This window comes from Cydia amplana, chromosome 2 (genome assembly GCF_948474715.1).
Source record: "Cydia amplana chromosome 2, ilCydAmpl1.1, whole genome shotgun sequence".
Classification (NCBI taxonomy): domain Eukaryota; kingdom Metazoa; phylum Arthropoda; class Insecta; order Lepidoptera; family Tortricidae; genus Cydia; species Cydia amplana.
In genome coordinates this window covers 12,018,482-13,027,481 of record NC_086070.1, presented here as the reverse complement: position 1 = coordinate 13,027,481, position 1,009,000 = coordinate 12,018,482, and the positions used below count along the sequence as shown (strand labels likewise).

Here is a 1,009,000-nt window from a genome sequence, read left to right as displayed (position 1 = left end):
CGGAAAAAGATATATTATTAAAATACAAGAAAACTATTTTCAGGGTTTTTGAAAATTCATCCCGTAAGGTGGTGAAAAAGGGGCTGAAAGTTTGTATGGATATCAAACATTTTTTCGAACGCGGGACTTGAATCTTTGTATTTGGGGATATTATTAAAAGACAGGAAAAGTAATTTCAGCGTTTTGTAAAATTCATCCCCTAACAGGGTTAAAAAGGAGTTGAAAGTTTGAATCCATAACAAATGCTTTGAAACTTCTTAGAAAGGCATAATAGCCGATTACAAAATAAAGTAATTGCAACGTTTTTGGAAATTCAACCCCTAAGGGAGTTAAAAAGGGGATGAAATTTCGTCTTGGGGTGCAAATTTTATATTAGGTAGGAACTTGAAAATTTGCAAAAAGATATTAAATTTAAACACAAGAAAACTAATTTCAGCGTTTTTGAAAATTCATCCCCTAAGGTGATGATAAAGGGGTTGAAAGTTTGTATGGATATCAAACATTTTTTCGAGCGCGGGACTTGAATCTTTGTATATGGAGATATTATTATAAGACAGGAAAAGTAATTTCAGCGTTTGTAAAATTCATCCCCTAACAGGGTTAAAAAGGGGTTGAAAGTTTGAATCCATTACAAATGCTTTGAAACTTCTTAGAAAGGCATAATAGCCGATCACAAAATAAAGTAATTGCGACGTTTTTTGGAAATTCAACCCCTAAGGGGGTTAAAAAGGGGATGAAAGTTCGTCTTGGGGTGCAAATTTAATTTTAAGCTAGGAACTTGAAACTTTGCAAATAGATATTAAATTTAAATACAAGAAAACTATATTCAGCGTTTTTGAAAATTCATCCCCTAACGTGGTGAAAAAAGGGTTGAAAGTTTGTATGGATATCAAACATTTTTTCGAGCCCGGGACTTGAATCTTTGTATTTGGGGATATTATTAGAAGACAATACAAGTCATTTCAGCGTTTTGTAAAATTCATCCCCTAACAGGTTTAAAAAGGGGTTGAAAGTTTGTACGGGGTTCAAATTTTATTTTAAGCTAAGAACTTGAAAATTCATAAAAAGGTATTATTTTAAAACCGAAAAAAAAATTCAGCGTTTTTGAAAATTTATACCTCAAGGTGGTGGTTTGTATGGAGTTCTAACATTTTTGTGAGAACGGGGCTTGAATCTTTGTACAGAGGCATATTATTAGAATACAAGAAAAGTAATTTCAGCGTTTTTAAAACTTCATCCCCTAAAATGGTTAAAAAGGGGTTGAAAGTTTATATAGGGTTCAAATTTTATTTACTTCAAACTTCGTAAATAGGTAGTTAGGTAGTAGGTTTTATTAAATAGAGGACATGAAAATCTTCTAAGGGGGTTGAGAGGGATTATGTCGAGAACAGTTTTATTTAGTTAGGGGCTAGAAACTTCGTAGGTTGTGAAAGACAAGTCTCATGTGTTATATAATATTAATAATTAACAAATGATTAACCGTCCTAATGCAATATTTTGCTGCATAATGTTCTAAGCTAATGTAGAATATATAACCACCAATATACAAATCCACGCGTACGAAGTCGCGGGCAACAGCTAGTTATGAAATAACACTACTCGCTGCCATGTTGTGAAGAACGTTGCCCTTACTGTAAAACGGATGGCGACAATAGTCACCAGCAAAAGAGCGGGCTTTAGTTATTTGATGTACAAGGGGGCAAAGTTGTTGTTTAACCGCCCGTGCTGATATTGACAAGCGAGCAAGCGAAATAATCCATATTTCAACCACGCGCGTAGCAAGTGGTTTGAAAAGTGGAATCTTGAGCGTTGCGAGGATTTCAAGGCACGAATTTTGCCACTGTGCAATTTTGCGGTTGATTGTACATTATGAAAAATAGTGCGAACAAAAACTGAATTTACTACATATTTAACGAAAAAAAAAACTATATATGTCACGTATTTACCGCCTCGGTGTAAAGGTAGACCGAAGAAAAATGCCGAGTTGATTTAGCCACACTTTATATGGAATTGTAGGGGAAAATATTTGACAGGACCGAATAAAAAAAAAGGGGAGGCCTTTGCCTAGCAGCGCAGCACTAAAACATGCTAAAAATACCTCTTGCAACACAAATATTGAGTTTCAGTATTTGTGATACATTCATAAAAGTAAATACTGGAGTAGGTATCTAGTCATGCGTCTTGAAAGCAAAATTTATTTATGTTATTTGAACAACACGTTCCGTTTATTTGATTTCATGATTTAGAGGAAGCTTTGTGATGTTCAAACAACGTAATCGGATAAACGGCTAGTATTCTACGCAAGTTTATCACAGAATTTGTGCCAGTTTGTGTGGAAAAACTCAAACTTCACTATATAAACTTTTTCACCTGCCCGCTGTTGTTAAGCTTTAGTTTTGCCTTATTTTTCAGACATATATATACATGTATATGGTAGGGGAAAGTTAGAAGTTCCCAGGGTAAGGTGTTCCGACGGTAATAACTTTGTTACATAGAAATATTTGAAATGTGTAGGTAAATTCATGTCAGGTAACGCGCAGCTTTGAAAGAATTGGCAACGATTTTTGAGTGGTTATCTTAATGAGCTGTCAAAATTTTTCATTTATAAATATTGATGTGTTTAAACTTAAACTAATTGGTCTACGAGTACGAGTAAGTATGTGTCTATTATGAACCCATTCAACTTTCCTGAACTGTAATGAGACTAATAAAAAATCTTATTGTTTAAGTGTTTTTTTTTTTAATTTGGGTTTTGCATTTTTCTGTGCCTCAGTACATAAACTTAATTTGAAGCAAAAAAATCCTTTCTGAAAGGCACATTTGTACCAAAAACTATTTTTTGCCGAATTTTCACATTCTACCGATGCGAAACCACAAACGTAAGTCCAAACGCAGTAAAGCGTATAAAGAAGGAGCAAATCAAGTAAACATTTTTGAAAAATGTGGTAAGAAACATTGAAATTTGCTACATGGCGCCAGAAAAAGTTGATCAATTTTACTTCAAAAGATTGAAAGCATATTTAAATTAATGATATAGGTGAGCATATTTAAATTAATAATTCATATGAATTGCATTATGTTGCTTTTTACAAATACTTGTCAAAATAAAGTAGTAAAATATTTTTGAGACGTCTAGACTGGACAACTACCTAGGTAGGTATACATCGACAAAACTTTGTCCATAAATTTTGTATACGCAGATGGAAAATGCGATACAACGATCAATTTATAAGCTCTTGGAAAGATTATAAAGGTGGATAGGAAACTTTACGGTAGGGTGTATGGGCTTAAAAGTACCTATGTACAATACAGTATACTTCTGTACTGTATTGTACTATAATTTATAAGTATAATTAAGTGTCTCTCTATCTATGCCCTTTTTACTAAAATAATGACATTTCATGATTTTTAAATTACCTACTCTACATTTGCGACTATCACTTAAAGAACAATTAAAAACATGCTAATGTGGTTACATTCATGCTTACTTCTTTCATTTCATCCTTTGAACACTTTCTGATCGAATCATCAGATATAAAAATGACAGTATGTACAATTATCAAATTTTCAAAAAAAATAGTAATTGACTTATGAATCGTAACATACTTATAAATTATCTTAAGCTAATTATCAGAGCAATTTATTGATGTTATTATTCCATAATAATATTGGATTATTATACAAATCAAATTTAACACAAATTTAAGAATTTCACAAAAGGAGCGTCAAACATGACATAATTAGTTATGGAAAAGTGGTCCACATTTATTTATGAGCTCTAACATTACTGACCGACGATAAAGAAAAACCAAGTAAAAACAAAGGTGCTCATTATCTTCCAGTCAAATTTGAATTTTTTATGTAAAAAGTTCATTAATTAAAACGATATGCGACGAAACGAGAAACGCTGTGTAAAATGCCGAGAAGCGAAGCGTGTCCGGAAAACGTCAGCACGAGAGATTTATTCCCGTGTTGTTTGTTGTTGTTTAGATAAAAAAACAATTCCATTTTTTTCTGTGTATGGAGTCGAGATCGACACATAGCGACATATTAAGCGAAGCGGCAGGAAGTTTGGCGGTAAAGCGAACGACTTTCAATCCGGAGGTCGCGGCTTCAAATTCAATTTACTGTTAGTACCCATAATAACGACTCTTCAATATTATCTACCATCTAATTCATAATTCATAATTCATAATTCATAATTCATAATTCATAATTCATAATTCATAATTCATAATTCATAATTCATAATTCATAATTCATAATTCATAATTCATAATTCATAATTCATAATTCATAATTCATAATTCATAATTCATAATTCATAATTCATAATTCATAATTCATAATTCATAATTCATAATTCATAATTCATAATTCATAATTCATAATTCATAATTCATAATTCATAATTCATAATTCATAATTCATAATTCATAATTCATAATTCATAATTCTTAATTCATAATTCATAATTCATAATTTATTGCATAATAATCATGTGGTACGAGTACAGGACAGATATTACATCAGGGTAAGTTCACACATGAACCCTGTTAGGGCACAGCAAATGTTTCTTAAAACTAAACTATAACTAGGAGGTGCAGTGCAGGCACATGTGTAGTAGGGTGGAGCGTCGTTGTATGGGAAAAAATAAAAAATTGATTATCAATGTGGAACCGGTACAAAAAGTTGCAGTTTGTCATGTAGATTATAGTGATTATATCAAGTTTCAAAATAAACACTACTTTTAGCCCTCTACCCAGCCGCTAAAGAAATTAATAAAGGTAAATTTTCATCAATTATTTAAATATACTATTTCACCAATATGTGTACATTTTATTGAAATTATATAATACTTAATAAGCATTTAATAAGTTATTACCAAAATTTTTGTGCCTTTTTCAATATTTATGAAATAATAAAATTTCAAACTTTCATATTAAACAGCAATTTCATGCAAAACAAGGAAAATGCTACAGTGTAAAAAAATTATATGACTTATTTTTTTTAGACGTTCTTGTGCCAAAGTAACGGTGTTATTGATTACGAAAAGTATCATTTTACTGCAAAAAATGGGTTACTTATATGTTTAAATGAGCGTCAAATATTGCCCTTCGGCGTCGCTTACGCCCTTTTTGGGTCATGTTCACACGTATGTTAGGCATATATTTACTTTTACTAGTAGTATTTTTATTATCTTATCACGTTCAAAATAGTTTTCACGGTTCTGTAATAAGTTGTAAACTGCAATTTGTGCACAATATCCGGGTTAAAGGGCCTTTTCCATAAAACCTCTATTTACGTGGTTTTACCATGTCATAAAAGTATACGTTATAAACAAAAATAAGTATAGGAATCGAGTATATCTGTAACAAAAAGATGTTATTTAATGAATAAAACTTGTTATAAAAAAATAAGTATAAATTAAATTTATTAAAAATATACAAATATTGCTATATATAATCGAATAGTAGAGGGCTAAAAGTATATAACAATATTTTTTTAATTATTTTTCCCTTAAACAATAAAAAATTAGACAACCTTTTTAGAGGGGTTCCATTGCTATATTCAAGAATTTTGGATTTCGCTCCACCCTAATGTGTAGGTACATAATTTAAAATAAACGCATTTTGATACTTATGTTCAAGGCATAAGATAAAAGCTAATATTTATTATTTTATACTTATGTTATTACATTAATTACTTATCTGGGTATGATTTTTGATAGGTACTATTGATTTATTATTATTAATTTGTTTCTAAATACACTTCCATAGTATCATTAATAAATTAGCATTAAGAATATTTAATTCAATTCATCATTCTTTAATAAATTAGCAATTAAGAATATTTATTCAATTTATCATTCATTAACAAATTAGCATTAAATATATTCAATTCATCGATTTATTATTCATTCATTATATAATATTATAGGTAGGTATATTTAATTTAAATTATCATTATAAGTTATTATTATGTAATTGTTTATTTAATTTAATTTATTATTATTTTATTTTATTTAGGCAATGATTCATCATTCAGGTACTCGTCTATGGAATAATAGCATTTTTTTAGCAATAAATTTTTAGCAATAAATTCAGATACATAGGTAAAAAATAGACTTTAGGTAAATAGAGTTAGACCAAGACAAGTCTGCAACGATTTTGATAGCACATGGCGTGCAAGTGTTATTTTAAACGTCAAACTTCTATGAAATTATGACGTATAATAACACTTGCACTGCATATGCTATCAAAATAATTGCAGACTTTTCTTGGTCTAACTCTAAATATTTTGAGGACAATCTGTTAAAATATGTTTTATGAAAACTTTTTAACACAGCTTTTTGATTTGATATTGTAATTACATATTACTTTATGTCCTCAAAATAAACAGGCCTGATCCATCCAAAATGGCAAAAGTTCTGATTTTATTTTTTTATTGGGCTTTATGTTTTACAATATTCAATTACTTTGCTCAAAAGTGAATCCTTGTTTGTATTCTTTTGTATTGTTTTTTAATGTAAATAGTCAGTTTCGGAACTATCTATTTGTATAAAACATACTATATTACATGCATCAGATTATTTACCTTAAAAATTGGAGGGACATAATCTTAAACAAACTGACTAGCGCTGAACTGTCTGTTTCCGACTCAAATGCTTGTAGAACTTGATACTGCAAACACTATCCTTGGTCTCCCCGTCTATGACAGCACTGCATATTTTTATTCCGTTGAATTTGATGTTTAACTTGCAATTAGAGAATTGCCGCAACACTGTTTATTTCTTGGTTATGTTTATGATCAATAGTGCAAGTTTTATAATTTGAAATAAGAAGCGCTGGTTGCCTAGCGGTAAGAGCGTGCGCTAAAAACTGTTGCCCACGCCAATTAAATTAATTAATTCATTTCTATTATACAATGTATTGTACTTATTTTAAGTATTTGATTGCCTGTAACGACATACCATGTAATGCACATATTACTTTATGGTGAATAAATGAAAATGAAATGAAAAAATTACTGGGATTAGTTGTCAAGCGGGCTCCCATGAGCCGTGGCAAAATGCCGGGATAACGCGAGGAAGATGATGATGAGTGCAAGTTTTATAATTTATAAACCAAAAACCCAGAACGTTAGCTTGTAAATATAATTTCAATGTTTATTTACACTTTCATAAAAGAAATTTGTCGGAACACTGCATCTGCTAATGATAACCTCTATAATAGAGACAATTTTGAACCTGGATATTTGGTTCGACTTGCTTAAATCGAAAACCTGTTTAATTGATACAGCTTTGCCGGTCCCTTGAAATTATCCAGGTTTCACTGTACTACTCTTATTAAAATAATATATCTTTTCCACACCGGTATACCTACATACATAACTCCTTTTACCTTGGTTCATTATTGACACTTATTAAAATATATCAGCGTCTTCTGTCTATCTATTTCCATTATTACCTGTAGTCGAATCTGTCATAATAAAGTTTCATTTCCCGTTCAGGCGGTTCATTAATGTGAGTAATATCGGTTTATCAAGGTATATTTTAATTTACAGAAAACTTCATAATGGCTTTGCCGCCGTATATACCAGCACATATATTTTGAGTAAATAATTTCTGACTTCTGACCGATTTTATGCCCTTGTGGTTAATTTATACGTTGCACCGTGTTGTTCGAATGTTCTCGACGCCAGTTGTATCATAATTATCTTGAGTTAAAACCACTTAATTTTGTATAATTAGTTTATTGGAGTTTGTCACTAATCAATGCAAATACAGATGAGAGCATTTCGATTCACACATACTACGTTACCCTGCATACCACAGCTGTATAATTTTAGTATACAATAGCTAGCAATATAGCCGAGGGACGTGGCGAGCAAAATTTTAGACAGAATTTGTATGTTTATATCTATAAACAAAGTTTAAATAAATAAACAAATATTTATAGTTGGTTTATACGATTAATAACTCTGTATAATACTTTTTACATAAATATTGCTTAAGTATAATTAATTAAATTATATTTATTATACATGAAAAACTATTTAAGTTGCCTAAAAGACACAACAAAGTCATTCGACTTAACAAATAAGATTCCTTTTACCGAAAAAGTATTTGATAGCATACTATCAATATTATAGTATATATTAGTAGTATATATTTATATTATAGTATATTTTATTTACCGAGCGTTAGCAAAGGTCTCCGTTTCAGCTTGGGCAAATATATGTTTTCGTATGTCCGGATGTTCTCCTTTGCATGTCGTTACGTACCTATTGAACCAATTTTAGTGAAATTTTGTGAGCAGGTTTGGAAGGTAGAATTTTCTATTTTCGTTTAAAAAAAAAATGTTCGAAACGGCGAAAATTGGCATAAAGGACTTAATTGCCTTAGGGTCTATGGCACTTAATACTATTGGGCTATGGAACTTGATAATTACTCAACGAAGTACGTATTTTTAATTTCTACACTTTTTAAGTTTATCACGAGACTAGTAGAATAGTGAATTAAAAAAGGCATGCAGCTGATATTTGAGACCTTATTTTAAAACAACTCGGTCAACTAGTCTGAGTTAAAAGTTAAAACTGGTGGTTACTGCTAAATTGCTTGGCCCGGGCTAAGAGGATTTGCTTTTATAATCAAAACCGTACACAATTTAAAGTACACATGTAACTTTGAACTCTGTCGCAGTTTCATAAGGTTCCATGTATCTGTGTAGAAAAGCTATCTTCAAGTAAACACGACGAGTTTGTGTAAGTAAGCACGTGTATGCAGAGCACGGTGTGGGGTGTTAATTTTAAAAGTTTAAAACAATGTCGCCCCAAGGAAACATTGCGGCAAAAAAGCGACCGAGATATGTAAAACTGTTATTAAAGTTCTGTAGTTCCTAAGATAAATTACCCTGAGGTTTAAGCTTGAAAATATTATAATTAGGCTTGTATGGAAATATGAATAAATACCGATTTATAAAAAATAAAGTCTTTTTAAATACATTTTGATAACGATGCTATATGGATGAGGTCAAAATTCAATTTAATCTGTAAGGAGACGTTAAGGGCTCTTCCACGATCCAATATAACATTTACAGTGACGTCTTACACAGTGACATGAAAAAAAAATCTATATATATACATAACATTTATAAATACAAAAGCCAGCACCTAGTTAAAGATAACATTTTAATAATATCGAAAATAAAGTAAATAAAAAAATTAAGTATTATTTATGATATAGGAGCCAAACGAATAGTCGAATCGTCTGATGGTAAGAAATTACCGTCGCCCATGGACACCCAAAACCAGAGGGGCTGTAAGTACAGTACCGGCCTTCAAGATGGGAGTACTTAATAGTAATTTCTAAAGGAATTTTACGAATTTCTAAATAAATTTCCTGCCTCGCGCTATGTGATGAACAAGTGCCAAATATTACCGTTAGTATAAATTGATATAACATCTTATTTTTAAGATTTAGATACACCATTGCATATTTACGCTTATAATATATACCTACGTCATTGTTCCATGATAGCAACCGATACGTTAATATTGTTAATTTACCCGTGTCTGCCCGAAACAATGAAGTCATGAAAAAAATTGTTTAAAACGTAATAAAATTTACGAGGACCCATTTGCAAGTATAAATGATGGGTTACTCTTTGAATAAATGGGTTACTCGTTGACGGTAGGTCATTATTTTTAATTGGAAGCACGTCTGTTTTACTGTATCATACAGGATAGGATTTTTTGGAGGTTTCTACTTACCTGCTATGCCTGGAAAATCTTTAAATAATTATCAAATTACAACTATGAAGACAACTTTAAACTAATTGAGATTATTTGCCATTGTTTCATCTCTGATACCGTGTAGATTTCTTACTGGACTTTCTATGTCTGATCCAGACATAATTATACATTTTATAAGGCGTGTATGCCTTTTTCAGCTTAAATGGCAGTGTACAATTTACTTATAACGATGCTGGACTATGTAATATAATAATGTCTGTGTTAATCTCAAACGCAACACATTTATACAAAAAGAATTGGGGCAACATTATGACTCTTCTTACTCGTATTATTATTATCCCCATGGCAACGTACCTACACAGCATGACAGCACCCTTGTTCAAGAAGATAAAATTTATTTTTATATTATTTAATAACTAAGCCGGATTGAATTATTTAATGCACAATGACTCGACATCTATAGCTACTCTCGTAAAAAAACTTTATCTTAAGACGAAGTTTTAATGATAAAAGTTCAATATGTATAAATTCCTGGTTGCTTAATATATGGGCAGAACTTTCGGAATCAAAGTCTGAAACAAAGATATTATTGAAAAACTTCATAGTAATTTTGCTAAATTGAAATCAGATTGCATACCTACATATTTAATATATTTTGTTTCAATCAGAATGTCTAGTAGGTACAATCAGTAGAACATGATTTTGTATTCAAATACATAAATTCAAAACAGTTAAAAGTGTCTTCATTAAATACATTCTGTTATTTGTATTTGTATTGTATAGGTACTAAAATATATAAAAGTATATAAACAAGTCGCCATGTTATTATTTTCCCTTTTAATATTGTTTTTTTTTTTTTATTTATTTATTGTAAACTAGGGTAATAGGGTGTAAACTGGGTGAATCAACATTTTCTTATCCTTCGTTGCCAATTTGCAATAGTAAATTATACTTGGTACTATTGTCTCCTGGCTGACTGAGAATAACAACACAAAAATAACCTAAAAATGTAAAAATTCTGCGTTTTGCTTGTCATTAGTAAATCAAAACAAAAACGAGTTGTTTTATCACTGTTTTAATATTCATCTAACTCCTGTAATCGACCCGTTTTCAATGAAGGTACGTTGTTCGACATTTTTCAATGATTCCTTAAACTTGACGTAAACTTTAAAACACCCCAGCGCGTATAACTAAATAAGAACTAAGAACGAGAGGATATTGCTATGTTACCAATACTCTTAACCGATGAAATACAACGTTGAGATAAATACGAATGCATCACACTTACTAATTAGGTAAATAAGTATTATAACAGATATGTCTTCGAATTCATTCTAACTTGTCTTGTACATAATATAACTTCAGACCTCTAAATGATCAGGCAGCTTCGTTTGATGCACTACCAAGTCTCAGTAATTGCTCTAAGTATTATCTAAGGTACAAAATACACGAGAGGCTGAGCCGCTGGACTTCGCGTTTGAACGTGATAGAAGTTTTGCAGGACGGTCTAAATATGAGGCAGAAGTTTTAATCTTTGTTATGATATGACAATATGACCCTGATAATCTTACGCCGATTGGAGCGCGTAAGATGCAATGAGTCATGTCATTAGGCATCTCTCTCGTATTGATTGGAGCTCGTGAGATGCCGTATCATAACAAAATCAAAACTTTAACAAATTGTTCAATCAAAATCGGATTCTAGCTAAATCGCGCGATATTTTCTAGCGTTTTGTATAGTAGTGCATACCGCACGTATTTTCATATATTAGGTTTACCATGGTCACTAGGGTGGAGCGTCGTTGTATGGGAAAAAATAAAAAATTGATTATCAATGTGGAACCGGTACAAAAAGTTGCAGTTTGTCATGTAGATTATAGTGATTATATCAAGTTTCAAAATAAACACTACTTTTAGCCCTCTACCCAGCCGCTAAAGAAATTAATAAAGGTAAATTTTCATCAATTATTTAAATATACTATTTCACCAATATGTGTACATTTTATTGAAATTATATAATACTTAATAAGCATTTAATAAGTTATTACCAAAATTTTTGTGCCTTTTTCAATATTTATGAAATAATAAAATTTCAAACTTTCATATTAAACAGCAATTTCATGCAAAACAAGGAAAATGCTACAGTGTAAAAAATTTATATGAGTTATTTTTTTTAGACGTTCTTGTGCCAAAGTAACGGTGTTATTGATTACGAAAAGTATCATTTTACTGCAAAAAATGGGTTACTTATATGTTTAAATGAGCGTCAAATATTGCCCTTCGGCGTCGCTTACGCCCTTTTTGGGTCATGTTCACACGTATGTTAGGCATATATTTACTTTTACTAGTAGTATTTTTATTATCTTATCACGTTCAAAATAGTTTTCACGGTTCTGTAATAAGTTGTAAACTGCAATTTGTGCACAATATCCGGGTTAAAGGGCCTTTTCCATAAAACCTCTATTTACGTGGTTTTACCATGTCATAAAAGTATACGTTATAAACAAAAATAAGTATAGGAATCGAGTATATCTGTAACAAAAAGATGTTATTTAATGAATAAAACTTGTTATAAAAAAATAAGTATAAATTAAATTTATTAAAAATATACAAATATTGCTATATATAATCGAATAGTAGAGGGCTAAAAGTATATACCAATATTTTTTTAATTATTTTTCCCTTAAACAATAAAAAATTAGACATCCTTTTAGAGGGGTTCCATTGCTATATTCAAGAATTTTGGATTTCGCTCCACCCTAATGGTCACCCGTATTATTGCGAGAACGTCAAGATAAAACAAACGTTACACCGCGGCTTTACCGCGTTTAAATATAATTGTATTACTGCTTAATCTTTGCTAGTAATTCTTTTTTTCGTACGACAGAAATAAAGCGTGATACGAAAATTTTAAAACGCTCGATTTTGGAACGTATCGCTCCGTGTGATGTACCCCTAACGGGCAATCTAACTCTCGTCCAATACTGAGTACAAACTTACAAGGCGTAGTTTCAGAGCTCTGCGGACCAAGTAAAGACATCAGAGGGGTTAGATTGCTATAGCCGTAGCCACCAAGTACCCTTGAGATTCTACTGTTACCACACCCTGAGATTTTATACAAACTTCCACTTCAACTTCTCGCGCAACGTATTAGCATCGCAATACAGCAGGGAAATGCTGCCAGCATCCTCGGCACCATGCTAAAGTGGCCACATTTTCTAGATGTATTTTAGTTATATTTAGTCGTTTGTAGTTCTATTTTATAGTTTATATATTTCTGTTTCCTACTGTGAATAATTTAAATATATTTTTTTTAAATATATTCATCAATAAATGTAACTGTAGGTAAACAATTTCCTCTAACTTAAAAGCAAACAGCATTTTAGCAGAGAAGTTGTTTCAACAAACCGCAAGAAAGATATATCATAATTCTGCGCAAAAATAAGACAAGTCCCTCTATAAATCGTTGTTAAGCGTTGATAAGTGAGCTTTAGGCCCCCCGCCTCATGACAATGGATACCATAACTTACAACTTACCGTCTTGACAAATTTCAACCATTCAGGCCACTTAACGTGGCTTGAGGTTTTTATTGAGGCAGTTTTGTTAAAGTCAGTGGTGCTTAGAGCTCTGAAGCTCGGAGGTCTCTGTAAAAAAACGTGTAAGTACTATAAGTTATATAAATACTTATACCGGTTTTAAACGAAATGTTCTGAGTAGGGCTCGATATACCTACTAAAGTAGAGTAACTTATTACTAAGGTAGGTATGTAAAAATAGTATTGAGATCCTATTCAAATGTTTATTTTATAGACAGGTCGTGGCAAAGTAAATGTCAATCAGACCAGAACTGTGGAAGATATTTTGATACTCAAATAGAGAGAGGGACAGAGAGAGAGAGAGAAACCACATTATCAAAAATAATAAGTTAGCAAAAGTAGTAAATTTTCAGACAGTAGGTATGTTTGCAAAATTATGTTTGCACTCTCGCTTAATGGCGCAAACTTTTAATGGGATGCCTAACATTGCTAACTCGTGACATCACTCTTAAAGACTAACTAAGACGTAACTGCGCCAGCCTCGTGTCAGCATCTTATTTTAACGAGCGAGTAGTTAGCAAAAAATGTCTAATTTGCTCCTGATTTATGTACTAATACGTATATTTCCTTATAAGGTAATGATTTCGCATAGCAACAATAAAAGTTGGAAATAAAAACTATGTAACTTGACTTTTCAATGAAATAAGAAATTAACTACATTTCATTTAATAAGAATTTCCATAATCTGACTTTTTGTGAGAATGTAAATTCTGCGCATTGCAGACTGATATGCATTTTAAAATGGTGTTTGTCAAACATTTTTAATAATCAGATGTCAGCAATACAATAAGTAAACTAAGGTACACAGTAAGAAATATTATGGTTAAAAAGATTTTTTTTATATATTTACTGTAACGTATTGTATATCCTGCCCATCTACCTTGACCCCATGTTTCGCGCCATTGGTCATTAACTGGGTTTTCAACCTGTTAATTTCGAGTCCGACTTCAAGACTTGCCGTGCTAAGATCTTGTAGCATTTTCTGTAGATGGAAACCGTTACATTTTTCTGTGTTTGTCCAAGGAAATCGATCGACGCATCGAAAACGCCTGGAGGAGCTTCTGGTCCATGAAGGCGTTAATGAAGGGCAACCTTCCACTAGCACTAAAACGCAAACTCGTCGACATGTGTATTCTGCCTATCCTAACCTATCGCGCCCAAACTTGGTCATTAACAGAAGCCCAAAAGTCCCGACTCAAGATTTGCCAGCGAGCAATGGAGCGCAGTATACTCGGAGTCCGTAGAACCGATCGGATAAGGAACACAGAGCTGCGCTCCAAAACTGGTATCGCAGATGTGGGTGTGAAGGCCGCCAAGCTCAAGTGGGATTGGGCGGGACATATCTGTCGGATGCACCCGGACAGATGGGCCAAAATAGCGACCGACTGGGCACCACAGATCACCCGAGGCAGAGGCAGACCAAAAATGAGATGGCGAAACGACCTGGACTCATTCTGTGGCGACTGGCGGGAACATGCACAAAGCCGTGACGAGTGGCGAAAGACAGGGGAGGCCTTTGCCCAGCAGTGGACACAATATAGGCTATTTAAAAAAAAATTTTTTACTGTAAACAGACACAAACAAATATTTTATATTTAGTAGTCACTCAGTAATCAATCACTAATCCCACTAGATTCTCAAGTTCAGGTATTACTTCTATAAAACCAAGTTGACAGTAGGTACAATATAGAAAGTATAATACACTATGCCTGCAAATAAAAGTTAGATGAATATTTTAGATGCTGCGATCGATTGTTTCCAGTAACTTGTGACCCTCGAGGCATATTGCCGAGAATTACGTGATTCTTGAGTAATATGCTGCCCGGATTTTTTACTTTTGCGACAGCAATGCAGTCGGCAGTAACGTCGCGCTGCAATACTGCTGCAGTAATGCTGGTGATGTCTGAATCCGAACGGTATAGGTAAGGTATTAGCTCACGGAGATGTTACCTACATGAATGGAAATGAAATACCTACAGATGGATTTTCCTTACAACTTATACATTACACAAGTATTACACGAAAGCTAATTAATAGGAAACTTTACCCCAAAGTTATGGGAAACGGCTAATAAATATATTAAAGAAGATTTCAGCGGTCTCCTGTATAAGTATTTCACGATACTATCTTTAATTCTAGTATTTTCATGTACATACTTTTATCGATAACTGTGTAGATCGTTCATGCAAAGCACTTATTTTTCCAGGAAACCGTAAGGTACCTTTTCTAATAATAAACCCATTTTAATTCCTCGGCTCATTCTTGGACTTTGCATAATAGACAAAGTTCTGTCAAACTCAGAGAAGTAAGTTAAATACGGCTTAATAACGGTGACGGGGCATAAAATTATACGTCCAGAATGGCTTGATTCGCTTTTTTATTTAAAGACTAAGCTGGAGATAACAGAGAAAATTTAGACTAGTTTTAGATTGATTGCTGTTCCCTATCTGTTTCGACAGGCGTAATCTGATCTAAGTAAAAACTTGTTTTAAATTAATTTATTAATGGGAATTTATTTTTACCCTTCCTACTATAATTTTAAGGTATTCATTACCTATTTCACCTTAAGGTGTCTGAAGACAACGAGGTAGGTAAGTCAAGAAAACGTGCCGCATATTGGACTATTTGCGAAAAGCTTGCTAAATAAAATATTTGCTAACATTCGCCAGATCTAGGAGCACCTTTGTTCTTATTAGATATAGATATTATTCTAATTATGCCTTACGAGAGACTTCAGGCATACAGACAGAATAAGGCCCCATATTTCATGACATTATTAAAAAACTCAACATTTTCAGGATTCGCGCTAATTAAGAAAATTAAAGTGATTAAATTGCTCACGATGACCTCTGGCGTGTTTGAGGCGGAGTATTCCAATTTCACGGGTCAATTGGTTTGCCACATCTTAAGACACAGGTATTAATTACGTTGGCACTATTATTACACTAGTGGCAACTCTCTCCGCCCAAAACCAATCTATAGGAGTGAAGTGCGTCACGATGTTCTTTAATTTCTAAGAAACTTTATAATATCAAGTTTTAGGTAACCAGCATTGCTGTGGTACCTATTGTGTAGCTTAATGGCAAATTGTATTGGTATGGCTTCTTTTTGAAATATTTAGAATTCGCATTACTCCAAATAATAAAATAAATTTGTTTTGTAATACAAAAATATTTAGTGTTAAAAGAATCGCCATATAAGTTAATCATTTGTAAATAGGAGAACTAGACATACCGCGGTGATTCGGGCCCCAAATATTTCACTCCCTTTATTTTATATTAATAGAACGTTATAAAAACTTTATTACGACCCAAAAATGCATTATTTGACCCGTTTTTAGGGTTCCGTACCTCAAAAGGAAAAACCGGAACCCTAATATGATCACTCGTGCGTCTGTCTGTCTGTCCGACCATTGCCCCCCTTTATCTCCGAAACTACAGGGTCAAAATTAAAAAAATACACGATATAGCTTAATTACCTATAGATGACAGGAAAACCTATTAGAAATGTGCAGTCAAGCGTGAGTCTGACTTAATTTACCCTTGTAACCCTTGGAACGCGAGTACAACTCGCACTTGGCCGGTTTTTTCAATTACCTACAGATTATTGATGTAATAATTATCCATTGTTGTGAATAAAAAATATAAAGTAATATTTTTTTATAAAAATTATGAGTATTATGACTAACGATCGACATTATATATATTTCCGATTACATGGCGTCTATATTTCGAAATTTGTAAAATAGTTTGTCTATTTATTACATAGAAGCCATGAATCTAGTATTAAACTGGATTGGGCATGAGTGGTGGGGATAACTGACAGAACGGGATAGTCTTATATATCTTTCAGTAGGAGTAGCAGCGAAAGCGCTATTATTGTTTGTCCTTGTCACAGTCTCACATTTTTTTTTATTCCCTACCATAAATTAGTATGGATTATGGTGGGCAACAAATAAATTCGACCAATCATAGCGTCGCATTGCGTATGTTTTGTCCCTCACGGAGGCATGCGTAGCGTAGACCACTTCTATAGGATGCTACCTTCTATGATAGAAGCCAATTCACAAACTGTCATTAAGTTAGTTTAGATACCGCTACTAAAATGACACTCGTAAAATTGAGTAATATTACTTTATTCCCGTATCTGTCATCATCCCTTCAGAAATTCAAAAGAGTGAATTGAAAAGGGCCTCCCTCTGATAATTCACGCACAGGATGCGAGGAGACGTTGATGGATGGAGAACAGCAAAATATTAAGTGTTCTTATTATTTGTACTTTGCTGCAGATGAGTAAGCGTAAAACAGTTGTTTTTATGATATCATGTGCCTACATACAGTACGATTAGAATCAGTTTGAATTTCGGCTATTCTCAGTTAGACTGCATGCGCTTCAAAAAATTACTAAAAAAAATACATTTGCGCGATTGTTTTATGCGATAAATGCAGCGTTAAACGCCATGTGCTTGCCGCACACCCATTTAATTTACATTAGATAATCTAAATTAGAGATGCCACGAATATTCGGCAACTATTCGGTATTCGGCCTATTCGGCCACTTTGCCTAATATTCGGTATTCGGCCGAATGTTGCCAACTATTCGGCCGAATACCGAATATCTGTTGCACCTACTTAAAAAGAAAAACGCACAATAAAAATAACCAAAAACTATGTAGGTAAGTAAATTTAGACTGTGTTCTTGGAAAGTTGTTAAATACGAAGACCCTATTTTGAGCATTTGTTGATTAAAAGCATTTTATTTATATCATGAGTCTGTTCTGTTTGACTCTATTCATTAATGATGTTCAACAAAAATATATCTTAGCTAACGTCATCTAACGTTGAGCTTTGTTAGCGATCAGTTTTCATAATAATTGTGACTCAAAATGTTCACTTGTCATGCCGAATATTCGGTCGCCGAATATTCGGTATTCGGCCGAGAGTGGGGCCGAATATTCGGTATTCGGCCAAACCCACTATTCGGGGCATCTCTAATCTAAATACACAAAATCTTTTTACGCGGTAAACGCAGCGGTAAGCGCATTGTCATTGTTCCTACATTGCGTAGACGCAAGCGTTCATGCTCGCGCCCTTAACAAATGATAAGTAACCGCATTGAGGAACTACGGTGCTCAAAAATTTCCCGTAGGTAAAAGGTTAAAATAGTCCCTTCGGCCGTGTACGTAACCGACCTTTCGTAACTGGTAACGAAGGAAGAAAAAATGATCTTTGTACGATACTGGTTTCGAATAAAGATCATTTTTTTCTCGTACGTAATCAGTCACCATCTTTCGAAGGTGGTTCGTAACCAGTTACATAGTAAGAATTAATTTTCTTAATACGATCCTTCGCCTAGACTAAGTAAGGACTAGATTACATAACGACTATGTGAGCAAAACCAACTTAATTTCATCAGGTCTTGGTTGTAAAATGTCTAATTTTGTAAACCGTCTTAATCGATATATTCCTGAGTTGAAGATTAGACTTAACTAGCTCTTTTGTATGTATAACACCATTTAATATGTCTGTGGGGCATTGCTTAGAAATTTTACGTTTTAATTAGGTACATATTATAACACATGTAATTTTTTTCATTTCCTTACCTTTAGTTTAAAGTTATACTTGTAGACTACTATTTTGATGCTGATTGTACCATTAATTATTCCATCGCCGATTTTCAATATAAATATATACCTAAAAGAAGAAACTGACTGACTGACTGACATATGAACGCACAGCCCAAACCGCTAGTTCTAGAGATTCCAAATTTGGCACGTAGGTTCCTTATAAGGTCTAGGGGTGCACTAAGAAAGGATGTTTCAAAATTCACCCCCTAAGGGGGTAAAATGGAGGTTCAAAGTTTGTTTGGGGAAAACCTCATTTTTTAGTAGTCTTAGTACGCCGGCGAAGCCGCGGGAAAAAGCTAGTTAATTACAAAGAAAGGCTTAATAGATCTATATTATCATTTAATTATAATTTGGTGCACCTAGTACACTAGCAACTATATAATGAATTAAAATAATTGCTTGGCGCATAATGTAATGATCCGTTTAAGGGCATAATTTAGTATCGTATTCCCAATTTAGGATCAACTCGTCACACCAAAATTTTGTTCTAACCGGTCATACTGCAGAAAGCAATAATATTTGTTTCAACCCGTCACAAGTAAATTTAGTTCTATTAAGTCACATACTAATTTTGTAGCTATTGGTCACACTGAAAATCTGTTCCTATTCGTCATCCCGTCAATAAGTTCTAACTGGTCACAAGGAGGATACAGAATATAGAGTCTTCTTTTGAAACTCATTCATGGATATAACAGTTAGTCTAGTCTATAACAGTAAGGAGTTTGAAGAGGTTTCATATCAGTATGTTACCTACGCTCAATGATGATTAAAACATTTTGACTCAGTTACGTATGAGGAATAGATAGTCTTTTTTCGTAATTTCAAATAGAAAATTTCTTCTCTCGTAACTATGGTTACGTACGAAGAAAAAATAATCTTTATTCGAAACCAGTATCGTACAAAGATCATTTTTTCTTCCTTCGTTACCAGTTACGAAAGGTCGGTTACGTACACGGCCGAAGGGAAAATAGTGTAGTTATTTTCAAGGGCTAAAACAATTTGGTTAGTATAGGTATTTTTAAGAATAGCCTAGTGTTAGGTTTTTAGTCTTCAAGCAATATACCTATTTTTTTAATAGATATCACGATACGATATTATATACAAAGGTATGTTATACAATATCGTAACACGCCTTTGTTACCATGGAAATAACGCAGCCGACGCGCACGAATGAGGGTAGAAATTTGATACCCACCCGCTATCTTCAGTTACCCGTGAACAAGATGCATGTAACTGCGTCGAAATATCGGGAACTCGAAAACAACTAGAAAAGGTAATCACGGTTCATATCCTGGTCGATATAAATCTAGTGAAACTAACCGTGAATCATTCAGAACTGTTCTGTCTTAATTTGAATCAGATGAGGCAACAATTATCTTACATCGAATATTTATGTTTAGACTAGAGATGCCCCGAATAGTGGTTTTGGCCGAATACCGAATACCATATATTCGGCGACCGAATATTCGGCATGACAAGCGAACATTTTCAGTCACAATTATTATGAAAACTGATCGCTAACAAAGCTCAACGTTAGATGACGTTACCTAAGATATATTTTTGTTGAACAGCATTAATGAATAGAGTCAAACAAAACAGACTCATGATAAAAATAAAATGTTTTTTAATCAACAAATGCTCAAAAAAGGGTCTTCGTATTTAACAACTTTCCAAGAACACAGTCTAAATAATATACCTAAGTACATAGTTTTTGGTTATTTTTATTGTGCAATTTTTCTTTTTAAGTAGGTGCAACAGATATTCGATATTCGGCCGAATAGTAGGCAACATTCGGCCGAATACCGAATATTCGGTAAAGTGGCCGACGACGTTTATAGACGGTTCTTGAATGAGGTAAGTTTTGCTTTCGCAGTTGAAGCTGAACCCAATATTATTGTTAAAATTTTATAAAATCCTCAAGCGTGCCCATCGTTATAACAATTTTTTTATTCGGTTTTACAAAATACATTAAGTCTTTTATTAAATTGCATGATTTTTATTTTGTAGGTGCCTATCCAAATTTTCCACAACCCCAAGTGGTTCCAGTAAGAGTATAATAAAATATGGTTTAAGTAGTCAACCTCGAGCTGAGTTAATCTATATTAAACGAGAGACTGATATCATCTTCAAAAATTCATGCTTTAATCTCGTCTTTCACAATAAGACTTCAGCAAAATTTAACGCAGCTTTAGAAATAAATATTAGATTATAATTTAATGATACAAATGCGAGAGTAGGTACTTTGACTATATACATGTAGCTACTGTTGAAGACGTTTTCTTGGATACATTATTGGATATTTAATAAGTTCAAGTTTTAGGACACAGAAATGTTTTTTGCACGTGAAATATAACTCAATCAAATATTTATCATGGTACTTCCAATTACATTAAGTTACTATAAAGTCTGCGAGTCAGATACACCTTTACATTACCTTTTTTTTCCTTTACATTTAGTTACACTGTATATTTATTTTTGAGTATTTAGTCTCTGGATAGTGAATTGACTAGTGACTTTACGACAAAATAGAATGACGTCTGTTAAAATCTCCGTTAAATTAAGCAGAGTTTTACTACAAAGCGTCACCTTAATTGCAGAGGGTTAAAACCAGTCATCTATTTATTTTACTAGCAAAAAGCAGAGCTTTGTAAGGGCTCGCGGAGTTACCTAAACGTACCGGACCGCGAATTTGATCCAATCCAAGGCTTGTTTCATGTTCGATCGAGTGGGTACCTACGTAATAAGTCCGTTAAGAATGCAGCTATAAGTGAGAACAAGAAAGAAATATACTAACCGGACCCCGGTTGCTGTCCGGTACGCCTGTCTGTTACAGCTTTTGCTTTGGCCATTAAAAATGTGTCCAGACGAAAAAATCATCCACACGTAATTATACAATTTCATAAGCGCTTATTACATCCTACACGGTTGCCCAGTACTTACTTTTTGCAAGGAAGCCAACTTGCTTTCCTACATAATGTTGGGTCAGCGAGCCAATGTCCTTGAATTTATTTTTCCGTCTACACCACACAATTGACCGAAAAGTCTGGACACCTACTGGCGGTAATCACGCTGCTCCGCACATAAACACACAAACACAGTTCCACTAGGTACAGCCAGGGTTCAGCATCAGCTCTATCTTGGGTACTGCTCTTCTAAGTGTTCATTAAGACGTGTCAGATGACCAAAACGAGCGTGTGCCTATGTTGCACCGAACCTGGGTTCCACGTTCCACTAGGTACAGCGAGGGTTCAGCATCAGCTCTATCTTGGGTACTGCTATCCCAAGTACTCATCATAACGAGTCGGATGTCCAAAACAGCGTGTGTCTATGTTGCATCAAACCTGAGTTCCACTAGGTACAGCGTACAGCCAAGGTTCAGCATTCGCTCTATCTTCTGTACTGCTCTTCCAAGTGCTCATCAAGACGTGTCGATTGACTAAACAGCGTGTGCCTGTGTTGCACCAAACCTGAGTTTCACTAGGTACAGCCAAGGTTCAGCATCAGCTCTATCTTGGGTACTACTTTCCTAGGAGTACTCATCAAAACGAGTTGCATGACCAAAACAGCGTGTGCCTATATGTTGTATAAAACCCGAGCTCCACTAGGTACTGTCAGGGTTCAGCATAAGCTATCTTGGGTACTGGACGGTATACCCAGTGATCACATGACGAGTCGGATATCCAAAACAGCGTGTGCCTATATATGTTGCACCAAACCCGAGCTCCACTAGGTACTGTCAGGTTTCAGCATCAGCTCTATCTTGGGTACTACTCTCCTAAGTGCTCATCAAGATGAGTCGGATGACTAAAACATAATGTGCCTTGCACCAAACACCTTGCACCTTGTGTTGTTGCACCAAACCTGAGTTCCACTAGGAACTGCCAGGGTTCTGGGTCATTTTGTTGAACTGCACGCCGACGTTGCAATTGGCGTGCAGTCGGCGTGCAGTTTCCATACAAGTTGCAGTCGTGTATCAGCCCTAAGTCACTGAACTATAACTATGTTCAGTGACTTAGGGCCGATACACGACTTAACTAACGACTTAACGACTAACTTTGTATTAATACGCTTATCTTTATTTATAATTTTAGCAGTTCCAAGCAATAGTAACACTAAAGACGCCATTCATTAATTACGTAAGACAATTTTTGCCAGTTTTTGAGCCCCTCCCTCCCTCCCCTATGTAAGAAATAATAAGAATAGGCTGACCCCCTCACCCTCCGTCCCCCCTATATTAATCTAAATGAAAAAGCGGCCAAGTGCGAGTCGGACTCGCCCATGAAGGGTTCCGTATTTAGGCGATTTATGACGTATAAAAAAAAAACTACTTACTAGATCTCGTTCAAACCAATTTTCGGTGGAAGTTTACATGGTAATGTACATCATATATTTTTTTTAGTTTTATCATTGTCTTATTTTAGAAGTTACGGGGGGGGGGGGGGGGACACACATTTTACCACTTTGGAAGTGCCTCTCGCGCAAACTATTCAGTTTAGAAAAAAATGATATTAGAAACCTCAATATCATTTTTGAAGACCTATCCATAGATACCCCACACGTATGGGTTTGATGAAAAAAAAAATTTTGAGTTTCAGTTCAAAGTATGGGGAACCCCAAAAATTTATTGTTTTTTTTCTATTTTTGTGTGAAAATCTTAATGCGGTTCACAGAATACATCTACTTACCAAGTTTCAACAGTATAGTTCTTATAGTTTCGGAGAAAAGTGGCTGTGACATACGGACGGACAGACAGACGGACAGACAGACGGACAGACAGACAGACATGACGAATCTATAAGGGTTCCGTTTTTTGCCATTTGGCTACGGAACCCTAAAAAGGAGTACACGTTGGGTTTGTTTTAGTGTTTATTTTTCAAAAATATATTTTTATGAATGTTTATTTGTACCTGTACCTAGGTACCTACTTGCGCTCATTTACGCTAACTCTGCAGTCTCTGCACCGTGTTTGATAGCATAGAGTGTGGAAGTATTATTATTATTTTAAACGTTATAACTTCATAGAAATTACAAAACATCGCATCTTTGTGATCTTACGTAAGAACTATAAAAACCCCCTCCCGCCCCCTTGTAAGAAAAAATAAGATATTGTTCGATCCCCCTCCACCCCAAAATCGTCTTACGTAATAAATGAATGGCGTCAAAACGGTTTCTCGAACTGAAAATACCCGATTTAAGTTTGCTAACACAACATGACTGATCAGTTCATCAGCGTCACAAAACATACGAGTAAATTGACCTCCGCAGTGAATATACAGCAAGATTGATTGTTCTAGTAGGTATTCACAGAAACTTAATTGCTAAATTGGGAATCAAACCAAGCGAAGCGATTTTAACCCACTTTTGTATTTCGTATAGGTAAAAAAAAGGTATCGTTGTCTGAGTACCCACAACACAAGCCTTAAGCCAGCCACAAGCTTACTGTGGGGCTTAGTCAATTTGTATACGAATGTTTAATATTTATTTATTTATTTACTACTAACGCCATCTGTTAGAGAAATAAATAATTAACATTAGCACCAATGTTAATTCATTATTTTGCCAACAGATGGCGCTAGTTGTAATACAAAGTGTTATTACTTTATTTTATTTTTTTAGGCTTATAAAATGATATTTTTATGTTTGATAACACATCTAGACATGAATTTAAATTATTATGTTAAATCTCAAACCTAACAGTGCAGTAGTTTTTCCGTAAAGTGTACCACAAGAATGCATAGTTTGTCGAATAGTGATAGGGCTCGCTTCGCTCGCCCTAATGATTATCTTTAAGCCATTATTTACTGCTTAAATGAGAACACGTGCAACATAGTTCATAAATTCAAATTTGGTAAACTAATTACTTCTAGACATGCGGACTAAACAAGTATTTCTCACGTATGTACTTGCAGTGCGGAATTTTAGTTAGTCTTTCTGTTACTTACTTATTAAGGGACACTTTGACTAACTTTTGTTGTAAGTTAGTTTTAGTTGACGAAACTTATGTTAGTGTCAACGACGCTGAGAGCCTCGAGGGATGTTCCCGCAGATTTAATTATTGTTTTAGCGAAATGTATGGAACTTTTATATGTATTTAACAAGCTATCATATTGCAAATTGCTTCCCAAAGTGATGACTTTTTTTAATACATTATCTTTATGTCAACACCCAGTTTTAAAACAATAATATAAAATGATTTCTGTATAAAAACCAGGTGCTGACGTATTACAAAATTAATTTTGGCTAACATTCAGCTTTCACGGCGCATGTTCTAAATATTTTTAAGCGACTCATTCGTTTTATATTGTTTTTTTTGTAATGTAAGTACCTTTCTCGTATGCGGATCAATAATTCTCCGGAACTTTAGGAGACATGCGTTAAGCCGAAGACAACACATAGAGTCCTTTTCATGTACTACATTATTATAATTGGTGTACACTAACAACAATAACATACCTACTTAATTTACATGTCTTTTCGCATTAAATCAACAAACAAACTTTCATTAACTAAACACCGCGACCTGAAAAGACAACGCCATTAAAAGGATTTCCTTTTTTTTCTTGACAACAATGACTTTGAAGAGGAAACCTACACGGCTCAGTTCAAAGAGAACTCGTTTAATTCACTTGAGATAATGTACCTACCTAATGCAAGATGGAAAAAGCGATGTCTTGGCATTCCAAGTAGAAAGTAGCTAATTAAATCAATACGAAAACGAATAGTGTAATACTTCATGAAAATGTGTTTTTTTTAATTAATGAAAAAAATACTGGCAACTAGTGGCCCATAAATAAATACCACGTAGTAAATAGGATGGATATACGCTATCCCGTATCACTGACAGTAAGTATAGCAAGACACCTTTTTTCCCAGACTACTTATGATCACTAGGAGAGTACATTTCATTCGATAGCGTCACGTGACTTACGCGTTTGCGTTAATTGTCATTTTGTATGGGATTTTCAGTTTCCAAATCGTCCCGCTTGACACGCTGTTCAAAATCCCATACAAAAATAGACATAACGCGAACGCTCGTCACTCTATCGAATGAAATTACACTATTGCTAGGGGTTCAGTCGTTTTGTAACCAAGGTACCTAATATACTCGAATTGACATTCATGTGACACGTTTGCTAGTGTAACAAATATTGCTTACAAAATAAAATGCCATATTGTGCTGTATTAAGCTCAAGAAATAACAGCTGGCGGTCTAGCATGAGTTGCGTTCTCGCGCGCGACTCCATACATACATACATACTGTACAAAAAATATTTCATTTGGGAGGTATTCCCTTTATACCTATTATAGGCTGATAATGGATGTTTAAGCTTGCACAGTCTTAACTATGAATGTATAAGTTTGGTGACACCGATTTTCATCGAAAATGCAGTTATTGTTAGAATGCGTAAAAATCGAAAACAAACAAAAAATCACTCAATTAACCGTCGCGATCTGTCGACATCGTTTCTCTCTATTAAACTATCCCGAGAAGTTCATCGGAACCCAACCTCCAACTTTGCAGACTTCATTCTTTTATTCGATTAAGAAAGTAAATCTCTAACCAACTTCGTGAGATAAAGTCATGTCAGTAGCTGACAGTGCAAATTGCCAAGTTCAACGTATAAAAGGCTAAGATGAAAGATAAAAGGTTGCGGCTACCTAAGATACCTACATTAATTGCTGCTTCAGTCTTGAAGATGCATCACAGATGTCTTTGCAGCTATTTCATCGTTTATTATTCGTTTTATAATAATGTCAAAAAACAAGATATTAATTTGTCATAGTTTAAACTCATTAAAGTGACCAATTCAGGGACTGATACCGGTTATTAGCCTCAAACTATAATATGAAAATTAACATTTTCTAAGTATGTATAAATAATCCACTACACATACATTATGATTTCAAAATTTCTAGGGTTCCAGTATGAATACTGAACCCTGTTTGCTATGAATTTAAATAAGTACTTTGTCTATGTTTAAAATTAGTTTGTTCATTGGAGCAGCTGGTCTTTATGTAATGTCGACTTATCTCGACAAAGTGGTCATTTATCTGAAAGCTGTCGAGTGTAAATAGTCTGCGTAAGTAGTACATAAAACAGGCGGGTCAGGTGGGGTAAATATAAGACACGGGTAAAATAAGACATAGTTTTTAAGACTCAACAACTTATTCTATTTTATTCCTGTTCCAATTAAAAATAAGCTTTGTGTGTAGACTTCTTTTTAAATGGGACAGGAATGAATAGAGTTTTGAGTGTTAAAAACTTTGTCTTTTTGAAGTGAAAACTTCTTTAGCGGCGCTGGGCACTTTTTGAGGTGGGGAAAAAATGATAAACTCGAGACAGCGTAAGGCGATCACGTAAGGACCGTAAGGGGCGTAAGGTTTAGATGGCCACTCATAATCGGGGACCAGTGCTCGGGCCCGGCGCCTCGCGCGCCGCGGTAAGGTGCCGCGCTTCAATAGGATAGGTTTGGTTAGGTTAGGTTAATTTAGATAGCATTTAAATCAATAAAGAAAAACTCAATGTTATTTGACATTTATGTTGCGGACTCCTTTTCAAGACTCTTTACCTATGTTCAAATAATTTGACGTTGTCATGGCAATATGTAAATAAACATGTCAATGAAAAAGTGTGATCTTATTTGAGAATTATAATAATATATAATAAATAAATATAATACCTCCACTAAACGTATGTATCGTGTTACCGGGCGTCGGTAACATAGTGAGGTGAGTTTTCACTTCTATCGGCACTCCGGGAGTGCAACCGTTGTTGCTTGTTTTACTCGTGTCTATATTTACCCCATCTGATCCGAAATGATTTTACCAAACTAAAAACTAATTTCAAATAGGCTTTCGAGAAATATTAAAGTACCTATTTGCAAATAAGCTCCCTGGATGGTAAAAAAGCGTAAGGTTTTGAATACAATTTTTTCCTTTTGTATCATTTTTGACAATACATGAAACTGTGCTGCGCTGCAAAAAGTTTTAACACCTGTACAATGTTTTCGTAGAAAATATTTAAGCTCTTAAAATAAAAAATTATGAAAGTAATAAAACAAACATGTGTACATCGATTTTGCTGTTAGAATTTACAGCGGATCGCCTATTTTCAGTCTCTAATGGATAGTTCCCAAATATAGCGCCCTGGAGATTCTGACAGAAACGCCTGAATCTTGTCTGTAATGTCTTAAAGAATGGACACCTAGTAGAATAACGTCAGTGCAATTTTCACGTTGAGAAGCCGAATGTGTTTGGCCTAGATATCAAATCTCATGCTAATACTTTGCAAATCCCTGTGAGTTTTTCTAACAATTTGCTTTGTTTTATGTAAACGCGTATTCTAAGGCTCTTTTAACGAATGCCGTACGACTCAGAATCAGAACTCGTAATTACTAAAAGAGACGGACCTAGGTGGTGTGAGATCCGCCGCCGCTTTTGGGATACTGCAAATTTAGTTTAAATTTCTTCATCTATCATATAAAAATGGTGTTCCCGACATTTGGGAGATATGTACGGAGCCAAAGCCAACACGTAGACGTTGCACCGCGCGAATGCTGCCCTTGGCCTGTCATGGAACGCATGCAGAGACAGCACTCGCCAGGGTGTAAGGACTATTGAGAGTAGATGGAATATAAAATGAATCAGGTTATTGTGTCAAAGTGGTGGATTCAATGGAATGGTGGAGTGGTGGCTATGGGAATAAAACCGGACTGCTGCCTAATAAATCGGTATGATTTTTTTATTCTGGCAGACGGTGACATCTGGGATAGCAACAAAACCGGTATGAGGGCGGAGGTGTCACTGGACTATTTCCACATCTACCCTCGAGAACGCAGCTCTCGTTACTCCACTCAAGCAAGCAATTCGGTACATAGGGTCGCTACTCACAAACAGCTCGCCGCAAGCTGCCACTCTATGCATAACAACATATAGGCAAACATATATACACATACATATTTCGTAGTACGTTTAAGTAACGTGTACTTAAATAATAATAAACCTGTAATCTAAAGATAATGTACTTACATCGAACAGATTGTTAGGCGTGTAGGTTCGCTGAACGTGCCTAATGGGCGCCATTGAAAATCCCCTAAGCATCGGTCTCGCACAGCCGTGAATAACGAGCCAAAATGCCAATACCGACGCTCGGGATTTTTACAGAAAATAGGAATTGTTGTAGCAAGATAAGATGTTGCCAGATAAGTTTGTTTTTAATATTCTACCCAATACCTTTAATCTGCTATGCTAATATGTTCAGTATAAAACATGCCAAGATACCTACTAATGATTGTTGCAAGTAATGAGGCCCTCAATTTCCCTCGGTTTTTATGTTGCATAAATATTATTATTCGCAAGGAGTGCGGTGAATAAGACCAAACAGCCCTATTTCAACTTATGACAAGTGGCTATATTTAGCCTCAACGCGTATATAGTGAGGGGACCTGTTTAACATTTTAGGGTCTTCAGTAGTTCCAATTATCAAATTTTTAGCTGTCTTTTTGAGAATTTGAGATAAGTACGAAAAAAAAGAACTCGATGAACTTTTGAAGCAATTTAATGAGTTTTGAAGCTTATGAAGAAATCGTAAATTTGCCGAGTTTTTTACAGTTATATATTATGCAGAACTTCTATGCGTAAATTATAGGTTAATGTTATTTATTAACAAACACAGCAACTGTATAATAACACGTCAATGACACTTCAGAGCTACTTCAGAAAGACACAAGATAACAAAAAAACAAAGACAGGTTAGATAATGATAAAGAAAAACTGATGTGAAACAGACAAGTTTTTGTATATTAAGAAGAAACGAAGTCAATCAGGTTATAAGTAAGTAATAACTATTTGGTAGGTACGTTCTCCGCAAAATCTTGACGATCCTGTATTTTATGTACATATAAGAAAGTCTGATGCTGCCGGCGGGCTTAATTTAATCGACTCTGTACGAGACGTGCGTGTAATGGAACGCGACCATTATTTTGTACTAACGTTAAATAGCTGAAAACAAAAGTCGCAACGTTAAAAAAATACGGAAAACCTATTCCTATAACAAGACGAAATAATAAATATTTCGGATTTACCGTTTTGGCAAGCAACAAAAAAGTTATAAATAAGCAGTTTTAGTATAGACTCATAAGTTAAAGTAATAGGTAATATTGACAGTAAAACTGCAGTTGAAAATTGTCCCCGCTATTTCAGGGCACAAATGTTGTCTGGAAAAACGGAATTTGGTTCATTTGCAATCAAAACATTTTAAAACGTTGTTACAAGATCAGTTTTGAAATCTCAGAGCACTGTCGAGTCGTGTTAGTTTTACGCCATTTACGGCTTTGTGTTATCCGCTATATGTTGCCCGCTGGGAAATCATAAAGTTGCCGTCGTTTCCGACTAACCTACTGAGATATAAAATCAACAGAACTGTGCGACAACATTTACTGAATCCTCAAATTTAATTTTTATTTATTGAAGTATTTTTTGCACAAAAGACCTAAACGTTAAAAAGGCAAACTAAGTGCCAAAAGGTTACTCTACCAGTAAACGTTAAAGCAACGCAGACTGTGTCCGGCAATGAGGTTTCTTGTTATTTTATTCGTATAAAGTTAAACAACGATTCTATTTACATTTTTACACCTCCCGTTTATAAAAATGCTCTTCTATGCGATTTTAGCTTACGTGTCATTTGAAATCGGTTTTTGCTCCATTTCCTTCTTTATTCCATCTTTCCTGTTTCACGTTTCCCTTCCCCAATTATTTTACTGATATGACTTGAAATAGGGAGTAGGTACTTGGTGTAATATCTCGGAAATATCCAAACTAACCATTCTTCAGATCGTAACAAATAAACCGTTTCAGAAAAAGGATTACCGGAATAGGAGCAGTTCATTACATTTGTTTTCCTAGAAGATTCAAAATTGAACTTTATTATTTACATTGGACCGGTGCATTAAATTTATTTCTTTCAAGAATTTTCATAGTTTTCTATGAGAATCAACAGTTCTAAAAAACTGATCCATTGACACTGGAATTCATTAATTTATAAATTAGGTAGGTATGCACTTTTGCTGCTAGCTGCCTACCGGGGTAATGGTATAATTATACTCCAGTGGGTCATGAAAAACGCTCGCAGTCTTTCATATAATTACCTCCTCCATTTCCTCAGTCTCTAGTTTTTCATGTACGAAACGAAAAAGTATCTATGTAAATATCTATTCTGGATAAAATACATTGACCAACTTTTCCATTAGGGATAGTTATCATACAGTAAAAAAAAAGTTATTTTTCCCTTAAAAAGTACATGATTATCTATAATATACATATTTTATACATGTAGCAGTTTACTCTTAATGGGTAAGTGTCAAGGGACGCCATGATAACCACGTTTATTACATTCCGCTCACACTGAAATATCGTTATCTGACTAATAAACATTGGGCCCGATTCGGATTTTGTAATAGATATCTATTAGACATCGCCAAGATACGATAACGATATGTTTAAGATCTAATCTGTCAAATTTGACATTTCCGCGATTCTGGAGATACTTTTGAACGATTTCCAAAAGATATTACTTAGAGATCTAATTCACATCTAATAGATATCTAACACGATCTATCGTAAAAGTGACATTGGTTGCCCGAATTGCGCTGCAAAAGAGAACTAGTTGAAATCTAAACTATAACGTATCTAGAATGGATCTAGTACGTGTCGTCTCTTGTGAATATCTTGAAGTTCGAATACGGCAGATTGTAACTGATACAATATATTAAACCAGCAATAATTGCAATCATATTCCCACGGGTAAATACATATTTTCATATACAATTGGCAAGTATTTGGCAAAAAAAATGGTTACAGTGGTAAAGCCCCGTCCTCTCTAAATAAAAAAGTGCGAGTCGGACTCGCGCACGGAGGGTTCCGCACCATCTTAGAGCAAAAAAATCGTGTTTGTTGTATGGGAGCCCCCCTTAAATATTTATTTTATTTTATTTTTAGTATTTGTTGTTATAGCGGCAACAGAGATACATCATTTGTGAAAATTTCAACTCTCTAGCTATCGCGGTTCATGAGATACAGCCTGGTGACAGACGGACGGACGGACGGACGGACGGACAGGGAAGTCTTAGTAATAGGGTCCCGTTTTTTACCCTTTGGGTACGGAACCCTAAAAAACAATGCTAGAGACCGGATATTAACTGGTGTCTTCAGCATTTCCGGCTAACAATCACTAGGCCACCGGGTCTCCACTGTTACACTAATGTATACACATGTACCTACAGAAAAAAAAAAATTGAAAACTAAGTGTTAAGACGTATACGTATATATGTTATAGAAAAAAAAATTGAGTTGCACGCAAGTATGAAAATTGTATTGCTTGTATATCTAACAAAATAATAATACCATCTATTTAGGAACGATTTGAAAAGTGTTGTGTAAATTTTAGGTTGGGTATGAAGCTTATATGCATTACGGAAATACTTTAAAGTTTGTACACTTACTTAATTTAAAAACTGTTAAAAAGAGACTTACATTTTGTTTCAGATAACAAAACACTGGCGGTAGTATAATAAAACCCTCCCAAAATTACCCACGCTTCATAAAAATATCCGTTTAATTTTGCAACCGGCACCGTCCTGCCTAGTAATGAATGCAGGCAAGTGATGTCCTCAGACGGTCCAGTTTAACGGTGAACTCCTAGGCCTAGGTGACAGGGTGACAATCGCTTGCGCTTCGCCATCGAATCGCTTTGTGTCTCTCTATCACTCTTCCATATTAGTGTGACAGTGACAGTTGCAGTTCGTTGGCTACGTAGCGTTAGCGATTGGCATGTTGTCTACGGGGCCTGTGCCCGTCACGCTTAGTTGAAGACCACATTTATATATTGCACATTACAAGCGACGCTCGCTTGCGGATAGTGCGCAATGAGAATTACAGAAAGCCACCGCGTTCTCCGTTATCCATTTTACTAGGTACAGTTAGGATAACCACATTTGCATATTGTGAACAGACGGGGAGTTAAAATTGTTAATTTAATTGTTAATAATAATTGTATGTTTTATATTATTCTGAAGAGGATAGTAGATGACACCCTCCCCGTACAAAAGTAGTCCGCATTTTCCTTCCTGGATATTGACTATATGGAAAATATTTGTACACAATTTATTGTAATATTGACCATAGCTATGCTTCTTCATTTGACTTTTCGATTTTTTGATTATTGTAAGTTCAGCCAAAAATATATTCCTTAAAAAATATTAAAAGCTCCTGACTCATATAATAATTAAAAAAATCTTAAAAATCGTTAGATTTTTTTTCCATTTTATTCCAAAGCTATGGTTAATATACAAAGCGCGTAAAAAGACTTGATATAATGCTAATATCCAGAGAGGAAAATTACATAATATATAATTTCGAAAATATGTAATCAGATAAAAAAGTAATTATTTACTGTCTTCAAAACTGACATTATTAGAATACCGATCTAGTAGGAATAGTCTTTGAGCAATTCACTTAAAACATATTTTACTTACGCTTAGGAATGTACCCTTGGAATTAACGGATTTCAAAAGAAACACGGTGTGTAAATGTAAAGTTTGTACATCACCTATCTCTCTTACTTTAATTTGAAAGCTGTTTAAATGAACTCCCGTTTTTTACAGGTAACAAAACACTGATGGTAGTACAATACAACCCTCAGTTCTTCACAAAACAGCTCGCTCTTCATAAAAATATCCGTTTAATATTGTAATGTAACTGGCACCGAGGACGGTGCCAGTTAATGAATGCAGGCAAGCGATGTCCTCAGATTGTCCCGTTTAACGTTGAACTTAAGGACTGTGCCCGTTAAGCTTAGTTGAAGGTCATACTCATGTGATGCGTCTCAGACAATTATGCTTGCGCTTGCGACTATTAGTGCGCGATGGGAATTGCAGATCTGAACGGAAGAAGCCACTGCGTCCTCCGCCGAGCTATTTTGCTACAGGGCTACCGAATTTGAATATTACGAACAGATGGGGGGTAAAATTGTGAATTCAATATTTATCAAAAATGTATTTTTTTTTTAATTTACATGTAGTGCATAAAAACTCTGCGGTTTTTATTAAAATAGGTAACAATTTATTAAAATTATAATTTTGGGCATTCAGATGGCAACTGCAGCTGTATAATTGTTGCAGCATTACTGCTGCGGCGTGGACGAGGATGCTGTAACTGTCAATTTCCTTGATAAAATGAGTGACATTCGTTGCCACATTACTTTAATCTCGGGATTAAAACATTCAATTCGTTATTCAATTTACAGTGACAGCCCCCGCGTCAACACAGTAAAATCAGTGACGAATTGAAAGTTCTCATAGCAATATAGAAATGCGGCAACGACGGCTACGCAATTTGATTATAGAACTGACAGTGACGTCGTACATTACCGTAAAATTTACCTGAAATTCAAACCTCGATAACATTTTATTTTTACATATGAAAACTGAATGATGTATATAATAAGTGTTCCGGACGTTTGTATTTTAGTTTTTATTTTATTTTGGGTAACTACCACATGGAACTCCATTTCATAACTTTGACGATAAAGAGGAAAACCCACCTCACCCCGTAGTGCCTCGTATTTGGGGTGAGAGGGGTTTTCATACAAAGGTGATTTTGGAAGATTGTTGGATCGATTTTTTTTTATTATGCGTATCTCCATTTTAAATTGGAATACATTATTTTTGTAGCAGTAGCCTTAAAATCCTTTCTCACCCCCCTCTCAAACCTTCTCTCCCCATTCATAACCCACCTCTCCCCGCGAAACCTACTCACCCCGTTTTACGGTACTTGTTTCAAATCTTCACTCATTTTGTCTAAATATTAACATTCAGTGACTTCGCCAGCGTCAACGCTGCTGCAGTCGCCATCCAAATAAAACATTCAAAAATCGCCAATTCAATAAACTAGGTACCCCTTGAAGTGGCAGGAACCGGCTCCCGGACAATTTAAGTCATTTTAGTTTGAAATTTGATTAAGAAATTAAAATAAAATCAAAATTCGAACAGCTCAAAAATGACGTATGCTAACGTAAATAACTATTTATTAATTCAAAAATTACTAAAATTCTATCCGCACTTTGTCTATACATATATATTCCGATTACAGTAAGGAGCACTGAACTTCACCTTAGTAAAAATGGGAAACGGAAACTCATTAACCTGACCGCAATTATTCGCGGAAGGGTTAAAAGGTTCTTTCAAAGATTTAAGTCCTGGCATAAATCTACCCGACTTTCTTTTTTGGTGTGGCTAAATAACGTCGCGAATAATTACTTTTCTACTAATTACTGTAACTGGTAAGTACAGAAGGAGAAACAATTAATAATTGCTCTAACGACAGTCATTTGAATCTAGAGTTAGACCAAGAAAAGTCTGCAGCGATTTTGATAGCCCACGCAGTGCAAGTGTTATTTACACGTCATAAATTCATAGAAGTTTGACGTTTAAAATAACACTTGCACTGCGTGGGCTATCAAAATCGCTGCAGACTTTTCTCGGTTGGACTCTTAAGAAGTAAAGTTCTATTTTTAAATTTAGTATAGTGTTACAGTGAAGTGTAAAGCGAACTGTACTTAGGTACAGTTACAGAGACTTAATAGTATTTTTTCTACTCCCGTACTTTTATTTGTCATTTAAAGGGTCGTGCACACATCTTTAAAACCCTATCTTAAAGTTGTCAAGACAAGTCTTTAGTCTATTCCCTGAAAAAGCATTTGTGCATACACGCAGTATCTTTTTGGCTCGTTTACGATACTTCGTGTAATGGCCACTTAAAAAATACATTTTTGCCAACCTTATAGTCGTAACACACTGTCGCACAGCAACGCGACCTTGGTTCGTCGCACCCATAAGTGAGAGCGAGAAAGAAATATATCTTTCTCGCTCTTGCTTATGGGTGTGAATGTCATATCTGACAAATAAGTGAACCATACTTAGACATGTTTTTTTTAATTTCATTCATTCTTTTCCCACTCGTACCCTCCATTCTTTGCTACTTCTTGAATATTGTGAATATGAATACTATTGTGCCTGTCGAATGAAAACTTAACTTTTGTGTTAAAAAACAGTGTGTCTTTCAAGAGTTTCAAGTTAAAATGGATGTAGACAAAAACTTAGTGTCTACGCCTGAAGAAATATCAGTAATAGCACAAGAATCACTAAAAACAGGTAGATACCGTAGGTAGAAGTCCACTAGATGTCATGAAAAATATTTGTTAAATTTACAATTTTATTTCAAAGTAAGTGTTTGGTCGTAGAAAAAGTATTGTATGCAACGTTGTTTAACTGAGTCAAAAAATACTCGTGGCGTCTTTATTAACAATTTTCGGCTTCGCCTCAATCAAATTGTTAATCACGCCACTCGCCTTTTTTGACCCCTCATAAACAACGGTTGCATAAAATACTATAAAAGCTCGAGGTGTACTTAAACAACTTTGACCGCGTATTGCACATACAACTTTTCACCTCTACAAATATAGGAAAATTGTAAAAAATATTATAAGAAAGAAATTAAATTCTTCTTTGTCACAACAACTTCAGTTGAATGAGATAATTTTAATATTTTATTACGATTTGACGTTTTCATGTTATTAATGAAGTGAAAAACTAGTGCGAGCGAAGACTTTCTAGGTAATTATAATTATACTTTCTAGGTACCTACCTATATTGAAATTATAAGTACCTACTTTCTAGGTAATTTTCAAAACCAGCTGCTGAGCTAAATATAACGGCAAACTTAGTTCTGCTGCCTATGCAGTGAGGCGAATCAGACAGCTGACAAACGTAGAGACGGCCAGGCTGGTATACTTTAGCTACTTCCACAGTGTTATGTCGTATGGAATCCTGTTGTGGGGAAAAGCGGCAGACATTCAGACAATATTTGTGCTGCAAAAACGAGCTGTAACGAGCTGTTCTATCTATGGACTGGGCGCTCGAGCATCCCTGAGAGAGAAATTCAAAGAAGTGAACATTCTTACCCTTGCATCTCAATACATACTTGGGAATATTATGTATGTTCGGAAAAACGTCCACGAATTCAAGCTTAACAGTGATATCCATAACTATAACACTAGAAACAAACATAAACTTTCTGTGCCCGCCCACCGCCTCCGTAAGGCCGCCTACGTCTTTCGTCGGGAACTGTACACGTTTTTATAACAAAGTTCCCACTGATATAGCGAATTTACCACTTAACAAATTTAAGTCACACATTAAGCGCTCCTTGTTGAGTAAGGCGTACTACACTGTAAATGATTTTATAGATGATAGAGATGCCTTTAAGCCGGCAGCTTGATTTCGATAGTATAATAATTGTTTATATTGCTTAATTTAATTTTAGTTTTTGACACTCGGAGACCTTATACATCTCTAAGTTTTAATTTTATTTTTAATTTGTTTGTACATATTTATATTTTTAATGATTCTGACACTTGAGAGACCTATACATCTCTTAGTCAATATAGGGCATTTTGCTTAGTAATTATGTGAAGATATACCGTTTTTCATGTAACATACAAGAACAAAATGTTGTGTCTCACAGCTATACGTTATTACAATTTAAATATTAATATGGCCCGGCAGCTTGAATATGTCATGCTCGCTTAAAAGTCTTTGCTTACGGTGGCGTTGTTGATCGGGTCGCCACTTTCCCGAATGAAGGTTGAGAGAGGCGATGGCTGAGATACGCGTCATACTCGTGAACGGGTGCTGTTTGTGGAGACTGGTCTATTTAAGCTAACACGAGCTATTATATTTAGTAACTTTATTTTTGTGTATAATTATACTACAATGTAATTACATGGACACACCTCATTCGGTTCTCGTATGCTATTTTATTTTTACTATCATTTTCTTTAATTTAATGAATGTTTTAATTAGGTATACAGGATTTTGACTCTTGGAGACCCTATACATCTCTAAGGATAATTTGATTAACTACTATATATTGTAATCTTTTAGTTATGACTAGACTAATCTTATACTTAGAGACATTTACATCTCTAAATAATTTTAGATTATAGTTTTTGTATCTTTGTGTTTTTTTTTCAATACTATTGTTATTGCGTTTTTTGTAATTCGACATTTAGAGGCTCTATACATCTCTATGTTAGTTTGATTTGATATTTACGGCTTAGTTGTATTTTATAATTATTGATGTGTTTTTTTTGCTGTATGTAAATTCCATATTGACGTGTAAAAGTGCCCTTGTGGCCTATTTGCTGAATAAATGTTGATATTTGATATTTGATATTAAAATTCAAAACCTTGTTTCCCATAATTATTATCTTTCTTTTTGTTGAATGTTTCCTTAAATATGGCCGTTAAATTTTACGGTACATTAACCTCGTAAACATTGAATTTTTTAGCAGTTTTTCTTGAGACATTTGTTTATTTTTACCTTTTATAAAATAAATGTTAAGTAATTTTTATTAGTTATTCATATAGTTTAGCTATAAGTACCTACTATTAGTTGTAAATTTTGTAATTGACATAGACTCTGTATAAATGCAGATTAAAAACAGGTAGTAAACTTACCAGAGAAATATATTTAAGAACATCGAATTTGGTTTCAACTAGGCAAATTATGAGTAATATGGCACCATTTCCTGAATTCGGTAGAAGACGACCAGCGGCCAGTGCATATCCAAACGAAATGAGTTCGTGTAATCTGTACAAATATTTCCAAGAGGAGAATAGAGATCAACTAAAGTAGCTTTTTTTCCAGATGTTCGAAATTTGAATGTCATGACCAAATCAATTTTGATATAATAATGAAGCAATAACAACATTTTCACAGATAAGAACTTTGTTCTATCATTACAGTTTACAGTTAATCTTACTTCAATACGTATTTGTGGATTTTGAAAGCATCATAGAGAGTTTATGCTATGTTTTTTCATCATCATTATCATCAGTTCAAAGTTTTTTTACATATGCTCGGTCTCGGTCGATAAGGTTAGGCGCTTAGCATACGATCCGATTCGCACGTCGTCGCTCCGATGTGCGAGCGGGATGTCGCTATAATACTCGCATAGCGTTGTCTCGCTCATTGGTACATCGAAGCGACGTGCGAATCTAATCCAGTGTGCTAAGCGCCTTAAGTCAATTCTTGATTTTAGTCACGTGACTAGTAGGGTGACTAGTAGGGTGACTATGAATGTTAATAAATAGGGATATTTTTTTAAATTGCTAATTAATTAAGGAGTTAAGTAATTAACTAATTGCGATTCAAAATAGGCAGCTCAGCCTGTAATCAATAATCAGCCTGTATATTAATTCAACAGAAAACATACTTCATTCATAGGTAACATAATTAGAATTAAATGTAACCTAAAATTAAACCTACCTACAAAGTAAAACTTATTTTTTTTTGTATTAAGGTTGGCTGTCCTATACTTAATGTGTTTCACGGGTTTTATTTCAAATAAACTCACTCACTCACTCACTTTACTTCACTGACTCACTCACTTTATTAAAATAATTGTAACAGTATGTACCAAAAGGTCACATGCCCGCTTTAACGGACCACTTTTATATGTATAATTAAACGGAAACAAAAAGGTTAGGTCACCGTGGGAATATCGCCAAACGCGACCGCTTTACTAAACCGCATTTAGAGCGACATGAGATTCGCTGACCGAACCAAAAGGAAATGGCGCCCAACGCTCAAAGCGACCACTGACACGAGAACTCTTATAAACATTGGCGCCTACTTACTAGGATTTTCGGGTGACAATGTCGAGCCGAGCGTTTGCAGGGCTCAATATAAATTGGTAGAATTACCAACGGCACTGCAGACTATTAATTTTGTTGCAGTTTTTGGGCTAACTTCGTTTTTTACCTACCTTTAAACGTGCAAGATGAATTTGCATTTTTAAAACGTAGGTTCTATTAAAAAACTTTACAAAAATTAGTGTATCTGTTGGTTTAGTAATTTTAGACTCCGAGATATTTAAATGTTATATAGACATTTTTTGTATCATCCACGAGTGTCGCATACAAGCGCACGTCCCGCCAAAACCTATAGATACTTGCAACTCCAGCACGTTGACTACCCATTTATAGATTTAGAAAGATTATCTGTGTGGTGTGGGAAAATTGCATGGTCTGTTACCGCTAATAAATAATACATCGTCGAGAGTTCTGGCAACCCAATTTATCATCAGGAACAAAATACTATAAATAAATAAATATTATAGGAACATTCTTACACAAATTGACTAAGTCTCACGTTAAGCTCAAGAAGGCTTGTGTTGTGGGTATCAGACAACGATATATGTAATATACAAATACACAAATACATAGCAGGGTCACTACCCACAAGGCCAGATCGGTCGTCAAATATAAATGCATAATAATATAATAAAATTATTAACTCGTAGGCAAACTAGCTAAATAGTCAATTATGTTTGTTCCGAATCTTTTGCGCAGTGAATAATCGATTGGTTGATTGAATGGTGTAAATAGATGTTCTTGTTATCAATAGTATTATTTTGGATATATTTAGTTACTAGACATTGCCACCAGCATGGATCCCGATTATACTTTGAATAAACTTGAAAGGAATCTAAAATTGTCAGTCGATATTACTGAATCGCGATTAGAAAGGGATTGAGATAGCTGTCAATCCATATTGATTTTGACGTAAGTGTATGGAAATCTGTTATTTCTAATCCCTTTCTGATCGCGGCATGATAATACCTAATGCTGGAAAATTTAAAGTTACCGCCAACCAAGAAGTCGACCTTCAGAAAGTGAAAAAAAAAAAAACAAATTTAGTATCGGTTTCTCAGTTCAAAGATGACTGTCTGAGTCGAGAATCTAATAAAGTCAAAGACAAACAAGGCCCTGAATAAATGATGGGAACATTTCAATGAGAACTTTTCGTCTCCGAACACAAGAAATTTGAATTTTCCATTTATATCGTGCGTTCTTACGAATTTTATTTGTTTGAAAAACAAAGTAAAGTTTAAGTAAACTGAGTAATTATTTTAACATGTATTTGATTGTTTTTGATTTGTTTTCAGTAAGTACGAGTAATTAACACTGGCTTCTTGGTATCACAATTAAATTAGATTTTAAAATTTACTATCAGTATTCCTCAAGCTCGTTCAATTAGATTAATTAAAAATGTACTCCATTAACGAATTGACTTTTGAACCTTTCATTAGGTAACTGATTATTTAATTATCAACTAGTCACGTAACAATTGAATCGCATCCCTTTCATTTGAACCTGATAATAAAATTAGAAAAGAATATTGCAACAAGTTTTTACACAGTCGAATTTTATTTCTTCGCAGGGCCAAATTGATTTTTGTTCGCCGCGAATATGCAGATGACAGCAGCTTAAGGGCAACATATCGGAATATGAAGGTAGATTATAAATATGTACTATAATTTCAGACGAAAAGTATGACAATAGTTATTATGCGACCAGAAGGAGTCCCTAATTTTGAATTGGTCAATTAACTGATAATTAATTGGGCTTAGAGACAACAGACACCATTCAGCCACGACAGAGTCATATTCCGGTTTAAAATTCAAATATGTACATTATATATATTTTGAATTTGGATTACTTCGACCATCCTGAATTAATGTCATTTTCGTCGTGAGTGAAGCTGAGTGCTCTACAACTTAACTATGAAATTTATGAAGTTTGAGTTCAGCGATTACTTACAGATTTATAAAAGTGTCCACAGAAGTGGTCTCATTTTCATCGATCTTGAGTATATGTAGTTGTAGTAGGTAATAATATAGATGATAATGTTAAATAGCTTCGAAGCGTATCTTCTGCATTACTTAATGTAAAAAATAGCTAGAAAGTATAAATATGTGAACCCTTCATATTCCACGACTCTTCTCTTTCTGCACAAACTCTACCAAGCATTTGGCAACAGTATGTATCGAAGTTATTTATTACTTAAGTACCTAGGCACTAGCATGAGGCTTTTCCTGAAAGTGGTTAGAATAAGTTTGTGTCTTGAACTGCTCCTAGTAACCGTACGAAAGCACTTATGTACATACTTTGGGTACTTACAGCAAAGTTTATTTACACCATCAAGCTTCAATTTACCAAGTAACATAACATGGGTTCTTCAGACTTCCTAACGTTGAAGTAGAATTTAAACTTTTCCTATTTTGAAGTTTAAGTTTTAAAGACCCCACTTGAATACTTCAACAACCGCGAAACTATTATTAAGTGATCAATGAACATTTAAGTTTTTATCTATTGCCTTCGTATTAACAAGATAATAAATTCAACACGTTATAATGTAACTCTTGGTTGATCACCCAATTATGATCACGCGTATCTACCTATGTAATGGGAATGAGCAGTGACGTCACTAAAAAACTGTACAAAGATTAAGTGGAATATTAGAATTAGGAATAGATACGAACCTGTATTGGTACCTCAATAAAGCTTTGTTGATATTTAGTCGAGACATCTAATAGAAAAAGAAAAACGATAATACAAGGAATAAAACGGAATACGATACTGAAGAGTTTGACGAACTAGGATGAGTATGTAAACAAACTCACCTTAGCAGATTTCTTAAGTCGAGATTTTAGATAAAGTAAAAAAGATTGGCACAGTTTCATTATTATAAATGAGCATGCTGGTATACTACATAACAGTTATCGAAGTGAATGCTCAAATGATAAATCACTTGTCAATAAGCATGACGTCGTACTCGTATATCAAACAGATACTGAAGACGGATGCTTGAGCACGCCTGTGAGCGGGGCAGTGTGACGTGACGTATTTCTAGTAGTGTAAGGCCTGAGTGGATGCTAGAAGCGGAGCGTTCGGCGGGGCGTGCAGCGTGGCGTCGGGCTCACAAGTGATTTCAGCAGCGTGCACTAAGGCCGCTACTATACGCTTGCATTTGTTTATCATGCACGCCGCACGCCCCGCCCCGCTGCACGCCCAACTCGAGCGTCCACTCAAGCCTTACACTAAAATGTTTGACCCTATTTATGTTTGCAAAAAGCTTTTGACTATAACATATGGGTATTACGATAGTCGCCTTGAAGAATTTAAAATTAGTTAAGTTTGCTAACATTTACGAAAATATTATTTTATATTTCGCGGAGATTCAAGTTCGTAGAAAGATGATAATGATGATATTATTAAATTTGTGTTACTTTGTTTTATTCTTTGATTGGATCGTGTTGTTAGGTAGGTACTTGTACAGCCGGCTTAGTTTGGCTTCTAAGTACACTATAATAATCATGTTATTGCAGAAAACAGATTATTTAAAAATTAGTTGGCCAATAATAAATTCACATCCATAATTTAAATGGTTAAGGTTTAAACATGTCATAGTTATGGTTCGCATTCTATTGGATCGTATTATAGCATTCTATATAGATTGCCTTTTAACTTAACTTATGTCTTGTAGGTTATGATAAAATAATTTGTTAACCTAATATGTCTCTCACTTCTGACGAACACTAAAATGAAGGACTTTTTGTAATATTCAACGAACATAAATTGTTTCAGAGAAATAAACTATCCAATCTATCAGTGTAACACATTTTATAGCTTTTCTCTGAGTGTATTGAGCTTTAAACAAAGTCTTTATAGCTCCGGCTAAGCCAGCTTTTCAGTAAAACTCCAAAAGGCAGCGCTGGGGTATTGTTTAAATCCGCTTCTTCATTGGTTAAAGGTAAAAATGCTAGATTCAATAAAATACAATAATACAGTAGGTACATAATATTATCCAAGACAAGGCTAACGTTTCATTTATAGAACACTAGCTTCAGCCCGCGACTTTGTCTGCGTTGAATGATGATGATTGATTATAAACTACCCTAAATATGTATATCCATTTTCGGGGCTTTAACTATACCAAACTATGTCCAAACTTTCGCATTTATAATATTACTATGGATAATTACAAAGGAAAAAACATTTTTGCCCAAACTGGAATGGCATTTGAACTTGGGTCAAAATCCAAGGAGGTAACTTAGTTGCTTATGTATAGGTACATTTTGCACATTTTCGTAGGTACCTATTTTAAAGTTCCAAAGTGATTCCAATTCATCAATAAATAGCACCAACAGCATTAATCAAATCGGTGTTGATGGCGTTATTCAACGCAGCGAGTGTCGTCTGTCTGAGTGTCTGCGCTGCGACATATCAACGCTGGGCAGCACGATGAAACATCACCACGGCAATTTGCTGGCTGTGACAGTATAGAACCTCGTACTATTTGGAACACAATTTCGTGCACATTAATTTTGTAGTAGGTAGGTACTTACTTATAGAGTATGTGCGGAAAGAGAAGACTCGTGGAATGTATGGGGCCCGATACATTTCACGACTCTTCTGTATCCAAACAGACTCTAGTATTTTTCAAACACGGAAGATACGGTGACATGTGTCATCTCCATATTACCTTAAAAAGCCAAATCTCATCTGACTGAGATGACATCAACTGAGATGTCATCTGTCAGCGTTGCCTTTCTGTTTGTAAAAATTACTATAAACAAATTAAAATTATGATATGTAAATATGGAACCGGACAGGTCATAGGAATGTTTTAGATATAATGTAGCTGCAGATAAAGCTTATACCGTAGTGGGTATAACAGAGCTTCCTTTCTTCGAACATTATTTTCTCCTTGAGAAAATCATCCAAAAAATTGTAACAAACTTGTTGTTTTGCATAAAAATATAACAGGTTCTAAACGAAAAGCTTGAAAATGGTCACAGTTTTGTCTTGACAATTTGATCATATAGTTATGGAGAAAAATGTGGTTTAATTTTCTCTAAGAACAAATTAAATTTCTATGTAAATATTTTAATCTGTGTTATAATATTTGAGTATTTGGACAATCATTTCGGTTTCCTTTAGTTCGAATGTGCGTTAAGTAAACAAAACTAATATTTATACAGGGTGCCCAGTAATTAATGGATAACCTTTTAACCACCGACAGAGCACCTTAGGTTGGTCCAGAAAATGCACTTATAGGTCTAGTAAAAGTTTCATGGTTTTCGAGATAATCGAACTTTTCTGTCTTTTTTAATGGCTAGCTCCATACTTCACTTTAATCACAATCTAGGCCATATCTTTGTCTGTAAAGATGTAATTAGCGTGTGTGATACCATTTTAGAATCAGTATTAGATAAACTATTTTTAAGAAAGTTGGCCATTCTGTTTTCCTTACATTTTTTTTCACCACAAACGATCAAACTTATTGAAATTTTTTAAGAAAAAATTGATTGGAAGAAGGTACTCTCGAATGCTGAAAAGAAATTTTGTAAAAAGGTGCAGAGCCTGTATTCGTGTACAGGACATGCAATTTGAACATTTGTTATAATAGGTATTAAGACGTAACTATTTTATGAGACTTTGTTGTTTTATTTAGCAGATAGATCATCGCCTCTTTCTTTCAGATGTACATAAACTTATTTAATGCCGGATTAATTTATTTTGATGCCCTAAGCCTATATAAGCCCAATCAACATCATCATCTGGAGGTAATTTTAAACTTAATTAAACGCGATTAAGTCCATATTTCGTAAATAATAATGTGTAGCAATGTAAAAGTTGATCAGTGTTTTTAAAGGCAATGTTTAACGCTGAGCTTTTCATAAGGCTGAAGGCGCGGACGAATGAGGCCAAAGGTCGAGCTGCAAGAAAGCAGAGCTTGGAATTGACCAATGGCGATATGTGGACGAGGCCGAAGGCCGCGAGCTCCGCATACCGGCTTGGCCACGACATTGAGCGACTTGCGACGGCGGCAGCGATAACCATAGGTTGGAGCGAGACACAGCGATCGGACCTTTCGTTCCCACCTATGGTTGTCGCTTTATGGTGGCCACACAAAAAAATCCAATCAATTTTTTCTTAAAAAAATTCAATAAGTTTGATCGTTTGTGGTGAAAAAAAAAATGTAAGGAGAACAGAATGGCTAACTTTCTTAAAAATAGTTAATCTAATACTGATTCTAAAATGATATCACACACGCTGATTACATCTTTACAGACAAAGATATGGCCTAGATTGTGATTAAAGTGAAGTATGGAGCTAGCCATTAAAAAAGACAGAAAAGTTCGATTATCTCGAAAACCACGAAACTTTTACTAGACCTATAAGTGCATTTTCTGGACCAGCCTAAGGTGCCCTGTCGGTGGTTAGAAGGTTATCCACTAATTACTGGGCACCCTGTATATAAATAAATCATTTATTTTATCATTCGACGCTCAGAGAAATGCCCGGGCCTAATGTAATCTTATCCTTTTTCCTATTTGGACTTTGTAATACGCATAATATAGCGTTAAGTATATCACATATCGTCATATCCACATATAGCGTTAAGTACCGTAGTTTTAGCTGGTACCAAATTGTGGGTGTAGTGCTCCCATAACTCCAACCATTCCATTAATCTTTTCATTGTCAGGTAGAGGAAATTCAAATTAGACATTTATGACCCATTTGTGGATATGACTTAGCTGAAAAGACTTAATTTACTCTTTGTTGAGTTGGGATCGTCACACGATGAAGGATTGCTTTAAGTTCTTAGCAGTTTAGCAATTTAACGACAATTCGGTTTGTAATCCGATTTGGGCCCTTACGCGACATTATTATAAATGCCGCAGAGTTTAGCGAGAGACGGATAAGTGTGTCTTTGTACAATATCTATTCTCAGTATCTGTAGGTACCTATTAGGTATGTTAATGTGTTTCATAGTAGGTAATGTAGTACTCAAATGCGCAGAGATGAAGAAGAAGTATTCACTTGAAACAAATTGTAACACCTGTTCGATGCTTCCAGACCCTCGTTCACATGGGTGCATTGTAACGAGCCAATACGTTTATCCTCGTGCAATGTTTCAAGTAACTTGAGTCAACAAGCAGTCATTGAATATCGCAAATTGCATCGTTACTGCATTGGTGGCACAGCACACAGTTTATTAAGAAAATATTGAATAGGAAAAAAAATGAAAATATATTATTATATTCCAGAGCTAAACACAAGCCTTATTTTTTTTTACGTGCCGGAATGATTAATTAGAATTCTATACTTTCTGCGCGGATCCACGTTCCGCGAGGTTAAGGCTAGAGAAAGAAATAGAGTGGCTTGTTTTCGCGCCCCTTTACCATAGTCACATAAGGCAAATTCCGTGCGTTTGCACAACACAGCAGTGACACAGTCATCAATCAGTTTTTTGAATCACAGAGGACGAAACTCTTCAAAAAAAAAAAGTATAGGTAGGAACTTTACGCCTCGAAGCAAACAGGCATTTTGTCTGTCACGGCTACTGTCGCGCGTTGTCCTTCATTATTCAATTTCTTTGTTTTGAATACCTCAAAAAACAATTAATTTACTAATATAGTATTTATTGTTATAAATTTGCCAAATCCTATATCGACGGTGGAAATTTTAAATGTAGTTAGGGACATGCGACAACTTGTCCCTTACGACATTTGTAATTTCCACCGTCGATATCATTATATTTAAACCATGCACTGTATCCGTTTTCCACAGAACATGATCGGTATATGTTTTGTTACTTTAGATACCCAACATGCGATAATAAAGCCCCCGATAAATAACTACCGTCACTTTACTTCTGAGTACTTTGAACAGAGCGCACGTTTCGTTTTTGCCTCAATATCTCACCCTCACTTCCATCGCCCGCGTTGAAAATTCTACGTCTTAAATTAGGTGAGAGGAAATTTTGGAACTGGTGCACACAGTGGTTGGTTAATATAAGAAACCGCAGCTGTTAAACTATGCTGAATAATAAATTATATTATTTTTTAATGAAAAATTGTGGTGCATACATGTATTTATAACGAATATACCAAGCGCCTACATATACCTGTTTTTTAGGGTTCCGTACCCAAAGGGTAAAAACGGGACCCTATTACTAAGACTCCGCTGTCCGTCCGTCCGTCCGTCCGTCCGTCCGTCTGTCCGTCCGTCCGTCTGTCCGTCCGTCCGTCTGTCCGTCTGTCACCAGGCTGTATCTCACGAACCGTGATAGCTAGACAGTTGAAATTTTCACAGATGTATTTCTGTTGCCGCTATAACAACTAATACTAAAAACAGAATAAAATAAAGATTTAAGTAGGGCTCCCATACAACAAACGTGATTTTTGACCGAAGTTAAGCAACGTCGGGCGGGGTCAGTACTTGGATGGGTGACCGTTTTTTTGCTTGTTTTGCTCTATTTTTTGTAGATGGTGCGGAACCCTCCGTGCGCGAGTCCGACTCGCACTTGGCCGGTTTTGGCTTACGGCACCAAAAGTGTAATCAATTTTAAAGTAAAAGCTTATCACTAAGGTCGACAATACGCCAGTGGCATCATCGGATTTGCAGGTGTCCATAATATATTATTATCATGTGTTGGTCGTCGTCGACCATAGAATGTAGGATCCTGTAGAAGTGGTATAAGCGTGCCTCCGTGAGGGCCAAAACATACGCAATGCGACACTATGATTGGTCGAATTTATTTGTTGCCCACCTTAATCCATACTAATTTATGGTGGGGAATAAAAAAAATGTGAGACTGTGACAAGGACTAACAATAATAGCGCTTTCGCTGCTACTCCTACTGAAAGATACATAAGACTATCCCGTTCGGTCATTTCCCCCCATGCCTGGTCCAGTTAAAATACTAGGTTCATGTCGTCGACGAAGCCGAAAAACCTAATCTAAATATTTTAAACCTTATTTTTACACCCTAATTGGGTCTACAACATTTAAAGAATATAAAAAAAATATATTTCAACGGCTGCGATATGCGATGTCTGTCAGTTTTTAATAACAGAATTGTTATATGTAGTGTAGTAGTACCTATATATCGTGATGATCATAAAAATACCTTCGTTAAGCTTGCAATAATATTATTGCAAGCTTAACAAACCACCAATCTAAAGAGAAGTGGCGATAAAATCAATTTGACGTGATAAATGTTTTTTATTCCTGACTCAGCGGAAATGCGTTCTTGAATTAACGCACAGCGCATAAAAACAAAGCCTATAGTTAGGTAGATACACATTCTACAAAATTCTGATGTCATTAAGACCGAGCTTTGCTCAGAAAACATATTAAAACGCAAAAATGTGCGTTTTCCCAGAGATAAGAATTAGCTATATCGATTATTCGCCCCCGAAAACCTCCATATAGCATTCATAGAAACCGTTAGAGCCGTTTCCAAGATCTGCGAAATATATATATACCTAAATAAATACAAGAATTTCTCGTTTAAAGTTACCTATAAGATTTAACACGGTCAAAATAAGGTGAATTTTAATGCGTGCTTTTATTAACTGTTTCTGATGACGTGTACATCATTAGGAGAAGATCTTTCTGAAATGCAAAAGGCTCATTCTCCGAAAGCCCTTTTTGTATGGTGATTTTGGGTCCTGAGAGGTAAGTACAGGCATCATGTTTCATGACTAAGGGCTACGAATTTGCGGATTTATTAGATTTCAGTGTGAACAAATAGCATATAATTTTAACATTATACAAAAATAATTCAAAAAAGGTGTAATAGAACTAGCTGTGAAAGTGGTAAGCTGCGTAACTTCTTTGTACTAAATCATTGCACTGATCCTCGCTGCCCCATATATCAGCAGCAATAAAGATAGTAATAGAAATAAGATAAATGGTATCTTTTTCCCGTGGTTGTATTACCTAGATGGTTTGTTTTGCTTCTATCTTATTGAATTATTGTTTTTAAAATTAAAATAAGTTGCAGTTGCTTAACAATACAAAGTCATTTATTTGTATCAGAGTTGGTACCTATCTAGTTTAAGATTTAGTAACCAAACGGGCAAAAGAAGAAAACACTTACCTAAATCGTTTCGTCACATATCCTATGGTCCATCCGCATAACACAAACGTTTCCTAGTTAATATATAAATGTATACACATTAATAAAGTTTTGTATATACCATGACTCTTCTTTTTTATGTAAGTCATACCTGTATCCCTGTACTTAAGGGCTCCTTCCTAATGTGCATTAAGTAAAGTGCATATATCAATGGCATATATGCATTAGGAAGGTTTTAGGTTACTATAAGTTCCAAACAACACGATCATTAATAAAATTTTAGGTCTCGCTTTTAAAGCCGCTCTCCCTCTTGAGTTTCTCCTGTCCCGCTCGGTAAAAAACTGTCTGAAAATAATGTTACATGATGGCAATGAATTGATGATTTTTGTACTTAATAAGAATTATTTTTAATCAACAATAGTCTATACAAAATTTAATCAGTATTCAATTACGCTCAATCGACCGACTAGACGTAATTTATGCAAAAAATCCACCGGTATCCGAAAAAAACTCATTGGAATAATTTATTCTATTCGCATGAGATATTAATGAGTCCAAAAAGTTTATTAATGGGTATTCCGAAGGTACGGTTATTGCTGTCCTGGAGCCGTGGATTGAATTTCTAATAAAGGCTAAAATGATTCCTTTTTTCTGTCTGAAATAGCTTTAATATCTTTAATGAAAATTTAAAATACTTGATTATATAATTAAAATCTAAAATAATATTCTAGAAATACAACTAGGGAAGAAATCAAAACATATTTTTACCTTAGCAGCTCGAAAACCCATTTTCGTTGCTTGAAAACAAAATTCTGACATGTGAAACTACTGTACGGATATGATGGTCGTTCTTGTCTACGTGACAGCGTGATAAAACGGTGTCCGTCACTTTCTTTCCCACGGTGTTAAACAGTGACAGTTATTTTATCATGTGGATAAAGATGGATAAAGCTATCCATAATAGGCTGGCTGCATGAGGTAAAATGACATTTACATTCAAATGTCATTTTAACGTGATGCGGATTCCATTCTACATGTCTCTTTTACGTTGTTAATAAGAAGAACGAGACAGAAAAACTTTAAAAAGTCATTTGACCATATACTCATGGTTCATATTAGATCCCCGAGAAAAGTCAGGACGCATCATTCAGAAACTCTTACGAGTATGAATTACTAGCTGTTGCCCGCGACTTCGTAAGCGTGGATTTGTATATTTGTGGTTACATATTCTACATTAGCTTAGAACATTATGCAGCAAAAGATAGCAGTAGGGACTGTTAATCATTAGTTGATTATTATACACAACCTGGCTACGAAGTTTCAAGCCCCTAACTGAATAAAATTGTTCTCGATATAATCTCTGTCAACCTCCAGCATATTTTCAAGTCCACTATTTAGTAAAACCTACTACCTAACTACCTACTCGTATTTACGAAGTTTGAAGTTCCTAGCTTTAAATAAAATTTGATCTCTCTACCGACTTTCAACCCCTTCTTAAACCTTTTAGGGGATGAATTTTTAAAAAAGCTGAAATTACTTTTCATGTATTCTAATAATATGCTTCTATACAACGATTTGAATCGTGCCGCACTCAAATAAATGTTTGACCTCCATACAAATTTTCAACCTCTTTTTTACCAGCTTGAGCGATGAATTTTCAAAAATGCCGAAATTACTTTTCTTGTATTCTAATAATATGCCTTTATACAAAGTTTCATGTCCCGCACACTAAAAAATGTTTGATCTCCATACAAACTTTCAACCCCTATTTAACCCTTTTAAGGGATGCATTTTTAAAAACGCTAAAATCACTTTTTTTTGTTTTCTTATAATATGCCTTATACAAAGATTCAAGTCCCACACTCAAAAAATATTTGATGTGCATACAAACTTTCAACCCCTTTTTCACCACCTTGAGAGATGAATTTTCAAAAACGCTGAAATTACATTTCTTGTATTCTTATAATATGCCTTTATACAAAGATTCAAGTCCCGCACTCAAAAAAATGTTTGATCTCCATACAAACTTTCAACCCCTATTTAACCCTTTTCAGGGATGAATTTTAAAAACGCTGAAATCACTTTTCGTGTATTCTTATAATATGCCCTTATACAAAGATTCGAGTCCCGTACTCAAAAAAACATTTGATGTGCATACAAACTTTCAACCCCTTTTTCACTACCTTGGGGGATGAATTTTCAAGAACGCTGAAAAAACTTTTCCTGTATTCTAATAATATGCCTTTATACAAAGATTCAAGTCCCGCACTCAAAAAAATGTTTGATCTCCATACAAACTTTCAACCCCTATTTAACCCTTTTCAGGGATACATTTTAAAAACGCTGAAATCACTTTTCTTGTATTCTTATAATATGCCCTTATACAAAGATTCGATTCCCGCACTCAAAAAAATATTTGATGTGCATACAAACTTTCAACCCCTTTTTCACCACCTTGGGGGATGAATTTTCAAAAACGCTGAAATCAATTTTCTTCTCTTTTATTATAATACCTTTTTACGAAGTTTCAAGTTCCTAGCTTACAATAAAATTTGAACCCCAAGACAAACTTTCATCCCCTTTTTAACCCCCTTAGTGGTTGAATTTTTAATAATGTTCAACTAATGTTATGTTTTATTTTATGTTACGCGTTTATAAGAAGTTTCGAAGAATTTGTAATGGATTCCATTTTTCTACCCCGTTTTAACCCTGTTAGGGGATGAATTTGGGGAAAAACGCTGTAATTACTTTTCTTGCATTTTAATAATATGCCCATATACAAAGTTTCAAATCCCACACTCGAAAAAAATTTCGATCTCCATACAAACTTTCTACCCCTTTTTCACCACCTTAGGGAATGAATTTACAAAAACGCTGAAATTTATTTCTTGTATTTTAATAATATATCTTTTAACGAAGTTTCAATTTCCTAGCTCAAAATAAAACTTGAACCCCATACAAACTTTGGACCCCTATTTCACCCCTTTAGGGGATGAATTTTGAAAAATCCTTTCTTAGTGGACCCCTAGACCTTATAAGGAACCTACTTGCCAAATTTGGACTTTCTAGTCCCAGCGGTTTGGGCTGTGCGTTGATTTAAGTCAGTCAGTCAGTCAGTCAGGTCTTTCACGTTTATATATATAGATTTCTTAATTGTTATTGTCCTCAATCAAGTGTCTTTATTGTTTTTGTGGCAAAAACGAAGTAGTAGAGCGAGAAGATAATATATTATTATATACATCGCACATAACTCATAATTATAAATAGGTACTTAACGACAAACCATCGATCATTTTCTCGCGCAATTTATAAACGTATGTACATATATGGAGATCCTGTGTAAATAAAGAGGTACAAAATTATACACATTGATCACCTGCTTGAACCATCGTTCGCAACGTGGGCGAGCATTAATTTAAGGGAAATCGCTCGCCTACGTAAAAAATACCTACTCGATTTTCGTTTCTTGCTGATTGCCTCCGGTCGGTCACCCTAATTTATCATAAATGTAATTTCAGTCACTGGACATAACAAAGTGATTAATAGCCCTCCGAAAAGTCTCGGTTATGAAAAACAAAGTTGCTAGGTAAATGCGCTTACAGGTGCAATATATTATATAATTGCATTGCAGGATATTTGTGCGAAAGATCTCCAATACGGAACGGCCAAAGTGTTCAAATATATCTGACATTCACTCTAACGTCTTGAAAATACTGACGTGTTCAGATATTATCTGTCCTTCTATGAAAGCAACATGGAATCAGAAAGAGAGGACATATTCCGTGCCGTTTTTGCATGGGTGTTTTGTTCAGAAACTTTAACTTCCCTCTCTAGTATTGACAGATACCGTATCCAACAGAGTCCGGAAAATAATAAAAAGACGTGTTGGAAACTTTTTCTATAAAACGAAGAAAAACTTGGACTACTTCGGACATTGCCCCTACTACGAAATTGTTATCATGAATTTCATATGCATGCGGTTGGATATTTATTGCCTAGTACCTCCTTTTTTGTTATTTTTCAAAGTTAGTGTTTTTCCCGGCTGTCGAAAAAAGGAGTTTAATGGTTTTCGAATACGCAGGAGTAGTCAAACAATCATGCATTACAAACATTTACTATCGATTTTTAGAATTTTAAATAAGCCTTGTGAACTAACAGGCCTTCATAAGTATTTTCATGGGTCCCTACTAGGGCTTCCAAATACCGGACTTCTCACAATACCGGTATTAATACCGAAACCGTCTTCATCAATACCGGGATCCCGGGATCCAGGTATTGGATATGAATCGCTTAAAAATATATAGTTTTATTAAAAAGGGGAATTAGAAAGGCTTGCTGGAATACCAGATATATCCTAAAAGCTATTACAACAATAAACAATCAATGCCGCCATCTGCAATAATTTTATTTCACACTCCAGGTTGGCAATAATTTTATCCAATTTGTTGACTTCACCTCACTAGTCACATTGTAGTCCAAATTAACCAACCAGACAACATTTTTTCAAATTTCCGTCAAAATTGGTTTGCCATTATTACAGTTATCCTTGCTCTTTCGTTTTAATTTTTGATAAGATTATGAGAACTAATTATGTTAATGTCACTATCATCATATTCATCACTCACATAACTTCAGGATTCATCCACCACCAACCACCAAATATTTATCTGACGCATAGGCAACGATTTTGTTTCAATAATAAAATGAGGGCTAGAGACCAGTTAGAGTTAGACCAGTCTGCAACGATTTTGATAGCATACACAGTACGCAGTGCAAGTGTTATTTGTACGTCATAATTTCATAGAAGTTTGACGTTTAAAATAACACTTGCACTGCCTGTGCTATCAAAATCGTTGCAGACTTTTCTTGGTCTAACCCTAGATGCGTCTGACGTTTAGCAATCTTTTTGATACAGCCGAATATAATGGATTTAAAGGGTTTATACTGCGCATTTCCCTCGTTTTTTAAAATACCGGGATCCCGGTATTGCCTTTAAAAATACCGGTATTGAAAAATGCGTTTAAAAAGACGGGATCCCGGTATTTCGGGATCCCGGGATCCCGGTATTGGAAGCCCTAGTCCCTACCCATGAAAATACTTACCTATGAGTGCAGGGCTCTAAATTATTAATGTATTCAGCCTTATTTTTAAGACAGAATAAATACTGGTGATAAAGCTAAGCCACCGGTTTCCAAGTAGTTTTTTTTTTTGTGTATAAAATGCATTTTTTTACAAAATTTACGTGCGAACAAAGCTAGCTTATCGAGGGGTTCATTTTTTTAATTGGCGTGTGCTATATTGCCCGTATTATAGCAAAAACTTTGAAGTGTTTGCAATATAATTTTTGTGTAAGCAAAAAACTGGCAGAGGTACCTACTTAGGTACTAATAACTACTAGAAGTAGTAATAGTACCAAGTGAAATGATAATATAACTACAATACTAAATACAATAATGACATACGCACAAAATTAAACAGATCCCTTTAAGAGATATCTTCCAGTTATATTTACTCCTATTTTGAGATATTTAGGGAGTCAGATTTTTTTAATTTTAAATTACTTACAGTACAACTTTGCAACATACCTACTATAATTTTACTTAACAAATTGTTAATATTGGATCTCGACAGAGTAATCAGTCGGTCGTTAATTAATGATCTTAACAAGCCCTTTAATACTATTAATGTACTGCTAAGCCACAAAACTGATTTTCACTAAAGACTTAGCAGTTTGAAGGGTGTGGGATAATCCCTATGCGACTATGGATTACAGTTCGGATACTTGGTTGGATTGAGAACTATTATAGTTATCTATGAGCTTACCGTTAGAGTAAATTTGAACTAAGTACTTAACTAAGTACATTTCCTGTTTAATAAGATATCTAGGATAGATACGTAATAATACGTAAGTTACTAAACGAGTTCAAGCATCAGCTGTCTTAGTCGAGATACTTTTAAGGATACTACTCACGCTTGACCGGGCCGAGCCCGGGCCTAGGCGTCCGACATGTCATTTTCTATGACGGCTCCAGCCCGGGCCCGGCCTGGTCTTGCGTGAGTCATCCTTAGAAAACGCTATATAATATGTATTTTGCCGTGAATTTATAAAAAGACTGCCGAGTACGCACAATAGAAGGTTTCATGTTATATACTACACAAAAAACGAATCATAAAAGCGTTCACTCATAAATAGATTAACCTATTATGGTTAAAATGTTGGATCAAGGTTAAGCAGGTAGGCATTATAATTATAACGTTTAGCCGAAAGCCGATAATTCCTTATTAATTTGGTCGACGACGTGAAATGTCGGAATATTGAAAAATAGATAGGTGAGGGTGGGGAGGGTCGATCCCTAGGGGACACTTGGTAAACTTCATTTTTAATCAAACCAAACGAGATACATTTTTTTGCACTGGTAACACTCATTCATTCGTTCCTAACTTCACGTTCTGTCATGGCACTGTATCAGAAAAGTCAGTGGTTCAAAAATGGCGGACGGTGAAAGATTTTCTACGTACTATATTCAATTTTCGGTAAGCTTTAACTGGATTTATTTTATAATATGAGATGGAAATGATGTTAGTAAGTGTGCTTATTTTATTTGTTGTTTATTGAAGTGATGATTAACTTGGATTACATTGATATACGCGAACACACGTTTCGAGTACGGCACGTTTTATAATCTTACTATGTATGGGGAGACTTTGTCTTTTTCTTCAGGGGAGATATGATTCCGGGATCATGTCACCCCCAAAGCGATTAAGTATACATTGTAATAAATTTACTTACAAAATGATTCATAGAGCTATCATAAATATTTTCTTTTCTTTAGTAAATCATGCCGCAAAAGTACGACCAGAGAAACACTGATTTAAACTTTCAAGGTTTTTGACTCATTATTGTTTATTAAAACGGGATTTAATGGCGTATAATTCAGTTTTTAATTATATAACCGACTCCGAACTCCGAAAACGGAATTATCCCCGTGGCCTTTGAAAAGACTAACTAAAGTAGACATCAACATTTTACGAACTAGCCACATGGTCTTGTTTATCAAGTTAAACGTTTTACACACAGGGGATGTTACTCGGTCGACAAACAACACTTATAACGATATTTGGTTTTCAACCGGCGATATTTGTTTTTATGGATGAAATGCTATTTCAATGGCTTTCCGACCTTATGTACTATAGAACCGACGGTCCATAGAAAGGATTTTAGGATTATGCAGCTCAACCACCGTCCTCGAAACGTGAGCAGTAAATTTCTAAACTTATTTATTATAGTAAACAATAACGACCAGAGATGGGTAAAAAATTTAAAATTGCTGTAGGTATCTGACGCTAAAAATACCTTCATAATAACTTTAAAAAATTTAGCTTGTTACAAGAAATTTTATGTTAATAACTTAGATTTTTGTTTTTTTTTTAACTTTTTTTTTGGTTCAAAAATTGATTCCCTATTTTATGTTGTTTTATGGATAATACGATTACATTGTTTTTTAAAAGTACAAGATTATGGATTAATATGTGTTTGATATGTTCATATATTAATTTTCTGTAGATAAAGTGAAAAAATTAATGTAGATACTACCCTCGAAATATGACATTGCCGCTTAAAATCTTTTTACCAAGTGTCCCCAAATCTGGAAGACTTGATCCCTTCGGCTTAGACATCTGATTACCGGAAATACAACTTCAAAGCATGGAAGATGCAATATATATATGTTTGCTGTGTATTTTACAAATTATAGATGCATTGCTAATAGCGATCCGAGTTATATAATCAATGAGAATCTGGTATGGGGAGACATGGTAAAAATCTGTTTACCATGTGTCCCAAGAACCAGGGTCACTTGATCCCCCTAGGATCAAGGCTCCCGACCAGGGGTAAACAAGTCTCCCTTACATAGGGGACACATGGTAAAAGTCAACAGTATGGGTTTTCATTAAATAATGGTCTAATTTATTGCACAAATCTGTTCTAATTCAAACTATTAATGAAGAGATAAATTCTGAATCGTATGGTCTATAAAGTTTTTCAATACTACAAATAGTTAAGAAAATGTATGCAAAAAACAAAAGGGGTGATCAACCCTCCCCAGTTTCCCCTACATATTACTAATTATGGGCAAAATTTTTTTGTATCCCTACGATTTTAAAGACAGCAAATGATTTCCCGTTTAATTAAATCGAAGCAAGCCTATAGAAAACACGCCTCACTCCATTGCCTCCGTTTTCCATTGACGGAGACTATGATTGATGTAAAAGTTATTTTCGTAGTCATCATTCGAGTTCTAAGTATACATTTTAAAAGGCGGTATCGTAATTTAGCGGTCTTCACATCACTACAATAACCTCTGCGACAGCACTATGACGTCTGTCATCTAGAGATCGGTTTTTGCGCGTGATCGGCGTCGCGTATTACCTAAGTCCAAAACTCTGATTATTATTGTGATTCCCTAATAAATATTGTTTAAAATGGTGCTCTGGTGTTTTTACCCTTACAGCTTCAGAAGTGCGATAGTGGATTCCCGCCTACTACGATATAATTTGTCGAAATTGACATTACGAAATTTACCGCGCGTAGTCCTTCCTTGTTTCATTGTTCTGATCGTTAATCTGATTGTAATGAGTAAATGCACCAACACCACTCATCAGTTAGGGACTTAAATATACAAAGTCCAAGATTGGTGTCAAAATCATACCTACAAGAATAGCCTACAAAACTAACCTGTGCCGGCTATTGGCTGGCGTATCGTACCTTTGCCGTGTGTTTTGTGTGTTTTGTGTTTGATTTCAGATACCTATTTCAGTTTATCTACATCAATGATCATGACTGTCAAAAATAAAACATATTGACAGTGTAATAAAGCTGCTGGCATGTATGTATTACAATATTCACAGCAGAAGATCACAAGACATAAGCTGACAGATACCATTAGGTACAATTGAATTTTGATATTGGTATGAATGAAATAAATCCTTGGGATTATAGAGTAACTCAGGTAAGAAGTCTGTCGATCCAACACCTAACAGTGCTCCGGGGCCATAGTGGTAAATATTCACTGCCTCACTTATATGTTGTGTTATTTTTGTAATTCATGTGCTTTCAGATACATAACATAATGTGATTAAGTACACATGTGTGTCTACATGACATATTAACAAAATGCTATGAACATTTTCTAAAGTTTGTGTCGTGGTGAAATTTACATTCAAGTAAAAAGCATATTATAAAACAAGTTTGGTAATGTAAATTTAGCCTTGATTGATGCTATATGTATGGTGGTATTATGCTTTCATGATTAACAATGAGTGCTATTTAATACTTTATCCTTTCAGTCAAATTAAAATAGATTACAAGTTTTCAAAAACACTGGAATATTGGTTACAACAACAATAAGGAGAAATTACTTGTTTCATATGTGTGTGTGTATGATATTACACATGCTTATTGCAACTGACATAATGCTTTGTTGGTGTGTTTTAGGTTTGTGTAATTTTCAGAAATTTGACAGCAATGATTCTTGAACTGAACGACCATACCGTTGAACGCACTAGAGTGACTATCGGGTCAGGCCTCTATAATGAACCCAAATGGACATGGGTAATATTTGTTAATTGGTTATGGATGCCAGGTATATTATGTCCTAGTGCTCATAATTCATATATGGAGAAAATATGTTGATAAGTGGCTATACTCCGATGTCATGGAAAATGAGGTATTTATTTAGAAATAAAATGTTTGTTCATGTTGTACATGTATACTAACGGTCAGTATGTGTTACATTGACTGTGTGTGGTTAGTAAAATGCGCTTTGTGAATAAGCGAAAGGTGACATTTATTTCAAGCTGGTTAGTAGTGTCTGTGACAAATGTAGTCACTCCATGTTTCCGGAGCCTCCTCGGACTGAATATTTTAAAAGACAGTTCATATCACATTTAACCTCCTGCATCTTTGCAATTAACATTAAGCTGCAGACATACTGATAAATAAGGCAGTAAATCATTTGAGATGTTGAGAAAATTTCTGTCTGTATATATTATTGATTGGTTCTATGTATGAAAAATCTTATGAATGTTTATACAAATTAATTGCATACAGCTTATAGTATGTTGTGGTTGTTGTTTTGTTCATTGGGATGTTGGTTTAAGTTTGCATTGCAAATATTTTTCACAAAATGTCATGTTATAAAATGAACCAAAGACATATATTTAAACAGATTTACCAAACTAATGAAAGTTTTATTGGCATGACATTGTCAAGTGTTTGAGTTATTGACAATGATAATCATTTGTGTTCTAACAGTATGTTTCAGATGCATTTCATTATAACAAAACTTTATTACTGATGAAGTTTGATGAATTTCCAAGGTTAAAATCTTGTCAAAGAGATGGACATATTGAACAAGATATTTACTGAGCTGAGTATGACACTGGTAAAGCAGGTTGTTGCTAATGGTAAGCGAGGTAAATACTTTCAGGAGTCAATATGGATATTGACGGTCTACATGATACATGTCTTTTACATACAAGTGCGACTGGACTCTAAACGTTCCAGTCCGATAAGTGTTTTATGGGTGAATATTAAACGAAGGTAAATAGCTTGGTTAAAGCTTTCCAAATAACTATTTTAACCCATTCACTGCTAATGAACATTGACCGAAGAATATCATGTCATGAGCTACTGTTTGAAGTTATTGACGGTTTTCGTCTGAACTTGTAGTGTGTTATGGTACCGTTTGCATTAATAAACAGTACACTTTTATTACTTCTGGGTTTCATAAATCAGAAGTTATAAATAATAATATGTTTCACAAATTTTGTGGGTTCACTAAGTATGTATTTCATTGTTTTGAAAAATGCATAAATTGTGGTTTATTATGTTATGAACTCATTTATCTTACAATGTGTGCTTGCATGGCATTTAACAAAATTATTTAGTTTTGTGCAGGTATAAGTTAACCTGGATGATGATGTGTTGAGTTATATACACATAAAATGCACATGCACAGCTGGAGAAAATCAACCATGTGTGTCTTGGGATTGGAAGCTTTATGGTTTAAGCATATGTGCCATGATTTGACTGATTGGTCATTATCAATATACACTTCATGATGGTTGAAAAATACAATTTGTGAAACCTCGATAACATGAACTTCTGTTCAGGCTATAGTGTAGTTCAATGTTGGCATAGTAAGAGTGTTGCCTTTATTTAGGGGCACGGAAGAGGCAAGCCAAGTTGCACATGATCATTTACAATTGGTTGCATAGTAGCAACTGCTTATTATTTTATATTTCCCATGTTAAGGGCAAATGCTGTTATTTCAGGTACCGTTTTCAGATTAAGAACTGACTACGAGTATATTCTCAGATTAGGAACTGAGATATAATTTTATGAGACACTCGGATTGAGAACTGAGTGATTATTTTATTTATATTACTTACTCTCGAGTTCGGAATCGAGTTGTGATTTTGTTTTATCCCAGATTTAGAACTGGGTTACTGTTGTCATACTTATGTGTTTTGTTAACAGGTTTGGCGACTAAATTAAACACATTGTGCTTGATTAATTTTATTAGACACTCGGATTGAGAACTGAGTGTTATTTTATTTATATTACTTACTCTCGAGTTTGGAATCGAGTTGTGATTTTGTTTCATCCCAGATTTAGAACTGGGTTACTGTTGTCATACTTATGTGTTTTGTTAACGGGTTTGCCGACTAAAATAAACACATTGTGCTTGATTAATTTTATTAGACACTCGGATTGAGAACTGAGTGATTATTTTATTTATATTTATATTACTTTCTCTCTTCAATGTCTGCTATAGAGCTTTAATTATTATGTGCTCTTTAAGAAGGGCTGTTACTTTAGTCTTGGCAAGGGATGCTATCCTTAATAGGCTACTTCCTGGCGCCGGTAATCGCAACAGAGGCTTTAAGGAGCGGCCTGTTGCTTGTCACTATCCTTGAGAGGGTGGTTGTTGCTGATATTTGCAGTGTAGGCCTTAAGAGGCGGACCATTGCATGTGATATAAGACTATCCTTAAGAGGATGGTTGTTTACTGGTATTTGCAGTGTAGGCTTTAAGAGGCGGACCATTGCATGTCATATAAGACTATCTTTAAGAGGATGGTTGTTACTGGTGTTTGCAGTGTAGGCCTTAAGAGGCGGACCATTGCATGTGATATAAGACTATCCTTCAGAGGACGGTTGTTACTGGTATTTGCAGTGTAGGCCTTAAGAGGTGGACCATTGCATGTGATATAAGACTATCCTTAAGAGGATGGTTGTTACTGGTATTTGCTGCAATGCAGGCCTTAAAAGGCGGACCGTTGCATGTGAGCTTAGATTATCCTTAATAGGCTCATTTTGTTACTGGTATATCTGCAGTGCAGGCCTTAAGAGGCGGACCATTGCATGTGATACAAGACTATCTTTAACAGGCTAGTTTGTTCCTGGTATCTGCAGTGCAGGCTTTAAGAGGCGGACCATTGCATGTGATATGATATTATCCTTAAGAGGACCATTATTTCTACTACCGATGAATGTTTTATCTATATCGTATCGTACTATTTGTTGTTGACCTTGAGAGGTTGGCTTGAGACCTTGTTTACAAAAGGATATTTTAATGACCTTAAGACATGATCTCAAGGTTACCTTGAAAGGGTTGCTTGCACTTATACCTTCTAGGGATCGCTGGCGAAGTACCGGATCCAGTAGAGTTGGAGGGAGTGCCTGTTCGAAATACCCAGTTGGAGCGAGTGCGTGCACCGGGCTCCGTGACAACCTTATCGTGAAGGGCCGACTTCTACGGTCGTTGCGCCTACAAGGGCAGTGGTGTCCTAGCCTAGGCAGCTCCGCACATGCATGAGACGTGTCCCATGTTAGCCTCTCACGAGTTGTACGCATTTTTGTGCGTGCATGCGAGGGAGTCTTACATCCTACAACGGAGAAGCCAATTGTGAGTTTGTTCCAAGTCTTTGCTTTTAAAACGACACAAATAGTCATTGTTACGTTAAGCGGTCAGTATGAACGCACCGCTCAATGGAAGGTTTGGGCTAGCTGCATGGGTATACATGCTAGAAATTTATCAAAATCTAATAAATCCTTCAAAGTTATATGACGTTATTCACAAGAAAATAATTTATGTTAGATGGTGTTACAAAAAAGGGGGTGGTTTATCTACCTGCCGCTAGATGTCACGCTCATCGCAATATTTTATTATTTTGCATAATTAATTAATTGGTGTTTATATCCTCTTGGTGTCATATGCACGTGAATTAAGCCTTTTGTGTATTTCAAGCAAGTGCTGAGCAGACTTGCATATCCTAACACCTCTCATACCACGGATTATTTGGTACCTAGCCTGGTCATGCTTTCTTACATTTGGTTCAGTCGGCTTAAGCCCTTACTCCAATTCGACTGAAATAGAACTAAATATCTTGGTGTAAGTTGACAATAACGAAATAGACCGTTTCAACGGAACTCGAGTCGAATTACTCAAAAGGACCAAGGCTTGTATATCGGCTGAGCGTAAAAGGTGCTTGTTCAATTCGCAGAATATTGAACTGGTGGAGGCTACATCCACCTGGTGAAGACCCAGCTTGCTGCGACTGCGTTGGCTGTGGCAGACTTCAGTGGCTGCACTGATGACAGTGACCTGCGGGGCGCTGGTCGGGTCAGGCGATGGCCGAGCTAAAAGGCGGTATCGTAATTTAGCGGTCTTCACATCACTACAATAACCTCTGCGACAGCACTATGACGTCTGTCATCTAGAGATCGGTTTTTGCGCGTGATCGGCGTCGCGTATTACCTAAGTCCAAAACTCTGATTATTATTGTGATTCCCTAATAAATATTGTTTAAAATGGTGCTCTGGTGTTTTTACCCTTACAATTTCTTGGCATAGGCCTTTCTTAGAGTACGCCACTTGTCTTGATTCTAACTTAGAAGTTCTAAGCCAATCATCTCATTCAAACACGATCACAATCTTCATACACTTTTGCAAACTGAACATAAACCTTAGTAGCGTCTAACAGTTCGATCCAAGTTACTGAAAGTGGTTCTAAAACGCGTGGATGTGACAGTTTCGTTTCCCGCAGAGCGCTGAAAGTGGAAAAACATTAGTTTGCTGAGAATAACAGGCGTCAAGAATATTTTACAATTGCGGTTTATACAATAGGTTGCAGATAACCGGTCAGCCAATATGACCAACATTAAGTGAGAAATTGGGTGCCCGGTTTATTTGTTCTAAAATAAATTGTTTATCACGTCTAACTTATCAGTAGTCTTAGTAGTAGTTTTCGTAGTTTCCGTAGTAGACTTAACAGACTTGACAGTAGTTTCCGTATTCATAAATGTTTTTATGGCATTTGTCCTTGATGAAAATTCAAAACGCCCGTTCGTACAGGCAACCACCGAGTGTAGGCAATAAGTGTATGTTTTTACTCATTCTAAAACAAAACAGAAAATATATTCAACTCCATGCGCGTTAGATCAAACAGAATAAATATTTTCTAAATGTACCAAAACGACTTCACTCTATCAAAGAAAGAAAACGGTAAAGGTTGCATTAGATTACCATAAACCTTTGTTGTTCACAAAGGTTTGTGCACAAAGTAACCGATATCGTTAGAAAATACTTTTGTGGTTTCAAATCACAGCTAAGTATAATAATTATAGGGACTTTAATACAAAATAATTCAAAATAGGCCTGGGGCATATCGTTTAACAATTTATAACTTGTAATTTTAGCGGAACTATGTATATCTTTATAAAAATAGGAATTAGAATGAGAGCTTTAATATTTATTTTATGAGTTAAAAGTTGTCATTGTACACAAACAAGGTAAATATGAGGAACGAACTTTTATACTTTTTGCTTCCTATGCTTTAGGACGAGTGATTAAAATCTTGCGGGTCCCTTTACTCTATGCAATAAGTCATTATCATACTTGTATTAAAGTGAAATAAGAAATTAATTCCTAACCCGCATTGGGCTAACGTGGGAACAGTCAACTCTCCTGTACCTACAATAAAATTAGGCCTTTATCCAACATCTGAATGTCCAAGGTTCAAAAATTAATGGCGGCAATCAGTGGCAATCTGAAAATGTATAAAAGAAACATACTTATAGAAAATATGAACAACAAGTTTTAAGAATTAAAAAAGCAGCCTTTTGTGATGGAACATTAAAAACAACGTTACGTGATATAAATGACGCATATAATGGCTTCTTGCCACGCATTTCCAAATTATAGCAATATAGATAATTAACAAACTTTGGATACTTGGCTTTTGTCAGCCAAATTACATTAAAGCCTAATTTAATGAAATTATCCCAAATGGAATGTTAAAATAATGCATAAAATTATTTTCTTCTTTTGGTTTGTCATTCTTGGTGTTGTAAATGTATGCGTAGGTAGGTAGTTTTGTTCCACACAAACCACACAATATTATTCGTATGACGTATAGGTATATACCGTAAAAATAATAAAATACCGATCTACAATAATAAAACTATCACCCTAGAAACTAAATGGGGTCGATTCCGAAGAAACCTTTCCGCGCTGGTGAAAATAAAAATTTTTGTTTTTCAGATAGACCGGTAATATAACTTAGCCATGTGCGTTTTTCGTCAGTCCGTCCGCGCCTTAGCTCCTGGCCGTTAGTGCTAGAAAGTTGCAATTCCTATACATCAGTCGACTAACTAAGAGGTAAAATTAAAACTTGAAAATAAATAGGGTATCGCCTCTACGCGTAAATTAGAGATGAATTTATTTTATCGATTTATTCCTTTGGTATGTGTCGTTGGAGTTATAGTTATGACACACATTTAAGTTATTTTATAACTACTTTCTTGATAGCGTTTCTAATAAATGAAACTTGGAAGACAGACAAGCATGACATATAGTAGTTTATGCAACAGTGATATAATAAGGGTTCTTAAAATTCAAGGGTCGAAGTTACAAAACGAGACGTAGTCGAGTTTTGTAAAAAAAGACCCGAGAATTTTAAGAACCAATTATGAGCTGTTGCATACATTACTTTTTCTATGACAGCTGCAGCAACAAAAAAAAAAAAAAAAAAAAAAAAAAAAAAAAAAAAAAAAAAAAAAAAAAGAGATTATTAAAAAAAAAAAGAGATTATTAAAAAAAAAGAGTTGTTATTTAAAAAAAATTGAGTTATTATTTAAAAAAAAAAGAGTTATTATTTAAAAAAAAAGAGTTCTTATTTAAAAAAAAAAAAGAGTTATTATTGTAAATGAAAACATACCTCTTTCAATCAATATGATCGGAACTTGTATCTTTAAAAAAAATAAAGCAGTTGTATTATACTCATAAGATGACTGCTAGCAGTCATCTTATGAGCCTATAGACAAAGCATTCAAATGACATTGCTTTAGATATCACTGTCAGTCATTTAATTGACACATTTAAGTGCTGGAGTAGAAAAAGGTAATTTACAATCGTGTCTTGTCATTGTTACAATTATTACATTATTAATTTAGGTTTTATTATATTAGGACTTATTTGTCTGAAACTATGTTTTTTTCACCTGTTTCGTTTCTAAACGCACACATTGTCGTGGTGTAGAAAGTATTTTTAATAATCGTAATTGTTTCATTTTCCCCGTTTACCCTCAGTAAGTGTTTTCTCGCCATTACAATAATAGCTAAGTGCTGTCACTAACAGGGATCGAGTCAAATGGACCGTTGCAAATTTCTTATGTAAATCCTTTCACAATCTTAAGCGAAGGATTTTATTTTTGCTATATCGTCTTCAAGGGTCTCGCTGAGAAAATGGCACGTATAACTCTTGACTTACGAGTATGCTTTCTTATATATATGTACTTATATAAGAACACGCAATTTTTGAAAGCTTTTAGCAGAATATTCGTATATTTTATTGGAATGTCCCGGTTTACGTGCGATTTATAAGGTAGCATTTGTTATTGCTATTGTTCAACATGGACGATTAATTAGTATACCTAAATTATTTCTTTAAGTTAAGCTGAATCGTTCAGTAAAGTCAGTAGAAGCTGCATGTTAAATACTCAGTAGAAGCTTACGACTTAAGTATGCAGTTTTAAATATTGTTTTTACTTCAGTACTTCTGTGTGTCAATTAAATTACAAAAAATGATATTTAAATCAACTTCATTAATTACACGAACCTTAATATTTGATAGATCTATTAAATTAAACATACTTACCTATTGTTATCTTTGTGCGATATATACAGTGTGTAAGTCAAATACGGGCAATAAATTAAACCAGATATAGAATTTACCCGTCTTATCGTTAATTAAGATGTTTTTTTAGATGATAATGACATTACGAGATACGAGCTTTTCATAGTAACTGCCAACAAGCGTTGACAGTTACTTTAAAAAGCTCGTATCCCGTAACGTGTGTGGTGTATTACATTGCGGGCCGAATTATTTTGTATGGTTATAATTTTCAATGCATTTCTAAGTAAAATCTATCTCAATATACTTTTTAGGTCCTATGCTAACCACCGTTTAAATATTCGCCCGTATTGGATTTACACTCTGTATAAAGAAATGCTTATGCAGCAAATACCGCCATCTTTTGAACGGTTAATGTACTAGCTAAAGCTGTATTTACCCACTGAATAACCTTCTATTTCCGACTTATAACGTTATTTCATGATTTTCTACAAGATGGCGCTTTTCACAATAGCCGTTTGTAGCGTTTGAATAACATAGGTTGCAGACATTTTGTGCTGTCTTCCACAGATGACGCTGATTTTTCGTAATAATATTTTAATTAGTTCTCGCAAAGAGCAAATACATATAAAAATAACGCACCTAACTATCTTGCTTTGTAACTTCAAGTGTTAAAAATATTATATCTAGAATTAAATTATTATGTTTACAATACAACAAATTAATAAAGGCAAATGATAAGTTTGCTACAAGGAAAAAGTGACTCACGGGTACGTTATTTTATTTTACCCTATATTCGTACGTCAGTTTTAAATTAGAAACAATGTGGTTAGGTATTAAGTCCGGTTGTGCTATTATTTATTTTATGGCTATAGTGTGTTTTTTAAATTTTACAAAATGTGAAGGTAAGTAAGGGTATAACCTAATCTTAGTTAAAAACTTAATTAAGTATTATTTTTGCATGTTTATTAATCGTTTTTGTGGCGTTACAATTCATAAATTAAACATTTGACAAAACAAGAACGATCATTTCTTAAATAAGTAGATTATACATAAAACAGTTATGTTTATACTTAAGTAGTTCTTTCTAGAAGTTATGATGAGTATCATAAATTTGTTCATAAATCTAGTGAATTCTAGTGCTCATTTGAACACAAAATTAATACAGAAAGTCGAGAAAGACGAGACGCGAGCATTGAAAAACATAGAAAATTAAAACATAACACTTTGAGAAACATAGAAAGTTGCTACTTACAGATTAAGAACCATTCAAAAAAGGTTAATGAGTAATGACCTACTAGATAAAAAGAAATCCAAAAATCCATTAAGTATATTGAGGAAGCTCTTATCTTTTTTTCAGTTGCTTCAACTTTAAGAAAAGAGGAGGTACGTAAAAAAACATTTTTTTATGTTCCTGTAAGTATATTATTACACAATATTTCCGATAAATTTAAAATAAATTTGGTTTCCTTGCGATATTTCTCTTCACACATAAGGGATTGATGAATATTACATGGTAAGTATTTCGTACATTCGAGCTAAGAAACTTATTGGTACTGAGCGTACTGCTAGTTTGAAACTTTGAACCCGCAACCTTCGGTTTGAAAGTCGCACGTCTTTCCGCTATATTATTTATTGTTAGTAGTAAAATATAACTTTGTTCTTAGGTGGTAGCAGGTGGACAATGCGAAGCAAAAATAAGTATGTACTTATCTTTAATTTTAAATAACATGACAAGAAAAATAAAATTTTATACAATTTTGTAATTTTTACAGGGCAATGCACATTAAAATCGGTAAGTTTATTCTATATGATTTTACTAATAAATCATGATGAAATTATTAATCTAAAATAAGTGATGTAGCCCTTCACGATTTTCTATATGTATAATAAACCTTATCTTATCTCTAGACTAGATGAACACGAGGCACAAAGTCTTTGAAATATCTTTATACGAGGCTTCGATATCGTACATTTAATGATGATCCCTATGACAATTTCTTCAAAGCTCTTTTGCTTGGACATTATAAAAAAAGTTGAACAAATATGTTTTCACCTTATTTTATTACTAAAATGTTACACTTCTAATGAAATAATCGTTTATTTACAAACAAGATATATGCAGTGGTATTACTAAAAGAAAATACACACTACACACACTTACACTTCTAATTAATATAGTGTGCAAAACTTCAAAAAAAACACACATGTGACAGCTATTCCATGGCTATTTCATATAAAAATTAACTGTCATTGAGATCATCTTTCGACGCGACAGGTGTCAAATCAACTGCTTTGTTACAGGTTCCAAACTCAAGCAAAAGCAATACAGTCTTGGAGGATATAATCAAACGGAGACGCCATGTCTGTAATTTTCTGTACAAAACAGTCTGCCGATTTTTGCGGGGGAGGGGAACGTCAAATGTATGCGTAACGTAAAAATAGCCATGTCAGATAAACGTCAGTCCATACATTGTGTATGACCGTTGGCCGCCTATTTTTGACAGAGGGGAAAGCCTGTCAATGGCTACTCCGTTTAGTTGTATCCTCCAAGAATACAGTACACGAAGTTATTGTAAGTTTGCGTATGTTTTCAAACTTTATACTGTCATAGCTTGCACCTACCTTTATACAACACCTTAATTAATACCAGGAAGCAAGTAAGGATACTTGCTCCTTACTATCAGTATACTTGACCGTTTTTACAGTAAACACATCTACTATTCTGAACATTAAAAGATGCTTTAATCATCGAATTTAAACTGTTGTGATACATACTAACATTGAATAATTTTTACTACTACTATTTTTTGTACTGTTAACAAAACTGAAATGTTACAGGGCAAGCCAGGACAAAAGGGGGAAAAGGGGAATAATGGCGTAGAAGGCAAAACTATGAGTATATTTTATACAGCAATTTGGTATACATGATAGTTAATATATTATACATACTACATACATACTATCTATACATGTGACGACCCCCTCACCCGCTGGTATTCCCATTGCAATCAGTCCAAGCAGGGCAGCTTATGGCGAGCTGTTGGGAAGTAAGACCCCACGTACCCGAACTCCAGTGCTTGGGGAGTTCTGTCACCCGACAGGTGGGATGGTGGAACAGGCCCGACGACTTTTTTTGTCATTTACCATAAAATGTTTCTAGTCTTACTAGCGACCCGCCGTGGCTTCGCACGACAGACAGGTGGGACTCGGATATCCTCCGCCGATATACCGACCTTCATGTCCTGCGACCTAGAAAATAAGTATTTTTATGTTTTTATGTAATAGGTAGTTTTACTAATGTAGTTTTATAAGTGTCTAGTAACTAACAATCTATGGATCTGCGGAATCTGAAAATAAATAATTTTTAAGTATTTTATTTTTTATTAAAAAAACGGCATCAAAATCCATTGCGTGGTTTTAAAGAGCTAAGCATACATAGGGACAGACAGCGGAAAGCGACTTTGTTTTATACTAATGTAGTGATGGATATACATTATGTATATCATACCTATTATAAACGTTTTGACTTGATGAAAGTTAATGTGTATAGGTAAGTATACTGTTTACGAAAACCTCACTGTCTTCTGTTTGTGTTGTATATGTCTAGCTAAAAATTTTACTTGACAAACTGATGTATTTTTCTTTACATCAAAATTTGTAAGTGCCATAAAATATTCTTAAATCAAAGAATAAACGATTTTATATTGACACTGTCATACTGTTACATACCCCACTTTACAAGTGCAAGGGGTGAGAATTGGACAACTTTTACTATGGCGCTATTAGAGCTAACCCCGAAATCGCGAAAAAATAATCTGCAGTTCCATAGAGAACATGCACATTCAAGAGACAGTCGATTTTTTTGCGTATTCGTGGTTGGTCCCATAGTAAAAGTTGTCCAGTATGAGCCACATATTCACCCCTCAGAGTATAGTCGGACATAACAAAATCACTCTATATTTATATCAACAATCAAGCATCAAAGGACTTTTTTTTTAATAATCTCCATTTACCAGGGTCCACCAGGAATATACGGGGACAAAGGAGAAATTGGATTGCCGGTAAGTGTATGTTTACTGCCTACTTTCTTCAAAAACATATCATTTAGGTAATTTTTTTTACAAACGCTTTATAAAAATATATAATTATAATATATAATTTTATTACTAGCAACCCGCCCCGTACAGGTTATACAAAACCTTAACAGATTGTACATGTACACTTAATCGAAAATCACTCTATTGATAGGTGAAAACCGCATAAAAATCCGTTCAGTACTTTTTGAGTTTATCGCCTTACCGCGAATATACAATCAAACAGACGCGGCGGGGGACTTTGTTTTATAAGGTGTAGTTATGTATATCCGTGTGTGTATTGATTAATCATTTAATTATAGCTGGTCAACCAAATCTTGTCAGTAAAAAAAGGCGCGAAATTCAAATTTTCTATGGGACGATATCCCTTCGCGCCTACATTTTTCAAATTTGCCGCCTTTTTCTGCTGTCAAGATCTGGTTGACCAAGTATATATTCGGGGTTTCTTTTATAATTATTTTTTTATTATATTGCAATTAATTTAAAATAAAACCCAAAGTTTAGGTACTGGGGCCCGTTTCTCAAAAGCGTGTACCTAACTCGTAATACAATTGGAAGTCAAAAAGTGACATCCGCTTGTATTACAAGTTTTTTTGAGAAATTACATATACATATAGAAGTCAGTGTCACTCTTTTTTGTATTCATAATAAAAACTATTTTTCTAATTGTTATAACAGGGCCTTCAAGGAAAACAAGGAAAACCGGGAAACGAGGGTGTCAAAGGAGACATGGTATGATGTATGATTTCAATTGTTAAGTATTTTGTGAAAATATATACCTATGTAATTTGTTACATATTTAAATCTTACGGTATCCAGTTGCACAAAAAGTTGCCATAATAGAGTATTTGACTGTATTTAAAATCAATTATTTTACACCATGCATGAAATAAAGCACCAGAAGATTAATAGAGAAACATAGGCAGCAGTCATTTTTAAACACAATATCTATTTTAAAACCCGTATAAAACTATAAAGAGTAGCAAAGTTGATTGTGACGTCACGTGCCAGTGTTTCATATAAATTCCATAGTAGAAAAATCGTTTTGACAGTTCGAAAAAAGAAACTGATTTGACTAGTAGTCAAATACCCTATTATTATACTTAGGTACTTTATTTTCACAACAGGGTCAAAAAGGAGAAAGAGGAGAAGAGGGAAAAAAAGGTGACAAAGGCAATGATGTGAGTTTCTAATTTTCTTTTATCGTAAACTTCTTCATAAAAGCAATTTAATATAATACAAAACAATGCTAGTTTGTCAGCTAAGCACATGTACACTGATAGAAGAAAAATACTATTAATTTTTTTTATTTTATTGTAGATATAATGATAATACCTACTGGTTTTTTTTAACTAAAGAGCTTTAATTTTAAAAACGCAAATTTGAACACAATACGTAAGCTTTTCTATAAAACGTCTCAAAGGAGTTAATGACTCGTTGAAAATTATATTGAACCAAGTGCTGATACCTATTTAGAAAACCTCCCACAGCTTATCGGGGAACACCAGTGCAATGTTTCGCTCGAAACGACGAAGATTATTTTGAATACATTAATTAGTACTTTCTGTTTCGTTTAATTCTCACAGGGTTTACCAGGATTAAAAGGGGAGATGGGTGATCCAGGTTTACTGGTAAGTTTTACCTGTATTTTTTGTATATTATTTAATTCTAAGCCTATTGCATAGTTATATTTTTATGGTGTCTGAAAGATATTTAGGAATAATTTATTCATAATATTCGGATATATATTTAAAAACAACCTCCAAACAGATAAACTCTATGTTTTATTATTATAATAACACAAATTATAGTTGTAATATATTATGCTGATACAATTAGATTTGTTCCATAGTCATCACAATTTTATAAACATTTGAATAGGTGTTTCGCAGAAATGGAAATGAGTTTTGAAATATGCTGAGAATGTGGTAGGTGCAAAGATTCAATTCTCCATCTATTCATTTTTACAGGGCCCTCCGGGCATAAAAGGAGACAAGGGAGAAAAAGGGTCTGAAGTAAGAAATTATAATTATTGATGCAAATAAATCTACAAGTAAATTGTTTGAATCAAATGTTTTATTAATTTAAACATTTTTTATAACATTTCACTTTATCCGATAAGATTACAAAAAAAGTTTGATACAAACATTCATAATTGTCAGGGCCACAATGGACACCCCGGGGAACCAGGAGAAAAAGGATCTTTGGGCAAAGATGTAAGTTTACTAAAATATCAGTTAAATCGAAAATGTTTTAAACAAGATTACTATCGTAATAATTTATCCATTTTACTTTATATTTATATGTGGCGTGGCGTTCCATACGTAATGAGCCTTTTCTGATGGAATACCGCATATCCCAAAAATACGTTGACAAGTTTATTAGCAATTAGCAATAATTTAACAGGGCCTACCAGGAATAAAAGGAGAACCGGGTGTACAAGGACATAGAGGTGAAAATGTAAGTTTTTAAATTAAACTACCTTTGAGTATTGGATAAGGAATAACAAATATAATATCTGGGTGACCGAGCTTCGCTCGGAAAACATATAAAAACTCGAAAATGCGCCTTTTCCCAGAGATAAGACCTAGCTAGATCGATTTTTCGCCCCCGAAAGCCCCCGTATAGCAAATTTCATCGAAATCGTTAGAGCCGTTTCCGAGATCCCCGAAATATATATATATATATATATAAATAAATAAATAAATAAATAAATAAATAAACAAAAATTGCTCGTTTAAAGGTATAAGATTATTCGATTTGGCTTGTTTTTATTGGCACATTTATTATAAATTATGTATTTTAAATGTTGTAGGAGTGCCAATGTTAAACTAATTATATTCCACATTGTTAGTTTCTAGTATATTTAGAAGATTCCATCGCGTCATCATCATCATCTTCCTGGCATTGTCTCGCCTTTTTGCCACAACTTATGTGATTCTGAGGTAGTAAATATATTAATTCTGATTTATTTATTGATTCTGAGGTCCTCTTTGGCAAGAATTGGCGTAGGAACTAGTTTTTACAAAAGCAATTACCATCTGAATGGAAGCCCCCTGGGGTAACTTAGTGAAATACTCGTGCTAAAGCTGCAGATGTGTTACGCGTGTTTGCTATCAATTGCGTAACCTTACTCGTACCTAATTAATTTTATTCGAAATTATATATTAGTGCAAGCGATATGCACTCCGAGAGACATAATAATTTATGCATTTATTCATAAACGGCTGCTAACTTAATCAGTTGATGATCGTCGTTTGGCCCTATCTGTCTTTATCCCATAGAGTGGGATAAACGACGATCATCAGCTGATTAACTTAGCAGACGTTTATGAATAACGCCGTTAATAATTATTATTATTTGTATTTTACAGGGTACACAGGGAATAAAAGGCGAGAGAGGAGAGAAGGGTCTACAAGTGAGTTCTCGATAACGTTTTCAATTTACCTGCCATTTAAATTTATAACAACAATGAGTATAAATAATAATTTTAAAACTCGTTACATTTATTGATTAAATAATAATTTATAGTTTGACAAGTTATAATTTAAAGACTAACTACACAATTTTAGCTATAAAAGTCTCGTGAGACTCCATGGGTCGAAAATCGATGATCTCCTGTGACTATAAAATTATCTACCTAGTCATTTGTATAACTTAACATAAGAACACCTTGTAACACCATGGTTGCAATAAAGAATTATGAATTATATAAGTTGCTGAAAATAACTACGTATTGGTACACTTATAATCAATCAATCGTTTATTCTTTTTGAATTTTATTTTATGTAAATTCATGTTTGCAATTCTATTACAGGGTGTATCAGGAACTAAAGGGGACCGAGGTGACAGGGGCTCAGATGTAAGTTTCAAATATTAGGTGAATGAGGATGAACTATACTAAAGTCGGGCCCTGCCAACGATTAGGCTCTTTAACACATTGAGTGCCGGGAACCCGCTCGGCGGGTTCTCCGTTCGTAGTCGCTTTACTCTACAAAGCGGGAAAACGCTGGGCGCTGGGGCTGGGCGTACCGCTACGTTCCCAGTGAATATGTTGTTAACCTTATGTTTCGGCAGTAGTGCCTTTTTACATAATACAGATGCCAATTACTTACTGAATGTTGAAAACCCAGTAATTGTGTAGGTAACATTATATAGCTTACCTACATACTTTTTCTAAGTTTCTCAAACTTGTTCAATCTAATGTGCCTAGTTGTGATCCGTAAATTTACAAACATTTTTCAGGATTGAAAAGGCCTAGAATTACATTCTAAACAACATAAATAATGTACAGTCACGAAATTGGAAGGTATGTCACTTTTCGATTCCACGTAAAATTAAATTGGGCATCTAGTTTATTATAGAATAAGTTAATTATGTACAGTTGCATTCAGGTTCAAAAGTAACAAATCTTCAAATTCCGTGACTGTAATTTGCTCTTAAGTACCTATGTATGATCTAGATAGATAGCTAGCTAATGATATAGATAGCTCTGCAAGCTACTAAAAATTACGGCTCACAATTGAACATGAAAATACAAGGGCGGGTTTAAATTCAGCAAGCTGTACCCGCGCCTTTTTCATTACTTACACAATTTGTTGCACAATGTTTAGATAAATACTTACCTACTTACTTCATATAAGTATTCAATTTCATATACCTAAGATGGACTAATTACCTACCTAACCCTTATATTATACCTAATAAGTCTAATAACTGATGTAAAAAGTAATGAAATAAATGCATTTGTATTTGTATTTGTAAAATACCTTAGCAGGAGCAACAGTAACATTTAATAATTTTATTGTCATATTATAATTATACCTACATACTTCAAATAGATTCCTAACAAGATATGAGTGTGTGTGTTTATATTTCCCGTGTATTCATATTATAATGATTTTTAGGGTAGTCCTGGCAAGTGCAAACCTTGTACGTGCCCTTCTGGCCCACCTGGCCCACCCGGCCCACCGGGCCCACCAGGCCCACCAGGTCTCTCCGGCAAAGAAGGACCACAAGGACCACAAGGCCCACCTGGTCCACCTAGATCATCCCCGGGTAAAGTTTTAACAGAAAATAATATTGGAGTACTTCTAATCACAACTCTATTTATATTAATGATTTAATTTATATTAAGTAACAAAAAAGTTGTTCCACTTTTGAGGCAACCCTGACTATGGAAATTAACTATCAATTTAATATAGCTTTACTTTAATAAAACAACTATTTAGATCCCTGTAAGCCTTACCACTTTTGCTATGCACCACTAAATGCAACGTAAATTAACTGGAGCCATGTAGCCATTTTCAGAAGCGCTGGTGGCCTAGCGGTAAGAGCGTGCGACTTGCAATCCGGAAGTCGCGGGTTGAAACCCCGGCTCGTACCAATGAGTTTTTCGGAACTTATGTACGAAATATAATTTGATATTTACCAGTCGCTTTTCGGTGAAGGAAAACATATACAGGCCTAGTTTACCCTCTGGGTTGGAAGGTCAGATGGCAGTCGCTTTCGTAAAAACTAGTGCCCACGCCAATTACTGGGATTAGTTGCCAAGCGGACCCCAGGCTCCCATGAGCCGTGGCAAAATGCCGGGACAACGCGAGGAAGATGATGATGATGTAGCAATTTTCAATGTTAAATGTTTCTTGTCTAATTTTTCACATCTTTTTTGCTGATTTTCTAAACGGTTAACCTATTTTTGGACTTAGTTTAAGTGGTTTTACATCGTTAAATAAGAAATGTTGTTTTTTTATTTTATTTATTTTTGGTTTAGTTAACGACGTTCATCAAAGTAAGTTGTTCTTGGGAACAACTAGCCCCTCCAGAAATGAAAGGGAACTTCTTGTCCTAAATTAGGTTTATATACGCAGCCTGACAGTACGGACATGCATGAAAACTTAGTTAATTTTCCATAGAAATACATAAGAACTGCTCGACTTTTAGAAATATATATAAGAATTCGTCGTTCATCGTAATAGAAATAACCTACCATTCTATTTTGTCACGTGTTTATGTATTTTTTTCAGGCATTGAAGGGGATGAAGACGAAAAAGGTGATGAAGACGATACATAAAATCATTACAGCTATTTTTATTACATTTAATATTATGTTAATTAAAGGTATTATGAACGATTGGGTCTAACATCATGCATGCATGGTGATACATTAATTATACAAAATCAATCCTTCAATTTTATTTAAAAATAAGTATTTAGTTCGCTAATATCAAATAGCGCATTTTGTTAACAGAGCAAAATAAATCTTATTCTACAGGGCGAATGTCATTTTCACCTTATTGGAATTTTTCCCATTGACACCATGTGACGCCTTGCAACATGATATTGCGTACCGTGTAGGTTAGTACCAATTTGCGATTGTAGTGAACGATTTGGCAAACGGTTACACCTCGATATGTGAGACTTGGCAACAACAGAGTCCCACTTATTGCAGCCTAATTGAAACGTTCTCATTAAATGTCACTTTGTTTCTTTTGAGATTAGTACCATATCACGCAAGTTTGTAATAAGCTAGATAAAATGTACCACAGACGAAGAAGAATGATTATTTGGGGTTATTCAATTTAAGCTCAAAGGGGTAATTATCACGTAATTATCACTGTATTGTTTTTTTTACGGGCTTTTACTCATCTTGAATTGTTCCTTTAACCTTTTCGCCATCTATGACTTGATATAAAGTCAGTAAATTTTGTGCCCCACTCGCCACGACTCTATAACTGATCTCACGTGACAATAGAGACATATGGGGCTTTAAAAAGTTGTAATAAAACAACGCAATTGCATTGAGTTTGGGTTCGTTAGAATTATCTTATGGTCAGCGTAAGCCCGTGTTATTATTTATTTAGGTATTTACAGATTTCGAACTTAAATCATTCAATCTATATCCATTTATATTTAGTAACGACGCTTACATACTATTTATGGATCATTTTTTATACAAAATTTATATAGATATATGTATCTATTTATGTATTGTCCAAATATTTATAAATAAACATGTCCCGGTTTTATAAATAAATTACAGTGTCAACTACACATTCTGTTGTATTCTGCTTCGGTTTTGTTTTTATGTTCTGTGTTGTTTTGTGTTTGTTTTAAGTGTCAATGGGTACACTGAAAATCAGCGTCGTAACACAACTCATGTGCTACGACACATGCTGAGTGTTATCCTTTTCTGGAACCCCTCGCAACATTGTTACTTACCTACTAATTTACCTAGATTTAAGCCTATTTTAGTGTTGTTGTGTATGTGTGTTTCGAATAAATTATCATTCATTCATTCATTCATTCAAAATTATAACATACAAGTTTTAAATGCAGATCATGAACGCACACCAAGAAAAAAGTTCAGACGAATTCAATTGGCAAAGTAAAATCGATATAAAGCTATTGGCTATCCATTTGAACACGCTCTGAAGGGCTGGAGCTGTCAGATAAGACTTGGTGTAACAATAGCTGTTTGGATTCCTCTGTGATTGAGTCAAATATTTATGACTATTGAGTGAGCAGATTGAAAAGCGAGCTGAGGTTAGTCATTTCAGTATAGTGAGTCTAACTATATTTTCCTGCTCAGGTTACTATCAATATATTTATTATTATACTCTTTGGTTACTATTTAATAGTAGACAATGACAACGTCAAAGACCAAACGCTTATTGTACCATAAGGAATAAATTTAGGTTCTCAAAAAGTACAAAACTTATAACTGACTAAAATAAATACTTATTGCTCATAGGTAACATTGTTTTCATTTAATCAAAACTGTAAGTTGTTTAAAACAAAACTGCCAGTTTGTCACGTATGGTACTATGAAGTTTTGAAAGTTGTTTTACGGTTTATAAGGTAAAAAGTTAACGCCGTTTGTTCTGGGAATACATTGTTAAATATTTATTTTGACATGCTACTGACCCGTCACAGTAGCTACACGAGGAAAAATTTAATTAAAGAGCGTTGCAGACTGGCTTTAATAATTTGTTACGTTCATTTTGGGGGTAAAATGTACCTACGTAAGTACTTTAAAGTGAAATATCTGGGATACCTACCGAGCTTTGCTCGGAAAACATATAAAAACTCAAAAACCAGCGTTTTCCCAGAGATAAGACCTAGCTAAATCGATTTTTCGCCCCCGAAAACCCCCATATACCAAATTTCATCGAAATCGTTAGAGCCGTTTCCGAGATCGCCGAAATATATATATAAATAAATAAATAAATAAACAAGAATTGCTCGTTTAAAGGTATTAGATAGATTGAAATACGTGTATTTGTAAATTATAGATGTACATAAATATATATATATATATACCAACTAATTTTGCTGACATAACTTAAAACAAGTATTTAATGATTGGTTCCTTCTCAAAGGCTATTATAGCCTACCTAAAACAAGGTTACTTCGAACAATAAAAAAAAATCATTTGCTGCGTGTTTACTTAACTCCTATTCGTAGGAGTGATTTTCTTTTAAATTGTATTTACTTAAGATTTATGTTGTAAACTTTGACAACTAGATATTCCTATTACTTCGTGTTGGTTGTTTAAATTCATAACTGGAACGTAATATTTACCTAACCGAATTATCTTACATCTTAAATGATGTTTCTTACCACAGATAAGCTGGGAACAGATTGTCATTTTGTCTTTGACTATTTTATATTCAATATATTTATTTCAGACTGCATAGGTCCATAAAATTGTTAGTATTAGAAGTACTTACATTTAGGAGTTAGTGCCTACATGCTAAACATACATTAAAATTACTAATTAACATGTAATTAAATGTAATAAAAATAAAAATAATAAATATATCAAAATTAAAATTAAAATCAAAATTAAACAATTAAATTCCTATTTATTTATTTAACATTAAAGATGAGAGGTCTGTCGCCTGTATGCAGATAGTTCCAACGCCTCACAACAGGGTGTGACGTTTAGCGTCGCATTTAGAGTTGGAAAGAGGTAGGAAGGAAATGAAAGTTTAATTTAGAAAAGTTAATTAATATTAGGTATTTAAAATTACAGTAAGTTAGCTAGGGCCGTGAGTCCTTATAACTGAGCCGGCAAGAATGAAATAATGAAACAAGTCTTTAATAGGAGGCACTTTCCTGGGACTCTACTTCGCAGGCGGGCAGTTGTAGATGGCTCCGCTGAACAAAGCAGGCATCGCAGTCGCAGGTCCAGAGTATTCTAAGATGGCTCCGCACTGTGGTCCAGGATCCTCAGCTCGGAATGGAAACCTTCCAGATTGTGGAGCATGCGCATGGCGCAACCCGGGATAGTGCAGGCTAGTGGGTTTTCAGAGTGAACCCCAGACTTGATCCCTAGCAATATTGGTCTTATTAGAGTATGCACACAACGGTGACTGCGTCATCCGGCCCGCAAGGAAAGAAATATCAGGAAAGTTAACCTTTTAGCATTTCTTTAGTGTTCACGGATGAAGCAGTCAGAAAAGAACAGATTAGTAACAGCATAAAAGAATACAACGTAAAATTATTCCCATAAGAAACTTAGATTAAAGATTCACAACACTTACCCGATCCGGGGAAATGTACACAGCATAATAAAAACTAATGGCAGTTTGCGATCTATATTAAATCAAGGTTAGTATTATTTTACATTAAATATCGAAGATTATTAGCGAAAATATGTGAGCAATCAATGAATCTACACCATATTTTTCATGTGACAGATTCATAAGATTCCTGAAGGAAATTTTAAAATGTAATGTTTTTTTGCAACCGGCCAGCACAAAGCGCCGAGCGCAAACGAGGTTTTATAGTAAACCGTTACATACCCCCCTTTTTAGGTTAGGATTTTTGCTAAGAAAATCCGCTGCTAAGTCTATTTTACTTAATAGAAATACAAGTTATCAATCAGGCTTCACACACAAAATACCTCTTCATACATACAACACGCAGACAAACAAGCAATAAACACTATAGAAAAGTGTTTTTGCGTCCATACAGGCTGAGTATTTTACTTAAACTAGAATAAAATACTCTCATATAACTATTAATAGATGTTGATTAGTCTAACTCTAAACCTCAGTATTCAAGTTGTTCCGCATACTATTCTTTTTTATAAAACTTTGTAGAAGTCTTATATCCTAATATAATAGGCAAACAGCTCATTAACCGGTAGGGGATAATGGCAAATTAATTTTTCGAACTTTTTAGAAGTTCATTAACCGGTAGGGGTTAATAAAAAATTAATTTGTACCTAATAAGTAATTAGAAAATTCAAAGAATATTATAGCGGTTTAGTTAGTAAGTACGAGTTTCATGAGGGTAGTTTTACAGAATTAGATTTATAGACGTAGATAGACGTAGAGATAGCAACAAGGGAAGAAATGAATTTTAATACTTTAAGGATGACAACATAGTCTGAGACTTTGAAAGACTATCCTTGACACCATCTAGATCAATCGCAGGTTCTAAGTGATATTCTAAAATATCCTCAGGTGGTATGTTTAATTTTACAATCTGGCTTCGAAGATTTTGTACTAAGCCAGCTGAACCACCCCTTAGAATAACCTCATATTCTAATTCGGCTTTTTGCAGAGATAGAAACTTAATAGGATAAGCCATGGTCACACGAATTAGGTGAGTGTTGTGATTACACAGGTTTTACACAGGTTACAGGATTACATAGGTAGAAAAAACGGTTTAAGTTTCATAGTACGTGGTTTGCAAATTTGTTAGGATGTAGAAGCTACTTTATAGTAACAAAAAAACAAAATTGAACAGATAAAGATAACCACGTACCAAGGAACAGCTCAAAATAAACTTAAACTTTAAATACCACACTTTTCAATAACAGCTCCACTCAGGAGGCTATTGGTATTTATCCCTCTTTCGATAATCATGCCCAATACAGAGTTACGTGTTTAAAGTGAGACTTATACGTTAACGATATAACTTAACTAACCTAATACAACTGTCATTTTATTTTAGATATTTTTATTTATTCTAAATAACTTGTTTTTACAGTTTATTTATAACAGTGAGTACGGTGACACTTGTCACATCTATACATTTATAACCTAAGACTAAAAAAGGGGTTACATGTTTTACTCACATAAGAGGTGTCAGTCTAGTATCATGTGTGGTATGTTTGAAATATATAATTATGTTACGCTTTAAAAACACTTGGGGTCATACCGCGAGGTGATGCGAGTCACGGTCTCTATGATATCATAGTATTATTTACCCAGACTGCAAACTTGCCTTCACTTGTCTCCAAAAAACGTGCCAAGCTAGAAAAGCTAGAAGGAAAACCAGTACGGTTACCATCAGTTTGTCACTGACATAAACGTCGTCGAGAACGTAATTTACTTTCTATACATCCCGTTTGCACGAATATGCGAGTGCGAGCGAGATGTATAGAAAGTAAATTACGTTCTCGACGGCGTTTATGTCAGTGACAAACTGATGGTAACCGTACTGCGCCTCTTTCTACTAGAGAATGTTCAACATCTAACCGTACTGAAAATTCATTTATGAACATAAGTGAACAAAAAACACACTTCCTGAACTATACGAGTACATACGCTGTAAAACAAGTAGGTACACTATCATCCTCTGGATGTTCGCGCCATTCCGTTCACGTACGAAATTCTGTTTGGCAGAAGCGAACTGGTAATGCTTCCTTCCTCCTTGTGTTCCGGTAAACTTACCTACCCAGGCGTGAGATCTTATGACTTGACTTTTTCTTCTTATCACAGCTAAGTAAGGTGCAGTTATTTGATGGGGCTAATTTTTTTTACCGTTAAATAATAATTTATATTAAGTTATTTATCGAACAATTTATTACAGTGCTTTCTATCAGTACAAAGCTTCGCCGAAATGCAGTTCTTTGGTAAACACAAACAGCATTGATCGCATGGGTTGTAATTTATAATAAATATTAATAAAGCTGCTATTTATAGTAATTTACTAACTGAAATACTGCTATGGAATGTTAATAATAGCCAGTCATGCTCAATATGTTTCCTGATAGATGCCCACTCATTATCCTCATGACGCAAATAGCTAAATAATATAAATCGAAGCGTTGATTTTTTTAGCCTGTTTCTGTTAAACAAAAGATATACGCGATGAAACCGGCGTGCGCTCATCTGTTTTCATTAACTGTGCCGGAGAATAATCGCATATTAAGCTTTTGTTTACAGGAGTCATTATTCAATTAAATTTTACATCACCATTGTCCCAGTTAACTGGATATCATCAGGAGGGTTAGTTCTAAATCTACTATGTTAGGGCTACTCATAAAATATGAATAATGGAAATGTTTTGTTCAGTGTTTGAAGCGTCTACTGAAATAAAGTAAGTATTGCTTAAAAAGTTTTACAAGGGGTACGTTTGAAAAATAAACTATTTGTTTTGTCTATATGTATTTTTAAACAATTAATAAAATTGTTAATAAGCTCAAAACAGAACTAATTATTTAGGTAGGTACCTACGAATTACGAGTGAAAGAATTTAGTACCTACCTGTGTAGTCAAGATGCACAGCAACATCCTGTTTATTTTTAATTACTTCGTATGTAATTTGTATTAAAATTAAATCGTGTATATAAAAAGTCGTTGGCTGGTATTATCATATCAAAACCAACCAAAAGCATAGTTTAGGCGCCGTCGGTAGCACAAAGCATTACAAATTATTATAATTCATCGTTATAATAGGTCGTCCCTTTTCTCTGAAAGAAAAATTGCAACAATCTCTCACAGACCGCGTTAGCGAACCTTTATTATTATAATTCATATTCCCAGCTAATAAAATGTATTAAGCGGCCTTTTAGTCATATTTGACAGCAATTGTAACCGGTGTATGATATATCTTAGATTTATAGCTAAAATTAATTATGATAAGTCATTACTTAGCCAATAACCAGTTCCACTAAAATTACTAAATTATATTAGGTATTATACTTCATTGTAGCTTGATTAAGACGATAATGTAGGTACTTAAGCTTCAAATAGGGTACTAATGTTTGTGTGGCTAGATGACATGCACAACATACCTACTGATCTTTAGTTGTGGCCGTGGTTGTCTTTGTGAGTCGCTTGCATAGCACTAGCAATACGCCATCGGCGTCAAATCAACCAGGCGGCCTACCCAAGGTGACGATCGCTATTACTTCGCCATCGAATCGCTTTGTGTCACTCTATCACTCTTCATAGTGACAGTGACAGTTGCGTTTCGTTCGCTACGGAGCGTTAGCAATTGGCATGTTGGCTACGGGGCCATCTACGTACTTCGAAGTTTGATGTTTTCGTATCTCCGTTTACTTTTGGATTATTGGAGTGACAGAGGCTGGGGATACGATACGACAGCAACAAAGTTCGTGGCAACGTCCCAGAAACAAATGTGGCAATTGGCAAACCACATCGGAAACTATATAATGATATAACACAGTCTGTAACCGTACCGTATAGATCACTTCTCAACGTTGCAACCCTTTCGACAGTAGTGACTAGGAAAAAGAAATGACTTTATATTTTTTTCGAAAAACAGGAAGTTCTGGCAAAAACACAGAAAGTGTTTTGCACTCCTCTGAAGAAATAAAGACTACATTCATAGATGTAAGCAAAATCTACAAAAACACAAACTTCATAGTGCAAATCAGAATATCTGATCTAATCAGCCATGTTAGAACTGCGTTGGTCTGTAAATTATGGGCACAGAGAAGGTAACGATTTATGGCTACAATATTCTGTAACCTTACTTGGGGAGTACTCTAATACTGTGGAATTACAATCTGGATGTAGGAAAATACTGCCTTGCTAGCTTAGTTTCGTTGACATTTTTTTTTAAATACGCGACCATCTATAAAGGTAATGCCTGTTATGTATGAGGTGATTTATAATCCTGGTATATTCAAACTATTTAATTATTATTTTGCTATTGGAATACAAATATGTATTAAGAGAAATTATAAAATATAAACTAAAAAATATAGTTCTAATGTGATATTATAATCAAATGAAATAATGAAATATAAATGATGAGAAAATTTTATTCATTTGTATTTTTCGGTAGAAAGGTTAAGTTATATACTAATGCAGAGTGCTGTGCAATGAGTTTATGATTCCAATTTTCACCTTGATACAATTACCCACATACTTACTACTAATTACTGTTTTTTTTGTAAAATACTTATTCATTTTTGTAATCCTTGCACACGTGTCCGTAATCATTACAACCGTCTTAGATGCTAATGCTGCCGCTAAGGAACGATGCTTGTGTTCCGGTATAGGAAACAAAATTGCCGATGAAACACATATAATGGCGTTGAAAGAATTTCATCCTGGAGCATTGTGATGCGTACATAATTTTAAATACATAGTACAAGTGGTAGTAGTAGTATTTTTTTGGCAGGGCATGGACTAGTGATCCAGTATCTAGGGTTTGAGCCCCGCCTGAGACAGTGAATTTTTCCACTTTCAATTTATTTCTAAGCTTTAAAGCATCGTTTGTAGACATTTTTGCTTAATACAAAATTAGTTCAAATGAATATACATAATTTTTGTCATATTTTTAAAGTTAAAGTACCTGTAAATGTAACAAATTGAAAATTATCATAAAATTAAGTACTTACAGCTAACCATAGTCATTAGACTGCCATCACGACAACATGTCGCTACCTGTCCGGCGTGATATATCGCAACCCTCGCCTAATTGCTTGTCTTTTTGAACAGTATGTTTCCGAAATACAGATCATTCCACTTTAGTAGTACCTATTTATGTAATTCCCTAACCACATCCTCTAACGAGACAATTTTTTTACTCGTCGGCAACTGAGATGGGTCTTTAAATAGTAAGATTCTAATTGATTTGATATCATTAATATAAATGTTAAGGTATACATGTTAATCTATTTGCTGTTTTGGGTTATTTTTTAACTAAAATACCTGGGCCATTCTATTTAAAGTTATAACCTACACTTATTTTTATTTTAATGATGAAGATTTTTGTTACCATTCTATAACTAATTTTCATAGACTTTGTATAATGGTAACGGAATTTTTGGACACTTATTCTCCTAATAGGACCGAAAATCTCGTGATTCTGAGTAGAAATAATGTTTCAAATGTACAGATTTCGCACTACTCGCTACTATCAGATGACATTAAAAATGAACATCAAAAATAGAAAGTACCTACTCAGTTTTTTCCCACCATTTTCGATATATCGATTTCGATTTTCAAAACTCTGGTACGATACGATACCCCGTAAGCTCAGCATCTTTTGACATCAATGCCTTTCGTCTACTTATCTTTATAACTTTCCGAAATATAGCCGAATCTCACTCTTTGAGGTAACTATTAGTTTGATAATGATAATCATTGAATGATAAGGGCAACCTGCCCAGCCCACGGTTTTCAACTGATTCCAAAATGTATTTTTCCAAACAAATGCCTCAGAAGCTTTTTGATTTTTTTGATATCGGCTTTTGTATTCAGAATAATTTACTTTCTGTCCGAAAAATCGTTTTCCATTTTCCAAAAAAAGTTTTCAAAAATTGTGTACCCTACATTGCCCCGCAAGCTTCTGCAGCTTTTAATATCACTGCCTTTAGTATGTCTTTATAACTTTTTGAAATATAACCGAATTACACTCCCCCACAAAAACGACCTGATAAACATTTTCAATCTGAAAACCCAAATCTGAAACAAGTTTAGTGTCCAACTTTAAATAAAATGCCCATCTAAATGTTACTAGGAAACAAATAAAATTTTATGCAAATATTCTTTCAGTTAAGAAGTATATGCGCTCCTACATATAAATATAGAGCCATTTTACTATTGGTCCCGCCATTATGATCAGCATCCAAATTTACCTCAGCAGATCCTTAAGCCCTATAGTCTTCAGTTACATCTGTATGTTTCGCGTTGTCTATGCCGACGCCCCCTGTTTAAGGGTCTGTACATATGGAATTGAATCGGACCGCGCAGCCGTTAGCGAAGCTTAATGACACAAATGGCTTGTTGACGTATGACCACATTATTACATGCCTTTCATACTTAACCGCCTGGGGCGTTTATCACTTCGTGATATATTTGGCGCTGGATTCGGTTTGCCAGAATAATGACTCGGTAATTAATTATATTCCGACTAGCTGTTGCCCGCGACTTCGTACGCGTGGATTTGTATGTTGGTGGTTATTTTATTCTACATTAGCTTAGGACATTCATGTATTCTAATAATATGCCTTTATACAAAGATTCAAGTCCCGCACTCAAAAAAAAAATGTTTGACCTTCACATAAACTTTCAACCCCTTTTTCACCACCTTGGGGGATGAATTCACAAAAACTCTGAAATCAGTTTTCTTCTCTTTTAATATAATACCTTTTAACAAAGTTTTAAGTTCCTAGAATTAAATAAAATTTGAACCCCTTTTTAACCCTTTTAGGGGATGAATTATTAAAAACGCTGAAATCACTTTTCTTGTTTTCAAATAATTTGCCTTTATACAAAGATTCAAGTCCCGCACTCACAAATATATTTTATCTCCATACAAAAATTTCAACCACTTTTTCACCATCTTGGGGGATGGATTTTTAAAAACGCAGAAATTAGTTTTCTTCTCTTTTAATGAAATAACTTTTTACGAAGTTAGAAATTCCTAACTTAAAAGACAATTTGAACCCTATACAAACTTTCAACCCCTTTTCAACCCTTTAAAGGGATGAATTGTTAAAACGCTGAAATATCATTTTTTGTATTCTAATAATATGCCCTTATACAAAGATTCAAATCCCGCACTCGCAAAAATATTTTATCTCCATACAAACTTTCAACCCCTTTTTCACCATCTTGGGGGATGAATTGATAAAAACGCTGAAATCAGTTTTCTGGTCTTTTAATTTAATACCTTTTTGCAAAGTTTTAAGTTCCTAGCTTAAAATAAAATTTGCACGCCAAGACAAACTTTCATCCCATTTTTAACCCCCTTAGGAGTTGAATTTTCAAAAACGTCTCAATTACTTTTTTTTGTAATCGGCTATTATGCCGTTCTAAGAAGTTTCAAAGCATTTGTAATGGATTCAAACTTTCAACCCCTTTTTAACCCTGTTAGGGGATACATTTTTGAAAACGCTGAAATTATTTTTCTTGTATTCTAATAATATGCCCTTATACAAATATTCAAGTCCCACAGTCATAAAAATATTTGGTCTTAATACAAACTTTCAACCCCTTTTTCACCACCTTGGGGGATGAATTTTCACAAACGCTGAATTTACTTTTCTTATATTCGAATAATATGCCTTTATGCAAAGATTCAAGTCCCGCACTCAAAAAAATGTTTGATCTCCATACAAACTTTCAACCCCTATTTGACCCTTTTAAGGGATGAATTTTTAAAAACGCTGAAATTACTTTTCTTGTATTCTTATAATATGCCCTTATACAAAGATTCAAGTCCCGCACTCAAAAAAATATTTGATGTTCATACAAACTTTCAACCCCTTTTTCACCACCTTGGGGGATGAATTTTCAAAAACGCTGAAATTAGTTATCTTCCATTTTAATATAATAACTTTTTACAAAGTTTCAAGTTCCTAGCTTGAAATAAAATATGCACCCCAAGACGAATTTTCATCCCCTTTTTAACCCCCTTAGAAGTTGAATTTCCAAAAATGTCGCAATAAGTTTTTTTTTGAAATCGGCTATTATGCCTTTCTTAGAAATTTCAAAGCATTTGTAATGGATTCAAACTTTCAACCCCTTTTTAACCCTGTTAGGGGATGAAAATTTAAAAACGCTGAAATTACTTTTCCTGTATTCTAATAATATTTCCATACACAAAGTTTCAAGTCTCGCACTCAAAAAAATGTTTGATATCCATACAAACTTTCAACCCCTTTTTCACCACCTTAGGGGATGAATTTTCAAAAACGCTGAAATTAGTTTTCGTGTATTTTTTTGTGTGTTTTTTTACGAAGTTTCAATTTCCTAGCTCAAAATAAAACTTGAACCCCATACAAATCGCTTCTTAGCTCTTATACATTTTATAAATGCAACCAACCTAGTGTCCAAATTTCAACTTTCTAGCGTTTGTAGTTTCGGCTCTGCGTTGATGAGTCAGTCAGTCAGTCAGTCAGTCAGTCAATCAGTCAGGACACGTGCATTTATATATATAGAAGATTATGAACCAGGTAAAATATAATACCTAATAATATAGACCAAAAATATTTATTATAGTTTTAATGCATCGACTGCTTTCAAAATGTGATATAAATAGGTTTCTTCTGGTTTTTCTTTGTTCTTGTTATAAATGTGTTTAATAGACGAGTAAACAGTTCACTAGACTAGATAAGTATATGAAATAAATTACAGGATATTCACGGTTTGAAAATGTATTTCTTAACCATAATATGAATATAAATAGGTAGGTACATATTACTCGGCATCCGTTCTGTTTATATAAAACACGAGTGACAAACATAATTGTTCATGATGCAAGCGTGAACTTCAATAAATAACCGCGTACTATCAATAATGATGTTTTACAACCGTGAGCGCAATAAATAAAAAGTTCAATTTATTTTCCATGGTGTTTCCATGTCACCTACACCAGGCGCTAAGCATGGTGGACAGGCTAACTATTGAGAATTACTCGTAGGTATTGATACCTACCACTAGATACCTAAACATTTGTTTCAATCTCAGTACTACATTTTGATCAAGGTACGATAAAATTACTCGATGGACCCTTGTTTATAAGAGCGGAAAAATGACCCAAAACTTTTTCGATATTTCGTTCTGCAAGTTGTTGAGATTGACAAATATCGTGCCAACTATCTAGATACGCTTGTCCCAAGTTGTACATTTGCATTTTCTGTGAGATTGGTTACCCTCATGGGAATAAAGAACCTTACAGTTTTCTTAGAGGCCCTCTTCTTCTTTAGTTTTATCTTACATACCTACTGGTAAATGAAATATTGAAGTCGGTTGAAAGGTTGGTCCTTCTAAAACAGATTTTATTTGAATTAGAGACTGCAGTAGAAGAATACAGCTACAGTTTAGTGATACATTTAGTGTAAATATGTAGGTATGAGTAAAAATTATGAAAAAATACAAATACTTATCTATAACTATATTGATATTGTGGGAACAATATTAGCTATTAGCTGGCCCACGCTAGCTGTTACATAACGTTGTGTCCCAGTTACACGCTGTTATATAACAAGCAATGGGGGACCACCATACGAAATGAATTTATTAATTATATTATTATTTTCGGTACAACTATGATAGTATATAATAAGTAGTTTGTATGCAGCATTTTCGCATTGTGACAGGTTGAGATGAATGAACTGCTAGCGTAGGGGTTTTTTTATTCACTTTTTTTGTAAGACACCTACAAGATCCTAAAAACGTAACAACAATGGAACTTATGCGCCCTGACAGAAGACTGACAGTATCTGATTGATTAAAATAGCGTGCGTACATACTGAAAGCAAAAGGAAATGGATAGGACAGATGTTTTATTGTTTTAAATTCTAACCTGCATTTTGGCTATAATTTATGGGACTGTTGTAGAACTTAATTTATTTTTTATATTATGCTAATGTTGACACGAGTACAGTATGTATATCAGTCGTGCTTTTTAGAGCATGTGATTAAAATATAATATAACATTTACCTTTAACACCAACGTTTCGACACTGGTTTTCGGACGGTTTAATGAAAAGCATACAGTCATAATCATAAATTTTTATTATTATGACTGTATGCTTTTCATATTAATACCATTTGGTATTCTCTTCTTTTTTCGAGTGGCTTACTTATTCATTATATTACCATTACTCTAATTGTTTATGTTCATATTATAATGGATTCATTTTGTACATCCAATATATTATCTCCGGCGTTGGTAATATATCCTAACCAAACCACACGCATAGTAACTTGATGTTAACCCGTCGATGCCCAAATTGCAAGCTTGCGGTGTTGCGGCGGAACGTCCCGCCAATATTATACCTCGGTAAACTAATCTGCGGTAGAGACAGGTACTTTAATATGATAACAGTTTTAATTATCAAACTGGTTTGCCTCAAATATTGCTTCTGTTGGCACTTATATAGTAAATTTCAACGGTCGAAATAGCTTGTACACGAAAAATTGTCACTTCACACCAAAAGGTAGGTACAGTACCTAATCTATACTAACTTGGAATACCTATATAAGAGTCACTAGAGTCAGGGTCAGTACCTACTGTAAAAATATATTACGCCTGTAAGGGCGAAGCGTAAAAATTAGCTTTAGTTTCCCTTAACTTTGCGTTGTCTACAGGAAAGACGCAAAAGCATACTATAAAAATAAATGTGTACCTACCCATAAATGTAAGTAAATAATGTATCTTTACATGTTAAACCTACTAATAAATATAATTACAATTGTTTCCTTGTATCGTGTATATTTTTTGAACTATAGTATGTGCTCGTTTTTGTCGTTACCTCACTGAAAAAAAAAGCAATATTCTAATAACTGTGTACCCACCCACCCGACTGCAGTAACACGACAATTTCCATTCATGGTGCAAGCAAGCAGTAAAAATATAAGTAAATGCAAAGGTATTACTATAATCTTTGTTCACGTACGTACGTATTACGGCGTAAGATTATACATTATTCCGTAAGTACCCTACACAAGGGAATACAGAAGTTGAGTGCGACAGGACCGGCAGTGGGTCGTGCTATGAATAATTTAGATGACCAAGCAATGTTCACTAATATTTCGTGAGCATACGCTATACTCCGGATAATATGGGTTAACTAACATTGAACCATGTTTATGTGGAAATCATATCTGCCCCACCACCCATACGTATCAACTGAATGTTACATTCGAAATCTCATACAATTGTTTACCGTGAGTACAATTCAAACTTACATTTTGACATCAATCAATCAATCAATCAATCAATCAATCAATCAATATTTTTATTTGTTAAACATAGGTACATAGGTGTTACAATTAATTACTTAGTATCACTATGTCTTACCAGCATTAGGTATACAAATTTAATTGCTTGGGAAGTTTAACAATGAACTGCATGCATAAATCTTACCTTATTCTAAACATTAAATAATTATTGCATTAAATTAAATTAAATTATATTATTGTCTCTTTTATATTCGTCAATGGAGTAATACGCTTTGTTTGATAAAAATGCAAACAGACGTCTCTTAAAGAGTATTATGTTGTCTTCATTTAAAATGCTATTTGGTAAAATATTAAAAATCCTTGATGCCATTCCAAAAACACTTTTTGATAATAATGCCGTGTTGAATGAGATGGTATTGCTAATCTTCCCTTGTTGACGTACACTATTAAAGCTTTGGAACAGATTTTTATTTTGCTTAACATAACATGCAATTTCATATATATATAGGCAAGGAAGAGTCAGTACACGTAGTCCAATGAAATGTTCTTTACAAGAGTCAGTTGGCGGAATACCACATACGGCGCGAATACATTTTTTCTGACTTTTGAAAATCATCTCCCGATCAGTACAATTGCCCCAAAACATAATTCCGTAACGTAATGTTGAGGTTACATAGGCATGATATGATGTGAGAACCGCTGATTGGTTTACCAACTTGTGCAAGTTATACAAAGCAAAAGAATATTTATTAAGTTTATTACATATTATTTCTGCTTGGTTCTCCCATGTCAACTTATTATCTAATCTTAATCCTAAAAAAATTGTCGCATTTGTTTCTTCTATTATATGGTCATTATAAACTACAGTCAAATTATCTATTTTGGTAGTCCGTTGTTTAAAGTTCATTATTCTAGTTTTGTCAAGGTTTATTTTTAAATTATTTTCATCAAGCCATGCAATTACAGTATGTAATGTCCTATTTATGTCTGATTCATAAGTGCTTATATCTATATTTGCGTTTTTTGCCGAGAAAATTATCGTACTATCGTCCGCAAAGAGGACCATAGGGAATTCGGTCGCTCTAGGTAGGTCGTTAATATATATTAAAAATAGCAGAGGCCCCAGGATGCTTCCTTGTGGTACCCCATACTTTATTTCTCTGATGTCTGACGAATATGTAACTTCAGTTTTAGACTTGACGCATAATTGACTGACTTGCGTTATTTGTTTACGACTGTCTAGATATGATTTTATTAGGTCATGCACATTTCCGCGTACTCCATATTGATATAGTTTGCCTAGTAAGATATTGTGATCAACAAAGTCAAAAGCCTTTGACATGTCCATGTAGAGAGCACTGACGGGAATCCTTTTATCTACATTTAACATAACTGGTTTTAGCATGTCATAAATAGCCATGTTTATTGATCGATTCTTCCGGAAACCTTTTTGTTCATTTGCAAGCAGGTTTTTTGTTTCAAAATATTGATAGAGCCTGTTATGTATTACCTTTTCAATAATTTTTGAGAAATTGGAGAGCAATGCTATTGGACGGTAGTTTTTAGGGTTTTCTTTGTCTCCTTTCTTATAAATTGGTTTCACGATAGCTATTTTTAAGATATCTGGAAAAACACCGGTCTCTATGCAAAGATTTACAATATAACTGAGTGGCTTAATGATAACACTACAGGATTTTTTTATGATTCTCGTTGATATGTCATCATATCCCGTACTGTTTGTATTTTTTAAAGAGTTTATAATCACAAGTATTTCATTTAAATTCGTCGGTCTTACAAAAACAGAATTAGGCGTGTTTTTGATTAGATTGCGATGTCGATTTTTATCATTATTATTATTGGTTTGACTACACTTAATGTCAGTATGGATACTTTCAATAAAATAGTTGTTAAATGTTTGCGCAATATCTAAAGGCTTTGTTACTGTTACATCTCCAACTTTTATCTGTCGAATACCTTCTTTTGGATGGGTTGATTTGGGTCCATTAATAATGTTCCATGTCGCTTTTGATTTGTTCGATGAGTTCTTTATATAATAATCATTTTGTGATTTTTGTGTTAGCTTGATAATTTTTTTAAGACGTTGCGTATAGTGTTTTAACTGAATTTTGTTGCTTACATTAGGTTGTAATCTGTATTGCCACAGCATTTCTCGTTTTCTCTTACAGCATCGTTTTATGCTTTTTGTAATCCACCTCGGTTTAATATGTGATGTTATTTTTAATTTGATGATAGGAAAACATAAGTTGTAAAAGAGTTGGAAATCCTCAAAGAAACGGTTGAATGCTTTATTCGGATCTTTAGATTGGTATACCTCCGTAAAACTTAATTTTTGTAAACATTCCGTAAATTTGGATATGTTTTCACTGCTAAACTGTCTTTTTTTGATAATATCAAAATGATAGGTATCTAAATGTTGTCTGCCGCGCAATAAAGTACACGTTTAGTTATAGGTCTTCCTAAGTCACATTAGAGCCTTATCACACTGGCGATTTGCGAGCGAATTGAAAGCGAGACGATAGCGCAGTGAGTTCGCTGCGAGCGCGCAACGAGTTCGTCGCGAGCATGTAAGGATCTCGCTGCGAGCACGTATAACGATTTCTCTGCGTTTCTCTGCGTTGAGATTCTTTGAAAATTCGTTGCGCGCTCGCGTAAAAATACTGCGCGCGGCTGAGGGCCTACCGCAAAACACGTTCGACGTGTTGCCTCTCTGTCGTACTTGTAAATTCGTACGTAAGTGTGGTAGAGGCAACACCTCGAACGTGGTTCGCGGTAGGCCCTCTGATCTAGATTGAATCGGAATAGTCGTTTCAGACATTTTATTCTACTCTGGTCACTCTTTTTATGCGCACCGGTTTTTAATATTTGTTCTTAATATCTTTCCTAGAAACTACGAAGCACGAAGCTAACTCCAGTAGAAAGGAAATTTAACACAAATATGAGGACGAAGTTATGATAACGACCGACGAAGCTGTTAATACCTACAGGAAGTCAATTCTCGAATTTACATCGGTCATATTGGTAGGTATATAAGATTAAAATCATAATGAATGAAACGAAAAAAAATGTGTGCAAGTGCGATGCAGTCACTACGACTAGGAGTCCAATTTGAACTTACATTTTGATATCAAAATTATGTCATTTTAATTTTGTATCTACCTACTTATTAAGCTTGGAAAAAAGCGGCCAAGTGCGAGTCGGACTCGCCCATGAAGGGTTCCGTATTCAGGGGATTTATGACGTATTAAAAAAAAAACGACTTACTAGATCTCGTTCAAACCAATTTTCGGTGGAAGTTTGCATGGTAATGTACATCATATATTATTTTTAGTTTTATCATTCTCTTATTTTAGAAGTTACAGGGGGGGGGGGACACATTTTACCACTTTGGAAGTATCTCTCGCGCAAACTATTCAGTTTAGAAAAAAATGATATTAGAAACCTCAATATCATTTTTGAAGACCTATCCATAGATACTCCACACAAATGGGTTTGATGAAAAAAAAATTTTTGAGCATCAGTTCACAGTATGGGGAATCCCCAAAATTTTTTTTTTCTATTTTTGTGTGAAAATCTTAATGCGGTTCACAGAATACATCTACTTACCAAGTTTCAACAGTATAGATCTTATAGTTTCGGAAAAAAGTAGCTGTGACATACGGACGGACAGACAGACGGACAGACGGACGGACAGACAGACAGACAGACAGACATGACGAATCTACTTATAAGGGTTCCGTTTTTTGCCATTTGGCTACGGAACCCTAAAAATGATGATGTCATTTTGTTGTCATTCGCGCATGCCATTCGCACGTACGTGTTCGTACATGAATTGGCGTCAGCGAGATACGCGGGCAAATGGTAACAAAAAGAAATAATTTGAACATCAAAATGTATGTTCGAATTGGCGTCTAGAAGGAGACAAGCAGAATGATGCGGGCCCAAACTGCGTCCAATATTGCGATCCTACGAGCTCAATCCGATGTTGTTTTATTGGCCTATACTCATTACCGGGAATAAACATTATAGGGATTATGTTTAATCCCGTCTAACTATATTTATAGCCCAAACATGAACAACAAATAGGTATATTTAGTACATTTCAATTTGACACGCCGAATTGCAAACATCATCGTTATGTACGTACGTTATTTTACATAAAGGAAGTGGGTCTCCGTTTGTGCTCATATTTTCAGTTAATACACAGTAAAATTGGTTATAATACATATTATTTAATTAGTATATATATGTACATACTTATAATAAATCGAGATTCAAGATAGAGATAATTGAGTTGTGGTTAGTCTTGTTTTTGATTTCAAATATTTCAGATAATCCCTACTTAATATAGGTAATGTGGCCATGTGACGAGTCATATAAAACGTATGTGATAAAAAATACATTTATATGTAAAATATTATAACTAAGGAGACTTAAAAATTCCTGAGATGGCGAATAGCTCGAAGACTAGCAAAGACAAAGGAGTTTGCCGGAAATTAAACTTTACATGTGAACGGTTAGCGCTCGATAAGTTTTATTTAAATTCCTCTCCCGTCCTCTGCAGGAGACTTTGATAAAGGATTTTACTGAGAACTTATATGCTATTAGAATTCCCCCTTTAATAATATAGTAGGTATTCACCGATGTATGGTTTTCCTTATTAAATTTTTCTCAATACGTATCCTACTGAAATAATAAAAATTAAGGTAGCTGCCGCGTTTATCGAGACAAATACGTATTGTTTTTTTTTATATTAGCAACATATAGGTACCTACATATGCAGTTGTAGGTATATAGATACAATAAATATTTACAATATTTACAAAGGTATTACATCAATTTTAGACGAATTCTAATGTCACCTGTGGCATAGTCCCCAGGACACTGGCCGCATTTCCCCGCTGTATAGTTAAACTCAGCCTTTGGGCAAAATATGACCCTGCTCGTAGGTCGCCAGACACTCCAACAAGTTTTCGAGAAATATCCTTTACAATAAGGCAATCACAGATACGAGTATGTGTCGATTACACGCCAATTTAGCTGCTTAACTTGTAGAACCGCTGCTGTGGTAAACATGTAATACAAAAACTATGTCAAACCAGGAAATAGGCAAAGTTTACCGGACGTCGATTAATAAATGTGCCCGTTTTGATTTATCGTCGGGTTCCCTTTTGGCCCTATCCCAAGCAAAGCTGTAAAAGAAAAAAATATTTGTCTTCCGTGGTTGCTCTTTTGTTTTCTTAGCCCTTTGTTGTCATATCCAACGTGTCCTACCAAGGGTCACATTAGTGTTAAAAGGGTGGCAATGTGTTCTTGTTTGCAAACCAACTGTCAGCAGGAATGTTTACGAAAAATATTACGCGGCGAGGACAGTATGCAGATATTCTAAGTTAACTATGTAATGGCTCCTCTACACGATGGACCAGCGCTGGGCCAATGAGTTGGCCATGCGATGGTTGGAACGCAACTACACGATGGCGACATTCAGTTGTGATCGGACCGGTTTCCAAGATGGACGTGGAAGCATTAGCCGTTGCAGCAATTTATCTATACGCCACGTACCAATATTTTCTTCAAGTAATTAAAAAAAAGCGGCCAAGTGCGAGTCGGACTCGCCCATGAAGGGTTCCGTATTTAGGCGATTTATGACGTATAAAAAAAAACTACTTACTAGATCTCGTTCAAACCAATTTTCGGTGGAAGTTTACATGGTAATGTACATCATATATTTTTTTTAGTTTTATCATTCTCTTATTTTAGAAGTTACAGGGGGGGGGGACACACATTTTACCACTTTGGAAGTGTCTCTCGCGCAAACTATTCAGTTTAGAAAAAAATGATATTAGAAACCTCAATATCATTTTTGAAGACCTATCCCTAGATACCCCACACGTATGGGTTTGATGAAAAAAAAATTTTTGAGTTTCAGTTCGAAGTATGGGGAACCCCAAAAATTTATTGGTTTTTTTTCTATTTTTGTGTGAAAATCTTAATGCGGTTTACAGAATACATCTACTTACCAAGTTTCAACAGTATAGTTCTTATAGTTTCGGAGAAAAGTGGCTGTGACATACGGACGGACAGACAGACGGACAGACGGACAGACGGACAGACGGACAGACAGACAGACAGACAGACATGACGAATCTATAAGGGTTCCGTTTTTTGCCATTTGGCTACGGAACCCTAAAAATGGCGTAGAAGCTGCAGGAGTTTTTTGATGATACATACTTTCCGAAAAAAAAATAATGTTAGATTTTTTTTAAAGAATTAAAGTAATTAAATATATTTTTTAATTTCATGTTACCATAGGTACAATTTGCTTAAATTATTTTAGATCATATTATAATTTTGTTACTAGCTTACCAACATAGCTGTGCAAATTGTGCAGTGTAGGTACTTACTATAGTTACTATGTGTAGTTAGATATGTATCTAATATTCATTTATTTAACTATTAGTATGTATTGTTATATTTATTTATTTAAATTGTAAATGTACTGTCTGCGTAAATTTCCTATTCCTTCCATAATGAGGCCACGTACTCGTCATTTTTAATAAAAAAAAAACCGTAAATTGATACTGAGCGCAAACGTCCACACTCGACCGCGTTCGAGCGCGCACTGTGGATTGGGCCACGTGTAGATGCGTACCGCCATCGCTGGCCCACTACCTTTGATGTGTGCCGAAAAACCGACACCGCGGCCATCCCATCGCCATTCGCTGCGCCATAAGCCAACCGACACCACTACCCTCTCTACACGTTGGCCCATCATATTGGACCACTAGATTGGGCCAACGTGTAGAGGAACCATAAAACATTGTGATACCTGGACTCCGTCATTACGTTTAAACTTTGCTGAGTAACTCATAAATAATAATTTTAATGTATCAATTTTTTTGTAATGTCCTTGTGTAATTCTTTATTTCATGTTTTTTAATTTGCAAAGTGAACCGCGCTCCCTTAGCACTCGCATAACTGAAATTTAATTTGATGATGTCGTAACGCGCTTTAATCACACTTACGCTAAGGCTACGTATTCACGGTGTAAGTCATTAGGTACTTAAAGAAAGTAAACATGGAAAATAATATTTTTTAATTGTTATTACAAGAACCTAGGTATTTTACACAAATAGTGCGGATATTGCTCCGCACCTCAGTAGCCTCAGAAGCTAGCAAAATATTGATAGTTTAAGACGAGCGAAAATGGATTAAACGTTTCTAAGCTTATTGTTTAGACTATTTGTCGATATTAAGTACCTAGTTTCTGCTCGCGATTTCGTCTGAGTGGGGGGTGGGTGGGGGGGGGGGTGGGGGTGATGATGATGATTGATATAAATAAACTACCCTATGTCCTTTTTTGGGTCTCAAACTATCCCAAAACAAATATCATATAATTTGGTAGGTACAGCGATTTAAGCGTGAAGAGGTGACAGATAGACAGACAGTGATACTATGGAATTTATAATATTATTATATTAATTAGGGATTATCTCAAATATTTAAGATCATAAACAAGATTAACCACAACTCGATTACCTCTATCTTGAATTGAATTCAATGACCTATGACTCGTACCCATCTTAGTCATTTAGCGTCAGTTTTTTTTTAATATTTATATTGCCTCATCATAACATCACTGACATTGATTATTGTTGTGTCGTTCCGTTAAACATATTTGGACCCAACGAAAGTTAAAAAATAAATGTTTTTACGCAGATCCAATTACAGAACTCGTGGCGATAAGTAGAGGTCGATAGGTATGAACTAAACCTGAATACGTCGTATGAAAACGCGCCTGTAAATGGTTTTCTTTTTATAACAAATTGCATTCTTTAGATGAAATGCAAAGAGATACAACTTTAGGCTCAAAGTAGTTAAACAAACTTTACCTTTAACCTTGAGGCACTTGTTTAAATACTAATTATATACCTAAGTGTCGTTTATTTAGTATCTCTTCAGGCCTTCAGGTTCTTCAGTAGGTATACAACTCCCCCTAATTCAAGGATCGTAAGAATATCAATCAATCTCTTGTTGATACGAAATTTACCAACGTTCCATTTTTGTCGGTCCCCTGGGTGTAGACGAGCCTCGTATTATTTTGTCGTCACACGCTAAGGTTTACATTATTTATACTCAACTGTTTAAACGAGAATGATGAAAAACGAAAACGCAATTCGCGGCGTTAAGATTTAGTTTTATTTTTAGCAGTTTTAGTGGGATAACGTCGTGGATTCACTCCACCAATTTTTTTACAACGTCGCCGTAAATTCTAAAAAATCAAATAGATAGGTACAGTCGCATGTTTTAATTTATGACCCATTTCTGTACCTTGTCACAGTGACAATAGCATGAGGTCTCTAGCGACTTTCACTGTGACAAGGTACTACAAAAGTGGATCATAAATAATTAAAACATGCGACTGTACCGAAAGTGGCTCCTGTAATGTTTCTTATGTCCATGGGCGACGATGACAGCTTCTTATCAGGCGGCTCGTCTGCTCTTTTGCTGACTATCACATAAAACAACGACACATTAAACAAAAATTAGCCTAACTATTTATACATAATTTATAATAATAAATAGTACACAAATTCTATAATTATGTACAAGAAATAAATTGAACAATAAAAAAAGAGTAATTAAATTTAAAAATAAATAAACGTACACTGATACATTTCAATAACGTAATTCTAGAATTTAGCTTTTTGTCAGTTAATTTTTTTACCAACTACGAAAAAACTACGTTTAATGAAATTTTATATAGTAATAGAATAATATACCTAAGTGCAACATTAAGACGAGTTTTTATTCTCTTTTTATATTGTGTATGATTTTGAAATATGATCAAAAGTGATCATAAATGGTTATTTATGTAAGGGAGAAGGTGGACAAAAGTAAGGACGGATCAGTGAACACAATGTATGAGATTCTTTCAAAGAAAACCGATATCTTTTTCATACATTGTGTCGTGTGTGTGATGTAAATCCCTTTCCCTGATTTTCTGTTTTATTAGGAATTAAAAATGATGTGACCCGACATTACCTACTTATGAATAGGTTGATTATAGTAAAATACCAATTACGAAACTGTTTGTAATTGTATCCAAAATTAATTTGCGTAATATAAAAAAGTAGTCGTACGAGGGAGTTAAAAGGCTGGCCCAGAAAAGAGAAGAGTGGCGATTACTCCACCGACAAGAGCATAGCTCTTAAATATTGATGATGATGAAAAAAGTAGGTTGAAACTGATATTAATTCAACTGGAAAATAGGAATTGGTCGCGGCCTTTCGAAACGGCCCAGTGATTCAGTGCCATGAGATATACAGGAGTCGAATTGAGAATACCGTCTCTCTCTTGCCAATGAAGCCTAAACATGAAAGCTCTATTTATGTCTCATAAGACGTTAACTTCAAAAGATTAGGGATTGGTATGCCAGCGTTCACCTTTGTTAAATGAAGCAAATAAAATACTGACTGAGGGATTTTCCGTTGTTTCTTGTATTAGGTAAATATACTACGGCTTCCCACGAAGCTTGTTATTGCGATTTCTCAGAGGAAAAAATTGTCTCGGTTTTTTACGTAATTCCTTATCAAAGTTTGAATATTAGGTATACTTTAATTTCGGTTTCTCAACAAATAATTTAAAATACGCAATATCCCATCAAAACAACACTTTCATCAATAGGAAATAATTTCGCAGTGATTTTTTAATGAGCAATGTACAATTGAATATTAACCAAATCCTATAATGTTTTATGAATTTTTTAATGACTTATCAGTTAAAATTCGTGGGCCTCTCAGTGGGCGCCTCAGCTTTTTACAACGGATTACTAAGGGTGTACGGGGTCCTTTCGGTTACCTAATCCTACGAATTAACGTTAGCACTAGATTTTACGAAAGCAACTGCCATCTGGCATTTAAACCCACAGGGAAACTCTAGATTTTTTTACTATAATTATTAATTATGGTTTCCTTATAGTGTTTTCCATCATTAATAGGTGTCTGAAAAATTCATTGGTACAAGTCGGGGTTAACACCCGAACTAGAGTAGAAACCTCCGTCTTGAACGTTGTATGCCTTGCCGTTAAGGCCCATTTACACGATACAAGATTCTTGAACAAGAATTGGCAATAATTGTATGCAAGTTTTGCCGTTCAATCATTGAATTCAAGAATTGAATCAAAGTGTTTACACATGAGCAATAACCAAAATCTTGAATGCAATTATTGTATACAATTCTTGATAGGCAATATTCTTGACCGTATTTCGTTTACACCAAAGACATTTATTGAACGGCAATAATTGCATGCAAGTCTTTACAGGTCTAAACTTCAAGTTGAATCAAGTATGATGTATTGAAGCCATATTGAAGCAAGAATTGAAGCGATTTGCATTGGCAGATTTTCATTCAATATTGAACGTTCTTTGTGGGTGGTAAAACTGATAAAATGGGCAAAAATAATTTTAAATTAAGTAGTTCGGAGATACTTAATAAACTTCATAGAAATTTATAGAAGTCATCAATGTTTGTGGGACACAGAGGATAAAAATTATAAAAACCGTGAGGCTCGCGAGGCTGCCCTTGCAGCTTTTTCTTTTGAGAATTTGGGGTAGAAGATTTTGGTCCCAAAGAAATAACGAAGAAACTTAAGGGCATAAGAACGCAATACCTATCAAGCTGAAAAGAAGAAAGTGAAGGATTCAATGGGAACTGGATCTAGCAGTGCTTTTAATATTTTATTAGTTTTATTTATTACCAGGACATACTCAATTATTTTATTATCAATGGCTGGGACTGTATGTGTATATTGTAAAGTTAATTTATTGTGCGTTCTATTTTAGTTTAATTTAAGTTAATGTAGTTAGTAATTAAGTTAGTTTAAGGTAGTTGTATGTAGTACAAATTTAATGTATTATAAGGACCCATTTGCATGCTGTCAAAAACAGCTAAAAAGGCTTGGAAATGTAACTTTATACCAACTGTATGTAAAACCCTTTTTATGTGCAAATAAATGATTATGATTATGATTATGATTATGATGTTTATAAGCAAAAACTTGTGTGGTACAATTTGATGGACGCATTTTTAACGCTTCTTTTGTTACGTTTTTCTAACTCTTTCCCGTAACACAGTTGCTACTATAGCAGCGACAAGGAACACACCTTCGCGTACGGAATTCATGCCGAAAATAAAATATGGATTGGCACTTCTTGTATTCAATTATCTTCACTAGACTTCGTTTACACGTATGCCAGTATTGTATTCAAGTTGCTACTTGAATACAAGAATGTCACGTATGTTTAGATAGTGCAAGTTTTTTGTTGCCTCAATTTTATTGTATTGAATGTTCAAGAATCTTGTATCGTGTAAATGGGCCTTTTTAGACTACCTACCAAAGCTGACCGACAGATCTAAAATTGCAAAGTTGTTGAGAAGCTAAATGATATCCTCTTCCATAAAAATATTATTTGTACACCTTTTGCAAAGAGCAAATTGTTTTTTATATAATTGAATTAAGATTCATAAAATGTTGTCACATAATGACGATATTTTACACTTACCTAGTAGCTCAATCCAAATACAAACATAGTGCTCTGCAAACAGATTGGAACATGAGTATCGATTCGACACGGCAGGTGCTCCATCTGGATCGAGTATTGTGCACATATCGAACACCAATCGATCTGAATAGAGTAGCGAATCTTGACCGAAATAGGACACCGAGTGTGTAGACATAATGTCTTGCACTTCAATGGTTGAAAGCAAATACCTACACAACAAAATTGATTCGGGCATCTATGATTACTAATGTATGTATGTATCATTGATTAGGTACATTCAATATCAGAGGGTATATATTCTGAAGACTAAACATCATTCTCATACTGAAATTTTAGGCAAATTCTCTGCCTCGTAAGCGGAGTATTTGAGCGTTTTCCAAAAAAAGTGTATGAAATATTCTTGTATGATTTTTTTTTTGTATGAACGTGACGCACTGGAAAAAAAAATTTTTCATACAAAATTTTGGGACACATTTTTTCATGTACGAGGTGTGAATTTACAAATGATTCTGAGTAAAATGAGCCCAAGAAGTCAATATTTTGAAGACATGAATGAAATGTACACTTTTTATGGAAAACGCTCATTTTTGGTTTATTTTCCATTCAACTGTCTTATACAGGCTAACATAATTAAACGAGGTTTTTTCGTTTTCTTTTGTATTATTAAAAAAGAATTCAAATGAAGCACGAAATTACAATCAGCGCAAGAGCCCTTGAAGATGATTTCACCGACCGTTAGCTCTTTGTTTAATCAGGCAAGTAAACAATATGAACCTTTTTCTCGTTGGGAACAACAAATATTTACTTACCGTTTCTAATGTCCGGTGCTCCCACAGAAATAGATACGACATTTTAGCATAGCCATTGCTAAGATTTACATTGTAGCATATTTTGCAATACCTACATTACATACATCCTTAGAACAAAACTCAAGACCTCATAGTCATCAGCAATTATTCAGTTTTGGCGTACGAGGAATCTAAAACTTTTCTTTCCTATTCTTGACAAAATCACCGAAAGTAATTTAACTAATTACTGGAGTATTTACTTAGGTATCTCCTAAATATACGGGCTAAATATAAACGATGCTCCACAAACTTTCTTCACCTAATTATCATCAATTTTTTTCGAAAAGCGATGTTTCTGTATGAACCGTACTTGAGTAGGACTCGAATTTACCTCGGTCTTTTAATCTTTTCACAAGATTCCATGCTACAACCACTAAAAAGAGCACTTAGATCCGGTCCCACGTGCGGTGAGCCTAACTCCTGTGCACTTTACAACCCAGTAATAATGACTATATTAGCACTAATTGGTATTGTAAGGGTGCAGTAAAAGTTAAAGCGAACATTAAACTAAGTACCTAGTTCATTTAACTTACCTACCACTGATTACATAATACCAACAATACTGATGTAAAGATAAACACATTTTTTTTGTTTCATTCAATTTTTGTTTCATATTCCCTGTATATTTTTGCTCTAAGCAGTTGCGTAATCCTTATTTAAGAAATATCTACCTATATGCGTATAACCACCGTATTTCAGCAGTACGGGGTCCACTGGACTCTTTAACGACTTAAGTGTTAGAAACTAAGGCGAGCCTGTCCTAGTGTTAAAATTAGGCAAAACTAGTGCCTTATCAATAAGGCACTAGTTTTGCCTAATTTTAACACTAGGACAGGCTCGCCTTATAGCACAAGTAAACGACCAAAAACCAAAACTGTTTATTTGTGTACATCTTTGATGAGAAAGTTTTATTAGTAAGTAGGCATATCGGTGCATAGGGACTAGGGACATCTGCAAGGTAAATTTTGTAACTTAGTCATAGGCGTCATAGCTACTATTCGTTTTCGTAAGGTACTATTCACTGCATTATTAATAAAAATAGTTCATATTGATTAAAATATTTCTATCAACTTTTCCGCTTTCAGTAGCACTCCGCCTTCAATGTGTAAAGGTACTAGCTAGCGTTCCTAATGACGATGCTAAGTGAATATGCTTGTACGTACTTAAGTACTGTGAAACCATTAGACTGGTGCTACAGCTTACCGCGCGGTAACTTTCGAAGTTTAAGCGGTTCTTCCTGTGTAAATGTAAGATGACTGTAGTAAGTCTCAGTATATTTTAAGAACTCTGCAATAGTTATACCTATGTACCTAATATACCTATGTTCTAAGTATAACTACCTAATACTTATTTTATACAGTAGGTAATTAACTTATACATACGATCTAGAAAGAAATAAAATTATCGCCATACCTGCTTACTATAAACGGTTGGCTTTATTAAGGATGTATCAGGCTAGAACGGTCCGGGTCCGGACCGAGGCGTCCGATACTTCAGTTTTTTATAGAAAGCATCCCGTGATCACCGATCACCTGTCATAGAGTGTGTGTCGGAAGACTCGGAAGTGACGAGTCATCCCTTATTCGATTATATTTAATTTTACCGTCTATAGGTAGAGTGAGGATAACGGTCATCATGAGTTATTTTTCCATGCTAGCTGGTAAATTGCACTTTTTAGGGTTCCGTAGCCAAATGGCAAAAAACGGAACCCTTATGGATTCGTCATGTCTGTCTGTCTCTCTGTCTGTCTGTCTGTCTGTCTGTCTGTCTGTCTGTCTGTCTGTCTGTCTGTCTGTCTGTCTGTCTGTCTGTCTGTCTGTCTGTCTATCCGTCTGTCCGTCCGTATGTCACAGCCACTTTTTTCCGAAACTATAAGAACTATACTGTTGAAACTTAGTAAGTAGATGTATTCGGTGAACCGCATTAAGATTTTCACACAAAAATAGAAAAAAAAAACCGGCCAAGTGCGAGTCGGACTCGCGCACGGAGGGTTCCGCACCATCAACAAAAAATAGAGCAAAACAAGCAAAAAAACAAACAAAAAAATGGTCACCCATCCAAGTACTGACCCCGCCCGACGTTGCTTAACTTCGGTCAAAAATCACGTTTGTTGTATGGGAGCCCCACTTAAATCTTTATTTTATTCTGTTTTTAGTATTTGTTGTTATAGCGGCAACAGAAATACATCATCTGTGAAAATTTCAACTGTCTAGCTGTCACGGTTCGTGAGATACAGCCTGGTGACAGACGGACGGACAGCGGAGTCTTAGTAATAGGGTCCCGTTTTTACCCTTTGGGTACGGAACCCTAAAAACAATAAATTTTGGGGGTTCCCCATCTTTGAAATGAAACTCAAAAAAATTTTTTTCATCAAACCCATACGTGTGGGGATCTATGGATAGGTCTTCAAAAATGATATTGAGGTTTCTAATATCATTTTTTTCTAAACTGAATACTTTGCGCGAGAGACACTTCCAAAATGGTAAAATGTGTGTCCCCTCCCCCTGTAACTTCTAAAATAAGAGAATTTTAAAAAACTAAAAAAAATATATGATGTACATTACCATGCAAACTTCCACCGAAAATTGGTTTGAACGAGATCGACGAGAACGAGACGAGATTGGTTTGAGAGAGAATAGGTACGTCATAAATCCCCTAAATACGGAACCCTTCGTGGGCGAGTCCGACTCGCACTTGGCCGCTTTTTTCATGCTGATTTTGAATGATACATAAGTACTTAAAAGCGTTCAGTTGTATTATTGAACTGTATTCACGGGCAGGTTTCCACAGCTTGACGACTGGCGCTTCTTTGCGTGAAGGATTAGGGTTTTATTCTGTAATTTTTAATTTTTATTTTTTCTCGCTAAGGCCACGGTTATGTTTTTTAATTGTGCATCACTACTAAATTCCGTGTAAGACTAATTTTAACTTAAGAAAATTTGAAATAATTACCAAAAAAATTACTAATAAAGATAAGTCCTTTTTAATATTCGGCGAAAACGAATATTCGTAAAAACACTGATATTTGGTCATTGTATTTCTAATAGAAATAAATAAAAATCTCAACTGCATACTGTGTAGTCAATGTAATCATAATATACATAATTACATATAACGCTGAAAATTGATACGGTTCATAACATTTACAAACCACATTTCGTAGAACTGAAAATTTTAATAAGTGTTATTTAGTTTTAGTTTATAAATAATAAGCCTGAGGCATTTTCTATTGTTAAAAAATTAATCCTCCGCTAATCACAATTTATTAGAGTATAAAAATAAACAAAGGAAAGAAAATTGCTTTAGCAACGGTTGTGATAAAAAAAGCTCATAAAACAATGAAATCTGTTAAATAAATTTAATTTGGGCGTTAACAGATAATATAGGATATTTCTTTAATTAGAGGCATGATATGCAAAATATAAACGTAGGTATCCCTAAATTTAAATTTTACACGAACATAGTACATTAATTAATTACTTTTAATTATGGTAAGTTAATAATAAATAAATACTGGACAATCTTACACAAATCGACTTAGTGCCATCGTAAGCTCAAATAAGCTTGTACATATTTAGAAAACATCCATAAATTCAAGGACAAATATTTGTGATAAACACACAAATACTCGTAAATGCCATGATTCGATCCCGATAAGTACCTATAATTATGTTTTAGGGACAGCCAGAAATAAGATGTCAATACTGTATTGACTGTACGAGTTATACAATTATGTACTGTAACAGTACATAATTGTATAACTCGTTTGTAACACCTCTGAAGTTGCAGGCGTCCATAGGTTACAGGGACAGCCCTGACCGCTTTTAATTATGTGGACGCTTGTTTTTCATGATCGATCGAATCGGTGTTAAAAGAAATACATATAAAGTTTTTTCAACCCTGTACGCGGTAGTGATTTTCCAAGCGTCTACTGCAATTTTGTCGTGCTTGATATCTCTGTATGGAATCAACTTGGAAACGACGGAAAATGTTGCAAACCGAAAGGTGTCACTACGCTACGAAATGAGCTGTATTAATATAACCAATTTTGCCTGACCTCAGCTGTTATAATTTGGGCAAGCATAGGCATTTAATTTGTCACGAGCAGCGGGTAAATCAGCGTTATGGTGCCTTATGGCTGTTGTAATCAACAGCTAGTGTTTGTACTCATTATGCTGGCAACGTGTTACGCGTTTAGAGATTAGTTGGTATTTAGCAGCATGGTGTCTGACGATATTCGGTGTTAACATCAAAATGTAAGTTACAATTGGCCGCCGGTTTTAATATATTAAATGTGTCTGAAACCCCCAAAGACTCAGTAGTCTCCACAGACATTCATAGTTAAGGTAAACCTACGCCTACCTTGCATAATTAAATACGAGCACTGCAAGTTAAATATAAACTTAAAATAATTATCAATCAAAAACGCGCTGTGTGTTTTTCAGATAGAAAACCAGTAGGAGGTAACAAAACAATATTCTGCCTAATGGTGATAAATTGTTATCTATGAACTTGGCTAGACACGCTACCGCGTGTCTAGATAGTTATTGAATTTCTAAGAAATGTTACTGTTGCTCACATAATATTGTTCTAATTCTTCAATCGAAATTTCCATTATAAGTATATTTAATAGCTTCCTAAAACCATTGGAAGGGTAAATGTTCGTACGTATGTTTAATTAAAACCATCCTTGTTAGGTTTCCCACAGAAACGTTCCATGAAATACGTTCACGAAAGACAATTGCGGTTCTCAATTTCAAACATGACATAAATCGGTATCAAAGTTTCAGACGGAAGAGCATTTTCCTGTTTGGTCGAGAGTTTGTGGTCACCAAATAGTTGAGGCCTCCTCTTAACTTAATTAACCACTTAAATGTCAGCTGTCACCCGCATGATAAAAAGGATGACGTATGTCTGTTTTGTTTTTACTTGACGAATACTTAGCCGCCAAGTTGTGAGATTGATTCTACCTATGGAGCTAATGTTGCTAATTACGGCCATATAGGTAATGTATAAGTTACAGCATAAAGCCTTTTTTTCATAATTACCGCGTAAAAAAAAGTCATCCCTTACCTATGCACGCTTACGAGTTAAGTAATTCACTTATTACTTGTTCGTTAAACTTGTTGGTAATTCTCAGGAGAGAATCGTACCTTGTCTTAAAACAGAATGACATTTTAATCATCAACAATACTCTGCGTATTGATTTTTATAGGTAATACTGAACAACTTTTATTATGGGACCAATGCTGAATTCGCGAAAAAAAAACCTACATCTACTTAAAAACACAAGGAGGCAGAAGAGATTATACTTACATTGGATCAATGACTGTACTCACGAAGACTTTCTACTTTAAGCAATGAAAGTTGTTTCAATATGAGAGGCATTTTTCTGTCAAAAAGGCAAATACATCAATGTTAAAACACCTCCGAATTACCTCAACCTGACGTTGATTATTTGGATTATCCAATTAACAATAAATAAAAAATAAGAAAACTTGGTAAAGACGCTGGACAAAACATAATAAATATTTAGGTAGGTACGGTGAGACATAATTGTAATGCTAAAAGTGATAGTTATCAAACTACATAATATTTGATATCACAATCATTTATAAGATTTACTATATCATTCATGACCAAATTTTATCATGTAGCATAGAGAAATATAATAAGACAAGAGTGCTCACTCCATACATAAGTTAAACTATTAATTTCAGTGTCTACATCTAGCATCGAGTAGCGGAACTATCAGTACTGCTACTTGACAATAGATGTAGCACCGACCGGAAAGTCTTATCTCAACAGCGTAAGACTTTCCGGTCGGTGCTACATCTATTGTCAAGTAGCAGTACTGATAGTTCCGCTACTCGATGCTAGATGCTAATAGTCTTTTTGGTACTAAAACTGATGTATAGAGTGAGCAATCTATGTATTTTTTTCTCTATGCCTGTAGGTACAATCTTAAATAGCTTTTGGATCGGTAGGGACCATTTTTAGAAAATGTACTCAGTCCCATGTAAACAATTGATTATAGGTAGATATATAAAAAAATATAATAAAAAGGTGACCGCAATCATTTCGCGAGAGTCGTAGTAAATAACTACATACAAGTTTACAAAATCTTGTGAAATAAGTACTAGTGCCCACTGAACGTTTCAAAAATTGCATATAAATCAGACCCTGTTTTGGCGGGCCCTACGGCGATTCATAATTTTGCGGGGTCCTGTATCCGAGCCGAAAAGTACTTTCAATTTATGCCACTTTCAGGTGTGTTCGCGGATATTTTACAAAAATCTGCTAAACGGCCTCCCGACTTTTGGGGAAATTTAAACTTTTTGTTTTTTACGTAGGTAATACATACTTCAGGGTACTTATTTAAAATAATTGAACTATGTCTACAGTTTCTTCCTGTGTTCAGTTCAGTATATTACCTTACATTACCTACTAAGTACAAAGCTTACTAGTAATAGTCATTAACCATTTTGATGGATCTCAGGGGTTGAATTTTGCAAATTCTTCTTATTATTACTTACAATACTTACTACACCTTGAGTGTTTCCACAGTGTTTAAATAATGCTAGATCAACACAGGCAGAAAGCGTTTTTAGATGTTAGCGGTAAACCCTTAGTCAAGTCACAATTGTTTGTAGAAAACGACAAACTAAACTTGGATATTGTATGGAAATTATTACGCAAATTTTCGTTGTATCTGTCATCCTACATTTATTCGTTTGTCGATATACGATTGTCATTTTATCTATCTACTAGCGACCCGCCCCGGCTTCGCACGGGTTAACAAATTGTACATAAACCTTCCTCTTTATTCACTCTATCTATTAAAAAACACAGCATCAAAATCCGTTGCGTAATTTTAAAGATCTGAGCACACATACAGACAGACAGGGAAGCGACTTTGTTTTATACCTACTATGTAGTGATCTATCTGTGGCCCCTGATCAACATATCAAAAATGAATGACCAAATTTTTCTTTGCAAAAGTTAATGAAGACGGTTATCTTTTAAATCTTCGTTTACTGAGTAGTAATTTAGATTCAACACCCAGAAAAAATCTTTCCGGAATAATAAACAATACTGCCCCAGTGATTCTCCGTTTCGATAAAAACCATTATTTTCAACTATAAAATGAACTAATTTAAAGTAAATACTTACCTACCTACATACTAAGCCAATTTAATAAAAAGGGTTATATTTAATTGATTTTAATGTACCTACAAAGATTACAATTAGGTAAATTCGCAAGTTTCCGGGCATTTGCCCTAAAGATATTTTTTACAGTATACTCGTATTTCATGAATTATCATAGTTATGATTTAAGTTATCATTCACTATCTCTTACGTTTATATTGCAGTGTAAACTTTATGAAAAGACACGAATAGTTCATAGGTAGGTATACATAGCAATAAATTGCAATACACTTACGGAACTCTAAAAGCCTTTGCACGCAAACTTCTATCCGAAATGGTCTACAGGATTTAAAGGTTTTGCCGTCAATTTTCGGATTCGTCCTACGAAATAAATGACCGTAGAAACGTTCCAAGGAAATGTCGACTTGGGTATAATTTCCTCACTCTGTCACATTTACAGATCTGAGTAATATATTATTATAAGACTGTTATTAAACCTTTCTGTATGGAATAATAATCACATTTAGAAGTCTTTGTCATAAATCCATCTTCACTAGAGACAAACTAAAATTCCAATACTACCCAAGCCCTGTCAGTATAATTGAAGCTTACATTAAGATGGTGACCGCAACAGCATTAGGTACTGTTGCAGCGTTCAAGTTGGCATATCAATTTACTCGACAAATTGCGTTTTTGTCGTTGCTGCATTGCTGTCGGGATTAGAACTTTAAATACGTCACTAGTTTTATGAAGAAGATTCGTGACATCGCCCACGTCAACGCTGCAACTACGGCGCCACTGTTTCCAGCCAGTTTTGGGGTCCCAACAACATACTAAAAGTTGGTGATGAGTACCGCATCTGAACGCAAACTTAACAATAGTATAGATAGAGCCCATGCGTTTGACTATCTATACAACACCTTTATGTGGATAGGTACGTTACATGATTTCATCTTCATTCATGATAGAAAGGGTTCAAATTTTATTTTTATTTCTGCGCCTTCGTAACAACGGCAAGAGCAGAACACGTGTCTTCACATGTGATCCCTTCGGATCTATATCAAACACTGGCAAAATCTGTACGATGCAGCGCGGCACTTTGAACGGTGCCGTGACATGACGCCGTGTCACGATGACGTAGCACGGCGCGGCGGCATCAGCACCTTGCATTTCCACGGCGCGGCGGCACCATAAGTCTTTACGATGCCGTGTTTATCCACGGTGCAGCATCGTGAATCCTTGCAGCATCGCGGCGTCTCACGGTGACGGCGCCGCACCGTGAACATGTGGCCGAGCCCCGCCGCATGCATGTCGCGCTCTACTTACTACGTATGAAGCCGTAAAAATGGGACAACAATTTTATTTCCACGTTATTATTATGCATTGTTACTTAATCTCAAATATGGGGTGCCGGTTCGGGAGACGCCTGATCCGAATACCGCATTTAAAGTACAATTAAAGTAACCTTCAGAATTACTTACCAACATAAATTGTTCAACCTTGCTTAAAGGTTATATTGGTAGTGCGAGAAAATCTATCTTCATTTAATTCAAAATGCCGGTTCCTCAAGCAAATACTCGGATTTTCCTCGAGACTCTCTTTTAAAACGTGAAGTTTGAATTTCGATATTGATCTCTATGTCGTCGTGACTCGAGTGCTAATAGAATTGTGAGGTGCTATTTTACAACACTTCTCCGACTCACAATGTTCTCACTGCCTATTCTGCTGTCGATTGTGATATTAATGTACCTACTAAATTGTTGTAAATAACGTAACTAAAAAATTATGTTACATTTAATTGTGATAATATGGATCTCGATTGACTTTATACATACGACATACACACAAAAATATGTCATGTATAGACTTCCTTTCAAATTTTAGAACTCTCATCTCCATACTTGCTCTTTGGTGTTTTTTAAACATACTACAGTTAAAAAGATAATGATAATGATGATGGATGTCGGCAATCGATGCCTACTCGTACTCGTACTTGGAACTTTATCTGTCAACCTATTCTCCCGCCTGAGTTTTAATGTTTTAATGTTTTAATGCAATTTAATGTTTTAGTGCAAGCAACTTTACCGTCTATAGGTACCCTATATTAATCAGCCAAAAATTTTGATCCATACCACTGACCTAAGTCAAGGACATTGCTAAATAACTGTAAAGGAGACAAATATTGTGTGTTCAACACAAATTACATAATATGCTCAAAGGTATATTGCAATCTAACCGAAATAATACCTACTGTATTTAATTAGAGTTATCTAAAAACATTCTTTTTATTTTCATAATACGAGTAGAAACTTTGTTAAAAACTCAAATAAATTACTTCGGCCGGGGATTCCGTACCATCAGACAGTTGTTTGCAATTTTTTTTTTCGGCAGTCCTACCACAGCTGGAAAAGTTTTTATCGTGCAGTTTTTTGATATTTTATCAGTAAATATATTGTGTGGATATGTGACATGTGTGTCAATATAATAATTTGGTGTCATCAAGCTGTATTGATGTAGGATGTGGAAAGTGGATCTAATAGCTACTTACTCAGTTGCTGGATTTATTCTAGTAGCTGAATTTAAGCTCTTATGACTAGTCATGTTGACTCCGATAATTGGCAGGAATAGAGGGGATGCAGGTGTGAAGTTAGTACTAGTGCGCTATAAAAACGTGTATAAAAATTAGCACTACACGTTGCTGACATTCAAAGACCATTATCTATATATATTGACTTACTATACATTGCTGACATTCAAAACCCATCTATATTGACATAATCTAGTTTGCTTTGCATTGCAACTGACGTGAATACTTAGTAAGCCAGACTACAGAGAACTTTACGCTCGCCGTCTCCGATAATCCTCCGTTTGCGTGACGGTTTACACATAATCTTCAATATTAATAGTACTTACTTGCTCGGAAAAGTAATGGCAATATCATGAATGGTTTACCTACTTAATTAAGTATCGTATGTACATTAAATTTATTTGAAATTACCTTCTGCCGTTTCGAACGCGACGTTGCACTCATGGTCCCGGAGAAAGATTTCAATGTCTATTAGAAAAATATAGTAGGTACTTCCAGCAGTGCCAAAACATCAGGTACTCACCAAAATGATTATATATGGTACCTATTCATAACCAAATTTAAACGTATCTTGAAATCGACGGTATGGTTTGACATATAGTTAAAATCCTCTTATTTAAAAGAACTAATGTAGAATTCAAAATTTAAGTAGGTACCTAACGAATATTTTTGTATTCATTATCCGCCTTTTTACGGTATATTGTATTATTGTACAAGTGTAGGCGTAGTAATTCCAGATCATACTTTATTAGCGATTTTAATAAAACTCTGAAACAACAACAAAATATTTACTTAATTTGTCTTCACACAGAAATGTTCAACATTTTAGAAGATAGCTGTAGAATTCTCGGATGATGTCAAACGCGAATGTCAGGAATATCAGCTTTGATGTATGAGGCGACCCTGGAACAATGGGTAAGGTTATATGATCTATATACAACAAATTACCAAGCAGATATCTCCTTGGTCCTTGGTCTTAGCATTGTAAGGGAAATAACGATATAATACTGATTTAAGTACCTCCATTATCGGAATCCGGCATTGTTATACTATGCATAAACGAATCTTTTAGAAATATGTAATCGGCTTTAAATCCAGTGCCATCAAGCCTATCATTTGACCTAAAGGTGACCCTCAAGAAGTTTCGCTCAGATTTGAATTGAAGTTCCTTCAGCTGCCCGCAGTGCCTATGGCCTTCAGTATCCACTATTTTGTTCGAAATTTGTACATAGTCGCTCGCTGACACTGCCTCGCATCTGAAAATATCACATGTGTTTTAACTAGTTTTTGTGGATACAAATAAAATTTTACTGGCCTATATACGGTTCGTTAGGTGCGACTAATGCTTGAAAATTGTTTGTCATATTTCTAAATCAGTTAACTTAATAAAACAAAATTATTACCCATTGTTTTAACAAAGATTTGAAAGATTATTTTCAACCTGCATTGATATCGTAACCGCAGCCCTAAATATATAAAAAAATACTGTAAAATGACATAAATAAAATCACAACAGGGAAGTATAATATACGTTCACTATATAACTTAAACCAACATGTAAGAATATTAAAGAAAAATATTATAAATAAACTTATACTAACTAATCCCCACGTCATGGAACCGGCAACTTTTCTCCGCTCTATCGCAACACTAAATAGTAATATAAAAAATACAAACGAAAAAACTCAAATTAATGAATTATTTAATTAAATTAACATTACTTTAACCTTAAATTTACAACATAACTAAAAGCACATTACAAAATGATTACAACAAAACGTTTAAGATAAACTTAAAATATTGTAAGTATGGCAAATAATTTGTTAGTTTGTTAGGTAAAGGGTGAATATTAGGTAATTTGAGAACTTATACGTTTCATGTTATTTCACGGAGCCTAAGGATCATGAATATGTAACGGCAATATAAATTCACTAAATCGGCCGCCAACATTCCTAAATCGTGTCAACGGCATTCCGGGCGAGAAACATGGTACAACAACAGAGTAACAAAGTACTGTTGTTTCCTAACATAAGGAGGTACAATTTTGAATTGAATTTCCTCAATTAAGCAGAAAAAAGCGTGCTTCAATATACCGTTCGGAAATATCCTAACTATTGAATCCTATATTTCGACGGAACTCGTGGCCACAATTTCTAGTTACATTTCTACGAAAAAAAATCGTTTTAGCATATTCCGTTTATATTCAATACAAAGCGTCACTACCCTATTGTGTGTGACTAGACGTTCGACACGAGGGACGTGCGGAATAAAATCCCACCGCTCGACGTTTGTCAGGCACACACCGCGCTAATATATATTTGGGACAAGGTACGTGGCCAGGGCATGGAATTCCGACTCAATACAAATGTTTGAACATATAGTTATTTGTGTGTAACACAGACTTTACAAATAGTAAGACTTAACGTTTCTTGGTAGAGAAAATTGGTAGAAAAAAATTGAATTGAAAAATTATAATTACGGTGCGTTGAGGTAAGATGGAACGGGTTTTGATAAGATGTGCAGTGTTGCGTTGGAATCATCGCAAAATGAAATACAAAGCTTGTGTTGAAAAATTGAATATTAGGTTATAAATAAGGTATATAAGACATGTTTTTTGCTTTCTATTTCATCGATAACACTACGGTAATATGGTATAAATGAGTAAATAAAGTTATAAATATAGAATATAGACAGATAAACATTTTCAACAAAAATGACTCGGAGAAGTTAATGCATGTTATTGATGATCGGCAATAAATAGGTTTTAGAATATTTAAAACTAAACATTGAATCTCATGTAAACCAAGCGATTAGATTTTTTTTGCCAACGCTTAAAATACTAGGTAGCTACAGTTGATTCGGAATTATGGAGGACTTTACCCCTGTTTTAATCTTAACCCAAATAGACCTTTAAAAAAAATAGGGGTAACATTGCTCATGAACCTTACGAGAATCGGGTTATTTAATTTCTTACATCAGTTTGATTAAAGGTTCTTTATTCCAATTATGTTCTGTGAAAGAGTTAAACCATCTTAATCATGCACATACTCGTATGTAGGTTATGTGATCGGTTTTTGAATTAATACTTTGGACTTCTTGTTCACGCTGTAAGCTTTAAAACAATCTCCAATTAAAACGAAAATAAAATCAAGCCATAATAAAAACAAAGGTTACTTACGGCACAACTCCTTCCACGTCAAAGTACGTAAAATGTAAATGTATTTTTTCGTTTTCATTTCCGTAGAAAAAGTAATTGCATTCTGTATCCCGTGGATAAAGACCAGGATAGTTAGGTGACGTCACGGCTCCTCGGCTCCACTCGCTACTATTAAATACGAAGGCACATGGAAATTCCAAAAGTTGCGTTCCCGTCGCAATTCCATAATCTAAAAAAGTTACAAGTCCACATTAACTACGTACCTATATTCGCATATGAATTAAACGAACGCTTGAAAAGTAGAGGGATTTACCTATTATATTTATGAAAACAATTAAATATACATACGTTATGAATACGCAAGTAATAACATAAAGTTTAATATTCGTCAAATGTGTTAATGTAATTGTATGTACTTATAAAAAAGAATTGACTAAATATGAAAATGTCAGACAAGAAATGGCTTAATCGTTCAGCAGATAATGACAAATGAACATAGATGCTTTGTTTATATTACATCTATGTTTTGAACCCAATATAAAATGAAATAATATTACTGAACACTAGCAATGTATATTTAAGTTTGCTGATCGCTACTAATTTCATGATCTTTCGGCGCAAAATTAAAATAACAATCTCATCACAATCAAAGTTCACAATACTAACCTTCTACAAAATAGTACGATATCTTAAAACCCCTACTATGTCTCGACGAGTAAATCCCACGAAACTCAATAGACATTTTCGGTCCATTCGACATTATTGGCTTTGGTACATCGTTTCCACAAAAGGAAGCCATCTTTTCAAGTCGACCGTCTACATACAAAAACACGTCCAGAGAATCCATGCTCTCACAGCTGTAACAGAATGATTCAATGAATAGTATTTACAAGGATTTTAGGCGGTGGTTTACGTTTCGAAGATTTGAAACAGCTTATCTTAAAGAATGGGGTCTGTGTGAAAACGCTCGCTCGGTCTGCTTCTGAACTGAGTTTGAACAGGACAAGATTTCCTTCAGTCTGTACAATATTAAATCTTTATTTCAGCTATTAGTGTATTTGTTCTGGCGTAAGCTTTGGGGGACACGGGGACTAACGATTATCAACGGTTTATTAAATTTGACATACGATTATAAAACAACGCCATTAGTAATTAACACGACGAGCAAGATGATAAGCATACCCCGCAACGGAGCTAGCAAAACCGTAGCATATGACAGTTTTGTGTCAGGGTTGGCGATTATGATGAAACATTTTGCTTTAACTTTATTGTATGTAAGATTAATAAAATTGATCGAGAACCTTGTTGACCCTCTTCCGATATAACCCGGTTCAATTTACTGTCAAATAATATAAATTAACAGGTCAATGTCAATATTAGATGCGTCTCAATGTATCTGTTATTTTGTTTATAAAATCACGTTTTTTTTTCGCATTTATTTCAAATATTAACATGGAATTTTTATTGCTTGATAATATTGGTGTGTTTGAAAACAAAGAAAATATATTTTTTGTACTTTAGTTTATGCGTAGTAGTGATAACCCTGACGTACAACTGCTACAGATTTGCTAGCTCGGTTGCGAGGTATGATGATAAGTGTAATATATAGGTATAAGGCATACCACATTCCTATTACTACTTATGACTATTATACTGAAAGTACATTACATATCTTGCTGTATCAATGTTTAATTAAGTAGTAGCCGTAAACATGAGTACTAAACCTCACAAATGTAGAGTCTGGGTAATTATCTACGTGAACTAACAAATTATTCATTACAATAGCGTAACGTTGTAGAATCTAAACTAAGCTCTATCACGACAAAGGTAAGAAACTTTTCTTACTGTCTGAATGTGAAGATAGTAGATAGATACTAAGTATGAGAAAATATTTTTGAGCCCAGAGAGGTCACCCCACCCTCTTTCGGTCTAAACTTATCCAATATGTACTAACAATATTTATTACTATGTAGAAGATTTTATTAAGTTTTAATTTTATTTTGGTGCCGTGGAATTACAACATATTTTTAATTTGTCAGCTTTTAAATACTTTTATTATTTGTTTGTATACAAAATACGTTTTTTTAAGTCAGCTTATAATTTGTACTTATGTTGTACAAACAGCTATAGTTAAACAGTTTTTTCCTGTTGGCATATTTATAAGGTAAACAAAATAGAATGGTGAAAAAATAATCGATATTTTATTAAAACTGCAAAAACTAAAATCAAAATAGAATATAATCCAATTTTCAACTTTAAACAATGGCACGTTATCGATACGAAACGTCTATTTAGTATGTTTTTTAATATAAACCGCACGATATTTGATCTCGAGTGACATGAGAATAGGGACTTCATCCTTTTGTCCAGGAATTTAAAAAAACTATGGATGCGTGACATGCGTGATAAAAGTTTACATTCACCGCCATTTGACGTACAGTTTATCTTTTAATTAGTTTTAAATATGTTTTTAGATAAAGTCGTGTACGTAACCGTACATAATTAGGCATTAACCTTTTGGACGCCAATGACCAATATATACGTACCGCAGGTCCAACGCCAAAGACGTATTAATCGGTCATAGACCACAGAGCAACATAAACCTAGGTGCATATGCATAAAGTTCAATTACAGTTTTGACACTTCGGTGACGTGGCGTCTGAGAGACAGCTTTTGTGTTTGACACGGCCTCGAAAAGGTTAAAACACTCGTGTGATCCTATTAAGACACTCACTAACGTTCGTTTCTTAAACCCACACTCCTATTTTAATGCCTCTCTTTATGTAACAGTCACATAAACTACTATTTTTTCAATTCAGCCGTAATTAAATAGGGTAAACATCGTTAAAATACTCGTATATTATTAATAGTTTGTCAAATTCCTTCATTGATTCATATTAAATACCATGAACATGTTGTTCTCTCTCTTATATTGCGACCGGTTCAGCGATAAATTTTCCTGCCGTGGGATTTAGTGTCGGATGCATTTTATATGAGATCAGAGGACATGGAGATGTTCCGTGACTGGAAATCAACTCGAGTGTAGGTATTCTTAAATTTAGAAGCAACGAAAATGGTTTGATTGTTTTCTTCCTGTATGGGCGAATGAACTTTTAGGTGACAAGTTGAAATTCATAAGTAATCATACATAAGTACATAAGTAATCAATACATAAGTAATCCGACATATATTTTTTAACTTACCTATAGTCTTATGATTTAAGCATCAAATCACAGTGCAATAGGAATCATCAGCATACTCGTACAAATATAATGATTAGATATTACTAAAACTTACTCCACCATGCTGGCAGTTATCCTCTGAAGGCTAAAATCTTCGAAAACTAGTCGGATCCGTTCTCTTCCCCTGGCCTGGAAGTCGTAATGGCACTTTGTCTTCTGGGGATACGGCGCCGGATGGAGAGGTGACATAAGTTTGCCACTCTTGCTTTTATCACTACTGAATACTTGGTCACAAGATGAAGCTAAAAAAAGTAGTATACCTATTTTATTAACTGAAGAAAAGTACCTAATGATAATTTTACGTTTACTACATATATTTTCTGCTAATTATCATGAAAAATTAACGATTTTACAGTGAGGTGTCAATGTTATGATATAAATTATAATTTACTTATATGTTAGATATGTAATACTAAATGAATTACAAGCATATTCAGCTTTTGCGACTGCAAAACGACTAAACTTATTAGGAAAACATTGTACACTATAATGTTTCCTAAAATTGATAATTCATTATATCAAGAACTTAATATTTCGGTATATTTTAATTAGAATTAATGATACTCTTGTCCGAAAGTAATCGACTCACTTGCGGCACTCACTGCCGGGCCCAGTCCGGATATTGCTTCGCTTGTACTCGTACTGGACTTTTTATTGACGTCGCCATCTGTGAAATAAATGCGAAGTTATAAATTACTTGCGATTACTTCTTAGCACACAATGCGTTGTACTCTGTAAACACGTTGTATTTGAGCTGTTGACAACTTAACAATTTGTCTTACAGTTAACGTATATTGAAATTGACTTTGGTCGACAGCTTAAAGGGGCCCACTGATTAACAGTCCGCAGGACGGTATCGGCCTGTCAGTTGTTCGGAACTGTCAAAATTTTGTTCTAACTGACAGGCCGATACCGTCCCAGCGGACTGTTAATCAGTGGGCCCCTTTAAACATAATGACATATTTCGTCCAAGATTTAAATAATTAAAACCTATCATTCGGTTAATTATCTCACTGAACCTGTATTAGTGTCGTCCATTTCAAATTGGTAGCTCGCTTTGAAGCCTTGACCAGAGGCGTCCGAATTAGCTGTAAACTGGACCAGTAGATCGGGCCCAGTTGACAAAATTTCATACCCTAAAAAAATTAAATTATTATAAATATATACGTATATAATATAATTGTGCAACGTTTCAGTATTATTTGTAAAAGTTTTACTGTAAGTTATTTGTGCCATCCACTAAGACGCGCCCTGCTCTTTTTCCTAATCGCTTATAGTTCAAGTACTTATGCAAAATTTTGTCTATAGGTACACATTATTAGTTATAGACAAAACTGTTAATATGTTGCACACTAGAACTATAAACGAGAATTGATATTAGAAGGAAGAGTTGGGCGCGTCTTCGTGGCACAAAATGTTCATCACATTTTTTAAAGAACAATCCTGTCTTACCTACTATCTCATTGCAAAGCATAGCGAGAACCGGTGCTGTTGTCGACCGCCCGTCGAAAACTTTTATAATATCAGCTCGATTGAGACAGCTGCAACAGAAACATAAAATAAATAACTTGGAAAATACATTGTTACAAGCCAAGCATTTTTCACGATGATACCTTTCATCTCCTTTTTGAAGAAGCGATTCTTCGAAAACTAACTTGATTCTCTCATGTTGTCTGAAACAAAACAAGTAGCTTATAAAAGCATTATTTTTATTAATATCAATTGAAAAATATTGTACATTCATAGTTAAAAACCTTAATTTATTGAGAGTCAGTTACTTGCCGTTTAAGTTACCTACATTACGTATGTTGGGTTAAACGTAACACAATGGAATCAAATAAAGAAGGATGAATTAAGACTGAATTATAGCCATAACTATGTCTACGTACATTTTTTTTTTCAATTCACCCACAAAGCTTTATTATTAATGCAAGTTCGTTTTGTCGGTATTCTTAAAATAAATCTCATGAAATTTGTGTCAAAGCGTACCATAATTGCCAAAGTCATCAAAATTAAGTAATAAGTAGGTAGACTAATTCGACGTCGAATTTTAGTTAAAAAAAGCTAGTCATATTCCTTAAATTTTTATAGAGTTTAAGGCAAGTTTGATAATATTGTTTTATATGAAGTTAAGCACATCAATTACCTATAGATATGTCGGCGGCCGATCGTAAGATTAGGCATATCGTGAAATTCCTAGGCATATCGTGAAACGTGAAAATCTTTGACCCGTTCCCTGAGTCGGGCAGTTTGCCCTTCGGGCATCTAAAGCAACCTAACGAACCTATCCAACCTATATATTGGTTTAATGTCACTATCGTCAAAACATTACACAGGAACATTACGATCTGCCTGATCTTACGATCGGCCGCCGACAGATACATTTCGTACAAACCTGGCGTGAAAATGATAAGTACACCGGATGTTGCTGGGATAGCTCGAGGGATATCTTGGGCTATACATCCGACCATACATGGGCCGGTTGGCTTGCGAATTAAACACGTAGTCACACCGTGTGTTGGGAATATGTACGCCATCTGTCTCGAAATTACCTGAAGGCAAAAAGTTTAATAGTTCAAGCCTTTTGTTAGAATCAGTTTCGGCATAATTTACATATTCAACATGTGTTTTTGATGTTCACTGTCCCGAAAGTTCCGGGACAGTTTGTATAATGTGTGCGTTCGTAATGAGTACTAGAGTGTTAATGCCTGCAGTTAATCTTGATTGTTAAATATACAAACTTTCACTGTGCGCAATTGAAACGTATACTTTAACCTAAAACATACTGGATAGCTTAAAGTACATATACATTTTAATATTGCGTGTAGTTGATATTTTTACGACCTCCTAGCCTAGTCGGTAGTGACCCCGTCTACGAAGCAGGAGGTCCCGGGTTCGAATCCTGGTAAGGACATTTATTTGTGTATATAACACAAATATTTATATCATTCAATAAAAGGTTCTGGTCACGTTTAACCTAGTAACACCACTGTGGGACTAGGTTAAACCGTGTAAAATTCTCCAAAAAAATTATCACTATGTTTTTGTCGTTTTGCCAACTTGATTTATTTTTCTTATTTAAAACACCTTGGTGATAGATAACTTCATTAAATTTAACCTTGCGAACAGATTTACGAACTTTAAAGTTATTTATTGTTTTTCTCAAGTGCATGAATAATCAGTATGTGTATGTATAAATAAATATTGCTTGTAAAATAGTATAAGATAAAGTACAGGAACCATTTAGGGTTTATATACTTACGCCTATCTATAAATCTATAGGTGCCAACGAAACCAGTGGCATTATTAGCTTTGCTTCCCGTATGAAACTCCAGCACCAGGAGAGGTCCGTGGGAGTAGAGCGCCGGCGGGGCGTCGGCCCGGCTGCCGCAGAGCGCGCGCCACGCCGAGTACTCGTTCACTCCAGGAGGCCCCGGGCCGTGAATGCCCCCTTCTGAGTACACCTTCAGGTAGTCGCCTTGTATGCAGCTGAGGGCAAGACGTCATGTACTTTGTAAATTTAAAATATTGATATCATTTAATGAAATTTACATCTACATTTTTTTAAATCAGCACAGCAATACCCAGCATTATATCTATTTTACTTGAGGTTTAAAACACATTTACATTTATTTAACATTTTACTTTTTTGTTAAACATATAGAATTTGCGTCATTCATTATGATATTTATCACTCATTGTCTCAGTGTCAGCCTATATCTGTATACTTTTAGACTAAATGTACTTAATTATTAAAGCTTTTTATGTTGAATAGAGAGTTCCTATCCTAATTATTTTCAAAATGTGAAAAGTTGTTTAATATAATATTTCATTTCAAATAATATACCTAGAAATTAATATTATACGAGCGTGAGATATGAATTTGTTTCCATATCAGTTGATGTTTTTGCTCATGCGTTAGTTTCGGTGGAACGGCTAAAGTTTTAATCAACGCGCCCCACATCGGCTATGGAGATATACGAACGTACAAAAAACAAGTTATTAAAACGTTTAATTTGAGTTTTTAATTTTTGCAATTGTTACATTTGAAAGTATATTGAATAAACCATTTCGGCATACAATTATGTATGTATGCCGAAATTGTTCTAGTAATTTATACCACAATTTTAGCACCGCTTGAGACTAAAAGGTTTATATCATAATAACCCTTATGAGTCTTAGTTTTTCCTATCAGAAAATAAGTTTACTGCAGGATAAACAAAGTACAAAATTTAGAGTATATACACACATAATTATATCTGTTAGACTATATATTGTACTATGCTACAGCACTATCTCTAATGTACTTACAACAGTAGACTACGTCAAAACAGCAAAACGGTCTACACTGCGAAAGTTGCCAACAATACGAAGTAAAGTCCAATATGGCGAACGCATTGCGGCTGAACAAGTTGATGTTAATTAGAAACAACATACGTGACCGTACCAAACGCGTAGAGGTAAGGACTGAGTTACAGCGGGAACGATATCATAAACATTTTCCTTTATACCTGTATAGGCTCTATATTCCATAATTAGGAATATGTTGTCCGTTTAAAACATTTTGTGATACCAATCAAATATGGCAAATTAGGAATAACTTTTAGTTAGAAAGTAACTATTACAACTTTTACTCGGGCAACTGAAAACGAAGGCTGATGCTTAGACAGAAGGGGAAAGTGTTTATTATTTTTATTAATCTTGAAGGAAGCCCATTAGTGGGACATTGGTAAGATTACCGAAATTGTATCCTAATTACGAAAGCACTCATGGTTATCCATTTGCCAACGTTTTAGGTCTAAAAATGACCACTAACTTATTAATTAAAAAAACATATTTGAGGTCGCGTGTTCAAGCGATGTATCGGGTAGGGCTTGAATTTTGAATAAGCTTGTATGGACGCAGTGTCAATGGGGCAAACAAGATGATTGCGGCTCACCGTTGTTGTCATTTCAATTCTAGTGCACAAAGAAGTGTCCAAAAATAATGATGTTATGGATTCGTACTACTTCGTATACTTGTAGGTACTTGACAGTAAAAACTTAATGGTAATAAATATATCTTTAAGATCTCTAGACCATTCTGAATTCTGAAGTAATTGAACAAAACGTATAAAGCACTGGCGTCTTCGTTTGAATTAAATACTTTAATATTACATCTTGACACATAGCTGCATAGTCAAAGGCTTTGTTAAAGAACGCTGTCATTAGCCCCGTAAAGGTCGTGTTCCATGTTCAAAGAGAATTAATCTCATATCACAGCGCGTCACAAATGACTTTCTTTTTGACGACACATCTAATTAAGAATTCAATTAGATCGCTTGGTAGGGCTTGTAATATTGTCATAGTGCTTGTATCCCAGAACAAAAATGATCTTTGTTACGACACTATAAGCGACCAAGCGGACATTTTGACCTTTTTGTGTGCAGAATGAGATATCCTGCTGTGGACGTTGTTACGCTTGAATCACGGTCGCTAAATGACCGCAGTATACCTACGTATACATGACAAAAATAATTTTAGTCTCTATTTATGAAAGTTTATTACACTGTCTTTTCTTATTTAATTTATTCTTTATTTCTTATATAAAAGTGCCCTTTCCCAAAACAGGCACAAGATAAACAATATATTTCACAGGGACGTAATTATTTCTAGGGCTACGGAGGTACCTACATTTTACGCTACATCATTTTAGTGGTAGTTAGCACAGGTATGATATTAATATATATGTCGCAGACCGTCTGTTATGGCGGCCGCGTTTGATGGAATGTCAAGGATTGAAATAGTCTATGCTTGAGTGTGTTTGACTGCGATACAATGACTTTTATTTGAATTACTGGTTCCTGGCTGATTCTGATGACAGCCCGCAAAAAAGTGGGCATTGTGAGCGGAACCGCCAATCAGATTTGAATTGGATAATTTGGCAGTCAACCTCACTGCACTACTCAGAAATTATTTTTATGATTGCTATCGTTTTAGCAATAATGATGCGAATGTATCCCCGAGTTGTTTGATTGATATAATGGACTAGGTACAGACATTTGCTTTCGATTGACTGAAGGCATACCTACAACAGGGTGATTATCTTAATTTGATTTTGATTATTGAGCAACGATCGCTGATAATGATTGGACTGGTACTTGCCAATTGGCTTGGATCTTGCCGATGGAAACATTTTGAACACTGGGTGTGACTGTCAGACTTAGACTTTCTTTGATGCAGTAGAGGTTATAGAAGGACCGTCTTTATTTGTAATATAGAATGAATCGACATCAAGGAAGTAATACGTTTATTAAGATTGTAGTACCTAAGTTTGATTTGATTGAATTTAAATAAAATGTCTATTAGTGATAACTGTGCAGTGCACGATTCGAATCAATGGTTATTTTATTTTAGGATAACTTAAAGCTTCGAGTGAGGCGATATACTACTTGCTGCAGACCAGACTCAAACTGTTTCAATATTGTGTATTAGAAAGAACAAGCAAACTGTACATGGGTATAAACGAAGCTCTCGTGTCGATAGCAGGCAACTAATGGTAGTGGATAAACCTACCGAAGTATTGATTAGCACTATTAATATGAGGCTTCTTACTACATCAGCAAAAGAAGCAGTTTTAGTGTACCTATAGAACTATACTAAATATAAGGACTCCAGCAATACAAAAGAAAAAATATAGTAAATCCACAAATCTCATCCAAGTAAACCAATTGATTTACAAACGCTCTGTGATTTTACACTAAAAAAATTCTCTTTACACGTTAAACCTCGTTACTAACCTATGAAAAACGTATCACGAAGGAAAAATCGTTTGTAGCCACGTTGTTTGAGTAATACAAGTCGGTATAACGTTTTTACGACTACAATATTGCATTTGGCTGGCTATATTGCTTTTTTAAAAGCTACGTCATACCTAATTCAGGCTCTGTAGCCTAGCTTCAATATTCGATTTTATAAAAAAGGCCAAATAGGTACTAGTCTAACTCGTGTTGGGAGGGTTCCGAGTTACCTAATAGTATATACCTAGGTAGTTCATAATTTTATAAACTATAAAGCACTAAATAAATACTGCTCAAATTCATTTTGTCAAATACTTTCAAGTTATCATAAATAGTCGCTTTTTTTTTAAGTACTAACACCTAAATAAATTGTGAAATAGCTAGCTAGGTACATAGCATTGGTGGCTGAGGCACAACTTACCTCCAGAGTCCACGCTTGATTACGTTTCGTTTCATACGAACTAATTCCAAACTTTTTACAACTCTCATTTGGCTCGGCAAGAACATAAACTTTGGTAGTGATAAAGAGACTCGTTACACCGTACAAGTCATTATTCTGTTATGAGAAGAATTTTCGTTGAAGAGGCCCCGGGGTGAAGTGCGAGTAATCGCGCGAGATGGTGATGGTCGGCTTATATGAGTATGCGTGTGTAGGACACACGGACACTAAGGCACACACGAGAAAAAGGGAGTTATATTTAACCAATAGGGGAAGGCAGGGAGGGGGGAATAATGGGGTGAAACCATATACAACCATTGACTCGAGTAATTATTTACCAAAACTTTAAAACTGTAATAAGTATTTAAAACTATAATAAGTGTTTTAGGTGAGTATGATTGTAATCACGATTATTATAGATGGTCAACCAAATCTTGTCAGTAAAAAAAGGCGCGAAATTCAAATTTTCTATGGGACGATATCACTTCGCGCCTACATTTTTCAAATTTGCCGCCTTTTTCTACTGTCAAGATCTGGTTGACCAAGTATATATTTTATAATAACAGTTTTTTTTTGGTATGATACTTAAATAAAAAAAAATATTGACATCGACTTAAAAAGCAAGTCTCTTTGCCATCGCATTATTTAACGCCTAATTATGTTACCTAAACTTATTTGAGTGGTGAATTTAAAGTTGGCTTGTTAAACTTTGCAGCAGTGTACAACTTAATGTTATTCCATAGTTCCATTATAGCTTTATAGATACGAGTATTATACGACGCAAGGCAATGTCGTCGGTACAAATTAAGTAAAGTTATCCTGCTAGAAGATTCTGACAAATCGTTTTCACATTACTTAACCAGAGTTGAAATTTGCCTGCCGATAAATATATTGAACATAAATATTATACTTTTACTTACCAGGTACCTAATGTTAGTTTAACTGACTTTTAGTCGAAAATTTTTAAAGTTACTGTAGTTGAAATGAAAATAAATTTATTCAGGGGACAATTTATTACGTGCTGTCGTATTTTTTTTCTTACGCAGATAGAGTTTCTATTTTGTACTGTACCTACCCTATGTGTTAGTATAGAGATTGTAGGTATACCAACCTAATTTTAGCTGTAATATGTAGACTAAGTACCTATACTTACCTATTATATACATACATATTTGTTTTGTGATTCTAGTTCAAATCACAAAACAAAATAAGAAAATAGTTGACATATTTTGTTACAATTAATTTCAGACAGGCCTTCCAGGCCTTCAGACATTCCATAAGGTCCTTCATGTATACAAATGACGAAGCGAACAATACAAAATTAAAACGAGGGAAAATAATTTCGCTCTACAGTAATGAAACGCGACGCATACAACTCGCAATCTGATGAAGCATTCAATACCTTTGTTACCTACGTCTGCGAATGGAATAGGTACCTTTTAGGTAGTAAGTACTGTTATGCAAGTTTTGGGAAAACCCAACATAGAAATACCCATATACATGTTTATTTATTATTTTCACTGTTACCACACCTATTGTACAAATGGTAACAAGTAACAATTGTATTGGACATTGGAAACATAACCGAGCAGAATAAAAGGATCAAGAAACCTTCAAACATATTTTTAAGCCAATCCCAAACACAGGTTTCGCGTGCACCGCAGAGAAAGAGCAATAAAAATAGTGAAATCCTGTGAACACAAAGCGGCGGCTCTTGTCCGACAATAATTTGTCGAAACGGGCTGTACGACGCATCGGAGACCTATTCGGTACTGCGGCCCGCCGATTGCGTTTAGGTAAATGTGAATTCCAGTAGCAATTTAGTCGTTATGGTCTTTGCAATAATGGAACGTGTCTGTATTGATAGCAGATTTGCATAGACACATACATGTGTACCTATATATGTATGCCTTTACACTGTATTTACTACGGTAAGATTTTCTAAATCCAAACTTCAGGTTTCCTACATTTTTACCGCTAATCGACGTTGAATTTCAAAGTGGCTAAGTGATGGCTTAGATTTTTTTATTTAAATTTTGTGATACGGTCAGAATAAAGCTGCATGTTACGCCTTTGTTAGGTATCCGTGGCTGTAGCGCCGGTTTTGTTTTGTTCCGTGGCAATTCAAAAACAATCCAGTAAAGATATTATTATATTAAAATAACGTAAGCATTTCATATTATGCGCAGTGATGCTACTGTAAAACAAAGCGAAACCAGTGCAGTGCAGTGAAGCGATAAACTAAATTTGACTGAGTGCTCGGATTTTCTTGTGGCTCTTGTTTCTTGAGTTAAACTTCGGTAAATAAATTAAATCGCTTCTTTGTGTCTTAATCAATCAAACACGTATTATATTTTATAAGGTTCTTGTGTTTTAATATAATTTATTTAGCGTTTGCTTGTGTAGGTTTATGTATGTGTATGTTTATGACGCAAGAGGAAAAAATATTACAGATATGTATTGTGACGAAAACGTACGAACATTTTGTTATTTCAGTCAGTCTCGGTACAAAAAGTACTGAGGTCGACTGAAGTAGCATGACAACTACATTTCCGAGAAAATAGGATGAAAAATAATTATGCGCTACATCTGTACCGTAAAATGGGGTGAGTAGGGGCAAAACTGACATTCAAACCTCGATAACATTTTATTTTTACATATGCAAACTGAATGGTATATATAATAAGTGTTCCGGACGTTTGTATTTTAGTTTTTATTTTATTTTGGGTAGTTCCATTTCATAACTTTGACGATTAACAGGAAATCCCACCTCACCCCGTAATCCCTCGTAATTGGGGTGAGATGGAATTTCATACAAAGGTGATTTTGGAAGATTGTTGGATCGATTTTTTTTATTATGAGTGTTACTATAACTCCATTTTAAATTGGAATACACACACAATAATTTTTGTAGCAGTAGCCTTAAAATTCCATCTCACCCCCCTTTCATACCTTCTCTCCCCATTCATAACCCAACTCTCCCCGCGAACCCTACTCACCCCATTTAACGGTACCATAAGTTTACATGGATACCTACCATTTTACCTTTCCCGTCTTTTGTATGCCGGGCCAGTGGTCATTTGTAAAACCCCTGTAGAACCCCCATAGTAAAATTGACAACTCTATAAATTGGCCCAAATGATAGAGAGTAGAAATAATGAAGGCTCAGATAGAGCTAAAATGGCGCCTGACAGTGATTTGTCACCCAGCTACTACGTTTGAACCGTTAGGTACTATTTTCTATTTATTACAACTGACTTGACTTGACTTGACTCCTAAAATATCTAACTTGGACTATTAATTCTGAGAAGATTTGCAAGCGAGGAGACCTTAATTTAAAAAATAATTATTTAGAGACTAGACCACCAGGAGCGCTCGATATACACACGTAAAGTCACATAATATTATTGTATTAACAAGATACATAAGATAGTAATCCAAAAATGGTTATAATATACAGGTGCGTGTGATTTTGTAAAACTAAAATGGATTACTATTATACGAGTATAATGGACGATTTTTATCATTTACAGCTAAAGAAAACACGTAACAACACGTAATTACGTATCTTTCTAACAAGTGGCAAATGAAGAAATTCTCACAAAAATGTAGAATAAAAACTCTAACATAAGGCTAAGGGTAAGGCTTGCTAAAATTTCCTGCTGTTCCACGCATTCATGATATCTGTAACATAATAGGTACTTACTTAATGGAAAGCATATTTTACACCCTTAGGGCTCATTTAGACGGCGCGCGAACTCGCATGCGAGTTTCATTACATTGCGTTATTTGATCGGTCGGCTGAATTGAACTCACCTCAATGGTCGCGCGTAAATAGTCTAAATGAGCCCTTATTCAGCCGCAAGCTGCCGAGTCGATTTGCAACATTAACGGCAACCCTTGTAAGTTGTGACGTCGGATACAGTTTGTTAGTTCCGTGCGATTAGTCGCGACTATGTCACCGCAACGCGCCGCGTGATCTATAACCGGAGATACGGCCTTTGAGGTGGACAAAGAGTTACTAATATTTGGATAGGAGGGATTCAACACAATGTTTTTGTACAAGATGGCGTCGGCAGCAGGAGTCAAACATTAAAAGGGTGTGCTTTGCGATAGCTTTATCTTAATTGGTGTGTAAAATAAATTGATAAAAAAAATATTATATTTAATACCAATAATTCAAGGGCTACTGTTATCAACATCACGTAATTTTTTTGATATCTAAAATTACGAAGGTACTTAGGAAATATTTAGCAGTAATTTACCTAGTATTTTTATTAATATTTTTAAGGTAATAAGTATGTAACATTTTTTTCTGGTAAAATCCGAATTCCTAACTTAAATTGGGTGACAGTATTATAATTATAATGATATTGCCATTCCGAGAAAACAGTGAATTTTATGAAAGTTCCACAATTTTCTTTACACCATTTGTATTGACATGTTTCATTTCGAAATATATATAAAAGGTAAGGATTGTATTGCTCCCAATGCACTTTAGCGCCACTAACGTCGTACATTTTGTATGAGAACGTAAAATCGCACCTGGCTGGAAATATCAAGGGATTGAACGGGTTGGATGTTGTTTGATTGGCTATGCATTTTATATCACAAAAATACAGAATAATTTTAGTATAAAAATACCTTTACAAATAATAATAGAATTGCATGCATGTAAACGGTATTTGTAGAAGGTATAGGTACTAAACATTCAATCAAGTCGCATGAGAGTTAATAAATTATATAAATCAAAACCCGAAAATAGTAAATTTTTCCAACTAAATTGCCAATCAGAATTCCCACTTTTACTTCTAAAATTTGAAACAGTAAATAGTATCACATCCATTATTGCATTACCGGTAACTACCTCTGTAAACTCGTTACGGTAATATTTATGGGCCTCACCGCACCACAATTGCGGTAGGGCGACGGAGACAAACGAGGAACAACAAAAGATAGTTTGTAAGTTCCTTCATACGATAGATAGATAGTTTGTAAGTTTGCCACGACTTGCTTCGTCTAATTTAAATATTTGAAAGTTATTAATATTCAATTAGTCTATGGCTTATGGCCGGAAATTGCTGAAGTAGTTACTAAGTTGCAGTACTGCGAAGAATGAATTCAATCAGTGGTTTTAATAAGGAGATGCGCTACCTGTTTAGCTAATTTATTCTGTGCCATGTTTTTTTAGATTACTTTTTGCAAAAAAATTACAAGGAGTTAATTGTAAATTATTGAATAATTATATTTATACTGTAAAGAATTTATGAGATAAGTACCTACCCGCAGAAGCTCGGTTTTTATTCATTTCAGAAAATTTAATTTATGTCCTAGTAATTTAGGTGCAAACTAACACGTATTTAATTCAATTTTAACAATTTAAATGTAAAAATGTATTGACTAAATGTGAACAGCATGAATTACCGATTCTGGTAGGTAATGAATTAAGAAACAATTTGTTTCTGATGGATTTAAAGGAAATTCCGAACGCAAAGGCTTGCTAAATACATGCCGATCTAACTAGAAGAAGGTTTCAGACATTCCGCCTCTAATTGGTACAGACTTGGCCGTAAATAACGTAGGTAGGTAATCAAAGAACCTTCCTTTGATGTACATGCTCCTTCGATCGTTTCTTGACAAAGATTAGTAAAATGGAGCTATAGTAATACGCATAATAAAAAAAAAATCGATCCAACAATCTTCCAAAATCACCTTTGTATGAAAACCCCTCTCACCCCAAATACGAGGCACTACGGGGTGAGGTGGGTTTTCCTCTTTCTCGGCAAAGTTATGAAATGGAACTACCCAAAATAAAATAAAAACTAAAGCCCTTGCTACACGGTCGCCGACAAGCCTTCTAACCGTCTGACCTTGGTCTGTCCTTGGTCAGTTTTGGTCAAATTTTGTTGGAAACAACTGTCTACACGGTCCGTCCAGACCAAGGCCACGCGGTCTGAGGGGCTTGTCGGCGACCGTGTAGCAAGGGCTTAAAATACAAACGTCCGGGACACTTATTAATTATTATATACACCATTCAGTTTTCATATGTAAAAATAAAATGTTATCGAGGTTTGAATTTCAGTTTTGACCCTACTCACCCCATTTTACGGTAATCCATAAATTAATAGAAATAAACAAATAGATTAAGATTTCTCATGATCGCCCATCAAAGTGTACTTAACCTTAGCAATCGATCACCCACCAACCGTACCAACACACATGGCGCAAAATAAACGACACTTTAACTCTTGTTCAAGTTCCGACATATTGTCGAGATATTGTATGGCTACTTATAAACAATACTTGTAGCAAAATGTACGGTTAAGGTATGAAAGTTGGACTTGAACGAACTTTTAGCGGAGGCGGAAATTGTTCCTAGATTTTCAATAAGCGTTTAGCTTTATACCTGAAACCTCCGAATCAAATTTGTGTTTCTCGACGCTCAAGAGCGAGTAGGCCCCAGAAAGACCTAGAGTATAGTGTTTTTTAATACACTAGCTGAGGTACCCGGCTTCGCTCAGAGAGTTGACATGTGATTGTGTGATAGTTGAAAAAAAAAAAATCAAATCGCCCCCAATATTTCAGCATATTCCACAACATTTGAGAGTGTTCTGGAATATTCCATAATGATCTGGGATATTCTCGAACATTCGACAACATTCCAGACTGTTCTGAAATGTTGTGGAATGCGCTCGAATACTCTCGAATATTCTGGACTGTTCTAGAAATGTCTAGCCTCCGAGGAGTGGTGCTACTAAATATTTTACGAAAATCGTTTTTTCCTTGTTGCGATTTCTGCCATTCGCTAATTTTACCACTTTTTAATTTCTCAATAGCTTCTAATTCCTTTCCCGATAGCATCTCTAACCAATTCGCATATTTTTCTATATTATATTAATTTTTCAATAGATTATTTCCCTAACAGGATTTCTAACCATTCGCATAATTTCCCGCGATATTTCATTTGTTTACAATCACTAAAGAGTGTCATTTGACAGAGCCTAGTTAGGTACGACGACGAGCGAAGCGAGGAGAAGTGTGTTAGGTGAACTGCGACCAAAACAGCGCCAGAACCAACATACCTATTCTATAGAACCATATTGATTTAACAAACTATTCGAATGGTTTGAAAACGTATCAGCAAAATAAGCTATTGAAATATAATTATAATAGGAAAATATGCGAATTGGTTAAAAATGCTTCCGGGAAAGGAAGCTAGTGAGAAAGAATAAAATGGCAAATTTTGCGAATGGAAATATTGCTTCCAGTAAAATTCGATTTTAGGGAAATAATCGCTACTCTCCCTCCGAGAGCCGAGACATCACACTACAAAAATTTGTATCTGCAAATTTTTGTATGTATTTCACGATATATTCTGAACTTTCGTCTATTAAGTTAAGGTTCAAAATTCAAAAACAAAACGACTGCTTCTGGGTCTGGGTCTGGGCGAAACTTTCAGCCCTTATATCTTCAAGTGTGCACCCTTCAAGTAAAAACGGGATACTTCTTCATGGACGGGAGATACGAAGGGCTACCACACCATATAACTTCCTCGATCGTATCGGGACTCATTTATGAGTTTTAGCGGCACGCACATTGTACACTTTCTTTTATAATATATATTGATTGAGAGTACATTACGAGTAAGTAGGTTTTTTATAGAAAATAAAAATAATATTGCTACTTATGAACTGAAATAAATACCATATACCAAAGAAAATGTGACCAAATCCACCGACGGCCGAGGCGAGAATCGACATCGAAAAATTTGTAGGTACTTATTTTAATTGTAGCACAAGTAGCAAAAGTTTATTGTAAGATGTAATGTATTGCGAAATTTGTTGTTTATAGCGTGACAATCAACATTAATTACACTGATGACAGCGTACCTACATTGAAGGTAATATTTATATTTGTATAAAAAATAGGAAATCTTCATATTCGTCTTCATATTTTTTAACTTTTTGGACGCCAATGACCGATATATCCGCACCGTAGATTCAACGGCAAAGACCGATTAATCGGTCACATATCACAGAGCAACATAGACCTACGTGCATATGCATAAAGTTCAATTTCAGTTTTGACACTTCGGTGACGTGGCGTCAGCGTGACAGCTCGTCGAAAAGGTTAAAGTCACTGAACCAATGTTGGTCAGTTTGAGAAGTACAGCCCACCGTTTAATTTTTTGCTCGTGTTACAGGCCACACTCGGTATACCTACTAGACTTAGTTATACTATAGTGAGAAAAGCGATTTCTGCCCGTCTAAATCTACATAATATGAAAAGCGAACTTTCCAAACAGGAGAATGGAGCAAAGATATTCTCCTAGAATTATACATTTATTGATTCAAGACTTCTTACGAATAACGGAGGAGTAAACGCACATCAAATTAATTAAGCTTAGTTCCGCGAATTGGTAATTGCTTTGGTCTCTAGGGTTACAAATCTTGGCTCGTTCTCTGATTGAAACAATAAATATTAGAAACGAAGATGATTGCGATATCACTTTGTCCAACAAAAGCCGACAGAAATATTACATCATCAATTTATACGGATATAGGTATATAAAAGCTTTTTGTAAAAAATGTACTTGTTTTATTTCATATTCACGATCAGTTTGGAAAGTTACTGATTTTTTTAAAAGCTACCTAATCTTCATCAGACCATCATCCAATGAATGTAAGGATTTTAGACTTACAAAAGAAAATTGTCTTACTTGTTGTGACTTCAAACATAATTGTTTATTTCAACCGATCCTGTGAAATGGAACAACATTTTGTATTGTTTAATTTTATGACCACTCGAATGGTTTTCAAAGCCTATTGTCATGTCACTCTTCAAAATAACCGGGAAAAATAGGGTTAATACATTTTCATTGACATTTTCCTCTCCATTGTTAACCGAAATGCTGGTAAGTTCTTTGGCTTCCTTTGTATTGACGAGGGCTTTTATATTGATTAAAACAAACTTATCGTGGAAATGTTAACACATTTGTAAATAAATGCTTGATTGAGTGTTCCAGGTTTTGGCAGGGTATACTAATTAACTACATGTAAATTGGTATATTGTCATACGAAAAGCCGTTAGCGACGCCCTTGAGTCGATGCATTTTTTTGTCTTTTCCTTATGCAGCGTTCTTATGAAATTGGTACACTATCTAAATCTGGATAAACGAAATTGAATTAAAGTTTTTTTTTTAGTTCATTTCTGAAAAATCTTTTGTCTGAGAAGCTCCAATACAGGACTTAATACGCTTGCTAATATTTTTTGACCGCAGCGTAGCGAAGGTCTACGTTTTGACTCGGGCATTTTGCTTTTGTATGTCCGGATGTTCTCCTCTACAGGTCGCAATTCTTAACCGATTTTCGTGAATTTTTGTGACCGAATTCTATGACTAAATAAAAAAATTTTGTCGATCCGGTTTTTGGAAATTTTTCAAAATGGCGGAGTCGTGATAGCTCCCGCCTAAACAAATAGTCGTATCGGTATCATAAGAGTTTTTTTCTTTTTGAGATATGCTTATAGATTAAATGGCCAAAAATTCAGAAAATTTGTATCGCTAGTTTTGGCGGTATTTAGATATTTAGTTTTTACTTGAGAATGAGTAGCTAAATTTCGTCAGCTTTAGTAAGAACTATAATGGCGTATTTTGCAAACGTTCGCTTTCTTTGTTTGCATCGGGAGGTCCCTGGTTCAATCCCCAGTAATTGTATATACTGCTACATAACTTTTTGTATTTTTTTTAATACTTAAATTTCGTATAGTTGTTTTTTATTTTATTTTGATATTTTGAAAAAATGAAAAATTTCGTATTTTTTATTTATCAAGCGCGGGTTAAGCGTATTCGTTTAATTTTTGTTTGTAGCTTTATGTAGTTTTTAATTTTTTGTTTATATTACATGTACTATACCTATATTTTAATAAATATTTTTGCCATACATTTATTCAGTTTTAAGCTCTGCTCGCGAGGTCTACAGCTCACAGAGCCACTAGTTTAAATATATCCCACATATATAACTATAAATGTACCTATCCATTTAATAGCGTAAAACGAATCTGTTTGAAAAACGCCATGTCAAGGGTTCCACAATACTTGTTTATTGCCATTGAAATAGCTGTCTTTAGCCGTTCACATCGACGGTTTTACTGCTTGCGTTGTGACAGAAATGTAAATTGATCCTTGGAATGGTTATATTTACGCTAAAGGAAAATATAAAAATTTAATCCTCTATTGCTGAGTGAAAGGAATTTTAATACCTATACTAGGGATTTAAAAATCTTTGTGATTATTATAGAACATTTATTTTGTCTAAAAGTCACGATTCATTCAGCCTCATCTGCCCAGATTAGACGTAGCTTTTTCCACACATTTTTATGTATTTAAATTTGTCTACGACGTGTATTTTTGATACGATAGCATATTCTAAGGGTAGTTACCATAGGCCCCAATGAACACATTTTCATAGGTTTTATTAAAACAACGTACAACTTTTATTTTTCTTTATCATAAGTTTTTGGCGTTTGTGGCGTAGAGCACTTTAACGAAATGTAAGGGGCACACTGAGCGGATGTTGCCCGCCAGGATGTAAGGACTATTGACAGTTGATCGAGTCTAAAATTACCTAGGCCATGGGATACATTGCGGAACCCTGCCTAATAAAATAGTAGGTAAGTACGCCAATTTATTGATATATTATTAATTACCTACTGCGCATCTCGTATACGTACCAAAAACTCGTATAAGGGCTCATTTAGACGGTGCGAGAACTCGCATGCGAGTTTCATTACATTGCGTCATTTGATCGGTCGGCTGAATTGACGTAACCTCAATGGTCCGCAATGTAACTACGAGTTCGCGCGCCGTCTAAATGAGCCCTTACGTTAAATACTCACTCGAGATGTTCCTTGTAGATGTCAAAGTCTGTAAAGACGAGCTCGACGATCTCGTGCGGCGCGGCGAGGAAGGTGTAGAGCACGCAGTCGAGGTGCGGCGGGTAGGCGCGCGGGTAGTCCGGGCTGCTGAACGTGCCGCGCTCCTTGCCGAGCGTCGACGTGAAGCGGATGCAAGTGCAGCCTGGCGAGAAATAGTAGATTGTACAACAAGAGCATAAAGTGACCCATTTTTATCCGAGGCAATTTTTTGGTCTGAGCGAAGCGAAGACCAATATAGTAGACGAGGGTAAAAATGGACATTTTATGCCCTTGTTGTACACTCTGCTTTTCACTTCGATTATTATATTTTTCACGGCAATTTACACCACGAAATTGTCGTAAAGCGAAAGAACATAATACATAAACAATTCCCGCCAACTAACTTTTTAATTTTTTTTTTAATTTGATGTGATCAGAGTTTCAGACGCTTGGTTTTCTGCCAAGTCAAACATTTCGGAGCATTTTTGAACGATAATCGACTCCTATTTTATGTGATTTACTAAATTTAATGACAGAAAATACGGATTTCTAATAAATTGTAGCAAAAATAAAATAATATAACAAGTTTTGTCATCTACACAATTTTATTGCTCAGTAAAATTGTGCAATATGTTTAACTGTTTGGCTGTTGAGACCGATTACCTTAGTCTTAGAAGAAAATTTTACTTTTATGGTCTAGAGCATAAAATGCGATTTTATGTCGTCTACGCGCGACATAAAGGTGCACTTTTTGAGCATGAGAAGTGAAAAGACAATTGACATAAATTCACCTTTAAGAGGCATATAAAACGTTATTTTATTAGTATAAATCACTAGGTACTTGTAGTCTGATATCGTCAGGTGACAAGCAAAAGTCACTAATTACTAAAAAATATTTAAACAAAAATCAACCTTCTTTTCGTACTAATATGGTTCACTATGACTATGAACTTATGGTGGTACTTAGTGAGTTTTGCTTGTCACCTGACGATATTAATTTATCAATATTTTAATCATGTACCTTTTCTTTTATACTATAGTTTTTATGTATGGTCTATTACATTTTTAATTGACTAGAAACGTGTATTATTACATTTTTAAATCATACAATTTTTCACACACAGGTAGCAAGAACATTATTAAAACAAGCACCAACGTTTGCACTCCGGGAGTGCCGATAAAAGTGAAAACTCACCTCACTATGTTACCGACGCCCGGTAACACGATACATACGTTTAGCGGAGGTATTCTATTTATTTATTATTTATATATTATTATCATTCTCAAATAAGATCACACTTTTTCATTGACATGTTTATTTACATATTGCCATGACAACGTCAAATTATTTGAACATAGGTAAAGAGTCTTGAAAAGGAGTCCGCAACATAAATGTCAAATAACATTTAGTTTTTCTTTATTGATTTAAATGCCATCTAAATTATGAGTGGCCATCTAAACCTTACGCCCCTTACGGTTACGTGATCGCCTTACGCCCCTTACGGTCACGTGATCGCCTTACACTGTCTCGAGTTTATCATTTTTTCCCCACCTCAAAAAGTTCCCAGCGCCGCTAAAGAAGTTTTCACTTCAAAAATAGAATTGGTTACCCATATATCGTCAGGTGACAACCAAAAGTCACTAATATTACACAAAAGAAATATTAAGCATAAATCAACGATGTCTTAAATATTACCAGTACTACAGTTTACTATTATGGCTCTGAACTTGTGGTAGTAATTAGTGAATTTTGGTTGTCACCTAACGATATATATTATACTTAATAATAATAATAAAAGCCCCAAAATACTCACAGTAGCTATCTAAGTAAGAATTATAACGTTATATTACGGTGTTACTATCTACTATTTTAATGCACATAAATGATTGAATCGGGCCGATCACCTACATTAATAATTACATAGGTATATTAATGTTTCATAAAAACTATTTAGACTAATAAAACTCAAGTACATAATACACACAAAATCTTGTCTGATTTTAGTAAGAGTAGGGATATTAAATTGCTCGTTGTTTATGGAGTTAGGAAAACATATTACTGATCACGGCTCAAATGTCACCCTGTATATATTGCAGTGTGAGTGTGATTTCCAAGAGCACCAAAAGTTCGTGCCATAAATATGACAGCAAAGCTGTAAGCGAATGAAAATTAAATTACCTTCATATTGGAGCTGACATTAGAAAGAAGGATAATATAATTGTAATAACATACAAAGTATATCTACGTAATATGACATCTGAGGAAAATAAGCGTAGGTATGTACTTATAAAAGAGAACAGCAATATAATACATATCATTTAGGTACGTATACTGAAAACAATCGCACCATTGAAAGACGCCTCTCGGGTGCGAGCCAAGGGAGCAATCGCTTGCGCTACGACAGCGAAAGCTTTGTCTCCAAGCTCTATCACTCTTCCATATAAGTGTGACAGTGACAGTTGCGTTTCGTTCACTACGGAGCGTAAACGATTGGCAGGTTGGCTACGCTCCCTGTACATTATTCTTGCAAAAAGTAATAAGTGTAGGTAGATGAAAGAAAGTACCTAAACGAATATTCATTCGAATACGTTGATAACGAAGTATATTAATTGTATACTAACGAAATAACGAAACTGGTATCAAATACATATTGCGTATGATTTTTCCTACATTTTAAGCTATAATAGTACAGTCAGCTGCATAGGTAGTAAAGTTGACTCCCTACAACCAAATCAAATTAACTAACAAAAACCAGCTAAGAGCATGTCGGGCCATGCTCAGTATGGCTCAGTGTAGGGTTCCGTAGTTACCCGTCCGCCAGAATAGACTGCCTTGAACGGGTTCTTTAGTAAGCATCATGTACAGTCAGCTACAGAGAGAAGTGGCCCTTGCATAGAAGTTGGTGTGCGAACCAGCCAAGTAAATTCCTAAACTTTAATGACATCCCAAGATTTCTATTTTTGTTTTATTATGTATATAGTAAAAACGATCAGTACCTAAAACTTAACGGGCTTAGCAAAAGCTTTGGACGAGTTTACCCATAAATAACGCCCATTAGGTTTTCCATAACTCTATATTATAAAACGTGTTATGACGATAAGGAAAATAACGCACGAGTATTACGCGGGCAAGCTGGCCAAGTTCCAGTGCGGTATGTGGACAGTGGTTCCGTTTATCAATTTTGTTTATACAGGGCGTCCCACGGCGATGCCACATGGAGGGAAAGTACCTTAAATATCATAGATAGCATATTTTGCTGAAAGAAGACTTCATTTTATTTTTAAAACTTAGTAAAGTTCCATTCATACTTTTTTAATTTTTTTTGAAAAAAAAATGTATGGAAAAAAATTTATCGCGTCATTGGAGGAAAAGTACCTTAATTATTGTAAATGAACATCTTACTGAAAGAAGACATTATTTCGATTTAAAAAAACAAGTTGAATTGCATTTTAAATAATTTCATGGTTAAACCGGGAATCGAACCCGCTACACGAGAAAAAAAATACCTTGTAGCTTTGTCATACCGATCGAAAGGCTTCAATGTGAGAATTATTTTTTTGCCAAATTATTTTTTTTTCTCGTGTAGCGGGTTCGATTCCCGGTTTAACCATGAAATTATTTAAAATGCAATTCAACTTGTTTTTTTAAATCGAAATAATGTATTCTTTCAGTAAGATGTTCATTTACAATAATTAAGGTACTTTTCCTCCAATGACGCGATAAATTTTTTTCCATACATTTTTTTTTTTTTCAAAAAAAATTAAAAAAGTATGAATGCAATTTAACTAAGTTTTAAAAATAAAATGAAGTCTTCTTTCAGCAAAATATGCTATCTATGATATTTAAGGTACTTTCCCTCCATGTGGCATCGCCGTGGGACGCCCTGTATTATTAATGTGGAAATATGAATTTATTTTTAGGCCATTATCAATAAAAACTTTTTAACATTATTAATTCTGTAAAATATGTACCTATAATAGATATTTTATTTCTGTAAAACAGTTCTTAGCAAGTTTTCTTGACTAGCTAGCTCGTGAAGGGGACATCTTTCGCACCTATATAAAAATATATATTAATAATAATAATAATAACCGCCATGTGGGATGTTGATTCGACGATCATTGTCCCGATAGTTGTTTCAGCGAACGGTCTAATAGCGAAGAGTCTCGACCAACATCTTGAGAGACTCTCGCTAGGTGGTTGGATCAAGGGCCAGATGCAGAAAGCGGTGATCTTGGACACGGCGCGGATAGTCCGCCGGTTCCTCTCTCTGCAGCCCTGACCACCGGCAGCTTGGGCCTTGCCCCGCTGCTGGCGGCACCCTAGGTTAGGTTTTTTTATAATATGTTTATATGTATTTTTTATTGTTTTGTAAATGTTTTTTATTTTACTTTTATATTCATATTGTAAAAAAACCTAAACTAAGAAGATAAATAAATAAAGAAGATAATAATAAATAATAATGTGAGCCTATATGCGTCCCACTGCTGGGCACAGGCCTCCTCTCATGCGCGAGAGGGCTTGGGCTATAGTCCCTACGCTAGCCCAATGCGGATTGGGGACTTCACATACACCTTTGAATTTCTTCGCAGATGTATGCAGTGTGCAAAAATATATATTCAGCAACAAAAACACTATAACGTCAATTTCTAAGGAAATATTACTAATTTCATGGTGATCTCCGAAAGGTGGCAGATATTGCGTTCATGCCGAAAATGAGTTTGTGCCAATGAATATTTAAGACTAAATCTCGTATATGAACTTTGTTTTTTACCTCATGTAATCTCGCTCAGTGTGAAAATGAGAAATCCAAGATGTTTTAGCAAAATTGAAAATAAATGTATGCAACGTTACGGGTTGTGTTCCGGGGAAATAGAGTTTAAATAACCTTTGCGCCATTTTCGCGAATATATGAAATGAAACGGATCACGTGATTTTCCCTCAGTTTAAATAAATACGTGCATTGGAATATATCCCTGAATAAACGTTATTATTTATTTAACGAAACGATCCCGTATCTGATAGTTTTATCAAAAAAACCTTTGTATTTTTTTACCACTTTAATAAAGAATGATATTAATACCTATACTCGCATAACCCAATTAATTAGCAATTTTGGTTAGACATACACTTTTTTCTTGGAAAATGCCTAAAAGATTTTTAAATGTGAAGGTTTGCGGGTGTATAATCTATTTTAACCGACTTCAATCGACTTTGAAGAACGCGGAGGTTCTGTATTCGGTAGGCTGTTTTTTTAAAATACATGTATGTGTACCTTCGATTATTCCGAACCCGGGTCCAATTTGAAATATTAAGTCCCATGCCTGCGTGCTATATACAGTCCTAAGATTTGTAAAATTGTTCTTTCAAGACACAACAATGAACATGAATATAATACTATGGGCCCGATTCGGATTTTGTAATAGACATCTATTAGATATATATCTTTTAGACATCGCCAAGATACGATAACGATATGTTTAAGATCTAACCTGTCAAATTTGACATTTCCGCGATTCTGGAGATACTCTTGAACGATTTCCATAAGATATTACTTAGAGCTCTAACTCACATCTAATAGATATCTAACACGATCTATCGTAAAAGTGACATTGGTTGCCCGAATTGCCCTGCAAAAGAGAACTAGTTGAAATCTAAACTATAACGTATCTAGAATGGATCTAGTACGTGTCGTCTCTTGTGAATATCTTGAAGTTCGAATACGGCAGTGTAGGTATATAATAACACACGGTCGAACCGAACCCACACCTTGGCGCGGGCCATGCCATGTTAGTTTGTTCGATCGCTTCGGTAGTATGGAAGGCAATCCACCGTAGGTACTATTAATATTATATAGCTGTATCCTTATCGAATCGTACCAAAATCATGGTAAGCTCAAAATATGGCTTAGCATGTACTTCAAATATATCAGTTGGTAACGCATATCGTAGGGTCAGTTGTCGAACATTGAAACAATCGTACACACTGAAACTTTGCGATATCTCGGAAACTAGGTGTTATCAGCTAGTGCCGTCTGTCAAGCAAGGGCAGGCTCAAGGACCCCCAGCACCTCCCCAATACGCGAGCGCGCCTCGGAGAAGGAGCACGTTGCTACGAGCGTTATTGTGAATTCGTGTGACAAAAGTAATATTTTTCATTTATGTTTCGCAATTTTTTACCAAGATATAGAGTCTAGTTTGGCGTTATTTAATTTTTTATTGTGTTCTATGTGTATTAAAGTTACTTTGGAGCTAAATATTTTTAAATTTCTTTCACTCTTTGGTGCAGTTTTTTTTTATTGTTTAAAAAAAACACCCCCTAGTCTCACAATGAAACATATTTATGTAGTAAACAATGAAACATGATGTTCACTGAACACCAGTATTAGTACACAATGAAACAAACTCATTATTTTTTTGATTAATTATGACTATGTGCGAAATCTGTGAAACTAAAATACCATGAAAATTGATAATAATTTGTCTATCATATGACAAAATATAAGATACTTAACTTTAGAAATGGCTGAGATAGGATAGTTTATATGTTGAATGTTTCATTGATGGCAAGGTTAAGGTCACATGTCTAACATTGAAACAGTCGTTTATAATCACTATGTTGCAAGAAAGTGTATGATATCAAGCATGGAGATGCTTAAAACCCTCCCGCGTCCACCTAGTTGTCAATCATGCTCCGTGGACATAAAAGGCGCCTTTCTCGCAGCATGCCGTAAGTGCCGACCAGATTTTCGATTCACAATGAAACTTAGGTGTGCGTACAATGAAACAAGTCTTTCGCTTTTAGATATTTCAGCAATCTTATAACGATACCATATTTTGGAAACCTTTTAAATAACAAATTTCAGCCTACCACTAGTTTTTCCTTTCCTTTCTCATTAATTGATTGAAAGGATGTATGTATTAATGTAACTTATTTATTACAAAGTTTCAATGTTTATTAAGGATGTTTCATGGTAGACTATATATATTACATCTGTTTCACTGTAAAAATTAGAGTGTTTCATTGAAAACATGCACAAGTACACAATGAAACAAAACCCATTTTTCAAAAAAAGCTTTATAATACAGAAACTGTTAAAAATAAGTAGAAACCAAGAACGCCATATGATAGCCAAATAAATTGTTTATCTTCATACGAAATATCACACTCATAACTTTAAAAACACCAGAGATAGGAAGGCTTAAACTTTTAGTGTTTCATTGATCAACAACTAACCCTACACAAATAAAGGAAAATTATTCTAATTAATTCTTTTTGAGCCGGTTATCTTTTTTCGTAAAAAGTTTTTATTTTTGGAACAAACCAACAATTAGTCGAACTGTACGAACTTAATACTTTTATCATTTTATATCATGTACTACACATGAGTAAAATTCCTATTTTTGTCAATCGCACTATTTAATATTGAGCAAACCATTTTTGTAACGTGATTTGTATCGAATAATATATAATCCATAATTATCTTTTATAATAACATTAGCATGTAGCATACACAAATATTGGCATTAATAACCCAGCATGCTAGAAGATGGAATTAAAAAGCTAGTTATCACAATACACATACCTAGTGTACCTACCTACTGAGATAAGTGGCCAGGTGGAAACTGAATAACATACCTACTCTACCAATAATTAGGGAATTGCTCGAAAATTTTGCAGGCAAAGCACTGAAAGTGCCTAAACATTACTCCTTAGTCGCTTCCATCCATTTAAGTAAGGTTAATTAAGACCTCAACATCTTCCATTAACAAGAAGGACTATATAACCCAATTAATCAACAGGCGAAATCTAATAAGGCACCACATTTCTCCTTTCCGATATCCTGTCTTTGCCAATTTGTTAAAACTGCCAGAGAAAATCAGGGCAAATTCAATTATATGCCGCCCGTGTCCTAACTAGTGAGCCAGAAGCTTTTAAATTATTTATCGGTATTTATCTTTCTTCGGTTCGATGTTTCTAATAAATGGGAATCGGTTTGGGGTGACACGGGTGACTGATGGGTGCTCTGCATGGGCAAATGCATTGGTATCGAGTTTGAACGCGGGTGACGGATTGGTGATTAATGTAATGTAATCAAAATGACACAGATGCCGATTTCGGGCTCTATTGATGACGAGTGTTAATACGATTTTATTTATCATACAAGACAGAAACGTAAGTGTAGCATTTTACTTACACAGAAACTATTAAAAACACAAGCAAATGACACAAACAATATATTATTGGTGTATTGGAAGTAATGGTTTTGTTTTTGGGTTTACACTTGGTTTCTCCAATTTGTGTAAACGAGATATTGTGTTGTAAACAGACACAATTTAAAAAAGAATGGATTTACAACGTTCAAATTCCGCTCCTATTAATTGCACAACACAAATTGCTCTCCTACTTTAGCTTGCGTCTTACTCATTTTGCTCACCTGCACTCACCTGTAATTCTACCAAAGAACGCAACAAAATAACATGAAAACCTATTTTACAAAAATATCATCATCATCAACAAGTTAATAAAAAGTAAGTAGTAGGTAACATACTTTTACGTGCACTGAATGGAGTAAGTGTTAATAAAATAAGGGAATTTCACACCCACCGGGATTTATAGCGAGTCCTTCATCCACCGTGTGCAGAGATAAGTGGATGAGCAGAACGATCGCAGTTGATGTCTGAAAAGAAAAACATTTTTTTTAATTTAAAATTCGCTTTTAGATAGCCGTAGCCAAAATAGCAAAAACGGAACTCTTATAGTTTCATATATTAACTCACATTTACAGACGGGTCTCTTTATTTTATTACCTTTATTTACAGACGTTTCGTCACAGGTCTATAAATGTGAGTTAATACATAATATGTGTTCAACACGCGAAAGTTTTAAATCTTATAGTTTCGCCATGAACGTCTGTCCGTCTGGCTGGCTATCCGTAACAATGTCACAGCCATTTTACTCCTCCTCCACCTCCTTTAGAAATATAATACTTATGTAACTTCCAATATGAAATAAAATATGTAGTAAGTACATATTAAACTTGTACCACTGGAAATCTACACACACATTACGGGATGTGCGGAGCTACTACTGCGCTCCGTGAAATCTGATTGGAGACATAACCTTGGTAACTTTTATAGTCAAATAAAACCGAAATCATAATGCTGTTTGTGTCATTTGCTGTTTTACGACAGACACGTAGCAATTCTATTAGATAGATACTCAAGTACCAGTGTACTTGAGTACATCAGTGAGTTACTTATACTCAGTAGTATAAGTAACTCACTGATGTTATGGTCCGTAATAATATTATTGGGGTATGTTCTAGGCATTCAGATACATAATATACCTACTTCAGATGTTTAATAGGTACTTGTTGATTAGTAAGATATCATTATTACTTACAATAACCCAATCCTCCCCTACAGTTAGAAAATGTTCACATTGTTCATGGTCACCGTCTCAATAGCCTTCATCCATAAACCTTTCTCATCTTATTTTATTTTTATAGAAAGAAACCTTAGCCATTTCCGCATAAATAAATAAACACCAAGTGGACCTATTCCAACAAGATTGAACACCGTATTAATGTTCAAAATGGATGTAACCGGGTAGGTACTTAGTTTTCACTAAACGATACCCATAAGACAAAAACAGCTTTGCTTTGGGGTATGGTCACGGTCAACCTAACACGCGCATCCTCATTTCGCTCGTCATCGCACCTATCTTTCGTCTTTGGCAGATTACCATGAAAACTAGTTGTAACTAGTAAAACGCGTTTTCCCCAGTCAAAACTTCGGGTTTTTCCTAGCCAAGGCACTTTGCGAAAACTAGTTTTGACTGAAATTTCACAGTTAAAACTAGTTTTGACCGAAGCCGTCCAAGGCGTTTCGGAAAACTAGTTTTAACAAGTGAAAACGCGTTTTCACTGAGGCGATACGGAAATCAAGTTTTAACAAACATAGTTGTGCATATACACGCTGTTAAATGGCGAAGGCAGCGTAATACCGGGTTAGATTACATAGTTTGTTTAGTAGCTAGTATTTATACATTACATCCTTAAATTAAAGGCCAATTTGAATTGAGCACGCAAACTTTCGGAGCTTTACTCGCCCACAAGACGTAAGCTTCGTGAGTCGAAGTAACTATTAAGCCATTGCTCTGATTTTCTTCGAACAAAGGCACACGAAGTTTGAACCCTCGATTTAATACATTAAATAGGTACCTAACTCACAGGAAAATGTGCATCAAATAATACTGACCTGACTGACCAACTAAAATCTAATTTTGAATCTCGAAGAAAAAAAAATGTCAGCGATGAAGAGATACTTTTGCAGCATTCGAGATATTGACATGTTCTTTTTTTTAATCGACTTCTTTGACTTCTACTTCAGCTAATTTCCAGAATGTAGGTACAAGGTACGAAGGTTTTCAGAAAGCTGGAAATGTTTTGGGAAATGTCTTAAAATTTTTGGAAATAATTCTAATTTGGAAACAGAAAATGTCGTATTTAGAAAGAGTCAGCATATTAGTAACTTTTACTGTAACAAATAATGCAATGCATACTATGAGTTTGAACTTGTGTAAGTACCTCCACAAGTTTTTTCTTGACTACTTTCTTGATGCTATCTAATATTTTCACGAAATCTGTTCTGAGAAGCTGATGTAAGTAAATAAAGCCCGAATAGCCAGTACTTAAAGCCAAAATGCTGTACAGATAAGTGGAGGGAATAAATAAAGGGAATGGTATCATTTACTAAATATACGTGCAATTAAACCTTTCACGCTTCGTTTCGTCTGATATAAAAGGAGTATTGGGTAAGTTTAGCTATAGCACTCACAGTTTACTGTAAAAAAATAGTAATTACAGCAACTAAATCATGAAATGAAAAAACTATTTTATTTGTAGAGTTTAATGTTCTTTCTGATATAATTTATTCGCTTTATTTACAGCAAAAAATCGTAGGGTACACCGGGGTTGATTGAATCATTTGGGAATGTACACCATCGACCATCGTCCATATTTTTACAAATAGCCCGAAATATAGGTGCATGTATCTAAATATGTACATGTGAGATACGTAGTATAAAAACAAAGATCACACTTACATTTTCACGAAATAGTCCACTTTTGCTAAGCTAATACGTATATCGAAATAATAAGTTAGAACTGCTGTTTAATTACACAACTACCCTCCATGTATATTTCTTGACCATAACTGTCAGAACATTAGTAACGTAAATAAAGTATCTTATAATAATAAGCCATGATATTAAATTCGTATTAATTTGCGATTAATTATTCTATAATAAATTAAATTAAAATGTAGCAAATACATTTGTTAAATTGAATTATTATGATAACCGGATGTGCAGGAAACATCTTACTTGTTATTCCTACCAAGAAGTGGTGGAAGGGGTGAAGTCTGATCGAATATAAGCGGGTGTCTGACAGTTGTGGCTCACTTCTCAGTTGGAGAGCTAACGACGACAAACGAAGCTAAGTGTCCATTTTATTTTATTATGTTTTTATGACTTGTATGTTTTCTTTGTGTTATAGTCTGATGGTATGTACGTTACAACCTTTAATGTCATCACACTGCGCCGCGGGCACGTCGCGGGCCCGCCACGAGCTCGCTTGGTCAACCTCATGCCCCCTCTCGCTGTGTGTGTGCATAAGCTTTATGAAGTTAAAGATAACTACTGTTACTTACCGTAAATAGGACTTGGCGGCATCAATTTTCTTCTTGTTTGCTTTTTTGTATAAATTAGCATTGACAAAAAGTGTTAGACCGAAACATATAAAACTACATTAGCAAACCAGCTAATAACAAAGCACCAATACCTATGTCAGTTCTAAATTGACTTAGGAATATAGCCTGAGATAAATTGTGGTTACAGACTGTTTGTTCATTAAATTATTGTTTGTTGACCCTAGCTTGTTTGTGAAAACCGCTTCGTCTAATATTCGATGAGCGTTTTAGTGATTCCCAGAATTCTAAATAGCTTTTGAAATTTCGTTTCTCTCAATACGAGAGGTAGCTTTTAATGGAAGCTAACGCACATTTAGCTCAGCAAGTTTTACTTATTATGCTCCTAAATGGCAATTTCTGATATTTTTTGGGTGGTATATGTAAGTAGATTTTGAGAAGGACTGTTCTCGGAGGAATTTCGATCGTCGGTTTCTTCTAATAGGTACTTCTAAAAATGTAATAGTCAATGACTAGAGTAAAATTCACAACGCAGAATTCGTCCAAAGTACTTACCTACATACACAAAGAGCATCCGTAACCAACTTCGTCTAAAATTCCACGAAAGTATAATTCAGCCACAGGCATCGTCAAAAATGTACAAATATAATCCGTAACTAGCTACCAAAATGCAGCAACGAAACCCCGATACATGCACTAGTAGAAAACGAGCCAAATACACTAGCGGCATTACCCCGTTGCACATTAAAATTGTAACAATATTTTCTGGACTATAATTATTCAATAGTTTCTTTACAATGTGGTCGACTGCCTGTTTCTTCTCCCACAGTGTAGTAATAGGTCAATGTTACCTGTGTTGTGACGTCTGTCTTTATATACTAGAAAAAACCGGCCAAGTGCGAGTCGGACTCGCGCACGGAGGGTTCCGCACCATCAACAAAAAATAGAGCAAAACAAGCAAAAAAAAACGGCAAAAAAACGGTCACCCATCCAAGTACTGACCCCGCCCGACGTTGCTTAACTTCGGTCAAAAATCACGTTTGTTGTATGGGAGCCCCACTTAAATCTTTATTTTATTCTGTTTTTAGTATTTGTTGTTATAGCGGCAACAGAAATACATCATCATCTGTGAAAATTTCAACTGTCTAGCTATCACGGTTCGTGAGATACAGCCTGGTGACAGACGGACGGACGGACGGACAGCGGAGTCTTAGTAATAGGGTCCCGTTTTTACCCTTTGGGTACGGAACCCTAAAAAAGATTCCCTAGCCACCATCAGACAACCTGCCATGTACTTGAGACGTGCCCGCCAGTGCGTAGGTGGCGTTGCATAAGGCAGACTTCGATTCCACTCACGATAACATTCAGCAAAACTTCGGTACCTACTATTTCGCACGCGATCAAAGCAGATAATCTTGACTTCCTTGACCTGGCAGAGGTTAACAGGAAAGAGACTTTAAAAAACCTGTTCGTTTTAGGTGTCTCTGTATATAAATTTAAACTAATATTTACCAAGTTAAAAAACATCCTGCGCGATAAATTTGTCAGTTTGACACTGAACATGTCGACATTAACGACAAAATGAAATTGCATACTAAGATATAAATATAAGCATAAGTAATTCAGCAACAATCAAGTAGAAAATGTACCTTATTCTCTTTTAAGCAAATATAAAATTTAAATGCTCCTTATATAAGCCAGTCTACAAAGGCTCCTCGACATAAAGTTCAAAGTATTGCAAAGTTTTTCAACAAATCTTATATTCAAAGGCTGGAAACATCACGTAAATATGTTAATATATATAATTAAATTGTGAAGTGAGATAACCCCGTGAATTAGGCAAAGACACGTTGACAGCTTTAGGGGGAACACATGAAATGAATTATGCCTACCCACAGCTTCGGGATTAGCGGTGTATGTTATGATGTTATGACGCGGAATTTCAAATTTTGAAAATCGCTATTAATAACGTTGTAATATTGGTGTTGTGGGTTATCTACGGAAACATTCATTTCTTACCTTGTGATAACACTAACAATATATAATTATAATTAACAAGCTTTTATTAGGTCGACCTGTATGTAACTAACTATGTAATGGAATCTAAGGTAACTAATTTAACCATCTTCCAAGGATCGTAGCGTCATGAAAATTGGCAGTTGTATGTAGTTCTGATGACAATACAATAATATGGTACTGTCGAACTGATCTGATGATGGAGACAGGAGGTGGCCATAGGAACTCTCGACCTGTATGTAACTAACATGTAATGGAATCTAAGGTAACTAATTTAACCATCTTCCAAGGATCGTAGCGTCATGAAAATTGGCCGCTGTATGTAGTTCTGATGACAATACAATAATATGGTACTGTCGAACTGATCTGATGATGGAGACAGGAGGTGGCCATAGGAACTCTGTGATGAAACAACGCAACCTAATTATGTTAGGGGTTTTTAGAATTGTCTCGATGAGTATTAGTTGCCTGTCGTAAGAAAAGTACAGTTAGCGATAAAAGCTTGTGCCAAAAATTACATTTTTGCCAGAAACTTATTCTTGTTTAAAGTAAGTTTATTTGAGTATTTTAATCGTAGCTATACTTAAGATTTAAGAGCAACGGTCGCGCAAAACCTCTTTTCCATAAAAACTTACTCTGTATTTTCCTCTCTGAATATTTACATAGAGGTTAATTATAGAACATATTTTTACACAATTTCCAGAGAGGAAAATGGGGACTACGTTGGTATGGAGAAGCGGTATATATCCACTATCCACTTAACACCTCGGGGTAGAATTTTACTATAAATTCTACTTAACAATTGCTCCTGCTACTAATGTTGTTACCAGTAGAACTAAATAAAACTATTTTATACTGTTTCATAATGATGTTAAGGTACCGGTTTAAATTATACTACGACAGGTGTTATGGAACTGGGACATATTGAGCCTGGTTTAAGCTAGGTGTCCACAAACCGCGGAGAAGTGAAATTCTCCTGTCTACCCTTAATCCTTATCATGAGAACTTCACTCCATAGGTTCTAATATTTTAGCCAACCAACGTAAAGAAATGAAATAATATTTCATTGCTGCATAAGCATAAGCATATCTTAAAAGTTATTTACCTAGTAAATAGCTTTTAAGATTCTAGGTATTCCTAATTTTATAATTATACTTCCTATAGGTATGTTTTTTTTAACTTCTTTCTCATTTGTGTTGAATTTTTGTTTATTGTTGAAAAATTACATGACATTACAAAACGGACATATCGGACCAAAATTATTTTTCTAGCTTAATGCATACAAAATCTATAGCAATGTGCGAGGTGTTAGAAATTCATCAGCCTTTCTTTCTCTAATCAAAAGTTAGCGATTTCTTTAGTAATTATTACAAAGGCAAGCCTAAATAACAGATCTAACGAAGTCTGCCACTGGAATTCATTTGTCAACCAATTTGTATTTTACGGGTGTCTGTTCTATACAATATATGGATATCAGTGAAATGAAGTCGGTCCCATTCTATTGTCATGGAGTACAAAAGTCTGAAGCTTTCTAATAATTCAAAATGATTTAAATATTCATTAATTTGATATGTGCGATTTGACTATAGTTACATATATTATGTATGTACTATAAAAAATAGTATTGTAGAAATAATGACATTTTTCAAACCTAATCCTCCCAAAACTGTATAGTGTAAGGTACATTAAATGTTATATGGGAGACCACCTCCACACAATGGCTCATGCCCATATATGACATACAAATAAAAACAAAAATGTATCTTCAGTAGTACCTACCCGAAAATTAACGATGCTGGTGGCCTAGATCCTAGATAGGTGGATACGATCGCTATTGCCTCGCTATCGAATCGCTTTGTGTCTCTCTATCACTCTTCCATATTAGTGTGACAGTGACAGTTGGCGTTTCGTTCGCTACGAGCGTTAGCGATTGGCATGTTCGCTACGGGGCCTGGTACCTAGTTTTTGGATGGGACGTCTCCAAAATCTTGAAACGTAGTTTCAGAGAGTATCAAAAGAATAAAATTATCATCACTTTATTTGTAAAGAAAACATTTTTTGTGGCTCTGCGGGGTTGCGGTTTTTATTAGGCCTCTAAAATAAGTATGTACCTAAGTCTTAAATTTATCACGATCATTTATTATCATTTTAAGAACTCCACGGTCATCTTCTACCGTATATTCAGATTAAAGTCGCGAAAAGCATAATAAGTAAGCCATTATTCTCACCTCCTAAATCGCCTCGAGAAGATTAATTCACGAAGTGCCGCCTTGAACAATTTTGAGAGGCGCAGGTGTATAAAATACGGTCGAAATCGTGAAGCTAACATGTTGTAAAAGGGGTTTATTACCTACTTTTATAATTTTTCTATTAATATTATTCTTCTCTCTCTTTTATTTTTGCTACCGTAGAACTCTGATATTTCATGACGAATTTAGAAAACTCTTTTTATTTTAAGCATCCCTTGTAACTCCATTACTGTCAAAATCCAGTTGTGATGGTGGGATTCATGAGCATTTTATAACACTTTTTTTTTACTTTCTTACAATGAACAAAGTAGTATTGCATCCTACCATTACAAATTGAAAATCGAGTCAAGTAAGGGTCAATCAGTAGGTAGGTACATTTGCACCATTTTTTGTAAGTTTAACTTGCAACTTAAATTTATCCTTGGGTACTTGCTATCGATTGTACCCCAGAAACTTTCAAATTGTGAAAATAAATGTGGCGCAAAACGGCCCATACAAAAAGATGGCGCCCTGTGACGTCACATCATATACGACTGTGCCAATATGTAGCCAAAATGATAAAGTAAAATATTTTTTCTTTATTGACGCCTTAAAAATGAGCTTAAGAATATTGTTACCATAGGTACACTTTTTTTCTCGTTATAACATAAGGGATGTAATATTATTAGTGTTTGATACAGGTATATTAGGAAAAAAAATGTTAAAATTGTACGTTATAAATTCGAATAGGTATTTGTGCAAAAATGTTACGAAAAATTGCGGATCTCTGCAATTTTTTGCGGATATATTTTGGGTTTTTGTTTTTAACGTGTTTCAAACATTTTAGTTAAAAAATTATGCACGTAACCTATTTGCGTATGGGTAGGTACCCGACGGAGCTAGATTGAAGGTCTAATCATACGTAGGGTACCTAGGTAGGCACAGCTAACTAATATGATTCCAATAGGATTCAAATATCAGTTTGATGCCAGGTGCACGTTCGAATTGGCCTGATAGTTAAATACCGACAGGAAGCCATCTCAATGTTTCCCTTCCTGCATACGCGCTTACAGCAGCCTACCGTAAGGGTATTGTGAGATAAGCCATTCGCAACCTTATTTGCTTGCATGTATCTAGTTAGTGTAAGCGTACTAATGTCTAGTACGAGTATCCGTTGTTTAATGGAATTATCTGATCAACGGTAACAATAAACCAACTGAACCTAAAGTAAGAACTCCAATGAGACTCGAACATGTTAATACTATTTAATAAACGCTCGAGATGCATCGAACCGTTTTAGAGAATCTCACACTAGGAGCACCGACGGCACTGATCCAGCGCGCGACGTGTCTAAATAGTCGAAGTTCCTCAAAAACGGATCGAAACATGTCTAGCTTTTATTCGACTAAATAATACTTTCGTAACCCGTCTTCAATAATAATTTTAGTGTATCGGTTACGTCAATATCAATAGCTACTCGTGCATAGAAACGGACATTTGTCAAAGACGATGTTATATTGTAAAATTGAATTGATCATGTTAAATAAATGTTTGATTATGGATATGTGCATCGATTGCGGCGAATAAAACAACTCACCAAATCGCACACCAATTATGTCAATATGTAAAATATGTTTTTTTTGTAAAGCAATTATAATAGTATTAAGTAGATACTTTTGACAAGTATGTACCTAATCACATCACATCGACTGCTTCTCCATAAAAACTTAGTTCCTATTTTCCTTCAGAAAAAATATTTTTATACAATTTGATCTAAGTACCTATATTATATTAACCATGCAAAATTTTATAAGCTCCTTAAGGATGACTCACGTTAGATCGGTCCGTGTCCGGGCCGGAGCTTCGGGTGCTTACTTTTCTATGACAATGACAGGTGATCACGTGATGATTTTCATAGAAAACTAAGCTCCGGAAGCTCCGGCCCGGACACGGCCCGATCTAACGTGAGTCATCCTTTACTCATATAGTCAGTAAAATTTGAAAAATTGTGTAAAAATATTATATCAATATCCAGGGAATCAAATGGGTACCTACCAAATTTGTACGACTACAAGTACATACAAGAGTCCAATTTTGTGACCTACAGTGTTTTGTTATCAATTCCTATTAATAAATCAACAATTATTTAAGACGATAGCCGGCCACCCCTTCTCCATACAAACGTAGTCCCCAGTTTCCTCCATCGATATTGATATTATGCAAAAAAAAATTGTACAATTTATTGCCATGGCGTCCTTTCATTTAACTTATTCGATTTTTTGAAATCCAAAAAGCAATTCCACAAAAGCTCCTTACTCTAAAAATAGTAAGAATGGAAAAATCTAAATAAATCAAACGTTCATCAAACAGCGTAAAAATATTTTCTGTGATATTAATATTAACTGAGGTGTGTAGGTGAAGGGGTTACGTAACGTAGTGTTCTTAATTTTCATCATAATAACCTATATCATCAACTTGGCTATAACTGAGTCAAAGGAAAGATGAGTTAGATAAGTCAACTTCAACGGCAACCCGGCCAGTGAATTAATAACTACACTCGGGGCTTCAACTCTTGATATCTTTAGTATCTTTGCTAAGGTTTCTCATATTACTATTTCCCGCACGTACAAATGCGAGTAAAATATTACGTTTTCTTAAAAAATGTGCAAGTAAAGCATAAAGAAGTCTTCAGCCGCATTAGAGTAAGAGGATTAGAGTGGCAGCGCGGGGTGCCCGAATGACTTGATTTGGGCTCTTGTGGGCTTTCTTTGTCCCCTTATGATACTATCAAAACGTTATATTACAGCGTACGTAAAGTATGTCAAGGGTTAAATACGAGCTACTGTGTGTAAATAGTATAATCTGTATTTAGAAAAATAATATAGCTAAGCTTTGAATTATACTTTGAACTGATATGTATATGCGCTTTTTTTTTCATTAACTAAGGAATATTTTGCAAAAACTCCTTAGTCTTTCTCTCCCCATGTTTTATAAGGATACTTCTATCTCTATTTAGATATGGTATCAATGCAAACCATTCTTGGTACAAGATAAATCCCAATCAATGTCAGATAGGCGAACATCCAGGCACCTATACTAAATAAAGTAATAATTAAAATAAAGTAAAAACTTATCAATTATTCTTTTTCTCATTTCACTTTGCAGGCATGCATTCAACATAGATAGATCTAAGTTTATTTAACCAGTTTGAGCTAGTTGCCAATTTACCACTTTTACAAAAAAGCACAAAAAATATTGTAAAATTTAGTCAAACTCCATTAATAGTACCATCCATCATTCAAAAAGGTAAAACAGTCCATTAACAGCTATATTAGGGAAATTATAGCTTTGCCGTACCCATTTCCATTACATACCGTTATCGTTTAGGTCGAGTTTTCGAGGTAATTGTCTACCCTAACAGGTTAACAAAGGGTCACTTCGTTTGCTTCCCTTGAAAGTTAGCGAATTGCTATTCAATTTTCTTGTTTAATTTTATAATCTACACTGATTATTATTTGAGAAACATCCTACTTTAAAATTATTATCATTTTGAATTCCTCAACACTCAACTACCTTGGAGGACAATGACATAAGAGGACCATAAACAACAGAGAACCATGGTTTTCTAGCGGACCATGAACAGAGGACCATGGTTTTCTAGCGGACCATGAATGAAGCGGTTTGAAGTGGATGCCTATGTTGGTCCTCTTTAGCATCTTAAATAGCTTTATTATATTTAAAAAATACATTAACATATTTTTATAGAATGCTATACGTTTTGAAATCATTATAGCCGCATATTTTCATCGTCAATTCCGATTCCATCAATTGCGTTAGGTACACTAACCGCTTAAATTTAATATCGCACATACCTATAAGGTATTTTCCAGCATCTGCTTCGCATAATAGTACCTTAGGTAAATGAAAGAAAGCGAGGTGATATTGTTTATTTATCCAGTCCATGTTGTCCGTTAGATGTTGCCGACCTGAGATGGACGGGCGAATAAATTGGAATTTTTTTAGGGTTAACTAGCCACTTTGATCGGCCAAATTACCATTACAAAGTGAAAAGATGATATTATATTTTTTAATTTTGTAGGTAGTCTTTTTACGTATACCTTGAAAGTTTATATGAAAGGGCTAAGATTTAGTAGGTATTGGTAACTGTACTTGTTTTTGCTTGTATATTCCTAGTTTATGGAGAAATTAACCCGCCATCATGCGTGGTCCGACGCATTTGTATAGTTATACTATTATCAGAGCAATCGAGATTGTAATAAAATTAAGCATGAGTTATTTTGTATTGTATTAAGCAAGTGTGATGAATTGACAAAAGTAGGAACCCAAAACGTGTTTTTTTCTTTCTAGTGTAGCTATTGGATTGAAAACTTACGTTAATCTTACCACAGCAAGAATTTGCATAACAAGGGACCTGGATTTACCATAGGTTTCCCCATCATTTAACTCCAACGAATACCCATTTGTTAGTTTCCAACCCCTATTGTTACCGTTTCTCTACGATAAAGTGGTTGAAAGTTTCCTAGAAAGTTAACGGAGAACCAAAGTTTAATGTGTACTTGATTCTAAAGAGATTTGTTGCCGTCCGCCCGCCCTTCAGATTAGAAGTAAAGCAAATTCCGTTTCATAAAAAGAAACATATCTACTTATATAATAAATAGTACTTGCTTTGGCTTCAGATTGTAAATATACTAGCTTTTTCCCGCGACTTCGTCTGCGTGGAATTAGTACCAGCAGTGCCCATGCTAAGCCTCCTTCTATCTGTCAGCCTATCAACGGGTTTTGTTACCATAAAAAAGCCTACCTACCAACCTACTTACCTACTAGGCCTATCTTTAAAAACTAAGAGCTAAAAACAAGGTTTTGCTTCAAGGCCATTTCTCCCGAAATGGTTAGGAACGTTGGTTAGGTAATTATTCAAATCGTAGTTTATACTTACCTTCATATTTCGGTTAAAATTCATTTCCGGAAACTCGGATCTGTGAACAATAATTACTCCGTTAAAAAAATGTAGCATGACAGTATAACGAAGTGATGCTAGTTATATTATAACTTCTATATAATAATACTGAGAAGTAGGAAATATAAAAGTATAGAACATAACTTATACTTATAAACAGTTTGAATCGTACAATAAACAAACTTTTGCGTCGGTGTCAAAAAATATACAATAGGTATTGATATATTTACGATGCACAAACTTGCAGCCACTTAGGAATTTCGTGATAAATAATTTTTTACTCTTCAGTGAGTGTTAATATTTTAGTATCTATAAAAAATATCTTACCTGAATAATAACATAGAATTCATTTTGGTTTTCAAAAATTCTTGCAGAGGCATAAGTATACCTCTGTAATAACTTTTGAAAACCAAAATGAAATTAAAACAAACAAACAAAATGTAGGTAATCTATACATTATTATTTGACGTGAATAAATCCATAAGTTGGTTTCTTGTATTTGGAGTACCTACTGTTCAAAATATAGTATATCATACGAGGGGTATTCAAAATATTCTCGGTATGAGAATGAAAACAAACAAGTACGAAAAGTTTGATATTTTTATTTTTCAATATACTCCCCCCCTATGTTCATACACTTAAAAGATCGATCAATTATTTTTTTTAATCCCTCGTAAAAATATTTTTTATCTTTCGTGTAAAAATGCTCCTCCACTGCCGCCTTCAATGCTTCATCGTCAGAAAATTTATTTCCACGCAGATCCTTTTTAAGATTGGGGAGCAAAAAGAAGTCGCTGGGGGCTAAGTCCGGACTATACGGTGGGTGAGTAACAGTTTTAAACCCACGTTCAACAATAGCTGCCTTGGCAATATGAGCAGTATGGACGGGGGCGTTGTCATGCAGAAGCAGAATACCTTTGGTTAACTTTCCTCGCCTCTTTTCTTTAATGACATCCTTTAATTGACGTAGAATGTTAGCGTAGTACTGTCCTGTGATATTTACACCTTTTTCTTTATAATCGATTAGTAATACTCCTTCACAATCCCAAAATATCGTGGCCATGACCTTGCCAGCTGAAGGGATGACCTTCAACTTCTTGGGATGAGCTGAACCCTTAATGTGCCACTGCATGGACTCTTGTTTACTCTCTGGGTCATAATGATGAACCCAGGTTTCATCTCCAGTAACTATTCTTTGCAGCACCTCATCAGGATTTTCACCGCACAGGTCAATAAAATCGGAACAACAAGCTACACGCATGTCTTTTTGAAGCCGAGTCAGCATTCGCGGAACCCATCTTGCACTTACTTTTGACATATTAAGATGGTCATGTATAATATCATGTACGGTACCAATAGAGAGATTGGTTACTTGTGCTATAGATTTTACCTTCACTCGACCATCTTCCAATATAAGTTTTTCCACTTTATCAATATTTTCTTGTGAAGTAGCTACTACAGGCCGGCCAGGTCTAGGGTCATCTTCAATACTCTCCCTTCCGCGTTTAAACTCGCTTGACCACTTTTGAATGGTAGATAAAGAAGGAGCAGACTCACGGTAAACACAATCCATTTCCTCTTTTATGGTTTTTTGATTTTTACCCTGTTTTGTCAAGAATTTTATCACGCATCGATGTTCTAATTTAGTTAACATTGTCAATTCGCACAGGATGTTCATGTTTGTTCAGCAATTGCAGAAAAACAAAAGACTATCTCGGTTCGAATTATACTTTTTTTTAATGTCAATGAATAAACCTTAGCGGCCAGTAACGAAAGAAATTTTAGAAGAGGTCGTAAGATATCAATACCGAGAATATTTTGAACGCCCCTCGTATATTAGGTATATCCTTTCAAGTGGCATATGTCATTGAGTTGTTGGAATTTCGATTTTATTTCAATTAATCGAATTTCAGATCTAAATGACTTAAATTGTCCGGAAGCCGGTTCCTGCCACTTGAAGAGATATACAACTGAAGTACTTTTAATTGTGATATTAATTTAAAGTACGCAAGTTTATTTATTATGTACCTATTTAGTAGAGTTACTTATTTCGAATTATTTTGCTCATTATAAGTACCTCACCTACGTGTAATTAGACAAAAACTGCCCCCTAGATTGGGAACATACCCAGACACTACTGATTCGTATGTGCCTTTCTTGTGTTCTGTGTGAGTACTTGTAGTGCAAATATGTGGGTTCGAAGCCCACATTAGCTAGATAGAGTTGATCATCTTTAGTTTTTTCATTGTGCTTGACATCTGTATTTACAATTTATGGGTTGTTAGTCCAATTTATTAAGTTTTACGAAGCAAACTCATTTTGTTTACGATACGTTCTTGGTTCACAGTTGGTTTAAGGCATTAATCAAAATGTTAGGTACTAATCCTCACCTACAAAAGGGTTAAAAAATAGAATCGATTGTATGAGCAATAAGTATGATCGCATGAGTTAAATTACCTATGTATTGTTATTGGCATATATTAAATTATATTCGTTGTTACATATTAATTCTAAAAATCATCTGTACCAGATAAGGTAGCTAAATGTTAAAAAGATTGAATTATAAATATAGGTAAAACATAAGTTTTTATTTGGCTAGATTTTACTAGTAGGTACTTATAGAACAGCTAAAGTTGAAAACAGCTCCATGACAAATTGCCGGGCTCAAACAACTCGCATAGTTACATACAAACTGAACCGTTTATTCTTACTTTGTACTTGCGATGTGGCGTATAATGTGTATTTTCGACGAATGCTTTTGGAAATACAGAAACCTGCACTTATTCAAATTTAGTTCATGGTAGCAAAAAATAAACAAAAACAGTACATAGTCATACGACCAAAATATAACGACGCAGCAACCGTATGCTGTATGTATTACACAATCCACTTTCAACCACTTCATATATCAATCGCTTCATTTATATCTCAAGAGATTACAAACGATTAAATACAAACATCTATATAAAATACTCAAAATGTAGGTACAATAAAGTGTATAGGTAATAACAAACTAAATACTCGTATTTGCTCGATACGAGAAATGGTCTAACAAAGTATTTATCCCAAAATGGTCAAAGAAAGTACTTCAAGAAAATGTAGCGACTAAAACGGCTAAAATTCTCCTCTCACTCTAAATGGGCTCCCATGCGACTACGTTTACGCCCGACGAGTTACAGCAGCAGCACAAGATTTACGTACTAACTAAAGTTACGGCATAAGACTTACTAAGCTCTGAGCACTAAACCACTAAACTACTTTTGATAAAGGTTAAGCTTTTATATCCCCTTAAGAAGAACAGTAGGGTTTTTACATAGTTGTACCTAGTTGCGAATTGCAGTAGCTAAGTTGTTGGTGTAGGTAGTTACCTACCGTGTTTTAAAGCATTAAATGAACGAACTTCAGCAAACTACAAAGTCAGTTTGTGACTTATGTTTTTTTTTATTTTCCTTTATGGTAGAGAGTAAAAAAAGTAAATGTTGTTGGCGCATCATTTACAAGGATCGAATTGTGTGTAAAAAAGGTTTCGGATTATTTGCGATAGCTATATATATATATACGCAGGGTAAGCTGGTTGAAAATAAGATAACTCAATTTTTCAGTGCTCATGCGTAAATAAATAAAATATGTACTTCCTTCTACGAAATGTCATAATGACTCCTTTACGTTTTAAGCTATTCGCCTGTGGAACGCGCTGCAGTTACATTGTAGGTGTACAAAAACTCTTCGGAGCTATGAAAACCTAAGTAGCTTTTGCAAACACTAGTTTTGACTAAAATCCTAGTTAAAACTAGTTTTCACCGAAGCCTTGCGGTCTAATTTTAACTAGGGAAATCACATTTTTACTTAAACCGGGTTTTTACGGTAAGATCATTATTTATATAAGTACATGCTTAGAACGATAGATAAGATGAATAAACCAGGAACAATATGCTCTCATCGGAATATGAACTGGACTAGGCAAGGAGGCCATTAATGTCGCTCGTCGTCAGTAATATTTGATGTTAGTACATGTACTCATGCTATCAAAATAAAAAAATATGTACACATAAAAACCGGGAATGACATTTATCTGATAATTTCGAACAACCCACAGAATTAGTAAGATAAGATAAGATAAGATAAGATAAGATTTCTTTATTGTCAAAGCTGGTACATAGGTCTTATTAATATCACAAAAGTCCATCAGCTTGCCCATTTCGGGCGTACAATTATAAACTAACCTAGTGCATGCAAAAAACAATAACAATAACATACCATCATAACGATTCATTGTCTATGTACATAAAATATTCATTTAAATTATAGAAACAGCGTAGTAGTATCATGCGATTGCAAATAATTTAGTAGATTTTAACTTTACTACTTAATGCTTTTGCTACCTGCCGCTTCAGTATGAGACCGAGACTGTGCAATGTAGGCTCTGACCCGCTTGCACACCGAAGCAGCATGCAGATCCGCATTCAACGTGAAGACCGCCTTAATACTAAAATTTCAAGATTTCAAATTACTTCCAAAAGTAATAATTAAAGCTAGCTGAGTAAATATCAATCAACGTAATAATCCACCAGTTACAAATCAATGTTTTATTTCAAAACCTTCTAAAATTGAACATTTAAATATACAAGGTGTCCCAAGAAGTAGTGATATACTGAAGCTGGGAGGTAGAGGACCTAGAGGGCTATCTGAATCACCCCCATGTATGTTCCGCGATTTTTCGTATTTTCGGAGTTTTTAATTTTTCACCTATCGCCGAGTACGATGAGATTTTTATTTATGGTGACGTGAATTATTGCGGTACATGCTTGATTTTTTTTGTGTGCTAAGCTGATAGATAGGCCAATTCAGTATGGTAACATTTACTATCGTTAGATCTTTGAATGGAATTAAAAAAAAATTGAATGCCAAGAAAGATAAAATTACCCAGTATGTTTTATTTTTTTAAGCGCCCTTGAAGTTGTGAACATACTGGGTAATTTTATCTTTCTTGGCATTAAATTTTTTTTTTCAGATCATAACTCCGAAAAGGCTGCTATTTAACTGATCACCAGATTTAGTAAAATTTAATACTAAAAAAATGTATTTTACCACCCTAAAATAATAAATGATCACCAAAATTATAACTCAATTTTAATGTGAAATGATTACTAATTTTATTACATTTTACTATCCTATTAAAGGAAATGACACCAAACTAATCATTATTAACCCAAAAATAGTAAATGATTACCAAATTTCAAACCCCATTTTAATGTGAAATGATAACCAAATTTTTACATCTTGCTATCCTATTAAAGAAAATGACACCAAAATAATCATTGTAAACCCAAAAATATTAAATGACCACCAAAATTAGAACCCCATTTTAATGTAAAATTATAACCAAATTTTTAAATCTTGCTATCCTATTAAAGCAAATGACTCCAAAATAATCATTGTAAACCCAAAAATAGTAAATGACCACCAAAATTGTAACCACATTTTAATTAAAAATGTTTTTCTAGTAGCATTTCGTTTCTGTAAGGGTCGCAGTTCAAACCTTTTTTTTTTTTTTTTTTTTTTTTTACCCAGGGGGAATCCGTTATGGATCCCACCGGCCCGGGAGAAGCAAGGTGGGTATGTCCGACTCCCACGGACTAAACCCCCTGGGGTGTTCCGCCGCGCGCTTTGTTGACGGGGTTTCGGGAACGCTACTGTAGACCTCCGATACCCCGCCGGCGTTGCCCTTGCGGGCTCGTCTTTTGGGGCTGCTTTAGCAGCCTGCTCCGCTGAAGGCACCTCGGAACACTTGAGGGCCTTCCAGCTTGGAACCTCTTCAGGCGAGTGATGGAACTCCCGGCCCATCACCCGCAGGTTCCGGTTAAGGCGGCATCATTCGGGCTGCGTAGGCCCTTCGCCGCCGTCCTGGCCTTCTACGGCGCTGAGGGAGTGAGTTCGCATCGTCCTCGCGCATTCTCTCTGCAGCCTCCTTTTGTGTCAGGACGGTGACGCTAAAGGTGGCCACTGCCGCCCATACCTCTTCACTGCTGAGCATGCGGCGTATTAGCGCCGGCAGTGAGAGGTCTCCTCCCACAGCTGCGGACAGGGCAGCGCGAGGCTCCGCCCACGCAGGGCACTCTTCGCGCGTGTGTTGGGCCGTATCCACGGCTCCTCCGTTGCAGTGGTGACACGCCGTCGTCGGCTCTCTTCCCAACCTCTCACACAGGTACCAGCCGAAACAGCCGTGCCCCGTAAGGAGCTGCGTGAGATGGAAGGAGGGTGCGCCATGCTTGCGTTCGACCCATTCTTTTAGCACAGGCCGTACAGCGGCCACTAGGTCCCGGCTAGCTCCCGGGATTTCTAGACGCTCTGACCACTGCTGGTAGAGGACGTCTCGGGCCTCTTCATGCCACTGGCGGACCTCACGAGGAGCGGGCCAGTTCTCCTCCCTCCTTGCTGCTAGCAGCCGCCAATATACCGCGGACTGGACTTTAGCTTCAAGGTCCCATGGCGGGCTCCCTGCTAGCAGGCCGGCTGCTGCGTGCGAGTTGTCGCGGTACGCTCGAGCCACCCTGAGAGCTATGGCTCGCTGTGGACGGCGCAATAGGGCCGCACTCCGAGTACTCATGGTATTCGCCCATATTGGTGCCCCGTAGAGCGCCATTGAACGTACCACACTCAAATATAGCCTCCTGCAGGCTCCCCCTGGTCCGCCTAGATTGGGGAGGATCCGCCCAAGCGCTCCGGCTGCAGCCAGCAATTTTGGAGCCAGGCGCTTGAAGTGCTCCTCAAACTTCCACCTACCGTCGAGAACAAGTCCCAGGTATTTCATCGTCGACCCGGCGGCGATGGAAGTTCCACCCACAGTTATTTGTGTCCCCTCCGGTGGTTTATTTCGAGGCCCGTGGAAAACCAGAACCTCGGATTTATGCAGAGCCACTCCTAGGCCTATAGCCCGGATCCTGTGGACCACAAGTGACACTCCTGCTGTGGCCAAGTAAGCGGCCTCCCTGTGGGTTCTGCCACGGGCCGAAACGAGAGTGTCATCAGCGTAACACGTGACACTGATCCCCCGCAGAGTTTCCCCGCGTAGGACCCAGTCGTACCCAATGCTCCACAGAAGCGGCCCCAGCACTGAGCCCTGTGGAACACCGCACGACATCTCCCGTCTCCCCCAGCCGTCCTTGGTTGGAAATATCACACCGCGGCCTGCAAAATAATCCGCCACGATTTTTTGCAAGTACTCTGGCACGTTGTGGTATTTTAGTGCCGCCTTAATTGTTTCCCAGGGCAGGGTGTTGAAGGCGTTGGAGATGTCTAGTGATACAGACATCACAACCCCACCCTGAGAGACCTCCTCCATGGCTAAGTCCCTGACTCGGGCAATTGCGTCCAACGTCGAGCGCAGTGGGCGGAAGCCATATTGGCAGTCACTCAGACCCGGCTGCAAGCTCCTGACGAGACGACTTGCGATTATACGCTCAAAGATCTTACTCGTCTCGTCGAGCAACACTATTGGGCGGTAGGCCGATGGCTGATCTGGTGGGCGCCCATCCTTCCGGAGGAGCACCAACTTGCCTGTTTTCCACCTATCGGGGAACCGCCCTTGAATCAGGCAAGAGGTGAAAAGGCCTCTGACTCCTTCTTCCAACTCACTGAGTGCTACCACCAAAGCACGTCCAGGTATGCCGTCTGGCCCGGGAGCTGTCTTTTTCGACCGGAGTTTTCGGACGGCAACATTGAGCTCGACTTCCGTTACTGGCGGGACCTCTCTCACTACTTCCGGCCTTATGTTGGATGCCATAGCTGGCGGCACAAACTCGTCCCTCTCTGGAAACAGAGTACCGACAACTCGCTCTAGGAGGTCCGGCTGGAGACTGCTGGTCAGCGGGGGCGCCCAAGGTCGGAGCTTTTTCCTAACAGTTCGATACGGCCTGCCCCAAGGATCCCTATCAAGAGTCTCGAGCCATTCCTCCCAAGCCACCTCTTTGGCTTTTGCAATGGCCTTCTGCAGAGTTGACCGTGCTTCCCTGTAGGCATTGTACAGGACCTCTTCCTCAGCCTGGTCTCGTATCCGCCTTCTCCTATATCTAGTGTACTGGCGACGCGCAGCCACGCAAGCGTTCCGCAGTTGGCGGAGTTCCGGTCGCCACCAGTACACTTGGCGTTTAGGCGAGAAGGACTTAGCCCTTGGCATTGCCGCATCACACACACGGGTTAGAGCGGCGCTGAGAAGTTCTGCTTCCTGATTGACATGTACCACCTGCGCTGGATCATTAGTAGCCCTCCAGGACTCGGTTATGGCCGCCTCCCTTGCGATCTGTCTGTCAAGCTTTGACACCATCCACCTTGGACTGTCCCCTTCAGCGGGTCGGTTTTGTCTTGGAGTGGCGGGTAGAGTTGTGACATCAAACCGGATATATCGATGGTCCGATAGCGTCTCTGAGCCAATCTCCACCCTCCAGTTTTGTACACGGCGGGCCAAGGCGTTGGACGCAAAGGTAACGTCCACAATGGACTCCCCTTGGGGCCTCACGCATGTACTCTCCGACCCGGTGTTGAGGACAGTCAACCCCAGAGAGATCGCCCACTCTTCCAACACCTCACCCCGGACGTCTGTCGCTGGGGATCCCCATGCCGTTGACTTTGCATTGAAATCCCCAGCGACCAGCACCGGGATAGGGGATATCTGCCCTACCAGGGCTCCAACGTCTGTAAGCATCTGCTCAAACTCGGAAAGGACACGTCTGGGTGAGAAATAAATCCCGATGATGCCTAAGCCACCTATGACAGCCAGCACAAATCCCCTTCCACTCACAGTCTTTTCGATGGCCGGAGTACCGGCTATAGCGGGGGCAATTATGGCCACCGTTTTGTCTTGGTCCGACACCCAATCGTTCCGACTCGGGATAAAGTAGGGTTCCGAAACTACAGCCACCTTGATTTTCCACTCAGCCATGGTCTGGAGTAATAGGTCCTGAGCCGGAAGGCAGTGGTTAATATTCGCCTGGATACACTTGAAGGCCATATTATTGAGCTGTGTCCATAGTTTCCTCCGCAGTGTTTTGCTGGGAAGGTGGACGTGTATCTTGGCTCACTCCTACCTTCTTCCCGGCGTCTTTATTTGGGCGGGCCTTATTATTCTGGCACCCTTTGCCACCAATCGGATGATCAGCTGATTTCCCAGCTGCCTTGCAGACAGCACAACTCGGTTGGGCATTGCACTCGCGCGATTTGTGTCCTGGTTCCCCACAGCGATAACAGAGGTTGCTCCGGTCGACCCCCTTGTTGCACTTGGCACCAACGTGACCCGTCTCCAGACAGCGGTAACACCTAAGGGGTTTAGTGTCCAAGAGTATTACGCGCGCCGAAATCCAACCTACTTTTAACCTACCCGCATCCACAGCTTTTGTGGCAGCAGCCACAGGGCAACTTAGCCAGAGCGACCCAGAGCCATTCTGGCCACGCACAATCACGCCGGACTTGACGGCCTGAACAGCGCAGTTCCCGAGCTCAGCCACGGCCGCTACGACTTCTTCAGCGATCGCTGAATCATCCAGTCCCATGACGCGGATGTCAGCACATTTCACGGGTCGATGGATGTGGACCACATTAGGGTCGAGAACCTCCCGCAGTTTCGCAGCTAGAGCATCCGCCGCGGTTTCCGCTTCTTTCGTGTCAGGAGGAAGCTCCAGCATTCGGGCTCCAGTAGCTGCTGTTCGGAAGCGAACAGCGGAAATCCCGAGATCCTCCAGGTTTATGCGTTTCTTGGCTTCAGCCAAAATCGTCTCATATTTAGCTCCAGCTTCCACAGCTTCCGGCTTCAATGTGAGGGTGACCGCAGCAGTGCGAGGAGGCCGGAGTTTTCTTTTACGTGCTGACTTTGGCGCGCGCGTTTTGGTAGTTGTCGCAGCTGTGGGTCTCTTGACCGTCTTTTTGGCCTTTCTGCCCAACGTGTCTTTCCAGCTTTCAGACAGAGGAGCCGCAGCAGGTGTTGGTGTTTCCTGTGGTACTTCTCTAGTTGTGGCCGCTTCCTTGGCAGCCAAAGTAGTTTTCTTGCGCCTTGGTTTTGGTTTGGCGCCCTGTTTGCCGCCTGAAGAGACAGAGGAAGCAACCGCCGCCGTTCCCGCTATAGAATCAGGCTGGGCGCCTGCTGTGAGTGCAGTGCACGCGTCTTGTCCATTTGGTCCGGAGAGGAGAGACGTAGCCCGCTCTGCACGCTGGTCATGGGCCAAGGGTGGCCGCATAGTTTGGGCTGGCAGCAGCCTGCCCTCCAGCTCCAAGGCTCCCAGCCTCGCATCCAGCATCAGTCCCATCTGGGCCGTCATGGTTCGCATCATATCTTCCATGCTAGGAGCTCTTGCAGCACCCTTGCGGGAGGTACTGGCTGGCTGTGTATTTTCTTTTGGCTGAGACGGAACTGGGGACGCTCGCCTGAACTGGTCCCGAAAGTCTGCTCTCAGCTGGGTCATATCTGATTTAAGCTCATTCAACTGAGCTCGCAGGGCGTCGTTTTGCGCCTGCAGTCGCCTTGTTTCTTCCGTAGAAGTGCGCTCTAAAAGGCAATCGACTGTCTCTTTTATAGACACGGCGGCGTCCTTCAGTGCCCTCACGAAGGTGCCTTTTAGATGGCCGGAGTTTTTGGCAACATGTTGTATTGCATCCAGGCTCTTCTGCACGCGCTGTGAGAGCGCAGCCGCACAGAGGTTATCCTGCGCACCGGGCAGGACGGAGTCAGAACTTAAGCCGCCTGCCTGGCTTCGAGTAGAAGATGGCAGCTGTATGCTAGACACCTTCTCTTCTGCCCTTAACCTCATTTCCTCCCGTTTGGCGCGGTGTACGTCTTCCTTGGCCGTGGCAGGGCCAACGTAATGTCCGGTGGAAGGAGGCCGACCGCGACCTCGCTTTGATACGGACTGAGGCCTCTTCTTGGTGCCCTCTCCATCAGAGTCTGACCCTGAGCTGAGACCACGTTTCCGCCAGAACCGTCTCTCGTTGCCACTGAATGAGTGACAGCTCATTGCTGAGTCTGACTCAACCCGATCGTCTCTTAGCCTGTCATCAGAAGCTGACCCTGAGCGCACAGTTATCATGCTCCCAGTATCAAGTTCGTCGACATTCGCCTCTTTTTCGCACACATTTTCGCCTGTGTCTTTTTTCTTTGTCCTCGCAGAACCCGATCCCGTGCACCTGCTCTTTGGAGCTGGAGAGTCACAGCGGGTTAGAAGCACTCGGACGTCTGGGAGTGATCTCCGGCTCCTCAGTCGGCTCCGTGATTCTGCACTCGTTGAGGGCTCCGACATCTCACCCTCCGAGGGGGGCCTCGTTTTTGACGTCCCCTCCGTGGCCTCTGCGGATGTTTCTGGGGCCGATCCACAGACGAGACGACCCTTCGAATCACGCTGTGGCGAACCGCCACCCCTCAGTCTCAATGTGCCTAAATTATCATTTGAGCACTCCTCCGTGTTCACGCAACGGTCATTGGTGTTGGAGTGCGTCATCGGGTCGCAGTCCTTCACCTTCCATTCGACATAATCCTGATTCCATATTGCATCAGAGTCCGTTTTCATTGTGCCAAGGTTGTGTTCACGAAGACCGGCGCTCTGCCGGCCTACGAGGCGATTGTTGCCCACCCCTGCATACGGAGGGCAGCCGCCCACCGAAGTGAGCGGACGGGCTTCCTCCTTTCGGAGACCCGCCAGGGGACTTTTTTCACAATTCACCTTCATATTTCCTAATGCGATGACTCCACATCGTCGTCTCTTTTTTCGGGGGTGAGCTCCCCCGCACGCTTGGCACTGGACTCCCTCCAGCCATGCATCCCATCGGCACGTTCCGCTCACCTTGGGATTGGGGATTTATTATAGTGGTTGTCTCCACGCAGCGCTACTCTCAGTGAGCAACGTCCCCGGCCCGCTCAGTGCGGATTACGGGTTGCCCGACGGGAGGCCGAAACCCACCCAGCAGCCACATGACCGTGACCGCCAGACCCGCCGCGCCGCAAGCCTTGAAGGCTCGCCATCCCACACCGCCAAGGCGGCCGCTGGCCCAAAACCGGGCCCTGGCAACAAACGATGCAAACGCATCGCCTCCATGACGGCTGCATCCCCTGACACCTCAGATTAGCTGAGGCATGTCGGGAGCAGCCAACCACAACAAACACGGCAATAAAGCCATCGCAGGAGAAGACTCGACTGCCATACCCACACTGTGACTGGTAGTTAGCAGAGGGAGAATAGCGAACGCGCAACTGAGCGACTATCCTCCCCCTCCCAGGGTGCACCACGAGGAGGTCTACCAATCCCACACCCCTCTACCAATCCCACACCCCCGCAGTTCAAACCTAACCTAACCCACTTTTCTAGTAGCTTTTCTTTTCTGCAAGGGTCGCAGTTCAAACCTAACCTAACCAACTTTTCTAGTAGCATTTCGTTTCTGTATGGGTCGCAGTTCAAACCTAACCTAACCCACTTTTCTAGTAGCATTTCTTTTCTGTAAGGGTCGCAGTTCAAACCTAACCTAACCCACTTTTCTAGTAGCGTTTCTTTTCTGTAAGGGTCGCAGTTCAAACCTAACCTAACCCACTTTTCTGGTAGCATTTCGTTGCCGTAAGGGTCGCAGTTCAAACCTAACCTAACCCACTTTTCTAGTAGCATTTCTTTTCTGTAAGACCAAGACAGCCAGACAGACAGACAGGGGCTAGTAATTTTGGCATCATTTTACTTTATTTGGTAATATGTATACATTTTTTGGTAATCATAGTGGTTTAATTAGGTGAAAATATCGCATTAATTTGGTCTTCAAGATTTGGTGATCATTAATGATTTTTGGTGATCGTTCAATATATTTGGTACTTGAATACAATTTGAAGTGCAGTCGTAATTAAAACGGCGGTGGTACTTTTGTAATTTTAGGCCTTATTTTTTTGGTGTTCAGTAATTTTTTTTGGTAAGCATGATTTTTTATTTAGGGTACCAAAGTATTTTTTGGTGGTCATTATATTTGTAGCCCTCCGAAAATACGAAAAATCGCGGAACATACATGGGGGTGATTCAGATAGCGCTCTAGGTCCTCTACCTCCCAGCTTCAGTATATCACTACTTCTTGGGACACCTTGTATAAAAAAAATTAAGTAATAAGCCCGTGAGATAAAATCGCTTCCAAAATTCTAAAGTGGAATATTAAATTCGTAGGAAGCAATATCGGAAATTCATTAATAATGTTGCAGGCTGCGTCTAATTCCATGACTCGTCTATATTCTGAGAGAAGGAAATCCGCTGTGATATGAAAATAATTTGAATACGATATGAAATATGCTTATAATGCTTTCGGTATTAACGGGTTGGGAGTTTAACGACCGGTTCTATATTGCTGGAGCGGCAATCAAACTTTAAAAATCTGATTTAGATTTGATACCAATTCAACATGTACTTATAAATTATAAGCAATAGACATAAACCTAATCAGTAAATTAAATTATCAAGTAAAGAGCCAATTCTAGTTTTTTTAATTTTCAGTGTCAATTAATTAAGTTACAAATAAGTATACCTATTAAAATATTTAAGGTCAATATCGGTTGTGGCATATAGGTATGTAAGTATGGCTGGCCTTCATATTGGGGTCTGTATTATCTTCACATTTGCTAATCGCTACTTGCGTTTAAGAACAAACCGCGGTTTTCGGAAAACAAGATCCGTTCTAGAGAAGAGAACGATACGATATGTACTAGATACCAACTAGTTAACTTACAGCTAATGAGAAACTTACAGCTAACCTAAATGTAATCAGTTCCTGGATGAGAGACCATAACCTCGATATAAATTATAAGAAAACCAAAATAATTCCATTCTACCCATACCAGAAAACGCCACTAGATATAGATTACACCTACGAAAATACTCGGTTAGAAGTCGTGCAAAGCGCTACACTATTGGGTTTAGATATCGACAGTCACATGGATTGGAAATCCCATGTAGAGAAAATTAGGAAAAAAATATCTCAATTCTTCTATGCGCTTCGGACGGTTAAAGTAACGACAAATTTGGAAACAGCCCTAACAACATATTACGCGTATGCATATGCTTGGCTAAATTATGGAATTATTCTGTGGGGTAATAGTACCAACGCTCCATTACTTTTTACCCTCCAGAAAAAGCTTGTTCGTATCTTAATAAATAAAACACTTGACGAAATCGAAAGCCACAAACCTTATTTTTCCGAACTTGAACTGCTGACCCTCACATCTATATATATATTAGACATGTGTAAGTTCGTTCGAAAGAATAGGGAATTATATATAAAACGAGAGGACCTACCTTCTACACGATCGATACGAAACAAGAATAGACTAATCCCACCACCTTGTAAACTTAAACTACTGTCATCGGGTCCTTTAGTAATGTCTATTAAAATATATAATAAACTCCCGGACTCTATAAAAGAAGAAGAAAATTATAATATATATATAAATAAAATTAAACAGTTGCTATTAGCTATGTTATATTATACTCTAAGCGAATTTTTTAATGACAGATTATAATTAAATAATATCTATAATTACAAATACATGTATTTTTTGTTAAGACTTGACTTTTGTATTTTTGACATAAATTTAATCCTTATTTTTACATTTGCTTATAGTTATTGTTTATATTAAGATAATTAATCACAAATTCTCCTCTCCTTGGAATTGTAAATAGTATATTGCAGTGCCCAACAGGGTTCACAAAGACCTAGCTTATAAGTTTACCACCTGTACAATTACTTTGTGAAATTGCAATAAAATATTGAGTATTGAGTAGTTTAGATTTCAACTAGATATCTTTTGCAGTACAATTCGGGCAACCAATGTCACTTTTACGTTAAATTATTGTTTTAAAATCGTTTCAAAATCGTTTTGAGATCTAAAAATACATAACGAGACGTTTTAAATATTGTGAAAATCGTTCAAGAGTATCTGCAGAATCGCGGAAATGTCAAATTTGACAGGCTAGATCTTAAAAATATCGTTGTCGTATCTTGGAGAAGTCTAATAGATATCTAGTTCAAAATCCGAATCGGGCCCAAATATATATGAACTCGCAATTAACAATAATTAATCAATAAACAGGCCCCAATGTGAACGCCAGACACACTTATCCGTATGTACCTTACTAACTGTTTATTCAAATTATACATAGTGTCGGAAATCCAAATTAATTTTAATATGACTATGCAAACTACGCAATACCTGAGGTAACTGAAGTCCTACAAGTATGCTTAGGCCTCTTAATCGGATCGGCCTCAGGCATTGTTTACCTCCTAAACTCTCGATTAATGTGTTATCTCAATGGGTAAGGCATAATCAAATCTATTTCATTGAATTATGCATAGGTATTTCTACTTTGCCGACGCTGGTTATACAGGTTGAATTATTTAAAAAAATATGATTATGCAGTTTTTCGTATCTCGAAAACTGGTTTTATTTCGTTATTTGATATCTAGGTGCAAAGCTATAAGGGGGTGATAGCTAAGTCATAAATGTCTTAGATGAAATTGAGATTCCTTTTTTGGTCGATATCTAATAATTTTTAGAAAAAACATAGAAGTTACAGAATGTGAAAATTACAGTACCTATGAATAGTTTTGTAATGGATTTGTCTTATTTTGCATTAATTGAGATGTGTGGTATTGTAAAGTTTTAACACCGCTCCTGTATATTCCTTACCTATAGAAAAAACGGATGGCATGTGTCTAACGTGAAACGTTTTAATTAAACAACACTTTTCAATATTTCTTTGTTAGGTATTTGTGCAGCTTGAGCTGTTGTCGACCAAAGTAAATAGAACAATAAAGATCAAAGTACTAAAAAGTTTATGTCAGATTCAATTAAACTTCTGTGGTATTTTTGTGTGATGTGGGTATTACCTACTTGCTCTTAGTGCCGCAAACTTTCTTGCTGAAAAAACAATTTATTCTCTATATCAATATTTCAATTCCTATTATTAATGGGCAATAAATTTCCAAGCCAATTTAAATTTAACTTTAAAAAAAATTGAGAAAATAGGGGCTAAAGCTGGATAAAAAATCATCATGGTTGAAATGTTAAATAGGTACCGCGATGTACAAATTCGTCTGGTTTTCTTAAACATGAGCTAATACAAAAATGAGCAACCCCTAATGACTAGTCAAGTTTTTAGCTTATAAATTCTCTAATACGGGGATTTTTGTTATTTAAAGTGATTTTCTATAAGTATTGGATCTTCACATTACATGTTGTACACCGTGATAGAATATAGCTACCTGATATTAGTAAGTCAATTAGAATGATATATAGCTAATGATAGCTGAATAGCTCTTGGAACTTTGGTTTAATTTTTTTAGGAATAATTTAATATTAGAATTGTTTTTTCTGAATTTAATAATAATAAATGCCTGCTGTGACCGGTTCATGAGTGTCTATTGTTGCACCTGTAAACGGGTTCCAGCAGGCGTTCTACATGACATCAAAGCTCTCCAAGGGGCCTCTACGTGTTGGATCTATATCCCCACGCAAGCCTATCAAAAGACCGGGATTTATAGGCCCGTGATCCCAAAAAAGGAGATACAAATAATAATAATAATATTCTTTATTTCAGACCAGGTCCATAATTATACATTTAAATTATTAAAATATATTTTATATTTAATTTATTAAAATATATTTTTAAAAGCTATAGTTTCTGCCTAAAATGAATGTGGTTCTGCCGCCTTGTATATAAACATGGTCTTTATATTATTTATAAAGAATAGATAGTCAAAAATATTATTATAGGTATGTGAAACCAAAAAGTCACGTAAATATTTATAATAATAAACCAAATTTAATATGATATCCTAACACTATCAATAAGAAATCACATTTTCACTCGTGCGTTCCATTTCCATTTTTTATTCATTTAATATTCCAATCCTGACACTATTAGATGAGGATAATGTTATTATCTCTTATCAAATTTTAAATAATGTTTTGTTCATATAAAATCTAATTAATTAAAAAAAGTTCACTTACCCACAATATTAAAAACCCATTTGTTTGTTGCAATGCCATTAAAAGTGCCACTTTTAAGCATTCACAAAAAGTCAGCGTAGTTTGTGCCGACTAAAAGAAAAAAATCTAGTCCACTGGGCTCAATCAGGCGGGCTGGCGTCGCGGTTTATAAATTCAATTGTCTAGTGCATTATTACGTCTCTCAGCGCGCCTACGGCGTACCTAGGCAGCGTAGCGTAGGCTGGTCGACGTCCGTCCGCGAAGGCTCACGCGGTAGACTGCCCGTCACTTCAGCCTCACGCCTAGGGGTTGGTTTGTATGGAATGAAGAGAAGGTATTCGTTTTGCATTTTTTCGGATCAAGTGAAACGTTAAGGGACTATGAATGATGGTGATTGATTTATTTTTTAGACGACATTTTTTACGGCCAGGTGATCTAAGCTACATGTATATGTCTTATTTTATTATATTTACAAACGATTAGTTAATAAGATATTTTATGAGCAAACAAGAAATGAATTTTGATACGAAATCCAAATACTATTTGTAGTTAATAAAAAACATTATCGTCAACGAATAGTGACAGTGATTGGAATATTATAAGTAGGTATATCAAAACCAAAAGATAACTTAACCTATATAACCCCTTAGAAATAAGTTTTTATTCTTACTTGAGTATGTTCTTCCTGAACAGACACAAATTCTGGATGCGACAAGCAAATGAAAACATATCGTACCGTTGGGGAATGGTTCGTATACCAAACTTTATTAATTGATTTGCTTTCGGTCCGCTGAGAGCTGCATACCGAATATTTTAGTTTACTATACTGGTAATGCGATAGAGAAATGTCGCCTTTGTAGATATCACCAACTTCGTGAAATTATTACATCGGTTTAAAATGTTCATATTCATACAGAAAATACATAATTATAATTCAATTCAATTCAATATCTTTAATGTCAAAAACACATGTCAAAATATACAATACAAATTAAAAATAAAATTAAAATTAAAAAAATACATGATTTACACTAAATTAAAAAGTAATATATACAAAATGTCAAAATGTAATCATATTATTTTGAATATTTTAGGGTTTATTCAATGTTGGAATAGGGATAGTGACAAAAAATATATAAAATACTATTAGCAAAATTACCATCCATATTTCAGTGTATCTTTCTGTTGATTATGATAGTATTTGAAGGTATCTTACCTATTTTCGATTATTTATAGTAAGATATCTTGTCGATTAATAGGTCAATGAAATAATTTGTAAGAATTTAAAATAAAACTCTAAAAGGTTTTAAAGTACTTTACAAGCATCTTCCTCGCGTTGTCCCGACATTTTGCCACGGCTCATGCGAGCCTGGGGTCCGCTTGGCAACTAATCCCAGTAATTGGCGTAGGCACTAGTTTTTACGAAAGCGACTGCCATCTGACCTTCCAACCCAGAGGGTAAACTAGGCCCGTATTGGGATTAGTCCGGTTTCCTCACGATGTTTTCCTTCACCGAAAAGCGACTGGTAAATATCAAATGATATTTCGTACATAAGTTCCGAAAAACTTATTGGTACGAGCCGGGGTTCGAACCCGCGACCTCCGGATTGCAAGTCGCACGCTCTTACCGCTAGGCCACCAGCGCTTTCAAGTACTTTACAAGCGTTATATCAAAATCAACAAATAAAGTACCTGCGCCAAAAATGGCCCCGTTTTTAAGCTAGTTATAAGTGTGCATGGGTTCAAATTTGGCCTCCATGTTCGCTAGTACCACAGACAAAACTGCAAGATCATATTAAACATAAGATAAATAAAAAATAAAATAAACGATGGGGCTTCTTTGGCGCAAGTAGCCTTAGCATAAGTTTCCTAAAGTTCTACTTTCAGAAGGAAAAACATTTTATTTTCATTTTTCTTAGATCTTTATTTATGACTAAAACACTTAGTAGTGAAAAACACTTAGTAGTGACAACATAATTACTAATATACGAATATAGTTCCGTTTCTCCAAAATTCCACTTCGTAAATTAGGGCAGTGTACGTACAACGCCATATATTTCTGCAAAGATTCACATAAATTGGAGAACATCGCGCGTTGCATGTCAACGAGCTGACACAACATGGGACAATATGTAGTTATACATTGCATGATCGGCTAAAGAAGGCATAACATAACTTCCACATCATGCCATAATTTCCACACATAAACAATTGGTATTTAAATGGTGGACGTTAAGATTAGGAAGCAGCTCTAGGAACTTGAATCACATCCATGTATTCTCAGATCACATCCCAAAACATCTCCTAGTTCAAATTCTTATTCCCAATATTGTCCCCTGTCTCCATCTTTCCAGTTTTTTTAAATTATTGAACAATTTCGTAAAGGCGACATCTCAACAGACATAGGATAGGTATTGTCGCGTTCTAGAAGCGTTCTAACCTACTAGGTGTCCCGTTAGGTATGGGAAATTATAAATGAGTAGGCAGAAGAACGGTACAAAATATTTATTACCACAACTAGCTCAGATGGTAAAGCGGGTAAAATGTCGTGGTTCGCGCTAATACTTATTAGGATCGGATTCCGCTAATCATTTGCAGCCGAAGTACTCCCCTGACGGTGCCGAGGTGGTAGGCGCCGTTTTTCTGATCGGCGCTGAGTTCAGCGCAGCTCGGAACTGCGTGGCGCTGAGTCGGGGAAAGGGCCAGAAGCACGCCAGTAGCAAAACGGCAAGCGGGCGGCAAGCAGGAAGCCAACAAAAGTCACTCTGGACTTTGGACCCTGGAACGCGCCATCAGACTATGCGTTAGAAACGGTCCATAAGCCTTTGTGAACACCAACGGCAAGCGGGAAAGTACTGTAGTAGTTGTGTTGCCGTGGAAGTTCACAATTCAGATACGGAGATTACAAAAAGGCGAAGTAATTTAACGAAAGAAAGGAATTTAAATGCAATTATATTTTTAATACAAAATGGAGGGTGGATTGACAAAAGGCCATGATGACTACGAACAAAACTACATTCTTCAATTTGAGATATTGATAAATCTTTAGTTAAATGGCAATTACTATGAAATGGTTGTGATTTGAGTTAAAATTACAAAGCAATAAAATGGCACTACAATATTCTAGGCAACTAGCATATAAAATGTATCCACTTACCCAATTCGGGGTACACTTAAAAACATAATTAAACACCACAGTGATTTTATAATGGTTGAGGAACACGTAGGGACGAAGTTAAATTCGATTACGTTTCGATATTTGATCCGTAGCAGAGATCGATAATTAAGCGACGTGCGTTCCACTCAACTTCAATGGTAAAAATGAACGAGACGCCGGCCGTGCGCGATGACATAGCGCACCGTTCAGTACATTCATTCATGCACTCGCGAATGTGAACATTATTGTAAGTGAATGTTATAACTATGGCGCGACATATTTAAATTAATCAGCGTGATGATGATTTTATAATCCTAAATACACAGTTTTAATACAGTATTATTGTATATTTTAGTGTGTAATATAGTTTAGAATTGTAAATATATTTTTAATTAGGTAAGTAGTAGTTTTTAAGGTCTATTTTTATGAAACATGTAACGTATTACGTTACATATACCCCCCTCTCCAACGAAAGGGTTTTATTCTAAAATAAAACCCGATTGGATTGCCATTAGCATTACACTTTCATTCGATCATCTGTCATAATTTCCTTTCAGACTTCATCTCAAACATAAAAACAAATGCAACTTTTAAAGTTGACAACGCGTCCTTTCATACAAAAAGGCATTTGTGATATATTGCACACATGACTTATACTAATAACAAGGTCTTAACTGCAGGGCTTGCGTTTACCTAAGGTTGTTGGCCAGCTTGATATCTTTGATATGCCAGACCCCTAGGTTTTTTCCATTCATGTCCTCTAAGACATACACAAGAGGAGACCTCTTTTCGATTATACGACACTTAATAAATTTGGGCGCTAATTTCTTGCTAAAGTATTTGTCTTTATCGCTTAAAATGTACGTGCGTTTTAAGACTATGTCTCCAACATTAAAATCAGCAGGTTTCCGTCGTAAATTATACTGAGCAGTGTTTTTTACATGTGCCTGCCACAGAGAAGCTTGCACATCATCAAACACAGAAGCCAGACAACCACGGTTTTCTACATAAATATCGCGAGGTAAGAATAATATCTCGTCACCCAGATCATTGTCTGTATAGTGAGACCCACACAAGACAAGTTCACGTCCATACACAATAAATGACGGTGTATAACCACGAATCGATTCGTTCGCAGAGTTATTTATGGCGAACTTTATTTTGGGAATAAAAGTGTCCCACGTCCGGTGGTCGTTTTGGACAAACGTAGACAAACACGTGACTATTGTTTTATTGTAACGTTCCACGAGATTAATTTGCGGAGTGTATCTTGGTGTAAAGTACACATTTGGAACGTTATAACGTTTAAAAAGTGCATCTGTTGCCGAGCTAGTAAACTGGCTACCATTATCGAGGAAAATAGTTTGGGGAACGCCATGGACCAAAAATATGTTTTCCTCCATAAGTTTAACTACTGCGTCGCTAGTCGCACGACGTAGTGGAAATATCTCGCAATATTTAGAGAAACAGCAAGTAATGACAAGAATGTAGCTGTTTTGTTTGCGTGTTATGGGTAGTGGACCAATAAAATCTACTGAAATCATTTGAAACGGACGTGAACACTGTTTTGGACGTCCCATTTCTCCTAAGGTCGTGTGATTTTGAGATTTGTACGACAAACAAACAGAACACGAGCCCACGAACTTAACGACATCTTGGTGCATGCCGGGCCAGAAATAATTTAAAGCTAACCGCCGATAAGTTTTAAAGATGCCAAGATGTCCAGCTGTTGGTTCTGAATGGTTTTCGTCTATTATTTGTTCGCGAAATTCGCTTGGCACTACCTCTTTCCAATCAAATTCAGAAGTAAGTTGATCAAATTTAGATTTACATAGCCGAAACAATGAATTATTTTTAATTTGAAAATTAGGGTAATTACTTGGAGAATTAAGGCAACCGTTGTAAATTCGTTTATACCAGTCATCACTTGTGTTGGTTATGGAATTGGTTAAGGAAATAGCATTGACTGGGACAGCGCGAGAAAGAGCGTCAGGTATAACGTTATCGACTCCGCGGCGATGCTTCATTTCAAAATTGAACGCAGATAACCGTACTCCCCAACGTGCTAATCTACCAGTGGGATTTTCTAAAGATAAGAACCATTTTAACGCAGAATGGTCAGTGTACACTATAAAAGTCTTACCATTTTCGAGATAACAGCGCCAGTACTCTAGTGCTGTCAAGACACTAAGAGCTTCGCGTTCCGTGATGCTGTAATTTCTCTCAGCTTGGGATAAAGATCGACTCATATACGCTATGGGGTGTTCTTTACCATTTAAAGTCTGGGTTAACATGGCGCCAACTCCATAATTACTAGCGTCACAGTGAACCTCGAATGGCAACGAGTAGTCCGGACAGGATAGAACTGGTGCGGAAACCAAGGATTCCTTTAAAGCGTTAAAAGCCGCATCAGCTTCCTGAGTCCATTCAAATTTTGGAGCCTTTTTGCCATTCGAAGTTAGCCTGTTCAAGGGACCTGCTACAGTACTAAAATTGGGCACGAAACGACGGTACCACGTGGCAGTTCCTAGGAAACGTTGAAGTTCTTTTTTGTTAGTAGGAGTGGGAAAGTTAACTATCGCCTCAATTTTTCCGGGATCAGTGCGTAAGCCACGACTATCGACCACGTACCCGAGGTATTTCAACTCACTCCTAAAGAACTTGCATTTCTCAAAATTCACCGTGAGATTTGCTTGTTTTAACTTTTCCAAAACTCGCAACAGACGTGACACGTGTTCTTCGAATGATGAACTAACGATAATGATGTCGTCGAGATAAGCAAACGTCTTAAACTCCGTGTGGCCAAACAAATGATCTACCAGCCGTTGCTGTGTCGCAGGCGCATTGGTCAAACCAAAAGCAGTTGTTTTAAAACGTAAGGTGCCTCTACCAGGTATATAAAATGCTGTTTTGTCACGATCTTCAGGCGCGATAGGGATTTGCCAGAAAGCCTTGGATAAATCTATGCTACTTAGGTACTTAGCATCACGTAGACTATCCAAAATTTCCGACACGTACGGCAAATAATAAGCGTCGCGCTTGGTGACCGCGTTTAGCTTACGGCTATCGAGACAGAACCGTGGCTGTCCGTTCTTTTTATTAACAATGAGAACAGGGGACGACCAAGCGCTCTCACAAGGCTCGATGACGTCTAGGGTCAACATTTCGTCAACTTGTTCGATCAAGATGCGCTGCTTCTCTGGTGACATTCTATAATAACGCTGTTTAATAGGCTGGGCGTCGCCGGTATCAATATAATGGGTGATTGCATTTGTACGACCCAAACCTTTCTCCTCAGTGGATATTGACCGAAATTGACTGATAACAGTATCCGCTATTACTTTCTGTGGCTGCGTCAAATTGTCGTAAGAGAGAATAAAGGTCTCTTCAGGATTTGTTTTAATTTCAGAAATGGGGCAGTCTGACAATTTGATACTTCCAACGTATTTTGGGCAAAGTCCGAACGCACGCCAAAAATCTACGCCGAGTAAGATGGGAGATGTAATCTCTGGGACAACATAAGCCTTAATTATGTGGTATTGCCCTTCAAATGTAATGGGTAAATTCATGTACCCAATACTATTCATAACTTGACCGCCAGCCGCTTTCATACTGGAGTTGTCCTGATTCTGGTGGAAGGTGCAGTCGTCGATTAAAGACTTATGGGAATTATTTCCTAATACTGTTACTTCAGCACCACAATCTAACATAGCGCAGGCGTCAATATCATTAATCTTAATATTAACATACGGCCTATTATCATGATCAGGTTTAGTTTGCAGAATTGTGGAAATTTTGTATGAAGAGGTAAAGATCTTTATAAAGTTAAGCCAGGTATCCCAATCTTCCTTATTGAAATTTCCACAACTCTGCTTAACTAGTTTTTTTGATTGTGCTTGCCTTTAGAACAAACTGGGCAATCAGGTGTTTTCACATCTTTCATTCCACACTTGAAACAAATAATGTCACGACTAGCTTGACATTGACGAATGTGATGCGTATTGTTACGACATCTTGGGCAGTATGGTTGATTTTTATTTGTTTGAACACTATTTATATAATTTTGTTGTTGTGGTTTTGATGAATTTTGATTACTATTTTGTTGTTTGTAGCTATAATTTTTGTTGTAATTGTTTGTGTTTGTAAAGTTTTGCCTATTAAAATTACTGTTATATTTATTGTTGTTTTTATTAGAATCTGTAGAGTAGGCAAATTCAGGCGCAACTGTATTCGCTGTGACCTTAGGCGGTTCTTGAAATTGTGAAAGTCGAGCTTGAACGCTTTCATAATTGCGGCACAAGGTACGTAAGGTTTCTATGTCCGAAATAGAAGCCACTGATGCCAGAGTGCTTGCATAGCAGGGCCTTATATTGTGAAGAAGGATTCTTAACTTCTCTGCCTCTGAAGGAGGATTGGACAAACGCGAGAACATACCATCCATGATAGAGAGATAAATGGTGATGCTCTCGCGTTCTCCCTGAGTACGAGCACGAATCTCCGCGTCCAGTCTGTAGTCATAATCCGACTGATCAAAGTCCTTCCTCAATAGGGCTGCTAATTCGGACCAAGAATCCACCTTGTCTCTAACAGACCGATACCAGTGCAAGGCATTGTCTTGGAAAATTTCAGTAGAGTAATTTAAAATCTTACTAGTAGGAATATTACGGGCTTTTATAAATTCATCAACACGCTGAATGAAAGAGCGCACGCAAGTTGTGCCGTTAAATTTTAATTTCGCAAGATCAGCTGAGGTACGGTCGCATGTCACCGAGATCACGTTCTGCAACTCGGGGACCGCAGGTCCAGATTCAAAAGAGCTGGTGGAACCCGCGCTGGAAGTGCTTGCAAAAGGTTTATTTGCCTGAAGGGTCTTAAACTTTTTCGTAAGAAGGTCAAATTCTTTAACGACTTCGTCGTACTCTTTTTTAATGTCATCGCTACGTGTTATCCTCGCAATACGATTATATAAATGGTTCAGCATGTTTTGGGTTCTCATCAACACAGGAGTAGTGGTATCTGCACTGTCTAAATTTGACTGAATTTTAGTGAGAACTTCCAAGCAGCCGTGAAGGTCTTGTGTAGCTTCGAGTGGAGACTCTAAAATATGCTCTGAAGGAAAATCCTTTGAAAGTTTTACAATTTGTTTGCGAAGTTCCTCAACGGATGAGGCGGGAGAGGCGCCTCTAATACGCACTTCATACTCCAGCTCTGACTTTTGAAGAGATAAGAACCTCACGGACAGCATGATGAACCAAATAAATATTTTGGGTAAGTGGTACAAAGCAAAAGCAACTACTAAAACTATAATCAACTCTAGTTCTCCGCTCTGTTACAATTAAAATGATAATGATGAACGTTTGGTTTTTTTTTTAATTGAAATTAGTAAAAATAAAAAATAAAACTATTAGCAGAAAAAAAAGCAATGCTACTAATGTGTACTAGTTAATACGCCAGTAAAATGATACAATGATTTCTAAAACAATTTCATAAACAATTCAAAAGTGAAAATAAAATTCATAAACTTGGATTTTACACAGAATAAAAAAGAATCCAGAATATTTTATTAAAATTCTAAAACTTCGTACACCTCAGCAGCAGAAAAAAAACCCAAGAAGAAAAAGAAGGCAAAATAAAATAAAAAACGTTTCACAAAAAATAACCACAAACACACACTAACTACAAGGCACAAAGAAAAACGGAATCCGATAAGGTATAAACCACGTGTAAGGGCGCCAGTGTCGCGTTCTAGAAGCGTTCTAACCTACTAGGTGTCCCGTTAGGTATGGGAAATTATAAATGAGTAGGCAGAAGAACGGTACAAAATATTTATTACCACAACTAGCTCAGATGGTAAAGCGGGTAAAATGTCGTGGTTCGCGCTAATACTTATTAGGATCGGATTCCGCTAATCATTTGCAGCCGAAGTACTCCCCTGACGGTGCCGAGGTGGTAGGCGCCGTTTTTCTGATCGGCGCTGAGTTCAGCGCAGCTCGGAACTGCGTGGCGCTGAGTCGGGGAAAGGGCCAGAAGCACGCCAGTAGCAAAACGGCAAGCGGGCGGCAAGCAGGAAGCCAACAAAAGTCACTCTGGACTTTGGACCCTGGAACGCGCCATCAGACTATGCGTTAGAAACGGTCCATAAGCCTTTGTGAACACCAACGGCAAGCGGGAAAGTACTGTAGTAGTTGTGTTGCCGTGGAAGTTCACAATTCAGATACGGAGATTACAAAAAGGCGAAGTAATTTAACGAAAGAAAGGAATTTAAATGCAATTATATTTTTAATACAAAATGGAGGGTGGATTGACAAAAGGCCATGATGACTACGAACAAAACTACATTCTTCAATTTGAGATATTGATAAATCTTTAGTTAAATGGCAATTACTATGAAATGGTTGTGATTTGAGTTAAAATTACAAAGCAATAAAATGGCACTACAATATTCTAGGCAACTAGCATATAAAATGTATCCACTTACCCAATTCGGGGTACACTTAAAAACATAATTAAACACCACAGTGATTTTATAATGGTTGAGGAACACGTAGGGACGAAGTTAAATTCGATTACGTTTCGATATTTGATCCGTAGCAGAGATCGATAATTAAGCGACGTGCGTTCCACTCAACTTCAATGGTAAAAATGAACGAGACGCCGGCCGTGCGCGATGACATAGCGCACCGTTCAGTACATTCATTCATGCACTCGCGAATGTGAACATTATTGTAAGTGAATGTTATAACTATGGCGCGACATATTTAAATTAATCAGCGTGATGATGATTTTATAATCCTAAATACACAGTTTTAATACAGTATTATTGTATATTTTAGTGTGTAATATAGTTTAGAATTGTAAATATATTTTTAATTAGGTAAGTAGTAGTTTTTAAGGTCTATTTTTATGAAACATGTAACGTATTACGTTACATATACCCCCCTCTCCAACGAAAGGGTTTTATTCTAAAATAAAACCCGATTGGATTGCCATTAGCATTACACTTTCATTCGATCATCTGTCATAATTTCCTTTCAGACTTCATCTCAAACATAAAAACAAATGCAACTTTTAAAGTTGACAACGCGTCCTTTCATACAAAAAGGCATTTGTGATATATTGCACACATGACTTATACTAATAACAAGGTCTTAACTGCAGGGCTTGCGTTTACCTAAGGTTGTTGGCCAGCTTGATATCTTTGATATGCCAGACCCCTAGGTTTTTTCCATTCATGTCCTCTAAGACATACACAAGAGGAGACCTCTTTTCGATTATACGACACTTAATAAATTTGGGCGCTAATTTCTTGCTAAAGTATTTGTCTTTATCGCTTAAAATGTACGTGCGTTTTAAGACTATGTCTCCAACATTAAAATCAGCAGGTTTCCGTCGTAAATTATACTGAGCAGTGTTTTTTACATGTGCCTGCCACAGAGAAGCTTGCACATCATCAAACACAGAAGCCAGACAACCACGGTTTTCTACATAAATATCGCGAGGTAAGAATAATATCTCGTCACCCAGATCATTGTCTGTATAGTGAGACCCACACAAGACAAGTTCACGTCCATACACAATAAATGACGGTGTATAACCACGAATCGATTCGTTCGCAGAGTTATTTATGGCGAACTTTATTTTGGGAATAAAAGTGTCCCACGTCCGGTGGTCGTTTTGGACAAACGTAGACAAACACGTGACTATTGTTTTATTGTAACGTTCCACGAGATTAATTTGCGGAGTGTATCTTGGTGTAAAGTACACATTTGGAACGTTATAACGTTTAAAAAGTGCATCTGTTGCCGAGCTAGTAAACTGGCTACCATTATCGAGGAAAATAGTTTGGGGAACGCCATGGACCAAAAATATGTTTTCCTCCATAAGTTTAACTACTGCGTCGCTAGTCGCACGACGTAGTGGAAATATCTCGCAATATTTAGAGAAACAGCAAGTAATGACAAGAATGTAGCTGTTTTGTTTGCGTGTTATGGGTAGTGGACCAATAAAATCTACTGAAATCATTTGAAACGGACGTGAACACTGTTTTGGACGTCCCATTTCTCCTAAGGTCGTGTGATTTTGAGATTTGTACGACAAACAAACAGAACACGAGCCCACGAACTTAACGACATCTTGGTGCATGCCGGGCCAGAAATAATTTAAAGCTAACCGCCGATAAGTTTTAAAGATGCCAAGATGTCCAGCTGTTGGTTCTGAATGGTTTTCGTCTATTATTTGTTCGCGAAATTCGCTTGGCACTACCTCTTTCCAATCAAATTCAGAAGTAAGTTGATCAAATTTAGATTTACATAGCCGAAACAATGAATTATTTTTAATTTGAAAATTAGGGTAATTACTTGGAGAATTAAGGCAACCGTTGTAAATTCGTTTATACCAGTCATCACTTGTGTTGGTTATGGAATTGGTTAAGGAAATAGCATTGACTGGGACAGCGCGAGAAAGAGCGTCAGGTATAACGTTATCGACTCCGCGGCGATGCTTCATTTCAAAATTGAACGCAGATAACCGTACTCCCCAACGTGCTAATCTACCAGTGGGATTTTCTAAAGATAAGAACCATTTTAACGCAGAATGGTCAGTGTACACTATAAAAGTCTTACCATTTTCGAGATAACAGCGCCAGTACTCTAGTGCTGTCAAGACACTAAGAGCTTCGCGTTCCGTGATGCTGTAATTTCTCTCAGCTTGGGATAAAGATCGACTCATATACGCTATGGGGTGTTCTTTACCATTTAAAGTCTGGGTTAACATGGCGCCAACTCCATAATTACTAGCGTCACAGTGAACCTCGAATGGCAACGAGTAGTCCGGACAGGATAGAACTGGTGCGGAAACCAAGGATTCCTTTAAAGCGTTAAAAGCCGCATCAGCTTCCTGAGTCCATTCAAATTTTGGAGCCTTTTTGCCATTCGAAGTTAGCCTGTTCAAGGGACCTGCTACAGTACTAAAATTGGGCACGAAACGACGGTACCACGTGGCAGTTCCTAGGAAACGTTGAAGTTCTTTTTTGTTAGTAGGAGTGGGAAAGTTAACTATCGCCTCAATTTTTCCGGGATCAGTGCGTAAGCCACGACTATCGACCACGTACCCGAGGTATTTCAACTCACTCCTAAAGAACTTGCATTTCTCAAAATTCACCGTGAGATTTGCTTGTTTTAACTTTTCCAAAACTCGCAACAGACGTGACACGTGTTCTTCGAATGATGAACTAACGATAATGATGTCGTCGAGATAAGCAAACGTCTTAAACTCCGTGTGGCCAAACAAATGATCTACCAGCCGTTGCTGTGTCGCAGGCGCATTGGTCAAACCAAAAGCAGTTGTTTTAAAACGTAAGGTGCCTCTACCAGGTATATAAAATGCTGTTTTGTCACGATCTTCAGGCGCGATAGGGATTTGCCAGAAAGCCTTGGATAAATCTATGCTACTTAGGTACTTAGCATCACGTAGACTATCCAAAATTTCCGACACGTACGGCAAATAATAAGCGTCGCGCTTGGTGACCGCGTTTAGCTTACGGCTATCGAGACAGAACCGTGGCTGTCCGTTCTTTTTATTAACAATGAGAACAGGGGACGACCAAGCGCTCTCACAAGGCTCGATGACGTCTAGGGTCAACATTTCGTCAACTTGTTCGATCAAGATGCGCTGCTTCTCTGGTGACATTCTATAATAACGCTGTTTAATAGGCTGGGCGTCGCCGGTATCAATATAATGGGTGATTGCATTTGTACGACCCAAACCTTTCTCCTCAGTGGATATTGACCGAAATTGACTGATAACAGTATCCGCTATTACTTTCTGTGGCTGCGTCAAATTGTCGTAAGAGAGAATAAAGGTCTCTTCAGGATTTGTTTTAATTTCAGAAATGGGGCAGTCTGACAATTTGATACTTCCAACGTATTTTGGGCAAAGTCCGAACGCACGCCAAAAATCTACGCCGAGTAAGATGGGAGATGTAATCTCTGGGACAACATAAGCCTTAATTATGTGGTATTGCCCTTCAAATGTAATGGGTAAATTCATGTACCCAATACTATTCATAACTTGACCGCCAGCCGCTTTCATACTGGAGTTGTCCTGATTCTGGTGGAAGGTGCAGTCGTCGATTAAAGACTTATGGGAATTATTTCCTAATACTGTTACTTCAGCACCACAATCTAACATAGCGCAGGCGTCAATATCATTAATCTTAATATTAACATACGGCCTATTATCATGATCAGGTTTAGTTTGCAGAATTGTGGAAATTTTGTATGAAGAGGTAAAGATCTTTATAAAGTTAAGCCAGGTATCCCAATCTTCCTTATTGAAATTTCCACAACTCTGCTTAACTAGTTTTTTTGATTGTGCTTGCCTTTAGAACAAACTGGGCAATCAGGTGTTTTCACATCTTTCATTCCACACTTGAAACAAATAATGTCACGACTAGCTTGACATTGACGAATGTGATGCGTATTGTTACGACATCTTGGGCAGTATGGTTGATTTTTATTTGTTTGAACACTATTTATATAATTTTGTTGTTGTGGTTTTGATGAATTTTGATTACTATTTTGTTGTTTGTAGCTATAATTTTTGTTGTAATTGTTTGTGTTTGTAAAGTTTTGCCTATTAAAATTACTGTTATATTTATTGTTGTTTTTATTAGAATCTGTAGAGTAGGCAAATTCAGGCGCAACTGTATTCGCTGTGACCTTAGGCGGTTCTTGAAATTGTGAAAGTCGAGCTTGAACGCTTTCATAATTGCGGCACAAGGTACGTAAGGTTTCTATGTCCGAAATAGAAGCCACTGATGCCAGAGTGCTTGCATAGCAGGGCCTTATATTGTGAAGAAGGATTCTTAACTTCTCTGCCTCTGAAGGAGGATTGGACAAACGCGAGAACATACCATCCATGATAGAGAGATAAATGGTGATGCTCTCGCGTTCTCCCTGAGTACGAGCACGAATCTCCGCGTCCAGTCTGTAGTCATAATCCGACTGATCAAAGTCCTTCCTCAATAGGGCTGCTAATTCGGACCAAGAATCCACCTTGTCTCTAACAGACCGATACCAGTGCAAGGCATTGTCTTGGAAAATTTCAGTAGAGTAATTTAAAATCTTACTAGTAGGAATATTACGGGCTTTTATAAATTCATCAACACGCTGAATGAAAGAGCGCACGCAAGTTGTGCCGTTAAATTTTAATTTCGCAAGATCAGCTGAGGTACGGTCGCATGTCACCGAGATCACGTTCTGCAACTCGGGGACCGCAGGTCCAGATTCAAAAGAGCTGGTGGAACCCGCGCTGGAAGTGCTTGCAAAAGGTTTATTTGCCTGAAGGGTCTTAAACTTTTTCGTAAGAAGGTCAAATTCTTTAACGACTTCGTCGTACTCTTTTTTAATGTCATCGCTACGTGTTATCCTCGCAATACGATTATATAAATGGTTCAGCATGTTTTGGGTTCTCATCAACACAGGAGTAGTGGTATCTGCACTGTCTAAATTTGACTGAATTTTAGTGAGAACTTCCAAGCAGCCGTGAAGGTCTTGTGTAGCTTCGAGTGGAGACTCTAAAATATGCTCTGAAGGAAAATCCTTTGAAAGTTTTACAATTTGTTTGCGAAGTTCCTCAACGGATGAGGCGGGAGAGGCGCCTCTAATACGCACTTCATACTCCAGCTCTGACTTTTGAAGAGATAAGAACCTCACGGACAGCATGATGAACCAAATAAATATTTTGGGTAAGTGGTACAAAGCAAAAGCAACTACTAAAACTATAATCAACTCTAGTTCTCCGCTCTGTTACAATTAAAATGATAATGATGAACGTTTGGTTTTTTTTTTAATTGAAATTAGTAAAAATAAAAAATAAAACTATTAGCAGAAAAAAAAGCAATGCTACTAATGTGTACTAGTTAATACGCCAGTAAAATGATACAATGATTTCTAAAACAATTTCATAAACAATTCAAAAGTGAAAATAAAATTCATAAACTTGGATTTTACACAGAATAAAAAAGAATCCAGAATATTTTATTAAAATTCTAAAACTTCGTACACCTCAGCAGCAGAAAAAAAACCCAAGAAGAAAAAGAAGGCAAAATAAAATAAAAAACGTTTCACAAAAAATAACCACAAACACACACTAACTACAAGGCACAAAGAAAAACGGAATCCGATAAGGTATAAACCACGTGTAAGGGCGCCAGTGTCGCGTTCTAGAAGCGTTCTAACCTACTAGGTGTCCCGTTAGGTATGGGAAATTATAAATGAGTAGGCAGAAGAACGGTACAAAATATTTATTACCACAACTAGCTCAGATGGTAAAGCGGGTAAAATGTCGTGGTTCGCGCTAATACTTATTAGGATCGGATTCCGCTAATCATTTGCAGCCGAAGTACTCCCCTGACGGTGCCGAGGTGGTAGGCGCCGTTTTTCTGATCGGCGCTGAGTTCAGCGCAGCTCGGAACTGCGTGGCGCTGAGTCGGGGAAAGGGCCAGAAGCACGCCAGTAGCAAAACGGCAAGCGGGCGGCAAGCAGGAAGCCAACAAAAGTCACTCTGGACTTTGGACCCTGGAACGCGCCATCAGACTATGCGTTAGAAACGGTCCATAAGCCTTTGTGAACACCAACGGCAAGCGGGAAAGTACTGTAGTAGTTGTGTTGCCGTGGAAGTTCACAATTCAGATACGGAGATTACAAAAAGGCGAAGTAATTTAACGAAAGAAAGGAATTTAAATGCAATTATATTTTTAATACAAAATGGAGGGTGGATTGACAAAAGGCCATGATGACTACGAACAAAACTACATTCTTCAATTTGAGATATTGATAAATCTTTAGTTAAATGGCAATTACTATGAAATGGTTGTGATTTGAGTTAAAATTACAAAGCAATAAAATGGCACTACAATATTCTAGGCAACTAGCATATAAAATGTATCCACTTACCCAATTCGGGGTACACTTAAAAACATAATTAAACACCACAGTGATTTTATAATGGTTGAGGAACACGTAGGGACGAAGTTAAATTCGATTACGTTTCGATATTTGATCCGTAGCAGAGATCGATAATTAAGCGACGTGCGTTCCACTCAACTTCAATGGTAAAAATGAACGAGACGCCGGCCGTGCGCGATGACATAGCGCACCGTTCAGTACATTCATTCATGCACTCGCGAATGTGAACATTATTGTAAGTGAATGTTATAACTATGGCGCGACATATTTAAATTAATCAGCGTGATGATGATTTTATAATCCTAAATACACAGTTTTAATACAGTATTATTGTATATTTTAGTGTGTAATATAGTTTAGAATTGTAAATATATTTTTAATTAGGTAAGTAGTAGTTTTTAAGGTCTATTTTTATGAAACATGTAACGTATTACGTTACAGTATATGTTAATATTTAGGATGGGTAGCTCACTCTTCTTGTGCTCTTAGACTTAAGTAGTGCCTTAAATACTGTACTGTACTGATTTTAGTATCCTTCTGCGTACCTTTTCGCTTTTACTTAATACGTTTTCGAAACAAATATTATTGGAAGTGTGAGTAATCTTTTGCATGTGATACTTCTTCACCTCCCCGCAAAATTCGGCATACATTTTTGTACGCAAATAATAAGGCTATTTTAGTTGTTATATGTATGTTCTAAGTAGAGAACATATTACCGTAATTGCTTCAAAGATAGGACATTTTCTCCTGAGAATCCCGGTTCATAAGTGCAGACCCACGGTGCACTTAGTCCATGACAAGCTTATTGAGTGCTTGCTTTTGTTGGCAAATACATAAGTATCTTAGCAGAAAGTGCCACAAAGTCGGTACCTAGTTTTATTTTCTCAAACAATTCTCTCAGAACTGACATATTACTGTATAGGCACTCATATAAATGTAATATGCTGGTATTTAGATCAATGGACAGAAAAATAAAATCGATAGTCTAGTCACTTTGATGTTTATTTTATTCATTGTTCGCGATGTAACATCTCGCTAACAACTGAAACTGAAAAAGGGGTTACTCGTAAATTGCCGACCCCGGACTTCCTAATAGGTAATAATGGATACAGCAGGACAGGTCACTTGAATCAGATCATCATCAATCAACTAACTAAACATGACTTCTAATTACCGGTATCATATGACGATACGCGAATAGTCTGTCTACGAAGTTCTATTAGTGAACATAACGCTATAGGTACAAACCTAATACGTCCTATTGTCTAATATTATCTAAAAATATTAAAAAATATAACTTGTCATTATTTTAATTCATGTTTAAAAAAAATATTATTATCAATATATTGTCATCTGAGTTAACATTTAATGAATACTAGGTATTCTAATAATAGGTATTCGTTTCTCCATTGATAATGAAAATGGTGATCGCTTTTAGTTGCACTATCTTCTCTTAAACATGTTAATAACGAAATAGTTTATTTATTTGAATAAAACCATACCCAAAAGTGTGTCATAAATCTGATTGTACCGCAGATACTGAATAATAAATGACAGTCGTAAATCTCGTATGAAAACCCTATAAATCTAAACGGGTAGTTCTGTACAGGTTCACCACAAACGGACGGAGTGGCAGAAAATTTAACCATACCCTGCCATCGGTACGAGCAGGTAATGTAGGTACGTTTTTCATTACCTCAATATATTATTCATTGAGGGATAGTGGAATGATGAAAGGATTCCAAATAGATTTAGGTATGTAGATAAGAATCTTATTGGATGGATATATTTTGCGCCTGATAATTCTGTTTCATGTGGTAATTTATAATACATTGTGCAATAAGGGATACCTATGGCCATCATTGTAAATTAGAGTAAAATAAAAGCTCCATAGAGCCTTTATCTCAGAAGGTCCTAGAGGTATCGAGTTGAAATTAAAATCATTAATTATGTAGGTATTCAGGTCTACAGTTTCTAGAAGCTGTGACAGAATCTAACTTCTAAATTAACGTAAAATATAGGTACTTACGTCCGTTTTATCGACACACTCAAAGGAATCAAAATGTATAATTATAAGGTACTTTCTGTTGAATTAGAAATATGAAATTTGCCATCAATGTATTAAACAAAATTAATACATTGGTGATTCTTTAATTAATTTTACGGTTTAGACTCACTTGTTTTAAGTCAGTCGCGCAACATGTTTCATGTGTGTGCATGCATGTCGCGCGAGTGCCTTAAAACAAGTGAGTCTAAACCGTAAAATTATTCAATGTTAGTATGTCTCACAACAGTTTAAATTCGATTGATGATTCTCTTTGCCAAAATATATACTGTGTCGTTAGTCATTTAGATGTGGATGTAAATTGTTTTAGCAACAATAAGCTATGTTTGTTACATTTTAAATGAGAGACTTAACATTATTTTGTAACAAAACAAAGGCATTCAAAATGTAATTATCCGAAGTTACTCGCTATATTTAATTAGTTACTAAGCTAATTGTGTTTCGGCAGAAAATAAGTGAACCGTATATATAAAACGACGATATTTATTCTCAAACCATAATCCGAATAAATCTAAATAGGCACCTACCTAAAGGCTTTAGGCTAAAGCAAGAAAAGCGCGTTACTAAGAAAATAACTCAGAAAGACCATTGCCACAAAAATCTGAATCCACTCAAATTACTACATTTTCAGAAGCGTAACTTCAAACTGATTCATTGTAAAAGTTTAATTTGAACGAATGTAATGAAAAGAGATGTTTCAGAATGCTCATTGGTGTCTCTTTCGAATTATCAATTAGTCTAAGTGAAAATTGAAAAGTACCTACTTACATTTTCAATTATATTTTCCTGGACTAGGGATCATCCATTAATTACGTCACACGAATTTCTAGGTTTTTTTACCCCCCCCCCCCCCTCTCCTTGTCACACTTGGTCACATTTTGCAAACCCCTCCCCCCCTGGTGTGACGTCACATTTTAGGCAATTTTGTTTTCAACGAAATCGACAATATTAACTCGGCATTATTTTTTTAATAAAAAAATATTTTTGATATATAAATATTAGTAATTTTATAACACAACGAAAGTTACATCCAAAATCTCATTATTTAACTGTACAGCGAATAAAAAAATATAAATTAATTTTCGGTTACAGATGAAGTTAAGAGCCAACAGGAGTGGTCATTTCTCCATACAAACGTACTCGACTGTTTCCTCCGTGGGTTTTGAAGCTAGAGCAATGATTTTTTCAACACAGATTAATATTGTCAATATCTGTGTCAGACCGTTTTGATTTTTTTGATATTTTTGTTTTTTAAGGCGCTAGAGCCCTTCAAAAATGGCCAAATTGGCCTAATTGACTATGCCGCAATGAGAGGCGCGCTATTTAAAACTTATATCAATTAGCCAAAAAAGCAAAACGGTCCGACACAGATAATGTCATAATCATTTAGATTTCCAAATTTGGTTACGATTGGTTAAGTTTTGGAGCAGGAAACAGTCGAGTACGGAACCTCGATTTTTGAGATTTTTACGCAGGATTTTTCACCTTGTCCTTATCGCACTAGTTTTAGGAGCCGCTTCTGTTAGCGAGACGGGTATATTTACCTAAAATATTTAAATCTCAGCTCCTGTTGGCTCTTAAGTGACATCACAATTTTGTGACTCCCCCTCCCCCATGTCACAACATGTCACATTTTCTTGACCCCTCCCTCCCCCTAAACGTGTGACGTAATTAATGGATGACCCCCAGTTTGCAAAAGTGATGTTGCCTACTTACTTCTTATCAAAATTAGCTTAGCATTTCGTTGTTTTTTGCGTTACTGACGTTAATGAGATTATCGGACGCTTTTAATGTGGATCGTTCTTCTGATTTCCTAATAGGATGGAAATGAAAAAGTTTAGAGTTACCTCTCTCGGAAATTTAAGAGATAAAGTTACATTATCTTAATAAAATCGAAGTTTTTAATCCATATCTCATTGTGTTTATTTGGTTTGAATTGTACACCAATATGATAATGCTTTTGCCAGTAGGTACTGTCAAAGTTACTAAGTGGTTTATTTGCGCCCTAAATAAGATAATCGCCATACTAAGAAATGAATGACGATAGACTGCTAAACTTGGTAATTGTATGAAAACTTTGTGAAGGAAATTTGTCGCGTATTATTCCAACTTTCACACCATTTGGACTAGCAAGGTACAATCGTCATGCGACAGCGGATCAACTTTCGTAAATAAATACTATAGACATAGTTTATTAACAAACATTAATACATTTTCTAAGCGGATGATATCCCAGACGAAAGCTAGTGTACAGTCAGAAGTGTAGAGCATCAAATAGATACTGGCAGCTAAAATGGGAAAAAAATTGCAACCATATTGCGTTACCGCTTTTTAAAAAATCTAACATAAATCCCTTAAATAAAATAAATGAAATTGATACATCGGGTATACACAAACTTCAAACAGATTTTCCTTACCATGAGTATTAATATTACTCAAGTCATAAATATTACATCGACATACATCCTATCTCATTTTAATTTTGCCTTATTTGTGAAACAAAATAAGGTTTAATAGGTTTTTGTACACGGAAAAGCTCTTTGGGGGGGCACTATGATAATATTTAAACTACATATTTATTTAAGATAATTATACTGGCTTAAGGAAAGCGCTGGTGGCCTAGCGGTAACAGCGTGCGACTTGCAATCCGGAGGTCGCAGGTTCGAACCCTGGCTCGTACCAATGAGTTTTTCGGAACTTATGTACGAAATATCATTTGATATTTACCAGTCGCTTTTCGGTGAAGGAAAACATCGTGAGGAAACCGGACTAATCCCAATACGGGCCTAGTTTACCCTCTTGGTTGGAAGGTCAGATGGCAGTCGCTTTCGTAAAAACTAGTGCCCACGCCAATTACTGGGATTAGTTGCCAAGCGGACCCCAGGCTCCCATGAGCCGTGGCAAAATGCCGGGACAACGCGAGGAAGATGATGATGATACTGGCTTAAGGATCGGCAACAACGTTGCTCAAAAGACAACCCATTAAGTAAAAGTCTACCCATTAAGTTATTGTTCTTGAGATACTATGTACTTGTATTGTATTTGTAGAACTACTTGTATTGTATTTGTAGAACTACATGTATTTAGTTGCATCAGACTTGTCCTTTGCACCACATGTGTGTCTTCGCTCGGGCGTTAGATGCATGCAACGCTTCCGCTTCCCTCCCCCGAGGAAATCGAACAAACTTTGCCATGTGCATGAAAATAATCTTTTATACAGCATACTTTGCCGCAACTTCTATTGTTAAGTGCTATTCCTGCGCTCCAACTTTCGGAGCATATAACAAATAGTGCCGTGAAATTTCCGTTGTAAATGCATTATTAAACATGCATTTTTACCAAGAAACACATTCCGTTTCTTGGTAAAAAAAAACTAGCATGTTACTCGTTTTAGAATTTTCATATTGTTGTGGTTTTGATCATGTTAAGTAATGACCTTGACGATCTCTCACGCTGATTGGTGCGCGCGAAATGCACTGAGGGTCGTATCAATATCATCGCATCAATATCGTCGCATCTGGGTCGCTTTATTGGCGAGTTGTGTCAATAGTCAATCAAGTAGATCAATAGTATCATTTCAACTCCCATTCATATCATACACTATTTCCAATGAGTTAATATGTACAGTCACCTCACCATATACATGCATATTTTACACAACGAATGCCGCAAAAATATCTGACAGAATCTTATTTGTAGAGCAACAAGAGCGTGTCACATATTTTTGCGGCCTTCGAAGAGTAACATATAACTAGATAGATATGGATTTAAATCAGATTTATACTTATAAAGACACCTAATGCGACCCATGTCTTAAAACTTACTTGATGTACCTAAGTAAATTTGTATCACCTTAATAAGTCAGAATAATTTTCAGTAAATACTGATAATACATTTTCTACAAAGTTTAAAGTCTTTTCCTTAAAATATGATAAGTCAATAGTTATACAATTCACCATATAATATTTAGTGGTTAAAAAAAAAACAAATTTTAATACACTACAAAATAATGTTTCCGATACAAACATAATAACAGTTTGTAAGTATGTTACAATTTTACATCTTTCAATGTCGGCTCTCTTCACAAACTTGAAATTATTAACCATCAGGGGTTGATTTTTTTTAAAGTTTCTTATAGCTCGTATAAAGCAAATAAAGAATATTTATTAATTTTATTTATTGTTTATATTTACATTACATAAGATTGAACATTGTTTTAGCTTCAATAGGTGTGGCTATGCGTTGTGTCATACAATATTAATAAAAGTAAAAAAAGAATTTAAACCAGTTGATTGTTTGTAAGTAAGATATTGTTTTTCCTAATGGGTTGCCATTGATTATTTAGGTTATGCTTTGGCCCGGCAGCCATTGAGTTCGCTTGCTAATTGGCAAGTTTGTTCGAGCCAGAATTTGAATTAATCGAACGAACTTCATTTACAATAAGTCCTTAGCAATTACACAACGCTATTCATTAAGAGCTAACTAATATTACGGGGAGTGGTTTAGTGTAAACACGAACTAAGTACGGAATCTAAACACAAAAGCGGCGTACTTGTTATGAAACCAAATATTCTATAGTTGACTCGATAATATTATGAGCTATAACAATAATGATTGTATTTAAAACAATAAATAAATTATTTATGTACTTACCTATACCCAGGCGGGATTTTTCATTTTCTTAAGATTTTTTTTTTAGTCAAATTTATGCAAAACTCTTTTCCCCTTGCAGAGCAGATAAATTATTTGCAAACACGGACTTTTTAGGACATTCATTCTCTACCTAAATTTATACCCAATCTGAAGGGGAGAATTCGCACTTAGCTGATTTTATTAAAAAAGTTTAACCGTCCTTTGCACACGGTCACCATGATCCGGGATCATGAGGAGTTCAAAGGAGTTTTTATTTTGTCAATGTTACCTTACATTTACATCGAATACGAACTGCGCTTGAAGGATTACCAGGATAACTGGGGCACTGAATATATACGTCGCCTAATGACTTCATTAACCCAAGCATTCGGTCATTAAATTGGCATACTGAAAGACGTTATTTCGTTCCGCTTTTTTTTCACATTTACATCATCTTAGTAGACCGGGTTTATTACGTAATACATACCTAGTTCTTGTGGTGTGTTTGCTTACATTCCTTCTAATCTTCTTGACTGTTTCATGGATTTTAAAAATTGAGATGTATATAATGTATATATCGACTTGTTTTGAGTGATTATGAGAAAGTAGGTATATTAACTACAAATTGACCTCTGTTGGTGTGATAATATAGAAAAAATACACGTACAATAGGTATGTTGTTTTATAAAGAGCCACCTAATACCTTCAGGACTTTTAAATATGATGATGTTTCTTTAGCCACTTAACAGTCATATTGATTTTTCTTGATAATAATTTGTCCCGAGATGATTATCTAGTCGGCCTTTATATTTAACCAAGATAGTAAGTACTATCTTAGTAAAAATGTCCTCAAATATTTTCTTTTGATATGTACATTGTACACAGTCCATCTTGCATCCTTTGTATTCATTGCAACTATTGTGATACTACAATGGCGTAATATGGAGCAATAAATCGTAACGACATATTTATTTGAGTGATCGCTATCAATTTGTCGTGGTGACGTCACAGACCTCTGCGTTCATTATGTTTATGGCTTTCCATTTCCGTTGCTTACAAGACAAACAAGGGGTACTCGGCTAGTGATGCAGCGTAAAATCTTATGTGCTTATCGATAATGAAATGTAAAAATGATGCAATTTAATGAGAGTTCTGAAGGCGTAATTAAGGATAACGAGACACAAAAAATGAATGAGTGAAGAACTGTAAGTTTGTTAAGTGGGTAAAAAAGTTTCGAGCTAAGTTTATTAATGACATCAGCGCTATGAAAACTTAAATGAAATGGAAATAAATATAAACAAATACGGAACTTGTCATATATTCATGTAGTTTTCCTTGCACTTAATAAACGATTAGAAAGAGTGCCTTTTGAATTCGAATTTGAAAGAGCGAATGGCAGATGGTGCTTCGTCTCGTCAAAAAGGTTTAGCAGGATAAATCGGCTTAGATCTCGAAGAGCTGAAAGGCATGGATGTAGATTTGCGTGAGCTGGCGGATGGGTGAGAATTCATGGTTTGCATGAACCCAGGGATCAAAAACGACATTTGAGCTTTAAAAATTCGTTCTTGAATTTATATTACTTACATAAATAAATAGGCACTGTACTTAAGCTAATTTAAGGAACCCTTAAACTTATGTTAATTACGACAATAGTTTCCATTTGTAAAGTATCACAGTAAAGTCTTTGAGCTTTCTCTACTCTTGTAGCCAAAGGAAAGATTACTTTAATATTGATTCCGTGAAGGAACTTTAGAAGCAAATAAAATCTATTATTCGTCCCTAAAATTTGCATGAAGTCATGTGTCATAGGTATCCCTTAATGTGTTTAAATATAATGATATATCTTAGAAATGGAAAGTATACATATAACATTAACGACTTCATATTGGAAAATAATTATCGATAATTGGTCAGTCCTCCCTTAGACCCATTATCTGTCCATACAAACACTCGATCACGAGTAGACAATAAAAGTTGCATTTCGGCCTATAAAACCCATTGCGAGGCCTGTACGAAACTTTATGGCAGCCCTTGGGCTAGGAATGGGTTTATATCGCGTTTGATTAAGATCTGTTCATTATTTGAGCTCTTTTATCTGTGTGTTGGAAGTGTTGGTTTGTGTCACTGTTTCTTGTGTCTTTTGTAAAATTACTTTACTGGTTCTATAATATTCAAATATTATTATATATTTCCAAATCATATCTGTAAGTATAACCGTTTATATATAAAGGAAGTGTCTTATTTTCACGTTACTGAATAATTCGGTATTTAGGTACTAATCAAAGTTGTTATAGTAAATGTTGAAATATAGCATATAAATAGTATATTTAAACGAGTATAGTTAGATTTAACTGCCAATCCACCTCTAAAGTCCTAGACATTTTTTGGGAAATCGGAAATAACATTCGGATTTCTTTAAGAATTTTTTGAAGTGAAAACTTCTTTAGCGATGCTGAGCACTTTTTGAAGTGGGGAAAAAATGATAAACTCGAGACAGCGTAAGACGATCACATGACCGTAAGATTTATCTGGCCACTCATTTAGATGACATTTAAATCAATAAAGAAAAACTCAATGACATTACATGAAAAAGGTTCTAATCTTGTACGGGCTGAAATACGAGGATCTCACAGTTACATTCTAACTTTATGTGACTCAAATATAATTCAATAAAGCTACATTTTGATGAAATCGCTAATAAAAGTGAACTCTAGTACTGGTGAATAAAACTCAAAATATCATGACCAAAATATATTTAGATGCGAGGTCTGCAAGGTAACTTTACAATTTCTATTCGAATTTTAAACAACGCTACAAATTTGAATTTAGAATTTTAAACAAGCTCACTGACCAGCAATTTCGGAACTAAAGTTTTTCAATAGAAAGGAGGATGGGTCAATTATACATAGTGCTGCAGACATTTTGGACTAGTCATTGAGTTTTCACTTCTGTCGGCACTCCCGGAGTGCAACCTGTTGTTTTTTTTATTTGAAATAGGTAAGCATATCACGACAATCTCACGTTGTAAGTGCAGATGCAATCTAGGTAAGGTAATAAGTAGCCTGCAGGTTTATTCTTGCATGAGCAGTCTAGTCTACATTGTCAAATATAAAATGTACTTTACTCGCTGAACAATAAATGAATCAGACATCAGATTTTGGACAACGCTGGGAGCAATCACTAGCATATGGGCAAAACATCGATAACTGAGTTCCTTCCCTACCTGGTTTTTAATTTTGCCCCCTAAAATACGATGTCTGCTGAAAATTATTAATGACAAGTATTTGAATTAAATTGTTTAAAATTGGTGTCGCTAAATAGTGGTCATGTTAGTGCAAAATACATGACTAAGAGCTTCGAACTTGTGTTTGAAATCCGAGAATGTTTGTAGGTTTGTCTTTAGAAATACGTACACCTCTGACTCTGGGAAGTTCTTGGTGCCGTGTTAAGTCTTAAGCCAAGTTTGGTACCTAAACGTAAAAGTACAGTCAACACATTCGTTCAGTGAAATTAAAGGTAGTCAATGTTAGGTCAATGTCATGTATAGGTAGCACACTATAATAAATTATTTTATATGCAATATAGTTTGTAGCAGATTGAATTTTATTTATAGCACACCTCAAAAAAGAAACAGTCGAAAAATATTTATTTCTATGCGTACCTATTTGAAATTAAATAAAGAGGTAGGTTTCAAAACAATATTTGCAATTTAACATTAGACTATTACGACTACAATTTGTACAACATTTAACGTGCGGATGTAAATCTTTATCTAGATAAAACTGCAGTAGCACACTATTCCTTTTATTCAAAACTTCACCCGGTCCGCCAGAGCAGCGATCACCCTGTAACTGGTAAGCCGCTTATCCTGTTGTAGAGATAGCATTTTAATATGTTCCTATTTTTATTATTATTTATCTGCCTCATAATCTTGATAAGTTAACTTAACTCCGTCATTTGTACAATATTTTTGTATTTTGTGCAATAAAGTTTAAATGAATAAAAAACTTTTGTTTGCTTGAAAATCTAATTTTCTTTTTTGTAAATCGTTCGTGTATGTAGGTCGTTGCGCACTAAACTTTTTTTATTGATTGACATGAGCAATGACCATCCTCTGCTCGCTATAACTCAGTGTAAATCAATCCGTTTTGCGATCAATCAGTTATGTTTGCGAGTTACGCCTAGCGCATAGTTGAAACAAAGTAATTAACAGCTGTCCAACATAACTAAAAGTTGTCTGGAAGAGATCACTCTTTAGCGATAAGATCGCCTGTTTTCTACAATAGTTAATCTATATGCTTAATTTGTATGTCATGTTTCTTTTCATATTGGCGAGCAATAAAAATATTTTTTAACGCAAAAAATCTACTTTTCTTCAATTCTGTTCGAGTTTTATAATGAACGATTTAAACCTTTTAATTGAATTTGAATCTGTGTTTGATCAATTTGCTTTATACATTGTTTAAAAAACTAGTGGTAATATTAATTGAGCAGGAGAGCACAAAATTCATTACATTACCTAGCCACATTTTTAAACTGTACCGTGCCCGGCACTTTCATTTGGCGAGCAGTACTTAATTCCGAACTCGGTTTTCCTGTTGACCCTACACTGTAAGTTTCCAACAAATGTCAAACTACATTTTAGTAGTTTCAGTTCTGAACGAGGCGGGTAAATAATTACACTCCACTGTACTCCCCTAATAGAGGCACATTTCCTCTCGGGATTTATTTCATGCTAGCTTATGCCCGCTACTTAATTTTGTCTTGACTGACAATTTAACCCTTTTTAACGTTTTTAAAATAAGTTCGACACCTAGTAATTACAATACTAAGAAACTACTTTCGATTTTCACTTAAAAAATTTACATAGCCCAGTATATTTGTTTCTGAGCTATGGATGTTTTTTAAGTATTTAAGTAATATTTTTTATATATAACTACATATACAAGATGTCCGATAATTAATGGACAACCTTCTAATCACCGACAAGGCACCTCAGGCTGGTCTAGAAATAGTTACTTGTACAAGAAGAGATCAAAGTTTGGTATATTTCTCATTTATTTATTTATGAATGTATATACATGTACGTATGCATAGCAAGTACACATATTGTTTGTTAGAGAGATAAAAATATATTTTAACCTAGTACAAATACTAAACAAAAACAAATTAAATTGTCTAAGCAAGAGGCAGACGTATACCATTTGCTACAAGTACCTATTAGGTAATTTCGGAATTTCATATCAATAAAAAACTATTATTAAAATTTAAATAGTTACGGCTCTTTTAGGTATGATAATTAGTTGTTGTTAATAAACTATTATACCATTAATCACTTCGGCTGGAAAAACGTAGTAATTGATAGCGCGCGGACATTAATAATTGGATGGTGGAAAATCGAGTTTATTGAAAATAATTAAAATGTGTTTTATCACCTATTTACAAATTCGAAGCTAAACTGTAATTATGTGTTATAATTTAACTTTCTCTATATAATAAACAAAACTTTTAATATATATCTACATCTATAAAGATACTATTTAATTATAGTTCGTTTTTTTTTAACATTAGGAAGAACTTGAAAGAAGGTAAGCGATTTTGACATGTCTTTTAATTGAAAAACACTTTTTTAAAACCAATAACTATTACTTATGAAAGCAGAAGACTATAAAAGATCGTATTAGATTCATAATTGTTACATATTTACCGTAACTTATTTTTAAAATGGGTTTTTCAATTAAAAGACACATCAAGATTGTTTACCTTATTTCTAATGCTAAAAAAACGAACTATAGCGGCTGAAAGCAAAAAAAAAAACTAAATATCGAGGTGTCGGCCCCCAATACCACTTTGTGGTACTTGGTGTCGAGTCGAGACACTGGGGCCGTGGGGTCCAAGCGCTCATGTTCTTTTCAAAGAACTATGTAAAAAGCTCGTCGATACAACTGGTGACCAGAAAGCTGGCAGCTTTCTCTCGCGCAAGTATTGCCATTCAGCGAGGGAATGCTGCGAGCATCTTTGGCACAATGCCGCGGGGGCCTTTTTTAGATGTTTTTTTAATTCAGATTAGTTTAGTTTTTAATTTTATTAAAAGTACAACTTAGTTTATTTTTAACTTTAATTTTTAATTTTAGATTTTAATTTTATCTGTTGCATGAATAAATTATTCCCCCATTAAAAAAAATATTGTGTTGTGCTCTCAATTTACAATAGGATTCAATAAGCAAATTTTATATTAGACTAAATTGACATGTGTCTATTTCTAAATACGTAGGTAAAAAACTTATTTAATATTAATAACGATTAATATCGCATTGTAACCCCTCATCCGTTGCGCACACATGGCCAGTATTTTCATATTACCCGCGAGATGTTATACGCACGGACGTGGTTAGGTAACAAATTGCCTGATAGATGAAACAAATGCATGCAAATTACTTTAAAATACAATTTGATCATTAAATGTAATTAGATGATTTCAGTCGTGTTGCATAATTTCGGTCGTTAGTTTTAGCCCCTTGGTTTAATTGGATATTTCGCTTTCGCATTCTAACAAATTACTGGTTCTTACAGTATGAGAGATTTAATTTTTTAATATAAGTATCCCTACATAATTAAACGACTGGCTATTTTTAATTATTATTATTTTCTATTTCCCCTGACTTGTAAGCCATAAGTTCCAATGGAAATTATACAAAATAATGCATTATTACGAACGAACGAAACGAACGGAACGAATTTTTACTTTTTTTTTGCAGGGCCTTAAATGAAAATATTGGAGCAAGCTGAGATGTAATCCAGAGAAGCATTGCGCATAGTTTTTTTTATAATTTTATTTTTTAATCGTTCTGATAAAAACTATTTTTTTTTCTTTTCTTATAAACTATGCATGCATACATACACTTATTAAAAAAACAAAGCATGTAAAAACAATTAAAAAAATCTATGTTTTAGGTGCATATATTGATGAGAAAGTAAGGTGGTCATAATTTGCAGTTTGAAGTATTTGAAGGCATCATTGAGGATATATGATATCAGTACTTAAGTGTCTCCCATATTTTAGACCTTGTGCTAATACTTTTAAGGTGTAATACCCAATGTCTCAAAAATACTTAAGTGTAGATAATCGAATTTACTTACCGTCACGCCAATGTTTTAAAAGATCTTACTTTGTCTTTTCCTTGTTTCATAATATTGTAACATAGCTATTCCAAGTAAGAAAATAACGTTCTTCTTAATACAAAGATTTCTTTATAAATAAGAATTTAATCTTAGCAAACAAAATGAATTTTCGTTTCTCTAATATAGCGAAAGGTTCAAAATTAAAGTTCCGTCCCAAAATTGGACAGTCGTTGACACAAGTCCTTAATAAAACTGTCAATGTTCCCGAAGTGTAGACACCCACTTCCTTCCCCGCAATTATGTTGACTCAGATCAATTTATTGAGGTCGAGGGGCTTTATATATTTGATGTCCTTTAAAATTGTCTTAACCCATTCAACCCCATTACCCCTCTCGCACAAATGAATGAAAATTTAAGAAACCTTTGTTTTCAATGGAGCGAGCTATGGAGCGCAGCATATTAGATGTGACATCGTATCTGGAACACCACGCTGCGCTCCAGAACAAAAGTAGTCGACGTAGCTCGGAAAGCGGCCAAGCTAAAGTGGGACTGGGCTGGTCATGTCTGCCAAATGCCGAGTGAGCTGTGGGCCAAGATCGCTACAGAGTGGCAGCCCAGCTCAAAACGAGGAGTTGGCAAACCACGTCGGCGATGGCGAGACGAGCTAGACTCCTTTTTAAAGGAATGCTCAGAGACTGCACAGGATCGGGAAGACTGGAAAAAGTGGGGGGAGGCCTTTGCCCAGCAGTGGCATATTCTCCTGGAAATTCAAATTTATAAATATTGAATATAATACAGTTATTAAATTTTACCCGAAATATAGCCCATTCGGAAGTTTTGTTCTCAAAACTTTCATGCACAATATGTAGGTACATGTCTTAAAAGAAAACCTGACACAAATATACATTTATATTCCATTTTTTAAAGAGGAGTAAAGTGATTTCAGCTTTTTTGAAAATTCATTAAAAAGGATTAAAAAGTACAGTATTATAAAACAAGAAAAGATATTTCAGAGTTTTTAAAGATTCATCCCTGAATGCATCCCTTAATTTATATAATTATTTGTGAAAATTTAATCTTAACTTTAAACTTAATTTCAAGGCATTGTACTGGAGAACAATAAAAATATTTCAGCGTTTTTGTAAGTTCTTCTTCTATCTATGCGGTTGATAAGGTTTGTATCGACAGCATTTTTTTTATTGAGGAACTTAAAAATTCGCAGAAAGACATACTGACAGACATATACTACCTACCTACTACTACCTTTAACTGCTACCTTTTTCTGCACAATGTTCAATGTGCATGCAGAATTTAAAAAAACATGCAAAATTAGTATGCGGAATATACAACAATCAAAATAAATATCCACGCGTACGAAGTCGAGGGCAACAGGATAGTATGTAAATATATGAAATGTCTTTGATATTGCCTAAAGGAAAACTTCTTTGTTAAGTTCACCTGTCTCATAAAAGGTTAGACTTCTAAAAAGTTCCAATAGTTGAAGGTAATACTTATTTACTTAGTTAAGTGAGAAGTCTAGACTGTTCTAAGTTCTTCCAGATTCGTCGACCACACAGTTTTGTAAAAAGCGTAGACTTCAAAGAACCTTCGGTTTTACTTGAAAAGATAAGTTGCTACGGACGTTACCAATTATGTAATTTAAATAGGTACTAATAAATGCATAACAAAGGATGTATGAGTACCGAGTGGTTTATGTGCTTGTTGTTATTATAAACTATTATTTTGTAAATTTTTCAGTAACCTGACTAAACATTCCTGCTACTAGGTACATATTCATATTAAATTATAGTCAATGTGCCTGTCCTAAAGGTGCGCAATATAACCGATATATATTAAATGAATTGCCAGTCCTGTCCTATATTTCAAAGGTCCAAAATTATCTGCTAAAAAAGTATTCATTCACATTTCCGACCTTTGACCGTCATTTGTTACCCGCAAACTGTTATAAAGACGCCGTCCTTTACCGAGGTCACTTAATTGATTCTTTCTTCAGGACTAATATTTCAATCACTAAACGAGCGCTGGTAATATGGCTCCTCTAAACGATGGCCCATCATATTGGCCCACTAAGAAGCGCCAGCGTGTAGAGAGGGTAGTGGTGTCGGATGGCTTATGGCGCAGCGGGATGGCGATGGGATGGCCGCGGCGTCGGTTTTTCGTCCGCACTTCAAACGTAGTGGGCCAGCGATGGCGCGTACGCATCTACACGTGGCCCGAATGGAATCATAGTGCGTGCTCTCAACCATCGCATGGCCATCGCGCTGGGCCATCGTGTAGAGGAGCCATAACCATCGGATGGCCATCTCGCTGGTCCAGCGCTGAGCCATCGCGTAGACGTAGAGGAGCCATCAGGCAAACTGTTGTAAGTATGACCTATTATAATACTTCTTGTGAGTTCGCTATCATTAATTTTATTTTTAGGTTTAGCTTCAGTTTTAATTTTATAATATAGTTTGTTCATATTTGGTTAGTATTATAATATGTATAATTTTTCATATAGTTTAATAAGGCTGAAATAAAAGTATACTCTCCAGATCCCTAAAACTTTTATTGCGAAACATACTGTGGCTGTGTGCTTGTGTTTTTATTTCATATGTCAATGTCATTTATCTACTGGTTTAAATCCAATAACTTATTTAACTACTCCAAGAATATTACATTTCCTTTTTTCAATACAGTTTAAAGTTTTAAAAGCAATAATATGATTTTACAACTAGCAGTAAAAGTTATCTCGAGCTCCACTCAAAATAACTTTCTAGGCAGGTCGTTATAACACTTTGTATTTTCAAAACTGAGTAATATTGTGAAAGTTTTTCTATTTTAACCCTATTCAAGTCCGGCTCAATGACATTCTTGGTTCGAAAATAATGCATTTATTTTAAACCTACCCACTATTTATATGATTGAAATACTCAAAAATCAATAACTATTGGATAATCTTACACAAATCGACCTAGTCCCACAGTATGCTTACTTGCTCAGTATTCAGTAAGTAAGGCTTATGAGTAGTAGTAGGTTAGTACCTACTACTAGCCATAGTTACTACGATATTTATATAAATCCAGAAGGTGGACAGTGGAACTCTTAGGATTTATTTTTATTTACCTAATCGTATGACAACTACAATTAAAGAATTGAACTCATCGAGTTTCGGCTACTTACAAGGAAGGGTACCCAACTGGCCGGCTCCGATTTGATTAATTTGTATATATATTATAGAGTAGTCTAAAGTAACGGACACCTATTTTTTTTAGCTGCCTACTCAACTTCCTGGGAGAAATTGGCCTCCAAAGTACTGAAAAGTGACAAAACGCTCTAACTTCTATAAAGAGTTTTGTTCAAGAAAATTGCTAGTTAATTACTGGTTTGAATATATTATGTTGGATAACATGAAAAAATAATGGACAACGTGTTTTTCTATTTCGGCTCAAATTCATATTTTATAAAAAATACACTTCAAAGTTTCATACTAAACTTGTCACCGTGTATTAGAACAAATTAAATATTTTCTTAGTATACAGTGTGTAAATCCAATACGGGCGAAAATTTAAACGGTGGTTAGCACAGGACCTAAGAAGTATATTGAGATAGATTTTACTTAGAAATACAATGAATTTTTTAACCATACAAAATAATTCGGCCCGCAATGTAATACACTACACATGTTACGGGATACGAGCTTTTTAAAGTAACTGTGAACGCTTGTTGACAGTTACAATAAAAAGCTCGTATCTCGTAATGTCATGTCATCTTATGTTTCTTAATGTTTGCAGTACATTGCTGCTCGGTACATCGGAAAAAAATAAATACGGGGTCATAATTAAGTGTAACTTAAAAAAACTTCTTAATTAATGATATCTGGTTTAATTTATTGCCCGTATTGGACTTACACACTGTATGACATTTATTCAACGTTGCCGCGCGCCTGCAGCTCCGCGTTCACCACGATACCGCGCGCCTAACAGGATATTCAAATATTTCAAATTTATACTTTTAGGATCTCTGATGTTTTAAAATATGCTAGGACTTAATGTCCAAACCGGTTAACAACCATGACAACATTCTTAACTACCGGGAAGTTTTTAGTTTTCATAATAAAAAAACGAATAAAATAACCAACGTGAAGTTCGAGTATAAGGATGAGAAGTATGAAACTTTGAAGTGTGTTATTTTTGTAAAATAGAAGTTTGAGCCAAAATAACAAAATACGTGTCCATTTTTTTTCATGTTCTCCAACATATATTCAAACCAGTAATTAACTAGCAATTTTCTTGAACAAAACTCTCTACAGGAGTACGCGTTTTGTCACTTTTCAGTACTTTGGAGGCCAATTTCTCCCAGAAAGTTGAGTATGGGCAGCTAAAAAAAAATACGTGTCCCTTATTTTAGACTACTCTATAACATATATAAAAATTAATTAAGTAAATCGGAGCCGGCCAGTTGGTTACCCTTCCTTGTTAGATTTATTTTGACGACTCTAATACGTTGGGGTGTAAAATACAGCCTAAATATGTAAAACCGTAATTTTAAAAGCTGAAGAGACATTGGTTTTCTATTGTTATCACTTGTGTTAATTTTATCGCTGAGGCCTTGTAAAATTCGTCACTGTCGTAGGAGGGTGCTATCAAAAGTTGTTCCTTTATAATCAGTAAGGCTGTTGTGAAACTTCTTAGGCAAGTTGATAATCGATAAATTGATGAGAATTTTATTGTACTAAAATGAAATTTTAAGTTCGGGTCACGTCAGAGAGATCTTCTTGGCATAGATAGAGATAGATTCGATTACTGCTGTCTTGTATGTAATGCTGTAAGCTTCTTTTATTTCGTTGTCAGTAGTTATGCCTACCTAATTTTGAATCCCGTTTCACCGTAACAAATTTAGATTCCCGTTTTCCGCACTTGCAAATATACACGAGCCGCAATCTCGACGTAGACAAATGCAACGCGCCTGACGCGATGACAACGGCAGTCTCTGTTTACACTGACAAAATATTGCCTACCACAGACGTATTTTATCATATTCACATTATTTACCGTAGACCGTAGGTATGTAATTAATCTAGTGCAGCGGTTCTCAATCTTATTTTTTGACGGAACCCTTTTGGAAAGCGAAATACTTGATGGAACCCTACAATAAAACAATAGTTTTTAGAAGTGTATTTTTTTATTAAATAAGCATAATTCTAAATTCTTGCGGAACCCCTGCAGGGGTGTCGCGGAACCCTAGGGTTCCGCGGAACACACTTTGAGTACGGCTGATCTAGTGGACAAATATAAACTTAAATAAGTTAAATAGTTAATATGTCTTGCTTTTATTGCTATATGTAGTATATAACTATATTTTAAAAAACTCCGTAAATCTTACAAATTGATTTACTTATTTAAATAAAATTAAAAAGTAGGTACTGGTTATTAGTCGATAAACGTGGCAAGAGTGTCTTGTTAGTGGAGCATAAGCAGAGAAAATCTGTATTTTTCTTGTCCTGGTAATAAAATCCATTGGGGTAAAATAAAATACCCATCCTTTATATTGCTTAATAAATAAGGGATTTTGGAAACGTACCTATGATTGTTTAATATTATTTATCCAAATGAATCTCTTCAAACACGTTATAGGTATCAAATATTATTATTGTTCATTAATTGCCTATTAAGAGAATTATCGTCAAAACATAACCCACGTAACACAAATTTATATTTAGATGATGATTCCTCGTAAGCCTGACTCGTGTAAATTAAGTCATAAGCAGACCTAACAACGAAGCCACACCCAAAAACTAGCTTCAACGCTTCCAATCCGAATAATACCTCTGTACAACAAGCGCCGAAGCTTGTGATCTTTTAAGTCTATAACCTGTAGAAATTAGGAAGCATATTATAAATTACACGCAAACTGTGCGGCCTGTTGTACATACAAGCATTGTTCCCTTATTTCACCTTTGTCTATGTAAATGAGCTTGAGCACACTAGAGTCGCTCGCTCAGTTCGTTCAACAATGGGCCTAGTGAAGATTTAAATGTTAACAAACTTGTCGTGCTTCGGCCATATTCTAGAGAGGCAATTAATTTGGTACTGTACGGAAATGTTATTACACTCGCCTAGTTGTAGAAGGTAATACTTTAAAAACTCGAGCATTTCAAGAATCTCCATATATACAAATTAATAAATCCAACAAATAAAAGGGGTAAGTACAATAAAATAAAAATTTATATATATTTTGGAAAATTAAGCTGTATCTAATCTAATACCTTTAAACGAGCAATTCTTGCTTATTTATATGTTTATTTATATATATATATATATGTCGGCGACGGATGGTCCCGATGGCGGTGGGCGCGTGGGGGTAGTACCTAGATGTATTACTTCACAGCCAAAATAGTAGGTATGCTACCAACGCATGAAATAAACATTCAGACTCGTTACCCATACTAGTGCCTACTATATTTTAGTACTAAATAATCAAAACGACCAATCACTATTCCAAAATTATTTGAATCAAAATAAAAAGATCACATGAAACCGTTCAAATCTTTATTTTACAAAAGTAAGCTTCTAATGGCACATAAGAAATCAAAATAACACTTGGAATAAAACACTTAGCTAAACGGTTAAACAACGTGAGAATCTATAAGTTTTCAGAATAATCCTTCAGGTGTAAGCCTTCAGGAACGTAGCGAATTAGGCACGAGCTTGGCTAACGTCCGATCTCTAGCGCGGTCCGATCAAGAAGAAGGAAGCCAGTTCCAGCGGCGGAGCCAACCGCTCCCGCCTCCAATTCAAGTTGGTAAACCTGCCTGACCAGTCTACCAACATAACGACAAAAATGCCTGCTCGTGCCTACGTTCACTCAAGATACGCCTCTTGACGTTCCAAAGCCTTCTACCTGTCATTTTCGTTCAACAATACACCAATAGATGGCGGATTATACTCTCTGCGCAACTTTATTATTTAGTTACAAGCAAATAATACGTAGCCACACATTGCTAATCGATTTTATACAGGCGTCTAACTATGAACTGTAATGCTGCAATACGTCTTTCTGGTGTCTCGCTCCGACATATATATATATATATATATATATATATATATATATATATACGAAACGGCTCTAACGATTTCGATGAAATTTGATATATGGGGGTTTTCGGGATCTAGCTAGGTCTTATCTCTGGGAAAACGCGCATTTTTGAGTTTTTATGTTGTCTCCCAGATATTAACGTTTTATTACAACAATAAATAATTGAGTAAAATAGTTGAAAACCCTTGATAGTTCAGACTTTTTGCACGCCGTGCGTTGTCGTCGCTTGCATAACGGTCGCCTGGTTATCCTACACTATTATATTTATCAGTGATGATTGCCTGTTGCCAAAATTTTGGACGCAAACGTAGAATAGGTCTCTCGCACAAACTTCCCTCTGTATTCACGAAGCAATTAAAATACCTCGTCGTTACAACAGTGACTTTATGAAATTCTGCAAATATTCAAAGGGCCAATGCATGATAGAAGAATTGTAAAAATTTTGTGTTTCAAAAATATATGGTATTCTTTGTACGGTATTTACGTGCAAATAGTTTTTAATAATCCCATCAAAAACATTACATGTAAAAAGGTGCCAGTCTCGCACCGCTTTTACTACAAAAAAGTTTTGAGATATAATGTGAAACCAAGTCGGTTATTTTAATCAGTGCCAGGGGGTGTTAAAACCGTATCAATAAGATATCTTTAATTTGTAATACGTATAATGACTTGGCCATCGCACGGCTGCATAATGACATAAGGATCATCGACACCTATTAAAAATAATTCTAATTGAACATAACGCTAGCGCTAATTGCAGTTTGAGCATTACACATATTAACGAGTACGGTACGAGTAAAGCATTATGTGCGATTGCCTTAATAAATTATAAATTAAATTTCGACTTTGAAGAAGGCTTTGGGATATTTATTTAAATCAAAGCTCGGAAACCGTTTTATTTTTCAAACCATTTTGGTTCATTCACCCGGGAACGAAAAGGATTTCGTTTCCATTTGCGATTACCGGTTAAAGATCTGTTCTTTTGAGATAACGGTTTCTGCCAAATACGTCCTGATACCGGTTAAATTGAGATAATCGAAGCAAGATATTACCAGTTATTGCTCTCTTTCACGTTTTTTAAACAAAAATCCGGTTAGGAGATAGAAGATTTTATTTTAGTTCGCGTTCCATCAATTAACAGGTTTTTAATGAAATAATATAACGGTTTTAGAACTATATTAACAGGTATTTCAATATCGGTTCCGAGCCCTGATTTAAACACCAAAACAGAACGTTACTCGACGTTAAATGTAGGCTGGAGTAACACACAAATGACCACGAAGTAGAAATACGTTTCCACACAAGACTATAATTTATTTCTGAGATATCTTTATTGATCACAACTTACTCATTTAAATCTGACAACTTGTTATAAAAAAAAAAAAAAAAAGTTTTTTTTCGGAAGTTACTACTTAACTGTTGCAGTTTTCCTGATTTAAGTCATATTTCTGGAAAAAAAAAGAACAATAAGTTAGAAGTTCGGCGACCTTATTATAAAAAAAAACGCTCTTGAACCCAAAGATGACCTTGCACATTTGTAAAAGTTAGCTATAAAAGGCCCAAAAGTATTGATCAGCTCAAGAGTTTGGTTTAATAAGGTTTTTCATCATCACTGTACAGGAAATTCCATAGCAGAGATTTATTAAAAGTGAACACATTTGCCATATAACTATCATTGGCCGGGCCAATTTGGCCCATGATTACCTTTATCTTGAGTTTAGAAAATATTAATATACAATAAATGGAGTATAATATTGTTTTCGGTTACTGCGTTAATCACTCAATGAAATAGTAATATGGAAACCGATTATACCCCTCGCGTATAATGAAAACCCGATTTCCCTAGTCAAAACTAGTTTTAACCGAAATTAATTTAGAATAATTTTATTATTGACAATTCGTTTTCACCAAGGCACCATGCGAAAATGAGTTTTGAATGAAAAATCCTAGTTTAAACTAGTTTTCCGAAACGCTTTGGTGAAAACTAGTTTTGACTTATTCAGTCAAAATTAGTTTTCACTAAGGTGTTACGGAAAACTAGTATTGAATAGGGAAAACGAGTTTTCACTTAAAACTTTTTTTTTATATCGAAGACAAATGTGACTCTGTTTCAATTAAAAGGTACCACATTGTCGGTTGTCGATAAGGTTAATTTCAAATTGAAGCTTTTTGGAAATTGCGTCTAATTGACAACCGACTGACTACAAGTTACACTTTTGGTTGAACGGCACAAATAGTAAATTGAACTGGGATATAAAAATGCATAAGCAATAAATAGCATGAAGAACCCGCTTTGAGTCTCGAAACGTCGGAGGTAAATCTTAAAACTTAGATACGCGATTAAGTCCCGTTGTATAATTTAATAATGTGTAAAAATCGTGAAAGTTTAAATCAGTGTAATGTGTCACTTTCAAAATAATGATTTAAGAATTTTAAGGATACAATCTTACAGCATTGTTCGAGAGGGACGCACTGTCTGTCCTTCCTCCTGACCAGTCCCTCGCGACACTTGCAGCCGGGCAGGCAGATGGTGATGCAGGCGCGGGTGGCGTCGTGGAACTCACAAGTGGGCTCGCAGTGGGCGCTGCAAGCGTCGTGAACTTCATCCGCAGAGCACCCGTCGGCTACTATAATAGGACGGCATAGGTATTTAACACTCTGTTACGAGTTTATAAACATTCCTCGCTGAATAAACTTTCTTATCTTTACCTAATTACAGCTTTCTAGTAGGTAGGTACTAGAGCCACGTTTTCACTATAAACAGAGTTGGTAAACAAAGTTATTAAACAATATTTATATACCTGGTTTATAATCAGAAATAATTATATAGTGCATACGTGGCTTAAGGGTCACAAAACTAAAGATGGAAAAACAAACAACTACAGCGGTTCATTTTGCTATCGGAATCCTAAAAAAGCCCACAAATTGTTAGTCAAAACCGCTACTTGAGGGCTGCAATTATCGTTCTTTGGTTTGACATGCAACCAATATTAGTAAGTAGTTACCTACTCTGTGATCTGTAGACCTCACGAACCAAAAATTTGCAAAAACGAAATCGAGAAAAGATATACATAATATATATCCAAATAAGCGGCCTGTAGATTAAAATAATGATGCCGGACATACAAAAGGAAAGTGTTACAAATGATGATGGTATTGTGTTATCTTATACATGATGTACTTACCCGCTTCAAAGGCCATGGAAATTATTGTTACGAAGACGAACAATGAAATTATCTTGGCAGACACCATGATTGTATCACGTATAATTCCGAATGCTGGAGATTTCCTTAAGCGCAATATATAGACTCTCTGTGTTCATTCGTCTATTTCAACAAGGTAGCTATATTATGCACATTCATACCTGCAACAAGGTTGTTCTTTAATATTTAAACACTCATAGAACATGTTTAAGTTATCAACATACCTGTATAAACACAAGTCATATATTAACATATATACGGCGTGCCGTCCACTATTATGGGACATTAAATGCAGGGCTAAATTTTAATTGCTAAACCGAGCTACTTATACTATGGATTCAACACCGTAACCGTGAAAGAAATGTTGCCTTTTCCATAGAAAATCATCTTGATTTCGCGATTTCAGGAATGATCCCATAACAAAAGTAGCGCAGTTTAGCGAATAGAATCGAACTCTGTATAAGTATTTAAATCCCCATGCTGGGAGACACTCTGTATATGTATACCTAAATCAATATTTTCTAAATACATAATTATTTGGATACATCTTTATGTAGGTTTTTTTCCATCATCAGTGGATCGATTACATCATCTCTCTACTAATATTATGTGTAATTTGTGGCTCTAGTTATTTACTTATTGCAGATTAAATATTTCAAAAATGTTTACATCCTTCGCCTACCATTTTTAGGGTTCCGTAGCCAAATGGCAAAAAACGGAACCCTTATGGATTCGTCATGTCTGTCTGTCCGTCCGTATGTCACAGCCACTTTTTTCCGAAACTATAAGAACTAATACTGTTGAAACTTTGTAAGTAGATGTATTCTGTGAACCGCATTAAGATTTTCACATAAAAATTGAAAAAAAAAACAATATATTTTGGGGGTTCCCCATACTTAGAACTGAATCTCAAAAAAAATTTTCTCATCAAACCCATACGTGTGGGATAGGTCTTCAAAAATGATATTGAGGTTTCTAATATCATTTTTTCTAAACTGAATAGTTTGCGCGAGAGATACCTCCAAAGTGGTAAAATGTGTGTCCCCCTCCCCCTGTAACTTCTAAAATAAGAGAATGATAAAACTAAAAAAAATATATGATGTACATTACCATACAAACTTCCACCGAAAATTAGTTTTCCACCGAATAAATACGGAAACCTTCATGAGCGAGTCCGACTCACACTTGGCCGCTTTTTTCCTACTCCTATCCGGGGATTGATAGATAGCAAGCAACGTAAGCGTCAGGATAGCGGATGGATCTCAGTCAATTTCAACGAAATATTTATGAACATACTTATTGTACCGTGTACATATTACCTTTAATTGAAACCAGCGTTCCTCTCACTAAAACGACCCGCTATTCTGACGTCATGATGGCGGGAGGACCTATTAAATCTGCCATTATATCGCACTAGAAGTAAGTTACCTTGTTGTACCCTCTGTATTGTATTTATTTATTTGCTGATTATGGGTGTACAATAACATATTTTAGTTCAACCCACAGACCAACGTTCAACCATACCCTGCTAAGCGTAGCATGCAAAATTTGAAGTATAGTCGCACTAAATATAACAAACTTTCTCTGTAGGTAAACCTTTAAGTAATGATAGCTACTGGGGTGGACTGTATTATGGAGATGATGGAAACTCGTAGATTGATATGATTATGTATTTAAATAAATAAAACCAAACACAAAGGATGATATTAGTAACACGGTGACAGGCAGACTCACATCGACAAGGATTCGAATTAGAAAATAAAAATTAAATAGGTATAAATGAGGTCGCACGCCAGCCAGTCGCCAACAAGTAATAAAAATCAGTATATCTATCCCTAAAACGAGCTACGTTCAAAATAAGGTCCTCCGCATCTAATATATAATGTGTTTCCGCCTTAATACCTAAAACAAAATTACCTACCTTAGGTACCTACCATGTTTGTGATACGCGAAAAAGAATTACAAAAAAAAACTTATGCATAAAATATTTTAGTCTCATTTTAAATATTTCTCGCGCCTTTCCTTTAATAATTTGCTGCAACAGCGCATTTTAAAACATGGCTTGCACGTAGCACAAATAAAACTAATGGGTAGGTACGGTAAGCTAAGAACAAAGGAAATGTCTCTGTTAAAATGATTATAATACTCAGCTTATTATTTAATCCTAGCCGAATATATTACACCCAGCGGTTGGAGATGCATTTTTCCTCTTTGCGTTAATTAAGTATTATTTAAGTTTATTGCCGTTCCGTAACTATAACGTAAATTTTGTTATCCCTCCGGACCCGTAGGATGGACTCTATTATTATTACTAACAAGCCGTATTTTGATATTATGAAATTTATGAAAGATTCGACAGACAGATGCTTAATTTGAATGTGAGGAAATTTAATGTACCTACCAACGTATTCTTACTAAAACACAGATTATTATTTCTATATTCATTATAATTAGGTTACACATAATACTCTCAATCTTGAGAAAAAAAATTTACAACCTTTCCCGGCTTATATCAGCCAGCAGTTCTTTTGACATATACCATTAGTGTTATCACGATGAACAAAAGTCCGAATACCGAGTAACTAAGCACAGAAAAGAGGGGTGGTTTTTCTTAAGTGTTTAAGAGAATAAGGCATTTTTTGTGGACGTGGCAAGGTAGTTAGTCAAAATTCTATACAGTGACTTTTGAAATGGTAATTAAAATAGGTACTGGATTTTGGCTCAGCTAATGACTACTATTTAATTATTGTACAGTATATCAATAGTAGCGGAAGAAACAACGCGCCAAAAAAAATTCTGGAAAAAAATCCTAAAAAGACATCTCAACCAGTTCGCTATCAAAAGTATCTGTTACCGTCTAATTGTTCAACATATAGAGATATATCTAACGCCTATACATCATACCGAATCTAATGACGTAATCACACGTATTTTTAGGAGCCGAATCTTTATTTTTTAGCATTTTGAACTTGTCGCGAAGACTATATGTAGGTATGTTGGAAATTTTATATTGCTAAGATTTTTCATGGTTTCAGCTAATATATTAACTCATCTTTTTGCTTAGAGGATCAGCCAAATTGACTTTGTACGGTAACGAAAATAGATTTCTGTTAATAGAGTCGGTAATATTGATTGTACTGTGACGTGAAGTAGCATAGAAATCAAATTCCCTAACTGTACCTTATTAGTGTCTATCCAGTAGGTATAGGTGTATCACTGCCATGAATGCTGCGCCACGGTACAATTCGTTGCCGGGTGAACACGTTAAAGGGAATATCATTCCGCTTATGGAGTACTGGCGTATACCTTGTAATTCGGAGTTCAGCCAGCTGATAAAGATTTCGTCTGTAACTAAGGACCTATTTATTAGTCAATCCGTAAAATGAAGCATTTGTAGATAGGCACAGCGATTTGTATCTGATATTAATTATTGTGAGTCTATCTCACACACCAAGAAAGTTTTTACAAAGAACAATAAAACTTTGATCTACAGTCGAACGTTCTCACGGTACTAAATTTTTATGTTCGAATATGTTTTCTTGACTTACAATGAAATTATTGTATAGACAGTTGATGCAAAATAATTTAAGACTAGTACCTAATAAATTATTGCTATTTTTTTATATTTTATATAAAAATATATGTAAATAACTATAAATAGACCTTATTAATCATGTTGACAATGTAAATTGGTTTTACGAATAAAAATTATTATGATAATAATTATATTATTTTCTTTTTTTAAGTTACCATAATTATAATTTAGGTATTATTATGTTTTGTGGTACTATTTTGTAATATAATACACGCCTCGTTATTCACTTAAAGGATAAGCACCTGAAAATTAATTTCAAAATCAAAGAATAAAGTATTATCAACCCATCTTTCCGTGAAAGCCTTAAAACGTAAATTAACGTTCAAACATCTCTTTAATAAGATGTCTTAAAAAAGTTTTTAGCAAAAATTTCATTTTTGGTACACGCTTTTATCGCTGACTGTACTTTTCTTACGACAGACAACTAATACTCATCGAGACAATTCTAAAAACCCCTAACACAATTAGGTTGCGTTGTTTCATCACAGAGTTAATTCCTATGGCCACCTCCTGTCTCCATCAACAGATCAGCTCGATAGTCCATAATATTGCATTGTCACCCGACTTACATGTGTATGCAAAATTTCAGCTCAATCGGAAACCGGGAAGTGGATCAAATTTAACTTGCAAGATTCCATTACAAGTTAGTTACATACAGGTCGAGTTCCTATGGCCACCTCCTGTCTCCATCATCAGATCAGCTCGATGGTACCATAATATTGCATTGTCACCCGACTTACATGTTTATGCAAAATTTCAGCTCAATCGGAAACCGGGAAGTGGATCAAATTTAACTTGCAAGATTCCATTACAAGTTAGTTACATACAGGTCGACCTAATAAAAGCGTGTTAAAAACCTCAGCGTTTTTTAATTACTTACTTTTATTTGTATTCCAATGAGTCGACGCCGGTTTACGGGTCCAGAACTTTAATTTACAATGCTTACCTTGTCGCGTTCTAGAAGCGTTCTAACCTACTAGGTGTCCCGTTAGGTATGGGAAATCATAAATGAGTAGGCAGAAGAACGGTACAAAATATTTATTACCACAACTAGCTCAGATGGTAAAGCGGGTAAAATGTCGTGGTTCGCGCTAATACTTATTAGGATCGGATTCCGCTAATCATTTGCAGCCGAAGTACTCCCCAGACGGTGCCGAGGTGGTAGGCGCCGTTTTTCTGATCGGCGCTGAGTTCAGCGCAGCTCGGAACTGCGTGGCGCTGAGTCGGGGAAAGGGCCAGAAGCACGCCAGTAGCAAAACAAGCGGGCGGCAAGCAGGAAGCCAACAAAAGTCACTCTGGACTTTGGACCCTGGAACGCGCCATCAGACTATGCGTTAGAAACGGTCCATAAGCCTTTGTGAACACCAACGGCAAGCGGGAAAGTACTGTAGTAGTTGTGTTGCCGTGGAAGTTCACAATTCAGATACGGAGATTACAAAAAGGCGAAGTAATTTAACGAAAGAAAGGAATTTCAATGCAATTATATTTTTAATACAAAATGGAGGGTGGATTGACAAAAGGCCATGATGACTACGAACAAAACTACATTCTTCAATATGAGATATTGATAAATCTTTAGTTAAATGGCAATTACTATGAAATGGTTGTGATTTCGATATGCAAGTTAAAATTACAAAGCAATAAAATAGCACTACAATATTCTAAGCAACTAGCATATAAAATGTATCCACTTACCCAATTCGGGGTACACTTAAAGACATAATTAAACACCACAGTGATTTTATAATGGTTGAGCAACACGTAGGGACGAAGTTAAATTCGATTACGTTTCGATATTTGATCCGTAGCAGAGATCGATAATTAAGCGACGTGCGTTCCACTCAACTTCAATGGTAAAATGAACGAGACGCCGGCCGTGCGCGATGACATAGCGCACCGTTCAGTACATTCATTCATGCACTCGCGAATGTGAACATTATTGTAAGTGAATGTTATAACTATGGCGCGACATATTTAAATTAATCAGCGTGATGATGATTTTATAATCCTAAATACACAGTTTTAATACAGTATTATTGTATATTTTAGTGTGTAATATAGTTTAGAAATGTAAATATATTTTTAATTAGGTAAGTAGTAGTTTTTAAGGTCTATTTTTATGAAACATGTAACGTATTACGTTACATATACCCCCCTCTCCAACGAAAGGGTTTTATTCTAAAATAAAACCCGATTGGATTGCCATTAGCATTACACTTTCATTCGATCATCTGTCATAATTTCCTTTCAGACTTCATCTCAAACATAAAAACAAATGCAACTTTTAAAGTTGACAACGCGTCCTTTCATACAAAAAGGCATTTGTGATATATTGCACACATGACTTATACTAATAACAAGGTCTTAACTGCAGGGCTTGCGTTTACCTAAGGTTGTTGGCCAGCTTGATATCTTTGATATGCCAGACCCCTAGGTTTTTTCCATTCATGTCCTCTAAGACATACACAAGAGGAGACCTCTTTTCGATTATACGACACTTAATAAATTTAGGCGCTAATTTCTTGCTAAAGTATTTGTCTTTATCGCTTAAAATGTACGTGCGTTTTAAGACTATGTCTCCAACATTAAAATCAGCAGGTTTCCGTCGTAAATTATACTGAGCAGTGTTTTTTACATGTGCCTGCCACAGAGAAGCTTGCACATCATCAAACACAGAAGCCAGACAACCACGGTTTTCTACATAAACATCGCGAGGTAAGAATAATATCTCGTCACCCAGATCATTGTCTGTATAGTGAGACCCACACAAGACAAGTTCACGTCCATACACAATAAAAGACGGTGTATAACCACGAATCGATTCGTTCGCAGAGTTATTTATGGCGAACTTTATTTTGGGAATAAAAGTGTCCCACGTCCGGTGGTCGTTTTGGACAAACGTAGACAAACACGTGACTATTGTTTTATTGTAACGTTCCACGAGATTAATTTGCGGAGTGTATCTTGGTGTAAAGTACACATTTGGAACGTTATAACGTTTAAAAAGTGCATCTGTTGCCGAGCTAGTAAACTGGCTACCATTATCGAGGAAAATAGTTTGGGGAACGCCATGGACCAAAAATATGTTTTCCTCCATAAGTTTAACTACTGCGTCGCTAGTCGCACGACGTAGTGGAAATATCTCGCAATATTTAGAGAAACAGCAAGTAATGACAAGAATGTAGCTGTTTTGTTTGCGTGTTATGGGTAGTGGACCAATAAAATCTACTGAAATCATTTGAAACGGACGTGAACACTGTTTTGGACGTCCCATTTCTCCTAAGGTCGTATGATTTTGAGATTTGTACAACAAACAAACAGAACACGAGCCCACGAACTTAACGACATCTTGGTGCATGCCGGGCCAGAAATAATTTAAAGCTAACCGCCGATAAGTTTTAAAGATGCCAAGATGTCCAGCTGTTGGTTCTGAATGGTGTTCGTCTATTATTTGTTCGCGAAATTCGCTTGGCACTACCTCTTTCCAATCAAATTCAGAAGTAAGTTGATCAAATTTAGATTTACATAGCCGAAACAATGAATTATTTTTAATTTGAAAATTAGGGTAATTACTTGGAGAATTAAGGCAACCGTTGTAAATTCGTTTATACCAGTCATCACTTGTGTTGGTTATGGAATTGGTTAAAGAAATAGCATTGACTGGGACAGCGCGAGAAAGAGCGTCAGGTATAACGTTATCGACTCCGCGGCGATGCTTCATTTCAAAATTGAACGCAGATAACCGTACTCCCCAACGTGCTAATCTACCAGTGGGATTTTCTAAAGATAAGAACCATTTTAACGCAGAATGGTCAGTGTACACTATAAAAGTCTTACCATTTTCGAGATAACAGCGCCAGTACTCTAGTGCTGTCAAGACACTAAGAGCTTCGCGTTCCGTGATGCTGTAATTTCTCTCAGCTTGGGATAAAGATCGACTCATATACGCTATGGGGTGTTCTTTACCATTTAAAGTCTGGGTTAACATGGCGCCAACTCCATAATTACTAGCGTCACAGTGAACCTCGAATGGCAACGAGTAGTCCGGACAGGATAGAACTGGTGCGGAAACCAAGGATTCCTTTAAAGCGTTAAAAGCCGCATCAGCTTCCTGAGTCCATTCAAATTTTGGAGCCTTTTTGCCATTCGAAGTTAGCCTGTTCAAGGGACCTGCTACAGTACTAAAATTGGGCACGAAACGACGGTACCACGTGGCAGTTCCTAGGAAACGTTGAAGTTCTTTTTTGTTAGTAGGAGTGGGAAAGTTAACTATCGCCTCAATTTTTCCGGGATCAGTGCGTAAGCCACGACTATCGACCACGTACCCGAGGTATTTCAACTCACTCCTAAAGAACTTGCATTTCTCAAAATTCACCGTGAGATTTGCTTGTTTTAACTTTTCCAAAACTCGCAACAGACGTGACACGTGTTCTTCGAATGATGAACTAACGATAATGATGTCGTCGAGATAAGCAAACGTCTTAAACTCCGTGTGGCCAAACAAATTATCTACCAACCGTTGCTGTGTCGCAGGCGCATTGGTCAAACCAAAAGCAGTTGTTTTAAAACGTAAGGTGCCTCTACCAGGTATATAAAATGCTGTTTTGTCACGATCTTCAGGCGCGATAGGGATTTGCCAGAAAGCCTTGGATAAATCTATGCTACTTAGGTACTTAGCATCACGGAGACTATCCAAATTTTCCGACACGTACGGCAAATAATAAGCGTCGCACTTGGTGACCGCGTTTAGCTTACGGCTATCGAGACAGAACCGTGGCTGTCCGTTCTTTTTATTAACAATGAGAACAGGGGACGACCAAGCGCTCTCACAAGGCTCGATGACGTCTAGGGTCAACATTTCGTCAACTTGTTCGATCAAGATGCGCTGCTTCTCTGGTGACATTCTATAATAACGCTGTTTAATAGGCTGGGCGTCGCCGGTATCAATATAATGGGTGATTGCATTTGTACGACCCAAACCTTTCTCCTCAGTGGATATTGACCGAAATTGACTGATAACAGTATCCGCTATTACTTTCTGTGGCTGCGTCAAATTGTCGTAAGAGAGAATAAAAGTCTCTTCAGGATTCGTTTTAATTTCAGAAATGGGGCAGTCTGTCAATTTGATACTTCCAACGTATTTTGGGCAAAGTCCGAACGCACGCCAAAAATCTACGCCGAGTAAGATGGGAGATGTAATCTCTGGGACAACATAAGCCTTAATTATGTGGTATTGCCCTTCAAATGTAATGGGTAAATTCATGTACCCAATACTATTCATAATTTGACCGCCAGCCGCATTCATACTGGAGTTGTCCTGATTCTGGTGGAAGGTGCAGTCGTCGATTAAAGACTTATGGGAATTATTTCCTAATACTGTGACTTCAGCACCACAATCTAACATAGCGCAGGCGTCAATATCATTAATCTTAATATTAACATACGGCCTATTATCATGATCAGGTTTAGTTTGCAGAATTGTGGAAATTTTGTATGAAGAGGTAAAGATCTTTATAAAGTTAAGCCAGGTATCCCAATCTTCCTTATTGAAATTTCCACAACTCTGCTTAACTAGTTTTTTTGATTCTGCTTGCCTTTAGAACAAACTGGGCAATCAGGTGTTTTCACATCTTTCATTCCACACTTGAAACAAATAATGTCACGACTAGCTTGACATTGACGAATGTGATGCGTATTGTTACGACATCTTGGGCAGTATGGTTGATTTTTATTTGTTTGAACACTATTTATATAATTTTGTTGTTGTGGTTTTGATGAATTTTGATTACTATTTTGTTGTTTGTAGCTATAATTTTTGTTGTAATTGTTTGTGTTTGTAAAGTTTTGCCTATTAAAATTACTGTTATATTTATTGTTGTTTTTATTAGAATCTGTAGAGTAGGCAAATTCAGGCGCAACTGTATTCGCTGTGACCTTAGGCGGTTCTTGAAATTGTGAAAGTCGAGCTTGAACGCTTTCATAATTGCGGCACAAGGTACGTAAGGTTTCTATGTCCGAAATAGAAGCCACTGATGCCAGAGTGCTTGCATAGCAGGGCCTTATATTGTGAAGAAGGATTCTTAACTTCTCTGCCTCTGAAGGAGGATTGGACAAACGCGAGAACATACCATCCATGATAGAGAGATAAATGGTGATGCTCTCGCGTTCTCCCTGAGTACGAGCACGAATCTCCGCGTCCAGTCTGTAGTCATAATCCGACTGATCAAAGTCCTTCCTCAATAGGGCTGCTAATTCGGACCAAGAATCCACCTTGTCTCTAACAGACCGATACCAGTGCAAGGCATTGTCTTGGAAAATTTCAGTAGAGTAATTTAAAATCTTACTAGTAGGAATATTACGGGCTTTTATAAATTCATCAACACGCTGAATGAAAGAGCGCACGCAAGTTGTGCCGTTAAATTTTAATTTCGCAAGATCAGCTGAGGTACGGTCGCATGTCACCGAGATCACGTTCTGCAACTCGGGGACCGCAGGTCCAGATTCAAAAGAGCTGGTGGAACCCGCGCTGGAAGTGCTTGCAAAAGGTTTATTTGCCTGAAGGGTCTTAAACTTTGTGATGGGGTCACGTTCGCCGGGGCGGGCGTGGCCTCATACAACTCCCCAGTTCCAGACAGGAACCAGGGTTTCCTAGTTAGCTCAGAGGAGAGAGGGGTACAGGGTAGCTAATAGAAACACAAATGCAAAATGCAAATCGACGGGCTTTTATGCCGGTTTATTGAATCTAAACTATTTAGGGCTTAAGTCTAGGTATCCTAGGCTAAGACGGCGCGGGGTGACTCCGTTAGTCACTACGGTGCGCGATCCCTACGCTACACGCGATTTGGGATACTCGGGATCCCCAAAGGGTAAGGGGGATGAAGACGGATAGGTATACAGGACGATCCTGGATCTAGGGTGCCTACGCGGAAACCCCAGGCCGGCACAACCGAGACGCAGGACCGGGATAGGCGGGAAGCGGATCGGGAATAATGTCACGACTAGCTTGACATTGACGAATGTGATGCGTATTGTTACGACATCTTGGGCAGTATGGTTGATTTTTATTTGTTTGAACACTATTTATATAATTTTGTTGTTGTGGTTTTGATGAATTTTGATTACTATTTTGTTGTTTGTAGCTATAATTTTTGTTGTAATTGTTTGTGTTTGTAAAGTTTTGCCTATTAAAATTACTGTTATATTTATTGTTGTTTTTATTAGAATCTGTAGAGTAGGCAAATTCAGGCGCAACTGTATTCGCTGTGACCTTAGGCGGTTCTTGAAATTGTGAAAGTCGAGCTTGAACGCTTTCATAATTGCGGCACAAGGTATGTAAGGTTTCTATGTCCGAAATAGAAGCCACTGATGCCAGAGTGCTTGCATAGCAGGGCCTTATATTGTGAAGAAGGATTCTTAACTTCTCTGCCTCTGAAGGAGGATTGGACAAACGCGAGAACATACCATCCATGATAGAGAGATAAATGGTGATGCTCTCGCGTTCTCCCTGAGTACGAGCACGAATCTCCGCGTCCAGTCTGTAGTCATAATCCGACTGATCAAAGTCCTTCCTCAATAGGGCTGCTAATTCGGACCAAGAATCCACCTTGTCTCTAACAGACCGATACCAGTGCAAGGCATTGTCTTGGAAAATTTCAGTAGAGTAATTTAAAATCTTACTAGTAGGAATATTACGGGCTTTTATAAATTCATCAACACGCTGAATGAAAGAGCGCACGCAAGTTGTGCCGTTAAATTTTAATTTCGCAAGATCAGCTGAGGTACGGTCGCATGTCACCGAGATCACGTTCTGCAACTCGGGGACCGCAGGTCCAGATTCAAAAGAGCTGGTGGAACCCGCGCTGGAAGTGCTTGCAAAAGGTTTATTTGCCTGAAGGGTCTTAAACTTTGTGATGGGGTCACGTTCGCCGGGGCGGGCGTGGCCTCATACAACTCCCCAGTTCCAGACAGGAACCAGGGTTTCCTAGTTAGCTCAGAGGAGAGAGGGGTACAGGGTAGCTAATAGAAACACAAATGCAAAATGCAAATCGACGGGCTTTTATGCCGGTTTATTGAATCTAAACTATTTAGGGCTTAAGTCTAGGTATTCTAGGCTAAGACGGCGCGGGGTGACTCCGTTAGTCACTACGGTGCGCGATCCCTACGCTACACGCGATTTGGGATACTCGGGATCCCCAAAGGGTAAGGGGGATGAAGACGGATAGGTATACAGGACGATCCTGGATCTAGGGTGCCTACGCGGAAACCCCAGGCCGGCACAACCGAGACGCAGGACCGGGATAGGCGGGAAGCGGATCGGGTGCCTACGCGGAAACCCCAGGCCGGCACAACCGAGACGCAGGAACGGGATAGGGGGGAAGCAAAGGAACGGGTGCCTACGCGGTAACCCCAGGCCGGCACAACCGTGGGAGAGCCGTGCTCACAGCAGAAGGCGGCGAGGACGACTGCCGACGGTACGGACGCGCGCTCGCGCTTTTATAGTGGCTCGCGGGGTGCGGCGCGCGGAGTGGCGGGGGGCCGATCGTCGTGGGTGGTCTGCGCGGCGGTGAAGCGCGATGGCTCGGTGCGTCGCGTGGCGGTGAAGCGGGATGTTGTGTGCGTGCTGTTACAGCGCCATCACAGTCCCGTCACCCGTCTGGAGATTTTTACCTGTTGGGGAAAAATCACCGTCTTAGTACATGATGCCTTTTAATGTCCCCTTCCTTTATCCCCCTTTTTTTTACTTTTTTTTTTCTTTTTTTTTATGTAGATATCTATGTTGCATGTATGTATATATTTTTTCTCTTAATGCTATGTTTTCTCTTTTCCCTTATGGTTGCTTTTGGTGCTAAAATTAGTAAAATTACATTTAAGGTCCCCAGGTTTCATTTCTGTAGGTAGGTAATGTAGACACCGGTTGGTTTCTTTATTTTTATTTTTCCTCATTTTTGTATTTTGTCGTTGAGCCTTATGTCGCCTTATTAAGGTTGGTTTTTGTTCGGTCGTGTTGTATTTAGTTTTATTGTGTTTTTTCCTTGCGTTTCTTTTTTTTATGTCAGTTTCATAATGGTATGGTTTGATATCTTTTAAATGGGCGGTTATGACCTTTGTTCTTCTCGTGTTATCCCGTAGTAGGTATATCACTGGTGATTTTTGTTGAAGCACTACGTATGGTCCTAGGTATTTCGGTGCTAGTTTTGCGGAATAGTTGCGGTCTGTGTTTGATAGGGTGAAATTTCTTTTTAGTACAAGGTCGTTTACTTGGGGGGTCCACTGGCGTTTGTTTCCGTCGTAATACCCTTTTTGTTTTCCCGATGCTTGTTCTTGATTCTTACGTACGATATTGTATATTTCCTGTAGTTTGGCGAATCCTTGTACTTGTGGTGTCGGAAAATCGTTCTGGTCGTCGGAAAATCGTTTGTTATGCGGTAGTTCTGTGTTGTGTCGGGGTGGTTGTTTGTTTGCTTCCACATGTCCTTTCTTGAATAATTTTACTAGCGATGCTGTTATCTCCGAGTAGCTTGGTACGAATTTGCGGTACCCGGATGTCATCCCTATGAAGGTTTTTACTTCTTTGACGGTTTTCGGTGTGTTTTGGTTCGTGATTGCTCTGATTTTTTCTTGGTTCATCTTGATGCCTTGTCTTAGTTTCTCTAGCGTGTCGTCTATCTGTGGTAATGGGTATGCGTCCTTTTCTGATATCTGGTTCATCTTACGAAAATCTACACAGAAACGGTACTGACCTAACGCTTTTTTCACTAGGGCGACGGGTGAACTATATGGGCTGTGTGATCTTTCGATTACTCCCTGTTGTAGCATCTCGTTTACTTTCTTGTTAATAATTTCCTGTTGTTTCGGGTTTCTCGGATAGTATCTTTGTTTTACAGGTTCTGTGTGTTTTAGTTTTATTTAATGTTGTACCCAGGTGTTCCCTTTTGGGCTTTTTTCGCAGAGCTCGAACTGTTGTTGTAGCATTTCTTGCAATTGTACCTGTTCCGCTTCTGTGAGTGGGTGGTCTGGTGGCTGCTGCGCGGAGTCTACGTTTGTGGACGTCTGGCGTTGCTTTTCTGGCTGTGTTTCGTGTATCTCCTCTTGGTTCTCTGTGGCTTTTCTGTCTTCGCCTCCTCCGGTCTCTTTGTGTTCTTTCTGTGTACTCTTGCCATCGTGTTCTTCGGGTTCTTGGTCTCCTCCTGGCCATTTTATGGACATTCCGACTCGCTTCAGGATGTCCATGCCTATTATGATGTCCGTTGCTGTTGGTAGCACTCTCAGCCAATGTTGTATCGTTACTTCATTGATCTTGAGGTCAACAAGTAGGTTATTGTGGGCTTGGGTGCGGGTTCCATTCGCTAGAATTATTTCTCTTGTTTTTACCTTTTCTTGGTACGCGATGTGTCTGCACTCGTTGTACACCTGTTGGTTAATGTAGGAGTTGGTAGAGCCTGTGTCTATGACGCCTCGGTATGGTTTTCCCATTATCTGTATATCTACATACAGGCGATTGTCATTCGGTTGTGGGCTGTTTGTTGCTCCCAGTTTTTCGTGACCTTTCCAGGTTGTTTTCCTGCAGCAGGCCCTGCTGAGCACTCCCAGCTTTCCACACTGGCTGCAAAATATCTGGCGTCTGCCTCTGCATTCGTCTGCATTGTGGCCTGGCTTCCCACAGGACCAGCAACTGGTTTTGGAATCATATCTCGGATGCACTGTTTGGCTCGTACTGTCTCGCTGTTCGGGTTTCGGTCTCTGGTCGCTGTGTCGTCTGTTGGTCCTACCTTCGGTCGTGTGTTCTGGTTTTTCCTCATCTCTCCACTTTCCATATTCGGTGGTTTGCCGCCACGTTTCTGGTGATGACATGGTGTCGTCCGTAGATGTTGTTATATTTTCATACTCCTTTCCTAACTTTAATAGTTCCGGTAGGGTCTTGTAGTCTTGTTTTTTGATGTATAGTTTGTAGTTACGTAGCATATTCTCATGGATGCGGTGTAATTTTTCTGATTCGTCAAGGTTCCCGTACCTGCGTACTAGCGTCTGTATGTCTGTGACATAGTCGGTGAATTTTTCTCGGACCCTCTGTTTTCTTGCTATGATCCTGGCCATTAAGTCTTCCTCGTAGTTGGTTGGGTAGTAATACTGTTTAAATACCTTTAGGAATTGATCCCAATTGTTCCAGGTTTCCGAGTTGTTCCTGTACCATAATAGTGCTCTGCCTTGCAGGATGCGTGGTAAGGCGGGCAGTATGTCTCCCTTCTCGACGTTACTGGCGTTAATGAGTTCCTCCAGTCTCTCTATGAATTCAACGGCATCGTCTGTGGTCCTAAATGACAGGTTCCACTCTTTTAGTAACTTAGTTATTACCTTGGCTTTGTCTTCTGCCATGTTTTCTTCTTTCAGAATGTCTGCTAGGCCTTTTCGGATTTCCTCCACGGTTAGACCCTCGGTCGGGATGTCTCGCTTCGTAGCTTCTTGTATTAGTTGGGGCTTCTTTAGACGGTATATCCAACTTGTAGGCATTTGCTGTATCTACCGGTATGGTTTACAGGTACCTGATGTCGTTACCTGTAGTCTGGTGCCTTCTGGGCTTCTGGTGCCTGCATATACAGGCCGGTTGTAATGTTCGGACGGGTAGCTGTACGGGCGGGTGGGGTGCAATGTCTCCCCTGAAATAAACTTGTTAAAGGCACGTTTAAGGGCCCTACGGTACAAAAATTTATTTATTTATTTATTCCTGTCCCTCTCGAGCACCGGTTCCTTCCAGGATACCGTTTAGACTCCTACGTGAGTTATTTCGTTGGGCGCCAGATGTGATGGGGTCACGTTCGCCGGGGCGGGCGTGGCCTCATACAACTCCCCAGTTCCAGACAGGAACCAGGGTTTCCTAGTTAGCTCAGAGGAGAGAGGGGTACAGGGTAGCTAATAGAAACACAAATGCAAAATGCAAATCGACGGGCTTTTATGCCGGTTTATTGAATCTAAACTATTTAGGGCTTAAGTCTAGGTATCCTAGGCTAAGACGGCGCGGGGTGACTCCGTTAGTCACTACGGTGCGCGATCCCTACGCTACACGCGATTTGGGATACTCGGGATCCCCAAAGGGTAAGGGGGATGAAGACGGATAGGTATACAGGACGATCCTGGATCTAGGGTGCCTACGCGGAAACCCCAGGCCGGCACAACCGAGACGCAGGACCGGGATAGGCGGGAAGCGGATCGGGTGCCTACGCGGAAACCCCAGGCCGGCACAACCGAGACGCAGGAACGGGATAGGGGGGAAGCAAAGGAACGGGTGCCTACGCGGTAACCCCAGGCCGGCACAACCGTGGGAGAGCCGTGCTCACAGCAGAAGGCGGCGAGGACGACTGCCGACGGTACGGACGCGCGCTCGCGCTTTTATAGTGGCTCGCGGGGTGCGGCGCGCGGAGTGGCGGGGGGCCGATCGTCGTGGGTGGTCTGCGCGGCGGTGAAGCGCGATGGCTCGGTGCGTCGCGTGGCGGTGAAGCGGGATGTTGTGTGCGTGCTGTTACAGCGCCATCACAACTTTTTCGTAAGAAGGTCAAATTCTTTAACGACTTCGTCGTACTCTTTTTTAATGTCATCACTACGTGTTATCCTCGCAATACGATTATATAAATGGTTCAGCATGTTTTGGGTTCTCATCAACACAGGAGTAGTGGTATCTGCACTGTCTAAATTTGACTGAATTTTAGTGAGAACTTCCAAGCAGCCGTGAAGGTCTTGTGTAGCTTCGAGTGGAGACTCTAAAATATGCTCTGAAGGAAAATCCTTTGAAAGTTTTACAATTTGTTTGCGAAGTTCCTCAACGGATGAGGCGGGAGAGGCGCCTCTAATACGCACTTCATACTCCAGCTCTGACTTTTGAAGAGATAAGAACCTCACGGACAGCATGATGAACCAAATAAATATTTTGGGTAAGTGGTACAAAGCAAAAGCAACTACTAAAACTATAATCAACTCTAGTTCTCCGCTCTGTTACAATTAAAATGATGATGATGAACGTTTGGTTTTTTTTAATTGAAATTAGTAAAAATAAAAAATAAAACTATTAGCAGAAAAAAAAGCAACGCTACTAATGTGTACTAGTTAATACGCCAGTAAAATGATACAATGATTTCTAAAACAATTTCATAAACAATTCAAAAGTGAAAATAAAATTCATAAACTTGGATTTTACACAGAATAAAAAATAATCCAGAATATTTTATTAAAATTCTAAAACTTCGTACACCTCAGCAGCAGAAAAAACCCAAGAAGAAAAAGAAGGCAAAATAAAAAAAAACGTTTCACAAAAAATAACCACAAACATACACTAACTACAAGGCACAAAGAAAAACGGAATCCGATAAGGTATAAACCACGTGTAAGGGCGCCAGTGTCGCGTTCTAGAAGCGTTCTAACCTACTAGGTGTCCCGTTAGGTATGGGAAATTATAAATGAGTAGGCAGAAGAACGGTACAAAATATGTATTACCACAACTAGCTCAGATGGTAAAGCGGGTAAAATGTCGTGGTTCGCGCTAATACTTATTAGGATCGGATTCCGCTAATCATTTGCAGCCGAAGTACTCCCCAGACGGTGCCGAGGTGGTAGGCGCCGTTTTTCTGATCGGCGCTGAGTTCAGCGCAGCTCGGAACTGCGTGGCGCTGAGTCGGGGAAAGGGCCAGAAGCACGCCAGTAGCAAAACGGCAAGCGGGCGGCAAGCAGGAAGCCAACAAAAGTCACTCTGGACTTTGGACCCTGGAACGCGCCATCAGACTATGCGTTAGAAACGGTCCATAAGCCTTTGTGAACACCAACGGCAAGCGGGAAAGTACTGTAGTAGTTGTGTTGCCGTGGAAGTTCACAATTCAGATACGGAGATTACAAAAAGGCGAAGTAATTTAACGAAAGAAAGGAATTTCAATGCAATTATATTTTTAATACAAAATGGAGGGTGGATTGACAAAAGGCCATGATGACTACGAACAAAACTACATTCTTCAATATGAGATATTGATAAATCTTTAGTTAAATGGCAATTACTATGAAATGGTTGTGATTTCGATATGCAAGTTAAAATTACAAAGCAATAAAATAGCACTACAATATTCTAAGCAACTAGCATATAAAATGTATCCACTTACCCAATTCGGGGTACACTTAAAGACATAATTAAACACCACAGTGATTTTATAATGGTTGAGGAACACGTAGGGACGAAGTTAAATTCGATTACGTTTCGATATTTGATCCGTAGCAGAGATCGATAATTAAGCGACGTGCGTTCCACTCAACTTCAATGGTAAAATGAACGAGACGCCGGCCGTGCGCGATGACATAGCGCACCGTTCAGTACATTCATTCATGCACTCGCGAATGTGAACATTATTGTAAGTGAATGTTATAACTATGGCGCGACATATTTAAATTAATCAGCGTGATGATGATTTTATAATCCTAAATACACAGTTTTAATACAGTATTATTGTATATTTTAGTGTGTAATATAGTTTAGAATTGTAAATATATTTTTAATTAGGTAAGTAGTAGTTTTTAAGGTCTATTTTTATGAAACATGTAACGTATTACGTTACAACCTAACACATCTTTACCGTCGAACCAGATAAGATAAGACCTATAACCATGGTAAGTAGTTATACATATCGAAGTTCAGTTATACTGGCATGAGCTTTTAAATACATAATTATTATATTTAACGTTTCTATAATAAATATGCCTCCTAGTTGTGAAATTACAAGCGTGGCCACTGCGGAGATAGATAACGCACGTATAACTTAAAATTGTAGATATATTATACATATATCGGTACATAGCAGGGATGTTGCGGATGCAGATTTTTTAACATCCGCGGATGCGGATGCGGATGCGGATATTTAAAGGCTCACATCCGCGGATGCGGATGCGGATGCGGATGTCAAGATTAGGTACTTAGAAAATGTCAAATATTACATTTTTAGTATTTTTATATTTAAAAAAAAACGAAACGTTTAGTATTTGAGAAAGAATATAGGTGCGTTATATTTAATAAACAGTAACTTGGCCGACTTTTCTGGATCTAGACGATTTCGTTATAGTTAATGACGAAATCACCTAGCACTTACGCCACCGCTAAGACGTTCCTGTACCCACTTGTTCGACATTCGCATCCGCATAAGCTCCGCATCGATTTTATGCGGATGCGGATGCGGATGCGGATGTTGAAAATAATGCGGAAGTTCCGCGGTTGCGGATGCGGATGCGGATGTTCGCAACATCCCTGGTACATAGCGAACCATGGGCTCCAAATCAGTTGATGATACTACCGGGATACTTACCAACATCAAAAGTATTCTTAGAGAGAGAGAGAGAGAGAGAGATAGATAGATGCACAAATCTCAAAATCACTATGACTAAATTAGTAAAGAAATCTTTTTGAGCTGTTTAATGTTCATTTACTGACTAAAATTTAATTAAACTTTCACGATCTTTACACATTAATAAATTGTACACCGGGACTTAATCGCGTATCTAAGTTTTAAGATTTACCTCCGAGGTTTCGAGGACGGCGTTGTCCCCGTGGTTAGAAGATGCAGATGTCAACTTAAGCCAGTCTTCTCCGAGACCACGGGGACAACGCCGTCCTCGAAACGTCGGAGGTAAATCTTAATACTTAGATACGCGATTAAGTCCCGGTGTACAATTTAATAATATGTATCTAGTAGATTTTCATATGTAGGTATCTAATGCAATTAAAACTCTTTTAGTAATTGTAAGTTTTGTAAGTGTCGATATTAACATAACAACAAGTAAATAGGTAATAAAAACGCTTTCCTGATCACTTTACATAAGAAACTAATTTTTCGCAAGCAATCGTCAAAAGAAAAAGTATCACGGGCAAAGTTTCGAAAACTGACGGGAGAGCGTCCCAGGCGACGGCTACTTCGGAAGAAAGTTTTTAATAAATTTTCCAGAGACACTTGACGCTATTTTACCTTTGAAATATTATATAATGTAAATCAAAGTTATAAACGTGCAAAGCAATCATAAGGAACAACTTTGAAGCAATGAGCACAAGACCTGTCTGAATGATTCATTCGAAATATAAAAAGCGGCCAAGTGCGAGTCGGACTCGCCCATGAAGGGTTCCGTATTTAGGGGACTTATGACGTATTAAAAAAACTACTTACTAGATCTTGTTCAAACCAATTTTCGGTGGAAGTTTGCATGGTAATGTACATCATATATTTTTTTAGTTTTATCATTCTCTTATCTTAGAAGTTACAGGGGGGGGGGGACACATTTTACCACTTTGGAAGTGTCTCTAGCGCAAACTATTCAGTTTAGAAAAAAATGATATTAGAAACCTCAATATCATTTTTGAAGACCTATCCATAGTTACTCCACACGTATGGATTTGATGAAAAAATTTTTTTTGAAATTCAGTTCTAAGTATGGGGAACCCCCAAAAAAATTTTTTTTTCTATTTTTGTGTGAAAATCTTAATGCGGTTCACAGCATACATGTACTTAACAAGTTTCAACAATATAGTTCTTATAGTTTCGGAAAAAAGTGGCTGTGACATACGGACGGACGGACGGACATACGGACAGACGGACAGACAGACAGACAGACATGACGAATCTATAAGGGTTCCGTTTTTTGCCATTTGGCTACGGAACCCTAAAAATGCGTAAGTGTCGTGGAACACTCAGTTAGAACCAAGTTAAGAACGGGTAGTGACGGAAAACTCTTACAATTTTTCGCCTGGCCCCCATCCGCCAAGTCCGTACCGTGCGATAAGGAATTTCGTTCCAAAAACTGTCATAGAATTTTTTGTGATATTATGTTATTAGAGAATCAAGCATGTGATGATAAAATGAGTAGGTTCAGTACAATATAGTGGTTTCAGTATATACTACGTATATATGTCTAATATAATATTTCTTATTTCTTTCTTAGTCCAATAGGTAGGTATAGCAGTACCCTCTGGACCCTCTGGTGCACAGCTGAGCTGCTTTAATAACCGCAACTAAATCGGTCAAATCTGGTCAAATGTGAATATTAAATTTTACAACAAACAAACTCTCACTGTAAATATTTTAAGTACCTATAGTGTTTGTTAAATGGGTAATTATACAACACCTATCGCAAACACCGGCTCGGCAATGCCCTCGCAAACACATGAACTTCACTTCCTCACAGTAATCGTATATAGCCTTCCGCCATAGTACCATAGACAGTGACAGTTCTTTTTCACGGCTTTGCCGCCAACACAAGGACACACGAGACGGCGTATGTATGCTATTTAAGCCACTTGCATAACCGCATACACTACATCCCTCCCTTGAAGTAAATTAGATAAATAACAACAAGAAATAAAATAAACAAATCGTGGCACATTAAATCACAGCTTAACATTCGCTCATTATCACTATCATTGTGTTCTCTCTCAAGTATCAGTTCCTTCTTCCTCAACCTTCCTCTGAACAGCTTCCCACTGTCCTTCTACTCTTTTCAAGTGAACCACATTCCTTCTCAGTATTTTCCATGTTACATCATTCTCCACCGATGCACCACCTCTATTAGATAGAACTCTGTACAGTATGAGGTGTTGAGTTGTAGTTTAAGCTGAGCTTATTTCCTTTATCCATATTCTTAACATATACTGTATCTCTTCCAGCTAGACTCATACTCTATCCCCTTTCCTTTTTGTATATTTGCTCACGCACATCCAGGTCAACATGAGTGCTTTCAAGTTTATCAATCGATGGAATTCATCAGACTTTCTTTAAGGTCCTTTTTTTTCCATCCAAAATGACTAATTTTGAGGAATATCATTAATTCAAATGAGGACAATATGACACTGTATTGTAAACAATAATATAACACTCTTTACACAAAACAATCAAAACTCTTCGCTCGCACATATTAGTTGTAGTCTACTAAAAAACAACCAAAAGAATCTTCAAAGATATCTTGAGAAAGTAAGTGTTCTCAACTAACAGGGATATTTCCTGTATTTAAAATAAATTATTTCACACCGTACACAAAACAAAGCACCAGAAAATATTAGAAAAACCCTACACCGCAGTTATTTTCAGACACGATTTCTATTTAATAAATCCGAAAGAACTTTAAAGATTAGGTAACTGGACCGTGACGTCATTGTTCTGTTTTTATAGATTCCATAGTGGCTTCATTTTGACAGGTCAAAAAAGAAACTAATTTGACTAAACAGTCAACTACCTATTGTTCAATAACCAATGGTATTCTCCGATATGTCTGTGAGACTGGTTGTACATTTTTATCAATGGAGATTTCTGCCAGCTCAAGGATGTAATCTTGGGAAATGGTTGTGACGTCTTCATATGAGGTTTGGTTGGGTGGGATGTTTGGTTGATTGATCTAGCTTCTAAACAATTCTTCTTCTTCTTAACCAGCAGACTTGATTGTTTCCAGGATCCGTTCATTTATGCATTTTTGTCAATATTAAAAAATGTAACCTGAAATATCAAATTAGTTAGTGACCCATCAGACTGTTCTCAATTTAATGAAGGTTGTCAACCAGTTCCAATTTAATGGAGGCATTCATTTGAACTACCAGACATTTCCCAATTTAATGGAGGCTGTCAACCAATTCCAATTTAATGGAGGCATTCATTTGAACTACCAGACATTTCCCAATTTAATGGAGGCTGTCAACCAATTCCAATTTAATGGAGGCATTCATTTGAACTACCAGACATTTCCCAATTTAATGGAGGCTGTCAACCAATTCCAATTTAATGGAGGCATTCATTTGAACTACCAGACATTTCCCAATTTAATGGAGGCTGTCAACCAATTCCAATTTAATGGAGGCATTCATTTGAACTACCAGACATTTCCCAATTTAATGGAGGCTGTCAACCAATTCCAATTTAATGGAGGCATTCATTTGAACTACCAGACATTTCCCAATTTAATGGAGGCTGTCAACCAACTCCAATTTAATGGAGGCATTCATTTGAACTACCAGACATTTCCCAATTTAATGGAGGCTGTCAACCAATTCCAATTGAATGGATGCATTCATTTGAACTACCAGACATTTCCCAATTTAATGGAGGCTGTCAACCAATTCCAATTGAATGGATGCATTCATTTGAACTACCAGACATTTCCCAATTTAATGGAGGCTGTCAACCAACTCCAATTTAATGGAGGCATTCATTTGAACTACTAGACATTTCCTAATTTAATGGAGGTTATGTTAACCAATTCCAATTTAATGGAGATATTCATTTGAACTACTAGACATTTCCTAATTTAATGAAGGTTATGTTAACCAATTCCAATTTAATGGAGATATTAATTTGAACTACTAGACATTTTCCAATTTAATGGGGGCATTCATTTGAACTACTAGACATTTCCCAATTTAATGGAGGCTGTCAACCAATTCCAATTTAATGGAGGCATTCATTTGAACTACTAGACATTTCCTAATTTACTGGAGGTTATGTTAACCAATTCCAATTTAATGGAGATATTCATTTGAACTACTAGACATTTCCTAATTTAATGAAGGTTATGTTAACCAATTCCAATTTAATGGAGATATTAATTTGAACTACTAGACATTTTCCAATTTAATGGAGGCATTCATTTGAACTACTAGACATTTCCTAATTTAATGGAGGTTATGTTAACCAATTCCAATTTAATGGAGATATTCATTTGAACTACTAGACATTTCCTAATTTAATGAAGGTTATGTTAACCAATTCCAATTTAATGGAGATATTAATTTGAACTACTAGACATTTTCCAATTTAATGGAGGCATTCATTTGAACTACTAGACATTTCCTAATTTAATGGAGGTTATGTTAACCAATTCCAATTTAATGGAGATATTCATTTGAACTACTAGACATTTTCCAATTTAATGAAGGATTTATTTGAACTACTAGACATTTCCTAATTTAATGAAGGTTATGTTAACCAATTCCAATTTAATGGAGGTATTAATTTGAACTACCACCAAATTTCCAATTTGATAGAGGTAACGAGTAACACATTTTAATTAATAAGTTTTTTTTTTCAAAAGTCCAAGTTGAGGTACAGTATTATGCTATAGGAAACAGCTTCCAGTACAACATCAACAGAGCTCCCAATAATATTTCGCATCCCACAATGGATCTCTTGCAGGCAGTATTTTGAAAAACTTGGTATCCTAACGGTGTCTAGTTTGTATGTGCTTGTGTTACTCACGGATCTCGTTAAGCATTTAGCTCAAGATTTGAAACTGATGAGGAACAGGAGTTGCGTAAAGTGTCGCGCACCAAAAATATAAAAGTTAATTTCCGTTCATCATCAAAATAGAGGAACACAGTGTCAGAGACACCAGGCTGTTAAATTGTTTAACAAACTACCTGTAGAACTTAAAACAGTCTCAAAAATTATATTATCTTTAAACACAAATTAAAACAGTTTTTATTGAGAGGGTGTTTTTATACTATAGATGAAGTGTTCGATTTTGCTTAGTCCTAAGTGTTGATTTACTTGATTTGTTTAGTTTTAAGTGTGTGTGTAAATTTTAGATTGATATTTGTTAGTCTAGTTGTATATTTGATCCTTTCTTTTTATATTTTGTTCTTCTCTCCATGTATTTTCAAATACAATCCTGTATTGTTCATTAATAAATACTATGACTAATAAAATAATAATTTTTTGTACAAATTTACATGGCCAACAGTACCCCTTTTCCAACAGGCAAACAAGACTTGTCGAGACAACTCAAACAAATCCAACCACAACCAGGCTACGATGTCATAACAGAGTTTCCATTCCACTTCCTGTCCACATCATCAGACCTGCCAGACGGCACCACAACACTGCATTGCCACCCAACATACACATGCATGGGACGCTTCAGCTCATTTGAACAATGAAAAGAGGGTCCAACCTAGCTGGCAAAACTTGACCCCTACAAACATACATATGTGTATCTACATTGCAAGTTAAATAAAAGCTTGTAAAATTAGATTCACTAAAATAAATATGTATACTTGGTCAAACCAATCTGTCAGCCAGCAAGAACCAGGAAAACCACACTCACCGCCTCCCCCGGGCTCCAGCACCAGTACAAGACAAAGACATCATGACTCTCCCCGTCCACATCCGAAAGAAGACAGCTCTTTGACAAACTATATACCTACTTATTATTTGAGACACACTCCTTCAAACCTAAATAGAATAGGTAAGGTTATTTGGACTTTGATTTTTTATTGCACCGTCAGTTAGGTTGAAATCAATTAAAAAAAATATATACAGTACATGTTTCTTATGGTGTGATTGTTTAGAGACTCACTGTAGTCACTGTGTAAATATAATTTATCAAATAATAGACATGTATGACACTCACAGAAAGTATTGTTTCTTACACCCATATGATTTGACCCACATGCAGTTAATGAAATAATTGGCCCTAATAAGACCAGTGTTTCTTATAACATAATACCATTAAAATAAATATTTTTATAACAACCCGGTAGCCATTTTGTTCCTATCTATAGGTACAAGCAGTACTTATCATTATGAGTGAATATGTAGCTACCACTTTTATTACTTAATAGCAGGAGAAAAGTAAAAATCACAAATTAAATGCAATGTTTACATTTAAATCTAATAAGATTGTAGAAATCCCAGCATGAAACATTATCTGTTACTATAGGCCCAGGTTCGTCACTTTGTTTATATACGAGCCGGGTAAACAAACCTAGTTAGCATTGAAAAACCAAATTACATCATAATGTATGGAATTTAATGGTAGAAATAATCAAATATATTGTGAAAATAGTGTTTTGTACACGATTTATACGAAGCTTCGAAGAATAACGAAAAGATTCTGATTTTGGAATGAAATTATAATTATAACCTTAATTTCCTACCGAGGCCGGTCTTCCCCTTCCTTGAGATTTTAGTATTAAAGCTTACCTTTTTCTCGTCGCCACTTATAGTGTTTGTTAAATGGGTAATTATACAACACCTATCGCAAACACCGGCTCGGCAATGCCCTCGCAAACACATGAACTTCACTTCCTCACAGTAATCGTATATAGCCTTCCGCCATAGTACCATAGACAGTGACAGTTCTTTTTCACGGCTTTGCCGCCAACACAAGGACACACGAGACGGCGTATGTATGCTATTTAAGCCACTTGCATAACCGCATACACTACAGTACCTATTTATTAACCGAATTTCAAAGGTACGATCTTCTCAATTCATCCAAATCTTTGTGTATGTATAGGTACACATTCCCCTATTTATTTCTCAATGACGACTTATTTTATTTGTTTTTGGTTTACATCTCAGTTGGTTCAATTGACAAGTCGAGGCTTTTATTATGGAATCCTATAGATATACCTACGAGTATCCATACTAATTTTATAAATGCGAAAGTGTCTGTCTGTCTGTCTGTTACCTCTTCACGCTTAAACCGCTGAACCGATTTAGTTGAAATTTGGTATGGAGATAGTTTGAGCCCCGGGGAAAGAAATAATACCTTGTCTAGGAAGAAATACTCTGCATTATTGCAACTGCGGCGGAAAGATTGTGTTAAATGCTTTACAAACCACGGAACAAAAACGAGCACTAGCTCGCTGTATCTCCAATTATCTGATATATGCAGCCATATATTTACCTAATCTTACATCAAATCAAACCGCAATGCTCTCCGCTTATTTAGCCTCGCCAGTTAATCAAAGCGCTTCACTACACTTTTTATAATAAGCCCTATTTCATTAAGAATAAAGTTCATAATTCATTGTTCGCGCACTGTTGTATTTTTTCCTTGGGAATTATTAATGGCGATTTTCGTAAACAAATACCTTGATAGAGGATATTCCTGTAAAGTAGATTGTTTACTGTTTACGCAGTCATATTATATTCTTACATTATTGAGAATATTATATTTTGCCAGTACGTAGGTATATACCTCAAGAGGAGGGAGAGGAAAAGAAAGAAAAAATAATAATATTTAATAAAAGCAATAGAAATAAAAGGTGAGCTTTTTTCGCTTCATGCTTTTTTGTTACGTATTAGAAGATTTTTTTTTATTATAGCTGATGATTATAGACGTATTATTCGCCTCTGCCTCTCTTGGCGCAAGTATTTATGTCTTCGGCTGATAGTTTAAAAAGCCAGATCAACCAAACGGCGTCGAGTGGTGGGTGCACAAATAGCCATGGCTAGTCATGTAAAAAGATATTATCAATTCTATTTTTGATGAATAGGTACCTAATAAGCTGCAATCAAGAAACACTTATAGTAAAAAACATAAGGGTAAATTATTCCAAATAAACTGAATGATGTTGTTTTGACAAATATATGTAATTATCAAAGTAATATTATAATATGTGACGTTCCACGGCAAAAGGTACCTTATGGCACTTGGCGCTTACGTCGCATAGCGCCGCAATAATAATAGCGCGCGGCGGCGGAGCAGCGTTAATAATAGCGTAAGCGCCAACGGCCATAAGGTACCTTTACCCGTGGGACGTCACATATATACCTACTTATTCCTTGTATAACATACTTAATTTGTGATGATACAAAATGTTGATATTAAAGGATAATATTGTAGAAGTAATGATTTTATTACTTTTTGTTAGTATCAGATATCTTTGTTCTTATCAAAAACTGCGTTTATAAATTTTACTTATGGTGTTTGATAATATTTTGAAATTGTTTCAATCGGAATACGCCTTCTGCTTGTCATAACATAAGGTACGCCTACGCAACGCTCTCTTCAGAAGTATTAGACCTGGAAGTTTGCCGGCATAAACAAATCATTCGTTTCGCTTTCTTGTGGGCCAATAAACTACCGAGTGGACACATAGTGCGCCGTCACGGCAGACTTCGAAGGAGATGGCGGCACGCTCTTGACGTCTTTCGGGAAGATTGGCCTAATATTGCCATAGAATGAGACGCGTGGAAGAACGAGAGGGAGGCCTTTGCCCAGCAGTGGGACACAACAGGCTAACAAATAATAAATTTAAAAATACATCAAATCTCTCCAAATGGCCTCTACGTGTTGGATCTATATCCCCACGCAAGCCTTATAAATGACCGGGCTCGAAAGACCCGAGAATTTTAAAACGGAGATACAAATAATAATTAAATTCTAACTGTCGCACTTAACAAGAACAAGAATATAATTGCATACTATATGAAAATGCAACTATGCAGCCAGATTTTACAATAAAGCGTCCTCAAAATGCCTTTACAGGCATTTCATGAAATACGTCATTCCATTAGCCCAGTCGAGTCCTCGGCAGTTACACGATGAGGCAATTACGCGTATAAATTTGACCCGCAGTCGAGCTCATTTCACTGAGTTCAGAAGTACCTCATAATTATCATACGTTCCTACATAATATACCTATTCATATTGCAACGATTCAATGCGCCCTAAAAAAGAAATAAAAAATGACGAATGAATCATGGCTCGACGCCATAAAACTTGTGAGGAAAAATTACGTGTTATATTTGGAAACAATCAGTTAACTATCGCAATACGTGTATTTTCTAGCCAGAAACCAACGGAATCAAAGAAATTATGCTCAGGACTAGGTCATACGCTTCGCTCCCGAGTATAGGTATTCAAATAAGGCGCGTCAAAAAGCCTCTCCGATACAAAGTTATGTACGCTCTCATTTTAAAACGACTACCGTAAAATGGGGTGAGTACGGGCAAAACTGACATTCAAACCTCGATAACATTTTATTTTTACATATGCAAACTACTAAACTACTGTTCCGAACGCTTGTATTTTTTTAGTTTTTATTTTATTTTGGGTACCTAGTTCCATTTCATAACTTTGACGATAAACAGGAAATCCCACCTCACCCCGTAATTGGGGTGAGATGGCATTTCATACAAAGGTGATTTTGGAAGATTGTTGGAGCGATTTTTTTTATTATGAGTATTACTATAGCTCCATTTTAAATTGGAATACATTATTTTTGTAACAGTAGCCTTCAAATTCCATCTCACCCCGTTTCATCCCTTCTCTCCCCATTCATAACCCAACTTTCCCCGCGAACCCTACATTTTAAATAATACGTATGAATAAATAATACATACGTATTATTTATTCGTTACATTTCTTCAGGCAGAAACGTCACTTCTCTGGTTAAAACGTTTTTCTGGTTGCAGAAATGTCACTCTCGGCACACTAGAACACTGACAATCCAACCTCTAGACTGAGCTTAGGCCAATTCTTTCATGAAAGCGATGCTGCCAAAAATACGGGGGTGCGGGGGGACGAGGTGAGCGAATCCCGTGCTGTGATTGGTCCGTTCAAAGACACAGACCAATCACGGCACGGGATTGACTCGAAGATGGAGTAACGCTACCATATGTGTGGCAGAGGGGGTAGCGCGACTATGCTATGTCTAGAGGTTGGATTGTCTGTGCACTAGAACAAATCCAGATCAAATTCATAACCTGTGATTACAACCAGAATACGCTTCCGGATTTATGTAAAGAGCAAAATGAACCAACGTATTCAATCACCACGCATCGATCGATATAACTCGTTGAGGACAAATTTTAAACACCATGTATTCATTTATCGATGAAGGGAACACCCAAATATTCCGAAATATTTATGTCTGCGCGTATAGACATACGTTGGGGCTGATGGCCAGGATTTGCGCTGATGTGGATGGCAGGTTGATGAAATGACGAAGGCAGCAGGTTCTTCGAATTAACTACATTTAATTCGGGATTTTACATTGTTTTTTACGTAAATTAAATATATAAAAATGAGCAACAAAAAAAGATAGGTATGGGCTACGTGGTAGCTAGTTCCGACTTTCATAACCTCGATTTTCATAATCCCGATTTTTTATATGTCCGAAATATCGAAATTACGACTTTGAAAACCACGAAAGAAGAAAATCACGACTGTGTTATTTTCGAATATTTAAAATCCGATTTTCATATGGACGAAAGCTTAAAGTTCCGATTTAGAAAAAATCCGAAAATATTTTTTCCGAATTTGTCTATTCCGAAAAATCATTGACCGATCGGAAATAAAGTAATTCGGTATTGAGAAATTCGATCTTTTGTAAACTCGGAATAATGAAATTCGTGATTTTCAAAATAAGACTTAAACGCACTTTTTTAAGTCTAACTAACCAAAATCCGAATCGGAGCACCCCACTATCCACGTGGTCTTGTCTGTCCTACCCCTAGAGTGTATGTAAAAAGCCGGAGGCGCGGAGGGGAAGCAGCTCTCGCCCGCCGTAGCAAAGCGCAGAGCACAATGTGAGCCGAAGCGGCGGAGGCGAGCATTAGTGCCTGCGCTTTGCTACGCAAGGGCGAAGAGGCTGCTATGCCCGTAGCGCCGGAGCAGATGCTCCGTAGATGCCCGTAGCGCCCAACAAAAAAACTGTTGCCAGAAAAGTGGCTTAGGTTAGGTTAGAACTGCAACCCCACGAAAACAAACTGTTGCCAGAAAAGTGGGTTAGGTTAGATTAGAACTGCGACCTCACGAAAACAAACTGTTGCCAGAAAAGTGGGTTAGGTTAGGTTAAAACTGCGTCCCCCAAGAAAACGAACTGTTGTCTGAAAAGTGGGTTAGGTTAGAACTGCAACCCCCAAGAAAACGAACTGTTGCCAGAAAAGTGGGCTAGGTTAGGGTAGAACTGCAACCCCACGAAAACAAACTGTTGCCTGAAAGTTGGGTTAGGTTTGGTTAGAACTGCGACCCCCAAGAAAACGAACTATTGCCAGAAAAGTGGGTTAGGTTAGGTTAGAACTGCGACCTCACGAAAACAACCTGTTGCCAGAAAAGTGGGTTAGGTTAGGTTAAAACTGCGTCCCCCAAGAAAACGAACTGTTGTCTGAAAAGTGGGTTAGGTTAGGTTAGAACTGCAACCCCCAAGAAAACGAACTGTTGCCAGAAAAGTGGGTTAGGTTAGGTTAGAACTGCGACCCCACGAAAACAAACTGTTGCCTGAAAGGTGGGTTAGGTTAGGTTAGAACTGCGACCCCCAAGAAAACGAACTGTTGCCAGAAAAGTCGGTTAGGTTAGGTTAGAACTGCGACCTCACAAAACCAAACTGTTGCCAGAAAAGTGGGTTAGGTTAGGTTAAAACTGCGTCCCCCAAGAAAACGAACTGTTGTCTGAAAAGTGGGTTAGGTTAGGTTAGAACTGCAACCCCCAAGAAAATGAACTGTTGCCAGTAAAGTGGGTTAGGTTAGGTTAGAACTGCGACCCCACAAAAACAAACTGTTTCGGCCTTCGGCGACCAGCAAGCCGAAGCTGCGGAGGCGAGCATTTATTGTGCCTGCGCTTTGATACGCAAGGGCGAAGGGGCTGCTTTGCCCGTAGCGCCGGAGCAAATGCGGAGCACGAATCGATAAATTCGGAATTTTAAAAATGGGGATATTTAATATAGGAGTTACGTGGAATCGGAATTCAAATTTTCGGAATAATGGCATTTCGGAATTCGTGATTTCAAAAATCGTAAATGTTAAATTCGGTGTTTATCACTATCGGATTTTTTATATTCGGAATTATGTGGTTCGGAATTTTAAAAAATCGTCTTTTTTGCTATTCGGAAATATACACTTTCGTGATTTTCATCGTTCGTAATTACGACAGTCGGAATTTTGATGGGTCGAGCATTTAAAAAACGGAATAATAAAATTCGATATTCTAAAATTCGGCATAAAATATTTCGGAATTATGTAGTGTACCCATCGATGAATGAAGGTTTAAGGTAACACTCCATTTCCAACCGCAGCGCAGCTGCACTACTGTTCATTTTACTATGGAAATTGACAGTACCTAACAGCGACGCGTTCAGTACCAGTAGTGCAGCTGCGGTCAGAAATGGAATATATGTTACCCTTAGAATGATATTCCTGCTAATCTAATGTTTCTAGTTAAATTTACCGCAATTTAGCTCCGACAAATTTACCATTATTACCAAGCTGAGCATCGTTAAGTAAACGCAGTCGATTAACGTCTATTATTAAAGTTACGGATATATGAAGCGAAGTGAAACTTTGAAACTATAGTAACGATTGCTATTAGCAAGACCGCTCTAGATGAAGTCCGTCATTCAGCATAACTTTTGTAGAGTTGGTTCTGTCAGTTTACACTAGGTGATAGATACTCGTAAAAACGTTTTAGGTACTTATATTAATCCGATTAAATGGTAAAAGGTTGTAAAGATATACACACTTACACTTCAAAACAGTTCAAAACTGTAAACACTTCAATCACCTTAAATTTTACCTTGTAGCGAAACAAGGTTTTGAAGCATTTGGAATGTTTCATAATAAAATTATGACAAATTAAACTGGCACGACGATGCCAACATTTTTGCTAAGTTACTTGCGATTAAATAATTAGCTATTTATTTTATACAATAAAGATTAGGTTTTTTCACAATTTGTTGCACAATGTTTAGATAAATACTTACCTACTTACTTCATATACCTAAGATGGACTAATTACCTACCTAACCCTTATATTATACCTAAGAACTGATGTAAAAAGTAATGAAATAAATGCATTTGTATTTGTATTTTTTTGTATTTTTGTATGTAATAGAAATATATATCTATATATTATTGTACAGAAATACAGTTATTCTGTTTCTGCAGTTGCTTTTTAAAAAACTTCCATTTATTTAAAAAACGTGTAGTGTGGATTATAGATCTACTCTGTCGAGTCGTCTCTTGTCGCGAGAGATTATTAAAACTTTTCATTCCGTAATAAAGTTTCATATTGGAAGGGCTGCTGAGTCGATTTTTTGCGGGATTTTCACTGCATTAGCTTATGCATCCGGGGCCCTATTCTTGAATGTGCATGTAAGAAACGTAAGTTGTTAGCGCCAGCTCATTCTTCAAGCACTGATCCATGGTGCAAGTACAAACAACTGAGGGCCTACCGCGAACCACGTTCGACGTGTTGGCTCTCTGTCGCACTTGTAAATTCGTACGTAAGTGTGACAGGGAGGCAACACGTCGAACGCGGTTGGCGGTAGGCCCTCTGGTATTGGATTAGTAAGTCCATGTTAAGAAAGTCCAATACTAAAGTAGATTTTACCAAGTTGGTATTAAAAGATTGGAGTTTTGTTTTAAAGCAGCCTTTCGCTAGAAGGAAGCTTGACTTTACAAAGTCAAAGCCAGACAATCTCGTACCTAGTTCTTTTTTTATTTTACCGTTTGTTCCGTAGAAGGAAACACAAAACTCCGAATAAAAATAGCACACCGTGTGTTTTAGATGGTACCTACTTTCTAACTTTATAAAGCCATGAGGATGAGGAAAGAAAATCGATTTGTAGATTTCATACAAGATTAGATAGGGCTTGTAAAAATATTTAAGGTAATTTGGGGTAAGATGGAACGAATTTTTGATGAGATGAGCGAGCAGTGTACACCACTGGAACCACGGAACCACTGTAAGTACACGAAAATACTAAATTACCCTCCCGTCTAAGGAAAGAGCAATAATAGATTTTCCTAATCTATCAGATACATTCCGGTAACGTAAAAGCAATGAGTAAAAAAACCATCTTAAATTGCTTTTTCAACAAAAGATATAACATTTGTATCTTTTTTCTGATAGAAGTACAGGAGGTGGTTAGATATACCCCTGTTTTTAACTAACCCTACCTTTTCAGGTTTAACCTCGGCATAAGCAACTTATAAATATTTGCCATTTAAGTATTTTTATTTTGTAATTGATATTTAAAGTGTTAGTAAGTAAATACGAGCGGTATTTCTCCATTTAGCGTCCCAACATGAGTTAACTGTAAACACTACAAAGCCTAAATTAACCGCGGAGCGCGGAGTGTTTGTGATGTTCTCCACCCGCACCTGTACGAGTGTGTTAATAATTTTTACAGTACATATGCCCCTACTTTTCCGCACTAGTGCGTAAAATAGCACTTTTCGTGCGTATGTCGAAACTTTAAAGTGCCATATGTACTGTAAAACGTTGTTCGATACACGTGCGAATAGGTAATTCGCACTCCCTTCGGTCGTGTTTTAATTTATCGCCACTCGTTTCGAATTTGCTCTTTTTCGCACTTGTATCGAAAATAACTATTAACCGTTTTTGAAAGTAAGTGTGTGTATTAGAGGGATTACACCAAAATTGTTTCCTGAAATTCCAATTTCTAACCTTTACCTATAGGTACTTTTTCACTGATTTCTCTTATCATACAAAAGTATAAATAAAATAATAAAATAATATTTAATAATTTAATAATAAAATAATATTAGGTAATTTCGTGTAAACAAATTCTGCGCCTCACGTACCTTATAAAAATACAATGCTTTTGCTTATTTTTAACTTTCTAAACTGAGATAGCGGCATACAAAATACACCTTTGTTATTTAAAATGTAAATGTATATGTCGGTTTGATTAATTTGGTTTACAGTTTTAAAGTAAAATGGCTGCCACGGACGGACAGACGGGCATGGCGAAACTATAAGGGTTTCGTTTTTGACATTTTGGCTACGAAACCCTATAAACTGCAAAATAGATCCCATCAAAAACATTACATGTAAAAAGGTGCAAGTCTCGCAACGCTTTTACTACAAAAAAGTGTGAAACCAAGTCGGTTATTTTAATCAGTGCCAGGGGGTGTTAAAACCGTATCAATAAGATATCTTTAATTTGTAATACCTATAATGACTTGGCCATCGCACGGCTGCATAATGACAAAAGGATCATCGTCACCTATTAAAAATAATTCTAATTGAACATAACGCTAGCGCTAATAAAATTGCAGTTTGAGCATTACACATATTTACGAGTACGGTACGAGTAAAGCATTATGTGAGATTGCCAAGTCATTATATGTATTACAAATTAAAGATATCTTATTGATACGGTTTTAACACCCTCTGGCACTGATTAAAATAACCGACTTGGTTTCACATTACATCTCAAAACTTTTTTGTAGTAAAAGCGTTGCGAGACTTGCACCTTTTTACATGTAATGTTTTTGATGGGATGTTCTTGTTCGGAATAATAAGTTCTTGTACGGTATTTAATTATATGTACCTTAAATTATACAATTTATGTGGATGTTTATCTACATTACAATGTACATGGGGCTTGGGACCTGATACCAAAAATAAATAAATAAATTATCGAAGAATTTAGGTGCCTTAACCATCTTTAGTGTTGACGGCAGGTAGTGTTTTTTTACCTTTTTTTAACTTTTCTGTAATTCAGCCCGATGTAATCCTCACGAGGGTCCGTGGTACAAAGAGATATTAAATTTAAAAATGCACACCGCGAGATTGCCGCCACGCCGAATAGCTGAACCGCACAGAAATGTAGAAGCAATTATGTTATAACATGAAACGCAATTTTATCACGCAAATATTTATATAAGTTTAATGGTAATCGTGAAAGTTACGGATGTAATTTATTTTGAGTTTGTTTTTATAAGTTTCAAAGAAGTGAGTAACTATATTAAAACGGGCTACTCACGTGGTTCAAGTCGAAATTGCTCGCTCCTTAGTTATTATTAACAAAAAAAGTAGGTAGTAGAGAATACGAACAAAAATAGCAAATAAATAATTTTCATATTTTTAGTTATTGTGCAAAATTGTTAAAAAAATTTAGGTTCGTTTTAGATCTATGTTAGTAATTTTTTTTAAATGATACGCATCAATGAAGTTGAAGGCCTCAAAATTGGTTATAAGTACAATTTTTGGCAACCGTATTAGTGATCTAAAAAAGCATTATTTTCAAACTCTGCTCACTCCGCTCTCAGAACCTACGGCACCTGAAGCAGAAACGACGCAAGCGATGCCTTCCACAATGCTTAAACATAAAGAAAATGTGTAAAAATACCACTGTTTTGAGCGAGACGCGAACTCTTCCACGACAGTGAGCCATAGCAATTTGCCAGCATTCATTGCCATAGTACCTATGGATGTTGAAATATGTCAAAAATCTATTCATTACGCTGCGTCCAAAAATAAAATAAGAATAAGATATCTGAATAATTAAATATTTACGAATAACTTTCAGATTATTATAAATTCAATATAATTACTGTAAGCTATGATTTATTTACTGACCCCATACCCGCAACTATTTTGAAGTGCCAAAATAAAATAAAGAAGCTTCACTCTGATAATCTGCCAGAGGTGAGACGAATACTGAGACAAATAAAGGAAATTGGACGAGAAGCTGTCGCCGACTCGGGGTTTATCGTCCGCTTAGAACACCTTTTTCGACGGATTTTCTACAAAGTCAATTGACAATTTGGATGATCGACTGAAATCTTATAATCTCAAATAGCGCCTGTTGAGAAATAATGGTTCGCCGGTGAGGCAGAAATCGCAATACTTTATTTCCCCAGGCTTGACGCTTTTTTGGAAATTTTAACACGGCTATGCCCATTAACGCGTATTTAGCACCCTTCCTTGGTCTATTTGAAATGAAATACCTTAGGTGATATTGGTTTACATTAAGGATTTTAAGGATCTTTAAAATAAGCAATACCTGAACCATTTAGTATTACATGTAGGTATGTGTGTAGTATATGACAACCTGACGACAAAATAGAAACAACACATTGAAATCTGATCTCGCGAGTACGACCCTAATTCTACCCCCGAAAATTTAAGGTGCAATTTGGGTCATAATTGTCATAAAAATAAAAACACCTCGGGAGAAAACGGTTAACAGTTTTTTTTATTTAATAAAAAAAATGACCTAATTCAATATACTTAATAACTAAAAGCACTATAGCATGATACGATAATTGGCCTTTAATTTAAATTCGATTATTTGTAATGACTTATTTCATGACTTCACGTAGATACTTCGACGTTATAACACTTGTAACAAAGAGCTTTTTGCTGTTCTAGACAGATTACATTAGTTACCCATGAGTGGATATTTCCATTTGATGTTCGATGTTGGATTAAATCTCACGCCAGGGATTAAGCTAATATCATTAACCACATTATGGTATGTAATGTTATTAACGTTGATGTAATTAAGTAGGCATGATTATCTACTGTACTGATTGTAGCTTAAAATAACAATCACAAATAATAAATTTAAATGTCGTGGTACCTATTAATATTCCTAAGATATTTGACCTAATATTGGGAAACACATTCTCTAACAAAACCGTTAAACATATCGGCAAGATACGGTACCATAACGTCAACAATAAATAGCATGACTTTCACAGAGATCACTCAAAGGTCCTCGAAACTCCTAAATTTCAAAAACTTTAATGGTGGTCAGTATATTGGAAGTATAATTTCATGGTAAGGCCTAAGCCAAAAGTCAGTCGTTCGCTAAAAATCGACAGGGTAGTTTTGAGGCTAAAGTGGAATTAACGACACAAACAAAACCGTAACTTTACAAACATACGTAATTACATATATTTCTAAAACCATAACCTTTCCCACAGACAAAAAGCTTATATATAGTTACCGATTTCATTGTATTATATTAGTTTCGGGTAATGTGTTTATTTTAATCTAATACGATGAAATCCTAACAACAACAACAAACGCACAAAAAGACAAAGCTTCAAATTAAATTCCAAAAGTTCACGCAAACAATTTTTTTATAGATACTCATTATGTCGTCATTGTCAGGTGATTCACTTTGAGGATACTTTAGGAGGAAAATCAGAGTAAATGTGACGTCCCACGGATAAAGGTACCTTATGGCCGTTGGCGCTTACGCTATTATTAACGCCGCTCCGCCGCCGCGCGCTATTATTATTGCGGCGCTATGCGACGTAAGCGCCAACTGCCATAAGGTACCTTTTGCCGTGGAACGTCACAAATAAATGAATCAAAGTCAGTGAATCGAGGAAAAGTAAAGTGGAGAATTACCTACATGGAATTTTTAAATAGATTCACTAACCTGTTTAAAGTGGTTTTAGTTTAGTTTTGTTTGCGAGACATACAGGTTGTATTTGTTAATTAAGTATTTAGGTACTTTTTATAATGGATAAAATATTTGTTACTGCGTGTGTTTTAAGTGTTTTTTGGTTTAATGCAAGCGGGAGTCTAGGTGGGTACCAGAGGTACATATTTATATGCTAAATAGCCGAAGAGTATTAACCCATATAGTAAATCAGTGACCGCAGTTCTGTAAAATATAAATTAAGCAGTTTAAAATGCAGTCAAATATTGGGGTGACCAAGCTTTGTAGAGAAAAGTTATTAATTTTACCATTATCGATATTTCGCCCCAGTGAACACCTTACTGTTAATTTAATTGATTTTCTAGCAGCCTTTAATAATATTTTATAATTTTTTTAAATAGTAGTGTCATGTATTTTGTGAGTTCATTATTAATGTCTTGTCAATTTATCATATTTATAAATTGAAATAGACATCATACACTAAAGAAAAAGTGACCAAGTCCACCGGTGGTATGATATCTATTTCAATTTATAATGTATATACCTATAGTAGTGCGACTACTTAAAAACCATAAAGCAAAATATGTATTTCATAAATAATTTGATTATTATTTCATGAAATAACCAACTAGGGATAGTTGGTTATCATGTTTAATCAAGAAAATTCTGTGAATCGTAAATAAATTATGTAAGTACCTTCCGCTTCAAATTTCAATTTACCTGATACACAGTGGAACAATAAAACTTTCAGTCATAAAACGGTCAGCATGCAAAGAAGACGAGATGTTCGTGGAATGTGCGCATTGCGGCCCCGGCAGCTGTGAAGAGCTCGGCCGGCCCAAACCGTGCACGGGCAGTACCGGCTTATGCAGGCCGGAATGCGTGTGCATGGACGGCCACGTGAGAGACGCGAACGGCGTATGCATATTGAAGAGCCAGTGCCGTAAGTTTTTACCTCAACTTTCTTGTGTTTCTACTAAGACGCTAATAGCCAATGACTTAGAAATTGTCAGAAAGTGTTTATGAAATTCTGCCCAACCATGCATAACCTCTAAAGCCATGGTGGAGCAAGAGAAAATACCAGTTGAGTAAAATTTGAATCAGTTTTTGGATTTTCGTTTGATTTATTTATTAGTTTTAAAATTGAACGCTTCAAAACAAAATGCTATTCTAATCAATTAAATTGAATTAAGTACTGTGGAATGCTATTAGTGTACGTATTTCTTTAGAATACTCTAGATAGTTAATTAATAAACATAATAATATATATGACACCGTTAAATTTGTGAACTCGTTAGTTTACAACTAACGTAGGTTAACCCGTAGGTTAGATTATACTCTCCCTACCGTCAGTTTATAATTTAACTAGCGAGATTATAAACTGACGAGTATTTACAATTTTACGGTGACATATATATACCCAAACCCTTAATTCGACAACGTCAAAAATACTGTAGGTACATCATTTTTGACCCTCTTTTGCATTTTTGTCCTACCCAGCATCGGTAGGTACGCCGTACTACTAAGTATTGACCGCCGAGGAGTTTGTATTTGTGTTGATTTAAGGGTTAAGTTAATTTAAGTTCTAATTACTAATTTAGCACGTAACAGTTTTACGAGCTATAGAATATGCTTACACGTAATTTATAAAGAAATAGATGGGACCATAATCCTTTTTAAATATTCTATTACGGTAGCTTCATTTTACTTTAAAAGAAAAGCTGTCGATGTTATTATTTACTATTATAAGGCTTATACTAATTACAGCTGATTGCGGAGGGGACAGAAACGCGACATCTGGTTGTGGCGACCACTGCGGCAGGTCCTGTTCTGACTACACCGACGTCAACAAAACTTGCTTCAGCAGCTGCCAGTACAACCGATGTGACTGCAAAGAAGGCTTTGTGTTTCATGACACGTTGGGCGTATGCGTGTTGCCTGAAGATTGTTAGATATTAACGTTAGTTTTATTCGATTACTGTGACTTACTATTATTATGATAATCATAATGTTTAAGATAATTAAAAGATTCCAACTCAAAGTATTTGAATACTATCTATCTTAAATAATACAATATCTGGGAGACCGAGCTTTGCTCGGAAAACATATAAAAACTCGAAAATGCGCGTTTTCCCAGAGATAAAACTTAGCTAGATCGAATTTTCGCCCCCAAAAACCTCCATATAGCAAATTTCATCGAAATCGTTAGAGGCGTTCCCGAGATCCCCGAAATATATAGACATATAAATAAATAAATAAATATATAAATAAATAAATATGCAAGAATTGCTCGTTTAAAGGTATTAGATAGATACAACAATCATTTTCAACCTACTGAAACACTATCATCAGGTCAATTTCACGATTAGAGTGCCGTGCAAAAAACTGTAAAATAGCTCTTAAGTAACAGAGAGCTGCACTTTCCCATTTTTACTAAATGATCACTGCATTTTCGAGCTCTTGTTCGAACTTTCCGTGTTTGTATTGCAACCTTATCTGCGTTTAAAAGCGTTGCTATCGCTTTGTCCGGAAAGTTGCTTGATTAAAGTGTTTCTGGTAATGTTTTTCAATTGCTCAAATGTACTTTGTCATATGCGAGTAGGTACATGCAAAACAAAGACGGCATTCAAATCGATACCTACTCTATTGACGTCTCTATTGTTTTTAAAGCATATGAGCTTGAAGACCATATCTGATGAGTGATGAGAGAGGTAGCTCAACAGGCGTATGATGAATTATTATGTAATGAACATCAAATTTTAACACCGTGCGACTGAAAGAGACAGCCACTGTTATTTAGACGCTAAATGCGATCATCATTGAATCTGAGGAGTTACCGCCGTATATTCACAAAAGTAAAAAAGATAAAAAATGCGATGTATATTTATTACAAAAATGGAACAGTTGCACCAACCGCCTGATATCGTCATCGACATCATTAATAAAAATAATCTTGTGGACAGGTTTGCCAGTCCTCGATGAGACTACAACTTCTGCCTTCACAATAAATTTTATACCTTTAAACGAGCAATTCTTGTATATTTGTACTAGCTGTTGCCCGCGACTTCGTACGCGTGGATTTGTATATTGGTGGTTATTCTACATTAGCTTAGAACATTATGCAGCAAAATATTGCAGTAGGACGGTTAATCATTTGTTAATTATTAATATTATACAACGCATGAGACTTGTCTTTCACAACCTACGAAGTTTCTAGCCCCTAACTAAATAAAATTGTTCTCGACATAATCCCTCTCAACCTCTTTAGAAGATTTTCATGTCCTCTATTCAATAAAACCTACTACCTAACTACCTATTTACGAAGTTTGAAGTAAATAAAATTTGAACTTTTTAACCATTTTAGGGGATGAATTTTTAAAAACGCTGAAATGGCTTTTCTTGTATTCTAATAATATGCCTCTGTACAAAGATTCAAGCCCCGTTCTCACAAAAATGTTTGAACTCCATACAAACCACCACCTTGAGATATAAATTTTCAAAAACGCTGAAATTATTTTTTTTCCGTTTTAAAATAATACCTTTTTATGAATTTTCAAGTTCCTAGCTTAAAATAAAATTTGAACTCCGTACAAACTTTCAACCCCTTTTTAAACCTGTTAGGGGATGAATTTTACAAAACGCTGAAATTACTTGTATTGTCTTCTAATAATATCCCCAAATACAAAGATTCAAGTCCCGCGCTCGAAAAAATGTTTGATATCCATACAAACTTTCAACCCTTTTTTCACCACCTTAGGGGATGAATTTTTAAAAACGCTGAAATTAGTTTTCTTGTATTTAAATTTAATATCTATTTGCAAAGTTTCAAGTTCCTAGCTTAAAATGAAATTTGCACCCCAAGACGAACTTTCATCCCCTTTTTAACCCCCTTAGGGGTTGAATTTCCAAAAAATGTCGCAATTACTTTATTTTGTGATCGGCTATTATGCCTTTCTAAGAAGTTTCAAAGCATTTGTAATGGATTCAAACTTTCAACCCCTTTTTAACCCTGTTAGGGGATGAATTTTACAAAACGCTGAAATAAATTTTCCTGTCTTTTAATAATATCCCCAAATACAAAGATTCAAGTCCCGCGCTCGAAAAAATGTTTGATATCCATACAAACTTTCAACCCCTTTTTCACCACCTTACGGGATGAATTTTCATAAACGCTGAAATTAGTTTTCTTGTATTTTAATAATATAATTTTTTCCGAAGTTTCAAGTACCTAGCATAAAATAAAATTTGAACCACATACAAACTTTCAACCCCTTTTTAACCCTGTTAGGGGATGAATTTTAAAAAACGCTGAAATTACTTTTCCTGTCTTTTAATAATATCCCCAAATACAAAGATACAAGTCCCGCGCTCGAAAAAATGTTTGATGTCCATACAAACTTTCAACCCTTTTTTCACCACCTTAGGGGATGAAATTTCAAAAACGCTGAAATTAGTTTTCTTGTATTTAAATTTAATATCTATTTGTAAAGTTTCAAGTTCCTAGCTTAAAATGAAATTTGCACCCCAAAACGAACTTTCATCCCCTTTTTAACCCCCTTAGGGGTTGAATTTCCAAAAACGTCGCAATTACTTTATTTTGTAATCGGCTACTATGCCTTTCTAAGAAGTTTCAAGGCATTTGTAATGGATTCATACTTTCAACCCCTTTTTAACCCTGTTAGGGTATGAATTTTCAAAAACGCTGAAATTACTTTTCCTGTCTTATAATAATATCCCCATATACAAAGTTTCAAGTCCCACACTCACAAAAATATTTGATCTCCATACAAACTTTCAACCCCTTTTTCACCACCTTGGGGGATGAATTTTCAAAAACGCTGAAATTAGTTTTCTTGTGTTTAAATTTAATATCTTTTTGCAAATTTACAAGTTCCTACCTAATATAAAATTTGCACTCAAGATGAACTTTCATCCCCTTTTTAACTCCCTTAGGGGTTGAATTTCCAAAAACGTTGCAATTACTTTATTTTGAAATCGGCTATTATGCCTTTCTAAGAAGTTTCAAAGCATTTGTTATGGATTCAAACTTTCAACTCCTTTTTAACCCTGTTAGGCCCACTTGCACCATCCCACTAACCCGGGGTTAACCGGTTGAACCTGGTGTTACCATGGTTACCAGTACAATTTGACACTGGGTTAACGGTTTAACCGCTTAACCCCGGGTTAGTGGGATGGTGCAAGTGAGCCTTAGGGGATGAATTTTACAAAACGCTGAAATTACTTTTCCTGTGTTTAAATAATATCCCCAAATACAAAGATTCAAGTCCCGCGTTCGAAAAAATGTTTGATATCCATACAAACTTTCAACCCCTTTTTCACCACCTTACGGGATGAATTTTCAAAAACGCTGAAATTAGTTTTCTTGTATTTTAATAATATATCTTTTTCCGAAGTTTCAAGTACCTAGCTTAAAATAAAATTTGAACCACATACAAACTTTCAACCCCTTTTTAACCCTGTTAGGGGATGAATTTTAAAAAACGCTGAAATTACTTTTCCTGTCTTTTAATAATATCCCCAAATACAAAGATTCAAGTCCCGCGCTCGAAAAAATGTTTGATGTCCATACAAACTTTCAACCCTTTTTTCACCACCTTAGGGGATGAAATTTCAAAAACGCTGAAATTAGTTTTCTTGTATTTAAATTTAATATCTATTTGTAAAGTTTCAAGTTCCTAGCTTAAAATGAAATTTGAACCCAAAAACGAACTTTCATCCCCTTTTTAACCCCCTTAGGGGTTGAATTTCCAAAAACGTCGCAATTACTTTATTTTGTAATCGGCTACTATGCCTTTCTAAGAAGTTTCAAGGCATTTGTAATGGATTCAAACTTTCAACCCCTTTTTAACCCTGTTAGGGGATGAATTTTCAAAAACGCTGAAATTACTTTTCCTGTCTTATAATAATATCCCTATATACAAAGTTTCAAGTCCCACACTCACAAAAATATTTGATCTCCATACAAACTTTCAACCCCTTTTTCACCACCTTGGGGGATGAATTTTCAAAAACGCTGAAATTAGTTTTCTTGTTTTTTAATATAATACATTTTTACAAAGTTTCAAATTCCTAGCTTAAAATAAAACTTGTACCCCATACAACCTTTCATCCCCTTTTTAACCCCCTTAGGGGTTGAATTTTTCAAAATCGCTTCTTATCTCTTGTACACTTTATAAATGCAACCTAGTGTGCGAATTTCAACTTTCTAGCTTTTGTAGTTTCGGCTCTGCGTTGATGAATCAGTCAGTCAGTCAGTCAGTCAGGACACTTGCATTTATATATATAGATATATGTATTTATATATTCCGGGGATCTCAGAAACGACTCTAACGATTTCGATGACATTTTTTTTTTTATTCGTTTCGGGGGTTTTCGGTTTTCGACAAATCGATTTATAAGAATATACAGCCACCAGGATGCTGCTTAAAACATCTGACACAGATGAAAAGGTCTATTATTATTATTATTATTATCTCTGGGAAAGCGCGCATTTTTGAGTTTTTTTATGTTTTCCGAGCGAACCTCGGTCTCCCAGATATTGTCATATATGTAACACGTGTACATTTATTTTTTTCATTATTTACCTACTGAATGCCACTGCCAATCAAAATTTTAAAGATCTCGTCTTGATATGCATTTTATAAGTAATACCGTTGTAACAAATCATAGGATTGAGACTGTACGCTCAAAAATTCATTAAGATCACTTATTAACAGAAATGTTAACCATCATACTTTATAAAGTATTATTAGCTTTATACTATTAAATTATACCCTATTAACACTGAATCTTGAAAGGCAGACAAGGTAAACCTGACAATGAACTGACATAACATATTAGAACGTCGAACCATATACAAACCGCTAGGATAATTCGGTTACTTACTGTAACTCTAACTTCTAAACTATATAAACTTTATCTTAACGAACAATCAGAGAAAGGAAGAGACATGTATAAGAAAAGTTACTATGAACACGCAAACCATTAGCCCAGAACAAGTAAAGAACAGTAGCAAAAACAATACGAGAGTCGGGAGTATTTTTGCCAAGATGAAGTTTAGTTCAAAGAATGACTAAAATGAAGGAACGAGGAAAATGTAAAATCTTAATATAATACTCGTAGGTTTGGAAGGAGGGTAAAACTGATTGAAGATGGCATTTTTGACAACAATCTTTTATTACCTCATACGAAATTGCAAAGCTGGTTAGTACTGTACCTCGTTTTATGTAGTAAAATTCAACAATCACTTGCAAAGAAACTACTTTTCCCATAATAAAATCGATTAGTGTCCAGTGAGTGTCCACGGGATTAAAATAAAAGAAGAAATATGTTCTGCAGATTGCACGTTATTGTTATAACATAGTATCGTATTAAGTAGTGTTTAATATAATTCCAAGGGACTTTGTGAAAACTAGTTTTGACTGATAAATCCCAGTTAAAACTAGTTTACACCGAAGCTTTACGGAAAACTAGTTTTAACTAGGGCAACGCGTTTCTCCTACAATCGATTTTACGGTAACATATACTCAACTTACACTCGTGTAGGATTTTTCTTTGTCTAACCTACTGATTGTTTATTCATTCAACGCAAAACCGCAAACACGAATAGCCAACGTCAATTAGAGGGAGAATAATAGCATTTTCCTTTACCAATTATCTTGTTGGGAAGTACGGTTCGATCGACAGTCAATAGCGAGAGAGGAACTAATAAGACAAATTAATCGGTTGTTTCGATGCTGACGGAGCTCAATCGTACAGATTTGTGAACCTAGAACCATCATATCGAAGTACCTATATATAAGCAAATACGTTCGTTACAAATGGATGTTCGTAATACGACAAATTAAACGCAAGTCAGTACGTTCCAAAAGGAAGCTTCGTTATTACACTTATAACTAAACTCGACAATGTGTACTTTTTCAATAAAATGTAATAATAATATTTTCTGGTATTCAAAGACCAACTAGAATTATGGGAAAATGTTAGTTGGAGATGTGCATCTACAGGTGATTTTAGGAGAGCTGGCATGAATGGATTAAACGTAAGTAACGTGACTTCCGTTGTGTCATGACGAAATGCTGTATCTATGTATTAACCCCATGTTTGTGAGAAATCGACTAATAAGTTTCAAATCGTTTTTAGCAGACTTCAAAATTTCAAAAGAAGGGAGTTCTCAATTCGGTTGTATGTATTTTTTTCTCAACTGTTACATTATGTTTATTAGTTAATATAACTTTTGTTTAATAGCCGGTTTAAACTCTCGCGCGAGCCACGAGACGAGCCGCGAGCCGCGCCACGATACGCGAGTCCACCGTTTACACTCGCGTTCGGCTTGTCATTCGGTTATAAACCTTATGCCGTGCCGTTAGTGTTTAAATTATATTAGCTCGACGAGCTTGCGAGCCACGAGACGAGCCGCGAGCCCACCGCTTACACTCTCGTCTCGTGGCGCGGCTCGCGGCTCGTCTCGTGGCTCGCGCGAGAGTTTAAACCGGCTATAAAACAAATTCGTTTCTCGGGCATGTTTTTATAAAACTCAACCTCGTTTCGTTTTATAACTTCGGCCCTTGAATTTTAAGAACCCTTATTATATACCTGTTGCACAAACTACTATAGTATGTCAGTGTATTTTATAGTAGTAAAGCAACAAAAACTCGTGAATCTTCGGAGAGGCGTTCCAGTGTCAGGATTGATTTATGTTTAGTTCTACAAAAAGCGCCCGCTCGATATGCCTGACTGATGTAGCTTCACTATACCTATAGTTAGGGAAAACATTTCACTTACAATTTTATTTTCTATCACATACCTATTATTTAGCACATAGATTAGCATCTGATTTACCCAATTCTCTTGACTTAAACACTTTTATTAAAAGCGTACCGTACTGTAAGGGTAAAAACACCAGAGCACCATTTTAAACAATATTTATTAGGGAATCACAATAATAATCAGAGTTTTGGACTTAGGTAATACGCGACGCCGATCACGCGAAAAACCGATCTCTAGATGACAGACGTCATAGTGTTGCTCTATCCCCGGTTCTCGTAGTGATGTCAAGACCGCTGTTTGACGATGCCGCCTTTTAGCTCGGCCATCGCCTGACCCGACCAGCGCCCCGCAGGTCACTGTCATCAGTGCAGCCACTGAAGTCTGCCACAGCCAACGCAGTCGCAGCAAGCTGGGTCTTCACCAGGTGGATGTAGCCTCCACCAGTTCAATATTAATTGGCTTCTCCGTTGTAGGATGTAAGACTCCCTCGCATGCACACACAAAAATGCGTACAACTCGTGAGAGGCTAACATGGCACACGTCTCATGCATGTGCGGAGCTGCCTAGGCTAGGACACCACTGCCCTTGTAGGCGCAACTACCGTAGAAGTCGGCCCTTCACGATAAGGTTGTCACGGAGCCCAGTGCACGCACTCGCTCCAACTGGGTATTTCGAACAGGCACTCCCTCCAACTCTACTGGATCCGGTACTTCGCCAGCGATCCCTGGAAGGTATAAGTGCAAGCAACCCTTTCAAGGTAACCTTGAGATCATCAGTCTTCAGGTCATTAAAATATCCTTTTGTAAACAAGGTCTCAAGCCAACCTCTCAAGGTCAACAACAAATAGTACGATACGATATAGATAAAACATTCATCGGTAGTAGAAATAATGGTCCTCTTAAGGATAATATCATATCACATGCAATGGTCCGCCTCTTAAAGCCTGCACTGCAGATACCAGGAACAAACTAGCCTGTTAAAGATAGTCTTGTATCACATGCAATGGTCCGCCTCTTAAGGCCTGCACTGCAGCAAATACCAGTAACAACCATCCTCTTAAGGAAAGTCTTATATCACATGCAATGGTCCGCCTCTTAAGGCCTACACTGCAAACACCAGTAACAACCATCCTCTTAAAGATAGTCTTATATGACATGCAATGGTCCGCCTCTTAAAGCCTACACTGCAAATACCAGTAAACAACCATCCTCTTAAGGATAGTCTTATATCACATGCAATGGTCCGCCGCTTAAGGCCTGAACTGCAGATATACCAGTAACAAAATTAGCCTATTAAGGATAATCTAAGCTCACATGCAACGGTCCGCCTTTTAAGGCCTGCATTGCAGCAAATACCAGTAACAACCATCCTCTTAAAGATAGTCTTATATGACATGCAATGGTCCGCCTCTTAAAGCCTACACTGCAATACCAGTAAACAACCATCCTCTTAAGGAATGCAATGGTCCGCCTCTTAAAGCCTACACTGCAAATACCAGTAAACAACCATCCTCTTAAGGATAGTCTTATATCACATGCAATGGTCCGCTTCTTAAAGCCTACACTGCAAATACCAGTAAACAACCATCCTCTTAAGGATAGTCTTATATCACATGCAATGGTCCGCCTCTTAAAGCCTACACTGCAAATACCAGTAACAACCATCCTCCCAAGGATAGTCTATATCACATGCAATGGTCCGCCTCTTAAGGCCTACACTGCAAACACCAGTCACAACCATCCTCTTAAAGATAGTCTTATATGACATGCAATGGTCCGCCTCTTAAAGCCTACACTGCAAATACCAGTAAAAAACCATCCTCTTAAGGAAAGTCTTATATCACATGCAATGGTCCGCCGCTTAAGGCCTGCACTGCAGATATACCAGTAAACAACCATCCTCTTAAGGATAGTCTTATATCACATGCAATGGTCCGCCTCTTAAGGCCTACACTGCAAATACCTGTAACAACCATCCTCTGAAGGATAGTCTTATATCACATGCAATGGTCCGCTTCTTAAAGCCTACACTGCAATTACAATTAACAACCATCCTCTTAAGGATAGCCTTATATCACATGCAATGGTCCACCTCTTAAGGCCTACACTGCAAATACAAGTAACAACCATCCTCTTAAGGATAGTCTTATATCACATGCAATGGTCCGCCTCTTAAGGCCTACACTGCAAATGCCAGTAACAACCATCCTCTTAAGGATAGTCTTATATCACATGCAATGGTCCGCCTCTTAAGGCCTACACTGCAAATACAAGTAACAACCATCCTCTTAAGGATAGTCTTATATCACATGCAATGGTCCGCCTCTTAAGGCCTACACTGCAAATATCAGCAACAACCATCATCTGAAGGATAGTCTTATATCACATGCAATGGTCCACCTCTTAAGGCCTACACTGCAAATACCAGTAACAACCATCCTCTGAAGGATAGTCTTATATCACATGCAATGGTCCGCCTCTTAAGGCCTACACTGCAAATATCAGCAACAACCACCCTCTCAAGGATAGTGACAAGCAACAGGCCGCTCCTTAAAGCCTCTGTTGCGATTACCGGCGCCAGGAAGTAGCCTATTAAGGATAGCATCCCTTGCCAAGACTCAATCCGAGTGTCTAATAAAATTAATCAAGCACAATGTGTTTATTTTAGTCGGCAAACCCGTTAACAAAACACATAAGTATGACAACAGTAACCCAGTTCTAAATCTGGGATAAAACAAAATCACAACTCGATTCCAAACTCGAGAGTAAGTAATATAAATAAAATAACACTCAGTTCTCAATTCGAGTGTCTAATAAAATTAATCAAGCACAATGTGTTTATTTTAGTCGGCAAACCTGTTAACAAAACACATAAGTATGACAACAGTAACCCAGTTCTAAATCTGGGAAAAAACAAAATCACAACTCGATTCCAAACTCGAGAGTAAGTAATATAAATAAAATAATCACTCAGTTCTCAATCCGAGTGTCTCATAAAATTATATCTCAGTTCCTAATCTGAGAGTATACTCGTAGTCAGTTCTTAATCTGAAAACGGTACATGGGAAATATAAAATAATAAACAGTTGCTACTATGCAACCAATTGTAAATGATCATGTGCAACTTGGCTTGCCTCTTCCGTGCCCCTAAATAAAGGCAACACTCTTACTATACCAACATTGAACTACAGTAGAGCCTGAACAGAAGTTCATGTTATCGAGGTTCCTCTCTTACCCAGGTTCGCCTTATCGAGGTTTCACAAATTGTATTTTTCAACCATCATCACTTCGTATATTGATAATGACCAATCAGTCAAATCATGGCACATATGCTTAAACCATAAAGCTTCCAATCCCAAGACACACATGGTTGATTTTCTCCAGCTGTGCATGTGCATTTTATGTGTAGATAACTCAACACATTATCATCCAGGTTAACTTATACCTGCACAAAACTAAATAATTTTGTTAAATGCCATGCAAGCACACATTGTAAGGTAAATGAGTTCATAACATAATAAACCACAATTTATGCATTTTTCAAAACAATGAAATACATACTTAGTGAACCCACAAAATTTGTGAAACATATTATTATTTATAACTTCTGATTTATGAAACCCAGAAGTAATAAAAGTGTACTGTTTATTAATGCAAACGGTACCATAACACACTACAAGTTCAGACGAAAACCGTCAATAACTTCAAACAGTAGCTCATGACATGATATTCTTCGGTCAATGTTCATTAGCAGTGAATGGGTTAAAATAGTTATTTCGAAAGCTTTAACCAAGCTATTTACCTTCGTTTAATATTCACCCATAAAACACTTATCGGACTGGAACGTTTAGAGTCCAGTCGCACTTGTATGTAAAAGACATGTATCATGTAGACCGTCAATATCCATATTGACTCCTGAAAGTATTTACCTCGCTTACCATTAGCAACAACCTGCTTTACCAGTGTCATACTCAGCTCAGTAAATATCTTGTTCAATATGTCCATCTCTTTGACAAGATTTTAACCTTGGAAATTCATCAAACTTCATCAGTAATAAAGTTTTGTTATAAGGAAATGCATCTGAAACATACTGTTAGAACACAAATGATTATCATTGTCAATAACTCAAACACTTGACAATGTCATTCCAATAACTTTCATTAGTTTGGTAAGTCTGTTTAAATATATGTCTTTGGTTCATTTTATAACATGACATTTTGTGATAAATATTTGCAATGCAAACTTAAACCAACATCCCAATGAACAAAACAACAACCACAACATACTATAAGCTGTATGCAATTAATTTGTATAAACATTCATAAGATTTTTCATACATAGAACCAATCAATAATATGTACAGACAGAAATTTTCTCAACATCTCAAATGATTTACTGCCTTATTTATCAGTATGTCTGCAGCTTAATGTTAATTGCAAAGATGCAGGAGGTTATATGTGATATGAACTGTCTTTTAAAATATTCAGTCCGAGGAGGCTCCGGAAACATGGAGTGACTACATTTGTCACAGACACTACTAACCAGCTTGAAATAAATGTCACCTTTCGCTTATTCACAAAGCGCATTTTACTAACCACACACAGTCAATGTAACACATACTGACCGTTAGTATACATGTACAACATGAACAAACATTTTATTTCTAAATAAATACCTCATTTTCCATGACATCGGAAATTAGCCACTTATCAACATATTTTCTCCATATATGAATTATGAGCACTAGGACATAATATACCTGGCATCCATAACCAATTAACTTTGAAATATTACCCATGTCCATTCGGGTTCATTATAGAGGCCTGACCCGATAGTCACTCTAGTGCGTTCAACGACGGTATGGTCGTTCAATTCAAGAATCATTGCTGTCAAATTTCTGGAAATTACACAAACCAAAAACATACCAACAAAGCATTATTTCAGTTGCAATAAGCATGTGTAATATCACACACACACACATGTGAAACAACAAGTAATTTCTCCTTATCGTTGTTGTAACCAATATTCCAGTGTTTTTGAAAACTTGTAATCTATTTTATTTTGACTGAAAGGATAAAGTATTAAATAGCACTCATTGTTAATCATGAAAGCATAATACCACCATACATATAGCATCAATCAAGGCTAAATTTACATTACCAAACTTGTTTTATATGCTTTTTACTTGAATGTAAATTTTACCACGACACAAACTTTAGAAAATGTTCATAGCATTTTGTTAATATGTCATGTAGACATACTTAATCACATTATGTTATGTATCTGAAAACACATGGATTACAAAAATAACACAACATATAAGTGAGGCAGTGAATATTTACCACTATGGCCCCGGAGCACTGTTAGGTGTTGGATCGACAGACTTCTTACCTGAGTTAACTTTTACCTGAGTTACTCTGTAATCCCAAGGATTTATTTCATTCATACCAATATCAAAATTCAATAGTACCTAATGGTATCTGTCAGCTTGTCTTGTGATCTTCTGCTGTGATTATTGTAATATACATACATGCCAGCAGCCTTATTACACTGTCAATATGTATTATTTTTGACAGTCGTGATCATTGATGTACATAAACTGAAATAGGTATCTGAAAGCAAACACAAAACACACAAAACACACGGCAAGGCTCGATACGCTAGCAGCCAATAGCCGGCATAGGTTAGTTTTTAGGTTATTCTTGTAGGTATGATTTTGACACCAATCTTGGACTTTGTATATTTAAGTCCCTAACTGATGAGTGGTGTTGGTGCATTTACTCATTACAATCAGATTAACGATCAGAACAATGAAACAAGGAAGGACTACGCGCGGTAAATTTCGTAATGTCAATTTCGACAAATTATATCGTAGTAGGCGGGAATCCACTATCGCAGTTCTGAAGCTGTAAGGGTAAAAACACCAGAGCACCATTTTAAACAATATTTATTAGGGAATCACAATAATAATCAGAGTTTTGGACTTAGGTAATACGCGACGCCGATCACGCGCAAAAACCGATCTCTAGATGACAGACGTCATAGTGTTGCTCTATCCCCGGTTCTCGTAGTGATGTCAAGACCGCTGTTTGACGATGCCGCCTTTTAGTACGTTTCTGAACAAAATGTATCTGGTTAATTCGCTTTTACTGAACTGTGACGCGGTGGACAAAGTTATGTTAAAGGGCAAAGTTTTATACTTTTACGGTACTCCGTTAAAAGTAATACAAAAACTATTAATATATTTTTTCCAGTTTCATTCCCATACTTCCGAAGTAAAATTCATCTATTATTATTAGGAATAACTTACATTTTTCCTAAACTTTACTCTTGCAGCTGCACGTGAGAGCTGTCAAGATGAAGAGGGTTCCATGTGTGGAGCTATCTTTACACTTTGAACAAATTACCAAGTTCGGCATATTCTACTAACTGAGATAGCAAGGAAATTCTTACTTTATAACCCGGTAATAAAGTCTTATGGATTGCTTATTCCTGTGTATAATTTTCAAGCCCTAATGCTATAGCTATTCACAGGGATATCATTATAAATGGGACCGATTATGATCCGTTTGATAAGGGTTAACAAATTGACACAAATTTATCAAGCACTATATCATTAGCTGCGTGATCATAATAATGTTTATCATAAAACGTTTTAGATTATAAGGAATAGAAAATATAACAAACGAAAAAGTTATTATCAGACAGCGTAGCGTGCGTATTTTAAAATTGTTGAGCGTTGATACAAAAGTATTCAAGACCTTACAAAAATCTGAAAAGTTAACGCCAATGTCAGTGCGTTTATTTGGTAGGTAAGTTTCTTGTGTAGTAGAATTACAATTGATATGAAGTATCTGCTTAATAAACATAATATCGTAACCGGGTTCTATAAACCATAAAATATCGACGTTATGGTCGGGGGTTTATTAAAGTTTGTAAAATAAATACGGTCTTAAGACGCCTTTATTCCATTTTGTAGACTGAAGGGAAAGTTAAATAATACCAAGATTACTTTTAAATTTGATTCAAAGCGACAACAAGGGATGTTACGATATCAATTTCGAGCTTTACGCCTAAGTTTCCGTTGTTTTGATTCAAATTTGTTAATTTGAGGATGTTCATCTGCGAAACCAGCGTGATCGATATTATTTGGATAGCGAAAAAAAAGTAAAATTAATACTAAAATAAAAATAATTATAAATTAATACTATTAATTAAACTAGTAGTAATTTTGAGGCTAATCATAAATAAACAAATAAATAAATTTTGGATGCTACACTCAAATCTTGACATAGAACAGAGAAAGTTATAAAATTAATATGTACTTAGGTACTCTAGATAGCTAGAGTAACACAGAGTAGAGTAGATAGTAGAGTAGTAGTGTAGAGTAGTAGAGAAACATAGGTTTCTTTCTCTCTAAGGCAATGTCTTAGGCATCGTAGCTGTCAAACAGATTAACCAATGTTGACGATTAGCTTTTTTCGTTTTCAAAATTACTTGAACGAAAACCTTAACTATGTATGTTAGGTGAAAACGAGTTTAGCATACGTAGACACAAGGATAGTCAGGTTTTGTTTAAAGCTTGTTTATTTGAAGTAAGAATCTTCTATCTTCTTTCTTTTTTAGTATAACTATACTAAATATTCCGATCATAAATCTAACCAAGGTTAAAAACAGCATTAATTACAGTAATAAAACATTCAAAGGTATTGTTGTCTAGTACATAAGTAATTCACATGTTCAAATTGAAGCGTAAGAACCTTGCAACCACGCACCATGAGTAAACAAACACGTCATAGTGTTATTGTTAAGGCCACTTGTTTTTTATTTATTTAGTCTGTGAATAGATTTATATTAAATAACAAGTAATATGCAATACAACACAAATACTCGTTATTGCACACCTCAATAAAGGAAAACAATACAAAACGAAAACAGAAACACAAGCAGTGGTAAATAACAGGCATATGTAATATATGTAAAAGCCTATATTATGTATAGGTACCTACGTTACACTGGTGGGGACAGGCCTCCTTCATGCACAAGAGGAATTGGATAGTCCCCACACTGATGCCCCAAAGCGGGTTGGGGACTTAACATACACCTCTTTTCAATTTCTTCACGGCAGTATGCAGGTTTAAACAGAATGTTTTCCTTCAGCGAACTGCGACTGGTACGTAAATATCAAATGATATTTCGTACGTAAATATGTTTGGAGAAACCCATTGGTAGTTACAACCCAGAGTTAGCCCTCCTAGATTTAAGACTACAAGTTTTAAATTTGCAGTAAGTAGGTATTTCGCATTTTATGCTTTCAACTATAACTTATTTGTAATAATAAAAGAGAAACTTTTCTCGTTAATATATTTACAATTTATCGTTTATTCTCAGCCATTTACTACATCACAAACATTATCTAACAAGAACAAAATTAAATATTTAACTTTAGTAAGGGTCTAATTGAAATTCGTTCCTTAAAGAGGTATCTACGAAATGTTTAAGACCCTAATAAACGAACCTTTTAATTAATGAATACCTATTATTGCTTTCAAAGTAATCGCCACCGCTTTTCTCCCAGACAAAGAAATTCTGATTATATTAAGTTCAAATATCCGGTTAAATAATTCCAGATTTTTATGATTTTTTTGTGAAAAATAAATTGGCGTAGACACGTTTTTACCCGACTGACGAAGATGGAGTAGGTTTTTTGTGAAATTATAGGTACCGTAAAATGGGGTGAGTAGGTTTCGCGGGGAGAGGTGGGTTATGAATGGGGAGAGAAGGTTTGAGAGGGGGGTGAGAAGGGATTTTAAGGCTACTGCTACAAAAATAATGTATTCCAATTTAAAATGGAGCTATAGTAATACGCATAATAAAAAAAATCGATCCAACATTCTTCCAAAATCACCTTTGTATGAAAACCCCTCTCACCCCAAATACGAGGCACTACGGGGTGAGGTGGGTTTTCCTCTTTATCGTCAAAGTTATGAAATGGAACTACCCAAAATAAGATAAAAACTAAAATACAAACGTCCGGAACACTTATTATATACACCATTCAGTTTGCATATGTAAAAATAAAATGTTATCGAGGTTTGAATGTCAGTTTTGCGCCTACTCACCCCATTTTACGGTATGTATAGATGTATGTTTTTTTCTGATTCTTTGGAGCGCCCTACTATACTGCTTACAGCTTTTGATGGATTTCGCCGTGTAAGGTGCCATAAGATTCTTTTCAGTTGTGTAAGATTCTTACCACTTAAATTATCAAAAGATCAAAATGTTAATTTTTTTTACTCCAGCTCCAGTCCCGTTCCGTTCTTAATCATCACGTTCACGACAGGACTGCCAACACATGACATCCCAACGCAGAGTGTAAGTTATCTAGGCGTGACTTAACTCATTCAGTACGATCATAACGCTAAAATATGTCGCGTCTAGCTGATGATTAGGGTTTCCCGGTACGTAGTGAAAATTAAATACCTACACCTTAGAGGCGAAGCATAGTTGTGGCAAAATTATCATTCGTTCTCTGTTTACTTATTATACAGCTAGCTGTAAAATAGCATGGCCAAATTAATGGAATTCATTCATAACTTTTGCAGCTAGGTGACCTAGGTGTACCTACTTATCCTGTGCAACAAAGTGTAGATTACTTGCTGACTAAATGTTTGCCGAGGCCCGAACGGACGACTTCTATGCAATCATGCGCAAAAAAGTTGTATCCATGTTGAGTCGGGTAAGACATAGCCACAACAGCATTCTGAAAATGTTTGCTGGCAGATTCCACTGTCCAATTGAAAAATACAAACGATTTAGATCATGTGTGTCAGTTTCCTCTTTCGTCATCGCTTATTTTTTCCGTATAGGTCAGAATTTTTAAACTGGTGACGAAACAACACTTCTCGTGATTACTCGTTCGTCAGATTCCGCTTTCGCCAGGATTTAGAACACGTCCGTCGGATTCCTCTTTCGTCAGATCTCTTATTTTTTCCGTATAGGTTAGAATTTTTAAACTGGTAACGAAACAACACTTCTCGTGGTTCGTCAGATTCCGCTTTCGATCAAACTTTTTAGCGAGAAATAAGGATAGGGCCACAAAAAACGCTTTCAAGGAAATCAAAATGAATGGGATACTTCCTGTAGACCTAGAACTATGAAATTTGGCAAATCATACCTTCTTATATTACACAACACAAACAGGAAAAAATCTGAAAACTTAAACGTTGGGATATAATAGAAATGTAGTATACGCGATATTGTCCGTTGAACGTTGTTTTAATTCATGAAAATTTAAAATTTAAAAAAAAAAATTTTTTGTACGGAACCCTAGGTTTTTTTCTCTGCGCAAACCACATGTATAACCAAACCAAATTCTGTTTTATTGGTCATGGTTATCTCTATTATTACTAATCGGCTTAGGATCTTTATTTTATTCTCCCAAGTCCCAAAGCGGGAACTGATGAATTATGACGAAAGCAGAATCTGACGAAAAGGTCTTTAGAGATTTTCCACATCGGTCATTCCTGACGAAACTAAACTGAAATTATTAATCTTTATTTTTGCCGTCCCAAAGAGAGCTGATGAATCATGACGAAAGCGGAATCTGGCGAAAAGGTCATCAGAGGTTTTCCACATCGGTCATTCCTGACGAAATTAAACTGAAATTAGAAAAAAAAACTGCTTCTGGCGAAAGAGGAAACTGACGGACATGATCTAAATCATAAATACTGGGTCACATCAGTTTGGCAATATGTCAAGTGAAAGCTTTCTTGTTTTTAATTTATTATTTTTAATATAATTTAAAGTTTTTGAAATTTAAAAATGTTAATGTTGTTTATGTATTTTAAATTTTTTATGTAATTTTAATTAAAAATTTAAAGTGAATTAAATTGAATTAATTTATAATTTTAATACAGTGTGTAAATCCAATACGGGCGAATATTTAAACGGTGGTTAGCATAGGACCTAAAAAGTATATTGAGATAGATTTTACTTAGAAATGCATTGAAAATTATAACCATACAAAATAATTCGGCCCGCAATGTAATACACCACACACGTTACGGGATACGAGCTTTTTAAAGTAACTGTCAACGCTTGTTGGCAGTTACTATGAAAAGCTCGTATCTCGTAATGTTATTATCATCTTGTTTCTTAATGTTTACAGTACATTGCTGCTCGGTACATGTGGAAAAAATTAATCACGGGGTCATAATTAAGTGTAACTTAAAAAAACATCTTAATTAATGATAAGACGGGTAAATTCTATATCTGGTTTAATTTATTGCCCGTATTTGACTTACACACTGTATAGTTGGATTGAATTCAAAATTGTCTTATATTTTTTAATGTAATGTAATTAAATTGAATTTAATTGACTTTTAATGAAGTGAGTAAAACCGTTGTCGTCTAAACAGTTAAAATATGTCTCACGAAAGTTTAATATCAAATAAAGTCCCAAATTCAAGATTTTCTAAGAACCCGACCCTTGGGATCCGTTTCAAATAATTAACGAACGACCGGTAATAAAACACGCTGCTTTCAATCAGACCTTTGTTTCTTGAAGGTTCACACTCTAATTAAATTAGAAAATATTTAATTGTTCCTTAGAAATTATATTATTTGATTGGCCTGGAACCTTTGAAATAGCGATTTCTGAATATTATTTTCACTTCCCGGGGCTAGGTTGATCTGTGTAAGATTATCCCCAAGTATTTACTTATTAATTAAATTTGATGTTTCATTAGCTTCCTTTTAATAGTAGTTTATGTGACTGCTACATAATGACAGGCATTAAAATAAAATACATAAATCGAAATTAAAATTATAAAGGAAAAATAAATAAAAGCACATATTTACACACTCGAGCTGTTCTAAAACATACATTGTACTCATTATGTATTTATACTTTTTCTCAGTTTGATATCAAACTCTACTTTCAATATTTTTTTATTAAATCTAATCTATCTAATACCTTTAAACGAGCAATTCTTGTTTATTTATATATATATATATTTCGGGGATCTCGGAAACAGCTCTAACGATTTCGATGAAATTTGGTATATAGGGGTTTTCGGGGGCGAAAAATCGATCTAGCTAGGTCTTATCTCTGGGAAAACGCTAATTTTTGAGTTTTTGTATGTTTTCCGAGCAAAGCTCGGTCTCCCAGATATTATATTACAAGTAGGTAATTAAAAATATATTACAATGTCATGTAAATTAAGTTCTGTATATCTCCAAAAAAAATTCGCGTTGTAAGAATTACTTACACACCAATTCTAACCTACACACACCAATCTGAATCACACACCTGACATCAATCTGAATTACACTTTAACTGATGTCATTCGGTTATCATGCATTTCGCTGGTAAGTATTGGCGTGGGCGAGACGCACGATAACTATAAATAACGTCATTCAAATATCATTCTGATGTCAGTGTTCGTTCGAATTGGCCTGATAATCATGAAAAAAAAAAAAACAAAATTATACATTAGTTGGTTTCAGTTCAGAGATTTATATTTTTGTCTTAATATATAAGTAAGCTTCATAACTCATTCTACTTAGTATAAATTATTTAAAAATGTATAATAATTATATTAAAAAAAATATAGGTAATATTTCTCAAAAACGGAAACCGTTTTCAAGTTGTAACTTCGCAGACAGGTAAAAAAATATGATATATAATTCACCCATATAGAGAAATTTGCATGTGCATTTTATACTGACTCCACTACGAGTCAAAGTAGGCAGTCTCGTTTACAAGCGTTACTTGAATAAACAATACACTGAAAGAAAAACAAGTGGCACTTTATTTTATTTTTCTTTGTTATGATTTGTTATCATTTGTTTAGGTGGTTATCTTTATGTGGTATTTATTCATGAAAAACAGCAAGGTTATAAATTGTTCGACATTACACGCAGTGTCAGTTATCGTGCTTAAGCGATGATGGCCGTGTTCATTATACTGCTAGTGGTGGGGGTTGGAGTGTCAGCAACGACTCCTAAGAAGCCAAAAGGTAGGAATTACAAGCGATTTTAAGATTAAGTATCCTTCAAACTTCAATTATAGGTTTAATATTTTACGTGCGCACGGTGGTACTTAATGTAAGTGTAAGGCCTGAGTGGACGCTCGAGTTGGGCGTGCAGCGGGGCGGGGCGTGCAGCGTGGCGTCGAGCTCCCAAGGGATTTGAGCAGCGTGCACTAAGGCCGCTACTATACGTTTGCATTTGTTTGACATGCACGGCGCACGCCCCGCCCCGCTGCACGCCCAACATGAGCGTCCACTCAGGCCTTACACTTACTCTTGACTTCATAAGTACTAACCGTTGACTATGACCTATACCCATATAAAGTTGAATGTATAGTATGAATCGGGGACCCAATACCGGTATGTTTTTCATACAAATAAACCGGTATTCAATTTGGGTATTGCGGTTGTTTATGTATATTTATGTACTTAATTGTGATCAATCATTATGCTTACCTAAATACTATTCTATAATATCAAACAAATATTGTGAAAGTAATAAGATAATTAAATTTTTAGTTATAACGGTAACGGTCCCTGGTATGAATGAATAATATAGTATAAGTACTTTTGTCAATTTTATTTCAGAACGACCCCCGATCGACCCGATCGTGCCCATAGAGTGCGGCCCCAACTCACACTTCGAGCGATGTTCTAAGATATGCCCTCCACAAGATTGTTCTGCCCTTATAGACCCACACTGGTTGTGCGAGAATTCAGGTTACAAATCCGAATGTAGATGCAACGACGGTTTTTATCGTCAGAACGGAATATGCATTTCTCGGGACGAGTGCAGTAAGATTTCACCATTTTATATTTACGAGAATTTTATTAAGGGCCACCCCACATCTAGCGTCTTTCGAGCGTTGGCGTCTACAACTCTATGGCCGCTGCTCGACGCAACGTCGACGCAACTGCGCAGCGACGTCATTTTCCATAGCGCTGACCAGATGCCGACGCTCGAAAGACGCTAGATGTGGGGTGGCCCTAATATGATACTACTAATGATACTACTATTTCACATTTTTCGTTATTATGCAGCGTAAAAGTGCATATTAGCGGCACCAAAATTGACTATCCATACTTCAAAAGTCAATGCTGCCACCATTGTTTGAAAGAGCCCATTCATCATTGGTAGCTTTTTAAATGCTTCAATGTTACCAAAAATGTTGTTGTTGTAAAATTGTAGCTTATTGCTTTTTGAAATTGCTATTGGTAAAATTGTTTTTGCTTTACGAATAAACAATATGACACATTAGTTAAGATAAAGTAAAAAGTTGATAATAACTAAGATTCTAAATAGCTTATTAATTTGTAATGGATATATATAATTTTGACAGCAGACAGATCACAACCATTAGAAATTGATAACAAGACTTTAAGTCTTCCGGGACGTTACTCTATTCTTAAGAATACCGCGGTATTTACGTAGACAATTCTGTAAGCACCATATTATATGTTACCATAAAATTTGTAGCGTTTACTTCCATTTACAGTCGCACAATGTGGTCCTCTGGAGCGCTACGTCTCCGACAGCGCCGAATGTCAGAGGACATGCGCCAACTATAAGGTCACTGCACCACGCAGCCTGTGCAAGCCCTTCTCGGGGTGCGTCTGTGAAGAAGGGCGGGTGAGGCTGAACGATAACGCCACTGGTCCCTGTGTGCTTCCAAAAGATTGCCGTAAGTAAACAGTCCTAAAAACAATCTTAGTAGCGCGGATTTGCAGTAAAAAATAGTTTTAGGAATATTACGCAAAACTCTGCGTAGGGGTCGCCACTAGCATAAACAGTAAACAAACTTCCTTGATGCTTTAATGTCTTATTTACTCGTAACAAATAATCTGTGAAAACTTGTTAAAAAAAACTGTTTCCCTAAACAAAACTAAAGGCGTAATTTTCAATTTTATTATGATATTTATGATTTACCATTTCTTTTAACAAAACATATTGGTATGGTATGGTATATTATAGGTAGGGTCAGATGGGGTAAATATAAAACACGGGTAAAAATATATTATTAATATTTCTTGTTTTATCACAAAGACAGAAACGCAAATACAGCAGACTTATATTACAATATTTAATCTCTATTTTTATGATTAAACAGCGCCTCGGCCATGTCCGCTCCATGAACACTGGCAAGATTGTCCCGGTGTATGCGCCAACGAAACGTGTATTTCGAAAAGTCCGACTTACAAATGCCTGTTGCCAGCTATTCCACTACCCTGCAAAGGGCGATGCATGTGCGACAAGGGATATCTAAGGAACCATTTAGGAGATTGTGTACTTGAGAATCATTGCCGTAAGTCTGTTTACTTTTCAACACCTCGTTTCTTTACAGAAAATGCACGTTATAAAAAAAATGTTTGGTTAATCGCGTCCTAGTTCACTGTATATATTACGCAACGATATGTTTCCCCTCTGGTCGTAAAGAAATATTAGTGTACGAAACAAGGACGTCGTCTAGTGTTGCGTTTAAGTTTATAACTTTAATGACATCATTTCACACGCTCTCGTAAAACAGAAAACGGATCCTCTTATTAATCGTAAGCAATTTATTAAGGTTAAATGTCTGCGTCAGACGCGGTCTGTACCTCAAATCACGCTTCAACTAAACTATGATTTGGGCGTAGTGAAAGGACGTAAAGTTTGTTTTTGTAACATAAATAATTTATACAAGTAATTTTCTACAGCAATTAAGGAATGTCCAAAAAATGAAGTGTGGCGCTGCGCCTCTATGTGCCCGCGGGATTCCTGCAAGCGGCTCGAGGCCGGCTTCCAATGTCCGCCGGGTATCGTATCAGTATGCATACCCGCCTGCGCCTGCAAAGATGGATATCTGAGAAACGACAAAGGAATTTGCATACCAAGGGAATTATGTCGTAAGTTTCTGTTTTTAGGGTCCAGTATTACAAAAGAGATCCTTAATAGTTTCGCCACGTCAGTTCGCGTATCTGCCAGTCCCTCGACCGTTTAGCTCTAGCAGGTAGCAGTATCGTTAACGTTAACGGTTAAAAAGCAAGAAGCGTTAAAAAGACGTAGAAAAGGTCGAAGTAAAACTAAATATGGTTCGAATACGAAATTGACCACAACTTAAAATTACGCACCAGGACTTTTTTTGTAATTTTAAACTTTTAATATACGTAATATTATATTCTAAATTTTATTTTGTAATTAAGAAACCCAGTAATTACTAGTTTTCTATTACTTCTCGCCTCGATTGTGAAGTTTTTACAATATATTTTTCTGTTTACAGCGGCATCTCTTCGTTGCGGTATAAACGAAGTAGCAGTGGAGTGCCAAGCGTATCCACCGCAAACGTGCGAGTCTGTGTACACACTGTACAAGCTTATAGACAACCCGCCCTGCAACCCAGGCTGCGACTGCAGGCCTGGCTACTTGAGAAACAAGCGTAACATTTGCGTACCGAGCGATTTTTGTCCAACAGGTTGTGTTATTTTTTTATTATGGATATAAATTTATTTGATCAAGGGACTGAAGCATTCTTCACTACATAGTATAAAACAAAGTCGCTTCCCGCTGTCTGTCTGTCTGTATGCTTAGATCTTTAAAACTACGCAACGGATTTTGATGCGGTTTTTTTTAAATAGGAAGATTCAAGAGGAAGGTTTATGTATAATTAGATAACCCGTGCGAAGCCGGGGCGGATCGCTAGTTGATTATAATGTTAATTTTGATTTATCTACACAAACACATACATTATCGGCAAAAGGGCTAGGTGTGAATAACTATGTATTAAAGAATTTTTCATTTTGTGTGTATATATGCGTCATTTCATTCGCCCCAAAATAACATTGGATATTGGATTCATCCTTGGATAAATCGGATATTACTTAACTTTAAACTTAGTCTTGCAATACAATTTTATATTCAGGCAATTTTATTGTTACTTACTACAGTTTTTTCTGTTCTGAAAGCGATAGTATTCCTTTATGTCACTAATTTTTTTAATATTTTTAGTGCCTTACTGCAAATGTGGGCCCAACCAAGAGTACAAGGAATGCGGTTCCATTTGCGAACCAAGTTGTTCTGATCTCGATAACCCATCGCAAGTCTGTCCTGCCGTATGCGTCAAAGGTTGCTTCTGCAAAGAAGGATTCGTTAAAGATGAACATGGAAATTGTGTTTATCCAAGTCAATGTCGTAAGTTATTTTCATCTCACTTAGCAACAGAAAGGTAATGTCAAAAAACGTTACCTACCATTATTACTTGCAACTTATGGACAGATTAACTAGCGAATATTATCTGTATCGAATTAGATGCATACGCGGGAGATTACGGGAGTCATCAGCATCGTCGATATATGTCATTGAGTTGCCTGATTCCGTTGGTTAATAATTCTATGATGAAATAGGCCATTTTGCATGAAAGTTGTTTTCAAGCAAAGCACTTGAAAAAAGGATATAAACCCTAAGAAGCCCAAAACGCAAATATTTCTTTAATTTCCACAACACAAGCCTTTATTGAGCTTACTGTGGGACTCAGTCAATCTGTGTAAGAATGTCCTATAATTTACCCTACCCCAAATATTGTTAATATTGAAAGTAGATATCAACAAAATAAGACAAATTGATATCGGAGTACATACAATATTACTGGAATCAAGTAAGTAATATCGGGCCTTAATCAATTTTATGTTAAATTTGTAGCTCTACCAATCTGTAACAAACCAAACGAAGTGGCAAAGGATTGCGGATCATATTGCGAGATGAGGACTTGTGAAGACTACAATAGAACTGACATCGCTTGCCCCGCCGTGTGCGTGCGCGGATGCTTCTGTCGCGAAGGCTACGTCAGGAACGCGTACGGTGTTTGTATACACCCGAAAAAATGTCGTAAGCTATTTTAAAATTTGTATGATCTCGAATAAATCTTTGAACTATATTTTTTGCATCAGCTCAGCATCAGAGTCCACGGACCCGAGACAGTTACGGACATAGACCTAGGTAGTCGCAAGCAAAAATGGGATGGCTACCATCGCTTGAAATTTCTTTAGCTAGTATTTAGCTGCAAGATTACAGAATAACTTATTTAAAATACTGTCATCAACTATGTAAATTCATAAACATACGTAAGTAATGAAATTTTCCATTTTGCTTATTTATTTAAGTAATACTGCAGTTTCAATAACAAAAGATAATAGTATAATAATTATCATTAATTATTTCACTGTAGCGTCTAAGCCAGTGTGCCTTCAAGAGCACGAAGAATACCAGTCTTGTGGATCCAGCTGCCCAGACAATTGTGCCAACTATAAGAACCCTGACCGCATTTGCACAATGCAATGCGTAGCTGGGTGCAACTGCAAGAAAGGCTACGTCAGAAACCTCAAGAATGGCACTTGCATAAAGCCAGAACAATGTCGTAAGTTAGTCATTAACATGTTGACAATTAATAATATAATAGGTTGCAGTCTGTTTCAATATTTGTCAGTCGTCGTTGTATGTGTGTTTTTATTTGTAGAAATATTGTTGTTCGGTTGATTCCATTCGGTTTTTTCCGTCTCTTTTTAAGACACAGACATTAATACTCCGAAACTTTATCTTTATGAATGATGATAAAAAAAATTATCAATCTTAAATGTTACCTGCTTTAAAAAAAGTATTGTATTTCTACTACTACAAATCTTACATTGCTTTTTAACACCATATAGAATTATATTTATTAGAATCTTAAAATACGTCACGAACTTAATCTTAGAATTATCTATACTTTTTTTTCTATCTTGTTCGAACCATTTGCTATGTAGTGTAATGTTATCTTAAATACTTTTCTCACTGCACCCACGTTAAAAATGTTTTGTTTTGTTTGACTGGTAGAGAAAACCTTAAAGCATTAAGTCCACCTTTTACTTATTTTTATAGTGCAATAAAGAAAAAACAAAACAAAACTAAAAACTGTCGAACGATTTATTTGCGTTGTTGCAGCTATTAAAGAATGCACGGGCGAAAACGAAGAGCTACACTACTGCGCCTCCTACTGCCCCGTTACATGCGCAAACCGCTACACACAAGGCGACTGGGTTTGCATCACACTCTGCCGTGTGGCCTGTGACTGCATCCCTGGCACACTAAGGAACGACACTGGATCTTGCGTTCCTGTTGATCAATGCAGTAAGTAGATTTACTTTGTGCATACGTATAGCTGGAGTTACTGCGCCTCCTTCTGCCCTATTACATGTGGAAACCGCTACACACGAGGCAACGGGACCTGCACCACACATTACCGCGCGGCCTATGAATGGCATACTTAGAAACGACGCTTAAGATTGTACGAGTAGAACAGCTACTACCTACTACCTAATCTATTAACTTAACCTTTGTGAATAATTACCTACTCCTCATAAAAATTAAAAAGTTACGTAGAGTTTCCTATCTTCACCTGGGTTTTGACACTTTTCCTAAAAAATCTCTCAAATTTGAAAGCATTTTAATCCGTTAAGGCGAAAAAACGTTTTTTAGTGTTCCTAACTATCAGTATTCACAATTGAAACTTTGAATTTCATTGGTTAAGTTGGTAAAAAATGGCCTCAAAGGCAATAGGCGATGTTTGGGTATTTTTCCCAATCTTCGCCTACGGCATGCTTTACCGCTAATAATACACTTTTCTGTGACTAACACATGTTAAGTCGTATCTATTTGGAATGTGCTACTATACTATGAACCTTAATTACACCAGACTAGCCATATTTTAAAAAAACGGTGTAGTAGGCGAAGTTTGGTAACAGTCTGAAGTTGGTTTCATACATTTTCTATAACGAAGCTAGGGCTGCCAAAAATTAACCAACATGCCAAATAAAGGGGAGTAATGGTTTATAAGTAAAAAAATTATAATTTTTAACAAAAATATTTAATATTTAAACCTGGCTCGCTGAGCAACTTCTGTTGCTGACTGTACAAAAATATTTAAATTTGGAAACAAGTAATGCCATCCACCACCAATAGGGTATTTGACTACTAGTCAAATCAGTTTCTTTTTTCGAACTGTCAAAACGATTTTGCTACTATGGGGTTTATTATGTAACATTAGCATGTGACGTCACAATCAAGTTACCTATTGTTTATAGTTTTATACCGGTTTTAAAATATAAATTGTGTCTAAAAAATAACTGCTGTCTACGTTTCTCTATTAACCTTATGATCAAGGACCGGAAAACCCCTCTTTACGCTTAATCCTATCCATTCGGTAACCCAATCAATTCGGTTACCTTATCATTCGGTAACCCTATCATACTGTTACCTGATTGTAACGGTAAGCTTATTGAAACGGTAACCTTAACCGTTAACCGAGTTAATCTCAAAACCCCATCGCGTTAGGGTTTTTGTTAGGGGTTTTTAACCGGTTTTTATTCAGTTATGGTAACCTTTATTATCGATTGCTTATTGGTTTGCTACATTCGTATTTAGTGATGTGCCGTCAGTCAAATACTAAGAAAAATTGTTAATAATAAATTAACTATTTTATAATAGTTTATTTTGTTATTTTTGTCAATTTTCTTAATTTTGCTTATTTTAATGTTTTTGTTTATTTTACTTATTTTGTTTATTTTTTTATTTTGTTTATTTTACTTATTTCATTTATTTTATTTGTTATTAATTTTGTTAATTTTATTAATTTTATTGATTGTATTTATTGTATTTATTGTATTTATTGTATTTATTGTATTTATTGTATTAATTTTATTTACTTTATTTACTTTATTTGTTTTATGTATTTTATGTATTTTATGTATTTTATGTATTTTATTTATTTTATTTATTTTATTTATTTTATTTATTTTATTTATTTTATTTATTTTATTTATTTTATTTATTTTATTTATTTTATTTATTTTATTTATTTTATTTATTTTATTTGTTTTATTTGTTTTATTTGTTTTATTTGTTTTATTTGTTTTATTTGTTTTATTTGTTTTATTTGTTTTATTTGTTTTATTTGTTTTATTTGTTTTATTTGTTTTATTTGTTTTATTTGTTTTATTTGTTTTATTTGTTTGATTTGTTTGATTTGTTTTATTTGTTTGATTTGTTTTATTTGTTTTATTTGTTTTATTTGTTTTATTTGTTTTATTTGTTTTATTTGTTTTATTTGTTTTATTTGTTTTATTTGTTTTATTTGTTTTATTTGTTTTATTTGTTTTATTTGTTTTATTTGTTTTATTTGTTTTATTTGTTTTATTTGTTTTATTTGTTTTATTTGTTTTATTTGTTTTATTTGTTTTATTTGTTTTATTTGTTTTATTTGTTTTATTTGTTTTATTTGTTTTATTTGTTTTATTTGTTTTATTTGTTTTATTTGTTTTATTTGTTTTATTTGTTTTATTTGTTTTATTTGTTTTATTTGTTTTATTTGTTTTATTTGTTTTATTTGTTTTATTTGTTTTATTTGTTTTATTTGTTTTATTTGTTTTATTTGTTCTATTTGTTCTATTTGTTCTATTTGTTCTATTTGTTCTATTTGTTCTATTTGTTCTATTTGTTCTATTTGTTTTATTTGTTTTATTTGTTTTATTTGTTCTATTTGTTCTATTTGTTTTATTTGTTTTATTTGTTTTATTTGTTTTATTTGTTTTATTTGTTTTATTAGTTTTATTTGTTTTATTAGTTTTATTTGTTTTATTTGTTTTATTTGTTTTATTTGTTTTATTAATTTTATTTATTTTATTTATTAAACATAACCTAACCATTGTTAATTAGTTTTTGTCATAAGCATTTATTTATTTAATTTTATTGTTAAACATTTTTTTTACTCTATTAAACATTTAGAAGACCTGACGTATTTTCCTTTAGGTATATAGTTAAATGTTCCCAAGTTTTAATTCAGGCGTTGTGGGTTTCTGGCTTATATTTATATAGCTTGCACTTTTATACTACATACATTACTACTTAATTCCTTTTACTCTTTCGGGTTTAAAAAAATCCCGTGAATTGGAGAAGAAAGTTTTGTTGGAATGTAAAAAGCATACTAAGTCTCAAGTCTCAGAGTTGGACTAAAAATAACTTAAATAAGAAGAAGAATAAGAACATACATTTTATTCTTATTCCAATCGATTTGAATAAGAATAATTACACTCGTTACACTCGTTATTTTAGAATAAAATAAAAGTTTATAAATCATGTCACTTTTATTTTATTAAATGAAAAATAAAAAACGGAATATTTATTCCAGGTGTAGGATTATTCTAAATAACGTTTTATTCAATTAGAATGTTAACTTTTGTAGTACAATGTATATAGATAGTAAAATGAATGTTCGGTATTAAAACCTTCTCCGTTTAGTTATATTGATTTTATACATTTAAAACATTGACATATTAAAAGAGTGTGACTTTTCTATTTAGATTTGCACCAAAAACATGTATTCTTTATTAATAAATAAGAAACAACGATGATACGTGTTTAAATATACAATACATAATTACATAATACATAATCCACTTCAATGGATTTCACCCCTCTTTTCAATGGTCGGATTGATTTGAATTTTTTTTTAGCGTAAAAGATTTTATTGTGATAGATAGGTACATTTTTTGAAGTCTTCGAAACGGTGATGATAATTTTATAATGAAGCTACATATAAAGTAAACTGCGAAATTATAATTATGATGGTTCAATGTATATTTCTTTGCGTATTAAGTATGTATTTTGTTTATTATTCCTATCAGCCTTGAGGTCATACGTATGCTATCTCTTTCACACCTACGGAAAGTGAATGAGATAGTAAATTACTGCAGGTAAGAAAAGAGTCCTACGCTTATCACTAGATTTGCAGAAAGTTGCAGGCGTGTTTCCACTTGAGACCGTCATTTATTACTCATTGGCAATAACAATAGGATTAAGTCGTGGCGTGGTGAATTCTTTGTCAGCATTTGCTAAACACGTGCGGCAAGCGTTGTGTCAAACGATATTAATATCTGTTAATTTCCGTCTAAATAATAAATGCAAATTTTAAATATCAGAAGAACTTTTAAAAACACCATAAGTCTTGGTAGTAACTCGGACACTGAAACCACATACTAAACATAATTCGAAAACAGAAAATAAACATGAGTATTTTCCCCATTTGTTCCTGCCCAACGTGACCGCCGCGATACATGAGGCGGGGACATATGGGAATGATTTAAATGAAGCGCCTATTCCCATCTGTGCCCGGCGGGGAGAAATAGGAATACACCATATCGAGCCATTCCTTATCCTACCTTTAAAAACATCTTTCTTAGGGTTCCGTACCCAAAGGGTATAAACGGGACCCTATTACTAAGACTCCGCTGTCCATCTGTCTGTCACCAGGCTGTATCTCATGAACCATGATAGCTAGGTAGTTGAAATTTTTACAAATAATGAATTTCTATTGTTGCTATTACAACAAATACTAAAAACAGCATATAATAAATATCTAAGTGGGGCTCCCATACAACAAACGTTATTTTTTTGCTGGTTTTTGCGTAATGGTGCGGAACCCTTCCTGCGCTAGTCAGACTCGCACATGGCCGGTTTTTTTTATTCATAGCAGCTGAATTGTACCTGATGATTTAGATCACATTAAAAGAAATACGGGTATCGTCCAATACCAAGACTATGCGGCAGTAAATTAAATTTGTAAGATTTTATTGCATAAAATCAGGTATAAATTAGACAAGAAACATAGTAGTTTCTTGTCTAATTTACTTCTATCTATACGTAACGCCTATACGGCACCCAGACTGCATGTTTAATCCAGGAATATTATTTAGAATATAAAATCATGATCTTGGGGCACGGCAGTGCCCCCGCCAAGTCGAGCGCGAAGCAAACACTGCCGTACCATCCTTTACTGGAACCATTTCGCCGCATTTTCAGGCCCCTATTTGAGAACCTCTGGATAAGACCAGAACGGAGAAATTTTCGTCATCCAGTAAGCTATAATCACATACTTAAAATCCAATTTCAAGTCTGTAGGTCATTTAGTTCCGAAGTTAAGCGAAAGCAAAGTTTCGCATTTATGACACTCATTCACTCATGATCATCAGAATAGAACTAGTACTTCACATAAACTCAGAGAGCTGAAATTTGGTACAGAGTTAGGGTTTAATGGCCACATAAAGGGTACACCTAAAAATATTGCAATATCACTCACGTTTTAAAGATCTAAGAACTGCATAAGTAAGTTTGTAATCCCATATAAATATATGATATTACAAATTTACTGTTGCAGTTCATAAATGAAGATATATTTAGTTATGATATGTGTATACATAGTATGGGTATGAGTACCCGAAAAGAAGGACTGCCTACAAAAAGAGATGAGATCCCATCAAAAACATTACATGTAAAAAGGTGCAAGTCTCGCAACGCTTTTACTACAAAAAATTTTGAGATGTAATGTGAAACCAAGTCGGTTATTTTAATCAGTGCCAGGGGGTATTAAAACCGTATCAATAAGATATCTTTAATTTGTAATACATATAATGACTTGGCAATCGCACATAATGCTTTACTCGTACCGTACTCGTAAATATGTGTAATGCTCAAACTGCAATTAGCGCTAGCGTTATGTTCAATTAGAATTATTTTTAATAGGTGACGATGATCCTTTTGCCATTATGCAGCCGTGCGATGGCCAAGTCATTATACGTATTACAAATTAAAGATATCTTATTGATACGGTTTTAACACCCCCTGGCACTGATTAAAATAACCGACTTGGTTTCACATTACATCTCAAAACTTTTGTGTAGTAAAAGCGTTGCGAGACTTGCACCTTTTTACATGTAATGTTTTTGATGGGATTACATTTATTTGATTAAGAATTATTCTTATTCAATTTTTTCACATACTAATTATTTCCGATCAAATTTATTTAAATAATTTTGACGGGAATAAAGTCAACATGATTTTATTCTTAGGAATTCTTATTTAAATAATGATTTTATTCTTGAATGACCAACACTGCTTACTAAGTATGTATGTATCTATTTAATTTAATCAAAACTATTTCACCTACCAATGTTACAGATACCCAATAAATATAATGAATTCTGGTATTAATGAACGATTTGAAGTATTAAAATAAGTTTATTTATCACTGCTATAGATATATATTTTCTGATCGCTGCATTAAGCGGTACAAGGTAAATTACGGCTTTTAGCTCATACAAACTCACCGCATATGAAAACATTTTAAACTAAAGTCTATTTTTTATTCGGTAGACTAAAATGACATTTCACAGTATGAATGAACATCATGTGTCATTTCATTTCATACTATGAAATGTCATTTTAGTCTACCGGATAAAGAATAGACTTTAATTGCTTATTATAAAATAAGCTCGTAATAACTAGTACATATGTCATTTGTTAACAATGGTAAAATATCTACCACAATCCACTAGCGCATGTATCTTTATCACAAAGTGATTTTTTTAATCACTCTATCTCTATTCTCTGGAATCTAAAGATAAATTATACCTAACTATGTACCAGTAAAATTACTAGTTAGGTAAAAAATTTTCTTTAAATCAGTCTTTAATCTGTAGGTACATACCAAGTGTGAACCCGAAAATAAAAATAATAATCTAAGTAGCATAAAATATAACTATGTAAATAATAGCAGATATTACTAGGATAGGATGCTGTTTACTTGCAACCCCTTTTCTAAACATTTCTAAACTAGAATTGCTCCGAAACACAACAATAGGAACAAACAGGTATAAAGATAAACAAAGGAATAACCACGCTGCGGCTGTCGCTCCAAAATAATACTGTAATCGCTCACTTATGTTTTCAACTTTAGCTTAAGGACTCAAAGTGCAATATTGTTTGAATTGACAATAAGCGAAGTTACCGGCAAAAAAACTTGTTTGTGCTGGAGGCTTCATAGACCGCCCATGCCAACCACGGTTATTCAATAATGAGTTGAATTTAAGTCTGCGTAAAGATTACAATCGTTTGAACTGGTTCAAAACCTTATTATGAGGTAACAGAATCGACTGGGTTTTTATTTCGGTTACCGGTAACAGGGGTTAACTCGATCTGATACGGTTACCGAATCAAAGTGTTACCTTATCAGACGGTTACCGTTATGGTAGGGGTTTTTATAACCACTTCTAAAATAACCCTATGAAAAACCCCGGTTAAGGTAACCGGTTCCGGTCCCTGCATGATGCTTTATTTCATGCATGGTGTAAAATAATTTATTTGAAATACTTACAGTCAAATACCCTATTAATGTGGTAAAACAAATTTGACAACCCTAGGGGTAGGCGAAATTTGGCAACAAGATGGACGCAAAGTACCTTCACCAATGTTTTATCCAATTGTGACTTCTAAACGTAAGCTAGCCATTAAATAATAGTTTCATATGAAAAAGAAATAGTTATAGTATATAATCATGTAAAGAGTTTAACATTACCTGGTCTGTATCACTGTTAAAAACCGAAGTTCAAACACTGGCTTAAAAAAACGTGTGGTCGGCGTCGCGAAAAAACCTCACTGAACGTAAACTGTGTGAAGTTAGCCGCAGATTGTTCGAAGAATGTTGACACCCGCAAAAAATACTTTGTATTTAGTAGTTTTATGTAAGGCTTACATTAGAAACATTTTGTTAATGGCAACTTTTGTCAAAGTAGGCGAAAATAGGGAGCCCAGGCAAAGATACGAAACTCTACGGTACATAAATATAGTATAAAATATATATAACCAATTAAGTGCTGGCGTTTTTCATCTTCTTTAATTTATTGTTATTGTTACCTACATGTATTATGGAGTATTTTCAAAGATTGTTTTTACTTAACATATTTTTTCTCTTTTCCAGCACCGCCAATTTGCAGGGAAAACGAAAAATATATGCAATGCGGCACCGCATGTCCTATAACATGTGACAATTATAAAAATCCTCCTAAAGTCTGCACTGATCAGTGTATCGAGGATTGTTTCTGCAAAGAAGGTTACGTCAGAAACCGGTTCGGGCGTTGCGTAAAACCGGAAGATTGTGGTATGTGCAATACCAAAAATTGTATACCTATTCTTAAATCGATGGTTATTTTTGACTTTATTATAAGCCTCTAATAACAATGTCATTATTACACATTGTTCCCATGTTTACCCATATGTATATTCCGCTTAGTTCCATTCCTAGAGTACTCGGCAAGAGAACAACACTTCATTCTCTTTTAACTATTAATTGAACATATAAATGGTTGATAATTTTTTGTTTTAGTTTACTCTCTGTTCAGTGACTCTGTTTTAAATTACTTTGTCAGAATTATAATAAATAAGCATCATTATAAAAAGCCATCTAGAAAATAATTTTGAATTAAAAAAAAATCTTCCAGAACCCACTTGTCCAGCCGGTGAAAAGTGGAACGAATGCTCAGCCCATTGTCAAGATACTTGTGAAAACTACAACTCCTCAAACAGGCTCTGTACTTACCAGTGTCAATCTGGATGCGTGTGTGAGACAGGCACCGTCAGAAGAAAGGACGGCAAATGTGTGCAACCTACCGAATGTAGTAAGTGTATCTTTTACAAAAAAGGCCCGCCATCACTGTATGTACAATTGTACATGCAACTTCAAAGAAACCTAACATTTTCAAATTGCCAAATTTGTATAACTCTGAATCTAAAATTGAACAAGCAAAGGCATCATAACTATACTTGGATTGCTAAAATTATAACCTTTTTCGTAATTGGATAAAAGTCGACTTTTGGTAAGTATATATAGGTATAGTGGTTTGTGCGACATGATACGCCAATCTACTTTTCAACATTTTGTTAAAACCTGTATTATTATTTATTTTCTGACTGAGAATTTCGTGTACAACAGCCGAAAAGATCATCTGCCCCATAGATGAAGTGTACGATCCGTGTTCCGCTCATTGCGAGCCCACCTGCGAGAACCACGGACCGGATCGCGCCTGTACCGCCATCTGCAAACCTGGGTGCAAGTGCCGTGAAGGACTCGTCAGACGGAAGGATGGCAAATGCGTGAAGTTGAAAGAGTGCCGTAAGTACTAATATCGTGAATTATTATCCGTTTTTTTGAAACTTCATCTAACTCTACAAGGTAAACAGAATCTGGACTTACCAGAGTCAATCTGGATGCGTGTGTGAGACAGGACCCGTCTGAAGAAAGGACGGAAAATGTGTAAGTGTACTTATTTTACAAAAAAGGCCCGCCAGCAGTAAACATGCAACTTTAAAGGTAACATTTTCAATTTATCAAATTTGTATCTGAATCTAAAAAAAAATGAGAAGAAAAAAATGCATCATAACTATACTTGGATTGCTAAAATCATAACCGTTACCGCATTGTAGTGTATTTATATTTTGCATTGTAATAGTGGTTTTGTAAAAGTGGAAGTGGAATCTTTGTAAGTAGGTATATACAGTACTACAGTGGTTTGTGCGACATGATAAACAAATCTACTTTTCAACTTTTTGTTAAAACCTGTATTATTAATTATTTTCTGACTGAGAATTTCGTGTACAACAGCCGAAAAGATCATCTGCCCCATAGACGAAGTGTACGATCCGTGTTCCGCTCATTGCGAGCCCACCTGCGAGAACCACGGACCGGATCGCGCCTGTACCGCCATCTGCAAACCTGGGTGCAAGTGTCGTGAAGGACTCGTCAGACGGAAGGATGGCAAATGCGTGAAGTTGAAAGAGTGCCGTAAGTACTATTATCGTGGATTATTATCCGTTTTTTTTAAACTTCATCTAACTCTACAAGGTAAACAGAATCTGGACTTACCAGAGTCAATCTGGATGCGCGTGTGAGACAGGACCCGTCTGAAGAAAGGACGGCAAATGTGTAAGTGTACTTATTTTACAAAAAAGGCCCGCCAGCAGTAAACATGCAACTTTAAAGGTAACATTTTCAATTTATCAAATTTGTATAACTCTGAATCTAAAAAAAATCACAAGCAAAAATACATCATAACTATACTTGGATTGCTAAAATCATAACCGTTACCGCATTGTAGTGTATTTATGTGTTGCATTTTGCATTGTAATAGTGGTTTTGTAAAAGTGGAAGTGGAATCTTTGTAAGTCTATACAGTACTATAGTGGTTTGTGCGACATTATAAACTAATCCACTTTTCAACTTTTTGTTAAAATCTGTATTATTATTTATTTTCTAACTGATAATTTCGTCTGCAACAACAGAAAAGATCATCTGCCCCATAGACGAAGTGTACGATCCGTGTTCCGCTCATTGCGAGCCCACCTGCGAGAATCACGGACCGGATCGCGCCTGTACCGCCATCTGTAAACCTGGGTGCAAGTGCCGTGAAGGACTCGTCAGACGGAAGGATGGCAAATGCGTGAAGTTGAAAGAGTGCCGTAAGTACTATTATCGTGGATTATTATCCGTTTTTTTTTAACTTTATCTAACTCTACAAGGTAAACAGAATCTGAACTTACCAAAGTCAATCTGAATGCGTGTGTGAGACAGGACCCGTCTGAAGAAAGGACGGCAAATGTATAAGTGCACTTATTTTACAAAAAAGGCCCGCCACCAGTAAACATGCAACTTTAAAGGTAACATTTTCAATTCATCTTTGTATAACTTTTGAATCTAAAAAACATTACAAGCAAAAAATGCATCATAATTCATAACTATACTTGGATTGCTAAAATCATAACCGTTATACCGCATTGTAGTGTATTTATGTTTTGCATTGTAATAGTGGTTTTGTAAAAGTGGAAGTGGAATCTTTGTAAGTATATACAGTACTATAGTGGTTTGTGCGACATGATAAACCAATCTACTTTTCAATTTTTTGTTAAAACCTGTATTATTATTTATTTTAATTTCGTCTACAACAGCAGAAAAGATCATTTGCCCCATAGACGAAGTGTACGATCCGTGTTCCGCTCATTGCGAGCCCACCTGCGAGAACCACGGACCGGATCGCGCCTGCACCGCCATCTGCAAACCTGGGTGCAAGTGCCGTGAAGGACTCGTCAGACGGAAGGATGGCAAATGTGTGAAGTTGAAAGAGTGCCGTAAGTCCTGTTATTGTAGATTATTTATTATTTTCCTTTTTTGAAACCTTACGTAATTATACGTACCCCACTAATCAAAAACCTATCAAAAGGTATCACTTCTCCACGGAACACTTGTAGTCGAGAGTGGAAGCCCTAAACGACGGCGTTGCATGAACAAGAGATTTCCTTTGGCAGGATTGGTCCTTAGGACCCAAGGATGGATTTAAGAAGTGGAGCCACCGAGATTTTTGATGTAAATTTTTAGGGGGGGCTCTCAACTTTATCTAAGTACATCATTTTAGTTACGAGGCCAAGTTTGGTATAGTTTTCGTATAAATCGGGGATGCCGAATTCATTTATGATATCTTAATGACACCATTCCGAAGTAAAACACATTTGGTATAGAAATAGTTTAAGTCCCGGGGAAGAACATAGGATAGTTTTTATTCCAAAATAAAATTCCTTAAAAATGAGAGGTAAGGTGTAGGATTGTATGGAGAATCAATAAACGCTGAACCGATTTGGATGAAATCTATGTCTACATCTTTGATTTAGTTGAAAATGATACTAAACTAGACTTAAAACCTAAACTTATTAACCTCAGACGTCGCAGACTCTTAAAAACCCCACAACATTACTGATGTGCCGTCGGAAAAAATCCAAAATCGCAAAATTTACACGGGGAAAATTTTCGGAAAGTTTTCATATTTCAGTGTGGGAATAGAAATTTTCCACTTCCAAAATGAAAGTTTCCATTGTTTCCTGTGAAATTTCAACTGTTTTGACACTTTTCACAACTTGCACATCAGTAGGTAACTCCAACGTTTGATTTTACGACAGAGCCCACGTGCCCTTCATCTGAACACTATGACGAGTGCAACGCGCACTGCGAAGAGACTTGCGAATTGCACGGATCCCATATAACTTGCTTGCCCTATTGCAATGCTGGTTGCATGTGCAATAAGGGACTGGTGCGGAGGAAGGATGGTCAATGTGTGAATTTAGAAGATTGTTGTGAGTGTCACACTTAATGACATTTGAATCCGAGGCCATAAGTTGTTTTTGTCATTTCGTATGAGTTACAGACTGGTAAATGGCACTAAGTAATGTTTCTGAAATGGGCCTCAGTATGGAAAAAAAACGTATGATCTGCCGGGCTTAATAAATAGCTACCTAATTCCCAAAATCTTAAAATATCACATTGATTGGAACGGCAATCGCCCACGTCATGAAACCGAGCCAGTTCAGTCTCAAAATAATTGATATACTTGTACCTACATGTTTTGTACAGCTGCTCCACTCTGTCCTAAGAACGAAGTATACGATCCATGCATAACGCCGAAGTGTCCGCCGGGAAAAATGTGCGCCCAGGTGTGCAGGCCCGGCTGCAGGTGCAAGGACGGTTTCGTCAGAGATAAAGACGGAAAATGCGTCATTGAGTATTTATAAATAAATATTATGAGACAATCTAATATAAATCGACCTAATCTCATTCACAATGAAGCTTATGTTGTGGGTACTAGACAACAACACAACTGAGGCGACTCAGCTATTGACGTAAGGTTACCTACGATCGAGCTGTAAGATGAGCTAAAGAAAAACACATAAGTAGATACTTAAATAAACGAAATAGGAACCTATTTCCATGAACATAGATAAATATACCAACTCGAAACACATCAGTATTAATATACACATGTTTTGTGCAGATGATCTCTGTCCTGTGAACGAAGTGTACGATCCATGCATTACGCCGAAGTGCCCACCGGGAAAATCGTGCATCCAAGTTTGTAGGCCCGGCTGCAGGTGCAAGAACGGGCTAGTGAGAGATAAGAAAGGAAAATGTGTCAGTAAGTTATAATCGACATGCCATATACATAATAAACAAATGGTCTCGGAAAAGGGATTACAATTTATAAAGAAACAAAACCCTCTAGCTCTAGCTTTTGCTGAACTCAACCAGGATAAGGATAGGGTACATAAACTAGAGATTTAGTTGTGCTAGATATAGATTAGACAAGTTAATTTAGAGATTAGTTAAAAACTTAATTAACTAACGATTAAAATAACAATATTACATATCTGTACCGTAAAATGGGGTGAGTAGGGTCAAAACTGAAATTCAAACCTCGATAACATTTTATTTTTACATATGAAAACTGAATGGTGTATGTAATAAGTGTTCCGGACGTTTGTATTTTAGTTTTTATTTTATTTTGGGTAGTTCCATTTCATAACTTAACGATAAAGAGGAAAACCCACCTCACCCCGTAGTGCCTCGTATTTGGGGTGAGAGGGGTTTTCATACAAAGGTGATTTTGGAAGATTGTTGGATCGATTTTTTTTTATTATGCGTATTACTATAGCTCCATTTTAAATTGGAATACATTATTTTTGCAGTAGCCTTAAAATCCCTTCTCACCCCCCTCTCAAACCTTCTCTCCCCATTCATAACCCACCTCTCCCCGCGAAACCTACTTACCCCGTTTTACGGTACTTAATTTTATTTATTTTTAGTGGTTGCTTAAACTGAAAATAACTCAGAGGAAATAACTAAAATTCTCAAATTACCGGGATCTTTCTCTTTTACTCCAATGAAGGCGTAATAGAGTGAAAGAGAAAAATGCCAATAATTAGTGAACTAATTTTTCGCGGTTATAGCTCAGATCACACACTAGTTAATTTTAAAATAAGCTAATAATTAATTATTTTACAGTTCCCAAGTGCCCAGTTAACGAGCAATGGGTGACTTGTGTAATGAGTCTCTGCATAGCACTGAGGTGCGATCAGCTCGGCTTTCCTATCGCCTGTCCGGACATTATTGGACCGTGCGACGACGGCGGATGCGTTTGTGCCAAAAACTACGTAAGGGACAGTAACAACGTCTGCATTCCAAAGAAAAATTGCCGTAAGTATTGTTTAATATGTTTAGTTTACTTTTAAAATGTTATTGTGCATTCCGTAAGTTTGTCTATCTAATTTGAAATTTTCCCGTCATCTACTTGAAGGTTAGCTAGAAGAGAGGCGAACTTATCCCTATAAGAGATAGGGATGTTCGCTTTGGTACTTATATTTCTGTACATTTTATGTAATCCTGTGTACTTACCTAATATGTTTTCATACGTCAAATTAGTTACAGAGATAAATAAAAGTCAAGTAAGTCCCAATAAGGCTTAGTTCTGGGGAAACTTAAAAAAATAATTAAAAACATGGGAATAGATTGACAATTTAACTGACCTTGGGATGCATACGGGAAAACACTAAGGGCCACTTGCACCATTCCACTAACCCGAGGTTAAGCGGTTAAACTGTTAACTCAGTGTCAAATTGTACTGGTAACCATGATAACTCCAGGGTAAACTTTGCTAACCCAGGGTTAGTGGAATGGTGCAAGTGGAACTAAGATATTCTAAGTATTTAGGATTTTCAGTGGTATTTAACTAATGCCATAAATAGTCAGACATTCCCCAAACTAATATGATATTTATGACTTTGCAGCAAGTTGCAATAATGACTTCAACGCTACATCTGGATGTGGTAATCACTGTGGAAGACAATGTACAGACTACAAGAACCCTCCTAAATGTAACCTTCCAGTGCCTTGTGAATACAATGGATGTGACTGCAAAAAAGGATTTGTATGGGACATAGTTACAGGTCGATGTCTTGATCCAGTCGATTGTCGTGAGTTATCATGATCCATCATAATGTGCGATAGCTATTATTTAAATAATAAAGACACAGCCCCGATCCGTTGGGTCTTCGTTAAAGCAATATGTAGTTACCGAATATTACTTTCGTTTTATAAAAGGCAAACTTTGTTAATAAATATCATTTTTATTTCAGCAGTTCCTTGTAAAGGGGACTTATACGCGGAAAAAGTGAAGTGTCCAAATCCGTGTCCACCCACATGCGCAAGGCCGACCACTGCCATTTGTCCCAGAGCCTGTCTCAAAGAAGGTTGTCAATGCAGATCTGGATTCGTGCTGAATCCGGATGGAAAATGTGTAAGGCCCGAAAACTGTCCAGGTAGCATATCGCTTTTTTTCAATTCGTTAATATTTAGTCTGTTTATAATTATTAAACTTACTGTCAACCAAATAGAACCAGAAGCGACCTTATACGTTTATTAAAGTGGTGATGATAAAAATGAAATCGTATGGATTTTTTGTGCCAATTTGACATGTTTCCTTGCAAGTATTGCTTGTAAGTTAGCCCGGGATTTGTTTGGTTAACAGTACAATGGACATATAAATGACGCATATCCTTATTTTAGATAAACTTGGATGCAACGGAGATCCTAATGCCCAAATAAGTAGTTGTGTCTCACTATGTGAACCCACCTGTGGAGAGAATCCTATATTTTGTCCTGCATTGTGCCGCCTGGGTTGCAAATGCAAAAGTGGATTTATACTTTCTAAGCCCGGTGGTATATGCATAAAACCTGAAAAATGTGGTAAGGTTCAAAATACTATGTTAATTTTATATTTCATTTATACGCCAAGAAAGTGGCTCCCCGATTGAGATATTGAAGTCAATTAATCGTCCATAACGAGATTTTAACCCGCGCCCTAACGGCTGGCTGGAGATGTTGCTTTCCCATCTGACCTGCTTAAGTCTTTTTTTCCATTGCTTTTATTTTTTAACGGATTACGACGAAGTCGAAAGGAAGGAATCTATTAAGTATGTGTGCTTCAAACGTCACGATTAAAAACTGAGTTTAAAATATGAATGGGATTTGTATTTTCAGTGTACCTATAGTCTGCATTTTTATTCAAAGTCTAGAAGGGCGGAAGTTTTCAATAAAAAGCCCTAGCCGGATTAGTGAGGTGATTAGTTTTAATGCATGCTTGTTAAGCTTGAAGTACTCACTTAAATTATGTAGTAAAACTTCTTACACATCATTTACATATAATGTATAAAATGTACCAATTTTTTTTCTTAATTTATTTTACACCTACATAAAAATGTGTCTTAAAATATATCTATTATATTGTTGACTGTGTACCTAGATAATATTAAGACGCAATAAATTTTTACTCATCTTTTGTTTTCCTAGTCAACGCCACTACCACTACTACGGAGGCGCCGTGTAAGACAAGCAGCACAAGATCAAAGCGCGACACTGGCACAACAACCAAACACGCGCATGCGACAAGGTCGACGGGTGGACAACAAAACACGAATTCTTCGTCAAGTGAGAACTATAGCCTTCACATTATTGGCCAAATTATTCAACATCAACAAGGTGTAAAATTTGCTAAACGCGCTCTTCGACACTGTTGAATTCGGTTTTATGAAAACAGCTTCGAGCAACACCGGCCTCCGAGAAAACAGCTCTGAAAACAGATCCGATATACATTTATATCTGACTCACCATCTGACCCATGGAAAAACAAATTTAAGTACTTAATGTCTTTACTAACTTGCAGATCCATTAATATTATGCCCTAATGATGAAATCTGGATTGACTGCAAATCCGGTTATTGCAAGCCACAATACTGCCGGGATATAGGCAGACTTATAACTTGCCCGCAAGTTGCCGACCCCTGTCCGGGAGGCTGTATTTGTAGGAAAGGCCTACTCAGGAGAGATGGAGATGGAGTTTGCATTCCAGAAAATGAATGCCGTTAGTAAAATAACATTCAAGTACATAATTCATTTACATTCATTTCTTATCATGATACTCTTACATTCATTTTTCTTTTCTAATAAAAATTAAACTAAGTATAACATTATCAAGCGGACAAAAATGGTTATTCCCAATATAATATGATTAAATTAATTAATTAAAGTTAATTACAAAAAACACACCTTAAAAAAAAAATTAATTCTACACTTAACCTAAAATAACCCCCCCTGCATCGTACCTGGCTCAAAGGTCCCCATAATGCCTGCAGCATTCCCCCGCTGAACTGCTATGGAGACCTGTTGGACCAAGTACGACCCAGAACGAGGATCACAACATTGACCTACCCAAGCAGGAATTGAACATATACCTACCTAAATCAATATAATGAATACCACTGACACCTAATGAATATTAATCCCGACTATTACACGATTGTATGTATAATGGTAGTTGTAACCATGTTGGGAATGACTCTACAACAATATTTTTATTGAAGTGAAAACTTGTTTAGCGGCGCTGTGCACTTTTTGAGGTGGGGAAAAAATGTTAAACTCGAAACAGCGTAAAGCGGTCACGTGACCGTAAGATTTAGATGGCCATTCATTTAGATGGCATTTAAATCAATAAAGAAAAACTCAATGACATTGACACATCAAAAACTGTTACATGTCATTGAGTTTTTCCTTATTGATTTAAATGCCATCTAGTGAGTTTCGCTCTAACTGGTATTAATATAACTCGAGTACTAACAGTGATGTGCTTAGGGGTTTTAAGTAATTAACGCTAACGCTAGATGGCGTTAACCTCAATTATACATAGTGCAATTTGCACTAGTCATTGAGTTTTCACTTCTGCTGGCACTCCCTGAGTGCAACCCGTTGTTTTTTTTTTTCTGACAATAATTTTCGTATTTTCTTATTTATTCCATTACCTTTAGAGTCTGTGCGGAAAGAGAAGAGTCGTGGATTGTATTGGGCCCCATACATTCCACGACTCTTCTCTTTCCGCACAGACTCTATACATAATATTTGTTTTTTTTTCAGCCATCAATAAACCGTGTTCTGACCCAAACGCAATTAGGAAAAAATGTGCTTCGCATGAGTCTTGCAGAGCAACATGCTCTGTGCCAAACTCTAAAATCTGCCCTAAAATATGCATTATAAACGGATGTGAATGTAAGAAAGAATACGTTTTATCAGGGCCAAAGGGAAAATGCATCAAAATACAGGATTGTCCAAGTAAGTATCTGTTGTATAAACATTAACACAAACAATAAACATTGACAATACTTTGCATTCAACCGGGTCACTCACGTTTATAAAGTCGATGATTGCTCGACATGTTTCGCTCTATAACGAGGAGCATTTTCATAGAGCGTTTTATCGAACAATAATCGACTTAATAAACGTGAGTGACCCGATTTAATATAAAAGTGTCTCACGGAATTTTTGTTATTTAAAAAATCTAGGTAGGTACTCACTTTTGTACGATAATGATTTCCTGTCATTTATACAGTCACATTTCGCAATTTTGTTTGTTTCTTTTCTGGAAACCTATTAGGTAGGTAACAGTTTATGATATACTGCCATAGTAGAAATCCTAATTAATTCGAAAACGTTTTATATACGATAAAAGCAGGCTCCTAAGATTTGACATAAGCATGTTGATTTAATGTAATATAAAAATACATAAAGATAACATTTCATGCATATGACGTATAATCAGATATTTCAAAGGGGTGTTATTGAAAGAAATATAATAGTAATACTGAACTCGTCAAGGTATATAACAAATGTACTATATTAATTAATCATTTAATTACATTGCAGAAGGTAACGTCAGCTGTAATGGAGACCCCAATGCGGAGATAATGGCGTTCCCCCCGCCATGTCCGTCAACATGCAAGATGCCAAACGGGATCCCGGGATGTTTGATGTTAGGGCAGGACGTAGGATGCGTATGCAAACCTGGATACATAAAAGACGACAACGATAAATGCATTCTTCCAGATAACTGCAAAGGCAAGATGATAAAAAAAGTATTTACTTTCTCATTGACCTCATTGAACTTCCTAACGTTTCATATGCTTTGTCCCGTGTCAGACAGAAGCTGAAAGAATTTATCATTTTTTGACAGCTGCATAAGAAAGGGTTAATCAACGTGGAATGTTAACGTTACATTTTTAGAGTTCCGTTCCACAAAAGGAAAAAAACGGAACCCTTATATAGGATCACTTTGTTGTCCGTCCGTCTGCATGTCTGTCAAGATCCTTTACCTTGGGAACGCATAGAGGTATCGAGTTGAAATTAAAACCATATATGTACTGGGGTGTAGACCCCACCTCCAAAAGGCTGTAGTCTTTTGGAGCTGTTAAAAAATTAAACTTCTTAAGTTACCTAACGTAAAAAAAAACATACGGCCGTTTTTGCCGCATAAAACGTATATTTTGACACTCGCAACGGAATCAAAATTAATAGGGTACTTCCCGTTGACCTAGAACGATGAAATTTGGCAAGTAATATCGTCTTACACTACAAGTACAGGAAAACTTCTATAAAAAATAAAATAAAAATAAGTTAAATTTATAAGGTAAGCTTCGTTTAATGTTTTTCAGGAGCCAATAACATGTACTGACCGATGATACATTATTGAGGCTACAAAATAATCCGAAGCTGTTGTTCCGCGTCTCCTGCGTTTCGTTTCAGTCTTCGCATTTTGCTGTTTTTAAAATTATGGATATACTTGTAGAAACTGAGAAAGTAAAGGGATTTTATATTTTTTTAGGTGGTAATCCTTGCGGTGAAAATGCAACTTTCGCTTGGTGTAAAGTAAATTGCCCAAACAACTACTGCCCAGTGGACGATAGAAGGGTCATAATCGCTTGTGATCCACCTTACCCGTGCCCTAGTGGCTGTGTTTGTAAATTGAACCACAGGAGGAAGAGCCAGAAGGATGACAGATGTATTTTAAGTTCAGACTGCCGTAAGTTTGGTATTTCTACACTGTACACGATAGGTGATTGATTGACTCGAAGAAATGTAGGTAACTTATTACTAGCCCTTAAGCATCCATTTTGCAACTTACAAATTCTTACAGCTCCTGTAAATTGTACTCGTCCTAACGAAAAATGGAGTAAATGTCCATCAGCCTGCCTCAGTGAAAACTGCGAAGATGTGAACAACCAACCTACCACGTGTAACACGTTAGTTCTGAATTGCGATCCGAGGTGCATTTGCAAAAAAGGATGCTTTAGAAACGCATCGGACATTTGTGTTCCAGCAAAAGATTGCCGTAAGATATTTTATTGCGAATTGTCTATGAATGTTGATACAAGCTAACTCTGCACAGACTTTGCAATGAATAAGTTGGAGAGTGTCTCCATAAACGTCTAATTTCTATGAAAATATAACGTTTCACGGTGTTACGTTAAAATCGGTGCACAGCACAGTTAGCTTTGGTCCGACTATAGCATTTTTGTCTTATTGTTATTCGTGTACAAGGTAAACACCGACTTATAATATTTTGCAGCGAATAACCAACCGTGCGACGACCCCAATGCAGAGAGGTTAAAATGCGCACCGGCACCCGTATGCCGATCTACGTGCGCAAGACCTAACGTGTCTCCATGCATACTGAGCTGTGCAGTTAACGAATGTGTCTGCAAGAAAGGCTTTGTTCTATCAAAGAAGGGTGGAACATGTATACCTGTGGATCAGTGTCCAAGTAAGTGACAAAGCGTTTCATGTTCTTATATAATACTGGTCGTCGTACTTATTTTACAACTCGGCCACAAAACCCACAAAACGCGAGTACAGAATGTGCAAGCTGGACTCTGACTCTGACCGCCATAGGTACATTTCTTTTGGAAATGTAGATTATAATATCAGTGTATTGTATTTTTATAATGTTATTTTTTAGAAGATGTACCTTGCAATGGAGACAGCAACGCCGTGATAATAGCAAATCCGCCACCATGCCCGTCGACCTGCGACTCTCCAAACGCCAGTTATTTGTGCAGGAGGGCCGCGCCGCCTTTTGCTTGCCAATGCAAAGATGGCTTAATTAAAGCCACTTACGATGGAAAATGCATCAAGCCCGAAGAATGTCCAGGTATTTAATTTCATGTACAGACCTGTTTTACATGAACTTTATGTCCCTTTATGTTTTCAAAATAAACATCATTTGATCAAGTGTTTATAGAAACGCTTTTGAATAGTCATTAATTACACTCTGCGACTAATAAATTATTATGTTTTAGGTGGAAATCCTTGCGGACCAAATGCAACATTTGTGCCCTGCAATGTTCGTTGCTCTAATGGGTATTGTCCAGTCGACGATAAGCCAGTGATTACTCCTTGCAAACAACCTTACCCCTGTCCAAGCGGCTGTGCTTGCAAAATTAACTATAAAAGAAAAAGCATCAATGATGATAGATGTATACTGGCTTCGACCTGCCGTAAGTATAATAGTTATTTTCCTCAGCTTCTGTACAACTAAGGTATACCTACATATAAGATATATTTAACTCGTACTTTATTAAAAGCAATTGCAGATATTGTAGTTTCCCGTAATTCTGATAACCCTTGGATGACATTTCTAGGTACTAATGTGACGTTTTTTTTAGCTCGCGTAAACTGTACTCGCCCTAATGAACTATGGAATCCCTGTCCCCAATGTCTCGCAGAAAGTTGTGCAGACGTGAACAATCAACCTACCACATGCAATACGTTGATCTTGAACTGCCAGCCGCAGTGCGTCTGTAAAAAGGGATATTTCAGGAATAGCACTATAAGCATCGGTTTTACCAAAGATACATGCATTCCGGCAAAAGATTGTCGTGAGTATTTATTTTAAGACCTCTATAATTATGAAAATAAAAATATTTGAATATTGAAAATAAAGATTATCCAAATAATAATATTGTACTTAGAGAAGAATTTTTTATAATTGACCCAGGAAATCGCCGCGATTTTGTATCCATCGCATAAACTCAATATATATAATTATTGAGTTGTATTTGCATAATATCTGTGAATTCAGATAATATTGAAAATATATCATAATCCATATGATAATGTTACATTACGGAGCAGGAATCCTGTACTGAAAATTATATTGAAGAGTGAAGATCCCTCGAGATATAATATATATTTTTTACGTAACTCTTACTCTCTCCTCTATATATAATTGTTTAATGTTACACTTAATAAGTCGTTAATCTGTACATTTTTCCGCATAATTAAGCTGGTTGCACTACTTTGGTCAATTTGGTCCATATTTTACAATAAATATTTTTAAATACTTACGCGGAATGTTTTTTTCCAAGTGTCATAACGTTTATAACTCAATTACGATGAATAACCGAAACATAATTCCAGCCCAAAACAAGCCATGTGAAGATCCCAATGCGGAGAGGGTGCAATGCGCACCGGACCCATCCTGCCGCTCAACCTGCGCCACGCCCAATCCATCGCCTTGCAGAGAGATTTGCGCGATTAATCAATGTGTCTGCAAAAAAGGCTACGTTTTGTCGAAGAAGGGTGGAAAGTGCATACCTGTAGATAAGTGTCCAAGTAGGTGCCAATATTAAGTATAATATTAAAGTTCGAAATTGCAAGTTATTATTCAAGTAAAATTTGTATTTGATCTTTTTAAATGCTGTGTTATAGGTAGATATAGCCACACACGTATTGAAAATGCAGGCATGGAATAGTTTTTCAGTGCATTTCAGGACTATTATGTTATCTTTAGTATGGGAAAACTAAACTAAGTTAATGACAACTTATATTTCGCATCAATGTGACATAGGTAAATGAAATATACTTGTACATAGCACTTGCTCTCACTTATAAAAACACATCCCATCACTTTCTTATTTGCTGAATTTCTGTTTCTAATTTAGAAGATGTACCCTGCAACGGAGACTGCAACGCCGTTATAAAGGCCAACCCGATCCCTTGCCCGTCGACCTGCAGCGCTCCCAACGCTAGCCCTTGGTGCAAGAGGTACGCCCCGCCGGTGGGCTGCGAGTGCAAGCCGGGCTACCTCCTCAATGATAAAGACAAGTGTATTACGCCTGATCAATGTCCAGGTAATTATTATTTTGTCTTTAAGCCGCCCGACCCAGAAGCAGATGCTTTGTTTTTTTTTTATTTGGAACTGTAACCCTATTCCATAAAAGTTCAAAATAGATTGTAATAAATACATAAAATTGTACGCGGTGTCTCAGGCGGCTAACTAATTATAAACTTGGTTGTATTCTTATGGCTTTCTAAAAATATACAGAACACCTTGAAATTGGTAGCTCTTATTTCCACTAATTACTTTATTTTTCCTAAGAATCGAAACTATTAAGAAGAAGTATCGAAAACATAACAAAACACTAACTTTCGTATTTCAGTGTACCAAAAACATATGTTAAATTAATATATATTTTACTACTAATTAGTAGTATCAATCATCACCATTGCATTTGCCATCGAAGCAATATAAATACCAATACACTATATGTAGTTTCCTTAAGTTTTAGAATTAGTAGAAACAATTATTTTATTCCTTAATATTTATTTATTACATATATATAAGACAATTATATTGTTACATTCAGGTGGCAACCCTTGTGGAAAAAACGCAAGTTTTGTACCGTGTTCCTTCGACTGCCCGAGCAATACATGCCCAGTAGGCGACAGTAAAGGAGTCGTTGCCTGCAGCCCGCCGCACCCGTGCGCCAGTGGCTGCTCTTGCAAAAAGGGTTATAAGAGAAAGAGCAGTTCTGATTACACGTGTATTTTGGCTTCGGACTGTCGTAAGTAGTAGTGTGTCGTGTTTTATACTAACATTTAAAGAGAATATATATCTCTGAAACCAACAATAAAACATTGAAGGTTAATGTGGCGTCCCATATGCCGCATAGTCGGTATAGTGTTTTGCATAAATCTTGTACATGACAATGGTTTCTGGTCACAAGTTCTGTATTTGTCTTCGTGGCCGTCACTTTCTAACCTACTTGTTGTAAATGGGAGAGTAACGAATGATACATGATATGAGTGATGAGTGTCGCATGATAGACGATAACAAAACAACCATCATATTCAATTCATACAAAAGTAGAAAATATAATTTTAAATATAATATAAACTTCATAGACTTATAGAGATTGTTCACAGCAGCAGAAAAAATGCCTAATTGCTTGGTTTTTTGTTGTACAAAGAGATCGGGGACATCAAAATTTACAAAAAGAAGGTGTTACATTTCATTTGTAATATTATTTTTACATATCATACGTTTAATTACATTTAAACACAATTGCTGGATTTATCGATTTTGCTCGCCCAGTACAAATTGCGGATCGGTCGAGCGACAAATTCGACTTCTCATCTCTCAGCCAGCCTATTATGGATAGCTTTATCCATCTTTATCCACGTGATAAAATAACTGTCACTGTTTAACACCGTGGGAAAGAAAGTGACGGACACCGTTTTATCACGCTGTCACGTAGACAAGAACGACCATCATATCCGTACAGGAAACAATAAAATTCTTTGACGAAAACGTGTTAGTGTGCGTGTTGTGACACTTGTGACTCGTCCGTACACAAAAACAAATCGAGGTGTGCAAAATTTGTCTCTGTAGGGTGTCATTTTCTATGTATTTGTGTCGTGAGTCGTGTCCTCGTGAGTATAAAAAAGACAATTTTATAGTGATAAATCGTTAACTTAAAACTCAAACTCATTACAGAATTTGGCACTGCACACGTAGAAACTAATTTTATGAAATAATAATAACTTGCGACGATAACTTTACATCCGAATCAATAATGATAACGTTTATATTGAAAGCTGATTTGGGAGCGCTGCTGGTGGCCTACTCATTTGATATATACTAGTCGCTTTTCGATGTAGGAAAACATCGTGAGGAAACCGGACTAATCCTAATAAGGCCTAGTGTACCCTCTGGGTTGGAAGGTCAGATGGCAATCGCTTACGTAAAAACTAGTGCCTACGTCAATTCTTGGGATTAGTTGTCAAGCGGACCCTAGGCGTCCTATGAGACTTGGCAAAATGCCGGGATAACGCGAGGAATATGATTGAAAGCTGATTTCATTTCTCGAGGCCGACCAAGAGATACGTCAACAGGTTTATTTTAGCTATTGTAATCCGTTTGTTTCATTCTATTTTTCGACGAGGTAAATTGTAGCTGTCACGTGGTACCATAAATCTGTTCGGACTGCAAAAACTGCCAGGTTAAGGTGAGGCCGACCAAGACATACGTCAACAGGTTTATTTTAGCTATTGTAATCCGTTTGTTTCATTCTATCTTTCGATGAGGTAAATTGTAGCTCTCACGTGGTACCACAAAATTGGTCGGACACAGGAACCTGCCAACACAGGATTTAACCGACCACTTTTTTTTACTGTCCTCAAAGGCAGCTGTCGTACCATACAAGTTTCATTCTATTTTTCGATGAGGTTTTTTTTGATGAATTTTTGTCCAACTTTTTTGCCATTTGTACAAAATCTGCCAGGTTAAGCCTAGGCCGACCAAGTGCGTTGGAAGCTAGTACATGTCAGGTACCTCCACAGGGTAGGTATATTCTATTTTTTTATCAGGTTTGTTTCATGCAGCTGGCCACCGGACTATTAAACTTTATACATACAATAGGATAAGGTATAACTTTATGTAGCTTCAGATACCATAGTTAAAAAAATACTGCGAAATTAAGTTTTTCCTACAATGCTTGTTTTGGCTCTATTCCGTTGGTTTTATAAACTCGAGCTATTATTATAAACGTATTACAGGACTAGATAAACTTCATGTTATTTTATGTACAAAGTTTCATTAAAATCCAACACGTAGTTTTAAAAGGAGAACGAAACTCCGTTCGTATGGGATGGTGAAACTCTTAAGTAGAATTAATATTTTACAATTATGCCCTTTTTTCAGCTCAAAACTTAGTATGCCCGCCGAACGAAGTGGTGTCCGAATGTTACAACAGCTGCCTCATGACCTGCAAGACCAGGCTCCGGAGCGACGGTAGAGTGTGCCACACGGCCTGCATCGAGACCGGCTGCGTATGCAAGGAAGGCTACCTGAGGCACGACAATGGCACTTGTGTTCCCATCAGCCAGTGCTGTAAGAATGTTGTTTATTTTCACTTGTTAAGGCCTGCCTTGTTTGCTTGGGCACGAAAATTTGCCTAAGAAATAAGATTTTGGCAAAAATTAAATTTTTGGTACACGCTTTTATCGCTGGCTGTACTTTTCTTTCCGCAAGCAACTAATACTCATCGAGATAATACTAAAAACCCCAACACAACTACATAGATTGCGTTGTTTTATCACAAAGTTACTATGGCCACCTGTTGTCTCCATCATCAGATCAGCTCCATGTCATTATAATATTGCATTGTTATTTGTCGTCCGATTTACATATGTATACAAATGCTGTCAAAGTGGGTAAAATTTAGCTTCCAAGATTTGAACCACACTAAAGGTGGGATCAGACGGTTCATTTCTTGTTCATTTTCTAGTTTCATTATTCATCTTTCAAAATGAAAAAACTCAAAATGAAACAAAAGTGAAAAATGAATTCATTAGTGAAACAATCCAACAGTGTTGGATATTTTCATTCGGCATCTTCCACTCGCGCTTCGAATGAAAAAAAATGAACAGGGTGAACACAGAGTTAACGTTTATTCGGATTTTGCATATTTTCTCGAATCCTGTGGGTATATATATGTACACAAAGATGACGTAAAAGCAATTAAATGGTGTTCAAGTGGAACGAACAAAATACTCTATTATTTATGGAGTATTTTAAAAATTACCAATGCCTCTGGAACCACAACATTGATGATTAAGTAAGTAGGTATAAAGACAGAACAATCCGGACAAATTCTATATAATCTCTAATTAGTGATTTAAACTTAAAGATTAGTGAAGAAGATGTTAAACTTAAAATAAAGACGATACGGACCCGATTTGTACTACAGAATTTATCAAAATACGACTATTACAATAATATCTTCTGGCGATCCATGGTCGCACCCACCACCGTCGGCGCTTTCTTTGCTTCTTGCTTGTTAAAATCTTTATTAAAAGATCACACATTCAACTTATACCAAGACGCACAACTTCATTCGACGCCATAGTCAAGGAAAATAAAAAAATAATAATATTTCCAGCAGCCGTGTGAACGTGAAATGAAACGAAAGTGAAACATTCACTCAAGTGAACATTCATTCGAGTGAACCGTCTGATCCCACCTTTAGTTAAAAATCATTCAAATGTATTCACGTCTCGGCTTACATATAGTTAAGTTAGGCTCTCTTTTTGACAACACTTTTTACACCATATTTCTTAACTTTCGAGTAGGTGTACAGTAGTATCTTAGGTAGTATAAATGAATTAAAATTATTTGTAAAGCAAAAACGAATTTGTGAGTCATATTTTGATAAAACTATAATTTATGATTATATTTTCAACAGCGCCACCTCGCTGCAATGACAATGAAACCTACTCGAAGTGCGGCACCGCGTGTCCCCCGACGTGTCAGAACAGAGGCGACAACTGCACTGTCTGCACTAAACAGTGCGTCGAGGATTGCTTCTGCAACAAGGGCCTCGTGCGCTCCGATGACGGCTGCTGCATCAAGCCTAAACACTGCCGTAAGTAAAGAAGTCACTGTTAGGCGTGAAAGTGTAGAGCTTATTGTCATTTTAACAGATTATTGTCCTACAGTTCTAGAAATAATAAAATAAAAGTTTCAAATCCCGGCGTCACTTAGAACTGCAACTTCTTCCATTATTCTTGATAAACAAACATGTTATTCTTACGCTTATTCGTTATTAATACGCAACACAAGGCGCCGAAATAGTGCTGGAATTACCTAAACATGCAGTCACCTCCGGCCATTATTGTCATTGACAGCATGTTAAAATATATAGGATGTTTGGTAGCTAGATGCAAAACTTGAAGGGGGTGATACTGATAACTGAGGTATTTTTGATCATTTTTAGGGTTCCGTAGCCAAATGGCAAAAAACGGAACCCTTATAGATTCGTCATGTCTGTCTGTCTGTCTGTCTGTCTGTCTGTCCGTCTGTCCGTCTGTCCGTCTGTCTGTCCGTCCGTATGTCACAGCCACTTTTCTCCGAAACTATAAGAACTATACTGTTGAAACTTGGTAAGTAGATGTATTCTGTGAACCGCATTAAGATTTTCACACAAAAATAGAAAAAAAACAATAAATTTTTGGGGTTCCCCATACTTCGAACTGAAACTCAAAATTTTTTTTTTCATCAAACCCATACGTGTGGGGTATCTATGGATAGGTCTTCAAAAATGATATTGAGGTTTCTAATATCATTTTTTTCTAAACTGAATAGTTTGCGCGAGAGACACTTCCAAAGTGGTAAAATGTGTGTCCCCCCCCCCTGTAACTTCTAAAATAAGAGAATGATAAAACTAAAAAAAATATATGATGTACATTACCATGTAATCTTCCACCGAAAATTGGTTTGAACGAGATCTAGTAAGTAGTTTTTTTTTATACGTCTTAAATCGCCTAAATACGGAACCCTTCATGGGCGAGTCCGACTCGCACTTGGCCGCTTTTTTAGCCATAATATCTCAGCCAAGATTTTGTATTTTTTTGTCATAACTTATTTCTTGACACAGGACTATTCGAACTTAAGTATTAACTATTGCAAATGACTATATTTGTTTAAAGATATACTTAATGTTTTGTTTGGTCCAATTGGAAAGTTTTTAATGGTAAAAAATACCAAATTTCGTTTAAGACAACTTATATAAATGGTATTTATTCAAAGTTTGTGATTATGATTTTTTATAACTTATTCCCTTTATTTTCTGATTGCAGCACCTCGCATCTGCAGTGGTCTTAACGAAGCACTCGACCCATGCCCCCCCACGTGTCCTCCTACGGATGGCTGCGAGAATATGGTGTCGAAGTTTGACTGCACCAACGCTATCAAGTGCTGCAAGCCTCAGTGTCGTTGCAAGTCTGGCTACCTAAGAAAGAATAAAGTCTGCGTCCCTACTGAACAATGTTATTAACTAATGTCAACTAATAAACGATTGATCACACTGTTACTTGACTCATCGTAAACATATTGCCCTGTCTTCGTCGTTGCTTTTTGTGATTGTGTTTCACCGACGGTGCATCAACGATTCCAAACAAGCGGTGTGGTAGATCCTTTATTTGGCAATTTTCCCTTTTTTTTGCACTCAATGTTTCTTGTACCATCATCAATACAATTAACTAACCTTGCTAAAGCTCGTTGAACCAGTAAATTCTAACGATGGTCAGTTTAATGTATTTTTGTTAGTAAACAGAGTGAATACATTATTTTCGACAATTTCCGGATATTTATGGCCGTAGCGTTTTTTTAAGTGTATTAATTTTATGATGTTAGAAACATTTTTAAGGACACAATAACAATGTAAAACCTAATTATTTGTTAAAGTACAATCATAATCATAATCATAATCATTTAATCGCAATCCATGGTATTACAGGTGTTAACTTAGATTAGGTACAGCATGGACCCTACAAGGGCGTGGCAACATAATAATATGACTGCAATGCAATAAATTTGTTATTATTTGAATAAAATTGAAAATTAATAAATTATTTAAACATAACAATTGTGTGTAATTATTTTAATTTTAGTTAACTTTCTTATTAATTTCCCTTATATACGTAGATTATAGAAGGATGAGTTTATAATTCTAATAAAAACCGGTTAAATCGAATAAATCTGTTTGATATTTTTACCTATACTGTCTAAACATAAGGACGAAGGATGGTTACTACCGCTACCAAAAGAAAGTTATTACAGGGACAATAATTATGAGATTGATTTCGTAGTTATTACGCCTTGGACACGAATGATAAGGAATAACTATCTTGAAACCAACATAAACAAAAACATTACACGTTTGAATATTAAACGTGACAAAAAAGAACATTATTCTTATTTATAGACCACGAAATATATATATTTGACACACTCATCGCAGTAAATAAAATCACAGGTAATTATTACAAATATTTATATTTCATACAAGATCACAAACTAGTGGAAGCTTCGAGCAACACCGGCTTCTGACACGTCGGAAGGGAGGGGCCCAAGCGATATCTTACCGTGTAAATCTTTCTGCCATTTTTTGCGGGGGGAAAGGTGCACACAGTCGCACTTCTCACACACCTACATACAAAATCCAATCAGTAATGACGACACAAATACATAGAAAATGACACACGTCAAAGACAAATCTTGCAAACCTCGATCTCTTTTTGTGTACGAACGAGTCACAAGTGTCACAACACGCACACTAACACATTTTCGTCGAAGAATTTTATTGTTTTCTGAGAGATGAGAAGTCGGATTTGTCGCTCGACCGATCCGCAATTTGTACTGGGCGAGCAAAATCGATAAATCCAACAGATTACATGAGACTAAAATATAATAATTGTTTCTAAATTTAATTAAGCGTATGATATGTAAAAAAAAATATTACATGTGAAATGTAACACCTTCTTTTTGTAAATTTGATGTCCCCGACCTCTTTTTACAACAAAAAACCGAGCAATTAGGCATTTTTTCTGCTGCTGTGTTCACTCGCGCGGCTGGACTCGGTCTAGTTAAAAATCTGAGCGCAACTAGTTTTATTACCCGCGTTAGATCAGTTGATCTTGTACCTCGGCAGAGGGGAAATAGTGTGAATGCCGCATCCCTTCCCGTGTTGATCGAAGATCAAAAATGATTTTCGTTTATATGTGTGCGCGGCACGTCTGTACACGCGTCATTGTGTTTCTGACGGAATCCTGACATGTTCTCAGTAGAGTGACTTACGCACACATTCATGTCGCGGCCTGTCGCGGGCGAGGTAATCCGAATCGGGGCGGGGCGGTGCGTGTCCGTTCTGTATGATAATACTATTACTTATTCTGTGGTAAAATGTAGCAATATCATCGATTATCATAGATTTGACATCATTTGTAATGTCACATAAAGCTGTTGAAAACACACAATTCAGTTTTATTAAATTCTTTCTGTGTGACACTGATCCCAAAGTAAACAAGTAGTAAATTAAGTCGCGATGTAAATTGTTAACAAATTATATTACATTTAAATCAGTAAACCTATAACAAGGTTTCAAATCATGGCTAACTTTTTTTAATAAAAGCTTTGTATTACATTTTATTAGTCAAAACCTTTGTGACATAACTTATGACCTGACTAAGTAGGTAGAATTAAAAATAAGTATTCATACAAAAAATTGCTTGAATATATATTACCATTTATTGATCAATAAAATTATAAGTACATGATGACTAACGAAAAGAGCCAAATAATTAATTCCGGGTAAATTTAAATTAGATTAAAAAAATTGCCTGTTTTTAAGTAATTTGTAACTTATTGCGAAACAGCTTTCAGTAAAAAAAATGTATACTAAAATATTTTGTGGCTATCTAGCATTGAAATATCCCTCACAACCTCTACTCATGCGATGCCAAATAATATTGGCATCGCATGAGTAGAGCCGGAACAGCTAACACCTTTCATACCGGCCTTCGTATAAGTTCCCTGTTTTCTGCAGAGTTATATGTCGTGCTAGCTTTTTAAACATAACAATTTTTCAAATAATTTTAATAAACCTGAAATGCATTGCTATTTTCCCGCAGCAGCAACAGAAAAACATATTTTTTATAATCGCATAAATTTCAGTTGGCAAATATTAGCTATCACTTTAAGTGTTTCGCGCGTCGTGTTAACAATACACCGGAATATTAATTACACAATGAAATAACACATGATTTTGCAAGCTACAGCAATACAATTAATCACAGCGAAAATTACATTTTGTTGGGTTATTTGCAATAATAAAATGCTGGATGGACTTGATCGTTTTAAATAGGTACCTAGGACAGATTTTTTAAAACGCGAGTCATCTATGATATAATTTACTACTTAAAGGGTGCCCAATTGATACTAAATAGCGGCGCGTCCATAAAAGCCGATTCCCACCGGCTTGCCTGTTTTTGGACGTTTGTGCAGAGTTGTAAGGGATATCCCATCAAAAACATTACATGTAAAAAGGTGCAAATCTCGCAACGCTTTTACTACAAAAAAGTTTCGATATGTAATGTGAAACCAAGTCGGTTATTTTAATCAGTGCCAGGGGGTGTTAAAACCGTATCAATAAGATATCTTTAATTTGTAATACGTATAATGACTTGGCCATCGCACGGCTGCATAATGACAAAAGGATCATCGTCACCTATTAAAAATAATTCTAATTGAACATAACGCTAGCGCTAATTGCAGTTTGAGCATTACACATATTTACGAGTACGGTACGAGTAAAGCATTATGTGCGATCTTATTGATACGGTTTTAACACCCCCTGGCACTGATTAAAATAACCGACTTGGTTTCACATTACATCTCAAAACTTTTTTGTAGTAAAAGCGTTGCGAGACTTGCACCTTTTTACATGTAATGTTTTTAGGTTTACCCTTTATGTGGCCATTAAACCCTAACTCTGTACCAAATTTCAGCTCTCTGAGTTTATGGGAAGTACTAATTCTATTCTGATGATCATGAGTGAATGAACGAGTGTCATAAATGCGAAACTTTGCTTTCGCTTAACTTCGGAACTAAATGACCTACAGACTTGAAATTTTGGATTTTAAGTATGTGATTATAGCTTACTGGATGACGAAAATTTCTGCGTTCTGGTCTTATCCAGAGGTTCTCAAATAGGGGCCTGAAAATGCGGCGAAATGGTTCCAGTAAAGGATGATACGGCAGTGTTTGCTTCGCGCTCGACTTGCACAAACGTCCAAAGCAGAGTTGTAAAGGAAATATGTAAGCCAAATTAGCCCCGGCTTTCCTATGGATATGTTTGACGCGCCGCCACTGCTAAATAGTACCTAAATTCTAAAAGCAAATGTATGCTCGTACTACAAAAACATCGATTTCACCTTATGTCTATAATATTTCAAGATTTCCCTCTATTTCTCCAGGATCTCATTATCAAATCCGAATCTGATGACACCGGACGGTAGGAAAGGTAATTAGGTAGGTAACCTATCAAACAAAAAACTATTCTCTTTCTAAATTCAAGAGTTTGGGGATATGTATATACAACAAAGATTAAGACGAACTCAGAACCTCCTTTTTTTAAAGTCAGTTAAAAGTCATATAGGTAGGTAAATGTTATATATGCGTCGCTACCTACGCGTTTAGGTACCTACCTACTTAAAAAGTGGCACAATATGTAAAGTAATGACAAAAACACACTTCTTAAGTAAACAGCAACGAGTGTTGTTGTTCACTTAAAACAATAAAATCACATGTACGATATGTTGTATATAAAAGGAAACACTGAAAGCAATCTACACTGATGAAGTACTTGTGGGATAGAGCGAACGTCAGGACCATGCTCTGGGGAATAGTATTGTTGGCAGGAGCTCTGGCAGTAGCTCAGGTGCAGTCAGAAGATACTGTTGCTGAAATACAACGCCGTAAGTTTCATTTATACTGCTTCAACAAGAACCTTATAAACGTATGATTACAGGTCATTTCACTTACAACAGAGATTAGATTAGGTCCTCCCCTTCTGGCTTAACGCGGAAGAGGGATATCATATAGTATTATGTAAGAACCCAATTGATTTTATCCTCGTAATCGTAATGTTATAAATTGTTAAATCGTAATTAGGTAATATTTAACTTTTTCTCCCACTTTAAACTTAAATCACAATAAAAAGGTTTTTGCTCCATACATTTAAGAAAAGGTGCTTTGTTCCTCTACGTAACATAATGAGGCATGATGATGATGCAAAAGTTAGGATTAACTAACTTCGTGTTTTGGAATTTGTTTATAATTGCAGAAGTTGGCACAAAAGACTTAAGCGCCATTAGGTTCTATGGCGCTTAAGACCATTGTGAGTTTGCTGTGATTATGATTTTTAAGCTTATCGTGAGGTCTACGGCTCACAGTTCATGACACTCTTAGCAGTAAATATTACGATATTCATTAAGTACTTCTAAAAAAACTAAGTAGATACCTACTGATTTAATATTGCCGAGCGGACAAAAATTGACCTATACTCCAGTAATTATACGGTCCGGAAGTATGGCAAATTGGAAATAATGTATAATATTTCGCTGATGTTATTGGTTTAACGGATATGTCATGAAATAATACTTAAAGGGCTACTTTGCATCTGGAGGGACTCGCGAATTTTGTGAATAGTTTTTTTTCTGTTAGTTGCTAGTTTAGGTTAAGACATTAGTAATTTTTAGATATGTATTGTATTATATTGTAGATTGTAAGATTTGTATTGACATATAATTAATTAAACTGATTATATCTTAATACGTAATGCATAATAATATAATTCTGATAAAGTTACAGTATCGCCAGTCATTTATTTTTAGTGCTTTCATTTATAGTCTATTCTAATAATTATTAATAACACTGATTTAAACTTTCACGATTTTTACATATTATTAAATTGTACAACGGGACTTAAACGCTTATATAAGTTTTAACTTCTCCGAGACCACGGGGACAACGCGGTCCTCGAAACGTCGGAGGTAAATCTTAAAACTTATATACGCGATTAAGTCCCGTTGTACAATTTAAAAATTTCATATATTCATAAAGCGCTGGTGGCCTAGCGGTAAGAGCGTGCGACTTGCAATCCGGAAGTCGCGGGTTCGAACCCCGGCTCGTACCAATGAGTTTTTCGGAACTTATGTACGAAATATCATTTGATATTTACCAGTCGCTTTTCGGTGAAGGAAAACATCGTGAGGAAACCGGACTAATCCCAATACGGGCCTAGTTTACCCTCTGGGTTGGAAGGTCAGATGGTAGTCGCTTTCGTAAAAACTAGAGCCCACGCCAATTACTGGGATTAGTTGCCAAGCGGACCCCAGGCTCCCATGACTCATGAGCCGTGGCAAAATGCCGGGAAAACGCGAGGAAGAAGGAAGAAGGAAGGTACAATTTAATAATTATGAATAAGTCGTTAATTTTTAATTTTTTCCGCATAATTAAGCTGATTGCACTCCAGTGGTCTACTTATATTGTACCTACATTGTACAATTACTTTTTAATACGAGTAATGAGTTTTTCTAAGTGCCATAACCTTTTACGACTTAATTACAATCTATAACCAGACCATAATTACAGCTCAAAACAAGCCATGTGAAGACCCCAATGCGGAGAGGGTGCAATGCGCACCAGACCCATCCTGCCGATCAACCTGCGCCACGCCCAATCCATCGCCTTGCATAGAGATTTGCGCGATTAATCAATGTGTCTGCAAAAAAGGCTACGTTTTGTCGAAGAAAGGTGGAAAGTGCATACCTGTAAATCAGTGTCCAAGTAGGTGCCAATATTAAGTATAATAAAGTTCGTAATTGTAAGTTTTTATTCAAGTAAAATTTGTATATTTTATCTTCTTAAATGATGTGTTATAGGTAGATATATAGCCACACACGTATTGAAAACGCAGGCATAGAATAGTTTTGCAGTGCATTTCAGGACTATTATGTTATCTTTAGTATACGAAAAACTAAACTAAGTTAATGACAACTTAATTCGCATCGTGTCATAGATAAATGAAATAAACTTGTACATAGCACTTGCTCTCAATTATACAGACACGTCCCTTCACTTTCTTATTTGCTGAACTTTTGTTTGTAATTTAGAAGATGTACCCTGCAACGGAGACTGCAACGCCGTTATAAAGGCCAACCCGATCCCTTGCCCGTCGACCTGCAGCGCTCCCAACGCTAGCCCTTGGTGCAAGAGGTACGCCCCGCCGGTGGGCTGCGAGTGCAAGCCGGGCTATCTCCTCAATGATAAAGACAAGTGTATTACACCTGATCAATGTCCAGGTAATTATTATTTTGGCTTTAAGAGCGCTGTTACCTTTCGGCGATGAGCGAGTTTAGGTATTATACGCGCTGCGGCAGGGCCCGCGAGCTCAGTACGCCGATCCCTTCTACCACATTATCCCTCTCGGTCGCACTACAATGATGGATTAAACATTCTTGATCCTTCGTGAAACATATTGAAATCAACCCTAACAACACTAACTGTACTTGAATATCAAAGTCCTAAAAATGTTATTTAATGCAACTAAACCTCACACACACACACACACACACACACACACACATTATTAATATAGGTAATTTAACATAACTCGTAACAAAGCATAGCCTATTATTTTCCTAATGTTAAAACAAAACTTTCGTACTATATACTAAAATAATTATTACCCCTATATAAAGTACTCTCAGATTATTACATTACATTGAATTGTTAACTGTTGTTACTTTAGTTTAATTATATGTTTTAATGTATTACTTTCTGTACCTACATAATTAACGAGTATTCTATTGGTTTGTATACCCTTAACTTGCTGCTGGAAGAGCGGGGTCTCCTGTCACAAGTATTGATATACTTACTAGGAGGTCCCAACCCTTTCTAAATTTGTTACACAATAATCACTGTGACCAATAAACGATTTTTTCATTTTCATTTTCATTTTCAAACCACTTCGTGTTTGGGCTCGTTTGGTTCCTTTCAACAAAATCTTTGACACAAGATAGTACTCAGGGTCTGATGATGGAGCTGGAAGGTGGTCACCAGTACCAGTCAACCATATATCTAAACCACTTCGTGTTTGAGCTCGTTTAATTCGTCTCAACATGATCTTTGACACAAGATAGGACTCAGGGTCTGATGATGGAGCTGGAAGATGGTCACAGATACCAGTCAACCATGCAACGAAACCATTTCGTGTTTGGGCTCGTTTGATTCGTCTCAACAAGATCTTTGACACAAGATAGGACTCAGGATCTGATGATGGAGCTGGAAGGTGGTCACAGGTACCAGTCAACCATGCAACTAAACCATTTCGTGTTTGGGCTCGTTTGATTCCTCAAGAAGATCTTTGACACAAGATAGGACTCAGGGTCTGATGATGGTGCTGGAAGGTGGTCACCGGTACCAGTCAACCATGCAACTAAACCACTTCGTGTTTGAGCTCGTTTGATTCATTTCAACAAGATCTTTGACACAAGATAGGGCTGAGGGTCCGATGATGGAGCTGGAAGGTGGTCACCGGTAACAGTCAACCATGCAACTAAACCACTTCGTGTTTGAGCTCGTTTGATTCGTCTCAACAAGATCTTTGACACAAGATAGGACTCAGGGTCTGATGATGGAGCTGGAAGGTGGTCACAGGTACCAGTCAACCATGCAACTAAACAACTTCGTGTTTGGGCTCGTTTGATTCGTCTGATTCGCCGTTGTAAACGTGCGGAGCTGACCGACACACGTCCTACCTCTACAAGCTCTGCCGCGGCACTGAGCTCACGACCGCGCGTCATCGGTAATATTAGAGTCGTTTTCAAAAAATTGCCAAAAAATTATAGTAGAATTTCATAAACACTAATGGATACCAGCAGTATAAGCAAATGATGCAGATTGCTTAATATGAAAATTACTTCGATATTAAGTAGATTTTCGTAGGAATTGACACTTGTTTCGGAGAGAAAATTGAGTTTGTTTTTCTTTGATTTTCTCTTTCTCAAAGGTATAATGTAGGAAAAATGTCAAACGATATTCCTAAAGTACAGGGTATTAGTAATACAAAATAGTCAGGTTTAGCAGAGTAAACTTCTCAACATTTACAAATAAGAGCTCACATTTCAGTGCTTCACGGGGTTTTTCGGAAACAACCATCAGAAAAAAAAACATTACTAATTTAATAAGTCCTTTTTCTAATTTTTACAACGATATTCCTAAAGATAAGAAGACGCTTTTACTGGAACAAGTACTCATTGTTTCTAATAATGAGCGTAAAGTCCTAAATTTCATCGAGTAATATCATCAATTTTGCACTATTTCAACATTTCTTTTAAAAGCGCTCTTGCCCGACCCAGAAGCAGATGCTTTGTTTTTTTTTAATTTGGAACTCTAACCCTATTCCATAAAAGTTCAAAATAGATTGTAATAAGTTATTTTATTTCCTTAATATTTATTTATTACATTATATATAAGACATAATTATATTGTTACATTCAGGTGGCAACCCTTGTGGGAAAAACGCAAGTTTTGTACCGTGTTCCGTCAACTGCCCCAGCAACATCTGCCCAGTAGGCGACAACAAAGGAATCATTGCCTGCAGCCCGCCGCACCCGTGTTCCAGCGGCTGCTCTTGCAAAAAGGGTTATAAGAGAAAGAGCAGTTCTGATTACACGTGTATTTTGGCTTCGGACTGTCGTAAGTAGTAGAGTGTTGTGTTTTATACTAACATTTAAAGAGATTATATATCTCTGAAATCAACAATAAAACATTGAAGGTTAATTGTGGCGTCCCATATGCCGCATAGTATTTTGCATAAAACTTGTATGGTTTCTGGTCACAAGTTTTGTATTTGTCTTCGTGGCCGTCACTTTCTAACAAGTAGGTATGTAAATGGGAGAGGAACGAATGATGCATGATATGAGTGATGAGTGTCGCATGACAGACGATAACAAAACAACCAACATATTCATACTGAAGTAGAATAAGAATTTTAAATATCAATGTAAACTTCATAGATTTAAAGAGATTTTGCTCTACCACGTGGATTCCACCATATACGCCCACCAAGGCCGGTGACACTTGCAATTTTATTAACTTGGGATTTCCGTTTAGAAAATATCCCAGAAGGTTTAGTTATGCTTGAATACTATTCGTACATGTATGTACGTCCCATGAGACGTGGCAAAATGCCGGGATAACGCGAGGAATATGATTGAAAGCTAATTCCGTTCAACAATATTTTATAGACGTAATTTGTTCAGGGTGGTTGGTTGACTGGTAGATAATGTCTCAAGGCGTTAAGTGCGCCATTTGTACTCTTCTTTGTAATTTGGTGCAATAAGTTTAAATACCTAAATAAATAAATAAATAATTCATAAAAATTATAAATGAATCATACCTACACATAACTTTGAACCGAACAAAGTGAGGTCGTGTTATTATAAACATCATATTATCATAGAAATTTGACATTGATAATGACTTGCTACACTTAGTCCTTGAAATTGCCATGCAGAGTTAGCTATACTAAACTATACTAGAAAAACAGTATTCTAAATCAAACCAAAGAACCTTTTAATTGATCATCACATAAATCCACGAATCAGGTTAGTAAATCTGGCACCGTAATTTATCGAGCGAATAAGTCGCATCGAACACAGAAGAAAGCCATTTGAAATGAAATTTATTCCGACCCACATTTTTCTAGCCTCATAAGCACTTTATGACAATAGGTGACTGTGGTCCTAAACACACAGCTTTTGCCACTTATCGTAGCCTCCAAGCCCTGACATTTCTGCCAGGGGATTGTTGACACAGAAATATTTTCCCTGGGCATATTTACTTTTGCATTTTTCTGGGATAACATGTTTACTCTTAGGCCTGAAATTCTGTAAGTAGGTTCAGCAAATAAGCAGACGTAGAGGTTGAGGTAATTACAGACGTACATTACAGACGGGTATAATGACCGACTTATAGGTCATTGTTACAAATGACTGACGTTGAATAAGCTCAACATACATTGTATTAGTAATTACTCTTTTATAGTTTGTGACAGGACTGTCTCATTTCAAACATAGACATGGAGAATTATACTATCTTTATCTTACACTAGTTCTAGCACCCAAAAGGATGAGTATATTTACAAATTAAAGACAAATATTAACACCTTATGCTAATTGGTTTAACACCTGGATTTTTTCTCATTTGTTTAGTTCCACCGATAAAATGCAAAAAAAACGAGGTATACAACCCGTGTAGTATAATATGTCCCCCTCAAACGTGTGACTCCATCCGCTCCAGTTACAACTGTGAGGGCGCCCCGAAATGTAAGCCCGGCTGTGACTGCATCTCCGAGTACTTGAGGAACGGGACGTCCAACGACCCCTGTATACCTAGCGACCTGTGCCCGACCCGTAAGAATCCGATTTCCGTATACTACTTACTCATCTAGATCTTGACACGATGAACGCTGGAACGCAATGTTTTTGTCACTTTAATATCTAGTGAAGTAACCTGCGAGTATTCTAATACCTTTAAACGAGCAATGCTTGTTTATTTATTTATTTATATATATTTCGGGGATCTCGAAAACGGCTCTAACGATTTCGATGAAATTTGCTATACGGGGGTTTTTGGGGGCGAAAAATCGATCTAGCTAGGTCTTATCTCTGGGAAAACGCGCATTTTCGAGTTTTTATATGTTTTCCGAGCGAAGCTCGGTCACCCAGATATTATGATTTAAAAACCTTCACCAGCTCACTTTATTGTAGAGTACCTACATTATAATATTATTAATTTGGGTACCTACCAAGTCATTTGATATATTCCTTCCAGCCCAACCAGTATGCGGGATCAACGAACATTATGAAACAAACAGAATCAAGTGCGAGCTGACTTGCAAGAACTACCACTTGGAACCAATAATGGGTCCTTGTCAGCCAACCAGCGCCTGCTTTTGCGATGATGGCTATGTCAGAAACTCTAATGGATTGTGCATTCTAAAGAAGAAATGCCGTATGTATCGATTACCTAATGAAAAAATCCGAATTTGACAGTTGAGTTCACAGTGGTCAATAGTATAAAAATAGAATCGATGTGCCCATGATAATTTTCATGTTGCCACAACATTAAGGTATCCTCGCTTGTAGTTCTCCCACCACGCATTTTGCGCATGGTCGACTATGACGCGATAAATCACTTGTCTGTAAGTCTGCTTTTAAAAGTCCCCAGCAACATCGGTTCTCCATACAAACGTGGTTACGCTATCATTTTGAAACGACTAGCTAAATTGCTCTGAAACTTTGTACTTACAATAGGATAGGTATATCTAGTCCCGTATGACTTTATGTAACTTCATATCCCGTAGTAAAAAAAAATCTGCGAATTTAAGTTTTTCATACAATGCTTGTTTATGCTCTATTCCGTTTGTTTTATAAACTTGAGCTATTATTATAAACGTATTACAGGACTAGATAAACCTCATGTTATTTTATGTACAAAGTTTCATTACAATCCAACACGTAGTTTTAAAAGGACAACGAAACTCCGTTCGTATGGGATGGTGAAACTCTTAAGTATAATTAATTTTACAATTATGCCCTTTTTTCAGCTCAAAACTTAGTATGCCCGCCGAACGAAGTGGTGTCCGAATGTTACAACAGCTGCCTCATGACCTGCAAGACCAGGCTCCGGAGCGACGGTAGAATGTGCCACTTGGCCTGCATCGAGACCGGCTGCGTATGCAAGGAAGGCTACCTGAGGCACGACAATGGCACTTGTGTTCCCATCAGCCAGTGCTGTAAGAATGTTGTTTATTTTCACTTGTTAACGCCTGCCTTGTTTGTTTGGGCACGAAAATTTGCCTAAGAAATAAGATTTTGGCAAAAATTCAATTTTTGGTACATGCTTTTATCGCTGGCTGTACTTTTCTTTCCGCAAGCAACTATATAATACTCATCGAGATAATAGTAAAAACCCCAACACAACTACATACATTGCGTTGTTTTATCACAAAGTTCCTATGGCCACCACAAGAGGTGGCACACGCATCCATCATCAGATCAGCTCCAGGGCATTATAATATTGCATTGTCATTTGTCGTCCGATTTACATATGTATACAAATGCGGTCAAAGTGGGTAAAATTTAGCTTTCAAGATTTGAACCACACTAACTAAGGGCACGTTAAATAAAAGCTTTTACAAAAACCCATTTAAAATCATCAAAATGTATTCACGTCTTGGCTTACATATAGTTAAGTTAGGCTCTCTTTTTGACTACACTTTTTACACCATATTTCTTAACTTTCGAGTAGGTGTACAGTAGTATCTTAGGTAGTATAAATGAATTAAAATTATTTGTAAAGCATAAACCAATTTGTGAGTCATATTTTGATAAAACTATAATTTATGATTATAATTTCAACAGCGCCACCTCGCTGCAATGACAATGAAACCTACTCGAAATGCGGCACCGCGTGTCCCCCGACGTGTCAGAACAGAGGCGACAACTGCACTGTCTGCACTAAACAGTGCGTCGAGGATTGCTTCTGCAACAAGGGCCTCGTGCGCTCTGATGATGGCGGCTGCATCAAGCCTAAACACTGCCGTGAGTAAAGAAGTCACTGTTAGGCGTGAAAGTATAGAGCTTATTGTCATTTTAACAGATTATTGTCCTACAGTTGTAGAAATAATAAAATAAAAGTTTCTAATCGCAGCGTCACTTAGAACTGCAACTTCTTCCATTATTCTTGATAAACAAACATGTTATTCTTACGCTTATTAGTTATTAATACGCAACACAAGGCGCCTAAGTAGTGCTGGAATTACCCACATATGCAGTCACCTCCGGCCATTATTGTCATTGACAGCATGTTAAAATATACAGGATGTTTGGTAGCTAGGTGCAAAACTTGAAGGGGGTGATACTGATAACTGAGGTATTTTTGAACATTTTTAGCCATCTCAGCCAAGATTTTGCATTTTTTTGTCATAACTTATTTCTTGGCACGGGACTACTCCAACTGAAGACATTGTTAACTATTGCAAATGCCTATATTTGTTTAAAGATATACTTAATGTTTTGTTTGGTCCAAATTTCCAATACACATTCTTATACAAAATAAAAGATTTTGTGTACAATCTAATACTTATTGGAGTGTTACCCAATTCTCGGTATTTTTCTAGAAAATCTTAAGTTTTTAATGATAAAAAATACCAAATTTCGTAGGACAACTTGTGTATGGTATTTATTCAAATTCTGTGATTATGATTTTTTATAACTTATTCCCTTTATTTTCTGATTGCAGCACCTCGCATCTGCAGTGGTCTTAACGAAGCACTCGACCCATGCCCCCCCACGTGTCCTCCTACGGATGGCTGCGAGAATATGTGGTCGAAGTTTAACTGCACCAACGCTATCAAGTGCTGCAAGCCTCAGTGTCGTTGCAAGTCTGGCTACCTAAGAAAGAATAAAGTCTGCGTCCCTACTGAACAATGTTTGAACTAATTAAGGATCGATCACACTGTTACTTGACCCATCGTAAACATATTGCTCCGTCTTTGTTGTTGCTTTTTGTGATTGTTTTTCATCGACGGTGCATCAACGATTCCAAACAAGCGGTGTGGTGGATCCTTTATTTTTTTTGCACTTTCCCTTTTTTTGCACTCTATGTTTCTTGTACCATCATCAATACAATTAACTAATCTTTCTAAACCTTGTTGAACCAGAAAATTCTAACGATGGTCAGTTTAATCTGTTGTTGTTAGTAAACAGAGTGAATTCATTATTTTTGATAATTTTCGGATATTTTTGGCTGTAGCGTTTTTTTAGTAGCTATATTAATTTTAAAATATTAGAAACATTTTTTAAGGACACAATAACAATATAAAACCTAATTATTTGTTAAAGTACAACGACTGCAATGCAATAAATTAGTTATTATATGAATAAAATTTAAAATCAATAAATTATTTAAACATAACAATTGTGTGTAATTATTTAATTTTTAGTTAACTTTCTTATTAATTTCCCTTATATACATACATAGATTATAGAAGGATGAGTTTATCCACACGTAAAAAATGCCTGGACGCTTCGGGCCTTCGGCCCTACATGGAGCTCGGCCTTCGGCTTTCGCATTAGATATCCACACCAACATTTCACGTAAACTATTGCGGCTGTGTCCCTGACAAAGCCTCTCTCAATTATTTTCTATCAAAAAAATTCGCGCTCGCTACGCTCGCGTTTTTTCACTTTTAAAGTTAAGCCTACTTTGATAAAGGTGGCATTCTGGGCACCCTACCGAGCGACTACTACTACGACTTAAGAACTGACATCCTGGACGCTTCGGGCCTTCGGCCCTACGCGGAGCTCGGCCTTCGGCCTTCGCATTTAGACACTTATACCATTGTTCTGTGTTTAAGCACTGACAGCCTGGACGCTTCGGGCCTTCGGCCTTACATGGAGCTCGGCCTTCGGCTTTCGCATTAGATATCCACACCAAAATTTCACGTAAACCATTGCGGCTGATCTGACTCATTTTTCTATCAAAAAAATTTCGCGCTCGCTGCGCTCGCGTTTTTAATACAATTTTAAGGGTTAAACCTACTTTGATAAAGATGGCATTCTGGGCACCCTACCAAGCGACTACGACTTAGGCCAAATTTTTTAATTATAAGTTTTTAATTTAAGTGTTATTTATTAAATAATATTAGACCTAAATTCGAAAGTTTGTTAGGAAGTATGGATTTCTATGTGTATATTTCTTAACTTTTCATGCCTAGACTGATTTGACTGGAGGACAAAATTGGATGATATTTGCCATGGACATGATTTGGATAGGACGTAAAAATACAAAAGTAGTACTGTATTGTCCGTTATACACCTACTACTCTATGTCGTTTAAATCACGTCTAATATTGGAATAAGGGCGAAAAAAACTATTGGTTTTGGAGTGTAGTTTTGTTTAGTGGTAGGTACTTATACCTAATTGTAAAATATTTTATCTGGACTTCAGTCCGCTAATCGTATCCATCCGTCAACTTTACTTCAATTTCCGCCTCCAGAGGAGAGAAAGAGAAATTAGGGATGAATTAGCTTACTGACACAGACCGAATTCCACGCGGGCGAAGCCGCGGGCACAGCTATTGTCACATAAAGCTGTTGAAAACACACAATTCAGTTTTATTTAATTCTTTCCTGTGTGACACTGATCCCAAGTAAACAAGTAGTAAATTAAGTCGCGATCTAAATTGTTAACAAATTGTATTACATTTCAATAAGTAAACCTATAACAAGGTTTCAATTTTTTTTAAATAAAAACTTTGTATTACATTTTATTAGTCAAAACCTTTGTGACATAACTTATGACCTGACTCATCATTGGCCACAGCATCTGTTGTAGATGTTTGTTGCGGCGCTTGTGGGTTTACGGGGTTACGCAACGCCGTCGATGGCTATAGAGTCCTATAGCCGCGCGGCATTTCTTGCCACATCGATCGCACACAAAACGCGAGTCCGCTGGAGGTGGTAGAGCACGACGAAGACTTTTCTGCTTCAGGCTTTCAAGCCAGTCGTCGTCATGTTTTGAAGTTCCGACTTTAATGTCGTGACGCCATTCGGGTCTCATCTCGGCGCGTTTCTCCCAACCGTCGGCTCGAATACCAAAACTGTTCATGTCCCGCTTACAGGAGTCCTTAAATCGTAGAGTTGGACGCCCAACTGGTCTCCTTATGCCCGCTATCTGACCCAGCAGTACCTTTCGTGGTAGTCTCTCAGGGTCCATGCGATATACGTGTCCGAGCCAGCGGAGCCTTCTCTGCTTTAACATAGCAGTTAAGCTGCAGCAATGCGTTCTTGAAAGTACCACCTCGTTACTAATCCTATCCTGCCAAGTGACTCCAAGTATAGTCCTCAGGCAGCGCATGTGGAAAGCGTTGAGCTTGCGTTCTTGTTTCGCGTATGTAGTCCATGTTTCCGATGCATACAGTAATACGCTTAGGACGCAGGACTGGTATACAAGGACTTTGGTGTATGTAGTGAGCATACGGTTTCTCCATACACGCGCAAAAAGCTTCCCGAAAACTGTTGATGCTCTGCCTATCCGAGTATCTATCTCCTTGTCGCTAGATAGTGACTGAGTGGTGGTAGAGCCAAGATAACAGAAGTGGTCCACGACATCGAGTACAGCACCGTCGAGCTTGATTTCTGGAGATTGGTTTACGCCTTGCACTATGATGACAGTCTTCTTGGTGTTCACACTCATAGAGAACAGCCGACAGGCGCGACCAAATCGCGTCACCAACTCCTGGAGTTCTTTTTCAGAGTTTACAACTAGTGCAGCATCATCCGCATACAGAAGTTCTCTAGCAATTATGTCTAGACGCTTATTTTTTGACTTGAGAAGACTAATATTGTACAGTTTTCCGTCTTTTCTAGTATGCAGATGTACTCCGACGTCACAATCCTCAAACGCAGTCAGAAGAAGCGCCGAAAAGAAGATATTAAAGAGGGTAGGTGCCAGCACACAGCCTTGCCTGACTCCACGGTTTACGCAAAAAGGCGCCGACTTTTCGCCATCAAATAAAACTGAGGCGTTCATGCCATCATGGAAGGACTTGATGAGTGACAAAAGTTTAGGAGGACATCCAATACCGCGCAGTACTTCGTATAGACCTTCCCTACTCACGGTATCAAATGCCTTGTTCAGATCAATAAAGGCCATATACAGCGGTACATGGTGTTCGCGAGATTTTTCTTGTAGTTGCCGAAGAGTAAAAATCATGTCATTAGTTGAACGACCAGCTCTGAACCCACATTGCGACTCGGGGCATATCTGAGAGGCCAAAGCGTCCAGTCTTCGTAAAACTACTTTTGCAAATGCCTTTCCTGCAATACTTAACAAGGAAATGCCCCTGTAGTTACCACAGTCACCTCTATCTCCTTTGCCTTTATATAGGGTAATGACGTCGGCGTCTCTCATATCTTGAGGAATAGTCCCCTCATCCCAGCAGCGCAGTAAAACAGCGTACAGGGGAGACGAAACGCACCCGATTTTCACCAGTTCAGCAGGTAGGCCATCAAGACCTGTACTTTTACCCAGTTTCAGACTCTGGAGAGCTTTAAGGAATTCTTCACCTGTGGGGGGGTCGTCAAGCTCAGTCACCGCGGAACGAGAGCTCAAATTAGGCAGTGCGGCTGGGTGTATAGCCACTTCTTGAGAAAGCAGGATTGAATAGTGTTGCGCCCACCTATCAAGTTCCTTGGCTTTGTCCGTAATCGGATTTCCATCGAGGTCCTTGATCGCGGCACGTTTACGCTTTGTCGGACCGATGGCGGACTTTATTCCCCGATACATGCCCCTAATGTCACCCACATCTCGACATTGCTGAATAGACCGGCAGAGTTTAACCCAGTACTCATTAGCACACCTGCGAGTGGTGCGTTGAACTTCTATTTTGGCTGCCTTGTACGCAGCTTGTCTTGCAGGATCTCTGTGGTTGTTCAATAAATTTATGTGAGCTGTACGCTTTCTCTCAACTAACGGTAATAGAATGTGTTCATACTCAACAAACCAGTCACTAGCAGCCCTCCCTTTCTTGCCGAACACCTTTTCAGATGCCTGTCTTAATTCCTTTTTTATCAATTGCCACATCTCTTCAGCACTAGCAGATGATTCCAGTATTTCCTTGCTAAGTTTATGTTCGATTAGTTTTCCTAGGTCTTTGCATAAGTTCTTGTCCAGCATAGCGGCGGTGTTAAGTGCAACTTTACAAGGCGCTTTTATAGCAGAGTGTATCTTCTTCGGAATTAGGCGGGATTTAGCTATAATCAAGGAATGATCCGTGTTGCAGTTAGCACTATGATACGTACGGGAGTTAAGGATATCCCGCAGGTCCCTCATATCCCGCAGGTCCCTCACCTGATCTGACCTGACTAGGTAGGTAGAATTACAAATAAGTATTCATACAAAAAATTGCTTGAATATTATCATATAACCATTTACTTATCAATAAAATTATAAGTATATGATGACTAACGAAAAGAGCAGAATAATGAATCCCGGGTAAATTTAAATTAGATTAAAAAAAACAACGGGTAAAACGGGTTGCACTCCGGGAGTGCCGACAGAAGTAAAAACTCAATGACTAGTCCAAAATGTCTGCAGCACTATGTATAATTGACCCATCTTCCTTTCTATTGAAAAACTTTAGTTCCGAAATTGCTGGCCAGTGAGCTTATTTAAAATTCGAAATTCAAATTTGTAGCCCTCACATCTAAATATATTTGGTCATGATATTTTGAGTTTTATTCACCAGTACTACTAGAGTTCACTTTTATTAGCGATTTCATCAAGATGTAGCTTTATTGAATTATATTTGAGTGATATAAAGTTAGAATGTAACTGTGAGATCCTCGTATTTCAGCACGTACAAGATTAGAACCTTTTTCATGTAATGTCATAATGACAATGACATTGTCATTGACTTTTTCTTTATTGATTTAAATGCCATCTAAACCTTACGGTCGGTGGTGATCGCCTTACGGTCACGTGATCGCCTTACGCTGTCTCGAGTTTATCATTTTTTCCCCACCTCAAAAAGTGCCCAGCGCCGCTAAAGAAGTTTTCACTTCAAAAATGTATACTAAAATATTTTTCGTGGCTGTCCAGCATTGAAATATCCCTCACAACGGTATAAAATAATATTGGCATCCCATGAGTACAGCCGGAGCAGCTAACAACTTTCCTACCGGCCTTCCTATAAGTTCCCTGTTTTCTGCAGAGTTATATGACGTGCTAGCTTTTTTATAACATAACAACATTTCAAATAATTTTAATAAACCTGAAATGCATTGCTATTTTCGCACAGCAGCAGCAGAACAACATATTTTTTTGTACTCGCATAAATGTCAGTGGGCAAATATTGGCTATCACTTTAAGTGTTTCGTGCGTCGTGTTAACAATACACCGGAATATTAATTATGCAATGAATAACACATGATTTTGCAAGCTACAGCAATACAATTAATCACAGCGAAAATTACATTTTGTTGGGTTATTTGCATAAAAAAAATGCTGGATGGGCTTGATCGTTTTAAATAGGTACCTAGGACAGATTTTCTAAAAGTCATCTATGATTTAATTTACTACTTAAAGGGTGCCCAATTGATACACTAAATAGTAAATTCTCAAAGCAAAAACGGCACCAGTCATGGGACATTTAAGAGGAAATTTGGAGTATTTGTGATATTTCCCTGATACATGTAAAAGTTATACCGCTTAGCTTGTTTAAAGATGAATATCCAATCCTTCTTTCATGTTTCAGGCGTATTGTATCAAAGATACTGCAATTAGTTTCCACATAATTAATAAATTAAAACTATGCTTTTTTTCTCCAGTCATGGACACCAAAGCTCCAGTAATAGAATAGAATAGAATAGAATAGAAATAATTTTATTCGTGAGCACAAACACAAAATAGAAACAGATATAACAGAGATATAACAAGAGATGACAAGAGATATAACAGAGAATAAAAGGATAAAGTGCCACGAAATGGTCTCATCTCAGCATGTTGCTGGCGACTTCCAGCGCTGATCTTCCGATGAGACCATCCGGTGAAACAATCACGACAGGTAACATGAATACAAAACAAAATTAATATATAACATACAAAAGACAAAGATAGCAAAAAGATAAAAATACATTACAATAAATTACTATGTACAATGTTGGGTCGAACCCGTCTTGGCCGTACATTACGCCTGACAGCTAGCGCCATGCGGCAACTATGCAGACTAAACTAAAAACTAAATGAAGAAGACAGGTCGATTTCATGAGCAACATTAATATTTTATCGATCTCACAGATTTAACTACGTACAAACAGACAACTGATGGCAATTTCTAAAGTAATGTGCCATGGCAATGCAAAGGGAACGTAATCTAAGTGGTAAGTACAAGCAGAAACTACAGGCAGCTTGTATCGTGTAAGCAGGTTTCCTGGCTAAGTTGGTGGCTAAGCATGTACTGTTTAAGCTTCGTTTTAAAACTATAAATACTTTGCAGGTTCCTCATTGGCGGCGGCACGTTATTCCAACATTTTGAGGCCGTATAGCTATAGCTGCCCCGGAAAGCTGCCGAAGCGTGGCGTGTCGTCAACAATTGAATTCCACATTTACGGCGGTCGCGGAGCCTAATACAAGATAACTTGTTAAAAAGATATGCAGGGGTTTTATACTTCAGTAATGGAACCCCGGTAATGGACGTAGATCCAGTAATGGGCCCCCTATAATGGACATATCCTATTAGTATAAGATATTGGAATAGGGAATAAGTTTTTGGCGAAAAACTAGTTATTAGTCATTTTTGGTATAAGCTTTTATGTAAGAATGTATTTTTCTTTCCACAGCCAACTAATACTCATCGAGACAATTCTAACAAACCCAAACACAATTAGTTTGCGTTTATCACAGAGTTCCCATGGCCACCTCCTGTCTCCATCATGAGATCAAGTCCATGTTATCATAATATTGAATTGTCATCCCATTTGCATACGTATCCAAAATTTCAACTCAATCGGAAATCCGAAAGTGGCTCAAATTAACTTCCAAGATTTGAACCACACGAACTAACATACAAACTAACAGGGCAATTCAAATATTTTTTTTTGTAAAAACGATATTAATTTATCCGAATTCCGAGGAGACCTCCTGACATAGTTCGTAACTACATTATACTTCTGTATTGTTTAAACATGAAATTACGCCATGGCAAGCATCATTATGTAAATTGTCCCATCATAGGAGGTATGCAGTTTTACAGCTCCTATAATGGGATTGGGCAAAATACCACTATTTTTTATACATCTCTAGAGACACAACATAGTGTGTTGTATACCTTATCTCAGGGTAAATGCAATGAACAAAACACATTCTAGTTTACACCAAGTAATAATTAATTACAATTTAATATATGAACTCAACTCTCTTAGCGAAGTTGTTAAGAATTCTTACTGGTTATGTTTTTCAGTGACATAGCAACTTTTGGGTTGACGCTAATTTCTTAAAAAGTAACCGAAATTAATAAAAAGTCAAACTTAAACAGCTCTATGACTCCTATTTATGGTAAAATATTTCCAGTGTTCATAAACTACTTTTAGATACTTATTTTAGAGGATTTGTGGTTTTATGTCCCATTACCGGTTCCACGTCCATTATAGGGGTGTCTACTACGCTCGTACTACTAAAACATCGATTTCACCTTATGTCTATAATATTTCAAGATTTCCCTCTATTTCTCCAGGATCTCATTATCAAATCCGAATCTGATGACACCGCACGGTAGGACAGGTAATTAGGTAGGTAACCTATCAAACAAAAAACTATTCTCTTTCTAAATTCAAGAGTTTGGGGATATGTATACAACAAAGACTAAGACGAACTCGGAACCTCCTCTTTTTTAACCCTTAATCAAATAACGGGAAATTATTTCCCACTTAATTCTAATTTACGAAATATTTTTTTATCTTTTTAATGGCAGCAGTCAGCGATACCAACCATACAGATTAAAAATCTCAGTAACATTTTGAATTTGAAAAATGACAACACTTTTCTAATGGCCGCCATTTGTGACCATACGTCAAAGTCAATGTCAGTTGTCGTGATTTTTTTTGCAATATCAACAGTTTTTTTAGTGTTTTGAGGTTAAGTGCGAAAAAAAAATCTTGTGTTTTGCTTGAAAATTTGATTTGATTTTCATTTTCATTTAGCCAAGATTTTAAGGTTAAGTAAGTGGGAAATTATTTCCCATTGTTTGTTCCGATTTACAAAAAAATGGTAGGTTTTATCAAGTGGCGTAAATGATGAAGACGACACCAAATTATAGTTTAAACAGTGTATATTGATCCTGAGCGATTAAATTACAAAAATGGTAAATCTAGAATATCGCGAGTACTGTTAGCGGTGTGCGCGCGCGCTCTGGCCGAGAGCCCTGGAGGAATGCGGGCCGGCGCGCCGATGAGACGGCAGCCAGCGGCGGCGGCGCGGGGCGCGGGCGCGGGAGGCGGGGACCCGGTCTGCGAGTCCTCTAGTGGGGCGCGCTAACAAGCTGGCCCCCTTGGACCATCCTGGTCCAATGTCAGTAGGAGCGGGCAGAGCCTGTTGTAGGCCCTCCTCAGCGTCCCTGTGGTGGTGGTGACGTCAGCGACGCGGCTGACTCCGTCGTCGCCCGAGTAGACTGCGGCGACTCGCCCGAGCAGCCATCTGCTGGGGGGCAAGCGGTCGTCTTTGACGAGAACCATCTCGCCGAGCTTCAGCTGGCCTCCATTCCTGCGCCATTTGTTTCGGACCTGCAGTTCTGAAATGAATTCCTTATAATAACGATTCCAAAAATGCGCTTTTAGCGCATCTATTCTCTGATATCTCGCGAGGGTATGTATCGGCGAGTCTTGCACCAAGGGAGCAGGTATCATAGTGAGCGTTCGTCCTATCAAAAAATGCGCAGGGGTAAGAGGGGTAAGATCGGATGGATCCGATGAAATTGGGGTTAAAGGCCTAGAATTAAGTAAAGCTTCAACTTGAACCAAAAATGTTACCATCTCTTCGTAATCTAAGTGAGCCATGGAGGTAACTCGTTTTAAATGATATTTTACTCGCTTAACTGCGCCCTCTGCCAAACCATTAAAATGTGGGCTATAAGCAGGACAAAATTTGAATTCTATTTCCTTTGTAGCTGAATATGACGTTATTTCGTCCGAGTTATTTTTAAGAAACTTGGCTAATTCGTTACAAGCCCCTACGAAACAAGTACCATTATCTGACAAAATGGTGGCTGGTTTGCCTCTGCGGGCTATGAATCTATTTAACGCGGCAATAAAGCCCATGGCTGTCAAATCAGTGACGAGCTCCAAGTGTACCGCCCTCACTGCCAAACAAACAAAAACAACTATGTATGCTTTCTTAGTTTGACAACCACGACCCTTTCTGCTCGCTATCAGGATTGGCCCAGCGTAGTCACAGGATGTGTTAGCAAATACGTATTCGGACTGTACCCTTTGCAGTGGCAGGTTGCCCATAATTGGTTGATGAGTTTTACCCGAATATCTTAAACATGTAATGCAGCTTTGTGACGTTTGCCTGCAAAGGTTACGGCCGTTAATTATCCAATACCTGTGGCGTAATGTTGCTAGCATCAGCTGTGGTCCAGTGTGCATTAACATTCGATGGTAGTGATGTACTAATATTTTAGTGATGTGATGTGATGCATGTAATAAAATAGGGTGTTTTGTGTTATAATCGTAGTATGAATTTGCAAGTCTGCCACCTACTCGCAAAATTCCAAAGGTATCTACAAATGGATTAAATTTCAACAGGGTATCCTTGTGAGAAAGTGGGCGTTTGTTTAGCAAACGCAAGAGTTGCTCATTGAATTTGTCTGTCTGCACTTGTTTACACAACATTTGTAATGACAAATTAAGCTCTGACACTTTTAATGGACCTGTATTCTTGTTAGTTCTATTTTTACAGTTATGAACGAATCTATTCATGTATGCTATAATTCGTTGTAATTTACAAAAGTTTGAATATTTAGAGGTGAAATTATCCTCGCATTGTTCAGTTGAAACGTGACATTGTATTTTGACTTCAGGCAAATTCTCTAAAGGCAAATTTTGAGGTTGAGTAGGCCATTGTATTTCACCTTTATGGAGGAAAGGCGGTCCTTCCCACCACAAAGGTGAATCTTTGAGATTTAATGCGCTCTGACCTCTACTACCTATGTCGGCAGGGTTCAAGGTTGTGGGTACATAATGCCAATCTGTGGGGTCAGAGTTGTTAGTGATTTCTGTGATCCTATTGTGGACAAATTGTTTTAATTGTTGTTTGCATGTTTTTATCCAGCAAAGAACTATAGTTGAATCAGACCAAAAATGCTGTGAATCAATAGTCAAGCGCAGTGAATTTTTGACCTTTTTTAGGGTTCCGTAGCCAAATGGCAAAAAACGGAACCCTTATAGATTCGTCATGTCTGTCTGTCTGTCCGTCTGTCCGTCTGTCCGTCTGTCCGTCTGTCCGTCTGTCTGTCCGTCCGTATGTCACAGCCACTTTTCTCCGAAACTATAAGAACTATACTGTTGAAACTTGGTAAGTAGATGTATTCTGTGAACCGCATTAAGATTTTCACACGAAAATAGAAAAAAAACAATAAATTTTTGGGGTTCCCCATACTTCGAACTAAAACTCAAAAATTTTTTTTTCATCGAACCCATACGTGTGGGGTATCTATGGATAGGTCTTCAAAAATGATATTGAGGTTTCTAATATCATTTTTTTCTAAACTGAATAGTTTGCGCGAGAGACACTTCCAAATTGGTAAAATGTGTGTCCCCCCCCCTGTAACTTCTAAAATAAGAGAATGATAAAACTAAAAAAAATATATGATGTACATTACCATGTAAACTTCCACCGAAAATTGGTTTGAACGAGATCTAGTAAGTAGTTTTTTTTTATACGTCATAAATCGCCTAAATACGGAACCCTTCATGGGCGAGTCCGACTCGCACTTGGCCGCTTTTGCTAAGTGGGTCGATAAAAGGGCCCCTAATAATTCTAATCGAGGGGTACTTAATTTTTGTTTCAGTGGGGCAATTTTGCTTTTAGCTATTGCTAAGTGAACATTAACCTGTCCTGCATTGGAAATTGAGCGTAGATATATGCATGATGCATAAGCTTTATTACTGGCATCGCTGAAAGCATGTAGCTCGACCTTGACGTGAAAGTCACATAGTATTCTGCGCGGTATACGAATTTGAACTATGTCTGGTATTTGTTTAGCAAAATTGTTCCACTGTGCCTCAATGTCGTCAGGTAATTGACCTTCCCAAGAAATGTTTTTAGCCCACAGTGACTGTAAAATTAATTTAGCTGGCAGCAAACACGGGTTTATAAGTCCTAAGGGATCAAAAATAGTGGCAATGGCGGATAGAATGCTGCGTTTGTTAGTGGGTTTGGGTTTTAAATTTTCAGTTACAGAGAACAGCAGCTCATCAGATTTACATGACCAAAGTAAACCTAAGGTTTTCGAATGATCTTCTCTGTCCAATTTGAATAGTTCATCGCTACTGTTGTCTGCAACCAAGTTGTTTAGTAATGATAGTGTGTTTGAACGCCATTTTCTTAAGTGAAAATGGGCGCTTTCTAGCGTTTTGATGACGCCTCTACATGTTTCTAGCAAAGTGGTTTCGTCATCGTTTCCTGATATGTAATCATCTACGTAGAAATCGTGTAAGATTGTTTCACTTACATTTTTGTCTGCGCATTCTTGGCCCAACTGTACAAGACATCTGGTGGCAAGATATGGGGCACTGGACGTCCCATAAGTGACAGTGTTTAATTTATATTGTTTGATTGGTTGTGAGGTGTCTGAGCGCCACAGAATTTGCTGCAGACTTCTTTGACTTTCAGTGACATAGATTTGTCTGTACATTTTTTGGACATCTGAAGTTACTACGAATTTGTGCTGTCGGAATCGAATTAATATGCTTAGCAAATCATCTTGTACAGTCGGCCCAACGTATTGTATGTCGTTAAATGATTTCCCTGAGCTAGAAACTGCAGAGCCGTCAAAAACTGTACGTAAGCGAGAAGTTAGACTAGACTCCCGCAAAATTGCATGATGTGGCAAGAAATATGAAATTTCGTTTGTATGTATGTCAGTGTTTTCTGACATGTGACCTAGTCTTAGGTATTCGTCAATGAATTCTATGTATTTTTGTTTGAATTCTGGATTTCGCTTGAATTTACGCTCTAGTGCTTGAAATCGAAGTAATGCTTGTGTTTTAGAATCGCCCAAAGTTTCAGGAGATTCTTTTAATGGTATTGTGACAACAAACTTACCATCTGGGTGGCGAGTTGTTGTTTGTGTAAACATGCGTTCGCATTCACTCTCACCTTTAGTGTGGATTTGTTGAGTGGATGGAACTGATTCTAGTTCAAAGAACTTGTCTAGTTTTGCATCAAGCTCAATGTTGTTTATTAGATTGCAATGGACTGTATAGGGTTGCCTTTGTTTAGAATTGGGTGAATATATAGCACCTGCAACAAGCCATCCGAGTGTTGTTTCAACTAAGATGGGTTTTTTCTTGCCCAGGGATATGTGATTGAATGTAAGACACTCCCAAAATTGTTCTGCATTCAGCAACATCTGCACCTCGGATGGCTCGTGAAAGTTCGGGTCCGCTAGGTGGATGTGAGGGGGAATAGTGAACGAGTCACAATCTAGTTTGTTGAATGGAATCATGTCAGTGATCTCTTGGACAACAAGGCAATTGATTTCAGCGGTGTAATCTTGTATACGTGAAGTTATAGTTACATCACAATGTTCGGTGATGTGTGACCGTTTCTTTTCCAACCCTGTGACGGATATGCTTGTAAAATAGGTAGGTAATTTTAGTTTTGCTTGAAGATCTTTAGTAATGAAACTAGATATACTTCCGTTGTCCAAGAGAACTCTAACTTGGTGTGGTTGGCCATCACAGTCATTGACGTTGACGACAGCTGTAGCTAATGGTACACGATGGCCACCAAAGGTGGAGCACAAAGTGGCACTGCTTGGTTGTGGTGTCTGTGTATGCTCCTTTAGAGTTGTTGATGCTACACAATCATTAGAAGGTTTGGATGTGGAAGGTTTAGGGTCTAACTTTGCTTGATTGTTCATGTGTAACATGGTATTGTGTCTTTGTGTGCAAAGCCGGCATGAGCTCAACCTGCAACGTTGCTCGTCATGTCCTGATCGCAAACAGTTTGTACAAAGGTTTAATTGATTCACCTTATTAATGCGGGATTCAACTGGCATTGTTTTAAATTTAATACATTGATAAATTGAGTGATTATTTTTGCAAACAGGACACTTATATTTATACTGAGTTTGATTTTGAGCATGATTTACAAGAAATGATTTAGGACGATTGTGAGTGATGTCACTGTGTCTACGTGGTTTATTTAGTGTTTGTGCTTCCTCCATGGTTTCCAGCAAATCTGCGCGGTTTCTTAAGAAAGTGGTAAAGTCTGTTAATGTTGGTAGATTTTTAATGTCATTGCGCTCGGTCTCCCAATCACGCAACGTGGCTGAATCGAGTTTGCTGGTTACCATGTGGATTATGAGGAGGTCCCAGTGCTCCGTGGGTAAATTAAGAGTCTTCAAAGCCCTGAGATTTTTATTGACTGAATCTACAGTGTTACGTAAGGCCTTTGAAGATTCCTGAAGCACGGGGTTTATGTTGAATAATGCATTTAAGTGATTGTTTACCAATATTCTATCATTGGTATAGCGTTCACAAAGCAGATCCCACGCAACTTTATAGTTATCAGATGAGAATTCTAGTGATTTAATTACGAGTGAAGCACCGTCTTTTAATGGACTTCGCAAATAATGAAATTTGTGGATAATTGGAATCGATTGATTATCGTGTATGAGAGATTTGTAGGTATCGTGGTATTCTAACCAGTCCTGATAGCGCCCAGAAAAGGTAGGTAAATGAATCGTAGGTAATTTAATGTTTGGCCCACCTGTGAGTGCAGTAACGACATTGGAACCCGTTACCAGATTGTCCTCCGGCGCCGCAGAGGCAGCACCAGCCGCGGCGTGCTTGCTGAGCAGCTCCTGTGCGGCAGCCAAGGCGCCGAAGTAGCTTGTCTCGAAATTTTCCCGTTCTGTGTGCTCGTCACCTGGAATTTCCGTTAAATTTTCAATGTCAGTTTGAACTGAATCAAAATCATTGTACATATCTTGGATTTTGTTGAATCTAGTATTTAGCTCATGATTTTGCAAATTATTTAGCGTCTGGCAAGACAAAAGAGGCTCTAAATATGATTTAAATATGGTAAGCTTTGATTTGAAAGAAGCACGTGTTTTTTTGAGATTTTTTAAATCCATGATGGCAGTGTGTGAAGTAACAAAAAATGCAAATTTTTAGAAAGAAAAAAAATAGCCTTGTAATAGAAAGTGAAATTTTAGTTTATAGGAATGGCGATAGAATTCAAATTTCCAGCTGCAATTAGAAAATGTAATTAGCACGTGTTTAAATAATAAAAGAATTGAAATAACCAAGCTTGTGAAACGATACGTAAATTTTAAAAATGCAACTAGCGTGCGTGCGAGATGGATGGCGTGGCAGAGGCAAGCAAGCGCGAGCGATGACGGAAGCAGATGTACACGTGCACGTGCACGCTGTAGCTCCGACCCCGGCACGGCTCGGTTACGTGTAGGTACGAATACGAACACGTGCAGATTTCTGAAATATTCCAAGTAAATATTAAAAAATTGCAATGATGGCACACAGTTGGAACAAATGGTTGAAATACAGTTAATTAGGCCTTGAAATGTGGTTACTGATTTTAGGCTAATTTTACGAAAATGTAATAAAAAAAATATCCAAAATATGAACGGGAATGTTAACCTTGATAGGAAAGCTTGTAAATAAAAAAAGAATATTTAAAAAATATTGCGATTTGACTAAGATGTAAACGGATTTAGAATTGGTGACGTGAAACAGGAATGTGATTTTAGTATCTAGAAATGGGAATTTAATTGAAAATTAAAGAAATACCAAGTAAAGGTGGTCAAACTATATCTGCGCAATAAGAAATAAAATTGAAACGACTCACGAATAAATACTGCAAACCCTTTTCCTGGTATGTGGAACCGTTCTGGTTTGTGGAACCCTTTTCTGGTTTATTGTTTCTTTGTTCTCGGGCAGGACGATGACTTCACAAATTTCGCTTTGTTGTAGTAGTTGTAGTTTAGTGTGGCTTGCGGTGATTCACTCCGATGTTATAATATGTAAGATGGCGATCGTAATTCTCGGCCGGGCGCGCTATCTTCTTGCTTGCTTTTGACCTCGTCGAAACGGCGTCTTTATGGTTGCTTTACGTCGAATCCGGCTCGAAACTTGTTGACGAAGGTTCGTAAATGATGAAGACGACACCAAATTATAGTTTAAACAGTGTATATTGATCCTGAGCGATTAAATTACAAAAATGGTAAATCTAGAATATCGCGAGTACTGTTAGCGGTGTGCGCGCGCGCTCTGGCCGAGAGCCCTGGAGGAATGCGGGCCGGCGCGCCGATGAGACGGCAGCCAGCGGCGGCGGCGCGGGGCGCGGGCGCGGGAGGCGGGGACCCGGTCTGCGAGTCCTCTAGTGGGGCGCGCTAACATTAGCCAGTGTTTGTTCTCCACCTAAATATATGCCCGTTTGTCTGCTACACAAAAAAAATCTGTTCCTTTTTTTGTATTATTTTTTCTTTTATTTATTTCTTTCATTTTTCTTTTATTTATTTCTTTGATTTCATTTTTATTTATTTCTTTGATTTTCTTGTTATTTGTTTCGTTTATTTTATTTTTATTTATTTCTAGTAAAGAGAAATGGAATTATAATCATTCATTTGTATTCCCAACTTCTTGTAATAACATAATAAATATATAATAACAATCTTTCATTTTAGGCCTGCATGTTAATTTTTTTTTACTTCTACTAAAAATCATACTTGAATTCCAAGCAAAGCCGGGGGGGAGCTACTAACTAGTAAAAAGTTCGTAACCGTATCGGACAATGGGAAACTATTTCCCACTCCATTCAAAGTTTTGCTATTCCATAACGGATAACGGGAAATTATTTCCCACAGAAAACCCCCCTTTCCCCCCACTTATTTTTTTTAAATATATTTTTTCGTAATCTAAGCACCTAAATTACCTAAAAACCATTCTTAGTTTTCAAAAATCTCATTAAAAGTGTTCCGTTTGATTAAGGGTTAAAGTCAGTTAAAAGTCATATAGGTAAAATGTTATTTATGCGTCGCTAGCTACGCGTTTAGGTACCTACCTATACTTAAATAAAAAGTGGCACAATGTGTTTTTGTAACGACAAAAACACACGTTTTAGGGTTCCGTACCCAAAGGGTAAAAACGGGACCCTATTACTAAGACTCCGCTGTCCGTCCGTCCGTCCGTCCGTCCGTCCGTCCGTCCGTCCGTCTGTCACCAGGCTGTATCTCACGAACCGTGATAGCTAGGCAGTTGAAATTTTCACAGATGATGTATTTCTGTTGCCGCTATAACAACAAATACTAAAAACAGAATAAAATAAAGATTTAAGTGGGGCTCCCATACAACAAACGTGATTTTTGACCGAAGTTAAGCAACGTCGGGCGGGGTCAGTACTTGGATGGGTGACCGTTTTTTTGCTTGTTTTTTTTTGCTTGTTTTGCCCTATTTTTGTTGATGGTGCGGAACCCTCCGTGCGCGAGTCCGACTCGCACTTGGCCGGTTTTTAAGTAAACAGCAACGAGTGTTGTTGTTCACTTATTAACAATAAAATCACATATACTTTCGTACATGTGATTTTATTGTTTTAAAGTAAGTATATAAAAGGAAACACTGAAAGCAATCTACACTGATGAAGTACTTGTGGGATAGAGCGAACGTCAGGACCATGCTTTGGGGAATAGTATTGTTGGCAGGAGCTCTGGCAGTAGCTCAGGTGCAGTCAGAAGATGCTGTTGCTGAAATACAACGCCGTAAGTTTCATTTATACTGCTTCAACAAGAACCTTATAAACGTATGATTACAGGTCATTTCACATACAACAGAGATTAGGTCCTCCCCTTCTGGCTTAACGCGGAAGAGGGATATATGAATAGTATTATGTAAGAACCCAATTGATTTTATCCTCGTAATCGTAATGTTATAAATTGTTAAATCGTAATTAGGTAAATACTATAATATTTAATTCTTTCTCCCACTTTAAACTTACATCACAATAAAGGTCTTTGCTCCATTCATTTAAGAAAAGGTGTTTTAATTTGTTCCTCTAAGTAACATAATGAGGCATGATGATGATCCAAAAGTTAGGATTAACTAACTTCGCGTTTTGGAATTTGTTTATAATTGCAGAAATTGGCACAAAAGACTTAAGCGCCATTAGGGTCTAGGACACTTAAGACCATTGTGAGTTTGCTGTAATTATGATTTTTAAGCTTATCTCGAGGTCTACGGCTCACAGTTCATGACACTCTTAGCAGTAAATATTACGATATTCATTTAGTACCTACTTCTAAAAAAAAACTAAGTAGGTACTGATTTAATATTGCCGAGCGGACAAAAATGTTTATTCCCAATATTAACCTATTATACTCCAGTCCGGAAGTATGGCAAATTGGAAATAATGTATAATATTTCGCTGATGTTATTGGTTTAACGGATATGTCATGAAATAATACTTAATACGTAATGCATAATAATATATGATAAAGTTACAGTATCGCCAGTCATTTATTTTTAGTGCTTTCATTTATAGTCTATTCTAATAATTATTAATAAGTAAGTCGTTAATTTTTAATGTTGTCCGCATAATTAAGCTAATTGCACTCCAGTGGTCTACTTATATTGTACCTACATTGTACAATTACTTTTTAATACGAGTAATGAGTTTTTCTAAGTGCCATAATTATTTTCCTGGTCAATTACAATCTATACCTAACCGGACCATAATTACAGCCCAAAACAAGCCATGTAAAGACCCCAATGCGGAGAGGGTGCAATGCGCACCAGACCCATCCTGCCGCTCAACCTGCGCCACGCCCAATCCATCGCCTTGCAGAAAGATTTGCGCGATTAATCAATGTGCCTGCAAAAAAGGCTACGTTTTGTCGAAGAAGGGTGGAAAGTGCATACCTGTAGATCAGTGTCCAAGTAGGTGTCAATATTAAATATATAATGGCCGTAGTCGTATGTTCCTATATGTATATATTAAGTTTAAAGTTGCAAGTTTTTTAATGTAAGTAGGTATTAAAAACATTAACATTCAAGTAAAATTTGTATCTTATCTTCTTAAATGTTGTTTTAATGGTAGATATAGAATAGTCTTTCAATGCATTTCACGATTATTAAGTTATCTTTGCTATGGGATTAACTAACCTCTAAGTACATAACACCTTATATTTAGCATCAATGAAATATAAATATAATAATACTTGTACACCATAGCACTTGCTCTCTCTAATACTAACACGTCCCTTCACTTTCTCATTTGCTGAACTTTTGTTTTTAATTTAGAAGATGTACCCTGCAACGGCGACTGCAACGCCGTTATAAAGGCCAACCCGATCCCTTGCCCGTCGACCTGCAGCGCTCCCAACGCTAGCCCTTTGTGCAAGAGGTACGCCCCGCCGGTGGGCTGCGAGTGCAAGCCAGGCTATCTCCTCAATGATAAAGACAAGTGTATTACACCTGATCAATGTCCAGGTGATTATTATTTTGATTTAAGCCGAAGCATCTAAATTGTGGTTTTATTCTTTTGGTTTTCAACAAGTCTGAAAAACACAGAACAGAATTATTAATGTAATAGTTTCTAATCTGTGTATTAGTTTCTAATTTGTTTTATATCGTGTTTCATATATATTTTTAGATTATTTTATGCATACTACATTGTGGTCGGTAGGTAGCATATTCCGTTTCTTTTCATAACTATAATTATGTTTTTTTTATTGAAACACCATATACCTAATTATATCTGTCATCAAGGTATCAAGTCTTATCAATACTTAAATTAACGGTTGTAAAATGGGTAACTAAACAAATTAATTTTGAGTATTGTCCTTCGTATTTACGGCTAAGTAGACTGTTGTGTTCTATACGAACTTTAATAAAGAATGTCACTGAAACCGTCAATAAAACATTGAAGGTTAATTAGGCGTCCCATATGCCGCATTGTATTTTGTAAAATAAGTAGTTCCGTTCCGTTCCTCAAGTACTCGGGGATGCAGTCGCACCCGGGCACGCACTTCGTCGCGCCACGGCAATCGTAGTCCGTGTAGAGGGAGGCACATGTTTGAGGAGGACAAATGAAACTACACGGGTTGTAAACTTCGTTTTCTTTGCATTTTATCGGTGGAGCTAAACAAATAAGAAAATGTTCCATGTGTTAAACCAAGCATAAGGTGTAATACAAATGTGATGATTCTTAACTAAATGAGGATAAATTAGTTTTTATTACGAGTATATAAACAGGTAATAAAACGTCGCTTGATGATTTATAGTATCGTGTAGGTGTAAGTTTTAATACCCTGTGTTCAATCTTTGTGTGACTAGGTGCTATTGTAGTATTGTGTAATAGTTTTTTACGATACAAGTACGGAAAGTAGGAAATTCTCAAAGAGTGGCGATAAATGAAAACACGCCCGAAGTAAGTGTTTTAAATCGAAACGAGTGTATCGTACAACGTTTTACAGTACATGGCCCTTTAAACTTTCGACATATGCACGGAAAGTGTTCTTTCCCGCACTCAATGTTTTATTGACGGTTTCAGTGACATTCTTTATTAAAGTTCGTATAAAACACAACAGTCTACTTACGACAATCCAAAGCCAAAATACACGTGTAATCAGAACTGCTCTTTCTCTTATAACCCTTTTTGCATATGCAGCCGCTGGGGCACGGGTACGGCGGGCTGCAGGCAACGACTCCTTTACTGTCGCGTACTGGGCAGGTATTGCTCGGGCAGTCGAAGGAGCACGGACCAAAATGTGCGTTTTTCCCACAAGGGTTGCCACCTGAATGTAAAAATATATGCCATATACGAGTAATTACGTAATAACTTTATAAATTCGTTCTTACTTAGCCGTAAATACGAAGGACAATACTTAAAATTAATTTGTTTAGTTACCCATTTTACAACCGTTAATTTAAGTATTGATAAGACTTGATACCTTGATGACAGATATAATTAGGTATATGGTGATTCAATAAAAAAAAACATAATTATAGTTATGAAAAGAAAGGGAATATGCTACCTACCGACCACAATGTACTATGCATAAAACAATCTAAAAATATATATAAAACACGATATAAAACAAATTAGAAACTAATACACAGATTAGAAACTATTTCATTAATAATTCTGTTCTGTGTTTTTCAGACTTGTTGAAAACCAAAAGAATAAAACCACAATTTAGATGCTTCGGCTTAAATCAAAATAATAATCACCTGGACATTGATCAGGTGTAATACACTTGTCTTTATCATTGAGGAGATAGCCTGGCTTGCATTCGCAGCCCACCGGCGGGGCGTACCTCTTGCACAAAGGGCTAGCGTTGGGAGCGCTGCAGGTCGACGGGCAAGGGATCGGGTTGGCCTTTATAACGGCGTTGCAGTCGCCGTTGCAGGGTACATCTTCTAAATTAAAAACAAAAGTTCAGCAAATGAGAAAGTGAAGGGACGTGTTAGTATTAGCGAGAGCAAGTGCTATGGTGTACAAGTATTATTATATTTATATTTCATTGATGCTAAATATAAGGTGTTATTTACTTAGAGGTTAGTTAATCCCATAGCAAAGATAACTTAATAATCGTGAAATGCATTGAAAGACAATTCTATATCTACCATTAAAACAACATTTAAGAAGATAAGATACAAATTTTACTTGAATGTTAATGTTTTTAATACCTAGTTACATTAAAAAACTTGCAACTTTAAACTTAATATATACATATAGGAACATAAGACTAACGCCATTATATATTTAATATTGACACCTGTTTGGACACTGATCTACAGGTATGCACTTTCCATCCTTCTTCGACAAAACGTAGCCTTTTTTGCAGGCACATTGATTAATCGCGCAAATCTCTATGCAAGGCGATTGATTGGGCGTGGCGCAGGTTGAGCGGCAGGATGGGTCTGGTGCGCATTGCACCCTCTCCGCTTTGGGGTCTTCACATGGCTTGTTTTGGCCTGTAATTATGGTCCGGTTATAGATTGTAATTGACCAGGAAAATAATTATGGCACTTAGAAAAACTCATTACTCGTATTAAAAAGTAATTGTACAATGTAGGTACAATATAAGTAGACCACTGGAGTGCAATCAGCTTAATTATGCGGACAACATTAAAAATTAACGACTTATTAATAATTATTAGAATAGACTATAAATGAAAGCACTGAAAATAAATGACTGGCGATACTGTAACTTTATCATATATTATTTACGTATTAAGTATTACATATTTCATGACATATCCGTTAAACCAACAACATCAGCGAAATATTATACATTATTTCCAATTTGCCATACTTCCGGACTGGAGTATAGGTCAATATTGGGAATAAACATTTTTGTCTGCTCAGCAATATTAAATCAGTACCTACTTAGTTTTTTTTAGAAGTAGGTACTAAATGAATATCGTAATATTTACTGCTAAGAGTGTCATGAAATGTGAGCCGTAGACCTCGAGATAAGCTTAAAAATCATAATCACAGCAAACTCACAATTTAAAGGGCCAAATGTACTGTAAAACGTTGTACGATACACTCGTGTCGATTTAAAACACTTACTTCGGGCGTGTTTTCATTTATCGCCACTCTTTGAGAATTTCCTACTTTCGGCACTTGTATCGTAAATAACTATTACACAATACTACTAGCACCTAGTCACACAAAGATTGAACACAGGGTATTAAAACTTACACCTACACGATACTATAAATCATCAAGCGACGTTTTATTACCTGTTATATATACTCGTAATAAAAACTAATTTATCCTCATTTAGTTAAGAATCATCACATTTGTATTACACCTTATGCATGGAACATTTTCTTATTTGTTTAGCTCCACCGATAAAATGCAAAGAAAACGAAGTTTACAACCCGTGTAGTTTCATTTGTCCTCCTCAAACATGTGCCTCCCTCTACACGGACTACGATTGCCGTGGCGCGACGAAGTGCGTGCCCGGGTGCGACTGCATCCCCGAGTACTTGAGGAACGGAACGGAAAACGATCCCTGTATACCTAGCCACCTGTGCCCGACCTGTAAGAATCCTGATTTTCGTATTCTAGAGTCAGACCGAGAAAAGTCTGCTGCGATTTTGATAGCCCACGCAGTGCAAGTGTCATTTTAAACGTCAAACTTCTATGAATTTAAGACGTGTAAATAACACTTGCACTGCGTGGGCTATCAAAATCGCTGCAGACTTTTCTTGGTCTAACCTACTCATCTTGATCTCGAGAATCGATTAATACTAAGCTAAGTTACAATATAAAACTGAAATTAAGAATGTTATGTAAACCTTTTTTGAGTGACATTTAGCAATATTTTTTTACTTTGATATCTAGTGACGTAAACTACAAGTACCTACTTAATAATGATTTGAAAACCTTCACCAGCTCACTTTATTGTAGATACATAATAATATTATTAATTTAGATACCTACCAAGTCATTTGATTAATTCTTTCCAGCGCCACCAGTTACACCAGAATGCGGTATCAATGAACATTATGAAACAAACAGAATCAAGTGCGAGCTGACTTGCAAGAACTACCACTTGGAACCAATAATGGGTCCTTGTCAGCCAACCAGCGCCTGCTTTTGCGATGATGGCTATGTCAGAAACTCTAATGGATTGTGCATTCTAAAGAAGGAATGCCGTAAGTATCGATTACCTAATGAAAAAATCTGAATTTGGCACAACATTAAGGTATCCTCGCTTGTAGTTCTCCCACCACGCATTTTGCCCATGGTCGACTATCTATGACGCGATAAATCACTTGTCTGTAAGTCTGCTTTTTAAAATTCACCAGCAACCTAGGTTCTCCATACAAACGTGGTTACGCTATCATTTTAAAACGACTTGCTAGATTGCTCTTAAACTTTGTACATACAATAGGATAAGGATAGGATTTTTTTTCATATTATGAATTTATTTGGATTATCTTGCTATTATTTAAATGTATTTCTGACGATCACAATATAGATTCTTATAAATTGACATTAATGTAATTTGTACTGTAATCATATGTTGTGAAATAAATAAATCTAATCTAATCTAAGGTAAGTCCTGTATAACCTTATGTAGCTTCAGATCCCATAGTTAAAAAAATACTGCGAATTTAAGTTTTTCATACAATGCTTGTTTTTGCTCTATTCCGTTTGTTTTATTAACTTCATAACTTGAGCTTATTAGTAGAGACCTCGAGGCGAACAATGCCACTCGAAGGGCTAGGTTACCTATTATATTTTTTGGACAGCCTGTAATTGTCTTACAGGTACCCAGTCAAAGTCGCGGGCCATGTATATGACCGGACAGTAGTTAACTATTTATTTTCATTTTATCAGCCCCGGCAGAGTGCGATAAGGGAGAGGTGTACAGCGAGTGCGGTTCGTCATGTCCTCCGTCGTGCGAGAACAAAGGGAACACGTGTCTGGTATGCACGGCGCAGTGCGTGCCCGGCTGCTTCTGCGCAAAGGGGACCATCAGAGCACCGAACAACACTTGCGTCAAACCGGAAAATTGCCGTAAATATCTACAGGGGGTTCTACAGAAAAGTTCAAATTGACGCATTTTGGCTACGCGTGAAGTAAGGTCAGATAGGGCAAGACAAACACTGGGGCACGAGTAACACTTGTAGGGAACTCTACTTGACTGGGCCACTTGCACCATTCACTAACCCGGGGTTAACTGGTTAAACCTGGAGTTACCATGGTTACCAATACAATTTGACACTGGGTTAACGGTTTAACCGCTTAACCCCGGGTTAGTGGGATGGTGCAAGTGGGCCTAAGTAACTTAAAAAATACTATGCGAATAACAATGAGAAGCATGTACTTATAGTCTTAAAAAATAATGGCCGGCAGCCAGCATGAAGACAGAATTAGATTTTTTTCAATAACAGGTAGTAGGTATGAGAACAGAGATGAATAAGGAATGTACCTAATCATGCAACTTAAACATCAATCTATAAATAAAGAGACACAGGTGACTTTTACATGTAGGACTACCCTGAATCACCATAAAATTACATTTACAACGCGGGCCGCTGCACTACGCACCTAATAATGATAACTATTGACGCACTTTCAGTCGAGCATTTATACCAAATACTAAAAATGACAATTCATTTGATTAAATTACTTACATACCAATCTCTGGTTTTGTACTAAAATGATAATTTGTTTGGCAACATAGTTAACATTTACAGAACACAACTTTACGAGAGACCACTTGAGAACAGACAGACTGATTTATGTAATTATTCATGTTTAGCTAAACCCCAGTGCGGCCGCAACGAAGAGTTCGTCAAGTGCCCGCGGACGTGCCCAAGAACCGATGAGTGCAAAAATCTCTGGTCCAAAGAACCTTGTACGCCAATAGACTGCTGCCATCCTCAGTGTCGCTGCAAGTCTGGCTTCTACAGGAAGAACGGTGTTTGCGTTAGCGCTAGGGAGTGTAGTAGGTAAGTCTGAGTCTCGTGTTTTTCGAGTGTAGTCAGTACATTACATGTTACAGCCCAGTTTAGAGAACATGACGGCCCAGTCCTACCAGAATCAAATAGAAGCCGCGAGAGTATGCCAACAATAAATATGTCAAGAACAAGAAATATGTTAACCACCAGGTTGAGATGCTTTATATTAGTTTATATGACCACTTTAACCAACTGTGTTTTGCGGACTGTGCAATGGCATTACTTTAACCTTTTCTACGCCATGTCAAACACAAAAGCAGTCACGCTGACACCACGTCACCGAAGTGTCAAAACTGAAATTGAACTTTATGCATATGCACGTAGGTCTATGTTGCTCTGTGGTCTGTGACCGATTAATCGGTCTTTGGCGTTGAACCTACGGTGCGGATATATGGGTCATTGGCGTCCAATGATACCTAACAGAACACAATTTCCTTGTATAGTTTTACCGTGGTTAAATTATCTATTACATATATATTTTTTTCTACTCCCGTACCTTTATTTGTCATTTAAAAGGTCGTACACACACCTTTAAACCCCTATGTTATAGTTGTCAAGACAAGTCTTTAGTCTATTCCCCAAAAAAGTATTTGTGCATACACGCAGTATCTTTTTGGTACTTTTACGATACTTCGTGTAATCACCACTTATTAATATTGTATGAAATACATTGTTGCCAACCTAATTTTAATTGTCATCTCTGACAGATGAGTACTAAGTGCATTGCTGCCAATTTACAAAATATTAGGTTCTATAGTAGAAACAATAAAATTGCTTCAGAAGGCAGAAACGCGCATGTGACACCCGTAATATAGCAAGATCCATAGACTACGAACACCGCTTAGCGTTGCTTGTTAGTCTCCATAGGCTACTGTGGCCAAAATCGAGAAAAAAACTATCCAAAATTGTAATTTAACTAAGAGCAAGTACCAGGGCCTCATGAGTTACAAGAAGGTGTCGCTGACCAACCGGCCGTGGGGCGCGGGGCGCGGTGGCCGAGTCGCGTATCTTAGCTGTATACTTTTGGTTTGTTTACCTATAGTGAGGGTGTTAAGTGAAATGACCTTTTTTTGCTTGATTAAAGCATGAAACTTGGCACAGTTGTTCGTTATATCAAAATAAGCCGATTAAGATCGGTAGCCCGAGGGAGCCCCCGCTTAAGCCCGAGAAGGGGGGGGGTCAAGTAGCGCCCCGCCCGGCTTCATTCTAAAAATTCTAACAGGCCCCGTTTAGCTAATAGGTCATATTTGGTATCAATTTCGGATAAATAAATAACGTAGAATTCATTTCTGGTATAAAAATTGCAATTTGTTGAAAAAAATAATAAAAAAACACAATAAATCTAATTTTTCAAGTGTAATTTTTGTTTTTTATTTATTGTCAAAATTAAACTGCTTGGTTTTTCTACATACAAAAAATATGACAATAAAGCCTATTTAATGCAGATTTTAAAAACATAACTTTTACTAACCTTTATTAAAAGGAAATTGCATAAAAAAAACTTATATCGTCTCGCGCCGGTGAATATCTTTTTACCGACATCGGCATCGATATAGACAACATCCGAAGTGCACACTTTGGAGACCGATTAAATGTATTGTTTATTGTTGTAGATTCTATTATAAAGATAGAAAAGCGTACAATTTTTCTTAATGTGTCGTTCAGTGAAAAAGGGACCTTAAAAAAATTATCACAGCCAGCCTCGTGTTTGTATAGAAGCATACTCGTATTTAGTTAGTGCCAACCACTCCATGGACTCCATGGTCCCTGTTCTCAATTAATAAGAAGCAAACTGTAAGTATTCTTTAATATACTTGCTTATTACATTATACCACACTTTAATTTTGCGTCTTGTGTATTAATACAGTTCCTTCCCCCGACACATGAATGGGTACATTTCGTCATTCACGTATATATGTCAGTTTCAACCATATTCTGGCCACAGCAGGGTTGTCAGAACAGTTTGGAAACAGTCGTCTGCTCCTTGCTTTCATTCCCAAGAAGATGGACTGAGCAAGTTTAAAGAGGAACTAAAGTCTGACCCCAAACATATAATCCTATCCTGATAAGGCTGCTTCTATTTCAGTAGTCGATTCATGTAAATAATTATTTCGGGCATTTTTTCATTATTTAGCAACGGCTTTATCTGTAAGTATCACTTTACTTTGCTTTACAAGGTTATTTCACCTATCATCATATAAAGGTATAATAAAGTTTTGGCGAATGCTATTTATTTACTGCTATTGCTCCATCCTGTAGGAGCTTGAATCCTTGTATCGGCCAGGCTAAAAAGGGTCCATGCTTAGATCTCACTTTTATACACCTTATATTAAATGGGGAACCCGGGTTCAAATTCTAGAAGGCATTTATTTGTCTGTTTATCGTGAATACTTGTTCCTGAATTACCTATGGATGTTTTGAGTGTATGTATCAAATATATATGATATATATCATGTAGTACCCACATCACAAGTCTTATTGAGCTTACAGTATTACAAGGTCGATCGAGAGAATGCTTGGAACACGACTCCTGGTTTTTCAGGGCCCGATAGAAATAAATTAGAGTTTAATTTACCATGACGGTAAGCTTCACTTATAACCACTGATCTTTTACTGAAACTCATTTCTTTACCACTAGGTAAATCATTTTGAGACACTGTGTTGACAAAACTTCGAAGAGTTAAAAGTCCTTATTTATGCCATCGCGAAATTGTGTAGAGAAACATGTCACAAGTAATGTTCCTCGTGAGATTCCGAATACTCCAAGAACCATGAAAAGTCCGATTCATTTAATATGATGGCCCTAGTTGCAGATGCTGTAAAACAGTCATTGCAAGGTATTGATACGCACAGTAGACACGAACGTAGTCATAGCAGCTAGACTAGATTCATGCGTACGAATATTTCCCCAACTACAGGAATTGTGGGCTCACGTTGACACAGTGGAAAACATAATTATATCACATGACACACCATTGCATCCAGGTCAGGGAATTATATTTTAAGCTAATAAAATTATCTATTCTATAAGCTAAGTAAACTATCTTTTATTTACCCTAAAAGAGCGGAAGTCTTACCCCTGTTTCGAGCATTCAGTGGAAAGGGGAGAAAAAGTGAATTCGAAGCATGGAATCTGTTCAGAGTTCCACCAAACCACTACAAGGATTCAAGCTCTTACAAGATGGAGCAATAGCAGTGGCTAAAAGCATTCCCCTAAAATACTAAAATGTTATTATATGATCGGTAATAAGTGCAATATTGAAGAAGGCAAGTTATACCGGGATATTGAAATGAAGAGTTGTATAATGTTATACCTGTTCTATGAGATTAAGTCACTGCTAAATTATTTTATTATTAAATTCCATAATGTATACCTACTTCTAACAAAAGGGAGCCATATAAATGCCCTATTACGCGCAGTGTACCAAGGGGTTGATGTTTAGGTTCAGACGTTAGTTCGTCGTCAAACTTGCTCAGTCCGTCAGACTTCTTGGGAATGGAAGCAAGAAGCAGACGACGGGTTCCACACTGGTCTGACACCTGCTTTGGTCAGAATATGGTTGAAACTGACCAGAAGTAAATGCAAACCGGAATAAAAAACGCGATGCAACTACATGAATGATGAAATGTACGCATTTATGTGTCTGGGGAAGGAACTCTATTACGACACAAGACGCAAAATTAAAGTGTGGTAGGGTAATTCGCCAGTAACTGGCCACCCAAAACCAAAAATTCATTTTAGGCTAGCCAGTGGCCAGTTATTGAAAGCTGGCCAGTTTTTGGAACCTTATACTAAAATGAATTCTGTTTATAGGTGAATAGAATTCATTTTTAGTTTAGAGCGGCTAGTTATTAAAGCGGCCAGTTACTGGCAAATTATTCTATAATGTAATAAGTAAGTAGATTAAATAATACTTACAGTTTACTTCTTATTCATTGAGAACAGGGACCATGGAGTCCATGGAGTGGTTGAAATTAACTATGCTTCTATACAAAAAGGGAGGCTCTATGATAAATTTTTCCAAGGTCCCTTTTTTCACTGAACGACACATTTTTTTTCTAATAAAATATTATGTACGGCTTTCTATCTTTAATATATGATCAACAATAATAAACAACACATTTAGTCGGTCTCCAGAGTGTGTACTTCGGATGTTGTCTATATCGATGCCTATGTCGGTAACAAGATATTCACCGGCGCGGGACGATATATGTTTTTTTAATGCAATTTCTTTTTCATAAAGGTAAGTAAAAGTTATGTTTTTAAAATCTACATTAAATAGTCTTTATCGTCATATTTTTTGTATGTAGAAAAACCAAGCAGTTTAATTTTGACAATAAATAAAAAACAAAAATTACACTTGAAAAATTAGATTTTTTGTGTTTTTTTATTATTTTTTTCAACAAATTGCAATTTTTTATACCAGAAATGAATTCTACGTTATTGATTTATCCGAAATTGATACCAAATATGACCTATTAGCTAAACGGGGCCTGTTAGAATTTTTAGAATGAAGCCGGGCGGGGCGCTACTTGACCCCCCCCCCCCCTCTCGGGCTTAAGCGGTGGGTCCCGCGGGCTACCGATCTTAATCGGCTTATTTTGATATAAGGAACAACTGTGCCAAGTTTCATGCTTTAATCAAGCAAAAAAAGGTTCGACCTTTTTTTGTTACTTAAAACCTTAACTACTACATATATGTCCTATATGATTCCACTTTTGTTGAATGAAAAATATTTGTTAAATTTACAATTTTTTTTCAAAGTGCTTGGTCGTAGAAAAAATATTGTATGCAACGTTGTTTAACCGAGTCAAAAAATACTCGTGGCGTCTTTATTAACAATTTTCGGCTTCGCCTCAAATTGTTACTCACGCCACTCGCCTTTTTTGACCCCTCTTAAACAACGGTTGCATAAAATACTATAATTTCTCTATGAGGTAAATTAAAAACCTACTGGCTGGTAATTTACTTAAATAATAAATGGTCTACTTTTAGTTCAACGACATGCAACGACGAGACGCCTGATGAAGTATGAGCTGAAGCGTCATCAAGTTCTACTCGTATGAAAATATGACAGCGGCCAACACATTACTCGGTTTGAAATAAATTTTAATCATGTTCTCATTATATGTATAATCGATTTTCTTAAATACTACATTGAATAATGTTCAGTTCGTTGTACCGAACCAACCATATTAATCACATTGTTTTATTATTTCTCCTTTCAATAATTTTGTTTTCTAGAACTGGATATCAGAATTTCCACAGCCATATTTTTTTTGTGTTCTAGTATATGTATAAGTCCATTTTAGTAGATTTCGCACCAGAAGTAGCTAAGATAAGCTATTCGCGGCGTGTACCTACATAATTGTTAAACTAAAGAAATGTTGGGAAAGTACCTAAATAAAAAAAAATACTGAAAATAAAATTAATTTATTTAAAGAATTATATTAACAATCTATTCCTCAATAGTAATATCATACAATCTTTTGATTTCCATGATAACTTAAACTTTAATACATTTACAAATTTATACAAAGGATTTAGGTAACATTTTACAATCCTAGCCAATATTATAATAAATAGGTGTTAAAATCGTAATTAATTGTCGTAAACTTTTTGGCACAAAGCACATTTTAGAGCCATTTTCTTTTTAAGTAAATACATTTCCTGAGTTAATAAACTGAACCTCGTAGCGTACACATAAAGCCTTGCTGTGTAAACAACACACAATTTTCAAGGAATTCCGCTTCAGGTTTATTTATTACAATGCAATAAAAATTACACTTTTCTTATAAAATTGAGACGTTGAATAATTTTACGGTTTAGACTCACTTGTTTCAAGTCACTCGCGCGACATGTTTCGGAGAGCCTTTCCTTAGCAGAGCATGTTCCGAAACATGTTGCGCGAGTGACTTAAAACAAGTGAGTCTAAACCGTAAAATTATTCAAAGTTAGTATGTCTCACAACAGTTTAAATTCGAAAATTGAGACGTGGACTGATCTTAAACCAATAGCAATAAGGCCAATGTAAATGCAATAGTCTGTTTAGGTAATTCAGGTTCATTTTAATATACCACGACGTGTGTAAAAAACTGAGCATTATTCCATTAATAATACTAAAAGTTAATTTTTCTGAATAAAATTAAATCTATGTTTATAAGTAACTGGCACAAAATTCATAAAAAAATAATTCATAAAAGGCAGTAAGTTCACAAAAAAAAAACAATAGATAATAAAAATTTCAAGAAAAAATATGACCATTGTTATTATTCAATTTAGAGATGGACGGACAGTTATTATATCACTAGATGGCAAACGCCAACATATCGAGGCATCCAAGACAAATATTATAACTGATGGTGCCTGTCTCTCCTTCAGGTACCCTTACAAATATTATACACATTATGAAAATAATGCCTCTATTTACAATTATAAAATACCTATTATGCACAAATTATTCTCCAATACAAAAGACTAGCCTTTGCTAAGTAAGTACACTTATGACGTATAAACATATCTAATAATTCGTTATTCACATTAATTTCTAGCTTGAAGCATATTCAGTCGTATTCTGTATCTCACCTCGCACAATAATAATTAATATTCGTTGAACACAAAATATAATTCTACGTATAATTGTTTGTTCTATGTATTATGGACGGACGGTCACCTCGTCTCTCTTAAAGTTTGAGATTCACTATAAAAGTCACTTGAAAGTCCATTGACGAAGAAAACATGAAATCCAAGGTAAAGAATTCATATTCTATAGCTCGGTAGTTGTTTCCACTGGCGAATCGTAAGCGTAGCCAGTGATATTTCTCTTTCCAAACGTCACGTTGTCATTATCAGTCGCTCTGCGAACAAAAACACATTAATTTTAACCCACAAAGTTGGAAATGAAACTACGAATATTATTACTTAGTAACTTAGTAGAAGGCATTACTAAAATGCAATGTCAGCAAAGTTGATACCTAATAGCAGCAAGCAGAAACCAGCCCAAGTAAATTCAAAATTTGAACGAGTGTTAAGGGGCCCACTGATTAACAGTCCGCCGGACGATATCGGCCTGTCAGTTAGAACAAAAAGTTGACAGTTCAGAACAACTGACAGGCCGATATCATCAGGCAGACTGGTAATCAGTGGGCCCCTTTAGAAACAAAAGACATTTATCATTTTTATTTTGACTGATCAAATTGAACCAGCCGACTGAGTGGTGTTTTCCTAATGTCGCATAGGTATGTAAGGATATAAATAGTGATGGGTAGGACATCAATTTAGAATGAGTTTGTATGAGTACCTCATTTTCTAAAATGAGGTGTTACAATGTCTTACTTCAAATGAGGTGAGGTACTAGCATATTTTCAGCGTCAACTATTCCATTAATTCCAACAGCGACAATTTTTTTAAGATGTATGAAAGCTTGCAGCGCTTACGCTTGTTGTCTTTCGTGTTTAATTGTTAACGTATTTTCGGTGGTGACGCGAAGCTATATTGAAGTACGTCGCGTGTCGGTCTCACTCCCTCTTTGGGTATTTCTAATTCATTGTTTCATTTTGAAAGGATTTTTGAGGTGATTTGTGAGTTTTGACGATCGCGAGACTCGCGAGTGAATTTGAACGGATAAGAGTTTTTTTGAAATTTGAAGTGTGTGAATGATTTGTGTGGCAAGAGGTGTTTGTGATGCGCGCGAGTAAATGAGTAAAATGAATAGAGGAGTGAAGTAAGACATTTTTGCGGTACGAAGTACTGCGACAAATTAACAAAATGAGTGGTACAAATGAGGTGCCTCACGAGTGAGCGACTCAACACTAGATATAAAGCCCACCTCTGCAATCCGGGTATATCATCATAGGCCATAATAGGCGAGCTCTTCTTGTGGTTATTGCCCCCATTGATCTTCCTCCCCAGCGTGGTGGCTAGCAGCCCGCCGCCCACGTTGTTGTTGACCCTCGGCAGCGTGCCCAGCGCGTTGTTGAGCGCGTGGTTGTTGGGCGCGCGCCTGTTGAGCGTTTGCGTGTTGTGTTGGGGGCGCGCGAACGTGTTGTTGGACATCGTGTCGAACTGGTGGTGGTTGTTGAGCGTGCCGTTCTCGTTGACGCTGGACGCTCGCGCCGTGGTCGCTGTCTCTGATAGCGTTGGGCTGCGTTCACCTAAGTAATGTATAATTGAGTGATTTATGAATGTCATTATTTTTTTACAACAAATTTTACAAAAGTTGCACCAAATTGGTTAATCCAGGGGATTAGAAGTGCAAATAATTAAACCTGCAAATACATTTTGTTCATGTTTATATTATCTTCTCGATGATTTTTAGCGAAATGTGCTTAAGGTTGAAAATTACCATAGTTAATTAAATTGTATAATACGACCGACTAATTCATTTAATGTCTTACCGTTGTCTTTGGAAAGATATTGCACGTTGTGTATATTAAATGCATGGTTGTTAGGACTGAAGTCGAGCTGTAAATCCGCGTCATCCACCGCCATGTTCAAAACCTAGAACATAATAATTTCTTTAAGGGGATTGTCGGAAGTAATAGTTTAATGGATGAAACATAATTATAAATAGGTACAAAAACACGGGTAACCGGGAGCATACCTGCGTCTCATAGCGGGGCGCAGGGTCGTCTTCGCTAGACGCGTAGCCCGAAGCAGGTCGCGGCGGCGGCATGGACATACTGAGCGTGCCGTACTGCTGCATCGTTTGCTCTTTGTGTTTCTTATACCTGAGCATAGAGAAATATAGTAAGACAAGAGTGCTCACTCCATACATCAGTTCAGACTATTAATTTCAGTGTCTACATCTAGCATCGAGTAGCGGAACTATCAGTACTGCTACTTGACAATAGATGTAGCAGTACTGATAGTTCCGCTACTCAATGCTAGATGCTAATAGTCGTTTTGGTACTAAAACTGATGTATAGAGTGAGCATTCTATGTATTTTTTTCTCTATGATCTGAGGAAATATAATAATAATAAAAATGACTTGGAAAATCAGACGTATCTAACCCTACACTGTTCATGTAAGAACACACATAAAATATTAACGTCGATAATTCATAGATTGATAAGATGTTTAAAGTCTAAAAGAAAATCGTGCTTCGAATTTGACAAATGTAGAAGACGGCATTCTACGCGTCCGTACATTATGCGGTAGCGTTGGTTGCCTGTTGGTAGTGACGTTTGACAATCCAGTGACCTCATAAAATATGGCATGGCGGAGTACAGGACCAACTACAGCTGTCAAACTAGGGGCATGTATTTTTTTAGACTCTGTTGTATGAAGAGGGTGTATATGCAATCGACACTGGGTTGACACTTTTAATTTGAATATAGAAGCTCAAGTTTGAACGATGTTTAAATCAAACTTGAGAATGTCAAATTACTCTACTTCCATAAGCCGTCATGAAATGTTGTGTTTGTAAATTAAATAATAAATAATGTATTGACAAACTAAAGTGCCTTCAAGTATTTCTAATAAACCTCCAAAGACCTCCCGTAACCTTTCACAGACTCTACCTATATCTTCTACTATCTACAATTCTGGTAATAGTTTAACTTTCAAACATCACCCGTTATGCGAAGCGTTTGAATAATCACATTTTACAGGCGTTTGTCTCGAATTAGGGCCAGTTGCACCATCCGCACTTGACAGACTGATCAACCTCAGCCAGCGCTCCACGGCGGTTTACCATGGAACTAAACTGTTCATATCGTTAAAGAGTTCGCTAAATTTTTATGTATGGAAAGTTTCATAGTAAAGCGCCGGGACGCGCCGGCTGACGTTGATCAGTCTGTCAAATGTGGTTGGTGCAACTGGCCCTTAATCTCCGTTGTACGGAGCTTGGCGCTCACCTGTTCCACGAGGCGCAGATGTAGACGGTGGCGGCGGTGGCGGCGACGAGCACCAGCGCGGCGAGCGCGAGCAGCGCGGCGGGCAGCGCGGAGGCCAGCGGCGCCGCGGCCAGCTGCGGCCGGCGCGGCGGCGGCGGCGCCTGCAGCGGCGCGCGCACCAGCGCCGCCGCCCCCGCCAGCCGGGAGGACACCGCCGACCCCAGGCCGCCGTCTATCGCTCTGGGGATTTTTTTTTTTTTTTATTGAGAAACAAACAGTCTTATAATAAACATAAGAGCAACTTAGCTAATAGCTACAAATTGATTTATTTATAGACCTATAGTCATAGAGAAATATAGGAAGACAAGAGTGCTCACTCCATACATCAGTTCAGACTATTAATTTCAGTGTCTACATCTAGCATCGAGTAGCGGAACTATCAGTACTGCTACTTGACAATAGATGTAGCATCGACCGGAAAGTCTTATCTCAATAGCATAAGACTTTCCGGTCGGTGCTATATCTATTGTCAAGTAGCAGTACTGATAGTTCCGCTACTCGATGCTAGATGCTAATAGTTTTTTTGATACTAAAACTGATGTATGGAGTGAGCACTCTATGTATTTTTTTCTCTATGCTCTGGGGAAATGTTTCAACGTTATTTAGATTCTTCACAATACTTTCCCTCCTCCTCGTTTAAGGCGGACCGGCTTAAACCTGGCCGCTGACGCGGTCGTTAGGAATCTAAAGAGATGTCGTTAAGAGGCAACAGGAGTGGTCATTTCTCCATACAAACGTACTCGACTGTTTCCTCCGTGGGTTTTGAAGCTAGAGCAATGATTTTTTCAACACAGATTAATATTGTCAATATCTGTGTCGGACCGCTTTGCTTTTTTATATATTTTTGTTTTTTAAGGCGCTAGAGCCCTTCAAAAATGGCCAAAATGGCCTAATTGACTATGCCGCAATGAGAGGCGTGGTATTCCTGATATCAATTAGCCAAAAAAGCAAAACGGTCCGACACAGATATGTAATTTCATAATCATTTAGATTTCCAAATTTGGTTACAATTGGTTAAGTTTTGGAGAAGGAAACAGTCGAGTACGAAACCTCGAGTTATGAGATTTTTACGCAGGATTTTTCGCCTCGCACTAGTTTTAGGAGTCGCTTTCGTTAGCGAGACGTGTATATTTACCTAAAATATTTAAATCTCAGCTCCTATTTCGTCTTAATGAGACCGTCATAAAGGAAATGATACACATTACATTTAGTTGTAGTTATTTTAAGGTAACGATCTGTCTTAGTTTGAATAAATTAAATAGTTAATAGGTACCTATACGAATAAAAGTTGTATATTTAGTTAAACTTGATGAAAGAAATTCGACCTTAAGATCCAATCTTCTATCAAAATATGATTCGAAACGACCCAGATACAAAATGATGCGGAAATAAGACATTGTTAAACAAAAGGCGCTGAATTATGTTAACCGTATGAACAGACACGATTTATTCGATAAACGTGTAAAACGACATTGCTTGTACTAGGGCTGCTATTAGCTAGTTGTGTAAGTAGCATTTTATGTATTTTTAGAGGGTGAAATAAATACTACGTTTTACTAAAAATATGTAATCCACATTCTTCCAGTTAGTTTTCTGGGTCGCAATCAATCAATGACCCTTTTTGTTTTTTTAACGTAAAGTTATATTTGTCGTAAAACTTTCAATTCACTTGTCTTTACTCGCGCAAGTAAGGCTCTACGGCTCATATTTTGTCTGTACTAGGGTCAAGTACATGCATTCTGCTCATCATTGCTGGTCATCGTCCTTTAGCCAAAGGGGTGTCAAGCAGTGAATTTACTCAACTGGACATACACTTTTATCTCACCTTTGTTTTTCATTTGACGCACTAAAACTTTAGAGTAAATTGTGGAAAATGTACTAAAAATTGGAGGAGTCTTAGGAATAAAGATACACTTACTTTGTAACAGGTTTGGATTCCCTCGCTAATATTTTGCCGGTGGTAGGGTCCAGCAGGTACAGCCATATGTCTGTGCCCCGGTCATCACTCTCCAGCGTGCCGTTCTCGCCGATGTAGTGCCTGGCGGTGAGTTTCTCGAGTCCCGCGATGAGTCCACTGCGCTTCTCGACGGCGTCGAGCACGCTTCGAGAACGTCGTCGCAGCGCCTCGGAATCCAGTGACGACACTTCCATCACTATCTGGTTCTCTTTTTGGAGGAGGTTGATCTGAAAATGACAACGTCTTAAAAAGTGTCGTTACCATCAAAAAATAGCATTACTCTCTCTATTTAGTAGCATTACTTTCTTTAGGTATATACAGACATAGTATACAGACACTATAGACTGAAATGACATGACTTTTTTTAAACGAGTGTCTGGCACGGGTTGCAAGGGTTTTTTAGGGTGATGGCACGGGTTGCGCGGGTACTTTGGCTAAATATCTGGTTACACCTGTTTTCTCATGGTAAACCCCATTGAAACACATTTTTATTGCATTCGTAATAGTTACTTACTACAACAGAAGCCCTGGCAATGTTATAGTCCTGTGAAGATTTAGGGTTGTCTCTCGCGGTGACACTAAATTTGAACGGCAATACTTCTTGTGGCACGTTCTCGAAGGTCTTGATGTTGCTGATGGCCCCCGTGTCCGAGTCGAGACTGAAGTACTCCTCGGCCGTCTTAGTCCACGAGTTTTTTTGGTATTCTAGCTTCCCGAATGCCCCACTGTCAGAGTCTTTGGCCTAGAAAGTCAAAATGTAGTAGGTACATGAGCAGTGTTCCATTCCTATTTTAATATTATTTCTCCTTTTATTCCAAAAAGGAGAAATAATATTAAAATAGGAATGGAACAAAGGACTTAATTACTGCCGTTCTAACTGATAGCGTTTGACCAGCTTCATCTTTAGGTCTCTACTTAGTGTAAGGCCTGAGTGGACGCTCATGTTGGGCGTGCAGCGGGGTGGGGCGTGCGGCGTGCATGTCAAACAAATGCAAATGTATAGGAGCAGCCTTAGTAAACGCTGCTCAAATTACTTGTGAGCCCGACGCCACGCTGCACGCCCCACCGAACGCTCCGCTTCGAGCGTCCACTCAGGCCTTACACTTCGCCGCACGAGTTGATAAAGCTAAAAAAATACCTAAGTAACATAGAACAAAAATGGCAGCTAACTTACCTTAACTTGTACGACGGCGGTATCCAAAGGCATATCCTTAGTAACTATAGCGTAGTATTTCCCCTTAGCAGCCGGTATAGTGGACTGGTCGGTGCCGACAAACACGGGCGAGTTGTCGTTTACATCAGTCACGTGCACCTTCACATTAGCTTTGCTGCTTTCGGGGTTGATGAGACCCTGTATCGACTCTAGCTGGATCTCGAGCGAGTATTCGGCGAGCGTTTCGTAGTCGAGCGAGCTGGTGTTCAAGTAGATGGCACAGTCGCGCTCTTCGGTCAGCTTTACGTAAAACACATCTGGCAAAAAGTGTGATACTGTGATACAACTTAAAAATATATTAACAAGAAATAATTCGAAACGAAAACTAATCTATATGTAAAGTAGTATAATTTCTGCTTTAAGTTATGAATTCTTAACATTAATTGTTTGATTGTACCTACGCATTTGAGCAAAACAAATAAGATGGTTAAAAACTGATCACTGGAAGCAATCAAATAACAATAAGTTTTTGGCAAAAGTTTCATTTTTGGTACAAGCTTTTATCGCTGACTGTACTTTTCTTACGACAGACAACTAATACTTATCGAGACAATTCTAAAAACCCCTAACACAATTAGGTTGCGTTGTTTCATCACAGAGTTCCTATGGCCACCTCCTGTCTCCATCATCAGATCAGCTCGATGGTACCATAATATTGCATTGTCGACTTACATGTGTATGCAAAGTTTCAGCTCAATCAAAAACCGGGAAGTGGATCAAATTTAACTTGCAAGATTCCATTACATAGTTACATACAGGTCGACCTAATAAAAGCTTGTTCAAAATAATAGATTTATTATCTAATAGTAAAACTAGTAAGTACTAAACTATTTAAAATAAATGTGTTACAGAAAGACTGAGACATATACCTTTTTGTGACGTTCCAGTCAGTTTACATTTGAGCGGAGTGTCAGGAGAGTGCTCTCTCTTGTTCAGCAGAGGCAAGGTCCTAACTAGTGTGCCATTGGGAGAGTTCTCCGCAACGTGCTCTGTATACAACGTGTCAGCAAACCCGAGACCAACCTGCGACAAATTGTGTCATCAGTTACCTTTAAATCCCGCGGCCGCGATGGCACACACGCGATTTTATACAAAAATTATAAAAATAAATCCATGAGACTACATGTGTTTAAATAACAAAAGAACCAAGGTGAAACGCTACCCCCTCTGCCACTTATACGGTAGTTTTACTCCATCTTCGAGTCAATCCCGTGCCGTGATTGGTCCGTGTCTTTGTACGGACCAATCACGGCACGGGATTCGCTCACCTCGTCCCCCCGCACCCCCGTATTTTTGGCAGCATCGGTTTCATGAAATAATTGCTCTAAACTCCGTCTAGAGAATTCCTAGTATAGACGGGCATAGGCCCGTGTATGTCACCTACTATTAAATGGGTGTGCGTCTAATAACAAAACAAATAATAACGGGTATGTAATTCTAATTTCACTTACGTCTGGAGGTACCGTAGCGGAATGGCTCACGTAAACTGTCAGGCTGGTGACGGAAGACAACATCGGTTCGCCTTGATCATACACTTGGACATCAACCTAGAAAAAGAAACATTTCTCATATTCTTTTATCGCCGAATTATTCTTTCAACAATCGTCTATCTTTCAGAAGGATCGATTAGGAATCGGTCCTAATTTAGCTTGCAAGATTTGATCCGCTCGAACACATAGTAAGCATGCAAGTTAAAGCTTGTAAGAATACTCACTGTGTATTCACTATCGGTTTCCTTTCTGAGATCGTCGCGAACCCTTACGGCGCCCGTGTCGGGTTCCACGTGGAAATACTTCGATGCCTTGCCTCTGCCCACGAGCTTATATCGTACTCTGTCAAGAAATTAATTATGTACATTAATTTCATTTCAATTTTGTATGTAGCGCTAGGAAGGTAGTTTTTATAGTAGTAGAAAAACGTAGTATAATAAGATATCACCAGACTTTCTTCGACAATATCTTAGATATTGTAGTAAAAAGACGAAATAAGCAATTTACAAAAAAAGGAAATTGATTCGATCGGGTGTTTGTTCAAGTTAAGAAATATTTTTATTCTAATCATACAACGCTTCTGGATTAATCTAATAAAAAAAGAGAATGGACGTATTTGAACTTTTGTAAACGTAGTAGGAAAACTTTGTCATGCCTGTTATTTGGAGCAGTCGCGTCTTCATCTATAGCTGTGACCGTTTCTACCAGAGTGCCGATGGTGGACGAGTCCTCTATTGTTACCGGGCGGACCACAGATGTGAAGATTGGCGAATTGTCGTTTTTATCCTGAAATAAATATAAAGGTCAGATATTATTACATGATGTATTCTGTAAGAAAATAGAGTAGGTAATTTAATGTGTGACCCTTTTTTTGGTATAAACTAAACTGCATCAATCTAACCTATATTGCCCAGAGCATGCGGATTGTGTTTGAGGCTTCGCTCTTAAGTATGTTTGAGGGAAATCAATTGTTTATCAAATTTTCAAATTTCAAATATTAGCTTAAAGCTAAGTAAAGTCTCAACATGAACCCTGAGAGGGTATAGCAACATTAAATATGCATTATAAACAATATATGAACTACCTAAAATCTTGATAATAATTTCTCACAATAATTATATACAACTGAATAATCTATTTCTCACTTAAGAATTCTTGAATGCTATAGTAAGATTTGTTGATTAAATATTGTTTTAGTTGTGTTTTAAATCTATGAATGTTAGTTTCTACCTGTTTGACTTAGGAACTTCATTGTATATACTAACTGACATGGCAAATGGACCAGAGTGTATCATTTTCATGTTTGAGTTAGGCCAGGCTAATCTGGTATTGGGTCGTAAATTTGACGGACGAGAGTACTGCGGGAAAAGGGAAATATTCTTTTTAACAAATCTATTCGATAAATCAAGTACTTGCCCCAAGCCGTATGCTGTCATTCTTCTCTGCCCCTTTGATTTGACTGTACCTGTGCCGACGATGAGCTAAAGGCGCGCGGCCGCCGCGCAGCCTAGCGGGCGGAGCGTGCTGACCACTCCGTTCTTGCGATTAGGGTTATCTATGTGTGAGACGGTAGACATGAAGTGGTCGTGAACCACAGACAATCCAACCTCTAGACATAGCATAGTCGCGCTACCCCCTCTGTCACACATACGGTAGCGTTACTCCATCTTCGAGTCAATCCCGTGCCGTGATTGGTCCGTGTCTTTGAACGGACCAATCACGGCACGGGATTCGCTCACCTCGTCCCCCCGCACCCCCGTATTTTTGGCAGCATCGGTTTCATGAAAGAATTGGCCTAAGCTCAGTCTAGAGGTTGGATCGTCAGTGTCGTGAACCAACCTCGACGTGGACCTCGACGGTGGCCGTGGCCCCCGGTTGCAGGCTGTCGTTCTCCTCAGTGCCGACGAGCAGCTCGTGCCGCGCGGCCGCCGCGCAGTCCAGCGGGCGGAGCGTGCTGACCACTCCGTTCTTGCGATTAGGGCTATCTATGTGTGAGATGGTAGACATGAAGTGGTCGTGAACCAACCTCGACGTGGACCTCGACGGTGGCCGTGGCCCCCGGCTGCAGGCTGTCGTTCTCCTCAGTGCCGACGAGCAGCTCGTGCCGCGCAGCCTAGCGGGCGGAGCGTGCTGACCACTCCGTTCTTGCGATTAGGGTTATCTATGTGTGAGACGGTAGACATGAAGTGGTCGTGAACCAACCTCGACGTGGACCTCGACGGTGGCCGTGGCCCCCGGCTGCAGGCTGTCGTTCTCCTCAGTGCCGACGAGCAGCTCGTGCCGCGCGGCCGCCTCGCGGTCCAATGGCCGTAATGTACGGACGACCCCGCTCTTGCGGTCGATGGAGAACAACTCGGTGTCGCCGCGCATTATCGTGTAAGTGATCTCGGGCGTCGTGTCGGGGTCCTCCGCCTGTAATGTTGATTATATCACTACAAAGTATAAAACAAAGTCGCTTCCCTGTCTGTCTGTCTGTATGTATGCTTAGATCTTTAAAACTACGCAACGGATTTTGATGCGGTTTTTTTAATAGATGGAGTGATTTAAGAGCAAGGTTTATGTATAATTTGTTAACCCGTGCGAAGCCGGGGCGGGTAGCCAGTTGTTAAATAAATGGCATCGTGCGAGTCGGACTTGCGTTCCGAGTATCCGTATCATCACACATGTTTTAAACGTTATATTTGTTTTTTTTCCTCTTACTTACTACGTATTTACCACGTTTGTGTTTTTAGAGTATTTTTATTTATTTAGAGCTTTCAATATTTTTCATTTAGAGACAAAATTGGTGTAAGCGGGCTTTATAATCTCCAGAACGATTGCAATTTTCAAGGTATTTTCCTACAAAATACACACCCTGAAAATGTGAATATGGTAACTGCAACCCTTTATACTTTATAGCATCGAATAATGAATAGAAAAATAAATTAAAAGAAAAGGAGCTTCTTAAGTTCTTGATGTACCTGTAGTGAAAAGGTGGATGTACAAGATGACAAATAGATTGAAAGCAATCGGAACCGACCTGCACTTTGACGACGGCGTATTTGGGCGCGTTCTCGGGCACTTGCACCTTGTAGAGCGGCTGCGGGAACACGGGCACCTCGTCGGGCGCGTCCAGCACGGCCACCGTCACCGACGCCGTGCCCAGCCGCCGGTCCAGCGCGCCGTCCGTCGCCGTCACCACGAACGAGTACTCCTGCCATAGAGAAATACAGGGTGGCGCATTTAGATCGGTCAGTATGGGAAAATCGACATACGACGAAGGGACATACGACGATCTCTTCTTAGGAACCATGTCATCGATTTTAGTAACAAGAAAAACTGCATTCATACATTTAAATTTTTTTTATGTAAAATGTATTGAAAAAAATTGTGGCCATTTCGAAAACATACTAAAATAAATTAAAGGATATGAAAACAATGCATTTTATTCATTTCAGACATCATGTTTCATAGTAACATTTACTGCTTAAGACCTACACAATCGATATCTAAACAGAAATAATTTTAGATTTTTTTTTTCAAACCGTCCGGGTTCGATTCCCGAGCTGAGTACACATTTTTTTTAATTTATAGATGCAGTTTTTCTTGTTACTAAAATCGATGACATGGTTCCTAAGAAGAGATCGTCGTATGTCTTATAGTTTCAGATTTTCCCATACTGACCGATCTGAATGCGCCACCCTGTATAGTAAGACAAGAGTGCTCATTCCATACACCAGTTCAGACTATTAATTTCAGTATCTACATCTAGCATCGAGTAGCGGAACTATCAGTACTGCTACTTGACAATAGATGCAGCATAGACCGGAAAGTCTTATCTCAACAGCATAAGACTTTCCGGTCGGTGCTACATCTATTGTCAAGTAGCAGTAGTGATAGTTCCGCTACTCGATGCTAGATACTAATAGTCTTTTTGGTACTAAAACTGATGTATGGAATGAGCACTCTATGTGTTTTTTTCTCTATGCTCCTGCCGAACACAATAGGCTAGATCAGGGGTCGGCAAACCGTGGCTCGCGAGCCGCATTTGGAGGTACAATTGCGGCTCTTTAAATAACCCATAAAGTTAAATTGATTTTGAGACTTCGCGGTATTGGATTATACTACATAGATTTTGTTATAAAATTCAACATGACTGTGTCATCATCCCAAATGTACTTTTGTAGGGGGAAAGTGGCATGATGGAGGTTTTGAAAAAACCACTTGCATTATTTCTGTAGTTACATAGCAGATTTTGTACGAGTTAAATGTTTGTAGATGACGGGAAATTCTCACTAAAACCAATTAAATGTTGTACAAAACTACCAAAATAATGCAGGTATGGTGGAAAAAATCACCTGATTAATGCACGCTCAAAGTGCGCGTGCGATGCATTCGCGATTTGGACGGACCTTTACATTTCTGACACCTTGATTCACTTTCTACTGCGTTGTTGCCTCGTCTATACACGTACATAGAATACTGATACCAAAGATTCATTGACCGTATAGTATAAGATGAGAAAAGTGTAAGCAAAATATATGGCACCGTACAGCGCAATCTTCTTCAAGTGTCAAACTTGGGGCACAATGTTTTCTTAGATTTTACACTCATCACTACATAGTATACAACAAAGTCGCTCCCCGCTGTCTGTCTGTCTGTATGCTTAGATTTTTAAAACTACGCAACGGATTTTGATGCGGTTTTTTTTAAATAGATAGAGTGATTCAAGAGGAAGGTTTATGTATAATATGGGTGGGTCGCCAGTAAATAAATAAATGAAATTTGCTTTAATAATGTACATATGTCGCTTTCCTTTTGGTCCCAGATTTGAGCCTGTGGGGAGAGGACAGGTTAAGTAAGTACTTATGTGAAACTACCTTAGTTTTTTCATAGTCCAGTTCTGTCTTGGTGCTGATCATCCCCGTGCCGTTGTCGATATTGAAGGGCAAGTGCGGCGGCAGGTTGTAGCTGACCATGGCATTGACGCCCTCGTCCCTGTCCGTCGCGTGAACGTAGCCCACGAATTCGCCTGCTAAACCTGTAATACGGATAAACAGGGTAACTTTAATGTTGAATCAAAATCAACCTTTCAAACATGGATCTGAAATTTAAACCTAGTTGAAGGTATTGGGTGCGCCATTTTATATTAAGTTACCTTTTTTAAATTTTGATTTCTTTCTCCTATTAGGATTGAAAGAGCTGGCGATTCTGGGTAGAAATTCCTAGTCTATGGGGTAGAAATATGAAAAAAAAAAAACAATGGAGTGTACTGTTTTATTCATTTGATTTTACTCAGACCGCAAAGTAAGACACGGAATGTTTTTTCTTAGTTGTTTATACGTTTTTATAAACATTGCACATAATACTTAGTTTTTTATACGACAAGGCATGCAAAAACTGATTGTTTCTACTCGTCGACTGTAATTCTTGAATTAAGATTTCGTATACCAAACTGCAATTGGGTATTTTTAATGTATGGGCTTCCAACTCAACTCCAATATTCATTTCGACTACGGTGCCTAAAATCGAGAAAAAAACTGTCTAAAAATTGAATTTAGCGCGGAGCAAGTGCCAATTTCAACTTACCTTCTTTGACCTGGAAATTATAGGAGTCCTCGTCAAACTCTGGATTGTTGTCATTGATATCGGTCACCTTGATGTTGACCGTGGCTGTACTGGACAACTTGCCAGGGTCTTCTGCTTTGATCATCTGAAATGGAGCAAATTCTAAATGTTATACTATTTTCGCTTTACGCCATCGCAACCAGAAGTATGTTGCGAAGTTATGTACTTAATACAATTGTTATTGTTAGCTTTTTTGGTGACAATGATGACATAACTATAAATCATAGGCAACAGAAGTTTTTCTAAGTTCTAAGCATTAGACAGCGTATTGGAAAAAGGAGTAAACGTCAATAACATAACTATTTAATCGGTCGTGCAACTGCCCGACTGCCGAAGGGGTAGCGCCGATCAACTATTTATTTTTACTTGTTTAACGCTGACTAGTCACACACATTTTACTAGGAGAAAAAAACTCTTGCAAAGAAAATAACGACTCATCACTACTCGCCTATCATTAATCGTCCATGTTAGAACAGCTGTCTTACGGAGGGGGATCTGGATTCTGGGTGCGTAGCCAACATGCCAATCATTTACGCTCCGTAGCGAACGAAACGCACTGTCACTGACGCACTAATATGGAAGAGTGATATGATAGAGACACAAAGCGTTTTAGTGTCGTAGCGCAAGCGATTGTCACCTTGGCTAGGCACCCTGATATAATTCACATACCAGTTGATACCGCGTGAGAACTTCTCTGTCCAGCCTCCTGATGACGGTGATGATGCCAGTCGTGGAGCCGATTGCGAATTGTCTCAAGTCATTCCCTGACATTATGGAGTATGCCACCGGCTCGTTTTCTGGATCCTTGGCCTGAAAATATAAATTATCTGTTTAACACATACTCAGTACTTATAATTATAAAACTTCAATATGTGTACAAAAAGATGACCGGTCTGGCCTGGTTGGTAGTGACCCTGCCTGTGAAGCCGCGGTCTCTGCTGGCTGAACCCACTGTATCTTAAGGGACGGAAACAGTTGGGTAGATTACTTACAGTGACGGTGAGCACGGTGGAGTTGATGGCGGCGCCCTCGGAGACGGGCGCCTGGTAGTCCCGCGCCGAGAACACGGGAGGCCGCGTGTTGGGTCCGGGCGCCACGGACAGCTCCACGATGCCCTGCGAGCTCAGGCCGAGCGCGTCGGTGGCTCGCACTGTGACGCTGTATTGCTCGCCCGCTTGTAGGTGCCCGGTGCTTGCTGAAAAATATAATTAAGAGATTCTATATTTCTGTCATCCGTCAAGGAGCGAATTCAAAATGTTTTAATCTGTTATGTATTTGATTTTGATATGAGAAGATCGCGTTTGGGGCGCGGGTAATGATATGGGAGTCGTGGCATAAGAAAACACACCCATATTAGGATTTGTATATGCAGAAATGGGCTCGGCTATACAAACAAATAAAACTAGTATATAGTAACTTACAGATGATTCCGGTTTCGGGATCAATAGTGAATTTGTTGCCCCCGTTATTCGAAATGTGATAGATGGCGTAGGTGATACGCGCATTTTCACCTTCGTCTATATCTGTCGCTTCAACCTGAAAACACAAGAAATATAATAAGTATATTTTAATTTTTAACAAGCAGAAACGTCTGCGATCGATAACCGTACCTGCCTGGCTGGTAGCCGTTTAAGAAGTATAAATCTATCTCTTACGGTAGATGTCGCTCGGGTCCCCTTGACCCATATGGTGGTAAGATTTGCTGGCTACGGATGAGGTATTGGTGGCTCAGATGGCAGAGCGCTGGAGTATCGATCCAGAGGCCGTGAGTTCAAGTCTCACCCAAGACAGTAATATTACCACTTTTAAAAATAAGTATATTTTAGGTACTATTATTTCGATTAGTTACCTACATTAAAAGAAAGGAAACGTTAATTCATCTTTCAAAATCGACAAAACCAAGAAATCTAGTTTCTGGCTGACCGGTTTTAATCGAAAATTAGTCCTACCTTGCGCTATTCTGTTCTGATTTTTTATGATATTTAATTAGTAGTTTTTTTTTGGTTATTTAATTATTAATTAAAATGAACCTTATAGACAGCAGTAGGCTCCAGGCTGGCGGGGACAATGATGGGCTGCGTTTTAGGTATAACTGGGGCGTTGTCGTTCTGGTCGAGCAGCTGCACGGCCAGCGAAAGGGGGGCCGACGCCGCGCCGCCGTTTGCTTCTCGAGCTACAACCTGAAAATTATAAATATAGCTGGTCAACCAAATCTTGTCAGTAAAAAAAGGCGCGAAATTCAAATTTCCTATGGGACGATATCCCTTCGCGCCTACATTTTTCAAATTTGCCGCCTTTTTCTACTGTCAAGATCTGGTTAACCAAGTATATTTAATAAATCAATTACACTTTTCTAAATAACAGGGGCCCGGCCCGAGCTTCCGGAGCTGCGTTTTCTATGGAAAGGACCACGTGATCACCGATCAGCCGTCTTAGAAAATGACATTCGGATGCCTCGGCCCGCGCAAGGCCCGGTCTAGCGTGAGTCATCCTTTATTTGTAGGAATTAAAAAAACAAAGGAGGCGAATATCCAAAGATACAGTAGTGTGCAATATTAACAGCGGTCGAGAAGTCAACTGTTTTGTTATTTTTCTACATTACTTGACATGACTCTCAAAATTGACTGTAAAAAACACCTAATATTGGAAATCAAATAATAATAATTCTTATTAAACTGGAAAACACTAATATGTAAGTACAATGTACAATAATATTAATGTAGCAATAATTTTAATTTAGTACAATTCAGGCTTTACATCTAAATCCATCAACAAAAAACTTTTTTTAAGACGATATTTCTCGCATGTATTCTAATTGTCCATCATCGGAATTTGTTGTTGATTTTTAACCGGCTACATGTGAAGTTAGGTTCGACCAAAATGATAATATTAATTAACTACCTACATACATTTGACATAATTACGCATGACGATCGAGTTTGTTATCATAACCATCGCACAAATAACTCTCCCCGTTTGTTTACAAATACTACTCGTCTGTCTCGTATTCAGAGCAGGTTAGTTGTAACTTGCAACACTTACTTGGAATCTGAATTTGCCAGGATTAGGGGGATCTCTGTCTAATCTGTCGTCGTTAACTACAAGGTAGCCATCCTTAGCGACGTCGAAGAAGTTGGTCGTTAATTCGAACGTATACTTTGGCACTGGATCTCCGGGGCCCTGTAAAAGACAGAAACATTTTTATAAACATTTTTCGGCGCATCGTTGTCTTTTGCTAGACAAAGTCCGGTCTTTTGTAAAGCAGTTCAATCAAGTTTTCACCCCGTCCGCCTCATTCGGCATTGACAGGTCATCCAATATCCAGTTATAATTTGAGATTTAAATAACACAATTTTAACAAAAACTATCAACTGCCAAGAGCTACTGGCGTGAATCGAATAGATTGATTTAGCTTAAATAATATAAAGGATCACTCACCAGGTCTGGATCAGTGACTGTCAGTCGTATGGGCTCGCCGCGCGCGTCCAGCACCTTGGTCCCGCGTGGCGAGTTCTCCTCGACGCGGCCCTCGTCCGCGGACGCGTGCACTGCAGGTGGACTCGCGTCTACGGGTCGAACTGTGATAGTCAGCTTGGCTGTGGTGTAGCGACGCGCCTCGGAAACTTCTGCGGCCTGCAATTTTACATTCAAGTGCTTAGTTACTTGTTTTAGTGGACAGCAGTTACTCCTACATGGAAATTACTCTGACTAGCCAATGTACCATCACGCTCCGCGATTGTTACGCCATTTAGGGTTCTAGCTAAATTTGACATTCCATAGCGTAAGTATGGAACAACCAATTTAGCTAGGACCCTAAATGGCGTACCATTCCCGTGTAATGACTGTACTCGGGTCACCGTTATTATGCGCTTATAGCTAAGCCGTTGATCCTGGATTTTGTCTAGGACTATTTTGTATTTCGAGTGGTTTGAGAACTTCTGGTCTAATTCTAAAAAGATCTAATTTCCAGCATGCGCATGCGATTTTAGTTACAATGCGGACCATTGAGGTTACAACAATTCAGCCGACCGATTAAACAACGCAATGTAATGCAACTCGCTTGCGAGTTCTCGCACCGTCTAAATGAGCCTCTTAAACGCTTGTATTAACGCGTGACGCGACTGACACGAGCTTGGGGTGAGTGGAGCGCGCGGTCGCGAATCGCATTGCATTTGGGAGCAAGGCCGAATCGAGGCGTAAGCGCGGTGCGATCAAATTACGCTTCTAGAGTCCATTGACAAAGTCGTCCGTCAAGTTTTAGGTGAGCGTTTTCCAAAAAAAATGTACATTTCATTCATGTCTTCAAAATATTGACTTCTTGGGCTCATTTTACTCAGAATCATTTGTACATTCACGCCTCATACGAGGGGCGTTCAAAATATTCTCGGTATTGATAACTTACGACCTCTTCTAAAATTTCTTTCGTTACTGGCCGCTAAGGTTTATTCATTGACATTAAAAAAAAAGTATAATTCGAACCGAGATGGTCTTTTGTTTTTCTGCAATTGCTGAACAAACATGAACATCATGTGCGAATTGACAATGTTAACTAAATTAGAACATCGATGCGTGATAAAATTCTTGACAAAACAGGGTAAAAATCAAAAAACCATAAAAGAGGAAATGGATTGTGTTTACCGTGAGTCTGCTCCTTCTTTATCTACCATTCAAAAGTGGTCAAGCGAGTTTAAACGCGGAAGGGAGAGTATTGAAGATGACCCTAGACCTGGCCGGCCTGTAGTAGCTACTTCACAAGAAAATATTGATAAAGTGGAAAAACTTATATTGGAAGATGGTCGAGTGAAGGTAAAATCTATAGCACAAGTAACCAATCTCTCTATTGGTACCGTACATGATATTATACATCACCATCTTAATATGTCAAAAGTAAGTGCAAGATGGGTTCCGCGAATGCTGACTCGGCTTCAAAAAGACATGCGTGTAGCTTGTTGTTCCGATTTTATTGACCTGTGCGGTGAAAATCCTGATGAGGTGCTGCAAAGAATAGTTACTGGAGATGAAACCTGGGTTCATCATTATGACCCAGAGAGTAAACAAGAGTCCATGCAGTGGCACATTAAGGGTTCAGCTCATCCCAAGAAGTTCAAGGTCATCCCTTCAGCTGGCAAGGTCATGGCCACGATATTTTGGGATTGTGAAGGAGTATTACTAATCGATTATAAAGAAAAAGGTGTAAATATCACAGGACAGTACTACGCTAACATTCTACGTCAATTAAAGGATGTAATTAAAGAAAAGAGGCGAGGAAAGTTAACCAAAGGTATTCTGCTTCTGCATGACAACGCCCCCGTCCATACTGCTCATATTGCCAAGGCAGCTATTGTTGAATGTGGGTTTAAAACTGTTACTCACCCACCGTATAGTCCGGACTTAGCCCTCAGCGACTTCTTTTTGCTCCCCAATCTTAAAAAGGATCTGCGTGGAAATAAATTTTCTGACGATGAAGCATTGAAGGCGGCAGTGGAGGAGCATTTTTACACGAAAGATAAAAAATATTTTTACGAGGGATTAAAAAAAATAATTGATCGATCTTTTAAGTGTATGAACATAGGGGGGGAGTATATTGAAAAATAAAAATATCAAACTTTTCGTACTTGTTTGTTTTCATTCTCATACCGAGAATATTTTGAACACCCCTCGTACATAAAAAAATGTGTCCCAAAATGTTGTATGAAAAAATATTTTTCCAGTGCGTCACGTTCATACAAATAAAAAAATTATTCATACAAAAATGTCACGAGCTGGAAAGGAAATCTTGGGACACATTTTTTCATGTATGAGGCGTGAATGTACAAATGATTCTGAGTAAAATGAGCCCAAGAAGTCCATATTTTGAAGACATGAATGAAATGTACATTTTTTTTGGAAAACGCTCAGGTACGTGTGATGACCCGGCCATACATTTTCAATGTCATTACCGAGTAGTTGCCAACATCGCGCTGTCGGAATCTATCCGAACGCCGCAGTCGCAGTTTGTGGCTAATTTTTAACCCGAAAATCGAAACTCACGGTTATAACCAGCTGAAACTTTTTAGCGACGCTAGTATCGACCGGTTTCAGCTGCCTCACGGCACCGGTGTGTTGGTCGATGGTGAAGTACTCCGGCCAGGAGTCGGGCTCGCCGGCGCTGATGCTGTACCGGATCCGGGCGTCCAGGGTGTCCATGTCGACCGCTTGGATTTTCTCTGGTTCAAGTGTTAGTATGCCCGCTAAAACGCCGCTGTTAACCTGCAGGATTTATAAGAAAACAAGTTAGTTACTAATGATAAGATAGATAAGATAAAAGATTTTTATTCGTGACGTTCACAAAACATGTACGAACATGTACAGACAACAACAGCAAGAACAGAAGAGAACAATAAGTGTGCATCACGAAATGGACCCAACTCAGCATAATGCTAGCTATAAAGCCAGCGCTGGTCTTCCGTAGGGCCCATTCGGTGATGCCACGACAGATAACACAAAAAGATACATATCAAAACATTTTCAAAAGATACACAGAAGAAGCAATTAAGAAAACAGAGAATACAAACATTTATACATGAAAACGAATTAAGAATACAAACAAAACAAAAAGAAAAGAAAAACATAAACAGACAAAAATTTATAATAGACGTAAAATTATGAACGCGACCATACCATGCGTCAACGCTTGCCTGATAGAGGAGAGTAAAAATGTATATATCTATAATACCTGGTGTAATTAAATGTAATAATAAATTTTTTGAATCGGGCTGGTAGCAAATATTCATCCGTTATATGAATCCGTAACTTGACTCCACTCCGAAGCGATTAAAAAAAATTGGTAATTTAAGTTGTTTCTCTGATAATATAAAATAAAAGATTGTGAGAATATAGGTATATTAACAAGCGTCACTGGAGTCCTACATATTTTTAAGATACCATGAAAGTTGTAGGACAGTCATTTGTCGGTTGGGCTTCTTTCTACGCCTGATGGTGTAAGTGAGATTGCTAGATAGTCTAGGCCACAGAATAAATAATAGTACTAAGTACAGAAGACTCACTCTCTAACAAAACGCGTCTGTTACGATCAGCACAGATATGGCCGCTAGGTGGCGACAGCACCTCGCGCGGCTTATGGCTTTCCCCAAAATTGGGACCGAACGGATGTACTTTTAGCTACCTGTAGCAAAGCGACGAAATCGCGAAGTGAGACACGCCTGTCTAGACGGTACTTACGTAGCTGGAATACTCCGGGTTAATACACGCCCCGGCGTGCAGGGAACAACCTTTATAGATAAAGGATGGATCCTGGTCGTCATCATCCAGCACGTTCACAGTCAGCGTGCCCGTACTTGACATCCGTTTCTTATTGTCGCGCGCACGATCCTGAAAAGCAAACGTTATAATGTGGTCGTGCATTTAGAGCTATTCAATCTTTTCGATTAAAAAAACTTGCAGACGGATTCGATTGATTATCAGTTTTCATCAGTTCCGTTCTTACTTATAGTTTAAAATGCTACGATTAAGTAGATGAATGTGATTTAGTTGCTTTGTTCAACTTCTCGTCTTATCATCAGGCTTACAATGTCATATTACTGGCTTATTAAGCTATGTAGCAAATTTTAATACTGAAACCTTAGAATGTTTAAACTCCAAACACACAGACAGCCCGCTTAAAGTACTCCTAAACCCAAGATACTCACAGAAGCTACAATAGTGACTAGATACTGCTGCGTGCGCTCGTAATCCAAGCTCCTGTTGACTGTGACGATGCCCTGATGCGGCAGCGGTATGGAGAAGTAGCCATAACCGTCAACTGCACCGCTTGCCTCCAAAGTCTCATTATCTCCTGGTATTATGAAGTATTCGGCTAATCCATTGACGCCCGCGTCTATGTCGACTGCTCGTATTTTGTCGAACACCGTGGTTCCTATGGGTACAAGCTGGAAACATAATATTTGTGTTTTAACGCACACATAAATAGCTACATTGTCTGAAACTGAAACATCGGACTTCTAAGTGCGCGGCAACAAATAAGTACATTTTCACCAACACAACTCATCTCTTTGCGTGATTTAATTTGATAGATAAAACTACTGTTAGCCCTATTCATAAAATATGCTAGGGCAGCTTCATAAAATGTTATTACTTCCATAATAGTTAATATTCTATGGCACATCTATGGAAGCTGTAAATTGCTTGTAAGCTACCGGGCATTCGCGCGTTAATTGACACTTAAATCTTATACCTAACTGTCCAAAACGCGTTTCTGTGCTAAGTACGCATTGAATTGCGGTAAGTAGTAGTGTCATCGTGCGCGTTCGTGGTTCTCACCTCTGACACGTTGGTCACATACGGCACTCCCTGGAAGGCTGGCGCGTTGTCGTTGATGTCAGACACCCGGACTATCACCGTGGTTGTTCGCCGCCGGTTCGTTGCTTTCACTTGGCAAACCAGCTGGAAAGATTGTTTAGGCGGTTTAAGAGCGGTCACTATGTAAAGCCGCGTATGAATAATTTGCATCTCATAGAATCGATTTGATTGCAAAAAATTGTTAAGTTCAGTATTCTTTATATAAAACAGTGTGGTAGGTCGGCAGTAAACTTGCTGCAATTTGCAATTAATCTAAGCCGGCTTTTAGACAGCTTAAAGCTATTTCATATCTAAAGTTAGTGCCTATCTGCTACGTTAATCGTGTATCGGCTTGGTAAAAACATTTAAACTACTTATAAGTAAAAGCGGTTAACTACTTGAATGATCTTTCTTCACGTTCTCTAAGCTGTGGCAACTGTGGGCGACGGTCATTAATTAACTTCTTAACGGGTTATATTGACATCAATATGCAGATTCACCTACGTTTCTCTATAGGTATGAATATTTTTTTAACCCAATTAAGCTATTGTGTGATGGAACGCTATATTTATGGTTGTGTAGACATCATTTATGATGACTATCCTTATCAAGTTAATTATCTTTACATTCAAACGTGTTAAAATTAGACACTGAGTGTGTTACTAACGAAAACCGTAAGAGTGCAAGTCGGCAAGTCCGACCGAGGGTTCCGTAATGTAGTTTTGAGATTTTTGCCTGTACTTGCAGTGTAAGACGATATTACTTGCCAAATTTCATAGTTCTAGGTCAACGGGAAGTACCTACCCTATAAATGTTGATTCCCTTGAGCGTATCGAAATACATTATTTGCGGCATAAACGGCAGTAAGTATCTTTTTTTACTTCAACTTAGAAGTTTTTTTTTTCAGGGACTGTAGACTTGAGTATATGGTTTTAATTTCAACTCGATGCCTCCTTGCGTTCCGGAGATAAAGGGTCTTGCCAGACAGACAGACGGACGGACAACCCGGTTCCGTTTCTTCTTTTTGAGGTACGGAACCCTAAAAACGAAAACAATGTAGGTATTTAAGTCGGATAACGGGTTGTGGTTGATGATACAAAGCTTAAGCTAAGAGTATGTACATACTACCTGTACAACTACCTGACCGAAAAAAATGGACATCGCAGTTTTACACGTCGTAAGGTTTGTATTTATTTTTCCCACGACTTACATATAATAGGAACGATGACGACCTGTTGCCATAGAACAATCGGCGCTAAAATGAAACTATGAATGGACTCTCTTTCCAAGTTTTAACGGTAGAAGACAGTACAGTAGCTGAAAATTAAGGTAAGTCACATCGAAACATCACGGCTTAATTTCATTGAAAGAGAATGGATATTAACTCACATTTATAGACGGGTCTAACGCGAATTTTATTCACATACCTTTATTTACCGACGTTATTTACCAAGACGACGACGACGTTCATTTATCAAGAAACACCCCAGGAATTTTAATAGGGAGGATGGATTCAACTTATCGCCAACTTGGGAACCAGTGATACAGAAGTTAAAGCCAAAGGATCTATCTTCGGACGTGTGCGTGGATATTGTGAGTGTTGCGTGTCGGACTATTGACAATAATTAACATTATGTGTAGTGGGTGGTTTGAAAATGTGATGTCTACCCCAAACTTTTTTATACACTTTTCGTCGGGTAGTTGCACAAATCTCTGTTTTGACACTTTGCTGGGACATCAGTTAGCCGCGACCATGACCAGTGAAACCTGTGTAGAAACGTCGGTAAATAAAGGTATGTGAATAAAATTCGCGTTAGACCCGTCTATAAATGTGAGAGAATGGATACCTGGAAGACCATATGCGAGAGGTTGTCGGCATCCCTGTCTAGCGGCTGCAGTAGCTGCAGGCGCTTGCCGTCCAGCTGGAACAGTGTGGGGCCCTTGGGGAACACCGTCGACAGCACCACGTCCACGCCCGGCTCACCCACTATTGGTAGCTCCGCCGGTACCGTGCTTTGGTTCACTTCTGTTATTTCAAAAAGAAAACTATATCAAAAGACATTCACATTACAAACCTGCGTAAAGAGGTACATACCTACCTACTACTTTTTTTAGTAATTACGCCATTTGTAAGCCAACAATCTTCAAATTGATAGTGCAATTGTACGAGTACAAAGGCTGTCCCAATTCTTGGGGTCGAGCGAGATGGCATGTAATCGAGAATCAATAGAAATAACATTGACATTTTATACAATCTCACGACAAGATGTACTTTGATCGAAAGATGTTGGTTGCTCCCATTCCGTAGAAGTTTATGTTTCTAAATACTTATAAAGTATATGACAAAATATGTAGGCATTATTATAAAAAACGCACTATTTATTAAGTCATAAATTAGCTCACCAATACAAATTTTAAATATTTTGTTCGTAATAAGTTTTGAAGCAACTAGAAAGTAGAGCATTTATTGAAGGGCTAGTGTATTATATAAATAATTCGTCACTTACGATTTCCCCTGCTCTCCTCTATATCCACGATGATGCTGGCTTGGCCGGTTTCCACATCACATGGTCCTGTCGAATAAAGCTATAGATTATTACGTAATATTGTATGTCAGAAACGAATTCATATTGGTTACTTATGAAAAATGAAGCAATCATACAGTCAGCAGAATAATTCAGAAAACATAAATACTTTTTCTTTCAATAGAAAAGCCCTGCACAATAACTATCAGTCGAACCGTTGTAAACGACCTGACTATGATAAGTAAAGGTAAAATACTGGACTTTTAAAATACTTTATTTTAATCAAATTAATTACAAAATACGTTATAATTTACACTTTAAGTAAACCTATCGACAGTCGCTGGATCAAGAGAGCTCTGAAGGTCGTGCAGCCCCTTTTATAGGCTCGGTATCCCCGCCGAAGTCTGCTGCCATTCCAGGTAGGCGGGGCGGCGGCTACCTGGTCCTATGATGCAGCTCTCCGATAGGTGGCGCTGTAGCGGCTCCTCGTAGTGTCTTCGTAAGCCGCTAGGTGGCGCTTTCAGCGCTTGGCGCCATGGTTGCCAACACGGCCCTCCTGCACGGGGCCCGCCTCGGGCACCTCACGAGTTAAGATGAAATGCTGTAACATACAAAAATAATAATTAGCATATATTGTACATTTATTTGACGGAAAACATCTCGGCTAGCAAATTTTCCTCATTACTCCATTCAAGTCCCGAATTCCAGGCACCGACTAAAGGGCTGTAGCCGCACTTAGTTTTTAGGCCTTTATACATCGGAATAACTTGCACTTAAAGGGCATTTCGCCGCACTTAAGATTTTCAAGCTTAACTTGGATGGCAGTTATGATAGAAATATTTGCACGTCTTAATGATCCCGTAAACAATGCATTTTATCTTGACTCGCCCTAAAATATATAATTTTAAGTTGAACTGAAGAAATAAAGTTTCTATTTATTTTATTAGAATCGTTTTATTTTCCTTGCCAACACGGCAAATCAAAACAAAAACACATTACAGTTACTCTCGTATCTTGGAATAATCGCGTTTGTAAAATATTGTAAATCTTAGGAGCCGAACAAAACTTTAAAAACAAAAAATTAAAAATATATATAAAAATTATTAGACAATAAATGGCCACAATACATACTTTTCATTTGATTAAGCTAGGTCCCATTCATCAATTTTTATCCATGGTTTTATATTCTCTGCCGACGTAATGCCAGTGTACTTTTTAGCGGTTCTCTCACTACCTTTTACATCCGTCACCTCATATCTATCGTTACCCACTACTTTCTTAACTTGAAATGGACCTTTGAATGTAGGTAACAGCTTTCTACTTTTGCCATCATTATTTTGACTTTGGATTTTGATTAAAACCAAATCACCCTCAGTATACTTTCGTGCTTTGATTCTTGATCGGTCGAATCTCTGCTTTTGTGCTTCAGCGTCAGCTCTAATATTTTCATCAACTTTCTCGCGCAACTTAGTCACGTCTAATAATTGTTGAGAGTCATTATCCGGGGCTAAACTATCACTATCCATGCGCAATCGGTAACCGAAAAATACCTCGCTCGGGACCGCTTTAATTGTCTTATGGAATGTAGTATTCAAGCCCTGCTGTAAAGCTTTGATATACTGGTCCCACCTATCATCTGACGTATCCGCGCCGATTGTTTTTAAGGCCTCTAAAATTGTTTTATTGAAACGTTCCACTTGTCCGTTTGAACGTGGCATCCCTGTTGCTATAGTGTGCAAATGGATGTTTTTACTTAAACAATATTCAACGAATTCGTTCGAAGTGAAACATGACCCAGCATCCGTTATTATTCTCTTAGGGTTACCGAACGATTTTGAAATGTTTTCTAACTCTTTAATTGCACAAGATGATTTTGTCGATTTCACAGCAGAGATAAAAACAAATTTTGTAAACGCGTCAACGACTACCAGTAAATACTCATTTTTAGTTTTAGTTTTCACAAAAGGGCCTAGGTGGTCTAGATGTAGTGTGTGGAACGGTTGAGCGTATTTGGGAAGTGGATATAATTCTCCTTCTTTAGGTCCGCCTTTGTTTTTATAATAAATGCAGTTTAAACAATTCTTTATGTATTTTTTTACAACGTGTCTCATTCTTGCAAACCAATATTGATTTCCTATTCGCTCAACCGTTTTGTCTAGAGAGAAATGCCCCAGGTCGTCGTGATTACATTTAATTATTTGCCAAATACATTTTTTTGGCACAACCCATCGACGACCGTGGGCAGTTCTTCTGTACACTTTTCCACCTAGCAATTCATATTGGGAAAAAATAGTTTTATTGCTAGCCAAGTCACCCGATTCAATAATGCTTTTAATTTTTTGTAATTCTGGATCCTGTAATTGTACCGAAAGCAACCAATCTGATTCCGTTATAGACATAATAACCTCAGTTTCCGATTTTTCTCCGGATGGCACTGGGTTGCGACTTAATGCATCCACGTGTTGCATCCGAGTTCCTTCGCGATGCACGATATCAAATGAAAATTCTTGCGTGGATAGCACCCAACGGGCAATCCGGGGAATTATTTCTTTTTTTGACAGGGCGAATCTAACTGCATTGCAATCGGTGACAATTTTAAAAGTTGACCCCAATAGGTATAGCCGGAATTTTTGCAAGGAACAAACGATCGCCAAAAGTTCCAATTCGAAAGAATGGAATTTTTTTTCATCTAAAGTAGTCTGTCTACTATAAAAATGTACAGGTTTTTCACCTTCGTTTGTAACTTGCATTAGTATTCCTGCGATGCCATCTCTACTCGCATCTGTGTACAATACGTTTTCTTTGTTAGGGTCGAACATTGCTAAAACGCTATCTGACGTTAATCTACTTTTAAGCAACTGAAACGTCTCATCATGAACTGACTTCCACTCCCAAGTAGTGTCATTTTTCAATAATTTAGTTAATGGGGCCGAAATTAAAGCACAGTCTTTAATGAATTTCCTGAAATAATTTATCAAACCGAGAAATTGCCGCAGTTGATGGACGGTTTTAGGAACGGCAAATTTGTGTACAGCTTCTAACTTCTTCTCATTCGGCATAACGCAATCTGGTTTAATTTTATATCCGAGAAAATCAATCTCTTTTTTAAAGAAATGACACTTCTTTAGGTTTAAAGTCAGTCCGTTTTCTTTAAATATTTTTAGAACCTCCTCTAGAAGTTTTAAATTTTCCTCAACTGTTTCAGTTACTAAATAAACGTCATCTAAGTAAAGAATAACATTTCCGAACCGTAAATTCCCCAAAACCTTATTCATCATGCTTTGAAAACAGCTAGGTGCATTGGCCAGCCCGAACGGGAGCCTTAAAAACTCATAATGCCCGTCTTCTGTAACGAATGCGCTTTTAGGAATTGATTCCTCACTCATCGCGATTTGATAATATCCGCTTTTCAGATCTAAACTTGTAAAACATTTATGGCCTTGAAGTCTGTCTATCAGTTCCTCAATCCGTGGCATGGGATACTTGTCCTTAACTGTAATTTTATTCAAAGCCCGATAGTCAATGCAAAGCCTTTTTTCTCCGCTTTTCTTGTTAACAAGCAAAGCTGGGCTTGCATACGGTGATTTACTTTCACGAATAATATTATTTTCCAAAAGTTCATTTACCATCTCCCGAATTATTTTTCGATCTGGAATAGAGGCTCGAAAAGGCCTGCATTGAACTGGTTGAGGACTGGTTACATTTATTGTCATTTCATGACCGTTGACTTTACCTAATTCTTTAATGTTTGACGCAATACAACCGTCATACTTTCTGAAAAGCGCTATCAATTCGTTCTGGTGAGAATCAGCATCTAACTCAAGATCGGTCACTGTATTACAGAATTCCTTAAATGAAGACGCATAATCAAACTTCAATGAATTCCCTACTCGTGAATACATTAAATCATCGCGTTCGGTCACGTTCCTACCAATCAGTATGTCATAATCTGCTAAATCGTCCATAATGTAAAAATCTATTCCTGTCAAACAAACCGCATCGATTTTCAGATCAACTGTTATCTTGTGCGTAACTGTATCTGTATTTTGCATTTTATAGCCATGCAATGTAACAGGCAAGGGCAGCTTAATTATCTTTATATTCTGTTTTTTAACCAAACATGCAGAAATGAGTGAACAACTACTACCCGCGTCGACAAAAGCTTCGTGTTCAAAATCGTTAATACGAATATTCTTTATAAATTTGTTCCGCGGATTAGAGGTAGACACGAATTTTGTTTCATGTTTCTCTATTTTAACTGCATTCTTTTTATGATAACATTCAGATTCAGAGTGTCCTTGCTTGTTACAGTAACTGCATTGCTTTTTATTTGCAATCTTATTAACAACAACATCACAATTTGCTTTTGTATGATTACCGCCACAGTTATAACATTTGATCTGTTTTCGTTGCTGCGTGTTATTATTACGCGCGGTGGTGGATCGCTCAGATACATTAGGTGAAACTGAAGACCCAGATGAAGAAACGTTCTGACTTGTCGACGACTGTGTTTCACTTTTTGGTGGAACGTCACGAGAAATCGCGCCTACATTTTTCGCGTTTTTAGATGGTTTATACACGCGACCATGTAAATAACTTGCTAAATTGTCACTAGTTCCGAAATTGGTAGCTTCGATAGCTGCTCCTATACCGCAATCTCCTATATTACCCACAATAATAGAAATTATATCTTGTTCCGAAAAACCCAACGATAACCTATCAATTTTGCATTTCTGTTCGAAAAAGAACTCATAAAGAGATTGATTATCGTTTGGTTTATTCTCTACAATTTCCTTTAATAAGTCGAACATGTTTCGACGCCGTTGAAAACTAGATGTTAACTTTCTATTCCAATCCTCCCATTTCCACGAGGGCCAAGAACAATCGGTGCGCAAGAGAGAATCGTACCATACTTTCGCGGGACCTTTTAATTTGTTTAAAGCCTGATACCGGATCATCTCATCCTTCCATGAAAAAGTTCGCGCGTAGTTCATGATTATATTGAGCCAAGCAGACACGTCATCATTTAGTGGATTAAACTCTGGTATCATATTATTCAAGGTAGGAACATTATTTGTACTCACTGTTTGGATATCAGCTTTACGTGATACCTTAATTCTCTTTGGTGGTGGAGGTGACGGAGTCCTCCCGGTAGACACGCTAATGACGCTCGAAGAACTCGAACTTGACCGTTGCCGCTTCCGTTTAGCTTTAGAGCGTTTACTACGCTTACCCATTTGGACGAAGGTAAGAACACTTCTGATGTAAACGACCTGACTATGATAAGTAAAGGTAAAATACTGGACTTTTAAAATACTTTATTTTAATCAAATTAATTACAAAATACGTTATAATTTACACTTTAAGTAAACCTATCGACAGTCGCTGGATCAAGAGAGCTCTGAAGGTCGTGCAGCCCCTTTTATAGGCTCGGTATCCCCGCCGAAGTCTGCTGCCATTCCAGGTAGGCGGGGCGGCGGCTACCTGGTCCTATGATGCAGCTCTCCGATAGGTGGCGCTGTAGCGGCTCCTCGTAGTGTCTTCGTAAGCCGCTAGGTGGCGCTTTCAGCGCTTGGCGCCATGGTTGCCAACACCGTCTCATTAGAAATTGTGACATTATGCTCGGTTTGAGACCCTATAACAAATGGCACCCAAACGTCAAATATAACTTTATGTAACTCAACTTTAGTAAATCACGCACGATCCGATGACTCCAGTAAGGCAAATGTTCGTAACCTAAGAAGGTACATGCAATATCCGCGAGCAATCATGCATCGCAAGAGCCTACTAGAACATAATTCATAGACCACTAATTACTTTACAATACTAAAGCAATACGGAAGTGCGAGACAACTAGAAACGCATGGTTAGATTGGTTAGGTTTCATTAAAATAACAAACGGTCATAAATAATGCAATCGACAGGAGAGCTGTGGGAATATTCTGAAGGCTATAAAACCGATTTTGAAGCATACTTGTAAAGCTTTCCAAGCTTTAATATTAATTACCTATTGTAACAAGTGACGAACGGATAGTGTAGGTATATACCTAGACAGAATACGTAGAACCAAAAATATCCATATTCATACCTATCCTAATCATAAAGTTCTCTAAAAGAACACCGTAACTACGGTTCATACGACAGAAACAGAATAAGCCCCTTAGTGTGAATTTCGTAGTATAGTATCGTTCATTAGAACACAGCTCTAATTAAGGCTTTACTGCGTCTGGACTCGATTGCCCTTTAAGAGAAACTAGCTTTATCCGGCGGAGTCGCCTGAGTAGATAAGTTGTCATTTTTCTGTCGTAAAATTAAAAACTTTTTTCGCAAATTAAAAGAACAGGTATTAAAAGGAAACTAAGCCCTTGCAATAATTAAAAGTCGAATAAAATAAAATTTAAAAAACACATTATTGTTGTATACAATAATGTATTTTTGTAAACATATATGTGTTTTTTATGTAGTCAGGAGAATTTACAGAATTAATCTGGTGATTTGCGTAAAATAAAGGGTACCTATACCTACCAATTTCACATAAGTATACAAATAAGAAAACGTAAATGAAATTACTTCCTGCAGATTTTATACCTACATATAATTGTATAGCTACTCGTAGTTTACAACATTTTGATAGATAACTTCAATTACTTTTCTAGAATGCTTTAACGATAAACATTTTCTAAGAACACAGACTGGTGTAATAAAATCTATATAAACATTAAAATAATATATGTCCTAGAGAGAAGCTTACGGGAAGTAAATAAGGCATCGTAAAATAATTGTTACGAAGTAATTTACTATAACTTACAGTATGAATAATGGAACTTCCAGGCAGGTTTCATCGTAAATTCATAAACTGATTTTACGTTAACTTTTGAAATACTGTCCATATGTGTTAAAGCCGTATCGTATGTTTAACGACGAAAGTAGATCACAGAATGAACTAAATCTACACGTAAAAATGGACGCGAATTTTGTTTTAAGGCTAGTACAGCCAATGAATTTAAGTTCCGACCCATTTCTTACCTTGTCACAGTGACAATAATATGAAAGTCGCTATACAGTGTGTAAGTCTAATACGGGCAATAAATTAAACCAGATATAGAATTTACCCGTCTTATCATTAATTAAAATGTTTTTTAAGTTACACTTAATTATGACCCCGTGATTAATTTTTTCCACATGTACCGAGCAGCAATGTACTGCAAACATTAAGAAACAGAATATGACATGACATTACTAGATACGAGCTTTTTATAGTAACTGCCAACAAGCGTTGACAGTTACTTTAAAAAGCTCGTATCCCGTAACTTGTGTGGTGTATTACATTGCGGGCCGAATTATTTTGTATGGTTAAAATTTTCAATGCATTTCTAAGTAAAATCTATCTCAATATACTTTTTAGGTCCTATGCTAACCACCGTTTAAATATTCGCTCGTATTGGATTTACACACTGTATAGACCTCATACTACGAGCATTGTCACTGTGACAAAGTACAAAGTGGGTAGGAAATTAAATTCTTTGATTGTACAACAAAAAAAGGCAAATACCTAACAATTAACATTCCTTAGTTATACCTAATAAAACGTATCATACAGTTTAGTAATATTATTAACGTCTAAGTCCGTATTACTGCAGGCGTGTCTGGGAACCTTTTAATTAAGAGGTTGTTTGTTCGCTCAGCAGGCCTTCTACGAAATTACGTCAAAATAAAGAGTTTCTGCCTTAAAAGACTGTGTTAATTAGTACATATGTACTCAATAAGCATCGATTTAATTCTACCGAACTCCATGAATGGTTGCAAGTGGCTAAACCAACCTTATAAGTATTTGTTCCAATTAGAAAGCATAACTGTTTTCTAGTTTTGGTGACTTTATTGGATGTTATAAATAGTTAGCAGGGTTTTAATCATTAGTTGGCATTCCTTAATTAAGCTTTGTATCAGTACTTTGTGATACTAAGTTTAAGGTGGTACCCGCTCAGTAATTAAAAAGGTATGGAGTGGTGATATGTGCCCGATCTGAGCGTTTATTTAAATCCATATATATTAAGGTTTTGCTTATATGTACTGAAAATGAAGACGAGTTCATAAATAATTAAAACGAATAGACAGATTTTAGTTACAAACAAATGTGTAATCTAATGCACATCTTTTTAAATAGGGTAAGGTAAATTAATTCGTTCGTATGTTAAGCGTCATACAATTGTAAAAATATATCTTCAAGATACATAAAAAGAACAGACACAATCGCATATTTTGTACTTTTCAGGATATGATGTTTACATTTCCAAGCCCTACTGACCTTACTCTGAACCCAGTTCACCTTTAATATGTGTACCTATTAGGTAGTACAAAAATATGCCATGTGCAGATGAATGTAAACGAAATATTTGCGTAAAACACATGTGTTACAATGTGTTAATATGAGTTTCTTATAAATAAGCTTACCTGGTGTCGCTCTGGTCAAATGGAATAAGCAGAAGATAAGAAGCCAAATCGGTGATTGCCCATGCCGGAGCAGCGCGATCCACCGCGCCATCTCACTGTAACAACAATAAATTTAGTTCAATAAAGTATCTAGAAAAATACAACATATGCCAAATCCTAATTAGTGAATATTAAACCTGACATCAAACAGAAAAGTACTTCTTTCGACCTTGTCGGTATGTCAATCCGTACCAATGCAAAAGGTACGGATTTCTTATAACAAGATTACAAATAGATTACAGAAAACGCGGGACAACATTCGATTGCATTAATTCCTATTACAGTTGGAATAACCTTGACGCAATCCAATTGTAGTTTGAAGTAAATCCATTTTATATGTTGACACCAAATGACAGGATAATACGAGGGCTGTTTGATAAGTACCCGTTTATGAAAAAAATAATCAGTTGTTTTTGTTTATATGCATTTATTTTTCTTCATAGCCTCCTTTTAACTCTATACACTTGTTCCACCTATATTCAAGCTTCAATAAACCATCCAAAAAGTACGATTTCGGAAAGTCATTAAAATAGGCCTCTGTGGCGGCAATGACTTCGTCATTTGATCCAAATCGCTTACCACCGAGCCATTTTTTCAGGTTGGGAAACAAAAATAAATCGCATGGGGTCAAATCTGGAGAATACGGGGGGTAAGGCAATAGGGCGTAGCGTAATTGTGTTAATTTAGCCATCACAACTCTAGACGAATGAGCTGGTGCGTTGTCGTGATGAGACAGTACTTTTTTATTTTTTAAATGGGGTCGTTTGTCCTTCAACCCAGCGTCAAATTCATCCAATAAATTGGCATAGTACTGCCCTGTTATCGTTTTCCCCTTTTCTAAGAACTCAATATGTATAATACCCTGCGAATCCCAAAAAACGGTCGCCATGACCTTTCCAGCCGATGGAACGATTTTTGCTATCTTTCGCGCAGGTTCACCCGGTAAAATCCACTGCTTCGACTGCCCTTTCATTTCCGGGGGGTAGTGGTGACCCACGTTTCGTCTACGGTCACGAAACGACGCAGAAACTCCTTCGGGTTACGTTTGAACACGGCCAAACACTGCTCCGAAGTAGTCAGTCGGTTCCGTTTTTGCTCCTCCGTGAGTAAACGCGGCACCCACCTCGCCGATACTGTCTTCATACCCAATTTTTCTTCTAATATGTTTTGTACCCGCTCGATTGGAACATTTACAGCATCAACGATTTCTCGAAGTTCAATTCGGCGGTCGGCTAAAACGATATTTTCAATTTTCTTAACCATATCGTCTGTAGTCACCTCAATTGGGCGGCCTGGGCGATCCTCATCAAAGACGGTTGTTCGCCCCCGCTTAAACTCGTTAAACCAGTATCTGACGGTTGTCATAGAAGGAGCACATTCATGGTAAACCGCTTGCATTCTTACTTTTATTTCATCACATGTTTTTCCTTCCAAAAACAAGAATCTAATTACAGACCGATACTGCTCTTTCTCCATTTTCACAATTTTAAGTTCACGCTTTCACTGAATCGCTGTCAAATGAGAAAAAAACAAAAGAATGCTGTTTTTTTTAAATTTTCCCACCTCTGAAAAATGGCTTAAAACGATTGTATACATATTTTCGGCCCGTGATATTAATACATTTGGAAAACGGGTACTTATCAAACAGCCCTCGTAGGTCAACTTCGGCAATTTTGGATAAGTAGGTTTTAGCAGGCAGATGTTTTCCGTATTTGATACGTAAATCTATTTGCAATTCCAGTTGTAGTGAAAGAATTGGTCATGCTTGGATTCGGCACGCCTATAGGGATTTCGTTAAATATGCTAAGTAACTTTTTCTTAAATCAGAGGAAGAATCCCCAATCTTTTTGTGACGAGGGCTCTGCCACTTGTTTCCTTGCGGGCTTGTATGGAGTAAGACTTCTTTCGCGGGTTCGATTGGGAGGCTTGCGACCCGTATTATATAAATCCCTGTCTTAAATTAAGCCACTCGGTAATACCTACTTCGGAAATTTTGTGATTCTCAGTAGTGACCCAAAAGTCCATATAAGTTACGGAGACTAACGTTAATGCAAATGGCAGAATACTTAGCACGGCAATGCTCGAATAAGCGTTAAGTTTTAACTTTTTACTATTCTGTATCTGGGTTGTCGTAAGCATTTGGTATCAAGTGAAGTCTAACCACACTGACCGGTTAAAAGTCGCTCAAGTGGTTCTCAGCAAAAAGTAGTTCTAGTTGAATTACCTATCGATAATAACTTGAAGCTATGTACATATTACTAGCAATGGAAGAAAATCAAATATCCATTTCGCAAAAATAAATATATTTTTTTCACTTTAATGGTTTGGGAGAATTCATTTATAAAAAAAATATAAGCTAAACACTGAACGCCGGACACGGATTTAGGCGAAATAGTTTTTACGTACCTATCGCATGATTTTTTTTTTCTATTGGCGATGAATTCTGTGATAGGTATTGAAAATGTGTTAATAATACTTATTATTTAATAACTTCAATGACAAGTTCCTTGCTCAGTATAGTATCTAAAATGGAAGCTGTTAGTTATTGTAAGTACCTATCATGTATATCATGTTACTTGTTGCAAGTCCTAGTAAATCATAAAGGATCGTGTTCCAGCCACTGTCTAGCCTGCAGATAGGTATATACAAAGTCAACACCGAGTGGGAGGGGTCTCCAATAAATCCATACTAATAGTTACGTGAAATAGTGCCTGTAGGTTTGTTACTTAATCGCGGAAAAACTACTTCGTATTATGTATAAGGTATATTATAAAATAACATACGTACCTACCATTGATAAATTGATCAGTAATCCAAAATAATACAGCGTATACTATATTTTAGATTTTAGATGTAGGTATAGCAAAAGTGCATACCACGCTATGAAAAGGGTTAATTTTAACATCTTTCCCAAATAAAATTTGGAATAACACCACAATAACACCATAGTGAATGTACTTGTATAGCACTTTGAATTGTTTATTTCCGAGATCTTTCATTTGTTATAGTCACAATTGCAGGGATCGGAAACCGGTATTTTTTGTATGGGAACAAAAACGGTATTTTTTCGTTCTTTGATAATTATTTCATTTCTAATTGGGAATACGACTCCGTAAGTCGTTACCTAAAAACACAACCGAGTTCTACTTTTCGGGTAAAAAACAATTCGAAATATATGGTTATTTCGAAGGTTTTGCAAAACACCACCGGTTCCGATCCCTGCACAATTGTTCTAGTCAAATCGGCAAAAAGTCGCAATATTTGATTAAAATGATGATCATATTTCAAGAATAATGTAACTCTAATTTCGTGGCCATTATTATAGGGTCAAGTCGCGGTATACCATACCATAATGATGCTTGGTTCTTACCTGCCCCTTGAACATGGGATTAGGCCCTACAATTATGCTGAGTAATGGCGGGGCACCATGTAGCATTAATATGTCACGCTTCGCATTAACATTCGAAAGGGTTTAGCGTTGTATGTATGATGAACTCGAGTGTTGGACGCCAGCGGACTGTTCGTAAAAACATGCGGATTTTGATAGCTAATCAAGCAACTGAGATCCCTCGTGGCTCTCATATGAATTGTCGCTGTGAAAATATAACATCAGACGGTCTAGCATGAGTTGCGTTCTCGCGCGCGACTCAATACTGGAAGTCGCGCAAGATGTATGGAGTCTACCGCCTGATGAGATTATCTTGTCACAACGACAATTAACAGCGAAACAGAAGTTGGTAGATTTCTGTTTTTTAATGAGCTTTAGCAATCTCTTGTATCGAATATAATCTTGTTCTTGTATTAGTAATCGTTCTAAGAGTAGAAGCAAATACTAAGAAAACCGTAGTACCTAGAACTTACTTCGTTAAAGCATACGAAACAAAATTATTGAGTGTAACACTTTACGACAAATATATTAAGGTGACGGTAGAGGTGGGTAAATTTTCAGATTCTGTCAATTTACCCCATTTCACACACAAGCGCACTTCACGCACACTACCTCACTTTACTGGGACAGGTCATTGACCCATCAAGTTTTTTTAAGATAGCGTTTTGAGTTTAGTGTTAACCACTAACCTCTTTTGAGGAACAGAAACTGTAAAAACGTTCCATTGAAAGAAGAAAGAGAAACAATACATTAAATCTTGCTCTCCTTGTCTGTTCATGTCACACGTGACGTATTTAAATTCTAATTTAATTCATTTGATTGTTAACTATTTTCTGCATATTATGGCTTTGTCGAGATACGCGTTTTGTAAAGTTAAACCGAATAAACCCAGATGTCATTAAGTCAGATGTAAAATGTTATTTACTACTCTATACGGTTATTCATAAGGCGAAAAATCAATTCAATTAAAAATTTAAATAAATAAAGTTTCGGCAGGGTGGAAAATTGGAAATTTAATTAAGGCCGACAAAATAAAATTTAATAATATATGTCGGCTGATGTACCCCTAAGATCTTTACAGATTTACTTGTACGAGTATCGTATATTCGCTATTTATTTTGCTATTAAATTTATAAAATTAAAATAAATAATTAAATATTATACTGGCATTCCACCGCTATTATTTCAGTGCTGAACTGATTATCTTCGATCGTAGCCTTGATGATGTAGTTGTACTTACACTTACGGCGGTAGGAGCGGCAATGAACCCCGCGCAGCGTAGAACGAGAGGTGTGTTGGGATAAGTGCATATACATATAATTCTTCGTGCGTCTGTCTGTCTGTCCGTCCGTCTGTCACAGTCTATTTTCTCCGAAACTACTGGACCAATTCAGTTGAAATTTGGCACACATATGTAAATTTGGCACACAAATGTAAATTTGTGACCCAAAGATGGACGTGTAACGTAAATAAAATGTATTTTAGAGAATTTGAAATACGGTAGCCATTTTGGGGGGGGGGGGGGGGTAAATGAAAAAATTAAAAAATATGTTTTTTAAACTATATAGTGTTACATATCAAATAAAAGAGCTCATTGTAAGAATCTCAAAGATATATTTTTTTTATAATTTTAGGATTAATAGTTCAGCAGTTATTCATGAAAATAGGCAAAAAATGATCATTCTCCGCCCACTTTCTCCGAAACAACTGGATTTAAAATTTTGAAAAAAATACACAAAGTAGTTCTTTACCTATATATGTCAGGAAAATCTATAAGAAATGTGCAGTCAAGCGTGAGACGGACTTAATATACGGAACCCTTAGAATGCGAGTCCGACTCGCACTTGTTTTTGTTTAGCTCTTATTAGGTTTAAGGAGTTTTATGAGTGAAAAAAGAAGTTTTTTGTTTTAAGTGCCCGCGTTATTGCCGATAGATTGTGTTTTAAACGATAATTAGACAAAAAAACTTGTTTTTCACCCAACGAAGATCCCCATGACACATCTTCCAAGTCGCCTTTGGATAGGCTTAATTTTAAAAATAATTGAAATAATGTTCTATATCATTCATACTTGCAAAAAAAGACTAAAAATAATTTACGTGACCAATGCTTATTATTAGTAAATATCTTACAATTTAATATCTGATATATCACACGATACAAAAAAATGGCCGCAAAGTTAAAAGTTTATTTATTTACGTTACTAGTCCATCTTTGGATCACCGACTCTTTGTCATATGTGAAAAATGTGTACCAAATTTCAATTGAATTAGTCTATTAGGGGCAGACACACGAGTGATCTTAAAAGGGATTTTTTTCTTGAATGATTTGTATGTACTTACCCCAACGCACCTCACGTTCCACGCGGCGCAGCGTAATCAGTAAGTACCTAATAATTAGTGTCCGACCGAAACACAAATTTCTGTATATATAAATATTGTTGTCCTACTTGCTCCCCAACTTTTGGTCTTTGTCACATAGTTTAGTTTCATAATACGAAGTACTATTTCGTATGTTTCGGCCAGGCCGAAAGATTCGGCCGTTTTTTGGCCGAAACCGAAACTACGGCCGAAACATGATTTTATGGCCGAAACTGGCCGAAACCGAAACCGAAACCGAATCTTCGGTCGGACACTACGAATAATCACAATGGTCTTAAGTACCACAGACCCTTAGTGTCGCTTAAGTCCTTTATGACAATCTCTGCCTTCTGCCTATTAGAACTTATAAAAAAAAAAGAAACCGAGTAATTATATCCAACTACCGAACCTGCTTACAAATTTTCTCGAGATATTTGAGAAATGTGATATGCAAAGGAGAACATTCGAACAAACGAAAGTATTTTTGCCCAAGCTGAAACGGAGACCTTCGCCTACGCTCGGTCAGTGATGGTTTAGGTACAGTCAGCTGCAGGTCACCCCTGCATAGAAGATTGTATGCAGGGGTGGTACCTTTTCTCTGCAGCTGACTGTACACCTATAAAAAATTGTTGTACCTGCTGCAATTTTATACCGGTACCGTACTTTATATTTCAACAGGTATAGTACCTTCAAAACGAAGCGGTATTGATAAATAATAACGGTACCGTACCGCCTATAAATAATAATAATAATTCAGCCTATATACAGGGTGGTCCAAACCTTGACGTCCAAAAATTTTTTTTTAGATTCCTCACGTCGTGGGCTATCAGAATATACCCCATGTATGTTAGCCGATTTTTCGTAGTTATCGAGTTATGATTTTTTTTTACTTTTAACTTTTCATATGAAATTCCGGGGTTCCCATACAGAGTGGCTAAAAAATAACTGCATTTCCGTTGCCAGGGAGGTTTTGGGATTATACTGAGCAACTTTTACAATGGGGCCAACCCCGAAACCGCGAAAAAAAATTACCCTTCCATAGAAAATGGACTAGCCAAAATGTATAAAAAGCCAATTTTTTTTTTCGCGATTTCGGGGTTGGTCCCATAATAAAAGTTGCTCAGTATAATCCCAACACCTCCCTGGCAACGGAATACAGTTATTTTTCAGCCACTCTGTATGGGAACCCCGGAATTTCATAGGAATAGAATAAGAATAAGAATTATTTATTGCCACATACATGAACATAAAATAGAGTTAGAATTACTTACATAATAAAATAAAACAGTTGTTATCATATACAAAACAAAAGTGAGAAGATCTTTGTATTAGGCAAAGGGTTCCAGTCTCAGCGTGTGCCGGGCCTAGGTGCCCGGCGCTGGTTTTCAGACCGGTCGGTCCCAGACTAAGGACGGTCGGAGAATATTACCTACATAGGAAAAGTTAAAAGCTTAAAAAATCATAACTTGAAAAGTACGAAAAATCGGCTAACATACATATGGGGTACATTATGATAGCCCACGATTTTTGGACGTCACGGTTTGGACCACCCTGTATAGACAATAATCTCAACGCTAGCCCAATGCGGATTGGGGACTTCACACACAGCTTTGAATTTCTTCGCAAATGTATGCACTACGAGTATGCAGGTTTCCTCACGATGTTTCCTCCTTCACCGAAAAGCTAGTGGTAAATATCAAATGATATTTCGTACATAAGTTCCGAAAAACTCATTGGTACGAGCCAGGATACCAATGAGTTTTTCCTTACCGCTTATACCGTAAAGAAATAATGCAGTCTCTGCTTTGCACGATTATTGTGTGGACATAATTCTTATAATCACCGAAACATACATACCTCTACGCACAGAATGTCATTGAAATAAAACATTGTTTTTTATAGTAAATTAATATAACATTCGATTTATACACATAACAATAAGCAGGCCAGGCCGCAGCGATATTGGCCTGTAAGCTTCATCTCGGTCTCCAAATCCGCAAAACTCGCTGGTACTAAATGCTGGTCTTGCCGTTATTAATTATCTTGATTCTTGAAGATTATCAGAACAGCACGTTACGTAATCGCATACATAGACGGAACGAACGTCAACAAAGTAGGTGTAGACACTGCAAGTCTTTAGGTATTAAACGAATTACGCTTCGTATTAATAGATGAGTAATATTTAAATGAACATATAATATTCTCTAACATAAATACAAGATTACAATTAATTGACATCAAAAGTCATTGACGTACAGAAGTCATATACATTTTTATAATGACGCAAAATTGATACCAGCATAATGAAAATCAATCCCAATCAGTAAAACGAGTCTTTAAACTTTTTTCATTTTAAGCGGGTTTTGAAGGAACAAGTTACTTAAATTCGATTGTAATCGTATTGTTTTAGGATAATTTACTGCTGTTTTCGACCGTTACGACCCGTAAATAACAACAACTCACATTTAAAATTTGACTGGAGCTCGACGTGATTATATTTATTAGGGCGAGCGAAGCGAGCCCTATCACTATTCGACAAACTATGCATTCTTGTGGTACACTTTACGGAAAAACTATCGCACTTATAGGTTTGAAATTTAACATAGTAATTTAAATTCATGTCTAGATGTGTTATCAAACATAAAAATATAATTTTATCAACTTAATAAAATAAAATAAAGGAATAACACTTTGTATGACTACTAGCGCCATCTGTTAGAAAAATTATGAATTAAAATTCGTGTCAACGTACTATGTGTTAACAACGATGAATACAAAAAAACCGGCCAAGTGCGAGTCGGACTCGCGCACGGAGGGTTCCGCACCATCAACAAAAAATAGAGCAAAAAAATCGTGTTTGTAGTATGGGAGCCCCCCTTAAATATTTATTTTATTTTATTTTTAGTATTTGTTGTTATAGCGGCAACAGAGATACATCATTTGTGAAAATTTCAACAGTCTAGCTATCGCGGTTCATGAGATACAGCTTGGTGACAGACGGACGGACGGATGGACGGATGGACGGATGGACGGATGGACGGACGGACAGCGAAGTCTTAGTAATAGGGTCCCGTTTTTTACCTTTTGAGTACGGAACCCTAAAAAGGGTTAAAGTTTTGAATTCAGACCGATTTCGCTTCGCTCGGTTTGATTCCCAATTTAGCAATTAAGTTTCTCTGAATACTGGAACAATAATCTTGCTGTATATGTCGTAGTCAGATCGTATAATCCGCCGTATTACATTACGGCTAGCCGTTTTCAAAAACAGGGGCGTTTTGAAATGCGGCGGTTTAACTATTAGCCGGATTGAATGCGGCTGAATGAGAATCCGCCGGAATGTATTCGGCGCCATACGTTCTTCAACATGGCTAGCCGTAATGTAATACAGCGAGTCATTAGCCGCCGCTTTGACAGTTTTTAGTTCCCATTTTTAAGACTCGTGGCGCTGCCTGACATAACAACAACAACTATGAAAAACGCTGTGGTGTCCATCAAATCTGGAGTGCGTCGAACTGTTTCTTTTCAAAAAACATTTCCTTCGCAACTTAACTAGATGGAGCCCGGCCTCGCGGGGCTCCCATTTCTGAGCAGTTTGCCCTTCGGGCATCTGAAGCTATCTAACGAACCTAACCTACCTACCTATTGGTTTAGTGAGACGTCCGTGAAAACATTACACTTTAGGGAAAAAAGCGTAACCTACTTAAGGTTAGGTTCGTTAGGTAGCTTCAGATGCCCGAAGGGCAAACCGCCCAGAAATAGGAGCCCCGCATTTTTATAATCTAAATAGTAGATACGATGCGGCTACACGTAGGCCGCCTTATTGAAGAACGTATCGCAATGACAATCCGGCTAATCGTCGAACCGCCGCATTTCAAAACGCTCCTGTTTTTGAAAACGGCTAGCCGTAATGTAATACGGCGGATTATACGATCGGACTACGACATATTCACTGCGGAGGTCAATTTACTCGTATGTTCTGTTCTTTGACGCCGATGAACTGATCAGTCATGTTGTAATTCGACACGTCTTGATGAGCACTTGGGAGAGCAGTACGATAGAGCTGATGCTGATCCATGGCTGTACCTAGCGGAACTCAGGTTTGGTGCAACATAGACACACACTGGGTTGGACATTCGACTCGTCATGATAATAATTTGGTAGAGCAGTACCCAAGATAGCTGATGCTGAACACTGGCAGTACCTAGTGGAGCTCGGGTTTAATACAACATATGCACACGCTGTTTTGGTCATCGGACTCGTCTTGATGAGCACTTAGGAGAGTAGTACCCAAGATAGAGCTGATGCTGAACCCTGGCTGTACCTAGTGGAACTCAGGTTTGGTGCAACACAGGCAAACGCTGTTTTAGACATCCGACACGTCTTGATGAGCATTTGGGAGAGCAGTACCCAAGATAGAGCTGATGAGCTGATGTTAAACCCTGGCTGTACCTACTGGAACTGAGGTTTGGTGCAACATAGATACACGCTGTTTTGGACATCCGACTCGTCAGAATGAGCACTTGGGAGAGCAATACCCAAGATAGAGCTGATGCTGAACCCTGGCAGTACCTATTGGAAGTCAGGTTTGGTGCAACATAGGCAAACGCTGTTTTGGTCATCCGACTCGTTTTTTTTTTTGAGCACTTGGGAGATACCCAATATAGAGCTGTAGCTGAACCCTGGCAGTATTTAGTGGAACTCAGGTTTGCAATATAGGCACACGATGTTTAGGACATCCGACTCGTCTTGATGAGCACTTAGGAGAGTAGTACCCAAGATAGAGCTGATGCTGAACCCTGGCAGTACCTAGTGGAACTCGGGTTTGGTGCAACATAGACACACGCTGTTTTGGACATCCGACTCGTCATGATGATCACTTGGTAGAGTAGTACCCAAGGTAGCTGATGCTGAACTCTGGCAGTAGGTACCTAGTAGAGCTCGGGTTTTATACAATATAGGCTCACTCTGTTTTGGTCATCCGACTCGTCTTTTTGAGCACTTAGGAGATACTCACGATATAGCTGTAGCTGAACCCTGGCAGTATTTAATGGAACTCACGTTTGTTGCAACATAGGCACACGCTGTTTTGGTCATCTCACTCTCGTCTTGATGAGCACTTAAGAGAGCAAATTATACATAAGTTTATGTGCGGAGCAGCATGATAACCGCCAGTAGGTGTCCAGACGGGATAGTTTTACGCTCAATTGTGTGGTGTGGACGCATAAATAAATTCAAGGACATTGGCTCGCTGACTCAACATTGCGAGAAAAGAAAAGCCAGTTGGCTTCCTTACAAGAAGTACTGGGCGACCGTGTAGGATGTAATAAGGGCTTATGAAATTGTATATTACGTGTCGATGATATTGGCAATTTGATTTTGTCGTCTGGACACGTTTTTAATGGACAAAGTAAAAGTTGTATCAGACAGGCGTACCGGACAGCGACCGAGGGCCAATTAGTAGGTATATTTCTTTCTTGCTCTCACTTATAGCTGCGTCCTTAACGGACTTATTACTTACCCACTCGATTGAACATGGAACAAGCCTCGGACTGGATCAAAGTCGCGGTCCGGTACGTTTAGGTAGAAAAACTCCGCGAGCCCTTACAAAGCTCTGCTTTTTGCTAGTTTACCCTATTTTATGAAATACAATTTATCTACTGGTATACATTTTCGTATGCGTATATGATGAAACGTCTTTATTAATGTCAAAAACGAGCTATGACGACGTACACGTCTGCTTCGATGCAAGGCCAACGGCCATCTGACTCGAAGAAGAGTTTTGAGTGATGTCGTCAATGTATGGAAATTATACGAAAGTTTACATTTGGGATTGAATTTCTGTGTTGTATTTGTGAGTAAAAATATAAGTAGATAATAATCTGGTAGTTTAGTTATCTAGCCTTCAAAATCCCACAACAACTCAATTACTGTCAAAGACAAAACTGTAATGCGTCTTGCTCAAACGGAACTCCATATTTTGATTTTTGGACACTTTTAGTGTCGATTTGTAGAGAATTACAGGAAATAAAAAAAAATATGGCGTGAAGAGCCGGTACACGGCTTCTTCGTGAACAGATTTACGTATAATTTAATGCAGTTATTAATCATTCATTGAACAAATTGATTGCACAAAGTGAGGTCTAAATCGAAAACGTCATATACCGTCCCCTTAAGTTACCGTATAAAGCAAAATAGCCTAATGGTTACAGTATAAGTGTAAGGCCTGAGTGGACGCTCGAGTTGGGCGTGCAGCGGGGCGGGGCGTGCGGTGTGCATGATAAACAAATGCAAGCGTATAGGAGCGGCCTTAGTGCACGCTGCTCAAATCACTTGTGATCCCGACGCCACGCTGCACGCCCCGCTGAACGCTCCGCTTCGAGCGTCCACTCAGGCCTTACACTAATCGCCACCGCTTTTGGCCCAGCCACCGCCGCTGCCCACAGACACTTGCACCATATTGCTAATCCGACAAGTTTGTGGACCCCCTAGCGATACTACGACATAAAAGTTAACGCGTTTTATGAATAAAGGTAACAGGCCAATTCGAGTTTTAGTTATTCGATCTGTTTCCTATATGATACTGATCTGTTAGTGACAATAGTGACGTTTTTGGTTGAAGAAACTTGGCTGGCTTGGCTGACAGATCGGTATCATATCGGAAACAGATCGAAAAACTAAAACTCGAATTGGCATATAAGTCTATCCAGGCCCAGGGGATGTTTAGGACGTTAAAGGCATTCTGATTACTTTTGAAATAGAATTCTATTAAAATATTTGAAATTCATTTGCAGTATTAGTAAAACATGAACAGTAATTAATATTTGATATGTGTAACTTTAATAATATTTCTATAAATAACTGATTCGCAAGACCGAAGTGATCCCATAAGTGTTCCGTGAACAAAGTTTTGTACGGAACACTAAAAATGCATTTTAGAAATCATATATCCGCTCGTTTTTGAGGTATTGTTACATCCCAATTCAGGTTACCATATAACCAATTTCAGGTTATTTAACCTGAAATTGGTACTTATGCAAGCCTGAAAGAGAAATCAAAGAGAAGTTAACTGTACAGAGTGTACAAGGCCTTGATTCTTACAATAATCCGCTAACGATATTAGAATTACGAAGTAGGACATCTTACCATTCAAGCAGCGTATGCTCGTAAGATTCCTAGGAAAAGCAACTATTTAACACAGCAATTGATTATAGAAGCTCTATTAATCATTTATTACAAACGTATACGAGGGGCGTTCAATAAAAAGTGAGAATGAGTATGTTATATACAACTTTTATTAAATGTTATTTTATTTTTCGACATAGTCACCTTTTAGCATAATACACTTAGTATATCTTTTTTCTAAACTTAATATTCCATTTCTAAAAAAGGTTTTATCTAGAGTACTTAAAAAATCTTGTACTGCAGCGACTACCGCGTCGTCGTCTTCAAATTTCTTGCCTCTTAGGTATTTCTTCAATCTCGGAAATAGGTAGAAATCACTAGGCGCGAGGTCTGGTGAATACGGAGGATGCTTAAGGATATCGAACCCAGCATCACGTATTGCAGCCATTGCAACGGCGGACTTGTGTGCCGGTGCATTGTCCTGATGGAACAACACAATTTTCGAGAGTTTACCTCGCCGTTTTTCACGGATCTCATTGCGCAATGTTGCTATTTGTTTGGCATATAAAGAGCCCGTAATAGTGGCTCCATGCTCGAGATACTCAATCACTACGACCCCTTTACCATCCCAAAAAACAGCCCATGACCTTATCGGCAGATGGGCCCACCTTGAATTTCTTCGGAGTTGGAGATGATGGCCTTTTCCATGTCATAGACTGCAGTTTCGTTTCAGGGTCGTAATGATGGAGCCATGTTTCGTCCATTGTTATAAATCGCGCCAATAAAAGTTCCCGGTCTTGCTGTATCAGGTCCAAAGCTTCTTGACAAATCTCGACTCTAGTTTGTTTTTGCGTGTCAGTAAGCATTCTGGGTACCCAACGCGCTGATACCTTTTTCATACCCAAGCGTTCATGTAAAATATTATGCACGCTCCCCGTTGAAATCTTTACATTTTCAGCAATAAAACGAACCGTGACACGACGATCCGCCAAAACTAAGTTTTCGACTTTTTTCACAATTTCTTCAGTTACTGCTGTAGTAGGGCGTCCGGAGCGGGGGTCATCCATGGTCGATGTTCTACCACGTCTAAATTCGGCGCACCAACGTGTAACTGTCGAATACGGAGGAGCATTACACCTTAAAGTGTCCCGTAAATCTAAATTGACTTGGTCCGTAGAAAAATTTTTCAAACACAAGTATTTAATAACGGCGCGCAGTTCAATTTTCTCCATTTTCGCTAACGTACTCAACAGCATCGCAAAGAAATCGCCGTATTTTTTTTAAAACAAAAAACAGTTAGTTTTTTTTTTCATGGCAATCAGCTAGGTAGATTAGCTTTACCGGCCAGTATTTACTTTCCTAATATTTAAAGAGTTTGCATCTCATTCTCATTATATATTGAACGCCCCTCGTAAGTACGTTGTTCATAATAGAATTGGTTGTTGTTTGACAACAAAGTCTCGCGTTTGGTACACATATATTTATTTACACAAACGGGTCTACCGCGATATAGTTTCATTGTTTTGTTTTTACCTTTAACGTTTCCGTGACCACAGCTGGTGCAATTCTGCTGAAACGTCGGAATTTAAGGTAAAAACAATGAAACTATATCGCGGTAGACCCGTTTGTGTAATTAAATAACTGAAGCCTCAGCTTAGCCTAAGATTACTTAACTCTGTCAAAGCATGTCTTCTTGATTCCTGTATCTACGCATTTTCAGAAACACCACTTCGTTACCCCTGGATAGTTACTAGGTACTACATAAATGGAAATCTTAGTCTGTTAGCTCTAAATATTATTTTATTGCTATGACATATACCGACTTCATTAACCTATGCTAGTGCGGTGTCGTATAAAAACATGCTAACAATATTCATAACGGGTTTGGGTGAGCATCAATTGTATAATGTACGTGCGTAAGATACAAATGTACCTTTCAGAGTGCGACCGCACCTTATAACTACATAAAAGTTTTTCTTACAATGTACAAAAAGAAATGCGACTTTAATTGGACAGACATCTTTTAACAAATGAAAGAATAATCCGAAGTAAAATCGACGTTAATAAATCTCTGCCTACTTTTTTCTCTCTAAAATCCATTGCGGGAAACAAAACTATAAAGAAACTTCGCAAACACATGTTTACAATTTACAAGTCACCTGCGGTTATTAGCTTCTTGGTGAGGAAATATAAAATAAAATACTGGGCTGTACAAGATTGCCAGGAGGAAATATAGATGGTTTACGATTTGCTTGCACGGCACCTAGTATAGGTACGTACTGACTGCGAAAATAATTTATTTTTATAACGAATGAATATACTTACTTTTTACAACTTTCTAGCTTTATACCTACGTTATATCGGAATTCATTTTAAATTTATTTATTTTTAGTTTATTTATTTAATCTTTATTGCATATAATAAAATACGAACGTACAAAAGGCGGACTTAATGCTACAAAGCTAGCATTTTTCACCTAGGTTTATTACGAATTTTAACGTACCACAATCTTACATCCCAATTATTTGTTTATTTGTTTCTTAACATTTGTAGGTTGCATTAGGATACACGAATTTATTTTTTAGAAACGTATTTCTTAAAAATATGTTGACAAAAAATTACGACTCACATTAGTTCGACTCCTCTGGACTTCTGTTTTCGGTTTTGTAATTTATATAATATGAATTACACAGATACATCTACCTGTTAATTCAACATACATTTTCATGCATATTTATAGCGTATTTACGAGAGTGCTTAGTGATGTACTAAGGTTTATATTTTAATACATCTTTTAATAGTTTATTGCAGAGCCGTGCCGCGTTTTTACATATTTAACGAGCGGTGCAGTGCTGAACCATCCTTTGGAAGCCTATAGTTGTTTATGAGATACCCCCAGGAGTAGGTTTAAAGAAGTAATCTATGCGAACAAGTTGAATACAGCTACAGCAAATTATGGTTTTACATTCCATAATTACGTCGTCCCATTATTTTATTTCGCTTTATGACCCTTAGACTTTTAACTAATTTGTTAGTTTATATTTCGTTGTTAAAATGTTTATAGACACTTACTTTTATACCTGCATTTCTTCCATTTGAGTTAAATAGCTTAGTTATATTAACTCATTAACATAATTTTAATGCTAGATTTACAAACATAGTATTATGCCTACTAAACTGAGAGTTAAATGAAACTGCGAACCGCAAATTGCATGCTGACTCTGAGACAGTGCAATGCAGATGCAACCAATCTGTTTTGGCCCTAATAGTTAAATCTTCAAATAACTAAAGATAAGAAATAATTATATGTCACTGCAATGGGTTTGCTGGTCAACTTGCAATATAGGAGGATTAATTTTTACGTTTAAAATAGTTAAAAACTAAAAAGAGCGTAAATGTGCTATACGATAAATAAATAAAATACTCTCGTCATCATTTCATGAATACATTTCGATACCATTCATTTATGATATAAGTAAATCACTTAAGAGAAGAACAGTTGACAAATCATAATCACAATACCAAGAAAAGTATTAGATATATATTTCCACAATACATGATTTTTATTTAAGATTGTAATGCAACCTATCGATGATACAAAATCATAAACACAAGTTTATGAGAATAATTAACACAGCTATTCAGAAGATTGCCTTTTACAGCAGCACTAAACCTTACCTACAAGTTTAAATTCACAATGCGTTTAACAAATTAACATACAGTCCAATATCTTGAACAAATGCAGTCTGTAATTTGCATAGCGCAATGAAAAAGGTGCAATAGACACTAGTGTGGAAAACTATAGATTTTCGTAAGGAATTTGTATTGTATTACATTGGTTCGCTATTACCCATTGTTTAGAGGAACCGCGGTGGTGCCTTCTGCACGATTCATTCCAACACAATGCTGAAGAGTTATAAATGTGGTCTCCTAATGAAATAGTTTGTTACAAAGATACTAAAGTCTAAGCAAACTTGTAACAAGTACCGGTCGTTTATCAAACATTGTATATAGCCAACCCAGTATGTTTGAGTTCCCATATTTCCCGTACCTACAGCCCAGTACATTTGCAATGACTTTAAGGCATAAAGATAAATTTTTTGAGCTCTCTCATTAAAATAAATAATGACTTGAAGTTAAGCAGTGTCAAACCCCATAAACAAACCATACCTACAGGAATCTACGACTCCGCTACAAATTGTTATTAAGGTTTATTATTAGTTCTAGTCCGTTAGATCTATGTTATCACATTTCCGTATCCACCCCTCGATTTGCTTAGCTAACGGCGATGAGCGCACGCGCACCAATATGATCGATGTTTTATTACAATAGCCCACACGCGTATATTGGGTACAATACTGTACGTGAGCCTGAATTAATAGAACGCCAGCCCTGGAGCTCAATAATGTTTTCGCGCTTCTTAAATATTATGCCAAAGCAAGGAACAAATCGGATTATTTTATTAAATATTTTTTTAACACGCGTAAGCTGAAGACGCGGGTTCGACTCCCATCTCGGCCACCGGTAGACTTGGTCACTTTTTCTTAACTATATGATATCTATTTCAGTTTATTATGGCAAAATAAATAGAATTGGCTACTCTAAAAAAGACTTAAACCATGGACATTCAAACATGGACATTAGTGTTGCAACGAATACTAATATTCGGATCGCCTAAAATAGCCATGCAATTTTGCGGCTGGCTGTAAATATATTTTGGTTGTTGTATGGTATGGCTTCTTTGATGAAAATGTTATATTTGCAGTTGGTAGCCATGTCGGTGTCTGGAGTTAATTGCATTATGTTTACACCTTAATCATAGCTACTATTTGCAATCGTAAAAATCGGAAAGTGCTATTCGTATCCGTATTTGTAAGGGCTATTCGTTGCATCACTGATAAAAAACATTTTTTATTATTTAATCAAAGATTACCTCTTAAGACATTTTACGGCGATGAGAGGTTATTACGTTGTTTTATGCTTTATGTTGTTTCTAAATAATGATTTAGAGGTCTATCCAGATACCTAGTAATTTCTTGGTATCAAACGGTAATGAATATACCATATACCATTAAAGAAGTTACTACCTGAATGGCCTATTTTTATAGCGCTAAAGTTTAATTACACTGCTTATGTCGTTTTGCATGGGTTAAGTAAAGTGACAATTTATGTTCCAATGGCAAGTTACACTCAACAAGATTGAAACCGTAATAAAAGCGGATTGATATTAAATTAACTGAGAACACGTTTCTTATTTCAAAAAAACACAGTAAATCTCATTGGATGTGGAAATACGGGTCTCAAGCGCGGCATTTAGTTTTATCTTAACGATCTAATTAAATTATCGGAATAAGAGAGTAAGTAGAGCAAACGTTGTCGTAACATAGGCCTTTTTGTTGTAAGTGTGAAGTCTTGAGCCAGATTAAAGTTTCTTGATCCTTCGAGTGGGACAGGTGTAAAACACAGCTGAGCGCAGCTAAGAAAAGTAGACCCTTACTGTGGGGAGCAGCGTACCATTTTATGTGAGTTCGACATGACATGATTGAAGTTCCTTTTATTAGCTAACGCTCTATAATTTCGACACATACTTTAGCAAGGCACGACATGGGTGTTTTTTTACTGTGGCGGCTACTACCTAAGATGTTAATAGTCCATTATTTGTGATTACAATTTCTATGCTGTGCAACTTTACTTCTTACTGTTATTTAAAAGAGATTCTATAAATAATGTGACGAATGTGTGCTCTGTTTCATTCTAGTCGCGTATTCCTAAATGTTCCAAATAACTCATATTCAATTTCAATTTCATTTATTTATTCTCTCATACATATAAGCTTACAGTAATATACCAAATCGCTTACATTATATTAGATGCATAATTAACAAATTCAAAATTCTGACACACATAAACCCAAAGTAGTACAACAAATCACAAATTACAGTACAAAACCAAAACAAAAAGCAATTCAAAACCAATAATAATAATAAAATAACACGAAATATTAACTAAGGGCAGCATCCGCTCGGTACTTAGGTATTTTGTACAGATTTTTTTGACTCTTTGAACTTTATACACTTGCCAATATACCTAAATATGTAACAAAATATAATTATGTAAATATTTTATACTCGTACAATTTCAATCGCAACAAACGTTTTGCCTTTCCAAAACTCTCAGCGTAACCTAGGTATTGTGACAATATCAAAACATCTCACATCTAACTACTAACTACTACTTAAATATTAAGCAAAACAGAATTTGCATTTCTCCCCTGCATCTTTGTAGGAAAGCAATACAAGCCTTCACATTCCTGATAAAACTATTTGATACCAGGCCACCCAATACGAGAGGATACCAATAAATATCTGGAACCTAGACGCGGGTTATCTATGCTTGTAGCGTTCTATCCAACCATCTCCTGGGTTGGCTTTGCTGATATTACAGATCCGAAAGTTCAGCTATTTTACTCAAGGAGATATTTAACGTTACATTTGTTCGTGTCGCCAAACAGCCGTAGATCCATAACTCACTTCTATTGGGAGAAAAAGTGGAACTTAATCTGCGGATTCGTATTTCTTATGTAGGTAATAAATAGCCTGTCACATGTTGTATATATCTATTGCCGGTGCATCGCATTAAAATAACCACAACATGATCTTCCCGCAGCCATAACGACAACATTTCCACACTTGTTTAAAAAACGAAAAAATATGGTCGGCATTTTCCTTAAAGTGATATGGTTGTCGTTGTATTCAAGCTGTGCCGGCGATCTCATGGGCTCTGATGCTATCGTCACTGCGACAACCTGCATAGATACTTGACATGCGCATGCTATAAGTCCTTTTAGAGTAAGCACCGTGTATTGAACTGTGATAGTGTCTTCATTACATGACTTCGATGACTGTTTCGAGATGGATGGAACAAAAATCAGAGATTGATTATGGGCGTTTGGCGGCGTTGTATTATACCATATCCTTTTTATGACTACTATTACAGCACAATTTGTTAATTGTGTAATCGTATTGTCGACAACGGCTTTGAACTAAGTAAGTACAAGTGTTTTATGTTTTGGGAATGTATTAGGACAACACAATCCAATCCACAATCGACAAAATCCAGTAATAAATATTATGTAAAAAAATATGTCATGACTTCATCAAATTTTCTACAATGGCTCGCCACCAAGCTAGCATAGCTACGTCTGCCACGGGCTTAATTATTAATACAGCCACAACATAAACCGTTCTGTAATAGGACGAGTATCTAAGTATCTGTAAAATAACAGTTTTTATGCGCACATCACCATACATTAACTCGCAAGCAAGTGCAGCCGACCTATTGAACTTTAAAGATGAAGTTGTTGCGCAAACTTATGCAAATGGAAGATGCGCTAGCATCCGCGGGCGCGGACTCGCCGCTTTCACGTCTAAATCAAACTAATGGACACTCATTTTAATATTGCGCTGATAAATTAACACGGGCAGCATAAGTGTCATAATACTAATTAAAGACTGAAATAGTATGTGACCGTTTGATTTAAAATACGGCGTTGTAATGATGTTAAATTTATATATTGTTATTCGTAACGTAGAACTTTGATTATTGTCCACATATATGGAGATGAACAGTATAATTTATAACGAATACACGACAATGCAAAGAGGGTTTTGTAAGGATAACAAAATAGTAGCTGTTCCTACTGTTCCTAGTAATTTTTGTACAAATTTTATATGCACCTACTTATTTCTAAAATTTTATTATGAAATACCATCAAAACGTAAAATGAACGTACTCCCACACTGCAATGAGTGAAGCAAGAATGCCTCATTACAACTCCTCTCAGATGCGATCGGCACGCGACGCAGATCCGATCTAGATTCTATTTCCCGACATCGCCACCTAAAACCTTTCGGATAAATTTATAATTTGTTTTTATTGCACTATTTAAATCGATTTGAGCGTAGGACTTTGTCGCGAAATAGAATTTATTTACACTTTGTATAAATAGACCTGCACGAGGTGCCAAACACGGCAAACGATATCAGGTTAAGTATACAATGACCAATGCAATCAAAATAAGATTATACAATAGTAATTTTGTCTTGAAGCCGAGTTACGAGTTTAATTTAATGTTAAGATAAAGAACTTCCAGAGTGATTATATATGTAAATCTTCTAATCGACGTCAGATAAACGCTAGTCACATGCTTCAAAGAAGCTAGACTATCCAAATAGCACACAACAACAATCCTATATGTAAAGTTACAACAAACGGATCGACTTTAATATCACTAAAGAGGGTTCAAAATTGTAAAATAAACTTTTACCAAGATTACGCTGCGCGAGCGTGTTAAGCGATGGCAAATGTCAGTGAGGCATTTAAATAATGAACTGCCATCGTAAATAGGTAATAATAGGCCTTAACAGGCAAACAGGATAATCTTGGATTTATCGTAGAGAAACCACTATGACATAATCATAATGCTATTCCAGCGAAACATTTGGTAGGTACTTAATCCGAATTAAGAAACAAACCAATTTACCTATTCACTAATTCGAATCCAACTCAGCACACAAACACAACAATCACAACATGCTGAATATATACATTTTCCAAGTACGTAAAAATAACTTTGCCCCAGGCACACGAATATGGTGATTTCCCATGCTGTACGAAAGCCAGGGCCCCATTTATGGAAATAATCCATTAACATTTTACCTGTTAGTTGTATTCAACGCACAAGTGGACTAAATGTATGGCAATACAGATGCGATTAAAACACCAGCATTGTAAGTCCGCGCATTGAATTAAGTTTTATGGAGTATGGATAATATCCTAATTGGCGTAACTGTAAAGACAGTGGAAGTAACCGATTTCGTTTTTTTTACCGTAAGTTGTACTTTTGGGCCCACAATTCCACGTGCACACCTTTTTGCCACATGTAACTCAATCTGTGACGCCTATATTTATGCATGTTTTAGATACATGATTGGTTTTGCTGTTGTAATTGTAGCACCGCTCACAATCTCTCTGCTTGGCCTTAAGGTTGACTGGTAGAGAATGCCTTATGGCAATAAGTGCGCCTTTTGTACTATAAGGTTATTTTCTTTTGTGCAATAAAGATTAAATAAAATACATATATATGCCATGAAAGTCATTAGTACGAACCGAAGTTTGAATGAACTAGACCTCGGATTGGGAAGTCATACCTACGCCTTAGCCCGAAGCTGCGCCAGCTTCAACAACCCATTTTATTCCAAACATTACTTTCACATAAGTTAGCCAAGAAAATAAAAGCATTTCAACTAAGGTAACCAACGCCAAATTATCTTCCACTCGGTTACCGAACACTTCGAGATCAGTGTCCTCTCGCAACACCGTGTAAATGCATTCCTAAGCACAAAGCCCCAGTTAGTACTCATTATTTCCCTGGAACTGGTAGCTCGGTGCAGATACGCCGTTATTGCCTGCCACTTGAGCGTCGTGCAATTTTGTGCAGCACTTAGAATGTGGCTCCATTGACTTTCGATAATGTCAGGCTAAAGGAATGAGGAAGGCGGGCAAATCGTAGATGCTTCATTAGAGGTCTTCTAAAAAGAAGAAAAAGCATAAAAATACAGGTACTTACCGGTAATGGCGTCCGTTGTATAAATTGTACGCTTTTAAAGTAAACAGTTATAATGCACAACAGAGACAATAAAAATACAATACAATACAATACAAAACTCTTTATTGCACACCTCACATACACGTAGTTTACAATAAATGTACAATAACATAAACAAAGACAACAGAGGTAACAACAGGCGGTCTTATCGCTTAAGAGCGATCTCTTCCAGACAACCAAGATAATGTATATTTATTTAATATCTTTGCAAATTTAACATTGACACTGTCCTCAATAACATGATTTTATTAAATTCGAGGAGAGTGGAAACGCGCTTAAACCATCCAGTACTAACCCCAGGGTTTAGAAAGCATTACGTTATAAATTATTGAGAAGAAGACCCTGCGCCCGCGACGCATAATTTGCTAAAACCAGTTCTAGATCGCGATACCGGACTATCATACGAATGGATTATGTTCGTTTCGGTTTAATATACTACGGTTAATGCAGATACGATTGCGGAAGATGCTATCTAACATTCAATATTGAATGCGAATTAAATTTAATCTGAATCTGACATTGTTCATGCCGACGTTCTCTATTAGATACGAGTATGTCAAGGAACGTGCAATGCATTTTTTGAAAAGAATTATTTCGTTATAAGATCACTACTGCTAGTTTTCAAATTTAACACAATATTATCATTATTCTACAAACTACAACCGCAAACACTCGAACTTGGCAATAATGACGAAGATAGAATATGAAAGTTTTCAGTATATTTATTTCCTATTTTTACCTTTAAATATATCCTTTCAAAGATATTTCTAGTCAAGAAGAAAGCGTGTCACTTTATGACAATAAATTAATTATTGGTCGTAATCAAACAAGAGTCTCGTTTGATCAGCTCATTAGCAGAACAACGACTTCATTGTAATCGGTAATGATGCAAGACTCATTTAAATTAAACTCGATTGTAATCGATACAGAGATAACGTTGAAGTTATACTTGGTCAAGCAGATCTTGTCAGTAGAAAAAAGCCCGAAATTCAAATTTTCTAAGGGATGATATCCCTTCGCGCCTACATTTTTAATATTTGCCGCCTATTATAAATACTAGCAAAAAGCAGAGCTTTGTAAGGGCTCGCGGAGTTTTTCTACCTAAACGTACCGGACCGCGACTTTGATCCAGTCCGAGGCTTGTTCCATGTTCAATCGAGTGGGTAAGTAATAAGTCCGTTAAGGACGCAGCTATAAGTGAGAGCAAGAAAGAAATATACCTACTAATTGGCCCTCGGTCGCTGTCCGGTACGCCTGTCTGATACAACTTTTACTTTGTCCATTAAAAACGTGTCCAGACGACAAAATCAAATTGCCAATATCATCGACACGTAATATACAATTTCATAAGCCCTTATTACATCCTACACGGTCGCCCAGTACTTCTTGTAAGGAAGCCAACTGGCTTTTCTTTTCTCGCAATGTTGAGTCAGCGAGCCAATGTCCTTGAATTTATTTATGCGTCCACACCACACAATTGAGCGTAAAACTATCCCGTCTGGACACCTACTGGCGGTTATCATGCTGCTCCGCACATAAACTTATGTATAATTTGCTCTCTTAAGTGCTCATCAAGACGAGAGTGAGATGACCAAAACAGCGTGTGCCTATGTTGCAACAAACGTGAGTTCCATTAAATACTGCCAGGGTTCAGCTACAGCTATATCGTGAGTATCTCCTAAGTGCTCAAAAAGACGAGTCGGATGACCAAAACAGAGTGAGCCTATATTGTATAAAACCCGAGCTCTACTAGGTACCTACTGCCAGAGTTCAGCATCAGCTACCTTGGGTACTACTCTACCAAGTGATCATCATGACGAGTCGGATGTCCAAAACAGCGTGTGTCTATGTTGCACCAAACCCGAGTTCCACTAGGTACTGCCAGGGTTCAGCATCAGCTCTATCTTGGGTACTACTCTCCTAAGTGCTCATCAAGACGAGTCGGATGTCCTAAACATCGTGTGCCTATATTGCAAACCTGAGTTCCACTAAATACTGCCAGGGTTCAGCTACAGCTCTATATTGGGTATCTCCCAAGTGCTCAAAAAAAAAACGAGTCGGATGACCAAAACAGCGTTTGCCTATGTTGCACCAAACCTGACTTCCAATAGGTACTGCCAGGGTTCAGCATCAGCTCTATCTTGGGTATTGCTCTCCCAAGTGCTCATTCTGACGAGTCGGATGTCCAAAACAGCGTGTATCTATGTTGCACCAAACCTCAGTTCCAGTAGGTACAGCCAGGGTTTAACATCAGCTCATCAGCTCTATCTTGGGTACTGCTCTCCCAAATGCTCATCAAGACGTGTCGGATGTCTAAAACAGCGTTTGCCTGTGTTGCACCAAACCTGAGTTCCACTAGGTACAGCCAGGGTTCAGCATCAGCTCTATCTTGGGTACTACTCTCCTAAGTGCTCATCAAGACGAGTCCGATGACCAAAACAGCGTGTGCATATGTTGTATTAAACCCGAGCTCCACTAGGTACTGCCAGTGTTCAGCATCAGCTATCTTGGGTACTGCTCTACCAAATTATTATCATGACGAGTCGAATGTCCAACCCAGTGTGTGTCTATGTTGCACCAAACCTGAGTTCCGCTAGGTACAGCCATGGATCAGCATCAGCTCTATCGTACTGCTCTCCCAAGTGCTCATCAAGACGTGTCGAATTACAACATGACTGATCAGTTCATCGGCGTCAAAGAACAGAACATACGAGTAAATTGACCTCCGCAGTGAATATGTCGTAGTCCGATCGTATAATCCGCCGTATTACATTACGGCTAGCCGTTTTCAAAAACAGGAGCGTTTTGAAATGCGGCGGTTCGACGATTAGCCGGATTGTCATTGCGATACGTTCTTCAATAAGGCGGCCTACGTGTAGCCGCATCGTATCTACTATTTAGATTATAAAAATGCGGGGCTCCTATTTCTGGGCGGTTTGCCCTTCGGGCATCTGAAGCTACCTAACGAACCTAACCTTAAGTAGGTTACGCTTTTTTCCCTAAAGTGTAATGTTTTCACGGACGTCTCACTAAACCAATAGGTAGGTAGGTTAGGTTCGTTAGATAGCTTCAGATGCCCGAAGGGCAAACTGCTCAGAAATGGGAGCCCCGCGAGGCCGGGCTCCATCTAGTTAAGTTGCGAAGGAAATGTTTTTTGAAAAGAAACAGTTCGACGCACTCCAGATTTGATGGACACCACAGCGTTTTTCATAGTTGTTGTTGTTATGTCAGGCAGCGCCACGAGTCTTAAAAATGGGAACTAAAAACTGTCAAAGCGGCGGCTAATGACTCGCTGTATTACATTACGGCTAGCCATGTTGAAGAACGTATGGCGCCGAATACATTCCGGCGGATTCTCATTCAGCCGCATTCAATCCGGCTAATAGTTAAACCGCCGCATTTCAAAACGCCCCTGTTTTTGAAAACGGCTAGCCGTAATGTAATACGGCGGATTATACGATCTGACTACGACATATACAGCAAGATTATTGTTCCAGTATTCAGAGAAACTTAATTGCTAAATTGGGAATCAAACCGAGCGAAGCGAAATCGGTCTGAATTCAAAACTTTAACCCTTTTTAGGGTTCCGTACTCAAAAGGTAAAAAACGGGACCCTATTACTAAGACTTCGCTGTCCGTCCGTCCATCCGTCCATCCGTCCATCCGTCCATCCGTCCGTCCGTCTGTCACCAAGCTGTATCTCATGAACCGCGATAGCTAGACTGTTGAAATTTTCACAAATGATGTATCTCTGTTGCCGCTATAACAACAAATACTAAAAATAAAATAAAATAAATATTTAAGGGGGGCTCCCATACTACAAACACGATTTTTTTGCTCTATTTTTTGTTGATGGTGCGGAACCCTCCGTGCGCGAGTCCGACTCGCACTTGGCCGGTTTTTTTGTATTCATCGTTGTTAACACATAGTACGTTGACACGAATTTTAATTCATAATTTTTCTAACAGATGGCGCTAGTAGTCATACAAAGTGTTATTCCTTTATTTTATTTTATTAAGTTGATAAAATTATATTTTTATGTTTGATAACACATCTAGACATGAATTTAAATTACTATGTTAAATTTCAAACCTATAAGTGCGATAGTTTTTCCGTAAAGTGTACCACAAGAATGCATAGTTTGTCGAATAGTGATAGGGCTCGCTTCGCTCGCCCTAATAAAAAACTAATATGGTTAAAATCTGCCAATTGCCAATGTTATAGCGCTCTGTGCAATAAGCTTCCAGTGGAAACCCCAAAAAAAATGTTTTACCACTGTCGGCATGATTAATCTATACATGCAAAATCGCAGCTTTCTAGCACTAACCATCACGGAGAAAAGCCTCGGACGGACAAACGTACATGGCGAAACTATAAGTGGTCCTAGTTGAATACGGAACCCTAAAAAAAGCATGTGTCTGTCTGTCTGTCTGTCTGTCCGTCTGTCCGTCTGTCTGTCCGTCCGTATGTCACAGCCACTTTTCTCCGAAACTATAAGAACTATACTGTTGAAACTTGGTAAGTAGATGTATTCTGTGAACCGCATTAAGATTTTCACACAAAAATAGAAAAAAAACAATAAATTTTTGGGGTTCCCCATACTTCGAACTGAAACTCAAAAATTTTTTTTTCATCAAACCCATACGTGTGCGGTATCTATGGATAGGTCTTCAAAAATGATATTGAGGTTTCTAATATCATTTTTTTCTAAACTGAATAGTTTGCGCGAGAGACACTTCCAAAGTGGTAAAATGTGCCCCCCCCCCCCCTGTAACTTCTAAAATAAGAGAATGATAAAACTAAAAAAAATATATGATGTACATTACCATGTAAACTTCCACCGAAAATTGGTTTAAACGAGATCTAGCAAGTAGTTTTTTTTAATACGTCATAAATCGCCTAAATACGGAACCCTTCATGGGCGAGTCCGACTCGCACTTGGCCGCTTTTTTACTTTGAAACCGTGTATTCGAACATTTCGAACTCACTGCATCATTTTCGTTACTTATCCTAATTTTTCTAATCGGTATTGTGATCATTTGTTGGTATAAAAATCATAAAAATCTCATCAACGAAAAAGGGGAATCGTGTTGTATTTTTCATATTTACTTAAACAAATTAGTGGGCCTTGTTCTACAGATAATTCCAACGCACGTAACCTTGACGAAATTGCTGTAATTAGGAAATTAATTTTAAACCAATTAATAATTTTTACAGTGTTTACGCTCAATTACTGAAATTACAGCTTCGAACCACTAAGGACCGAGTTTTCTGGTCATGGTCTTAACTTGCGTAAGAGTAAACGCTGCTCGATCAGTTGGAGCAACCCGGCGCCTACGCTTACTAAATTATTAAAAAAATATTCGGACAGCTGATTGAAAGATCTGTATCGATTGTTTGAACTGGACATGGTTATGTGTTATGTTGTTAATGCACCATTCGTTTAGAGGCGGTAAACGTTTGTTTTATATTTAATAGGCAGTCATGGCGTCCCTTTTAATAAACTAAGACAACTTAATTTTTAACCGACTGATGTCTAAGGAGAGAATTAAGTAAGTTTCGAATGATGAATCGAGTTGATGAGTGTCACTCACTCAATGAGACTTACATCAATTTTTCTATATCTCAAGGGGTTTGATAAATATTAATGTAAATCAATATGAGTTCGTTCAATTTAGGTCCATAAATAATGGTAATAAGTGCTAATTCACAAGATAGACAAAATAAATAAATAATAATAATAATTTATTCTATAAATTTATAGAATATTATTGGAAGAGCAAAAAATTAGTAATTTCATTATATTACACCACTGTCACTCGACGCTGCAAAAACATGGTACCTACGTTACCAGTATTAATGTAATTAATTGCTCACAAGATCATTAGCGTTAGTTATTTACATGAACGATGTTTATCTAAGATTTCTACAGGAAGCGATGGGTGTGTAGCAGTAATAAGTGCTAACACATTCGACCTAGATATCGCTGCTCGTGGAAATTGGACAATGCTTTTATCGTAATGTTTGTATAGCAAATTGACACAAATGTTTTTTACACGTCGGGAAAAGAAACGTAAAAGTATTGTTTTGTATCTGCGTATGTGTCCACACCGTGTCCTACATATTTCTATACTATGTCAGTGGCAAACAAGCATACGGCCTGCCTGATGGTAAGCAGTCTCCGTAGCCTATGGACGCCTGCAACTCCAGAGGTGTTACACGCGCGTTGCCGACCCTAATAACACACCGCACCCTAGTTAAGCTCAGCCAGCCTATTATGGATAGCTTTATCCATCTTTATCCACGTGATAAAATAACTGTCACTGTTTAACACCGTGGGAAAGAAAGTGACGGACACCGTTTTATCACGCTGTCACGTAGACAAGAACGACCATCATATCCGTACTGGCAACCTTACTCACCGGCAGAAGGAACACTATGAGTAAGCTCTAGTACACATCCTTTGCCCAATTTCCTTAATTGTAAAGATTCAATCGTATTTTTACCTAGCGTAGTCCGTGAGAACAGTAAAATTGTGCGACCTCGCGGCACGCAAGCAACTAACGAGCGAGCTTTTTTATCTGCATCCACTTGAAGCTTCTTATTAGAATAAGCTTATTTAGGAATTATAGTTTTGCCTTTGTGCACAGCAATTACATTCAATCCTAAAGTTTTCCATCAGCAATTATGTAGGCATATTATGTTGAATAAAACCAACACACAAATCCTGGCGGTAATAAAAAATATTTAAATTAAATTGTAGGTATTTATTTTTAAAGTAAAGAAATATTTTAAACTTTAAAAATATGTAAATACAATTTAATCCCTGTAATGACCGCAATACTAAATCTATTAATTGTAATAGGAACGCAAATCTATTTTAAGCGTAAAGAAATAGTTAAACTTAAAAATATTTAAACGGTTTTTATAACGATAAAATATCCACTTATCTAAAGCAAGAAAATATTTGCTGATTCAATTCAACTTCTATGGACAAACGTTAATTTGTAATAGGTTTGACATATTTTATTTTGCGAAGTTTAAAGTGAATAGATGTACGAAATTCCCATTTAAGACAATATTTGTAAAATTGAACATTAACAAGCAAGTTCAATGCACGACAATCTCACAAAAAGATTTAAAAATAAACACAAACGACTGGACATTTTCTGCGGAAACAAAAACGCTTGCAAAACTACCTAATGCAGTTTTAAGGTCATTGTCGTAACGTGGTTGACCGCATGTCCAAATACCTTTCGTCTCGGCCGATTCGGATGCTAAACAGAGCGAGTGCGATGTGACTTGTCTTAAGATAATAATATGACCGTGAAACCGAATTGAACTCATCGGCGGAAATTTGGATGCCGTGAAAATTCGTGTTCAAATCAGCGACAAGATCACAAGACAAAATGTTGGTAGATGACGATAATACTTAATATTTAAACTGATTGCTATAAATATATTTAGGTACTTCAAATTCATCATATTACTTGTAGTATATAACACGTCCTTTCACGTTCGACGCACATACTCGTATGTTGAGACGAATTTTTGATCCTTTGCCAGCTTGAACTAAACCTGATCTTAATCAATAAAGTTAACAACTTCACCTCACTGTGCTGTGAATAGAATTTTAACACTTCGTGGGCGCTAGTGCCACCATAAACGTCAAATTTCTTTGAAAATATAATATAATGTCGTCTATAGTGACACGCTACACTTTGTCACTGAAAAGTCGATGTAATGTTAGTTTGCTTAGATTTGATGTCTGTGTCATCTGAAAAAGCGATAGCGACGAGGACAATAAAGAGCATATTATAATAATAGTAAAGTAAGGCAAGTTGACGCCGACATCGGAATACAAACGTAGGAATGTGGCCCCACTCGGTGTGACGAAACGTAAGGCCGTTAGGCCTGCCCTGCCATGCAGTAGAGGCATTCAAATAATTACTATTTATTTAGATAAACATCTTATCTGCAAATTGATGAGATTATAAGCGTAGTAATTATTTGTGCGTTACTAATCCGTTTTGAATTGAATAAGTTGCCTGAAAGTTTGTGCTCAGGTACTGGCGAATTATAAATATGTTGAAGGATGCCCTTCACAATATAAAAAGACATGCAATGCAACATTCACTTTGCCATATTTCAGTGTTGTTATTATTCGGGTAAATAGCAAGGGCAGTATTTGAGAGTATTTTTGCAATACTGTTTATGCAAACATTAAAATGCTGTGTTTGAAAAACAAACTCCTAGTTAATTCTCGCGGTCATATAATAATTTGAACACTTGGAATTTCACGATCTAATTATATATAGATTGAGAAAGATTAAAATTTAATTAGCCAGCGTATTTAATTTATATTTATTAAACAAATGATGAAATATTTACCGTAGACATTATCTCAACTAAAACTTTAGTTAATAAGGCGTAGGCTTGAACCATATCGAATTTGCTCCAGATTTAAGTTTCCATGACACTATGAATATTTAGCAAAAGTTTGTTTAACAAATCGATACTTGTTCTCATAGTTATCTTAATTGCAATATTGCGATACGATTTGTAATTTTGATAGTGTTGGTGGACGTCAGAGTTCAATCGATTTCATTACCTAGTCGACTACATCTGATTCACTTTTCAATCGATACGTACCCACAGATATCATTATGGTTTGCTATGAAAAATGTACTTAATAATAAAGCATTCTTAATATGTATAATTATATACCTATCGAAATATCTACATATTTCAATCTCTCTGACGTTTAATCGACATTAAAAAAATCAACAGTAAGTTTCACAGGTTTTAGTGGTAAAGAAACAACGGTAACGATCTAATAGGACTAACAAATATTTACCAAGCGAATCAAGCATTTTATATAATATTGCTTTTATTTATGATTTATACATCATTACCTCACTTATAAGTCCGATCAGCTACGCTAGATTTGTTCCAATAAAAATGTATCCACTTCAAAATGTCATGTCAGATTATTTTTAATCTCATCGCACCAGGCTGGGCTTGACACATTTTATTTTATATTATCGGTTCGACATCGGAAACAGGTATCTTAAGGGCAATGATAATGGTTTCTCTCTCAGGCCGGGCAGTGGCCTATTAAAACAATGGCAGTTTTATGGTTCGTGATTAAACAACTTCAGTTTAATTCCATTAAGTAAGGGTACGTTGGACGTGTATTGCTACATTAATTTAATATGTCTAGTGAATAGTTTAGGGAGGTAAGGACCTGATAATAGAAAACTGCACCTGATCATCTGAATCAGATCAGCTCCAAGTTATCATATTATTACACTGTCGTGGAAATTACGGAAGTACATCAAAGTTTATCGTTATCGGACACCGGGAAGATTTGATCAAATTGTAATTACAAGATTAAAATCAAATAGATATACAATAAAACCTGCACCAACAAATTAAGTGAAGCTAAGTAAAATCGTGTTTAAGAGCCTAAAATTAACTAAGACGTATTTGAAGAAACAAGAAAAACAAGCTAAATCAACCATACCTTCTCGCAAGCGATAAACTATCAACAACTATACCGTCCTGACTTTAAAGGTTTTTTTTAAATACCTACTTATCACAAATAAAGCAATACATTTAATGCCAGGTAGACCGGTCTCTCTATCAAATCCTACAACACCAAAACGTCAAGTGTATACTATAAATCAGGTGGACATACGCTCCTTTTTATTAGCCTGACATCATCTAATTGAGTTGTGCGTACCTTCGTTTCATAGCGTTTAAGTTAATATATTAGACGTGAGATAAATATTTCGTAAGTCAACGGCAAGACTTCGAAGCAATAACTTAAAGGTGTCTTCATGTTGCGGTTTATAAATGACCCCAGTTTTTTTTACAGACGCTTGCTAATTGGCTACATTTTCCTCGGTATCAAAATGATAATATGTATGTATGTATTTACAAGTTACGTCTAGTCTTATGAGTGCCTCAGCTTTTATATTACACCTAACATTGGTTGTGGTGTGGTGAAATTTGGTGTGTATTTCGGTAAAACTAATAAATTCTCTAGTATTTTGCCTGATTTCCTACTAAAGACGCGTACCTATAGATTAGTGGGCATGCTGAATCAAAATAAAATCCAACCTCAGGCATCGAAGGACCACTCACTCAGGTCACTTTAGAATTTTAGAATATAACATCTAATAAGCAACATGCATGAATTTTTTGGAAGATGTCTATCGATTCTACTTCTTGTGAAATTCAAATATTTTTCCTTCGGCAAAGGAACTTTTGGCAGAATTTCATTAGTTTCATTACGCAGAGTAGTCGTTTTCAAAAGTAGTCAGTTGGCAGAACATTGATGCGCAGATTTACTTTTACGGTATTTGCGTGTGAAAACGGTCCATACAAAAATCACGCAGCCCGTAATGTCGCCTAATCCGCGTGGTCCGATCGGCTTGTCCGATCAATCGGACTACGAATTTTTTTTTTCCCGTTGGCTCGATTGATCGAACTCTAAAGTTCTCGTAGCCCGATTATCGAATTATTAGGAAAATTGATTTCCTTGTAGTCCGAACGATCGGACCACAGGGAGATTTTTTTCCTGTTAAAGCGATTGATCGGACTATTTTTATAGAAACTGTTTTGTTAAGTCCAGCTAAAAATACATGAAGGCTATCTCATCTTAGCTTAGGTACTAGAAACTGGCATGAGATCTTTTCTAGGTATATTGTCTCCGATGCGACGTTAGTTCAAAATGTCAATATCTCGTAGAAATGGAGGAAATTATGGATCACGAGAAAACATATTACGTGCGTCGTAAAGGCAAGAGTCGTCGTCATAAGTAAATAACACTTTCGACATATGAACAGAACACAAAATTCACCACGAAAGGATCGGTTGAACCACCAGGAAGAATACAATTTGTGTAATCGTATTAAGAGGATTTTACAAAGTCTCGTGGCTCGATCGATCGAACTAGATGAACTTTTAAAATCCCGTAAGTCCGATAGTAGGACTACAAGACTTCAATAAGTACTCGTCCGATCAATCGAGCCAACAGGAAAAAAAATATTCGTAGTCCGATTGATCGGACAAGCCGATCGGACCACGCGGCGTTAGGGCGATTGTGCACTACAATGAATTTTACTGTCCAGCAGTCCGAGTTTTCATGGTCCGATATGGCATGAAAAAAACGGATGATTGGCTTGTGCACTTGTCCGTCTTTTTACTAAAAGAGAGGTAACCCAAAAGCGGCAGAGTCATGAATAATACTAATTCCAGACGCAGTGCACAAGCATATAAACACGTTTTTCATAGCTGTCATCTCGGACCGGAAAAAAACTGTCCGGAATAGGGAAAAGCAAAATGTCGGACGGTAAAATTACGTCTAGTGCACAAGCTACTATACTATATACATTTAATGGCGTGCCATATCGGACCGTAAAAACTCGGACTGCCGGACAGTAAAATTCATTGTAGTGCACAATCGCCCTTAGGGGTAAAGCCACAGCCCACGCTCGGCTGCGCCAAAATTTATTGAAATAAATGATGAACAGTAAGTTTTTCGTTACTTCAGTCGTAAAGAAAAACATTTAAGTACATATGTCGTTGCTATAGGTACATTTCTCCTTGCTTTAACAATCTAATAAAAGTGTTTAGTTTTTACACTCAAATATTTTTACAAAAATGTTACAAAATAATTGCGGATTTCACATTTTTGTACAAGTTTAAAGAATAAATTTACCTAATTGATATATTTTATGCATATTTTCAATTCCACTTTGTAACTTACCCAGCAAATTTTACTCCGTTGTAATCGCATTCCTTAAACTATTCACTCCCACTCCATCTGAAACAATACATAGGAAATTATATAAATGTATAAACATGACAACAATTGTTAAAATACTACTGTTGTAGATTTCAACAATTAAATCAACTTTATTCGCTTAGTCATTAAGACATTTTTGCATAAAAAAACCTTATAAGATCAGATCACTTCCTCAATGAGCAAAAAGGAGTTTCATCACGGACCAGTGAGGTCAACTCCCAACATTGTCCAACCACAATAGCAATTGTGTGAAAGAACCTAACAAAACAAAACAATGGACCACGCTCAGCAATTAGTAATACCAATTAAATATTTGTGTGCGATCGATAAATACATTCGTTGTTTGTTAAAAATAGCCATTCAATCTATTACGTATGCATTGTACAAACATCTAATATAAACATCCAAGTAATAATAGCTGATGTGAGAACACACCTATTACCTACGCAAGTACTCAAATATCCTGCTTACGTAGATATTGCTTTATTATCCTTTATAGAAACTAAATACTAAATACTAAAACGGGCACGACATTCTAGTAATTGTAGGTGTAAGGAGATTACATAGAAGAAAGCAACGTCTAATCCAACCCAGATATTGTGTAAAGATTAGTAAAGTTAAACTACTCGTAAGCTTGACTCATAACAGGACATATTATAAGATAAATTTAAATACACTATATAGAAAATGGCATGGAAAGCACATTGTAGAGGTAGATAATGTCCATTAGCATAATATCACAGTGTAACAGAAAGGTTAACAAGCCAGTTTAGTATTTATGCTAGCGGAGAATCGAAATACAAACAGAAATTGTTACGTATATTAGTGTCTGAGTAATATGTATCTAAACCCTATTTACAGTTTGCTCATGAAGTTGAAAAATGTCCAGGGGGCCTAGCCAAGACGACAATCGTTTGCAAAAAACGAAACGAAACGCTATCAGTTCCATACATTATTTAAGTTTATATTAGTGTTTCGTTCCGTTTTCTGCAAACGATTGTCATCTTTACTTGTCTAGAATGTGTAGCTTTACCCTCAGCTCAGAAAGCGGGAGCGCGCGATCTCATAACTAGTACATAAAACCTAGAGGTTTCCAATAGAGGCATTCTTGTAAAAATTTGTATTAAAATTTAAAGTGCATAAATAAATAAAAATAATAAAAAAGTACCGCGCGAACATCTTTAGTAGGTACAGTACTAGGTTCGCTAAATAAGCTGCGGTTATCTATGGCGACCGTTCATCTTGATCATGCAGGCTTTCTGAAACTTTCAGTCATATTAGTTATAATCATGGTTGGTGTTCTGACCTCCAACCTGTTTGAGTTATATTTTGCTTTTATTCTAAAAGCTACAAAAACCTGTAGTGGAATGATGACAGCGCAGCGCATTTAAGCGCAGATTACAATATCTTATGACTCTAAACTCTCAATAATAGGACAAATATGATTGCAGACCTAATTAACAAAGTGAAAATTGGCACCCTTTACAGATACAAGTACAATATACAGTGACCAGAGCGATCTGAAAGCGCGTGGGAGTAAGTAGGTGTGGGAACCGGTCGCTTACGTGACTCACTTTATTGGTAAATAGTATAATTTTGGTAGTCGAGCCGTCGCGTTTATATATAAGAATCAGTTCGGTATATATATTATCTTTGTTCTAAAGAAAAAACAGAACAGTCAAAAAACATCACACCGTAACTAAATGCAGATATTTTTATTTTCAAATCTCAAAAATGTCCCACTATATTTTATTTATCCCATAATATTGCACACTACCCCACTTCTTACGTATTTACGAAAGCAAAATATTACTCATATAATAAGCAGCATAGGAATTGAACAAGTATTATATAAATATGACGTCGACCCTGAATCATTTTGGCATATATTTTTTTGGAGCAATTGCATATAAATAATTTAATTTGGACAATAAAATTAACGATGATTTCGAAATCGAAATAAACCAGTTCGATCGTGTCATATTACGTATCGAGTGAGGTACTGTTGCAGTTGCAGTGAACAAATTTATACATTGAACAAAATAAACATAAAAATCTGCTTCGTAATTCTACTTTCGCCGTCGACACGTGGGCAGATGGGAGTGACCCGGGCCAAATCAGACATACAAACACGGAACAGGTTGATATGAATGAGTAATCGCCCTGGATTGCCTGACTGACATTATTGATACAATTCGATTGTTGGATTTCGGTGGCACATGGTTTTTTTTTTTCGTTTTGTATGTGTGTGACTTTTTTAAATAACTGTAGCCTCAAGATATAACAAGCCAAGCCATCTTTTCTTGCTAAATTGACCAAAATATTGGCTAAAGCGTTTAAAGTTTCGCAATATACCTAAAACAAAAAGATAAGACTGGTATGACAACACAACGAGGAGCAGACCATAGTGTGTCATGGAACTCATGAATCTAGTTATCGGTGGCATTTTGTGTGAAATTGCTGTCGCGTCGTTGCTAAATGGCCTACTTAGCGCGTGAAACAACAAACCTAGGTAATACTGAACGCATTCTAGCATACGTATGGATTTGTGAAAGGTAGGAAGCAAAGTGAAGAAGCAATATCGCAAAGTAGGTTATTATTAATGTTACTGTATCATCTAGATAAGGGTGGCATTTATTACAATTATAAACGTTGAATACAATCTTTAATCCAATCATAGATGTTAAGGTGGTTCGACTAGGTTACTCAAAGCTTAACCCTCGCTAGATGGCGCCACTTTCGCAAAATTTCATGTTTTATTTTTTTGTGGAATGGTCTTGGTATTTGTATACTTAAAAGTATGTTTAGCGAACTCTTTAAGTAAATATTGAACTATTAAAATAGACATTGAATACTTCATTGTGCAGAAACTACCCTTTAAAGTCGACGGAGTGTTGCTGTCATGCTTTTTCCTACTATAACTCACACATGCAAACAGTGTTTCAGTGATGCTTGTAGTAGACAATTTCACACAACGTAAGTATGCTGCAATAGCGTTACGGTATGTTCGTGGAAACACGTGCAAGAGGATTGGGGTTCAAGACTGGTGCGAGTATATAATTTCATTTTGTTTATTTTTGTCCTTTTTGTGGTATCTTAACGAGAAATTATTATATATGTCGCAGTCAAAAGTGTGAACTGGTCAAAAGAACTTTTAACCGACAAAAACAGGCAAAACTGCTTTTGACTGAGCATGTTGGTCAAAAGTAGTTTTACCTGATATATATTTATTTATATATTTGGATGATATCAGAAACGGCTCTAACCATTTCGATGAAATTTGCTATAAGGGGTTTGATCTCTTAGCTAGGTCTGATCTGTGAGAAAACGCGCATTTTTGGGTTTTTGTATGTTTTCTGAGCTTTGGTCGGTCTCCCAGTTATTCAATCTTTTCTTCCTCGCGTGGGGTCCGCTTGGCAACTAATCCCAGAATTGGCATGGGCACTAGTTTTTACGAAAGCGACTGCCCTGACCTTCCAACCCAGAGAGTAAACTTAATGGGATTAGTCCGGTTTCCTCACATTGGTTTCTTTCACCGAAAAATAGGTATCGGTATATAAATAGGTTCCGGTAATAAATAGGTATCAAATGATATTTCGTACAAAAGTTCCGAAAAATCATTGGTACGACGGTACGAGCCGGGGTTAGAACCCGCGACCTCTGGATTGCAAGGCGCACGCTCTTTCCGCTAGGCCACCAGCGCTTCCCCCAGATATTCTGTATCATCATCATCACTATCACTATCACTACATAGTATAAAACAAAGTCGCTTTCCTGTCTGTCGGTCTGTATGCTTAGATCTTTAAAAGTACGCAACGGATTTTGATGCGGTTTTTTTTAATAGATAGAGTGATTCAAGAGGAAGGTTTATGTATAATTTGTTAACCCGTGCGAAGCCGGGGCGGGTCGCTATTATCAATAAATTACTTTATCAACGTTTTAAAAAAAAAAATCAATACCTGATTTTCACAGATTATGATCTTTTTAGGTTCTTCCAACTCAGAATCACTAGCATATTCTTGTTGAATCCTGCTAGTAGCTAATATAAAAACTATGTTCCAAATATTTGTATAGAAGTTTTAGTTTTCGCTACGTCACGCAGGCTGGGAAACATTTTTGATACTAAAACCTGACGTAATGACCAAATCTCCGACCGAAATCTCTAATGTAATAGGAAACAAGTGCGAGTCGGACTCGCCCATGAAGGGTTCCGTATTTAGGCGATTTATGACGTATTAAAAAAAAACTACTTGCTAGATCTCGTTCAAACCAATTTTCCGTGGAAGTTTACATGGTAATGTACATCATATATTTTTTTTAGTTTTATCATTCTCTTATTTTAGAAGTTAGGGGGGGGGGGGACACACATTTTACCAGTTTGGAAGTGTCTCTCGCGCAAACTATTCAGTTTAGAAAAAAATTATATTAGGAACCTCAATATCATTTTTGAAGACCTATCCATAGATACCCCACACGTATGGGTTTGATGAAAAAAAAAATTTTGAGTTTCAGTTCGAAGTATGGGGAACCCCAAAAATTAATTGTTTTTTTTCTATTTTTGTGTGAAAATCTTAATGCGGTTCATAGAATACATCTACTTACCAAGTTTCAATAGTGTTCTTATAGTTTCGGAGAAAAGTGGCTGTGACATACGGACGGACAGACAGACGGACAGACAGACAGACATGACGAATCTATAAGGGTTCCGTTTTTTGCCATTTGGCTACGGAACCCTAAAAAAGATGATGCAACAATATGGATTCTAATAAAGTTATAATCAAGTTATAATTTACTTACCTGGTAGTAACTAGTAATCATTGTGTTTTTCATTCATAGACAAAATTCCATTATTTTCAACCACAGGAAATTTTATACATTTCTTTTTTATTGCTGTGAGGATGTCCTGATTGTAAAAATCAAAGAGATTAGGTAGAGTATAATTTCTAATTAACTTTGTAAAAATTAAACGAATACGCTTAGCCCATACATTTTTGATAATAAGAAAAATTAAATAAAAAAAAAAAAACAATACGAAATTTAGATGTAAAAAAAAATACAAAAAGTTATGTCCCAGCATACGATGACTGGGGATTGAACCGGGAACCTTTCGTTTGTAAGCAAAAAAGCGACTGTTTACAAAACGCACCATGATAGTTCTTAGCTAAGCTGGCGAAATTCGGGTACTCATTCAACAAAATCGGGTAGGTCAACAAAATTGCACTAAACATGACGGCACTTCAAATTCACGCCGTGGTCAGCCCGGCAACGTCGGAAATGGTATGGCAACGTCGCAAATGTATCCGTACACGACATTTGTGACGCACACATACGTAAAATTGGTGAAAAGTTAACTATGATTTTTGCATGATTTCTGTATGAAACATTGTTTTCCTAATCATTTAGCGAAAATGAATATTCGAAAGAAGATAAATGCGGAAATATTTATGTAGTAATATTGTGTAGTTACTTAATGAAAGTCGATTGAATTTTGTATGAAAATCGAACCACCTTAAGAAGCAAGTAACTAAGTTGCCACACATAATCATATATACTTTATTGTATGTAGCTATAATCAAGATAACTTAGTTATGGCCTGGACATGGTTGGCATTAAAGCAAGACTTATGGTCACCTTACACGCAACTTGTCATTTAATATCTTAATGTAAGCAAAGTAATTAGCAGCTAAATTCATGTAGGTAGTAGAACTCAATGAATATGAAATTCAGTCGGGGAACAATGCAGATATGGTTCTTCGTGGTATTTCATATTCCTTGGGCATTTATTGGTGCGATGAGTACACATTTTTGTTCCTGAATCATGGAAAAAATACCTGCATTGACTTTTAAGAAAGTCCAATTCAGAAAGTCTTCGAAGGATTTATTTATACTTTTCCATTTCATGACACTTATCAAGTTGAAAAATGAAAGTTAACAGGTAAATTTACCAGAGCAATGGCAGTTCGTTTATGTTAGGTAGTTCACCAAGCATCGCGTGTCGAGCTACAAAGTGATTTTATTATCAAAGCTGTATCCGAGTACTTTACGTGTAAATAGCGCCAGGTGAAATCGTATATTTTAATATAAGACGCGATCATTGCTGCCTCTTAGAAATTTATTAGTTTTAACAAGGGTACTGATTTACATCACGACCAAAGCGCTGTAAATTGTATGACACGCAAGATGGTGAAGAAATTCAAGGCAACTTATGAAATTGAATACACCATCTTATGCGTCTTTAGTTGCTGAACAGAAATAGAGAGAGAGAGAGAGAGAGAGAGAGAGAGAGAGAGAGAGAGAGAGAGAGAGAGAGAGAGAGCAAGAGTTATATGGATCGGGCAACGGGGCAACAGCACATTGTTTTTTTTCCGTTTCATTAAATCAAAGTACGTTCCTAAATATAAAAAACATTGTGTTCCGATTGTCAAGGCGTGAATGCAGTAGATATAATGTTAAGTCGTATTAGCAGCGGCAGCTAGTTAAAATTGCGACACGAATGACAAAAAATATGTACGAATAATGGTATCAGAAAGAAACCTGATCGACCTACTTCATTTATTGCTTTAGTGGTGTACGCGTTTCGCGTCACTTCTGTTGAGTCACGCACGATCTATTCATTGTTTCCTCCTCGTTTTTACAATAAAAAAACAACCCTTTGTTTTTGAAAGCCTTAATTTTGATTATGTCCTCAACTGACCGGCTTAAAAAAAATATCCTTACTGGATTCATTGTCTTCATTGCAAGATAACATTTTAGACATAATGTAACACACCCATTGTACAGTAGGTAAGTTGCTGTTAACTGACCCGCCTCACTGTAAGTATAGACACATTTATTTGCAGCTGAGAGGTCAGTTACATGTTACTGTACATTAAAACCAGCCATCATGACATCCAAACAAAACAGTAAGCAGGTATAGCCTGACCAGTAATATATGATAATTGTCAAGAGGGCGCTGTTATTCTCATGTATAGGGTGACAATTCAGTGTAGTATGAAAAAATTAGTTCCAGTGAAATTCCGCAACATGGCGCACCCTCAATAGATCCTGGTTCACCTATATGAGATTTTATTTCATAGATATAGATTTAGATTAATTTAAAAAAACGAGCCAATGGATTAAAGTGGAAGACAAGGGAAACTACAATAATTTAGTTTCACCGAGGCATTAACTTTGGAATAAACGTGATTGGAGGTAAAATGTGAATCTCCCACGTCGCCTCGACCTGCCGGTGTGACATTTGAAAGCCCAAGACAATTGTCTTGGCATTCGCGCCATTTTGAGCACACTGCAGTAGAGACACCATAATGGATGAGAGCGACGTGCTCCTGCAGACGTATCTATGGGAAAAACTATTATAGGTACTGTTATACACTACATATTCGATGCGTTTGCATAAACAGAATGTGTAAAATATTTCGAAGCAGAGCGAGTTGGCCTTGGCTATAGTTTTTTTTCTGTTTCCAGACCTACGCCGCCAATTGCTCGCTTGAAAGGAACTGGCTGTAAGTTCAAGACTTTTGTTTATATATTTTGTAGTAATTGCAATGAGAAAAGTGGAATAAGGTGACATTCATTCGGATGTCAACTGCAGCACTGTTGCTGTTGAGATATTACTACGGTGTAGCCGGTGTTACTGTCAATTTTCTTGATAAAATGAGTGACATTCACCACCGCTGCCGCGATTATGACGTTCTATCCGTTACTCATTTTATCAATGAAATTGACATATACGGCGACGGGCTCGGGCAATAACGTTGCGTCAGTTATGCAGCTGCAGTTGCCATCCAAAAGCTACCTTTAAACAAGCTTTTTCTAACGTGACTTATTCTCAACTCTGTTTAAGAATAACAGAGTAGTTAGTACGTCAATTCCAACCGACAATTATCTCATCAAGTATCTTTTATTTGTTTTTAATTTATTTATTCAGTTAATTACAACAACAATATCTAAACTAAACTACAAAAGTATCATTAAACCAGCAAGGTGTACTGTACGTCGATACTCTATTCCGCAGTAGATCATAGACATTAATTAATTGTTATTAGGGCGAGCGAAGCGAGCCCTATCACTATTCGACAAACTATGCATTCTTGTGGTACACTTTACGGAAAAACTATCGCTCTTATAGGTTTGAAATTTAACATAGTAATTTAAATTCATGTCTAGATGTGTTATCAAACATAAAAATATCATTTTATAAACCTAAAAAAATAAAATAAAGCAATAACACTTTGTATTACTACTAGCGCCATCTGTTAGAATAATCATGAATTAAAATTCGTGTTAATGTACAGTCACCAGCAAAAATATATGACTGTGGGCAGCCGTGCAAAAATATCTGATGCTCCATTGGAGGCATAAGTATATGACGACATTACCTCGGTAAAAATATGTGATGCTTTGTGGCCGGCAAAAACATCGTTAGTCTGTATCCGCATAAATATCGGATCGGGTGGCTTAAAAATATTTGACGACTCATAAAAATCAAAATCATGTGATTACTCTCATCTGGCATAAATATCTCTCCACTGTGAATGCAAATACATCGGATGGACGACGGACCGCGTATATATCTGACACGAAATTATGAAATATGTCATCAATCGGCAAAAACGAACCATACCTGGATAGCATAGAGCCTTAAATTGTATAAAGTGATTTGACAATTCACGAAAAGAGTGCAGACTTGTCATTGCATATGTCTGTCTCACGTATTTCATTTGCAATTTTAAAATGTATTAACAAACTTCAGTGATTTAGGGCTGATACAGACGGACTACAACCCGACTGCAACTTGTATGGAAACTGCACGCCGACTGCACGCCAATTGCAACGTCGGCGTGCAGTTCAACAAAATGACCCAGAACCCTGGCAGTACCTAGTGGAACTCAGGTTTGGTGCAACATAGGCACACGCTGTTTTAGTAATTGGACACGTCTTGATGAGCACTTGGGAGAGCAGTACGATAGAGCTGATGCTGAACCCTGGCTGTACCTAGTGGAACTCAGGTTTGGTGCAAAATAGACACACAGTGGGTTGGACATCAGACTTGTCATGATGATCACTTGGTAGAGCAGTACCCAAGATAGCTGATGCTGAACCCTGGCAGTACCTAGTGGAGCTCGGGTTTAATACAACATATGCACACGCTGTTTTGGTCATCCGACTCGTCTTGATGAGCACTTAGGAGAGTAGTATCCAAGATAGAGCTGATGCTGAACCCTGGCTGTACCTAGTGGAACTCAGGTTTGGTGCAACATAGGCACACGCTGTTTTAGTCATCCGACACGTCTTGATGGATATTTGGGAGAGCAGTACCCAAGATAGAGCTGATGCTAAACCCTGGCTATACTTAATAGAACTCAGGTTTGGTGCAACATAGATACACGCTGTTTTGGACATCCGACTCGTCAGAATGAGCACTTGGGAGAGCAGTACCCAAAATAGAGCTGATGCTAAACCCTGGCAGTACCTATTGGAACTCAGGTTTGGTGCAACATAGGCAAACGCTGTTTTGGTGATCCGACTCGTTTTTTGAGCACTTGGGAGATACCCAAAATAGAGCTGTAGCTGAACCCTGGCAGTATTTAGTGGAAATCAGGTTTGTTGCAATATAGGCACACGATGTTTTGGTCATCTCACTTGTCTTGATGAGCACTTAGGAGAGTATAGTACCCAAGATAGAGCTGATGCTGAACCCTGGCAGTACCTAGTGGAGCTCGGGTTTGGTGCAACATAGACACACGCTATTTTGTACATCCGACTCGTCATGATGATCACTTGGTAGAGTAGTACCCAAGGTAGCTGATGCTGGAATCTGGCAGTACCTAGTGGAGTGGAGCTCGCGTTTTATACAATATAGGCACACTCTGTTTTGGTCATCCGACTCGTCTTTTTGAGCACTTAGGAGATACTTACGATAGAGCTGTAGCTGACCCCGGCAGTATTTAGTGGAACTCACGTTTGTTGCAACATAGGCACACGCTGTTTTGGTCATCTCACTGGTCACTGGTTTGGCAATTTGATTTTGTCGTCTAGACACGTTTTTAATGGACAAAGTAAAAGTTGTAACAGACAGGCGTACCGGACAGCGACCGGGGTCCAATTAGTAGGTATATTTCTTTCTCGCTCTCACTTATAGCAGCGTCCTTAACGGACTTATTACGTACCCACTCGATCGAACATGGAACAAGCCTCGGACTGGATCAAAGTCGCGGTCTGGTACGTTTAGGTAGAAAACCTCCGCGAGCCCTTACAAAGCTCTGCTTTTTGCTAGTAATAATATAAAACATAACCTATGTATGTATATCAAACAACGCTCTTCCGATTTCAATAGTAAAAATTACAAAGTTGGTTAAAATCATTTGTCAGATGAATTCGACAAGCTGATACGCCGAATAAATGTTAGACACGGGCCATAAAATCAAACGGCGATTAATTTAAATGCACAACATTTAATAGACGAGGTTATTCAAGCGACACAGAGGAGCTTCAATCGAACCTAACTTATATGAACAAGTTGACGTTACAATGGAAACCCGCCGTACCGTGCTATAAAAGGCAACTGCAGACAGAATGCCCGTCTCGTGACGTTGCTGCTCCGATAACGGAATCATCGAGACCTTGACTAGTGGTTTGAACTTTCGGTGGGTGAATCATTGCGCGTTGCGAGAACCCCTGCAAAGATTAACAAACGAGAAGGAGTACTTTAAGCAGTACGAGTATACACGTAGTGTAGGATTTTAACCTATTAAATAATTGTAAGCCATTTGAAGATGATATTATAATGGCTCATTAGGCAGTAAGTATTTATGACTAGCATTTAATTACAAAACACAAAGCTGTTATTCATACCGTGTTAACGGTTTATTCCTACGACTACATCTATAGTACGATCTAATATGCGACCCAGTGAACATACACGAATAACATAACAAATTTCGAAACATCGTGATTTAATAACTATTTAAAGATATTGTAGGTAGGTTTACCTATTAAAACTAAAATATTACTTATACAAACTTTAATCCTACCAATAATCGACTATGGTGATGTGTGTTATCCAGACTTAAATGAGGAGCTCTTGGACAAATTAGATCGGTTAATGAATAATTGCATTCGTTTTATTTTCTGTCTCCGTAAATACGATCATGTCTCCTCATTCCGCTCTAAACTTGGCTGGTTTCCCATTCGTATTCGTCGGAGCTTTCGCATGCTCTGCACCCTCTTTTCTGTTCTTAACGACCCTCAGTCCCCCGAATATCTAAAATCTTTCTTCCACTACTATGGTGTCTCTCGTGTCCGTCAGCTTCGCTCTTCCGGCAATCTTTCTCTGTCTATACCATCATCTTCCTTCTCTATTCAGGCAGCTCGCCTTTGGAATAGTCTCCCTGTCAAAATTAAACAGTGTCCGAACAGGTTTGCTTTCAAAAAATCCTTAAGTGAGCACTTTGCTGGCAGTACTGGAAAATCTTAGTGTTTCTGCTTTGTAAGTTCATCTGAATTCATATGTATGTGTATGTATATGTATGTATATATATATATATATATATATATATATATATATATGTGTGTATATGTTTATATATGTTTATGTCTGTGTATTTCTTATGATTGTATTGTGTTCGTACAGGTACGTAATTGTTTCATCTATACCACATATTTTTTGCACCGCCTACAACTTATCTGCTTTGCCTAAAGGTTGACTGGTAGAGAATGCCTTATGGCATTAAGTTCGCCTTTTGTACAGTGTGTTCTCTTATGTGCAATAAAGATTAAATAAATAAATAAATAAATATATTTATTCACCAAATAGCAAGCACATCTTTACAAGCACGATCTGTTTTATTTAATAACATGATTGATGCAATTAAACGCAGATGAAGGAAAGCCACGAGGCTGACTGTTCTCGCAATAAAGTTTTCACAGTCTGGCAATTGCGTTATCTGGGCTGTCAAGGGTACAATGGCTCGTGCACAAATGGAAATGAACGCCAGCGACTCACGAACCGCACTTTACTTATTATCCCGAAGCGAGGCAAAGAGTCCGTAACTGTCTCATGATTCTCGTGACTAGGGTAGCTAGACAGGCTAATGAATTGGGACAACCCGGACAACGTTTCAAAGCCAATTGGCTTTAATTTGATAAGGTCAAGCATAATGACGCGAAACAGCTCAGATGGCAGTCGCTTTCGTTAAAACTAGTGCCTACGCCAATTCTCAAGATTGGTTGCCAAGCGGACCCTAGACTCTTATGAGCCGTGGCATATAAAAGCCAGGATAAAGCGAGGAAGATGATGAATGACGCGAAACAGCTTTGCACAGCAAAATGTTTTAAGTTATTACCTTGTAAAATTAATGACTGAATTAACATCTAGGTATATGGCATATGGTTATGCGAGTAAAGTATACAGATAGGCCGGTTACTAAACTTTAAATTGTTCGAGAGCATCACATTATATCCTACAGTATATTTGTGTTTGGAATATAATAGAACACTATTTTGTGAATGTATGTGTAAAGTAATCTCTAAAAAATATATTGAGATTTTTGGAAAAAAAAATTTTAAAAATTTAGTTTTTAAAAAGATGTAAACATAAAATTCTACAGTAGCGATTTTTTGTTCAAAAGGCATAACTAAATATTTTACACTGTAAGTAAAATATGCACCACTTTTTTAGTGGTGCATACGTCACGAGCAATAAAAATGTTTGAAATAAATAATTACAATACAACATTAATTAAACACTTGGTGATTTTCCACTATATTGTTACGCCAATTATTCTACTCAATCTAATAAAATAAAAAACCAGGGGATTTTATTTTTACTATTTTTTAAACAATTATAACGTATTTTACCCCACGCGCATTAATTCTACAGTATATTTTGTTAATGCACCATACAGCCTGTAATTAATGTTATCACAACGTCAAAGAATCTCCTATTAATACAATGAGCTTTTGTCACAATTGTAAAAATGGCTATTGTTAAATTATTTAAATGATCGGCGCGGGGCGGGAGGGGAAGCGATGGCGATACCTCAAGGCCGCACGGCCGCAAAGCAACGGATTGGATAGGATGAAGGTATCTTAGGGCGGTTACAGAGTAGCGTTTTATACGAGCGTACGCGTACAGTCACCAGCAATTAAATGTCTGCTAGTGCACGAAAATACTAACGACCTTTTTTCCTACGTCCAGTTGACCTAAGTTTAAAATGTATAAATTGCGAAACTTGTAACGACATGTGTCCCACGTTTAGCTGACCTAAGTTTAAAAAGTCTACCGTACCGCGAAGAAATTCAAAGGTGTATGTGAAGTCCCTAATCCGCATTGGGCTAGCGTGGGGACTGCCGTACGAAACTGATAATTTTATTTAACATCACGATTTTTGGTCCTTCATGAACTGTCAAAAGTGACGTTTCTTCAAATAAAAACGTCACTTTTGACACTTGTATGGATGGGATATGTCAGTGTCAAACAAGTGACTAAAGTGACGTTTTTTTTTAGAAACGTCACTTGACACTTGTATGGATGGGATATGTCAGGGTCAAACAAGTGAGAAAGGTGACGTGTTTTTAAGAAACGTCACTCTTGACACTTGTATGGATGGGATATGTCAGTGTCAAACAAGTGACAAAAGTGACTTTTTTTAAAGAAACGTCACTTTTGACAAGTATGGATGGGCTATGTCAGTGTCAAACAAGTGACAAAAGTGGCGTTTTTGAAGAAACGTCACTCTTGACACTTGTATGGATGGGATATGTCAGTGTCAAACAAGTGAGAAAAGTGACGTTTGTTTTTAAGAAACGTCACTTTTGACACTTGTATGGATGGGATATGTCGGTGTCAAACAAGTGACAAAAGTGACTTTTTTTTAAAGAAACGTCACTTTTGACATGTATGGATGGAATATGTCAGTGTCAAACAAGTGACAAAAGTGACTTTTTTATTTAAAGAAACGTCACTTTTGACATGTATGGATGGGCTATGTCAGTGTCAAACAAGTGACAAAAGTGACGTTTTTGAAGAAACGTCACTCTTGACACTTGTATGGATGGGATATGTCAGGGTCAAACAAGTGAGAAAAGTGACGTTTGTTTTTAAGAAACGTCACTTTTGACACTTGTATGGATGGGATATGTCAGTGTCAAACAAGTGACAAAAGTGACTTTTTTATTTAAAGAAACGTCACTTTTGACATGTATGGATGGGCTATGTCAGTGTCAAACAAGTGACAAAAGTGACGTTTTTGAAGAAACGTCACTCTTGACACTTGTATGGATGGGATATGTCCGGGTCAAACAAGTAAGAAAAGTGACGTTTGTTTTTAAGAAACGTCACTTGTATGGATGGGATATGTCGGTGTCAAACAAGTGACAAAAGTGACTTTTTTTAAAGAAACGTCACTTTTGACATGTAAGGATGGGATATGTCAGTGTCAAACAAGTGACAAAAGTGACTTTTTTATTTAAAGAAACGTCACTTTTGACATGTATGGATGGGCTATGTCAGTGTCAAACAAGTGACAAAAGTGACGTTTTTTTTTAAGAATCGTCACTTTTGACACTTGTTGACACTGATATATCCCATCCATACAAGTGTCAATAGTGGCGTTTCATAAAAAACGTCACTTTTGTCACACGAAAATACTAACGACCTTTTTTCCTACGTCCAGTTGACCTAAGTTTAAAATGTATAAATTGCGAACCTTGTAACGACATGTGTCCCACGTTTAGCTTACCTAAGTTTAAAAAGTCTACCGTACCGCGAAGAAATACAAAGGTGTATGTGAAGTCCCCAACCGCATTGGGCTAGCGTGGGGACTACCGTACGAAACTGATAATTGTATTTAACATCACGATTTTTGGTCGTTCATGAACTGTCAAAAGTGACGTTTCTTCAAATAAAAACGTCACTTTTGACACTTGTATGGATGGGATATGTCAGTGTCAAACAAGTGACTAAAGTGACGTTTTTTTTAGAAACGTCACTTGACACTTGTATGGATGGGATATGTCAGGGTCAAACAAGTGAGAAAGGTGACGTGTTTTTAAGAAACGTCACTCTTGACACTTGTATGGATGGGATATGTCAGGGTCAAACAAGTGAGAAAAGTGACGTTTGTTTTTAAGAAACGTCACTTTTGACACTTGTATGGATGGGATATGTCGGTGTCAAACAAGTGACAAAAGTGACTTTTTTTTAAAGAAACGTCACTTTTGACATGTATGGATGGGATATGTCAGTGTCACACAAGTGACAAAAGTGACTTTTCTATTTAAAGAAACGTCACTTTTGACATGTATGGATGGGCTATGTCAGTGTCAAACAAGTGGCAAAAGTGACGTTTTTTTTAAGAATCGTCACTTTTGACACTTGTTGACACTGATATATCCGATCCATATCGTTTCTATAACTAACATTTGACGTATCTCAACTGACCTAAGTTTAAAATGTATAAATTGCGAAATTTCTAACGACATGTGTCCCACGTTTAGCTAACCTAAGTTTAAAAAGTCTAGTGTACCGCGAAGACATTCAAAGGTGTATGTGAAGTCCCCAATCCGCACTGGGCTAGCGTGGGAACTACCGTACGAAACTGATAATTTTATTTAATATCACGATTTTTGGTCGTTCATGAACTATCAAAAGTGACGTTTCTTCAAACAAAAACGTCACTTTTGACACTTGTACGGATGGGATATGTCAGTGTCAAATAAGTAACTAAAGTGACGTTTCTTCAAAAACGTTACTTTTGACATGTATGGATGGGCTATGTCAGTGTCAAACAAGTGACAAAAGTGACGTTTTTGAAGAAACGTCACTCTTGACACTTGTATGGATGGGATATGTCAGGGTCAAACAAGTGAAAATGTGACGTTTTTTTAAGAAACGTCACTCTTGACACTTGTATGGATGGGATATGTCAGGGTCAAACAAGTGAGAAAGCTGAAAGTTTTTTAAGAAACGTCACTAATACACTTGTATGGATGGGATTGTCGGTGTCAAACAAGTGACAAAAGTGACGTTTTTTAGGAAACGTCACTATTGACACTTGTATGGATGGGATTGTCGGTGTCAAACAAGTGACAAAAGTGACGTTTTTTATGAAACGTCACTATTGACACTTGTATGGATGGGATATGTCAGTGTCAAACAAGTGACTAAAGTGACGTTTTTTTTTAGAAACGTTACTCTTGACACTTGTATGGATGGGCTATGTCAGTGTCAAACAAGTGACAAAAGTGACGTTTTTGTAGGAACGTCACTCTTGGCACTTGTATGGATGGGATATGTCAGTGACAAAAGTGACTTTTTTTAAAGAAACGTCACTTTTGACATATGGATGGGCTATGTCAGTGTCAAACAAGTGACAAGAGTGACGTTTTTTATGAAACGTCACTATTGACATGTATGGATTGGATATGTCAGGGTCAAACAAGTGAAAATGTGACTTTTTTTTAAGAAACGTCACTCTTGACACTTGTATGGATGGGATATGTCAGTGTCAAAAAAGTGACAAAAGTGACTTTTTTTTAAAGAAACGTCACTTTTGACATGTATGGATGGGCTATGTTAGTGTCAAACAAGTGACAAAAGTGACGTTTTTGAAGAAACGTCACTCTTGACACTTGTATGGATGGGATATGTCAGGGTCAAACAAGTGAGAAAGCTGAAATTTTTTTAAGAAACGTCACTAATACACTTGTATGGATGGGATTGTCGGTGTCAAACAAGTGACAAAAGTGACGTTTTTTACAAACGTCACTATTGACACTTGTATGGATGGGATATGTCAGTGTCAAACAAGTGACTAAAGTGACGTTTTTTTTTAGAAACGTTACTCTTGACACTTGTATGGATGGGCTATGTCAGTGTCAAACAAGTGACAAAAGTGACGTTTTTGAAGAAACGTCACTTTTGACATGTATGGATGGGCTATGGCAGTGTCAAACAAGTCACAAAAGTGACGTTTTTTAGAAACGTCACTCTCGACACTTGTATGGATGGGCTATGTCAGTGTCAAACAAGTGACAAAAGTGACGTTTTTGAAGAAACGTCACTTTTGACATGTATGGATGGGCTATGGCAGTGTCAAACAAGTGACAAAAGTGACGTTTTTGAAGGAACGTCACTCTTGACACTTGTATGGATGGGATATGTCAGGGTCAAACAAGTGAGAAAGGTGACTTTTTTTTTTGATATTGACTTTCAAAGTATTGTCATTAGGCTTTTTGAACGTAGCTATTTTAAGCGTAGCAATTTTAAAAGTATTGGTCTCAAGTTATTTGTTATTTATTTTGATTTCTCGCAAAGCACTTGTTATTATTCCAATATTTTTTTGATAACACGTGTTAAATAAACAGATAATTGTAGAAATATAAAATTTTCGAGTGTAGGATGAATAAACATATTTTTTAAGCATAAAATAAAAAATAAAAAATCATAATAAATAGATCTCACGGTATCCGAGTGGTGCAAATTTCCATATCAATTGAGATTAATATTATGACCTAATCATCAAATTTTCGAATTGTGTAGGAATTTTTAAGTTACATTTATATCGATTATTTAAAAAATAACTATAGATTGAGCTTACTGTACACAGCTCACAGGAAACTCTCGGGATTTCTTTGTTATTAATCATGAACTAACTTAAGACATATAATTGATACATTATCCCGACTGTATGACTTAGTCTGTATAGTGTTCTAGATATTGACCCTAGGGTCATTAATTTCATGAAGAGCTCAATTACGGTACTCGAGATAATCGTATCGTGGGCATCTGTAAACCCTAAATATTGATTAGAAAAAGCTTTCGAGACTGTACGAATTAATGCAAGCAAAATTTTTTCTTCCCCCGCCTAAGAAGCGATTAAGTTGCAATATCCTGAAATGAATACTTTCGAAGTTTAGAACGCATGGAAGCCCTAGCGCTGCGTCAGTTTCGATTTTACTAACCATATAAAGACTGTTTAGATTCGATAGCCTTCTGTGAACGAATACAGACGATAATGGTTTAAGATTAAAATCATTTCCAAATGAAATCAAAGTACTGGTGAGATTGCTTGTAACCATTCCAGGCTCTGACGATTAGACTGTTGTCAGCTGTCCTGCAACAGATTTTATTGAGTTGCCTAAATCGTTTAAAAGGTAAAGGCAAATATATACTCGTACGTATACATACTTCATAATATAATTTCCTCATGATTATAATTAAACAATGCGGCGATGTGACAAATAAGATATAACAGTAAATAGGCATAAAGATACAAATAGCACGCTTGATTTCCATTTCATTCAACAGTAAAACGCACCTCCAAAGCAATCCAAAGTCAGGTCAAACAGTTTTCGTTTCGGCCAGACACGAAACGATAATGTCACAGATTGCGAAAGTCACGCGCCTTGTTCTAAATCACATTTGAGTGCAAAAACGTCGAAAATTTGCCGGATAATTTGGCCGGCAATTCACTTAAGGTGACGAAACGGCGGAAAGAATCAAGGAGTTTTTACTTTTGTTTTTTGTTACAATTTCGCTATCGTGTTCGTGTTGTCAGTTTGAGGTCGGAGTGCGTCCAACTTACCGCTTTGGTAATACCGATTATTGAAAAAGTGAAAGGTTGGACGGCCTTGATCCTTCGTGTCAGAGGGCAAATTAGAATAGGTAAGCGATAATAATACTTATGCTTTACACACTAAAAACCTATTTTGCATCGAGCTATTTTGTTTCTTACAACAATACCTAAGTATATCTTCAGTATTTTAGCAGTTTATATTATGTGTTAGAAAATATATAATGAGTGCGGGACTCTTCATTTAGAAAGCCGCAGACGAATCATTACGTGTAGTAATTGGATATCACTAAGTAATCACTCGATTGATGACAACGTCATCGTCAGCTTTCGAGTTCACGCTTTCATGGTCACTTCAATATCGACATGTCATACAAGTTTTCCTCTTAGTTAATTAAATACATATCAAAGAGACACCGTTTATTTTACAATATGTCAAAAGCAACATGTACTTAGATATTTTTTTATCCGTTTTGAAGGCGCTTTTTCTCTTGGAGGATATAACCAAACAGAGTAGCCAGGCGTTTCCCTCCGTCGAAACTCTATGACCAATGGTCATACACATTGTATGGACTGACGTTTACCTGACATGGCTATTTTTACGTTACGTATACATTTGACGTGCCCCTCCCCCGCAAAAATCGGTAGACTGTACAGAAAATTACAGACAAGGCGTACATTTGGTTATCCTCCAAGCTTTTTCCCTTTGACTTTTTATCAATCGGTTTTATTTTTCCATTTTCAGTCTTGTGTTTTTGTTATGAGTGACGCAGCATTCTGCAGGACTTGTTCCTACCTGGCCAAAAGACTCATACCTAATTACTAAATAGTTTCGCGCTTCCGGTACGTTTCAAACTTCAAGGTCTGGATCTTAGTCCATCAAGATTTGAGAAAATCCCTCAGTTCCTCATGGAACCCATCATCTAAACTGGACCTTGACACAAAATGTTCCTTAAAAACTTACTTGCCTAACTTAACGTAGAAGACGAATCGCCAAACGCGAAATGCGTCATTCAAGAGTTCCGTTCTGGTCTTTATCAGCACTTCATCTAATTTTTCTCAAAAATGGACGGCAAAGTCGACGTTGCCGGTTAAAAAATAGGTCGCGAAGTGCGTAGTTTATGGTCATTCAAAAAATTAAAAAGTTAAAAACATTGCAGTCTCGATTTCGGGACTGCAATGTTGCATACAAATTCCATTATTTAACGAGTTCCAAACTTTTTAAAACTTTTTTCTACTCCCGTACTTTTATTTGTCATTTAAAGAGTCGTGCACACACCTTTAAACCCCTCTCTTATAGTTGTCAAGACAAGTCTTTAGTCTATTCCCCAAAAAAGTATTTGTGCATACACGCAGTATCTTTTTGGCACTTTTACGATACTTCGTGTAAACACCACTTAAAAAATATTGTATAGAATACATTGTTGCCAACCTAATTTTAATTGCCATTTCTGACAGATGAGTGAACCATAGACATGTTTTGGTTAATCATCATCATCATCATCATCAGTTTTCATCTTTATAGGGCTGTATCTCCTAAACCGTGCGTCGTAGCGCAAAAATAATCAAATTTTCGTTCCCCTTTGAAGCCCGTAAGTAATATTTAAAAAACACAAAACACTAAAAAAAATTAAAAAAAAGAAAGAAAAATGTTTATGGGTTGTATCTCCTAAACCGTGCGTCGTAGCGCAAAAATATTAAAATGTTCATTCCTCTGTAAGAAGCCCCTAATTAATATTAAAAAAAAAAACACAAAAGAGAAATAAAAAAAAAACTTTTTAATGCTGTATCTCCTAAACCGTGCGTCGTAGCGCAAAAATAATCAAATTTTCGTTCCCCTTTGAAACTCGTAAGTAATATTTAAAAACACAAAACACTAAAAAAAAATTAAAAAAAAGAAAGAAAAATGTTTATGGGTTGTATCTCCTAAACCGTGCGTCGTAGCGCAAAAATAATAAAATGTTCATTCCTCTGTAGGAAACCCCTAATTAATATTTAAAAAAAAAACAAAAAAGAAATAAAAAAAAACCAAAAAAAAAACTTTATAATGCTGTATCTCCTAAACCGTGCGTCGTAGCGCAAAAATAATCAAATTTTCGTTCCCCTTTGAAACCCGTAAGAATATTTAAAAAACACAAAAAACTAAAAAAAAATTAAAAAAAAGAAAGAAAAATGTTTATGGGTTGTATCTCCTAAACCGTGCGTCGTAGCGCAAAAATATTAAAATGTTCATTCCTCTGTAAGAAGCCCCTAATTAATATTAAAAAAAAACACAAAAGAGAAATAAATAAAAAAACTTTTTAATGCTGTATCTCCTAAACCGTGCGTCGTAGCGCAAAAATAATCAAATTTTCGTTCCCCTTAAGAATCCCACGCACTGAACAACCTATCATATTAGGAAATTAAACAATCATCATCATCCATTTTTATTATTATTTCATTGCATTTCAAAGTAAGTGCTTGGTCGTAGAAAAAGTATTGTATGCAACGTTGTTTAACTGAGTCAAAAAATACTCGTGGCGTCTTTATTAACAATTTTCGGCTTCGCCTCAAATTGTTACTCACGCCACTCGCCTTTTTTGACCCCTCTTAAACAACGGTTGCATAAAATACTATAAATGGCCATATCAAATGAAGGCATACTAGGTCCATTAAATAGCCAAACAGATGATCAGCAGTTATTATTATAATATTGGTACCGCGACTATTTAGGTGTCTCAAATACGTTGGCGTATTTTCAGCAGAAAAATACACTTGTTTTTTTTTAAGGCGGCAAGCAAATCTTTTTAATGGTTTTACTTTTTTCTGTGAAAATTAAAACGTTGCTTCTGTAAAATATTTCTATTTCTTGCATCATTTTTGAGAAAAGCACTACATATGACTCGGCTGGAAGGCTACTTGCTGGCTTCGGATTCAATTAAACGGACTCCCAAGGTCGTCCGTTTAAAACGAATCCTCAGCCTGCAAGTAGCTACTTCCGAACCTCGACAATAATGTACTATTTAAAGCAAATACTTTGTAGCGAAAAGCGGCTACAAACAGAGAACCCGCCTTGCGGGTCGCTGGTAGGTGTTAAGAAATGAAATAGACTTATCGGTTACTCCACTTTTTAACCGACTTCCAAATCTCAAAGAAGGAGGTTATCAATTCGGTTGTATGTTTTTTTTTTTTTTTTTTTTTATGTTTGTTACTCCATATCTCCGTCATTACTGGACCGATTTTGAAAATTCTTTTTTTGATTGTATGTATATGCATACAGATTGGTCCCGTTTTGGTCAAAACCCAGTTCTGATGATGGGATCCATGAGGAATCGAGGGAACTCCTCAAATCTTAAAGGCATACATATAGTGATTTTTGTGTTTTTATCAAACAAATCAAGCATATACATTCAGAAACGTGACATTTGATGAAGTGGAACTGCTGATGATGATCAGAACAGAACTCTTCAACGACGCATAGTTCACGTTTGGCGATTTGTCCTCTTCGTTATGTTTGTTAAGCAAGTTAAGTTTTTAAGCCATATTTTTGTCAAGCTCGAGTTCTGATGATGGGATCCATGAGGAATCGAGGGAACTCCTCAAATCTTAAAGGCGTGCGTATAGAGATTTTTGTATTTTCATCAGAAAATCAAGCATTTTTATTAAAAACTGTCGCATTTGATGAAATGGAACTGCTGATGATGATCAGAACAGAACTCTTCAACGACCCATAGTTCACGTTTGGCGATTTGTCCTCTTCGTTATGTTTGTTAAGCAAGTTTAGTTTTTAAGCCACATTTCTGTCAAGCTCGAGTTCTGATGATGAGATCCATAAGGAATCGAGGGAACTCCTCAAATCTTAAAGGCATACATATAGTGATTGTTGTGTTTTAATCAACAAATTAAGCATATACATTTAAAAAGTAACATTTGAGGAAGTGTAACTGCTGATGATGACCAGAACGAAACTCTTTAACGACGCATAGCTCGCGTTTGGCGATTTTTCCTTTTCGTTATGTTTGTTAAGCAAGTTAGGTTTTTAAGCCATATTTATGTCAAGCTCAAGTTCTGAACATGGGATCCATGAGAAATCGAGGGAACTCCTCAAATCTTAAAGGCACACGTATAGAATTTTCTGTATTTTCATCATAAAATAAAGCATTAACATTAAAAACTGTCGCATTTGATGAACTGGAACTGCTGATGATGATCAGAACAGAACTCTTCAACGACGCATAGTACATGTTTGGTGATTTCGAATTTCGACTTTGACTTGGACTGGGACCCGGACTCGGATCCAGATCCGGCCTCGTACCCGGATCCGGTTCGGACCCGGACCCGGACCTGGACTCGGACTCGGACCTGGACTAGACCCGGACTCGGACCCGGACTCGGACACAGACCTTGACCCGGAAAACCACTATGATACCTAAACTAAACAAACTACTATGATTACCTACCATAAAATGTAGGTATAAAGTATGATGAGGCCAAACCCCTCCCGCTCAAACCCCCGTACACCGCACCGCATGCGCCGTTAAGTGGGTTAGGTTAGGTTTGAACTGCTATCCTCACAGAACCGAACAAAAGTGGGTTAGGTTAGGTTAGAACTGCGAGCCTTACAGAAACGAAATGCTACTAGAAAAGTGGGTGGTTTTACCTCCTTTTCTACATAGCGCGCCATGTACAATAATCTTTCACCGGGCCGCATAGAAGTCGGTTTTTTTTTCTTAAAAATTATATGAAATTAAGTGAGATGTAATCCCTGAAGCTTCTAGTGGCCATTCCCTTTCGCTGCCCGCTGTGTTACTCGCGGCTTCGCTCCATTACCCACCAACGCCTGCTTCCTACTACTTATGAAAATGTAGAACAAAGTTAAATGGATACTTTACGGTTTTGATAGCGATCTCGAAGGGAAGCAGTGGAATTCATATTATTTTGATTAATATTGGTAATTTTCTATCGGTCTGTGATTGTGTAAGGGATTAAGTTAGTATTAGAAAGAGCTGAGTGATAGTGGTAATGGTAACTACCGTACCAACTTTATTTATTTGCCTACAGTGGTGTCAAGAAATTACTATCTGCAGTTACGCGACAAATGGAAATAATTCGTTTCCAAATGAAGTGATGTAGTCAGTGCAAAATCATTTGTAAAGTGTAATCTATTATACACCTTTGAAATTCCAGTTTTTAGATTACCTACCTGCAACGAAATAACGTAACGTACCTAATATAATTTATTAGCATTATCTGGGGGCACGGCAGTGCCCCCGCCAAGTCGAGCGCAAAGCAAACACTGCCGTACCATCCTTTACTGGAACCATTTCGCCGCATTTTCAGGCCCCTATTTGAGAACCTCTGGATAAGACCAGAACGCAGAAATTTTCGTCATCCAGTAAGCAATAATCACATACTTAAAATCCAAAATTTCAAGTCTGTAGGTCATTTAGTTCCGAAGTTAAGCGAAAGCAAAGTTTCGCATTTATGACACTCATTCACTCACTCATGATTATCAGAATAGAACTTAGTACTTCCCATAAACTCAGAGAGCTGAAATTTGGTACAGAGTTAGGGTTTAATGGCCACATAAAGGGAAAACCTAAAAATATTGCAATATCAGTCACGTTTTAAAGATCTAAGAACTGTATAAGTAAGTTTGTAATCCCATATAAATATATGATATTACAAAGTTACTGTTGCAGTTCCTACAAATAGTAGGTAAAGTACAGGTACACTACGATGTACGATGTGAGTATGAATGAAGATATGTTTAGTTATGATATGTGTATACATATGGGTATGAGTAGGTACCCGAAAAGAAGGACTGCCTACAAAAAGAGATGAGATCCCATCAAAAACATTACATGTAAAAAAGGTGCAAGTCTCGCAACGCTTTTACTACAAAAAAGTTTTGAGATGTAATGTGAAACCAAGTCGGTTATTTTAATCAGTGCCAGGGGGTGTTAAACCCGTATCAATAAGATATCTTTAATTTGTAATACACATAATGACTTGGCAATCGCACATAATGCTTTACTCGTACCGTACTCGTAAATATGTGTAATGCTCAAACTGCAATTAGCGCTAGCGTTATGTTCAATTAGAATTATTTTTAATAGGTGACGATGATCCTTTTGTCATTATGCAGCCGTGCGATGGCCAAGTCATTATACGTATTACAAATTAAAGATATCTTATTGATACGGGTTTAACACCCCCTGGCACTGATTAAAATAACCGACTTGGTTTCACATTACATCTCAAAACTTTTTTGTAGTACATCGTTGCGAGACTTGCACCTTTTTTACATGTAATGTTTTTGATGGGATAAATATTAGCATTCCACAGAAAATGGTCATTTTAAGTGCATCAACAAAATTGTCCAATAAATATTTATTTAATTCAGAAGTATTCAAGACACTAAAGTTATATCTTTTGAATATTATTTTGGTAAAAAAACTAGCTAACAGAACATTTTCACATTTAATAAAAAGTCCCGTTATTGTTGCTACTAGGGAATGCAAATCGGTTATTTTTTGTATGGAAATAATCGGTTATTAACCGAAACCGCGGTTATTTCCATACAAAAAATAACCGATTTGCATTCCCTAGTTGCTACCACTCTAAACTATTGTTGGTAATATTGAAGAAGAATTTTCTTCATTAGCATCCAACTTAGTACCGGCTACAATAATTTCCTACATATCTGCTGCCGAAATCGCTGATAATATTAAAAAATTTCATCCTTGGGAAGCTGTAAAAGCTATACCAGGAATATCGAAATTTCATGATATATTTGTCAATGACAGTGAAATAGAATGTAAAATACACGCTTTGGATGTAAACAATATTAAGTTTTTTTACTTTAAAGTAGATATAATATAACTTTGTTTTCAAAAACTAAATTTCGTACTAAGTCCCGTACAAACATTTTTGTCCCGTACAAACAGTTAAGTTTAAATTTTTTTGTTGTTATTAAATAAATATTTCATCACATCTTTTTCGTGTCATTTAACATGTATGTATGTGTCTATCATAGTGTATTTTTATTTATCGATCAAATACTTCAATTATGCTAAAACTAATGCAAGATTGAATAAAACTGGAAACACGGTGGACTGGGTATGTCCCGTACAAACGCTACTATTTTTTGGATTTACTCGGGAATGTGTTACTGTTTAGAAGAATAAATAATTGTTTAGTATACATCCCTGATTCCTATATTCATATTTGTTGCTAGTTGTGTAGGATAAAGGATAACATTTGGTTTCCTACATCTTTTTTATTTTATCTTTAAAAATCCGTACGATTAGTCCCGTACGAACCGTAGAATGCTCCTATTACCCAGTTGCTTTTCGGTGAAGGAAATCATCATGATGACTAATGTAGGACTAAGGTAGGTAAAAAAAAATCCTTGAGTGTTTTTGACACTTGTTTTTCGACCTTCAGAGGTTTGCTTAAACCGCAAGTAGAAAACCGCCAGACAAGGATTGCAAAAATGTATTTCAATCGAAACTCATGTTTAGAACCTTACCTAACTAGCGGACCCGGCTAGGGCTTGCAATTCGAATATTCGAATTTGTCGAATATTCGACCTGTTTTGATATTCGAATATTCGGCCGCTCAGGTTTCGAATATTCGAATATTTTTTATTACTATAAAAAAATCTATGTCATCCGCTGTAGTTACAGTTTCTGTGTGTTTTACGGGTATTTACAGTGAATGAGGAACGGTAGGTACCCAAATACGAAGGAAATAATATTTTTACTGTATTCCTCTCGATAGACTTCGTGAATACAGTGAAACCTAACTCAATTTAAAAGAAAACGAAATCAAAAAGTATGTTATTTTTACGGTGCGTAAGTTTTAAGTTAAAGGGTCATTCTGTATATTCAGTACAAGCGTACGTTAAGCGAATTTTTGAAGTCTAAACCTTGCCACTTATCGCAATTCTCAAATTTAATCATACCAAACCTGCCTAACTTGGTAATCTAACCATGCTACCACCATGCTGCCACCTTTAGCTGACGAATAATCCACCCAGTACTCACTCAACTAACTTTTCCCCTTAAATATTCCAATATTATTATAATTAGCTGGCCATTAATAATAACTTGCCAAAACAAATAAAGTCAATAAAGATTCAAAATACAATGAAATTAAAGGCCTTTTTACAGGCCTCTGAGTGACAAGTTAATTTAAATCGGAAAATAATTACCTACTAAAAAAATATCTTACATACCCAGGTGTTTGGACGGTTAAAGTTATATTATTTCACGCAACGACGCATTTATAATAAGTTTTATCAAGAAATATTAAATACGTCTAATTTTGGCGTTTTACTTGTTTTTATAAATGTGGGCATCTTATAAATAGTAGGATGATAAAATCTAGTCAATTAAGTGGATTTCTGCCAAATATCCTTAGTTTTAGCAATATGTGAAAAAAGCTTTTGTATTAAAACGATAATAAACCGATTTCTCGTTCCTTTTCTTATTTTTTATAATATTCGAATAATTATTCGAATATTCGAATACGTCGTCAGAAAAAGTCGAATATTCGAATATCTGAAAGTTTCGAATATTTGCAAGCCCTAGACCCGGCGAACTTCGTACCGCCCCCAACCTAGAAAACGATATCCATGACGATTTTACCAAAAAGTAAGTACATGTCCGCCATCTTGGATTAAAAAATGGCCATAATTTAAGAAATCCGAATAATTTAAGGCCGTGCATCGAAAAATAACAGGATCTTAGAAAGGTGGCAGTGGCTAGCCCCGGAAACAAACAGTAGTGATTTTCGGATATATGTTTCTTGACTATATGATAAGAGATTTCGTAGTAGTCGAAACACGAATGCTTAAAATTTTCTCGATAGAAAATAAATCCAAACTTACGTGTTCATTTTTCGGTTTTAGCTTCGTGCAACTATAAAACACATCCATATCCAGCACAATCCACCTTACAGCAAAGGTTTTCATCTCGTCTTAACTTTCAAAAAACTAAATATTAACTTATTATCCTTTACCGATGGATTTATTATCGATTTTTGATTTTATGAATTCAACGGCAAACGCCCATTTTACGCAGTTCGGTTTCTCTTTCTGTCATGCGTCAAAGTCATAAATGCATCCTTTATGCCAGTAATGTTAGATGGCCGTCGTGCCTCAAAGAGGTAAGACCTATGTCACTTCGCGCAGCGCTCCGAATTACGTAAAATTGTAATATCCAATAAACGTTGAGTCGTAACTCCATTGAGTAGTAACGGAATCGGAGGTAAACCTATGATGGTGCCTTCTTACAGGCCTATACGTTACGCATGTGTGCGTGTTTGCTTAGCTACGTCATGCTACGTCGAAATCTATACTCTTTGTCAGTTACAACGGGTTAGGAAATTTCGACAGATATTGAAATGTATCGGTAGCTGTTTGGTATTTAGCCATCAGAATCTAACCGTAACTTTTTGCTTTATTTTTGTTTGAAAATAAAATATCTATAAGAATATATTTTTTGCTTTTTTTCTATTGTAATGATAAAAATAAATCTAGTATGTTTCATGCTCAAAAAATTTAAAATAATTGAATAAATATTGAAAACTAATTGATATTATTCTTTTTAATTATTATATTATTAAGTTTGTTTGAATAAAATATTTTATTTCAATAATACGAAAAGTTATTATATTTAAGTACCACTAAAAAAGGTCCCTACTTACAAAAACTCACTTGCACGGGCCGGGGTTCGAACCCGTGACCTCCGGTTTGAAAGTCGCACGCCACTACAATTTCACATAAGTAATTTACAATGACATGATACCGTGGAAAAAGTGAATATTACAATGTACTGTGTTACTATCATTTTATAGTTTATTTTGGCTTGACAAGGAGGAATGAGAAAAACGTGCAGAGCGAGAGGATTAAATCTCTCTGTCCCTTTCTTAAAGTAGCCAATCCTAATTATGACAGCTGTTTTGATATTAATTCTTTGAACATAATTTGTCGATGTTCTTTTTTATATCATCGAGAAAGATTTTTATTAAAAAAATGTGTTGAATTTATATGTTTTATTTATGTTTTTTTGGCATAAATTTCATTACTTTTGACAAATTTTGATTGTGATGACAAACGATTTGATGTGATGTGTGAAACGAACCATGTGATCAACGATTTATCTAATAAAACTTCATTTAGTCGAAAAAAATAGTTGTCTACTACCGGGTGGAAAAAAATTATGGGCCCTGGAGGGAAAGTGCCTTAAAACCTTAAGTTTGCTCATTTTACTTAAATGAAACATTATTGTTTTTTAAAGAAACAACTGCATTCAAAGATTTTTGAAGTGAAAACTTCTTTAGCGGCGCTAGGCACTTTTTGAGGTGGGGAAAAAATGATAAACTCGAGACAGCGTAAGGCGATCATGTGACCGTAAGGTTTAGATGGCATTTAAATCAATAAAGAAAAACTCAATGACATTACATGAAAAAGGTTATAATCTTGTACGGGCTGAAATACGAGGATCTCACAGTATTATAACTTTATATCACTCAAATATAATTCAATAAAGCTACATCTTGATGAAATCGCTAATAAAAGTGAACTCTAGTACTGGTGAATAAAACTCAAAATATCATGACCAAATATATTTAGATGCGAGGTCTGCAAGGTAACTTTACAATTTCTATTCGAATTTTAAACAATTAACGCTATAAATTTGAATTTCGAATTTTAAACAAGCTCACTGACCAGCAATTTCGGAACCAAAAGTTTTCAATAGAAAGGAGGATGGGTCAATTATACATAGTGCTGCAGACATTTTGGACTAGTCATTGAGTTTTCACTTCTGTCGGCACTCCCGGAATGCAACACGTTGTTTTTTTTTAAATTCGCTTAGTCGCGCCCGGGAATCGAACCTACTTTTTCCACACTGTATAAAATAACACAAATGCTTTTCTTCTGGTAACTTAAATGTTCTATCTATCTTGGTGATATGTCAATGCAATCAAATAATCTGAAAAAATAATAATAACCCAATTTATGAATTCCGTTCCTTCAGAAAAATGCGAAATGTACGTACAATTTTTAGGGATATCGTACTTTTCCCAGAGACAAATTTAGTTGGCTAAGAGACATTTTCACTGATCCAAATCTGTACTAAAAATCTAACACCCCCCCCAATACCCTCCTCCAATTGAGGGGGGATTTAAATCTTCTCGGGGCAGAGGTGTAGGGTTGGAGCCGGTCTACCTAGCTTTATTTGACGTTCATAAGCGCATTGTAATTATGCCTACTTGAATAAACTATCTTTTATCTTTATCTTTATCTTTAACATAATATGATAAGGACTTAATCGTTTTAAGCTCAAGAGTGAGTCGTCCTAAAGCTTTTTCTAAAAATTATGTCTTTATTAACGTTAGGAGTGCACTGCAGCATGTCAAATGTATGCCAAAATTTCAAGGGAGAGAACAATAAATTAAGTTTAAATTCCACTTCCACTCATCAGCAAAGTGATATAAGTATATCAGCAGTTTAAAGTTATTTTAGATTACAAAATTAGCGCATCAAAAAAATCAAAGTGCATAGAAAAAAAGTCTCCTGAGTCATAATAAAATTGATGTCTCTTGGGTCACCAGAAAAGTCACCAGGGAGAACGATGACCAAAATCACATTTAAAAGAAAATGTAAATTTTGTGTACTACCTACGAACATTTTTCAAAAAACTATGTTTTTATAACATATTAGACCCAGGATAGATCTAATACCTCTTTTCGTACCCCGGATAAAATGGTCGGCGACTAAAAAAGTAACTGAAACGTTACGTTATTAGGTTCACGATGCCGCGTTGTGCCCTTGCCTTCGTTGCGATATGTTTGGTAAGTCAGGAGACTTAAAAAATGAGCCATGATTTTGGGACATATTAACAAATATTTTTTTGAATAGGTATATATTAATTTTAGCGGACTTTAATAATTTACGAGTTAAATTAGATGTAAATACCTTTTTAGTTAATCGTTAATATGACATATTAGTAGCAGTAAAACACTTTATTGTACAAAAAGACACATAAAACATGAAAAAACACACATCCTTCGATTATTGTAGAATATATTTTTCACACTTGTAAGTAAAAACCAAAACCGATACGCGATTGGGATACGCTCTTTTTGTATGGGATACAAAAAAAAATCTCCTGGGTCACCAAGAAAAATCGACATATTAAAATAATTCAGTTCGTTTTTAAGTTCTAGTCAGATTGACTTTTTGGTTATTTGAGATAAATTACAATAACGCTTAGATTTGAAAAACATGATTTTCTATTTTGTTGCGATCGACCCGGGTAATAAAAATACGGCGAATTTGAACTTTTGTTTGTTGTCGTTGTAAAATGTATTAAAAAATAATGTAGGCACCCCTGACAATTGAAATTCAAAATTATCCAGAAAAAGTGGCCAAGTGCGAGTCGGACTCGCCCATGAAGGGTTCCGTATTTAGGGGATTTATGACGTATTAAAAAACAACTACTTACTAGATCTTGTTCAAACCAATTTTCGGTGGAAGTTTGCATGGTAATGTACATCATATATTTTTTTTAGTTTTATCATTCTCTTATTTTAGAAGTTACAGGGGGGGGGGACACATATTTTACCACTTTGGAAGTGTCTCTCGCGCAAACTATTCAGTTTAGAAAAAAATGATGTTAGAAACGTCAATATCATTTTTGAAGACCATAGATACCCCACACGTATGGGTTTGATGAAAAAAAATTTTTTGAGTTTCAGTTCTAACTTAGAACGTTTCTAAGTATGGGGAACCCCCAAAAAAAATTTTTTTTTCTATTTTTGTGTGAAAATCTTAATGCGGTTCACAGAATACATCTACTTACCAAGTTTCAACAGTATAGTTCTTATAGTTTCGGAAAAAAGTGGCTGTGACATACGGACGGACAGACGGACAGACAGACAGACAGACATGACGAATCTATAAGGGTTCCGTTTTTTGCCATTTGGCTACGGAACCCTAAAAATGAGTGTTTCAAAAAGGCACCCTGTATTCCTTACATACCTAAATAATCTCTTATTCAATAAAACATATAATTACTAAACACTGTGATTTATTTCAAATAAATGCAAATCGATCGGATAAAAGATATTAATTTTATATTTAACCTACCTATACAACAATGAATACGAGTACAGTCAGCTACAATAATATGTTACACACCGAAGGCCGTTTTGCGGTAGATCATGTTAGATCTTATTTGTAGAGCCATAAGAGCGTGTCACATATTTTTGCGGCCGTCGAAGAGTAACATATTATTGCAGGTGACTGTACCTATGAAAAATTCGAGGGTAAAAAAGCATTTCAACCAAAGCATTTATAATAATAACGACTATGGACGCCTGCAACCCCAGGGGTATTGTAACCCCATAACAATAAGGTTGAAATTTGCATTTAGTGACCGCAAAGTCAGGTGAGCGTAATCAAGTAAATCTCTTTTCATCATATTTTATCAAAAATAATCTCTTTTCTGTTCTTGTGCTATTTTATTATTATCAATACTCTTAACTTATATGCTATATACGGTGCTGCTTCTATGCTGTTAACATCTTCCAAAACAACAATAAATATTCAGGTTTATTAATTAATTATTTTATTGTTTGCTATTATGAACAAGTAACAACGCCATCTGTTTCAATTTTTTCCGAATTTAAGTTTCTGGCCGACCGCAGCGACCGCGTATAATGGTAGTTAACTTCTGTAACGTTAGATGGTGCTAAAAGGTCACACAAACTTCACGTGCGGCGCGAAGCGTTTCCATGTGTGCGTGTTAGCGGGGAGGGAAGAACTAGCGGGCGTGGTTTACGAAGCGCCAGACGCGGCTGCAGTAGGCCCTTAAGAAGCTAGATTTTTTTTACATAACGGTTACGTAAAAGTACATGGCATCTTAGATTCTCATCATTCACGAAAAATTACCATGTCAGCCCTAATTTGTTTTCATGAATTTTCCGATATTTACATGGCTATATTCTCCTAATCGCGGCAGAGACGAATCCAACAAACCCAAAATCATTAAAATCGACTAACCCGAACACGACTTTGTTTTATAAGATACATTGAAAAAAAAAATACTTAAACTAATCTAGATAAGAATAATAAATAGCTGCTTTACAAAATAGGTGATGCAAAAACCATTTAAGTTCTACTAACCTAATCGCAGAGAAATCAATGTTGCGATTCAAATCCTACGGCAATCTACACAGCAAAAAAATAGGTTTTTATTTGTTGCTATGTCTTGCTGGCCCAGTGTTACACAAAATGAAAGTATGCAAATTCGAGTTAAGCCAGTTCTCTAACGTTTATCAATCACGATTAACTTGCATGTATACTAGAAACTAAGAATGTGCGTAGTGCAATACAATCGAAAGATACGACTTTCTGAAAAGGGCAAGGAACTCTTATCGTAGCTGTTGCGGCAAGCACTGCTTAGGTGCCGCAGAAACTGAATAGCTAATGTCTACTTTAGTTATCTGGTAAAATGATTTTATATAGGTACATACATCAACACAAGCCTTCTTGAGCTTACTGTGGGACTTAGTCAATCTGTGTAAGAATGTCCTATAATATTTATTTATTTATTTATCACAATGATTTGCCAAATAATAAAGAAAACATATTACAACTTCACATTCAATACTTTTAAGTTTGTGATACGCACCGTTTTCTTTTATTGAGGTGTGCAGTAAAGAGTATTGTATTGTATTAAGAAGTTACACTACACGGTTATCGTGTGTCTAAACTAGTTAAGCATTGTTTAAGAAGCTTCTATGGAAATGAAGTAACAGATCAGTAGCACTAAATCAAAGACTATTTGGAATCGAGAACGATCTCCAAACAAGGTAACATGGACACAATATAAATCATAACATTGGCTTGGAAGCGACGTGCATAAATGCATAGTTGATGAAACTTGGCACCCCTGGAATTATGGGAAAAGTTTAAATTGAGAATTCTTAGTATTTTAAACGGCAGATTTGCTTGCTATGTATGTGATAGGTACTTAAATACTTAATAGTCCTCGTTCAAGGCATCCTATTGTGACGGACTGGTAACTGAGCGTTTTCCAAAAAAAGTGTACATTTCATTCATGTCTTCAAAATATTGACTTCTTGGGCTCATTTTACTCAGAATCATTTGTACATTCACGCCTCATACATAAAAAATGTGTCCAAAGATTTCCTTTCCAGATCGTCACATTCTTGTATGAATTTTTATTTTATTTGTATGAACGTGACGCACTGGAAAAAAAAATCATACAAAATTTTGGGACACATTTTTTCATGTATGAGGCGTGAATGTACAAAAGATTCTGAGTAAAATGAGCCCAAGAAGTCAATATTTTGAAGACATGAATGAAATGTGCACTTTTTTTGGAAAACGCTCAACTACGGAACCCTAAACTTACCATGGCCCGACATGCTCTTGGTCGGTTTTCATTACAGCAAACTGCGCTTCATTCAAAAACCGGCCAAGTGCGAGTCGGACTCGCGCACGGAGGGTTCCGCACCATCAACAAAAAATAGAGCAAAACAAGCAAAAAAACGGTCACCCATCCAAGTACTGACCCCGCCCGACGTTGCTTAACTTCGGTCAAAAATCACGTTTGTTGTATGGGAGCCCCACTTAAATCTTTATTTTATTCTGTTTTTAGTGTTTGTTGTTATAGCGGCAACAGAAATACATCATCTGTGAAAATTTCAACTGTCTAGCTATCACGGTTCGTGAGATACAGCCTGGTGACAGACGGACGGACAGCGGAGTCTTAGTAATAGGGTCCCGTTGGGTACCCTTTGGGTACGGAACCCTAAAAAGTGGTTTAAATGAAGTAATTACTTATGGTTGAATGTCAAATCCGGATGCAATATTACACATCACAATCGCCGTGAGAAGTGGTTGCGCCCACGGCCTATCACAAACACAAGAATAAATACGCAATAAATAAGCTACATTATTTAGCTCAGAACTATGGATGACTATGGTACAGTTAGTGCGGAGCAGGCCCGCTCTCATTGGTCAAGACAAACGACGTCGTAAATTCCTCTGATTGCCTTAGAAACATTAATAAATATTGACTTGACTAGGAGAAGACGGTGTAAGTTGACAACGCCTCAAAGGTTGCATAATATAATAATCTTATTATGTCATAGGAGATGAACGTTGCGTTGATGCAATTTTATAATAATGCAGTAAATGTGTGTAGAAAATATCCATTCTCACTTAAGCTACACTTAAGTAACTTAAAGAACCTTTCAAGAAATTTGAGATCGGTCGTTTTATTTATCAATGTGGTTATAAACTGTCAGAATAAACACAGCGACAGCCAGAGATTACCAAGAGATTATAACTTTTACAAAGGACAGAAGTTAGATAAGGTTACCGCCTGACGTAACCCTTAAAATATCAAATATCAAACCAGGACAGTGCGGTTTACTTTGCGCACGTTTCGTGTATTGCAGAAATGGTATTCAAGTGGGTTCACCTTTCAGAGGCTTATTTAGTTATTTAGGATTATTTATAACAATAAACAGAGCAACGAACTGAAATCGAAATTTAAGTGAAAAAAACCTTTTATATCTGTGAATATATTTCTAAATGAATAAAAAGAGCCCAAAAGTCCAGACGTCGAACACGAACTGCCTTCACAACAGGAAAGCGTCTCAAAGTTGAAGGGCCACCTGCCGACTCTGTCGAGTCTTTGCATAACGAAGCGCAATTTATAGAGCGGTATCACGTAGGCGTACCGCAGTCGTCCAGACATCGCAATGTATCTCCTTTGGATAGAATGTGAAGGCACAGCGGTACCTTATTATGAGTGAAGTCAACTTTCAACAAGGGACAATAATATTTTGGAATTGATTACAATACATATATCTCAATGTTTTCTTTAACACATTTTTGTGGCAACATATTGGAGTCAGCGAGATCAATGAAAATCCCAGTTTAATGCACTGGTTCTGCGTTTTCCTCCTTATAGAGTCTCCAGTCTCCACTGATTCGGCGGCACTTTATTTTGTTGTATGTATACTTAATTATAGGGATCCCTTTGGTTTCATTTTCTTCAACACACAATATTGAATCGAGTTTTATTTTACATGTATTGATGTGACATGTGACATTTTTTCTCTTTTTATTATCGCCTTGCCGTCTATATTGAAAACCCGACAAGGAGGTCAGAATTCATAGGTTAAGTATTTAATACGTGGCGCAAACATTCCCCCGGCCTTGAAAGGAATAGCTTTCAAAAGGTTATTTAAAATAAATCATTTACTACATAATAGCATCCTTATTGCTCAGAGAAAACTAAATTGACATAAACATATGAAGTCTCCATAACTTGAGAGAGATAACTAAATACTAATAGAAATATGAAATTATATTATTGAGAAGGCAAAGGACATAATTTGACCAAAGGTCTTTTAAGTGTGCCTGATTTTGTTTTAACCAAAGCAACTCTGGCAATACCGTCCTTGCCTGGAAAGAGTTGAGTTATAAGACCTAACGGCCAATGTAGAGGCATAACATTATCTTGAAGGATGACTACAACAGTTCCTTCCTTAATAGGCTGAGAAGGAGTATTCCATTTTTGTCTGGTTTGCAACGTGTGCAAATACTCATCGCGCCACCTCTTCCAAAATGATTGCGTTAAGCGATCTAATAATTGATATCTTTGCAAAAGATGATCAGATGTTACCTCCGCAACAGACGCAGCTGGAAGATATTTCAATGGAGTAACATTAAGAAAATGAGCTGGCGTCAATGCGGAAGGTTCAGCTGGATCAGAGCTTAACACGGATAGCGGTCTAGAATTTAATAAAGCCTCAATTTCACATAGAATTGTCATTAATTCCTGAAATGACAAGATTTGTTTACCTATCGTACGAAACAAATGTGATTTGACGCATTTAACGTTACTTTCCCAACATCCTCCAAAATGTGGAGCACTGGGGGGAATAAATCGCCAAATTATTTTATTGGCTGATAGTTCAGTTTCCCAAGCGTCTCGATACTCATTCGCAAGGAAATTATGAAGTTCTTGCAAATATGTATTGGCTCCCTGGAAGTTGGTTCCGTTATCGCTGTACATATATTTTACAGGACCACGTCTGGATAAAAACCGCTTAAATGCTGACATAAAGCTTGCTGTACTTAAGTCAGTTGCAAGTTCTAAATGAATTGCTCGCGTTGTGAGACATGTGAATAAGCACAAATAAACCTTTTGACTCTTCACGCCTCTTCGTCGAACAGGTGTACAATACAACGGACCAGCGTAATCACAGCCAGTATGTATAAAGGCTTTCTCAACTTGATTTACCCTGCACGCTGGTAAATCTGCCATCATTGGGGAGTTAGCCTTTGGCTTGGTCCGGAAGCAGTAATTGCATAAATGAATGCGATGACGAATAATACATCGAGCTGCTATGATCCAGAATCGATGTCGTATAATAGATATAAGAGTTTCAGGTCCTGCATGTAAATGGTGTCGATGATAATAATCGACCAGTAGGTTAATGATGTGATCACGACGTGGCAATAACAAAGGATGTTTATAATCGTAATCTTCATCAGAATTACTGAGACGTCCTCCGACGCGAAGGATTCCATCTTGAATAAATGGCTTCAGGCTTGCTAAAGCTTTTGTAAACCCTTTTTTCAGGGTCATATCTAAAATATGTTGACTGAAATAAACTCTTTGTAGAGCTCGTACGATTTCTAATTCGGCTGCTGTTAAGTCATCAGCACTAATAGGGCCTTTAGGTAATCGTTTTATAAATTTTAAGATATAGGCAACTGTGCGTACATATTTAACCCATGACGAGAACCGTTTAGACAAATCATAAATTAAGTTGTCGTTCGAATTGTCACAAGTCACTAAAGAAACCGTTTTTTCTTCAGGAACGTTGACTTCGTCTGGTATAAACGCCTGAATCGGCCATTCGTTTTTCGGGAGTTTCATCCATGGAGGGCCTGATAGCCATAGAGGATGCATCACCAGTTGAGCTGGAGTTAAGCCTCTAGACAGGCAGTCGCTTGGATTTTCTGTTCCCTTAATATGATAAAAATGATCGCTTGATAAGTTATCTTGGATCTTGGTAATTCGATTGGCCACAAAAGTTTGCCATCGATGAGGCGACGAATGAATCCAACAAAGTGTCACTGTTGAATCGGAGAAGGCCAACACAGAGTCGATTGGGTATCTGGTTGAGTAGGTATCAACCACCCTTTTTATAAGTTGTGACAATAGCAATGCTGCGCATAATTCCAGTCTTGCTAGGCTGACAACCTTCACGGGCGCTATCTTAGATTTAGCGCAAATTAAATTAATGACACCTCGGTCATCATTAGGAAAAGTGACGTAGGCATAAACCACTCCACCATAAGCTCTTTCACTAGCATCTGAAAAGCCGACTATAGTTAATGAACAGTTTTCAATGACACCAATATGTCTGGGAATGCTAATGTTAGATAGTAGCGGTAGTTCACCTTGGAACTGTTGCCATTGGCGTACAATATGATCAGGCGGCAATTCGTCCCAATCAATTTTCAAAAGCCATAACTCCTTTATTAGAAGCTTAGCGAACACAATTACAGGGGCAACTAGGCCCAGAACATCGAATAGTCGAGCTACCGATGAAAGAATGTTTCTTTTACTACACGGTCGATCGTCGGGACTAACCTGGAACTTGAATACATCTTCACCAGGATACCAACGCAGACCTAAAATCTTCAACGTTGTATCATCGTCGAAGGTGACACTTTGGGATAAATGTAGTCCTTTCGGTATTTCTTTCAGAACAGCTGCAGAATTTGACGACCACTTTGCCAGTTGGAATCCACCTTTCAAGAACAAATCCAGCAGTTGTTTAGTCGCTTGCATAGCTTGGTCTTCATCAATAACGGAACTGGCTACATCATCCATATAAATATCACGAGATGCAATTTCCTTTGCGAGTGGGTATTTATCACCTTCATCAGCTACTAACTGTTTAACAGTTCGCAGTGCCAGAAAAGGACTGCTACGTAGACCGAAGGCTACCCTATTATACTGAAATACCTTTATAGTTTCTTCAGGATTAAACCTATAAAGTATACGCTGATAAGGACGATCCTCCCCCCGTACGTCAATACACAGATACATTTGACGTACATCAGACGTGATAGCAATACCAAACAATCGTAAGTTTAGGAGAATGCAGAACAAGTCAGCTTGAAGACTTGGTCCTGCGTGAAGTATGTCATTTAACGATAAACCGCTTGTGGTCTGTGCACTAGCGTCCAGCACAATTCTAACCTTTGTGGTTATTCTGTCAATTTTGACAATTGCGTGGTGGGGTATGTGATAAGCATCATTTGACTTATCATTTGGAACCTCAGATAAATATTTTTTATCAATATGTTCACGGATAACTTCATCATAAGCTGGTTTTAATTCAGGTTGCTTGACGAATTTTCTTTCAAGCGCTAAAAATCTGCGTTCAGCAGTCTTGTAAGAATCGCCTAAATTGCTTGGGTCCAATTTAAACGGAAGTGCTACTTCATAACGTCCGTCTTCCAAACGATTGATTGTATTCTTGAAAATATCTTCAGCTTTTTTCTCGTCTGGACTATGAATCACTCCTCCATCCAAATCTTCAATTTCCCAGAATTTTTGCATTAAATTTCCGCCATCAACCGAAGTAAAATACCCAGCTGCTGAGTAGGAAGCGTTAACTGCGGGAGCATCGCCTAGTATGATGTACCCCAGTGTAGTTTCTAAAGCGTCAGGCAAACCAGGTTCGTTTTCAATTTTATCTGACATTAACAATTTGGTGAATAACTTAACACCAAGAAGTACGTCAATTTCACCTGGAATCGCCCAAGAGTCATCTGCTAGATGTAAATTATCAAACAGATCAGTTGCAGATTGATCAATATGACAGGTCGGTAAATCAGGCGTGATCTCATCTAAAACAAGCGCTTCGATAGTATATTGATGTTTAGGATCATATCTTGACCTAAATGTTAAGTTGACAGTTCCTCGGATGGGTTGTGTTATCGTTGTTCCACCTAATCCATTTATTGACGTCACTGGGCTGCTGTGTACAGGAAGACCTAAATTCTTGCAGCACTTCAATGTAACGTAATGTTTCTGTGATCCTGGATCCAGCAGACATCTCAAAACCTTGTCCTTGCCGTTACGCCCACTAGCGAGTACCTGAGCAGTGGCGAGAATTTCCGTCAAGGGTGATGTAGTCTGTCCCGATGCCGAATGAGTACATACAGAGGCACCGTTGTCCTTTACGGATGAACTTGTGCTAGCTTCACTATCATCCTTAGATGAAGACTTGGACTCGTTGTTATTCATTGCAGGTTTTGAGTTTTCGAAGTGTAACGTTGTATGATGTTTGCCTTTACATTTACGACAAGTTTTCTTCGAGGAACATTTCGATGCAGTATGATGCGTGTTCAGACAATTAGTGCACGCGTGAGTTTCCTTAACGAAATTAAATTTTTCGTTAGGCGTGAGTTTCATGAAATTATTGCAATTATAAAGTTGCGAGTGATCATTACTCTTGCACATAGCACATGAACTTCCGTTGTCATGCCCTTGCGTGCTAACATACGCTTGGGGCGTGCGAGGGAGGGGAGCTCGCACGCTGCTAGTGTTGGCAGCGGAGCCGCTTTCAGCCTTAGTTGGCGTTCGTTGCGATGTCCGATATAAAATCTTCACTTGTTCCCTAACGAAACAAATGAATTCGTCATATGTAGGCATTGTAGAAGAATTCCGAATAGACATCTCGAAATTCTTTGTGGTATCTGAATCTAATAACTTAAGACCCAGGTGAATGAAAATAAAGTCACTTAAGTTTTCGAGCTTGAGTTGTCTTATTGCTGAAATAGTAGCAGCAAACGAATCAATTATTTTTTCTAAATTAGATGCCGAAGGACCGTTGATGTTGACAGGTTTCATCGAAAATAGCTGGTTTAAATATGACGTAGCTAATGCGCGTTTATCATCATATTTCGCGATCAATGCTTCCCAAACTGTGTTGTAATTTTCTGCGGCAGGTATAACTCCCGCACAGATCGACTTTGCCTTTCCTGTCAAATGACTAAACAAATAATGAACACGCTCAGAATCCGTAAGTTTTTTATTCTCATGTATGACACGCTTAAATGTTTCATAGAAGAATGGGAAGTTTTGAATATCTCCATCGAAAGAAGGAAGTTCAATCCGAGGGATTTTAATGGAGTCGTCCTTACATGAATGGCTCGAATCCCTGGATGTCGAAGGGCTCGGAGCAGGTGCATCAATTTTTGAAATTTGACATTTGATTACGCAGTAGAGATCTTCAAACGCATTCATTGCGTTGTAGTTGACGATGTACTCCGGGTCCAACTCCAAGTTCAGAAGATTGACTTCATCCATCAACTCTATAAATTCTTTTCTCAGTTGATCGACCAATCGAGCTTGCGCGATGAACTGCGAGAAAGCCTTCTTGTCACTGCTTAACTTTGGAATCATGTCATAAATATTTTGTAAACGCATGAAACATTGAGCACGTTTTGCTTCCGCGAGCTTAAGTCGCGTTGCCATGGTTACCTAGTTATTACTATGACAGCACGAAAAAATATGAACAATTTGTGCTAAGATGCACAAATAATTATAAATTATATTCAACTTGTATAATACCTTAATGCAAGTCGAAGGAAAATGAAGTAAATACGAACGTTACGCTTGTATAATACCTTAATACAAGTGTAACCTTCGCAATAGGTTAATTACAGTTTATGAAAAACTGAGGCTTTTAGAAATAATTTACCCGTAGCTTTCAGTTTAGTAGAGTGTATTTAGTAACTTAAAATACACTGAAATTATATACTTAACGAATATGGTGTGCAAAAATGTTCCGTGAAAATTATGTCACAATATGACAGTTACAAAATACGAAATTTATTTGTAACGCATTTATAAGGTAGCGTGATGAATAATCCCACACGCTACGCGTAAATGAAATATGAAATAAAAATAACAGACAATAAAAATAAATTAGTTTACTGACCGTACTTTGAAATAGAATTATGACGGGAACATTTTTTTGAAAATTAAGAAACCGAAAGGAAATCCGAAATTATATTTTGTACCTACGCGATTCAGTGAGCAACAAGGTTATTATGTAATATTTTTAAAGGTAAATTTGGAAACCGGTTCAAAGGCCAAAAAATGGGGATGCGGAAAAACTTACATGCACTGGTTCTGCGTTTTCCTCCTTATAGAGTCTCCAGTCTCCACTGATTCGGCGGCACTTTATTTTGTTGTATGTATACTTAATTATAGGGATCCCTTTGGTTTCATTTTCTTCAACACACAATATTGAATCGAGTTTTATTTTACATGTATTGATGTGACATGTGACATTTTTTCTCTTTTTATTATCGCCTTGCCGTCTATATTGAAAACCCGACAAGGAGGTCAGAATTCATAGGTTAAGTATTTAATACGTGGCGCAAACACAGTTAAAGTTTGATTCCCGTTGATATTTCCTGCACTTAGATTAGGGTCTGCTTCTTTTCATTACATTGTTGTTCAAACTGTGTCAATCACAACATTCACAACGTTTCTATTATTTGGAAACGATTCTATTTTCAGAATTTTCTTGTAGAGAGGTACCGTAACGCGAACGTAAAGGAAAAATACCTGTATAGTGAGACCCCTACACATCTTATGTTACCTTTGAGAATAGCATATTATTTATCCATACGGAGGAAATATAAACAATATGTACCTTTGTACCTATATAAATAGTATCACTTAAACGCGAATACTTCAAAATAATTGAATTAAATATTCTATAGTTCGTTTTGTAGGGTTCCGTACCCAAATGGCAAAAAACGGAACCCTTATGGATTCGTCATGTCTGTCTGTCTGTCCGTCCGTATGTCACAGCCACTTTTTTCCGAAACTATAAGAACTATACTGTTGAAACTTGGTACGTAGATGTATTCTGTGAACCGCATTAAGATTTTCACACAAAAATAGAAAAAAAACAATAAATTTTGGGGGTTCCCCATACTTAGAACTGAAACTCAAAAAAAATTTTTTCATCAAACTCATACGTGTGGGGTATCTATGCATAGGGTCTTCAAAAATGATATTGAGGTTTCTAATATCATTTTTTTCTAAACTGAATAGTTTGCGCGAGAGACACTTCCAAAGTGGTAAAATGTGTGTCCCCCCCCCCCCCTGTAACTTCTAAAATAAGAGAATGATAAAACAAAAAAAAATATATGATGTACATTACCACGCAAACTTCCACCGAAAATTGGTTTGAACGAGATCTAGTAAGTAGTTTTTTTTTAATACGTCATATATCCCCTAAATACGGAACCCTTCATGGTCGAGTCCGACTCGCACTTGTTTAGCATTAGAAAGAAGGTAAGCGATTTTGACATGACTTTTAATTGAAAAACACTTTTAAAAAATCAATAACTATTACTTATGAAAGCAGAAGACTATAAAAGATCGTATTAGATTCATAATTGTTACATATTTACCGTAACTTATTTTTAAAATGTGTTTTTCAAATAAAAGACACATCAAGATTGTTTACCTTATTTCTAATGCTAAAAAAACGAACTATAGTGCTAAAATTGTTTTCGAACTGCGATATACAGGTATGTATAGGTACTTACTTTCAGTAAACCTTAAGGTTTTATTGGTGACAGAATCTTTATCTGCAACTCGACTCTACCAACGCAACTGTCCACTGTCAGCTCCGTCGAGGATTGCGAGAAAATTTTAAATGAGAACTAGTTTGAAATGTGGTTGTTGATTGTGTATTTAAAGCTGTGTTTATACGGCGACGTCGACAGCCATCCAAGACGTCTGGCAACTTGATATTTATGCTAAGAATATGGCATTTGTTATGGCATATTCACGATGAGTCACCGATAATTATATAAATATATAAATGAACTAGGAAATGGAAAACTAATAAAAGATCACTAGAAGGCTAGGCTTTAAAGGAGCTACAGGTATAGCTTAGCGGCGTCTGGTATTTTGGTCTTTGTTCCGATTTGAATAGGCGCCCAGTATTATAGCTGTAAAGTCGCACACCATAGATTATATTAATAGATTTTCTGTTTACCATCGTTTTAATTTATGAAGCTATGTAATCCTGGTGACAAAAACGACAATAGTATTTTATGTAACAGATTCTATTTTCACCTTTACTTGGAGAGTGTCAATAACAAATTTATCACAAAAAAAATGTAATTAAGCAATATCGGTGCACAATTTACAGAGGGGTTGCCCTCTACTGATTTAGATATTGATCTAAATACAACATTTTGCTCATAGAATAATCTTAACTTAGTTTACAAAAGGGCCCATATCAAGATTGAATTGATCCATTAGATATTTGATTAACCCATAGATATAGACCAGAGATATGCAAAACGGGACACGGTATCATTGAGCGGATAAGTCAGTTATTTACATTTACACGTCCACGTTGCGTGTGTTGGTCGGAGGTACAGTCCCGCACGGTTGTTGGTAGTTCGTTACTTAATAGTCAGTTGTTCTGAAAGCGAAGATCCGTATTCGCCACCGAATCTCACACGTTAAGAGGAAAGAGGATGACTGTTTTTCCATACAAACGTAGTCCCCATTTTCTCCCTGGATATTGACTTTATGGAAAACATTTCTACCCAATTTGTTGTATATTAACCATAGCTATGCCCCTTCGTTTGTCTTTTTTTTATTTTTTTATTACTCGTATTATAAAAGTTAGGACTGTTAGGAGTATTTATAAATTCGGATTGAATTTGCTTTTCGCTTCGCCTAACAAATGAAACGAACAAAGTAGATTACCTACATATTTAAACAATAAAACAAATTCAAGATTGCAACTGCAGTAAATCATTACTGTTAATTAGAACTAAATAGAAATTCACTGGTTTGAGACGATTACAAAAGGTGTCATTTTTAGGGTTCCGTACCCAAAGGGTAAAAACGGGACCCTATTACTAAGACTCCGCTTTCCGTCCGTCCATCCGTCCGTCCGTCCGTCCGTCCGTCCGTCTGTCACCAGGCTGTATCTCACAAACCGTGATAGCTAGACAGTTGAAATTTTCACAGATGATGTATTTCTGTTGCCGCTATAACAACAAATACTAAAAACAGAATTAAATAAAGATTTAAGTGGGGCTCCCATACAACAAACGTGATTTTTGACCGAAGTTAAGCAACGTCGGGCGGTGTCAGTACTTGGATGGGTGACCGTTTTTTTGCTTGTTTTGCTCTTTTTTTGTTGATGGTGCGGAACCCTCCGTGCGCGAGTCCGACTCGCACTTGGCCGGTTTTTAAGAAACACGAGTCTCTAATAAAATAACATTTCAAAAGATTCTTAGATAATCACCAAGACATTTTTGACAGCTCTTAATCAAGTTTGTTTTTTGTCGAGAGCCAATTACGTTACGTTTTAATACAGACACGATGGTGAATTCCATTACTGGTATCTTGTAGACAGCAAAAACAACGTAATCATTAAAATTAATTATTAGTGTTAAATATCAAATGAGGCATAAATCGTATAGAAAAATAAATAAAATACGAAAAAACGTAAATTATCAACGAAAGAAAAGGATACTTGCTGAAAAACTTAGTTCACGATTTTTATCATACATTATGTATGTATATGTACGTCATTTAGAAGTAAACAACACAGCGCGCAATACATGTAACAATACAAAGACAATAATTTCGAACTTAAATCAAGATGAATTTATCACGAGTAAATTGGAAGACAAACCAAGCAAAACAATTAAGACTGGAGACATGAAAACGTGACACAGCAGGTGAAGGCGCGTGAGATTTTCAGAATAGAGAGGAGACAGGGCTAAAGCTTTTGGAAGTTTCATTGCTAGACCTCACTTACCGCCAGTCACGTCCCCGATAGTGTGACGATGGGTCTTGCTCTAAACGTCGTAATTTCGAGCAATACCGTAATACTAGGGCGCCAGCTCGGTAGCGAAACGTGAGCGATAATTTAACGAGAACGGTACTTGAATATCTAGATCGTTTATGTATCGCTTATCGCGGATCGCCGCGGTTGGAATTTAAGGTCGTATCTTCGGCGACTGAGCCGCGATCTATGCAACGCATCAAAGGGCCTGATAGAGATATTTGCTTGGCAAATAACAATGCTCTGTACCATTAGGAGTAGCAAAGAACTCATGTTAAAGGTTCTATTTGTTGTTTGGTTCTATATGTAACGGTGTTTATACAAATAACAGAATTATCACGTTTGTTGTACGTGAAAGTTAATTAGGTATCGCTTACTGAATTTGCCCAACCTAAACCCTCATGAGCAACTTTCAAATTAGCGATGACGGTAATATTAAATATAAAAAAAAGCGGCCAAGTGCGAGTCGGACTCGCCCATGAAGGGTTCCGTATTTAGGCGATTTATGACGTAAAAAAAAAAACTACTTACTAGATCTCGTTCAAACCAATTTTCGGTGGAAGTTTACATGGTAATGTACATCATATATTTTTTTTAGTTTTATCATTCTCTTATTTTAGAAGTTACAGGGGGGGGACACACATTTTACCACTTTGGAAGTGTCTCTCGCGCAAACTATTCAGTTTAGAAAAAAATGATATTAGAAACCTCAATATCATTTTTGAAGACCTATCTATAGATACCCCATACGTATGGGTTTGACGAAAAAAACATTTTTGAGTTTCAGTTCGAAGTATGGGGAACCCCAAAAATTTATTGTTTTTTTTTCTATTTTTGTGTGAAAATCTTAATGCGGTTCACAGAATACATCTACTTACCAAGTTTCAACAGTATAGTTCTTATAGTTTCGGAGAAAAGTGGCTGTGACATACGGACGGACAGACAGACGGACAGACGGACAGACGGACAGACAGACAGACAGACATGACGAATCTATAAGGGTTCCGTTTTTTGCCATTTGGCTACGGAACCCTAAAAAGCGGCCAAGTGCGAGTCGGACTCGCCCATGAAGGGTTCCGTATTTAGGCGATTTATGACGTATTAAAAAAAAACTACTTACTAGATCGCGTTCAAACCAATTTTCGGTGGAAGTTTACATGGTAATGTACATCATATATTTTTTTTAGTTTTATCATTCTGTTATTTTAGAAGTTACAGGGGGGGGGGACACACATTTTACCACTTTGGAAGTGTCTCTCGCGCAAACTATTCAGTTTAGAAAAAAATGATATTAGAAACCTCAATATCATTTTTGAAGACCTATCCATAGATTGAGTTTCAGTTCTAAGTATAGGGAACCCCAAAAATTTATTGTTTTTTTTCTATTTTTGTGTGAAAATCTTAATGCGGTTCACAGAATACATCTACTTACCAAGTTTCAACAGTATAGTTCTTATAGTTTCGGAGAAAAGTGACTGTGACATACACGGACAGACGGACAGACAGACAGACAGACATGACGAATCTATAAGGGTTCCGTTTTTTGCCATTTGGCTACGGAACCCTAAAAAACAGGTTGAATACCTCTCCGAAAAATCGTAGCAGTAAACGAAATTAAATTGCACCCAAATATAATCACGGTTCAATAACACGACACTCGAAAAACAGTTACAGCTAAAATTAAATGCAACGAAAAAAGTTAATTACCATGAAGGCAAACAAACCGAGAGCATTGAACGTGGTATAAAAATGAGAATACAGGAGGCAGTTAACTCTTGTCAAGAACACAGACCAAATTCGGGGCCACCAAGGTGAGGCAGTTAAAAATGTAAAATATTTTGCCCCGCTCGCTTTGTCCTAGTGCGAATAGTTAGAAGTTTAAGCCTACCCATATATAGAGAATCGCATTAATCATTTTAGTAAGTAGTCAGGTCCAGAATCAAGCAAAACTAGTTTGCGGACAATTTCAGCAACCTGGCGTCGGTATCATATTTGCATTAGAATACTTTTTTTTTTTAGTTCGGCAGGTACTTATATAAAACTAGTTGTTGCCTGCGACTTCGTTCGCGTGGATTTTTTGTGATTGATTGTAATGCTACTTAAACATTATGCAGCTAAAATAGCAGTTGGGTTAATTGGACAACACATCATTTCGTCTGTAACAGTGTCTTTGTACGAAGTTTAAAATTTCTCGCTTAAAAAAATTACACACACTACGTTCTTTTATATTACATGTCATAAATGTAACCTGATGTGCAAATTTGAACTTTCTAGCTTTTGTAATTTTGGCTCAGCATTGAAGAGTCAGTCAGTCATGATTAAACATTATATATATTCTTTTACATACAAATTTTATCTGGCTTGGTACATTATGATAATTAGGATTTAAATGTTTTTGTTGTAATTTTACTTATATAATTATCATCTTAACTGAATCTCAGTTATTAGTTACGAACCCATTACGAACCCGATTGAGCTTTATTGCGCCAATTACATTCTAGCTAAAAAGAAACCGATCTTATGAGAAATCTTATTAAAGACATGTTTCATATTAACCATTACGTCACTCTAATTTTGAGTAGCAAATTAAGTAGTATGCGCAGTACGCCATTGCATTATTCTTCCAAATACAATTTAGATTGATATCCGCGAAGAAAGTTGTGTAACGCGACTCCATTGAGGGCTATTACGTCGGATTTTCACGTCAATTACACGAGCCGTGCAATTATTGATGTGTATCGATAAATCATTGTAACATTAGCCGATGATTTTAATTTGAAATTTCAATGCCCGCGGCACATGTCGTCATAGCTTTTGGTAGCATTTGTTTAAAAACGTTTCAGTTTAACTTCGCAACTTGGAAGAACACAAATCGACCTGAAATTAGTTCTGATCGTTCCGTATTGTGGCTGAAAATGTAGAGTAATTAATCCATACACGTAATATGAATACCGGCACCAAATTTGTTTCCAAAAACAAATCTACTGTAGCCATGAGTAATTAAAAAACAGTTACCTACGCCAAGCGTCGATTATAATTACTTAAAAGTTATGTCCCAATTTTTTAACTACGGGAGTCATAAGGTCGAACGATACCGTAAATCGATTAAAGCGGCACAGTTTCAACCCTAAACTAACAAGGATTTTGTTTAAACTTACAGAATTTCAAACACGCCAATTACTTTAATAACCGGAACGATACAACGACAAATAAGGAATCTTTGGATCAGGTATTTAAAACACGAACGCATGATACTTTTAAAGCAGGACCAAAAGCAGATAAATGTAAATAAGCGAACCGTTAGTTGGTACAGTATACATAAGATTGCCTCCCTAGAGATCCCCCATGCTGAAAGACGGGTACCACCTACCGACACCTACGTACCTATTAGACAGTTCTATCAGCCATATTCGAACTTTAAGATACGTCAAATATAAGATATTGAAACGATATAGATCGGATATTTCAGTGTCAAACAAGTGTCAAAATTGACGTTTTTGTTTGAAGAACTGTCACTTTTGACACTTGTTTGACACTGACATATCCAATCCATATCGTTTCGATATCTAATATTTGACGTATCTCGAAGTTCGAATATGGCTGTATGACTTAAGCCGCATCATTCTGTGGCGTCTAAAAAAGTGCTACTACTATTTAACTTGAAGAATTTAAATTGTAAGTTTATTCCGAAGTATTCCGAACCATTGTAATAAAAGTTTCATTTTCATTCCACTCTTCGTACGATACGACGTACGAAGTGCATGGTGAGCGGAGCGCGTTTTGTGCATCAATCTTGTGGAAGGAAATCTGCTGTAAGATCGGTGCGGAGGCAGGATATAGAGCAATCTACGTACAATTGATGATACAGTACGCGGCACTGACATAGACAAAAGGACGGTAGTCCTAACAAATACATGCTGCTTGTTACATGGGCGGACGCGGGGCCTAAGAACTAAACCGTTACTGTTTGTGAATTGTGATGTTTGTCGCATTCTATTTATGAGAGAGAATACACACACTCTACACTACATACAGTATGGGGTTCTTCAAGTAAGGAGTGTACAGGTTTTTAATGGGTCGGCAACGCGCATGCAACACCCCTGGAGTTGCAGGCGTCCATAGGCTAGGGTCACCGCTTGCCATCAGGTGGGCAGTATGCATGTTTTCCACCGACGTGGAATAAATAAAATAAAATTCTGAAGTAATAGGTGTGTGCTTCATCGGTGTGTACTTAATAAACAAAACACTGATGCCAAATAAATAAAAACTGATTATTTCGTGAACGTAGCAGTTCGTTTGAATAATATCTGTTTTAATTCAAGGTTTAATCTTCAACGGTACCTACTTTTTAGGGTTCCGTAGCCAAATGGCAAAAAACGGAACCCTTACGGATTCGTCATGTCTGTCTGTCTGTCTGTCTGTCCGTGTATGTCACAGCCACTTTTTTCCGAAACTATAAGAACTACACTGTTGAAACTTGGTAAGTAGATGTATTCTGTGAACCGCATTAAGATTTTCACACAAAAATAGAAAAAAAAAACCGGCCAAGTGCGAGTCGGACTCGCGCACGGAGGGTTCCGCACCATCAACAAAAAATAGAGCAAAACAAGCAAAAAAACGGTCACCCATACAAGTACTGACCCCGCCCGACGTTGCTTAACTTCGGTCAAAAATCACGTTTGTTGTATGGGAGCCCCACTTAAATCTTTATTTTATTCTGTTTTTAGTATTTGTTGTTATAGCGGCAACAGAAATACATCATCTGTGAGAATTTCAACTGTCTAGCTATCACGGTTCGTGAGATACAGCCTGGTGACAGACGGACGGACGGACAGCGGAGTCTTAGTAATAGGGTCCCGTTTTTACCCTTTGGGTACGGAACCCTAAAAACAATAAAGGTTCACCATACTTAGAACTGAAAATCAATATTTTTTTTTTATCAGACCCATACGTGTTAGGATCTATGGATATGTCTTCAAAAATGATTATTGAGGTTTCTAATATCACTTTTTTCTAAACTGAATAGTTTGCACGAGAGACACTTCCAAAGTGGTAAAATGGTGAGCGTCAGGATGACAGGACCATGATGGCTATTTATAACGAGTGTTACTCCAAGATTTAGTACCTATTTAGTACTATTTGGTACCTGACATCAAATATTTAGTACCTCAATAGAAATCGAGAAATATTGAAAACAAAGTGGCCAGCCATTCTGACGTCAGGTTGACAGGACCAAGTCCAGTTCCCCTATTTGTAGGCGTTATATCGAATCCATCTTTTGACAAAGATTTAGTACCTAATTAGTACCTTTCATAATTATTCTTCTTATTTAATTTCGACTTAACGTAAAAAAGTTACAGCTAGAATAAACTTTGTATGTGCACAGTGGTGCAGCCAGCCAGCTAGTCAATGTGAACCGGGCCTAAAAGTTTGTTCAAAAGTTAATATTTTTGACTACAACATTTACTTTACGTTGTTTGGCCAATCCAAAATGAACCACGAGCGTAGTGAGTGGTTTGAAAGTGTAAACTTGAGCATTGCGAGGGTTTCAAGCCATTGCGGTTTAAACAATTTTTCTACCGAGTGACACACAACATTTTGAGCACACCAGCTTGAGGGGAATACTCACTTAAAATTAAAAATCATCACTCGAATTTATTACATACATACATACATATAATCACGCCTATTTCCCGGAGGGGTAGGCAGAGACCACGGATTTCCATTAAACGGTCGCGGTGCGGTGCACTCTCTCGCTCACTTTCATGAAAAATCACAAAATTGAATACTTTTTACTACAATTTTACCCACAATCAATTTTTCTGAGCACATGTGAAAGAAAATTATATCATACAAATTAAATAAATCCCAAAACCGCAACTAAATACTATATTTAACCTCTTATGCCACTTTAAACTTACATAACAATAACGGTATTTGCGAAAAGAAACACGTACATTTAAGAAAAGGTACCTTATGAAAATAAATTTAATAATACATCACTACAAAACATCAATTACATTGAAGTTTATTTTTTATGAATTAATAATATTAATTTAAATTAAAAAAAAATCAGTATATATTAATTTTTTTTTACATTAAACTGCTTCAAATTTAATTAGTTCCTCGTCATAATAATCTTAAAAAATATCAATAACCTATGTAAAGAAAAGGTACCTTGTGGTTAAGTTACATGATGAGGCATGATGATAATGGAACAGTTAAGATAAACTAATCTTATTTTGGGGTTAACATAGTATATATCGTCTATTTCTTATCAATAATATATTTTGGTTGCCATAGAAGACAAGCGGCTTTGAGGTTGGATGACTTATAGCAATGCGTCGGATGTTGGAATTTTTCAGCAAAGCAATGGCAGATTTATTGCACCAAATGAAGATTATTCTAGTTAAAAAAGACTTGACGAGAGTAACTTTGATATAATAGCAGGCTACATAGATTTGTAATGTAGGTCCGATGTACGGTTATACTTAATAGGTATTGGCTAGGCCCCCCCGACCAGAACTGAAATTATCAAATTAGTTTTTCAGAATGCTAATACAGTTCTTTACCAAACTTCTTTTCCCGTATTGCCTAGGTATTTTTGGAATTTTCAGTCACTCCTCCATAAGCTACCTTTTCTACTAAACTTTGAGAAGACATTTTATTTATTTTATTTGTATTTCTTACTAACTTAGTTATTAAGCCACATTGTACTAACAAACTATAAATGTAACGTCTGAAAATAAATGATTTCAATTCAATTCAATTACTATAATTTATAATTTATAACAAAAATAAAAATATGTAAACAAACGTTAAGCATTAAGGTTTCAGATCACATAATAATAAAAAATAGCATTATCGATATTAAACTTTCGTGAGACATATTTTAAACTGTTTATACGACAACGGTTTCACTCACTTGAATTTTTAGTTTAAAATAGCATTACTTCAACTTTTTACAAAACATTTAATATCTCCGAAACTAGAAAGCCTCATAAGGTACCTTATCCCGTGGAACGTTACAAATTGACTTTAAGTGATGATTTTCAATTTTAAGTGAGTATTCCCCTCAAGTTGGTATGGTCAAAAATGTTGTAGAAACGTTGTTTAAACCTCATGCCTTGAAATCCTCGCAATGCTCAAGATTCCACTTTCAAACCACTCACTACGCTCGTGGTTCATTTTGGATTGACCAAACAACGTAAAGTAAATGTTGTAGTCAAAAATATTAACTTTTGAACAAACTTTTAGGCCCGGTTCACATTGACTGGCTGCACCACTGTGCACATACAAAGTTTATTCTAGCTGTAACTTTTTTACGTTAAGTCGAAATTAAATAAGAAGAATAATTATGAAAGGTACTAATTAGGTACTAAATCTTTGTCAAAAGATGGATTCGATATAACGCCTACAAATAGGGGAACTGGACTTGGTCCTGTCAACCTGACGTCAGAATGGCTGGCCACTTTGTTTTCAATATTTCTCGATTTCTATTGAGGTACTAAATATTTGATGTCAGGTACCAAATAGTACTAAATAGGTACTAAATCTTGGAGTAACACTCGTTATAAATAGCCATCATGGTCCTGTCATCCTGACCCTCACGGTAAAATGTGTGTCCCACCCCCGTAACTTCTAAAATAAGAGAATGATAAAACTAAAAAAAAATATATGATGTACATTACCATGCAAACTTCCACAGAAAATTGGTTTGAACGAGATCTAGTAAGTAGTTTTTTTTTAATACGTCATAAATCCCCTAAATACGGAACCCTTCATGCGGCGTGTCCGAATCGCACTTGGCCGCTTTTTATATATAGGCAATATTTAGATTAATGATTGAAAAATTCTTGTCTAATTTAAAACGAAAACTGAAAATATGATATATGTAAGTAGAAAAATTGTTTTAAAATAATCGGTTTCCCGTTGCATTATTTATTACAATTGGCAGCAATCAGCTTTTTTATCTGATGCCGCGTTATCACTCCGCAACGAGGGCAAGCTACCGTTACCCTGAGAGCCTGCAGATGTAAACACACGAATTGTCTGTGCGGATTAAACGATTTCTATTCATTGTGAATATTTGCTCTTCAAGTACCTAATAGCATGAATAAAACTAAATACGTTGGTATATTTCAATCACTAATCGGGGTACCGACCGCAAGCAACGTTGCACGTTGCGTTGGATATGGACGATGCCACTGTTAAATACCTCGTTAAAATGCGTTGCTGCCGCGATTAGAAGACTGAATCTGTCACTCGATTTATCATGGAAATTGACAGTGATATCACCCATATCCCCCGCTGCATAGTTGCACTCTGAAGCAGTAACGCAGCTGCAGTCGCAATCCGAATGACACCTTTGTAGTAGTTAACTTAAGTTCCTTTAAACCTTTCGACGTGACAAAGCATGTTTTTATGAATTTGAGAGGCTTGAAATTAAACATGTGTATGTACAATATATCTGACTATCTGTCGCGCTTCAAAATAGCTTAGGAATTTATTATCAGTGCAGTGATAGAATTTGTCATACTATAAAATGAACTAATATATTTGCAAATAATTGTGATGTGACTTCTTCTACTACTGCCCGTTTGATCAATTGAAGATAGACTAAGTAGAATGTAGTTCCAAACAAAACAAGGAAAATTTTAGAACCCATAACCGATAAAGCTGGAACTACCAGGGCGTTTAACACGTCTACTTGTTTTTTTTTTTGTTTTACATGGAAGTAGGCGCTTGTAAATTACCACATTTACTTGCGCAGCAGTCGGTCAATCAATCCGTTGCGCAATGTTAACTTACAGCTTATATTAAGCAAATGGTTTAAGAGTAAACGTAGACGCGCATGTAACCACGGCCCGTTTTTACGTTGGCGTCTCATAGTCGAACTGTGATCTTTGACTTGTTTTGGCCCGTGATGGATTGCACGCCAGTGTAATATAATATTCTAATCGGTAATTTAAAGATATGTTTTGCTTCGCATTGTAATTCAAATGTTAAGACATCGAAGTAATGACGTGTATACATAAGTGAAGTGAAGGATACAATAGTTTGATGTCATGAGAATTTTATACGAGTATCTTAGAACTTAATTTCATGTAGGTATGACCAGATAAAGCTGACATCAAACTAGTGGGACTAAAGTCAGTTAGAAAACATTAGCATTTAAGCAAAACGCCAGCACAGATCTTACTGCCATGTTTGCATACATTTGTATACCCTTATACGTAAACAAACTAACCGTACCAATGACTGGTAGTTTACAGTTACATTCAGATCAGCGGTATTTGAGAATTCCGCAACTGCACATTGACGCCACTTTGTATTAGAAATTCCGCCGACGTAACTATATGCTGCCGTAACCAATTGATCTACTATATCCAGTCCACTCTGTAGACTTTGAAACAAAACGTATCGTTAACAAAGCCAACGGGCACAATTTGTAACACCTACTGTAACTGGGAAGAAACAGCGACTTTATAACTCGAATTAGCTACTTGTTTGTGTGCATTTTCAATTGAATTTTACTTACTGTATTCCTGCCGGCAATAAGGTTGGTGCAAATTATTCTGTTGTTAGTGCAAATAAATTACACAGCCACTAACATACACTAAACTCTTAGATAGCTTAGTTTAGGATGATGACCTGATGGCATACATTTTGGCAATATTTCATATGTGAAAATATTGCATTATTTATTATTGATATTAACGATCAGACTGTGTGTTGTCCAGTAAACGAATGCATATTATGTATGTCTTATAGACAAGCGGGAAACTCGGATTCACGACGTATACCGCTTGTATTTGACATTCCAATCTATCGATGTAAACTTACGATCGGCGTACGTCAACATTCACGACTGCGTTAGACCATAAAGCAATCTGTGACTCGTTGAATAACTTTTGCAGACCCTTATGTGGTAGCTGGGCTTATTTTAAATCATCGTCATTGCACTGTCAAGCCGCGACAAAATAATTTAATGACTTTATTTTGTCACAGACGAAGCGTAGGTAGTCCAATTCCTTAAGCTTTCGATTCGGTGCCGCACGCGCGCTTTTGAAATTGGGCATTCATCCACTAAAGTAAGGTAGTGGATTAGATGCCAGTGGGTCTACCCATTATGTTATTATGACAAATTACAAAGAGTTCAGTTACAAAATACGTTTTGACAAACTCACCTAAATAGTGCGCCGTATCATAATCGTACCACCATCTTGGAATCTGTAAACAAATCAATTACAAACGTTAAAATATGTAAACAATATTGAAAAAACTAAGAAATGTTTATTTTATTACATTTTCGTCAACAAAAAAACACTGTCTGTTTCAGTTATAGACAATACTTCAGAAATATCCATAACAGCAAAACAACAATAATAAAAAGGATCATAAATTAAAATGTTTTGATAAATTCATAGCGAATGTAACGATAAGTGACAAGTTTTAATGCCAATAATCGGAAAAACTATTACTCAAATATGAACAGGCAAATAATCAAGGAAAATTAAGCAAGCATTCATAATACATGACGTGAGCAAGCTTCGTGCTTCCTTTATTTTGCTAAGTAAACGCTGCCAAGATAATAATAGTGAAATAATGACAATTCCGTGCTGTGTGTAAAATATACAATTAGGCATTCGTGGGAACTAGTATTTGTAATTATTCTTAAGGGAGCCTAACGGAGGTGAGGTCGAATGTCTGCATGTAAATACATAGGTGGACCTACGTAACGGTAGAGCAAAAAACGCAGTGATTGTGATGACAATTATAACGACTGAAATACTTTATCCGAAACCAGTCCTAGGTAAGGATATTATCGCCAATCAAAGATTAGAACTACTACCCGAAAACAAAACGAAAGCGATATGTTAGGTAAGCTTTATACGTCGATGATTATCGCTGTCACAAGTCACCCTAGAACCTAAATGGTCGCGTACTGTGCGGTTTAAGAGGAATTTCCTCCCGCGGACGCTCCGGCTGTGGAATGAGCTCCCTTCCGAGGTTTTCCCGAGGGTCTACAGTATGGGGTTCTTCAAAAAACCGGCCAAGTGCGAGTCGGACTCGCGCACGGAGGGTTCCTTTAAGCACGTATGTACTAGAAAAATACTTTATTTTTCCCTGGTGAGAAGCGTTCTAGAGTACTGCTCACAGGTATGGTCACCCGTCTACGAAGTCCATAAGAGCCGTATAGAAAAAATACAAAGACGCTTCTTGGCTCACTTAGGGTTTGTATCGCGTAATGGACATAAACTACGGTCGTATCAACAGCGTCTTAAGTTCTTCCATGTTTCAACGCTAAACAGTAGAAGAAAAATGCTTGATCTAACGTTTTTCTACAAACTAATAAACCATAAAGGAGTGGATTGTCCTGAACTGCTTGCAAAGGTTAAGTTTGCCGTTCCTTCGAGATTGCCGCGCCCTGGTGTATACAAACTGTTCAAAGATAGGTTAAGAAAATCAAACCTGGGGCGCAACTCTCCGCTATCAAGATGTTATCAAACTTACAACCATCTCCCGAACTCATTGGAAGTTGATATACATGGCAACAGCTTCATAGATTTTAAAAGAAAAGTGCTGAAGTATTTCAGCTCCCAGGACTGCGAGAGACGGTAATGTGCATGTTAGGTTTAGTCTACAACAATTTTATTGTATCTTCATCTCCCTGCGTATTTTCATCATAATATTGTCTTTCCTCCTATTTAAATTATGTTAATGTTAATGATATTATGTTATTATGTTATTTTGTCACTTTTCTGTTGCATAGTGCAAATTAATACTCACAATTTCCTTATATTCTTTTGAAATCTGTTAAATATTAATTTTAATTATTATTATTTTAATTATATTTATTATTAGCTTAAGTCTAAATGTCCTAATGCACTTATATTGTATGTCCTAAGATTTTGGAACAAGCTGTGGTTACCTATAATTAGACAAGCATCCACCCTAAATGTTATGTAAGCTACAAATACATAAAATAAATAAAATCCCAAATAAATAAAATAAAAATAAAAAACTACGCATGAGTCGACTTCGCCTTTTTAGTTTTTACTTGCATTAGTGAAAGAGGTTGGGGGTCAGCTGTTACAAAAGAAAACATAGTTAACTAATTACAAAAAAATATATAGGTAGGTAAGAATTTCATGGCTTTTTTTTATGCAAGATTGCAGCAATGCAAGTTCAAAGAAAACACATGTTTATTTTGAGCAATAAATAAAAGGGTAGGGTACTATCTTAGTAAGTAATTACCAAGATTCTTCCTGACTAACAAAAAAACACAAAGAAATTACACCATGGATAGCACAAGAAGCTACGAGTATAATCTAATGACTAATCGATACAATTTTACAAAGGTTTTAATTTTCATACAATGACCTAGGTAAGCAGGCTTGCATTACGAAACTTTTTATTATTTTGCTCTGTACGATTGTGGACAGCAAACCGCAGTTTTCAGAGCGTCTCGTTCTCACAGGGCTCTATAACGCTACTTGTTGTAACACATGAATGAGAAATAACCCGTATTACGTTTACTTAAACTTCCTTTTCTAATAACTGTTCTTAATGATGAAATGCAGGGATGCTGCTGGATTAAATATAAACTGTAACAAAAGGCTATAAAGTTAATTATTGAATGATGCTAATATAGTAAATAAGATGCTTTGTTTAGATACGCGCTATTGCTTGGCGTGATCAGGTTTCCTCGGCGCAATAGATCTTACATTTCACATAATTAGTGAAATACTGAGACAAAGTTAAGATTCGTATTAAATTAAATGTCGTTAAAGAATACGGTAATATCAAATTTCTATAAGAATGTAAGAAAATGTGTCAGTCAAGAATCACTCAATCGTCTTAGCGAGTATTAATACAATTTTAGAACGAGTAATAACCATAACTCTACCACAAAACTCCTACATTATGCCTTTAAATCACCACAAATGATTGGTTCCAACGGTCCAATGCATAATTAAACCCGAAAACGATAGTCAACCGATTAGAGCTAAGGGGAAATGGCCAATCTCCCAACACTGATATAGAAATAGCTCGAGTCAGTGACCGCTGATCACAACGTGATGACACTGATGACCATGTAATATGACAAAGATAGAATGACTGTTTAAAGTACTGACCAATTATTTACTCGTATATTTGTAAATTACATTTTCCGAAACTTACAGAAACGTTTTCGTATTATAATTACAGATGTGTAAAATTAGCAGACTAATCCCCCTTTATGAATTGTTGTTTTATTGTATAGCGCGAGGTCTATTATATTATAACTCAATAGAGCCACTAGTAATCATAGTTAATTAGTTAATTGAATTATCAGACAATCAAACATTTTGATCGTTTATAAACTTTTTGCCTGAATTTAGCTAGAGTATTCTTGAACTCTCGTTAGTCTTGTTTAACTTCTCGTGCAGACTTCAAGAAAGTATGTACCTAATACATATACATTATATATATATATATATATATATATATATATATATATATATATATATATATATATATAATATATATATATATATATATAGGTCTTTGCTTGTGGATGAATGCTTCTTATATTAATGTATTTAAACCAATAACTAGGTACACGATGGTGTGAGGCAGCAGAAATCAATAGTTAAAAATCATTAGGTACGCCGGTATCAATAAAACATCAAGTGTGCCGTTCCGTTATCCGCACAAAAACCTGTAGTGGGTCAATAGCACAAGACAAAACACGAGACGTGTCTCCGCTTATTGGGACAAAGCTTAACTCTATTTTTAGAGTTCCGTGAAAATACCCTTTTACGTGTAGAGTTCGCATTTCTATTCGCTCGCTGGATTTTCAGAGGGTGCCGTTCCTGCCTGCAACTAAAGTAAAAGTTTATGTCTTGAGACTTAGGTCGCGCAGTCCGAGAAACTTCTACGAGTATACGTTGGTATTGGTATGTTTCTATTTCAACTGTTTTTTCAGAAGCATATTACAAGTTTTGTGTTAAAGTTACGAAACCGTCATTTATTAGACGCAATAAAAGACTTGTCAAAAACACCACACTTGGCCATTTACGGGCCAAATCAAAACGTAAAACTTTAGACAAACCACGGGCGGTAATTCGTAAAGCCCCAGATCGCATATTTATGGCCTTCACCTTCGGTTCGGGCCACAAACACCTGCGATCTGTATGCTGCGATCTGCGATGTAATGTACTATAACAATCTCGATGAGGACATAACGTTTACAAATCAAATATCTCGAGTGACATGAAATTTGCAATAATATTATTCATATTAGGCTTAAATAAGCAATAAAGTCGCTGAGACAGTAATAAATATTGCATTTGTTCCCGACAAATCCGTCACAGTGTTTTGTTCCCGCTCACGCTTTCTGTGAAATGAAACCGGGCCAGGTTATACCGGACCGGTCCTTAGGGCTCCGCGCAACTGTATAGTTGGCTGGTGTAAGTATCAAACTGTCTACTTGTAACTTGGAAACATATTTAGGGATATATCGGTTTTAGCGTATGCGAAATGCTTGAGTGGGCGAAGCTAGTCTTGGTTAGGATGGGTCATTTCAAGAGTATAAATCCCTATTGTATGAAAAAAAGATTGCTTGCTTCGGATGATTTATTCTGTCCTGTAGTGTGTCGAGGTGCCAAAACTGTCGGTAGTCACGAATTTTTGAAGATGTATTGGCTAAGACGCTGATTTTTTCTACTCAGTTTTATGGATGATATCTTGCCACTGCTGACTTACCATATAATTATAAAACAAAATAAAACCATTTCAACGAAACCTACAACAAGAGAGTAGACAAGTGATGCATCATAGAAATAAATCAACTGTCGTACAGAATAAAACATTGCTTAGCTCTTAAAATAAATACTGAAATCAATATGGGAAACGAAAATTAGATGTTATGAGAGTGTAAATGACTTGTACCAACTGAATACAGTGATACTGTTATGCGCCGACGCCGCCAGTTGGGTGGGCTCACGACGTCATCCGAACGAGTCACGGAGATTGACGACTACCTGCCGGACATTGCAGGCTGCCTGTGTGACGTGAATTTCCGTCATGAGGGATGTTGGAGCGTCTAATGATAATTGTTCTGCGGTTGACTCGGGTTGTAACGGAAAAACTTAGTCAGGAATGTCCTTTTACAGAGAAACATCGTCCGTGATGGTGGAGCGATGGTGTTTACAACAAAATGTAGCAAATGCTACGACTATGTCTGCTTGTTTCATATTTATAATATTTACATACTCTAATCTAATAGCATTTATAGCTTTGCGATATTTTAGCAAAGCAACATCATTTTTACACGACTGCCCAAAAAAAAGAGTGTATTGTTTTCAGCGTTCATGTTTGTATGTATGTGAGTTTCTTTATTCCACGATAACTTCAGAATGCCTTAACCGATTTAGATGTATGATATATCATTAGAATCCTTACGTCATCCCGGGTGACATAGGCTATGTGACGTCATTACAAAATCAATATGGCGGACTTAATACGCCATATTACGCAACCTTAAGAAAAAAATATCTTGCAAACCTATCGAGTAGGGTATCAAAATGTAGAGCTTTGAAAGACGAGTAATAATATACATATATGCAACATGTGGGTTTATGTCTAATTTTGAGAAAGTAAGAATTTTCAAAATATGTTAAGAAAAGCAAATCCCATGAAACCAAATATTATTATTGAATCGGATATTAAAAGGAAGGTTTTGACCGCCGATCATAAAAAAAAACATAATATAGTACATATTACATTATACTACTTCAAAATTGCGCTAATGGAATCGAAATGTGTACAAATAACTTATATTTATTAATCGATACGATTGTAGAGTCCGTCTAAGCTAACTCTGCACCGACTTTGATAGAAAAAAGTGTGAAAGTGTCATTAATAACCTATTTTTTTGTAAAAATCTACATTTCTTGAAAGGCTAAAGGCCGAGCTGCATACCCTACACGAAGGCCCGGAGCGTAAGACCGACCCGGTGCGCGCTTTATACAACATCCCCAAGTATTCTAATTGCAAAGGCCGAAAGCCGAGCTCCTCACAGGGCCAAAGGACTGGAGCGTAAGGAAGGCAGGTGCGTGCTTTTTGTATCTTCCCCAAGTTTCTTAATTACGAAGGCCGAGCTCCGCGTAGGGCCGAAGGCCCTTAGCCAGGCTCAGTGCGCGCTTCCAACTTCCCCAAGCATCATAAGGCCGAAGGCCGAGCTCCGCGTAGGGCCGTAAGGCCCGGAGAGTAAGCCAGGTGCGTGCTTTTTGTAAGTTCCCCAAGTTTCTTAAATGCGAAGGCCGAAGGCTGAGCTCCGCGTAGGGCCGAAGGCCCGGAGCCAGGCTCGATGCGCGCTTCCAACTTCCCCAAGCATCTTAACTCCGAAGGCCGAGCTCCGCGTAGGGCCGTAAGGCCCGGAGCGTAAGCCAGGTGCGTGCTTTTTGTAAGTTCCCCAAGTTTCTTAATTGTGAAGGCCGAAGGCCGAGTTCCATGTAGGGCCACAAGGCCCAGAGCGTAAGCCAGGTGCGTACTTTTTGTATCTTCCCCAAGTTTCTTAATTGCGAAGGCCGAAGGCCGAGCTCCGAGTAGAGCCGAAGGCCCGGAGCCAGAGGCTCGGTGCGCGCTTCCAACTTCCCCAAGCATCATAAGACCGAAGGCCGAGCTCCGCGTAGGGCCGTAAGGCCCGGAGCGTAAGCCAGGTGCGTGCTTGTTGTAAGTTCCCCAAGTTTCTTAATTGCGAAGGCCGAAGGCCGAGCTCCGCGTAGGGCCGAAGGCCCGGAGCCAGGCTCGATGCGCGCTTCCAACTTCCCCAAGCATCTTAACTCCGAAGGCCGAGCTCCGCGTAGGGCCGTAAGGCCCAGAGCGTAAGGAAAGGGTGCGGTGCGAGAGTGCTATTTTGCAACGGTGCACTCGCTCCTCACGTACGGCGTGGAGCTTTGGGGCCGCGCCTCCGACTGGAGGCGTGTGTTCTCGCAGCAAAAGCGCGCCATTCGCGCGATGGCCGGTAAGGCGGAAGATGCCCCCGCGCGCGACCTATTCCGTGAGCTAAAGATTTTGCCCCTGCCTTGTTTATTCATATACCAAATGTCAGTGTTCACACACGGGAATCTGAATATGTTCAAGCGCAGAGGCACTAACGCTAATTATTGCCTACGCAGTAATAGATTCCACAATAGGCTTGTCGCCGAACCACACAGACTTGCCAAGTCGGAGCGATCCGTTTAAGGTTAGGCTAAAGAAGTGGTTGACACAGGAGTCATTTTATTCATATGACGGGTTTTTTAGTCTACCGATTGTTGTTTAAAAGTAAATAATTATATACTATGTTATGACATAGTAAAATATTTGAATACGAATATACTTTGACATATGATATAAATAACTGTACTAATTACATAAATTTTATTTGTAAGATAAAATAACTGTAACTATTGAATACTCTGTACCTCGACATGTAACAATTGTTATTAATAATATATTTCATTTCATTTCATTTCGTAAGCCCGGTGCGTGCTTTTTGTAAGTTCCCCAAGTTTCTTAATTGTGAAGGCCGAAGGCCGAGTTCCATGTAGGGCCACAAGGCCCAGAGCGTAAGCCAGGTGCGTATTTTTTTGTATCATCCCCAAGTTTCTTAATTGCGAAGGCCGAGCTCCGAGTAGGGCCGAAGGCCCGGAGCCAGAGGCTCGGTGCGCGCTTCCAACTTCCCCAAGCATCTTAATTCCGAAGGCCGAGCTCCTCGTAGGGCCGTAAGGCCCGGAGCGTAAGTCAGGTGCGTGCTTTTTGTATTTTCCCCAAGTTTCTTAATTGCGAAGGCCGAAGGCCGAGCTCCGCGTAGGGCCGAAGGCCCTTAGCCAGGCTCGGTGCGCGCTTTCAACTTCCCCAAGCATCTTAATTTTGAAGGCCGAGCTCCGCGTAGGGCCGAAGGCCCTTAGCCAGGCTCGGTGCGCGCTTCCAACTTTCCCAAGCATCTTAATTACGAAGGCCGAGCTCCGCGTAGAACCGAAGGCCCGGAGTGTAAGGCAGCTGCGTGCTTTTTGGAACTTCTCCAAGTTTCTTAATAGCGAAGGCGAAGGCCAAAGCTCCAATTAGGGGCCGATGGCTCAAAGCGTCCGAGACAGGATCGATTCCACGCAAGCTCGCGTCCATGCTTACAAGTTCTACAAACACAGAAAAATATTACAAGTACATAATATCTAAATGATAAAGGCCGAAGACCGAGCTCCACAAAGGGTCGAAGGAACTTTTACAGCTGTAAGCCCACATATTTTATGCTGGTACTATTAACCTAAATCGCAGTAATATCTATCAGATGCCACAACTTTCGCTCAAATCCGTTGATTAACTGATAAGGAGGTAATCACGTAAATAAACCTCCATGGATGTTACTTTTGATCCGAATAAATCAGCGCCATATGTATCAGCATTAGGTACATGCAATTCTGAGTAATGGCTACCATGTACTTATATTATTATCTAAATATCGGTATTATAGTTATGCGGTATTAAATATATTATAGGAAATATGTAGTTGCAGAGATAGTAAGCTCTAGCACTTTTCAATACGTCTGGTTTTTGGGTCCGACCTATTTAGGTTTTAAGCACGTTTCATGGTAACATATCAAAAATCAGCATGATGAAAGCTCCTTGAAGGAACTACATTGCCTTAAATCATAAAAAATAATAATAATATAGTTAGTTTGTATGATCACTAAAATGTATAAATTAAAAATAATTATTTAAAAATTCAAAAACACGACTGCAGTTTAAAAGCGAACTGAAAAGCTAAAAATAATTTTAGTTATGTTAGTTACTCAACTTAATGAATGTAAATTAGAATATAAGTGTCCAGTCAGGGTCATAAACAGCAAATGCAAAAGTTTAGGCTCATTTAGGATCGTGACTGTACCTGTATATTTTATTTTGATTGCAGTCGGGGACCTTTTAAATGGGTAAATTTTAATACATCTAGGTCCCCCAATGCAATTGAAATAAAATATGCAGGTACAGTCACGATCTTAAATGAGCCTAAACTTTTGCATTTGCTGTTTTTAATACCCTGCCTGAACACTTATATTCTAATTTACATTCATTAAGTTGAGTAACTAACATAACTAAAATTATTTTTAGCTTTTCAGTTCGCTTTTAAACTGCAGTCGTGTTTTTAGGGTTCCGTAGCCAAATGGCAAAAAACGGAACCCTTATAGATTCGTCATGTCTGTCTGTCTGTCCGTCTGTCTGTCCGTCCGTATGTCACAGCCACTTTTCTCCGAAACTTTAAGAACTATACTGTTGAAACTTGGTAAGTAGATGTATTCTGTGAACCGCATTCAGATTTTCACACAAAAATAGAAAAAAAAAAAAAAATTTTTTTGGGGTTCCATACTTCGAACTGAAACTCAATTTTTTTTTTCTCATCACACCCATACGTGTGGGGTATCTATGGATAGGTCTTCAAAAATGATATTTAGGTTTCTAATATAATTTTTTTCTAAACTGAATAGTTTGCGCGAGAGACAATTCCAAAGTGGTAAAATGTGTGATGTAACTTCTAAAATAAGAGAATGATAAAACTAAAAAAAATATACGATGTACATTACCATGTAAACTTTTAATTTTTTTTTAAATAACGCTTTTTAATTTTTAAATAATTATTTTTATTGTCAATATCGTTGAATCTAATCCAATTACCGTGCAGTTCTTACGTCAATATTGCAGAATTTCTCGTTTGCAAACAATATTTCTCAGTCGTTTGAAATGAACGAGCTAAACGCTCCGTTTATGGTTTTGCTGTCCTCTTTCCATCTATATTCTATGTTTTAACCGTAGTGGTCTAAACGAATATAAACAGCTTTTTCTGTAACGTAACGTTTAATTACTTGAATTTCAAAAGCAGATTTACGCAGACATAAATCCAGTTTGCAAATAAACCAGTTAATATTACAATAGACTCTGGGTAAAAGAAATATCAACGCTTTAACTAATTCAATTTTTTTTAAGCTCCTATCTCTTATAATAATTAAAAAAAGCGGCCAAGTGCGAGTCGGACTCGCCCATGAAGGGTTCCGTATTTAGGCGATTTATGACGTATTAAAAAAAAACTACTTACTAGATCTCGTTCAAACCAATTTTCGGTGGAAGTTTACATGGTAATGTACATCATATATTTTTTTTAGTTTTATCATTCTATTATTTTAGAAGTTACGGGGGGGGGACACATTTTACCACTTTGGAAGTGTCTCTCGCGCAAACTATTCAGTTTAGAAAAAAATGATATTAGAAACCTCAATATCATTTTTGAAGACCTATCCATAGATACCCCACACGTATGGGTTTGATGAAAAAAAAAATTTTGAGTTTCAGTTCTAAGTATGGGGAACCCCAAAAATTTATTGTTTTTTTTCTAGTTTTGTGTGAAAATCTTAATGCGGTTCACAGAATACATCTACTTACCAAGTTTCAACAGTATAGTTCTTATAGTTTCGGAGAAAAGTGACTGTGACATACGGACGGACAGACGGACAGACAGACAGACAGACAGACAGACAGACATGACGAATCTATAAGGGTTCCGTTTTTTGCCATTTGGCTACGGAACCCTAAAAAAACGAATCAGAAAGTCAAAATAAACCATCAAATTATAATTATATCATATAATTAATTAATTATATCGGGCAAACAAATGAAACGAAAGCATCAAGTTTACTTTGTTTATGTCTACAAAAGAAAACATATATAAAAATGTCAAATATTTTATTTACCTGATTAAAACCGTGGCACAGTTTATAACGGACATTTAATAAGTCTTTTGACGTTTTTGTTTGTTATTTTTTGTTCTTCAAGACTAATCTTATGACATCTTTATTCAAAATAGAAACAAAGCAAGAACCTTAGCAAAACATGATAAAAAAATGTATTAAAAAAGTACACTCTATCTTTACGTATACCTATCTAAAAAAGTGGCCAAGTGCGAGTCGGACTCGCCCATGAAGGGTTCCGTATTTAGGCGATTTATGACGTATTAAAAAAAACTACTTACTAGATCTCGTTCAAACCAATTTTCGGTGGAAGTTTGCATGGTGATGTACATCATATATTTTTTTTAGTTTTATCATTTTCTTATTTTAGAAGTTACAGGGGGCGGACACACATTTTACCACTTAGGAAGTGTCTCTCGCACAAACTATTTAGTTTAGAAAAAAATTACATTAGAAACCTCAATATCATTTTTGAGGACCTATCCATATGTACCCCACACGTTGGGGTTTATGAAAAATTTTTTTTTTAGTTTCAGTTCTAAGTATGGGGAACCCCCAATTTTTTTTTTCTATTATTGTGTGAAAATCTTAATGCGGTTCACAGAATACATCTACTTACCAAGTTTCAACAGTATAGTTCTTATAGTTTCGGAAAAAAGTGGCTGTGACATACGGACGGACAGACAGACGGACAGACAGACAGACATGACGAATCCATAAGGGTTCCGTTTTTTGCCATTTGACTACGGAACCCTAAAAACATCAAAGGAAAAATTCTTATGGGTCAAATATATGTACTAAACTAAGTCAAAATAAAAGAAAGAAATCACACACCAGGCGGAATTCGAAAGATGACGAAGAGTAAGTAATAATGCAAAAGTATGTCCCAGTCCCATGCCTCTGTTCTGAAAAAAAATGTACTCAAAGCGTTTCTAAAGGAGATCAACGTATACTATTAGACTATTACTGTGAACAGTTCCGCTAGCAAAAATAAAATAGATGTAAGAAGAGTTAGAATGCAAGGTTATTTCGAACACAATACAGAACTATTTAAGGTAAGCACGATCAGAATTTGTCCAACAATCGCATAGCGGGTTTTGTGGTCGGTTTGCCAAGTGACACTGACGGTACTATAATAGCTAATCGAATTACGGACCAAAGCCTGATTGAAAGTGAAACAGGCTTGTAGATAATGTCAAATCAATGATATCTCTACTAAATTATACCCACGTGCGAAAGTAACTAATAGCAATTATTTATAAGAAAGATAAACAAGGTATGTTGTAAAAACAGCCTCGCACAGGAACAAAAACAAATAAATAAACACAGCGACGCACTGATCTCAAATAAATTGAGATAAGAGTAAAAATAAAAAACAAACTAGGCCACTATTACGATATCTACATAACATAAGTGTGAATCACGCATCATAAGGTACTATCTGTAGAACTATAAGTAATCAATCAAACCGCGAAATGCAAGATTACGTCATGGAATAGCGTTATTGTGTAGCCACGATCGATTTCATGCGTTGATGTGAGATCTTGATGTACCACAATAATTGGTAGCGATATATTTAGATGTCTCATGGTTGACCGGTAGCTGGTCTTCACAATGGTCCGCTTTGTGCACTTTAATGAATTTCTTTGAGTGCCTGAAACCGATCATTACACCGAACAATTCGACAACGAAAGCCAATTTGGTGGTGTAACTTCCTGTAAGGCATACCATTGTCTCTTCTTAATTTATGTATGATGTTTTTTTGATATACTTTCATTTTATTGAATAGATATGATTTATTGTAAAAAGACAGCCTACGTAACGTTTTATGAAATTTACCTACCATTTTAATAATAAGACCTATTTCCTTTATCTAACACTGTTGTGCGTAATTATTTTATCTAAATTAACTATAAAAAAACGAGATTAAAAGGAAAAGAGCTAAACAGTGTTTGTTAATATGTACAGTGTATGTTTGACACTCTAAAACAGATAACTTGAGAACCTGCAACATATGTCACCGTCTTACGAGCGTACGATAATCGTAAAAGCAAGCATTTTCGATTCCGTTCGTGGTTTGAAACATCTTATTTATTTGAGACAAGGACCAACAGCACTTAACCCCAGTGCCGAGGATTCTACACGGAAGGGTTCTAATCGATTTCCGTTAAGGTTTCAAGTCCACCCACATCTACGCTCGCAGCTAAACCAGAGGGACACATAGGTTACTACATATCATATCTTGCAAGAGTTAAAACTAAATACGAAAGAAAAAACGCTGGATATGGCAAATAGTAACAAAAATATTTAACGGTTTGCGTGACGTCTTGAACTGTCATGATTATCGTTATATTAATGAAAACTAGAAACATATTTTATTGGACCAATTCGTTTAACAACCCAACGATAATCTTAATTTCAGGCGCAGAAGTGATTAATTTACTTTTCGACACTTTATAGGTGTAATCAGGAAAAGCGAGTAACTAATTCAGTTTACGAGTTTATATCTGTGAACCTCAATATCCGCGAGCCGGCCGCGCTTAACCATTAGCATAACTAGAGAAGCGCGGGCGCAGGTGAGCGGCTAACGGAACCGCGTATGCGCTCTATCGTCGACACATCTTCAACTACCAGACATTCAAACTTCGACTTAACTACTACTCGATAAAACTCAATTTAGGTAAACAATAACACTTGCTAAAGTCGTTGAAATAATTTATTCGTAGTTTGGTTTGCGTGGCTGAGACAGCACGCCGCTGTGTGTCAAACAGATTAAAGCATCACTATAAATTGTTTGTTTATTGCGTTCTGATATCTCTTAGAACAAAAAGTTTCATCGGATTCTCTAGCGAGAACATAAATTGTTTTATTTTATGGATATTTCCAAAGCGAAGGCTACACTTAGGGCCACCCCACATCTAGCGTCTTTCGAGCGTCGGCGTCTCGTCGGCGTCTACAACTCTATGGCCCTGCTCGACGCAATGTCGACGCAACTGCGCAGCGACGTCATTTTCCATAGCGCTGACCGACGCCGACGCTCGAAAGACGCTAGATGTGGGGTGGCCCTTAAGCTTTGGAAATATCCATAACATTTTGGTTTGTTGTGTTGGGTTTAATTTTATGATAAGAGGTCTGAATCTCAATCATAATCGTAGCTGTTTCGAGATAACTTTTCATAGAAGCTTTTTTATAATCGGACTTGCAAAAGTTACATTTAGTATACTTTCTTGAATGCAAACAACGTATATAGTATCTGAATACTCTTAAAATTTTTTGCACATTAGTCTAGTCGCATCACAAGACTTTTTTCCCAACACGTTATGCGATGCACACTATTAATACATACATACATACATATGTGCAATTTCACGCCAGCTGGCCATGTAAGTGTTAACAAGAACATTAAGATATCTGGGTAACTGAGAAACATAATGTAAGTGCAGTTCTGAAAGGAAAACTCGTGATGTCGAAAGTGAGCGTCGAGGCAGTAATATATTGTTATGCCATGTAGAGGTAAGTCACGTGATTGCAAGAAGAGGCTAAGTATGTACATTTCTACCAATAGTAGGTACTAAATATTTCTCGATGCCCCGTTTTCTAACAGGAGATATTCGTAGACACCTAATGAATATCGCCGGTTGGATAACTGGATATCGTGAGCCCTGTGAGCCGACCAAGTGACAACCCAGTGCAAATGTGTGCAAAAAGTTCACGATGTGTGGGATGATGTCTGCATTAAGGCGGGATTCCACCAGTGTGCGGCACTGTGCGGCACAACCATTTTTGTACTGCATCTGCTTGTGTTGCTTGTGTCGCACACTGGTGGAATCCCGGTCTCTCTCTAGGACAACGAAAGCAATGTCGCGCTCAAAACTCGTTACTTTTAACAAAAGACGTTATTTTTAAAATGACATAGACATACATTATAATAATGGGTTAATTAAGTAAAAGTTATGTGTCTTGAGAGAACGGAGGTCTTCTTATAAAACACCGATGAGGAGGTATTTACTTTATTTGATTTTACAATTACGAGTTTAATTCAATATAGTTTAGAAGCGCGAGGGTGTACCGGTACACCGAGCGATTCGGAGCTCACGTGTAGCCTGGTTGCTGGATGCGAACTAGATGAGGACTCGATGAGAACTCGATGAGAACTGTCTTCCGCTGGTCGGGATGGCCGCTTATATTCATCCCGAAACCGTGGGGATGCGTTGTCTGGAGTCACGTAGGCCATGAGAAGTTTCTGGAGCGTTTATGCTGTCGCTGCCATTAAGATAATGAAGAGTCGATCCCGTGGGAGCGGTATTAATTGACAACCGCCATAAAATAGGTGATGCATTACATACGCCTGTACTTGTATCAAAGGGTGCGTTTGTTTATCCCATTAGGTGCGTCTGCATTCCTTCTATCGACGCTGAAGATAATCTTTAATGTCTTGCCGTCGGTGTGTTGCTGGAGGTCGGGGATACGTGGGAAGCGTTCCTTAACTCCTCCCCCCTTAAGAGAGAACTAAGGGTGTAGCTTGTTACGCCCGTGTTCTCGATGCTGCTGCGGCGTTGGGTGCACTTGAGGTATATGGCGCACCCGATGAGGCACATAAATATGCTTATGCTCCACACGCTGGGTATCCAAATATGTTGATGTATGTTTGATTTGATTGTTGATTCTAATGGCTTCAGGTGTATTTGTAAATCTTCATCCGTATATTGGATCTTATCTGTTTTTTTGTTCTAAGTGCATCTGTATCTGCTGGACTTCTTCTTTGAATAGATTGTTGGTTTTCGAGATCACTTTAGTATATAGGTTCGCCATCTGTAGTTCACAGCCGGGATTAAGGTGTAGTTTATATGGCCCTTGGATGACTTCGTAAAACGTTTCATTACAATTGATGGTTACTCGTTGTGGTCCTCTTGAGTATAACAGGAAATTGCCGTCGTTTATTGTTGTGATAGCTTCCTCTTCTTCTAGTTTCGTCGTAAGGCACGTGTGGTTGTTTTTGAGAAGCAGAGCTTGATGGATGCAGTCAGGTGTTTTATTGGAGTCCTTCCACCAAACGTGTTTGCAGACCATCATGGTTTTCTTAGCTTTGCATTGTTCAGCACTTGGGTAGGCGTACCATGAGTTTTTAATGAGGATTGAAGGTTTTTGGATTTCGAGGATTAGACCATCATGAGTCGGGAAAGGGATGAGGTTGTATGCATTACCACTTTTAGCTTTAATTTCCGCTATTTTTGCAACAAAGTGTATGACATTACTAACAGTGTAAACCATAATACGATCGACTTCTACATTGTTTGCCTCCTCAAAAATGTCTTTACAAGGTATTCCTGGCTTAGCTAATGTTATGCCTAACTCTAAGATATTAATTATATCTTCCATTAATATAAAAGTAGTTAAAATATCAATATTTGCCTTATTAGTAAAACTTATGTTGTACATAGTGTTTAAACGCTTCGTAATGCTTTTAAGCCTTAAGTCAACTTTGTTAATAGTTTCGTTTAAGTTGTTAAGTAATGTTTCTTGGTTATTTGTAAGGGTTTGAATGTTGTTATTAATTTCTTTTAAATCATTCGCATCAGGGTTTCCAGCTATAAATTTAACTATTGTTCCAAGACCATCAATGAGGCCGCGTTTGGATCGACCAACGTTTTGGTTCATTAATCCTTTTAATCTTCCTAATAAATGGGTATAAAGACTGTTAATGTGGTAATTATCAGTTTGAACTCTATTAGACATTAATTTGTTAAGGATGTTAAGGATTTCGGTTAGATTACATCTTTTGGTTAGATATCTGTAGCCTTCTATTTCTGCAATTGGTCCTATTTTTTTCGAGGTATATGCCATTGGGATTTTCTAACTTCTTGATTTGGTAGGGTTGACTACCCTGGACTTGGAGGAACCTGTAACAACAACAGGCCTCAATTTATTTGCTGCTCGTCGTTTACCTCGACTATCCAAATATATTTTTGGGGCTTTTGTGTCGCGAATGTAGGTTTTTCGGCGAGTACAAAATACGTTAGCTTGTTTATTAGTGGTTGGGAGTTTTTCGTGAGTTTCGACTATTGGGGCTGGTAATTCGGTATTCTTATTATATTCGTCTGTTCTTTTTATTTGAGCATCCCGTTTTATTTTGTATATATAATCGTAAACCGTTTTTAAATGTTCTCTATGTTTTTCCAATAGAGTATTTAACAACTGTGAATCATGGAGAAAGTTAAACAAAGGTTCCGTTTCGATATGTCCAAATAAGATTTCATGTGGAGTTAATTTTGTGTCTGATTGTATCGAGCTGTTGTATGCTATTAATGCGAGTTTCATTTTGTCATCGTGCGGTAGTTTATTTTTATATTGTTCACTAAGCAATCGACAATGTTCTCTCAACGTTGAGTGGAATCTTTCGACGATCCCGTGTGATGCTGGATTATAAGGCGTAGTGAAATTAATCTTAATGTGATATAAATTAACTAATTCCTTAAGTAGTGCGAATTCTTTTCCTGCGTCAGTCGTTATTTCTGCAGGGACACCATAGTGTGCAAAGTAAGAAAGAAGTTTTGACATAACTGTTGAGCTATTTTTATCTTTTAATCTTTTAACTACTGCGAAACGAGAGAATCCGTCTACTATAGATAAGTAAAGCTTGCCTTCAATATCAACAACATCGCAAAAAATATGATTAAGTGGTCGCAAAGCTATTGGTGGCAATAACATTGGTGGACGCATTGGATGCCGTTCGTATTTGCCTGCCTTACAAATAGAGCAGTTATTAATATATTCGCGGATATCGGACATAATATTTTTCCACCAATATTTCCTACTAATATGCATTAAAGTTTCGGTAATACCGCGATGATTCGTTTTTCCTTCGTGATAACTTTTTATGATATCGATTCGCTTTTCCTTTTCAACTACGGTTTCCACTATTTCAGTACAACGAGTTATACGAATTTGAGGATTATGTTCTTTAGTGAGGATCTTTACCATTTCTTGATATAATTCATCTACGTAAAAGAAAGCGTAATAGTGAATACCTGGTTTTAAATACTCGCGTGCAAGTTTCCTGAGTGCTTCTCCTGGTCGTTTAGATGTATACAGGCTAACTTCTATGATTTCGTTACCGTCTTCCTTTCGCACGTTTATATTATCTAATTTATTGTGTAGTTTAAAATAAATTTGATGTGGCTTTTTATTTATGACATCATTCATAATAGGGATTCCCTGGTGTATGTTGTCATCTTGTGAGTGCTGTGTTTGGATTTCTTCGCGGTTATCATTGTAGTTAATTTGTTCGTCCATGTCGCTACCGTTCTGAGCTAATATTGATTCATTATCGTTAAAATTAATTTTTACCCGTGACAAAGCATCTGCGTTCGAGTTAATAGAGCCTTGTTTGTATTTTATTTCGAAGTCGAATTCAGCTAGTCGAAGTCTCCACCTAGTTAACCTAGAATTGGGGTCTTTTAAAGACATTAACCAAGTTAAAGGTTTATGATCGGTGTAAATGATGAACTTACGACCATATAAGTACGGTCTAAAGTGTTTGCAAGGCCAAACTATCGCAAGTAGCTCTTTTTCAGTTGTAGAATATTTAGATTCTGTATCAGATAAAGTTCTAGATGCATAAGCGATTGGTTTTTCGACATTATCTTCTTTCTGAGACAAAACCGCTCCTAACGCTATGTCACTAGCGTCTGTGGTAACAATAAATTGTTGATCAAAATCTGGATACTTTAAAATAGGTTCGTTGGTAATTAATTCTTTTAGCTTCTGTACTGACTTTAAAAACTCATCATCTATTATAATCTTGGCGTGTTTTTTTAAGCATTTAGTCAATGGTTTTGTTATTTGAGCATAGTTATTAATGAATCTCCTATAATAGCCTGTCAATCCCAAAAAGGATCGTATTTCTTTTTCGGTTTTTGGTACTGGGAAATTAACTATGTCTTGTACTTTGCGTTGGTTAGGTGTTAGACCGTTAGGTGTTAACTCGTGTCCTAAGTACTCTACATGTTTTTGAAGAAACTCAGACTTATCTGGTTGTATTTTTAAATTATGTTGTCGCAAGCGTTCAAATACTTTTCGTAATTTTTGTATGTGCTCGTCCAACGAAGTTGAGTAAATGATTATATCGTCTAGATATACGAGGCATGTATTATATAAGAGGTCGCGTAATATTAAATCCATTAATCGTTGAAATGTAGCCGGAGCGTTTTTTAAACCAAAAGGCATGCGTAAAAATTCCCAATGTCCGTGATTAGTTGAAAACGCAGTTTTTTCGATATCTTCCTCGTGCATTTCTATCTGATGGTACCCACTCGCGAGGTCTAGCGTAGTGAAGTACTGAGCTCTACCTAATTTATCCAATATTTCCTCTATATTTGGCAGAGAATATTTATCTTCGATTGTCTTTGCATTTAATTGCCTATAGTCTATGACCATGCGCCATTTAACCTTACCGGATGCGTCAGGTTTTTTAGGTACAATGTGAACAGGACAACTCCAAGGGGAATTAGACTCACGAATAATGCCATTTTTAAGTAACTCGTTAACTTGTTTGTCTATTTCCTCTTGTTGTTTTGGTGGTTTCCTGTAATTGCGCACATAAATGGGTGTATCATCTGTCAAACGTAATTTATGTTTAACTGTATGGGTAAAGGTAAGTGGCTCTTGACCCGTATGAAACACGTCTTTAAATTCGTGTACTAACTTGGTAATTTTAGCTTTTTCTTCCATATTCATGTGATCCGTTCGAATCGTTAATTTACTAGCTTCCGTTTTGTTTATTTTAACATTGTCTAATACTTCCGATACAGATTTTAATCCATTCGGTATTGGTTGTAAGAAATTATCAAAATTATTTTTGAATTTTTGGGGCCTAGGACTTAGGTTTGTGACACCTAATCTATATTTGCCATCTATCACTGACACTAATGCACAATTAATGAGGACGGTGTTTGTCCCGATTTCAGGGATAAAGTATTCGCCGTCCGGTTTGTTAGATACACATGTAATTAGATTATCCGAGAGCGGATCGATTTTTGAGATTTTCTCCGGATAGTCTATGCTAATTGGAATTATTTTGTTTGGCATGATAAGTTCACACTTTTTTGGATGAATTATTGCGTTAAGCTTTAAAATCAGGTCCCATCCTATCATTCCCGCATATTTGGGGTCAAAGTCATAGATCAAAAATTCATGTTCTATGTCTTCGCCTAACGGGTATAATTTTAAATTAATAGCTCCTCGATGTTTTGTTTTACTATGAGCAGTCGTAATTGTAAACTCTTTATCGATAACTTTATTATTAAAATTCCTATTAGACTTCAATATTGATGATCCAATAAGGCACCTATTACTACCAGAATCTATTAAGATTTTTCCTCCCCATTCATCTATAGTGATATATGGGAGATGATCTTTATCTAAATAATTTAATTTTACGTCAATTCGTTTTGTGGTCCTGTTTCTTGAAAAAAATCATCGCCATCATACGTGTTGGGGTCATAATTATGTTCGTAATTACCATTATGTTCATTGGTATTTATTTGTGTATTAAAAACTTCTACCGGTCGCGGTCTTGGCGGACGATTTACAGGTCGCCTACTAGTCGCGGTTCTCATTGAAATATCACTATCTAAATGGTCAGTTAATCTTTGAGGTTGGTGTTTTGGCGGGTATGTTTGTCGCCATTGTTCCGGAGTTGGTCGCGGTTGGTTGGCCCAATGCATTTGATTGTTGTTGTTATTTAACTGCAGATTAGGATAAGATATTTGTGCGAATTGGTTAGATTGGTGTTGATTTACGCGGTTTTGATTGAAATTCGGTTTTAGTATAGTATGTTGATTATAGTTTTTATTATTATAGTTAAATCTTGGATTAGATTTAAATGATTTTTCTTGTTTTCTCTGGAAGTACTCGGGGTGGACTTCTAACTCGTGTTTTAATTGATTATACGCGTCATCAAAAGTGGTGTGTTGCGCGGAACGGATTAATCGATCAGTCGCGATATCCAAGTGTTTACATAATTGGTCGATGCAAACGTTCTCCAAAATGGCTGTTGCTTGCGGTGAATCCGCTTTATTTTTCGCTGCGTACAAAAGTTCTTTTATTTTATCAGCAAATCCTAGAGCACTTTCGTTAGGGAACCGTTTAATGCGAGTGATTTCAGAAAGAATTTGTTCTATACTTCTAGTGTCACCAAATTTAGACCTTAAGGAATTTACAATTTCTTCTACCGTGTTGTTTGGCATGTGAGCAATTGCTTTAATTGCTTCCCCGCGTAACTTGCTTTTTAATATAATTGGAAACAGGGCCCTTGCGTCAGCGTCTGCTGCTCTAGCTAACATAGTAACTTGATTTAAAAAGAAATCTAAAGTTTGTCTATCACCTTCATATTTGGGCAAATATTTTTCGATCGTAGTATGATTCAGAGCCATTTTGATATAAAATTAATTAAATCCTATCAAATATGAAATACAGAATGGAACTCTTCTTTTTTTTTTTTTTTTTTAAGAAAAAAAAAATGGTGGAAATGCGTACAAAATAATTAGGAAAATGAAAGGAAAATATAGGAAAACTCACAGGGTAGCCGCCAGTGCGATGAGTACTGTGGTCTTCATAAGGCAGTGGTCGAATCTCTTCAGGTTGAAACCTTCCAGTTCGCGCCGACGATGTGTAGCCGCTGCTCGCTGGGAGACTCGCCCGTCGCTGTCACCAGTTATGTGTCTTGAGAGAACGGAGGTCTTCTTATAAAACACCGATGAGGAGGTATTTACTTTATTTGATTTTACAATTACGAGTTTAATTCAATATAGTTTAGAAGCGCGAGGGTGTACCGGTACACCGAGCGATTCGGAGCTCACGTGTAGCCTGGTCGCTGGATGCGAACTAGATGAGGACTCGATGAGAACTCGATGAGAACTGTCTTCCGCTGGTCGGGATGGCCGCTTATATTCATCCCGAAACCGTGGGGATGCGTTGTCTGGAGTCACGTAGGCCATGAGAAGTTTCTGGAGCGTTTATGCTGTCGCTGCCATTAAGATAATGAAGAGTCGATCCCGTGGGAGCGGTATTAATTGACAACCGCCATAAAATAGGTGATGCATTACATACGCCTGTACTTGTATCAAAGGGTGCGTTTGTTTATCCCATTAGGTGCGTCTGCATTCCTTCTATCGACGCTGAAGATAATCTTTAATGTCTTGCCGTCGGTGTGTTGCTGGAGGTCGGGGATACGTGGGAAGCGTTCCTTAACTTAAATAGGAAAGTGCCTACTAAGATGTCTTAAAAACCTTCGCTGAAAACGATTTTACGACAAACGACAAACGATTTTTTTTATATAGACATGTACGGGATGTAAACTGACAATATTTAGATATCGCTAACTTGTGGGTAAAGGAGATTTAGAAACATAGATACCAAGTATAATAACAGGCCCTGATTGGCCTTCTAAAGAACTAGTTACCTATCAGTAGCAACTAGCAAAGAGCAACGCAAAAACTATAAGTAAAGATCTCTTTCCTCGTTTTTTTAGGGCTCCGTACCACAAAAGGCAAAAACGGAACCCTTATAGGATCACTCGTTCGTCTGTCTGTCCGTTTGTCACAGCCAATTTTTTCCGAAACTACTGAACCAATTAAGTTGAAATTTGGCACACATATGTAAGTCAGTGACCCAAAGACGGACATGTAACGTAAACAAATTAATTTTAAATATGGAGGCCAATTTTGGGGGTGAGAAAATTAAAAAATAAAGTTTTTCAAACTATATCGTTATACATATAAATGAAAGAGCTCATTGCTCAAATATATTTTTTTTATAATTTTAGGACAAATAGTTTAGCAGTTATTCAAGAAAATAGACAAATTACCCCCCCCCCCCTCTCTCTAAAACTACGGGGTCTAAATTTTTAAATAAAATACACAAAATAGTTTTTTACCTATAGATGACAGGAGAACCTATTAGAAATGTGCAGTCAAGCGTGAGTCGGACTTAATGTACGGGAACCCTTTGAACGCGAGTCCGACTCGCACTTGGCCGGTTTTTTTTGGTAGATACGATTCAAAAATATTTCAAATTAAGTAGGTAATCTTCTCAACCCTGGTCCGGTAACAATTTAATATTACCGTTTTTACAACAACAGCCTTAATTATTTCTTGTTCGTCACAATTATGAAGATATCGTGGTTAGAGATAGCTAACCTCAAAGTTCCTTTAAATGTCACTAAAATTCCACGGATCTTCCTCGGCGGTTGTGTAGGCACATTCTGTTCGTTGCGAGCGAAAGGTCACACTGTGCTGTGTTTATTTCAAACATTAAGTGCATCTGCAACGTTCACAAGTCTCGTAACGTAATTTTGCTATGAAGTACAAACCGAAACTAGGTAACATGGGTGTCGTATCTTAATTTAAACACCAATAATTAATTAATAGGGTTTATTTATTAATAAGACACAATATTCTAATTGTACACGGACGCCATCATTGGCATAGACAAAATCATAGAGAGCCTAAACATAAGGGGGTGTACATACACCACACTCTCCCCACCAGAACTCAAACAGTTCAACAAAAGGTACAGAAAATCAAATCTTTTAACAATTGGTAACTTAGGTACTTACTCAAAACTAACGAGTAAATAAGATAGGTACTTATTCTAACAAACTATCACTACAGTTAATCATTTGGTTTACATGCCTTTTCCACATGACCCCATCAACATCAATGATGTAAGTGGTGTCCGGAATGGATTCTTCTACAATTACTCCTTGAACCCAAGGTTTATGATCTTTCCTATAATCTCTCAACATCACCTTCTCTCCCACTGTAAATTTGACTAATCTACTACCCGATGCCAGCTTTGCTTGCTTTTCCAACATCTCCAATGACTTTTCAGCAATAGACTGTGGCCTTAGTAATGAGAACCTAGATCTGAGCTCCCTTTGATAAAGAAGTTTAGCAGGAGTAACTCCCGTAGTACTATGGGCCATATTACGATAATCAAAGAGGAATAGATTAATTGCGGATTTAATGTTATACCCACTCTCTTTGATTTTCGTCACGTGGCTTTTAAATATTTCAACAAAACGTTCCGCGGCACCGTTGGTTGCCGGGTGATATGGAGGGGAAAAGGTGTGTTTTATTTGTTTACATTCACAATATCTCTTAAACTCTAAACTTGCAAAGGATGGCCCATTATCTGTAACCAGATGTACCGGATAACCGTGTCTAGCAAACAATGTTTCTAATACCTCTATAGTTTGAGCCGAGCCTATTTTATTCATTTCTATTATTTCAGGCCATTTTGAGTAGCTATCTATTACTATTAAATACATCTTGTTGTAAAACGGTCCACAGTAGTCTGCATGAAGACGATGCCAGACTGAGGGTGGTATTGGCCATGATTTCTGAATGCCTTTTGTAGGGTTATTTCGATTAGTTAAGCATGTTATGCAATTATTAGTTATACTTTCAATATCAACATCGACCCCGGGCCACCAGAAAAAGGAACGTGCCACTTGTTTCATTCGCACAGTGCCAAAATGGCTCTTGTGCAGTTCAGATAAAACTGGGTCTCTTAATGATTTTGGAATTATTATTCTATAACCCCAGAAAAGGCAATCTCTGTCACAAGTAATCTCATTTTTCTTGTTGAAATATGGTAACAAGTCTTTATGAATATTTTTTTTATCAGGCCAACCATCAGTATTGTATCTAATGATTTGTGTTAATATGGAATCCTTTTTTGTATCAGCCTGTATGGATTTCCAATTTAAAACCTTGATTTCTGAATTTTCTATATGATAAATACAGCTTTCCTCTGCATCACGACATATTGGGTGAAAATCTAATATTACATTATTTAAGCCCGAGGATGTTCTTGACAAAAAATCAGCTGGATTTGTATTTGACTTAATGTGTTTTATTTTATAATTAAATGCTGATAGGAAAATGGCATAATGCTGCAGTCTCTTTGCTGCCATTTTAGGTATGCCCTTATTGGGACCAAAAATTCTAACAAGAGCAGCATTGTCAGTTTCTAGTTCAAACGGTCTACCATACGTATAATTATAAAATTTTGTAATGCCGTATATGATAGACATGGCTTCTTTGTCGATTGTGGAGTATTTTTGTTCAGTGGAATTTAGTTTCTTGCTAGCATAAGCTATAGGTCTCACTGTACCATCATAGTCCCTATTCGACAAAACCGCTGCCAGTCCAGTGTCTGATGCATCACATGAAAGTATCAAAGGTAGGTTTGGGTTGTAATGTCTTAAATTATGAACTGATGCTAACTTTTCTTTTATCAAAGCAAATGCATTTTCACAGTCACTAGACCAGATAAATTTATTTTTCTGTGTACATTCATACAGAGGTGTTAGTATAGAAGCCATGTTTTTTAAAAATCTAGCATAATAATTCACTTTTCCCAAAAATGACCTCAGCATTGTGATATTTGTTGGTGCTTTTGCCTGCAATAAAGGTTCAATATTTGATTTAATAACACTGATGTCATTTTTTGTAATTCTAAAACCAAATACATCTATGTGTTTTTTAAATAACTTGCACTTTTCAATTTTCAACTTGAACTGGCTTTCTTTTAATTTGTCTAACACTTTGCAAAGAGTATTCATTACATCCGAGATATTTTTCCCTACTATATAAATGTTGTCGATAAATACTACTGTATTAGGAATATTTGCTAATTTAGTATGCATTATGCGCTGGAAAGATCCAGGTCCGGTGCTAACTCCGTACGGTAGATACTTATATTTGTAAGTACCAATTTCTGTAACAATAGTTGTTAATTCCTGTGACTTTTCATCTAAAGGAGCCTGTAAGTATGCTTCCTTCAAGTCAAGTTCGCAGAAGTATTCACCTTCTTTTAATATGTCTAACATGTCGTCAATGTGTGGCAGTGGAAAATGATCAACTTCTAAATGGGGGTTTAATGTGACTTTGTAATCGCCGCAAAGTCGTACTGAGCCATCTGGTTTAATGACTGGAACTACTGGCGTTCCCCACTCGCTATGTTCCACTGGTGCTATACGATTATTTTCGAGCAACCTCTCTATTTCTAATTTTACCTTTTCCTTGAGAGCGAAGGGCACTCGTCTGGCTGGAAGGCACTTAGGTTGAGCCCCCTGCTTTAATTTTAATGTAATTGAGTCACCATTGCTGTTGCCCCAATCTGCTGCGAATACTTCTGCGTACTTCTTTTTTACAAAACATTCTGCCTCTGAAACAGTTGTACAGTTATAATTAATGTTGATTTCATTATTTTCAAACTTTGGGGGCCACAGATTAAAATTAAACAACCAGTCACGACCAATTATTCGTGGAATATTACCTTGGGCTACAAAAATATTTAATTTTTTGCTTATACCTTTATAGCTAACCTGTAATTTTTTTTTAATGCCCAATGGCTGAGATTCCGTTTGGTCAAAATTTACAAATTTTGCTTTACATTTAATAATTGGTTTCAATGGAAACAACCTATTTTTGTCAGTCAAAGATATCACAGTAACTTCTGAACCCGTGTCTAATTGAAAGTCAAGATGAATTCCTTCAATGGCTAATTGCATATAAAAAGGAGGTACTTTACTTACATTCACTGTATAAACGTCATATTCATTAAATAAGTCTTTGACAGATTCTTCAATACTGCCGCTATCACCTTCAGTGTTTTTAGAGTTGGTCAAGTCCTCATTTTGAAGTAAATATGTGTGATTATACCTGGGATTTTGTGGGCATACCTTATAAATGTGCCCTTGTTTACCACACTCTGAACAATATTTTTTTATTAATCTACAGTCAGCTTTCACATGGTTTGTATTTCCACAGCAGAAACACTTCACAGTCTTCACACTGCGGGGTGGTGCAGGGTTCTTACTCTGGGTAATCCTTCTATTTGATGTATTGTTTCTGTTTGATTGTCCGTAGAAAAACATAGATGACGAGTCAGATTCCTGCGCACCGCCTCCACTTTGCTGCCAAGCTACCTCCACTGACCTGGCCAACTTGATTATGTCTTCAAGCTTCTTGGAATCACTTTTAAGAAGTTCAAATTTAACTAGTTTAGACTGAACTCCATCAATCAATTTTTCTGTAATTTGGTCGTCTGAGTCCTTGAAATCGCATTTGCTAGCCAGTTTTTTTAATTCTGTGACATAGTCCTCGATGTTTTCCTGCGGTAGTTGATTCCTACCACGGAACGCGGCGCGCTCGAGTGATACAAATTTTTGACTCACATATTTCTTCCTTAATACTTCTGTCAACTCCTCGTACGGTACATCAATGGGTTTCTTGGGAGCACATAAACATTTCACCGTCTCAAAAACTGCCGGTGTTAATTTTGTTAATAACAAAGGCGCTTTTTTATTATCAGGAATATCATTTAAGGTTATGTAACATTCAAGTTGCTGTTCAAAACATTCGTACTTTTTTCCATCAAAAGGTTGAAGGTTAGAATTTGATGTCGTTTTCTCCATGTTTATGTTTACCGCACTTCGAGATCTTTCTTCGGACTGTGTTTTATGTTTGTTTTTACAATACGCAACCAATAGTTGCCGTAGTTCATCTACTGTTGATTTTTCAGTAAAAACAATGTTTAACTTGTTAAGCGTTGTGTGTAATTCACTTCTCGTTAATTTATACACCCACGAAGTTTTGTCGTATTGCACAATTACTGAATCAACTGATGATTCTGAAGATGTTTCTTCCGACATTCGTTCGTTTTATTTAGTAGCGTCACTATTAAATTGAAGACGGTTCGATCATATCAACCCACTCGTCGCCAATGTCGTATCTTAATTTAAACACCAATAATTAATTAATAGGGTTTATTTATTAATAAGACACAATATTCTAATTGTACACGGACGCCATCATTGGCATAGACAAAATCATAGAGAGCCTAAACATAAGGGGGTGTACATACACCACAAGGTACCTATGTATAACTGACCAGGCGTTAATAACATCACCACATAAAAATCATATCAGTTTGATTAAACGCTAAATTATGGGTTTATAAAATGTTTAACATCAACTAGACACTTCCTCCTTGTCCTTGTTGATTATAGCTTAGTTGAACTTTTTCTTAATGCTCAAGTCTTCCTTACTGTAACCAGTTCAGAGTTTCGCACACCTTTTGCAATGTAGCGCTTGACAGCAATGGGCGTAAAGAGGTTGTATGTTTGAGATTTTAAGTCAGAGAAGTTCTGCGCGTGGACAATAGACTCTTGTAAAATTTGTGTTTAATTTGACAGCATCGGCATGAGCAATGACAATTGAAAGCGCGACATAATATTATACATTATTTAGTCCCACTTACATTTGTGTAGGCATCGACGGTAATATTTCATGTAATAACATATTTGTCACGTCAACATTTAAATTTGGAAAGCAGACTTGTGTTAAAGCATGCATATGCTTCTTCTTAATCTAGAAACAATGTTGTAGTACTAAATGTATAAACTTTCTGGACAGAGGTTTTTTAATAGGTATTCTATTAGTATTATTTTTTGGTAAAACATGGCCCGGTAAGCCCCGGTTTCTTAAATTTGCCTACTTACAAAATTTTGTTATATTTATAAGTGTGAATGGGTTTAAACTTTGCGTCCGTGTTCGCAAATTTGAACCCATATATAGACTCTGTGTGGAAAGAGAAGAGTCGTAGAATGTATAGGGCCCAATACATCCCACGACTCTTTTCTTTCCGAACAGACTCTAGTAGGTAATAACCATAGACAAAACTGCATCGGGTAAGAAAAAAACAATATTTTGGTGATGTTAAAACATTTATACAGGAATATAAAAGCGGATATCCTTGTACCACACCGATCGGCGCAAACATACCCGGCACAGTGTAGAAGCAGGGAGATAATTTATGGGAGAGGTCTCAGGATGGGCACAAAATGGTGTTTAGCAGCTGTCGACAAGCAAAAAGTTGTATAAGATTTTGCTATGTACATTCCGAAGTGTATTTGCAATTTTAATTGTAAACACAATGGATTCAACTGGTTCTTAGCAAACAATATGGTTTGTGCAGGTACTCAGCAATTTCAAGTAATAATGCAAAATAGGTCTTATGCTTAAGTAAGACTTACGGCAGTTAAGCTATGTACATAATATGTTGATTGTCAATAACGCTAATAGTTAGCATGGATTAATACAATTAAATAAAAAAAATACAGCCAATTCAGCCGAACAACTTTTTTTATACTCGTATCTTGCGTGTTCTACTGCACTTAAAAACATAATACCAGCAAATACTGATCGAATGCAAATATGTGACAGATTTCATTGCGTACACGGTGCAGCAATGCAAGTCCATCAAGTAAAACTGCTCCGATAAGTATCTACATTCTCCACTTCATGTGATGTATGTTGGACATCAGGACATAAATGGCTGGACTAATGGTCGGTATACACCGGCCCCCATCTTAACTTGTTAAATACTTTACAAACAACTAGAAGTGATGATGATAAGGAATCTAAGAATTATAATGTTCAGTTTGGTGTATGTGGTAACAGGTCGTCACACCAAAGCGAATGTTTTGTACTAAACGAATGACATATCCAATATACTCGAATAGCTTATCAAGTGCCTTCCTATAATATTAGATATTCATATGAACCTTTTAGCAAGCAGACTTAGGTACGTCCTTCACTCATGAATCTCATGATCATTGGCTTTGTTGAATCGATGTTTATATACAACTAATCATGCACATGAACTAACTAAAGAACATATAAAAAGGATAATGTCGGAAAGTCACATAGAAGAACTTAGTTGTAACCAGCCAGGAGGTATTCGTACACAATAAACTGCTGTATATGAACCATTCTGAAACACGAAACGTCTAAATTGCACTTTAATTTAGTGCGTAACTGAACAATCGTGATACCCGATTCAATTACCGCTTAACAAATGCCAATTACACTATCAAAATCGTATTTACTCCGTTCTCATGCTGTATTAGGTAAATAAATACAATAAGGTTAACGTATTGTGGAGCCGCGTAATCTGGCGATCGTCTCGGAAACTGTGTCGCTGGAGGCGGCGTGTCTTTTACTAAATCACACGGTTCGTGTATTGGTTATGGTTATAGGGTTGCTTTGCCACTTTGCTAGACAATAGAAGTTTGCTTTTGAATGCACTGTCCATAGTACCGCACACTGACATATCCGATCCATTTCGTATCTTAGCAAATTTCTGACGTATCTAAAAGTACGTATCAGGCTGTGAATATATGATGCCAATATTATTCAAATATCGGTTTGATGTCAGGTTCGAATCGGCCTGCGAGTCCACCAGTCACTTGTTACGCACCGAACGATACAGTTTAGAAACTATACAATTTACTTTTTGTGAATGTGTATTTTTATGGAGGTCACCCGCAATTATGAATAGGTATTACAAGCTAGTTGGATTTGAGATGTTCCTTATAACAACTAATAATGTATTTCGTGTCTATAGCGACACATTACCCAATACTTAATGAGCGAAACCCGAGGCGCTAGGCTAATACCCCAAGCATGCTGTTGCTGCTGCCGCGGACCCGGCGACCCGGCTTAGCATCAGTAAGAGCGTTGTTTAATGTTTGTGTTCTATATGTAAATATTTACAACATAATGTGTGTATACTACAGACTAATATCAATAGCAATCCAGATAGCAACTTATACGTGTTCTAGATTATGCTCTAACGCATTGCGTCCAGCAAACGCGTAACAAGCAACCGATGCCGAAGGCTTATCAGTATTATTAACTGCTAGACCACTAAACCGGTCAACCAAATCAATCTTCTCAGGGTGCAATATTATAATAACTTCACAATGTCATAAATTGTGACACAGCTAATTTGTTTTGGCATAAGCAAAATTAGCATACATTTTAGATTGTAGAGGTAATGCCAGGCACAATATTCAAATTATTGCACCTATTTGTACCTGAATTTTAAACACATTGCATATTCATATACTGACATGTCACGTCCGATCATTAATTCATCTTAAATTAAACTATTTAAGTATATAAATTGATTCACGTTCGTGTTAACTTGCTTAACACAAGTCGGTGAAAATCATATAGTTTTATTAAAAGTCTAACTACCTACTTAAATTTGGAGGCGGAAAAATGGTATGGTAGTGGTAATATTTTCTTATAAAGCAAAATTTCAATAACAAATAAATAAGTTCAATAACAAATAAATAAGTACAGTCGACGGTGCAATGTTAATAATAGCTCCAAGTTGTCAAAATAAAGCGTAACTGTTATTTGTTCGTGACATATGCTAATTTCAATCCTTTCACCGATACTGCCCGAACCAAATTACACCACCATATTTCACCAAAAATGGCCATATTTCACCGAAACATCGTGCTCTATAACCGTCGTTAACGCAACATAGAAAGTGAGGCCTACTTCTTGACCGTTCAAAAGCCACTTTCGTGTGGAGATCTGATCTAATGCCTATACAACACGTGCTGGGCTACACCATATTTTATATGCTGCTTGAGATGCTGATGAATAGACTATTCGCCTGAACAGGCCTCTGTTCGTTAAAGTAATTGTATCTGTCTAGTAACATGAGAAAGGACAAATAGGGAGATAGGACATAGGATACCGAAATTTATTGTTTTTATCTATGTAATTAAGTAATCTACAAATGTATATCAGCGCAAACGGTACTACACCTTTCATTAGCGTAGATAGATACCTATATTACCTATACCTTAAATGTTTCAAAGCACTTACACCTCCTTGCCCATACTGGAAAGCCCTGGCCTGTAATTCTACAACTACTTATCCCTGGTCAATGTAAACTAGCCCTTGTAATGGCTGTTTAGGCACACGGACAGCCTAGTTCCAGTCGATATCAAAATGGAGTACGCACGCTCGTACAAACAGATTAGCATTAATCTTCCGTGCATTGTTTCCTCATTGCGTTTGCGCTAGCGAGGAGAGTTTAGTGAATGGGTTTGTGTAATGTACGATTTCGATTATATATACCTAAAGCTGAACAGGTTATTTCTATGTAAAATCTACCCTGTTTATCGTTCCTAATGGGTCCAACTATACTCTCCTGTAACATTAATGTAAGTACCATTAACTATCACAATGAAATCAGAATTTCATAAAAAACTTGTAATTTACACAAATAAGTAAGCAGTCTAGGTCTAATTTAATGTGTTAATAGAAAATATAAAACAAAGCAATAATGCTCAAGAACAATTGTAATGTCATAGTATAAGAATTAATGGGATATTATTTAAATAACCACAAATATTTTCTGTCAATAGGTATACTCGTACAATCTATGCAAGGGTGCATACTAGTAGAATACACAGGATAGCTGACTAAACGAAACATAAAATCTAAGATGGAGAGGTAAATAAATGAAGATGCAGGTAATAAAGTCACGTAACGGCCTGTTGCTGATTTCCGCATAATGTCACATTTATGCAACAAATGATGATAAGCCCATCACAGTTGGTTTTCACACGGATATTACAATCAAAGATTGAATGTTAACTATATGCGTGTTCAAAACATAACACATTTCGTCATTGAGGTTGAAAGAAGGTGAGATTTATAAAATTCAATAAAATAAAATAGTTAATCATCAACAATTCATCATTAGTCAGCCAAAACTACCTTACCAACTGACATCATAACAGATGTGATTCAACCTCAAAGTTACCGAAATCAGCAGTCGTTTATATTTCACAACAAAGGTAGCTAATTTTTTCATTTAAAAGGTTTCACAACAATATCTGTGAATCAAAACGCCCACAAAGGTTAACCCGAAGAAGCGGTAAATGCGATTCGTTAATGGATAAGGAAAGTAAGAGTATTTAGTTTGACAGCGCCGCCATCTTGGATTTGGTGGCAGAGGTCACGCGCAGGTTTCTCCACAAACAAACACTGAGTGATTCCGCACATGATGCACCGAGTCGGTGCTTCTAGTACAATCATATCCGCACATCAGTGGAATGTTCTATTCAAATATTCCTGCTACCTGTAGCATTAGAAACCTGTTTCTAATGAGTCGTTAACTATTGACTTTCGCATAATTAGTAGGTAGTAGTAGTTAGTTAAAGATCTTAACTTTTTAAATAAAATACCAGAGTAATAGCAAATAGATTGCTACAAGGCTACAAAGAAATCTAATACGAGTACATATTTTTTTATTGAAATACTTAGTTTTTACCTTAAAGGAATAAAATCTCCTTTGTTTCAGTGAATATTATCTATAAAGTTGAAGACTTAACGCCCCAAATAAGCCGTGTCATACTACACCAGTAAGCCAAGAGGAAATGCACATGAGTTCACGGGCGTTGACCCTGCCAGCCCGCCCAGCCACCGTGACGCGGCCCAATTCCTCTCATCCACACCGGTGACGATGTGGATAGCACTTCAAGGCTGCCCAAAGAATTCCACCTGATTATCAAAATGGTAATCAAATCTAGCGTGGAGCCATGTCCAGGTCTAAGCACACAACGCATTGTTTTTATTAAATTAAAACACATGTATGTACTGAGTAACATCATTGAGCCAGTATTATTGTAGGTAAGCCTAATGTTTTATATTTCTACACATTCCCAGCGTACATTATTTTATTTTATAACGCACTTGCTTATAAACACTGTTGTTCCAAGCAAGCGTCTATGTTTCGTACAATTATGGTTGTAAAATATATTTGAGTACCTAAGTATAAATCTGTCTGAATATATTTGACCGCCAGTGTAAAAATTAGGGCTTGCAATTCGAATATTCGAATTTGTCGAATATTCGACCTGTTTTGATATTCGAATATTCGGCCGCTCAGGTTTCGAATATTCGAATATTTTTTATTACTGTAAAAAAATCTATGTCATCCACTGTAGTTACAGTTTCTGTGTGTTTTACGGGTATTTACAGTGAATGAGGAACGGTAGGTACCCAAATACGAAGGAAATCATATTTTTACTCTATTCCTCTCGGTAGACTTCGTGAATACAGTGAAACTAACTAACCTAACTTAACTCAATTTAAAAGAAAACGAAATCAAAAAGTATGTTATTTTTACGGTGCGTAAGTTTTAAGTTAAAGAGTCATTCTGTTTATTCAGTACAAGCGTACGTTAAGCGAATTTTTGAAGTCTAAACCTTATCGCAATTCTCAAATTTAATCATAACAAACCTGCCCAACTTGGTAATCTAACCATGCACCTTTAACTGACGAATAATCCACCCAGTACTCAACTAACTTTTTCCCTTAAATATTAGGAATAATAACTTGCCAAAACAAATAAAGTCAATAAAGATTCAAAATACAATGAAATTAAAGGCCTTTTTACAGGCCTTTGAGTGATTACAAGTTAATTTAAATCGGAAAATAATTACCTACTAAAAAAAATATCTTGCATACCTAGGTGTTTGGATGGTTAAAGTTATATTATTTCACGCAACGACGCATTTATAATAAGTTTTATCTACAAATATTAAATACGTCTAATTTTGGCGTTTTACTTGTTTTTATAAATGTGGGCATCTTATAAATAGTAGGATGATAAAATCTAGTCAATTAAGTGGATTTCTGCCAAATATCCTTAGTTTTAGCAATATGTGAAAAAAGCTTTTGAAAAAACGATAATAAACCGATTTCTCGTTCCTTTTCTTATTTTTTGTAATATTCGAATAATTATTCGAATATTCGAATACGTCGTCAGAAAAAGTCGAATATTCGAATATCTGAAAGTTTCGAATATTTGCAAGCCCTAGTAAAAATTAACCAATAGTTAACATTTTTACAATAATTTAGTTAGGCTTAAAACTGGATAAACGTATATGAAGTAAGACTATGAAGAAACAGATTATTCAATTTATATTCATGTATATGTCATTCATAATCATATCACAAGACGATTTGACTCTCGTTAACAGTTTTGGACGTATCGCCCTTATTACCTACACAATGTATTATTACAAAACCTCAGTAAGTCGAGTGTCAAATTTCTTTTTACTTAGAACTGGTTGGTCGTGGTGGTGTTATCGTGAAAATCAAATACCGCTTAAGTAAATAATTTAGGGACTTACTGGGAAACGTTGAAACGTGACAACAGCAAACGAACATTTAGTTGTATTTGTGAAGAATAATTACTAAAACAAAAAGTTGCGAAATTTTGCATGCCCTTGAAGTTATCGGTGATAATAAATCAAAGAAGAACCAGGATCCGGAATAAATCACTTATACTCTCATAATAGATACATCAAGCGAAATGTCCAAGATATTATCGGAGTAAAGCAAGCGTGGCATGCATGTCAACGCGCAGAGGCACGTGCGACGCATGCGCGATTGACAAGATTATGCGGCATTAGACGAATATGCAACGAAGCTGTTTAGTGCAATGTCTAGGTCGGTCCAACAAGAATAACGCAGGCTTATGTTATAGACTACTCGATTTGTCTTTCTGCAATTCCGCTGTGCATAAGTTTAGCGGATGGATTTTTGGTGAAGTCTTACCAAAGTACGCGGTGTGAACTTGTGTAGTGGATTCATAAATCTGACCTGAAATTAATGAAAAAAAACACATTATTGAATCCTTCCAAACATGTTATTAAACTGACATCAAAGAAATTTGCGACAGACACGATCTAAGACAATCTTAACTCCTAATTCCTATTTAAACCCTAGCTAAACGTTGGGTACAGTTATATTTATCTGACGCGTAAAATGCAGGTCCGTATTTACGCCGCAGCGGAAGGTACATGCATCACACCACGACTACGTCGGCTCTTTTGTTCAAGATAAAGCCACACTATTACCAGCATTTTGCGCCGTCGCGTTACGGCTACGGGCATAGCTTATCGGGTGAGGTAGGGTTTCTGAAAAGCAGTAAGAACCCGATGATACCGACAGTCAATGCTAAGTAACTAACAATAAATAACTGATAGATAAAGTAGCGAAACAATGGGGTATATTAAAATTGAATACGAATGTAGAAACAAATGGAAATAATACAATACAGGTAAGCCAAAAATTATACACCAACTGACTAAACCTATTAAATAGACATGGAAAAATACATTTTAAAAATAAGTAACAAATATTGGCAATTTATAATATAATTATGATAGATACTAGAAAGGATAGATATAAAATAGAGTTTAGATGTCTACCCTAAAGGCGCTAAAGCGGCAACGCGGTCCAATAACCCCGCTGTATCACAACAGCAGCCAGGCGGAAGTGATAAACTTACCGGCCGTGAGGCGATCAGATTATTGGCGTCACTACGATATATTGGCAGAGAATGGGGTGCCAGTGGCAGCAGTGAATAATCGGGGTGCCACGCTAATTTGCCATATTTGAACCACGAGTCTAAATCGAAAAAAGCGGCCAAGTGCGAGTCGGACTCGCCCATGAAGGGTTCCGTATTTAGGCGATTTATGACGTATAAAAAAAAAACTACTTACTAGATCTCGTTCAAACCAATTTTCGGTGGAAGTTTACATGGTAATGTACATCATATATTTTTTTTAGTTTTATCATTCTCTTATTTAGAAGTTACAGGGGGGGGGACACACATTTTACCACTTTGGAAGTGTCTCTCGCGCAAACTATTCAGTTTAGAAAAAAATGATATTAGAAACCTCAATATCATTTTTGAAGACCTATCCATAGATACCCCACACGTATGGGTTTGATGAAAAAAAAATTTTTTGAGTTTCAGTTCGAAGTATGGGGAACCCCAAAAATTTATTGTTTTTTTTCTATTTTTGTGTGAAAATCTTAATGCGGTTCACAGAATACATCTACTTACCAAGTTTCAACAGTATAGTTCTTATAGTTTCGGAGAAAAGTAGCTGTGACATACGGACGGACAGACGGACAGACGGACAGACAGACAGACATGACGAATCTATAAGGGTTCCGTTTTTTGCCATTTGGCTACGGAACCCTAAAAAGGGGTTTACTTATACTAAATTAAAATGCTATTTGGTAAGCATGCATAGCATGTGGCAAGCAGATATTATTCGAGAAATTGTTCTTCTGTTCACAAAATATATCCTACGAAATGTATGTTTTCGACGTTGTAGTCCTGCGGAAAATAAAAATAAAAAGCACCATCCAACTATTAAACAACTTAATGGATGAAGCGGCATTTTTGTTTATTGTCGCAATTACGAAGCTATGCGCGAATAGAATATGTCTACACAAGGCATAATGCTGTATTACGAGATGACATGAAGCATTATGGTATGGTAAAATATAATACTTTTTTTTTTCAATATTTATTAAATGTATTGATTAAATCTCAAGATTACGTCAGTTAATAAAATTCGTACTACACTGTAATAACGGTAACATGTTGAGTAAGCATGCAAAAACAAACTTTAAACAGTGGTTGTAATAATTTATTATACTTGCAAGTTTAAGTACCTATACGTATCCAAAAGTTGTGAAAACCTTTAAAGGTTGCTGTAACTTTCGAACTGCCTCCTTCGTTGCACAACCGATATTTACGGCGACTGTGTGACACTCCATCATTAACTTTATTGGCCAGAATTCGTCAATCTATATTATTTATAACCGCTGTGACAGTTTCGCGTTTCTCTTTCTAAACACAAAAGAAAGGACTTTCACCATTATTTTTGATGATTCCATTTTTATCGCTTAGCATCAAGCTATTAATTGTTAAAATGTCTGATACAATCAAACCGGTGATTTATTTTGTCACACCCATTTTTCTGCTTCCTATTGTGTTAGTTGTTTATTTGATTGTTGTAAATTGATCAACAATCAAAGTATTTAAGAATGAAGTTATTCTTCAAATTTAATTGCTAATTGTAATTTGTAAGTATATATACAATAGAGCAAATATGAGTATTACTGGGATAGTACATAGAAGAAAGTCGTGTCCAGTTTCAATAATATCCATTAACAGATTTTTACAGTTCAGTGTAGGTATGGTGAAATATAATTATGTATTAGCAAATCTGCTGTTCCTATCGATAAATTAATTCGATAAAAGACACGGCGGCAACCATTTAAATAGCATTTACCTGCTACGTTCCGTTACACGCGTGGGAGATCTAAACAAAAGCATTGCCTCTATTCAAACATACGCTATACTCGTATGAATGAATCCGTTTATTAGCATACTATTGGTTTTAAAAAGTTTTTACAGTTGACATACATAACGTTCTTTGATTCATGAAATCACTTCATTTCATATGTTTACATAACATACAAGCGTATGTAAAATATTATAGCTGGCGATAAGATAAATGACTAATTCATTTATTGATACAAATCATGAATGTCAACATATAACGTTATGATTTATTTGCACACAATATTCCTTTAACCCAAAGCAAAATCGAAAGTCATACATCAGCATTCTAAACAGCTTTTACGTCTCCATATGGCTCGTAACATCAGAATGGTACAATAATATACGAGGGCTGTTTGATAAGTACCCGTTTTCCAAATGTATTAATATCACGGAACCGAAAATATCTATACAATCGTTTTAAGCCATTTTTCAGAGGTGGGATTTTTTTTTTTAAAACAGCATTCTTTTGTTTTTTTCTCATTTGACAGCGATTCAGTGAAAGCGTGAACTTAAAATTGTGAAAATGGAGAAAGAGCAGTATCGGTCTGTAATTAGATTCTTGTTTTTGGAAGGAAAAACATGTGATGAAATAAAAGTAAGAATGCAAGTTGTTTACCATGAATGTGCTCCTTCTATGGCAACCGTCAGATACTGGTTTAACGAGTAAAAGCGGGGGAGAACAACCGTCTTTGATGAGGATCGCCCAGGCCGCCCAATTGAGGTGACTACAGACGATATGGTTAAGAAATTGAAAATATCGTTTTAGCCGACCGCCGAATTGAACTTCGAGAAATCGTTGATGCTGTAAATGTTCCAATCGAGCGGGTAAAAAACATATTAGAAGAAAAATTGGGTATGAAGACAGTATCGGCGAGGTGGGAGGAGCAAAAACGGAACCGACTGACTACTTCGGAGCAGTGTTTGGCCGTGTTCAAACGTAACCCGAAGGAGTTTCTGCGTCGTTTCGTGACCGTAGACGAAACGTGGGTTCACCACTACACCCCGGAAATGAAAGGGCAGTCGAAGCAGTGGATTTTACCGGGTGAACCTGCTCGAAAGATAGCAAAAATCGTCCCAACGGCTGGAAAGGTCATGGCGACCGTTTTTTGGGATTCGCAGGGTATTATACATATTGAGTTCTTAGAAAAGAGGAAAACGATAACAGGGCAGTACTATGCCAATTTATTGGATGAATTTTACGCTGTGTTGAAGGACAAACGACCCCATTTAAAAAATAAAAAAGTACTGTTTCATCACAACAACGCACCAGCTCATTCGTCTAGAGTTGTGATGGCTAAATTAACACAATTACGCTATGCCCTATTGCCTCACCCCCCGTATTCTCCAGATTTGACCCCATGCGATTTATTTTTGTTTCCCAACCTGAAAAATGGCTCGGTGGTAAGTGATTTGGATCAAATGACGAAGTCATTGCCGTCACAGAGGCCTATTTTAATGACTTTCCGAAATCATACTTTTTGGATGGTTTATTGAAGCTTGAATATAGGTGGAACAAGTGTATAGAGCTAAAAGGAGACTATGAAGAAAAATAAATGCATATAAACCAAAACAACTGATAATTTTTTTCATAAACGGGTACTTATCAAACAGCCCTCGTAGTGTAAAACTGAACGTAGAACGAAACTCATTGTTCCGGTGTTAGATTGATGGCACTGGTAGAAAGGGCAACAAAAGGAACGACGCAACAAAGAGGTCTTTAATGTGTTAAGAATAAGAGTGACAATAAGTTAGGCCAGTCGAGTTTCAGACTACACATCGCGTGCTGACAATGTGAGAAGCCGTGGGAGAAATAGTTTATGGAACATGAGAAACAAGGTTTTAAAGACTTATTTTAGACTACGAACATAATTTTGATTTGATCTTGACTATTAAGTTAGTCATAGTCACGTAAGCAAACAATGATTTGAGCACTATGAGGTGTTTTGCAATACCATTTACTTACCATGATTGAAGATTGAACATTTACACTTACTTTATAGACTGTTACCTCGCTAACTTTGCATAAACTTGACAGTAAAAATGCATACCTACATATCCCTATTAGCTCCATACTTGACGTAGCAATTGGCATGAAAAGAATGAAAACTTAGCGCGGTCCTCTACATAATATATCTAAGATAACGTTCATAAAATCACCGGAGATACCGATGATAAAAGTAAATAGGTAAGTCAGCTGCTACAACTCGCAGTCCTATTTTGTATTTTCAACGGCTAGGCTATAGACAATTTGTAAGCAAGCAAGAGAAAGCAGGCAAGAGATGAAAAAAATTACGATAACTATAATACAAAAAAGACAAGAGCCGGTAACGGCCATAATGCAAACAAAATGGGAGGAGACAAAAACGAGACAAAAAATGCTGCCATAGAACTGGTTACAGGCGGTATGGCTTTACGGAGATACAATCCGCATCCGGAGTCAGTTTGACGCGCGTATCGGGTATCCTGGTCCAGCTGAGACATTGACGGTAATGAGGATCGATTACGCAAATAAAACCTCTTGCTACTTTGAAAGAAAAATACCAGCGAAAACGAACGAATCAGGCTTAAAGATCTAAACCTGGCTGGACCGTATTATCGTTTTGTTTTTCATTCAAGAAAAATCATCATTTTAGCATAAAGATGCAAAACATTTATTTGACCCCAATTCATTTCGGTAATTTGATTTGCCTCCTAGATAAATCACCTACATACTGCAGAAACATATCTATTTAGATCTTTGTCCTAAACCTCATAAAGGCTTAATGCGATACAACCCAGATGGGTTGTCGTCGGGTTAGATAACCCGATGAAGATATTAGATAACAAGGTACCCCAAAACTAAATCGACCAATGTTCCCACGCTAGTCTAGCAAAAAACCTTCCTTCACGCATCAACCTTATAATAAGAAATGAAATATCGTGCGAGCTTCGAGATTCCAGTGCAACTAAATTTGATCCAATTTAGAAATCAAAGTACAATAAAAAACCGGCCAAGTGTGGGTCGGACTCGCGCACGATGGGTTCCGTACCATTACGCAAAAAACGGAAAAGAATTACGTTTGTTGTATGGTAGTCCCACTTAAATATTTATTTTATTCTGTTTTTAGTATTTGTTGTTATGGCTGCAACAGCAAATACACCATCTGTGAAAATCACATCACGGTTCATGAGATACAGCCTGGTGACAGACGGACAAAGGACTGTTAGTAATAGTGTCCCGTTTTTACCCTTCGGGTACGGAACCCTAAAAATCGTGAAGCACACGGAACACTTGGGTGCGTCTATGTCATAACCAGTTTTTTAGAAACAAAAAAATCCACGCAGATGAGGTCCATCGCCGGGAGCCATCCCACCGCGTCCGCGCAATAATGATAGGGATCTAAGCAATTACTTTGGTATTAAATAATGCGCCCACAAAACAGGCGTGGTTCGTTGAGAAAGCCGAGGCATTCCAAATGATGTCATCTTCTTTCGTTAGAGAGAAACACGGTCAATAGGCAGGTGTTTTACATGACACGTTTGGCCGGTTCAGATTTATGCAGAACATATTTATTTGTAAGTTGAACTATTATATCATCTTCCAATTTCCAATTTAGGTTAATTTTTATTTTAAGTTTGTTATTAATTATGTTTATGGTTTTAATAAAAATAATTTCCAATTTATAAAATCAAGTTTGAATTTTAAGTTACCTAACTCTAAATAAGTCTAGTTTTCATAAAACATAGCTTGACATGTCATAACTTAATTAATAGGTGATTTAAAAATCAGGCAAATCAAATTCTTGCAAAAGTATTTTTATAGGTATAGTACGTATACCTACAATAATATGATATATGTATGTACACTTGAACTCTTGTACCTGTTGGTCCCATGATATACATTTTTAATAATCCCTCCGTGCGCGAGTCCGACTCGCACTTAGCCGGTCCGCACCATCAACAAAAAAATAGAGCAAAACAAGCAAAAAAACGGTCACCCATCCAAGTACTGACCCCGCCCGACGTTGCTTAACTTCGGTCAAAAATCAAGTTTGTTGTATGGGAGCCCCACTTAAATCTTTATATTATTATGTTTTTAGTATTTGTTGTTATAGCGGCAACAGAAATACATCATCTGTGAAAATTTCAACTGTCTAGCTATCACGGTTCGTGAGATACAGCCTGGTGACAGACGGACGGACGGACGGACGGACAGCGGAGTCTTAGTAATAGGGTCCCGTTTTTACCCTTTGGGTACGGAACCCTAAAAAAAGCATTTCATCACTACATATAAAACAAAGTCGTTATTAATAAATTAAACAGAGAGCGAAGTATGCATTTAACGCTATCCTTCACCTCAAATTATTGACATGCAAAATTTCCAACTCTAAAGAATCGTGAATGAAAAGCGAATCCAATCAATTTGAATAGATGCTCGTCAAGTCATACCGCGTTATACTCGTTTTACGAGATTTAAATGATGTCGAAAACTGAAGATGTATCTTCCCTGGCAGATCTAGTGACTTCTAGTATGCACATGCTGGTTTACATATTTCCGCATAGTTACAGTAAAAGTAACATTTTAACCGGTAATTTATAAAACATATTATACGATGTTATTTCTTAGTAGTTTTGAGGTGTGTTTCGATTGATTATACTTTTCTCTTGAAACTCGCCAACAAGCATAGTGGCACAGTTAGAACTTCATAAATTAATTGATGGGCATTATAGCAAGATAACTACTAACTCCTGTTTCGAAGTTCATCAGCACTAAAGTTATGGTAACTTGCTGTAAGCAATTGTTTCAGCTAACGGCGAAACTGTTGGAGATTCATAGAGCGTTCAACTGCAAAACTATTTTAATTTGAAAGCAATGACTCGCTCCGACGACGCTTCAGTCCGCTTAGTGAGTGGTAATCGTTTTGTTTCGAAATTTTTTGGGCTGCTACATCTTTTTAATTGAATGTTGACTGCTGCTGCTTTTAATTTGAAATGACCGCTATTTCTATTTTCCCGTATTGCTTTTCGTGCCATTAGGGAGTAGGCTCAAGTTGTAGGTTTAAGCTGGATTAAGTTTCTCTTATCGGCGACTCTGAAATTACATACTCGTACTTGCATTTATGCGACCCAATGAGTCTGTTTTATTTTTTGTATAGAATCAAGCCTTTATTCATACAAAATACATAAGGATCATAAGGACATAGCTATGAGTAAATGCTCACTGAAACAAAGACAGCGAATTGCTAGTCCCGCGATGCAACATGCAAACGAGGATGACAAAAGATCGATCACACGCACTAGCGCGTGCGATGAATATCAATCTACGGACAATCACATCAATTCACTGTAGTGTGTACGCTTATTTTCTGTGTAAACGAACAAAAATTACTACCTAATGTTTAGGTTTATTTAGGTGTATTTTGAGTGGAATTTTGACGAAAAGCAGGTTGCAGCAGCGGAAATTCCTGTGTTAGGTATAATTATGTTTATCACCACCTCAGAGGGATAGATTGAAGCAGTGTGCACAATCTGCAATAAAATAAATTTATTTATGTAAATAATAGTTGCTACACATAAAAAAAAATAGTAAGCACAACATGCTTCGTCCAAAAATTAATATAAAAATACCTATTCTAACAATTAATTGTTAAGCCCTGAATTGTTCGCTGCCCGGCCTAAACGTGCCAAATATGTTAGCTGCGTTACCACTCTGAATAGCCAAATATATTTGTTGGACCAGATAAGAGTCAGCCCGGGGGGCACAAAATAAATTAATATTTTAACGTCTATACTCTACTTATATAATAAAATTTCCTGCTCAACGAAAATTACGATGTATTTTTACTAGTCGTACATCTACAGCTACAAATGAAAACGATTGTCTACACACAAGGCAATACAATTTCTCTGAAGAACTGAATCAATATTATTTATCTGTACTCACGGCGTATAACGCAGTATATTTATTTGTATTATCACGGTGATAACAACTATTATACCCGGGGACATTACCTTTAGTCTTTACTTGATACAAAAAAGGTGCTACGGAAGCGCGACGAATTATACACTTAATTATTTTGGCTATAAAACAGAATTTAGACTAACACGCGACCGGATCCGTAAAAGATAGGATTACGAATTTCATCCATATTACGATTGTAAAAAGGTTCATGTTTGTATACTGGTTTGTTAGTTTTACAAACAAAAGACGATTGGTTATAGTTCCGAGGAATCGAGAGGGGGTACGACACGGCGCGGACGCATTCAAAGAAGCCGCAAGATAGATCTTTTGTCAAAGGATGCGCGAAGGAAGTTTGATTACCTCGAGAACTTGTTTTTTTCTCGTATTTTTCCTTGTTTGGGATAAGGATAATTTAATATCGGTAGTTAATGCAATATTAATTTAGACATTCGTTCTATGAGGTTTATAAAATTCCTAACAGTGCAAGACCAACAAGTCGTGAATTAATAATTGATGGTGAACTTTTAAACAGATTACCTATTCAGTCATCGATGATTTCATTCTGCATCAACGCACATGACGCCATTTACAAGCACGTCTGAATCACAGAGCTTTCAATGACGTTTTTTTTACTTTGCACGCCGTACTACAAAGAGTTTTTTGTGCCGAGTTGTTTTTTTTTCTGTACGTCGTCGGAAAGAAACGCAATATACTTAACGAGAAGAACAGCCAATGCATAGTTATTTCCGGCCTTACTATACATAGAGTCCTAAGTTGATGGTTGTTGCTAAGAGTTCTTAAATTTCTTGCGTTGATGTCTAATATATGAAATGATTCACACAAATTTGTAGTTACTGATAACTTGAAATTATGTAGTATAAAGAGTGTACACACGATTGTGGCGTTTTAAATGTACACTATTTACACAATGATTACATATACCTAAGCAAAAACCAAATATTATAATTACATATTACCTACCTTCGTACTCTCTATAGAGTTAGTAACAACAACAACTCTGTATAGAGCTTTGACTCTGTTCAGACACAGTCAAATTACTGAGTAAATACAAAGCTTTATAAGACATAATTATATCTACAGGTAATAACAGCCTGCAATGGACATAAGTACATACAAAGTTAGATGGTTTGTTTCGCTTGGTATCTTTACTACACTTTTAAGTTAATATTCTCTACTTACCTTTTTAACTATGTAATATAGTAACTCGCACTACGCACTAAACAACTGGTAAATAAAATGGGATTGGGGTCCTTTTTATGTCGGATACATACATATTCTACAATGTATGGCAGTTATTGTGTAAGCTTCATTGGAAAGACACTGCACAGTTTTTTTTGGGTGGTATTTAAGTCGGCATTTCAACTCGTCTTAATTCTTTAAACTCAGCGAAATTAAACTGCAAGATAACCTGACTATCAAAAAATAGCCGTGCCGTGATTAAACGTGCCTAGGAAAATACATCCAATCCAACGATAACTGGGACAGAGATTATTTTAAAGTAGTAAAATATATAATATAAAAAAATAAGGTAATATACCTAAGTAATAATGCATTGAAACCTTTCAGTACAAAATAGAAAGTAATAAGTGGCAGAAACCCACACGAACAATAATGTGACTGGGGATGGGAACAGAAGGCCCATACCTGGTACTGATGGCCAATTAATTAAGCTACTAAGAAGGCCTTTCTTAGACCGTTCCCACCACACGATACCATACGAGCGCGAAGAATTAAAGAATCGAGAAAATCGTATTCATAAACATATTGTTTAAATTAAAACATTCCGGTGATAAAAGAAGATTTTTATCCTAAAACCAAATACAAAAAATCGAATGAAATACTAATAAAATTATAGGTAATTATTATAAAAACTGATGAGTCTGTATAATAACAAAATATATAATGTCAGTATTCTAATTAGCATAAAATAAAACAGGATTCTAGGTATTTCTTCTTAAAAAGTTTGAAACCTTGAACACTAGAAGTTTTTTTAATGCAGAACCCGCGCAGTGTTACGTTGCTCATCGTATAAAAATAACATAAAGTGCATTTAGAAAAACATAAGACAGGTTGATGTACCAATCGAGATACGAGCGACATTAAGATGGAATCTGAGAGGGATAGCTCGATACGGTCCTATTAAGGCGAAACTGAGATGAACGACATTGACTCACGTTCAATGATGCTATTCGTTTTTAGTGACAGCTGTTTGTTTGTTTTTATCTATCTATCTATCCACTAACCATCTCGAGAAACTCGGTTTAGAAGAAATACACATTTCGCTAGGGCGGGTAAAATGTTTGAAATCATTTATTAAATAGGGATGTTGACTGTTGACTGTACTTAACAGCGCTGGTGGCCTAGCGGTAAGAGCGTGCGACTTGCAATCCGGAGGTCGCGGGTTCGAACTTGTCTCGTACCAATGAGTTTTTCGGAACTTATGTACGAAATATCATTTGATATTTACCAGTCGCTTGTCGGTGAAGGAAAACATCGTGAGGAAACCGGACTAATCCCAATATTCCCAATACAGGCCTAGTTTACCCTCTGGGTTGGAAGGTCAGATGGCAGTCGCTTTCGTAAAAACTCAGCCACGTCTATTACTGGGATAAGTTGCCAAGCGGACCCCAGGCTCCCATGAGCCGTGGCAAAATGCCGGGACAACGCGAGGAAGATGATGATGTTGACTGTTAAAATAAATTACTTCACACCATGCATAAAATAAAGCACCAGGACCATTAATTGAGAAACGTAGACTGAAGTTATTTTTAGACACAATATATACATATTATAAAAAAGCGGCCAAGTGCGAGTCGGACTCGCCCATGAAGGGTTCCGTATTTAGGCGATTTATGACGTATAAAAAAAAACTACTTACTAGATCTCGTTCAAACCAATTTTCGGTGGAAGTTTACATGGTAATGTACATCATATATTTTTTTAGTTTTATAATTCTCTTATTTTAGAAGTTACAGGGGGGGGGGGACACACATTTTACCACTTTGGAAGTGTCTCTCGCGCAAACTATTCAGTTTAGAAAAAAATGATATTAGGAACCTCAATATCATTTTTGAAGACCTATCCACACGTATGGGTTTGATGAAAAAAAATTTTTGAGTTTCAGTTCGAAGTATGGGGAACCCCAAAAATTTATTGTTTTTTTTCTATTTTTGTGTGAAAATCTTAATGCGGTTCACAGAATACATCTACTTACCAAGTTTCAACAGTATAGTTCTTATAGTTTCGGAGAAAAGTGGCTGTGACATACGGACGGACAGACAGACGGACAGACGGACAGACAGACAGACAGACAGACATGACGAATCTATAAGGGTTCCGTTTTTTGCCATTTGGCTACGGAACCCTAAAAATCGTATAAATAGTAGGTACCTAACATAACCGTGACGTCATTGTGTATGTTTCATAAATTCCATAGTGACAAATCGTATTGACAGTTCGAAAAAAGATACTGATTTGACTAGTAGTCAAATACCCTATCCCAGTATGACAGTGACATCAATAATACGTACATATCCTCTATATTAATCACAGACTTGTCATTTTCGCGCTCGCGCTTGACAGACAGCTGAAGTGTGCGAAAGGGAAGCCATCACCACGTATATGAACATCCCATGAGTGCGAAAGAGTCAGACTACCAATGAGAAAACGTGACCACTTTTGAGTTTGATGACGGCCGCAGACGGCCAAGAGCGTATCACGGTAATTTTCAAATTGAAAAATATACACAGATTAGAACGAAAAGTATTAAATAAAGTAATTCAGTGAAGATGGTGTCTTGTAGTGTGCTGGATTTCAGTATCACAGGGCCAAATAATCCAAGCAAATACTCATTTCAGAGGATTTATGATATTCCGAGCGAAATTTTCTTAGCGATATTTTGTCAAATTAACAGCGTAAAAAGTGTAAGAAGCCGGTTTATACAGTTCATTATAAGTTTTTCTTCCTTTGTGTGCTAATATTTTATCATATTAGTCTATAATTTAAAATATTTTGTGTAAAAACATAACCTGTTACTTTACGTTAGGGCTTGACAAAATGTTCATATGACAGTATCGATAACTTGTCGGTATATTAATGTCGCTATGTAATTATTTCTTCACAAGACATCATTAAGATATTAGCTTTTATAACCGACTTCAAATAATAACGATTGTTATACCTTTTTCAAGGTGCTCATGTTTATGTTCGTGAAGTTGACCGCCCCACATCGAGCGCCCGCAAATGGCATATCTATATCGTTAGTTCATCGTTAGTTCACGTTAGTTCAGTATATTAAATCGTTAGGATCCGACTACAACATCGATTTTTTTTAAAAACAAAAGTGGGGAGGTCAACTTCACGCAACCGCCCCAAAATCGATTTTATGGTTTTTATCAATTAGAATCGATAGATAATCGTTAGTTCACGTTAGTTCAGTATATTAAATCGTTAGGATCCGATTCTAAGTATTTTTTTTTTTCAATTTTGTGGGGCGGTCAGCTTCACGTGAAGTTGACCGCCCCATATCGAGCGCCCGCAAATGGCATATCAATATCGTTAGTTCATCGTTAGTTCACGTTAGTTCAGTATATCAAATCGTTAGGATCCGACGCATAACTTGTGTGCGAATTTTTTAAAGTAGGGGATAGCGCCAGCACCGTCTTCCACTCTAAAACCGTATTTATGGTTCCTATCAATTGGAATCGATATGTAGTCGTTAGTTCATCGTTAGATTACGTTAGTTCAGTATATTAAATCGTTAGGATCCGACTACAACATCGATTTTTTTTTTAAACAAAAGTGGGGAGGTCAACTTCACGCTACCGCCCCAAAATCGATTTTATGGTTTTTATCAATTAGAATCGATAGATAATCGTTAGTTCACGTTAGTTCAGTATATTAAATCGTTAGGATCCGATTCTATGTATTTTTTTTTTCAATTTTGTGGGGCGGTCAGCTTCACGTGAAGTTGACCGCCCCATATCGAGCGCCCGCAAATGGCATATCAATATCGTTAGTTCATCGTTAGTTCACGTTAGTTCAGTATATCAAATCGTTAGGATCCGACGCATAACTTGTGTGCGAATTTTTTAAAGTAGGGGATAGCGCCAGCACAGTCTTCCACTCTAAAACCGTATTTATGGTTCCTATCAATTGGAATCGATATGTAGTCGTTAGTTCATCGTTAGTTCACGTTAGTTCAGTATATTAAATCGTTAGGATCCGACTACAACATCGATTTTTTTTTTAAACAAAAGTGGGGAGGTCAACTTCACGCTACCGCCCCAAAATCGATTTTATGGTTTTTATCAATTAGAATCGATAGATAATCGTTAGTTCACGTTAGTTCAGTATATCAAATCGTTAGGATCCGACGCATAACTTGTGTGCGAATTTTTTAAAGTAGGGGATAGCGCCAACACCGTCTTCCACTCTAAAACCGTATTTATGGTTCCTATCAATTGGAATCGATATGTAGTCGTTAGTTTATCGTTAGTTCACGTTAGTTCAGTATATTAAATCGTTAGGATCCGACTACAACATCGATTTTTTTTTTAAACATAAGTGGGGAGGTCAACTTCACGCTACCGCCCCAAAATCGATTTTATGGTTTTTATCAATTAGAATCGATAGATAATCGTTAGTTCACGTTAGTTCAGTATATTAAATCGTTAGGATCCGATTCTAAGTATTTTTTTTTTTTTCAATTTTGTGGGGCGGTCAGCTTCACGTGAAGTTGACCGCCCCATATCGAGCGCCCGCAAATGGCATATCAATATCGTTAGTTCATCGTTAGTTCACGTTAGTTCAGTATATCAAATCGTTAGGATCCGACGCATAACTTGTGTGCGAATTTTTTAAAGTAGGGGATAGCGCCAGCACAGTCTTCCACTCTAAAACCGTATTTATGGTTCCTATCAATTGGAATCGATATGTAGTCGTTAGTACATCGTTAGTTCACGTTAGTTCAGTATATTAAATCGTTAGGATCCGACTAAAACATCGATTTTTTTTTTTAAACAAAAGTGGGGAGGTCAACTTCACGCTACCGCCCCAAAATCGATTTTATGGTTTTTATCAATTAGAATCGATAGATAATCGTTAGTTCACGTTAGTTCAGTATATTAAATCGTTAGGATCCGATTCTAAGTATTTTTTTTTTTAATTTTGTGGGGCGGTCAGCTTCACGTGAAGTTGACCGCCCCATATCGAGCGCCCGCAAATGGCATATCAATATCGTTAGTTCATCGTTAGTTCACGTTAGTTCAGTATATCAAATCGTTAGGATCCGACGCATAACTTGTGTGCGAATTTTTTAAAGTAGGGGATAGCGCCAACACCGTCTTCCACTCTAAAACCGTATTTATGGTTCCTATCAATTGGAATCGATATGTAGTCGTTAGTTTATCGTTAGTTCACGTTAGTTCAGTATATTAAATCGTTAGGATCCGACTAAAACATCGATTTTTTTTTTAAACATAAGTGGGGAGGTCAACTTCACGCTACCGCCCCAAAATCGATTTTATGGTTTTTATCAATTAGAATCGATAGATAATCGTTAGTTCACGTTAGTTCAGTATATTAAATCGTTAGGATCCGATTCTAAGTATTTTTTTTTTTTCAATTTTGTGGGGCGGTCAGCTTCACGTGAAGTTGACCGCCCCATATCGAGCGCCCGCAAATGGCATATCAATATCGTTAGTTCATCGTTAGTTCACGTTAGTTCAGTATATCAAATCGTTAGGATCCGACGCATAACTTGTGTGCGAATTTTTTAAAGTAGGGGATAGCGCCAGCACCGTCTTCCACTCTAAAACCGTATTTATGGTTCCTATCAATTGGAATCGATATGTAGTCGTTAGTTCATCGTTAGTTCACGTTAGTTCAGTATATTAAATCGTTGGGATCCGATTACAACATCGATTTTTTTTTTAAACAAAAGTGGGGAGGTCAACTTCACGCTACCGCCCCAAAATCGATTTTATGGTTTTTATCAATTAGAATCGATAGATAATCGTTAGTTCACGTTAGTTCAGTATATTAAATCGTTAGGATCCGATTCTAAGTATTTTTTTTTTCAATTTTGTGGGGCGGTCAGCTTCACGTGAAGTTGACCGCCCCATATCGAGCGCCCGCAAATGGCATATCAATATCGTTAGTTCATCGTTAGTTCACGTTAGTTCAGTATATCAAATCGTTAGGATCCGACGCATAACTTGTGTGCGAATTTTTTAAAGTAGGGGATAGCGCCAGCACAGTCTTCCACTCTAAAACCGTATTTATGGTTCCTATCAATTGGAATCGATATGTAGTCGTTAGTTCATCGTTAGTTCACGTTAGTTCAGTATATTAAATCGTTAGGATCCGACTACAACATCGATTTTTTTTTTTAAACAAAAGTGGGGAGGTCAACTTCACGTTACCGCCCCAAAATCGATTTTATGGTTTTTATCAATTAGAATCGATAGATAATCGTTAGTTCACGTTAGTTCAGTATATTAAATCGTTAGGATCCGATTCTAAGTATTTTTTTTTTTTCAATTTTGTGGGGCGGTCAGCTTCACGTGAAGTTGACCGCCCCATATCGAGCGCCCGCAAATGGCATATCAATATCGTTAGTTCATCGTTAGTTCACGTTAGTTCAGTATATCAAATCGTTAGGATCCGACGCATAACTTGTGTGCGAATTTTTTAAAGTAGGGGATAGCGCCAGCACCGTCTTCCACTCTAAAACCGTATTTATGGTTCCTATCAATTGGAATCGATATGTAGTCGTTAGTTCACGTTAGTTCAGTATATTAAATCGTTAGGATCCGGCTACAACATCGATTTTTTTTTAAACAAAAGAGGGGAGGTCAACTTCACGCTACCGCCCCAAAATCGATTTCATGGTTTTTATCAATTAGAATCGATAGATAATCGTTAGTTCACGTTAGTTCAGTATATTAAATCGTTAGGATCCGATTCTAAGTATTTTTTTTTTTCAATTTTGTGGGGCGGTCAGCTTCACGTGAAGTTGACCGCCCCACATCGAGCGCCCGCAAATGGCATATCTATATCGTTAGTTCATCGTTAGTTCACGTTAGTTCAGTATATTAAATCGTTAGGATCCGACACATAACTTGTGTGCGAATTTTTTAAAGTAGGGGATAGCGCCAACACCGTCTTCCGCTCCAAAACTTTATTTATGGTTCCTATCAATTGGAATCGATATGTAGTCGTTAGTTCATGTTAGTTCAGTATGTGAAATTGTTAGGATCCGACTACATTACGTATTAAAAAAAAATAACATAAGTGGGGCGGTCAACTTCACGCTACCGCCCCATAATCGATTTTATGGTTTCTTTCAATTAGAATCGATAGATATTCGTTAGTTCACGTTAGTTCAGTATATCAAATCGTTAGGATCCGACGCGTAACTTGTTTGCGAATTTTTTAAAAAGTGTGTACCAAAAACGGTCACCCATCCAAGTACTGACCTCGCCCGACGTTGCTTAACTTCGGTTAAGAATCACGTTTGTTTTGTTGTATTGGAGCCCCACTTAAATCTTTATTTTATTCTGTTTTTAGTATTTATTGTTATAGCGGCAACAGAAATACATCATCTGTGAAAATTTCAGCTGTCTAGCTATCACAGATCACGAGATACAGCCTGGTGACAGACGGACGGACAGCGGAGTCTTAGTAATAGTTGGTATTAGGGTCCCGTTTTACCCTTTGGGTACGGAACCAATACCAATATGATCGGATCAAGCGATACCAATATGTACAATGACAGCATTATTCTAGACACCTATGATTACGACTTTCCACTGCCGTGTTGCTTTGGGCTTTGTACTAACAAATTTTGACTAAAGCTTAAAACTACTGGGTCTATACAAAATAGTTCGTTACCTATAGATGGCAAGAAAACCTATTAGAAATGTGCAGTCAAGCGTGAGTCGGACTAATTACGTACATTTTGAATCCCTACGGGGTTTTAAACGACAATTCTCTCGCGTTTCATAAAAATACATTGTTAAAAATTGGGTAATGTACGGAACCCTTGGAACGCGAGTCCGACTCGCACTTGGCCGGTTTTTTTCAACACAGTTTAATATTGTCAATATCTGTGTCCGATTGTTTTCCTTTTTAGAGCATAGAGGGCTATTGCCATAGTAAATTTTGTAGTCACGGTACATTTACTGCCATCTATCGACACACGATTAAAACTTAAAATAAAATTGAAAATGTATAAATTAATCAAAATATGTGTACGGATAAATGATTTTTAATTTTTATTGTTCCATACTGACCCATGTTCTTTGCCTGATATGTGTTCAAATTTTTAAATATCAAACGGTGTCAACGCCTTCTAGCCGAGAATAGGCCAAAGGTATGGCGCCATCTATTCGAGAATGACTTTTCTTGATTTCCGAGGCACGTTTTTTTCTTAGACTTTATTTATTCTTATACGGAGTTACATATATCTTTGCTAGAGCCGAAGGGCTGTTTAAAACGATAAGCTTATGCGATTTATGCATACAATTCCGATCGAACACAGCACAGCGCCATCTGTTGTATACTGCTTTAACTACGTGGCCGGCCACGTAGTTAAAGCTGAAGTATACAACAGATGGCGCTGTGCTGGGGGCCGATTTTTGAATTTCGATCATTCGATTTTGGCACTCGAAAATCGGTGGAAAACGGCGAAACTCTAATTTTTGAAAATCGAGTGATAGAAATTTGGAATCGAGTGGTACTGACCACTCGTTTTCAATTCTATTAGTAGAATTTATATGCCTAGTAGTGGAACGAAATACACGAAATCGAGCGGTCGAAATTCAAAAATCGGCCCCCAGTGTGAACGGGACGTCGCTATACACATAACTATACATGTCTCGTTTGCACCTGTCATTCCGTACGAAAAATTCCGTGCGTCTGTGGCCAGCCTTATTACTGACCAAGTGAGCTCAAAATGCGAGCAAAGCTTATCCGTTTAAGCGGCGTATAACCGCGAACATCGAAAATTTCCAGCAACTATCTCTGTCAATCTAATTACGCCTTAGGTAATTGGAGTAAAAGAGGTAGTTGCTCGAAATTTTCGTTATCGACGTTCGTGGTAGGCCCTCTGCTAGGACTAAAATGCCGACTGTTGTCCCATCCCAGCAAAATAGCAAAACAGAAATTTGGCTAAATTTATGTAAGGCCTTACAAGATCAGTGAAGGCCAGTCCAGATGGGTCAATTTTCGCCAAATCTGCAAAACGGAACTGAAATATGTCAATTCAACGAAAAAATAAAAAAAAATTATACATACATATATCTGTCGACGTCCATCTGCCCACGAAAGTCAAAATTCATATGAAAATATGAACCACATAGGGCGATGGCGCATATTGTTGCTGCCAAGTTGGTGCAAACTTGGCTTAGACTAAATTATGCTAAAAAATATGGCAGATGCTAAATGTAAAATTTAGGTGCCAAAGCGAGTGAAAATATGCCAGATCAGGCATCATTTATGCCAAGTTGGCAACACTGAACAAGTGGCACTCGAACGCGGCTTCTTTTCAAAATGCCGTTAATTTTAACTTTAGTCTACTATAATACAGTCGAGTTTGCAACGTTAGTCGGCATGCTTTAAACGGATCGGCTTGCTCGCTATAGGCCAGCGGTACAACACAAACGATGCCTAGGCGCCGCCTCCTTTGATGGTTCCTCTACACGTTGGCCCAATCTAGTGGTCCAATATGATGGGCCAACGTGTAGAGAGCAGATACATATACTAATCGTTAAATAAATGAATATTAGATATAGTTTGTAGCTTTCTAGTAGACCCCGAAGGCTTATCCTATTGTCTATTGTTCAGTAAAACCGCACGTGCTACTTACCTGCAAAAAAGGGTCCTAAGTATTCTATTTGGCTCCTGAGCGCGGGCTAGTCCAACGCTCAAAAAACCAGTGTAGGTGCGCTCTCCGATAACGCGCCTTTGTTACGCATCTCGATGACACATTTTAGACTGGTTCTGTAGCGTTCGACTCGCCGGCACTCAGTAACCGAAGTACCGATTTTTTATGCAGGTGGTTGTGGCACGTGGCACGAGCGGTTTTTCTTAACAATAGACAATAGAATTAGCCTTCGGGGTCTATTAGAAAGCTACAAACTAGACATATCTAACTATACATATTAAGTACCTACACTGCACAATTTGCACAGCTATGTTGGTAAGCTATTAACAAAATTATAATATGATCTAAAATAATCGAAGCAAATTGTATGGTAACATGAAATTAAAAAAGATATTTAATTAATTTAATTCTTTAAAAAAATCTAACATTCATTTTTTTCGGGAAGTATGTATCATCAAAAAACTCCTGCAGCTTCTACGCCATTTTTTTTTTAATTACTTGAAGAAAATATTGGTACGTGGCGTAAAGATAAATTGCTGCAACGACTAATGCTTCCACGTCCATCTTGGAAACCGGATAGATCACAACTGAATGTCGCCATCATGTAGTTGCGTTCTGGCTCCTCTACACGATGGGCCAGCGCCGGCCACTTCAAGGGACGCAGCCATGCGGTAGAATGAGATAGCAATATCACTTGCTCCCTCTAACGCATAAATGCGTCCCTTGGAGTGGCTGGCGCTGGCCCATCGTGTAGAGGAGCCATTCCAACCATCGTATGGCGGTATGGCCAACTCATTGGCCCAGCGCTGGCCCATCGTGTAGAGGAGCCATGAAAACTACACGGGCGGCAGCTTTAAAATAGCGATGCGACATTATGACAATGTAATCTGCAATTCTCTGTTTAATTAAATGCCGTAACGTAACACACTATCGCACCACACCGCGATATGCCTGATCTTACGATCAGCCGCCGACATGTATATTATCTCAACACATACACTCTATTGACTACTGCCATGCTTATAAAATAAAATAAGTTTTTGACAAAAATTTCATTTTTGGTACAAGCTTTTATCGCTGACTGTACTTTTCTTACGACAAACAACTCATCGAGACAATTCTACAAACCCCTAACACAATTAGGTTGCGTTGTTTCATCACTGAGTTCCTATGGCCACTTCCATCGTCAGATCAGCTCGATGGTACCATAATATTGCATTGGCATCCGATTTATACATGCATGCAAAATTTCAGCTCAATCGGAAACCGGGAAGTGGTGATCCACTTTGAAATTTAACTTGCAAGATTTGATTACAGACAACGGGACAGGTGAAACTAAATAAAAGCTTGTAAAGCGGAGGGAAAACCGGCACTGCAAATACGATCGCTGCCTGAACTCGACTTGCGGGTGGGACCAGCCAACTCGGACCTTTCTATGGAGCAACAACTCGATACTGACTCAGCGCAATCGGCCGTCACATCGGATGCCCAGGAATATACTGCTGCCGCTAATACTAACTAATCTGTTATCACTTTTTTATGTACTAAAAACAACGATATTTTCAAATGTACTCTGTAGCCAGATATGCTTAAATTATGTAGATAAAACTGTATACAGCCCTTACTTTTTACTATGTTCATCTATCATAACCTGTGCGCACAATCATTCACTCTATACACTCCACTCGATCATCACACTCAACCCATACTTACGTAAAATGATACACACATCTCTAACTACCAATTGGAACCTGTCATTCTTAAACTCTAGCGTTAATTTAGACTTATATATGATTGTGAAACGTTATAATAGGTAACGAAAATGTTGCAAATGATGTAGATCAAACTCTATCAATAGAATGTCAGGTTCACAGCTGCTTGGAGACCTGCAAAGACTCAATACAAACCGCTCACAATCTTAAGGTGCTTGCCTTTAACATACGAAGTATCCACCATAACTTTAACTCCTTCTTAGTAGGACTACAGCGACTCGATATAAATATAGATGTAATTGTATTAACAGAGTGCTAGCTAGGAGCGGAAGTGCAACCAGCACAGATTCCAGGCTACTCAATGTACTTGACAAAAAACAATCTTAACCGTGCTGGCGGCGTTGTAGCCTATGTCAGGGAAAACTGGAACGCTACTGTTATTGAGCCGTTTTTCGAAGAAGGGGAATGCCTCATCATTAAGTTGTCCAATTCCATCACGGTCCTCGGTATATACCGGTCTCCATCTTTCACTCAAACCTCAAAATTCATCTATCATCTAGATAATGCGCTTAATACAATCGAACGTAACTCTGTTATTATAGTCGCCGGTGATATTAACATTAATATCCTGAACACATCCGACCACCAAACTAACGACTACCTTTGTTTCATGGCTGAATCGGGACTTCGGCCAGCAATTTCAGAGCCCACCCGGCGCGAATCTTGTCTTGACCACATATTCGTTAAATCGAAATCGTTTAATTCAATTGGTTTAGTCTGTAAGACGGATATCACAGATCATTATATTGTAATAGTTGCTATGGCAACTGGTACGAAAAATCCTAATGACCGAAATCGATACATGTTAAAAACTGATTACCATGCCGTTAATTCAGAACTCCAAGAGGTGGACTGGTCTCCCGTAACCAAACAAAATAGCCCTGATTTGGCCGCTGAGGAGTTCCAAAAGATACTGAATACTGCTATAAAGAAACACACATCAAAAGTGCGGATTAGTAGAAGCAGATACAATCTTAAGCCATGGATTACGCCAGGCCTCATTAGATGTCAAAAACATCGCGATCGCTTGCATCTGGAGTCGAGAAAGCATCCTGAAGACCCCATGCGGCTACTAGTATATAAAAGGTATAGGAACTTTCTCACAAACTTACTACACCGTTTGAAAAATGCTCATGACCGATCACAGCTTGAACAAAATAAACACAACCCAAAAGGTCTCTGGAAAACTATTAAAAACATCGCGGATTACCCAAAAAGCACGTCAAAGTCCGTGGAATTAACCAAAATTAAACCTACTACTAAAGAAGCATTAAACCACAGCAACGACTACTTTGCAAATGTAGGTAAAACTTTAGCCAACAATATACTCTCAAGATTAAATAAAACAGAAGTCTCACTCTCATATAGATTGAATCAGACTGCCGCTTCAACTCGCTCATTCTTTCTGCATCCTACTGACGAGAACGAAGTGTCTAGGCTCATAGGTCTATTGAAGAATGATAGCGCCCCTGGAATTGATAACGTGAGACCCGCGCTACTTAAAGCAATCAAATCCAATGTAATTAGCCCGCTTACTTTTATTTATAACTTAAGCCTTAAGACCGGGATATTTCCAGCCGTTTGGAAGAGGGCGACAGTCATTCCCATTTACAAAAATGGACCAAAAAACGTCCCCGAGAACTATAGGCCTATCTCGCTTCTGCCAATATTTTCTAAAATACTGGAAAAAATTGTTAATCGTTGCCTGGTCAATTTCCTGGAGCGATACTCCTTGCTCTCGGACTCTCAATATGGCTTCAGATGCCGCAAATCAACTGAAAATGCAGTTGATCACCTAACCAGGAAAGTGACCACTGCTTTAGATAATGGCTTAAAGTGTGTAGGAGTATTCCTCGACCTCGCCAAAGCGTTCGACACTGTGTCCGTGACGATACTTCTTAGGAAGTTGGAGCACTACGGTATCCGGGGACGTCCACTCCAATGGATCCGGAGCTATCTCACGGGCAGGTATCAAAGTGTTAAGATCGGAAACGATCTGAGTGACGACTTGCCAACTCTTTTCGGGGTTCCCCAGGGCAGCGTACTAGGCCCTACGTTATTCATCATCTACATGAACGACATTTTCTCAGTCAGTGCTTCTACAGGTGATCTCATATGTTACGCTGACGATACAGCGGCATTATACTATGGCTCTACATGGCAAGACGCCCTACAAAAAGCAGAAGCAGGAATAAATACCCTGAAAGACTGGCTAGACAACAATCTACTCTCCCTGAACATCAATAAAACAAAATACATCTGCTTCCATAAAACCAAGGCCTCTGAACCAAATCATCTAACGTCACTATATATTAACGGTTCATCTAACTCGCTGTCGACGGACCCATCAGTGAACTCGATTGGCCGCGTGGAGTGCGTGCGTTACTTAGGCGTGGATATCGATCAGCATTTCTCCTTTAAACACCATATAGCAACTCTCTCTAATCGTGTAAGGAAGCTCACGTATGTAATGCGCCTGCTCCGCAACTCTGCTGATCAGCGGGTCCTAACACTAGTGTATGTGACTTTATGTCAGTCTATCCTGGGATACTGTATATCGGTCTGGGGTGGGGCAGGTATTACAGCGATGCTTAGCATAGAAAGGGCACAAAGGTCAGTATTAAAAGTAATGCACAAGAAGCCCTTCCAATTCCCAACAAACCAACTGCTATCCGAAACTAACACTCTCTCAGTCCGCCAGTTGTTTATTCTTAAGGTAGCCACGATAATGCATCGAAACACATTAAATTCTCCCGGTTTCGCATCGTTCCGCAGTAAAAGGATCTTCCGCGTCCCTCAAAATAAGACGAGAACGCCTTATGCAAGACGCTTCCCACAATTCCTCCATCCGTTTATTTATAACCATATATCAAAACTCTTCAATGTACAAGATATGACAGTTAAAGAATTTCAGACCATTGTTCGTATGTGGTTAATCTCTCTCTCGTACCAGGCAACAGAAGATACATTAAAGCCTTTGCAGTAAACACAACATCTCTCTTTCACGTACACACACGCACACACACACACACACACACACACACACACACACACACACACACACTCACACACACTCCCACGCTCGCACAGCTTATACCATAAGTTTATAATAATAATAAAAATATAGATTGTTTGTTAGTTTTTAAAAATAGTTTAATTTATATTAGCTCATTTATATTTGTAAACTCGTTTTTTTATCTGTATTTTTTGTCGCATCATCTTATTGATAAATCTACTGGAATTTCCTAGAGTCCTCACGACACAGGCTTGACCTAGTGTGAGGGCTACTGCTAAGCAAATTGTAATATTTTTAAGTGAATCTGATTTGTATTATCCTATATGTTTCATATGCCTGGTAACGAAATAAAAATTTTGTATTTTGTATTTTGTAATAATAAAGAGTGCCAATATAACGTTAAAATGAATTTACTTGCAATTAAGTTGAAAAGTATCAAAATTATACTTGTCTGCGTTGAAACGCGCTTAGCGTTGCCGGCGCTCGCGTACCGAGCGCTAACGCCATCTATCGAGAGTGTTATTTCGCACAATCGGTGAACGCTCGCTCTAAAGAATAAGGGCTCATAACATAAAACAAGGGCTTGCAAGGGCTGCTTGACAAGCTAGAGCGCTTGCAAAATGTCTGCATTAGATATATATTCGGGTTACGTAAGTACGATCGCGTGTCTGCCTTCCGCTCGCAGCTTGGCTGGCTTCCGATACGTCGTCGTAGGGATGTGCATGTTCTGTCATTACTCTTTAACGTGTTATTTAATCCCGCATCCCCTACGTATCTATCAGAGAGATTTAGTTTTCTGGCTACTGTTAGCGGTCACCGTCTGCGATCTAGTGAAAATCTGACTTTAGCCATTCCGCCGAAAAAGTCGCGTGCGTACTGTAAGTCTTTCACGGCCTACTGAGAGGCCGTAGTCGATTTGAAAACGCGCGAAGATACGACATTTACACAGTAACCGAACGCCGGCCCCTGCTTGAAACAACGCGACCGTCTTAAACAGTATTGATACTTTCGCAACAAAATATGCGTAACTTTAGAACTTTAGTTGGGTTAAAATAAAACTTTCGGTAAATTTGATATATTCGTTTATTATACTTACCAACCATGTATTCATATAATAGTTATTTGTACAACAAGAGATCAAAGTTTGATATTTCTTCGAGTGCTTATTTTGAGTCCCGTGCAAGCGAAAGATTCTATAATAGATTCACGAGCGTAGCGAATTTAGAATCTTGAGCGTAGTAAGGGACTCAAAAGCGCACGAGATGTAAATAACTTTGATCTCGTGTAGTTCACAAAACTTTTCACCTCAGCAGTGAGAACATATTAGAGAACCCGAAAAATGTATTCCTTCTTCATCACTTACCTATTCACTCATGTTTTCTTAAGAAATACCAACAATTAAGTTTTCACCTCAGCAGCTCGAACAAGGGTACTTTGCTACTTAAAAACAGTGAGCAAAATCGCATTTTGCTCATTTTGTCTCACTCAGTGAGCAAAATGCGATATTGCTCACTGTTTTTAAGTAGCAAAGTACCCTTGTTCGAACTGCTGAGGTGAAAATTATATTGCATGGTGATGATGATTGCATAAGGTTATATTATATATATGTCGGCGAAGGATGGTCCCGATGGCGGTGGGCGCGTGGGGGTAGTACCTAGATGTTTTACTTCACAGCCAAAATAATAGGTATGCTACTAACGCATGAAATAAACATTCGGACTTGTTAACCATACTAGTGCCTACCATATTTTAGGACTAAGCGATAAAAATAACTAATTGCTATTTAGTTTTAAAAGGATTTATTTGTAAATAAAAAGATCGCATAAATCCGTTCAAATCTTTATTCAAGTCAAACTACACCGGCTCCAACCCTACACCGCTGACCCGAGAAGATTTAACACGGCAACAAACTCGGCGGGACATATCTTTTCAAAACAACACATAGTTTCTTTATTTTACAAAAGTAAGCTTCTAAAGGCACATAAGAAATCAAAATAACACTTGGAATAAAACACTTAGCTAAACGGTTAAACAACGTGAGAATCTATAAGCTTTCAGAATAATCCTTCAGGTGTAAGCCTTCAGGAACGTAGCGAATTAGGCACGAGCTTGGCTAACGTCCGATCTCTAGCGCGGTCCGATCAAGAAGCAGGAAGTCAGTTCCAGCGGCGGAGCCAACCGCTCCCGCCTCCAATTCAAGTTGGTAAACCTGCCTGACCAGTCTACCAACATAACGACAAAAATGCCTGCCCGTGCCTACGTTCACTCAAGATAGGTACACATCTTGACGTTCCAAAGCCTTCTACCTGTCATTTTAGTTCAACAATACGCCAAACATTGCTAATCGATTTTATACAGGCGTCTAACTATGAACTGTAATGCTGCAATACGTCTTTCTGGTGTCTCGCTCCGACATATATATATATATATATATATATATAACCTTAGTGCAATTTTACGGTAACATATATTATATGTTACCCTTTTAGTAAATGAAAATTTTAGGTGACAATGCAATATTATGATGATATGGAGCTAATCTGATGATGAAGTTGGAAGGTAGCCATAGGAACTCTGGAATGAAACGTCGCAACCCTATCGAGTTTGGGCTCGTTTGATTCGTCTTGACGAGTACTTTGTCTTTAGATGGTATCCGGGGTCTGATGATGGCACTGAACAGTTGCCATAGGAACTCCGTAATAAAACGCTATAACCCCATCGAGTTGGGGCTAGTACGATTCGTCTTGACGAGTACTTGATCTCTCGATAGTTTCCAGGGTTTGATAATGGAGCTGGGAGGTGGCCATAGGAACTCCGTAATAAAACAACTCAATCCCGTCGAGTTTCGGCTCGTTTGATTTGTCTTGGCGAGTACTTTGGTCCTAAAGAGTTTGATGATGATTTGATGAAGCTAAAAAGTTCAAAAAAATATATATGAATATAAGATTTTTTATTTGTTAATACCTAACAAAAACTAAAAAGCTTAAAATAATGCTAAAATAATTAAATAATTAAATTTTGATAAAAAATATACCTACCATTTTATTATAGTATTTTATGCAACCGTTGTTTAAGAGGGGTCAAAAAAGGCGAGTGGCGTGAGTAACAATTTGAGGCGAAGCCGAAAATTGTTAATAAAGACGCCACGAGTATTTAACTACTACTACTACTAGTATTTAGTGTTTAACTAAACAACGTTGCATACAATACTTTTTCTACGACCAAGCACTTACTTTGAAAAAAATTTGTAAATTTAACAAATATTTTTCATTCAACAAAAATAATACTTTAAACAAGGGGAATCATATAGGACATATACGTAGGTAAACAAACCAAAAGTATACAGCTAAGATACGCGACCCGGCCACCGCGCCCCGCGCCCCCCGGCCGGTTGGTCAGCGACACCTTCTTGTAACTCATGAGGCCCTGGTACTTGCTCTTAGTTAAATTACAATTTTGGACAGTTTTTTTCTCGATTTTGACCACAGTAGCCTATGGAGACTAACAAGCAACGCTAAGCGGTGTTCGTAGTCTATGGATCTTGCTATATTACGGGTGTCACATGCGCGTTTCTGACTTCTGAAGCAATTTTATTGTTTCTACTAGTTAGTACTCATCTGTCAGAGATGAGATGACAATTAAAATTAGGTTGGCAACAATGTATTTCGTACAATATTTTTTAAGTGGTGATTACTCGAAGTATCGTAAAAGTACCAAAAAGATACTGCGTGTATGCACAAATACTTTTTTGGGGAATAGACTAAAGACTTGTCTTGACAACTATAACATAGGGGTTTAAAGGTGTGTGTACGACCTTTTAAAAGACAAATAAAAGTACGGGAGTAGAAAAATACATTTTACAGTACATATGGGGCTACTTTTCCGCACTAGTGCGTAAAATAGCACTTTTCGTGCGTATGTCGAAACTTTAAAGTGCCATATGTACTGTAAAACGTTGTTCGATACACGTGCGAATAGGTAATTCGCAACTCGTGTCGATTTAAAACACTCCCTTCGGTCGTGTTTTAATTTATCGCCACTCGTTTCGAATTTCCTCTTTTTCGCACTTGTATCGAAAATAACTATTACAATACAGATGGTGCTACTTTACGGCACTAGTGCGATAATTAGCACATTACGTAACTATGTCGAATATTAAAATGGCCATATGTACCTACTGTAAAACGTTGTATGATACATAATTTTGTAACATCTGTAAACTGACATTCACAATCTGACAATAAATGATTACTTATGGAGAAAGTTTTTTAGTACATTACCGTAAGTTGACCCCTAGGAAACTATTGATACTGGATAGGAATGGGATCGATTGGCATATAAAAATATCATGTGAAAAATAAAAGTTTTCATTTTCATACAAATTGTATGGGAAAAGTTTTCCTCGATTTGTGGCTTTTCTAGCCGGAAATTTTTTTTGCTTCCATACAAGGTTTTGATCCTCAATAGAAATGGGATCGATTGGCATCAAATAAAAAGTTTGTCAAAAATTACCTTTTTCTCGCACCCTGTATGTTTTTTCCAAAATCTGTAAAAGCCAATCTTCATTGATTTGAAATCGAGGGAAGGTCTTCTAAGACCATTTTCTCGTAGCAGCACGGGATCTGGTAGCTGCCCTCACTGACCCAAAAAGAAAATCCACCCTGTATATATATATATATATCAGGGATGTTGCGGATGCAGATTTTTTGACATCCGCGGATGCGGATGCGGATGCGGATTTTTAAAGGCTCACATCCGCGGATGCGGATGCGGATGCGGATGTCAAGATTAGGTACTTAGAAAACGTCAAATATTACATTTTTAGTATTTTTTTAGGGTTCTGTACCCAAAGGGTAAAAACGGGACCCTATTACTAAGACTCCGCTGTCCGTCCGTCCGTCCGTCCGTCCGTCCGTCCGTCCGTCCGTCTGTCACCAGGCTGTATCTCACGAACCGTGATAGCTAGACAGTTGAAATTTTCACAGATGATGTATGTCTGTTGCCGCTATAACAACAAATACTAAAAACAGAATAAAATAAAGATTTAAGTGGGGCTCCCATACAACAAACGTGATTTTTGACCAAAGTTAAGCAACGTCGGGCGGGGTCAATACTTGGATGGGTGACCGTTTTTTTGCTTGTTTTTTTTTCTTTTTTTTTTTCTCTATTTTTTGTTGATGGTGCGGAACCCTCCGTGCGCGAGTCCGACTCGCACCTGGCCGGTTTTTATTAAAAAAACCAAACGTTTAGTATTTGAGCAAGAATATAGGTGTGTTATATTTAATAAACAGTAACTTCGCCGACTTTTCTGGATCTAGACGATTTCGTTATAGGTAATGACGAAATTACCTAGCACTTACGCCGCCGCTAAGACGTTCCTGTACCGACTTGTTCAACATCCGCATCCGCATAAGCTCCGCATCGATTTTATGCGGATGCGGATGCGGATGCGGATGTTGAAAATAATGCGGATGTTCCGCGGTTGCGGATGCGGATGCGGATGTTCGCAACATCCCTGATATATATATATACAGGGGTCGGACAAAAAGTGCGGATGACGTCAAACCACTTATAGGATGATTTCAAATAGTATTTTTGATTTTCATGAACAATTATCACTTATCATTTATCAACCTCTTTATTAAACGATATCGCCACTTGAAATGAGTAAGTACGTTTTTGACTGACACATTGTCAATCAGATGAACAATAAATTGACTTCGTTATTGTTTAGCTTTTGTATCTTCACGATTATATTTAGCTAAAATTTAGCTATAAAAGTATAATAACATCAAATTATCTTTTTTTATTTTTACTAATCTTACCTACTGTTCTCACTTTTGACTATTAAACCTATTTATCTGAGGATCCCACAGACTTGTTCTAAGTGTTCTAACTAATTTCAAATAATTATACCTTATGGTAACAAGTTTCGTTAAATTTATTTTATTCACTACATCACCCTACCACCTGTATTATTAATTCCATGGATTTATTTACGATTATTTTGTTACTTCATTAATACTACTTTGTTACTACATGTCACACGGAAGTTTAAATACAAACTCAAACATCATCCTGTGTGCAAGATTACGTCATTTTTACGTCATCCGCACTTTTTGTCCGACCCCTGTATATCTACGAGGGGCGTTCAAAATATTCTCGGTATTGATATCTTACAACCTCTTCTAAAATTTCTTTCGTTACTGGCCGCTAAGGTTTATTCATTGACATTAAAAAAAAGTATAATTCGAACCGAGATGTTCTTTTGTTTTTCTGCAATTGCTGAACAAACATGAACATCATGTGGGAATTGGCAATGTTAACTAAATTAGAACATCGATGCGTGATAAAATTCTTGACAAAACAGGGTAAAAATCAAAAAACCATAAAAGAGGAAATGGATTGTGTTTACCGTGAGTCTGCTCCTTCTTTATCTACCATTCAAAAGTGGTCAAGCGAGTTTAAACGTGGAAGGGAGAGTGTTGAAGACGACCCTAGACCTGGCCGGCCTGTAGTAGCTACTTCACAAGAAAATATTGATAAAGTGGAAAAACTTATATTGGAAGATGGTCGAGTGAAGGTAAAATCTATAGCACAAGTAACCAATCTCTCTATTGGTACCGTACATGATATTATCCATGACCATCTTAATATGTCAAAAGTAAGTGCAAGATGGGTTCCGCGAATGCTGACTCGGCTTCAAAAAGACATGCGTGTAGCTTGTTGTTCCGATTTTATTGACCTGTGCGGTGAAAATCCTGATGAGGTGCTGCAAAGAATAGTTACTGGAGATGAAACCTGGGTTCATCATTATGACCCAGAGAGTAAACAAGAGTCCATGCAGTGGCACATTAAGGGTTCAGCTCATCCCAAGAAGTTCAAGGTCATCCCTTCAGCTGGCAAGGTCATGGCCACGATATTTTGGGATTGTGAAGGAGTATTACTGATCGATTATAAAGAAAAAGGTGTAAATATCACAGGACAGTACTACGCTAACATTCTACGTCAATTAAAGGATGCAATCAAAGAAAAGAGGCGAGGAAAGTTAACCAAAGGTGTTATGCTTCTGCATGACAACGCCCCCGTCCATACTGCTCATATTGCCAAGGCAGCTATTGTTGAATGTGGGTTTGAAACTATTACTCACCCACCGTATAGTCCGGACTTAGCCCCCAGCGACTTCTTTTTGTTCCCCAATCTTAAAAAGGATCTGCGTGGAAATAAATTTTCCGATGATGAAGCATTGAAGGCGGCAGTGGAGGAGCATTTTTACACCAAAGATAAAAAATATTTTTATGCAGGATTAAAAAAAAAAATTGATCGATCTTTTAAGTGTATGAACATAGGGGGGGAGTATATTGAAAAATAAAAATATCAAACTTTTCGTACTTGTTTGTTTTCATTCTCATACCGAGAATATTTTGAACACCCCTCGTACTATCAAAAGTACATTTCGATAGTTGACTTACTAGGATGCATCTATATCTTATTTGAAACAGGTGCGCAGATTTCGAATATGATGACCATGACCTATAAAACGACATCCATGACGACTTTTATGACATAGTGCATGGCCGCCATCTTGGATTCCAAAATAGTCATCATTTTACCGAAATTTGCGCCGGGCCTAAACCTATAAAACGACATCCATGACGACTTTTATGACATAGTGCATGGCCGCCATCTTGGATTCCAAAATAGTCATCATTTTCGAAAACTGCGCCCCCTAAAACCTATAAAACGACATCCATCACGACTTTTATGACATAGTGCATGGCCGCCATCTTGGATTCCAAAATAGTCATCATTTTCGAAATCTGAGCCCCCTATAACATATAAAACGACATCCATGACGACTGACATACTGCATGGCAGCCATCTTGGAATTCAAAATGGTCATCATTTTCGAAATCTGCGCCCCCTAAAACCTATAAAACGACATCTATGACGACTTTTATGAAATACTGCATGGTCGCCATCTTGGAATCCAAAATGGTCATGATTTTCGAAACCTGCGCCCCCTTAAACCTATAAAACGACATCCATGACGACTTTTATGACATACTGCATGGCCGCCATTTTGGATTTCAAAATGGTCATCTTTTTCGAAATCTGCGCCCCCTATAATCTATAAAACGACATCCATGACGACTTTTATGAAATACTGCATGGTCGCCATCTTGGAATCCAAAATGGTCATGATTTTTGAAACCTGCGCCCCCTTAAACCTATAAAACGACATCCATGACGACTTTTATGACATACTGCATGGCCGCCATTTTGGATTTCAAAATGGTCATCTTTTTCGAAATCTGCGCCCCCTAAAACCTATAAAACGACATCCATGACGACTTTTATGACATAGTGCATGGCCACCATCTTGGATTCCAAAATAGTCATCATTTTCGAAATCTGAGCCCCCTATAACCTATAAAACGACATCCATGACGACTTTTATGACATACTGCATGGCCGCCATCTTGGAATCTAAAATGGTCATCATTAATCATTTCCGAAATCTGCGCCCCCTAAAACCTATAAAACGACATCCATGACGACTTTTATGACATAGTGCATGGCCGCCATCTTGGAATCTAAAATGGTCATCATTTTCGAAATCTGTGCCCCCTAAAACATATAAAACGACATCCATGACGACTTTTATGACATAGTGCATGGCCGCCATTTTGGAATCCAAAATGGTCATCATTTTCGAAATCTGCGCCCCTCAAAACCTATAAAACGACATCCATGACGACTTTAATGACATACTGCATGGTCGCCATTTTGGAATCCAAAATGGTCATCATTTTCGGAATCTGCGCCCCCTAATACCTATAAAACGACATCCATGACGACTTTTATGACATACTGGATGGCCGCCATCTTGGAATCCAAAATGGTCATCATTTTCGAAATCTGCGCCTCCTAAAACCTATAAAACGATATCCATGACGACTTTTATGACATACTGCATGGAGTGCATGGCCGCCATTTTGGAATCCAAAATAATCATCATTTTCGAAATCTGCGCCCCCTAAAACCTATAAAATGATATCCATTACGATTTAATGACAGTGCATGGCCGCCATCTTGGATTCCAAAATTGTTCATTTGATACCAAACTCGACCATAATTTCTTGCAATTAACATGACCAGAATAGCAAGACCCCTCACAAATGGCTTTTTAGCATTTTAAGCTCTTCTAGCTCAATAACCTCTTGTTCAAGCCAGCTCAAAATTTAATTACTAAAATATAATGCCCTCGACTATACGTTCATCCAATTTCATTTAAATTAGAATAAATTTACTTAAGTTATTGAGTATCAAACTATCCTCTGAAAGTTCAGCTTAAAAACATTGAAATGCCGGGACGTGCCCCTAGCCAGCCGTGTGTTCAAAGTCGAATGTAAGAACTTCGCTTCGCTTCGCTCGCTCGTTCGATGATAATACTATAAACTATACAAGAAAATAAAGAAGTACTTACAACCAAGGATTAAAGTTCCTGGTCGTAGTATACACGCATACCATAACAGCCAAAGACGCAAACAGATATAATATTTTTCTCAAAAATGAACGGCAAAGTCGACGTTGCCGGTTAAAAAATAGGTCGCGAAGTGCGTAGTTTATGGTCATTCAAAAAATTAAAAAGTTAAAAACATTGCAGTCTCGATTTCGGGACTGCAATGTCGCATACAAATTCCATTATTTAACGAGTTCCAAACTTTTTAAAACTTTAAATGGCCATATCAAATGAAGGCATAGGTCCCTTAAACAGCCAAACAGATGATCAGCACTTATTATAAAGCCTATAACAGACTATCGCACCGCACCGCGACCTTGGAGCGTCGCACCCATAAGTGAGAGCGAGAAAGAGATATCTGTTTCACCCATAAGTGAGAGCGAGAAAGAGATATCTGTTTCACCCATAAGTGAGAGGGAGAAAGATATCTGTTTCTCGCTCTCACTTATGGGTGCGACGCTCCAAGGTCGCGGTGCGGTGCGATCGTCTGTTACAGGCTAAATGTTGGTACCGCGACTATTTAGGTGTCTGAAATAGGTTGGCGTATTTTCAGCAGAAAAATACACTTTTTTTTTTTTTAAGGCGGCAAGCAAACTTTTTTAATGGTTGTATTTTTCTGTGAAAATTAGAACGTTGCTTCTGTAAGTTCTGTAAAATATTTCTATTTCTTGCACCATTTTTGAGAAAAGCACTATATATGACTCGGCTGGAAGGCTACTTGCTGGCTTCGGATTCAATTAAACGGACTCCCAAGGTCGTCCGTTTAAGAGTGCTATTACATTTCGGGGATGAGCGAGTTTAGGTATTTTACGCGCTGCGGCAGGCCCCGCGATCTCAGGTCGCCGAACCCTTCCACCGCATTTTCCCTCGGTCGCACTACAATGATGGATTAAACATTCTTGATCCGAACGTGAAGCACATTGAAATCAATCATAACAACACTAACTGTACTTTAATATCAAAGTCCTAAAAATGTTATTTGGTACGAAAATACTAAATCCAGTGCAAATATACATACTTATGTAGGTCATTATTACTAGAAAGAAATTATACGTACTTACTTAGGTACTCGCTTATTTTCATTTTTCGTCATTGCATATGGTATAGGTTGTATAGTGAAACTATTTTAGCTATATAATAAAACCTTTAATTTGTATCTTAAGTTTAGAAACGAGCTGATACTAAGCATCTGATGATGAAGCCTGATGATGATGATGAAGGTGGTCACGGATACCAATCAACCATGTAGTAACATGATTAGGCTCGTTTGATTCGTCTCAACAAGATCTTTGGCACTAGGTGACACTCAGGGTCTGATAATGGAGCTGGAAGATGGCCACTGGTACCAGTTAACTATGCAATTAAACCACTTCGTGTTTGAGCTCGTTTGATTCGTCTCAACAAGATCTTTGGCACTAGGTGATACTCAGGGTCTGATGATGGAGCTGGAAGGTGGTCACCGGTACCATTCAACCATGCAACTAAACCACTTCGTGTTTGGGCTCGTTTGATTCATTTCAACAAGATTTTTGACACAAGATATGACTCAGGGTCTGATGATGGAGCTGGAAGGTGGTCACCGGTACCAGTCAACCATGCAACTAAACCACTTCGTGTTTGAGCTCGTTTGATTCGTTTCAACAAGATCTTGGACACTAGGTGATATTCAGGGTCTGATGATGGAGCTGGAAGGTGGTCACCGGTACCAGTAAACTATGAAACTAAACCACTTCGTGTTTGGGCTCGTTTTATTCATTTCAACAAGATCTTTGACACAAGATAGGACTCAGGGTCTGATGATGAAGCTGGAAGGTGGTCACCGGTACCAGTCAACCATGCAACTAAACCACTTCGTGTTTGAGCTCGTTTGATTCGTCTCAACAAGATCTTTGACACTAGGTGATACTCAGGGTCTGATGATGGAGCTGGAAGGTGGTCACCGGTACCAGTCAACCATGCAACTAAACCACTTCGTGTTTATGCTCGTTTGATTCGTCTCAACAAGATCTTGGACACTAGGTGATACTCAGGGTCTGATGATGGAGCTGAATGGTGGTCACCGGTACCAGTCAACCATGCAACTAAACCACTTCGTGTCTGAGATGACAACCTTCCAGCTGCACATCAGACCCTGTGAGTACAATGTTGTGTCAAAGATCTTGTTGAAACAAATCAAACGAGCCCAAACACGAAGTGGTTTAGTTGCATGATTGACTGGTACCAGTGACCACCTTCCAGCTCCATCATCAGACCCTCAGTATTATCTTGTGTCAAAGATCTCGTTGAGAGGAATCAAACGAGCTCAAACACGAAGTGGTTTAGTTGCATGGTTGACTGGTACCGGTGACCACCTTCCAGCTTCATCATCAGACCCTGAGTCCTATCTTGTGTCAAAGATCTTGTTGAAATGAATAAAACGAGCCCAAACACGAAGTGGTTTAGTTTCATAGTTTACTGGTACCGGTGACCACCTTCCAGCTCCATCATCAGACCCTGAATATCACCTAGTGTCCAAGATCTTGTTGAAACGAATCAAACGAGCTCAAACACGAAGTGGTTTAGTTGCATGGTTGACTGGTACTGGTGACCACGTTCCAGCTTCATCGTCAGACCCTGAGTTCTATCTTGTGTCAAAGATCTCGTTGAGAGGAATAAAACGAGCCCAAACACGAAGTGGTTTAGTTGCGTGGTTGACTGATACCGGTGCCAACCTTCCAGCTCCATCATCAGACCCTGAGTTCTATCTTGTGTCAAAGATCTCGTTGAGAGGAATAAAACGAGCCCAAACACGAAGTGGTTTAGTTGCGTGGTTGACTGGTACCGGTGCCAACCTTCCAGCTCCATCATCAGACCCTCAGTCCTATCTTGTGTCAAAGATCTTGTTGAGACGAATCAAACGAGCCGAAACACGAAGTGGTTTAGTTGCATGGTTGACTGGTACCAGTGACCACCTTCCAGCTCCATCATCAGACCCTCAGTATTATCTTGTGTCAAAGATCTCGTTGAGAGGAATCAAACGAGCTCAAACACGAAGTGGTTTAGTTGCATGGTTGACTGGTACCGGTGACCACCTTCCAGCTTCATCATCAGACCCTGAGTCCTATCTTGTGTCAAAGATCTTGTTGAAATGAATAAAACGAGCCCAAACACGAAGTGGTTTAGTTTCATAGTTTACTGGTACCGGTGACCACCTTCCAGCTCCATCATCAGACCCTGAATATCACCTAGTGTCCAAGATCTTGTTGAAACGAATCAAACGAGCTCAAACACGAAGTGGTTTAGTTGCATGGTTGACTGGTACTGGTGACCACGTTCCAGCTTCATCGTCAGACCCTGAGTTCTATCTTGTGTCAAAGATCTCGTTGAGAGGAATAAAACGAGCCCAAACACGAAGTGGTTTAGTTGCGTGGTTGACTGATACCGGTGCCAACCTTCCAGCTCCATCATCAGACCCTGAGTTCTATCTTGTGTCAAAGATCTCGTTGAGAGGAATAAAACGAGCCCAAACACGAAGTGGTTTAGTTGCGTGGTTGACTGGTACCGGTGCCAACCTTCCAGCTCCATCATCAGACCCTCAGTACTATCTTGTGTCAAAGATCTTGTTGAGACGAATCAAACGAGCCGAAACACGAAGTGGTTTAGTTGCATGGTTGACTGGTACCATTGACCACCTTCCAACTCCATCATCAGACCCTGAGTTTTATCTTGTGACAAAGATCTTGTTGAGACGAATCAAACGAGCCGAAACACGAAGTGGTTTAGTTGCATGGTTGACTGGTACCGTTGACCACCTTCCAGCTTCATCATCAGACCCTGAGTTCTATCTTGTGTCAAAGATCTCGTTGAGAGGAATCAAACGAGCCCAAACACGAAGTGGTTTAGTTGCGTGGTTGACTGGTACCGGTGACCACCTTCCAGCTCCATCATCAGACCCTGAGTCCTATCTTGTGTCAAAGATCTTGTTGAGACGAATCAAACGAGCCGAAACACGAAGTGGTTTAGTTGCATGGTTGACTGGTACCGTTGACCACCTTCCAGCTCCATCATCAGACACTGAGTTCTATCTTGTGTCAAAGATCTTGTTGAGACGAATCAAACGAGCCGAAACACGAAGTGGTTTAGTTGCATGGTTGACTGGTACCGTTGACCACCTTCCAGCTCCATCATCAGACCCTCAGTACTATCTTGTGTCAAAGATCTCGTTGAGAGGAATCAAACGAGCCGAAACACGAAGTGGTTTAGTTGCATGGTTGACTGGTACCGTTGACCACCTTCCAGCTCCATCATCAGACCCTCAGTACTATCTTGTGTCAAAGATCTTGTTGAGACGAATCAAACGAGCCGAAACACGAAGTGGTTTAGTGGCATGGTTGACTGGTACCGTTGACCACCTTCCAGCTTCATCATCAGACCCTGAGTTCTATCTTGTGTCAAAGATCTCGTTGAGAGGAATCAAACGAGCCCAAACACGAAGTGGATTAGTTGCATGGTTGACTGGTACTGGTGACCACCTTCCAGCTCCATCATCAGACCCTCAGTACTATCTTGTGTCAAATATCTTGTTAAGACGAATCAAACGAGCCCAAACACGAAGTGGTTTAGGTGCATGGTTGACTGGTACCGTTGACCACGTTCCAGCTTCATCGTCAGACCATGAGTTCTATCTTGTGTCAAAGATCTCGTTGAGAGGAATAAAACGAGCCCAAACACGAAGTGGTTTAGTTGCGTGGTTGACTGGTACCGGTGCCAACCTTCCAGCTCCATCATCAGACCCTCAGTAATATCTTGTGTCAAAGATCTTGTTGAGACGAATCAAACGAGCCGAAACACGAAGTGGTTTAGTTGCATGGTTGACTGGTACCGTTGACCACCTTCCAGCTTCATCATCAGACCCTGAGTTCTATCTTGTGTCAAAGATCTCGTTGAGAGGAATCAAACGAGCCCAAACACGAAGTGGTTTAGTTGCGTGGTTGACTGGTACCGGTGACCACCTTCCAGCTCCATCATCAGACCCTGAGTCCTATCTTGTGTCAAAGATCTTGTTGAGACGAATCAAACGAGCCCAAACACGAAGTGGTTTAGTTGCGTGGTTGACTGGTACCGGTGACCACCTTCCAGCTCCATCATCAGACCCTGAGTCCTATCTTGTGTCAAAGATCTTGTTGAGACGAATCAAACGAGCCGAAACACGAAGTGGTTTAGTTGCATGGTTGATTGGTACCGGTGACCACCTCCCAGCTCCATCATCAGACCTATATATTCTGATTCTGACATGTCGTCAAAAGCATTTGTATTCAGCCATTTTTTAATTTAGTACCTATAAAATATCAGATCATTTCAAATATCTTTAATGCTGTCCGGTAGTTACATAAATAAATAATAAATAAAAAGCCCATTTATTCCATAACCAACTAAAGTATAGGTACACGAAAAAATAAATACAGTTATAATTTTAAAACTAATTAGCTAACATAAAAAAAAAAAAAAAAATAATAATTTTATCTACATAACTTTAAAACTAAGTAGGTTTGGACCCCTCTCGGGTAAAGGCCTCCTCCAAATCGTGCCATTTAGCTCTGTCTTGAGCTACTTCCTGCCAGTTATTAACTTTTCGTTTTAAGTCGTCTGCCCAACGAGCGTTAGGTTTGCCCTGTCTTCTCGTTCCTTTTGGCCTAGTCCACAGCGTGACGATCTTAGTCCATTTCTCTTCGTGCATTCTTGCCACGTGACCGGCCCACTTCCATTTTGATCTTAATGCGTATTCTAGAGCATCAATGCATTTTGTTTTTTGTCGTATATGGTCGTGTCTAATTTTCTCGATTAATTTTATGTTTAATATATTTCTTTCTATGGCTCTCTGACATTTAACAATTTTTTCTTTAGCCTTGTATGTAAACTTCCAAGTCTGACTGCCGTATGTGAGTGTAGGGAGTAAACACGAATCGATTACTCTTTTCTTTAGTTTTAGTGGTATATCACTTTTTAAGGTTTCTTTCATACTCCAAAACTTGTTCCAAGTCTTTTTGACTCTTCGCTCTATTTCGTCCAAATTATTATTTTGATTGAATGAAAGCTGTTTGCCGAGATAAACGAATGAATCGACTTTTTCGATTTTTTCATTGCCTAAATAAATATATTCATCTTTAACATTTGTCATGATTTTGTTTTTTGCAAGTTAATTGCTAAACCAATTGTTTTACTAGCGTTACTTAAGGAGTTCAGCATAAATTGTAAATTTATAGAGTCGTCTGAAACAAGGACCACGTCGTCAGCGAAGCATAGATGTGTCAAATTTCTGTTCTCTATGTTGATTCCTCTTCCTGACCAGTCAAGATTTTTCAGTACGTGTTGTAAGACAGTTATAAATAGAGTTGGAGAGAGTGGGTCTCCTTGTCTCACTCCTCGTTTTATTTTAATTTCTCTACCGGTACTCTCGAGCTTCACCCTGCTCCTACAGTTTCTATAGATGTTCTTAATGATTTCAATATAAGTTGGATGTATTTCTGCTTCTGTCAAAGCTTTCCATATTGCTACATGATCAATTGAGTCGAAAGCTTTCTGGTAATCAATAAAAGCTAAGAATAATGGCACTCTAAATTCGTTATATTTTTCTATCAATTGCTCTACGGTGTGAATATGATCCATTGTGCTGAAAGCTTTCCTGAAACCCGCTTGTGATGTGTCTATGTACTTTTCTATATAAGGCGTCATCCGTTTTTGAAGACCTGAAGAGAATACCTTATAAAAGCTCGACATCAGACTGATAGGGCGGTAGTTTGATATGTCGGCTGGATCACCTTTTTTATATAGAATTATTATATCAGACTCTTTCCACTCGTCCGGCACTTCTTTTTGATCTATTATTTTATTAAAAAGTATTGTCAACGGTGTGAGTAGGAGCGGTATACTTTCTTTTATTAAGTTGTTTGTGATTCCATCCGATCCGGGACTTTTTTCATTCTTTAATTTTTTTACAAGTTCTAGTACTTCGATTTCGTCAAAATTATTTATATTTTGTGACTGTGGAATTCCTGTAGTTGTTGTATCTCTATCACATGTGTTTTTATAAGTTTTCGAAGTGTTGTCATCGTATAAAGCTTCATAGAATTTCGTCGCTGTCTCTAATATATCTTGCCTTTTTTCTTTGCATGTGTTTCCAGCTTTTAGTTTCGCTATCCATTTTTTATTCGACTCTAGTTCTTTATAAGCTCGTTTACTACTTCCTGAAGTGTTTAAATGTTTTTCTATAGTCGATATTCTGTGTTGCTTGTATTGTTGTCTAATTCTTTTATTTACAGTTTTGTATAGTAATTTTAATTCATGTTTTTCTGTTTTTGATATAGGTTTTTTGTTTTGTAGCTCGTGTCTTCGTTTAATCATGTTTAGAATTTCTGGCGTTAGTATTGTTTTTTTTTGTTTGCATTTGTGTTCGTCGTAGGTTGGGATGCTTGACTTTATACCTCTTTCAAGTTTGCTATAAAAATGTTGGACGGTTTCCGTGCTCGTAGTCGTCATAATTTCTTCTCTATTTATTCGTAGCTTTTCTAAATATTTGAGTCTGTCTTCTGTAGAGTTAAAGGTTCTAGGTAGAGGTTTCTGAAACTGCCGTCTAGATTTCTTTTGTTTACTTATTCTCATAGTTACACGTATAAGACGATGGTCCTAAGCGTACATTACATTTACAACCTCAAAATTTGAAAAAAAATTAGGATGTGTTGCCAGGACGTAGTCGATTTCATTTCTAGTGTTTTTGTCTGGCGATATCCAAGTCCATCTATTGTTTTGTTTTTTTCTGAACATCGTGTTTATTATAGCTAATTTATTCTCTGTAGCATATTGTATTAGCCTCTCTCCTCTTTCGTTTCTCTTTCCGGAGCCATATTTGCCCGCAATCAGGTGATCGTCGGGTTTTGGTGTCCCAATTATGGCATTAAAATCGCCGAGTACAATCTGCGTTTTTTCTGCTACTAAACAAGCTTTTTCGAGGACCTTATAAAATGATTCCATTTCTTCGTCTGAGGCAGCACTGGTCGGCGCATGTACTTGTATTAACGAAAGCGTGTGCTGTTCAAATTTCAAATTTAAAACCGCTACTCTCTCTGAATATGCTATAAAGCTTACTATATTTGATTTATATATTTTTCGTACTAGAAACCCCACTCCCAGTCGTCCTTGTGTTTTTCCATAGCTAAGGAATATGTGGGTTTCGTCTTCTTCTATATTATATCCTTCTCTACGTATCTCTGATAAGCCGATTATATCATGGTTGATTGAGGCAATTGCGTTTTTTAGCTCTATCATTTTTTCTGCGGATCGTAAAGTTCTTGTGTTATATGTGCATATATACATTATTTGTTCTTCTAATTTATTGCATATTTTTTTGTTTCTTATGTTTGGAGGGTTATGGTCTTTCGTCCCCGCGGTGACCGGCCGAGTTGGGGAACGTTGTGGAGGGGCCTCAGCTTGACGTCAAGGTGCGGTCGGAGGTGGCGTGTTACTGATGGCAGTGGTTGTGTTAGCGGAAGGGTGTGGTATAAAGTTGGTGTGATGTTTTCTTTTAACAAAGCTGTCCATAGTAGAGTTCTGCGTTTTAAAGAACTTGTTTGCAGGAGCTCGGCTTGTATTAGGAGAAACGCTCGCTCTGTCTCCGGGAGATTCTGATAGGTTTCGTTTATTTTGATTTCTATGGTTGTTGTTGTTTTTTTGGTGAGCATCTTGGCTGCTTTCAGGTAGTATTATTAATTTATTATATTTTATGAACGCTTTTCTCCCTTTCTCCCTTTCCTCCTTCAGCTGTTCACTTAATTTTTTTCGCTCTTCTAGCACTTCTGGGGGAAAATCTTCCTTGATATAGTATGGCGTTGATGCTAGAGATTTTTTACTTTTCAGGAGTTGAATTTTATACATCATGGAGTTAAAAGTGACAGTTACTGGCCGAATTTTTCCATCTTCCGGTTTCCCTAATCGTTTTAAGAATTCGATGTTGTCCTCTCTTATATTGATTTTCATAGTTTCGTTTATAATTGTTAACAAGTTGTTCTGTAAATCCTCATAGTTTTTTTCTTTCTCCTCTATTCCAAAAAATACAAGATTTTTTCTCCTGGATATACGTTCAAGCTGTTGTATGCGGTGACCTTGACTTTCAACGGATTTTTCTAGAGTGTGGTATTTCTGTTCTAAATTTTCAAATTTTCCGTCGATGTTGCTGTTGATTGTTTTCGGTATGCTGTCTTTCATTTCCCTTATTTCCTTAGTCTGTTCGTCAAGTTTTTTCTGCAGGTTCTCGATTAATTCTGTTAATTTTTCCATGTTTTATATTTTTTAGTGTTTATGCCCTCTATTGGTGAGTAGATTGAGACTAGAGTAGCGCCTCTAGCGGATAATTGCTGGTACTAAATTGATATTTCTACTCGACGATAGATGGCGCTGTTGATCGCGGCCGTTTGTTGGTAGTTTTGTATTGTATCGATTTTAATTACAGGTTATGATGATAATGTTTTTTCTTTATTACTAGACTTCTTCTTGATGTAGGTTTATTTGGAACACAAAAAATTCACTTTCCGCTGAAGTTTTTGGAGTGTTACACAGCCCACTACAGTAGAATTCGACGAAAACAGTCACTGAATGTCGCTACAGTTTTTGGTTGTTTTTAACATATTCCACTTATTATCACTTAACACTTCATATTCTTTAGTATAGTCATTATTCACAGTATGCTTTAAACATGTTCTTGGTTAGCGCAACGATATATTTTATTTTTAAACTTAAAAATAACACTCAGCCGATGTTGACAGGTGCACCGCAGCGCCCTCCTCTCGTCAAAAGCATTTGTATTCAGCCATTTTTTAATTTAGTACCTATAAAATATCAGATCATTTCAAATATCTTTAATGCTGTCCGGTAGTTACATACTATACTATAAAACCAAATACACAGTACTAGGATCAAAGTTTCTCAGTCGCCGTATACACGCACTGTCACGCACACAGTATAGCATTTTACACGGCGCCTGCCGCACACAATGATAAAAAACCTCGTCGTCGCCGTTGAAAACGTGCGGAGCCGACCGACACACGTCCTACCTCTACAAGCTCTGCCGCGGCACTGAGCTCACGACCGCGCGTCATCGGTAATATTAGAGTCGTTTTCAAAAAATTGCCAAAAAATTATAGTAGAATTTCATAAACACTAATGTATACCATCAGTATAAGCAAACGCTGTAGATTGCTTGAGTATGAAAATGACTTCGATATTAAGTAGAATTTCGTAGGAATTGACACTTGTTTCGAAGAGAAAATTGAGTTTGTTTTTCTTCGATTTTCTCTTTCTCAAAGGTATTTAGGAAAAATGTCAAAAGTAATTCCTAATGTACAGGGTATTAGTAATACAAAATAGCCAGCTTTACCAGAGTAAACTTCTCGACATTTACAAATACGAGCTCACAATTTAGTGCTTCACGTGGTTTTTCGGAAACAACCATCAGAAAAAAAATCATTACTAATTTAATAAGCCCTTTTTCCAATATTTAAAAAGTAATTCCTAAAGATAAGAAGACGCTTTTACCGTAACAAGTACTCATTGTTTCTAATAATGACCCTAAAGTACTGAATGTCATCGAGGAATATCATCAATTTTGCATTATTTTGACTTTTCTTGTTGGAGCGCTCTTAAAACGAATCCTCAGCCAGCAAGTAGCTACTTCCGAACCTCGACAATAATGTACTATTTCACGGCGCGCACGCACACAACGATAAATAACTTCGCGATCGTCGATGCAACGTGCGGAGCCGATCAGCACACGTCCTGCCTCTATAAGCTCTGGCGAGCGAATGAGTCCGCGAGCGCGCGTCACTGCTTATACGAATAAAGAGAGCAGTTTTTAAAAATTCGTCAAAAAATAAAAGTTGCAATTTATATAAAATTATGTATCACAACAGTTTAAGTAAACGTTGCAGATTATTTGAGTATGAAAACTACGTCGAAAATAAGTAGATTTTCGGAGAAATTGCCACTTGTTTTGAGGTAATTTCTGGAGAAAATTGATTTCGTCTAACCTTCATTTACACTATTTCAAAGTCATAAAAACAAAAATGTAGTCTACGACAGTTGAAGTACAGGATATGTGTAATACAAAATTACCATTTTTAGCAGTCCAAACTTTACGAAATTCACAAATAAGATCGACTAAATCAGTGCTTAACGCGCGTTTACCTAAACGTCCATCAGAAAAACAATCATTACTAACTTAGTGAGTCTGTTTTCAAAAAATTGATCTGTAGAAGTGGAAGATAAGAAGACGTGGTAATAGATACGAGTACTTGTTATTTCTATTACGTAACAAAAGGTGTACAACTTCATTGCCTAAATCTATCAATTTTACATTTTTGCGGCTAAAATCAATACCGGCCTCTTAAGCTGTGGAACGATCTACCAGTGGACGTAAGGAAATCGCAATCTGTTGCCTCACTCAAGGAGAAGTTGAAAAAGTTGTGGTTATTAGACTCCTGATGTAGTTAGAACTGAATACTTTGTATATATATATATATATATATATATATATATATATATTATTTATATATCGATTATGTGTTTATGTAGTTAGTAAACAGCGGTATGTTTATGTATACGTATATGTATGTGTATATAGGTTTATATATGTATAAGTATGTTTATAGTTTATGCGTATTTATGAGTAGGTAGTACTGGTTTTCTCTTTATTTATTGCTCTCGTCTTCCTTTATGTGTATCCAAAATTCTTATATTGCTATTTGTCCATATTAAATTGTCTTTCACCTGTTAGTGTTTGATCCTTTCGCATTTTCTCAAAGGTTAGCTGGAAGAGATCCCTTTTAGGGATAAGTTCGCCTTTGTACATAACATTCTTATTTTTGTTTTGTTTTTGTCCGTTTTATGTAAACCTGTTTATGTGCAATAAAGTGACATACATACATACATACAAGGGCAGTAACCGCGCGAAAATTTGAAGTCCCCCGGGTTAGTAACTATTATGGTGACAGAACTATTAGCAAAAGAATTTCGTATTACCTGAATAGTCTAACCGAGAACATTCGGCATGAGCCAAATAAGAATAAGTTTAAAAGCGACTTAAAACTGTACCTACTGCAAACACTTAAGTGACGATTGCACATCTTGTACTCCTTGATTTTAGGTAACTGAAGTCAATCAATCAATATCCTTATTCCTTCTTCTTATCATATTAAAATGTTTAGAGTAATATGCGTGCTGTGTTCGCCTGTAATTGGTGGGGCAATCACAATTGAATAGTACGCAAGTGTCTTAGTGCATAAGTTGTTGTTGTCACTGTTGGTGAACCTTAATAATAAAATAAAAATAAAATCTGCAATCCAATTAATATTTACAGGAGGGCATAGGCGTTGGTAGTGACATCTTTAGTGGAGAAGTGGCCGGCCACGTAGTTAAAGCAGTATACAACAGATGGCGCTGTGCTGTGTTCGATCGGAATTGTATGCATAAATCGCATAAGCTTATCGTTTTAAACAGCCCTTCGGCTCTAGCAAAGATATATGTAACTCCGTATAAGAATAAATAAAGTCTAAGAAAAAAACGTGCCTCGGAAATCAAGAAAAGTCATTCTCGAATAGATGGCGCCATACCTTTGGCCTATTCTCGGCTAGAAGGCGTTGACGACACCGTTTGATATTTAAAAATTTGAACACATATCAGGGAAAGAACATGGGTCAGTATGGAACAATAAAAATTAAAAATCATTTATCCGTACACATATTTTGATTAATTTATACATTTTCAATTTTATTTTAAGTTTGAATCGTGTGTCGATAGATGGCAGTAAATGTACCGTGACTACAAAATTTACTATGGCAATAGCCCTCTATGCTCTAAAAAGGAAAACAATCGGACACAGATATTGACAATATTAAACTGTGTTGAAAAAAACCGGCCAAGTGCGAGTCGGACTCGCGTTCCAAGGGTTCCGTACATTACCCAATTTTTAACAATGTATTTTTATGAAACGCGAGAGAATTGTCGTTTAAAACCCCGTAGGGATTCAAAATGTACGTAATTAGTCCGACTCACGCTTGACTGCACATTTCTAATAGGTTTTCTTGCCATCTATAGGTAACGAACTATTTTGTATAGACCCAGTAGTTTTAAGCTTTAGTCAAAATTTGTTAGTACAAAGCCCAAAGCAACACGGCAGTGGAAAGTCGTAATCATAGGTGTCTAGAATAATGCTGTCATTGTACATATTGGTATTGGTTCCGTACCCAAAGGGTAAAACGGGACCCTAATACCATGGACTAACCTATTAGGACTCGCAATCGCCATTTTGAGTAGCGTACCCCGGAAGAAAACATTTTTTTTGTATTAGACTTAGATGGCGTCGGTCATTCAGCGGGCTGTAGGTTGTGTAGCCCATTCCGCAAGAGGGCGCTGCCACTAGAAGAGTTGTAGACGTTGTAGTTGTTAAGGTGTAGTTCTTAGTTTTTCTTAAACGAATGGATAGATGGCGCAATAATTTTAATATTAGGTAGCTGGTCAACCAAATCTTGTCAGTAAAAAAAGGCGCGAAATTCAAATTTTCTATGGGACTACATTTTTCAAATTTGCCGCCTTTTTCTACTGTCAAGATCTGGTTGACCGAGTATACTACCGCATCATTTGCGTTTCTATGTGTGAACAGCGCATCTGTACACGTGTCATTGTGTGAGTTAGTTGTTATTATTATAATTAGGGCTGACTTTCGTTTTTTGTCACAGATAGCAATCAAATGTATATGTTTTAGATAAAAATGGTCTTCACAGCAAGATGTGTTGTCGTTAATTGTGTAAACACTAGCAGAAATAGTGACTGCAAATTTTATAGATTTCCAAAAGTAGTGTGGAAACAAGAACACGCAATAAATGGATAATTGCCGTAAGGAGAAAAAAAGTAAGTCACCTAACCTAACCTCTAAAATCATACCTTCCTTAAATACGCAAAAATTTGATTTATGTTGTAAACGTATCAAGTTTTAACGGTGAATTATTTTGTTATAGTCCCGATGGCACTCAAAACCGGACGACAGAATTTGCAGTGCTTACTTTATTGTTGGTAGAAAGGCTGATGAAAGTGATGAACAAGCCAGTCCCAGCTATGTTCCAAGAATCGAGACAAATCAAGACGGATTGACGAAAATGCGGCAATATCGAGGTTCCAACGTTATATGGAACGAAGAAACGCGAAAAAATAGAAGCTGTTAGTGCTATTAATACAACTAATACAAGTGACTTTGAATTGCTGGAAAATAGTGTTAGTGTGACTTCAAAATATTGATAGTGAATGTCAAGTGGACCTGTATACAGGTGTACAAAATCCAGGAAAGACGTTTACGTGCAACAGGTACATATTTTATGGTAAAAAAACGTGATGCCGAAGTTCAAACAGAAATATGTATGTACACCTGTGTGTACAAAATCCAGGAAAGACGTTTACGTGCAACAGGTACATATTTTATGGTAAAAAAACGTGATGCCGAAGTTCAAACAGAAATATGTAGATATCAGTACCAGTGTACGAAGATTATTAAGCATTTTAAAATAACAAAACTCGAAGTCTGTAATACTGCTAAAAGTATTTCTCTGGATCTAGCCACCATAACTGACAGTAAATATTTTGCTGGATTTTAATTTATTAAAACCAACGAACAGGGGCCGATTGCATAACAAACTACAACTAATAATACAACCGGAACTCCTTATTTAATAAGTTAAATTAGAAAAGGAGTTCCGCTTGTAATATTAGTTGTAGCAAGTTGTAATTTGTTATGCAATCGGCCGCAGCTTGTAGATCTTGCAGGTGTTACTCTTAACAACTTCAACTTTTTATTAAAAACTACACAAATAAATTATATGGTGAGCGAAAAAGATAGACTTCTACTTTTCTTGATGAAAATAAAACTTGGTGTCACATTTTCAGCACTCAGTGTTTTGTTCGGTATTCATAGAACAACAGTGTCAAGAATATTCTGCCCGTATGTTGAAGAAGTAGCAGCTGTTACATCAAATTTGGTTTTTTGGCTAGAATGCTTCCGTCCGGAGTATAGTAACACTAGAGTACAGAGTTGCCTATAGTACCTACAGAGCAAGTATAGAAGTACCATCAAGTTTTGCTAATCGTGTGTATTGCTACTCACACTATAAAAAGGGTTTTACCTCAAAAGTGCTTATTGGTATTACTCCAGGGAGGCTTCATATCGTTCAAGTCAAAAGAATGTGGTGGAAGAAAAAGTGTCTCCCAAATAACGAGTCAGGATTAGTAGACTACTTAAAAAATTGGGATATTGTCTTGGCTGATAAGGGATTTCCGGCAATAAAGAATGTAATTGATGAAAGTGGAAAAGAAATTGTTTTTTTAGACTGGAGGAAACCGGCCTGTTTTGAGAAAAGTCGTCGACATCTCTTCTAAATACCTAAAACTGGTATGGATGTGTTCCTCGTGATCTCTAGAATACGAATTGACCGGTTTTGGTTTATGGAGGGGGGGACGGGTCGAAAAAAGGGGGGGGGGGGCAAAGATGTCGGCCGACCATCATTGATATTTGTGCTATTATCTATGAAAAGGGAGCTTATTGCCGATGGCGCTTACGACACTGACATCGATAAGCAAAAAACGTAGTAGTTTAAAATTGGGGATTCTGGCACATGTTTAGTTGTTTTGATTCCCAATTTAGCAATTAAGTTTCTTTGAATACTGGAACATTCAATGTTGCTGTCTATCCAATGCGGAGGTCAATTTATGTTATGTGACGCTGATGGACTGATCAGTCATGTTGTGTTAGAAAACTTAAATCGGATTTAAAGGTCCCTTTGTAGTTTTTTATAAATAACTCTTAGACATAGACATAGAAAAGTTTTATTCAACATCACATGAAGTTGCACGCTTAAACGGTGACCTGTAGCAAAAATGATCTGATACATAAGTAATCTTCATAAAATTTTCTACATTAAATATTCTATACGCTTTTTCGCTAGGATCAATATTTAAAAAAATATTTAAGGGAAAAAGTTAATTATAATCAATTGTTAATATTTTTTGTAAACGGTGGCCTGTAGCAAAAAATGTTCTGATACATAAGTAATCTACATAAAATTTTCTACATTAAATATTCTGTACACTTTTTCGCTGGGATCAATATTTAAAAAAATATAAAAGGGAGAAACTTAATTATAATCAAACAATTAATCAATCAATTTTTTGTTAATAACTCGTAAACGGTGGCCTGTAGCAAAAAATGGTTTGAAACATAAGTAATCTACATCCAATTTTCTACATTAAATATTCTATAAAAAAATTCGGTAGGTTCAATATTTAAAAAAATATTTATGGGAGAAAGTCAATTATAATCAATTGTTAATAATTTTGTAAATAACTCGTAAACGGTGGCCTGTAGCAAAACATGTTCTGATACATAAGTAATCTACATAAAATTTTCTACATTAAATATTCTGTACACTTTTTCGCTGGGATCAATATTTAAAAAAATATTTATGGGAGAAAGTTAATTATAATCAATTGTTAATATTTTTTGTAAATAACTCGTAAACGATGGCCTGTAGCAAAAAATGTTCTGATACATAAGTAATCTACATAAAATTTTCTACATTAAATATTCTGTACACTTTTTCGCTGGGATCAATATTTAAAAAAATATTTAAGGGAGAAAGTTAATTATAATCAATTGTTAATATTTTTTGTAAATAACTCGTAAACGGTGGCCTGTAGCAAAAACTGTTCTGATACATAAGTAATCTACATAAAATTTTCTACATTAAATATTCTGTACACTTTTTCGCTGGGATCAGTATTTAAAAAAATATTTAAGTGAGAAAGTTAATTATAATCAATTGTTAATATTTTTTGTTAATAACTCGTAAACGGTGGCCTGTAGCAAAAAATGTTCCGAAACATAAGTAATCTACATCCAATTTTCTACATTAAATATTCTATAAAAAAATTCGGTAGGTTCAATGTTTAAAAAATATATTTAAGGGAGAAAGTTAATGGGGAAGTTAGTGCACTGAGTTGTCCCTTTTGTCCCAGGCGATGCCGCTTGACACAATTGTTCCTTTGATCATACTTAATTGATGTGAAGCCTTAACCTGGATATTAACTTTTGGCTTACCCCCAAAAAGGGAGAGGAGAAAAGTGGTTCCGGCTGTACACTGCGCTCTGTTTGATATAAAGCCGCAATCCGATGATTGATTGACATAATTGTTCTCCCAGGAGGTTCGTGGGGTATTTGTCTTTGGTACGGTCGTATAGAGAGCGGCTGGGTGACCTCCAGAAAATTCCGACTTTTGGTCTACCGCTTCCGGTCAGAAAAATGTTTGACGGCCCGGCCAAACGGTCGGACCTAGGTGGGGGGGGTGCTCGACCAAATGTCATAGAGGTACCCTGGCAGTTTTTGACGCCGCCATTTTTTTGTCAAAATGGCAGACTTTTATTTTTTATTTTTTCAAGTTTGTCCTAGCGCGCTGAAATTTTGGTCACGGAAACTTGGGGTCCCCTAGATTATTTGTAAAATGTTTTAATTGCGGAAAAACTGGGCACTTTTATTTTGTATGGTAACTTTTAAACGGTGCGTGATAGGTGGGGGGTGCTCGACCAAATGTCATAGAGGGCCTCGAGGGAAATAAAACTGCATTGAAAAAAATTCAAAATGGCCGACTTTTATTTAATTTTTTCAAGTTGGTCCGAGCGCTCCGAGATTTGGCATGGCAGGAGATAGAGGCCTCTAGATTCCTATAAATTTTTTTTTTTTTTTTATAAAACCCAAGATGACGGAAAAAATGGTAATTTTTATTTTGTATGGCAGCTTTTAAACGGTGCGAGATGGGTGGGGGGTGCTCGACCAAATGTCATAGAGGGCCTCGAGAAAAATGGAACTGCATTTAAAAATTTTCAAAATGGCCTTTTTTTTTTAAGTTAGTCCGAGCGCGCTGAGATTTGGATGCGACAAGCCTGGGGGCCCAAGAATACTATGTGAAAAATTTATTTGGAAAAGTCCAACATGGCGGCGGACACGGGCAAAAGTCAAATTTCCAAGTAGGTTAAGCGAGCCCGTAGGGCGAGCTTCAGGCTGGGAGGCCGAAGGCCGACCCCGCGGAGGGCCGTTAGGCCTGGAGCTTCACCCCGAGTGTCCAAGCGTGGCCTACCCCCAGTAATTTTAGGCGAGGCCGAAGGCCAAGCTGCGGGAATGACGAACCAAGCAAAATCCTATACAAAAACTGTGTTAAGCGAGCCCGAAGGGCGAGCTTCAGGCTGGGAGGCCGAAGGCCGACCCCGGCGGAGGGCCAAAGGCCCGGAGCCTTCACACCGACTCCCAAGCGTACAACCCCCAGTAATTTAAAGCGAGGCCGAAAACCGAGCTGCGTGAATGCAGCGCTTCCAAGCGTTCTACCAAGTCAACTGTCTTGATAAGCGAGCGTTGGCGAAGCGTCGAGGTTCGCGAAGGCCGAAGGCCGAGCTCCGCGTAGGGCCGAAGACCCGAAGCGTTACACGAGAGGGGGAAGTTGGAGCTTAAACACGACCCAATAGTAAAAGTGGCTTAGACAAGCGAAACGGCGGGCCGAAGGCCGTAGGCCTCCTGCCATGCCAAATCTCGGTGCGCTCGGAGCAACTTGAAATTTAAAAAAAAAAAAGTCGGCCAGTTTGATTTTTTTTCAATGCAGTTTTATTTCCCTCGAGGCCCTCTATGTTATTTGGTCGAGCACCCCCCACCTATCATCCATCGTTTAAAAGTTACCATACAAAATAAAAGTGCCCAGTTTTTCCGCAAATAAACATTTTACAAAAAAAAAATTTTTCATAGGAATCTAGGGGACCCCGACTTTTCGTGACCAAAATTTCGGCGCGCTAGGACAAACTTGAAAAAATAAAAAAATAAAGTCGGCCATTTTGAAAAAAAAAATGGCGGCGTCAAAATCTGCCAGGGTAAAATATGACATTTGGTCGAGCACCTCCCACCTAAATCCGACCGTTTGGCCGGGCCGTCAAACATTTTTCTGACCGGAAGCGGTAGACCAAAAGTCGGAATTTTATGGAGGTGACCCAGCCGCCCTCTATACGACCGTACCAAAGACAAATACCCCACGAACCTGCTTCTGGGAGAACAATTATGTCAATCAATCATCGGATTGCGGTTTTATATCAAACAGAGCGCAGTGTACAGCCGGAACCACTTTTCTCCTCTCCCTTTTTGGGGGGAAGCCAAAAGTTAATATCCAGGTTAAGACTTCAGATCAATTAAGTATGATCCAAGGAACAATTGTGTCAAGCGGCATCGCCTGGGACAAAAGGGACAACTCAGTGCACTAACTTCCCCATTAACTTTCTCCCTTAAATATTTTTTTAAATATTGAACCTACCGAATTTTTTATACAATATTTAATGTAGAAAATTGGATGTAGATTACTTATGTTTCAAAACATTTTTTACTACAGGCCACCGTTTACGAGTTATTAACAAAAAATATTAACAATTGATTATAATTAACTTTCTCCCTTTTATATTTTTTTAAATATTGATCCCAGCGAAAAAGTGTACAGAATATTTAATGTAGAAAATTTTATGTAGATTACTTATGTATCAGAACATTTTTCGCTACAGGCCACCGTTTACGAGTTATTTACAAAAAATATTAACAATTGATTATAATTAACTTTCTCCCTTAAATATTTTTTTAAATATTGATCCTAGCGAAAAAGCGTATAGAATATTTAATGTAGAAAATTTTATGAAGATTACTTATGTATCAGAACATTTTTGCTACAGGCCACCGTTTAAGAGTTAATTATAAAAAACTACAAAGGGACCTTTAAATCCAATTTAAGTTTTCTAACACAACATGACTTCATCAGTTCATCAGCGTCACATAACATAAATTTACCTCCGCATTGGATAGACAGCAACATTGAATGTTCCAGTATTCAAAGAAACTTAATTGCTAAATTGGGAATCAAAACAACTAAACATGTGCCAGAATCCCCAATTTTAAACTACTACGTTTTTTGCTTATCGATGTCAGTGTCGTAAGCGCCATCGGCAATAAAGTCCCTTTTCATAGATAATAGCACATTTGTTCACATCTTGAGTCCTATGCGACCGATCGGTTCGTGTGAGGTGTCGTTTGAAAGAGTATTAAATGTGCTATTATTGTTTCATAATAACTGTAGTCAATTACAAAATATTTTAAAATATTTGAGTTTTTACCGTGCATGGATGGCATAAGTAATGAAATGATTAACTATGCGTCTAACTCAATAAATTACAACTATACCGCAATTATTTTATTACAAAATATACGAGACATTTCATTAGCTTACCAAAAACATAATAGACCCCGAGCCAGGCGCAAATTTCGTCAGTCATCGCCTCCCGGGTGAAAACTCGTATACTGGTTAACGGCCATATATGATGAGCCCTCGTGGACGTCAGCTGCCGCTACGTTATGACTTGGTTATATAATATCATACACCATTAAAACTTATAGACCGCGAGCCACGAACAGGTTTCCATGACCAATTAACGGCTACGTATGATGAATCCTCGTGGACGTCAGCTGCCGCTCCGTTGGTGGGTTGAGGAATGGCAGCCACCGAAACATGTAAAAAAAATTGCGGTAAAGTTATAATTTATTGAGTTAGACGCATGTTTTGTCAGTACTTATGCCATCCATGCACGGTAAAAAATCATATATTTTACAATATTTTGTAAACGACTACAGTTATGACTACGGTTATTATGAAACAATAATACCACGTTTAATACTCTTTCAAACGACATCTCACACGAACCGATCGGTCCCATAGGAGAGCGTTCAAGTATTACGTAACGCAATTTTTGGACATTTTTGACCCCCCCTCCCCCCCATGTAACGCGCCGTAACGTTTTTCTGTAACCCCCCCTAAAGGCCACAATTATGTTGCGTAAAGTACCGTAAAGTGGCGAAAAGTTCTGAAGGGTTAAAAAACAATGTTACGTAACGCGTAGTTTAAACCCCCCCTCCCGCCTTTGTAACGCATCGTAACGTTTTACAAGAACCCCCCCACCCCCAAATTCGTTACGTAATACTTGAACGCTCCCTAGGACTCAAGATGTGAACATATCAATGCTGGTCGGCCGCCCACTATCCCCCCTTTTTTTCGACACGTCCCCCCCTCCATAAACTAAAACCGGTCAATTCGTATTCTACAGACCACGAGGAACACATCCATACCAGTTTTAGGTATTTAGAAGAGATGTCGACGAAAATCGTGAAGGAGACGACTTTTGTTTAATTTACCTATAGACTATTATTATGCCACCTTTTCTCCAGAATAAAGGTGAATTTACAAGGGAAGTGACCGATGCAACTTATAAAATAGCTCGAGTCAGAATTCATGTCGAAAGAATAATGCAGCACTTAATAATTTATCAGATACTACATAAAATTCCTGTAAATGTATTTTATCATAAACTGAAATAAATGTCATATACTCAGAAAAAAACAGAGACCACCGACCGAGATCGAGAGGTAACAGGCACCTGCCGCGATAGCAGAGGACGCTGGTTCGATTCCAGCATGGGGCACTAGAGGCTAGGGTCACTTTTTCTGAGTATATGACATTTATTTCAGTTTATAATTTATATAGTAGTGTGACTACTCAAAATAATAACAAATTAAAATATTTTCTAAAAATAATTTAATTTGTTCTAGTATGTTATTTTATCATATTGATGATATATTACATGTTTAACCCTTTAACCGCCAGAGTCTGATATATAAGACATTACATATCCAGCTCATCTCGCCACAGTCTGATGAATAAGATAAAGATCTGATTTGGTTTTTACAGCACATTTATAACTCCCGTAACTATGCCAACCTTACTCTGCGTGGTACAATTACTGTCGGTGGTGACACGAGCACGCTCGATCAAAAATTGCTGACGGTTAAAAGGTTAATTGTTGGGTACTAGTAAACCTGCAACCACCTATATTTTCAAACAAATAAAACAACAGTTATTTTTACAATATTTACATTATTTAAAAAGCTATTAAAACATTGCATTTTTATTTAAATTTGTTTTTATTTCACACATAAAACCTGTAAATATTATGTGACTTTTCATGCCTGAAGGACCCTTATGCACATGGAGCATAAGGAACCACAGGCATTGACCACCACATATTTATAACATGGGCCCGTGGACCTATGAAAATGTGTCAGTCAGGTTAGGGTTTAATATGTCCAAGCACTGGACTGATCAACATTTTTATAAGTCTAATGTACAGTCAAGTCAAGTACAATGGATTAAGGTTAAGAAATGCATACATATTTATGAACTCTACTGTACATACCATTAGTCATATTCCTTTATTTCAGTCACATGCATAAACTTACAGCTAAGGATGCCAAAACGCTTATGTGGTAGGGACAATACATACATCAGAATCAAACATAGTCTAAAGCTAAAGATTATTAAAACAAAACAAAAACAATCAAATAAGGTCAGGTTAATATTTAGGTATGCTAGGATTAATGTTGGAAAGGAATAAATGTTGAGTTCCTTACTTACAGGCCTTCCAGCTAGGTATGCGTATTGCAAATTTTCACAAAGCGTGATACTGCAATATTCAGCTTTACTATACATATAAAAAAAACAGTAATAAACATTTTGAGTTAACAACATTTAAACATATTATTTTACTTAATACTACTACTACATACTACTATTTGAAAAGTTAATTACCTAACATTGTATTGATTATATTTTTTCTGTAAAACTACGCTTTGGCTGGTTTTTCTCACTCAAAGTTTGGTTTGTTCTTGTAGAATACAAGAGCCGTAGATAATGAGCGAAGTAAAATTATTCACTTATTAAAATTGCTGCTTTAATAAAGTCTTTGTCTCTGTCTACTCTTACTATACAACTACCTTTTGGTGAATATATAAAGAGATCATACATAGTCATACCAGTGACATACATTTGCACTTGGATTTGGGTATAAGTTAATATGGTTTGCTTCTTTTTAATTCTGGTTGATCATTCACAAACTGCGAATATTGCACATTATGACATTACATTTTTGTTTATCAAAATCTGCAATAGGTGGTTTTTACAACATACAGGACATTTAACTTCTACTAACACTGACACATTCATCGCATATAACAACACCATCTACACTAGTGCACAACCAAGGCTGATCTTTGCTAACAATCACTCCGACACAAGAAATTCTTAGTCTCCTCGCCGAGTACCACTCTTCAGACATTGATTGTTCTATTGTGTCACTACAGAATTTAAAAATGTCTTTATCTGCCAACGCAACATTTGCTTCATAAAAGTTTTTCTAATGTTTTTTCTATGACTAAAAAAAATTTTTCTATGACTTTTTAGTCTAGCTTCACTTTTGTACACATCAAACTCTTTTCTAAAAATACTAAAGTTTTCAAGACATGTAACACATTCTTCTTTTTTTTTATCAGTCTGTTCTACTAAATTTTCCGACAACCTTGCTAACGGAAATTTCAATATCTTCTGTACAATTTATTTCAGCAACTTCCAGTACACGTTTCAAGGCACAATCTTCCTTTAAATCTGTGACATCGAACTGAAAAGGTTCACACTTGTGTTTCTTTGATGTAGGATACATTTCGTGGAAGTATCTCCCTTTGGAATACTTTTCGTTCGTAAATTGTCGAACACTTGGCTTGCCCCATTTTTGTTCCTGGCTGGTTTAGGTGGAACTCTCTTCATGATTGATGTAGTAAATTAGTGCTGCAATGCTGCTTGAATTTGCCACTTTTGTTATAAACAATCGCATGTTACTCTAGTAACATGACGATTGATATTACGAATTAAGGCTGTCTTATACGCTGTCGCCGTCACAGAGGCTTGACGAACCACTCGGGCTTTGATTATGTAGCTCCTGTCGCCTTGCCAGATGTCTTGCACCTCCAGTACGTGCCGGTAACGACCAAATTTCATGGGTTATGGCACGAAAAACCCTGTTCCCGTCAGAAGCACGTTCATTTTAACTGAAAACCACAATGCTAATGTAATTGTCAATACAGCCGTCGTCCAAATATGTCGAATAATTATACTGTAATATCATTAGATTTCATTGAAATTATTACGATGTTTACTTACTTCACGTTTGAAAGTTTTCTGACAGAATATCTCAAAGTTGCGCTCGCTAGGACAGAGAGTCATACTATCTTTGTCTTACACTAGTACTATCACCCAAAAGAAAAGGATGAGTATAGTTTTTTTTGTTCCTATTTACTGATCTATACCTATATTCGATTTTTCAAAGATATCTTTGATACGTCAAATACGTAAAGGCGTATCCAGATTAGTCAATTTTTCACCAATCTGGAAGGGAAGGGAATCGAATCAGGAGGTGCGGACGCAAACGGCAATTTGGCTCACTGATTCGATTGCCCGATCAAATCAGGAGGTGCGGACACAAAAATGCCAATTTTCGAAGCTAGTATCTATGGAATGCTAGGATCTGTACGTACTTTTTACAATCTGATCAAATTCTCGTGTCGAATCAGGCCGTGCGGACGCAAATACCAATTTGATTCCCCGATCACATCAGCAGGTGCGGACACAAAAATGACAAATTTCATAGTAGAATGCAAATTGGTGATTTAATTTCTGTACGTGTGGACGCTAGGCAAGATAAGATTGGCCAAATATTTTCCTGAACAAATCGACTGATTTGATCAGTCCCGTCTGGATACCCACTAATTGGCCAATCTCATTTAGCATCCACACGTAGGTACACAAATTAAATCACCAATTTGCATTCCATAGATAATTACTGTGAAAATTGGCATTTTTGTGTCCGCACCTGCTTATTTGATCGGGGAATCAAATTGGTATTTGCGTCCGCTCGGCCTGATTCGATCGGAGAATTTTATCAGACTGGCGAAAAATTGACTAGTCTGGATACGCCTTTATGCATTACTTACCTTTTTAGGGTTCCGTACCCAAAGGGTAAAAACGGGACCCTATTACTAAGACTCCGCTGTCCGTCCGTCCGTCTGTCACCAGGCTGTATCTCACGAACCGTGATAGCTAGACAGTTGAAATTTTCACAGATGATGTATTTCTGTTGCCGCTATAACAACAAATACTAAAAACAGAATAAAATAAAGATTTAAGTGGGGCTCCCATACAACAAACGTGATTTTTGACCGAAGTTAAGCAACGTCGGGCGGGGTCAGTACTTGGATGGGTGACCGTTTTTTGCTTGTTTTGCTCTATTTTTAGGGTTCCGTAGCCAAATGGCAAAAAACGGAACCCTTATAGATTCGTCATGTCTGTCTGTCTGTCCGTCTGTTTGTCCGTCCGTATGTCACAGCCACTTTTCTCCGAAACTATAAGAACTATACTGTTGAAACTTGGTAAGTAGATGTATTCTGTGAACCGCATTAAGATTTTCACACAAAAATAGAAAAATAACAATTAATTTTTGGGGTTCCCCATACTTCGAACTGAAACTCAAAAATTTTTTTTTCATCAAACCCATACGTATGGGGTATCTATGGATAGGTCTTCAAAAATGATATTGAGGTTCCTAATATCATTTTTTTCTAAACTGAATAGTTTGCGCGAGAGACACTTCCAAAGTGGTAAAATGTGTGTCCCCCCCCCCCCCCCTAACTTCTAAAATAAGAGAATGATAAAACTAAAAAAAATATATGATGTACATTACCATGTAAACTTCCACCGAAAATTGGTTTGAACGAGATCTAGCAAGTAGTTTTTTTTTTAATACGTCATAAATCGCCTAAATACGGAACCCTTCATGGGCGAGTCCGACTCGCACTTGGCCGCGTTGATGGTGCGGAACCCTCCGTGCGCGAGTCCAACTCGCACTTGTTACATATGTTGAGTATAATATTTGAGGTTGTCATGGTACCCAGTGTAAATAAATATGTCAATAAAAAAATAGAACTTTATCAAATATATTACAAATAGGTAAAAATACTTTTCTCCAATATGCTCGGAAATGTTCACCTTATTGTAGCAAAAATAGTACGGGAAGATCTTCGTTATTGTCAAACTCTAATTTAAAAAAATCAAACTATCGCTGTCCTTTTCTAGCGGACGGGAAGTAAAAAAACACTACAGTAATAACTTATTACTGTAGTGTTTTTTACTTTTTAAAAATAAAAAACGTAAACAGCCAATTATTATAGCCGCGAGCCGCGTCTACACGACCCGATCAGCTATCATTTCAAGCTATAGGATAGAGTGAGATAGTAAGCCTTTCATGTCTCGTTCTTACAAGACCGTTGTGCTCGTGTCTGATCGTGCGAATACTGCTTAATAAAATCAAAGATTATTTTTATATATTTTTTAAGGATCTAAATCCGTGTTAATATTAAAGCTTTTATAGTTTGTCAAAGGACTATCTCATTTCAAACATAGACAGAGAGAATCATACTATCTTTGTCTTACTCTAGTACTAGCACCCAAAAGAATAGGATGGGTATAGTTTTCCTGGTTCTTACTAACTGACAAATTGGTTTGACCAACTATATTGCACAATTATATTGAATGAACGAATATTGAATGGTACTGAATGGCCGAATAAGTTTGTGCCTTTAACTTTTAAAAATTAATTAGAGGGGAATTGTTTTTGACATTCTTGATGTGAAGGTTCGATTTGAGTGATGCTTGATGCTTAAATAATTATTATTTGAGCTTATTTCCTCGCATGTTTGGAGAAAAGCACTATATATGCCTCGGCAGGAATAGCAATTCGTGGATTCGTCTTCTTTGTCGGACTCCGCTTCGCGTCGTCCGACAAAATCGAAACTCATCCACGAATTGCTCTTTCCCGGCCTCTGCAATAATGTACTATAAATGTAATGTATCGTGTTACCGCGCGTCGGTAACATTAATATTATGTGACAGAAAAATGTATTACGAGTTATTAAAATTAGTAAGACATCGCTAATGCTATTATATTTATATTTTATATGAATGAATATATTTATATTTTTTTAATATCAAACATCCAAAAAAAATGCGTCAAATGAAACGAATTCAGTACGGGGTATGGTCGAAGCGCCATCTCACGAAATATATTATCAACATTGAGGCAAGACGAGAGCATGACGATAGTTGTCATTCCAACCCGTCACATGGCATTGATACAGAATCACACTTATTGCAACATTTGACACTACTAGAGACATCTGCTATACTTTTGGGAACTAAATATAAAGTCACGCTACTCAAAATGGCGATTGCGAGTCCTAATAGGTTAGTCCATGCTAATACCAACTATTACTAAGACTCCGCTGTCCGTCCGTCTGTCACCAGGCTGTATCTCGTGATCTGTGATAGCTAGACAGCTGAAATTTTCACAGATGATGTATTTCTGTTGCCGCTATAACAACAAATACTAAAAACAGAATAAAATAAAGATTTAAGTGGGGCTCCAATACAACAAAACAAACGTGATTTTTGACCGAAGTTAAGCAACGTCGGGCGGGGTCAGTACTTGGATGGGTGACCGTTTTTGGTAGACACTTTTTAAAAAATTCGCAAACAAGTTACGCGTCGGATCCTAACGATTTGATATACTGAACTAACGTGAACTAACGAATATCTATCGATTCTAATTGAAAGAAACCATAAAATCGATTATGGGGCGGTAGCGTGAAGTTGACCGCCCCACTTATGTTATTTTTTTTTAATACGTAATGTAGTCGGATCCTAACGATTTCACATACTGAACTAACATGAACTAACGACTACATATCGATTCCAATTGATAGGAACCATAAATACGGTTTTAGAGTGGAAGACGGTGTTGGCGCTATCCCCTACTTTAAAAAAATTCGCACACAAGTTATGCGTCGGATCCTAACGATTTGATATACTGAACTAACGTGAACTAACGATTATCTATCGATTCTAATCGATAAAAACCATAAAATCGGTTTTGGGGCGGTAGCGTGAAGTTGACCGCCCCACTTATGTTATTTTTTTTTAATACGTAATGTAGTCGGATCCTAACGATTTCACATGCTGAACTAACGTGAACTAACGATGAACTAACGACTACATATCGATTCCAATTGATAGGAACCATAAATAAAGTTTTGGAGCGGAAGACGGTGTTGGCGCTATCCCCTACTTTAAAAAATTCGCACACAAGTTATGCGTCGGATCCTAACGATTTAATATACTGAACTAACGTGAACTAACGATGAACTAACGATATTGATATGCCATTTGCGGGCGCTCGATATGGGGCGGTCAACTTCACGTGAAGCTGACAGCCCCACAAAATTGAAAAAAAAAAAATACTTAGAATCGGATCCTAACGATTTAATATACTGAACTAACGTGAACTAACGATTATCTATCGATTCTAATTGATAAAAACCATAAAATCGATTTTGGGGCGGTAGCGTGAAGTTGACCTCCCCACTTTTGTTTAAAAAAAAAATCGATGTTGTAGTCGGATCCTAACGATTTAATATACTGAACTAACGTGAACTAACGATGAACTAACGACTACATATCGATTCCAATTGATAGGAACCATAAATACGGTTTTAGAGTGGAAGACGGTGTTGGCGCTATCCCCTACTTTAAAAAAATCGCACACAAGTTATGCGTCGGATCCTAACGATTTGATATACTGAACTAACGTGAACTAACGATGAACTAACGATATTGATATGCCATTTGCGGGCGCTCGATATGGGGCGGTCAACTTCACGTGAAGCTGACCGCCCCACAAAATTGAAAAAAAAAAATACTTAGAATCGGATCCTAACGATTTAATATACTGAACTAACGTGAACTAATGATTATCTGTCGATTTTAATTGATGAAAACCATAAAATCGGTTTTGGGGCGGTAGCGTGAAGTTGACCGCCCCACTTATGTTATTTTTTTTTAAATACGTAATGTAGTCGGATCCTAACGATTGAATATACTGAACTAACGTGAACTAACGATGAACTAACGACTACATATCGATTCCAATTGATAGGAACCATAAATACGGTTTTAGAGTGGAAGACGGTGTTGGCGCTATCCCCTACTTTAAAAAATTCGCACACAAGTTATGCGTCGGATCCTAACGATTTGATATACTGAACTAACGTGAACTAACGATGAACTAACGATATTGATATGCCATTTGCGGGCGCTCGATATGGGGCGGTCAACTTCACGTGAAGCTGACCGCCCCACAAAATTGAAAAAAAAAAAAAATACTTAGAATCGGATCCTAACGATTTAATATACTGAACTAACGTGAACTAACGATTATCTATCGATTCTAATTGATAAAAACCATAAAATCGATTTTGGGGCGGTAGCGTGAAGTTGACCTCCCCACTTTTGTTTAAAAAAAAAATCGATGATGTGGTCGGATCCTAACGATTTAATATACTGAACTAACGTGAACTAACGATGAACTAACGACTACATATCGATTCCAATTGATAGGAACCATAAATACGGTTTTAGAGTGGAAGACGGTGCTGGCGCTATCCCCTACTTTAAAAAATTCGCACACAAGTTATGCGTCGGATCCTAACGATTTGATATACTGAACTAACGTGAACTAACGATGAACTAACGATATTGATATGCCATTTGCGGGCGCTCGATATGGGGCGGTCAACTTCACGTGAAGCTGACCGCCCCACAAAATTGAAAAAAAAAAATACTTAGAATCGGATCCTAACGATTTAATATACTGAACTAACGTGAACTAACGATTATCTATCGATTCTAATTGATAAAAACCATAAAATCGATTTTGGGGCGGTAGCGTGAAGTTGACCTCCCCACTTATGTTTAAAAAAAAAATCGATGTTGTAGTCGGATCCTAACGATTTAATATACTGAACTAACGTGAACTAACGATAAACTAACGACTACATATCGATTCCAATTGATAGGAACCATAAATACGGTTTTAGAGTGGAAGACGGTGTTGGCGCTATCCCCTACTTTAAAAAATTCGCACACAAGTTATGCGTCGGATCCTAACGATTTGATATACTGAACTAACGTGAACTAACGATGAACTAACGATATTGATATGCCATTTGCGGGCGCTCGATATGGGGCGGTCAACTTCACGTGAGGCTGACCGCCCCACAAAATTGAAAAAAAAAATACTTAGAATCGGATCCTAACGATTTAATATACTGAACTAACGTGAACTAACGATTATCTATCGATTCTAATTGATAAAAACCATAAAATCGATTTTGGGGCGGTAGCGTGAAGTTGACCTCCCCACTTTTGTTTAAAAAAAAAATCGATGTTTTAGTCGGATCCTAACGATTTAATATACTGAACTAACGTGAACTAACGATGTACTAACGACTACATATCGATTCCAATTGATAGGAACCATAAATACGGTTTTAGAGTGGAAGACTGTGCTGGCGCTATCCCCTACTTTAAAAAATTCGCACACAAGTTATGCGTCGGATCCTAACGATTTGATATACTGAACTAACGTGAACTAACGATGAACTAACGATATTGATATGCCATTTGCGGGCGCTCGATATGGGGCGGTCAACTTCACGTGAAGCTGACCGCCCCACAAAATTGAAAAAAAAAAAATACTTAGAATCGGATCCTAACGATTTAATATACTGAACTAACGTGAACTAACGATTATCTATCGATTCTAATTGATAAAAACCATAAAATCGATTTTGGGGCGGTAGCGTGAAGTTGACCTCCCCACTTATGTTTAAAAAAAAAATCGATGTTGTAGTCGGATCCTAACGATTTAATATACTGAACTAACGTGAACTAACGATAAACTAACGACTACATATCGATTCCAATTGATAGGAACCATAAATACGGTTTTAGAGTGGAAGACGGTGTTGGCGCTATCCCCTACTTTAAAAAATTCGCACACAAGTTATGCGTCGGATCCTAACGATTTGATATACTGAACTAACGTGAACTAACGATGAACTAACGATATTGATATGCCATTTGCGGGCGCTCGATATGGGGCGGTCAACTTCACGTGAAGCTGACAGCCCCACAAAATTGAAAAAAAAAAATACTTAGAATCGGATCCTAACGATTTAATATACTGAACTAACGTGAACTAACGATTATCTATCGATTCTAATTGATAAAAACCATAAAATCGATTTTGGGGCGGTAGCGTGAAGTTGACCTCCCCACTTTTGTTTAAAAAAAAAATCGATGTTGTAGTCGGATCCTAACGATTTAATATACTGAACTAACGTGAACTAACGATGAACTAACGACTACATATCGATTCCAATTGATAGGAACCATAAATACGGTTTTAGAGTGGAAGACTGTGCTGGCGCTATCCCCTACTTTAAAAAATTCGCACACAAGTTATGCGTCGGATCCTAACGATTTGATATACTGAACTAACGTGAACTAACGATGAACTAACGATATTGATATGCCATTTGCGGGCGCTCGATATGGGGCGGTCAACTTCACGTGAAGCTGACCGCCCCACAAAATTGAAAAAAAAAAATACATAGAATCGGATCCTAACGATTTAATATACTGAACTAACGTGAACTAACGATTATCTATCGATTCTAATTGATAAAAACCATAAAATCGATTTTGGGGCGGTAGCGTGAAGTTGACCTCCCCACTTTTGTTTAAAAAAAAAATCGATGTTGTAGTCGGATCCTAACGATTTAATATACTGAACTAACGTAATCTAACGATGAACTAACGACTACATATCGATTCCAATTGATAGGAACCATAAATACGGTTTTAGAGTGGAAGACGGTGCTGGCGCTATCCCCTACTTTAAAAAATTCGCACACAAGTTATGCGTCGGATCCTAACGATTTGATATACTGAACTAACGTGAACTAACGATGAACTAACGATATTGATATGCCATTTGCGGGCGCTCGATATGGGGCGGTCAACTTCACGTGAAGCTGACCGCCCCACAAAATTGAAAAAAAAAAATACTTAGAATCGGATCCTAACGATTTAATATACTGAACTAACGTGAACTAACGATTATCTATCGATTCTAATTGATAAAAACCATAAAATCGATTTTGGGGCGGTTGCGTGAAGTTGACCTCCCCACTTTTGTTTTTAAAAAAAATCGATGTTGTAGTCGGATCCTAACGATTTAATATACTGAACTAACGTGAACTAACGATGAACTAACGATATAGATATGCCATTTGCGGGCGCTCGATGTGGGGCGGTCAACTTCACGAACATCTCATGTTTAGCGGTAAATTTAAACTTCACTTTCCAATATAGTAAGAGTTACATTAAGATAAGTCTGCAACGATTTTGATAGCACACGCAGTGCAAGTGTTCTTTATACGTCATAATGTCGTAGAATCTTAACGTTTAAAATAACACATTTGAAAAAGTAGTCGATAAAGCAATCAAACATCGACAGATTATTAATATGTTGTAACATGACATCACTATTTTTGATCTCACATAGACAATTTACGCACACACTTGCATTTCATTTTTGGTCGCACTTTTGAAGATTGACAGTTGTTCTATTACATTTTATTTCTATGATATTAATAATAGTAATATCTGGGAGACCGAGCTTTGCTCGGTAAACATATAAAAACTCAAGAATTAGCGTTTTCCCAGAGATAAGACCTAGCTAGATCGATTTTTTGCCCCCGAAATCCCCCATATACCAAATTTCATCGAAATCGTTAGAGCCGTTTCCGAGATCGCCGAAATATATATACATATAAATAAATAAATAAATAAACAAGAATTGCTCGTTTAAAGGTATTAGATTATTAATATTAGAGGATAAAGGGGCAAAGTGAAAAACTGTGACAAATTTATAAAGCTAGAATGCCCCTACTCATCTGTATGTGTGTTTAGTTAGTATGCATCAACTATTGAAATTATTGTTAAAGTCGATGGTGTTCAACTTTCAATTCACTATTTGCAACAATAATCTTTGTTCCTAAAGTTAATCACACGGCTTAAGTCTATAATAGTTTGTTAAATATTAAAGGCATTCAAAAAGCTATTTGTTATCAAGTCCTCGGAGTCATTTATTAACCTTATCCACGCCGTGTCAAACACAAAAGCTGTCACTCAGACGCCACATCATTGAAGTGTCAAAACTGAAGTTGAACTTTATGTATATGCACGTAGGTCGATGTTGCTCTGTGGTCTGTGACCGATTAATCGGTCTTTGGCGTTGAACCTACGGTGCGGATATATCGGTCATTGGCGTCCAAAAGGTTAACCCCTGTAATTAAAAAACTTAGCAATATCCTGTTAAATATTTTCTATTCTTAACAAACACAAAATGTCAAAATGATAGATAGGACAAACACGATTAATGACAAACAGACATTTTTGTTTAAATGACTTCTAATATAAACCTCTTTCCCGAATTCTTACATAACCTAAGTATTACTTTGCCATTAGGTAACCTATGTAGGCAGTTGCTGCATCAACGGTAACTTGAATATCCATTTTAGACTAATACAATACAAACAAAATGTCATAATACATGATAATTTATCTCACTTGCTTTATAGTTGTGCGTTTTGTAGTTATATTCGGGCTTTACCTTATTGGGAAAGGAATGGTAATAGTTATGCTAATGACGATATACTATGAAATATTTATAGGGGTCTTTACACTTTGACTCCAAGTTCTAGTGATAATGATGCGGTTTAATATAATTCATGCAATATATTTGCTAACTATTCAATAAAGGAGACACATGGGTAAGCATAAGTGGATTAACACAACCAGCGCAAAACTATAAGAGCATGCATAAATAATGTTACGACCCCTTTTACTGCGATTTTGTGATATGAATGCTACATTTAGAATTAACTTACCACTAGCATTGCCACATGAAAATATGTATACCTAAAATCTTTAACTTAAGGCATTTTTTATTTCAGACATTGTGTGGCATCAAATGTTTAACCCAAGATGGTATTTATTTGTAAAGCCCATTTCACATTTGCTTTATGTGAGCAATCAATGTGTTTCAGAATACATTTCAGTACGAGTTGGTTCAAAATAAGGCACGTGGGCGTGGTGCCAATTGGCTAATTGATTTACGGAGATAATAAAATAAGTATTTCTTTCTTATTGCTTTGATTACATAAACGTGAATTCTCACGGTTAGATTGCCACAAAATTGGTTACGTAATTTGTACGATAGACACAGCTTCATCTAATTTATAGGAACAATAAACGTGCATTTATAATCAGATCGGACGTGTTTTTGACATTTAAAGCTATGATTAAATTATCAACTGTGTTGCCTTATCATTCGTTAACGTTAATATCACCGTTTCTATTATGTAATATCTATTTCTTATACATTCATACTTTATTCCAGTGAATGTTGCGTGTAAGTGGGTAAGACAAGGCAAGACAAGAAACACGCCAGATATATTCCTATCTAAAAGGAATTAATTGAGCTCTACTCAATATTAGACATATTCATTCCTAACTCCTCGCGTCAGCATTCAATAACACATCAACATCTAATGACAATGATTGACAACAAGGACACACAATCACTGCTAGAACAAGGCGGATGCTGAATTCTTTCACCATTATCAAACCACTTAATAATAGACGTACGTACGTAGACCTGGGTGCGTAAATAAAAACCAGTCCGACAATAAAAATATTTTTCTCAAAAACCGGCCAAGTGCGAGTCGGACTCGCGCACGGAGGGTTCCGCACCATCAACAAAAAATAGAGCAAAACAAGAAAAAAAAAAACAAGCAAAAAACGGTCACCCATCCAAGTACTGACCCCGCCCGACGTTGCTTAACTTCGGTCAAAAATCACGTTTGTTGTATGGGAGCCCCACTTAAATCTTAATTTTATTCTGTTTTTAGTATTTGTTGTTATAGCGGCAACAGAAATACATCATCTGTGAAAATTTCAACTGTCTAGCTATCACGGTTCGTGAGATACAGCCTGGTGACAGACGGACGGATGGACGGACGGACAGCGGAGTCTTAGTAATAGGGTCCCGTTTTTACCCTTTGGGTACGGAACCCTAAAAATGGACGGCAAAGTCGACGTTGCCGGTTAAAAAATAGGTCGTGAAGTCCGTAGTTTATGGTCATTCAAAAATTTAAGAAGTTAAAAACAATGCAGTCTCGATTTCGGGACTGCAATGTTGCATACAAATTCCATTATTTAACTAGTTCCAAACTTTTTAAAAGTTGAAATGGCCATATCAAATGAAGGCATACGTCCATTAAACAGCCAAACAGATGATTAGTACTTATTATTATAATGTTGGTACTGCGACTATTTAGGTGTCTCAAATAAGTTGGCGTATTTTCAGCAGAAAAATACACTTCTATTTTTTTTAAAGGTGGCAAAGCAAATTTTTTTAATGGTTTTTGGTGGTTGGTTTTTTCTGTGAAAATTAGAACGTTGCTTCTGTAAAACATTTCTATTTCTTGCACAATTTTTGAGAAAAGCGCTATATAAGACTCGGCTGGAAGGCTACTTGCTGGCTTCGGATTCAATTAAACGGCCTCCCAAGGTCGTCCGTTTAAAACGAATCCTCAGCCAGCAAGTAGCTACTTCCGAACCTCGACAATAATGTACTATTACAATTCTTCAGTGAAAAGATTGATATCAAATATACCGTCCTTTCTCCTTTATTAAATGCTCGTCAAATAAGCCTAAAAAATCTATTGGTAGTAACCAAGCAGGTGGCTAGACATTTCAGACAAGTAAAAGTACGTCCTCACTCCGCTTTTTGTCCTCGCTACGCGTAAAGGTCGACAACTATCTCAACACCTATCTCGCTTTTGTCTGGGTATACCACGCCGTGCCACTATTGAAAAACGATCGATTCTCACTTTATGAACTAAATTGACGGAGATTTATGTAATATTCAAAGGGTTATAACATTGGTGGTTCTTTAAGGTCTAAAGAATTATTAAAGCTTGTTAACCGAAGTCTTCAGTCTTGTCAGGCTTTAGTTCTGATAAGTTGGGTCGTATATAGTTTTTGCGCTTACAAGGCAATATCGGAATTCTTGTGTTACATTAGAGATACATACAGTGGATCTTCAAGAGCATATTAAAACAATTACAAGAGACTTGAGAGATAATAGGCCGTGTTCGTACGAGAAATGTCATGGCGTGAAAAAAATATACAAGTAACCGTATCCACAAAAAAAATTCGATCTGTAAACAAGGTAAGTTTTTTCAAATCAAGCTGCTAAAAAAATTATAATAAAGTACCAACACTACAATCAAATAGAGTAGTGATGAGATACAATTTTGCCTCGTCAATGTTATGATTTAGAAAAGTTTGCAAGGGTCCGCTGTGCTGGTAATTTTATGGAGATAATGGGTAGGAATATAATAGCCACGCCGACATTAATTTTCTGGGTGCGACAGGAAGCTAGTCGTGAAGCTTCTCTCATCTGCAGAAAACTAATTTTACGTCTGATTCTATGAAATTAAATTAACTTCCTAGGTAATTTACTATTATGGCCATCACTGCAGTTGGAAGTAAAATAGCTAGTTAATAAATATTTGTTTTGCTTAAGTAAAGAAAATATACGAAACCGTTGCTGGTTTTCAATGGTATAATTATCTCTTTTCCGTTTCAAGAAGTCATGGTAACTAAAACCATGGGCAAGTATTCTACAAACCGGTCCCTCTAATTTACATTTCTATTACACCCAAAGAGATCCAGTAAGTACCTAAACGACACGGCATCGCCACTCGCATTTCATAACTTGATGTAAAGTTGGTCGTACCACCTACGAGAAATATTTATATTGTGACCTTATAAGTCGAAAATAATTTAAGTAACAACATTTCTAGTCATTGTTTGTTGCCCTAAACGATTACGTCAACCGCATTACATGGTCTTTTAAGTCACGCGAAATGGTTAATATCTGTGTCACTACGCCGTTCTAAGATTGCAAATTTTTACAATACCTACCTACTCTAAATTGACGTGAAGAGAAAATACGTTCGTTCATTGTATTTTCCGGTACCTTAGAGTTTAAGGAACTGAACCTTGCACACTGATTTGACATCTATTTGAACACAATATTTTAGGTTTATCAAATTAGCCTACCTACCCACCTAGTAGGTCAGATCGATTTTAACGTTAAAGAGATGTATAAAATATTCATCTAAATTGAGATTACTTGGTTCGGATTAGAAAATTTACTGACAATCTTGTCTTGCCCTGTTTACATTCCAAAGATTTCCTTAGAATTGCGTCACAAACTGAAATTATATCACAACTGACATTTGTTAAGAGCATTGTCGACCTCGTCAGTAAGGCCTCTCCTAGGAACCATGGCATGGCATGTTCGCTAACATAAACGAGAGATTTATCGAGCACAACCAAGCACAGAAGTTAGGTTGTGTTGTGCAATTCAGAGACATTACATTATGATTATTCTCCGTTTATGAACTTATGTTCTTACAGCTCTACGGTAATCATTAATTTATATGGTATCTTTGTTACACTTAATAAAAAAGTTAAATTTATATTTTTGTCGAAGCTATTGCCTTTATACACGATGCAGAGGATATATAGAACTAGCAAAAAGCAGAGCTTTGTAAGGGCTCGCGGAGTTTTTCTACCTAAACGTACCGGACCGCGACTTTGATCCAGTCCGAGGCTTGTTTCATGTTCGATCGAGTGGGTACGTAATATGTCCGTTAAGGACGCAGCTATAAGTGAGAGCAAGAAAGAAATATACCTACTAATTGGACCCCGGTCGCTGTCCGGTACGCCTGTCTGTTACAACTTTTACTTTGTCCATTAAAAACGTGTCCAGATGACAAAATCAAATTGCCGATATCCTCCACACGTAATATACAATTTCATTAGCGCTTATTACATCCTACACGGTGGCCCAGTACTTTTTGTAAGGAAGCCAACTGGCTTTCCTACATAATGTTGGGTCAGCGAGCCAATGTCCTTGAATTTATTTATGCGTCCACACCACACAATTGAGCGTAAAACTATCCCGTCTGGACACCTACTGGCGGTAATCATGCTTACACATAAACTTACGTATAATTTTCTCTCTCACGAGTAAGTGCTCATCAAGACGGGTGAGATGAGCAAAACAGTGTGTGCCTATGTTGCAACAAACGTGAGTTCCACTTCCACTAAATTCTGCCAGGGATCAGCTACAGCTCTATCGTGAGTATCTCCTAAGTGCTCAAAAAGACGAGTCGGATGACCAAAACAGAGTGTGCCTATATTGTATAAAACCCGAGCTCCACTAGGTACTGCCAGAGTTCAGCATCAGCTACCTTGGGTACTACTCTACCAAGTGATCATCATGACGAGTCGGATGTCCAAAACAGCGTGTGTCTATGTTGCACCAAACCTGAGTTCCACTAAATACTGCCTGGGTTCAGCTACAGCTCTATTTTGGGTATCTCCCAAGTGCTCAAAAAACGAGTCGGATGACCAAAACAGCGTTTGCCTATGTTGCACCAAACCTGAGTTCCAATAGGTACTGCCAGGGTTCAGCAACAGCTCTATCTTGGGTACTGCTCTCCCAAGTGCTCATTCTGACGAGTCGGATGTCCAAAACAGCGTGTAGCTATGTTGCACCAAACCTGAGTTCCACTAGGTACAGCCAGGGTTCAGCATCAGCTCTATCTTGGGTACTGCTCTCCCAAGTGCTCATTCTGGCGAGTCGGATGTCCAAAACAGCGTGTATCTATGTTGTACCAAACCTGAGTTCTACTAGGTACAGCCGGGGTTTAGCATCAGCTCATCAGCTCTATCTTGGGTACTGCTCTCCCAAATGCCCATCAAGACGTGTCGAATAACTGAAACAGCGTGTGCATATGTTGTATTAAACCCGAGCTCCACTAGGTACTGCCAGTGTTCAGCATCAGCTACCTTGGGTACTACTCTACCAAGTGATCATCATGACGAGTCGGATGTCCAAAACAGCGTGTGTCTATGTTGCACCAAACCCGAGCTCCACTAGGTATTGGCGGGGTTCAGCATCAGCTATCTTGGGTAGGTACTGCTCTACCAAGTGATCATCATGACGAGTCGGATGTCCAACCCAGTGTGTGTCTATGTTGCACCAAACCTGAGTTCCACTAGGTACAGCCAGGGTTCAGCATCAGCTCTATTTTGGGTACTACTCTCCTAAGTGCTCATCAAGACGAGTCGGATGACCAAAACAGCGTCTGCATATGTTGTATTAAACCCGAGCTCCACTAGGTACCTACTGCCAGGGTTCAGCATCAGCTATCTTGGGTACTGCTCTACCTAGTGATCATCATGACGAGTCGGATGTCTAACCCAGTGTGTGTCAATGTTGCACCAAACCTGAGTTCCGCTAGGTACAGCCAGGGTTCAGCATCAGCTCTGTCGTACTGATCTCCCAAGTGCTCATCAAGACGTGTCGAATTACTAAAACAGCGTGTTGCACCAAACCTGAGTTCCACTAGGTACTGCCAGGATTCTAGGTCATTTTGTTGAACTGCACACCGAGGTTGCAATTGGCGTGCAGTCGGCGTGCAGTTTCCATACAACTTGCAGTCGGGTTGTAGTCCGTCTGTGTCGGCCCTAAATCACTGAAGTTTGTATTTTGTTTTGTTTTGTAGTTTGTGTTTTGTATTGTGTTTGTGTTTGATTTAGGATTTAGGGCCGATACAGACGGCCTAATATGCTTATTTTATTTATAATTTTGGCAGTTCCAAGCAGGGATGTTGCGAATATCCGCATCCGCATCCGCAACCGCGGAACTTCCGCATTATTTTCAACATCCGCATCCGTATAAAATCGATGGGGATTTAATGCGGATGCGGATGTGGAACAGGTCGGACAGGAACGTCTTAGCATCGGCGTAAGTGCTAGACTGCTAGGTAATTTAGTCAATAACCGAAAAAACCTATTACAAATGAGCAGTCAAGCGTGAGTGGGACTTAATGTACGGAACCTTTGGAATGCGAGTCCGACTCGCACTTGGCCGGTTTTTTGAAATAAAAATTAGTAAAATGTAATATTTTACGTTTTTTATGGTACTATCTTGACATCCGCATCCGCATCCGCGGATGTGAGCCTTTAAAAATCCGCGTCCGCGTCCGCGGATGTCAAAAAATCGGCATCCGCAACATCCCTGGTTCCAAGCAATAGTAACACTAAAACTGTTTCTCGAACTGAAAATACGCGATTTAAGTTTGCTAACACAACATGTCATGACATGGCGTCACAGAACAGAACATACGAGTAAATTGACCTCCGCAGTGAATATACAGCAAGATTAAATGTTTCAGTATTTAGAGAAACTGGGTGTGTAATGTTTTTAATAACAACTATTTTCGAATTTTCATTTTGCATAATTCGAATTGCATAATTTTGAAAGCAGAAATGATTATTTAGTATAAAAACAAAATGAATAAGAACAAATTTCATAATTTCAGTAGTAATAATAATTTAGTTGCATAGTAATGTATTTGCATAACAGGCAATCAGTATAATGATCACTTTGTATACTATTTAATGCTCATAACGATATAATGTTCATAGAATATAAACGCCTACTGAAAATTGATAAGCAAAATATAAACGCCCCACTGCTGGGCACAGGCCTCCTCTCATGATCGAGACTAATCGAGAGGGTAATAAAGCGTATTATAAAATAAGTCGGTTCTGGCGCTTCGCCGGCCGCTGCCGCGGCACGCTCGCTTCGCTCGCTCGGCTCGCGCGCTGTAGGGTCGCAGTTCTACCTAACACTCCTCCTCGCTTCGCTCGTCGTCGTACCTAACGGCGACCTGCCTTAAGGTAGAATATGTATTAAAGTTGTTTTATAATTTATGTCATATATTATATGATGTCACCCGATCATTCGTTAAAATATGGTTCTACATTTTAATCATAATACTAACTGTATGTTATAACAAGTAAAATTATTCCTAATGATCGTTATAAACAACGTTTTTATGATCATAGAACATTCTGTAATTTAATTGTTATAACGAATAATATTATGGATTTTGTTTCTATACATTCTGTTTATTATGAGTTTTAAAAGTAGTTAAATGTAATTACGCAAAATGTTTGTATTAAAATTGAACGGCACCCAGAGAAACTTAATTGCTAAATTGGGAATAAAACCGAGCGAAGCGAGATGGGTCAGAATCCAAAATTTTAACCCTTTTTTGTATTCATCGTTGTTAGCACAATAGTACATTAGCACGAATTTTAATTCATAATTTTTCTAACAGATGGCGCTTGTAGTAATACAAAGTGTTATTCCTTTATTTTATTTTTTTTAGGTTTATAAAATGATATTTTTATGTTTGATAACACATCTAGACATGAATTTAAATTACTATGTTAAATTTCAAACTTATAAGTGCGATAGTTTTTCCGTAAAGTGTACCACAAGAATGCATAGTTTGTCGAATAGTGATAGGGCTCGCTTCGCTCGCCCTAATAAAAGGTAATTTATTACGAAAGGTGTGCTATGTTGACCTATGTACCTATTCCTAATAATTATTATGCTTTGAACAGTTTGAACTCATTACTTAAATTATTTTGAGTGGAATGTTTTGTGAAGTACCTACCTACTACTTGAATTGAAACTTTCATCCATATTTGAAACATATTTCTCTAATTTCAATTCAAATGATTGGTAATGGGGAGACTAATCGAAAAGCCAAACTTATTAGGTTAGGTTAGCGAATCGAAAAGCTGGTCAGGTGCTGAACTAAAGATAAGTAAGCGGCTCCGTTACAAGCAGCTAAACTAATTGGTAAGTACTGTACTAATCAATTAAAATTGCTGTGATATTTAACAGAAGACTAAGCGAAGGTCAAGCAAATATCGGCTAATCCTCTCCATCACTCTAATACTCATATTAAGTTGTGTACATTTTGCCTTCTATTTTTACAGAATAGAATCATCTGTAAAAAACGATCCGAAAAAAAATCTGAATCTTCCTTCACGTGTTTTTCACGTTTTGTTGTTTCCCTCGCGCTGTAGTACCGGTAACGTGTTTACTAGAGCCCTTTTTTTATTAATTTTATTAATTTTTATTTAATTATTTGGCAATTGTCGAAAAGGGCGCAAACCAAATTCCGGATAGATTTAGAAGATATTTGTACCAAGGCCACACTTAAATTCACAGGGCTGTCACATTGGATAAATTAAGTCCCTCGTCCCACTTACAAAGGCTGTTACATTCGGCCTTAGCTGCATTCCTTAACAGGTTCGAGCAGTTTAACAGTTTAGGTCTCAGATCTAACAAAGCGATTGCGACAACACATGATCACTCTAATTCTGAATTGAAATTCCGTCAATCCCAGTTGGCCTTTTAAAGTCAATCCCTTTCCTTTATTTACTGTGTTTAGCAGTGAATAGACTAGTGACTTATCTCGTAAATAACATGTTACTTGCTGTTTAAGTACAATTTAAGGTGGAGTAGCCTACTTGTTTTACTTACCTCAAATTAGTATTTGTCGCAAGACAGTTAAGGTAAGGTGGTTCACTTAAGGTGACAGTCCATTTCCAACCGCAGCTGCACTACTGTTCATTTTACTATGGAAATTGACAGTAACAGCGACGCGTTTAGTAGTGCAGCTGCGGTCAGAAACGGAATGTTACCCGAAATTCGTGCCCGAGGAGAAGTTACGTTTAATCCACGTTACATTTTATGAATTTAAACTCCAGTATAAGTTCTGTGACACATACATAAAATCACACATCATTTTAACTGGTCACTAAGTTTCGACATATTTACATTCTTCTTGGCACTTCAATAAACTTGTTATCTATATTTTTTTTTTATATGTTTTTGCTTTTAGTACAACATTGTAAAACCTATTCCATTTGAATACTACGACAAAATACCGTTTTAGCTATAAGATTTCTCGTTTGAATCGTAGGACGCAATAAGCGATATCTTAACTATCACAAGCATTGGGAGATATAAAGAAAAATTGTGGAGCTTCAAATGCCACGGGAATTTGAACCTTGTTACTTTGAACAATTTAGATAACACATATATTTTTATCGAAGCTTCTTGCTTTATATACGAAAAGGGTTGGTTCTTTTGCTTTCACTCGGCATTTTGATGCTATCTAGACCTGGGTTACCGACATAAATGGAGATTTGTGGGCTCGCTGGCCACAGATATTAATCGTATGAAATATTATGCTAGAAGTTTACTTTGTTACTGAATAATGGGATCTCCTTTTGTAACAAACACATAGTAGATAACTTACATGCTTTAAGTATTACATAGTTAAAGAAGTATAGGTAAGCACCATTGTTTTTAAAAGAATAAACAAGCGGACGCAGGACACGGATACCTTTTGTACCTAAGTATGCAAAACGAAACAAGCCGCGGTATTCGGAAAACAAGATCCGTTCTAGAGAAGAGAACGATACGTTATGTACTAGATACCAACTAGTTTAGATTTCAACTAGATATCTTTTGCAGCTGAATTCGGGCAACCAATGTCACTTTTACGTTAAATTATCGTTTTAAGATCGTTTCAAAATCGTTTTGAGATCTAAAAATACATAACGAGACGTTTTAGACATTGTGAAAATCGTTCAAGAGTAATATCTCGAGAATCGCGGAAATGTCAAATTTGACAGGCCAGATCTTAAAAATATCGTTGTCGTATCTTGGTGATGTCTAATAGATATCTAGTTCAAAATCCGAATCGGGCCCAAGGAGAAGATTTTGTAAGAATTTTAATGATTCGATAATGATCCACATCAAAAATCTTGAAACGAATATCTCTAATCTAACGAACAAAAATCATGCGTTACCTTACCCTGTGATTTATCAAACGATGCGTGACTAAATGTGACAGTGTTAGAAACGTATCTAATCACCCACATTGTTATTTAGCACGAAACCTATTAGATGGTAAGGTTAAGGAAATAGTGCAAGGCAAGGACGTCTTTTCAACTCAAGACCACAGTGTTCAGCACACAATGTTCAGCATTTAGTGCGTGGAATAATACATTCCGAATGTTTAGTCGCACTTTTCATTAGGTACTTACATATATTTACCGATAAAAAATAGGTACCTACCTACTAGTTAAGTATACATAGTAGATAGGTATACCTACTTATTATTATTACCTACTTAAATACATACATTGTTAACGTTTTTAAACATGCAATTACACGTTATTCAGCGACGCAGGTGTCCGACGGTTAAAAAGGTCAAATTTGAGAATAATTAATGTGTATTGGTATTTACAGGTGTTCATTATAACTGTTGAAGACTAAAATACGTAGCAGATAGGTATGCAATGCATGTGTGACTTTATTTATACCTACTCGGTATTAACAGACTAAAAAAAGGGAGCCTTATATTTTGAAGGCAAGCGTTCTGTGTACCTGTTTAGGAAATTAGAACCTAAATATTCAAATATTACATACATATATTGCAATTTTTATAAGGTACCTGTTATCATTTCTAATGTCTACTCAACTCAACACCTCAACCTCATTATAGCAACTAACCTGTTTCTCACGAAGTGATGACAATTGCACTAAGATAGGTACCTACCAAAAGTAGGTTCTTTAATGTGTTCAAGTAGTTAGCCCATCTATTGTCTGTACAAGTACAGAGGTAGGTATAGTCGTGTTCAGTACTTATTTACATAATGTAGGTAAGTGGGTAAACGACAACGATTCTCACGACGAATGACCAAGTTATTATTGCAACCTAGCTAAGTTGTCTAAGTTGCCTACCTAGGTAAGTACAGTCGCCATCAGATATATCGGAGCGGACGTGTAGCTCAAAAATATCTGAACACGCACTCTAGCGCCTTAAATAGGGGCGGGTTCAGATATTTATGAGCACCTTGGCCGCTCCGATATATCTGTTCGAGACTGCTGTAAGTACCTACTTATCCGACGACCGTTTAATGCAGAAAAAAATGTTGGAATTGACCGCTTCCCAAGCTTTCGCTTCGAAGCGATGAATTTTTCATTTTTTCCATTATTATAAAAAAATGTAGCATCGCTCACTCGCAGACTTATCTTCTTGAATATTCTTGATAAATATAGTTTAGTTGGGAGTTACTCCTTCAATATTACCGTCTATAAATTTAATGAGGGTTCAAAAGGGTGAAATTACACTAATTACACTTGCAGTGTAAAATACAGTGTCCTGATTAGAGAAGGTAGTTTAATCATAACTTCATAATAATTATAGGGTAAACCTACTCTTCTCCCGGCAGTCCCGGCCGGTGTCAGCCACGTTGACTGCTTCAGCTCTGCTGTTGACGGCGTTCCTGCTCGCGTGTGACTCGCGTAGGTTCGTAGCCGATCTTATTACAAAGACCCGTGCACACAACGGACAGGAAAGAACACCATTATTGTAATGACCGAATGGTCGCTGGTGGACGCGCTGAAAGCTCATCCCGTCCGAGATCTAGTTCCAAGCCCTCGTATCGACGGAACGCGGATCCGCGTAGGTACGAGGAAACTATTAGAAAAAAACCCGGCACACGAGAGGTTGAGACGACGGGATTCAAAGGCATAAGGTAGTATGGAGGCAAATATTTCTGATGCGAAAACTTAACTTCAGCTAATAAGGCAGCATCATCCATTCACATTCACAACCTACCTTTATTGTGGCACAGTGGCCACTTATGTTTGTTATCGTATGTTAATTTAATATCTGTAGTTACTCTCAAGTAGAACGAAGGCCCCTCTGTTCTTGGTTGGCTACTTCAGATAACTGGGAGAACGAACTGAAAATAGGTTAAAATAGCTGCTCGTGCTGTCTAATGCTGCTAATACGAAATGGGTAGGTACCCAATACCCAACCCACTAACCATACTAGTTTACACAATAAATTACTAGGGTTCACCTCCAGTCGGGGAATAAACATCTTGTCTTACACCCACTCGTTGGATTCCGTGTTGTAGGGCTTGTAAAGAAACAACCGTTCTTCAAGTTGTAAATGTAAGCCTAACTAAAGCCTACTCAATTGAGAGCAGCTGTAATAGGATTCTAATAAGTCGCGCCTCCCACGAACAGCAGCTACGTAAATAAAAGTAAATGTAAACTTTACCTTAACAGTTTAAATGGGTTTCCTAGCGGTCCACCTGCGGTACCGGGTTCGAGCGGAGGCTGCGGCGTCCCCCTCGGAATGTGACACCTGCGACCACAACCACACTCACGGTACAACACAATGATCACAAAACTGTCTTCAACAGTCGTTCCTGCACTTTAAACGCATTCGAAAAGCTGGCTGTTCATTTCCAACGTTCCAAAATTGTTTCGATAAAAAAAGTTTCGCGCGTTCACAGATAAAACAACAGCGACACTACACGTAGCGGCGTACGAACTCAAACTGACGTACGACTGAGTAGAGGGGCGAGCGAACGGAGATGCGATAGTAGCGACACCACACCTGTCGACGCGAGGGCGTACAACTCAAACCGCACCGCAAAGCAATGAAGCGAACTGAGAGCTACTAACTTACAACATTCATTTCTAGGATTATGCAACGCGGACAACGCGGTAAAGTTTAACCGGGTGCGGGCAGGAAGAAAATGTCGACGTGATTATGCGTTAACAAAGCGCAGCTGTTAATTGAAATTCTTGGCTCAAGTAACCGTACAGCAATTAAAATAATTATTTACCCTTATTCATTTTTTATTCATGTAGGTATTTACTAGTAATTAGTTTATTTAATTTTTATAAATTAAGTAGGTACATATCCAAATATTTAATTTCAGAAGACCATAACATTAATATCGATGAACCAGAAGAAGAGAAGTTTCAATTACTCTTGACTTGATCACTAAAAAAAATAACCGATCAAGTTCGCTATAGGTAACGTTTTCCTTGAAAGTCTTTACTAAACTTTCCTTTCACGCTTTTTTTTCATATTTTTTGGACCCATGGTTCAGGATACAAATGACGCAATCTTTCAAAGCAATTATTTCCGAAAATACGAGATTAACGAATATGGTTCTTAAAGACCCAAATCGTTTTGAAAGCGACCGAAGCGAAATAAAAGTCATCCCCAGTTTTCGTGTAGAGGACCCATCCTGTTTTTTTTTTCTAGTTTTTATTTTAAAATTTTGTTGGCGTAACTTGATTTATATTATCCATGCTAAATTTCGGCTTTCTAGCACTACACACTCACAATCTTACGGTGTCGCACGGTAATGCACCGAAGGACTGGTGTTGTTTTGTTAAAAATGATTTCCCGTTTATGTACTGTGTTCATATGAGTAAAATTGGAACTATCAATTCAGAATGTTATTTATTTTAAGATGTCTTACAAAAATTTAGATCACATATGACCAATTTTTTTTTTTATGCCAGATAATTTCCCCGTAAATTGATATTGACGACAATAGTAGTGATACTGTCGAGCAATGAATTAGAGCTGTTGTGATTTGTGTTTTTGATGTTTGGGATTGTTCTGTTTTCACATAAATTTGAGAGTATCCGCCAGATGGAGGCGATGATTATTGGAGTGTATCCGTTAGATAGCGGCGATGATTACTGATGATTATTTTTATTTAGTCGTTGCTCGATGGACTATTTTTAAATAGAGAATTGAGGATTGTTAAAGTAATTTTGAACAATTATTTTTTCTGGTTGGATTGATAACAAAGTTTGATTTTAATAGTAATTTGAGTGAGAACCAAATTGTTGGTCAGGAATGACCGAGCGATGAGATACTGTGCTGTATGTTTTGTTTCAGTATCAAATGCATACACCCACACACGAGGACGTGTGTAACGCAGGACGGCCGTGTCGGAGCGAGACACCAGAAAGACGTATTGCAGCATTACAGTTCATAGTTAGACGCCCCCCGTATAAAGTCGATTAGCAATGTTTGGCTACGTATTATTTGCTTGTAACGAAATAATGAAGCTGCGTAGTGAGTAACGCCACCATCTATTGGCGTATTATTGAACTAAGATGACAGGTAGAAGGCTTTGGAACGTCAAGAGTTGTATCTTGAGTGAACAAACTGGCATTTTTGTCGTTATGTTGGTAGACTGGTCAGGCAGGTTTACCAACTTGAATTGGAGGCGGGAGCGGTTGGCTCCGCCGCTGGAACTAGCTTCCTTCTTCTTGATCGGACCGCGCTAGAGATCGGACGTTAGCCAAGCTCGTGCCTAATTCGCTACGTTCCTGAAGGCTTACACCTGAACGATTATTCTGAAAGCTTATAGATTCTCACGTTGTTTAACCGTTTAGCTAAGTGTTTTATTCCAAGTGTTATTTTGATTTCTTATGTGCCATTAGAAGCTTACTTTTGTAAAATAAAGAAACTATGTGTTGTTTTGAAAAGATGTGTCCCGCCGAGTTTGTTGCCGGGTTAAATCTTCTCGGGTCAGAGGTGTAGGGTTGGAGCCGGTGTAGTTTGACTTAAATAAAGATTTGAACGATTTCATGTGATCTTTTTATTTTTATTGAATCCGATCCCATCGTAAGATCGTTTAGTTATTTTGATTATTTAGTAGGTACTGAAATAATAATAGGCACTAGTATGGTGGTTAATGAGTCCGAATGTTTATTTCATGCGTTGGTAGCATACCTACTATTTTGGCTGTGAAGTAATACATCTAGGTACTACCCCCACGCGCCCACCGCCATTATTAATATTTTTATGGATATATAATTGTTTCGTATATTTATACATGTATATGCCTTTGCACCTAATGCATCGCATCGTATTTTAGTTATGTTTCTAGGGTTAGCTACTTCTTTTAAGTCTCGCCGTCATGTACAATTTATCTTAGTTTGACTACCATTTCATAATGTATCTCTCGGTTACTTAAAGGTTAGCTGGAAGAGATCCCTTAACGGGATAAGTTCGCCTTTGTACACATTTACTGGATTATCTCTGTGTTATGTACTTGTTTTGTGCAATAAAGTGTTTACTACTACTACTACTAACGCTAGATGGCGTTTAACCTCAAATTATACATAGTGCTGCAGACATTTTGCAATAGTGATTGAGTTTTCACTTCTGCCGGCACTCCCTGAGTGCAACCCGTTGTTTTTTTTATTCCCCACCGTAAATTTAGTATAGATGGTCAAGCAGATCTTGTCAGTAGAAAAAAGCGAAGCGATTTGAAAAATGTAGGCGCGAAAGGATATCGTCCCATAGAAAATTCGAATTTCGCGCTTTTTTTTTTACTGACAAGATTTGCTTGACCAGCTTTATGTATTATGGTGGGCAACAAATTCGACCAATCATAGTGTCGCATTGCCTATGTTTTGACCCTCACGGAGGCACGCGTATACCACTTCTATAGGATCCTACCTTCTATGCATTTTATAATTCGCCCGTGCGTCTCGCTCGCGCCAATACTTGTAGGTACCTACGAACAAGTACAAGTGAAATGCACGCGCGAATACAAAATGCTATCATACATCACTACATAGTATAAAACAAAGTCGCTTTCCGCTGTCCGTCTGTCCCTATGTATGCTTAGATCTTAGATCTTTAAAACTATAACGCAACGGATTTTGATGCGGTTTTTTTTAATAGATAGAGTGATTCAAGAGGAAGGTTTATGTATAGTTTGCTAACCCGTGCGAAGCCGGGGCGGGTCGCTAGTATATCATAAAAATACATATATCATTATGATATCAAAACAAAATGTAAGTACATTTGATTTATTGGCTTCCGCCGCTTCCGGGTCTCCGCCAAAGGATTATTTTATTAGTAGCACTCTTGTAGCACTTCAATGCTTATCAATACTTTAATATAATCTGGCAAACCAATTTGTCAATAACAAAATTGGTAATAAAGTAATATTTAAAAATATTTTTCACAAAAAATAGATCACACCTCTATCTTGTCATTTTTTTAAATGAATGATTGCTGCTAGGTGCTGACAAGTTGGATTACCAAACTGTTTCATCGATATCGATAAAAATCGTTTAGCAATATGACGATTGTGAACGTGCCATGTTTTGCCTTAAACTCTGATTGTGGACTTTTGATAAAAGTGACTTCTGTGCTGAAGGTTTATATGTACACGCTCTATATAATTAGGTACATTACGATTGTTATACAGGGTGTTTGGTACATCGTTTGCCAAATTAAAAAGGCAGATAGGTTTAATAATTTGCTATCTTCTCATGCCTAGAAAAAATAATTGCGCACGTTTTTTTTTCAGCTCTACGCCAGTTTTTCGTAAATTTCAAATTGTGACGTGCGCAGTAGTGAGAAAAACCGTGGACATTTTTTTTCTAACCATGAAAAGATAGCAAATAACTCATCCTATCTGCCGTTTTAATTTGGCAAACAATATACCAAACATCCTGTATTTTATTAATAATTAGGAATACAGTTTCATTGTATTGAAACAAAACTTTATTTTTTTAAAGTATTTATTCGTGTTACGACGTGCCTTTATGAATAGTTGATGGTGTAAGACGTATACCTATTGCTTCATTAGGACATGAACTTAAAATATAATTTAATAGAAAATATTGCCCTTCTACGGTACTTTACAAGTGTATGGCACATACTATTATACAAAATATACAGGATTACAGACTAGGAAGAATTAATCTAATATCACTTTTTTTTAATGATATATTTGGTGGCGAAGATGTGATATTGCGGCGGCTATCAGCAGCAGAAGATGACACAAAACGCCTGTAACAAAAAATTTAATAAATTAGCCTAAAAGTATAAGTTGGGATGGCGGGTTCATGTAATCGAATGATTTACATTAATTCATGAACTCGTATACATCAAAGTATAATCTACTAAAACGCTTAACGTGTTTTCTTACACCGGCGTAAGTAATTTAAAAAATATATGAGTTGCCAACCTGATATCAGAATGGCGTATATGCGCAGAATTACGTCGTTTTGTACACATAATGTAATAATGTTAACCCCCGATGCAAAAAGTGGGGTGTTATATGAAATAGGATTGACGCTAATGTCTCTGTAACCTGTAACCTCTGTGCGTCTCCAACGGATGGACCGATTTCGATGCGGTTTTTTTACGTGAAAGTGAGTTTCCTTATTTTTGATAGAAATTAACCGATCCATCAGTTTGAAGTGTATAAGCTCTTTGAAGGTATTAAGGTAAGTAAGGTATTATTCGGTATTGTTTTGCATACAATTGTTTTTTTGGCATGCTATATGCCTATATGATCTTTTTGGCATTTAGCGTAGGGTTTTTTTTAATTTAATAGTTAAGAGTTTATAGGTAAATAATGTAACCATAATAAAGTATAGGTAGGTATGTTATAATCATGAAATACATTGAGATTGTCAAATGTCTTCGTAATCAGAACACAACGTTAATTTATTGTTAATCTGAATAACAATGTCAGTCAAACACGTTATGTAGGTTCTGCTCATTTCAAGTGAAGATATCGTTTACTTAAAGAGGTTGTTAAGGTAGAGGTTGTGATAGAGGTTCTTGAGGTTGATAGGTGGTAATTGCATACAAAAAGACGATGAATTTGAAATCATCCTGTGAGGTTTTACGTCATCGGCACTAAAAGTTTGAGCCCTTTAAAATAATAATAAATAATGATCTAGGTACTTACGCGCAGAATCCGATGCTGTGTCATGTATTGGGGCTCGATATTCATCGGTGATCTCTAAAAATTGATAGATGGCTTTAAACCCAGCTCCGTCTAGCCTGTCGTTCGATCGGAACGTTACTTTGAAGAAATTCCTCTCTGACTCTACGTGGAATTCTTTCATCTGTCCACAATATCTACCATATCTATTGTCTTCAGTCATTTGGTTCGAAAATTCAACGTAGTCGCTCGCTGATACTGCTTCACATCTGCGGATGTTAAATTGATACTTAATGCAAGTTTAGTTATTTTAATGCTTTAATTACCTACGTAAATAATAATCATGGCGAAAATAATTCTACTTGATATCACGCATAACAATAACCTGCACCTAGATATAAGAAACAATATAACATTATTTCACACTAGACTAGACAATAGTGACTCATTTAGTTAGCAGTAACATAGTCTGAAGTGCCTATATGCAATGATATTATAAAACTATAGATAGGTTATACTCGTACTTCAGCAGCATAAAATATACTTCCATATTCATTTCTGTGCCTACGAAGAAATCTGTTATTTTTGATTAAATTTCGCATTCCATCCATCTTTGTCATACTCTTTGTTAAACATAAGCTTGTCTCTTTCTCCTTCGGTGTGCCGGAACTTGTTAGCACGTGCACACATCTCGCTTGCCCAGGTGCAACTAAGGACAACTTGTCCAATTTGTCACAAGGTAAGCGCTTCAATTTTGGAACGCCTATAACCTATCTTGGGTTATAAATCATTGCATATATCAGGATTATCAGGCGTGTCTCACTCCGCGATTTCGTCGCTTTGCTACAGGTAGTTAAAAGTACATCCGTTCGGCCCCAATTTTGGGGAAAGCCATAAGCCGCGCGTGGCGCTGTCGCCACCTAGCGGCCATATCAGTGCTGATCATAACAGACGCGTTTTGTTAGAGAGTGAGTCTTCTGTACTTAGTACTATTATTTATTCTGTGCCTATATTCAGAACATATCTAAGTAGGCACATTAATATAAATTTTCTATTGCTTGTATTTATTTTATTTCTGAAGCTAAGCCAAAATCGATAAGTCTAGATAGTTTTACAATTTCAGTACTTACGGCAGCACTCCCTCAACATCAAAGTTCGTGAAATGTAGATGCACCTTCTCCGTGTCTCTGCCATGAAAAAAGTAAGTACACTCTGTGTCTCGAGGGTATGGCCCTGGCGAATTGGGTGAAGCAAACGTGCCGTTGCGTGACTCGCTGCTGTTGTATACGAAGGCGCAGGGAAATTCCTGCAACTGCTTTCCTGTACTTATACCGAAATCTGAAAGAGTTGAAAAGAAAAGGTTTTAATTTGCTTAATATAATATGGAATTTAATATTTTACATTTTTGCTAGCCACGGCTGGTATAGGTGCCGGCAACGGCAAAATTCTTGAACATGTGAGCTTGCCATAGAATTAGTTGCCTTTAAGTTCGTTTAATCTGGAGTTGCAGGCGTCCAAAGGCTACGGTGACTGCTTACCATCAGACGGCCCGTATGCTTGTTTGCCACCGATGTAGTATGAAAAAAATGCTACTTATCATTATTTGCGCGACAGAAATGGAAATAAGTACAGTAAAACAGTGTAACCTTTATATGTACTGTATTTCCATCTCTATCGCGCAAATAATGATAGTATTAACGAACTTAAAGGCAAGGTCACATGTTCAAGAAGTTTGCCGGCACCTGTAGGCTAAATAAAATCTTCCCTAAAACTTAATTGCTCTAATATAAATATAGGTACTGGGTACCACATCATGTCATAACTATTAGATAAATCAGATAAGGAGATTTTACTATTTTTATTATTAACTCAATATTTGTGACCAATAAAACATTAAAGTGATTTTATAAACCATGACTACCATGAGTCCGTAGGCAAAAAAAATATGGAAATATCAATTTTATTGTAGATAAAATATTAAGTCTAATGTGGATGACATACAGCTAGGTTTAGGCTGACTTATAAGTATACAACATACTTTCTACAAATGAATAAGAAATTTTAAATCCTCTTGAGTATCTAGATGAGTGAGTCCCCCTGAACTCCAACATCAGTTTTGGTCCGTTGGACATGATCGGCGTGGGCAGATCAGTTCCACAGAATGTTTCCACTTTCTCCAGTCTTCCATCAACGTAGACGAAGGCTTGTAAGGAATCCATGTTCGTACAGCTGGAATTAGAAATAAGGGATCGTCAAAAAAATTATGTAAAAAAACTTGACAGTCAGACCACTAACTTTTTAAAAGTTATTTATTAAAACGACAATCATACGACAAATTGATACAAATCACCATATTGATCTGTAGTAACTTACGTCTGATACTGAGTCGATACGACCCAAATTAAATAAGTAACTTTATATTCGTTATTATTTTTAATATTTTGTTAAACATGCGACGTGACATTTGAATTTGATATATTTAATTTGACTGGCATTCCTACTAACACTAAGCCATTACTTCGCTGATAAAAATACTTCGACACCTCCGAAAAATTGAGATAGATACCTATAGGTAGGTAAGTTATTTCAATATATTTATTAACATTTTGTAACAAAATATGTAAAAAAAACCATATATAGTTGGTAGAAAAAGGCGGCAAATTTGAAAAATGTAGGCGCGAAGGGATATCGTCCCATAGAAAATTTGAATTTCGCGCATTTTTCTACTGACAAGATTTGCTTGACCAACTTTAGTTATTAAATTATTCATTTATACTTACTCTAAAGAACCGTCAGCAGACTTATGTAAATAAAAATCTTGAAATATCAATCTAACGCGCTCCTTTCCACGTCCAAAAAACTCGTAATGACAATGAGTATTTGGAGGGTATGGAGACGGGTAGTGAGGAGATGTGAAGGTGCCATGCTTCGTAACATCGCTGCTGAACTCTTGATGGCAGGAGGAAGCTGAAACAAAGTAAACTTATTAACATCACAACCTCAAGCAACCTACATAATAGGGATACCGATTTCATGCAGGTTTACTTAGGGACATATCACTTTGCGTCCGATTCGCACGTCCCTACGAAGTTTGAGCGAGACAACGCTATGCGCGTGCTATAGCAACATCCCGCTCGCACGTGCAAATATGACGCAGTGTACCAGGCCCCTTAATAAATACGTTCGTATCATGTTCGTACGCAATCACAATCCTACAGGGTGATTCATGAAACGTGAGCAGGACTAATTCTGCACACTCAGTAACTGATAATGGATCGATCACCGTTGTATTTAGGTTAAACACACGGATTTAGAGTTAATAAACTGGATCGAGTACATTGACCAAAAAGTGTGTCCACATGAGAAGTCAAACTAGAGCCCTGCATCTCGTTCTAATTAGGGTGACCATAAGACATCTGTATGTGGGATATTAGGATAACATGGAATATATCAGTAGGGTGTGTCATTTTCTAAATAAAGTGAAATTTTAAGTGGTCAGGTTTTTTTTTTCATTTGTAGTCGGCCTCTTTCGCACTCACTCATGGTATGTTCATAAAGGTAGGCTTCCCTTTTGTCCACTTCAGTTTTTTTTAAGTATAAGCGTCATTGAAGATCTGTTTAGCAAATATGACGTTTTTTTTAAAGTTGGTGCCTTTTTTCTATTGACGGAAATGTGTCCTACCTATAAAGAATCGATGTCATATATAAACAGTTTAACACACCTAACAAAATATTATGTATAAATGAGAGTCTCTAATGTTTAAGGAGTTAAGCACTTTGGTTTTAAATTTTGGCAATTGAAGGGATGTTTACAAAAACAACATACCTGACTACACTGGTTGACACCTGAAACGATTAACAATGTTCTTAAAAAAGTGTCAACCGGTCTAAGCAGTTATGTTGTTTTTGTAAACATCCCTTCAATTGTTCTACAACAAATCTTAAATTAAACATGCCGAAATAAAGACATAAGGTACCTATTATGTTAAACTTACTTTTACATTACCTACGTTAATAATAACTAATAAGAATTCTGTGAGACCGATTCAAAACGTGCCGACATCATAGTCACCCTAATGAGTTTGACAATGTTGTCTTGTATTTTTATAGTAAAATGTAATAATTGTGGCTTTCTTGTGAAACAATATTCCACAATTAGCAATTATTTCACTCCAACAACCTTTAACACAACATTTCTTCACAATTTTTAAGAAATTTCGCATTCACGTGTTTTGAAGAAATGTCATCAAGTTGGGGATACCAATTAATATTTAAAGTTACTACAACTTCTACCATACTAAAATTTAGTTTTTTTTTGCTGTGTATGCGCTTGGTTTAATCAGTTAATAATATTGGCATCATAATTATTTACAAATTACTTAAAAGATATCAGAACTGTAGTCTGAATATAGCACTAAAATTGTATAAGAAGGTAATTAAATTCAGTAGTTTATTGATATAATTTCTACCATAATGGTATCTTTTTAACATTGGCAACATGTGCGAGTGAGACACAGGGCTCGGGTTTTTCTATCTCAAGTGGACCGTTTTCTCTAGTCTGGTACGAACAACTTTCTGTCTCGGTGATAAGGTTCAAATTAGTATGGCAAAAAAAGTGACAACTCGCTCCAGTTTAAAAAATATAACTTCATGGTTAAACAACCACACTTATTCCTATTTTTTAACTTTTTGGTGAGGGCAAATTTAATTCTCTACAATCATGGTCACCCTACAAGACCTAATTAATAAACATAAAACCTCTTTAGCCGTAATGACAGCATTTTGATTACGAAGAAAATAAACTGTCAAACTTGAGTGAGATACGAGTTTTCAAAAGTAACCAGACCGTGATGACAGTGATGACATTCAATTTGACACAGAATATCGGTAGTATAGTATTCTAATTTTAGGGTGACCAAGCATGTCGTAAATAAATTAATAACTTTTTTTTTCAACACGACTAGAAAATTAACGTTAACCTCACTAATACTGATACGAAACAGTTGCTTATAATTTACGAAATGCGCAGTGTTAGTCCTGCTCACGTCTCCTGAATCATCCTGTATTTCCACCGCCTTAGATAAAACATCTTCCTGTCCTATAATAGCCTATATTAAATTTATAATACTGGTAAGCTTGGAGGATATAATCAAACGGAGACGCCATGTCTGTAATTTTCTGTACAAAACAGTCTGCCGATTTTTGCGGAGGAGGGGAACGTCAAATGTATGCGTAACGTAAAAATAGCCATGTCAGATAAACGTCAGTCCATACATTGTGTATGACCGTTGGCCGCCTATTTTCGACAGAGGGGAAAGCCTGTTAATGGCTACTCCGTTTAGTTATATCCTCCAAGCTGGTAAGTTTATGTTATTATAATTATTAATCGATAAATTACGAACACGAAAACTGTACATCCCTAGACCTAGAGCACTTATACGTAAAAATCCACGCACAAAAATCTACCTCTGGATGACCTCTGGACACTTGATGTATTACTACGCATGCGCTGTATTTGCGTGTGTTGGAACGTAGGACGTTTGAAGTTTTATTTCAGTGTCACTATATATGGCAGTGTTGCCAACTTGGCATAATGGATGCCAGATCTGGCACTTTTTCACACTCTTTGGCATCCAAATTATCCATTTAGCATCTGGCATAATTTTTAGCATAATTAGTGAATTGCGTCCCTAAGCCAAGTTTGAAACCTACTTGGCAGTGTAATTCATGGCACAACCGTCAAAGGAAATTTTATACATACGACGAACCTTTATTCTTTAACCCTTTGAGCGCCGTTGGCATGTATACAAGACAACGATAGAACGGTACACTGGCGCCGCTGTCTTGTATACAAGACACAAATTCAACCACTCGGTAAATGTGAAAAAAATATCAATTGTAATTTTTTTACACTCTTTTTAATGTTTTAGGTCTTTGTTTAAAAAAATGCAATTAAAGCAGCTATTATATGTAAATCCATTCTTTTATAATAAGGCTATCAAAAAATTTGCTCCAGTTTTCAACGTTTTTCATGTTCCTCGTCGCCGTTGTCTTCTATACAAGACAGCTAGGGATGGGAATGTTAACTCGATATGAGAATATTCAAAATAAATATCAAATCGCAAATCTCGTTTTATTTAAGCATTTGAACACTTGTTAAATGCCAATTGGTGGTAACTAGTAACTAGATTACGTAAAACGAGAGAGAGACAGGCATAACTATAGCTGAAGTTCAGGGAGCTTCTTCAGCTGTAGATAGTAGAGTCAGACAAGTAAATCTGTCCTTGTGGTCTATTTGCAGAACAAATGATTAATTTTGACATGATAGTGTAGTGGGGAGTGATACCCCTGCAGTGAGTCATTTTAAATTAAAGATGATTACAATTTTCACATGCATATTTTTAGTCACGCACACGTGTTCACGTGTATAAAAATACCACACTGTTTTAAATCACACGTAGGAACAAAGGACGCGCCGCGCGCCGAGCGTTTATTATGTGACGGTTTATAACCCTTAAAATTTTCTTTGTTCACTAGAACCGAAAAACACAGGAACCAAACCGAAAAAGGACAGCTGATAATTTTTTGATATGAAGTTAGGATTGAAAGTAAAAAAAAAATCCTAATTGTTCGTTGATAAGGAGTTAGGATATAAAGTAAAGCTACGTATGCTACTATTAAATTGTTTTTCAAACTATTAGATTAATAAATGACTGAATAAATATTCTTGTTCTTCACTCATTGACAATTCAACCCACGTGTAATTTTCCCCAATGCAGTTCCGGTACATTTATATTATCGACACACTATGCGCGGCTCTAACGTTACGCTTATGAAGTTTACGTACCGACGAGCGCTTACGCCGTTGACCTAGAGACTATTATTACTTAATCCGCGCGGAAACAGTCCTTGTCGGTCTGCACTGCGGCCAGTCCATGCGCGCCGTTGGCATGTATAAAAGACTTCTCGTACAGCCTAGTGCAGTGATATTACGTCATGAATCGATATTGTTTAGTGGTTGTTTTTAATGATAAAGACCTTTATTTTTAACATTGTCGTGTGTAAAAAATATGTAAATTTTTGGCATTTTCGAAATAAATTAAAGTTGGGTAAGAACAAAGCCAAATTGAGAAGATTTTTACCATAAATCGTACATATCGATATCACTATTTGCAATCCCTAAACTTTTTATTAGTTGTTTACTTAAAATTTACTCTGGCGTGTGCGTGAGCGACTTTGCGGACTAGGTCCGGCGGCCAAAAGGTTAAATAAATACAGGTATAAGTTTACAGCTCTAGATATGCCAAAACACTTATACTGTTAATACATAGTCATTAGTCATTATAACTATTACATATGTAGAGATTAAAAAAAGGCCTGAAACTATACTAATTTACATAGGTACTCGTAGAGTTAAAAAAAAAACTACTTTGTAAATCCTGATACTATACTAAAATTAGTTAGGATGTTTTAAAACTCAACCTATGTAAATACATAGGTTGAGTTTAAAAACATCCTGATACTATGCAGTAAGGACGGCCACTTGTCTGCGAATATGTCTGCGTTTTGAACCTTAAACTTATAACAGACTAACGCACCGCAGTTATTTAAAATCACATGACATTTCTTCTAAGGTCAGTACGTCTGTAGAGGCCTATAGGAATTATGACGAGTTGGTGCTCGAATCTGTTTTGTGTTATCTTGGTATTTGGTATAGTCATAAATGTCATAAACTTAGTTTACAAACAAAATCTGTTACTTTTTTCACGGCCGGTTTGTTATTATTTTTGTCGGTAATAAATACATATATTTGGAAAAACAAACACAATGCAATGGCGCCAACAAATTATAAGCAAATGTACCGCTCCGAGTGGGAAAGATTGCCTGATTTTAAAGATTGGATACAAGTACAGACTCTACAGACAAGACATCCTCTAGACTGAGCATAATAACGCAAATATACGCTCTGCCACAAATATACGGTAGTTTTACTCCATCTTCGAGTCAAAGTGACTTTGTGTGACGTCCGTGTCTTTGAACGGACCAATCACGGCACGGGACTCGCTCACTTCGTCCCCCGCACCCCAGTATTTTTGGCAGCATCGGTTTCATGAAATAATGGTCTTAACTCCGTCTAGAGGATTCCTAGTCTATGGCTTGACCAAGTATAGCTAACCAAGTCAGTGCAAAGTTAGCTTGGTTTGACTCTATAAAAAATTCAGAAACAGCATTGTTTGATTTATGTGGAAGACACTCATTTTTAGTTACCTATATATTGTTTAGCATTTTTTTTAGGACTTTTCCAAATTATTTAGCATAATTCTGGCATAATCTAGACATAAGTCTGGCACTTTTTCAAATTCCGAGTTGGCAACACTGATCTATGGGCACTGTGACTGTTTGGCTTAAAGGTCTCGTAACCAGGCCATAAAATCCAAAAAAAAAAAACTGTGTCTGTCACTGTCAGTACTGTCAGTCAGACTTAGTTTAGTTTGGTTGTCATTAGATTAGAGGGAATTATTGTTTACTTTTATCGTATCGACACGTTTAAAATAAATCAGTAGTAATTATGTGATTATTGAATGTTGAGGCAAACTTTATAAATTATTATTTTTGTAAGTAAATACATCATGGCAGAGTTTACGCCATTCTACGTAGATCGTGCAAAGGGCAGCCGAGCTTCGTGTAAGGGCTGCAAAGGAAACTGTCCTAGTGGAGAAATTCGCATGGCGAAAATAGTCGCTAGCCCTTACGGAGAGAATCAACAAATGAAATCATGGCACCACGTAGACTGCCTAATGAATGTCTTGATAAAACAGCGGCCTACCACAAAACGGATAGATTCCATCGACGATATAGGCAATTGGGCTGCTATGAGCAAGGACGATCAAGAGTATATTCTCAAAAAAATAAACGAGATGGAGAAAGTGTACGCTGAAAAAAATAGCGGTAAATACACAGCTAAGGTATTAAAAAATGAGTCATTACCAAAACCTGTTGTCGCAAGTACAAGTTCTTCTAAAGATTTGGAAAAGCAGACAGATATTAAGACAGAGGATGATAATTTTTCACAGTTCGCTCAGTTGTGCAATAAAATTGCTAGAGTTGATGCATATACTGAAAAAACGGCAGTTGTAAATAATTATTTTAGAAAAGGTTCAGATGGGAACACATTTAAAGGTGATCTCGCATTGTGGTGTAAACTGTTATTGCCTCAAGTCACTAAGCGGGTTTACAACTTAAAGAGTAAGCAGCTTGTAAAATTATTTTCTAGAATATTCCATACTGATCAGGATGATATGCTAACACATTTGGAAAATGGAGATGTGGCAGATACCATCACTCATTTTTTTTCTAAATCTAAAAAATTTCAACCAAGCACTGAAAGTACTTTGTCTATGCAAGATGTGGAAGAATTTCTTGGAGGGCTTTCTAAGTTAACAAAAGAAGATGAACAGATATATCACTTCAAGAAAATTGTAAACAAATGCACTTCAGATGACTTGAAAATGCTTATTCGCCTAATAAAAGGGGATTTGCGGATTAATGCGGGGCCGAAACATATTTTGGAAGGCGTTCATCCAGACGCATATAATGTATTCCAAACCTCAAGAGACCTTGGAATGGTTATAGACAGGATTCTGGCAGAAAGCAGCGGAATCAAGCATAAAGATGTCATTCAAAAATGTGTCAGCGCTAAGCTCACTCTTATGACCCCAGTATTACCAATGCTTGCCGAAGCTTGTAAATCAATAGAAATGGCTATGAAAAAATGTCCTAACGGAATGTTCTCTGAAATTAAATATGATGGAGAGAGAGTGCAAGTACATAAAAAAGACAATGAATTTAAATATTTTTCTAGAGCTTTGAAGCCAGTGATGCCACACAAAGTCAGTCATTTTAAAGATTACCTTCCTCAAGCATTTCCAAAAGGAGTAGATTTGATATTAGATGCAGAAGTTTTGATGTTAGATGTGAACACTGGCAAACCGCTACCGTTTGGTACATTGGGAATACATAAACAATCAGAGTTCAAAGATGCTCAGGTGTGTTTGTTTGTATTTGATTGCCTTTACTACAATGGAAAAGTTCTGATTGATCTGCCAATAAAGAAAAGAAGACAGATATTACATGAAAATATGGTGGAAGTGACCAACCATGTTATGTTTTCAGAACAGCAATTAATAGAAAAACCAGCTGACTTAGCCAAGATGATTGCTGAGGTTTGTAAAAATGTATAAAATATTAGTATAGTCTGTATTTAAACAATGAAGTACTGGTCATAATTACATAAATAATTATGTACAGAAAGTATTGTATTTGTACATACAAATGCAATTTAACTCTCATGTTTTTTTTTTCTAGGAACTGGCAAGAAAGGTGGCATGATGTCAGTTTTCTTACTGTGTAATAAAATAAATAAATAGTTAGGTAAAGTCTATTTTTTTATTCGGTAGACTGAAATGACAGTTAATAGTATGAAATGACATTTCATGTTCATACTATTAACTGTCATTTCAGTCTACGGAAAAAAAAAAACAGACTTTAGTCATCTATAAAAATAATTAAAGATATAAATAAAAATTTCAGGTGCTGCAACTTGGATTGGAGGGGCTGGTGCTTAAGGATCTGGAATCAACCTATGAACCTGGAAAGAGGCATTGGCTTAAAGTTAAGAAGGACTACTTGTTTGGTGGGGCCATGGCCGACACTGCTGATCTGGTTGTACTAGGCGCTTGGTTTGGTAGGTATGGCTTCAGTTGCTGAGCATAGTTGGCACTATTCATTTGAGAACTTAGAACCTTGTCAATTGAGAGGTTGTTTCATAAACACTATTGAGAGTTGAAAGGGCACAACTATCTCTCGTCGGAAGTATATTATGCATAATCTTGCAAACATTTATGCTAACGCCAAAATTACCTTTATAACATATTATACAGCATCGTTGATTAACTTTGGAATCTTTGGGGAACTAAGAACTAGAGAAAATATAGGAAAACTGGCTTAGAAACGATTTTCTTTTTTTTTCTGAGGGCTAGAGAGAGTTTTTCTGAGAACAAGTTATACAAGGTTAATTGTGTGATTTGAGGACCTGAAAAAGCATTTTTTTATCATTAATTTATTTCTGCTGTCCTGATTCTTTTAATTGGATAGAATGAATATGTATAAATTTAATGAAACTCAGTATCATTACATTGAAAAAAATAATCGCCTACATATTTGCTTTTAGAACCAGGCCAACAAAAAATTAAAAAATGCCTCTAGAGTTCTGAGTAGTTTGAACAATGTTAAACGGAGTTAAGTGATAATTACATAAACAATAATGTACAGCAAGTATTGTATTTGTACATTCAAATGCAATTTAACTCCCATGTTTTTTTTTTCTAGGAACTGGCAAGAAAGGTGGCATGATGTCAGTTTTCCTTATGGGTTGCTTGGACACCCGTCGCAACAAATGGGTGACTGTAACAAAAGTACACACTGGCCATGACGACAGCACGCTGGAGAGGCTTCAGAAGGAGCTTGGACCACTCATGTTGAAGATTTCTCAGGACAGTAACAAAATACCATCTTGGTTGGATTGCAACAAGGGACTAGTACCGGACTTTGTGGCTAAAGACCCGAAGGAGCAGCCTGTATGGGAAATTACTGGTATGTTATAATTAATTTATTGAGACTCGGGCGCCGTTAAGATAGAACATTCTTACGGTAGATGTCGCTAAGCGCCTCCCTGTAGCGTACAAAAAGGAAGGTATGGAAAGATTTGTAAAACCCCGGTAGCTCAGTTGGTTAAGACGAATTGGACCGCAGTGTGCCAAAAGGTAGCAGAGTTAGAATCTTGCCTGAAGCAGTGATTTTTCATTATTCCTTTAATTTATGTCAAGCCGTTATAAAGTAATAAGCTACTGCCTGAAGTGTGATTAAAATTACTAAAATTAGCTAAGTACTTTTAATGAAACGTCAAAACGAAGACGTGCTTGTGATGAGTTATTATTTTCATTCTGTTTCTGATGTGACATTACATTAGCCTCTTTTTACTAAATGTTAAACACAGTATTATGTACAGGTAGAGTTAGACAGTTAGACCGACTCGCGCTGCGTGTGCTATCAAAATCTTTGCAGACTGACCTTGGTACTAACTCTATGCATATTTCGCTTTTACAGGTACCGAGTTTACAAAAGCAAACATTCACACTGCCGACGGAATATCAGTAAGGTTTCCAAGAGTCACGAAAATAAGAAACGATAAGGATTGGAAAACAGCGACTAACTTAGACGAGCTTAAGAATTTATATAAAACATCAAAAGAGAAAACAGATGTCTCACTTTTAAACAAACTAGCTGCTGCTGCTAACGATTCATATGAACCGCCAAATAAAAAAATCAAAGCAAGTCCTACGTCTAAACTCCCTAAAATAGACTCGTTTTTAAAGAAAGATAATATAAAGAAAAAGCAAGATTTAAATATATCTATTTCATCAGATACTATAAGTGATACTAGTATCACAAGTGATCGAGATAGTAAAGCAATCAAATACCAAACGAAACCAGAAAATCCATTGCCAGATGTTTTTAAACATAAACGATTAGGATTTTACCCAGACTTTATTAGCATATCTGAAAAGAAGAGAACTCATTTTGAAAGGCATTGGATTGCATACGGTGGGCTTGTAGTTAAATCAATGCGTGCAGTAGATGTAGATTTCGTAGTGCATAACGAAAATTTTATAGAATTCAATAAGATGCAAAAGCTTAAGAAAAAACTGGCATCTGGCGCAAGACACGTAACCAAAGATTGGTTGGTAAAATGTATAAACGAGGTTGCGTTATGTGATACCACAAAATATGCTGTTGTTGTAGAGCCATAGTGGTGACTGTTGATGTAGACCTTTTTTAATATCTTTTTATTGACAGATTAGTACAACTCTGTTGCCTGCTTTTATAAATCGACCTTAAAATTTAAGGATAATGAAATAATTTAGACCTTTATATTTTATGAAATAATAAACAGTGTTTATTGCTCTGCTAACGTTTGCTTTAATTTAAACGTACCTATGTTTTATCTATATCTAATATCTTCCATCTATATCTATCTAAAATTTCTCCAAGCTCCTTGTTGGTTTAGCATTGAATATACATTGATATTTTATAGAGCGCTCGTGCCGCCGGCCAAGGCAATTTCGTGAGAAAGACCTTATAAAACGAATTGTGAACTTATAAAAGTACTAGTTTCTGCCCGTGACTTTGTTTGCAATTTCCGTGATTATAACCATTATTCTGGCTCTTTTCCTTCTCTAAAAGTGGGGTAAAGGGAGGAAAACAACTGGCAAGTTGTTTTCATTTTTTGGACCATACACATACACATATATATATATATATTTTGTATAGGTACATAATGCTCTGTGCAAGCTCCTTAGCTAAAGCATTTTTCAACTTCCACTGATGTAATTAAAACGTAGTGATTTAATTCTCTTTGGATGTAGGTAATTTAGGAAAATCTCTAAGTATGTCTAGACAATACTTAAAGATAAAATACTTATGTAAATGCCGTTAATTAATATCAATAATTACGGAATTCCGGTATAGATTTTCCAATCAATATCGGATCGGCCATCGGCCAATATCGAATTTCTATACTTACCTACCGGTATTGAGAATCATTCAATAAGTATTGGATGCCCTAAGTGCAAGCTAAGTTTCGTGCTTTCTTTCGAATGGGACTGAATATTTTGAGCTAAAAAGCGGACTGTACCTAGGTGTAAACGGAGCCAAAAAGCGCCGAAAAGCGCTGCGATGGCCGCTTATTGTCAGGCGGGCCATACGCTTGTTTTCCACAGACATGTTTTTAGTAAAAAATGCCAGGCGTCTGTAGGCGCAATGCGTTCTATTTATCAGCAACATTAGAAGTTTGCCTACACGACGTGCCTATCCTGCATTGCGGGCACGTACTTTCAGGAACCCACTAGTGTTGGTAAAAGTCGAGTTTTAAAAGTCCTCATTTATAAGACTCGATGTTATATCCGACTGAGAACCGGCGGTAATATTTTTCGATTGTAGGTATGTACCTCAGTTTGTAAGTCTTAAGTAGGTACGTCTAAAGTTGAATTGAATGTACGAGTAAGTGGTGTCTTTACCTTTTTCTCCAAATTTATGTGAAAGTAGCTGTGGTTACCCATTTTTAACTTTTCACGCTCAAATAAAACGTATTGGAGTTAGGAATGTATAACCGTCGTAAAGACACACGTTGCTCTCTGGTATTCATTCGATCATATTATTTTTACCGTCGCGAGAATGTTGTATGTATTAGATTGCTAGATTTGCTAGGCAGGTGGAAGCGCATCAAAAATATTCATAGACAAGCCGGAGCTTATTTGTCTTTCCTTTTCTATATTTAGCTATAGGCAAAGTACATCGAGTACATCTGTTTGAAAAATAATAAAGCCGACGGGAAACTAATTCTAAAAACTACGTCACTTGTAGGTCTTCGACACTCAATCTTTAGAAATAAACCTACACTTAATTGATAGGTAACGAGAAGGTTATTTACTGTTGCGGGTTTCTATACTTATTATTAAACAGAAATAACAAAGGTAGCGTCTTTTAAATTCATACTGCAATAAATTGTAACGAGCTTAAATTCACATTCCCAAAGACGCGTCCTTGCCATCTCTAGAATCACACACACAAGAGTATCTAAAAACCCCAGGGACCACGTTAATTCCGTTCCAAACTTCTAACCAACTCAGCAGTCCACTCCGTAGTTATTATGACCGATGAGTGTGATTTATCGTTTTTCTCTGGACCGCTTCGTTTATTATTTAGAGAGGCATCGATACTGTAGCCACATATTCAGCTTAGCGGTCCGCAGACAAATAAAATGTGATACGCTAATAAAATCCGATAACTTATATTTATTTTATAGATAAATTAGGTACTTGTATTCTACTTAGTTTGTGATTGACAATGATTTCTGATGATAGCGCTACCTATGTTGATAGGTACCTAGTTTCGACATAGATTTTGGATTTTGAAGAAAAACACCCGCCATGACAATGTCGGGCCATGATCACTGTAAAGTTCCGTAGTTGGCCGTTCGTCCAAGTTAAAAAGGTTTTTTTTGCAACTATATAGCAGCACTGATTACGTCTTTTCGCTGAGAAGGAATGACTTTGCGAATAAAAACCGGCTTAAAAAATCATGTTCCAAATAGTTTCATTTAAGGGCCTACTGCAGCCGCGTCTGGCGCTTCGTAAACCACGCCCGCTAGTTCTTCCCTCCCCGCTAACACGCACACATGGAAACGCTTCGCGCCGCACGTGAAGTTTGTGTGAACCTTTAGCACCATCTAACGTTACAGAAGTTAACTACCATTATACGCGGTCGCTGCGGTCGGCCAGAAACTTAAATTCGGAAAAAATTGAAACAGATGGCGTTGTTACTTGTTCATAATAGCAAACAATAAAATAATTAATTAATAAATCTGAATATTTATTGTTGTTTTGGAAGATGTTAACAGCATAGAAGCAGCAGCGTATATAGCATATAAGTTAAGAGTATTGATAATAAGAAAATAGCACAAGAACAGAAAAGAGATTATTTTTGATAAAATATGATGAAAACAGATTTACTTGATTACGCTCACCTGACTTTGCGGTCACTAAATGCAAATTTCAACCTTATTGTTATGGGGTTACAATATCCCTGGGGTTGCAGGCGTCCATAGTCGTTATTATTATAAATACTTTGGTTGAAATGCTTTTTAACCCTCGAATTTTTCATAGGTACAGTCACCTGCAATAATATGTTACTCTTCGACGGCCGCAAAAATATGTGACACGCTCGCTCTTATGGCTCTACAAATAAGATCTAACATGATCTACCGCAAAACGGCCTTCGGTGTGTAACATATTATTGCAGCTGACTGTACTCGTATTCATTGTTGTATAGGTAGGTATTAATATCTTTTATCCGATCGATTTGCATTTATTTGAAATAAATCACAGTGTTTAGTAATTATATGTTTTATTGAATAAGAGATTATTTAGGTATGTAATGAATACAGGGTGCCTTTTTGAAACACTCATTTTTAGGGTTCCGTAGCCAAATGGCAAAAAACGGAACCCTTATAGATTAGTCATGTCTGTCTGTCTGTCTGTCCGTCTGTCCGTCCGTATGTCACAGCCACTTTTTTCCGAAACTATAAGAACTATACTGTTGAAACTTGGTAAGTAGATGTATTCTGTGAACCGCATTAAGATTTTCACACAAAAATAGAAAAAAAAATTTTTTTTGGGGGTTCCCCATACTTAGAACTGAAACTCAAACATTTTTTTTTCATCAAACCCATACGTGTGGGGTATCTATGAATAGGTCTTCAAAAATGATATTGAGGTTTCTAACATCATTTTTTTCTAAACTGAATAGTTTGCGCGAGAGACACTTCCGAAGTGGTAAAATGTGTGTCGTCCCCCCCTGTAACTTCTAAAATAAGAGAATGATAAAACTAAAAAAAAATATATGATGTACATTACCATGCAAACTTCCACCGAAAATTGGTTTGAACAAGATCTAGTAAGTAGTTTTTTTTTAATACGTCATAAATCCCCTAAATACGGAACCCTTCATGGGCGAGTCCGACTCGCACTTGGCCGCTTTTTCTGAATAATTTTGAATTTCAATTGTCAGGGGTACATTATTTTTTAATACATTTTACAACGACAACAAACAAAAGTTCAAATTCGCCGTATTTTTATTACCCGGGTCGATCGCAACAAAATAGAAAATCATGTTTTTCAAATCTAAGCGTTATTGTAATTTATCTCAAATAACCAAAAAGTCAATCTGACTAGAACTTAAAAACGAACTGAATTATTTTAATATGTCGATTTTTCTTGGTGACCCAGGAGAATTTTTTTTTTGTATCCCATATAAAGAGAGCGTATCCCAATCGCGTATCGGTTTTGGTTTTTACTTATAAGTGTGAAAAATATATTCTACCATATACGAAGGATGTGTGTTTTTTCATGTTTTATGTGTCTTTTTGTACAATAAAGTGTTTTACTGCTACTTAATATATCATATTAACGATTAACTAAAACGGTATTTACATCTAATTTAACTGGTAAATTATTAAAGTCCGCTAAAATTAATATATACCTATTCAAAAAAATATTTTTTAATATGTCCCAAAATCATGGCTCATTTTTTAAGTCTCCTGACTTACCAAACATATCGCAACGAAGGCAAGGGTACAACGCAGTTACTTTTTTAGTCGCCGACCATTTTATCCGGGGTACGGGGTCTAATATGTTATAAAAACATAGTTTTTTGAAAAATGTTCGTAGGTAGTACACAAAATTTACATTTTCTTTTAAATGTGATTTGGGTGATCGTTCTCCCTGGTGACTTTTCTGGTGACCCAAGAGACATCAATTTTATTATGACTCAGGAGACTTTTTTTCTATGCACTTTGATTTTTTTGATGCGCTAATTTTGTAATCTAAAATAACTTTAAACTGCTGATATACTTATATCACTTTGCTGATGAGTGGAAGTGGAATTGAAACTTAATTTATTGTTCTCTCCCTTGACATTTTGGCATACATTTGACATGCTGCAGTGCACTCCTAACGTTAATAAAGACATAATTTTTAGAAAAAGCTTTAGGAAAACTCACTCTTGAGCTTAAAACGATTAAGTCCTTATCATATTATGTTAGATTTTTAGTACAGACTCCAAATCAGTGAAAATGTCTCTTAGCCAACTAAATTTGTCTCTGGGAAAAGTACGATTTCCCAAAAAAATATACGTACATTTCGCATTTTTCTGAAGGAACGGAATTCATAAATTGGGTTATTATTATTTTTTCAGATTATTTGATTGCATTGACATATCACCAAGATAGATAGAACATTTAAGTTACCAGAAGAAAAGCATTTGTGTTCTTTTATACAGTGTGGAAAAAGTAGGTTCGATTCCCGGGCGCGACTAAGCGAATTTAAAAAAAACAACGTGTTGCATTCCGGGAGTGCCGACAGAAGTGAAAACTCAATGACTAGTCCAAAATGTCTGCAGCACTATGTATAATTGACCCATCCTCCTTTCTATTGAAAACTTTTGGTTCCGAAATTGCTGGTCAGTGAGCTTGTTTAAAATTCGTAATTCAAATTTATAGTTAATTGTTTAAAATTCGAATAGAAATTGTAAAGTTACCTTGCAGACCTCGCATCTAAATATATTTGGTCATGATATTTTGAGTTTTATTCACCAGTACTAGAGTTCACTTTTATTAGCGATTTCATCAAGATGTAGCTTTATTGAATTATATTTGAGTGATATAAAGTTATAATACTGTGAGATCCTCATATTTCAGCCCGTACAAGATTATAACCTTTTTCATGTAATGTCATTGAGTTTTTCTTTATTGATTTAAATGCCATCTAAATGATTGGCCATCTAAACCTTACGGTCACATGATCGCCTTACGCTGTCTCGAGTTTATCATTTTTTCCCCACCTCAAAAAGTGCCTAGCGCCGCTAAAGAAGTTTTCACTTCAAAAATCTTTGAATGCAGTTGTTTCTTTAAAAAACAATAATGTTTCATTTAAGTAAAATGAGCAAACTTAAGGTTTTAAGGCACTTTCCCTCCAGGGCCCATAATTTTTTTCCACCCGGTAGTAGACAACTATTTTTTTCGACTAAATGAAGTTTTATTAGATAAATCGTTGATCACATGGTTCGTTTCACACATCACATCAAATCGTTTGTCATCACAATCAAAATTTGTCAAAAGTAATGAAATTTATGCCAAAAAAACATAAATAAAACATATAAATTCAACACATTTTTTTAATAAAAATCTTTCTCGATGATATAAAAAGCGGCCAAGTGCGAGTCGGACTCGCCCATGAAGGGTTCCGTATTTAGGCGATTTATGACGTATAAAAAAAAAAACTACTTACTAGATCTCGTTCAAACCAATTTTCGGTGGAAGTTTACATGGTAATGTACATCATATATTTTTTTTAGTTTTGTCATTCTCTTATTTTAGAAGTTACAGGGGGGGGGGGGGGGGGGTGGACACACATTTTACCACTTTGGAAGTGTCTCTCGCGCAAACTATTCAGTTTAGAAAAAAATGATATTAGAAACCTCAATATCATTTTTGAAGACCTATCCATAGATACCCCACACGTATGGGTTTGATGAAAAAAAAATTTTTGAGTTTCTGTTCGAAGTATGGGGAACCCCAAAAATTTATTGTTTTTTTTTCTATTTTTGTGTGAGAATACATCTACTTACCAAGTTTCAACAGTATAGTTCTTATAGTTTCGGAGAAAAGTGGCTGTGACATACGGACGGACAGACAGACGGACAGACGGACAGACGGACAGACAGACAGACAGACAGACATGACGAATCTATAAGGGTTCCGTTTTTTGCCATTTGGCTACGGAACCCTAAAAAGAACATCGACAAGTTATGTTCAAAGAATTAATATCAAAACAGATGTCATAATTAGGATTGGCTACTTTAAGAAAGGGACAGAGAGATTTAATCCTCTCGCTCTGCACGTTTTTCTCATTCCTCCTTGTCAAGCCAAAATAAACTATAAAATGATAGTAACACAGTACATTGTAATATTCACTTTTTCCACGGTATCATGTCATTGTAAATTACTTATGTGAAATTGTAGTGGCGTGCGACTTTCAAACCGGAGGTCACGGGTTCGAACCCCGGCCCGTGCAAGTGAGTTTTTGTAAGTAGGGACCTTTTTTTAGTGGTACTTAAATATAATAACTTTTCGTATTATTGAAATAAAATATTTTATTCAAACAAACTTAATAATATAATAATTAAAACGAATAATATCAATTAGTTTTTAATATTTATTCATATATTTTAAATTATTTGAGCATGAAACATACTAGATTTATTTTTATCATTACAATAGAAAAAAAGCAAAAAATATATTCTTATAGATATTTTATTTTCAAACAAAAATAAAGCAAAAAGTTACGGTTAGATTCTGATGACTAAATACCAAACAGCTACCGATACATTTCAATGTCTGTCGAAATTTCTTAACCCGTTGTAACTGACAAAGAGTATAGATTTCGACGTAGCATGACGTAGCCTAGCAAACACGCACACATGCGTAACGTATAGGCCTGTAAGAATGCACCATCATAGGTTTACCTCCGATTCCGTTACTACTCAATGGAGTTACGACTCAACGTTTATTGGATATTAAAATTTTACGTAATTCGGAGCGCTGCGCGAAGTGACATAGGTCTTACCTCTTTGAGGCACGACGGCCATCTAACATTACTGGCATAAAGGATGCATTTATGACTTTGACGCATGACAGAATGAGAAACCGAACTGCGTAAAATGGGCGTTTGCTGTTGAATTCATAAAATCAAAAATCGATAATAAATCCATCGGTAAAGGATAATAAGTTAATATTTAGTTCTTTGAAAGTTAAGACGAGATGAAAACCTTTGCTGTAAGGTGGGTTGTGCTGGATATGGATGTGTTTTCTAGTTGCACGAAGCTAAAACCGAAAAATGAACACGTAAGGTTGGATTTATTTTCTATCGAGAAAATTTTAAGCATTCGTGTTTCGACTACTACGAAATCTCTTATCATATAGTCAAGAAACATATATCCGAAAATCACTACTGTTTGTTTCCGGGGCTAGCCACTGCCACCTTTCTAAGATCCTGTTATTTTTCGATGCACGGCCTTAACGTTTTTATCAAGCTTTACGTTCACGATTTATTCCGTTTTAGTTCGTAAGTATATTTGCAGAGCAGCTCGTGTTCGGCAGTGTTCGGCACGGTAGGTATAACGCTAGTCATTTTTTTATGAGATTGGTAGTTGCGTCGGTCGGTGTTAAAGTACACCTCTTAGACCTCGAGCTGGCATGAACGCGGGCCATAACCACTGAGAACGCCTTTAGGCCCCGAATCGCGCGCTCCGTTTTAAATTTTCAACAGCCCCGCTGCGAGCCGCAAGTACACACCTACGAGGGGTGTTCAAAATATTCTCGGTATGAGAATGAAAACAAACAAGTACGAAAAGTTTGATATTTTTATTTTTCAATATACTCCCCCCCTATGTTCATACACTTAAAAGATCGATCAATTATTTTTTTTAATCCTGCATAAAAATATTTTCTATCTTTGGTGTAAAAATGCTCCTCCACTGCCGCCTTCAATGCTTCATCATCGGAAAATTTATTTCCACGCAGATCCTTTTTAAGATTGAGGAACAAAAAGAAGTCGCTGGGGGCTAAGTCCGGACTATACGGTGGGTGAGTAACAGTTTCAAACACACATTCAACAATAGCTGCCTTGGCAATATGAGCAGTATGGACGGGGGCGTTGTCATGCAGAAGCATAACACCTTTGGTTAACTTTCCTCGCCTCTTTTCTTTGATTGCATCCTTTAATTGACGTAGAATGTTAGCGTAGTACTGTCCTGTGATATTTACACCTTTTTCTTTATAATCGATCAGTAATACTCTTTCACAATCCCAAAATATCGTGGCCATGACCTTGCCAGCTGAAGGGATGACCTTGAACTTCTTGGGATGAGCTGAACCCTTAATGTGCCACTGCATGGACTCTTGTTTACTCTCTGGGTCATAATGATGAACCCAGGTTTCTTCTCCAGTAACTATTCTTTGCAGCACCTCATCAGGATTTTCACCGCACAGGTCAATAAAATCGGAACAACAAGCTACACGCATGTCTTTTTGAAGCCGAGTCAGCATTCGCGGAACCCATCTTGCACTTACTTTTGACATATTAAGATGGTCATGGATAATATCATGTACGGTACCAATAGAGAGATTGGTTACTTGTGCTATAGATTTTACCTTCACTCGACCATCTTCCAATATAAGTTTTTCCACTTTATCAATATTTTCTTGTGAAGTAGCTACTACAGGCCGGCCAGGTCTAGGGTCGTCTTCAACACTCTCCCTTCCACGTTTAAACTCGCTTGACCACTTTTGAATGGTAGATAAAGAAGGAGCAGACTCACGGTAAACACAATCCATTTCCTCTTTTATGGTTTTTTGATTTTTACCCTGTTTTGTCAAGAATTTTATCACGCATCGATGTTCTAATTTAGTTAACATTGTCAATTCCCACATGATGTTCATGTTTGTTCAGCAATTGCAGAAAAACAAAAGGACATCTCGGTTCGAATTATACTTTTTTTTAATGTCAATGAATAAACCTTAGCGGCCAGTAACGAAAGAAATTTTAGAAGAGGTTGTAAGATATCAATACCGAGAATATTTTGAACGCCCCTCGTACATACCTGCTGCTGTATGTAGAACCTACTTACCTAGTACCTTCTTGTATGTGCAAACAAATTAATTATTTAGCTTCACGAGGCCCGCTTTCTTCTCGGAAATGAACTAAGCCTACAAGAGCGTTTGCATATTTCGAATAAATTAGTGATTTTATAATGAACGGAATTTTAAGTGTATTGTCGTGTTGGTATAAATGAGGAAGTGATTGGTATTAGGCAACTGTTCTTAGAGCAACAGTACGTTTCAAGATTAGTTTAGTTGGTATATGAATTTAAAGAATAAAATAAATGTGAGTGAAATATGTAGGGACTTACTATATATACTAAAAAGGTTCAACTACGTCATGTGCTTAACCCAACGAGATGCGTTTGCAAAGGGCTCTCTCTCAATATGTACCTACCATGATCCTCACAGTTAACGGACGATTCGCAAATCTTTATGCAAAAAAGGTCCACGCTAAAATTATCATTTTAGTAAGTTTGTACAGACACACTTTTGTCTGTTTGTACCGAGCATGCAAACAAACCGAAGCTAATTTCCTCCCTCCCTGTCGCCTCTTTGAGTTAGCTTACGTTTGGCGTCCAAGGTACTATCTAGCAACATTTTGTATAAGCAAGCCATGTAAAGCAACTTCAATATTAGGTTACGTTTAAACTACCTTACTGTTCATTAATAAGCCAGGACCTTGTTCCATGAATCGTATGAAAACCGCGTAGGTACGTATGTTACCGATCAAACCCGATTTCAGGTCATATTTTAATATATGTACGAAAACATCACATTTCGTCGCAGCGACAGAATAGTTATTTGTACAACAAGTGATCAAAGTTTGATATTTCTTCGAGTGCTTATTTTGAGTCCCGTGCAAGCGAAAGATTCTATAATAGATTCACGAGCGTAGCGAGTGAATCTAATTTAGAATCTTGAGCGTAGTAAGGGACTCAAAAGCGCACGAGATGTAAATAACTTTGATCTCGTGTAGTACACAACATTTTTCACCTCAGCGCAGTGAGAACATACCTATTAGACAACTTGAAAAATGTAATCCTTCTTGATCACTTAATACCTGCACTCATGTTTTCTTAAGATATACAAACAATTAAGTTTAATTACCGCAATGGAACACAAAAACAAAACGTAATAATAAATTCCAGTAAAATAATATAGAAATAACAAACATTAACTGACACTTTAATCGCCAACTTTGACAACAAAAAAAATCTTTGTAAGATACGGTCCGAATTGCGGATACGTACTATTTGTCAACTATGGTAGAAATTCTTAAAAGTAAAATAATTAATTTTGCGTGATGATCTGTGTATTTTTTGAGTTCGTTATTTTAATTGTACAATAAAATACCTAAAATATAGTATTTTATCAGGTTTTATGAAATCTTAAACTTTATTTTTATTTATTAATTATTAAGAATTCATACTCGTACGTGGTTTGGAACGATGCGGTCTGAAGTTTTTCGGGGGTCTATTATAAACCGTGAATATACCGTTGAATGTCGTTTTAACTTTTTTTTGTCTGTTTCTTTGCTAACAGTGTGAAAGGGACAGAGATAATAGAACCCAAGTATTTCGAACTTTTATTAGACCCCGCATGTTGAAATGACATTTGACAATAAAGGTCACTTGAATGTCATTTTGTCTCACTCAGTGAGCAAAATCGCATTTTGCTCACTGTTTTTAAGAATCAAAGTACCCTTGTTCGAGCTGCTGAGGTGAAAATTAATTTACCAACTTTGACAGAAGAGTACTAGGGTAGGTACGGTACAATAGGCTTTTGCTTTCATCAATAAAATCCCAAGTAAAACTTAACATTACCCAATTTACTAAAATTGTATTAGTATGTAGTAAATAAGAAAAACTGATCTGAATCTACCTGACCGTTCATTGGCACCAAATTATTTCACAGAGTTTATAATTTAACATGAATCTTTTCCCTTGGAAAACAATAAGTTTCCCCTTAACCATCAGAAACAAAGGAACACAAAAATAAAGCGTGTGTGATGTTTACTTTGTGAATATTATACATCTAGAAAGGAGGTTATTAAGCAAATAAGTACAATTGCTTACGCTACAGCTATTAATTGCCTGTAGGTAAATGCATGTGAAATAATAAAAAACAATGAGAAAAAGCTATTTCAGCATGAAAAAATAAGTTTTTTATTTTTTATTAAATAAGTGCACACGGTAGAAAAGTTCGCGTTATGTCAAAATATCATTAATAATTGGTACTTAAATCATCTGCAAGGATATTACGGTATACCTTTAATTTTTGAAAAAAAATCCGTTTTACTCGTACGCTCCATACATTTGCTTAGAACAAAAATTCACTACGCGTAAGTTATTGGTTCGATCAAACTCAAATTCATTTTTTGTAGTCAAAATAATGAGTATAACCGTATAAAAATAAAAAAATAAAATAATAAAAATAAAAAATATATATCGATTTAAAAAAAAAAGTGCACCCCGTAGGAAAATTCTAATTATGTGGAAAAATCAAGAATAATTGGTTTTAAAATCATCTGTCAGGATATTACGGTTAACTTTTTATTTTCGGAGAAAACTCGTTTTTTCTGATACGCGCCATACAAAGATTTTGAAAAAAAATTATAATTAATTATTTTTCCAACCAAATTAGCTAAGATTAATTTTGGGACATAATAAAACCTAACAAAAGCTATTCCAATAAAAAAAAGTTCAAATTTAAGACTTCGGTTTCTATTTCTATGGAGGCCGATTTTCAGCCCACCGTGTGACGCCATGATCCTTCCTCTTTCTCGATAACCACCGTCACGATAGCATCGAAATCCGCCGCTCCGTTCCTAGAGTCCTAATGTTGAAAGTCTTGCTGTATATGTATTCACAATATAAGTTTACCAAATCGTCTGAGTTTCCTTCGTGTACTTCAAGTAAGTCATCCCCAAGTCTGCGGGGTCCACGCGCACTCTGCGTACGCCCCACGATATACTTAATAGGTTATGGGCCCAGCCCACGCTGCGAAGAGAAGCAAGTAAGAAAGCACATTCATTTAATCGAATTATCTACTCAAGGACGGAGCATGGCCGACCAACCCGTCGCGCCCGTTGGAGCCATGTCGGCCGGTTGGGGCCACGTGGCCATAGAAAAATTGAACGGAGCCAAAAATTACTACTCGTGGAAATTCGCCATGAAGATGTCGTTAATGCATGATGGCCTGTGGGAGACAATTAAAACCGGTGCAGGAGAGGGCGATTGACGTGGACAGCGCGCTCTCGCCAGAATTTGTTTGTCAGTACAAAGTAACCTTTACCAATATATACGGTCTGCAAAAACTGCTCAGGAAGCGTGGAAGAGTTTAGCAGACGTCTTTGAGGATGCTGGCCTTGTGAGAAGAGTATTACTACTTCGGCAGCTGCACAGGTTAGAATTCAGTCAATTTAGCTCCATGTCAGAGTACATAGAAAATGTGATGACAATAGTACAGCAGCTAGCAGATATTGGAAAAGTAATAGAAGACACTGAAGTTGCAGAGATGCTTCTCAGCGGCCTGCCAGCGGAATATGACTCGCTTGTGTCCAACTTAGAAACGGTAGGCATGACCGAGGAACTCAAGTGAAATCGTCAGGGCTCGCCTATTACAAGAAGAGTCGAGAAAATCCGACGTTGAGAACAACACCGCATTCTTATCAAAGAATAGGCCCTTTAAAGGGAAATGTCATTTCTGCAAGCGGCCAGGTCACACAAAAGCACAATGTTTCAAGCTCAAGAAGACCCGACCACGTAGGGAGGAACAAGCCATGGTGGCTTCCCTGATGGTGCAGCAACAGTCGAAGAAGGAGTGGTTCATTGATAGTGGGTGTACTAGTCACATGTCTAATAATAGGGACTACTTCATAAACTTTAAAAATCAAATACTGGTTACATAATTAAGCTTGGTTCTAACACAGTGAATTGGGAATCCATAAAGCAGCGGTCAGTTTCATTAAGTTCTTGTGAAGCTGAATATTTAGCTTCACAAGAACTTAATGAAATGTATGATGTATCTAAAGAATTATGTTTTGTTAACCAACTTATGTCAGAAATAATGCCACAAACTGTAGTAAAAATAACATTGTATAATGATAACCAGAGTGCACTTAAATTGGTAGATAAGAAAGAAATGTGCCATAAGCGCACAAAGCATATAGACATTAGATACCATTTTGTTAAAGATTTAGTAGAAAGTGGTTTTATGGTAGTAAAGTATTTATGCTCAGGCAGTATGATAGCAGATGCTTTAACTAAAGTGCTAAACAGTAAACAAAATAGTTTGTTCATGAATGCAATGTGTTTAAGGCGTTGTTAAAATGTATGGTAATATTGAGCATAATGAGTTTGCATGTAGAGCCCATGTATTGAATGTGAATGTTATGTGTCAAGTTTTTTTAGTAATAGAGCGAAATGTAGAGTCACATTTGTATGAAATGTAGAGTCACATTTATGCGAAATGTAGAGCAGCATTTATATGAAATGTAGAGTCACATTTATATGAAATGTAGAGCCATTTGCATGATTTGTAGAGTCAAATTTATATGTCATGTAGAGTCATTTTGCATATATTAGCATGGTTTTTGAATAAGATTGTAATGCCTAAGGGGAAGTATTGAAGTCTGTCAGTGTATGCATCACTTAATCTTATCGTGCTCTATTACTATGACATGTCTATTTTATCTATGCATGTCTGACGCCATGATCCTACCTCTTTCTCGATAACCACCGTCACGATAGCATCGAAATCCGCCGCTCCGTTCCTAGAGTCCTAATGTTGAAAGTCTTGCTGTATATGTATTCACAATATAAGTTTACCAAATCGTCTGAGTTTCCTTCGTGTACTTCAAGTAAGTCATCCCCAAGTCTGCGGGGTCCACGCGCACTCTGCGTACGCCCCACGATATACTTAATACAATGTACCTACCGACTGCTACAAACATAAATTATTGGTATTAGGTACCTACTTATTGCATTAAATTTCATCCTAGGTAAATTTTAAAAATAAATATGGGTGTACTTCCGTTTGGCCCAAATACATTTCGCCAAATTTCACTTCCCAACAAACTTATCGCAATAGTTTCATTTCCCAAAGGAACCTTTAGCAAAGTTACACTTCGCATATAACTTATTTGGTCAAATTATCATTTGGCATGATTTTACTTTGTCAAATGTTATTAGGACAAAAACTTATTTAGCAAACGTTTTTTATTGGCTAATATTATATCCCAAAAAGATGTTTGCTCAAATTGTCACTTCGCAAATTTGGCAAATAGGCATCTCTATTTAAATTTGAACCTAAATTCGTTCTGTTAGAATTTTGAATTAATATAATATTTCTACTCAGGATCATTAGCTTTCCCCATTCTTACTGAGAAAAAATGTCCAAAAGTTTTTGGTGCATTTGTATGAAATTTTGGGGCCACTTTTTACTCGTATTAGGGTCGAAAGAGCTCGTGATTCTGACTGGAAATAATACAAAAAATCACAGTTCTGTGTAATGCAGATTGGGGGTAATCGTCATAAATTAAGTTATACAATGCAGTACCAAAAAAATACTATGTTTTTAGGGTTCCGTAGCCAAATGGCAAAAAACGGAACCCTTATAGATTCGTCATGTCTGTCTGTCTGTCCGTCTGTCTGTCCGTCCGTATGTCACAGCCACTTTTCTCCGAAACTATAAGAACTATACTGTTGAAACTTGGTAAGTAGATGTATTCTGTGAACCGCATTAAGATTTTCACAAAAAATAGAAAAAAAACAATAAATTTTTGGGGTTCCCCATACTTCGAACTGAAACTTAAAAAAATTTTTTTCATCAAACCCATACGTGTGGGGTATCTATGGATAGGTCTTCAAAAATGATATTGAGGTTTCTAATATCATTTTTTTCTAAACTGAATAGTTTGCGCGAGAGACACTGAAGTGGTAAAATGTGTGTCCCCCCCCCCGTAACTTCTAAAATAAGAGAATGATAAAACTAAAAAAAATATATGATGTACATTACCATGTAAACTTCCACCGAAAATTGGTTTGAACGAGATCTAGTAAGTAGTTTTTTTTTATACGTCATAAATCGCCTAAATACGGAACCCTTCATGGGCGAGTCCGACTCGCACTTGGCCGCTTTTTTTTAATTTGTAATCATTAAAATGTCAAAATCAAGTCAATTTCATTTCTGATCAAATCGATCGATTTGATCATCCCGTCTGGATACCGCTTTACCAGTTACACTACACTGAATGGGATTGGCAACTGTCAACGGTTTGCATAGATGGCACCATCATAGCTTGCCAGGGCTTGCCCCTCCTCTAGTTGAGTTCTATGAGATTTGGCTTAAAGGGCTGGCATCTAGGGCATAAAATTCTATATAAAAAACAAGAATTTGACACAATTCTAGGGATTGACAGAGCAATCTATGCTGGCGCCATCTGCTAAATACTTTGACCGGCCAATCCCATTGATTACCGAATCTTAATTACTTAATTTTTATTTTAGGTCCTTATATAATTCTAAAATATTATTGCAGATATGTTCATGGTTCAACAAATTACATCCGTTTGCGTAGGTAAAACATAACCAAAATGATAAAGTATTTCAAATGAAAGCAAAAATAAAAAATACTGCAGGCTCTCTATTGGTATGTAAATTGTATCCCATGTAATATTTTGGGACATGTAAGTTATGCTTAATGATACATTTGACTAAATAATACTTGGTAAAATGAAACTTGACCAAGTAATTATTTGCTAAACAATACCTTGCCAAAAAAGACTTTTGCTAACTGAAAAAATGCGATAAGTTGTTTTGCCAAACATTTTTTTGGGAAATGATAATTTGGGAAACATAGTTTGGGATGTGATACTTTGGGAAACGTTTTTGGCCCATTCATTAGTAAACCATTTTTAATTTTCCCAAAATACCACAATCTTTCGAGGACTAACTGATGTTAAGAAAATATTGCATTTTCTTGCCAAAGGCAAATTCTTCTTTATGACAGGGCTAGACTCTAGAATAATCCACAAGTTATTTGTTATTTTAATGAAAGTTCGAAATTTCAGATTTTTTGGGGAATCTTTTGTTTACTCGGTTCTCCCCACTAATCTTTAAAATCTTTTCATAGTTGCAATTTTGCGCGGCTCTGACGCTGTAAAATCAAATATGTTTAACGTGCAACCGCAAAAATAGGTCAGCCAATATCCAACAATGTCGAGCTGACTCATTGACTCACTAAAATCGTGTTGACTTCTATGTTCACTCCATCCAGCTGTTACCTATACTGTAGAACCTATCGAAGTGAAAATTCTATTAGGTCTTGCTTTAAAATTTCAACGTTACTGCTTCGAAGCTATGTACGTTGCTTCGCCGCCGCTATATACGTGGCTAAAGGCAAATATCCTGGCTCGACTCTATCTAAAATTTATAAGAGATTCCATGTCACGTCTCATGTATGCGATAAACCGATTTTTTTAAACTACAGCGCCAATACTGCTGCTGGGGATATGAAAGTGGCGTAACCCAACTGTGAAATATATATTATGTATATGACTAGTGCTACATTTGGAAGGTCAAGCGAGCATTTTCTAGGCCAGTTTATAACAGTGGAAGCCTAAGACAGGCATAAAAAATTTAGACGAATACTGTAAATATTTCTTTTTTGGCTACAACTAGGTATATCTAATGTAAGAAATTTGTTCAAAAGCTTAATATAGTATTAGGTAAGTACTGTACGTGTCGTATGGCGGTTAAGGGTGCTAATCTTGTACAGTAATTAAATAGTACTTTATGTGACTGCTACATAATAAAAGGCATATACCATAAAATACGAGTGTGGGTAAGAGCGAGTAAGTAGGTAAGTAAATATTCTTTATTGTGCACCATAAAGAGTACACAGAAAGCGAAATACAAGCTTATGACATACTGCATAATGTGGGTTTATGAAATGAAGGAAGCAAGTTTCAGAAACGGACATTTAAGACCTATTATTTACTACTATAACCTACTTGATCTGTGCTATATTCGTAACGCAAAAATAAGGTATTAGAAAAACAAGCACTTTTTATTGCAAAACAATTTAAAACCACTTTGAATAACACGATAAATCTATCACAGTTATCGGATTGAAGCATAATGCAATGCGCCGGCATTTATCTCTCTGTGAAGGTATCCCGCCATACTTCAATTCCTCGATTTGCGGAGCGCACCTAACATGCATTTGTGGTTCATTGGTTGTGGCTCAGTCTCGCCACTCTGGGTCAACGAGCGTTTAGACGAGACGTTTCCAACTGTTATCTTTCGTTTTAAAGAGTCGACATTTGACCTACTTCATGTATCTGAGTAGGTAATAGGCAGACGATTCCTAATAGAGCAAGAAAATTATAAAAACTTCGCATGGCTGGATTTTAAACTTTTAGATTTGCGTATAAATTTAATTCGAACATGAAATTACACGGCTCCGCTGTGACTAATGAAGAAGTACCTAATCATTGTCATCTTTTATATATATTACGGCATGAAAACGTCAACAAGAAATAGCGAAAATACCGGTGTTTCTCTTGCAATGTTAACCGGTACAAAAACTAAAACCGAAATAAATGTCCTATCCCACAGGTTACTTCTATCGATCTGTGTGCAGCCTATAGTCGCGCGCGCTCGACAAAGTTGGCAAGGTCTAAGCAATCGGCGAATAGACGCCAGACACAACTTTTACAGTGAAACCTATAAAGTTACTAATAAATGTTGTCATTAAGTACTATTGCAGCAAAAATTACACTGCGACAAAGCAATATGTTTAATGCATAAAATAGCTGTAGATTCTGTTTATGCTAACTTTGCACAGATTTGAACACAACAATGTGCGATTGAAACAACACAGCAAGGCCTATTCGAACGTTTAACATTACAACTTGATTTGATATTTATTTGACATTACTTTCGCGACTACTGTAGGTACATCTCAAGCGTACCAATAAGCACGAGTGAAATGCACAGCAAGTAATATTATATCATGTTAATAAAGTTTTTTTCTCCAATATGCTCGGAAATGTTCACCTTATTGTAGCAAAAATAGTACGGGAAGTTCTACGTTATTGTCAAACTCTAATTTAAAAAAATCAAACTATCGCTGTCCTGTTCTAGCGGACGGGAATGAAAAAAACACTACAGTAATAACTTATTACTGTAGTGTTTTTTACTTTTTAAAAATAAAAAACGCAAACAGCCAATTATTATAGCCGCGAGCCGCGTCTACACGACCCGATCAGCTATCATTTCAAACTATAGGATAGAGTGAGATAGTAAGATAAACGACCTTACTTGTCTCGTTCTTACAAGACCGTTGTGCTCGTGTATGATCGTGCAAATACTGCTTAATAAAATCAAAGATTATTTTTATATTTTTTTAAGGATCTCATCCGTGTATATAAAGTTGATATAGTTTGTCAAAGGACTTTCTCATTTCAAACATAGACAGAGAGAATCATACTATCTTTGTCTTACACTAGTACTAGCACCCAAAAGAAAAGGATGGGTATAGTTTTCCTGGTTCTTACTGACTGACAAATTGGTTTGACCAACTATATTGCACAATTATATTGAATGGTACTGAACGGCAGAATAAGTTTGTGCCCTTAACTTTAAAAAAAATATTTTAGAGGGAAATTGTTTTTGACATTTTTGGTTTACTAATGAATGGGCCAAAAACGTTTCCCAAAGTATCACATCCCAAACTATGTTTCCCAAATTATCATTTCCCAAAAAAATGTTTGGCAAAACAACTTATCGCAATTTTTCAGTTAGCAATAGTCTTTTTTGGCAAGTTATTGTTTAGCAAATAATTACTTGGTCAATTTTCATTTTACCAAGTATTATTTAGTCAAATGTATCATTAAGCATAACTTACATGTCCCAAAATTTTACATGGCATACAATTTACATACCAATAAATAGAGGGCCTGCAGTATTTTTATTTTTGCTTATATTGAAATACTTTATCCCGACCTTGGTTTTTTATCATTTTGGTTATTTATGTTTTACGCAAACGGATGTAATTTAATAAAAATATAATTCCTGACCTGTTAAATTGTTTTTTTTTTCAATCCCAATCCACGCCTTTTCTGTTACATCTTTTCAGACATAATCTGACAGCATATAATTATACAAACATGGATAAGTTTCCACCTCCTGAACAAAATTAATAATAAAAGTTCGTTCCGCCGTCGTTTTGTGTACGACGCGTATACGACTCGAGTCGCGTGCGACCAGCAAGACAGAGCGCCTACCGCGAACCACGTTCGACGTGTTGCCTCTCTGTCGCACTTGTAAATTCGTACGTAAGTGTGACAGGGAGGTAACACGTCGAACGTGGTTCGCGGTAGGCCCTCAGTAGCGTGCGATTGATATCAAACGTGTCGTCGACGCGTCTCGTCGTGTGCGATACGAAGTGAATAAATATGGCGGCTACTCACAAGCGACGGGTAGGACACGCGTACGAAACACAAATCGCTTGAGAGTAGCCTCGTGAGAGAAGGGCCTAAGAATGGAGAAAGCTACTGATTCTGAGTAGTAAATATTATATAAATTCAAAATTCTAACAGAACGAATTTAGGTTCAAATTTAAATAGAGATGCCTATTTGCCAAATTTGCGAAGAGACAATTTGAGCAAACATCTTTTTGTAATATAATATTAGCCAATAAAAAACGTTTGCTTAATAAGTTTTTGTCCTAATAACATTTGACAAAGTAAAATCATGCCAAATGATCATTTGACCAAATAAGTTATATGCGAAGTGTAACTTTGCTAAAGGTTTCTTTGGGAAATGAAACTATTGCGATAAGTTTGTTGGGAAGTGAAATTTGGCGAAATGTATTTGGGCCAAACGGAAGTACACCGACATTTTTGATGTGAAGGTTCGATTTGAGTGATGCTTGCTGCTTAAATAATTATTATTTTACCTTATTTCCTCGCATGTTTGGAGAAAAGCACTATATATGCCTCGGCAAGAATAGCAATTCGTGGATTCGTCTTCTTTGTCGGACTCCGCTTCGCGTCGTCCGACAAAATCGAAACTCATCCACGAATTGCCCTTTCCCGGCCTCTGCAATAATGTACTATAAACAGAAGAAAGCCTTATTAACAAAGATAGCGGATCTTACTTATTCCAGAGTTTTGTACATAGACTAGTAGCACGGTCGCATTTTTATCGTTTATCACCATGCCTGTCACGTTCTAACAAGTATGTAAGTGCGAAAGTGACGGGCATAGTGATAGTCGATAAAAATGGAACCGTGCTGAGCCCGCAGGAGTCGTATTTAGACAAATAGACAGAAATATAATACCGGAGCGGTCCATGTGGTCTAATTCACTTATTGTCCATTGTCTATTTTAATTTATTACCTAGTCTAATCTGATCGTATAAGTCTAAGTTTAATATTTAACGGTTTTCTATAACATTTTAAAATTATGCCTTGTCTTAGAACCAGGATAAAATCCCGTTTTGTCGGCCGCTAAAAATAAAGCAGCACTTTCTATAAAGGAGAAACTTTTGAGAGAGTTTTATTGCTGTTCGTTTTTGCTGCACACGTTTAGAAAATACGCTAACCCATTTTTCGAGCACTTTAGAACATTAAATAGAAGTGCAATCTTGTTCAATAAAGGTGCTGCGGCTTGAATAGTTATTTGTTATGCAAGACTGCAATGCAAACTCGGTAGTTGTGTGAGTGCATGTGTATAGTTAATGCATGCCATACGAGACTAGAAAAATAAAAGAACCTACACAATTTTTCATTTCGCCGACCGCCTTGAAATAATATAAGAAATAAGTACACAAATTACTAGCTCGATTTCGAGACCAAGGGGACAACTGTCCTCGAAACGTCGGAGGTAAATTTAAAAATTAATTTTACGCGATTGAGTCCCGTCGTTGTAAATAATAATGAGTAAAAATCGTAATCGCTTCTGTTATTGACATGCACCAATCCTTTACCGGGAATCAAACCGGTAGCCAGTTAAGTCGTGTGAGTGGTCTATTACTTATAATATCTATTCATATTCATGGATAATTTACTATTGCTATTCGTATACTATTATTCGTATATTTACTGCGGCATTTTGTAAACAACTCTTAAAATGGCTTCTTTACTTACGAATATAGGAAGTAATCAACTAATCACTACGCCTAGTAAGCAAATATTTTATGCTCGCTACAATTTCGTTTGAAGCTACATCTTTAATATCTGCATTGCACGGGGTGTTTTCGCAGTTGTTTTAGAGCAGGGTCGTCACAGCGGGCTTACTTATTCACGACTGGTGTCCCCAACCAACAGTTAATTATGACGGGAGCGTGCCTCACCGAGCGCAACTTTCAAATTGGATTACCCGCACCGTCGGCATCGTTCACGTAGCGTAGGCTAGTCTGGCTAGTTCACATTGTGCAGTTTCCTTACGGTATTCCAATCAATCGATTATAGTGTTTATTACCTGCACATAAAGTTTACGCAACACGTTTAGATACTCATTAAGTTTTTACTTTAAAAAAAATTGTTCATTGGGCAATTATTAAGCCCCAGAAACCATGGTCTGAAAAGCACTTTGCTACACCCCTGTGTGTTGCGGCAAACTCAGCTGCAAAATTAAATATTCTCTCTTGCTAACGCGTGGAGATACGGATGAGTGAAATGGGTGTAGTATTTACATATATTTAGGTAGGTACTTTAGTCACATAGTCAAATACGCATTAAATCCTTATTAATATTACAAGCATTAATGTGTCGTAATATCGTAATGGAGTCAAAGGTGAAGAAAAAAGCTTTGCTTTATAAAGTTTGCCGAGACGGAACGTGTTAATTTTTTTATTGAATATGTATGTATTGGTGATGTTTATATAAATATAGGTAGTTACCTCACTTTATCTTATTAACAATTTTCGGCTTCGCCTCAAATAGTTACTCACGGCACTCGCCTTTTTTGACCTCTCTTAAACAACGGTTGCATAAAATACTATTTTAGAATGACGCCTAAGCGATGCACACGATTTCTAAGTAACTAAGCTAAATCACCTACTAAATTGCCATGCAATATCCCAGAGCCATCTGGAGGAATGCCAGATCATTATTGACTTCCTCTCTGCCACCGAAAACTTCAAGACCGCGATCGCTATCACAAGCTGCTTGCCAGCACTCAGTGCTCTAGACATCACACTTAACGGAACATTTCCAGCAATATGCAGTTGCTAAGAAAATGTTTATAAGCCCTACGATCCAGAAACAAATGTTAAGTTAAAGAGGACCTACTTTGGGTTTGAAGCAATCAGACAATATAAGAATTACAAGGCTACCTTTTTAAAGCTTGCTCGCTAACTTAAATAAAGTATAGTCCGAAAAAAATAAAGATAAAAGCCGTGGTAATGATCTTATGACAATTCCACATAGCTATAATGAACGATATAGATAGGTAACTAACTTACTCAACACATGTTAACGCCAAAACTGACGTACAAGATCTTAACAATGAAAAATCGACATAACGCCTGTGCTCAGAAAGGTGGCAATGTACATATATGGTCTTTTAAGTTATGGCTTGAAAGTAGCATTTAGTTGTACACCTTAATTTACACGCGCAGGTCGGTAACAACCAATCCCCGAATAGTAAGCATTAAAGCAATAAATAATTATTCAGTCATGTCATGTCATTTATGTTATTGCTATTTGTCAGACTCTCTAATTTTAAAATATTGTAACGAGACTTAATATTGTTACTATTCACCTAGACTTTTGTTAACTAATAAATTGACTGCACTATAATCTTATAGATGGCGCAAATAATTTCGACGGCCGATAAAAAATAAAATTGTCCACTCTAATGGTCCTCACGTCTCGTTCATAATTCAACAAAATCTAATCTAATCTAACAAGAATGTTCTGCCTCAATTCTACAATTGGCACAAACGAGGTTGGAAACTGAAGTTTGGCTCAAGTTCCGCGCAGCGAAGAGTATGACGATTCCGCGAACAAACTTACCTAATTGCGGTTTTTGGGGTAAATTCGTCGAGACATTTTCTCTTGCACACGAAAAATTATTTTGTAAGTAAATTAGCCTAAATAGCTGAATTCTGTGGTAGAAAGCAAACAAATGAATTATCTCTTTAGTTTGAAACACATCTGTACCTAAGCTGCTACCGTCTCATATACATAATAGCTTAATATCTTGAATAGGTACTAAATATACTGTCTATGCACTGGAAACCTTTTTTGTGAAGCCCTCTGCAATAGCCTATTCTGATAGAATGGTAACTACGGAACCCTACACTGTGAATGGCCCGACATGCTCTTGGCCAATTTTTTTATTATTATTTTGGCTACGGAATCCTAAAAAAGATCTAAAAACATTTACTTCACGCAAACGTATTGTTAAAAAGTATAATAAATCAAACATATACCTATCCTAACGAAATATTTATTTTCAATGAATAGAAGTTAAAAACAAGCAGCTTTACTCCTCTGTAAGAAAATGTAATGTAATTACTAAATTTTCATTAATCACACATTATTTTACGAGCGGTCAATATTATATCTAAATTGAAAACGCTCTATTTAATTACTTTTTTGTTCTTTACGAAGTCAACATAAATTTGTTCATCGAATGGCATCTCCTTTTTTTTCCTTAAGGATTTGAAGGTTCCTTTACAGTTATAAATCTCGAGGTATGTAGATATTGGAGCAGGAGCGAGATGCTACAAAATAAAACTTATTCAGTTACTTCTAGTCTTACTGTAACTCTTCCTGCTCCTTTCCGGAATATACGAGTAGATAGGTACATTTAGTTATATAAAATACAAATGCAGACATGAGAAATCGTATTTACTAATTAAAAGCAACATACACGGACAGTTCAATTCCTAGCAATATTAGATTTACGATTCACCTAAGAGAAACGAACATTTCGTGATCCGTTTTGCTGTAGTTTTTCTCGATTTTCTAATTTATCTCACTGCCGAGCATGGCATACAGAGAGAGCGTAGAAAATGAAACAATAATAAAACTTCAATATGGCTGACGCTGATTATTAATTCTGTTCAATATTTTCTTCATAACCATTTTACAATAAAATTACGTATTAGTTACTCGATGCGGGTGTTATTGCTAAGTATAGTGTTTTAAGACCACTTATGAATAGGCTGGAAATGAATACATGACTAATTTTCATTTATGGCATCAATCGATCGGGTTTGTTTTTAGGATCAAATGTCTATATGGGACCCATTGCATTAAAGTAACAGAAAAGTCAGAAATTGTAGTCAAAGGCCGACAGTCGCACTTCACTCGCGAAACGCCCTATACAAAACGAGAAGGGAACGTGACGTCAAGGTCTCTGGGAGCCGATCTTGTAGTATGGACAAAGCAAGAAAATTGCGTTTTTGTCGGTGAAATATTGCGTTTATGTATATAGTTGCTATACAAATTTTTTTTGGATGAAATTTAAGGAATCGATCGTCCTATCACTATTCGACAAACTATGCATTCTTGTGGTACACTTTACGGAAAAACTACTGCACTGTTAGGTTTGAGATTTAACATAGTAATTTAAATTCATGTCTAGATGTGTTATCAAACAGAAAAATATCATTTTATAAACCTAAAAAAATTAAATAATGTAATAACACTTTGTATTACTACTAGCTTTGTAAGGGCTCGCGGAGTTTTTCTACCTAAACGTACCGGACCGCGACTTTGATCCAGTTTGAGTCTTGTTCCATGTTCGATCGATAAGTGAGAGCAAATAGAAATATACTTACCTACTATTTGGACCCCGGGCGCTGTCCGGTACGCCTGTCTGTTACAACTTTTACTTTGTCCATTAGAAACCTGTCATCATCTTCCTCGCGTTGTCCCGGCATTTTGCCACGGCTCATGGGAGCCTGGGGTCCGCTTGGCAACTAATCCCAGTAATTGGCGTGGGCACTAGTTTTACGAAAGCGACTGCCATCTGACCTTCCAACCCAGAGGGTAAACTAGGCCCGCATTGGGATTAGTCCGGTTTCCTCACGATGTTTTCCTTCACCGAAAAGCGACTGGTAAATATCAAATGATATTTCGTACATAAGTTCCGAAAAACTCATTGGTACGAGCCGGGGTTCGAACCAGCGACCTCCGGATTGCAAGTCGCACGCTCTTACCGCTAGGCCACCAGCGCTTCCGCGCTTCTAATTGTCCATTAGAAACATGTGCAGACGACAAAATCAAATTGCCAATATCATCCACACGTAATATACAATTTCATTAGCGCTTACTACATCGTACACGGTCGCCCAGTACTTTTTGCAAGGAAGCCTTCCTACATAATGTTGGTCAGCGAGCCAATGTCCTTGAATTTATTTATGCGTCCACACCACACAATTGAGCGTAAAACTATCCCGTCTGGACACCTACTGGCGGTAATCATGCTGCTCCGCAGATAAACTTACGTATAATTTGCTCTCTTACGTGCTCATCAAGACGAGTGAGATGTCCAAAACAGCGTGTACCTATGTTGCAACAAACGTGAGTTCCACTAAATACTGCCAGGGTTCAGCTACAGCTCTATCGTGAGTATCGAAACAGCTCTATCGTGAGAGATTGTGCCTATATTGTATAAAACCCGAGCTCCACTAGGTACTGCCAGAGTTCAGCATCAGCTACCTTGGGTACTACCCTACCAAGTGATCATCATGACGAGTCGGATGTCCAAAACAGCGTGTGCCTATGTTGCACCAAACTCGAGCTGCACTAGGTACTGCCAGGGTGAACCCTGAAGCATCAGCTCTATCTTGGGTACTACTCTCCTAAGTGCTCATCAAGACGAGTGAGATAACCAAAACATCGTGTGCCTATATTGCGACAAACCTGAGTTCCACTAAATACTGCCCGGTTTAGCTACAGCTCTATTATGGGTATCTCCCAAGTGCTCAAAAAAACAAGTCGGATGACCAAAACAGCGTTTGCCTATGTTGCACCAAACCTGAGTTCCAATAGGTACTGCCAGGGTTCAGCATCAGCTCTATCTTGGGTACTGCTCTCCCAAGTGCTCATTCTGACGAGTCGGATGTCTAAAACAGCGTGTATCTATGTTACACCAAACCTGAGTTCTACTAGGTTTAGCATCAGCTCTATCTTGGGTACTACTCTCCTAAGTGCTCATCAAGACGAGTCGGATGACCAAAACAGCGTGTGCATATGTTGTATTAAACCCGAGCTCCACTCGGTACTGCCAGGGTTCAGCATCAGCTATCTTGTGTACTGCTCTACCAAGTGATCATCATGACGAGTCGGATGTCCAACCCAGTGTGTGTATATGTTGCACCGAACTTGAGTTCCGCTAGGTACAGCCAGGGTTCAGCATCAGCTCTATCGTACTGCTCTCCCAAGTGCTCATCAAGACGTGTCGAATTACTAAAACAGCGTGTGCCTATGTTGCACCAAACCTGAGTTCCACTAGGTACTGCCAGGGTTCTGGGTCATTTTGTTGAACTGCACGCCGATGTTGCAATTGGCGTGCAGTCGGCGTGCAGTTTCCATACAAGTTGCAGTCGGGTTGTAGTCCGTCTGTATCGGCCCTAAATCACGGCCTAATATGCTTATCTTTATTTATAATTTTGGCAGTTCCAAGCAATAGTAACACTAAAACTGTTTCTCGAACTGAAAATACCCGATTTAAGTTTGCTAACACAACATGACTGATCAGTTCATCGGCGTCACAAAACATGCGAGTAAATTGACCTCCGCAGTGAATGTACAGCAAGATTGAATGTTCCAGTATTCAGAGAAACTTAATTGCTAAATTGGGAATCAAACCGAGCGGTCGAGATGGGTCAGAAAAGTCAGAATCTAAAATTTTAACCCTATTTTGTATTCATCGTTGTTAGCACATAGTACATTAGCACGAATTTTAATTCATAATTTTTCTAACAGATGGCGCTAGTAGTAATACAAAGTGTTTTTCCTTTATTTTATTTTTTTAGGTTTATAAAATGATATTTTTATGTTTGATAACACATCTAGACATGAATTTAAATTACTATGTTAAATTTCAAACCTATAAGTGCGATAGTTTTTCCGTAAAGTGTACCACAAGAATGCATAGTTTGTCGAATAGTGATAGGGCTCGCTTCGCTCGCCCTAACAAATTTTTTTTGGATGAAATTTAAGGAATCGAATGGAACCCTTACTTTTATCGTTTTTGAAAGTTAAAAAAACTTAAATTTTGAAACTTTCAGGTCCTGTATTTTTGTAATTTTTCAATATTTTATTTTAATATCCACATTATTGTGATAAAATGCTCGTTTGCTATCTATTTTGATAGATTTTGTTATAAAATTCAACATGTGTCATCATCCCTATTCCTAAAATGTAAAAATAAAACCTTTGGGAAACCTTCTGCTACTATCCCCCGGGTCATTCAATAATATTTACTTATAATAAAGCTTATAATGTAAGTATGCGTTCCCCGCATATCGAAAATAAATGTCGGAATAATGTATGAAAGTATGAACACATCGTGGGTGTTAATGAAAACAAACATCGTGCGTACCCGGTCACACAAAGGAAATGCTACAATATTTTATTACATGATCCGATTTGTCAGGTTTGATTATTAGAGCTTAAGCCGCCTTCAATCTCTCAAGGCACGTAGTCCTTTTGTTTACGAATCTAACCGTCTAAGGACCAACCGAGAGTAAGCTAGATTTGTGTATTTATCCAGTCCAACTTCTGGTCCACAGGACGAACTAGGAATAAATTATAAGCAAAGGTAACTACTACTTCAGTATTTTCGTTAAGTATATAATTTATATTCATCAGTTAGGGAATATAAATTAAATAGCAATTGTGAGAACATGTCGGAACTACACACTGTATGAATGTTGTAAATTCTTTGAAAATCAGACATTTGCATACCTACTTCACCAATACCCAAAACATCGAAAAACAACAAACACGGCTTTGCAATCTTTGCATGTGAAGTCAAGAAAACAATATATTTGAGAACAATTGATCTTTAGCGTAGTAGACACCTGTCAGCACTCGGTACCTAATGGAATGGAGGCTAATATGGAGAATTATTTGTGTAAAATATTACATTTCCACAAAGGTACCCATTATCAATAAAATATCCAATTTTCAAGCAGAATGTATCCAACGTCATAATTAATAGGGGGTTGGGGCTCCATTTCATGCATAAGTAAACAAAAGGCCGTGACCCCAAAACGGGACCTGCGTAAACTATGAACTTACAGATGAGACCAATCGAATAGGTTTTAACTAGAAATGACAGATTCTTATTAACCTTCCGAGTGTCGCTAAAAAATATACCTAAAGTTAAAAGAAAAATGTGTTACCGCTTGACTGTGTCCTTTTCTAGAAATACCGCTTTTCTAGAAGTTGACCGTACCTGAAAGTCAGCAATGAAGAGACACCTTTATCTACATTAATCATGAACATTAATAACGATTCCCGGTCCTGTCTCTAAATCAGAACTCCAACCCGTGCAGTGCAGGTGTTTCTTATTGCATTCGCACTACGGCGTAGTGTAATAGGGATGATGACTGATGTTGAATTTCTTAACAAAATCTAGTAAAATAGATAGCAAACGAGCAATTTATCACAATAATGTGGATATTAAAATAAAATATTGAAAAATTACAAAATTACAGGACCTGAAAGTTTCAAAATTTAAGTTTTTTTTAACTTCCAAAAACGATAAAAGTAAGGGTACCATTCGATTCCTTACATTTCATACAAAAAAATATTGTATAGCAACTATATACATAAACGCAATATTTCACCGACAAAAACGCAATTTTCTTGTTTTGTCCATACTAAAAGAAGGGCGATGACGTCACGGCCTCTGGCCGTTTTGTATAGGGCGTTTCGCGAGTGAAGTCGGACTTTGACTACAATTTCTGACTTTTGTGTTACTTTAATGCAATGGGTCCCATATAGACATTTGATCCTAAAAACAAACTCGATCGATTGATACCATAAAAAAAAATTAGTCATGTAGCCTATTACTATGACACAATGAGGAGCGCTTGAATTTGAGAAATGTGATAGATAAATATATTTATTTAACAACTACCAATTACATTTGATTACCATAGTGCATAGTGTGGTATTCATTCAACGTGAGTGTATTATGCTAGTGTCCTATTGTTTTGTACCTAAGCTTTTTGACGATGCACGTAGCTGGACAAAAGTCTAGTAGTGACGTCAAAACACGTCATCGCTTGGCTCTGTCGTCTGCCGCCGCCACACCTTCCATCGATCGATGTAAAACTAATCTCAAAGGGTCGACCGCTCCAGATTTTAATTTCACATAAACCGGTGAGCCTAAATAAACACAATTTTTGCATAAGCATTATATACAGATAACGTAAAGGGCCACGATTCTCTCGTTTCAGCTATCTTTGTGTTAACAAAGACTCTTTGGTACGATATTGTTCAAGCCGTGACTTTCACTAACCTTACCAGTTTTCGCTGTACTGTATAAATATCTGTTACTACTTTCCTCAACTTTTTAATGTTTTTGACTTACTTTGGATTCTCTATGGAAAATATTAATGAATTCAAATAATGTATATTTTTTTACGTATTTAGTTAGTCATAAAAAAAATTAAAGTCTTCTTCATAGAATTACTATCTATAAATAATAAACATGATTTTAACAAGTTTTAATATTACTCAACGGAATTTTGATTAAATACATAAAAGTTCATACATGTCGTTCAAACTAAACCACCGAATTGCATCTGGCTGTGAGAATATTCAATGCAGGTGGTTCGGTACAGGCAACTTAGCTGTTACTCGTACAGGAAAGTTTCTTGAGCGTGTCGTCAAATTGGGCATGTCGGTCGCATCTCTGGCGTTTCCAGCGCTCTATTGCTTTCAACTCGCACCCTTCAACTATAAACAAGCGCGGGATTTGTGGCTCTTACGGCAGCCCATTAGTCTAACTTCTAAATAGATTGTCACTTATCAGATAAACTTTTGCACATCACGTGTTTTTGCACGAGAAAGTTTAAAAACACTTGACTTCACTCTGGCTGAGGTAGAAAACTCATTAGCTGAAGTGCTAATGGAGCTTATTTCCTGATAAAGATTTGTTTTTTGTTTTTGTTTTCCGCAGCACCTAATCGTGTTTTGCATAATGAGGTTTTATTGTCGCTGTCCGAGAAGAAAAGGTTTTTTATGTGAAAAAAAACCTTAAGCTGAAATTACTCTCCATAATCTGTTTCTTTATTCAGTATTATAACATACCTATGTTTTTTTTCTTATCCGAATTGAAAAATATACTAACCTTTCCGCGTAGCTTTATTCATCTAGAAGTCTTTAAACTGACCCTACCTCACTTCCTTACTTTAGCTAAAAATACTTCATGTTCCGTTAGGGATGCTACCCAGGATGTATGGTATAATGTTAATCCAGATTACATGTTATCGGTTTACCAAATTCACTTCAGTCTGATCAAATATTTATGCGTGAACAAATGTGACGTGATTAAGTGAAAAAAAAAACACGGAAAACTTTAATTTTACATTTATCCGATGAATTACTTAGTAGGTTAGGTTTTATATTGACGTAGAGTGACGACCATTATTTTATCATTAAAATGAATGCAGCTTAGTACTAATCCACCTAGGAAACGCATGTAAAACCTCATTAGGTATTACATTGCGCTAGCTACGAGTAGGCTCTGAAAACTGATGAATAATTTAGTCCGTATTCGGTTTTTGGATAGCGGATTTCGGTTTCGGCTTTCAAACCACATTGAGTATTTATTTACATTTTCTATTCTCTATTTGAACTAATTACCAACAGTTAGCATGGATAGATAAACGGAGAGCGATAGTCTTAATTTGTATATCACAAACAAATCAATGTGAATTCGCTGCAGCGTGCACCCCGGGCTTCATTACTCTAACGAAGTATCTTCGGGTACACAAGTGAACTAACGTAATTATTTTAGTTAGGGCCCCTCAGAGCGGCGCGATGCGACGGTAATTAAAGTCTAATGAAATATGCTATAACAGGGTCAGCTCTAAAATAATAAATAACAGTCTACGTCTCTGTCATCATTATTTAAGGCCCAGCCGGGAAACGTTTCTTGAGAGAAATGTCTCCAGAAATTACTGCAAAATTTATCACAATTATTTAAGTATCGGGGTAGTTAGGTCGAGCTCTGGGGTTTGGCACTAACTGCAGGCATTTTCGCAACTTAGTTCATTTGCCAAAAACTAACTAATAGGTAAAAGGAAAATTTATACTCCACTTGTCAAATAGGATACTCGTAACATGGTAGGTATCTATAACTAAGGTCACTTCTTGATCGTAAGTATATAACGACAATCTCATAAATATATTAAACAAATACATACGAACGTATGTAATTAAAATTAGGCGACACATATAACTATATGATACATATTAGAAGATACTGATATAGTTTTAGATGAAGACGGAAAATACGGGTTCCGTAGTTCATCTACTACTAGTCTACTACATACATCTACAATATTCCGCTACCTACATATGAAATTTCATCGCTCCGGGCTACGGCGTAGCATGAACGAATAAAATCTTCATAACTCGTTCTACATTCTACGTTGTATTCTTACTAATCTTACTTGTTTTACAACAAGAAACAGATTAATATACACCGTGTTTTTATTGAATTTCGTTACCTTCCGGGTATGGTTAAGTACGTTTAAGAAAACTAAATGGCATAGTTAATTTTGAAAAAAAAAAAATTATGCTTTAAAAAAAGTTTAAAAAGTAATTAAATGTAGAATATAGCGTTGTTGTAACACGGGCATTACATTGAACTCAACCAAACAATTGAAATCTGTGACATATCAATGTCATTTCGAACATCGATCGACCGAGATTGTACTTTTTAAGTTTAGTAGCAAATATATGAACTCATTCTAAACACTAATCAATATGTAAACCGGCCCTAGGCCAAGTGTACACGCTTGTAGAGGCCTTATAGGAAAAAAATAAATTATTGATTATCTCCGAAATGGAGTTAATTAGAATATCGGTGTCTTTGAGAAAGTTACTAGACTTAAGCTCAGGAATGCACCCTTGAAATTAACGAAAAAAAAAACGGTGTATATATCTGTGCTACGAAGCATAGCAGTGCGATGTTAAACACATTTGAAAACCTATTACTCATCACCCATAATCAAAAGCAAAACGAGGGCGTACAAAATTCAGTGTTTCTTTGCGTGATATATTGGGAGTTGACAAAAAAGATAGCGAGGCGGGACAACGCACAAAGAGATGGCATTGAGATGCTTGCAGCTTCAAAGGAAGCTTCACATCGAGATATGATACGACCCTGAGCATTATATCTTTAGTAAGTACGAGTATGTACATAGAGTAGGTACATAGATTTATTATTGATGAGACTGGGGAGTCTTCATGTTTAGGATTTTCATAAAGAAGGGTATTACTAAAGGGTAAGCTTTTGTTTTTGTCAATGATACAAAAAATAAATGCAAATTCTTCGTCGAAAAATATGGTGTGCCTTATGTTTCTAAATTTAAATTAAAACTACTTATTTATTAACGTTATCTTACCCTGTAATCATTCAAAATATTTTTGTTTTGGCAAGTTGAGGTTCCGCACGTGTTCAATTCAAGTTTGCATATCTTAATGATAATTGATAAGGTATACAATCAGCCCGTGAACAGGTTATATGTAATAGAAAATGTGTAATATTTATACAGTCATGTTCATAAGTATTATGGCATCTAAGCGAAAAACCACTGCACCTATAATTGGAGAAAAATACCTCAATGAAAGTATTTTTAAACTTAAGTAATTTAATAATGACGAAAGTAACATATAAAAACTTTGCAAATATGTCGGATACAAGATACAATAACAATCTTATGAGAAGAATCATAAACGTGTTTAATTTCATTTCTTCATAAATTAAAGAAACGACCAATGGAAGTCAACTATAACACCGCCTTGATGCTTCGAGGCTCATCTCTCAACTTAGCGAAGCGACTAGTTAAACTAGAAACGGGCTAATTAGCAAAGGATCTGCTAATGACAGTGCTAATTGTGGATGCAAGCACTTTGTTAAATTCTGTGGCTTTATAGCTTTACTTGTATATAATAGGGAAATCTTGGTTTTGTTTGACTTGCATGCCTTACCCACTTGGTTAGCACTGAAGAAATCTTTCAGTTGTTTAAACTCATTTCCTGTTTCATATATTTTGATGTTCTGTTATAGGTTATAATTATGTTTTATTAGGCTTAGCGAGATTATTTTGATCACCTTGAGAGTCTTTCTTTATCAAAATGAAAGAGTAAGATAACATATTTATATTTTATTTTAAATTAAAATCGTAATGAACCTACTTTTCACATAAAAATAACTGTAGACATTTATCTCTTCCGTATACCTATATATTTATATGTACTTTGAATAAATGTCATATACTAAGAAAAAGTGACCAAGGCCTCCAGTGCCCCAGGCTGGAATCGAACCAGCGTCCTCTGCTATCGCGGCAGATGCCTGAGCCATTCGGCCACTGGGCCACAGCGGCATAGGTCGAATTTTTCCAAGTATAATATGCACTTCTTACTGAAGGCTACCTATAGACCGCGAGCCACGAACAGGTTTCCATGACCAATCGCCTCCCAGGCGATAACTCCTATAATGGTTAACGGCTACGTATGATGAATCCTCGTGGACGTCAGCTGCCGCTCCGTTGGTGGGTTGAGGAATGGCAGCAACCGAAACACGTAAAAAAAAAAAATATTTTCAGTCATCGCCTCCCGTTTGATACTTTGCCAGATGATAGTTTAGGTGCTATTGTTAATAAAAAAAATCGTCAGCCGGTTGTATCGCGGTGGAAACACCGTCAGCTGGTCACATGAACATGTAAAAAAAAAAATTTTTTTCAGTCATCGCCTCCCGCTTGATACTTTGTCAGATGATAGTTTAGGTGCTATTGTTAATAAAAAACATCGTCAGCCGGTTGTATCGCGGTGGAATCACCGTCAGCTGGTCACATGAACATGTAAAAAAAAATTTTTTTTTCAGTCATCGCCTCCCGCTTGATACTTTGTCAGATGATAGTTTAGGTGATATTGTTAATAAAAAAAATCGTCAGCCGGTTGTATCGCGGTGGAATCACCGTCAGCTGGTCACATGAACATGTAAAAAATTTTTTTTTTTTCAGTCATCGCCTCCCGCTTGATATTTTGTCAGATGATAGTTTAGGTGCTATTGTTAATAAAAATAATCGTCAGCCGGTTGTATCGCGGTGGAATCACCGTCAGCTGGTCACATGAACATGTAAAAAAAATGTTCATGTGACCAGCTGACGGTGATTCCACCGCGATACAACCGGCTGACGATCTCTTTTATTAACAATAGCACCTAAACTATCATCCGACAAAGTATCAAGCGGGAGGCGATGACTGAAAAAATATATTTTTTTTACATGTTCATGTGACCAGCTGACGGTGATTCCACCGCGATACAACCGGCTGACGATTCTTTTTATTAATAATAGCACCTAAACTATCATCTGACAAAGTATCAAGCGGGAGGCGATGACTGAAAAAATATTTTTTTTTTACATGTTCATGTGACCAGCTGACGGTGATTCCACCGCGATACAACCGGCTGACGATTTGTTTTATTAACAATAGCACCTAAACTATCATCTGACAAAGTATCAAGCGGGAGGCGATGACTGAAAAAAAAATTTTTTTTTACATGTTCATGTGACCAGCTGACGGTGATTCCACCGCGATACAACCGGCTGACGATTCTTTTTATTAATAATAGCACCTAAACTATCATCTAGCAAAGTATCAAACGGGAGGCGATGACTGAAACCAATTATTTTAAATTTTAGATTGTATTTATTTATTTGTTTTATAAATTCATGTGACCAGCTGACGGTGATTCCACCGCGATACAACCGGCTGACGATTTTTTTTATTAACAATATCACCTAAACTATCATCTGACAAAGTATCAAGCGGGAGGCGATGACTGAAAAAATATTTTTTTTTTACATGTTCATGTGACCAGCTGACGGTGATTCCACCGCGATACAACCGGCTGACGATTTGTTTTATTAACAATAGCACCTAAACTATCATCTGACAAAATATCAAGCGGGAGGCGATGACTGAAAAAAAAATTTTTTTTTACATGTTCATGTGACCAGCTGACGGTGATTCCACCGCGATACAACCGGCTGACGATTTGTTTTATTAACAATAGCACCTAAATTATCATCTGACAAAGTATCAAGCGGGAGGCGATGACTGAAAAAAAAATTTTTTTTTACATGTTCATGTGTACAGCTGACGGTGATTCCACCGCGATACAACCGGCTGACGATTGTTTTTATTAACAATAGCACCTAAACTTTCATCTGACTAAGTATCAAACGGGAGGCGATGACTGAAAAAAAATTTTTTTTTTACGTGTTTCGGTGGCTGCCATTCCTCAACCCACCAACGTAGCGGCAGCTGACGTCCACGAGGGTTCATCATATATGGCCGTTAACCAGTATACGAGTTTTCACCCGGGAGGCGATGACTGACGAAATTTGCGCCTGGCTCGTGGACCACTATGACCTATGCCGCTGTGGCCCAGTGGCCGAATGGCTCAGGCACCTGCCGCGATAGCAGAGGACGCTGGTTCGATTCCAGCCTGGGGCACTGGAGGCCTTGGTCACTTTTTCTTAGTATATGACATTTATTCAAAGTTTATAATTTATAGTAGTGTGTCTACTTGAAATAAAAACAAATTAAAATATTTTCTGAAAAATAATTTAATTTGTTCTAATATATTTATACAGAGTGCTTCCTGTAACAGGAGCAATAAATTAAACTGTAGACTGTACTCCTCAAACTGACCAACATTTGTTCAGCAACTTTTGAAAATAACTCAGGTTTTGATTTTTATTACACTTTAAAGTTTATTCTAAGACGCAATGTATTGCAAATTTTGTTATGTTTAAAGCGTGACAAGCAACGTTAAACACACTGATGTCAACGTACATTGAAGGCAATATTTATTTTGTATGAAAAAGAGGAAGTCTAAAGGATTCATAATTTTTAAAAGTTGCTGAACAAATGTTGGTCAGTTTGAGGAGTACAGCCTACAGTTTAATTTATTGCTCCTGTTACAGGAAGCACCCTGTATGTACTTCTTATAACTAACTTGATTTGCTGTTTTTTACTTTTTCCCCATTATTCACCCGCACCACATTTCCATGATTTACAATCAAATATATCGAGGCTTTAAAATCATAGTCCAAGTCTCGCAGCTATTTATATTATAACATCCCATACAAGAGATTAATTAATGATTGATACAAATGTAAATGTCAGTAGTTAAAATGTATCGAATATTTTGTTGTGGGTTTCTAAACAGAAATTGGTTTAAATTTTGAGGATTCTGTACAGATTAGGTACTGATATTACTGGGACCCGTATTATTAACCTATGTGGAAACTTCAGAGCCCCTGACCCTTCATACGCATAAGGAAATTGAAACCGGCACTTATAAGTTAGGAAACTTTGTTCAGTTGTTGCCATGTTTGAAATTCAGTTTACATTTCTCTTAGAGGTTAACTCCATTTATATACTTTTTTTAATTTATAGTGATAATAATTTCATAATTTATTGTTATAATATGTTGGGATAAATACTTACATATAAAAAGCTGCAAGTCTCTAAGTCTTTCTGTCAAGTAAGGACTCTTAAAATGTACCTATTTACATGAAGCAACACTGTTGAAAGTTCGTGATCTAGTGTAATTTATGATCGTATACTCAGCGAGCAAAAGTTGCTAAGTATGTAGATAGCAATAAAAGTTTTGCTTTTACCAGGTTATTAGCACCGTATCATACCCAACTTCATACTTAACTATCAAGCGCAATTACGTTAAGTATCACGGATAACTTTACGCTCACTCGAGAAATACTGATAGCAAACTTGCGTATTAAAGTCTCGAAATTATCTTATGGCTCCTCTACACGATGGGCCAACGCCGGCCACTCCAAGGGACGCATTTATGCGTTAGAGGGAGCAAGTGATATTGCTATCTCATTCTACCGCATGGCTGCGTCCCTTGGAGTGGCCGGCGATGGCCCATCGTGTAGAGGAGCCATTAAAGGCCACCCCACACTAGCGTCTCCCGCGCGTCGGCGTCTAGTCAACTCTACGGCTCCTGCTCGACGCAAAAAAATATAAAGTATAAATTGATAGCAATTATATTTTTAGGAACCACAAAAAATGTCCATAGTTTCTGTCATATTTCGAAAGTTAGTGCCGCGTAATGTCCAGTGAAATTGTAGAATTTTGTAACATGGCTCTTCTGCGTCAAATCCGGTAGTTCTGATTTTTTGCAGACTTATTTGTAATGTTGGCCCATTTAATAATCCAGGTTTGTGACCTCGAGCGCCGAACGCAACTTTGTCAAAAAACGAAAAAACCGCGAAAATTTCGGTTTTCTTTTAGATTTGGACGATTATAACCCTAAAGGACTAGTTTTTGATAGTACCTTCCTTAAACGTTTTTAAAGAAGACAAAATTTTCTACAATCCGAGATTAGAACTGTATCTGTAGATTGAACAGATTCCGAGATAAAGGCTTTCAAAATTTTTTTTTTTTAAATTGAGCTCGTAAGCTAAGTGAGTGCAGTGAGTATGCACTGTTGACTCAGGCGATGCCGCTTGGCACGGTTGTTCCTAAGGTCAAACAAAGCTGATTTGGCCCAGTAGCTACGAGATCGTACCGTGCCTACCCCCCAAAAAGGGAGGGGAAAGGGTCGGATCCCCAGGTCCAATCTAAACTATATTTCTTCCTGCTATTAGCAACTAGAGCAAGTTGTATATGATTTTCATATAATTTAGGGCTTCCTTATTCTATAAAGTATCACTTCAAAGCAGGCATTCATAATTTTTTTTGTAAAAATATGAAGCGGATTGAGTAACGATTTCCATAGAAATGTAATTATGGCGAAAGGCAAAAGTTAAAAATCTTAAAAAAAAAACACTTAACTTGGCGTTTTAAAAGTATGAATATAATGTTTTCATCCCTAAATTGTATGAAAATGATATATAACTTGCCCTAGTAGCTAAGAGTAGAAAGAAATATAGCAAAGATTGGACCTGGGGATCAACATTTAAAAGTCTATTCTATCAGCAAACATAAGAAAACCAATCAAAATTTGCATTTGATTACTTTGCCTCACATGTGAATAAAATGCAACTTTGTTATCAGTTTTTGAACAAACCGGAGAGCCTTTACCAGTTGGTGTGGTGATTTATTTTTATTTAATGTGACAATATTGTAGGTATACAATACACTCATTTTCTGATACCATTTAATTTGATAGAGTCAGACCGAGAAAAGTCTGCAGCGATTTTGATAGCCCACGCAGTGCAAGTGTCATTTTAAATGTCAAACTTCTATGAAAATTTATGACGTGTAAATAACACTTGCACTGCGTGGACTATCAAAATCGCTGCAGACTTTTCTTGGTCTAACTCTAAAAGACATACCTACAAGTATTGTTATATAGTCCTGTATTGCGTATGTATTTCTATAGGTGTACGAGTAGGTACCTTACACCACCGTGCACCTGCATTTCCAATTTCTACAGTAAAATGAAATGTTCATTACGTGCATCGGATGTTTATCATTATTCTTGAATTCGTCCGGTGGGGACGACCCATTACACCAGGAGGCCTATTCAGATAGTAATTTCTTGTTATGGACATGATCTGCCTGCTGTCAACAGTGACATTTCTGGCCAGTGACAGATTATATCCACAACCGTTTGATAACAATAAATTACTATCTTAAGATACCTCCAGCCTCCAGTGTAGTGAATGTAAATGTTACTTACATATAGTATAATTTATGGAGATACTAACAAACATATGAGCAGTGGCGGATTTCCCATAAGGCACAGTAGGCTCGAGCCTAGGGCGGCGAGATATTAGGGGCGGCAAATTGTGACAAAAAATTCGCTGATTATAACAAGAAATAATTCAAAATTAGGCAACGAATTCTCAAAAAAAGGTACCCATAGAGGGAAATGCTTGGAAGTCTTGGAACACAATTTTGGACTTCGTAACTTTGTTTGAACTAGTTAGGAGGTGAACATATCAAAAGTCCCCGGCCGTAGCCCTTGCTGAGCCAGGGGAAGAGGGGGGTTTGAAGGTCCCATTTTTCGGTTTTTCGCTTATATCTCGGAAACTATGGGTTCTAACGACAAACATGATCATTATACAAAATGAAACCTGATTAAATTTGCTACAAGTTTTACTCAGTCAAGTTTTTCGATATCTTGAGGGCCCTCTACACTTGTGCGCGAATCGCGTCGCGAAGCCCCGAACGCGAGTGTGGCGTCGATTTCGCAGTGGCTCTTGAAATATTGCATTAAATTTTCTTCAATAGCATTGACGAGGAAAAAGGAACCCGAAAATTTTTAACAGTTTATTACTGATCATATTAAATGACTAAAATGTCCTTTCAATTTCTCTGGAATTCGCTGGAGGCCACAATAAGGAAAAAAAATGTTATATGAGTGTTTATAGGTGAATTTTGGCAAAAAAAAAAAGATTTTCTTATGTTTCTTTTTAGATTTTTTGAATGTTTTTGTACATAAAAACTAGTGTTATTGGTAAAACTGTCACTTAAAATGAATAAGTATTTGCTATTTTTCGTAAAACCTATTTTTTTTGCAAAGCGTTACTACTTTCTGATATTTATCAATAAGGATAATATGTAGACTACGTCGCATAGTGGCAACATCGCCACCGTAAATGCATTTTAGATGTTTTGTTTTTTAATTGGTAATAATTCTGAAACTAGGCGAGTTCCAGAAACGTTTATAGGACATTTAGTCTTTAAATTAAATATGATCAGCGGCGATATCATGGTCGCATTTTTATCACTTGTCATGTTATGCGTCACTTTCGCACTTACATACTTGTTAGAACGTGACAGGCATGATATCATAAAAACCGACCATCTTAGCCCTACAGGAATACACTGTTAAAATCTGATAGGTTGTACGTAGTTGTACCGTAAATATTTACATATTATGTATTGAAGGAAATTTAATGCAAAATTACAGAGAGCGGATTTCTCAAAAACTAAACAAAATACCAATTGAAAAACTCGACTGACTCGACTGTATAAAACTTGTAGCAAATTTAATTAGCTTTGATTTTGTATAATGAATTTGTCACAAGGACGCATAGTTACTGAGATATAATAAGCAAAAACCCGAAAAATGGGACCTTCAATCAAACCCTCCTACCCCCTCTCAAGGGGACTTTTGATATGTTCACCTCCTAACGAGTCCAAATAGAGTTACTAAGTTAAAAATGTGTCCCAAGCATTTCCCTCTACACCTTTTCGTCGCCTGACCTAAATGTAGTCAATATGATGGGTGCTGATGCTGAGAAAGGGGCGGCTACAAGGCCTGGAGCCTAGGGCGGCAAAGACTGCAAATCCGCCACTGCATATGAGTACCTATCGTGTTGTAAATATGCAACTATTTAACGCCTGGAGCACATCATGCTAATAGTTTAACCGTTAGTATGTGAATACTAAACTTACACGTTATTTAAATCAACTTGTTTCAGAAACTAGATCTGAACTATGTCTTACGTAGGTAGTTAACGTTACTACTCGTATTGTACAAGTGGAAGTCTGTTTACTAAAACGATTATAACAAGCCAAAACTCAAAGGGATTTCGTTACATTTTTGTCGCTACATTTTATTTTAATTGTAAATGAATATGTTATAAATATTTCAATGTTGTCCGAAATACCAAATGAAGTTTTTTCGCAAAAATCTAGTGGAATATGTTTCTTATTGTTACATGTTATCATGTGTCGAGATTCTATATCAGTTATATTATGACCTGAGTGAGGAAAATGAACAGGTAGTTCTGACATTATCAGTCTCCGGCACATTTATTTACTTCGCATTCTACCTACCTTACATATAGAGTACTGTGCGGTAAGAGAAGAGTCGTGGAATGTATTGTCCCTTATATTCTAGACTCTACAGGATAACAAATATAGTGGGGATCCGATTAAGGGAAGATTCGGTGTCGTGTTCTGATTAGCAAAAATAAGGAAGAAACATTTTTTACACGAAATTTGCCCCTGGTATGAAGAGTTGGTCGACTTGGACGGCGCCCCATACAAAAAAAAATGTGGAAAGTTTTAGGTACTAGGTACATTACTCATATGGCATTTTTTGATTTTAAAATGAAACTGAAATGTTTCTTCCAATACCTGTATAAGCGGTCGGTGTTGTACAAGTACTCCAGTCAATTTACTCTCCGCTTATAGGTGGAAGAGAAATAATAATAGTGGAGATCCATGGTGGAGTTGAAACTCTAAAGGGGCCCACTGATTACCAGTCCGCCGGACGATATCGGCCTGTCAGTTGTTCGGAGCTGTCAACTTTTTGTTCTAACCGAGGGCATGGCATGAGTGGTGGGGATAACTGACAGAACGGGATAGTCTTATGTATCTTTCACTAGGAGTAGCAGAGAAAGCGCTATTATTGTTTGTCTTTGTCACAGTCTCATATTTTTATAAAAAAATAATAATAATCCCCACCGTAGTTTATGGTGGGATACAAACAATGCGTAAACGTCAACTTGATGTGAAAAATGTGAACAGTGAAAAGATTTTAAACAAAAATATTGAAATCCGTGTTTTGTGTGTATGTATTTGAACTTAAGAATTCAACAAACATGGTGAATTGCTCAATTTTGGGCTGTACAAGTGACTGCCGGCAAAAACAGGACAACGTAACTTTTCACAGGTTATACAGTATTTTACACTTTGGTCACATTATCATGCTTATTAACAGCATCCTACAATCTATAACAATTAAAATCTGACTAGAAAAAGCATTTACAGTAAATAATAACTCAGGTAAACAATCATAACCTATAAGTATTATTAACCTACCAAATTATGTACGCATATTGACAGTGAGCCGTCACGCTTTTAATAACGTGTATTCAATTTAGTCGCATAGCTATTATTCGAGGGATACCAGCCCGCGATGCATAATCATTACCCCAAAATTCGGGTATTTTGTATTTTAATAACGTTTTTATAAATAATTTTGCTGTAGAACTGGAAATATATGAACAATAAAATTGAACTGTGAATTAGAATGTAAATTAAATTTAACCATTACGGATATTACCATCTTTCTAGCGTTATCAGGGGTTTTGCAACGACTCAGAGAATCTAAGTCTAAGATATGGCGCAGGCGCTAGTTCTTATTTTGCAATAAGATTGACACATTACAAAATGAATATTTCGTTTATTGTCTCCAGATATCCACGACATGCAGCTACGCGTGATAAATGGGTTTCAGCTACTGGAAGGAAACTGGGCACCGACGACAAACTGCCCCAATATGCTCAAATATGCTCTAAGCATTTCCCGGTGGATTGTTTACGCAAAACTAACGGAAGAGTGTTTGTGAAAAATCATTAAAACTACTGGCATGGCAATAGTACCCGATGGGAGTTTCATTTCCGATTTCGGCAGTTTTTGCACTGAAACCGAAACTAAAACTTCCGTCGGGTACTATTTTTAGTAAGTAAGTAAGTATGCCTTGTTGATTGTAATTTATTGAAATTAAACATTTTATTTTACGTTTGCCCATTGACATTTTATTATTAACAATTTTAATACCGTCAAACTAGCTAACTTTGTCTCCAGGGTAATGGCACCAACGTGATATCAAATATTGGGGTATTTTTTACCTATATGGTATCCCCGCGTTTGTGACGTCATCTATGTCCATCCCTTACGGGGGCACGCGGTAGGCCACATCTATAGAATCCTACCATCTATGGTTCTAACTGACAGGCCAATATCGTCCGGCGGACTGTTAATCAGTGGGCCCCTTTAGTCGAACGAAACGTTTGCAGAAATCGCGACGCGTCTGGTTGACCGAAGACCTGGCGGCTTCCTCGCATAACGTATCAATCAGCATTGCGATTTGGGATACAGCGAGCATCAGCATTGCGATATTTTGGATTTAAGGTAGTTTTAAAATTAATTTAGTATAGTAGTACCACTGTAGGTATAGGTATATGTTTTATGTAAATAAATTGTTACCATTATACTTAAATTATCTAGTGTATTGCATACAATCATACTTAATGATTCTAGTATTACTTATGACACAGAATCCTACAAATTATCGTCATGTGTGTACGAGGATAAATATAAAGGGACACACACACATATTCCAAAAGTCTTTTCAGTAGGATTTTTATCAATCTGTCTATAATTAGTACTTGAATGGGCATCTAATCAAATAGCTACTTAATATATTACCATTTGTTTCTAAAAAATAAGACATCCATCCCCCCTTTATACATTTTTTTTATATTGTGGTCTTGGGTGAACATATTGTGTGCGATTTCACTTTTTACTGATTATAGACTAAACTGTCTTTATACGCACTAATAAAGACAATTAATGTCATTAGAATAGGATACAATCGGTGCTAAAGGGCTAACAGCTCGGCCACGACATTGAGCGACTTGCGACGAAGGCAGCGACAACCATAGGTGGGAACGAAAGGTCCGTTCGCTGTGTCTTGCTCCAACCTTTGGTTATCGCTGCCGCCGTCGCAAGTCGCTCAATGTCGTGGCCGAGCCGTTAAGGTACATAATCTGACTTCCAGGTCATAATGATGTATTATCAAAAAAAAATATAATGAATTAGAATGAAACATAAAAAAGCTTTGATAATTTAATGTTATGTGCAACTGTTTCCTTACTGGGCTAAAGCGGTCGTGGGCCGCTTCGGTTCGCGTTGCGGTCGCGCCGCCTGTCGGGTCAACTAGATTCTGATTGGTACATAAATCTGCGTACCGCACCATTTTACATGCCATTTATTAAACTGATTTGTTCAAATTACGGTGGATATCGTTTAAATAAAAATGAAAAGTTTAAAACCGCTGGTTCAGTCTGAATTCGAATGGTACCTTTAGACTTTTCATGTCTTCTACTCAACATGACTCAACCAAAAACACTTTGGTACACTACAATATAATATAAGGATTGGGAGATAGTTAGCTAAGCTTTACATCCTCCGAAAAAAAATACAATGCTAAATTGCTTAATAAATAGAGGATTGCTGCAAGTCACAAACAACGGATACCAAGGTGCATTGGGTTAACTTCGAATGCGGAGTAATTTTGAAAATACCTACTAAACAAGAAGCAGTTTCTACTGTAACAACAGATTGGGATGCGTTGCAGTAGCGAAAGTGTTGCTAAAGCATGAGTGCTAGTTTAGTAGATATTCGCCCGTTCAATATTATCCCGCTTTCGAAGTTAGCCCAATGCACCCTACTTACTTTTATATCAGTTTATCCCGCAAAAACATTTTTTTTTTATTGTATTGCTTTTACTCAACAATAATTATCAACACGAAATTAGGAAATTCCGGAAACGCGTAGTTCTGCTGCTAACTGTATTCTGATTAATCATGTAAACCTCATTATGAATACCAATTAGGCCTGGAAGCGTTAATAAACCACTTTACAACTCGCAACGACTTACTTAATCCTATTAAAATGGCACAGCAAACATTATTTAACTGGTTGTAAGTACCTACCTACTTAAAAATAAACATAAACAAATTAAATTGTAATTTTCAAATAACGCCTGATTATGTTCTCTGAGGCGCAATTTCGGGCAGCTTGTTACATGAAATACCATAGCAGCATTAGCAGCCATATTACAAATAATGTAAACTTCAACTTTTATATTTTCGCCACATTTCTCAATAGCTGTATGAACTGTCATTAAAACCAATAAAATTCTTCAGGTTTAATTTAGGTACATAACAAGTAATAACTTACCTATGTAGCGGCTAGCACTTTTAGCCATGGTCTCGTTCACCTGGCAGCAGACAGCGATGGAGACAAAACTTAAAAACAATCCATGGTAAGTTTTGTAGATCATTTCTTTCCACTTCTCTTCCCTTTAAATAGCGCCAATATCTAGCCAACCAGCATTGCCGACATTTCCATTCACTAGGTCACTCGTATATAAATTACAACAATTAAAGAAGTAAGACCACTTTCAGTGGTCCGTGTCAATTCCGGCCTTGGGCTCGAGTGCTCTCGACTCAACACATGAGGGCCGACTGGAGCGGCCCGCTACAAACTCACCTCACTAAACCGGGAGAAATGGACCGACTGCGCAGTAAGTATAGACTTAGCGTTGAATTTATGTTTCGAATTTTTTAACAACCTTGGTACTGGAGTTTTGTCTGCTGCTCTGCTTATTCAGCCAGTTGAAATACTTTAAAATGAAATTGAATAGGTATTTGAAATGTTCCCTTTGTTAGCTTGGGGCGCAGAGAAAATAGGCAACGGGTTCCTTTGAAACGTAAAATAACAATAGCAGAGCAGCACATGCCTAGTGTTTTGTAATTTGAATACAACGCTTTCTCTTTGATCATATGCTTAATACATAACGCAAAGCTAATTGTAATATAAAAAAATACTGTAACTAAGTTTAAGGTGTTATGATGCCTGCCACCCCACACAGATAATTATTATAATCTTATTAATTTTGAAATAGGCAAAGGTTTCTTTTCAGAATTCATCCCTAAAGAGGATGAAATGGGAGTTGGGAGTTTGCGAATATTAACGATGAAAGTAAGTTGTGGGTAGCAGTTCAACGACTTCTTCGCAAGCGAAGTCACGGGCGAAAGTTTAGGATAAATCTTCTGTAATTAATTACATCGTTAATTTTCATGAATTTATATCATACCTAATCTTTAGAAGGAACTAAATGCACTGATTGACTGAAATAATAAATAGTGGGTTTTTAGGGTTCCGTAGCCAAATGGCAAAAAACGGAACCCTTATGGATTCGTCATGTCTGTCTGTCTGTCTGTCTGTCCGTCTGTCCGTCTGTCCGTCTGTCTGTCCGTCCGTATGTCACAGACACTTTTTTCCGAAACTATAAGAACTATACTGTTGAAACTTGGTAAGTATATGTATTCTGTGAACCGCATTAAGAGCCAACAGGAGTGGTAATTTCTCCATACAAACGTACTCGACTGTTTCCTCCGTGGGTTTTGAAGCTAGAGCAATGATTTTTTTAACACAGATTAATATTGTCAATATCTGTGTCGGACCGTTTTGCTTTTTTTGATATTTTTGTTTTTTAAGGCGCTAGAGCCCTTCAAAAATGGCCTAATTGACTATGCCGCAATGAGAGGCGTGGTATTCAAAACTGATATCAATTAGCCAAAAAAGCAAAACGGTCCGACCCAGATAATTTCATAATCATTTAGATTTCCAAATTTGGTTACGATTAACCAATCGTTTAAGTTTTGGAGGAGGAAACAGTCGAGTACGAAACCTCGATATTTGAGATTTTTACGCAGGATTTTTCGCCTTGTCCTTATCGCACTAGTTTTAGGAGCCGCTTCCGTTAGCGAGACGGGTATATTTACCTAAAATATTTAAATCTCAGCTCCTGTTGGCTCTTCTGTGAACCGCATTAAGAGCCAACAGGAGTGGTCATTTCTTCATACAAACGACACACAGATTAATATTGTCAATATCTGTGTCGGACCGTTTTGCTTTTTTTGATATTTTTGTTTTTTAAGGCGCTAGAGCCCTTCAAAAATGGCCAAAATGGCCTAATTGACTATGCCGCAATGAGAGGCGTGGTATTCCTGATATCAATTAGCCAAAAAAGCAAAACGGTCCGACACAGATAATTTCATAATCATTTAGATTTCCAAATTTGGTTACGATTGGTTAAGTTTTGGAGGAGGAAACAGTCGAGTACGAAACCTCGATATTTGGAATTTTTACGCAGGATTTTTCGCCTTGTCCTTATCGTACTAGTTTTAGGAGCCGCTTCCGTTAGCGAGACGGGTATATTTACCTAAAATATTTAAATCTCAGCTCCTGTTGGCTCTTAAGATTTTTACACAAAAATAGAAAAAAAAGAATAAATTTTGGGTTTCCCCAATCCCCATACTTAGAACTGAAACTCAAAAAAATTTTTTTCATCAAACCCATACGTGTCTATGGATAGGTCTTCAAAAATGATATTGAGGTTTCTAATATAATTTTTTTCTAAACTGAATAGTTTGCGCGAGAGACGCTTCCAAATTGGTAAAATGTGTATCCCCCCCTGTAACTTCTAAAATAAGAGAATGATAAAACTAAAAAAAATATATATGATGTACATTACCATGTAAACTTTCACCGAAAATTGGTTTAAACGAGATCTAGTAAGTAGTTTTTTTAATACGTCAAAATCTCCTAAATACGGAACCCTTCATGGGCGAGTCCGACTCGCACTTGGCCGCTTTTTTATTTGTTAGAATTCTCTCAAATAATATAAAGTTTATTAGAAGTGCTGGTGGCCTAGCGGTAAGAGCGTGCGACTTGCAATCCGGAGGTCGCGGGCTCGAACCCCGGCTCGTAGGTACCAATGAGTTTTTCGAAACTTATGTACGAAATATGATTTGATATTTACCAGTCGCTTTTCGGTGAAGGAAAACATCGTGAGGAACCCGGACTAATCCCAATAAGGCCTAGTTTCCCCTCTGGGTTGAAAGGTCAGATGGTAGTCGCTTTCGTAAAAACTAGTGCCTATGCCAATTCTAGGGACCCCAGGCTCCCATGAGCCGTGGCAAAATGCCGGGACAACGCGAGGAAGATGATGATTAAAAAGTTTAATATCTGGGTGACCGAGCTTCGCTCGGAAAACATATAAAAACTCGAAAATGCACGTTTTCCCAGAGATAAGACCTAGCTAGATCGATTTTTCGCCCCCGAAAACACCCAGATAGCAAATTTCATCGAAATCGTTAGAGCCGTTTCCGAGATCCCCGAAATATATATATATATATATAAATAAATAAATATATAAATAAACAAGAATTGCTCGTTTAAAGGTATTAGATAGATTATACAGGATGGATTTTCTTTTTGGGGCAGTGAGGGCAGCTACCAGATCCCGTGCTGCTACGAGAACACGGTCTTAGAAGACCTTCCCTCGATTTTAAATTAATGAAGATTGGCTTTTACAGATTTTGGAAAAAACATACAGGGTGCGAGAAAAAGGTCATTTTTGACAAACTTTTTTTTTGATGCCAATCGATCCCATTCCTATTGAGGATCAATAGCTTGTATGGAACCAAAAAAAAATTCCGGCTAGAAAAGCCACAAATCGAGGAAAACTTTTCCCATACAATTTGTATGAAAATGAAAACTTTTATTTTTCACCTGCTATTTTTGTATGCCAATCGATTCCATTCCTATCCAGTATAAATAGTTTCCTCGGGGTCAACTTACGGTAAATTACTAAAAAGCCACAAATTCATAAAAACTTTTTCCATACATTTACTATGGAGAAAATGTGAAATTTAATTCACAATTTTCTATCACGCCCATCAGTCCTATAGCAATGTTTTCATACAGTATTATGGTCCTTAAATGTAACAGGACTGTTTGGCAGAATAGAAAACTGTGAATTAAATTTCACGTTTTCTCCATAGTAAATGTATGGAAACAGTTTTCTTTAATTTCTGGCTTTTTAGTACATTACCGTAAGTTGACCCCTAGGAAACTATTGATACTGGATAGGAATGGAATCGATTGGCGTACAAAAAAAGCATGGGAAAAATAAAAGTTTTTATTTTCATACAAATTGTATGGGAAAAGTTTTCCTCGATTTGTGGCTTTTCTAGCCGGAAATTTTTTTTGGTTCCATACAAGCTTTTGATCCTCAACAGGAACGGGATTGATTGGCATCAAAAAAAAAGTTTGTCAATAATGACCCTTTACTCGCATCCTGTATGTTTTATCCAAAATCTGTAAAAGCCAATCTTCATTAATTTGAAATCGAGGGAAGGTCTTCTAAGACCGTTTTCTCGTAGCAGAGCAGCACGGGATCTGGGAGCTGCCCTCACTGATCCAAATAGAAAATCCACCCTGTATATCAATTAATGTATCTGACATCTCTAATGTAGGTATGTAACTATACAGTGCAGTTATTTATATGAGCCAGTGAGACGTACCTCCTACTAAAAACCGGAAATTGCAGCTGGCGAGGCGTACCCCAAGACTTCAAAGCGGCACATACAGTCTTTAAATTGAGTGTCAATGCAATTTATATTAAAAACGAAAATAGACGTGTCATATGGTATACGAGTATCTCCTTCCTTTTTTGTTCCGTATCATAATGGGATCCTGGAGAAATCGCCAAAACTCAAAACTCGTATCAAGTTTTTCTTATAACAACATTGAAAGGAAAGATGTTAAAAATGGGGTCCCGTGGTTTCCCACAAAGTTTTAAGTCATAATGTAATAGTTTGTCATATTATCATTAGTCATAAAACTGAAACCGTTAATATTTCAGGATTTTCGTTAGGTCACAGGGCGGACACGCGATACATCGAAAATCATTTGAGTTTATATGTGTGAACGGCACGGGCGGGGCGGTGCGTGTCCGTCTGTCCGTTCTATATGATAATACTATTACTTATTCTGTGGTTAGGTTATCCTATAGATAGGTTAGGTTAGGTTTGTTTTATGGCAATCCTGAAAAGTGACGCGTTTCTGAACCAAACGAACTATGACTAACGAAAATGCGCGCAAACAATACATTATGGCTTAAAACTATTTGGGAAACAATAGAGAGTATAGAGACCCGTTAAAAATACTTTTCTGAAATAGCGCTACATGGACGTTTTACAAATTGAGTTAAAAAGGGTTCAGGATCCCATCAATCTAACAGGCTAGTGTTAGTTGGTTTTAACTCAATCGGGTTACATTGGCCACAACCCACAAGATTAGTAGTTACCGTTGCCTTAATTAGTCAGTGGGTAGTGGAAAATGTCCCTTAACGCTCATATACGAGACATTTAAAGATTAAATCAGATAATTTACTATACTTATTATATAACCGTGAGTTGAGTAGTGAGTAGGAAAGTACTATCATATAACCGTGGCCTAACAGGAGTTAACCAAGTTGTTATCCTTTGTAAATAAAAACTTGAGACAAATTACTAACATTGAGACAGAAACGACACCCTATCTAAAGAGTACAAGTAAAAGAAACAATTTTTTATCATAAATTAATTAACGATAAGGCGACATGAGTTCAGGTCCTTCTACGAACGCAACTCACTGAGCACTGAGCGGACGGCCGTGCGTGCCCAGATTCGCGGATATCATTGTTATTCAGTTGTTTTATTTTAGTTAGTTTTAACAAAAATCGATCGATCAAATCGATAAGTTCCATCAAAAATAAAATAATGCTTATTGGAAACAATTTTCATGTTACTTACCTATGTTGGTGATTTTTTCTATCGAGCGAAAGTTAATTAATCAGGTTTTGAATCTATGAAGTTACTAGAGTGGCCTCAATATTGCTATTGATATTTTTGGCAATTGTACTATAATCTAAAAACACAGGCACTAAGATTTTTCAAAAACTGCTGTCTGAACCCATTGCACCTTAACCAAGTGGCAATAGTATGTATATAGGTACAAAGCGACAATCAAAACTTAAATAATGCATCTTCAACGTTACACACATTTTAATACATTTTTATTTACGGCTGTGTTCATTCTTGAATAAACAATCTAAAAAATATTCCCAAAAGCTCAACTCCAGTGCAGTGCGGGAAAAAAGAACGTAGTGGATAAATATGACCAAGGACTACCACAACTTCCAAGGGGCATGACTCAGATAGTTGGACAAGTTTCTCACAAAATGTGTTACGTACCTAGATATTATGTGGCGCAGGTCCATAATGGTTGGTCGACTAGTTAGTTATGGTTTAAGTTGCATGGAGTTTCTTGCTCTTTTAGTTTAGACAATATTTATAAAAACATAATAAGTATGTGCTTGTTCTCACGTATTTGTGCAAACTCACACGTTTTAGGTAAGTACTACAATAAAATTGATGTTAGGCTTTAAAATGCCTCATTGGTAAGCATATTAGGTAATAAGGTATCATTATCTAAGTAATTTTTAACAGGTCTCACTCAGAATGAGGTCCTAAATGTGTGTATAAGAGTGATAAATCTATCTAAATTACTAAGGCAGGCATCCGTAAAAACCCGAGAAGGATACACGACATCTGTTACTCGCACGCAACCTCACTTCGCGTTCTTATCTGAAGTAAAACTTTTCTTATTTTTACATTTTAAAAAGATCTTTATTCACTGCATACTATGGTTCATTTTAATATTTCCCAAAATTAAAAATATGAGCTTCGTAAAGTAAGTGACTGCTCTGTATTCTGTAATTTTGTAGTTTTAGTTAGGGCCAAGAGGTATAATAGTCTATTTGCTATTGTACTCTACTGACAAGGAATGGCATGTTACATAGGTATAATAAACTTGTAGCATCATACAAACTTGTATGTATGATGTTTGAGAAATTTTTCCTTGTTGTGTTGATTTGGCTGAAATCTACTTTAATATATGGTATGCAAAATTTATTAGATGCGACTATTTGGTTTAAGTAAGTATTAAAATGGAACAGTACACGAGAAATATAAAGTGGTATTTTACTTACTCTTCACTTTATATGTCATTTATTGCTATAAATATATACCCAGAACCTAATTACATAACTTAAATACAGACATAATTATTAATTGTTACCTACCTATCATATGCTTTGTTAAAAACTATTAGTCTTAACTACTTTTATTTCGTTTAAAATTTATTTAAATAAGTACCTAGTTCTCAATAGCACAGAAACATACCAAAATTAAGTGTAGGGAAGACACAACCTATTTATCTTACCTTAGCTGCAAATATTGATAAAACACTGAATAAAATATCAAGAAACATACTCGTACCTAGTTGCAGTTTGTCGCCCTAGTACCTTCGGCTTCACTTTAGGTCCGATAAAGGCAAGTTCCCATTATGTGGCTTTATATGTAACTGTGCTAATCATGTCAATTATATTATCAAGTTTAGTAGCAGCCGAGTTGCGCTGCGCACAGTGCCGCACACTGATGGAGTCGCGTCCTTAGTTATGGTTTAAGGTACGTTCTCTCCAGTTGGATATCTGCGTGCTAATTGCAATTAGTGTGTTGGCAGAGATGTACAAAATTGTTTTAAAAAAGCATTTAAATACAAAATGCAAAATACTTTTCAGATTTACTATTTCAAATGCAAAATACCAAATAGTTTTGCGTTTTGTATTTCAAATGCTAAATACAAAATAGGTATTTTCAAAATGCTTTTTCAAAATAAAATACCTTTTGACCAAATCTCAGATATTTTTGTTTATTTTAGGTATTTATCATGAGAATAGCCATAGAATAGATAATGTTTGTCATTTTCGTTTCACATTGACACTAGTCAGACATAATAGCCGGTTTAGACTCTCGTGGCTCGCAAGCTCGTCGAGTTAATATAATTTAAACACTACCGGCACGGCATAAGGTTTATAACCGAATGACAAGCCGAATGCGAGTGTGTCGAGGCGAGCCACGAGACGCGCCGGGAGCCGAGCCGCGAGTCTAAACGGCTACATAGAGAAATAAGTAAGACAAGAGTGCTCACTCCATACATCAGTTCAGACTATTAATTTCAGTGTCTACATCTAGCATCGAGTAGCGGAACTATCAGTACTGCTACTTGACAATAGATGTAGCACCGACCGGAAAGTCTTATGCTGTTGAGATAAGACTTTCCGGTCGGTGCGACATCTATTGTCAAGTAGCAGTACTGATAGTTCCGCTACTCGATACTAGATGCTAATAGTCTTTTTGGTACTAAAACTGATGTATGGAGTGAGCACTCTATGTATTTTTTTTTCTCTATGACGGCTATAAGGCGCGCACCAAAGAAAAAAACCGGCCAAGTGCGAGTCGGACTCGCGCACGGAGGGTTCCGCACCATCAACAAAAAATAGAGCAAAACAAGCAAAAAAACAAGCAAAAAAACGGTCACCCATCCAAGTACTGACCCCGCCCGACGTTGCTTAACTTCGGTCAAAAATCACGTTTGTTGTATGGGAGCCCCACTTAAATCTTTATTTTATTCTGTTTTTTGTATTTGTTGTTATAGCGGCAACAGAAATACATCATCTGTGAAAATTTCAACTGTCTAGCTATCACGGTTCGTGAGATACAGCCTGGTGACAGACGGACGGACGGACGGACGGACGGACAGCGGAGTCTTAATAATAGGGTCCCGTTTTTACCATTTGGGTACGGAACCCTAAAAAAGGGCGCGCATGGCTAGCAGACGCCTCTATCGGTCAAATTCGGCAATACAAGCGTTATTCGTTCATTTCATTTTGTTTGACTGGTAATGTTGGCTAAACTTAATCACAAAGTATTTTGCATTTTGAAATGAATATTAAAAATGCAAAATACATCTCGAAAAGTATTTCAAATAAAATACAAAATGGTTTTTACTAAAAGGCATTTAAATGCAAAATACAAAATAGGTATTTTGCATTTTGTATTTGCATTTTAAATAGAAGTATTTCAAATAAATCGCATCTCTGTGTGTTGGATCTGATGGAGATAGAACCTAGATATTCAGTCAGTGAGGGTTAGACGAGGGGCGTGTTTTTTGGATTTATGATTCAGCTCATAACTCTGTAACAATTTCTACATCAACTTATCGTCAGTTTCTTCCAAACCATAGCGGTGACAAATTGATAAAATCATTGGTTTAGTGAACTCGAAGGAACATAAGCGAAGGTAGGTACATACAACTTACCTTATTTCATAAATATTGCCAAAAAATAAAATTGATCAGGTCGTCCTAGTATTTTGAGTCGATTTTACTATTAAAAACAAGACCGAAGTGATCCCATAATTTCAATATCCAAAATGTTATTTATACAGTTTGTAACTAGGCGTAATAAAATATACAATTTGCGCATTAAAAAGAACACAATAATATGTAAGAAATTGTATGGTTCGCCATACGTTTTGTTACATAAGTCGTACTTATTTGACACCTTTAAATGCATTTGCTAAGTACTTACATTTTTTGTTTCATAAATTTCACCATTCTCGACCCGTGAGTCCCGTGACTCAAATGAGACTTATGCTCGTTGGACATAAAAAATGCCTGAAGACAAAGCCCGACAAGGATTATGATTATGTATATACAAAGCTCTTGTTAAAGAAAATATGCTTAACATTTCTCTCGCTACATTTTCTTTTCCATTCTATGTGTATGGACCGGATTTCTACACTAATAGGATCATTGTACATAACATACTACTAGGTCGCCAAGGTAATTTAAATGTTACGTATTTACTATACGAATTTATGCATAGGTATATAATGTCCTGAGAACTCTCTTATCCGTGAACGCAATGTAACAGTCGTAATATATATGGTCTAGTCTAAATTGAATTTTCAGCTTAAAATTTACTAAGTATAAAGAACATACTAACACTTGCAAAAGTTTCTAACCAAAAGTGTCATTGTTAATTGTTATTAGTGTTATGTTATTGTTAGTGACTAATGTTAGGACTTAAAGAGTAACGGTTACTTAAGTAAGTTTTTCTACTCCAGCACTTAAATGTGTCAATTAAATGACTGACAGTGATATCTAAAGCAATGTCATTTGAATGCTTTGTCTATAGGCTCATAAGATGACTGCTAGCAGTCATCTTATGAGTATAATACAACTGCTTTGTTTTTTTTAAAGATACAAGTTCCGATCATCTTGATTGAAAGAGGTATGTTTTCATTTACAATAATAACTCTTTTTTTTTTAAATAATAACTCATTTTTTTTTAAAGAATAACTCTTTTTTTGAATAATCTCTTTTTTTTAAATAATAACCTTTTTTTTTTTTTTTTTTTTTTTGCTGCAGCTGTCATAGAAAAAGTAATGTATGCAACAGCTCATAATTGGTTCTTAAAATTCTCGGGTCTTTTTTTACAAAACTCGACTACGTCTCGTTTTGTAACTTCGACCCTTGAATTTTAAGAACCCTTATTATATCACTGTTGCATAAACTACTATTATGCGCTGGTTAGCCTTGGCGACACTTTAAGTAAGTACTAGGTACATGAAATGTTTTTGGTGCGATAAATTGTCCTGTTACCGTTTCGATACTATTTCGAGATTCAATTTTGATGACAAATATTTAAGCTACCGATCTTAATAATAAGGTTATGTAGGTATATTTATTTTGGCGATCTATTTAATAACAGCCAAATATGAATAAACACAAGTGTCAATGGGAACAATACAAAAAAAACATCGTTGTGTAACCTTGTTCTCTATTTGTATGTAAATCCAATAAAGTCTCCTATGCCTATAGAACTGGTTCGTATTTCACTAGGATGGCTTTTGATTATTGCGTATCGCACTGATATCTGCAAGTTCGTCAATGGTGCTTTATGATACTGTCGCTGTGGAAATAAGGGTTACTGTGAACGTGGCGTTCTTTAATTAAAGGAACACAGTTTATCTACTTACAGCAACTATAGGTACTTATTGTAAACATAGCAAAGGAAAAACTGAAGCTTCCTTTTTTTAATGGGCGAAATAAATAAAAACGTGTAAGCTCATCTAATTTTTTTTCAAACATATATGACGGAATTCAACTAGGTAACTCTCCATTTCAAGACAATCCTGGGGCCTTATTCGACATGCCAATTTTGACGTCGCATGTTGAAGTTCATTTGAATCTGAACTATCGTGGGTTGTCGAATAGGTAAAGATCATTATCTGTCAGTGAATCTCATGTAAACAAATCATTTCATCGCTAGACTTGATTGTCTATTGGTATGGCCGCCATGTTTGGATTTATGACATTTAAAAGGGGATTCTATGGCATAGAGTAAACTGCATTTCTATTTTCTATAGTTTTTTGATTCCTCTACTCGACGCAAGATGGAGTTAACAGTCAAATTTCGATCTTGGCGTTATAAAAATAAACCGCAAGAACATGACATGCAGTTGCGTTGGTGTAGATCTATCATGAAAACGAATATATGACAATTGTCCAGAATTAAAAAAAACTTGACAATAAACATACAGCAATACATATACCACTAAATGTCAAAAAGAAAACAGATTTATTATAATTACTAGGTAACAAATTATATATAAAGTTTAAATTTTAAACCAATCGTCGTGGTTCTTAGCAATGAACTTCTTGTAACTTGTGCGATAAATATCATTTGATATTACACCAATTACTTTATGGTGAAGTAAAATATCATGAGTCATGAGGAAGACGGAGTAGCCACAATAAGCTATATTTTTGTCCTCTGGGTTAGATGGCAGTGAAACAGGGAGAGATAGTGAAGAATGCGGCAAAATAAGCATTTATTGTGTTGTTAGTAGTTAGTAGACTAGTTTTTTTTTTCTAAAAATGAAAATTGACGCAACGGCGAGCTCATAGCCCCCTATGAGCCAGTCTGTTAGGTGCAGGCTTAAGGGCTAATCTCGGGGGAAGCGGAGCGTCGGCGACTTGCATCTGCATATCAACCTCTTCTCACTTTTACCTCAGGTCCTTTGATTAATAAATTAAGGTAAAATTCGTAAGAACTAGTGCCTGTGCCATATTCTAAATTGGACGCTATGCCTAATTAGTTGATATAAATTAAATAATAAAATAATTATTTATTTAATTAAATTTATAACAACGCAACGTGGGGTTATTCATGTTGATATTTAATGGCTTATATAAGACAGCGGTCGTATATTGCCTCAGAAATTTGGATTTTGTCAGTTTGAATGAACAGCAAACTGGAGACATTGAGATTAATTATAAACTTATTATTTTAGGTGTTCGTAAGAAATAAGGTATTGAACATTGACGGAAAATCGCGAAAACCCGGCCAGGTGCGTCGGACCACGCAAAATGGAGGAGGATTCCATACACTTACTTCTTCTACCATGTATCCATATGCCAAAATAGCAACAAAAAAGCCGAACAAAAATACCGTTTCTTCGCAGCACTAGATTTCAGTCCTTTTTTTAGAAAAGTAATATGTTTAGGTACATAATATATATGTAAGTAATTTTTGTTATAATGTGAAACTTATATGTTGTGTTACGAGACTTACGAGTAGCTAACTTTAACAGCCTAACAGATCCCAATAAGGCCTAGTTTACCCTCTGGGTTGGAAGGTCAGATGGCAGTTGCTTTCGGAAAAACTAGTGCCTACGCCAATTCTTGGGATTAATTGTCAAGCGAACCATAGGTTCTCATGATCCGTGGCAAAATCGGGATAACGCGAGGAAGAATAACTTTGTCACAATAAAGAATATTTGGCCAAATATAAATCCGTATTTTATTACTCTTATTTGACCTACCTACTCGTATTGAGTCGTATTATGCCGCCTAGTAGCCTCGAATTGGTTGTTGTATGTGGCTTTCCATAAATTAAGGGTCCTTATGCTTCAATAAGGACGTTTTCATCTGAAGTTGCAATAGAAATTGGAAAGCCACATTTTTACAAGCTTTTAGTTAGTTTCATCTGTCCCGGTTCCAATCAAATTATGCAAATTAAATTTGACCCACTTCCCGGGTGTTCAAAGCTGAAGCGGAAGCTGAAAATTTACATAAGTACATAATATGTAATATGGGCATAGAAGGTAGCATCCTATAGAAGTGGTCTACGCGTGCCTCCGTGAGGGACAAAACATACGCAATGCGACGCTATGATAGGTAGAATTTATTTGTTATGGTGGGCAACAAATAAATTCGACCAATCATCCATGCTAATTTACGGTGAGGAATAAAAAAAAATGTGAGACTGTGACAAGGACAAACAATAATAGCGCTTTCGCTGCTACTCCTACTGAAAGATACATAAGTCTATCCCGTTCTTTCAGTTATCCCCACCACTCATGCCCAATCCAGTTTAATACTAGATTCATGAATATGGGTGACAATACAATATTTTTATGGTACCATCGAGCTGATCTGATGGTGATGATACAGACAGTAGTCTTTTAAGTCTTTTTAACTTTGTGATAAAACAACGCAACTTAATTGTATTTGAAAATATTTAAAGAAAAATACAGTCAGAAATTCGAAATTTTGTTATCTAACCTCTCAATCACTCTTGCATATTCGAGCGATAAAGAGGCAAATAGCTGAGTTTCGATTTTCGCACTTCCCGGTAGGCCCCTTTGTAAACAAACCGCCTTGATGTATCAATGTCAAATTTTTAATTGTCTGTGAAAACTTGTCAAAAAAAAGTTTAAAGAAAAGGCAAAGAGTAGTATAATATATATAGCGCTGGCGGTACACCGAGAAATTCAGTAAAATGCTGCAAATGATGTTAAAGGTATGAAAATCGGTACGAACATTTGAAACAATTTGACCTGAAGCACCAACAAATAAAAAAAACGAGAGGAGTTATGACGTCATCTTTTTTTTTATGGAATTTAAAAAAATATTGTACCTATCGTGTGTGGTATTAAACGAAAGGGCTTTCTGAGCCGATTCCAAAAATATATCACATCATTACATTTCAGTATTTTTTTTTAAATAATACAATAAATAATTTTCAAAACATACCAAGTTTGGGTTTCTCCAGATACAATACCGTTAAAAAATGTTTTGTAAAATATACCTCAAATTTTATACTTAATATCCTCATATCTAATCCTAATAAAGCAATTTTGAAATTATTTACATTTAGGTTTTTTTTTTATTTTTCAGTTTTACAAAGTGTGATTATGAATCTCTCAATTAAATATTTAAAAAGAAAGCATAAAATTAATATATAACGTTTTTTTCAGAAAGTCGCTTATATCTCGGAATCTATAAGTCGTAGTAAAAATTGTCTATGTAAGAATTAAGAAAGAATTAACTGAAAAAACTCACCTTTAACGCCCCCCCTCTCCCGAGTTCTCCACCCCCACTCATTAGAACTTTTTCTTACTTAAAGCTTAGATATTACCAAAGGAACATGCAGTAGTATTTTATGCAACCGTTGTTTAAGAGAGGTCAAAAAAGGCGAGTGGCGTGAGTAAGTAAATTTAATAAAGACGCCACGAGTATTTTTTGAAAGTTAAACAACGTTGCATACAATACTTTTTCTACGACCAAGCGCTTACTTTGAAATGCAATGAAATAATAATAAAAATGGATGATGATGATTTTTTCGTGTCCTAATGTGATAGGTTGTTCAGTGGGTGGGACTTTTAAGGGGAACGAAAATTTTATTACTTTTGCGCTACGACGCACGGTTTAGGAGATACAGCCCTGTAAATATTTCTCTTCCTTTTTTTCTTTTTTTGTTTTTTAAATCTTACTTAGGGATTTCTTAAAGGGGAACGACAATTTGATTATTTTTGCTCTACGACGCACGGTTTGGGAGATACAGCCCTATAAAGATGAAAAAAAAAATCGTACCAGTAACCAAAACATGTCTATGGTTCACTCGTCTGTCAGAAATGACAATTAAAATTAGGTTGGCAACAATGTATTCCATACAATATTTTTTAAGTGGTGATTACACGAAGTATCGTAAAAGTGCCAAAAAGATACTGCTAACTATAAGATAAGAACTATAGGGGGTTTAAAGGTGTGTGCACGACCCTTTAAATGACAAATAAGAGTACGGGAGTAGAAAAACCAAGTTTCAATACTCTTATTTTACCCGAATGACATTATTACTCGTATTTATTCATTCGGACATAATATTCGGACATTATATTCGGCAGGGCTATTATTACACTTTGTAAAATTGAAAAATTAAAAAAAAAATTTAATGTAAATAATTTCAAAATTGCTTTATTAGGGTTAGATATGAGGATATTACGGATAATTTGAGGTATATTTTACAAAAAAAAATTAACGGTATTGTATCTGGAGAAGCCCAAACTTGGTATGTTTTGAAAACTATTTTTATTATAATTTAAACAAAATGACTGAAATGTAACGATGTGATATATTTTTAGCATTGGCTCAGAAAGCCCTTTCGTTGAATACCACACACGATAGGTTTCTTATTTTTTTTTTCATACAAAAGAAACATGACGTCATAACTCCTCTCGTTTTTTTTTATTTGTTGGCGCTTCGGGTCAAATTGTTTCAAATGTCCTAAAGATCAATCGTACCGATTTTCAGACCTTTAACACCATTTGCAGCATTTTACTGATTTTCGCGGTGTACCGCCAGCGCTAGAAGTCGGCAGCAAAGAGTAGTGTAATATATAGGACAGTCGGCAGTCAACGTTTGTTCCTAATAAATATAACATTGATGAATAAAGACGGTTTCCTTCCGCGAAACCAATTTCGTTATGTGCCACCATTAAATTTCGCTCGGATATGCAAGAGTGATAGAGAAGCAAATACCTATCGCAATTTCCCCCATTCCCCTTTGGATGGTTCTTGTTTGAGTTATAATAATGTCATTGTATGGAGGACTCAACCTTTCCGTTGCATTTTTAAAGTGTTTTTATATCGACATGACACTGGCTAAATGCCAAAAAAAAACCGCTGTCATAGTAACGAAAATAATAAACACGTCAATCGAAATAAACAACGTAATATACAAGAAAAACTGGAAAAATAGTATATGATAAATATGTAAAACATCATTAATTATCGAATTAAAATTACATACAACATTGTGTAAAAAAATTGAGGCAAATTATACAGCCCGATTATACGGGTTACATCTTGAAAAAAAAATGATTATCTTGGAAAGAAGAGTAAATATACATAGGTGAACACAATGGTGAACAAAGGTATAGTAAAATAGGTAGGTAAATAATTCAGGGTTTGCTTGTCTGGTCCACGCATGCTGTACCTACCACGACCACGGCACGGCCGTCTCCTGCTAACTTTTCGCTATAATATTAAAATCATAGGTATTAGACCTATGATTTTACTATTATAGCGAACAAATATTTCATGTTCATGATCTCGAATTTAAGACTTTAGCTTAGATTTATGGCGTGCGGCCTAGCGCGCGTTGCCTCTATGAGGAGCTGTCAAAGCGCTTTATATCTGTATGCTTCTGATGATGCGGATCAGCATTGTTATCCAGCGGGGCAAGCGGTCAGCCTGCAGCCTTTCTGGGCACCCTACCGCACTTGGTAGGTCACTACCACGATTTAGGGCAAATAATTTATTTATAAGTTTTTAATAATATATATCTTATACAGTGAACGCATATAAACCATGGAAGTATTCTGTCCGCTCAATTATGACCCAACGTAAAGTATTCGATTGTAGGCGGTGCTTACAGAGTGTTCGATTGGCAACTTCAGTGCGGCCGAGATGACAGTCAGTGACGGATGGCTAAATTGGTTTATAAAAACTACTTTTTTTGTAATTAAAAATGTCTTCATGTGTCGTGAAGTGGTGCAGAAGTTGTTTTAGTTCATATCAAGGACAGTGGAATCACTTTTCACTTGTAGTAAACAGATAACTTCAGTAAAATTTGGAATAAACATGACGACATTTTTTCAATACTACCGTGCTAAGCTAAAACGTAACAACTGCATACGACTTTCATAACAACATACGACTTTTTAAATTGCGAGGATAATAGGGATGGTTTTATGCCAAATGAAGTAGACTATTTTATTAACTTATGATTGGTTTAGGTATTTTCTATATACAGTAGAATCCGCTTATAATGACATTGAAGGGAAGTAACAAACATGTCATACTAAGCGGATGTCATATAAAGCATAGTTGATAAACTTTTTATTTTATTTTTTCCAAATTAATCTCAAACAATTTTGTGAGAGATGAGTTTTATTAACCTTATACCAATTATCAACTTTCACCGAGAGTAAAAACTAAAACAATTTAAACGCCACAGACGTCCTCGCAGGGAAAGATGTGGGGCCGGCCACGAAAACCAGCGAATTTGTCAGTATAACCGGACATAATTCCATAAAAATAGTATTTATAGGTCGAAGTTATCTTATCCGACTTTGTTACAAAGAATTTCATATGAAAACCAAACTTCGCACAGTAATTGCGTCATAATAAGCGGTTGGTCAGTATAAGCGGAGTCATAATAAACGGATTCCACTGTAATTATAAATGTAGTAATAAATTCCTTCTTACAGATTTGTATTTTCCTTTTTTATTTCATGAGATGGAGCTATAAAAAAACTACCTAGTTATTTCAAAGTAATAATCAAATTTGGTATTGTCATTTTACATTACTTTCCATTCAAATTCCCACAATATGCTATTCGCAGAGAACTATGGAAAAAAGCTGTCCAATTAGAGAGACATGAAATTGAGTGGATGCCTGGCAAGATATATAATGAGATAACCCGTGAGATAATCATATCCGGTCACCTATATGTAGATACATTTTTTTCTATCACGCTTTCACTGAATTAATTTAACAAATACACACATTATCTCAAAATGTTGATCATTTTAATCCACCCTCTACTGTCACATATATGTAGGTTCTCTCTCAAGCCATTTCCGTCAGTAGAAAAGAGCGGCGAATTTAGAAAATGTAAGCGCGCGAACGGTTATGGTCCCATACAAAATTGTAATTATGCGCCTTTTTCTATTGACAAACTTGCTTGACCGGCTATATACATATAAAATATTTCCATTGGAACTGAAAGTGGGGATTTATTGTGACTCCGCCTGTTCAAATGTTTTTGACCCGATTCGTGTACCTACCCATGTAAATTTTGCAGGCTGTATAGCCTGTCCGATTTCTAAGATCAAGTTCGCCATACATTTACTATGGCGTACTTGATCTTAGAAAAACGGACAGACTATACCAGTACGGCTACCATCAGTTTGGCACTGACAAACGCCGTCGAGAACGTAATTTACTTTCTATACATCTCGCTCGTACTCGCATATTAGTGCAAACGAGATGTATAGAAAGTAAATTACGTTCTCGATAGCGTAAATGTCAGTTTTGACACTGTCAGTGACTCATGGTACGGGCTCTGAACGTGACTTCGCACTGCCATACAGATTGATAATAAAATATACAAAATACTTATTATAGCGGAATACATTTATACAACAATGAATATTTAATTATGTTGAGTTAGTCTGTCATTTAATTTCATATCAACATTTTAACTAAGTAGTTATCTTTTAATCTGCATTAAATTATTATACGTGAATTATTTGACTGGTTCTTCAATGTATGGCATAAACCTATCCCTGTCCAAGTCATATTCTAATCAAATATGAACCGCGAATTCTCAGCGGCCAGTACGTACAGCAAGAAGGTTATTAGCGGATTAATGTCGCTGATTGGTAGTTATTGACATTATATGCATTTCATCTACACTTAGCTGTGTACGTTAGTGTAATAGAGACAGGCTCTGTAAACGTATCGTCTTATTTAAATGTAGGCGTAATTGTGTATGTGTGCTAATTTGGCCCGAGAATTTGAACGGTAATGTTCCTAAAGGCGGTTTCCAGTTATATGCTTTCACTGATCTTATACCTTTAAACGAGCAATTCTTGTATATTTATTTATTTATTTATATATATTTCGGGGATCTCGGGAACGACTCTAACGATTTAGATGAAATTTGCTATATGGGGGTTTTCGGGGGCGCAAAATCGATCTAGCTAGGTTTTATATCTGGGAAAACGCGCATTTTTGAGTTTTTATATGTTTTCGAGCAAAGCTGGGAAGACATTAAGTTTTTAATTTAAGTGTTTTTATCATGTTTCATATTTAAACTTACAGATGTGGACCACCAGCGTGGTTTTCTTATTTCCTGTTACCAACCTGAAACACCATACCTACTTGAATATCAGAAAATAATCTATAGTGAAGAAAATTAAATAAAGTTTAATGCTTAAAAACTTTAATGTTTTATTAAAATTAAACGAAAAAAATGTGTAAACTGAAATATAGCTGGTCAACCAAATCTTGTCAGTCAAAAAAGGCGCGAAATTCAAATTTTCTATGGGACGATATCCCTTCGCGCCTACAACTACATTTTTCAAATTTGCCGCCTTTTTCTACTGTCAAGTTCTGGTTGACCAAGTATAGATCTAATTTTTTTATTTGTAGTTGAATAACATATATGTATTTAATTTCCTTTAATTAAAAATCATCTCTGTGTAGATACATATTAAACAATAGGTACTTTTAGGTCTTGGTAAGTAATATAGCCAAATACAGTAGGTCTTATGACTATATTACTTACCAGTATTTGGCTACATTACTTACCAAGACCGGAGCCTGACCTGTCAGTCACCAACTATTTTGATGCTCTTTGTAGGTAGCATCAAAATAGTTGGTGACACAAAGTTACCAAGTTACTAAGGTAGGTACCTATATAGTAGGTAGTAGTAGTGCAATATTTAGTCAAAATATTTTGACTAATTTAGATTATTTTTATGCCAAAAAGGTAATACAAGCTATAGCTGGTCAAGCAGATCTTGTCAGTAGAAAAGGCGGCAAATTTGAAAAATGTAGGCGCGAAGGGATATCGTCCCATAGAAAATTTGAATTTCGCGACTTTTTTACTGTCAAGATCTGCTTGACCAGCTATATTCATGTTCCACTTAGAAATAAAATACGGACTTTTCTGAATATATGGTTTACGAAATGTGTTAAGGTACAACTTGTGGTTTGTTAACGTGGATTAGAAATAGGCAGCTTGAGTTGAGAGAGGTGATGAGTAAATTCTTTAATTTTTTTTACAATTTTGAGCGTTTATAAGAGAATGTGTGGAGCAAGCATTATTTGACGTGTAGGTGTGGGTTCAACAAAAAGATCGCTTGTCAATAAGGCATTCTTGCTGTTAAAATTCAATTATTAATAGCCTTTATCGACCATCAGCAATGTAGTCCCTTTTTGATTGATGGAAATTGTCACGTAAGTTCCACTACTCGCCGCCGCATCGCCTACAGCGCATTCGTTGGTCTATCGCTCACAAGATGTCATTAATTCATGTAAACTTACGTACTGAAAAAAAAAAGTTTTACTCTTTGCTATAAATTACCCTTTCGCACGTCAAAAACTCCAAGATGGTGCCGAAGGTCATAGAGAACCAAGTCTACCTTTGGAATCATTACTTGTCAAAATTTGACATTAGCAATCCACAGTTAGGTGAGAACCAAACCAAACCATTATAAACCTTAAAGTAATAATAAAACAAAGTTGTTTTTTGTTAAATTATTGTTTGTACCAAATGAACTTCAGCACTTGATGAACTTCAAATGAACTTCAGCAGTTGAATTTCAAATGACGCGAAATCTGACAGTTGTACATGTCGAATAAGGGCCCTGTTTTCAAATTTCATGCAGCTGTTCACTACCAGAAACCCGGAGGATGCTAGTAGTTGGTAATATCACAGATTAAATAATAGTACTGTTATATGTGCTTGTACCTACTACTACACGTTTTAAGACCCACGCTACTTTGTTGGCGTCGAGGCTTCCAACCGAGGTCATGGTTTGCTGCTAGAGCACCTTCGTTATGTAAGAGTTTTAATGGGAGGTCCGTTATGAATGTATAGGTACCCTCTTTTGTTACTTCTTTAGTAGGTAGGTAATTTTTAGAACAGGATATAAAACACATGAAATTAGCATTTTGCGATAACTACAACTTAGGGCTGTGATATTTCTTTCTACCAACCAATATCATAAAATATAAGGGTATATAAGCAATGCGTCCGATAGGATTGACAGCAGCCGAAGGAGTCATAATAATACCAAAGGCCCTGTAAAGTGAATCGTATCGTGTTTGCGATGCCTAACCTCCGCATCGATGCCTAGACCCGAGCTCCCGAGATAAGCGAGGCAACATGGCGCGCGTCGCCGGCGATCTCAATTATTTAACCTGCTGGTGACCCAGATACCCGATTGTCTACCGCTATCAAACTCTACCTGATGGCATTCAATCAGCTACATATTATGCGCCAATTACACTAGCACGAGTAATCGGTATTTACATTGCATTATCCATTACCATAAGCGGTAAAAATAAGATGAAAGGATTTGTGATGTTGATATTGACAAGGGAATATAGATTAAAAATTTGCAGACAAATACTTACATTGGTAAATGAATTTATATACAATATCTGGGAGACCGAGCTACGCTCGGAAAACGTATAAAAACTCGAAAATGAGCGTTTCCCCAGAGATAAGACCTAGCTAGGACGATTTTTCGCCCCCGAAAACCCCCATATAGCAAATTTCATCGAAATCGTTAGAGCCGTTTCCGAGATCCCCGAAATATATATATATATATATATATATATATATATAAATAAATAAATAAATAAACAAGAATTGCTCGTTTAAAGGTATAAGATACATATTTAGTTATTAAGTTAAAAATAGAACAGTGACGTAAGATAACTAGTATTCTGTTAAACAATTGTTTTTATGCGGAGCTTATACTTTCCATGGCTTACATAGGTACATTTACTTGTAAAATAGGTTATTAATTAGATTAAGATCCTATGTAAACCGTATTATGACAAATAAAATATTGATTGATTGATTGATTGATTACTACGTATTTGATGTTGGTGTATACAATAATGCGATGGTAAAGATGTTTTCTTTTTACCTTTATATATGTAAAATTCTCTTTACATGTATTAAAAAAAAACAACGCTTATTAAGAATGTGTAAGCTTTAACATAATAAATTTAATGTTTATTTTATATACATTTAAGCGTTGAAATGAACGTTCTTTCAGAAAAAACATAGTAAAAAAGGACAAAAGCAAAACTCTTAAAAAGAATAAGTAAAATATGTAAATTTCACTTCATTTTAGACGCCACCATGCGCTGTTATAAACTACTAGTTTTTCTTATTGTAGATACTGTATTTTTGTGGGTATTTCCTCTGGAAGTAAGTTCTGGGAAATAATGCTGGGTGGTAAACTTTATCCCACAAAAGATATTTCATGTAAAATTGGCGGCCAAGACTCACAAGCTTTTACTCTAAACCAGTTATCAGATCTCAGCAAAAGACAAGCTCCTAAACCCTAACTTTACTAATCCTACACCTTGGTTATATGAATTACATTTTGTAACAGTGAAAATGGTTTACAATAATGGTGGACAATAATGTAATTGTCCGTGGAAACAGATCAACACGTCAAGTCTAGAAAAGCTTCAAGTTATTTAAGTCATTGTATTGACTCTGCGACAACTCAAGTTAGTGTTCGCCTCAATGAATGCGAACTATAACTAACTAGAAGTTTGCTGAGTGCACAGCTGAATTAAGCACAGTCGCGGTGGTGTGCAAACATTGCTTCTTTAACTTTGGCCGCGTTTTGAACAAACCAGAGCCCATAATGTGGACAAACAAGCTACAGTTGTTTTATGCACAGGGATGGGATTTAAAGTAGATCATCATTAAATAAATTTCATAATATCGTTTTCATTCGTTACCTAATGAATAATTTATTTAAAGGGAACAACTTGTCATAAAATAATTAATGTAAAAAAAATCTGTCAGTTTTCAAGCAAAACTTTTTATGATTCTTTATCAAAAGTGATAAAAATAATATTGTCACATTCACATGAAATTTAACATGAGCCATCATCCCAATTCTCCATTTTGCTTAGACTTGCCGGTAGAAAACACGGTTGCTGCTGACCGTGACTCGCCGCCGCCCCCTGCGGTTTTGATTGCTAGGCGGTTAGTTTTTGGCAGTTAAAAGCTGCAAGCTTTCATGCGCTGACCTTTTCCATATTTTATTACTTTGCGCGCAGTTTCCGCGTTTCTGTTGATTTGATTGTTCAGAATGAATTTTTGATACGTAGTACCTGATTGTGTTTGTTTTAACAAAGTGGTAATTTAAAATCATTTTCTCATACAAAGCCGAACCGAGACGATCCAAGTCGAACCGACCCGAGCCGAACCGACTCAAGCCGACTCGAACTGAGCCGAGCGAGTGAGCGTGATGACTTGAGTTGAATTTAGTTGAGTAAAGTTGAGTTGAATTGAGTTGACTACCTAAATTACTGATTCTACGCAGACGAAGTTGCAGGCAAAAGCTAGTTTCATATAAATATCCAACAGTGCGAAACTGCAAGCAAAGGCAACCTAACCGTATTTTTTTCTATATTTGTATTCCATAAGGAAACCGTAAGTGTGTAGGTACTTTTAACTCTAAATCCATTTTCCGCATTATTTTACTCAGATCGGTGAAGCCACATATTTAAACTCCATGGCGTCATTGGCGTTCCTTCTGACTTAGGTACCCTAAGACGTATATTACAATATGCATATACCATAATTACTAGCTAATCATGTATTTTTCTTACATCACAACCTTTTTATAAGTTCCAAGAGAATATGCAATTTCCTCTAAAACAGCCAGGGGTCGCGTAAATTGTGAGGCATTTGCATTTTGCAAGGAAGATTGTGACAGGAGCATTCTGTGACAGGCATTTTTCCGTTTCACAAAGCCGTTTAAAAAGATGAAAATAAAGAGTAGAAAGTACGCGTGGTCAAAATGTAATTATTTTAGAATGTGACAGCTCTTCAATCGCAAGCATTCATAGGCTAGAGTGACCGCATTTTAGTATCGTCAATGCATGACAAATATTTTTTGATAAAGGTAATATTTTACCAATAGATAAATAGATATGTACTTACGTGTACAAGATTTGATGTGTTTATAACTCCTATTTCGAAGTTTTGCAAGCTTAGTTACTTAGTTTGTTAAGGTAATCTTGCCAGCTTTTAAGCCCGGTCCTGATGTTTGTTAGATAGTTTCACATTTCACAGACAATCCAATGTTAATAATTATTGAACTAGTCTGATGATGATGATGATGGATACGGATGGGCACAAGAACTTTGTAAAAAACAACACAACCAGTTGCGTTTTGGATCGTTTTATAAGTTAATTGGTAGTGTTTATGAAGAAAGGTAAGTGTTAAAAAAGAAAAACGGCATGCATTAACTGTTAAAATCGTATCGACAGCAAATAACTTGAATACGTTAGGTATGATTTTTAAAAAGGCCTTTTTAAATAACTATTTGTATATGTATAATGTAGTTACTACATTTGAATTTGAAGTCGGATTCCTGTTGGGGACTATAAGTACATTCTATGTGGTGTGGTTTGTGTGATGGACTCTGGGAGTAGCAACGTAACGTAAGCGATAAACTCAGTTGCTGCGTGCGCTTTACAACACGGCCAGAAAATCTTGGTCTATGTGCACCGCGTCCGCTACTACCAGGGTATAATATATTTACATAAAGTAGTTTAACTTCAAATAGAAATGAAGACCAGATTAATCAATCCGCATGTTTAGTGAAGTACGGCTCCGTCTCTCTGAGTACTTAGTTTGGTTGCGCACTTACCTACTCATAACGAATGCTTAGGGCACATAACGTAAGCGGTATAATTTGCAGGGAGCTGGAGCTGTACTTCATGACATAATTAATCAATTACTCGTGCATTGCATTGGATTAATCAGAGATTTAAACATCGAACGCTAAATTATAAAATTATCCTGTGATCCTGCAGGCTGCAGATACGCTACTGTCTCTAGTAGCAAAATACATAAACTGTGCTACTACTGCAACCAGTTTACTTATTTATACGTAGCGGGATGTTTTATTTGCCCGCCGCTGCCGTAGCAAGATGCATTTAACACAGCTCGGTGTAAAGTAAGTAAAAGGTCGTACGAGTTTGATTTATTTAAGTTTTAGCGTTTTCGCGTTTGAATGATAACGGAGGTCAGTGAACATGAGATATCTAATGTTGTGTAATCTATTTTTTAAATCATGTGAAACAGAATGGATGTAATGTCGTGATGACCTATATTCCTACGCTACGAGATATCTAATGTGTAATTTTAGATACAATACCAAACATATCAATTGTTATATTGGCAACTTGTTAATTACCTGGCGTCTGAAACAATGATCATAATTCAATGCTAAATTTATAATCTTAGTGTGTTTTTTTAGAATCCTCGAACCCCAGGGGCCAATCTTCTAGTTTTGGTAGGTAATAAAATTGCTTTTTGATAGGTTGTCACTACTCAGCGTATAATGTGCCGTAAAGAACAACAAATATGTATTTAACACCTCAGACACCTACTTGTATTTTGTACAAATACATTGTAGTGTTATTATGTAGATTATATATAGTACATTTATGTATAAACTAGTATTTCACAACGAAACACGAAATAGGGCCACGTTAAACGATCAATTGGATATTGAAACCAGAAGCGTTTCAATTTAAAGCTCAGGTAAAATTAAACAGAACGCTGTAAAGTGAACTGCAGTCTCGTAAGCTCGTAACACTTCTTTTCAGGTTTTTTGAGCAGGATGCACTTCTTTCTTCATATTTAAAAATGTACATGCAATAATGTGGTAATTCTTAGAGTTGGTTACGTAGACCTCGTGCTTAGTCGTACTCTAACCTATACAGTGATAGTTGACACAGTTTTATCGTGTTTTAATTGCATGTTTCTAAATTATTTAATTATGCTGATTTAGGAACGTATCGATAAGGTTATGGTATTTGTTTGCATGAAAACTAGCCAAAACGGGCACCCCCAGTTGTCACTTTGGTTGACAAAAAAATTACAATCATTGACCGAACGAAAGCGAAGGTGTCCGTTTCAGCTTGGGTAAAAATGATTTCTTATGTCCGGTCTTATGTCTTCTACAGGGTCCTATTCTCCTTTACGGGGTCGTATTTCCCAACCGCTTCTGGTGAAATTTGGTGAGCAGATTCGATAATCACATAGGTATATTTTTTTTAGTCGATTTAGTTTTTCTCGTGAGGTCTACCAGCTCACAGGACCACTAGTTGTCTAACTAAGAAATTCTTCAATTCCTCACGTTCATTCCTGAATGTCTACATAATTAGACGTTATCGATCACTAAGCAAACACTGAGGTTAGATCTTCGTGTAATAGACGTAGTGTTTGCGTTCTATTGTATTGGCTCGGCGGTAACAATGGCGCAGTCCGGATGGCATTGGAATATCGCAGCATCGCGGAACTTTGTGCTCGATAAAAGTTGTATGAGGGAAGTATATCTTAACAAACCTTTATCTGTTTAACCGAGTAGTTACATTAATGCGATAAATGCCAAATTGTGTTAAAAATGAAACACTGTGTACTTATTTCGTAATAATCTTGTAATCGTAATGACCTTAAAATAAGTGCCAAGGCACGTATAAGGAGATTGTGCCATAATACCTATACAGAAATTCATCGTTATACTAATAATTTATAAAATTATAGATGATTCTAACGAGCATACGTCGTGTAAGCGTTTAGTCATTTGGCTAAATCGGAACTTTAGGAACATACTTAAATTACCTACCTACTTAAATTTCGTTTAATATAATTTGATTTCGATAACATCACTATTCGGCTTGATCATACATCATACCCAACCCAAATATAATTATGTTGAATTTTTTTATGTACCTACCGTCTAGCGTAATTAGTACCTAGTATAGATATTGTTACTTACCTACTTATAAAAAAATTGTAATATCATTATATCACTTACTTGTTGCGCTCACTTCAGGCCCCAAAGACTCGAACACCTTGCCAAAACTTAATTTCAGCAAACGATCTGAATCTGTAACAAACATGAACGAATATAAACGCCATGAGGAAACAGCGCCATCTCACGTCGCGCCCTTAAAATAATAAAACGGATGGCAACGCTTCAACCGGCTTCAGCGGAGTCAACATCATTTTCAGAATTTCATTCAGTGCAGAGGATTTTCAACAGATGGCGTGCAATTTCAACTTCAATATATTTACTTATTTCAGACTGCATAGGTCCATAAAATTCTTAGTATTACCATAGAGAAAAAAATACATATATTTGCCATACATCCGTTTTAGTACCAAAAAGACTATTAGCATCTAGCATCGAGTACCTAGCGGAACTATCAGTACTGCTACATCTATTGTCAAGTAGCAGTACTGATAGTTCCGCTACTCGATGCTAGATGTAGACACTGAAATTAATAGTCTAACTGATGTACTTATGGAGTGAGCACTCTTGTCTTACTATAATTTCTCTATGGTATTACAAGCATGTACTTACATTTAGGAGTTAGTGCCCACATGCTTAACATACATTAAAATAAAAAATAAATAAACAATAACCATATAACAAAACTAATTAACATGTAATAAAAATATTAAAAATTATATTAAAAAAAAATCAAAATTAAACAATTAGCAATGGAATATTCTTAACCCAGTGCGTTTAGCGTCGCTACATTAAGTATACAAGAAAATATAAATATAAAAAAGTTACATTTTATTGTACATACATACTATATTTTTTATATCGCGTGAGATAAAAGTTTGATTTAAGGTTTATTTTAAGATTGCCTAGGTATTAATATTTCGGGGAACTCGTAAATAAAACTAGGGTGCTATTTCCAGTGCTTCTGAAATAAGCACAAGGGGCCGTCTGGACCTTAGCCAAAATTCCTATTCATACCTTGCTGGCTCTGCTCGCAAATTTAACCGGATCGGTCGCATTTATTACAAGACGCTTCCAACGAATTGGAATGTAAATTGAATAAAATTTAACAAAATTAAGTATCTTTTTGCTCAGAAATATAATATGCTTTTAAAAGTTTTTCATCTGATGTTTCTGATTTCAATTTTGAATACTAAATAGGTAGGTACCCTTTGTGTTGAATGTTTTAGAAAAGTAAAAAAAAATATGAATTATCGTCTTGAGTAACATAGTGTCACTATATAAAATGATTTGTGCTTGACTCAACTTTTGAAAAATGGAACAACGTCACTATTCGAATGGTTCCTAATTTTGTATAGTTACACTGTATGTTTCTCAAGGAACGGATGTCGTTATGCATACCAGCTGCCGTAGAGTCAGGAGGCGGCTGAAAATGGAAGGTGGCAGCGAAGCCCTGCCCCGGAGTGGCAGAGTTGGCGGTGAACTGCAGCAGCAGCGACGGTCCCGTTGAGAGCACCTCGTAACCTAGGACAAAGTGATAAGTAGAAATGAGAATTCCTTCTATTTTTGCCGAATCATTGTTAGTATTTTCACCATTAAGTTATCGGCAAAAGAAATATTATGAGGAATCCTGCACTTGTATGCTTGTGCGTGAAATATTAGATAAAAATCAAATTGATGAATTTGGCATAGCATAAACTTAAGTCCTAGAGATAGACGGAACGGAAATTAGCCTCCTTATTTTTTCAACATAGATTCCAGGCTGAGGAACTGCGGCTGTAATAGTTTTATTATTAGCTTGTGTTGTCATATTATGCAAGTATAAATAGGTAAGTACCTACGCCTAAGCCAGAAATTTATGCGGGAAGATTTTCATGTAGGTAGGTAGTTGCAACAAAAAACATTAAATTTCTATTTCATTTTACTGTAATTTTGCTAAGTTGTTCAACTTTCCATAAAACAGGACACTATTATTTTATTAAATGGTAACATTTTCTAAAATCTATTCATATACCAAGATTAATAGTGGTTGAAAAAAGCCTATAAATTGATATAGTAGTTTAGTGTTCCTAGGCATCATGCCGCGCTATACAAAGGTAGGCAAGTCACGGTTAATGGAACGATCATTACTCATTCAGTGGCATGCCGCGGCTCCAACCACGACAAAGTAATACTTACCTACTACATATTAGTTCCTAAACAATCAATACCTACGTCGTTACTTTGTGCAAACTATTTATATACGTTATCGCATCGCATGTAGGGTAAGCCAATAGCCAATGATAATGTCCTTTAAGGTATAACTTATCAGTTGCCCCTATTTTTGTAGGAAAGTTACCACTGCTGCTGCACTAAAATAAGGTTGGAAGGGGACCGATATAAGTATAGTGCCCTCCTAGTTGTGTCAATACTTTGCAATCCTGCGATGTGTACAGTCAGCACCAATAAAAGGCGGATAAAACTCTGCCACTCTGGAATACTTTTCCAAAAAGTGATATATCTCTGAGCTACATTTAGCGTCCAAAAGCATGTGTCTCACTCAATTAATGTGTGTTAAAATTAATTTACATATAGGGAAAATAGGGGCTTAATATATCTTTTTGTTAGGCTATTAGAGAATGGTAAATACTTAAATTTTGACGCGTAGTCTTACATATAGTAGGTACTTACACATTCTACACACATCGACATGTTTTAATGTGTGAGAGTTGTGTATTTTGCTCATATAAGTACCTATTATGCTTATTTTAGATGTGAGCCTTTAATGCGTGTTGTGTTTACCTAGAGAAGCGTACAGTTGTTCGAGTCGGTTTACCTTTGCCTGAGTATCAGTTCGATATTAATTGAATCCAATCCAATCAAATCCCTTGGGTCAATCCTTACATGACAATTCGAATTATTGGAATGATATTAGTTGGAAAGCACTTATTACTGCAAAAATATAGATACGAAATGTTATTTCCATGTTGTTCAGGTAAATACTTTTGGCGTTTGGTAATATATTCAGATATTTTGCTGAACAAGTTAACATCGTCACTACTTTGGAAAACGCTTTGTCAACAGTCAACCAAATGAAGACAGCAAGTTATAGGTACGAGTATAGTAACAATACGAGTTGCATAAAGAGTTACTGCGTTTTAACTTTTATTAGTAGTATGAGATTAGTCTCGATAGTATCTAGTGGCGATATTCAGATGGATTATATACCTCGTTTATTTAACATTAGAAAAATGGTTAAAAATCTTGACATGTCTTTTTATTGAAAAAGGCTTTAATAAAATAGTAATTATTACTTATGAAACCAACATAGTGTAAATCTATACAGGTAACATTAAAAACGCCTAATATCGGCCACCTATTTTGCTTGCCAGCTTTTTGTGACAAGAGACAGACGTTAATAATGCAAGCATCACCTGTTAGTTCGTTACACAGCATTGCAATGGCTGGAGCAGTGGTGTCTTTGCCATCGAAGATCTTGATGATGTCCGCTCGCCGGAGACAACTGTAAAGACCACAACACTTAAGGTGACAGTCCATTTCCAACGATAGCTGCACTACTGTTCATTTAACTATGGAAATTGACAGTAACGCCGACGCGTTCAGTACCAGTAGGGCAGCTGCGGTCAAATATAGAATGTTACCCTTAAGGTGACAGTCCATTTCCAACCGCAGCTGCACTACTGTCAATTTTACTATGGAAATTGACAGTAACAGCGGCGCGTTCAGTACCAGTAGTGCAGCTGCGGTCAGAAATCGAATGTTACCCTTATACTGAAACATTTTTTTTTTTTACTCCCGTACTTTTATTTGTCATTTAATGGGTCGTGCACACACCTTTAAACCCCTATCTTATAGTTGTCAAGACAAGTCTTTAGTCTATTCCCCTAAAAAAATATTTGTGCATACACGCAGTATCTTTTTGGCACTTTTACGATACTTCGTGTAATCACCACTTAAAAAATATTATATGAAATACATTGTTGCCCACCTAATTTTAATTGTCATCTCTGACAGATGAGTGAACCATAGACATGTTTTTTTATTTCATTCATTCTTTTCCCGCCCGTACCCTTCATTCTTTGCTACTTCTTGAATGAAAAATATTTGTTTTTACAATTTTATTTCAAAGTAAGTGCTTGGTCGTAGAAAAAGTATTGTATGCAGCGTTGTTTAACTGAGTCAAAAAATACTCGTGGCGTCTTTATTAACAATTTTCGGCTTCGCCTCAAATTGTTACTCACGCCACTCGTCTTTTTTGACCTCTCTTAAACAACGGTTGCATAAAATACTATTAACTGTATGATGGTAGCATCAGCCGCAAAAGTGCATGGCGACTTTATCAATGAATTCATTCATAATTTCTAAGTAAAATGTAATTATGCGTTTATTTTGGCCACTATAACAGAACTATTAAGTTATGGATCCAGCGCACCGTAAAGTCCTTTCAAGTGATGCTAAGTTAATTTAGTTAGGAGTTCCGTCCTCTCCAGACCGTTCCGAGCAAATTCCTTCTCTGAAATGGTCGTGTTGGGTGTGGTGGGCAAGTATTGTTACTTAACTACTACCACACGGTTCATAGTTTTGTACAAAGCTACTAATTCAATTATGTAAAATATGATTTCTGTCTGTGTTTTTGGGCAGTCATTTATTAATACGATTAAAAGTGGAAAACTGAATGGATGATACGTATGCAATGCCGTAATTCGTGCCATTCGGCAGCACTTGCGCATCATCGAGTTAATTGCCCGAGCTTGTTGTTTATCGTGCGACTCATTACTAGGATGGGGCCAGTGATTATTAATGATGAAATAATTCATATTTTACTAACACGCAGAAAATACTTTGTTTTTGAAAGTGACCTGACTACTGTGACTGACCTACAAACATGTTGATAGGTATCTCCGTAACTTGGAATTGTCAAAAGCCCTTGCGTTATGGAAAGCCACAAAATTATGTCTCGATCGCAAACTTGTGTATAAGTATAGACATGTTAATTCTAAGTACATAGACTAGGGCTAAAAGGTGTACATATAAAAATGATGACTTTTTAATCTAATAGTACTTATGTGAGTTTTGCCATCCGAAATTTCGCACACGAAATCTGAATTGTCAGTTTAAATGATCCAGATATATTTATAGATTGCAGTAATGGTGATGAGTGAACGCGAGTTATGTATATGTTATACGTGTATACCTACAGCGATAAAGCATGTGTCGCATCCACACGGTACACTTATTTTTATGGGTACCGGTACCTGCTAAAAGTGCTGAACCAACAATTTTATTTTTACTGACACTATTTTGAAAGAATTAATTGATGAATTTTATACTGGGCGATAAGTTCCTTCTTAAATATATATAGGTATTCTTACGATTTAGGTATTATTTGAGTAACAAGAAAAACTAATTTCTTACTTTACTACGCGTTTCCTTTTCTCAGTTTAGTACAAATCTCGCGCTAGCTCATGAAACCAATAGGTACGTAAATATATACCGAAGTTATACGACTACATCCATTGGTTCCTAATATATGTAAACTGGTCTCATCGTCATATTACCTACTTCATGAACATTACGTCCTTTCCAATACCGTAAAAGTTAATTCCCGCCATTTCTCGTGTCAATATTGAATTTCCCGCTTAATGCATAACGCTGCATAATCGCAGTTCAGCTCGTTACATTGTAAGTTAGTGGACCGAGCGATTTTTACGGGCGATTTTATGAGTTTTATGAGTACGTCGTTGCGCGGCGCTCGTCGAGTGACATTGAATACTTTAGAATCGATTACGATAATACAAGTCGTTGTAATATTGACGTGTCATGAAACTCATGAGCTTATACTTTTCTTTCATTCGCGAAGAAGATATTTGTATTTTAGTTTGGTAATTATTTATTGATATTATGTACGTACCTGATATCACCTTTTTGAAGAGAAATTTCTTCGAAAACCACTTTCACGCGTTCTTTTGGCCTGCAATGAAATAACAGAAAACCCGATTAGCGCTCATTGTACCCACTTGGGTACACTTGGGTTACGGTGTTTGATTCGATTTTCTACGGTAACTCTACTTAACAGCATTAAAGGGTATGTGTAAGGTAGGTATGTGTTCTCGTTGTGGTATGTACCTAAAGTACTTTTTTAACAAAACACCAAATAAAATTCAAACAATTTACAACCTTAAATGTGCAACGATGCGTGTAATGTGCACTCTGCTGCTTACACTGTTGGCGTCTCGACCAAGTCTGAATCGCGAAGTTTCGCAATTTCTTATAATATACGAGTACAGATGTAACAATGTTATTCTGCGTATATTTCAGACGTTGTCAACGAGAATATTTGTGAGAAAAAACATACAACCGAAATGATAACCTCCTTCTTTTGAGATTTGGAAGTCGGTTAAAAATGGACAGGAGAGTTACAATGTACAAGCATACGTTAATCTTAATGCTAAACTTCAGAATTCTAAATGGCGAGGTTACTGAGATTACCGCTATCATTGAGCTTGTATGTATTTTTAACATGTAGGTGTGTGTTCGCCTTTCGTCTACTGACCAATTACAAGTATCAAAGTTCTTCGAGTTTGTCACTTAAAAACAATAAAATGCAGTGCCTGGTACGGGGTCAGAGTGGATGGATAGCAACAGGCTGATGAAATGGATTGATTTCCTTAAATCGACAACGAAGCCACCACACTTACACTGCTTATGTCACGTAGGTACACACGCACAGAGATCGGTGTCAAGAAAAGAGCTGCACTACAATCATATTGATGTAACTAATTTCCTATAAAAATAAAGTGATATGAGGGATAAATCGTTTTATGTTTTATGCTTAATATTTCTAAAATATTATTAACCTGCCGCTGAAGTGGTAAGAACACCGCACGTTGTTGGGATATATGGACGGGTAGCGTGGGCTGTAGAGTCGACCGTGCGTGGGCCGGGTGCCCGAGCGACCGAAGTGGTAATCGCATTCCGTTCCCGGGAGATGCACGCCGTCTGTTTCGAACAGACCTGAGGAAAAAGAGATATCGTATGTTAATATACGTACCTAGAAGTTTTAAGCGGGTAACTGACGTGAAAATAAATGTATTTTTTTAATTAAATAAAAGCAACCAATCGTTTCGTGTCAAATATTGCCTCTTATATAGCTTTCGAACTTTCAAATGTTATTAGAAGAATTTTTTATTACTAAATGTAACCCCATGGTGGAATAAGTGACACGCCTATAGGTATGCTGCTATTTTTACTAAAGAACAATATATTTCAATTTCACAGTATGAACATTTATCTTCCTTCTAACTTCGCTAAGTAATCTATATACATTGAACTGTAACTTTTACTGCCTTTGGACTATAAAGACTGTTTTAGTAGTATAAAATTATGGCCATCCAGTTGTTTCTGGGTTAATTGATCTAAATGGGACGATTCGCCCTTCCATCTCTATAAACCTTGACTGGAACCAGTCAAAACAGCAGATACTAGTATTTACGACTAGACCGACCGAAGTTGGGGTTTCGTAGATTTCATCAGTTTATTTCTAGTAACTACGTGCGACTTCGTCTGTGTACATATGTTACATGTTTGTTTATGATATTTCCGTATAAAATATTTATATTGTAAATAAACATCTGGTTAAATAATTACAATAGTAGTAGAATAACATTTAATGCTAAGTACTTGTATAGGTACAAAATACATTCCAAAATATATTGTCATTATTTTTCAAAAGAACAAAGTGTGCTCTGCAGCGGCGCCACCATAATGAATACCAATGAATTACGAGTATATGGTGAAATGATGTACCTAAAAGGTACATCATGTACCTATAATGTTTATGACTGTACCTGTGAGAGGAAACGAAATAATCGGCATTGAAAGTGGCGCCGCTGGGGAGCAACAGTACTCATAGATAGAAATGATATTAGCTATTTTTTTCTTATGTAAATTGATGCACTAATGCTGTTTATTACGTACCTATTGAAAAATAGTAGTTTATGCAACAGTGATATAATAAGGGTTCTTAAAATTCAAGGGTCGAAGTTACAAAACGAGACGTAGTCGAGTTTTGTAAAAAAAAGACCCGAGAATTTTAAGAACCAATTATGAGCTGTTGCATACATTACTTTTTCTATGACAGCTGCAGCAAAAAAAAAATTAAAAAAAAAGTTATTATTTAAAAAAAAAATGAGTTATTATTAAAAAAAAAAGAGTTATTATTGTAAATGAAAACATACCTCTTTCAATCAAGATGATCGGAACTTGTATCTTTAAAAAAAATAAAGCAGTTGTATTATACTCATAAGATGACTGCTAGCAGTCATCTTATGAGCCTATAGACAAATCATTCAAATGACATTGCTTTAGATATCACTGTCAGTCATTTAATTGACACATTTAAGTGCTGGAGTAGAAAAAAGATTTATTTTGCATTGATTAGTGATTTTATTTACATTTTAATTCCGCATTCCGCCTAATAGATCAGTCAAATCTTACAAAAAAAAATCCTAAAAAAACATTGCGTGATGTAGTTCTATATTTTTGTGTATGTCGTTTGGAGTCCTTGGAGGAATGTGACACTATATTTTGCAAGCAAAAAAAAAGTTGTGCTCCCTTCGTAATTTGCAAAAAACTGCAAAAACTTCGAACTTTTATCAGTTTTTGCACTTTTATTATAAAACTATGGGTTTTTGGTCAAAGCTTGCTATGTAATGTTGAAAGAACATTAAATTTGGAACAACTTAAGCCCATTTACAGCGCCGTATGTCAAATAGTTCATGAAATATGGAACTTTAAAAAAAGGGTATTTTCTTCCTTAGAATGAAATTTTTAGTTTTTCCTATATTTCAGGACAAATATCGGCACAACCGCTCATGCTATGAGATATATTGCGTGAATAAAGTTGTAGCAAATTTAATTACCTTTCATTTAAGTACAAGAAAGGGTCAGTAAGTTCTACAGTTCTCTAGTTATCGTAAAAAAATGAAATTGCTATAATGAGGAAGGCAACTAATGTATTGTTTAAGGCATTGTCAAAATCCCTACAAAAGGCAGTACCACTCATCTACGCTTTTACCGGCCTTCTCCGATAGCAGCAGAGCGATGTTAGAGATCAAGCATTTTTAAAATGCACTCCCCTCTTACGAGTAAGCACTTCATTCATTCAGTAATGAAATCAAGATACAAATTGTAGTTTGGCTTGTTTTTCGGCTCCACTTTTTGGTCGTAGCCATTGATTGTAGTCCTCGATACCGATTCTTATTTAAGAATTAGTTTTGGTTTTGATCTTGTTTTGATACGACCTTGACGATAGTTCACAGTGATTGGCGTGGTGTTGGCGAAACGCACTGGGATCACTGGAAGTCGTGTCATTAGATATCTAGCTGTCGCTTCTTGGTGCTCTTGAGTCTACTGTGAGTCGTGTTAATACAAGATCACGATAATATCCTAACCACAAAAGAATTTATACATCAGAATTTTCATCTGACACTTTACAAACTATTAACCAATACATTAAACAATACATTAGTTGCCTTCCTCATTATAGCAATTTCATTTTACGATAACTAGAGAACTGTAGAACTTACAGACCCTTTCTTGCACTTAAATGAAAGGCAATTAAATTTGCTACAACTTTATTCACGCAATATATCTCATAGCATGAGTGGTTGTGCCGATATTTGTCCTGAAATATAGGAAAAACTAAAAATTTCATTCTAAGGAAAAAAATACCCTTTTTTTAAAGTTCCATATCTCATGAAATATTTTACATACGGCGCTGTAAATGGGCTTAAATTGTTCCAAATTTAATGTTCTTTCAACATTACATAGCAAGCTTTGACCAAAAACCCATAGTTTTATAATAAAAGTGCAAAAACTTAAAAAAGTTTGAAATTTTTGCAGTTTTTTGCAGATTACGAAGGGAGCACAACTTTTTTTTGCTTGCAAAACATAGTGTCACATCCTCCAAGGACTCCAAACAACATACACAAAAATATAGAACTACATCACGCAATGTTTTTTTAGGAGATTTTTTTGTAAGATTTGACTGATCTATTAGGCGGAATGCGGAATTAAAATGTAAATAAAATCACTAATCAATGCAAAATAATTCTTTTTTTCAATAGGTACGTAATAAGCAGCATTAGTACATCAATTTACATAAGAAAAAAATAGCTAATATCATTTCTATCTATGAGTACTGTGTGCGATTGTGTTCAATGCCGATTATTTCGTTTCCTATCACAGGTACAGTCATAAACATTATAGGTACATGATGTACCTTTTAGGTACATCATTTCACCATATAATTCATTGGTATTTATTATGGTGGCGCCGCTGCAAAGTAGCACACAGAACAAAATGTACAATAAGCTGCAGAGATAATTGACCCCCTGCATAGAAATTTGTCATCAGCTATCTCTGCAGATTAATATTATCTACTTACTTAAAATCATGTCAGTAGGCAGGCAACTCTTTTGTTTTCCCGAAAGTTGAAAATAAGGGATCGCGCAGACAATTTAATATTCAGTAAGGCGTGGCAGCCCTCGGATGATCCCCCAAGTGACATGTCTAGTCCCGCAATATATTGGAAACCTTTCTTACGCTAAGGTGATTTGACGAAATATACTCTTCATCCGTGTTCAAATTTAATAAAAGTTGCGTGTATCGCAGTATTCCCAGGAGTCAGTTGACCCGGAGTCACATTTCAACTGTAAAAATCTTGTTTTTTTTTACTCCCCCACTTGACTGGATAACTTGATAGACAAACAGACAGGCAGAGTAGCACCATAAGTGTTCCTTTTCTACCTTTGTGGTACCTACATACCCCGAATATACATTATTGTTTTTATATCATGAAATCTTATTATTTTATAACACACATATACACAATAATATTAATAAACGTAAACACTACAGACGAAATCCCTCAAGAGCTTTAAGAGTTTGGGCAGAACTCTGCGCGAAATGAAATAGTTTTTCAATAAAGCGTGAGTTTTGAGCGAGCGGCTGGAGTTTTTCATTACTTTTTCAATATGGTCCCTTTGGAATTGACAAAAATATTAAATAAGAGAACTTATTACGGAGCCCTTGTTTCAGCTCCCAAATGACGAAACATAACGACTTTTAGGAACAACATTACGGATGCTGCTATTTTACAGCGAAATTATTAATGCCCAGATAAATACTTAACCACTTGCATACTTACCTACCACCTAGTTCATTAAAATAAGTAGGTATTTTGAATCCGTACAAAACAAGGGTCACTGTATAAAATCAGTGGATTTTGATTGATAAAAAAATATAAATACCACATAAATTACCCACAATATTTATATTTTCGTAGAAGATCATTGTTCAATAAACACTCTGACATTTTTACAACTCCACAATCCACTTGGAGTTACACAGATAGTTACTATGTACCTAAATTTAATCCGGAGGCTTTATTGTTACCTACCTATACAATATATTTTTATAAATAGAGGCAAATCAATCTTAGCAGGTCTTTAACGAAATACCCAATTGTTTGCATTGATTGTATTGTATAGTGACGATAGTGTTTTCTTTAAAGCTGAAAGATTAACATAGATGAAGAAGGTTTAATAGGAAACAATAAAGAAAAGCGATGCTCGGTTCCCGAAGGTAATGAAACGCAAACACACCTGTGTTCCGCTCAGAGACACTTCGACTTGTTTGCCTCGATGCGCCAGGAGCTTACAGCGTATTCTATGCGATAGTAGCAAGTAACAATTCTCGGCACAACCTGAAGGTTCCATGAGCACACTTAGATTTAAAAAAGCTATAGATTTAATACGACTCACAGATTTTGCTCGCTATTGTATATGCAAGCGATCATTTATTTATAACGCAATCGCAAAGCATAAGCTAATTGAAATGTATTATATGTATTTAAGCGCCATCGACAATAAGGTCCCCTTTCATAGATAACGTCACATATTTTCATAGGAATTGGAGTACACAGTCTGTCATGGCAAGGAAGCAATATGTAACGAGCGTGAAGACTTTAAACTAAAGAATGAAATTTTCTGTACAAGTGTAAGAGATAAAGAAAATGCAATTAGAACAATAAAAGCTTCAAGAATGTTCGAAGTGTTTTTTAATCAAACGTCGTCGCTGTGCTAGCGTCAATTAAGGAGCCGACACAGTAGATATTGCTGTTAGATCTCTAAAGATTAAGTCCAATAACTAACCACCAATACCAATAATGCCAGCTGATAAGATATATATAAATAAATAAATATTGTTATTACTTAGTTTATAATTTTTGTGCGTATTTATATTTTATTATAATGTAGGTTTTGATGTTGTATCATACGAGTTTACAACATAAAACACAATCGCTGTAATGGATAAGTATCGAGTCATACTTGATCACAATTTTAAATTCATCAGCATCAGCGCATCATATTTCAAATTCTCATGCTCTCAGGCGTTAGATTCTTTTGCAAAATATTCAATTTTCCGGGAAGCTTTCTTAGAATTTCATATTATGTGTCGTGACTCAACATACATAATACTAACTGGATTTAGATGACGTTCTTTGTTCTAGAATGTCTCAAAATATAAAATTACCTAGTATACGTCACGTACCTACATGCAAGTAGCGAGTACATAATAGCGAGGAATTTCTTGTGATTTTTAATTTGTTACGGACAACGATAAATAATAGGGGCTATTTTGTGTTCGGTTTTTACTTGTAGGTACCTACATTAGTTGTTTTTGGGAGTGCAATATGTACTTGTAACGCAAATCAGAAATGTTTGTTATTTAAACAACGATATACCTGTGAAGTATTATGTCAATCCTCTTAAAACTATGACGTAGAGTATGAGTAGCTAGTAAACATATTATGGTGTAGGTAAATCAGCACCGGATCGAAGCAAAAAAAAAATAGATACATGCACCTCGTAAACTGAAGACGATAGGTTCTATTTTCTCGCTCAAGAAAAGTAAAAGCTGATCTAGACAGCGTGTGTATTAAAGTAAATCATGTGATTAATTGTTGTTTGCTGGCTGTTTACACTGCCGCATTCAAATAGAAAGCAGTTGACACAAAAAAAACCGGCCAAGTGCGAGTCGGACTCGCGCACGGAGGGTTCCGCACCATCAACAAAAAATAGAGCAAAAAAATCGTGTTTGTTGTATGGGAGCCCCCCTTAATTTTTTTTTTTGTATTTGTTCTTAAGTATAGCGGCAACGGAGATACATCATTTGTGAAAGTTTCAACTGTCTTACTATCGCGGTTCATGAGATACAGCCTGGTGACAGACGGACGGACGGACGGACAGCGAAGTCTTAGTAATAGGGTCCCGTTTTTCACCCTTTGGGTACGGAACCCTAAAAACGGTCTTCGCTACTTGTTACTCGCTGCTCGCCAGCGGTCCCGTACTCGTACCTACTTTATGACAAGTTTTAAGCGACATTCACATTATACTGTAAGTAATGGAACGAATGTACAAACTAAGAGGCCTTAAATAGGTAATCTTTTTATTTTTTACATAAGCTTATATGAAAATATTTCTCCATTAGTCGAGTGTGCTCAGGGCATAAAAAGGTCAACTACGGCGTTGCGTGAACAAGAGATATCCTTTTACAGGATTGATCCTTAGGACTCGCGCCTGTCTGTCTGTATGTTGGCAATGAACTCAAAAACTACTGAACGGAGTTTCATGCGCTTTTCACGTATGTATCAATAGAGTGATACTTGAAGAAGGTTTAGGTGTATAATTTCAAAACCCGTGCGACTCGTGCGAGGCCGGGTGGGTCGTTAGTATTTAGATATTTTTTTGTTATTTAAAAAAAAGCATTTGTGTTAATATAAAATACATGTTCATATATTGTCATCAATTATATTTATTCCAATTAAACCTCAGCGTATAGCTTACATCATTGACGCACAGTCAATGTTAACATTCTATTCCCTGCCGCTACTTAGTTACACACGGATAAACAACACTTTGCTAAGTAATGATAATGCGCTGTTTACATACCTCGGCCTTCTTTGGATAGGTATTTGGAAGCAAAGTTAATAAAAGAGGTGAAACCATTACATTTAAGGCAGTCTGTGATATCTTGTGTAAAATCAGATACCTAGAGATGTTTGTTAAAATAGCCGTAATGTGTGCCGCGTTTGCGTGCTTTGTCGATGTAAGTGTTCTGAAGGTCTTTTCTATACTTACTACTTGACTTTTTGATAATATGTAGTGCGACATATTTTGTTATATTCTGTGTACCGCAAGTAGTGATACACCTTAAAAATACATAGATCTATAATACAAAGATGTAGGTATCTCCTAGCTAGAATATGTTATCATTAAAAGTGTCACGAGTAACGTGCATCCCTGCCTAGGCGAGTCAAGGCGATGCGGAACTGAAATATCCATACTTAAACCTGTATAATATTATTTGTTTGTCTCCGATTGTATGTACTCTTCCATCCCCCCTTGTCTGTACTCCTATTTATAATATAATATGGCTATCGCTTACAATTAAACTTGTCAATATCAATCAAAACCTATACTTACTCTGGCAAGTCAGCTTTGACAGTAGAAAAAGGGCGACAAATTTGAAAAATGTAGGCGCGAAGAATTCTCCAATATATGATTAATGAATTTTGAACTTCGCGTCTTTTTCTACTGACAAATTTGTCTTGTCAGAGTATAGCAACTTTTTTCCCTGATTGCAGACAAATATTTTCGTGCAAGGGGACGCACCCACTACATCGCCGGCGAACGTTCTAGATTCATTCCAGAAGCATATGGAACAGTTTAAAAGCTGTCTCGATCAGGTTCTAGCAAAAACGGTCGATGAAGTGAGCGTGAAACAAGTTCAACCCGTTTTTGATGTGTTAGGAGACCAGTTAAACAGATTTTCTAAGGCGGTAAGACTTTATGTGATGATGTTAATTATTTAGGACGATTTTGTTATGCACTCGTACATACTGTTCTAAGTATGGCCTACATATGAACACCTCAAAGTATACCTACTAGGTTATACTAAGCAATTCCGAAATTGTGAAAAAAAGAATTCGCTGTCCCATATAAAAAAACATATTTACCAACCTATAATTATACTATGTGATTTTGTTATGTTATGACTAACTATGCTTCTGAATAAGGTCTAACAATAGGTACCTACACATTTTTCTGTACTTACAGTTCACTTGGGACCAACGTTAGCACAGTTTAATGAGCCAATTTGTATACCTTAGTTATTGCAATGAGATACTACCGGTATCCAATGGTGGTCAGTTAAGGGTTTTGCTTTTAGTACAAGAATAAATTCGACCATTCGATTGGAATGTGTAACATAATTTATTGGAGTACCTATTGGACTTCCTGGTCATTACTCAATGAGAATTTTTATTTGAATTTGTGTAACTTAAAATTATACCACGTCTTTTTTTTTTGACTTAAGTAGTCCAAGTATTTCGCAATTAATTAAATGAGATAAAATCATTTATTTTAAGCTTATTAAATCATCTGTTATAGACCAATGTAGGTGTATAATTATTACTAGCTTTTGCCCGCGACTTCGTACGCGTGGATTTGTATATTGGTGGTTATATATTCTACATTAGCTTAGAACATTATGCAGCAAAAGATAGCAGTAGGGACTGTTAATCATTTGTTAATTATTATACACAACCTGGCTACGAAGTTTCAAGCCCCTAACTGAATAAAATTGTTCTCGATATAATCCCTCTAAACCTCCAGCATATTTTCAAGTCCACTATTTAGTAAAACCTACTACCTAACTACCTATTTACGAAGTTTGAAGTTCCTAGCTTTAAATAAAATTTGATCTCTCTACCAACTTTCAACCCCTTCTTAAACCTTTTAGGGGATGAATTAATAAAAAGCTGAAATTACTTTTCACGTATTCTAATAATATGCCTTTATACAACGATTTGAATCGTGCCGCACTCAAATAAATGTTTGACCTCCATACAAATTTTCAACCTCTTTTTTACCAGCTTGAGGTATGAATTTTCAAAAATGCCGAAATTACTTTTCTTGTATTCTAATAATATGCCTTTATACAAAGTTTCAAGTCCCGCACACTAAAAATTGTTTGATCTCCATACAAACTTTCAATCCCTATTTAACCCTTTTAAGAGATGAATTTTTAAAAACGCTGAAATCACTTTTTTGTATTCTTATAATATGCCCTTATACAAAGATTCAAGTCCCACACTCAAAAAAATATTTGATGTGCATACAAACTTCCAACCCCTTTTTCACCACCTTGAGAGATGAATTTTCAAAAACGCTGAAATAACTTTCCTTGTATTCTTATAATATGCCTTTATACAAAGATTCAAGTCCTGCACTCAAAAAAATGTTTGAGCTAAATACAAACTTTCAACCCCTATTTAACCCTTTTAAGGGATGAATTTTTAAAAACGCTAAAATTACTTTTCTTGTATTCTTATAATATACTCTTATACAAAGATTCAAGTCCCGCACTCAAAAAAATGTTGGATTTCAATACAAACTTTCAACCCCTATTTAACCCTTTTAAGGGATGAATTTTTAAAAACGCTGAAATTACTTTTCTTGTATTCTTATAATATGCCCTTATACAAAGATTCAAGTCCCGCACTCAAAAAAATATTTAATGTGCATACAAACTTTCAACCCCTTTTTCACCACCTTGGGGGATGAATTTTCAAATACGCTGAAATCAGTTTTCTTCTCTTTTATTATAATATCTTTTTACGAAATTTCAAGTTCCTAGCTTACAATAAAATTTGAACCCCAAGACAAACTTTCATCCCCTTTTTAACCCCCTTAGGGGTTGAATTTTTAATAATGTTCAATTAATGTTATTTTTTATTTTATGTTACGCGTTTATAAGAAGTTTCAAAGAGTTCGTAATGGATTCCATCTTTCAACCGCGTTTTAAACCTGTTAGGTGATGAATTTTTAAAAACGCTGAAATTACTTTTCTTGTATTTTAATAATATGCCCATATACAAAGTTTCTAGTCCCGCACTCGAAAAAAATTTCGATCTCCATACAAACTTTCTACCCCTTTTTCACTACCTTAGGGGATGAATTTTCAAAAACGCTTAAATGAGTTTTCTTGTATTTTAATAATATATCTTTTAACGAAGTTTCAATTTCCTAGGTCAAAATAAAACTTGAACCCCATACAAACTTTGGACCTCCATTTCACCCCTTTAGGGGATGAATTTTGAAAAATCCTTTCTTAGTGGACCCCTAGACCTGATAAGAAACCTACTTGCCAAATTTGGACTTTCTAGTCCCAGCGGTTTGGGCTGTGCGTTGATTTAAGTCAGTCAGTCAGTCAGTCAGTCAGTCAGTCAGTCAGTCAGTCAGTCAGTCAGTCAGTCAGTCAGTCAGTCAGTCAGTCAGTCAGTCAGTCAGTCAGTCAGTCAGTCAGTCAGTCAGTCAGTCAGTCAGTCAGTCAGTCAGTCAGTCAGTCAGTCAGTCAGTCAGTCAGTCAGTCAGTCAGTCAGTCAGTCAGTCAGTCAGTCAGTCAGTCAGTCAGGTCTTTCACGTTTATATATATAGATTACCTATTTACATTCGGACGATAGACCCAATGTACCAGATAGATAAGTACGTAACCAAAGTAATTATTTGTTGCAGTTCGAGGACTTGACAGCGACCAAGGCGCCAGCTTGAAATATTTGTGTACTTACTGAACAAAAATGTAATTAATAAGCCAACCATAAAAAGTAAATACAAAATTGTTAATATTTTAACCTATTTTATTTTGCCTTTGTATTGATACTTATTTGGATTTTAAATACCTACTTGACAGCTAATGTGATCGTGATTCTAAATTGTTAGAATTTCACACTGAATTTAGAATGATGTCATTAAGTTATCGTCACCTCACTCATGCCAATACATGTACGGACAAGTACGAGCGAAATGCACAATAACTAAATGACATCAGTCAGATATCATTCTGATGTCAGTATACGTTCGAATTGGCCTGTAGGTATGAAGCTGGATGTCGTGTCTCGTGTCAGAGATAACCCTTAGCCCGTGGCTCGACACTAATGTGACTTGTTGTGAAATAAACGTACTGGCAAATTAATTAGAATAATGATGCAGACTAATATTATCCTGATATCCTCATTTATTCCGGTACCTACGCAGGATAAGTACCTACCAGCGAAATGCAATATCTTAGTGACATCATTTAGATGTCACTTCAGTATGACAACCATTGGATTGGACAACCATTCGTTTATGTCAATATCAAAGTACGTTCGAAATGTTCGAATGGGCCTAACGGTTAAATATATACCTAAAACTGACATGTTGCAATATAAAACTCCATTAGTTTAAAATCTATAGTCATAAGCTCGTCATTTGCATTTCAAATAGGTGTCGTCAATGAGGTGAAAACGAAAAAAAGTTTAACTACAATCAACAGAACAATCTAATAAGGATTAAATGTAATTTAAGTACATAGGTACAAACAAACCACACGTACGTACAAGCATTATGGTCAGATGGTTACATGATCATTCATTAATTGACTGATAACAGGAACCTTTGAACTCATTTGGCTTTCTTGGAACGCACTTGACCATAGATTAATAAACCAGACAGTACATAAAATATTAGTTAACTTTTGTTATTCTGCAGGCGTATAATGATAATCATCTGGGAAAGCAGCTGCAGTGCTATGTTATTCTTTAACACCGCTAGATAGAAATATGACATATCGTGAACAACCGCCATCATCCGTACAGGATTTGAGATATGTATTTATTAAGTACATCACCTTTTTAATCGGTTTACTCCCGTTTTTAGTCGAAAATTGCTCGGTCAACATGTTTCGCTCAGGAACACGCGTTGGCGGACTGATGCAGACTTTGAGCTGCGCGACAAATGATTGCTCGGCGCGGGAATCGGCGGTAGCAGGGGAAGCGAGAAACTACCCTCGTTTTCAGCATTATTATCAAACGATGGGTACACAATATTCACAATGTCATTACCTAAAGATCCACACTGATTACTCAACACAAATTTCCAGCCAGGTGCCACTGACCGACCACAATCAAGGATAATGTTGACGACTAATTTCAATGGCCTCCCGTACTTTTCGCTGAATTTCAATTCGGCGAGTGCCTTATAGAAATAGATGTAGTGAGACGAATCAGTGTCTAATCTAGTCTCACGGAAGTTGTTACTAAAATACTCGTAATCTCGCTGGTGGCTCCACAATATTGTCTTAAAGTTTCGCACATATACTTATGCATTTTTCTTGCTCGCCAAGTATCTGTAGGTATACCTATGGTTACGGCGGCTTAGGACCTTTTTAGCTTATATTGTAACGTGTTTTATACAAAAATGAAAAGCGCAAAATAATAATTATTTCGTAATTTAAAACCCCGTAACCCTTTATTAGTTCTCAGTAGCTCCATCAGTTAAAAAGTATGTTACGCTTGTCACGCCAGCCAGTGCGAGTGGTCAGAGTACAGCGAGTGATTGCTTGTCGGCGTCGCGTGCAAGCGCTCTCATATCGCCAATCGCCAACTCGTTACTTGCTGGTCGCCGCAGCGTAATCTAAGGGTACGGTTCACTTTTGGCTCACATTCAGTGGCGAAATAGTACATTACATACCTAGGGAGGTAAATTTGTGAATGCTCCAGATCGCAGGTGTTTGTGGCCCGAACCGAAGGTGAGGATCATAAATATGCGATCCACTTACGGGCCTAGGGCGACGTAAAAGTATTTTCCTGCCGCACCTTACTGGGCTCTCAGCCTGCTGCGTAGGTACTATCTACGGTAGGTAAACGCTATTATTTTAATAGGTAACGCTGACCTGAAGCGCAAGCAAGCAAGCTCACGCTCCGAGTGTGCAGCTGTGCGCCCAGATTCTGACTGCGACCGCCGTGCATACGTTTTAATCAATGACATATCGGACGACATGGCTGTTATCAGGTTATCAGTGGTATAATTAATAGTCATTTTCTTATTACACTTTATGAAGAGTACACCCTCTGCATCGTTAATCTTAGTGAATGTCATTGATAACCACTGAAGGGTGATCATACAATAACCGTGCATATATTCACTGTGAGCAGTGTCTTTTTGGCCGTCGTTTGGTAAAGTCAAGCATCCAAATCAGCAATAATAATGCAGAAGTCCTTGATTATTGTGTTGGCCGTCTGTCTTTTAAGCGTAAGTTGTACGTCGGATATTAAAACAAAAAGAAATATATGATACATATTAGAACAAATTAAATTGTTTTCAGAAAATATTCTAATTTGTTGTTATTTCAAGTAGAAACACTACTATATAAATTATTAACTGATTATTTTCTTAGTATATTGACATTTATTTCAGTTTATATGTAAATTTCTTTTTGTTTTCTATAATCTTAGGAGTTTTTCCAATTAAATCTGATGTAATGTGGTAAATTAAGTTGAGGTCTGCCCTATAGAAAAAATACTTCGTATAAGTGATTTAAAGTAAGAAGTAATTTGAAACAAATATTTATATCTACCTCTATTATTTTTGAAATAAATATTAACATATTTTTTTAATTTTTTCATTTACACACTTTAACATAATCTTCAACTTGTCTTATGGAATGATGATGAGATAATAAGTATAATAACTGTAAATATGTATTATATAATAGGTTCACGCCTTTGTGAAACGCGACGCCCCAGCCGCAGCCGCAGAAACCAACACCAACTACTTAGAGGATATTCAGAAGCAGCTGGGAGCCCTGAGCAAGCAGGTCGGTGACAAGCTGAAGGAGACCTTTGACCCTGAAGAGCTTAAAAAAGGACTCAATGATGCCGTGAACAGTATCGGAAAGGCGGTATGTATAATAAACAATTTCAAGATACCTATTCTCACTTTTTGTGGTTGAGAGGAATTTCATCATAAAGTACTATAAATAAATCCCTATGATCTGTACCGCGAAGTCCAATATTTACGGAATTGGTTTTCAATTAAAGCTTTTTAATGAATCTACCAATAAAATGATTCTACATTTATATACAAACTTCGTGAATCCATTTGTAACTGTTAAGGAAACGAACCTTGGGCGCTTGTAATTTTTGCTCCGATGTCAGACAATTCACTGGGCGGGTTGTTGTATCAGGTAACCATAGATAACAACAGGCTCGCCAAAAAACCCATCTGGCGGGCGCACAACCGCACAACCCCACAGCTAGCAGGGTTCACACAAAGAAGTTTTATTATTTATTTATGTTGAAAATTATGAAATATATTCCCGATTGTGTATGTATATTTTAGAACGTAATGGTATTTCGAAAACTATTTAAAGCAAATCTAATAGCTCGATTTCATTTCATTAACATGTTTTTTACATACATTTTCATTTAATTTGCAGCTTGATGACTTAAAGGCGAAGTCTGAAGCTCCGAAAAAAGATTAAGGGTGGCAACAGGAGTATTTAATACACACCAAACAATTCTAGACAAACATAGACCTCCTAAGAGTCCTGATGTAATATAATAAACATTTTTTAACTAGTAGTATTGCGTGTTATTTTGTTTCAAGAAATTCTCATGGTCTATTAAAATATTGCAAACAGTATCTAATTAAGTAATGCAAAACTAAAGCCCTAGAGTTTATTGTTAATTTAACAGGCCAATTCGAACGTGCACATGACAGCAAACCTATATTTGAATGATTAGGTATTGGAATCATATCAGTTAGCTGCCATTCGTGCGGCCGTCTCGCTCGCTCGCACTTATAAATGTACGGACAAGTCAGAGTCAGAATGACAGCCCACTGATATGATATTTCCGGTACCTATTCGGTCCCTGATTCCAGTATCATTTAAATATCGGTTTGATGTTAGGTGCACGTTCGAATTGGCCTGTAAGTTTTCCTACTTCTTACTTAATATTTGACTACTCACCTATTTATTGTTTAAGGATTTACTACCTACCTAAGTACTCAATTTTGCGTAGTGCGGAAAGAATAGCACCGAGCCCCTATAAGTATGTAATTGGACTGTTGACACATTTACTATATTGTGCTAAAAAAAACAAAATACTTGAACGACGAAACTTAAATTATAGGCTCAATTAAAGTTATTCCGAGATTATCAAACTATTATAAACTGTTCATATAATTATGCTCTTATCTTGTAATTCTTGTAGGTACCTTAGTTAACTTTATTTTTCGATATAATGCAATGTACTTGCCTACAATACTTGCCTGTTCGGAAGTGTTATTAAAAACGTAATGTTACAAGGACATACGTCAGATTTAAGGCTTCCAAGTTGCTTTCTTAATAGAATATTCCCTCTTGTCGTCGCCTTGTGGACTGCAGGTAGCTTTAATATGCATGACGCAAGCTGGCCGATAAGTCGCAAAGCCTGACCTGATCCTATTTGAGCGTCTAAGAGCGTCTCTAAGCATTCGAAGGCGGAGAAGCTTACAGCTCTATCTTTTGTCCGTTTTGACGAAACTTTGCGAAATTTATATTTACCTACCTACTTGCAGAATTCGATAAATTCTTTTAAAAATGCATGCCCTAACGGGGTTAAAAAGGGGTTGAAAGTTTGTATCGGGTACAAATACTTTGAAACTTCGTAGAAAGACATAATATTAGAATACAAGGAAAGTCATTTCTAACATTTTTAGGGTTCCGTACCCAAAGGGTAAAAACGGGACCCTATTACTAAGACTCCGCTGTCCGTCCGTCCGTCCGTCCATCCGTCCGTCCGTCCGTCCGTCCGTCCGTCCGTCCGTCCGTCCGTCCGTCCGTCCGTCCGTCCGTCTGTCACCAGGCTGTATCTCACGAACCGTGATAGCTAGACAGTTGAAATTTTCACAGATGATGTATTTCTGTTGCCGCTATAACAACAAATACTAAAAACCGAATAAAATTAAGATTTAAGTGGGGCTCCCATACAACAAACGTGATTTTTGACCGAAGTTAAGCAACGTCGGGCGGGGTCAGTACTTGGATGGGTTCTGACCGTTTTTTTGCTTGTTTTGCTCTATTTTTTGTTGATGGTGCGGAACCCTCCGTGCGCGAGTCCGACTCGCACTTGGCCGGTTTTTTGAGTTAAGAGCTCGAAACTTTGTAAAAGGTAATGTTATTAGAATGCAAGAGAATAACTTCATTGTTATTGAAAATTCAACTCCTAAGGAGGTTAAAAGGGGTTGAAAGTTTGTATCGGGAACGACATTTTTTAAATAGAGAGGACCTTGAATCTTCGTTAATAAACACAATAAAAAACAAGAAAACGGAATTTAGCGTAAGTACATATTTGAAAATTCACTCCCAAAGGAGTTTAAAAAGGGGCTTGAAAGTTTGTATCGGGAACGAAATATTTTTAAAGATTGAAATTTCGTAAATAAACACAATAAAAAACAATAAAACGGGTTTTAGCGTAAGTACATATTTGAAAATTCTCTCTTAAAGAAGTTTAAAAAGGGGCTTGAAAATTTGTATCGGGTAGATACGACGGTATATTTATTTGAGAGAGGTACCTAAATCTTCGTAGAAAGAAAGAAAAGGGGTTACATTTTTGTATCGAGTAGGTACATACTACCTAATCCTTTTTTTTAATTACAGAGTTTGGGTAATTCTTCGTCTAAAAGGATTGACTATTGATTTATACCGAGAACATTTTTTTTTAAATATTGTGACAAACTAATGTCAAATTATCCACTTTACTGCTATCTTTTGCTGCAGAATGTTCAATATTCATATTGCAACAACCAATATAAAAATCCAAGCGTGTGCAAAGTCGCGGGAAACATCTAGTGGTTAAACGGTTACTACCATTAAATATTTTTAACTGCGCGCCACAAAGACTAATTCTTAAAGCTGTAAAAGTAAATTGCAAGAATGAGCACGAAAAAAATACGCCACAATAAATAATTAGGATTCTCTTTTTTTGCACGGCTGCTTAAATGAATGAACAACGGTCTGTTCTTAATTTTTAATTACAGCACCTACAATGTATGTATAAACTCTTTATTGTACAAAACACAGAACACAAATATAAGACACAGGATAGGTAGTACAAAGGCGAACTTATCCCTTTAAGGGATTTCTTCCAGTAAAACTTTGCAAGTAAAATCAACCAACACCAGGTTACATATTTTATTTTTAATACACTCTTTTATTGCTCTGTAGGTACTCAAAAAGTGGAGGGAGCACCCCGTGACTAGTAACTAGTATATGTACATATATGGACTCGTGTACAGGGAACTAACGAGGCGGGAGATCCATACTATGCCAGTTACGCTTTATTTACATATTGGCATGTGTGGCATGTTTTTAAGCGGCTTTACGGAACATATATTCTGACCAGTTATTAAACATCATCAAATGCTATTGTCAGGTTATTAAAGGAATTATTTAACGGCACCCTAACCCAGTCGGTAGTAACTTGTCAGGAGGGAGGTCCCGAGTTCGGACTAAGGGCTTTTCTTTGTGTGTTTATCACGAATATGGATGCTGTCCAGGGAATGCAAACCGGTTTTTAATTGTATGGGAAAACCGGTAAATAACCGGTTACTGACCGAAATTTCTTTAGATGTGCCATGACCATAGAGAAATAAGTAAGCTTTGAGAGCTCACTCCATACTCCATACATCATATCAGTTCCGTTACTTAATAATTAATAACCTTCCTATTCATCTTAACTTTTTTACAAACAAGTTTTCACAAAGCTGGCTTAGAACTTACTATAAATGAGTTTTCGGTTTTAAGGGGAAATATTATAAAACGTGTGAAACATAATAAGCAAGATAAGCTCGAGTCCTATGAAGACACTGCTCACTTTCCAAGATATTTTAGTACATAATTAAGTCTCATCTTCCTCGCGTTGTCCCGGCATTTTGCCACGGCTCATGGTAGCCTGGGATCCGCTTGGCAACTAATCCCAGTAATTGGCGTGGGCACTAGTTTTTACGAAAGCGACTGCCATCTGACCTTCCAACCCAGAGGGTAAACTAGGCCCGTATTGGGATTAGTCCGGTTTCCTCACGATGTTTTCCTTCACCGAAAAGCGACTGGTAAATATCAAATGATATTTCGTATACATAAGTTCCGAAAAACTCATTGGTACGAGCCGGGGTTTGAACCCGCGACCTCCGGATTGCAAGTCGCACGCTCTTACCGCTAGGCCATGGCCACCAGCGCTTTTTTTAGTACATAATTAAGTATAATACTATAATCCCTTGTGCGAACTGAAAGTACCTATCTATTGAAATAGGTACAGGCAATATCAAAAAGGTATATAATAATTTAACCACCTCTAGTTTGTACAACGTAGCGTATCCAATATGTATTTTGTCAATATACTATATTTTGTCAACCTATACATAAAGTTTAAACACTGTAGGTACCTTAACTGAACTTTCGTTTCCATCTAAAAATATTGAACACGTTTTTAGTTAGAATACTTGAAATATCTAAACCCATCCATCATCCATATCATAAAATATATAGGTACTTGAGTATATTATGAAATATTATTTTAACAGATTAAAAGCTCTCAGAACAATATAAAAGCTGGGAACAAAGGGGCTGGTACTGGAATATAGTCATTACCGACTGCCGAGCAGAAATATAATGGTTATCAATAATGTCAATCAATTAGCATTGTTAACATGATTAATTGATTATTACAAATGTACATACTATTACTATGTTTAGAGAACACTTTGCAAAAAAGTCAAGCGGCTATTTCAAAGTCTAACTCTGACCACTTCGTCACTAATCTCGATGTACAATTAATGGACCGCGAGCCAGCAACAGGATTTTTATGACCTATTACTTGGGCGACAACCTGTAATAGACGGAGAGCTAACTTCAGAAAGTTGTTTATGATAATGTGAGCAAGGAAACTAGACAGTTATTTTGCTTACCTACTACTGGACCCAGGCGTCTGGAAGCTGTTCATCGGTGGAGGTCATAGAATCCAGGCCATTTGACAAATGCAATTCATGTAATAGCTAGTTAGTAGTAGTGTTGACTTCATATCAGGGTAACCTGTCTTCATGCATGAAATTCAACGAGTTAGGTTGAGAGATGAAACTGACAAAACGTCCTTAGAATTTGTATCTAAAATCACCTGCGAGACTTTCTTCTTGAGAGAGATTTCTTGAGAGAAATAGTTCTGGGGGTGCAAAGTAGCAGACATGTCTATCAATATTTGATCTCTAGCTCACATCTCACGTCTTCCTAACTCGAAAATCCTTTGAACATGTTAGAAATGGGTACATTTAATTCTCAAGAAAGTCGTGTCAGGTCCTAACCTCGTTAGTGTTCATTCGAGTGAGGATATTGAATTAAATGTTAAATCGAAAGAAAAATACATTGTCAGCTCTGTATACTTTTTACATTTATGTATGTAGTTACAGAACAAATAAGAAGTAATACGAAAGATAAAATGGTTAGGTAAAACTAAGGTTATAAAACAAGTTCCATTCAACGTGATTTTATGATCTCGCAGACAATGATTTATAACTCAAGATAGGTTACAGGCGTTCCGAAATTGAAGCGCTTACCTTGTGACAAATTGGACAAGTTTCCTTTAGTCGCGGCTGGACAAGCGAGAAATGTGCACGTGCTAACGAGCTCCCGCGCACCGAATGAGAAAGAGACGAGCTTATGTTTAACAACGACTGTGATAAAGATGGATGGAATGAGAAAATTAATCAAAAATAACAGATTTCTTCGTAGGCACAGAAATAAATATATGGAAGTATTTTTTTGTGCTCCTCAAGTATGAGTATAACCTATTTTGAACAGGGTTGTCTTCACTTGGAAGGCTTGAAACCAAAGCTGAAATATTGCATATAACAAAGTTGCCACCCACATACCTACCGTATCCTGTCACGAAATAGTCTCTGTATGCAAATCTGATTGACTACGCTTTGTTTCTTTATGGAGGAGGATTGTAACGCTCCCAAGAGCCACCATCTATCTATATGATAATCGAACAATCACACCGCACTATTTGTATGAAAATTTCTAAAGTGCATTGACTGAACCGCTGGAATGTTTCAGGTAAGTGCATGTTGTGCCCGTAGTATTTTTTTTTAGTTATAACTAAACAGTTTCTTTGTGTTTGTTTTTATCTTATTTCTCTACACAAATAATCGAGGTTACTAATAAGCTATCATAATTAGTAACTTGTAAGTCTTTTCTACTCGTCGCCTGAGCTTTGTTGACCAATTTTTTTTCTTCTCGACTTCGTTTCATTACGTGTACCCGCCATTGTTTAATTATTTCCTTGTAAATGTTGTAATACCTACTTATATTACTTTTATGATGATTAACGCGACCCTAACCAATGTGCATGAATATTAAAAAATCAGAGTACTTACGCTTATCAATAAAGCTATATGTCCCAATAAACCCTGTAGCGTTGTTTTGTCTGGGGCCGGTGTGGAACTCGAGCACGAGGGCTGGCCCTGGGGAGTAGAGCGCCGGCGGCGCGTCGGCCCTGCCGCCGCACAGCGCGCGCGCCCACGCCGAGCGCTCGCTCACGCCGCCGGGCGGCCCCGGACCTTGCACTTCCCAGTATACTTTCAGGTAGTCGCCTCGGACGCAACTGAAACAACAAATTAACATACGTTAGAATAAATGCATTAATTTAGCATGCAAATAGTTCACTTTGTAAAGCGTCATAATAACTTTTAAAGTTTTAATACAGCATTTACGCACTTGGTAACGCAAGGTCCAAGAAGGATCATGAGTCATGACCTCATGACTGTTTCACTTGACATATTTATTGTTAGATTTTCAAACATTCTAAGCCAAATTAATAAAGGAATCATGATATGTGGGGGCAGGGCCGTGCCCCCGCCAAGACGAGACAAAGGGCAAAAGGCAGTTTTCTTGTACTCGTAAAACAATGAATCATTTCAGAGCTTAACAAAGTCCAGTTAACAGTCACTGGTCAAAATCTTATTAACGGAATTGATTTCATTATAATAATTAATTAGAATACTCGTTTCATTGTGGAATCATACTTTTGAGGACTAATTTAAGTCCTCAAAAGTAAACATAAGCTAAATGAGTAAATTTTTGGTTTTTTTTTTCAAATATTATAGTGAGTAATAGGGATCTTTCTTCCATGCTAAAATGATGTCACAGTTTTATTTTATGCTTTCAGTGGCTTGGTTTAAAAAGGTGATAGAGATAAATTAAGAATTTTCTTCTTGTAAAGGGTTTTAAAACGCCGCTGCGAGCATTAAAACGACGTGGCATTAGTGTCACTTTAGGATGGTTTATTGAAAGGCGGCTAGCGCGCTGAGATGTTTTACTGTCTCAATTTTAGAAAATAATGTCTCGAACGATGTTTTATGACACTTAATATTTTCAACGGAACAACCTTTGTGGCACGATAAATATCATCCCCAGATTTCTCGATAAAGATGGAAAAATAATGGAGACTTTTCACAACATGTTTGTCACAAATGTGTAACTGTCCCTCATGCTGGCATTTTATGCGGTGATAAGTCATAGTATGATATACAAATAATTTTAATACAAAACAGCTTGTTTGTTTCCTAATTATGCGGAAATACGTAGTAAAGGCACATGACGTTCAATTAATTTCGCCTTTTGCTTGTTCACTTTCATACGCAATATAAACGCAGCTAATTACTAGATGGTTAAATTTATTATAATTATGTACTGTGGTTAAATAGAAAATCAAAAGATTAAGTTAAAGATTCAGAGGAACGTGTAAAGCCAGTTAATTAGAAAGGATAAAAAGATATGGCGAAATTTGCTTCGGCAGATTTGGCGATCACGCGGGTTTTAACGTTTTTTAACCCTCGGCTACGTTACTAGCTATTTTATACAGGGATCGGATACCGGTGTTTTTTGTATGGGAATGGTATTCTTCCGTTCTTTGCTAAAATTTTACTTCATTTCTAATTGGGCAATCTAATAATACGAAGTCGTAATATAAAAACACAACTGAGTCCTACATTTCGAGTATAAAATAACAGGGTATGCATAGTAACAATATACAATTAAAAGTACATAAATGAAAATTAAACCTGTTTTCATTTTTTTTGTTCCTACCGAAGCAACTTTTAAGGTTTTAGTTAGAGTTTGCCCTTGCAAATATAGTTTAGTTTCCGTGTGTTTTTTTCATGGCATTTGCCTTTGTAAAAACAATCCAATTTAAAAACTAAAATTTCGCGTTAAAAATCTTAAAAAATATAATTTATATCGGCATTTTTGTCATTGTAGGTACCTCTACAATGACAAAAATGCCGATATAAATTATACTACATAAGTTGGGTTTGTAAGAATATTACTTAATGTAAAGTGCCAGCCCCAGTATGCGTGTTCCATTACAATTTTATCTGATTTTTAAAGCCTCAAAACGTTACATAAACAGGAATATGATATTCATAATCCCTTTTACGCTTCATGGCTCCTCTACACGATGGGCCAACGCCGGCCACTCCAAGGGACGCATTTATGCGTTAGAGGAAGCAAGTGATATTGCTATCTCATTCTACCGCGTGACTGCGTCCCTTGGAGTGGCCGGCATTGGCCCATCGTGTAGAGGAGCCATCACAGATGGGGACGCGGGGGACGAACAGTGAAAATGATGCACATTTGTCGCTCTCAAACTCAAACTCGTCAACTTCTCATTATCATTAATAATTCATGCGAACACTGAACATGAAATCACCTGTAGGTATCGAAGCGCCATCGATTTCCTTGTATAATGTTGTCGTGCAGCCAATCATTTGAATAAACATTTAAAAGTCCTATTTATGTTAAGAATAGCGTTGCACGTTGTACTTAACATCCGAATTATTCGTCAACAGTGATGAAGGCTATCCTTAATTATTTAATTGAAGACGTATTTTTGGTTGTATTGGCAAAAGAAAAAAAAACATTTTTTTTGTTAACTTCAACCGTTAAAACAAGGAAACAATATGTTGTATTGGAGGGCTTTTAACATTTAATTTTATCTTTATTATTTTGTCGTTAAACGACAAACGTTGAGTACGACAAGACAATGAAATTGAAGGACCCGGGGGGCTTAATACGAGTAATAGAGTTGCTATTTTCATTCGGGTACTGAAACTTACAAATGAAATTATGAGTCATAAAAATACATATTATTGTCGTTCACAGGTCAAAGTACCTGCTCGGTCTATCTGTCAGTTTGTTGGTTGGTGTTAAAATATGCAATTTTATTTCCCGCTGACAAAGTGCTCACTTTCACCTAAGAACACCAGCAAAGCAAGGTTACCTTCTAAATGCCCAATGAATGTACATGTTTTATAATAAGTAATAGAAAATACTAAATGTAACACACGTTCACGTTTTATCCAATCACTGTGGGTGGGAAATGGAGGTGACAGGCCATTTTTAAAGAGCATCCTTACGCAACTCAATCGGACAGGTGACAAGTTTCCTACGTTTGAGGTGGAGCAGAGATTTCTTCAAGGACACGGGGAGGGAATTGGCTCTATTGAATTAAGTTTCTTACCAGTAAAAGGCATTTATGTACAAAAGTTAGCTTGTATAGCTTGATCTTGAGTTGTACCGTAAAATGTGCCTATTTTAGTGCCTAACACAACATGATAGTAATGATTAAATCGGCATATATATCAACATGCTTACCACACTATAATATTTCTTTTTAATTATTTTAAATTTTGCATCTAAGTAGGCACATTTTACGGTATTCAGTTCTGTCGTTTGAAAATTACTAATTATATCAATACACCTTATAAAACCAAGTCCCCCGCCGCGCCTGTCTGTATGTATGTTCATGATAAACTCAAAAGCTACCGAACGGATTTTCATGCAGTTTCCACTTATCAATAGAGTGATTCTTGAGGAAGGTTTCGGTGTATAACTTGTTAACCCGTGCGAAGCCGGGACGGCGAGGGTCCATGGTTCGAATCTCGGTAAGGGCATTTATTTGTGTGATGAACACAAACATTTGTTCCTGAGTCATGGGTGTTTTCTATGTACCTATTCATCTATATAAGCATGTATATCGATTAGACCACCTGGTGTCTACCTCTATCCTTAATCAATTGTTTTCTGTAAGCTGTATCTTTTACTGAAGTGTGCAAATAAAGAGTATTCTATCTATCTATATCGTCGCCTAGCAGCCATAGTACAAGCTTTGCTTAGTTTGGGGTGGTTTGGGGTTAGGTTGATCTGTGTAAGATGTCCCCAGACATTTATTTATTTATTATTTTCCATAATGTCAATATCCAAGGAGGGAAAATGGGGACTACGTTTGTATGGAGAAGCGGTCGTCCCCTTTCCTCTTAAATCCTTGAATTGCCACATCTGACAGCTTGGTTGTGGCACAAATAAGGGAAGCGTATTAAAATACTTACTTAATACCTTCTAAAAATACTTCCAAAGTAAGGATTTTGGCAGCCTATATCGCATCCATTTGACCTACTTGCTCACGTCACGTAGTTAAGCCCTATTAGAACAACCCTCGGGTGTACACGTGACTTCTGCCATCGTCGGCTTAAAAAATGTTATATGTGGATTAAATTCACTCCTACTTTTACCATTAAACGAGATTATATTTAAATGGTGTCGTACATGGTAACCACACGATTTAACATCACGATAAAGAGATCTAAATGTATAAGACTGTATGCAGTATTATACATTAGGATGTAGGCCTCTGCTTTTATTTCACCGACAACGGTGACTCTCATACGTTTAGGTCCCGTATAGTAGGGGAGCGTAGATCCCAATTTAGGGATTTACTCGAGTTTTGTGGGGACCTATTGGTTTTGAAAGATTAGATGATAGGAAGAATAAAAGGCTTGATAATGTTATTTTTTTGATTGATAAAAATTAAAAAAATGTCATGGAAATATTTGAGCGCTTCAGATAGATAATAATAGTTATGGTCGCGCAACGTTTCTCTGATAACAAAGGTATGTTAGTCTGCCGTTTCGCATGGTGGACCATACGGAAGTGTATACAATGAAGAAAAACATATAATCGAGCGCGTCAGATATTCAGGATGTTAAATTAAACTGTTGAAGAACTGGGTTTTCTTGGGCTACCATCCCTAAAACAGGTTCTATCGTACTGGAACGGGCGACTGGACTCTAAAGGTCTTTTGGTAACCAACGCCTGTTTTTTGCGAAAATACTTCGACCACCAATCTGGCCTGGTAACTTTAATAGTGACATTTGGATCCATTTACACGAAAGTGGTTTACGATTTTTGGGCGGGTCGACTGTCCTAGATGCGCGGTCATGTATAAAGGACTCACAAATGGTGGATGCAGCTTATAAATTATGATAATTTGCTGCACTCAAGTAAATCCCAAAATTCCCGCTTCGGCTCCCCTACTACTGATTTATAACTAGAAATGTTAGATGTGTGTTGTTGCAGTGGATGACTACGATAAAGCGCTCATTCACTTTAGATACCACCTTTAATTGCTAAAGAGTCAAGAAGACAGTTTATTTTTTAGCTTACTTTTACATGCATGATCACCAGGGATCGGATATTCGGATCGATATTTACCTAAACTTGGCAAAATTCCGGAAATTGTTGGGAGAATATGGAGTCGGCTTCTTTTTTATTATAAGTTTAATAAATATGCTCCGGGACTCCGGGATCGCACGAAATGACATAAGATGGTACAAATTTACCTACATGTTTAGTTTATGGCTATATTTGACAATTTTTGTAAGGAAATATGTTGTTATATAGATCTAACAAGAACAGTGTATGTAGCTCAGATCATAGAAGTAAGGAGATTTATAACGAAGCATAATTTCAACGAGACTCGGTGTCTCCAACTGTGCCCCACCACATCATTGAGGGCGTGGCCAGACAACCAACTCACGCGCTGTGATTGGCCGAACCGCGCGGGGTAAAGGACAAGAGCGGCGACGCTAGAGAGTAGGACAATTCGATAAATTTACAACAGCTATCGATATTTTGTATTATGTTCTAAACATGACTTTATTGTTTTGGCATTAAAATATTTTAAGTAATAATTGCCATTAACTTAATTTATATACCTTTTAAACATTTGACCTTATTGGCGAGCTAAGATTTTTAAGATACGATTAAGGTAAGTACCTACCTATAATATTATTCGGTCCATAAAGTTCTGTCACAAAGGTTTCTACTGATAGAATGTAATACAAAGCTTTTAATAAAAAAATAGCAATGATTCGAAAGCTTGTTATATGTTTATCAAAACGTACCTAACATAATTGGTATAAAATTTAGTAACGATTTTATTTACTGTTTGTTTATATTGTTTACTTTGGGATTGTCGTTAGACGCGAGCAGTCGCCTGGATTGTGAAAAATTAAACTTTACAAAAAGGAGTAAAAATCTGTGTTAAATTAATAAAATAGTTACAATTGTATTTTTTAAAGAACCTAATTTATTATAGCATATTTCGTCACCCGAATCCGAATATTAGGTACATAGAGCTATGAAGAACTGCGAAAGAAAATATGTTAAATTATATTGTAAGTTAGGTATGCACCATTAAATAAGCTTTAAAATTATATACGAATAATAATAAACACTCTATACCTATATTTTTTTTATTAGTAAAAATCTTTGTGATAGAACTTATGGACCGACTAAGTATTTAATATACTATTATTTAAACTTATTTATATTCACTCGTCATATAAATGAGGAGGGGTAAAAAGTGTGTCAAGGATAATATATTTGACAAGCATGAACATATTTGATCATACCTAGTGCAGTTATTTAAATCATTGCTAAGAACCTAACTTTAATACCTAAACTTATAGGTATAAACTACAATGTAATTAATAATATTTAAAACAGTTTTTTCTTTAACGTACCTACCTGCTGCATTTTTATTAAAAATTTATAGGTATACTACTACAAAATAATAGTAAAATTTTAATTGAAAAATAATTACTTCATACACACTATATCCAGATATTTTCGATGACGCTTAAACCTCAATTATGTACGAGCGCCACTCTAGTTCCTTGCGGAAAGAAGGGAACCGGTTAGCGGTCGTACCAAGAAACAATAATGCCGTTGTGGATATCGTTAGCGGCATAATGCATTGCGCCGTTGCCGAGCACACTACAAATAGTTTTCCATGCTAAGCCGTCAATGTAGAATGCATATTCAAATTGCCACGCGTTTGTTTGGCAAAATGGTCCGACTCAGTAAAATCATGTCACTGGATTTATTTGTTAAAATGTGTTGTTTTATTGACTAATACGTAAAAAAAATGTACTCACATGTGGTATGTAACTCCATGATCCCTAAGCACTCCTATTTCTACACGAAACAACGCTACAAACCGGCATTTTACGTAAATTGACGAGCACATTTTTCTACGACAGCTAAATTGCGACTGTCTTACCGGTCTTACGGCGGAAAGAAAAATGGTCAGCCTGACCATGTTGCAGCGACACGCGCCACGCCTCCGTCAGATATCTAGTACCTTCTATGATCTGAGGTATGTAGTGTAGCCGCAGCGTGAATTGGCAAAATAATGTAAGCATTCGCTATACATATCTTACATAACTATTTACTACTTATTATAGTAGATTCAAGGGTTCTGTAATATAAGAGAATAATAAAACATTTTTTTTTGTATAACACATATATGTGACGTTTTCAAGCAAAAGGTACAATTTTGTCAGTTGTATATAAGGTTCACGTCTAGTTAAATCTTGATGGTATTCGTGACACTATGATTTACTCTCAACACCCCACTTAATCTCTAAGATAAAGTCCACGTAACATACCTAAAGTACACGTGGTGACGAATTTTCTTTGTATTGCCCGTCTTTTTTTACCTGCTATGCGTAAGACAATGGCGGTAGCAGAGATAGCGGAAGGGAAAAAATTTGAGACCACGGGCATAATGTCGTCCTTGAAACGTCGAAGGAAAACAATTTCTAAAGTACTCGTAGTTTTAAAAGTACTAGTACTCACGACAAGTTCCGTTAAACTAAGTTATGATAATGATATTTCGCTAGTTGAATAAATCTCAGGTACATTGAATTTAATATTTCTCCATAGTAAATTACATTAAATACATAATAAATAAGCGTATTAAAATGTTCAAATATGAGTTTAGATTGCCTTGTTACATAGTTAACAAATCCCGGGAAATCCCGGGAAATTTATTACGAAAATAAAGTTGAGTCCGTCTCCATACCGTTCACGCCGCCAAAGTTTAGGTAAATATCGATCCGGATATACGATCCCTGATGATCACCTACCACAGACTTAGGTATGTAGCAAGTTGCATTTTTTGTTATATTACCGGAATATTTATTTCCATTCATTGAAATGTTTCACACTGCGTATAGCCAAAACCTTGTTAAGCACGTTAGGAATTCTAGATACTCATAGTTGGTAGTGTAACTACCACAAACAGTGTTCGTTACAACAAACATGTTGAACCCTCGATTACCACGTGACGCTCGACGTTCGCCTATTTGCAATGCGACGCAGTGCGAATCACAAATCACAGTCTGCTCATGAGGACGATTCGAACTTACAAAACCATGCCAAATTTATCTCGATTTATACCCTTGCTTCTCGCTCTTAGTTAACTCCTAAAATATTAATTAAGGTTTAAAATTGACTCCGTTTCGAGGTCAGCGGTGACCTTATTGGCCTAATTATACGCGATTAAACCCCGTTTAATTAAATGATAATGTGTAAAAATGGTGAAATTTTAAACTGTTAAGGTAGGTTAAATATTATTATAAGCCGCGAGTTCCATATTAGTGCGACAAGGACAGTTGCGTGTGGTTGCGTTTCGTTCGCTACGACGGAGCGCCAACGATTGGCACGTTGTATACGCACCCTGGCTGTTTATAGTATGTTTCAAACTGGAAGAGTACGCTGATAGGTGTCATCTCCAAACAATTTATAACCTAAAAATGCCAAATATCGCAAAATTGTATTGAATTGACATAGCTATATCCTTCTGGTTTTAAAAATACTTTAAAAGCCAAGCGTTATTTTCGTACGATTAGTCGATTTGACTTCTTGCCCTACTCGCTTAGTTTGCTGAAAGAAAACATTATACATTTATTTTAAAGAACACCTATCCTATTCCTAACAATGATAAAAATGTAATTCCCCTCAGGAAAAACAAAAGTGTTTCCATTCCATTCATCCATCTGAACAATCCCTACGATTTTGATAGTTCCCCTGGAGGATCTATAAATTCTTCTAACCTGTATAAAATGGTCTTTTACCTCGTAATAACTGTAATAACATAAATGGCTCTCTCTATTATTAGCGAGGTTGCTTTTATGACTAAACTCGTGATAGGTACTTGTTTTACCCATAAATAAATAAATATTATAGGACATCCTTACCTACTCAAATGCCCATAGCAATGCAAGAGACATCTATGCAAGAGGATTGTTGATTTGGCTTCCGAATAGTGTTCGTTTAGGTTTCCACTGCGAAACCCTTGTACGTATAAACTGCACGTTTGTTTATGCAACCAACTCTCACTTTTAGACGAAATTCCTGTGTAAAAAGTATAAAAGATTTCTTCTGTGAAGATAGTCTGTGCGGAAAGAGGAGAGTCGTGGAATGTAAGGAAGCCAATTATATTTCACCACTCTTCTCTTTCCGCACAGACTCAATACACACAGATTTGCAGTCGTTTTAAGATTGTTGCATACTATGTAGTACTAGTATGCAAAAATCCTGTTTAGTACAAATAACAGAATAAGCAAGCAACCAATTGTCACCGACCACCTAAAGACACTAATGTACCTACTAATTATTTTATTCAGTGCAGAGTTAGTCACGTAGGTATCCTTTACCTGACTACCCCAAATTTCTAGCCGATCATTATGTTAATGCAGACTTGCTTTACATAATGGCCTAGCTTATTAACATTTCTGTCGTCGCTATTGCTGTCGCGTAAGCCGATGCATAATTAATGGACAATAAAGCTAGCCGGTGCAATTCCTGCTGCAATAGCCCGCGCCCATCTCTAATAGCCATTATGAAGGTACTGGTTAATAAACTTTGCAGAGTTAGTACAAATTGCTGGACTGGTATAAATTAAATATAAAAGTCATGCTTCCGATCTGAAAGTCGAACTAGATGACAATATGCAGCGTAAGCTATACATATATTGTAGTACGAGTAGTACCTAGTAGTAAATAACTTTATTGTACAAAAAGAAACATAAATCATGAAATAAAAAAACCGGCCAAGTGCGAGTCGGACTCGCGTTCCAAGGGTTCCCAGCATTAAGTCCGACTCACGCTTGACTGCACATTTCTAATAGGTTTTCCTGTCATCTATATGTAAAGAATTATCTTGTACTGTATTTGGAACTAAAATTGTGACTAATTTAATTCTTTACAAGCAGAAACGTTTCCGGCCGATGCTATTAAGCTTAGAATAAATTTAAAAGTGGAAAAATTACTGTCTTGGGTGAGACTTGAACTCACGGCCTCTGGATCGATACTCCAGCGGTACTCTTACGGTAGATGTCGCTAGGGTCCCCTAGACCCATAATATGGTGGAAAGATTTGCTGGCTATGGATGAGGTCTTGGTGGCTCAGATGGCAGAGCGCTGGAGTATCGATCCAGAGGCCGTGAGTTCAAGTCTCACCCAAGACAGTAATTATTCCACTTTGAAATTTATTGTAAGCTTAAAATTGTGACTGTATATAAATTATTTATATATATATAATATATGATGATTCAAGAGATATAACCCACTGACAAATGGATACGCAGTTAAACAGACAGCTAGTAATAGGGTCTGATTGGATTACTTGCGTACGGAATGCTAAAAAGAATTTCAAGATCTCTTTACAGAATCAGCGGAACAGTAAAAGCCAACGAGATTTACAAACGAGAGGTTTTAGTGTCCAAGCTGCTGGTGCTTCGCCGTTAAGCAGACGACAAACGATGCAACTGGGAAATCTGCGCGTTGAAAGCGACCTGGCTGAGCGTCCGCTGGGTAAGAAGCGATTCATCCTGAGAACAGTTATTTTTAGCGATAAATACCTGTAGCAGTTTTTTCGGTATTAGTGACTGCGTTATTGAAAACTGTCATTAAATTGGTTCAAAATCTTAAGAAGAAAACCTTCGATGCTTAGTACTCGTATTTACAGCATACACAGCGGCGTCAACGGCATTTCTAAAGAAAATTAAAATAATGGGAGCCGCTAGGAGGGTACCGTGAACACCTTTTGTTTTAACTTAAAAGATTTGTATAATAAATAATGTTAGCAAGTCGTTGTTTGAGGTGTTCTGATAAAGTTGAATGGATATACGGTCAGCAAAGCTATTTACATGACGACTTCTTCAAGGAGACATATTCAGGTGGTGGAGGCTTAAGCCGGCCCCCCACCACGACCAGTTTCTCGTGTATGTGTAGGTATTTATAACCGAACATAAATTTACTAATGAAATATGAAGTAGGTTTAAAGTTCCTCTCTTTAAACTAAATACAATGCTTAACACATTTCAGTGCTCTTTAAAATCGCCAAAATTAAGGTCATAACAGCATACAACCGCTAATCCATTTAATTATTAACCTCTGTGTCCTCTATACATAAAGGTAAATATTTAAAACGTATCCTGCTAATCCACTCTGTAGCTTTTCTGAGTTAGGGAGTTAAGCCGGGGAAGTTAAAAATAAATTGTATTATGGAGCGTCCGATGGCGCCATCTATCTTGCTTTAGTAGCTTTAGGCGGGAAGCTATTTAGTTTTTACGGTTTCATGGCAACACAAGGAGAGATGTTCTTAAATTACGTTTAATGAAGTTTTTGGCGTTGACCTACAGCATCCTACAGCCTTGTTTTTTTTAAAATATATAATGACGACGTCCATATAAATAGTTATAGTTAATAATAACTAGCAAAAAGCAGAGCTTTGTAAGGGCTCGCGGAGTTTTTCTACCTAACCGTACCGGACCGCGACTTTGATCCAGTCCGAGGCTTGTTCCATGTTCGATCGAGTGGGTACGTAATAGGGCTTCCAATACCGGGAACCCGGTATTTCGGGATCCCGGGATCCCGTCTTTTTAGACGCATTTTTCAATACCGGTATTTTTAAAGGCAATACCGGGATCCCGGTATTTTTAAAAATGAGGGAAATACGCAGTATAAACCCTTTAAATCCAATATATTCGGCTGTATCAAAAAATTCAAAAAGCTTACTAAACGTCAGACGCATCTAGAGTTAGACCAAGAAATGTCTGCAACGATTTTGATAGCACGCGCATTGCAAGTGTTATTTTAAACGTCGAAATTCTATGAAATTATGACGTACAAATAACACTTGCACTGCGTACGCTATCAAAATCGTTGCAAACTTTACTTGGTCTAACTCTAACTGGTCTCTAACCCTCATTTTATTATTGAAACAAGATCGTTGCCATGCGTCAGATAAATATTTGGTGGTTGGTGGTGGATGAATCCTGAAGTTATATGAGTGATGAATATGATGATAGTGATATTAACATTAACATAATTAGTTCTTATAACTTTATCAAAAAATAAAACGAAAGAGCAAGGATAACTGTAATAATGGCAAACCAATTTTGACGGAAATTTGAAAAAATGTTGTCTGTTTGGTTAAGTTGGACTACAAATGTGACTGGTGAGGTGAAGTCAACAAATTGGATAAAATTATTGCCAACCTGGAGTGCGAAATAAAATTATTGCAGATGGCGGCATTGATTGTTTATTGTTGTAATAGCTTTTAGGACATATCTGGTATTCCAGTGAGCCTTTCTAATTCCCCTTTTTAATAAAACTATATATTTTAAGCGATTCATATCCCGGTATTGATGAAGACAGTTTCGGTATTAATACCGGTATTATGAGAAGTCCGGTATTTGGAAGCCCTAGTACGTAATAAGTTCGTTAAGGACGCAGCTATAAGTGAGAGCAAGAAAGAAATATACCTACTAATTGGATCCCGGTCGCTGTCCGGTACGTCTGTCTGTTACCGCTTTTACTTTGCCCATTAAAAACGTGTCCAGACGACATAATCAAATTGCCAATAATATCATCCACACGTAATATACAATTTCATAAGCGCTTATTACATCCTACACGGTCGCCCAGTAGGTACTTTTTGTAAGGAAGCCAACTGGCTTTCCTACATAATGTTGGGTCAGCGAGTCAATGATGTCCTTGAATTTATTTATGCATCCACACCACACAATTGAGGGTAAAACTATCCCGTCTGGACACCTACTGGCGGTAATCATGCTGCTCCGCGCATAAACTTACGTATAATTTGCTCTATTAAGTGCTCATCAAGACGAGTGAGATGACCAAAACAGCGTGTGCCTATGTTGCAACAAACGTGAGTTCCACTAAATACTGCCTGGGTTCAGCTACAGCTCTATCTTGAGTATCTCCTAAGTGCTAAAAAAGACGAGTCGGATGACCAAAACAGCGTGTGCCTGGGCTTTTTGTAAAATAAATATCGAAAACCCGATTCTTTCAAATCGGGACGTTCTTGGGCTCATTCTACTCAGAATCGACAGCACTCTCCATCCTACCATTAAAAAAAGATGTCCCAAAATGTCCATTCCATTACGTCACGTTTTTAGTATGAGAAAAATTTTCACTTGTATGTAACGTGACGTAGTGGAATGTACAATTTTCATACAACATTTTGGGACATCTTTTTTTAATGGTAGGATGGAGAGTGCAGTCGATTCTGAGTAGAATGAGCCCAAGAACGTCCATATTTGAAAGAATCGGGTTTTCGATATTTATTTTAGAAAAAGCCCGCTATATTGTATAAAACCCGAGCTGCACTAGGTACTGCCAGAGTTCAGCCTCAGCTATCTTAGGTACTATTCTACCAAGTGATCATCATGACGAGTCGGATGTCCAAAACAGCGTGTGTCTATGTTGCACCAAACCCGAGCTCCACTAGGTACTGCCAGGGTTCAGCATCAGCTCTATCTTGGGTACTACTCTCCTAAGTGCTCATCAAGACGAGTGAGATGACCAAAACATCGTGTGCCTATATTGCAATAAACCTGAGTTACACTAAATACTGCCAGGGTTCAGCTACAGCTCTATCTTGGGTATCTCCCAAGTGCTAAAAAAACGAGTCGGATGACCAAAACAGCGTTTGCCTATGTTGCACCAAACCTGAGTTCCAAACTGCCAGGGTTCAGCATCAGCTCTATCTTGGGTACTGATCTCCCAAGTGCTCATTCTGAAGAGTCGGATGTCCAAAACAGCGTGTATCTATGTTGCACCAAACCTGAGCTCTACTAAGTACAGCCAGGGTTTAGGATCAGCTCATCAGCTCTATCTTGGGTACTGCTCTGCCAAATGCCCATCAAGACGTGTCGAATTACTAAAACAGCGTGTGCCTATGTTGCACCAAACCTGAGTTCCACTAGGTACAGCCAGGGTTCAGAATCCGCTCTATCTTGGGTACTGCTCTCCCAAGTGCTCATCAAGACATGTTAAATGACTAAAACAATGTGTGCCTATATTGAACCAAACCTGAGTTCCAATAGGTACTGCCAGGGTTCAGCATCAGCCCTAACTTGGGTACTGCTCCCCCAAGTACTCATTCTGACGAGTCCGATGTCCAAAACAGCGTGTATCTATGTTGCACCAAACCTGAGTTCTACTAGGTACAGCCAGGGTTTAGCATCAGCTCTATCTTGGGTACTACTCTCCTAAGTGCTTATCAAGACGAGTCGGATTACAGCGTGTGCCTATGTTGCACCAAACCTGACTTCCACTAGGTACAGCCAGGGTTCAGCATCAGCTCTATCTTGGGTACTACTCTCCTAAGTGCTTATCAAGACGAGTCGGATTACCAAAACAGCGTGTGCATATGTTGGATTAAACCCGAGCACCACTAGCTACTGCCAGGGTTCAGCATCAGCTATCTTGGGTACTGCTCTACCAAGTGATCATCATGACGAGTCGGATGTCCAACCCAGTGTGTGTCTATGTTGCACCAAACCTGAGTTCCGCTAGGTACAGCCAGGGTTCAGCATCAGCTCTATCGTACTGCTTTCCCAAGTGCTCATCAAGACGTGTCGAATTATTAAAACAGCGTGTGCCTATGTTGCACCAAACCTGAGTTCCCCTGGGTACTGCCAGGGGTCTGGGTCAATTTGTTTAACTGCACGCCGACGTTGCAATTGGCGTGCAGTCGGCGTGCAGTTCCCATACAAGTTGCGGTCGGGTTTTAGTCCGTCTGTATCGGCCCTAAGTCACTGAAGTTTGTATTAATATGCTTATCTTTATTTATCATTTTAGCAGTTCCAAGCAATAGTAACACTAAAACTGTTTCTCGAACTGAAAATACCTACACGATTTAAGTTTGCTAACACAACATGACTGAGAAGTTCATCGGCGTCACAGAACAGAACATACGAGTAAATTGACCTCCGCAGTGAATATACAGCAAGATTGAATGTTCCAGTATTTAGAGAAACTTAATTGCTAAATTGGGAATCGAACCGAGCGAAGCGAGATGGGTCACAATCCAAAATTTTAACCCTTTTTTGTATTCATCGTTGTTAGCACATAGTACTTACATAAGCACGAATTTTAATTCATAATTTTTCTAACAGATGACGCTAGTAGTAATACAAAGTGTTATTCCTTTATTTTATTTTTTTAGGTTTATAAAATGATATTTTTATATTTGATAACACATCTAGACATTAATTTAAATTACTATGTTAAATTTCAAACCTATCAGAGCGATAGTTTTTCCGTAAAGTGTACCACAAGAATGCACAGTTTGTCGAATAGTGATAGGGCTCGCTTCGCTCGCCCTAATTACAATCAACGTTCAAAATGAAATTAAATCGTAAACGAATATGGTCGGAGCGTTGGTCGTCGCCGAGAAATTACTATCGAAGTAAGAATTAGTAAACTGGCAATCGCGAGTGTGTATTTTAAAAGATTACCTATCACTTTTTCGTGTAAATTAATGACTTAAAATTGTTTTTGTTTAAGTGGCTCCTTTACATAAATACCTAATGATAAAAAACGCCTATTTTTTATTTTTCAAATTGCTCTCAGGTTACTCTTCCTAATTCTGTATCCTGAAGTCCTTTTGTAAGATGCATGGTGTACCGTTTGCATCGCATAGTTTACAAACTACCTACTACTTGTTGTTCACTATGAAATTTAAATATTGGCAGATTTTAAAAGGATGTGACTAAATGTAAGTTCAAAGATAAGAACGAAGCGAGCAATATTTATTTTTCTTCGATTCCGACCGACCGATATTTCCACAAAACTTTATCTAACTAATACCTTTAAACGAGCAATTCTAGTATATTTATTTATTTATATGTATATATATTTCGGGGATCTCGGGGTTTTCGGGGGCGCAAAATCGATCTAGCTAGGTTTTATCTCTGGGAAAACGCGCATTTTTGAGTTTTTGCTCGGTCTCCCAGATATTAATTATAACAGGATGTTGTCAGTTTTATTTATTTTCACTTAAAAACCCTTTATTGATATTACAAGAGAAATAAGAGATTAGGACGAATTGAGAACCTCCTCCTTTTTTTGAAGTCGATTAAAAAGGTTTGATATAAAATGAATGATAATATAATCCATGGAAGCTATTAACTATTATTATTTTATATTATAAAACTCGGCACTACAATAATGCCTGGTAAGTCTAAAGCTACTTAGACGATGTGAAAGTTAGTTTTATTACTATGAATACTTAGGGTACTGTCATTCAGTGGATAATTATATAAATTAGACTAAATATTACAATATTCCGTCCTGTGTGATTAATCTACAATCGAATCAGTGGCCATGGTCTTGTGGGATCGCCACATCAATCACCCTGACCATCTATCGCCTACGCCTTAGCTTGACAGTTTGGTTTTTTATCCCGATGTGAGTAGGAACAGGATATTGCTAACCCTCATTATTTTCGCAGCGACGATGCGAGAATAATATCTCGAAGAACTCATGGGTCACGCATATGGTGTAGTTAATGGAGTTGTTACGTTCATCTATAATGAAAGTGTAGTGTTTAGTGACTAAAATAAAAATAAAATAAAATGCGTTTATTTTCAGACAACTTTTAGGTCCATAGCATTGTTAGTACTTAAACAAAAAATAAAACTAAACTAATTAATACTAAATACTAAAAACTAAGCGTTCATTAATTTTAAGAAATTATTAGGTAGGTAAATATAATATGTAGGTTTAGTTTAATTAGTATTGACATATATGGGAGACAACAAAAAATGCGCGTTTTTCCAGAGATAGCTAGGCGATTTTCGCCCCCGAAAACCCCCATATGGCAAATTTCGTCGAAATCGTTAGAGCCGTTTCCGAGATCCCCGAAATATATAAATAAATATGTATATTTATATACAAGAACTGCTATATAACTATATAAGTGACAATAACAAAATTATGTTATAAAATAAAGCAATCGTTGCTAAAATCTGGACCAAATAATGTTTGTGTAAGGTATTAACTGGGAATTAATGAGTTTTGAAGTAAAATAACATGATTTTGACTAAGCTAATTGCGACAGACAGATTGCGAAAATGTTGTAATATTATACTGAAAACACTTTAATTCGCGACGGCTGACAAATGAGAGATTAACTGGGACATTTAATTTTATTAGTCTAATTATATCTGTCTCGAGACATTCCTCCTTTGATGATGTACGCATGTTTACTAAGAAATATTATCGAAATCATAAGTTACAAATGTATACACTACAACTACCTACTTGCAAAAATATACAATATGTCTGCCATTAACTATATGCAATAATAGTAATTGTTTCGTACGGTGAATGTAAGTATATACCTATAGTTGGTAAAATTTAATATGTATAACCAATACTGCGGGCAGGAGTAGCTCGGAGTTTTAAAATTTAACATTCTCGAGGAAGAAGTTCACTAATAGTTAAGTACCAACCTACTTTTAAACCTGCTACGTTTTCTACGGTTCATGCCTCCAGACTATTATATTGTTATTACTTGCAGTTTTATGTAATTAAATAGTTTCAAATATGTAGTTTCATGTACTTAACGTCAAAACTGGTAACTTTGCCTTTATCGCGTCACATCTTAGTAAAAGCTTGTCCACGATAAAGAGCATCGTAGACAAACGGACGATAAGGTAAACCGATGGATAATTAGGTAATCCTATAAGGATTACTTTATATTTCATTTGAGGTAAACCCTAAAAATAATAAAATATTACACAAGATAAATAAATATATTGCTTAAAATACATACAATAGATACCAATCACCTTTGATATTTACCCAGTTAACCAATTAGTAACGCACCCTTTGTCGTAAAGTGACAGAATTGAAAATGTCGCTTGCCCCAGAGAGTGCCATAGAAACTTTTTTATGGCAGTTCGGAATGGCGCTCCAACCATGTGATGTTGTATTGTGTTTCTATTATAGTCTACAAATATTAGATTAGAGACATGACATGATATAATGAAAAAATGCATTTTACCCTTTGGGAGTCATGCGTGTGTGCGGCGGTGTAGTTTTGTAATTTGATAAATATTCAACTTTGTGTTCATTTTGTTCATTTGTGTTCAAATTTGTGTCATTCAACAAAACAACCTCAGGTACTCGTAGTTACTAATTGTCAAAATAATGGTCTACAAAACAAGTAGAATATTCCGTTCCATGTCATTACCACTATCGTTAGTTATAACGGAAAAAATAAAGAGAAATTGACAAAAAAGGTCCCCTCGTGTCACGTATTATTTCAACACTGAAAAGATGGATACCTAATATAAAGTATCAAATGAAAAAAGAAGACTTCTATATACATACCCTATTTACGTACCAAATACACTTCACAAAATATAGTTACTTAAACATATTACTGTGATATGGCAATGCAAGTTAAAAAAAAACCGGCCAAGTGCGAGTCGGACTCGCGCACGGAGGGTTCCGCACCATCAACAAAAAATAGAGCAAAACAAGCAAAAAAACGGTCTCCCATCCAAGTACTGACCCCGCCCGACGTTGCTTAACTTCGGTCAAAAATCACGTTTGTTGTATGGGAGCCCCACTTAAATCTTTATTTTATTCTGTTTTTAGTGTTTGTTGTTATAGCGGCAACAGAAATACATCATCTGTGAAAATTTCAACTGTCTAGCTATCACGGTTCGTGAGATACAGCCTGGTGACAGACGGACGGACGGACAGCGGAGTCTTAGTAACAGGGTCCCGTTTTTACCCTTTGGGTACGGAACCCTAAAAAAACAGACTCCGAGTAACCGCATCGTGCACTCTATGCTCAAGAGCTAAGCATTTAAATGTGTGTTCATTAATTAACAGGAGCGGCAAGGTCTGCCTCGTGCGGACTGCTTCTGACATTGCACGCGCTGCGCCACTGAATAACATTTATCATTCCCATTATAATACAAAACGTATAACTTTTGACATAATGATATCCTTTTCTGAAGCGTACGTGGAACTTATTGTTCTCGCACGTGTTACTTGTATGTTAAAGTTAGTTAAACTCTTTAGGTACATAGGTACGCGTACATTTTTGGGTAGACACATACGTCAAGCGAAAAAAAACTTCAAAATGTTATTTTATCTACGTTGAATTTTAAAAATTGGATTAAGCTTTTTAATGTTTAAAATTAAATAATGGTTATACAGAGAGGAAAATGGGGACTTCGGTTATATAGAAAGGCGGCTTCGCGCAGTCGTTTACTTTCGTCTTAAGTAGTGCGTTTTTTCTGAGTATCAAATAAATAGTGAAATAAAAAATTAAATTAAACATATGTTTTTGTCTGAATCTTTTGATGTCACAGTTAAGCCAAATTATTTACGAACACAGTTCTATGTCTTTATCTTTACCACAATCTTTCAAGTACATTTGACTCCCTGTCGCCTGTTGTCTAATTGAGCTGAAATTTGTCATCGGTAACTAGGGGCTCGATTCGGATTTTGAAATAGACATCTATTAGATATGTTTTAGATATCATCAAGATACGATAACGATATGTTTAAGATCTAATCTGTCAAATTTGACATTTCCGCGATTCTGGAGATACTCTTGAACGATTTCCACAAGACATGACTTAGAGAGATCCAATTGACAACTAATAGATATCTAAAGGTGACAGTCCATTTCCAACCGCAGCTGCACTACTGTTCATTTTACTATGGAAATTGACAGTAACAGAGACGCGTTCAGTACCAGTAGTGCAGCTGCGGTCAGAAATGGAATGTCACCATAACTCTATCTAACGTAAAAGTGACATTGGTTGCCCGAATTGCGCTGCAAAAGAGAACTAGTTGATATCTAAACTATAAACGTATCTAGAATGGATCTAGTACGTGTCGTCTCTCGTGAATATCTTAAAGTTCGAATACGGCAGTAGTACGGATACAGTCCGCTGACAGAAAGACTGAAAACCGGCAGCGGAGGCTTAAATACTTAATACTAAAAACGGTACCCCCTTTCAATAAGTAGGCCGACGAACCTGTCCGCGGTCGTTGTAAAGTACAGTATAATAGTCTACTGGTCGGATCGCTTCGTTTTTGGTACCTGCTTTACGTAGAACCTTTCAAACATTGATTAATATTAACGACTTCCCCATAGAACTAATTTGAGTGGATAATGGATCTTTTGTATCTAATGAAAAAGTAATTTGTGTGGCCCTCACCACCGGACCAATTCTGATGGTGAAAAGTAGGGGAGTTTTAAAACTAATTAATCATCGCATACAATTTACTAGGGGGGAATTGAGTTGCAGGCTGTTCGTATGTATACATTGAGGTTGGCCGGGGTTTTGGGCTGCCTCAGTTTAGTTTCGAATGTGACTTGCTGTGCGATTGAGCAGTGCTCAATGAGCATTTCGCTACAACGAACCTATTTTCGTTTTTACTAAATACATGGAATGTTTTATTTTTATTTTTTTGTGCGAATCGTTTCATGCTGTTCACCTCTTACGTACTGTAGGCCTCTTTTTCACCACATTGACAAGTGCAGACGTGCAATTATAAATTAAATTGTGTAAAATTATTTTCCTTCGTCAGTATCTATGGAAAAAATGGGGACTACGTTTGCGAAGATGGTCTTCTACTATCCTCTTAATCAATAAACGTTCGATAAGAGTTCGACGGTTGTAGAAGAATAAATAAAAGTAAACAGCAATTACTTTTGAGCACCAAAGTATTTTCCAATCTCAGAATTCTCGACTTTTGACACAGTGTCAGAGTTAATTTGATACGACAGCTGAAAGTACTTTCGGCAGCACATGAACTGTTGTTGTTGTTGCTATTAACCTTATTTTAAGACAGTAGTGAAAACTTTCTAAATCCCACGAATGACTAGTCTAGAATGTTCAGTACCGATCATTGAGAAGTTTACCCTAATAAAATATGACACTTACCTATAAGTTAATGTTTTGAATACAATAACATTAAATAAATTTCGTTAAGTATTTTCGATGCGCACTGTAAAGTGACTTAACTTATACTACTTGGGGAATACCCCACTTTTATGTTCTTAAGTAAACTATAAGGCACTGGAAAAGTGAACAATTTCAGTTTACAAATTGTGTCCATATCTACTATTCACATTCAATTGCTCTCACGATGCCATAATGACTAGTTTCACTAGTTTGTGATGTTTACAATACTTTTACGTAGGTACAGAGATTAATTCTTAAATCAAAACGTGACGTAATGGTATTGACAAATTATAAGTAGGTATATTATGACACCATACCCTTCTGGCTTAAGTTGGACGTAGAAAAAAACGAACGAGGAAGTGCTGCGAATTGTTGGAGAGAAGAGAAACCTACTGAGGACCATAGAGAATAGACGAGGCAGAATGACAGGTCACTTGATAAGACACGACACTTTCTTTAAAACAATATTAGAAGGCAAGATCGAAGCTAGAAAAAGAAGAGGAAGACCAAGAGCAAGCTATACACAACAACTAAAAACAAAGGCAAATGTCGTGTCTTACAGGGACCTAAAGAACCTAGCCGAGGACCGCGAAAACTGGCGCATACTCCACCGACAAGAGCCACGTTCGCATTATGATGTTGATGATGACCCTTCTGGCACTACTTCTCAAGGGAATTATTTGACCTTCACTTGACAACACATGTACGCTAGCATAAAAAAATACGAAGTTCAAAAATGAAACACCACCAAATAGTTGTTAATAATTGTATACGAATACATGCATTTAATTGCAGTTGTATGTTTAAAAAACAGTTCCAGTTAGAGATAAAAAGTACGACAGTTTTTATATTTAGGTATGTACCTACTGCAAATATAATTATCCGTGGTTATTTAACATCTTTAATCTAGGTTATACCTACTCAAAAACTGAGTTTTCTAGTCCACTTTACGACAGTGAACGGTGATAGCCATTTTTTAAAAGAATGGTTCAACTTAGATTCTTACAGAGCGCGCGGTTCATCCGTAGGCTAAAGGTACCCTCTTTGCGTTAATGAAGGAATTCCGTTTTATTATGCTGAAGTGCTGCCTGTCGCATCCATCTTGCTTTAAAGTCTTTCCAACAAAAAAAGTCTAAACAAAACGTTGTTTGGCGAAACATTTGATGAAGTAGGTTAGCTTTTAGAAGCCGTACTAGTCGTTGTTACAAAACATTAAACATTAATCAACATTGGAACCGAAACATTTCAATGCTCATTCAGGAGGTTAATTCTGATTGTAATAACAGGTTATGATCTAGGTTTTCTATGGATGTAATCTGTCAGTGTCAACATTTCATTAACAAGAAACGTCACTTTTGACACTGATAGATCATATCCATAACAAATCCAGATCAAATTCATAACCGGACGAGCGCATAACCGGACGAGCGCATAACCGGGCGAGCGCCATTAGGGTTATGTCATTTCTTTGTTTTTGCTCATTAATGTTGTTTAAAGTGTTATTTTATTATGCAGTAAATTAATGTGGAAGTGTGCAAATAATGAAGAATTATCATGAAATGCGTTTAACCATTCTGGAGTCAACGCCGGGTAGTCCACGTGGTTTCTTGTAAATCCCAGCTATCGCTTTACAAGGGGGTCATAACCGTATAGCTACTGTCTTAATTATGTATAATGATTTAGCTCTCACTATCTTGACACTGGCTAAATTGTCCCACTGGAATGAATCCATTTATTTTAAAAACTGAACTAAACAAATTCATAACCTGTTATTAAAATCTGAACACGCCTCCCGTTGTCGTTTAATTTGCAAGCTCCAGTTTGTTAGAATCAGTATCGTTGCATTGATATGCAGTATTCGCCACGCTGCAATATAGTGCAAATACGTACGTGTTTGATTTAGTATTTGCTGTTGTCTTTCTAGGTATACGTGGTGTTACTATGTTAGCATTAAGTATGTGCACTGAATAATTAAGCTCTTTGTTTGGTGTTGCACTCCGTCGTGTATGCTTTCAGGTAGGTAGATACAAATAGCATCCACTCAACGAACACAATTTAATTGCTAGGTGCTCGTAATAATACCGGGAGCCACTACAGCTTACGCTTCAATTCGGTACTCTAGCCCCTATGCAATGGAGTTCGTCTAGTAAAAAACAGTAATGATTATTTGCGTTAGTATTTTTTGTACATTAACCCCCTTCTTCATAAAACTTTACGGACTTTATGTTTTATCCCTTTCTTACAAATACATAAGTCAAAATGACTTATGCATCCAAATGCATACATGCATGCATGCAATGTCCAAACATTATACTGTATAAGGACAAACGATTATTAGCTAATTGAGGTTTGTAGCGCGTTTAAGGGGCTCACTGATTAACAGTCCGCCGGACGATATCGGCCTGTCAGTTAAGGGGCCCACTGATTAACATTCCCCCGGACGGTATTCGCCTGTCAGTCAACAAAAAGTTGACAGTTCCGAACAACTGACAGGCTGATATCGTCCGGCGGACTGATAATCAGTCCCCTTATGTTTATGCAGGTTGTCTCTTGTTATAATCTGTGTAGATATTAACTGAATTCAAACTAAATAGGTACTTTATGCAAAATCACACTAATTAACTACACTAGTAGTTCGCCCCGAACTGTGAACTCGCGATTCGCCAAAATCGTACAATTTAAAAAGGTAATATTTTGATTACAGAAATAAATAGAGTGGATTCATATACATATTTAATTTTCGACATAATTAAATTTAAATACTCATGTAGTCAGCCGTTTTTTATTATTCCGACTACGAAAGGATTTACATTAAAGTGTCTTTCGGGTGCTCATATACCTATAAATTTTCATGTTGCTCAAGAATGAAGAAATTGAATATGGCGGCCGTTTATTCTTAAATTTTGACTACGGTTTCATTTCAAGAGGCCACAGATCCTCAGATATCAAATTTCAATATGATCAGAACAAAAATGAAGTAAGTCAAGATAGAAGCATACCTATAGAAGAATATACTAAGTTTATCGCGGAACAAATTACCAAAAATAAAAGTTTACTGTAAGAACTTCGCTTTGCTCGCTCGTTCTATTTAATGTCACATTTACAAAGCCAAAGTATTTTAAATTTGACTCAATTTGTAATAATTAGGATTTAGATATGGATTGAATCGAGTTCATAATAATATTCGAACATCTTTGATGTCGAGATTGTCGAGTCTCCACCCGAGCGTTACTCGGTTTTGATTTACCGTATTCCATTACCGGTTTGAATTCGTAATATCCGGAAATGACTGTATCCACAGAGCACCTTAATAGGTTTACTGCGTTGCAAATCTTAGTATAAGACGTCAAATCGTTTAAGGACGAATTAACTTTTTAGTGTCACCCGTTGCTATAGTTACGGAAAGTTGCCCTGGGGAAAATAACTTATATTCGTTATAACGTAAACGTACATACTTGAAATTTATACCAATATCAATCCGGTAGTGGAATTAAGTACGCTAAGAGCAGACTCCAATATGTCGGATTTGTATTTGACGCTGAATGTATGAAAATTGTAAAAGGAATTCAAGGAGCTGGTGGTGGAAACGGCACCACATTTTAGCCCGGCTACATTGAGTTTCTTGAAGCCTAAGAACACCACTACGGATTGCATACGACACAGTTCTAGAGATTCTGGTCTATTAGTTATCAAACTAGGAAATGGAAATCGAACAAACCTGTACAGCGACATACAACATATTATTATATTATGTTTACCAGACATGTTATGTTCTAAATCATGCTATGATACAGTTAGTTCGATTAATTCTTTATTGGGCCCGATTTGGATTTTGTAATAGACATCTATTAGATATATTTTAGACATGGCCAAGGTACAATAACGATATGTTTAAGATCTAACCTGTCAAATTTGTCATTTCCGCGATTCTGGAGATACTCTTGAACGATTTCCACAAGATATTACTTAGAGATCTAATTCACATATAATAGATATCTAACGCGATCTATCGTAAAAGTGACCTTGGTTGCCCGAATTGCGCTGCAAAAGAGAACTAGTTGAAATCTAAACTATAACGTATCTAGAATGGATCTAGTACGTGTCGTCTCTTGTGAATATCTTGAAGTTCGAATACGGCAGATTGTCCGGATTTATCGATACATAAGTCAGTAAAAAGTATACGGGTATATACGAGTAAATTGTTGTTTGTGGGTACCTATATAAAGCTTGGTTCTAACTTCAGATAAAATAAAATTGGCAGTTAGGATAAATTTTAAAGCTAAAGGCTCTTAAACACTGCCGATAAAACTAACAATCGTAAAACACAAATTAGGGAGCCGCACGTCCGCTCGTTGTAGTAACTTAGCTGAAAACGATCGTGTGTGAATGCCCTAAAGCTATCGCCTGAAAAGTGGCAATGGTGCAGGTTCAAATTATGTGCAATAACTTTAATTGATAAGAAGTATCGCTGCAGTAGAAAATTTTCCGAGCCATACAACTTTAACCTTTTCCACGCCGTGTCAAACACAAAAGCTGTCACTCAGACGCCACATCATTGAAGTGTCAAAACTGAAGTTGAACTTTATGTATATGCACGTAGGTCGATGTTGCTCTATGCTCTGTGACCGATTAATCGGTCTTTGGCGTTGAACCTACGCTGCGGATATATCGGTCATTGGCGTCCAACAGGTTAAATTAACATTCTTAAGTTTTTTACAGTATAAAATATTCGCCTTATATATTCCTCTTAATCGGATCGATCATCATCCCCCAAGCGTTGTCTAGGCAGGTTGTTACGAATAATCCTATTAATCTGTCAGCTCCCACGGCTCATATATTGTCATAGAGGCACTAATTTTTAACGAAAACTTTCAACCTAGATGAAAAACTAGGCCCCAGGTATTAGGTAGTACCTACTGTTGCCTCACGATGTTTTTCTTCAGCCAAACGTGATTGGGAAATATGAAATGATATTTCGTGCACAAGTTTCAATAAACTTTCTTTGGTAAGAGCCGGGGTTCTAACCCGCGACCTTCGATTTAAAAGTTGCATTACCGGCATTACGTTGCGTTACCGGCTATCGCTAGGCCACTAATGTTTCGGAATTTAGTGGTCTGATCAACAGAGTAAGGATAATCCGTTTTCTAATTTTAAAAATATCTCATTTTTCAAGCTAACCCAATGATGCTTGTTAGCGACCTAACAGAATTCATAGATACATTAGATTACTCTCTAGAGGAAAAGCTTCATAATTGGTAGGTAAATCATTTTCCGTATTAGATATAAGTTCTGCACGCTACTTGAGAATTTCCGAGAAATGATTTGATTTTCTCGTGAAACTATTTGGGTCGTGTTATATTTTTCCATAGCTCTAAATACAGCAAACTAAGTTAAGACCTCTCGATATTTACAACATAAATAACCTTATGTCTCAAATTGATCTAGATTGCACACTGGAATAACTTCTTGTATTGATCGTAACCTTCGACTAATCATATTACTTTTTCAATAGGTAGGCACATGATAGCGTAGGTAAACCTAGTTCAAAAATCCTACAAATCCGCTAGAGTTTACCCCGCTTACACTTTACATTTTTACTTGAATACCTACCTATTATTACACGCTTTATTGTAGTTAGTATTATATTATAAAAAAAGTTCATAGGCACAACATAATGAACTAATAAAACAAACCTAGATTTCAATTTGTAACAATATCGAAACGTGAAACCAAATAAATGTCTCTAACAAGTCGTTTACAACACCAATGAAATTAAGTAAGTAATAAAGTTAAGGGTGAGGTGCCGATTGTATAATGGTGATGCCACAACACGAATCTGCCGAGCGCGAGCGTAGCGTGCTCCGTGTGCTTATGCCCTATCCATTTGGTTGCGTTCCAAGATACCTTTGTCAAATTACCGACGTCGCTTGGCACTATCATTTAAGTGCGGCAACTGTAGTGAAATTTGCTCCTCGCGGGTATTAGGTACAGGGTTCTAATGCTGTTTGAACAGACTATTCAAATTGAATAAAATTAAAGCTAATACTCGTAGCCAGTTTAATTTTAACTTGATAGATTCATACGTTACAATAGTCATATCATAAATACCTATACATTAATTTTATGATTTCCAAGTCATTCTCCGTTACCGTATCTACTTAAGTATAAATTTTTTACACTTCGTTTGCAGGTAATCTAAAATCGACACATTATTAATTATTTAACAGCAGCGTTAAATTAATTACTTTATTGACTGAATCGATAGGTACTTGATATTGTTAGAATAATCCATTATACGTAATAAATAATTATGAATAAACTGGTTTTAATTTGCTTATATCCAGCATGTTGTCGATTTTTGGTCAATGGCGACAAATATATGGGTCTATTTTTACAATCGAAAGTATCAAATATAACGAAATCAATATCCAAAAGTTTTGCGTCAAATGTGTGCTCGTAATTTACCTTTAGGTCTGAAATTTAATCGTTATCCGATCTTTGTTTCTTAATTAATACGTACCTTATGTAAGTATAAGTTATTTTTACTTGTCAAATTAACTCAGACAAAAACGTGACTTCTAGGCGAGGCATTTCAAAGTAATCATTTGCATATTTTGAAGAACCGACTCAGAATATTCCCCAGCATTAGCATTTCAGGAGTGCAACAAGCAAAAATCCGAGGCTCTGCGGCGAGCAGTAACGAAGCATTCCGATGCACCCATCGACTTCGAAGCTCGCCCGACGCGGGCATTCCGTGCGAGTTGCCGGCGGTGCTACCGTTACACATCTACTACGAAATTCCCCTTTATTTCATCGACCGATCACTACAGCATTTTTCTTTTCTTTACAATGTAAACTTTAAGAAGACCCAGATCAACATGGTTTTCTAAAACGATTTAAAGTATCCTCAATTTGATCTTACGTAGATAAAGATGATATTAAAATGTAAGTATAACACTCCTTTACCTGTTGAACATGGGACTGGAAAGGTACTTAATTTAAAGTAATATAGATGTATTTGAAATTCCAATTTGGCTTAATTGATTTAAGTTTAGATGTTTAGTTATAGCAAATATCTCATACATGAAACATATTTAATAGCTATGCTTTGTTATGTTATATGTCGGATAGCAACCAGCCTATAACCGACACGGATTAATTGATCAGGCAACCTGCCGTGTTGCATAATAAATCCACGTGGAAGAAATTATTGGGGCTTACCTGGCCTCCAACGAGTAATTCTCACATTATTGTATTATTAATGTCGCGGCTTATGCGGGGCTGTACTGTGTCCCCTAATACCAGAGAATTCTCATTTGTTATTCAGTTTACTTAGATTGTGATTGAGATCTACATATGTACCTATCGTATATATAACGTCTACATACTTACACCTAAAGAATATTAAAAAAAAAAGACTCGTCAATTCTTAGTGTCTGCTAGCTAGTGTCCGACCGAAGATTCGGTTTCGTTTTCTTCCAGTTTCGGCTATAAAATCGTGTTTCGGCCGTAGTTTCGGTTTCGGCCAAAAAACAGCCGAACCTTTCGGCCGGGCCGAAACATACGAAATAGTACTTCGTACTATGAAACTAAACTATGTGACAAAGACCAACAGTTGGAGAGCAAGTAGGACAACAATATTGATGTATACAGAAATTAATTGGTTTATTTGAAAACACAATTCCCCTAATGATGGCGCCACTGGATGGTCGACGCAGTCTTAAGGCTCCGTTAATGATTTTAGAGCCAAAATGTAAAATTGATAGATTTAGTCGTTGAAATTGTACTCCTTTTGTTACGTAATATCTAAATAACAAGTATGGGTTTCTATTAACACGTCTTCTTATCTTGCCTTTTAATAATAAGGTCCCGAGCATGCGTCATCGGCAATATATGACGAGAAGGGGCAGTTTTTAAAAATTCATCAAAAAATTATAGTTATAAATTATAAAAAATCATGTATAAGAACAGTTTCAGGAAATGTTGTAGATTGTTTAAGTATCAAAATTACGTTGAAATTAAGTCGAGTTTCACGAAAAATGTTCACTTGTTTTGAAGTAATTTCTGGTGAAAATTGATTTCGTCTTAACTTTCATATACTCTTGTTTAATATCATATAACAAAAATGTAGGCTATGCAAGTTGGAGTACAGGATATGTGTAATACAAAATTACCATTTTTAGCAGTCCAAACTTTACGAAATTTACAAATAAGATCGACTAAATCAGTGCTTTACGCGCGTTTACCTAAACGTCCATCAGAAAAAAAAATCATTACTAATTTAGTGAGTCAGTTTTCAAAAAAATGATCTGTACAAATGCAAGATAAGAAGACATGCTAATAGATACCAGTACTTGTTATTTCTATTACGTAACAAAAGGTGCACAATTTCATCGACTAAATCTATCAATTTTACATTTTTGTGATTAAAATCGATACCGGCCTCTTAATATGTGTATAAAAGCGGTTTAATGAAATTTATTCAACGATTTTAATAAATCTGCAAAAGTTTCGGTTTCGGTTTCGGTTTCGGCCGAAACTAGAGCCAATGCCGAACCTTCGGTTTCGGTTTCGGTTTCGGCAAAAAAACATGTTTCGGTCGGACACTACTGCTAGCTATATTATTACTTACCTAAAAAAGTTAAGTAGGTACCTAAAGAAAATAGATACTTATTTGTTTTACAAGGGGCAAAGTTGTTGTTTAACCACTCGTGTTAAATTGATACGGTTTTAACACATTCAGTGTGAGCGCGAGCTACATACACGCTACGAGCGTAGTCGATAATACGTCAAAAACCGTATGTAGCGAAACGAGCCTACGAATAGGGAACCCGCCAAGCATGTCGCTGGCAGTGAATATGTTAAGGCACGCGGGTTAAACAAACTTGCTACCGAGTGAAACACAACATTTTTCACCATACCATACCAAGGCGAGGAATCTCTAACTGTAAAATATTACAAATCAAATGAACGCTAATATTAACCTTTTCGACGCCGTGTCAAACACAAAAGCTGTCACGCTGACGCCACGTCACCGAATTGTCAAAACTGAAATTGAACTTTATGCATATGTACGTAGGTCTATGTTGCTCTGTGGTCTTTGACCGATTAATCGGTCTTTGGCGTTGAACCTACGGTGCGGATATATCGGTTATTGGCGTCCAAAAGGTTAAATATTTATCATTCATCATCCAAAGTCAATTAATTGTACCAGCCAACATTGGAAACAACTCAACATTTGCATGAACTTACTTTACCACTCCTGCATGTGGATAAAATGCAACTTTCTTATCATGCATCAGTTTTTTAAGAATAAAGAGAGTTGGTGTGGTGCAAAAAGACTTGTCCTATTCTTTAAATATTTAGATCGGCTTATTTTTAATCTCAGTGGTTTACGATTCACCGTGCGGTCATTCGATGTTCACTTTCACTTGTCCATATGTTTGCTTTAATTTTAATTATTAATGTTCTGTACCTACTATTTAATTCAATGGTGTGCTATTATTCTAATATAGAGATATTACCACTCTTGAGTGTATTAACAATATTAATAACTATTGATTGAAATCTGTACTCTATACTTTTGTAATATGCATGAGACTAATTTCACTTGCAATATCGTAGTGGTTGCATAAGATAAATGATTCATAGGGTCTGCTGTAATACCTTGAGCTCGCAAGGCGATGTTCCAGAGCATTTTAAATTAACACTACTTACTTATAACACTTACTACACTTATACTTATACTTATACTTAGTATACATTTTACAAATTACCTAAACGTATTTAGGTAGTTACCTATTTTGCTAGGTACTTTAATATCAACCTAAAATATTACGTATTTTCAATAGGAGTATCTTTGTCTTTCACGTTAGAAGGGATAAATTAGATGAAATTTGGCGCACAGGTATTCATATATTATTATGACCTTAAAAGCACCTTCTTCCCTGAATGAAATGGTAATGGGATAAAAGTACGGGAAGTCCGAGGGTGAAGGAGAAAGAAGCTGTTTAATGACCTGTCAAATACTAATAATCTCACGTAGCTAAGAGTTCAGTCAAGAATCTAATTAACACGATATCAAATCAATATCGAAATCCTAAAATTTTAGAGCCAGGCACAGTACTTTCGCGAGGAATGAAATCCCTCCCGGGAACCTTAATACCAAATGGATTCGGAACAAAAGGGCAGTAAAAAGAACTATTAGGAGGACGCATTGAGTGTCCCTTTGGCGCTGGTACGGGCGACAAAAACTTGCAATGAGGGCAATCTCGCTTTAAAACAGAAATTCTCTGCAGGCACTTATTTAGTTGAAGTTGGAAACATCTTTAATCTATTAGAACTAGTAATTGCAAACATGACACCAGTCAGTTCCATACAAGGAATCAATTTTCCAAATTATTTTGTAATTCATAATCCCGAAAAAAGTAGAATTCAGGATATTAAAAAAAAACCCGCAGTGAACCCACAGTTCTACCCATAAATGAGAAAATGTAATGACATCGAGTACATTGTAAGCTGTTGGCCGTGCTAAAGAATTAGACATACATACACAGATTGATGGTACTTATGTACGCTCGAAGAACATAGCCTTCCTTAGGCCGTTGGTTATTAAAAGTGCTACTACGTATTTAAGTGAAATGCGGAAGACACAAAATTGCCTTATTTTACTAAGTAGCATTCTGGAGCGACACAAAAAGCTCTGCCAAATGCTTCTTAAATAATTTCAATTAGCAGACCAACATTACAGTCCTTGGGAACTTTCCGATTTATAATTTTGTCTCAACTTCAAGACACTTCGATAATTGATGCTGACAAGGGAAGAGCTTAAATTATGTACACTGATGGTGCTTCTTACTTTAACTTCCCTTAAACTCCTGAGTAGGTAATGTAACTTTCTACTTTATTTTATGCCTATTCCAATTCTTCCACTTAACTTTATGGAGTTAAAAAGTCTACTGTCAAGCAATTGGAATTCAGGTAGCGCCTTTGTCATCTGTTATTTTTTTCGGCAGTAATTTTTAACAAGACGGTAAGTGTGACAGTGACGCATGACACGATAGACGATAAAAGTACATTTCATCCTAAAAGCAAGCACCCTATGTGTATACATAGAGTTGTTACATTTGTGCGCCCTACCAATCCTACCATATTGTAGTTTGTGTTACAAGTAATCAAAATGATATATTTCCGTCAAGGGCGTACATTGAATCCTGAAGGAAGCGATGGATTCTAAAGTAAAATCCTGAGCGTAATGAGGGATTCAAGTGTTAACGCCCAAGACGAAATAATTTTGATACCGTGTGACACATACTGCTTTTCACATCAACTATGAGGAAAAAAAAATCTTAGTGTTGACACAATCTGATGCTTAAACAGATTATTTAAGCTAAAAAAATAATGTGCAAAAAAATGTAAAAATAGTGTGCTTGAACAGAAAAGTGCCACTTTGATCCCTCCTAGCAGGGAAGAAAAAGCTTTTTTCTGAATAGGAGGTGTGAAAACATTATTGTCAATTGGCAATTAAATTACTTGGCAAGCGGCAAGCGCTACAGGTTTTTGTCGCTTACATACGGCGACAAATCAATAAAATACCGATCGGTTTTAATGTAGAAAACATCCTAGACTTTCTTGCCACAAGAGCCCGTACCATGAGTCACTGACAGTGTCAAAACTGACATACGCTATCGAGAACGTAATTATAAATTACGTTCTCGTTGGCGTTTATGTCAGTGCCAAACTGATGGTAGCCGTAAAGATATAAAAATAGGTATATATTAGTGGTTAAATAATATTGATTTTGCCATATCATAGCTTATTATCTTTACACGCTTGTTTTATGAAAATGCTCGGTACAAACTTTGTCCACTGAGTCCTTTTAAATTTTAAAGAGTTGGATAGGTAGCTACATAATTTTGTGTTAAAACTTTCCAAAATTTATGGCTCATAATTTTCAGGTCCTTGTTAAAATATTTACTACAAAAACTATATCGTCTCCCCCTTTTCTGACATAATATGTATAGAACTTTTCATGACAAACACTGCGTTTAAGCAGAGTGTGAAATTTAAAAAAGCTAACTATATCACTGTTGTGCGTCTAGGTTTAGGTATATTGAAGATTAAAATTATTGTTCCGTGAATCCGTTGATATTATTGTTTTTTACATTAAGTAAGAAATGAAAATGATTGACTAAATCGTTGTATAATGAATATTTTAAGTTCAGTCAAAAATAACATAAAATATACGTCATTCAATAGTAGGATATTAATTAATAGAATACATTGATCTGTGCAGTCTTATTACCATATTTATAACTGTAGACAGTAGTAGTCATTTTCGCAAAAAAGAGAATACGCCTAGTAGCGCTATCTTGTTTAAAGAATCAGAATCAGAATCAGAATCAGAATGCTTTATTTGTAAAACATAGGTATACATGGGTCTTATGTTACATTTGAGCGCTATGTTTTGCCGGTTGGCATACAAATGTCAAAGAGAACTAAAATATAATTTAGTCTTGCATATGTTACCTTTATAAAATAAATTAATTACAGTTACAATTATTAAGTACATTATACATTTAAATTTAAAATCCAATAAAATATAATTCAAATAAAATTAAAATATATCATTAGTCATGGTTATAATTAATGTTTATGTCATATGTCATAGTCATGTAGATATTCTTTTATGGAGTAATATGCTTTATTTACTAGAAATTTGAAAAGTTCTGTTTTGAATATATGTAAGTCCTGTAGTTTCCGTATGCTTTCTGGTAATTTGTTATAAATTCGGGGTTCCATTCCGAATATACTTTTTGAGAGAAGAGCTGTTTTATACAGTTTATTTTTTATGTTATCGACTTTACGTGCACTGTTAAATTTGGTGTATTGACCTATATTACTTTTCACATACAATGCTGTCTCGTATATATAAAGGGATGGAAGAGTTAATATTCTTAATTCGGTAAATAAAGCTTTACATGAGTCAGTTATGTTAAAACCACATACGGATCGTATACATTTTAGAGAATATCATAACATAACTCTATTCATTTTAAGGGCTGCGTGAAGGTCTATTGTGTGTGAGCGTGTTGTGGATGTGTTATTATGAGTAACGTTCCGAGACACCTACGACCCAGGGGCGCCGTAAATACTACCGGAAAAATGAGACCAGTTTTCACTTTACGTTCTTTCAGCGCCGACGACACTGTGCGAGACAGGCGAAAGCGGAAGGTATATTTTCTTTTTTAAAGAAGTCAGTAGTTAAAAAAATTATATATTCTATTAACTTTTTATTATATAAATATGTATATAAACACTCGAAGCAGAATATTTTATTTGTACCTACAGTTATATAAAAAAAAACATAATGTGAAATTTTCCACATAAGCTTTAACATTATATTTTTATATATAACTGTAGTTTAGTTTAGGTGTTTGTTCCTCCTTCAGGCAAAAACGACTAAATATATACCGAAGATGTTATAATATAACTTAGAAAAGGAAGTAGTTAGGATTAATTGTATCCCGAAAATTTTATTCAAATTTAGTACAAGAGTACTAATGCGGAGGCGGTGAAGCAGTTATCAACTTCTACGCGAATGAAATAACGAATAGATGCTAGTAATTCAAACAGAAAAATTTAATAAAAAAATAAAATCTGATATACCTTTTCGCATACGGCACCCTCTCACTTCCTTAACTTCAGCGCATTAGTTAAATTAAAACTATTTTGGAGATGAGACTAAGAAAATAATATTTAATATATATATTTTTTTATTGATTATTTTCCATGAGACTTAAAAAAAAGATTTTCTAAAACCTATTTTCCAAATCACATTGCCTTCTCTCAGGGCATTTTTACAGAATGTTTACATTTATTGGAATTAGTTAGAAACCTGTACATAGTTTTAAAAGATCAACCGAAAATTTTCTCCTCTTGTAATTTATTTATGTCTGGTACCTAAGTATTTAAATCTAATTGGTGTAAAACATCTTTTATACAAAATGAAACTATTTTAGTGGATACTCGTATTATGTTATTTTTAAACAGTGTTGGAAAATTATCATTCTTTTTCTATTGCAATTGGGAGAACCTAAGAAAATGCTCCGATTAAATGAAAACAAAAAACTGGATTGCTTTTGCATACCCAAAGTTAGTTGTTGTAATATGTATTGATATTGGAAAGACATAAGTATATTAATTACAAAAATACTGGCTTATATATATAATTTTTATAAAGAGCTGTAGTTCGCGTCAGTTTTTCATTTGGGTCATGGCAATTTCACCTGCGGTGACTTTTAGTACTCGCGCCTCACGCAGTTTGACATCGGGCCGTTGTAGAAAAAAATTACGCTCTAAAAGGGTTTTTTCGTTATACATTTTTCCCAGAACCGGCTGCCGGCCTAGATCAAAGAAACGTCTTATATTTGGAAATACCTTCACAAACAAAAACGTCACTTTTGATACTGACACATCTAATCCATATCGTATCTAGTCGTAATCTTTGACGTATCTTAAAGTTTTCAATCGGTCCGAATACTTATTGTAATCAAATGGCTTCTATATAATAAAAATGAATGACTGCAAAATTAATTATAAATATCTGGGAGACCGAGCTTTGCTCGGAAAACATATAAAAACTCAAAAATGCGCGTTTTCCCAGAGATGAAACCACGATATAGAGCCGTTCCCGAGATCCCCGAAATATATATACATATAAAAAAAATATATATACAAGAATTGCTTGTTTAAAGTTATTAGATATCTATTTTTATTTTATTTTACAAGATTACGTTGATCATAGAACTTAAAAGTGCGTTTGCATTTAACTTGATTCTTGACTAGTTGAAAATATAGGGTTTTAATTTTGCAATTTTAAAAGGTAGCGTTTTTACATACTTGACTACAGACAAATTAAAAACCAATTTGTAACCGCTTTGCGACCGTTTTTTATACTCATATTATACACATTAAATAACAAGTTGTGTCTATATGAGCCCATCAATAATAGGTAATATGTTTGATAAATCGTAGTATTCTTATGGTATAGATCGAAATGAGTCGCGTACAAGTTCTCACGTTACCAGCAATTTATTATTGTTGACATTTCTCCGCCAAAACTAAAAGCCTTATTGGGGATTGTCTGGAAATAATAGCTTTGGCTCCCCTCCCTTTATCTCTGTGTGCCATTCGTAAAATTGTGTTTGATTATTGTTGTGCCGTATTAGGTTCCGCAAACGGGATTTCGAAGAATAAATAAAAGCAAGTTTTCTGTGGGAAAATATTGCCAATATTACGTTCATGCACGTGCCTAACTACATCGTATCCTACGTTGTGGTTTGTTCATGGTTTTTTAAGAGAACACGGGAATATAAATGTATTTTTTAAAATCTTATGGAATCTGAGGCTTAAGAGTATAGTGGCCAATCGCTTCTCCATACAAACATAGTACCCATTTTCCTCTTTCTGATTTAAATGCCATCTAGTTAACTGTTCTTTATTGATTTAAATGCCATCTAGTTAACTGTTCTTTATTGATTTAAATGCCATCTAGTGAGTTTCCCTCTAACTGGTACTTATATAACTCGAGTACTAACAGTGATGTGCTTAGAGGTTTCAAGTAATGCTACGAAATAACGCTAGATGGCGTTAACCTCAATTATACATAGTGCGGCAGACATTTTGCACTAGTCATTGAGTTTTCACTTCTGCCGGCACTCCCGGAGTGCAACCCGTTGTGCAAAATCCGTATACATTTTTAAATTCTCCTAACTCTGATAATAATAATAAAAAAAGTTTAGGAAAATTAATTGCCAATAATTGAAATGTTTTTATAATTTAGTCTGTTAAAGGTTTAATAAAACCAATATGATTAAGGTACGTACGTATTTTTTAAGTTTTTTCTATGTCAAGACTTCGCGATATCACACGAAACGTTTTTTACTATGTAACAAATCCTGCGATCGGAAAACAGCAACTGGCAAACACATAGAAATTATACCTAAAAAATTCCGGCATCCTATCTTTATTTAGTAGTAAAACTCACTTGATATGGAATATAACGAAATGGGACACCGCAGAAAGCTTTGCTTTAAATAAACTTTAAAAAAGGTAGATTGTCTGAGGTTCCACACAGTTGGTGTTTGTGTGGTCGTCCTAAATACATAATATTTAATGGCAGATTTTATTCCACGGCAAACAGAAAACCAAGAATGGTCTTGATAATAATAACCGTTGCGTAACGTTGGTACCTAAGTTGGAAATATTTTTATCTCTGTCATTAGTCGTGATTAACGACGCGACGGCGAGTAGTCCAGCATCGTCACGGTATTAATGGGTCCGGCATTGTGGCAGACGATTTTTCTAAAACACATACCGGAGCCACTAAAATCTCAGCCTATTAGTTATGATAAGTTTAGTCTTAAAAACCTTCATATTTTTTGGAAAACACGATGGAACACCTAGGCCCAGCAAAAAGCATAATTATGAATCGTCCTGTACAAACATAATCTTAAGTTAAAAACTTTTTCATTTTTCATACTATGAAAGTGGACGGTTGTTGTTCTAAAAAGTGTGCAGAAAATGACAGGTTTCTGCTCTAGCCTCCTGAGTCCCTGGGGTCTTTAAAAAGGATTTAATTCAAATCGAATTTTGAATTAAAATGGAATACAAGAAGGTTCCAAATTAAAACTGCAGTAATGACAAGGGGGACTCAGGAGGCTAGAGCACTGTAAGTACTTTTTAAGTAGGTTTTTTTTTCTTTTTTTTACGATAAGCAATTAACATTTTGGTTTCAAATGGATTTATTGTACTATAAAAGGGTACTAATTATAGGTTGTCAATAAGGCGCTATTTCCATAAAGGTTGATTTCAAAACCTTATGGACATAAAATTACATATATTTATTTAAACATAATTGCACAAAAGAAAAACTTATCGTACAAAAGGCGGACTTAATGCCAAAAGCATTCTCTACCAGTCAACCTTAAGGCAAAACAGAGAGATTGTGGGCGGTGCAACTGCTACTACTACTAACAAAATACAAAACCGCAAAACTATATTAAACGAAATACTTACATGCTCAAAAAGCGATGTGTATAGCTCCATTCATCTTCATTAATACGACAGAAGCATCTCTTTCAATCTCTTCGCCCTTTGGTTTTAATGTTATCAGGAAATGTAGCATGCCCTTTGTGTGAATGAAAATTTGAATGGGACGGTAAACTCGTATGTAAATACGATCCTCATTTAAAGCTACTTCATTAATTCGAGTAATAAACCTAGATTATGCAGACCTGGATCATAAGTATTCGCCGTCTTAGAACTAGTTGAAGGCAAGACAGTTGGGCTACAGATTTATTTTAGACTCGAAAACAAAAAAATGGACATCCCAAGACTGCTGGAACAGCAGCAAACGTCGTACTCAACTGGCTATTTTTATCTTATATGTAGTAGAATTCAGGTCAATCAATCAATGTTTGCTTATTAGAATAGAAAAACGTATACTTGTGTGTTTAACCGGGAGTCATAACTAAATCAATTTCGCATCATTCCAAGTGCCGCTCTGAGGCATTTTTTTGGTACTTCAACAAAGTTATTTTTAGCACTCTAAAATAGGTCTGGAGGAAGACCAAACTTGGCTATCTCTTATGGTTTCTGATTTCCTCTTACTGCTCTGACTATTAATTTAAATTCGATTCAACTTTGAAAGATGATTTGTTTGTTAATTAAGTAACGTTCACAGCTAACGCTAGTTTTCGTCCTTTCAAACATTTTATTATAATTACTTCCAACTAATTATGAACCAAATAATAATAATAAATCCCATGTTCCACTCTGTCACCATCATGAAGCATGAACCATAATAGTATATCTTAAGTGTCACATAATATCCAAAAATAACAGTAACTGTAAGTATTATGGAACTGATCACATCAATAGAAAATGTTACAATATAATACCCGGAAATAGTATCCATTTCCTCAAGTTATTTATAAGGTTTGTGTTTTATTTTACGAAATCGTTCTCCGGGTTCAGACGGCTAAATATTTTCAGTCGTGCCGAGGTAAGCTTTATCCGATTTATAGTTCAGAACACTATTTATACAGGTCACACCAGGGAGCCCAGACTATAAGCTCTGATATATCCTCTCCGAACTGCACTAAATGGGGTTAAACGATCTCAGAATGGAGGAAAAGCGCTGCTCGGTTTAGAAATTAGAAAAACCAATTATTTAGAAAGGTCATGCAGACGCCACAGAGCTTTTAAATTTTAATGTTATTGCCAACTTTATTTGTTATAAAATGTTTTTTCCTATGTGCTACGTTTGTTGTTCGATAAATAAGAAATAATTAAAATAAACCTTATTTCCTTGTACTAACTTGAACCCAGATTAAAAATTATGTACCTACTATAGTCCGCACTATCTTATACTGCTGACAATTAAATAGGGATTATGACACTTGTTGAATCCAATAAAAAAATTACTTTTATTATTGATAGAAAATGAGCAATTTGCACTTACATACTTGTTCGAACGTGACAGGCGATAAAAATGCAACCTTATTGCCGCCGCTGACCGACTGATACCATTAATAAAACTTGTGATTTACGAGCCTATTCATAATTTAATTGCAAAAATTCTAAATAGGATCCACCAATGGTCAGTTAAGAGTGTTGCCGTCAGAAACTTTACTGTACCTACTATTGTTAGCCTGAAGTGCCTAAAACGTATCAGAGACATAAATAAAATAACAAAAGAGTTAAGTACATAAACATCGATCATGCTGTAGGAATAGACAGCAGTAATGGAAACAACAGATATATTTCTCCTTGAAACTGAACGGGCATCGTCAAGCACAATGCCTTATAAAAAACTGAAGACGAGTTGCTATCTTCCGGTCAGGAGATAGAAAAACGCGATTTCGTATTCAAGAACACGAGGACGTCAGAAATATCACCGTTCGGTTTATATAAATCCTTCCATTCAACGATCGTTTGCATAATTGGAAGCAAGTAATGTAATCCATCTCCTATGCCAATACAACACAATCCTTACACTGTAGAAGACTGAATAAATCGCTACTGATTCACATAAAGATGAATGTTTATCTTACGATCAGAGAAGTACCAATTTCTAATATCTACATACATTCTGTACCGTATGCGGCGGCACGATCCGACGTTTATTAAAATGAAGGTTATTTAGAATGGTATATACCCTTTCCGGAATACGTTATTCGATACCTTTTTTTCTTTAGAAATAACTTGATTAATTTTATTAATGTCCTATAAAAAATTGGCAAAAGAGTGCTTTTTTTAATAGCAAAGTAATAGTTGGAGGAACACTACGATGAAAATGTAAATCGAGTCCAACCCTTTTGTAACGATAATGAGTAGGGAAACGGCATCGCCCGAAAACCTACCCAAAACGGAATGTCATGCCACCAATTAGTAAGGAGCTCCCCGGCCCCGCTTATATCGAACTATGCGAAGCATTCGAAGAGACATTTGTTACAACTGTCACAGGTCTAATTTAAGTGGCCAGTTAGCTGCAGCAGTAGCTGTAGGTAAATGTCCCTCCAAGCGATTGTTACTTGCACAATTATGTTAAATGACACGACGGTGACTTACCGCGACGGGAATACTGGAATAATAGTTTGGATTAAGCCAATATAGTCGTACCTATACAGTGATGCAATAAAACTCGTACAAGTGCTGCGCCTGCTCGCGACACGCAAATTGGATAATGTACACTGTCTGTGTCATATGGTTGATGACTACTAGCAGCGAGCCATTGATTGCTCCTGTTTAATGAAGGCGACAAATAGTAGACATTTAATTACCGGGTTTCGTCAGTCTTAAATACAGCTCATTGTCTGCAAGAAAATTTTTGAAATGTATAATTTGGTGGTAAATATAATAAATAATCACAATTATTTAAAAAAATACAATAAAACCTTAATAAATTCTAGTAATATTATAGGTGTGAAAATTCGTATATTATTTGAATATATTAAGAAGTTTATTTAATGAATAATTAGAGCAAACCGATTTCGATAAAGAAAAACGAGAAGTAGAAAGATACGGCCTGATTTATAGATATACGGTAGATAACTTTAAGATACGTCAAAAATTTGGTAAAGATACGATATGGATCGGATATGTCAGTCAAAAGTGACGTTTTTGTTTAAAGAAACGATAGTTTATAGCCTGTAAATAGACACAGGGTAGTTTTTATCCTGGAGTACAAGAGAGCGGACTTATGTGTACAAACTCGCAGGCAGAGGCTAGTACTCGTATTTTATATGATACTCTGCTATAGTAAACAGACTATCAAATGAATATTCATTAGTAAAATAATTCTTTAGTTTTACTTCGTCCTAAAGTTATATATGGCTTATTTTAGTAATATAATTTTATCTGTTAGATTCATACGAGTATGTAATTAAATCAATGTCCAAATTGCAGGCGGTAGTTGTGAACACGGTGCGAATAGTCCTCTCTCAGCGGCCCTTAGGTACCACTGGCAGTCCGGGGCCTCACTCAGATGCCGGCGGCACCTAGATTAGGTTTTACTATAATGTATTTATGTTTTGACATGTTTTTTCGGATGCTGTAACATTCTTTTCTATGTTTTGTATTCTGAAGGTCTAGCGAAGATGACAATCGTAATTACACCGACAAACGTCAAACGAAAAGGAAAAAAAATACATCGAGATGACATTATTAACGTTTTGACTGGCGTTTTCTATCAACGATTGTCATCTTGTCTAGGCCCCCAGAGTAGAGATTTATTTTCTAATACCATCATTTGATCTAAATTATGTATCAAAATATAAAGTGTTTTAATACTTTACTTAGCCATTTTTATTTTACAAACGAAACGGGATTTATTAACATAAACTGTATAGCTGATCAAGCGTAGACAGGTGAATAAAGTAACAGGGAAAAGAATTGTAAAGATCAAAGGCATCAGTAGCTGTCCAGTTCATGCCAAAAGCGGCAGATCTTATACGAGACGTCGTCTGTGTTCTTTTATAAATTCATTTTGTTGTGTAACTAAATAAACTTTTTCTACTCCAGCACTTAAATGTGTCAATTAAATGACTGACAGTGATATCTAAAGCAATGTCATTTGAATGCTTTGTCTATAGGCTCATAAGATGACTGCTAGCAGTCATCTTATGAGTATAATACAACTGCTTTATTTTTTTTAAAGATACAAGTTCCGATCATCTTGATTGAAAGAGGTATGTTTTCATTTACAATAATAACTCTTTTTTTTTTTAAATAATAACTCAATTTTTTTTAAATAATAACTCTTTTTTTTTAATAATAACTCTTTTTTTTAATAATAACTCTTTTAATAATAACTCTTTTTTTTAAATAATAACTCTTTTTTTTTTATTTTTTTTTTTTTTTTTTTTTTTGCTGCAGCTGTCATAGAAAAAGTAATGTATGCAACAGCTCATAATTGGTTCTTAAAATTCAAGGGTCTTTTTTTTTTTTTTTTTGCTGCAGCTGTCATAGAAAAAGTAATGTATGCAACAGCTCATAATTGGTTCTTAAAATTCTCGGGTCTTTTTTTACAAAACTCGACTACGTCTCGTTTTGTAACTTCGACCCTTGAATTTTAAGAACCCTTATTATATCACTGTTGCATAAACTACTATTAAATAAATGTACATATTTTCAACAAAAACCTTCAGCTAGTAGAAATATCGGCATCGGCAGTTATAGTAATAAAATCGAAAAAAAAAAACGTAACATTTCAAAAATCTGTCCTCGTCTGTTAACTGCAAATATTTTGGTCTTCGATCAACACGGGCTTGCGACAGGTCGGAAGGGATAGGCCCAAGCGATATCTTGACATTCAAATCATTCTGCCATTTTTCGCGGGGGGGAACGTGCACACAGTCGCACTTCTCACACACTTGCATACAAAATCCAATCTGTAATGACGACACAAATACATAGAAAATGACACCCTACACAGACAAATCTTGCACACCTCGATCTGTTTTTGTGTACGGCCGAGTCACAAGTGTCACAACACGCACACTAACACATTTTCGTCAAGAGATGAGAAGTCGGATTTGTTGCTCGACCGATCCGCAATTTGTACTGGGCGAGAAAAATCGATAAATCCAGCAATTACATGAGACTAAAATATAATAATTGTGTTTAAATATAATTAAACGTATGACATGTAAAAAAAATATTACGTGTGAAATGTAACACCTTCTTTTTGTAAATTTGATGTCCCCGACCTCTTTTTACAACAAAAAACCGAGCAATTAGGCATTTTTTCTGCTGATGTGTTCACTCGCGCGTCTGGACTCGGTCTAGTTAAAAATCCGAGCGCAACTAGTTTTATTACCCGCGCTAGATCAGTTGATCTTGTACCTAGGCAGAGGGGAAATAGTGCGAATGCCGCATCCCTTCCGTGTTGATCGAAGATTTTGGTATATTAATGTGCTGTATATGACATTTTAGTTTTACTTAGTTAAAATTTAGGAATTCAATTTAACGTCAGCTGTATGTTGCTGCTGCAGCTGTACAGTATGTTGTTATTGAGATTGCAATTAAAAAGGTGTTTCTAATTACTTAATATATTCGTTTCTAAATACTGCTAAACTAAAATCATGTTCCAGCAAGAAGACATTTTATTTTATCGTAGGAACATAAATTGCGACTTCCGGATGCCTGAGGAACGTTTAACTCAGCCGCAATTTCTTACCGCACGGACTATATTGCATTTAAATTTATCGAAAGCGCTGTAGCTGATTAAAAACATACTTACATTTTGGACTTCGAGCAACATTTTGATGCAGTTTCCAAATTGGGTTCTTTGAAGTTCCGGCTCCGGTTGAGGACTGCAAATAGTTATCGGAAGTGCAATACGCAATTACACTTGTAAATAGGATGAAGTGACGTCTTGTAGACGTAGAAATAAAGATTTATTGAGTGTCATAATTAATGTCAAGTTTTATACCTACCTCTCGGATATCGCACTTGACTTATAGATTCAGTAGTTTTTATATTAAGAATAAGAATAAGAATAAGAATAAGAATAATTTATTTATAATAAAATAGGTAGGCAATCACAAAGGTGTCCGGTAAGCACCAAACTAGGCTGAGCCTGTATCTTGGGGCTTACAAAAGAGTAGGTAACATACGGTAACTAAACCTAATTAAAATGATGTGTGAAAGAGGGTGATAAGGTGTATGCTTTTAGGGTGTTTGTGTGTGTGTGTGTGTGTGTGTGTGTGTGTGTGTGTGTGTGTGTGTGTGTGTGTGTGTGTGTGTGTGTGTGTGTGTGTGTGAAAGGTGTAGGAGAGCGAGTAAGGACTAGATGATGACAGACCTAAACATAAGAACGTATTATATTTTCCGTATCATTGTAGGATAGGGTCACAAACCATTTTTTGAGTTTAGATTTAACATTTGATAAAGTACACGTTTTTAGATCGATAATTTTGCAAACAGAGTTATATATAAATGGGTGCATATGGGAAGCAAACCTCTTGGCGTGAGATGTATGGACAGCAGGTACCGGGACTCTATATATACGTCTGCTCAAAATGAGGTCTCTTACCGGTAAATTTGTAATACTTTTATGAACTCTACACACTGCGCTGAAAATAAATAATTGTCTGACTCTGAGGATCCCCGTTTCATTATACAGCAAGTCGGTAGGAAATCTAAAAGGTTTTCTTAGCATGACTTTGATGACAGCACGTTGCGCACGCTCTAGTTCTAGGAGTGCCGTCTTACCTGCGCTGCCCCAGACTGCAATACAATATTTTATAACAGATTGGCACAGGGCATGGTAGACAACGCGAAGGACACTTAGAGGTGAACAGTCCCGCAGCCGTTTCACTAAATAAATCAGTTTTCTCACTTTTTTGGATAGACTAGTCAAGTGTTGTTTAAAAGAAAGGTGTTCATCAACGATAAGGCCCAGATACTTGACGGTGTAGCATCTACTTATGGACCCACATGAGCAGTTTAAGTTATTTGTGTCGCAGGAATGTAACTTTAAGTGGTATGTGAGCGGAGCAGAGGAGACTGATGTCTTTGAGAATGGGATGTGATAGCTTTTGTTCATATTTAGAGTGAGAAGATTGTGATCCAACCATTTCGATACTAATGATAGTCCTGCCTCAGCTGACAAGTATGTTTCCTCCCAAGTATTACCACTAAAAAGAGCTACGGTGTCATCAGCATAGCAGATGAATTCTGAGTTTGGGATAGTGGTTTGAAGAAGGTCATTAATGTATGTAATAAAAAGCGAGGGTCCGAGGATACTGCCCTGTGGGACGCCGAAGTAGATGTGAGATCTGCAGCTTGTTGAATCTCCGATCTTAACCGATTGCTGTCTATTTGTTAGGTAGCTGGAAAACCAGTCGTGTGCAGAGCCTCGAATTCCGAGAGCTTCTAGTTTCTTGAGAAGAATGGGAATTGAGACGGTGTCAAAGGCCTTCGCCAGGTCAAGGAATACCCCTATACAGCATTTACCGGCATCTAGATGACCAGAGATCATGTTTGTGAGAGTATGCACGGCATCTTCAGTCGATTTGCCGCGTCTGAAACCAAACTGATGTTCTGACAACAGTGAGTGTTTCTCTAAATAGTTCACGAGACGAATATTTACAATTTTTTCTAAGATTTTAGAGAAAACGCATAAGAGAGAGATGGGTCTATAGTTAGTGGGCAGATCTTTTGGGCCGGATTTGTGAATCGGGGAGACAATAGCTAATTTCCAACAGTCAGGGAAGTATCCTTTTTCTAGACTAAGGTTGCAGAGACAGACAAAAGGCTCAAGGATTACCTCTTTTATTTCCTTGATTAGTAAAGGTTTAATGCCATATGACCTACTTAATACGCCGACAATTACATCGAACGACGAAAATTATTTTCACCTCAGCAGCTCGAACAAGGGTACTTTGCTACTTAAAAACAGTGAGCAAAATCGCATTTTGCTCACTGAGTGAGACAAAATGAGCAAAATGAGATTTTGCTCACTGTTTTTAAGTAGCAAAGTACCCTTGTTCGAGCTGCTGAGGTGAAAACTTAATTGTTGGTATATCTTAAGAGAACATGAGTGAATAGAGTTAAGTGATGAAGAAGGAATACATTTTTCGGGTTCTCTAATATGTTCTCACTGCTGAGGTGAAAAGTTTTGTGAACTACACGAGATCAAAGTTATTTACATCTCGTGCGCTTTTGAGTCCCTTACTACGCTCAAGATTCTAAATTAGATTCATAGTATAGAATCTTTCGCTTGCACGGGACTTAAAATAAGCACTCGAGGAAATATCAAACTTTGATCTCTTGTTGTACAAATAACTATTTACAATATAAATAATGTCATATACTAAATAAAAATTTACGAAGGCCTTCAGTGGTGGAATTCAAACCGGTCATGACAGAGTGGCCTAGGGGTTCATGGAATTCGCTGCGATATCTAAAGACGCCGACGAGATTTTTTTATTTAGTAGATGACATCTATTTTCAGTTTATAAGTTCACCGACATTAAGAAAAACATTGTCAGTTTAAATAACGTAAATAGTTTAAAATTATTTATCACCAAATTCACCAAATACAATGTTACAAAATGTCCTTCAACGCGTACGCAATTCCTGTTTCTTAAAGCAAATGGTTAGCAACACAAATTCGTACTACTCAGTTATGTTGCAATCGCCGCCTTGAGGGTACAGCTCCATACGTCCGACCCAATCAGAGGTAATCATTCATGGTTAATCCAAGCTTCGGGGTAAACCATCACTAACGCTCGATAAGCCGTATATTACAAAAGGGTTAATATTGACATACCTAATTGTTTAAGTATGTATACATTCATAGTCACGCTCTCCAGTGTAGGTAAATATTGAACTGAGTAGGGAATAAAGGGTTTTCCTTATTTCGATCCATGTTACCCTTGTATTTTATTATGCTGCGAGGCCTGTATTATGATTCGTAGGTCATGATAGTAAAAGAGTTACTTACTTATTAAAATTACATTAACACCAAATAGTTAGCTGATGATTTTTTATGACATAATATGTAAAGTACGACAGTAACTCCCTCCCGGGTAACACCTAGTAAATATAAATATTAATATTATTAGCCGATCACAAGCGAATAACCGTATGAAGCGAAAAGCGACTACGGATAGTGCACCCGCCTGGCGGGTTGCTGTCAGTGAATGCGTTAAGCGCGAATACCCATTTATATTCATCATAAGTACATTATGTTATTAAGCATTATATATAATAATATTAATAAAATCAAATTAGAGAGTTATTGATGCCAAGAAATAATAAGCCAATATGTTGTTAAGCGAGCATATTTGCCAAACAAACAGAGGGTTCAACAGCAACAATTTACAGCTGTCCAACCCCAAGCGAGTGGAAACGTGTAAACGGGGCACGAACAAGTTGTCGACCTGGAAATCTCACAACAGTTTCGGCCCAAAGATTAATTAGTTGGGGTAAACATCTCGACTAATCTCGTAATCAGCGTGCAACTGACTGAAATAAATAAATTATGTTCGTGGGCGAAAATGCCATCCAAATCTCAGCAAATTTACCACTTGTAATAACTTCTCCAGTGCGCTGCTCAGTCGTGAGAAAACGTGCATTTGGACGGGCGTTTTAAGAAATACGAGAAATCGAAGAAATAGGATAGTTTCGGACTACGGAAGATGAAGGAGCAAAACAACGAAGTGAAACAAGAAGTAAGTTTATCTTGTTCGATGCATTCTTTTTTTCTTTCTTTCATAGTCAGTAAATAGTCTGTGATTATATATTTCAATTAATAATTATGAGTCCAGTCGGATATTTAATCGCTCATCGGATAACGACTACGAATCAAATATTTACCTTCAATAATTTGTCAATTAATCTTGGCATTTCCTGGCCCCTATTTCACCACGGCGACAGGTGCGACCATTCGACAAATGTCACTGTTGCTGACGTCAAAGGCATCCATGGGCTACGGTTACCGCTTACCGTCGGGCGGGCCGTATTCCTGTATGCCACCATCATTGTATTATTTAAAAAACTTTATTATATCGGCAAGAAACAGGTATCTCTTTCGAAGTTTATGATGATGATGATGACAATTGTCACACGATTTAATAGAAATTTCGGTAATTCTTGACAGGAAATGAGTTCTGTGTTGGAATTTCGTAACTATTATCGTGTTTCTTGTGACAATTGTCATTAGCTTCGCAAAATAAGTACTTATTTATTGCCGATATAATGGAGTTTTTTTTTAATTAATATGTTGGTGGCAAACGAGCACACCGCCCCTCCGATGGTAAGCGGTTACCGTAGTCTATGGAGGCCAGTGACGTCAGTAACAGTGATGTCGACAATTGTCGCACCTGTCACCGTGATGAAATAGGGGCTGGCCGTTCGAACAATGCCGTCGCAGTGAGCACTTATAACTCTTAACACATCGACCTACTAAGTTAATGGAGATAAACTCTGTTACCTCTTCCATTAAATTTATTCGGATTACATAAATTGCAAGTTTTTACTGAAAATTGGCTACGACTCGTACCCGTTATCAGCTAAATTACCGTCTGCAAAAGAGAAATTAAGTTCTAAAAGTTGAAACGTTTTATTGCTTGAAAATAGAGTGCTTCAACGTTTTACGAATTGCCTGCAGTGATATAATAACTTCATTATGTTTTTTAAGAACAAGCCCAAAGGCGAGCGGCGCCGCAGCCGGCCCGACGAGTCGCGGGACGAAATAAAGAAATTCAAAGAGAACCTACTCCAGTCCGCGGCGACAGGCACCGAGTAAGTTGCAGTGTAATAAAACTAGCTCGAAATGAGACAGACATTATAAGGAACTGGAATTTATTAACTACTTTATGTGAATGCAGGAAACTAGGAGGATGGGAGTTTTGCTCTTACAATAACGTACTTACAATTATCATGTGACGCGTTGTTGATGGTTTTGTTATTTATACCTATTTACAACTACAAACTTGACAGGCCCGTAGATTAATTTTAAACTGTTCTTAATCCAAAAGTTAATTTTAGTTAGTATATGCCTGGGTATTGTTTAAATCTTTCCTTCTCTTCAAATTTAAAATTCAATGGAGCATTTTTATTGAAAGAGAGAAAAAATAAGTAAAAAATTAATTGAAAATAAATAAAAAAATACCATTAAGTAACGATTGTAATTTAGTGGAAAGCCCGGGCGCCCTATAAACGCTCAACGTAAAGGATATTCTTAATTTCCGCCCGGGCCACGGCTTTGCAAAGACGCCATTTTCATTTCGTTGTAAATGTTTTTATTGAGAGCCGATTGAAATAGCTTCGCCTACACACTTTTTTATATTACCGTTAGAAGTTTAGAAACGGTTTGACGGTTAAACCTTCCTCTTGAATCACTCTATCCATTAAAAAAAACCATAAAAATCTGTTGCGTAGTTTTAAAGATATACATACAGACAGACAGACAGGGAAGCGACTTTGTTTTATAGGTACTATGTAGTGATGTGTATATTAATTTTAAGATTTTGTCAAAACATAATTATATGTACATGCACGTAGGTTACTCTTATATAAAAAAATACTTTTCAATACATATTAGTAAAATTTTATTGAAACCTTAATCACATGATTGTGATTAAGGTTTCAATAAAATTTTACTAATATGTATTGAAAAGTATTTTTTATTGAAACCTTAATCACATGATTGTGATTAAGGTTTCAATAAAATTTTACTAATATGTATTGAAAAGTATTTTTTTATATAAGAGTAACCTACGTGCATGTACATATAATTATGTTTTGACAAAATCTTAAAATTAATATACACATCACTACATAGTACCTATAAAACAAAGTCGCTTCCCTGTCTGTCTGTCTGTATGTATATCTTTAAAACTACGCAACGGATTTTTTATCGATTTTAATATTGGTCCTACGGATACTTTCTGTGTCTCTGTTCAGTTTCACTTACACATTCATTCACATTCAAATCGAAAGTTATTATACTGCATGGGGTTATTCGATTATTTGTATAAGAATTGAGCGAATTATTATGTTCAGGTCGATACTATCGGACAGTGCTGGCGACACGCTGTCCCCGCCACCGCGGTCCCGCTCTGCGTCCAAGGCACGGGAATCCCTTTGTGTGCCGCCCAACGTCCTCGCCGAAATGGACGAGGCTAAACTGTTTGAGCTCAAGGAGGTACGTGGCGTTAATAGGTACATCTGTTGCTCTAAAGTATTTAAAGCACCTATAATAATCTAAGAGTTGAAAGCTGTGCCACTAGCAATCGTAGGTTGTCTTGAAAATATCGGATCTTAAAGGGGCCCACTGATTACCAGTCCGCCGGACGATATCGGCCTGTCAGTTAGAACAAAAAGTTGACAGTTCCGAACAACTGACAGGCCGATACCGTCCGACGGACTGTTAATCAGTAGGCCCCTATAGAAATAAAACATGACATGTTGATAAATTTTTTGGTTAGGCTAGGTTCTTTTTGGTAAACAGTATCAGAATATACAGCGTGGAATTTGACGACGGACCTTTCCGGAAATGGGAGATAGTTTAGCCTTAGCTCTATATTTTCTAATCACACTATAATATAGGGTTATCACCACAGTTAAAAAGTAGTGAATTTGTTATTTTTAATTTTTATTTAATTCATGATTCTGGCCCTTACTAATCTATTCTATATCACTTAAACGACGCTATATTTCCGGGAAGGTCTTTCGTGACGTTCCACCCTGTATATGTTCTTTATAATGTGCCTTAATTATACTTTATACAATTCATGTCAAACAAGGATCAACTTACAAATATTAACATACAATTGTATTGTGTCGGGCTTTATGATCCACCCAATATGTACCTAGTCAACCTAGTGATAAAGGGACTTAATACTTTCCTGGAAACGGCTGAAAGTAGATACATTCAGCCAGTCGTTTTCTTACAGAAAACAGTCCTGTCTACATGTACGAGTACTTACACGTTGCTTCTCTTACACGCTGCATATAAAGCGCGCGATTCCTATGTTAAATACGTTAAAAACTTTATTTCCGCTCTTTGTAGCTGCAGTTAACCTTTTTAGTTGCTGCAGCGTAATTTTCCTTCAGCAGTTAAGTTGAGAATTTGATAATTTTAACCTATTTCAAAAAATTTGCCAATAGCAATGTCGGCCCAGTGTATAAGGTTCCATTGCCCGTTAATTACAATAATATGTCTACAGTAGGTATGAAATATATATACTCGTACCTACCTAAGTCACTCGTAAACGTAACGGGAGTTGCCCATAGTGTTTTTGGTTCTAGTTTTCTAACCCTTGCCGAATTGAAGCCTTCTAATGATCGCTGAGCTAAACCGTACACAGGTACAAAATAATTTAAAAATGAAACTTTGATAAAAAAAACTTCACTCATTGTGTGTCTAGATTAATTTGCTATTTATTTAAAGTTGTACAAACTATTATTCCCTCGTAGAATGTTTGGTATGCTATTCGTAACATTGGCGATGTGTTCTCGCAGGCGTTTCTGCTGTTCGATTTGGACGGCGACGGCTGCATCGACCACAGCGACCTGCGGGGCACTCTCGTTAGCCTGGGGGAGTGTGTGGATGATAAAGATGTGCGCGGCATGTTGTCTGAGGTTAGTGTTATTCGTTTGGCTGTTCAAATATTCTACTCGAGCACGGTGACTCAATTAAAATTATTTGAGAACATGCACAAAAGCATGTCATGATAAAGTCCGTGAAAAGTAAAAATACTGTGTCAAACTGACATATTGGCTTACGTCTGCGTAACTTACTTTGTATACATCACGATCGCACTAATATGCCAATACGAGCGTGATGCATAGAAAGTAAGTTACGCAGGCGTTAGCGAATATGTCAGTGTCAAACTGGTGGTAGCCGTACTGGTAAATGCAACTATACTCGTATTTATTCGATTGTTTTCACATTTAATTTTGACAAGTAATGTGGTGTTACCAGGTATAAACCAGTTTTGTTTTATTTTGTTGTACTGTAATTAAATTATCCTATCTACGAACTACGTTTCAGTCATACATAGTCTCTATAAACCACACCATACCAAACCCACCAAGTAATTAAGCAATAAGCATACATGAAAATCCATTAGGGTGATTGGAACATATAATAAGGTGGAGTGATGTAAAAAATTGTAATTACTTAAATTATGAACAAGCTTCACACTCAATTCGTGTACCTATGAATGCTCGGGTAAGATTTAACGAGCCTGAAACATAGATCTTTCATATTTATTCACTTTATCTTTTCAAGTGACCGTAATGTTAACGTAGTGTCTACCGTCGTAAAAAAATAGGATGAACACGAACTCATATTAAAAACAAACTCGAATTATAAACTAGATTTAACAATCCTTATATTTAAATTTGAAAGAAAGCTTTGTTAGTGTAAAAACCCCGCGCCACCTAAGCGCATGTCAAGCGAAGCCACCGCGTCAGCGGGGGTTCTTGAATTTCACGTGCTTTCTTAGTTTGGGTGTGGGCAAAACCTTTCTTAAAGCCGGCTTGGATCTTAGTTTGATATTTGCGCGACCCAAACGAAAAATGTATCCATCTGAAAATCCCTAACACTGGACCGTTCTTTCTACTTGTAAATGTATAAGTACCTATAATATACCATGCCTGTCCGTGTTGTTCGCCGTTATTAAAAAGTAGGTAAAGTACGGGGCTTACGCTTTCTTAATTTTTGAATTTCGTCTTAATCCGTTAGGTAGTTTAGGCGTGAAAGGGTGATAGGATAATTAAAGACGCAGACAAAGTATATAAGATTAATAATAGATGTAGGCGGATGATTAAAGCTTACATTCCAAAATCGGCCTCCATAAGTTTTATTATGCGAATTAGTGTACTTGAAACATCATAAAAATTTTATTTCATTTTTAATAGTATAGACATTTCATGATCGTTTTCATTTTAGTATACCTTTAAAAAAAGACCTATCGTTGCAGGCGCTGTATTGGATGTAACTGATATATCACCCAGCCCATACCTTAAGTTTCGCAGAATCCGTTATACACTGGGGACCTTTTTATTATGAAAAATATTAACATAGTAACACCATTTAAGCTCCAGTTTTTTATACTTGTTTCAAATAATAGCGAACTATAAATCTTTTTCAATATTGTGACTTATGCTGAAAATTCTATGAAGTACGGTAAAAAATATTATGTGTTTTGGCTAATCTCGTTTAATGTAACCTGGCACTTTGTAAACATTTATTGTCTACATCCCCTGCAGGCACCCAACCCTCTCGATTTCGACGGGTTCGTCAATCTGCTCGGGTATCGAACTCTGGAACTGGACTCGGAGGAAACATTGGTAGCGGCTCTCTCACGCTGGGATAGAAATAATTCAGGATACATTTCTGAAGAAAGGTAATAAGAAATGCACGCTAACATGTACATGTAACATGTAGTCATGCATTAATTGGTATTTTTTTTATTGCCTACGAGCGACCCGCCCCGGCTTCGCACGAGTAGACTTTACACAAAACCTTAACAAATTGTACACCTAAACCCTCCTCAAGAATTGAAAAGTGAAATCCGCATGAAAATTCGCATGAAAATCCGTTCAAAAGCTTTTGAGGTTATTGCGAACATACAGATAGACGGACGCGACGGGGGGAACTTTGTTTTATAAGGTGAAGTGATGTAAAAAAATCTGTAGATAGGTATTAATATGACATGTGTACTGGAATTTATACTTTATATTTATATGTTCTAATCTAAATTCAACATACTTTCTGATAGGCATTCTATTTTTTTCCGGCTGTGAAAATTTTATTTATTTTTAAGTTACTAGTTTGAGGTATTTAACAGTAGATTATTTTCGAATTTAATTACACTCGTAGTACCTATTACTACCACTACTTGGACTAATTAATATTCTAAAAAAGTATTTAGGCCCAATAAGGCTTAGGTCCCCCCTGGGTTGGAAGGTCAGACGGCAGTCTCTTTCGTAAAAACTAGTGCCTTCGTCAAATAAAGTTAAACAAATACAGCAATAAAAATAAATAACGAATGAATAATACAATAACTTGAGCAACAAAGCACCGATCAATAGGTATCAATCAGAAATTCTATTTGCAATCAAATTGAAACTGAGAATTTAAAAGCACGTTGCCTACGTGAACAAGAACATGACGTAAACGTACATGGCCTGAATGAATAACAAGTTTACGAGTTGCAGCTTTCAAAGAGACTCGTTTGTTTAAAAAATAATGAACCTCCACGCCGTATTTGAATTTCTTTGATGACATTTTGTCTTCATAGAGGAGACTTATTTATTCCAGGCATTTTCAAAGTAAACAATTTCGTTTATGTAGGCATCATTGAGGTGAGCAAACATTACATATTTTTATAACATGCGAAGCGTACATTTATCAAGGACATTACCATTGACAATTACATTTTCCGCAGCAGCAAAGCGGTGCGGCGGGGCAATTTAGATTATTTGACATTTAGATTTTATTCTAGGAACATTCTAGACTAGTATTTTTTATACAATTTTTTTCATGTTTGACGATCCTTTTGTGAAATTCTTAAATTAGTGTTAAATTTGATTTGTATAATAATCCAATATTCTTATGGAATAATAACATCAATAAATTGCTCTGATAATTATTATTAGCTTTTAAGATAATTTATAAGTATGTTACGATTCATAAGTGCTTGTTGCTAAGCCTACATGAATAAAGTATATTTTGACTTTAGTTTCTGAACCTATATACAATGATAAACTGTGTTAACAGGATACTTATGTATAGAATATGTGTTACCGTAAAAGCCCGTTTTTAGTAAAAACTCGTTTAAGGAAAAACGCGTTTTCACCAAGGCGATACGAAAAACTTGTTTTAACTAGGGAACACGCGTAACTTACGCAATTAACCTTTTGGACGCCAATGACCGATATATACGCACCGCAGGTCCAACGCCAAAGACGTATTAATCGGTCATAGACCACAGAGCAACATAGACTTAGGTACATATGCATAAAGTTCAATTTAAAGGTAAGAGGTTGCTAAATTTTATGAATAAGGGTGTAGATCTAGGAGAGCCATTTTCAAGCACTAACATATCACACAGGCTTTTGACAGTTTAAAGAAAGAAAGAAAGAAAGAAAAAGCATTTATTAGCACAATAACAACCTTAAAAACTAACAAAAGAGAACACAAAATGATGATGTTTACATTCGAATACTGTATTTGTACAGACAAATAACCACTAATCATTTGGAGGCATTCCTATTTAGATTATGAGATTTATATTAGTTAAGTCAATGTTTGATATTAATATATTCTGCTTTTTCCTACCCTTATTCTTTTTTGTATCTATGAGTGCGAGCAAGATACGCATATACGCATTGATATGAAAACTAACATTCACCCTATGGCGTCACACGCCGTGCCGTGACGTGTAATCATCATTGTAACATCGTAAGTACTAACGTAGCCGTTTACTCATTTTTATTTTCCGACCGTTTACTTATTTCCTTCCGACCGATGTTCAAACATAAAATTCAATCCAAGCTTCCTCAGAGTAATTAATAAGCTGTAGATACTTACTATACTTAGACATGAACTATGAGAATAGGCGAACTTATCTAATCTCCACGGAATTGAGGTTTCAGAACACCTTCGAAGTTCGAGAGGAATTAATCATATGAGGCTTAGGTACTATTACGCTTGCATTCAGTATTTACTTTCCTATATTATAAAGTACCTATAAATAATATGAATGAAATCATTGCATGACCATTTACGTAAGGCAAACCAAAAAAGGCAATAGTTAAGTTAAAAAAGTTGTTAAACTTATGATTCAGTAACCGTACAGAAACAATGATGTCAATTTAATTGATTAAACGTGCCTACTGGTACTTATTATTATTATTATCTCAGAAAATGTAATAAGAATCGCGGTAAAGGAGCATAATCGTTTAATAGACGCAAAAAGGCCTGGCTCGCGGACCGTTCACGTCCGCCCCTGGAGATCCATAAACAAAACGGATCAAGATTAAATTACATTTTCCGGTATGCGGAATATAATATTATATTAGGGAATCCTCAAGAAATGATATGAGCCACATGTGCCTGCTGTCCTAACATATTATTTATATTTCTAATAAGTCATATTACTTAAATTAAAGTAGTAAAGCCGATGGTCCTGGGTTCGAACCTCGTTTCAGGTTCTGACTTTCGAGGTCTGTAGCCATTTTATACAAACATCATAATTAATCGCTTTGAAAATTTTGTTTGTTATAATTTATTATAAATACGTGAGGTTAACCTATAAATCGCATTTTTTTCCCCCGACTGTATGTCGTTAAGGAGTGCTTCATCATCGGTCCTGCAGTATGACATTTGTCCTCCCAGATTCAAACATCTGATGATGTTATGAAAAGTCTCTATTACTACAAAACGTTCGTCCAAATCATTATGAAACTCATTATGTGAGAGAAGTTCCACTTGGTATAATTATGTGAACTTCAATATCAGGTTTGCTTTACCTATTGGTAAATTTTCAAATGCATACGTTACTAGGAAAAACACCCAAGTCACCACGCATATAGGTATGCATAGGTACGTATACTTAAGTACATGTTTATCACTTTTGTTCTTTATTAATTACTAATCCCCTGTATAATAACTTCACGTTTTGTTTAGTTATCTTTGTTAGTTATTTATCTGTTATGTGTACTTCAACGTTTTTATTTTTCTCACAATGTTTGATTCCATTTAATCCTACTTTCTTAGAATTAAATATTTATGGATAAAACAGAAAAACTGACCACTAATTTCTTACAAATTCAGCTACCGCGTAGCAGGTTGTGTGCAGATGTCAGCCGCACCTAATAATTAGTAGCTACCTACTTGTTTAGTTTTAGATTTACTATACATACCTAGCTTTAATTTTATTGTATTATTGTAAAATGTAATGGGTTTATACCTAAATAAATAACATTTTTTTTTTTTTTATTAAACAGAAGGGCGATCCACTGGTGTAATAAATATTTTAAACATTATTAAAACCTCGAGTCGTATTCCTCAAGTCATCCTCTAGAGGTTTATTAAAATTTTCGGTGTAATCTGAATTTTACGGCGCAACCGGATAGGATTTCATATAATTCCGGGTTATTTGACGAGGAAACAGTTATGAAAACATTTTGGTCGTATAACAGTGTATACGCAGTGTAACAATGATTATATTAAATATACATCTGTTTTACAAGCTATATATAATACATGTAAGAATTCTTAAAAACAGGCAATTAGTTAGTTGTTATAATTAAAATTTGGTTTCAAACGTTAATAATGTTTTAATGATAGAGCTATAATGATATCCACAGATAAAAACAACGGAACTAACAATATAAGTGTTTTTTTTTAGGATTCGACATGATCTTATGACGTGGGGGGACCGCTTTACGGAGAAGGAAGCCGACTACGCGCTGGACGACGCTCCCACCGCACAAATAGGCGGGAACACCATGATTGACTATGTCCGTTTCTGCAGTCAACTTTGTGGCTTGCGAAAAGCTAACAAAAAGGAGGCGGTCGAGAAATAAATGTCATCAAATGTCATTAAAATTGATACTGTGTTTATTTACATCCAGATTCCAGAATCCAAACAATATGTAGTATAGACATAGACTTTTGAGACTTAGGAGTTTTACATCCAATTAACTTTTAAATGTTTTAAGAATTCTTTTTGTTGACAAAAACAATATATTTCTGGGCGTTGATAATCAGTTACACTAAAATATGGGTAAGATAAAGTTTCATAGATGGAGTTTTAAACATCTATCCCTGGGGAAATTGAGAAGATCCTTCGAGTAATACTAACTTCCAAAAGACGTCCTAACTCCTTTTAAACATAGTTAAGTCTTCTAAGATTGAAATATTCAAATTTAAAGAATTAATATTAATTAGATACCTACCTACGTTAATGTAATATTCATGTTGCTTTTTAGCTTTAGAGGGTTTAACTTTGAATCGACTTATGATGTTTCAGAATCCACTTTTATAATGCGCTGCGCCTATCCATTTTATAAGATTACCATTTTGCGACTGATTGACGTGTCTAGAGCTATGAATGCTTTAAATAATGCTACCTAAACCTTCCTAATTATAGAATATTATCTGAAACAAAATGGTTCAATATAAGCTGAGAACTCACTCGAGATGTTCCTTGTAGATGTCGAAGTCTGTAAAGACGAGCTCGACGATCTCGTGCGGCGCGGCGAGGAAGGTGTAGAGCACGCAGTCGAGGTGCGGCGGGTAGGCGCGCGGGTAGTCCGGGCTGCTGAACGTGCCGCGCTCCTTGCCGAGCGTCGACGTGAAGCGGATGCAAGTGCAGCCTGATGACAACAATACAAACAGCTTAATACGTAGAAAGTTGCGATTGGAAATTATTATGAACTAGGTAGCTACACAAAATATCTTTACCTCTGCGCATTTTATAAGCTTAATCCTAGCCAGCAGTTAAATATCAATTCAGTAATTCTGTCTTTTGTTACATTTAGGTATAACCAGTAGGTAACTAGGTACTTAAGGTCCTCTATCTTGGACCTTCGTTTTATCCATATTGAATGAAACACCATAGGTACAATTGATATGAATGAAAGAAATTAATTCAATAATTATTTTATTTGTGAATTTAGCAACATAATTGATCGAGTGTCAATTTTATTGTTATTAATTATCAGGTACAGTCCAGCAGTTTATATATAGCCTTTAAACTGTCGTACTGTTTTATTATCATTTCTATCAGAAAGTTGCCGTCCGTACATGATATATAACAATGCCTACTAATTCATTTTGCCGACAGTTAAGTCAAACTATTGTTACTCCCAAACACCAAACATCCCTTATCATAAACGCACAGAATTTCATTAACATGTTTGATTGTCCGGTAGGCATGCCCTACAATTTGCTCAAACTATTCTAATTTGGCTTAAACGTTTCTCATCTTCATTAGTTTGCAGAGTTCATGGGTAAATTATAGTGGTAGTATTACTAAAACGTTAATTGATACCCACTAAGTGAGTTCTAAAGTCTTAGATCGATAGAATAGTCTTAATTGTACGTAGAAGTCTCATGTTGATTATCAAAACGACCAATAAGTAGACACATGATCTTTATTTATTTATTTAATTTAATGATCAATCCAAACGACAAAAAGTTATTTCATTTGATAAAGAGAACAACGGCGATTGATGTTATATAAATTAAATATGTTCGTTCTCCTTATACGCAATAAATTTAATATAGCTTCTTTCATCTTACTGAATACAATATTATTATCTTTAATATAAATGAAAAGGCTGGTTATCAGAGAAGTACGAGCACCAGGGTATAAATAAGTTTTTTAGGAGCTTTAGGCTGCGGAAATCTTACAACACGTAGAAGTTTTTTGTAGTTATTGCTTAACCTATTATGTCCTATGAACAGAGAATTCATGTCATATACCTTCCAAATGATCATGCCTCGAAAAAGTGGTGTATTGAAAAATATCACAGCAGAGCAGACGAAACCATAAAACGGAATAGTTTAATTATAACATAACATTAATGGAATAGTAGAATAGAGGGCGCTATCGTGCTCGTGTTTACATTAGCTCCGCTGTATTTCTGCAAGTAAAAATATAAAATCACTCCGGAATAATTTAAAAATGCAAACATTTTTTGAGATGAAAACAATACCGCGGTAAAAACAACGCATATCTCCCTTCAAAGATATATGATACTGTGAACTGTGAAAGCCAAAAACATAAAAAGACATCAATCGATTAGGTGCCTAGTTACATAACCCTTAAGGTTGGTGTTCTTTGGTTACAAAACGGTAAAACACAATAAAGGAAAAGCGGAATTAACTGCAATTAGTTAAGCACTGAAAACTTTTAGGTAGGACTCGCTAGATCGAAATGATAAAATCGATAGCTCCACGTAATGATTCACTTCGATCATCCGAACCGAATACGGTAATCGGTCGTCCGAATGTGAAACTATTCGGAAATTGGGCCGCCTGTCCCGTCCAACTTGGTATGACTGCAAGATAACTCAATTCAACGGAAACTTGACCAGAAATTAATATTGAAACTAAAATCAAAGCCACATTTCAGGTATGTATTTATCACTCTGTCTGCGTACCCTGTGTTTGTGAAAATACCGAGTAAACTTTACATTAAAAAAAAGTTTGTCACATGTCATGCTTTCAATAATAATTAAAGCGAAATGTAAAGTTCAACTAAGCGGGTCGATTCTCATTGTTGTTCTGGCTTTGAAGTTGCTTTGAAGATATCCTTGAGATGAGAAGAGCTCTTTACAATAGAGTAGGTAAAGAGGTGCCTCGGACAGACCTATCGTTATCCACTTTAACTAATATTAATTGATTCTCATATTAAGGGAACTTTAAACAAATATTATAATACTTATTTATCGTTATTATTTATTAATTATGTTATTTATTAGTTAGTTTATTTATTAGTTATTATGAATCACTTTTTCACGAAAAACTAAACGTTTTAGTTTACTCAGACCTCAGTCAAATACGAGTAGGTGCATATCATAGTGTTAGATATATACATAGGTAAGAATAAGAATAATATTTATTTAAACGAAAAAACCTTATTAATAATACATAATGTCCAGTGGCCCCCACACTAGGCTATGCCTGTCACGTGGTGGCCGGAATCGAAATTAGTAAAGTGAAGGTTAAGTAAAGAACTAAAGACTAATCTAATAGAATAGAGGTAATGAATGTAATAGTTAGAGAAATTAAGCAATTTAAAGAAAAAGGAAAAAAAAATGTGGGTGTGTGCGTGTGTGAGTGCGTGTGTGTGTGCGGTGTGTGTGTGTGTGCGTGTAAGGCTAAAAAGATTGTTAGCATGTAAGTTAGGTGATGACCTTCAACAGTATCTCAGTTTAATTGTAGTTAAGACTTTTTAACCAGTTCTTAATTACGAATTTTGCTTCAAGAGGGGACTTTTCAGATAATATGTTGCAGGACTTTACCACTGTATTGTAAATAAACGGATGCAGGAAGTTAGGAAGACGCCTCGCGAAAGCGGTTTTTATGATGGGAGTAGGAATTTTAAAGATTCGATTACGAATTAGGGTAGGATATTCTGCCGAATTTATAGTTTTTTGATGCATGTGAGTTGCAACTCGTAAGATCAATAATTGCCTCACACTAAGAACATCCGCGTCTTTATAAAGGGTAATCGTCGGAAACCACCGAGGCTTTCCAAGCATGACCTTGAGCACAAACCTAACTTAAGGTACATAACTTAAAATTATTACGAACGTAGTCAAAGGAGAAATAGTAAGTAACTGTAAGTTACTCGATAAACTTACACGACAACATCAAAAGGATGCCTTCTAAATGCTAGTGAAATAGTTTCAATTAGGGTCACAGTTTGAGTTAATGTAAGATCGCAAGTTCAGTGTGTTTGGGACCAGAATGCAATCTTCTCGAAGTTTCTATGTGCGCCGTGGATTACTAACCTATCTAGTTACTTCCGTTGTGATATGGTTGGAATACTCCCAGTAAATTATTAGACATTACATGATTTAACATGATATTGTTATTGGCATAATTTTACAAAATAGCTAAAATTATGTTATTGAAGTGGGAATATTACAAAGTCTTGTAATTTTAGTAAATTTACATTGCTCATTTCGTACGTAGGTACTTAAGAAATTACGTAGTTCTAAATTAAATGTTCTTTTCTACAACCCTGCAATGCTGCACCCAATACTTGTTGTATTTCACCCAAAATTATTACAGAATCTACGTACACTGAGATATTTATTCAAGTTATACGATAGTACGTTATCTAAATGAGCTCATTTACTTGACTTTTACCGACCCTCTTTATCTAATGATGTTTACGCAATGTCAAATTATATATTTGCACCCGATGTTAAAGTACTAACATCTGTCAGTATCATTCTGTAGTCGAAAGATGAAGGTACTACTCTTAGGACTCGTGCTATCCCTATCTCCCTTAGGGGAATGCAGGACTGCTTCGAGCGAGGTGAATATAGAAGCTACAGTTATTTCACTAGAGAAGAAACCGCCACTGCAATTACCTTGCGTGTTTAGAACTGTGAAGAATGGAAAGCCATATCCCTCAGTGATCGTGAAATGGCAGAACCAAGCGCAAAGGTTTACTTGGAATGAAGAAGGCAATGTGAAGTTCGATAGAAATTTCAAACTGGAAATTGCATCTCATAGTTATCCATCCTCAAGCGGACTTTCGGGGAGCACAAATACGAATACTCCAAATGATCCATTCGCTAGTGCCCCCGTTGTACCCGACACCTACACGTGGGAAGACATCGTGTCATGGTTCCAAAAAAGCTGTTCTAAGCCGTACTAAATTTTCATAATTTAAATATTTTTTGTGTGAGTTTTACGTGATTTCAAGGTTCTTCTTTATAGGCTCGTATTAATTTGTGAATTATTCCGGTTATAATTTTACTCTAATATTTGCGTGAGATTTTATGGCATCGTGTCCTGGTTTATTGCTAAAACAATAAATTTGATGCTTTATTCTATGGTTTTATTTCAACTAAAATAACATTACACGATGAAGGTGCTCGATATTGTGAAATGTTATTAAAAGTTTGTGGTTGGCATAATAAAATGTTGGAAATAAATACCTACTTACAAAATGAAAAAAAAAAAGTTGTTCCTAAAAAAAAGCATTAGTAAAATATGTCACATAAAGTTATGTTTTTAGGGTTCCTCAAAAGGTAAAAACGGAACCCTTAATAGGATCATTTTGTTCTCCGTCCGTCTGTCTGTCAATACCCTTTATCTCGGGAACGCGTGGAGGCTTTGAGTTGAAATTTAAACCATATACTCAGGTCTACGATCCCTTGTTTTATCTATCAAACTGTATAATATATTCGATGTTCCGCTAGGTTTAAAAAATAATCTCTTACGTACTTTACTTAGACAGACAGACAGTGTTACTTTTGTATTTATAATACGTATGTTTTTTTTAAACATAAATTTAAACTAAATATGCCAATAACGGTATTGCAAAAGGCACATAAAAAATACTTTAAAAACTCTTATGTCATTTATTTGACCTAACGAACATGCTTATCATAAAAATACAAAATATATAAATAAACCACTGTAAGCTGCAGAAGGTCTACAGAACACCATGCGAGCACAATTTAAAACTAGTTTGGAATAAATATGACTCACGACAGTTTAAATTCGATTACTAACTACGTATTTAGCTAAACTGTAATACTCTGATTAGGGGACTGCGTATGAAGATTAAAGTTATCGGTGCTCTATAAGCTTATTTTGTTAAAGACACTTTGAAGCGGATTACGGTCGCCTAATTCTCGGAATTTAGTAGACTTCATCGAAGTTCAGAACAGTTTATAATCGCTTGTCGCCGACACTATCAGATTAGTTCACAAAGCATTTTATTCACTCAAAATATGTTCCATTTTCACTTTAATCCTATTACGAATGGCGAAAAGTTTAGTTTAGTGGATAATTGCCAAAAGTTTATTCTATTGTTGTACTTTATGAACCGTCAACTTACGAGTACGCTAATAAAGCGTAATTTTTTTGTAATTTATAAACAAAGTACGTGAATATACAACACCAAATTAGCCGTTGTATTAATATTTGAGTGTCCGATGATCCACTAATACTGGTTTACTAACGAGTTCGGATATTTTTATGTGACGTTTCAGTCACATATACTAGTAAGAACTTACGAACCTTATTTTGGTCTAGCATGGTTCACTATGGCTCTTAAATTGTAACAGTAATTAGTGAGTTTTGGTTGTCACCTGGTCTGACGACCGGCCAAGTGCATGTTGGACGACGCATAATGGAGGATTCCATACCATCATAGGATATGAAAGAGCCTTACAAGCAAAAATGCCTACCTTCGCGGCACTTACGGCCTTTTAATAAAAAGAGTAGTTTATTGGAAATAACGAATTAAGGGCTTAACTAATAATGTTCAAACCCGTTGTTGTGGAATATAATTATTAAGCTTTATTTTCTGAATTATTTTGTTCTACGCCAGGTTCAGAGGGATATGGCGCGATATTATTTTTTACTTTGGAAGCGATAATTTATAGGTACCTATAACAAGAGGAACGAAGCATGGTGACCGTTTGCCTTCTACAAGCAGAGCTTAATTAGGAGTCATTCTCATTAGCGGGATAATACGTCGTGGTATCACGTTGCCGTCTCAGCTTTCCACGTAAATTGCCTGGGGATTCCGCATTTCTCGCAACATACCATCGAATTCGCTCTTCTTTAGGGTTGTTTTATGTGAAATAAGAATTATAATATAATGTTAACATGGCTTATTCGCAATTTGAAATGATATATTTAGTTAGGTTTTTTCGGGTTTATCTGTAGCTTAAACAGCTACAAATGGATTTAACTCCTCAATTATTAGTTAAATGTACGAGTAACATTATAAAATCTGTTCAAAAAAAGCCGCAGACGAAACGGGAACATGTATAAAATTTAACTAAATGCAGCACGTTGTGAGGTGTCACCAATAAAAAAATAGTTATTTTCGATACAAGTACGAAAAAGAGGAAATTGGAAATGAGTGGCGATAAATTAAAACACGACCGAAGGGAGTGTTTTAAATCGACACTAGTTGCGAATTACCTATTCGCACGTGTATCGAACAACGTTTTACAGTACATATACTTTAAAGTTTCGACATACGCACGAAAAGTGCTTTTTTACGCACTAGTGCGGAAAAGTAGCCCCATATGTACTGTAAAAACTATTTTTAGGATTAACAATAACATCATATTAATTAATTCAGGTACGTTAAGAGTTCTCCAAAAAACGTTTACCTACACACAGTTTAAGAGATTAAAGGTAAGATAAGGACGTAAATAATTATGTAAGAAAATCTTGCTTTAGACCAATTCACGTTGTCGAGGTTATTGTCTGAGATTTACAAACAACCCAAAGTTTAATCATAAAACAAGCGCGGTCCGGGCTTGGGACTTGTAATATGAATATTTCTTAGTGAAGGTCGGTCTGAATAGACCTATAAATCTGTTTTTTCATAAGTCCCCCTGAAAAAAATTAAACAAAAATAATTAAAAAGCCGTAGGTATGTAAAAACACGAAAAATATGCTTATAATGTATTTATTTTAAATTAGCAATGTATAAACAAACATTCGTTTTAAAATTGTAATAACTACATGCACTTCATAACTTTTATAACGTACCGAATACATCTACCTACTAGATGTAAATAAATTCATTAAATAGCCATCGAGCTAGATGCTTCAGCTCTGTTCCATTGTATTTTTTAATTTTAACTCAAGTTTTCGTATATTTTTCACTTTTAGCATCTTTTAGCTTAATATTCTCTCTATCCAGCCATGAGCTTCATAAAGAGTTTTAATAACGAACGAGGAGGTGACCTCAACGAAGTAGGTAATCCCTTGCCTTCGCTTCTCTCTGGACCATTTTCGGAGCGAAACAAGGCGATATACACTCGTGTCAAGCCGTCTGGCCATTCCGCAGACAACCGCATTTAATATTCAATTAGAGAACCATTTGCCTATTCATCAGTGCACGAAGTTTAATAGTATTGCTAGATGTGGTTTAAAATCACTTACACTTTATACTTATATAAGATAGAAATAAAACATTTTCTTACAGTGTTTTTATTGCCCCATAATTTAATAAACTAAACTAATTTTTATTTTAAAGGAAAAATTGAAAAATTTACGCTTCCGCTCGTAGACGGTTTAATAAAAATTGGTTTAAACAAAATTTACAAAAAAAGAGTAAGTAACAAGTAAAAATTCGACGTAGCTGAGAAAATTACAAAATTAAATACACAATTTTAGGGTATCTTAAGGGCAAAAACGAACCCCTTATATTTCCGTCATATCCGTGTGTCCGTCCACCCATTCGTCTGTCCGTATGTCACAACTATTTTGCTCGGAAACTATTATGTACATACATTTTAATTAAATTTAAACGGTGTATATTGTGAGCCGCCATTTAAATTATTATGCTGGTTTTAGTTTCGAAGTTAAAAGATTACAATTTATAAAAGTATTTTTTTTATTAAGGATACACGGAGTATTGAGCGGGTTATATTTATACATTGCATTTAAGTATTTTTTAGACACTCCTATTAAATCATTTTCAGATCATAATAGCAGTGATGTTATGAATATTCATACAATATCCCCACCTCTAACTTTGGATCCGGGGGTGTAAAAAAAATATTCAGAAAATAAAGCTTAATATTTACATTATTTCCCACGAAAATTATTTGTAATATGATCGGTTAAGCCATTAACTAGTAGTCAGTGAAACTGATACCTGACTTTTTATAAAACTAAGGTATAAAAATACTGCTAAGAAATTATATATCTGTTCAAGAACATTGCTTAGAAAAATAAGGCAAAAGCAATGTTTACGAACTTTAATTCCATTGAAGTTTTATCTCCGTGTAACAGTATCTACTATCAACGGCGTCTCAAAGATAAAGTGTGTAATGGACACTGTTTGCATAATTTATATTGTTTACGAGAGGGGTAACAAATTTCGCATTCCTTTGTTTAAGTGCCCTGCGTCGCATAAAGCACACTCGATTTATCTGAAAATTATGTTAAAATACATTATCAGTCACAGTATACGTATTTTCAATTTTTTACTTTATGCCTAAATAAAACTTTAAGCTCACAAAGAAAAGACGTAAACGTGATGTAGTAAAGAAACTGGCCAAGTGCGATTTGGACTAGCGCACAATACTTTACTAACTACTGTTAGTGTACTTAAATATGCGTTAATAGAGTAGATGAGTACAGTTAATTTATGTTAGATTAGCGTAACTCTCATCTTTTGCAAATAATCTTGGTAAGTTACACTGTCAGGGACTCATCTCATGGTACGGGCCAAAGAATATAATACTCACTGTACGGGCTGTTCCTTAGTAACGTAGGTTACGTAGGTGTGGTGTGTGCCTATATTTATATGTATAATAACATCATAAAGGTCGAATGAAACGTCTAATTTTATCTGACGCAGTATTCATCTATTATTTTGGTACACTCACAAGCTCGAGAATGAGATGCGCCAACGTGCTAAAACTTTCAAAGAAAAATACAAACGCGCGTACTTTTGCTGCCATAATCATTGTTGCAGCGACCATAAAAGACCCCTGTAAAAAGGACATGAAACGAGGATAGAATGAAAGCAAGGGATTATGTTTCGACTAGAAAAAGAGAGCAGTTACGTGGGAACATTCATATTTAATTTAACCCGGCGAAGCACTTTCCTTATTACCTGTAGGCCGTAGGCTCCACTTATTGTTCTAGAGGATTCAAGCGTTTTTGGAGCGCCTTCAAGTTTTTGGAACAAAAGCGGCTTTAAATCTACGTTTCACGTAATGATAATAGCACCGGTTTAAAATTAAATATTCTCCTCACTTCTACATCATGAGTCTATAATACTTGTGTATTTAACAAAGTCTTTGTTTTAGCTACTGTTGTACCGAAGGTTAATATTCGTATGGATACAAACCGCGTATATTTTGCGTATGAAGGCCGATTCTGCTCTAACATTTTGTTAAGGTTTTCATCTAATTTTGATAGGGCCTTGAGTAGTCTCATTAGGTATCTCACACGAGATGTTGACCAATAAGTGCGCGTGCGTGCGAGATGCTTAATGACACGACTTTGGTGGGATTCCCTCATTTGGCAGAATATTATTTATCAGAAATACACTTCGCATAACAAGTATCGCAGAAAAACTTTTAGTCGAATGATACTTTCGCATAAATATGTACTTGCCATAATAGCCTCCTACGGCCCAAGGTCCTAATACCTATAGTACCTATTCAGTTCGATGTAATTTAAACCATGTTCAATTGGAACAGAGTCGCTTTTACTTTGTTCCGTTTAATTTTCAAACAACGCAAAATCAACTCTATTTCCTACAATTTAGGTTCAAATTTCAGCCTTAGGAGGATAGTCATTTCGCATTTAATATTCATTTGTCAAAATTTTCTAAGTGGGTTATGTTAGAATTTTCTGCAAAATAATATTATGCGAAATGAAATTCTTCGAAGTTCTATTAAGCAAAAAACAGTAGGTATGCCAAAAGCATTTTTGCCAAATTTCATGATTAAAATGTGTTTATCTGATTTTAATTCATTTAAAGTGACTCGATAGATTGGCTAACATAATTTTCGTTTAGATATTCGATATATGAGATCATTGAGATCCTAATTAAGGTTTGCCTTTATTAAAATTTAAAAATACTAAGTTGCCGTTCAAACATGCTACAAGTAAAGTGAAGCTAGAAACCAGGGGCGAACAAATACACATAGAAAGAGGAGTGAGACAGGGCGACCCCCTATCACCTAAGCTTTTTATAGCTGTGCTCGAGAGTATATTTCGTAAGGTGGACTGGTCAAAAAAAGGCATAAGAATAAATAACCGCTATCTGAGCCATTTGAGATTCGCAGACGACATCGCCATACTAGCGGAGACTCCCAAAGGCCGAGAGAGAAGGTCGGGCTGGAAATGAACACTAGCAAAACTAAAATAATGACAAATAGCAACCAAAGGCCAATCAGTGTAGGAGATAAGAATATAGATTATGTCACTAACTACATATACTTAGGGAAACAAGTATCATTCAGCAAGGAAAACAATGAAGAAGAAGTGATAAGAAGTACAAACATAACATGGAGACGATTTTGGTCACTAAAGGAGGTTCTGAAGGGCAACTATAGTCTACATATGAAAAAAGTTATCATGGACACCTGCCTCATGCCATGCCTACTTTATGGCTGCCAAACATGGACATACACAAAAGCAATAAAACTCAGAATCATAAGAACTCAAAGAGCAATGGAGAGAAGTATTTTAAAAGTAAGGAAGATACAAAAAATTAACAGTGTAAAAATTAGGCAAAAGACCAGAGTAGTTGATGCTTTCACACAAGCTCTATCCCTAAAATGGCGCTGGGCTGGCCACATATCACGCTATACTGACAAAAGGTGGATCATAGAAACAACAAAATGGAGAGGACCACCAGGGGGGCGACGGTCTGGCCGGCCGCAGCAACGTTGGGCTGATGACCTAACCCAGGCTGTGGGAAAGCAATGGATGTCAATAGCTTTAGACAGAAGCAAATGGATTGAGTTGGAGGAGGCCTTCACCCAAAGAGGGGTTCACCACTAAGTACAGGACAACTAAATTTAAAACACAAAAATGTAAACCAAACTTAGTGTGAATAAATGGCTTTTTTATTTTTTATTTATTTATTTAAGTTGCCGTTACTTTAAAATCTTAAAACATCCTCTAAAAAACATGTTTACTTTCTGTTCCGCAACCTAAAATGTTGTTTTGATTTAAAATAATGTTGGGGCGGATGGCACCGACCATTTCGGACAAGCCAAATGCCGCTCGGCGTAGATTACGGCAAGCCCGACTTGACAACAAAACCCGAGTTCATTTATAATTTCGCGCTAACTCAATTACGCATTTGTATGCGTGGCTTTAGAAATTTGTATTGTGTTTTGGAAACGTCAATTTGTTTACAAACCATATATCTGAATTATTTGGAATTTAAAATCTTGATTATGATTACGTTGAATAATATAATTATTCAAACGGTACATTCCGATCCAAGTGCGAGTCGGACTCGCGCACGGAGGGTTCCGCACCATCAACAAAAAATAGAGCAAAACAAGCAAAAAAAACAAACAAAAAGACGGTCACCCATCCAAGTACTGACCCCGCCCGACGTTGCTTAACTTCGGTCAAAAATCACGTTTGTTGTATGGGAGCCCCACTTAAATCTTTATTTTATTCTGTCTTTAGTATTTGTTGTTATAGCGGCAATAGAAATACATCATCTGTGAAAATTTCAACTGTCTAGCTATCACGGTTCGTGAGATACAGCCTGGTGACAGACGGACGGACGGACGGACAGCGGAGTCTTAGTAATAGGGTCCCGTTTTTACCCTTTGGGTACGGAACCCTAAAAATAAACCGTAGGGTGTGTGCGAAGTAATCCTACAAATAGACAGACATCTTCATTACTATGCGTTAGCCTATAGATAATTTACAACCAACTTCATCGAAATCCGTGCGACAGAGCCGTCAATCATTTGATATAAATGATTGCGTCGGAATCACGTCAAAAATGCGAACACAGGAAAATTCCGAACAACTTGGCATCACCTGTCATATTGTGGATCATTAATCAATACCACTCACGCCTGTCCGAAGGCTTTATTCAGCTTTCTAGGCGAGGATATTAATAGGTAGGGGAAACTGGGGAGGGTTGATCACCCCTTTTGTTTTTAGCATACATTTTCTTAACTATTTGTAGTATTGAAAAACTTTATAGACCATACGATTCAGAATTTATCTCTTCATTAATAGTTTGAATTAGAACAGATTTGTGCAATAAATTGGACCATTATTTAATGAAAACCCATACTGTTGACTTTTACCATGTGTCCCCTATGTAAGGGAGACTTGTTTACCCCTGGTCGGGAGCCTTGATCCTAGGGGGATCAAGTGACCCTGGTTCTTGGGACACATGGTAAACAGATTTTTACCATGTCTCCCCGTACCAGATTCGCATTGATTATATAACTCGGATCGCTATTAGCAATGCATCTATAATTTGTAAAATACACAGCAAACATATATATATTGCATCTTCCATGCTTTGAAGTTGTATTTCCGGTAATCAGATTTCTAAGCCGAAGGGATCAAGTCTTCCAGATTTGGGGACACTTGGTAAAAAGATTTTAAGCGGCAATGTCATATTTCGAGGGTAGTATCTACATTAATTTATTCACTTTATCTACAGAAAATTAATATATGAAGATATCAAACACAAATTAATCCATAATCTTATACTTTTAAAAAACAATGTAATCGTATTATCCATAAAACAACATAAAATAGGGAATCAATTTTTGAACCAAAAAAAAGTTAAAATAAAACAAAAATCTAAGTTATTAACATAAAATTTCTTGTAACAAGCTAAATTTTTTAAAGTTATTATGAAGGTATTTTTAGCGTCAGGTACCTACAGCAATTTTAAATTTTTTACCCATCTCTGGTCGTTATTGTTTACTATATTAAATAAGTTTAGAAATTTACTGCTGAAGTTTCGAGGACGTTGTTTGAGCTGCATAATCCTAAAATCCTTTCTATGGACCGTCGGTTCTATAGTACATAAGGTCGGAAAGCCATTGAAATAGCATTTCATCCATAAAAACAAATATCGCCGGTTGAAAACCAAATATCGTTATAAGTGTTGTTTGTCGACCGAGTAACATCCCCTGTGTGCAAAACGTTTAACTTGATAAACAAGACCAAGTGCGGGTAGTTCGTAAAATGTTGATGTCAACTTTAGTTAGTCTTTTCAAAGGCCACGGGGATAATTCTGTTTTCGGAGTTCGGAGTCGGTTGTATAATTAAAAACTGAATTATACGCCATTAAATCCCGTTTTAATAAACAATAATGAGTCAAAAACCTTGAAAGTTTAAATCAGTGTTTCTCTGGTCGTAATTTTGCGGCATGATTTACTAAAGAAAAGAAAATATTTATGATAGCTCTATGAATCATTTTGTAAGTAAATTTATTACAATGTATACTTGATCGCTTTGGGGGGACATGATCCCGGAAACATATCTCCCCTGAAGAAAAAGACAAAGTCTCCCCATACATAGTAAGATTATAAAACGTGCCGTACTCGAAACGTGTGTTCGCGTATATCAATGTAATCCAAGTTAATCATCACTTCAATAAACAACAAATAAAATAAGCACACTCACTAACATCATTTCCAACTCATATTATAAAATAAATCCAGTTAAAGCTTACCGAAAATTGAATATAGTACGCAGAAAATCTTTCACCATCCGCCATTTTTGAACCACTGACTTTTCCGATACAGTGCCATGACAGAACGTGAAGTTAGGAACGAATGAATGAGTGTTAACAGTGCAAAAAATGTATCTCGTTTGGTTTGATTAAAAATGAAGTTTACCAAGTGTCCCTTAGGGATCGACCCTCCCCACCCTCACCTACCTACAGTAATTGGTTAACACAACGAATATGTAGGAAATGAACCTTATTATGACATGCCATGTATTTTCCTCACTGAAACGTACAAGTACCCTGTAATATGGGCATGATAGTGTCAGATGCCATTTCGACCGTTGTAGAAAAAAAAGGCTAAAAGCTTGGATACATATACCTATTGAACGATAATTTGGTTCCTACCACCAATCAGATACTACCAAAGCAGAACGTAAAGAAACAAACCTCAATTATTACATATTATATACATACATACATATAAATACATATAATCACGGTTATTTCTCGGAGGGGTAGGCAGAGACCACGGATTTCCACTTGCTACGATCCTGACATAACTCTTTCGCTTCCGTTACTTTCATAATATTCCTCATACACGCTCGCCGGTTTAGGGTGCTCTTGACCTGGCCTTTCCTCAGGATTTCCCCGATCTGATCGAAGAAAGTCCGCCGAGTTCTGCCCCTTCCAACTCCCTCTTCTACTTTTCCCTTATACACTCTCTTTGTCAGCCTTCTTTCACTCATTCTTCCCATGTGTCCAAACCATCTCAACATACCTTTCTCAATTTTTGTCACTACATCTTCGTTCAGTCCCACTACTTAAGCCAGTACTTTTCCCATATTACAAATATGTAATAACCAATCTGATACAAGTATGGACGGAAGGAAGTTATGAGGCACGTAATCAAAAATAGGCTCTCTTCTGCTAAAAAAAACGAATAAGTAATAAATCGTTTAATTCTAAAACACGCTAAAAGAAATATTATTTAAGTCACTGAAGTGAATAACATCTCAAAAATACTGACACGGTCTATTTCTATAGAAACCATAGAAATAGGCGTTTCTGTCTGTAGTTCGGTCACGATAAAGGGGTGCCAGCTTTGTGGTTAAATATGTACTGATAGATAACGCACAACCCAAACTGTTGAAGGACCTTGAAATTTAAAACATAAAGGATTTATTGAAATCTATGCTACGGGCTACTATGTAGCGGTACAATCATAGCTTAAAAATAAATTAAATAACAACTAGATTGACGGCCAATATTAAACAAATATGTCGACTAAATACTTATAGATATTACCTACATTTTGCCTAACCACGGCCAGCAATATGGTAAGATTATTTCAGTCTAAATTGGAGTCACATTAAGCGAAGTACCGCACGCTTTTAGGTTAATGGTTATCATACGACAGCTGCACGGAAGTTGGCTTGTTATTATCACCAAGTTGAGGGTGGTTCTTGTATAATGATCATAATGAACCTCGATTTTACAGGTATGAAATTAATGATATTGTTGTATGTAGTTTTGATGCTATTGTTTTTTTTTCGTTGAAAGGTTGTTCTCTGTTAAACCTTTTTTATTTATTTGCTTGTAGTAAATCAAGAAGAAGTAACCAAAATTGTCAAACTTTATGTATAGTATAACTAGCACTGACAGATACAATATTTAATTTTCCTCTTAATCATTAATATCATTATATTTAGTTAAGTACCTCAAACTTTGATCGCACGGCTATAATAATATAAAGCAAATACTCTTTATAATATAAAAATCACGTCTAAAAATAAAATACAAGGTTTACGCTTGTCATTGTTTTAATTTAGAGGTATTTTTTGCATAAAGGATTTATTTAAAGACAAAAGCATGTAATTAGCGCTGCTGTATTAATGAAAATACAGTCTGAGAAACAGTAAACTCTTTATAATATTCAACAAAGAGGCGGAATTACTTGACGGTTTATGAAGTGAACGCTTAAAGCCTCTCGCAGAGTGTTTTTGTTATTCAGTTCTTGATCTCAATGACGATGCTGGTGGGTCTTAACAATAATCATATTATTGTACCGAGTAGGAACCTAATGCCTATTGTATGAGGACGTGTTTTATTATACTATTATGTACGAGAACAATTACTTGTGGCTTGTGATTTGACATTTCACGATTATAGTTGGAAGCATCGGAAAGGAGAATTACATAGTAGGTGCTTAATATCACAGACTACATATATTCTGCGTCGATTTACTATGTGTAAATGGATGTTTTAAAAGGTTTTTGTTGTAATATGCTAAATAAATTAGAACTATACATGTTAATTTAAAAATTGGCAAGATTTGAAATAACACAAATATATATTTAGGCCCAATGGTGCTCTGAGTGACATCTCTTGAATTTTTGTGGAACTAAGCGAGGCTTGTATGGGCCGACTACTCTATACTATACTTACTTTATGTTAATATTCACCTTACAGTTTCGAATAAGGAATATATTAAAGTATGCTATTACCTACTCTCATGACAAAATTATATATTATATTTAATACATGACCTAAGAAGAAATGTCTCGCATTAATCAAAATATGTATATACCCTCCTAAGTCCCAGAACCGTTAGTATCATTTTTTAATTTGGAACCTCGACTTATTTAATCAGAGTTAATACATATAACGTTTTGGAATAAAGCCATAAGGGCATCTCGGACGCAGGAGGGTATTCGTATTTTTAAACATTAAAATAAAATTCCAAGAAAGGTCGCAGAACAACAAAAAAATGCCAATCGAAAGAAAATATTTAAGTATCTAAAAGCCACTAAGGGCAAATCTGCCGTCCTAGTGTAAAAAGCAGTTTTTCGACAAAAGCTAGGTAGTTTCGAGATAATCGCAAAAATCCTTCTTTTTTGAATTTCTACGTAACGGAAAAACTTATTCCATTATTTCTTTTTGTATGTGGTAGTTATAGGTAAATACTTATTTTAGACATTTTTAGTATATTTCTAAACATCATAGTTTTTATTTTATTTTATAAAAACACTTTTAGCTTAGTATTAAGAATATAAATGTGTAGGTCGTACTAGTCAAGAAAGCGGTAAACATGCGTTATACGCGGCGTTCTAACTTAGGTTATTCTCGATACGACGTAGATACTAGGTAAAAACGCCGTACATGTCACATACTGCCTTCTTCCTTAGCAATAGGTTAATGTCCTGCGTGACGTGTCACGAGGGGTTAAGTGACTCAACTTTATTGGACTTTGCTCAACATATCTGGTAACATCGCTTGATAACTAACCTACGCAACTAACCAAGATTTTAGTAGAATTTGATGTAGTTAAAATAATTATGTTGTTTGAAGCTTGTTTCAATAGATCAAGCTCTATTTTGAAGATTTTTGTTTTAAAACTGCATATTATATGCATATAATTATTAAGTGAAGAGAATTCACCCAAGCATTAAATCAGTACACCTTATAAAACAAAGTCCCCCGCCGCGTTTGTCTGTGTGTTTGTATGTTTGTATGTTCGCGATGAACTCAAAAACTACTGAACGGATTTTCATGCGGTTTTCACGTTATCAATAGAGTGATTCTTGAGGAAGGTTTGTGTATAATTTATTAAGCCGTGCTAAGCCGGGCGGGTTGCTAGTTTTAGTTATATTTTTAGGGTTTCTTAGTCAATTTGAAATCCTCATAGGGCCACCATGTCCGTCCGCGGCTTAGCTCCGTGGTCGTAAGTGCAATTTGACGTGGATATATAAAAAATATGGTTGGTTTTCTTCAGAAAGACCTTGAAACAAATATGTTTCTTTATAACACGTACTTTTAACACTCAGTTATCAATAATACAAGTATAAACAATCCATTGTCTTTCAATACATTTAGACATAAAAAGGAACCAATCTACTGAGCACGCAATGATTTGGAACCACTGGCCCGAGTAGATAGGTACTCTGGGCGCGATTATCTGGTGCACGGAAACAACCCTTCATACATTATTCAGCGTCGACCGCTCATCATACGCTTGTATCGGCCGGCGCCGCACCATATTGCCTATTTCTTACCTATTATGTAACGACTGGAGGTTTCAGATTACCCATTTGTTTGGTTTCCTCGGTGGCGACAGTCCACTTTATGAGAAACGGCTTTTAATTATAGGACGATCTGGACGATGTATTATGATTTTCGGGCCCAAACAGCATACCCAACGACGCTGGAATGTGGTCCGATTAATAAAAAAATAAAATTAGACATTTCCGCAAAAATACATAAGCCAAATTATTAACGATATTTTACTCGACTGTAGTGAAAGCAGGCTAATGTGTTTTATAATTGTACGCTTTGAGCAATATCATAATTATACAAAATCAGGTCAAATAGAATGTTTAATTTTGATTTTTGAAGTTTAGGACCCAAAAATTGCATCAAACATTTGCACAAAACAAGAAATACATACGTTCATTTAGCTTTGCTGTGATCCACTTGCAAGGATCCGTGATTCAAGGAACACAAAAACACATGTGGTGAAATAATAGCACGGATTTGACTGGACTATCTAGGAGTTCTTGTACTGTTTTCCTTAACGCAATAAATATATTTGCATTCATGGTTTATTTTATATACAAATTTTATTACAAGAGAAGTGAGCCAAATATAACAAAAACATAGGTACAAATTCCAACAACTCAGCAGCGGCCAAAAATCCTCTGAGCAAACAAGACGTTGTGGGTTTCTTTACTTAAAACGTACCCAAGCCTCGCTGGTATACAATGACCTTCAGCAACTACGTCCACAAGCTTTTCCAAAACCTTCCTAACGTTGATTGTATACTTACAAACCCGGCACATTGTAGTCAAAGTGGGCCTCGACCAGCAGATAATATTTGTTTACCATTTTAAACTGTTTTGTGCCTTTTTGTGTAAAATGTAAATAAAATTATTTGAACAAGTATAATTATAACTTACTTGGATTGACAGCATAACCCTCATCCACAGCGTTCATCGATAGGTGAAGCAGCACCAGCAACGATGCTGACAACTGAAACAATAAGAACAATAATGAAATATCAACACTGCCAACCTCGTTGCATGAATGAAGGTAAGTATTTTCTATTATTATAGCTGAATGGTACTTTGTTGTTTTTACAATAAAAGTACAATAAGTACCTTCACTGAAGACATATTCAACCGTAATAACATGTGTGCGAATAATATTATTCTGTTTTGATAAAGATAAACGAGCACTTTCTTCCGCCAATTTTCTTAAAGCAACGAAGTGTCGTAAGCCTGTTTGTAGCAAAAAGTTGTTTGTTATATAATATGTAAAAGAAAGCGACTTTCGAACTTATTACACACCGGCGACTTCGTTTGCGTAGAATTAGTACTTTCATGTACCGCTTGCAGAGTTCAGAGTTATAGAGATGATTTCCGTGATAAAAACTATTTTGGATAACACCAGGACCCAAACTACATCTACATATACATCATCTTCCTCGCGTTGTCCCGGCAATTTGCCACCTCCTCCGGATTGAAAGTCGCACGCTCTTACCGTTAGGCCACCAGCGCTTCGAAACTACATCTACATACATACATTTATAATTTCATCTGAATCATGCTCTAAAAGTGACTCCCTACTTGTCTTATTTATCTATGAAGCAGGTTGAATGCGTTTCGACACTAGAATATTATACTTTTCAGCTGTAGCTATTTGCCCGGTTTCCTACCTATGTTTTCCTTCACCGAAAAGCGACTGAAAAACTCATTATTACGATACGAGCCTAAGGGCCCGATTCGGATTCTGAAATAGACATCTGTTAGATATCTTTTAGACATCGCCAAGATACGATAACGATATGTTTAAGATCTAACCTGTCAAATGTGACATTTGCGCGATTCTGGAGATACTCTTGAACGATTTCCACAAGATGTGGCTTAGAGATCCAATTCACATCTAATAGATATCTAACTCTATCTAACGTAAAAGTGACATTGGTTGCTCGAATTGCGCTGCAAAAAAGAACTAGTTGAAATCTAAACTATAAACGTAGGTATCTAGAATGGATCTAGTACGTGTCGTCTCTTGTGAATATCTTGAAGTTCGAATACGGCAGTACGTTTGATCCCACGACCTTCAAATTGAAAGTCGAGCGCCTTACCGCAAAGCTACCAACGTATTATCCGGCAATATTATTCTATTTGACATTCAATAATTACCTATTTCATTTCTTGCCTGGATAAGTGTTGTAATCTCGCTTATTAAGTCGGTTAGTAGGTACATTGAGAATACCTCATTTATTTGAGGCGACGCGTCAGTCTTTCTTTTGAACTCGATCATTATGTCGGTACTGCTTTATGGTTGCGAACCAGGGAGTGAATAAGCCTGACGTACAAATTAAACATCTTCGTAAGCAAATCCCTAGTATTTGCCGACAATCGAACAACGTTGAGATCGCAACACAGAGATGGATATGGATATATCGAACCGTTCGCGGAGGAGCAACGAATATTGTACTCATGGCGACGAACCGTTTAAAGCGTGCCACGAAAGATTGCAATGGTGTTGCTGAGGAAAGAAATGGCGTGGCCCTCTGCATCTCTAGGGTTCCCTAGGATAGCAACAAAATTAGGTTGGCTTTGAATTTGAATTTAAGTAAAATCGTTTATATTGTAACACGTATCTAAATATATGGCCTCTTCCACCCCACAGAATATTTAAGTAGGTACTACAACTACGCCTAAATATAATAAGTAAAAGCACATATTGTGTGTGTAAGAAACTCTAAAAGCGGGCTTTCATGTGCATGTGAAGGCTTGTATTTTTAAAATGTCACAGAAAGGTTTCTGGAAGCTGCTGCTACATTGCATTAAATTCATTCTTCTTTGTGTGTACGTTTTCGTAGACAAATTGCAACTTGCATTTTCATATAAGTAGGTAACAAATTTAAAGTTACAGTGTAAAATCAAGTACCAAAAAACCGGCCAAGTGAATTAGTACTTTCATTTACCGCTTGCAGAGTTCAGAGTTATAGAGATGATTTCCGTGATAAAAACTATTTTGGATAACACCAGGACCCAAACTACATCTACATATACATCATCTTCCTCGCGTTGTCCCGGCAATTTGCCACCTCCTCCGGATTGAAAGTCACACGCTCTTACCGCTAGGCCACCAGCGCTTCGAAACTACATCTACATACATACATTTATAATTTCATCTGAATCATGCTCTAAAAGTGACTCCCTACTTGTCTTAATTATCTATGAAGCAGGTTGAATGCGTTTCGACACTAGAATATTATACTTTTCAGCTGTAGGTATTTGCCCGGTTTCCTACCTATGTTTTCCTTCACCGAAAAGCGACTGAAAAACTCATTATTACGATACGAGCCTAAGGGCCCGATTCGGATTCTGAAATAGACATCTGTTAGATATCTTTTAGACATCGCCAAGATACGATAACGATATGTTTAAGATCTAACCTGTCAAATGTGACATTTGCGCGATTCTGGAGATACTCTTGAACGATTTCCACAAGATGTGGCTTAGAGATCCAATTCACATCTAATAGATATCTAACTCTATCTAACGTAAAAGTGACATTGGTTGCTCGAATTGCGCTGCAAAAAAGAACTAGTTGAAATCTAAACTATAAACGTAGGTATCTAGAATGGATCTAGTACGTGTCGTCTCTTGTGAATATCTTGAAGTTCGAATACGGCAGTACGTTTGATCCCACGACCTTCAAATTGAAAGTCGAGCGCCTTACCGCAAAGCTACCAACGTATTATCCGGCAATATTATTCTATTTGACATTCAATAATTACCTATTTCATTTCTTGCCTGGATAAGTGTTGTAATCTCGCTTATTAAGTCGGTTAGTAGGTACATTGAGAATACCTCATTTATTTGAGGCGACGCGTCAGTCTTTCTTTTGAACTCGATCATTATGTCGGTACTGCTTTATGGTTGCGAACCAGGGAGTGAATAAGCCTGACGTACAAATTAAACATCTTCGTAAGCAAATCCCTAGTATTTGCCGACAATCGAACAACGTTGAGATCGCAACACAGAGATGGATATGGATATATCGAACCGTTCGCGGAGGAGCAACGAATATTGTACTCATGGCGACGAACCGTTTAAAGCGTGCCACGAAAGATTGCAATGGTGTTGCTGAGGAAAGAAATGGCGTGGCCCTCTGCATCTCTAGGGTTCCCTAGGATAGCAACAAAATTAGGTTGGCTTTGAATTTGAATTTAAGTAAAATCGTTTATATTGTAACACGTATCTAAATATATGGCCTCTTCCACCCCACAGAATATTTAAGTAGGTACTACAACTACGCCTAAATATAATAAGTAAAAGCACATATTGTGTGTGTAAGAAACTCTAAAAGCGGGCTTTCATGTGCATGTGAAGGCTTGTATTTTTAAAATGTCACAGAAAGGTTTCTGGAAGCTGCTGCTACATTGCATTAAATTCATTCTTCTTTGTGTGTACGTTTTCGTAGACAAATTGCAACTTGCATTTTCATATAAGTAGGTAACAAATTTAAAGTTACAGTGTAAAATCAAGTACCAAAAAACCGGCCAAGTGCGAGTCGGACTCGCGCATGAAGGGTTCCGCACCATCAACAAAAAATAGAGCAAAACAAGCAAAAAAACGGTCACCCATCCAAGTACTGACCCCGCCCGACGTTGCTTAACTTCGATCAAAAATCACGTTTGTTGTATGGGAGCCCCACTTAAATCTTTATTTTATTCTGTTTTTAGTATTTGTTGTTATAGTGGCAACAGAAATACATCATCTGTGAAAATTTCAACTGTCTAGCTATCACGGTTCGTGAGATACAGCCTGGTGACAGACGGACGGACGGACGGACGGACGGACAGCGGAGTCTTAGTAATAGGGTCCCGTTTTTACCCTTTGGGTACGGAACCCTAAAAACCGGCCAAGTAGGTATGGTGAACTCGCACTCTAATGTTTCTGTACCATCACAATTTTGTTTAAATTTTTTATAAGGCTAAATCAGCCGGTTTTTATTGTCTTTTTGCAGTACTTAGGAACACCTAAGTAAGGCAACAGCCTGCGACCACACAAAGAAATGCCCTTACAAGGATTTAAACCCGGGAGCGGTAGGTAGCTGTAACAAGATATTGCTTTAACTAATATGTATGTATGTTATTAAATTGAATGTAACTGTGCTCAGCGACCCGATTTAGTATAATCCAGCAACATAGCGCCAACTCAAACATACACTAATACCTACCCATCCCAATTCCCAACTATCAGCAATCTAAACATACAAAACATACCGTGATTATCCGTAGCCTCTATATTGCCACAAGATTATTACGAGTAGAGAGCATACACATTTTACCTACGCCTTTTTATCTTCAATGTCCCTATACAGGGTATCATAATGATTTGTCTATGTTCTGTATTAATTATACTTCCTATCCAAATCCAAGACAACAATATAATTTACTGAGCAGCAGTACATGGAATCATGCCATCCTTGTCACACATTTTAGAGATATAATATTTAAAAAAGCGGCCAAGTGCGAGTCGGACTCGCCCATGAAGGGTTCCGTATTTAGGCGATTTATGACGTATAAAAAAAAACTACTTACTAGATCTCGTTCAAACCAATTTTCGGTGGAAGTTTACATGGTAATGTACATCATATTTTTTTTTTAGTTTTATCATTCTCTTATTTTAGAAGTTACAGGGGGGGGGACACACATTTTACCACTTTGGAAGTGTCTCTCGCGCAAACTATTCAGTTTAGAAAAAAATGATATTAGAAACCTCAATATCATTTTTGAAGACCTATCCATAAATACCCCACACGTATGGGTTTGATGAAAAAAAAATTTTTCAGTTTCAGTTCGAAGTATGGGGAACCCCAAAAATTTATTGTTTTTTTTATATTTTTGTGTGAAAAATCTTAATGCGGTTCACAGAATACATCTACTTACCAAGTTTCAACAGTATAGTTCTTATAGTTTCGGAGAAAAGTGGCTGTGACATACGGACGGACAGACAGACGGACAGACGGACAGACGGACAGACAGACAGACATGACGAATCTATAAGGGTTCCGTTTTTTGCCATTTGGCTACGGAACCCTAAAAACAAGTTCGCACTGTCCCTCTCACTCGCTACGCTATCATCCCCCGCCATCCCACTCCGACGTCGCTCCTCAGATACCCGTCATTACATGTTTTTGTGTTAGTCCGAGTCACACGTATTTTCGCCAAAATAGTGTTCCTCTAAATATCTGTGTGTGTTTCGATTGATGAAGTAGGGTGTGAGTAATTTTAATATGTCTATTGTGCGCTGAAAGATACAATGTTTGTACTACCGAGTAACCCCGAGTGAAAAATAAATGTTTTTTCGGCACGGCTAGTCCCGTTTACATTACATAGATGGCTGGTAAACTTTCATTTGAAATTGTATCTTCATTTAGCGTAATAAACTCATTACCTAAGAAACCAACTAAGTAATCTTTGCTTTCGTACGAAATCAATCACTTAGGGCCCGGCCACATGTCAGCGGTGCGGCGCCGCCGGTGCGCGGCGCCGCGCGCGGTGCCGCAAAGCGGTGCGTTTCGCCGCGCGCGGTGCCGCAAAGCGGTGAGTTTCGCCGCGCGCGGTGTCGCCAAGCGGCGTGCGGCGCCGCGTGCGATGCCACGCTGCATAGTAAAGAATAAAATTCGACTACCAGTTGTTTAATCAGACATGGATTCCTTCACACGTGTTCTGCTCTTGCTGTTGTTATAGCGATAGCGGTTCGCCAAAAAACGCTGCAAATGGTGTTAAAGGTATGAAAATCGGTACGATTGATCTTTAGGACATTTGAAACAATTTGACCCGAAGCACCAACAAATAAAAAAAACGAGAGCAGTTATGACGTCATATTTTTTTTGTATGAAATTTTTGAAAAATTTGTTTAGAAACCTATCGTGTTTAGTATTAAACGAAAGGGCTTTCTGAGCTGATTCCAAAAATATATCACATCATTACATTTGAGTCATTTTTTTTAAATTATAATAAAAATATTTTTCAAAACATACCAAGTTTGGGTTTCTCCAGATACAATACCGTTCAATATTTTTTTGTAAAATATACCTCAAATTATACCTAATATCCTCATATCTCACCCTAAGAAAGCAATTTTGAAAATAATTACATGAAATATGTTTTTTTTTAATTTTCAATTTTACAAAGTGTGATCTATGAATCTATGAAAAACAATAAATTTTGGGGGTTCCCCATACTTAGAACTGAAACTCAAAAATTTTTTTTCATCAAACCTATACGTGTGGGGTATCTATGGATAGGTCTTCAAAAATGATATTGAGGTTTCTAATATCATTTTTTTCTAAACTAAATAGTTTGCGCGAGAGACACTTCCAAAGTGGTAAAATGTGTGTCCCCCCCCCCCCTTTAACTTCTAAAATAAGAGAATGATAAAACTAAAAAAAATATATGATGTACATTACCATGTAAACTTCCACCAAAAATTGGTTTGAACGAGATCTAGTAAGTAGTTTTTTTTTAATACGTCATAAATCGCCTAAATACGGAACCCTTCATGGGCGAGTCCGACTCGCACTTGGCCGCTTTTTTTTATTTAATGGTGCTTCGGGTCAAATTGTTTCAAATGTCCTAAAGATCAATCGTACCGATTTTCATACCTTTAACATCATTTGCAGCATTTTACTGAATTTCTCGGTGTACTGCCAGCGCTATTAAGAAGGCGCAGAAAAAAAAACAATTGAAAAGAAAATTTTGGGTGAACCCATATCTTCGTATAATGAATGAAGATGCAAATCATTTCAGAAGAAAATACCGGCAGAAATCTGCGGCGCCGCACGCCGCTCGGCGGCACCGCGCGCGGCGAAACTCACCGCTTTGCGGCACCGCGCGCGGCGCCGCGCACCGCTTTGCGGCGCCGCAGCGCGGCACCGCAAAATTTTGCGTTGCGGCGGGCGTCGCCGCAGAGCGGTTTGCGGCGCCGCGCGGCGGCGGCGGCGCCGCACCGCTGACATGTGGCCGGGCCCTTACTACAACTACCTTCATTTTTGAAGGGTACGGAAATAATAACTACGGGGCTATAAATAGATCTCAGAATGAAATTTAACGCAGTGAAATATATGTATGACTAGTTAAAAAACCAAATATTATAGTAATACTTGTAAATATGTATGATACACATACTCATTACTTACATTTCATGTTTCGAATTAAACACGGTACATTCTATGATGCGTACAATGCAATGTTTTCCCACTAAATTGTTAAAAAATGCAAACACTATATTATATTGACATGCGAAAGCCTACAGATTTTATATATTGTATACAAACCATATCTGAATTGAATAAGGTTTAGAAATACGTACCTACTAGGTAATCATTTCACGAAAACGGCTCTTGCCATATCCGATCTACCCTACCATGTAATAAAATAGATACTCGTAGGTAACAATATTGTATCAATATCTTTTGTCGATTGGTAATACGTGCCTATGAACGATAACAAATGCGTCTGTATATAGTACATTGTCTGTAACTAACAACTTTAATGAGCATCTTATGAGGATACCTACAGGTATTTAAATGTACATGAAAATTTTAATTCAATTTCATTACACAATCTAAATGCTATTTGAAGAATAGTTTGACCGACTGTTTTAAGTATTTAATGCAAGTAACCGATGATGTAAGTATACAACAGGACGCGCTATGCGTGCTCCGATATCGAGTGCCCCAGGTGCCCTCATATTGAATGACTACGGATTATAACGGATTATAGGTAGGTACTCGCTTTAATTGGAGATCGCGGTATCGTCAGGGCTTGGATCCAGTCGGTGTGGTCGCCTGCTTTTACTCATCAGTTAGTCACCTGCCTTGTGATAACTACCTAGAAATCCTCGACTGACACTATTAAGTATACTATATCACATCACATCACATCACATAGCCAGATAGTACTCATAATGCAGGGGTATCAAATGTGAAAAAGTTTATCTTTGTACGTGTACTTAAACTCATGAATGTGCTTCGATCAAATTTTTACCTCATATAATAGTAATAATAATGCTCCGCTAGTACAATAGCGTCGAGAATCATTCACCCATACGTAAACCGTATCGGGAATATAAGTAAAACCTCCTAATGACAACTGGGATTCAAAATTTGGTAGTTTAATTAGAAGCTTAGTATACTATGCATTAATTAACAGGTTAAAATTTTAATTCAGATCAAATATATATATATATATATATTTTTTTAAAACGAGACGTCGAGGATATATGTAGGTGCCTCACTTTAACAGTGTCAAGGCTATCATTACTCCACAATGCTTGTGTCGAGTGCTCCGCTTTAATAGCGTCGAAGCTGCCCCACTTTAATAGTGAAGAGGCTATCATTACTCCACAATGCTTGTGTCGAGTGCTCCGCTTTAATAGCGTCGAAGCTGCCCCACTTTAATAGTGAAGAGGCTATCATTACTCCACAATGCTTGTGTCGAGTGCTCCGCTTTAATAGCGTCGAAGCTGCCCCACTTTAATAGTGACGAGGCTATCATTACTCCACAATGCTTGTGTCGAGTGCTCCGCTTTAATAGCGTCGAAGCTGCCCCACTTTAATAGTGACGAGGCTATCATTACTCCACAATGCTTGTGTTGAGTGCTCCGCTTTAATAGCGTCGTAGCTGCCCCACTTTAATAGTGAAGAGGCTATCATTACTCCACAATGCTTGTGTCGAGTGCTCCGCTTTAATAGCGTCGTAGCTGCCCCACTTTAATAGCGACGAGGCTATCATTACTCCACAATGCTTGTGTTGAGTGCTCCGCTTTAATAGCGTCGTAGCTGCCCCACTTTAATAGTGAAGAGGCTATCATTACTCCACAATAATTGTGTCGAGAGCTCCGCTTTCATAGCGTCGAGGCAAAACTTGCCCCACGTTAATAGGCTGCTATCATTACTCCACAATTATTGTGTCGAAGACTTATGATGATTATTGTGTGATATTGAAAACTACATAATAATGGTTGACTCGCTCTTCGATTGTTTCGGTCATTTGGTCCTTCGGTCGCTTCGCTCTTCGGTCACTTCGCTCTTCGTATGCTACGCTCTTCGGTCGCTTCGTTCTTCAATCACTTCGTTCTTCGGCCTTTTCGCTCTTCGGTACTATATTTGGTCTACAGTCGCTTTGCCCATTACAAACTGAATCCAATATATATAACGTTGCTCCACTGTAACAGTGTTGATGCTAATGTAATGTAAGTACTTGTCATAGTCTGTGTCCAGACCTTAAGTTGATTCCACTTTAATAGTGATGAAGTTGTTTTACGTATGTAAATACGAGGTATATCTATATATAAGGATTGAGCTAAGTTTAATGAAATACAAAGGAGATTTTTGTTACGCTGATGCAATCTAAATGGTTTTCATTCAACCTAAATCCTGTTAACAAGATGTACGTACGCCCATTTGCCCCGACAGACCAAACAGTGTTGTTTGATGAGTGAACAATATATGGGAAGAGATATATTTAAACATTAACCGATCTTCATTCGTATTTTTATACATATCACGACGTTATGTGTTTCTAATAGCTTCAAACAGCATTTTTGACCTGCAGTCAAATATATACCATCTCAACAAGCCCGATTTACCTAGTTGTATCAAATTCAGTACGATTTGCTTACTGATGGTTATATTAGCTCAGCTCTAAACTTCAGGGGACCGTCGCCGTAACTAACAAGGGCTGCGCCGTGGTTGATGCACATATCCCACGACAACGCCTGGCAACCAATATGCACAATTGCAACCAGACTTATGCTGTAACCTGTTACACGACTTTACGAGTCGCCTTCGCTGAATACCTAGATTTACAATCACAATAAAGGATTGGTATCCTTAAACAATAATAAATATTATCATTCATTTAAATGCACTAGTTGTAATATTGTCTTGCTCTACAGTTATAATTGGAAGCTACATACGTAACACAAGAAAGCTAAAATCATTGTTGTTAGTGTATCGCAAGAATACTGTGCACACTACACAGCCTTATTGTAAACTATTTTTTTTTGCTGTATTTTAAAATGACATGTCAGGACATAATGACAAATTTCAAGTAATTGTCTTATATTTCGTCCACAACATAACATAATTCAACAGCTACTAGGGTTTGCTCCCGGGAAATACCGGTACCGAAAGTACCGGGAATTCCCGGGATTTAGAGCCAAGCAAAGAACCGGGATTTCAAAATTAAAATCCGGGATTTTCGGGACTAAAATTTCCGGTACAATATTTATCTACTGCTTTCTGTTACTTAGCATGAAATATCATGTTTTATAAAGAAAAAATATATATATTTTATCAATCTAAGGCTGATGGTAATACTTTTACGGCTGACCACTACATTAAAATAAATTTAAAAAAAAGTCAATGGGTTTGACAATACCGACAATATAAAATTGCGTAATTTGATACTTTAAGGGCATAAATGTTTGTACGATAAATAATTTTATACGAACAATTAGTTATTTCATATTTGTATACTAACTACGAAAATAGAGACAATTTTGTAATTAATAAAATACTACTTTTAATTCAAATTCAAACACGGTATAAGAAATTCACATATGATAATGACATTTTAAATGAATTATTAATTCTGGCTGAATAATTTCTTGATTTGTCGTATTGATAGTTCTGTTATTATATGTTCGAAGGTCCACAGCCCATTTTGAACGCATGCGAAAATTAAGTATCAATTTTTTTATCCCTTTTCACAAAACGTCTTACATATTTAAAAAAAAATGATGATATTACTGAGCCACAATTTAGTTTTTGCCAATCAACAAAGATAGTAAAAATATCATGTAAAGTCTATTTTTTTATTCGGTAGACTAAAATGACATTTCATAGTATGAACATCATATGTCATTTCATACTATGAAATGTCATTTTAGTCTACCGAATAAAAAAATAGACTTTAGTTTAGGAAAAATAAACAAATTATATTAATGATTGTGTGACTTAATGACACATATTATGGTACAAAAGAAGTGTGTACCTTCACTGTGCTACTTTTTTATTGTTTTAAGAAAGATTCGTGGTCGTTTTACGCTTTTTTTTACTGAAAATTGATGTAAAAACTGATTTTTGAAGGCAGTCCCGAAAGTACCGAAAATACCGGGAAATCCCGGTTCCATTTCTGCCCGGTACCGAAAATCCCGGTTCTTTTAAACAGTACCGGTTCTGCAATCCCTAACACCTACATTACAATTTACCAAAGTTTACTTGTCACTTGTGTCACGTGTAGTCGTCATCGGCCGGATACGTAAAGAAAGACGAGTTCTTTATTAATAAAGTAGTTCATCTATAATTTTAAGTTCAATGCAAAATGATAAGATTCAAACAACACAGGATTTTCTACTAGGGAATTTCCTACTTTCTACAGGACTTAGTCTAAAAGTATAGCAACTTGATTTCTATGACAATCTCGCAATGAAGAAAAATCTCCTTTACCTATATCCAAAGGCTGTGTATAGTAGAGGGTGTTTATTGCTAGTATTGGATATTCACTTCAAAGTATCATAAAGTTATATTTTATTCAATATGTTAATGACTTAAAAACAACATGCATTCATAGTTAAATCAAAACGCAGAAAATAATTACATCTAGTGTGAGTGCTTGGTAAAATCTAAATTGCTTAGGTATTTATATGGTGTCTGACAGAAAACACACATCTTAAACCGTTGAAGTCTTAAAAATTAAAACATTGTATACTCGTTTTTTAGTGAAATTGAAATAAGTACCAATATTATTGGGTAGTAAATTGAAATACCAATACCAAATGGGTGCAATATTGATTCAGAGCTAACTAAAAATTGAACACACCTTTCAATGGCGTCATGGTTAAGTACATAAACAATGACAAATTTACATAATCAACTTAAATGAAACCAAAGAAAGTTTTATACTTCTTTGTTTTTTATTTTCACCACAAAGAAATATTGATTCAAGTAATTTAAGAATATTCATTTTAGTTAATTAATGACGCCTATCATTATAATATAATAATATATATATATATATCTATATAAAATTACATTTGTAGGTAGATACATAATTACAAATTTATGATATAAATTAATAGGTACCTCCTATGAGGCACCATTTTTCTCTTCAGCTGAAATCAGTAATATCAGTAACGTTATACGTAACTTACTGATTTGATATCGATATTTCATTTTATTTTCGCATCTGTATTTAGATAGGACAAGGCTCTGAACATCTGCACAGTAAATTATATTGTTGTCTTGGATTTGGATAGGAAGTATAATTAATAATCAAACGAACTTACCTGTGAAGTTTGATTACAATTATACGAGTATCCAAATCCAAGACAACAAAGTCCCACCCCCCATCCCCGAAAATTAAAATAAAATAGTTTCCGTTCATAACACAAAAAGATCCACTCTGAAATAATGACGGGTATCTGAGGAGCGACGTCGGAGTGGGATGGCGGGGGATGATAGCGTAGCGAGTGAGAGGGACAGTGCGAACTTGTTTTTTAAATATTATATCTCTAAAATGTGTGACAAGGACGGCATGATTCCATGTACTGCTGCTCAGTAAATTATATTGTTGTCTTGGATTTGGATACTCGTATAATTGTAATCAAACTTCACAGGTAAGTTCGTTTGATTATTAAATATCTGGGAGACCGAGCTTTGCTCGGAAAACATATAAAAACTCAAAAATGCGCGTTTTCCCAGAGATCCTAGCTAGATCGACTTTTCGTCCCCGAAAACCCCCCTATACCAAATTTCATCGAAATCTTTAGAGCCGTTTCTGAAATCCCCGAAATATATATATAAATAAATAAACAAGAATTGCTCGTTTAAAGGTATAAGATAAAATATGGATTAGGTAGCAGTTTTGAACGATTCACGGTTAGTTTCACTAGACTTATATCGACCGGGATATGAACCGTGATTACCTTTTGTATTGTTTTCGAGCTCGAACTTTAAGTCTATGGATTAGGTAGGTCATTTATTAATATTATTTAGGATGGCTCAGACACCTATTATATTTTTTTATGTATGCATGTCTACTTTTTTGAATGTATAAGCTGTGGCGTTATATAAATTTATTTTCTTTCCTTCTATGTATTAGAATTATGATGTCGGATAATCGTGCAGAAAAGTCTGATAGGAGCACAAAACAACGAATTCAAGTGTTTGCGACCCATAGTCATGAGAACGGGTGGATAATGCTTAATAAATTCATAAAAATACTATCATACGCTTGCCGTAAGGCCACTTGGTATAACATTATTATGGTAGGTATAACGTAATTTTTATTATACTGCATTTCTAAGTTAACGTAACCTACTTTTCTGGGAGCCGTTTATTTATATTTGGTACTAGAAATAATTATATCATGTCATAAAATGATACAATTATTTCTAGTAAAGTATGCAATTTGAATTACATAAAATATAGTGAACAGTGAACTCCATGAGGACACCAGGTAGTATGACATCTAAATCTTCTGATTATTATGATATTCTATTTTGTATGAAATAACAGCTATTTTTCATGCTAACCTAATCATGGGAATCAATTCTAACAACGATAACAATCTCTTTGTACGGCATGTGCAGAAAAAAAACCGAGTTGCTCCTAATTCAACCACTAGGTGGTATTTCGCTTTGTAGCTTGAACAAAATAACTCCGCCTTTGAAGAACGTAATTGCACTTTAACACGCCCCAGCTTAAAATAGCTTTAAATGCTTTTATAAAAAGTAAATCCTTTAGATTAGATTGTGTTTATAAAACAGATCAGATGTGATAAAGTTAATGCTATCCATTTATCAACTTAAACGTACTAAGCAGAAGAAATATCAGGATAGGTACCTAAATGTGATAACTTCGAAAAGTCAACTGGACCGAAACAATGCAACTTAAGGTATACTTACTAGTATTTGGCAAGCTACAAGCAATACAAAAGTTTTCATCCGCGTAATGGCCGACCAGACGGTACAACTTATTACTTACATTTATCAAGCGCACAAATTCTCAACTATCATTAATTGTACTTGCAAATGTCAAGGACGGTGTAGCCAAAATATTTGATCCTTAGGGTCTTTGTTGACCATTCAAGTAAGATAACACTTTGACAATAGCAATAGTGATTCTATATTACGGCATTTACTCCATATTACGGCATTAAAAACTTGTAAAACTTAAACTTAATAATCGGTGACATTGGTCCAGTGATACCTCTCTACCCTAAGCCCAACCACCGGTTAATTTTGCCCTTGAGCTATCCTAGATGTCGCTTTTTGTGGGGGCCCATCTTGTGAGGGCGAGTCGCCGTCTGCCGAAAATAAAATTGGAGATGCTTTTAGTAGGCAGGCGTCAGGTTTTCCCCCATGGCCCAGGATTTAGTCTATCTCTTTCACCCAGTAGCTTAGCTCATTTTAGATACCATTAACTCTCAAACTCCTTGCACCCTGGCAGGTGCTGCCTCTGCGTGTGTCCCATAACATAGGCAAGAGCAGCATCCACTCGGTGTACCCCTTAAATTCATTAAAGTGTCAAAAGGGGCCCTACGTGTTGGCTTTGGCTCCGCGCACGCCTCTCAAATGTCCGGAACACCATTACTATGTGATGAGTAAAGACAAATCGTACTCATACTTGAACTACCTAACTCATCATTTCGAACAACGTACCTATATTAATGGAGCACAAAAATTTTAAACTCGACGCAAAATGTTGATCGCGCTGCTCACGTTTGGAAAAAGATTATTGGAAATCGCGTCAATGTAATTGAATTTCCTGTACGGGAAATCACGTTTTATTTTTTCACTGGGTAAACTGTTAACGTTATTTTTAACGATACAGTGCCATTTTGTTGTTTTACAAACGTTTTGCTCGGCAGAAGATAATCATTGTCGCTGCAAATATGTACAGATACAGACACCCGGTTAATATTGCATGAGCAACAACATTTATTTATTTATTTATTAGGTTCGCCAACAGGTGCAATACAAAAAATACATAAATAACTAGTTATAAAATAATATTGCTAGAGTATTCACCCGATTACAGGCAAACACGGCATGCTTGTAACAGATGTTGCTTACATATGTTTTTTTATCCTAAGTACTAAACTAGTAGGTACTAAATATAAATCAAGGTTGCTGAAATTAGGTAGTAGAATACAGAAAATAAGCTTAGTAACTAATGACCTTGATACTACTTTCCATAGTCTAAATTAATATAAGTTTACAATTTTTGACTTAGGTTCTCTAGGAAGCAAATGATGGATTCTAAATAATTACATGAGAAAAGTTACACTTAATTTGGAATTTACGGTTTTGTCTTGAGTCTATGTAGATATGTTTTGAACTGATTTAGTGTCATCATGTTAAGCTCTCTACAAATTCTAGGTATTAAACTATGAGAACCAACATTTGTTCTATAAGTTTTACATAAGAAAGGCCGAAAATTAGCCAGTCGAGAATGCTGTTGCGGACCAGGCAGCCTAGCCAAGGTTACAATCGCTATCGCTTCGACAACGAAACGCTTTGTGTCTCTCTATCACTCTTCCATATTAGTGCGACAGTGACAGTTGCGTTTCGATCGCTACGAAGCGTAAGCGATTGGCATCTTGGCTACGCGGCCAGTCCAATATATTTGCTGCAAAAGCTGTGGGCAGTCTAGCGTTCCCGAGACAATTTTGTGTAGTAGCGTTTGGTCAGAAATCCAACCAACATACGCGTGGATACAGTTTACACTTATTAAAAATGCAAGAATTATATATACGAGTATATAAAAAAAGAACACTAAATTATTCTTAAAGAATAAACCATGTAGAAGTACCGTTTAGGAAAACCTAACTTTCTAACACTAAAAGTTTCCTATTCACACCTTACCACGTTTCTAGTACGTCTGAAATGTATTAAACGTAAAATCAACAAACAGCGACAAAGTTAGCTAAAATACGATTTGATGGAATAAAATGTTAGTTGTCTTTAGATACAATAAGGTGTTACCGCTCCAGTCGACAGTCGGTGCAAAAGCAAAGTATTGTTAGTGTTCAGATGTTCCTTCTAAGAGTTGTTCAATTTGTTTCTCGTCTAATGCAAGTCTGCACACATAACGGTCTGAATGGAAGAATATTTTATCTTCGTTGATTTTAGTCGACAGAGTTTTAAACAAAGTTTTACCTAGAACATGTGGCCAGAGTGCGCTTAAAATTCCGCGCAGCTGTATGTTAAAATTTTAGTTTTATTTCAATTTTGTTACTTAAATCTTTTTTAAGCATACTTTTAGGATATGCGACCCTTGTAAACATGAGGATATGGAATATGTGATAACTGTTGTATAATATTAAACCCGCTTTATTCCAGCCTTGTGGCTTTGTGGATACCCTTCGTTGGGAATGCGTGTAAATTTTTTCAAATTTAGACATTGACACGAGGAATGTTTGTTTGTGATGCCGTTTACGCGGTTTGATGTGGGATTTGAATACATTTATAGTAAAATAGGTTAAAACAACTTCTAGTCAATAAATATAAATAAAAAAAATAGACTCGCGCCTTAAGGGTTTCTTACGAGGATAAAATAGTAGGTAATACTGTCACACCTTGTTTTAATTGAAGAAACCACTAGCTCCATAAAATGGTGACGGTAATAATGTTCCTGTCATTTACAGTAGTTTCACTAATCAAAACTTGCATTCTAAGAAGCTTAATAAATGCTAAATGGATTTAATTAAACGCTAGTGCAAGTAAGCCTGATTAAAAAGGGCGAGAGGATCTCGAGCAGTGTCTTGCGATTAATCCGCGGACTTATGCCGGGACAAAGTTAAATGGAGGATTTAAATGCGGGGGAGCTTTATTAAACTTTCCAGACCATTCTCAGATATCCTGTGGGTACGCAAGAAACTCTTTTTGCCTCTAATTGCTGCGGAGACCCGCGAAGTCCGCTTAACAAGTACTGTACTGTCCGGAATGTGTAGAGCTTTCCGAGGTCATGCACGCGATGTTTTTTTGACCGCTGGAGTATTAAATGTGTTCGTGACAAGTGAATATTGAGGCTTTTGTAAAGCAACCGATATTTGGTTCGTTTAATGGGAATAAATGATGTTATTTATTTGGCCTTAACCTTTCTGTAAATTGTTATATCTAGCTTGACTTATACTTACCGGCCTATCCGGTATGTATAACTTTTTTTTTATGAAAGGAGCAAACTAGCAGATGAATCGCTTGATGGTACCTAAGCAATTACCGTCGCCTATAGACACCCGCAACACCAAAGGGGTTGTAAGAGCTTTGATGGCCTTTAAGATAGGAGTAGGTACGTTCTATTCTTTAAGGACTATACTAATCATTGCTATTTTAGTTAGGACTAGGACTAGCTAATATTACAAGACTTTTCTAAAAAATAGCTCACAAACAAACCATACAATTATATAAGTAGGTAAATCATTTTGTATAGGCGATACAAAGGGCCTAGCTGTTCATTTCTCTCGAGTGTAATAGTGATTTAATCTTAAGTGAGATTTCTAACTACTAAAAGTAATACTACTGAAAAGTTGCGAAACCGATATATATATTTTTTACGTATTCAATTTGCAAGGTTAGCACTATTGTCAAGGCTTGGACAACCTTTGGATCGATCGTTCACGGCACTAACAAAATCGATTGACCCGACAAGAGGCGTCCGTTTGTATTGTATGAAACTTGTACAAGTTGCATGATATCATTTGCTGTCTTATTTCTTACGTACAGCATTAACACATATAACTCCGACACAATAACAAGCAAAACGCTTGAATTAGTTCTCATAACTTTTACCTTCTTCAAAGTCGGTTAAAATCCGGACTCCTAAAATAATAAACCTTCCATAGGTACTTGGAATATGAAAAAAAAAATACAAGCTTTGCTGCGATCTGATATACATATTATAAGTATAGTAGTCAACCATACGTTTAAAAATAGTAATTTCAGTAAATAATTATCAGATTATCACGTCACTAACAACCTCCAGGCTCTATATAGTATATAAGTAGATTTGACTCATACATGCACATATGATATCATCATCATCTTCCTCGCGTTGTCCCGGCATTTTGCCACGGCTCATGGGAGCCTGGGGTCCGCTTGGCAACTAATCCCAGTAATTGGCGTGAGCACTAGTTTTTACGAAAGCGACTGCCATCTGACCTTCCAACCCAGAGGGTAAACTAGGCCCGTATTGGGATTAGTCCGGTTTCCTCACGATGTTTTCCTTTACCGAAAAGCGACTGGTAAATATCAAATGATATTTCGTACATAAGTTCCGAAAAACTCATTGGTACGAGCCGGGGTTAACCCGCGACCTCCGGATTGCAAGTCGCACGCTCTTACCGCTAGACCACCAGCGCTATTCACCACATTCACATATGATATGATTTATTTATCTCACAATATACAATTTTACTTAAAATTACACATGGTAAATTGTCAGGGATATAAAACCGATAAAAAAAAATACCTTCACCGAAAAGTAACCGGTTAATATTTCATATTCATAACATAATCCCTCTGAGAAGATCGTTAGTACAATGGTGGATGGGAACCTACGGCCTCTGGTTCGAAAGTCTTAACCATCAGCTTTCATAATAGCCGAGAAGATACCTATTAAGCAATTTATATTACGGCTTTAAAAAAAACTACTATACCTATTCACTACACGTAAACTTTATCTTTTACTTTTTTAATTGTGAAACTACTCTAGACGTAAAATCTCACTTGAAAATGAAGTTTGTAACGCAATTTGCTACAAAAATATAAAGTTTTTAACAAGGTATATAACGTTAGCATGAAAATTGTTTCCCGGAACAGGCTTTATTTATGTTAAAATTGCATAAAAATCTTTGTTAGCCAAGTCGGTAGGTGTTATTCCATGAAACTTGTACAATGTGTTTTTTCTGAAAATTATTCCTTGGGAAAGTTATGTTTCCAAATCACTTGATGATCTTATGCTCTCCCTTTATGTTTTGGGTTTGGATATTTTAAATTTGACTTTAATATACGTCCCCGAATCTACTTAAACTTTAATTTAGGTATATGGAAGACTTTACCCTAAAGGTGACAGTCCATTTCCAACTGCAGCTGCACTACTGTTCATTTTACTATGGAAATTGACAGTAACAGCGACGCGTTCAATACCAGTAGTGCAGCTGCGGTCAGAAATGGAATGTTACCCTTAATCTTTGATTGTAGGTATAAATAAAATTCGTGAAATATCTGTTGTCCAACAGTTTGCGAAATAATTTATTGTAATAACTCTTTTATTTGTACTTTTAAATGTGTAAAATATTCTATTACCATTAGAGATACATATACCTTCATGTAGATATTTCACGTATCTATCCTTTACCTCATGGTTCGCAAATTGCAATACGGATAGTCAAGAATAATAACAGCAGTTTAATCCACAAAGCGCAATAATTTGAGTGCTTCAGAACAATGGTTGGCGCTGAGATTCGGGATACAACACAACGGAGCCGACGAACCCTTGAAATGAGCGCTCATTGCGCTGGCAGTATTACCCTAATCGCAATTGCTATTTGACGTGATAAGACAAAACATTGCAAATATTTTTCGCTATGCATGTTTTTTGTACCGTAATATTATTATAATGTAAATTGTTAGCGTCGTTATGTACAAAACGTTTCCAACCAATCAATTTTACACGTACTTACAGCAATATTTACACATTTTAATATTGCTAACGGATTGTATCTATCGTATTAATATTTTGAAAATAAATTATGTTTTTGTAACCTTACTGACAAACAACCCATCTGTAAGAGGTACAAAAAACATGCATTGCATATAATATTTGCAATGTTTTGTCTTATCTATGTACATATCTTTATTTCTACGTTGTATTCCTATTATTTTGTCATTTTTAAGGATAATATTTAATAATGAATATTCCTATGGGATAAGTACCTACTCAAAACTATTATTAATAAAACTAAACTAAGAAATCTAAGAATATCGTTTCGACTTACTCAATACAATCTCTCGGAATGGCCGGACATCAGAAAAGTTGTTTATCTGAACAACTGTAGACGGCACTATTTATTCGTTGGTTGCAAAAAAATCGCCACCATTTGTAAAGTCCTGTTTACGTATGGTTACACACATGCTGAAATCAAAACGGTCAGGGTAGTCAGGTATATCTCGTGAAACCTAAGTTGGTTTGATATGGTTGTCTATGTCAAATACAGTTAATCAATTACTTAAATATATGTAATATGTAAAATAATTATGTACTTATGCGTTATGGTGTCTTATTAAAGTATATTTATTTATGACTGTTTGAGTAACGGAGTTTTGTAAAATGGCACGGGTAAAGTCTTACTAAACCAAACAAAATCTCAACTTTAAATTAACAAGGAACTAGGACGCAGAGTTTATGAGAGCTAGCTTTATCGCGGAGCGACGTGAGCCTGAGTTACGCAACGAACAAACTGAAGGTAATGTGTTTTGATGCGATGCGGTATGAGATTTATAGGTCGACGAGGAAAACTCTAGTCAATTTAAAGTTCCCGTTGTTTGTATGGGATTGCCTCCTACAATCTAGAAGCTAAACATTTGAGTTCAAGTAGGTAGGATTATAATATCGTTAGGTAATTTCGTGCACAAAGTTTTCACAAAACGTTCAATATTTAGACATTTCCGAAAACGAAGGAAAAAGCAGGTATTCACAAAAACACTATATACTCAGGCAAAAAAAATGTGTTCATGCATTGTAGTTAGATATGATGGATTTAATCAGTTGTATTAAGTTGATGGATGTTCATTTTAATTTTTTATGTTCTTTATTTTATTACTGGAAAGCCTCCTATGAGCCAAAATGTTACACCCGCTTTAATGGAATTATTCTGATCTAACTTAAACTAAAATACTATTGGATACAGTTTGTTCTTTTGAGATTATATTATCCAATATAAAGCTTAACACGTCATATGTCATATTGCTCATATGTAGTTTACTCCGGAGATAATGGTGTAGACATGTGGCGTTCTTAGGTCACTAAATCTTCGTTACGTTAACCGAGGGACAACATATGGTGCGCACGCCACCGCGTGGACAGTCCACACGACCATACGATATACGCGAGAATATGTACAGCAAAAATTACGTAATAACCTTATAATGGCAGATATGTCACTATCAAAAACTGAATTTTTAAATTATACTTAAGTACGTTTGCGCGCGTTTCAAATTTTAATTTCAATTTTTATCGTTGGTATTATTAATATGCCAGTTATTCTGTTACGGATAAAGATTAAAAATACATTAACCAACAATATGGCCTACGGGTGGGATAAACATTGAGTTCGAATCGATACGGCATTGCAGGGCTGCCTTGCTGCCGGCTGCATTGTTATAGATAATTTACATTAAGGACATTGTCATTGATATTCGCGGGAATGCAGTCGGCAGCAATGCGGTGTGGACGTGCTACTACTATAAGACCAGCATATAAAATGTATTGCAGGATTTGCAGGGAAGACCGTCATAGGGCAAGAACTCTCGTGTTTGTATAAGGTAAACGTACGAGTGCTCGACATGCTAGTGCCCAATAGATGACACCCTGCTGTCACCTCTATTGACAATGACTTTAGTTTCAAGATGACATTTACTGGGACCGCGTCGCGCACCAGTACGTTTACCGTACGTAGGTACGTCGCCAGAAAGGTAGAGCATTACACTTCTCCGCTCTACCGACCTTCTGTAAGTGGACAAACGCAAGAGTTAAAAGCGACAAAAGACCTTAAACGGTCTTCCCTTATAGACGATGTTCCCAACATTGACTTAAGATTAAATTCTATAAGAATAAAAACATGAATTTATCGGAAGGATTTATCGACATTGACAAAATTGGATATAAAATTCCTACGCAAAAAAGGGCTCCTCTTTCATTGTTAAAAAGAAAGTTATCAACGCAAAGGTGAAAATTATATTTATATAGAAGAGTTTTTGTCAGTTGTTTACCTTCAGCCGCCTTCTACCCTGCTTACAGGGCAGGAAACTCGCATGTCCCTTCCGCAAACATGAACATCAGCAAAGGGGCTAACTCCAAAACATCTTTTGCTCAAAGGTCCGTAATCAAGGTAAGTAGGCGACGTGTTCCAAACTTTTAGTCTAAAAGTTTTATAAGATGGATTTTAGTTCCTTTATCTTTTGCGTTTTTTCTAGTTTCAAAGAAAAACAGATTGTAAGCTGAAAAATAGGTATTTATCCGGGTAAAACATTTTTTAAAGTAATTTGTAATGAGAAATGATTACAAAGTACATAATATATCAGAATTAAATTGCTTGCGTAGCAATATGAACTGCAGTCGGGGTTGATAATTTTTTCATGTCTTTATTTTATTTACTTGTACTTTCTGGTACAGTCAGCATCAATAGTACTACTTAAGTACATAATAGGTACTTTGTACAATATTCCGTAGTCATCGGTAATTTCATTACAAAGCCCTGTCGGATAAGAATATATTAGTCAGTAATAAATCTCCTTTTCACTGACTTAACTGAGATATTTGTCGTACTGTCACCAACTTTGTCCAGATAAATTGCCGTATTCCATTACTGGCCACTGCTGCATTATTAGGTCGCCTTTTACATTTTTTACGAATAATGAGGTTGCTTGCTGTTAAACTTGTTCATTAAGGCATAGACTTCAAGTCACTTCACTAAGTCAGGGGCAGAATTTAATAATATGTTAAATTTAATAAAATGTCTCGATTTCTAAAATAGAGGAAACTAAACCCCTACATCAATATATTGATGAGCCAGGCCAGAACCAAGTAAAAGCAAAAAGGCGATGTTAAACATTAATGGCGTCATTCATAAACGGCTGCTAACTTAATCAGTTGATGATCGTCGTTTATCCCTATCTGTCGTTATGTCATAGAGAGAGAGAAACGATGATCATCAGCTGATTAACTTAGCCATAGAGAAATATAGTAAGACAAGAGTGCTCACTCCATACATCAGTTAGACTATTAATTTCAGTGTCTACATCTAGCATCGAGTAGCGGAACTATCAGTACTGCTACTTGACATTAGATGTAGCAGTACTGATAGTTCCGCTACTCGATGCTAGATGCTAATAGTTTTTTTGGTACTAAAACTGATGTATGCAGTGAGCAATCTATGTATTTTTTTCTCTATGACTTAGCAGACGTTTATGAATAAGGGGGTTTACATATAACTTGATATAACATCTCCATTTTATATCTAGACAAACGCCACTTATTTTATATTATTATTAGTTTTTGTTTTGCAATGTATGTTTTTTTTATGGTTTTAGGTATCAGGACATTGTCGATTTTGTACATTTTCCGATCTTCATCTAACATTTTCGTCTGTCTATTTTTATTAAGTATATTAGACTAGTCTCTTCTCAAGACTTCGTCCGCGTAGAAGTCGTTGTACTGTCCTCCTCTCCCCTCCCCTTCCCTTCCCCCTTTGTAGTACATACTCTCTCCACTTAGAGGATCTAATCCGGGATAAAAGTACCTACCCTATGCCCTTTTCTAGATTGTAACTTAGCGTAGCCATATTTCATAGCAATATGTCTAGTCATTTTTGCGTCAACAAATAAAATGTCTCAATACGATTTTAAATGTAAGTTCCCAAGAAAAATAACAGGGTATACTTAAAGTTAAAGCTCGAAAGATTGTCATGAACTCAAATTCTTACTTCGTGTGAGAATAATCCCTGATCCAACAAGGCAACCCGGGCCAGATTGATCGTCACAATAAAAATTCTAAGTACGTAGAACTTGGAAACTTCTCTCGGATTCCGCGAGCACCTATTGCATATACGGGATTCGATTCGGGTAAATCAGGACATCGATCAGCGTGGGTATGACGTGTACAAAATATAAGTTTACCTGTGTGATATTTCATTTTCAAATCAGATTTCCTGTAGGTAGATGATTGTTCATATTTTTATGGATGAATGATTAACCTAACCTTAAGCTCTACATATTTTTTTCATAGAATTATTAATTCTAATAAACACTTAACACCAGGTTTAATACAGAGACCATTCAAGTTCATAAACTCGTATGGAATCTTATGTCTATGATGTAGTTAGATTTCATTTTATAAGTCGACAGTAAAATTTCAGATATAATTTTTTAATTAAATATGAATATGAAATAACAAATAAACACGAACTTGCTGTACCAACAAAACGAGTCAATGCATTAAGTCGTTAGGCAGCGGAAACCGGTCGCGTGCCCGACCAACAACAGCCGGCTCCGCCATTGTGAGCAGGCCCTAAAGCAAGACACTTTGTCACACCCTTTGTTACTCCACTAACGCTTCTTAATGTTGGTACTAAGAGCTCCGAAATGGCGGACGTCGTTTGCGGTATCATTTTTTCAAAGGCCGCTTTAAATACTTAAAAAATTTTAGCTCGGTACCCGCTGTATTTTCTGTGTATAGAGTTGTTTTTAACATATATGAGAGTTCTTGGGCCACAAGTTGTTTTAGAATGAGAACCAACACCAAGTCATTCGCAGTGATATCAGTAACATAATTACCAATACATATAATTGAGATGACTTGGTAGTCGGAGGGTCGAAATGGAGTTTAAGTAAAACCAAACATTACCGAAGTTGTGTTGTATTCTCGGTATCCAAGTATAGAGAGCCTAAATCTAAACTTAACACATATATTTATAGGCTATTATTGCTTACATGCTATTTATACAATTACGTGCGTCGCATATTTATGTCGCAGGCAGTAACGTATAGTTACTGTTAATATGTTAACTTGGGCATATAGTACACCTCCCTGGAAAGTTACTCTTCACCCCCACAAAGGAGAAAAAAAAATGTGACACACGCAGTTGCATTTACATTTTTTTTTCTAATTATAATTGAATATAATAAAAAACTAGTTATTACTTAGTTTCAAAATACATCTTAGTGTTATTTTTATGAGTTATATAAACCTGATTATTTTTTAATATCTTAACATTCGGTGACATATCTTCTATGACCTTGTAAGGTCCGTTATAAATGGAGTCTAATTTATCGCCTACTTGATTTTTTAAAAGTATTAAGTCTCCTGGTTTATATTGTACAGAATTCATTTTCTTATCATACATTAATTTTCTATTTACTTTACTAGACATTAAATTATTTCTAGCTTCTGACTGAGCTCTTTGTAACCTATACTTAAATTCTTTAGTATAACTATCATAATTATAGAGAGGGTCGACAGAAGAAATTAAATTATTCGGTAAACGACAATGTTTGCCGAAAACTAATTCGAATGGCGTATATTGCGTCTCGGTATGTACGGTGGTATTATACGAAAAACACCAATAGCTTAACCAGGTACTCCAGTCTGTGCGGTTATTACTACATTGTATCCTAAGGTAAGCTCCTAGGTTCTTGTGCGTGTTCTCGAGTGCTCCTATAGTTTCGTGGTGATAAGCAGTCGAGTGTAGCTTATTTATACCTAATAATCTACAAATATCGCTAAATACACTGGACATAAATTCGGTACCTTGATCCGTTATGATGTCGCTTGGTACGCCATATCTTAAAATAAAATTATTTACAAATGCTTTGCTTACAGACTCAGTGTCTTTCCTCTCTAAGGGGTATGCTTCGACGAACTTAGTCAGTTCACACTGAATTGTTAATACGTACTTATAGTTATAATTATCTACTTCTAAAGGTCCTAGAATATCTAAAGAAACTCTTTCGAAGGATGAGCTTGGTGTTGTAGTTATAACCATTGGCTCCTTAATGTATCTATTAGTGTGTTTATTGTGTTGACAATGTGCACATTTCTTTACGTATTCGTATACATCGTGGCTCATTCTTGGCCAGAAGTAATGACGTCTTATATTGTTTAACATTCTATTAACCCCCGCGTGGCCACTCGTGGGTAATAGATGGAAATCGTTCAAAATAACTCTTATTTCCTCTTTATCGTATACTTTCGTAACACCTTTTGTTACAAGGATCCTAGGAATATCACATTTGTAGCTAGCTAAAAATTCATTTATTTCTTGCGCATTTCGTTTATCTTTTATTATTATAACTTCATTTATGCATTGCTTCTTGCAAAATTCTTCTAATTCCCTCGCTAACACGCCTACGGTAGATAACGATCGGGATGTTAGATATATGCATGATTTGCTTGGTACGTACTCAAAATTTCCTTTACTACTCATTATTTTATTTTGACATGTGTTACTTAACTTATAATTGGAACTTAATATGAGTTCAATACAATTTTTTGGTGCTTTGATGATTTCCACAACTCTAGGTTGATCAAGCCTATCGTTTGCGGGTACATCTGTCGCTAAGTTACCTTGATCGCAAGTTTGTTGCGCGCGCTGTTTCCGTGATTGGGCTCTGGTCATGACTGATACAACGTTTGTTCTAATATTTTTTAAATCTTCACTATTCATCGGTAAACGACTCAATGCGTCTGCAGCTGCATTGTTTCGCCCCGGAATGTACTCGATATCAAAATTAAATTCTTCTAAATACAACCTAAATTTGGTTAATCTACTCGAAGGATCAGTCATTCCAAAAAGATAAATCAATGGTTTATGGTCGGTGACAATTTTAAACTTTTTCCCGAAGAGATAGGGTCTAAAATGTCTTGTCGACCAAACTATGGCAAGTAATTCCAAATCTATGATTGGGTATCGCGTTTCGGCTGGCTTAAGATTTCGACTTGCGTACGCGACTACCTTCCCGCTAGCATTCGATAATACTGCCCCTAATCCTATTTTTGATGCATCTGTATGTAACGTAAATGTGTTATTTTCCGAAAAATCTGGATAATCTAAGACTTGTGGACTAGTAAGAATATTTTTTAATTTTAAAAATGCTGCTTCACACTCTGTAGACCAATTAAAAACTGCGTTTTTCTTGGAAAGTCGATTTAAGGGATAAGCTATGTTCGCGAAATTTGGAATAAACCGTCTATAGTAATTGGCAAATGCTACGAATCTTTTGACCTCGTCTGTATTCGTTGGTCTTGGGTATTTGGTTAATGCATCTACTTTCGCTGGGTCGGGCTCTACTCCTTTTGAAGTTATTTTGTGCCCTAAATACATTATCTCTTTACGTAAAAATTCGCATTTTAATGGATTTAGTTTAAGATTCGCGCTCCTCAAACGTTCTAAAACTTGAGTAAGGTTATGGTTATGTGACGTCATGGATTTTCCTATGACAATACAATCGTCTAAGTATATAAAACATTGTTTGTAATTTAATCCGGACATGGCTATGGTCATAAGCCTTGAAAAAACACTACCGCTTGTTCGGAGCCCCATGGGACATCTCTTCATTGAATACATTTTATCGGTCGTAAACGCGGTGTATTTCCGGGATTCCTTGTCTAAAGCTAGTTGGTAATAACCTTGGGAAAGATCGAGCTTTGAAAAATATATGCTACCTGCTAGGGAATCTAATATTTCTGTTATGTTGGGCAATGGGAATTTATCATCCTGTATTTTATTATTTAGTTGCCTATAGTCGACAACCAATCTCCATTTCTTTTCTCCTAACTTATCACTCTTTTTGGGAACAAGCAAAACTGGACTGGACCACTCGGAAGTAGTCTCTTCAATTATGTCGTTGTCTAGCATATCTTGGATCTGAGTTTGGAGTTCTTTGCGTAAGGCATGTGGTATCCTGTAAGGTTTTACGTATACTGGGCTGGCATTTTCTTTTAAGTTAATTTTGTGCTCCAGCAAGTTTGTTGTAGTAAGCTTGTCGCCTGGCAGATGGAAAACATCTGCGTATTTTGCGCAAATTTGTTCTATACTTAACTGTTCCTCTGTGTTTAAATAAGTGTGTAAATTTAAAAGATCTAATAAGGTTTTTACTCTAATGACGCTAATTTTCCTTGAGTCAAAATTGCAAATATCAAAATTACATAATCTGTTTACTTTTAACTTTGATAAATCTAAAGTAACTGGCTTATCAGTCGTGTTCAATATCCGTACGGGTATCTGACCTTTGTCTGGTCTTGAAATAACACCTGCTACAAAAACGCCTTCTTGCATTTCCTCGGCTAGTACTACGCAATCATCGTCTAGTTGTGACGTAATGTGAGTCATAACTTCGCATCGCGGAGGTATATTATGGACATACGTATCCTTTAAATGTACTTGCATAGGTATCGATACGGACTGACCTCGGTCCTCTAAAATTAATGCATTGCGTTTATAACTTATGTCTGCATCGTAACGTTTGAAAAATTCTTCTCCTAAAATTGCTTGGGCTGAGCATTGCAAATTCTTAAAAACATGAAACTTTTCTTCGCAAATGAAACCGTTAAAGTCTAATTCTAAATATATATATCCCTCTGAAGTTAAATCTCCACATACTCCATTAATGGTAATGCTATATCCTTGTATTTGTTTAAAAAGATCGGGTTTGTTTTGTAAATATTCGTATCTAATAGCACCTAGGGCTGCTCCGCTGTCGGCCAGGAGTTTTAACTTATATCCATTACCTACACTACAAGTTACTGTGCTATAATTATCTTTATTATAACTAAATATTGCGCTATTCATATTAGTCACGAAAAAACTGCCTGTTAGGTTTTTCATCATCGTGTGACTGTTGTATGTGCTGCGCACGCGTATTCGGGCGAGCGGGCGCGCGCGCAGGTCGGCGAACTGTAGCTGCACTGTCAGCGAAATTGTCAGGTCGTTTAACTCTATTTGTCGGGACGTGTTGCGAAATACCTACGCTACGGTTATTGCTAGAATAATATCGTGTCCCGAATGTATTTCTTTGCGTGTTAAAAGGTTGACCCCTATTATAACGTGCGGAGTGGGCGTTCCGGTTCCCGTAATTATTACGATAATGGTTGCGCCCGTAATGTAGGATCTGCTCCTGCTGTGGTGATGAGCTGTGCTCGTCGATGGCCGTCCTTATCGCTTCGGGCAATGACGTAAATTGCCTAGATGATATTATGGTACTTAACTTGGGATCCGCTAAACCGTCTGCAAACCGTTTAATGGCTGATCTCTCGTTCAGTGGACGAAGTATATCGTACCTGCTATCGTTACCGTCGGCCTGGGATATGGTCAGATTGACAAAAAGAACCTCGATCTCGGCTCCGAATGCCTCTATAGTTCTCCTACCTTGCCTAGCTCTGTACAGTTGAGCCTGAATCGATTCGGACGATTTTTTAGGTAGTAAGAATGTACGCATATCCGCGATAAGTAATTCTACGCTAGTATATGACGTCTTTAATCTGAGCTTAGCGCTAGATGAGAGTCTTGTTTTCAGGACGAACTCTATTAAAACCTGTTGAGTTTCGCTATTAATAATGGAACTGTACATTATAATGCCGTCTATCAACTGCTTAGTGGTATCCTCCTGCCCCGTCATGACGGGCAACAAGGCGATGGCCGTCTTGACATCAAAACTGGGCTTAGCCATTTTTACCTCTGTTTGAGATTCCGTATCGAAAAATTGTAATGCTATTTTTATCCTACTGTAAGTCTCGATAATATCGTTTATATGCTTATTAGCTAACTCTATTTCCGAAGGCACAAAGTTTGCCTTTTGCTCCTGTAACTGAGACACAATATCCGCCGCACGGTTATGCAGTTCGTTCGATTCGTCTAATTTCTTCCTACCTATTTCTTTCCGTCGCCTCTCTGGACCTAACTTTACAATATCTTCTCTTAATTTATTTAATCTGTCGCGTATGGACTGTAATTCGGCTAGCATAATAAATTCGCGGCTACAATTAATTACATACAATGGCTAAAATTAGGATACCTATCATTCGCTAAATATCGTGACGAAATAATAAAACATAATAATAAAATAATATCTAACTTACATTAGTAGCGGGCAATGTACTCCCGTAAGTAGGTTATGTCGACGCTGCATTCCGCGCTGGCACGGGCGGGCGGTCGCGTGACGCTGCTGGCGAGCTGGCACCTCCATGTGGCACTCGCTGACGCTGCATGTGGCTGCCTCTGCTCCGACGACGATGACGGGCCGGGCTAACCCTGGACTCCCTCGAGCATGGGCCGGGATAACCCTGGACACCTCTTGATGTGGGCCGGGATAACCCTGGACACCTCTTGAATTGCGAGCCGGGATAACCCTGGACAACGCTCTTCTTTCTTCCTTCTTCGTCTTTTCTTAATTTGAGTTTTGTTTCTTGGTCATCTTTTTCTTTCTTCTCTTTCGTTTTCAAAATGCGTGGGACGGTTCTGTTAATAGGAAGGTTCTTTCTTGAAAATGTGCAGGAAGTTTATTTCTTGAAAAATAGGTTCTTCAACTTGAATCTTCATTAGGGTGATCTTCTTGCCTTGACTTCTATCTTCATTCTCGTATGCGGTGCGCCGTGGTATTCTTCACTTTCCTGGTTCTCTTCTGGTATGGGTCGCCATGAGATGACTTGGTAGTCGGAGGGTCGAAATGGAGTTTAAGTAAAACCAAACATTACCGAAGTTGTGTTGTATTCTCGGTATCCAAGTATAGAGAGCCTAAATCTAAACTTAACACATATATTTATAGGCTATTATTGCTTACATGCTATTTATACAATTACGTGCGTCGCATATTTATGTCGCAGGCAGTAACGTATAGTTACTGTTAATATGTTAACTTGGGCATATAGTACATAATAAATAATAAATAAATAAATAAATATTACTTATAGGACTGTTTTACACAGATTGACTAAGTCCCACAGTAAGCTCAAGATGGCTTGTGTTGTGGGTACTCAGACAACGATATATATAATATACAAATACATAAATACATAGAAAACACCCAAGACTCAGGAACAAATATCTGTGTTAATCACACAAATAAATGCCCTTACCAGGATTCGAACCCAGGACCGCGGCTTAACAGGCAGGGTCACTACCCACTAGGCCAGACCAGTCGTCAAAATACATATGCACGTATACAAACCGAAACAAATAAAAAAACTTCCAATTAAGAGCTCTGATTAAAATTAGGTATTAGATTACTTACAAGCTATTTGTTAATTCTGCAAAAACTTAGATTTTTTCGAATTGGTGTTTTATCCCCAATATTTTATCCTTTGTCACTCAATAAATCCGATTCTGATTCTTGTTCTAAAACTGTTGACAGCTGACAGATCAAATTCATACCGATGGGGCTCTAAATGTGTTTCATCCATTAAATCCAATCCAAAATTTACAAATTTATTTATAAAGATTCTGATAATGTTGTAGGTACCTATCAAATCAACTTATTTTTCAGTAAGTAAGTAGTAGTCAAGTAATTAAGTATGTTATTTACAGCTTAAAGGAGAAAAAATAAGATAAAAAATAAATATATCCCTATACAAATATTATAAATGCAAAACGAACTGTCTGCCTGTCTGTCAACTTTTCACGCTTAAACCGCTAACCAATTTAGATGAAATTTGGTATGGAGATAGTTTGAAGCCTGAGGAATAGTTGTGTCATCCCTCGGGCAGAATCTAGTATTATATAAATGCGAAAGCAACTCGGTAGAATATGTCAGTTTTTTTATTCATTATAATCCTACGCAGACTAAGTCGCGAACAAAAGCTGGTTAACTATTATAAGATTAATATTCGAAGTAAGTTTCTGTTAAAAGTTAAATTGTTGATGCAAACTTTAACTGTCAACTGTAAGTACTATGTTACGCCTTCAAAATATTGAACTTGTAAAAATAATTTGATCCAATATGTGAGACGCTTACTTGAGAGGTCTTACCGAAGAGGTTTCACAATTCAATTGCATTTCCCAGCTCCATCATGAGATCAATTATATGTTAAGCTAATAAAATTATTATTGTTAAAAATTGTGGAAAGTCTGTAAACAAATAAAAGTAACATCCGGAGCATTCTAATTCCTTTTTTATAGTACGTACTAAGTAGTAGTTGTAGGTACTTCTGACATACTTACCTACGATTCTTAAGTATAATCTAACAACTAAGTACAGAGAACTTAAGCAAATGTAAATTTTCCCAATTTGGTGCGGGTAAGTGTGTTGCGTGAAATCCAAGTTAATGATACAACTCTGCTACTAGTTAGTGAATCCGTTTAGTGGGACTTTGCGAACAGTTTGTGAGTTTCATTACTTATCTTTGCAGTAAAATATCACATTGTACTAAAACCAATAAGATATATCATATTCGTTTGAAAGTATTCTTTCTAATCAGATATAGTTACTTACATAGATTACTTAGAAGAGGTAACTTACTTAGTAGGAAGCTAGTTTGTGACAAAACCCCTTTAAAAACATATTAAAGATTAAAAAAAAGGAAGCTAAGTAGTCATATAGTACTAAAAAAATTGTTAAACGCTAATGTAAAATAAATACTGTCGGATAGTTGAATTTATTGAAACAAATTATTTAAAATGGTATAAATACGTTATATAAAAATAATATTGGATGCAGTTTATTTTCCCATAATTCCATAGTGGTTTAGATTTATTGTGAAAGAAAAACAAAAATCACATCGCCCGACATACCTAAGTATGAAGTGTACATTTTGAAGTGCCTTCTAAGTCACAAAATGTATAGATACTCCAACTAGCATCAAGGTTTAAGTTACTAGAGATTTGTCTTTAACTTTTATGACAATTCATACAAAATACTATTTGTGCTTCAGGAACTTGAGCAGTTGAGCACGTCATGCTCTTTGGCAACCCCACATTGCGTTTTAGCATGTTTTATTACCTGAGGATTTGTTACACAATTGGTACATATTTAATTAGAACTTACTTAAAAAAATGTACGTTTTAAGTTTGGTACCTAGTACAACCCAAATAAAGTTGGGGTAGCTGTAGAGCATTCCTGCACCAACCCCTACCTAATTCCAGCATACGTATTTAATTTTTTAGCAGACGAGAGGCTGAAAAAATTACTAGGTGCTTATTATATTATTTTCAAAGACATAAACTTTGTTCTGTTTGTATAGGCAGATTAATAGGAATGTCTGCGCAATAACAAGATGAGAATATCCGGAGATATAAAAAATTATACACGGAAACATTGATTACATGGCCTCATTAAAGTAATTCGGTAATGTATGCAATCGGAAGCTTAGTAGTAAACGCATCCCCTTGTCATATCAGATTCTCAAATAGCTTACTTTAGCGCAGCTCGGTTTAGCTTGTCACACCGCATACCGAGGCAGCTGCAAAGTCTCCACGGTGCAAACATGTCGCGTACGAACCTGAATAAATAAACGGCGGAAGAATTTCATAACCCAGGAGTCTGCCTAAATGTTTAAACTTGCGCTGACTGGTACCTATACTAACATCAACATTCAAATTGTAATCTCTCGAAATAACTTCTATGTAGGTGTAGGTTAAATATTTGGTGTCTTAATCCATATCTCGGGACCATGGGGTCCCGGATATTTGGGAGGCGCGAGAGGAGCCTACAGTAATGTATTTAAAAATAATGAACATAATGTCAAAGTCGGTAATCTCAAAAGTCTTTTTATGAACCATCTCTGTCAAGTATCATATTGTAAGAACGTTTTTTTCTTAGACTAGGTAGATGCTTCTGAAGTCAATAACTGTTTGGTAAAATATAAATCGTACTGCCCTCAGAATCATTGATTTCAGTTTTCAAGTAACATTTTTATCATTGCCATTTACCTTAGTGCCAGCCAAATAGCTCCGCCACTTGAACTATTTCCGACGCCGGACAGGCGAGGCGCGGTGAAGGTGATACAGGAAGATACATCGGTGTCGACTGTAGGGTTTAAACGAGGACATTTTAAAGCGATATTTATTTTTTAGTTGCACGTACAACTTCAACGTAATCTTTATCTTTTATTACTTTTTTTCAAATCAACAAAGATAATATTAGACTTATATCGACCGGGATATGAACCGTGATTACCTTTTGTATTGTTTTTGAGCTCCCGATATTTCGACGCAGTTACATGCATCTTGTTGACGGGTAACCCGGGTAGTTACCCGTGAACAAGATGCATGTAACCGCGTCAAAATATCGGGAGCTCAAAAACAATACAAAAGGTTATCACGGTTTATATCCCGGTCGATATAAGTCTAGTGAAACTAACCGTGAATCATTCAAAATTGTTAAAGATAATATTCTTATAGACTCCACGAAACTAAAGCTGGATATATAAGTTAGATAGAAGGCTGATCCTGCTAAGGATAATCGAAAGCTATTTATTTATTTAGTTGGAAACTGCACAAAAAACTTATACCAGAAATCTGTAAAATGCTAATGAACAACATGGGTGCGACCGGTATGTATGTATGAGTAATAGTTATCCTTTTTTACACGATGTAACAGACTCAAATAAAATAGAAATAAATATAATAAAATCTATTTACATTTGATTACTAAGCACATGCTTTCTCTTAGGAATGAGAGGGTTTGGGTTATTATAATTATTATAATAAGTTTAGAGAAGTATAAGATAAAGGGCAAATGAATAATAAGTCCCCGTGATGTATGGCTAAATTAAATATAATATATAACTCAGCAGAATAGAGCATAACTCTAATTTTTCACCGACCACTGCTTTAATATAAATCTAACGAATTAATAATAAAAAAGTTAGGAGGCAGGTGTAGCTGAATGAATATTCCAGTTACTAAATAACCTAAACTAAACAATATATAAACTTTGTTTTTAAGTTAAATTTAGTTTGTAGTTAGTTGTAAGTGTATGGACTCAAGGTCTGAAATAAATGATTTTTATTTTATTTTTTTATTTTTTATTTTTTTTATATGGGATTGCACATGGAACCCTGTTGATATTAATTAACACTTATTAGTTTGCTTAGTAGCAAGCCACAGAACAGACAACATTTAAAATATTCCATATTTTAAATTGTGAAAAATTCTATTCATAGGTCTTTTGATCCAAACAGGAAAAATAATGTCCCAAAGATTTTTTCCTATTGTAATACCATAATTCCATATTATACCTACCTACTTTAAATATATGACGTTCACATAAGGGAAAGTTTCAGAAATGTTTGGAATTCTACACTTCGTGTAATCACCACTTAAAAATATTGTATGAAATACATTGTTGCCAACCTAATTTTAACTGTCATCTCTGACAGATGAGTGAACCATATTAGACATGTTTGTTTTATATAATATTTAAAACCTTCGCGTTTTGAACACATATTAACTCACATTTATAGACGGGTCTAACGCGAAATTTATTCAATTACCTTTATATACCGACGTTTCGACACAGGTTTCACTGGTCATGGTCGCGGCCAACTAAAGTCTCAGCAAAATGTCAAAACAGAGATTTGTGCAACTACCCGACGAAAAGTGTGTGAAAAAGTTTGGGGTAGACATCACATTTTCAAACCACCCACTACACATAATGTTAATTATTGTCAATAGTCCGACACGCAACACTCACAATATCCACGCACACGTCCGAAGATAGATCCTTTGGCTTTAACTTCTGTATCACTGGTTCCCAAGTTGGCGATAAGTTGAATCCATCCTCCCTATTAAAATTCCTGGAGTGTTTCTTGATTTCAATTGCTTCTCGCACATTATCCTCGCATTATTATCCTCGAGTTGTGTCTTTACTCACGCCACTCGCCTTTTTTGACCTCTCTTAAACAACGGTTGCATAAAATATTATAAAAACTCAATTATTACATTTATTACTATTTGATTGCAAAATTAATGGGAGCTAATAAAACACGACCACATTATAGCTCAGCCAATACCTATTCATTACACAATAATGATAATATAACATTTGCAAATTCATTGACGAATATTGGAAAATGATTTATTATAAATGAAATCAATCTAGTTATTTACTATATGAAAAATGTTTTGATTGAGTTTGTATAAAGTTAATATGGGAATACAGAATCACTTACAATCTCTAATACGTGTATTCAACACTCTTCTGGTGGAGATTAAAATTGTAGTCATTTAAAATTCAAATAAAAAATCGGCCAAGTGCGAGTCGCACTCGCGTTTCAAGGGTCCCGTACATTAAAGTCCGACTCACGCTTGACTGCACATTTGTAATAGGTTTTTCTGTCATCTATAGGTAAAGAACTATAATATAAATTACAATATCAGTGAGTTTTTCCTAAAATGTCAAGTTTAATAGTTATTTAAGACTTATAAGTTAGTAAGATAAAAAGCTCAAAATGGGCAACTGTTGGTTCTATATCGATGGCAAAAAGCGGAAACGTAGTAACCGCCACCTGACCAAAAAATTTTTATTGTATATTCGGAATCAGCGAATTTTTCTGCGTTGAATGGTCTGGGTCCCATGGCTCTACGATGATTAGAAAAAACTGGACAGCGTAGGAAAACGAATGCATTTTCTTGATCATTCCTAAATCAAAATGATGTAAACGCCACAAAAATGGCAAATTTTGGACCAAGTCCACTTACTCCAATTCCGGTTTTGCAAAATTAAATGACCATGGTGGTTACAGCGCTCATGAAATCATGTTTTGTGACGGTTACATCGTTTTTGCATATAGTAATAAGATTATGATGGCGCTTACAGCATTTATGCAAAATATATAATTTATGAGCGGTGATTACGACATTTCATTCTATATTGTTTTTAGAAATTAAGGACCTTTACGCCAATTTAAACTTAGCGCGAGGTAGGTACAAGTGTAGGTTACCGCAATTTAAACATGCGTGGGTTCGGTCTCGCTAGCCGGTTACTGCGCACGAATTAGTCGGCTGGCGATCGCCGGAGTGAGTGGAAATGCGTAGTGTGAGTTTTTGCGTGCGGAGTGTGAATAACTACTTAGTCATTAAATTGTTTTTGTGAAGATAAGTTAAGATTGAATTACATTATATTGATATGTCTAGTCTAAAAAAAAATCTTACTCGACAAGCAAGACATTAGGTAAGATTTGATACGTAACGTAAATCAATATTTTATGTTAACTGCAAGAAGTTTGTATGTATTACACGTTTATGGTATGTCTTAATATTCAAAATTTACAATATTACAACTAATCTACCGTTCATTTGAACAAAATAAAGCACCTTATTAATAGTTTATTTTACAATTTAGGCAATTTAAAAAAAAAGAAACATGTGGTCAATTCATAATTCGTCATCAGCAACGCAGGCGTCACTTACAAACAAATTACCTAGATAATCTGCAACAGGGTTTGGCAATCTTAACCACTAAATTAAACTAAGCTAAGGTGCCATCCCGGACCGTAGCCAACCCAAACGCCCCCATGACACTGGCAACGTTGCCCAGTTGAGTTGCCAAGGAAATATGTTGGACCAGGTACGATCCGGAGCGAGGATCGCAACCCGTATCTCTAAGTCGTCAACATAATACCCCAATACCCTGCAGTCTCTACCGCAACTGGTATGAAATCATACATTGGTTCCAAGGCAGAGAACTTAGCTCCACACGGACCAGAAGCACTAATGGTGAGACTTAGATGCGTCCCATTAGAGACACCGACCGTACTGCCAAGGAAGGTCTTCCTGAACCATGGCTCCACACGTACACCGATGTACCTCGCAAACCTTTGAACCCAATCGTAAGAAAGCGATCTTCAAGAATTCGTTATCCAGCAGCGTGCCTAACTGGGGGGAAGATTAACCTGTCGAATCCCACGATATGACGTCACCATAAGCGTTCTGGCTCATATATGAGCCGTGGGAGCTGACAGACACCTTAGTACAAACGATGTCGTCCCAACCTCTTTGAGTGGTAGGATTGCTTGGCGGCTCAGTAACCTGACAAACTGTAGACCACTTGACAAATGCCTCGGCAGCAGAAGGTATCTGGGAATTGTCACCATTGTCAAACAACATTTGAGTGACAGCCCCAACTCTCATTTGCCCGGGTTTAAGTCCAAGCCGATTCCTTTTAAGGCTAACAGAAGCTTGTTAACGTCGTCCACACTCTGTGGGTCACCTCCAATCGTCCCGCCATCCAAACACTACACGGTCAGGGGTGAGTCCAAAGATGTGATAACCTTTTGCATGGCTAAGCAAAATATTAACTGACCTAAACGCCCCAACACGCGAGGATATCAAGGTGCTGTAATACAAAAAATGACTGTCAGAATAGTAGTAGGTATTGAAAAGGGAACTGGTAAATCGAGGCTAGATACTTTGTCCATTACTTCATCAAAAATAATAAATAATGTCCATCTCAAGACTATTAAATGCATTTACATGTCAATATTCAAAATAACGGCACCCTGTTTGCTAATGCAAATGCTGGAGTGGCATGGATTGCTGCTTTAGAATCCTGAACGGTACCAAAACCCACTTGAGTTGGCTGGAGATAATCGGCCATTGGTTCCCTAGTGGCATGGATTGCTGCTTCATAATCCTGAACGGTACCAAAACCCACTTGAGTTGGCTGGAGATAATCGGCCATTGGTTCCCTAACAGCTCGAAAATACAATCTAGCAGACGAATGCGCATCTGATTGCTACTAGTTTTCTCCTAACGTCCTTGCGCAGCCAAAATATCATTATACCCTACATCTTTGAGCATAGCATTAAATAAAAGGACTTCAAAAAAGTTGTAGACAAAAGGTATTATTTCAGCTAGATTTGCTTTGGAATACAAAATCTTGAGAGCTACCGCCACAATTAAAGACCAATACCTAAGTAGAAAGAGACGTGATGAAGATTAGGTCAATAATTAGTACTAATATGTACAAGTCACTTACACGAGAACAGAGTTACAAAGTAAAAGTAATCCTATCTACGGTAACATACAAATTCGCTAATTATGATATTGTTTTAGTTATTATAATGACTTTTTTAGCAGGAATATGAAACCTAAGTAAATTTTTATTTACATTAGATAATTTCAAAGTGAGAATATCCTTTTATTTGTATTTTTGGCATATTTGAGAGATATTTAAAATTATGTTTGGAGAGTTTTTGACGCATTCTAAAATACGAACTCAAATACGAGATTTATTACGACAACGTTGTTTTATAATAATTTTCATAGTGTGATATTGTTAATTAGTGGTCACATCAGGTTTCATACAGTCATTGTCTGTTAATTAAGTTAATTATTAATAAAAAACCACTATGAAAAGTCACGTTTATAAAACATACGTGAATAAAAGACAATGTACGCTTAAATCGTTTTAATTTCACTGATTTTTGCCGGCGGTTGTCGGTTAATACATTTCAGTTTTATTGATAACGAATTAAATGGCGTTTGCACTAAATATAATGGAACGCAAAAAACATAGTTAACCGCTTACATCACTTTTGCTTTTGGGATTTTTTACTAGTCCATCAGTTTCCATACATTTACCTGTTTCGCTTACAGCGTTTCCGCGTAACGAAAATAAAAGTGCTATTGTAGTAAGCGCCACTAAAAGTGATACCAGTCATTTTTATTATATTTCGAGTATGAGACAAGAAAGAGTTCATAAATTTATATATTTATTCAAAATCTGAAGTAATTTCGTTAATAAACAAAGAAGTTATGTTTTTTTTTTCCAAAAACCGAAAAGTTTTTTGGCTCTGGTGTAAAGTTTGCATTTTGGCGGTTACTACGTTTCCGCTTTTTGCTATCGATATGTCCCATATGCAATCTTATGTACACAGTTTACAAGTATGTAATAACTACTTTACAAATTACTAATATGTATCAATTCGATTAAATCTTCTTAACTATTCATAAGATCGTCAAATTATCTTTAATTATCGAAATATAAGCTAAATTCCATCAGCTTACGAACCTCACTGTCACACGTAGAGCCTGTGATTTACAGTGACAATCTTGACGCGCTGAGCCAACGGCACACACGCATCGAGGTGTGATAATGCGAGATTAAAAGGGTCCTAGCAACCCTCGAGGCCACTCGTGACGAACTCCGCGTAAATAATATATACTAACACTTTTTAATTATGTTGGGAACATGTTGGGAAGGGCTAGCTAAGCCGTTTGAAAAAATAATTTGCAATTTGACAAAACAGTGAACATACTGTGTGTACCTGTTTTTGTATTGTGGATACGTAGTCTATACCCGTTTCAACTTCGATTTATATACATGATATACACAAATCTTATATACATTATATATGATATTGATATACTATATATATAATATATACAGATCCACAAAATATGATTATATACATTATATATGATATACACAAATCCTGGGACGCAAATTTAATTCAGTCATATACCTACATAACTAAGAGTGAATACGTGTCATGCCTGCACTTTTTTCTATTTAAGATAGACGTCCTGTCTGGCTTAGTGGGTAGTGACCCTGCCTATGAAGCCGAAGGTCCCGCGTTCAAATCCTGGTAAGGGCAAATATTTGTGTGATGAGCAGCTTTGTGCCTGAATCATGGGTGTTTTGCATGTATTTAAGTATTCATAGACATTTATATATTACATATATATCTTTGTCTCAGTATCCACAACAGAAGAGTGTTTGAGCTTACTGTGGGATGGATCAATTTGTGTGATAATGTAAATTTAATACATATTATGACAAGGGTCCGTACAAGCACAATGAAAGTGAATCAAAATGATAAGACGGTCTTGTAAGCATCAATAATAGTTTTAGTTTAGTCATATCTCATATAATACGTAGTCACTAATTAAAGATAATAATTATTCATGTAGTATTATAATCCGGTACAGTAGGTAATAATACAAGGCGTCGCCGCAAAGGCGCCGTTAAATCTACGGTTTACAACGAGATAATGTCTCCGCTCGACTAATATCGGGATGTTTGCGGCCTCATGTCGGGGAGTATACAGCTCAACGTGTACTTAGCATATTATTTTATCTATGACGGGGTTTTAATATTCAATATGTTTAAGAAATTCCATTTTATTTATACACGGATACATATGTTACGGAGATCCACCAACTATCAATACAAAATAGCGCCAATGAATAAGAGATGTAAAGCTAATTACAGGATACTCCTTATAGCTACAGATTACTACGGTCAAATTTTAGAGAAGTGTCGACGCTCGGACACAGTAACACACAACATGAGAATTAATAGGTACAATATTAGATACCACAATTACCACTCTTTGTCCTGGAAACTTAGAAGTGGTAGGTGGTAAAAAATGTACATCAAGTTATTGTTTCTGGTCATTAATTAATTATTATTTATATTTTGACATTATATTTCGATTTTATTCTTGATTTTATTTTACTTTTTAGTTCTGGTTGTTGTTTTAGCTATAATTTGTAAATAAAATTGTTATTTAATAAAATAATGTAGATTTAGGCTAGCTTGTAAGATTTGCATGCTGTGCATGGACGGCTAAAAGGACGGACTTAAATATAACGTACCAACTTTTTTTTTTGTAACTCCTTTTTTTGCAAATAAATGATTATGAATTATGAATTATGAATTATGAAGGCAGAATCCTAAGTATCCCCAACGGTGAGTAAGAATGAACGGATTTTCCACATAAATTGCCTATCAAAAATTCAGGCGAGGCGTACTGACACTATTGGCTTTTTGCTCCACTCGTATGTAACATCATCAAGTTTATTGTATTGCTTCATTACCGTATCAGCATTTTATATTAATTTTCTGTCAAAGGCGTTATGGAGCATATTGTCGTATGTAAGAGTGCGCATCGAGTATGAGATATTCTACGGCGACCGCTTACCATCAGGCGGACTCTACCACCGACGCGGTACACTTCAAACCAAAATATGTGCCGCAAAGTTAATGAAAAGAATGACCATTTATCGATAAAATATATTTATTTATGATCAAGACTTAAATATTTGCACAATAGTGTTATGACGTTTAATTTCAATTTAAATTGTATTTTATCATTCTACGCTCAATTAACATTCCAAATATTGAATAAAAACATTGGCATATCATTCAATTAACCTCATACGAATAGAGTTCCGCTCATTCCAACGACCGAACAAATCGACGGAACCGATCTTAATCCCGTCCCGCTTAAACTCGTTCCTACGAAACTAGATTAAGTAGTTTGTGAATTAGCCTGAGAACCGGGAATCAACTAAACAACCCATAGATTTTCTTCCTCATTTAACTTTGCGCCGTCTCCCCGCCGATAGCTCGAGATAAGTGCCGCTTTAGATAGAAATACTGCTACTTTTGGAAAGTTTTCGTAGAAACCACATTACTTTAAGAAATTGCTTTCTTTAGAACGTTGATAAATTATAAACAAAACGCGACTATACCCATAAAGCAGTTTCAGAAAACGCGATCAGGAATCGACACTCACTCCTATTTCTATCACCCTACTAAAGGTGTGTAACGTTATATCAAAAAATATACATAGGTAGCAGCTTCCTGCCTTTGTCGTGAAAATCTCCCAAGAATGTTAGCGACCTCCACGGTTAGTTCAAAGTTACATTTTAGCACCTTGATAGTTCATATAAGGTGTACTTTACTTCCAAAGGCGTCTCTTAACTTTGCTCTTGCAACGTTATTTTGTAAATTATTTCGTGGGAAATTTTTACGCTTTAAAACTTTGCACTCGTATTTTTACTTCCGCCTGCGCTTTTAGAATAATTATATTATATTACAATGAATTATATTATACTATATAATTATTGAATGTTTAAAAAAAATCATACTCCTGAACATATAATCTAGAACGATCTAAATCTGTACCCATCAGGCTTGTTACGTTTTTTAAAGTAAGTAGATTTTTAATTTACTTGTAATTTATGCTCTCGCGCACGACTGTGTTTTTTTAAAATAATTTGCCATTAGAACGGAGTTTGGTAACATACTTACTAAACCTATTTCACACCTTCTTCAAGCAGCGCATCATACCGCATGAAATAAGCTATCTCACTATTCTCACGTGAAAGTCGCTAGAAAAATTCGCTAGTAGGTATGTAATTCGCCTTTAAATTGTGACTTATTGTCTACTCAACATTTCCTACTGTTCTAACCAATTTAACTTTTTCATTGTTTCAGAACGTCTGTCAAAATGAGTTATGAAACGGTTCCGTTAGAAAATGATTTAATTGTCTTCAGTTTGAGATGACATTACAGTTCCATAAGTACTTATCCAATGGAATATCCCCTTTATTACATTGTCTCAAGTATCACGTAGTTTGAGTTACAGTCTATTCTGTACATCTACATCAGTACGTTCATGTTTAACTAATTTTGATTATCCTTAGACATGTTAAAATCTCATACGTCTACCAAACTGTCTCTGTTTAGCCCAATGGTTGACGGGTGGAGAATGCCATAAGGCGTTAAGTTCGCCATTTGTTCTCTTTTTTCTTAAGTTGTGCAATAAAGTTTAAATAAATATACATATAAATAAAACCTGTAGAAAAATGTACGTACCCAACTCGCTAGCATTTGATATGTCCACAGAAAAATGCTTTTATTTCCCAACGTTTTTGACCCTAGCCTCTTTATTTTCTGAACGACTTCTCACCTCTCAATTACGATTTTAAAGCCGACAAAGATTTCAGTTTCAGTTATCTGCACATTTTAAAGCTTTTGTTGAAGCATGTGCACAATAATGGAAATAGTCGCTGGCGTATAGGTACTTCGGCTTTATTCACTAGAATAAAAACGTTTTAGCCGGCAGATTTTAAATGTCAACTGACACGAATTTTGTACAAATTCATAAATGGAATAGTACAGTGGCCAAACAAAAATATCTAACACTTAAGTGTTAAAATTTGACTCATAACATGAAAACAGAATTCTCAATACAAATTGTTAAGAGCCAGTTTTTGTATGGTTTTTTTGTTTGGCTACGAGTACTACTAAACTACCTACCTAAAAACCTACTTACACAACATACCGAGAAAACAAGAAGCAGCAGAAAAGCATTGGAAGCAGTAAAGTATAAAGGAGACTGTGTCGAAGTTAATAATCAAAGAGATTAAAATAAATGCTCTCAGAGGAACAATGGGAGGGACGTGATCAAGCAAGTACCTACACATGTAGGATTAAACTTGGTTAATACCTATTGAAGCGCTTCCGAGTTACAGTATGAGCGGCACAGAAGAGTGTAAAATAAAACCTTCGCTCAACTTAACGACCCATTGCGAACACAACCGATGCGGCACACCAAAGGGGAATTCAGTGCAAGAGGCTATAGGGCCGCCAAGTCCGGGAGATGAATCGATACAGGTAGTGCAAGCCAAAAAACAAAGTTGGTTGCCTTTTCTCTTTTTCAGGTGATATACCATTTTAACTCTACTTAGTATTACAACTGATATGCGAATGAGGCAGTATTATTTAAATCATAATATTAAATAATGCAAAAAGTATACTTACAATTTATATAAACAAATAGTTTTGCTGATTTTAACTTAGATATTGTTTACTCGGAATTATTTATACACGACTGATATTACTAAATAACGAGCCAATTGCATAAAATGATGCCTGCTAAAAAAACAACTACTCGTACCTAGTTCTTATTAGGATTAATACAATCATGTAGGTTAGGGTGGAGCGTCGTTGTATGGGAAAAAATAAAAATTTGATTATCAATGTGGAACCGGTACAAAAAGTTGCAGTTTGTCATGTAGATTATAGTGATTATATCAAGTTTCAAAATAAACACTACTTTTAGCCCTCTACCCAGCCGCTAAAGAAATTAATAAAGGTAAAGTTTCATCAATTATTTAAATATACTATTTCACTAATATGTGTACATTTTATTAAAATTATATAATACTTAATAAGCGTATAATAAGTTATTACCAAAAATTTTGTGTCTTTTTCAATATTTATGAAATAATAAAATTTCAAAATTTCATATTAAACAGCAATTTCTTGCAAAACAAGGAAAATGCTACAGTGTAAAAAAAATATATGAGTTATTTTTTTTAGACGTTCTTGTGGCAAAGTAACGGTGTTAATGATTACGAAAAGTATCATTTTACTGCAAAAAATGGGTTATTTATATGTTTAAATGAGCGTCAAATTTTGCCCTTCGGCGTCGCTTACGCCCTTTTTGGGTCATGTTCACACGTATGTTAGGTATATATTTACTTTTACTAGTAGTATTTTTATTATCTTATCACGTTCAGAATAGTTTTCACGGTTCTGTAATTAGTTGTAAACTCCAATTTGTGCGCAGTATCCAGGTTAAAGGGCCTTTTCCATAAAACCTCGATTTTCGTGGTTTTACCGTGTCATAAAAATATACGTTATAAACAAAAATAAGTATAGGAATCGAGTATATCTTTAACAAAAAGATGTTATTGAATGAATAAAACTTGTTATAAAAAAATAAGCATAAATTAAATTAATTAAAAATATACATATATTGCTATATATAATCGAATAGTAGAGGGCTAAAAGTATATACCAATATTTTTTTTATTATTTTTCCCTTAAATAATAAAAAATTAGACATCCTTTTGGAGGGGTTCCATTGCTATATTCAAGAATTTTGGATTTCGCTCCACCCTAATGTAGGTATGTGCCTGCAATGAGAGGCTAGTTATCTCATAAACTCATAATCCAGTAAATTATGAAACACAATTGTAACAACTCGCAAATAATGTTTATACTTACCACAAATCTGGATAACACAATAAAACTCATATTTACGCAAAATGCTCACACAATAAAAGGACGGCTTAATACATTTGATGCAAACATTAAATTGGATTTACGTATGAACGCGGCATTGTCCTCGCTTACCGGGTAAAATTAAAAAAAGGGTAGATTATGGCATCAGTTTTTGTCCTGGAGAATTGCCAATTAGGGTCCCTCGGTCTTTGGCAGATCCTCGCTGTTGGAAAACTTTGTAGTGGTTAGTTAAACGGGATTACTGTTAAACAATCCCTATTAAAATTGCATTTTACGGCTTACGAGTGAATTTTTACTGTTGCCTCTTTACCTTATTTTGTAAACGAAATTAAACAACTAAATATTCCTATACCTATGTACTCATTATAGTGTTCTGTATTATTGTATGTTGCTTATTGCCAATTAGCTTTAATATACATTACAACATATACTTGCCTAAATAATCGTATATTTGATTATAATTTCATATATGGGCACCTTTGCGCCAGGGGTAGCGCGGGGAGGCCTCTTTCAGTAGTTTTTATATTCCTTGTTTTATTTTAGATATATTTAGGTTTGTTAGTTTTAATTTAGTATTATTTACTTAGTAGTATTTAGTTCATAAATTATTTATTTGTCTTTTTACTGTCTTTTTCATTTCATATATCATAATTTTATGTTAAGCATGTTAATGAACTCCAAAGGCTTTTTAAATTCCAAAATCACAAAAAAAAATTTATACGTTAAGAAACTTCACAGAGGAGCACTAAAAAGAGTAAACTGTGGCCGCAGTTTGTGTCCTGGGATTGGCAATTAAGGGCAACTTGTTAAAATGCAGCCGCGATGAGATTCCGTTCGACCCGACAACTTGTGCGGACAAAAACTTCATCGAACAGTTTTGTACAAGTATTAATTTTATTCACACAAAGCCGGGCAAGAAGTTATAACTAAACCTTTCCTTCTTTTGTTAAACGCGGCGCTTGCTTGTGAATAATTTTATTAGTGTAATGAAAGCTCGAAACTAATCAGCATCAGTGATCGAAGAATACACGAGTCAAAGAATAATATATAGAGGTACAAAGTTATGTGCCAAATACATCTTTCGTCTTAATTTCATGAAATGTTTAAGGTGAAAAAGAGTCAAAATATATTTAACGTCGACTGTACTAAATAGGTAGATTAGGTAGGTAATTTAAGTCATTCTATGTTTCCGAACAACACATTATCTATCTGGCAAAGCCATATAATTGCGTGCCATAATATACATAGACGACCTCTTAGCGTAGGTAGTCTGTAGTAGTGACTAGTTACCCTGCCTACGAAACATTAGTTCCCGGGTTCGAATCCTGGTATTGGCATTTATTTGTGTGTTTATTGCAAATATTTGTTCCTGAGTTATGGGTATTTTCTGTGTATATAACTATTTATTATATCTATATATTAGTATATATTGTAGTACATAGTGTGACTATTAGGTCGATCTGTCTGAAATTGTCCTATATTTTTTTTACATAGGTGTACGCTAATATTACATCCATAAATTAAAGAGTAGTGCCGAAGCAAATCATGTAGGTAGGGAGGCACATGTAACGTGAACGTGACTAAGTGAAATGTCAGCGTAATAAGAATGTCAGGTTCAAGTTATAAAACTGAATTGAGAAAAGTAACACAAATGAGACAGTTTTCCTTCTATGGTGCCAAAATAAGAGCGGAGCGGTGTGTGCAAATAATGTAAACTAGCAGTGGCGCCAGTGGCATTTACGCGGATAATGCTGTCACTGTCAATATCCCTGTCTCTATTGTTTCCCGTAAAGTTTTAAGTCATAATTTATTGTACTATTGTTTGTCCGCATTTTCGTTGGTCATAAATAATTTGATTTGTCTCAGAAAAGCGTAACTTTTTAAGATTGCCATCAAACAAACCTAACCTAACCTATCTAAATGCAAACAAAGTCTCGGTTCATGTCCGACGATTGACGACAGCAAGTAAAACACTTGCTACGCATTAAATAAAACCTATCTATAGGATAACTTTTCGAAATAACGGTTTCAGAATGATGACCAACGACAATCATTACATTATGTCAAACAAAGGGATCCGTGATTATATCAATGCTGTCCCGGCCATGATACCGACGGTCAATGACACTGTGCCAGTGGGACAGCAATAAAATTATGCACGTGCGATAGAGATAGGAACAAGCAGGTCGATGTACGAAATTCTTCGTGCTTACGTTAAATACGTAAGCACAAAGAATTTCTTTAATAATTGCGAGTGTAATGTTTAATAATATACGAGTAACACACGGCTGCTGCGCCCCGAGTTCTGTTCCTTTGAACTTGGCATGACACGCTACGTCGCGTCTAGCTAGATAGCTCAAGGAACTATCAGTGTGACCGATTGTTAATGTCGTGTAAAAACCTTAACAAATTGTTAAGTCATAATCGGCCTCAGTGACAGTGCACACGTCAATGCCGCAGCATTAATGCAGCTGCACCTGTCATGCGAATGCCAACTTTCTCGACTGTGCGGGGGAATGCCAAGATACTCGCCCTAATTTAAAATGACATATAATATTTTTAATATATTAGCGACTACGATTCCATTCATCACCTTAGATTGAGACGATGGATCCTTACAAAAACTATCATAACTGTACAGCATTTTAAAACCCTTATTCCAGTTTGGTTAAAATGTCTTTCTCTATTTAATACTAGTTGTTAACCTTTATATGTTTAAAATTAGCTAAGTAGGTACGGTAAAATAGCTGATTTAATTTGTTATCCAGCAACAAATAATTGAACTTCACCTAAATCACTCTCTCTATAATGCGAACATTGCGAACTCATTATGGTAATTGAATGACTCGCCCAAAAGCTGAGTTTGGACCCGAGCGAATTTTTAACAACTACGGCAGACGACACTCCGAGTTTCAAACTCTAGTACTGTCCACTTCTTTTCAAAACAAAATGATGGCGAAAAATTTCATAACGGATACTTTGAGAGCTTTTTGGATCCAGTTGAAGCTTTCCAAGTTTTCAGACCAAAATATCTTGGTTTATTTTTGTCGTTGTCTGGCTTTTTCATTATTTGATAGGCTAAACTGTTGTTAATTTAATGCTTGTATCTAAAATTAAGCTGTTTGTGATATTTGCTAAAGATATCTAATATTATACAAGCCAATAATATCATCATTCATCTCTTATTGCCATTCGCTTTGGCGGTATTCAATATTTTACCGCTAATATTCACACTAACCGCCGATTAAGCTCAAACTGTAGCTAAATAATGCACAAGTGCATTTGAAGTTTGGAATGTTTGGATTATGTTCGTAGAGCTAATTTACTAAATTGAAAATGTATATCCCTCATCCGTCCAGAGGCATTCCAATGTATCATTAAATTTAATTTTGGACCAATTCAAATTTGCTATTGCCTTGGAAGTTTTGATTTGTATAGCTACTTTGTATATTTGTATAGCGGCTATAGGATTTTAATTCAGTAAAACCAAATAATTTCCACATACCTCCATTGCACTACCACCTCGGCCCATGGCGAAACAACATCGCCTTAATTGGTACGGAGCACCTGCAAAAAAAACACATTATGTACTTTTAATATTCTTAACATACTTATTCGCAAACTGACATTTTAACCAAAGCATTTGAATCAGAACAAAAATGCTACAATATGGGCGTTTTCATAATTGCAAATGATAAATAAAATTTACTCTCATACAGTCTCATATAAGTAGTAAACAAGTACAATAAGAAAGAGTTTACCCACGATCCTTAAAGCTAATTTTATTTAGTTCGCTGTCATCGTGCTACTTTTATTGTCAAGATAGATGTTTGTCAAATAACGATAAACAAAAGCACCATCAGCCATTTTAATTAAACTTTAACAAAGGCCTCGAATCAGATTGAGCGACTGATAATTCAAAAACAGCAATAAATGTGTCTGAATACTCTGAATATTACTTCCTGGCTTGCTTGGCTTCAAAGCTTTACCGGCGTGCCACGACCGAATGGCGGCCGCCTCGTGACCTTTCAGCGAATAAACAGCAAACTCCCATTTGTACCATTGTCCAACGAGATCATTGCCCGTTTTGTTGTGGTTTATTACAACACTTATAAAATAATAAATAGAACGCGTTGATTGCGTGCCGGCAGTCCACAAATTACCATCGGCATGAACGAACTCCCCGCTAATGATTGAGGAAATTAGGATAATTACGAACTTCATATCAACACCGGTATTTGGAGATAATTATCACATTCAACAGTTCTCATTTATTGGTAGCAATTATTCAATTATTATTTTAATTTATTATTTTTATTTTTTGCCGTGTGGTGGCCGACTTTAGAATAGCGCCAACCCTCACATAGGATAAGGGTGTCGTACGAGGCGACTAAGTCCACAAACGAAGCAAGAAAGTATTTCGTTACAGGGGAGATGGTCGTCCTCTTAGCTATGGTTTGCAATCCATCTAGGAGAAAGATACTCCAAAATAAAACCCGGGATGGAGTTTCCGTAAGGCGCGAGTAGGGTCCAACCTGAAATAAGCGGCAGATTCCTGCAGCTGACCTGTCTCCACACGTATTGGCTCGCCTTTCCTGTGGGATAAGACAGTGAAGCCGAGAGGGTAATGCAGGTGCTGGGCATCCTTGCGTTTCCTTAATTTCGTCCCAGGCGGTGTATATATTTCTCCGATTTAAACCATAAATCGTCTGCAATAGACGCTAAGGCCAATGATGATGATTATTCAACATTGCCAAAGTGATCACCAAGTGACCTTTGAAGTAAGAAACTATTATATAAACTTGTATACCTACTTTAACACGCTAGACCGGAGCCGGGGCCGCGCCTTCCGGCGCTACGTTTTCTATGGAAAGCACCACGTGATCACCGATCAGCCGTCATAGAAAATGACATGTCGGACGCCTCGGCCCGGGCACGGCCCGGTTTAGCGTGAGTCATCCTTTATGGTATAGTATGCACTTGATTGTTTTCAAGTTATCTTTAAACGGGACCAATTATTTCGTCTGCGTGCAATGACAATGTTTGATAAAACCAATGTCCTACCCAGGGCCTCATACTATCTCCTTATGAAATTTACCTAAATCGCTTTAGCGGTTTGCGCGTGAAGAGGTAACAGACAAACAGACAGACATAGTTACTTTCGTATTTATAATAAAGTACAAATTAATAGGGATTTACACATTGATTCACATCTGGTTCGAAACTTCTATGTATGTTAATTTGAGCGTTTACTTACTAGAAATCTGGCGCCTGATGTTAGACTATCAGAAAGTTTGTAGTCGTAAAGTATAAGTCAAGTACAAAAGCTTGGGACAATACAATACAATACAATACAAATACACTTTATTGCACACCTTAATAAAAGAAACAATACAAAAAAACAGACACACAAGCAGAGGTAAACAACAGGCGGTCTTATCGCTAAAAAGCGATGTCCTCCAGACAAATGACAATGGACAATGTATTTTTTATTTTATTTTTGTAACATTTTTATGACAAAGTACCAGATGAGGCTTTTTTTAAATAACATTATCTCTTTCCCACTCTTAAGAACGACTTTAAACATTCTTTGATGTCAAAGCAGCCAGAATCCAAACAAAAATATGAGTATTCATTTGTAACCAGGCGAAGCAAAAACAAAATATCTTGCCCGGTCAAACACATACTAAAATTTATTTTTTACGTTGTAATAATATTCTAAGCTGTATTTTCGAAGAAGAACTTTATTGATGGAATGTATAACGTAAACCAGTCCTCCACTCCTCCCACCAACAGGCTGAATATTATACTATGATAATACTCGTAGGTATTTTACTGTAACTGATGAATACGTATTATGTATATCAATGAATTGAAATTGACTAATTATAAGATTTATAAGTATTAATTTTTGACATGTAAAGTTTGTAATTTTATTAATAAAGAAATATGAAATATATCTTATTGTATTTAATAAAGTAATCCAACACCAGCAAAAACGGCCAGTTTAATTTATTCATTTGACAAAAATATTTAGAGAGAAAATATTACTGTACCCTTAAATCTAAAGAATTTTGAATTTGATTTTATATCTATTGCCGCTATTACAAAAAAAATATACATACAAAATAAAATTACGAATTGGAAGTGGCCTAGTTCATGCAATAAACGCGATATCCTGTTTTTTGTCGTTAGAAATTGGTACGGAATCCTTCATGTGCAACTTTTTTTTAAATACCTATATATATTTTTAAATACCGTTGATAGATAATAGATATCGTTGGACATAAGATTTTATGAAATGTTTTTTCTAATTATTACTTAAGTATATTTAATTAAACCGGCATCCTAGCAACAACAGGGCTCCGTCTCTTTTCTTCACGAGAGATTATGTTAGAATATTATATTTACTAAGCACACAAACTTGACAAAATTTTGTTTACTTATACCTAAAACAATAAACAAAATTGCATAAGATCCGCCGAAAGATGATTCCAAAAGCGATACTTTCACGACCCATTGGCGAAGTAATAAACGTTCCGAAACAAAGTAATCGCGGTAAAACGTTTTATATGTAAATGTAAATCAATTTGCCTCACTGCCGTTGAAAAAACAGCAATGTTTTCCAATACTATCATCATCTCTAGGCTGCAATTGTCGAGTTCAAAAATAATAGTTTACCGACAGTTTCGGGACACCATTTGTCATGGTTTGTAGGGCGACTGAAAAACAAGCAACAACGGCTGCACTCCGGGAGTGCCGATAGAAGTGAAACTCACCTCACTATGTTACCGACGCCCGGTAACATGATACATACGTTTAGCGGAGGTATTCTATTTATTTATTATATATTATTATCATTCTCAAATAAGATCACACTTTTCCATTGACATGTTTATTTACATACTGCCATGACAACTTCAAATTATTTAAACATAGGTAAAGAGTCTTGAAAAGGAGTCCGCAACATAATTGTCAAATAACATTGAGTTTTTCTTTATTGATTTAAATGCCATTTAAATTATGAGTGGCCACCTTACGGGGCTTACGGTCACGTGATCGCCTTACGCCCCTTTATCATTTTTTCCCCACCTCAAAAAGTGCCCAGCGCCGCTAAAGAAGTTTTCACTTCAAAAATGCTAAGCAGTGGGCCATAACTAGTATCTACTGCACAAATCTAGCGGTTTTTTTTGTATTATTGGATATTATAACTTCTGTGTTGAACAAATTTCTTATTACAAGCTCTAATTTCTACATGACTGCTCAAAAAAGTACTTAATATTATATTGTTTTCAGGGTTCACGACATGTATGTAAGGATCTTTATTCCATGTTAACTTTTTAATGACTTCTTAATTTCATAGGAACGCGGATCCACGTTAGTAGGTATTGATTCCAATCTGTAAGAGCTATTAGTAATAAACTGCTATCCGGCTGCCAGCTTCTTCGTCATTCCGTTTGTTTTAGAGCTATATCTCTTGTACCGTAATAATCACAGTGACAGATAGACAGACGCACGATTCATCCTATATAAGGGTTCCGTTTTTCCTTTTGAGGTACGGAACCCTAAAAAACCCTTAAATAGTTATTTTCGATACAAGTGCGAAAAAGAGGAAATTCGAAACGAGTGGCGATAAATTAAAACACGACCGAAGGGAGTGTTTTAAATTGACACGAGTTGCGAATTACCTATTCGCACGTGTATCGAACAACGTTTTACAGTACATATGGCACTTTAAAGTTTCGACATACGCACGAAAAGTGCTATTTTACGCACTAGTGCGGAAAAGTAGCCCCATATGTACATATGTAAAATTAGTTTAAGTAAAAGTACATTCAGTACGGATATGATGGTCGTTCTTGTCTACGTGACAGCGTGATAAAACGGTGTCCGTCACTTTCTTTCCCACGGTGTTAAACAGTGACAGTTATTTTATCACGTGGATAAAGATGGATAAAGCTATCCATAATAGGCTGGCTGGACATCATCTTAAAAAACTGAACAATGCGTAAAAAACAAAAATCTTTGAAAAATAATGATTAAGTAAGTTTACTGAAAAAAAAACCACCGACATTTTGTTTTCTTAAATGAAGGCTCGTAACCATAATGTCGTCCTTTATAAGTCCCTGGCGAGAAAGAAAAATAAAATTAAAACACGCTATTTCTAATAAATCTGTCCGCAGCTGCGCTCGGCAGTCTTAATTGACGTAATTGAAAAGTTAAAAACCCCACGTTTCCGCCTGCCTTTTTAAATATTTACTTTAGCACCCAATTAGTGTGCTGCTAGTAGAATTTTCTTTTCACCTCCTATGTATCACTCCGTCTCGCTCGCACCGACTCGCGAGGCCGAATCAACACCAAGTTAACAGTTAAGCTAATTTCGTTTATTTTCACTCTACCTGCAAATTAAGGTTTAAATATTCTAATTTATTATTTGCTCACATCCTTGCGTATTCGCCGGTGAAAGGGCAACACGCTTTACAAGACCGTAATAATTATAATTGAAAATGAATATTTGCCGAATTTACTTACTTTTATTTGGTACATTATGTCACATCAAATGATATCTTAATTAATTATATAGATACTGCATTAGTTAGGTATGAATAAAAAAGGTTTTTGGAACTTATGATAAACTATCTAATTCAATTAGAATATTTTCAAAGCCAGCCTAATAACCTTCAGGGTTACACGTGTTAAATATCTGGCTTGACAGTTAATAAAGTAAACCTATGATTAATCAATTTTACCTACCTACAAGCTATTCAAGATTCAAGGCTCCCGATTACGATTACATTTTCAATCCATAATATTAATATATTTTGGGTTGAAAAAGAACTTAGCTTAGGTATATAATGTATTTGTTTCTAATTTTGACATATTAACATTAAATATAATTGGGTGCTCGTTTTAAAAGCCAAGCGAGTACAATGAACGTCGCGTGAGTGTATTCATTATAACAATATACGTGAAAAATCACTTCGCTCCCGCGCCCCTTTTGCCAAACACGCACTTCTACCGAAGTGGCGAGCCAGGCCTCAAATCGCGTGCGAGGACGCATAAACTTAACTACACACATTATGTACTAAGTAACATGAGCCTTTTATTTTATACAAAAGTAGTAAGCATTCTATTAGGAATGTTGGTCTGAAACATTGAGGTATATACAAGAGACGACATCTCTAACAAAATGTTTTCGCACCTCAGAGAAGTGCATGCATGCATGCGAAGCCGAAAATTGTTAATAAAGACGCCACGGGTATTTTTTGACTCAGTTAAACAACGTTGCATACAATACTTTTTCTACGACCAAGCATTTACTTTGAAAACTAAATAATAGTAAATCAACAGTTATTCCATTGCTTACCGGTGAAATGTTATTCCATCCCTTTTATTATATTTTCTTGTGCTATTGTTGCAACTTTTTAACACGCACGAAGGCATTATTTAATTATTATTTTTTTAATTTTCTGTACATGTGTGGCATATCGTCAGTGGTCGGTGACGTACTAAAAGCAAAGAAGTGCATGCACTTCTCTGAGGTGCGGAAACATTTTGTTCGAGATGTCGTCTCTTGTATATACCTCAATGGTCTGAAATGGATTTTTTGTAACAGGCCTAATAACATCATACTTGTACACTATATTAATTAATTCAAAATCTTGAGGATGGATGGATGGAGGAGGAGGAGAAACGCGAATGGAATAAAACATATTGGGGAACAAACATTTTGGGTAGCTATAGCTAATCTAATCACTCATCTGGATGTGGCACCAGTGTAATAACCGTCTTAGAAAGAGAGTAGCAGGTCAATCCGAGTTTTAGTTATTCGATCTGTTTCCAATATGATACTGATCTGTCAGTGTCGAAAGTAACATTTCGTCAACCAACAACGTCACCTATACCTAAGGAAAGGCAGACGGGTAAATCTCGATAGCTCAGTGGGGTAATTTCGTAGCGGGTGGTCTAGCGGGGATGTTTGTAAAGGCATTACTGAGCAAAATTATTGAATTTGGATGAGGATGAGTATAATTTTTTTAAGGTTGGTAAACATTGACTCTATAACTCTCCTTAATTTTAATGTGCAAAAGAACTATGAATCCTGCCTATTATATACTTACCTAACTTCGACAAAACCGCATGTTTGGTATATTAAAATGTTTTTAAAACGTGCTTCTAAACAGTGGTAGACGTATCCATGACAGCGAGTGTAACAAGAAAAGTTTATTCACTCTTTTATTTATACCTGTTATTATTTAGATCAAACACTTTCCAGCTTTTAAAATAAAAAGCCACAGCCAACTGAAACACGATATTTTAGGACCTATTTCCTGGAGGTATATAACGCTATACCGAGAGAAGCAATCGCATCCTAACGTTGTACCATTTTTACACAAAGCGATTTGTCTCGTCTTTTCATTGTTAACTGCTAATAAATCATCATTATAAGCATGTTACTTATCAAGTTATCATAGTGTACATACATCACTGAACAATCTATTACATTATGAAAATTAAGGAAATATTAATCTTGGTGGAAAACATGAAGGTCAGTAACGCTTTTAGCTCCACAGTCTATGAGCGAATGGGCACTACAGCTCACAACGCCTTTAAAGATACTTAATCGAAGTACCAAAGAGCAATAAACAACTCAAGAAATACTGTAACATAACAGTCTCCACTAAAGTATATAGGTATTTTATGTAAACGCACTTGGAACTTCGATCGTATCAAATTACAACATTGTCTTGAATGTTATCCCATCATTGTAATAAAATGAGATAGTAGCTGCCCTAGATCCGACGACAAGGCGGTACGTCTCGGGTCTGCCTGCGGTCCTCCGCCGGGACCGCTAAATCAGGCCATCTTTTTACTTATGCCATATGAAAGAGAAATTGAGATCCTACTAGCTGAAGATATGCAAAACTAACATACGGGGTTGAAGTAACAGTGCAATATATTTCAGCCTGAATAATTTGTATACTAGGTATAATTTGTATATATGAAATGGACCTGTAATTTATTTATTACCAATATGTGGGAAGGAAGCATAAAGCAAAGCTTTTTACCTACGGGTATAACCTACTAACGGAGAAGGCATAAAAATATGTTTTAATTAATTTTACGAATTAATTTCATTCATAACGTACGAACTAATTTCGACAGAAGTGTTATCTTATCGAACTTCAAAATTAGACAGCGCATAAGGCATCTCTCCTTAGGTTTAACTGATGCAGAGACAAATAGTCATCCTTTGTATTTTTCAAAGAGAAGCTGTTTTTGTGATGTTTATGGCCACTTCAAGGAAATAATGTTAGGCGGAACTTTTAAATTTTACAAGCAGGCGTTAAAAAATTATCATTTTGGTTGCAGCTAAATGTTGTTATTGGCTAATACGGATTTCTTTTATTCAACTTTATTCAACTCAGAGAGAACTCATCCGATATTTTTACAGGTTTCCTAATTATAACAGCAAGAATGCTTTGCATGATGCGGTGCGAGACAAATGAACGCTACATTATACTATAGTATACCTATTAGATACCTACACACAATTTCTTAAGTTTAGTATCACAAATACAGTGTACGTTTTTCCTCCATTCTTGTCTAAAAAATAAAAAAGATTGCATTTACCACTGCTCGTAGGCATAATTCCCGAGCATTTTCAGTATTCAGCGACTAAACAAAGCTCGTTGAAAATTAAAACAAGCTTAAAACTGTGGACGTTTGTAACTCCATATGCATTTAGAGGCTGCACAGCCCAACCGACAATGCATTGTGCTAAAATGAAAGAACCAAGCCGGAAAGAATAACCATTTCAAGCGATTTCTACGCATTTGCACAATGAAAACGTATCGTTGTGCAAAGTATAATACATACTGCTGAATTTATGATATAAGTAGATAAGTACCTACATAAATTTGGCAGCTGGGATTATACGTAATCTACTTTAGAAGTTGGCATGTTGTTTGATACACACGTTGCTCTGTAAACTTCTCAATCAAAACAAGCTCCACGAAACTTTACCAATATTTGGTGAATAGATTAAGTAATAAATGAAATAATAATTGCGTTGCCTCCCAAGTTTAGAACATAATGCCCTAGAGTAATAATCTAATAATGAATGAATTAATTGACAATAGTGCCTCATAATTGCTGCTTTTGTGCCTGTAACAGCAGCCAAACAAGTTCAATTTTAGGTTTCTGAGTTGTACAATAGAAGAAAGATAGATAGTTTTCACACTTACAGAGCTAATAATAACATAATCATAATCCAAAAACAGCGTTGAGTGTCTTCTATAGGTATGATTTGTAGCTAATAATACTTATGAAATCTTAATTGGCAATTACTTTCGCTGGATTATAAGTTTATCGGGCTCTAAGCTTCTTAAAATAAGAGGTTTAAAATGCCAAAAATAAACCATGTTAATCCTTTTTAAACAGATATAACTTGACTTTTGGACTGTTTGATCATGGACCAGGCGAATTTGACCGTACATAATATATGTCATTCAATTATTGTGCATTTCGCTCGTACTTTTCTGTACATGTATTGGCGCGAGCAAGACGCTCGAGAACTAACGGACATCATTCCGATATCAGTCTACGTTCGAAATGGCCTGGAAGTCAAGGTAATATAAATTCTTTTAGCGATTGAATTCCTATACTTTTATTGCTCCCTGGGCACCAACCATTTGTGGCGGATTTCTTCTTCAAATCTTTTGGGGCTCGGTTTGAATAACAATACTTTAGGGGTAGTAAAAATAATTTTGTTAAGAAAGTGATGATAAGTTTAGAAACGAAGCGGAAGCTTCTGTTTATTGTTTTAAATATAAATAACCATTTATGTAGGCAGTGAATAATTCTTCAAAAATCTAAAGATAATAACGGGTTATTTAAATAAGTGGTCAACACTAGATTCCGGCAGATACGATTATAGAAACTTTCATATAATTAAATGTGATTGAATTCAAGATTTGACATGATTGATAGTTACAACGCGTACCTATTATATGTGTCAAAGACGTAACGTCGAGATAATTAATAACGATTGCTTTTGATATATTAATTGACTATACAAACTTAATGTGTGTGTGTGTGTGTGTGTGTGTGTGTGTGTGTGTGTGTGTGTTAATAGGCCGCCGATTTCAGTAAGATTTTCAGATAATGTACCGAGAACATTGCATTAATGTATTACATAGAAATATTGTCATTTAGATTTACGAAACAATTTAGGTACCTAATTATTGGAAAATTCTATTACTTAGCCAGTAAAAGGTATTAATAAGTAATTAATCCATCCACTGCCAGCGACCCGTCAGGCGGGTTCTCTATTCGCAGAGGCTTTTCGCTACATACGGGTTTTCGCATAAGCCCGTATGCACCGAATGTGCATGGATGCGAAAGCTCGTGTGTACTTAGCGAAAAGCCAATACGAACAAAGAATCCGTGAATGCGTTAAATAGCCTATACCAACAGTGACTCTATACATATAGTTTATTGGGAAAACAATGCTACGAGCGTATCACTTCGTCCGTAGCAAGAAGCCTAGTCTAGCGAATTTACAAATGGATTTCAATCGATTTGCAAATTCGAATGGGTCTCTCAATAAATGACATTTATACCACTTTTTAACATTTGTTCACCCCTGCCATCTCGCCCATACTTATTAGTAAAATGTCATTCAATAGAACTTGCTAACTATGTAAACAAACCGCCATACTAAAATTGACACTGAATGTCAATTTACTAGTAACTTTTGTTTACATAGTTAGCAAGTTCAATTGAATGACACTTTACCCGTTACGAATGCCGTTCATAAGCCTCATTAAATAAATTAATATAAATCATAAAATATATGTATGGATTGCACTAGAACTCAAATTTTCAGTGGTAAGCCTCAAACAGAGGCGATTTTCAAAGGCGACTGCGGCGCCAACTTATTTCGTTTAATATCGCCGCAATGACTCGTCGTTTACCCGCGCGCAACTCAGGGCCGAGTGCGAAGTTCGCGTGAGCTAAACTTTCGCTCCTTTTAACACTTCCTCAGCTATTTACATTTTATTGCGGCTCTGGCACCCAGAGTGCTCATTTGTTCAAGTTTAGATTTGTGTCATTTTGTTTACTAGATTTTTTCCTTAGGCGTTTTGAGTATTCACTTACCACAGCGGAATGTTGAAGTATCTACATATATTAATAAACGAATTCTACTACTTCTATACCAGAATTCCACGTTAACGGATATGGATTTACGAAAAAGCGAATATATTTGGGAAACAAGATTCTACATCTTTTGAGTCGTGAGACACAACTTTTCGAGTCTTTTTCAAGAGTGCATTAAAAGTACCTACGAATTTGTCCTTGAATTCACCCTCTATCTAATCAAAAAAACATTAGCTCTTCTAGAGTTTTAGTAGCTTTTACTCTGCTATTATTGAAACAGTGCGATCGCTTTTTAAGTTTAGTGCCTGAAATGTGCCTAATTCCTACTAATACTACAAACGCGACAGTAGCTCTGTCTGTTTGTTACTTACCTCTTCCTCTTTCTAGTTACTCGACCTTTTCTAATTTGAATCCCGGGAAAGGACATACTATATAGTTTATATCACATAAATTGATTTTTATGGAAATGGGATATGGAAGTACTAATTCTACGCAGACAAAGTCAAAGACTGATGCTAGTTATGTAGGTATGGATCACAAATTCAGATAGGATGGCTGATCAGTAATCTTAAAAAATATATAAATTTTAGACTAAGATAAATATAAATATATTAAATGGGCATTGCACGAACTTTACATAATCACTCTCATTAACTAAAAGATCACAGCAAAGTATTTTTATCAGTCTTTTCAGTTATAAATATGCTAAATATTAATGTTATGTGTATATAAGCCTTTTTTTCGCCTTTGTTATCTTTTTGCCCTTTGGTGTGTTGTATATTTCTCATTTAACTTGGTGATGTAATACAATTCAACGTGAGCTAACATCTCCAATATCTCCATATACTTTATCGTTTAATTTAGTTAAGGGGACGGTATATGACGTTTTCGATTTAGAGCTCACTTTGTGCAATCAATTTGTTCAAGAAATGTTTAATAACTGCATTAAATTATACGTAAATTTGTTCACGAAGAAGCCGTGTACCGGCTCTTCACGCCATAATATTTTTTATTTGCTGTAATGCTCTACAAATCGACACTAAAAGTATCCAAAAATCTAAATATGGAGTTCCGTTTGAGTAACACGCATTACAGTTTTGCCTTTGACAGTAATTGAGTTGTTGTGTGATTTTGAAAGCTAGATAACTAAACTAGCAAATTATTATCTACTTATATTTTTACTCACAAATACAACACAGAAATTCAATCCCAAATGTAAACTTTCGTACAATTTCCATACATTGACGACATCACTCAAAATTCTTCTTCGAGTCAGATGGCCGCTGGCCTTGGATCGAAGCAGACGTGTACTTCGTCGTAGCTCGTTTTTGACATTATTATAGACATTTCTGGACATTTCATCATATACGCATACGAAAATGTATACCAGTAGATAAATTGTATTTCAAAAAATAGGGTAAATAAATTTATTTAAAATTTGATTTGTTGTTATTTACAGGTCGTAACGATCGAAAACAGCAGTAAACTATCCTAAAACAATACGATTACAATTGAATTTAAGTAACTTGTTCCTTCAAAACCCGCTTAAAATGAAAAAAGTTTAAAGACTCGTTTTACTGATTGGGATTGATTTTCATTATGCTGGTATCAATTTTGCGTCATTAAAAAAAAGTATATGACTTCTGTACGTCAATGACATTTGATGTCAATTGTAATCTTGTATTTACGTTAGAGAATATTATATATTCATTTAAATAATACTTACCTATTAATACGAAGCGTAATTCGTTTAATACCTGAAAGTCTTAGTGTCTACACCTACTTTGTTGCCGTTCGTTTCGTCTATATGTGTGCGATTACGTGCTGTTCTCAATAATCAAGAAACAAGCCATAATCTTCAAGAATAAAATAACAGCAAGACCAGCATTTAGTACTAACTAGTTTTTGCGGATTTGGAGATAAGAGATGAAGCTTACAGTCTAATACCGCTGCGGTCTGGTTATTGTTATGTGTATATATCGAGTATTATATAAATTTACTATAAAATAACAATGTTTTATTTCAATGACATTATGTGCGTAGGTAATGTATGTTTCGGTGATTATAAGAATTTTGTCCACACAATAATTGTGCAAAGCAGAGACTGCATCATGCTTTCTTTACGGTATAAGCGGTATGGTACCGCTACCGTTATTATTTATCAATACCGGTTCGTTTTGAAGGTAAAACTATACCGGTTGAAATACAAAGTACGGTACCGGTATAAAATTACAGCAGGGACAACCATTTTTATAGGTGTACAGTCAGCTGCAGAGAAAAGGTACGACCAGATAGATAATTGTATGCAGGGGTGGTACCTTTTCTCTGCAGCTAGCTGTACCTAAACCATCATTGACCGAGCGTTGGCGAAGGTCTCCGTTTCAACTTGGGCAAAAATGCTTTCGTATGTCCGAATTCTTCTCCTTTGCATATCACATTTCTCAACTGATTCTCGTGAAAATTCGGTAGTCCGATATAATTATTCGGTTTCTTTTTTTTTGAACAATTTAAAATAGGCAGAAATTGTCATAAAGGACTTAAGCGCCAGTAGGGTCTGTAACACTTAAGACCACTGCGATTATTAGGTACTTACTGGCCCCTATTTCACCACGACCACGGTGACAGGTGCGACAGTTGTCGACATCACTGTTGCTGACGTCACAGGCCTCCATAGGCTACGGTAACCGCTTACCATCGAACGGGCGATGTGCTTGTTTGCCACCAACATTTTAATAAATAAATAAACTCCATTATATTGCCACTAAAAAATTCTTATTTTGCGAAGCTAATGACAATTGTCACAAGAAACACGGCAACTGTATCGAAATTGCGACACAGAACTCATTTCCTGTCAAGACTTACCGAAAATTCTTTGAAAAATCTTGTGACAATTGTCACAAGATTTTTTCGCGAGAGAAATGTCTGTTTTATCCGATATAATAAAGTTTTTTTTTAATAATAGGTACAATGACGGTGGCAAACACGAATACGGCCCGCCCGATGGTAAGCGGTAACTGTATTATTAAATTGTACAACGGGACTTAATCGCGTATCTAAGTTTTAAGATTTACCTCCGACGTTTCGCGTTGTCCCCGTGGTCTCGGAGAAGACTTGCTTAAGTTGACATCAGCATCTTCTAACCGCGCGAGTTTTTCGAACTACCCGCACTTGGTCCTGTTTATCCGCTTGAACGTTTTGCGGTTCCGTTGTACAATTTAATAATGTGTAAAAATCGTGAAAGTTTAAATCAGTGTTAGCGGTAACTGTAGTCCATGGATGCCTATGGCGTCAATAACAGTGATGTTTTTGTCGTACCTGTCACCGTGGTGAAATAGGGGCCAGATTACGCCGCGCCGCGTGGAACGTGAGGTGCATTGGGGTAAATGCATACCATTCACTCAAGGAAAATAATCTCCCTTATAAGATCACTCGTGTGTCTGCCATTTTGTTAAAGCCAATTTTCACCGTAACTACTGGACTAGTTCAATTCAAATTTAGTATACATATGTCCAGTAAGGAAGTAGTAAGTCGGTGATCCGAAGATGAGTAACGTAAATAAATGAACTTTTAACTTTGCGGCGATTTTTGGTATCATGTGACATATCAGATATAATACATAATTATAAGTAGGTGAGCAAAAATGTACCATAACCTAACTCAGAATTGTATTACATAAATACATATACAAAAAATAGTTCAACGCCAAAAGATTAATGGAAGACCTGTCCTATAATAGGTGAGTTGGTCTTAAACAAAAAATATGCAATAAAAATGTGTAACTGTGGAACCCATAGTGAATCCTACTCGTACATGATCGGCTTTTATATTATGTACCTATAAGATATTTTCTACTTTATACTTTATAAGTGTACCTACATAATATTTACTTATAAGCAGTTGTCACGTAAAATATTTGTAGATTTTTTTGGAAGTATGTGTCACATCATCATCATCTTCCTCGCGTTGTCCCGGCATTTTGACACGGCTCATGGGAGCCTGGGGTCCGCTTGGCAATTAATCCCATAAATTGGCGTGGGCACTAATTTTTATGAAAGCGACTGCCATCTGACCTTCCAACCCATAGGGGGTAAACTAGGCTCTTATTGGGATTAGTCCGGTTTTCTCACGATGTTTTCCTTCACCGAAAAGCGACTGGTAAATATCAAATGATATTTCGTACATAAGTTCCGAAAAACTCATTGGTACGAGCCGGAATTGCAATTCGCACGCTCTTACCGCTAGGCCTCCAGCGATTTTTTTGAAGTATGTATAGCACAAAAAAAATATTTAGAAATGTAACATTTAAGGTAGGTAATTAAAATACGGTATAAACATTATTGGAGAAGACTTGGAGGAAGTGTCATAGGGATCTACATTCGATGCGTGGAAAACAAATTCTTTTGTCTAATTATAATCCATCGGCAATCACGCGAGCGCATAAAACGAAAATCATTTTTTTTTTCACTCCCTAAAACTCCCTTAACCTAATAACAGTAAAACAAAAAATAAAATATAGAGGGTTACCAACCAGCCAAAGAATTATAAGTAGATATATGCACTTATCCCAACGCACCTCACGTTCTACTCTGCACGGGGTTCATTGCCGCTCCTACCGCCGTAAGTAACTATCAACACCTACATTATCAAGGCTACGATCGAAGATAATCGCTTCAGCACTGAAATAATACCGGTGGAATACCGGTATAATATTTTTTATTTTAATTGTATTAATTTAATAGTGAAACAAAAGGCGAATATACCACATAAAAGTAAATCGGTAAAGATATTAGGGGTACATTAGCCAACACTGTTTCCATATACTTTGAATAAATGTCATATACCAAGAAAAAGTGACCAAGGCCTCCAGTGCCCCAGGCTGGAATCGAACCAGCGTCCTCTGCTATCGCGGCAGGTGCCTGAGCCATTCGGCCACCGGGCCACAGCGGCATAGGTCGAATTTTTCCAAGTATATGCACTTCTTACTGAAGGCTTATGGCGCCCCCTGGCTTAAAAACAAATTAAAATATTTTCTGAAAATAATTTAATTTGTTCTAATACATTGATTGGCAGCGCCATCTCTCTCGCTAACTCGGTATCACCTGAGATGATCCAGTTAGAAAGGTCGAACCATACTGTTCTACCTTAGAGGTGGCCAGGGGGCGCCATAAGCCTTCAGTAAGAAGTGCATATACTTGGAAAAATTCGACCTATGCCGCTGTGGCCCGGTGGCCGAATGGCTCAGGCACCTGCCGCGATAGCAGAGGACGCTGGTTCGATTCCAGCCTGGGGCACTGGAGGCCTTGGTCACTTTTTCTTGGTATATGACATTTATTCAAAGTTTATAATTTATAGTAGTGTGTCTACTTGAAATAAAAACAAATTAAAATATTTTCTGAAAATAATTTAATTTGTTCTAATACACTGTTTCCATATATTTTCAAATTTTATTTTGTCCGCCTTAATTAAATTTTGCACCCTGCCGGAACTTCGCTCAGGACGACTTCGACATTTTCCTAAACTTGGCGCTTTCCTATCTTGTCTCTTTTTTAACTTGCCGTTTTCTTACCTGGTCTCTTTCCCAAACTTGTCTCTTTACTAACTCGTCTCTTTTTAACTTGCCATTTTCTTACCTGGTATCTTTCCCAAACTTGTCTCTTTCCTAACTCGTCTCTTTTTTGATTTGCCATTTTCTTACTTGGTCTCTTTCTTAAACATGTCCCCTTCCTAACTCGCCTCATTTATAACTTGGCTGTTTTAGCCCTACAATAATCTTTTCACCACACCAACAGCAAAGTTGGCACTTCAGTAACCAAGTTTTTGTTTAACCCTTGACACCCTCGCAACGCTCAAGATTCCACTTCTTGAACCAATCGCTACGCTCGTGGTTCAATTTTGGAATCTTTCGCTTGCTCGGGTATCAATATTAGCACGAGCGGTAAACAAACTTGGCCACTTTGCCCACCGCTTCGCTTATTAATACACTTGGGGAGGGTTGGTTTTGCTTGGGAGCGTAAGGGGTGACGCTTCGGGCCTTCGGCCCTACGCGGAGCTCGGCCAGGCCTTCGCGTGCCTCGACGCTTCGACGCCGGGCCTTCGACCCGCCGGCTCGCTTATCAAGACAGTTGACTTGGTAGAACGCTTGGGAGAACTGCATTCACGCAGCTCGGCCTTCGGCCTCGCTTTAAATTACTTGGGGTTGCACGCTTGGGAGTCGGGGTGAAGCTCCGGGCCCTCCGCCGAGGTCGGCCTTCGGCCTCCCAGCCTGAAGCTCGCCCTTCGGGCTCGCTTAACCTACTTGGAAATTTGACTTTTGCCCGTGTCCGCCGCCATGTTGAACTTTTCCAAAAAAAAATTTTTACATAGTAATCTTGGGCCCCCAGGCTCGCCGCATGCTAAATCTCAGCGTGCTCGGACCACTTGAAAAAAAAAATCAGCCATTTTGAATTTTTTTAAATGCAGTCTCATTTCTCTCGAGGCTCTCTATGACATTTGGCCGAGCACCCCCCCCCCAGCCATCTCGCACCGTTTAAAAGTTGCCATACAAAATTAATGGCCATTATTTCCGCCATCTTGGCTTTTTTCCAAAAAAATTTTTTTTTTTCATAGGAATCTAGAAGCCTCTATCTCCCGCCATGCCAAATCTCGGCGCACTTGGACCAACTTGAAATAAGTTTTTGGCAAAAATTTCATTTTCGGTACAAGCTTTTATCGCTGACTGTACTTTTCTTACGACAGACAACTAATACTCATCGAGAATTCAAAAACCCCTAACACAATTAGGTTCCTATGGCCACCTCCTGTCTCCATCATCAGATCAGTTCGACAGTACCATATTATTGTATTGTCATCAGAACTACATACAGCTGCCAATTTTCATGACGCTACGATCCTTGGAAGATGGTTAAATTAGTTACCTTAGATTCCATTACATAGTTACATACAGGTCGACCTAATAAAAGCTTGTTAAAAATAAAATAAAAACTAGTTTTGGTCCTCAGGTGCATGTAGTTTAGGCACAGCAAACTTTATGCATTCGTGTTCAGTCACAGGTGCATTAAGTATAGGTACTCATATTTTTTGTTTAGTTGCTAGTTTTTTCGCTCCAATGCGATACCTTAGATAAAACCAGAAAATGGCGAGTTAAAAAAGAGACGAGTTAGGAAAGCGTCAATTTTTGAAAATGGCGTGTCGTCCAGAGGGTAGACCAGTTAAGATAGAGACAAGTTTGGGAAAGAGACCAGGTAAGAAAATGGCAAGTTAAAAAAGAGACAAGATAGGAAAGTGCCAAGTTTAGGAAAATGTCGAAGTCGAAGCGCGGAACTTTATTTATTTAAATTCTCATTTAATTGATTTTGAGCCTTATGAAATTAAATTTTGCACTCTGCCGGAACTTCGCTCAGGACGACTTCGACATTTTCCTAAACTTGGCGCTTTCCTATCTTGTCTCTTTTTTAACTTGCCGTTTTCTTACCTGGTCTCTTTCCCAAACTTGTCTCTTTACTAACTCGTCTCTTTTTAACTTGCCATTTTCTTACCTGGTATCTTTCCCAAACTTGTCTCTTTCCTAACTCGTCTCTTTTTTGATTTGCCATTTTCTTACTTGGTCTCTTTCTTAAACATGTCCCCTTCCTAACTCGCCTCATTTATAACTTGGCTGTTTTAGCCCTACAATAATCTTTTCACCACACCAACAGCAAAGTTGGCACTTCAGTAACCAAGTTTTTGTTTAACCCTTGACACCCTCGCAACGCTCAAGATTCCACTTCTTGAACCAATCGCTACGCTCGTGGTTCAATTTTGGAATCTTTCGCTTGCTCGGGTATCAATATTAGCACGAGCGGTAAACAAACTTGGCCACTTTGCCCACCGCTTCGCTTATTAATACACTTGGGGAGGGTTGGTTTTGCTTGGGAGCGTAAGGGGTGACGCTTCGGGCCTTCGGCCCTACGCGGAGCTCGGCCAGGCCTTCGCGTGCCTCGACGCTTCGACGCCGGGCCTTCGACCCGCCGGCTCGCTTATCAAGACAGTTGACTTGGTAGAACGCTTGGGAGAACTGCATTCACGCAGCTCGGCCTTCGGCCTCGCTTTAAATTACTTGGGGTTGCACGCTTGGGAGTCGGGGTGAAGCTCCGGGCCCTCCGCCGAGGTCGGCCTTCGGCCTCCCAGCCTGAAGCTCGCCCTTCGGGCTCGCTTAACCTACTTGGAAATTTGACTTTTGCCCGTGTCCGCCGCCATGTTGAACTTTTCCAAAAAAAAATTTTTACATAGTAATCTTGGGCCCCCAGGCTCGCCGCATGCTAAATCTCAGCGTGCTCGGACCACTTGAAAAAAAAAATCAGCCATTTTGAATTTTTTTAAATGCAGTCTCATTTCTCTCGAGGCTCTCTATGACATTTGGCCGAGCACCCCCCCCCCAGCCATCTCGCACCGTTTAAAAGTTGCCATACAAAATTAATGGCCATTATTTCCGCCATCTTGGCTTTTTTCCAAAAAAATTTTTTTTTTTCATAGGAATCTAGAAGCCTCTATCTCCCGCCATGCCAAATCTCGGCGCACTTGGACCAACTTGAAATATTTCCGCCATCTTGGCTTTTTTCCAAAAAAATTTTTTTTTTTCATAGGAATCTAGAAGCCTCTATCTCCCGCCATGCCAAATCTCGGCGCACTTGGACCAACTTGAAATAAGTTTTTGGCAAAAATTTCATTTTCGGTACAAGCTTTTATCGCTGACTGTACTTTTCTTACGACAGACAACTAATACTCATCGAGAATTCAAAAACCCCTAACACAATTAGGTTCCTATGGCCACCTCCTGTCTCCATCATCAGATCAGTTCGACAGTACCATATTATTGTATTGTCATCAGAACTACATACAGCTGCCAATTTTCATGACGCTACGATCCTTGGAAGATGGTTAAATTAGTTACCTTAGATTCCATTACATAGTTACATACAGGTCGACCTAATAAAAGCTTGTTAAAAATAAAATAAAAACTAGTTTTGGTCCTCAGGTGCATGTAGTTTAGGCACAGCAAACTTTATGCATTCGTGTTCAGTCACAGGTGCATTAAGTATAGGTACTCATATTTTTTGTTTAGTTGCTAGTTTTTTCGCTCCAATGCGATACCTTAGATAAAACCAGAAAATGGCGAGTTAAAAAAGAGACGAGTTAGGAAAGCGTCAATTTTTGAAAATGGCGTGTCGTCCAGAGGGTAGACCAGTTAAGATAGAGACAAGTTTGGGAAAGAGACCAGGTAAGAAAATGGCAAGTTAAAAAAGAGACAAGATAGGAAAGTGCCAAGTTTAGGAAAATGTCGAAGTCGAAGCGCGGAACTTTATTTATTTAAATTCTCATTTAATTGATTTTGAGCCTTATGAAAAGTCGTATAGAGTAGTAAATAAAATTTTACATCTGACTTAATGACATCTGGTTTTATTCGGTTTAACTTTAGAAAACGCGTATCTCGACAAAGCCATAATGTAGAAAATTGTCAACAACCAAATGAATTATTAGAATTTAAATACGTCACGTGTGACATGAACAGACAAGGAAAGCAAGATTAAATGTATTGTTTCTCTTTCTTCTTTCAATGGAACGCTTTTCCTAAAAGGAGGCCACTAAACTCAAAACGCTATCTTAAAAAAAAACTTGATGGGTTAGTGACCTGTCCCAGTAAAGTGAGGTAGTGTGCGTGAAGTGCGCTTGTGTGTGAAATGGGGTAAATTGACAGAATCTGAAAATTTACCCACCTCTACCGTCACCTTAAGGCGACGGTAGAGGTGGGTAAATTTTCAGACAGGTCATTGACCCATCAAGTTTTTTTTAAGATAGCGTTTTGAGTTTAGTGGCCTCCTTTTAGGAAAAGCGTTCCATTGAAAGAAGAAAGAGAAACAATATATTTAATCTTGCTTTCCTTGTCTGTTCATGTCACACGTGACGTATTTAAATTCTAATAATTCATTTGGTTGTTGACAATTTTCTACATTATGGCTTTGTCGAGATACGCGTTTTCTAAAGTTAAACCGAATAAAACCAGATGTCATTAAGTCAGATGTAAAATTTTATTTACTACTCTATACGACTTTTCATAAGGCGCAAAATCAATTCAATGAGAATTTAAATAAATAAAGTTCCGGCAGGGTGCAAAATTTCAATAAGGCGTACAAAATAAAATTTGAAAATATATGGAAACAGTGGTGGCTAATGTACCCCTAATATCTTTACCGATTTACTTTTATGTGGTATGCCTTTTGTTTCGCTATTAAATTAATAAAATGAAAATAAAAAATATAATGTAGGTGTTGATAGTTACTTACGGCGGTAGGAGCGGCAATGAACCCCGTGCAGAGTAGAACCTGAGGCGCGTTGGGATAAGTGCATATATCTACTTATAATTCTTTGGCTGGTTGGTACCCTATATCTTTTATTTTTTGTTTTACTGTTATTAGGTTCAGGGAGTTTTAGGGAGTGAAAAAAAAAAAAGATTTTTCGATTTATGCGCTCGCGTGATTGCCGATCGATTATAATTAGACAAAAGAACTTGTTTTTCACGCATCGAATGTAGATCCCTATGACACTTCCTCCAAGTCTCCTCCAATAATGTTTATACCTTATTTTAATTACAATGTACCTACCTTAAATGTTACATTTTTAAATAATTTTTTGTGCTATACATACTTCAAAAAAATCGCTGTAGGCCTAGGAACCACTGGTAGCCTAGCGGTAAGAGCGTGCGAATTGCAATTCGGAGATCGCGAATGAGTTTTTCGGAACTTATGTACGAAATATCATTTGATATTTATCAGTCGCTTTTCGGTGAAGGAAAACATCGTGAGAAAACCGGACTAATCCTAATAAGAGCCTAGTTTACCCTCTGTGGGTTAGAAGGTCAGATGGCAGTCGCTTTCATAAAAACTAGTGCCTGATGATGATGTGACACATACTTCCAAAAAATTCTGCAAATATTTTACGTGTCAACTGCTTATAAGTAAATATTATGTCGGTACACTTATAAAGTATAAAGTAGAAAATATCTTATAGGTACATAATATAAAAACCGATCATGTACCTACGAGTAGGATTCACTATGGGTTCCACAGTTACACATTTTTATTGCATATGTTTTGTTTAAGACCAACTCACCTATAGGACATACATAGGTCTTCCATTAATCTTTTGGCGTTGAACTATTTTTTGTATATGTAATACAATTCTGAGATAGGTTATGGTATATTTTTGCTTACCTACTTCTAATTATGTATTATATCTGATCTGATATGTCACATGATACCAAAATCGCCGCAAAGTTAAAAAGTTCATTTATTTACGTTAGTAGTCCATCTTCGGATCACCGACTTAATTACTACTTCCTTACTTGACATATGTGTACCAAATTTCAATTGAACTAGTCCAGTAGTTACGGTGAAAATTGGCTTTAACAAAATGGCAGACACACGAGTGATCTTATAAGGGATATTTTTTTTCTTGAGTGAACGGTATGCACTTATCCCAATGCACTTCACGTTTCACGCGGAGCGGCGTAATCTGGCCCCTATTTCACCACGGTGACAGGTACGACAATTATAAAACATCACTGTTATTGACGCTATAGGCATCCATGGACTACAGTTACCGCTTACCATCGGGCGGCTCGTATTCGTGTTTGCCACCGTCATTGTATTATTTAAAAAAAACTTTATTTTATCGGATAAAACAGACATTTCTCCTGCGAAAAAATCTTGTGACAATTGTCACAAGATTTTTCAAAAAGTTTTCAGTATGTTTTGACAGGAAATGAGTTTTGCGTCGCAATTTCGTGACAATTGTCGTGTTTCTAGTGACAATTGCCACAAAATAAGATTTTTTTAGTGGCAATATAATGGAGTTTATTTATTTATTAAAATGTTGGTGGCAAACAAGCACATCGCCCGTCCGATGATAAGCGGTTACCGTAGCCTTTGGAGGCCTGTGACGTCAGCAACAGTGATGTCGACAATTGTCGCACCTGTCACCGTGGTCGTGGTGAAATAGGGGCCAGTAAGTACCTAATAATCACAATGGTCTTAAGTGTCACAGACCCTACTGGCGCTTAAGTCCTTTATGACAATTTCTGCCTATTTTAAATTATTCAAAAAAAAAAGAAACCGACTAATTATATCGAACTACCGAGTACCGAACCTCCTTATAAATGTTAATCAGAATCAGTTGAGAAATGTGATTTGCAAAGGAGAAGAATTAGGATATACGAAAGCATTTTTGCCCAAGTTGAAACGGAGACCTTCGCTAACGCTCGGTCAATGATGGTTTAGGTACAGCCAGCTGCAGAGGAAAAGTATATACCACCCCTGCATACAATCATCTTTGCAAGGGTGGTACCTTTTCTATGCAGCTGACTGTATACCTATAAAAATGGTTGTCCCTGCTGTAATTTTATACCGGTACCGTACTTTATATTTCAACCGGTATAGTTTTACCTTCAAAACGAACCGGTATTGATAAATAATAACGGTACCATACCGCTTATACCGTAAAGAAAGCAAGTCTCTGCTTTGCACAATTATTGTGTGGACAAAATTCTTATAATCACCGAAACATACCTACATACCTACGCACATAATGACATTGAAATAAAACATTGTTTTTTTTATAGTAAATTTATATAATACTCGATATATACACATAACAATAACCAGGCCGCTGCGGTATTGGCCTGTAAGCTTCGTCTCGGTCTCCAAATCCGCAAAAACTAGTTAGTACTAAATGCTGGTCCTGCCGTTATTCTTGATTCTTGAAGATTATCAGAACAGCACGTAATCGCATACATATTAGACGGAACGAAACTTTCAGGTATTAAACGAATTACGCTTCGTATTAATAGGTAAGTAATATTTAAATTAATATATAATTCTCTAACGTAAATACAAGATTACAATTGACATCAAAAGTCATTGACGTACAAAAGTCATATACATTTTTTTTAATGACGCAAAATTTATACCAGCGAGCGTAATGAAAATCAATCCCAATCATTAAAACGAGTCTTTAAACTTTTTTCATTTTAAGCGGGTTTTGAAGGAACAAGTTACTTAAATTCTATTTTAATCGTATTGTTTCAGGATAGTTTACTGCTGTTTTCGATCGTTACGACCTGTAAATAACAACAAATCAAATTTTAATTATATTTATTTACCCTATTTTTTGAAATACAATTTATCTACTGGTATACATTTTCGTATGCGTATATGATGAAATGTCCAGAAATGTCTATAATAATGTCAAAAACGAGCTACGACGACGTACACGTCTGCTTCCATGCAAGCCCAGCGGGCATCTGACTCGAAGAAGAATTTTGAGTGATGTCGTCAATGTATGGAAAATGTACGAAAGTTTACATTTGGGATTGAATTTCTGTGTTGTATTTGTGAATAAAAATATAAGTAGATAATAATTTGCTAGTTTAGTTATCTAGCTTTCAAAATCACACAACAACTCAATTACTGTTAAAGACTAAACTATAATGCGTGTTGCTCAAACGGAACTCCATATTTTGATTTTTGGATATTTTAGTGTCGATTTGTAGAGAATTACAGCAAATAAAAAATATTATGGCGTGAAGAGCCGGTACACGGCTTCTTCGTGAACAAATTTACGTATAATTTAATGCGGTTATTAAACATTTCTTGAACAAATTGATTGCACAAAGTGAGCTCTAAATCGAAAACGTCATATACCGTCCCCTTAAACCCACTTACGTCAATAACTACCTATACGAGAATGCATGCGTTGACATGACCTGTTTCAAGCGTTCGAATTAACCCAACAGAGAATTATAATTGTATCAGTAGATAAATGTTCCAAATTCAGTACACATTTGCCAAATTTTATACCTGCTTTAGCGACAGTTCCATCAAATTCGTTTGGAGCAAATTACGCCATGTATAATTTGTGTTCATATAAATCCAAACCATGCGCATTCGTGTACGGTCGACTTTATAAAATACGTACCTACACAAGAACGGTATTCGAACTTTATATTTTTTTTTTCGTAATTTTACATTGATCTGAGTGTATTGTCCGCGATTATAATAATATTAAGCTTTCAAAACTATTACATTTCAACTTAAAAAAATAATAATTACTTAGACATTTGCTTGTTAGGCATTATATATTTGATTTTGAAGATTTGGGAATGTTCGCTTGTGTTACATTCAAACCATTCTGTTTCATTCAGGAGTTCAGATCACGTTGCGACCTTGCGTGGCGACAGACACGCGCAGTCCTTCGTTCCCTGTGCGTAAATCAATTTGTAACCCTACATACAGAAATATGGGTACCGAGGTTAATTTAATGTACCTTTTCTCAAAAATGAACGGCAAAGTCGACGTTGCCGGTTAAAAAATAGGTCTCGAAGTGCGTAGTTTATGGTCATTCAAAAAATTAAAAAGTTAAAAACATTGCAGTCTCGATTTCGGGACTGCAATGTTGCATACAAATTCCATTATTTAACGAGTTCCAAACTTTTAAAACCTTTAAATGGCCATATCAAATGAAGGCATAGGTCCATTAAACAGGCAAACAGATGATCAGCACTTATTATTATAATGTTGGTAAATACGTTGGCGTATTTTCAGCAGAAAAATACACTTCTTTTTTTTAAAGGCGGCAAGCAAATCTTTTTAATGGTTTTACTTTTTTCTGTGAAAATTAGAACGTTGCTTCTGTAAAATATTTCTATTTCTTGCACCATTTTTGAGAAAAGCACTATATATGACTCGGCTGGAAGGCTACTTGCTGGCTTCGGATTCAATTAAACGGACTCCCAAGGTCGTCCGTTTAAAACGAATCCTCAGCCCAGGCGCGGATCCAGCCCTCAAAAAAGGTTGTGGTCACAGGAACCCAAAAATCTTCAAGTACGAGTCAGAGTACGAGGTGTCGTACTCGCTCATGAACAATCATGACTCTTGAACGACCATCCCGATCTCAATAGACCGTGATGACGTCACAAGTCTTTTAGGGGGGTACCTTATGATTCTCCGAGCAATTTTTCGCAGATTATCGATTCACAGACGACATTTTCTAGTTTTGGTTCACATACCGTTCGATTCGCTTATCTATCTAATACCTTTAAACGAGCAATTCTTGCTCGTTTAAAGGTATTAGATACGGCTCTAACGATTTCGATGAAATTTGGTATATAGGGGTTTTCGGGGGCGAAAAATCGATCTAGCTAGGTCTTATCTCTGGGAAAACGCGCATTTCCGAGTTATTATATGTTTTCCGAGCGAAGCTCGGTCACCCAGATATTTGTGTTAATTAGCAGAACAATTATTGTAAGGATTTCATTTGGCAGAGTAATCTTCTCGTTTAAGGAACTTTTAGTCGTGATTTTTTTCCCGTTTCTTGCGTAATGGTACAGAACCCTTCGTGCGCGAGTGCGACTCGCACTTGGCCCGTTTTTTTAAAGATTTCGTTAAGTAGATAGTCTAGTCGACGAGTTCGGGGTGGTGGAAAGTAGAGATACTGCTCCTAGAGATACGTGTGATGCCTCATTGAATTCAGAATAATGTCTAGAAATTTCTAACAGTAGTACATGCATTGACATGTTTAAAATACACCATACCTACACCATTATTTTTTTCCAAATTTTTTAATGAATATTTAATAACTTTAAAACATTTTACCTTTTCACGCCAATTAGTTTATGAGATATGTACTGGCCAAAAACGAAATACCATACCTATGTATTTTTTAATGTTAATAATTATAACTTTAGCAATTTTTGATGTGCGCTCCGAATACATTTTCTAGACATTATTCCGAATCGAATCAGGTATCACAGTGGGTATCACACGTATTTTTGGGTGCGGTATCTCTATTTTTCATCATTTTGAGCTTGTAGACTAGACTACTAAAAGTACTAAAGTTACAGGTAAATTAGTGATTTAGCAATTGCGTTACTTACAACATTGATTCATTGATGCATAGATAACACTTTTTATACATAGATAAATATAAAAATAAATGCAACGCAACAACGCGGGAAAAAACTCCTAAATACACCAGTAAATTAAAAGCTGGCATTATTAATTTAGGAAATTGTACTAATATTTGTGAATGTTTAAGATTTATAAGACCCCATAAGCTAAAAATAATTGCCCCTGTTAGTAAATAATCTTTATGCTTGCAAATAATTAGGACTCTGTGTCAGCTGATATTAAATTACGAGAATTTCTAATTCATAGGTACCAGACTACCAGTTGATCACACTACCTACTGTGTTTCAACACTTTCAACCAATGGTTACTCGGGTAATCGTGACAGTTATAATTAGGTACTTATTATAGGTACCAAACGATCAGTCTAGTAAAGTTAACTCGCATATCAATAGGTTAATTCGCAATGAAATTCTGCGAAAGGTTCCTCTGCCAAAGCGTCTGTAAAAAAATCGGCTAGTCAGGGAATCGATAGGACATACTATTTAGGGTTGTGGGCATGCCCACCGTGCCCACAACGGTGGATCCGCGCCTGCCTCAGCCTGCAAGTAGCTACTTCCGAACCTCGACAATAATGTACTAATTCTTAGCTTGCGAAGCACCTTTTCGTCAGCAAGACGACTATATGTGTAAAAGATAAGCTTAATCTTTGAGCCGTATATCAATAGGGAACTTAGCTGGTTATGTGGACCATGTTAACTTTTCACCAGATATAGGTCTTATTTTATTTAACATTTTAGATGTTTAAGTAAAATCTATAAAGTAGATCGCATTTAACTTCCTATACGATTATGACTCTGTAAAAGCAAATTAACTTATAGACAATTAATATAGTTATTCCTATTTGAAATAAAAGTGTCGTGCCTTCAAATTACCATTTATTTCATGCCGTTTCATAACAACAATGTAGTAGAATAAGGACGCAGCTCAGAGTTAGCCTTCATAATCTCCAGACATCTCCCCTATTGTTGACACACTATGCCTGTGACCTAGAAACTAACTCGGAGCGTTAATGTTCCCAGTGCTGTTTATTTTTAAACTGCAGGTTGAAAGGTAAAAATGTATGTTTGACTCTGCAGTCGGACGTGACGAAGCTTTTTTCTAAAGAACGCTGGATTAACACATAGCTGGTTTTATTTTTTAGATTGCTTTTAGGATAAAAGATATACTGAGACAGCTTTAAATTTAATGAGTCCTATTATAATTATAATTAATATAATAATAATGTTTGTTTCTACCAATTATTTTTTTAATTAAAACCTAGAGTTTTTAATGGGTAGTTAAATAATTAAAGTTGAAACTACCAAGAAATACCATTGGCAAAATGCAAATGGAATTTGCCAATTTGGCACAGAGCATGTCGGGTCAAATGCAAAAGTCCCTGCGCTCAAACAATGGACTTACGCGAGCTAATTGAGAAGAAAACTAAGCTGATTAGTAAGGCCAAATAGAGTGTATCAGGCATATCAGAACTGGGGCCTTATTCGACATGCCAATTTTGACGTCGCATGTTGAAGTTCATTTGAATCTGAACTATCGTGGGTTGTCGAATAGGTAAAGATCATTATCTGTCAGTGAATCTCATGTAAACAAATCATTTCATCGCTAGACTTGATTGTCTATTGGTATGGCCGCCATGTTTGGATTTATGACATTTAAAAGGGGATTCTATGGCATAGAGTAAACTGCATTTCTATTTTCTATAGTTTTTTGATTCCTCTACTCGACGCAAGATGGAGTTAACAGTCAAATTTTGATCTTGGCGTTATAAAAATAAACCGCAAGAACATGACATGCAGTTGCGTTGGTGTAGATCTATCATGAAAACGAATATATGACAATTGTCCAGAATTAAAAAAAACTTGACAATAAACATACAGCAATACATATACCACTAAATGTCAAAAAGAAAACAGATTTATTATAATTACTAGGTAACAAATTATATATAAAGTTTAAATTTTAAACCAATCGTCGTGGTTCTTAGCAATGAACTTCTTGTAACTTGTGTGAAAAATATCATTTGATATTACACCAATTACTTTATGGTGAAGTAAAATATCATGAGTCATGAGGAAGACGGAGTAGCCAGTAGCCACAATAAGCTATATTTTTGTCCTCTGGGTTAGATGGCAGTGAAATAGGGAGAGACAGTGAAGAATGCGGCAAAATAAGCATTTATTGTGTTGTTAGTAGTTAGTAGACTAGTTTTTTTTTTCTAAAAATGAAAATTGACGCAACAGCAAGCTCATAGCCCCCTATGAGCCAGTCTATTAGGTGCAGGCTTAAGGGCTAATCCCGGGGGAAGCGGAGCGTCGGCGACTAGCTGGTGCATCTGCTTATTAACCTCTTCTCACTTTTACCTCAGGTCCTTTGATTAATAAATTAAGGTAAAATTCGTAAGAACTAGTGCCTGTGTCATATTCTAAATTGGACGCTATGCCTAATTAGTTGTTATAAATTAAATAAAATAATTATTTATTTAATTAAATTTATAACAACGCAACGTGGGGTTATTCATGATGAATTTTAATGGCTTATATAAGACAGCGGTCGTATATTGCCTTAGAAATTTGGATTTTGTCAGTTTGAATGAACAGCAAACTGGAGACATTGAGATTAATTTTAAACTTATTATTTTAGGTGTTCGTAAGAAATAAGGTATTGACAGACATTGACGGAAAATCGCGAAAACCCGGCCAGGTGCGTCGGACCACGCAAAACGGAGGAGGATTCCATACTTACTTCTTCTACCATGTATCCATATGCCAAAATAGCAACAAAAAAGCCGAACAAAAATACCGTTTCTTCGCAGCACTAGATTTCAGTCCTTTTTTTAGAAAAGTAATATGTTTAGGTACATAATATATATATGTAAGTAATTTTGTTATGTGAAACTTATATGTTGTGTTACGAGACTTACGAGTAGGTAACTTTAAACTTTAACAGCCTAACAGATCCCAATAAGGCCTAGTTTACCGCCTTAGAAAATCCTGAAATTATAAAGGATTTGTCTTGGCTAGTTTTTAACAACAAACTAAGTTTTTGAAAAACTAACAGAAAAATATATATTACCTATATGCCTATACGTAAAAACTAGCCAAGACAAATCCTTTATAATTTCAGGATTTTCTACACAGCACAGAACTTGGCACCCATATAGATCTCAATTCTTTTGTCGGCGAGTCAACAACGACACATATTCTCAATATTGAACTTGGCTCTCATTTCAGATTTATGTTTTTGTTGGGATATCATTACTTTTTGTACAGAAATTACTATAGTATTCATCATGAAAGCAGTTTGCCTAAGCTGAAAAGGAGACCCTCGCTAACGCGCGGTTAATTACCAAAAAGTTTCAGTTTCACATTTTTTCTTTTGTATACGCTTTATAGTCTACTTTCATTCCAAATATCAAGTTTCTAAGTAATCTAGAAGTGGGTTAGGTTTTTGGTCTATAAGTTTTTTTTTTCCATCGATATATCAATAATTTCCAGTTTTCAGATTTTTCCTTCTATATGCACCTAATAGTCTACCTTGCCAAATATCAAGTTTCTAAGTAATCTAGAAGTGGGTTAGGTTTTTGGTCTATAAGTATTAATTATTTTTTTTTCCATCAAAATATCAATCATTTCCAATTTTCACATTTTTCCTTCTATATACACCTAATAGTCTACCTTGATGCCAAATTTCAAGTTTCTAGGTCACCTGGAAGTGGGTTAGGTTTTTGATCTATATGTCAGTCAGTCACAAAAATGCCGGTTTTTAAACGTTAATTTATCAATAACTGTTTGAGCTATGTTTATGAAATAGTGTATTTTGAACAAGCTAAGGGACTTGAATACATGTGCCAAATTTCATGTGTGTAGGTTAAGTAGGTTTCAAGTTGTGAAGGGGTCAAAAGTAGCTCGAAATGGTTCGTGTAATATTACACACGGTTGCTGCGTCGCCAGTTCCTTTTTCTTTGAACTTGGCTGGACACGCTACCGCGTGTCTAGATTTGACCCACTTCTCGGGTGTTCAATGAAGCTGAAAATTTACATAAGTACATAATATGTAATATGGGTGACAATACAATATTTTTATGGTTACCATCGAGTTGATCTGATGGTGATGATACAGACAGTGGTCTTTTAAGTCTTTTTAACTTTGTGATAAAACAACGCAACTTAATTATATTTGAAAATATTTAAAGAAAAATACAGTCAGAAATTAGAAATATTGTTATCTAACCTCTCTATCACTCTTGCATATTCGAGCGATAAAGAGGCAAATAGCTGAGTTTCGATTTTCGCACTTCCCGATAGGCCCCTTTGTAAACAAACCGCCTTGATGTGTCTATGTCAAATTATTAATTGTCTGTGAAAACTTGTTAAAAAAAGTTTAAAGCAAAGGCGTAGGCAAAGAGTAGTATATGTATATAGCTGGTCAACCAAATCTTGTCAGTAAAAAAAGGCACGAAATTCAAATCTTCCATAGGACGATATCCCTTCGCGCCTACATTTTTCAAAATTGCCGACTTTTTCTACTGTCAAGATCTGGTTGACCAAGTATACCTATATAGCGCTGGCGGTACACCGAGAAATTCAGTAAAATGCTGCAAATGATGTTAAAGGTATGAAAATCGGTACGATTGATCTTTAGAACATTTGAAACAATTTGACCCGAAGCACCAACAAATAAAAAAAAAACGAGAGGAGTTATGACGTCATCTTTTTTTGTAAGGAATAAAAAAATATTGTTTAAAAACCTATCGTGTTTGGTATTAAACGAAAGGGCTTTCTGAGCCGATTCCAAACATATATCACATCATTACATTTCAGTATTTTTTTTAAATTATAATATAAATAATTTTCTAAACATACCAATTAAGTTTGGGATTCTCCAGATACAATACGGTAAATTTTTTTTTGTAAAATATACCTCTACTCTTATACCTAATATCCTCATATCTAACCCTAATAAAGCAATTTTGAAATTATATTCAATTCAATTCAATTCAATTCAATCATTTATTTCAGACATAAGTACAAGTACAAGCCCATATCATTTGTTAGTAATACAATATAAATTAATCTTAATATGCTAATGTTAGTAAGTACACATTAAATTAGAAATAATAATAATCATTACACAAAAATATCTTATTTAATATAGCAAAGACTACCACATTCCAAACACTACCGCTGTACGTGCATCAGCATCCAGTGGTGTTGGAACGGGCAGTCTAGCCTCTCGGCCACCACACGTAGCAAACTGTTGGAGCTCCCGCGCAGCCGCCGGTATACATTTAGGTTTTTTTTTATTTTTCAATTTTACATAGTGTGATCTATGAATCTCTCAATTAAATATTTAAAAAGAAAGCATAAAATTAATATATAACGGTTTTTTTCAGAAAGTCGCTTATATCTCGGAATCTATAAGTCGTAGTAAAAATTGTCTATGTAATAATTAAGAAAGAATTAACCGAAAAAACTCACCTTTAACGTCCCCCCTTTCCCGAGTTCGCCACCCCCCACTCATCTGAACTTTTTCTTACTTAAAGCTTAGATATTACCAAAGGAACATGTAATAGTATTTTATGCAACTGTTGTTTAAGAGAGGTCAAAAAAGGCGAGTGGCGTGAGTAACAATAACAACAAACAACAACCGAAAATTGTTAATAAAGACGCCACTAGTATTTTTTGACTCGGTTAAACAACGTTGCATACAATACTTTTTCTACGACCAAGCACTTACTTTGAAATGCAATGAAATAATAATAAAAATGGATGATGATGATTGTTTCATGTCCTAATGTGATAGGTTGTTCAGTGCGTGGGATTCTTAAGGGGAACGAAAATTTTATTATTTTTGCGCTACGACGCACGGTTTAGGAGATACAGCCCTATAAATATTTTTCTTCCTCTTTTTCTTTTTTTTTTCTTTTTTTGTGTTTTTTAAATCTTACTTAGGGGTTTCTTAAAGGGGAACGAAAATTTGATTATTTTTGCGCTACGACGCACGGTTTAGGAGATACAGCATTATAAAGTTTTTTTTGTTTTTTTTAATCTCTTTTTTGTGTTTTTTTTTAAATATTAATTAGGGTTTCTTACAGAGGAATGAAAATTTTAATATTTTTGCGCTACGACGCACGGTTTAGGAGATAAAACCCTATAAAAAAAATTCTTTTTTTTTTTTTTTCGTGTTTTCTAAATATTACTTAGGGGTTTCAAAGGGGAACGAAAATTTGATTATTTTTGTGCTACGACGCACGGTTTAGGAGATACAGCCCTATAAAGATGAAAATAATCGTACCATTAACCAAAACATGTCTATGGTTTACTCATCTGTCAGAAATGACAATTAAAATTAGGTTGGAAACAATGTATTCCATACAATATTTTTTAAATGGTGATTACACGAAGTATCGTAAAAGTGCCAAAAAGATACTGCGTGTATGCACAAATATTTTTTTGGGGAATAGACTAAAGACTTGTGTTGATAACTATAAGTTAGGGGTTTAAAGGTGTGTGCACGACCCTTTAAATGACAAATAAAAGTACGGGAGTAGAAAAAGCAAGTTTCAATACTCTTATTTTACCCGAATGACATTATTACTCGTATTGAGTAATTCGGCAGGGCTATTATTACACTTTGTAAAATTGAAAAATTAAAAAAAAAACCCTAAATGTAAATAATTTCAAAATTGCTTTATTAGGGTTAGATATGAGGATATTAGGGATAATTTGAGGTATATTTTACAAAAAAAAAATTATGGTATTGTATCTGGAGAACCCCAAACTTGGTATGTTTTGAAAACTATTTTTATTATAATTTAAACAAAATGACTGACATGTAACTATGTGATATATTTTTAGCATTGGCTCAGAAAGCCCTTTCGTTTAATACCATACACGATAGGTTTCTAAACATTTTTTTTTATTTCATACAAAAAAACATGACGTCATAACTCCTCTCGTTTTTTTTTATTTGTTGGCGCTTCGGGTCAAATTGTTTCAAATGTCCTAAAGATCAATCGTACCGATTTTCAGACCTTTAACACCATTTGCAGCATTTTACTGATTTTCGCGGTGTACCGTCAGCGCTAGAAGTGGGCAGCAAAGAGTAGTATAATATATACTCTCCCGGCTGATTTCGACCACGGCGACTGTTTCAACTCCGCTGCTGAAGACAGGACAGTCGGCAGTCAACGTTTGTTCCTAATAAATATAACATTGATGAATCAAGGCGGTTTGTTTAAAGAGGGCCTGCCGCGAAACCAATTTCGTTATCTGCCACCATTAAATTTCGCTCGTATATGCAAGAGTGATAGAGAGGCAGATAACGAAATTTCCCCCACCCCCCTTTGGATGGTTCTTGTTTGAGTTATAATGTCACTGTATTGAGGACTCAACCTTTCCATTTTTAAAGTGTTTTTATATCGACATGACACTGGCTACTGTAGTAAATGCCAAAAAAGAAAAAAAAACGCTGTCATAGTAACGAAAATAATAAACACGTCAATCGAAATAAACAACGTAATATCCAAGAAAAATTTGCAAAATAGTATATGATAAATATGTAAAACATCATTAATTATCGAATTAAGATTACATACAACTTTGTGTAAAAAAAATTGAGGCAATTATACAGCCCGATTATACGGGTTACATTTGAAAAAGATGATTATCTTGGAAAGAAGAGTAAATATACATAGGTGAACATAATGGTGAACAAAGGTATAGTAAAATAGGTAGGGACATAATTCAGGGTTTGCTTGTCTGGTCCACGCATGTACCTATCACGACCACGGCACGGCCGTCTCCTGCTAACTTTTCGCTATAATAGTAAAATCATAGGTCTAATACCTATGATTTTAATATTATAGCGAACAATATTTCATGTTCATGATCTCGAATTTAAGACTTTAGCTTAGATTTATGGCGTGCGGCCTAGCGCGCGTTGCCTCTATGAGGAGCTGTCAAAGCGCTTTATATCTGTATGCTTTTGATGATGCGGATCAGCATTCTTATCCAGCGGGGCAAGCCGCCAGCCTGCAGAAGGGCACCCTACCGCACTTGGTAGGTCACTACACTCACTACCAGGATTTAGGGCTAATAATTTATTTATAAGTTTTTAATACCTTTAAACGAGCAATTCTTGTATATTTATTTATTTATTTATATGTATAATATATTTCGGGGACCTCGGGAACGGCTCTAAACGGATTTAGATGAAATTTGCTATATGGAGGTTTACGGGGGCGCAAAATCGATCTAGCTAGGTTTTATCTCTGGGAAAACGCGCATTTTTGGGTTATTATATGTTTCCAGAGCAAAACTCGGTCTCCCAGACATTAAGTTTTTAATTTAAGTGTTTTTATCATGTTTCATATTTAAACTTACAGATGTGAATCACCAGCAGAGTTTTTGGAGAGGTGTGGTTTTCTTATTTCCTGTTACCAACCTGAAACACCATACCTACCTAAATATCAGAAAATAATAAAGTGAAGAAAATTAAATAAAGTTGAATGCTTAAAAACTTTAATGTTTTATTAAAATTAAACGAAAAAAAATGTGTAAACTGAAATAGATCAATTTTTTTTTATTTGTAGTTGAATAACATATATGTATTTAATCTCCTTTAATTAAAAATCATCTCTGAGTAGATACATATTAAACAATAGGTACTTTTAGGTCTTGGTAGTAATGTTAGGTCTTATGACCTACTGTATTTGACTATATTACCAAGACCGGAGCTTGACCTGTCAGTCGCCAACTATTTTGATGCTCTTTGTAGGTAGCATCAAAATAGTTGGTGACTGACAAAGTTACCAAGTTACTAAGGTAGTAGGTACCTATATAGTAGGTAGCAGTAGCGCAATATTTAGTCAAAATATTTTGACTAATTTAGATTATTTTTATGCCAAAAAAGTAATACAAGCTATTCATGTTCCACTTAGTAATAAAATACGGACTTTTCTGAATATGTGGTTTACGAAATGTGTTAAGGTACAACTTGTGGTTTATTAACGTGGTCATGTGGTTTAGAAATAGGCAGCTTGAGTTGAGAGAGGTGATGAGTAAATTGTTTCATTTTTTTACAATTTTGAGCGTTTATAGGAGAATGTGTGGAGCAAGCATTATTTGACGTGTAGGTGTGGGTTCAACAAAAAGATCGCTTGTCAATAAGGCATTCTTGCTGTTAAAATTCAATTATTAATAGCCTTTATCGACCATCAGCAATGTAGTCCCTTTTTGATTGATGGAAATTGTCACGTAAGTTCCACTACTCGCCGCCGCATCGCCTACAGCGCATTCGTTGGTCTATCGCTCACAAGATGTCATTAATTCATGTAAACTTACGTACTGAAAAAAAAAAGTTTTACTCTTTGCTATAAATTACCCTTTCGCACGTCAAAAACTCCAAGATGGTGCCGAAGGTCATAGAGAACCAAGTCTACCTTTGGAATCATTACTTGTCAAAATTTGACATTAGCAATCCACAGTCAGGTGACAACCAAACCAAACCATTATAAACCTTAAAGTAATAATAAAACAAAGTTGTTTTTTGTTAAATTATTGTTTGTACCAAATGAACTTCAGCACTTGATGAACTTCAAATGAACTTCAACAGTTGAATTTCAAATGACGCGAAATTTGACAGTTGCACATGTCGAATAGGGGCCCTGAACAAGCGAATAAGATATGTATATATCTTATACCTTTAAACGAGCAATTCTTGTATATTTATTTATATGTATATATATATTTCGGGGATCTCGAAAACGGCTCTAACGATTTCGATGAAATTTCCTTTATGGGGATTACGGGGGCGACAAATCGATCTAGCAAGGTCTTATCTCTGGAATGACGCTAATTTTTGAGTTTTTATATATGTTTTCCGAGCAATGCTCGGTCTCCCAGATATTTTAGCTTATTTAGCTTAAATAGAACGTCAATATCGGTAGAACGAATCTCAAATGTACAGTTAAATATTATATTTTCTATAACTCAGCCAGATATGTTCAAGCACGACGCACATAAGCGATTGCATGTTTGTTTCGCGTTTTTCACCAAAGTCGGTAATGTATTTACTTTTTTAATAATGAAGCGATGTTTTCTTAAACCGATTGAAATAGAAAAATGCTTGCAGCGACAGCCTTAATTATAGTTCGTTTTTTTAGCATTAGAAAGAACTTGCAAGAAGGTAAGCGATCTTGACATGTCTTTTAATTGAAAAACGCTTTTTAAAAATCAAAAACTATTACTTATGAAAGCAGAAGAATATAAATGATCGTAATAGATTCATAATTGTTACATATTTGCCGTAACTTATTTTTAAAATGTATTTTTCAATTAAAAGACACATCAATATTGTTTACCTTATTTCTAATGCTAAAAAAACGAACTATAATCACTGTGTAGGTACGTACTACCTACGTAGTATTGTAGCGTCATATAATGGTTTTAATGCATAAAACGCAATAAATAACGTATCTCAACTTACATGCATTTGATGATTTTGCATATTACTTATTTACAGGGGTCGGACAAAAAGTGCGGATGACGTAAAAATGACGTAATCTTGCACACAGGATGATGTTTGAGTTTGTATTTAAACTTCCGTGTGACATGTAGCAACATGTAGTAACAAAGTAGTATTAATGAAGTAACAAAATAATCGTAAATAAATCCATGGAATTAATAATACCGGTGGTAGGGTGATGTAGTGAATAAAATAAATTTCACGAAACTTGCCACAATATTCGAGTAAAGATGACATTTTAGAGCGTTTTCTTATAGTAAATATAAATTTTAGCTAAATATAATCGTGAAGATACAATAGCTAAACAATAACGAAGTCAATTTATTGTTCATCTGATTGACAATGTGTCAGTCAAAAACGTACTTACTCATTTCAAGTGGCGATATCGTTTAATAAAGAGGTTGATAAATGATAAGTGATAATTGTTTATGAAAATCAAAAATACTATTTGAAATCATCCTATAAGTGGTTTGACGTCATCCGCACTTTTTGTCCGACCCCTGCTTATTTATTTTAATACAGCGTCAGAACGAAAATGAACGCTTTATGAATAGATAATTATTTTAATATTTTGTTTCATTAATATTAGCTATAAATTCAATCACCGACCCACTAACATGTAGGTAGTTAAAGTACAGCTGAAAGATTCTAAAATACGTCAATCTGTTTAGGTTTTATAGGGCTAGTAAAAGGAATGTATGTATATAAAAACAAACACACCGGCACTAGCAAAGTAACACAAACGAAAAACATTATTTACCTAGTACAACACAAGAACAGCAAGATAAATTCTTTGTTCAAAAGAGTCAGTAAAAGTCAATCACCAAGAAAGAATTATTGCTCGTACGTGTCTCGATACATAGGTGTGCATTTTAAGGACGACAACGGTGTAAAAGAGAATTTATTGGCTTAATAACATTCAACTCCAATTCCGACGTTGAATTAAAGGTAAAAACAATGAAATTATACCGCGGTAGACCCGTTTGTGTAATTAAATATGTGTACAAAACGCGAGAGTTTAAAGTGTTATATTCAACTCCAAATCAAACGTACACTACACGCATTGAAACTTGCTTAATCGAAAGACTACCTACCTTACTACTAACTTTATGTTAACCTTACAGGGTACGAAATACTCCGAACGGGAATTCATTACATCGTTTTTGTTCTACTTACTCCATTTGATTAGAGTGAACATGATTCAGAGCTGCAAATTAAACTGAACACTGATTTCCACTTTGAACGGTATCACTAACTTCGCTTTATTACGCAATATCGTCGGGTGACAAGTAAAAGTCACTAACTAACATCATTGAAATTATTGGACAATAAACCGTGTTACAAGTGTAATAAAGTGCATTGTTACTTTAATTTTTTGATAGTAATTAGTGACTGACTTTTACTTGTCACCCGACGATATATGGCAATATTAATAATCGTTACTAATCAAGTCAAACGTCAGTTGGGTTACAAAGATACGTAAAGATAGACAGTACCTACATCCTCTTAAATGTCAGACAGATAAACAGGGTACGTATAGGAATAGTGTCATACTCGTACAATTGCGGGTAGGTCTAATATGGCTAACTAGTAACTGTAGTAGGGCTAACTAGTAACTGTAGATTATTATCATTTAACTGTAAAGGTGTATCGCGATCAGTGGACTGTGTTCGAGCACTCTGTGAATCAGCTGACGTCATCGCACTTCAAGAAACGTGGCTCTTGCAGCACGACATACCCATGCTGGGTACAATTAATCCCAACTTTGCGTACTACGGCAACACAGCGGTGGATTTATCGGCGGGCGTTCTGCGTGGTCGTCCACACGGAGGTGTCGCGCTCCTATGGCGTAAAAACCGGTTTCCGTGCGTTTCAATTATACAGTGCAAGAGTGTTCGACTCGTGGCTATAAAAATTGCTATGGGTAACAGATCCATCATAGTGTTTTCGGTTTATATGCCTACTGACGAGAGTGATAACCTAATTGAATTCACGGATTGCTTGAGTGAAATGCATGCGATCATAGATACTGTGTTCAGTATCTATGAACCTGTTGGTGAACTTGATTTATTTGTTAGGCGATTTTAACGCTCATCCGAGTACGTCTTTCTATAATGAATTAAATATCTTTTGTGTGGAGCAACAAATGTGCATAATAGACTCAGAGCTTTTGCCTTCGGACTCGTACACATATGTCAGCGATAGTCACGGGTGTAGAAGATGGCTAGACCACTGCGTAGTATCAGCAGCCGCTAGACAAACAGTTCTATCCGCCAAAATACACTATAATGTGTACTGGTCCGATCACTTTCCCGTAGAGATTATATGTAATGTAAATAAAAGTGTGCCAAAAATGAGTGAAAGTGAGTATAGTGAGGCTAGCAAGGATAATAATATATTGAAGGGTGTAACATGGGGGGAAAGGGACCTATCACAAATAAAAGAATATGTAAACAAATGTAATAACAAGTTGAAACACATTGATTTTCCTAGAGAATTGGAGGCATGTTGTGATAATTTATGTAATAACAATTTTCATAGGAAAATCATTGACAAACTGTATTATTCTATTACGGGGGCACTCATTGAAGCTTCGGTTGGTAGTTGTGGCAGAGAGCGGACCGGGGGACGTGGTTATGTGACGGGCTGGAACAAACATGTCCGGGGGGCTCACTTGAAGGCGAGGCTTTGTTTTCAGGAATGGTGTGCACACGGTAAACCTAAAGCCGGCCGCTTATATGAGGAAATGTGCAGTTCCAGGAAAGAATTCAAAGCCAAACTGAAGTTCTGTCAAAACAACAAAGACCAAATTAGAATGGATATAATTGCCTCACACCATAAGTCAAAAAACTTCGTTCAGTTCTGGAAATCCACTAATAAAGTAAATCCTCGAGTGAGCCCACCGGCTAGTGTTGAGGGTATTAGTGGGCCCAGTGAAGTTGCCAACCTTTTTATGAATCACTTCAAAGTGGAACCAATGTCAGCTGTCGGGGGTGGACAGGTGCTCGATGCTGGGAACCGCGGGCCTGGTGACAGCCTGATCAGAATTACGCCAGCAGAAGTGTCTAAGGTAATCCGACAGATGACGAGAGGTAAGTCGCCCGGGCACGACGGCCTCAGTATCGAGCATCTGCAATATGCAGGCGTGCATCTCCCTAGAGTTCTGGCCATGTTTTATACATTCTGCTTACGCCACAACTACTTGCCGGATGACCTCATGAAGACTATAGTCGTACCTATCATAAAAAATAAGACAGGTGATGCCTCCGACAAGTCCAATTATAGGCCAATTTCTCTGGCTACTATCTTGGCGAAAGTACTGGACAGTGTGCTTAACACGTATATGAACAAGCATATTAACCTCCATGACGCCCAGTTCGGTTTCCGACCGGGACTATCCACTGAGTCAGCAGTTCTATGTCTCAAGCACACTGTTCGGTATTATACTGAGAGGAGCACGCCGGTATACGCATGCTTTTTGGACTTGTCGAAGGCATTTGACGTGGTGTCATACCAAGTGTTGTGGAACAAGTTAAGCGTGAGCTCGAGTTTACCAACTGAAATCATAAAAATTTTCAAATATTGGTATGACAACCAATCAAATATGGTTCGATGGGCGGGGGGATACTCTGATGTCTATAAAATGCAGTGCGGAGTCAGACAGGGAGGGTTAACTTCGCCCACTTTATTCAACATGTACATTAACAGCTTGATTGAGGAGCTCAGCAGCGCAGGTGTCGGATGTTCGGTGGATGGTTGTTTTGTTAACAACATAAGCTACGCAGACGACATGGTGCTGCTGAGTCCCTCAGTCAACGGCCTTCGGATTCTGCTGGATATATGTGAAAGATATGCGGTGGCCCACGGTCTAAAATATAATGTGAAAAAGAGTGAGGTATTACTGTTTAAGTCTGGCACTAAAACATATCCCATTCCGCCAATAATGCTCAGTGGTTCTCCTCTTCAAACAGTAACTAAATTCAAATACTTGGGTCACTGGGTTACTGATACTCTAAAAGACGATGTTGATATAGAAAGGGAGCGCAGAGCACTGTCGGTAAGGTGTAATATGCTGTCTCGCAGGTTTGCGCGTTGTTCGACAGAGGTAAAAATAACCTTGTTCAAAACGTATTGTCAAACCTTATACACGTGCAACCTGTGGAGTCACTACACCAAAAAAGCCTACAGTGCTTTGCGCGTCCAATACAATAACGCCTTCAGGGGGTTGTTGGGGCTGCCCTGGCGCTGCAGCGCGTCAGGAATGTTCGCCGCGTGGAGAACCGATGGTTTCCAAGCCGTGCTGCGCAAGCGGGTGGCGTCCCTGGGCGAGCGCGTGCGGGGCAGCGCCAACACTCTCCTGAAGGTGATAGCCGAGAGGATGGACAGCCCTATCCTCGCTCACTGGATGTCCTTGCATGTTAATTGTAATTATAATTATACTTTTTACTAACACACCTATCTTAATTTTACTAACATAATATGGATGTATTTGTATCCGAAATAAATGCTTTCATTTCATTCATTTCATTTCAATATAAAACGCAGTGTGACATGTCGCTTTTGTACCAGTCCAGGCGGTCTAGCATGAGTTGCGTTCTCGCGCGCGACTCCATACATCTTGCGCGACTTCAAGTATGCAGTCGCGCGCGAGAACGCAACTCATGCTAGACCGCCTGACAAGCGTATTGCACGTTGTAATTTTGGTAATTACAAACTTTTAGGTATTAACTTGTTATGTTTGAACGTAAAATTATTTACACGACTTCGTTATTTGAAGAAACCGGCCAGGCAACAAGCTAGCCAGATCCTTATTTATATTCCTTGATGAACCTTTTCTTTTAAGATATTATACTATATCGACACTAATTTATCGGCGTGATTTAAATTTGTACCAAATTACAGCTTCCTAGCATGTAGACGAATTATAGTCGCTAATCAGCGGCCGGACTAACAGGCAAACGGATATGGTAAAACTATTAAGGTTTTCCTTAATGAAAACGGAACCCTAAAAACAGTGTTTTTGTACGTAAGTATGTCAACGCCCCAGTTAAGCTTGGCTACAAAACGTCACTTGGGGTCCTTCCGAACGGAACGTAAACATCAACATCAAAATGGTAGACTATTGGGAAACGAAGATCAAGTAGGGGAAATTTCTAACAGAAAATACTTGGACATAAATTCTCGCAACTGTGTCAAGGATTATCCGCATCTATGGATTGGTATGAAGCAATTTCTTATTACATGCCAGTTAAATATATAATGTCTCATCATCGACATTAATTCAATAAAATTATGTGCTTTAAAAAACAATACTTATTTTGAATTATTTTCTTGTGGTACAAAATAGGTGAACCTCCTAACTATAGAGAACTCGTGACTCTAATATGGACAAAAAATCATCGTTACAGAACAGCTACCAGGCGCCCGGGTCTAGTAAGGAGAGTGCTGCCAGCTGTGAAGTTCCAGAATCAGAACAAACTCAAAATGTTCGGACCATTTTCCGAGGCGTGTTGTCCAGCATCTTGGTCTAGACGTTGGAAAAAAATGCTGGATCCATATGCACAACCTCTCGGAAACTCTGTAATACCTTATATTTAAATATATTCTATGCACATTTGGTCCGTCGGCACTCTTATTTTTTATATTTAAATACAAAACTAATAATGAAATGTACCTAATGCTACTTCCATTTTAGACACATTATAATTCATTCAATACATGAAATCAATTCTCTGCCATTAAACTTACTCTGTGGAAATAAATCAACCTTTGAGAGCAATACGAATGTGTCGCTTTTTAGCTTTGACAAATGAATGCTAAGTGGTTTAGAATATTATTCAGCGACTTGCCTCGGAATTCCGCTTGATATGTATGGAGTGCTAATAACGTACGTTATCTATCTATAGACTCTATGAAACCGAAAATCTGTACTGCCCTATAAAGAAACGCTGATCTATTTTTTTTCATAAATTAAGATATTGAGACTGCCGTGATGCTATCCTTTTTAACCGACTTCCAAATCTAAAAGGAGGAGGTTATCAATTCGGTTGTATGTTTTTTTTTATTTTTTTTATTTTTTTTTTATGTTTGTTACTCCATATCTCCGTCATTACTAGACCGATTTTGAAAATAATTTTTTTGATTGTATGTATATGCATACAGATTGGTCCCGTTTTTGTCAAAACCCAGTTCTGATGATGGGATCCATGAGGAATCGAGGGAACTCCTCCAATCTTAAAGGCATGCGTATAGAGATTTTTGTATTTTCATCAGAAAATCGAGCATTTTCATTAAAAACTGTCGCATTTGATGAAGTGGAACTGCTGATGATGATCATAACGGAACTCTTCAACGACGCATAGCTCGCATTTGGCGATTTGTCCTTTTCGTTATGTTTGTTAAGCAAGTTAGGTTTTTAGGCACATTTATGTCAATCTCAAGTCCTGAACATGGTATCCATGAGGAATCGAGGGAACTTCTCAAATCTTAAAGGCATCCGTATAGAATTTTATATATTTTCATCAGAAAATCAAGCATTTACATTAAAAACTGTGGCATTTGATGAAGTGGAACTGCTGATGATGATCAGAACAGAACTCCTCAACGACGCATAGTACACGTTTTGTGATTTTCAATTTCGATTTTGACTTGGATTGGGCCCCGGACTCCGGACTCGGACCCGTACTCGGACTCGGACCCAGACCCGGACCTTGACCCGGAAAACCACTATGATACCTAAACTAAATCAACCACTATGATTACCATAAAATGTATACATATTACCAAATAAAGTATAAGCACCGTTAAGTGGGTTAGGCAAGTAGTTAGAGAAGTCGGTTTTTTTCTATTAAAGATTATTCTTCTAATCAGGTATGTTAGAGGACAGGGTGTAAATATGCAAATTACATATTTGATGTAGATAATTTATTAAATAGAAGAGATGCATTTTCCAACGACACCAAACTTTATAAAAAATATGTACCTTTATTCTTCCAATGTTTTTTTGCGCATCTGGCGACACAACTTATTATATCAAGTACGTTCTTCTTTCTACTGGCGGTAGAGTCCAATTATAAGATAAAAATTTCAACTTGACTAAGTAGCTATTGTTGATACGATTCTCAGTACATCTCCTGACCTGAACAATACCGCTCTAGATACATTCCGAACATGAGGTCCTTGGAAATTAAATGTCACCCTGGTTGCTGCCCCACGCCCACTTGACAGATACCGTGTTTACATGTTTAGATGGCTGCCGTTCCTCAACCCACCAACGGAGCAGCAGGTCCCGTCCACGAGGGTTCATTACACATTGTCCATAACCACTTTAAGAGTGACCCGAGATGCGATGCGATGACTGGGTGAGCAACATAACTAGGTATACATTTGTAAAGTATCAAATTTTGTTAAAAATATAAGTATAAGAAAACTTGCCATTGCCCATTATCTTAAGAAATATTTTCAATTCCAATGGAATTCCAGAGCGTCCCGCTTACACTTATACTTATTTATAATTGGCTCAGCTTATAAGTATGCATATATTTTTTGTAAAATAACGAGGTAGGTACCTACAGTCGCCATCAGATATATCGGAGCGGCCAAGGTGCTCAAAAATATTTGAACAAGCACTTGTGAGCTCCTTGGCCGCTCCGATATACCTATTTGATGGCGACTGTACCTCACAAAGCACACACTCCCAACTCCCAAGTACTCCCAACCCGCACGGACCCATCACCATTTCGATTTCCGAAATTTGTCGTTTGACTAGTGAAATACTGTAGCTCATTATTCACTGACAGTCTCCCGAATGGATCGTGTGCATGAGGCGGATTCGTCTATGAAAATTCATTAAGGAGGATTAACTGCTGCGCTAGGACGGTTATCGCGCGCGCCGGTGACACTTATTGCTACGTAAATATGTACGCGGGTTATATGAGCATTGAGGATTGCTATAGTACTGGCTATGTTTGAGACGACTTCAATGTTTATATTGCTCTTAATTAAAGTCACAACGCTCTTGATTATGATGTATTAACCATCTCATGTTTACAATTGAGGGAAATACTCATTAATTAAAATTGAAATATCTCTATCCAACTATCTAACTATATTTAAGTAGATTCACAGTGAAGTACACTTTTATTTTATTTACAAATAAAATATATAATATTATACCGCTAAATAACTAACAACGTTTGAGGATCATGAAGCATGTTTTGCAGTGAAGACTCTGACAGGAATGGCTGTCTGTAATAGTAACATGTTTAAATAAAGCATCTTCACTCATCCGCACTTCTCCCGAGTTGCGTTTTTCTTAAACTAAGTGAATTTTACCCGCGTTTTTATAGGTATTGCGCATATTGTCCATTTAAAAGCACGTCTTACGAATTATGGTTGGATTTTTAAGTACATACATATTATCGGCATGGACTAAATTGATCCAAACTTTACCCGTTTATAAATGTATGGGATAAACAACGGTTCACAAACACTATGTAATTTATACAAACTTATGGTATCCTTTCATTTTTCTCTTCATCTGCTATATATATAAGAAAATCTTAAGTTAAAGAGCGAGAAGAGAATCAATTCTCTTCTTCTGAGGATATTCAAAGGTCCAAACCCTTAAATATCCTCAGAAGAGGATGAACATTTGATGGAATTACTTTGAAAGATTTATCTGTGAAAGTAAAAAGCTTTATTCAAATCAATCGATGGAGCTTAACCTGATTGGTGAAAGGTATTACTTGGAAACTACAAGATTATATATTTTATGTTTATGATATTACGAGCCGCTACTTCGTTTTAAAGTTGTTTTTGTTGAACTGATCTTCTTATTAAAACGACATAAGTGCCAGGAAGATACGCTCTTTTGCTTGTAAGTTTTTTTTGTATTGTATGAAGGTACCTACCCTCCATTATGCGTGGCCCGACAAGCACTTGGTCAGTTTTTTCGAACCAACTCTATGGTTTGGGGTGTCGTTAGATAGCTCTTTCAAAACTAATACAGGTTTTTCACAACCTTTTTTTGATAAAGTAGATAGTTTTAAAATGGTAGAATGAAAAAATGCTAACCCCTTACCTTAACTTTTGAACCATCTATGTTCCGAAAAATCGGGAAAGTAAAACTCATGTATTTTAGTCGCACGATTGACTTAATAATTCGCGAGTTAAATTGTAAAATTATCTTAATTTTAATAAAGACTTTCATTTAAAAATATTGCGAACATAATCGATTAAGCCTTTTTTGGTTAATCGCAACATTCGCAACCCTGCCTGATATGCCAAGAGGCCGGTTTTTAACAAGCTTTTTTTTTATTATTAGGTCGACCTGTATGTAACTAAAATGTAATGGAATCTAAGGTTACTAATTTAACCATCTTCCAAGGATCGTAGCGTCATGAAAATTGGCAGCTGTATGTAGTTCTGATGACAATACAATAATATGGTACTGTCGAACTGATCTGATGATGGAGACAGGAGGTGGCCATAGGAACTCTCGACCTGTATGTAACTAAAATGTAATGGAATCTAAGGTAACTAATTTAACCATCTTCCAAGGATCATAGCGTCATGAAAATTGGCAGCTGTATGTAGTTCTGATGATAATACAATAATATGGTACTGTCGAACTGATCTGATGATGGAGACAGGAGGTGGCCATAGGAACTCTGTGATGAAACAACGCAACCTAATTGTGTTAGGGGTTTTTAGAATTGTCTCGATGAGTATTAGTTGTCTGTCGTAAGAAAAGTACAGTCAGCGATAAAAGCTTGTACCAAAAATTAAATTTTTGCCAAAAACTTATTTCTTATGAAGGTTTGTGTGTAGGAGTTCATATTTTTCTTTTTATCGGCATCAAATTACATCTGATTGTTACATTGTCTTGCTAGCCTATTTACTATTTGTATACTTATTATAGTACCAGATCTTAGATCCCGTTTTCTAAGGGGACCTTGCATTTTGGAGACAAAGCAAACCGCTTGGAACAGGTGTTCCTGGGGGTGATCTGAGCTGATTTCGCCCGGTTGCCGAGAGGTCCCCCCTAGCAGGTGGGCAGGGGAGGGGGGGGGGGAAAAGTGCCTCCGGCGCGCCTCACTCTAAATTTTATATCTGCATACATCTAGCAACTATATCAAGTTTGGTGTCTTTTTCGTGTAATTCGAGGATAAGGAATTCATTTCTGTGACTAAATTTTCACTCACCCATACAAAAAATACGAGAAATTGAAAATTCAAAAAAAATCTTTACACTTTTTTTTTCGAAAATCCTCTACAGAATTAAAAGTATGAGGATTTGCTCTAGAAAAAAAATACCTGTGAATAGCCCAGTTATCCTTCTATATAGAATAATAAACTTGTCAGACATTTTTCTTTTATAACTCTCGTTAAAATAAATGTTTTGTGTCGCGCGGCGTACCTGCATTGTAAGAGCGGTATGCAGCTTTAGGATTTTTAAGCATGTTTAGATGATTTCTGATAAGTTGTTATTGTTCTGGTTGTATATTAAATTAATAAATTACTTTTGGACGTGATAAATTAAATATATAAATAAAGATGTTGGGAAAACTTTCGCCCGTAGAGTTATTATAAATGTGATAAAATTTTAACATATTTTTAGTTACCTAGGAGATTTTTTTAAACTTTATTGTACAAATTTACACAAAAAAGTACAAATGGCGGACTTAACGTCTTGAGGCATTCTCTACCAGTCAACCATTGAGCTAAACAGAGATAATATTGGCAACGCCTGCTCAATATTTCCTTGTTTGCCGTATTTAAATACCTCCGTTACAGCAGGATATGCGCTCCAAGCTTGAAATATGATTTTTTTCCCTTTCCACACAAAAAAAGAAACTGTCGCAACCTGAAAAGGCGTGGAAGAATGGCAAAACTTCTGTCCTTTCTGGTCCTGTAAAATTAATTATAATATCTAGGAGACCGAGCTTTGCTCGGAAAACATAAAAACTCAAAAATGCGCATTTTCACAGAGATAAGACCTAGCTAGATCGATTTATCGCCCCCGAAAACCCCCATATAGCCAATTTCATCGAAATCGTTAGAGCCGTTTCCGAGATCCCCGAAATATATATATATAAATAAATATACATATACATAAATACATATGTAAACACAAATTGCTCGTTTAAGGGTATTATATTATTATAATGTATTATAGATACCTATCTATGCGTTACAAATAAAATCATATTATATTTAAAGAAAGTTTGCAGCACGTGACCAATTGCCCAGATGACCTGTCTCGTACTGCGGTGACATATTTATTTTATTTACAATTAATGGAGGAACTACAAAAGTTACCTACCTAAAGAAGCTGCAATAGCATGGTACAAGAGGAACTGGCGATTCTTTCCTGTGCCAATATGTACCCATAACTCCTGGAGCTCCGGCAATTGTGATAAACATGTAATCAACAGTAGCAGAGATAAACAAAAACGAGATCCATGTAGCCACAAGGAAGCAGACATGCGCATGATGGTCCATGTTGCTGATGCTGTAGCCCAAGGTCACACAAAAAAATTGTTACGCACAGTGGATACTGATGTCGTTGTTCTCGCAGTTGCATTGCATGTATATCACAATTGCTGGAGCTCCAGGAGTTATGGGTACATATTGGTACAGGAAAGAATCACCAGTTCCTCCCGTGCCATGCTACTGCAGCTTCTTTGGGTAACTTATGTAGTTCCTCCATAGATATATAATTTATTTTAAAGGACCAAAAAGGACAGAAGTCATGCCATTCTTCCTCGCCTTTTCAGGTTGTGACACAGTTTTTTTTGCGTGGAAAGTGAAAAAAAGCGTATTTCAAGCTTGGAGCGCATATCCTGCTGTAACTGAGGTATTTAAATACAGCAAACAAGACAATATTGAGCAGGCGTTGCCAATAATGGAAACAATTGTTATTGTCTTGCATGACAAGTAAGAGTCTTACAATATTAGTCTGAACAGATTTGAATTACGAGGTGTGAATTGGTCCCTAGACATTATTTTAACACTATGCATTTTGTTACTGATTTCAGATAAGGTATAAGTGTAAATGAGTGCCGTTAAGTACTTTTTACAAAAATAAATCTCCAGTAAGAGAATCTGTCTCCAACGGAAGATGCGCTACGTAAACATTATTCTCCGTGCAGTTTACCAAAGAAGCTATTTTTGGGGACAGATGATAGCCCCTCAGCAACAGCTACCATGCCCTGCTGACTGGGGCTCGTCCAAACAAAATGGTTATTGAGAGTCCGTCCTAAAGCTGCATACCGAGAGTGAGAGCCCATATGGACAAGCCTACCTGCGGCGGCTGCTGCTTGTTTAGAGCTTATTCGTTGCCGCTGCAAAATAAAATGCACAGGGAGGTGCAACTGCATTAAAAAACCGGCCAAGTGCGAGTCGGACTCGCGTTCCAAGGGTTCCGTCCATTAAATCCGACTCCCGCTTGACTGCACATTTGCACGGACCTATGTACATTTTTTGTCAGACATATCCTAACTAAATATGTTAATTTTATCACAATTATAATAACTCTACTGGCGAAAGTGTTCCCAACATCTTTATTTATATGAATTTAAAAGTGGAAAAATTACTGTCTTTGGTGAGACTTGAACTCACGGCGTATGTTTTAGTATTTTTTCCAATTTTTAATTTATTCTGAACATAATAGCATCGGTCGCAGACATTTCTGCTTCTTAAAAAAAAATTAATTGTATGTGTATATATATCAAGTCCAGAAGTAATTTATTAATGTTATCTACAACCAGAAGCATAACAAACTTATCAGAAATCAGCTAAACATACTTAATAATCCTAAAAGCTGCTTACCGCTCTTACAATGCAGGTACGCCGCGCGACAGAAAACATTTTTTTTAACAGGGTTATAAAAGAAAAATGTTTGACAAGTTTACTATTATACAGGGTGTCCCAAGAAGTAGTGATATACTGAAGCCGGGAGGTAGAGGACCTAGAGGGCTATCTGAATCACCCCCATGTATGTTCCGCGATTTTTTGTATTTTCGGAGTTATGATTTTTTTTAATTTTTCACCTATCGCCGAGTACGATGAGATTTTTATTTATGGTGACGTGAATTATTGCGGTAGATGCTTGAAAATGCCAAGAAAGATAAAATTACCCAGTATGTTCACAACTTCAAGGGCGCTTAGAAAAATAAAACATACTGGGTAATTTTATCTTTCTTGGCATTATTTTTTTTTTAAATTCCATTCAGAGATCTAACGATAGTAAATGTTACCATACTGATTTGGCCTATCTATCAGCTTAGCACACAAAAAAAATCAAGCATCTACCGCAATAATTCACGTCACCATAAATAAAAATCTCATCGTACTCGGCGATAGGTGAAAAATTAAAAAAAATCATAACTCCTAAAATACGAAAAATCGCGGAACATACATGGGGGTGATTCAGATAGCCCTCTAGGTCCTCTACCTCCCAGCTTCAGTATATCACTACTTCTTGGGACACCCTGTATATAGTAGAATAACTGGGCTATTCACAGGTATTTTTTTTCTAGAGCAAATCCTCATACTTTTAATTCTGCAGAGGATTTTCGAAAAAAAAAAGTGTAAAGATTTTTTTTGAATTTTGAGTTTCTCGTATTTTTTGTATGGGTGAGTGAAAATTTAGTCACAGAAATAAATTCCTTATCCTCGAATTACACTAAAAAGACACCAAACTTGATATAGTTGTTAGATGTATGCAGATATAAAATTTAGAGTGAGGCCCGCCGGAGGCACTTTTCCCCCCCCTCCCCTGACCACCTACTGGGGGGGACCTCTCGGCAACCGGGCTAAATCAGCTCAGATCACCCCCAGGAACACCTGTTCCAAGCGGTTTGCTTTGTCTCCAAAATGCAAGGTGGTGGACCTAAGATCTCTTGCTATTAATATAACGCTTTGCTATAAAGCGCTGGTGGCCTAGCGGTAAGAGCGTGCGACTTGCAATCCGGAGGTCGCGGGTTCAAACCCCGGCTCGTACCAATGAGTTTTTCGGAACTTATGTACGAAATATCATTTGATATTTACCAGTGGCTTTTCGGTGAAGGAAAACATCGTGAGGAAACCGGACTAATCCCAATACGGGCCTAGTTTACCCGCTGGGTTGGAAGGTCAGATGGCAGTCGCTTTCGTAAAGACTAGTGCCCACGCCAATTCCTGGGATTAGTTGCCAAGCGGACCCCAGGCTACCATGAGCCGTAGCAAAATGCCGGGACAACGCGAGGATGATGATAACGCTTTGCTATATCCAACATAACAAAAATAATGTGCATTAAATCTGTTCCACGAGGAGCAGATTACTCAAAACAGAAACGCGTTTAAAACCCCGATTTAAATAACAAAGCGCCTACGAAGCCTAAGTCATGGGAAAACGTAACAATTGAAAGCCGGTCCTATTCGACGCAAATCTTGGATTAGAGTTTTTTCAGTGAGACGAATTACAGAGGATGAGACATGTTGAGCCAGTTTTACCCCACGGGCTACCTCTAAAAAGTTTTCAAGAACTTTATGTACTTATATTTATTTATTTATCTATGTTTTATTTTCCGTTGGTGAAGTTGAAAACCCTAGTGGCTTCAAACCCGCACAACTTCACTTGCTCGAGTATCAATATTCACACGAGGGACAAGGGGTTTAAGAACAACTTTGAATGCAAGGAGAAAAGTAATTTTAAATCCACAGAGTCGATAAGCATATGTGAGCAAGGTCGCCAAAGACAAAATTATGACTTTACGACAAGCCAATTTCGCACGCACACATACTTACTTATCGAGTTTAAGCTATTCGCCGCGCAGCATTCGAATCGTGAACCGTGCTTGTCGTGCGTAAACTCTACTCTTGAGCTGTGATAAATAATAGTATAATTATAATTGATAGGATAACGCGGCAGCGAATCTAATAAAAGACATATATGTGCGAATTACTTAGTGAAGTCTATGAGTTTACAACTTCACATTCTGTGCTCACTGTGTAGTAAAAAGTTGTTCTACCTAGTTGTAGTCTGTTACCCACGAAACTGAGTTGGCCCTTAGTTCAAATTCCGGTAAAGGCATATTATTATACTGATTTATGTAGGTACTTACCTATTCAAGTTTTTTCCAGTTTAGTATGATGGCCTTTCCAACTTTATAGTAACTTTATAATTTTTTGGTTATTGTGAATTTTGTTACGTAATGGACAATTATTAAAGTATTGTATATTTTAAACCGAAAAAAGTATAGCTACCTATAGAATTCTTTACCAATAAATATACGATGCCTATCACTTCAAAATTGATGTTTTAAAGTAAGCAATTAACAATATCTTATTGTGTACCTATCCCGAGTTTCTATCATTGTACCAAAACGTAATATAGGGCTCATTCAACCAACTTAATTACGAGGTCTACCTAAATGTAAGGCGATTAAAGAGACTAAATTCAGTCAAACCTTACACACCGAAATATAATGACGACTGCGATGTTATGCATTGATTAGAGAAGCATTACTGTCTGAATAGCGTAACTGGCATAGCAAAAGCATCAGCGAGCAACTCTCAATTAGATTTTGCGAGGCACGTCCCGCAGTAATCCTGTTTGCTAGAGCCGCTTACAACAATATTACACATCGGCTTCGACGAGAATCTCACTCAATACGAACACTTTTTCAAAATTAACTTCGAGTGGCAAATGACCTTAAAAGGCGAAGGTCATCAAAAAGCTTAGTAGGTATATTATAGAAAAACCGACTTCAAAAAAGAACTTTTTTATATACGCTAGAAGCTGATGTGTTTGAAGTCGGTGCCAAGCCAAATCTTCAAAGCACCCACACATGTACCTATATGTATATATACATACTCATGCTAAATTGCAGCTTTCTAGCTCTAACGATCACTGAGCTAAGCCGCGGACGGATAGACAGACAGACAAACAGACGGACATGGCGAAACTATAATCCCACCAAAAACATTACATGTAAAAAGGTGCAAGTCTCGCAACGCTTTTACTACAAAACAGTTTTGAGATGTAATGTGAAACCAAGTCGGTTATTTTAATCAGTGCCAGGGGGTGTTAAAACCGTATCAATAAGATATCTTTAATTTGTAATACGTATAATGACTTGGCCATCGCACGGCTGCATAATGACAAAAGGATCATCGTCACCTATTAAAAATAATTCTAATTGAACATAACGCTAGCGCTAACTGCAGTTTGAGCATTACACATATTTACGAGTACGGTACGAGTAAAGCATTATGTGCGATTGCCAAGTCATTATATGTATTACAAATTAAAGATATTTTATTGATACGGTTTTAACACCCCCTGGCACTGATTAAAATAACCGACTTGGTTTCACATTATACATCTCAAAACTTTTTTGTAGTAAAAGCGTTGCGAGACTTGCACCTTTTTACATGTAATGTTTTTGATGGGATCTCATCTCTTTTTGTAGGCAGTCCTTCTTTTCGGGTACTCATACCCATACTATGTATACACATATCATAACTAAACATATCTTCATTAATACTCACATCGTACATCGTAGTGTACCTTTACTTTACCTACTATTTGTAGGAACTGCAACAGTAACTTTGTAATATCATATATTTATATAGGATTACAAACTTACTTATGCAGTTCTTAGATCTTGAAAACGTGACTGATATTGCAATATTTTTAGGTTTACCCTTTATGTGGCCATTAAACCCTAACTCTGTACCAAATTTCAGCTCTCTGAGTTTATGGGAAGTACTAATTGTATTCTGATGATCATGAGTGAATGAATGAGTGTCATAAATGCGAAACTTTGCTTCCGCTTAACTTCGGAACTAAATGACCTACAGACTTGAAATTTTGGATTTTAAGTATGTGATTATAGCTTACTGGATGACGAAAATTTCTGCGTTCTGGTCTTATCCAGAGGTTCTCAAATAGGGGCCTGAAAATGCGGCGAAATGGTTCCGGTAAAGGATGGTACGGCAGTGTTTGCTTCGCGCTCGACTTGGCGGGGGCACTGCCGTGCCCCCAGATGATAATTAGTAGACTACGGAACCCAAAATCATGTACTAACATTCTGTCACGTATCAAACATTTTAGCTACAGCTAGGCTGCTCGTAAACCTACACGTGATTTAATACATAATTTAAGTGACTTTGTCGTAATTCTCGAAGTTTTGTACACAATTATTACAGGATTCCTGTCTGGTGCCATTTTTACTAGGGTTCCGTAGCCAAATGGCAAAAATCAGAACCCGAACGGAATATGGATTCGTCATGTCTGTCAGTCTGTCTGTCTGTCCGTCTGTCCGTCTGTCCGTCCGTATGTCACAGCCACTTTTTTCCGAAACTATAAGAACTATACTGTTGAAACTTGGTAAGTAGATGTATTCTGTGAACCGCATTAAGATTTTCACACAAAAATAGAAATAAAACAATAAATTTTGGGGGTTCCCCATACTTAGAACTGAAACTCAAAAAAATTTTTTTCATCAAACCCATACGTGTGGGATATCTATGGATAGTCTTCAAAAATGATATTGAGGTTTCTAATATCATTTTTTTCTAATTTGAATAGTTTGCGCGAGAGACGCTTCCAAAGTGGTAAAATGTGTGTGTGTCCCCCCCCCCCCCTGTGACTTCTAAAATAAGAGAATGATAAAACTAAAAAAAATATATGATGTACATTACCATGCAAACTTCCACCGAAAATTGGTTTGAACGAGATCTAGTAAGTAGTTTTTTTTAATACGTCATAAATCCCCTAAATACGGAACCCTTCATGGGCGAGTCCGACTCGCACTTGGCCACTTTTTTAATAAATCGATTTTAGATTCGAGTATGTACCTAGTTATGAAACTCCCCAATTGAAGACTCCAATTATATATTCCAATAATTTGACGCAACAAAGTTTGGTCTTTTGTCTCGTTGAAAATTAATTCCTGAATTTATCGAATGAAAAGGAGAGTGGCCGACTTTTGATTATAATTGCTTATTCAAAACTTCCTGTGTTTTACGTTGGCACTTCAATCTAAATAGAAATCATGATAATGGTGGGATTCAATCAAAGTTGAGCTTAACTAGAAATGTTTTCGACACTCCCGAGGATGTTGCTTTATCTCAAACTTTCGAACGTATAATTAACACTATTAAACCGTAGGCTGAGTGTCTATTACATTACTGTAAGTGCGCATTCTATTTGAATCACAACTTGAATTGAGTTAATGAAATTGATACCTAAACTTATCTAGATTTGGAATTTTTAAGGCGAGGCGTCCGATTTTTTTCCAATGTTTTGCTTGTTCGGTAAGTTTACGAGTACTGTGTGTATAGACTTATTTAATTGCATTTATTATGCATTATTTGATGCACTTTTGTTCAGGATAGGAACTTTATAACAAGAAGAAATGAATTCCCAAATAACTTCCAATAATTATCAGAAGTAAAATAACAAGTAAGCCGCAACGGGCAACTTCAGCACGGAGGAATTGAAAACTCCGCGCTTTCCTTTTCAAAGCGTTCCGAACATACCCTACATAACGTTTATCGTAGGCGATGCAACTCTTTCTTGTTACGCGGATTGGAAACTTACTTGGGAATTTATTTTCTATCACAAAAAGAAGCTTTTGTAGTTTTAAACGGAGCTGTATTTTTATGGAATGAAATCGTTTAGCCGATTTCGGTAAACGATTTAATACGACCTATCTTCAAGGGTCAATATAGGTTAAATAAGTTCATAGGTAATAACAGAATAAATAAACATTAAAATTAAAACTAAACCTCGCAACGCTCAAGATTCCACTTTTCGAATTCAATTTCGATTCCAATTTTGGAATATTTCGCTTTCTTGGGTATCAATATTGGCACGTGCGGTTAAACAACCACTTTGCTCACTTGTAAAACAAATAACTATTTTCCCCGTCTAATGGCGACATTATAATAATAAATAATTCCCAAAGGCTACCAAGCACCACTAAGTACTTCGGTAATCATAAACACAGTTGTAAAATTGTAAACAGTAACCAAAGCTAACGTTTCAAATTAAAACTAAATAAAACAGAAACTCAAACCTGCATCGCAAACGTGGTTAATTACCACGAAATTGCTGTTATCCAACATCTAGTCTTCACAGTTGAGCGCAGAACTAAGCTCTCGAACAAGACTCTAATCAATAATAATCAATAGAACAGCAAAGCAATGAGTTTATACATAATTTAATCTAGTGCATACCTCGATATTTAAGTTTTTTACGATATTTATACTTACTTTGCAAACAAACAATGAAATAGTGTTTGGTGAAATTCTATTCTATTTTGATAGAAAGACTAACGGTCCGATTCGAACTTTTAGATAAGTCAAATATTACATCTAGATACGATACAAATTAGATGATATGTCAGTACCAAAAGCGACGTTTCATCAAACAAAAACGTAAATAAGATAATCTCTTTACTGATTGATTTAATTCGGAAGCAACCAAGGCCAATATTATTTAGTATTGATCTTTACTAACCCCTTACATATCAAATATTATTTTTTGGGTAGGTACTGGAGGGGTATTCGACAAGCGATGTTTGACGTATCGTGTTGAACTACCGTTGAATCGGAACAATCCTGTGTCAAAATTTGACATTATTCTTGAATTATTGGTTACCAAGTTGCCAAATGATATTATTATCCCAATCAACTGTTGAATTGAAGTGGACGCGAAATCTGGCAGTTGTACACCTCGAATAGTAAACATTTTTGTACCTACGCTATACTTATATTATTACTATTATGTTATATTAAAGCAAGATGTGCTCAAAGCAAACAAGTACGTGAAAATTAGGTGTTTGAAGATATTCTTTTTTCAAAAGAAGCAGTGTACGTAGCGAACGTGCTGGTTGTCGCAGTTGGCAGGTATTTATCTGTTATAACTCTTGACGGTTGTTTCTAGTTTAGCTCATCACGTGCGAACTATGTCTCTTAGGACCGTATTCGGATTTTGAACTAGATACCTATTAGACATCACCGAGATACGACAACGATATTTTTAAGATCTAGCCTGTCAAATTTGACATTTCCGTGATTCTGGAGATACTTTTGAACGATTTTCACAATGTCTAAAACGTCTCGTTATGATGAATGGGCCAAAAACGTTTCCCAAAGTATCACATCCCAAACTATGTTTCCCAAATTATCATTTCCCAAAAAAATGTTTGGCAAAACAACTTATCGCAATTTTTCAGTTAGCAATAGTCTGTTTTAGCAAGTTATTGTTTAGCAAATAATTACTTGGTCAAGTTTCATTTTACCAAGTATTATTTAGTCAAATGTATCATTAAGCATAACTTACATGTCCCAAAATATTACATGGCATACAATTTACATACCATAGTCTGGAGTTAAATTAAACACAAGTCGTCTCCTTCACGATTTTCGTAGACATCTCTTCTAAATACCTAAAACTGGTATGGATGTGTTCCTCGTGGTCTCTAGAATACGAATTGACCGGTTTTAGTTTATGGAGAGGGGGACGTGTCGATAAAAAGGGGGGGAATGTGGGCGGCCGACCAGCATTGATATTTGTTCACATCTTGAGTCCTATGGGACCGATCGGTTCGTTTCAGGTGTCGTTTGAAAGAGTATTAAACGTGCTATTATTGCTTCATAATAACTGTAGTCATAACTGTAGTCGTTTAGAAAATATTTTAAAATATATGATTTTTTACCGTGCATGGATGGCATAAGTACTGACTAAACATGCGTCTAACTCAATAAATTATAACTTTACCGCAATTAATGTTATTACAAAACATACGAGAAATTTCATTAGCTTTCTAAAAATATAAGGTTTATTGGTGTATGGTATTATATAACCATGTAATGATGAATTTTGTTCAGCATGGGTCACTACGCACCGTCACGTAAATGGCGGGCGACCGACCTCAACTGTTCATTGTTTCTCGGGTTCTATTTTACTGATCAATTGGTGATGGATACCATTAGAAAGAATGTTAAATGTACAATAATTGGTTTCTAATAACTGTCATAACTGTAGTCATTTACAAAATAATTGAAAATATATGATTTTTACCGTGCATGGACATAAGTACTGGTAAAACATGCTTCTAACTCAATAGATTATAACATTACCGCAATAAATATTTTCAAAATATACGGGAAATTTTATGAGCTATCCAAAAATATAAGTTTTATTGCTTTATAATGTTGTATAACTAAGTAATCATGAATTTTGTTCAGCATGGGTACTGTGCACCGTCACGTAAATGGAGCCCGGCCATCGTTGAGTTTTCATTATATTTCAGGTTCTATTTTTCTGATACATGGTGGATACCATTTGCAAGCATATTAAATTTTCTGTGAATACTCGATTGTTTGAAATCTGAGGCCCAAAATAACCATTTTAAAAATATTAAAGAAAATGTTTAATTTTTACCTTAGAGGTTTGCTTAGTGACTGAAATAATTTGAGAAAGAGATAATGTAGTAAATATAGCGTGAAATTTTTAGAGTAAAATCAGCAAACTATTTATTAACTTTCCAAAAATATTGTTTAGTTACCGTACAACTATAAACATATATGTAGGTATGCCAGGACCAATTTCGCCAAGCAAGCAAACACACGGCGCGGCGAGCGCCTGGTAGACCAGCAGCATTCTATTATTGTTTGACAGTACATTTTATAATGTAGGTATCCAAAATGATAAAATATCGATATAAATGATGGTTTGTTTGTTTTGTTTTTTTATCACAGGAAACGTAAGTATATTTTGACTCTTTTGACAAAAGCCCAGTTCTAGGTTCATAACATCGTTAAGTTCGTAGCTTTCATGATTGCAAAACCACTGCATATGAAGTACTTAATATCTGTGTTGTTATTTGACTCACGCGTCTACACGTAAAACGTTTTCAAACCCACTCCGTAGTTAATAATTTAAAATCACCTTTTTAGTGAGATCTGAGGCTTGTGGCGTTAAAGAGATATTTGTCGCCGCACGCTCCAGGATGCAAAATAAGTGACTACTATTTGAGTAGCAGCGTATGTCCACATAATAACTATCCGTGAAGTCCGGTTTTAAGTATAGTAATAGTAAGATAAGGTCAATATTGAGTAAACTATCTATATTATATTTATTTACTATTTTATTTTACGGTCTAATTTATAGTTTTTGCTTACCTATTGATTCATTGGCGTTTGGCATTGTAGTTTTAGCTTGTAAGTATGACTCTATTGACAGTTATAAGATGTACTACGGTATTTAAATAACGCTCGTCTGTAACTACATGATCTTAGATCTATAATAGCGACTCATAACTTCTCTGTTCGACTGTAAGTCATACAAGAGAGTTAAGTAGCGATTGCGATATAAAAAGCTATAAGTAGAAGGCTTTATCACACGTTTAGAACCTTAAGTGCAAATTGCAGATTATTACTCATATAGATGTTAAGGTTGTTCAATTCACTTTGAGCTATTATAAGCTATAATACTAGCAGCTTAACATGCAATATAGCGCCCAAAACAGCTACTGTAGATCTTAAATCTTTAGATGAACCTTTTAAACACTTTTATCTCACCAGAGCCTGTAAACTGTAAACTAAGACTATAGATGTAGCTATTCTAGAGCCAGGCTGACTTTAGGTAAGAAAATAGGTGCTAAGTGTCGCCTAATTGTTTGTTGGGATTTATATGACGGTGCGCAGTGACCCATGCTGAACAAAATTCATTATTACTTGGTTATATAATATCTTACACCAATAAATCTTATGTTTTTGGAAAGATAATGAAATGTCTCGTATATTTTGTAAATACATTAATTGCAATAAAGTTATAATTTATTAAGTTAGAACCATGTTTTAGCAGTACTTATGTGCATGCACGGTAAAAAATCATGTTTTCAATTATTTTGAAAATGACTAAAGTTATGACTACAGTTATTGAAAACCAATTATAGTACGTTTAATATTCTTTCAAATGGTATCTATCACGAACTGATCAATAAAATAAAACCCGAGAAATAATGAAAAGTTGACGCCGATCGCCTGCCATTTACGTGACGGCGCTTAGTGACCCATGTTGAACAAAATTCGTAATTACTTGGTTATATAATATCATACACCAATAAAACTTATATTTTTGGAAAGCTAATGAAATTTCACGTACATTTTGTAGGAATATTATTGGAGTAAAGTTATAATTTATTGAGTTAGACGCATATTTTATCAGTACTTATGCCATCCATGCACGGTAAAAAAATCAAATATTTTAAAATATTTTGTAAATTACTAAAGTTATGACTACGGCTATTAGAAACCATTTATTGTACGTTTAATAACCTTTCAAATGGTACCTATCAGCAATTGATCAATAAAATAGAACCCGAGAAATAATGAAAAGTTTACGTCGGTCGCCCGCCATTTACGTGACGGTGCGTAGTGACCCATGCTGAACAAAATTCGTTATTAATTGGTTATATAATATCATACGCCAATAAAACTTATGTTTTTGGTAAGCTAATGAAATGTCTCGTATATTTTGTAATAAAATAATTGCGGTATTGTTGTAATTTATTGAGTTAGGCGCATATTTAATCAGTACTTATGCCATCCATGCACGGTATAAAATCAAATATTTTAAAATATTTTGTAAACGACTACAGTTATGACTACGGTTATTATGAAACAATAATAGCACGTTTAATACTCTTTCAAACGACACCTCACACGAACCGATCGGTCTCATAGGACTCAAGATGTGAACAAATATCAATAATGGTCGGCCGCCATCTTTGCCCCCCTTTTTTTCGACACGTCCCCCTCTCCATAAACTAAAACCGGTCATTTCGTATTCTAGAGATCACGAGGAACACATCCATACCAGTTTTAGGTATTTAGAAGAGATGTCGACGACTTTTCTTGAAACAGGCCGATTTCCACCTGTCTACCAATAGAGGGCCTGCAGTATTTTTATTTTTGCTTTCATTTGAAATACTTTATCCCGACCTTGTTTTTTTTTATCATTTTGGTTATGTTTTACGCAAACGGATGTAATTTGTTGAACCATGAATTCTATGCATTTCGCTCTTACTGACATATTAGTGCGAGCGAGATGTAGGTACTATAGAAAGTAAATTACATGGTTACGTATATGTCAGTGTTGACACTGTCAGTGACTCATGGTTCGGGGTACTGAATGGTAACCGTAAAGTTCAAATTTTAAAAGGCACGTATTTAACCGGTCAACTAATTAATCGAATTTGGGTAGTTTAAAAAAATAGAAATGATGGCTACTAAAATTAATAGTTTGGCAACAAAAACGGAGTCTTAAAATCTATATATATAAATGCAAGTGTCCTGACTGACTGACTGACTGACTGACTGATTCATCAACGCAGAGCCGAAACTACAAAAGCTAGAAAGTTGAAATTTGCACACTAGGTTGAATTTATAAAGTGTACAAGAGATAAGAAGCGATTTTAAAAAATTTGACCCCTAAGGGGGTTAAAAAGGGGATGAAAGGTTGTATGGGGTGCAAGTTTTATTTTAAGCTAGGAATTTGAAACTTTGTAAAAATGTACTATATTAAAAAACAAGAAAACTAATTTCTACGTTTTCGAAAATTCATCCCCCAAGGTGGTGAAAAAGGGGTTGAAAGTTTGTATGGATATCAAATATTTTTGGGAGTGTTGGACTTGAAACTTTGTATATGGAGATATTATTATAAGACGGGAAAAGTAATTTCAGCGTTTTTGAAAATTCATCCCCTAACAGGGTTAAAAAGGGGTTGAAAGTTTGAACCCATTACAAATGCTTTGAAACTTCTTAGAAAGACATAATAGCCGATGACAAAAAAAGGAATCGCGACGTTATAGGTAATTCAACCCCTACGGGGGTAAAAAAGGGGATGAAACTTTGTCCTGGGGTGCAAATTTTATTTTAAGCTAGGACCTTGAAACTTCGTAAAAAGGTACTAAATTAAAAAACAAGAAAACTAATTTCTGCGTTTTCGAAAATTCATCCCCCAAGGTGGTGAAAAAGGGGTTGAAAGTTTGTATGGAGATCAAATATTTTTGAGAGTGTTGGACTTGAAACTTTGTATATGGGGATATTATTATAAGACGGGAAAAGTAATTTCAGCGTTTTTGAAAATTCATCCCCCAAGGTGGTGAAAAAGGGGTTGAAAGTTTGTATGGAGATCAAATATTTTTGTGAGTGTTGGACTTGAAACTTTGTATATAGGGATATTATTATAAGACGGGAAAAGTAATTTCAGCGTTTTTGAAAATTCATCCCCTAACAGGGTTAAAAAGGGGTTGATAGTTTGAATCCATTACAAATGCTTTGAAACTTCTTAGAAAGACATAATAGCCGATGACAAAAAACAGGACTTGCGACGTTTCAGGTAATTCAACCCCTAAGGGGGTAAAAAAGGGGATGAAACTTTGTCCTGGGGTGCAAATTTTATTTTAAGCTAGGACCTTAAAACTTCGTAAAAAGGTAATTAATTAAAACAACAAGAAAACTAATTTCAGCGTTTTTAAAACTTCATCCGCCGAGGTGGTAAAAACGGGGTTGAAAGTTTGTACGGAGATCAAATATTTTTGAGAGTGCGGGACTTGAATCTTTGTATTTTGGGATATTATTAGAAGACAGGAAAAGTTATTTCAGCGTTTTGTAACATTCATCCCCTAACAGGGTTAAAAGGGGGTTGAAAGTTTGTATGGAGTTCAAATTTTATTTTAAGTTAGGAACTGGAAACTTCGTAAAAATATATGTTATTAAAATACAAGAAAACTAATTTCAGCGTTTTTGAATTGTCATCCCCTAAAGTGGTAAAAAGGGGGTTGAAAGTTTGTATGGATATCAATCATTTTTTCGAACGCGGGACTTGAATCTTTGTATTTCGGGATATTATTAAAATACAGGAAAAATAATTTCAGCGTTTTGTAAAATTCATCCCCCAACAGGGTTAAAAAGGGGTTGAAAGTTTTAATCCATTACAAATGCTTTGAAACTTCTTAGAAAGGCATAATAGCCGATTACAAAAAAAAGTAATTGCTACGTTTTTGGAAATTCAACCCCTAAGGGGGATAAAACAGGATGAAAGTTCGTCTTAGGGTGCAAATTTTATTTTAAGCTAGGAACTTGAAACTTTGCAAAAAGGTATTAAATTAAGATACAAGAAAACCAATTTCAGCGTTTTTGAAAATTCATCCCCTAAGGTGGTGAAACAGGGGTTGGAAGTTTGTATGGATATCAAACATTTTTTCGAACGCGTGACTTGAATCTTTCTATTTGAGGATATTATTAGAAGACAGGAAAAGTTATTTTAGCGTTTTGTAAAATTCATCCTCTAACAGGGTTAAAACAGGGGGTTGAAAGTTTGTATAGGGTTCAAATTTTATTTAAAGCTACAAACTTGAAACTTCGTAAAAATGTATTTTATCAAAAGAGAAGAAAACTAATTTCAGAGATTTTGATAATTCATCCCCCGAGGTGGTGAAAAAGGGGTTGAAAATTTGTTTGGAGGCCAAACATTTTTTTGAGTGCGGGACTTGAATCGTTGTATAAAGGCATATTATTAGAATACAAGAAAAATAATTTCAGCTTTTAAAAAATCATCCCCTAAAATGATTAAAAAGGGGTTGAAAGTTTGTATAGGGTTCAAATTTTATTTAAAGCAAGGAACTTCAAACTTCGTAAATAGGTAGTTAGGTAGTAGGTTTTATTAAATAGAGGACATGAAAATCTTCTAAGGGGGTTTAGAGGGATTATATCGAGGACAATTTTATTCAGTTAGGGGCTTGAAACTTCGTAGGTTGTGAAAGACAAGTCTCATGCGTTGTATAATATTAATAATTAACAAATGATTAACCGTCCTACCGCAATCACTTGCTGCACAATGTTCTAAGCTAATGTAGAATATATAACCACCAATATACAAATCCACGCGTACGAAGTCGCGGGCAACAGCTAGTGTATCAATATGAGTTGTATTTTAATGCTGTTACAGCTTTTGATTATTTTTAGGCAGGTACCAAGTATTTATTTGGCAACTGAATTAATATATTGGAGACCATTTATGAAGCACATTTAAAAAAGAAAACGGCTATCTATTAATTAAAAAATTAAGTTCTTTTAAAATATTTTGTTTCGTCATTACACGGTCAACCTAACACGCTCCTCCTCGCTTCGCTCGTCGTCGCACCTATCTGTTGACTCTAGCAGAACACAGTGGTAACTATTGAAATTAGTAATTAAAATTTTAAAGATCTAATGGTATGACATTTTAATGATTAAAAATTTAAAAAACAATATTTTTTTGGTACTGCGTTGTAACTACCTACTATAACTTAATTTCTAAATCTGCATTACACCCAGAACTGTGATTTTTTTTGTATTATTTCCAGTTAGAATCACGAGCTCTTTCAACCCTAATGGGTCGTTCTCGCATTTCGTGCAAATCGGTGTTTTCGGAAATTTACCAAAAATGTGGTGGCGTTTTCAAATATCTGTTAATGCAAGGTTGTAACATAGGGCCTAAAGTATATGTCTCTCCAATGAACAATTCTAAAAAGATATGTATTTTCTTTATATGTACAATTAACACCCAATTTTTTCATTCATCTCTACATGTAACGCGTGAAGATATAACTTTGACCTACATTTTAACCTTAAGATACTACAAATAGAAAATTCGTTGTTTGTTCAATAAATGACTTATTTAGTTATGTTTTAAATCGTATAATATTAGAAGCTAGAAATAAATAATAAAAACTATACAGCCTTATAAGTGTATGGTTCAAGTAATTTCTTCATTACCGACGCGAGAAATAGATTAGCTATATTTTGCTATATAGCGAGGGTATATAGCGCCTACCGCCGATGCAACACATTGTTCGTCAGTCAGTTGGCCGCGTGATCTCGTAGCGGACGCCCGTGTGCCGCTGTTAGCGAAAATATATACGATCTCTCGGGTCGGGAAGGAGTGTGGTTCTCGTTAGTCTTCATCGCCATCGCGTGATTTATACAGTAAGTAGCAAGTGTACATTATTATAATTATACGTAATGAAGTGTTTTAGTGTCCCCTTTCAGATGGTTTATTCTGCAAAATTAAGGTCTGATGCCAACTGATGTAGGCGACAAAAACTTCCAAAACTTCATTCATATCGGTTTCATTCACTTCTTTTCCTTCTAATTTTACTGGGAAAGGTAATGAATGACTTAAGAAGGTAATGATAATATATTCGAGGCAGTGCATTTAATGGAAAGAGGCTTAGTTATTATAAATATTACGGTGTTATAAACATTTAAAACTGTATATGATAATAGGGGAGCCCAACCGGGGAGCCTTTGTAGTCTAAGATGGTCGACCTTCACCGATATGTCTGACGGATGAAACTTACATATTATGAAAGAAAATATATTCCTGAACATAAATAAATAGGGTTGCTTAAAGAAATATGGTCAAAACTATGTTTAATTATTTTTTGAAAAAAAAAATTTTTTTTCTTCAAATTTCACCGATCTGTCTGACAAACGAAATAAGTTCCAATGGAAAGTATACAACTTGTACAATATAAATCAACTAGGTTGCCTATCTTTTTCCGGTCACTATTATGTGGTTATAGGGTTGCTTGCGAAAATCCGGTCACAAATAAGGTTTGCCAGGCTTTTAAATAAAATAAGAAGGGAAGACTTTTAGCGATAACTCATAAACGGCTTAACTTATCAAGTTCGCTTTAATTTTGTTTGAATGAGTTTATTAAGCACCATTTTTATGATTTTTTTCCATATTTTTTGGATCGATTTTTCAAAAGTTAGAAGGAATAACCGTTTTTTGTTCTTTCTAAATTATTATTTCCGAATTGATTGACTTTATCAAAAAATGTTGTTTGCAAACTCCTATTTATTTTTAAAGACCTATCCGACGACACCCCACACTATAGGGTTAAAACGATAAAAAAAAATTACATAGGTACAAAACGCGAATGATTTAAATATATTTTGTCTATGCTAATTTTTGAAAATTTGAAAACTATGTTTTATGTGATATGGTGCGCAGATGATCAAACCGACTTAACAAACACTTGGGGTTAACAATCTCGACTTATAATGATGATAAGTAAATGGTGAATGTACCATCTAGCTTGAACATTATAAGTTGAGATTGTCAACTCCAAGTGTATGTCAAGTCGGTTTGATCATCTCCGCAGTGCTTAAGACACATGTTTTTAATATTGTTGATTTTAATTGGTGTTAATTTTCTTGAAATACAGTTTTTTATATAAATAATAAATAAATAAATATTGGGGGACATCTTACACAGATCAACCTAGCCCCAAACTAAGCAAAGCTTGTACTATGGGTGCTAGGCGACGATATACATACGTATATAGATAAATACATATTTATATACATAGAATATGTTCGATTTCATAAGTTTGTTTCATTACCGTCCACTGATAAAATTACCATCTCGGCCGAATTCATTACCAGCGCGTAGTTCATTACCAGTAGCCTTATTAAATGAAAAGTAATAACGTTACAAAGGTGCCTTTAGCAGAAAAATGTTAATAAATGAATCCACAAATTGACGAAACTCAAAAGTTTACCATTTAAAACAAAAATTACAAATCGAGAGAATCTCACCGATTTGCACGAAATGAGAGAATGACCCTAATACGAGAAAAAAAGTGTCTCCAAAATTTCATACAGATGCAGCAAAAACGAACGAACGAATTTAGGTTCAAATTTAAATAGTGATGCCTATTTGCCAAATTTGCGAAGTAACAATTTGAGCAAACATCTTTTTGGAATATAATAATAGCCAATATAAAACGTTTGCTAAATAAGTTTTTGTTCTAATAATATTTGACAAAGTAAAAACATGCCAAATGATAATTTGACCAAATAAGTTATATGCGAAGTGTAACTTTGCTAAAGGTTCCTTTGGGAAATGAAACTATTGCGATAAGTTTGTTGGGAAGTGAAATTTGGCGAAATGTATTTGGGCCAAACGGAAGTACACCCTCAAAACGACTTTGAAACGATCTTAATACGATAATTTAACGTAAAAGTGACATTGGTTGCCCGAATTGAGCTGCAAAAGATATCTATTTGAAATCTAAACTAGTTGATATCTAGTACATATCGTATCGTTCTCTTTTCCAAAACGGATCTTGTTTTCCGAATACAGCGGTTAGACACTTGATATTTTATACTCCCTGTGACGTGTTTACTGTTGGTACGAATGTTTATATATGTATATGTACTTATATATCGACCTCTATATTTCATGTGCGCGAATGCTAATGCTAAATATCATAAACAATATCATTGGTTACTGTAAAAATATGCTTACAACCATGAAAGGTCCTGGCTTCCAGTACTTACCTTTAACATTTTAACTAAGTATGTATAATGTATGGGAAAATAAAAACTCGATAAACTTTCTGCAGTACAAAAACCACATACAGCCATAATCAAACTTTAAGATACGTCAAATATTAGATGTCTATTAGACATCACCAAGATATGTCAGTGTCAAACAAGTGTCATAAGTGACGTTTCTTCAAACAAAAACGTCACTTTTGACACTTGTTTGACACTGACATCTTGATGATGTGTAATAGATATCAAGTTCAAAATCCGAATCGGGCCCTTAGTTTATAAGTCTTGCCGTCACACTTGATTTGTGATAAAAATGGTAGCGCAACCATTTTCTAAATGAAAACGGGATGTAGCTGTGCTTCCCAGTACAGCTCAACTTAATAGCATGATTGATGGCGCTTATACATATTGCTCTTTCATATATAGGTATGGGTATGTAGAAAATGACTAAACAGGTGATAAATCGACAAGGAAAAAGCATTTTAAATCATCAATATAAAAGAATCTATGTATGCGTCTACCTTACCAATAAAAAAATAAAAATAAATGGTGCATTTATTTTAATTTTTTTTGCACTTACTTATTTAGCTGGCGCGATGACCCAAAATGAGTCTTGGCCACACAAGAGCACGCCAATTTGCTCGGTCCAGTCCAGAGCGGTATCACTTGGGTCTTGGGATATAATTTTTGGTAAATAAAGTGCGTTTACGCATTAAATTCATGAATTATACCGAACCTTTTTATTATTATTAGATATTATTGACATTTTTTAAATTTTGTCTATAGGTACCTACTTAAACAGATATGTTGTTGAACCAGTTTTGATCGCGGTGCTTATAGACCAATTATTATGACTACACGTGACTACGATTACGATTATTCTAGACAACTTCTCTAGACATAATATTTTTTAAGAATAGGACTAAAGGACTTGAAGTGAACAATTATAACTCAGCGCCAAGTCAATGAATTAATCAACCTCATAGAGAGACCGTCAGATAACTAACTAGCAGAGAGTAAAACGGAGATTGTTTTAATAGTGGTTGTTCCGTGGTAGGCTTAACCGCACGAACGGTGGCGAGCGGTTTGGTAACAGGTGTTCCACACTGCTCGAGTACCTACCTACTTCGGTAATTGACCAATAAAGGGTTATTTGATGGCAGACATTTATTTTAACTTCATCATTATATTATCGTTGTGTATAAGTCATGTAAATGGCAGCTATGCCGGTGAAAAAGCGGCGGACCAATACATTTTACCATTATTTAGGTACTATGAGTTCCATAACTTCCTAATAATATTATGATTCTCAAAACAGTCATTTTATCATTAATTTGATAATGGGTTATTGCGTTGCGTCGCACGTATGTACTCTTAACAGATTGAAAATAGACATAAAGGTAGCGCAGGCCAGCAAGCCACGGAGTTAATGTGGTTTTAAATATACAGCAGCTATCTACCACAGAAAATAAGATTTAAAAAAACTTAATACTCTGAAGCGTAAAGGTTACAAATGCTATAATACTCGTAAACAGAAAAATATTCAATGAATGTTTAAAGGATACGAGTATAACTTGAGCACAAGAGTTCAAATAGTGCCATATGCTATAATAGTGTTGCTAAACTAATAACAGTTCCATCAGGTTGGAAAGGTATAACCGTATCGAAACACCATTTTGACAGCGATAGGTCTCGATGGGCGCGGCGTGCTGATTTCTCAACGGACTACAAGTTAATAACTTTGCGTTCAAATTAGTTTCCAAATTAATCCATAACGTACAACCCTTAATTATTTAACGCTTTACAGTTGTGCGTATAATTTCTACAAAATTCGATAAATTATCAAGATAAACAATATAATAGAGCTAAAAATAAACTAAGATTGTATTAAGTATAAGCAACTTTCTTTAACAAAAATAAAGCTTCACAAATTTTAAAAAGCTTAATTAAAAAGGAGACTCAAAAAATACACAAGGAATTTCTTTCTCGCGATCTGTCGATCCCAGTTAATTCGCCCTTAATTAAGGGAATAATAAAATTGGAACCCAATTTTTCTTAAATTTTTCAACATAGTTAAGAGCCAACAGGAGCTAAGATTAAAATATTTTAGGTAAATATACCCGTCTCGCTAACGGAAGCGGCTCCTAAAACTAATGCGATAAGGACAAGGCGAAAAATCCTGCGTAAAAATATCAAAAATCGAGGTTTCGTACTCGACTGTTTCCTCCTCCAAAACTTAACCAATCGTAACCAAATTTGGAAATCTAAATGATTATGATATTATCTGTGTCGGACCGTTTTGCTCTTTTGACTAATTGATGTCAGTTTTGAATAGCACGCCTCTCATTGCGGCATAGTCAATTAAGCCATTTTGGCCATTTTTGAAGGGCTCTAGCGCCTTAAAAAACAAAAATATCAAAAAAAAAAACAAGACGGTCCGACACAGATATTGACAATATTAATCTGTGTTGAAAAAATCATTGCTCTAGCTTCAAAACTTCGAGTACGTTTGTATGGAGAAATGACCACTCCTGTTGGCTCTTAAGACGGTCGGCATTTGTTACATTACAATTATTCTTAAACATTTACAATCTAGATAGGTAGAAAATATGGGGCTATCCGGCAAAAAGCATGATGCTTGGCATGAATGTAGCCTATCCAAGGACGAAGAAATGGAAGTGGGAACGAATAGTAGACTTAAGTATATAATAATGCTCAGTATATTCTGGCCCCTATTTCACCACGGCGACAGGTGCGACAATTCGACAAATGTCACTGTTGCTTACGTCACAGGCATCCATGGGCTACGGATACCGTTTACCATCGGGCGGGCCGTATTCCTGTTTGCCACCATCATTGTATTATTTAAAAAACTTTATTACATCGGCAAAAAACAGGTATTTCTCTTTCGAAGTTTATGATGATGATGATGACAATTGTTACACGATTTAATAGAACTTTCGGTAATTCTTGACAGGAAATGAGTTTTGTCAGTTTTGTGTCGGAATTTCGTGACAACTGTCGTGTTTCTTGTGACAATTGTCATTAGCTTCGCAAAATAAGTACTTATTTATTGGCGATATAATGGAGTTTTTTTAAAATTAATATGTTGGTGGCAAACAAGCACACCGCCCGTCCGATGGTAAGCGGTTACCGTAGTCTATGGAGGCCTGTGACGTCAGTAACAGTGATGTCGACAATTGTCGCAACTGTCACCGTGGTGAAATAGGAGCCAGGTTTTGGTGTACCTACCTTCGTTTGGGCGAACTAATTTTACCAAATTTTACTTCCCAAAAAACCAAAATTTTAGACCCAGTATTTTCGGAGATAAAGGGGAAAATTTAATAAGTAACTTCTAACCTATTTATTTTAAAATTATGAAAAAAAAATATTTGAAATTCTCAAAATGAGCTCTTTAATTTGATGTATAACACGATATAGTTTGACCCCCCCCCCCCCTCCAAAATGGAACTTTAAAAAATCTAGCAGGTTCACTTTATTACCTAACAAAATAATTCTGCCATAAATATGTCGAGCTACCCTCCTTTATCATAGAAAAAAAAATGGAGACAAGTGTCATTGTAAATTAATTAGTAATAATCAACATGGCGCCGCGGAAATAACAGATTTCGTTTAGCACTGGAAGTTTTGCATTATTTCTTAGATTAATATGTCTTGTATTTTTCCATAATCTACATTTCACTGTATAATACGAGTACATAAGTTTCATGTAAATATTCTGTGTATTAATTTTTTTTTAAATTCGACTGCAATGGAAATATTTATGCACTAACAGATAGTTAATGAACTATCTGTTAGTTGTAGAAGACCAAAAGAGAACGATGTAGTTTTGGTCATCTATAGCTAACATTACTAACACTTGGCCTAATGCTAGGTACTTAACTTAATTTCGCCCGACTGGAACCACTGATTTTAGATTTGCTTTTATACAATATAAGGTTAGATAACACTTGGCGATATTTCGTAGCAAGAGTTAATTTAATGGTCACCACCGTTCTCTCTAGCGTCTGGAATCTCAGTGTCCCTCATCTCATCCCATCTCATCCCCAGCGAAACCCTTACAAAATACCAACTTATCTCTACTTAAACTAGGGTCGACTTTATTAACAGTGAATAAAATACATTCTCGCTAGAAGTGTCTGCACATCCCGTTTATCGTGACGTCACTGTAGTTGCTCGTACGGGACGCGTTCTTCTGTTTCCCTTCCACACATGGCGCCATCGGGCCAGCGTTGCTCTATCTCGCTCGCTCGCACAGGGATGCGAAAGTGCCCGCCGCAGCGCAAGCGACGCGCGCGCACAGGATTGCTGGCACGTGTTCACTGAAACATTCGAATAGACCAAAGTAGATACTCGTACCGCTGCGTATCATATTGTAGACCTTAGGGTCATATGTTGAGATTCTAGATTAGTTTACCGTTGTGTACAGTGACGGCCCTTTATCTCTCCCAGTGAAAGCTAGAATAGACGTTTTTGCGTAGTTTTTGTAATTCCTGGAAACTATACAATAACCATAAATTACAACCTTTTTTTGCTTATGGTTTCGCTTTAACTTATCATTGTTTATTTTAGCCTGTCGTTTTTGTCCGTCTAACTATTTTAAATTTATTGCTTCCTCATGATGGGTCAATGGTTTTAAAACTATTAGGGGCCTACGTATGAGAACCTATTGGGCCATCTCATAGTGCATAAATATTTCCATTGCAGTCGAAATTAAAAAAAATTAATACACAGAATATTTACATGAAACTTATGTACTCGTATTATATGTATTTTAATATCTGGGTGACCGAGCTTCGCTCGGAAAACATATAAAAACTCGAAAATGCGCGTTTTCCCAGAGATAAGACTTAACTAGATCGATTTTTCGCCCCCGAAAACCCCCGTATAGCCAATTTCATCTAAATCGTTAGAGCCGTTTCCGAGATCCCCGAAATATATATATATATATATATATATACTAAATAAATAAACAAGAATTGCTCGTTTAAAGGTATTAGATACGTTGCCAAGAACTCAGAAATGCACATGTCAAAAGTATTGTATTACATTTAATACATTGCCAAGTTGTCGTCAAAATAGGTTCACAAGTTAAAAAAAAAAGTTTGTGGGATTACAAAACATGTTTCAAATATGTCATATTAGTTATCGTACTATTTAGTCATTGAACTTTGATTTTTTTAAAGTACTAGATGTTTTTTAACTGTATATATATTCTTACGCTGTAGCATTATTGCTACGCCGTAGCCCGTAGCGCGGAATAAACATTGTATGCCAAAAAATGCCCCCTAAGTATTTTTTTTTACTTTTATTTACCTATTTGTTTACTTTTCCTATTTTACACAACTTTTTGTTGACGACTTTTTCCCCTATGTGATCTGATATTCGTAGATATAATTTATTTTTACAGGTGTAATAGTCATCTGGTGCTTTAGGTTGCGTTTAATAAGCAATAAATGATGATTTCTGTTGCACTACTTAAATGTTTTATTTTTGTTAAAATCTACATTTTTCTTCCCAAAAGTAGGCACCTGGTTTGTCGAGGGATTAGCATTGTATCAAATATGATACATATGATTTTCCGAAACTGGAAAATCCTGGATGTTTTACCTTATTGTTTTATAGTCTAGTATGCTCAATAGGTCACCAAAAAAAAATGTTTAAGTATACTTAAGATATTTTGAGCCTTGCCAAGATAAGGGTTAAAATTCTCAGAAATAGAGGTTTCGTTCTCGACATTATACTCCTCCAAAATTTGACCAACCGTAACGAAATTTTGGGAACTGAAAATGAGATGAAAAGAAAGAAGAGAAAGAAATGATCTGTGTGACCTTTTTGATTGAAAAATTACCACTAATGTTTCCTCTTCATATTATAGTATCATCAAGCTGGTCTGATAACGGAGACAAAAAGTGCCCATGGGGCCTAGTGCCTTTACTAAAAAACAGAGGAACTTCAGTCATCAGTGAGTATTTAGTCACTCGACTGAAGTCAGTCGAAATAAAGATTCGTCTTTACTTTATCGATTGAAACAGGAATTTGCGATAAAGTTTCGAAATTTTATCATATTTGATTACACAGAATACTTTTCTTGAATATATCAGTGTAATTTTAATACATTCAAAATAAGCACAATTACGTTTATTCGCTCTCCTGTAAAATTAGTTACTTCAAATTAGTTTTTATCATCCGCTCTCAGTAGGCTTTATTAATATTTTGGATTCCATTACTAAATTAATATTGAGATAAGTAGTTGTTTTAAGTAGATACTTGTTACTTGTTGAATATTAATTATCAAACAGGTAAGTAAATCATTAAAAATGAAGCGTATTTAATAAGGACCTGTAATTAAAGTAATTAACCTTAAAGTCAGTTGATTACCTTGTGTTATGAAAATTGTATTGTACTCCTATAGTATTTATAAAAACTATTTTGAAATATTGTGAACAACTTGCCAAGCAATACGCAAATGTAAAAATAGAGTGGTTGATAATATATTTTGATCAGAAAATAACAAAACAGTTTAAACAAGTAGACACTATACAGACGTCTATCTGTTAGATTGAGAATGTTTGCGAAGTGAACAGGTAAACCGTCTTTGATCCCACTCGCATTATATTGGGTACCTATAAGATCAATTGGTTAGGAAATTATCACAGAGACAACCTTAAGATCTTTGATATGTTAGCCGGATTGGAAAGCTATTTGCCGATTAACAGAACCCATTCATATAATATGAGCCTTTTGAATAAAATCTATCTGGGATTAAGTTGGTATTCGCATGATCAAACGTTTTGGTATTGTTACCCATTCTCGCCTGTGGACGTTACCGTAAAACGAGGTGACTTTAGGAAATTTTGGGGATACTTTGATAGTTTTAAAACTGCCACTAAATTATCATTATTCATTATTTTCTCGAACTGTTCGTGTAACAAGTTAGATTATTATACATACTTGTTTACCTACTACTAAAAAATCCGAATAAAAATATGTAACGGCTGAAAAACTGAAATATCGAATTCGCCCCTGCATTTGAAAGTCACCCCGGGTTACGGTATTGATCGAGTTGTATATCACTCACCCGTTTTACGGTTATATAAACTGCTAATAGTACCTATGCTATAACGTTATATTAAAATATAAACTTTTAAGTCAAAATAACCGTGTATAGATATTTGGATTTTAATGTTTAATAAAACGGATAGATTCTGGTGAAATTGGGACATATGAAAGAATCTTGGGAAAAATAAATAAATCAAATTAACATAAAAGCACGTAATATTTCCTATAAGGGTTCCACTAATACGACGCAATTTAAGGGAATCAAGTGTGCTTTAAGCTGTTTTATTAGCATAAATAGCTTTTGTACTAGCAGTAGCCTCTAGCCAGTTTCCTAGACCTCTGAAATGTTCACTGAACCGATTAAATTTCGGCTGTGCAGTTGTCAGGTTTACAGGCCTATTCTCCGATGCGCTAATAAAGTACTTTATCTACCCACATACCATAAACCCTCTATGATGCGTTCAAAAACCGGCAAATTACGACCAGCATAAAGTTGGTTTGTTACATCAAGTTTCTTATCTGTGAAACGTTCAGTTTGTGGGCCATTCTCTGAGAATATGTTTGCGGTTGTGTCTCATTACCACGACTCTTTTCATACATTTTGTATGGGTCGTGGCAATTAGACCGCAGATATATTTTTATAGAAATACCCTTATCTTGTCGCAAATATTACTTGTTGGTGTTGTTATTGGTTGTACAATATTTGTCGGGATAACTTTTTTTTAGGCATTAATGTTCATGTCGGATTTTTTTTGAAAGTGGTACAAAATTAAAACAACGGGCAATACAACATTTTAAATTGATGAAGAATTGCTAGAACCTTAGGGCCACTAGCACCATCCCACTAACCCAGAGTTAACCGGTTAAACCAGGAGTTACCATGGTTACCAGTACAATTTGACACTGGGTTAACGGTTTAACCGGTTAACCCCGGGTTAGTGGGATGGTGCAAGTGGCAATGACAACGGAATAAATCTTACATCATTAAATACGTGGCCCATCTTAAGAACTTGTAGGGTTACCTACATATATATGTAAACTCGTGCATAAAATTCAGGCTGCAAACCTACAAATGTTTACCTAGTCCATGCTGCTTTCGAACACAACCGCTCTTTCTCGTTTTGCATGGCAATTGGTAGCACGAACGAAATTGCATTTTGCCTGCAAAGAATTACTAAAACCATTTTGCAATTGGTATTCAAAAGATTCCCGATATTACCAGCGAACGTGGGATTTCCGAGGAAGTATTAAAATAAGAGCGTTAAGAGACCCGTACCGGGTTATTCATTTTGCATACAGTTCTGGGATAAGTAATATAGTAATTATAAAGTTTATTGAATATGAATAGGTTCTAAATATAGTCGCCATTACTTAGTACTCACCTCCGTGTTATGCCGTAGCCAATAAAGTAGGTTACCGTTATGCACTATTCAGTCACTGTTTTCCCTTAATGTCACTAAACAATTTTGTATTTAAACACATGCTAGAAGACAATCTAGAATATCAGATATCGTAATTATTCAAGTGAGTAGGCTAGTTACTTTATTGTAGAAGTCGAGTTGCACAAAGTTACGCACGACTGTAGCGCTGTAGTACCAAGCTACGGCGTAGACGACTGCGCGCTCGTAGCGACCGCGACGGACTGAATGAGCTACGACCAGCCATTAGTAGGTTTTTTGATCAGTAAGATTTTTATTTTAGAAGAAGACTATAATATATCACACACAACGGCCTCATCCCAAAGTTGATAAGCTTGCAATGTGCTTACTGGAAGTCGCAATATTATCATAATATATTATCATAGTTATAACAAAAATATAAATGACTCAGGAAGAAAGTATACATTGCCTAGTTAGTGACTACTATGCTTACAGCCCAGCAAAATCATCGGTGGAGGTAAACTCACTAACGACTAAGCTAAACTTTGGTCGAGCGCCATAAACACTTTTAAATGTAACTTTATTCCTGTAACATCATTTTCGTTATTTGGACGTGTTAAAAGCGAGGTTTATGCGAAGCTGGCCGGCAAATTTGCATGAAACTGGCGTTTGACGTGCATGAGGCCAGTAATCACGGTCATGCTACTAACAATTAGGTTGCCGTGTAATCATGGTCTAGACGAATAATAAGGCAAGGTGAACGCCCAAGAGCTGAATTTTGAAACTTTAATTGCGATACCAATTTGTTTCAATATCGGTACCTACTCACGATTTTATTTTTTGCTCTAAAATAATAATATCAAACCAATATCAATATAATTTCTAAACGTGTCCCAAAAGCTTTTCATTGCTTTAACAGCATTGATCAAGTCCTATAAGGTAATGTCTAGTAGTTACTAATTGTCTGGCACGATATTAAGGGAAATGAGTTTTCAAAATTGCGGACGATATCTGTAATTTTACCGTATTTAGCACTTATTTCACTTAATTTTTTGTCCTTCGCAAATGTGATTGATTAAAGTCATTGTGTGAAACACGGGAGATATAAAATATGTCAACTCGAGTCATAAAAATCCTCTGTGCTCTGCGCATCGTGTTTCTATTGACTCTCGTTAACAATTGTGCCCATACCTACCTCCCTAATTGCACAATGTACCTACTGTTACAACTAGTTGGTTTTAGTCCCGATGTAGTGCCCGGCTTTTGTACTGGAATGACCAGTGAGATTACATTGATCTATAGAGTACAAACGTTCTGAGACTAAGTGCAAATGATAAAATTGTAGATAAACAAAAAAACATGCATTTTGCACAAAAAAGCATATGATGTAGTAACAAATAATACTACAGTATGAAATATTATGGTAGGTTTGCCAAATACGAACAATAAAAAAGAAACGAGAAAGAAAACGTGAATAACGTTCATTAATATCAATTGAAGGCAGCCCCAATTAAATTATTGGGGGTGAAATATTTTCGTTCGTTATGTTATGACGATCGTCACCTACCTCGTTAATTTTAATTTTAGTGCCTACAGGTTGTAATAAATAAGTGTATTTAGTACTCAGGTACCTACATGTTAAAAATAATGTGTTGCCATGCAGTTTCAGCAACTTCTATTTTACATCTCAGAATAAATGCATGATATGTTTCATCGTCACTTTAATTTTAAAACATAATATTAACGAACTAAGTTAATGTTACTAATAACCACGTATAGCTAGTTCAGCACAGACTCTAACAACCGAATCGGAAATATTAAATACAAAAATTAAAAATATAATTGCGTTCTCATTTCAGAGCGCGTTTGAGGTTAATAACAGCTCATGATTTCGCCTATTTTGGGTCCTCTTGATTATGTCACGTAATTCTATCATATTTGTACCCCATTTCTCTATGCTATTAAGAACGTATATTTCTGATAGATATGTAATAAAATAATGAGAGCGTCGCACACTGGGGTCACCAGTACCATGTCAATCATGTCATAAAATCGATCATACGGACTACATTACTATAAATCGAAAGCTATAAAAGTGGCAAGTGACATTGAATACTAAGAATCAAGACACCCGATCAAGTTGTCTTTCAAATAAAAAATACACCATGACGAATAAAATACTCCTGTTTGTGCTGGGGTTAAAAAAAACTTGTAAGAATTTTTTACGTAGGTTAAGTGTGATTATGTTTAAAATAAGAGCTCAGGACATGAGTCCTACGGCGCGATTCGGGTAATGATGTAGAAATTCACTAGATATGAAATAGTAAAGATATGTGACGTTCCACGACAAAAGGTACGGCAACGCTATTATTAACGCCGCTCCAATATTCAGCCGGGGCAATGGTACCTTTTGCAGTGGAACGTCACATATTTTACTATTTCATATCTAGTGAATCTCTAAATCATTTCCCGAATCGCGCCGCTAGTCTCAATGTTTAGCAGCGGTAACACAGCACCACTGACGTACCTACTTCGAAAATACCTATTTATTGGTATGCGTAATCAACTAATCATGTCCAACCTACTACTAAGCGGATAGAATTTCTGGAATGCCTTTCCTATTTCTGATATACCTATATAACTTTACAGTGATTAAGGTAACTTTACAGTAAGACCAATAGGAGTGACGGTTTATAGAAACACACACACAGCACCACCATCACGAAACATATATAGACCTGATAAATATAACCTACTTACCGCTGTTGGCAGGGATCGGATACCGGTATTTTTTGTATGGGAACGGAAACGGTATTTTTTCGTTCTTTGCTAATTACTTCATTTCTAATTGGGCAATCTAATAATATGAAGTCGTAACCTAAAAACACAACTGAGTCCTACATTTCGAGTATAAAATAATTCGAAAAATATGGTTATTTCTAAGTTTTTGCAAAAAACCGGTTCCGATCCCTGGCTGTTGGTACTGATGATAGCCCGCTAAAAAGCTCTGAACTATGCACCATGTGCGGTGGTGTTTTAGCTTTATTTATGCGTGTTATGTTTTTTTGAAGTGAAAACTTCTTTAGCGGCGCTATGTACTTTTTGTGATGGGGAAAAAATGTTAAACTCGCGAGAGGTGTCACGTGACCGTAAGACGGACACGTGACCTGATCGAAAAACTGTTACTTCAATGCATTGAGTTTTTCTTTATTGATTTAAATGCCATCTAGTGAGTTTCGCTCTAACTGGTATTAATATAACTCGAGTACTAACAGTGATGTGCTTAGGGGTTTCAAGTAATGCGACTAAATAACGCTAGATGGCGTTAACCTCAATTATACATAGTGCTGCAGACATTTTGCAATAGTGATTGAGTTTTCACTTCTGCCAGCACTCCCGGAGTGCAACCCGTTATTTTTTTTAAATATTGAATTGCTTTCTTCTATACTTTTTCATAGTTTTGCAATGTTGACATTCGATTTTTTGTGACATTTTAAAAGATAGTATAACTACTTAGTAAGGTTCCTTTAGTTAAAAAAGATGTGTTGTGTAATTTAACAACACTATTATAAATTATAATATACACGTATGTACTAAGTTTACGCGGTATTTACAAGCTGGTAAATTGTATGTATCTATTAAGGAAATACCTAATAGCACCCGTCGGATTGTACATATGTCTATTATAACTACAATATGCCCCAACAGAATATATGGTATAATATTTGTAGGATTAAATTCCAATTGAAGCTCGCATTAAAGCAGACCTACCGGCAACGGGTTTCAACTAACACTACTAATATCGTTCAAACAGAATTAATTTATTAGGTACATTATTTGCTTACATTTATCGAAGCGATATCTAAAAGCTGGAGACCGGCTACAAATTGTAAAACCAATATGCTAAATTCTGAGCAATTACGGAGATAGAAGTTAGATAATTACAGGCCAAATTTCACAACTCACAATAGCGCCAGGAACTTTTACATAGGTAGGCGGTAATTATTGCTGAGCACGGTTTAGTTCGGTTTTAAGTAATTTTACGCTTATTTTAATTCCATAAATATTATCATGTGTTGTTAATAATGAAACATAGAATTATCAGGCGATTTAAGACAATGAAATCAGGCTAGGCGGTTAGGCATGACGACTTTGAGTAAGGTATCGGCAGGTATCGGAAAGTCATACATTTTGTGGCAATTTCGGTGCAGGTTTTATTAGAGTCCACCATAATTTGATTACCTCTTTAGAATTATTTTTAGTTCCTGTAATTCAACTACGCTGTACCAAAATTGCATAACACTTAATGGTGATTTGCAAAAAAAAATATATAGTTAAAGACCTATAATTTGTCTTAAGTTAATTCATTGTGTAACGAAAATTAAGCCGCATTTAATTAAATTGCTGCATAATACATGCAAGTGTGTTCGCGTGTGCTTCCTATAATGTTTTATGGAATCAATTAATTACTACTAATTAAACAACTTAAAAATACTAATTGCAAGTCCTTAACTACACACAATTTTTCAACCATATAATGAGATTTTCAGCCCAAATTTTTTACAAACAAGAAAATACTTCCCTCGTCATTTTTATCAAAATCAATGTAGATACCTACTTGTTTTTTTTTTTCACTGCATACACTTAATTAGGTATATACATTATTGCAATTTCAATATAAAAATATTTAAATGAGTACGAACGATGCGTCAGTAATATTTAGATTAAAGTAAATAAAGTCAGACATAATGCAAACCCGACAAACGTCGTGCCGTGCTGCTCTTATCTCGCAGCGTTTCCGACGTCAGAGCTTCATTTCAGGAAGACATTTATCACAGCATTTATCGACTTGTACAAATGTTATTTCCCTCTAAACTACTAAGTAAAGTTACGTAATGAAATATTGCTAAGAAAGTTAAATAATATTTGCCTACATTCCACCGGTTCTGTCTGAATTTTGAGCATGTCAGATTTCTAGTATACCTACTAATTCACATAAATATATAATTTGTCTATATTATTTTATTAATTTTCTTATTTTTGTTATGTATTTTTTTTTTGTTTTCTGGAATAACTACGTGTTTCTAAGATTTTTTTAATGCGTCCAGCCGAGTTTCTTGCGCCGGTATCTTGGGCTGTAGTAGGTATAGGGTCAGAACCGAGTGGTTGTTTTTGACATTTATAAGTGCATTGACTGCATGAGCATAGTAACGCTACCCCCTCTGCCACTTATACGGTAGTTTTACTCCATCTTCGAGTCAATCCCGTGCCGTGATTGGTCCGTGTCTATGAACGGACCAATCACGGCATGGGATTCGCTCACCTCGTCCTCCCGCACCCCCGTATTTTTGGCAGCATCGGTTTCATGAAATAATTGCTCTAAACTCCGTCTAGAGGATTCCTAGTCTATGCTGCATTGTAATATGCTTAAAAGTGAAGAATAAAGACTTTCACTTTCACATTTTTCTAAACAACATATAGTTAAAAATACCTACTGTGGATAAAGGCATGGACTAAAGTTCAAAGGCATGGACTTTTAAGGCATGGAGTGAAGTAAAGATGGCAGTCTGTTTCGTGAAAATTCTTAGGATTAGTTGCCAAGCGGACCCCAGGCTCCCATGAGCCATCAAAAAAAGCCGGGACAACGTGAAGAAGATGATGATGATGATCATATAAATAGCATAAGTAGGTAACGACATCCATTCAAAGAGTTTACCCTAATATCCTCAATGATTGGCACTTGGCACCCAAAACATCTGTATTCTGTACCTCATAAGCAACGGGTACCTACTTGTTGGAATGTTGCCACTGGTGCTATGAATAAATAAGGTTGCACGTGCACGATGTATACTGTCCCTATAATAGGTGTGGTGGTGACAGTAACTTTACCGTAATTTCAACTCGTTTTCATTTCAATCTGTAAATCCTGTGACATAAAAGGTCAAATGATCTTTGTATCGCCACTTTACCCGCCATACGTGTGGGTCACGCCCACTACTACAGTTTATGGACCCAACACGTAAACTGAAAATGGAGATAATCTTTATGCGAGGGGCGGCGAGGATTATTTACTACTGTAACGCACCCTAGGGTACGACGCCCCTGAAACCGTCACACTTTATACATTAGTAGCACTATCATACATAAGATTAAATTAATTTAACACAAGAGCTAGTTATCAAAGTTTCTTGTTTGCAGCTTGTTATTTAGTAGAAAAGTTTGTCAGTTTAAGGTCCCTTATTTTTGAAAGTTTTAAACTTAACTAACGTCATTCAATAAGCTGTGCAGATTCTGATTATAATTTTGTAATAATAATTCAGTTGCGCAGTTGCAAAAAATATTTTGAAATATTTCTTGCTGTGAATGAAACATAATTATCATATTAACACCTCTTTAAATGCATAACTATATATACAGGTTGGATTTTTTTTAATGGGGCACTGAGGGCACCTGCCAGATCTTGAGAAATTACGTATTTTGGAAAAAAAATACAGACAGCGACAAAATCGTCAATTTTGAATATATTTTTAAGTCGACTGACTCCATTTCTACCCAAGATCAATAGTTTCATAGAGACCAACCTAGGTTATGGAACTAGAAAAGTAACAAATGAAAGTCATTCTTCATAAATTTTGTGTGAAAATAGTTATTTTCGATACAAGTGCGAAAATGCGTATATCGAACAACGTTTTACGGTACATATATGGCACTTTAAAGTTTCGACATTCGCACGAAAAGTGCTATTTTACGCACTAGTGCGGAAAAGTAGCCCCATATGTACTGTAATAGTTATTTTCGATACAAGTGCGAAAAAGAGGAAATTCGAAACGAGTGGCGATAAATTAAAACACGACCGAAGGGAGTGTTTTAAATCGACACGAGTTGCGAATTACCTATTCGCACGTGTATCGAACAACGTTTTACAGTACATATGGCACTTTAAAGTTTCGACATACGCACGAAAAGTGCTATTTTACGCACTAGTGCGGAAAAGTAGCCTCATATGTACTGTAAAAGATTTTTTTAGGGGTTTTGCTTTATGTTAATCGTATAGTAGGTACGATAGTTTGTACGAAGCCCTCAGCGCATGAGTCAGACTCGGAAATAATCGGGTTTTTAGTATTTGAAAGGACTATGTAGAAGCGTGAGGTTCGAAATCGGGCATTTAGAGCGATAAACATTTGAAGTGTAGCTAGTGATTAACCTTTTTGACGCCAATTACCGATATATCCGCACCGTAGGTTCAACGCCAAAGACCGATTAATGTCACAGACCACAGAGCAAGATAAGACGTACATACATATGCATATGCATAAAGTTCAATTTCAGTTTTGACACTTCGGTGACGTGGCGTCAGCGTGACAGCTTTTGTGTTTGACACGGCGTCGAAAAGGTTAATAATAAAGCAATTTTGAGATCTTTTCTTAAGTCTGGAATCTTTTTCAATAATACTAAATCGTAATTAGGGCATTCAAAGCCCAGATGTTTTATAAAAAAATATATACATACCTACTCGTATTTATTCCCACCCAATGCCTTCTGGCTGACGGTTAACTACCATTTAGCACTGAGAATACTTAACCCAATTAAGGTAAAAAGTCCCTTTAACTATAGTTAAACGCTTTTTAGGTCAATTAACAGATGCCTAGATTCATTAACAGGATTTTCAGCTCTGTTTGGAGTGATATTTTAACTACACGTGGGCAATACAGACTTACGGCGCGATTCGGGAAATTAATTAGAGTTTCACTAGATATGAAATAGTAAAGATATGTGACGTTCCACGGCAAAAGGTACCTTATGGCAGCTGGCGCTTACGCTATTATTAACGCCGCTCCAATATTCAGCCGGGGCAATGGTACCTTTTGCCGTGGAACGTCACATATCTTTACTATTTCATATCTAGTGAATCTCTAAATCATTTCCCGAATCGCGCCGTGAGTTGTAGATTATTTTGCAACCCTACTTACTTGCATGCGGTTAGGTGCAATATAGGTAAGATATGTATCTTAGAACCGTTTGTACAGACTGACTTAAGGAAAACATTCTTAACTTACTTGCAACCAGCCACGTTTTTAAGGTACAGTGGGTTCAGCCAGCAATTTTGGAAAATTCGTCGCGCTTGTTTATATATCATAATACGTTTGCCAAAAATTTTGAATAGCCAGGCTTGAGGCCTTTCTTTGCTACGCTGAATAATCCACCGCACCGTGCGATATTTTTTTTTATCACGAACCTAGTCCTAAAACACACCATCAAAAATGTAAGATTATATATTTTTGCACAAGCTATTAACATTCACATATACCTACATATTTGGGATGAAAAAAACCGGTCAAATGCGTGTCGGACCACGCATAATAGAGGGTTCCATACCTCCATTATTATGAGTGGTCCGACACGCATTTGACCGATTTTTTGTTATTACACTTATTACCATAATCCCAAATATGTATGTAACGTTCCACAGGTAAAGGTGCCTTATGGCGGTTGGCGCTTACGTCGCTTAGCACCCTAGCTTAATATTGTAGCGTCGTTAATAACATCGTTAGCACCGACCGCCAATGGTACCTTTACCCGTGGAATGTCACATATGGCAGTACTTGTATATTATTAATACCTAAGCTGAAATTCCATGTTTACTTAAAACCTACATCATGGACAAAACACGGAAGCTTGTCACTTCTACATTTAATTTAACAATAACAAAAATTATGTAAACCCACTGTAGAATTTATGATGTGTGTGGGTTGAGATATAAAACCAGCGAAGTAAGACAAGTGTGTTGATGTATGGTTGCTAGTGCAGGCGTGCTCTTTGCTCCACTACGAAATACCGAATTCAATTTACGGAGGCGCTTCACTTCACTTGAAGTATTCTTCAGAATACTAAATGTTGGGAAGTTTTGATATAAGCTACGTGAATTATTTGTTTGCGTGGTCTCTCAGGTATGAAACTTACCTACTTGAAGGAACTGTAACAAACCGAGTATTTCTTGAATACAGATGAAACTACATAGTAAGTAAGTTATAACTAGGTACCAGAGTTAATCGAAAATTGAACAGTATTTTAACTTAACCAACAATCGTTCCTTCATGCATTTGACAAGCTATGTAAAGCAAGCGATCGCAAACAACAAATACGATTTAGATTCATCCTCAATAGTATGTAAATAATGAATATACCCAGGTATATCAACATAAGTACCAAATTACTTATACATAAATGTCCGTTTTAAGAGCCATCGCTCAGGGGTTTCGGTTTTAGACAGAACTATTAAACATGTACGGCATGAACATACATGCCACGTAATAGAGAACACTTCTAAGCCGTTGCTTTTTTGACAAGCAAAAGTAAAATAAAAGAGCATACTGCAATTTTGCAGCAAGGCTTTGGCCGAAAGCTGTACGATGAAGTTAATTTCCGTCAAATCCGCACTGTGCATCATGCACCATACAACACACTGCGTGTCGAAACGATTTGCTCTATAAGGTGTCGTCTCTTGTACCTACTTCAATAATCCAACTGGATGTTTTAGGCACCGATCCAGTAGCCAACAGCTGGCGGTTACGTGACAAAACAGATATTGCCCCAGTTAGATAACCACGTGAAACCGCAAGGATGATATAAAGGCATTTTGTTCAGTCTAGTTCTATCAGTCTAAAATATAAAACACTTTACCTAAGTACTTACGTTTTGTAAGTTTTAAGATGCCACAACCGCAGAACAAGTTTCGTCATCATTACGGTGGCCTTTTGGTGATCCAATCTTGGATGTAGGCCTCTTCTCTCTTCTTCCACTCATGTCGATCTTTTGCCCGATTCATCCAGTCCCGTGTCGTGAGTAATAAATATATCTAATAACGTTCATTTATATATGACTCGTGCGTTGAAACCCTCGCAACGCTCAAGATTTCACTTTTCGAACCACTTGGTATGCTCGTGGTTCAATTTTGGAATCTTACGCTTACTCGGATATAAATATTAGCACGAGGGGTTGAACAAAAACGTTACCTCCTTGTGAAACAAATAACTATTGTTCGATTATACCCTTTGCTCATTAGCGAATAGCGACTCCTTATAAGAGAACAGAGCCATGGTACGCCATGAGACAGTGTCAAAACTGACATTTACGCTATCGAGAACGTAATTTACTTTCTATACATCTCGTTTGCACTAATATGCGAGTACGAGCGAGATGTATAGAAAGTAAATTACGTTCTCGACGGCGTTTATGTCAGTGCTAAACTGATGGTAGCCGTACAGAACACGTCAAGTCGTTTGGAATTCAGAACGTGTCAAGAAAGACTTAGGTGCCAGACTGTTCCAATTTAAATACCTTTTCACGCCACTGCTCGGAAATGTGGCAATAGATGGTCTGTCTAAATCAAGGCTAAAGACTAAAGAACCAACAGTAGGTGAACAGAGATAAAAACCGGGAATGACATTTACCGGATAACTTTGATTTTTGACTTCTTACTTGGTTTGTTTGCTTGCTTGAGTTGAGACTCATATTAATAGTGCCACCTACGGCAAACCATGACTGTTTATAAGCCATTCTTAGAAAGTATTTACCCAACTTACTTTATTATAACTAATACTGCTATTTAATTAAGCATAGGTGATACACATACAGTATTTACTATAAGTACCGAGATACTAAAAAGTTAAACTGTTGCTCGATCATAATTTGTAATCAAATCAGCAAAGTATATTGCTGAATAGGTATTAAATAAAACTATAATTTTCTCAAATCAATTATTTACAATTGTATAGGTACTTTATTTAACATGCTGCTGGTAAAAAAATATATATGAGTGTACGTTTGTTGTATTTATATATCTAAGTATTTTAAGTAAGTCAATTCACCAAAAACCTGTTTGAATAGGTCGTGTAAACAAATAAATACAAATAAATAAATAAATTTATTACTAGTGGATATTCCAGGAAGGCATTCAGTTCGACCATTTGTCCATGATAGCTATGATGAGTCGATAGTAGTTCTAACGCTATATTACCTACGCAACTCTTAAAAACAAGAAACCTCTTAGGCCAATTCAAATTTCAAGTATTAGAATTGGTATGTTAATTTTGAAATCTGAATTCGCTTCTTATTTAATACCTAATCGGCTAATACATATAACGTATAAAATAAAACTACGTACGAGCTAAATGATAATCTTCATAGTTACTTTTTTTCTTCAGGTTTCTTTTTACTGAAAAAGAAAATAACATTAAGTAGGTAGAATTTACTTTTATCATCATTTAAAAGTAAATTCTACCAGCAAACATAAGAAAACAACTCAAAATTTGCTTGTGATTACTTTGCCTCATATGTAAATTACTGATAGCAAAGTGAAATTTTGCTATCCGTTTTTGAAGTGCAAAGTACGTAAGCCTTTCCGAGCTGGTGTGGCACGTGAAGTTGGTAATTAATTATACATGCAATATCTACTGACAAACAAAAGAAACCTACTTTATGTAATTATGAGCCACTTCATCGACGGTCTTTATTCGCACTTCAGACGCCTTTTTATATGTGAATACATCCGGAACTATTGGCTCGTACTTGTAGTTGAATATCCTTTTGAGCATGAAATCCTTCGTTTCTTCATCTGTTTTAGGTTTCGGTAAGAAAGAAGCGATACCTATAAAAATATATTTATGTTTAATGCAGTGACCACAAGCATAAAGAGACGCGCAGCGTACAGCGAAATCAAACTACGCACCTTTTAATATTAAACATTGACGAGTTTATGGGCTTTTCACAACTGTACGTATTAGGTACTTGGATAATCATTATCATTTCACGTCGTACGTCATTATTATAAATACCCCGAAAAATAGGTATGTTATACACATAGGCCTTGGCACACCGGCGTATATTATATCTACTTAGAGATGGGCGGGGCGCCGACCCCTAAAATGCGAAGTGTGTTGCCAGCCTTTAATATGAGAATACGCTCTTTTCTTGAAAGTTTGAAGGTCGTATCGGTCCAGAAATACCGCAGGCGGTAATTCATTCCACAGTTTAGCTGTGCGAGGGACAAAGTTTCTGGAGAATCCCACAAGGACTGCCAACCATCTAAGTGGTGGGGGTGAAAATGGATATGTTGTCGCGAAGGGTGATTGCGGAAAGAAGCGGCAGGGATAGCTAGTTGGCGCTGGAGTGCACGGCGCCACGCCGGGCTTTGGTCTGGCGGCGGCGGCGGTTATGGGCGCCGCGCCGACAGACCGCGGCGCCCATAGCTATATCTACTTTATAATTTAAAATAAACAAAAAATATACACCTCATACACAGGTACAAAATTAAACAACTATTATTGTTTAGAACATGTTTATTTAGTAACATCCATAATTGTATGCAACAATTTTCAACTATACAGACCTAAACAATAAACCTGCGATAAAATTGCAAAAGTAGTATACGTAAAATAATTCATAAAATTGATCTACACTACATCGCAATACTGTAAACAGGACCCTGGTCTAAGTCCGAAATGAATAATTGACGTAAAAACAAGTGAATGTTGCCTATGGCTGACTTCACCCCGTCTATGAAATATTGTTTTATTTTAATTCCTTGATGTCAATTACATGCAAACCGTCGTCGATGCCAAACAAATTCTAGAAAGACGTTCAGTTAAATAATTTTATCATACATCGTCACAGCAACATATCACTTTGTATCGACAGATACGAACCTAATTAAAAATAATAAATTATGACATTGCAATACTTACAAATACGTTAAAGAGGTAAATGTTTCGCCCTGCGAAGAACAAGTCTCACTGTTGTCAAATACTGAACATAAAAAATAATACTAAACGAAATCGGATTCGTAATTTTTAAAACTAACATGAATTTACTCTATACATTACGTGTATAACTACTGTTATAATGTATTTTCGTACGTAGGAATTAGGTTCCAGCACTTCTTGAATACGTTCATGAAAACTAAGTAGCAAGTGTGGAAGTAGGTTTTAAAACTTTTAAATGAGGCTAACTTAGTAGAATTCCTTGCTTAACTGCATATATGTATGACAGTTCAACATTTAATCACTTTTTTTGTTATAATATTGAGACCACTTGTGTATTTGAATCATATTACATATTATGCGTCTTGGTATTACTTGTAACACTGACTTTCAGTAAGGCAAACACTTTGGATACTTAATAGTCAATCTTAATCATTTAACTGAAAAATAAATAAATAGGTTAACTAAACATAAGTAGGTAAAGATGTATAAATTAAATAAATACTTAATAACAACAACAACGCGTTCGAGTAGTGGAGGAAATTCAATACATTATTTCATTAGTGGCATACCTGGCAGAAAACGACAAATCTAAATGTATACTTATTTACGAGTATGTGTTTTGTTGATTTCAACACCGAGAAAGGCGAGAAATAATAAGAATTTCCCCATTTTACCTTATTTTATTTTTTGGGTAGTGGGTCGAGACGAATGTAACATTAAGTAGTACATTTAAGTAATAAATTGTAGATATTTCTGGTGACATTTCGGTTCATATTTATTCTACGGTTTATAACTTGTTCTGTGGTTTATAATAATCAATAATCATTATCATGGTACAGTCGACGTCAAAGAGATCTTTACGACTAACGTTACAAAAAATTATTTACACGACTTTATTGTCATAGCATTTAGGTCGTGTAAACATTTTTTTGTTACTTTGGCTGTAAATTTCTCTTTGACGTCGACTGTACCTATTCATGAATACAAGTCAAGCATTACGTTTTCTGTTAAATGAGGCCATGATAATTACATTTACGAATGAATATTTATGTGGTGGTTGCCTTTAGATATATCACTGAATAAAGGAACATAAATATTTTCTGTCGATGGCGAAACTTGTAATAAAAATAAGAAAATGCATTAAACACATGACGACCTGCATTGTTTCACGACATTTTTTTATGCTGCAGTGACTAGAGTTTTATTTTTAAGGTCATATTTATTACCTATTGTTTTCATAACGCTCACAACATTCATCAGAATGAAATGTAATTTAACGATGAATTACTTATGTCACATAATCAATACATAATCGTAAAATGTATACAATTACACACATTCAAATAATATTAATTGTTTTACAAACGTGATTAGTTAATAGGTACTTAATAAATACTCAATAACATTCCATTTAGTCAAAAATAAAACAAGAATAAATTCTACATCCGATTTCAACTATTAACATGAAATACTAAGTACTTTTTGAAATACTATGTATATTGTTTAATATTATTATGTGTAATCGAAGCTGGTACGATTCCCATCTAGCGCGTTAATACAAATGTAATTAAATTATATATCTGTTTAAGTTTATTGTGTTTGATTTGTGTTACTTTAACACTTTGACTACCGAGAACCCGCCTGGTAAGCACTCGTAATGTTTGCTCAGATACCGGACAACCCGCCCAGCGGGTTGTTTTGTACGCAGATATAGACAACCGGTTTCTGGGGTAGTGCGCCGTTTTTTGCCCGGTTGCGAAAGTGTTAAAAGCGCCCTTCACGGTATCTATGACGTAAAGTAAGGTTTACTTATTTATTTATATGAGCCTAGTGTCCCACTGCTGGGAAAAGGCCTCCCTCCTCCCTTTCCACGTATCCCAGTCTTGAAAGTAAGGTTACCGCGAATAAAAAGTACTATAAACACTTTTAGTTCAATTATGGTCAAAATTATCGTGTCGATAACGACAACATAAAACGTTATTCATAGTCAGAGGAAAGCGTCTGACTTCGATAGGATCTTAACCACAGAACATATTAAAGAGGTTAGAACGGCTATCGCCCGCAGTTAGTATCGGAACCGGTGTCGCCGCTCGTTCCTCTCCACATTTCCATATTTCTCGCGCAACGGTAGTAAAAACTTGTGTGCCTAGTGAATGGATACGCCTCCTTTAGACAGATTTGATGTCTGGCTTCTTAATCTGAACGTTATTGTGGCGCAAAAGGCATGTTTACGTTTTTCGGTCAGCGCGGGCGAGTACTAGCATGCGAGCGTTTGCTCATAACCGGCGGCGACACGTACCCTGCTCGGATCGCCATTCTAACTTGTTCTGTGATCTTAACTAATGTACAGTGAGACACAAAATGGACCATTATAGACCATATTTCCTTGGAATAAATTAAATAACTGTGACTGGGATTAATAACTTAATTACCAGCGCGCTAGTGGGAATACGTACTTAGAAAGGCATCACGATACAATAATTATAAATACACATATTTGAACTTTTTTCCTAATACTACAAACTTCTGCAAGTGCTAGTATACATAGGAACAACTAGTTTACTACTTGAAAATAAATACTTACATATAAAGGTTAATTGTACTGGGTACTTTTTTTAAATTAGTAAATGGGTAATACTTTTCATGTAAGTCATTGGATATACGTACCGCATTTGCATTATTGATTCGCTATTGTCTTATTATTAAACTTAATGCTCATGCGAAACATGTTACCGAAAAGTCAGAGAAATGCGTTAGAGGGGTGGATCAACTATTTCTTGTTGTTATTCTGTCCGGTCAGCCAAGAGACAATAGTAGCATAGTTTGTTAGAAGACATTGTACGCCACCTTCTTCTGACACGCTTGGTAGACGACCCTCAATGGAAAGGGTTTATAAGTATCACAAAAAAGCGTGTTTGGTGAATTTAATGCCTAAAAATCAGGTTTTAAAGTGACCCAGGAGAACGTAACCATGGCAACGAGTGACAAGAAAAAGTTGATTCACCCAGAGATGACAAGTAAACCTGCTAGTTCATAACAAGTTAACCGTGTTTAGATGTTTTTGGGAACGGGTTGGATAGGTCGGACGTTGAAAGTTTCTTCGGGTTTCCACTGCCATACTTCCGGCATGGAGCTCTCGTAGTTAAAATCGTAGATTTGGCTTTCTACATGTTTGGAGAGGTCTTTTGGTTCTGGATACAGTGACGCTAAACCTGGAATGTAATGAGAGAGATATAGAAAAAAAAACAAGTACATACTTTAATATTCGACTAATATATACTAAAATCACTACATAGTATAAAACAAAGTCGCTTCCCGTTGTCTGTCTGTCTGTATGTCTGCTTAGATCTTTAAAACTACGCAACGGATTTTGATGCGGCTTTTTTTAAATAGATAATGATTCAAGAGGAAGGTTTATGTATAATTTGTTAACCCGTGCGAAGCCGGGTCGGGTCGCTAGTTTGTAATAAAGTATAAAATAAACATAATATTCATGTAAATCATTATCTACGCAATTTCTGTCATTTCATTATGACAACACGTTCGACTGATCTAAACTGCAATACCAAACAGTTACACTACGATCTACTCAACAAAAAAATACAAAAATAAGATTTTTTTTTTGGAACAAGTTACCAACAGACAAAAAACAAAACAAACCATTACATCCGGTAAAAAGTATCTTCACACACTGAGAAAAATGGCTAAAACACATTTTATAATAAGTAACAAAAACGATTTGAAATAGTTATTACAAAAAAAAATGTAGTACAGCCTGGCTGATGATTCGTTTTTAAAAGAGTTATATGCTTATATTTTCATATGGGTTATTAAAAAAAAAGTATTTATGAATTATATCAGTACGATAATTTGGTGTCTGCCAATAAATATTTAAGTTTGGTATTTATTTAACCTAAATTAGGCTAACATATGCAAAACGCTCATGAATACAATTTTAATGTTTATTTTATATACAATCAGCAGCAGAAGTTGCAAAGCGGGCTGGGTGTTCAAAATGATCTTGACGCGACTTTATTGTTAAGAGAATAAGGGTGTGTCAAGGTAATTTTGAACACCTCGCCCACTTAGCAACTTCTGCTGCTGACTGTACACAGTCAAAAGCGTTTATAACTACCTTAATAAAAAGAAAAATCACGTAAAAACTATCTCCTATAAATTTCAGGTAAACAGAATAAATAAATTTAAGGGTTAAAGTTGCTTTAGAAGTTTCAACTAATATTTGTGTATCCACAAAATCTGACACACGCGCTTCCATTGTGGCTAATTCCGTCATAGGGGCTATTCCGTCGTATATTTATTTAATTTTCAATCGTAGGAAAAAGTACCATTTGCTTTTGATTGCTGAAACTTAAAGCAAAAGCTGCTTTGTCAATGAATTTATCAATTTTGTTTGTTGTTCGAGAAAAACGCTAATGGCAGACGTGGCTCACTCCGCGATTTCATCGCTTTGCTACAGGTAGCTAAAAGTACATCCGTTCCACACCAATTTTGGTGGCTAGCCATAAGCCGCGGGTGGCGCTGTCGCCACCTAGCGGCCATATCTGTCCTGATCGTGACAGACGCGTTTTGTTAGAGAGTGAGTCTTCTGTACCTAGTACTATTATTTATTCTGTGCTAATGGACGGAATAGACGGAACTAGCCACATTGACCTTACATGGAACTAATACTATTGGAACAGAAAATAAAGAGTCACCCCTGTAACCATTTATTTTTATTTGGGGCATATTTATAATGAAATTCATTTCACGTACCTTCATCGTAAGCCATCTTGGAGACTTCAATTGCGATCTGAAGAGATACTTCTTTCACTTGGGACAGCGGCGGATAAATACGGCCAAGGCTCAAATCCTCCTCACTAACGAAGTTAGCTAGAGTCTGAAATGCAATAATAGTACATTATTGCAGACGCCGGGAAAGGGCAATTCGTGGATGAGTTTCGATTTTGTCGGACGACGCGAAGCGGAGTCCGACAAAGAAGACGAATCCACGAATTGCTATTCCTGCCGAGGCATATATAGTGCTTTTCTCCAAACATGCGAGGAAATAAAGTAAAACAATAAATATTTAAGCATCAAGCGTCACTCGAATCGAACCTTCACATCAAAAATGTCAAAAACAATTTCCCTCTTTAATTATTTTTTAAAAGTTAAAGGCACTTAAACTTATTGTGCCATTCAGTACCATTCAATTTTCGTTCAATTAATATAATTGTGCAATACAAAATAATAATTGTGCAATATAAGCTATATGAACACGGATGATATCCTTAAAAAAATATAAAAATAATCTTTGAATTTATTAAGCAGTATTCGCACGATCATACACGAGCACGATGGTCTTGTAAGAACGAGACATGTATGATCGTTTATCATACTATCTCACTCTATCCTATAGCTTGAAATGATAGCTGATCGGGTCGTGTAGACGCGGCCGGCGGCTACAATAATTGGCTGTTTGTGTTTTTTATTTTTAAAAAGTAAAAAACACTACAGTAATAAGTTATTACTGTATTGTTTTTTTACCTCCCGTCCGCTAGAACAGGACAGCGATAGTCTGATTTTTTTAAATTTGAGTTTGACAATAAGGAAGAACTTCCCGTTCTATTTTTGCTACAATAAAGTGAACATTTCCGAGCATATTGGAGAAATAGTACATTATTGCAGAGGCCGGGAAAGGGCAATTCGTGGATGAGTTTCGATTTTGTCGGACGACGCGAAGCGGAGTCCGACAAAGAAGACGAATCCACGAATTGCTATTCCTGCCGAGGCATATATAGTGCTTTTCTCCAAACATGCGAGGAAATAAGGTAAAATAATAATTATTTAAGCATCAAGCATGACTCAAATCGAACCTTCACATCAAAAATGTCAAAAACAATTTCCCTCTAAAATTAATTTTTAAAAGTTAAGGGCACAAAGTTATTCTGCCATTCAGTACCATTCAATATTCGTTCATTCAATATAATTGTGCAATATAGTTGGTCAAACCAATTTGTCAGTCAGTAAGAACCAGGAAAACTATACCCATCCTTTTCTTTTGGGTACTAGTACTAGTGTAAGACAAAGATAGAGTCGGACCAAGAAAAGTCTGCAGCAGATTTGATAGCCCCCGCAGTGCAAGTGTTTATTTATACGTCATAATTTCATAGAAGTTTGACGTTTAAAATAACACTTGCCCTGCGTGGCCTATCAAATCCGCTGCAGACTTTTCTTGGTCTGACTCTAGTATGATTCTCTCTGTCTATGTTTGAAATGAGAAAGTCCTTTGACAAACTATATAAACTTTATGTACACGGATGAGATCCTTAAAAAAATATAAAAATAATCTTTGATTTTATTAAGCAGTATTCGCACGATCATACACGAGCACAACGGTCTTGTAAGAACGAGACAAGTAAGGTCGTTTATCTTACTCTCTCACTCTATCCTATAGCTTGAAATGATAGCTCATCGGGTCGTGTAGACGCGGCTCGCGGCTTTAATAATTGGCTGTTTGCGTTTTTTATTTTTAAAAAGTAAAAAACACTACAGTAATAAGTTATTACTGTAGTGTTTTTTTCATTCCCGTCCGCTAGAACAGGACAGCGATAGTTTGATTTTTTTAAATTAGAGTTTGACAATAACGTAGAACTTCCTGTACTATTTTTGCTACAAAAAGGTGAACATTTCCGAGCATATTGGAGAAAATAAAATATTACATAATTAACTAATACATATACAATGATATTACTCATAATCATAACTCTCTGCAATGATGTTTCACTCAATGTATACCTACGCCGCAGTACTCGAAAACATGTGCAGTGCACGAGTTGCAGTCGCCGCGAGCACTCGAGCCTGAAGAAGGACCCCCGAAGGGCCCGAAACATGTCGCCAATAGCGACTAAAAATTCAAGTGAGTGGAACCGTTGTTGTCTAAACAGTTTAAAATATGTCTCACGAAAGTTTAATATCGATTACTCGAAAACAATTAAAAACGTCATGTCTGACTAACGCATCAGCAGCAGCATCGCAGTCATGGGTGGCTGATGAATGAATTCATTCATAATTCAGTCACGTAGTTTTGCGAGTGGGCTGTACATACCCTGGCAGCGGTGAGGAACATAGCCTCGGGTATGTGGTGCGTCTGTGTGGCGATGACTCCGAGCGCGACGCCCGGGAAGATGTACGAGTTGTTGCCCTGCCCCGGGAGGTACTCCTTGTTGCCGAACTTCACTGGAGGGAACGGCGAGCCGGACGCGAACACACATTTACCCTGCAACGATATATTTGCGAGTTTTTATTCCCTACGCTGATATCAGTGTACCTAACAATAGTTACTCTAAAAATAAAACTTCAATATAAAAATAATTATCATAAATTGTTTAAATACTGTAGAATATTTAGTGTATATGATAAAGCAAAACTTGCTGTGATATTAGAATATAAACACTTATTGGGGCAGCTGGACAGGTATAAAAGACCCTCCCACCTCCGGACCCTAACCAATGAACCATACTTTAAAATACCTAATAGCACCAATGAATATGGGAAAAGGCTCTGGTCAATATACCTACCTAATATCCTGAACAGCTTACCCAAACAAGTAGTAGAAACTTTAGAAAAATATCCTGATAAAGCAAAGAGTACACTTAAGAAAGCACTGATTAACATGAATTAATGTAAGATATAACTAGTATTAACATGTAAGCACTAACTAACTGTAACAAAACAATATAAGTTTACATATAATTAAGGCTAAGGTTAGTTTAAATAATCTCCAAATATAGAGATTGTAACTGAGATTGATTGTACAACTAACCTCTTGATTGTAAATAAACAGATTTTTTTTTTACACAGTTTATTACCTACAGAGTTACTGGTTTCTGTTACTTGGTAATTTACCACTAGCTTTTCGGTAAAGGAAAACGTCGTAAGGAAACCTGCATACCAGAAATTCGAAAGGTGTATGACTGTATGTGACCCAACCCGCATTGGACCAGCGTGTGTACTATAGCCTAAACCGTAGCCTAGCCGTTTTGTCGATTAAATAACTAGTGTTTAGTTTTAAGTTTATAAAATACATATGTATGTTAATCTGTAAGGTATTTGTAATATGGGCCTTGTTGCCTGATTTAAATTTCTAAATAAATAAATAAACCCTGTCGCGCATGAGAGTAGGCCTGTGCCCAGCAGTGGGTCATATATAGGCTGAATCATTATTAATTCTTAGTTAGGCTTATTAAAAAATGTTCTCACATCAGTATTGTCATAAGCCGCCTGCGCGGTGCACTCCGCTTTGCTCGTGGGGTTCGACAGCGCGAATATGACGGGCCTATCGGTGTTCTTCGCCATCTGCTTCAGAATCTCCGTCGTGAACGCCCCGCCCGACGTCGAGCAACCTGGAATGGTTATAGACGAGTATTAAATTTACGTACCGTAAAACTTCCCAACTATAGTCTAAAGCTCGGGAAACTATGGTCCAAAATTAACCGTAATTTTTTCGTTCAGGTGTGTCTTTTACTGTTAGGTCTAAGGCAAAGTATGTTTATAAATGAAAGAAAAAAGTCGTTGTAAACCAAAAGGAACATTGGTATTGATACTTTTCCCTTTGAACTTGTGGACCGTAGTGGCAGTATTGGACTATAGTTGGGAGGTTTTACGGTACACCCTTAGGTATTCTGATTATTCAAGGCACTTCAGTTTGACTGACTTCTAAGATGTCAACAAACCAAAGCGCCAGTTGTTCTGAATTTACACATCAATGTAAGACATCGCTTAGTCTATTAGCCACGCTCTAGTTCATAACAAAGATGTCTTACACCTGTATTGACACAACTTATTAAACAGGTAAGGGTATGAAATGAAAGGTATTAAAATAAAATGTCTGTATATCAATGATAACGGCGCCATCCACTTCAGCTGACAATCTTGTGGCAACAATATTTTACACTACCTTATTATTCCTTTGTATGTTTTACAGTATGACATTTATTTAACTGTACTAAACCGAAATAATAGCGGCAAAATCCAGTTTCCAATCTACCTCACCTAGATGCAAACTAGATTTTTTTATTTTCTCACTATTTGCCAGCACTATTTTAAAATTACGTGGGTGTATCTAATATTGGATGGATGTGGATGTATAATATTTTTACCAAAGTTTCTAGATAAAAGGCAGCGCGCGCCGTTGCTATTTGTAAACAGTTCCGTCAATTCCAAGAGCCTTACAGATAATTCTGATTTTATTAATCATACCAACTATCTAGACACCTGACAACATCCTATGATGCGGCCTGCTGCTCCGTGAGTTCCGTCATTCCTTTTACATTTGTAATTGAATGATACACACCGATAAGACAGCTAGGCTTGATCTTAGCGACAGCGGCCGCGAACTCCATCTCCGGCTCGATGTTTTTGCCGAACGCGGTCGCGTGAGCCGGCACTCCGCCCTCGCGCTTCGTGGACAGTAGCCCGTCGATGTCGAACATGTACACGCGGTCGCTCGCCTGCTGCTCCGACATTCCCTTTTACATTTGTAATTGAAGATACACACCGATAAGACAGCTAGGCTTGATCTTAGCGACAGCGGCCGCGAACTCCTTCTCCGGCTCGATGTTTTTGCCGAACGCGGTCGCGTGAGCCGGCACTCCGCCCTCTCGCTTCGTGGACAGTAGACCGTCGATGTCGAACATGTACACGCGGTCGCGCGCCTGCTGCTGCGTCACTCCCTTTTACATTTGTAATTGAATGATACACACCGATAAGACAGCTAGGCTTGATCTTAGCGACAGCGGCCGCGAACTCCTTCTCCGGCTCGATGTTTTTGCCGAACGCGGTCGCGTGAGCCGGCACTCCGCCCTCGCGCTTCGTGGACAGTAGCCCGTCGATGTCGAACATGTACACGCGGTCGCGCGCCTGCTGCTCCGACAGACCTTCTTGCATCATCGCGGCGACGGTCAAGTTTGCGATGCCGTTGGCGGCCTATACGCAAAGAGTAGGCAGTTTATTATTGCGCAAATTCAAAGAAATATCTTAAGTAAACTCCTATTTTCAAAGCATGATCTTATTGGAAAAAAAATGTATTGTTAGTAAGTACTTCATCCGAATATGCGAATTTTATGCAATTTTTATACGATAAATACATTTTTAACAAGCTTAAATATGAAAAATAACAGATTAGTAAGATTAAAACGATCATGCGAATCTAATAATAAATACACAAGTATCGCCAATTCTATGCTATTTTACAAATGACGGAACTATTGACTTTCCGCCTTTTTTGCTTGTCCGCGGCCTTGATACTATTATCACTTAAGCGTGAATTCTGTGGAAATCTGAAACTTTCGTGCCTCAAAGGAGCTGTTATTAAACAAGAATGTATACTGGGCGATACATAACTAACCCTTTTACGCTTCACTATAGGTACTTATAGACGAATTAAGTTAGTTACAAATTAAAAGTTCATATAGCGAAAGCACTGAAAAACATGAGGAGCATCAATGTGCACTTATACCGGTACGTCCCCAAGCATTCAAGAATTCGTACTGTTCAACGCAACATTGTTTGCGTGTACTTAGGTAAGGGATGTAGTGATGTGATAGGAAGCCTATCAAGATTGCATAAGCTCGGAAAATTAGGACAATTGCAATTATGACCAGGAGACCTAGGGGTACGATCATCGGCAACAAAATAATAAAGACATTTAGCCTTGGGTAAAACAGGTCATGGTAATTTTATTCTTAGAATACATTTAAACTTACAGAGCCAGCGCCAAGGAACATATAGATGTTCTCGCTGAGCTTCCGCTTGGTGATGCGCACGGCGGCCATCAGACCCGCAACAGCCACGCTGGCCGTGCCTTGGATGTCGTCGTTGAACGTGCAGTACTTGTTGCGGTACTTCTCTAGCAAGCGCCCTGCGTTCAGAAGGGCGAAGTCTTCAAACTGAAATACATTCGTTGCTTTACTATACGGTGCCGTACCAAAGCGTCTTACAGGACGCTAATTTATAATGCTACAAGTTGCAAGTTTACAAAGTCTTACTGACAACACTGGACCAAACGCATTAATCTAGCTGGCGTGTGCGTATGTGGGTTACTAGTCATTTTCGGATTGATTAAACGGTGTGATAGCTATAGCTTAGCAGAATATCGATAGAGTATATTTCTCTATTTAAGTTGTGTTCGCGCATATATTTGATAAGATAATTATTACTATTATTAGTATCGGCTATTTTTGAAATACTATCAAAAACAGTAACAGAAATCTAAATAAAAACTCTGCTAATCCTGGGAATCTAAATTTCACTCAATATAAACAAATAAATACTAATTAAACGTTATATAATTGTCAACTGATAACGTTATCATACGAAGTTTTAAGTTTTATGGCGTTATTTATAAGCCATTACTCGATTAGCTATTAATCGTTTGTCTTATTCTGTCAATAACTTGTGCACCTTTATAAGAAAGGGATAGAACATCAATTAACTAGTTGAGGCTTGTACAGTTTTATGAATAAAAGGGTTAGTTTCTACGGAAGTTTTAAATTGTCTTGAATTTGGCTTCGATAAGGGTAACGTTTCTTTAATTTTATCTCTAAAAATATTTTTGTTATGACGTCAAACAAAATACTTAACATGCATAACTTATCTTATAGATTATCAAGTATTACAATCAGCGCCGTCCAGGTAAACAACAACTTATTCGGATAACATTATATATATATATATATATCATGCTTATCATTATCGCAACGATTGAATCTACACGTTATGTAAACAAATCACCTGCAAAGTCATATCAGTAACTGAAGATAAACTGTTTATCTTTCATTATTATTTGAAAACATGCTCTGAATCAATAGCGTAAAGTTTAAATTCGGTCATTACCATCTGTCATAGCGTGAATGAACGTTTATGTAACATCCTTTGCAGTACGTCATTCTTTATTACGTTAGTCAGACCATCCAGCACGCTTTATTTGGTTTAAATATTAGATACGCTCCGGTAATGTTTGCACATACTCCACATGACACGTGGGGAAGATTGTATCGGAACTCGCTCGTCTAAGGATAGACCAATTTAAAAGACCATGTTCAGAAAAATATCGTTAGACTTTGTCTGCACCTCACGAGTGGTGCCAGAAAAGCATTATGCATTATCCGACTCGTAAGCTTGCCTTTTGATGCTTTCTTCCGGATGGGAGGATGGGACTATACATACATTAGAAATTTGTTAGGGAAATGAACCGAACTACCAAGGACACCTGGCGTAAGACATGCTACGTGACTATGACTAATCTACCTTGCGTATTCGAATGTTATAATAGGTATAAATTGTATTCCAAGACCGTAGTTGAATTAAATACCTACACGGTTGGACGAAATCGGTTCGATAGAATATAATTCCGATTTATTCCAAATGTATGTCTTAAATAAAATCTTTAAACCATTTCATGTCTTTATGATTTTTTACATTTTTAATAAGACAACAATCTCACCGTAATTGAACCAAGACCGTTATTGTCTATTATTATACACAAGTAGCGTGTATTTTTATTTCTTTATCAGTTTTCGTATTTAGCGACATAGCCGCCAAATTATGTATCTATACATTTGTGCTTCTATATGTATATATATCGCTTTTGTTCGCAGACAGTGATCGAATTTAGCTATTACTCACCTGCAGCAGAGTATTTTGTCCGTATTTCTGGACACAGGCTTCCATGAATTCGTCGATAAAATCGTCATACTCCTTGCCACGTACACGTTTCTGTCTCAGACCGATGTAAAGAGGGTCTTCTAGGAGGTCCTATAAAAACAATTTATAAATAACTGGTACAAAACTTCTGTTTAGTTTAGGTAGTATTCAGTCTGTCTTGAAGATATATAGATAGATTTGTCAGAGGACTGACTACTCGTACTAAATGTTTCAATTATCGTCACCTCATAAAACGGATCAGTCAATTGCACCCTAGATCAGTTTGTACGAGTATATTCTAAAAATAGTTCAAACAGGTACCTGGTTGTTAGTTCCAACGTCCAACGTGATAGGCAAGCACTGATGAGGTTTAATGCCCGCTAGGGCAGTGTAAAGTGACAGCTTGCCCACAGGAATGCCCATGCCGTAGGCTCCAAGGTCACCGAGACCTAAGATTCTTTCACCGTCAGTGAATACAATGGCTCTGACGTCTGGTTCCGGCCTAAAATAATCAGGAATTTTCTTTTATATGTAACCCTTTGATACCACCCGCTTATTCATTAGACTAAACGAGTGTGGTCCTTATCTCCAGTAGTAAAAGTTAACGTTACTTCACTTACCAGTTTTTAAGGATGTTGAAAATATGTCCTTTATCGTTTATTGTAATAAACAGACCTCTAGGTCTTCTGTAGATGAGGCCAAACCTCTGGCAAGCTAAACCCACGGTCGGTGTATAGACAATCGGCAGGTATTTCTCAACGTTCTCCGAGAGAAGCCGGAAGAAAAGCTTCTCATTCCTGTCCTGCAATATTTTAAAACCACTGTTTAAGGGGTTTCTAGACGGACTAACAATATTAACATCTTTTTATGTCCAATCGATATGAATTCCAAAGAGTGTTTTAAAATGATAATCGAAATTTAAAACAAACTTCACAATAGATAACAATTTTAGATTTTTCAATTGACACCAAAAGTATGTCAAGTAAGTATGGAAAGTGTTTTTATGTAAAATGTTTTTCGTGATAAATTACATTTCTAACTATCCCTATTCGTGTCTAGTTATTGTAGTTGACGAGCAGTTGGTAGATAAATCGTAAATACACAATTGTCAACAAATGCGGTATTATGTAGCTATTACCATAAACATCGATTAAATACTTAACTGTAATTGGTTCTGGGTTCCCTTTACCATATTATAAACTTCAATAGGTAGATTGACGATAATGTTATTGGTTACCTAACTGTTAATAAAGTAAGTATCTAAGTGAGTAATAAATCAGTTTTTTCCTCCACCGCAATATCTACTTGTTTATGTACCTATTCGTGCATTTATTATTGTTTATTGTAAATGTATGTCAACGTTTTAAAATAAAGAGTGTGTTGAGCAGGAAGGTAAATAAAAAATAAATTATCTCAGCATGGCATGGTGTCGCATATCATTGATATAAGATATTCGTCCTATGATAGACATTCCAGGTAATAGTTTATGTAATACTTTATTTAGTCTATAAATGATAAAATAAACCTTTAAATGATACATTATGCCAGAGGTGCCAAAAAACCGCAATTCAATAATAAATAACGTAACTCAATATCAAATTAATCGTCCAATGATTGTCATAAGCATACCATGGACTTCGTTGCATAGTACCCACACCGTTGTTTAATATAACAACCGCACAACCGTTAGCTCTCCTACCACCGTGGCCATTCCTTAAAAACAAAATGATAAAGTAATGGTACCTTGATCACTCTTAGTCACCTGTAACTCGACGAGGTAGAGGTATTTGTTCAAATTGTCTTCGTATCTGTCTATAGAAATCCTGCAGATATCCAGTTGTTCTTCTTGCGTTTTGAACTTGGCAGCTAAGAGGCCATGGATGCCGAGATATTGCCGTTCTTCTAATGTGAAGGCGAGACCCTAGAAGAAAGCAAACATATATCTAGTCTTAAATTACTTACGTTGACCGTTTAAATGTGCTAGCAATTGTATACCTACCCAAAACTCTATTTATTGGGAATGTAGGTAGGTAGGTACGTACAATTTGTTAAAATAATATATGCGCAGTTTTTGAGTTTATCGGGAACATACATACACACCAACAGACAGACTCGGCGGGGGGCTTGGTTTTATAAGATGTAGTGAGTACAACGTAATCTTTTTTCGATACATAAAAGTCATATACGAGATAAAGATAGAGTTCATATACGAGTATCTAATATAGGCAATATCTTTTCTTGAGAGTGCATTACATTGCATTGCAGCGCTAAAGTTAAATTTTTGTAGTTATTAAAATGTCAATCCTGATAATAATGATTCCAAACTAGAAAATGTCCATTTTAAGCATTCTCTAGTTCCGCCTAAATAGTCAATTATGAAGTTACGTGGACCTCTACCTATATTAAAACCAAGGTCAGGACGAGTTTTATTTTAAGACAGACTTCATTAAGTTAAAACCAATGAAACGTAACGTAACACAATATGCAATTCTCCAAAGAATATCAAACTTTAGACGTAAAATGCATGAAAACAGTAAATGAACATGAAGTCAAAGTGAAAAGGCCTCATAATCCTTCTAAACGCCTCATTTAAAGGTAGAACTAAGTTCACGTCCTCAGACACCCTTGACTACGATACTTAGGAACGAACGTAAGGGAAGGGCACATAGGGATAGACTGGTAGATACGGTTTTACATTAAATTTACGTTCATGTCTCGTGTTGAATTATAAGACACCTATCATTGTTCTAGTGGTATCTTCTACATCAAGTGGCAGACCTTTATCATGATTCATGAGTTTTGTTGTCACGCGATAAATCGTAAGTATTTATTACCAACCGATTTTAAAAAGTGACTCATTTACAAAGAAAAACCTTAATTCGGGTAATGATGTAAACTTTATAGCCCTCTATCCAACCTATTTCTACCTATATTCCTACAGACTCAACTTCCTGGTTTATAGATTGGTTTCGAACTCACCTTATTAAGACGAGGGTCTTTTAGATGATCTATTCCTCGAACCATGTTGGGGCACAATATGTCCCCGGTGACTTCGTGATGGGCCCGGATCGGGGAGGAGCAGTCGCCGATGGCAGGGCATTTCGCTAGAGCTAGTGCAAGCACTCTATTGGGAACACATGAGGTTGTGGTGTGTCTGCAACAAATAATATACAGTAAGTTCTGGCATAATAAGAACATCGAAAATCCTGTTTTAGATAAAGTGTATCACTTCTATGTCAATATACATATCTATTTAGAGAACACTCAGAATGTCCTGCAACTATACATAATAATAGAGCAGCAAAGTAAAATGCCTTTCATCCTCTTCTCAATAAATAAGTGAATCTTTTCCATTAATTTTTACATGCCAAAGTTAACAGTACAACTATTAATAAATTGCTATTGGTAGCCATGTGCATTTAATTATAAGGAGAACAAAAAATTTCACTTATTTGCTCGGGCGCTCTCAGTTCACGACTGCTCCGAGCATTTAAGTAGCTTTTACTGGCGGCTTTAGTCAGAAATCTATAACTAGTCATTCGTATAAATCTCCCAAAAAAAGAAACGTCTGAGTTCGAATATTGCGCTCAAACCAAATCAACATTACACTAAGTATAGTTTGTTTTTAGGGTTCCGTAGCCAAATGGCAAAAAACGGAACCCTTATAGATTCGTCATGTCTGTCTGTCTGTCCGTCTGTCCGTCTGTCTGTCCGTCCGTATGTCACAGCCACTTTTCTCCGAAACTATAAGAACTATACTGTTGAAACTTGGTAAGTAGATGTATTCTGTGAACCGCATTAAGATTTTCACACAAAAATAGAAAAAAAACAATAAATTTTTGGGGTTCCCCATACTTCGAACTGAATCTCAAAAATTTTTTTTCATCAAACCCATACGTGTGGGGTATCTATGGATAGGTCTTCAAAAATGATATTGAGGTTTCTAATATCATTTTTTTCTAAACTGAATAGTTTGCGCGAGAGACACTTCCAAAGTGGTAAAATGTGTGTCCCCCCCCCTGTAACTTCTAAAATAAGAGAATGATAAAACTAAAAAAAATATATGATGTACATTACCATGTAAACTTCCACCGAAAATTGGTTTGAACGAGATCTAGTTAGTAGTTTTTTTTTATACGTCATAAATCGCCTAAATACGGAACCCTTCATGGGCGAGTCCGACTCGCACTTGGCCGCTTTTTTTTTTAGTATTAGAAAGAAGTTAAGCGATCTTGATGACATGTCTTTTAATTGAAAAACGCTTATTAAAAATCAGTAACTATTACTTATGAAAGCAGAAGAATATAAATGATCGTGTTAGATTCATATTTATTACATATTTGCTGTGACTTATTTTTAAAACGTGTTTTTCAATTATTCAATTAAAAGACACATCAAGATTGTTTACCTTATTTCTAATGCTAAAAAAACCGGCCAAGTGCGAGTCGGACTCGCGCACGGAGGGTTCCGCACCATCAACAAAAAATATAGCAAAACAAACAAAAAAAACAAAGCAAAAAAACGGTCACCCATCCAAGTACTGACCCCGCCCGACGTTGCTTAACTTCGGTCAAAAATCACGTTTGTTGTATGGGAGCCCCACTTAAATCTTTATTTTATTCTGTTTTTAGTATTTGTTGTTATAGCGGCAACAGAAATACATCATCTGTGAAAATTTTAACTGTCTAGCTATCACGGTTCGTGAGATACAGCCTGGTGACAGACGGACGGATGGACGGACGGACGGACAGCGGAGTCTTAGTAATAGGGTCCCGTTTTTACCTTTTGGGTACGGAACCCTAAAAACGAACTATAGTGGCTCATTTAAGTTCTTTAAAGAGATGAATTATAACATGATTGGCTTCTTTTTAAAATAATTACCGACTACGAGGAGTACCTCTCTAAAATTCTATTCTGTTCTATAAGACCGCGTTCTAGGCTACTAACGTGATAAACACACAAACATAATTATGTCCTTACGGAGATTCGAAATCGGTATCCACTGCTTCGTAGGCGGGGAGGGTCACTACCGACTAGATACCGTCTATAGGAACCTTTCTAAAACCTAACCTACGTGCTATCTCCGGTGTAGGTAAGTTCCAATAGTTATGCATAGTTGGAAATTTAAATAAAAAAGGGCAAACGTATACCTATTACACTATATTATTAGTGTAAAATTTTCCACTCCACAGGTGGGTATAACGTTTCGTGACGAGATGTCGCGGTTTGAAGGCGTTCCTCAAATTAATGCGCGCCAAATTTTTTCGTTGGCGAATTGTTTACGTTGTTGCGCTCGAGCCAAGTCATAGCGGCATACTCATAATTATCGTGGATGACGTGGATCAGTTTATAAACGTCACTCACTATAAAGGGCTCCACTAACCTTGCAACAATTCGCATACGATTTTCGATCTATTACCGACGAAGTACGTAGATGCAACAAACTCAATCAATTAATCAAATGCTGCAATCTATCAAAAAGGTGCTGCAAGGACCATGGAGCCCTTTAGGCCTACGGAAGTACGCGCTTGAAGGGAAGAGGGCAGACCGCTCGGCGGCGCGTCGACATGGCCATAAAACCGCCTAAAACATTGATTGCAAATGCACCCGCGTCGACGTGGTTGTTAAAGCGGGTCACTCACACACCTGCCGCAGGGGCAATACCGGTCGCACGGCGGTCGGGTCGGAGCAATTTTAGGCTGTTTTCTACACACTAGCCTGCCACTCAGTGTGTAAGTGATAGTCCCGCTGAATGCACGTCGATTAGAATAGCTCCTGTGTTATCAAAGCAGTCGGTAGTCGCCAATGAACTGACTGGAATTGCCCCAATCGTACTACACATGTAACAACCTAGCAGTGCGGTAGATACAATCTAGGGAGCTAGGAAGGTCTTGCGCCCCTGCCGCCCCGCTGCAGGCCCAATCTAAAAATTGCCCCTGCTTCTCTACACACATCACAATTAAGGAGGCAATTAAAGGTCCAATTCCAATATTGCCCCTGCGGCAGGTGTGTGAGTCGCCCGCTTTAAGTTGTTAAAGCACCCTGCCCATGCGTTTTCCACTAATGACAGTAATGACTATATCCTGCATTCAACTAGCAATTGTAAATGTATAACCACTACAGTGTGCTTTACGTAATTAATCATTTTAGCACACTATACCTACCACCTAAATGTATAAAGGAGCGTTTAGTACTACAGTATATTATTGTTGCAGCATGATAAAAGGTGTAAACATTATTATGCAAATCAAACATGAGCTTCTGGCTATTTTAATTCTGAATAATATTTTATTTTAATTCTAAATAATATTTGACATAGACCTACTATACAATACAGTACTATAGACTAGACATAAAATTGCCTACAATATTTTTTAACTTATACAGGTCAAATTAAATCTTTAAGAATCTGTATAAAAATCTTGTAGATTTTGTTTACAAGATAGGATTATAAATAAATGTGCATAATCCTATCTTGTTTATTTACAAAATACACACCCCACTAAGACAAAGAATGACATATTATAAAAAGTGTCATTATCATCAAACAACCTTCTAAAATAGATTTCTTATCAGAATAACAAATCTTATAGTAAACATTGTTGTGTATATGTAGGTAAACAGAGCACACAGTTTAAAAATGTCAGTTTCATAGCTACTATAGTTATTTCAAAGCACAGTGAATGGTTGCCAGCTCAATAAGTTTGGGACTAGCTATTAATAAACAGTAGCCACTGGCAGCAATATTCGCCAATCATCATTAATACTCATTTGGTTTTCTAATATAAGTTTGCATTAGTTATTAATACTATGTCACCAGTTGAGTTTTTCAGATTTGGTAATTTCGTCACTTTTTATGTGTATTATGAAACTCAAAAGAATTAATTTATTTCGATTTTACATACAATAGGTGGCTCTATTCACAGAAGAGGTCTTAACTTAGTGGAATGGATCTTATGGAACATTTGTGCATTTTTATATTGTTGGTTAAAGCACCTAACAAATTGAATGGCCAACAAAAGCATCTAGCAATGCTCCTCATGAAAAAATCTAAAGATCCTATTACATTTTTAGCAAATAGTTGATCTAATCACTCAGATTCGCCATTTACAAATTTGATGTATTTATCTTAATAAATTGCTATATGGGTTGCAAATAATAATAAATACCCAATTTAATTACTAGCACAAACTTTATAATAACTGTACATAGAATAAGGCTATACTTTTTTTACCAGCAGTGAGGCTGTACTACAATTTTATTCACATTCTAATTCATAAAGTGGTGCGTAACTTGTACATATTTAAATATTGCTTAACAAATCACTGGTGGCAAATGGCCTAAAGGAATTAGACAAACATTTGTTAAAAAATATTATACCACACCTAAAAAGCAGCAATATTATTTTAAATTAAAAAACAGGTATACAATGATATTGATGGAAATGGATCAAACAAAATAACAGAATACTGCAAATAAGTGAAACAAAAATTATGTGAATACTCTAAGCTAAGTTCATAGTGTTGAAGCTTTAACTGCAGTCCTTTTTCAGCAACAAGATAGTCAAATCGGTCTCGAGGAACAACTCTTAAACAAGTGTCTCAGAGTAGTTTTTAAATACGCGAACTCGATAACTGAAGGCAAATTGTAATTGATAATTGTGTATAAAATCGACTCCTACTACACAAACGTTGTTGCCCTCTGTAGTCACTCTGCACGTAAAGCTTACTAAGATACAAAAGCCAAAAAACAACTCATCTAAAAGACCAATAAATATATCGTTTCGCTTGTGACAATTTTATTCATAAATTCGATAAATACAACTGTCAAGTTATGTAAACTCCAAATTAAAATATACTTACAACAATGATCTTGGGAGTGTGGAAAACATTGCGAAATTATTGCTTCATCTACAATTTTGAGAGCCTAATGAAAATTTACGATTTCTTCCCGTCTTTTAAGCACTATTTATTAGAATAATTGAAACGCCCTCCATGCGTTAATGGCAGTGATGACTGATTATAATATGATATGACATGACAGGCGAGGCACAGCACAGGCGTTATATGACCTTCAAAATGTCTATGGAATTCATAGACAAAATGTTAACTTTTAATAGATGGGCGTACCGGACTACAAGATTTGGTACGGTCCGAGGCCTGTTCGATCGAGTAGCATATGTTTTCAATATGCGAGAACGATTTTCGATTATTTGATGTTGGCGTTTAGTGATTAATAATTATATTCTCTTTGGTTGGCGTGGCGGTTGACCCATACGTAGTATGATAGTATCTTCTTAAGGCCCCACCCAGTACACAATGAGCCATCGCCGGCCACTCCAAGGGGCGCAGCCATGCGGTAGAATGAGATAGCAATATCACTTGCTCCCTCTAACGCATAAATGCGTCCCTTAGAGTGGCCGGCGATGGCACATTGTGTACTGGGGCCTTGGTAATAAGTTGGTGCGGAAAGAGAAGAGCATACACAACCCAATACATACCAAATTCACACTGAGTATTATATTCTTTGATTCATACGCCCTTCATGAAATTAAGTAAGGTGTGTAAGCCGCTTTAATCTATATCATTGTCCGTAATTATAAGGTCGCGCATTATTTTGGCTGTGCATTATTGAGTCCGTTTAAAAAAAATGAAATTGTCAGTAACTTACTGACACTAGTGACAGTGACACTACTCACTACCTGACATGGTGGGTGAAAATAATACATCTATGGTCAAAACAGGCAGCGTTGCCAGATGGTCACTAAAGTCACATTTTTCGTGACTTTTCGCCTTCTCGTGTGACACGTGCGTGACTTATGATTTTGAGGCAATTTTTGTGACTTTTTAAGCTAGTCGATCTTTGGACAAGTTTAGTTTTGCAATTCGAATTATTTAGCAATGCTCCCAAGTTTACTATTTGACACTTGCACTGACCTTGCCTTCACGTTACATCGACAATCATGTTTATTATCATAGTCATGGCAAAATGAGACTCGTTACCTTGACGTGACGGTGTTATATAGTTTGATAGTAGTAGTTTTTTTTTAGTGTAATGATTTATTTCTTTTTTTTTTGTATCTAATCTATACTACTCATTGTACTGCATCAGTTATTTTGAGATTTTTGAGCGCTCTAAAACCATTAATTTTGTCCGGGGGTAAAATACTTACGTATATAATTTTTTATTTTCTTTTGATTAAAGTATAGTCCAGACGAGACAATTTTTCGTCAATCTGATGAAATTTTCCTATCGAATCAGGCCGTGCGGACGCAAACGCCAATTTGATTCCCCGATCAAATCAGCAGGTGCGGACACAATAATGGCAATTTTCTAAGTTAGTATCTATGGAACGCAAATTGGTGATTAAATTGTTTACGTGTGGACGCTAGATGAGATTGGCACCAAATATTTTCCTGATGAAATCGGCCGATTTGCCCAGCTCGTCTGGGCTCTACTTAAAGATTCGCAGACCGGGAAATCGACTCCACACTCGCGTTCGCGCTTCCACACCGCAATTCACGCACATAGTCTGGAGGGGGCTTAAACAGTAAACTTTTTAAACTTTTCTTTCGCACTGACTGACTGTGACTCGTATCTTCTTAGTATACTTGGTCAACCGGATCTTGACAGTAGAAAAAGGCGGCAAATTTGAAAAATGTAGGCGCGAAGGGATTAGTGTTGAGTCGCTCACTCGCGAGGCACCTCTTTTGTACCGCTCATTATGTTAAATTGTCGCAGTACTTCACACCGCAAAAATGTCTTACTTCACTCCTCCATTCATTTTACTCATTTACTCGCGCGCATCACATACACCTCTTGCCACACAAATCATTCACACGCTTCAAATTTCAAAAAACTCTCATCCTTTCAAATTCACTCGCGGGCCTCGCGGGCCTCATAGCTTACACGCCCGTCACAACCAACTCTCGCGCGAGGCGCGAGCCGCTAGGTGCTCGCCGGCTCACTGACACTCAAATTAAGAAACGAGTAACCGTCCACACTCTCAACTGCCGAACTACAAACCTTATTGCAATGGCAAAAGGTCCACCGAGAAATGCGTTGAGTTTGTACCATTCACCTCGTCACTGTGACATTGACATGAACATTTCAAATTCTTCTAGCCGGTTTAAACTCTCGCGCGAGCCACGAGACGAGCCGCGAGCCGCGCCACGAGACGAGAGTGTAAGCGGTGGGCTCGCGGCTCGTCTCGTGGCTCGCAAGCTCGTCGAGCTAATATAATTTAAACACTAACGGCACGGCATAAGGTTTATAACCGAATGACAAGCCGAACGCGAGTGTAAACGGTGGACTCGCGTCTCGTGGCGCGGCTCGCGGCTCGTCTCATGGCTCGCGCGAGAGTTTAAACTGGCTATTCAAAAATCCTTTCAAAATGAAACAATGAATTAGAAATACCAAAAGAGGGAGTGAGACAGACACTTCAATTTCACCGCTTCACCACCGAAAATACGTTAAAAATTAAACACGAAAGACAACAAGCGTAAGTGCTCATAAGTGCTGCACGCTTTCATACATCTTACGCCTTTTTGATCCTAACTCACTTGTCAAAATGGCCGAATGGCGCGGGAAATCTAAGTCATCAGAACGAAGTTCGACATGTTGCTTCTCTGTCGCACTTGTAAATTCGTACGTAAGTGTGACAGGGCGGCAAGACGTCGAACGTGGTTCGCCTCTGACTGAGCATGCATGTGACGTGAGCATTTACGAAGCATGCTTAGAAACAGTAAAGGGTTACTGAACAAAATATTATTTAAATTATTGCAATATAATACGGTGAATACGGTCGGTGGTTTACACAAAATGTGACAATTTACGTTAGTGAAGTAATTAAATAGTAAGTATAATTTACTAAGTGTAATAAACATGTACTTTACGTAATGATTTGAATTTGTATTACTTTTTGTTACCGTTCTTCGTAAACATCGTTGAAAAAGTGGTATCCAGACAAGACAATTTTTCGCCAATCTGATGAAATTCTCCGATCGAATCAGCAGGTGCGGACACATAAATGTCAATTTTCATAGACTGTTTCATAAGGGCCCTCCACACTCGTGCGCGAATCGCGGTGCGAAGCCGCGAACGCGAGTGTGGCGTCGATTTCGCAGATTGTTCACGCCTTCGCGCATTGTTCCCCATTTTTTGTCGGTTTTTCGGCCCGCGTCAAAGGAGGCGCGAAGCGCGAACTAGCAAGACTCCACATTACTCACTATTTTGGCTCATCAGTTGCAAGATTAATATTAATTATATTATATAAAGCGTCTATAATTTACGGTTTTACAACAAAACAAAATGGAAAAATAGTCACAGCAAGTATGATGCCGTAGATAAATGACAGTTAAACTCGATCAGCTGATGCTTTTCCGCCATCTTGGCGCGAACCAAACTGCGAATTCACCGTGAAGTGTGCGAGCGTGGAGTCATAATTCAACGTCGCGATATGTTCGCTCTGCGAAGTCGCGCCGCGATTCACGCGCATAGTCTGGAGGGGGCTGAAAAAGCGCTGGTGGCCTAGCGGTAAGAGCGTGCGACTTGCAATCCGGAGGTCGCGGGTTCAAACCCCGACTCGTACCAATGAGTTTTTCGGAACTTATGTACGAAATATCATTTGATATTTACCAGTGGCTTTTCGGTGAAGGAAAACATCGTGAGGAAACCGGACTAATCCCAATACGGGCCTAGTTTACCCTCTGGGTTGGAAGGTCAGATGGCAGTCGCTTTCGTAAAGACTAGTGCCCACGCCAATTCCTGGGATTAGTTGCCAAGCGGACCCCAGGCTACCATGAGCCGTGGCAAAATGCCGGGACAACGCGAGGATGATGAGTCTGGAGGGGGCTGCAAATTTCCTGTTAGAGTCTGTTCGGAAAGAGAAGTCGTGGAATGTATGAGCCCCATACATTCCACGACTCTTCTGTTTCCGCACAGACTCTATTCTATTTCTTCACTTGACAAAGCTTGACAATCTCAACGGCAGCTGACACTGACAGTAGTGACAGTGACGGAACAAGTCAAGTTTGCAACAAGATCTTTATATATATATACCGAAATATCTAAACAGGGACATTGTTTACACGATTAAATAATTAAATATACCTGTGGCTCGTGGCTCTACCTTACCTTGGTATCTTTTGCATGCGAAAATGTAGTGAAAAATATTGCCGCCTGCGTTACCGGCGGCGCGAATGTTAATGTGCTTTTATTTACTATCACATTACTGTTAAATGATCTGAAGTGGTAAGTTAGTTATTTTTATCTGTAATGATATCTAATTAGAAGAAAATATGGAATTTGTTCTCCTTACTTTGCTAAAAAACAGTCGTGCAGTTTTAAGGCTACTATTCTTATTGAAATATATTATTATTAAACTGTAAATAATATCAAGTAGCAAGGATTGAAATTGAATTGAACAATCCATAAAACAGCTAAATTAGAACAAGTTTCATAAAAGCATCAAAGCTTCTATGTAGGATGTAGGTCACTAGGTCCTTGGTTTGATTCTTAGTTCTTAAATTGATCTGTCTTTCTTTTTCTTCACCTCGAGAATTGCATTCAAATTAAATATTTATGTGTAAAGGATAATAGGAGTATAATTATATTATATGGTTTGGCCCAGGACTGTCTCATACCAAATAGAGACAATCATATATATCAATATCATACTGTCTATAACTCTATCTTTTCTAGTACTAGCATCCAAAAGAATGGGATGAGTATAACTTTCCTGGTTCTTACTGACTGACAAGTTGTGTTTGACTAAAAATTCGGTTTAACTAGTTTTTGTTGCCGATAACTCCAATAAGCTCTGAACTTATCGGAAAAAATAGCCGATGCCGATGCTGAAAATATGCAAATATGCCAGTACCTCACCTCATTTGAAGTAAGACATTGTAACACCTCATTTTTGAAAAAGAGGTACTCATACAAACTCATTTTAAATTGATGTCCTGCCCATCACTAGAAGGGATATCGTCCCATAGAAAATTTGAATTTCGCGCCTTTGTTTAACTGACAAGATTTGGTTGACCAGGTATAGTTTGTGGACTCATGTGCTAGATTAAGGCGTGTCCAGACGAAGACAATTGATCAAATCAGGACGTGCGGAGGCAAACACCAATTTGACCAATTTCATCAATTTTAATTTTATGGTGATATTTGACAGCTGTAAATTAAAAAAATGCCCCTAACTGCGAAAACTAGCGTCACAAATTAGTATTCTTGCGTCTGTACCCCATTGTATTCGTAGTATCGGTCATAAATCATAATCGGCGAGCCAAATTAGCGTCTGTGTCCGCAGGTCCTGATTTGATCGGACAATTTAATCAGTTTGGCGAAAAATTGTCCTCGTCTGGACAGGCCTATACTATAGTATGTCAAGCCATTTCAGTAAGTAGAAAGAAGCGGCAAATTTAAAAAAAGTAGGCGCGAAGGGTCTATCTTCCCATAGAAAAATTTAATTTCGCGCGTTTTTCTACTGACAAAGTTATTTGACTGACTTAACTTATTACTTATCGTATTTTTTTTTCGTTTTCAACAAGAAAAAAATCAAGAAATAAAAAAAGGAACTTACAATTCATGAAATCGATCACAAATAGCATTAAGTATAAAGAAAAATCATATAGCTGGTCAACCAAATCTTGTCAGTAAATAAAGGCGCGAAATTCAAATTTTCTATGGGACGTTATCCCTTCGCGCCTACATTTTTCATATTTGCCGCCTTTTTCTACTGTCAAGATCAGCTATATTTTCTGAATTTCTTCTAACAAAATCGATTTACCAACCCATACTATAAAAATGTGACTTAGGCAGCAAAAACGTGACTTTTAGGGAAACGAAACGTAACTTATGACTCCAGAGCCCTGGCAACACTGAAAACAGGACAAGACAGAAAAGACTGTCATATGATGAAATCAGGAAAAAACATCGTCTTTATTTAAATCTTATTGCTCTCTTAGACCTTTTATCCACTGTTGCGGCCAATTTAAAAAAAAAAATGATTAGAGAAGATGACCCTCAATTCCGAATAACACCGTTTCAGCAAATGGCATCAGCATGTTCCGGTGCACTTGTAACCTCATTATTCAGTAAGAATAATATCTGAATATTTATTTTAATGTGACCTTCATATAATTTGTTTGGTAAATTTGCGTATTTTTTTTTCAGTGACTCCCTTGGACGTGGTTAAAATACGTTTGCAAGCACAACAGAAGGCATTATTGTCTAATAAATGTTACCTATACTGCAATGGTTTGATGGAACATCTATGTCCCTGTGGTGAAACAGGTTGGATACCACGCCGAGTACACTTCCACGGAACTATGGTACCAAAACTTTTATTTAGTATAAGTTGTTTTATTTATTTATTCTGATAATGTGCCTTAACTTTATATTTCCTGTATCGTTTTAATCTTTTTATAACTTGTCGTCTACCAAGCTGTCAAAAAAAAGCACCCCTCTGTCTACCTAGGCCGGAGATTAGCGGCCAATTGTTTGTTGCCTGTGTCCGTCGTCGCTACTCATACTCTCATACTCATATATTTTATTGCATTTCATGTGTACAGAGGATCTTAGGGCTAAGTACAGTTTCAACATGAACCCTGCGAGGGTATAGCAACATAACAGACTAACTAAAAACTAAACTAAACATCTAGATCTCACTTAAAAAATCTTGGATACAATAATATGCTTTGCTAATTAGATATTGCTTTAATTGCACTTTAAATCTATTTATGTTTGTTTCCACCTGTATTGACTTTGGAATTTTATTATATATATTGACTGACATGGCAAATGGACCAGAGTGGATCATTTTCATGTTTGAGTTAGGGCGGGCTAATCTTGTATTGGGTCGTAAGTTAGATGGACGAGAGTACTGCGGGAAAAGGGAAATGTTGTTTTTAACGAAAGTGCTTACTTCTAAAATGTACAACGACGGTAGAGTTAAGATATTATGATGAATGAAGTACTCCTTACAGCTTGTCATAATACCTATGTTTGCAATAATTCGAAGGCACCGTTTTTGAAGTAAAAATAATTTTGATGCATCGCAACTATTTCCCCATACGACTATGCCATACTGTAGCCATGCGTGTGCATATGCGTAATAGGCACACAGGGCTGTCTTTTCGTCGGTACATATTTTTAATTCGTATAAGGTATAAGGCTACCCACCTGCATGGGCCACCCCCGATTTGTTATTACGGATTTTGTTTTGCACCCAAGCAAATTTGCAGTTGAAAAGCAGCTTTATTTTTCGACTGGGGTTAAAATGGCCGGTAATCTCCGTACGCAACAAATACGGGTCACAAAATACTGGACGGAAATCTCCAGCCGCGGTAGTATGCTTTTTTTTAACGGTTTGTTTTTGTTCTGGGTAGACGACAGGTTAAGTAATATTTATTAAATGTTACAGGATGCTTTCTATAAAATTGCTAAATTGGAAGGAGTTCCTGCTTTATGGTCTGGTTTGAGTCCAACACTGATTTTGGCTCTTCCCTGTACTGTGATATATTTTGTTACATATGAACAACTCAGATACAAAACAAAAACATTATATAATAACCTTACAAAGACAAGTAAGTTTCCGTTTAATTAGAACTGTTAGCTCCCGCATCTGCCCACCATCCCTTAAAAGTAAAAAAAAATTAATTACCATTTAAAAAAAAAGCAAAATATCATACTAAATGGATAAAAATATTATGGATCTTAAAATATTTCAGCTGATCAACCCATGTGGATACCATTGATGTCTGGTGCAACAGCTAGGACCATAGCTGTGACTATTGTCAGCCCACTGGAACTGATAAGAACAAAGATGCAGTCAAAAAAACTCACTTACTCAGGTAAAACCAAAACTAAGCTTTCAAGCACAAGAAAACAGTCTGTTATTTTTAGAGGTAACTAACTAGTTTATAATATGGCACATATTGTATTGTATGTATTTAATCTGGGCACCTGACATATATTTAATTTATAGTAGAGAAGATCCTCTAATGTCTGGAACAACTGTTCTGGATACAAAAAAGACCAGTAGTAGGATTCGTTTTTGTAACTTTTCATTGTTAGGTACTTACAAAGGTTTCCTTTCGAATAATGGCACGCTTCATTTCACGAACAGCTGCCAGGTACCGTGATCACGGAGTTAAAAAGTCATAGGCTTTTTTGCACCACATGCCCATGCAAATGCAATAATTAGGGAACTAATCAAATTATTTTATTTAATATGTGTAATATTATTTTTTATCCAACTCATATCAACATAAACAATAAACTACTATGATTATGGCCTCTATCACACTTGATCTTTCAGAAATCAATGCCGCCTTAAGACAGGTTGTGAAATACGAAGGTTACCGAGGATTATTTAGAGGACTGGGATCTACTCTTCTCAGAGATGTTCCATTTTCGGGTAAAGTATTTTAAGTGTCTTTGTTACTCCAATAAATATAATAAATCACAACTTAGTAGGTAATACCATGAAGTACCTATAGGGACTTCACTTAACATCCCTACTTTAATTTCAGGTATATATTGGACAACATTTGAAACAGTAAAAAGAAAGTTCAGTCCACCTGATGCCAATCCTGATAAAAACACATTTTTGTTCAATTTCTTTTGTGGTTCCGTTGCAGGCAGTGTAAGTATTTGCAATTTAAATGTATGGTTAATGGGTTTATTATGATTAATACCACTATCTGATTGAGTTTTATATTTCTAAATCATGAATTTCATTAAGATTCGTACCTACACAAAGTATAAGGTTTGCTAGACGACTTACCTACTTCTTTCACACCAACTATTACTAGTACTAGTATTTTTCTTATAGATAATGTTATATAAGTAGGTAAATTTTATGTTTACAGCTGGCTGCTTTCATCACACTACCTTTTGACGTAGTGAAGACACACCAACAAATAGAATTGGGTGAAAAGGAAATTTACTCAGGTTTGTCATTCAGTATCAGTATCTACAATTCTACACCTCCAACAGAAAATCCACAGTACAGTCCACTGCAAATAAGATACCTACATAATTGGCACCCAAACAAATGTTTATGCTTGGAGGTGAGCCGGGGTTGGGATGAAGGGCCTGAGCCACATAATTCTAATCTTAACTGTAATAATCGTTCAACCTCACGATTTTCCGTGTATTTTGTCGATTTAAGGGTAAAAAACATAAGATTATGACCTGCGCTGTAATGAGTTTGTATTGTAAACATCAATAGAAATTTCAAGAGTAGGTATCTACCTACCTACAATAAAATTGTTATCGTTTACAGACAACAAACATCGTCAGAGGGCTTCCAATATGCAAGACATCGCTAAAAATATCTACAGAAACCATGGTGTTAAAGGGCTTTTCACAGGCTTGCTACCTCGAATATTTAAAGTAGCACCAGCATGTGCTATAATGATAGCAACTTTCGAATATGGAAAACAGTTTTTCCAAACTTATAATACACAAAAATACAAGGAGAAGATGCAAAGGTAACATCACATATCCACTACCTACTTTTGGTATTAAGTTGCTTATTAAGTTATCATTAATGTAGTTGTTCAGGAATGTTCAGTTACTGCTACCGGGTTCATGATAATTATCTTTTACATTAGCTGAAAAATATACTTTTCACACCTTCTATTCAGAAAAGAGCTTTTTCTTCCCTTCCCAAAGTGGCACTTTTCCTCCCTGCTAGGAGGGAGCAAAGTAACACTTTTCTGTTCTAGCACACTATTTTTTCATTTTTTTGCACATTATTTTTTTAGCTTAAATAATCTGTTTTTTAAGCATCAGTTTGTGTAAACACTAAGATTTTTTTATTTTCCTCATAGTTGATGTGAAAAGCAGTATGTGTCACACGGTATCAAAATTATTTCGTCTTGGGCGTTAACACTTGAATCCCTCATTACACTCAGGATTCAATGTACGCCCTTGTCGGAAATATATCATTTTGATCCCTTGTAACACAAACTACTATTCTTGATGGCTTCTTGTGTAAGTTGCTCTTAAATATTATCATACATATAAATATTTCTTGTTTTAAATTGTGGGTATGACACTATGACATATGATAAAAGACTGAGTCTGAGTGAGTGCTCCGGAAATAGGTACCTACTTTTATATGTTAACGATTTCGAGAGCAACAAACCCTGTCTAGTTATACTATCCTTAATGTTAAATAGCGTTTATTAACACATAAAAAGTTACATAAGTTATAAACAATTAAGAATGATAAACTGAATGTAAATAGGTAGGTACTTATTTCGTTTTTGGCCAATATCTCATAAACTACATATTAGGTAAGGTAGGTAGTTACCATTTAAATCCTTATGACATTGGTGGAAATCGGAGAATCCAGGCCATTTGAAGAATGCTCGTTTTAGAGTTCTGGGTTTGGTGCAGTACTACGTGTATTTACTAGTGTCCGACCGAAGGTTCGGTTTCGGTTTCGGTTTCGGCCAAAAAATAATGTTTCGGCCGTAGTTTCGGTTTCGGCCAAAAAACGGCCGAACCTTTCGGCCGAGCCGAAACATACGCAATGGTACTTCGTTCTATGAAACTAAACTATGTGACAAAGACTAATAAAAGTTGTGGAACAAGTAGGACAACAATATTAATAGTATTAATACATATACCTACTGATTTATGTATACAGAAATTAATCGGTTTATTATTAAACACAATTCCACTAATCATGGGGCCACTGAACGGTCGACGCAGTCTTAAGAGGCTGTCAATACCTAAAACGCGCACACTGTCTAATTGTATCGTAGGTAGTAATCATTTACTCATTATCTCATGATAGCACTGTCGCATGTTACTGGGCCTGGGCAAGGGAATAATAAGAAAACTCATCATCTTCCTCGCGTTATCCCAGCATTTTGGCCACGGCTCATGGGAGCATGGGGATGGGGTCCACTTGACAACTAATCCCAAGAATTGGCGTCGGCACTAGTTTTTAGGAAAGCGACTGCCATTGCCCTGACCTTCCAATCCAGAGGGTAAACTAGGCTTTATCGGGCTAGTCCGGCTTCCTCAATGGTAAATATCAAATGATATTTCGTACATAAGTTTTTTTTTTAAGTTCCGAAAAACTCATTGGTGTACGAGCCGGGGTTTGTAGTATTTGTACCTGCGACCTTTGGATTGTAAATCGCACGGTCTTACTCACCGCTATCGCTAGGCCACCAGCGCTCAAGCGAATTATAAGAAAACTATTGAAATAAAAATAAATGTGGATTATTTGTGTAATATTAGGTACTGAGAGTATGAGTATGAGTATGAGTACTCGTTAGCGGTTTAGGTATAAGTAAGTAAATGTTTTGACAAATTGATTTTAATTTCAGACACATAAAATTGTTCAAATTTGATGCCAAATATCTCGAAGACAATGAACTTTGAAGTAAATATGGAATACTATATTGCTTAAAGCCGTTGCTGTTAATATGATAAGCTACAAAAACAAGAAAACTAAGGGATTCAGATCGAAGGTCATTGGCGTGGCGGAGCCCCTTAAGTAACATCAATTTCAAGGACATTAGGGTTGACAGCCCCTTAATATGAGTTTAAAAGCGGTTTTATGACATTTTTTCAACGATTTTAACAAGTCTTCTAAAGTTTCGGTTTCGGTTTCGGCCGAAACTAGAGCCAAAGCCGAACATTCGGTTTCGGTTTCGGTTTCGGCAAAATAACATGTTTCGGTCGGACACTAGTATTTACTTATGTATAACATTCGAATATAATTTGAGGAAAACAAGTACCAAGGTGACTTCTAACGTTATTCATTGTCGTTGCCTCCGCAATATTGCAACGCAGTGCTATAAAATATGGGACTCACCCTCTATAAAACAGACAACTTAGGCACTTTTCACTTGCAATTGCATTTCTGTTTCCAACTAAAAAGTTTTAGTCTGACCTCCACCGATTAACAGCTGCCAGATGCCCAGATCTAGTAAGTAAGGATAATATAGCAAACTGACTAGACAGGTTTCGTTGCTCTTGAAATCGTTGTCAATTTTACGGGGCTCGTTCTTGGATAAGTGACAGGATTAGGTATTAAATGTTCCAAAAGCATAAATGATGGTGCACATAATACTCAGCTGATCTCCTGTGATATTAGACCATTTTATGTTATATTACGCTTGGTTGAGTAATCGCCCAGAAGATCCTTGAATTTACAAAAAACTAAGTACATTGATCTCCTAACTAAGGCAGTGCTAAGGCAACTCAAAACAATTTCGTGAAATACCTCCAATCAAGGTGATTAACACGTGTACTTAATATTACACGATAGGTATTTATCACAGAATCGCCAAACTAGTTTATTTTAACTAGGTATTTCCATATTCCAGGAGTGGCATAAAAGTCCAAATATATAAAGATTAAGTGGCTTGAAGTTAGCTTTACAAGGTACCTGTATAGATTAAGTTGGTTAGTAGGCTATCATAAATTGATCATAGGAGTACCACTTAATTACTAGTAATTTAACAAATTGAACATCATATTAAAGTAGGTATATTCAATAATATTTGACTAATTACATATATGTATTGTGCACTAACCTTTTTGTGCAAACATCTTTGGAATTGCTTGGAAAGTAGGTAACCATTGTTGCTATTCTACAACCACTAAAAGGTGTACTTACTAAATTATTTATTTATTTTATAAAGTACCTATATGTATTCTAATTGAACATACATAAATGAATACATTAGTATTACATGCTTACTGACCTTTCTGTGATCGTAAAATGTTTATTTTTATTGAAGTATCATTTTGTTGTATATTTAGTTTTCAAGTAGATATGATAGACTTATGATATTATAAATCTTGAACCCCATACAACCTTTCATCCCCTTTTTAACCCTTTTAAGGGATGAATTTTTAAAAACGCTGAAATTACTTTTCTTGAGTTTTAATAATATGGCTTTATACTTGCCTCAACTACGCCTCCCCCCTGTAGTCTCCTCTTCCTAGTCCTTGCTGCAGGATCTGCTGGCTGGAGTTACCCCTAGTATCAGTATCAGTATCAGTTTTAATAATATGGCTTTATACAAATACTCAAGTCCCGCACTCAATAATATTTGATCTCCGTACAAACTTTCAACCCCTTTTTCACCACCTCGGGGGATGAATTTTAAAAAACGCTGAAATTAGTTTTCTTGTTTTTTAATTTAATACCTTTTTGCAAAGTTTCAAGGTCCTAGCTTAAAATAAAATTTGGACTCCAAGACCAAGTTTCATCCCCTTTTTTACCCCCTTAGGGGTTGAATTTCCTAAAACGTCGCAATTACTTTTTTTTGTAATCGGCTATTATGCCTTTCTAAGTTTCAAAGCATGTGTAATGGATTAAAACTTTCAACCCCTTTTTAACCCTGTTAGGGGTTGAATTTTCAAAAACGCTGAAATTACTTTTCCTGTCTTATAATAATATACCCATATACAAAATTTAAAGTCACACACTCACAAAAATATTTGATCTCCATACAAACTTTCAACCCCTTTTTCACCACCTTGGGGGATGAATTTTCGAAAACGCTGAAATTAGTTTTCTTGTTTTTTAATATAATACATTTTCACAAAGTTTCAAATTTCTAGCTTAAACTAAAACTTGAACCCCATACAACCTTTCATCCCCTTTAGGGGGTTACCCTTAGGGGTTGAATTTTTCAAAATCGCGCTTCTTATCTCTTGTACACTTTACAAATGCAACCTAGTGTGCAAATTTCAACTTTCTAGCTTTTGTAGTTTCGGCTCAGCGTTGATGAATCAGTCAGTCAGTCAGGACACTTGCATTTATATATATATTTATATATATTTATATATATATATAGATAGATAAGAAAGGAAAGAAAGTAAAACAATGTTTCAAAAGAAGCATAAAGCTCCGTCTCCATATCGCGCGGCAAACTATCGAACATTGACGCGCTGACTCGCAATAGCGATGGGCGAGTCGAGTTATCAGAGCGCCTACCGCGAACCACGTTCGACGTGTTGCCTCTCTGTCGCACTTGTAAATTCGTACGTAAGTGTGACAGGGAGGTAACACGTCGAACGTGGTTCGCGGTAGGCCCTCTTATTCGAATAGATTCGAATGATTCGAAGATTCGAATGATTCGAATTGAAAAAAAGTGGACTCGTCACATCGCTAGCTCGCGAACCAACCAGAGGGCCTACCGCGAACCACGTTCGACGTGTTGCCTCCCTGTCACACTTACGTACGAATTTACAAGTGCGACAAAGAGGCAACACGTCGAACGTGGTTCGCGGTAGGCCCTCAGGTATCCATTGCGCGCGGCTGCCGTGCGAGCCAATGTTCGATAGCTTGCCGCGCGATATGGAGACGGGGCTAACGGGGCTTAAAATATGAATATGTTTTCTCTAAAGTTAAGCAAGGCAGAGATATTCCAATATAACTTGTCACCCTTATTTCCGTACACGGCGGGAAGGAGCTGATAACTCGAGATATTTTGTTGAAGAAATTAGAACTTTAAATTAAATCACATAAGGTTCAAATTTCTTCCATTTTTTCCCGCGAGTTATCAACTTCATCCCGCCGTGTACCGATTTAATCCCTCACATAGAAAAAATAGAGATATAACAAATGAGGATAGTACCTACTACACTGAGTACTACCTTTTTCTTATCACTATAAGACCCAGACCCAGCACATTATTGAGAAGAAAATGTTTTATAAAGAGAAATATTTAATAAGTCAACTTTCGTTTGTTTACATATTTAGTTAAAAATTGCAATATTTCACTAATAATCGTTTTGTAATACATACATCACTTTTTTTTTAAAGAGATAAAGTTAAATCTATTAGGTACTTACTAATAAAAATTCTTTTCAGACATCAAGAGCTAGTTTTGACAGCCAATGCAAGTAGGACGGAATATTCCTAAATAGTTTATGCATTATATTGCAAAGGATCAATATATCAAGTTTGCTATGACAAAGCTACATGCTGCTTGTATGTTATTAGATGAGCACAATTTGTTTATCTTCCGTATTAGGAATACTGGATTGAATGAAAATTTGTCTTCTTTTGACGAACAATTGGGGTTTAGTTGAATGTATGTAAATAATGGATCTAATTTTGTACATAATTTTGTGCAATAAAACTGAAATGATATGATTACCGCATGTCTATTATTTTTTCACCTTAAATAGTGTTTGCTTGCCTAAGAATTTGTAAACTGTCTCTTTTTTGAAGCCGTTGCAAACACAAAAGCTGTCACTCGGACGCCACAACACCAAAGTGTCAAAACTGAAATTGAACTTTATGCATGTCTATGTTGCTCTGTGGTCTGTGACTGACTAATAATTCGTCATTAGCATCAAAAAGATTAAAGTAAAAAGTCTTTATGAGCATAACTGTACATTACATACTTAAATGATATTTTTGTGATGTAGGTACATACATACTTTCTAACTTCTAATAGTTTATAGGGATTACAAATAGATAAATAAAAATATATTTATTCACTAATAACAGTAATAACAACAATTGTTGTTAAAATTCAATTTACAAGTTTGTGTAGTAGTACTATGCATTGCAGCTCAGCAAAACTGCTGGTATTCAGTCTCTTGTAACTTGTTTGAAAATATAAACCCAAAAATCGGTAAGAAATAGAATATTATCTGAATCTACGAGTAGAAACATGACTTTCTCATAAGATTCTTTAGAAAGTGTGGCTGTTGGTTTCTCATCAAAATATTTGTTGAGTTTGATCTTATTATGTTAAACCTAATTTGGTGTAGTAGCATTTAAATCAATGTATAATCTGCAAGTTCATGCAGGTTATTAATGTAAATGTTGTCCACCTCGTAAATTTTTTATAAGTAATGATAATTTAAGATAGGTATATAATAAATTATTGGAATATAAAACACACTGTAAATTACAAATAATGTTTATTTATTACCAATTTAATGCGCTATTACACCTAAAGGTTCAGCTTTAATATTGCCGAGGTCCAGTCTGCTATCAATGGATTCGTCTATTTGTCCCACGATTGCAACATTGTCTCCTCGGATGATATGCAGCCCAAGCACCACTTGCGCCACTCCAGTAGACGATGAAAATACTCTTTCATGGGATTCGTCTAGTATAATGTTTATTGTTTGGTCAAAACCCTTCAGCGTGCCAATGAAATTACGTCCATCGGATGTTATGACAGACACTGTTTGGTTCACGTAGTTCTCGAGGCCAGATGCCATTTCTAATATTAGACTCCTCGGCTGTCTTCTTTATCAGATGGCCAAAATTCTTTCACAACTTTATAAATCTCAAACCAAGATCCAAGATATTTTATTTAATTATGTGGTTTGTTTTTGACGTGCCGTGCATGACAGTTTGTCAGGTGAACAAGTGTCAGTGTGGCAATGTTGCCAGATGACGAAATGCGGGAGTAGCGTATTATCGATTCAGTTGTGTATAATAGGTTTTATATTACACTACTTGTTTGTTAGGTTTGTGGGTTTGAGCGTCTGTTAATAATTCGCAACCAATCCATTGCAAATGTCAAATTTGACAAATATCTCATGTGCAAAATAGGTGCCGACTGTAGTACTACTGTATTAAGTCAGTGGTGTTAAATAAATACAGCATGTTACCGCGGTGTTATGAAAAAAATAAGCAATAAAGTATATATAATTGACCGTACAGGAAGTTGATGAGTACCTTCTTCAATATAAACGTTTACGTTACAAGTCAGAAAGAGGTTTCACCATGTCTATTACAGTAGTTCAATATGTTTTGTTGCGAAGTGATTTGTTAAAAGAATTGGGTTGGTCTATTGGAGCATTGGTAGCACAAGCATGCCATGCAGCTACGGCAGTTTTACACCTTTACAAAGACGACGAGCAGACAGTACGTTATTTGAACGATTTAGACAATATGCACAAGGTAGTTTTAGAGGTTAGTAATATTAGAGTACCTATATAAATTGATTAATTATAAATTATAAATCAAACGTCTAATATTAGAATGAACTATAAGAATATTTTTACTAGAGGCTCTTAACAAATGGTGTTAATGTAGTCATTTCTGTAACAGGTTCCAAATGAAGAAACACTGAAGAAGTTGGCTGAGAAACTGAAAGAAAACGACATAGCTCATAAATTATGGATTGAACAACCAGAAAATACAGCCACTTGTCTTGCACTGAAACCATATCCAAAAGATGAGGTGAAAAAATTTGTAGGAAAATTTAAATTATACAAAGCAACACTGGAGACTTCACAATAGGTATAGTTTTTTTTTATAAAATGCAGTACGAAGGAAAATAAATTAAAGTAGGTATCTATTATTTTTATTGTTTCATCATTTTTTATACCTACTCATCAAAGTGATATTTTTTCCTTTTGACACTGACAAATCAGTATTGATTATCGGAAACAGTTCGAACAACTGTAACTCGAATTGTCCTGTAAGATCATAATAGATCATGATCATAAATAATCTTGGAGGATACAACTAAACGGAGTAGCCATTAACAGGCTTTCCCCTCTGTCGAAAATAGGCGGCCAACGGTCATACACAATGTATGGACTGACGTTTATCTGACATGGCTATTTTTACGTTACGCATACATTTGACGTTCCCCTCCCCCGCAAAAATCGGCAGACTGTTTTGTACAGAAAATTACAGACATGGCGTCTCCGTTTGATTATATCCTCCAAGTAAATAATAGTATAAAAGAAAACTTACATATCTTTTTCTATGCATTTATTATTATTAAGAAGACCTATAATACAATTATAAAACATTAAGAATCAGTAATATGACACTTTTTATTTTCACTAACTACCTTGGTATTTTTTTAAATTAAAATAAATGTACTGTTGGTATCAATACCAAACATTCACAAGATATTCAGATTTTTTCTCCATGCATTCCAAACTGTAAGTATACATATGAAACAATATTTTCTGTAGCAAGCATGCAGCACGCCATTTTGAAACAAACTATATCTCAATAATTAAATATATACAAATCAATAACGAAACCAACAAAACTTACTAAAAACAACTTCAATTAAAAATGCTACCAATGAAATTCCACAACCACAAAGATATGTGTAATAAACTCCGGCTATGTCGTTAAATAACACTGGTTTCGAAAGATTATGTTTATTTTTGTAATACTTTAGTTTGTTCATATGAATATATGCTAACATAGACCTATGCTGAAATCCAAAAGCAATGACGTGACGTTCAAGAAAGCGTATTCGCTTTAAATTGGGGTTACCTTTTCTTAAGTAACCTGTTTTGAAGATACGGAAATATGGAACTACCACCTGGTGTAGCATTGCTTCACCTTTATCATTATAAAACTCTGCTTTAGAATAAAGGTAATTCAACCTAGAGACAACTGTGTACCGTTTTCTTTTATAAGCAACTGCTTTTAAAGCGTCAAGGTCGGTTTTACATATCGTGCTCTTCTGTACTAATCCTCCCATATCCAGCTCCGCGCTTCCCTTCATATAATTATAATTAGCTCTACTTAAGTACAGTTTATAGTTATGGCTTAGTATTTCGGGCAAGGAATTAACTTGGCTATAATACATCGGTCTTGTAAATTTACTTGTTAAGTCGCTTTGGTAGAAACTCATAATTAGCCAAGCAAATAAAGCCCATGATAACACAAAACATGTAATCTTTTTTTTAGGCGGATTATTAGTTAAGTAACTGAACATATCTAATGTCGTTAAAACTAAGTGGTACAAGTTCCTGTTAAAACTAAATTCTAAAAAATACCCTACTAGAGTCACACATACAAACGCTAGGGAAATAAGCCCCCATACCAATGGCTTAAACACTTTGTACAGTACTTCCCATTTATCAATTTGCCTTGCTTTTGGTACTATTAACACGAAATCGTCAAAAAAATGAGGGTAAGTAAAATCAAAAACTTGCAATCTGTAATGGGAGAGAATTGTTCCTCCCAAAAGGTAGTCTACAACACCTCGTTGAAGCAACCCAAGAATACCTGAAACTGTGTGATTTTCACAAACCAAGCCATTTCTGGTCAAATTTGAATTATATGAAATGAAAATATCACTGAAATTAATTCTCTTTAAAATTCTTATGAATTCTTCTTCATATCCAAATGGCTCGTCATGGGTATCCAATGGCATAAATACTAGTGGATCCGAAACGCTCACTACCACAGATATATTGCATTCCGAGTACGGTGTTTTATGTCGTTCTTCCAAAGAGGCTTTAATATCTGCCCAAATAGGTGAATCGTTGTCTGACGAGAGACTGTCACATTTATACTCCCTAATAGCATTTACAGTAAAATCACAATGTTCCCCAAGTTGAAAATCATAAAAAAATACATAATCATGAAGCACAAGTACTGTTTTGAAAACGTATAGATGATGTAGTTTTCTGAAAAAATCTTCTTGGCGACAGCTAAAGTGTTTGACCGTTACGAAAAATATTGTATTGGGATTCCAGTATATATCCTTTACCAAATCGTCAAATCCGTTTTCGCACTCTTCGAGGTTATCGCAATGAACTATATAAGCTTCGTTGTGCTGTTTAAGTCTTGTAGCCAAAAAGGTCCTCACCTGCGTTTTAATATACAACGAATAAATATAATCAAGGAATTTGTTGTTCTTAACATTGACCATAGTTACATCTTTCAACGCTGCTGTATTTTTAATAATTTTCAAAGAACAATAGTTATTGTTATGTTCATCAATAAATTGTGTTAATATGACTGGTTTTATAGCGCTTAATGACTGCATGAAACAAATGGTGGTCATATGCAATATGCATATTGTAATGAAGTAAATTAAATTAGCCATACCTATAACTCTATACTATACTCTTGAAGTTACTTCTTTATGTGTTATAATGCATTGTGAGCGATGAGAGCTTACTTGAATGTAGTTAGATTAATAAAAACACACCTACACTAGTAGTTTACACCTAATAAATCAGGCTCTTACAAATTACAGCGCCTACATTTTAAAGATCCGTCATATTATAAGATAGATACGTGAAGGCACCTGATGCGGTGCGTGTTAAAAATCAAGTTAGCTGTTTGCATCTCTTTGTAACACATATTATGGTTGTTAGAAGTAGTAGCAAACAGCATAAGTGTAACTTTAGAAAACTGGGAGGCTAATTTAAACGTACACTTTGACATCAAAACGATAAGAATGAATATGGTTGTCATAAAACGTTGTCATAAAACACGGAACGAAATAGCGCCATCCATAGCGTAATTAAATGTTAGCAAATAAATAACTGTATGTATGTGTCTGGGTGCTCTACAATGATATGGCATATCATTGTAGAGGTACAAACGATGCAGACGTTTATGAATAACGCCGATAATGTTTAAGTTAATTATACGTTATCATGTAAAAAAAATGTAAGGGCTCGAAACACGAAAATCGAAATTTCGTTGTCTGTCTTTATAGACTAGTCTGTGCGTAAAGAAAAGAGTCGTGAAATGTATGGGATCCAATACATTCTACGAGTTTTCTCTTTCCGCACAGACTATTACTCTTGTTTATTCGAGCGACAGAGAGGAGATAACAAAATTTCGATTTTCGTGTTCCCTCTGAATCAACCCTTACACGACAGAAGTAAACATTATTATTTTAAATAAATAAAACATAGGAACGTAGGTATGATATGATAGGGTGCCACGCCTCGACGAGCCATAAAATTAAACGCCTACCATTTTTGAAGCTGACAAAAAATTACTGGTTTCTAATATAGCAATAAATGCTGCGGAATCCTTCAAACGTATTCTTAATACGCGTTGTTTGTTATACAGCTCCAATTATTGCAAAAGTTAATCAATTTTACCGTGTCTACAATTTGTCCATTCGACGTATTTCACCCTATAGTATTATAATTTACTACCGATAAGATAATTACATAAAATCGTCAGACACGCAACGTTGATGACAAAAAACAAATGCATACCTACTAATTAGTAATTATTATAAACTAGCGACCCGCCCCGGCTTCGCACGGGTTAACAAATTATACATAAACCTTCCTCTTGAATCACTATCTATATAAAAAAACCGCATCAAAATCCGTTGCGTAAATAGTTTTAAAGATCTAAGCATACAGACAGACAGACAGCGGGAAGCGACTTTATTTTATACTATGTAGTGATAGTGATGAACTATTCAGTCGATTTCATGGCTTAAAAGAACATTGGACTAACGAATTTACTTTATTTTTGATATAGGTATGAGCCACCCTAAGTGTAATCGTCGATATCGATTTTCGTACGCGGAGAGAAGCCTTTTTACCCTGACCACACAAGTGCAAGCGAGACAGCGCTACGCATGTGTAGAGCGACGTCCCGTTCCCACTTGTCATTGAAAAAAATTAAAAATATTTATTGGTTTTTGTACAATTTGTACAAAAAAAAGCGCTGGTGGCCTAGCGGTAACAGTGTGCGACTTGCAATCCGGAGGTCGCAGGTTCGAACCCTGGCTCGTACCAATGAGTTTTTCGGAACTTATGTACGAAATATCATTTGATATTTACCAGTCGCTTTTCGGTGAAGGAAAACATCGTGAGGAAACCGGACTAATCCCAATACGGGCCTAGTTTACCCTCTTGGTTGGAAGGTCAGATGGCAGTCGCTTTCGTAAAAACTAGTGCCCACGCCAATTACTGGGATTAGTTGCCAAGCGGACCCCAGGCTCCCATGAGCCGTGGCAAAATGCCGGGACAACGCGAGGAAGATGACATTGGTTTTTGTACAAGTGTTAGGTTGGGTTGGGATCTTCTTTTAAAGCCTGACCAGGAATATATGATCACGCGCCATGTTGCGGAATTTCACTGGAACTAATTTTGGAAGTGAAAACTTCTTTAGCGGCGCTGTGCACTTTTTGAGGTGGGGAAAAAATGTTAAACTCGAGACAGCGTAAGACGATCACGTGGCCGTAAAGGCCCCAGTACACAATGGGTCATCGCCGGCCACTGCAAAGTCCAAGGGACGCAGCCATGCGGTAGAATGAGATAGCAATATAACTTGCTCCCTCTAACGCATAAATGCGTCCCTTGGAGTGGCCGGCGATGGCCCATTGTGTACTGGGGCCTTAAGATTTAGATGGCCACTCATTAAGATGGCATTTAAATCAATAAAGAAAAACTCAATGACATTAAATGAAAAACTATTACATGTAATGTCATTGAGTTTTTCTTTATTGATTTAAATGCCATCTAGTGAGTTTCGCTCTAACTGGTATTACTATAACTCAAGTACTAACAGTGATGTGCTTAGGGGTTTCAAGTAATTAACGCTAACGCTAGATGGCGTTAACCTTAATTATACATAGTGCATTTTGAACTAGTCATTGAGTTTTCACTTCTGCCGGCACTCCCTGAGCGCAACCCGTTGTTTTTTTCATACTAAACTGAACTGTTACCCTATACATGTGAATAACAGCGCCCTCTTTACAATGATCATATATTAATAATAGATATAAAAATATTAAAGATGAAGTCCAAGCCATCTGTCACCGAGCCTCACACACAGCCAAATTTTATGTACGATTAACAATGAGGAACCAGAGGCATGTAGCCACGTCGATAAAGTAATATCGATAAACTATACGGCCTCTTATACAGTTTAAATTTTACTTGAAAGGATTTTTTAATTATCTAAAATGAACAGATTTTAATCATTGTAACATAACTTTATATACATTGTGTAAATCCAATACGGGCGATAAATTTAACCAGATACCTATAGAATTTATCGTTGTAATCATTAATTTAGAAGTTTTTCAAGTTACTCTTAATTATGACCCAGTTATAATTATTTGAATTATTGTCTATAGGAGGCATGGAACGCCACATAATATATATAAAAGTTACATTAAAACCAAATAAAATATGTTTTTCGCAATAATTGAGTTTATTACCTATTATGTTATAAAGTATTCATTATCCATTAGCATTTCCAGGGCGTTTATTTTTAGTGAAGATATCGAAGCTTCAATTAATCCCTATTCCGTTCCGCTGTGTAGAGAGTAAGTAGGTATCGATATATAACATGATTAAAATCGACAAGTCCACAATCCACATCCCTAAAAACGTGCAATAAACCCACCCAAACACATTTTAACGCACACATACACAGCTTGCCCACCACAAATGGTTACGGTTTGAGTATTAAATTTTGTACTGAGAACCGACAACGTTGGGGCACACCTCGGACACTGGCGATCAAATCTATGAAACAAACGCGTTCCTCCGCAACAGCCTAAGCTCGTGTAGGTGAACGCGTACCATGCTTGTGTGAGTGAGATAAGACATGGATAAGACATTGTAGGGTAACTGTGAGGTAACCGAGAGTGGGTGGGCGGCACTTTCAACGGGAGGCAGGGAGTGTCCATACTGTACGCTAGTACTCATTATTATACTGTGGTTGGGGCCTTGATGTTACTGGTCAGGCTTTAAGCAACAGATATGCTTGTGACAGAAAACCTCGCTCTTCCAAAAATGCAAGGGTTTAAACATAGATACCATATTATTAAAGATGAAGTCTAAGCCATCTGTCACCGTAGCTTAACACAAATAACACACACAGCCAAGATTATTAACAATGAGGAACCAGAGGCATAAAGTCATATCGATAAACTATACGAGCTTTTTTACTATTTAAACCAATATGTTTGTGTATATAAATCAAAGAATATAATACTTACTAGCTCGCTCTCACTTATGGGTGCGACACTCCAAGGTCGCGGTGCGGTGCGATAGTGTGTTAACGCTATTAAAGCCGACGCCATGAATACGACGCTTTTTACTCGTGCGTACCTGGCCTTAGGGTGATTAAAATTTTATTATTTTAGTGTAGCAACATTATACGATTGTGTCATTTCATTTTTCGTGACAAATAATTCTTATTTGGAAATCTGAATTTCTGTTTTCTTACAAATTTACGCATTAATTGATTTGCTGCATTGTTTTAAAAGTGTTTGGAAAAAAGTTAACCAATTTGCAAATGGTACGTATTGTAAAATAATTTAAATTTACAATTATACCTCACCCTACAATCTTCTCATTACTTGTTCTCCTTGACGGTTCTTTAATCTGCAGGATAAATGTTTTAGTCAGTCACACGTTCATCAGTTAAACACCACAAACATGAATTACTAAGTGAACATCTTACTTATATCGATTGAGTCTTTAACAGAGTACAAGTTCTTGAGGAGCTGTTCTGTTGTAGATTTAACTAATCTTGTTTCTTACTAGGTGACTCATGGGTCATTAAGTATATTGTGCTCATCAGTATTGTGGAGAGGAGTTTGGCTATGTTTATTATTTTAGTATGGAAAAGCTTTTCAAAATTTGCCAATTATTATTATCCCTTCACCATTATCCTTGATAGTGGGTATCTCTTGAACATAATTGACTCAATTTATAATAGCATTAATACAATTTTATTGTTGTATATACAAGAGAATTTGGCACCTTTTATTTATCCTATTGCAACACTGATATAACTCGATAATTGAATACAACTATCGAATTTTCGGTAAAGTTGCTTAAAAATCCTCTTGGGATTCAATGTCCTAATATAAGCACAAATTACCTACAATGAAATTTTTATCTTAATCATATGGAACAGTGTTGCTTTTGTTTGGTTTTAAAGCAAAACATTTTAACTCTATTTTTCTAATACCTACCATTGATTCAAATTTGATTGCCATCTTTTCTTGTATGCTAGAGGCTATGTCACCCACATTATTAAAAAAAACCAACTGACATCTGGCCCCGTAGACAACATGCCAATCGCTAACACTACATAGCGAACGAAACGCAACTGTCACTGTCACACTAATATGGAAGAGTGATAGAGAGACACAAAGCGATGCGATGGTGAAGCACAAGCGATTGTCACCTTGGCTAAGCCGCCTGGTATTTACTTACCAAAATACTTTTAATAGTTTTGATGCCCAGGGGGAAGCACACATCACAAAAATACTAACATGTATACTTACATAATACACAGAGAACGCTAAAATTGGTTTTGTTTTAATTTATCGCCACTTGTTGCGAATTTCCTACTTTATGCACTTGTGTCGTAATGTACTATTACAGTACATATGGGGCTACTTTTCCGCACTAGTGCGTAGAATAGCACTTTTCGTGCGTATGTCGAAACTTTAAAGTGCCATATGTACTGTAAAACATTGTTCGATACACGTGTGAATAGGTAATTCGCAACTCGTGTCGATTTAAAACACTCCCTTCGGTCGTGTTTTAATTTATCGCCACTTGTTTCGAATTTCCTCTTTTTCGCACTTGTATCGAAAATATCCCATATCCCATGTTATGTGGGGTCGGCACAACATGTTTTCCTCTTCCACTCTCCTCTATCTTGCGTCACCTCAGCACTCACTCCTTTCTTTCTCATATGTACTATTTTCACTGCTACCAACTTAAACATTCTAATGTATAATTAAAAGTCACTTTTATTAATTGTGATAAGGGTTTTATGAAATGTTTGCATTAGCATGTTTAATCAAATTTTCATAAGAACTTGGTGGATCAGTAGATTTCTTATTCTGTTACATTATTTTACTGGTATTCTCTTCTGCTCTTCAAAAAAACTGCTGTTTTAGGGGTAGGGCAGAGATCACACTGTAGATTGGTCTGATTTGATGGTGGAATATTTGTAGAAATAATTTGATTTTGATTTGTTCCCGAAGTTGTGCAAACCAAATTTAATAAACCCCTATGAATGTGGGTATGAAAATGAGAATGAAAAATTGAATTTCATTTGTTTGATTCCAGGTCAAAATTTACAATGGCTTCCTCTAACACTCTACAAAAAGCAATCGACCTTGTCACTAAAGCCACAGAAGAAGATAAGAACAAAAACTATGAGGAGGCCCTACGTCTCTACGAACATGGAGTTGAATACTTCTTGCATGCTGTTAAATATGAGGCCCAAGGTGAACGGGCCAAGGAAAGTATTAGAGCCAAATGCCTTCAATATTTGGATAGGGCTGAAAAACTAAAAGAGTACCTAAAGAAGGACAAAAAGAAAAAGCCTGTGAAGGATGGTGAGTCCAAGAGTGAAGACAAAAAGAGTGACAGTGACAGTGATTCAGATGATCCTGAGAAAAAGAAATTGCAGGGCAAACTTGAGGGTGCTATTGTTGTTGAGAAACCACATGTTAAGTGGAGTGATGTAGCTGGCCTTGAAGCAGCTAAGGAAGCTCTAAAGGAAGCTGTTATCCTGCCTATTAAGTTTCCCCATTTGTTTACAGGCAAAAGAATACCTTGGAAGGGCATCCTTCTTTTTGGGCCTCCTGGTACAGGTAAATCTTATCTAGCTAAGGCAGTTGCTACTGAAGCAAATAATTCTACATTCTTTTCAGTTTCTTCATCAGATCTTGTCTCTAAATGGCTTGGTGAATCAGAGAAGTTGGTCAAGAACCTATTTGAGCTTGCTCGTCAACACAAGCCAAGTATCATTTTCATTGATGAAATAGATTCTTTATGTTCATCACGTTCTGACAATGAATCTGAATCTGCCAGGAGGATTAAAACTGAATTCCTTGTACAAATGCAAGGTGTAGGAAATGATATGGATGGTATCTTAGTTCTCGGCGCCACAAATATACCCTGGGTGCTCGATGCTGCTATTAGGCGACGTTTCGAGAAGCGTATTTATATTGCTCTGCCAGAGGAACACGCTAGATTGGACATGTTCAAGCTTCACCTAGGAAACACAAAACACATGTTGAGCGAGCAAGACATGAAAGTCCTGGCTGCGAAAACTGAAGGCTATTCTGGAGCTGATATAAGCATTGTAGTGAGAGATGCTTTAATGCAGCCAGTCCGTAAAGTCCAATCTGCAACACATTTCAAGAAAATTTCTGGGCCTAGTCCTAAAGATCCCGATGTCATTGTGAATGACCTTTTAACACCATGCTCTCCTGGTGATCCCGGGGCTATGGAGATGACTTGGATGGAGGTACCTGGCGAAAAATTGGGCGAACCTCCAGTTACAATGTCAGACATGCTTCGATCGCTAGCTACGTCTAAGCCTACAGTCAATGATGATGACATGGTCAAGTTGAAGAAGTTCATGGATGATTTTGGTCAGGAAGGTTAATAGAATAATTTAAAGTTATTGAGCACTTAAATAATTTGTATCACATGTTAAAATAATTACTGTTAAGCTCCTGAATGTAACCAGCAGAATGTATGAATTTTATTTTATGCTTCACACGATGAACTGGGGTTTGACAAAATTACTTTTTCGATTGCTATTGGCTATACTTGACAAAGCATAATCTCAATTGGTTTACAATTGCGAGCAACTTTAGACCTGTATTGCGACCTCAGATGTTTTAAAGTGGTTTAACAAAATAGGAATAGGATTTGTTTACTCTTCTTGCTTTAAAGTTGTTTACAGGGCATTTTGTTTTGAGAATGTCCGTAAACTATTTATTTACATGAGCAGATGATCTAGATTATATTGAACAATGTGCCTGTTTAACACATTCACTGGAATCATCTATCATCAATTCATCATCTCATCTAGATCATCTGGTCATGTAAATAAATAGATTACAGACATTCTCAGTCCAGACCCAGCCCCAGGGAGGCAGTCCTCGACCTGCTAGGCGAGTTCTCTGAGAGGCGGTTTTTGCTACATATGGGTTTTCCCATGTTATTCGGCTACAAATGCCGAACAAAGCGCTTAGCTTGTGCAGACGGTGAATGCTAGCAGTTTATACTAGTTTAAGATTAAATTGCTACGAGAACCTTTGCATTGACTTTACCTAGGAATAAAAAACGGTACCTATTTGAATTAAATCACTTGTTTGTAGTAAGTAACTTATTAATTACTAGTGTTTATTAGTTTTGGCTTGTTTGCAACGTGTTAAGCTGCAAGAAGGAGCTACACACCTACTTAAACATTAATTAATCATATTTGCTGCTTTTGATTGACTTGATAGTAGGTGTGGTAGAAAAGCAGTTGAGTTACATGTTAACACTTCATGCTCTTTGAAAGTCCCAAGTTTTTCAATCTTCTGACGCAGCATAAGGTCTGCTGTTTTGGCTAATGCATTGCTTGTATCGTCGATAATGTCCATATTTTACTTGTCTCGTATTACAACTGTATTTTTTTTAAAGCTGCCAGGGTTTTTTGCATTGTTCCATATATATATGTTGGTATTCCACTGGATGTAAGTAAATCTGTTCATAACTGTTCTGTATTACAAATAGATCTACTTCAAACATCAAGTTAGGTATGCCGCGCATTGGAGATGGGATTTGCTCGTTTATGTCCCTTAACCCTTTACGTGTTTAGGGTTCCGTAGTCATCATGACAATGACCCTGTTTTTATTTGATTCGCATTCTCTGATATTTGTCGATCGTAATATTCGTAATGCCTAGAAAGTCAACGGCTTCACGTTTTTCTCATTATAATACAAGTTAATTAGGTAGGTCCCTTATATTATGTGAAATGTACTTTCCTCTTTTATTTTTGTAATAATATTATTAAGAGAGTATAAATAAATATTATTAATTAAAACTTCGGTTGTTTATTATTGATGTATCCCTCGTGTTTTTTAAATACAACTAATAGAAGGAAATTAAGTAACTATATTTTATTTACATAAATATATAATAAACGTAGGTATTCAAATATTTACAGCATCATGACACTTTTGGGAAAATAATGCCAAATACAGCGAGTGTTGTGATGACCACAAAACCGTAGTGTTGGAGACTGATAGAAGAGTTGGTTTCTGTAAATAAAAAACATATTACACAAATATCTTGTATTAGCCATGTAAAAAATATTAATGCTCTTCGGAACTGGGTTATTACCAACCTACCTACATATACTTAAAGATAAGATAAAATATAGTTTATTCAAGTAGGCATAATTACAATGCGCTTATGAACGTCAAAGCTAGGTAGACCGGCTCCAACCCTACACCTCTGCCCCGAGAAAATTTTAATCCCCCCTCAATTGGAGGAGGGTATCCCAATATGGGACCGGCAACAAACTCGGCGGGACACATCTTTTATAAAAAAAAATACATCTTATAATTAACATGCATAAAGGGGCCCACTGATTACCAGTCCGCCGGACGATATCGGCCTGTCAGTTGTTCGGAGATGTCAACTTTTTGTTCTAACTGACAGGCCGATATCGTCCGGCGAACTGTTAATCAGTGGGCCCCTTTACGAGAAAATAAGTAAAAAAAAAATACAATTTAAATTACTACAGAATTCATGCAATTATACACATAAGGTGTAATACAATTTGTATGGAATCATACAAATACGTAGCTCTTTCAGGAAACATATCAAATTCTTAGAAAAGGAAAAGAAAATAAAGTTATTAAAATAAATGGGAAAACAAGAAATCTGATTGATTGTTAATAAGTCTTTGGCAAAAAAATCCTTTTTGGGTATCTATAAGCTTTTATCGCTGATTGTACTTTTCTTTGCACATGACTGTAGGCAACTAATACTCATCGAGATAATTCCAACAACCCCAAACACAATGGAGTACCTATTTTCCGTTGTTTTATCACACTTTACCTACGTACCCGTAAGTACCTACCTACTTTTGAAGTGACATACTGCGTTCGGACGCCAAACTGCCTCGGCAGAAATTAGTACCTTTCATCCCTTGGTTAACAATCTACTATGTATGAAAACTGTTTTTCGCTCCTAATTTTTACAATAGGTAGGTACAGTCAGCAGCAGAAGTTGCTAAGCGGGCGATGTGTTCAAAATTACCTTGACACGCTCTTATTCTCTTAACAATAAAGTCGCTTCAACATCATTTTGAACACCTGGCCCGCTTACCAACTTCAGCTGCTGACTGTACCTAGTCAAAAAATCGAAAAAAACAAACGTAGTACATAGCTAATGTAAATATACCTACATCAAATTATATAAAAACATTTTCCGTAATTTCAATATCCAGAGAGGAAAATGGGGACTACGTTTGTATGGAGAAGCGGCCATCCCCTTTCCCTTAAATTTGAGAACGAACGCCGCAATATAATAGGTAGGTAATATTAGTTTACCTATGATAATGCTCCTCTCCCTTCTATGCGTGCCTATGACGGCGATACATCGGAGCTTCATATTCGGTTTCGCCGGCGCCGTCAACCCGAGGGTGGATACCAGCAGCCCTTGCGGGGCAGGTTTGGCCCCATACGCGATTAACCAGGAGCGCTCCGTTACCTGAAAAAAAAGAGATGCTTAAAAACCTACTATACCTAAGGTGCCTTACAGGGGGTAACACCGAAAGAATCAGAAGGACAAAAATCCAAATGCCAGAAGGTATAGAGAAACCTTCACATTTATGATATTATCATAGTAGGATTAGACAATTTTTAGGGTTCCGTACCCAAAGGGTAAAAACGGGACCCTATTACTAAGACTCCGCTGTCCGTCCGTCCGTCCGTCTGTCACGAGGCTGTATCTCACGAACCGGGGTTATTCCCACTAGTTACCACCAAGTTGTTACCACTGGTAACTACTGGGAATTATTTTTCCCACCTTTTACCACTGGTAACTACTGGGAAAAATAATTCCCAGTAGTTACCACCAACTCGGTTTGGTGGTAACTACTGGGAATTTTTATTCCCAGTAGTTACCACCAAAATTTTGTTTGAGTTAAATACTAATAAAAACAGTATAAATAGTATATAGTATAAATATAGAGTGATGTTGAATTACCTAATAAAATCACTTGAAAAATAATCTAAATGGATTATTACATTTATCCTTACATATATTAAAGTTTTTGTACTAGTACCGGTTAAACTGTTTCAATATTTTTGGTCACTTTTAAGGCAGTTTACTAAAACACTAATCGACTTATAATCATTTATTAAATCACTCTATATTTATACTATACTATTTATACCCTTTTTTCATTAGTATTTAACTCTAACAAAATTTTGGTGGTAACTACTGGGAATTTTTATTCCCAGTAGTTACCACTAAACCGAGTTGGTGGTAACTACTGGGAATATTTTTTCCCAGTAGTTACCAGTGGTAAAAGGTGGGAAAAAAAATCCCAGTAGTTACCACTGATAACAACTTGGTGGTAACTAGTGGGAATAATCCCACGAACCGTGATAGCTAGACAGTTGAAATTTTCACAGATGATGTATTTCTGTTGCCGCTATAACAACAAATACTAAAAACAATAAAAAAAAGATTTAAGTGGGGCTCCCATACGACAAACCTGATTTTTGACCGAAGTTAAGCAACGTCGGGCGGGGTCAGTACTTGGATGGGTGACCGTTTTTTTGCTTGTGTTTTTTGCTTGTTTTGCTCTATTTTTTTGTTGATGGTGCGGAACCCTCCGTGCGCGAGTCCGACTCGCACTTGGCCGGTTTTTTTTTAATTCTTTGTGGTGCGGTGTAATGGTGGAAATGGATTGTGAAAGACGAACGACGTCCTTCTCGACGTCGATAAAAATAAGCTAATTGGCACACTTTTCTTATGAAACCTACAAAAATGATTCGTAAAGGTGTAACGACAGTGTCAGTCGGTTGAATGACGTGCAAATTATACCTAAGTATATTTCATATGACGTGAGGGCATTCGTGACTGTTGCAAACACATGCTGCGAGACCACGTGGTCTTTCACAAGTCTTTCATCGATCGTTCGGCGATGCTAAGGAATGTAGGAACCGGCTGAAGATGGAATAGGTTATCGGTTTGCAGTAGATCGGTTCCGATTGTTCTGAACGTAATTGCTGTTGTCTAGTGAGATATTTCGTAGGTACGAGTAGTCTCGTTTGCTGAAAGTTGCTAAATACAAAAGTACTGGTTATCTACCTTCGCTCACGTTCACATGTAAAATAGAGTGTTTACGAAAGTATTTAGACAGTACCTACACGTGACTTGGTGAGATAAGAAGACGTGGCCAAAATGTTGAATTAGGTACTAACATATATAGGTACTATACCTATTAGTCGCACTGACTATGAATGTCAGGTATCACATTCGTTAATAAAACAGTGTCGATTAAATAGGTATATTAGGTAGGTAAGTAAGTAGCTTACTTACTTAACCTATCGCCGCTCGCGTCGAATGATGGTCCCTGTGAGAGTTCCTTCAAGTCTCTTTTGGTTGGGCTTTATTGAAAAAAATAATTTTAAAACAAGTTTTAAATAGGTAAGTATTCAATATTTAAGTAAAGGTTACATTTATAAATTAATTCGCAATTCAACGCGGTAACGCAGCGAGTGTGATGGGCACCTTTGCGCCAGGGGTAGCGCGGGGAGGCCTCTTTCAGTAGTTTTTATATTCCTTGTTTTATTTTAGATATATTTAGGATTGTTAGTATAAATTAATTACTATGTGTTAAAACATCCAAAAAATGTCTAGAGTCTGTGCGGAAAGAGAAGAGTTGTAGAATGTATTGGATCCCAAACATTTTACGACTCTTCTCTTTCCGCACAGACTAATACAAACATTTTACGTGACAGCTACTTCATATAAAAAAGAACTGTCACAGGGACAGGCACACGACGCGAATAACCCCTCACGTAATGAATGGAAGCACCCTTAATGATGTACTAAAAAAGAATCTCTGATGTAACTTCAATGCACCGGTAAATAAACACCTTCTGTCCATCGATGAGCCATTGCAAGTCGGGTGCCGGGAACGCTTTGGCTGAGGAACAATTCACGTCCAGGGGCTCGTTGAGACGGTACGGACGCTCGTGGCCTGTTATATATGGACTTTCGCGGGGAAAGTCTGAAATAGTAAAGAATTAATTTGGTTAAGCATATTAATCAAGGTTATATTCCTATCGCCACTGCAGCAGCGAGATTTTAGCATTGCGCCACAACACACAACATTAAAACACACACAACATTTAAACAGGCAACATTAGTATATACCTAGGTATACATAAATTTTATTATAATGTCAATCCATTATAAGATGAGTGTCGTTCTATAAATCTTCCTCGCGTTGTCCCGGCATTTTGCCACGGCTCATGGGAGCCTGGGGTCCGCTTGGCAACTAATCCCAGTAATTGGCGTGGGCACTAGTTTTTACGAAAGCGACTGCCATCTGACCTTCCAACCCAGAGGGTAAACTAGGCCCGTTTGGGATTAGTCCGGTTTCCTCACGATGTTTTCCTTCACCGAAAAGCGACTGGTAAATATCAAATGATATTTCGTACATAAGTTACGAAAAACTCATTGGTACGAGCCGGGGTTCGAACCCGCGACCTCCGGATTGCAAGTCGCACGCTCTTACCGCTAGGCCACCAGCGCTTCAAGATGAGTGTCGTTCTAATGCAATTTATTTAGGAAATTGATATTGCCATCGCCCATTGGCTGGATACTACAACGCTGTAACAGTCGCAATCAAAATGTAACGTTAATGTAGGTACTTAATAGAGTAGGTATAGACTAGGTAATATTTAGACGTGTTTTTGTGGTCTGTACACATAGACCAATCAAATTGGATTCAAATAAGCGTTTTGAGGAATTAATTCCCAGCAAGCTCGAAATCGTTTTGGCCTTCCAATCCAACCCACAGGGTAAACTAGACCTTATTGGGATTAGTCCGGTTTCCTCACGATGCCTATGCTTTTCTTCACCGAAAAGCGACTGGTAAATATCAAATGATATTTCGTAGATTAATGAAATGATATTCAATCATTATAAAGTCATTACCTATCTCTTATAACGAAGTCTAGTTCATCTATCTTCATCAATTAATTCAAGCGGAGATACTCAGAAACTAGCTTACCGCGCGTTTGATATAACTTATGAATTTTTAAGTGTCTGGGAGAGAGCGGTAAAGTCTTAAGTCTAGAAAAGTTACCTAGATATGAGATGACACTGCACAGCTGTCGAGTTAAGAGAACCATAACCTATTCGTTCAAAGCATTAAGTGGGACAGCAAAAATATCAGCGATGTGAGTTTGCTTGTGAGAGCAAATAAACCCGACCGAGCTGTGTCCGTAACAGAGTAGTAACTCGAGTAGAATGCATATATAGCTATTTAAAAGAAAACTTCTAATCCAATTCAGGCTCTGGTGTATAATTTAAGGAGAATTGCACCAACTGAATTTGAAGCGCATGTTAAACAATTGAATATGGTGCCTGGAACTCATGAATCTTATTTAGTGAACATTAACTTGAAGGGTTTCGTCACTTACAATAGACTTCCATGTAGCCCTCAGCCTGAGCGGAGTAGAAGGAGGGCGCTTCCTCGGATACCTCGCAGCGGTACAGGCCTCGGGAGCGGAGGGTGAGGTCTCGGAGGTGCACTCGCCGCGCGCTGGATTTGTCCAACTGAAAAACCGGCCAAGTGCGAGTTTGACTCGCGCACGGAGGGTTCCGCACCATCGACAAAAAATAGAGCAAAACAAGCAAAAAAACGGTCACCCATCCAAGTACTGACCCCGCCCGACGTTGCTTAACTTCGGTCAAAAAAGACGTTTGTTTTATGGGAGCCCCACTTAAATCTTTATTTTATTGTTTTTAGTATTTGTTGTTATAGCGGCAACAAAAATACATCATCTGTGAAAATTTCAACTGTCTAGCTATCACGGTTCGTGAGATACAGCCTGGTGACAGACGGACGGACGGACGGACAGCGGAGTCTTAGTAATAGGGTCCCGTTTTTACCCTTTGGGTACGGAACCCTAAAAACGAAGAACACAAATTGTCACAAAACGCAAATTGTATCTACTTACCTACTTACTGTTTTTCCTTTACTACGGTAAATTCACTTACCTACTTAATAAGCGGTAGGAACGCCCCTTGCTCTAGTGTTTTTTTTTTATGTGTGCAATAGGTAAAAAGAAGAATTGTTTTCTGCATCTAAATTTAAAAACAATTATATATGGGTGAATTGCAAAAAAAATGTCAGTCTGCTACAGACAGAGGTGACCCCCCTGCATACAATCAGTCTATGCTAATTCTCTGCAGCTGACTGTACATAATACTTTACTAAGCCTAGTTAAGAAGCAGTGATTAGTCTTAAGTTAATTGATTTAATTATGTTACGATAATTAAAGAATACTTAATTCATACACATATGAGTATACAGCGTAGGTACCTACGCTAACACACTTTCATGCAATAACTTAAATAGAAATGGCTTAAGTGTCGTAACACAATGGAATCAATTAAGTTCAGACTAATTACAGGCCCTAAGTTATTTTATACTAGGTAACTATGTAGGTAGGTACATTTTTTTTGCAATTCACCGATACAACGTGCAGGGCAATGGCGTTCGATGAATTATTTGGGTTATTCCCACTAGTTACCACCAAGTTGTTACCAGTGGTAACTACTGGGAAAAATTATTCCCAGTAGTTACCACCAAGTCGGTTTAGTGGTAACTACTGGGAATTTTTATTCCCAGTAGTTACCACCAAAATTTTGTTAGAGTTAAATACTAATAAAAACAGTATAAAATAGTATAGTATAAATATAGAGTGATTTAATAAACAATTATAAGTCGATTAGTGTTTTAGTAAACTGCCTTAAACGTGACCAAGAATATTGAATCAGTTTAACCGGTACTAGTACAAAAACTATAAAATATGTAAGATAAATTTAATAATCCATTTAGATTATTTTTCAAGTGATTTTATTAGGTAATTCAAAATCACTATATATTTATACTATACTATTTTTATACTGTTTTTATTAGTATTTAACTCTAACAAAATTTTGGTGGTAACTACTGGGAATAAAAATTCCCAGTAGTTACCACTAAACCGAGTTGGTGGTAACTACTGGGAATAATTTTTCCCAGTAGTTACCAGTGGTAAAAGGTTGGAAAACAATTCCCAGTAGTTACCACCCACTGATAACAACTTGGTGGTAACTAGTGGGAATAATCCAATTATTTCATGATAAAATTCCTAATCTTGATTAGGTAGCCATGGTAAATTAAATAAATAATTAAAAATAAACGTCTTGTTCAGGAAAATGGCCGCCTTTGCGGGGGATACTACGAAAGTTAACGTAAAAGTATAAAACTTTGCCCTTTAGCATAACTTTGCCCACCCCGTCACAGTTAAGTTAAAGCGAAATAACTTAAAAGTAGTTACAGATACACTTTCTTCAAAACGCGGTAGGCTAAGTTATGTTAAAGGGCAAAGTTTTATACTTATGACGATAACATTTTGGTACATTTTACTAACGTATAGAACTAATGAAGTAGAAGGTTTAAACATGCATGAACAAGGGTCCAGCAAGATAATTAGACTTTTAAAGTCCATTTAAGTATTTTATGCTGTCCACAAGTCTAGTGCAGTACAGGTAAACGCATTATAAAAATAGGTTATGACCCAAACAGAAAAGTGAATAATAGTCACTTACGTCAACTTTCACTCCATCTAGCCTGTGAGCGTGCTGCGGCGGGCGGAGCCGCGGCATATACCGGTAGAACTCTTCTGTGTCCCGGTACCACTTCACGGAGTAGAGTTTGCCGCCCTCCAAATCGTAATCACATGTTAATGAGGCAGACTCGCCGCGCTGTTTTAGAGGTGGGACGGTTATACCTAGCACTCGGAGACACAACAGTCCTGTAGGTAGAAAATATCCCCTTTAGCATAGCATATTCGAGTAAAATATGTAAAGATAAAATTTCAAGCACAACGCAATATGTAGATTTTCAAATTTTGATAACAATGCAAAAAAAAATGTACAGTACACATGGGGCACTTTCCGCACTAGTGCGTAAAATAGCACTTTTCGTGCGTATGTCGAAACTTTAAAGTGCCATATGTACCTACTGTAAAACGTTGTTCGATACACGTGCGTAATTCGCAACTCGTGTCGATTTAAAACACTCCCTTCGGTCGTGTTTTAATTTATCGCCACTCGTTTCGAATTTCCTCTTTTTCGCACTTGTATCGAAAATAACTATTAGGTATATGTTAGCGCTGAATAATATAATCCTGCAAATACCTAACCAACATTAGTATCATATTATATACTAGCTGTTGCCCGCGACTTCGTACGCGTGGATTTGTATATTGGTGGTTATATATTCTACATTAGCTTAGAACATTATAAAGCAAAAGATCGCAGTAGGACGGTTAATCGATCATTTGTTAATCTATATATATAAACGCGAAAGACCTGACTGACTGACTTACAGCCCAAACCGCTGGGAGTAGAAAGTCCAAATTTGGCAAGTAGGTTCCTTATAAGGTCTAGGGGTCCACTAAGAAAGGATTTTTCAAAATTCATCCCCTAAAGGAGTGAAATGGGGGTCGAAAATTAAAAAAAAACTCTCTTGCGCGTACGAAGCTGCGGGCAAAAGCTAGTTATTAATATTTTACAACGCATGAGACTTGTCTTTCACAATCTACGAAGTTTCAAGCACCTAACTGAATAAAATTGTTCTCGATATACTCCCTCTCAATCCCCTTAGAAGATTTTCATGTCCTCTATTTAATAAAACCTACTACTTATTTACGAAGTCTGAAGTTCCTAGCTTTAAATAAAATTTGAACCCTATACAAACTTTCAACCCCTTTTTAACCATTTAAGGGGATGAATTTTTATTTGATTGATGATTCAAGTCCCGCGCTCAAATAAATGTTTGACCTCCATACAAATCTTCAACCCCTTTTTCACCACCATGGGGATGAATAATCAAAAACTCTGAAATTAGTTTTCTTCTCTTTTGATGAAATACCTTTTTACGAAGTGTCGAGTTCCTAGCTTAAAATAAAATTTGAACCCCATACAAATTTTCAACCCCTTTTTAACCCTTTTAAGGGATGAATTTATAAAAACGCTGAAATTACTTTTCTTGTATTCTAATAATATGCCTCTGTAAATAAAATTCAAGCCCCGCACTCATGTTTCTCACGCATGTTTATATACAAACTTTCAACCCCTTTTTCACCACCTTGGGATATGAATTTTCAAAAACGCTGAAATTGGCTTTTTACCGTTTTAAAATAATACCTTTTTACGAAGTTTCAAGTTCCTAGTTTAAAATAAAATTTGAACCCCATACAAACTTTCAACCCCTTTTAAACCCTGTTAGGGGATGAATTTTACAAAACGCTGAAATTACTTTTCCTGTCTTCTAATAATATCCCCAAATCCAAAGATTCAAGTCCCGCGCTCGAAAAAAATGTTTGATATCCATACAAATTTTCAACCCCTTCTTCACCACCTTAGAGGATGAATTTTCAAAAACGCTGAAATTAGTTTTCTTGTATTTTAATTTAATATCTTTTTACAAAGTTTCAATTTCCTAGGTAAAATAAAATTTGAACCCTATACAAACTTTCAACCCCTTTTAAACCCTGTTAGGGAATGAATTTTACAAAACGCTGAAATTACTTTTCCTGTCTTCTAATAATATCCCCAAATCCAAAGATTCAAGTCCCGCACTCGTAAAAATGTTTGATATCCATACAAACTTTCAACCCCTTTTTCACCACCTTAGGGGATGAATTTTCAAAAACGCTGAAATTAGTTTTCTTATATTTTAATTTAATATATTTTTGCAAAGTTTCCAGTTCCTAGCTTAAAATAAAATTTGAACCCTATACGAACTTTCAACCCCTTTTTAACCCTGTTAGAGGATGAATTTTTCAAAACGCTGAAATAACTTTTCCTGTCTTCTAATAATATCCCCAAATACAAAGATTTAAGTCCCGCGCTCGAAAAAATGTTTGATATCCATACAAACTTTCAACCCCTTTTTCACCACCTTAGGGGATGAATTTTCAAAAACGCTGAAATTAGTTTTCTTGTATTTTAATTTAATACTTTTCTGCTGTTTCAAGTTCCTAGATTAAAATAAAATTTGCACCCCATGACGCACTTTCATCCCCTTTTTAACCCCCTTAGGGGTTGAATTTCCAAAAACGTTGCAATTACTTTTTTTGTAATCGGCTATTATGCCTTTCTAAGAAGTTTCAAAGCATTTGTAATGGATTCAAACTTTCAACCCCTTTTTAACCCTGTTAGGGGATGAATTTTCAAAACGCTGAAATCTTATAATAATATCCCCATATACAAAGTTTCAAGTCCCACACTCACAAAAATATTTGATCTCCATACAAACTTTCAACCCCTTTTTCACCACCTTGGGGGATGAATTTTCAAAAACGCTGAAATTGGTTTTCTTGTTTTTGAATATAATACATTTTTACAAAGTTTCAAATTCCTAGCTTTAAATAAAACTTGTATCCCATACAACCTTTCATCCCCTTTTTAACCCCCTTAGGGGTTGAATTTTTCAAAATCGCTTCTTATCTCTTGTACACTTTATAAATGCAACCTAGTGTGCAAATTTCAACTTTCTATCTATTGTAGTTTCGGCTCTGCGTTGATGAATCAGTCAGTCAGTCAGTCAGGACACTTGCATTTATATATATAGATAGATAATATTATCAATAATACTGCATTCATTATTCATTGATTATTTTCAATTATTTAACCACCAAGCATCACTCCAATCGAACCTTCACATCAAAGACGTCAAAAACAATTGCTCTCCTTTGACTATATTTTATAATATTGCCCAACAAGGTGAACATTTTCAAGCATATATTGGAAAAAAATATATAGAAACACCTAGACCAACCATAGGAAAGTAATGAAAAAAAGCGGCCAAGTGCGAGTCGGACTCGCCCATCAAGGGTTCCGTATTTAGGGGATTTATGGCGTATTAAAAATAAAAGCGGCCAAGTGCGAGTCGGACTCGCCCATGAAGGGTTCCGTATTTAGGCGATTTATGACGTATAAAAAAAAACTACTTACTAGATCTCGCTCAAACCAATTTTCGGTGGAAGTTTACATGGTAATCTACATCATATATTTTTTTTTGTATTATCATTCTCTTATTTTAGAAGTTACAGGGGGGGGACACACACACATTTTACCACTTTGGAAGTGTCTCTCGCGCAAACTATTCAGTTTAGAAAAAAATGATATTAGAAACCTCAATATCATTTTTGAAGACCTATCCATAGATACCCCACACGTATGGGTTTGATGAAAAAAATTTTTTGAGTTTCAGTTCTAAGTATGGGGAACCCGAAAAAAAATTTTTTTTTCTATTTTTGTGTGAAAATCTTAATGCGGTTCACAGAATACATCTACTTACCAAGTTTCAACAGTATAGGTCTTATAGTTTCTGAAAAAAGTGGCTGTGACATACGGACGGACGGACAGACAGACAGACAGACAGACATGACGAATCTATAAGGGTTCCGTTTTTTGCCATTTGGCTACGGAACCCTAAAAAGGGTTGTAGCGTATATGCATGTACATTTTATTTTGTAGTTCAAGAAATAAGAGAACGAACACGCAATGCTTTTATCAGTTAATCCTACGCTCCTGAGACTCTGCTTAAGTAAGCAGAGTAAATAAGTATTTATAAGCAACGTTAGAACCCATAAAAACATACATATGTATAGGTAATGTGTCCCGAATAAGGATGTAACAAACATTATGGTAGAACAGTGTTCATGTATCACGATCCGAGTGGGCCTTGTTAAAATAGGTATTCACTAGTTGAAACCTATTTCATTATATTCTTACTGATGAGCTATTTGCAATTTTTTTTAGAAAGTTTTCGAATAGTTTATATTTGGGAGAGTTTCGTTCTCACTCTCAGTAACAAATCAATAATATTTAATTTTTTATTTATTTCTAGACTAATTCTTAATGAGTATACCTATCCATTTATTTTGTTTTGTATAAGGTTAAAGAAACCTTTTAAATGTGAAAATGATATATAAATTGCCCTAGTTGCTAAGAGCAGGAAAAAATATATAGCATAGATTAGATCCAACCCTTTCCCCTCCCTTTTTGGTGGATAGGCACGGTACTATCTCGTGACTACCAGGCCAAATCAGCTTTGTTTGACCTCAGGAATAATCGTGCTAAGCGGCATCGCCTGAGACAAAAGTGCATATTCACTGCACCCACTTAACCTACGAATTCAATTTCAAAAAATTAAAAAATTCAAAAGGCTTTATCTCGGAACTATTAAATCTACAGAGATAATTCTAGTGTCGTATTGTAGAAAATATAGTCTCCTTTAAAAATGCCCTGAAAACGTGCTATCAAAAACTAGTCTTTTAGGTTTATAATCGCCCAAATCTAAAAGAAAAAAAAATATTCGCGGTTTTTTCGATTTTTGACAAAGTTGCGTTCGGCGCTCGAGGTCAGAAACTTGGATTATTAATTGGGCCAACATGATAAATAAGTCTGCAAAAAATCAGAACTACCGGATTTGACGCAGAAAAACCACGTTACAAAATTCGACAAATCTACTGGATTACTAAAATATTTATTCATTTATTGATTAACACTTGCATGGAATGCATAAAGGTTATGATTATAAACCGTTTTTTGTGTTAGACTGCCAATATGCCTCTCATATCTAGAAAATTAACGTCGAGTTTTGAAGGAAACTTAGAATTCTTTGTTGAAAATAAGATATGCCACTCAAAGACAAAATTATAATTTAAGTATTTCAATGTTTAAAGTTTATTTTGTTTTATTTTAACGTAGGTACTTGTAAAACGGAAAATCTAATTTGTCTATCTATATTAATAAAATAAACAAATTACCTTTAATGTTTGATAGAAGAAGATAACACACGAGTATAATTTTCTTCATGTTCTTGATTAGCATTATTATTTAATAATATATCAGATATAGAATCATTTCTTATATTTATTTCAAAATTCTCTTACTTCACGATAAAATTAATTAATTTGAAACAATTGATTTTAAGTATGCACAGAAAAAACGCGTGTCTAATTTGTAACTTCGCAAAGTAGCGATGAAGATAGGAAATTACGTAGCAAACGAGCGTAGCGTAAAGCGAGCCGTTTGCAACTGTTGCTACGAAGCTACGACGAACGCAGCGAACGTAGTAGGCGCTACTACGTAAATAGCATTCAATTGATGCTAGGAAATCACTTTAAGTTTAAATTTCACTTCGAGAAAAACGCTCAATCAAAAATATCATTAATAAGCACATTGCGGAATTGCATTTTAATTATTGTACTTCACACCTAGTCAGGTAAACATTATTCAAAAAATTTGCAATGTAGAGTTGCTGAAAAGCTTGCAGCGCATAAATTACTAAGAATTGAATAAGTATTTATTCAATAATGTTGTATGTAAATCTCTTTAAAAATAAATTACATACTTTTTAATTACCAAATGTCTAACTAGTTAACGTGAGTAAAAAAGACACAGGTCTTTTTTTTCAGATCCTATAAGATACAGATCTTGTAGGCCAATTCGAGTTTTAGTTATTAGATCTCTTTCCAATATGATACTGATCTGATACTGATCTGTCAGTGACAAAAGTGACGTTTTTGGTTGAAGGTTGACATAATGCGCAATTCAGCAAATCCTCTAAAAGAGATTGGAACCATCTCATATTGGAATGATGTCAGATCCATGTTAGATCAGTATCACATTATATTGTTGGAATGGCCTGTTATATACTTACACAATGTATAGTTGTTTTTTTGTAAGCTGACCGTTTAGGACTATGAGAGCTCATCTTAAAGGGTTGGCTTAAAAAAAACTATATGACTGCCCAATTTGACTCGCCGCTGTTATGATAGGCAAGAATTTAATAAAATGTCTACTCATTTGTCTCAGTGGGTTACTAAAACTAACTGTACTGTACTACGAGGTTAATAAAAAGGAAACATTTAATCCATCCGTTAGGTATAGGAAAACCAAATCCTATTAATTAAAAACCATTATTTTAAAATCCTATTAATGTAAAATCATTATTAAAATATGACCACGGCCGCTTTTTAATTATATTTATCCTCGCTTTATTACAACGAGATGGATATTACAATTTAATTAATATCGTAAAAGCAATTTCGATTTTGCATTACATTTAACGACTCGTTTTGTGAAATGTTGTAATAAAATACTGTTTGTATAAATCCCCGAGCTTATGAAAAGATGAAGACTTTAGTGAGGAAAATATTTATTTACAGAAAGTTTAGCGGTATTCGATGTTTTTTAGTGATAAGTAGCTCTTGGGTTTGCTTATTTGTATATTCATTATCTTTTTGCTGTCAAATAAGGGTACATAATTGTGATTTTTTTCTTTGACAACAACTTGACGGGTTTCAGTGAACGAGAGATAGTTAGATTTGACTCTGTGACCCTTTTACATACTATTTATTCACATAAACATCAGGTAATTAAATTTTTGAAGTGAAAACTTCTTTGGCGGCGCTGTGCACTCTTTGAGGTGGGGAAAAAATGTTAAGGTCGCGACAGATCACGTGGCCGTAAGACGGACACGTGACCTGATCGAAATGTCATTGAGTTTTTCTTTATTGATTTAAATACCATTTAGTGAGTTTTCCTCTAACTGGTATTAATATAACTTGAGTACTAACAGTGATATGCTTAGGGGTTTCAAGTAATGCGACGAAATAACGCTAGATGGCGTTAACCTCAATTATACAGACATTTTGCACTAGTAATTGAGTTTTCACTTCTGCCGGCACTCCCTGAGTGCAACCCGTTGTTTTTTTTTCTTTAGTAGTTTTCAATTGCGACCAAGTATGGTTAGCCTGCAGCGTGGATTGAAATCAATCAACCAAAGGATTTGCGTGTATTTATCGCCTTGATTACATTACGCATTCATTGCCAGATTTCTGCGGACAGCTTATTATGCGTATCCGGTGAAATTGCAGGCCCTGTCAAATATGGCGCCTGCCATGATACAGACATTGCGGTTACTGTGATATTCACGTTTTAATTTAAGCCGAAAGTCAAGTAAGACTGTATTTTTTATGCGCGTTTACGTAGAACGGTTTTAATTAATTTTGTTATTAAAAATGTAAGCGGCGCCACTAGGATTGTGCCAGGTGCTTGCTTGGATCACTAATGTAGCCACTCGTTTTCGTTTCCAAAGGTTTAAGAATACGTTAATCACTTTGAGGAGGTACTATTTTTTGTGAAGAATAAACGTTAAGGTGTTTCTTTAAAATATGTTTTCGTTAAACAACTAAAAAAGCTTTTCCGTTTAGGTGTAGTTATCACACAGCAGGTTTGTAGTGTTTTGGTGTGTTGGTAATAGGGTCAACTCTATAGTTACACTACTCTCCTTATATAAATGGAACGAAAGTTTATAAAACAAATAAGATTCATTTTAAATGATTGACATATTGTGAGAATGGGTAATCTGGTACATTGTTAAAATGAGTCGTTATACAGCTACGTACTGTACCCTGTGGGCGCAGTTAGTGTTACATTTCTTCACCTTAATCCATTGCCATAAGTTGAATAAATATATACGTATTTATGAACTCGACTGTAATCATGGCGATACCTAAGCCTAAGGAAATATTACGTAGGTAGGTACTTTTCGATGCGCAGGTTTTTTTAGCGGTCGGCCTTAGTATGTTCTTTTCTGTGTGATGTCTCGCTATAGTGCAACCCCTTAATTATATCTAGCGTCCGTTTTTGGTGAGATGACATGCTGATGGATCAAATGCGGGTAGTTCAAAAACTCGCTAGATAAGTACCTATTGATGTCATCTTTAGCCAGTCTTTCTTCGAGACCATAGACACAATGCCATACTCGAATCGTCGGAGGTACTTAAAGTTAATTTACACGCGATTAAGTCCCGTTTTAGTGAATTGTAATGTAATTTATGCATTTGTGGTTTTTATTATCGCTTAGGTATGGTTTGAAATAATGCAACAACCAGACCTTCCAGAAGCATATTAATAAATAACAAACACCTTTCGGCCTAGCAAGTATTATTTGCAAATAAAAGACCGACTATAAACTACCGCTTTAACAGATTGTAAAACGCGTTATATTTTCACATGAATTTTTATAAAATATTGCCCGTAAAGTTTAAAACATAAAACGCCGAGGTTTTATTGCATCTCAACGGCTAGTGTTGCTATAAGCTCGATATCGCTTCATAAATTTATGTGAAATTGATACTTTCTTCTTTATTGTCTTGCGAATGGTCACGCTAGCGGCTGTTTTATATTTTAAGGGCCCTTCGTAACTAGTCAGGAAATACGATAACGTAGATACAATATTGTCTAGTTTACTTCAAATTACAATTGGAAATATTACGTTATTTTAAAATAAAATACGAATCGTCGATGATCCCAAACTCACAAGCGGTATTGAACCTTTAAGTCTGAGGAGAGACCTTGCCTCCTTATGTGTGTTCTACCGCTTGTACAATGGGCTGTGCTCTGAAGAATTGTTTGACATGATGCCAACGGCCGCTTTCTATCACCGCACCGCTCGCCATCGGCAGGGTGTTCATCCAAACACCCTGGAACCTAAATGGTTGCGTACTGTGCGGTTTAAGAAGTATTTCCTCCCGCGGACGCTCCGGCTGTAGAATGAGCACCCTTCCGAGGTTTTCCCGAGGGTTTAATGTATGGGGTTCTTCAAAAAAGGAGTGTACAGGTTTTTAAAAAGGTCGGCAACGCGCATGTAACACCTCTGGAGTTGCAGGCGTCCATAGGCTACGGTGACTGCTTACCATCAGGCGGCCTGTATGCTTGTTTGCCACCGATGTGGTATAATAAAAAAAAATGCTATTTATTATGGATGAGTTGATCGCTAGGCTCAGCAGCACGGGTATTGGATGCTCAATTGGCGGTACCATTGTTAACAATATCAGCTATGCAGATGATATGGTGCTGCTGTGCCCGGCGATCAGTGCTCTTGTCAAGCTGTTAAAGATCTGTGAGGAGTATGCGGTGGCCCATGGCTTGATGTACAACACCAAGAAGAGCGAACTACTCGTCTTCAATGCAGGCAAAAAGGAGTATGCGTCAGTTCCTGCTGTATATTTATGTGGTGTTCCTCTAAACAGAGTTTCACGTTTCAAGTACCTCGGGCACTGGGTCACCGAGGACCTCCAGGATGATGCTGACATAGAAAGGGAGCGCAGGGCATTGTCAATAAGGTGTAACATGCTGTCACGTAGGTTTGCGCGGTGTGACAGGGATGTCAAAAAGACCCTTTTTAAGGCTTTTTGCCAGTCCTTTTACGCGTGCAGCCTATGGACAAATTACACAAAAAAGACCCTCAATGCCCTGCGTGTCCAATACAATAATGGTTTCCGCATGCTGATGGGACTGCCACGTTACTGTAGCGCCTCGGGGATGTTTGCGGAGGCTAGAGTGGACGCGTTCATTGCGATAATCCGTAAACGCACTGCCTCCCTCATGCGCCGGGTGCGTGACAGTTCCAACAGTCTGCTTCAGCTCATTCCTGGGGATCCTGCTGGTTCACTCTGGAGGCACTGGAATGACCTACATATGGGTTCTAGAGGCACGGTGTATGATTTAATGTAAATAGTTATTTGTAATTTTAATTTTAATTTATTTTAATGTAATTGTACTTTTTAAATTTGTTGATATGTATTATTTTAATGTTAATGTGACTTTCGTATTTTTTTTTTTTTTTATGTTTTTATGTATGGGTATCATTGCCTGAAATAAAAGATTTGATTGATTGATTGATTGATTGATTGATTTTCCCTACTAGACTTTATGGATGGGATGATTGAAATTAATAACCAAATGTCAAACATAAGCGAAAACCTAAATGGGCATAAAGGTAGGCACTTACCCATAGAAAACTGTTAAGAGTTTAGTAAAAATACGGCGTCTAGTCAATCAGGAGATGTTGTACAGCCAGTGATTCATCAACGCAGCACAACAGAGCGCAAACCAAACTAGCTACGCGAACTACAGTTAAACTAACAGTTGGCAATTCGGGACCACATTAAATAGAATAAATCGGACACCCAAAAGGAAATCAGGCAAATTTGGTCTCACTTGTAATACCAAAACGTTGTATATTACAACAGAGTTAAAGGTAGCCGTTGTAACGTTTTTGTTACAAGCGTTTATACTTGCACAATATGCGAACGCTGTAGATTAGACTTTACATAGATTCGGTTAAGATAAGGATTCGTATGCTTACATTTGGGATATACCATAAAGCTACCGCTTGTACAATGGGCTACAGAGTTAATGGAGCAAGTGTTATTGAAGCCAGATATTGCGCGGCCGAAATTTAGAATTGTCTACATTTGTTAGCTGGTTACTGTACAAATGTTGTGGTCAGGTCATTTTGTGTTTAGCCGAGTAGTGGCAGGGATATAAATTAACCAAGCAATCCTCACTGTGGCTCGGTGTAGCTTCTGTATGGGCTCATTAGAAGTTGGTTACGTAATTTAATTTGACCGGATGAATAAACACAAATTTTCGAGGAGACAATAATTTAATACAATTTAGCACTTGCTATGATAAACCAGCTTTCATTTTATACAACTATAGATTAGATTCGATTTTAGATTTATTTATTTCATAATATGAAATTACAATATAAATTATTTTACACTAATCTATACGAATTTATATTATGATCGTCAAGTAGGAAAATAACAATTGATTATAATTATACAAATGTCAAGCAATACACAATTTAAAAACCATTATAAGCAATCGATTAATTAACTAAATTATTAACAATGTCAACTAATATAAAATAAAAAAAAACAACAATGTCAATATGGCTAAGCTAAGCACGGATATCTCATAATGATCGTCAAATTATATATAATATATAAATAAGTAAGACTAAAATTAAATAAGTTATCATGAATCCTGGTTTTCGATTTAATGAACCTTTAGTTTGCAACTATTGGAAACTATGTAGTACAGGAGCTAAGTACATTACAGATTGAGCTATTAAAAAATAAATTTGGAGATAGAAGAAAATATGTTTTTTTTAAAGCACTGTTATAACTGTAACAATTATCCGCTCCTTACATTTTTAAGTTGCTTGGAGTACAGAAACGGAAGGAAAAAGGCTGTTGTTGAAGACAAGAGCCTCGCTAGGTCTACAAGGACTTAATAGCCACTCTGACATCCATTTGCGCAGAACAAAAGCGTAGTTATATAAATAGGATCTAGGCTCTACGAATAAAAAAAAAACTAAATCGTATAAAATTTTGAAGACCTTAAATGATTAAATATTATTTTCTTTTCTTAATAATTACTATTTTTAGGTTTAGGTTTAAAGATCTTTATTTCTCATAAGAATACATAATATTCACTTACACGAGAATTTCTTATTTTTTCATGCAAAATACTTATTTATTCGGTGAGCGCACACTTAACTTATAACCACATAAAACTGTAGGTACTTGCATATTATGACTTAAACAAAAATTTACAAATTAAACTAAATACACCTTTTTTTTGTCGGGTAAATCAATACTTAACTTAATAAGTAAACAAAACATGCAATGGAATGCGAGCGTAGTTGCTACGGCCGGGCCGGGACCGGCTGGCTCATAGTAACAGAGATAAGATACGGAACTTACACGGATATAAAGAGCGTGGAGGTGACAAAGCGCTTCTTCTAGTTTAATGCAGTGTTGGTGTTTTGATAGATGTAATAATTTATTTATATTATATTTTTGGTTTTATTTAGTTATAAGTAATTATTTAGAATAAGTAAATGTAATAGTATATCTGTGTTATATTATATAGGTAGCTATAGTATCTGCATATTAATATTAAAAATAATGAGGGGGGCTATTTATTAGTAATATAATGTTTCAGCAACCTTTTAAATGTGATAAGGGACTTGGCGTCTTTTATATCTTTTGGCAATTTATTATATAAATCAGCGCCTTCATAAAGTATAGTTTTGCTGCCATAATTTGTACGTGGTGCACGAAGGATCAAATCATTAGCATTTCTTAGTTTTATTTTTTGCACTTTATGTTTTTTGGTAAAAGATATTTTTATATGTAGGTCTCTCTGTATAATTTTGCGTATTAGCATACAAGTATAGTAAGTGTATGTTTGGTGTATATTCATAATTTTAGTTTTTTTGTAAATATAATCTGTCGGCGTTAAACGATCGAAATGAAATAATACTTTAATTAATTTGTTTTGTGCTCTTTGTATTGTATTTATTTGAGTTGCTACAGCTGTACCCCAGATCTCGACTAGATAATCGATATGTGGCTTTACAATAGAATTATAAATCATATAACGTGCTTGGTTTGGAAGACACTTCGCTATACCCCGCAGCGCTCCAGTGAGGGAGGTAATCTTTCTTTTTATTTTTTCAATGTGTGATTTCCAGGTAACTTGTTTGTCTAATATAAGACCTAGGTACTTCTCATTATCAATTTTGTTTATTTTTTGGTTGTTTATTGTCAGAGGTGGGTGGTGGTAAATTTTTTTATTTTTAGATGTAAATATGATGTAATTTGTTTTTGCTATATTTATTGTAAGTAAATTATTTTGAAACCACTTGTTAAGAATGTTTAAATCGGTCTGAACGTCAGTAATTATGTCATGGATAGAATTCCCAAAGTAAAAGAGACTGGTATCATCTGCGTATAAAGTTGCCTCCCCTTTTAGGCCAATTTCGCTAATGTTGTTTTTTTAGTAGGTTGTTCTATAAAAATAGGTCACACATGAGTAGGATTTAAGGAAAAAAACTAAATTATAAGAAAATGTGTGAGGGTACGGCACCCTCGGAACGTGAGTCCGACTGGCTCTTGGCCGGCTTTTTAGTAGGCAACATTTTCCTATAGGTAATTCTTGAATGCTGCATCTGAAAGAACTCTGCGGTGTATTTAAAACGTTTATAGATTTACCTTACTTTACCTTCATTTAATTCAGTAAAAGAAACATATTTGAATGAAATATCTGAATTCAAAATAAAATGTTCTAAGTATCGTAAAATGGGGTGAGTAGGGACAAAACTGACATTCAAACCTCGATAACATTTTATTTTTACATAATATATGCAAACTGAATGGTGTAAGTAATAAGTGTTCCGGACGTTTTTATTTTAGTTTTTATTTTATTTTGGGTAGTTCCATTTCATAACTTTGACGATAAGTAAACAGGAAATCCCACCTCACCCCGTAGTCCCTCGTAATTGGGGTGAGATGGGATTTCATACAAAGGTGATTTTGGAAGATTGTTGGATCGATTTTTTTTATTATGAGTATTACTATAGCTCCATTTTAAATGGGAATACATTATTTTTGTAGCAGTAGCCTAAAAATCCCACCTCACTCGCCTTTCATCCCTTTTCTCCCCATTCATAACCCAACTTTCCCCTCGAACCCTACTCACCCCATTTTACGGTATTTAATATTTCTTACTAGTTTCTTGTGCTTCACTATATACCTATTATCATATGATTTAATGAACTAGCCACTCAGTGTAATGTCATAATAACTAGTACCACGTTACAAAATTTTACGGCGTATAATTAATTCGAATATGAGAATTATTTAAAGCGACTTGAAAATTGATCACGTATTCAAAACGTGTGTGGAATGAATGGAGTTAAGCAAAGTTTTTAATTACATTGTAACTTACCTCATAAATATGCAAATAACAAAATCTTGAGTGCTTTCAAAGTTTGAAAATCACCCTTTTCATATCAATTTCATATATTCAGAAGTTTGTTCACACTTGACGATTTCTTTAAATGACTGCGGTAATTTTATCAACCTATATTTTTTTTGTAATCTAGGTATAAGGTTATTACATACATTCATTCTTTTAAAATAAATATGTATATTTATTTTACAAGTACAAGTTGATTGATATGTATATCAATCAACTTGTAACTACTCGTACAGTAGGCTCATTTTGATTTTGATAAATAAATTTCACATGATTTCTAAAGTAAAAAGTAGAAAATTATACTGATTATTTATACGGGTAAATTCTTCAAAATTGTATTTTATCTAGACTCTAAGACGGAGTAAAATCTAAGAAAAAGTAAGATATGCACTTTTATTGTACGAGTAATACGTACGTTCGTGCCTACTGCTCTTCGTGAAAAGAATGTCAGGCGAATAATGTTTACGTCCGCTGGGTTTTTATATTACCCGCAAATATTGTACAGTTGCGTTTAATTTAAGATCCTGCCTCGAATAATGCTTTGTGAGGTGCTAACAAATTGGCGGCGAGCCTGCGTGCTCAGACGGTTTCCCTGTTTCACGAGAAAATGGAAATACTGGCCAAGAAACGGCTATAACAAAGGCAACATAAGGTTTGTTATTCTATTTAAAATATTTATTATACCTACCTACATACAATATGTTCCTGAAACTCGACAATCTCGATGTGATCTCGTATTTTTCGCCCTTGATCGATGTATGCTGCCATGTGTGAGCAGTATGGGAACATTCCCATAAAGGCTAGTGCAAATTATGAAATGTCGAGTCGAGTACTTAGAAAGAAGATCTCATTAACCGCGTACTCGCTTTTCTCTCGATGCGGCTGCGTCATTTGCAAATAGTCGTGTGAAAGGACGAGTCGAATTCACTGAATAATTAAAACGTCGGCCCAACTATGAACATTTTACCATCTTAGTTGCTGTAGTAAACTATAAAAAAAAAACCGGCCAAGTGCGAGTCGGACTCGCGCCCGGGGGGTTCCGCACCATCAACAAAAAATAGAGCAAAACAAGCAAAAAAAACAAGCAAAAAAACGGTCACCCATCCAAATACTGACCCCGCCCGACGTTGCTTAACTTCGGTCAAAAATCACGTTTGTTGTATGGGGCTCCCTTAAATCTTTATTTTATCTGTTTTTAGTATTTGTTGTTGTTAACAGAAATACATCATCTGTGAAAATTTCAACTGTCTAGCTATCACGGTTCGTGAGATACAGCCTGGTGATAGACGGACGGACGGACAGTGGAGTCTTAGGGTCCCGTAGCTAGATTTCAATATTGGTACCTTGTTCAGCCCTCTGCTCGTCCATTGAAATCGGAGAGTTCCAATTTAAACAGAACTAAAATCGATGCAATTACAGTAAACTTTGATTGATAATATATGTGTATACTCGTACCTACGTTTATCTGGCGGTCTACCATGAGTTGCGTTCTCGCGCGCGACTCCATACATCTGGCGCGACTTCAAGTATGGAGTCGCGCGCGAGAACGCAACTCATGCTAGACCGCCTGGCGTCGCATGGCGACCGCATGTGTGCCTATAGGAAACCGTTATCAGCACTGACTTATTTCAGTTTGTAATTTAACTAGCGACCCGCCCCGGCTCCGCACGGGTAGTTCAATCAATTTACACAAAACCTTTACAAATTATACACCTAAACCTTCCTCAAGAATCAATCTATTGATAGGTGAAAACCGCATGAAAATCCGTTCGGTAGTTTTTGAGTTTATCGCGAACATACAGACAGACAGACGCGGCAGGGGACTTTCTTTTATAATATGTATTGATTTAATAATAATAATATGTTAATTTTGTATAATTAAATATAAGTGATGTACAGTCACCACACGGGATTGTTATGCTATTTAGGGTTCTTGCTAAATTGGATATACTATAGCGTAAGTATTGAACAACCAATTTAGCTAGGACCCTAAATGGCGCAACAATCGCGGAGCGTGATGGACAACGAAAATAAAAATAAATTGGTAAACAAATGAAAATGGTCCCAAGACGTTTTTGTTTGAAGTCACTTTTGACACTGACAAATACGATCCATATCGCATCGAGATCTGATTTTAACTAGATTTTAGACGTTTATTAAAATTGAAATCAGGCCAATAGGTAGCATAAGCGAGCTTTATCTGTATAGGTAATGTTATGCCTTCAAACGAGCAATATGGGGGTTTTCGGGAACGAAAAATCTATCAAGCTAGGTCTTATCGCTAGGAAAACGCGCATTTTTGAGTTTTTATTTATGTTTTCCGAGCAAAGCTCGGTCGCCCAGACATTGGTATTAAACCTTATATTCATAATGGATTAGCTCTGCTATTGAACGTCAATGCACCGTTGCCTAACTTACCCTTTGACAAATGCCCTTGCATAATTCAGGTTTTTCAACACGCCCTTTGGGGAATATGGTACGTACTTCACTGGTAATAGTTGCATCTGAACCATAGAGAAAAAAAAATAGATTGCTCACTCCATACATCAGTCTTATCTCAACAGCATAAGATTTTCCGGTCGGTGCTACATCTATTGTCAAGTAGCAGTACTGATAGTTCCGCTACTCGATGCTAGATGTAGACACTGAAATTAATAGTCTAACTGATGTATGGAGTGAGCACTCTTGTCTTATTATATTTCTCTATGATCTGAACATACATGTAATGCTAATGACACCTGCCTACTCTTCGGAAATGAATTCGCCGACCACTTCGGCCGTTAATATTCTCAATAAAAGCAGTTATTTTTAAATAAAGGTTTGGAAATTCCTACTTGAACAATAATTGATGATGATACTGGTACATATTTATGGTGACCTGGGAGCCTACCCAAGATGACAATCGTACATCGACAAACGCCAAACGAAAAGAAACAATAATATATGGGATGACAGACTATTTCCATACATTATTTAAGTTTCTATTGACGTTTCCTATGAACAATCGTCATCTTGGCTAGACCCCTAAGAACAGAATGATTGATGTAACTCAATGTTGTAATTACACTCGCGTGAAGTTTTTTCTACGTTTTTAATGATGCTTACCATTTTTCATCGGCTTTGCATCGCTTGTTGATTGATGTTGACTCTTATTAAACATTTTTATGAATATTTTATTGCTTATTCAAGTCGGTTTCATGCAATTCCAGGATAAATCCCGTTCCATTTTTTCTCTGCTTGCATTTAATACTTAAGCAAGTCTGATGGATGAGAGCACATTTTGCAAGCTGCTTCAAAGTGTTAGTTAAACAAATATACTTGACTCCCGGAGCCTAAACAGTTCGGTCAGAAACTTTAATTGTAACAAAGTTAAGTAACATAACAAAACGGGCCCAATGTAACCATTGTGCTTTTTGGTTTGTCTGAAACTTTTTTAATTACGTGCTATGGTAAATATAATAATTCAGCAACAACGAATTTAAGTAGGTACATAGATAGGTACTAGTATGGTTTATTTTCTGTATTTATTTTCATGTTTCAATATTTATACCTAGGTACGTACTTAAGAAGGTTTTGAATATGAGGTTTACATAGTCACAAAACAAACAAACAACAAATCGTCTATTATCATTCGTGAGAACTTATTAGACACTTACTTTAACAGTGTTTTTTATTTTCCTCTTAGGTATCAGTTATAATTTATAGGCGAACGCTGTCTCTAACTCTAATGAGCACATTAACGACTAGCGCTGGAAAAACCGAACTAAATTTTAGCATTCCGGATGATATGGTTGCAGTAAAACTGCCCGGATTATTGAAAGTTTCAATAAATTATTCTGTTTGTATCTGATTCAGGCGTTTCAGTTGAACTTCATCATACGAATATATAAAGTGTGGTATGTTTCAACTGCACCTTATTAATATTTTACGACGCAAAAATATACAACTTCAATTTTAATCTCTACTACAGGAAATTAAACTCGAAGGCAAAAGCTATTCGTGTTTACGGCGTTAACATTATATAGGTACATAAAACAGGTAGCTCGAAAGTAGAACCTTATTCCCCGTGTAAAACTACGTTTTCGCTATGAATGCTTACGTACTAAATGGTTCCTGTGACGTTCGTGCTGCGGTTGCGTTCCAAAGCGTCGAATTCACGCAAAAGAATGAAAGAGGAATGAAAGAGTGGATTGAAAATGCTGAATCATCGCAGCGTTGAGTGGCGGGGCGGCGCTAGCGATGATGTGCTGTAACGACTGAGTAGTGGCGGGCCGAGTCGATAACCTTGGTTACCTTGGTATCGGTAATGAAAAAGTGCATTACTATAAAAAGATCAAGATATTGGGATTTGGTGGACGAATGTGATATAAAGGAGGACAAGGAGCAGTGAGGCCATTGTATAAATAAATATGCGGATACAGTGATATAATAGCGTTATCCATAAAAAATGCGTTTAAATACAACCATTAATGGCACGCCGTCTATGAATTTGCGTACGGATTCGTACAAATACGCAACACGACTTTATGCAGTTTTCGATTACGAACATAATGACGATATTTCCACGCATGTTTGTAAAAACAATATATGACCAAAAATACCTATTTAGCTAGTATTCTTGAAAAACGTTTTTAAATTACAGATATAGGTATGTAAACTAAACTGTCAGGATACGTTTACCGCTTATCAAGATGCATTGGTGAGCATGCGTTCACTTTAAGGATTTTCTCTGTTAGATCATAAAAAATACGGCTGGATTTAGATAAGATTTAGCTTACAGGTCATTTTATATACTAGAACATCGTTCAGTAGGTATTATATTTTAATACATAACATGGGGCCATTTATATTTTTTTAACTCTTTACGTAACTTAATTTATTAATTACAATATCGAAGACATTATACATATAAGTGCATTTAACCCCGCTAGAACAAGGTACCAGATTGGTTCCATATAGGCAAGCCAGTGGCAAATGAGTTGTTTTGTAATGATTTCGATTGTAATAATAAACCCAAAGCGAGACGTTTGCCCCTCACTAGGGTCACACCATAAAAACGGGTGCCTAATCTTGCACGGGATCTCAAAAGGTGAGTTTGAAAGCACGTCACTGGTGTCTCATGGGCTGATGAAAAAACGCTCAAGTGTCGCCGGTCCTTTACTATTCACCCTCGGCTTTGTCTCGAAGATTGACGAAAATCGTCCCGTAGGCGAGACGAGACCGTTCACATACGGCAACTCTTTTCTTGACTGCATTTGACGTATCAAATTATGATATGTTTCTGATAATAATTCGACCGAAAACTTGTCAATCTCAATCCCTTATCTCTCGCCACTAAATCGAACATAGTCAAAAACGTTGATAATAATATATGAGCAAAGCTTAATTACATTAATTACTTCTAGTATAAAAATAGGGAAAAAAGTATTGCACTAACAAGGAAAGATACCCAACTGTCCCAACGGCTCCGACTTGATTTTTTTTTGATAATATATGTTAGAGAGTAGTCTAAAATAACAGACACCAGTATTTTAGCTTCCCAGTCTCAAATTATTAGGAGTAATTTTATTGTCCTCAAAAGTACCTACTGAAAAGTGTTCAAACCCTCTGACTTCTGTAGATAGGTACCTAGTTTTGTTTCAGCAAATTGCTTGTTAATTACTGGTTTAATTAATCTGAGAAAATAAAAAAACTAATGAGCACGTGTTTTGTTATATCGGCTCAAACTCATATTTTCCTAAAAATAACACCCTTCAACGTTTTATATATCTCAGCGTTGAAGACACTTCGGTTATTTTATTCGTTTTTTTATCATGAAAACTTTACGGTCCAAACTTTATCCTTTTTAATATAATAAATAAAATTCGTAATGTGTTGAATTAAACAATAATATTATTAGTGGTTTGTTTATCATACAACTGCAGCATTAACTATTGTTATTCTTCTATAGATTATGTATTTCGTTAGAGGTCTTTCAAATACATACTTACACCCTAATACTTATACTTACGTAATATATAAAAGTGCACGTCTAATGTAACATTAGCCATAAGGTTTTCTCAATAAATTCTTATTCTTATTTTAATATATTTCCTATTAAATTATCATGCATCTGTATAGCGAAATCTTGAAAGGTAATGTTTTTCTAATCCTATAAATTATAATTAAATGCCACCTTTTGACTTTTGACCTAACTACGTATAATAACGTCTACGTCCGATACCACAAAAGGAATTGATTTAGCAAAGAGCCAGTAATCTCATCCCAGCCCATCAGCGATCCGATTGCAGCGCCTGGGGCATGCCGATGCAAACATAATGCCTTCAAACTCGATTAGAGTTCGCTAATACAACTAGCTGCACAATACACTTCGGAATATAGAGCATTGTGGAGCAAGAACTGACACCAGGTAATACATATTTTGAATAGTAAAACGTTCACTCAATCTTGTAGAATTGGACATTGTTACTTCAAACACAAGAACACGAAAACAGATATGTATTTACCACTAAGATGCTGATCTTTTGTATCTAGTTTATTTGAAGTCACAACTTTAAGTACTTCCTGAAAATTTAAAGACCTATTAAGCCAGGAGCGGTTTTGAAATCAAACTTGTTTTTTTTTTAAAAAGCTTTTATTAGGTCGACCTGTATGTAACTATGTAATAGAATCTAAGGTAACTAATTTAACCATCTTCCAAGGATCGTAGCGTCATGAAAATTGGCAGCTGTATGTGGTTCTGATGACAATACAATAATATGGTACTGTCGAACTGATTTGATGATGGAGACAGGAGGTGGCCATAGGAACTCTGTGATGAGACAACGCAACCTAATTGTGTTAGGGGTTTTTAGAATTGTCTCGATGAGTATTAGTTGTCTATCGTAAGAAAAGTACAGTCAGCAATAAAAGCTTGTACCAAAAATTAAATTTTTGCCAAAAACTTATTGTTACGATTGCTCTCATTTATTGGTGCAATCAAAGAGAATTAAATCACTACGGGTGCAATCGTGTTGAGCTTGTATCATAACAATAACAAATCGAGTCGAGATAGGCCGGGCAGACTGTGTAATGGGTGAGTTGCGTTAGTAATACATATTTCCATTGACAGACATCCTTAGTCTACAAAAGAACGTAATTATATAGGTATAATATATAGCTTTCAAATGCAGCAGATATGTAGCTTTCAAATATATGGCTACAGTAGGCTGTAGCCATATATTTGAAAGCTACATATCTGATACCTTCAAACGAGCAATTCATATATACATATTTATTTATATATATATTTCGGGGATCTCGGAAACGGCTCTAACGATATCGATGAAATTTTGCTATATGGGCGAAAAATCGATCTAGCTAGGTCTTATCTCTAGGAAAACACGCATTTTTGAGATTTTATATGTTTTCCGAGCAAAGCTCGGTCTCCCACATAACATAAGTAACCTAATTAAATCAATAATTAATTAGGAACAAAAGGAACAATTAAGAGATAGGTGTCAACATAACTATCTCCAAAACAGATCGTTTGAGTACTATAACTTTTTTGTCTTTCCGTATCACTAGCGCCACCTTGTAACTTTCCAGGATGCTACCATAAAGTATGCTCTTGAAGTCCAACCTTTGTAGCCCCACCTGGCGGCCTGTAGTGAAATCTCGTTGTGTTCAAAGCTCTACTGCTGCTGTGCTGTTGTGACGTAGATATGTGTTCTGTTAGGTACCATGTTGTTTGAATAATATCCTAGGTGTCGCTTACTCACTGGAGGCAACTGGAGGTCAATTTCAACTTACACACCCCCACTTTACGGGTAGCGGAGATTCCCTATAATTGATTGATTTATTAATTTACATTGTAGCACCTAGTCGGCATTTTTTTAAAATATATTTATGACAAGTTGCACTTTCTAGGACTAACGATCACGGAGCAAAGCCGCGGACGGACAGACAGACAGCCAAAAGGACATGAAAACGAAAAAACCTGCCAAGTGCGAGTCGGACTCGCGCACGGAGGGTTCCGCACGTCAACAAAAAATAGAGCAAAAAAATCGTGTTTGTTGTATGGGAGCCCGCTTAAATATTTATTTTATTTTATTTTTAGTATTTGTTGTTATAGCGGCAACAGAGATACATCATTTGTGAAAATTGTAACTGTCTAACTATCGCGGTTCATGAGATACAGCCTGGTGACAGACGGACGGACGGACGGACAGCGAAGTCTTAGTAATAGCATAGAGAAAAAACTACATAGATTGCTCACTCCATACATCAGTTTTAGTACCAAAAATACTATTAGCATCTAGCATCCAGTAGCGGAACTATCAATACTGCTACTTGACAATAGATGCAGCAGTGCAGTACTGATAGTCCCGCTACTTGATGCTAGATGTAGACACTGAAATTAATAGTCTAACTGATGTATGGAGTGAGCACTCTTGTCTTACTATATTTCTCTATGGTAATAGGGTTCCGTTTTTTACCCTTTGGGTACGGAACCCTAAAAACGAGCATGACCAATATGAGGTAGATACTATCTTCTGCCCACAACGTCTGCGTGGAATGATGATTGACAATAACTAATCTGTGTCCTTCCTCGGGCATCACGCCATAGCAAATGTAATCTAACTGACAGTTACTTTCGTATTTATAATAGGGATTCATCAATCAGGGATCGGATACCGGTATTTTTTGTATGGGAACGACAACGGTAATTTTTCGTTCTTTGTTATTTATTTCATTTCATTCAAAAAAAAAAAAGCGCTGGTGGCCTAGCGGTAAGAGCGTGCGACTTGCAATCCGGAGGTCGCGGGTTCGAACCCCGGCTCGTACCAATGAGTTTTTCGGAACTTATGTACGAAATATCATTTGATATTTACCAGTCGCTTTTCGGTGAAGGAAAACATCGTGAGGAAACCGGACTAATCCCAATACGGGCCTAGTTTACCCTCTGGGTTGGAAGGTCAGATGGCAGTCGCTTTCGTAAAAACTAGTGCCCACGCCAATTACTGGGATTAGTTGCCAAGCGGACCCCAGGCTCCCATGAGCCGTGGCAAAATGCCGGGACAACGCGAGGAAGATGATGTTATTTATTTCATTTCTAATTGGGCTATTTAATAATACGAAGTCCTTATTACTAACAACACAACTGAGTCCTACATTTCGAGTATAAAATAATTTGAAATAAGTATATGATAATTTCGAAGCTTTCGCGAAAAACCCGTTCTGATCCCTGTCATGCTATTAAAAAAAGGAAATTATTTATCATGACTCAAGAAAAGATAAAACACTGTTAAAAAAGGGCCAAAAATTACTGAAGCAATTATTTTACGGGTCAGATGTTGTAAGTATTTAACAGAGGGTGTCGGTCGCTTGATGCTCGGTGGAGCATCCAAGACAAAGAAAGGAAATAAAAAACATTTCTAAAGTGTCTAAAAGGCCGCCTTTTAACGTAAGAAAGCTAAGGAAAATACGGCCTATTTATCAAAGACTAGTGATTAGCAGCGACTTTATCGCCATATATTTTTTTAGGGTATGGAATCGACTAGCGACCAAAAGATGGCGTGATTTCACAACATTTGCGAAACGTTCACCATTTATAACTCAGATAATTTTATAACAAGTGTTGATATAGGCGCAAACAATGCGTAAACATACCTACAACCTACGTTTCATTTATTAACAATATTTACAATCAACAGTGTATCTGTCTTCAAAAATATATCACGACTGCAATAATATATATATATTTTGTATTCACGCTCACTAACGTAACTAAAGTCAGTAGAGTCGAAATGTTACAGTAAAGAAACCTGCAGGGCGCAGCGCATAGAATGTTTTTTGTTACAAAACAACAAGGAAATTACGTTTAAATTCTTATATAAAGACATTGAAAATTCACTTGGAACCAACCAATATTTTCAGGCGATCATTATTGTGTGCTCGCGGCATCCACAACATATGTTTTGAATAAATTTCAGCTAGTGAATATCATTCGCTATAATAATGTATTAAAAGTATTCCATAAAAATGCTTGTTTAATGAGCACGTCAGACCGTTTGAAAATTACAAATTGATGAAATACTTACAGCCAACAACCTTTAAACGAGAGACTCAGTACAGGTACCTACATTATTTAAAGTCTACACAGTCTCTCTAAATTAATATTTATTAAGAGACTAACAAACAAGAATTTACGTTAATAGGTATCTTCAATTGTTTAGCTAGTAGGTAGTGTTATTATAAAAGTTTGTTGAAACAGAGTCGTATATATTAATCCGGCTTCAACTAGATATAATCTGATAAAACATACATATTGAACTTATACTTAACCACATACAAAAACGACTCTCTCATTAGTGCGTAGTAAATACAGTGCCAACCACTTAAATAGCCTCACCTATATATTGTGAGTATTATAATTATACGTGATAATTTTTATCAATATATCTTAAATTTGGATTGTATGCCCTAACGTTTATCCAACGACACATTAACAAGTCCGAACTTATCTGCGCGCGAAACGTCATGGACGCAAGAGCTAATACGGGCCGTTCACATGAATAGCCTCAGTGTAACGTAATCGTCCAAACCGTGCATTTAAGTTTCGCTTTCAAATTTATTTTATTATGGTTAGATAATACAGATGGCATTCTATTAAGTACCTGCAGTAACGTGATAAACCCAGTGTTTTTGTGACTATGGGACGTGGTAAAAAACTTACAAGTTTAGAAATTGAAAATGTTAATTTTTATTTAACTCTAAAATTATCCCATCGTGAGATAGCTAAAAAAATAGGTCGCAACCCTAAAGTTATTAATAATTATGTTAAAAATAAGGAAAATTACGG

At 36.5% G+C, this 1,009,000-nt stretch overlaps 19 protein-coding genes, 4 long non-coding RNA genes and 1 other non-coding gene across 27 annotated transcripts; 14 read left to right on the top strand and 10 right to left on the bottom strand.

Moving 5' to 3' along the window:
* Positions 1–71,026: 71,026 nt before the first annotated feature.
* On the top strand, positions 71,027–73,123 carry LOC134662149 (uncharacterized). The gene is made up of 5 exons (XR_010098025.1): positions 71,027–71,074; positions 71,786–71,839; positions 72,235–72,288; positions 72,694–72,738; positions 73,078–73,123. It is a non-coding gene; the product is annotated as an uncharacterized LOC134662149 (long non-coding RNA).
* Positions 73,124–74,480: 1,357 nt separating this feature from the next.
* On the top strand, positions 74,481–76,114 carry LOC134662148 (uncharacterized). The gene is made up of 3 exons (XR_010098024.1): positions 74,481–74,525; positions 74,925–74,969; positions 76,015–76,114. It is a non-coding gene; the product is annotated as an uncharacterized LOC134662148 (long non-coding RNA).
* Positions 76,115–114,959: 38,845 nt separating this feature from the next.
* LOC134658122 (suppressor of lurcher protein 1-like) lies at positions 114,960–176,904 on the bottom strand. 2 transcript variants are annotated; one of them, XM_063513740.1, is made up of 15 exons: positions 176,658–176,904; positions 159,629–159,668; positions 147,324–147,396; positions 138,698–138,878; positions 123,847–124,073; positions 122,980–123,136; positions 122,198–122,257; positions 122,037–122,125; positions 121,604–121,720; positions 121,174–121,251; positions 120,640–120,826; positions 118,009–118,199; positions 117,364–117,571; positions 115,206–115,441; positions 114,960–115,088 (listed from the first exon to the last, which is right to left on the bottom strand). In XM_063513740.1, the coding sequence occupies exons 2-15, from the start codon at positions 159,650–159,652 to the stop codon at positions 115,003–115,005; spliced, it is 1,914 nt and encodes a 637-aa protein (XP_063369810.1). In that variant the 5' UTR covers positions 159,653–159,668; positions 176,658–176,904; the 3' UTR covers positions 114,960–115,002. The 2 variants fall into 2 exon arrangements, with proteins under 2 accessions (XP_063369810.1, XP_063369802.1); XM_063513732.1 differs by having other exon boundaries at positions 176,662–176,904.
* A 77,517-nt stretch (positions 176,905–254,421) lies between these two features.
* On the top strand, positions 254,422–256,358 carry LOC134662147 (venom peptide BmKAPI-like). Its single transcript, XM_063518416.1, has 3 exons — positions 254,422–254,551; positions 255,156–255,347; positions 256,172–256,358. Exons 1-3 carry the CDS (start codon positions 254,485–254,487, stop codon positions 256,354–256,356), a joined length of 444 nt encoding a protein of 147 aa, XP_063374486.1. The 5' UTR covers positions 254,422–254,484; the 3' UTR covers positions 256,357–256,358.
* A 19,707-nt stretch (positions 256,359–276,065) lies between these two features.
* On the top strand, positions 276,066–325,009 carry LOC134656243 (zonadhesin-like). The gene is made up of 44 exons (XM_063511749.1): positions 276,066–276,215; positions 276,816–277,022; positions 277,724–277,909; positions 278,336–278,530; positions 278,922–279,110; positions 279,485–279,676; positions 280,210–280,392; positions 280,900–281,085; positions 281,426–281,614; positions 282,178–282,363; positions 290,042–290,221; positions 290,562–290,738; positions 291,053–291,232; positions 291,722–291,961; positions 292,399–292,575; positions 294,064–294,237; positions 294,933–295,073; positions 295,940–296,131; positions 296,722–296,907; positions 297,070–297,252; positions 297,500–297,679; positions 298,283–298,420; positions 298,656–298,853; positions 299,900–300,094; positions 300,686–300,967; positions 301,641–301,838; positions 301,953–302,147; positions 302,385–302,579; positions 302,775–302,966; positions 303,115–303,312; positions 303,481–303,693; positions 304,235–304,429; positions 304,759–304,947; positions 305,464–305,661; positions 307,767–307,988; positions 309,343–309,522; positions 317,091–317,285; positions 317,612–317,800; positions 320,001–320,198; positions 321,716–321,916; positions 322,338–322,517; positions 323,113–323,301; positions 323,930–324,109; positions 324,810–325,009. The coding sequence occupies exons 1-44, from the start codon at positions 276,143–276,145 to the stop codon at positions 325,007–325,009; spliced, it is 8,316 nt and encodes a 2,771-aa protein (XP_063367819.1). The 5' UTR covers positions 276,066–276,142.
* A 1,921-nt stretch (positions 325,010–326,930) lies between these two features.
* On the bottom strand, positions 326,931–329,405 carry LOC134656232 (uncharacterized). The gene has a single exon (XM_063511737.1). The coding sequence runs from the start codon at positions 329,403–329,405 to the stop codon at positions 326,931–326,933; it is 2,475 nt and encodes an 824-aa protein (XP_063367807.1).
* A 4,144-nt stretch (positions 329,406–333,549) lies between these two features.
* LOC134657606 (uncharacterized) lies at positions 333,550–339,477 on the bottom strand. Of its 2 annotated transcripts, none has more exons than XM_063513181.1 (2): positions 339,093–339,477; positions 333,550–333,987 (listed from the first exon to the last, which is right to left on the bottom strand). In XM_063513181.1, the coding sequence occupies exons 1-2, from the start codon at positions 339,430–339,432 to the stop codon at positions 333,602–333,604; spliced, it is 726 nt and encodes a 241-aa protein (XP_063369251.1). In that variant the 5' UTR covers positions 339,433–339,477; the 3' UTR covers positions 333,550–333,601. The 2 variants fall into 2 exon arrangements, with proteins under 2 accessions (XP_063369251.1, XP_063369244.1); XM_063513174.1 differs by lacking the exon at positions 339,093–339,477 and adding an exon at positions 334,306–335,479 and having other exon boundaries at positions 333,563–334,233.
* Positions 339,478–341,987: 2,510 nt separating this feature from the next.
* LOC134656223 (zonadhesin-like) lies at positions 341,988–349,793 on the top strand. Its single transcript, XM_063511727.1, has 7 exons — positions 341,988–342,072; positions 343,052–343,246; positions 343,610–343,798; positions 347,166–347,366; positions 347,804–347,983; positions 348,672–348,851; positions 349,600–349,793. The coding sequence occupies exons 1-7, from the start codon at positions 341,988–341,990 to the stop codon at positions 349,791–349,793; spliced, it is 1,224 nt and encodes a 407-aa protein (XP_063367797.1).
* Positions 344,294–345,724, bottom strand: LOC134657622 (uncharacterized). The gene is made up of 3 exons (XR_010097638.1): positions 345,542–345,724; positions 344,908–345,105; positions 344,294–344,449 (listed from the first exon to the last, which is right to left on the bottom strand). It is a non-coding gene; the product is annotated as an uncharacterized LOC134657622 (long non-coding RNA).
* A 6,340-nt stretch (positions 349,794–356,133) lies between the features above and the next one.
* Positions 356,134–594,643, bottom strand: LOC134658707 (cadherin-99C). Its single transcript, XM_063514364.1, has 32 exons — positions 594,382–594,643; positions 479,406–479,448; positions 423,629–423,685; positions 389,278–389,372; positions 380,809–380,874; positions 380,149–380,327; positions 378,284–378,406; positions 377,653–377,892; positions 377,186–377,335; positions 375,995–376,213; positions 373,403–373,597; positions 373,007–373,144; positions 371,995–372,144; positions 371,386–371,500; positions 370,957–371,159; positions 370,634–370,774; positions 369,926–370,049; positions 369,217–369,377; positions 367,377–367,550; positions 366,560–366,769; positions 365,013–365,143; positions 364,582–364,699; positions 364,319–364,414; positions 363,737–363,890; positions 362,829–363,124; positions 362,169–362,396; positions 361,616–361,881; positions 359,659–359,877; positions 358,402–358,528; positions 358,196–358,298; positions 357,628–357,952; positions 356,134–356,656 (listed from the first exon to the last, which is right to left on the bottom strand). Exons 4-32 carry the CDS (start codon positions 389,366–389,368, stop codon positions 356,566–356,568), a joined length of 4,833 nt encoding a protein of 1,610 aa, XP_063370434.1. The 5' UTR covers positions 389,369–389,372; positions 423,629–423,685; positions 479,406–479,448; positions 594,382–594,643; the 3' UTR covers positions 356,134–356,565.
* Positions 393,119–401,597, top strand: LOC134658825 (uncharacterized). Its single transcript, XR_010097742.1, has 3 exons — positions 393,119–393,237; positions 401,238–401,265; positions 401,455–401,597. It is a non-coding gene; the product is annotated as an uncharacterized LOC134658825 (long non-coding RNA).
* A 4,021-nt stretch (positions 594,644–598,664) lies between the features above and the next one.
* On the bottom strand, positions 598,665–914,478 carry LOC134658159 (suppressor of lurcher protein 1). The gene is made up of 15 exons (XM_063513771.1): positions 914,218–914,478; positions 838,172–838,233; positions 788,989–789,061; positions 770,315–770,495; positions 712,016–712,242; positions 691,514–691,670; positions 690,568–690,627; positions 688,070–688,158; positions 686,058–686,180; positions 684,720–684,791; positions 602,620–602,806; positions 601,878–602,068; positions 600,970–601,177; positions 599,864–600,108; positions 598,665–598,953 (listed from the first exon to the last, which is right to left on the bottom strand). The coding sequence occupies exons 2-15, from the start codon at positions 838,196–838,198 to the stop codon at positions 598,883–598,885; spliced, it is 1,911 nt and encodes a 636-aa protein (XP_063369841.1). The 5' UTR covers positions 838,199–838,233; positions 914,218–914,478; the 3' UTR covers positions 598,665–598,882.
* On the top strand, positions 608,391–612,870 carry LOC134657931 (DNA ligase 3). Its single transcript, XM_063513520.1, has 4 exons — positions 608,391–610,062; positions 610,430–610,583; positions 611,228–611,491; positions 612,005–612,870. The coding sequence occupies exons 1-4, from the start codon at positions 608,470–608,472 to the stop codon at positions 612,706–612,708; spliced, it is 2,715 nt and encodes a 904-aa protein (XP_063369590.1). The 5' UTR covers positions 608,391–608,469; the 3' UTR covers positions 612,709–612,870.
* On the top strand, positions 698,689–702,377 carry LOC134658654 (uncharacterized). 2 transcript variants are annotated; one of them, XM_063514317.1, is made up of 3 exons: positions 698,689–698,828; positions 699,367–699,561; positions 702,299–702,377. In XM_063514317.1, the coding sequence occupies exons 1-3, from the start codon at positions 698,778–698,780 to the stop codon at positions 702,332–702,334; spliced, it is 282 nt and encodes a 93-aa protein (XP_063370387.1). In that variant the 5' UTR covers positions 698,689–698,777; the 3' UTR covers positions 702,335–702,377. The 2 variants fall into 2 exon arrangements, with proteins under 2 accessions (XP_063370387.1, XP_063370379.1); XM_063514309.1 differs by having other exon boundaries at positions 698,699–698,843.
* On the top strand, positions 704,721–706,086 carry LOC134662145 (uncharacterized). Its single transcript, XM_063518415.1, has 3 exons — positions 704,721–704,854; positions 705,318–705,503; positions 706,041–706,086. Exons 1-3 carry the CDS (start codon positions 704,810–704,812, stop codon positions 706,083–706,085), a joined length of 276 nt encoding a protein of 91 aa, XP_063374485.1. The 5' UTR covers positions 704,721–704,809; the 3' UTR covers position 706,086.
* Positions 722,219–722,291, top strand: Trnad-auc (transfer RNA aspartic acid (anticodon AUC)). The gene has a single exon. It is a non-coding gene; the product is annotated as a tRNA-Asp (tRNA).
* Positions 914,479–929,633: 15,155 nt separating the features above from the next.
* LOC134658764 (NADP-dependent malic enzyme) lies at positions 929,634–947,675 on the bottom strand. Its single transcript, XM_063514408.1, has 13 exons — positions 947,540–947,675; positions 942,657–942,831; positions 941,440–941,598; positions 940,298–940,479; positions 939,999–940,179; positions 939,660–939,788; positions 937,739–937,921; positions 936,737–936,959; positions 935,235–935,377; positions 934,081–934,251; positions 931,749–931,872; positions 929,986–930,187; positions 929,634–929,734 (listed from the first exon to the last, which is right to left on the bottom strand). The coding sequence occupies exons 1-12, from the start codon at positions 947,566–947,568 to the stop codon at positions 930,027–930,029; spliced, it is 1,860 nt and encodes a 619-aa protein (XP_063370478.1). The 5' UTR covers positions 947,569–947,675; the 3' UTR covers positions 929,634–929,734; positions 929,986–930,026.
* A 5,976-nt stretch (positions 947,676–953,651) lies between these two features.
* LOC134657570 (probable mitochondrial glutathione transporter SLC25A40) lies at positions 953,652–962,803 on the top strand. The gene is made up of 9 exons (XM_063513150.1): positions 953,652–953,776; positions 953,856–954,013; positions 955,105–955,267; positions 955,412–955,534; positions 956,002–956,100; positions 956,216–956,328; positions 956,555–956,636; positions 956,971–957,178; positions 962,542–962,803. The coding sequence occupies exons 1-9, from the start codon at positions 953,686–953,688 to the stop codon at positions 962,591–962,593; spliced, it is 1,089 nt and encodes a 362-aa protein (XP_063369220.1). The 5' UTR covers positions 953,652–953,685; the 3' UTR covers positions 962,594–962,803.
* A 785-nt stretch (positions 962,804–963,588) lies between these two features.
* LOC134657593 (U6 snRNA-associated Sm-like protein LSm8) lies at positions 963,589–963,990 on the bottom strand. Its single transcript, XM_063513165.1, has one exon. It carries the CDS (start codon positions 963,909–963,911, stop codon positions 963,621–963,623), a length of 291 nt encoding a protein of 96 aa, XP_063369235.1. The 5' UTR covers positions 963,912–963,990; the 3' UTR covers positions 963,589–963,620.
* A 387-nt stretch (positions 963,991–964,377) lies between these two features.
* LOC134657581 (putative peptidyl-tRNA hydrolase PTRHD1) lies at positions 964,378–964,941 on the top strand. Its single transcript, XM_063513161.1, has 2 exons — positions 964,378–964,611; positions 964,750–964,941. Exons 1-2 carry the CDS (start codon positions 964,423–964,425, stop codon positions 964,939–964,941), a joined length of 381 nt encoding a protein of 126 aa, XP_063369231.1. The 5' UTR covers positions 964,378–964,422.
* Positions 964,942–965,616: 675 nt separating this feature from the next.
* Positions 965,617–967,501, bottom strand: LOC134657559 (uncharacterized). Its single transcript, XM_063513139.1, has one exon. It carries the CDS (start codon positions 967,466–967,468, stop codon positions 965,690–965,692), a length of 1,779 nt encoding a protein of 592 aa, XP_063369209.1. The 5' UTR covers positions 967,469–967,501; the 3' UTR covers positions 965,617–965,689.
* Positions 967,502–971,546: 4,045 nt separating this feature from the next.
* On the top strand, positions 971,547–975,057 carry LOC134658343 (vacuolar protein sorting-associated protein 4). Its single transcript, XM_063513973.1, has 2 exons — positions 971,547–971,697; positions 973,491–975,057. Exon 2 carries the CDS (start codon positions 973,504–973,506, stop codon positions 974,818–974,820), a length of 1,317 nt encoding a protein of 438 aa, XP_063370043.1. The 5' UTR covers positions 971,547–971,697; positions 973,491–973,503; the 3' UTR covers positions 974,821–975,057.
* A 1,296-nt stretch (positions 975,058–976,353) lies between these two features.
* On the bottom strand, positions 976,354–984,665 carry LOC134656212 (uncharacterized). Its single transcript, XM_063511718.1, has 6 exons — positions 984,655–984,665; positions 984,064–984,289; positions 981,885–982,020; positions 980,331–980,464; positions 977,769–977,928; positions 976,354–976,469 (listed from the first exon to the last, which is right to left on the bottom strand). The coding sequence occupies exons 1-6, from the start codon at positions 984,663–984,665 to the stop codon at positions 976,378–976,380; spliced, it is 759 nt and encodes a 252-aa protein (XP_063367788.1). The 3' UTR covers positions 976,354–976,377.
* Positions 984,666–993,300: 8,635 nt separating this feature from the next.
* Positions 993,301–994,056, top strand: LOC134656202 (uncharacterized). Its single transcript, XM_063511708.1, has one exon. It carries the CDS (start codon positions 993,301–993,303, stop codon positions 994,054–994,056), a length of 756 nt encoding a protein of 251 aa, XP_063367778.1.
* The last annotated feature ends 14,944 nt before the right edge of the window (positions 994,057–1,009,000 follow it).

Excerpts from the sequence above, each read along its gene's own strand:
- LOC134656232 (XM_063511737.1), bottom strand. The coding sequence starts at position 329,405 with ATGAGGGACCTGCGGGATATCCTTAACTCCCGTACGTATCATAGTGCT.
- LOC134657559 (XM_063513139.1), bottom strand. The coding sequence starts at position 967,468 with ATGACCACCATTTGTTTCATGCAGTCATTAAGCGCTATAAAACCAGTC.
- LOC134657931 (XM_063513520.1), top strand. The coding sequence starts at position 608,470 with ATGGCAGAGTTTACGCCATTCTACGTAGATCGTGCAAAGGGCAGCCGA. Across the intron at positions 610,584-611,227 it reads TGTACTAGGCGCTTGGTTTG|GAACTGGCAAGAAAGGTGGC; the intron begins GTAGGTATGGCT and ends TTTTTTTTCTAG. Across the intron at positions 611,492-612,004 it reads GCCTGTATGGGAAATTACTG|GTACCGAGTTTACAAAAGCA; the intron begins GTATGTTATAAT and ends TCGCTTTTACAG.
- LOC134657593 (XM_063513165.1), bottom strand. The coding sequence starts at position 963,911 with ATGGCATCTGGCCTCGAGAACTACGTGAACCAAACAGTGTCTGTCATA.
- LOC134657570 (XM_063513150.1), top strand. The coding sequence starts at position 953,686 with ATGATTAGAGAAGATGACCCTCAATTCCGAATAACACCGTTTCAGCAA. Across the intron at positions 953,777-953,855 it reads ACTTGTAACCTCATTATTCA|TGACTCCCTTGGACGTGGTT; the intron begins GTAAGAATAATA and ends TTTTTTTTTCAG. Across the intron at positions 954,014-955,104 it reads TACACTTCCACGGAACTATG|GATGCTTTCTATAAAATTGC; the intron begins GTACCAAAACTT and ends TAAATGTTACAG.
- LOC134658707 (XM_063514364.1), bottom strand. The coding sequence starts at position 389,368 with ATGGCGCGGTGGATCGCGCTGCTCCGGCATGGGCAATCACCGATTTGG. Across the intron at positions 363,891-364,318 it reads CCGCTACGGTACCTCCAGAC|GTTGGTCTCGGGTTTGCTGA; the intron begins GTAAGTGAAATT and ends AATTTGTCGCAG. Across the intron at positions 358,299-358,401 it reads CGCCCCGCTATGAGACGCAG|GTTTTGAACATGGCGGTGGA; the intron begins GTATGCTCCCGG and ends ATTATGTTCTAG.
- LOC134662145 (XM_063518415.1), top strand. The coding sequence starts at position 704,810 with ATGCAGAAGTCCTTGATTATTGTGTTGGCCGTCTGTCTTTTAAGC. Across the intron at positions 704,855-705,317 it reads TGGCCGTCTGTCTTTTAAGC|GTTCACGCCTTTGTGAAACG; the intron begins GTAAGTTGTACG and ends ATTATATAATAG. Across the intron at positions 705,504-706,040 it reads TGAACAGTATCGGAAAGGCG|CTTGATGACTTAAAGGCGAA; the intron begins GTATGTATAATA and ends TTTAATTTGCAG.
- LOC134662147 (XM_063518416.1), top strand. The coding sequence starts at position 254,485 with ATGGATAAAATATTTGTTACTGCGTGTGTTTTAAGTGTTTTTTGGTTT. Across the intron at positions 254,552-255,155 it reads TAATGCAAGCGGGAGTCTAG|TCATAAAACGGTCAGCATGC; the intron begins GTGGGTACCAGA and ends TAAAACTTTCAG. Across the intron at positions 255,348-256,171 it reads CATATTGAAGAGCCAGTGCC|CTGATTGCGGAGGGGACAGA; the intron begins GTAAGTTTTTAC and ends TACTAATTACAG.
- LOC134658159 (XM_063513771.1), bottom strand. The coding sequence starts at position 838,198 with ATGGGCCGAGGTGGTAGTGCAATGGAG. Across the intron at positions 690,628-691,513 it reads TCTTACCACTTCAGCGGCAG|GCCAAAAGAACGCGTGAAAG; the intron begins GTTAATAATATT and ends ATTTCATTGCAG. Across the intron at positions 602,069-602,619 it reads TCTGCTGACGGTTCTTTAGA|CTGTACGAACATGGATTCCT; the intron begins GTAAGTATAAAT and ends TTCTAATTCCAG.
- LOC134656243 (XM_063511749.1), top strand. The coding sequence starts at position 276,143 with ATGATGGCCGTGTTCATTATACTGCTAGTGGTGGGGGTTGGAGTGTCA. Across the intron at positions 291,962-292,398 it reads ACTTCATCTAACTCTACAAG|AAAAGATCATCTGCCCCATA; the intron begins GTAAACAGAATC and ends CTGCAACAACAG. Across the intron at positions 303,694-304,234 it reads CATTCCGGCAAAAGATTGTC|CCCAAAACAAGCCATGTGAA; the intron begins GTGAGTATTTAT and ends ACATAATTCCAG.
- LOC134658343 (XM_063513973.1), top strand. The coding sequence starts at position 973,504 with ATGGCTTCCTCTAACACTCTACAAAAAGCAATCGACCTTGTCACTAAA.
- LOC134657606 (XM_063513174.1), bottom strand. The coding sequence starts at position 335,047 with ATGAATAGATTCGTTCATAACTGTAAAAATAGAACTAACAAGAATACA. Across the intron at positions 334,234-334,305 it reads TTTGTCAGATAATGGTACTT|CTACAAAGGAAATAGAATTC; the intron begins GTTTCGTAGGGG and ends CGTCATATTCAG.
- LOC134657581 (XM_063513161.1), top strand. The coding sequence starts at position 964,423 with ATGTCTATTACAGTAGTTCAATATGTTTTGTTGCGAAGTGATTTGTTA. Across the intron at positions 964,612-964,749 it reads TGCACAAGGTAGTTTTAGAG|GTTCCAAATGAAGAAACACT; the intron begins GTTAGTAATATT and ends TTTCTGTAACAG.
- LOC134656212 (XM_063511718.1), bottom strand. Across the intron at positions 977,929-980,330 it reads GGCTCATCGATGGACAGAAG|GTAACGGAGCGCTCCTGGTT; the intron begins GTGTTTATTTAC and ends CTTTTTTTTCAG. Across the intron at positions 976,470-977,768 it reads GGAGAGGAGCATTATCATAG|AAACCAACTCTTCTATCAGT; the intron begins GTAAACTAATAT and ends TTTTATTTACAG.
- LOC134656223 (XM_063511727.1), top strand. The coding sequence starts at position 341,988 with ATGCTTTGGGGAATAGTATTGTTGGCAGGAGCTCTGGCAGTAGCTCAG. Across the intron at positions 343,247-343,609 it reads ACCTGTAGATCAGTGTCCAA|AAGATGTACCCTGCAACGGC; the intron begins GTAGGTGTCAAT and ends TTTTTAATTTAG. Across the intron at positions 347,367-347,803 it reads TAGCCACCTGTGCCCGACCT|TTACACCAGAATGCGGTATC; the intron begins GTAAGAATCCTG and ends CAGCGCCACCAG.
- LOC134658122 (XM_063513732.1), bottom strand. The coding sequence starts at position 176,696 with ATGGCATTGCAACAAACAAATGGGTTTTTAATATT. Across the intron at positions 138,879-147,323 it reads AGGACTCGCTATAAATCCCG|GCTGCACTTGCATCCGCTTC; the intron begins GTGGGTGTGAAA and ends ATTTCTCGCCAG. Across the intron at positions 123,137-123,846 it reads CTATAGATTTATAGATAGGC|GTAATTTCGAGACAGATGGC; the intron begins GTAAGTATATAA and ends TTTTGCCTTCAG.
- LOC134656202 (XM_063511708.1), top strand. The coding sequence starts at position 993,301 with ATGGATGAGTTGATCGCTAGGCTCAGCAGCACGGGTATTGGATGCTCA.
- LOC134658654 (XM_063514309.1), top strand. The coding sequence starts at position 698,778 with ATGTTTGTTAAAATAGCCGTAATGTGTGCCGCGTTTGCGTGCTTTGTC. Across the intron at positions 698,844-699,366 it reads TCGATGTAAGTGTTCTGAAG|ACAAATATTTTCGTGCAAGG; the intron begins GTCTTTTCTATA and ends CCCTGATTGCAG. Across the intron at positions 699,562-702,298 it reads TAAACAGATTTTCTAAGGCG|TTCGAGGACTTGACAGCGAC; the intron begins GTAAGACTTTAT and ends TATTTGTTGCAG.
- LOC134658764 (XM_063514408.1), bottom strand. The coding sequence starts at position 947,568 with ATGTTTTCCACACTCCCAAGATCATTGTT. Across the intron at positions 937,922-939,659 it reads GACAAAATACTCTGCTGCAG|TTTGAAGACTTCGCCCTTCT; the intron begins GTGAGTAATAGC and ends AATGTATTTCAG. Across the intron at positions 934,252-935,234 it reads CGGCTTATGACAATACTGAT|GGTAAATGTGTGTTCGCGTC; the intron begins GTGAGAACATTT and ends ATATCGTTGCAG.